Consider the following 1,027,128-nt stretch of genomic DNA (forward strand, 5'->3'; position numbering starts at 1 on the left):
GGCACACAGATGCCAGTGACTCCAGTGGCAGAGAAAGGAGCTGGTGTCAAGCACCCAGTAGCACTGTGAATCCACTGAGCCATGGCACACAGATGCCAGTGACTCCAGTGGCACAGAAAGGATGTGGTGTAAATAAGCACCCAGTAGCACTGTGAAGCCAGTGAGCCACAGTGCACTAATGCCTGTGACTCCAGTAGCACAGAAAGGAGCTGTTGTGAAGCACTCAGTAGCATTGTGAAGCCAGTGAGTATTGGTACACAGATGCAAGTGACTCCAGTGGCGCAGAAAGGATCTGGTGTCAATAAGCACCCAGTAGCACCATAAAGCCATTGAGCCACGGCACACAGATGCCAGTGACTCAAGTGTCGCAGAAAGGAGCTGGTGTTAAGCACCCAGTAGCACCGTGAAGCCAGTGGGTCTTGGTACACAGATGCCAGTGACTCCAGTAGCGCAGAAAGGAGCTGGTGTCAATAAGCACCCAGTAGCACCGTGAAGCCAGTGAGCCATGGCACACAGATGCCATTGACTGTAGTGGCGCAGAAAGGATCTGGTGTCAAAAAGCACCCAGTAGCACCGTGAAGCCAGTGAGCCACGGTGCACTAATGCCAGTAACTCCAGTGGCGCAGAAAGGAGCAGGTGTCAAGCACCCAGTAGCAGCGTGAAGCCAGTGAGCCATAGCACACAGATGCCAGTGACTCCAGTGGCGCAGAAAGGATCTGGTGTCAAAAAGCACTCAGTAGCACCGTGAAGCCAGTGAGCCACGGTGCACTGATGCCAGTGACTCCAGTGGCGCAAAAAGGAGCTGGTGTCAAGCACCCCGTAGCACCGTGAAGCCAGTAAGTCTTGGCACACAGATGCCAGTGACTCCAGTAGCGCAGAAAGGAGCTGGTGTCAATATGCACCCAGTAGCACCGTGAAGCCAGTGAGCCACGGCACACAGATGCCAGTGACTCAAGTGGCGCAGAAAGGAGTTGGTGTTAAGCACCCTGTAGCACCGTGAGGCCAGTGAGCCATGGTGCACTAATGCCAGTGACTCCAGTGGCACAGAAAAGAGCAGGTGTCAAGCACCCAGTAGCACTGTGAAGCCAGTAAGTCTTGGCACACAGATGCCAGTGACTCCAGTAGCGCAGAAAGGAGCTGGTGTCAATCAGCACCCATTAGCACCGTGAAGCCGGTGAGCCATGGCACACATGCCAGTGGCTCCAGTGGCGCAAAAAGGAGCTGGTGTCAATAAGAACCCATTAGCACCATGAAGCCAGAGAGCCATGGCACACAGATGCCAGTGACTCCAGTGGCGCAGAAAGGAGCTGGTGTCAATAAGCACCCAGCAGCACTGTGAAGCCAGTGAGCCACGGCAGACAGATGTCAGTGATTCCATTGGCACAGAAAGGAGCTGGTGTCAAAAAGCACCCAGTAGCAACGTGAGGCCAGTGAGCCATGGCACACAGATGGCAGTAACTCCGGTGGGTCAGATTGGAGCTGGTCTCAATAAGCACTCAATATCACCGTGAAGGCAGTGAGCCACGACACACATATGCCAGTGACTCCAGTGGCGCAGAAGGGAGCTGATGTCAATAAGCAACCAGCAGCACTGTGAAGCCAGTGAGCCATGGCACACAGATGCCAGTGACTCCAGTGGCGCAGAAAGGAGCTGGTGTCAATAAGCAACCAGTAGCACGGTGAAGCCAGTGACCAACATCACACGGATGCCAGTGACTCCAGTGACGCAGAAAGAGGCTGGTGTCAATAAGCACCCAGCAGCACCGTGGAGCCAGTGAGCCACGGCACACATATACCAGTGACTCCAGTGGCGCAGAAAGGAGCTGGTCTCAAGCAACCAGTAGCACTGTGAAGCCAGAGAGCCACGGCACACAGATGCCAGTGACTCCAGTTACACAGAAAGGAGCTGGTGTCAATAAGCACCAGTAGCACTGTGAATCCAGTAAGCCACAGCACACAGATGCCAGTAGCTCCAGTGGAGTTGGTGTCAATAAGCACCCCGCAGCACTCTGAAGCCAGTGAGCCACGGCACATAGATGGCAGTAACTCCGGTGGGGCAGAAAGGAGCTGGTCTCAATAAGCACTCAGTAGCACCGTGAAGGCAGTGAGCAACGACACACAGATGCCAGTGACTCCAGTGGCGCAGAAGGGAGCTGATGTCAATAAGCACCCAGCAGCACTGTGAAGCCAGTGAGCCACGGCACACATATACCAGTGACTCCAGTGGCGCAGAAAGGAGCTGGTCTCAAGCAACCAGTAGCACCGTGAAGCCAGTGAGCCACGGCACACATATGTGTGTATCTCTGGTGGGGCAGAAAGGAGCTGGTGTCAATAAGCACCCAGCAGCACCGTGAAACCAATGAGCCACGGCACACATATACCAGTGACGCCAGTGGCGCAGAAAGGAGCTGGTGTCAAGTAACCAGTAGCACCATGAAGCCAGAGAGCCACGGCACACAGATGCCAGTGACTCCAGTGGCGCAGAAAGAAGGTGGTGTCAATAAGCACCAGTAGCACTGTGAAGCCTGTGAACCATGGCACACAGATGCCAGTACCGCAGAAAGTATCTTGCGTCAATAAGAAGTCAGTAGCACCGTGAAGCCAGTGAGCCACAGCACACAGATGCCAGTTACTCCGGTGGCGCAGAAAAGAGCTGGTGTCAATAAGCACCCAGTAGCACCGTGAAGCCAGTGAGCCACGGCACACAGATGCCAGTGACTCCAGTAGCGCAGAAAGGATCTTGGGTAAATAAGCACCCAGTAGCACTGTGAATCCAGTGACCCCCGGTGCACAGATGCCAGTGACTCCAGTAGCGCAGAAAGGAGCTGGTGTCAATAAGCACCCAGTAGCACCGTGAAGCCGGTGAGCCATGGCACACAGATGCCAGTGACTCCAGTAGCGCAGAAAGGATCTTGGGTAAATAAGCACCCAGTAGCACTGTGAATCCAGTGACCCCCGGTGCACAGATGCCAGTGACTCCAGTTACACAGAAAGGAGCTAGTGTCAATAAGCACCAGTAGCACCGTGAAGCCTGTGAACCATGGCACACAGATGCCAGTACCGCAGAAAGTATCTTGTGTCAATAAGCAGCCAGTAGCACCGTGAAGCCAGTGAGCCACAGCACACAGATGCCAGTGACTCCGGTGGCGTAGAAAAGAGCTGGTGTCAATAAGCACCCAGTAGCACCGTGAAGCCAGTGAGCCATGGCACACAGATGCATGTGACTGCAGTGGCGCAGAAAGGAGCTGGTGTCAATAAGCACCCAGTAGCACCGTGAAGCCAGTGAGCCACGGCACAAAGATGCCAGTGACTCCAGTAGCGCAGAAAGGATCTTGGGTAAAAAAGCACCCAGTAGCACTGCGAATCCAGTGACCCCCGGTGCACAGATGCCAGTGACTCCAGTAGCGCAGAAAGGAGCTGGTGTCAATAAGCACCCAGTAGCACCGTGAAGCCAGTGAGCCATGACACACAGATACATGTGACTCCAGTGACGCAAAAAGGAGCTGGTGTCAATAAGCACCCAGTAGCACTGTGAAGCCAGTGAGCCACGGCACACAGATGCCAGTGACTCCAGTGGCAGAGAAAGGAGCTGGTGTCAAGCACCCAGTAGCACTGTGAATCCACTGAGCCATGGCACACAGATGCCAGTGACTCCAGTGGCACAGAAAGGATGTGGTGTAAATAAGCACCCAGTAGCACTGTGAAGCCAGTGAGCCACAGTGCACTAATGCCTGTGACTCCAGTAGCACAGAAAGGAGCTGTTGTGAAGCACTCAGTAGCATTGTGAAGCCAGTGAGTATTGGTACACAGATGCAAGTGACTCCAGTGGCGCAGAAAGGATCTGGTGTCAATAAGCACCCAGTAGCACCATAAAGCCATTGAGCCACGGCACACAGATGCCAGTGACTCAAGTGGCGCAGAAAGGAGCTGGTGTTAAGCACCCAGTAGCACCGTGAAGCCAGTGGGTCTTGGTACACAGATGCCAGTGACTCCAGTAGCGCAGAAAGGAGCTGGTGTCAATAAGCACCCAGTAGCACCGTGAAGCCAGTGAGCCATGGCACACAGATGCCATTGACTGTAGTGGCGCAGAAAGGATCTGGTGTCAAAAAGCACCCAGTAGCACCGTGAATCCAGTGAGCCACGGTGCACTAATGCCAGTAACTCCAGTGGCGCAGAAAGGAGCAGGTGTCAAGCACCCAGTAGCAGCGTGAAGCCAGTGAGCCATAGCACACAGATGCCAGTGACTCCAGTGGCGCAGAAAGGATCTGGTGTCAAAAAGCACTCAGTAGCACCGTGAAGCCAGTGAGCCACGGTGCACTGATGCCAGTGACTCCAGTGGCGCAAAAAGGAGCTGGTGTCAAGCACCCCGTAGCACCGTGAAGCCAGTAAGTCTTGGCACACAGATGCCAGTGACTCCAGTAGCGCAGAAAGGAGCTGGTGTCAATATGCACCCAGTAGCACCGTGAAGCCAGTGAGCCACGGCACACAGATGCCAGTGACTCAAGTGGCGCAGAAAGGAGTTGGTGTTAAGCACCCTGTAGCACCGTGAGGCCAGTGAGCCATGGTGCACTAATGCCAGTGACTCCAGTGGCACAGAAAAGAGCAGGTGTCAAGCACCCAGTAGCACTGTGAAGCCAGTAAGTCTTGGCACACAGATGCCAGTGACTCCAGTAGCGCAGAAAGGAGCTGGTGTCAATCAGCACCCATTAGCACCGTGAAGCCGGTGAGCCATGGCACACATGCCAGTGGCTCCAGTGGCGCAAAAAGGAGCTGGTGTCAATAAGAACCCATTAGCACCATGAAGCCAGAGAGCCATGGCACACAGATGCCAGTGACTTCAGTGGCGCAGAAAGGAGCTAGTGTCAATAAGCACCCAGCAGCACTGTGAAGCCAGTGAGCCACAGCACACAGATGTCAGTGATTCCATTGGCACAGAAAGGAGCTGGTGTCAAAAAGCACCCAGTAGCAACGTGAGGCCAGTGAGCCATGGCACACAGATGGCAGTAACTCCGGTGGGTCAGATTGGAGCTGGTCTCAATAAGCACTCAATATCACCGTGAAGGCAGTGAGCCACGACACACATATGCCAGTGACTCCAGTGGCGCAGAAGGGAGCTGATGTCAATAAGCAACCAGCAGCACTGTGAAGCCAGTGAGCCATGGCACACAGATGCCAGTGACTCCAGTGGCGCAGAAAGGAGCTGGTGTCAATAAGCAACCAGTAGCACGGTGAAGCCAGTGACCAACATCACACGGATGCCAGTGACTCCAGTGACGCAGAAAGAGGCTGGTGTCAATAAGCACCCAGCATCACCGTGGAGCCAGTGAGCCACGGCACACATATACCAGTGACTCCAGTGGCGCAGAAAGGAGCTGGTCTCAAGCAACCAGTAGCACTGTGAAGCCAGAGAGCCACGGCACACAGATGCCAGTGACTCCAGTTACACAGAAAGGAGCTGGTGTCAATAAGCACCAGTAGCACTGTGAATCCAGTAAGCCACAGCACACAGATGCCAGTAGCTCCAGTGGAGTTGGTGTCAATAAGCACCCCGGAGCACTCTGAAGCCAGTGAGCCACGGCACATAGATGGCAGTAACTCCGGTGGGGCAGAAAGGAGCTGGTCTCAATAAGCACTCAGTAGCACCGTGAAGGCAGTGAGCCACGACACACAGATGCCAGTGACTCCAGTGGCGCAGAAGGGAGCTGATGTCAATAAGCACCCAGCAGCACTGTGAAGCCAGTGAGCCACGGCACACATATACCAGTGACTCCAGTGGCGCAGAAAGGAGCTGGTCTCAAGCAACCAGTAGCACCGTGAAGCCAGTGAGCCACGGCACACATATGTGTGTATCTCTGGTGGGGCAGAAAGGAGCTGGTCTCAATAAGCACTCAGTAGCACCGTGAAGGCAGTGAGCCACGACACACAGATGCCAGTGACTCCAGTGGCGCAGAAGGGAGCTGATGTCAATAAGCACCCAGCAGCACTGTGAAGCCAGTGAGCCACGGCACACATATACCAGTGACTCCAGTGGCGCAGAAAGGAGCTGGTCTCAAGCACCCAGCAGCACCGTGAAACCAATGAGCCACGGCACACATATACCAGTGACGCCAGTGGCGCAGAAAGGAGCTGGTGTCAAGTAACCAGTAGCACCATGAAGCCAGAGAGCCACGGCACACAGATGCCAGTGACTCCAGTGGTGCAGAAAGAAGGTGGTGTCCATAAGCACCAGTTGCACCGTGAAGCCTGTGAACCATGGCACACAGATGCCAGTGACTCCAGTTACACAGAAAGGAGCTGGTGTCAATAAGCACCAATAGCACTGTGAATCCAGTAAGCCAAAGCACCCAGATGCCAGTAACTCCAGTGGAGCTGGTGTCAATAAGCACCCAGCAGCACTCTGAAGCCAGTGAGCCACGGCACATAGATGGCAGTAACTCTGGTGGGGCAGAAAGGAGCTGGTCTCAATAAGCACTCAGTAGCACCGTGAAGGCAGTGAGCCACGACACACAGATGCCAGTGACTCCAGTGGCTCAGAAAGGAGCTGGTGTCAAGCACCCAGTAGCACTGTGAAGCCAGTAAGTCTTGGCACACAGATGCCAGTGACTCCAGTAGCGCAGAAAGGAGCTGGTGTCAATCAGAACCCATTAGCACCGTGAAGGAGCTGGTGTCAATAAGCACCCATTAGCACCATGAAGCCAGAGAGCCACTGCACACAGATGCCAGTGACTCCAGTGGCGCAGAAAGGAGCTGGTGTCAATAAGCACCCAGCAGCACTGTGAAGCCAGTGAGCCACGGCACACAGATGTCAGTGATTCCATTGGCACAGAAAGGAGCTGGTGTCAATAAGCACCCAGTAGCAATGTGAAGCCAGTGAGCCATGGCACACAGATGCCAGTTACTCCGGTGGTGCAGAATGGAGCTGGTGTCAATCATCACCCAGCAGCACCGTGAAGTCAGTGAGCCACGGCACACAGATGACAGTGACTCCATTGGCACAGAAAGAAGCTGGTGTCAATAAGCACCCAGTAGCACGGTGTAGCCAGTGAGCCAAGAGCACAGAAAGAAGCTGGTGTCAATAAGCATCCAGCGGCACTGTGAAGCCAGTGAGCCACTGCACACAGATGCCAGTGACTCCAGTGGCGCAGAAAGGAGCTGGTGTCAATCATCACCCAGCAGCACCGTGAAGCCAGTGAGCCGCGGCACACAGATGCCAGTGACTCCAGTGGCACAGAAAGGATCTGGTGTAAATTTATTTTTATTTATTTATTTAATATTTGTAGTGCGCCGGTAGCTCGCGAGCCTCGGGGCGCAGAGACAGGAACACGATAGACAGACAGACGGTAAAACGGACATCAGAGACGGGAGGAAACATACAGAAATTACTCCAGCTGATGATTTGGAGATGTGGAATTTATTTGAAGATGTGGGTTTTTAGAGATTTGCGGAAACGGATGTAGTTAGGCTCTATTCTTAGGTGGTCCGGGAGATTGTTCCAGAGATTGGCTGCGAGGGTCGGAAAGGCTCTGCCAAGGCCGCTTTTAAGTTTATGTGGGGCTATAGCAATTTTACCGAGTTGGGATGATCTCAGTGTTCTATTTGGGACGTATGGACTGATCCTCGTTTTTAGATATGATGGTGCTTTTCCGTGGATGCATTTATGAACAATAGTTAGGGTCTTAAAGTGCACCCTATCTTCAATTTTTAGCCAGTGTAGCTCCCTTCTGGAGTTGCTTATATGCTCTGTTCTGGATTTAAGCTTGACAGTAAATAAGCACCCAGTAGCACTGTGAAGCCAGTGAGCCACAGTGCACTAATGCCTGTGACTCCAGTAGCACAGAAAGGAGCTGTTGTGAAGCACTCAGTAGCATTGTGAAGCCAGTGAGTCTTGGTACACAGATGCAAGTGACTCCAGTCGCGCAGAAAGGATCTGGTGTCAATAAGCAGCCAGTAGCACCATGAAGCCAGAGAGCCACTGCACACAGATGCCAGTGACTCAAGTGGCGCAGAAAGGAGCTGGTGTTAAGCACCCAGTAGCACCGTGAAGACAGTGGGTCTTGGTACACAGATGCCAGTGACTCCAGTAGCGCAGAAAGGAGCTGGTGTCAATAAGCACCCAGTAGCACCGTGAAGCCAGTGAGCCATGGCACACAGATGCCATTGACTGTAGTGGCGCAGAAAGGATCTGGTGTCAAAAAGCACCCAGTAGCACCGTGAAGCCAGTGAGCCATGGTGCACTAATGCCAGTGACTCCAGTGGCGCAGATAGGAGCAGGTGTCAAGCACCCAGTAGCAGCGTGAAGCCAGTGAGCCATAGCACACAGATGCCAGTGACTCCAGTGGCGCAGAAAGGATCTGGTGTCAAAAAGCACTCAGTAGCACCGTGAAGCCAGTGAGCCACGGTGCACTGATGCCAGTGACCCCAGTGGCGCAGAAAGGAGCTGGTGTCAATAAGCACCCAACAGCACTGTGAAGCCAGTGAGCCACGGCACACAGATGTCAGTGACTCCATTGGCACAGAAAGGAGCTGGTGTCAATAAGCACCAAGTAGCAATGTGAAGCCAGTGATCCATGGCACACAGATGCCAGGGACTCCGGTGGTGCAGAATGGAGCTGGTGTCAATCATCACCCAGCAGCACCGTGAAGCCAGTGAGCCGCGGCACACAGATGCCAGTGACCCCGGTGCTGCAGAACGGAGCTGGTGTCAATAAGCACCCAGTTACACCATGAAGCCAGAGAGCCACGGCACACAGATGCCAGTGACTCCAGTGGTGCAGAAAGGAGCTGTTGTCAATAAGCACCCAATAGCACAGTGAAGCCAGTGAGCCACGGCACACAGATGCCAGTGACTCCAGTGGCGCAGAAAGAAGGTGGTGTCCATAAGCACCAGTAGCACCGTGAAGCCTGTGAACCATGGCACACAGATGCCAGTGACTCCAGTTACACAGAAAGGAGCTGGTGTCAATAAGCACCAGTAGCACTGTGAAGCCAGTAAGCCACAGCACACAGATGCCAGTAACTCCAGTGGAGCTGGTGTCAATAAGCACCCAGCAGCACTCTGAAGCCAGTGAGCCACGGCACATAGATGGCAGTAACTCCGGTGGGGCAGAAAGGAGCTGGTCTCAATAAGCACTCAGTAGCACCATGAAGGCAGTGAGCCACGACACACAGATGCCAGTGACTCCAGTGGCGCAGAAGGGAGCTGATGTCAATAGGCACCCAGCAGCACTGTGAAGCCAGTGAGCCATGGCACACAGATGCCAGTGACTCCAGTGGCGCAGAAAGGAGCTGGTGTCAATAAGCACCCAGTAGCACGGTGAAGCCAGTGACCAACATCACACAGATGCCAGTGACTCCAGTGGCGCAGAAAGGAGCTGGTGTCAATTAGCACCCAGCAGCACTGTGAAGCCAGTGAGCCACGGCACACAGATGTCAGTGACTCCATTGGCACAGAAAGGAGCTGGTGTCAATAAGCACCCAGTAGCAACGGGAAGCCAGTGAGCCATGGCACACAGATGCCAGTGACTCCGGTGGTGCAGAATGGAGCTGGTGTCAATCATCACCCAGCAGCACCGTGAAGCCAGTGAGCCACGGCACACAGATGCCAGTGACTCCATTGGCACAGAAAGGAGCTGGTGTCAATAAGCACCCAGTAGCACGGTGTAGCCAGTGAGCCAAGAGCACAGAAAGAAGCTGGTGTCAATAAGCATCCAGCAGCACTGTGAAGCCAGTGAGCCACTGCACACAGATGCCAGTGACTCCAGTGGCGCAGAAAGGAGCTGGTGTCAATCAGCACCCATTAGCACCGTGATGCCAGTGAGCCACGGCACACATGCCAGTTGCTCCAGTGGCGCAAAAAGGAGCTGGTGTCAATAAGCACCCATTAGCACCATGAAGCCAGAGAGCCACGGCACACAGATGCCAGTGACTCCAGTGGAGCAGAAAGGAGCTAGTGTCCATAAGAACCCAGTAGCAATGTGAAGCCAGTGAGCCATGGCACACAGATGCCAGTGACTCCGGTGGTGCAGAATGGAGCTGGTGTCAATCATCACCCAGCAGCACCGTGAAGCCAGTGAGCCACGGCACACAGATGCCAGTGACCCCGGTGCTGCAGAATGGAGCTGGTGTCAATAAGCACCCAGTTACACCATGAAGCCAGTGAGCCATGGCACACAGATGCATGTGACTCCAGTGGCGCAGAAAGGAGCTGTGGTCAAGAAGCACCCAGTAGCACCATGAAGTCAGTGAGCCATGGCACACAGATGCCAGTGACTCCAGTGGCGCAGAAGGGAGCTGGTCTCAAGCAACCAGTAGCACCGTGACGCCAGAGAGCCACGGCACACAGATGCCAGTGACTCCAGTGGCGCAGAAAGAAGGTGGTGTCAATAAGCACCAGTAGCACCGTGTAGCTTGTGAACCATGGCACACAGATGCCAGTGACTCCAGTTACACAAAAGGAGCTGGTGTCAATAAGCACCAGTAGCACTGTGAAGCCTGTGAGCCATGGCACACAGATGCCAGTACCGCAGAAAGGATCTTGTGTCAATAAGCAGCCAGTAGCACCGTGAAGCCAGTGAGCCGCAGCACACAGATGCCAGTGACTCCGGTGGCACAGAAAAGAGCTGGTGTCAATAAGCACCCAGTAGCACCGTGAAGCCAGTGAGCCACGGCACACAGATGCATTTGACTGCAGTGGCGCAGAAAGGAGCTGGTGTCAATAAGCACCCAGTAGCACCATGAATCCAGAGAGCCACGGCACACAGATGCCAGTGACTCCAGTGGCGCAGAAAGAAGGTGGTGTCAATAAGCACCAGTAGCACTGTGAAGCCTGTGAACCATGGCACACAGATGCCAGTGACTCCAGTTACACAGAAATGAGCTGGTGTCAATAAGCACCAGTAGCACCGTGAAGCCTGTGAACCATGGCACACAGCTGCCAGTACCGCAGAAAGTATATTGTGTCAATAAGCAGCCATTAGCACCGTGAAGCCAGTGAGCCACAGCACACAGATGCTAGTGACTCCGGTGGCGCAGAAAAGAGCTGGTGTCAATAAGCACCCAGTAGCACCGTGAAGCCAGTGAGCCATGGCACACAGATGCATGTGACTGCAGTGGCGCAGAAAGGAGCTGGTGTCAATAAGCACCCAGTAGCACCGTGAAGCCAGTGAGCCACGGCACACAGATGCCAGTGACTCCAGTAGCGCAGAAAGGATCTTGGGTAAATAAGCACCCAGTAGCACTGTGAATCCAGTGACCCCCGGTGCACAGATGCCAGTGACTCCAGTAGCGCAGAAAGAGCTGGTGTCAATAAGCACCCAGTAGCACTGTGAAGCCAGTGAGCCATGGCACAAAGATACATGTGACTCCAGTGGGGCAAAAAGGAGCTGGTGTCAATAAGCACCCAGTAGCACCGTGAAGCCAGTGAGCCATGACACACAGATACATGTGACTCCAGTGACGCAAAAAGGAGCTGGTGTCAATAAGCACCCAGTAGCACTGTGAAGCCAGTGAGCCATGGCACACAGATGCCAGTGACTCCAGTGGCAGAGAAAGGAGCTGGTGTCAAGCACCCATTAGCACTGTGAATCCACTGAGCCATGGCACACAGATGCCAGTGACTCCAGTGGCACAGAAAGGATCTGGTGTAAATAAGCACCCAGTAGCACTGTGAAGCCAGTGAGCCACAGTGCACTAATGCCTGTGACTCCAGTAGCACAGAAAGGAGCTGTTGTCAAGCACTCAGTAGCATTGTGAAGCCAGTGAGTCTTGGTACACAGATGCAAGTGACTCCAGTCGCGCAGAAAGGATCTGGTGTCAATAAGCACCCAGTAGCACCATAAAGCCATTGAGCCACGGCACACAGATGCCAGTGACTCAAGTGGCGCAGAAAGGAGCTGGTGTTAAGAACCCAGTAGCACCGTGAAGCCAGTGGGTCTTGGTACACAGATGCCAGTGACTCCAGTAGCGCAGAAAGGAGCTGGTGTCAATAAGCACCCAGTAGCACCGTGAAGCCAGTGAGCCATGGCACACAGATGCCATTGACTGTAGTGGAGCAGAAAGGATCTGGTGTCAAAAAGCACCCAGTAGCACCGTGAAGCCAGTGAGCCATGGTGCACTAATGCCAGTGACTCCAGTGGCGCAGAAAGGAGCAGGTGTCAAGCACCCAGTAGCAGCGTGAAGCCAGTGAGCCATAGCACACAGATGCTAGTGACTCCAGTGGCGCAGAAAGGATCTGGTGTCAAAAAGCACTCAGTAGCACCGTGAAGCCAGTGAGCCACGGTGCACTGATGCCAGTGACTCCAGTGGCGCAGAAAGGAGCTGGTGTCAATAAGCACCCAGCAGCACTGTGAAGCCAGTGAGCCACGGCACACAGATGTCAGTGACTCCATTGGCACAGAAAGGAGCTGGTGTCAATAAGCACCAAGTAGCAATGTGAAGCCAGTGATCCATGGCACACAGATGCCAGTGACTCCGGTGGTGCAGAATGGAGCTGGTGTCAATCATCACCCAGCAGCACCGTGAAGCCAGTGAGCCGCGGCACACAGATGCCAGTGACCCCGGTGCTGCAGAATGGAGCTGGTGTCAATAAGCACCCAGTTACACCATGAAGCCAGAGAGCCACGGCACACAGATGCCAGTGACTCCAGTGGTGCAGAAAGGAGCTGTTGTCAATAAGCACCCAATAGCACAGTGAAGCCAGTGAGCCACGGCACACAGATGCCAGTGACTCCAGTGGCGCAGAAAGAAGGTGGTGTCCATAAGCACCAGTAGCACCGTGAAGCCTGTGAACCATGGCACACAGATGCCAGTGACTCCAGTTACACAGAAAGGAGCTGGTGTCAATAAGCACCAGTAGCACTGTGAAGCCAGTAAGCCACAGCACACAGATGCCAGTAACTCCAGTGGAGCTGGTGTCAATAAGCACCCAGCAGCACTCTGAAGCCAGTGAGCCACGGCACATAGATGGCAGTAACTCCGGTGGGGCAGAAAGGAGCTGGTCTCAATAAGCGCTCAGTAGCACCGTGAAGGCAGTGAGCCACGACACACAGATGCCAGTGACTCCAGTGGCGCAGAAGGGAGCTGATGTCAATAGGCACCCAGCAGCACTGTGAAGCCAGTGAGCCATGGCACACAGATGCCAGTGACTCCAGTGGCGCAGAAAGGAGCTGGTGTCAATAAGCACCCAGTAGCACGGTGAAGCCAGTGACCAACATCACACAGATGCCAGTGACTCCAGTGGCGCAGAAAGGAGCTGGTGTCAATTAGCACCCAGCAGCACTGTGAAGCCAGTGAGCCACGGCACACAGATGTCAGTGACTCCATTGGCACAGAAAGGAGCTGGTGTCAATAAGCACCCAGTAGCAACGGGAAGCCAGTGAGCCATGGCACACAGATGCCAGTGACTCCGGTGGTGCAGAATGGAGCTGGTGTCAATCATCACCCAGCAGCACCGTGAAGCCAGTGAGCCACGGCACACAGATGCCAGTGACTCCATTGGCACAGAAAGGAGCTGGTGTCAATAAGCACCCAGTAGCACGGTGTAGCCAGTGAGCCAAGAGCACAGAAAGAAGCTGGTGTCAATAAGCATCCAGCAGCACTGTGAAGCCAGTGAGCCACTGCACACAGATGCCAGTGACTCCAGTGGCGCAGAAAGGAGCTGGTGTCAATCAGCACCCATTAGCACAGTGATGCCAGTGAGCCACGGCACACATGCCAGTTGCTCCAGTGGCGCAAAAAGGAGCTGGTGTCAATAAGCACCCATTAGCACCATGAAGCCAGAGAGCCACGGCACACAGATGCCAGTGACTCCAGTGGAGCAGAAAGGAGCTGGTGTCAATAAGCACCCAGCAGCACTGTGAAGCCAGTGAGCCACGGCACACAGATGTCAGTGACTCCATTGGCACAGAAAGGAGCTAGTGTCAATAAGAACCCAGTAGCAATGTGAAGCCAGTGAGCCATGGCACACAGATGCCAGTGACTCCGGTGGTGCAGAATGGAGCTGGTGTCAATCATCACCCAGCAGCACTGTGAAGCCAGTGAGCCACGGCACACAGATGCCAGTGACCCCGGTGCTGCAGAATGGAGCTGGTGTCAATAAGCACCCAGTTACACCATGAAGCCAGTGAGCCATGGCACACAGATGCATGTGACTCCAGTGGCGCAGAAAGGAGCTGTGGTCAAGAAGCACCCAGTAGCACCATGAAGTCAGTGAGCCATGGCACACAGATGCCAGTGACTCCTGTGGCGCAGAAGGGAGCTGGTCTCAAGCAACCAGTAGCACCGTGACGCCAGAGAGCAACGGCACACAGATGCCAGTGACTCCAGTGGCGCAGAAAGAAGGTGGTGTCAATAAGCACCAGTAGCATCGTGTAGCTTGTGAACCATGGCACACAGATGCCAGTGACTCCAGTTACACAGAAAGGAGCTGGTGTCAATAAGCACCAGTAGCACTGTGAAGCCTGTGAGCCATGGCACACAGATGCCAGTACCGCAGAAAGGATCTTGTGTCAATAAGCAGCCAGTAGCACCGTGAAGCCAGTGAGCCGCAGCACACAGATGCCAGTGACTCCGGTGGCACAGAAAAGAGCTGGTGTCAATAAGCACCCAGTAGCACCGTGAAGCCAGTGAGCCACGGCACACAAATGCATTTGACTGCAGTGGCGCAGAAAGGAGCTGGTGTCAATAAGCACCCAGTAGCACCATGAATCCAGAGAGCCACGGCACACAGATGCCAGTGACTCCAGTGGCGCAGAAAGAAGGTGGTGTCAATAAGCACCAGTAGCACTGTGAAGCCTGTGAACCATGGCACACAGATGCCAGTGACTCCAGTTACACAGAAATGAGCTGGTGTCAATAAGCACCAGTAGCACCGTGAAGCCTGTGAACCATGGCACACAGCTGCCAGTACCGCAGAAAGTATCTTGTGTCAATAAGCAGCCATTAGCACAGTGAAGCCAGTGAGCCACAGCACACAGATGCCAGTGACTCCGGTGGCGCAGAAAAGAGCTGGTGTCAATAAGCACCCAGTAGCACCGTGAAGCCAGTGAGCCATGGCACACAGATGCATGTGACTGCAGTGGCGCAGAAAGGAGCTGGTTTCAATAAGCACCCAGTAGCACCGTGAAGCCAGTGAGCCACGGCACACAGATGCCAGTGACTCCAGTAGCGCAGAAAGGATCTTGGGTAAATAAGCACCCAGTAGCACTGTGAATCCAGTGACCCCCGGTGCACAGATGCCAGTGACTCCAGTAGCGCAGAAAGAGCTGGTGTCAATAAGCACCCAGTAGCACTGTGAAGCCAGTGAGCCATGGCACACAGATACATGTCACTCCAGTGGGGCAAAAAGGAGCTGGTGTCAATAAGCACCCAGTAGCACCGTGAAGCCAGTGAGCCACGGCACACAGATGCCAGTGACTCCAGTGGCACGGAAAGGAGCTGGTGTCAAGCACCCAGTAGCACTGTGAATCCAATGAGCCATGGCACACAGATGCCAGTGACTCCAGTGGCACAGAAAGGATGTGGTGTAAATAAGCACCCAGTAGCACTGTGAAGCCAGTGAGCCACAGTGCACTAATGCCTGTGACTCCAGTAGCGCAGAAAGGAGCTGTTGTCAAGCACTCAGTAGCATTGTGAAGCCAGTGAGTCTTGGCACACAGATGCAAGTGACTCCAGTGGCGCAGAAAGGATCTGGTGTCAATAAGCACCCAGTAGCACCATAAAGCCAGTGAGCCACGGCACACAGATGCCAGTGACTCAAGTGGCACAGAAAAGAGCTGGTGTTAAGCACCCAGTAGCACCGTAAAGCCAGTGAGCCATGGCACACAGATGCCATTGACTGCAGTGGCGCAGAAAGGATCTGGTATCAAAAAGCACCCAGTAGCACCGTGAAGCCCGTGAGCCACGGTGCACTAATGCCAGTGACTCCAGTGGCGCAGAAAGGAGCTGGTGTCAAGCACCCAGTAGCACTGTGAAGCCAGTAAGTCTTGGCACACAGATGCCAGTGACTCCAGTAGCGCAGAAAGGAGCTGGTGTCAATCAGCACCCATTAGCACGGTGTAGCCAGTGAGCCACGGCACACATGCCTGTGGCTCCAGTGGCGCAAAAAGGAGCTGGTGTCAATAAGCACCCATTAGCACCATGAAGCCAGAGAGCCACTGCACACAGATGCCAGTGACTCCAGTGGCGCAGAAAGGAGCTGGTGTCAATCAGCACCCATTAGCACCGTGAAGCCAGTGAGCCACGGCACACGCCAGTGGCTCCAGTGGCGCAAAAAGGAGCTGGTGTCAATAAGCACCCATTAGCACCATGAAGCCAGAGAGCCACTGCACACAGATGCCAGTGACTCCAGTGGCGCAGAAAGGAGCTGGTGTCAATAAGCACCCAGCAGCAACGTGAAGCCAGTGAGCCATGGCACACAGATGCCAGTTACTCCGGTGGTGCAGAATGGAGCTGGTGTCAATCATCACCCAGCAGCACCGTGAAGCCAGTGAGCCACGGCACACAGATGCCAGTGACTCCATTGGCACAGAAAGGAGCTGGTGTCAATAAGCACCCAGTAGCACGGTGTAGCTAGTGAGCCAAGAGCACAGAAAGAAGCTGGTGTCAATAAGCACCCAGCAGCAACGTGAAGCCAGTGAGCCATGGCACACAGATGCCAGTTACTCCGGTGGTGCAGAATGGAGCTGGTGTCAATCATCACCCAGCAGCACCGTGAAGCCAGTGAGCCACTGCACACAGATGCCAGTGACTCCAGTGGCACAGAAAGGAGCTGGTGTCAAGCACCCAGTAGCACTGTGAATCCAATGAGCCATGGCACACAGATGCCAGTGACTCCAGTGGCACAAAAAGGATGTGGTGTAAATAAGCACCCAGTAGCACTGTGAAGCCAGTGAGCCACAGTGCACTAATGCTTGTGACTCTAGTAGCGCAGAAAGGAGCTGTTGTCAAGCACTCAGTAGCATTGTGAAGCCAGTGAGTCTTGGCACACAGATGCAAGTGACTCCAGTGGCGCAGAAAGGATCTGGTGTCAATAAGCACCCAGTAGCACCATAAAGCCAGTGAGCCACGGCACACAGATGCCAGTGACTCAAGTGGCGCAGAAAGGAGCTGGTGTTAAGCACCCAGTAGCACCGTGAAGCCAGTGAGCCATGGCACACAGATGCCATTGACTGCAGTGGCGCAGAAAGGATCTGGTGTCAAAAAGCACTCAGTAGCACCGTGAAGCCAGTGAGCCACGGTGCTCTAATGCCAGTGACTCCAGTGGCGCAGAAAGGAGAAGGTGTCAAAAAGCACTCAGTAGCACCGTGAAGCCAGTGAGCCACGGTGCACTAATGCCAGTGACTGCAGTGGCACAGAAAGGAGCAGGTGTCAAGCACCCAGTAGCAGTGTGAAGCCAGTGAGCCACAGCACACAGATGCCAGTGACTCCAGTGGCGCAGAAAGGATCTGGTGTCAAAAAGCACTCAGTAGCACCGTGAAGCCAGTGAGCCACGGTGCACTGATGCCAGTGACTCCAGTGGCGCAGAAAGGAGCTGGTGTCAAGCACCCAGTAGCACTGTGGAGCCAGTGAGCCACGGCACACAGATGCCAGTGACTCCATTGGCACAGAAAGGAGCTGGTGTCAATAAGCACCCAGTAGAACGGTGTAGCCAGTGAGCCAAGAGCACAGAAAGAAGCTGGTGTCAATAAGCATCCAGCAGCACTGTGAAGCCAGTGAGACACTGCACACAGATGCCAGTGACTCCAGTAGTGCAGAAAGGAGCTGGTGTCAATAAGCACCCATTAGCACCATGAAGCCAGAGAGCCACTGCACACAGATGCCAGTGACTCCAGTGGCGCAGAAAGTAGCTGGTGTCAATAAGCACCCAGCAGCACTGTGAAGCCAGTGAGCCACGGCACACAGATGAGAGTGACTCCATTGGCACAGAAAGGAGCTGGTGTCAATAAGCACTCAGTAGCACCGTGAAGGCAGTGAGCCACGACACACAGATGCCAGTTACTCCAGTGGCGCAGAAGGGAGCTGATGTCAATAAGCACCCAGCAGCACTGTGAAGCCAGTGAGCCATGGCACACAGATGCCAGTGACTCCAGTTTCGCAGAAAGGAGCTGGTGTCAATAAGCACCCAGTAGCACGGTGAAGCCAGTGACCAACATCACACAGATGCCAGTGGCTCCAGTGGCGCAGAAAGGAGCTGGTGTCAATAAGCACCCAGCAGCATTGTGAAGCCAGTGAGCCACGGCACACAGATGTCAGTGACTCCATTGGCACAAAAAGGAGCTGGTGTCAATAAGCACCCAGTAGCACCGTGAAGCCAGTGAGCCTTGGCAAACAGATGCCAGTGACTCCGGTGGTGCAGAATGGAGCTGGTGTCAATCATCACCCAGCAGCACCGTGAAGCCAGTGAGCCACGGCACACAGATGCCAGTGACTCCATTGGCACAGAAAGGAGCTGGTGTCAATAAGCACCCAGTAGCACGGTGTAGCCAGTGAGCCAAGAGCACAGAAAGAAGCTGGTGTCAATAAGCATCCAGCAGCACTGTGAAGCCAGTGAGCCACTGCACACAGATGCCAGTGACTCCAGTGGCACAGACAGGAGCTGGTGTCAATCAGCACCCATTAGCACCGTGGAGCCAGTGAGCCACGTCACACATGCCAGTTGCTCCAGTGGAGCAAAAAGGAGCTGGTGTCAATAAGCACCCATTAGCACCATGAAGCCAGAGAGCCACGGCACACAGATGCCAGTGACTCCAGTGGTGCAGAAAGGAGCTGGTGTCAATAAGCACCCAGTAGCAATGTGAAGCCAGTGAGCCATGGCACACAGATGCGAGTGACTCCGGTGGTGCAGAATGGAGCTGGTGTCAATCATCACCCAGCAGACCCGTGAAGCCAGTGAGCCACGGCACACAGATGCCAGTGACCCCGGTGCTGCAGAATGGAGCTGGTATCAATAAGCACCCAGCAGCACCGTGAAGCAAATGAGCCATGGCACACATATACCAGTGACTCCAGTGGCGCAGAAAGGAGCTGGTGTCAAGTAACCAGTAGCACCATGAAGCCAGAGAGCCACGGCACACAGATGCCAGTGACTCCAGTGGTGCAGAAAGGAGCTGTTGTCAATAAGCACCCAATAGCACAGTGAAGCCAGTGAGCCACGGCACACAGATGCCAGTGACTCCAGTGGCACAGAAAGAAGGTGGTGTCCATAAGCACCAGTACCACCGTGAAGCCTGTGAACCATGGCACACATATGCCAGTGTCTCCAGTTACACAGAAAGGAGCTGGTGTCAATAAGCACCAGTAGCACTGTGAAGCCAGTAAGCCACAGCACACAGATGCCAGTAACTCCAGTGGAGCTGGTGTCAATAAGCACCCAGCAGCACACTGAAGCCAGTGAGCCACGGCACATAGATGGCAGTAACTCCAGTGGGGCAGAAAGGAGCTGGTCTCAATAAGCACTCAGTAGCACCGTGAAGGCAGTGAGCCACGACACACAGATGCCAGTGACTCCAGTGGCGCAGAAGGGAGCTGATGTCAATAAGCACCCAGCAGCACTGTGAAGCCAGTGAGCCATGGCACACAGATGCCAGTGACTCCAGTGGCGCAGAAAGGAGCTGGTGTCAATAAGCACCCAGTAGCACAGTGAAACCAGTGACCAACATCACACAGACGCCAGTGGCTCCAGTGGCGCAGAAAGGAGCTGGTGTCAATAAGCACCCAGCAGCACTGTGAAGCCAGTGAGCCACGGAACACAGATGTCAGTGACTCCATTGGCACAGAAAGAAGCTGGTGTCACTAAGCACCCAGTAGCAACGTGAAGCCAGTGAGCCATGGCACACAGATGCCAGTGACTTCGGTGGTGCAGAATGGAGCTGGTGTCAATCATCACCCAGCAGCACCGTGAAGCCAGTGAGCCACGGCACACAGATGCCAGTATCTCCATTGGCACAGAAAGGAGCTGGTGTCAATAAGCACCCAGTAGCACGGTGTAGCCATTGAGCCAAGAGCACAGAAAGAAGCTGGTGTCAATAAGCATCCAGCAGCACTGTGAAGCCAGTGAGCCACTGCACACAGATGCCAGTGACTCCAGTGGCACAGAAAGGAGCTGGTGTCAATCAGCACCCATTAGCACCGTGAAGCCAGTGAGCCACGGCACACATTCCAGTTGCTCCAGTGGCGCAAAAAGGAGCTGGTGTCAATAAGCACCCATTAGCACCATGAAGCCAGAGAGCCACGGCACACAGATGCCAGTGACTCCAGTGGCGCAGAAAGGAGCTGGTATCAATAAGCACCCAGTAGCAATGTGAAGCCATTGAACCATGGCACACAGATGCCAGTACCGCAGAAAGGAGCTGGTGTCAATAAGCACCCAGTAACACCGTGGAGCCAGTGAGCCATGGCGCACAGATGCATTTGACTGCAGTGGCGCAGAAAGGAGCTGGTGTCAATAAGCACCCAGTTTCACCATGAAGCCAGAGAGCCACGGTACACAGATGCCAGTGACTCCAGTGGCGCAGAAAGAAGGTGGTGTCAATAAGCACCAGTAGCACCGTGAAGCCTGTGAACCATGGCACACAGATGCCAGTGACTCCAGTTACACAGAAAGGAGCTGGTGTCAATAAGCACCAGTAGCACTGTGAAGCCTGTGAACCATGGCACACAGATGCCAGTACCGCAGAAAGTATCTTGTGTCAATAAGCAGCCAGTAGCACCGTGAAGCCAGTGAGCCACAGCACACAGATGCCAGTGACTCCGGTGGCGCAGAAAAGAGCTGGTGTCAATAAGCACCCAGTAGCACCGTGAAGCCAGTGAGCCACTGCAAACAGATGCCAGTGGCACCAGTTACACAGAAAGGAGCTGGTGTCAATAAGCACCAGTAGCACTGTGAAGCCTGTGAACCATGGCACACAGATGCCAGTACCGCAGAAAGTATCTTGTGTCAATAAGCAGCCAGTAGCACCGTGAAGCCAGTGAGCCACAGCACACAGATGCCAGTGACTCCGGTGGCGCAGAAAAGAGCTGGTGTCAATAAGCACCCAGTAGCACCGTGAAGCCAGTGAGCCACTGCAAACAGATGCCAGTGGCACCAGTAGCGCAGAAAGGAGCTGTTGTCAAGCACTCAGTAGCATTGTGAAGCCAGTGAGTCTTGGCACACAGATGCAAGTGACTCCAGTGGCGCAGAAAGGATCTGGTGTCAATAAGCACCCAGTAGCACCATAAAGCCAGTGAGCCATGGCACACAGTTGCCAGTGACTCACGTGGCGCAGAAAGGAGCTGGTGTTAAGCACCCAGTAGCACCGTGAAGCCAGTGGGTCTTGGCACACAGATGCCCGTGACTCCAGTAGCGCAGAAAGGAGCTGGTGTCAATAAGCACCCAGTAGCACCGTGAAGCCAGTGAGCCATGGCACACAGATGCCATTGACTGCAGTGGCGCAGAAAGGATCTGGTATCAAAAAGCACCCACTAGCACCGTGAAGCCAGTGAGCCACGGTGCACTAATGCCAGTGACTCCAGTGGCGCAGAAAGGAGCAGGTGTCAAGCACCCAGTAGCAGCGTGAAGCCAGTGAGCCACAGCACACAGATGCAAGTGACTCCAGTGGCGCAGAAAGGATCTGGTGTCAAAAAGCACTCAGTAGCACCGTGAAGCCAGTGAGCCATGGCACACAGATGCAAGTGACTCCAGTGGCGCAGAAAGGATCTGGTGTCAAAAAGCACTCAGTAGCACCGTGAAGCCAGTGAGCCATGGTGCACTGATGCCAGTGACTCCAGTGGCGCAGAAAGGAGCTGGTGTCAATAAGCACCCAGCAACACTGTGAAGCCAGTGAGCCACGGCACACAGATGTCAGTGACTCCATTGGCACAGAAAGGAGCTGGTGTCAATAAGCACCCAGTAGCAACGTGAAGCCAGTGAGCCATGGCACACAGATGCCAGTTACTCCAGTGGTGCAGAATGGAGCTGGTGTCAATCATCACAAAGCAGCACCGTGAAGCCAGTGAGCCACGGCACACAGATGCCAGTGACTCCATTGGCTCAGAAAGAAGCTGGTGTCAATAAGCACCCAGTAGCACGGTGCAGCCAGTGAGCCAAGAGCACAGAAAGAAGCTGGTGTCAATAAGCATCCAGCAGCACTGTGAAGCCAGTGAGCCACTGCACACAGATGCCAGTGACTCCAGTGGTGCAGAAAGGAGCTGGTGTCAATCAGCACCCATTAGCACCACGAAGCCAGTGAGCCACGGCACACAGATGCCACTGACTCCAGTGGCGCAGAAAGGAGCTAGTGTCAATAAGCACCCAGCAGCACTGTGAAGCCAGTAAACCACGGCACACAGATGTCAGTGACTCCATTGGCGCAGAAAGGAGCTAGTGTCAATAAGCACCCAGTAGCAACGTGGAGCCAGTGAGCCATGGCACACAGATGCCAGTGACTCCGGTGGTGCAGAATGGAGCTGGTGTCAATCATCACCCAGCAGCACCGTGAAGATAGTGAGCCACGGCACACAAATGCCAGTGACCCCGGTGCTGCAGAATGGAGCTGGTGTCAATAAGCACCCAGTTACACCATGAAGCGAGTGAGCCAAGGCACACAGATGCCAGTGACTCCAGTGGTGCAGAAAGGAGCTGGTGTCAATAAGCACCCAGTACCACCGTGAAGCCAGTGAGCCATGGCACACAGATGCATGTGACTCCAGTGGCGCAGAAAGGAGCTGGTGTCAAGAAGCACCCAGTAGCACCATGAAGTCAGTGAGCCATGGCACACAGATGCCAGTGACTCCAGTGGCGCAGAAGGGAGCTGGTGTCAATAAGCACCCAGTACCACCGTGAAGCCAGTGAGCCATGGCACACAGATGCATGTGACTCCAGTGGCGCAGAAAGGAGCTGGTGTCAAGAAGCACCCAGTAGCACCATGAAGTCAGTGAGCCTTGGCACACAGATGCCAGTCACTCCAGTGGTGCAGAAGGGAGCTGATGTCAATAAGCACCCAGCAGCACTGTGAAGCCAGAAAGGAGCTGGTGTCAATAAGCACCCAGTAGCACGTGAAGCCAGTGAGCCACGTCACCGGATGCCAGTCACTCCAGTGGTGCAGAAAGGAGCTGGTGTCAATATGCACCCAGTAGCACCGTGAAGCCAGTAAGCCACGGCACACAGATGCCAGTAACTCCAGTGGAGCTGGTGTCAATAAGCACCCAGCAGCACTCTGAAGCCAGTGAGCCACGGCACACATATGTGTGTATCTCTGGTGGGGCAGAAAGGAGCTGGTGTCAATAAGCACCCAGCAGCACCGTGAAGACAATGAGCCACGGCACACATATACCAGTGACGCCTGTGGCGCAGAAAGGAGCTGGTGTCAAGTAACCAGTAGCACCATGAAGCCAGAGAGCCACGGCACACAGATGCCAGTGACTCCAGTGGTGCAGAAAGGTGCTGTTGTCAATAAGCACCCAGTAGCACCGTGAAGCCAGTGAGCAGCGGCACACAGATGCCAGTGACTCCATTGGCACAGAAAGAAGCTGGTGTCAATAAGCACCCAGTAGCATGGTGTAGCCAGTGAGCCAAGAGCACAGAAAGAAGCTGGTGTCAATAAGCATCCAGCAGCACTGTGAAGCCAGTGAGCCACTGCACACAGATGCCAGTGACTCCAGTGGCGCAGAAAGGAGCTGGTGTCAATCAGCACCCATTAGCACCACGAAGCCAGTGAGCCACGGCACACATGCCAGTTTCTCCAGTGGCGCAAAAAGGAGCTGGTGTCAATAAGCACCCATTAGCACCATGAAGCCAGAGAGCCACGGCACACAGATGCCACTGACTCCAGTGGCGCAGAAAGGAGCTAGTGTCAATAAGCACCCAGCAGCACTGTGAAGCCAGTGAGCCACGGCACACAGATGTCAGTGACTCCATTGGCGCAGAAAGGAGCTAGTGTCAATAAGCACCCAGTAGCAACGTGGAGCCAGTGAGCCATGGCACACAGATGCCAGTGACTCCGGTGGTGCAGAATGGAGCTGGTGTCAATCATCACCCAGCAGCACCGTGAAGATAGTGAGCCACGGCACACAAATGCCAGTGACCCCGGTGCTGCAGAATGGAGCTGGTGTCAATAAGCACCCAGTTACACCATGAAGCGAGTGAGCCAAGGCACACAGATGCCAGTGACTCCAGTGGTGCAGAAAGGAGCTGGTGTCAATAAGCACCCAGTACCACCGTGAAGCCAGTGAGCCATGGCACACAGATGCAAGTGACTCCAGTGGCGCAGAAAGGAGCTGGTGTCAAGAAGCACCCAGTAGCACCATGAAGTCAGTGAGCCATGGCACACAGATGCCAGTGACTCCAGTGGCGCAGAAGGGAGCTGATGTCAATAAGCACCCAGCAGCACTGTGAAGCCAGAAAGGAGCTGGTGTCAATAAGCACCCAGTAGCACGTGAAGCCAGTGAGCCACGTCACCGGATGCCAGTCACTCCAGTGGTGCAGAAAGGAGCTGGTGTCAATATGCACCCAGTAGCACCGTGAAGCCAGTAAGCCACGGCACACAGATGCCAGTAACTCCAGTGGAACTGGTGTCAATAAGCACCCAGCAGCACTCTGAAGCCAGTGAGCCACGGCACACATATGTGTGTATCTCTGGTGGGGCAGAAAGGAGCTGGTGTCAATAAGCACCCAGCAGCACCGTGAAGACAATGAGCCACGGCACACATATACCAGTGACGCCAGTGGCGCAGAAAGGAGCTGGTGTCAAGTAACCAGTAGCACCATGAAGCCAGAGAGCCACAGCACACAGATGCCAGTGACTCCAGTGGTGCAGAAAGGAGCTGTTGTCAATAAGCACCCAATAGCACGGTGAAGCCAGAGAGCCATGGCACACAGATGACAGGGACTCCAGTGGCGCAGAAAGGAGCTGGTGTCAATAAGCACCCAATAGCACAGTGAAGCCAGAGAGCCATGGCACACAGATGACAGTGACTCCAGTGGCGCAGAAAGGAGCTGGTGTCAATAAGCACCCAGCAGCACTGTGAATCCAGAAAGGAGCTGGTGTCAATAAGCACCCAGTAGCACCGTGAAGCCAGTGAGCCACTGCACACAGATGCAAGTGACTCCAGTGGCGCAGAAAGAAGGTGGTGTCCATAAGCACCAGTAGCACCGTGAAGCCTGTGAAGCATGGCACACAGATGCCAGTGACTCCAGTTACACAGAAAGGAGCTGGTGTCAATAAGCACCAGTAGCACTGTGAATCCAGTAAGCCACAGCACACAGATGCCAGTAACTCCAGTGGAGCTGGTGTCAATAAGCACCCAGCAGCACTCTGAAGCCAGTGAGCCACGGCACATAGATGGCAGTAACTCCGGTGGGGCAGAAAGGAGCTGGTCTCAGTAAGCACTCAGTAGCACCGTGAAGCCAGTGACCAACATCACACGGATGCCAGTGACTCCAGTGACGCAGAAAGAGGCTTGTGTCAATAAGCCCCCAATAGCACAGTGAAGCCAGTGAGCCACTGCACACAGATGCAAGTGACTCCAGTGGCGCAGAAAGAAGGTGGTGTCCATAAGCACCAGTAGCACCGTGAAGCCTGTGAAGCATGGCACACAGATGCCAGTGACTCCAGTTACACAGAAAGGAGCTGGTGTCAATAAGCACCAGTAGCACTGTGAATCCAGTAAGCCACAGCACACAGATGCCAGTAACTCCAGTGGAGCTGGTGTCAATAAGCACCCAGCAGCACTCTGAAGCCAGTGAGCCACGGCACATAGATGGCAGTAACTCCGGTGGGGCAGAAAGGAGCTGGTCTCAATAAGCACTCAGTAGCACCGTGAAGCCAGTGACCAACATCACACGGATGCCAGTCACTCCAGTGGTGCAGAAAGGAGCTGTTGTCAATAAGCCCCCAATAGCACAGTGAAGCCAGTGAGCCACTGCACACAGATGCAAGTGACTCCAGTGGCGCAGAAAGAAGGTGGTGTCCATAAGCACCAGTAGCACCGTGAAGCCTGTGAAGCATGGCACACAGATGCCAGTGACTCCAGTTACACAGAAAGGAGCTGGTGTCAATAAGCACCAGTAGCACTGTGAATCCAGTAAGCCACAGCACACAGATGCCAGTAACTCCAGTGGAGCTGGTGTCAATAAGCACCCAGCAGCACTCTAAAGCCAGTGAGCCACGGCACATAGATGGCAGTAACTCCGGTGGGGCAGAAAGGAGCTGGTCTCAATAAGCACTCAGTAGCACCGTGAAGCCAGTGACCAACATCACACGGATGCCAGTGACTCCAGTGACGCAGAAAGAGGCTGGTGTCAATAAGCACCCAGCAGCACCATGGAGCCAGTGAGCCACGGCACACATATACCAGTGACTCCAGTGGCGCAGAAAGGAGCTGGTCTCAAGCAACCAGTAGCACCGTGAAGCCAGTGAGCCACGGCACACATATGTGTGTATCTCTAGTGGGGCAGAAAGGAGCTGGTGTCAATAAGCACCCAGCAGCATCGTGAAGCCAATGAGCCACGGCACACATTTACCAGTGACGCCAGTGGCGCAGAAAGGAGCTGGTGTCAAGTAACCAGTAGCACCATGAAGCCAGAGAGCCACGGCACACAGATGCCAGTGACTCCAGTGGTGCAGAAAGGAGCTGTTGTCAATAAGCACCCATTAGCACAATGAAGCCAGTGAGCCACGGCACACAGATGCCAGTGGCGCAGAAAGAAGGTGGTGTCCATAAGCACCAGTAGCACCGTGAAGCCTGTGAACCATGGCACACAGATGCCAGTGACTCCAGTTACACAGAAAGGAGCTGTTGTCAATAAGCACCAGTAGCACTGTGAATCCAGTAAGCCACAGCACACAGATGCCAGTAACTCCAGTGGAGCTGGTGTCAATAAGCACCCAGCAGCACTCTGAAGCCAGTGAGCCACGGCACATAGATGGCAGTAACTCTGGTGGGGCAGAAAGGAGCTGGTCTCAATAAGCACTCAGTAGCACCGTGAAGGCAGTGAGCCACGACACACAGATGCCAGTGACTCCAGTGGCGCAGAAAGGAGCTGGTGTCAAGCACCCAGTAGCACTGTGAAGCCAGTAAGTCTTGGCACACAGATGCCAGTGACTCCAGTAGCGCAGAAAGGAGCTGGTGTCAATCAGCACCCATTAGCACCGTGAAGGAGCTGGTGTCAATAAGCACTCATTATCACCATGAAGCCAGAGAGCCACTGCACACAGATGCCAGTGACTCCAGTGGCGCAGAAAGGAGCTGGTGTCAATAAGCACCCAGCAGCACTGTGAAGCCAGTGAGCCACGGCACACAGATGTCAGTGATTCCATTGGCACAGAAAGGAGCTGGTGTCAATAAGCACCCAGTAGCAATGTGAAGCCAGTGGGCCATGGCACACAGATGCCAGTTACTCCGGTAGTGCAGAATGGAGCTGGTGTCAATCATCACCCAGCAGCACCGTGAAGCCAGTGAGCCATGGCACACAGATGCCAGTGACTCCATTGGCACAGAAAGAAGCTGGTGTCAATAAGCACCCAGCAGCACTGCGAAGCCAGTGAGCCACGGCACACAGATGTCAGAGACTCCATTGGCACAGAAAGGAGCTAGTGTCAATAAGCACCCAGTAGCAACGTGAAGCCAGTGAGCCACGGCACACAGATGCCAGTGACCCCGGTGCTGCAAAATGGAGCTGGTGTCAATAAGCACCCAGTTACACCATGAAGCGAGTGAGCCAAGGCACACAGATGCCAGTGACTCCAGTGGTGCAGAAAGGAGCTGGTGTCAATAAGCACCCAGTACCACCGTGAAGCCAGTGAGCCATGGCACACAGATGCATGTGACTCCAGTGGCGCAGAAAGGAGCTGGTGTCAAGAAGCACCCAGTAGCACCATGAAGTCAGTGAGCCATGGCACACAGATGCCAGTGACTCCAGTGGCGCAGAAGGGAGCTGATGTCAATAAGCACCCAGCAGCACTGTGAAGCCAGAAAGGAGCTGGTGTCAATAAGCACCCAGTAGCACCGTGAAGCCAGTAAGCCACGGCACACAGATGTCAGTAACTCCAGTGGAGCTGGTGTCAATAAGCACCCAGCAGCACTCTGAAGCCAGTGAGCCATGGCACACATATGTGTGTATCTCTGGTAGGGCAGAAAGGAGCTGGTGTCAATAAGCACCCAGCAGCACCGTGAAGACAATGAGCCACGGCACACATATACCAGTGACGCCAGTGGCGCAGAAAGGAGCTGTTGTCAATAAGCACCCAATAGCACAGTGAAGCCAGTGAGCCACGGCACACAGATGCCAGTGACTCCAGTGGCGCAGAAAGAAGGTGGGGTCCATAAGCACCAGTAGCACCGTGAAGCCTGTGAAGCATGGCACACAGATGCCAGTGACTCCAGTTACACAGAAAGGAGCTGGTGTCAATAAGCACCAGTAGCACTGTGAATCCAGAGAGCCACGGCACACATATGTGTGTATCTCTGGTGGGGCAGAAAGGAGCTGGTGTCAATAAGCACCCAGCAGCACCGTGAAGACAGACAGCCACGGCACACAGATGCCAGTGACTCCAGTGGCGCAGAAAGAAGGTGGTGTCCATAAGCACCAGTAGCACCGTGAAGCCTGTGAAGCATGGCACACAGATGCCAGTGACTCCAGTTACACAGAAAGGAGCTGGTGTCAATAAGCACCAGTAGCACTGTGAATACAGAGAGCCACGGCACACATATGTGTGTATCTCTGGTGGGGCAGAAAGGAGCTGGTGTCAATAAGCACCCAATAGCACAGTGAAGCCAGTGAGCCACGGCACACAGATGCCAGTGACTCCAGTGGCGCAGAAAGAAGGTGGTGCCCATAAGCACCAGTAGCACCGTGAAGCCTGTGAAGCATGGCACACAGATGCCAGTGACTCCAGTTACACAGAAAGGAGCTGGTGTCAATAAGCACCAGTAGCACTGTGAATCCAGTAAGCCACAGCACACAGATGCCAGTAACTCCAGTGGAGCTGGTGTCAATAAGCACCCAGCAGCACTCTGAAGCCAGTGAGCCACGGCACATAGATGGCAGTAACTCAGGTGGGGCAGAAAGGAGCTGGTCTCAATAAGCACTCAGTAGCACTGTGAAGGCAGTGAGCCACGACACACAGATGCCAGTGACTCCAGTGGTGCAGAAGGGAGCTGATGACAATAAGCACCCAGCAGCACTGTGAAGCCAGTGAGCCATGGCACACAGATGCCAGTGACTCCAGTGGCGCAGAAAGTAGCTGGTGTCAATAAGCACCCAGTAGCACGGTGAAGCCAGTGACCAACATCACACGGATGCCAGTGACTCCAGTGACGCAGAAAGAGGCTGGTGTCAATAAGCACCCAGCAGCACCGTGGAGCCAGTGAGCCACGGCACACATATACCAGTGACTCCAGTGGCGCAGAAAGGAGCTGGTCTCAAGCAACCAGTAGCACCGTGAAGCCACAGAGCCACGGCACACAGATGCCAGTGACTGCAGTTAAACAGAAAGGAGCTGGTGTCAATAAGCACCAGTAGCACTGTGAATCCAGTAAGCCACAGCACACAGATGCCAGTAGCTCCAGTGGAGCTGGTGTCAATAGGCACCCAGCAGCACTCTGAAGCCAGTGAGCCACGGCACATAGATGGCAGTAACTCCGGTGTGGCAGAAAGGAGCTGGTCTCAATAAGCACTCAGTAGCACTGTGAAGGCAGTGAACCACGACACACAGATGCCAGTGACTCCAGTGGCGCAGAAGGGAGCTGATGTCAATAAGCACCCAGCAGCACTGTGAAGCCAGTGAGCCACGGCACACATATACCAGTGACTCCAGTGGCGCAGAAAGGAGCTGGTCTCAAGCAACCAGTAGCACCGTGAAGCCAGTGAGCCACGGCACACATATGTGTGTATCTCTGGTGGGGCAGAAAGGAGCTGGTGTCAATAAGCACCCAGCAGCACCGTGAAGCCAATGAGCCACGGCACACATATACCAGTGACGCCAGTGGCGCAGAAAGGAGCTGGTGTCAAGTAACCAGTAGCACCATTGAGCCAGAGAGCCACGGCACACAGATGCCAGTGACTCCAGTGGTGCAGAAAGAAGGTGGTGTCCATAAGCACCAGTAGCACCGTGAAGCTTGTGAACCATGGCACACAGATGCCAGTGACTCCAGTTACACAGAAAGGAGCTGGTGTCAATAAGCACCAGTAGCACTGTGAATCCAGTAAGCCACAGCACACAGATGCAAGTAACTCCAGTGGAGCTGGTGTCAATAAGCACCCAGCAGCACTCTGAAGCCAGTGAGCCACGGCACATAGATGGCAGTAACTCTGGTGGGGCAGAAAGGAGCTGGTCTCAATAAGCACTCAGTAGCACCGTGAAGGCAGTGAGCCACGACACACAGATGCCAGTGACTCCAGTGGCGCAGAAAGGAGCTGGTGTCAAGCACCCAGTAGCACTGTGAAGCCAGTAAGTCTTGGCACACAGATGCCAGTGACTCCAGTAGCGCAGAAAGGAGCTGGTGTCAATCAGCACCCATTAGCACCGTGAAGGAGCTGGTGTCAATAAGCACCCAGTAGCAACGTGAAGCCAGTGAGCCACGGCACACAGATGCCAGTGACCCCGGTGCTGCAAAATGGAGCTGGTGTCAATAAGCACCCAGTTACACCATGAAGCGAGTGAGCCAAGGCACACAGATGCCAGTGACTCCAGTGGTGCAGAAAGGAGCTGGTGTCAATAAGCACCCAGTACCACCGTGAAGCCAGTGAGCCATGGCACACAGATGCATGTGACTCCAGTGGCGCAGAAAGGAGCTGGTGTCAAGAAGCACCCAGTAGCACCATGAAGTCAGTGAGCCATGGCACACAGATGCCAGTGACTCCAGTGGCGCAGAAGGGAGCTGATGTCAATAAGCACCCAGCAGCACTGTGAAGCCAGAAAGGAGCTGGTGTCAATAAGCACCCAGTAGCACCGTGAAGCCAGTAAGCCACGGCACACAGATGTCAGTAACTCCAGTGGAGCTGGTGTCAATAAGCACCCAGCAGCACTCTGAAGCCAGTGAGCCATGGCACACATATGTGTGTATCTCTGGTAGGGCAGAAAGGAGCTGGTGTCAATAAGCACCCAGCAGCACCGTGAAGACAATGAGCCACGGCACACATATACCAGTGACGCCAGTGGCGCAGAAAGGAGCTGTTGTCAATAAGCACCCAATAGCACAGTGAAGCCAGTGAGCCACGGCACACAGATGCCAGTGACTCCAGTGGCGCAGAAAGAAGGTGGTGTCCATAAGCACCAGTAGCACCGTGAAGCCTGTGAAGCATGGCACACAGATGCCAGTGACTCCAGTTACACAGAAAGGAGCTGGTGTCAATAAGCACCAGTAGCACTGTGAATCCAGAGAGCCACGGCACACATATGTGTGTATCTCTGGTGGGGCAGAAAGGAGCTGGTGTCAATAAGCACCCAGCAGCACCGTGAAGACAGACAGCCACGGCACACAGATGCCAGTGACTCCAGTGGCGCAGAAAGAAGGTGGTGTCCATAAGCACCAGTAGCACCGTGAAGCCTGTGAAGCATGGCACACAGATGCCAGTGACTCCAGTTACACAGAAAGGAGCTGGTGTCAATAAGCACCAGTAGCACTGTGAATACAGAGAGCCACGGCACACATATGTGTGTATCTCTGGTGGGGCAGAAAGGAGCTGGTGTCAATAAGCACCCAATAGCACAGTGAAGCCAGTGAGCCACGGCACACAGATGCCAGTGACTCCAGTGGCGCAGAAAGAAGGTGGTGCCCATAAGCACCAGTAGCACCGTGAAGCCTGTGAAGCATGGCACACAGATGCCAGTGACTCCAGTTACACAGAAAGGAGCTGGTGTCAATAAGCACCAGTAGCACTGTGAATCCAGTAAGCCACAGCACACAGATGCCAGTAACTCCAGTGGAGCTGGTGTCAATAAGCACCCAGCAGCACTCTGAAGCCAGTGAGCCACGGCACATAGATGGCAGTAACTCCGGTGGGGCAGAAAGGAGCTGGTCTCAATAAGCACTCAGTAGCACCGTGAAGGCAGTGAGCCACGACACACAGATGCCAGTGACTCCAGTGGTGCAGAAGGGAGCTGATGACAATAAGCACCCAGCAGCACTGTGAAGCCAGTGAGCCATGGCACACAGATGCCAGTGACTCCAGTGGCGCAGAAAGTAGCTGGTGTCAATAAGCACCCAGTAGCACGGTGAAGCCAGTGACCAACATCACACGGATGCCAGTGACTCCAGTGACGCAGAAAGAGGCTGGTGTCAATAAGCACCCAGCAGCACCGTGGAGCCAGTGAGCCACGGCACACATATACCAGTGACTCCAGTGGCGCAGAAAGGAGCTGGTCTCAAGCAACCAGTAGCACCGTGAAGCCACAGAGCCACGGCACACAGATGCCAGTGACTGCAGTTAAACAGAAAGGAGCTGGTGTCAATAAGCACCAGTAGCACTGTGAATCCAGTAAGCCACAGCACACAGATGCCAGTAGCTCCAGTGGAGCTGGTGTCAATAGGCACCCAGCAGCACTCTGAAGCCAGTGAGCCACGGCACATAGATGGCAGTAACTCCGGTGTGGCAGAAAGGAGCTGGTCTCAATAAGCACTCAGTAGCACTGTGAAGGCAGTGAACCACGACACACAGATGCCAGTGACTCCAGTGGCGCAGAAGGGAGCTGATGTCAATAAGCACCCAGCAGCACTGTGAAGCCAGTGAGCCACGGCACACATATACCAGTGACTCCAGTGGCGCAGAAAGGAGCTGGTCTCAAGCAACCAGTAGCACCGTGAAGCCAGTGAGCCACGGCACACATATGTGTGTATCTCTGGTGGGGCAGAAAGGAGCTGGTGTCAATAAGCACCCAGCAGCACCGTGAAGCCAATGAGCCACGGCACACATATACCAGTGACGCCAGTGGCGCAGAAAGGAGCTGGTGTCAAGTAACCAGTAGCACCATTGAGCCAGAGAGCCACGGCACACAGATGCCAGTGACTCCAGTGGTGCAGAAAGAAGGTGGTGTCCATAAGCACCAGTAGCACCGTGAAGCTTGTGAACCATGGCACACAGATGCCAGTGACTCCAGTTACACAGAAAGGAGCTGGTGTCAATAAGCACCAGTAGCACTGTGAATCCAGTAAGCCACAGCACACAGATGCAAGTAACTCCAGTGGAGCTGGTGTCAATAAGCACCCAGCAGCACTCTGAAGCCAGTGAGCCACGGCACATAGATGGCAGTAACTCTGGTGGGGCAGAAAGGAGCTGGTCTCAATAAGCACTCAGTAGCACCGTGAAGGCAGTGAGCCACGACACACAGATGCCAGTGACTCCAGTGGCGCAGAAAGGAGCTGGTGTCAAGCACCCAGTAGCACTGTGAAGCCAGTAAGTCTTGGCACACAGATGCCAGTGACTCCAGTAGCGCAGAAAGGAGCTGGTGTCAATCAGCACCCATTAGCACCGTGAAGGAGCTGGTGTCAATAAGCACCCATTAGCACCATGAAGCCAGAGAGCCACTGCACACAGATGCCAGTGACTCCAGTGGCGCAGAAAGGAGCTGGTGTCAATAAGCACCCAGCAGCACTGTGAAGCCAGTGAGCCACGGCACACAGATGTCAGTGATTCCATTGGCACAGAAAGGAGCTGGTGTCAATAAGCACCCAGTAGCAATGTGAAGCCAGTGAGCCATGGCACACAGATGCCAGTTACTCCGGTGGTGCAGAATGGAGCTGGTGTCAATCATCACCCAGCAGCACCGTGAAGCCAGTGAGCCACGGCACACAGATGCCAGTGACTCCATTGGCACAGAAAGAAGCTGGTGTCAATAAGCACCCAGTAGCACGGTGTAGCCAGTGAGCCAAGAGCACAGAAAGAAGCTGGTGTCAATAAGCATCCAGCAGCACTGTGAAGCCAGTGAGCCACTGCACACAGATTCCAGTGACTCCAGTGGCCAGAAAGGAGCTGGTGTCAATCAGCACCCATTAGCACCATGAAGCCAGTGAGCCACGGCACACATGCCAGTTGCTCCAGTGGCGCAAAAAGGAGCTGGTGTCAATAAGCACCCATTAGCACCATGAAGCCAGAGAGCCACGGCACACAGATGCCACTGACTCCAGTGGCGCAGAAAGGAGCTGGTGTCAATAAGCACCCAGCAGCACTGTGAAGCCAGTGAGCCACGGCACACAGATGTCAGTGACTCCATTGGCACAGAAAGGAGCTGGTGTCAATAAGCACCCAGTAGCAACGTGAAGCCAGTGAGCCATGGCACACAGATGCATGTGACTCCAGTGGCACAGAAAGGAGCTGGTGTCAAGAAGCACCCAGTAGCACCATGAAGTCAGTGAGCCATGGCACACAGATGCATGTGACTCCAGTGGCGCAGAAGGGAGCTGATGTCAATAAGCACCCAGCAGCACTGTGAAGCCAGAAAGGAGCTGATGTCAATAAGCACCCAGTAGCACCGTGAAGCCAGTGAGCCACGTCACCGGATGCCAGTCACTCCAGTGGTGCAGAAAGGAGCTGGTGTCAATATGCACCCAGTAGCACCGTGAAGCCAGTCAGCCACGGCACACAGATGCCAGTAACTCCAGTGGAGCTGGTGTCAATAAGCACACAGCAGCACTCTGAAGCCAGTGAGCCACGGCACACATATGTGTGTATCTCTGGTGGGGCAGAAAGGAGCTGGTGTCAATAAGCACCCAGCAGCACCGTGAAGCCAATGAGCCACGGCACACATATACCAGTGACGCCAGTGGCGCAGAAAGAATCTGGTGTCAAGTAACCAGTAGCACCATGAAGCCAGAGAGCCACGGCACACAGATGCCAGTGACTCCAGTGGTGCAGAAAGGAGCTGTTGTCAATAAGCACCCAATAGCACAGTGAAGCCAGTGAGCCACGGCACACAGATGCCAGTGACTCCAGTGACGCAGAAAGAAGGTGGTGTCCATAAGAACCAGTAGCACCGTGAAGCCTGTGAACCATGGCACACAGATGCCAGTGACTCCAGTTACACAGAAAGGAGCTGGTGTCAATAAGCACCAGTAGCACTGTGAATCCAGTAAGCCACAGCACACAGATGCCAGTAACTCCAGTGGAGCTGGTGTCAATAAGCACCCAGCAGCACTCTGAAGCCAGTGAGCCACGGCACATAGATGGCAGTAACTCCGGTGGGGCAGAAAGGAGCTGGTCTCAATAAGCACTCAATATCACCGTGAAGGCAGTGAGCCACGACACACAGATGCCAGTGACTCCAGTGGCGCAGAAGGGAGCTGATGTCAATAAGCACCCAGCAGCACTGTGAAGCCAGTGAGCCATGGCACACAGATGCCAGTGACTCCAGTGGCGCAGAAAGGAGCTGGTGTCAATAAGCACCCTGTAGCACGGTGAAGCCAGTGACCAACATCACACGGATGCCAGTGACTCCAGTGATGCAGAAAGAGGCTGGTGTCAATAAGCACGCAGCAGCACCGTGGAGCCAGTGAGCCACGGCACACATACCAGTGACTCCAGTGGCGCAGAAAGGAGCTGGTCTCAAGCAACCAGTAGCACCGTGAAGCCAGAGAGCCACGGCACACAGATGCCAGTGACTCCAGTTACACAGAAAGGAGCTGGTGTCAATAAGCACCAGTAGCACTGTGAATCCAGTAAGCCACAGCACACAGATGCCAGTAGCTCCAGTGGAGCTGGTGTCAATAAGCACCCCGCAGCACTCTGAAGCCAGTGAGCCACGGCACATAGATGGCAGTAACTCTGGTGGGGCAGAAAGGAGCTGGTCTCAATAAGCACTCAGTAGCACCGTGAAGGCAGTGAGCCACGACACACAGATGCCAGTGACTCCAGTGGCGCAGAAGGGAGCTGATGTCAATAAGCACCCAGCAGCACTGTGAAGCCAGTGAGCCACGGCACACATATACCATTGACTCCAGTGGCGCAGAAAGGAGCTGGTCTCAAGCAACCAGTAGCACCGTGAAGCCAGTGAGCCACGGCACACATATGTGTGTATCTCTGGTGGGGCAGAAAGGAGCTGGTGTCAATAAGCACCCAGCAGCACCGTGAAACCAATGAGCCACGGCACACATATACCAGTGACGCCAGTGGCGCAGAAAGGAGCTGGTGTCAAGTAACCAGTAGCACCATGAAGCCAGAGAGCCACGGCACACAGATGCCAGTGACTCCAGTGGTGCAGAAAGAAGGTGGTGTCCATAAGCACCAGTAGCACCCTGAAGCCTGTGAACCATGGCACACAGATGCCAGTGACTCCAGTTACACAGAAAGGAGCTGGTGTCAATAAGCACCAGTAGCACTGTGAATCCAGTAAGCCAAAGCACCCAGATGCCAGTAACTCCAGTGGAGCTGGTGTCAATAAGCACCCAGCAGCACTCTGAAGCCAGTGAGCCATGGCACATAGATGGCAGTAACTCTGGTGGGGCAGAAAGGAGCTGGTCTCAATAAGCACTCAGTAGCACCGTGAAGGCAGTGAGCCACGACACACAGATGCCAGTGACTCCAGTGGCGCAGAAAGGAGCTGGTGTCAAGCACCCAGTAGCACTGTGAAGCCAGTAAGTCTTGGCACACAGATGCCAGTGACTCCAGTAGCGCAGAAAGGAGCTGGTGTCAATCAGCACCCATTAGCACTGTGAAGGAGCTGGTGTCAATAAGCATCCATTAGCACCATGAAGCCAGAGAGCCACTGCACACAGATGCCAGTGACTCCAGTGGCGCAGAAAGGAGCTGGTGTCAATAAGCACCCAGCAGCACTGTGAAGCCAGTGAGCCACGGCACACAGATGTCAGTGATTCCATTGGCACAGAAAGGAGCTGGTGTCAATAAGCACCCAGTAGCAATGTGAAGCCAGTGAGCCATGGCACACAGATGCCAGTTACTCCGGTGGTGCAGAATGGAGCTGGTGTCAATCATCACCCAGCAGCACCGTGAAGCCAGTGAGCCACGGCACACAGATGCCAGTGACTCCATTGGCACAGAAAGAAGCTGGTGTCAATAAGCACCCAGTAGCACGGTGTAGCCAGTGAGCCAAGAGCACAGAAAGAAGCTGGTGTCAATAAGCATCCAGCAGCACTGTGAAGCCAGTGAGCCACTGCACACAGATGCCAGTGACTCCAGTGGCGCAGAAAGGAGCTGGTGTCAATCAGCACCCATTAGCACCATGAAGCCAGTGAGCCACCGCACACATGCCAGTTGCTCCAGTGGCGCAAAAAGGAGCTGGTGTCAATAAGCACCCATTAGCACCATGAAGCCAGTGAGCCATGGCACACAGATGCCAGTGACTCCGGTGGTGCAGAATGGAGCTGGTGTCAATAAGCACCCAGTTACACCATGAAGCGAGTGAGCCAAGGCACACAGATGCCAGTGACTCCAGTGGTGCAGAAAGGAGCTGGTGTCAATAAGCACCCAGTACCACCGTGAAGCCAGTGAGCCATGGCACACAGATGCATGTGACTCCAGTGGCGAAGAAAGGAGCTGGTGTCAAGAAGCACCCAGTAGCACCATGAAGTCAGTGAGCCATGGCACACAGATACCAGTGACTCCAGTGGCACAGAAGGGAGCTGATGTCAATAAGCACCCAGCAGCACTGTGAAGCCAGAAAGGAGCTGATGTCAATAAGCACCCAGTAGCACCGTTAAGCCAGTGAGCCACGTCACCGGATGCCAGTCACTCCAGTGGTGCAGAAAGGAGCTGGTGTCAATATGCACCCAGTAGCACTCTGAAGCCAGTGAGCCACGGCACACATATGTGTGTATCTCTGGTGGGGCAGAAAGGAGCTGGTGTCAATAGCACCCAGCATCACCGTGAAGCCAATGAGCCACGGCACACATATACCAGTGACGCCAGTGGCGCAGAAAGGAGCTGGTGTCAAGTAACCAGTAGCACCATGAAGCCAGAGAGCCACGGCACACAGATGCCAGTGACTCCAGTGGCGCAGAAAGAAGGTGGTGTCCATAAGCACCAGTAGCACCGTGAAGCCTGTGAACCATGGCACACAGATGCCAGTGACTCCAGTTACATAGAAAGGAGCTGGTGTCAATAAGCACCAGTAGCACTGTGAATCCAGCAAGCCACAGCACACAGATGCAGGTAACTCCAGTGGAGCTGGTGTCAATAAGCACCCAGCAGCACTCTGAAGCCAGTGAGCCACGGCACATAGATGGCAGTAACTCAGGTGGGGCAGAAAGGAGCTGGTCTCAATAAGCACTCAGTAGCACTGTGAAAGCAGTGAGCCACGACACACAGATGCCAGTGACTCCAGTGGCGCAGAAAGGAGCTGGTGTCAATAAGCACCCAGTAGCACGGTGAAGCCAGTGACCAACATCACACGGATGCCAGTGACTCCAGTGACGCAGAAAGAGGCTGGTGTCAATAAGCACCCAGCAGCACCGTGGAGCCAGTGAGCCACGGAACACATATACCAGTGACTCCAGTGGCGCAGAAAGGAGCTGGTCTCAAGCAACCAGTAGCACCGTGAAGCCAGAGAGCCACGGCACACAGATGCCAGTGACTCCAGTGGCGCAGAAAGAAGGTGGTGTCAATAAGCACCAGTAGCACCGTGAAGCCTGTGAACCATGGCACACAGATGCCAGTGACTCCAGTTACACAGAAAGGAGCTGGTGTCAATAAGCACCAGTAGCACTGTGAAGCCTATGAACCATGGCACACAGATGCCAGTACCACAGAAAGGATCTTGTGTCAATAAGCAGCCAGTAGCACCCTGAAGCCAGTGAGCCGCAGCACACAGATGCCAGTGACTCCGGTGGAACAGAAAAGAGCTGGTGTCAATAAGCACCCAGTAGCACTGTGAATCCAGTGACCCCCGGTGCACAGATGCCAGTGACTCCAGTAGCGCAGAAAGGAGCTGGTGTCAATAAGCACCCAGTAGCACAGTGAAGCCAGTGAGCCATGGCACACAGATGCCAGTGAATCCAGTAGCGCAGAAAGGATCTTGGGTAAATAAGCACCCAGTAGCACTGTGAATCCAGTGACCCCCGGTGCACAGATGCCAGTGACTCCAGTTACACAGAAAGGAGCTAGTGTCAATAAGTACCAGTAGCACCGTGAAGCCTGTGAACCATGGCACACAGATGCTAGTACCGCAGAAAGTATCTTGTGTCAATAAGCAGCCAGTAGCACCGTGAAGCCAGTGAGCCACAGCACACAGATTCCAGTGACTCCGGTGGCGTAGAAAAGAGCTGGTGTCAATAAGCACCCAGTAGCACCGTGAAGCCAGTGAGCCATGGCACACAGATGCATGTGACTGCAGTGGCGCAGAAAGGAGCTGGTGTCAATAAGCACCCAGTAGCACCGTGAAGCCAGTGAGCCACGGCACAAAGATGCCAGTGACTCCAGTAGCGCAGAAAGGATCTTGGGTAAAAAAGCACCCAGTAGCACTGCGAATCCAGTGACCCCCGGTGCACAGATGCCAGTGACTCCAGTAGCTCAGAAAGGAGCTGGTGTCAATAAGCACCCAGTAGCACCGTGAAGCCAGTGAGCCATGACACACAGATACATGTGACTCCAGTGACGCAAAAAGGAGCTGGTGTCAAGCACCCAGTAGCACTGTGAATCCACTGAGCCATGGCACACAGATGCCAGTGACTCCAGTGGCACAGAAAGCATCTGGTGTAAGTAAGCACCCAGTAGCACCGTGAAGCCAGTGGGTCTTGGTACACAGATGCCAGTGACTCCAGTAGCGCAGAAAGGAGCTGGTGTCAATAAGCACCCAGTAGCACCGTGAAGCCAGTGAGCCATGGCACACAGATGCCATTGACTGTAGTGGCGCAGAAAGGATCTGGTGTCAAAAAGCACCCAGTAGCACCGTGAAGCCAGTGAGCCACGGTGCACTAATGCCAGTGACTCCAGTGGCGCAGAAAGGAGCAGGTGTCAAGCACCCAGTAGCAGCGTGAAGCCAGTGAGCCATAGCACACAGATGCCAGCGACTCCAGTGGCGCAGAAAGGATCTGGTGTCAAAAAGCACTCAGTAGCACCGTGAAGCCAGTGAGCCACGGTGCACTGATGCCAGTGACTCCAGTGGCGCAAAAAGGAGCTGGTGTCAATCAGCACCCATTAGCACTGTGAAGCCAGTGAGCCATGGCACACATGCCAGTGGCTCCAGTGGCGCAAAAAGGAGCTGGTGTCAATACGCACCCATTAGCACCATGAAGCCAGAGAGCCACGGCACACAGATGCCAGTGACTCCAGTGGCGCAGAAAGGAGCTGGTGTCAATAAGCACCCAGCAGCACTGTGAAGCCAGTGAGCCACGGCACACAGATGTCAGTGACTCCGGTGCTGCAGAATGGAGCTGGTGTCAATAAGCACCCAGTTACACCAAGAAGCGAGTGAGCCAAGGCACACAGATGCCAGTGACTCCAGTGGTGCAGAAAGGAGCTGGTGTCAATAAGCACCCAGTACTACCGTGAAGCCAGTCAGCCATGGCACACAGATGCATGTGACTCCAGTGGAGCAGAAAGGAGCTGGTGTCAAGAAGCACCCAGTAGCACCATGAAGTCAGTGAGCCATGGCACACAGATGCCAGTGACTCCAGTGGCGCAGAACGGAGCTGATGTCAATAAGCACCCAGCAGCACTGTGAAGCCAGTGAGCCACGTCACACGGATGCCAGTCACTCCAGTAGTGCAGAAAGGAGCTGGTGTCAATATGCACCCAGTAGCACCGTGAAGCCAGTGAGCCACGGCACACAGATGCCAGTGACTCAAGTGGCGCAGAAAGGAGCTGGTGTTAAGCACCCAGTAGCACCGTGAGGCCAGTGAGCCATGGTGCACTAATGCCAGTGACTCCAGTGGCACAGAAAAGAGCAGGTGTCAAGCACCCAGTAGCAGCGTGAAGCCAGTGAGCCATAGCACACAGATGCCAGTGACTCCAGTGGCGCAGAAAGGATCTGGTGTCAAAAAGCACTCAGTAGCACCGTGAAGCCAGTGAGCCACGGTGCACTGATGCCAGTGACTCCAGTGGCGCAGAAAGGAGCTGGTGTCAAGCACCCAGTAGCACTGTGAAGCCAGTAAGTCTTGGCACACAGATGCCAGTGACTCCAGTAGCGCAGAAAGGAGCTGGTGTCAATCAGCACCCATTGGCACCATGAAGCCAGTGAGCCATGGCACACATGCCAGTGGCTCCAGTGGCGCAAAAAGGAGCTGGTGTCAATAAGAACCCATTAGCACCATGAAGCCAGAGAGCCATGGCACACAGATGCCAGTGACTCCAGTGGCGCAGAAAGGAGCTGGTGTCAATAAGCACCCAGCAGCACTGTGAAGCCAGTGAGCCATGGCACACAGATGTCAGTGATTCCATTGGCACAGAAAGGAGCTGGTGTCAAAAAGCACCCAGTAGCAACGTGAAGCCAGTGAGCCATGGCACACAGATGCCAGTGACTCCGGTGGTGCAGAATGGAGCTGGTGTCAATCATCACCCAGCAGCACCGTGAAGCCAGTGAGCCACGGCACACAGATGCCAGTGACTCCGGTGCTGCAGAATGGAGCTGGTGTCAATAAGCACCCAGTTACACCATGAAGCGAGTGAGCCAAGGCACACAGATGCCAGTGACTCCAGTGGTGCAGAATGGAGCTTGTGTCAATAAGCACCCGGTACCACCGTGAAGCCAGTGAGCCATGGCACACAGATGCATGTGACTCCAGTGGCGCAGAAAGGAGCTGGTGTCAAGAAGCACCCAGTAGCACCATGAAGTCAGTGAGCCATTGCACACATATGCCAGTGACTCCAGTGGCGCACAACGGAGCTGATGTCAATAAGCACCCAGCAGCACTGTGAAGCCAGAAAGGAGCTGGTGTCAATAAGCACCCAGTAGCACCGTGAAGCCAGTGAGCCACGTCACACGGATGCCAGTCACTCCAGTGGTGTAGAAAGGAGCTGGTGTCAATAAGCACCCAGTAGCACCGTGAAGCCAGTGAGCCATGGCACACAGATGCATGTGACTGTAGTGGCACAGAAAGGAGCTGGTGTTAATAAGCACCCAGTGGCACCGTGAAGCCAGTGAGCCACGGCACACAGATGCCAGTGACTCCAGTAGCGCAGAAAGGATCTTGGGTAAATAAGCACCCAGTAGCACTGTGAATCCAGTGGCCCCCGGTGCACAGATGCCAGTGACTCCAGTAGCGCAGAAAGGAGCTGGTGTCAATAAGCACCCAGTAGCACCGTGAAGCCAGTGAGCCATGGCACAAAGATACATGTCACTCCAGTGGCGCAAAAAGGAGCTGGTGTCAATAAGCACCCAGTAGCACCGTGAAGCCAGTGAGATACGGCACACAGATGCCAGTGACTCCAGTGGCACAGAAAGGATCTGGTGTAAATAAGCACCCAGTAGCACTGTGAAGCCAGTGAACCACGGCACACAGATGCCAGTGACTCCAGTAGCGCAGAAAGGATCTTGGGTAAATAAGCACCCAGTAGCACTGTGAAGCCAGTGAGCCACAGTGCACTAATGCCTGTGACTCCAGTAGCGCAGAAAGGTGCTTTTGTCAAGCACTCAGTAGCATTGTGAAGCCAGTGAGTCTTGGTACACAGATGCAAGTGACTCCAGTAGCGCAGAAAGGAGCTGGTGTCAATAAGCACCCAGTAGCACCGTGAAGCCAGTGAGCCATGGCACACAGATGCCAGTGACTCCGGTGGTGCAGAATGGAGCTGGTGTCAATCATCACCCAGCAGCACCGTGAAGCCAGAGAGCCACGGCACACAGATGCCAGTGACTCCGGTGCTGCAGAATGGAGCTGGTGTCAATAAGCACCCAGTTACACCATGAAGCGAGTGAGCCAAGGCACACAGATGCCAGTGACTCCAGTGGTGCAGAATGGAGCTTGTGTCAATAAGCACCCAGTACCACCGTGAAGCCAGTGAGCCATGGCACACAGATGCATGTGACTCCAGTGGCGCAGAAAGGAGCTGGTGTCAAGAAGCACCCAGTAGCACCATGAAGTCAGTAAGCCATGGCACACAGATGCCAGTGACTCCAGTGGCGCACAACGGAGCTGATGTCAATAAGCACCCAGCAGCACTGTGAAGCCAGAAAGGAGCTGGTGTCAATAAGCACCCAGTAGCACCGTGAAGCCAGTGAGCCACGTCACACGGATGCCAGTCACTCCAGTGGTGTAGAAAGGAGCTGGTGTCAATATGCACCCAGTAGCACCGTGAAGCCAGTAAGCCACGGCACACAGATGCCAGTAACTCCAGTGGAGCTGGTGTCAATAAGCACCCAGTAACACTGTGAAGCCAGTGAGCCATGGCACACAGATGCATGTGACTGCAGTGGAGCAGAAAGGAGCTGGTGTCAATAAGCACCCAGTAGCACCGTGAAGCCAGCGAGCCACGGCACACAGATGCCAGTGACTCCAGTAGCGCAGAAAGGATCTTGGGTAAAGAAGCACCCAGTAGCACTGTGAATCCAGTGGCCCACGGTGCACAGATGCCAGTGACTCCAGTAGCGCAGAAAGGAGCTGGTGTCAATAAGCACCGAGTAGCACCGTGAAGCCAGTGAGCCATGGCACAAAGATACATGTCACTCTAGTGGCGCAAAAAGGATCTGGTGTCAATAAGCACCCAGTAGCACCGTGAAGCCAGTGAGATATGGCACACAGATGCCAGTGACTCCAGTGGCACAGAAAGGATCTGGTGTAAATAAGCACCCAGTAGCACTGTGAAGCCAGTGAGCCACAGTGCACTAATGCCTGTGACTCCAGTAGCGCAGAAAGGTACTTTTGTCAGGCACTCAGTAGCATTGTGAAGCCAGTGAGTCTTGGTACACAGATGCAAGTGACTCCAGTAGTGCAGAAAGGAGCTGGTGTCAATAAGCACCCATTATCACCGTGAAGCCAGTGAGCCATGGCACACAGATGCCATTGACTGTAGTGGCGCAGAAAGGATCTGGTGTCAAAAAGCACCCAGTTGCACCGTGAAGCCAGTGAGCCACGGTGCACTAATGCCAGTGACTCCAGTGGCGCAGAAAGGATCTGGTGTCAAAAAGCACTCAGTAGCACCATGAAGCCAGTGAGTCACGGCACACAGATGCCAGTGACTCCAGTAGCGCAGAAAGGATCTTGGGTAAATAAGCACCCAGTAGCAATGTGAATCCAGTGGCCCCCCGTGCACAGATGCAGGTGACTACAGTAGCCCAGAAAGGAGCTGGTGTCAATAAGCACCCAGTAGCACCGTGAAGCCAGTGAGCCATGGCACACAGATACATGTGACTCCAGTGGCGCAAAATGGAGCTGGTGTCAATAAACACCCAGTAGCACTGTGAAGCCAGTGATCCATGGCACACAGATTCCAGTGACTCCAGTGGCACAGAAAGGAGCTGGTGTCAAGCACCCAGTAGCACTGTGAAGCCAGTGAGCCACAGTGCACTAATGCCTGTGACTCCAGTAGCGCAGAAAGGAGCTGTTGTCAATAAGCACCCAGTAGCACCATAAAGTCAGTGAGCCACGGCACACAGATGCCAGTGACTGAAGTGGCGCAGAAAGGACTGGTGTTAAGCACCCAGTAGCACCATGAAGCCTGTGGGTCTTGGCACACAGATGCCAGTGACTCCAGTAGCGCAAAAAGGAGCTGGTGTCAATAAGCACCCAGTAGCACCGTGAAGCCAGTGAGCCACGGTGCACTATCTCCAGTGACTCCAGTGGCGCAGAAAGAAGCAGGTGTCAAGCACCCAGTAGCAGCGGGAAGCCAGTGAGCCATAGCACACAGATGACAGTGACTCCAGTGGCGCAGAAAGGATCTGGTGTCAAAAAGCACTCAGTAGCACCGTGAAGCCAGTAAGTCTTGGCACACAGATGCTAGTGACTCCAGTAGCGCAGAAAGGAGCTGGTGTCAATCAGCACCCATTAGCACCGTGAAGCCAGTGAGCCACGGCACACATGCCAGTGGCTCCAGTGGCGCAAAAAGGAGCTGGTGTCAATAAGCACACATTAGCACCATGAAGCCAGAGAGCCACTGCACACAGATGCCAGTGACTCCAGTGGCGCAGAAAGGAGCTGGTGTCAATAAGCACCCAGCAGCACTGTGAAGCCAGTGAGCCAAAGCACACAGATGTCAGTGACTCCATTGGCACAGAAAGGAGCTGGTGTCAATAAGCACCCAGTAGCACAGTGTAGCCAGTGAGCGAAGAGCACAGAAAGAAGCTGGTGTCAATAAGCATCCAGCAGCACTGTGAAGCCAGTGAGCCACTGCACACAGATGCCAGTAACTCCATTGGCGCAGAAAGGAGCTGGTGTCAATCAGCACCCATTAGCACCGTGAAGCCAATGAGCCACAGCACACATGCCAGTGGCTCCAGTGGCGCAAAAAGGAGCTGGTGTCAATAAGCACCCAGTAGCACCATGAAGCCAGTGAGCCACGGCACACAAATGTCAGTGACTCCATTGGCACAGAAAGGAGCTGGTGTCAATAAGCATCCAGTAGCAACGTGAAACCAGTGAGCCATGGCATACAGATGCCAGTGACTCCGGTTGTGCAGAATCGAGCTGGTGTCAATCATCACCCAGCAGCACCGTGAAGCCAGTGAGCCACGGCACACAGATGCCAGTGACTCCGGTGCTGCAGAATGGAGCTGGTGTTAATAAGCACCCAGTTACACCATGAAGCGAGTGAGCCAAGGCACACAGATGCCAGTGACTCCAGTGGTGCAGAAAGGAGCTGGTGTCAATAAACACCCAGTAGCACCATGAAGTCAGTGAGCCATGGCACACAGATTCCAATGACTCCAGTGGCGCAGAAGGGAGCTGATGTCAATAAGCACCCTGCAGCACTGTGAAGCCAGAAAGGAGCTGGTGTCAATAAGCACCCAGTAGCACCGTGAAGCCAGTGAGCCACGTCACCGGATGCCAGTCACTCCAGTGGTGCAGAAAGGAGCTGGTGTCAATATGCACCCAGTAGCACCGTGAAGCCAGTAAGCCACGGCACACAGATGCCAGTAACTCCAGTGGAGCTGGTGTCAATAAGCACCCAGCAGCACTCTGAAGCCAGTGAGTCACGGCACACATATGTGTGTATCTCTGGTGGGGCAGAAAGGAGCTGGTGTCAATAAGCACCCAGAAGCACAGTGAAGCCAGTGAGCCACGGCACACATATACCAGTTACTCCAGTGTGCAGAAAGGAGCTGTTGTCAATAAGCACCCAATAGCACAGTGAAGCCAGTGAGCCACGGCACACATATGCCAGTGACTCCAGTGGCGCAGAAAGTAGGTGGTGTCCATAAGCACCAGCAGCACCGTGAAGCCTGTGAACCATGGCACAATGATGCCAGTGACTACAGTTACACCGAAAGGAGCTGGTGTCAATAAGCACCAGTAGCACTGTGAAGCCAGTAAGCCACAACACACAGATGCCAGTAACTCCAGTGGAGCTGGTGTCAATAAGCACCCAGCAGCACTCTGAAGCCAGTGAGCCACGGCACATAGATGGCAGTAACTCCGGTGGGGCAGAAAGGAGCTGGTCTCAATAAGCACCCAGTAGCACTGTGAAGCCAGTGAACCATGGCACACAGATGCCAGTGACTCCAATGGCGCAGAAAGAGGCTGGTGTCACTAAGCACCCAGCAGCACCGTGGAGCCAGTGAGCCACGGCACACATATACCAGTGACTCCAGTGGCGCAGAAAGGAGCTGGTCTCAAGCAACCAGTAGCACCGTGAAGCCAGAGAGCCACGGCACACAGATGCCAGTGACTCCAGTGGCGCAGAAAGAAGGTGGTGTCAATAAGCACCAGTAGCACCATGAAGCCTGTGAACCATGGCACACAGATGTCAGTGACTCCAGTTACACAGAAAGGAGCTGGTGTCAATAAGCACCAGTAGCACTGTGAAGCCTGTGAACCATGGCACACAGATGCCAGTACCGCAGAAAGGATATTGTGTCAATAAGCAGCCAGTAGCACCGTGAAGCCAGTGAGCCGCAGCACACAGATGCCAGTGACTCTGGTGGCACAGAAAAGAGCTGGTGTCATTAAGCACCCAGTAGCACCGTGAAGCCAGTGAGCCATGGCACACAGATGCATTTGACTGCAGTGGCGCAGAAAGGAGCTGGTGTCAATAAGCACCCAGTAGCACCATGAATCCAGAGAGCCACGGCACACAGATGCCAGTGACTCCAGTGGTGCAGAAAGAAGGTGGTGTCAATAAGCACCAGTAGCACTGTGAAGCCTGTGAACCATGGCACACAGATGCCAGTGACTCCAGTTACACAGAAAGCAGCTGGTGTCAATAAGCACCAGTAGCACCGTGAAGCCTGTCAACCATGGCACACAGATACCAGTATCGCAGAAAGTATCTTGTGTCAATAAGCAGCCAGTAGCACCGTGAAGCCAGTGAGCCACAGCACACAGATGCCAGTGACTCCGGTGGCACAGAAAAGAGCTGGTGTCAATAAGCACCCAGTAGCACCGTGAAGCCCGTGAGCCATGACACACAGATGCATGTGACTGCAGTGGCGCAGAAAGGAGCTGGTGTCAATAAGCACCCAGTAGCACCGTGAAGCCAGTGAGCCATGGCACACAGATGCCAGTTACTCCAGTAGCGCAGACAGGATCTTGGGTAAATAAGCACCCAGTAGCACTGTGAATCCAGTGACCCCCGGTGCACAGATGCCAGTGACTCCAGTAGCGCAGAAAGGAGCTGGTGTCAATAAGCACCCAGTAGCACCGTGAAGCCAGTGAGCCATGGCACACAGATACATGTGACTCCAGTGGCGCAAAATGGAGCTGGTGTCAATAAGCACCCAGTAGCACCGTGAAGCCAGTGAGCCACGACACACAGATGCCAGTGACTCCAGTGGCACAGAAAGGAGCTGGTGTCAAGCACCCAGTAGCACTGTGAATCCACTGAGCCACGGCACACAGATGCAAGTGACTCCAGTGGCGCAGAAAGGATCTGGTGTCAATAAGCACCCAGTAGCACCATAAAGCCATTGAGCCACGGCACACAGATGCCAGTGACTCAAGTGGCGCAGAAAGGAGCTGGTGTTAAGCACCCAGTAGCACCTTGAAGCCAGTGGGTCTTGGCACACAGATGCCAGTGCCTCCAGTAGTGCAGAAAGGAGCTGGTGTCAGTAAGCACCCAGTAGCACCGTGAAGCCAGTGAGCCATGGCACACAGATGCCATTGACTGCAGTGGCGCAGAAAGGATCTGGTGTCAAAAATCACCCAGTAGCACCGTGAAGCCAGTGAGCCACGGTGCACTAACTCCAGTGACTCCAGTGGCGCAGAAAGGAGCAGGTGTCAAGCACCCAGTAGCAGCGTGAAGCCAGTGAGCGATAGCACACAGATGCCAGTGACTCCAGTGGCGCAAAAAGGATCTGGTGTCAAAAAGCACCCAGTAGCACTGTGAAGCCAGTAAGTCTTGGCACACAGATGCCAGTGACTCCAGTAGTGCAGAAAGGAGCTGGTGTCAATCAACACCAATTAGCACCGTGAAGCCAGTGAGCCATGGCACACATGCTAGTGGCTCCAGTGGCGCAGAAAGGAGCTGGTGTCAATAAGCACCCAGCAGCACTGTGAAGCCAGTGAGCCATGGCACACAGATGTCAGTGATTCCATTGGCACAGAAAGGAGCTGGTGTCAATAAGCACCCAGTAGCAACGTGAAGCCAGTGAGCCATGGCACACAGATGCCAGTGACTCTGGTGGTGCAGAATGGAGCTGGTGTCAATCATCACCCAGCAGCACCGTGAAGCCAGTGAGCCAAGGCACACAGATGCCAGTGACTCCAGTGGCGCAGAAGGGAGCTGATGTCAATAAGCACCCAGCAGCACTGTGAAGCCAGAAAGGAGCTGGTGTCAATAAGCACCCAGTAGCACCGTGAAGCCAGTGAGCCACGTCACACGGATGAAGGTAACTCCAGTGGAGCTGGTGTCAATAAGCACCCAGCAGCACTCTGAAGCCAGTGAGCCACGGCACACATATGTGTGTATCTCCGGTGGGGCAGAAAGGAGCTGGTGTCAATAAGCACCCAGCAGCACCGTGAAGCCAATGAGCCACGGCACACATATACCAGTGACTCCAGTGGCGCAGAAAGGAGCTGGTGTCAAGTAACCAGTAGCACCATGAAGCCATAGAGCCACAGCACACAGATGCCAGTGACTCCAGTGGCGCAGAAAGAAGGTGGTGTCAATAAGCACCAGTAGCACCGTGAAGCCTGTGAACCATGGCACACAGATGTCAGTGACTCCAGTTACACAGAAAGGAGCTGGTGTCAATAAGCACCAGTAGCACTGTGAAGCCTGTGAACCATGGCACACAGATGCCAGTACCGCGGAAAGGATCTTGTGTCAATAAGCAGCCAGTAGCACCGTGAAGCCAGTGAGCCACGTCACACGGATGCCAGTCACTCCAGTGGTGCAGAAAGGAGCTGGTGTCAATATGCACCCAGTAGCACCGTGAAGCCAGTAAGCCACAGCACACAGATGCCAGTAACTCCAGTGGAGCTGCTGTCTATAAGCACCTAGCAGCACTCTGAAGCCAGTGAGCCACGGCACACATATGTGTGTATCTCTGGTGGGGCAGAAAGGAGCTGGTGTCAATAAGAACCCAGCAGCACCGTGAAGCCAATGAGCCACGGCACACATATACCAGTGACTCCAGTGGCGCAGAAAGGAGCTGATCTCAAGCAACCAGTAGCACCGTGAAGCCAGAGAGCCACAGCACACAGATGCCAGTGACTCCAGTGGCGCAGAAAGAAGGTGGTGTCAATAAGCACCAGTAGCACCGTGAAGCCTGTGAACCATGGCACACAGATGTCAGTGACTCCAGTTACACAGAAAGGAGCTGGTGTCAATAAGCACCAGTAGCACTGTGAAGCCTGTGAACCATGGCACACAGATGCCAGTACCGCGGAAAGGATCTTGTGTCAATAAGCAGCCAGTAGCACCGTGAAGCCAGTGAGCCGCAGCACACAGATGCCAGGGACTCTGGTGGCACAGAAAAGAGCTGGTGTCATTAAGCACCCAGTAGCACCGTGAAGCCAGTGAGCCATGGCACACAGATGCATTTGACTGCAGTGGTGCAGAAAGGAGCTTGTGTCAATAAGCACCCAGTAGCACCATGAATCCAGAGAGCCACGGCACACAGATGCCAGTGACTCCAGTGGTGCAGAAAGAAGGTGGTGTCAATAAGCACCAGTAGCACTGTGAAGCCTGTGAACCATGGCACACAGATGCCAGTGACTCCAGTTACAGAGAAAGCAGCTGGTGTCAATAAGCACCAGTAGCAGCGTGAAGCCTGTGAACCATGGCACACAGATGCCAATACCGCAGAAAGTATCTTGTGTCAATAAGCAGCCAGTAGCACCGTGAAGCCAGTGAGCCACAGCACACAGATGCCAGTGACTCCGGTGGCGCAGAAAAGAGCTGGTGTCAATAAGCACCCAGTAGCACCGTGAAGCCAGTGAGCCATGACACACAGATGCATGTGACTGCAGTGGCGCAGAAAGGAGCTGGTGTCAATAAGCACCCAGTAGCACCGTGAAGCCAGTGAGCCACGGCACACAGATGCCAGTGACTCCAGTAGCGCAGACAGGATCTTGGGTAAATAAGCACCCAGTAGCACTGTGAATCCAGTGACCCCCGGTGCATAGATGCCAGTGACTCCAGTAGCGCAGAAAGGAGCTGGTGTCAATAAGCACCCAGTAGCACCGTGAAGCCAGTGAGCCACGACACACAGATGCCAGTGACTCCAGTGGCACAGAAAGGAGTTGGTGTCAAGCACCCAGTAGCACTGTGAATCCACTGAGCCACGGCACACAGATGCCAGTGACTCCAGTGGCACAGAAAGGATCTGGTGTAAATAAGTACCCAATAGCACAGTGAAGCCAGTGAATCACGGCACACAGATGCCAGTGACTCCAGTAGTCACTGTTGTCAAGCACTCAGTAGCATTGTGAAGCCAGTGAGTCTTGGTACACAGATGCAAGTGACACCAGTGGCGCAGAAAGGATCTGGTGTCAATAAGAACCCAGTAGCACCATAAAGCCATTGAGCCACGGCACACAGATGCCAGTGACTCAAGTGGTGCAGAAAGGAGCTGGTGTTAAGCACCCAGTAGCACCGTGAAGCCAGTGGGTCTTGGCACACAGATGCCAGTTCCTCCAGTAGCGCAGAAAGGAGCTGGTGTCAATCAGCACCCATTAGCACTGTGAAGGAGCTGGTGTCAATAAGCATCCATTAGCACCATGAAGCCAGAGAGCCACTGCACACAGATGCCAGTGACTCCAGTGGCGCAGAAAGGAGCTGGTGTCAATAAGCACCCAGCAGCACTGTGAAGCCAGTGAGCCACGGCACACAGATGTCAGTGATTCCATTGGCACAGAAAGGAGCTGGTGTCAATAAGCACCCAGTAGCAATGTGAAGCCAGTGAGCCATGGCAGACAGATGCCATTGACTGCAGTGGCGCAGAAAGGATCTGGTGTCAAAAATCACCCAGTAGCACCGTGAAGCCAGTGAGCCACGGTGCACTAACTCCATTGACTCCAGTGACGCAGAAAGGAGCAGGTGTCAAGCACACAGTAGCAGCGTGAAGCCAGTGAGCGATAGCACACAGATGCCAGTGACTCCAGTGGCGCAAAAAGGATCTGGTGTCAAAAAGCACCCAGTAGCACCGTGAAGCCAGTAAGTCTTGGCACACAGATGCCAGTGACTCCGGTGGTGCAGAATGGAGCTGGTGTCAATCATCACCCAGCAGCACCGTGAAGCCAGTGAGCCAAGGCACACAGATGCCAGTGGCTCCAGTGGCGTAAAAAGGAGCTGGTGTCAATAAGCACCCATTATCACCATGAAGCCAGAGAGCCACGGCACACAGATGCCAGTAACTCCAGTGGAGCTGGTGTCACTAAGCACCCTGCAGCACTCTGAAGCCAGTGAGCCATGGCACACATATGTGTGTATCTCTGGTGGGGCAGAAAGGAGCTGGTGTCAATAAGCACCCAGCAGCATTGTGAAGCCAATGAGCCATGGCACACATATACCAGTGACTCCATTGGCACAGAAAGGAGCTGGTGTCAATAAGCACCCAGTAGCACGGTGTAGCTAGTGAGCCAAGAGCACAGAAAGAAGCTGGTGTCAATAAGCATCCAGCAGCACTGTGAAGCCAGTGAGCCACTGCACACAGATGCCAGTGACTCCATTGGCGCAGAAAGGAGCTGGTGTCAATCAGCACCCATTAGCACCGTGAAGCCAGTGAGCCACGGCACACATGCCAGTGGCTCCAGTGGCGCAAAAAGGAGCTGGTGTCAATAAGCACCCATTAGCACCATGAAGCCAGAGAGCCACGGCACACAGATGCCAGTGACGCCAGTGGCGCAGAAAGGAGCTGGTGTTAATAAGCACCCAGCAGCACTGTGAAGCCAGTGAGCCATGGCACACAGATGTCAGTGACTCCATTGGCACAGAAAGGAGCTGGTGTCAATAAGCACCCAGTAGCAACGTGAAGCCAGTGAGCCATGGCATACAGATGCCAGTGACTCCGGTTGTGCAGAATCGAACTGGTGTCAATCATCACCCAGCAGCACCGTGAAGCCAGTGAGCCATGGCACACAGATGCCAGTGACTCCGGTGCTGCAGAATGGAGCTGGTGTCAATAAGCACCCAGTTACACCATGAAGCGAGTGAGCCAAGGCACACAGATGCCAGTGACTCCAGTGGTGCAGAAAGGAGCTGGTGTCAATAAGCACCCAGTACCACCGTGAAGCCAGTGAGCCATGGCACACACATGCATGTGACTCCAGTGGCGCAGAAAGGAGCTGGTTTCAAGAAGCACCCAGTAGCACCATGAAGACAGTGAACCATGGCACAATGATGCCAGTGACTACAGTTACCCCGAAAGGAGCTGGTGTCAATAAGCACCAGTAGGACCGTGAAGCCAGTAAGCCACAACACACAGATGCCAGTAACTCCAGTGGAGCTGGTCTCAATAAGCACCCAGTAGCACTGTGAAGCCACAGATGCCAGTGACTCCAATGGCGCAGAAAGAGGCTGGTGTCAATAAGCACCCAGCAGCACCGTGGAGCCAGTGAGCCACGGCACACATATACCAGTGACTCCAGTGGCGCAGAAAGGAGCTGATCTCAAGCAACCAGTAGCACCGTGAAGCCAGAGAGCCACAGCACACAGATGCCAGTGACTCCAGTGGCGCAGAAAGAAGGTGGTGTCAATAAGCACCAGTAGCACCGTGAAGCCTGTGAACCATGGCACACAGATGTCAGTGACTCCAGTTACACAGAAAGGAGCTGGTGTCAATAAGCACCAGTAGCACTGTGAAGCCTGTGAACCATGGCACACAGATGCCAGTACCGCGGAAAGGATCTTGTGTCAATAAGCAGCCAGTAGCACCGTGAAGCCAGTGAGCCACGTCACACGGATGCCAGTCACTCCAGTGGTGCAGAAAGGAGCTGGTGTCAATATGCACCCAGTAGCACCGTGAAGCCAGTAAGCCACAGCACACAGATGCCAGTAACTCCAGTGGAGCTGCTGTCTATAAGCACCTAGCAGCACTCTGAAGCCAGTGAGCCACGGCACACATATGTGTGTATCTCTGGTGGGGCAGAAAGGAGCTGGTGTCAATAAGAACCCAGCAGCACCGTGAAGCCAATGAGCCACGGCACACATATACCAGTGACTCCAGTGGCGCAGAAAGGAGCTGATCTCAAGCAACCAGTAGCACCGTGAAGCCAGAGAGCCACAGCACACAGATGCCAGTGACTCCAGTGGCGCAGAAAGAAGGTGGTGTCAATAAGCACCAGTAGCACCGTGAAGCCTGTGAACCATGGCACACAGATGTCAGTGACTCCAGTTACACAGAAAGGAGCTGGTGTCAATAAGCACCAGTAGCACTGTGAAGCCTGTGAACCATGGCACACAGATGCCAGTACCGCGGAAAGGATCTTGTGTCAATAAGCAGCCAGTAGCACCGTGAAGCCAGTGAGCCGCAGCACACAGATGCCAGGGACTCTGGTGGCACAGAAAAGAGCTGGTGTCATTAAGCACCCAGTAGCACCGTGAAGCCAGTGAGCCATGGCACACAGATGCATTTGACTGCAGTGGCGCAGAAAGGAGCTTGTGTCAATAAGCACCCAGTAGCACCATGAATCCAGAGAGCCACGGCACACAGATGCCAGTGACTCCAGTGGTGCAGAAAGAAGGTGGTGTCAATAAGCACCAGTAGCACTGTGAAGCCTGTGAACCATGGCACACAGATGCCAGTGACTCCAGTTACAGAGAAAGCAGCTGGTGTCAATAAGCACCAGTAGCAGCGTGAAGCCTGTGAACCATGGCACACAGATGCCAATACCGCAGAAAGTATCTTGTGTCAATAAGCAGCCAGTAGCACCGTGAAGCCAGTGAGCCACAGCACACAGATGCCAGTGACTCCGGTGGCGCAGAAAAGAGCTGGTGTCAATAAGCACCCAGTAGCACCGTGAAGCCAGTGAGCCATGACACACAGATGCATGTGACTGCAGTGGCGCAGAAAGGAGCTGGTTTCAATAAGCACCCAGTAGCACCGTGAAGCCAGTGAGCCACGGCACACAGATGCCAGTGACTCCAGTAGCGCAGACAGGATCTTGGGTAAATAAGCACCCAGTAGCACTGTGAATCCAGTGACCCCCGGTGCATAGATGCCAGTGACTCCAGTAGCGCAGAAAGGAGCTGGTGTCAATAAGCACCCAGTAGCACCGTGAAGCCAGTGAGCCACGACACACAGATGCCAGTGACTCCAGTGGCACAGAAAGGAGTTGGTGTCAAGCACCCAGTAGCACTGTGAATCCACTGAGCCACGGCACACAGATGCCAGTGACTCCAGTGGCACAGAAAGGATCTGGTGTAAATAAGTACCCAATAGCACAGTGAAGCCAGTGAATCACGGCACACAGATGCCAGTGACTCCAGTAGTCACTGTTGTCAAGCACTCAGTAGCATTGTGAAGCCAGTGAGTCTTGGTACACAGATGCAAGTGACACCAGTGGCGCAGAAAGGATCTGGTGTCAATAAGAACCCAGTAGCACCATAAAGCCATTGAGCCACGGCACACAGATGCCAGTGACTCAAGTGGTGCAGAAAGGAGCTGGTGTTAAGCACCCAGTAGCACCGTGAAGCCAGTGGGTCTTGGCACACAGATGCCAGTTCCTCCAGTAGCGCAGAAAGGAGCTGGTGTCAATAAGCACCCAGTAGCACCGTGAAGCCAGTGAGCCATGGCAGACAGATGCCATTGACTGCAGTGGCGCAGAAAGGATCTGGTGTCAAAAATCACCCAGTAGCACCGTGAAGCCAGTGAGCCACGGTGCACTAACTCCATTGACTCCAGTGACGCAGAAAGGAGCAGGTGTCAAGCACACAGTAGCAGCGTGAAGCCAGTGAGCGATAGCACACAGATGCCAGTGACTCCAGTGGCGCAAAAAGGATCTGGTGTCAAAAAGCACCCAGTAGCACCGTGAAGCCAGTAAGTCTTGGCACACAGATGCCAGTGACTCCGGTGGTGCAGAATGGAGCTGGTGTCAATCATCACCCAGCAGCACCGTGAAGCCAGTGAGCCAAGGCACACAGATGCCAGTGACTCCAGTGGCGCAGAATGGAGCTGATGTCAATAAGCACCCTGCAGCACTGTGAAGCCAGAAAGGAGCTGGTGTCAATAAGCACCCAGTAGCACCGTGAAGCCAGTGAGCCACGTCACACGGATGCAGGTAACTCCAGTGGAGCTGGTGTCAATAAGCACCCAGCAGCACTCTGAAGCCAGTGAGCCACGGCACACATATGTGTGTATCTCTGGTGGGGCAAAAAGGAGCTGGTGTCAATAAGCACCCAGCAGCACCGTGAAGCCTATGAGCCACGGCACACATATACCAGTGACTCTAGTGGCACATAAAGGAGCTGGTGTCAAGTAACCAGTAGCACCATGATGCCAGAGAGCCACGGCACACAGATGCCAGTGACTCCAGTGGTTCAGAAAGGAGCTGTTGTCAATAAGCACCCAATAGCACAGTGAAGCCAGTGAGCCATGGCACACATGTCAGTGGCTCCAGTGGCGCAAAAAGGAGCTGGAGTCAATAAGCACCCATTAGCACCATGAAGCCAGAGAGCCATGGCACACAGATGCCAGTGACTCCGGTGGTGCAGAACGGAGCTAGTGTCAATAAGCACCCAGCAGCACTGTGAAGCCAGTGAGCACGGCACACAGATGTCAGTGACTCCATTGACACAGAAAGGAGCTGGTGTCAATAAGTACCCAGTAGCAACGTGAAGCCAGTGAGCCATGGCACACAGATGCCAGTGACTCCGATGGTGCAGAATGGAGCTGGTGTCAATCATCACCCAGCAGCACCGTGAAGCCAGTAAGCCAAGGCACACAGATGCCAGTGACTCCAGTGGCGCAGAAAGGAGCTGGTGTCAAGCACCCAGTAGCACCGTGAAGCCAGTAAGTCTTGGCACACAGATGCCAGTGACTCCAGTAGTGCAGAAAGGAGCTGGTGTCAATCAGCACCCATTAGCACTGTGAAGCCAGTGAGCCATGGCACACATGCCAGTGGCTCCAGTGGCGTAAAAAGGAGCTGGTGTCAATAAGCACCCATTAGCACCATGAAGCCAGAGAGCCATGGCACACAGATGCCAGTGACTCCAGTGGCGCAGAAAGGAGCTGGTGTCAATAAGCACCCAGCAGCACTGTGAAGCCAGTGAGCCACGGCACACAGATGTCAGTGACTCCATTGGCACAGAAAGAAGCTGGTGTCAATAAGCACCCAGTACCACCGTGAAGTCAGTGAGCCATGGCACACAGATGCCAGTGATTCCAGTGGTGCAGAAGGGAGCTGATGTCAATAAGCACCTAGCAGCACTGTGAAGCCAGAAAGGAGCTGGTGTCAATAAGCACCCAGTAGCACCGTGAAGCCAGTGAGCCACGTCACACGGATGCCAGTCACTCCAGTGGTGCAGAAAGGAGCTGGTGTCAATATGCACCCAGTAGCACCGTGAAGCCAGTAAGCCACAGCACACAGATGCCAGTAACTCCAGTGGAGCTGCTGTCTATAAGCACCTAGCAGCACTCTGAAGCCAGTGAGCCACGGCACACATATGTGTGTATCTCTGGTGGGGCAGAAAGGAGCTGGTGTCAATAAGAACCCAGCAGCACCGTGAAGCCAATGAGCCACGGCACACATATACCAGTGACTCCAGTGGTGCAGAAAGGAGCTGGTGTCAATAAGAACCCAGCAGCACAGTGAAGCCAGTGAACCACGGCACACAGATGCCAGTGACTCCAGTGGCGCAGAAAGGAGCTGGTGTCAAGCACCCACTAGCACCGTGAAGCCAGTAAGTCTTGGCACACAGATGCTAGTGACTCCAGTAGTGCAGAAAGGAGCTGGTGTCAATCAGCACCCATTAGCACCGTGAAGCCAGTGAGCCATGGCACACATGCCAGTGTCATGATCTCTGCTTCCAAAAGGTCAGGGTTTTCCCAACTCCCTTGGAAGCAGATCCATAACCCAGGTTCCGAGTGCCATCCAGTCCCAATTGGGACCTTTTGGACCCAGTCCTGGCGCCAGTGGCACCAGGCTCATAAATATGCCCAGTCCCAGCGCTGGAAGCGCCGGGCTCATAATGCTTGGGTGGACTTACCTGCAGCAGACCATGCTGCTTACTTGCCTGCCAGTTGAGCCTCTGATCCCCTTCTGTTTGGAACTACTTTTCCTGTTGGGTGGGGCTGGAGCCACTCCCTAGATTCAGAACACTGGAACTCTTCTGGAAAGCAGGAACTCTTTTCTTACCTAGGCGTGGCTGTGGAAGGAGACACCTAAGCACTACAGGAGGCTATTTAAACCACACCCGGTGGATGAATCTTGCTTTGCGTTATTCTGCACCCTCTGCAGCAGAACGCTCATCGTGTCTTCTGCATCCGGTCCTGGGCCTAAGGAAAAAGGCTTACCATCCTGAATCCAGTCTTCAGCAACACCTATAAAGACAAGAAAGAACAGGTTAGCATTCCGGCATCTGAAAGGCAAAGGCTTACCTACTCTTCGTGCGCTCCGGAGGTCTTCACACTGCATTCCGGCATCTGAAAGACAAAAGCCTACCAACTCTTCGCACGCTCCGGAGGCCTTCGGCGCTGCATCCCGCATCTGAAAGACAAAACAAGGTGCGTTTAAAGACATTGGGGAACTTTAATACTCACGTGCCATTACTCCTTTCCACATCTAACCCAGTGGGTATTCCGGCACCCTGCAGCCGCTCCGAACTCGTACCTGCAAAATAAAAAGACAGTTAGAGCGCATCGTGAAGCAGGCAACAAGCGCTTACTTACGTGCTTCCAGGCGCTTCTATTCATCACACGGGCTCCATCTTCAACTCACTTCAGCCCGTCATCCGCCATCGCCGGAACCCTGCAAAACAAGAAACATCATTACTAAAGACTTTAAAGACATTTGAATGACTCGAAACTTACCGTTCGTGCAGTAAACGACGGACAGCAGTCCTCTGAAGTCAAGAGGCCTGCGCTACCTATCCAGTGAAGAAACTGGTTACCGCACCCTGCCCCGAGGCAGATGGAGAGCTCGGCATTCACTTACCTAAGGTGAGAGCGTTAACCTTTGGGGGTCTACAGAAGAGGAAAGAGATAGGGACACCCCAATAACCCCAGTTCTTTAACCCCATATTTTCTATCTGCAGACATCTTACTCTACACGTCAGGCATACAGTGCACAGAGGTCCAGCCCAAAGAGCCAACCGGGTGCTACACTTCACCTTTGAAGATACGGTAGTCGCCCAGTCAAGACCGGCGCCTCTGCGAGAATCAGGTGAGCGTTACAGAACGCAAAGCCTACCGCAAAACTCTCGCCCAGGCGCTATGGAAACCTCGGATACTGACCCCCTAGCCCGGTTACTTGGGGAACTAAGGGCAGAAGTGCATGCAGCTCGTCAGGAAACGAATGCTCTAAGAAGGGAACTAATTATTTCCAAGGAGAGAACAGACAATCTTGCTAGACAATTGCTACAGTCACAAGCCGGACAGACCCCGTTACCCGCATCAGGGGCAAATCTTCCTTCAACATCCTCTATGAATCCAGTGCAGATCAACTTACCTGGGAATGTACCTCTGGCTCCGCCCGAACGATTTTCTGGTGACCCAAAGAGGTTTGCAGTATTTATCAACCAGTGCCGGTTGCACTTCTTATGCCGGCCAGCAGCCTTTCCAACTGATCAAGCTAAAGTAGCTTTTGTACTTTCGTACCTTAGTGGCAATGCGGCAGACTGGTCGATCCCTCTAGTTAATCAAGATGATCCGGTTCTCCATGATTTTCAAGCCTTTCAGCTTAGTATGGAAAAACTGTTCGCAAGACATTCACAGGGGCAGGCCTTGGACAATGAGCTTCTTTCGTTGCGACAGGGTAATCAAGACCTTTTGGCTTATATTGCATATTTCAATAGACTAATAGTGGAAACTCAATGGCCTGAGGACAAAAGGATTACGCTGTTTTATAGAGGTCTACGTGGAGAGCTCAAAGACGTTTTAGCCCAAGTAGTGAATCCCCCACAAGACTGTTCGGATTATATAGACTTGGTCGTTCAAATAGATCACAGGCTGCAGAACAGGAAGGCCGATCGTTCCAAGTTTGATGCTCGAGTATTTTCCAAACCGCCAACTCCTTCCAAAGGAGTAGACTCCGGGGAACCCATGCAAATAGGGGGTCTGAAAGGTCCTCTAACACAAAGGGAGCGGGAAAGGAGAAAACAGTTGCAATTATGCCTATATTGCGGAAACTCAGGGCACTTTCTTCGAGACTGTCCGGTGAAACCTGCCAAGAAGGCAGTAGGAGCTGCAGTTACCAAAGTTACAAACTCCGAGCAGGGAAACGACCTCGCCCGACAAGAATAGAGGTCCTCTTGCCGAGCGTGAAAACCAGTTCCGTGACCTCGCATTTCGTGATACCTATGGTCCTCATTAGCCCTGATAATCCGGATCGATTACATGCAATTGAAGCTTACGTCGACAGCGGTGCCATCGGCAATTATGTGGATCATGAAATGGTTTTGAGGATGAATCTAACTCTTTGTCCCAAGGCTGTAAAGGACGTCATTACTACGGTGGATGGTACGGAGATAGCCTCCGGGCCAGTAACGCATACCACTCAAGAGGTGACGCTAATAAGTCAAGATGGACACCATGAGAAGATCGTGTTCGATGTGATCAAGGCCCCTCAGTTTCAGATTATTCTAGGAATACCTTGGTTAGAGAAACACAATCCTCTGATCGATTGGCGAGCAAGAACGGTCCAGTTTACAGAATGTGTCTCTACTTGTCACCCTCCACCTGGTGTTGCACTGGCCGCAATTTCTTCAGAGACTCCCCAGTTACCTCCCGAATACCTAGAATACCAAGATGTTTTCCGGAAGGATCAGGCTAACTCTCTACCTCCTCATAGGTCCTATGACTGCCAGATAGACCTGATACCTGGATCTACTCCTCCTTGTAGTAGAATTTATGCCCTCACCGAGCCTGAGAACCTTCACGTTCGACAATACCTGGATCAATACCTGGCAAATGGGTTTATTCGTCCTTCCAAGTCCCCTGCTTCTTCAGCTTTGTTCTTCATTCCAAAAAAGGAAGGAGACCTTAGAACTTGAATCGATTATCGCTCCCTGAACCAGATCACCGTTAAGAATAGATATCCGTTACCTTTGATCCCTGAACTCCTGGACCAAGTCAGAAAAGCATGCATATATACAAAGCTGGATCTTAGAGGAGCCTACCACTTGGTACGAGTAAAGGAGGGCGATGAATGGAAGACGGCCTTCCGCACCAAGTATGGGCTATTTGAATATCAGGTCATGCCCTTCGGACTTTGCAATGCCCCGGCCGCCTTTCAATATTTTATGAACGATGTCCTCAGAGAGCTCATAGATGTATGTGTTGTTGTTTACATTGACGACATCCTCGTTTATTCTTCATCGGAATCTGAACATCGGAAACACGTGAAAATGGTCCTCGAAAGATTGCGTCAACACAAACTTTTCGCTAAGTTGGAAAAATGTGTTTTCAACGTGACTGAAGTTGAATTCTTGGGATTCATGTTATCACCTGGCGGAGTGCGTATGGATTCAAAGAAGGTCGATGCAGTTCTCAAATGGCCATCACCATCCTCCGTAAAAGGTGTGCAAAGCATGTTAGGCTTCGCTAACTTTTACCGCAGGTTTATCCCCGAATTCTCTCGAATAGTCCAGACCATCACTGACTTGTTAAAGAAAAACAAACGTTTTGAATGGTCTACCGAGGCGGGACAAGCTTTCCAGGATTTGAAGACTAAATTTATCTCTGCACCAATCTTAAAACACCCTCGCCCCGAACTCCCCTACATCGTGGAAACTGATGCTTCAAGCCTTGCCATGGGGGCAGTTCTATCACAAAAGGACCCGGTAACCAATCAGTTGCATCCCGTGGCATTTTGGTCCCGCAAATTCTCGCCTCCTGAAATCAATTACACGATTACTGACAAGGAACTTCTGGCTATCAAGTCTGCCTTTAAGGCTTGGCGGCATTATCTGCTGGGGGCCCGACACACCGTTACTGTGATTACGGATCACCGAAACCTGCAATATTTGAAAACCGCAAAAGCCCAATCCTCTAGACAACTCCGTTGGGCATTATTCTTTGCCGAGTTTGACTTCATAATTACCTATCGACCTGGTACAAAGAACGGTAAAGCTGATGCCCTTTCTCGGATGGGAGTGGAAGAACACTTGATCAACCCTAAACCTGTACCAATCATTCCCGAACAAAGAATTCTGGGTGTAATCGCCACCGAATCCATAGAGGAAGTTAAGGATAAAGCCAGGCAACTTGTAACTCCAGCAGACATACAAAATTGGCATCTGCAGGGAAAGGACTTTGCAGTAAAGGACAACTTATTGTATTTCCAAGAATGATTATACCTACCCAGCACAGATTTACAGAAAAAAGTAATCTCTTGTTATCACGACTCTTTAATGGAAGGTCATCCCGGTATGGCCAAGACCTCAGAAAAGATCAAGCGCTACTTCTGGTGGCCGTCTTGGAAGAAAGATATCAGAGACTTTATAATGTCCTGTGGAGTATGCGCCCAAAACAAGAGTCAAAAGGAAAGACCAGCAGGCCTCTTACGCCCTATTGACATCCCACCTCGCCCTTGGCATACGCTTTCTATGGACTTCATCACCGATCTACCACCATGCTCCGGATACAATACGATTCTAGTAATCGTGGACTTATTCTCCAAGATGGCGCATTTCATTCCGCTCAAAGGCTTGCCAACAGCAGCAACTCTGGCCCGAGAATTTCTCGAAAACATTGTCCGACTGCACGGTTTTCCTTCGGTTCTTATTTCGGATCGAGGTAGTCAATTTATTTCTCATTTTTGGCGAAGTTGCTGTCGGTCGGCTCAAATTGATGTGAGACTATCGACCAGTCACCACCCTCAGACCGACGGACAAACCGAGAGGACCAATCAAACTCTGGAACAGTATTTACGCTGCATGCTGCAAGAAACTGAAAAAACTTGGAAAGACATCCTTTGGATAGCCGAATATGCCTACAATAACTCTGTCCATTCGGGAACTGGGAAAACCCCGTTTTTTCTTTTGTACGGCAGTCACCCTCGAACCTCGGAGTTGGATCCCCTCCAAGATCTTGAAACACCAGCAGTAGACTACCTGCATTCTACAATTACCCAAGCCTTTAAGGAAGCTGTTTCTCACCTTCAAAGGGCTAAAGAACAATACAAGAAAGGAGCAGATCAACATCGGAAGGAAGCCCCTCAATATCAAGTAGGGAATCAAGTCTGGTTATCCACCAAATATCTACCTCTAAAAGGGCCACGCACATTCAACCCAAGATACCTTGGTCCCTATTCCATCACTACCATAGTAAACCCAGTAGCGGTCAAGTTGGACTTGCCCCCGCACATGAAGATACATCCGGTCTTCCACGTCTCTCTATTAAAACCCGTGCAACCTCAAACCCGACTAACCAAATCTCCAAAACCTATCCTAGTTGATGGAGAACTCGAGTTTGAAGTCAAAAGCATTCTGGACTCCAAGATCTCCAAACCTAAACTATTCTACCTAATTGACTGGAAAGGCTACGGCCCCCAAGAGAGGTCCTGGGAACCTGCTGAATATGTCCACGCTCCTCGCCTAATCAAAAGATTTCACCGAACATTTCCTGACAAGTCAAAACCCCCGGAGAAGCCCGGTTTGGGAGGGGCCTTGAGGGGGAGTACTGTCATGATCTCTGCTTCCAAAAGGTCAGGGTTTTCCCAACTCCCTTGGAAGCAGATCCATAACCCAGGTTCCGAGTGCCATCCAGTCCCAATTGGGACCTTTTGGACCCAGTCCTGGTGCCAGTGGCACCAGGCTCATAAATATGCCCAGTCCCAGCGCTGGAAGCGCCGAGCTCATAATGCTTGGGTGGACTTACCTGCAGCAGACCATGCTGCTTACTTGCCTGCCAGTTGAGCCTCTGATCCCCTTCTGTTTGGAACTACTTTTCCTGTTGGGTGGGGCTGGAGCCACTTCCTAGATTCAGAACACTGGAACTCTTCTGGAAAGCAGGAACTCTTTTCTTACCTAGGCGTGGCTGTGGAAGGAGACACCTAAGCACTACAGGAGGCTATTTAAACCACACCCGGTGGATGAATCTTGCTTTGCGTTATTCTGCACCCTCTGCAGCAGAACGCTCATCGTGTCTTCTGCATCCGGTCCTGGGCCTAAGGAAAAAGGCTTACCATCCTGAATCCAGTCTTCAGCAACACCTATAAAGACAAGAAAGAACAGGTTAGCATTCCGGCATCTGAAAGGCAAAAGCTTACCAACTCTTCGCACGCTCCGGAGGCCTTCGGCGCTGCATCCCGCATCTGAAAGACAAAACAAGGTGCGTTTAAAGACATTGGGGAACTTTAATACTCACGTGCCATTACTCCTTTCCACATCTAACCCAGTGGGTATTCCGGCACCCTGCAGCCGCTCCGAACTCGTACCTGCAAAATAAAAAGACAGTTAGAGCGCATCGTGAAGCAGGCAACAAGCGCTTACTTACGTGCTTCCAGGCGCTTCTATTCATCACACGGGCTCCATCTTCAACTCACTTCAGCCCGTCATCCGCCATCGCCGGAACCCTGCAAAACAAGAAACATCATTACTAAAGACTTTAAAGACATTTGAATGACTCGAAACTTACCGTTCGTGCAGTAAACGACAGACAGCAGTCCTCTGAAGTCAAGAGGCCTGCGCTACCTATCCAGTGAAGAAACTGGTTACCGCACCCTGCCCCGAGGCAGATGGAGAGCTCGGCATTCACTTACCTAAGGTGAGAGTGTTAACCTTTGGGGGTTTACAGAAGAGGAAAGAGATAGGGACACCCCAATAACCCCAGTTCATTAACCCCATATTTTCTATCTGCAGACATCTTACTCTACACGTCAGGCATACAGTGCACAGAGGTCCAGCCCAAAGAGCCAACCGGGTGCTACACTTCACCTTTGAAGATACGGTAGTCGCCCAGTCAAGACCGGCGCCTCTGCGAGAATCAGGTGAGCGTTACAGCCAGTCGTTCCAGTGGCGCAAAAAGGTGCTTGTGTCAATAAGCACCCATTAGCACCATGAAGCCAGAGAGCCATGGCACACAGATGCCAGTGACTCCAGTGGTGCAGAAAGGAGCTGGTGTCAAGTAACCAGTAGCACCATGAAGCCAGAGAGCCACGGCACACAGATGCCAGTGACTCCAGTGGTGCAGAAAAGAGCTGTTGTCAATAAGCACCCAATGGCACAGTGAAGCCAGTGAACCACGGCACACAGATGCCAGTGACTCCAGTGGCGCAGAAAGGAGCTGGTGTCAAGCATCCATTAGCACCATGAAGCCAGAGAGCCATGGCACACAGATGCCAGTGACTCCAGTGGCGCAGAAAGGAGCTGGTGTCAATAAGCACCAAGCAGCACTGTGAAGCCAGTGAGCCATGGCACACAGATGTCAGTGACTCCATTGGCACAGAAAGAAGCTGGTGTCAATAAGCACCCAGTACCACCGTGAAGTCAGTGAGCCATGGCACACAGATTCCAGTCACTCCAGTGGTGCAGAAGGGAGCTGATGTCAATAAGCACCCAGCAGCACTGTGAAGCCAGAAAGGAGCTGGTGTCAATAAGCACCCAGTAGCACCGTGAAGCCAGTGAGCCACGTCACACGGATGCCAGTCACTCCAGTGGTGCAGAAAGGAGCTGGTGTCAATATGCACCCAGTAGCACCGTGAAGCCAGTAAGCCACAGCACACAGATGCCAGTAACTCCAGTGGAGCTGGTGTCAATAAGCACCTAGCAGCACTCTGAAGCCAGTGAGCCACGGCACACATATGTGTTTATCTCTGGTGGGGCAGAAAGGAGCTGGTGTCAATAAGAACCCAGCAGCACCGTGAAGCCAATGAGCCACGGCACACATATACCAGTGACTCCAGTGGCACAGAAAGGAGCTGGTGTCAAGTAACCAGTAGCACCATGAAGCCAGAGAGCCACGGCACACAGATGCCAGTGACTCCAGTGGTGCAGAAAGGAGCTGTTGTCAATAAGCACCCAATAGCACAGTGAAGCCAGTGAACCACGGCACACAGATGCCAGTGACTCCAGTGGCGCAGAAAGGAGCTGGTGTCAAGCACCCAGTAGCACCGTGAAGCCAGTAAGTCTTGGCACACAGATGCCAGTGACTCCAGTAGTGCAGAAAGGAGCTGGTGTCAATCAGCACCCATTAGCACCGTGAAGCCAGTGAGCCATGGCACACATGCCAGTCGCTCCAGTGGCGCAAAAAGGTGCTCGTGTCAATAAGCACCCATTAGCACCATGAAGCCAGAGAGCCATGGCACACAGATGCCAGTGACTCCAGTGGCGCAGAAAGGAGCTGATGTCAATAAGCACCCAGCAGCACTGTGAAGCCAGAAAGGAGCTGGTGTCAATAAGCACCCAGTAGCACCGTGAAGCCAGTGAGCCACCTCACACGGATGCCAGTCACTCCAGTGGTGCAGAAAGGAGCTGGTGTCAATATGCACCCAGTAGGACCGTGAAGCCAGTAAGCCACAGCACACAGATGCCAGTAACTCCAGTGGAGCTGGTGTCACTAAGCACCCAGCAGCACTCTGAAGCCAGTGAGCCACGGCACACATATGTGTGTATCTCTGGTGGGGCAGAAAGGAGCTGGTGTCAATAAGCACCCAGCAGCATCGTGAAGCCAATGAGCCATGGCACACATATACCAGTGACTCCAGTGGCGCAGAAAGGAGCTGGTGTCAAGTAACCAGTAGCACCATGAAGCCAGAGAGCCACGGCACACAGATGCCAGTGACTCCAGTGGTGCAGAAAGGTTCCGGTGTAAATAAGCACCCAGTAGCACTGTGAAGCCAGTGAGCCACAGCTCACTAATGCCTGTGACTCCAATAGCGCAGAAAGGAGCTGTTGTCAAGCACTCAGTAGCATTGTGAAGCCAGTGAGTCCTGGCACACAGATGCAAGTGACTCCAGTGGCGCAGAAAGGATCTGGTGTCAATAAGCACCCAGTAGCACCGTGAAGCCAGTGGGTCTTGGCACACAGATGCCAGTGACTCCAGTAGCGCAAAAAGGAGCTGGTGTCAATAAGCACCCAGTAGCACCGTGAAGCCAGTGAGCCACGGTGCACTAACTCCTGTGACTCCAGTGGCGCAGAAAGGAGCAGGTGTCAAGCACCCAGTAGCAGCGGGAAGCCAGTGAGCCATAGCACACAGATGCCAGTGACTCCAGTGGCGCAGAAAGGATCTGGTGTCAAAAAGCACTCAGTAGCACCGTGAAGCCAGTGAGCCACGGTGCACTGATGCCAGTGACTCCAGTGGCGCAGACAGGAGCTGGTGTCAAGCACCCAGTAGCACCATGAAGCCATTAAGTCTTGGCACACAGATGCTAGTGACTCCAGTAGCGCAGAAAGGAGCTGGTGTCAATCAGCACCCATTAGCACCGTGAAGCCAGTGAGCCACGGCACAAATGCCAGTGGCTCCAGTGGCGCAAAAAGGAGCTGGTGTCAATAAGCACCCATTAGCACCATGAAGCCAGAGAGCCACTGCACACAGATGCCAGTGACTCCAGTGGCGCAGAAAGGAGCTGGTGTCAATAAGCACCCAGCAGCACTGTGAAGCCAGTGAGCCAAAGCACACAGATGTCAGTGACTCCATTGGCACAGAAAGGAGCTGGTGTCAATAAGCACCCAGTAGCACGGTGTAGCTAGTGAGCCAAGAGCACAGAAAGAAGCTGGTGTCAATAAGCATCCAGCAGCACTGTGAAGCCAGTGAGCCACTGCACACAGATGCCAGTGACTCCATTGGCGCAGAAAGGTGCTGGTGTCAATCAGCACCCATTAGCACCGTGAAGCCAGTGAGCCACGGCACACATGCCAGTGGCTCCAGTGGCGCAAAAAGGAGCTGGTGTCAATAAGCACCCATTAGCACCATGAAGCCAGAGAGCCACGGCACACAGATGCCAGTGACGCCAGTGGCGCAGAAAGGAGCTGGTGTCAATAAGCACCCAGCAGCACTGTGAAGCCAGTGAGCCATGGCACACAGATGTCAGTGACTCCATTGGCACAGAAAGGAGCTGGTGTCAATAAGTACCCAGTAGCAACATGAAGCCAGTGAGCCATGGCATACAGATGCCAGTGACTCCGGTTGTGCAGAATCGAACTGGTGTCAATCATCACCCAGCAGCACCGTGAAGCCAGTGAGCCACGGCACACAGATGCCAGTGACTCCGGTGCAGCAGAATGGAGCTGGTGTCAATAAGCACCCAGTTACACCATGAAGCGAGTGAGCCAAGGCACACAGATGCCAGTGACTCCAGTGGTGCAGAAAGGAGCTGGTGTCAATAAGCACCCAGTACCATCGTGAAGCCAGTGAGCCATGGCACACACATGCATGTGACTCCAGTGGCGCAGAAAGGAGCTGGTTTCAAGAAGCACCCAGTAGCACCATGAAGTCAGTGAGCCATGGCACACAGATTCCAATGACTCCAGTGGCGCAGAAGGGAGCTGATGTCAATAAGCACCCTGCAGCACTGTGAAGCCAGAAAGGAGCTTGTGTCAATAAGCACCCAGTAGCACCGTGAAGCCAGTGAGCCACGTCACCGGATGCCAGTCACTCCAGTGGTGCAGAAAGGAGCTGGTGTCAATAAGCACCCAGCAGCACTCTGAAGCCAGTGAGTCACGGCACACATATGTGTGTATCTCTGGTGGGGCAGAAAGGAGCTGGTGTCAATAAGCACCCAGCAGCACTGTGAAGCCAATGAGCCACGTCACACATATACCAGTGACTCCAGTGGTGCAGAAAGGAGCTGTTGTCAATAAGCACCCAATAGCACAGTGAAGCCAGTGAGCCACGGCACACATATGCCAGTGACTCCAGTGGCACAGAAAGTAGGTGGTGTCCAAAAGCACCAGTAGCACCGTGAAGCCTGTGAACCATGGCACAATGATGCCAGTGACTACAGTTACCCCGAAAGGAGCTGGTGTCAATAAGCACCAGTAGCACTGTGAAGCCAGTAAGCCACAACACACAGATGCCAGTAACTCCAGTGGAGCTGGTGTCAATAAGCACCCAGCAGCACTCTGAAGCCAGTGAGCCACGGCACATAGATGGCAATAACTCCGGTGGGGCAGAAAGGAGCTGGTCTCAATAAGCACCCAGTAGCACTGTGAAGCCAGTGAACCATGGCACACAGATTCCAGTGACTCCAATGGCGCAGAAAGAGGCTGGTGTCAATAAGCACCCAGCAGCACCGTGGAGCCATTGAGCCACGGCACACATATACCAGTGACTCCAGTGGCGCAGAAAGGAGCTGGTCTCAAGCAACCAGTAGCACCGTGAAGCCAGAGAGCCACAGCACACAGATGCCAGTGACTCCAGTGGCGCAGAAAGAAGGTGATGTCAATAAGCACCAGTAGCACCGTGAAGCCTGTGAACCATGGCACACAGATGTCAGTGACTCCAGTTACACAGAAAGGAGCTGGTGTCAATAAGCACCAGTAGCACTGTGAAGCCTGTGAACCATGGCACACAGATGCCAGTACCGCAGAAAGGATCTTGTGTCAATAAGCAGCCAGTAGCACCGTGAAGCCAGTGAGCCGCAGCACACAGATGCCAGTGACTCTGGTGGCACAGAAAAGAGCTGGTGTCATTAAGCACCCCGTAGCACCATGAATCCAGAGAGCCATGGCACACAGATGCCAGTGACTCCAGTGGTGCAGAAAGAAGGTGGTGTCAATAAGCACCCAATAGCACCGTGAAGCCAGTGAGCCACGGCACACAGATGCCAGTAACTCCAGTAGCGCAGACAGGATCTTGGGTAAATAAGCACCCAGTAGCACTGTGAATCCAGTGACCCCCGGTGCACAGATGCCAGTGACTCCAGTAGCGCAGAAAGGAGCTGGTGTCAATAAGCACCCAGTAGCACCGTGAAGCCAGTGAGCCATGGCACACAGATGCCAGTGACTCCAGTGGCGCAAAATGGAGCGGGTGTCAATAAGCACCCAGTAGCACCGTGAAGGCAGTGAGCCATGGCACACAGATACATGTGACTCCAGTGGCGCAAAATGGAGCTGGTGTCAATAAGCACCCAGTAGCACCGTGAAGCCAGTGAGCCACGACACACAGATGCCAGTGACTCCAGTGGCACAGAAAGGAGTTGGTGTCAAGCACCCAGTAGCACTGTGAATCCACTGAGCCACGGCACACAGATGCCAGTGACTCCAGTGGCACAGAAAGGATCTGGTGTAAATAAGCACCCAGTAGCACTGTGAAGCCAGTGAAGCACAGCACACAGATGCCAGTGACTCCAGTGGTGCAGAAAGAAGGTGGTGTCAATAAGCACCCAATAGCACCGTGAAGCCAGTGAGCCACGGCACACAGATGCCAGTAACTCCAGTAGCGCAGACAGGATCTTGGGTAAATAAGCACCCAGTAGCACTGTGAATCCAGTGACCCCCGGTGCACAGATGCCAGTGACTCCAGTAGCGCAGAAAGGAGCTGGTGTCAATAAGCACCCAGTAGCACCGTGAAGCCAGTGAGCCATGGCACACAGATGCCAGTGACTCCAGTGGCGCAAAATGGAGCTGGTGTCAATAAGCACCCAGTAGCACCGTGAAGCCAGTGAGCCATGGCACACAGATACATGTGACTCCAGTGGCGCAAAATGGAGCTGGTGTCAATAAGCACCCAGTAGCACCGTGAAGCCAGTGAGCCATGACACACAGATGCCAGTGACTCCAGTGGCACAGAAAGGAGTTGGTGTAAAGCACCCAGTAGCACTGTGAATCCACTGAGCCACGGCACACAGATGCCAGTGACTCCAGTGGCACAGAAAGGATCTGGTGTAAATAAGCACTCAGTAGCATTGTGAAGCCAGTGAGTCTTGGTACACAGATGCAAGTGACTCCAGTGGCGCAGAAAGGATCTGGTGTCAATAAGAACCCAGTAGCACCATAAAGCCATTGAGCCACGGCACACAGATGCCAGTGACTCAAGTGGTGCAGAAAGGAGCTGGTGTTAAGCACCCAGTAGCACCGTGAAGCCAGTGGGTCTTGGCACACAGATGCCAGTTCCTCCAGTAGCGCAGAAAGGAGCTGGTGTCAATAAGCACCCAGTAGCACCGTGAAGCCAGTGAGCCATGGCACACAGATGCCATTGACTGCAGTGGCGCAGAAAGGATCTGGTGTCAAAAATCACCCAGTAGCACCGTGAAGCCAGTGAGCCACGGTGCACTAACCCCAGTGACTCCAGTGACGCAGAAAGGAGCAGGTGTCAAGCACACAGTAGCAGCGTGAAGCCAGTGAGCGATAGCACACAGATGCCAGTGACTCCAGTGGCGCAAAAAGGATCTGGTGTCAAAAAGCACCCAGTAGCACCGTGAAGCCAGTAAGTCTTGGCACACAGATGCCAGTGACTCCAGTAGTGCAGAAAGGAGCTGGTGTCAATCAACACCCATTAGCACTGTGAAGCCAGTGAGCCACGGCACACAGATGTCAGTGATTCCATTGGCACAGAAAGGAGCTGGTGTCAATAAGCACCCAGTAGCAACGTGAAGCCAGTGAGCCATGGCACACAGATGCCAGTGACTCCGGTGGTGCAGAATGGAGCTGGTGTCAATCATCACCCAGCAGCACCGTGAAGCCAGTGAGCCAAGGCACACAGATGCCAGTGACTCCAGTGGCGCAGAATGGAGCTGATGTCAATAAGCACCCAGCAGCACTGTGAAGCCAGAAAGGAGCTGGTGTCAATAAGCACCCAGTAGCACCGTGAAGCCAGTGAGCCACGTCACACGGATGCAGGTAACTCCAGTGGAGCTGGTGTCAATAAGCACCCAGCAGCACCGTGAAGCCTATGAGCCACGGCACACATATACCAGTGACTCCAGTGGCACAGAAAGGAGCTGGTGTCAAGTAACCAGTAGCACCATGAAGCCAGAGAGCCACGGCACACAGATGCCAGTGACTCCAGTGGTGCAGAAAGGAGCTGTTGTCAATAAGCACCCAATAGCACAGTGAAGCCAGTGAGCCATGGCACACATGTCAGTGGCTCCAGTGGCGCAAGAAGGAGCTGGTGTCAATAAGCACCCATTAGCACCATGAAGCCAGAGAGCCATGGCACACAGATGCCAGTGACTCCGGTGGTGCAGAACGGAGCTAGTGTCAATAAGCACCCAGCAGCACTGTGAAGCCAGTGAGCCACGGCACACAGATGTCAGTGACTCCATTGGCACAGAAAGGAGCTGGTGTCAATAAGTACCCAGTAGCAACGTGAAGCCAGTGAGCCATGGCACACAGATGCCAGTGACTCCGATGGTGCAGAATGGAGCTGGTGTCAATCATCACCCAGCAGCACCGTGAAGCCAGTAAGCCAAGGCACACAGATGCCAGTGACTCCAGTGGTGCAGAAAGGAGCTGGTGTCAAGCACCCAGTAGCACCGTGAAGCCAGTAAGTCTTGGCACACAGATGCCAGTGACTCCAGTAGTGCAGAAAGGAGCTGGTGTCAATCAGCACCCATTAGCATTGTGAAGCAAGTGAGCCATGGCAAACATGCCAGTGGCTCCAGTGGCGTAAAAAGGAGCTGGTGTCAATAAGCACCCATTAGCACCATGAAGCCAGAGAGCCATGGCACACAGATGCCAGTGACTCCAGTGGCGCAGAAAGGAGCTGGTGTCAATAAGCACCCAGCAGCACTGTGAAGCCAGTGAGCCACGGCACACAGATGTCAGTGACTCCATTGGCACAGAAAGAAGCTGGTGTCAATAAGCACCCAGTACCACCGTGAAGTCAGTGAGCCATGGCACACAGATGCCAGTGACTCCAGTGGTGCAGAAGGGAGCTGATGTCAATAAGCACCTAGCAGCACTGTGAAGCCAGAAAGGAGCTGGTGTCAATAAGCACCCAGTAGGACCGTGAAGCCAGTGAGCCACGTCACATGGATGCCAGTCACTCCAGTGGTGCAGAAAGGAGCTGGTGTCAATATGCACCCAGTAGCACCGTGAAGCCAGTAAGCCACAGCACACAGATGCCAGTAACTCCAGTGGAGCTGCTGTCTATAAGCACCTAGCAGCACTCTGAAGCCAGTGAGCCACGGCACACATATGTGTGTATCTCTGGTGGGGCAGAAAGGAGCCAGTGTCAATAAGAACCCAGCAGCACCGTGAAGCCAATGAGCCACGGCACACATATACCAGTGACTCCACTGGCGCAGAAAGGAGCTGGTGTCAAGCACCCACTAGCACCGTGAAGCCAGTAAGTCTTGGCACACAGATGCTAGTGACTCCAGTAGTGCAGAAAGGAGCTGGTGTCAATCAGCACCCATTAGCATCGTGAAGCCAGTGAGCCATGGCACACATGCCAGTCGCTCCAGTGGCGCAAAAAGGTGCTTGTGTCAATAAGCACCCATTAGCACCATGAAGCCAGAGAGCCATGGCACACAGATGCCAGTGACTCCAGTGGTGCAGAAAGGAGCTGGTGTCAATAAGCACCCAGCAGTACTGTGAAGCCAGAAAGGAGCTGGTGTCAATAAGCACCCAGTAGCGCCCTGAAGCCAGTGAGCCACCTCACACGGATGCCAGTCACTCCAGTGGTGCAGAAAGGAGCTGGTGTCAATATGCACCCAGTAGGACCGTGAAGCCAGTAAGCCACGGCACACAGATGCCAGTAACTCCAGTGGAGCTGGTGTCACTAAGCACCCAGCAGCACTCTGAAGCCAGTGAGCCACGGCACACATATGTGTGTATCTCTGGTGGGGCAGAAAGGAGCTGGTGTCAATAAGCACCCAGCAGCACCGTGAAGCCAATGAGCCACGGCACACATATACCAGTGACACCAGTGGCGCAGAAAGGAGCTGGTGTCAAGTAACCAGTAGCACCATGAAGCCAGAGAGCCACGGCACACATGCCAGTGGCTCCAGTGGCGCAAAAAGGAGCTGGTGTCAATAAGCACCCATTAGCACCATGAAGCCAGAGAGCCATGGCACACAGATGCCAGTGACTCCGGTGGTGCAGAAAGGAGCTGGTGTCAATAAGCACCCAGTAGCAACGTGAAGCCAGTGAGCCATGGCACACAGATGCCAATGACTCCGGTGGTGCAGAAAGGAGCTGGTGTCAATAAGCACCCAGTAGCATTATGAAGCCAGTGAGCCACGGCACACAGATGTCAGTGACTCCATTGGCACAGAAAGGAGCTGGTGTCAATAAGTACCCAGTAGCAACTTGAAGCCAGTGAGCCATGGCACACAGATGCCAGTGACTCCGGTGGTGCAGAATGGAGCTGGTGTCAATCATCACCCAGCAGCACCGTGAAGCCAGTAAGCCAAGGCACACAGATGCCAGTGACTCCAGTGGCGCAGAAAGGAGCTGGTGTCAAGCACCCAGTAGCACCGTGAAGCCAGTAAGTCTTGGCACACAGATGCCAGTGACTCCAGTAGTGCAGAAAGGAGCTGGTGTCAATCAGCACCCATTAGCACTGTGAAGCCAGTGAGTCACGGCACACATATGTGTGTATCTCTGGTGGGGCAGAAAGGAGCTGGTGTCAATAAACACCCAATGGCACAGTGAAGCCAGTGAACCACGGCACACAGATGCCAGTGACTCCAGTGGCGCAGAAAGGAGCTGGTGTCAAGCACCCAGTAGCACCGTGAAGCCAGTAAGTCTTGGCACACAGATGCCAGTGACTCCAGTAGTGGAGAAAGGAGCTGGTGTCAATCAGCACCCATTAGCATTGTGAAGCAAGTGAGCCATGGCAAACATGCCAGTGGCTCCAGTGGCGTAAAAAGGAGCTGGTGTCAATAAGCACCCATTAGCACCATGAAGCCAGAGAGCCATGGCACACAGATGCCAGTGACTCCAGTGGCGCAGAAAGGAGCTGGTGTCAATAAGCACCCAGCAGCACTGTGAAGCCAGTGAGCCACGGCACACAGATGTCAGTGACTCCATTGGCACAGAAAGAAGCTGGTGTCAATAAGCACCCAGTACCACCGTGAAGTCAGTGAGCCATGGCACACAGATGCCAGTGACTCCAGTGGTGCAGAAGGGAGCTGATGTCAATAAGCACCTAGCAGCACTGTGAAGCCAGAAAGGAGCTGGTGTCAATAAGCACCCAGTAGGACCGTGAAGCCAGTGAGCAACGTCACATGGATGCCAGTCACTCCAGTGGTGCAGAAAGGAGCTGGTGTCAATATGCACCCAGTAGCACCGTGAAGCCAGTAAGCCACAGCACACAGATGCCAGTAACTCCAGTGGAGCTGCTGTCTATAAGCACCTAGCAGCACTCTGAAGCCAGTGAGCCACGGCACACATATGTGTGTATCTCTGGTGGGGCAGAAAGGAGCCAGTGTCAATAAGAACCCAGCAGCACCGTGAAGCCAATGAGCCACGGCACACATATACCAGTGACTCCAGTGGCGCAGAAAGGAGCTGGTGTCAAGCACCCACTAGCACCGTGAAGCCAGTAAGTCTTGGCACACAGATGCTAGTGACTCCAGTAGTGCAGAAAGGAGCTGGTGTCAATCAGCACCCATTAGCATCGTGAAGCCAGTGAGCCATGGCACACATGCCAGTCGCTCCAGTGGCACAAAAAGGTGCTTGTGTCAATAAGCACCCATTAGCACCATGAAGCCAGAGAGCCATGGCACACAGATGCCAGTGACTCCAGTGGTGCAGAAAGGAGCTGGTGTCAATAAGCACCCAGCAGTACTGTGAAGCCAGAAAGGAGCTGGTGTCAATAAGCACCCAGTAGCGCCCTGAAGCCAGTGAGCCACCTCACACGGATGCCAGTCACTCCAGTGGTGCAGAAAGGAGCTGGTGTCAATATGCACCCAGTAGGACCGTGAAGCCAGTAAGCCACGGCACACAGATGCCAGTAACTCCAGTGGAGCTGGTGTCACTAAGCACCCAGCAGCACTCTGAAGCCAGTGAGCCACGGCACACATATGTGTGTATCTCTGGTGGGGCAGAAAGGAGCTGGTGTCAATAAGCACCCAGCAGCACCGTGAAGCCAATGAGCCACGGCACACATATACCAGTGACACCAGTGGCGCAGAAAGGAGCTGGTGTCAAGTAACCAGTAGCACCATGAAGCCAGAGAGCCACGGCACACATGCCAGTGGCTCCAGTGGCGCAAAAAGGAGCTGGTGTCAATAAGCACCCATTAGCACCATGAAGCCAGAGAGCCATGGCACACAGATGCCAGTGACTCCGGTGGTGCAGAAAGGAGCTGGTGTCAATAAGCACCCAGTAGCATTATGAAGCCAGTGAGCCACGGCACACAGATGTCAGTGACTCCATTGGCACAGAAAGGAGCTGGTGTCAATAAGTACCCAGTAGCAACGTGAAGCCAGTGAGCCATGGCACACAGATGCCAGTGACTCCGGTGGTGCAGAATGGAGCTGGTGTCAATCATCACCCAGCAGCACCGTGAAGCCAGTAAGCCAAGGCACACAGATGCCAGTGACTCCAGTGGCGCAGAAAGGAGCTGGTGTCAAGCACCCAGTAGCACCGTGAAGCCAGTAAGTCTTGGCACACAGATGCCAGTGACTCCAGTAGTGCAGAAAGGAGCTGGTGTCAATCAGCACCCATTAGCACTGTGAAGCCAGTGAGTCACGGCACACATATGTGTGTATCTCTGGTGGGGCAGAAAGGAGCTGGTGTCAATAAGCACCCAATGGCACAGTGAAGCCAGTGAACCACGGCACACAGATGCCAGTGACTCCAGTGGCGCAGAAAGGAGCTGGTGTCAAGCACCCAGTAGCACCGTGAAGCCAGTAAGTCTTGGCACACAGATGCCAGTGACTCCAGTAGTGGAGAAAGGAGCTGGTGTCAATCAGCACCCATTAGCACCATGAAGCCAGTGAGCCATGGCACACATGCCAGTGGCTCCAGTGGCGCAAAAAGGAGCTGGTGTCAATAAGCACCCATTAGCACCATGAAGCCAGAGAGCCATGGCACACAGATGCCAATGACTCCGGTGGTGCAGAAAGGAGCTGGTGTCAATAAGCACCCAGCAGCAATGTGAAGCCAGTGAGCCATGGCACACAGATGCCAGTGACTCCAGTGGCGCAGAAAGGAGCTGGTGTCAATAAGCACCAGTAGCACTGTGAAGCCAGTGAGCCATGGCACACAGATGTCAGAGACTCCATTGGCACAGAAAGGAGCTGGTGTCAATAAGTACCCAGTAGCAACGTGAAGCCAGTGAGCCATGGCACACAGATGCCAGTGACTCCGGTGGTGCAGAATGGAGCTGGTGTCAATCATCACCCAGCAGCACCGTGAAGCCAGTAAGCCAAGGCACACAGATGCCAGTGACTCCAGTGGTGCAGAAAGGAGCTGGTGTCAAGCACCCAGTAGCACCGTGAAGCCAGTAAGTCTTGGCACACAGATGCCAGTGACTCCAGTAGTGCAGAAAGGAGCTGGTGTCAATCAGCACCCATTAGCACTCTGAAGCCAGTGAGTCACGGCACACAGATGCCAGTGACTCCAGTGGTGCAGAAAGGAGCTGGTGTCAATAAGCACCCAGCAGTACTGTGAAGCCAGAAAGGAGCTGGTGTCAAGCACCCAGTAGCACCGTGAAGCCAGTAAGTCTTGGCACACAGATGCCAGTGACTCCAGTAGTGCAGAAAGGAGCTGGTGTCAATCAGCACCCATTAGCACTCTGAAGCCAGGCACACATATACCAGTGACACCAGTGGCGCAGAAAGGAGCTGGTGTCAAGTAACCAGTAGCACCATGAAGCCAGAGAGCCACGGCACACAGATGCCAGTGACTCCAGTGGTGCAGAAAAGAGCTGTTGTCAATAAGCACCCAATGGCACAGTGAAGCCAGTGAGCCACGGCACACAGATGCCAGTACCGCAGAAAGGATCTTGTGTCAATAAGCAGCCAGTAGCACCGTGAAGCCAGTGAGCCGCAGCACACAGATGCCAGTGACTCTGGTGGCACAGAAAAGAGCTGGTGTCATTAAGCACCCAGTAGCACCATGAATCCAGAGAGCCACGGCACACAGATGCCAGTGACTCCAGTAGCGCAGACAGGATCTTGGGTAAATAAGCACCCAGTAGCACTGTGAATCCAGTGACCCCCGGTGCACAGATGCCAGTGACTCCAGTAGCGCAGAAAGGAGCTGGTGTCAATAAGCAACCAGTAGCACCGTGAAGCCAGTGAGCCATGGCACACAGATGCCAGTGACTCCAGTGGCGCAAAATGGAGCTGGTGTCAATAAGCACCCAGTAGCACCGTGAAGCCAGTGAGCCATGGCACACAGATACATGTGACTCCAGTGGCGCAAAATGGAGCTGGTGTCAATAAGCACCCAGTAGCACCGTGAAGCCAGTGAGCCACGACACACAGATGCCAGTGACTCCAGTGGCACAGAAAGGAGTTGGTGTCAAGCACCCAGTAGCACTGTGAATCCACTGAGCCACGGCACACAGATGCCAGTGACTCCAGTGGCACAGAAAGGATCTGGTGTAAATAAGCACCCAGTAGCACTGTGAAGCCAGTGAACCACAGCACACAGATGCCAGTGACTCCAGTAGTCACTGTTGTCAAGCACTCAGTAGCATTGTGAAGCCAGTGAGTCTTGGTACACAGATGCAAGTGACTCCAGTGGCGCAGAAAGGATCTGGTGTCAATAAGAACCCAGTAGCACCATGAAGCCATTGAGCCACGGCACACAGATGCCAGTGACTCAAGTGGTGCAGAAAGGAGCTGGTGTTAAGCACCCAGTAGCACCGTGAAGCCAGTGGGTCTTGGCACACAAATGCCAGTTCCTCCAGTAGCGCAGAAAGGAGCTGGTGTCAATAAGCACCCAGTAGCACCGTGAAGCCAGTGAGCCATGGCACACAGATGCCATTGACTGCAGTGGCGCAGAAAGGATCTGGTGTCAAAAATCACCCAGTAGCACCGTGAAGCCAGTGAGCCACGGTGCACTAACCCCAGTGACTCCAGTGACGCAGAAAGGAGCAGGTGTCAAGCACACAGTAGCAGCGTGAAGCCAGTGAGCGATAGCACACAGATGCCAGTGACTCCAGTGGCGCAAAAAGGATCTGGTGTCAAAAAGCACCCAGTAGCACCGTGAAGCCAGTAAGTCTTGGCACACAGATGACAGTGACTCCAGTAGTGCAGAAAGGAGCTGGTGTCAATCAACACCCATTAGGACTGTGAAGCCAGTGAGCCACGGCACACAGGTGTCAGTGATTCCATTGGCACAGAAAGGAGCTGGTGTCAATAAGCACCCAGTAGCAACGTGAAGCCAGTGAGCCATGGCACACAGATGCCAGTGACTCCGGTGGTGCAGAATGGAGCTGGTGTCAATCATCACCCAGCAGCACCGTGAAGCCAGTGAGCCAAGGCACACAGATGCCAGTGACTCCAGTGGCGCAGAATGGAGCTGATGTCAATAAGCACCCAGCAGCACTGTGAAGCCAGAAAGGAGCTGGTGTCAATAAGCACCCAGTAGCACCGTGAAGCCAGTGAGCCACGTCACACGGATGCAGGTAACTCCAGTGGAGCTGGTGTCAATAAGCACCCAGCAGCACCGTGAAGCCTATGAGCCACGGAACACATATACCAGTGACTCCAGTGGCACAGAAAGGAGCTGGTGTCAAGTAACCAGTAGCACCATGAAGCCAGAGAGCCACGGCACACAGATGCCAGTGACTCCAGTGGTGCAGAAAGGAGCTGTTGTCAATAAGCACCCAATAGGACAGTGAAGCCAGTGAGCCATGGCACACATGTCAGTGGCTCCAGTGGCGCAAGAAGGAGCTGGTGTCAATAAGCACCCATTAGCACCATGAAGCCAGAGAGCCATGGCACACAGATGCCAGTGACTCCGGTGGTGCAGAACGGAGCTAGTGTCAATAAGCACCCAGCAGCACTGTGAAGCCAGTGAGCCACGGCACACAGATGTCAGTGACTCCATTGGCACAGAAAGGAGCTGGTGTCAATAAGTACCCAGTAGCAACGTGAAGCCAGTGAGCCATGGCACACAGATGCCAGTGACTCCGATGGTGCAGAATGGAGCTGGTGTCAATCATCACCCAGCAGCACCGTGAAGCCAGTAAGCCAAGGCACACAGATGCCAGTGACTCCAGTGGCGCAGAAAGGAGCTGGTGTCAAGCACCCAGTAGCACCGTGAAGCCAGTAAGTCTTGGCACACAGATGCCAGTGACTCCAGTAGTGCAGAAAGGAGCTGGTGTCAATCAGCACCCATTAGCATTGTGAAGCCAGTGAGCCATGGCAAACATGCCAGTGGCTCCAGTGGCGTAAAAAGGAGCTGGTGTCAATAAGCACCCATTAGCACCATGAAGCCAGAGAGCCATGGCACACAGATGCCAGTGACTCCAGTGGCGCAGAAAGGAGCTGGTGTCAATAAGCACCCAGCAGCACTGTGAAGCCAGTGAGCCATGGCACACAGATGTCAGTGACTCCATTGGCACAGAAAGAAGCTGGTGTCAATAAGCACCCAGTACCACCGTGAAGTCAGTGAGCCATGGCACACAGATGCCAGTGACTCCAGTGGTGCAGAAGGGAGCTGATGTCAATAAGCACCTAGCAGCACTGTGAAGCCAGAAAGGAGCTGGTGTCAATAAGCACCCAGTAGCACCGTGAAGTCAGTGAGCCACGTCACACTGATGCCAGTCACTCCAGTGGTGCAGAAAGGAGCTGGTGTCAATATGCACCCAGTAGCACCGTGAAGCCAGTAAGCCACAGCACACAGATGCCAGTAACTCCAGTGGAGCTGCTGTCTATAAGCACCTAGCAGCACTCTGAAGCCAGTGAGCCACGGCACACATATGTGTGTATCTCTGGTGGGGCAGAAAGGAGCTGGTGTCAATAAGAACCCAGCAGCACCGTGAAGCCAATGAGCCACGGCACACATATACCAGTGACTCCAGTGGCACAGAAAGGAGCTGGTGTCAAGTAACCAGTAGCACCATGAAGCCAGAGAGCCACGGCACACAGATGCCAGTGACTCCAGTGGTGCAGAAAGGAGCTGTTGTCAATAAGCACCCAATAGAACAGTGAAGCCAGTGAACCACGGCACACAGATGCCAGTGACTCCAGTGGCGCAGAAAGGAGCTGGTGTCAAGCACCCACTAGCACCGTGAAGCCAGTAAGTCTTGGCACACAGATGCTAGTGACTCCAGTAGTGCAGAAAGGAGCTGGTGTCAATCAGCACCCATTAGCATCGTGAAGCCAGTGAGCCATGGCACACATGCCAGTCACGTGGCGCAAAAAGGTGCTTGTGTCAATAAGCACCCATTAGCACCATGAAGCCAGAGAGCCATGGCACACAGATGCCAGTGACTCCAGTGGTGCAGAAAGGAGCTGGTGTCAATAAGCACCCAGCAGTACTGTGAAGCCAGAAAGGAGCTGGTGTCAATAAGCACCCAGTAGCGCCCTGAAGCCAGTGAGCCACCTCACACGGATGCCAGTCACTCCAGTGGTGCAGAAAGGAGCTGGTGTCAATATGCACCCAGTAGGACCGTGAAGCCAGTAAGCCACGGCACACAGATGCCAGTAACTCCAGTGGAGCTGGTGTCACTAAGCACCCAGCAGCACTCTGAAGCCAGTGAGCCACGGCACACATATGTGTGTATCTCTGGTGGTGCAGAAAGGAGCTGGTGTCAATAAGCACCCAGCAGCACCGTGAAGCCAATGAGCCACGGCACACAGATGCCAGTGACTCCAGTGGCGCAGAAAGGAGCTGGTGTCAAGTAACCAGTAGCACCATGAAGCCAGAGAGCCACGGCACACAGATGCCAGTGGCTCCAGTGGCGCAAAAAGGAGCTGGTGTCAATAAGCACCCATTAGCACCATGAAGCCAGAGAGCCATGGCACACAGATGCCAATGACTCCGGTGGTGCAGAAAGGAGCTGGTGTCAATAAGCACCCAGCAGCACTGTGAAGCCAGTGACCAACATCACACAGATGCCAGTGACTCCAGTGGCGCAGAAAGGAGCTGGTGTCAATAAGTACCCAGTAGCAACGTGAAGCCAGTGAGCCATGGCACACAGATGCCAGTGACTCCGGTGGTGCAGAATGGAGCTGGTGTCAATCATCACCCAGCAGCACCGTGAAGCCAGTAAGCCAAGGCACACAGATGCCAGTGACTCCAGTGGCGCAGAAAGGAGCTGGTGTCAAGCACCCAGTAGCACCGTGAAGCCAGTAAGTCTTGGCACACAGATGCCAGTGACTCCAGTAGTGCAGAAAGGAGCTGGTGTCAATCAGCACCCATTAGCACTGTGAAGCCAGTGAGTCACGGCACACATATGTGTGTATCTCTGGTGGGGCAGAAAGGAGCTGGTGTCAATAAGCACCCAATGGCACAGTGAAGCCAGTGAACCACGGCACACAGATGCCAGTGACTCCAGTGGCGCAGAAAGGAGCTGGTGTCAAGCACCCAGTAGCACCGTGAAGCCAGTAAGTCTTGGCACACAGATGCCAGTGACTCCAGTAGTGGAGAAAGGAGCTGGTGTCAATCAGCACCCATTAGCACCATGAAGCCAGTGAGCCACGGCACACAGATGCCAGTGACTCCGGTGGTGCAGAACGGAGCTAGTGTCAATAAGCACCCAGTAGCACTGTGAAGCCAGTAAGCCAAGGCACACAGATGCCAGTGACTCCAGTGGCGCAGAAAGGAGCTGGTGTCAAGCACCCAGTAGCACCGTGAAGCCAGTAAGTCTTGGCACACAGATGCCAGTGACTCCAGTAGTGCAGAAATGAGCTGGTGTCAATCAGCACCCATTAGCACTGTGAAGCCAGTGAGCCATGGCACACATGCCAGTGGCTCCAGTGGCGTAAAAAGGAGCTGGTGTCAATAAACACCCATTAGCACCATGAAGCCAGAGAGCCATGGCACACAGATGCCAGTGACTCTAGTGGCGCAGAAAGGAGCTGGTGTCAATAAGCACCCAGCAGCACTGTGAAGCCAGTGAGCCACGGCACACAGATGTCAGTGACTCCATTGGCACAGAAAGGAGCTGGTGTCAATCATCACCCAGTACCACCGTGAAGTCAGTGAGCCATGGCACACAGATGCCAGTGACTCCAGTGGTGCAGAAGGGAGCTGATGTCAATAAGCACCTAGCAGCACTGTGAAGCCAGAAAGGAGCTGGTGTCAATAAGCACCCAGTAGCACCGTGAAGCCAGTGAGCCACGTCACATGGATGCCAGTCACTCCAGTGGTGCAGAAAGGAGCTGGTGTCAATATGCACCCAGTAGCACCGTGAAGCCAGTAAGCCACAGCACACAGATGCCAGTAACTCCAGTGGAGCTGCTGTCTATAAGCACCTAGCAGCACTCTGAAGCCAGTGAGCCACGGCACACAGATGCCAGTGACTCCAGTGGCGCAGAAAGGAGCTGGTGTCAAGCACCCACTAGCACCGTGAAGCCAGTAAGTCTTGGCACACAGATGCTAGTGACTCCAGTAGTGCAGAAAGGAGCTGGTGTCAATCAGCACCCATTAGCACCGTGAAGCCAGTGAGCCATGGCACACATGCCAGTCGCTCCAGTGGCGCAAAAAGGTGCTTGTGTCAATAAGCACCCATTAGCACCATGAAGCCAGAGAGCCATGGCACACAGATGCCAGTGACTCCAGTGGTGCAGAAAGGAGCTGGTGTCAATAAGCACCCAGCAGCACTGTGAAGCCAGAAAGGAGCTGGTGTCAATAAGCACCCAGTAGCACCGTGAAGCCAGTGAACCACCTCACACGGATGCCAGTCACTCCAGTGGTGCATAAAGGAGCTGGTGTCAATATGCACCCAGTAGGACCGTGAAGCCAGTAAGCCACGGCACACAGATGCCAGTAACTCCAGTGGAGCTGGTGTCACTAAGCACCCAGCAGCACTCTGAAGCCAGTGAGCCACGGCACACATATGTGTGTATCTCTGGTGGGGCAGAAAGGAGCTGGTGTCAATAAGCACCCAGCAGCACCGTGAAGCCAATGAGCCACGGCACACATATACCAGTGACACCAGTGGCGCAGAAAGGAGCTGGTGTCAAGTAACCAGTAGCACCATGAAGCCAGAGAGCCACGGCACACAGATGCCAGTGACTCCAGTGGTGCAGAAAAGAGCTGTTGTCAATAAGCACCCAATAGCACAGTGAAGCCAGTGAACCACGGCACACAGATGCCAGTGACTCCAGTGGCGCAGAAAGGAGCTGGTGTCAAGCACCCAGTAGCACCGTGAAGCTAGTAAGTCTTGGCACACAGATGCCAGTGACTCCAGTAGTGGAGAAAGGAGCTGGTGTCAATCAGCACCCATTAGCACCATGAAGCCAGTGAGCCATGGCACACATGCCAGTGGCTCCAGTGGCGCAAAAAGGAGCTGGTGTCAATAAGCACCCATTAGCACCATGAAGCCAGAGAGCCATGGCACACAGATGCCAGTGACTCCGGTGGTGCAGAAAGGAGCTGGTGTCAATAAGCACCCAGCAGCACTGTGAAGCCAGTGAGCCACGGCACACAGATGCATGTGACTCCAGTGGCACAGAAAAGAGCTGGTGTCAATAAGTACCCAGTAGCAACGTGAAGCCAGTGAGCCACGGTGCACTGATGCCAGTGACTCCAGTGGCAACAGAAAGGAGCTGGTGTCAAGCACCCAGTAGCACCGTGAAGCCAGTAAGTCTTGGCACACAGATGCCAGTGACTCCAGTAGCGCAGAAAGGAGCTGGTGTCAATAAGCACCAGTAGCACTGTGGAGCCATGGCACACAGATGCCAGGGATTCCAGTGGCGCAGAAAGAAGCTGGTGTCAATAAGCACCCAGTAGCACCGTGAAGCAGGTGAGCCACTGCACACAGATGCCATTGACTCCAGTGGCACAGAAAGGAGCTGGTGTCAAGCACCCAGTAGCACTGTGAATCCACTGAGCCATGGCACACAGATGCCAGTGACTCCAGTGGCGCATAAGCACCCAGTAGCACTGTGAAGCCAGTGAGCCACGCCACACAGATGCCAGTGACTCCAGTGGCGCAGAAAGGAGCTTGTGTCAATAAACACCCAGTAGCACTGTTAAGCTTGTGAGCCTTGGCACACAGATGCCACTGACTCCAGTGGCGAAGAAAGGAGCTTGTGTTAATAAACACCCAGTAGCACCATGAAGCCAGTGAGCCACGGCACACAGATGCAAGTGACTCCAGTAGCTCAGAAAGCAGCTGGTGTCAATAAGCACCCAGTAGCACTGTGAAGCCAGTGAGCCATGGCACACAGATGCCAGTGACTCCAGTGGCGCAGAAAGGATCTGGTGTCAAAAAGCACCCAGTAGCACCGTGAAGCCATTGAGCCACAGTGCACTGATGCCAGTGACTCCTATGGCGCAGAAAGGAGCTGGTCTCAAGCACCCAGTAGCACCGTGGCGTCAGTGAGTCTTGGCACACAGATGCAAGTGACTCCAGTGGTGCAGAAAGGAGCTGGTGTCAATAAGCACCCAGTAGCACTGTGAAGCCAGTGAGCCACGGCACACAGATGCCAGTGACTCCAGTGGCGCAGAAAGGATCTGGTGTCAATAAGCACCCATAGCACTGTGAAGCCAGTGAGCCACGGCACACAGATGCCAGTGACTCTAGTGGCGCAGAAAGGAGCTTGTTTCAAGCACCCAGTAGCACTGTGACTCCAGTGAGCCACGGTGCACAGATGCCAGTGACACCAGTACTGCAGAAAGGATCTGGTGTCAATAAGCCCACAGCAGCACCGTGAAGCCAGTGAATCCACATTAAAAGAAAAGTGACCGTGCATTCTTGAGGACTCTGAGGTGTCTGTGAGTGTAGTGCTGCAAGGACCATAATAGGTGCTGCTATGTAGGATTAAAGCCCCATCACAGGAATTGATTTAGCTTATGTTATGGGGTGGTTTAGTGCTTCCCGGTGCACTTCGCAGCCTTGGAAAATATGTGATGCGTCACATTCTTTTTATTGGCCTGAACGAATTGCAATGAGAGCTGACCCTACAGTGCCCCATAGTGAAAAGTATGGCGTATTTCATATTATATCGTGCCTCCTATGCATGCCTAGTACACCAGCACCAGCTGGGGGTGCACAACCAAACACCGTCAGGGCTCAGAATCATGAGCAGCGCGTTATACAAGTGGCAAGGAGGCATGAGCAGCAAGCGGAACCCCGTTATGAGAATTCGGAACGGGGTAAAACCCGGAATAGGCCGGAACGGTACCCTAATATATAAAATGGCAGCAAAACTCACCTGAAAATGATGCAAACACACATGAAGAACATTTTGAAATGAGTAAGCTCCACCAATATGCTGTCATTAACCCATTACTGCCCAAAAACTACATTTTCAGATGAAAAAGTACCCGGAACGGGCCGGAACGCTACCCTAATATATAAAAACGGCAGCAAAACTCACCTGAAAATGATGCAAACACACATGAAGAACATTTTGAAATGAGAAAGGTGCACCAATATGTTGTCATTAACCCATTACTGCCCAAAATCTACATTTTCAACACGAAAAAGTACCCGGAACGGGTCGGAACGGTACCCTAATATATAAAACGGCAGCAAAACTCACCTGAAAATGATGCAAACACACATGAAGAACATTTTGAAATGAGAAAGGTGCACCAATATGCTGTCATTAACCCATTACTGCCCAAAATCTACATTTTATCACGGAAAAGTACCCGGAACGGGCCGGAACGCTACCCTAATATATAAAACGGCAGCGAAATTCGCCTGAAAATGATGCAAACACACATGAAGAACATGTTGAAATGAGAAAGCTCAACCAATATGCTGTCATTAACCCATTACTGCCCAAAATCTACATTTTCACACGAAAAAGTACCCGGAATCGTCCGGAACGGTACCCTAACATATAAAATGGCAGCGAAAATCACCTGAAAATGATGCAAACACACATGAAGAACAATTCGAAATGAGAAAGCTCCACCAATATGCTGTCATTAACCCATTACTGCCCAAAATCTACATTTTCACATGGAAAAGTAACCGGAACGGGCCAGAACGGTACCCTAAGATATAAAATGGCAGCAAAACTCACCTGAAAATGATGCAAACACACATGAAGAACATTTTGAAATGAGAAAGGTGCACCAATATGTTGTCATTAACCCATTAATGGCCAAAATCTACATTTTCACACGAAAAAGTACCCGGAACGGGTCGGAACGGTACGGTACCCTAATATATAAAATGGCAGCAAAACTCACCTGAAAATGATGCAAACACACATGAAGAACATTTTGAAATGAGAAAGGTGCACCAATATGCTGTCATTAATCAATTACTGCCCAAAATCTACATTTTAACACGAAAAAGTACCCGGAACGGGCCGGAACGCTACCCTAATATATAAAACGGCAGCGAAACTCACCTGAAAATGATGCAAACACACATGTAGAACATGTTGAAATGAGAAAGCTCCACCAATATGCTGTCATTAACCCATTACTGCCCAAAATCTACATTTTCACACGAAAAAGTACCCGGAACGGGCCGGAACGCTACCCTAATATATAAAACAGCAGCAAAACTCACCTGAAAATGATGCAAACACACATGAAGAACATGTTGAAATGAGAAAGCTCCACCAATATGCTGTCATTAACCCATTACTGCCCAAAATCTACATTTTCACACGAAAAAGTACCCGGAACGGGTCGGAACGGTACCCTAACTTATAAAATGGCAGCAAAACTCAGCTGAAAATGATGCAAACACACATGACGAACATTTTGAAATGAGACAGCTCCGCCAATATGCTGTCATTAACCCATTACTGCCCAAAACCTACATTTTATCACGAAAAAGTACTCGGAACGGGCCGGAACGCTACCCTAATATATAAAACAGCAGCGAAACTCGCCTGAAAATCATGCAAACACACATGAAGAATATTTTGAAATGAGAAAGGTGCACCAATGTGCTGTCATTAACCCATTACTGGCCAAAATCTACTTTTTCACAAGTAAAAGTTCCCGGAATGGGCCGGAAAGCTACCCTAATATATAAAACGGCAGCGAAACTCATCTGAAAATGATGCAAACACACATGAAGAACATTTTGAAATGAGAAATGTGCACCAATATGCTGTCATTAACCCATTACTGGCCAAAATCTACATTTTCACACGAAAAAGTACCCGTAACGGGCCGGAGCGGTACCCTAACATATAAAATGGCAGCGAAAATCACCTGAAAATGATGCAAACACACATGAAGAACAATTTGAAATAAGAAAGGTGCACCAATATGCTGTCATTAACCCATTACTGCCCAAAATCTAAATTTTCACACGAAAAAGTACCCGGAACGGGCCGGAACGGTACCCTAAGATATAAAATGGCAGCGAAACTCACCTGAAAATGATGCAAACACACATGAAGAACATGTTGAAATGAGAAAGCTCCACCAATATGCTGTCATTAACCCATTACTGCCCAAAATCTACATTTTAACACGAAAAAGTACCCGGAATGGGCCGGAACGCTACCCTAATATATAAAACGGCAGCAAAACGCACCTGAAAATGATGCAAACACACATGAAGAACATTTTGAAATGAGAAAGGTGCACCAATATGTTGTCATTAACCCATTACTGCCCAAAATCTACATTTTCACGCAAAAAAGTACCCGGAACGGTACTTAAGATATAAAATGGCAGCAAAAAACACCGGAAAATGCTGCAAACACACATGAAGAACATTTTGAAATGAGAAAGGTGCACCAATATGCTGTCATTAACCCATTACTGCCCAAAATCTACATTTTCGACACGAAAAAGTACCCGGAACGGGTCGGAACGGTACAGTACCCTAATATATAAAACGGCAGCAAAACTCACCTGAAAATGATGCAAACACACATGAAGAAAATTTTGAAATGAGAAGGGTGCACCAATATGCTGTCATTAACCCATTACTGGCCAAAATCTACATTTTTACACGAAAAAGTACCCGGAACGGGCCGGAACGGTACCCTAACATATAAAATGGCAGCAAAACTCAGCAGAAAATGATGCAAACACACATGAAGAACATTTTGAAATGAGAAAGGTGCACCAATGTGCTGTCATTAACCCATTACTGGCCAAAATCTACTTTTTCACACGTAAAAGTTCCCAGAATGGGCCGGAAAGCTACCATAATATATAAAACGGCAGCGAAACTCGCCTGAAAATAATGCAAACACACATGAAGAACATTTTGAAATGAGAAGGGTGCACCAATATGCTGTCATTAACCCATTACTGCCCAAAATCTACATTTTAACACGAAAAAGCACCCGGAACGGGCCGGAACACTACCCTCATATATAAAAATGCAGCAAAACTCACCTGGAAATGATGCAAACACACATGAAGAACATTTTGAAATGAGAAAGGTGCACCAATATGTTGTTATTAACCCATTACTGCCCAAAATCTACATTTTCACACGAAAAAGTACCCGGAACGGGTCGGAACGGTACCCTAACATATAAAATGGCAGCAAAACTCAGCTGAAAATGATGCAAACACACATGAAGAACATTTTGAAATGAGAAAGCTCCACCAATATGCTGTCATTAACCCATCACTGCCCTAAATCTACATTTTATCACGTAAAACTACTCGGAATGGGCCGGAACGCTACCCTAATATATAAAACAGCAGCGAAACTCGCCTGAAAATGATGCAAACACACATGAAGAACATTTTGAAATTAGAAAGGTGCACCAATATGCTGTCATTAACCCATTACTGCCCAAAATCTACATTTTAACACGAAAACGTACCTGGACCGGGCCGGAACGCTACCCTAATATATAAAACGGCAGCAAAACGCACCTGAAAATGATGCAAACACACATGAAGAACATTTTGAAATGAGAAAGGTGCACCAATATGTTGTCATTAACCCATTACTGCCCAAAATCTACATTTTCACGCAAAAAAGTACCCGGAACGGTACTCTAAGATATAAAATGGCAGCAAAAATCACCGGAAAATGATGCAAACACACATGAAGAACATGTTGAAATGAGAAAGCTCCACCAATATGCTGTCATTAACCCATTACTGCCCAAAATCTACATTTTCACACGAAAAAGTACCCGGAACGGGCCGGAACGCTACCCTAATATATAAAACGGCATCAAAACTCACCTGAAAATGATGCAAACACACATGAAGAACATTTTGAAATGAGAAAGGTTCACCAATATGTTGTCATTAACCCATTACTGCCCAAAATCTACATTTTCGACACGAAAAAGTACCCGGAACGGGTCGAAACGGTACGTTACCCTAATACATAAAACGGCAGCAAAACTCACCTGAAAATGATGCAAACACACATGAAGAACATTTTGAGATGAGAAAGGTGCACCAATATACTGTCATTAACCCATTACTGCCCAAAATCTAAATTTTCACACGAAAAAGTACCCGGAACGGGCCGGAACGGTACCCTAAGATATAAAATGGCAGCGAAACTCACCTGAAAATGATGCAAACACACATGAAGAACATGTTGAAATGAGAAAGCTCCACCAATATGCTGTCATTAACCCATTACTGCCCAAAATCTACATTTTAACACGAAAAAGTACCCGGAATGGGCCGGAACGCTACCCTAATATATAAAACGGCAGCAAAACGCACCTGAAAATGATGCAAACACACATGAAGAACATTTTGAAATGAGAAAGGTGCACCAATATGTTGTCATTAACCCATTACTGCCCAAAATCTACATTTTCACGCAAAAAAGTACCCGGAACGGTACTTAAGATATAAAATGGCAGCAAAAAACACCGGAAAATGCTGCAAACACACATGAAGAACATTTTGAAATGAGAAAGGTGCACCAATATGCTGTCATTAACCCATTACTGCCCAAAATCTACATTTTCGACACGAAAAAGTACCCGGAACGGGTCGGAACGGTACAGTACCCTAATATATAAAACGGCAGCAAAACTCACCTGAAAATGATGCAAACACACATGAAGAAAATTTTGAAATGAGAAGGGTGCACCAATATGCTGTCATTAACCCATTACTGGCCAAAATCTACATTTTTACACGAAAAAGTACCCGGAACGGGCCGGAACGGTACCCTAACATATAAAATGGCAGCAAAACTCAGCAGAAAATGATGCAAACACACATGAAGAACATTTTGAAATGAGAAAGGTGCACCAATGTGCTGTCATTAACCCATTACTGGCCAAAATCTACTTTTTCACACGTAAAAGTTCCCAGAATGGGCCGGAAAGCTACCATAATATATAAAACGGCAGCGAAACTCGCCTGAAAATAATGCAAACACACATGAAGAACATTTTGAAATGAGAAGGGTGCACCAATATGCTGTCATTAACCCATTACTGCCCAAAATCTACATTTTAACACGAAAAAGCACCCGGAACGGGCCGGAACACTACCCTCATATATAAAAATGCAGCAAAACTCACCTGGAAATGATGCAAACACACATGAAGAACATTTTGAAATGAGAAAGGTGCACCAATATGTTGTTATTAACCCATTACTGCCCAAAATCTACATTTTCACACGAAAAAGTACCCGGAACGGGTCGGAACGGTACCCTAACATATAAAATGGCAGCAAAACTCAGCTGAAAATGATGCAAACACACATGAAGAACATTTTGAAATGAGAAAGCTCCACCAATATGCTGTCATTAACCCATCACTGCCCTAAATCTACATTTTATCACGTAAAACTACTCGGAACGGGCCGGAACGCTACCCTAATATATAAAACAGCAGCGAAACTCGCCTGAAAATGATGCAAACACACATGAAGAACATTTTGAAATTAGAAAGGTGCACCAATATGCTGTCATTAACCCATTACTGCCCAAAATCTACATTTTAACACGAAAACGTACCTGGACCGGGCCGGAACGCTACCCTAATATATAAAACGGCAGCAAAACGCACCTGAAAATGATGCAAACACACATGAAGAACATTTTGAAATGAGAAAGGTGCACCAATATGTTGTCATTAACCCATTACTGCCCAAAATCTACATTTTCACGCAAAAAAGTACCCGGAACGGTACTCTAAGATATAAAATGGCAGCAAAAATCACCGGAAAATGATGCAAACACACATGAAGAACATGTTGAAATGAGAAAGCTCCACCAATATGCTGTCATTAACCCATTACTGCCCAAAATCTACATTTTCACACGAAAAAGTACCCGGAACGGGCCGGAACGCTACCCTAATATATAAAACGGCATCAAAACTCACCTGAAAATGATGAAAACACACATGAAGAACATTTTGAAATGAGAAAGGTTCACCAATATGTTGTCATTAACCCATTACTGCCCAAAATCTACATTTTCGACACGAAAAAGTACCCGGAACGGGTCGAAACGGTACGTTACCCTAATAAATAAAACGGCAGCAAAACTCACCTGAAAATGATGCAAACACACATGAAGAACATTTTGAGATGAGAAAGGTGCACCAATATACTGTCATTAACCCATTACTGGCCAAAATCTACATTTTCACACGTGAAAGTACACGGAACGGGCCGGAACGCTACCCTAATATATAAAAACGCAGCAAAACTCACCTGGAAATGATGCAAACGCACATGAAGAACATTTTGAAATGAGAAAGGTGCACCAATATGTTGTTATTAACCCATTACTGCCCAAAATCTACATTTTCACACGAAAAAGTACCCGGAACGGGTCGGAACGGTACCCTAACATATAAAATGGCAGCAAAACTCAGCTGAAAATGATGCAAACACACATGAAGAACATTTTGAAATGAGAAAGCTCCACCAATATGCTGTCATTAACTCATCACTGCCCAAAATCTACATTTTATCACGTAAAACTACTCGGAACGGGCCGGAACGCTACCCTAATATATAAAACAGCAGCGAAACTCACCTGAAAATGATGCAAACACACATGAAGAACATTTTGAAATGAGAAAGGTGCACCAATATGCTGTCATTAATCCATTACTGCCCAAAATCTACATTTTAACACGAAAAAGTACCCGGAACGGTACCCTAAGATATAAAATGGCACCGAAACTCACCTGAAAATGATGCAAACACACATGAAGAACATGTTGAAATGAGAAAGGTGCACCAATATGCTGTCATTAACCCATTACTGCCCAAAATCTACATTTTAAAACGAAAAAGTACCCGGAACTGGCCGGAACGCTACCCTAATATATAAAAACGCAGCAAAACTCACCTGGAAATGATGCAAACACACATGAAGGTCATTTTGAAATGAGAAAGGTGCACCAATATGTTGTTATTAACCCATTACTGCCCAAAATCTAAATTTTCACACGAAAAAGTACCCGGAACGGGCCGGAACGGTACCCTAAGATATAAAATGGCAGCGAAACTCACCTGAAAATGATGCAAACACACATGAAGAACATGTTGAAATGAGAAAGCTCCACCAATATGCTGTCATTAACCCATTACTGCCCAAAATCTACATTTTAACACGAAAAAGTACCCGGAATGGGCCGGAACGCTACCCTAATATATAAAACGGCAGCAAAACGCACCTGAAAATGATGCAAACACACATGAAGAACATTTTGAAATGAGAAAGGTGCACCAATATGTTGTCATTAACCCATTACTGCCCAAAATCTACATTTTCACGCAAAAAAGTACCCGGAACAGTACTTAAGATATAAAATGGCAGCAAAAAACACCGGAAAATGCTGCAAACACACATGAAGAACATTTTGAAATGAGAAAGGTGCACCAATATGCTGTCATTAACCCATTACTGCCCAAAATCTACATTTTCGACACGAAAAAGTACCCGGAACGGGTCGGAACGGTACAGTACCCTAATATATAAAACGGCAGCAAAACTCACCTGAAAATGATGCAAACACACATGAAGAAAATTTTGAAATGAGAAGGGTGCACCAATATGCTGTCATTAACCCATTACTGGCCAAAATCTACATTTTTACACGAAAAAGTACCCGGAACGGGCCGGAACGGTACCCTAACATATAAAATGGCAGCAAAACTCAGCAGAAAATGATGCAAACACACATGAAGAACATTTTGAAATGAGAAAGGTGCACCAATGTGCTGTCATTAACCCATTACTGGCCAAAATCTACTTTTTCACACGTAAAAGTTCCCAGAATGGGCCGGAAAGCTACCCTAATATATAAAACGGCAGCGAAACTCGCCTGAAAATAATGCAAACACACATGAAGAACATTTTGAAATGAGAAGGGTGCACCAATATGCTGTCATTAACCCATTACTGCCCAAAATCTACATTTTAACACGAAAAAGCACCCGGAACGGGCCGGAACACTACCCTCATATATAAAAATGCAGCAAAACTCACCTGGAAATGATGCAAACACACATGAAGAACATTTTGAAATGAGAAAGGTGCACCAATATGTTGTTATTAACCCATTACTGCCCAAAATCTACATTTTCACACGAAAAAGTACCCGGAACGGGTCGGAACGGTACCCTAACATATAAAATGGCAGCAAAACTCAGCTGAAAATGATGCAAACACACATGAAGAACATTTTGAAATGAGAAAGCTCCACCAATATGCTGTCATTAACCCATCACTGCCCTAAATCTACATTTTATCACGTAAAACTACGCGGAACGGGCCGGAACGCTACCCTAATATATAAAACAGCAGCGAAACTCGCCTGAAAATGATGCAAACACACATGAAGAACATTTTGAAATTAGAAAGGTGCACCAATATGCTGTCATTAACCCATTACTGCCCAAAATCTACATTTTAACACGAAAACGTACCTGGACCGGGCCGGAACGCTACCCTAATATATAAAACAGCAGCAAAACGCACCTGAAAATGATGCAAACACACATGAAGAACATTTTGAAATGAGAAAGGTGCACCAATATGTTGTCATTAACCCATTACTGCCCAAAATCTACATTTTCACGCAAAAAAGTACCCGGAACGGTACTCTAAGATATAAAATGGCAGCAAAAATCACCGGAAAATGATGCAAACACTCATGAAGAACATGTTGAAATGAGAAAGCTCCACCAATATGCTGTCATTAACCCATTACTGCCCAAAATCTACATTTTCACACGAAAAAGTACCCGGAACGGGCCGGAACGCTACCCTAATATATAAAACGGCATCAAAACTCACCTGAAAATGATGCAAACACACATGAAGAACATTTTGAAATGAGAAAGGTTCACCAATATGTTGTCATTAACCCATTACTGCCCAAAATCTACATTTTCGACACGAAAAAGTACCCGGAACGGGTCGAAACGGTACGTTACCCTAATAAATAAAACGGCAGCAAAACTCACCTGAAAATGATGCAAACACACATGAAGAACATTTTGAGATGAGAAAGGTGCACCAATATACTGTCATTAACCCATTACTGGCCAAAATCTACATTTTCACACGTGAAAGTACACGGAACGGGCCGGAACGCTACCCTAATATATAAAAACGCAGCAAAACTCACCTGGAAATGATGCAAACGCACATGAAGAACATTTTGAAATGAGAAAGGTGCACCAATATGTTGTTATTAACCCATTACTGCCCAAAATCTACATTTTCACACGAAAAAGTACCCGGAACGGGTCGGAACGGTACCCTAACATATAAAATGGCAGCAAAACTCAGCTGAAAATGATGCAAACACACATGAAGAACATTTTGAAATGAGAAAGCTCCACCAATATGCTGTCATTAACTCATCACTGCCCAAAATCTACATTTTATCACGTAAAACTACTCGGAACGGGCCGGAACGCTACCCTAATATATAAAACAGCAGCGAAACTCACCTGAAAATGATGCAAACACACATGAAGAACATTTTGAAATGAGAAAGGTGCACCAATATGCTGTCATTAATCCATTACTGCCCAAAATCTACATTTTAACACGAAAAAGTACCCGGAACGGTACCCTAAGATATAAAATGGCACCGAAACTCACCTGAAAATGATGCAAACACACATGAAGAACATGTTGAAATGAGAAAGGTGCACCAATATGCTGTCATTAACCCATTACTGCCCAAAATCTACATTTTAAAACGAAAAAGTACCCGGAACTGGCCGGAACGCTACCCTAATATATAAAAACGCAGCAAAACTCACCTGGAAATGATGCAAACACACAAAAAGGTCATTTTGAAATGAGAAAGGTGCACCAATATGTTGTTATTAACCCATTACTGCCCAAAATCTACATTTTCACACGAAAAAGTACCCGGAACGGGTCGGAACGATACCCTAACATATAAAATGGCAGCAAAACTCAGCTGAAAATGATGCAAACACACATGAAGAACATTTTGAAATGAGAAAGCTCCACCAATATGTTGTCATTAACCCATCACTGCCCAAAATCTACATTTTATCACGTAAAACTATTCGGAACGGGCCGGAACGCTACCCTAATATATAAAACAGCAGCGAAACTCGCCTGAAAATGATGCAAACACACATGAAGAACATTTTGAAATTAGAAAGGTGCACCAATATGCTGTCATTAATCCATTACTGCCCAAAATCTACATTTTAACACGAAAAAGTACCCGGAACGGGCCGGAACGGTACCCTAACATATAAAAAGTCAGCAAAACTCACCTGAAAATGATGCAAACACACATGTAGAACATGTTGAAATGAGAAAGCTCCACCAATATGCTGTCATTAACCCATTACTGCCCAAAATCTACATTTTCACACGAAAAAGTACCCGGAACGGGCCGGAACGCTACCCTAATATATAAAACGGCAGCAAAACTCACCTGAAAATGATGCAAACACACATGAAGAACATGTTGAAATGAGAAAGCTCCACCAATATGCTGTCATTAACCCATTACTGCCCAAAATCTACATTTTCACACAAAAAAGTACCCGGAACGGGCCGGAACGCTACCCTAATATATAAAACGGCAGCAAAACTCACCTGAAAATGATGCAAACACACATGAAGAACATTTTGAAATGAGAAAGGTGCACCAATATGCTGTCATTAACCCATTACTGCCCAAAATCTACATTTTATCACAGAAAAGTACCCGGAACGGGCCGGAACGCTACCCCAATATATAAAACGGCAGCGAAATTCGCCTGAAAATGATGCAAACACACATGAAGAACATGTTGAAATGAGAAAGCTCAACCAATATGCTGTCATTAACCCATTACTGCCCAAAATCTACATTTTCACATGAAAAAGTACCCGGAATCGTCCGGAACGGTACCCTAACATATAAAATGGCAGCGAAAATCACCTGAAAATGATGCAAACACACATGAAGAACAATTTGAAATGAGAAAGCTCCACCAATATGCTGTCATTAACCCATTACTGCCCAAAATCTACATTTTCACATGAAAAAGTAACCGGAACGGGTCGGAACGGTACGGTACCCTAATATATAAAACGGCAGCAAAACTCACCTGAAAATGATGCAAACACACATGAAGAACATTTTGAAATGAGAAAGGTGCACCAATATGTTGTCATTAACCCATTACTGCTCAAAATCTACATTTTAACACGAAAAAGTACCCGGAACGGGCAGGAACGCTACCCTAATATATAAAACGGCAGCGAAACTCACCTGAAAATGATGCAAACACACATGTAGAACATGTTGAAATGAGAAAGCTCCACCAATATGCTGTCATTAACCCATTACTGCCCAAAATCTACATTTTCACACGAAAAAGTACCCGGAACGGGCCGGAACGCTACCCTAATATATAAAACGGCAGCAAAACTCACCTGAAAATGATGCAAACACACATGAAGAACATGTTGAAATGAGAAAGCTCCGCCAATATGCTGTCATTAACCCATTACTGCCCAAAATCTACATTTTCACACGAAAAAGTACCCGGAACGGGTCGGAACGGTACCCTAACATATAAAATGGCAGCAAAACTCAGCTGAAAATGATGCAAACACACATGACGAACATTTTGAAATGAGAAAGCTCCGCCAATATGCTGTCATTAACCCATTACTGCCCAAAACCTACATTTTATCACGAAAAAGTACTCGGAACGGGCCGGAACGCTACCCTAATATATAAAACAGCAGCGAAACTCGCCTGAAAATGATGCAAACACACATGAAGAACATTTTGAAATTAGAAAGGTGCACCAATATGCTGTCATTAATCCATTACTGCCCAAAATCTACATTTTAACACGAAAAAGTACCCGGAACGGGCCGGAACGGTACCCTAACATATAAAAAGTCAGCAAAACTCACCTGAAAATGATGCAAACACACATGTAGAACATGTTGAAATGAGAAAGCTCCACCAATATGCTGTCATTAACCCATTACTGCCCAAAATCTACATTTTCACACGAAAAAGTACCCGGAACGGGCCGGAACGCTACCCTAATATATAAAACGGCAGCAAAACTCACCTGAAAATGATGCAAACACACATGAAGAACATGTTGAAATGAGAAAGCTCCACCAATATGCTGTCATTAACCCATTACTGCCCAAAATCTACATTTTCACACAAAAAAGTACCCGGAACGGGCCGGAACGCTACCCTAATATATAAAACGGCAGCAAAACTCACCTGAAAATGATGCAAACACACATGAAGAACATTTTGAAATGAGAAAGGTGCACCGATATGCTGTCATTAACCCATTACTGCCCAAAATCTACATTTTATCACAGAAAAGTACCCGGAACGGGCCGGAACGCTACCCCAATATATAAAACGGCAGCGAAATTCGCCTGAAAATGATGCAAACACACATGAAGAACATGTTGAAATGAGAAAGCTCAACCAATATGCTGTCATTAACCCATTACTGCCCAAAATCTACATTTTCACATGAAAAAGTACCCGGAATCGTCCGGAACGGTACCCTAACATATAAAATGGCAGCGAAAATCACCTGAAAATGATGCAAACACACATGAAGAACAATTTGAAATGAGAAAGCTCCACCAATATGCTGTCATTAACCCATTACTGCCCAAAATCTACATTTTCACATGAAAAAGTAACCGGAACGGGCCAGAACGGTACCCTAAGATATAAAATGGCAGCAAAACTCACCTGAAAATGATGCAAACACACATGAAGAATATTTTGAAATGAGAAAGGTGCACCAATATGTTGTCATTAACCCATTAATGGCCAAAATCTACATTTTCACACGAAAAAGTACCCGGAACGGGTCGGAACGGTACGGTACCCTAATATATAAAACGGCAGCAAAACTCACCTGAAAATGATGCAAACACACATGAAGAACATTTTGAAATGAGAAAGGTGCACCAATATGTTGTCATTAACCCATTACTGCTCAAAATCTACATTTTAACACGAAAAAGTACCCGGAACGGGCAGGAACGCTACCCTAATATATAAAACGGCAGCGAAACTCACCTGAAAATGATGCAAACACACATGTAGAACATGTTGAAATGAGAAAGCTCCACCAATATGCTGTCATTAACCCATTACTGCCCAAAATCTACATTTTCACACGAAAAAGTACCCGGAACGGGCCGGAACGCTACCCTAATATATAAAACGGCAGCAAAACTCACCTGAAAATGATGCAAACACACATGAAGAACATGTTGAAATGAGAAAGCTCCACCAATATGCTGTCATTAACCCATTACTGCCCAAAATCTACATTTTCACACGAAAAAGTACCCGGAACGGGTCGGAACGGTACCCTAACATATAAAATGGCAGCAAAACTCAGCTGAAAATGATGCAAACACACATGACGAACATTTTGAAATGAGAAAGCTCCGCCAATATGCTGTCATTAACCCATTACTGCCCAAAACCTACATTTTATCACGAAAAAGTACTCGGAACGGGCCGGAACGCTACCCTAATATATAAAACAGCAGCGAAACTCGCCTGAAAATCATGCAAACACACATGAAGAATATTTTGAAATGAGAAAGGTGCACCAATGTGCTGTCATTAACCCATTACTGGCCAAAATCTACTTTTTCACACGTAAAAGTTCCCGGAATGGGCCGGAAAGCTACCCTAATATATAAAACGGCAGCGAAACTCATCTGAAAATGATGCAAACACACATGAAGAACATTTTGAAATGAGAAATGTGCACCAATATGCTGTCATTAAGCCATTACTGGCCAAAATCTACATTTTCACACGAAAAAGTACCCGGAACGGGCCGGAACGGTACCCTAACATATAAAATGGCAGCGAAAATCACCTGAAAATGATGCAAACACACATGAAGAACAATTTGAAATAAGAAAGGTGCACCAATATGCTGTCATTAATCCATTACTGCCCAAAATCTACATTTTAACACGAAAAAGTACCCGGAACGGGCCGGAACGGTACCCTAACATATAAAAAGTCAGCAAAACTCACCTGAAAATGATGCAAACACACATGTAGAACATGTTGAAATGAGAAAGCTCCACCAATATGCTGTCATTAACCCATTACTGCCCAAAATCTACATTTTCACACGAAAAAGTACCCGGAACGGGCCGGAACGCTACCCTAATATATAAAACGGCAGCAAAACTCACCTGAAAATGATGCAAACACACATGAAGAACATGTTGAAATGAGAAAGCTCCACCAATATGCTGTCATTAACCCATTACTGCCCAAAATCTACATTTTCACACAAAAAAGTACCCGGAACGGGCCGGAACGCTACCCTAATATATAAAACGGCAGCAAAACTCACCTGAAAATGATGCAAACACACATGACGAACATTTTGAAATGAGAAAGGTGCACCAATATGCTGTCATTAACCCATTACTGCCCAAAATCTACATTTTATCACAGAAAAGTACCCGGAACGGGCCGGAACGCTACCCTAATATATAAAACGGCAGCGAAATTCGCCTGAAAATGATGCAAACACACATGAAGAACATGTTGAAATGAGAAAGCTCAACCAATATGCTGTCATTAACCCATTACTGCCCAAAATCTACATTTTCACATGAAAAAGTACCCGGAATCGTCCGGAACGGTACCCTAACATATAAAATGGCAGCGAAAATCACCTGAAAATGATGCAAACACACATGAAGAACAATTCGAAATGAGAAAGCTCCACCAATATGCTGTCATTAACCCATTAATGGCCAAAATCTACATTTTCACACGAAAAAGTACCCGGAACGGGTCGGAACGGTACGGTACCCTAATATATAAAACGGCAGCAAAACTCACCTGAAAATGATGCAAACACACATGAAGAACATTTTGAAATGAGAAAGGTGCACCAATATGTTGTCATTAACCCATTACTGCTCAAAATCTACATTTTAACACGAAAAAGTACCCGGAACGGGCAGGAACGCTACCCTAATATATAAAACGGCAGCGAAACTCACCTGAAAATGATGCAAACACACATGTAGAACATGTTGAAATGAGAAAGCTCCACCAATATGCTGTCATTAACCCATTACTGCCCAAAATCTACATTTTCACACGAAAAAGTACCCGGAACGGGCCGGAACGCTACCCTAATATATAAAACGGCAGCAAAACTCACCTGAAAATGATGCAAACACACATGAAGAACATGTTGAAATGAGAAAGCTCCACCAATATGCTGTCATTAACCCATTACTGCCCAAAATCTACATTTTCACACGAAAAAGTACCCGGAACGGGTCGGAACGGTACCCTAACATATAAAATGGCAGCAAAACTCAGCTGAAAATGATGCAAACACACATGACGAACATTTTGAAATGAGAAAGCTCCGCCAATATGCTGTCATTAACCCATTACTGCCCAAAACCTACATTTTATCACGAAAAAGTACTCGGAACGGGCCGGAACGCTACCCTAATATATAAAACAGCAGCGAAACTCGCCTGAAAATCATGCAAACACACATGAAGAATATTTTGAAATGAGAAAGGTGCACCAATGTGCTGTCATTAACACATTACTGGCCAAAATCTACTTTTTCACACGTAAAAGTTCCCGGAACGGGCCGGAACGCTACCCTAATATATAAAACGGCATCAAAACTCACCTGAAAATGATGCAAACACACATGAAGAACATTTTGAAATGAGAAAGGTTCACCAATATGTTGTCATTAACCCATTACTGCCCAAAATCTACATTTTCGACACGAAAAAGTACCCGGAACGGGTCGAAACGGTACGTTACCCTAATACATAAAACGGCAGCAAAACTCACCTGAAAATGATGCAAACACACATGAAGAACATTTTGAGATGAGAAAGGTGCACCAATATACTGTCATTAACCCATTACTGCCCAAAATCTAAATTTTCACACGAAAAAGTACCCGGAACGGGCCGGAACGGTACCCTAAGATATAAAATGGCAGCGAAACTCACCTGAAAATGATGCAAACACACATGAAGAACATGTTGAAATGAGAAAGCTCCACCAATATGCTGTCATTAACCCATTACTGCCCAAAATCTACATTTTAACACGAAAAAGTACCCGGAATGGGCCGGAACGCTACCCTAATATATAAAACGGCAGCAAAACGCACCTGAAAATGATGCAAACACACATGAAGAACATTTTGAAATGAGAAAGGTGCACCAATATGTTGTCATTAACCCATTACTGCCCAAAATCTACATTTTCACGCAAAAAAGTACCCGGAACGGTACTTAAGATATAAAATGGCAGCAAAAAACACCGGAAAATGCTGCAAACACACATGAAGAACATTTTGAAATGAGAAAGGTGCACCAATATGCTGTCATTAACCCATTACTGCCCAAAATCTACATTTTCGACACGAAAAAGTACCCGGAACGGGTCGGAACGGTACAGTACCCTAATATATAAAACGGCAGCAAAACTCACCTGAAAATGATGCAAACACACATGAAGAAAATTTTGAAATGAGAAGGGTGCACCAATATGCTGTCATTAACCCATTACTGGCCAAAATCTACATTTTTACACGAAAAAGTACCCGGAACGGGCCGGAACGGTACCCTAACATATAAAATGGCAGCAAAACTCAGCAGAAAATGATGCAAACACACATGAAGAACATTTTGAAATGAGAAAGGTGCACCAATGTGCTGTCATTAACCCATTACTGGCCAAAATCTACTTTTTCACACGTAAAAGTTCCCAGAATGGGCCGGAAAGCTACCATAATATATAAAACGGCAGCGAAACTCGCCTGAAAATAATGCAAACACACATGAAGAACATTTTGAAATGAGAAGGGTGCACCAATATGCTGTCATTAACCCATTACTGCCCAAAATCTACATTTTAACACGAAAAAGCACCCGGAACGGGCCGGAACACTACCCTCATATATAAAAATGCAGCAAAACTCACCTGGAAATGATGCAAACACACATGAAGAACATTTTGAAATGAGAAAGGTGCACCAATATGTTGTTATTAACCCATTACTGCCCAAAATCTACATTTTCACACGAAAAAGTACCCGGAACGGGTCGGAACGGTACCCTAACATATAAAATGGCAGCAAAACTCAGCTGAAAATGATGCAAACACACATGAAGAACATTTTGAAATGAGAAAGCTCCACCAATATGCTGTCATTAACCCATCACTGCCCTAAATCTACATTTTATCATGTAAAACTACTCGGAACGGGCCGGAACGCTACCCTAATATATAAAACAGCAGCGAAACTCGCCTGAAAATGATGCAAACACACATGACGAACATTTTGAAATTAGAAAGGTGCACCAATATGCTGTCATTAACCCATTACTGCCCAAAATCTACATTTTAACACGAAAACGTACCTGGACCGGGCCGGAACGCTACCCTAATATATAAAACGGCAGCAAAACGCACCTGAAAATGATGCAAACACACATGAAGAACATTTTGAAATGAGAAAGGTGCACCAATATGTTGTCATTAACCCATTACTGCCCAAAATCTACATTTTCACGCAAAAAAGTACCCGGAACGGTACTCTAAGATATAAAATGGCAGCAAAAATCACCGGAAAATGATGCAAACACACATGAAGAACATGTTGAAATGAGAAAGCTCCACCAATATGCTGTCATTAACCCATTACTGCCCAAAATCTACATTTTCACACGAAAAAGTACCCGGAACGGGCCGGAACGCTACCCTAATATATAAAACGGCATCAAAACTCACCTGAAAATGATGAAAACACACATGAAGAACATTTTGAAATGAGAAAGGTTCACCAATATGTTGTCATTAACCCATTACTGCCCAAAATCTACATTTTCGACACGAAAAAGTACCCGGAACGGGTCGAAACGGTACGTTACCCTAATAAATAAAACGGCAGCAAAACTCACCTGAAAATGATGCAAACACACATGAAGAACATTTTGAGATGAGAAAGGTGCACCAATATACTGTCATTAACCCATTACTGGCCAAAATCTACATTTTCACACGTGAAAGTACACGGAACGGGCCGGAACGCTACCCTAATATATAAAAACGCAGCAAAACTCACCTGGAAATGATGCAAACGCACATGAAGAACATTTTGAAATGAGAAAGGTGCACCAATATGTTGTTATTAACCCATTACTGCCCAAAATCTACATTTTCACACGAAAAAGTACCCGGAACGGGTCGGAACGGTACCCTAACATATAAAATGGCAGCAAAACTCAGCTGAAAATGATGCAAACACACATGAAGAACATTTTGAAATGAGAAAGCTCCACCAATATGCTGTCATTAACTCATCACTGCCCAAAATCTACATTTTATCACGTAAAACTACTCGGAACGGGCCGGAACGCTACCCTAAAATATAAAACAGCAGCGAAACTCACCTGAAAATGATGCAAACACACATGAAGAACATTTTGAAATGAGAAAGGTGCACCAATATGCTGTCATTAATCCATTACTGCCCAAAATCTACATTTTAACACGAAAAAGTACCCGGAACGGTACCCTAAGATATAAAATGGCACCGAAACTCACCTGAAAATGATGCAAACACACATGAAGAACATGTTGAAATGAGAAAGGTGCACCAATATGCTGTCATTAACCCATTACTGCCCAAAATCTACATTTTAAAACGAAAAAGTACCCGGAACTGGCCGGAACGCTACCCTAATATATAAAAACGCAGCAAAACTCACCTGGAAATGATGCAAACACACATGAAGGTCATTTTGAAATGAGAAAGGTGCACCAATATGTTGTTATTAACCCATTACTGCCCAAAATCTAAATTTTCACACGAAAAAGTACCCGGAACGGGCCGGAACGGTACCCTAAGATATAAAATGGCAGCGAAACTCACCTGAAAATGATGCAAACACACATGAAGAACATGTTGAAATGAGAAAGCTCCACCAATATGCTGTCATTAACCCATTACTGCCCAAAATCTACATTTTAACACGAAAAAGTACCCGGAATGGGCCGGAACGCTACCCTAATATATAAAACGGCAGCAAAACGCACCTGAAAATGATGCAAACACACATGAAGAACATTTTGAAATGAGAAAGGTGCACCAATATGTTGTCATTAACCCATTACTGCCCAAAATCTACATTTTCACGCAAAAAAGTACCCGGAACAGTACTTAAGATATAAAATGGCAGCAAAAAACACCGGAAAATGCTGCAAACACACATGAAGAACATTTTGAAATGAGAAAGGTGCACCAATATGCTGTCATTAACCCATTACTGCCCAAAATCTACATTTTCGACACGAAAAAGTACCCGGAACGGGTCGGAACGGTACAGTACCCTAATATATAAAACGGCAGCAAAACTCACCTGAAAATGATGCAAACACACATGAAGAAAATTTTGAAATGAGAAGGGTGCACCAATATGCTGTCATTAACCCATTACTGGCCAAAATCTACATTTTTACACGAAAAAGTACCCGGAACGGGCCGGAACGGTACCCTAACATATAAAATGGCAGCAAAACTCAGCAGAAAATGATGCAAACACACATGAAGAACATTTTGAAATGAGAAAGGTGCACCAATGTGCTGTCATTAACCCATTACTGGCCAAAATCTACTTTTTCACACGTAAAAGTTCCCAGAATGGGCCGGAAAGCTACCCTAATATATAAAACGGCAGCGAAACTCGCCTGAAAATAATGCAAACACACATGAAGAACATTTTGAAATGAGAAGGGTGCACCAATATGCTGTCATTAACCCATTACTGCCCAAAATCTACATTTTAACACGAAAAAGCACCCGGAACGGGCCGGAACACTACCCTCATATATAAAAATGCAGCAAAACTCACCTGGAAATGATGCAAACACACATGAAGAACATTTTGAAATGAGAAAGGTGCACCAATATGTTGTTATTAACCCATTACTGCCCAAAATCTACATTTTCACACGAAAAAGTACCCGGAACGGGTCGGAACGGTACCCTAACATATAAAATGGCAGCAAAACTCAGCTGAAAATGATGCAAACACACATGAAGAACATTTTGAAATGAGAAAGCTCCACCAATATGCTGTCATTAACCCATCACTGCCCTAAATCTACATTTTATCACGTAAAACTACTCGGAACGGGCCGGAACGCTACCCTAATATATAAAACAGCAGCGAAACTCGCCTGAAAATGATGCAAACACACATGAAGAACATTTTGAAATTAGAAAGGTGCACCAATATGCTGTCATTAACCCATTACTGCCCAAAATCTACATTTTAACACGAAAACGTACCTGGACCGGGCCGGAACGCTACCCTAATATATAAAACAGCAGCAAAACGCACCTGAAAATGATGCAAACACACATGAAGAACATTTTGAAATGAGAAAGGTGCACCAATATGTTGTCATTAACCCATTACTGCCCAAAATCTACATTTTCACGCAAAAAAGTACCCGGAACGGTACTCTAAGATATAAAATGGCAGCAAAAATCACCGGAAAATGATGCAAACACTCATGAAGAACATGTTGAAATGAGAAAGCTCCACCAATATGCTGTCATTAACCCATTACTGCCCAAAATCTACATTTTCACACGAAAAAGTACCCGGAACGGGCCGGAACGCTACCCTAATATATAAAACGGCATCAAAACTCACCTGAAAATGATGCAAACACACATGAAGAACATTTTGAAATGAGAAAGGTTCACCAATATGTTGTCATTAACCCATTACTGCCCAAAATCTACATTTTCGACACGAAAAAGTACCCGGAACGGGTCGAAACGGTACGTTACCCTAATAAATAAAACGGCAGCAAAACTCACCTGAAAATGATGCAAACACACATGAAGAACATTTTGAGATGAGAAAGGTGCACCAATATACTGTCATTAACCCATTACTGGCCAAAATCTACATTTTCACACGTGAAAGTACACGGAACGGGCCGGAACGCTACCCTAATATATAAAAACGCAGCAAAACTCACCTGGAAATGATGCAAACGCACATGAAGAACATTTTGAAATGAGAAAGGTGCACCAATATGTTGTTATTAACCCATTACTGCCCAAAATCTACATTTTCACACGAAAAAGTACCCGGAACGGGTCGGAACGGTACCCTAACATATAAAATGGCAGCAAAACTCAGCTGAAAATGATGCAAACACACATGAAGAACATTTTGAAATGAGAAAGCTCCACCAATATGCTGTCATTAACTCATCACTGCCCAAAATCTACATTTTATCACGTAAAACTACTCGGAACGGGCCGGAACGCTACCCTAATATATAAAACAGCAGCGAAACTCACCTGAAAATGATGCAAACACACATGAAGAACATTTTGAAATGAGAAAGGTGCACCAATATGCTGTCATTAATCCATTACTGCCCAAAATCTACATTTTAACACGAAAAAGTACCCGGAACGGTACCCTAAGATATAAAATGGCACCGAAACTCACCTGAAAATGATGCAAACACACATGAAGAACATGTTGAAATGAGAAAGGTGCACCAATATGCTGTCATTAACCCATTACTGCCCAAAATCTACATTTTAAAACGAAAAAGTACCCGGAACTGGCCGGAACGCTACCCTAATATATAAAAACGCAGCAAAACTCACCTGGAAATGATGCAAACACACAAAAAGGTCATTTTGAAATGAGAAAGGTGCACCAATATGTTGTTATTAACCCATTACTGCCCAAAATCTACATTTTCACACGAAAAAGTACCCGGAACGGGTCGGAACGATACCCTAACATATAAAATGGCAGCAAAACTCAGCTGAAAATGATGCAAACACACATGAAGAACATTTTGAAATGAGAAAGCTCCACCAATATGTTGTCATTAACCCATCACTGCCCAAAATCTACATTTTATCACGTAAAACTATTCGGAACGGGCCGGAACGCTACCCTAATATATAAAACAGCAGCGAAACTCGCCTGAAAATGATGCAAACACACATGAAGAACATTTTGAAATTAGAAAGGTGCACCAATATGCTGTCATTAATCCATTACTGCCCAAAATCTACATTTTAACACGAAAAAGTACCCGGAACGGGCCGGAACGGTACCCTAACATATAAAAAGTCAGCAAAACTCACCTGAAAATGATGCAAACACACATGTAGAACATGTTGAAATGAGAAAGCTCCACCAATATGCTGTCATTAACCCATTACTGCCCAAAATCTACATTTTCACACGAAAAAGTACCCGGAACGGGCCGGAACGCTACCCTAATATATAAAACGGCAGCAAAACTCACCTGAAAATGATGCAAACACACATGAAGAACATGTTGAAATGAGAAAGCTCCACCAATATGCTGTCATTAACCCATTACTGCCCAAAATCTACATTTTCACACAAAAAAGTACCCGGAACGGGCCGGAACGCTACCCTAATATATAAAACGGCAGCAAAACTCACCTGAAAATGATGCAAACACACATGAAGAACATTTTGAAATGAGAAAGGTGCACCAATATGCTGTCATTAACCCATTACTGCCCAAAATCTACATTTTATCACAGAAAAGTACCCGGAACGGGCCGGAACGCTACCCCAATATATAAAACGGCAGCGAAATTCGCCTGAAAATGATGCAAACACACATGAAGAACATGTTGAAATGAGAAAGCTCAACCAATATGCTGTCATTAACCCATTACTGCCCAAAATCTACATTTTCACATGAAAAAGTACCCGGAATCGTCCGGAACGGTACCCTAACATATAAAATGGCAGCGAAAATCACCTGAAAATGATGCAAACACACATGAAGAACAATTTGAAATGAGAAAGCTCCACCAATATGCTGTCATTAACCCATTACTGCCCAAAATCTACATTTTCACATGAAAAAGTAACCGGAACGGGTCGGAACGGTACGGTACCCTAATATATAAAACGGCAGCAAAACTCACCTGAAAATGATGCAAACACACATGAAGAACATTTTGAAATGAGAAAGCTCCACCAATATGTTGTCATTAACCCATCACTGCCCAAAATCTACATTTTATCACGTAAAACTATTCGGAACGGGCCGGAACGCTACCCTAATATATAAAACAGCAGCGAAACTCGCCTGAAAATGATGCAAACACACATGAAGAACATTTTGAAATTAGAAAGGTGCACCAATATGCTGTCATTAATCCATTACTGCCCAAAATCTACATTTTAACACGAAAAAGTACCCGGAACGGGCCGGAACGGTACCCTAACATATAAAAAGTCAGCAAAACTCACCTGAAAATGATGCAAACACACATGTAGAACATGTTGAAATGAGAAAGCTCCACCAATATGCTGTCATTAACCCATTACTGCCCAAAATCTACATTTTCACACGAAAAAGTACCCGGAACGGGCCGGAACGCTACCCTAATATATAAAACGGCAGCAAAACTCACCTGAAAATGATGCAAACACACATGAAGAACATGTTGAAATGAGAAAGCTCCACCAATATGCTGTCATTAACCCATTACTGCCCAAAATCTACATTTTCACACAAAAAAGTACCCGGAACGGGCCGGAACGCTACCCTAATATATAAAACGGCAGCAAAACTCACCTGAAAATGATGCAAACACACATGAAGAACATTTTGAAATGAGAAAGGTGCACCAATATGCTGTCATTAACCCATTACTGCCCAAAATCTACATTTTATCACAGAAAAGTACCCGGAACGGGCCGGAACGCTACCCCAATATATAAAACGGCAGCGAAATTCGCCTGAAAATGATGCAAACACACATGAAGAACATGTTGAAATGAGAAAGCTCAACCAATATGCTGTCATTAACCCATTACTGCCCAAAATCTACATTTTCACATGAAAAAGTACCCGGAATCGTCCGGAACGGTACCCTAACATATAAAATGGCAGCGAAAATCACCTGAAAATGATGCAAACACACATGAAGAACAATTTGAAATGAGAAAGCTCCACCAATATGCTGTCATTAACCCATTACTGCCCAAAATCTACATTTTAACACGAAAAAGTACCCGGAATGGGCCGGAACGCTACCCTAATATATAAAACGGCAGCAAAACGCACCTGAAAATGATGCAAACACACATGAAGAACATTTTGAAATGAGAAAGGTGCACCAATATGTTGTCATTAACCCATTACTGCCCAAAATCTACATTTTCACGCAAAAAAGTACCCGGAACGGTACTTAAGATATAAAATGGCAGCAAAAAACACCGGAAAATGCTGCAAACACACATGAAGAACATTTTGAAATGAGAAAGGTGCACCAATATGCTGTCATTAACCCATTACTGCCCAAAATCTACATTTTCGACACGAAAAAGTACCCGGAACGGGTCGGAACGGTACAGTACCCTAATATATAAAACGGCAGCAAAACTCACCTGAAAATGATGCAAACACACATGAAGAAAATTTTGAAATGAGAAGGGTGCACCAATATGCTGTCATTAACCCATTACTGGCCAAAATCTACATTTTTACACGAAAAAGTACCCGGAACGGGCCGGAACGGTACCCTAACATATAAAATGGCAGCAAAACTCAGCAGAAAATGATGCAAACACACATGAAGAACATTTTGAAATGAGAAAGGTGCACCAATGTGCTGTCATTAACCCATTACTGGCCAAAATCTACTTTTTCACACGTAAAAGTTCCCAGAATGGGCCGGAAAGCTACCATAATATATAAAACGGCAGCGAAACTCGCCTGAAAATAATGCAAACACACATGAAGAACATTTTGAAATGAGAAGGGTGCACCAATATGCTGTCATTAACCCATTACTGCCCAAAATCTACATTTTAACACGAAAAAGCACCCGGAACGGGCCGGAACACTACCCTCATATATAAAAATGCAGCAAAACTCACCTGGAAATGATGCAAACACACATGAAGAACATTTTGAAATGAGAAAGGTGCACCAATATGTTGTTATTAACCCATTACTGCCCAAAATCTACATTTTCACACGAAAAAGTACCCGGAACGGGTCGGAACGGTACCCTAACATATAAAATGGCAGCAAAACTCAGCTGAAAATGATGCAAACACACATGAAGAACATTTTGAAATGAGAAAGCTCCACCAATATGCTGTCATTAACCCATCACTGCCCTAAATCTACATTTTATCACGTAAAACTACTCGGAACGGGCCGGAACGCTACCCTAATATATAAAACAGCAGCGAAACTCGCCTGAAAATGATGCAAACACACATGAAGAACATTTTGAAATTAGAAAGGTGCACCAATATGCTGTCATTAACCCATTACTGCCCAAAATCTACATTTTAACACGAAAACGTACCTGGACCGGGCCGGAACGCTACCCTAATATATAAAACGGCAGCAAAACGCACCTGAAAATGATGCAAACACACATGAAGAACATTTTGAAATGAGAAAGGTGCACCAATATGTTGTCATTAACCCATTACTGCCCAAAATCTACATTTTCACGCAAAAAAGTACCCGGAACGGTACTCTAAGATATAAAATGGCAGCAAAAATCACCGGAAAATGATGCAAACACACATGAAGAACATGTTGAAATGAGAAAGCTCCACCAATATGCTGTCATTAACCCATTACTGCCCAAAATCTACATTTTCACACGAAAAAGTACCCGGAACGGGCCGGAACGCTACCCTAATATATAAAACGGCATCAAAACTCACCTGAAAATGATGAAAACACACATGAAGAACATTTTGAAATGAGAAAGGTTCACCAATATGTTGTCATTAACCCATTACTGCCCAAAATCTACATTTTCGACACGAAAAAGTACCCGGAACGGGTCGAAACGGTACGTTACCCTAATAAATAAAACGGCAGCAAAACTCACCTGAAAATGATGCAAACACACATGAAGAACATTTTGAGATGAGAAAGGTGCACCAATATACTGTCATTAACCCATTACTGGCCAAAATCTACATTTTCACACGTGAAAGTACACGGAACGGGCCGGAACGCTACCCTAATATATAAAAACGCAGCAAAACTCACCTGGAAATGATGCAAACGCACATGAAGAACATTTTGAAATGAGAAAGGTGCACCAATATGTTGTTATTAACCCATTACTGCCCAAAATCTACATTTTCACACGAAAAAGTACCCGGAACGGGTCGGAACGGTACCCTAACATATAAAATGGCAGCAAAACTCAGCTGAAAATGATGCAAACACACATGAAGAACATTTTGAAATGAGAAAGCTCCACCAATATGCTGTCATTAACTCATCACTGCCCAAAATCTACATTTTATCACGTAAAACTACTCGGAACGGGCCGGAACGCTACCCTAATATATAAAACAGCAGCGAAACTCACCTGAAAATGATGCAAACACACATGAAGAACATTTTGAAATGAGAAAGGTGCACCAATATGCTGTCATTAATCCATTACTGCCCAAAATCTACATTTTAACACGAAAAAGTACCCGGAACGGTACCCTAAGATATAAAATGGCACCGAAACTCACCTGAAAATGATGCAAACACACATGAAGAACATGTTGAAATGAGAAAGGTGCACCAATATGCTGTCATTAACCCATTACTGCCCAAAATCTACATTTTAAAACGAAAAAGTACCCGGAACTGGCCGGAACGCTACCCTAATATATAAAAACGCAGCAAAACTCACCTGGAAATGATGCAAACACACATGAAGGTCATTTTGAAATGAGAAAGGTGCACCAATATGTTGTTATTAACCCATTACTGCCCAAAATCTAAATTTTCACACGAAAAAGTACCCGGAACGGGCCGGAACGGTACCCTAAGATATAAAATGGCAGCGAAACTCACCTGAAAATGATGCAAACACACATGAAGAACATGTTGAAATGAGAAAGCTCCACCAATATGCTGTCATTAACCCATTACTGCCCAAAATCTACATTTTAACACGAAAAAGTACCCGGAATGGGCCGGAACGCTACCCTAATATATAAAACGGCAGCAAAACGCACCTGAAAATGATGCAAACACACATGAAGAACATTTTGAAATGAGAAAGGTGCACCAATATGTTGTCATTAACCCATTACTGCCCAAAATCTACATTTTCACGCAAAAAAGTACCCGGAACAGTACTTAAGATATAAAATGGCAGCAAAAAACACCGGAAAATGCTGCAAACACACATGAAGAACATTTTGAAATGAGAAAGGTGCACCAATATGCTGTCATTAACCCATTACTGCCCAAAATCTACATTTTCGACACGAAAAAGTACCCGGAACGGGTCGGAACGGTACAGTACCCTAATATATAAAACGGCAGCAAAACTCACCTGAAAATGATGCAAACACACATGAAGAAAATTTTGAAATGAGAAGGGTGCACCAATATGCTGTCATTAACCCATTACTGGCCAAAATCTACATTTTTACACGAAAAAGTACCCGGAACGGGCCGGAACGGTACCCTAACATATAAAATGGCAGCAAAACTCAGCAGAAAATGATGCAAACACACATGAAGAACATTTTGAAATGAGAAAGGTGCACCAATGTGCTGTCATTAACCCATTACTGGCCAAAATCTACTTTTTCACACGTAAAAGTTCCCAGAATGGGCCGGAAAGCTACCCTAATATATAAAACGGCAGCGAAACTCGCCTGAAAATAATGCAAACACACATGAAGAACATTTTGAAATGAGAAGGGTGCACCAATATGCTGTCATTAACCCATTACTGCCCAAAATCTACATTTTAACACGAAAAAGCACCCGGAACGGGCCGGAACACTACCCTCATATATAAAAATGCAGCAAAACTCACCTGGAAATGATGCAAACACACATGAAGAACATTTTGAAATGAGAAAGGTGCACCAATATGTTGTTATTAACCCATTACTGCCCAAAATCTACATTTTCACACGAAAAAGTACCCGGAACGGGTCGGAACGGTACCCTAACATATAAAATGGCAGCAAAACTCAGCTGAAAATGATGCAAACACACATGAAGAACATTTTGAAATGAGAAAGCTCCACCAATATGCTGTCATTAACCCATCACTGCCCTAAATCTACATTTTATCACGTAAAACTACGCGGAACGGGCCGGAACGCTACCCTAATATATAAAACAGCAGCGAAACTCGCCTGAAAATGATGCAAACACACATGAAGAACATTTTGAAATTAGAAAGGTGCACCAATATGCTGTCATTAACCCATTACTGCCCAAAATCTACATTTTAACACGAAAACGTACCTGGACCGGGCCGGAACGCTACCCTAATATATAAAACAGCAGCAAAACGCACCTGAAAATGATGCAAACACACATGAAGAACATTTTGAAATGAGAAAGGTGCACCAATATGTTGTCATTAACCCATTACTGCCCAAAATCTACATTTTCACGCAAAAAAGTACCCGGAACGGTACTCTAAGATATAAAATGGCAGCAAAAATCACCGGAAAATGATGCAAACACTCATGAAGAACATGTTGAAATGAGAAAGCTCCACCAATATGCTGTCATTAACCCATTACTGCCCAAAATCTACATTTTCACACGAAAAAGTACCCGGAACGGGCCGGAACGCTACCCTAATATATAAAACGGCATCAAAACTCACCTGAAAATGATGCAAACACACATGAAGAACATTTTGAAATGAGAAAGGTTCACCAATATGTTGTCATTAACCCATTACTGCCCAAAATCTACATTTTCGACACGAAAAAGTACCCGGAACGGGTCGAAACGGTACGTTACCCTAATAAATAAAACGGCAGCAAAACTCACCTGAAAATGATGCAAACACACATGAAGAACATTTTGAGATGAGAAAGGTGCACCAATATACTGTCATTAACCCATTACTGGCCAAAATCTACATTTTCACACGTGAAAGTACACGGAACGGGCCGGAACGCTACCCTAATATATAAAAACGCAGCAAAACTCACCTGGAAATGATGCAAACGCACATGAAGAACATTTTGAAATGAGAAAGGTGCACCAATATGTTGTTATTAACCCATTACTGCCCAAAATCTACATTTTCACACGAAAAAGTACCCGGAACGGGTCGGAACGGTACCCTAACATATAAAATGGCAGCAAAACTCAGCTGAAAATGATGCAAACACACATGAAGAACATTTTGAAATGAGAAAGCTCCACCAATATGCTGTCATTAACTCATCACTGCCCAAAATCTACATTTTATCACGTAAAACTACTCGGAACGGGCCGGAACGCTACCCTAATATATAAAACAGCAGCGAAACTCACCTGAAAATGATGCAAACACACATGAAGAACATTTTGAAATGAGAAAGGTGCACCAATATGCTGTCATTAATCCATTACTGCCCAAAATCTACATTTTAACACGAAAAAGTACCCGGAACGGTACCCTAAGATATAAAATGGCACCGAAACTCACCTGAAAATGATGCAAACACACATGAAGAACATGTTGAAATGAGAAAGGTGCACCAATATGCTGTCATTAACCCATTACTGCCCAAAATCTACATTTTAAAACGAAAAAGTACCCGGAACTGGCCGGAACGCTACCCTAATATATAAAAACGCAGCAAAACTCACCTGGAAATGATGCAAACACACAAAAAGGTCATTTTGAAATGAGAAAGGTGCACCAATATGTTGTTATTAACCCATTACTGCCCAAAATCTACATTTTCACACGAAAAAGTACCCGGAACGGGTCGGAACGATACCCTAACATATAAAATGGCAGCAAAACTCAGCTGAAAATGATGCAAACACACATGAAGAACATTTTGAAATGAGAAAGCTCCACCAATATGTTGTCATTAACCCATCACTGCCCAAAATCTACATTTTATCACGTAAAACTATTCGGAACGGGCCGGAACGCTACCCTAATATATAAAACAGCAGCGAAACTCGCCTGAAAATGATGCAAACACACATGAAGAACATTTTGAAATTAGAAAGGTGCACCAATATGCTGTCATTAATCCATTACTGCCCAAAATCTACATTTTAACACGAAAAAGTACCCGGAACGGGCCGGAACGGTACCCTAACATATAAAAAGTCAGCAAAACTCACCTGAAAATGATGCAAACACACATGTAGAACATGTTGAAATGAGAAAGCTCCACCAATATGCTGTCATTAACCCATTACTGCCCAAAATCTACATTTTCACACGAAAAAGTACCCGGAACGGGCCGGAACGCTACCCTAATATATAAAACGGCAGCAAAACTCACCTGAAAATGATGCAAACACACATGAAGAACATGTTGAAATGAGAAAGCTCCACCAATATGCTGTCATTAACCCATTACTGCCCAAAATCTACATTTTCACACAAAAAAGTACCCGGAACGGGCCGGAACGCTACCCTAATATATAAAACGGCAGCAAAACTCACCTGAAAATGATGCAAACACACATGAAGAACATTTTGAAATGAGAAAGGTGCACCAATATGCTGTCATTAACCCATTACTGCCCAAAATCTACATTTTATCACAGAAAAGTACCCGGAACGGGCCGGAACGCTACCCCAATATATAAAACGGCAGCGAAATTCGCCTGAAAATGATGCAAACACACATGAAGAACATGTTGAAATGAGAAAGCTCAACCAATATGCTGTCATTAACCCATTACTGCCCAAAATCTACATTTTCACATGAAAAAGTACCCGGAATCGTCCGGAACGGTACCCTAACATATAAAATGGCAGCGAAAATCACCTGAAAATGATGCAAACACACATGAAGAACAATTTGAAATGAGAAAGCTCCACCAATATGCTGTCATTAACCCATTACTGCCCAAAATCTACATTTTCACATGAAAAAGTAACCGGAACGGGTCGGAACGGTACGGTACCCTAATATATAAAACGGCAGCAAAACTCACCTGAAAATGATGCAAACACACATGAAGAACATTTTGAAATGAGAAAGGTGCACCAATATGTTGTCATTAACCCATTACTGCTCAAAATCTACATTTTAACACGAAAAAGTACCCGGAACGGGCAGGAACGCTACCCTAATATATAAAACGGCAGCGAAACTCACCTGAAAATGATGCAAACACACATGTAGAACATGTTGAAATGAGAAAGCTCCACCAATATGCTGTCATTAACCCATTACTGCCCAAAATCTACATTTTCACACGAAAAAGTACCCGGAACGGGCCGGAACGCTACCCTAATATATAAAACGGCAGCAAAACTCACCTGAAAATGATGCAAACACACATGAAGAACATGTTGAAATGAGAAAGCTCCGCCAATATGCTGTCATTAACCCATTACTGCCCAAAATCTACATTTTCACACGAAAAAGTACCCGGAACGGGTCGGAACGGTACCCTAACATATAAAATGGCAGCAAAACTCAGCTGAAAATGATGCAAACACACATGACGAACATTTTGAAATGAGAAAGCTCCGCCAATATGCTGTCATTAACCCATTACTGCCCAAAACCTACATTTTATCACGAAAAAGTACTCGGAACGGGCCGGAACGCTACCCTAATATATAAAACAGCAGCGAAACTCGCCTGAAAATGATGCAAACACACATGAAGAACATTTTGAAATTAGAAAGGTGCACCAATATGCTGTCATTAATCCATTACTGCCCAAAATCTACATTTTAACACGAAAAAGTACCCGGAACGGGCCGGAACGGTACCCTAACATATAAAAAGTCAGCAAAACTCACCTGAAAATGATGCAAACACACATGTAGAACATGTTGAAATGAGAAAGCTCCACCAATATGCTGTCATTAACCCATTACTGCCCAAAATCTACATTTTCACACGAAAAAGTACCCGGAACGGGCCGGAACGCTACCCTAATATATAAAACGGCAGCAAAACTCACCTGAAAATGATGCAAACACACATGAAGAACATGTTGAAATGAGAAAGCTCCACCAATATGCTGTCATTAACCCATTACTGCCCAAAATCTACATTTTCACACAAAAAAGTACCCGGAACGGGCCGGAACGCTACCCTAATATATAAAACGGCAGCAAAACTCACCTGAAAATGATGCAAACACACATGAAGAACATTTTGAAATGAGAAAGGTGCACCGATATGCTGTCATTAACCCATTACTGCCCAAAATCTACATTTTATCACAGAAAAGTACCCGGAACGGGCCGGAACGCTACCCCAATATATAAAACGGCAGCGAAATTCGCCTGAAAATGATGCAAACACACATGAAGAACATGTTGAAATGAGAAAGCTCAACCAATATGCTGTCATTAACCCATTACTGCCCAAAATCTACATTTTCACATGAAAAAGTACCCGGAATCGTCCGGAACGGTACCCTAACATATAAAATGGCAGCGAAAATCACCTGAAAATGATGCAAACACACATGAAGAACAATTTGAAATGAGAAAGCTCCACCAATATGCTGTCATTAACCCATTACTGCCCAAAATCTACATTTTCACATGAAAAAGTAACCGGAACGGGCCAGAACGGTACCCTAAGATATAAAATGGCAGCAAAACTCACCTGAAAATGATGCAAACACACATGAAGAATATTTTGAAATGAGAAAGGTGCACCAATATGTTGTCATTAACCCATTAATGGCCAAAATCTACATTTTCACACGAAAAAGTACCCGGAACGGGTCGGAACGGTACGGTACCCTAATATATAAAACGGCAGCAAAACTCACCTGAAAATGATGCAAACACACATGAAGAACATTTTGAAATGAGAAAGGTGCACCAATATGTTGTCATTAACCCATTACTGCTCAAAATCTACATTTTAACACGAAAAAGTACCCGGAACGGGCAGGAACGCTACCCTAATATATAAAACGGCAGCAAAACTCACCTGAAAATGATGCAAACACACATGAAGAAAATTTTGAAATGAGAAGGGTGCACCAATATGCTGTCATTAACCCATTACTGGCCAAAATCTACATTTTTACACGAAAAAGTACCCGGAACGGGCCGGAACGGTACCCTAAGATATAAAATGGCAGCGAAACTCACCTGAAAATGATGCAAACACACATGAAGAACATGTTGAAATGAGAAAGCTCCACCAATATGCTGTCATTAACCCATTACTGCCCAAAATCTACATTTTAACACGAAAAAGTACCCGGAATGGGCCGGAACGCTACCCTAATATATAAAACGGCAGCAAAACGCACCTGAAAATGATGCAAACACACATGAAGAACATTTTGAAATGAGAAAGGTGCACCAATATGTTGTCATTAACCCATTACTGCCCAAAATCTACATTTTCACGCAAAAAAGTACCCGGAACGGTACTTAAGATATAAAATGGCAGCAAAAAACACCGGAAAATGCTGCAAACACACATGAAGAACATTTTGAAATGAGAAAGGTGCACCAATATGCTGTCATTAACCCATTACTGCCCAAAATCTACATTTTCGACACGAAAAAGTACCCGGAACGGGTCGGAACGGTACAGTACCCTAATATATAAAACGGCAGCAAAACTCACCTGAAAATGATGCAAACACACATGAAGAAAATTTTGAAATGAGAAGGGTGCACCAATATGCTGTCATTAACCCATTACTGGCCAAAATCTACATTTTTACACGAAAAAGTACCCGGAACGGGCCGGAACGGTACCCTAACATATAAAATGGCAGCAAAACTCAGCAGAAAATGATGCAAACACACATGAAGAACATTTTGAAATGAGAAAGGTGCACCAATGTGCTGTCATTAACCCATTACTGGCCAAAATCTACTTTTTCACACGTAAAAGTTCCCAGAATGGGCCGGAAAGCTACCATAATATATAAAACGGCAGCGAAACTCGCCTGAAAATAATGCAAACACACATGAAGAACATTTTGAAATGAGAAGGGTGCACCAATATGCTGTCATTAACCCATTACTGCCCAAAATCTACATTTTAACACGAAAAAGCACCCGGAACGGGCCGGAACACTACCCTCATATATAAAAATGCAGCAAAACTCACCTGGAAATGATGCAAACACACATGAAGAACATTTTGAAATGAGAAAGGTGCACCAATATGTTGTTATTAACCCATTACTGCCCAAAATCTACATTTTCACACGAAAAAGTACCCGGAACGGGTCGGAACGGTACCCTAACATATAAAATGGCAGCAAAACTCAGCTGAAAATGATGCAAACACACATGAAGAACATTTTGAAATGAGAAAGCTCCACCAATATGCTGTCATTAACCCATCACTGCCCTAAATCTACATTTTATCACGTAAAACTACTCGGAACGGGCCGGAACGCTACCCTAATATATAAAACAGCAGCGAAACTCGCCTGAAAATGATGCAAACACACATGAAGAACATTTTGAAATTAGAAAGGTGCACCAATATGCTGTCATTAACCCATTACTGCCCAAAATCTACATTTTAACACGAAAACGTACCTGGACCGGGCCGGAACGCTACCCTAATATATAAAACGGCAGCAAAACGCACCTGAAAATGATGCAAACACACATGAAGAACATTTTGAAATGAGAAAGGTGCACCAATATGTTGTCATTAACCCATTACTGCCCAAAATCTACATTTTCACGCAAAAAAGTACCCGGAACGGTACTCTAAGATATAAAATGGCAGCAAAAATCACCGGAAAATGATGCAAACACACATGAAGAACATGTTGAAATGAGAAAGCTCCACCAATATGCTGTCATTAACCCATTACTGCCCAAAATCTACATTTTCACACGAAAAAGTACCCGGAACGGGCCGGAACGCTACCCTAATATATAAAACGGCATCAAAACTCACCTGAAAATGATGAAAACACACATGAAGAACATTTTGAAATGAGAAAGGTTCACCAATATGTTGTCATTAACCCATTACTGCCCAAAATCTACATTTTCGACACGAAAAAGTACCCGGAACGGGTCGAAACGGTACGTTACCCTAATAAATAAAACGGCAGCAAAACTCACCTGAAAATGATGCAAACACACATGAAGAACATTTTGAGATGAGAAAGGTGCACCAATATACTGTCATTAACCCATTACTGGCCAAAATCTACATTTTCACACGTGAAAGTACACGGAACGGGCCGGAACGCTACCCTAATATATAAAAACGCAGCAAAACTCACCTGGAAATGATGCAAACGCACATGAAGAACATTTTGAAATGAGAAAGGTGCACCAATATGTTGTTATTAACCCATTACTGCCCAAAATCTACATTTTCACACGAAAAAGTACCCGGAACGGGTCGGAACGGTACCCTAACATATAAAATGGCAGCAAAACTCAGCTGAAAATGATGCAAACACACATGAAGAACATTTTGAAATGAGAAAGCTCCACCAATATGCTGTCATTAACTCATCACTGCCCAAAATCTACATTTTATCACGTAAAACTACTCGGAACGGGCCGGAACGCTACCCTAATATATAAAACAGCAGCGAAACTCACCTGAAAATGATGCAAACACACATGAAGAACATTTTGAAATGAGAAAGGTGCACCAATATGCTGTCATTAATCCATTACTGCCCAAAATCTACATTTTAACACGAAAAAGTACCCGGAACGGTACCCTAAGATATAAAATGGCACCGAAACTCACCTGAAAATGATGCAAACACACATGAAGAACATGTTGAAATGAGAAAGGTGCACCAATATGCTGTCATTAACCCATTACTGCCCAAAATCTACATTTTAAAACGAAAAAGTACCCGGAACTGGCCGGAACGCTACCCTAATATATAAAAACGCAGCAAAACTCACCTGGAAATGATGCAAACACACATGAAGGTCATTTTGAAATGAGAAAGGTGCACCAATATGTTGTTATTAACCCATTACTGCCCAAAATCTAAATTTTCACACGAAAAAGTACCCGGAACGGGCCGGAACGGTACCCTAAGATATAAAATGGCAGCGAAACTCACCTGAAAATGATGCAAACACACATGAAGAACATGTTGAAATGAGAAAGCTCCACCAATATGCTGTCATTAACCCATTACTGCCCAAAATCTACATTTTAACACGAAAAAGTACCCGGAATGGGCCGGAACGCTACCCTAATATATAAAACGGCAGCAAAACGCACCTGAAAATGATGCAAACACACATGAAGAACATTTTGAAATGAGAAAGGTGCACCAATATGTTGTCATTAACCCATTACTGCCCAAAATCTACATTTTCACGCAAAAAAGTACCCGGAACAGTACTTAAGATATAAAATGGCAGCAAAAAACACCGGAAAATGCTGCAAACACACATGAAGAACATTTTGAAATGAGAAAGGTGCACCAATATGCTGTCATTAACCCATTACTGCCCAAAATCTACATTTTCGACACGAAAAAGTACCCGGAACGGGTCGGAACGGTACAGTACCCTAATATATAAAACGGCAGCAAAACTCACCTGAAAATGATGCAAACACACATGAAGAAAATTTTGAAATGAGAAGGGTGCACCAATATGCTGTCATTAACCCATTACTGGCCAAAATCTACATTTTTAAACGAAAAAGTACCCGGAACGGGCCGGAACGGTACCCTAACATATAAAATGGCAGCAAAACTCAGCAGAAAATGATGCAAACACACATGAAGAACATTTTGAAATGAGAAAGGTGCACCAATGTGCTGTCATTAACCCATTACTGGCCAAAATCTACTTTTTCACACGTAAAAGTTCCCAGAATGGGCCGGAAAGCTACCCTAATATATAAAACGGCAGCGAAACTCGCCTGAAAATAATGCAAACACACATGAAGAACATTTTGAAATGAGAAGGGTGCACCAATATGCTGTCATTAACCCATTACTGCCCAAAATCTACATTTTAACACGAAAAAGCACCCGGAACGGGCCGGAACACTACCCTCATATATAAAAATGCAGCAAAACTCACCTGGAAATGATGCAAACACACATGAAGAACATTTTGAAATGAGAAAGGTGCACCAATATGTTGTTATTAACCCATTACTGCCCAAAATCTACATTTTCACACGAAAAAGTACCCGGAACGGGTCGGAACGGTACCCTAACATATAAAATGGCAGCAAAACTCAGCTGAAAATGATGCAAACACACATGAAGAACATTTTGAAATGAGAAAGCTCCACCAATATGCTGTCATTAACCCATCACTGCCCTAAATCTACATTTTATCACGTAAAACTACGCGGAACGGGCCGGAACGCTACCCTAATATATAAAACAGCAGCGAAACTCGCCTGAAAATGATGCAAACACACATGAAGAACATTTTGAAATTAGAAAGGTGCACCAATATGCTGTCATTAACCCATTACTGCCCAAAATCTACATTTTCACGCAAAAAAGTACCCGGAACGGTACTCTAAGATATAAAATGGCAGCAAAAATCACCGGAAAATGATGCAAACACTCATGAAGAACATGTTGAAATGAGAAAGCTCCACCAATATGCTGTCATTAACCCATTACTGCCCAAAATCTACATTTTCACACGAAAAAGTACCCGGAACGGGCCGGAACGCTACCCTAATATATAAAACGGCATCAAAACTCACCTGAAAATGATGCAAACACACATGAAGAACATTTTGAAATGAGAAAGGTTCACCAATATGTTGTCATTAACCCATTACTGCCCAAAATCTACATTTTCGACACGAAAAAGTACCCGGAACGGGTCGAAACGGTACGTTACCCTAATAAATAAAACGGCAGCAAAACTCACCTGAAAATGATGCAAACACACATGAAGAACATTTTGAGATGAGAAAGGTGCACCAATATACTGTCATTAACCCATTACTGGCCAAAATCTACATTTTCACACGTGAAAGTACACGGAACGGGCCGGAACGCTACCCTAATATATAAAAACGCAGCAAAACTCACCTGGAAATGATGCAAACGCACATGAAGAACATTTTGAAATGAGAAAGGTGCACCAATATGTTGTTATTAACCCATTACTGCCCAAAATCTACATTTTCACACGAAAAAGTACCCGGAACGGGTCGGAACGGTACCCTAACATATAAAATGGCAGCAAAACTCAGCTGAAAATGATGCAAACACACATGAAGAACATTTTGAAATGAGAAAGCTCCACCAATATGCTGTCATTAACTCATCACTGCCCAAAATCTACATTTTATCACGTAAAACTACTCGGAACGGGCCGGAACGCTACCCTAATATATAAAACAGCAGCGAAACTCACCTGAAAATGATGCAAACACACATGAAGAACATTTTGAAATGAGAAAGGTGCACCAATATGCTGTCATTAATCCATTACTGCCCAAAATCTACATTTTAACACGAAAAAGTACCCGGAACGGTACCCTAAGATATAAAATGGCACCGAAACTCACCTGAAAATGATGCAAACACACATGAAGAACATGTTGAAATGAGAAAGGTGCACCAATATGCTGTCATTAACCCATTACTGCCCAAAATCTACATTTTAAAACGAAAAAGTACCCGGAACTGGCCGGAACGCTACCCTAATATATAAAAACGCAGCAAAACTCACCTGGAAATGATGCAAACACACAAAAAGGTCATTTTGAAATGAGAAAGGTGCACCAATATGTTGTTATTAACCCATTACTGCCCAAAATCTACATTTTCACACGAAAAAGTACCCGGAACGGGTCGGAACGATACCCTAACATATAAAATGGCAGCAAAACTCAGCTGAAAATGATGCAAACACACATGAAGAACATTTTGAAATGAGAAAGCTCCACCAATATGTTGTCATTAACCCATCACTGCCCAAAATCTACATTTTATCACGTAAAACTATTCGGAACGGGCCGGAACGCTACCCTAATATATAAAACAGCAGCGAAACTCGCCTGAAAATGATGCAAACACACATGAAGAACATTTTGAAATTAGAAAGGTGCACCAATATGCTGTCATTAATCCATTACTGCCCAAAATCTACATTTTAACACGAAAAAGTACCCGGAACGGGCCGGAACGGTACCCTAACATATAAAAAGTCAGCAAAACTCACCTGAAAATGATGCAAACACACATGTAGAACATGTTGAAATGAGAAAGCTCCACCAATATGCTGTCATTAACCCATTACTGCCCAAAATCTACATTTTCACACGAAAAAGTACCCGGAACGGGCCGGAACGCTACCCTAATATATAAAACGGCAGCAAAACTCACCTGAAAATGATGCAAACACACATGAAGAACATGTTGAAATGAGAAAGCTCCACCAATATGCTGTCATTAACCCATTACTGCCCAAAATCTACATTTTCACACAAAAAAGTACCCGGAACGGGCCGGAACGCTACCCTAATATATAAAACGGCAGCAAAACTCACCTGAAAATGATGCAAACACACATGAAGAACATTTTGAAATGAGAAAGGTGCACCAATATGCTGTCATTAACCCATTACTGCCCAAAATCTACATTTTATCACAGAAAAGTACCCGGAACGGGCCGGAACGCTACCCCAATATATAAAACGGCAGCGAAATTCGCCTGAAAATGATGCAAACACACATGAAGAACATGTTGAAATGAGAAAGCTCAACCAATATGCTGTCATTAACCCATTACTGCCCAAAATCTACATTTTCACATGAAAAAGTACCCGGAATCGTCCGGAACGGTACCCTAACATATAAAATGGCAGCGAAAATCACCTGAAAATGATGCAAACACACATGAAGAACAATTTGAAATGAGAAAGCTCCACCAATATGCTGTCATTAACCCATTACTGCCCAAAATCTACATTTTCACATGAAAAAGTAACCGGAACGGGTCGGAACGGTACGGTACCCTAATATATAAAACGGCAGCAAAACTCACCTGAAAATGATGCAAACACACATGAAGAACATTTTGAAATGAGAAAGGTGCACCAATATGTTGTCATTAACCCATTACTGCTCAAAATCTACATTTTAACACGAAAAAGTACCCGGAACGGGCAGGAACGCTACCCTAATATATAAAACGGCAGCGAAACTCACCTGAAAATGATGCAAACACACATGTAGAACATGTTGAAATGAGAAAGCTCCACCAATATGCTGTCATTAACCCATTACTGCCCAAAATCTACATTTTCACACGAAAAAGTACCCGGAACGGGCCGGAACGCTACCCTAATATATAAAACGGCAGCAAAACTCACCTGAAAATGATGCAAACACACATGAAGAACATGTTGAAATGAGAAAGCTCCGCCAATATGCTGTCATTAACCCATTACTGCCCAAAATCTACATTTTCACACGAAAAAGTACCCGGAACGGGTCGGAACGGTACCCTAACATATAAAATGGCAGCAAAACTCAGCTGAAAATGATGCAAACACACATGACGAACATTTTGAAATGAGAAAGCTCCGCCAATATGCTGTCATTAACCCATTACTGCCCAAAACCTACATTTTATCACGAAAAAGTACTCGGAACGGGCCGGAACGCTACCCTAATATATAAAACAGCAGCGAAACTCGCCTGAAAATGATGCAAACACACATGAAGAACATTTTGAAATTAGAAAGGTGCACCAATATGCTGTCATTAATCCATTACTGCCCAAAATCTACATTTTAACACGAAAAAGTACCCGGAACGGGCCGGAACGGTACCCTAACATATAAAAAGTCAGCAAAACTCACCTGAAAATGATGCAAACACACATGTAGAACATGTTGAAATGAGAAAGCTCCACCAATATGCTGTCATTAACCCATTACTGCCCAAAATCTACATTTTCACACGAAAAAGTACCCGGAACGGGCCGGAACGCTACCCTAATATATAAAACGGCAGCAAAACTCACCTGAAAATGATGCAAACACACATGAAGAACATGTTGAAATGAGAAAGCTCCACCAATATGCTGTCATTAACCCATTACTGCCCAAAATCTACATTTTCACACAAAAAAGTACCCGGAACGGGCCGGAACGCTACCCTAATATATAAAACGGCAGCAAAACTCACCTGAAAATGATGCAAACACACATGAAGAACATTTTGAAATGAGAAAGGTGCACCGATATGCTGTCATTAACCCATTACTGCCCAAAATCTACATTTTATCACAGAAAAGTACCCGGAACGGGCCGGAACGCTACCCCAATATATAAAACGGCAGCGAAATTCGCCTGAAAATGATGCAAACACACATGAAGAACATGTTGAAATGAGAAAGCTCAACCAATATGCTGTCATTAACCCATTACTGCCCAAAATCTACATTTTCACATGAAAAAGTACCCGGAATCGTCCGGAACGGTACCCTAACATATAAAATGGCAGCGAAAATCACCTGAAAATGATGCAAACACACATGAAGAACAATTTGAAATGAGAAAGCTCCACCAATATGCTGTCATTAACCCATTACTGCCCAAAATCTACATTTTCACATGAAAAAGTAACCGGAACGGGCCAGAACGGTACCCTAAGATATAAAATGGCAGCAAAACTCACCTGAAAATGATGCAAACACACATGAAGAATATTTTGAAATGAGAAAGGTGCACCAATATGTTGTCATTAACCCATTAATGGCCAAAATCTACATTTTCACACGAAAAAGTACCCGGAACGGGTCGGAACGGTACGGTACCCTAATATATAAAACGGCAGCAAAACTCACCTGAAAATGATGCAAACACACATGAAGAACATTTTGAAATGAGAAAGGTGCACCAATATGTTGTCATTAACCCATTACTGCTCAAAATCTACATTTTAACACGAAAAAGTACCCGGAACGGGCAGGAACGCTACCCTAATATATAAAACGGCAGCGAAACTCACCTGAAAATGATGCAAACACACATGTAGAACATGTTGAAATGAGAAAGCTCCACCAATATGCTGTCATTAACCCATTACTGCCCAAAATCTACATTTTCACACGAAAAAGTACCCGGAACGGGCCGGAACGCTACCCTAATATATAAAACGGCAGCAAAACTCACCTGAAAATGATGCAAACACACATGAAGAACATGTTGAAATGAGAAAGCTCCACCAATATGCTGTCATTAACCCATTACTGCCCAAAATCTACATTTTCACACGAAAAAGTACCCGGAACGGGTCGGAACGGTACCCTAACATATAAAATGGCAGCAAAACTCAGCTGAAAATGATGCAAACACACATGACGAACATTTTGAAATGAGAAAGCTCCGCCAATATGCTGTCATTAACCCATTACTGCCCAAAACCTACATTTTATCACGAAAAAGTACTCGGAACGGGCCGGAACGCTACCCTAATATATAAAACAGCAGCGAAACTCGCCTGAAAATCATGCAAACACACATGAAGAATATTTTGAAATGAGAAAGGTGCACCAATGTGCTGTCATTAACCCATTACTGGCCAAAATCTACTTTTTCACACGTAAAAGTTCCCGGAATGGGCCGGAAAGCTACCCTAATATATAAAACGGCAGCGAAACTCATCTGAAAATGATGCAAACACACATGAAGAACATTTTGAAATGAGAAATGTGCACCAATATGCTGTCATTAAGCCATTACTGGCCAAAATCTACATTTTCACACGAAAAAGTACCCGGAACGGGCCGGAACGGTACCCTAACATATAAAATGGCAGCGAAAATCACCTGAAAATGATGCAAACACACATGAAGAACAATTTGAAATAAGAAAGGTGCACCAATATGCTGTCATTAATCCATTACTGCCCAAAATCTACATTTTAACACGAAAAAGTACCCGGAACGGGCCGGAACGGTACCCTAACATATAAAAAGTCAGCAAAACTCACCTGAAAATGATGCAAACACACATGTAGAACATGTTGAAATGAGAAAGCTCCACCAATATGCTGTCATTAACCCATTACTGCCCAAAATCTACATTTTCACACGAAAAAGTACCCGGAACGGGCCGGAACGCTACCCTAATATATAAAACGGCAGCAAAACTCACCTGAAAATGATGCAAACACACATGAAGAACATGTTGAAATGAGAAAGCTCCACCAATATGCTGTCATTAACCCATTACTGCCCAAAATCTACATTTTCACACAAAAAAGTACCCGGAACGGGCCGGAACGCTACCCTAATATATAAAACGGCAGCAAAACTCACCTGAAAATGATGCAAACACACATGACGAACATTTTGAAATGAGAAAGGTGCACCAATATGCTGTCATTAACCCATTACTGCCCAAAATCTACATTTTATCACAGAAAAGTACCCGGAACGGGCCGGAACGCTACCCTAATATATAAAACGGCAGCGAAATTCGCCTGAAAATGATGCAAACACACATGAAGAACATGTTGAAATGAGAAAGCTCAACCAATATGCTGTCATTAACCCATTACTGCCCAAAATCTACATTTTCACATGAAAAAGTACCCGGAATCGTCCGGAACGGTACCCTAACATATAAAATGGCAGCGAAAATCACCTGAAAATGATGCAAACACACATGAAGAACAATTCGAAATGAGAAAGCTCCACCAATATGCTGTCATTAACCCATTAATGGCCAAAATCTACATTTTCACACGAAAAAGTACCCGGAACGGGTCGGAACGGTACGGTACCCTAATATATAAAACGGCAGCAAAACTCACCTGAAAATGATGCAAACACACATGAAGAACATTTTGAAATGAGAAAGGTGCACCAATATGTTGTCATTAACCCATTACTGCTCAAAATCTACATTTTAACACGAAAAAGTACCCGGAACGGGCAGGAACGCTACCCTAATATATAAAACGGCAGCGAAACTCACCTGAAAATGATGCAAACACACATGTAGAACATGTTGAAATGAGAAAGCTCCACCAATATGCTGTCATTAACCCATTACTGCCCAAAATCTACATTTTCACACGAAAAAGTACCCGGAACGGGCCGGAACGCTACCCTAATATATAAAACGGCAGCAAAACTCACCTGAAAATGATGCAAACACACATGAAGAACATGTTGAAATGAGAAAGCTCCACCAATATGCTGTCATTAACCCATTACTGCCCAAAATCTACATTTTCACACGAAAAAGTACCCGGAACGGGTCGGAACGGTACCCTAACATATAAAATGGCAGCAAAACTCAGCTGAAAATGATGCAAACACACATGACGAACATTTTGAAATGAGAAAGCTCCGCCAATATGCTGTCATTAACCCATTACTGCCCAAAACCTACATTTTATCACGAAAAAGTACTCGGAACGGGCCGGAACGCTACCCTAATATATAAAACAGCAGCGAAACTCGCCTGAAAATCATGCAAACACACATGAAGAATATTTTGAAATGAGAAAGGTGCACCAATGTGCTGTCATTAACACATTACTGGCCAAAATCTACTTTTTCACACGTAAAAGTTCCCGGAACGGGCCGGAACGCTACCCTAATATATAAAACGGCATCAAAACTCACCTGAAAATGATGCAAACACACATGAAGAACATTTTGAAATGAGAAAGGTTCACCAATATGTTGTCATTAACCCATTACTGCCCAAAATCTACATTTTCGACACGAAAAAGTACCCGGAACGGGTCGAAACGGTACGTTACCCTAATACATAAAACGGCAGCAAAACTCACCTGAAAATGATGCAAACACACATGAAGAACATTTTGAGATGAGAAAGGTGCACCAATATACTGTCATTAACCCATTACTGCCCAAAATCTAAATTTTCACACGAAAAAGTACCCGGAACGGGCCGGAACGGTACCCTAAGATATAAAATGGCAGCGAAACTCACCTGAAAATGATGCAAACACACATGAAGAACATGTTGAAATGAGAAAGCTCCACCAATATGCTGTCATTAACCCATTACTGCCCAAAATCTACATTTTAACACGAAAAAGTACCCGGAATGGGCCGGAACGCTACCCTAATATATAAAACGGCAGCAAAACGCACCTGAAAATGATGCAAACACACATGAAGAACATTTTGAAATGAGAAAGGTGCACCAATATGTTGTCATTAACCCATTACTGCCCAAAATCTACATTTTCACGCAAAAAAGTACCCGGAACGGTACTTAAGATATAAAATGGCAGCAAAAAACACCGGAAAATGCTGCAAACACACATGAAGAACATTTTGAAATGAGAAAGGTGCACCAATATGCTGTCATTAACCCATTACTGCCCAAAATCTACATTTTCGACACGAAAAAGTACCCGGAACGGGTCGGAACGGTACAGTACCCTAATATATAAAACGGCAGCAAAACTCACCTGAAAATGATGCAAACACACATGAAGAAAATTTTGAAATGAGAAGGGTGCACCAATATGCTGTCATTAACCCATTACTGGCCAAAATCTACATTTTTACACGAAAAAGTACCCGGAACGGGCCGGAACGGTACCCTAACATATAAAATGGCAGCAAAACTCAGCAGAAAATGATGCAAACACACATGAAGAACATTTTGAAATGAGAAAGGTGCACCAATGTGCTGTCATTAACCCATTACTGGCCAAAATCTACTTTTTCACACGTAAAAGTTCCCAGAATGGGCCGGAAAGCTACCATAATATATAAAACGGCAGCGAAACTCGCCTGAAAATAATGCAAACACACATGAAGAACATTTTGAAATGAGAAGGGTGCACCAATATGCTGTCATTAACCCATTACTGCCCAAAATCTACATTTTAACACGAAAAAGCACCCGGAACGGGCCGGAACACTACCCTCATATATAAAAATGCAGCAAAACTCACCTGGAAATGATGCAAACACACATGAAGAACATTTTGAAATGAGAAAGGTGCACCAATATGTTGTTATTAACCCATTACTGCCCAAAATCTACATTTTCACACGAAAAAGTACCCGGAACGGGTCGGAACGGTACCCTAACATATAAAATGGCAGCAAAACTCAGCTGAAAATGATGCAAACACACATGAAGAACATTTTGAAATGAGAAAGCTCCACCAATATGCTGTCATTAACCCATCACTGCCCTAAATCTACATTTTATCACGTAAAACTACTCGGAACGGGCCGGAACGCTACCCTAATATATAAAACAGCAGCGAAACTCGCCTGAAAATGATGCAAACACACATGACGAACATTTTGAAATTAGAAAGGTGCACCAATATGCTGTCATTAACCCATTACTGCCCAAAATCTACATTTTAACACGAAAACGTACCTGGACCGGGCCGGAACGCTACCCTAATATATAAAACGGCAGCAAAACGCACCTGAAAATGATGCAAACACACATGAAGAACATTTTGAAATGAGAAAGGTGCACCAATATGTTGTCATTAACCCATTACTGCCCAAAATCTACATTTTCACGCAAAAAAGTACCCGGAACGGTACTCTAAGATATAAAATGGCAGCAAAAATCACCGGAAAATGATGCAAACACACATGAAGAACATGTTGAAATGAGAAAGCTCCACCAATATGCTGTCATTAACCCATTACTGCCCAAAATCTACATTTTCACACGAAAAAGTACCCGGAACGGGCCGGAACGCTACCCTAATATATAAAACGGCATCAAAACTCACCTGAAAATGATGAAAACACACATGAAGAACATTTTGAAATGAGAAAGGTTCACCAATATGTTGTCATTAACCCATTACTGCCCAAAATCTACATTTTCGACACGAAAAAGTACCCGGAACGGGTCGAAACGGTACGTTACCCTAATAAATAAAACGGCAGCAAAACTCACCTGAAAATGATGCAAACACACATGAAGAACATTTTGAGATGAGAAAGGTGCACCAATATACTGTCATTAACCCATTACTGGCCAAAATCTACATTTTCACACGTGAAAGTACACGGAACGGGCCGGAACGCTACCCTAATATATAAAAACGCAGCAAAACTCACCTGGAAATGATGCAAACGCACATGAAGAACATTTTGAAATGAGAAAGGTGCACCAATATGTTGTTATTAACCCATTACTGCCCAAAATCTACATTTTCACACGAAAAAGTACCCGGAACGGGTCGGAACGGTACCCTAACATATAAAATGGCAGCAAAACTCAGCTGAAAATGATGCAAACACACATGAAGAACATTTTGAAATGAGAAAGCTCCACCAATATGCTGTCATTAACTCATCACTGCCCAAAATCTACATTTTATCACGTAAAACTACTCGGAACGGGCCGGAACGCTACCCTAAAATATAAAACAGCAGCGAAACTCACCTGAAAATGATGCAAACACACATGAAGAACATTTTGAAATGAGAAAGGTGCACCAATATGCTGTCATTAATCCATTACTGCCCAAAATCTACATTTTAACACGAAAAAGTACCCGGAACGGTACCCTAAGATATAAAATGGCACCGAAACTCACCTGAAAATGATGCAAACACACATGAAGAACATGTTGAAATGAGAAAGGTGCACCAATATGCTGTCATTAACCCATTACTGCCCAAAATCTACATTTTAAAACGAAAAAGTACCCGGAACTGGCCGGAACGCTACCCTAATATATAAAAACGCAGCAAAACTCACCTGGAAATGATGCAAACACACATGAAGGTCATTTTGAAATGAGAAAGGTGCACCAATATGTTGTTATTAACCCATTACTGCCCAAAATCTAAATTTTCACACGAAAAAGTACCCGGAACGGGCCGGAACGGTACCCTAAGATATAAAATGGCAGCGAAACTCACCTGAAAATGATGCAAACACACATGAAGAACATGTTGAAATGAGAAAGCTCCACCAATATGCTGTCATTAACCCATTACTGCCCAAAATCTACATTTTAACACGAAAAAGTACCCGGAATGGGCCGGAACGCTACCCTAATATATAAAACGGCAGCAAAACGCACCTGAAAATGATGCAAACACACATGAAGAACATTTTGAAATGAGAAAGGTGCACCAATATGTTGTCATTAACCCATTACTGCCCAAAATCTACATTTTCACGCAAAAAAGTACCCGGAACAGTACTTAAGATATAAAATGGCAGCAAAAAACACCGGAAAATGCTGCAAACACACATGAAGAACATTTTGAAATGAGAAAGGTGCACCAATATGCTGTCATTAACCCATTACTGCCCAAAATCTACATTTTCGACACGAAAAAGTACCCGGAACGGGTCGGAACGGTACAGTACCCTAATATATAAAACGGCAGCAAAACTCACCTGAAAATGATGCAAACACACATGAAGAAAATTTTGAAATGAGAAGGGTGCACCAATATGCTGTCATTAACCCATTACTGGCCAAAATCTACATTTTTACACGAAAAAGTACCCGGAACGGGCCGGAACGGTACCCTAACATATAAAATGGCAGCAAAACTCAGCAGAAAATGATGCAAACACACATGAAGAACATTTTGAAATGAGAAAGGTGCACCAATGTGCTGTCATTAACCCATTACTGGCCAAAATCTACTTTTTCACACGTAAAAGTTCCCAGAATGGGCCGGAAAGCTACCCTAATATATAAAACGGCAGCGAAACTCGCCTGAAAATAATGCAAACACACATGAAGAACATTTTGAAATGAGAAGGGTGCACCAATATGCTGTCATTAACCCATTACTGCCCAAAATCTACATTTTAACACGAAAAAGCACCCGGAACGGGCCGGAACACTACCCTCATATATAAAAATGCAGCAAAACTCACCTGGAAATGATGCAAACACACATGAAGAACATTTTGAAATGAGAAAGGTGCACCAATATGTTGTTATTAACCCATTACTGCCCAAAATCTACATTTTCACACGAAAAAGTACCCGGAACGGGTCGGAACGGTACCCTAACATATAAAATGGCAGCAAAACTCAGCTGAAAATGATGCAAACACACATGAAGAACATTTTGAAATGAGAAAGCTCCACCAATATGCTGTCATTAACCCATCACTGCCCTAAATCTACATTTTATCACGTAAAACTACTCGGAACGGGCCGGAACGCTACCCTAATATATAAAACAGCAGCGAAACTCGCCTGAAAATGATGCAAACACACATGAAGAACATTTTGAAATTAGAAAGGTGCACCAATATGCTGTCATTAACCCATTACTGCCCAAAATCTACATTTTAACACGAAAACGTACCTGGACCGGGCCGGAACGCTACCCTAATATATAAAACAGCAGCAAAACGCACCTGAAAATGATGCAAACACACATGAAGAACATTTTGAAATGAGAAAGGTGCACCAATATGTTGTCATTAACCCATTACTGCCCAAAATCTACATTTTCACGCAAAAAAGTACCCGGAACGGTACTCTAAGATATAAAATGGCAGCAAAAATCACCGGAAAATGATGCAAACACTCATGAAGAACATGTTGAAATGAGAAAGCTCCACCAATATGCTGTCATTAACCCATTACTGCCCAAAATCTACATTTTCACACGAAAAAGTACCCGGAACGGGCCGGAACGCTACCCTAATATATAAAACGGCATCAAAACTCACCTGAAAATGATGCAAACACACATGAAGAACATTTTGAAATGAGAAAGGTTCACCAATATGTTGTCATTAACCCATTACTGCCCAAAATCTACATTTTCGACACGAAAAAGTACCCGGAACGGGTCGAAACGGTACGTTACCCTAATAAATAAAACGGCAGCAAAACTCACCTGAAAATGATGCAAACACACATGAAGAACATTTTGAGATGAGAAAGGTGCACCAATATACTGTCATTAACCCATTACTGGCCAAAATCTACATTTTCACACGTGAAAGTACACGGAACGGGCCGGAACGCTACCCTAATATATAAAAACGCAGCAAAACTCACCTGGAAATGATGCAAACGCACATGAAGAACATTTTGAAATGAGAAAGGTGCACCAATATGTTGTTATTAACCCATTACTGCCCAAAATCTACATTTTCACACGAAAAAGTACCCGGAACGGGTCGGAACGGTACCCTAACATATAAAATGGCAGCAAAACTCAGCTGAAAATGATGCAAACACACATGAAGAACATTTTGAAATGAGAAAGCTCCACCAATATGCTGTCATTAACTCATCACTGCCCAAAATCTACATTTTATCACGTAAAACTACTCGGAACGGGCCGGAACGCTACCCTAATATATAAAACAGCAGCGAAACTCACCTGAAAATGATGCAAACACACATGAAGAACATTTTGAAATGAGAAAGGTGCACCAATATGCTGTCATTAATCCATTACTGCCCAAAATCTACATTTTAACACGAAAAAGTACCCGGAACGGTACCCTAAGATATAAAATGGCACCGAAACTCACCTGAAAATGATGCAAACACACATGAAGAACATGTTGAAATGAGAAAGGTGCACCAATATGCTGTCATTAACCCATTACTGCCCAAAATCTACATTTTAAAACGAAAAAGTACCCGGAACTGGCCGGAACGCTACCCTAATATATAAAAACGCAGCAAAACTCACCTGGAAATGATGCAAACACACAAAAAGGTCATTTTGAAATGAGAAAGGTGCACCAATATGTTGTTATTAACCCATTACTGCCCAAAATCTACATTTTCACACGAAAAAGTACCCGGAACGGGTCGGAACGATACCCTAACATATAAAATGGCAGCAAAACTCAGCTGAAAATGATGCAAACACACATGAAGAACATTTTGAAATGAGAAAGCTCCACCAATATGTTGTCATTAACCCATCACTGCCCAAAATCTACATTTTATCACGTAAAACTATTCGGAACGGGCCGGAACGCTACCCTAATATATAAAACAGCAGCGAAACTCGCCTGAAAATGATGCAAACACACATGAAGAACATTTTGAAATTAGAAAGGTGCACCAATATGCTGTCATTAATCCATTACTGCCCAAAATCTACATTTTAACACGAAAAAGTACCCGGAACGGGCCGGAACGGTACCCTAACATATAAAAAGTCAGCAAAACTCACCTGAAAATGATGCAAACACACATGTAGAACATGTTGAAATGAGAAAGCTCCACCAATATGCTGTCATTAACACATTACTGCCCAAAATCTACATTTTCACACGAAAAAGTACCCGGAACGGGCCGGAACGCTACCCTAATATATAAAACGGCAGCAAAACTCACCTGAAAATGATGCAAACACACATGAAGAACATGTTGAAATGAGAAAGCTCCACCAATATGCTGTCATTAACCCATTACTGCCCAAAATCTACATTTTCACACAAAAAAGTACCCGGAACGGGCCGGAACGCTACCCTAATATATAAAACGGCAGCAAAACTCACCTGAAAATGATGCAAACACACATGAAGAACATTTTGAAATGAGAAAGGTGCACCAATATGCTGTCATTAACCCATTACTGCCCAAAATCTACATTTTATCACAGAAAAGTACCCGGAACGGGCCGGAACGCTACCCCAATATATAAAACGGCAGCAAAATTCGCCTGAAAATGATGCAAACACACATGAAGAACATGTTGAAATGAGAAAGCTCAACCAATATGCTGTCATTAACCCATTACTGCCCAAAATCTACATTTTCACATGAAAAAGTACCCGGAATCGTCCGGAACGGTACCCTAACATATAAAATGGCAGCGAAAATCACCTGAAAATGATGCAAACACACATGAAGAACAATTTGAAATGAGAAAGCTCCACCAATATGCTGTCATTAACCCATTACTGCCCAAAATCTACATTTTCACATGAAAAAGTAACCGGAACGGGTCGGAACGGTACGGTACCCTAATATATAAAACGGCAGCAAAACTCACCTGAAAATGATGCAAACACACATGAAGAACATTTTGAAATGAGAAAGCTCCACCAATATGTTGTCATTAACCCATCACTGCCCAAAATCTACATTTTATCACGTAAAACTATTCGGAACGGGCCGGAACGCTACCCTAATATATAAAACAGCAGCGAAACTCGCCTGAAAATGATGCAAACACACATGAAGAACATTTTGAAATTAGAAAGGTGCACCAATATGCTGTCATTAATCCATTACTGCCCAAAATCTACATTTTAACACGAAAAAGTACCCGGAACGGGCCGGAACGGTACCCTAACATATAAAAAGTCAGCAAAACTCACCTGAAAATGATGCAAACACACATGTAGAACATGTTGAAATGAGAAAGCTCCACCAATATGCTGTCATTAACCCATTACTGCCCAAAATCTACATTTTCACACGAAAAAGTACCCGGAACGGGCCGGAACGCTACCCTAATATATAAAACGGCAGCAAAACTCACCTGAAAATGATGCAAACACACATGAAGAACATGTTGAAATGAGAAAGCTCCACCAATATGCTGTCATTAACCCATTACTGCCCAAAATCTACATTTTCACACAAAAAAGTACCCGGAACGGGCCGGAACGCTACCCTAATATATAAAACGGCAGCAAAACTCACCTGAAAATGATGCAAACACACATGAAGAACATTTTGAAATGAGAAAGGTGCACCAATATGCTGTCATTAACCCATTACTGCCCAAAATCTACATTTTATCACAGAAAAGTACCCGGAACGGGCCGGAACGCTACCCCAATATATAAAACGGCAGCGAAATTCGCCTGAAAATGATGCAAACACACATGAAGAACATGTTGAAATGAGAAAGCTCAACCAATATGCTGTCATTAACCCATTACTGCCCAAAATCTACATTTTCACATGAAAAAGTACCCGGAATCGTCCGGAACGGTACCCTAACATATAAAATGGCAGCGAAAATCACCTGAAAATGATGCAAACACACATGAAGAACAATTTGAAATGAGAAAGCTCCACCAATATGCTGTCATTAACCCATTACTGCCCAAAATCTACATTTTAACACGAAAAAGTACCCGGAATGGGCCGGAACGCTACCCTAATATATAAAACGGCAGCAAAACGCACCTGAAAATGATGCAAACACACATGAAGAACATTTTGAAATGAGAAAGGTGCACCAATATGTTGTCATTAACCCATTACTGCCCAAAATCTACATTTTCACGCAAAAAAGTACCCGGAACGGTACTTAAGATATAAAATGGCAGCAAAAAACACCGGAAAATGCTGCAAACACACATGAAGAACATTTTGAAATGAGAAAGGTGCACCAATATGCTGTCATTAACCCATTACTGCCCAAAATCTACATTTTCGACACGAAAAAGTACCCGGAACGGGTCGGAACGGTACAGTACCCTAATATATAAAACGGCAGCAAAACTCACCTGAAAATGATGCAAACACACATGAAGAAAATTTTGAAATGAGAAGGGTGCACCAATATGCTGTCATTAACCCATTACTGGCCAAAATCTACATTTTTACACGAAAAAGTACCCGGAACGGGCCGGAACGGTACCCTAACATATAAAATGGCAGCAAAACTCAGCAGAAAATGATGCAAACACACATGAAGAACATTTTGAAATGAGAAAGGTGCACCAATGTGCTGTCATTAACCCATTACTGGCCAAAATCTACTTTTTCACACGTAAAAGTTCCCAGAATGGGCCGGAAAGCTACCATAATATATAAAACGGCAGCGAAACTCGCCTGAAAATAATGCAAACACACATGAAGAACATTTTGAAATGAGAAGGGTGCACCAATATGCTGTCATTAACCCATTACTGCCCAAAATCTACATTTTAACACGAAAAAGCACCCGGAACGGGCCGGAACACTACCCTCATATATAAAAATGCAGCAAAACTCACCTGGAAATGATGCAAACACACATGAAGAACATTTTGAAATGAGAAAGGTGCACCAATATGTTGTTATTAACCCATTACTGCCCAAAATCTACATTTTCACACGAAAAAGTACCCGGAACGGGTCGGAACGGTACCCTAACATATAAAATGGCAGCAAAACTCAGCTGAAAATGATGCAAACACACATGAAGAACATTTTGAAATGAGAAAGCTCCACCAATATGCTGTCATTAACCCATCACTGCCCTAAATCTACATTTTATCACGTAAAACTACTCGGAACGGGCCGGAACGCTACCCTAATATATAAAACAGCAGCGAAACTCGCCTGAAAATGATGCAAACACACATGAAGAACATTTTGAAATTAGAAAGGTGCACCAATATGCTGTCATTAACCCATTACTGCCCAAAATCTACATTTTAACACGAAAACGTACCTGGACCGGGCCGGAACGCTACCCTAATATATAAAACGGCAGCAAAACGCACCTGAAAATGATGCAAACACACATGAAGAACATTTTGAAATGAGAAAGGTGCACCAATATGTTGTCATTAACCCATTACTGCCCAAAATCTACATTTTCACGCAAAAAAGTACCCGGAACGGTACTCTAAGATATAAAATGGCAGCAAAAATCACCGGAAAATGATGCAAACACACATGAAGAACATGTTGAAATGAGAAAGCTCCACCAATATGCTGTCATTAACCCATTACTGCCCAAAATCTACATTTTCACACGAAAAAGTACCCGGAACGGGCCGGAACGCTACCCTAATATATAAAACGGCATCAAAACTCACCTGAAAATGATGAAAACACACATGAAGAACATTTTGAAATGAGAAAGGTTCACCAATATGTTGTCATTAACCCATTACTGCCCAAAATCTACATTTTCGACACGAAAAAGTACCCGGAACGGGTCGAAACGGTACGTTACCCTAATAAATAAAACGGCAGCAAAACTCACCTGAAAATGATGCAAACACACATGAAGAACATTTTGAGATGAGAAAGGTGCACCAATATACTGTCATTAACCCATTACTGGCCAAAATCTACATTTTCACACGTGAAAGTACACGGAACGGGCCGGAACGCTACCCTAATATATAAAAACGCAGCAAAACTCACCTGGAAATGATGCAAACGCACATGAAGAACATTTTGAAATGAGAAAGGTGCACCAATATGTTGTTATTAACCCATTACTGCCCAAAATCTACATTTTCACACGAAAAAGTACCCGGAACGGGTCGGAACGGTACCCTAACATATAAAATGGCAGCAAAACTCAGCTGAAAATGATGCAAACACACATGAAGAACATTTTGAAATGAGAAAGCTCCACCAATATGCTGTCATTAACTCATCACTGCCCAAAATCTACATTTTATCACGTAAAACTACTCGGAACGGGCCGGAACGCTACCCTAATATATAAAACAGCAGCGAAACTCACCTGAAAATGATGCAAACACACATGAAGAACATTTTGAAATGAGAAAGGTGCACCAATATGCTGTCATTAATCCATTACTGCCCAAAATCTACATTTTAACACGAAAAAGTACCCGGAACGGTACCCTAAGATATAAAATGGCACCGAAACTCACCTGAAAATGATGCAAACACACATGAAGAACATGTTGAAATGAGAAAGGTGCACCAATATGCTGTCATTAACCCATTACTGCCCAAAATCTACATTTTAAAACGAAAAAGTACCCGGAACTGGCCGGAACGCTACCCTAATATATAAAAACGCAGCAAAACTCACCTGGAAATGATGCAAACACACATGAAGGTCATTTTGAAATGAGAAAGGTGCACCAATATGTTGTTATTAACCCATTACTGCCCAAAATCTAAATTTTCACACGAAAAAGTACCCGGAACGGGCCGGAACGGTACCCTAAGATATAAAATGGCAGCGAAACTCACCTGAAAATGATGCAAACACACATGAAGAACATGTTGAAATGAGAAAGCTCCACCAATATGCTGTCATTAACCCATTACTGCCCAAAATCTACATTTTAACACGAAAAAGTACCCGGAATGGGCCGGAACGCTACCCTAATATATAAAACGGCAGCAAAACGCACCTGAAAATGATGCAAACACACATGAAGAACATTTTGAAATGAGAAAGGTGCACCAATATGTTGTCATTAACCCATTACTGCCCAAAATCTACATTTTCACGCAAAAAAGTACCCGGAACAGTACTTAAGATATAAAATGGCAGCAAAAAACACCGGAAAATGCTGCAAACACACATGAAGAACATTTTGAAATGAGAAAGGTGCACCAATATGCTGTCATTAACCCATTACTGCCCAAAATCTACATTTTCGACACGAAAAAGTACCCGGAACGGGTCGGAACGGTACAGTACCCTAATATATAAAACGGCAGCAAAACTCACCTGAAAATGATGCAAACACACATGAAGAAAATTTTGAAATGAGAAGGGTGCACCAATATGCTGTCATTAACCCATTACTGGCCAAAATCTACATTTTTACACGAAAAAGTACCCGGAACGGGCCGGAACGGTACCCTAACATATAAAATGGCAGCAAAACTCAGCAGAAAATGATGCAAACACACATGAAGAACATTTTGAAATGAGAAAGGTGCACCAATGTGCTGTCATTAACCCATTACTGGCCAAAATCTACTTTTTCACACGTAAAAGTTCCCAGAATGGGCCGGAAAGCTACCCTAATATATAAAACGGCAGCGAAACTCGCCTGAAAATAATGCAAACACACATGAAGAACATTTTGAAATGAGAAGGGTGCACCAATATGCTGTCATTAACCCATTACTGCCCAAAATCTACATTTTAACACGAAAAAGCACCCGGAACGGGCCGGAACACTACCCTCATATATAAAAATGCAGCAAAACTCACCTGGAAATGATGCAAACACACATGAAGAACATTTTGAAATGAGAAAGGTGCACCAATATGTTGTTATTAACCCATTACTGCCCAAAATCTACATTTTCACACGAAAAAGTACCCGGAACGGGTCGGAACGGTACCCTAACATATAAAATGGCAGCAAAACTCAGCTGAAAATGATGCAAACACACATGAAGAACATTTTGAAATGAGAAAGCTCCACCAATATGCTGTCATTAACCCATCACTGCCCTAAATCTACATTTTATCACGTAAAACTACGCGGAACGGGCCGGAACGCTACCCTAATATATAAAACAGCAGCGAAACTCGCCTGAAAATGATGCAAACACACATGAAGAACATTTTGAAATTAGAAAGGTGCACCAATATGCTGTCATTAACCCATTACTGCCCAAAATCTACATTTTAACACGAAAACGTACCTGGACCGGGCCGGAACGCTACCCTAATATATAAAACAGCAGCAAAACGCACCTGAAAATGATGCAAACACACATGAAGAACATTTTGAAATGAGAAAGGTGCACCAATATGTTGTCATTAACCCATTACTGCCCAAAATCTACATTTTCACGCAAAAAAGTACCCGGAACGGTACTCTAAGATATAAAATGGCAGCAAAAATCACCGGAAAATGATGCAAACACTCATGAAGAACATGTTGAAATGAGAAAGCTCCACCAATATGCTGTCATTAACCCATTACTGCCCAAAATCTACATTTTCACACGAAAAAGTACCCGGAACGGGCCGGAACGCTACCCTAATATATAAAACGGCATCAAAACTCACCTGAAAATGATGCAAACACACATGAAGAACATTTTGAAATGAGAAAGGTTCACCAATATGTTGTCATTAACCCATTACTGCCCAAAATCTACATTTTCGACACGAAAAAGTACCCGGAACGGGTCGAAACGGTACGTTACCCTAATAAATAAAACGGCAGCAAAACTCACCTGAAAATGATGCAAACACACATGAAGAACATTTTGAGATGAGAAAGGTGCACCAATATACTGTCATTAACCCATTACTGGCCAAAATCTACATTTTCACACGTGAAAGTACACGGAACGGGCCGGAACGCTACCCTAATATATAAAAACGCAGCAAAACTCACCTGGAAATGATGCAAACGCACATGAAGAACATTTTGAAATGAGAAAGGTGCACCAATATGTTGTTATTAACCCATTACTGCCCAAAATCTACATTTTCACACGAAAAAGTACCCGGAACGGGTCGGAACGGTACCCTAACATATAAAATGGCAGCAAAACTCAGCTGAAAATGATGCAAACACACATGAAGAACATTTTGAAATGAGAAAGCTCCACCAATATGCTGTCATTAACTCATCACTGCCCAAAATCTACATTTTATCACGTAAAACTACTCGGAACGGGCCGGAACGCTACCCTAATATATAAAACAGCAGCGAAACTCACCTGAAAATGATGCAAACACACATGAAGAACATTTTGAAATGAGAAAGGTGCACCAATATGCTGTCATTAATCCATTACTGCCCAAAATCTACATTTTAACACGAAAAAGTACCCGGAACGGTACCCTAAGATATAAAATGGCACCGAAACTCACCTGAAAATGATGCAAACACACATGAAGAACATGTTGAAATGAGAAAGGTGCACCAATATGCTGTCATTAACCCATTACTGCCCAAAATCTACATTTTAAAACGAAAAAGTACCCGGAACTGGCCGGAACGCTACCCTAATATATAAAAACGCAGCAAAACTCACCTGGAAATGATGCAAACACACAAAAAGGTCATTTTGAAATGAGAAAGGTGCACCAATATGTTGTTATTAACCCATTACTGCCCAAAATCTACATTTTCACACGAAAAAGTACCCGGAACGGGTCGGAACGATACCCTAACATATAAAATGGCAGCAAAACTCAGCTGAAAATGATGCAAACACACATGAAGAACATTTTGAAATGAGAAAGCTCCACCAATATGTTGTCATTAACCCATCACTGCCCAAAATCTACATTTTATCACGTAAAACTATTCGGAACGGGCCGGAACGCTACCCTAATATATAAAACAGCAGCGAAACTCGCCTGAAAATGATGCAAACACACATGAAGAACATTTTGAAATTAGAAAGGTGCACCAATATGCTGTCATTAATCCATTACTGCCCAAAATCTACATTTTAACACGAAAAAGTACCCGGAACGGGCCGGAACGGTACCCTAACATATAAAAAGTCAGCAAAACTCACCTGAAAATGATGCAAACACACATGTAGAACATGTTGAAATGAGAAAGCTCCACCAATATGCTGTCATTAACCCATTACTGCCCAAAATCTACATTTTCACACGAAAAAGTACCCGGAACGGGCCGGAACGCTACCCTAATATATAAAACGGCAGCAAAACTCACCTGAAAATGATGCAAACACACATGAAGAACATGTTGAAATGAGAAAGCTCCACCAATATGCTGTCATTAACCCATTACTGCCCAAAATCTACATTTTCACACAAAAAAGTACCCGGAACGGGCCGGAACGCTACCCTAATATATAAAACGGCAGCAAAACTCACCTGAAAATGATGCAAACACACATGAAGAACATTTTGAAATGAGAAAGGTGCACCAATATGCTGTCATTAACCCATTACTGCCCAAAATCTACATTTTATCACAGAAAAGTACCCGGAACGGGCCGGAACGCTACCCCAATATATAAAACGGCAGCGAAATTCGCCTGAAAATGATGCAAACACACATGAAGAACATGTTGAAATGAGAAAGCTCAACCAATATGCTGTCATTAACCCATTACTGCCCAAAATCTACATTTTCACATGAAAAAGTACCCGGAATCGTCCGGAACGGTACCCTAACATATAAAATGGCAGCGAAAATCACCTGAAAATGATGCAAACACACATGAAGAACAATTTGAAATGAGAAAGCTCCACCAATATGCTGTCATTAACCCATTACTGCCCAAAATCTACATTTTCACATGAAAAAGTAACCGGAACGGGTCGGAACGGTACGGTACCCTAATATATAAAACGGCAGCAAAACTCACCTGAAAATGATGCAAACACACATGAAGAACATTTTGAAATGAGAAAGGTGCACCAATATGTTGTCATTAACCCATTACTGCTCAAAATCTACATTTTAACACGAAAAAGTACCCGGAACGGGCAGGAACGCTACCCTAATATATAAAACGGCAGCGAAACTCACCTGAAAATGATGCAAACACACATGTAGAACATGTTGAAATGAGAAAGCTCCACCAATATGCTGTCATTAACCCATTACTGCCCAAAATCTACATTTTCACACGAAAAAGTACCCGGAACGGGCCGGAACGCTACCCTAATATATAAAACGGCAGCAAAACTCACCTGAAAATGATGCAAACACACATGAAGAACATGTTGAAATGAGAAAGCTCCGCCAATATGCTGTCATTAACCCATTACTGCCCAAAATCTACATTTTCACACGAAAAAGTACCCGGAACGGGTCGGAACGGTACCCTAACATATAAAATGGCAGCAAAACTCAGCTGAAAATGATGCAAACACACATGACGAACATTTTGAAATGAGAAAGCTCCGCCAATATGCTGTCATTAACCCATTACTGCCCAAAACCTACATTTTATCACGAAAAAGTACTCGGAACGGGCCGGAACGCTACCCTAATATATAAAACAGCAGCGAAACTCGCCTGAAAATGATGCAAACACACATGAAGAACATTTTGAAATTAGAAAGGTGCACCAATATGCTGTCATTAATCCATTACTGCCCAAAATCTACATTTTAACACGAAAAAGTACCCGGAACGGGCCGGAACGGTACCCTAACATATAAAAAGTCAGCAAAACTCACCTGAAAATGATGCAAACACACATGTAGAACATGTTGAAATGAGAAAGCTCCACCAATATGCTGTCATTAACCCATTACTGCCCAAAATCTACATTTTCACACGAAAAAGTACCCGGAACGGGCCGGAACGCTACCCTAATATATAAAACGGCAGCAAAACTCACCTGAAAATGATGCAAACACACATGAAGAACATGTTGAAATGAGAAAGCTCCACCAATATGCTGTCATTAACCCATTACTGCCCAAAATCTACATTTTCACACAAAAAAGTACCCGGAACGGGCCGGAACGCTACCCTAATATATAAAACGGCAGCAAAACTCACCTGAAAATGATGCAAACACACATGAAGAACATTTTGAAATGAGAAAGGTGCACCGATATGCTGTCATTAACCCATTACTGCCCAAAATCTACATTTTATCACAGAAAAGTACCCGGAACGGGCCGGAACGCTACCCCAATATATAAAACGGCAGCGAAATTCGCCTGAAAATGATGCAAACACACATGAAGAACATGTTGAAATGAGAAAGCTCAACCAATATGCTGTCATTAACCCATTACTGCCCAAAATCTACATTTTCACATGAAAAAGTACCCGGAATCGTCCGGAACGGTACCCTAACATATAAAATGGCAGCGAAAATCACCTGAAAATGATGCAAACACACATGAAGAACAATTTGAAATGAGAAAGCTCCACCAATATGCTGTCATTAACCCATTACTGCCCAAAATCTACATTTTCACATGAAAAAGTAACCGGAACGGGCCAGAACGGTACCCTAAGATATAAAATGGCAGCAAAACTCACCTGAAAATGATGCAAACACACATGAAGAATATTTTGAAATGAGAAAGGTGCACCAATATGTTGTCATTAACCCATTAATGGCCAAAATCTACATTTTCACACGAAAAAGTACCCGGAACGGGTCGGAACGGTACGGTACCCTAATATATAAAACGGCAGCAAAACTCACCTGAAAATGATGCAAACACACATGAAGAACATTTTGAAATGAGAAAGGTGCACCAATATGTTGTCATTAACCCATTACTGCTCAAAATCTACATTTTAACACGAAAAAGTACCCGGAACGGGCAGGAACGCTACCCTAATATATAAAACGGCAGCGAAACTCACCTGAAAATGATGCAAACACACATGTAGAACATGTTGAAATGAGAAAGCTCCACCAATATGCTGTCATTAACCCATTACTGCCCAAAATCTACATTTTCACACGAAAAAGTACCCGGAACGGGCCGGAACGCTACCCTAATATATAAAACGGCAGCAAAACTCACCTGAAAATGATGCAAACACACATGAAGAACATGTTGAAATGAGAAAGCTCCACCAATATGCTGTCATTAACCCATTACTGCCCAAAATCTACATTTTCACACGAAAAAGTACCCGGAACGGGTCGGAACGGTACCCTAACATATAAAATGGCAGCAAAACTCAGCTGAAAATGATGCAAACACACATGACGAACATTTTGAAATGAGAAAGCTCCGCCAATATGCTGTCATTAACCCATTACTGCCCAAAACCTACATTTTATCACGAAAAAGTACTCGGAACGGGCCGGAACGCTACCCTAATATATAAAACAGCAGCGAAACTCGCCTGAAAATCATGCAAACACACATGAAGAATATTTTGAAATGAGAAAGGTGCACCAATGTGCTGTCATTAACCCATTACTGGCCAAAATCTACTTTTTCACACGTAAAAGTTCCCGGAATGGGCCGGAAAGCTACCCTAATATATAAAACGGCAGCGAAACTCATCTGAAAATGATGCAAACACACATGAAGAACATTTTGAAATGAGAAATGTGCACCAATATGCTGTCATTAAGCCATTACTGGCCAAAATCTACATTTTCACACGAAAAAGTACCCGGAACGGGCCGGAACGGTACCCTAACATATAAAATGGCAGCGAAAATCACCTGAAAATGATGCAAACACACATGAAGAACAATTTGAAATAAGAAAGGTGCACCAATATGCTGTCATTAATCCATTACTGCCCAAAATCTACATTTTAACACGAAAAAGTACCCGGAACGGGCCGGAACGGTACCCTAACATATAAAAAGTCAGCAAAACTCACCTGAAAATGATGCAAACACACATGTAGAACATGTTGAAATGAGAAAGCTCCACCAATATGCTGTCATTAACCCATTACTGCCCAAAATCTACATTTTCACACGAAAAAGTACCCGGAACGGGCCGGAACGCTACCCTAATATATAAAACGGCAGCAAAACTCACCTGAAAATGATGCAAACACACATGAAGAACATGTTGAAATGAGAAAGCTCCACCAATATGCTGTCATTAACCCATTACTGCCCAAAATCTACATTTTCACACAAAAAAGTACCCGGAACGGGCCGGAACGCTACCCTAATATATAAAACGGCAGCAAAACTCACCTGAAAATGATGCAAACACACATGACGAACATTTTGAAATGAGAAAGGTGCACCAATATGCTGTCATTAACCCATTACTGCCCAAAATCTACATTTTATCACAGAAAAGTACCCGGAACGGGCCGGAACGCTACCCTAATATATAAAACGGCAGCGAAATTCGCCTGAAAATGATGCAAACACACATGAAGAACATGTTGAAATGAGAAAGCTCAACCAATATGCTGTCATTAACCCATTACTGCCCAAAATCTACATTTTCACATGAAAAAGTACCCGGAATCGTCCGGAACGGTACCCTAACATATAAAATGGCAGCGAAAATCACCTGAAAATGATGCAAACACACATGAAGAACAATTCGAAATGAGAAAGCTCCACCAATATGCTGTCATTAACCCATTAATGGCCAAAATCTACATTTTCACACGAAAAAGTACCCGGAACGGGTCGGAACGGTACGGTACCCTAATATATAAAACGGCAGCAAAACTCACCTGAAAATGATGCAAACACACATGAAGAACATTTTGAAATGAGAAAGGTGCACCAATATGTTGTCATTAACCCATTACTGCTCAAAATCTACATTTTAACACGAAAAAGTACCCGGAACGGGCAGGAACGCTACCCTAATATATAAAACGGCAGCGAAACTCACCTGAAAATGATGCAAACACACATGTAGAACATGTTGAAATGAGAAAGCTCCACCAATATGCTGTCATTAACCCATTACTGCCCAAAATCTACATTTTCACACGAAAAAGTACCCGGAACGGGCCGGAACGCTACCCTAATATATAAAACGGCAGCAAAACTCACCTGAAAATGATGCAAACACACATGAAGAACATGTTGAAATGAGAAAGCTCCACCAATATGCTGTCATTAACCCATTACTGCCCAAAATCTACATTTTCACACGAAAAAGTACCCGGAACGGGTCGGAACGGTACCCTAACATATAAAATGGCAGCAAAACTCAGCTGAAAATGATGCAAACACACATGACGAACATTTTGAAATGAGAAAGCTCCGCCAATATGCTGTCATTAACCCATTACTGCCCAAAACCTACATTTTATCACGAAAAAGTACTCGGAACGGGCCGGAACGCTACCCTAATATATAAAACAGCAGCGAAACTCGCCTGAAAATCATGCAAACACACATGAAGAATATTTTGAAATGAGAAAGGTGCACCAATGTGCTGTCATTAACACATTACTGGCCAAAATCTACTTTTTCACACGTAAAAGTTCCCGGAACGGGCCGGAACGCTACCCTAATATATAAAACGGCATCAAAACTCACCTGAAAATGATGCAAACACACATGAAGAACATTTTGAAATGAGAAAGGTTCACCAATATGTTGTCATTAACCCATTACTGCCCAAAATCTACATTTTCGACACGAAAAAGTACCCGGAACGGGTCGAAACGGTACGTTACCCTAATACATAAAACGGCAGCAAAACTCACCTGAAAATGATGCAAACACACATGAAGAACATTTTGAGATGAGAAAGGTGCACCAATATACTGTCATTAACCCATTACTGCCCAAAATCTAAATTTTCACACGAAAAAGTACCCGGAACGGGCCGGAACGGTACCCTAAGATATAAAATGGCAGCGAAACTCACCTGAAAATGATGCAAACACACATGAAGAACATGTTGAAATGAGAAAGCTCCACCAATATGCTGTCATTAACCCATTACTGCCCAAAATCTACATTTTAACACGAAAAAGTACCCGGAATGGGCCGGAACGCTACCCTAATATATAAAACGGCAGCAAAACGCACCTGAAAATGATGCAAACACACATGAAGAACATTTTGAAATGAGAAAGGTGCACCAATATGTTGTCATTAACCCATTACTGCCCAAAATCTACATTTTCACGCAAAAAAGTACCCGGAACGGTACTTAAGATATAAAATGGCAGCAAAAAACACCGGAAAATGCTGCAAACACACATGAAGAACATTTTGAAATGAGAAAGGTGCACCAATATGCTGTCATTAACCCATTACTGCCCAAAATCTACATTTTCGACACGAAAAAGTACCCGGAACGGGTCGGAACGGTACAGTACCCTAATATATAAAACGGCAGCAAAACTCACCTGAAAATGATGCAAACACACATGAAGAAAATTTTGAAATGAGAAGGGTGCACCAATATGCTGTCATTAACCCATTACTGGCCAAAATCTACATTTTTACACGAAAAAGTACCCGGAACGGGCCGGAACGGTACCCTAACATATAAAATGGCAGCAAAACTCAGCAGAAAATGATGCAAACACACATGAAGAACATTTTGAAATGAGAAAGGTGCACCAATGTGCTGTCATTAACCCATTACTGGCCAAAATCTACTTTTTCACACGTAAAAGTTCCCAGAATGGGCCGGAAAGCTACCATAATATATAAAACGGCAGCGAAACTCGCCTGAAAATAATGCAAACACACATGAAGAACATTTTGAAATGAGAAGGGTGCACCAATATGCTGTCATTAACCCATTACTGCCCAAAATCTACATTTTAACACGAAAAAGCACCCGGAACGGGCCGGAACACTACCCTCATATATAAAAATGCAGCAAAACTCACCTGGAAATGATGCAAACACACATGAAGAACATTTTGAAATGAGAAAGGTGCACCAATATGTTGTTATTAACCCATTACTGCCCAAAATCTACATTTTCACACGAAAAAGTACCCGGAACGGGTCGGAACGGTACCCTAACATATAAAATGGCAGCAAAACTCAGCTGAAAATGATGCAAACACACATGAAGAACATTTTGAAATGAGAAAGCTCCACCAATATGCTGTCATTAACCCATCACTGCCCTAAATCTACATTTTATCACGTAAAACTACTCGGAACGGGCCGGAACGCTACCCTAATATATAAAACAGCAGCGAAACTCGCCTGAAAATGATGCAAACACACATGACGAACATTTTGAAATTAGAAAGGTGCACCAATATGCTGTCATTAACCCATTACTGCCCAAAATCTACATTTTAACACGAAAACGTACCTGGACCGGGCCGGAACGCTACCCTAATATATAAAACGGCAGCAAAACGCACCTGAAAATGATGCAAACACACATGAAGAACATTTTGAAATGAGAAAGGTGCACCAATATGTTGTCATTAACCCATTACTGCCCAAAATCTACATTTTCACGCAAAAAAGTACCCGGAACGGTACTCTAAGATATAAAATGGCAGCAAAAATCACCGGAAAATGATGCAAACACACATGAAGAACATGTTGAAATGAGAAAGCTCCACCAATATGCTGTCATTAACCCATTACTGCCCAAAATCTACATTTTCACACGAAAAAGTACCCGGAACGGGCCGGAACGCTACCCTAATATATAAAACGGCATCAAAACTCACCTGAAAATGATGAAAACACACATGAAGAACATTTTGAAATGAGAAAGGTTCACCAATATGTTGTCATTAACCCATTACTGCCCAAAATCTACATTTTCGACACGAAAAAGTACCCGGAACGGGTCGAAACGGTACGTTACCCTAATAAATAAAACGGCAGCAAAACTCACCTGAAAATGATGCAAACACACATGAAGAACATTTTGAGATGAGAAAGGTGCACCAATATACTGTCATTAACCCATTACTGGCCAAAATCTACATTTTCACACGTGAAAGTACACGGAACGGGCCGGAACGCTACCCTAATATATAAAAACGCAGCAAAACTCACCTGGAAATGATGCAAACGCACATGAAGAACATTTTGAAATGAGAAAGGTGCACCAATATGTTGTTATTAACCCATTACTGCCCAAAATCTACATTTTCACACGAAAAAGTACCCGGAACGGGTCGGAACGGTACCCTAACATATAAAATGGCAGCAAAACTCAGCTGAAAATGATGCAAACACACATGAAGAACATTTTGAAATGAGAAAGCTCCACCAATATGCTGTCATTAACTCATCACTGCCCAAAATCTACATTTTATCACGTAAAACTACTCGGAACGGGCCGGAACGCTACCCTAAAATATAAAACAGCAGCGAAACTCACCTGAAAATGATGCAAACACACATGAAGAACATTTTGAAATGAGAAAGGTGCACCAATATGCTGTCATTAATCCATTACTGCCCAAAATCTACATTTTAACACGAAAAAGTACCCGGAACGGTACCCTAAGATATAAAATGGCACCGAAACTCACCTGAAAATGATGCAAACACACATGAAGAACATGTTGAAATGAGAAAGGTGCACCAATATGCTGTCATTAACCCATTACTGCCCAAAATCTACATTTTAAAACGAAAAAGTACCCGGAACTGGCCGGAACGCTACCCTAATATATAAAAACGCAGCAAAACTCACCTGGAAATGATGCAAACACACATGAAGGTCATTTTGAAATGAGAAAGGTGCACCAATATGTTGTTATTAACCCATTACTGCCCAAAATCTAAATTTTCACACGAAAAAGTACCCGGAACGGGCCGGAACGGTACCCTAAGATATAAAATGGCAGCGAAACTCACCTGAAAATGATGCAAACACACATGAAGAACATGTTGAAATGAGAAAGCTCCACCAATATGCTGTCATTAACCCATTACTGCCCAAAATCTACATTTTAACACGAAAAAGTACCCGGAATGGGCCGGAACGCTACCCTAATATATAAAACGGCAGCAAAACGCACCTGAAAATGATGCAAACACACATGAAGAACATTTTGAAATGAGAAAGGTGCACCAATATGTTGTCATTAACCCATTACTGCCCAAAATCTACATTTTCACGCAAAAAAGTACCCGGAACAGTACTTAAGATATAAAATGGCAGCAAAAAACACCGGAAAATGCTGCAAACACACATGAAGAACATTTTGAAATGAGAAAGGTGCACCAATATGCTGTCATTAACCCATTACTGCCCAAAATCTACATTTTCGACACGAAAAAGTACCCGGAACGGGTCGGAACGGTACAGTACCCTAATATATAAAACGGCAGCAAAACTCACCTGAAAATGATGCAAACACACATGAAGAAAATTTTGAAATGAGAAGGGTGCACCAATATGCTGTCATTAACCCATTACTGGCCAAAATCTACATTTTTACACGAAAAAGTACCCGGAACGGGCCGGAACGGTACCCTAACATATAAAATGGCAGCAAAACTCAGCAGAAAATGATGCAAACACACATGAAGAACATTTTGAAATGAGAAAGGTGCACCAATGTGCTGTCATTAACCCATTACTGGCCAAAATCTACTTTTTCACACGTAAAAGTTCCCAGAATGGGCCGGAAAGCTACCCTAATATATAAAACGGCAGCGAAACTCGCCTGAAAATAATGCAAACACACATGAAGAACATTTTGAAATGAGAAGGGTGCACCAATATGCTGTCATTAACCCATTACTGCCCAAAATCTACATTTTAACACGAAAAAGCACCCGGAACGGGCCGGAACACTACCCTCATATATAAAAATGCAGCAAAACTCACCTGGAAATGATGCAAACACACATGAAGAACATTTTGAAATGAGAAAGGTGCACCAATATGTTGTTATTAACCCATTACTGCCCAAAATCTACATTTTCACACGAAAAAGTACCCGGAACGGGTCGGAACGGTACCCTAACATATAAAATGGCAGCAAAACTCAGCTGAAAATGATGCAAACACACATGAAGAACATTTTGAAATGAGAAAGCTCCACCAATATGCTGTCATTAACCCATCACTGCCCTAAATCTACATTTTATCACGTAAAACTACTCGGAACGGGCCGGAACGCTACCCTAATATATAAAACAGCAGCGAAACTCGCCTGAAAATGATGCAAACACACATGAAGAACATTTTGAAATTAGAAAGGTGCACCAATATGCTGTCATTAACCCATTACTGCCCAAAATCTACATTTTAACACGAAAACGTACCTGGACCGGGCCGGAACGCTACCCTAATATATAAAACAGCAGCAAAACGCACCTGAAAATGATGCAAACACACATGAAGAACATTTTGAAATGAGAAAGGTGCACCAATATGTTGTCATTAACCCATTACTGCCCAAAATCTACATTTTCACGCAAAAAAGTACCCGGAACGGTACTCTAAGATATAAAATGGCAGCAAAAATCACCGGAAAATGATGCAAACACTCATGAAGAACATGTTGAAATGAGAAAGCTCCACCAATATGCTGTCATTAACCCATTACTGCCCAAAATCTACATTTTCACACGAAAAAGTACCCGGAACGGGCCGGAACGCTACCCTAATATATAAAACGGCATCAAAACTCACCTGAAAATGATGCAAACACACATGAAGAACATTTTGAAATGAGAAAGGTTCACCAATATGTTGTCATTAACCCATTACTGCCCAAAATCTACATTTTCGACACGAAAAAGTACCCGGAACGGGTCGAAACGGTACGTTACCCTAATAAATAAAACGGCAGCAAAACTCACCTGAAAATGATGCAAACACACATGAAGAACATTTTGAGATGAGAAAGGTGCACCAATATACTGTCATTAACCCATTACTGGCCAAAATCTACATTTTCACACGTGAAAGTACACGGAACGGGCCGGAACGCTACCCTAATATATAAAAACGCAGCAAAACTCACCTGGAAATGATGCAAACGCACATGAAGAACATTTTGAAATGAGAAAGGTGCACCAATATGTTGTTATTAACCCATTACTGCCCAAAATCTACATTTTCACACGAAAAAGTACCCGGAACGGGTCGGAACGGTACCCTAACATATAAAATGGCAGCAAAACTCAGCTGAAAATGATGCAAACACACATGAAGAACATTTTGAAATGAGAAAGCTCCACCAATATGCTGTCATTAACTCATCACTGCCCAAAATCTACATTTTATCACGTAAAACTACTCGGAACGGGCCGGAACGCTACCCTAATATATAAAACAGCAGCGAAACTCACCTGAAAATGATGCAAACACACATGAAGAACATTTTGAAATGAGAAAGGTGCACCAGTATGCTGTCATTAATCCATTACTGCCCAAAATCTACATTTTAACACGAAAAAGTACCCGGAACGGTACCCTAAGATATAAAATGGCACCGAAACTCACCTGAAAATGATGCAAACACACATGAAGAACATGTTGAAATGAGAAAGGTGCACCAATATGCTGTCATTAACCCATTACTGCCCAAAATCTACATTTTAAAACGAAAAAGTACCCGGAACTGGCCGGAACGCTACCCTAATATATAAAAACGCAGCAAAACTCACCTGGAAATGATGCAAACACACAAAAAGGTCATTTTGAAATGAGAAAGGTGCACCAATATGTTGTTATTAACCCATTACTGCCCAAAATCTACATTTTCACACGAAAAAGTACCCGGAACGGGTCGGAACGATACCCTAACATATAAAATGGCAGCAAAACTCAGCTGAAAATGATGCAAACACACATGAAGAACATTTTGAAATGAGAAAGCTCCACCAATATGTTGTCATTAACCCATCACTGCCCAAAATCTACATTTTATCACGTAAAACTATTCGGAACGGGCCGGAACGCTACCCTAATATATAAAACAGCAGCGAAACTCGCCTGAAAATGATGCAAACACACATGAAGAACATTTTGAAATTAGAAAGGTGCACCAATATGCTGTCATTAATCCATTACTGCCCAAAATCTACATTTTAACACGAAAAAGTACCCGGAACGGGCCGGAACGGTACCCTAACATATAAAAAGTCAGCAAAACTCACCTGAAAATGATGCAAACACACATGTAGAACATGTTGAAATGAGAAAGCTCCACCAATATGCTGTCATTAACCCATTACTGCCCAAAATCTACATTTTCACACGAAAAAGTACCCGGAACGGGCCGGAACGCTACCCTAATATATAAAACGGCAGCAAAACTCACCTGAAAATGATGCAAACACACATGAAGAACATGTTGAAATGAGAAAGCTCCACCAATATGCTGTCATTAACCCATTACTGCCCAAAATCTACATTTTCACACAAAAAAGTACCCGGAACGGGCCGGAACGCTACCCTAATATATAAAACGGCAGCAAAACTCACCTGAAAATGATGCAAACACACATGAAGAACATTTTGAAATGAGAAAGGTGCACCAATATGCTGTCATTAACCCATTACTGCCCAAAATCTACATTTTATCACAGAAAAGTACCCGGAACGGGCCGGAACGCTACCCCAATATATAAAACGGCAGCGAAATTCGCCTGAAAATGATGCAAACACACATGAAGAACATGTTGAAATGAGAAAGCTCAACCAATATGCTGTCATTAACCCATTACTGCCCAAAATCTACATTTTCACATGAAAAAGTACCCGGAATCGTCCGGAACGGTACCCTAACATATAAAATGGCAGCGAAAATCACCTGAAAATGATGCAAACACACATGAAGAACAATTTGAAATGAGAAAGCTCCACCAATATGCTGTCATTAACCCATTACTGCCCAAAATCTACATTTTCACATGAAAAAGTAACCGGAACGGGTCGGAACGGTACGGTACCCTAATATATAAAACGGCAGCAAAACTCACCTGAAAATGATGCAAACACACATGAAGAACATTTTGAAATGAGAAAGGTGCACCAATATGTTGTCATTAACCCATTACTGCTCAAAATCTACATTTTAACACGAAAAAGTACCCGGAACGGGCAGGAACGCTACCCTAATATATAAAACGGCAGCGAAACTCACCTGAAAATGATGCAAACACACATGTAGAACATGTTGAAATGAGAAAGCTCCACCAATATGCTGTCATTAACCCATTACTGCCCAAAATCTACATTTTCACACGAAAAAGTACCCGGAACGGGCCGGAACGCTACCCTAATATATAAAACGGCAGCAAAACTCACCTGAAAATGATGCAAACACACATGAAGAACATGTTGAAATGAGAAAGCTCCGCCAATATGCTGTCATTAACCCATTACTGCCCAAAATCTACATTTTCACACGAAAAAGTACCCGGAACGGGTCGGAACGGTACCCTAACATATAAAATGGCAGCAAAACTCAGCTGAAAATGATGCAAACACACATGACGAACATTTTGAAATGAGAAAGCTCCGCCAATATGCTGTCATTAACCCATTACTGCCCAAAACCTACATTTTATCACGAAAAAGTACTCGGAACGGGCCGGAACGCTACCCTAATATATAAAACAGCAGCGAAACTCGCCTGAAAATGATGCAAACACACATGAAGAACATTTTGAAATTAGAAAGGTGCACCAATATGCTGTCATTAATCCATTACTGCCCAAAATCTACATTTTAACACGAAAAAGTACCCGGAACGGGCCGGAACGGTACCCTAACATATAAAAAGTCAGCAAAACTCACCTGAAAATGATGCAAACACACATGTAGAACATGTTGAAATGAGAAAGCTCCACCAATATGCTGTCATTAACCCATTACTGCCCAAAATCTACATTTTCACACGAAAAAGTACCCGGAACGGGCCGGAACGCTACCCTAATATATAAAACGGCAGCAAAACTCACCTGAAAATGATGCAAACACACATGAAGAACATGTTGAAATGAGAAAGCTCCACCAATATGCTGTCATTAACCCATTACTGCCCAAAATCTACATTTTCACACAAAAAAGTACCCGGAACGGGCCGGAACGCTACCCTAATATATAAAACGGCAGCAAAACTCACCTGAAAATGATGCAAACACACATGAAGAACATTTTGAAATGAGAAAGGTGCACCGATATGCTGTCATTAACCCATTACTGCCCAAAATCTACATTTTATCACAGAAAAGTACCCGGAACGGGCCGGAACGCTACCCCAATATATAAAACGGCAGCGAAATTCGCCTGAAAATGATGCAAACACACATGAAGAACATGTTGAAATGAGAAAGCTCAACCAATATGCTGTCATTAACCCATTACTGCCCAAAATCTACATTTTCACATGAAAAAGTACCCGGAATCGTCCGGAACGGTACCCTAACATATAAAATGGCAGCGAAAATCACCTGAAAATGATGCAAACACACATGAAGAACAATTTGAAATGAGAAAGCTCCACCAATATGCTGTCATTAACCCATTACTGCCCAAAATCTACATTTTCACATGAAAAAGTAACCGGAACGGGCCAGAACGGTACCCTAAGATATAAAATGGCAGCAAAACTCACCTGAAAATGATGCAAACACACATGAAGAATATTTTGAAATGAGAAAGGTGCACCAATATGTTGTCATTAACCCATTAATGGCCAAAATCTACATTTTCACACGAAAAAGTACCCGGAACGGGTCGGAACGGTACGGTACCCTAATATATAAAACGGCAGCAAAACTCACCTGAAAATGATGCAAACACACATGAAGAACATTTTGAAATGAGAAAGGTGCACCAATATGTTGTCATTAACCCATTACTGCTCAAAATCTACATTTTAACACGAAAAAGTACCCGGAACGGGCAGGAACGCTACCCTAATATATAAAACGGCAGCGAAACTCACCTGAAAATGATGCAAACACACATGTAGAACATGTTGAAATGAGAAAGCTCCACCAATATGCTGTCATTAACCCATTACTGCCCAAAATCTACATTTTCACACGAAAAAGTACCCGGAACGGGCCGGAACGCTACCCTAATATATAAAACGGCAGCAAAACTCACCTGAAAATGATGCAAACACACATGAAGAACATGTTGAAATGAGAAAGCTCCACCAATATGCTGTCATTAACCCATTACTGCCCAAAATCTACATTTTCACACGAAAAAGTACACGGAACGGGTCGGAACGGTACCCTAACATATAAAATGGCAGCAAAACTCAGCTGAAAATGATGCAAACACACATGACGAACATTTTGAAATGAGAAAGCTCCGCCAATATGCTGTCATTAACCCATTACTGCCCAAAACCTACATTTTATCACGAAAAAGTACTCGGAACGGGCCGGAACGCTACCCTAATATATAAAACAGCAGCGAAACTCGCCTGAAAATCATGCAAACACACATGAAGAATATTTTGAAATGAGAAAGGTGCACCAATGTGCTGTCATTAACCCATTACTGGCCAAAATCTACTTTTTCACACGTAAAAGTTCCCGGAATGGGCCGGAAAGCTACCCTAATATATAAAACGGCAGCGAAACTCATCTGAAAATGATGCAAACACACATGAAGAACATTTTGAAATGAGAAATGTGCACCAATATGCTGTCATTAAGCCATTACTGGCCAAAATCTACATTTTCACACGAAAAAGTACCCGGAACGGGCCGGAACGGTACCCTAACATATAAAATGGCAGCGAAAATCACCTGAAAATGATGCAAACACACATGAAGAACAATTTGAAATAAGAAAGGTGCACCAATATGCTGTCATTAATCCATTACTGCCCAAAATCTACATTTTAACACGAAAAAGTACCCGGAACGGGCCGGAACGGTACCCTAACATATAAAAAGTCAGCAAAACTCACCTGAAAATGATGCAAACACACATGTAGAACATGTTGAAATGAGAAAGCTCCACCAATATGCTGTCATTAACCCATTACTGCCCAAAATCTACATTTTCACACGAAAAAGTACCCGGAACGGGCCGGAACGCTACCCTAATATATAAAACGGCAGCAAAACTCACCTGAAAATGATGCAAACACACATGAAGAACATGTTGAAATGAGAAAGCTCCACCAATATGCTGTCATTAACCCATTACTGCCCAAAATCTACATTTTCACACAAAAAAGTACCCGGAACGGGCCGGAACGCTACCCTAATATATAAAACGGCAGCAAAACTCACCTGAAAATGATGCAAACACACATGAAGAACATTTTGAAATGAGAAAGGTGCACCAATATGCTGTCATTAACCCATTACTGCCCAAAATCTACATTTTATCACAGAAAAGTACCCGGAACGGGCCGGAACGCTACCCTAATATATAAAACGGCAGCGAAATTCGCCTGAAAATGATGCAAACACACATGAAGAACATGTTGAAATGAGAAAGCTCAACCAATATGCTGTCATTAACCCATTACTGCCCAAAATCTACATTTTCACATGAAAAAGTACCCGGAATCGTCCGGAACGGTACCCTAACATATAAAATGGCAGCGAAAATCACCTGAAAATGATGCAAACACACATGAAGAACAATTCGAAATGAGAAAGCTCCACCAATATGCTGTCATTAACCCATTAATGGCCAAAATCTACATTTTCACACGAAAAAGTACCCGGAACGGGTCGGAACGGTACGGTACCCTAATATATAAAACGGCAGCAAAACTCACCTGAAAATGATGCAAACACACATGAAGAACATTTTGAAATGAGAAAGGTGCACCAATATGTTGTCATTAACCCATTACTGCTCAAAATCTACATTTTAACACGAAAAAGTACCCGGAACGGGCAGGAACGCTACCCTAATATATAAAACGGCAGCGAAACTCACCTGAAAATGATGCAAACACACATGTAGAACATGTTGAAATGAGAAAGCTCCACCAATATGCTGTCATTAACCCATTACTGCCCAAAATCTACATTTTCACACGAAAAAGTACCCGGAACGGGCCGGAACGCTACCCTAATATATAAAACGGCAGCAAAACTCACCTGAAAATGATGCAAACACACATGAAGAACATGTTGAAATGAGAAAGCTCCACCAATATGCTGTCATTAACCCATTACTGCCCAAAATCTACATTTTCACACGAAAAAGTACCCGGAACGGGTCGGAACGGTACCCTAACATATAAAATGGCAGCAAAACTCAGCTGAAAATGATGCAAACACACATGACGAACATTTTGAAATGAGAAAGCTCCGCCAATATGCTGTCATTAACCCATTACTGCCCAAAACCTACATTTTATCACGAAAAAGTACTCGGAACGGGCCGGAACGCTACCCTAATATATAAAACAGCAGCGAAACTCGCCTGAAAATCATGCAAACACACATGAAGAATATTTTGAAATGAGAAAGGTGCACCAATGTGCTGTCATTAACACATTACTGGCCAAAATCTACTTTTTCACACGTAAAAGTTCCCGGAATGGGCCGGAAAGCTACCCTAATATATAAAACGGCAGCGAAACTCATCTGAAAATGATGCAAACACACATGAAGAACATTTTGAAATGAGAAATGTGCACCAATATGCTGTCATTAACCCATTACTGGCCAAAATCTACATTTTCACACGAAAAAGTACCCGGAACGGGCCGGAACGGTACCCTACCATATAAAATGGCAGCGAAAATCACCTGAAAATGATGCAAACACAAATGAAGAACAATTTGAAATAAGAAAGGTGCACCAATATGCTGTCATTAACCCATTACTGCCCAAAATCTAAATTTTCACACGAAAAAGTACCCGGAACGGGCCGGAACGGTACCCTAAGATATAAAATGGCAGCGAAACTCACCTGAAAATGATGCAAACACACATGAAGAACATGTTGAAATGAGAAAGCTCCACCAATATGCTGTCATTAACCCATTACTGCCCAAAATCTACATTTTAACACGAAAAAGTACCCGGAATGGGCCGGAACGCTACCCTAATATATAAAACGGCAGCAAAACGCACCTGAAAATGATGCAAACACACATGAAGAACATTTTGAAATGAGAAAGGTGCACCAATATGTTGTCATTAACCCATTACTGCCCAAAATCTACATTTTCACGCAAAAAAGTACCCGGAACGGTACTTAAGATATAAAATGGCAGCAAAAAACACCGGAAAATGATGCAAACACACATGAAGAACATTTTGAAATGAGAAAGGTGCACCAATATGCTGTCATTAACCCATTACTGCCCAAAATCTACATTTTCGACACGAAAAAGTACCCGGAACGGGTCGGAACGGTACAGTACTCTAATATATAAAACGGCAGCAAAACTCACCTGAAAATGATGCAAACACACATGAAGAAAATTTTGAAATGAGAAGGGTGCACCAATATGCTGTCATTAACCCATTACTGGCCAAAATCTACATTTTTACACGAAAAAGTACCCGGAACGGGCCGGAACGGTACCCTAACATATAAAATGGCAGCAAAACTCAGCAGAAAATGATGCAAACACACATGAAGAACATTTTGAAATGAGAAAGGTGCACCAATGTGCTGTCATTAACCCATTACTGGCCAAAATCTACTTTTTCACACGTAAAAGTTCCCAGAATGGGCCGGAAAGCTACCCTAATATATAAAACGGCAGCGAAACTCGCCTGAAAATAATGCAAACACACATGAAGAACATTTTGAAATGAGAAGGGTGCACCAATATGCTGTCATTAACCCATTACTGCCCAAAATCTACATTTTAACACGAAAAAGCACCCGGAACGGGCCGGAACACTACCCTCATATATAAAAATGCAGCAAAACTCACCTGGAAATGATGCAAACACACATGAAGAACATTTTGAAATGAGAAAGGTGCACCAATATGTTGTTATTAACCCATTACTGCCCAAAATCTACATTTTCACACGAAAAAGTACCCGGAACGGGTCGGAACGGTACCCTAACATATAAAATGGCAGCAAAACTCAGCTGAAAATGATGCAAACACACATGAAGAACATTTTGAAATGAGAAAGCTCCACCAATATGCTGTCATTAACCCATCACTGCCCTAAATCTACATTTTATCACGTAAAACTACTCGGAACGGGCCGGAACGCTACCCTAATATATAAAACAGCAGCGAAACTCGCCTGAAAATGATGCAAACACACATGAAGAACATTTTGAAATTAGAAAGGTGCACCAATATGCTGTCATTAACCCATTACTGCCCAAAATCTACATTTTAACACGAAAACGTACCTGGGCCGGGCCGGAACGCTACCCTAATATATAAAACGGCAGCAAAACGCACCTGAAAATGATGCAAACACACATGAAGAACATTTTGAAATGAGAAAGGTGCACCAATATGTTGTCATTAACCCATTACTGCCCAAAATCTACATTTTCACGCAAAAAAGTACCCGGAACGGTACTCTAAGATATAAAATGGCAGCAAAAATCACCGGAAAATGATGCAAACACACATGAAGAACATGTTGAAATGAGAAAGCTCCACCAATATGCTGTCATTAACCCATTACTGCCCAAAATCTACATTTTCACACGAAAAAGTACCCGGAACGGGCCGGAACGCTACCCTAATATATAAAACGGCATCAAAACTCACCTGAAAATGATGCAAACACACATGAAGAACATTTTGAAATGAGAAAGGTTCACCAATATGTTGTCATTAACCCATTACTGCCCAAAATCTACATTTTCGACACGAAAAAGTACCCGGAACGGGTCGAAACGGTACGTTACCCTAATGAATAAAACGGCAGCAAAACTCACCTGAAAATTATGCAAACACACATGAAGAACATTTTGAGATGAGAAAGGTGCACCAATATACTGTCATTAACCCATTACTGGCCAAAATCTACATTTTCACACGTGAAAGTACACGGAACGGGCCGGAACGCTACCCTAATATATAAAAACGCAGCAAAACTCACCTGGAAATGATGCAAACGCACATGAAGAACATTTTGAAATGAGAAAGGTGCACCAATATGTTGTTATTAACCCATTACTGCCCAAAATCTACATTTTCACACGAAAAAGTACCCGGAACGGGTCGGAACGGTACCCTAACATATAAAATGGCAGCAAAACTCAGTTGAAAATGATGCAAACACACATGAAGAACATTTTGAAATGAAGAAGCTCCACCAATATGCTGTCATTAACTCATCACTGCCCAAAATCTACATTTTATCACGTAAAACTACTCGGAACGGGCCGGAACGCTACCCTAATATATAAAACAGCAGCGAAACTCACCTGAAAATGATGCAAACACACATGAAGAACATTTTGAAATGAGAAAGGTGCACCAATATGCTGTCATTAATCCATTACTGCCCAAAATCTACATTTTAACACGAAAAAGTACCCGGAACGGTACCCTAAGATATAAAATGGCACCGAAACTCACCTGAAAATGATGCAAACACACATGAAGAACATGTTGAAATGAGAAAGGTGCACCAATATGCTGTCATTAACCCATTACTGCCCAAAATCTACATTTTAACACGAAAAAGTACCCGGAACTGGCCGGAACGCTACCCTAATATATAAAAACGCAGCAAAACTCACCTGGAAATGATGCAAACACACATGAAGGTCATTTTGAAATGAGAAAGGTGCACCAATATGTTGTTATTAACCCATTACTGCCCAAAATCTACATTTTCACACGAAAAAGTACACGGAACGGGTCGGAACGATACCCTAACATATAAAATGGCAGCAAAACTCAGTTGAAAATGATGCAAACACACATGAAGAACATTTTGAAATGAGAAAGCTCCACCAATATGTTGTCATTAACCCATCACTGCCCAAAATCTACATTTTATCACGTAAAACTACTCGGAACGGGCCGGAACGCTACCCTAATATATAAAACAGCAGCGAAACTCGCCTGAAAATGATGCAAACACACAAGAAGAACATTTTGAAATTAGAAAGGTGCACCAATATGCTGTCATTAATCCATTACTGCCCAAAATCTACATTTTAACACGAAAAAGTACCCGGAACGGGCCGGAACGGTACCCTAACATATAAAAAGTCAGCAAAACTCACCTGAAAATGATGCAAACACACATGTAGAACATGTTGAAATGAGAAAGCTCCACCAATATGCTGTCATTAACCCATTACTGCCCAAAATCTACATTTTCACACGAAAAAGTACCCGGAACGGGCCGGAACGCTACCCTAATATATAAAACGGCAGCAAAACTCACCTGAAAATGATGCAAACACACATGAAGAACATGTTGAAATGAGAAAGCTCCACCAATATGCTGTCATTAACCCATTACTGCCCAAAATCTACATTTTGACACAAAAAAGTACCCAGAACGGGCCGGAACGCTACCCTAATATATAAAACGGCAGCAAAATTCACCTGAAAATGATGCAAACACACATGAAGAACATTTTGAAATGAGAAAGGTGCACCAATATGCTGTCATTAACCCATTACTGCCCAAAATCTACATTTTATCACGGAAAAGTACCCGGAACGGGCCGGAACGGTACCCTAACATATAAAATGGCAGCGAAATTCGCCTGAAAATGATGCAAACACACATGAAGAACAATTTGAAATAAGAAAGGTGCACCAATATGCTGTCATTAACCCATTACTGCCCAAAATCTACATTTTCACATGAAAAAGTAACCGGAACGGGCCAGAACGGTACCCTAAGATATAAAATGGCAGCAAAACTCACCTGAAATGATGCAAACACACATGAAGAACATTTTGAAATGAGAAAGGTGCACCAATATGCAGTCATTAATCAATCACTGCCCAAAATCTACATTTTAACACGAAAAAGTACCCGGAACGGGCCGGATTGCTACCCTAATATATAAAACGGCAGCAAAACTCACCTGAAAATGATGCAAACACACATGTAGAACATGTTGAAATGAGAAAGCTCCACCAATATGCTGTCATTAACCCATTACTGCCCAAAATCTACATTTTCACACGAAAAAGTACCCGGAACGGGCCGGAACGCTACCCTAATATATAAAACGGCAGCAAAACTCACCTGAAAATGATGCAAACACACATGAAGAACATGTTGAAATGAGAAAGCTCCACCAATATGCTGTCATTAACCCATTACTGCCCAAAATCTACATTTTCACACGAAAAAGTACCCGGAACGGGTCGGAACGGTATATGCTGTCATTAACCCATTACTGCCCAAAACCTACATTTTATCACGAAAAAGTACTCGGAACGGGCCGGAACGCTACCCTAATATATAAAACAGCAGCGAAACTCGCCTGAAAATCATGCAAATACACATGAAGAATATTTTGAAATGAGAAAGGTGCACCAATGTGCTGTCATTAACCCATTACTGCCCAAAATCTACATTTTAACACAAAAAAGTACCCGGAACGGGCCGGAACGCTACCCTAATATATGAAACGGCAGCAAAACTCACCTGAAAATGATGCAAACACACATGAAGAACATGTTGAAATGAGAAAGCTCCACCAATATGCTGTCATTAACCCATTACTGCCCAAAATCTACATTTTCACACGAAAAAGTACCCGGAACGGGTCGGAACGGTACCCTAACATATAAAATGGCAGCAAAACTCAGCTGAAAATGATGCAAACACACATGACGAACATTTTGAAATGAGAAAGCTCCGCCAATATGCTGTCATTAACCCATTACTGCCCAAAACCTACATTTTATCACGAAAAAGTACTCGGAACGGGCCGGAACGCTACCCTAATATATAAAACAGCAGCGAAACTCGCCTGAAAATCATGCAAACACACATGAAGAATATTTTGAAATGAGAAATGTGCACCAATATGCTGTCCTTAACCCATTACTGGCCAAAATCTACATTTTCACACAAAAAAGTACCCGGAACGGGCCGGAACGGTACCCTAACATATAAAATGGCAGCGAAAATCACCTGAAAATGATGCAAACACACATGAAGAACAATTTGAAATAAGAAAGGTGCACCAATATGCTGTCATTAACCCATTACTGCCCAAAATCTAAATTTTCACACGAAAAAGTACCCGGAATGGGCCGGAACGCTACCCTAATATATAAAACGGCAGCAAAACGCACCTGAAAATGATGCAAACACACATGAAGAACATTTTGAAATGAGAAAGGTGCACCAATATGTTGTCATTAACCCATTACTGCCCAAAATCTACATTTTCACGCAAAAAAGTACCCGGAACGGTACTTAAGATATAAAATGGCAGCAAAAAACACCGGAAAATGATGCAAACACACATGAAGAACATTTTGAAATGAGAAAGGTGCACCAATATGCTGTCATTAACCCATTACTGCCCAAAATCTACATTTTAACACGAAAAAGTACCCAGAACGGGCCGGAACGGTACCCTAACATATAAAAAGTCAGCAAAACTCACCTGAAAATGATGCAAACACACATGAAGAACATGTTGAAATGAGAAAGCTCCACCAATATGCTGTCATTAACCCATTACTGCCCAAAATCTACATTTTAACACGAAAAAGTACCTGGAACGGGCCGGAACGCTACCCTAATATATAAAACGGCAGCAAAACGCACCTGAAAATGATGCAAACACACATGAAGAACATTTTGAAATGAGAAAGGTGCACCAATATGTTGTCATTAACCCATTACTGCCCAAAATCTACATTTTCACGCAAAAAAGTACCCGGAACGGTACTCTAAGATATAAAATGGCAGCAAAAATCACCGGAAAATGATGCAAACACACATGAAGAACATGTTGAAATGAGAAAGCTCCACCAATATGCTGTCATTAACCCATTACTGCCCAAAATCTACATTTTCACACGAAAAAGTACCCGGAACGGGCCGGAACGCTACCCTAATATATAAAACGGCATCAAAACTCACCTGAAAATGATGCAAACACACATGAAGAACATTTTGAAATGAGAAAGGTTCACCAATATGTTGTCATTAACCCATTACTGCCCAAAATCTACATTTTTGACACGAAAAAGTACCCGGAACGGGTCGGAACGGTACGTTACCCTAATAAATAAAACGGCAGCAAAACTCACCTGAAAATGATGCAAACACACATGAAGAACATTTTGAGATGAGAAAGGTGCACCAATATGCTGTCATTAACCCATTACTGGCCAAAATCTACATTTTCACACGTGAAAGTACACGGAACGGGCCGGAACGCTACCCTAATATATAAAAACGCAGCAAAACTCACCTGGAAATGATGCAAACGCACATGAAGAACATTTTGAAATGAGAAAGGTGCACCAATATGTTGTTATTAACCCATTACTGCCCAAAATCTACATTTTCACACGAAAAAGTACCCGGAACGGGTCGGAACGGTACCCTAACATATAAAATGGCAGCAAAACTCAGCTGAAAATGATGCAAACACACATGAAGAACATTTTGAAATGAGAAAGCTCCACCAATATGCTGTCATTAACTCATCACTGCCCAAAATCTACATTTTATCACGTAAAACTACTCGGAACGGGCCGGAACGCTACCCTAATATATAAAACAGCAGCGAAACTCACCTGAAAATGATGCAAACACACATGAAGAACATTTTGAAATGAGAAAGGTGCACCAATATGCTGTCATTAATCCATTACTGCCCAAAATCTACATTTTAACACGAAAAAGTACCCGGAACGGGACGGAACGGTACCCTAAGATATAAAATGGCAGCGAAACTCACCTGAAAATGATGCAAACACACATGAAGAACATGTTGAAATGAGAAAGGTGCACCAATATGCTGTCATTAACCCATTACTGCCCAAAATCTACATTTTAACACGAAAAAGTACCCGGAACTGGCCGGAACGCTACCCTAATATATAAAAACGCAGCAAACCTCACCTGGAAATGATGCAAACACACATGAAGGTCATTTTGAAATGAGAAAGGTGCACCAATATGTTGTTATTAACCCATTACTGCCCAAAATCTACATTTTCACACGAAAAAGTACCCGGAACGGGTCGGAACGATACCCTAACATATAAAATGGCAGCAAAACTCAGCTGAAAATGATGCAAACACACATGAAGAACATTTTGAAATGAGAAAGCTCCACCAATATGTTGTCATTAACCCATCACTGCCCAAAATTTACATTTTATCACGTAAAACTACTCGGAACGGGCCGGAACGCTACCCTAATATATAAAACAGCAGCGAAACTCGCCTGAAAATGATGCAAACACACATGAAGAACATTTTGAAATTAGAAAGGTGCACCAATATGCTGTCATTAATCCATTACTGCCCAAAATCTACATTTTAACACGAAAAAGTACCCGGAACGGTACCCTAACATATAAAAAGTCAGCAAAACTCACCTGAAAATGATGCAAACACACATGAAGAACATTTTGAAATGAGAAAGGTGCACAAATATGCTGTCATTAACCCATTACTGGCCAAAATCTACATTTTATCATGAAAAAGTACCCGGAACGCCCCGGCACACTTCCCTAATTGTTGAAACGGCAGCAAAACTCACCTGAAAATGATGCAACCACACATGAAGAATATTTTGGAAATGGGGAAGGTTGAACAATGTGCTGCGATTAACCCATTACTGCCCAAAATCTTAATTTTAATGTGAAAAAGTAGGACTACCCTGCCTTTTCACTACTTAGTTGGAAAGAGGTCTTCAAGTGGACAGAGCCCAGCCTCGTATGTGTAACAGCAAGGATCATAAAATGTCTTCAAGGTGGCTCAGTAGCTTATAAACACATTTCATGCAAACAAGGAAGCATGAATGCCTAAGAAGGGGCCCTTAAAAATCAGACAGATCATCTCTTATTTGGAGAAACCTAGATGTGCACCATGAAGAAAGCTGTTTCATTGTTTTCTTTGTGTAATGTGTTATTTCTTGCTTTCTCCTCTGTTCCTGTGTTGTGAGCCTGGGTGCTGTGGAATGCTTGTAGAATGCCTGCCTCTGGAATGTTGAGAGAGTGTTTGAGAGCTCCTTGCAGCTTGGAGGCCGGGGCTCGAATGATGGCATTGAGGCTTCATCGGCCAATCAGAGAGGCTGTTGTGACGTTGCTAATGGCTGAGGATGTCGAATGATGTGCCATTGAGGGTCATGGACAGCATCACGCACTATACAACGGTTTGCCGGTGCACGCCTCTAAGAGTTTGAAGTGAGTCTCAGAGGAGGAGGTGTGTCCTGATAGTAATGCTGCAGAAAAGAAAAAGCGGCAGGTAACATCTAGTGGGGGTACCCAGCATGGAATGCTATCCGAGCCGGAGCTGGGAGCTGTTTCAGGAGAGCGTGTGTGTGTTGTCAGCATAGTGAACAGCTGGGTGCTGTGTTTGGAGAGCTATGTGGGCACAGTCAGCTCAGTGAACAACTGGTACCTGAAGCAGTCAAGTTGGCAGTGATGGAGGCTCGTCCCAGCATGTGTTGAGGTCAGGGTCACAGGTACCAGCATGACAGCTGCTCCGGGTATGGTGTGGATTGCACTATGCTGTATCCGGACTACATCTCTGGGAAGAGCGCTGTGGATTTTGCCGTGGTTGTGGGGCTGACCTGGGTGATCCAAGAAGTGAACAACTGCCAACATCCTGTCTGACCCAAAGAACCAACGCGCCTACTCATAAGAAAGGGAGAATATTAGATTGGATGGCCGAATATAACTGCTACACTAATAGCTCCTCCATCTCCCCTCAAGTCTGGACAGACCACTCCCAAGTAAGCCCAAAACCCATCTGAACAAGTGGTTCACACCACATCTAAAAAACGTATGGCAAAAAAAAGAAACTCTGAGGCTTCCTGGAGACTACTCCACTCTGAAGCAAACAGAACCAAACTCATCAAGATCTCATCCCTTTACAAAAAAGAAATCTGCCTGGCCAAACGTGAATCCTACAACAACCGTATTTCTCAAGCCAATTCTAATATGAAGGAATTATTTATGATCCTCAAAGAACTAGAGACCACTACCCCTGTGCCAGACACCTGCACTAAAGACTTAATTTGGTGCTTTGACATTCAACATGCGCTCTCTAACAAAGTAACTACCCTCCTAAATAAAATATCAATAAAAAAAGCATCTCTAAATAACAAGACCCTTCCGACATCCCTCCCAACCCGCTTCAACTTTTCTAAAACCTCTATTCTTGAGGTAAAAAAAGTCATACTTTCTCTTAAACCTTCCAACTGCCAGTGCAACCTTTGTCCAGCCCAGCTTATCAAGGATGCAGCTAGGGATCTAGCTCCCTTCATATCTAAGTTCATTAATGCTTCATTCGCGACTGGCACCATCCCCACCAACCTCAAAGAATCGTGGGTGCTCCCATTGTTAAAAAAACAAACCATAGACCCTCTGATACCAACTAATTGCCGGCCAATCACGACAGTACCTTTTCTCTTAAAAATATTAGACAAAGTTGCATACATACAAATTCAGAAATACTTGGAACTAGACCACCTTTTAGGAGCACATCAATCAGGTTTCCGTCCCCAACATTGAACAAAAACCGCCCTCATTGACTTGAAGGCCCAAGTCGATGAGCTAAGGGACAAGGGGAAATCAGCCCTCCTTCTCCTCCTCGACTCCTCAGCTGCATTTGACCTTGTGGATCACAAGGTATTATGCAGCCACCTAGACTCAGCCACACACTTCTCCAAAGAGGCCATAGCCTGGATTGAGTCATTTTTAAGTGATAGGACCATGAGGGTCTTCTCTCCTTCAGCAGCTGCAGACCATATTCCCATTACCTGCAGGGTGCCCCAGGGATCCTGCGTCTCTCCTACTCTGTACAACATATTCACTAAGCCCCTTTTCGATGATCTGGACCATCTTGGTATCACCTACACCAACTATGTAGATGATACTCAGATTCTCCTCCCACTTTCAGGGGATTACGTTAAGGATTTGGCCTTGGTGAATAGAGTTTACCCATCATCCAGGCATGGAGGGCAACGCGCGGTCTATGCCTACATGATGACAAAACAGAGCTCATCATCCTGGGTACCCCCTCTAACATCAAAAAATTAGGCCATGAATATTCATCCTTCATAATTGAGGGCAACCTCATCAAAGTGACCAATGAGGTAAAAACTCTAGGCTTTTACCTCAACTCCACTCTATCCTTTACTAAACAAGTAAATGCTCTGGCCTCCGCTGACGCTTACACTTGTAAACCTATCAGAACCGGCAAACCCTTTCTTTCAAACAACAGTTGCATCATCCTGGCCAGAGCCCTCATTCTGTCCAGGTTGGATTATTGCAACGCTCTTTATATAGGTTCTAATAAATCTATCATCAAGAGAATCCAAACCCTCCAAAATAATGCCCTTAGAGTGGCCCTCAGAGTAGCTAGAAGAGCTCCTATATCTGAGATTAGGCAACAAAACAACTGGCTTTCTACCAACGATAAAATCCAGCTAAAAACTGCATTGCTTATTCACAAATCTTGGAATAATGCCGTTCCCAGCTATCTCTCTGAGAGATTCCACAGACAGACATCCACCAGACCCTCTAGACTAGTCATCACTAATTGTCTTTCCACTCCCAGATTTAAATTATCTAAGGTTAGAGGCAGCAGCTTTCCCATCAAAGCGGCCCAGCTATGGAACTCCATGCCTTCCTCACTCCGAGAAGATCAATCATACCAGAGCTTTAGATCTAACTTTGTTAACTGGCTCAAGTCAACAGATCAGTAAGGCCTGGCAGCCCTCACCACTTTGTCCATAGCCCTTATGTTGCTGCCACTATGTTTTTAACATAGTTCTCCTTACTCGTGCGCCTCTTTTGTAAAGAATCGTAATTATCTTCTGTGCCTTTCTATGTCCATATTTGTTTGCCATATGTAATGTATCTCTGTATCCTAAGCCGTGTACCTTCTTGTAACCTCTGCACCCTGATACCCTAGGATCTGGTGCGCAATACAAATAATAAACAATTTTCCACAAGCTACATCAGGGCTTTATGTCATTTTTCAGGGAGCTGTCCATGCTGAACCGTGAATATTGATCAACAGTGTTATGTGAAGTGAAGCCTGTTTGGATGTAAGTTGTCCATTGGTACGTTGTGGATTGTGGTGGATCTGGGACGTGTCTGGTATATTTTGGTAAAGACGTTGCCTCTGTTAGTTAAAGGAAGTTGAAATTTGGTTTGTTCTCGCATTTTGATTTAACTTTTGCCTCCATGGGTCTGTCGGAATATGGATGTGAGAATAGGGCATGGATTTACGGGGGGTTACTTGTGTATGTGGTGTGTGTTGTACTCACTGGGTGGCCTAGCAAACCACCTTGTGGGGTTAGAAAGTTTTGTTTGTGTTTTGTGTGGCAGGGCAGTGCCAGCCACCTGGGCTGCTAGCTGCCAGCACATGGCACACCCAGCACTTTGGGGCGGTATTATGTGCCCGTGCCATTTGTGTTCAGGGTTGTGGTTTGAGAAAGGTTGTCGAGCGTAGTTTACCTCATTAGTTTGTTTCTGTGGAGGTTGACCCTGCATTCACATGTTTTTTTTGCCATTTGGTCAAGTGTGCTTTGCCATTGTGCGTTGGGAGGACCCCAGTACCCTTTGTGGGGGTGTCGCTCCCACACTTTGGACGTGGTGGTCTCAACCTATGTGTTGTTCTTGTGGTTGGGGTGCTCCTTGTTGGGGCACTGGTGGTGAATTTTTGTGTGCCATCTATTTGTGGTGGTTTAGTGTTGCTTGTTTGTCGAGCAGCCTGAGTGCTGGTTTGGTTAGTTGATAAAGTGGTTTTGTTTGGTTGAGGTGGGTAGTCGGCAGTTGTTCTGAGGGGTGTGGGGCCAGTGCCCTGTGTAAGTTCCTACTGTTTGGTGAACAGTGTGGATGGTGACGTGTTTTGGGTTGTGATGTTTTTCTAGCATTTCATTGGTAGGACGGTTGAGGGGATTTTATTTATTTTAATTGTGTTTACTTATTTAAATATGGTGCTGAAGGCCCGCAGGCATTGATTGGGGCTCCAGGTAACATCAACACCAAAAGACATACAGAAACACGGGACAGAAGTCAGGAAAGTTGGGTCATTTCAAAGGGAGCATTACTTAAAAAGAAAGGTTTGTAGTTGTTGTCGGAATCTTGTATTGTTTTGTTCTTGTCTCAAGGTCAGGGGGAGAGAATTACAAAGTTTGGCTGAGAGGACTGGGAAGGATTTTCCCAGTGTGTTAGCCTGCTTGACGCTTGAGATGGTTTGAGTGGCAGGTTTCTGTGTTCTGAGCAAGTTTTATAGTGACTGAATATTGGACCTGTCATGGGTCACTTTGAGATGGTTGGTTTTTTGGGATTGTTCTTTTGTCTCTCTGTTCCATTCCCTTACCCTTGTTGGTTTTACGGCAGGTGATGTGTTATGTCTGCCTTCCTCCCCTGTTCCTGTGCTGTGACCCTTGGTGCTGTGGAATGCTTGTAGAAAGCTTGCCTGTGGAATGTTGAGAGAGTGTTTGTGTGTGTGTGTTCTTTGGGGGTCAGTTGGAAGTGGGCTGCTGGATTCAGTGGGTGCTGGTGAATGTCTCCTATGTCTTTATGTACTTGAAGAATCGTGCTACCTAATATCCTGGAAACTTGTATGTAAGTAAAGAAGATACCTACCCCTGCCTGGCCTCCCTGTGTCATCACTGAAGTACCCAATTAACACAATGCAAAAGAAGTGAAACTTTTCACCTCTTATATCAAATACTACTGTAACAGTGCAGAGGTAGTCTGCATATTGTGCCAAATCCCAAGCTATTTCCCATGAGGCCAGGGAGGTGAGGCCGCTACCTGATTGTCCCCCTGGTGGTGGTACTCAGTGGATGGATTGCATGGGGAGGGAAACCCCTCATGGGGCCAGTGACGATCCACTTGGGAAAATGCAGTGTTCCCCTCCTTCACTTCTGTCCTCTACTTCCCTTCACCCAACTCAGTCCCCACTTTCCTTATCTTCTATTCAGACCATTCTGGTCCCCCATACTTTTGTATGTTACAGTGGAGTGGAATGTATAATTCACACGAATGGGATGAGGAAGAGAGAGACTCACCGTAGCTTAATGCAAAGGATTACTGAGATGAAGGAGGCAAAATCCCACTGCGAAACCAACACACACGGTACAGTTGTCAAGAAGCAATCCCAATCATAAAAAGGGAAGAAGGACTAAATGGTCTGTGGAATCTGCCCTGGAGGAGCAAGAACAAGATGCTTGTTCTATGCCAGAGAATACAAAGGCTAAGAGCTGAGACGCAGAGGCGTGTAGCAAGGATAGAGGCCCAAGCAAGTCAGACCTGGCCAGAGGCAGGGAGAAAGGAAGCCAAACCACCAAAAGCAGACCGAGAAGGAAGGCACAGGCAGCCAGAGACACAAGTAAGAATCCGGAGCTGTGGAACCGCGGGAAAGAGAATGCCAAACGCAGCTGCAGCAGACAAACTCCGCTCCACCACTGATGAGACCGGAGACAACCCAGACGCTTCCCAAAGGTATGGAAAGTGTTGGGCTGGTGGCAAGGGCATTAAGAGAGCTAGAGCAGCTGAAACCCCATGCAGGTATATCCCAAAGAGCACACAGGGATGCGAGTGGTACTATATTTGATACAAACTTTGTAAATCATGCAAAGATATTCTGAAGAGCACAAGGGGATACCAGTGGCATTATACGTGATACAGATTTGATAAATCACGCAAATACATCCTGGAGTGTACAACGGGGTGAAAGAACAATGAGAATGTAGTAAAGCAGGGAAGTCATCCTAAAGATTTCAAAGGGATAAAAGAGAGGATACTCAGAAAAATGCCTACCTCAAGAAAATGCCTATTTGTGATAGTACCTGGCAGGAGAGTATACAGGTCTGTCTGAGTAGTTGGTATGGTTTTTGGGTTTTTGGGCTCAGCTATATGGGTATTTGGGAGGGGTATGACAGTGGCCATCTAATGAAAGGAACAGGATAATAAAGGGGATAGGGAGGTGCAGTTTAGCGAAGTCAGTCCTTTAACAGTCCGGGGTACGAAGGGGTCTGTGGGAGCACAGGAAGGGTTGGCAGAGCTGGGGATGGGAAGTGTGGAAAAAATCTGAACTAAGGGGGATGAGAATATGGGATAGTGGAGAGAACGTACTGAGGGGTGGTAGGGAAAGGAGGCTAGTGAGATCAGGGATTCTTAAGCCTGTTGCAGTGAGAGACGAAAGAATAAAGAGTGGTTGGGGGGAGAGGGGTAAAAACTGACGGTCCTGGATAGTTTGTGACAGTAAAAATTGAGAGAAGAGATGAGGTTGGTGTAGCAGTGTGATGTGGCAGAGTGCAGGATGAAACAGAGTATGGGGAGTGATTCCTTGTAGGAGACATGAAGAACCTGGGAAAGGATTTTACAGCAGAGATGGATGTGCATATATTATGATGAATAAGTAGTGATTCCCCCAGAATCTTGACCCGGGACCCTTCTCATGTGGTCAGGGGAACGCAGCCACTTCCTGATCCCAACCTTGAGGGTGGTGTTCTGCGGGAGGATGACATGGGGTGGGAACAGGCCAAGAGGAAAGAGAAACTCCCTTGCCAATTTCCCCCGAAACCCCAATCTTGGAATGGCTTATTGTAAGGTAGAAGACATTATGAAAACTAACTTGGTTCACAGGGACTTCAAGTACCATAATTCCTTCAGTACTGGGACAAGGAAGAGTGATGCCGAGGAATACTGCTGTGGGAGTAGTTACCTAATTAGTGTAAACAATCTACACCTGAGGGACACTGAGAGGCTTAAAAAGCCCCCTCAGGTGCAGGAAGAGGGAGAGCATGAGCAGCAGGAGAAGAGAATGCAGTGTGGGCCTCAGAGGAAAGCGAAGCTGGTGTGAGAGAAGACGCTGGGACCATTGTGCAGCCAAGAGCAGTGTCAAGTCCGGAGAGTGTCTTTGCCTCGAACTATTACTGTTGCAGAGGTTGCACAGCGGGGAGCGTAAGAACGGGACGCTTGCCCATTGAAGGCTCGTTGTGCAGAGGTTGCGCAGCAGGAAGCGGAATTAGTGAGGGAAGTGTACCCTCGTTCAAGGGTTTAGGTGGCTGGGTTCCACCTGAGCCTCTAACGATCAGAGGAAGCTCCAAATTCGAGTGGCATGAGCAGAGGTGGACCAGGCAAGTCTGTTTGCCTGACTGTGAGGAGCCACAATGTCAGAAGACCTGCGAACACCAAACGGAGCTAGATCGAGTGACTTAAATGGTAAATTCACAGCTTGCAAGTGACTCCGGAGCGGTCTGACGCTATTCACAGCAGGCAGATTCACTCGCGTGTGAGTGAGAGAAGCAGTGATTACAATTCTGAATACCGAACTGTACGAAACCAACAAATGTTTTACTTATTAAACCAAAGTGACTGTGCAAGGAAGCATGTGAGTTGGTGGAAGGCCCAAAAACCCTATGGGGAAGCTTTAGTCCAAACAAAAGCATACAAACAATACCAAGCCAAGAGTATTAAAAAACCCAGCAATACCAATACAACAAACATTGCTCAAGGTCTCGGGATGATTGCTCGGGGGCAATGTGCTCGCCTTGCAAGCAAGACGACACAGAGCACCACAGGTTCGATCCCCGGGTCCGCGCTTAGAAACCTCTGGGTATTAAGCATGTTATAAATAACCTATCATATCAAATAACCTATCAAGGCAAGAGGGGAATATTGGTAACCCCAAGAGTTGTAAGACTTTCTGTGTATGTGTTGTGTTATGAAATACAGATCACTAGATGATAGAAACACACATTGCCAAAGCCAAGACGGTCACTATATGGTTGTTTGGCGTAGAGGGGAAAGAAAGGTGGCAACCAGGTTGCCCTTCTGAAGAAGATTATCCAGAGGAAGAGAAGCATAGTTACAGAGGAATCTTAAAGAGCACTAATGTGATTCCTTGTTTCACCAAAAATGATTTAAAGTTTGATGCTAAATAAACCTTGTGAAGTTGTTGTTCTTAGTTGGAAGTTACCACTGAAGCACACTTTCTTCTCTTGTGAAGTATTGGACGGGCAGGTGAGTAAACCCGTGTGGAAAGTTGCTGAAGTAGAAGGCCTGGCATGAGTGAAAACCAGGTAGTAGTTGATGAGAGTGCTAAACTGTGGCTCTAACATAGAACTCTTTAAATCCGTTCTTACTCCGGGAGGAGTTGGAACACACTATTTCTTTTAAAATCAAAGGTATGGAATGGAATGGAATGGAATAGATGGAATGGAATGGATTTTGTAAAGCGCAACATTTGCCTAAGGGCATCTTGGTGCTCCCTACAGAGAAGTGAAAGAGATAGCCTAGAAAAGAAACCTTTTCAGAGCTTTGCGAAAAGCCAGAGGAATCGGAGTAGCTCTGAGAGAAAGAGGTAGAGAATTCCAGAGAACAGCCATAGCCACTAAGAAAGCGCGGACACCCCACACAGCTATACTTGACCGATGGAACAGTCAGCAAGCAAGCGATAGCTGACAGCAGAGCTTGGCTCGTGATGTAGGGCATGAAGTTCGCCATGAGGTATTCCACCCCCTGGCCATAGAAAGCTTGGTGGACCAGTCAAAGGGCCTTGAATTGAATATGTTTGGCCACCAGCAGCCAATGGAGTTTGCGGAGAACAGGGGAGATGTGACAGCCACGAGGAGTAGAAGTCACCAATCGCGCAGCAGCATTCTGGAGGACTTGCAGGCGATGAAGTATATAAGCAGGTTGGCCAAAGTACAGAGAGTTGCAATAGTCCAGTGAGGATGTAACCAGAGCAGAAATGACAAAGACACAGAGATGCTCTTGGATATAAGGGATGACCCAACACAAGAGCCTCAGCTGAAAATGCCCAGCTGGCACACAGAGCTGACTTGTGACTCCATGGACAAGGATGCAATGAGTTTAACCCCAAGGTCCTTGACCGTTGAGACTGGCTGAGGGAAGGGGCCCGGGGAGGCTGGCCAGAACGTGTCAGGAATGGCACTCTGTAAGAGTGGCACAGGGTTCCCAGGTAGATTTTGGGGGGCTGTGCCGAAGTAAGGTAGCAGATAAGCACACACAGCAGGGAGTTAAACAAGAAAGAAGAGTAGTAAACTGTAGCTGTGAGCCAAAAGGGGCAAAAGATACAAAGGTACAAACAAACTGGATTCCCTCTTGGGGTGTATGCTGAAATGGGAAAGAGTGTTCCACGAACCTTAGGAAACTCCAGCCTTCTGCACAGATTGCTATAACAGAGGCCCACGCTGTATGCTCATGGCTGGGAACAACAGCAGTGGGTGTCTGTAACACTGAAAACGCAACAAGGGAAGGGGCAGAGGTTACCTGCCGGAAACCAACAGGCAAGCTCTGTACAAAGGGATTACATAAGACACATGAGAAGACAAGAACAGATATATCCAGCGAAAAGGAAGTCAATGAGCAATCTAGCATAAGGAAATGAAGGAAAGGCAGTTAGACTGAAGTAGATAACCAAAGGTGGAGTACAGAGGACTCAAGGAAGAGAACAAGGGAGCAGCAGTCAGGAAAACAGAAGGGCTGCAAAGTAGGAAGCAGGTATGCAGTCAAGAGTGGGACTAGGTGCAGGCAAACTGTACTGGACTGCGGAGGACTGTAGTAGGCTGCAAGGCAGGGAGTCCAGAAGAAACAGGACAGAGAGAGATTAGTAGGAGGCGACAGACAGGGAGCCCAAAAGAATAGGGCCGCGAGGTAGGGAGCCCAGAGGAGCAGGGCTGTAGGCAGCTAAGAGTAAACAGGCTGTACTGCAGAGGAGTGTAGCAAGCCGCAAGGCAGGGAGTCCAGAGGGCACGGGCTGTAGTGTAACGCTTACCTGATTCTCGCAGAGGCGCCAGTCTTGACTGGGCGACTACCGTATCTTCAAAGGTGATGTGTAGCACCCGGTTGGCTCTTTGGGCTGGACCTCTGTGCACTGTATGCCTGACGTGTAGAGTAAGATGTCTTAGGTAAGTGAATGCCGAGCTCTCCATCTGCCTCGGGGCAGGGTGCTGTAACCAGTTTCTTCACTGGATAGGTAGCGCAGGCCTCTTGACTTCAGAGGACTGCTGTCCGTCGTTTACTGCACGAACGGTAAGTTTCGAGTCATTCAAATGTCTTTAAAGTCTTTAGTAATGATGTCTCTTGTTTTGCAGGGTTCCGGCGATGGCGGATGACGGGCTGAAGTGAGTTGAAGATGGAGCCCGTGTGATGAATAGAAGCGCCTGGAAGCACGTAAGTAAGCGCTTGTTGCCTGCTTCACGATGCGCTCTAACTGTCTTTTTATTTTGCAGGTACGAGTTCGGAGCGGCTGCAGGGTGCCGGAATACCCACTGGGTTAGATGTGGAAAGGAGTAATGGCACGTGAGTATTAAAGTTCCCCAATGTCTTTAAACGCACCTTGTTTTGTCTTTCAGATGCGGGATGCAGCGCCGAAGGCCTCCGGAGCGTGCGAAGAGTTGGTAAGCTTTTGTCTTTCAGATGCCGGAATGCTGTGTGAAGACCTCCGGAGCGCACGAAGAGTAGGTAAGCCTTTGCCTTTCAGATACCAGAATGCTAACCTGTTCTTTCTTGTCTTTATAGGTGTTGCTGAAGACTGGATTCAGGATGGTAAGCCTTTTTCCTTAGGCCCAGGACCGGATGCAGAAGACACGATGAGCGTTCTGCTGCAGAGGGTGCAGAATAACGCAAAGCAAGATTCATCCACCGGGTGTGGTTTAAATAGCCTCCTGTAGTGCTTAGGTGTCTCCTTCCACAGCCACGCCTAGGTAAGAAAAGAGTTCCTGGTAAGAAAAGAGTTCCTGCTTTCCAGAAGAGTTCCAGTGTTCTGAATCTAGGGAGTGGCTCCAGCCCCACCCAACAGGAAAAGTAGTTCCAAACAGAAGAGGATCAGAGGCTCAACTGGCAGGCAAGTAAGCAGCATGGTCTGCTGCAGGTAAGTCCACCCAAGCATTATGAGCCCGGCGCTTCCAGCGCTGGGACGGGGCATATTTATGAGCCTGGTGTCACTGGCGCCAGGACTGGGTCCAAAAGGTCCCAATTGGGACTGGTTGGCACTCGGAACCTGGGTTATGGATCTGCTTCCAAGGGAGTTGGGAAAACCCTGACCTCTTGGAAGCAGAGATCATGACAGTACCCCCCCTCAAGGCCCCTCCCAAACCGGGCTTCTCCGGGGGTTTTGGCTTGTCAGGAAATGTTCGGTGAAATCTTTTGATTAGGCGAGGAGCGTGGACATATTCAGCAGGTTCCCAGGATCTCTCTTGGGGGCCGTAGCCTTTCCAGTCAATTAGGTAGAATAGTTTAGATTTGGCGATCTTGGAGTCCAGAATGCTTTTGACTTCAAACTCGAGTTCTCCATCAACTAGGATAGGTTTTGGAGATTTAGTTAGTCGGGTTTGAGGTTGCACGGGTTTTAATAGAGAGACGTGGAAGACCGGATGTATCTTCATGTGCGGGGGCAAGTCCAACTTGACCGCTACTGGGTTTACTATGGTAGTGATGGAATAGGGACCAAGGTATCTTGGGTTGAAGGTGCGTGGCCCTTTTAGAGGTAGATATTTGGTGGATAACCAGACTTGATCCCCTACTTGATATTGAGGGGCTTCCTTCCGATGTTGATCTGCTCCTTTCTTGTATTGTTCTTTAGCCCTTTGAAGGTGAGAAACAGCTTCCTTAAAGGCTTGGGTAATTGTAGAATGCAGGTAGTCTACTGCTGGTGTTTCAAGATCTTGGAGGGGATCCAACTCCGAGGTTCGAGGGTGACTGCCGTACAAAAGAAAAAACAGGGTTTTCCCAGTTCCCGAATGGACAGAGTTATTGTAGGCATATTCGGCTATCCAAAGGATGTCTTTCCAAGTTTTTTCAGTTTGTTGCAGCATGCAGCGTAAATACTGTTCCAGAGTTTGATTGGTCCTCTCGGTTTGTCTGTCGGTCTGAGGGTGGTGACTGGTCGATAGTCTCACATCAATTTGAGTCGACCGACAGCAACTTCGCCAAAAATGAGAAATAAATTGACTACCTCGATCCGAAATTAGAACCGAAGGAAAACCGTGCAGTCGGACGATGTTTTCGAGAAATTCTCGGGCCAGAGTTGCTGCTGTTGGCAAGCCTTTGAGCGGAATGAAATGCGCCATCTTGGAGAATAAGTCCACGATTACTAGAATCGTATTGTATCCGGAGCATGGAGGTAGATCGGTGATGAAGTCCATAGAAAGCGTATGCCAAGGGCGAGGTGGGATGTCAATAGGGCGTAAGAGGCCTGCTGGTCTTTCCTTTTGACTCTTGTTTTGGGCGCATACTCCACAGGACATTATAAAGTCTCTGATATCTTTTTTCCAAGACGGCCACCAGAAGTAGCGCTTGATCTTTTCTGAGGTCTTGGCCATACCGGGATGACCTTCCATTAAAGAGTCGTGATAACAAGAGATTACTTTTTTCTGTAAATCTGTGCTGGGTAGGTATAATCGTTCTTGGAAATACAATAAGTTGTCCTTTACTGCAAAGTCCTTTCCCTGCAGATGCCAATTCTGTATGTCTGCTGGAGTTACAAGTTGCCTGGCTTTATCCTTAACTTCCTCTATGGATTCTGTGGCGATTACACCCAGAATTCTTTGTTCAGGAATGATTGGTACAGGTTTAGGGTTGATCAAGTGTTCTTCCACTCCCATCCGAGAAAGGGCATCAGCTTTACCGTTCTTTGTACCAGGTCGATAGGTAATTATGAAGTCAAACTCGGCAAAGAATAGTGCCCAACGGAGTTGTCTAGAGGATTGGGCTTTTGCGGTTTTCAAATATTGCAGGTTTCGGTGATCCGTAATCACAGTAACGGTGTGTCGGGCCCCCAGCAGATAATGCCGCCAAGCCTTAAAGGCAGACTTGATAGCCAGAAGTTCCTTGTCAGTAATCGTGTAATTGATTTCAGGAGGCGAGAATTTGCGGGACCAAAATGCCACGGGATGCAACTGATTGGTTACCGGGTCCTTTTGTGATAGAACTGCCCCCATGGCAAGGCTTGAAGCATCAGTTTCCACGATGTAGGGTAGTTCGGGGCGAGGGTGTTTTAAGATTGGTGCAGAGATAAATTTAGTCTTCAAATCCTGGAAAGCTTGTTCCGCCTCGGTAGACCATTCAAAACGTTTGTTTTTCTTTAACAAGGCAGTGATGGGCTGGACTATTCGAGAGAATTCGGGGATAAACCTGCGGTAAAAGTTAGCGAAGCCTAACATGCTTTGCACACCTTTTACGGAGGATGGTGATGGCCATTTGAGAACTGCATCGACCTTCTTTGAATCCATACGCACTCCGCCAGGTGATAATATGAATCCCAAGAATTCAACTTCAGTCACGTTGAAAACACATTTTTCCAACTTAGCGAAAAGTTTGTGTTGACGCAATCTTTCGAGGACCATTTTCACGTGTTTCCGATGTTCAGATTCCGATGAAGAATAAACGAGGATGTCGTCAATGTAAACAACAACACACACATCTATGAGCTCTCTGAGGACATCGTTCATAAAATATTGAAAGGCGGCCGGGGCATTGCAAAGTCCGAAGGGCATGACCTGATATTCAAATAGCCCATACTTGGTGCGGAAGGCCGTCTTCCATTCATCGCCCTCTTTTACTCGTACCAAGTGGTAAGCTCCTCTAAGATCCAGCTTTGTATATATGCATGCTTTTCTGACTTGGTCCAGGAGTTCAGGGATCAAAGGTAACGGATATCTATTCTTAACGGTGATCTGGTTCAGGGAGCGATAATCGATACAAGTTCTAAGGTCTCCTTCCTTTTTTGGAACGAAGAACAAAGCTGAAGAAGCAGGGGACTTGGAAGGACGAATAAACCCATTTGCCAGGTATTGATCCAGGTATTGTCGAAGGTGAAGGTTCTCAGGCTCGGTGAGGGCATACATTCTACTACAAGGAGGAGTAGATCCAGGTATCAGGTCTATCTGGCAGTCATAAGACCTATGAGGAGGTAGAGAGTTAGCCTGATCCTTCCGGAAAACATCTTGGTATTCTAGGTATTCGGGAGGTAACTGGGGGGTCTCTGAAGAAATTGCGGCCAGTGCAACACCAGGTGGAGGGTGACAAGTAGAGACACATTCTGGAAACTGGACCGTTCTTGCTCGCCAATCGATCAGAGGATTGTGTTTCTTTAACCAAGGTATTCCTAGAATAATCTGAAACTGAGGGGCCTTGATCACATCGAACACGATCTTCTCATGGTGTCCCTCTTGACTTACTAGCGTCACCTCTTGAGTGGTATGCGTTACTGGCCCGGAGGCTATCTCCGTACCATCCACCGTAGTAATGACGTCCTTTACAGCCTTGGGACAAAGAGTTAGATTCATCCTCAAAACCATTTCATGATCCACATAATTGCCGATGGCACCGCTGTCGACGTAAGCTTCAATTGCATGTAATCGATCCGGATTATCAGGGCTAATGAGGACCATAGGTATCACGAAATGCGAGGTCACGGAACTGGTTTTCACGCTCGGAAAGAGGACCTCTATTCTTGTCGGGCGAGGTCGTTTCCCTGCTCAGAGTTTGTAACTTTGGTAACTGCAGCTCCTACTGCCTTCTTGGCAGGTTTCACCGGACAGTCTCGAAGAAAGTGCCCTGAGTTTCTGCAATATAGGCATAATTGCAACTGTTTTCTCCTTTCCCGCTCCCTTTGTGTTAGAGGACCTTTCAGACCCCCTATTTGCATGGGTTCCCCGGAGTCTACTCCTTTGGAAGGAGTTGGCGGTTTGGAAAATACTCGAGCATCAAACTTGGAACGATCGGCCTTCCTGTTCTGCAGTCTGTGATCTATTTGAACGACCAAGTCTATATAATACGAACAGTCTTGTGGGGGATTCACTACTTGGACTAAAACGTCTTTGAGCTCTCCACGTAGACCTCTATAAAACAGCGTAATCCTTTTGTCCTCAGGCCATTGAGTTTCCACTACTAGTCTATTGAAAGATGCAATATAAGCCAAAAGGTCTTGATTACCCTGTCGCAACGAAAGAAGCTCATTGTCCAAGGCCTGCCCCTGTGAATGTCTTGCGAACAGTTTTTCCATACTAAGCTGAAAGGCTTGAAAATCATGGAGAACCGGATCATCTTGATTAACTAGAGGGATCGACCAGTCTGCCGCATTGCCACTAAGGTACTGTAAGAGGATTCAATTCAACACTACAGCTAAGTCAACGCCTAGTCTATAATACTGAATGAAAACCCTTATTGATATATCTTTATGTCCAGTTCATGTGTTCTGGATGACTACCCCTATATAACACCCCTCTCTTGGAATCCTCCTGACCCCACGGAGCCAAGAAGTAGTTAAGTTTTGCAAGTTTAAAAGGTTTATTTGATAATTTAAACAATATATATATATATATCACGCTTTATAATAAATTAATAATTGAATATCACACTTAATCTTATATGATAAAGATTAACAACGGAGAATCTGGCACTAGCACACTTCTTTATAATCAATGATGAGTGGTTAGAGGATGGATAAGATAGCAACAATACTTTTATAGTTTCAAATGGATGCAATGTGGAATGAAATGCAGTACAGAAAATAACTTGATAGGATTTCAGCAAAACAATGTAGTCACTTTCTTGTACAATTCACCCCCCCCCTTTTATGCAATGCAAGGAAATGGAAGGAAGCACACAGTTCTCAGAAATGCAATTAAATGTGATTCAGTTCACCCCAGCAACTTAGACTACAGAAGTTGAAAACACAGGCCCAAATGCTTTGATATGTGCTGGAAATGAAGTGAAAATTATGCTAAAATGCTTTTAATTCTCTCTAGAGGTTCAGGGTGAGTGAAATCAAGTTAATATTAGTCCAGGCTCACTTTAGCAAGGATCTAGGGTGATTAGCAGGTTAAACGAATTTCTGCAACGGAAAGCAAGCAGCAGCAGATGTTTACACGTGAAGAAATTTGCAAATCGCGGCAAAATTCGCGCGTGCGTTTTACACGATTGCGGCAAAACTATAGGGGGTAGGAATGCGGTTCTAGGTTCGTAGGAAAGCCACGATTCTAAGCTTTCTGAGGAAAGTTACTGCAAGTCTCTAGCACAAACGGTCACGGAGATATGAGCGATTAAATAAAGGTCGTTTTTCAGATTTGAAATTTTAATGTTCAAAAAGACAAGTGCAGCTTGCAACTAGAAAATGACAAGTGACAGCTTTACAAATGACAGGTGACAGTTAGGAGACAGTTCTACTTAGATTAAAATAGGATTGAATTATATTATTTTAACTAAGAGATTGGTTCTGCACAGTTTTGCTAGGTACTCACACTTTATTCTTGAATTAGAATGGGCCTCGCCACGGATCTGGTCAGGTTTTAGACTGGACTCTGGTCTCTGCACTTCACAGTGATCTGGGTCAGCTCTCTCTGCCTCTGGTTCTGGATATTGATAGATTTGAAGTCTGGATTTTTCTGCACAGCTTTCTCTAGAGATTGATGGAGGTAAAGTATGGATTTTCCAGCAGAGCGTCCCGCAGCAAATGGATTTGAAGGTCCCTATCTGTCCTGTCTGTCTGCTTTTATGTGTTTTGAAAATGGGTGTGTGTGCAGCATCACTAGACCCTACCCCTCTCCACTCGTCATTGGTCAAGCTTTCATTTCTCCCCTGATTGGGGGAGCTAAGTTGTGTCAGAGTGATGTCATTTTACAGCCTGCAGAAAGTCCACTCCTCCTGTCAACTTGCACACAAATCTAGATTTGAACCAAATACCTATTTGCAGAGGTACATATTGTTTAAAATTACATGCACCCCTCACATATCACAGGAGGTATCCCCTGTTCAAACTCTGCTCTTCCTGGGAGCTTGCATTCAGAAATGGCAATATTTTGCACTTTTTAACTGGTTTGCAATACCGGACATTACCCCAAATTTACACACATGTGCGCAAGGGGTATGGACATTAGTTGATGAAGTGTCAGATTTTTCACATGCATACATTTTGAGTAATATCCTCTTTTCCGCTAAAACCCCCCTGAACATACCACGGGTCCTAACACGTCTTAAAATGTGGGCAGCAAAATCACAAGAATTATGGTATCATTTATAAAATTTTCACAAGTCCGTACTATGAGTTATTCATCTTTTTAGAGTTATGTTCTGGCCCCAAAGGGGTGTGGTTTTCCCTCAGCACAAGGTTGAATTTCTGGTTTTTCCAGTTCTGCCAAGGCAGCTTGCTCTCACAGGCAGTGCTCCTCCCCTTTGCTTCAGGAGGAAGCTACTTTTACAGCCCCCGTAATAAAACCTTTGCCTGAGTCAGGACAGGGCTTTGTTCAGAGCTCCTGTATTCTGTGGGGGCTCCCCTTAATTCAATTATCAGAGAGATGGCATATCCTTAGTGTGGCCAGCAAAAGGCAGATAGGCCTGGGAACACAGCTGTGACTCAAGTTTCACTCCTGATGGGGGTGGCTGGTGGGCAGAATTCAGTTCCTTAAGCCAGGTTTCAGATAAAATGTCACTTTTTGTTCCCCAGTTTAAGTCAAGACAATTTTTTTACATATGCAGCTAGAATGCTGATTCTAAGTTCAAAACTATGACATTTAAACAATTGCAACCTATGTGACACTCAGAAATAGGTCACTCATTTCTTTTAAACATTTCGATTTTTAGTGTCTTTCAGTCCAAATTTACTTAAACTGCTGAAATCCACAGCTCAGCCAGTCTTGTTATAAACCTTCAAGTCACTTCAGAATATAACTTTACATTGGATCCACCTCTCAGTAAGTCTTTCTTTGGCCTGCTTTGGGTTCATTTATTCAGTTTTACAAAAAGTAAAATCTGGTGTTGTTTTAAAATGCCGGCTTTTGGATAGTGGTGAGTACTGGTAATGCACCCATTTTTGGGATTTAAGAAATGAATTCCCCACAGTTATGGGTTTGCTTTTGGCAATCAGCATTTCCATTCCCAATGGTTTCAGGCTACTGTGTGGGTAGTCCAATGGGGTTTTTAGGCAGTGTCCTTCTGTGCCCATAACATCGGCAAAAATGGGTGGCAGCCTATTCTTCATGCACTTCCCTGGGCATTTTCTGGGAAGCTCTGGCCTTCATGATGTTTTCCATGTCAGTACTGCACAGTTTTGAGGTAGGGCTCGGATGCATGGGTAAATACATCCCACAAGCCCCCCTCTTGCGATGGCCATTCTGTTTCACTGATGGGACTCGCAAGACCTGGGATGTTTCCTCATCTTCTTCCAATAGATGGCACAGTTCAGCATCTTTTTCTCCATCCGGTCGGATCGATCGGTTCTCCTCGCCGGTCCTGATGGGAATATTGGGCGATACACTGGGCCCCCTTGCGTCATCCTCCCAGTCTCCCGATCGTCCTCCTTGTCCCGTCTCCAGGTTTTCTTTCTCCTAGGACGACAAAGGAAGAGCGGCAATACCTATTCATAGACATTTTTCCACCACTGTTGAGATAGTGGGGCAGCATATGCATTTCATCATAACAAAACATTACATTCTTATTTTGAAAAAAAAAAAAAAACAGTATAACTAAGAGACAGTTTCATGCAAATCACAATATTTTAGAGACTAGATGTGGTATGTTTTATGGTTGGAACTGAATTAGTCTGAGAAAGTACCCGCTAGGATTCCAGAGGATTCCTCCAGTTGTTGCAGAGTGTGCCTGGGATGGCAACATTTCAACTGGTTTATGTGGACCCACTTGTCTTCCCCCGCTGCCAAAGGACCTTTGGGGATGTGGATTTTGTAGGCCACAGGGGAGATCTTGTCGATGATCTCAAAGGGTCCCTTCCATGTAGGCAAAAATTTCTGCTGCTTGGCCTGGTTCCTTTGGAAGTTGTATAGGTAGACCCGGTCTCCCACCTGATATTCCTTCCTGGAAGTTTTCAGGTCATAATGGGTCTTCATGCTATCAGCCGATCTTTCTAGATTCCGCTGAGCATAAGCAAAAGCATGTTGAAGGTGTTTCCTTATATTCTCCACATACTCATGAGTTGTGGAGGCATTTATCAGTGTCTGCTCTTGGGTCCTGTAGAGCAAATGCTGAGGAAGCACCATCTTGCGCCCAGTCATCAACTCAAATGGTGACATTTTGGTTGCAGATGAAGGGGTAGATCTGATGGCCATTAGGACCAGAGGTAATCGGATATCCCAACTTGGCCCAGAATCTGCCACAAACTTTTTTAAGATGCTCACAATTGTTCGGTTATATCTCTACTGCCCCAGAAGAAGCTGGTCTATAAGCAATATGCAACTTCCTTTTGACCCCCAGTATCTCCCACATCTTTGTCATTACTTCACTGGTGAAGTGGCTACCCCTGTCTGACTCAATCCTTTGAGGTAGACCAAAACGGGAAAAGATGTGGTTAATCATCAGGGCAGCTGCAGTTTCCGCCTTGCAATTTGGGGCTGGGAGATATTCCACCCACTTGGTAAACAAGCATGTCACAGTCAACATGTACTTATTCCCCCTAGCAGAGCGAATCACGGGGCCTACAAAGTCGATTTGTAAATCTGACCATGGCAGTGTCATCCCCCTCTTTTGGAGAGGCTCACGGTGCGTGAGGGATGATGGCTGAAATTGTGCACACACAAGACACCCCTTCAAGTATTGGTCGAGGTCCTGCCCCATGTGTGGCCAGTATGCAACCTCTCTTAAGATTTCCAATGTTGTGTGAAACCCCCTATGACCGGCGGTGGCCGCATCATGGGCGTGACTTAACATCAGGCTTCGGAATGAGGTAGGAACCACCCACTGATCGTGGCCAGCTTTTGATTTCCTTACCAGCAAACCATCTTGGATCCGGAACATTTTTGGACATTTCATCAACACTCTTAGGTCCTCTTTCCCAATGTAATCGGTATCCGTCAGGGGAAAGTTCTCAGGGTCCTCAAGGTGTTGGTAAAACTTACCAATAATGGGATCCCCCTTCTGAGCTGTGATCAAATCAGCATCAGGGGTCTCCTTACTCCATTGTGCAATTGAAAGGTCGTTGTGAGCATTTGTCTGGGACCTAGTGATAGCAGTGACCTGGATTTACCCCAACAGGGACTCAATCTCAATTAGATCCCCTTGGATGGCCCCGGTTTTGGCCAGCTGATCAGCTAAGTCATTTCCAGTTTTGTCTGGTCCCTCTACTTTGGAATGACCCTTGATCTTTTTCCAATAGATGGTCATCTCATTCGAGGTGACCAGATCATCAATGTTTTGGATCAACTTCCCATGTTTCAAGGGTTTGTTATTAGCACATAACATGCCTCTGGTTTTCCAATTAACCAGGTGCTCCACGAACCCGTTCCGTACATAATCCGAATCTGTGATTATGACCAGTTCGTGGAGTTGATGCTGGACAGCAGTGAGGATGGCCTGATGCACAGCCATCAATTCTGCCACCTGACTACTTCGGGGACCAATTTTGTATCCAGCGGAGGGTTCTGGGAACTCCTTCACCCATGCATTCCCTACGCCGGCCACCAGTTCTTTCTCCCCGTTGTTGTCAACATGGTAAGAGCATCCATCCACATATACAGTGGGCGATCCCTCACACTTGTCTTCTTCAAAGACTTTGTGGGGGGAATTAAGGTATGCCTCCATGTTGTCCTTGATTTTTAGACTTTCGTCCTCGAGACAGTTTTCTCTGGCACAATCATGCAAGTCAGCCAGACCTTGCGCGAGGGGACTCTTCTTGTTTTGGCCATATCTGACCTCCACAGGAAAGCCTTGCATTGACAGAATCCAGGAAGTAATTCGGGAATTACTCACATTTCCGGCCCGGATTCTATCACTTTGGAGATATTGCAGAGGCTGGTGTGGAGTCTCCACTATGATGTGTTCTCCCTGGATAAACGGGCGGTAATTCTTCAATGCCCACACCGTTGCCAGGAGTGCCTTCTCACAATCGTTGAATTTTTCCTCCACAGAGGACAAAGTTTTGCTCGCATAGGAGATTACTTTATTGACCTTGTCATGCTTTTGGTATAATACTGCCGTCAAGCACGTATTAGAGAACCCCGTCTCCAGGAAGAACTCCTTGTTTCTGACAGGGTAAGCGAGGCAAGGCGCTTGTGAGAGACTTCTTTTGAGTTGTTTTACCGCCTCGGCTTGTTCTGGACCCCATTCCCACTTGACCCCACCCTTCAGGAGATGAATCAGGGGTCTGGTGATCTCTGCGTAGCCCTCAATGAACTTTCTGCTGTAATTAGTCAGTCCAAGGAGGCTCCTTAGTTCCCGCAGAGTTGTGGGGTCTTTTAGTTTCTGAAGTGCTTCCACTTTCTTTTCCTGGGGACAGAGACCCTGAGGAGTAATCTCATGCCCCAAGAAATTAACACGGGTTCTACACCACTGTGCTTTCTGAAAGGAAAGTTTTGCTCCGGCGGCCCTCAACTGCGTCAGAACATAACGGATCTCCGCTATGTGTTCCTCAACAGTTGAGCTTTTGATGAGGACATCATCTACATAAGCCAGGTTACCCCTTGCCTCCAAGTCGGGCATGGCCTTGTGTAGAAAAATGTTGAATTCATTGCCGGAGTTGAGGTATCCGAAGGGAGTCCGGGTCCAGGTGTACTGCTGGCCCCCAAAGGTAAAAGCCAGTTTGTATTGGTCCTCCCTGCTGACAGGCACGGTCCAGTATCCATTGGTCAGGTCTATTGCAGTGAATACCTGTGACTCCTGGATCTGGGCCAGCCCTTGGTCAATGTAGGGCAGAGGCCATCGGGAAGTATGGACCCGTTTGTTGAGCTCCCTGAGGTCAGCACAGAGTCTCCACTCGCCGTTTGGCTTTAATATTCCCAGCACCGGATTATTGAAGGTGCTGTGGATGGGACGGATTATTCCCCTGCGAGAGGCAAGCGATATTGCTTCACAAACACAGGAGTCATGCCAGGGTCCGTGGGGATTGTTGTTGTGTGGATGTCAGTGCGACCACAGTCATATGAGTCTACCGCAAAGAGATCTTGGAAATCCAAGAAAACTTGTTTCAACTTTTGCTTTTGTTCCAGAGTCACACAGGCATCAGCTAGGTTGACTCTCTCTTCCACCATCTGCCTGAAGCCTGGAAAGACTTCTGGTTTGGCTATCTCAGCGGCCTCCTCCAGCTGTGTGGAGAAGTCCCTGGTCTGAGTGCTGATTTGGACTGGAGGCTTCAGGTGGGACAGGCAGCCCTCATGGACCTGGAAAATCACCTCATCCCTCCTGAAGTCACAAGTCACATCTTCCTTACCATAAGGGCAGGAAGTGTACACCAGGAAGTTCCCCCCATGCCGGGTAAAAATCCTGTCTGGTGTTGCGTTGGCATCACTGTCACTGTCAAAACAGTCCTTGGGGATTGGTCCTAACAGTTCATTTCCAAGGTCAATGGAGAAATGTCGGTCATCAACCGCCATTCCAATAATGGTGCCTGCGGCTAGAGTAATACTCTAAGTCGCTGTTATCCACCTCTATTAGAATGGTGTCATGTTCTATGTTGACTAATGGTGTTGGGTTTACCCCTAACCCTTGCTGTTGGAGAGAAGCATTTAGATGTATGTAAGCATCAGGGTTTTGCAAATATTGTCCTCTTTTAACTTTCACTTCCAGGGAGAATTGTCGGGTCCTTTCTGGGATGGTGACTTCCTCTTTGATCTGAATTTCAACTGCATAAGGTAGCAATTGAGCTGACCTAAATGCTTTTTCTGGATCATCAAAGCCCATGGGATTATCCGCTAATCGGGACCAAGCTTTGAAGTTTATTAGGTCCAAACTAATGGCAAAGCGATTGAGAATGTCACTGCCTAAGTAAAAGGCGGCAGTGACGTCTCGCACGACCCAACAATTATGGACTATGCTCTTGTTGCCAATGGAGATTTTGAGCATACACCTGCTTGGCAGGAGCTGTTTGGAATTAGGTGCTTCCAGGTCCATTTCCCATTTGTCTATCAGTTTGAATGTGGGAATGGCTGGATCTTTTGGGAGTTGGCGGAACATGGCTTCGCTGATGAAGCTCTTACCGTTGTTCACACACACTCGAGCGAGAACAGAGTCCTTCCCATCATTTTACTGAACAGGGATGAACAACTGCTCTCCAATTTGCTGAATCTCAGCCAGGCTCTGAGCTGATTTCACATCTTTCTGGACTATAGGAGTGGGAGTGTCTGATTGTGGATTAGTATAGAATCTCAGGGTGTTTCCTTCCAGTGTGGAATACCACCTTAAACTGGAAGGAAGGTTGATTTTCAGAAATAGAGAGGACCCCCCATCACCAGTCTGTTGTCCTACTGCTATTACTGTCACGTCTGGAATTTGGCTATTCTGGAAGTGAAATTCTACTTGGTCAGATTTTTGTTCAACCATGTGGCAGGTGCCGTTTAAACTAACATGGTTGACACTCTGTTTTAATTTTATTGGTCGGCTAGTCTGGGTCCAGAGGACCTTGTTTACGCAATCTATTAGGGGTGACAACCTTCTCAGGAGGTCATTCCCTAGTAAACAAGGGGTGCCCTCTGGGGTCACAACTATGACCGGGTGTTTCAACTTGTGTCGCCCAATTTTAATGTCCAAGTCTGCAGTCCCCTCAACGGGAATTTCCTTCCCGTCAAAGTTCTGCAGTTGTCCAGGAAGAGAGGTGAGAGGAATTTGGTAATTCTCTCCCCTTCCTGCATTCAGTTCGTCAAAGGCCCTTCTGGACAGAAGGGTAGCTTGAGATCCAGTGTCCACCAGTGCCAAAATTGTACCTTGCCCCTGTACTTGTACCGGGGCATAGTATCTTCCCTCCTTCTCCTCAAGGGGGCACAGATAATGCACATTTTTGGACAACTGGTGGGCTAACTTTCTGGTTTTGGACATCGCTAGCGAAGAGATTTGGGCAGAATTCTGTGGAGAGCCTTGGGAATCTGAAAGAAAAAGTTGGCAACTGGAGATCAGAGCCATTGTAGGTTCCCCTGGCTCCGGTTCTGGGCTGCCCCCCCCTTTTTGGAGGCAGTCACCAGGATGGGTTTGAACCAGGGGATTTTCTTGCTGTTGGTTCTGGGATGAGATGGTGGGCGGCGGTAGCTCAGTCTCCACATCTCCCCAGTCTGGATTTGCATCCCTAGGGACCCATTTTTCTTTGGGAGGAGTTCCCCCCTCTCTGAAGGAGAAGATCCTTTTCCCAGGATCCTCTGAGGATCCCTCTCCCTCAAATTGGAAGATCTGTACCTCCTCCTCAAACTGAGTCTGTTTGGGTCTTTTGTTTCTCCTACCCCCCCTCTGCTCCTTAGGAGGCAGACTTTCAGGGGCAGGAGATTTTGTTTCCGTTCCTGGGTTTCCAGGGGCTGTTTACAAGTGAGGAAGGAAGCTTCCTCCAAGGCTTTACACCCCCCTTCCCTTTGTGCCTCCTCCCTGGGAACCGGTGAGTTATCGGGGTGCTGCCCCCGTCATTGTTCTGGAGCACCAGGTCCAGAGTTGGGTGCGTTCTGCGCCGGCATGCCGATCTGAGGGTTCTGCTGAGCCCTCAGTATGTGACCCAGATCCCGCGCCATGTTTTGAACCTGGCGCTCTAACTGGGAAACCCGCTCAGGCTGATACGGGGCCCTGTTTTCTCCCCTGGGCTGATCCCGGGAAGGGTAGCTATCCCTTCTTTGGTAGTACCCCTGGTTGGGAAGATTTGGGTACCCCTCCACCCTTGGCCTCCCCTCTCCCGGATTAGGTTGTCTGGGCTCAGGGAATTGGGGAAAGAAGGATGGATGATTTTGGGGTTGGAAGTTGGGTGGATACCTGGGGAAAAAGTTCTGCCCAGGATTTGGAGAATTTCTGCCCTCCGGTGGGAAGTTAGGAGGGAAGTTCCCTGGGTTAGGTGCTTGGCTGGATCCCCCCCCTTGGGCTGGAGGAGTCCACACATAACCCAGGATGGGTCGATTTCCCTTGTAACGGGGACTTACATAATCAGGAGAGCGAGGGACCCCATTTGTGGGGCTGCCTCCCTGGCTCCCTGTCTGCGACTGGCCCGAGGACCTTCTGGGCCTAGCATTATTAGGTGCAGGTAGGTTTTTAGGCCCCCCCATCTCCAAATCCAAAACGGGGGTGACCTTTACCTCTGCCACCTTGGCAGCAGCAGGGGTGCTGTTGGCTTTGGGGTTTTTCTGGGCATTACTTTTGCTATCTACCGGTTTCTGCACCTCATAGATCCGGGTAGCCTGTTCAATGACCCAGTCTAAAGATCTTTTCTCGTGAAAATCCCTCACGAGCTGGGTCATTATGTATTTGGGCAAGGCATGAAAAAATGTATTAATGAATTCTCTACTGTCTGTGCGCACCCTTCTGGTGGTCTGCGCAAAAGCACGTTTCAGTTCTTGCACAAATTCTTGTGGGGCCTGATCCTCCCCGCATTGCAAATTGTAGGCTGCCTTGCGAGCCTCTTGAGGATTTCTGTGAACAGAAAAATGTTTCAAGATGGCCGCCTTATAGGTGGACCATCTTAAATGCTTTTGGTCCTCCAGCCCCGCAAAGAAACTAGAGTATTCCGGGGAGAAGGTCCACTTTACATATTGAATACAGCTTTGGCTGTCCTTCAAATGGAAAGTCTCCATCATTTGCTCAAACAACTCTAAGTGCTCCCAAACAGAATACTTAGCGTTCTTATGGTAAGGCGTGATGACGCTCCTGATCGCCTTAATCTGCTTTAAGGGGTCCTTAAGCAAGGCCCTTTTTGTCTTATTGGCCTTTTTGGTTCGGGTAACCCTTGTCCATTCGTCCTCTGACTCAGAGGTACTGCTCCCAGAGGTTCCTGTCTGATCTTCCAGGTTTTCCCGGATTCTGCGAGCCTGGGAATGGCTGGCAGAATGTGGGGACCTGGTCTCCTGTGTCCTGTACCGCTCAGAGGAGTCTTCAGATCCCTCCTTGCTGCCAGGATTTGATGGGTACCCCTCCCACTGACCTAACTGGGCAGAGGTTTTCAGGATGCCCTTAATGGGCCTACTCACCTGGGGTTCCCCATCAAATTGCACCGTGCTTGGGTGCCCATACCCGGATGCCCGCCCCTCCATACCTGGGTGGTACTGGCCTATGAGCCCTTACTTTTGTCTGGATAATAGTCTGCCATCCCTGTGGCCCGGTGCTCATGTGCGCCAGAAAACATGGGGGTGGCAGAGTCCAGGGACTGAGAGGTATGAGGGCCTCTGGTACTAGGGCTCCTGAGGTTATGCTCCGGAGCTTCCCTTTCCCAGCGAACCTCATCTCTATCCGCCCCTGCTCCCTGTTGCAATGCAAGAGCCTGCATTTGTGCCTTCAGTTCCTCAGTTAAGGCCTTACTAGACTCTATCAGTCTCTCCTGCATCGCTACCTGTTGCTGGAGCCTATCATTGTGCTGGCAGAGAGCCTCATTCTCTCTCTGCGTTTCCTGATTGGTCCTGGAGCACTGGGCCAGTCTTTGCTGCAGGAGGGTTACCTCCTGAGTCCCATCCCTACTGGCCTGCTCCTGTCTTGCCAGAGCCTCCTCCACCCTCCTGGTGTGCTCTAACAAGTTCTGGTGTTCTTTTTGGAGGTCACCCAGTCCCTGGAGGGCCAGGTGATTTTCTTCAGTTTTTCTCCTTAAGTGGCAGACTTCCTGGCCTAAGGTGTCCCTTTCCTGACCAAGAGCTTGAATTTGTGACGCCAGGTCGTCCCTTTGCCTTTGGATGGCACCAGCTTTCTGGCGCTCCTGGTCAAATTCTGCCTGGGTATCCAGGTCTTTCAAAATCAGTTTATTGCTCTCTGCCTTCTCCCTATCTAGGTGGCTTTGCAGGGTGACTACCTGCTCAGCACATGCCCTATTGAAGTCTAACTGTTGCTCCAGCTTTTTCTGGCTCTGCAGTAGGGAGTCCAAACCTTCTTGGTACTCCTTCTGCAAGGCCAGAAATCTGGTATCCTGGTCAGCCTTTTCCTGTTGCAGGATGTCCATATCCCTCTTTATTTTAATGATGTGCTGTCTACTCTCATTTTCTGACTCCTGGCTCCCCTGCAGCCTCTGCTCAGAAGAGACCAGGTCAGATTGGACCTTCTCTAACGCCATCTGTCGCTTATTCGCCAGATCCTGGCTTTCAGTACATTTATCCTGCATGTCTCCCATATATAGGTACAGGTATGCCGCTATCCTAACCATCTTGTCTTGTTCATCCTTAGCTTTAGGAGCCATGTATAGTTCACTCAGGGCCACATGTAGGGGACCCTGATCTCCCCATATATCGGACCCTGTTTCAGTGACCTGTTGCGTGATGGCCTACAACCAGACCATGCGGTCCTGGTGAGTCCACTCACCTCTCACAAATAACTTATGTAAGAAGTGCTCTCTGGCTATTTTCATGTCTACTAAGGTCGTCATTCTAGAGATTGGTCTCTGTCCTGATTTACAGAAATTAGTATTTTATTTTTGCAAAACAGACCTTTTTCTAAGAGCGTTCCTTTGAGGAGTGCTTTACAGCGTAACACAGCGTGGTGATCCGACCGGATATGTGTATCTGGTCAGCTGGCACGCTGTATTACTCTGCACAAATGGTAGATCTAACCCAAACGTCCGGCACGAGCCCCCAATTTGTAAGAGGATTCAATTCAACACTACAGCTAAGTCAACGCCTAGTCTATAATACTGAATGAAAACCCTTATTGATATATCTTTATGTCCAGTTCATGCGTTCTGGATGACTACCCCTATATAACACCCCTCTCTTGGAATCCTCCTGACCCCACGGAGCCAAGAAGTAGTTCTGTTTTGCAAGTTTAAAAGGTTTATTTGATAATTTAAACAATATATATATATATCACGCTTTATAATAAATTAATAATTGAATATCACACTTAATCTTATATGATAAAGATTAACAACGGAGAATCTGGCACTAGCACACTTCTTTATAATCAATGATGAGTGGTTAGAGGATGGATAAGATAGCAACAATACTTTTATAGTTTCAAATGGATGCAATGTGGAATGAAATGCAGTACAGAAAATAACTTGATAGGATTTCAGCAAAACAATGTAGTCACTTTCTTGTACAATTCACCCCCCCCCTTTTATGCAATGCAAGGAAATGGAAGGAAGCACACAGTTCTCAGAAATGCAATTAAATGTGATTCAGTTCACCCCAGCAACTTAGACTACAGAAGTTGAAAACACAGGCCCAAATGCTTTGATATGTGCTGGAAATGAAGTGAAAATTATGCTAAAATGCTTTTAATTCCCTCTAGAGGTTCAGGGTGAGTGAAATCAAGTTAATATTAGTCCAGGCTCACTTTAGCAAGGATCTAGGGTGATTAGCAGGTTAAACGAATTTCTGCAACGGAAAGCAAGCAGCAGCAGATTTTTACACGTGAAGAAATTTGCAAATCGCGGCAAAATTCGCGCGTGCGTTTTACACGATTGCGGCAAAACTATAGGGGGTCTCTAGCACAAACGGTCACGGAGATATGAGCGATTAAATAAAGGTCGTTTTTCAGATTTGAAATTTTAAAGTTCAAAAAGACAAGTGCAGCTTGCAACTAGAAAATGACAAGTGACAGCTTTACAAATGACAGGTTACAGTTAGGAGACAGTTCTACTTAGATTAAAATAGGATTGAATTATATTATTTTAACTAAGAGATTGGTTCTGCACAGTTTTGCTAGGTACTCACACTTTATTCTTGAATTAGAATGGGCCTCGCCACGGATCTGGTCAGGTTTTAGACTGGACTCTGGTCTCTGCACTTCACAGTGATCTGGGTCAGCTCTCTCTGCCTCTGGTTCTGGATATTGATAGATTTGAAGTCTGGATCTTTCTGCACAGCTTTCTCTAGAGATTGATGGAGGTAAAGTATGGATTTTCTAGCAGAGCGTCCCGCAGCAAATGGATTTGAAGGTCCCTATCTGTCCTGTCTGTCTGCTTTTATGTGTTTTGAAAATGGGTGTGTGTGCAGCATCACTAGACCCTACCCCTCTCCACTCGTCATTGGTCAAGCTTTCATTTCTCCCCTGATTGGGGGAGCTAAGTTGTGTCAGAGTGATGTCATTTTACAGCCTGCAGAAAGTCCACTCCTCCTGTCAACTTGCACACAAATCTAGATTTGAACCAAATACCTATTTGCAGAGGTACATATTGTTTAAAATTACATGCACCCCTCACATATCACAGGAGGTATCCCCTGTTCAAACTCTGCTCTTCCTGGGAGCTTGCATTCAGAAATGGCAATATTTTGCACTTTTTAACTGGTTTGCAATACCGGACATTACCCCAAATTTACACACATGTGCGCAAGGGGTATGGACATTAGTTGATGAAGTGTCAGATTTTTCACATGCATACATTTTGAGTAATATCCTCTTTTCCGCTAAAACCCCCCTGAACATACCACCGGGTCCTAACACGTCTTAAAATGTGGGCAGAAAAATCACAAGAATTATGGTATCATTTATAAAATTTTCACAAGTCCGTACTATGAGTTATTCATCTTTTTAGAGTTATGTTCTGGCCCCAAAGGGGTGTGGTTTTCCCTCAGCACAAGGTTGAATTTCTGGTTTTTCCAGTTCTGCCAAGGCAGCTTGCTCTCACAGGCAGTGCTCCTCCCCTTTGCTTCAGGAGGAAGCTACTTTTACAGCCCCCGTAATAAAACCTTTGCCTGAGTCAGGACAGGGCTTTGTTCAGAGCTCCTGTATTCTGTGGGGGCTCCCCTTAATTCAATTATCAGAGAGATGGCATATCCTTAGTGTGGCCAGCAAAAGGCAAATAGGCCTGGGAACACAGCTGTGACTCAAGTTTCACTCCTGATGGGGGTGGCTGGTGGGCAGAATTCAGTTCCTTAAGCCAGGTTTCAGATAAAATGTCACTTTTTGTTCCCCAGTTTAAGTCAAGACAATTTTTTTACATATGCAGCTAGAATGCTGATTCTAAGTTCAAAACTATGACATTTAAACAATTGCAACCTATGTGACACTCAGAAATAGGTCACTCATTTCTTTTAAACATTTAGATTTTTAGTGTCTTTCAGTCCAAATTTACTTAAACTGCTGAAATCCACAGCTCAGCCAGTCTTGTTATAAACCTTCAAGTCACTTCAGAATATAACTTTACATTGGATCCACCTCTCAGTAAGTCTTTCTTTGGCCTGCTTTGGGTTCATTTATTCAGTTTTACAAAAAGTAAAATCTGGTGTTGTTTTAAAATGCTGGCTTTTGGATAGTGGTGAGTACTGGTAATGCACCCATTTTTGGGATTTAAGAAATGAATTCCCCACAGTTATGGGTTTGCTTTTGGCAATCAGCATTTCCATTCCCAATGGTTTCAGGCTACTGTGTGGGTAGTCCAATGGGGTTTTTAGGCAGTGTCCTTCTGTGCCCATAACATCGGCAAAAATGGGTGGCAGCCTATTCTTCATGCACTTCCCTGGGCATTTTCTGGGAAGCTCTGGCCTTCATGATGTTTTCCATGTCAGTACTGCACAGTTTTGAGGTAGGGCTCGGATGCATGGGTAAATACATCCCACAGTACGAAAGTACAAAAGCTACTTTAGCTTGATCAGTTGGAAAGGCTGCTGGCCGGCATAAGAAGTGCAACCGGCACTGATTGATAAATACTGCAAACCTCTTTGGGTCACCAGAAAATCGTTCGGGCGGAGCCAGAGGTACATTCCCAGGTAGGTTGATCTGCACTGGATTCATAGAGGATGTTGAAGGAAGATTTGCCCCTGATGCGGGTAACGGGGTCTGTCCGGCTTGTGACTGTAGCAATTGTCTAGCAAGATCATCTGTTCTCTCCTTGGAAATAATTAGTTCCCTTCTTAGAGCATTCGTTTCCTGACGAGCTGCATGCACTTCTGCCCTTAGTTCCCCAAGTAACCGGGCTAGGTGGTCAGTATCCGAGGTTTCCATAGCGCCTGGGCGAGAGTTTTGCGGTAGGCTTTGCGTTCTGTAACGCTCACCTGATTCTCGCAGAGGCGCCGGTCTTGACTGGGCGACTACCGTATCTTCAAAGGTGATGTGTAGCACCCGGTTGGCTCTTTGGGCTGGACCTCTGTGCACTGTATGCCTGACGTGTAGAGTAAGATGTCTTAGGTAAGTGAATGCCGAGCTCTCCATCTGCCTCGGGGCAGGGTGCTGTAACCAGTTTCTTCACTGGATAGGTAGCGCAGGCCTCTTGACTTCAGAGGACTGCTGTCCGTCGTTTACTGCACGAACGGTAAGTTTCGAGTCATTCAAATGTCTTTAAAGTCTTTAGTAATGATGTCTCTTGTTTTGCAGGGTTCCGGCGATGGCGGATGACGGGCAGAAGTGAGTTGAAGATGGAGCCCGTGTGATGAATAGAAGCGCCTGGAAGCACGTAAGTAAGCGCTTGTTGCCTGCTTCACGATGCGCTCTAACTGTCTTTTTATTTTGCAGGTACGAGTTCGGAGCGGCTGCAGGGTGCCGGAATACCCACTGGGTTAGATGTGGAAAGGAGTAATGGCACGTGAGTATTAAAGTTCCCCAATGTCTTTAAACGCACCTTGTTTTGTCTTTCAGATGCGGGATGCAGCGCCGAAGGCCTCCGGAGCGTGCGAAGAGTTGGTAAGCTTTTGTCTTTCAGATGCCGGAATGCTGTGTGAAGCCCTCCGGAGCGCACGAAGAGTAGGTAAGCCTTTGCCTTTCAGATACCGGAATGCTAACCTGTTCTTTCTTGTCTTTATAGGTGTTGCTGAAGACTGGATTCAGGATGGTAAGCCTTTTTCCTTAGGCCCAGGACCGGATGCAGAAGACACGATGAGCGTTCTGCTGCAGAGGGTGCAGAATAACGCAAAGCAAGATTCATCCACCGGGTGTGGTTTAAATAGCCTCCTGTAGTGCTTAGGTGTCTCCTTCCACAGCCATGCCTAGGTAAGAAAAGAGTTCCTGGTAAGAAAAGAGTTCCTGCTTTCCAGAAGAGTTCCAGTGTTCTGAATCTAGGGAGTGGCTCCAGCCCCACCCAACAGGAAAAGTAGTTCCAAACAGAAGAGGATCAGAGGCTCAACTGGCAGGCAAGTAAGCAGCATGGTCTGCTGCAGGTAAATCCACCCAAGCATTATGAGCCCGGCGCTTCCAGCGCTGGGACTGGGCATATTTATGAGCCTGGTGCCACTGGCGCCAGGACTGGGTCCAAAAGGTCCCAATTGGGACTGGTTGGCACTCGGAACCTGGGTTATGGATCTGCTTCCAAGGGAGTTGGGAAAACCCTGACCTCTTGGAAGCAGAGATCATGACATGTAGGCAGCGGAGGGAGCAGGCTGCAAGGAAGGAGCCTAGAGGACAAGGGCTGTAGGCAGCGAAGAGGTGCAGGCTGCAAGGTAGGGAGCCCAGAGGACAAGGGCTGTAGGCATCGAAGAGGTGCAGGCTGCAAGGTAGGGAGCCCAGAGGACAAGGGCTTGGAGACAGCAGAGGGTTGCAGGCTGTAGGGCAGGGAGCCCAGAGGACAAGGACTGTAGGCAGCCGGAGTGAGGAAGGCTGCAGGGCAGGAAGCCCAGAGGACAAGGACTGTAGGCAGCCGGAGTGAGGCAGGCTGCAAGGCAGGGAGCCCAGAGGACAAGGACTGTAGGCAGCCGGAGTGAGGCAGGCTGCAAGGTGGGCTGCAGAGGACTGTAGTAGGCTGCAAGGCAGGAAGCCCAGAGTACAAGGGCTGAAGGTAGAAGGCAGCGGGGCGTGATCGGCTGCAAGGCCGGGAGCCTGGAAAGGGCACTGGGACAAAACAGGATAATGCAGCAACAGGAACAGCATACAAAGTAGAGGGTCAAGGCAAACAGGAGCAGGGAGATCTCAAGATGCAAGACACTGTGCTTCTGCAGGCATCTGCTTATATACAGCCCTGCCCTGTTCTGAGGCAGGCTAATTGACAGCACCTGGGGCAGCACACCTGATGACAATCTGCCTCCTCCCTCTCTGGTCCTGAGCAGGTGGAAGCAGCACTGGCCGCTAGGGCTTGTGGGGATTGTGGTCCCAATAACGATGAATGAGAATAGCCAGGAATTGAGGACTCTAGCCAGGTGCATTATGGTAAATGTAGTTAATTGAATAAAATAAGAAAGAACCAAAGTTGAGCAAATGGAAATAAAAGACCAAGGCGTGAAAAGGAGTTGTTCAAGGAGTATTAGGAGGATAAATGAGTACCAAGTAGTCCATGATGGTTGCACATGCTTGCGCCAGCGGTGCGGGCATGACAGTATGCCCCTCTCCATGCCCCTCTCCAGGCCCCCTGAAGACTGACCAACAGGAAGAGCATGTCCAAGGCCTGTCACACCGCGAGAGAGTCTTATACCAAAAAGGCACATCATGAAGCACCAAAAACTGTTTAATGCTGCAAGGTGAGAGTCTTGAAGGAAGGAGACATTACCAATGTTTCGAACCTTTGAGGTTGAATTCAGAAAAGACAACTTCTTAGGGACTAAAATCCCAACAGTGCGTTCATGAACTGAGGAACTGTGGAGATGTGCTGCAGGCTCCATGGCATATATTGCTTTGAAAGAAGTGTTCTTCTTTAGGACTGGCAACGATACAGTGCTGAAAAGTGGAACCAGAGATTCAGCTGAATTGGTTGCTCTAGGACGGTCGTCCAAATAGTCAGAAGCAGCAATGGCAACATGAATATTTGCGACAGAGACTTCAGGAGTAACAAATTTTGCAGGAACTCCATGAGTTGCAGGGAGATCAGGAATGGCAGTAGGAAGTTCAGATGCTATAACAGCTGGAAGTATAGGTGTCACAGGAGCACCAGCCGACAGGGAGGCAACTGAGACTGATGGCGTCGTGACTGGTAGTTTAGGTGCTGCAGAGGCACCAACAGGATATACCTGAGCTGTAGCCTTAATGGGAGAACTTTTAACTGGCTTTGCAACAGGTACTGTCCTTGCATGCAGAGAGGAAGGGGGTGCTTCAACTGCAGTAGGAGTGATTTGAGATGAGGCATCAGTAGCAGATTCAGGAGTACTAGCAGGGGGAGCAGCAGAGATTGGGCTTGCAGATCTTGTAACAAGTAGCATGGTGGATGTAGGACCAGGAAAGGGTAAGCCTTCCGAAGGCTGGCCTGCAAAGTCTTGTGTGCCCAAGTTTATACATGGATCTGGGGTATTGACAGTAGGCAAAGTTGGATTCCAGACAGGTACTGGGTATGTTTCAGGATCTGACTCATGGTCAGGAGTGCCAATGTTCATAGAAGCAGAGTACATCTCAGATCTGGTCACTTCAGTAGAGGCTGTAAGTGGGAGTAAAGGACTGACATCAAGGGCAAGAATGGAACAATCCTTTGACTCAGCGGAATGTCCAGTCAGATGATTAGACTTGATCTTTGGTGTAATGGCCGTGTGAGCGATCTGGCCCACTGGAGGAGTCCATTCTTCACTATCTGAACGACAGCCTGTGTTACTCTGGCTGGTAAGTGAATGAGCGGTGTCAAGCTTTAACTGGTATGTATATGCCAAGTTCAGGTCTTCCAACTGCTCCGTATAAGTCTGTATCCTCTTCTGTGTTACCAGTACAGGCCTTAATCTGTTAAACTCTAAAGACAGAATGTCGGGTGTTGGACATAGTGTCAGATGGTCTGGTAAATTGTGTCCCTTTGCTAGATTCTTATAATGCAGATAGACAAATTCATCATAGAGGTCTTGGGTTTGACTTTTAAGGCGCAAGAGCTGTTCTTGAAACTGGTATGTTCCATTAGCCAGTTCTACAACTTCGGAATCTGGTGTAGCAGAAAAGCCAGGTGTTACAATCTGAAGACTGACCTTAGAGTTATTGTGGTTAGTAGTTACAGGGGAAGTATTAAGACAACCGATGGTCAGTATTGGTCCTTTGTACCCAGGACCAGCTGCTCTAACTTCAGGATACTGAATGTCTTGTCCTGTTAAATGAGTGGTATCGGTAGTCTGGGGAGGTTGTGTAGCTTGCCCAGCTGATCTTGAGGATGTCACTTTGGCAATAACGTACTCTGGTTGAGAGTTTGCCACAATGCGTCCAACATCTTTGGTTGAAGCAGTGTCAAAAGTAATGCCAGAAAGCGCATGAGTGTTTTCCACCAGTTGGGCTAATAAAATCTGCAAGAATTCATTATCTTGCTGTAGTTCTTCTACAGATAGAAACTGTGGATCATAGTTGCAAATGTCATAGTAGTTATACATAGAAGGGTCAACTTTGTTTACTAGGGCGAGTCTGTCTTTTAAAGTAGGGTTTTTGTTTGCTGTCCTTAGGAAAACTTTACATTTTTGTAGAGGTTTCTTGAACCAAAAAGAAAGCATCTTTGGTCTGTGTGTGCCCTTCCTGCCTATGGAACAAGAATCTTTTTGGTCTTGCATTCTGTCAGGAATGGCACTCTGTCAAGAGTGGCACAGGGTACCCAGGTAGGGTTTGGGTGGCTGTGCTGAAGTAAGGTAGCAGATAAGCACACACAGCAGGAAGTTCAACAAGAAAGAAGAGTAGGAAACTGTAGCTGTGAGCCAAAAGGGGCAAAAGATACAAAGGTACAAACAAACTGGATTCCCTCTTGGGGTGTATGCTGAAATGGGAAAGAGTGTTCCACGAACCTTAGGAAACTCCAGCCTTCTGCACAGATTGCTATAACAGAGGCCCACGCTGTATGCTCATGGCTGGGAACAACAGCAGTGGGTGTCTGTAACACTGAAAACGCGACAAGGGAAGGGGCAGAGGTTGCCTGCCGGAAACCAACAGGCAAGCTCTGTACAAAGGGATTACATAAGACACATGAGAAGACAAGAACAGAAATATCCAGCGAAAAGGAAGTCAATGAGCAATCTAGCAGAAGGAAATGAAGGAAAGGCAGTTAGACTGAAATAGATAACCTAAGGTGGAGTACACAGGACTCAAGGAAGAGAACAAGGGAGCAGCAGTCAGGAAAACAGAAGGGCTGCAAAGTAGGAAGCAGGTCTGCAGTCAAGAGTGGCACTAGGTGCAGGCAAACTGTAGTGGACTGCGGAGGACTGTAGTAGGCTGCAAGGCAGGGAGTCCAGAAGAACAGGACAGAGAGAGATTAGTAGTAGGCGACAGACAGAGAGCCCAAAAGAATAGGGCCGCGAGGTAGGGAGCCCAGAGGAGCAGGGCTGTAGGCAGCTAAGTGTAAAACAGGCTGTAAGGCAGAGGAGTGTAGCAAGCCACAAGGCAGAGAGCCCAGAGTACAAGGGTTGTAGGCAGCGGAGGGAGACAGGCTGCAAGGAAGGAGCCCAGAGGACACGGGCTGAAGGCAGCGGAGGGAGCAGGCTGCAAGGAAGGAGCCCAGAGGACAAGGGCTGTAGGCAGCGAAGAGGTGCAGACTGCAAGGTAGGGAGCCCAGGGAACAAGGGCTTGGAGACAGCAGAGGGTTGCAAGCTGCAAGGTAGGGAGCCCAGAGGACAAGGGCTGTAGGCAGCCGGAGTGAGGCAGGCTGCAGGGCAGGGAGCCCAGAGGACAAGGGCTGTAGGCAGCCAGAGTGAGGCAGGCTGCAGGGCAGGGAGCCCAGAGGACAAGGACTGTAGGCAGCCGGAGCGAGGCAGGCTGCAGGGCAGGGAGCCCAGAAGACAAGGACCGTAGGCAGCCGGAGTGAGGCAGGCTGCAGGGCAGGGAGCCCAGAGGACAAGGACTGTAGGCAGCCGGAGTGAGGCAGGCTGCAAGGCGGGCTGTAGAGGACTGTAGTAGGCTGCAAGGCAGGAAGCCCAGAGTACAAGGGCTGTTGGTAGAAGGCAGCGGAGCATGATCGGCTGCAAGGCAGGGAGCCCGGAAAGGGCACTGGGACAAAACAGGATAATGCAGCAACAGGGACAGCACACAAAGTAGAGGGTCAAGGCAAACAGGAGCGGGGAGATCTCAAGATGCAAGACACTGTGCTCCTGCAGGCAGCTGCTTATATACGGCCCTGCCCTGTTCTGAGGCAGGCTAATTGACAGCACCTGGAGCAGCACACCTGAAGACAATCTGCCTCCTCCCTCTCTGGTCCTGAGCAGACAGAAGCAGCACTGGCCGCTAGGGCTTCTGGGGATTGTGCTCCCAATAACGATGAATGAGAATAGCCAGGAATTGAGGACTGTAGCCAGGTGCATTATGGTAAATGTAGTTAATTGAATAAAATAAGAAAGAACCAAAGTTGAGCAAATGGAAATAAAAGACCAAGGCATGAAAAGGAGTTGTTCAAGGAGTATTAGGAGGATAAATGAGTACCAAGTAGTCCATGATGGTTGCCAATGCGTGCGCCAGTGGCGCGGGCATGACAGTAGATCCCTTTCCTCTGCTGGGGCATCCATCTGGAACAGCCTCCCTGCCTCTCTGAAACTTGAGGAGAACCATCTTCGGTTCCAGAAGCACCTCAAGACCTTCTTCTTTGCTTCTGCCTTCGCTCTTCCTCTCCCCTGCTAAACTGTCTGCTCTGGCACTGGAAACCTGGTTACCCTCTGATATCGGCCCCAGACCCCTGCATTCCATGCCACACACCCGCACTGCCTCCTGGAAACCCTTGCACTTGGGTCTGTATCTGCTACCCTACCGTACGCTTCCAGCACTTATCATTCACCGTTGTCTACACCTTATTTTTGCACTTACTACCTGCTGGCCGCACTACCTGTGGTTGTTCAATCACGTATTCAGCACTATCCACTCCTCCCCTGCCCCTCGCATTTGCCACTTGCCTCTCCCCTGCACTCGCACGTTCTTAATGTCACTGGGCCTAGTAAGATCGCTGTTCTGTCCTACCTTGTTTCCCCTCCCTTGCCTCGTTGCGCTCTGAAACACTTGTGTATTGGCACAATACAAATAAAATATCATATCTTATAAATATCAGTCTCAGAAGGAAGGTGAGTAACAGCAATATTCGATTGAATAGAAATAATTTCATCCATAAAACATGTGGATAAGGAATCACAAAGGGCCTGAGAAGAGGAACCGGTAAGCTAGTAGAGAGATTACGAACCACTTTGAAAAACTCCCTGGGGTGATTCACAGAAGTTTCAATAATAGATGCAACATAGACACGTTTGGCACATGAAATGTCAAGGTGATACTGGGAGGTGACCAGAGACAAGGCAAGCTTGTCCCTGGGTGTATAAGAGCGCCTCCACTTTCGCTCCGTCTGTCTGCGTTGTAGGCGAAGGGCACGCAGCTCGTCCATGAACCACTGCTGAGAGGGGCGTGAAGATAGCCTAGATGTCTTGAGCAGAGCAAGGCTGTCTGCAACTGCGGTCAGAGTACTAGTTAAAGAATTCATGCCACAGGGGACAGCCCTGAAAGTCGGGAAAGTATAAAAGAGGTCATATCAGTTTTAAATACTGAGCGCCATCCACGCAGCTGGACCAATTTGGCTGGTGGAGCAAAAGGCGGGCCCTTAATGCCCCAGGTGAAGGAGACAAAGAAATGATAAGACCACGGGATTTGAAAGGCCGCAAAAAGAGTGATCTCAGAATCTGCTGAGAAAATCAGGTCCAAGATGTTACCTAAGGAATGGGTCAGTTCATGAACCTGCTGGGGGAGGGAGAGTTCTTTCATAGAGGACAGAAAGCTTTGAATCTTAAAGTTCTCCACCTCATTGACCTTAAGATTAAAGTCACCACAATTGTAATTGGTTATTTATAACATGCTTAATACCCAGAGGTTTTTAAGCGCAGACCCTTGTATCGATCCTGTGTTGCTCCGCGTCGTCTTGCTACCAAGGCGAGCACTTTGCCCCAGAGCTATCCTCCCAACACAATGGCATATCATCCTGACAAAGACAGTTTTTGGTTACTTGAAGGAGACGAATGTAAAACCTGTTCTTACTCCAGGAGTAGTTGGAAAATATCACTTCTTTTGGTATATTGTTGATACAACTGAACTTTTTATTATCAAGTTTTGAATCCGCAAGAACTGTGATGGAACTTTGAGGCAAAACTGAATTTCCTGATTTCTGAGTTATTTAGTCCAGTGAGTTTCAGAAAAATTGGGTCGACTGATTGTGGGAGGGGGACCAGAAAATTGTCAGAGTGTGAGGAGTCAAGGTGAAGACAGTAGCCGTAGTCATGTTCGGCAGGTTGAATTGCCAGGAGTTCAGTGGCATAGATTTGATTAAGAGGTCCAAGTCATTGGAAAAGAGAGATTGAAGACTCAAGGAGGCCAATAGATGAGAATTATGCAAGACAAGGTGGAGCAAGGAGCTGAATACAAATGTACTCAAAAGAAAATGAGATTAAGTCATTGGGGAGAGAGGGGGATGGCGTGAGCTCCAGGGCAGCCTTGCCTGAATAGCCATCGGCTAAGGACGAGAGGCAAAGGGAAGCGCCCTCCAGAGCAGCTCCACTCCCTGTTTGCCCCTGTTAGCCCATGGACGCCAGACATAGACAACCTACAGTGACTGACAAGGTAAGAGTGGTGTGGGCGGGGAGTACAGCCATTGCTGTACTCCAGTAAAACACCACCACTTTTTTTACCTAAAATCATATATTTACCTGCATTCCATGTTTTGCATTTAGCCTAAATGTGTAAGTTAGCCATGTGTTTCTTCTAACTAACGGTACTAAAAACAATCAAATTCTACATACTAAACTGCAAACTCTGAACTGGACACAACCATACCTCTACCGCACTGCAACCCAGATGCACTTCACAACACCCAACCCAGCATAAAATCAAACCATGCACAATCATACCTCAACACCACATGCCGGCTACCAACTGAAAATGCACCAATGCCCAGTGACCGGTTTCTCCGAAGTGAAGCTGTCAACAGCACCTCAAAGCACTCTTGCTCTTTTCTCTCTCAATCCCACTAACAACCCCCGCCCCAACACTCCTTACATTGCAGATGTGCCAGTGTGCCAAGAGACCACACCAGTGGCAACAGTGTGCGGTACAAGATCTCATAACATTAACATCATTTGCCAGTGTTGGCATCAAATGCCCAGCTTCTTCCACCATATGCGCAGGCACTTCTGTGATAAGACTGTGCTCTTCTACCATACAGCATACCCTCATACCTTTAACTGACAAGTCCTACTCCATATATTCAGGTACTGGCAGAGACATCACTATAGATGATGTTCGTGAGTAATGACGTGAGTTAATGACAGGCATTGTTTAGCCTTTCTCATTTCAACATGTTCTTCTTGTGTGTTTGTATCATTTTCAGGTTAGTTTCGCTGCCGTTTTATATATTAGGGTAGCGTTCCGGCCCGTTCCGGGTACTTTTTTGTGGAAAAATGTAGATTTTGGGCAGTAATGGGTTAATGACAGCATATTGGTGGAGCTTTCTCATTTCAACATGTTCTTCATGTGTGTTTGCATCCTTTTCAGGCGAGTTTTGCTGCCATTTTATATGTTAGGGTACCGTTCCGGCCCGTTCCGGGTACTTTTTCGTGTGAAAATGTAGATTTTGGGCAGTAATGGGTTAATAACAGCATATTGGTGCACCTTTCTCATTTCAAAATGTTCTTCATGTGTGTTTGCATCATTTCCAGGTGAGTTTCGCTGTCGTTTTATATATTAGGGTAGCGTTCCGGGCCGTTCCGGGTACTTTTTTTCGTAATAAAATGTAGATTTTGGGCATTAATGGTTTAATGACAGCATATTGGTGGAGCGTTCTCATTTCAACATATTCTTCATGTGTGTTTGCACACGGCGGCAAAACTCACCTGAAAATGACGCAAACACACATGAAGAACATTTTGAAATGAGAAAGGTGCACCAATGTGCTGTCATTAACCCATTACTGCCCAAAATCTACATTTTCACACGAAAAAGTACCCGGAACGGGCCGGAACGGTACCCTAACGTATAAAATGGTAGCAAAACTCAGCGGAAAATGATACAAAAACACATGAAGAACATTTTGAAATGAGAAAGCTCCACCAATATGCTGTCATTAACTCATTACTGCCCAAAATCTACATTTTATCACAAAAAAGTACCCAGAACGGGCCGGAACGCTACCCTAGTATATAAAACAGCAACGAAACCTGCCTGAAAATCATGCAAACACACATGAAGAACATTTTGAAATGAGAAAGGTGCACCAATATGCTGTCATTAACCCATTACTGCCCAAAATCTACATTTTATCACGAAAAAGTACACGGAAGGGGACGGAATGCTACTCTAATATATAAAACGACAGCAAAACTCACCTGAATATGATGCAAACACACATGAAGAACATGTTGAAATGAGAAAGCTCCACTAATATGCTGTCATTAACCCATTATTGACCAAAATCTACATTTTATCACGAAAAAGTTCCCGGAACGGGCCGGAACGGTACCCTAACATATAAAAGGGCAACAAAAATTACCTGAAAATGATGCAAACACACATGAAGAACATGTTGAAATGAGAAAGGTGCACCAATATGCTGTCATTAACCCATTATTGCCCAAAATCTACATTTTATCACAAAAAAGTACCCAGAACGGGCCGGAACGGTAACCTAACATATAAAATGGCAGCAAAAATCACCTGAACATGATGCAAACACACATGAAGAACATTTTGAAATGAGAAAGGTGCACCAATATGCTGTCATTAACCCATTACTGCCCAAAATCTACATTTTCACACGAAAATGTACCCGGAACGGGCCGGAACGGTACCCTAACATATATAAAGGCATCAAAACTCACCTGAAAAGGATGCAAACACACATGAAGAACATTTTGAAATGAGAAAGGTGCACAAATATGCTGTCATTAACCCATTACTGCCCAAAATCTACATTTTATCACGAAAAAGTACCCGGAACGGGCCGGAACGGTACCCTAACATATGAAATGGCAGCAAAATCACCTGAAAATGATGCAAACACACATGAAGAACATTTTGAAATGAGAAAGGTGCACCAATATGCTGTCATTAACCCATTACTGCCCAAAATCTACATTTTATCACAAAAAAGTACCCTGAACGGGCCAGAACGGTACCCTAACTTATAAAATGGCAGCAGAAATAACCTGAACATGATGCAAACACACATGAAGAACATTTTGAAATGAGAAAGGTGCTGTCATTAACCCATTACTGCCCAAAATCTACTTTTTCACACGAAAAAGTACCCGGAACGGGCCGGAACGGTACCCTAAAATATAAAATGGCAGCAAAACTAACCTGAAAAGGATGCAAACCCACATGAAGAACATTTTGAAATGAAAAAGGTGCACCAATATTCTGTCATTAACACATTACTGCCCAAAATCTACATTTTATCACGAAAAAGTACACGGAACGGGCCAGAACACTACCCTAATATATAAAACGGCAGCGAAACTCACCTGAAACTGATGCAAACACAAATGAAGAACATTTTGAAATGAGAAAGGTGCACAAATATGCTGTCATTAACCCATTATTGCACAAAATCTACATTTTATCACGAAAAAGTACCCGGAACGGGCCGGAACGCCACCCTAATATATAAAACAGCAATGAAACACGCCTGAAAATCATGCAAACACACATGAAGAACATTTTGAAATGAAAAAGGTGCACCAATATGCTGTCATTAACCCATTACTGCCCAAAATCTACTTTTTCACACAAAAAAGTACACGGAACGGGCCGGAACGGTACCCTAAAATATAAAATGGCAGCAAAACTCACCTGAAAATAATACAAACACACATGAAGAACATTCTGAAATGAGAAAGGTGCACCAATATGCTGTCATTAACACATTACTGCCCAAAATCTACATTTTCTCACGAAAAAGTACACGAAACGGGCCGGAACGGTACCCTAACGTATAAAATGGCAGCAAAACTCAGCGGAAAATGATACAAAAACACATGAAGAACATTTTGAAATGAGAAAGCTCCACCAATATGCTGTCATTAACTCATTACTGCCCAAAATCTACATTTTATCACGAAAAAGTACCCGGAACGGGCCGGAATGCTACCCTAATATATAAAACAGCAGCAAAACTCGCCTGAAAATCATGCAAACACACATGAAGAACATTTTGAAATGAGAAAGCTCCACTAATATGCTGTCATTAACCCATCACTGACCAAAATCTACATTTTATCACGAAAAAGTACACGGAAGGGGACGGAATGCTACTCTAATATATAAAACGACAGCGAAACTCACCTAAAAATGATGCAAACTCACATGAAGAACATGTTGAAATGAGAAAGCTCCACTAATATGCTGTCATTAACCCATTACTGACCAAAATCTACATTTTATCACGAAAAAGTTCCCGGAACGGGCCGGAATGGTACCCTAACATATAAAATGGCAACAAAAATCACCTGAAAATGATGCAAACACAAATGAAGAACATTTTGAAATGAGAAAGGTGCACAAATATGCTGTCATTAACCCATTACTGCCCAAAATCTACATTTTATCATGAAAAAGTACCCAGAACGGGCCGGAACGGTACCCTAACATATAAAATGCCAGCAAAAATCACCTGAACATGATGCAAACACACATGAAGAACATTATGAAATGAGAAAGGTGCACCAATATGCTGTCATTAACCCATTACTGCCGAAAATCAACTTTTTCACACGAAAAAGTACACGGAACGGACCGGAACGGTACCCTAAAATATAAAATGGCAGCAAAACTAACCTGAAAATGATGCAAACCCACATGAAGAACATTTTGAAATGATAAAGGTGCACCAATATTCTGTCATTAACCCATTACTGCCCAAAATCTACATTTTATCACGAAAAAGTACCCGGAACGGGCTGGAACGGTACCCTAACATATGAAATGGCAGCAAAAATCACCTGAAAATGATGCAAACACATATGAAGAACATTTTGAAATGAGAAAGGTGCACCAATGTTCTGTCATTAACCCATTACTGCCCAAAATCTACATTTTATCACGAAAAAGTACCCGGAACGGGCCGGAACGGTACCCTAACATATGAAATGGCAGCAAAAATCACCTGAAAATGATGCAAACACATATGAAGAACATTTTGAAATGAGAAAGGTGCACCAATATGCTGTCATTAACCCATTACTGCCCAAAATCTACTTTTTCACACGAAAAAGTACCCGGAACGGGCCCGTACGGTACCCTAAAATATAAAATGGCAGCAAAACTCACCTGAAAATGATGCAAACACGCTTGAAGAACATTTTGAAATGAGAAAGCTCCACCAATATGCTAAAACGTCAGCGAAACTCACCTGAAAATGATGCAAACACACATGAAGAATATTTTGAAATGAGAAAGGTGCACCAATATGCTAATGACAGCATATTGGTGCACCTTTCTCATTTCAAAATGTTCTTCATGTGTGTTTGCATGATTTTCAGGCGAGTTTCATTGCCGTTTTTAATATTAGGGTAGCGTTCCGGCCCATTCCGGGTACTTTTTCGTGATAAAATGTACATTTTGGGCAGTAATGGGTTAATGACAGCATATTTGTGCACCTTTCTCATTTCAAAATGTTCTTCATTTGTGTTTGCATCATTTTCAGGTGATTTTTACTGCCATTTCATATGTTAGGGTACCGTTCCGGCCCGTTCCGGGTACTTTTTCATGATAAAATGTAGATTTTGGTCAGTAATGGGTTAATGACAGCATATTGGTGGAGCGTTCTCATTTCAAAATGTTCTTCATGGTTGTTTGCATCATGTTCAGGTGATTTTTGCTGCCATTTTATATGTTAGGGTACCGTTCCGGCCCGTTCTGGGTACTTTTTTGTGATAAAATGTAGATTTTGGGCAGTTATGGGTTAATGACAGCATATTGGTGCACCTTTCTCATTTCACAATGTTCTTCATGTGTGTTTGCATGATTTTCAGGTGAGTTTCATTGCCGTTTTATATATTAGGGTAGCGTTCCGGCCCGTTCCGGGTACTTTTTCATGATAAAATGTAGATTTTGGGCAGTAATGGGTTAATGACAGCATATTTGTGCACCTTTCTCATTTCAAAATGTTCTTCATGTGGGTTTGCATCATTTTCAGGTGAGTTTTGCTGCCATTTTATATTTTAGGGTAGCGTTCCGGCCCGTTCCGGGTACTTTTTTGTGATAAAATGTAGATTTTGGGCAGTAATGGGTTAATGACAGAATATTGGTGCACCTTTCTCATTTCAAAATGTTCTTCATGTGGGTTTGCATCATTTTCAGGTGAGTTTTGCTGCCATTTTATATTTTAGGGTACCGTTCCGGCCCGTTCCGGGTACTTTTTCGTGTGAAAAAGTAGATTTTCGGCAGTAATGGGTTAATGACAGCATATTGGTGCACCTTTCTCATTTCAAAATGTTTTTCATGTGTGTTTGCATGATTTTCAGGTGAGTTTCATTGCCGTTTTATATATTAGGGTAGCATTCCGGCCCGTTCCGGGTACTTTTTCATGATAAAATGTAGATTTTGGGCAGTAATAGGTTAATAACAGCATATTTGTGCACCTTTCTCATTTCAAAATGTTCTTCATTTGTGTTTGCATCATTTCCAGGTGATTTTTGCTCCCATTTTATATGTTAGGGTACTGTTCCGGCCCGTTCCGGGTACTTTTTCATGATAAAATGTAGATTTTGGTCAGTAATGGGTTAATGACAGCATATTGGTGGAGCGTTCTCATTTCAAAATGTTCTTCATGGTTGTTTGCATCATGTTCAGGTGATTTTTGCTGCCATTTTATATGTTAGGGTACCGTTCCGGCCCATTCCGGGTACTTTTTCGTGATAAAATGTACATTTTGGGCAGTAATGGGTTAATGACAGCATATTTGTGCACCTTTCTCATTTCAAAATGTTCTTCATTTGTGTTTGCATCATTTTCAGGTGATTTTTACTGCCATTTCATATGTTAGGGTACCGTTCCGGCCCGTTCCGGGTACTTTTTCATGATAAAATGTAGATTTTGGTCAGTAATGGGTTAATGACAGCATATTGGTGGAGCGTTCTCATTTCAAAATGTTCTTCATGGTTGTTTGCATCATGTTCAGGTGATTTTTGCTGCCATTTTATATGTTAGGGTACCGTTCCGGCCCGTTCTGGGTACTTTTTTGTGATAAAATGTAGATTTTGGGCAGTAATGGGTTAATGACAGCATATTGGTGCACCTTTCTCATTTCAAAATGTTCTTCATGTGTGTTTGCATGATTTTCAGGTGAGTTTCATTGCCGTTTTATATATTAGGGTAGCATTCCGGCCCGTTCCGGGTACTTTTTCATGATAAAATGTAGATTTTGGGCAGTAATGGGTTAATGACAGCATATTTGTGCACCTTTCTCATTTCAAAATGTTCTTCATGTGGGTTTGCATCATTTTCAGGTGAGTTTTGCTGCCATTTTATATTTTAGGGTAGCGTTCCGGCCCGTTCCGGGTACTTTTTTGTGATAAAATGTAGATTTTGGGCAGTAATGGGTTAATGACAGAATATTGGTGCACCTTTCTCATTTCAAAATGTTCTTCATGTGGGTTTGCATCATTTTCAGGTGAGTTTTGCTGCCATTTTATATTTTAGGGTACCGTTCCGGCCCGTTCCGGGTACTTTTTCGTGTGAAAAAGTAGATTTTCGGCAGTAATGGGTTAATGACAGCATATTGGTGCACCTTTCTCATTTCAAAATGTTTTTCATGTGTGTTTGCATGATTTTCAGGCGAGTTTCATTGCCGTTTTATATATTAGGGTAGCATTCCGGCCCGTTCCGGGTACTTTTTCATGATAAAATGTAGATTTTGGGCAGTAATAGGTTAATGACAGCATATTTGTGCACCTTTCTCATTTCAAAATGTTCTTCATTTGTGTTTGCATCATTTCCAGGTGATTTTTGCTCCCATTTTATATGTTAGGGTACTGTTCCGGCCCGTTCCGGGTACTTTTTCATGATAAAATGTAGATTTTGGTCAGTAATGGGTTAATGACAGCATATTGGTGGAGCGTTCTCATTTCAAAATGTTCTTCATGGTTGTTTGCATCATGTTCAGGTGATTTTTGCTGCCATTTTATATGTTAGGGTACCGTTCCGGCCCGTTCTGGGTACTTTTTTGTGATAAAATGTAGATTTTGGGCAGTAATGGGTTAATGACAGCATATTGGTGCACCTTTCTCATTTCAAAATGTTCTTCATGTGTGTTTGCATGATTTTCAGGTGAGTTTCATTGCCGTTTTATATATTAGGGTAGCGTTCCGGCCCGTTCCGGGTACTTTTTCATGATAAAATGTAGATTTTGGGCAGTAATGGGTTAATGACAGCATATTTGTGCACCTTTCTCATTTCAAAATGTTCTTCATTTGTGTTTGCATCATTTCCAGGTGATTTTTGCTGCCATTTTATATGTTAGGGTACTGTTCCGGCCCGTTCCGGGTACTTTTTCATGATAAAATGTAGATTTTGGTCAGCAATGGGTTAATGACAGCATATTGGTGGAGCTTTCTCATTTCAACATGTTCTTCATTTGTGTTTGCATCATTTTCAGGTGATTTTTACTGCCATTTTATATGTTAGGGTACCGTTCCGGCCCGTTCCGTGTACTTTTTCGTGATAAAATGTAGATTTTGGTCAGTAATGGGTTAATGACAGCATATTGGTGGAGCGTTCTCATTTCAACAAGTTCTTCATGTGTGTTTGCATCATTTTCAGGCGAGTTTCGCTGCCGTTTTATATATTAGGGTAGCGTTCCGGCCCGTTCCGGGTACTTTTTCGTGATAAAATGTAGATTTTGGGCAGTAATGGGTTAATGACAGCATATTGGTGCACCTTTCTCATTTCAAAATGTTCTTCATGTGTGTTTGCATCATTTTCAGGTGAGTTTCGCTGCCGTTTTATATATTAGGGTAGCATTCCGGCCCGTTCCGTGTACTTTTTCGTGATAAAATGTAGATTTTGGGCAGTAATGGGTTAATGACAGCATATTTGTGCACCTTTCTCATTTCAAAATGTTCTTCATGTGTGTTTGCATCATTTTCAGGTGATTTTTGCTGCCATTTCATATGTTAGGGTACTGTTCCGGTCGTTCCGGGTACTTTTTCGTGATAAAATGTAGATTTTGGGCAGTAATGGGTTAATGACAGCATATTGGTGGAGCTTTCTCATTTCAAAATGTTCTTCATGTGTGTTTGTATCATTTTTAGCTGAGTTTTGCTGCCATTTCATACGTTAGGGTACCGTTCCGGCCCGTTCGGGGTACTTTTTCGTGTGAAAATGTAGATTTTGGGCATTAATGGGTTAATGACAGCACATTGGTGCACCTTTCTCATTTCAAAATGTTCTTCATGTGTGTTTGCATCATTTTCAGGTGAGTTTCGCTGCCATTTTATATGTTAGGGTACCGTTCCGGCCCTTTCCGGCGCATTCCGCGTTTTACACACACCCTGAGAATTCGAGTGCCTGCAGAAAGTTCGGCCTGTCACGGACTTACCCATTTTGTTTGGGGCTGCCTACTACTGATCTGCGCCGCCCGGTCAGTCCTGGCCTCTGCCTCCCCACTGGCCACCACTGGATGTGTGGTGCTGCTCTGCCGCTGGCTTGGACTGCTGCTTCAGACCGTCGTGCTTGGCCTGTTCTTGCACATGCGCTCTCGGTCTTGCAGGGATTGTGACAGCAGTGGCTGCAGCTGAGCAGATCCTCAGCCATATACAACACAACCTGACTGGCCGCCCCACCCCCTCCTCCAGCAGGCCAGGGCCTGCTTCCAAGACACAAACAGTAAATGTTTGTCTCCAGTCCCAGAACTTGATTAATTGCTGGGGACAGGGAGCAGTGCCAATATCACCTTTTTTGTAATAATGTGTACCGGCTTCGACTGCATGCGTCTGCCCAAGGTACTCCAAAAAATCTCTTTTTATATGTGCAAATTTTAAAAAAAGGATTTTTTATTTTTGAATACGCAATGTTTTTGTCCGTCTTAGCCTTAGTCTTGTTTCCCCCTCCAAGCTCAGAGCTGGGGGGAAATCCGCAGCAAAACTGATGATTTCTGGCGCAATTACCGCCGGCGGGACATCTGCACAATAAAAGATCTTTGGTAATCAGGGGCCCTGAGTACAGGGGCCTGGCACAAGGAGTCTTTTAAGCCATTGAAGGCCTTCTCAAACTCTTCAGTCCAAGTTACCTTCTTGGGTTTCTTCGGAGTGGTGAGAGCAGTCAGAGGGGCAGCTATGGTGCCATAGTCTGCCATGCAATTTCTGTAATACCCCGTGAGTCCTAAGAAGGCTTTCACTTGGGTCTGTGTAGTGGGGGTAGGCTAGTCTTGTACTGCTTGTACTTTACTGGGTAGAGGCTGTATCCTCCCTACACCTACGTCATGTCCAAGGTAAACCACTGAGCTTTGTCCAATCTGGCATTTACTGGCGTGTATGGTCAAGTGAGCTTTCTGAAGAGCCTGTAACACAATCCCAAGGTGTTTCACATGGTCTTCCCAGGTGGCACTGAAAACTGCTATATCATCCAGATATGCAAGACAGAATTCATCCAACCCATTCAACACATGATTCACAAGCCTCTGGAAAGTGGCAGGTGCATTCTTCAACCCGAAAGGCATTACACTGAACTGGTAAAGACCTTCTGGAGTTGAGTACGCTGTCTTCTCCTTGGCATGTTCTGCGAGGGCTATTTGCCAATAGCCTCCATTGAGGTCAAACGTGCTGAGGTACTGTCATGATGCCTACCCCCAGGCATCCGGACCAAGCCCATCAGCCCCGGGAGCAGGCATCTAGACATTTAGTAAAACCTCAGCAGCCCCGGCTAGGGGCTATCTGGGTTCAGTCCTGGCACCTTAGGCGCCAGGCTCATAGTAGGAATCAGTCCTGGCGCCTAAGGCGCCAGGCTCATAGTCATTACTTACCTCAAGCAGACCATGCTGCAAATGACTCCAATCCAACATGAAGCCTGAAAGGGACTATTTTTCTACAGGGACTATTTTTTACTCGGGTGTGGTTCTAGGGACTTCTTACCTGGGACTACTTTTGAGGCTATTTAAACCACGCCCGACCAGCAACACACGCTTCGCGTTATTCTGCATCCAGCAGCATAACACTCACCGTGCCTGCAGCCTGCATCCAGTCTTCTGCCACGCCCGCCTCGAATCCGGAGCTCCTAAAACAAAGAGGAAAGAAAGGGACAAGGTTAGAAAACAAACTTATTTCTATTCCACACCTGATTCTGGATCCATCTTGTCTCCGGACCTGTAAAGAACATCAGTTCTGCACGCGCCGCACCTCCAGCTGCAGCGCCGCGCTATACTCACCAGTCTTCACAGCATCCTTTGGGTCGGCGCTGCCTCCATCATTTCTTCGCCGAACTTCGGCACCTAGGAGACAAAAGAAAACCACAAGGTGAGCCGAGGGAACCAACAAATATAATGCTTACCACCATAGACTTACCTGATTTACCACCGGAGGCATCCTTTGGTGACTCTCCAGATTTTCACGTGCCGCATCTGTAAAGAGAGACAAAACATCACGTTTTCCTCGTGCAACATTTACTGGACAGCGCCGGGTAATACAGACTCTTACCTGAGTGCCACCAGCTGCCATAAGAGCATCTTTTCACGAGCCAGCTGCAAGACAAGAAAGGAAGGGGGGAACAAGAGTGAACATCGGACATATTGAACTCTATGAGCTTAATACTTACTGGTCCTCACCAGGAACCTCATAGTCAATACTCTCCGGAACTCTCCCGAGCCTTCAAACCAGTGAAGTAACTGGAATCGACGCGCCCCTGCAAATCCACGCAGGATGGAGAGCTCATCTTTCAAGAATATAAGATGAGATTGCTGTGAGGGCATTTCGGAGGTGATTAGTTGGGGAGGACTGTGGGGGTGCCATCACTTGAATCCACAAGTGGCTAAATCCATCTCTCCACTTGCAGGAGAATATTTCCACGGGTTAAGCAGACAAGATTAGGAGGGCAGATCTAGTCAGTCATCGCTGCACTACGCATCACGTGGGTGGAGACCGCAGCTTTCTGGGTCCGACAGACTCCCCTGTGGGAGCCAGGTGAGCATAACAGGTACTTGGAGGCACCCAAGGTTTCCACCAGCTCATCTGTTCGAGGCAAGGGGTGTGCATCTGTCTTGGTGACAGCATTCAGAGCCCTGTAATCCACACAGAACCTCAATTCAGAAGTACCTGCTTTTGGAACCAAAATCACAGGGCTGGACCAAGGACTACTGGAGGGTTCAATCACCCTAAGATCTAACATTTTGTTGACCTCTGTCTTAATGGAAGACCATACTTTGTCTGACATCCTGTATCCCCTACTTTTGGTAGGTACACTGTCTGCTGTGTCTATGTTATGTTTGCACCAAGGTGTCAAACCAGGGGACTGTGAAAACAGGCGGGAAAATTGCCTAAGCAAACTCTTCACCTCAGCCTGCTGATCAGAAGTCAGGTGAGGGGCCACTCGGACACCCTCAAAGGACCTGAAGGACTGCTTTGAAACAGGTCAGGGAGAGGTTCAGACTCCTCTTCCTCAACATCAGAAGCCAATAGCAGTGCTGCGATTTCAACTCTTGGGATGAAAGTCTTCAGCCTATTTACGTGGAACGCTTTTGGAGCCTGTCCAGGCCTTCCAAAGTCCAATAAATAGTTGACCTCACCCAGGGGCTCCACCACTGTGTAAGGGCCTGACCACTTATCCTGTAAAGCTATAGGCCTTATGGGATTCATGATCAGGACTTGCTGACCAGGTGTGAAGTTGATGAGGGAAGCTTTCTGGTCATACCAATGTTTCACCAGGGCTTGTCCTGCCTTCAACTTGTCACTAGCCAGACCCATCAGGAGTGCCATCCTTTTTCTGAGCCCTAACACATAGTCTACTACGTTGGTAGTGATAGGGGGAGTGGGCATCTCGCATCCCTCCTTGACTATGGCTAAGGGTCCCCGGACAGGGTGACCAAACAGAAGTTCGAAGGGGCTGAAGCCAACACCCTCCTGTGGTACCTCTCTGTAGGCAAACAGTAAGCATGGTAAAAGAAGATCCTATTTTCTTCTCTGAGGTTCTTCCAAAGCCCCAATCATACTTTTTAAGGTCCTGTTAAACCGTTCCACCACACCATTGGTCTGGGGGTGGTATGCGGAAGAAAACTTGTAGGTGACCCCACATTCTTTCCACATAGCCTGCATATACTTCGACATAAAGTTGCTGCCTCTGTCAGACACAACTTCTTTAGGGAAGCCAGCCCTAGTAAGGATGCCGAGTAAAGCTTTTGCGACTGACTTGGCAGTCACAGTCTTCAATGGGATGGCCTCAGGATATCTGGTGGCATGGTCGACCAATACCAAGATAAACATATTGCCTGAGGATGTTTGGGGGTCAAGGGGACCAACTATGTCGATCCCTACCCTCTCGAATGGTACTCCCACAACTGGGAGTGGTACCAATGGAGTTTGGATTGTTGAACCACTCTTACCAGATGACTGGCAGGAGGCACAACTCCTGCAGTGCCTTTCTACCTGCACCCCCATCTTGGGCCAATAGAAGGGCATGGATAACCTTTGCTTGGTCCTCTTAATAGCAAGGTGACCAGCAAGGGGAACTTCATGCACCAGCTGCAGGAGGAAGGGTCTTACAGCAAGGGGAACCACCAACCTCCTATGGTCTCCTTCTGTAGACTCTGTGGGCTCACTATACAGGAGTCCACCTTCCCAATAAATCCGATGCTTCCCAGGAGTTTCATCCTCAAGCTGGAAGCAGGCCTGTCTCCTTAGGCCTTCCAGAGATGGGCACTCACGTTGGCCTTTACTGAATTCTTCCCTGTCAGGACCACTTTCTACTAACAAATCGTTTAGTTCCGGATGGTCATTGGGGTCAGATACTTAAGGCATCACCACCTCCTCGTCAGGTTCGGGGGATTGACCAACTATCTCCACCGCAGTGGTAGGCGAGTTAGGGGGAATATTTTCTTTCCCTTTTTTTGGTTTTCTGACTCCTTTAGCCTTGGGTTTCCCCTTTGGCTGGGGCAGGGCATTGGTCTTGGCCAATGCTGCCCTCGTTTGAGACCTTGTGCAGGGTCTGTCAGCAGTATCTCCTACAAGCCCTAAAGCTCTGTGATCATTGCCCAACAAGACCTTTCCTGGGACACTCCTCTGAATGCTCAATGGAATCCTGACTGCTGTACCATTGATAGTAAGATTTACAGGTATTACTGGGAACATGAGAGTTGGGCCGTCAGCCAACTTAGTGGGCATCAGAGTAGCTCTGGCAACTTCCTCTGGGTCTACCAAGGTAGAATCCACTACAGTTCGACTGCACCCACTATCCCTAAGAGCTGCAGTATCTACTCCATTGATCAGCACACTGTCTTTAAAGTAGTGCTTGTTGTTATCTGGAATCCTAGCATACGCCTCTGCGACTTTAGGCTCCCAGGAACCCAGGGAAACTAAAACTACCTCAGCTTCTATCCCACTGGGGAAGGAGTCTGAGGAGAAGGATGCTCCAGTAATCTCTTCTTCCTCGTAGGAGGAGAAGGCCAAATTAGCAGAGTGGACACCCAGGTTTTGACCTTACATCTGGGATCCCCCTTCATGTGGTCAGTTGCTCCACAAGCAAAACAAGATGCATTGGGTCTGTTTATATAGGGAGGCTTATTATAACCAGAGTTCTATTTTGGAGGCTGACCTCAGCTACCCTGTGAGTTCTCTTATGTCTTACCCGTATTTTTCTTTTTGTGGCCCTTTTGAGAAGAAGATTTATCAGTTTCCCCACCCTCCTTATCTTTGGATTTTTTCCCTTCCTCCTGCTTACCAGGATGAGTCTTGTCCTTATGGGATACTCGATGTGACACCCATAAATCTGCTGCAATTGCAGGTTTCTTAGGATCTATCTCCTTTGAATCTGCCAAATGCTGCTTAAGCTCAGGGGAAGAAGATGCAAAAATATGTTCCAGCGTGACAAGACTTATCATACCTTCAAAGGTAGAAACCTTATAACCTTCGACCCAACCAGTCAAGTTTTTTAAGGATTCAGTTACATAAAATACCCAAGTACCACCTTCTTTTTTCTTATACTCTCTGAATCTTTTTTAGTATTGGGCAGGAGTCTTTCCAAACTTTAAAATGAGAGTCTGCTTCAGCATTGAAAAAACTGCTCTCTCAGCTTTCGACATTTCCATAATGGCACTGCAGCAAGAATGGGGCAGTCTGCTAAGTAACCAGGCAATTTTATCAGCATTGTCAACTTGTTGAACTTCACATGCATACTCAAATGTATTCAGCCAGTCCATAATGTCTTTCTTTTCCTCATACACACTGAGCAGATCTTTTGGAAACCTTGGATGAGAGGAGGCCCCAGACCCATGTCCAGGACCCTTGGATCCATTGGCAACTTGAAGCTTGGCCAGTTCCAACTGGTGATCCCTGTCTTTCTGTTTTTCTGCCTGTTCGATTTTTAGTTTGGCCATTATGAAATCAAGCTCCTTCTGCCTAAACAGCAACTCTTGCTTCTTGAATTCAAGTATGGCTTCCCCATCAGCACTGGCAGAGGAAACATTGGACATTTCATCCTCCCTGTCCTCATGGTCGGTGTGGACCAGTGCAGCACCAGAACTGTCCGTTCTACCAGTGAGAGCAGCCCCACCTCCTTCTGCACTGTCCTCTGAAGCTATAGCGCTAAACTGAGCTTCTTGCCACGCCATGACTCTTTGGATCATTTCCATTTGGTGCCTTGAGAGAAGACACCTCTCTCAGCACACATCCTTTTCAATGTTTCGGATTTAGAAGCATTTAAAGTTAACAAGGTACTTGTTTCTATACTGTTAGATAGGACTATGGCCTTTAAAAAGTTATACTACGATAATTCACTATGTGTCCTGGTAGGAATAACTTGAAATGCCTTCGCTCGTGCGCAACACTGGATACCTTCAGTCCTATCCCACCGCTGTACACCAATTTGTTAAGATGGATTTCTGAACTCAGACCTGGAGGGGCCGAGGTTCAGAAGGCCAGCCTAGTTTCTTGGAACAGGGTAACCTCTGGACAAGCCAGACCAATCAGGGTAGCGATGGCGGCGGTCAAGACTAAGTCTGAAGAGGGGTGAGGGTGACTGAAAGACGCAATGAGCACACAAAGCAAGGACACTTACAAATTACTCCAGACAGGTGTTATATTAAAAATATAGACACATTTATTACAAGGCCTTTGTAACATCGACCATAGCAAAGAATCACAATAATACGAGAGTAAACCAACACATCACAATCAATACAATATATATACAAGACCGAGGGGTCTAAGGCGTTAGGAGCACGTAATATGTAGACCACCTAGATGGGGAGGAAAACAGGCAGTGCAAGTAATCATTAGACCCAGTTCGACATCTGAAATACACCTAACTAGGAGGAAGTCCGAGCCCTACGAAGAGAGGAGCCTTATGCTAAAAAATACCTGCACGGATATCAGGCAGTTCAGGCAGGTGAATGAAGCGATGCAGAACAAGTCCCCACTACTCAAGCAAGGCCTCCACTTGTGGGCAGAGGCAGGGTGAGAGTGCGGGATAGAGTCGCTATTTCGCAACAGCAGTAGAAAAGAAACGGGCTCCTGAACGAGGGGCCACCGGTTGGGGTATGGACTACTCACCGGTCCCCGACGCAGGCAGACCCAGACTTCTCCAGTTCAGTTCACGTTGCTGGCAGGTTCAGCAGGACCAGGACGTCTCGACACCATGTGGATTCTGCGTAGCAGGATGCAGGGTCGAGGGTGTCCCAAATGCAGCAGACGTGCACGGGTTGTTACCACAGCAGGGCAACACGCTAACTGCGTTTACTCTGGTCCAGGCTCACTCGTCTCACTTCAGACCTGTACGAAATTCGGTGTGAGGGTGCCGTGGACGCAGAGCAAGCAGTAGACCAAGTTTCGAGGGCTTCCCCGAAACGGCGGCAGTGACAGAGCAAAGCGTCCTGTGTAAGCTGGTCAGCCCACTGGTTGGCCCAGGGACACTTCCGAAGAGGCTTACTTGCATTGTTTGATGAAGGTGCCGGGAATAGTTGATCCAACTATTCCAATGGGTCGAAGCGCCTTTGCAGACCTTCTAGGACCTTCTAGGACGATCAGATGCAGAGGGGTCTCGTAGGACAACCACAGTTCAGGGTGCCAAACCTTCAGCGGGTCACCAGCGGTTCCTCGTTCGGTGTGAACTCAGGAGATCGACTTGGTGGTGGTGTTTTCAGCCTCCTCTTATCCAAAGTTCCCTTTGCGCCAAAACGGAGAGGAGCCAATGGGAGATCTGCTCACAAACACTCACACCATACGTGGACCTATCACAGACCACGGTGGTCCCAGGCATTCAGGACACTCCAGACTCTCTGGCGCCCAGGATGTGTATTGAGACCAGACATCCCAGCCCACATCCTGGAGGCACACACAAGGCATGCAGAATCCCGCGAAAGCGTTGTGTTTCACGCGAATATGCATGACCAAATAAGGACGGCCCCGGGTCAGCGCGACCTGGGGGAAGGTGAAGGGGCAAGACGGTCAGCGGACAGGACAAAGAACCTCGTGGCATGGCCATTTTGGAGCCAGGCCACTTACTCGTGCCAAACGCGGTAAGCGCGAATAACATGGCAAAAAAGGGTTTAAAACACAAAAGAAACGATAGCTGCCACCAGTCCTGTCCGGGACACACTTGCACAGTTCATAATAAGTCCAGCAAGAGTTTTCTAGGGCCTTCGGAATGACTAGAGACCCAAAAGTGCGGTAACTTAGGTTACAGTGCCCTCTTGTGTTATGTTGCACAAAAGCTGCAACATGAGAAAAGGACTAAGGGAAAACGAAGTCTCCCCGTACTGATTGTCTTAAGGGCATGTCAGTTTCCCCATAAGAATTGAGCGAAAGCGCAGAGGAGTGCGGTGGAAGGCTGCGCTTCTCTGGCAAAGTCTAGATCAGGGTCTAGAGCAGCAGCAAAAAGTTTGGGGGTTGCCACATGGAGGGATAATTACATACAATTATGAAATCTTTCCGAACAATGCACTATCCGAGATGGTGAGGAGTGTGTGCTGGTTCCCTGATGTATGGGTGCCAGAGTGGGGAATGCAGCCATGTGCATTGCCGCAGAGGCCGGCTGTGGAGTTGCTGTGGCACCTTCGGTGGCAGCTGTGGCACCTGCATGGCAGGTGGAGGGGCCTCTGGGCACAGATTGGGGGATGGTGCTTTCCTCCGTCCCTGGCAGAGGTTCCACAGAGCTGATGTCTTGTGACCTTGCTGCCTGGCTCCTCCTCTTATTTGCGCTGCCTATGAGTCCGGCCTGTGCAGGAGTGGAGGTGGAGAGAGTGGTAGCAGTTGATGGTTCGCCCTCTTCACTGTCCGCGGATCTGTGTACCTGTTGAGAGTATAAAGACATGCTGTCAGTCATCTTGACGACATGTCAGCAGGCTTACAAGACACTCTTGCGACATGTTGTTTGTTCTACATACACATATTTTGTAAGATCGGCATGGGTGGTATTAGGCCAACGAGTGCAGCTAACGCTAGGTGGAGGTAGTGCCTTTGGAGGGTGTCCATGGTGCATACGTTGACTGTTGGCCTGCCACATTTGCTTTTTGTTGTGCGTTTGCTGGGGTTCAGTGATGTCTTTATGGGTGGGGAAAGGAGCCCCGAGCCCCCATCCTCCTTATCTGAGGGGTGCCCCCACCTCCTGCCCAACTTGAGGAGGGGGGACTGGAGCTTGAAGGGGGGGGACTGGTACCCAGCCTGGAGGGGGAAACAAGCTGGCTAAGAGTGACAAAAAACATTGCATATTTAAAAAGTAAAGCATTTTTTGTAATTTGCAAATGTCACCTTTGCACATATAAAAACTCTATTTTTTTTAACTATTTTTCTGGAGTACCTTGGGCAGATGCAGGCAGCCGAAGCAGTTACACATTATTTTAAAAAAAGTCATATTGGCACTGCTCCCTGTCCCTAGCGAATAATCAAGTTCTGGGACTGGAGGTACACACTGGAGGTACACACTGGAGGTACACACTTACTGTGTGTGTCTTGGAAGCAGGCCCGGGCCTGCTGGAGGAGGGGGTGGGGCGGCCAGTCAGCTTGTGTTCTATACGGCTGGGGATCTGCTCAGCCCCTGCTGTCACAATCCCTGCAAGAGCGAGATCACATGTGCAAGAAGCAGCCAAGCACGACGGTCTGAAGCAGCAGTCCAGGCCAGTGGCAGAGCAGCACCACACATCCAGTGGTGGCCAGTGGAGAGACAGAGGCACGAACTGACCGGACGGCAGAGATCAGCAGTAGAGAGCACCAAATAAAACGGGTAAGTCAGTGACAGAACACAACTGTGTGTGATTTCTCTGCAGCACTGAAGAGCTTCCACAGACAGCAAATGGCTTATGGAGAACAATGTTAAGGAGAAAGACAGAAGGATAGATTGATTTTCTTGCTACACTTGCCTAGTCCCGCTGTAATCCTAGGAAGCACTGATGGGCCGCTTATCTAATACGGAGAGGAAAAGAGGGTAAATATTTACAGTCTTGGTGATTGTTTCAACCCTGTCTGTCCATAGCCACTCGCATCCATGTGTGGTGTAGATACATGGAACAAATGCTAAAAAAGGAACACCTATGGCATTGCCTCAGCAGTCTACTCTGGGTACATGGCAATTTAATATCCCATAGACTGACTGAGTTCACCTAGGGTTACTTAGGTTAAGACAACACAACCCAAACAGGAAACATCTGCCAAAGAGAATGGCGCTGCCTGTTGGGAATAGCTAAAAAACGAAGACAAAGACACAACTCCACACTTTCTGTCCTTGGGTACTTGATATGAGACAGAGCGTGGGGAGAGTAAAAAGGTTGCCCGAAGTGTAGGCAGTTTCAGCTTGGCCTTCACTATGTAGCAACCACTATGTTTTAAGACCAACAATTCACAATGAAATATACTAAAGAAAAAAATTCCAAACATGAGACGTGCGCTCACCTTTATGTGTTCTTAAGGGTGAGCATCTGCGTTGGAAACATGACACTCTGGTGTCAAATCCTACTAGCTACTAGCTGAACACTTCAGCAAGCAAACTTTTTTTAATGCTGTCCTCAAAAACACAGAACCTGGCTTGCGTCCACCCGTTGAAAAACGTGGGCGGACGCTGTCACCCACATGTATCGACTTGTGCCCTGAAAATCAATATAGGGCCAGGCGCAGAAAAAATATCCCCTCAAGTCTCGAGGATGTCAACCTCTCTTGGCACATCCTTGGTAAATATTCATGGCTCACATGGTTCAAGTATAATGTGAGGAAAATGTTACATTCTACTTAAATGCTTTTTGGCTTGGTAATTATAAACATGTGGTAATAAGGCAAATACCTAAAACGGTTTTGTGCAATATGTTTAATTGTGCTGGAGGAAGGCACAGATTGCAGACAGCTAACTGCTGCTTTGCATGTGCTTTCAAAATCTAAATGTCTCTCTGCAGTTCTTAGCACAACAATGGTCTCTTAAATAGGCCATCAATAGTAAATTGCACCCACTTTAAATCCTCTGCTTTAAGAAGGAACGTGATCACCAGTGCTTATGAGGCCACTAGCGCCTATTGGGCTGCTGGGGGGGGGAGGCGTTTGTTGCTCCAAAGTCCCTGCAGGAGGTTGACAGGTGACAAGTTACCTCATCAGAATAAACAAAAGGGAGCCAAACCTTGAGGGACAGCCGCTTTTGGAAAAGATGTGTCGGCACGCTTCCCGTCATCATGCATGCTGCAGCGTGTGCCGCCCTTGCGCTCCGAGTGGACTGCAGCAAAGCTTCCAGACTTTGAGAACACGGCCCACGGTGCAGCCTGCAAGAGGGAGTCCACGGCTCCCTTGGCATGGGGCCCTAGCAGCCGCGGGGCCAAGTGCAGCTGCACATGCTGCACATGCCTAGCGCTGGCCCTGGCTCTGACGGTGTTTGCTGGTGCACAAAGCAGGGGTGTTGCTAGGTTTGGAAAAGACCCAGGGCTACGCTGATGTTGGAACTGTTGGGACTGGGGGCTAGCTAGCCTTTTTGGTTGTAGATCCTGAGATTCTATCTAGGGCTACAACGAAAAGACCAGGGGCTATAGTCCCCTCTGCCCCCCCTAGCAACGCCTCTAAGCATGCATAGGAGGCACGGTATAATATGAAATATGCCATACTTTTCACTATGGGGCACTGTAGGGTCAGCTCTTGTTGCAATCCGTGCAGGCCAATAAAAAGAATGAGACGCATCACATATTTTCCAAGGCTGCGAAGTGCACTGGGAAGCACTAAACTGCCCCATAACATAAGCTAAATGAATTCCTGTGATATGGCTTTAACCCTACATAGCACCATCTAGCATGGTCCTTGCAGCACTGCACTCACAGACACCTCAGAGTCCTCAAGAATGCATGCAGTCACTTTCTTTTAATTTGGATTTTTGTTATGTAACACCATGGCATCTCCTCTCTGCACAGCTGGGAAGAGAAATTCAGGTTTTTCTGCATATCTGTGCTCACCGGCAACATGGCTCACTGGCTTCACGGTGCTACTGGGTGCTTGACACCAGCTCCTTTCTGCGCTACTGGAGTCACTGGCATCTGTGTGCCGTGGCTCACTGGCTTCACGGTGCTGCTGGGTGCTTATTGACACCAGATCCTTTCTGCGCCACTGGAGTCACTGGCATCTGTGTGCCGTGGCTCACTGGCTTCACGGTGCTACGTGGTGCTTATTGACACCAGCTTCTTTCTGTGCTACTGGAGTCACTGGCATCTGTGTGCCATGGATCACTGGTTTCACAGTGCTACTGGGTGCTTGACACCCGCTCTTTTCTGCGCCTCTGGAGGGACTGGTATCTGTGTGCCGTGGCTCACTGGTTTCATGATGCTATGCTGTGCTTTTTGACACCAGCTCCATTCTGCACCACTGGAGGCACTGGCATCTGTGTGCCATGGCTCACTGGCTTCACGGTGCTACTGGGTTCTTATTGACACCGGATCCTTTCTGCGCCACTGGAGTCACTGGCATCTGTGTGCCGTGGCTCTCTGGCTTCACGGTGCTACTGGTTGCTTGACACCAGCTCCTTTCTTCACCACTGGAGTCACTGCCATCTGTGTGCCGTGGCTCACTGGCTTCACGGTGCTGCTGGGTGCTTATTGACACCAGATCCTTTCTGCGCCACTGGAGTCACTGGCATCTGTGTGCCGTGGCTCACTGGCTTCACGGTGCTCCGTGGTGCTTATTGACACCAGCTTCTTTCTGTGCTACTGGAGTCACTGGCATCTGTGTGCCATGGCTCACTGGCTTCACGGTGCTGCTGGATACTGATTGACACCAGCTCCATTCTGCGCCACTGAAGTCACTGGCATGTGTGTGCCATAGCTCACAGGCTTCATGGAGCTACTGTGTGCATATTGACACTAGATCTTTACTGCGCCACTGGAGGCACTGGCATCTGTGTGCCGTGGCTCACTGGCTTCACGGTGCTACTGGGTGCTTATTGACACCAGCTCCTTTCTGCGCCACTGGAGTCACTGGCATCTGTGTGCCGTGGCTCACTGGCTTCACAGTGCTACTGGGTGCTTATTGACACCAGGTCCTTTCTGCGCCACTGGAGTCACTAGCATCTGTGTGCCGTGGCTCACTGGCTCCAAGCTTCTTTTACATCACGTTTGGAATATGGCTATTTTAGTCCTCCCTAAAAAATCAAATACTTGATGGAGTTTCAAAAAGACACAGATGGCTGGCGCGTGGTGCCAGCTGCATGGCTCGCGTTACAAAAACGTTAACGCATAATTGCTGTCATGTTCTTCCCGCCAAGGCAATACGACATAAAGTGTGACTGACCCCATAACAAGCAAGTGTTAATTCTCCAAACTATGTGAACAATTTCACTTTTCTAAACATAGTTTTAAGTATCAGATCTCTTAGGGGTTCGCTCTTAGGCTTCCAGGTCAGGATACATGCCCTAGGGGGGGAACTTCTGCCATGTGATCACTAGGAGAGCATGGTCTGATAGCACACGTGCTTTATATTCGGCCGTTTTGAATTCGCCTAGGGTCTCGTTTCCTGTACGATTATAGTCCAGTCTAGTATACAGATCATTGGGGGCTGTGTAATGGGAATATCCTCGGGATTGTGGATGTAAGGCCCTCCATATGTCAGACAGATTAAATGCCTGCAGAAATGTACTCAAGGCTTTAGCTGAAGAACCAGAGTGAACTGGGTGGGAGTGGTCATAGGTATAAGCATGGCCAAGGGCAGTCAATGGGAGGTAAAATAACCAAACAACACCTACAAGCCATGGGTCCGGCCTCATAAGCTATTTCTTCCTATCTGTACTCTAATGCAATAGTTGCGCTTATAGGTGGCGCAAGCGCGACAACCTAATAGACCAAACTAAAAATGTGAATGTAAGGGGTTTTAGATGAGAACAGTAGGCACATGACCAGGGTGATTGGGCGTTCCTCTTCATCAGTCTTTTTAATGCTCATTACTGTGCATCAGAAGAGATATCTAATGGCGATGAAGGGAATGTATTAACTGGCGTCTTGGACTCTACCAGTCCTAGGCCCAGGCTGGCATTGCCTATTACTGTGGCTTCACATAATCTGGCCTTGCTTGCTGTAGATTTGCACATTCCATATTATTCATCCCTGTATCTATTTGTTATGGACTTGTCTGCCATTGTTACTTCCCCGTATCCTCGGCGAGGAGACCTTGATAAGTGATAAGGTAAGACCACACGTTGGTACACAGCCGTAGCACGGCTTTGGTACGTCGGCAGTGAGAGGATCCTGGGTACTGAAACACATGGGGAATCCTATCACATCTCTGCTAATTGTTGCATAATGTAGCGCAGTGGTGCCATTGGGCAACATCTTGTGACTGGTTCCCTTTGGGCACGGAGGCACCTGTGAGGATATGTCTTGAGGCATCCTGGAGTATCTCCAGCAGCGCCCAGCGAGTGGTCCTGAATGAGAGTGAGGGAACACGTGGAGGCGTGTAAGGCACAGGGAGCAAGAAGCAGTGGGTGCCCGGTAGAGAGTGGGTTGCTCTGCTGCTCAATGGGTGTTTCTAGTTCAAATAAAGTGAAAAGGTTTTTAATAGAGCATCCTCTTGAGGTCACAGAGATGTGCAATATTCATATTTTATTAACAACTAGATAATACATTTATAGCCTAGACGAGTTTCTCTGGAATTTGACTCAAGGTATGTAATCCCTTCATTGTGCAGATAGGGAGGGGGCATGAGTTCGGGGAGGGCATGGGTTTTGAAGGGGTGACAGGAGGGGACATGGGTTTCAGAGTGGGCAGGGGGATCTGTGCCGGGTCCAAAAAACTGTTAAGATGGCGCTGCTGAGAGCACACTTGCCAGCATGGCTTGCAATGGCCTACATGGGTGCCTCTCAAATTCCAGGGCTCATGAAGGCCAAATTAGTGTTTTGGCCACAGAGAGCCGCTGTGATTACACAGTGTAAGTGGCTCCCCAGCGGAACATTCTGTCTTTTGCACTGCATGTACACTTCAAAGTGCAAAGTGTGTACACGTTGACTGGCATGCTTACATGTCAAGCAGCGTTTACTTTTGTTTGTTAGCGCTGTGTGACAAGGTCAGCGTTGTGGCACTGTCAAGGGGTGCGTGGGAGGAGGGAGCCCACCCTAAACCAATAGGGGTGTGTAAGTGCAGGCATGTTGCATGTGAACCCCTCCTGGGAGCATGGTAGCTCCCAGGATGTTGTAATGGGTCACGTGGCAGTAGCCACGCGACCAACACAATAAAAGAGGCGAGCCGCTTCCGGCTCGCCAGTCACTCCCAGTCTGGCTCCAGCGTCGTTCCTGTTCTGCACCAGGCTGGTGCTGCGCTGTTGGTGCTGGGCCCACGGACGGGGCCCAGCTTAAGGACGGTGCCCCTGCCGGGCAACGCCGTCCGGACGGTGCCCCTGCCGGGCAACGCCGTCCCTGTGGGTCCCCCAGCCATGTGAGGCGGGTTGGGGATGCGACCCCGGCCTGGGTGCCCCCAGAGCCGGGGCCGCGGTGGCCAGGTGGACCTGGCCACGTGTGTGGAGCTCCGGTGTCCCGGAGCGGGTGGGATGAGCCCCCACCCCTGAGTACGCGGCATTGGGCGCCGCCGAAGAGTGTGTGTCGTCGGGTGCCACCCGACCCGAGCATGGGGCTGCCCGGTGATCCGGAGCAGCCCCCAACAATGGCGACGAGGAAGTCGTCCCCGTGTGCCTGGAAGACGCATGCGGTGGCGGGCCCGTATACGACTGGGCCCGCAATGGAGGGTTGGCAGGCTGCCCGCCCATCCCCCCGACGGAGACGGAACGGGTCGGCGGCTGTGCCGCGTGGAGGGAGGCGGGCCCATCTCCAACGGGGCCCGCCAAGAGAAGTTTCTGCGGCGTCGGCCGCGAGAGGGGGGAGAAGTGTGCGGCCCGCGCCGCAGTGAAGAACGCGGGGGCTGCCTCTTTCCCCGTCGGGAGGGAGGGTGCCCCGGCGTCGGCCGCAGCGAGGAGCGGCTGACATCGCCGCAGGAGGGGGATGCCGGTTCCCCTCCCCAAAGAGCGCTGGTGCGGCTGATATCGCCGCGGGGAAAGAGAAGGAGGCGGGCCCAACACCAGCTGGGCCCGCAAGGAAAACATGGTGGGCGAGCGGCCCGCCCGTCCCCCGAGGGACCAGGAAGATGTTCGCGGCATAGGCCGCGTGGGTGGCTGCACCCCTCCCCCACCACCAACAGGAAGGGAGCGGGCGCCCGCGGGCGGTGCAGTGGAGGACCAGCACACGCGGTGTCGCCGGATGGAGAGGTGAGCGGCCCCTCCCCCAGCATGCCAGCTGGCCGCCCACCACAGCGCGGCTGCCCCCATCGGCCCGCAGAAGAGGGACACATGAGGCGGGCCCAAAACCAGTTGGGCCCGCGCGCGCGCGCGGAAAAAAAAAAAAAAAAAAAAAGGATGAGATGTCGCAGGCCCGATTCCAACGGGGCCTGCAAATGAGTAGAACAAAGGGAGGCGGCCTGTGTGCGAGCCCCGCACGTTACCCATCCGGGGGTGGGAGCTGCATTTCCCCCCACTGTCAGGAGCCGCACGCGATGGTCTCTGCCCTGCCACAATGAAGAGCGGCGCACATCGCCGCATGGAAAACGGGTGCGGGCCCGACTCCAACTGGGCCCGCGAACGAAATAAGACCGGTGCCGCCCCCTGCCCCGCTGTGAGGAGGAAGGTGCGGCTCTGCCGCAACAAAGAAGTGAAGCCGTCGGCCCCTCCACCACCCCGGGCAGAGAGCAGCGAGGTGGCTGCTGTGATACTGGCCAAACACAACGCCAGCAACCCCCATGTGAAAGGGGAGGTGCGAAAGGGCGGGTTTGCCCCCTGACTCTGGACTTGGCCGATGTGGCCCCTGGGTTTTCCCAGGTGCGGCTTTGCCGGCCCTAAGTTGTGAACTGAACTGTCCTGAAGAGCTGCCCATGGATGATGCCGGACTGGTCTCCTGCAGACCCGCAGTTGCTTAATGTGGACTCAGTAGCCACCCCCATGAAGACTGGGATCCTGCAGACCCTGGACGTGCTTAAAACGGCCCATTCAAGTGGCGGTGGGAAGCTGTGATCCTGCATATTGTGGCCATGCCTTAAATGGTGCCAGGGGGGATCAACAAGGGTGGCGTTCAGCAATAGTGAAACCACTCACCCAGGTTAATAAAGGGTGTATTAGGAGAGGGGTTGTAGGAGTAGTAGTGGATCAACAAGGGTGGCGTTCAGCAATAGTGAAACCACTCACCCAGGTTAATAAAGGGTGTATTAGTAGAGTGGTTGTAGGGGTAGTAGTGGGTAATTAGCGGGATGTGTTTTGTTTTGGTGTTTATTAAAAAATGGAGTGGTGTTGCATGTGAACCCCTCCTGGGAGCATGGTAGCTCCCAGGATGTTGTAATGGGTCACGTGGCAGTAGCCACGCGACCAACACAATAAAAGAGGCGAGCCGCTTCCGGCTCGCCAGTCACTCCCAGTCTGGCTTCAGCGTCGTTCCTGTTCTGCACCAGGCTGGTGCTGCGCTGTTGGTGCTGGGCCCACGGACGGGGCCCAGCTTAAGGACGGTGCCCCTGCCGGGCAACGCCGTCCAGACGGTGCCCCTGCCGGGCAACGCCGTCCCTGTGGGTCCCCCAGCCATGTGAGGCGGGTTGGGGATGCGACCCCGGCCTGGGTGCCCCCAGAGCCGGGGCCGCGGTGGCCAGGTGGACCTGGCCACGTGTGTGGAGCTCCGGTGTCCCGGAGCGGGTGGGATGAGCCCCCACCCCTGAGTACGCGGCATTGGGCGCCGCCGAAGAGTGTGTGTCGTCGGGTGCCACCCGACCCGAGCATGGGGCTGCCCGGTGATCCGGAGCAGCCCCCAACAAGGCAGGTCTCCTCCCGACCCTTCCTTACCTGCATTGATGGCGGCTTTCAGGCGGCAGCAGTGCAGCAGCCGCAGGAGACGTGCTCTCTGATGTCGGAGCAGCAGTATGTAGAAAACAAAGGGGTGATGCGTGGCACAACACAGGCCACGTAACGCAGGAGGGCGTGGATTGCAGAAAAGGCAAGAGGTGCAGGAGCTCCCACAACACCAGGCATCAAAGAAATCCGGCTCCAGGCACCGGGACAAGCCTGCACTAAATCACAAGGGAAATATACTTTAAAATAAAGGCCTCTACAAAGGCCTTCTCACTATACCATCTGGGATGTAATTATTATTTTAAAAGAACCCTTCAGGCTTCGAGCAGTGCAACGACCGTGGACCCTAGCTGAGTCCATTTTTAAAGGGGCGGGGCTTACCAGCCCTTTTAAGGTGTGTGTGTGCGCGTGCGCGCGCGCAGCCCTTTGCAAGTGTGGATTAGTTGGGTGAGGACAGGAGGTGGTGGAGGAGGTCCGAGAGACCAGAGGAGCCGAAAGCAATTTGAGAGGGAAGGCTATTGTCATGGAGGGGGTCTGGGGAGTGCTTGTGTGTGAGAGGGTAGAGTGTGTATTAGAGGTGGAGAGGTAGTATTGGCGGTGGTAGAAGTTGGAAATAAAGATAGTAGACAGTGGGAGTAGTGAGTGAAGGAAATAGGTAGTAGAGTGGTAGTCAGTAGTATAAGGATAAGCAGGGCATCATATCCCTGAGTGTCCCTGAGGGTCTGAATATACTAGCAAAGGGGTCAGCAGGCCACCATACCACTAAGTGCCCCTGAGGGTCTGAATAGGGAATAGCAAAGGGGTGAGCAGGGCATCATATTCCTGAGTGTCCCTGAGGGTCTGAATAGAGACTAGCAAAGGGGTGAGCAGGGCATCATATCCCTGAGTGTCCCTGAGGGTCTGAATATACTAGCAAAGGGGTCAGCAGGCCACCATACCACTAAGTGCCCCTGAGGGTCTGAATAGGGAATAGCAAAGGGGTGAGCAGGGCATCATATCCCTGAGTGTCCCTGAAGGTCTGAATAGAGACTAGCAAAGGGGTGAGCAGGGCATCATATCCCTGAGTGTCCCTGAGGGTCTGAATAGAGACTAGCAAAGGGGTGAGCAGGGCACCATATCCTTGAGTGTCCCTGAGGGTCTGAATAGGGACTAGCAAAGGGGTGAGCAGGGCATCATATCCCTGAGTGCGCCTGAGGGTCTGAATAGAGACTAGCAAAGGGGTGAGCAGGGCATCATATCCCTGAGTGTCCCTGAGGGTCTGAATAGAGACTAGCAAAGGGGTGAGCAGGGCACCATATCCTTGAGTGTCCCTGAGGGTCTGAATAAGGACTAGCAAAGGGGTGAGCAGGGCACCATATCCCTGAGTGCGCCTGAGGGTCTGAATAGAGACTAGCAAAGGGGTGAGCAGAGCACCATATCCCTGAGTGTCCTGAGGGTCTGAATAGGGAATAGCAAAGGGGTGAGCAGGGCATCATATCCCTGAGTGTCCCTGAGGGTCTGAATAGAGACTAGCAAAGGGGTGAGCAGAGCACCATATTCCTGAGTGTCATGAGGGTCTGAATAGGGAATAGCAAAGGGGTGAGCAGGGCACCATATCCCTGGGTGTCCCTGAGAGTCTGAATATACTAGCAAAGGGGTGAGCAGGGCACCATATCCCTGGGTGTCCCTGAGGGTCTGAATAGGGTTCTAGCAAAGGGGTGAGCAGGGCACCATATCCCTGAGTGTCCCTGAGGGTCTGAATAGGGACTAGCAAAGGGACGAGCAAGGCACCATATCCCTGAGTGTCCCTGAGTATCGGAATAGGGACTAGCAAAGGGGTGAGCAGGGCACCATATCCCTGAATGTCTTGGAGAAGTAGAGTTATTAAACTGATAGGTGGCAGTAGCGAAATAGAAACAGTAGTAGAGAGAGTGGTGAGGGTGACAATGAGTGGGAGAAAAGGAGTAACTATTGGTATAGCGTGAAATAGACATTATAACTAGAGGGGTATTACGACATGGGGGAGTATAGTGAGAAGAAGGAGGGAAAAGAATAAGAGAGGCAGCCGGAGAGTTGGAGGTACAAGCAGTAGTAAAAATAGGAGTAGGAAAAGTAGTAAGATTGAAGTACTGGTACCAGTGATTCTGGCAATTGTTTGATGGTAGGGGTCTGAACTCCTGGCAAGTCAGGCCTGTCGGTATTTCACTGCCCCACCGGCAAACCTGTGCTTACCAGCATTTCTTCCACACCAGGGAACTCATAATTAGCGCCAAGGCCTGTTTTCCGATGCATCAGTGCACCTGCACATCCCCGGGAGGCGTTGAAACTCCGTGACAGGTCTGCCTAGTCCCGCCCAGGTCATGCACACTATATCCACTGGTGAACTGGGCCCCAGCAGCTCCTAGAGGCCCCGGCTCTCATTCCATGGCTCAAAGGTTCATGGTAATGGAAGAGGAGGCCCTCTTTAGTTTAGGGGTAGAGGTTAACGGGGTGCGATGCATATGACATGGATTTCTGGGTTCCATGACTATGCAAAGGTAAAATAGAACACAGTAGGACTAGCCGACTTACTTGAGATTATGAGTGAAAGAAATCCCCAGGTTCTCTTTCAAGCCCCTTCTACCCCTCCCCCATCACCATATGACATCACTTTATCATGGGAACGGACTGGCTGCAGAAATAGGTGACCATTTCCTTTGTGTATTCTGCAGAGCTCCTTTGAGTATTACCTTTCAATAATACAAGTATTTCGCTAATTTCTGGTATATAATGTTTCGTCATTGAAACTTAACACCGATTGAACGCTGCCTACATAAGAGGTATTTAAGTAGAACCTGTAAGTACGCTTTTAAAGCTCTAGCAAACATGCATGTTTAAACAAAAAGAAAGTATTTACATGAACCATTGATACGTCACATTAAGTATGCCAATAGTCACCTTCCACTAGAAAGTAGGTGGGAAACCAAATTCATACTAGACGCCTCTTTAAACTTTATTTCAAATGTTGCTTTTATTTAACAAGATGGAAGGGAGAGTGGCGAGGTCGAATTGATAACATACAAGTACAGGGCCAAACTGTTCACATCATCTCCTTAATTAGATATTTACCAACACTGTGCTTCCCCCTGGGCCCGGCTCAGAGAGAATCCAAGAGAAACGCCTCAAGGCCCGGTTTGTGCGTCCAGGACCATGGGGCACTGGTTCTCAGAACCATGGACCTCTGCTTCGCAGACACGTCCAGGGCCCATGCACTGGTCTTCAGAACCATGGGCCTCTTCTTCGCAGACACGTCCAGGGCCCAGACACTGGTCCTCAGAACCACCATGGGCCTCTGCTTCGCAGACACGTCCAGGGCGCAGGCACTGGTCCTCAGAACCATGGACCTCTGCTTTGCAGACACGTCCAGTGCCCAGGCACTGGTTCTCAGAACTATGGACATCTGCTTCGCAGACACGTCCAGGGCCCAGGCACTGGTCCTCAGAACCATGGGCCTCTGCTTCGCAGACACGTCCAGGGCCCAGGCACTGGTCCTCAGAACCACCATGGGCCTATGCTTCGCAGACACGTCCAGGGGGCCCAGGCACTGGTCCTCAGAACCATGGACCTCTGCTTTGCAGACACAACCAGTGCCCAGGCACTGGTCCTCAGAACCATGGACCTCTGCTTTGCAGACACGTCCAGTGCCCAGGCACTGGTTCTCAGAACCATGGGCCTCTGCTTCGCAGACACGTCCAGAGCCCAGGCACTGGTCCTCAGAACCATGTGCCTCTGCTTCGCAGACACGTCCAGGGCCCAGGCACTGGTCCTCAGAACCACCATGGGCCTCTACTTCGCAGACACGTCCAGGGCCCAGGCACTGCTCCTCAGAACCATGGGCCTCTGCTTCGCAGACACGTCCAGTGCCCAGGCATTGGTTCTCAGAACCATGGGCCTCTGCTTCGCAGACACGTCCAGGGCCCAGGCACTGGTCCTCAGAACCACCATGGGCCTCTGCTTCGCAGACACGTCCAGGGCCCAGGCACTGGTCCTCAGAACCATGGACCTCTGCTTTGCAGACACGTCCAGTGCCCAGGCACTGGTCCTCAGAACCATGGACCTCTGCTTCGCAGACACATGTAGTGCCCAGGCACTAGTTCTCAGAACCATGGGCCTCTGCTTCGCAGACACGTCCAGGGCCCAGGCACTGGTCCTCAGAACCATGTGCCTCTGCTTTGCAGACACGTCCAGTGCCCAGGCACTGGTTCTCAGAACCATGGGCCTCTGCTTCGCAGACACGTCCAGAGCCCAGGCACTGGTCCTCAGAACCATGTGCCTCTGCTTCGCAGACACGTCCAGGGCCCAGGCACTGGTCCTCAGAACCACCATGGGCCTCTACTTCGCAGACACGTCCAGGGCCCAGGCACTGCTCCTCAGAACCATGGGCCTCTGCTTCGCAGACACGTCCAGTGCCCAGGCATTGGTTCTCAGAACCATAGGCCTCTGCTTCGCAGACAAGCCCAGGGCCCAGGCACTGGTCCTCAGAACCACCATGGGCCTCTGCTTCGCAGACACGTCCAGGGCCCAGGCACTGGTCCTCAGAACCATGGACCTCTGCTTTGCAGACACGTCCAGTGCCCAGGCACTGGTCCTCAGAACCATGGACCTCTGCTTCGCAGACACATGTAGTGCCCAGGCACTGGTTCTCAGAACCATGGGCCTCTGCTTCGCAGACACGTCCAGGGCCCAGGCACTGGTCCTCAGAACCATGTGCCTCTGCTTTGCAGACACGTCCAGGGCCCAGGCACTGGTCCTCAGAACCATGGACCTCTGCTTCGCAGACACGTCTAGTGCCCAGGCACTGGTCCTCAGAACCACCATGGGCCTCTGCTTCGCAGACACGTCCAGGGTCCAGGCACTGGTCCTCAGAGCCATGGACCTCTGCTTCGCAGACACATGTAGTGCCCAGGCACTGGTTCTCAGAACCATGGGCCTCTGCTTTGCAGACACGTCCAGGGCCCAGGCACTGGTCCTCAGAACCATGTGCCTCTGCTTTGCAGACACGTCCAGGGCCCAGGCACTGGTCCTCAGAACCATGGACCTCTGCTTCGCAGACACGTCCAGGGCCCAGGCACTGGTCCTCAGAGCCATGGACCTCTGCTTCGCAGACACATGTAGTGCCCAGGCACTGGTTCTCAGAACCATGGGCCTCTGCTTTGCAGACACGTCCAGGGCCCAGGCACTGGTCCTCAGAACCATGTGCCTCTGCTTTGCAGACACGTCCAGGGCCCAGGCACTGGTCCTCAGAACCATGGACCTCTGCTTCGCAGACACGTCTAGTGCCCAGGCACTGGTCCTCAGAACCACCATGGGCCTCTGCTTCGCAGACACGTCCAGGGCCCAGGCACTGGTCCTCAGAACCATGGGCCTCTGCTTCGCAGACACGTCCAGTGCCCAGGCACTGGTCCTCAGAACCACCATGGGCCTCTGCTTTGCAGACACGTCCAGGGACCAGGCACTGGTCCTCAGAACCATGAACCTCTGCTTTGCAGACACGTCCAGTGCCCAGGCACTGATCCTCAGAACCATGGACCTCTGATTTGCAGACACGTCCAGTGCCCAGGCACTGGTCCTCAGTACCATGGACCTCTGCTTTGCAGACACGTCCAGTGCCCGGGCACTGGTCCTCAGAACCACCATGGGCCTCTGATTTGCAGACACATCCAGAGCCCAGGCACTGGTCCTCAGAACCATGGACCTCTTCTTTGCAGACACGTCCAGTGCCCAGACACTGGTCCTCAGAACCATGGACCTCTGCTTTGCAGACATGTCCAGTGCCTAGGCACTGGTCCTCAGAACCATGGACCTCTGCTTTGCAGACACGTCCAGTGCCCAGGCACTGGTCCTCAGAACCATGGACCTCTGCTTCGCAGACACGTCCAGTGCCCAGGCACTGGTCCTCAGAACCACCATGGGCCTCTGCTTTGCAGACACGTCCAGGGACCAGGCACTGGTCCTCAGAACCATGAACCTCTGCTTTGCAGACACGTCCAGTGCCCAGGCACTGATCCTCAGAACCATGGACCTCTGATTTGCAGACACGTCCAGTGCCCAGGCACTGGTCCTCAGTACCATGGACCTCTGCTTTGCAGACACGTCCAGTGCCCGGGCACTGGTCCTCAGAACCACCATGGGCCTCTGATTTGCAGACACGTCCAGAGCCCAGGCACTGGTCCTCAGAACCATGGACCTCTTCTTTGCAGACACGACCAGTGCCCAGGCACTGGTCCTCAGAACCATGGACCTCTGCTTTGCAGACATGTCCAGTGCCTAGGCACTGGTCCTCAGAACCATGGACCTCTGCTTTGCAGACAAGTCCAGTGCCCAGGCACTGGTCCTCAGAACCATGGACCTCTTCTTTGCAGACACGTCCAGTGCCCAGGCACTGGTCCTCAGAACCATGGACCTCTGCTTTGCAGACACGTCCAGTGCCTAGGCACTGGTCCTCAGTACCATGGACCTCTGCTTTGCAGACACGTCCAGTGCCCGGGCACTGGTCCTCAGAACCACCATGGGCCTCTGATTTGCAGACACGTCCAGTGCCCAGGCACTGGTCCTCAGAACCATGGACCTCTTCTTTGCAGACACGTCCAGTGCCCAGGCACTGGTCCTCAGAACCATGGACCTCTGCTTTGCAGGCACGTCCAGTGCCCAGGCACTGGTCTTCAATACCGCCATGGGCCTCTGCTTCGCAGACACGTCCAGTGGCCAGGCACTGGTCCTCAGAAGCATGGACCTCTGCTTTACAGACACGTCCAGTGCCCAGGCACTGGTTCTCAGAACCATGGACCTCTGCTTCGCAGACACGTCCAGGGCCCAGGCACTGGTTTTCAGAACCACGGGCCTCTGCTTCGCAGACACGCCCAAGGGCCCAGGCACTGGTCCTCAGAACCATGGACCTCTGCTTTGCAAACACGTCCGTGGCCCAGGCACTGGTTCTCAGAACCACGGGCCTCTGCTTCGCAGACACGTCCATAGCCCAGGTACTGGTTCTCAGAACCATGGACCTCTGCTTTGCAGACTCGTCCAGTGCCCAGGCACTGGTTCTCAGAACCATGGACATCTGCTTCGCAGACACGTCCAGGGCCCAGGCACTCGTCCTCAGAACCATGGGCCTCTGCTTCGCAGACACGTCCAGGGCCCAGGCACTGGTCCTCAGAACCACCATGGGCCTATGCTTCGCAGACACGTCCAGGGGGCCCAGGCACTGGTCCTCAGAACCATGGACCTCTGCTTTGCAGACACGTCCAGTGCCCAGGCACTGGTTCTCAGAACCATGGGCCTCTGCTTCGCAGACACGTCCAGAGCCCAGGCACTGGTCCTCAGAACCATGTGCCTCTGCTTCGCAGACACGTCCAGGGCCCAGGCACTGGTCCTCAGAACCACCATGGGCCTCTGCTTCGCAGACACGTCCAGGGCCCAGGCACTGCTCCTCAGAACCATGGGCCTCTGCTTCGCAGACACGTCCAGTGCCCAGGCATTGGTTCTCAGAATCATGGGCCTCTGCTTCGCAGACACGTCCAGGGCCCAGGCACTGGTCCTCAGAACCACCATGGGCCTCTGCTTCGCAGACACGTCCAGGGCCCAGGCACTGGTCCTCAGAACCATGGACCTCTGCATTGCAGACACGTCCAGTGCCCAGGCACTGGTCCTCAGAACCATGGACCTCTGCTTCGCAGACACATGTAGTGCCCAGGCACTGGTTCTCAGAACCATGGGCCTCTGCTTCACAGACACGTCCAGGGCCCAGGCACTGGTCCTCAGAACCATGTGCCTCTGCTTTGCAGACACGTCCAGGGCCCAGGCACTGGTCCTCAGAACCATGGACCTCTGCTTCGCAGACACGTCTAGTGCCCAGGCACTGGTCCTCAGAACCACCATGGGCCTCTGCTTCGCAGACACGTCCAGGGCCCAGGCACTGGTCCTCAGAACCATGGACCTCTGCTTCGCAGACACATGTAGTGCCCAGGCACTGGTTCTCAGAACCATGGGCCTCTGCTTCGCAGACACGTCCAGGGCCCAGGCACTGGTCCTCAGAACCATGTGCCTCTGCTTTGCAGACACGTCCAGGGCCCAGGCACTGGTCCTCAGAACCATGGACCTCTGCTTCGCAGACACGTCTAGTGCCCAGGCACTGGTCCTCAGAACCACCATGGGCCTCTGCTTCGCAGACACGTCCAGGGCCCAGGCACTGGTCCTCAGAACCATGTGCCTCTGCTTTGCAGACACGTCCAGGGCCCAGGCACTGGTCCTCAGAACCATGGACCTCTGCTTCGCAGACACGTCTAGTGCCCAGGCACTGGTCCTCAGAACCACCATGGGCCTCTGCTTCGCAGACACGTCCAGGGCCCAGGCACTGGTCCTCAGAACCATGGGCCTCTGCTTCACAGACATGTCCAGGGCCCAGGCACTGGTCCTCAGAACCATGGACCTCTGCTTCGCAGACACGTCCAGTGCCCAGGCACTGGTCCTCAGAACCACCATGGGCCTCTGCTTTGCAGACACATCCAGGGACCAGGCACTGGTCCTCAGAACCATGGACCTCTGCTTTGCAGACACATCCAGTGCCCAGGCACTGATCCTCAGAACCATGGACCTCTGATTTGCAGACACGTCCAGTGCCCAGGCACTGGTCCTCAGTACCATGGACCTCTTCTTTGCAGACACGTCCAGTGCCCGGGCACTGGTCCTCAGAACCACCATGGGCCTCTGATTTGCAGACACGTCCAGAGCCCAGGCACTGGTCCTCAGAACCATGGACCTCTTCTTTGCAGACTCGTCCAGTGCCCAGGCACTGGTCCTCAGAACCATGGTCCTCTGCTTTGCAGACATGTCCAGTGCCTAGGCACTGGTCCTCAGAAGCATGGACCTCTGCTTTACAGACACGTCCAGTGCCCAGGCACTGGTTCTCAGAACCATGGACCTCTGCTTCGCAGACACGTCCAGGGCCCAGGCACTGGTTTTCAGAACCACGGGCCTCTGCTTCGCAGACACGCCCAAGGGCCCAGGCACTGGTCCTCAGAACCATGGACCTCTGCTTTGCAAACACGTCCGTGGCCCAGGCACTGGTTCTCAGAACCACGGGCCTCTGCTTCGCAGACACGTCCATAGCCCAGGTACTGGTTCTCAGAACCATGGGCCTCTGCTTCGCAGACACGTCCAGTGCCCAGACACTGGTTCTCAGAACCACGGGCCTCTTGTTCGCAGACATGCCCAGGTCCCAGGCACTGGTCCTCAGAACCACAGGCCTCTGCTTCGCAGACACGTCCAGTGCCCAGGCACTGGTTCTCACAACCATTGGCCTCTTGTTCGCAGACACGTCCAGGGCCCAGGTACTGGTCCTCAGAACCACGGGCCTCTTGTTCGCAGACACGCCCAGGGCCCAGGCACTGGTCCTCAGAACCACGGGCCTCTGCTTCGCAGACATGTCCAGGGCCCAGGCACTGGTTCTAAGAACCATGGGCCTCTGCTTTGCAAACACGTCCATGACCCAGGCACTGGTTCTCAGAACCATGGGCCTCTGCTTCGCAGACATGTCCATGACCCAGGCACTGGTTCTCAGAACCACGGGCCTCTGCTTCGCAGACACGTCCATGGCCCAGGCACTGGTTCTCAGGACCACGGCCCTCTGCTTCGCAGACAAGTCCAGTGCCCAGGCACTGGTTCTCAGGACCACGGGCCTCTGCTTCGCAGACACGCCCAGGGCCCAGGCACTGGTCCTCAGAACCACAGGCCTCTGCTTCGCAGACACGTCCAGGGCCCACCTCTGCTCAGAACCATGGACCTCTGCTTCACAGACACGTCCAGGGCCCAGGCACTGGTTCTAAGAACCATGGACCTCTGCTTCGCAGACACGTCCAGTGCCCAGGCACTGGTCCTCAGAACCACGGGCCTCTGCTTCGCAGACACGTCCAGGGCCCACCTCTGCTCAGAACCATGGACCTCTGCTTCACAGACACGTCCATGACCCAGGCACTGGTTCTCAGAACCACGGGCCTCTGCTTCGCAGACACGTCCATGGCCCAGGCACTGGTTCTCAGGACCACGGCCCTCTGCTTCGCAGACAAGTCCAGTGCCCAGGCACTGGTCCTCCGAACCACGAGCCTCTGCTTCGCAGACACGTCCAGGGCCCACCTCTGCTCAGAACCATGGACCTCTGCTTCACAGACACGTCCATGACCCAGGCACTGGTTCTCAGAACCACGGGCCTCTGCTTCGCAGACACGTCCATGGCCCAGGCACTGGTTCTCAGGACCACTGCCCTCTGCTTCGCAGACAAGTCCAGTGCCCAGGCACTGGTCCTCCGAACCACGAGCCTCTGCTTCGCAGAAACGTCCAGGGCCCACCTCTGCTCAGAACCATGGACCTCTGCTTCACAGGCACGTCTAGGTCCCAGGCACTGGATCTCAGAACCATGGATCTCTGCTTCGCAGATACGTCCAGGGCCCAAGCACTGGTTCTTGAGACTTGGCCGTCACTCATCTTTCCCGGCATGGCTTTTTGGCGTCCATTTCAGCAGCTTCTGAAAGAAGGTCAGCTTTTGACGCATGTCCATGCGTAAAGCTCGCACAGCATCTCACCCTGGCTTTTTGCGAGGTAGATACACCCTCAGCTTATGGGTTTATTACGCCTACACTTATGCACAAGTTGTCCTGTCTTCTAGAGCCTTTCAATACGTCTGCATTCATGTCTATATAGATGTCAGCAGCACATCTAGCGGCTAATCTCTTTAGCTTGGCCACAGAAACGTCATTGCATACATTTACTCTGAAAGCAGGCGCAACGTGTACAGCTAAGCATCAGTATATATAGTGTAACTTTTTTGGCTGGAAACATGAAACTGTCCACGTGACATGTGCGATAACCTTTGACTCATGCCCTTTTTCACAAGTTATGTTGGCAGATCAGAAACACAAAATCTATGTTTAGTCTTGACATGAGAATTTGTGGCGTCTTGGCAAATGTGCTTTGTGTGACCCATTTGCCAGGAAGATACTTTTTGGAAAAAGCTGGTTGTTGTTAAGACTGGAGGAGGGAATCTGTACTTTTGCCCTCTATTTGGTAGGGTAAAGGCACAGAACACCCCAGCCAGGGCTCTCAATTTGGTAGCAATGGACAAGCAGCCAGGCTTAAGTTCTCAGGAGGTGATGCACACTGGTTCTTAAGTACAGTGATTCAGCCAGGCCCCCACAAAGAAATGTCCACACACTATGGGCCTCATTCCAAGTCGGGCGGTCCGTTAAAAAAGTGCCAGTATTCGCGGATAACAGCATTTTACCAGGCCGCCCGACTACGGGCTTTCCAGTGGGGCACCTTGGATTACCTCCAGTTTAAAAGTGGAGGTAATCCAAGGTGCCCCACCGGCTAACAAAGCTCTCATTACCAGCACTGGCACTGGCATTGCCAGTGCCGGTAATCATGGCAAATCCTCCCATGGAGTCCTATGGGACTCCAGGAATGGGGATTTACTCCGTCCCTGTGAAACTCGTAATCCGGCGACAATGCCGCTGGACTGAGTGCCGGAAACTGCAACAGCCTTTGCCGGTATCCTGGGGGGTTTAGCGCCAGGATCCCGGCAAGGTTGAAATGAAGCCCTATATTAGGTGATAACACAGTTCTTTGCTACATCATGATTTACATGAATAAGGTTCAGTAATATATATATACTAACACAAAACGTTAAAGGGACATTATGGTTAAGTTGCACTAGCAAAAACCTGTGAAATTCAATGGAAAAAAGTTTTGAGAAGAACGTTATGGTTACAGGTAAAACCGGAAAAACCCCAAAATTCACCAATTATGGTAAACTACGCAACCATAACTCGCGCCACCAGTGTGCACTGCACGGACTAACACCCATGACTCCGAAAAGGCTTGGCAGGTGAAGATAAGACCCTTGGGGACCTTGGATGATGTTTGCCGGCGACGGGTGCAGTGCCTGAAGTTGGTGTCGGTTTCAGAATTATGCAGTTCACCGTCTTTTGGAGCTTCGGTGCTGCAGCCGCAGCACGGTCCTCCGGATGTCTCCTAGGGATCTGGGCTTGACCCCTGCACTGGACTTTAGAGCCTCACCAAGTCTGGACCCTCGGGATGTCTTCATTGGTTCTGGTGGTGGAAAACCCACCAGTGGACCTACCTCTATACACAGCGACACTGGACCTTCTCCGGCGTGGACAAGTGGTCAGATATGATGGCAGGTATGTGCCTTGTAGTATTCTTCAGCAACCTGGAGGTTTCGCAGCTATGGGTGTCAATCAGCACTATGCCAGGGTACCCCCTCTTCTGGGAGATACAAAGCAAACTGGCTTCCAGCGGTCAAAAACAGTCCTCCGGACCAGGGGTGGCACCACAAGACTTCTTTGTCAGAAGATGTCCAGGCACTCCTCTTCAGGACACACAAAGACCCCTTCTCTGGACGTCAGGCACACAGGACTGTTTTACAGGATACTTCTGTTGAAGAGCAGCAGTATGCACAGTGATCCCTCATAGTTAGGGAAGAGGTCTCCTATCCAGGCCCTTTCTTGATTCCGTCCTTGGATCAGCTCAGCAGTGCTCCGATTCCTTTAAGAAATACAGCTGCGGACTCCTTCGGGTTTCAGCTTCTGCTTCAGAATAAACGGGTGAGTGAGAGGTCCCCAGTTATACGCATCGGTACCCCATTCACTCAGGCTGAGCCAGGCTCAAGCAGCCAATCATTCACAAGTGCATTCACGCAGGCAAGCAGCCAATCAGGCTCACAGTTCATTAATGCAGCCAGGCAGCTAACCAGACTCACAGGCATTCAGGCCATTCATTCCACCCAGACACCCATAACACAGAATGTGGCTCGGAGTAATGATGATAATGATAATGATGTGTTATTTATATAGCACCTCAATCCAAAGCATAAGCACCCAGCCTTTAAGAACACTACACTGCATTTAATCCAGTTTCATTCAGGGCTGTCACAGGTATTGTGTCATTCAACCAAAACCAGGCACCCACAACACAGAATGTGAGTTGTCTTCATTCATACAAATCTCACCCCAATGTTGTGCCGACAACATACAGCCTCTGGGAAGGCTCCCGTCAGTCTGACAGGAGGCAACCACAGAGCCACATATGGTTCTTGAACCCAACCGCCAGTTAGGGGGAAGGGACAGAGTTAGGACTTCCCAGGACTTTAGGAAAGAAGGTGGAAAGGCCATAGAAATCAAGGGGGCACATGGACCATCTTGCCTTCCTGCAATAATCCAGACATGAAAAACTATTTTCAGCCACCAGCATGGCAGAGAAACAACAACCTGCTTTTAAAATCATACTGGAAAAGGAAGGGGGAGGTGCTTAGACATGTTTTTAAAACCTACTAACTGTGCAGCCCTCCCCCTGGGGAAAAGGCAGGCACTGATTGATGCAGGAAATCAGCTTGCACTGCAACCAATGTGGACGGCGGTGTGAGACAGTCCCTGCATACAGAGTGCTGCACTGTAAAAGCAGGTAGCACCAGAGGCAGAGTGCGGGTTGCATGGGTAAGGGTGCAGGTGGAGCTGGAGAAAGACTAAGAGACTAGGTTGAGGAAGGATGGCACGATTCTGAGCTGATGAGGTATTTGAGAAAGAGTGGTATCAGTGGTGTGTAGTGTTTTCCAGTGCAGCAAGTGGGGAGGGGGAGTTTAGGAGTTGGGAGTGAAAGAGAAAGACTGAACATAGTGTGGGTGATAGTAGTTAGTGAGGGAGATTGAATGTTATTAGAGAGTGAGGCTAGTAGGGAGGGTGTAGAAATGGGGTGCAAGGAGTGTGATGTATTAGGGAAGTGGGGAGGGGCTGAGAGTAGTGAGAGTGGGAATTGTGAAGGGGTGAGCAGGGCACCATATCCCTGATTTGCTTGAATAGCGGAGTGGTGAGCAGGGCACCATATACCTGGGCTGCTTGTATAGTGAAAGGGGTGAACAGGGTACAATATCCTTGGGTTGTTTGACTAGCAAAAAGGGGCAAGCATGGCACCATATCCTTGAGTTGCTTGACTAGCAAAAAGGATGAGCAGGGCACCATATGCCTTGGTTGCTTAAATATGGGAAGGGTGAGTAGGGCCACATATCTCTGGATTACTTAAATAGTGGAAGGGTGAGCAGGGCACCATGTCCCTGGGATACTTGAATAGTGGAAGGGTGAGCAGGGCCTCATATCCCCGGGATACTTGAATAGTGGAAGAGTGAGCAGGGCACCATATCCCTGGATTACTTGAATAGTGGAAGGGTGAGCAGGGCACCATATCCCTGGGTTACTTGAATAGTGGAAGGGTGAGCAGGGAACCATATCCCTGGATACGTTGAATAGTGGAAGGGTGAGCAGGGCACCATATCCGTGGGTTACTTGAATAGTGGAGGGGTGAGCAGGGCACCATATCCCTGGATAACTTGAATAGTGGAAGGGTGAGCAGGGGTCCATATCCCTGGGTTACTTGAATAGTGGAAGGGTGAGCAGGGAACCATATCCCTGGATTACTTGAATAGTTGAAGGGTGAGCAGGACACCATATCCCTGGATAACTTGAATAGTGGAAGGGTGAGCAGGGCACCATATCCCTGGGTTACTTGAATAGTGGAAGGGTGAGCAGGGCACCATATCCCTGGATAACTTGAATAGTGGAAGGGAGGGTAAGCATATCCCTAAGTGTCGTGAATTGTTGTAATAGGAGTAGAGATGAAAGACTTGCAGTAGTCTGGATATGGCAAAGGAGTTGTGGTTAAGGGAAGGTAGGTGGAGTTGGTAGGATGAAGGAGAGTACGGGGGAGGAGCAGAGTAGTAAAGAGAAGGGGGCACACGTACCCCACCCTCTAGAACTAACATCTGTGATAGTGCAGAAATAGGTAGTAAGTCCGCGAGGGAGACAGCCAACGTCTCAGGGACACCCTCTTAGACAGTACGGGTTACTAATCTGTAGAAACTACCTGGGGCTACGGACACTGTGGCTATGGTGTGAATCCCAGGGGAGTTAAGAGAAAGGAACAGCCCTAGTGCCACCGCCCCAAAGCCCTTTTCCTGCTGGATCGCCTTGTTATAATCAATGCCTGTCTGTTCTGTAATTCTAATGAAGCTTTAAAGAACCACAACATAGCTCTACTGTGTAAGAAAATAATCAAAAATCTTGAAATAGACACAAGACTTTGGGCCTCATTACGAGGTAGGCGGTAGCCATGGCTACCCCCTTACCGCATTCCGACCTTGGAGGACCCGGTAAGTCCCCATTCTGGGAACCATTCCCCATTCCCATTTGAGCCCCCATAGGGCTCAATGGAAATGGGGATGGAACTAATAACAGGCCCGCTGTTAGCTCTGAAGTCCCTCAACGGGTCCCTTCCATAACACCTGATAAAACCAGGCGTTAAGGGACCCGCTAAGGGACCTCGTAGTAGGGCGGTAAGGGATTACTGGCACTGGTGCCCTTACCGGTGCCAGTAATCCCTTACCACCTACCGTGTAATGAGGCCCTTTGTGTTTCATTCAGGCCATCTGTCATATATTACATTATGGTTCCCTCCTTTATATATATACAGAGATCAGACTAAATATTTGAACAAAATCACGTATTATGTTAAAAATAAAATGATTCTAATGAAGCGATCTAGAAACCTAGCTGACCTGGAGAATACAGCTAGAACCAGGTGAACCCACAGAAAAAGGCACTGTAAGGAAGTAACAAATGCGTGCAGACTACAACAGTAATTGTGAGGTGTAAAACCTGCCCAAATCGCACCTCAAGTTCAAAGTAGGAATTCGAAACCACCCTCATTCAGAGAACTAAGGAGAGAATTGTGCTCCTCTCAGAAAGACCCAAGAAAGACTTCAATTATTGTTATAAGAAGTGCATTTCATAAGGTGTCACGAAATCTAAAGCATATCTCTAGATTTACCACTGGGAAGTTGTGGAATCCCAATCTTTCTCTGAATATGTGGTTTCCTAATTTCTCTGGGAATTTTTACTTTAGGTCCCAGGGATCACAGCTCGCAACCATTCTCTTCTGGGTCCGTTCCTCAAAGCTCACTGGGAGCCACAAATCCTATCAATCTCGATTTTCTCTGTAAAATGTGGTTCTGAATGCCTGTGTGGATGTTAGCCTTAAAGTCCCAGCATGAAAACATAAGGCCCTGTGATGTCATAGCACCATAACGAGAGCTGGAGGAGGCCCTGCAGACCAGAACATCTGGCCTCCCTGGGACGTTGGGCCAGTGCCATGAATTACCTGGAGGTGGTCAAACGTGGGGCCTGAAGACTCCTCTACAAATGGACACCATACCCTCCACTATGATAGGATATGATGTGGCATTTATAACGCGCCTGTACACAAGTGTTTCTACGTGCGACAAGACAAGGATGAGGAAACAAGGGAGGACAAAATAACGATCTTACTAAGCCTTGTGACATTCAGATCGCGCAAGTGCGGTGAAGAGGAAAGGGGGAATAACCAGGGGGGGAGTGGAAGGGGGAAGTGCAGTTAAATATGGAATACAAATCAGGAAACTATGGTTCAGGGTCTAAACCCTGCATACAAAAAATCGACTTTGCGAAGGCAGCCGTGAAGGCCACTCTCTACAAGGTCGATCTTTTTGCCTCTCTCTATTTCCCACTGTTCATTTTGGGGAGTCACAAAATTCACTCCTCACCCCTCCTGCACTCTGGCACACTCTTCTGGCTTTTCTGCAGGCCGTGCCCCATAAACACCTACATACAGGAGGCTGCCTTCTGTACGCTGTGTTCCATACTTAGGTATTTAGGGGGTGCGGCCTGGAGACTGCAATTGGATTATACTGGCAGCCATAGTAACCGTTCTCAGGACCTCTCCCCAAGCCACGTTAACCAATTATACAGTAGCTAAGCCCCATAATCGTAGATGGGGAAAATCAGGCTCCAAGCCCTAAAATAAAATACAGAATTAGAGACCATGCAGGACACCACCACCATGAAACCCATACTCACTCTAAGTGCCCCAAGGCTCAGCGGACCTTCAATGCAGAAAACAAGGCTTGGCTGCTTGACCCAACGTACTTGTTTGTACTCTCATGGAGAAACTTCACACTGGTGAGACAGAGAGAGTCAGCAGCTCTAAAGCTGCCAGCAGGGGTGGACTGGCCTATAGGGAACTCTAGAGATTTCCCGGTGGGCCTCTGCACCCTGGGCCTCATTTCTGTGGTATTTTCAAATTTTCTCATAGTAAAAGCATTGGGCTTGCTGAAAATGTGTCATATGGGGCTACTTTTAACTTTATTTCCAGGGCCTCTTTTGGTCCCCAGTAATTATTTCCAGGGCCTTTTTTAGTTTCCAGTCCAGCCCTGGCCGCCAGAGCTACCGGGGGACCTCAAGTAGTGGACTGAAAGCCCTGAGGTGGAGGCTGGCCACCTGGGGACTTGAATCCTCGCGATGACCGGCAGAGCTGGCAGATGATTCCAATTCTGTACTGTGGCATTTGAAGCAACCAAAGAGGTCAAGAGAAGGAGCAACAGAGTTCCACCGATATCAAGCCGTGTTGCATGTATCCAAACCAGGGGAGGCATATAACAAATCCTTAACAATGCCGTGAGGGAGCAGCAACCTCCTGGAGCAGGACTAGAGCTGACTTGTGCCTACTGGCCTACCTGCAAGAGTTTATAGTCCTAAGACAGCTGAGCGTCCTGAGACAGCACCAAGGCCCGTGAGAGCACTATGTGGATGTGAGCAGAGTTCTATATCCCTGGATGCAAGCTGAGCACTCTCGCCCTTGCTGTGAGCCGGGCGCTCTATCCCTATGGACTGGCAATAAGCGTGCTGGGTGCCATACCCCTGAGAGTTTGTTCTGTACATTGCCAAGAAGCATTCTGGGGATTAAATCCCTGAGACATCGAGGTCAGCGGTAAGGGGTTAACAGCAACGGTAAGGGTGCCGTTGCCGTTAACCCCTTACCGCCGCATTACGAGGTTACTTAGCGGGAGCCGCTATGGGACCAGGGAGCTAATATTACCAGGGAGGCCCACTATTAGCTCCTTCCCCATTCCCATTGAGCCCTATGGGGGCTCGAATGGGAATCGGGATTGGTTCTCAGAATGGGGACTTACCGGGTCCTCCAAGATTGGAATGACCCGGTTAAGTCCCTTTTCCGAGAACCCGGACCTGGAATACGGTAAGGGGGTAGCCATGGTTCTAGTAGCACCATGGCTACCTCCTACCTCGTAATGAGGCCCATTGTTTGCTGGATTGCCTGAAAGGTGCCGGGACCTATATCCTGAGACTTTAGTAATTGGTAACTCTATTGTAAGTAATTCCGCCAATTTTGTAGATTTGTGGTGGTAAGGTGGAGGATTTACCTCTTACCACCAAATTTGAAGTACAGTAGTGCTGTATTGCAGTGGTAATATGACGGTAATGGAATTACCTCTGTATTAACGCTGTTTCTACCCACACCACCATACTCGTAATGAGGCCCTACGCTCATCAGACTTTGTTTTGTGGATTGCGAAGAAGCATGTTGGGCTCTTTATTCCTTCGGCTTTGTTTTGTGGATTGCCCAGAAGGTTCCGTTATGTTATGTCTGCTGCCACTTCCAGATGTAGCAGCACAGAACAGTGCTCCGCTTCACAGCTACACCACCAAGCGACTTCAGATCCCCCATAGCCATGGAGGTCGAGCTGCTCTGGTTCGTGGGCCTGCAGTTGCCACCTTACCTACACCGGCGTATTCAGATCCTTCAAGATGGTGGGCCCCACATCGAAAATAATTGTGAATCTATGCTCTCTTCAGCCCATGTCCCGCCTTCACTGCCTCAGATTGGCTGATGCCTGTGTAAAAAAATCTATTGACAGGGAGCCGGCAGGCGAAGCCAGCCCCTGTGTAAAGGACCCCAGGAGACGGACATCTTCCCTGTTTGGGCCTGCCCGGGCATGGAAGGGCCCTGTCCTGCAACCAGTCTCCGCCAACACCAGGAGTTACCTGCTTCGAATTTTACCCTGCCAAAGTCGTCGCACCTCTTGGCAGGTAAGTCTCACTGCTGCCTTCCTTCTATCTTACCATTCCTGCATTCTTTACTTCCTGGCCCTTTGTCCCCCCACCTGTCTCCTTCCCTATTTTCCCTCTTTTTGGATGCTAATTGCCATGAGTAGCTCGCTGCATCTGCCTCTGATATGTGTCCATCTCTGTCGCCCTCACTCTGCCCGAAGCGACTGCCACTGCCCACTGCCTCGCAGAATGAGGCTCTGTCTGCAGATGCCTTCCGGTCCCCTGCTCCCGGCTGCAGCTGGTTCACTTGCCTGCCCTGCCTGGTGGTTCCTGCCTTGCCCATGCGTCAGACACTCTCGCATTTGCTGAAGGTTGCCTAGTTTTTCTCCTACCTGTTTACCTAACAAATAAATAAAATTAAATAAATATGTTAATTTATACCGTGCACCGCTACCACCCAAGGGCAGTCTCCAGGCGCTCACCTGGCTCTGCAAGAGAAGGAGGGCTGGGTGTGTTAGTGAGGATAGGATGGTAGGATAGGTTCAGAACCAGGAGGAACTGGCGTCTGTGAGTTTTGTCTTGCACATGGGAGTTGGTTGGTAAGGCCCTGCGAGTTGTAACCGTATGGGTAGGACTCAGTGGCTTGGATGTGTGGTAGTGTTTGTGTTGGGGGTTTTGTGTCATGCAATGTCAGGGTGGGGTTTGCGGTCATGCGCACTGGTTAGTTGCATCCATAAGGGGTCCAGATTCACGGATGACGGTTAGGTGTTTGAATGTCTAGTGTTAGTGTGCATTTGTGTAGTGTTGATGCATTCATGTACTATGTGCACGGCTGTTCCCTCTAATCTGGTTTCCATATTCTCAGAGAGTTGGTTGGGTGCAAGCATTCAATTAGTTCTCAAGTTGTCTATGTGTAGTGTGGCTAACCCCTAGTTGTGTATAGTGGTGTTGGTTATGTTGTAGGTGCAGGAAATGGGGGGTAGTAAATCGGAGTGCTTGACGACGCCTATGGCGTGAGTCTTCGGTTGCCGCTCGATGGTATCTTCCAACGTTCTTGGTTGTGGTCCGTTGGCCAATCTCGCCTCTTCTACAAGCCTGGAGGCTGACCTCCTCTATGGGTTTGAGGGCAGAGAGTTTGTTATACCTAGTGTGTTCCTGGTTCCTTGGCCGGGTTTAGTTGTAAAAGGTGGGTTTGTTCCTGTTTTGCGGTCAGCTGGTGAGTGGGCGCACAGTTGGTGTTATAATAAATTGAGGAGGTGATGCTCGACTGGGCGACCCTAGTTGTGTGGGTGGGCAGGTTAGGTTAATGCTTAAGTTTGAATGCTTTACCTGTCTAAGTTTTCCTTGGGTATGTAAAGGGAGCCTGGCGGAGTCCTGATATGCCCAGAAGGGTATCTGTACGTAGATTGCTAGAAATCAGGGTGAGAGATCCAAAGGCTATTTTATTTTGCCTCCACAACGATGTTGCACAGATGAGTATATTTAAACATTTACAAAACTTTCGTTAAGCACGAAAGGTTGGTGGACAGATATTTCTTTTTTGCGGAATACAGGTTAGTATCGTCCTTTTTTCTTGCCGAGGAGCAGTTTCCACAGTGATGCATGAATATACAGTACAGGTAAGTGATAACAAAGGGTTTTAACAAGGTGCGATCCAGGACTATGATAAGTCCGGGTGGACTATGACAACAAAGGTGTACACAACACTATCTATAAACACATATACACAGGGGTTGTGCCACAGAATATCGACACAAGGGTGTTTCGGCCAAACTTGGTTTTCACTCCTTTTGCAAAAAGTTTGGAAAACACCATCTGTCTGACACTACGGAACTGGCAACTTGCAGCATCCCGCCTTGATCCAGCACAAGTATACCTTTAGCAGTCTCTAGTCATGAGCACCACACTGCTACGTTACAATGTCTGGGACTTCACAAATATCAGGTGCTTTTTCTCATGCATGCTTAGTCCGTTGCCCGTGAGAATTCCTAGGTTATTTACCACATTGGAAGTCCCTAGTTGTGTTGTCATGCCAGCCGGCCAGCCCGGCTGTAGGTTGCTTGTGTTGATTTCTGTTTGTGAGAACATTATTTCTGTTTTTTGGCGGGTTCAGCTTGAGATGCTTCGTTGTCATCCAGTTGTAGATGTCTGTGAGAAAGTTGTTGAGGCACCTGTTTGGTTCCTGGGTCGTGGTCCACTTCACAATCAGTTGTGTTATGTGCATAGTTTTAGGCAGTTAGTCCGGGAGTTCGAACGATTTTCATCAGGGGGCACATATAGATGTTGAAGAGCAGGAGAGAGAGGCTGGATCCCTGTGGAATACTGCAGGACATGTTTTTGGTGTTTGAGATCAACGGTGATAGGTAGGTTCTTTCGGTTAGATTTGTAAGGAATGAGGTCATCCACTATGTATTCCTGTATGCCACATTCCATCAGTCTTTTTATTAGTGTTGTATGTCTAATTGTGTTGAAAGCCACAGATATGTCAAAGTATGAGGGCATATTGGGCGCGCCTGTCTGCTTTATTTTCAGGTCGTCTCATATGAATAGGAGCACTGCTTCTGTTCCTCTCATTGGTCGGAAGCTGACTTGTGACTGGTCGAGCATTATGTTTGTTTTTAATTAGGATCTTATATGCATGGTTCTTCAGTATCTTCACTGGGTAGGGCAAGTTGGATATCGGTCTGTAGTTGCTTGGGTATTCTGCACTTTCTGATTCCTTTTTTACCAGTGGTTTTAAGTGTATGTTGATTTGAAGGCGGTTGGTACGATTCCTGTTTTGAGTGAAAGGTTACTTAGGTTCCAGAAGTGTCACTGGGTTTCTTTGGTTGAGGATTTCTTTGAAGATGTCTGGGGGCAAGGGTCCGTTGGAGATCCTGCAAGGTTGGTGTCCTTGATCAGTGTGGAGAAGATGTCTTCAGTGATTGGTTCGAGGCAGGTTAGTCTGGCTGTAGTCAGTGTTTCACCTATTGTCTATAGCTGAGCGGTTGTGGTTGTATTAGTGTTGGGTTGTGTTGATGGTCTGTTGGATTGTTTCAATTTTGGTCTTAGCTGGTTGGTGTTGCTTTCACATAGTGCTTGTGCCGGGAGACTGACGTTTTTTGCAGGATAAGTTTATTTTATCTCTTTGATGATTCTGGAGAGCTCTTTCTGTGGATTGTTTGCTGATTCAATTCTTGTGGTTTAGTTTTTTGTTGTTACTTTTAGTACAATGATTTGTATAGCCTGAGCTGTCTTCAGTATTGTATTTAGTCCTGTCGGTTGTACTGTTCGCTCCACATTTTTTCCATTTTGCAGTTGTTTTTTTGAGTTCTTTCAGCTCTTCTGTGAACCATTTTGCAGCAAGATTTTTTAGTGTGGCTTTGAAAGGTTTTGCTCATGCCAGGTGGTCTAGGGCCTTGGTAATACAAGTGTTGTGTGTTTTCTGCTATGTCTGAGGTTGTTTCGTTTGGATCTCTGGCGCTAGGCAGGGTCGAGTCTAGTAAGTTTAAGCACTCCAGGTCTAGGTTCCCCCAGTTTCTTTCCTTGGTAGCGTGGAGTATTTCCATTCGCGCCAGTAGGCGGCTTTGGAGTTTGATGAAGAATACTATCAGGCAATGGTCGCTCCACACCTTTGGTGTAGGTGGCGAGTACATGCATAGTCCTTCTCTGCAGAAGATTTCATCCATGGTGTGCCCGGTGTTGTGGGTCGATCCATTTACTATTTGCTTGAAGTGCAGTGTTTCCAGGAGTGCACAGAGCGAGTTTGCTGAGATTTCATTTTCTTCTTTTGAACCAAATGTTAAAGTCCCCCAGTATGACTAGGTTGTTGTGGTAGACTGATAAAATGGCAAAGAGGTCTGCTAGCTTCATCACAAAGTTTGGGTTGTAGGGTGGTGGTCTGTATATCGGGAAGAACACTAAGTTGACTTTGTCATTGAGTTTGATCTTGACAATAGCAGCATATACATAAAACAACCTACAAGCAGCAATTGATGCAATTGTTAGGAAACATGTTCATAAAAACAGGAGAAATTAAACTAGACGCAAGCTTCTTTCAGAACTTTCCGTTGCTTATTTCATGCCCTGATAAGGAATCCTGAAACAGCTGACACCCAAGGTCATTCTTTCAAGGGCCTCAGTCAAAGTAGGTATATTGTGGTATTTTAAGAGTGTAACCAGCCCAAAAGGTCTACGGCCACTAAGGATATGATACAAAAATTAAAATGACATTCATCCTTATTGTGATAAAAACACATAGGATAAAAGTTAGTATTCAGGGAAACTGTAAAAGTCATGACAAGCAAAATGCCTAGATGTAGTGTTAAAGAAAGGTCCCTCTTATCAGTGGGAACTTACCAATTAAGGCAAGGCTTGTATGCCAGATGTAAAGAAACTTAGGGCTTACTAAATTATTCTTCACATACGTGAACCATGGACAAGGTTTCACCCTAATCCAGTTTAAAACGTCCTGCCTTGACCCTCTATAGTCCGCCAGACCCAGACTAGACCACCATTTAATTCATGGTGTTATCTGCTCTATTTGGGTAGCATATTCTATCCCCTTTTGAACTACCTCCAACTTCACTGAAATAGTCAAAGCTCCTTGGGGTATCGACAACAAATTGTCTTAACATTTCTCCAGCATTGGATCTTTCATGGATTCACATGCCTTGAATATTTCCAGCAACAGGCTGGGAATCCTCGGTAACCTTAATACATATCTTATGATAAAGCTTTTAGGCTCACTTGAGTACTGCATAGACAATGTATACCACCGTCCTCAAGCACCAGTCAGTAGTAGCGTGAATGACAATGACCCAGGTATTAGGGGACCTGGTGAAGCCGTGCGTGATGCAAAGGGAAGTCCAAAAGCAATCCAAATAACAGAATTCGAGATCAGAAGAGTCCGGTATCACGTGAGAGGAGCGTCGTAGCAAAACGGTCTCTTAAGAACAGTCCGTGAAAGCTTTGCCAAGGTCAGTTGCAGTTCATAAAATTCCAACTAGAAGGTAAGCGTCTTAGCATAGCGGCGTTCCAAGAGCAATTTGTGAAGCCTTGCTGTGGTCGAAATGCAAGAAAAACAAGAGTCTGTGAAACTAGAGGTAACACTAGAAGCTGGGAAAAGAACACAGCTGAGAAGTGCTGAGTAGCGCGTCCGGTGTTCTTTTAAACTGTTGCTGTGGTTACCTGATCATATGACAACATCCGTGCCACATGATCGGATGACTACGCTGTTCATGCGTCTCCCAGTTTCCATGGCAACTGCCATCTGAATCGTGGACGGAGCCGCCAACGACATAACTTCTGTGAGGAGTTGGTTTTCTTCTTTGTTGACTTCTGAAGCGGCTTGCAAAATGACAGCCATGCATCTTTGTTGACATCTGAAGCGGCTTGCAAAACAACCGCCATGCTGCTGTCTGGCAGAGTGCACATCATGCTGAGGAGTCCCCTGAGCCTTTTCTCCTGAGAGAACATTCACTTCCTGGAAAATATTTCAAGAAACCTGTTTTCTTCTAAAAATCATCTTCATCTTTCATCAGATAAGTGACATTTGTAAAGGGAGATGGAGGAACAGCAGAAAAGCCCTTTTTAAGATATGCCAAACATCTGGCATTAAAAATGTTAATGGGGGTTTAGACGTGCTGAATGCATATACTGTCTCTATGGTTAAATGAGGGAAAATAACCCCCTTCATAGTCTGAAACCTCTAGAACTGTGGTGGGCTACAGGTCTGACAGACCTCCCCCCACTGAGAAGGGAAGGTCAGAAGAAAGAATACCATTCCGTTCTAAAAAGAAAAAGGTAGTAAAATTGATAAAATTGTGCCGTCAGTCAACGTCGTCACCGTCGGCTGCACCAAAGTGGACAAAACCTCCATCAACGACAGAAGAGGCAAGTGCTAAAGGGTCTGAGACTTTGTCGACAATAAAAACGAAATCCTTGATGACGGTTATAACCACTTCACCGACCAGTAGTAAGAAACCCTTGTCGACAGCATTGTCGTCGACGATAACTACTGCCCCGTCGATGGTCAAACCCACCACGCCCAAGTCCTCAATGATGACAGAATTGGCGACAAAACCCTCATCGACGAGGACCCTGTTGTCAACTAACCAGTCCACGAAGACAACGGGAACACTGACAACGACAACATCAGCGTTGATGGTGCATGGGATATTTCCAATGCCAATACAATCCCCAATGGGAATTCCATCGTCCACGACCACTACTAGTGTACAAAAGGTTCTGACAATGTCCTCGTCATCAGACACTACTCAGAAACCTGTAAAAGACAGTAAAAGGATGCTGGAGACATCATATTGACTAAATCATCCTCATACCACCAGAAAATACATAAACCCATTAAGAAACAGCCACTGAAGCCATTTCCAAGTACACAAGAGGTTACAGAACAAGATAAGACCAAAAGCCCGGGAGAAGCCACTGTCTCTAGAGAGGAAACCCCAAAAGAAAGGCTTTTAGTTATAAAAATATAGCTAAAAAAGTAGCAACCCTCCAAGAAAGTTGATTGTCAACCTGTCATAATTACAAGCAGGGAACTACACTTGTCATCAGTTTCGTCAATATTGCCTGAGCAAATATTAGAACACCATATAGACTCGGAGTTCAAACAAGGGTATTCACCTCTGTTCTCAGACGAGGATCCATATTCAAACCCACAATCTCCAAGAGAGGTACCATTAAGAACACCAGAATTAAGGCGCTCACCTGCAGATCCATGCCTCCTGGCTGGACCAATGCTGTCCCTGCCTACTGAGCAGATAATAAACCCACAATCTTTATTGTCTCTGTGAATATTATCCACACTGCAGTTGCTAGCCCAACACTAGCTAGAAGGCTGCCATCAGTGCAGGACCAACAAGATGTGTGTAGCGAGATACCGGGTCCTTCTATGACTCCTTTTAATCCCACAATGGACAACATGCAGAGAGGAGTGGGAAGTAGTCACGTCAACGATACTCCATCCAGACTTGGTAATCGCCCAGAGGGCTTCACCTATCAGGCCAATGGTGCCTCAGTAGAGAGGTAGGTCAAGAAGTCTAATAAGAGCATGTCTACAAAATGGCCCCAAGGAGATGTGAAGCAGCAACTACCTCAATAGGTACACAACATAAACAAAGGGGGCAAGTGCTGTAGCGCAGTCTTTGATTAGGTTGGCTGGGCAGATGTCTCCTTTACATAATGAAGGCTTAGTGTGTTTCATGATATGTAGGACTTCGGGGATAGTTACTTCCCTAAAGCTAAAGGGTTTGGTGGGTTTTTTCTGTGGGACGTATTTCCCTCTGGTGTGTTGGTGGAGGGGTTGGGTGGCGGTGAGCTGGATTTGGGCAGATTCTCGAGTTGGGTTTTGATTTTGTTTTTGAGTGTTTTGATTTTATCTAGCATGGCATGTTAAATGTTGTTACACCAGATAGCATTTTTCTCGGTAGGTTGTGCCGATGTGGGGGGGATAGTAAGCTCATTGTATATGGCGAAGAGCTCTTTGGATTGCGAGTTAGCTTTCTCTATTCTAGTGTTGTATGTGGCTGCTTTAGCTGTGGCGATGGCTTTTTTATATTGTTTGGCCATGGTGAGGTATGTCTCTCTAGTGAGAGAAGAGGACTTGGATTGCCAGGCTGTTAATGCTGTTCTTTTGGCGGTCCGTGCTTCCTTAAGTTCTTCAGCGAACCAGGAGTTAGCATGGAGTATTTTCTTGGCTTTCTTCCTTTCCAGTGGGGCTATGCCCTCCACTATCTCTTTAAGCGTGGTGTTGTAAATCTCAGCTAATGTTGTTGGGTTCTTAGAGGTGGGGTGGGCGAATGCTGAGGTTTCCAGGAGTGGGAGTAGCCTGTCTACGGTGAGCAGTTTTTTAGATCTGGCCAAGGTGGCTGGTGCAGGTGGGTACGGGTTACCTCCTGTTTTTATTGGGATGAAAAAATGCAATAAATGGTGGTCGGTCCAGGGGCGGTGGGTGTTAGAGCTGATGTCGGCTGTGCAGTTGTGGTCGGCGATCCAGTCTAGGATACGACCTTTGGTGTGGGTTGGATCGTTCACTCGTTGGGTGAAGCCTAAGTCTAGGAGGGCTTTGGTGAGAGCTTTACTTTTTTTGTCCTTAGGGTCTTTGAACCAGGTATTGGCCAAGATAGGCCTTTAGGTGCTGGTTTTCTGGTTCTGTGAGTGCGTAAATTCACCCACAAGGGATTTGTGCGCCGGGTATCATGTCGATTTGGCAATCGTATGGTCTATGCGGTGGCAGGGTATTAGCCTGTTCTTTCTGAAAGACATCTTGAAAGTCCTGGTATTCACTTGGCAGGGTGCCGATTGCCACAGTCTCAAGCGTGGAGCTTCTGGTGTCTATTGGTTGTTTCACTTGTCGATAACATGTGTGGGCGCAAGTCTCGGGAAAGGCCAATTCTTTTGCTCACCAATCGATTCGAGGATTGTGAGCTACCAATCATGGCATTCCCAAAATCAGCTGGAACTGTGGTGCCTTAATGAGGTCGAAAACGATAGATTCTTGGTGTCCATCCTGGCACAGAAGGGTGTAACGCTCACCTGATTCTCGCAGAGGCGCCGGTCTTGACTGGGCGACTACCGTATCTTCAAAGGTGATGTGTAGCACCCGGTTGGCTCTTTGGGCTGGACCTCTGTGCACTGTATGCCTGACGTGTAGAGTAAGATGTCTGCAGATAGAAAATATGGGGTTAATGAACTGGGGTTATTGGGGTGTCCCTATCTCTTTCCTCTTCTCCTCTCCTGTAGACCCCCAAAGGTTAACGCTCTCACCTTAGGTAAGTGAATGCCGAGCTCTCCATCTGCCTCGGGGCAGGGTGCTGTAGCCAGTTCCTTGACTGGATAGGTAGCGCAGGCCTCTTGACTTCAGAGGACTGCTGTCCGTCGTTTACTGCACGAACGGTAACTTTCGAGTCATTCAAATGTCTTTTTAAAGTCTTTAGTAATGATGTCACTTGTTTTGCAGGGTTCCGGCGATGGAGTTGAAGATGGAGCCCGTGTGATGAATAGAAGCGCCTGGAAGCACGTGAGTAAGCGCTTGTTGCCTGCTTCACGATGCGCTCTAACTGTCTTTTTATTTTGCAGGTACGAGTTCGGAGCGGCTGCAGGGTGCCGGAATACCCACTGGATTAGATGCGGAAAGGAGTAATGGCACGTGAGTATTAAAGTTCCCCAATGTCTTTAAACGCACCTTGTTTTGTCTTTCAGATGCGGATGCAGCGCCGAAGGCCTCCGGAGCGTGCGAAGAGTTGGTAAGTTTTTGTCTTTCAGATGCCGGAATGCAGTATGAAGACCTCCGGAGCGCACGAAGAGTAGGTAAGCCTTTGCCTTTCAGATGCCGGAATGCAGTGTGAAGACCTCCGGAGCGCACGAAGAGTAGGTAAGCCTTTGCCTTTCAGATGCCGGAATGCTAACCTGTTCTTTCTTGTCTTTATAGGTGTTGCTGAAGACTGGATTCAGGATGGTAAGCCTTTTTCCTTAGGCCCAGGACTGGATGCAGAAGACACGATGAGCGTCCTGCTGCAGAGGGTGCAGAATAACGCAAAGCAAGATTCATCCACCGGGTGTGGTTTAAATAGCCTCCTGTAGTGCTTAGGTGTCTCCTTCCACAGCCACGCCTAAGTAAGAAAAGAGTTCCTGGTAAGAAAAGAGTTCCTGCCTTCCAGAAGAGTTCCAGTGTTCTAAATCTAGGGAGTGGCTCCAGCCCCACCCAACAGGAAAAGTAGTTCCAAACAGAAGAGGAACAGAGGCTCAACTGGCAGGCAAGTAAGCAGCATGGTCTGCTGCAGGTAAGTCCACCCAAGCATTATGAGCCCGGCGCTTCCAGCGCTGGGACTGGGCATATTTATGAGCCTGGTGCCACTGGCGCCAGGACTGGGTCCAAAAGGTCCCAATTGGGACTGGTTGGCACTCGGAACCTGGGTTATGGATCTGCTTCCAAGGGAGTTGGGAAAACCCTGACCTTTTGGAAGCAGAGATCATGACAGTACCCCCCCTCAAGGCCCCTCCCAAACCGGGCTTCTCCGGGGGTTTTGGGTTGTCAGGAAATGTTCGGTGAAATCTTTTGATTAGGCGAGGAGCGTGGACATATTCAGCAGGTTCCCAGGATCTCTCTTGGGGGCCGTAGCCTTTCCAGTCAATTAGGTAGAATAGTTTAGATTTGGAGATCTTGGAGTCCAGAATGCTTTTGACTTCAAACTCGAGTTCTCCATCCACTAGGATAGGTTTTGGAGATTTGGTTAGTCGGGTTTGAGGTTGCACAGGTTTTAATAGAGAGACGTGGAAGACCGGATGTATCTTCATGTGCGGGGGCAAGTCCAACTTGACCGCTACTGGGTTTACTATGGTAGTGATGGAATAGGGACCAAGGTATCTTGGGTTGAATGTGCGTGGCCCTTTTAAAGATAGGTATTTGGTGGATAACCAGACTTGATCCCCTACTTGATAGAGAGGGGCTTCCTTCCGATGTTGATCTGCTCCTTTCTTGTATTGTTCTTTAGCCCTTTGAAGGTGAGAAACAGCTTCCTTAAAGGCTTGGGTGATTGTAGAATGCAGGTAGTCTACTGCTGGTGTTTCAAGATCTTGGAGGGGATCCAACTCCGAGGTTCGAGGGTGACTGCCGTACAAAAGAAAAAACGGGGTTTTCCCAGTTCCCGAATGGACAGAGTTATTGTAGGCATACTCGGCTATCCAAAGGATATCTTTCCAAGTTTTTTCAGTTTGTTGCAGCATGCAGCGTAAATACTGTTCCAGAGTTTGATTGGTCCTCTCGGTTTGTCCGTCGGTCTGAGGGTGGTGACTGGTCGATAGTCTCACATCAATTTGAGCTGACCGACAGCAACTTCGCCAAAAATGAGAAATAAATTGACTACCTCGATCCGAAATTTGAACCGAAGGAAAACCGTGCAGTCGGACGATGTTTTCGAGAAATTCTCGGGCCAGAGTTGCTGCTGTTGGCAAGCCTTTGAGCGGAATGAAATGCGCCATCTTGGAGAATAAGTCCACGATTACTAGAATCGTATTGTATCCGGAGCATGGAGGTAGATCGGTGATGAAGTCCATAGAAAGCGTATGCCAAGGGCGAGGTGGGATGTCAATAGGGCGTAAGAGGCCTGCTGGTCTTTCCTTTTGACTCTTGTTTTGGGCGCATACTCCACAGGACATTATAAAGTCTCTGATATCTTTTTTCCAAGACGGCCACCAGAAGTAGCGCTTGATCTTTTCTGAGGTCTTGGCTATACCGGGATGACCTTCCATTAAAGAGTCGTGATAACAAGAGATTACTTTTTTCTGTAAATCTGTGCTGGGTAGGTATAATCGTTCTTGGAAATACAATAAGTTGTCCTTTACTGCAAAGTCCTTTCCCTGCAGATGCCAATTCTGTATATCTGCTGGAGTTACAAGTTGCCTGGCTTTATCCTTAACTTCCTCTATGGATTCTGTGGCGATTACACCCAGAATTCTTTGTTCGGGAATGATTGGTACCGGTTTAGGGTTGATCAAGTGTTCTTCCACTCCCATCCGAGAAAGGGCATCGGCTTTACCGTTCTTTGTACCAGGTCGATAGGTAATTATGAAATCAAACTCGGCAAAGAATAATGCCCAACGGAGTTGTCTAGAGGATTGGGCTTTTGCGGTTTTCAAATATTGCAGGTTTCGGTGATCCGTAATCACAGTAACGGTGTGTCGGGCCCCCAGCAGATAATGCCGCCAAGCCTTAAAGGCAGACTTGATAGCCAGAAGTTCCTTGTCAGTAATCGTGTAATTGACTTCAGGAGGCGAGAATTTGCGGGACCAAAATGCCACGGGATGCAACTGATTGGTTACCGGGTCCTTTTGTGATAGAACTGCCCCCATGGCAAGGCTTGAAGCATCAGTTTCCACGATGTAGGGGAGTTCGGGGCGAGGGTGTTTTAAGATTGGTGCAGAGATAAATTTAGTCTTCAAATCCTGGAAAGCTTGTTCCGCCTCGGTTGACCATTCAAAACGTTTGTTTTTCTTTAACAAGGCAGTGATGGGCTGGACTATTCGCGAGAACTCAGGGATAAACCTGCGGTAAAAGTTAGCGAAGCCTAACATGCTTTGCACACCTTTTACGGAGGATGGTGATGGCCATTTGAGAACTGCATCGACCTTCTTTGAATCCATACGCACTCCGCCAGGTGATAATATGAATCCCAAGAATTCAACTTCAGTCACGTTGAAAACACATTTTTCCAACTTAGCAAAAAGTTTGTGTTGACGCAATCTTTCGAGGACCATTTTCACATGTTTCCGATGTTCAGATTCCAATGAAGAATAAACGAGGATGTCGTCAATGTAAACAACAACACATACATCTATGAGCTCTCTGAGGACATCGTTCATAAAATATTGAAAGGCGGCCGGGGCATTGCAAAGTCCGAAGGGCATGACCTGATATTCAAATAGCCCATACTTGGTGCGGAAGGCCGTCTTCCATTCATCGCCCTCTTTTACTCGTACCAAGTGGTAAGCTCCTCTAAGATCCAGCTTTGTATATATGCATGCTTTTCTGACTTGGTCCAGGAGTTCAGGGATCAAAGGTAACGGATATCTATTCTTAACGGTGATCTGGTTCAGGGAGCGATAATCGATACAAGTTCTAAGGTCTCCTTCCTTTTTTGGAACGAAGAACAAAGCTGAAGAAGCAGGGGACTTGGAAGGACGAATAAACCCATTTGCCAGGTATTGATCCAGGTATTGTCGAAGGTGAAGGTTCTCAGGCTCGGTGAGGGCATAAATTCTACTACAAGGAGGAGTAGATCCAGGTATCAGGTCTATCTGGCAGTCATAAGACCTATGAGGAGGTAGAGAGTTAGCCTGATCCTTCCGGAAAACATCTTGGTATTCTAGGTATTCGGGAGGTAACTGGGGAGTCTCTGAAGAAATTGCGGCCAGTGCAACACCAGGTGGAGGGTGACAAGTAGAGACACATTCTGGAAACTGGACCGTTCTTGCTCGCCAATCGATCAGAGGATTGTGTTTCTCTAACCAAGGTATTCCTAGAATAATCTGAAACTGAGGGGCCTTGATCACATTGAACACGATCTTCTCATGGTGTCCATCTTGACTTACTAGCGTCACTTCTTGAGTGGTATGCGTTACTGGCCCGGAGGCTATCTCCGTACCATCCACCGTAGTAATGACGTCCTTTACAGCCTTGGGACAAAGAGTTAGATTCATCCTCAAAACCATTTCATGATCCACATAATTGCCGATGGCACCGCTGTCGACGTAAGCTTCAATTGCATGTAATCGATCCGGATTATCAGGGCTAATGAGGACCATAGGTATCACGAAATGCGAGGTCACGGAACTGGTTTTTACGCTCGGCAAGAGGACCTCTATTCTTGTCGGGCGAGGTCGTTTCCCTGCTCAGAGTTTGTAACTTTGGTAACTGCAGCTCCTACTGCCTTCTTGGCAGGTTTCACCGGACAGTCTCGAAGAAAGTGCCCTGAGTTTCCGCAATATAGGCATAATTGCAACTGTTTCCTCCTTTCCCGCTCCCGTTGTGTTAGAGGACCTTTCAGACCCCCTATTTGCAGGGGTTCCCCGGAGTCTACTCCTTTGGAAGGAGTTGGCGGTTTGGAAAAAACTCGAGCATCAAACTTGGAACGATCGGCCTTCCTGTTCTGCAGCCTGTGATCTATTTGAACGACCAAGTCTATGTAATCCGAACAGTCTTGTGGGGGATTCACTACTTGGGCTAAAACGTCTTTGAGCTCTCCACGTAGACCTCTATAAAACAGCGTAATCCTTTTGTCCTCAGGCCATTGAGTTTCCACAATTAGTCTATTGAAAGATGCAATATAAGCCAAAAGGTCTTGATTACCCTGTCGCAACGAAAGAAGCTCATTGTCCAAGGCCTGCCCCTGTGAATGTCTTGCGAACAGTTTTTCCATACTAAGCTGAAAGGCTTGAAAATCATGGAGAACCGGATCATCTTGATGAACTAGAGGGATCGACCAGTCTGCCGCATTGCCACTAAGGTACGAAAGTACAAAAGCTACTTTAGCTTGATCAGTTGGAAAGGCTGCTGGCCGGCATAAGAAGTGCAACCGGCACTGATTGATAAATACTGCAAACCTCTTTGGGTCACCAGAAAATCGCTCGGGCGGAGCCAGAGGTACATTCCCAGGTAGGTTAATCTGCACTGGATTCATAGAGGATGTTGAAGGAAGGTTTGCCCCTGATGCGGGTAACGGGGTCTGTCCGGCTTGTGATTGTAGCACTTGTCTAGCAAGATTGTCTGTTGTCTCCTTGGAAATAATTAGTTCCCTTCTTAGAGCATTCGTTTCCTGACGAGTTGCATGCACTTCTGCCCTTAGTTCCCCAAGTAACCGGGCTAGGGGGTCAGTATCCGAGGTTTCCATAGCGCCTGGGCGAGAGTTTTGCGGTAGGCTTTGCGTTCTGTAACGCTCACCTGATTCTCGCAGAGGCGCCGGTCTTGACTGGGCGACTACCGTATCTTCAAAGGTGATGTGTAGCACCCGGTTGGCTCTTTGGGCTGGACCTCTGTGCACTGTATGCCTGACGTGTAGAGTAAGATGTCTGCAGATAGAAAATATGGGGTTAATGAACTGGGGTTATTGGGGTGTCCCTATCTCTTTCCTCTTCTCCTCTCCTGTAGACCCCCAAAGGTTAACGCTCTCACCTTAGGTAAGTGAATGCCGAGCTCTCCATCTGCCTCGGGGCAGGGTGCTGTAGCCAGTTCCTTCACTGGATAGGTAGCGCAGGCCTCTTGACTTCAGAGGACTGCTGTCCGTCGTTTACTGCACGAACGGTAAGTTTCGAGTCATTCAAATGTCTTTTTAAAGTCTTTAGTAATGATGTCACTTGTTTTGCAGGGTTCCGGCGATGGAGTTGAAGATGGAGCCCGTGTGATGAATAGAAGCGCCTGGAAGCACGTGAGTAAGCGCTTGTTGCCTGCTTCACGATGCGCTCTAACTGTCTTTTTATTTTGCAGGTACGAGTTCGGAGCGGCTGCAGGGTGCCGGAATACCCACTGGATTAGATGCGGAAAGGAGTAATGGCACGTGAGTATTAAAGTTCCCCAATGTCTTTAAACGCACCTTGTTTTGTCTTTCAGATGCGGATGCAGCGCCGAAGGCCTCCGGAGCGTGCGAAGAGTTGGTAAGTTTTTGTCTTTCAGATGCCGGAATGCAGTATGAAGACCTCCGGAGCGCACGAAGAGTAGGTAAGCCTTTGCCTTTCAGATGCCGGAATGCAGTGTGAAGACCTCCGGAGCGCACGAAGAGTAGGTAAGCCTTTGCCTTTCAGATGCCGGAATGCTAACCTGTTCTTTCTTGTCTTTATAGGTGTTGCTGAAGACTGGATTCAGGATGGTAAGCCTTTTTCCTTAGGCCCAGGACTGGATGCAGAAGACACGATGAGCGTCCTGCTGCAGAGGGTGCAGAATAACGCAAAGCAAGATTCATCCACCGGGTGTGGTTTAAATAGCCTCCTGTAGTGCTTAGGTGTCTCCTTCCACAGCCACGCCTAAGTAAGAAAAGAGTTCCTGGTAAGAAAAGAGTTCCTGCCTTCCAGAAGAGTTCCAGTGTTCTAAATCTAGGGAGTGGCTCCAGCCCCACCCAACAGGAAAAGTAGTTCCAAACAGAAGAGGATCAGAGGCTCAACTGGCAGGCAAGTAAGCAGCATGGTCTGCTGCAGGTAAGTCCACCCAAGCATTATGAGCCCGGCGCTTCCAGCGCTGGGACTGGGCATATTTATGAGCCTGGTGCCACTGGCGCCAGGACTGGGTCCAAAAGGTCCCAATTGGGACTGGTTGGCACTCGGAACCTGGGTTATGGATCTGCTTCCAAGGGAGTTGGGAAAACCCTGACCTTTTGGAAGCAGAGATCATGACAAAGGGTTAAAGCTGCAGTGCATTGGGATACTGGACCAGAAGCTATTTCCGTGCCGTTGACAGTGGTAACAGTGTCGGTGGTTGATTTAGGGCGTAACGGAAGCCCCATCTTTGCCGCAAGATCCTGGTCGATTTAATTCCCAATGGCTCCACTGTCAATGTACGCTCTTACTGCGTACATCCGAGATGGTTGTTGGTGATTGATCAAGACCACAGATAGTGCAAAATGGGAGGTCTGTAGTTCACTTTCTTCGCTCGACAAGTGGACCCCTACACTTGCCGGGCTGGGGAGTTTTCTGATTCCTTGATGGTATCTTCCTTGTCTGTGGGCCCCTACCGTCCCCCTCGGTGCGTTCACAGGGCACTCTTTAAGGAAATGACCTGACCTGCCACAGTACAGACATAACTGCTGCTGTCTCCTTTTATCCCTTTCCGATTTAGTCAAGGGGGATCTGAGCCCCCCGATTTGCATTGGTTCTCCTGAACCTTCCGTTGTGCGGGCAATATTGTCCTTTGAACGCACATACATAGGGCGAGGGTCCGGTCTGGTTCGATCTGATCTTCGGTCCTGCAACCTATGATCCAGTTGAACAACAAGGTCAATGAATTCTGAGCAGTCTTTCGGGGGGTTCACTACTTGTGCGAGAACATCCTTGAGCTCCCCCCGCAAACCCTGATGAAATAACATGGTTCTCTTCTCCACTGGCCATTCTGCTTCAACTACGAGTCTATTGAACGTGGCTATGTATGTTAATAGGTCTTGATTCCCTTGGCGTAGGGACAGAAGTTCGTTGTCTAATGCCTGCCCATGAGTACGACGGGCGAACAGCTTTTCCATCTCCTGCTGAAAGCCCCTGAAGTCATGCAGCAAAGGATCGTCTTGGGCCACAAAGGGTACAGACCAGTCCGCGGCACTACCTCTCAGGTAGGATAGCACAAAAGCGACCCGTAATTGGTCATTCGGAAAGGCCCCTGGTATACAAAGGAAGTGCAGGCGGCAGTGGTTCATGAACGTTGCAAACCTCTTGGGATCCACCGTAAATCGTTCGGGCGGAGCCAAGGGAACTGCCCCAGGAAGGATTATCTTAACGGGATTGGCTGATGGTGCTGGCATCGAGGGCACGCTTCCCGGCAATGGTGCATTCCCTGCTTGTGACTGGAGAAGTTGCCGGCTTAAATCATCAGTGCGTTCTTTGGCTACTATCAGCTCTCTCCTGCCTGGCTGCATGTACTTCAGAACGTAGGTGCTCCCAACATGTGGGCTAACTGGTCGGTTTCTGACGTTTCCATGATGCCCAGGTGGATTTTGATGTGAGGCTTTGTGTTCCGTAACGCTCACCTGGTATCCATGGGGAATCGCTCAGCCTGTTCTGACCTCTTCAACCTCGAACCCTTCCCTGGAGTCTACTCGACTGGAGACTGGGCCTTGTTTACTTGGAAAGTGTGCTCTCCGTCCTGCTTTCAGCGCAGGGGCGCGTTGATTGATGCGGGCTCGTTGCTGCCTAGTTACTTCACTGGCAAGAGTCTGACAGGTAAGTATAATGAGTCTTTTGAACAGTTCTCTAACTTCGTTCCTTTCCTTCCTTAGATGATGGCCGGCGTCCGGGGATGGCGACGTGCTTCTGAGATGAGTAGTGCTGAAAGTCAGTGAGAGCACGATGCGCAATGCGACCCTTTGGTATCTGTATTGAACTGAGTTCTTTTTCTGTGTCTTTTAGGTGCCGCAACGTTTTCAGCGTGGATGCCAGTTATGAAGAAGAACTGCAGTGAGTAAGCGCGGTATGCGGCGCCTCTAGATGTTTCCACGCTAACCTGGAGTGTCTTTTCCCTCTTGCAGATGGATGAGACGTTCCAGAGACAGAGTTCCACCAGAGGGCTGGGTTTCAGGTAAGCGTTTGAAGCTCGTACAGTCTTTAAAAATAAGCGAAGATTTGCTGAATCCATACTAATGCCTTTTTTTCTTTTCTTTTCCCTTTTCCTTAGGAAGCGGCGTGCCGGGATGGGAATGACACCGCCGAAGATGCCCGCAGAACAGAAGGAGCGATGAATGATGGGCAGAAGCGCTGCAAGGTAAGGCTGTTCCTAACAGTGTTCTTGTTCTTGCAGGAGCTGAGCGCAGAAGAAAGATGCAGGCCTACTGGAGACCGATCCGAACACGGTGAGTGTCACGCTGCAGGTGCAGAAAACACAAAGCATGTTTCTCAGCCTGGGCGTGGCTTAGATAGTCTCTGGGTATCCCAGGTGTCTCTGGCCTGAACCACACCCAAAAGACTAGATTGCACATGAAGTTCTGGGAAACAAAATATGTGGGGGCATCCATCTTGTCCCCATCAATGCACTACAAGTCCAATCCCCAATGTTATCCTACGGGAGTGAATGAGTCTGGTGCCACAAGCGCCAAGTCTGACTCCAGGTGGGTCCTTGGAGGGATGGAGATGCCCTTGAGGGCCATGTAGGTGATCGTGGCCTGGCTCCAGACTGACATGTTGGAGGGCTGGGGACATGAGGAGCAGGAATCATGACAGTAAAGGATGGCGACCTGGGTAATAAACATAGATGAGAAGATGAAAGCCTAATCAAGTTTATTTTCTAGAACAGAGAAAGGGTATAGGAAGGAGACCTGGGTAATACACATAGTGGAGAAGCTGAAAGTCTAGTCAAGTTCATTTTCAAGAACAGAGCAAGGGTATACAAAGGAGAGCTGGGTAACACACACAGATGAGAAGCTGAAAGTCTAATAACGTTCATTTTCTAGAACAGAGCAAGGGTATAGGAAGGAGACCTGGGTAACACACACAGATGAGAAGCTGAAAGTCTAATGAAGTTCATTTTCTAGAACAGAGAAAGGGTATAGGAAAGAGACCTGGGTAACACACACAGATGAGAAGCTGAAAGTCTAATCAAGTTCATTTTCTAGAACAGAGAAAGGGTATAGGAAGGAGACCTGGGTAACACACACAGACGAGAAGCTGAAAGTCTAATAAAGTTAATTTTCTAGAATAGGAAAAGCAGAAATGAAAGTCTTCACCAAAGCCACCCTTGCAGCGGGTCTATGATTGCACAAATGAATTGGTGAGGGGAATGGGTGGACAAGCAGACAACAAACTCATACACAGTCTTTTTTCGGCACCTGTACAACATTCTCCATCACCAGCCCTGGCGTGATACCTGTGTGCGGTTATAGCGTGCATTGAGATGGGCGAGAGGCTGCATTGAGACCGGCGTGAGGTGCACTGGTTACTTGAATTGGGCACAGATCTTCTTATATTTTCCCATTCATGTAGCAGCACTATCTTTCTAAATGCTGCTTTGCCCCCTATACATGCTGTCCTGGATGCAACAAGCTTAAACCAACGATTACACTTTAACTTCCTAATCCATTTTAGTGTATGGGCACAACAAGGAATGAAGTGAGGAGGTTGTTCTGGGTTCCCTCTTACCTTCATAGTATCTCCACATACAAGCACTCAACTACAAATTCCTGCAAACACTTCCTATCCTACACATGTCATCAGTGCAGCGGTGAGCGTTATCATTTAATTTACAGCCTTTGTCAGGACTCTGCTTGAAGTGGAGATGGCCTATGCTAGACTATACTTTAGGCAGCATGAGTAAAGGTGACATAAACACATCTTCATGCGTGGGGTAATGAGCGTATGAAGATATTCTAAATTATGCATGCCAGAGAGGAAGTCCATCTTGCAAGCAAGCACATATTTTCAAAATGGATTCCTCTAACTAAACCAGGCCTGTCTAGGATTATGTGGCCCAGTCTAGGAGTAGAATAGCAATGTTACCATTTTATATTGTTCTTTTGTTTACAAAATATTGCATGCTAACATATTTCAACTTCCATTTTTCCACGACAGTCGCGGTGACAGAGTAACAAGCCGAAGACCTAATCAGAGAGTGAACTAGATGGATATGGGGAAGCAGAGTAAGAAGCCGAAGACCTAATCAGAGCATGAACTAGATGGATATGTGGAAGCAGAGTAAGAAGCCGAAGACATAATCAGAGAGTGAGCTAGATGGATATGGGAAAGCAGAGTAAGAAGCTGAAGACCTAATCAGAGTGTGAATTAGAGGGATAGGGGGAAGCAGAGTAAGAAGCTGAAGGCCTAATCAGAGAGTGAACTAGATGGATATGGGGAAGCAGGGTAAGAAGCTTAAGACCTAATCAGAGCATGAACTAGAGGGATATGGGGAAGCAGAGTAAGAAGCTGAAGACCTAATCAGAGCGTGAACTAGATGGATATGGGGAAGCAGAGTAAGAAGCCGAAGACCTAATCAGAGAGTGAGCTAGATGGATATGGGAAAGCAGAGTAAGAAGCTGAAGACCTAATCAGAGTGTGAACTAGAGGGATATGGGTTAGCAGAGTAAGACGCCGAAGACCTAATCAGAGCGTGAACTAGATGGATATGGGGAAGCAGGGTAAGAAGCTGAAGACCTAACCAGAGTGTGAACTAAAGGGATATGGGGAAGCAGAGTAAGAAGCTGAAGGCCTAATCAGAGAGTGAACTGGATGGATATGGGGAAGCAGAGTAAGAAGCTGAAGGCCTAATCAGAGAGTGAACTAGATGGATATGGGGAAGCAGAGTAAGAAGCTGAAGACCTAATCAGAGCATGAACTAGAGGGATAAGGGGAAGCAGAGTAAGAAGCTGAAGACCTAATCAGAGCGTGAACTAGATGGATATGGGGCAGGCAGCCCTTGCTTGTGGGCCTGTTTGCATTCCTAGTCTTCATCACGTGCTCATCAATCAAAGAAGCTGCGGGTCCTTCTACTCCCCAATCCTCCCAATCGTACTGTGTGCTTCTAGCCAATAGAGGGATATTTGTAATTAACACTTAACAGTAAAAAGAATCCCAAAACAGAACTATAAATTGATGCTAATGAGAAAAATGACATCCGAAGAGAAAAAGCTAAGAAATTGTTTAAGAAACCAGAGACGAAAGAAGGTAGAGTTTAAGATTTGGTTGGAAAATGCAAAAAGATGAGGATGAGCGGAGTGAGAGGGGAAGAGCGTTCCAGTGTTTAAGAGTCAAAAGAGAAAAAGAGTGGCAACAAGACGAAGAACAGGGAGGTTTAGGAACAGTTAAAAGAAAAATATTCTGAGATCGTAGGGGGTATGAAGGGACATAAAACGACAGTAGGGAGGAGTGGTAGGGCCGGGCCCTAAGTGCATTTGAAGAGAAAGTGATACAGAAGACAGGATTCAAAATGAAGTAGTGAAATTGAGAGCACAAAGGGTGTAATAGAGGATTAAGGAGATAAAGAAAAAAGGAGACCGACAGAGGAATTATAGATAGAAATAAGAGGGAAAGGGTGGCAGGCAAGGAGACCAAGTAAACGAGATGAACAGTAATCAATACGGGAAAAGACAAGGGAAGGGGACGTTTAGTAGCATGACAGGAAGGATAAGAGTGAGCACGACGAATTTTAAAAAGCGCATAGCGACAGGAGCGGCAATGGAGGAGATATGAAGGGGGAGGATCAAAGAGAACTCTCAGGTTGGGTGCTGAAAGTGAAAAGGAAACAGACGATGGGGAAGGAAAGAAGGGGGAAGAGAAGTACAAGGGGGAAAGGACAGATCCTCCGTTTTTAAGGGAATGAGATGTAGAAAATTGGAAAACATTCAGTTCTGAACCTAAAAGGTTGTTTAAGACAGTAGATTGCAGAGCAGAATAAAAGGCAGAGTCAGAGAAAGATCTGCGTGTCAACGGCATAAAGGTGAAAGGAGGAGATGAGGGCGGAGAGAGGAGAGTGTAGAGAGAGAAAAGAAGAGGAGTGAGTACCGAGCCTTGGGGGACCCCATAGAGAAGAGGTAGTGAGGAAGAAGGGTGTCCCACCCAAGTGACGGAATAAGTTTGTTGCGAAAGATACAAGCGAAATCATTTGAGAACAGGCCCAGAGACACCCAAAGAGGAAAGAGAAGAGATAAGAAGGGACTGGTCCACGAATAAGAATAGAAGAAAGCTTGAAGTGACAGGCTGTGAGAAGAGAGGTAGAGTTACGGCAAGACTGCTCCTAGTTCAGGCAGCCAACTTGAGGGCAGCCCACAGTGTAAAGGGCACGGCAGAAGCACAGCTGGTCCTTCAAAGCACCGGTATACAGCTAGCCATAGGCTTGCCGATGGCGTTCATATTCAGTGTCATCCCGTGCATAGTAGTGGTGGCTTTTTTTAAGGGACTGTAATTTGTGGGTCCACAGCATCATCCAATTTTCAGTGTCTTTCAATTACTACCATATTCTCAGAGCAGTTTTTTTCATCATTGCTTGTAAAGGTAGCACAGAAAAAGAAGTGGGCTATTTATCATGTAGACATTCTATTTGATAGGGCAACTTGTCATTGTAAACTTACCACAATATTAAAGACCATGTTTGAATCTATCAATGTATGTCTGAGATAAAGTCAATTTGTTTTTGCAGAAGTTTATAAATTGCTTTAATAAATATCTTTCTTCTTGAGAGCAAACACTGAAACAACTGAAACACAGGGTCAGAACTTCAGATGCTGCCATACCTAGCCTTTTTGTAAGTTTAGCACAATTCTATGCTGCTAACACAGCTCAGTGTGTTGAGTGCTCTCTGCTAAGATTTGTGCGATCAGCCGGTTGCAGTTCAAATGATGTCAAGGCAAAGTCAGCCTTTCATACTGGAGGTGATGGAACGAGTACCATCTCTTGTTGGTGTTATTAATAATTGCGTATGAAAAGTGTTTTCTATACATCGCTTTGTCAAACCCCTGATAGACTGAACTAATAAGAGCAATGTTTATCTATTTGTTCATGCTAATGAAAATATGCCCTATTTTGAAAGTGTGGGTAAAAGGCCATTGTCGGCACCCTTTTGCCACACAGTTTAAGGCCGGAGGACCATGCTCCTGCTATGCCCCCAATGTCTTTGTATAATTGTCTGCTTCCCCACTCATGCTTGCCTCCAGAGAATCCAATTCCAGAGGGAAGCAGAAGTGCTATTGGAGTCATTTTATTGACCTCCTTTAAGTAGATACAAGAAGGAGCGGGACAAGGACACAACCCTGCCTCACACCCTTCTCTACATTTACGTTTACATCCTCAAATCCCCCAATGCAGACCCGCATTGTTGTCTTCATATGGGTTCCTGATGATTCCCAGTAAATGGCCAACGATTCTTCTCCTCATGAGGACTTGCCGCAACCTTTCCCTTGAGACGCAATCGAATGTAGTTTTTATATCGCGTAGATCTTACTCTTCCCAAGGGTCAGGTCATTGGACCGGATTAGATATAAATGAAAGCCCTGGTCGACTGTACTTCTCCCTGACTAGCAGCCAGCCTGTAGATGATTAAGAACCTCATCCGCGTCCAGTGTTTTAATATTGTCTTAGCAAAAATCTTGCTTTATGCGTCCAGAAGTTAAATTGGATGATAGTTCTTGGGATGCACCCTGCCGCACTTTTTATGAATATGAACTTTTCCGGCCCCATGCCAGGATTCTGGTACTACCCCCTAATTAATTACTGCATTGTATAAGCGACAAAGCAGTGGAGTCCAATATTCTTATATGTAATTGATAACAGCAGAGATGACAATATGTTGTTTGGTGTCCCCTGCAGGCCAGTGCTCTAGGCAGCAGCCTAGGTTGCCTAGAATTTGGACAGACCCTTGCCAGCTGCCTGGCTGTGCATGGAAGCATTCCAGTAGCTGTTACAATGACAATTCTTGGGTTATGAGACAGACCTTCCCTACGCCTCAAACAGATCATCACAGAACATCACCATCTAAGATAGTGATAAATCTGGGAGTCCTGATGGGCAACACCCTAACCTTAGAACCACAAATAAATTCAATCATCAAGAAATGCTTATTCCTCCTTCACACGCAAGAATAATCCTACCTTTCCTTTCCTTCATGCACAAAACACTCAAAATCATCGCCCTCATCATGTCAAGAATCGACTATGCAAACAGCCTCTACCTCGGAATACCAGTATGCATCCTGAAGAAACTACAACGGATCCAAAATACAGCAGCCAGACTGCTCCTCAAACTATCCAGAAGAGACCACAACTTTCCTGCCCTAAAACATTACACTGGCTCCCAGTAAAACATTGCATCACCTTCAAAACAATGTGCATAACACACATGGCAATCAGCGGACAAGGAGCAGAATTCCTATAAAAAAAAAACAATCTACAAGCCAACGAGACTCCTCAGGTCAAGCAACTAAATCCACCTGGAACAAAAACCATACCTTAAGAAAAACCTTGGAGACTCCTCCTTCTCTCATCTAGCCACAAAAACCTGAAACAACATCCCGAAGGAAATAAGAAACATCAAAGACCACCTACAATTCAGAAAATTACTAAAAACCTGGCTCTTCAATACCACAGATTCAAACTGAAAACCGAACCAGAAAGGAAAAAGGATGACTAAACTTAAGAGGACACGGACAACACCCAGAACCGACCAGAGAAACTCCGACCACAACCAGATAGGTAACGCCAAGTCAAATAGAACACAAGCAACATGCACAAGGGCAGAATCAGCATCCCCAGCCAATCCCAGCCAACATCCTCACTCACCCCATAATTGCTACCAGATACCACACTGTATAGAGTTGTCTGAATGTTAAGAATCAGAACACTAGAACTAAGTTGTGGACATTAGCATGTACACTGGCCGTGTGAGTGGCGAAGGAAGGCAGGTGAGGTTATCAAGGATGTTGATGGAAGTGTAGGCCAGGTGTGAAAGGGTCTGTGAGTACCTGACAAGCCCAGATCAGGACAGAGGCACAGAAATGCTCCCACACCCCATCTAGGGAGACTACGCAAACCCAGCGCCTCACTTCGAGACAGAAATGCCAACTAACCAATCCACTAACAATTTCCCCCTCGGCATACACCTCTCAAATGCTAAACCAAACACAACCACAAACCTGCAGCACAACAAACCGCACAAACTTCACTACACTGCAAGAACAAAACAAAACACACATAGACTCACACAACAGTACACGACGACTACCGGCCCCAAATACCCCAGGCCCAGCCAGCTGACCCACCGGGCTGAGGCTGCCAACAGCACATCACTGCTCTCTTGCACTTTTCCAGCTCCCTCCCACTAACTTACCCTCCCATCTTCCCCTTTTTCAGAGCCACCAGAGCGCCATGGGACCACTCCGTGGTTATAGTGGGCGGTACAAATATCCTTTAACATTAACATTAACATCATCAGAGGGCCTCCCTTTATGGGCTTCAGACAACTTCGGAAAGGGAAGCCTTTTACCGTTACTGCCCTAAGAACTGAAGGGGTAGGTAGCTGACTGTGAAGAGGTTATGGTGAAAGTCCTCAAAGAACATGAAGTGCACTTACTCTTCTGCCTGAAATTATAGGTAAAAGAAAACAGTAATCCAGCAAAGTAAGATAGAGATTTACAGTAGACCTGAGGAGCTAGTAGCCCCACTTTACTAGAAGACAAGGGATCTTTTCACGGATGCTTAGATCTGTCAAGATAATGATGTCGGCGCCTGCCGACATCACCTTTATAACATTCGTAAAATCCGATCCTCCCTCACCTACCACGCTTCTAAACTCTTAATCTCCTCTCTCATCTTCTCCCGTCTCTTCTATTGCTTTTCTCTCCTCTTTGGTCTCCCCGTCTCTCATCTGACCTCCCTCAAATCCATCTACCACTCCTCTATCCATACTCTCTGTCTCCTAGGTCCTCGCGACTCTATTTCCTCCTCGCTCTCCCTCCTTGGCTGGCTTCCCTTCCTCTCCCAACTTAAGTTTCAATTCCTCTGTCTGGCTTTCAAATCTCTCCATGACCTTGCCCCCCCTACCTCTCCTCTCTCCTTTCATTCTACACTCCTTCCCACTCTCTCCCCTCCGCTGATCTTTTCCTACTCGCAGTTCCCCCTTCACCATGTGCCTCTTCTCGCTTCAGTTCCTTTCAGCTCTTGGCCCCCCTACAATGGAACTCCTTAACTCTCTCCATATGCTCCATCCCCACCTACTCCTCCTTTCGCTCTGCCTAGAAAGCCCTCCTTCTCCACTCCCCCCCTTGACTTCCTTCCTTCTCTCTCCTCCCTTCTCCCCAGTTCCCCTATCCCCTTCATACCTCTCACCCCCCCCCCTTTTTTCTCACACCGTGAAACTTAAATCAGACAACTGAATTTGATCCCCCTCCCTGACTACCCCCACTCCCTTCCCCCTCACCCTTCCCTCGCCTCCTCCATCTAAGGAAACTCTTCTACGCACTGTTACACTGGTTTGTATCATGATTGTTTATATGCTTCTCCCTCCATTGTACCTGTTGTTTTATTGTAAAGCGCTTTGCGTTAAAGCGCTATATAAATTTAATAAACATAAACCTAATCTGTGGTTAATGCCCCTATCCACTCTCCTTCATGGGGCTCTGTTCCGGGGCCTTTGGCCACAGTGGTAATGGGCACCCCTTTTATGGACTCAGCAGCTCACAGTCTAGTTCTTTCACTGAGAAGCTTTGAGGGGGTGGAATTCCCTCCACACCGTACCACTACCACTGAAATGCAGGGTAGTTTGTTTGGCATTGTGATCTTTATTACCATCAATCAAATGTCTAGGTGCCGACAGGCAACATTTCCACTGCGCGCTACATCAACAAAAGGGCCGGTGTGGAGTATCTCACATTCTGCAGGAAGGCCACGCACCTCTGGGTTACTGATAATGATGCATCTGGGACCTCTGTTCATGGGGTGGGGTGGGTGGGCGGTCAGAACACTCATCTGAATGTTCTGCCTAAATTCTCAGGGATGCCACATGAGTAGAAGTTAGAAGGGGAGATCGCGGGTGAGGCCATCTCGAGGTGGTGGACTACCAGGATCGGCTGGCTCGCTTCCAGCGGGAGGAAGAAGTGTGAGATCTTCCGCTTTATGGACTTCCTTTCGAGGGGTGCTCTGGGGGATGCACTATGGGAACCCCTATGAGTTTGGCCTTAGGAGAACCTTTCCTCTTTTCTTGACGATACCTGTGGTGGTGTTGAGGAAATTGGAGCAGATCAGGGCAAACATGATCTTAATTGCTCCGGATTGTGCCTGAAAAACTTGCTACCTGGTCCTGTGGGACAGGCAGGTGTCACCCTGGGCAGATCCGTTGGGCGATCCTCTGTTGCCGGGTCCCCCCAAGACGCTTCACCCGACTGCAGCCCTGTCCTGCACCTTCATGTCTGGCTATTGAGAGGTTAACGCATTGGGTTATCATCCCACTGCAGCCCTGTCCTGCACCTTCATGTCTGGCTATTGAGAGGTTAACGCATTAGGTTTTCATCCTACTGCAGCCCTGTCCTGCACCTTCATGGCTGGCTATTGAGAGGTTAACGCATTGGGTTATCATCCCACTGCAGCCCTGTCCTGCACCTTCATGTCTGGCTATTGAGAGGTTAACGCATTAGGTTTTCATCCTACTGCAGCCCTGTCCTGCACCTTCATGGCTGGCTATTGAGAGGTTAACGCATTGGGTTATCATCCCACTGCAGCCCTGTCCTGCACCTTCATGTCTGGCTATTGAGAGGTTAACGCATTAGGTTTTCATCCTACTGCAGCCCTGTCCTGCACCTTCATGGCTGGCTATTGAGAGGTTAACGCATTGGGTTATCATCCCACTGCAGCCCTGTCCTGCACCTTCATGTCTGGCTATTGAGAGGTTAACGAATTGGGTTATCATCCCACTGCAGCCCTGTCCTGCCCCTTCATGTCTGGCTATTGAGAGGTTAACATATTGGGACAGTGAAGCACTCTTTGAGTGGCCCTGCCCATTTGTATTTTGTATAGACACTGGAGTCAAGTGCCTCTTTTCTGTTTCCATGTCATTACAGTTCATGAAGGACCTTGCAAACTCTTTCCTGGGGTAGCATGGAATTAAGTTCCCGCATGGCAGCTCTTCGCACTCTTGCCCGGTATGGTTGCTGTCCTTAATTCTGTAACTGAACTCCTTTTGCAGAGAGGGAGTTTCAGGCCTTATCTGTAACCCCATTGTTTGTGTTGTTCTCCAAAGAGAAAGGAACTCTCAGAACCAACCCCTTGTTTCTTCCCACCTGTTCTTTCCACCTTCAGGCGCATCCAAGGCCAGGGTGCATCAAACAATTAAATATCCCTTGAATAATCCATTTTTGGTGGGTTGTGCTCTGCAGAAAGGCAAAACCATTTTGAAACTGATGATTATCTAGTGATGGCCAAGAAAGGGCCAGCGTGGAAACTGATCTCCATTTAGAGGTGCTGATGTTTGCACAAATCAATAACCATATGATTACTGGTCGCCCCCTTTTGTTCCACATGTACAAATGGGAAAGAGGAAGACAAAATGAATGTGTAATAAATGGGCCCCCCCCCAATGACATGCTATGCTTATCTGCGTCCCCGTGCTCCATTTCTATTCATATGACCGCCCCGTCCTCATTGCCTGCTCCTATATTTGACACTGCTGCATAAGACAAAGGCCACGTTTCGTGCAACAGGCCAGTTAAACCCATTGGTGTGGGGATGCAAGGTTTTGCTGGCACTATAGGCCCACTTTTGGGGCGTAAAACCGGTCCGCACGCAGCTCATTTGGAGTCCTGACAAATGCCACCTTCCACTTAATGCACCTTTCTGTTTTTGCTATAACAGGCACCTCTTGTAACATCTGTTCTAAAAACAACCACGCATCTTTTATGCATAAAACACGAGTTCAACACGGAGGGGCCAACAATGCCAAGAAAGCTAACGTCTAAGCAAGTTTGCTCACTAAATTCTAGTTCCTATAATTGCAAACCGACACCCAATATCCTTGCCCCTGGGATGGGTTTCCAAACCATCCCATGAAAGAATACAAATTGGCTTATCTCTGAGCAGGGCAGGGAATGCGTGCACAAGGCACCCTGGGGCCTGAATTTACGCAGTGTGGCTGCACGCAGCATTGGCCAAGATTCGGCCATGTGGACGGAGGTCTGAGGGGGATATAGCTCCGGGTCTTTTGGATGAAGCCATGGATAAAGGTTCAGGGGCTACAACCAAAATGCTAGCTAGCCCCGAGTCCCGACAGTCCCGACATTAGGCTAGCCCCATATCTTTTCCAGACCTAGCAACACCCCTAGCTGCAAGGCTTCCAGGTATGGACACCTGTGTGAGGGCTTCACTTCCCACATGCGCTCTTCAGCCACTTTCTGGCAAGCTCGTTCATCGTGCTCACAAGTTCAGTTTTCGGTGATGTCAAGACAAGTCCCACCCATAGGTGTCGGGAAAGGGATCCGAAACTTCCAAACCTTTGCGGATATTTTCTAAAGTGGTCCAAGCCCAGGAGCTTGTCTACACAACTATCCACCTGTTAGGGAGAATTCTCATTTCTATGGCTAATTTCCCTCACCTAGTGAATCCCCCAGCAGCTTTGCTGGATTTCTGGAGTTTCACTTGGTAAGAGTGTGAGTTTTTCCCCCACTCTTACCCATGTTTTGCCATGTGTATTTCATCTGCTTTTGTGATGGTGGACTCTGGAGTACACCACTTCAGTAGCCCCCCTTCTTTTGTGTGTTACACAGCACCTTCAGTGCAGTGACACAGGGTTGTCTTTTAGACTTCCCACTGACTCCATTTCTGAGGCTGACTACAGTCCCACAGAAAAGGGTAAAGTTGCCATTAACTTTACTTAGTCATTTAACCACAGATGCAGTACACCCCATCTTACATGGAGTACTGGAAAGGGTTAATCCTTAGCCCTTTTTATCTGTACCTCCTAGAGCATTGTTTCGCTCTTTTAACATTTAGACTTGGCTGGTGGCAGTAGTATCTACCCTAACTTTTCTACCGCCATTATACTATTAAACGTGGTATTGTTTTAGGCTATTACATTAGCCTCGAACATAAACCCGCTTGACCAAATACTCTTTCTTTTGGCTCCGGTCGGGTTTAGCCACCATTTCCTTTAGTTAAAGTCCTTCTTGTGTTTTACTTTGCATGGCAAACCAGGTTTGCCTTCTGTGTTCACTGTCTTTTGGCGGGCTTCTGCCGAGAAGCCCTCCTCCAGGTGCCTGGGTGTCTAGGTGGGCTGAATGTGAGGGAGGGGTGTAGTCACCCCCTGCACAGGGTATCCTAGGAAACCCAAGTCGCACTTTGCCATGATTGGCTGAGGTGGTTGTCCGGGCTCGACAACCCCCCTGCTGCATGATTGACAGCCAGGCTGTGTGAATGTGGGATTTTCGCATTAAAAGGCAGGTCTCTTGGGCTAGAAGTCAGAGTCGCCTCTGAAACTACAAGGAACCGAAGAGAGGCGGAAAAGAAATCGGCTGCTGCAACTACACCATCCCGGTGAAGCCCTGCTGCAGTCCTGAGCTATCTACCCGTCGACAACCAGAGAAGATCCAGTCCGGAGTCTTCTTCCCTTGAGCCTAGTGGGGATAACCAGATCATCTTCCACAGCCAGAGGATCCCCTTCTTGGTCGAAATCGCTGCACACTGCTGTAGTGGTCCGGATAGCCACCTGAAGAGCCTCTCCTGTTTTTAAGGAGCGCACCTTTTATTCACCGTCGCTGCTGCCGGCTTCATCCCTGTGTGGTGCAGACCCCTCCAGACGCCCTCCTTAGTACCGAAGCCCCAGGAACTGTGGGTCTGCAGGAAACTACCAGAAACAACTGCCATGGCACCAGCTTCTTCATTGAATAAGATACTGTGTTCTGCTTGAGGAATTAGGGTGAATCCCTTTTCTTCGTCTCCAAGGCTTGCCCTTGTCTTCCCTCCTTCTTATAACTTTTGCTTCCTCTGTTGACAATATCTAAGTACTCCTGGCAATGTTGAATCTTGAACTGTCCGACTGTGTGATCCTCGACAACAGGAACCCGGTTCCACTTGACACTGGCTCCGGCCTAATGACTCTTGAATTTCCATCTATGAGTGTTCTCTGATTCTGTCTGCCTTGACAAAAGTATTGCCTATGATTTCTGCCCCCAACTCTCTCTGGTTAACTCAGGTGCTAAGTGTGTTTTTGCCCCGGTAACATTTCTTGTCGCGGATACGCGTATCTTTAGTAAGACCGAACTGTCATTACTGTAAAAAAGTGATCGCATATGTATTCCTGGCAACATCTTTTGTTTCGCAACACCGGTCCGTTAAAAACATAGGGTACTTAACTTGAGTTAGAGTGTACCACAGTAAATTGGTTGGTTGTAGTGTATTTTACGTGTGATTTTGAATTAATAGAAGTGTTGTGTTTATAAAAAATGGTTTAAAAATAAATGTACTTATATTTTTTAACCTGAAACCTTGAGTCAGTTTTTGCTTGAATCACAGTAATTGTGGTCCCTTTGTGTAATCTCTGCTACTGCTCATATACTCTTGAGATAAGCCTGGTTGCTCCGCTACTGCTACCACTTTAACATAGTAGTACAGGCTTGTACAAGCTTGTACCAAAGGTAAACTTGTATTACCACTTGTGGTCTTAATTGTGTGTAGTGGTCCCTAAGGGCACTGCACAGGATTCTGCCTAACACCACCGCAGGAAAACTAGTTGAGCAAAAGTTTAAGCAAAAGGTATACTTATCCTTAAAACGAAATTCCCAACTGACATCTTTCACAAGCCTTGCCTTTAAAACAGAAAAGTCCTGCCCGCAAAACAACATTTGTAATTGTCACCATTCCCAAACTTTGCCTTTAAAACAAAAAGGTGTAACCCTGATCTAATACCTAACAACTGACATACATTTTGGAAAATTCTGTGGTCGAGGGGGTGCTGGCTATGGGTTAGCCCCTCCCCTCTAAATATTTGCTCGTACTGCAGTGGATCTTTTGTTGAAAATGGTTGATCTTGATGGATCAAACGAATATGTATTGAAATTAATGGCATTTTCCCCAAACCTTTGTTGAGGAGGGAGTGAGGGGGCAGGCTCCCTCCGTTGCCGCCAAATATTGCAGCACCTGTGTGTGATCTAACAAAAAGAATGCCTGATCATATCAGATCTAACATATCTAACCAATGACATCGATTTTTGTATAATTTTCGGTTGGGGGGTCTAACTAGTTCACTATCGGATAGCCCCCCATAAATAATTGCTTATAACTCCTGTTCTGTAGTGGATCGCATGTTGAAAATGGTTGATCCTACCGGATCTAACGAATATGCCAAGAAATGAATGACTTTTTAAAAAAAAAGGTTGCAGGGGGGCAGCCCCCACCTACTTTGCAACCAATAATGTAAGCACTTGTGTGTGATCTAACAAAGACAGGGCCTGCTCATATTGGATCTAACACATTTCTAACCAATGACATCGATTTTTGGAAATTGTTTGGGTTTGGTTGGGAGGGGTGCTAAGAAGATCGCTATGGGTTAGCCCCCCTCTAAATAATTGCTTATAACTCCTGTAGCGGATCTGAAGTTGAAAATGCTTGATCATAACAGACCTAACGATTATCTAACAAATTACATACATTTTGGTACATTTTTTGATTAAGGGGGGCTTGCTACAGGTTAGCCCCCACCCCAACTAAAGAATAGCTTATAACTCCGGTTCTGTAGAAGATCTGACAGCAAAAATGGTTGATCTTACCGGATCGAACAGAGATCTGACGAAACCGATATTTTTTTGTAAAAGATCATGAAAAGAGGGGGCTAACCTGGGTGAGGTGCACCACCTACATATGGGTTACATCGCGTAACTTCAGCCTTGCAAATCACACAGCGTGAGTAGCTTGTGATTCCTACGTGTCATTTGTTTTGGCATGAAACTTGGCAGCGTGAGCTCTCAGTAACTTTTAGATCAGTTCTTGAATTTATCACGTAGTGTGAGATTTTTTGGAAAGCTGCTTTTGTTTTACTTGGTTGGATGCGCCGTGCTAGCCATAGTTGAACTGTGCTGATTTGTTTTCACTGCCCGGGAGCTCAGTAAACAGCCCGGGGGTGACACTCTCTCAGTCTAAAGTTATACCCATGCTCATCTCCAATTATTTTGAAACGCCCCCTTTCCTTGTTTTCAACTTTCAGTTTAAACACCCCTTTTATTCCCGAAATCAAGGAAGGCGTAAAACAATTACAACACCCTTATGCTGACATTTACCTGCCGATGATAACAAGAGATCTCTGTGTATTGTCCTACTTGTCTTCAATCACAGAACTGTTTCACACAAGCATCTTCTGAATAAAATGTGCAAGCATGAACTCATTATTACCACATTGTTTTCATGTCAACTTGGACACATGGCAGACTAGCCCGAAAACATCAGGCTGATGTGGTGCAGGCATTTACTGTGGAGTCTCCAGAGAATGAGGGGCTTTGGAATGCTAATGATCCCTTCCCAGGGAAAGGGGCCACCAGCACTCTCCATTTCACAGTTGTGTCTGCCCCAGCCCAGTGATAAAAGATAAGACTGAAAAGAAATAAGCAAAAAAACAGCCCTTTAGCAGGATTTCACAGAGGCAAATGTCGGTGTTTTACACTTCAAAAAGCAGCCTTTTCCTCGTTTTCAGGAACGAGGATGAATACCACACAAGTTTAAGTGCCACCACCGGGGTAAACAGTTTTGGAAGCAGTTCTGCAGTTCTGTGGTCCTGCCAATCACGGGTGACCGTAACAGAACCTCTAAAAACAACAAATAACGTCGCTGGCGGAGATCAATGTGATCTTAACTCTTTACTATCTTTGCGAAATTTGACAGCTTAGTGAAGAATTAGACGGACCAAACCCCTACTTTTTAATGAAAATTTTTATTTTCAGTAATTCATTCTGTAAACGCAGTGTAAATACAGCAATAATGACAAGTAAATCAACATACGTCAAACCTCATCAATTGCACCTGACCCGGCGAGGGGAGACCGGGCAACAATAGGCATTGACCCAATCACAGCTATCTTTGAGGAAGAGGTGGCGGTGGTACCCGCATCCTTGGAGGTTATTTATTTATTTTATTTTTTATAACCCGCCACATGCCCGTGGGCCTCAAAGCACACATAGAGGACGAACAATGGTCAGGCAGGGGGAGAGATCAGGCGAAGTGAGAGGATACTAGGTTTAGCCTGGTCTGACGATGAACAGGTATGTTTTTATTTTCTCCTTGAATAGTGCCAAGTTGTCAGCCAGGAGTAAATGCCCAGGGAGTGAGCTGAATTGTAGTGGAGCCTGGACATCAAAGTAAGTCCCTCCCAAATGTGCCAGCTTATGTCTGGGCTGAACAAATGTGGCTTAGGTGGAGAAGCAGAGCTGTCTCTCTCTCCTACATGGAATTTCACTTGGTCGGTTAGATGTATTGGGCAGGCATTGGTATGGCATTTAAATGACAGCGTCAAAATCTTGTGAGTGATACTGTGCTGGATTGGCAGCCAATGCAATGTTCTCCTGGCATCGGAAACATGCACACATTCGGGCATACCATGGATAGCCGGGACTGCATTGTTCTGTGCGACCTGCTAAGGTTGTATGTTTGAGTGTGTTGTACCTGCCAGGAGGCTATTGCAGTAGTCGAGTCTGGAATTTACTAATGCAGAAGCAAGCAGCGCTCAATTCTTAGCAGTGAGAAATGGGCTGATGTAGTTTAATCGCTTAGTAATAAGACCACAAGAGGATCAAATGTAGGAGACATGCGGTCTCATGGATAGTTTGTAATGCAGAACAACCCCCACTGTCTTCCCTTTTTTGGACACCAGTATGGTATTATCTGCAATGCAGAAGTTGGCATAAACTGGGCCAGTTTGCCCAGACGGGCTCTGGATGCCACGACCAGAAGCTCAGTTTATTACACTTCAAGGCAAGGGAGTTGCTTGCCATCTATGCATGGATGGTGTTGTAGATTTTATTTATGGCAGATAAATTCTGTTCATAATTCCCACTCAGCTCAAGGACGATCTGAGTGTCATCAGCATAGTTCGTATACAGGACACCCAGGGCATCCAAAAGGTCCAGCAGGGTCCTGATGTATATGTTGAACATGGTGGGCGACAAGCAAGAGCCTTGAGGGAGGATGGGGCGGGAGTTTTCTTCACCAACAGAGACCAGGGCGGTCCGAGGAATGAGGATATACACTGGGATGCTTGAACGCAACAATGTGCAATCAGCCCTAGCCTTGTCACCAGTGATCCACCAGATTGAAGGCCACAAAAAGATCCAGGAGCATCAGCAGGGCGGGATGACCTCTATCCGCTATGCCAGCCGAGGTGGATTTGAGGTCCAGCATTGCGGTTTCTGTACCATGCTGAGCTCTGAAGCCCGATTGGCGAGAGCCAAGAATCTGGTGGCCTTCGATATGTTTCTGTAATTGTAAATATGCCAATTTGTCCATGAGCTTTAGGACAAATGGCCCATATGTAATAGGTTGATAGTCGCTGGTAATGCAAGGGTCTAGATTGGCCTTTTTTTTAGCAACAGTGTAATCCAGGCCTCTTAAAGAGAGGATGGGACCACACCCTCTTCGAAAGTGAAATTAATGAGTTTGGTCATCCAAGGGGCCAATCATTCGAGTGAGTCCTTGAAGACATCTGCCGGACGGCAATCCTCAAGGCATGAGGTAGGTTTGAGATCTCGAATGACCTTGGAGACTTGTTCCTCTGAGTAGTGAGAGAAATTAAAGAAGGGAGTTGGCATGCCATGTAATCAGGGGGGAGAACTTGCCAAAATAGTGTGGTGCGCGCAGGAGGAAATGATTAACATCATACGGGACGGATTGGGTGGCTACTTGCTCAATTGTGAGCATATAACAAAAATGATTGAGAGACATAAACATCTAATACAGCCATCTATGGCTCCGATTGCTGGCTAAAGAATCACTGATTTCTACCGCAAATCAGGCACACATACTGAAGTCAGGAACACACCTCATATTTTAGCAGCCACCATAGAGGAAGGCCTGAATGAAGGGGTGTTGCTCGTCCTCAGAGAAATATATTTTTCGTATTTCGTTCATGATACAGACTGGATTTCCACGCAGGAGTTTTGGCATAGGATCTCATCTGGCAAGGAGATTCCTTTGTCTATTGCCCTGCTTACATTTTTGAACTTCATAAACATTTCTCTGTAATTTGCATACACTGTATGGATTCAACTATAGCAATAATTTTCCAGATGCATTTCAGTGTTCCCCTTTTTAAATAGTCATTTTTATTAGATATGTTCTATTTTAATGTTTTATAGTCAAACTTTGATTGGAAAAGTGCTATTATGAAATGTTGTTGTATTGTTGTCTTTTCCTGTTTAGATTATGCGTATTCTTGCTGTTTTTGTATATACACATGTCTTTTTTATTTTTCTTCTCTATTTTCCACTTCAATTTTTGATGAAGAATGTGTAAAAAATCCTTTTATGTGACTCTGTGCACAATATAAAAAAGGAAGCATTGAATACTATTTTAAACTTTCTAACTAATAAGATGTTTTTGCTTTAGTTAAGATTTTATGAAATTTGTAATGTTAGTGGATTGTGATTTGTGTGGAACTATATATGTATTTGGTATAAGGTTTGAAATAAACCAATACAAAAACAAAATTATGCACAAGAACTGATTTTAGGTAATTCTGGGTACAGGACCCTATCTGAGCTATTTGTGGAGCTGGATTTGATGTGCAGAGTTTCTGTTTTAAATGATGGACTGATGGGAAAAGTGCCTATGAATTGATGGAGAGTAATGTTTTGCAGTAGTTAGTGGCAGGCACTCTGTGGCACACTAACAGTGCCAGCTCATGTATTCTCATACGTGTTTGCACAATAGAGTTTCGCACATAAGATTGGAAGCAATTGAAGAACAGATCTGCTCTCTGGGTATACATGCAGTATCTGTTGTCCCATTCAGGAGAAGATTACGATGAATTTAATTTCTTTGGCAATGGAGTACCGATGGGCAAAGGCCCTGTCATGTGGATGCTGATTTGTATAATCACTTCTGCAGAGCGTTATTTTTCGAGATCAACAATTTTCCCTGTAACATAAAAAAAATTAGACCGTGCGTCAGAGGGCTTATGTGTACTTCTAGAGAGGAATAGCCTCAAGGAACTCTGTCTGTACTGAGCTTTAGCTCAGCTGCATTAAAGTGAGGCGAGATGCTTTCGAGGCACTGTGTTGGCCCGGAGGGAGGGGGGGCAGGAAAGGGATGCCTTCCCGTTTAACAGGACTCCATTTTCATATAATCAAATAAAGTCTAACTACATGGTGTGGTCCAAGGCGCGAGCAGCATCGCTATTTTGCGTAGATATTAGTAATCATAGGTAGAAGGGAAGGCCAGTGCAGTAAATGCGGCATTGCATGCACTAGGCCCAAATTCACGAGACCACAGAAATCCCCGGCCATGCCCGAGTTCCCATAAGGACAGCTCACACCCTCAATCGCCACAACGTCTATTCTTTGTTCCAAGAGTGTTGCAAAGATGTGTTTTTCACCCAAGAGGAATGTGCCCTAAAAGGCTGCGATCAGAGACCGGCGTCCGGTGTGCATGTTATCTCACACTGACCAAAGCATGACCCAGCTCACTCCCGGATGACCACGAATTATAAAGCCCATCTAACTGACTAAACCCTAGGACCGCTGAATTCCATGGCACCAGGTGCCCTTTGACCACCAACCACAAAGTAACACGTCCTGAAATGTTCAAAGAGGACGGACTGGGCATATTGGCAAAGTGACAATCGTGTAATTTGTATTGCGAGGTGCTGGGAGGGATAAATTATAGTTCAAAACGAGGGTGGCAACCTTGGAGCTGGATGGCGATGGAGGGGATATGATATGGCGTTTAGTGAGTGAAATGTGTGTGTCAAGGTTAGAGTGCCCCGAACCTCCTGTGTCTCAAGGCCTGCCAAGTTCACAGTGTGAGTGATAAAACAAGCTGTATAGTAGGAGTATAATGAATTTGTTTTCTGAGCTTCGACGTGAGACGAAGATGGGCCCCGCAGCACCCACAAGACGGACAGACTGGGCTGCGACCAATAAACTGCCAACCCTTATGGATAAAGGAGGCACATGTATAGTGTCCATTCAATCAGCCGCGAAGGCTTATACTGTATGTTGTTGCGTCATTATGACATACCTTTAAAAGTTTCTGCTTGTTCCTCTTTTTGGCAGAACGTTCTTGGCAGCAGAGTTCTTTGCTGTTGCTCTCTTCTGTGTGTGAGATTCAAACTTGTTATTCTCACAAGGTCAACTTGGGCCTTGCTTCCCTAGCGGGTTTTATTCTCTCTGGTGTGTGCGTTTAGCGGCTTGCCCTCATTGGCAACAGTACCACATTTCAATTGTATCATTTCATGCACCAAAATATTTAAAGAAATGGTTTCAAGTGCACAATTTGGACACAAATGTGTAGCTGCTCCCTTCCCCATTATGCTCTCCTTGCATAGTGGCTTTTCAGGAGTATCCATGCAAGCATTCAATGGCTGCACATTAAAACAATAATTGGAGGGAATATGTTCAAATGCACCAATGTTTTTAGTTTTGGCTGATCAGTGGCGCTAGCCACCTAGAAGTCTAAACTATTGGCATAGGAATAGAGAAAAGTGAAAATGGCATGTCAGTAGGGACATATGGCCTGCAGGTGTCCTTTGGTTATCCACCAACCCATTCAAAGCCCATTACCATTAAAAAACCTCTGTGAAGTCACTCCCAATCCCACCTATCGCTGACCAAAACACATCCCCCAAAGACCTCTGCGCATTCCCTTTTTATATAAACTTCTTACCAAGCACTGGCTGTTCATCTAGCAGTGGATTCTGGGACTTGTAGTTTAGTTTTTCTGAAATGTTTGTGCCACAAATGAAATGCAAATTGGCATTGGCTTAAATGCAAACCATTTGTCAGCGTCTTTCCCATCACTGCCTCCTTTCTCTGTATGGTGGTTTGTGAGGCAGAGATAAGTATATTAATCAACAGTGCTTGCTTTCTGCATGATTAACAGGCGTCCAGCATATTGTCTTGCATATCTGTACATGAAATGTGTAGTTCTGAAGGAAAAACACGCTATTTTGCTTTCAAACAAGCAGGCAGCTTCTTTAAATATAAAGTGGACTTGTTCTGTCACAAATGAACCAAATAGCTTGGGAGACCGGTTGTCTGGGCTTGACTTTAAAATGCACACGGGCCATCAGAAATAACAGCCCCTACTTTGCTGCTTTGCAAATGGAAGGGTCACTGAAGGTGACCTTGCCCTATGACCCATTGTACATTAATTGATGACTACTGGCTGGGCCTTATCTGACCACTGTGCTGTAAGTCACAGCTGGAAAAAAAACCCTGCAGGAGGCCCCTTGAGCTCTTGCTGTTTGCACTGGCTTCTCTGTCTTCAAATTCTGAATGCCATCCCAGGACACATATATGCCACCCCGCGACACAGATCATGCCACCCCGGGAAACAGATCATGCCACCCCAGGACAAAGATAATGCCACCCTGGGACACAGATAAAGCCACCCGGGACACAGATAATTCCACCCCGGGACAGATAATGCCACCCGAGGACACAGATAATGCCACACCAGGAAACACATAATGCCACCCGAGGACACAGATAATGCCACCCGAGGACGCAGATATTGCTACTCCAGGGCACAGATAATGCCACCCGAGGACACAAGTAATGCCAACCGAGGACACAGATCATGCCACCCCAGGACACAGATCATGTCATCCCAGGACACAGATCATGCCACCCCGGGACACAGATAATGCCACCCTGGGACACAGATAATGCCACCCGAGGACACAGATAATGCCACCCTGGGACACAGATAATGCCACCCAGTGACACAGATAATGCCACCCTGGGACACAGATAATGCTACCGTGGGACACAGATAATGCCACCCAAGGACGCAGATAATGCCACCCCGGGACACAGATACTGCCAGCCCTGGACACAGATAATGCCACCCAAAGACACAGATAATACCACCCGAGAACAAAGATAATGCCACCCCGGGACACAGATAATGCCACCCCGTGACACAGATAATGCCACCCGAGGACACAGATCATGCCACCCCGGGAAACAGATCATGCCACCCCGGGACACAGATCATGCCAGCCCAGGACACAGATCATGCCAGCCTGGGACACAGATAATGCCAGCCCTGGGACACAGATAATGCCACCCGAAGACACAGATAATGCCACCCTGGGACACAGATAATGCCACCCCGGGACACAGATAATGCCACCCAAGGACACAGATAATGCCACACAGGTACACAGATAATGCCACCCCAGGACACAAATAATGCCACCCCTGGACACAGATAATGCCACCCTGGGACACAGATAATGCCAACCGGGGACACAGATAATGCCACTCCAGGACACAGATAATGCCACCCCGGGACAGATAATGCCACCCGAGGACACAGATAATGCCACACGGGACACACATAATGCCACCCGGGACACACAAAATGCCACCCGATGACACAGATAATGCCACCCGAGGACACAGATATTGCTACTCCGGGGCACAGATAATGCCACCCGAGGACACAAGTAATGCCACTCTAGGACACAGATCATGCCACCCTAGGACACAGATCATGCCACCCTGGGACACAGATAATGCCACCCAAGGACACAGATAATGCCACCCCGGGACACAGATCATGCCACCCCAGGGCACAGATGAATGCTACCCTGGGACACAGATGAATGCTACCCTGGGACACAGATAATGCCACCCCAGGACACAGATCATCCCACCCCAGGACACAGATCATTCCACCCCAGGACACAGATCATTCCACACCAGGACACAGATAATGCTACCCCGTGATGCAGATAATGCCCCCCCCCCGAGGACACAGATAATGCCAGCCCTGTATACAGATAATGCGACCCGAAGACACAGAAAATGCGACCCGAAGACACAGATTATGCCACCCGAGGACACAGGTCATGCCAGCCTGGGATACAGATCATGCCACCCCGGGACACAGATCATGCCAGCCTGGAACACAGATAATGCCAGACCTGGAAACAGATAATGCCACCCGAAGACACAGATAATGCCACCCTAAGACACAGATAATGCAACCCCCAGACACAGATAATGCCACCCGGGGACACAGAAAATGCCACTCAAGGACACAGATAATGCCACCCCGGGACACAGATACTGCCAGCCCTGGACACAGATAATGCCACCCAAAGACACAGATAATACCACCCGAGAACAAAGATAATGCCAGCCCGGGACACAGATAATGCCACCCCGTGACACAGATAATGCCACCCGAGGACACAGATCATGCCACCCCGGGATACAGATCATGCCACCCCGGGACACAGATCATGCCAGCCCAGGACACAGATCATGCCAGCCTGTGACACAGATAATGCCAGCCCTGGGACACAGATAATGCCACCCGAAGACACAGATAATGCCACCCTGGGACACAGATAATGCCACCCCGGGACACAGATAATGCCACCCAAGGACACAGATAATGCCACACAGGTACACAGATAATGCCACCCCAGGACACAAATAATGCCACCCCTGGACACAGATAATGCCACCCTGGGACACAGATAATGCCAACCGGGGACACAGATAATGCCACTCCAGGACACAGATAATGCCACCTGAGGACACAGATAATGCCACCCCGGGACAGATAATGCCACCCGAGGACACAGATAATGCCACACGGGACACACATAATGCCACCCGGGACACACAAAATGCCACCCGATGACACAGATAATGCCACCCGAGGACACAAGTAATGCCACTCTAGGACACAGATCATGCCACCCTAGGACACAGATCATGCCACCCTGGGACACAGATAATGCCACCCAAGGACACAGATAATGCCACCCCGGGACACAGATCATGCCACCCCGGGGCACAGATGAATGCTACCCTGGGACACAGATGAATGCTACCCTGGGACACAGATAATGCCACCCCAGGACACAGATCATTCCACCCCAGGACACAGATCATTCCACACCAGGACACAGATAATGCCACCCCGGGACACAGATAATGCTACCCCGTGATGCAGATAATGCCCCCCCGAGGACACAGATAATGCCAGCCCTGTATACAGATAATGCGACCCGAAGACACAGAAAATGCGACCCGAAGACACAGATTATGCCACCCGAGGACACAGGTCATGCCAGCCTGGGATACAGATCATGCCACCCCGGGACACAGATCATGCCAGCCTGGGACACAGATAATGCCAGACCTGGAAACAGATAATGCCACCCGAAGACACAGATAATGCCACCCTAAGACACAGATAATGCAACCCCCAGACACAGATAATGCCACCCGGGGACACAGAAAATGCCACTCAAGGACACAGATAATGCCACACTGGGACACAGATAATGCCACCCGAGGACACAGATAATGCCACCCCAGGACACATATCATGCCACCCCGAGAAACAGATCATGCCACCCCAGGACAAAGATAATGCCACCCTGGGACACAGATAAAGCCACACCGGGAAACACATAATGCCACCCGAGGACACAGATAATGCCACCCGAGGACGCAGATATTGCTACTCCAGGGCACAGATAATGCCACCCGAGGACACAAGTAATGCCAACCGAGGACACAGATCATGCCACCCCAGGACACAGATCATGTCATCCCAGGACACAGATCATGCCACCCCGGGACACAGATAATGCCACCCTGGGACACAGATCATTCCACCCCAGGACACAGATCATTCCACACCAGGACACAGATAATGCCACCCCGGGACACAGATAATGCTACCCCGTGATGCAGATAATGCCCCCCCCCCCCGAGGACACAGATAATGCCAGCCCTGTATACAGATAATGCGAACCGAAGACACAGAAAATGCGACCCGAAGACACAGATTATGCCACCCGAGGACACAGGTCATGCCAGCCTGGGATACAGATCATGCCACCCCGGGACACAGATCATGCCAGCCTGGGACACAGATAATGCCAGACCTGGAAACAGATAATGCCACCCTAAGACACAGATAATGCAACCCCCAGACACAGATAATGCCACCCGGGGACACAGATAATGCCACCCCAGGACACATATCATGCCAGCCCGGGACACAGATAATGCCAGCCCAGGACACAGATAATGCCACACGAAGACACAGATATTGCCACCCGAGAACACAGATAATGCCACCCGAGGACACAGATTATGCCACCCCGGGACACAGATTATGCCACCCGATGACAAAGATCATGCCACCTCGGGACACAGATGATGCCACCCCGGGACGCAGATAATGCCACCCCGGGACGCAGATAATGCCAGCCCTGGACACAGATAATGCCACTCCGGGACACAGATAATGCCACCCAGGGACACAGATCATGCCACCCCGGGACACAGAGTATGCCATCCCGGGAAACAGCTCATGCAAGCCAGGGACACAGATAATGCCACCCGAGGACACGCGCCCCTGCTCCTGCTGCCTGAAGTAGACTCAGAGCCAGGCATGGCCCTCACCAATCATTTACAGGGTTCAGATGGTATCACTGCCCGCCAGACCTTCACGCTCTGATTGGATGCCCTCCACTTGGGACCGGTCTGCCAGTCTGCTCTGTGCCCTGCCCTTTCCCCGGGACTGCCCTTTGCTTACGTGGGGTGACAGCCGCCTTTTCATGTTTCTTAGAGCTTCAAAGCAGGCCTCGTGGTCGGGACGAGGTGAAGACTTTTTCTGTCCCCCCTTATTCCCCCAAAGCAATCCCCGTGGGCTGGGCAACGCTGGAGAGAGGCTCTGGGACAGCCAGTGCGCGTGCTGGCGTCAGCTCTGAAGAGGCAGCACTCCTTTCATCCTGAACCTGCACTGAAGAGGCAGCACTCCTTTCATCCTGAGCCTGCCGTGCTGCCAATTAAAGCTGGCAATCTGTGGGAGCGGAGCACAGCCCCTTTCAAGCCCAGGTATCAGGCGTGCTGCTGTCCTCGGTACTCGGTACCTAGTCTCCAGATCCCTGTGGGTGGGAGTAGGGGGAGCCCAGAGCCGTTAGTATAACATGAGACCCCCCTGTGGCTGGGAGTAGCTCCAGGTCCCTTAGCATACGAGACCCCCTCTCTCCCCCTGTGGCTGGGAGTAGCTTTAAGGTCCCTTAGTATAAGATGAGACCCCCCCCCCTGAGCCTGGGAGTAGCTCCAGGTCCCTTAGTATAAGATGGAACCCCCCCTGAGCCTAGGAGTAGCTCCTGGTCGTTTAGTATAAGATGGGACCCCCCCCTGAGCCTGGGAGTATTTCCAGGTCCCTTAGTATAAGATGAGACCCCCCCTGAGCCTGGGAGTAGCTTTAAGGTCCCTTAGTATAAGATGGGACCCCCCCGAGCCTGGGAGTAGCTGTAAGGTCCCTTAGTATAAGATGAGACCCCCCCCCCTGAGCCTGGGAGTAGCTCTAAGGTCCCTTAGTATAAGATGTGACCCCCCCCCCCACCCACCCCGAGCCTGGAAGTAGCTCCAGGTCCCTTAGTATAAGATGAGACCCCCCCCGAGCCTGGGCGTAGCTCCAGGTCCCTTAGTATAAGATAAGACCCAACCCCCTCTGAGCCTGGGAGTAGCTCCAGGTCCCTTAGTATAAGATGAGACTCCCCTCCCCCCGTGGCTGGGAGTAGCTCCAGGTCCCCTAGTATAAGACGAGACCCCCCCCACCCCGAGGCTGGGAGGGAGTAGCTCCGGGTCCCTTAGTATAAGATGAGACCCCCCCCTGAGCCTGGGAGTAGCTCCAGATCCCTTAGTATAAGATGGGACCCCCCCTCCTGAGCCTGGGAGTAGCTCCTGGTCGTTTAGTATAAGATGGGACCCCCCCCTGAGCCTGGGAGTATTTCCAGGTCCCTTAGTATAAGATGGGACCCCACCTGAGCCTGGGAGTAGCTCCAGGTTCCTTATTATAAGATGAGACCCCCCCTGAGCCTGGGATTAGCTGTAAGGTCCCTTAGTATAAGATGAGACCCCCCCCTGAGCCTGGGAGTAGCTCTAAGGTCCCTTAGTATAAGATGAGACCCCCCCTCCTGCCCCCCCCGAGCCTGGGAGTAGCTCCAGGTCCCTTAGTATAAGGTGAGACCCCCCCCCGCCCCCTGAGCCTGGGAGTAGCTCCATGTCTCTTAGTATAAGATGAGACCCCCCTGCCCCCCGAGCCTGGGAGTAGCTCCAGGTCCCTTAGTATAAGACGAGACCCCCCCCCCCCGCCCCCTGAGCCTGGGAGTAGCTCCAGGTCCCTTAGTATAAAATGAGGCCCCCAAGAGCCTGCGAGTAGCTCCAGGTCCCTTAGTATAAAATGAGACCCCCCCCCCTGAGCCTGCGAGTAGCTACAGGTCCCTTAGTATAAGATGAGACCCCCCCCCCCCCGAGCCTGCGAGTAGCTCCAGGTACCTTAGTATAAGATGAGACCCCCCCACCCCCCCAGGCTGGGAATATCTCCAGGGCTGGGAGTAGCTCCAGGTCCCTTAGTACAACATGACACCTGCCCCCTCCCCCCCACCCCCAGGCTGGGAGTAGGCTCCCCCCCCCCCCCGGGGTGCATTCATTGCATATTCATTTGGGAGCATGTGCATTTTTCAGGGAGTGCAAATTCAGAATCTCATTGACCAATGCAATGCTATTCTAAATGCACATTGCATGATGTGGGGCTGTGCTCATTGCACGTATGTCTCATGCAAAACAGAATGGGAGCCTTCATTCCAGAAACACTGCACTGTTTCACAAGGATCAGTGAGAATGCACCTGAGCCCCCTGCAAGGGGAGGGGGGAAGGGGGGAGGTCTTAGACCGACAGCGGCGATATGCCCGCCAGGTGTGCCATAATGACCCCAGAACATTGCACATGTCGGCACCTCAGCATCAGCACCCCCAGCCCCCAGACTGCAGGAATTATTATAACACAGCTCCTCTGCTGATGGCCAACGCAGAAGTGTGGCGAGACATCTTGTGTGCATGTAGGTGCATAGCCTGGGGTCCTCCTAGTAGGGGCACTGCCAGCATGCCCTGTCTACGCACAGCCATCAGCTCGGCGGCCTGCGTGCTTTGTTGGCGTGAAGGTGTGCAGTAATGTGTACTTAAACAAAGTGTGCAGGTCATCAGCACAGAGCGTTCTGAAGGATGCCAATCCCTCATTGAGGCGACCCATATTACACAGCCTCAACCAAAGGTTATGAAATCAAGCATATGGCATCAAATTCAATTTTAATATGATCTCAGAAATCAGCCATTCACTCCACGTCCATGCACAGAGGAAAGGCTCACCCTGCCTCGGTAGTATCTGTGAACAGGCGCGTGAGCCCAGAGCTCTACAGCACGTTTTTACCACACTTTCGGATCAGTACATTTGGCGAAGAAAAGTGAACGCACTGTGCACGTTGCATGGCAGGATACCAGGCTCGGAGCCCCACTGCTCATTAGCAAATATCACGACCTGGTGTTTGAAGTGTTATAATCGTGCACCGATCTCTATGCATCAGACAGCTGACACACTTACCAAGACATGATCAAATGCTAAGGTTATTTAATACACAGAGGTGTTTAAGCGGTGGACACGGGGATCGAACCTGTGGTGCTCCGTCTCGTCGTCCTGCTTCCATTGCGAGCACGTTGCTCCTCAGCCATCCTCCCAAGACATCTCCGGCTTAACAGTGTGCTGGATGTGGGGCAGCTGACTCCAGAGTGGCGTCATTTCTCTCATCCCGCATTTAAATGGAATCAGATAGTAGGGTGCAAAGGGACTATGTTGGGGGCACTGAACGCTTCCCGGGGGAGGAACTCGGTCCTAAAAGTCAGACGGCGGCTCATCTAACTCAATTCAATTTATTTATATCGCGCAGCCTTGGACCCTGAGGCGTGAGGGCGCAGACCAGGACAAAACCAAAGTAAGTACAACATCAGCAACATAGAACATGGAATTATACAAATTAGAGAGAGTAAGAATACCAATGGTTACGCAAAGTCCAAGCGGCCAAAGATAGCCCTTGTGAGGATAGCCCTGATCCGGGCAGGGTGCTAGCAAGAGAGTCAATAAAGGAGCCCCATGGAAGACACCTTACACTATCATGATTCAAAAGACTCAGATGAAAGACTGCGCCAAATCCAGTTGTGCAAATAGACAATTTTAATTGGTCTGATTGCCCTTCTGTGACGACACGTGTTTCGGCTATATCTACTAGTCTTTAATTAATAATTACTATTACCATTATGTTGTCACGAATAACATATATGTACATGTGTGATTTCTTGTGTCAAATAATGTCCTAATTAATCGCACTTGTCCCTCCTCCCATTTTCCTACCGCCTCCCTGTCTATTGGTTACTGTATTTGCCATTGTAATACTAAAGCCCCTGACTTGAAAAAGGCTAGTAGATATAGCCGAAACACGTGTCGTCACAGAAGGGCAATCAGACCAATTATAATTGTCTATTTGCACAACTGGATTTGGCGCAGTCTTTTATCTGAGTCTTTTGAATCATATTACCCATCCCAGTGGTTTAATTGGCTTTTTTAACCACAACTCAGACTAGACGCGACTTGGAATCTAATCTTCTATCTTTGAACAATTGTACCCGTAACTTACATCTGTCGCCTTGACAGACTGTGCCTACAAAGCCATAATTTGAATATAACCTTACAGTATTAGACTACAGTACGAGGCTCCTTCATGGATATATTTACAGCATCTTAGATAAGCCGTCAGAGAGCTACCCCCGCAGCCGACTATGACACAGTCAGAGTTAGATTGACTACACGAGTCACTTAGTGCAGATCTGCCTAGAATCATCAGATCAACCATTCTGACAACCCCCGGACTGGTGCTCTGTCATAGCCAAGCAAGGACTTTAAGACGTAGGGTTTGTTTGGATTCAATTCCTTCCTGTCTCGGGATGTTGGTTATAACTATGTTCCTTTCATCCATGATGAAATCAAAAGTACACGGATCAATTATTTTAGGCATCTGTGATTTTTTTTTTTTTTTAGAAAACGCTGTTGGGATGGCTTCTTGGATCCAACGGTACCCACTGAGCGCTGGTAACTGGATGTTGGCTAGGGGTAGGGGTCAATGGTGATAATTCCTGTAATGGTTTTATAAGGTCAGCCTTGGGGCAATTGACTCTTACTGCGGTGACTAATGTTGAGCCATTGGCTCCTAGGGACTACTCGATGGGAGGACCAGTTTGCATATCCTGATCTATTGTTGCCCTATGCAGATTGACTTGGCACGCATTGTCTGCTTTAAAAGATAGCGAAAGCGCAGCCAGACTGGTGGGCACAGCCGTCTGGGGGATCAAGGATGCATTATATTTCCGTAGATCAAGTACCCAGTCCTTCAGTACGTCCCCCAGAGTACCCAGGTGGAACGGGCTGGTGCAAAGGAGGAGTGCCTTGGCGATACTGGCCATGAGAAGGGACCATTGTTCCAGTTGGGTAGGTACATCAGGGGTAGAGGCTAATTCCTCAGGATCCACTTTCTCGGTACACCCCCATGCACTCTTGCAGGCACATGTCCCCCATGTACCCATGCAGTGGGTCCGATGCCCCATTCCCTCCACACTTTTCGCTTGAGGCCATGACAGCCAACAGAGAGTCGTGTGAGGGCACTTGGAATGGGCACAATACCCTAAACACGAGTTAGGAGTGATCAAGTCACAGAGTAATGGGTTGTGTTGTCTCCACCAGGCGAGAGGTTATCCTGGGGACTTACTGCGGGCCGACACAGGTTTGAGCATGTAGAACTTACCGGACTAAGTTCCGTCCGTCCGTAACCTGGTTCCCAAGGCTTCTAGACACAATGCCTCTGCTTGCCTTTGTGTTACATGAGGGCGCCACCCAAGGGCTGTGGGGCAGTTGGAGACCCCCAGTGAGCAGACAGGAGCAACGTGGGGTGCCGTAGAAAGCCGCGGAAAGCCGCGTCAGGCCCCAATGTAACTTTGGACCGGGCTGGGGTGGGGGCAGCCACATTGGGAAGGAAACAGAGGGATTTCGAAGAGCCCAACTGGTGCAACCAGCATCAATGTGATCACTTGTGCACACCCTGATAAGTGGAAGCACCCACCCTTCGCCGCTTTTGCTTGGGGTCCCCCGCTGTACTCTTTCTTTCCCTGGCAATTATGCATGGACACACTGTAGCCCATCCAGTCACCAACCGCCACTCAGAGGAGCTCTCTCCACTCCTTAATGAGTGCATCTACTCTTTCTCACATCTGCATATCTCACAGTGCCTGTTATGTGCCCTCCTGTGTGCTTTGGTGCTTCTTACATCCCATATCCTGGAAAATAGAATCACACAGAATTTAAACTCGGCACTTCCCTTTCTCACTTTCCCCCAGAAGATCACTCTCGCTGAAACACTTGTGTATGAGCGTGATATAAATAAAATATAATTTCATTTCAGAGGTCTGATTCTCTCTATGCTGGACTACTGCAACAGCCTCTTTCTCATCCTGCCTGCCTCTACTCTCCGCCCTCTGCAACTCATCCAGAACAGGACTGCAAAACGTATCCTTGGCCTCAAGCCCAGGGACCGTATCTCTCCAGCCCTGAAATCTCTCCACTGGCTCCCAGTGGTTGCAAGGATCAAGTTCAAGACCCTTTATATTGTCCAAGGCTTTCTGGGGCCGGGGACCGCACTACATCCAACACTCTCTTTCAAAATACCTTCCTCTCTAAGGGTTAGACGCTTCTACAAGCAGAGATTGGGGAGCACATCTCTCTCCTCTGCAGGTGCCTTCCTCTGGAATGTCCTTCCTGCCCTTCTCAAACCTAAGCCGGACCATCTGAAGTTCTCTCTCCCTCCTCTGCTGACCTACCTGACCTACCTGTCTGCTGTACTGACTCGTTGCTTGGCTACCCTCAGAGTCTCACTGGGTACCAGGCTCTTTCTTGATCAGTCACCCTTGCACTGCTTCCGGGTTTACCACGCACTTAGGGGCTGTAACTGTAACCCTACAGTCCCTTGTTCTCCTTGCACTACCCAGAGTTGGGCTGTCCTGGCTGCACTTACACAGAGCATTGCTGTCCTGTTTTCCCCTCCCCACTCCCTTGCCCCCTCCCTTTGCCCTTGCACTTCTCATTCTTGCACTTGCACGATCTGACTGACACAAGGCCTAGTAAGATCGTTTGTCTTGTCCTCCCTCTATCTTCCCTCCCTTGTCCTGTTGCGCCTAGAAACACTTATGTACAGGCGCGTTATAAATGCCTTATCATATCACTTCCTTCAGCATTAGTTGTCGCCTTTTAGTTTTGAGTCTCAGTAGAGAGGGCAAGCATTGAATAGCCCTGACGAAAACACTAACTATTAATCATCTTGATGTTAAGTCTATAGCGCAAGATTAGCACTTGTGTTTTGTGTAATGAGTCAGGGCACAGGTGTAGCACTTGTGTTTTGTTTTATGTGTCCAGAGTGCAGGTTTAGCACTGTTGTTGCGCAGGTTTAGCACTTTTGTTTTGTCTAATGTGTCAGAGCGCAAGTTTAGCACTTGCGCTCAGACACATTACACAAAACACAAGTGCCAAACTTGCACTCTGACACATTACACAAAATGCAAGTTTAGCACTTGTGTTTTGTGAAATGTATCAAAGCGCAAGTTTAGCACTTGCCCTCGCTACATTACACAAACCACAAGTGCTAAACTTGCACTCTGACACATTAAACAAAGCGCAAGTTTGGCACTTGTGTTTTGTGAAATGTATCAGAGCACAAGTTTAGCGCTTTTTGTGTAATCTGCTGAATCCCGTGAGTCATCACTGAACCCAAGCCTCGGATCCCCTCCCATGTGGCCCCGGCGAAGGCAGCCGCTACCTGATCCTGACCCTGGTGGTGGTATCAGGAGGGAGGATCACAGTGGAGGAGATGGCTGTAAGGTGGGTGTGGTGACTCCTCTGGGAGAGACCAGTATTCATCCTTTACTGAGGATGGGAATCTTATGACTCCCAGATACCTGATGGCATGTTGTCATTGTTCAATTCCCTCTCATGTAATTACCCAGAGAAGATATTGTGACAAGTCATAATGTATACTTTGGTGGTAGTCCAGGACTTAAATAGAACACCCTCTCATTTTTATGAAACTATCTCAGTTAGAGGTCCTATTCCCAAGGATAGAACACAAACCTTTTGCCCCATTTCATAAATCGAACAACTCTTCAGTTTTTAAAACATTCTGAATGGAATAAATACAAAAGGGTCAATACTACTTGAAACTACAAGGGCCAGAATGCCTGTAGTACTAAGACGAGGATGAGGCACTCGGAGCTAGTAAAGATCCAAAAAGCAACTTATTTGAATGAGCGCTCTAGTTGCTGCAGGGGAAAGCATCTGAATGGGCATTTAAATAGAGAAATGAAGTGCAGCAGAGAGAAGGTGGAAACGGCATAGCTGATGCTGCCCGGAGGGCTGAGGTCACTGTGTGTAGGAGCAAGCTCAGCTGATGCTGATGAGAACCGAGCAGCCGGAGGACCGCGCAGAGTGTTTGCAGCGGGAAGCGGCACAAGAAGAGTAAAGCAGGCTTCAGGGGAGATCTACTCCCACTCAGGCGGGCACTGTTGTGGAGCGTGAGGTGAAACTGCCCAGTGCCGGGGCTATCGGAGCCTCAGAAGCAGAAGGAGCAGTCCACTGAAGTTAAGGAGACACTGTCTGGAATGGGGGAAGACCACAGGAGGTCTGCCGCCTCCAGTAATCAAGAAGTGAAAATGCCAAGGTAATCCGGTGAGTTTGCCTAAACACAGAGGAGACCCTGGGGCACTCCAAAACGACTGTTTAATGGTAAAAGACAATTTTGAATACTGAACCAAGAAAGTAGCTCTACGGCAAGCCGGGCATAATTCCTCTTGTATAGGATATCAACTAGATGAAACCTATAACCCACATTGCCAACAGCCAAAAGGCTGCAAAGAGTCATTAGAGAAGAACCCACATTACCCACAGCCAAGAGGCTATACAGAAGCAGCATTTAAAGAACAAGGGCATAATTCATCTTTTGTGGGACAACAATTAGGAGAAACCTACAACCTGCATTACCCACAGCCAAGAGGCTATACAGAAACCACAACGAAGCAACAAGTGCTCAATTCCTCTTTGGTGGGATGCCAATAGGGGAACGTTTGTAACCTGAATTGCCAACAGTCAAGAGACTATAAAAAGGGCAACCATTGTTCAGCTCTCCTCATATAGGATGCTGGTGTGGAGAGTCTTGGGAAAAAATATTGGCACTGTGAACAATTGTAGATGTAGCAATTTCATCATGGCAGGCGAGTAAACCAGGAACATGACACATAGTAGTCAGTCCTGGCAGGCGAGTGGATCAGGAAGGAGGATGAGTTGAAATACTATATTGGTGGTTGAAAGGTGTGGCTGGAAGAAAGCATTTCTTCAATAATCATTTCTTAATAAACTGTTGCTTTGCAAGAAGAAGTTGTTTGCAATCCTTTACAAACTGTTATTTACCAAGAAGAGGTTATCTTGCTGTGAGAAATTTGACCATCCGGACAGGGAGGGTGCGCTCACCTGTTTTTTTTGTTGCAGTTTTGTAATTAAAATGAATGATGGGAGATCAACCTCAGAAAATGTGTGTGGCTAATCCACACATAATTTCCTCTGCTCACTGCACAACATACTCATAATCATGTGTACGTAGGGGGCACACAGCCTACAGCCGCAGTACTCCCTGTCACATTTATCTGGAATGTGACAGCCACGGGTACATCAAAGCATCTCTGAAGGGGGAAGGCAACACCTTCCTCTGGCTATGGCCAGCCTACTTAAAATATCAAAGGCTCCATGGACCCGCCCTGCTCTATTGCTAAAGTTCTGTGTGGTGGCAGCAAATACTGATGAGAGTTCATTAAGGCAGGCCTCCGAAGAGGCCTGGTCACAAAACTAAAAAAAGGGACAGGAAACACCAGCACCTCTTTGATATGCAATGTGTCAGCTTGATGCTAGCTCCCACCCCTCCGTATGAAGGGCAGTGAATGTCATGTCTGGGACAACTGTTTACAGTAGGCAACCCCTGCAGGGAACCCCCTTTCAGAGGGAAGAAGTATGTGTATCCCGCAGGTACCCCATACCCACCCTCTCTGACCTGCCTACTCTCCTCTGCGCTGTCATTGCACCTGCCGGGAGAACAGCGAGACCAGTGCGGGAGTGACAGCGAGGAGTGGGAGTGTGGAGGTGGGATCAGCTGGGGTTAGTATCTCTGACATCCCTGATTACTGCTCCCCTAGGGTTCTGGAAAACAGACAGTAGGGGTGCGTGGGGAATTGGAGGGGTACAGGGCAGTAGGCACGTGAACTGTACTGACCGTCGGCACACCCGGCATTGGTCCTGGACGTGACCGCTTTGGGGTGGTGCACCGAGTAGTACCGTTATCATTGAAGTAGGACTCTGACAAAGAAATTTCCTACGGATTGTGTTGTCACGTTGTGGACATGCAGCGGGGGAAAAGAGTTCCCCAGTTGAATTATAACTTGCGGAAAGGCAAGACACCACCATTGAAAGAAGGCAAGGAGAACAATAAGAAAGGCAAAAAATGCAAGAAGAACTCAATAAATCCTATGCCTGTGGCACAAGGAGCTATTACAGATTTTTTTGGTGTGAATCCACCACTGGAAATAAATTCAACAATCAATGAGGAAACAGCTGTACCAGGCATTAATGGCAGCATCTCACTAAATTCCACGAATTTTGAGGACATTGATAACAACTCATTACTTGACCTTTGTCTGAGTATTCAGAGAGGTATGGCATCGCAGAATCCACAGAGGGCAGCTAACAATTTACCTCATCAAAAAGAAAGCATCAGTACAACATTGGAGGTATTTAATTCTGAGGCCAGTTGTGGTCGCCTATCTGCTTCTCCAAATCTAGCGATGGCCTCCATGGAGGACGGCCCTGAAAACGAGGATGAACAGGATAACAGCCCGCACGCCAATATTACGGCAATATCCGAGCTCCAATCGTCAGTAGCCTCTCTACAATTTGCACTTAAAATACTCTTGCAAATGTCAGGGCGTATATTGACTAATACTAACATCATTACGAGGGCATTGGAGCTTAAGGACTTCCCTCGAGATGAGGTGGAAGCTAACCTTTCGGATGCAGTCCATATTGTGGAAGAGATGGAAGAGCCGGAAATGATTATTGAGGAAGCTGCCGAGCATCCTGTCCCTAAGGACAATGCCCTAGCTGAGGAACTTCCAGTAGCAAATGTAGAAGATCAAGAGATTGCACAAAGTCCTGGGTCCTTTCCCACACGGAAACAACGAAGAGTAGTGAAAAGGGCACTCAAAAACAAGAAAGTATTAACGAACGCCCCACTCCCTATCGTGAGACCTCAATCAGCCCCGGAACCTCGCTCTAAAAAAGCCAGAAAAAGAATGGCAAAAGCGGCAGCTCGATCTATAAAAGCAAAGGGGCCTTTGACAGACTGGCTAGTACCGGGAGAGAAGTCTAGTGTGGTGGATCTAGATGAAGTCTCACGGGTGGACTCTGAACAAGACCTAGACTACAGTGCTACATTATATCCCGAAGATCCCATAGGGTCAGGCGGAACAGGAGAAACACCTGAGCCTACTCTGCCCGCACAAAGAAGCTCAGATGAGGAATGTAATCTGAGTCGCATCTGTTACATCAAGAACCTCTATCCTAGTGGAAAAAATCCCTTGTTGTCGCGATCAGAATTCTTAACTAGACTCCACTATATTCCTCAACTTCGAGTTATGACATCCGATGACTTCATGTTTATTGAACCCCTACAGGTCCCCAACTCCCATGTCTCTGCCATACATTGTACTTTCTTGGCTTCTGCGCAAATGATTAGAAAATTTAAAGAAGAACTGATAGCGGTAGATATTGCCATTGATGTTGATCCAAAGGAGAGAGACTCAAGTGAGGAAACTGAGACCACTGATATACAAGCCCCCTCGGCCAAAGGATCTAATCTGGTGGCACTGGAAAATTCGGCGATGACTGAAATACAGCAGGCTCTTAAAAAATTGTTGGAAGCTCTCCCGCGAATCACACAGAACCATTGAAGCTTTTCTCTTATATCGTGGAATTGTCGAGGCTTTGTCCATCTCCTGAGGCCAGAGGGATCAGTGGACTTGCTGGCTAAGCATAGTTGCATATGTCTCCAGGAAACATGGACACTGAATCCACTACTGCTTGATGGTTTTGTAGTATATCAGTCACTTGCCAAAAGAGGGGACAAGGGTCGCCCATATGGGGGTTTACTCACGGGGGTGGTAAACACGGTCAACTCTCGGAAGATTCAGTCCAAAGCCGCTGATTACCTCCTGGCGGTTGAGGTGGACTATCCAAATGAAAATGGGCAAAGTAGATTCCTATTAATTAACCTTTATAATCCCCCTGGAGCGTTCTCAAGAGAACCACTACAAGAGGCTATTCATGAGTTACTGTCATCTTGGACACAAAGGTCGGGTAACTTAGCGGTAGTGGTTATGGGGGATTTTAATTGCCATATGAGGGGTGATCATTTGGTTTCTCCTAACCCTGTCTTGAGTGAAACATGTTTGATGTCTTATGGGAAAAGGGAGAGCGAAGGGTTAGGGTGGTTACAACTGTTTGAGACATGGGAATTAACCATGATTAATGGTCGAACATTAGGTGACCGGCCTGGGAAACACACATGGTCCAATGGCACATCATTCAGCACTTTGGACTACATATTCATGTGCCCCGAAATGCAGTCCATAGTTACTGACATGAGGGTTATACCCAATAACTGGAGCGACCATGCGTTACTTCTTTGCTCACTCCGCCTCCCTCTCCCCTCCGCCACTCAGTTGAACATTGGCAATATTCAAACTAATTGTGCAGGAACCAGAACAGTGTGGTCGGAGAGAAACATTAGAGTGGCTACTGAAGCACTTTCATCTCCCGCCCAGGGGTCTCTCCCTCATTTCGAACAGATGACCGCAAATGAAATAGAAAAATGGATCCTGGGATTCTCGGGTCTCCATGCCACTATAAAAAAAAAGATACATGATAAAATTGGGAGGTTCTACTCCCCCTTATAATAAGTGTATACGTGACGCCAAGAGAGGGTTAAGAGCAGAGTTGCGGGGTCTTAGGCACTTGCACATAGCGGGAGCCACCTATTATGACAAAGTCAGAAAAGCCAAAAATAAATACAGAGCTAGTATTAGGAACATCAGAACAATCGAGAGGAATATCAGAAACCACAAGCTTGTTAAAACCATCTGCTCTGGAAACTCCCGTAATATATGGCTACTATTAAATGAGAATAGAAAGAAGGTCAAGGGCCACTTAGATAACCCCATTGGAGAGGAAACATGGGTTAAATTTTTATTAGACCGTAATTCTGGAGAGGCGGATGATCCAATTACATCAGTAGCGAAGGTTCCCTTTCCTCCACCCCTTGATGTCTCGGAAGAGGCCATATTTAATAAAATAGCCACCTTGAAAGCTTCCAGAGCTCCTGGCCCTAATGGGTTGGCCAATGCAGTTATTAAGAGCCATCCTGCTTTTTGGGCACACCTCCTCTCTGTACTTTTCAAAAAGGTCTTAGCCCAGGGGACAACTCCTTGCTCATGGCAAACGGCTATATTGGTGCCGGTGTTCAAAAAGGGTAGCCGCATGGATCCAAATAACTATAGGCTCCTCTCCATTCTTGATACCAAGGGAAAACTTTTTGCAGCACTTTTGCTTATGGAGCTGCAGAATTGGGTAGAACACACCAACATTCTTAGCAAATTCCAATGTGGTTTTCGCCGTGGCTTCTCTACCACGCACAACCTGTGGGTGATGGATACGCTCCGAACGCGGGCGCTTAGCAAGGGACAGCCCCCGCTCTATGCACTATACATTGACTTCAAGGCTGCCTTTGACTCCATTCCATGAGTGAGGCTGTGGACTAAGCTAGAAGCCATGGGTTGTCCGCCAGGTCTCCTTCACTATCTAAGACAGTTACATTATAATACCACGGTGTGCCTCAGATTAAATCAAGAAGGCACTATGACTAGACAGGTGAGACAGAACAGGGGGATAAAACAGGGATGCGTAACAGCACCCCTGGTGTATAATCTATACGTTTATGATATCCCATTAGCACTGGCCGAGGCGAATAACTGCCCACCCAAAATGGGGGAAGAACCGTGCACAGTCTTAGCACATGCAGACGACCTGGTTATCTTTGATAACACTATAGCTGGTATTAGGCGCTCTGCGGCGACTCTATGGGAATATGCTAAGATTAATGGTTTGTCGATCAACCTAGACAAGACAAGGTGATCAGATTTACGAAGAAAAGAGTATCCCGAGTCGAGCTCTGGGTGCATAATAACAATATTCTATATTCCCCTTCCTATCGGTATCTAGGTGTTGAAATTGAACCGCTGGGCGATTATTCCCTGTGTAGACAAGTAACAGCTTTAATTGCGTCATTCACCTGCAAGCAGGCCGGTTTTACCCTATGGGGGACGAGACACTTATACATCCAAGTGTTTGCACCCATGATTACGTATGGGCTGGAAGCCCTTGCTTCATTTAACCTGGCCTGGTTGCAATTGATGGAGGGAAAATTTTGGCAACGTATACTGTGATTACCTCCGAGTGTCCCTGTGGCCCTGATTAGGCTTGAGCTGGGTCTTCCTTCACTTAAAGCACTGGTACTTAAAAAGAGGGCGGGCTTCTATCTCAAGATGAAGAGCAGTTCTCCTAACCCGTTATTGGCTATCCTACATCAAGAAGTGAGTAAAAAGGATACCACGTCTCCCCTCCAGAAAGATATGATCAAATTCTCAGAGGTATAGGTTGGACACATAGAGGGGCAACTGTTTCCCAGGACGTTTTAACAGCGCTTGGTAAAAGGTAGACCTCTGGGACTGGCTGGAGAACTTCTCACACTTGAGTAGTTTAAAGTCATGTGCTTTTGTTAAATATAGACTCTACAATTTTATGAAACCTCAAGCCTATCTGTACCTCTGCCCCTCCACCAGGCTCAGACGGTTTATTACTCTATTCCGCCTGGAGCAATTACCGACTTTGTATAATTTAGGATCCAGGAAAAAGATCTCTACTGCTGAGCGAGTATGTCGTCTATGTAACCTCCCCGAATGCTTGGAGACCGCCAAGCATGTACTAACCGAGTGCTCTGCCCTGGGGTCCTCAATCACTAAATATCTTGGGGAATTTGTGCATGACCCGCAAACTATATGTGAAAGACAATTTTGGCTCTATTACACTAATACTTCTAACGTGCATCTCTACATTGCGTTGTATAATGTATGGCTACAGATCGAAAAAGTTATGGGCGCCTTGATTTAAAATGTCCTAATGGGAAGGTACTACAAATAATCGAGTGTCTCTGATTGAGAAGAGGTAATTCTTCTCCTACACAGCTAATGGGTATAGAGGCACGATGTCTCTGGTAGGGGTGTATAACTCCTGCATAACCATCACAACGTGTGTGCTAACAGGTAGACAAGGATAACTGGCTACATAGCATTTTGTATTTTAATTTACTTTCTTTTTGAAGTAATTTTGATGTTTGTAAAGGAACAAATTGATGTATATATTTATGTTCATATATTTTTAAAGAGCTTATTTTTCTATGTAATTTGTAATATGTGTAAAGTTTGAATTACTTTCAATTTGTATCACATTAAAGTATTATTAGTATGTGATTTGTTGGGGAAAAAAAGTCTGTTCTTGCAACAAACTTCAAGGGAGACATGCGCTTTGATCAGGAGTCACCGATGGCTCAATTAACCAGAGAGACACTTTGATCCACAACAGAAAGGAAGATGGGTGGGACTTAGTAGTAAATGTTGTCACTCCTTACCTTTCCTGTTGCAAAGCACTCTGGTTATGACCTCATGCATAACAGAAGATTATTGTCGGGGACGCAGGATTGGTTCATTAAGGTAGGGTCAGCCTGCACCAATCACTGGGGCCCATTTGGCTTTAAAGGACTGGTCAGCCACTCTTTTGGAAGATCGTCTGAAGGCTTCACCAGAAGCAGGAAAGAAGAACTCAGCATTGGACCCGGGCGGAAGTTACAGTCTGCCTTACAGCTTCCGCCAGTGAAGGAAGTTCAGGATTCCCAGGAGGGAAGCAAGATCCCTTCCCTAAACATCTACCAGGGAACAGAGGGAGATACTGGACTCAGAGGACCTGTCCAGCAGCTCCAGAACCTGTACCCAGCCAGAACACAGCATGCCCTGCTAGGTTCTGCCAGCAAGCTTCCTAGGTGGGAAGTGCCAGAGAGTCTCTGAACAAAGGACATGGCCGTTGCCTGCAAACATCCTACTCAGGTTTGGACCATCCTCCTTAAAGGATGACACAAGCCCTGTGAAGAAGCTAGGAGGAGTGTCATAACAAGCATCAACCAGCGTCCATCTTTTAAGGACATTTTCGAAGTAGTGAACTGTGACCACTGACTGTTGTCCCGCTGCAGTCACTAAAGCCATCCGAGATGCCTCGACCAGCATTCCAGATCCCCCAACCAGCACAGAGACAATGATTCTTGACCCTGAGCCACAGTGTAGGCCAGCCTGTAGCCGTCCATCCAGCCTCGCTTGGCGAACTGCCTGCCGCCTGATACCCACAGCTGCCTCCCATCTTCAACTCTGTCACAGGAGCTGCAAGGCGTCCTAGAACCGACTCGATGCTGTTGAGCATAAAGAGCGTCTCAAGCACCAGGTGCATTGCAGTTCTGCCCCCTTTCCTTCCACGAAGACCCCTATTGACATTTACAACCCCTTTCTCCTTTGGTGCTGAAACCAATAACCTTGAACAGTTAAGACTGATTGCTTCACCGACTACTCTCCCTTCAGTATCCAGGGTGCATCCCTTTCCTTCTTAAAACTGTCTGTCCTCTATGTTCCTTAACAGGGTGGGCTGTATTTTGTACTGTGGTAGAATTGTCTGTTGTAATAATAATAAAGTAAATATTTGCATACAACCTTGACTGGACAGTCCCTTTTATCATTGGGTAATAATTGTATTTTCGCCGTGCTCCAACTAACCAATGATCCACGACCTTGCAGAGATAAGCCTGCCGTTCCGTCCACGTTACCTAAATTGGACAAGGAGGTTTATAGTTGGCTTGTGTTTCCAAACTGTTCGGATCCATTCTGGTGTACTAGAGGTGTGGGGCTGATGATGGTTTAGCCACCCATATTTATCCCTGGACCACTAGTGCCCTGGAAGTTGATTCGGCACAACCCACATCCTGACAAAAGTATTCAGTTGGTAGAAGAAGTGTGGTATGTTAATAATTGCTGTATATCTTGAAGAGAACACATTCCTTAAATCATAAACTTCTACTGGTTGAGAAAGTCATTCAGTTTAATGAAAAAAAATATATTGTGGAAAATATCCATTGCTTTAAAGTGGAAGAAGAATGTCAAGGGGAAGACATTTGCCTTATCAAGAAGGTTATTGTGAAGAATAACAGGTGTTTTGTTTTTGGAAACACGTTTATGAAGAGCCATTTACTTTACCCAAGGCAAGGTCGTATTGGGAGACAAAGGAACCTTTGTGTTGGACTAAAAGGAACTTTGTTGAATCAGAACTGTTCTCTTAGCATTCCTGCTTTGAGCAACACAACCTTGGTCAAAAGCAGTGCTCTTTGAAACCTATATATTTGGACCTGTGCACTGGGGTGTTGAACTAAAGATTGCCAAATATTCAGTGTATTATTTTGTTGTTGTATTAGTGTGAGGGTCAAAGACATTTGGACACTAGGTACTCCTTCTTTGGTTTAGTTTGCTAGGTGGGGCCATTCTCGTTAGGATAGAGAAAGATAGGAGTTTATCTCACCCTTTATTTAAAAAAATTGGCAAATTCTGAGAAAACTGTACTTGTGTGTATCTGCCTCACATTTCTGGCCCGTCACAGTAATGTGTCACAGTACAATTCTAGCACTTGTGTTTTGTATAATGTGTATGTAGTGCAAGTTTAGCACTTGTGTTTTGCGTAATGTGTATGTAGTGCAAGTTTAGCACTTGTGTTTTGTATAATGTGTCAGATTTCATGTTTAGCACTTGTGTTTTGCGTGATGTGTACGTAGCGGAATTTTAGCACTTGTGTTTTGTGTACTGTGTTCATAGCGCAGGTTTAGGACTTGTGTTTTGTGTAATGGGGCAGAGAGCACGTTTAGGACTTGTGTTTTGTATAATGTGGCAGAGCGCAAGTTTAGGACTTGTGTTTTGTGTAATGTGGCAGAGCGCAAAGTTAGGACTTGTGTTTTATGTGATGTGTCAGAGTGGAAGTTTAGGTCATGTGTTTTGTGGAATGTGTCTGAGCGCAAGTTTAGCAGTTGTGTTTTGTGTAATGAGGCAGAGCGCAAGTTTAGGACTTGTGTTGTGTGTTCTGTGTCAGAGTGCAAGTTGAGGACTTGTATTTTGTGTAATGTGTCAGAGCACAAGTTTAGGACTTGTGTTTTGTGTATTGTGGCAGAGCGCACGTTTACGACTTGTGTTTTGTGTAATGTGGCAGAGTGCAAGTTTAGTACTTGTGTCTGTGTAATGTGGAAGAGCGCAAGTTTAGGACTTGTGTTTTCTGTACTGTGTCTGAGAGCAAGTTTAGCGGTTGTGTTTTGTGTAATGTGGCAGAGAGCAATTTTAGGTCTTGTGTTTTGTGTACTGTGTCAGAGCGCAAGTTTAGGACTTGTGTTTTGTGTAATGTGGCAGAGAGCAAGTTTAGGTCTTGTGTTTTGTGTACTGTGGCAGAGCGCAAGTTTAGGACTGTGTTTTGTGTATTGTGGCAGAGCGCAAGTTTAGGTCTTGTGTTTTGTGTAATGTGGCAGAGCGCAAGTTTAGGACTTGTGTTTTGTATAATGGGTCAGAGCGCACGTTTAGCACTTGTGTTTTGTGTAATGTGTCGGAGCGCATGTTTAGCACTTGTGTTTTGCCTAATGTGTACATAGCGCAAGTTTAGCACTTGTGTGTTTGTATAATGTCTCAGAGGGCATTTTTAGCACTTGTGTTTTGCGTAATGTGTCCATAATGCATGTTTAGCAGTTGTGTTTTGTGTAATGTGGCAGAGAGCAAGTTTAGGTCTTGTGTTTTGTGTACTGTGTCAGAGCGCAAGTTTAGGACTTGTGTTTTGTGTAATGGGGCAGAGAGCAAGTTTAGGTCTTGTGTTTTGTGCAATGTGGCAGAGCGCAAGTTTAGGACTTGTGTTTTGTATAATGGGTCAGAGCGCACCTTTAGCACTTGTGTTTTGTGTAATGTGTCAGAGCGCATGTTTAGCACTTGTGGTTTGCGTAATGTGTACATAGCGCAAGTTTAGCACTTGTGTTTTGTATAATGTGTCAGAGCGCATGTTTAGCACTTGTGTTTTGTGTAATGTGTAAGAGCGCAAGTTATGACTAGTGTTTTGTGTAATGTGTCAGAGCACAGGTTTAGGACTTGTGTTTTGTCTAATGGAGCAGAGCGCAAGTTTAGCACTTGTGTTTTGTGTAATGTGTCAGAGCGCAAGTTTAGGACTTGTGTTATGTGTAATGTGTCAGAGCGCAAGTTTAGGACTTGTGTTTTGTGTATTGTGGCAGAGCGCAAGTTTAGGACCTGTGTTTTGTGTAATGTGGCAGAGTGCAAGTTTAGGACTTGAGTTTTGTGTAATGTGGCAGAGTGCAAAGTTAGGTCTTGTGTTTTGTGGAATGTGTCAGAGCGCAAGTTTAGGACTTGTGTTGTGTGTTCTGTGTCAGAGTGCAAGCTGAGGACTTGTGTTTTGTGTAATGTGTCAGAGGGCAAGTTTAGGACTTGTGATTTGTGTAATGTTGCAGAGCACATGTTTAGGACTTGTGTTTTGTGTGCTGTGTCAGAGTGCAAGTTGAGGACTTGTATTTTTTGTAATGTGTCAAAGCACAAGTTTAGGACTTGTGTTTTGTGTAATGTGGCAGAGCGCAAGTTTAGTACTTGTGTTCTGTGTAATGTGGCAGAGCACAAGTTTAGTACTTGTGTTTTGTGTAATGTGTCAGAGCGAAGGTTTAGTACTTGTGTTTTGTGTAATGTGGCAGAGCGCAAGTTTAGGACTTGTGTTTTGTGTACTGTGTCAGAGCACAAGTTTAGCAGTTGTGTTTTGTGTAATGTATCAGAGCGAAGGTTTAGGACTTGTGTTTTGTGTAACGTTACAGAGTGCAGGTTTAGCACTTGTGTTTTGTGTAACGTGGCAGAGCGCAGGTTTAGCACTTGTGTTTTGTGTAATATGTCCAGCGCACAGATTTAGCACTTGTTTTTGTGTACTGTGTCAGAGCGCAAGTTATGACTAGTGTTTTGTGTAATGTGGCAGAACTCAAATTTAGCACTTGTGTTTTGAGTGCTGTGTCCGAGCGCAAGTTTAGCACTTGTGTTTTGTGTAATGTGGCAGAGCGCAGGTTTAGGACTTGAGTTTTGTGTAATGTGGCAGAGTGCAAAGATAGGTCTTGTGTTTTGTGGAATGTGTCAGAGCGCAAGTTTAGCAGTTGTGTTTTGTGTATTGTGGCAGAGCGCAAGTTTAGGACTTGTGTAGTGTGTGCTGTGTCAGAGTGCAAGTTGAGGACTTGTATTTTTTGTAATGTGTCAAAGCACAAGTTTAGGACTTGTGTTCTGTTTAATGTGGCAGAACGCAAGTTTAGGACTTGTGCTTTGTGTACTGTGTCAGAGCGCAAGTTTACCAGTTGTGTTTTGTGTACTGTCGCAGAGTGCAAGTTTAGGACTGTGTTTTGTCTATTGTGGCAGAGCGCAAGTTTAGGACTTGTGTTTTGTGTAAAGTGGTAGAGAGCAAAGTTAGGACTTGTGTTTTGTGTAATGTGTCAGAGTGGAAGTTTAGGTCTTGTGTTTTGTGGAATGTGTCAGAGCGAAGGTTTAGGACTTGTGTTTTGTGTAATGTGGCAGAGCGCAAAGTTAGGACTTGTGTTTTGTGTAATGTGTCAGAGTGGAAGTTTAGGTCTTGTGTTTTGTGGAATGTGTCAGAGCGCAAGTTTAGCAGTTGTGTTTTGTGTAATGTGTCAAAGCGCAAGTTTAGGACTTGTGTTGTGTGTTCTGTGTCAGATCGCAAGCTGAGGACTTGTGTTTTGTGTTATGTGTCAGAGCGCAAGTTTTGGACTTGTGTTTTGTGTAATGTGGCAGAGCGCAAGTTTAGGACTTGTGTTTTGTGTGCTGTGTCAGAGTGCAAGTTGAGGACTTGTATTTTGTGTATTGTGGCAGAGCGCAAGTTTAGGACTTGTGTTTTGTGTAATGTGGCAGAGCGCAAGTTTAGGACTTGAGTTTTGTGTAATGTGGCAGAGTGCAAACTTAGGTCTTCTGTTTTGTGGAATGTGTCAGAGCTCAAGTTTAGGACTTGTGTTTTGTGTGCTGTGTCAGAGTGCAAGTTGAGGACTTGTATTTTGTGTAATGTGTCAGAGCACAAGTTTAGGACTTGTGTTTTGTGTGCTGTGTCAGAGTGCAAGTTGAGGACTTGTATTTTGTGTAATGTGTCAGAGCACAAGTTTAGGACTTGTGTTTTGTGTATTGTGGCAGAGCGCAAGTTTAGGACTTGTGTTTTGTGTAATGTGGAAGAGCGCAAGTTTAGGACTTGAGTTTTGTGTAATGTGGCAGAGTGCAAAGTTAGTTCTTGTGTTTTGTGGAATGTGTCAGAGCGCAAGTTCAGCAGTTGTGTTTTGTGTATTGTAACAAAGCACAAGTTTAGGACTTGTGTTTTGTGTGCTGTGTCAGAGTGCAAGTTGAGGACTTGTATTTTGTGTAATGTGTCAGAGCACAAGTTTAGGACTTGTGTTTTGTGTAATATGGCAGAACGCAAGTTTAGTACTTGTGTTCTGTGTAACGTGGCAGAGCGCAAGTTTAGGACTTGTGTTTTGTGTACTGTGTCAGAGCACAAGTTTAGCTGTTGTGTTTTGTGTAATGTATCAGAGCGCAGGTTTAGGACTTGTGTTTTGTGTAACGTGGCAAAGTGCAGGTTTAGCACTTGTGTATTGTGTAACGTGGCAGAGCGCAGGTTTAGCACTTGTGTTTTGTGTAATATGTCCAGCGCACAGGTTTAGCACTTGTTTTTTGTGTACTGTGTCAGAGCGCAAGTTATGACTAGTGTTTTGTGTAATGTGGCAGAACGCAAATTTAGCACTTGTGTTTTGTGTGCTGTGTCCGAGCGCAAGTTTAGCAGTTGTGTTTTGTGTAATGTGGCAGAGCGCAAGTTTAGGACTTGAGTTTTGTGTAATGTGGGAGAGTGCAAAGATAGGTCTTGTGTTTTGTGGAATGTGTCAGAGCGCAAGTTTAGCAGTTGTGTTTTGTGTATTGTGGCAGAGCGCAAGTTTAGGACTTGTGTTGTGTGTGCTGTGTCAGAGTGCAAGTTGAGGACTTGTATTTTTTGTAATGTGTCAAAGCACAAGTTTAGGACTTGTGTTTTGTGTAATGTGGCAGAGCGCAAGTTTAGTACTTGTGTTCTGTGTAATGTGGCAGAGCGCAAGTTTAGGTCTTGTGTTTTGTGTACTGTGTCAGAGCGCAAGTTTACCAGTTGTGTTTTGTGTACTGTCGCAGAGTGCAAGTTTAGGACTGTGTTTTGTCTATTGTGGCAGAGCGCAAGTTTAGGACTTGAGTTTTGTGTAAAGTGGTAGAGAGCAAAGTTAGGACTTGTGTTTTGTGTAATGTGTCAGAGTGGAAGTTTAGGTCTTGTGTTTTGTGGAATGTGTCAGAGCACAAGTTTAGCAGTTGTGTTTTGTGTAATGTGGCAGAGCGCAAGTTTAGTACTTGTGTTCTGTGTAATGTGGGAGAGAGCAAGTTTAGTACTTGTGTTCTGTGTAATGTGGGAGAGAGCAAGTTTAGGTCTTGTGTTTTGTGTAATGTGGGAGAGAGCAAGTTTAGGTCTTGTGTTTTGTGTACTGTCGCAGAGTGCAAGTTTAGGACTGTGTTTTGTCTATTGTGGCAGAGCACAAGTTTAGGTCTTGTGTTTTGTGTAATGTGGCAGAGCGCAAAGTTAGGACTTGTGTTTTGTGTAATGTGTCAGAGTGGAAGTGTAGGTCTTGTGTTTTGTGGAATGTGTCAGAGCGCAAGTTTAGCAGTTGTGTTGTGTGTTCTGTGTCAGAGCGCAAGCTGAGGACTTGTGTTTTGTGTAATGTGTCAGAGCGCAAGTTTAGGACTTGAGTTTTGTGTAATGTGGCAGAGCGCAAGTTTAGGACTTGTGTTTTGTGTGCTGTGTCAGAGTGCAAGTTGAGGACTTGTATTTTGTGTAATGTGTCAGAGCCCAAGTTTAGGACTTGTGTTTTGTGTAATATAGCAGAGCGCAAGTTTAGCACTTGTGTTTTGTGTAATGTGGCAGAGCGCAAAGTTAGGACTTGTGTTTTGTGTAATGTGTCAGAGTGGAGGTTTAGGTCTTGTGTTTTGTGGAATGTGTCAGAGCGCAAGTTTAGCAGTTGTGTTTTGTGTAATGTGTCAGAGCGCAAGTTTAGGACTTGTGTTGTGTGTTCTGTGTCAGAGCGCAAGCTGAGGACTTGTGTTTTGTGTAATGTGTCAGAGCGCAAGTTTTGGACTTGTGTTTTGTGTGCTGTGTCAGAGTGCAAGTTCAGGCCTTGTATTTTGTGTAATGTGTCAGAGCACAAGTTTAGGACTTGTGTTTTGTGTATTGTGGCAGAGCGCAAGTTTAGGACTTGTGTTTTGTGTAATGTGGCAGAGCGCAAGTTTAGGACTTGAGTTTTGTGTAATGTGGCAGAGTGCAAAGTTAGGTCTTGTGTTTTGCGGAATGTGTCAGAGCGCAAGTTTTGGACTTGTGTTTTGTGTAATGTGGCAGAGCGCAAGTTTACGACTTGTGTTTTGTGTGCTGTGTCAGAGTGCAAGTTGAGGACTTGTATTTTGTGTAATGTGTCAGAGTACAAGTTTAGGACTTGTGTTTTGTGTATTGCGGCAGAGTGCAAGTTTAGGACTTGTGTTTTGTGTAATGTGGCAGAGCGTAAATTTAGCAGTTGTGTTTTGTGTATTGTAGCAGAGCGCAAGTTTAGGACTTGTGTTGTGTGTGCTGTGTCAGAGTGCAAGTTGAGGACTTGTATTTTGTGTAATGTGTCAAAGCACAAGTTTAGGACTTGTGTTTTGTGTAATGTGGCAGAGCGCAAGTTTAGTACTTGTGTTCTGTGTAATGTGGCAGAGCGCAAGTTTAGGACTTGTGTTTTGTGTACTGTGTCAGAGCGCAAGTTTACCAGTTGTGTTTTGTGTAATGTGGTAGAGGACAAGTTTAGGTCTTGTGTTTTGTGTACTGTGCCAGAGCGCAAGTTTAGGACTGTGTTTTGTCTATTGTGGCAGAGCGCAAGTTTAGGTCTTGTGTTTTGTGTAATGTGGCAGAACGCAAAGTTAGGACTTGTGTTTTGTGTAATGTGTCAGAGTGGAAATTTAGGACATGTGTTTTGTGTAATGTGGCAGAGCGCAAGTTTAGGTCTTGTGTTTTGTGGAATGTGTCAGAGCACAAGTTTAGCAGTTGTGTTTTGTGTGTTGTGGCAGAGCACAAGTTTAGGACTTGTGTTGTGTGTTCTGTGTCAGAGTGCAAGCTGAGGACTTGTGTTTTGTGTAATGTGTCAGAGCGCAAGTTTAGGACTTGTGTTTTGTGTAATGTTGCAGAGCACAAGTTTAGGACTTGTGTTTTGTGTGCTGTGTCAGAGTGCAAGTTGAGGACTTGTGTTCTGTGTAATGTGGCAGAGCGCAAGTTTAGGACTTGTGTTTTGTGTACTGTGTCAGAGCGCAAGTCAAGGTAAGGGAAGGAACAATTGTAAATACGATGACATTCGTACAATCCATGAACAGTAAGGATGTGAAATTAACTATCGTACACGGCCTGACAACATTTCAGACAGTGCAAGAGCTAAGACATGGATAAGGAAGGGAGGGGAAGAGTGGGAAGGAAATGGAGACAGACAGGCGACTACAGTACTAGGCCGATGACATTTCTGGTAGATCCGGTGAAAAACAAAAGGTGAGGGAGAGGGGTGCAGAAAGGGAGGGGAGGAACAAAACAAGTGACTATCGTACTAGGCCTGACGACATTTCAGATAGTGCTTGGGGAGGGGCTATTATGGGGAGGAGGGAGGAGACAGACAAGGTTGCTATCATGCTATGCCAAGGGACAATTCTGATAGAATAAGTGCATAGAACAAAGTAAGGGGAGGAGATAGGAAAAGGGAGAAAGGTATAGGTGGAGAGAACAGAGAGTAAGCAGTCAAAAAGTGTGGAGAAGCAAGAGGGGAGAGTGAATACAATTGCAGAAGTCAGTAGTGACACATAATGTTGCAAGTCACGATACAAGATGAAGATAGGAACAGCATGATTCAGGGCCACCATAAGTACAAAATGCAAAGCAATTCCAGCATGAGAGTTAAGAAAGGGTATCACTGAGCAATGAAGTCCATATAAGTCAAATCCAGCATTGGCCACAAGACGGTGATGGCGAAACCACAATGTATTAGGATAGACTCCAGGATGTGCAAAAATAAAAACAGCAGAATTGTATTTCTGAAAATGTATAATATGCGTGTTAGGGTCATTTATTATGTGAATTGTTTAATTTTCAAGTCAGACACCATGAGGCCCTGAACATCACATAACTGGAATTTACTCCGGGATCCAATGCCATTTGTTTGTCTTCTTGACAGTGACCTCTGAAAAGGTTGGGGGATGCACAGGTAGGAAAAATGCAAGACTTATTTGCGGTGATGCATGCCGTTTGGATGTACCAGATACTTGATGGTTTGCGTTGAGGGCACTTGAGGCATCTGTGTCCAGAGGGGAGCTTCGGTTGCCTCTATTGTGAGGACGCAACTCTGATATACATACATACATATATATATATATATATACATTACATGGACGCGGTAGCGTCCATGTAGTTATGGTTAAGTTGGTGTTTCCATAGGAAGAGCATTTTTTGGGTGACTTCACTCCCTCTGGACGAATCCTCACCAAACCTTGCAAGAAAAGTATATGGCCCACTCTGAATTGTTTTGCAAAGTTTGGTGAGGATTCGTCCAGGGGGGGAAAAGTTATAGGGGGGGGTCCCAAAACTTGTGTTTTTTCCTATAGACATAATGGGAAAAAACTTTGCGCACGGCCACAGGCCAAACCGCTGGACGGATTTACACCAAATTTGCGGTAGGAGCGGGGGCTTGGTCCCGAAAGCATGCTTTTGGTGTAAATCCGTCCAGTAGTTTTTTATAAAATGACCAAAACGTAAGGCAAAAAAATTAGTGATATCTGTGTTCGCTTCGCGGACGGACTTCCCTGTTCGCTCCGGACAGCACTCGGATTGGCCCATGGCCTTGCGTCATGTCTGCGGACATGCGACGTGTTCGCTGATTGGACGGCGAGGGGCGTGGAGCGCGTCAGATTTTCTGTGGTGCCCACTATCTTGTATTCGCCGTCGACCGCGTACAGCGCGGTGAAACGTGGATAAAAAATTGTATTTAGTGCCATGTGTTGGTGTGTAAGAGTGTTTGGGGAGGGTGGGGGAGTATGAGATAGGTTCAATGTTTTGTTTTTTTATGTGCTAGACGTTTTTGTTGCGTTCGATTTGTCCGCGCAGAACACGGCTGTTCTGACATTTTGTAAATAAACTAAATGGTGGGGTGTTTAGAGGACGGAGTATGTGTCATTTTTGTTCGCAAGGAAGGTAAAAATGAGCTATGAACACTCGCGGTGTACTTAATTGTTTGTAAATACACTCACTGGTGGTGTCCTCAGGACGCTGTCCGTATTGTAATCTGTCTAGTTGAATGTGTTCTAAGAACACTCGCGGTGTCCCGAAATGGTTGCAATTACACAAAATGGGGGTGTTTTGAGACGTTGTTTGTATTGTTCATTGTCAGGGTGAAAGTGTTTTAAGACCACTCCTTTTGTCCGCTAATAGTACAATTTCCTATGGGCGTCAACCGACTTTTTGTCCACTAAAGAAACGATAAATCCGGCTGGTGTGCGCCGACATTATGTGATAATCCTATGACTGGCGCTATTGACCTGGCTGACTTGCTTTTGCGACACTAAATCATATCTCCCTCCCCTAACCCTGATATTATCAAAGCATTCATATTCCCCGCCTCTCTCCGTGACGTTACAGGGTGCGTCATCAAACGCACCCAGTCCTCTGCAGTCCAAAGTGACTTTACACAGAACCCGGAAGACAACAGATATTATGTCACAACACAGCGCACCATAATTCGGAATATGAAACAGTGATTGAAAAGCAAACAGCAAGATTGTAAATTTTGTAAAGTACATTTATTTGACATCAAATGTTTAGAGAATATTCAGCAATTTGCATTTGTCTTTGTTGTCGATCCACAAAAGTTCATGTTGAGGCACGCGATGTTCCTTTGCGGTACAGAGGGTGTTAGATCAGCTTACAACTCAGTGCGCCACAATTCGGAATATGAAACTGTGGTTTAAAAGTAAACAGCAGGATTGTACATTTGGTAAAGTACATTTATTTCACATGAAATGTTTAGTGAATATTCAGCGATTTGCTATTGTCTCTGCTGTCGATCAGCAAAAGTTTATTTGGAGCCACGCGTTGTTCCTTTGCGGTAGATAGGCTGTTGGTTTATGATAAAAGCAGTAAATGGTTGCTCTGATAATCGGAAGGTTGCTCCAACAACGAGCCATTAGACCACCCTATTGGTTGGTATGGTGTTTGTAGCCGCTAGTACTGCGTAAGGGCATATTGGTCCTTGGCGATTGTCCCATAAAATGGTGAGAGGTCATGAAGTTGCATATTTGGTCCTGCACCTGGCAGTTGAAGACCCCATCCGCTGGAGTCTGTAAATCGTGACTTAGGCAAAATGGGGCAACATACCTGTTTTAAAAAACATAAATTAGTCTCACCAGCCGATCTTCATTAAAAATCATCATTTTATTTATTAGGGTGTGAAACTATTTGCTATCAAAGATAGTGCAATGGAGTATGTTAATGATGTTTTCCCATTCATATAGCGCTAAGAACCGTGAGGTATCTAAGCGGTGCTTATTATTAACCACGGTGTGTGGTGCTCATTTATTGACCACGGAAGGATGAAAGGCTGAGTTTGGCCTTGCCGGGATTCGAACTTGCGTTAGCAAGCTGTGCACGGATGTCAAAGCGAGCGTTGTATTCGCTGTGCCACTTGACAGGCTACAGTGAAGTGGCATAGCGAGTAGAGCGCTTGAACGCCTATAGACCGGTTAAATTATTTCTATTAAACCACCCTGTGTCGTCTGCCTTTTTCAGAGCCCTCTAAACGACAGGGGATCAATTCGGCAGTGATAGTGCGTGGTAGAAAACATTATGCCACTTTCAACGAACAAGTTCAACTTGAGCGGTCTTTAATGCTATGCTATTGTAATTATATTTGGTATAAAATGATCTAAAGGGTTACTTACAGTACAATTGCAATTTCCATTGTCTACGAGTAGTGCAGTCCCAAAATACGACTCTGCGTGTGCGAACGATCTTTCGCATAGTGATATAATATATAAAAGTGGTTTCATTTCAGAAATTTCATCCTCATCTTCTCTTACGTTTTAGCAACACTCCTTCAAGAGAAGTCTTTCATCACAATCTCTGTCTGTCAAGGTCAAAACACAATACAATCTTATAGTCCGCTTCGTGAGCCTCTCCGGGGCCCGAGAATAAAAATGGAAGCAGCTGACCTTCACTGTGAACGAGCATAAATTCTTACTTTGCAACATTCTATGTAAAGCCATCCGTGTGAAGTTGGTTTTTGCACGCCATGTTTGTATATTGTTTGCGTGATATTAAAAAAAGTTTGTTTAAGGGGCTTTATGGTTCTAAGTACAGCCGAAAGACCCCTGAAAATCGCAAGTTATGGTAAGCTATGAAAAATTCTCGCGCCACCACCGTGCACTGCTAAGACTAGCACCCAGGACATCAAAGATGACATCGCAAATGTCATTGATGAAATCACTGATGACATCACATGTGTATGTACTTTTCATGGAATTTGTGTACTAGGGATTTTTATTATAATGTTGCGAAAAAAGTGTCAAGGATATTGCAATAAATATCATACCGTTATTAGTGCTTTAAACGATGCATTGATATAAATAGCATTGTATTATGGGATTCTATCTAGTATACTGAGCTACTAATGGAGAAACATAGCATTGTGTGCAGAGTACAAGATGAAAGTATAATATTTGTAATGTTAATATGTTGAATAATGAAATGATAATTGTCCTGAAATGTTCGAAAATTCACAAAATGGGGGTGTTCTGAGGACATTATTCGTATTGTGTGATTGCTTAGCTGTATGCAATGAGGGAATGGCACAGAGAGTAAAGTGGACGCCGTCCGCGGACACCGCGGCTGTTCGTGGACAGGGCGTGCTACATCCGGGTTTTTCCAGGAAATCCAACATGGAAAGAAGACTGTACGGATTAGCCAATCAGATGTTCTGGATTTGTGTTGAAAGAGACTGTGTGTGGTGAAGATGGCAGAAGTAGAGAACGTCAGGGTGTTGGTGCTTGGCGATATGTTTGTGTATGGTTTACAACAGTACGCTCAATGCAGGCATGTTGCAAAGAACTTTGATGTGAAAGGAGTGGAGGTGGTGTGGAGCACTGTGCCTGATTGCAATGTACAGGGAATTGTACAAGTTTGTGAGGATATGGCCACGATGAACAGTCCACATGTGGTAGTTTTGCACTATGGTGCTTTCCATTTGGGCAACGTCAGTGCCCCTACTTTGTTGGCTGATTTGGAACGCTTGGTTCAAGTCGTAATGAAGATCCTTCCAAATGCGAAAGTAATTTTTTCTGGATTACTACCTAGGGCAATATGGGACCATAGTTCAGTTTTTTGTCCTCAGCAAAACATTGCTAGGTGTGTCATCAACCGAGGCATGTGTGCCTTCATGCTTAGAGCTGGTATGTTCTTCTGTAATAATGAGAATATTGATGCCAGTAATGCTGTTAATTTTAAAGAAGATGGCATTTCTTTATCTTTTACGGGAAATGCCTTTCTATTTTGGAATGTAAGGGTTGCTTTGGAGAAGGTTATGTGAAGATTTTAGGAGTAAAGTAAGAAAAAAAAAAACAAGAAAAAAAATACAAAATAACAGGTGTCTGTCAAGCATCTGTAAAAAAAAAACGTCTCTTTTCAGAGCCAACTTCAAAGGGGAAATGGGGCACACTATTTAAATTTACATTCACCACGCTCAGATTTTCGATATGTCCGTGGACATGGCGGTAGTCCGCGGAATGAAAATCACTACGAGGGGGTTACTATGTTCTATGTTACATGTACATGAAGTCAGGGATATTATGGTTAAGTTGTGCTACTAAAAACCTATTGAATTCAGTGCAAAAAACTTTGTTAAAGGGACGTTATGGTTAAGTTGCGCTACTAAAAACCTATGAAATTCAGTTCAGTAAAAGAACTTTGTTAAAGGGACGTTATGGTTAAGTTGCGCTACTAAAAACCTATGAAATTCAGTGAAAAAACTTTGTTAAAGGGACGTTATGGTTCAAAGTAAAACCGAAAAACCCCTGAAATTCGGCAGTTATGGTAACATAAGCAACCGTAACTCGCGCCACTGTGCACTGCTAACACTAACACCCAGGACATCAAAGATGACATCACATCACCATCACCCATACGAGTGTCTAACCCTGCTGTTGTGTCGAAAAACAGAGACTTCCTTTGTGCAGGACTTTAGGTTTTGCAGGGAACAAGAGCATGTAACAGATCTTTGTATGACGTAAAAAATATATGACCTCTTCAAAGGCTCTGAAATGAGACTTAACCGGTCTCATGTAGACTGGGAAGACCGCCAAAGCGCTATTACCCCATAAATCTTGCCATCTCCTGATGTATGTCGAAGTATCAATTCCTTGTCCTTGAAGTTCAAGATATTTGCGATAACGGCTCCGAGCGGGAACAGTAGGGAGTCTTCTGATTAAGGCACGGTGGGCTTGCTCTTCCACGAAGCCTTGAGACAATTTACCAGAACCCACCGATTGTAACAGGAGGTTCTCCATGTAATCTGTAACGTCCTCATGTGCCACTCCTTCCGGAAGGCCGACAATACAGATATTATTCTGCCTTGCCCTGCCCTCCGCATCCTCAACTCATTCCAAATATCTGGTGTGGTAGTGGAACGCCTTCACCTGTCTCCACAGTGAAACCATCATGCCCAACACTTCCACAATGATCCTGACACAATGATCCTGACTTTGTAAATCGCCTTGTCCGAGAGGTTATGCAGGTTCTGCACAAGAGGGACACATCAGTCCGTACACCTCCCCTCTTGGTTTCCATGGATGTTCTCAAAGCTGCAATCGCTTCCAACCCTGCCGAGTCATGTCTACTGGTATAACACCACTGATTATGAGGCATTCAATTGGCACGAGGTACAATATTACAGGTTTATGATCACAACTTTCTCTACAAGAGATACTGGAGTTATTATTTGCCTATACACTGCCAAACAAAGCGATGCCAAAAAAGTTGCCAAAATGAATGCCATTTACTATATTTTTGTGGCCCTTGAAGAAGCAGGCGATGTGGAAGAACAATATTAGCTGGCGTGAGAAGCACTTGTTGGCCATTGAATTTTTTTACTCCAAATTACATCCACAAAGGAATAGTACATCTTGGACTTTATACTAAAAACTCTGAATGAATTCAATTGGATAAATGCTTAACAATTGAATCAAATATGCATTCACCATTATATGGCCAAATTTCTTAGTATCAATTTGTTGTTGGTGTTTTTTGACAATTATAACCTTTTTGTCAACAGAAACCTGTATCATTTTGGGTCTTTCTTCAATCTATGGTCCACTCAAGCTATGCATACTGAGCGCATTGACTTGCAGATTTATTCACTGTAGTTACTCAGCATTAGTTATACATGCAATGCGTTTTGCATCCCAGTAGCCGTTAAGCATATAGACATTTATCCGAGACTAGCGCAGGAATATCCTATCAGCCCTATCCTCGTTTCTTGATTTGTCTCCCCATTTGACCTTTATTTCTCGGTTTCCTGAAATATTTGGGGGGTGTTAGGCAGAATCCTGTACAGTTCCCTTTGGGAGCACTACAAACTATTAAGACTACAGGTATGAGCAATAAATCCCCTTTGGTATCAGTCTGTACCACAAAGATTTAGTTGGTAGCTGTGGCTAAGCAGTCAGACTTATCTCAAGAGGGAGATGAGCAGTATTCAGGGTTTACACCATAGGACTACAATAGAATGGTACAAGGAAACACTGACCAAAGCTTTGTATTAAAGAGAATATATATATTTATTTTACACACTTCTAGTTCAACACATTAATCACATTTATTAAAGCAAGTTAAAATCAGTCAAGAACAGTATACACCACTCCCTAGTTAAATTGTAGACAAGTTTGAGCAAGAGTGAAAACTGAGCAAAACGGCACAGTGAAAACCAAACACAAATGGCACTCTAGCAATTTCTCACAAGGGAGGGAAAGAACAAGTTACACAGGAATATACTCTTAGTCACCCTAGCAACACTTCCCAATAAGATTGTGAACAAGTTTAGGCAAGGCAGTACTTTAGCATGTATAATACTTAGGTGAAAACCGAGCAAAATGGCACTTCACAAGTTTTAAAAGTGGGAAGGAAAAGGTGGTTATAAGAGTTAGGTGCACGGGGTGTAGCTTGGAGCGCCATCGATGTGGCTACTCCCTTGAGGCCCGTCGTGTGAAGCCCACTGCAACTTGGTTATTAATGCGGTCCCACGCACCTGTGCCGGAGCCCAACTGATCCCTAGGGCGTAGGAAACACCTGGGGCACCTATGGGCCGAAGTGGGGAGCGTAACGCTCTCCAGAAGCGAAGTTACCCGCCTCTGTCCTCCGGGCCGACTCCAGCGCCGGATCATCCAAAATGGCGGTCGCGCCTTTCCCCCAGCTCCGGAGGTGTGGGTGACGGCGCCTGAAACTGCCCCTGCGGGACGCTCTGCAAGGTCTCTCGCCTCTCGCGCTGCCCGCCTGGGCTGAGCCGCGGCCCCACGGGACGCAGCGCCTCACTTCCAGCGCCGGAGCGGACAACGGCACGCCTGCAAGGTAGGGGCTGCTGGGGGATGAGGCTCGGAGCCAGCAACCATCTCTTAATGGAGGGGCTGCCCCCTCCCTCCGTCACCCCCCAGAATACGCTCCAGTCTCCGCTCCTCGCTCTGTGATCCACACCGGAGGGTGTCTTTCAACTGTCCCGGACCCCCTACGCTACACTCCTGGGGCGCCCCAGCCCATGCTATCCCCAGACGCCTCCTCCCTGGCCTGGGACCTGGAGGTCCCTTCCCACCACCTTCTCCAGCTGTGGACTTGAGGCTGGGCTCCCTTACGCAGGGCGGTCCCTGCCTGGCCGTCGTGGAGCCTATTCATCCCGCTGTCTTGGGACTTCAGCCTCTCATGCTGCTTCCGGGGGGTAGCTGGACCTACTAAGCAACAACACCGCCCTCCTGGGGCCCCAGCCCGAGGCTCCCGCTCACGGCCCCGGGCACAGCTGAGCTCACGGCCCTGGGCACAGCTGAGCTGACCCCCCATACTGGGGCACCCTCTCTTGGCCAGCCCAGTCTCCGGATAGGGAATTTCCCCTAGCTTCAGGACATCTCCAGAGGCGACTGCTCACTTCCTGGGGCGCCCCGGCCCACTGCTTTGTTCACGCACCTTCTTCAGGCTAGATCCAAGTGGGTGTTGGGCAATCTGTTCACCTCCCGAGACCTGCGTACCTTACCTCCGCCCTCCACCGGACGGAGGGGAATTGTCCTCCGCACAAAGCTCCACACTAAGCTGTCGTGCTTTGGTGTTTGAACGCATGATAGACTTTTCAACTCCTTCTCCACCCCACGGTCCGCCACCATGTCCAAGCAGACGAAAACAACCAAAAACGCGGACATTGCCACCATGCTCACCGCTCCAGGCAGGGGAAAGAAACCTGAACTTGTTAAGCCTACCCTACCGACCTCCCATGAGGGGGGAGACACCCCAGCCACCAGGGGCGACCTATTGGCTTTTATGGCAGACATTAAGGCCGAGTTCCGGTCCTGTATGTCAGAGCTCACCACCAAACTGGAGCAAACTGACCACAGGGTGGCCGAGGTGGAGCAGAGGCTGGGTGAGTTGGAGGACCGCTCCCAAGACCAGGCGACCACATTGGGAGATATCCAGCAAGCAGTAAGAGCTCTCCAAGACAAATGTGAAATCCTCAAATTCAAACAAGAGGACTTGGAAAACAGAGCCCGTTGTAACAATCTCCGGATCCGGGGAGTTCCATCCTCAGTTCTTGACAAAAATCTGCCAGATTAAATAGGAGACTTCTTCCAGGCCCTCCTTCCACAACTAGACAAATCCCAGCTCTTGCTGGATCGGACCCACAGACTGCGCCCGCGCCGAGGAGTGGACTCGGACCTACCTCCGGATGTCATCACAAGAGTCCACTACTTCTCCACGAAAGAAGCCATCTCCGCCATCAGCCGCGATGAGCTCTCCTTCCAAGGCCTCCCTATTCAGATTTACCAGGATCTCTCCCTTCTGACTCTACAAAGAAGAAGGGCTCTCTTCTTCAGGAGCGACAAATCAAGTACAGATGGCTCTTCCCCACGGCACTGCAATTCTCCTTCAATGGCTCTCTCCGGAAAATTTCCCACTTGGAAGATGCCGCTAAGATCATGCACCAGGCCTCCCCTGAGGGAGCGACCTTGCCGAGCCCGGAAGCATCGGAGAGCTCTAAGTCAGCCCCTCCTCCCCCTCATCCCAGGCAGTCTTTGTGGACCAGGGCCTCCTGAAACAACAGGATGAGGTAATTAGAGCCTGACCTACCTCAAATATCCACCGCCGCTTCATCTGCCCAGGTGCCCATCGCCCTCATGGCCAACCTAAAAGCACCGGCTTCGGCCCTGCACAGATCTACAATCCTCCAGTGCGGCGGGCTTCATCCACGGTTTATGCCCGTTCCAAGGTCCTTTCCATCTTAAAGTCCTTGGATACACGTTATTCCTTCAGTCTCAATTGGCCATGTTGGCCAGGGGTGGGGATACACCCACAATGTTACCCACCCCGCCAGTTAAAAAGTTGGCCTCCCGTTGGGGGCCTTTGTTAAAACTGCAAGTGCAGCACAGGTCGGTTTCAACTCACCCCTATGATGGCAACTAATGGACAGCCTGGTATCTCCACCCCCCGAGCAGGGAGTACCTGGATCCCCGACCCTGGAGCGTCAGACACTGAGATGCCTCTCATGGAACGTTAATGGGCTTAACTCCCCCCCTAAGCGTAAATCAATCCTTCAGAAACTACAAGATGAGGAGGCCGGGGTGGCGCTTCTCCAGGAAACTCATCTCCTCATCGCTGTCTTTGGTCGTCTTCGATCCAGAAACTATCCACGCCAGTTTTTGGCCTCGGGAGACACCATGAAGGGAGGCACGGCGATCCTGTTCCGGAAGGACCTATATCCCCAGATTTTGGACTCCATGAAGTACCCAGAGGGCCGCTTCGTAGCCGTCAAATGCCTCCTGCTAGGGGACCTCTACACCTTTACACCTTTGTATCTGTATATGCACCCAACTCGGGGCAGGCAACCTTTTATTACTCATTGGGCTCCTCCGTCTCTGGCTTTGTAGAAGGCCAAACAATATTAAGAGGGGACTTCAATGGGGTACCAGACCCCACCAGAGACAAATATTCACCCCCCCACGCCAGGTGATTTCGCACAGGCTCTCAGCGTCCTGCGCCTCTTCAGAACCCTGGAGGTGGTGGATACGTGGCGGATGCTTCACCCCACCGAGAAAGACTACTCCTTCTTCTCCTTCGTTCATCGGACACTCTCCAGAATTGACCTCCTCCTGTCCTCCCCCCAAACTCTCGCTTTCACCAATGAGGTGTCCATAGGCCCACGGATTTTATCAGACCATGCTCCGATAGTACTGGAACTTCGCATCCAGAGCCCCAACGCTAACGCCCCACGCAGATGGGCACTGTACGACCCGATCCTTAACGACATGTCAATCAGGGACAAAATTTCTACCATCATCAGGAACTTCTTCGAGGAGAATCCAGTCTCAGATACCTCCCCTGCTAACAACTGGAATGCGATGAAAGCTGTGGTTCGGGGAGCTCTGATATCCCAAGGGGTCGCATTCCAGCGAGACCAGAGACACATCCGGCAAGCCCTGGAGGAAGACCTGCGGTCAGCTGAGGAAGCCCAAGGGGTCACATTCCACCGAGACCGGAGACACATCCGGCAAGCCGTGGAGGAAGACCTGCGGTCAGCTGAGGAAACCCAAAAGAAAAGCGGCTGGTCCCCCAGATCTCAATGAGCTCTCCGATCAGCCCGAAAGAAATTGGAGGCCTACTACGCTGAGCATACTGTGCAGCTATTGGCTAAGACCAGACAATTCTATTACGCCAAAAACAACAAGGTTAACAAGCTTCTGGTGGCCAAGCTGGCCAAAACGAGATGCACCAACACCATTGCAGGGCTCCGAGACCCACAGGGGGTGACTCACTACTCGGAGCTGATGAAACTACAATTAGCTACAGACCACCTAACCCAGGTCATGACGGCACCTCCACGTGATCGATCCAAACAAAAAGCATACCTGCGAAAGGCCGCCCTGCCACACCCCCCCGAATCCACGCGAGAGCAGTTGGAGGCTCCAATAATCGACGACAAGGTCAACAAGGCTATCAAGGCTCTCAAATCGTGGGCCCCGGGCCCAGATGGGTTCTCTCCTAGGTTTTATAAAATATTCAAACCCCAACTCATCCCCCACATGGTAGCTATTTTCAATTTATTCAAGGGGTCGGGTTCTGTGACCCTCTCAATGCAAGAGTCTATGACGGTCCTCCTTCCTAAGCCAGGGAAGGACCCGAGAGATGCAGCCTCGTACAGACCCATCGCCCTACTGAATATTGACGCCAACCTGTACTCTAAGATCCTGGCTAATTGGCTATCACTCATACTCCCGGACATTATCCACCCCGACCAAATGGGCTTCATCCTCCACCGATCTGCGGGGAACAATATCCGGCGGACCCTGAACCTGATAGACATTTCCCACCGAAACTCCCAGGGTCTCGCCCTAATGGCCCTGGATGCAACCAAAGCCTTCGACAGAGTTGACTGGTCATTCATGGAATGCACCCTAGAAGCTTTTGGTTTCGGCCCGACATTCCGGTCCATGGTCCTAGCCAACTATAAAGCCCCCAAAACCCTCCTGAGGATCGCCCTCTCAGCCCCGATCCCCATGTCCTGCGGGACAAGACAAGGCTGTCCGCTATCTCCCCTTCTCTTCGTCCTCGCAATGGAGCCCTTCGCCCAGAGGATCAGGCAGAATGAACTTATAAAGGGCCCGCAGGTGGACCCATCTCAACATAAAATTGCCCTATACGCGGACGATGTTCTGTTAATGCTCTCAGAAGCTAGCACCTCAGCGAAGCATGCCCTAGCCGAAATAAAGAACTTTGGGGAGGTCACCGGCTTCACTGTCAACTTTGCCAAATCAGTGGCCCTGGGAGTCGGCCTCCGATCAGAGGAGAAGGAGGCGCTGACTAGACTGTGCCCAATTAAGTGGCGGGATCAGTCCATCCCTTATCTGGGAGTTCACATTCCAGCGAACCGGAAGGACACCTACCAGGCGAACTTCCCCAGATTATTTCGTGAACTAGAGGGAGACCTGAAGCGCTGGACCATGCAAGAAATCTCATTAATGGGCCAGATCACAGCTACCAAAATTAACTTGCTTCCGAGATTCCTCTACGCCTGCTCCTCCCTCTCTCCGTTCCCATTCCGACTCTGGCCCTTCAAGACCTACAGAAGAAAATGTCAAAGTTTATATGGAGGGGCAAGAAGGCCAGGATCTCCCATAGATTTACGTACTGCCAGCTCCGCCACTGGTGCTCCCATCCTCAAACCCTCTAGGCGGCCACCCGCCCCCCGACGTCCCTTGAGCTATCCCTCAGGGACTTACCAGCCAGAGGCAGGACCTCGACCATATACAGACGCTTCATGGGGGACTTTCTGGTGACAAAGACTCGATAAATGGCCCAGTGGGAGGCGGACCTAGGTCATCCGATTGACGACCAAACGAGGGTAGATATATGGACCTGCACCCACTCTACTTCCTCCTACGTCACCAATAAGGAATGTGCCTACAAACTCACCCTGCGATGGTACTACCCCCCACTCAGACTTCACCACATGAATCCACAAGTGGATCCCTCCTGCTGGAGGGGCTGCGCTCAGCCGGGCTCTTTTTTTCACATGTGGTGGGCCTGCCCCAAGATCCAGCAATTTTGGACCAGGTGTCTCTCGACCATCGAACAGATTACCGGGACCGCCCTCCCACTGGACCCTGAAACTGTCCTGCTAGGGGTCCCAGTCCCCGGGATCTACTCCCGCTCTGGAAACAGGGCAAAGCTTCTAATGCAATGCCTCCTAACGGGCAAGACGGTGCTGGCACGATTCTGGAAGTCCCCGGACGGTCCCTGCATGGCCCACTGGTGGGGGAAACTCTGGGACATCTTGATCGCCGAGAAGGTCACCGCGGCGAGTGCGGGGCCCTGCACCACTTCCAGAACATTTGGGCCCTAGTACTGAACTATGATCAACGATTCCCAGCACTGCCCTTCAAACCGATCAACACCCAATGGGCTCTGAGTGATCGAGGGGACACACACCAGGCTGGGGCGGTGGGCTGAGGCCATGGCCTGGGGAAGCTGAAATAAAGGGCGGGGGGGGAGATACAGATTTGTAGACCTACTATTGATATGCAATGTTGCCATGCAATGTTTCCTGTAACCTGTCCTGCCTTGCTATAAATAAATATGTTTTAAAAAAAAGAGTTAGGTGCACCAACACATTTCTAGATGAGAAGCAGCAATCTATAGAAGGCAGTTATAACAGATTTAGCCAGAGTCAATAGGCCTGTGCCAGAGTCAGTGGTACAGAGCAAAGGGCCCAGGAGTAAAATGTTCTTGTAGCTGCAGTCAAGTCTTTGTTAAACAATTCGAAAAGGTGGTTGCAGTAGGTGAAAGACAATGTTAGATAATAGGGGCGGCCAACCCAACAGGTAGGTAAAAGATTAAAACACCTTTAGCACTACGAAACGAAAAGGGAGGCCTTGCGGAACAAAGTACCTTAAAATGTAGAAGAGGCTCCTGCGGTGGCGGTTGTTCCTGGCAGTTCCTGCATTTCAGGAGATCCAGCAGAGGAAGATAGACTCTCGTCGTGGAGGAAGGTTCGAGTTACTGCACTGCCCAGGGATGAAACCAGCCGCGGTGCTGCCAAACGAAATTAAATCCTTTAAATCATTTAAATCACGGTCTGGGTGGACGGGTGCCTGGCTATCCGATCTCGGAGTGCAGGGCACTGGCGATTCGACCAAGGCAGGTCCGGGAAGGCGATTGACAAACTGGTTGGCCCCACCAGCTCAAGGGAAAGAGGCTCTTGCAGATGAAGATCTTCTCTCGTCGTGTGGAGAAAAGTGGTGATTCGCTGCAGCAGGGCTTCACCGGTGGTTCAGTTGGTGCAGATGTCTTTGGCTTCTCTCCTCTTTGGCTTCTTAGTTCCAGTGGCAATGTCTTCCTCTTACAGTCCTCAGGACCCTGCTTATATGCAAAAAGATACCCATTCATACAGCCTAGCTGTCACTCACACAGTGGAGTGGTCATCCTGGCGGGAGACCCTCAAGCCTAACAGGGCAGAGTGCGACATGGATTGCTGAGGCAACCCTGTCCAGGGGTCCTACTCCCTCCCCCACACAATGGGTCCACCCCAGACTCAGTGGCGCCGAAAGGAGGGCTTCTTGGCAGAAGCCCGCCAAAAGGACGAACAAAGGATCCCCGACCTGGGTTAGGATCACATAGAAAGACACGAGAAAGAATTTATATAAAAATTCTGGCAAATAAAACCTACTGGAGTAAAGTTAATATAAGAATAAACCGGCGGCATGTTAGAGGCTGTCAGTAAATGTGGTAGCCTCGAACAATGGGAAAATCCCATAGGGAAAATCCCACAGGGAAATATTTGCGGTCGAATATTTTTGGTAGAAACCACTGCCACCAGCCAGAAACTTTTGAGAGAGGGACTGTACGGTATCCTCTCGAAAATTAACATAAGGCAAAAACTATTAACCCTTACCAGTACCTCCATAGTAAGATGGGTTGTACTGGTTTTGTTCATAAAGATTGACTATTAAAGTCAATGGGGACTTTACATGCCCTGAGAGACAGTAGTCAGTCCCAGGGTATGGAGTCTATGTTTGGGGGTCGCTATGACACCCCTGTGTTACTGAACGGAGGGTGCTGTGTAAAACATGTGGATAAAGATGGATCCTATGGGGGTGAGATAAACCCTATAGACATTAAACACAAAAAAATAGCCTAAAACACACATAACAAATATGCCTGTGGGAAAAAGAGGCTCACTCTTAGCAAGAGAAAAAAACAAACCCTTCAAATCCAGCAAAGCTGCTGGGGGATTCTATAGGTAAGGGAAATTAGCCATAGAATGAGAATTCTCCCTAACACTCACGCCCCTCCTCCCCCCAGGCTAAGGGACAGGAGGATCTAATCCACTCCTGGATGAGTCTCTTACCTCTAGTCGGTTATAAACATCCTAGAGAGACCATCAGCATTTTGGTGGTGACATCCTGACCTGCGCTCAATGGTAAAATCAAAGGTTTTACTTTGTAAGCTATATGACCTACAAACCCTTTGAGAAACATCTTTCTTTTTAAAGTTATAGGGGATCTGGTTGGCCAGTCCCTCAGAAGTTGGTACAACTCCTGAACCTGTGTTAGGCTTTTTCAAGGGGTCCTTATAAAGGATTCCCTTAGATCTAGAGGGGCCTCCAAGGTTCCTCACCACCTCTCTTGTGGGAGCAGGTTGGGTCTTAGGCATCTTGGTTGCAGGGGTTGGGGTTAGACAATGTACCTGCTTCCCCTTCCTCTTAGATCTAACCTTACCTACTTTAGGAGTTTCCCCCTTAAATCTAGAAATTGGGTTGGAGTCTTCTGTAAAAGGTCCAACAGTCTGAAGGCTTTTGGCCTTAGACTTTTCTTTTCTGGTTTTCCAGCAGCACTGAGAATTACCAGTTCTCTTAGGCTTAGAGAGGGGCCCAGTTGGTCTATCCACCTCTTCCTCAGAAGCAGGGGGAGTCAGAGACTTCAAAACTGGGGAACAATGATGGAGCTTGGTTGGGGCTCCCATTTCCCTAACATACTAGCCTGAATTTGCCTGGGTTAGAGGTCAACTTACTAACACCAGGACTTGCAGGGGGGTTCTCTGTAGAGGATTCCACAGGCTCAGAGTAGTCTCATAAGGTGGCCTCTCTAGCCAATTTGGTTTGGTTCTGCTTTTCCATACTGAGAGGCCTGGGGGTACTGGATACTACTCCTAGAGTTTTTAGATCATTCCCCAACAGGATTCTCCCAGTCACCTCAGTCTGAACACTGACAGGAATCCTCACTGTCATGTTATTACACTGAATGAGGGCTGGTAGAATAGGAACCAACTGGACAGGACCTCCAGAAAATGTAGTGGGACCTTTGGGTGCCTTAGCAACATCCTCAGGCTTGAATAAACTTTCATCCACTACTGTTCTGCTGGCCCCAGTGTCTCTCCTGGCAGGAGTATCCTGGCCATTGACAAGAACACTGTCCAAGTAATATACTTTAGAGTTTTTTGGAAGGGAGTCATACACACCCCTATTCTGTTTGCTAACCAGACCCATGGACTCTAAGGATACAGTTGCTTGAAGACTCAAGGGTTCTTCAGCAAAAAATGCAAAGTGAGCACTAGCCATTTGTATCTCTTCCTCTGGGGAGATGGCTAAGGAGGCAGTGCTGGACCCTGCAGGTTTAGCCTTGCACCTGGGATCTCCTTTGATATGGTCAGTTGACCCACAGACATAGCATTTTTCAAATGCTCTCTGGAATGGGGGTTTCTGCTGACCCGCCTCTGGTTGAGCACCAGAGGACTCACTAGCCCTATTTGGTTTCCCTTGTGGCTTACCCTGCTTATTTTGTTGTTTTTGGCCCTCTTTGGGATGGGAGGTATTAGAGGTCTCTTGGTTCTTTTTTGGCGGCTGTTTCCCCTCATCCTTTTTCTGAGTGACCCCAGAGTGCTTGTGAGTAGTCCTGTTGGCAACCCACAAGTCAGCAGCCTTGCCTAATTTTCTAGGATCCATTTCCTTAGAATCAGCCAAGTGCTGTCTGAGCTCAGTAGAGCAGGCATCATAAATAGACTTCAACATAACACGATTTCTCATTCCCTCATAAGTGTTAACTCTGTAACCCTTAATCCATCTCTCTAAGTTCTTCAAACACTCATTCACCCAGGTAGCCCAAGGGGTACTATCATGCTTTTTGAGGGTCCTAAACCTCTTAAGGTACTGGGAAGGAGTCTTCCCAAATCTAGCTATTAAAACTAGCTTCACACATTCATAATCCATCCTATCCACCTCCCCCAACTCCATTACCACATCGGATGCAACAGGGGGGAGCCTAGAGAATAACCAGGGGATCAACTGATTCCCTGCGATATCCTGGAGCTCATGATTGTATTCAAACATAGCTAACCAAACTAATACATCCAACTTAGGTTCATACATACCCACAATCTCTTTAGGCATCCGGGGTCTTTTTGGACTGGATGATCTAGAGGATTCTAGGAGAGAAGCATTTTCCAAAGACAATTTCTTCATCTATAGCTCATGATTGAGCTCCAATTCTTTGAGCCTTAGTTCTTGGTGTCTCTGTTCAGTTTGGGCACTCATTCTTTTGAATTCTAGCTCAAGTCTAATTTTTTCTAGGGTGATAAATTAAGGACTTAATGTGGGACCTGACAATGGTCCAGTAGCCACAGGTTGAGGCCTTTGAGCAGGCAGAGGGCCAGAGGGGGTGACATTGATGTCCTCCTCTTCCTCATCTGCTTCAACAATAACATAATCAACATTATCATCCTCAATGTTTGCTACATTTGCTGGACTAGTGGGAACTACAGCATCACTATCCAGACTTTGTTTTTCTGGTACAACATTGTTTTATCGCCTGCTGTTTCATCACCAGGCTTTTAAACATGCACATTACATCATATGTGCTCATTAAATTTTTTAGGGGGGATGGGAAAGGGCAAATAAGGGTTTGGGCGGGGGGATCCCCCCAACAAAACAAAAAAAAAACATGAGCACATTCTATGGAATGTGCACGTTTAAAAGCCTGGCGATGAAACAGCAGGCGATGAAATCACATGCAACCGGTTTTCTAACAGTCTATCAATCATTTCTGATTTCTTGCCGTTGACAGAAAGACCTTTCTGTCTACACAGATCCCTTAGATAATCACCAGTTTTAGTAAGGAGGGTCTCCTGACTGTAACTTTCCGTACTTTTGCCCTCATTACAAGTCAGGCGGTGGACCATGGTGCTAATAGCCATGGCCATGGTGGATGGCGGAATTACCGCCCCATTCCAAGGTGAGTGGGGCGGTAATTCCCCATTCACCATTTGCCCTTCCCCATTCCCATTTTTGCCCCATAGGGCATAATGGGGATGGGGAAGGTGCTAATTACGGCACTGTAAATTACGGTGCCGTAATTAGCACCAAGGTCACTTAGCGCCTTGGACTTTAACGCCTGCAAAAAGCAGGCGTTAAAGTGTGAATCAGGCGTTAAGGGTTAACGGCGCCGACTGCGCCGTTAAACCCTTAACGCCTGACTTGTAATGAGGGCCTTTGACTTTGTTTAAAATAAACTTTTTGTGATTGTTAGCCTTGTGGTTAATTGAACTAAGGTACTAGCAGCACTCTAAAATGTAAATCCAATACTTTTATCCTCACCGCTGTACACCAGTGTTAGGCAGAATCCTGTGCAGTTACCTTAGGGAGCACTACAGAAGATTAGGACTACAGGTATGAGCAATAAATCCCCTTTGGTATCAGTCTGTACCACAAAGATTTAGTTGGTAGCTGTGGCTAAGCAGTCAGACTTACCTCAAGAGGGAGATGAGCAGTATTCAGGGTTTACACAATAGGACTACAATACAATGGTACAAGGAAACACTGACCAAAGCTTTGTATTAAAGAGAATATATATATTTATTTTACACACTTCTAGTTCAATACATTAATCACAGTTATTAAAGCAAGTTAAAATCAGTCAAGAAAAGTATACACAACTCCCTATTTAAATTGTAGACAAGTTTGAGCAAGAGTGAAAACTGAGCAAAAGGGCACAGTGAAAACCAAACACAAATGGCGCTCTAGCAATTTCTCACAAGGGAGGGAAAGAACAAGTTATACAGGAATATACTCTTAGTCACCCTAGCAATACTTCCCAATGAGATTGTGAACAAGTTTAGGCAAGGCAGTACTTTAGCATGTATAATACTTAGGTGAAAACCGAGCAAAATGGCACTTCACAAGTTTTAAAAGTGGGAAGGAAAAGGTGATTATAAGAGTTAGGTGCACCAACACATTTCTAGATGAGAAGCGATCTAGAGAAGGCAGTTATAACAGATTTAGCCAGAGTCAATAGACCTGCGCCAGAGTCAGTGGTACAGGGCAAAGGGCCCAGGAGTAAAATGTTCTTGTAGCTGCAGTCAAGTCTTTGTTAAACAATTCGAAAAGGTGGTTGCAGAAGGTGAAGGACAATGTTAGATGATAGGGGCAGCCAACCCAACAGGTAGGTAAAAGATTAAAACACCTTTAGCACTACCAAACGAAAAGGGAGGCCTGGCGGAACAAAGTGCCTTAAAATGTAGAAGAGGCTTCTGTGGTGGCGGTTGTTCCTGGCAGTTCCTGCAGTTCGGGAGATCCAGCAGAGGAAGAGAGACTTTCGTCGTGGAGGAAGGTTCGAGTTACTGCACTGCCAAGGGATGAAACCAGCCGCGGTGCTGCCAAACAAAATAAAAGGTACGCTCCTTTAAATCGCGGTCCAGGTGGACGGGTGCCTGGCCATCCAGTCTCCGAGTACAGGGCACTGGCGATTCGACCAAGGTAGGTCCGGGAAGGCGGTTGGCAAACTGGTTGGCCCCACCAGCTCAAGGGAAGAAGGTTCTTGCAGATGAAGATCTTCTCTCGTCGTGTGGAGAAAAGTGGTGAGACACTGTAGCAGGGCTTCACTGGTGGTTCAGTTGGTGCAGATGTCTTTGGCTTCTCTACTCTTTGGCTTCTTAGTTCCAGTGGCAATGTATTCCTCTTCCAGTCCTCAGGACCCTGCTTTTATGCAAAAAGATCCCCATTCATACAGCCTAGCTGTCACTCACACAGTGAAGTGGTCATCCTGGCGGAAGACCCTCCAGCCTATCAGGGCAGAGTGTGACATGGGTTGCTGAGGCAACTCTGTCCAGGGGCCCTATTCCGCCTCCCACACAATGGGTCCACCCCAGACTCAGTGGCGCCGAAAGGAGGGCTACTTGGCATCCCCGACCTGGGTTAGGATCACAGAGAAAGACACGCGAAAGAATTTATATAAATGTTCTGGCAAATAAAACCTACCGGAGTAAAGTTAATATAAAAATAAACTGGCGGTATGTTAGAGGCTGTCAGTAAATGTGGTAGCCTCGAACAATAGGAAAATCCCACAGGGAAATATTTGTGGTCGAATATTTTTGGTAGTAACCACTGCCACCAGCTAGAAACTTTTGAGAGCAGGACTGTATGGGTTGTACTGGTTTTGTTCAGAAAGATTGACTAGTAAATTCAATGGGGACTTTACATGCCCTGGGAGACAGTAGTCAGTCCCAGGGTATGGAGTCTATATTTGGGGGTCGCTACGACACCCCTGTGTTACTGCACGGAGGGTGCTGTGTAACACATGTGTATAAAGATGGTTCCTATGGAGGTGAGATAAACCCCATAGACATTAAACACAAACAATAGCCTAGAAAACACATAGCAAATATGCCTAAGAGTGGGAAAAAGAGTCACACTCTTAGCAGGAGAAAAAAAAAACCTTCAAATCCAGAAAAGCTGCTGGGGGACTCTAAGGGAAATTAGCCCTAGAAGGAGAATGCTCCCTAACAGGGAGACAAGTATACATTCTTGTTTCGCATCCCTTGCGACCTCAAATTCAATTGATTAACTTCCCATAGTCCCTGGTCTGAATTTAAATAATGGCACAAAGATTGAAAACATGGCGTACATCCTACACATCTAACCAGGTTGTGAATGCTCCCCAATGTTTCTGCATTTGATTCTCTTTTTGTTCCTCTAGTCCCTGTCTAAAGATCTCCAAATTATCCAGATTAAAAGTCTCCTCAATTGGGAATTGTGTGTACTTATTGAGGCGCAACAGAAAATGACAGGAGTATACACAAGTAGCGCTGTTAAACTGCATGAGCATGCAATGGACGGGCAACCACTTTGTGGGTTCCTCTGTCTGCTTTGACTGTTCCTTGACCATTGCTGACCCTACATTTAACAGCCGCTCAAGTGCTCATGTGCCCCTTTGCCCAGACGCCCCAGTTCCAGTCACACTTTTACTCCACTCCGTTGTGGTCCTGAGAAGGAATGGGTACTCAAATAACCAGATACGCTGTGAAGAGGTCCTAACAATGATAGGGGCTCTCAACCTGCAGCGGTTCATCTTTCCCTATTTATTTGGGCATTGATTTCCCGCTACCCTTTTATTACACACTTCCCTATTCTAAACAACGAGACAACAGTAAAGCCGAAGGTTCCCCAAAAGACCCTTCTGCCTAATGACATGGATGCATCCAGTCCACCAAAAAGGGAACCAACCTGCCGAACAACTCAATACAGATTTACCTTGGGGTGAAAATAAGAAACAATCACCAGTACCACTGCTATAAAACCAGCACATCCCAAGAGCAATATAGCATATCTCTCCCAATCCACCAAAATGTCCATGCCATATTAGCATGCCCCGGAGCAGATCCTCGGTTTTCTTGTCCATACCATGGTCCCTTAAATGACTCTCGGTCATCTGTGCAGCCCTGCATGCACGCTCACCAGCCCCGGAGTCCTCCTATCGATACACCCACTGGACCTTTTAACAAGGCCTCGTATTTCTAGTGTAGCATACTCGGCGGGTCTTCAGGAGGAGACAAGCCAGGGTCAAGCATTGTTCAAAGTCGCACAACAGATCGGAGTCTCGAGCACCAGCTGTCAACGGGCAGAGAAATCCTCAGACAATTAGTCTTTAGTGGAATGAACAAACAAAACCTCATTCCAAGGCTTGCAAGATTCATATATTGTAACATCACACCTGCTACCCAGACAAACCCAACCCCACCCGTGGAGCTCACCCTTTAAATCCCACAAAGTCTTCACCTCTCGCTACTTGGGTCAACATCCTCGCTTCCCCCAGAACAATCAATTCTTTTGCATTCAAGTGTTGTCCTTTCTCAGGTACTAGCATGTGTCCACTTATTTCTGGTTCAATCCATCACAAATGACAACAATTAGTGGTCCCATCCTTCTCAGTGAGGGGTGTTGACTCACCACCCTCTTGCACATTTCAGTGGTGGTAAAAGTTTCCATAGTTGGGTCTGGTTCAAACCTGTGCAATCCAAACATGGCGGCAGGCTGGCCTTAACGCGTACCATAAATGCTCCAAAAGTGCTGATGTTTGCATTTGGTCCCACGCTTACTGCACATGTCCCTAAACCAGCATTGACACTAGCAAATATGTTTTCAAGGAATGTCCTGATATTAAAGGTGTGCTGCAATTTCGAAAAGTGAGAATAATGTAACTGGAACTCAGCCAACAGATATCCCCATGTTAATCAGGAGTAGTCAGACATCTGGCATCTGGGTGACTAGTTACTGATTCTTTCAGGATGAACCTGGACATATCTCTATAGAGTTTCTAGATATCTGGCATCTGGTTGACTAGCCACTGATTATTTCAGGATGAACCTGGACATGGCTTTATTGAGTATTCATATATCTGGCATCTGGGTGACTAGCGACTGATTCCTTCAGGATGAACCTGGACATACCTATTGAGTTTTTAGATATCTGGCATCTGGGTGACTAGAGACTGATTATTTCAGGGCAAACCTGGACATAGCTCTATTGAATAATCAGATATCTGGCATCTGGGTGACTAGTGACTGATTATTTCAGCATATACCTAGACATAGCTCTATTGAGTTTTCAGATATCAGGTATCTGGATGACTAGCAACTGATTCTTTCAGGATGAACCTGAACATAGCTCTATTGAATAATCAGACATCAGGCATCTAGATGACTAGCGACTGATTCTTTCAGGATGAACCTGAACATAGCTCTATTGAATAATCAGATATCTGGTATCTGGGTGACTAGAGACTGATTCTTTCAGGGTGAACCTGAACATAGGTCTATTAAATAATCAGATATCTGGCATCCTGATGACTAGAGACTGATTCTTTCAGGATGAACCTGGACATAGCTCTGCTGAGACTCAGACCTCATGTTAGGTATCAACTTCAATGGCGGGTAAAGTGTCCACCTTTGAAATATCACGCTATATCTGTTTCCATTACAGACCACAAGCTGTGATTCACTTCACCCCAGTGACTATTCCAGAAAGGGGACTTCTTTTTGCTGGCGCTGCTAAGGACCATGAGGGCGGCCAGGATTGCGCTGAACCTGTTATGCAGACCTGCAGATGTGAGAGGCCTCTGCCTTCGAAGCATAAGTAAGTATTACTGGGCAACCAGTTGGTGATCAATAATAAATGGCCAGGGTTGAGCACTGGGGGTTGGGACCTGATGCAGTAGCTCTATGCCCAAGCCCTGAGCTCAACTGTAATATGGCATTTGTATATCCTATTTCCATGGCATAGGCTCAAAGGGTAGCCAATACGAAGGTAGGTAGGGATGGCCAAGTCCCTGCTAGTGACCCATGTTTAGCTGGCTTGTGGATGGATGCTGAGAGGATTGTCGAGAGAGTATGCAAGTCCAGGAGACTGATTATGTGTCCAGCTAGGCCGACATTTTGTCGTGGGACATAGTTGCATTCTAATGACAGAGGTGTTGTGTGATGTGTCTTTAAGTGGCGTATGATTGCAGATGAGTGCACGTGGGTGGCTCTGCCTACGGCTATCTTCCATAAGCATGGAGATCTGTCTGCAGCATTTGGAAAACACACACACACACACACACACATTCACAGGAATAGTGTACTCAATGTTTGCCATTTTATGAAATAAAAAGGGGTGAGCTAAATGCCTATCTTTCCCTATCCTAACCAGGATGTCCATGCCTAGCAAACTAAAACTATAGAAAAATGCCCTAGTGTCCAAACAGTCTCTGATCCTCACACTAATATGCACAAAAAAATTAGACAAGGAATGTTTGGCTGTCTTCAGTTCAACAAAACAATATACCAATTACTCCTTGTGGCCAGGCTTGGGCTCCCTTCTCCTGGATCAATTCAGGAATACCTTGAGCAAAGTTCTGAGTCAATGAAGTTCTGTTCAGTGTAACACAAAAAGTATTTGCCATTCACTGCTTCCTTCCACTTAGTAAAGTAACGGTCCCTTTCACAGATGCTTGGTCACAAAATCAAACCAACTGTTGTTCTCCACAATATCCTTCTTAGTAAAGCAAGTGTCTTTCTCTCAAAAAATAAGTTCATAAACCAAGGCAATTGTTCTCTTCAGAATGCTAAGCAGTTATCAGCATATCACACTTATTCTTCAAATTAAACACTTTTGTCAGGATAGCACAGCAACTACGTTTGGTGATGCAACAGTTTATAAAAAAAGGTGATAAAGTTAACAAGTTCTTTCCACCACACCTCTTTACCACAAACACACTTCTTCAAATCCTCTTCTTCTTTCCTGATATACTCGCCTGCCAGGACTAACTACTATTGTTCCCCTACCTGGTTCACTTGTCGGCCAGGATGAAAACTCCTACAACTACAATTGTGCTTAGTGACAATATTTGCTCCAAGATTCTCCACACCAGTATCCTATGTGAGGGGTTTTGAACAATGGCTGCTTCTTTTTATAGTCTCTTGACAATGTGGGTTACAGATTCCCTCAAGTTGGTAACCCATAAAAGGGGAATTGTGCCCTTGTTGCCTCCGTATTACTCCTCTGTAGCCTTTTGGCTGTTGGCAATGCCGGTTACAGGTTTCACCCAGTTGGTGTCCCATAGAAGGAGAGTTACACCCCTGCTGCCTTTGTATTACTCCTCTGTGGCCTCTTGGCTGTTGGCAATGCAAATTACAGATTTCTCTCAATGTGTGCCCCATATAAGGAGAGTTGCGCCTTTGCTGCCTTTGTATTACTCCTCTGCGACCTTTTGGCTGCTGGCAATGCGGCTTACAGGTCTCCCCCAACTGGTGTCCCATGTACAGAGAGTTGCACCCCTGCTGCCTTTGTATTACTCCTCTGAGGCCTCTTGTCTGCTGGCAATGCTGGTTACAGGTCTCCGCCAACTGGTGTCCCATATAAGGAGAGTTGCGCCTCTGCTGCCTTTGTATTACTTCTCTGCGGCCTCTTGGTTGCTGGCAATATGGGTTACAGGTTTCACCAATTGGTACCCCATTTAAGAGGAATTGCGCGCTTGCTTCCTTTGTCTGACTTTATTTGTGCGCTATTCAAAAATATTAGTTTCTGTCTTGTCTTATTTGCAGTGCCCCGGTGTCACCTGAAGTATCAGGCCAGCGCACTGGTCTTCTCTGATGTCTCCTTTTCACTTGGTGGCACTGCAGCAGATCTTCTATGGACTGTCTGCTGTGCTGTGTCGCGATTAATCAGGCAGTCACTCTCAACTCAGGGAGCTCCTTTCACCCACACTGAAGGTGGCGCGCACCCAAAGCGCTTATACAGGTTGAACTTTAGTGTGGCCTCTAACCTGTCTTGCACCACCCCAACAAATACCCTCTATGCCCCCAAAGAGCTAGGAGCCAATCCGGTGTATAGTAAGAATATATATATTTATTTATGGTTTGACAAAATGGATAAGCAACCAAAGGATCAACCAGCAATGCTGTGGCACTAGAAAAGATCACAAATTCAAAGTTCACCAATAGACTTATATTTCTAATGAACTTAAGAAATACTACAACACACAAGCAGAATTTTGAAATATGCAGTCACAACTTACATCAGAAATAATTGCAAATTAACCAATAGAAAACATTCACAATACAAAGGAAAAACGTTTTGGCTTTAATTTGAGAAAGGCAAAATTTGAGAAAGAAACTCAATGGGAAAAACGTTTTGGCTTTATTTTTTGAAAAGCAAGGTTGGGAAAAGGAACTCAAGTGGGGAAATCGTTTTTCAACACACCTTCAAAGAACATGCAGTGCTTTGGGTTTCTGGTTTGGGATGCACAGGAATAAATGGGACATTCTGTTTTACCTCATCCACATTCACTTGAAAGTTTGCGTTTGAGGATTACTTCTTTTGGGGATTCAGGACCCCCACCCCTTCTTGAGAAGAGTCGGGGGTTTCAGTAGGACAGTCACTCAAGTCTTTATTGTCTATACCGGCTCTAACACACTGGGCATGAACTTTGTTAGTTTCAAACTCTAACAACACTCATCCTGTGTTTTTCAATATGGGAATTAATTGATTTAGCATCAATTCAATGAGCTAAGGATCTACACAGCTTCCTCCCTCCCCACAATTTAATGGAAAGGATTAAGGCAGACTGTTCCCAACACAATTCAATTTAAATGGATAGGGTGATTTTCTATAGTGGAATTAATTTGAGTTGTATTTTATTAAAATATGCGAAGGGTCTTCTCAGTACCACCCCCTTACTGTCATGATCTCTGCTTCCAAAAGATCAGGACTTGCCCGACTCCCTTGGAAGCAGACCCATAACCCCGGTTCCGAGTGCCAGCCAGTCCCAATTGGGACCTTTTGGACCCTGTCCTGGCGCCAGTGGCACCAGGGTCATAAATATGCCCAGTCCCAGCGCTGGAAGCGCCGGGCTCATAATGCTTGGGTGGACTTACCTGCAGCACACCATGCTGCTTACTTACCTGCCAGTTGAACCCCTGATCCTCTTCTGTTTGGGACTACTTTTCCTGTTGGGTGGGGCAGGAGCCACTCCCTAGGTTCAGAACACTGGAACTCTTCTGGAAAGCAGGAACTCTTTTCTTACCTAGGCTTGGCTGTGGAAGGAGACACCTAAGCACTACAGGAGGCTATTTAAACCACACCCGATGGATGAATCTTGCTTTGTGTTATTCTGCATTCTCTGCAGCAGAACGCTCATCGTGTCTTCTGCTTCTGATCCTGGGCCTAAGGGAACAAAGGCTTACCATCCTGGAATCCAGTCTTCAGCAGAACCTGTAAAGACAAAGAAAGAACAGGTTAGCCCTTCGGTCTTCAGTGGCAGCGCATCTCTTACCTGGTCCATCGGCTTTCACCAACGCCTCGCGCTGCATTCCGGCATCTGAAAGACAAAGGCTTACCTACTCTTCGCATGCTCCGGAGGTCTTCGCACTGCATTCCAGCATCTGAAAGACAATAGCTTACCAGCTCTTCGCACGCTCCGGAGGCCTTCGGCGCTGCATCCCGCATCTGAAAGACAAAAGAAGGTGCGTTTAAAGACATTGGGCAACTTTATTACTCACGTGCCATTACTCCTTCCCACGCCGAATCCAGTGGGTATTCCAGCACCCTTCAGCTTCTCTAAAGCTCCGAACTTGTACCTGCAAGATAAAAGGGACAGTTAGTGCGCATCGTGAAGCAGGCTACAAGCGCTTACTTACGTGCTTCCAGGCGCTTCTATTCCTCACGCGGGTTCGATCCTCAACTCTCATCAGCCCGCCATCCGCCATCGCCGGAACCCTGCAAAACAAGAGATATCATTACAAAAGACTTTTAAGACATTTGAAGTGCCCAGAACTTACCGTTCGTGCAGTTAACGACGGACAGCAGTCCTCTGAGGTCAAGAGGCCTGCACCCTTATCCAGTGAAGAAACTGGTTACGGCACCCTGCCCCGAGGCAGATGGAGAGCTCGGCGTTCACTTACCTAGGGTGAGGGCGTTAACCTTTGGGGTTCTACAGGAGAAGAGAAAGGGAAGAGGAGAGAGGCACCCAATAACCCCAGTTCATTAATCCCATATTTTCTATCTGCAGACATCTTACTCTTCGAGTCAGACATACAGTGCACAGAGGTCCAGCCGAAAGAGCCAACCGTGTGTTACACATCACCTTTGAAGATACAGCATTCACCCAGTCAAGACCGGCGCCTCTGCGGGAATCAGGTGAGCGTTACAGAACACAAAGCCTACCGCAAAACTCCCACCCAGGCGCTATGGAAACCTCGGATACCGACCAGCTAGCCCAGTTACTTGGGGAACTAAGAGCAGAAGTGCATGCAGCCCGTCAGGAAACGAATGCTCTAAGAAGGGAACTGATTATTTCCAAGGAGCGAACAGACGATCTCGCTAGACAATTGCTACAGTCACAAGCCGGACAAACTCCGTTACCCGCATCAGGGGCAAATCTTCCTTCAACATCCTCTACGAACCCAGTGCAGATCAACCTACCTGGGAATGTACCTCTGGCTCCGCCCGAACGATTTTCTGGTGACCCAAAGAGGTTTGCAGTATTTATTAATCAGTGCCGGTTGCACTTCTTATGCCGGCCAGCAGCCTTTCCAACTGATCAAGCTAAGGTAGCTTTCGTGCTTTCGTACCTTGGTGGCAATGCGGCAGACTGGTCGATCCCTCTAGTTAATCAAGATGATCCGGTTCTCCATGATTTTCAAGCTTTTCAGCTCAGTATGGAAAAACTGTTTGCAAGACATTCACAGGGGCAGGCCTTGGACAATGAGCTCCTTTCATTGCGACAGGGTAATCAAGACCTTTTGGCTTATATTGCGTCTTTCAACAGACTGATAGTGGAAACTCGATGGCCTGAGGACAAAAGGATTATGCTGTTTTATAGAGGTCTACGTGGAGAGCTCAAAGATGTGTTAGCCCAAGTAGTGAATCCCCCGCAAGACTGTTCGGACTATATTGACTTAGTCGTTCAAATTGACAACAGACTGCAGAACAGGAAGGCCGATCGTTCCAAGTTTGATGCTCGAGTATTTTCCAAACCACCAACTCCTACCAAAGGAGTAGACTCCGGGGAACCCATGCAAATAGGGGGCCTGAAAGGACCACTAACACAAAAGGAGCGGGAAAGGAGAAACCAGCTGCAATCATGCCTCTATTGCGGAAACTCGGGGCACTTTCTTCGAGACTGTCCGGTGAAACCAGCCAAGAAGGCAGTAGGAGCTGCAGTTACCAGGGTCACAAACTCTGAGCAGGGAAACGACCTCGCCCGACAAGAATAGAGGTCCTCTTGCCGAGCGTTAAAACCAGTTCAGTGACCTCGCATTTCATGATACCTATGGTCCTCATTAGCCCTGAACATCCGGATCGATTACATGCGATTGAAGCTTACGTCGACAGCGGTGCCATCGGCAATTATGTGGATCATGAAATGGTTTTGAGGATGAATCTGACTCTTTGTCCAAAGGCTGTAAAGGACGTCATTACTACGGTGGATGGTACGGAGATAGCCTCTGGACCAGTAACGCATACCACCCAAGAAGTGACGCTAGTAAGTCAAGATGGACACCATGAGAAGATCGTGTTCGATGTGATCAAGGCCCCTCAGTTCCAGATTATTCTAGGAATTCCTTGGTTTGAGAAGCACAATCCTCAGATCGATTGGCGAGCAAGAACGGTTCAGTTTCCAGAATGTGTCTCTACTTGTCACCGTCGACCTGGTGTTGCACTGGCAGCAATTTCCTCGGAGGCTCCCCAGTTACCTCCTGAATACCTAGAATTCCAAGATGTTTTCCGGAAGGATCAGGCTAACTCTCTACCTCCTCATAGGTCTTATGACTGCCAGATAGACCTGATACCTGGATCTACTCCTCCTTGTAGTAGAATTTATGCCCTCACCGAGCCTGAGAATCTTCACCTCTGACAATACCTGGATCAATACCTAGCGAATGGGTTTATTCGTCCTTCCAAGTCCCCTGCTTCCTCAGCTTTGTTCTTCGTTCCAAAAAAAGAAGGGGACCTTAGAACTTGTATAGATTATCGCGCCCTGAACCAGATCACCGTTAAGAATAGATATCCGTTACCTTTGATCCCTGAACTCCTGCACCAAGTCAGAAAAGCATGCATATATACAAAGCTGGATCTTAGAGGAGCCTACCACTTGGTACGAGTAAAAGAGGGCGATGAATGGAAGACGGCCTTCCGCACCAAGTATGGGCTATTTGAATATCAGGTCATGCCCTTCAGACTTTGCAATGCCCCGGCCGCCTTTCAATATTTTATGAACGATGTCCTCAGAGAGGTCATAGATGTGTGTGTTGTTGTTTACATTGACGACATCCTCGTTTATTCTTCATCGGAAACTGAACATCGGAAACACGTGAAAATGGTCCTCGAGAGATTGCGTCAACACAAACTTTTCGCTAAGTTGGAAAAATGTGTTTTCAACGTGACTGAAGTTGAATTCTTGGGATTCATATTATCACCTAGCGGAGTGCGTATGGATTCAAAGAAGGTCGATGCAATTCTCAAATGGCCATCGCCATCCTCCGTAAAAGGTGTTCAAAGCATGTTAGGCTTCGCTAACTTTTACCGCAGGTTTATCCCCGAATTCTCTCGAATAGTCCAGCCCATCAACGCCTTGTTAAAGAAAAACAAACGTTTTGAATGGTCTACCGAGGCGGAACAAGCTTTCCAGAATTTGAAGACTAGATTTATCTCTGCACCGATCTTAAAACATCCTCGCCCAGAACTCCCCTACATCGTTGAAACTGATGCTTCGAGCCTTGCCATGGGGGCAGTTCTATCACAAAAGGACCCAGTAAACAATCAGTTGCATCCCGTGGCATTTTGGTCCCGCAAATTCTCGCCTCCTGAAATCAATTACACTATTACTGATAAGGAACTTCTAGCTATCATGTCCGCCTTTAAGGCTTGGCGGCATTATCTTCTGGGGGCCCGACACACTGTTACTGTGATTACAGATCACCGAAACCTGCAATATTTGAAAACCGCAAAAGCTCAATCCTCTAGGCAACTCCGTTGGGCACTATTCTTTGCCGAGTTTGACTTCATAATTACCTATCGACCTGGTACAAAAAACGGTAAAGCTGATGCCCTTTCTCGGATGGGAGTGGAAGAACATTTGATCAATCCTAAACCTGTACCTATCATTCCCGAACAAAGAATTCTAGGTGTAATCGCCACACAATCCATAGAGGAAGTTAAGGATAAAGCCAGGCTACTGGTAACTCCAGCAGACATACAGAATTGGCATCTGCAGGGAAAGGACTTTACGGTGAAGGACAACCCATTATATTTCCAAGAACGGTTATACCTGCCCAGCACAGATTTACAGAAAAAGGTAATCTCTCGTTATCACAATTCTTTAATGGAAGGACATCCCGGTATGACCAAGACCTCGGAAAAGATCAAGCACTACTTCTGGTGGCCGTCTTGGAAAAAAGATATCAGAGACTTTATAATGTCCTGTGGAGTATGCGCCCAAAACAAGAGTCAAAAGGAAAAACCAGCCGGCCTCTTACGCCCTATTGACATCCCGGCTCGCCCTTGGCATACGCTTTCTATCGACTTCATCACCGATCTATCTCCATGCTCCGGATACAATACGATCCTAGTAATCGTGGACCTATTCTCCAAGATGGCGCATTTCATTCCACTCAAAGGCTTACCAACAGCAGCAACTCTGGCCCGAGAATTTCTCGAAAACATCGTCCGACTGCACGGTTTTCTTTCAGTTCTAATTTCGGATCGAGGTAGTCAATTTATTTCTCATTTTTGGCGAAGTTGCTGTCGGTCGCTCAAATTGATGTGAGACTTTCGACCAGCCACCACCTTCAAACCGACGGACAAACCGAGAGGACCAATCAAACTCTGGAACAGTATTTGCGCTGCATGCTACAACAAACTGAAAAAACTTGGAAAGATATCCTTTGGATAGCCGAATATGCCTACAATAACTCTGTCCACTCGGGAACTGGGAAGACCCCGTTTTTTCTTTTATACGGTAGTCACCCTCGAACCTCGGAGTTGGATCCACTCCAAGATCTTGGAACACCAGCAGTAGACCACCTGCATTCTACAATCACCCAAGCCTTTAAGGAAGCCGTTTCTCACCTTCAAAGGGCTAAAAAACAATACAAGAAAGGAGCAGACCAACATCGGAAGGTAGCCCCCCAATATCAAGTAGGAGATCAAGTCTGGTTATCCACCAAATATCTACCTCTAAAAGGACCACACACATTCAACCCAAGATACCTTGGTCCCTATTCCATCACTACCATAGTAAATCCAGTAGCGGTCAAGTTGGACTTGCCCCCTCACATGAAGATACATCCGGTCTTCCACGTCTCTCTATTAAAACCCGTGCAACCTCAAACCCGACTAACTACATCTCCAAAACCTATTCTAGTTGATGGAGAACTTGAGTTTGAAGTCAAAAGCATCCTGGATTCCAAGATCTCCAAATCTAAACTATTTTACCTGATTGACTAGAAAGGCTACGGTCCCCAAGAAAGATCCTGGGAACCTGCAGAATATGTCCACGCGCCTCGTCTAATCAAAAGATTTCATCGAACATTTCCTAACAAGCCCAAACCCCCGGAGAAGCCCGGTTTGGGAGGGGCCTTGAGGGGGGGTGCTGTCATGATCTCTGCTTCCAAAAGATCAGGACTTGCCCGACTCCCTTGGAAGCAGACCCATAACCCCGGTTCCGAGTGCCAGCTAGTCCCAATTGGGACCTTTTGGACCCTGTCCTGGCGCCAGTGGCACCAGGCTCATAAAGATGCCTAGTCCCAGCGCTGGAAGCGCCGGGCTCATAATGCTTGGGTGGACTTACCTGCAGTAGACCATGCTGCTTACTTACCTGCCAGTTGAACCCCTGATCCTCTTCTGTTTGGGACTACTTTTCCTGTTGGGTGGGGCAGGAGCCACTCCCTAGGTTCAGAACACTGGAACTCTGCTGGAAAGCAGGAACTCTTTTCTTACCTAGGCGTGGCTGTGGAAGGAGACACCTAAGCACTACAGGAGGCTATTTAAACCACACCCGATGGATGAATCTTGCTTTGTGTTATTCTGCATTCTCTGCAGCAGAACGCTCATCGTGTCTTCTGCTTCTGATCCTGGGCCTAAGGGAACAAAGGCTTACCATCCTGGAATCCAGTCTTCAGCAGCACCTGTAAAGACAAAGGGCCTCATTACGACCCTGGCGGAAAGTGACTGACCGGACCGCAACAGCGTAAATAGCGTTTCCGCCATTGCACGAAGGAGCAAAGTGCGGCCAATCACGACCCATCGGGCACGAGCATTACGCCATGGCGGAATCCGAAAGGCTGCGATGGCGGAAATGACCCCAAAACGGCCCTTACCGCCGCCGTACGCTGCACCAGGTGCAATACCGCCACCCATCTTAGCGGTCACCGTAATGAGCGGTCACCGTAACGAGCGTGCACCGCAAATTACGGCCACCGTAAATATACGGAAACGGAAGTAAAAGCATGTGGCCGGAACGGGAAACAGCACGCCGCACAACTATAAAATCCGAATCCCAACACAACCATAAAAAATCCGACCCTGACACACATCCCAACCCGTTAGCAACCCCAGTTAAAAAAATAAATATGGGAAAGGTAGCCAAGAAAGCGTGTGACCGCAAGCGGCAGGTACACTTCTCCCGAGAGGAACTGACCGTGCTCACCGAGACCCTCCAGGAAAATTCCGCCGTCGTCTTCTCCAGTCAAATGACCAGGACGGCCCTTGCCAACAAGAAGGCCATATGGGCCCTGGTGGCACAGCGCGTAAGTGCGGTGGGGACAACACCCCGCACGCCACAGCAATGTCGCAAGCGGTGGGACGACCTGCGGATCCGCGTACGCAGCATACTTTCTGCGAACAGGAACATCGCCACAGCTACCGGGGGGGGTTCAGAGTCGCCCATCAAGTTGACCCCCTGGGAGGAAATCTGCGCCTCCACCATAGGAATGGAGAGCATAGAGGGAGTCGGAGGGATGGAGAAAGGAGTGCCGACATCCGGAGAATCAGGTAGGTTGGCCAAGAGAAACAATGCGAAATCCACAAACCACGAACATGTGCAGTACCATGTGACCCCATAGTGCAATACATACTTTGCCCTGACAGCGCCCTCTAAAAGTCAGAATGAACAAACAAATCAATCAAGAAGCCATAAACAACCCCTACATGTGCAGCATGCACCCCCTAACTGCATGCAGCCAAATGAATGCATCCTCAATCCACACGAAAATGAGACCACCTCCAAGGCCCAGTCCCAAATCAGCCTCATGTACCACCCCAATGCATTTGATACGTTGCCATTCCAAATCCGACAGACCCATAACTAACGCTCGCCCCTCTTTACTCCACCACAGGGTCCGATACCAACGACGAGCTGCAGGACACCCCTACCAGCACGCCTGCAAAGAGGGCCAGGACCAACGTCCCAAGAGCCTCCACCTCAGGTGCAAGGATCAAGACACGGCAGCAGCAGGAATCAAGTGGCAGCACACTGGAGGGGACTGCAACAGGCACCCCAGCAGCCAGCAAGTCCACAACCCCAGCACCACAGGTCCCCCCAAAGAACGTATCTGATGGCACTGCCTCTGGTGGTAGCAGCACCATAGGTGACACAGCTGTCATGCCAGCATGCTCCGACACGGAAAACAGTGCTGGCGACGTAGGTACCATCCATGACCTTTCCCAATCCCCCTGCATGTTCCATCCCCTACACCATGACGAAACCACGCAGGGGCACCCTGAAGACGACGACTGGCCAACCCCCACAAGTCCTGTGCCAAGGCAACATGTGTTGAGCAGCCCCCCTGTCACACCACCGCAAATGTCCATGGCCCAGCAGAGGCAACAGTCCCTCGACCTGCTGATCGAGCAACAGCAGGAAGCGTCCACGCTACTCAAGGACCATGCAAATGAATGCGGGGGTTCCAGGGCAGCCATGGAAACATCCACCGAGACACTCAGGGCACAAATAGAGAAAAGTAGTGAGAGCCTCAGGGGAGAAATGGAGAGAAGCACCGAGAGCCTGAGAGCACAAATGGAGAAAAGCACCGAGAGCCTGAGGGGGGAACTGCATGCGACGTCCAAAGACGTTTGTGCTGAACTTGCTGCTGTGCGCCGTGTGCTCTCGGAGCTCTCACAAACCCTCAGAGACATGCATGGACGCGAGCAGGCAGAGACATCATCCGTGGCAAGTTCCGTCCAGGGCAGCCCCCAACGCAGATCTGGCAGGAACCTGCGCTCCACGGGCAGGGGTGCCCCTGATACCCGTAGAGGGGGCTTGCAATAGCGTCTACCCACGGACAGCATGCATATTTGGACACTGGTGTTGGGGGGGGAGGTAGTAGGGTGGAGGGGGTGTGTTGGGCTTCACTGGGTGGCGGGTCCATAGGGTGTATAAATCAAATCACATTAACAATACAGCACCTCATTATCATCCAATGACATGTGTGGACATTGATATTTGCGTACGAGGCCTTCATAGGCGTACAGTCCACAATGTGCCTGTACTACACACACACAGTGCCACAGGTCCCCTTTCCGTGTAATAGGCACCATGCGTGGTTGCTAGAAGCATGCATCTATGATGCTCTGTCGGATTGCACGTACATCCTGTGCCTCATGGACTCCTTGAGGTGCCTCCACATCCCCACCCTCATCATCATCATCATCTTCAGGTGCATGCAGTACAGCGTCAGGGGGCATGGGCACATTCCTACGTATGCACATGTTGTGCAGCATGACACATGCCATGACCATCTTAGAAACCTTCTCATGGCTGTACATGAGTGCCCCGCCAGACCTGCTGAGGCTGCGGAAACGAGCCTTCAGTAGGCCGAATGCCTGTTCAATGACCACACGGGTACGTGAGTGGGCATGGTCGTAGTCCTCCTCATGCTCGTTCTGTGGGTTCCGGATTGGTGTAAGGAGCCATCTCTTCAGTGGATACCCGGCATCACCTGTATGAGACGAATAAAGGGTGTCAGTGGAATGATAGTGCTAAGTAGCCCCCCCCCCCCTGCAAGGTCATTGACGCATCAAATGGGCCACGATGTCATGCATGGAATGAGACTCACCGAGTAGCCAGGATCTGTGCCCTGCGTGTCGCTCCATGTAGCGTGGTATTCTTGTGTTCCTCAGGACCATAGAATCATGGGTAGATCCTGGAAATCTGGCACAACAATGCGTAAATATCTTGTTGGAGTCACACACCATTTGCACATTGATTGAATGAAATTGTTTCCGGTTGCGGTACTGGACCTCCATGGCATGTGGGACAACCAATTCAACATGGGTGCAGTCGATGGCACCAATGCAACCCGGGATGCCGCCAAGTGCATGGAATCCCACTTTAGCGTTGGTAATCTCCTGGTACGTGCGTGGTAGTGTGATGTGGTCGTCGGCGTGCTTCAGGAGGGCATCGTGCACTTGGAAGAGTGTCCGTGAGAACAGTGGCTGTGAAATGCCATGCAACTGTCCCACTGTGTGCTGGTAGGTGCCTGTGGCCAGGAAGTGGAGTGCAGACACCACCTTCAGTAGGGGTGGGATGGCGGTTGGGCTATCTATCATGCTCACGAGGTCAGCATGTGTCATGTCCACAATGGCGATTATGGTGTCCCGGTCCAAACGGTAGAGGGTGTGGATCTGCTCAGCAGTGAGGTTGAACGGATCGGCTCGGAGGCGTGGGATTGCGGGCCGCCTGCGTGGTGGTAGTGGCAGTGCTTGTGGGCCTTGCTGACCCTGCCTTGCCCTCCTCCTCCTCCTTCTCCTCCGTCTCCCCTGTGCGCCCGGTTGTTGTACCTGTTGTTGTTCGTCGTCTTCTTGTAGTTGTAGCACTTGCAGTGCTATCTGGTACCCCAGGCCCAACATCGCAAGTCCTGCCGGTAGCATTTTGGAGTGGGAGTGGTTGTGGGAGGGGTTTGGGTCTGCAATATATGTGCTGTCGGCCTGTATGGCCTCCACCTGTGCTGATTGAATGAATCTGTGGCAGATGCAATCCCTTCTGGCCGAGCACGTCCCGCACGTAAGGCTGCATTTGGCCGCATGGCACCTTGGGATTTGAATCATGTATCAAATCCCGATGGCAGTGTGATGTACTTTGACTGATTTTCATGCTATGCTCCCATTGTTACACATGCTATGATTGCAGCCGCTTACATACCTGTGAAGAGTCAGTGGTATGTAGGGCTCGATCGATGGCCGACCCTCATGCAGCACAGTAACGTACTTCACCGACGGGCGTGGCGTGCCATTTGTGATTGCAGCCAGTTAGCATCATGACACACAGCCGCACTACATTGATGTAATTGTGAATGCAAGCGTTCACAGAAGCCTTTTCGACGTAATGTTGCAAGTGAGGAATTCGAAGGCCAGCATTTTGGGTTTTGAAGTAGCGGCGAGGATACGCCCACAGGTCTGGCTGGAAATGTAACGTTCTATTGTAGAATGTCCTTGGGACATGGCCCATAACGAGCAGGCAATGAATGATATGAATTGAATGGGATGCGCAACAGCGTAGTGGACGATAAGGCAGGACGTTCCCAAATCCATCTTGCTTCACAACACTACAGATCCGGCCAGGGGCACAGTGGTTTTTGCGGACTGCATTACGCACAGACGCGATGGAAGTTTCACATATTATGTGAGTGAATATTCATGCGTTTTCATTGCGGGATGAGGGAATGATGTGTGGATGCATGGACTGATGATTCCGTTTAGGGTCTGCCATGTACATGGGTTTTTTGATTCACTCCCCTTCCCCTGCGTTATGTGATGCAAGGCTGCCATAGTGGGACATACGTCTATCTGCCCTTGTCGGATCCTCCCTGTCTCGACGCGCCTTCATACACTTGTGTCTAGGCACGTTACTAATCCCATGTCATGGGTTCTATCTTGACGGACGCATGCACAGTAACCGACGTTGACAATGGTGTATTTAGCTCGATTGGTTTCGTTATGATTCGATACTGATTTAGGGGTGTGTATATTCCTTTGGAGTGGGCTAGCATGCATATGGGTGTGGATTTGGTGTGTTGAATGAAGATTGTAATGCATCATGAGTCCCGTAATGCAATCGGTTAATTTGTGTTTCTTTTGGGTGACAGGTATCTCCTGCCCTATTGCAGATGCCATCTCTACGCCACTCCTCCAGATGGTTTTTACTCTCGACTCCTGCAGCTTCGGGTGAATCAGTGGAGCACCATTTCGATCTTATGGGACGATCGCCAATGGGCCACATGCCCTTACGCTGTACTGGTGGCTAGGTGCAACATTTCGGCCTTTCAGCTCGACTAGTGCCTGCCTCATGGGACGGACCTGCGGTTCTTGCCGCTTCCATGTTGCCTTTTGGAACGTTGATGTAGGCCCTGTGTGCCATGATGGTACAGGGCGTCACACAAGTGGAAGCCGGTCAATTATTGCAGATGCAGCCCTCGGTGATGATGGTTGTTTTGGTGGTATTTTGCAAATTGCTGTGGGGCCTTTGTCATTTGGATGTGCATTTAAATTGTATTCCGATATTTGTCGTGTTGCGTTGTTCTTTGCAGGTGATGTGGCGATTTTCGCTTTGTGGCGGTATGTATTGCGTGATGATCTGCATTGTGTTCCGCCTTCTGAGTTGAGTTGTGTGGTACAGTACTGGCCGCGTTTGCCTACGTAGCACAGTATGGTCACGGATAGGGGCTGCCATTGTGACTGTTTACATGATGTGCTGTTCAGGGGCGGGGGATTGGCTTTTGGCCGACTGGTGCCTGTCAGCCAGGTCGATTGGTGGAATGATGGGTTGTTCAGAATGTGGCTGGTCACAGGTGACTGTGTTTGCGTGCGTTTGTTGGAGGGGGACTGGGGTCATGTCCATTGGAATAGCTTCTGTATTGATGCCATCTGTGCCCTGCAGCTCCCATCGGCCCCTCTTGGGATGAGCCTGGCTGCTCAGTCACTCTGCCGACTTGTGTGGTACATGCTTCTGCTGATGGTTGGTTTGTTTACTGGCATGAGTACAGGGCTGGTGCAATCCCCCTCAGGATGCTGTTTTGGATGTTGCCTTGCGCTGGTGGCAAGCGATGGGGGACTACTGTTGTTTTGTGTCATGTGTTCTTGATTTTCATTTTGATGTATTGTACCTTCACATGCCTGTGCTGCGTCAGTACGGCTATGGTGTCATGCCGTACATGGATGCCCACTCACGGGGCGCTTTGAGCCCCTGCATGCTTTTCTACGTTGGCATGCATGGGTGAATTGTGGATTTCACTGGTTGCATAGTGTGAGTACATTGCGCCTGCCAGGAGTTGTGCAATGAGGCCAGGGAGTGGAGTACAGGCACTCAGTGGGCCATTTACGGTTGGTTCGCGTTGCCGTATTTCTCGCCATGGCGGAATGGTACTTTACGACGTGCTTGATGGCGTTCAGTACATGTCCGCTAGGGTCAGAATTCGCGTACCGTTGCGCCATGGCGGTGATTCCGGTTTTGCAAGGCGCGCGTGCGCGTACTTGGTGCAGTTAGCGTTGCCGTTCACTGCGGTGTCGCTAATGGCATCGTACTTTACGGTGACGGGTCATGATCGCAACGAGCGGTGTTCGATGGCGGTATTGCATTTCCGCCATCATTTTTCCATTTCCGCAAGGGTCGTAATGAGGCCCAAAGAAAGAACAGGTTAGCACTACGGTCTTCAGTGGCAGCGCATCTCTTACCTGGTCCATCGGCTGTCACCAACGCCTCGCGCTGCATTCCGGCATCTGAAAGACAAAGGCTTACCTACTCTTCGCATGCTCCGGAGGTCTTCGCACTGCATTCCGGCATCTGAAAGACAAAAGCTTACCAGCTCTTCGCACGCTCCGGAGGCCTTCGGCGCTGCATCCCGCATCTGAAAGACAAAAGAAGGTGCGTTTAAAGACATTGGGCAACTTTATTACTCACGTGCCATTACTCCTTCCCACGCCGAATCCAGTGGGTATTCCAGCACCCTTCAGCTTCTCTAAAGCTCCGAACTTGTACCTGCAAGATAAAAGGGACAGTTAGTGCGCATCGTGAAGCAGGCTACAAGCGCTTACTTACGTTCTTCCAGGCGCTTCTATTCCTCACGCGGGTTCGATCCTCAACTCTCATCAGCCCGCCATCCGCCATCGCCGGAACCCTGCAAAACAAGAGATATCATTACAAAAGACTTTTAAGACATTTGAAGTGCCCAGAACTTACCGTTCGTGCAGTTAACGACGGACAGCAGTCCTCTGAGATCAAGAGGCCTGCACCCTTATCCAGTGAAGAAACTGGTTACGGCACCCTGCCCCGAGTCAGATGGAGAGCTCGGTGTTCACTTACCTAAGGTGAGGGCGTTAACCTTTGGGGTTCTACAGGAGAAGAGAAAGGGAAGAGGAGAGAGGCACCCAATAACCCCAGTTCATTAATCCCATATTTTCTATCTGCAGACATCTTACTCTTCGAGTCAGACATACAGTGCACAGAGGTCCAGCCCAAAGAGCCAACCGTGTGTTACACATCACCTTTGAAGATACGGCATTCACCCAGTCAAGACCGGCGCCTCTGCGGGAATCAGGTGAGCGTTACACTTACCCACTATAAAACATGGAGATTAAGGCTGGCAGTTTCCCCCGCAAATCTTTGATAGTTTTGGGATATATCTACTTACATGGGAGATCTGGATTATGGGGCATCTGTGGAAACAGTAGCAGGGCTCCTCTGAGGACAGCATAGATCTAGTCAGGGGCTTCAGTCAAGTATTTTCTCCTGCACCCAGACTTCCTCTGGCTCCTTTGATGGGGTTCCCAGCTAGCTTCTAGATTTCCCTGCCACTGTCTCCAATGCAAGGATTAAGGTCTCTCTGTTGTTCCTCGCAAGAGTCCGGCAGTAGACTACCTCCAGAAACAAAGTGAAAAATCCCTGTTCTGATGTAAAATTGACCTCTTATAGGGCTATTACACTCTACACTACTACATTATCGTACTTCCCATGGTAAGGATTGGCTAGCACTCCCCCTTCACATCCCACCAAGACGTCCAAAATGACAAGTGGGTTTTACCTTGTTGGGGTCTAAAAATCAAAAAACATGGCGGCTATGTAAATCTTTCAGATAACTACATGAATCTATCTATTTTCTAGTTCTACACTTTATGGCGAGTTGAACAATACTCATTTTATTTCAGCACGCCTTTCCTGAGCGGTGCCACCATTTTCTGCACTTTGTGGCTGTGCCGTAATAGTTACAACTGAAACTCTACATACTTACAACCTTAATTTCGCCATCTACCACTTCACCAATTTTGCAGTTCGTCAGAGTTTTGAAAATGCCAGAATCATTATTTTGATCATACCTTAAGTTATGTACATCACCCAAATTTTGTTTTTACATGGTCCCAACTGACTTTCTATCCCCTTGTGTATGAGTCCGGGGTGAGCTCAGGGAAACACACAATGCTCTTTTCATTTAGGAAAATGAGTTCAATGTTAAACATATAGCAATGCATTATATGAGAGGTAGTTTCATTTCTGTCCCACACCTTTTCCCCTCTTTGTTTCAATTTTTCCTTAAACATGTGACCAAGCCATCTGCTCGGGCCAATGTTATTGTACCCTCTTCTCCTAAGCTTCAGAGGGTCTTTGCTCAGAGCTAATACACCTTTTATGGGGGACCTGACCTTAAAGGTAATTTCTGTTGGTCATGTTATCTGTAAATCCCTGCATTCCCGATCTCTCTTGCACCATATCTTATATTTTAACTGAAGCTCAAAGCCTGTTTCCTTGATAAACCCAGCCCCAAAGGTCTTGGGGTCAAAGTTTCAGCTCAGAGAGAAAAACAAGTTGCTGTTCGCAATGCTGAAAGGCTAACATATTACATTTACCCACTGTGTACATGTAACTTTCAATACTGCGCCAGGGCCTGTTGTTCACAATATAATCTTTCTTTATATGCTGTATAAACAGAAATAAGTTCACTCTTGGTATTCTTTACACAAATATACCATAGTTATATAAGAAACCAGTGTTCACTGCTACAAAAACGGAAGAGGCCTTTCTCTTTACAGGCTGTCATTTTATATGATGAAAATTAAATCTCTTAATTCCTGATAAACGCAATCTGTCACTTGCTTTTATTTCCTAAATGCCAGGCACCATTCTTTCTTTTTATCTTCCAAATGCACAGTATTTCAAATGTATTTATTTCCTTCCATGTGCACTTCTGCAGCCTTAAATCTGTCACATGTGCCTTTATACAAAGTCAGCATCTGCAATGCCACCTGTTTTTTTGTAATACATTGGACAATTTTAGTCATTATACAATTCTGAGTCACACTCTTCTTCAGTTGAGTGCCTGTAGATTCTAACAAAATGGAGGGCGACCCATTCTCGCTCATTCACTAGGCCTTATGTTGCAATCACTCATTTGTATTGGCTTTTATATTTCAATGGAACTCCACACGTGTCCAGCTTCACTCTTATAATGTGGCCTAGCATGGTCTCTCCATCTCTGTCACTCTGTGGCTGCTGTTTTACCCAACAGCTGCTAGGCCCTGCATGACTGACGCCATGAGCACATTTCTTCAGTGAAGCTGACAGCTCTGTGGGTGCTCTGCTTCCACTTCTTCACCAGAGCAGTTCACGGTGTGTTGGGAGCTCGTCTCCCATACAGCTGGTTTCCCTTCCCGTAGCCGTCACAATGCTGCTTCCTGCTTTGCTCTCTTTGCACTGCCACACACCATCTACCATGTAGGCTTCAGCTCGCACAACTTCTGCTTTCACGGCTAGCCCCATTTCCGACCTGCTGCTGCCTCTACTACTCCTTAAATCCTTCAGTGTTCCTTCTCTCAGCAGCAACTCATTCCTGAGTTTAAATGCCCTGCTCAAGTGTCTCACACTACAACAACTATACCGCTCATTATGTTTAATGGTACCACTTCCTCGTCCCAGTAACACAGGCATTATGGATCCTGAAGTCCATAGTGGCGTTGGTCTTTTTATATTTAGTTAGTTTTAAGTGCTTTGTGAACTAGAAGTTGTCAAAGTTAGGGGAGGTTGTAAAAAGGGTTTGTGATTTACTTGGGGTTAGGACCTCTATTTAAGACAGAATTATAACAATTAGAGGTTGTCATATTTACTTCCTGGACTCCGGAGGTACCAACTTTATTCTGTTTAGCAGACCTTTCATGGCATGTGCTTTGGGTAGTTATATGGGAGGGACTTGTACACTGACAGCATGCCATTAGGTATTTGGGAATTATGGGAATCTCACCCTCAGAAGAAGATGAATACCGCATTGCTCCACTTCCCGCTGACAGCCGTCTCCTCCCATGTGATCCTCCCTGATGTTACCACTCTCAGGTTTAGGATCAAGTATTGACTGCCTTCCCCTGGCCACATGGCAGGAGATCTTAGGCTTTGGTTGCGATGAGCACAAGATGCCTTGCACGCTTGAGGCGAATTGATCCCTCTATTTGGGCCAAAAAACCTTGTCTTCGATTAACAAAAGACATCAGAATCTACGCCTCAGAGATGTTCACTTTCAGGGCCCTTTCCCCTGCGTGCAGAAATCACACACATTCTCCTGTGGCTGCAACAAGAAATGCATTGCTGATCCTGTCATGCATTTATTTTTAAAGTGGAACAGCAGCGTTATGAACTACAGCTATCAAATGGAATTTATATTTTTTATTTCCATTGAATTAAACATTTCATCAAGCAAACAAATCACAAGATAGGTAGCTAACATCTACTAGTATACCCCTCCCATGACCCCCACCCTTCCTTCCCCTCTACCTAAGGCATCTGCCAATCAAATTCTCAGTACAGTGTTAAGAACCTCTCCCATATGTTTTTAAACAGTTTTGACTTCTTCCTAGACCTATACATTACCCTCCATCAAAGACAACTTGAGCATCTCCTGTATCCATGTTTCTAGCAATGGACGGCAGGTAGATTTCTAACCCCTGAGAATCAACTTCTTGGCAACTTGGGCTGCTTGGAATAACCACCTTGTTTGTGACCTGTAAATATCCCCTAACAGAGAATGTACCCCCAAGATCAAGTTCTCAAAATCAAACTCAAAGACATCCTCAAAACTCGGTTACAAATCATGAATAAATCACTCAAAAAGAACAACAATCTAGTGCAACCCTGTAACATGTGTTCCAAAGTTCCTGTCAAATGTGTGCAATCCCATCAGGAGTCAGAATCCATGAGCCCACGCTTATACAGTCTTTCCGACATCAGTACACCGAATGCAGGATTTTTGTCTGCCTAGCTCTCATCTAAGTTCAACGAAGAGATGGTAACCCTTCCCACAAATCCTCAACTACCGCTCCTCAGTCATCTCCTCACGCAGCCTCTTACAACAGCTCTCCAAAACATTTGTTTTCCCTTCTTGGATCCCCATAACAAGTTTGTGTATTTAAGAAGCCAAATTAAATTCAATTGGAAATTCTATTCCTCAAATAGGCCTATCACTGGGAAAGGCACCTCAAGCACCCACCTGGGAGCCCATAATACATATGAATGCAGGTCACATTCGAGATTAAGGTGGTCTGCTCATTTTTAAAAATGGTGCATCTAAAAATAGAAGTTATGTAGAAGACATAGAAGTTATGAACACATACAGGAGAATTGGAGAGAATTGGCGTGGGATATATAAGACACGAAGTGACATGTCTCAAGGTTTCTTTACTAACACTGATAATCTGATTTGGAGAAAGAAAGCTGATAGTAGTGGGGGGCAGCGAGGGAAGAAGTGAGCATGCTCACATTAACTAGAATGTATATGGTCACCTGTAGGCCCCCAGAAGTATGATGTGATTTGGGGAGACTACTCAGATTGATGTCCAAGTACTGGAGTTCAAGATGTTATTTCGCTGTACTTTCCTCTCACCTGCTTATGCCTCCGACAGAGCGCAAGTTCTTCACTGTCCTTGAGGTGAAGAAAGGCCCGAGGGACCAGACTCTAGCTCCAGCCGACAATCTCTGGACCACAGCAAGAGACGGAGCAGTGCGGCTGCGCATGGAAGAGAGGGGACCTGCCTCAGAGCCTCCAGTGACCACTCTCCAGATGTTCCAAGACACAGTCCAGCGTTTCGGGAACCTTCCTGCCTTGGCGGTGAAAAGGGATGGTCAGTGGCAGACTACCACATATCTCCAGTATCATCAGCAGTGCCGGGCAGCAGCCAAGAGCTTCCTGAAGGTAGGTCCAACCTTCCATGGAAATCCATTGTTCATTATTAAAGCCCTGAAGGCACTGAGTGTGTTGGAGGAAGTGAAGCTCTGTTTAAAATTACAGAGAAAGTATGAAGTAGTAACTCAACTGTGGGGCATCAGAACTGGTTGTTGAAGTTACCGTTGGAGCACGAAACTGTGGTAGAGCAAAGCGTCTCCCGTATTCTAGCAAGGAAAAGGGACACCCATGGGAGTATCGCACACCACGGCTGCAACACAACAGCGCCAAGCATCATGCATAGAGTTAATAGAACGAGGCCCATATCTCCAAGTATGAAGACTCCTACATAGGGATCGTATTTACCTGCTTTCCAGTCAACAGTCAACCCTATCCAGCACATCTTCCTCAAAATCCTAGATCCAGGTCACGTAGGTTGCTACTCACCCCCTTTGAACCCAAATACTTATCAGTGTCTGAGATGACCAAAAAGCACATATTTTTAGGGGATCGGGTATAATCGGTAAACAATGTTTTGTTGTCTGAGCCTTGGATTTAGGGATTCCTTGCTAAGGTGAATACGTCCCCCCGCTTGTTACTATGGTTGTATGGATGGATAGATGGGGTTATTTAGGAAGCTAGACCAAAGCTCCCCCTCCCATCTCCTGCATTACTAATGGGATGTACGCTGGTTTGTATGCTTTGCTGCTCGTCGGTAGCCTGCATCACATACCTCGCTCTTATGCATGCATGTTTAGACATAGTGCATTCCAGCTTTCCCACGGTTCTGTGTGTGTACACCAGTGCTTAAACAGCTCACTGTGCCCTTGCATGCGTATTCCAGTACTCCCGCTACCCCTATTTGCTAAGGAGCCTTGTGAAACCTCTCATCTGTACATTGTACAGAATACAAAGAAGCCACCTTTCAAGCCAAGAGAAACACATACAATACAAGCATTAGAATACCAACGCTGGCACTAAAGAGCTCTTCTCTGTCCTTCGGGAATTAGAATCACCATCACAAACCCCAGACCACTGCATCAAGGACCAAGCCTGGTACAAAAGCATTCAAAAGGCACTCATGGACAAAATGTCATCCCTCCAACATAAGATTGACCTAAAAACACGGAAGCTTGCTTCATCTGATCAACCCATCACGATGGAACACAATTCACCTAAATCACACCCTAGGTTCTAGTTCACACCTATCACCATAGATGAGACCATCAAAACCATAAAGGGCTTAAAACCCTCGAGATGCCAAGGGGACATCTGTCCAGCAACACTGATCAAAGAATGCGCAGACAATCTGGCCCCCTTTATCACAACACTAATTAACAACTCATTTGCCTCTAATAAAGTACCAGAATACCTGAAGAAAGCATGGGTACACCCCTTGATTATAAAACCTACATTATACCCCAGCATGCCGATTAATGACCGGCTGATCACAACAGTTCCCTTCCTACTAAAAATATTAGACAGAGTATCCTATGTATAAATCCAGAAATACCTTGAAACGCATAATCTTCTCGGCCTCGGACAATCAGGCTTTCGACCCAGGCCATGGCACAGAAACAGCCCTATTGGACCTTAAAATCCAAATGGATCAAAATCAGAGACAGAGGTGACCTCGCTGTCCTTCTCCTACTGGATTATCTCAGCAGCATTTGATTTAGTGAATCACAACATCTTATGCCGGCACCTAGCTAACGAAGCCCACTTCTCCGACAATGCCATAAACTGAATTGAATCATTCCTTTGCAGTCATTCTATGAGAGTCTTCTTCCCTACTGCTGCAGCACGCCCCACTCCAGCCACCTGCAGAGTCCCACAAGATCCTGTGTCTCTCCAACCTTGTACAATGCATTTACAAAATCTCTCTTTGACTGATTAGACAAACTGGGCGTCACATACACAAATTATGCGGACGATACTCAAATACTTTTGTCAATCACTCTCTCAACTCCACCTTCCTCGCCATTCAATACCAGATGGCTCAACATGAACTCTGTCTTAATGACGATAAAACAGAGATTCTGATCGTAGGCAGTCCCTCTAGGCTCAAGAACCTTCCACCATCCTACAAATCCTTTGACATCTGATGGCAACAGTATCAATGTAGCCAAACTCTGGGAGTATACCCAGAATCATCACTCACCCTTACTCGCCAAGTTAATGCCATCACATCGGCCTAAGCATATACTGTCAAACTTATCACTGCATGCAGACCCTACCTAACTGTGGAGAACAGCGTCACCTTGGCTAGAGCTTTGATCCTTTCTAGAATTGACTATTGTTGTGCCATCTTCGCAGGCTCTTCGGCAAAAAACAACAAGATTGTCGAAATAATGCAATCGGAGCAGCACTCAGTATCCCATAATCAGACCATATAACCACAACTAGAAGAAACATTGGCTACCAGTAAGAGACCGTATTAAGTTCATTATACTATCACTTACACAGAAATGTCTGTCTAACAACGCCCCACGCTACCTCTCAAACCAAATCTCCAAAGTACAGTCAACTAGACAAACCCTGTCGGCCTACTTCAGGCAATTGACCACGCAAAGATACAAAAGACAAAAAGCAGGAGGATCTAGCTTCCCTGTCATAGCAGCCAACTACTGGAATGCTATGCCTTCGGAACGAAGGACAGACCCTTCACCATGGTCCTTCCTTAACAAAAATCAAAACCTGGCTCTTTAACCAAGATATTAGGAATCAACTAAACTCTACCAACAAGCTCTAGATACCCTCCTCTGTCTTTTCTCCGCGGACAAGGTTTGCAAAATGGAACCAGAGAAATGACTATTGTCCGCAAAGTTGCATAGTGGAACTAGAAAGTGTACTCTGTAAATGCAAGAATGTAATGATATGGCTAAATTCTGAAATGTAACTGTAATCAATATAATCAATGATGGCAATGTAACGGAACAAGTATTTATTAATACCTTATCTGTAACTAGCACTGTAACTGTACTATCAGGTCTTGGCAATGTAACCGTATTCTTAAGCACAACCGCCCAGATGCCTCAGGGTTAGGTGCGCTATATAAATGTAATAAATAAATAAATAAATAAATCCTTTGTTGGTGCTGCTCATCTGCCACGTGACATATACACATAATAGTGTATTCATTCTCTCCATACTGGTTTCCGAGCATCTTCAGTCAGACACCCCCTCCCTGGCTTTACAGTGACGGTTAACCCATGGGACAGTCCCCCGTCGGTTTTAGCTACGCTGAACTAAGCATATCCTCCGGCAGCCCTTCCTTAACTATTTTGCAACTTCCTGGCCCATCCTGGCTCCCCTCATGCTCCTACCACCCACAAACCCCCTGCTTTCTTACAGGGCATCATGAAGGTCCCTTGCTATTATCATGTCCCACTATTCTGAACCCGGGTACCTACATTATAATCACCTTTAAAAACCTTGAAAAAAAGACTTCATATTAACCCAGACACCACTTTGGCTGCTTGGTGCTGTGGAAACAGAAGTGGAAAATAGTGGATGTGATGCTGGCAATACATCGGAGGGACAGGGCCTCCGTACCCTTGTCCTTTACTGCTTTTTATCGTGTGTTCTGTCGTGTTTTCCGCACAGGAGTTCATGTGGGACTCCTGGCAGTGCAGCTCTCTCTTTTGGTTTGGTGTACAGACCCATGGAATGCCCTTATGGCACCCATGGGTGGGAGTACAGCACTCTGCCCCTAGTGTATGTTTTTGGGCACCTGTGTGTGACCCACAGAGCAGGGTACAGGCTGGTGGCAGCTCAGTGATGAATTGACTGGTGCCCTGCGTGTCCTCTATTTTTGGATGCCCAGGCCCTGTCATTGGAATCGGTAGATTCCTGATGGAGACAAGATGGCCCCCGTGGCCTCTTGCCTTTAATTGCCTGTTACCTTGATCTTCCCGAAGTCCTGGGAAGCCCTGACTGTGTCCCTTCCCCCTGACTGGCTGTTGGGTGGAAGGTCCATATATGGTAGTGTGGGGAAGTGCTGACCAGACTGACTGGAGCCTTCCCAACGACCGTATGTTGTGGGTACACCTGGGGGTGGGACCTGGGTGAATGGAGTGTGTGACGACTCTACACTTCTTGTTGTGGATGTCTGGTATCTGGTGTTTGACACAATGCCTGAGACAGCCCTGCCCGGAACTGGTATGAATGCAGTGTGTAGAGTTGAATGGCATGGTATTTGTCCGAATCCACATTCTGTGTTGTGAGTGTCTGGTTGGAGAAGAATGGCCTGAATGCACTGTGTGCCTGATTGGCTGACTGCTGAATGCCCTTCGCAGTGATTGGATGCCTGAGTGTCACCCAGCAGAATGAATGGGAGATCAACAGTATATCTGGGGACCTCTCACTGCTAGGTATCGTGTTCAGAAGCTGAAGTCCAAACTACAAAGAGTAACTGGAGTGAAACTGAAGCTTGACCTTGAAGCCCTGCTGGAAGAGAAGATTCACTGTTGCTCTCCTTCATCAATCTGAAAGTTGCTGATTCTCCAAGGATTGACCCAGAGAGGAACTGGTAAAGCGCCCTCTTCCCGAGCTACAAGGGGCCATCGTGCACCAGCTGATCTTTGCCAAAGCTCCCTGGTAGACAGACCTACGACAGGCTGCCGACCGGAGACGGGGACTGTCGCAGAATCCCAAAGAGAAGCACCCGGACTGTTGTCCATCACCGTCGACGACCGCCAACGCCGACCGGAGCCGTCGTGCTCCCGTTGCCTAAGAACTTTCGATTCACGGATGCGCTCGTCAGCACCGCCACCCGCCTTATCCCGTCGGAGAAGGCCAGACAGCCGACGTGCTGAGGAGCATCCGCCGGTGGGTTTCCCACCACCAAAAGACCACAGAGACGACGACTCGACGCCCTTGTTGGGCCACAGTTCTTCAAACTCTTTGCAGTCCAGAACTATAGACATTGAGGTGCCCCGCAAGCCTCTTCCTTGCAGGACGTTTACGCTTCCCCATCAACGAGCACCGCTAGGAAAGAAACTGCCACTTCACTGCCGTAGTTCACCCTGTCCTTCGCCGGACGTTCGACGACCCGTGACTCCTGCCTTAAAGGGAGGGCACTCAAGAAGGGCCGTCGATTCCCCGACGAGGAACGCTGCAAAGCCAGGTACTTTGGGGTTGCTGAACCATTGGAAAGACTCTTGTGAACAATGTATGGACTGGGCATGTGATATATCTTTATTCTATAGGTTGCCCAGGTGGGGGGATCTCCACACAGAACTGTGTCTAGGTAACGTGGCCAGTATTTTGCAAATTGTTCTAACCAACTGCTTTTCTCTTATCTCTATTGTTGGTTTCCTTTACGAACTGATTTGTGTGACATGTAACCGTACAGTTGATGCACTTTAAAGAGATCAAATAGTAATTGTGGTAGAACTGTATAGATTTGCCATTATCGATAACCAAGTATAAAGTTAGTTATCGTGATATTGTACATAACCTTGAATATTAATTATATAAAGACTGTGTTTTAGCTAATACAGTGTGCAGACATTCCTTTGTGGGTGCTTGGGGACTGCACTGTACTTAGGAATCTGCCTGCATCACCTCCTGAGAAGCTCAGCCTTGATTGCTCGACCAGCGCTACCCTACAGAGAATCTTGGTTGGGGTCCTCTGTGCCTCTCCTCTGCCATATAGAGAGCAGGAGTACAGACACCCCCCTACAGTCTTTACAGTGGACTGACAGCCATATGTACTCTAATAATGACCTTTCTGTGAACGTGATTCGGGCGGGCTTCTATTGCGAGGTCAAAAAACGGTACCAACAAAGAAAAAACTCTGCCCTAAACCTCTTTGTTAATGAGGCACTAATTTTCCGGGCCCCAACAGGTAGCGTGAGGCAGATGAATATACTTCATACCTGCATGCGCCTTTTCAGGAGCAATAGCATGTGAATAGCAATACAGCTAACCATAACCTACCCTGGTAAAGGTAACCAGACAACTAGTATCATCTCAAATCCCATCACAGTCCCAGGGAACATTCCAGGTAATCATGACATCAGCCGTGTATCCACGATAGAGTTTGTCCAATCAAGTGAAACCTAGAAAATGAAGCCCCGCCTTCAATGTAGTCCCTACCAACACTACTAGAAAAAAACTATCAGCCTACTAGAGAACAGAAATTCACCCACATTGAAAATAGCTACAGTCCATATCAGATCTGCCATCCAGAGCTCCATTAACATTTGACGGTGTATAGAAGAATTTAGCATTGACATCATTATAATCATTGACATGTGGTTTACGGATAGCTATACCACTTCCATTGACTCCATTGTGGGTAAAGAATACAAATTACTCACCATAAACACTATTAATACATTAACGCGATCTGAAACACTTGTGCTCGTGCTCTGAAACACTTGTGTATGAGCACGATATAAATAAAATATCATATATTATGTAATAACTCAAGCACAGTTAATAAAAGAAGGGCAGAGTCTCTCTCACCAATTCAGAGAGATTTCAAGTCAATTTAGTCAATAACCCCCATTTCGAGAAATGCCTTTGTAAATGCTAAACCTGTGCCATGCTAACTGTTGCAGTTGTGTACCAGTCACCAGTGCCCAGCAGCTTGTTTAACCAGGAATGTCCTGAGTGTCTTACCACTACAAAGGCCAGAACCAATCAAATCCTGATCCTTAATGGTGACACCAAACTAGAGCTTGATCACAACGCCAACCACGCCTCTAGTTTATTCATAGAAACTATGGACAATCTGGGATTCACACCCTGAGCAAATGAAAAATTGCATAGAAATGGGCCTGCCTTATACATCATCTAATCTTTTGATGTCATTATAAATATACTGTCCATATGGAACTCATGTGGTCGGGCCAACAATTCCTCCTCAATGATTGGGAACGACCAACATCCAGACTTAATGAACAAATCATGCCTCATTTCAAAACCAGCACAACCTGCTAAAACAGTTAAACAAAATAAACGGGTTGGGTCTTTTTGACCTAAAACATTTGACCTAATCACATTTGATCGAATTTATGTGACCTTTTTTTTGGTGTAAAATACCAGGGGAGAACCCTGCAACCCTCCCACTTCCCCTCAACCTGATCTATACCCTGACCCACCCCCATACATCTTTAACTAAATTTAACGGAAATAAAGGAAAAGAAACTTCAATCACATGTTTTAGGTCAAATGTTTTTAGGTCAATTATGCTAATACCACATAAACAAACAGAACCTTTAGAACGTCAAATTACTTACGAAAGACCCCATCTTACATACAGATCCAATTGCCTTTAAAGACAGTCTTAGCAAAGAAATAAGAAAGCCAGTGACATTATCATTTGAACAAACCCAACAGTATCAAACTGTTACTCCAAAAATAAAAAAGATTGTTTGATGACATCTAGCCATATTAAAAAGATCTGGCCGTAAGCAGGAGCACAAATCGAGGAATTTCAAATCACCCAGCAAAAAACTAAGCTGCAAAATAATAGGCTACTACAGGACAATTGTATCCAACAAAAATGAATCTACCAACACCAACCACGGTGCTACAACCCACTGCCAAAAATACATTGAACTGCCAGACCCCCATCAAACTAGAACTGTCCCAAACCATCAGCGGACTTGCTAATAAACAAGCATTGCCCTTTAAGGACATGTCTCTAAAATCCACAAGATTAAACTCCGGAAAAGATCAAACAACCACCAAAGTGAGAGGATAGCCAAACCTACCTGTTCTAATAGAATTTAATACATTCCAGCAGAAATATCCAAAATACTGCAGAGAAACCTACCAAAATAACCACAAAACTAAAGGCATCTGCACAACAATGCCACCCTTGTCCAGCAACGCAGATCAAGGAGCACATAGGACCCTCTGCAATCCACTGAGTGAAAGTAGACCAGTGTTATTCCGCTCATTCTTAAAACAGCCACCATAACTCCACTTCTGAAGAGAACAATGCAGATCCTCCTCACCCTGCCCAAATTCAATGAGATGGGCGGATTGCTAAGGGGCACGCGTTGGCCTTGGAAGCAAGACAACACAAAGCACCTCAGTTTTGAATCCCGGTCCCACGATTAGAGACGGATCTGCAGTATGAAGCGCATTAGGAAAGATGAATGGATCCGTCTCACCTAAACCTTTCAATATAAAATTGTGAGAAGGACAATCACCAGCTAAAGGATGATCCTCAGCAAAGACGACAACCTCCACAATGAAAATCAACCAGGTTCCCAACCCAACGGGAGCATAAGAAGCCCGCTCGCCCTGACAAATGAAATACTTGGTACTGTCACCAGCTATAGGATGATCCTCAGCAAAGACAACAACCTCCACAATGAAAATCAACCAGGTTCCCAACCCAACGGGAGCATAAGAAGCCCGCTCGCCCTGACAAATGAAATACTTGGTACTGTCACCAGCTAAAGGATGATCCTTAGCAAAGACGACAACCTCCACAATGAAAATCAACCAGGTTCCCAACCCAACGGGAGCATAAGAAGCCCGCTCGCCCTGACAAATGAAATACTTGGTACTGTCACCAGCTATAGGATGATCCTCAGCAAAGACAACAACCTCCACAATGAAAATCAACCAGGTTCCCAACCCAACGGGAGCATAAGAAGCCCGCTCGCCCTGACAAATGAAATACCTGGTACTGTCACCAGCTAAAGGATGATCCTTAGCAAAGACGACAACCTCCACAATGAAAATCAACCAGGTTCCCAACCCAACAGGAGCATAAGAAGCCCGCTCGCCCTGAAAAATGAAATACTTGGTACTGTCACCAGCTAAAGGATGATCCTTAGCAAAGACGACAACCTCCACAATGAAAATCAACCAGGTTCCCAACCCAACGGGAGCATAAGAAGCCCGCTCGCCCTGACAAATGAAATACTTGGTACTGTCACCAGCTAAAGGATGATCCTCAGCAAAGACGACAACCTCCACAATGAAAATCAACCAGGTTCCCAACCCAACGGGAGCATAAGAAGCCCGCTCGCCCTGACAAATGAAATACTTGGTACTGTCACCAGCTAAAGGATGATCCTCAGCAAAGACGACAACCTCCACAATGAAAATCAACCAGGTTCCCAACCCAACGGGAGCATAAGAAGCCCGCTCGCCCTGACAAATGAAATACTTGGCACTGTCAACAGCTAAAGGATGATCCTTAGCAAAGACGACAACCGCCACAATGAAAATCAACCAGGTTCCCAACCCAACGGGAGCATAAGAAGCCCGCTCGCCCTGACAAATGAAATACTTGGCACTGTCACCAGCTAAAGGATGATCCTTAGCAAAGACGACAACCTCCACAATGAAAATCAACCAGGTTCCCAACCCAACGGGAGCATAAGAAGCCCGCTCGCCCTGACAAATGAAATACTTGGTACTGTCACCAGCTAAAGGATGATCCTTAGCAAAGACGACAACCTCCACAATGAAAATCAACCAGGTTCCCAACCCAACGGGAGCATAAGAAGCCCGCTCGCCCTGACAAATGAAATACTTGGTACTGTCACCAGCTAAAGGATGATCCTCAGCAAAGACGACAACCTCCACAATGAAAATCAACCAGGTTCCCAACCCAACGGGAGCATAAGAAGCCCGCTCGCCCTGACAAATGAAATACTTGGTACTGTCACCAGCTAAAGGATGATCCTCAGCAAAGACAACAACCTCCACAATGAAAATCACCCAGGTTCCCAACCCAACGGGAGCATAAGAAGCCCGCTCGCCCTGACAAATGAAATACTTGGTACTGTCACCAGCTAAAGGATGATCCTCAGCAAAGACAACAACCTCCACAATGAAAATCAACCAGGTTCCCAACCCAACGGGAGCATAAGAAGCCCGCTCGCCCTGACAAATGAAATACTTGGTACTGTCACCAGCTAAAGGATGATCCTCAGCAAAGACAACAACCTCCACAATGAAAAGCAACCAGGTTCCCAACCCAACGGGAGCATAAGAAGCCCGCTCGCCCTGAAAAATGAAATACTTGGTACTGTCACCAGCTAAAGGATGATCCTTAGCAAAGACGACAACCTCCACAATGAAAAGCAACCAGGTTCCCAACCCAACGGGAGCATAAGAAGCCTGCTCGCCCTGACAAATGAAATACTTGGTACTGTCACCAGCTAAAGGATGATCCTTAGCAAAGACGACAACCTCCACAATGAAAATCAACCAGGTTCCCAACCCAACGGGAGCATAAGAAGCCCGCTCGCCCTGACAAATGAAATACTTGGTACTGTCACCAGCTAAAGGATGATCCTTAGCAAAGACGACAACCTCCACAATGAAAAGCAACCAGGTTCCCAACCCAACGGGAGCATAAGAAGCCTGCTCGCCCTGACAAATGAAATACTTGGTACTGTCACCAGCTAAAGGATGATCCTTAGCAAAGACGACAACCTCCACAATGAAAATCAACCAGGTTCCCAACCCAACGGGAGCATAAGAAGCCCGCTCGCCCTGACAAATGAAATACTTGGTACTGTCACCAGCTAAAGGATGATCCTTAGCAAAGACGACAACCTCCACAATGAAAATCAACCAGGTTCCCAACCCAACGGGAGCATAAGAAGCCCGCTCGCCCTGACAAATGAAATACTTGGTACTGTCACCAGCTAAAGGATGATCCTCAGCAAAGACAACAACCTCCACAATGAAAAGCAACCAGGTTCCCAACCCAACGGGAGCATAAGAAGCCTGCTCGCCCTGACAAATGAAATACTTGGTACTGTCACCAGCTAAAGGATGATCCTTAGCAAAGACGACAACCTCCACAATGAAAAGCAACCAGGTTCCCAACCCAACGGGAGCATAAGAAGCCTGCTCGCCCTGACAAATGAAATACTTGGTACTGTCACCAGCTAAAGGATGATCCTTAGCAAAGACGACAACCTCCACAATGAAAATCAACCAGGTTCCCAACCCAACGGGAGCATAAGAAGCCTGCTCGCCCTGACAAATGAAATACTTGGTACTGTCACCAGCTAAAGGATGATCCTTAGCAAAGACGACAACCTCCACAATGAAAATCAACCAGGTTCCCAACCCAACGGGAGCATAAGAAGCCTGCTCGCCCTGACAAATGAAATACTTGGTACTGTCACCAGCTAAAGGATGATCCTTAGCAAAGACGACAACCTCCACAATGAAAATCAACCAGGTTCCCAACCCAACGGGAGCATAAGAAGCCCGCTCACCCTGAAAAATGAAATACTTGGTACTGTCTGAATACTTTAGACAGTAACAACCACACTGCCCTCCTACTCTGTGGCACACATATGCTGCCAAGTTTCGGAGGAGTGAGGAGTACTTCTGCTGCCTTCTTCCCCAAGACATTTTACCAACTTGTGTAAAAGCTATATATGTAAGAGTACAATTCAGTCAACAACCCAAGTGATTCAGCCCTTCTCCTCCTTTCGTCTCTAATGTAGTGTATAAATCTGTTAATGTGTGTGGCAGAACTTTCCCTGGCTCCAGGAGACCCCCTGTGGGCCCAGCCCACACCTTGTGCTTATGCTAATGCCAGAGCGCCACCAGACCTTGGAAGGGCAGCCCTTAGAATCTGGATGAAAAAAGCCTGCCTGTCTTTGCCCTGCTCCCATCATTTTAGCTGTGGAACAAGTAAGGATAACCCCCATTAATTAGAAAGGGGCCAGAGGGACTGCTGACCAGAGACTGTATCCTCCAGCCCCATAACCCCTGTCTTTCACTGGCAACACACCGCTCTTCACAATGCTGTGGCCATTGCCCCTCCCAGTCCACTTTTTTACACTAGGGTGCAGCGCATTTGAAGAATCCACACCGCAACCTCCATCTTTTCTGCTCCCTGTTTCATCATAAATCCCCTGCGGGTAATTATTCCTCATCTGTGAGACCGCCGTAACATTTTTGTGGACTTGATGATTATTCTTTCCATGTCGCTGGGTGAGTGGGAATCTTTTTCTCCACTCACTCTGTATTTTACTCTTTTTATGGGTGACCTTTTTAAGTCTCTTCATAGTTTATTTTTTTAATTTTAGTTCCCTATAACTTGTTGGGCTCATGCATTTTCCTATGGCAGCACACAGCACTTTCTGTGCAGTGTTGCTGGGATGTCCCTTGAGCTCCCTGTCAAGACCGGTAGGGGGTGTCTGTACTTCTGCTCTCTATATGGTAGAGGAGAGGCACAGAAGACCCCAGCCAAGATTCTCTATTATGGTAGCAATGGACGAGCAATCAAGGCCTAGCTTCTCAGGAGGTGATGCAGGCTGGTTCTTAAGTACAGTGTATTCCCCAAGCCCCCACAAAGGAATGTCCACACACTGTATTACTGAAAACACAGTCTTTATATAATTAATATTCAAAGGTTATGTACACTTATCACAATAACGCACCTTGTGCTCAGAAAAATCAATAATGGTAAATATCTACAATTCTAAAGTGGTACCACTAATATTAGACCTCATTAAAGTGCATCCACAAAAATGTCACACAGATCAATAAGTGAAACCAGCAATAGAGAGAAGAGAGAAAATGAGGTGGTTGAACAATAGGCAAAATACTGGCCCCTAACACTAGACACAGCTCTGTGTGGAGATCCCCCCACCTGGGCAACCTGTAAAAGAAAGAGATCTAACACAAGCCCAGTCCATATGTTGTTCAATAGTCTTATTCTCTCCTACAATGTTTTTACCCCCCCAATGTACCTGGTGGAGTCGAGTCCTTCGAAGAGGCGTCGACGGATCCTTCTTGAGCGACCCCCTTTCAAGCGGGAGTCACGGATCGTCGAGAGGCGTCGAGAAACGTCGAAGAACTCGGGGTTCGGTGACGGGGAATCGACGGCCCTTCTTGAATGCCTTCCCTTTCAAGCGGGAGGCACGGGGCGTCGAACGTCCGTCGACAAACGAGGTAGAACGATGTCGAAGAGGCGGCAGCTTCGTCCGAGCGGTGCTCGTCGGCGTCGGGGCGTCAGCGTCCTGCAAGGCGGAGGTGTGCGGGGCACCTCGACGACAATAGTTCTGGACCGCAAAGATTGTAGAGACGGAAGCCCAGCAAGGGCGTCGGGTCGTCCGAGTCTTTGAGGTCGTTGGGTGGCGGGAAACCCACCGGCGGGTTTCTCCTCGGCGCGTTGGTCGTCCTCGACTTTCTCCGGCAGGATAAGCGGTCGACGATGCGGTCGAGAGAGTCCTTCGATTGAATGTTCTTAGGCAAAGGAGCGGACGGCTCCGGTCGTCGGCGGCACGGCGTCAAGTGGTTCCCACGGCTGGGCAACACAACTTCGACGGGCCTCCAGCGGTTACACAAACCTGCGAACCCTGGTCGACGGCAATGGACTTCGACGGCGTCGATGTCCGGGTGCTTCACTTCGATCTCCTCGGCGGTCCCGTCTCGGGTCGACAGCCTTTCGAGGGTCTGTCTTCCAGGGCGCTTCGGCGAAGATGGAGCGGTGCTCGATGGTCCCTCGGAGCACGGGAAGAGGGCGCCTTACCAGGTCCTCTCTCGGGTCAGTCTTCGACGATTTCGACAGCCTTCGGATCGGTCGAAGCAAATGCCACAGCAAGTCTTCTTCTTCCAGCTGGACGTCGAGGATCAGCAGTTCCAGTTACTCTTAGAGTGGAGACTCAGCTCCAGGATGCTTCTGAACGTTCCTGAACGTTCCTGAACCTCCTGAACAGTGGTGAGAGGTCCCCAGATATACTATTCTGTCTCTCATCCACACTGCTGGCCTACACTCAGCAGCCAATCATACAGAGGGGCATTCATGCAGTCAGTCAGCCAATCAGGCACACAGTGCATTCAGGCCACACTCCTCCCTTTCAGACACTCACAACAAGGAATGTGGATTGGGACAAGTACCCAGCCATTCAACACTACACACTGCATTCAGGCCAGTTTCGGGCAGGACTGTCTCAGTCTTTGTCTCTCATGCCAGAAACCAGACAACCACAACAAGGAGTGTATATTGGTCACACACTCCATTCACCCAGGTCCCACCCACAGGAGGTACCCACAACATACAGTCACTGGGAAGGCTCCAGCCAGTCTAGCTGGGCCTTCACAACAACACCATATATGGAACTTCCACCCAACAGCCAGTCAGGGGGAAGGGACAGAGTCAGGGCTTCCAGGACTTTGGGAAAACAAGATAACAGGCAATAGAAAGCAAGAGGCCACAGGGGCCATCTTGTTTCCTATCAGGAATCAACTGATTCCAATGGCAGGGCTTGGGTATCCCAAAATGGAGGACACCCAGAGCACCTGTCAAATTCAGCATGGAGCTGCCACCAGCCCATACCCTGCTCTGTGGGCCACCCACAGGTGCCCAAAAACATTCACTAGGGGCACAGGGTTGTACCCCTACCCAGGGGTGCCATAAGGGTATCCCATGGGTCTGTTCACCAAACGAAAAGAGAGAGCTGCACTGCCAGGAGTCCCACATGGACTCCTGGGCAGAAAACATGACAGAACACACGATAAAAAGCAATAAGGGACAAGGATTCAGAGGCTCTGTCCCTCTGATGCATTTCCAGCATCACAGTCGCCCCCCCCAGACTGAGGTGGAGGGTGTCTAATCTCCCACGGGATAGACACCCTCATCCAGACGGTCAACATACCTTCTGGAAAGGCCATCTGCATTATCGTGACTCTTCCCTGGTCTGTGCTCTATGGTGAAGTCTAGCCCCTGCAGGCTAATGGACCACCTGAGCAATTTGGGATTCTCACCCTTCATCTGCATAAGCCACTTCAGGGGCTTATGATCTGTTTGGACCTTGAAGGTAGACCCCGTAAGGTAGGGCCTAAAACGCCTAAGGCTCCAAACTATGCTAAAACACTCCTTTTCAACAGTAGCCCACCTAAGTTCTCTACCCTTGAGTTGTCTACTGATGAATATGATAGGATGTTCTCTCCCTTTGTCATCTAACTGGGACAAGACAGCTCCAATTCCGGTGTCGCAGGCATCCGTCTGGACGATAAAGGGTCGGCTGTAGTCAGGCGCACACAACACAGGTGCCCTACACAGACTTTCTTTCAAGCCATCAAAGGCCCTCTGACAGTCTTCGGTCCAATTAACCTTCCTAGGCTGTTTGGGTGAAGTTAGAGCTGTCAGGGGTGCAGCTATGGTTCCATAGTCTGCCATGAAATTGCGATAGTACCCAGTGAGGCCCAAAAAGGCTCTCACCTGGGTTTGAGTAGTGGGAGTCTCCCAGTTCTGTACATCCTGTACTTTACTGGAGAGAGGTTGGATTTGACCCCCTCCTACCTCATGACCAAGATAGGTAACTTTCCCCTGAGCTATCTGGCACTTGGTGGCCTTGATAGTGAGGTTAGCCCTTTTCAAGGCCTGCAACACCTTATCCAGATGTGTCAAATGCTCTTCCCAGGTGGAACTGTAGACGGCAATGTCGTCTAAGTAAGCCACACAAAAGGCTTCCAGCCCACTGAGCGCATGGTTGACCAATCTCTGGAAGGTGGCAGGGGCATTCTTCAACCCAAAAGGCATGACCCTAAACTGGTAGAGTCCCTCAGGTGTTGAGAAGGCCGTCTTTTCCTTGGCATGGTCCGTCAGAGCTATTTGCCAATAGCCTGAGGTAAGGTCAAAGGTGCTCACAAATTTGGCAGCACCTATGGTGTCCACGAGCTCATCAGCCCTGGGCAATGGGTGCGCGTAAGTTTTGGTGACGGCATTGACTCCTCGGTAGTCCACACAGAACCTCCAATCCTTGGTACCCGCCTGGGAACTTGCCTTGGGGACAAAGACCACTGGACTGGACCAGGGACTGGTTGAGGGTTCAATAACACCCAGATCCAACATCTTGGCGACCTCAGCCTGGATGTGGTTCTTGACGGTATCTGACATACGATAGCACCTGCTTTTGACAGGCACACTGTCACCAGTGTCAATTTCGTGCTTACACCACGGTGTAAGGCCCGGTGTCAGTGAAAACAGAGAGGCATACTGCTGGAGCAAAGCCCTGCAGGCCCTCTGCTGCTCTGTTGTCAAATCTGGAGAGAGATGTACTCCCTCCACTGAGCCATCCTGAGGGTTGCTATGTAGCAAATCAGGAAGGGGCTCACTCTCATCCTCTTCTTGCCCTGAAGCTAGCAAGAGACATGAGACCTCTGCTCGCCTGTGGAAAGGCTTGAGCCTGTTGACATGGAATACCTGGGGGGCTACCCCAGAGGCTCCCATGTCAACCAGATAATTGACTTCGCCCATCTTGGAGATGATCCTGAAGGGTCCAGTCCACTTGTCTGCCAAAGCTCTAGGCTTGGTAGGCTCCATCACAAGGATTTCCTGTCCCGGAGTCCAATCCACTTGCGAAGCTTTAAGGTCATGCCAGTACTTATTCAATTCCTGGCTGGCCTTGAGATTTGCTGTTGCCTGACCCATCATTTGTGTCATCCTCCGCCTGAGGCCTAACACATAGTCCCCCACTTGCTTGGCGGGACCGGGAGGGGTGGCTTCCAAGCCTTCTCGGATCAAGGCGAGGGGCCCCCTCACGGGATGTCCAAAGAGTAACTCAAAGGGGCTGAAACCAACACCCTCTTGAGGTACCTCTCTGTAAGCAAACAGCAGGCATGGCAGGAGGAGATCCCATTTCCTCCTTAGGGGCTCTTCCAAAGCACCTAGCATGCCCTTGAGAGTTTTGTTAAATCTCTCAACCAGACCATTGGTCTGGGGGTGGTAAGAGGTGGAGAACTTGTAGGTTACCCCGCACTCTTTCCACATGGTTTTCAAGTAACTAGACATGAAGTTGGATCCTCTGTCAGAGACAACCTCCTTGGGGAATCCAACACGGGTAAAAATGCCCAGGAGAGCCCTGGCAACCACCTTGGCAGTAACAGTCCGAAGGGGTATTGCCTCAGGGTACCTGGTGGCATGATCTACCAAGACCAGGATGAACCGATGTCCACCTGAAGTGGGAGGGTCAAGGGGACCGAGGATGTCGATGCCCACCCTCTCAAATGGTGTGCCAACCACTGGTAACGGCTGCAGTGGGGCAATGACCCTGCCTCCAGTCTTGCCAGACAACTGACAAGTGGGCAGGTCCTGCAGTGGGACTCCACCTCTACTCCCATCCGTGGCCAGTAGAAATGGGCAGAGAGCCTCTGCTTAGTCTTCTTGGTCCCAAGATGACCAGCCAAGGGCACCTCATGCGCCAACTGCAGAAGGAAGGGCCTGTAAACCTGGGGTACGACCAACCTCTTGCGGGCACCAGGTTCAGGCTTAGTGGGCTCACTAACAAGGAGCTCACCCTCCCAATAAATCTTGAATGTCCTAGGCACTTCACCTTGTGCCTGGGACAGGGCCTGTTTCCTCAGACCCTCGAGAGAGTGGCACTCTCTCTGTCCTTTACAAAAGTCTGCCCGGGAGGGTCCCCCTTCAGCTAACAAGCATTGAAGGTCGGGATGATCCTCCGGGTTGAGAACCTCTCCCACAGGAGAGTCTTCTGCCTCTTCTCCCAAAGGAGTTGAGTTTGGGTTTTCCACTGGACCCAGCCCGTCCGGAGCATGGATCCCAATGGGTGCTGTCGGAGCAGCAGGAAGAGAAGGTGTTCCCCCCACAGAGGTGGCCTTCTTGGTCTTCCTTCTTCTTGCCTTAGGCCTCGCCTTTGGCTCGGGTACCTGACTCACAGCCAGACCCGGTGTCACCTGTGACCTAGTGACCGCAGCAGCAGTCAGGGGAAGACCATCCGAGATCAACCCCAACTCTACTAGATCATTACCTAACAGAATGTTAGCAGGGACATTGTCCTGAACCAGGACAGGAAGCTTTGCTGTCTTGTCTCCAATCATGAGTGTGACTAAGGCTACAGGTGATAATTTGGGAGGCCCACCAGCTAACCTGGTGGTTTGCAGAGGAGCACCTTCATAGTCCTCTGGCCTGAGCAGGGTCCTGTCCACCACTGTCATGCTTGCCCCAGTGTCTCTCAAACCAGTCGAAGGCTGGCCATTCAAGAGGACACTTCTCAAAAACCTACGGGTGTTCTGTGGGATAGTCGCCAGTACTTCCGCGTACTGGTCCCAGGCCCCAAGGGACACTAAGGAAATCTCCACCGGAGCACCAAATGTGATCCCGGCAGAGGAGGGGAGGACAGTGGCCTCCACCTCAGACACGGGGTAAGGGTAGGTCAGGCTGACAGCCTGTACTCCAAGTGCCTTACCTTTACACTTGGAGTCACCCCTTTTGTGATCCAGAGCCCCACAGTCCCAACAAGCGCCAGGAGTGCGGGGTACGGTACTGGAACCACTGGGAGCCTGCTTTGCAACAGGTGGACCACTACTCTTATTCCCACCCACAGATGACTTATCCCCACTAGATTTTTGGGTCTTAGGAGAGGAAGGTTTTGGTTTACCCGACTGTGATTGCTTGGGGGACTCCTCAGCTTTCTGAGAGGCCCCCTTCTCTTTGTCCTTGTCCTTCCCACTGGAGTCCTTAGGGGACACCCGGTGAGAGACCCACTTGTCAGCCAACCTAGCCAGCTTAAAGGGGTCCAAAATGTTCTGGTCAGCGACATACTGACGCAGCTCTGGTGAACAGGCTTCAGAAAAATGCTCAAAAAACAAGAGGTGGGACAATTCAACAAAAGTCTTAACCTTGTACCCATCGATCCACCCCATCATGTTCATGTGCGGAGCACTCACCCAGTCAACCCAAGACACATTCTCTCTTTTCTTAAAATCCCTGAACCTTCTAAGGTATTGGGTAGGTGTCTTTCCAAACTTGGCAATCAAAGCAGACTTCATACACTCATACTGACCCCTGTCTTCCACACTCAGTTTCCGAATACAGTCATACCCAGTCTGAGGCACTCTGCTTAACAAACACTTAGCCCAATCTCTTTTATCAACCTCATGAATTGCACAAGCCATTTCAAATGCTTCAATCCATTGGAGGATATCTGAGCCCTCCACAAATACACCAACCAAATCTTTCATAAACTTGGTGGCTGGGGACCTGACACTCTCACTGGTTTTAGCTGAAGTCTCCACTCTAGCTTTCTCTAGCTGGATTCTCTGACATTCAGTGTCCTTGTCTTTGAGCGCAAGATCCCTATTCTTGAGTTCCACTTGCTGTGCCAGCTCCTCTTTCTTAAGCTCAGCTTCTATTTGCAACTTGCGATATTCAAAGGCCAATTTCATCCTTAATAACTCAAGTTCCATGGAATTGCTGGGGTTTGGAACAGAGGCAGCAGGAAGGGTGGCATTCCCAGAAACAGATTCAGCGACAACCCCAGGGGCAGAGTCCTCATTGGTTGCATCCCCCCCTTCATCAAGAGTTTCACCATCAGTCTGGTAGTCCACCAGGGCAGCTATCAGCTCAGCCCTAGACTTATCCACAAAGTCTAGCTCCCTGGCTTCACAAGCGCTCTGGAGAGCCTCTAAGCTCATCCGAGTCAATTTACCATTTGCAATGGGCTCCATTGCTTGTAATGCAGTTATTTGGTACACACCCAAACCTTAATCTAATAAAGTGCGGATATTTTGTAAGTGGCACGGTTATACACTGAGTCTTAAAACCATAAGCGTCCCACCGCTGCCACCAGCTTGTCAAGACCGGTGGGGGGGTCTGTACTTCCGCTCTCTATATGGTGGAGGAGAGGCACAGAAGACCCCAGCCAAGATTCTCTATTATGGTAGCAATGGACGAGCAATCAAGGCCTAGCTTCTCAGGAGGTGATGCAGGCTGGTTCTTAAGTACAGTGTAGTCCCCGAACCCCCACAAAGGAATGTCCACACACTGTATTACTGAAAACACAGTCTTTATATAATTAATATTCAAAGGTTATGTACACTTATCACAATAACGCACCTTGTGCTCAGGAAAATCAATAATGGTAAATATCTACAATTCTAAAGTGGTACCACTAATATTAGACCTCATTAAAGTGCATCCACAAAAATGTCACACAGATCAATAAGTGAAACCAGCAATAGAGAGAAGAGAGAAAATGAGGTGGTTGAACAATAGGCAAAATACTGGCCCCTAACACTAGACACAGCTCTGTGTGGAGATCCCCCCACCTGGGCAACCTGTAAAAGAAAGAGATCTAACACAAGCCCAGTCCATATGTTGTTCAATAGTCTTATTCTCTCCTACAATGTTTTTACCCCCCCAATGTACCTGGTGGAGTCGAGTCCTTCGAAGAGGCGTCGACGGATCCTTCTTGAGCGACCCCCTTTCAAGCGGGAGTCACGGATCGTCGAGAGGCGTCGAGAAACGTCGAAGAACTCGGGGTTCGGCGACGGGGAATCGACGGCCCTTCTTGAATGCCTTCCCTTTCAAGCGGGAGGCACGGGGCGTCGAACGTCCGTCGACAAACGAGGTAGAACGATGTCGAAGAGGCGGCAGCTTCGTCCGAGCGGTGCTCGTCGGCGTCGGGGCGTCGGCGTCCTGCAAGGCGGAGGTGTGCGGGGCACCTCGACGACAATAGTTCTGGACCGCAAAGATTGTAGAGACGGAAGCCCAGCAAGGGCGTCGGGTCGTCCGAGTCTTTGAGGTCGTTGGGTGGCGGGAAACCCACCGGCAGGTTTCTCCTCGGCGCGTTGGTCGTCCTCGACTTTCTCCGGCAGGATAAGCGGTCGACGATTCGGTCGAGAGAGTCCTTCGATTGAATGTTCTTAGGCAAAGGAGCGGACGGCTCCGGTCGTCGGCGGCACGGCGTCAAGTGGTTCCCACGGCTGGGCAACACAACTTCGACGGGCCTCCAGCGGTTACACAAACCTGCGAACCCTGGACGACGGCAATGGACTTCGACGGCGTCGATGTCTGGGTGCTTCACTTCGATCTCCTCGGCGGTCCCGTCTCGGGTCGACAGCCTTTCGAGGGTCTGTCTTCCAGGGCGCTTCGGCGAAGATGGAGCGGTGCTCGATGGTCCCTCGGAGCACGGGAAGAGGGCGCCTTACCAGGTCCTCTCTCGGGTCAGTCTTCGACGATTTCGACAGCCTTCGGATCGGTCGAAGCAAATGCCACAGCAAGTCTTCTTCTTCCAGCTGGACGTCGAGGATCAGCAGTTCCAGTTACTCTTAGAGTGGAGACTCAGCTCCAGGATGCTTCTGAACGTTCCTGAACGTTCCTGAACCTCCTGAACAGTGGTGAGAGGTCCCCAGATATACTATTCTGTCTCTCATCCACACTGCTGGCCTACACTCAGCAGACAATCATACAGAGGGGCATTCATGCAGTCAGTCAGCCAATCAGGCACACAGTGCATTCAGGCCACACTCCTACCTTTCAGACACTCACAACAAGGAATGTGGATTGGGACAAGTACCCAGCCATTCAACACTACACACTGCATTCAGGCCAGTTTCGGGCAGGGCTGTCTCAGTCTTTGTCTCTCATGCCAGAAACCAGACAACCACAACAAGGAGTGTATATTGATCATACACTCCATTCACCCAGGTCCCACCCACAGGAGGTACCCACAACATACAGTCACTGGGAAGGCTCCAGCCAGTCTAGCTGGGCCTTCACAACAACACCATATATGGAACTTCCACCCAACAGCCAGTCAGGGGGAAGGGACAGAGTCAGGGCTTCCCAGGACTTTGGGAAAACAAGATAACAGGCAATAGAAAGCAAGAGGCCACAGGGGCCATCTTGTTTCCTATCAGGAATCAACTGATTCCAATGGCAGGGCCTGGGTATCCCAAAATGGAGGACACCCAGAGCACCTGTCAAATTCAGCATGGAGCTGCCACCAGCCCATACCCTGCTCTGTGGGCCACCCACAGGTGCCCAAAAACATTCACTAGGGGCACAGGGTTGTACCCCTACCCAGGGGTGCCATAAGGGTATCCCATGGGTCTGTTCACCAAACCAAAAGAGAGAGCTGCACTGCCAGGAGTCCCACATGGACTCCTGGGCAGAAAACATGACAGAACACACGATAAAAAGCAATAAGGGACAAGGATTCAGAGGCTCTGTCCCTCTGATGCATTTCCAGCATCACACTCCCCTTTTATTTTCTCTTGGGTTCCTTGTGTGAACTACTGTTCCCAAGGGTAGAAGAATGTGTATTCTTTCTACAATGCCCCCTGTGAGATCAGCACCCCTCCCCCCCCTTATGTGGAGTGCTGAAGGGATACATGGTATCCCCTTTCTCACTGCTCCAGTAACATTTATGTCACTGTGACAAGCTTACTATTATGGATGCTGGCAGTGGACATACTTTAATTACTTTTATGTTAATATTACACGCAGGCAGTCAAACCACCCACAGCAGTGCACAAATGGGTCACCATTCTGCTAGCATGGTGGCTTATTTCTTATTTCACCAGTTTTAGTGTGCGTGTCCTTTTTTGGTTCTTCTTCTGCCATCCCAGGTGGGGGAGGTCCCGGTTGAAGATTTGTCTTCGGCAGGAACCCTTTGTGTAGCCCGCCGAGGCTAAAGACGGTCTGTGAAGGCAGGAAGTGAGGGGATTGTCTGAAACTCTGCAACCCTTTGTCTTTTAGTGTGCCTGAGTGAAACCAGTTCCCACTGCGGGTCTGGCTGTCCTAACTGGACAGCCACCCACCCCTTTCTGTAAACTGCAGGGGATGTTGGCAGACGTTGTGTGTGGGTTCATGTATAACTGTCCGATTCTGGAAGCTGAAGACAAGCCAATCACTGGAGCTGAATCCAAAGAGGGACATGAAGAGAAATACGGTAGCTGATTCCAGTGACTCCAGAGATGTCTGGTGTGTTACCGCAGCCTGTGCTGACACTTTCTTCCATGTGACCTGGGAGTTCTGAAGACGACGACTCTGACTCTTGGACTGGTGGGACCCACCAGTCTTGAGAAGACCTGCATTTTGAGCCATTCCACGATGAGCTGTGTCCTTCCTGTGCTGTAAACCACTAATCCAGAAGCAAGATTCCACTCCTTGAATCCCCCTCACCAGAGTGCTGCACCAAGATAGCGAGGTGAATCTCATCAGCGACGAACACTTTTCATCTGGTACCTTGAAAAGGGTGCCAAATCCACAGAGCCGCGAGAAGCACTAAGAATCCTTTGTCAACTGCGGCTGCAAGTTCCCATTCAGTGTATGTTCTTTCGTCACCACGACCAAGAATCCAGGTACCGAGTCACTGCTACATCGTTATGGCATCTGTATGCAAGCTCTTCTTCACTGCTGAGGTACTGTGTGGCTCAGGGTAGTACTTACCCAAAGTCTTGTGTCACTCCAGTATAGCTGAGTGGCTGATTCATGTGTTTGCGAGTTCGCCCATACCGTTCACCCAGGCCTAATGCTGGAACGCATCTAGGTAGCCTTCAACGAAGTTCATGAACACTTTCTACTAACTCTGAAGTCTGTACTTACTTTTTGAATGACAACTCCTCTGGAACTCTGGCTCACCTGCCTCTGAGCCCTATCCTGACCTGCCTACGGTTGGACACTAGACCTTTTGCCTCTGAGATCACTCATGCCTTAGAATACGTAAGGACTTTACAAGATACGGCCGCTGACATGAAAATAGAAGAAGGTTTAAAAAGTACTTACTTGCTAAAGGTGTTAGTGTTCTAATTGTATCTCTGAAATAGAATACGTTACAGAGTGTTACTAAGTTCTTACTTATCTTTGAATTGCGTTTCATTGCTCTAAAAAGTAACTGAGTTGGTATTGCTTTATTATTCCCGAAACTGAATAAGTGTAAATGTTTACCAATAGGTTTTACTCCCCTTGAATAGCTGCTGCCATTCTAAATGTGTAACATTAGGTTTTGCTACCCTTGAGCTGCTGAATGCTTTTCTGAAAAAGTCTATTAAAGTTCTTGCTTAACTTAGAATTGTGTTCCACTCTTCTGAAAAGTAACATTGGTTTAACAACATATTCCTGTAATAGAAACAGTGTAAGAGTTTAGTTCTTTGTTTTTGTTTAATAGAATAATGACAACAAGACATTAGTAATGTAAAGCAGAAATCTGATCTGACATATCAGATATAGGCCTGAATTAGGCTAAATTACATCAGATCATAATAATGACGCACAAATAAAATAAAAAGAGAGCAAAATAACGCGGACAAATACGTTAATGACGTCCGCCATGGAAGAACCAAATAATGTACAAAAATGTAAAAGGGGAAGATAGAGTGGGGAAACAAACATGAGATCAGAGGGTGAGTGGGGAAGGGGGGAGTTTACACATATTCATATAATGTTTTAAAACATAAGAGCTATAATTTGTCAATGTGGCAGATATGTGGAATGTACAAAAATGGGTTTATGAACCATGTGAAGAGGCATTAAGACAGTCCAGGTAGCGAATAAAAAATGACCATTTTGCATTATATTTGGGAATAGAGTCTTGTGAATTAGCCATACACAGTTCCAAACCAATAAAGTTGCACTCCCCTTGAATAGCATACTGCCATTCTAAACATGTAATTCAGAGGTTCTTACTTACCTTTGAAGGTGGACGGGTCCCCCACTGCTGTTGTGGTGTCCTTGGTTTTGAAGTGGGGGCTTCCTCAATTCCATTCTTCACTGGAATGAAAGCCCCTCTCACTGATCAGTCCACACAGTGGGTTCGCCTTTCCTGAAGGGTTTCCTGCCGACATGTGACCCAGTGCTCGCCCACTTCTCTACAGGCCTTCCCTTGAGTTTGCATATCTTCTTCTGGTGCTTTGTTAATGCCTCGAACTAGACTTTCTTTTGCCTCGGTCCCTTTGGTCGAGGCTGTGCTTCCCAGGAAATGAAGCTTGACCTGGTGGCAAGAGCTGGACGTTAGCCCCTGGCAATGATAGCATGATTTCTCTAGAGCCCAGGACCTCTCCAGTGAACCTCTGCATGTCTCCAGCCCTCCTTTACTCTTGCTAGTACCCCTGGATTTGGACCCTCTGCAGCTTCCAAGTTCCTTTTTTGGGAAGGGTTGCATGCGCTTCATGAATTCTTCACGAGGCGCGACAGTTGCTATTGGACCTCTTTCTCGCTACTCTTGACCCTCTGCGCGCGCCCTTCCGATGCACCCCTCGACCCTGTTCTTCAATTTCTCCAGAGTAGCTTCCCACATCTCTCGCCAGGGCCATTATTTCCCATTAGGCCTCATGCTAGATTCTAATTGGTTGGCTCTACACCTTTGGTCGAGACTGTGGATCTCAAGAAATCTAACTTGTCCTGTTGAAATGCACGTTTCTCTTATTTGGGGGTGCATCTCTTGTACTTGTCCTTCACATCTGTTTGACCCCTCTCTCGCTGCTCTTGTGCATGCGCCCTCCCAATGCACCTCTAGACGGCACGACTCTATTGTGTTCCTCCATCTCTCATCATGGCCATTCTAGCTTCTGGATGCTCACATGGCATTCTGCAGTCGCCTCTACTTGTCACATGCACTTTCCCTCTGATGTGTCTGTGCTGCATTTTTATTTGACCATTCAGTCGTACGTTGCTGCCTTCATAGCCTGTGGTGCATTTTCGGCAGTTCTCCTTTTTTTGTCTTTCCTATGGAGGTGTAATGCTGCTAGGTGCTAGGTGCGGAATTAGTGTGGTGGAGTTCTGCTCCGAATGCAGAAATGGCGGTGTGTATTGTACTTTCTTTACTTGTTCAAAAAGCAACAACAGAACCTTACTTAGAAACTACATGTCCCAGGATCCGTGGGCTGCACTGTAGTTCAGCAAATGTCGCGAGGTCTTGTCCCCTGGTGTCCTACAACAGCATAACCAATTAGCTCAGTCAATCAACTGCAAACCTCATAAAAACTGAAAACAGATGCAAACAAATCATGTCCAAGTACAAAAAAGACCCCTTCAGAGTTCATTCACAAAATAAAATCCATGAAAACTCAAATAAGGAATAAAAATGACTCCACACATGTAATGTGTATGAATCACTTGCACAGATCAACAATTATCTTAATAAGTCATTTTTTTTCGCTAATACAAAAAAAGCACTTTCTTAAAACCTAGGCTCGCCTAAAATCAAATACAATGAAGTCTTCCATGGTCTGAGATGCAGCTCTAGGAGAACACTAAAGTCTAAATGCCACTAAACACAACAGGCACACTATGTTTTCAAACAAGCACAAACTATTTTAAATACGGGGTCCCTTCTTTTAAAGTGGGGTGCTATTGATTCTACAGAGCTCAGAATGTCCAAAGCGAAGGGACTAACTTCACAATTCTCCGTCTGATCTTTCGATCATATTCGTGCTACACGATTTCTTCTTCCAGACACGGATGAACTTCTTATCGGTGGGTTGCTACAAAAGCAAAGAATTGAGGGGTCAATCTTGGCCAGCTCGTTGGCTCCTGCCATCACACCTGGTGCTCTCTGTCTGCTCTTTCACCGGAACTAAGACGGCCTATGTTTTCTTTAGTAGCACAGCCTGCATGGTATCACAGACATATAAGCACAGAAGACTGGAGCAGCCCATGCAGAGTTTTCCAGAAGGAGCGGCCACCAGGGGTGTTGCTAGGTCTGGAAAAGATCAGGGGCTGAGCTAATGTCGGGACTGGCGGGACTGGGGGCTAGCTAGCATTTTGGTTGTAGCACCTGAGCTTCTATCCAGGTCTACAACCAAAAGACCCAAGCTATAGCCCCCTTAGCCCCCGCTAGCAACGCCTCTGGCGGCCACAGCTCTCCCTTTGACTGCTCGGTCAGCAGCGGATTGCGGAAGGCCGAGCAGTCTTTCTAGGCGCTGTAGCTTTCTATTGCAATTAAAACCACAACCTCCCGCTCCATATAAGGCGTAGCTTTTCCCTTTAGCTCTAGTGTCTCTTGAAGTAAATTTCATACGCTGCGCTTCATAACGATCAGCAACAATCCCACCAGTTGCACCTACCATTTTGAGTGCTTGTATATTTGGATCAAGAATCGATCCCTAGTCTAGTGCTCACATATTCATAATTAAATACCTTCAGGAGCGATTCCTTTCCACTTAAAACAACCTTTGATGAGTTCTTCTGCCCAGAGATTTCACCAAACCAACGTCAGTCCTAAAGTCTGTATATGCATTAATTAATCTCTGCACTGATTTAGGTGTTCCAGCAAAAAGGACTCAATCGACCGAATATGCCAAGACTGGTCAAACAAAAACTTCCACAGCGGTAACTTTCTCATACAAATGTATTAATACAGAAGACAAGGCATTCATATACAAATTAAAGAGCAAGGAGGCAATAACAACTCCCCCCCCCTCCGACCATCCTGAGTTATGCTGGTTGGTGTGGGGATAGAACCTTGTTCGTCAGTTTGTCCCACATCACTCTTTTGATCATGTAACTGTCAGTATAAGCCATAGATTTCAATGAACCCCAATATTATTTAAAGGAGCTCATAAATGATGTCCATTAATTTAGCAGTAATACCCGATCTGGCGGGCCACATCATGTGGTAACGGCCCGGGGCCCAAGGTACCGGCCCGAGTGCAGCGATCGCCTTACGGGCCAGATCTGTTATGATTGCTATTAGCAACCCAGGTTTGCAATCCGGAAACGCGGGGTGCTAAGAGAAAAGTATTTTGTTCCAATGAATGGGACAAAGATGGCCACCATGGATCAGGAAGGCAGGGCTCCAGGCGAATCCCCTCTTCCATTTCCATGGCAGCCAGCATGAACATGCAGCAGCAGCAGCGAGCGCCACCACCGCTGAAGTAATCATCTCAGTGGTGCTGTGGGTGGGTGGGACAGGTAATGGGTCAAGCAGGCATCAGGTTGCTTGGAACGCGAGCTTGCAATGGTAGATTCAGCCCGCGATCCAAGCAACCTGATTGGTTGCATCCCCCTCCCCGGGTGCAAATGGACTAAAAAAGCAGTTTTTAGATCCGTATAGGCGAGATAAAAAGGCTCCCCTCTAACAATGATTGATTTTACAATTATTAAACATATATTTGGAGACTGAAGTTCGATGAATTGCGCTATTCTCAACCCACTTCATAAGGCTTGCTCAATTCAATTGACCAAATATTTTAAAAGAATAATCGAGCAATGATATGGGTACATAATATGAGGCGGCATCTGTCACCCACCTGGGTTAGCAACAGCCTCCTTCCAAGAAGAGGGGTCAAGACCAGGAAGTATTACAGTGTTGAATAAGTTCCATAGTAAAGGTTCTAAAAAATCAGGGATCAGCTTAAATAACACAGCCTGTATGAAATCAGGGTCTGGATCTTTATTGCATTTGTATTCGAATTTACTTTCGCTACCTGTGATGAATCTTTGGATCTCGTGGCTTCCTTCCGAGGAGGAGCCCCTTCCCATGAGGCCAGGGAGGCAAGGCCGCTACCTGATCGTCCACTTGGAGTTGGTACTCAGAGGGAGGATCTCATACTCAGCGGGAGGATCTCATGGGGAGGGACCCCTCCTGTGGGAGCAGGGACGACTCTCTAAGGAGAACACAGTATTTTCCACTCCAATCCCCCTCACCTACCCCGCACTTGCTTTGTAACCCCATGTACATGTGTCATGTAGCCAAAACCATAAGTGGTGGGACGAGGAAGAGTCTAGTCAACCCAAGGGAGAAATATAGTATAAATACTGGGACTAGGAAGAGTCTAGTCTACCCAACGGAGGACGATAGGACAGGTAGTGAGGTGAGGAGGCAATGCAGAAGCATGAAGAGCTCTCCCGGAATCACTAGTGAGCATTCTAGTGGTTCCCAAATTCCTATTGGTCAAGTCACATTCATAAAAGAGGGGGGAAAACAGAAACAGGAATGAGGAGCCACAAGCAAGTCAGCGGTGCAGCCGGAGGGAAGCACGGCGTAGTGGGACGCAAGGCGAGAAGGCGAAGCGTCTCTCGAGGGACAGATGCAGGAAGAGCCTTCTCCCTGCTGGAAAGCAGCTGACTTACCTGATTGAGGAAGGGGGACTACTTGGTCCGCTTTGGTAAAGCAGCCCAGTGGGAACCTGCAACTGCAGAGCCACTGTCGCTGGAACGAAGTCAGCAGCAGGCACGCCTGGACCAAAGGAGAGTCTGGGGCCAACAGGAAGCCCAAAGCAACTCTACCTGAAGGTAGGGGATGACTCAGACTCGCCGGTGGAGACAGAAGAGAGGATAATGGTCCAGATGAGAAGGGTGGAGATAACCTGGGAAGAAGGGCTAAGAAAATAGCCCGGGAGAAAGATTCTGGGAATGTAATGTGTGAAGCAGAACAGGTCTAGACCCGCATCCACATACTTACTACCTGGCAGGTTAGTGAACCAGGTCTGCCACTCTACAGGAAGAGAGTACAACGACTCTAGGACCTGCACCTACAAGACTGGAAGCCAAGTCTATGTTGGGGAAAAGTGTACAAATCACAGAATGAGGTCGGTGCAAGGGAGCCATTCCCCCTGGTATTGTGATGTTTGCAGAACTGTAAAGCAGTCAGGGGAAGAGAGACATTCCCCCTGGTATTGTGATGTTTGCCAGAACTTTAAAGCAGTCAGGAGAAGAGAGCCATTCCCCCTGGTATTGTGATGTTTGCAGAACTGTAAAGCAGTCAGGGGAAGGTTTGCCAGAACTGTAAAGCAGTCAGGGGAAGAGAGACTTTTCCCCTGGTATTGTGATGTTTGCAGAACTGTAAAGCAGTCAGGGGAAGAGAGACATTTCCCCTGGTATTATGAGGTTTGCAGAACTGTAAAGCAGTCAGGGGAAGAGAGACATTCCCCCTGGTATTGTGATGTTTGCAGAACTGTAAAGCAGTCAGGGGAAGAGAGACATTCCCCCTGGTATTGTGATGTTTGCAGAACTGTAAAGCCGTCAGGGGAAGAGAGACATTCCCCCTGGTATTGTGATGTTTGCCAGAACTGTAAAGCAGTCAGGGGAAGAGAGACATTCCCCCTGGTATTGTGATGTTTGCCAGAACTGTAAAGCAGTCAGGGGAAGAGAGACATTCCCCCTGGTATTGTGATGTTTGCCAGAACTGTAAAGCAGTCAGGGGAAGGGAGCCATTCCCCCTGGTATTGTGATGTTTGCAGAACTGTAAAGCAGTCAGGGGAAGAGAGCCATTCCCCCTGGTATTGTAATGTTTGCCAGAACTGTAAAGCAGTCAGGGGAAGGGAGCCATTGCCCCTGGTATTGTGATGTTTGCAGAACTGTAAAGCAGTCAGGGGAAGAGAGCCGTTCCCCCTGGTATTGTGATGTTTGCAGAACTGTAAAGCAGTCAGGGGAAGAGAGCCGTTCCCCCTGGTATTGTGATGTTTGCCAGAACTGTAAAGCAGTCAGGGGAAGAGAGCCGTTCCCCCTGGTATTGTGATGTTTGCAGAACTGTAAAGCAGTCAGGGGAAGAGAGCCGTTCCCCCTGGTATTGTGATGTTTGCAGAACTGTAAAGCAGTCATGGGAAGAGAGACGTTCCCCCTGGTATTGTGATGTTTGCCAGATCTGTAAAGCAGTCAGGGGAAGAGAGCCGTTCCCCCTGGTATTGTGATGTTTGCCAGAACTGTAAAGCAGTCAGGGGAAGAGAGACGTTCCCCCTGGTATTGTGATGTTTGCCAGAACTGTAAAGCAGTCAGGCGAAGAGAGCCGTTCCCCCTGGTATTGTGATGTTTTGTAAGCTTGTAAACAGGCCAGGAAAGGAAGACATCCCCCTGGTGTTGTGAACTGCAAAGTAAGCTTTGGAAAAGGCCAGGGGAATGGAGACATTGCCCCTGGTGCTGTGAACTGCAGAGTAAGCTTGAGAAAGGGCCAGGTGAAGGGAGTAATTCCCCTGGCTGTGTGAAAACACTGAGACCAAGATACCTGGAGAAGGGGGGCATTCTCCAGGAACCCAATAGTAAACAACAACTATGGGCAACAAGGAATGCTGATGTTTCAACTGGGACTTTACCTTTTGAATCTGAACTGAGAACGGTATTGCTTTTTAGAATTTAAATCTGGAACTTTGTTTTGTGCCTTGGAAAAGAGTTGAGACCTGGGGAAGGGGGTCATTCCCTCAGGTAAAGAACCCACCTAACAATTGGAACTGTGATCCATTGTCCAAAAGAAGGGAGACTTGGTCTCTCCCTTGGTGCCTACATTTCTTGAATCTTACTCTTACTTTGATTCTTTTCAATCGGGTTTTCAGCCATATAGGGGTACTGAATCTGTCCTTAATTCAGTACTGGACGACCTGGCTCGCCTGGTGGATCAGGGGGGTGTTGGCGCAGTTTTTCTATTAGATCTGTCAGCCGTGTTCGACACAGTTGACCATCCCACCCTTATCTCCAGGCCGTCTGGTAAAGTTTGTGACTGGTTCGTATCCTTCCTTGCCATCCGTTCTCAATCGGTTTCCCTCCCCCCTTTTCGCTCTAGTCCGGTTCCACCCTCCTGTGGTGTGCCACAAGGATCTGCTCTCTCCCCTATTTTGTTTAATCTCCACATTAGGCTCCTTTTGTCCCTCATTCTGCGCCAAGGCTTCCGCTATTATTCTTACACTGACGACACACAAATCTTGGTTCGTCTTGACTTAAATCAAGCTGAGATAGCCACTCAGTTTATATGTTGTCTTCAGGAGGTTGGGGAATGGATGACATCCAACTAGTTGAAACTTAATGGCAGTAAGACTCAGGTGTTGGTGGTAGGCACCACTTCACCCCTTCTTTACTGGACTAATGATTGCTGGCCCACCGCACTTGGCCCCCTTCCGGTACCTGTGCTATCTGTGAAGAATTTGGGGTGACTGTCTCTTCCTCTCTTACCATGGATGGTCAGGTCGCAGCAGTATGCAAGAGCGGCCATTTTAAACTTTGCAGACTCAGGAAAGTCCTTCCTTTTGTGCCTAAAAAATGCCAGGCTCCGGTGGTAGCTGTGCTTGTCATTAGTGGTTTAGAATACTGCAACTCGTCGTACTTAGCTCAGCTACGCTATTTGGTTAACCGCCTTCAGCTGCTGCAGAACACTGCTGCTGTTAGAGCTGTCCTACAGCCCCCTTTTGGCTCTTTTGGCACCAATTTCACCCCTTTACTGAGGCAGCTGCATTGGCTTTCGGTAGAAAAGCGGATCTTGGTTAAGTCTTTGTGTATGGTGCACCATGCTTTTAACGGCGTGGGACCTGAATACATTCAGGACAAATTCCTGCACTACATTCGGTGTCTCCGCTCATAATCCGCATTTCTCGTTGTGGTAACCCGCTTCAGATTGGTGTGCACTGGCGGTCGTGTCTTCTCAGTTGCCGCCGCCAAGGCTTGGAATGCTCTCCCCTTGCTGCAGCGCAATACCATTGATCACCTAGTTTTTTGTCATCTACTAAAGACATCTGTGTTTTAAGTCCTCGCTGTTTTAGGTTTTCTTTTCACATTCTAAGCGCCATGGTGCCTTCGGGCATTTGTGTGCTCTACAAATTTACATAACCTAACAAGAGAGCCATTCTTCTGAACCAAAAAGATCCACTACCTCTTTAGTTTAGTTACAAGTGTAAGGGACAAAAGTATGTTATTGACAAAGGATGGTGGGCTCTTAATTTACATGGACATCCTGACCAAATCCTTAGTATTTTAGTTAAGGTAGACAAACCCCTCAGAGCAGGGAGAGGTAGGTGTTATATTGTTGTATGCATTTTACATACTTTGTACTGAATATATTTTGCCTTGTTGTTGTGCCTTGAAACTGACTATCCTTTAAATGTGTTTATTTACTTTACGGCTGCGGCTCCTACTCACCGAGGTACATTGTGATGTAATAGAATGCTCACCCTGTATATAGAAATGCTCCCCAGTGAAGCTCAGGCAGTTCCAGTCTGGCAGTGGAGGGTGGGTTGTTGCCTGGTGGTCAGTTGGGCTACATGTGTGGTGTGAGTCCTTGCTGTCCGGGTGAACTTTTTGGGCTGCGGCCACTCCCGTGGCATAGTTTCGAGGGTCAGGGAGAATAAACTAAGGGAAGACATATTGACTAAGGGTGAGCTTTCATTCAAAGAAGTTCTTGACATTGCCAAAAGGATGGAAAACACAATGGCTTGTGTGAAAGAACTAGAATTGAAAATTGCTTAGACTACGATCCCCAGCACAATTAATAATGCAAGTACTGGTCCTTCTGCCACCAATCTGAAGAAAACGCAACTGTTTGGTGCCAGGAAAAAGAGCTACAAGAATGTGGAACATGCAAAAGCACCAGAGGGGGTGACTATGCCATCCAAATCTAGGAAATGCTTTAGATGTGGCAGCTTCTCTCACTATGCTAATTCTGTTGATTATCCAGCTCTAGCTGTAGAATGCTTAACGTTGCAACAAGAAAGATCATTTTGCACAATACTGTAAGAATTGTGCAAAGGGGATGGTCAAAGAAATATGAACGGGTCAGGTTGGTGAAAGTGGGGATGATATTGATGAAGATGATGAGGGTGTTGCCTGGTTCATGAGTGTAGTGGGGGTCAAGTCAATGAAAGGGAAAAAACATCATGTTGATAGTTGCCTTAATGGCAAAACAGCGACTATGCTTATAGACCCTGTCTCTGATTATACTATTATAGATTACAACGTGTGGGAAAGGAATTTCAAGGGAGTAGCACTTTGCAACCCAAGAGTCAAAACAAATGTTTATGGTGGGGAAAGATTAATGCTTCTTGGTTACTTAAGTGCAAAATTTGAGTGTCTCAGTGGGAGTACTGAAGCAAATATTTATGTGTCCAAATGGTGTGGAAGTCTTCTGGGGTGGTTAGAAAAATCAGCCCTGGGAATTATTATCAATCCTAAAGTTTCTGTTCACATTGCTGCTGTCGCTCAAGGTTCTTCCAAACCGGAGGATGATTTTGATTGTGTGTTTGGAGCTGGGATTGGCTGTCTAAAGGGGTTTTCCCACAAGATTACTTTGAAGCAGTGTGCTGTCCCTGTGGCTTCAAAGGCTTGTTGTGTTCTCATAGCTTTAAGAGAGGAGGTATCCAAAGAGATTGGTTGTCTCCTAGCTTAAGACTTGGAAGTGGAGGTTTCTGAGTGAGTTTCCCCAGTAGTCATAGTATGCAAGGGGAATGGCAACGTTAGACTATGTGTTGACTTGAGAGTGTTGAATAAATGTGTCGTAGTACAAACATTTCCTTTACCAAAAATTGGAGAGATGGTGGGTATGATGGCTGGGGCAAAATGTTTTAGTACCCTAGATCGTGCCTCGGCTTACCACCACATTTACTTAAACCCCTCATCCATATACCACGTTCATTACACATGAGCGAACGTTCAGGTACAAGCGGATGCCCTTTGGTTTAGTATTAGCTTTGGAGTTCTTTCAACGTATGATGCACAAACTACTGGTCCTTATTAATGGAGTGTGGTTTTTCCAAGATGATATTTTGGTCACAGGCAGATCAGAGAAAGAGCATCATGATAGGTAAACAAATGTTTTGACAAAAATTAGATGAGGTTGGCTTAACATTGCAAAAGAACAAGTGCAAGCTTAGGGCATCTGCAATCTAGTATCTAGGACACAGACTAAATGCACAGGGTGTGGCATTGAAGGACGGTCTGGTCGATGCAATTGTTGGAATTCATACACCTAAAGACAAACAGGTTGTATTATCCTTCCTAGGACTAGTGGAGTAATATGGTAAATTTGAAGCACGTTAGAAGACTTTGTAAAAAAGATGTTCTGTTTGTTTGGTCAGTGAAGTGTCAAGAGGAGTTTGCACATATCAAGGAGTATATTGTGAATGCTCCTATGTTAAACAATTTTGACACAGCCTTTGAGACTTTTGTGAGGGCAGATGCCAGCAATACTGGTCTTGGAGCTGTGCTCCTCTAAAAACAAAAAGGGACTGAGATGCTGCTAGATGTCTGAAGGGTGCAGAGGAGAAATATTCAGTTATAGAGAAAGAAGCTTTGTGTGTACTTTGGTCCATAAACTAATCCAAGGCGTTTCTTTGGGGTAGGAACTTCACAATTATTACAGATCACAAACCTCTGTTGAGTATTTCTAACTCTAAATGCTTGATGGAGTATCGCGAAGGATCCTGAGGCGGGTCAGCGCTCTTCAGGGACATCTGTAAGTTGTGGAATATATAAGTGACAAGGAGAATGTAATTGCAGATTATTTTTCCAGAAATAAAATCTGGTGTGTAGAGGGCGAAACTGATGCTGAAGGAGAGTTGGACAGAGAAATGTAATGGACTTGTGGGTCTTCCATTTCTAAGAATGATTGGAAGGTAGCTGAATCGAGAGATTATCAATTGGGCAAGGTGAATAATTTTGTACTCAATGATTAGTCCAGTTGGAAGAGTAAGAACGATCATGGTGCTTTTCATAGAGTTAAGGATTAGCTAAGTGTAGAGGGAGGTAATCCTCTATGGTCCGGTCGCATTGTTCCACCACAGGATATCAAAGATACGCTTATTGAGATTGGACATGAAAGTCATCTGGGAATGTCAAACACAAAAGGGCACCTTAGAGACGACTATTGGTGGCCTAGTTCGGACAGTCAGGTGGAGAAGGTAGTGAAGGACTCTTCCTTGTGCGGTGACTCTGACAAAGCATTTAGGTGTAGTGTGCAGCCATTGAGGGACTTGGAATTTCCCGAGATGCCCGGAGAATATGTGGCCATGGAGATATTGGGGTCGGTGGTAGGATATCAAGGAGTTAGAAAATATATCATTGTCCTAGTGGGCATGCACTCTAAATGGGTTGAGATTAATGTGGTTCAGGAAGCCGACTCTTGGACAGTTATTTCGTTTCTGGATCAGGTTTTCCAGGAGGGAGGGTTTTCCCAGAAAAATTCTTATGGATAATGGACTACAATTTACCTCCCCGATAATGAAACAGTTTTTGGCAGGGATAGGCGTCAATCATCACAGGTCGTCTCTCTTCCATCCTGAGACCAATGGTATGATCATGCAAGGTATACGCATGGCAGTTAGGGAAGGTGCATATTGTCTCCACAGGACTAGTACCGCTTGAGGTCCTCAGGAGGAGGACAAGGCCTAATGCTGTGTTCCCGGTTTGCTTGGGGAGGTCAGAATTTGATGTCCAGAAGAAGGCTAGGCTTACTCAGGCGTCTGAAGGGGGATAGAGTGTGGATTTGCAAGCCTTGTTTAGTACCAAAAAGGGACAGTAGATTTGAATGTCCTGCGATTGTGAAAAAAGAGCTCTGTAATGCGTTTGTGTTGGAGGATGGAAGAAGGTTTAACAAAGGCAGGGTTGCAAGTTAGAAATTAGTATTGCTCTGCCAGGCCTCGGTGTGAGTTAGTCAAGGAAAAATGGGTTTAAGAAAAAAGGGGAGGTGTGTTGTATTGTTGTATGTGTTTTAAATACTTTATACTTTTGTGATGTAATAGAATGTTCAGTCTGTATATAGGAGGGCTCCCCTGTGACGCTCAGGCAGTACCAGCCTGGCATTGGAGGGGCGCATTTGTAAGAATTCACTTAATAAACATTCACTGGAAGAAGCAGCTGTACCTTCTTCAATACTTCACAGTGGATGTTCTCAGCATTTCTGGTATGATAAGTTTATGTCAACAAGCATGGCACCTGTATGTCAGTCTCCTCTTCCTGCACCCGGGCACACCTCAGATATCTAGAAGGGAATACTTGGAGCATTAAGGTCAGTAAGCAATGTCTGCTGAATATTTACTTTGCGGACCCCAGTGGCCTGATAGAGATTTGCAAAATGTTCAGTCTAGACTTCTGGACAAACATTAGTCTTAATGCCAGCTTTTGGCATAACATTTTGGACCATTGGCTGCAAGTTTTATCAGCAGTAGCACCAAGCAATTCCTCCCAGGCCATTTCTGTCTGTGATTCAAAACATAGTTACTCCTCCGTCTAGCAAATTTCTGGCGAGCCCATCCATCTGATTATATTTCATATGATAGACAGTGCTTCGCAAATTTACAACAGCCATCCAGCCAGGAAGACCTGTGGACAGTACAGAAATCAGCAATTTTTTTAGATACATTTTCCCTAATTCTGCTAGTGCAGTCACAAGTTCTGATTCAATCTCTTCTGGAGAGGATGTGATGGACAGCCAACTCAAATAATTCTACTGTTGTCGCTCAAAAGGGTTGGAATTCAATCAATTTCCATAATCCTGTCCCGATGTATTTGACGACGATTGGCTGAGAGATGACCCTCTTGTATTTTGGTAGGTGGATTGGTAGAGGATTCACTTTAAGCCTTATTGATAGTGCCACGTGGTGACTATCCTCTCTAGTTATCATTCCAAAGTCACCCATAACCTTCCTGTGTTTTGCTGCAACAAAAATATAGTCAATCATAGAGCAGCCATTGTGTCCTATACACATAGCTTTTGCTGAAATATCATTACGGAAATGTCAATTTGTGCATCGTAGCCCCCATTCAGGATAGATTATGGAAAATGCAGCCAGGTGCATCAATCACTCACAATACATGTTGGTATTCCCAAAGCAGCATCCTCAATAACATCATCCAAGCCACCGGGAGCGATCTATGTTTAAAGGCCAGGAACAAAAGACCAACCTTGCAGATTTCAATAACATCATCCAAGCCACCGGGAGCGATCTATGTTTAAAGGCCAGGAACAAAAGACCAACCTTGCAGATATCAATAACATCATCCTGTCACGAGTGCGACGCGGAATTGGTCTGTGTGGCGCCGTTGGCGGTATGTACAAGGGGTGCGAAGTTATCCTTCCAAAATGGCGCCCAGTCCTTTGTGCGCTGGTCCAGTCTTTCGATCAGATCAGGAGGGTGTGACTCCTCCCCGTCAGCACGGAAGAGTATTTCCCACATCAACACCGATGGACCAGCGCGTTGCTACGACTATCGTGAGCCACGCTCCGTGAGTAATTTAGGATTCATTTGGATATCCCCGACCGCTCTACGTAACCTCTTCTTTTCCTACTTTGCTTGCTTAATCCCTTTTTTCTTGTTCCGCTAGTTGCCTCCTCGCGGACCAATTCACAGGCCAGCCATTCCCGACACCCAACTCTTACTTAGTCATTTCGGCACTTGCCTCCCAGTAAGTAAGCTCATCGATTCTCACAACTCTCCCCTTCTCAGTTGAACCCGCAGTTAACCTTTTTTCTCTCCCACTCGGTATTAGCAAAGGCAGACCCATTCCACCTCTTGAACTACAGTACCCAGACTCCTCCTCTTCCATGGAAGTCACGACTTCTCACAGAAGGAATTATATGCTAGGGTAGGTACGCTCCTTATCTCCCGCTCTCTTAGATCAGTCAAATAGTACTCGTTACTTATCTTTACCTTGTATATCTTCAGAACGAATTCCAGTAATCCCTTCTCAGACTGCCGAACGCCAGCCACCTTGTTACCAACATCTGAAACCTTTTAGAATTCCTCCCAAGGTACGAGATTCCTTTCCTCCCTGCTTTTTGAGTATCTTTTACCATAAAAGACAGAACACTTACCTTTCTGGTTTGTATCAACAGTCAGAGGCAAAAAACACGGACACCGATATCCTCGACTCCTTCGTACCTCCGGGGATTGTCTCCCGACGCTCACGAGCCGCGGCAGTCCTCGTCGGGAACTCTCAACGATCCCCAGCAACAAGGGTTTTTTCCCGACCAAGGGTTTCCCTGACGCCTCCACTCCACGCCTGTTTCCTTAGGCTGGGAGAGGGGGACTCAGGTATTTCCCTAATATCCACTTTGAGTTTGAAGACAAGGTAAGAGAGTTTGCTGTTATTCTGATTGTCTACCTTTACCGAGATTACCTTTGCCTTAAAGTTAGAAAACCATCTTCTTTGATCGTTTGTTTGGAGCTAGAAAGATAACACATCCAAGCCACCGGGAGCGATCTATGTTTAAAGGCCAGGAACAAAAGACCAACCTTGCAGATTTCAATAACATCATCCAAGCCACCGGGAGTGATCTATGTTTAAAGGCCAGGAACAAAATACCAACCTTGCAGATTTCAATAACATCATCCAAGCCACCGGGAGCGATCTATGTTTAAAGGCCAGGAACAAAAGACCAACCTTGCAGATTTCAATAACATCATCCAAGCCACCGGGAGCGATCTATGTTTAAAGGCCAGGAACAAAAGACCAACCTTGCAGATTTCAATAACATCACCCAAGCCACCGGGAGCGATCTATGTTTAAAGGCCAGGAACAAAAGACCAACCTTGCAGATTTCAATAACATCACCCAAGCCACCGGGAGCGATCTATGTTTAAAGGCCAGGAACAAAAGACCAACCTTGCAGATTTCAATAACATCATCCAAGCCACCGGGAGCGATCTATGTTTAAAGGCCAGGAACAAAAGACCAACCTTGCAGATTTCAATAACATCATCCAAGCCACCGGGAGCGATCTATGTTTAAAGGCCGGGAACAAAAGACCAACCTTGCAGATTTCAATAACATCATCCAAGCCACCGGGAGCGATCTATGTTTAAAGGCCGGGAACAAAAGACCAACCTTGCAGATTTCAATAACATCATCCAAGCCACCGGGAGCGATCTATGTTTAAAGGCCGGGAACAAAAGACCAACCTTGCAGATTTCAATAACATCATCCAAGCCACCGGGAGCGATCTATGTTTAAAGGCCAGGAACAAAAGACCAACCTTGCAGATTTCAATAACATCATCCAAGCCACCGGGAGCGATCTATGTTTAAAGGCCAGGAACAAAAGACCAACCTTGCAGATTTCAATAACATCATCCAAGTCACCGGGAGCGATCTATGTTTAAAGGCCAGGAACAAAAGACCAACCTTGCAGATTTCAATAACATCATCCAAGCCACCGGGAGCGATCTATGTTTAAAGGCCAGGAACAAAAGACCAACCTTGCAGATTTCAATAACATCATCCCAGCCACCTGGAGCGATCTATGTTTAAAGGCCAGGAACAAAAGACCAACCTTGCAGATTTCAATAACATCATCCAAGCCACCGGGAGCGATCTATGTTTAAAGGCCGGGAACAAAAGACCAACCTTGCAGATTTCAATAACATCATCCAAGCCACCGGGAGCGATCTATGTTTAAAGGCCAGGAACAAAAGACCAACCTTGCAGATTTCAATAACATCATCCAAGCCACCGGGAGCGATCTATGTTTAAAGGCCAGGAACAAAAGACCAACCTTGCAGATTTCAATAACATCATCCAAGTCACCGGGAGCGATCTATGTTTAAAGGCCAGGAACAAAAGACCAACCTTGCAGATTTCAATAACATCATCCAAGCCACCGGGAGCGATCTATGTTTAAAGGCCAGGAACAAAAGACCAACCTTGCAGATTTCAATAACATCATCCCAGCCACCTGGAGCGATCTATGTTTAAAGGCCAGGAACAAAAGACCAACCTTGCAGATTTCAATAACATCATCCAAGCCCCGGGAGCGATCTATGTTTAAAGGCCAGGAACAAAAGACCAACCTTACAGATTTCAATAGCATCATCCAAGCCACTGGGAGCGATCTATGTTTAAAGGCCAGGAACAAAAGACCAACCTTGCAGATTTCAATAACATCATCCAAGCCGCCACCGGGAGCGATCTATGTTTAAAGGCCAGGAACAAAAGACCAACCTTGCAGATTTCAATAACATCATCCAAGCCGCCACCGGGAGCGATCTATGTTTAAAGGCCAGGAACAAAAGACCAACCTTGCAGATTTCAATAACATCATCCAAGCCACCGGGAGCGATCTATGTTTAAAGGCCAGGAACAAAAGACCAACCTTGCAGATTTCAATAACATCATCCAAGCCACCGGGAGCGATCTATGTTTAAAGGCCAGGAACAAAAGACCAACCTTGCAGATTTCAATAACATCATCCAAGCCACCGGGAGCGATCTATGTTTAAAGGCCAGGAACAAAAGACCAACCTTGCAGATTTCAATAACATCATCCAAGCCACCGGGAGCGATCTATGTTTAAAGGCCAGGAACAAAAGACCAACCTTGCAGATTTCAATAACATCATCCAAGCCACCGGGAGCGATCTATGTTTAAAGGCCAGGAACAAAAGACCAACCTTGCAGATTTCAATAACATCATCCAAGCCACCGGGAGCGATCTATGTTTAAAGGCCAGGAACAAAAGACCAACCTTGCAGATTTCAATAACATCATCCAAGCCGCCACCGGGAGCGATCTATGTTTAAAGGCCAGGAACAAAAGACCAACCTTGCAGATTTCAATAACATCATCCAAGCCACCGGGAGCGATCTATGTTTAAAGGCCAGGAACAAAAGACCAACCTTGCAGATTTCAATAACATCATCCAAGCCACCGGGAGCGATCTATGTTTAAAGGCCAGGAACAAAAGACCAACCTTGCAGATTTCAATAACATCATCCAAGCCAGCGGGAGCGATCTATGTTTAAAGGCCAGGAACAAAAGACCAAGCTTGCAGATTTCAATAACATCATCCAAGCCACCGGGAGCGATCTATGTTTAAAGGCCAGGAACAAAAGACCAACCTTGCAGATTTCAATAACATCATCCAAGCCACCGGGAGCGATCTATGTTTAAAGGCCAGGAACAAAAGACCAACCTTGCAGATTTCAATAACATCATCCAAGCCGCCACCGGGAGCGATCTATGTTTAAAGGCCAGGAACAAAAGACCAACCTTGCAGATTTCAATAACATCATCCAAGCCACCGGGAGCGATCTATGTTTAAAGGCCAGGAACAAAAGACCAACCTTGCAGATTTCAATAACATAATCCAAGCCGCCACCGGGAGCGATCTATGTTTAAAGGCCAGAAACAAAAGACCAACCTTGCAGATTTCAATAACATCATCTAAGCCACCGGGAGCGATCTATGTTTAAAGGCCAGGAACAAAAGACCAACCTTGCAGATTTCAATAACATCATTCAAGCCACCGGGAGCGATCTATGTTTAAAGGCCAGGAACAAAAAACCAACCTTGCAGATTTCAATAACATCATCCAAGCCACCGGGAGCGATCTATGTTTAAAGGCCAGGAACAAAAGACCAACCTTGCAGATTTCAATAACATCATCCAAGCCGCCACCGGGAGCGATCTATGTTTAAAGGCCAGGAACAAAAGACCAACCTTGCAGATTTCAATAACATCATCCAAGCCACCGGGAGCGATCTATGTTTAAAGGCCAGGAACAAAAGACCAACCTTGCAGATTTCAATAACATCATCCAAGCCACCGGGAGCGATCTATGTTTAAAGGCCAGGAACAAAAGACCAACCTTGCAGATTTCAATAACATCATCCAAGCCACCGGGAGCGATCTATGTTTAAAGGCCAGGAACAAAAGACCAACCTTGCAGATTTCAATAACATCATCCAAGCCACCGGGAGCGATTTCAGGATGGGAATGCTGCACCAACAAAATGGGTCTTTAATTCTCAGCCCCTCTCTTTAAGTCGCCACATATATCCTCTTTCGCTGCGAACCCCCCTACTCTCCATCACCTTCCCCTGGATCCCCCACTTACCTTCTCCTGGGTCTGGCCGCCTTCCTCTTCTATCTTCATGACCCTTTGTGGGTTGGGTTTGTGACACTGCAGCCTTCAGACCTCTAATGCTCGGGAGACAAATCCTTAATTTGGAATTGAAGTGCCTTCCAATTTCAAGCTCCGGCACAGGTGACCGTACCTCTAGGAGAAGTTCGCCCAACAGAGATGATAGCATCTGCATGAAGTTGGTTCTCTCTGTCTTTAGATGAGAATTATAACAGTTGACCAAAAGAACAGATTTCCCCTCGGTGGTCAGACAATTTACTACTAGAAATCATGACTGTTGGGGTTTCTTTTACTAAAGTAACTGACCGAGACAGGACTCAGGAAAGCCCGCCAGGGGTGTACAAGGGTACACCTCTAAGGATCACCCTGAACCACCCAAGGTTATGGTACAGTGGTGAGCAGCCATGCTTTGTCTAAGGAGGGAAGGGGGCTGTAGTTATGTACAAAGAGCTCAGAGCATGTTTTGGTTCAAGAAAAAAAAGTACACACTGATAAGTTAGATACAAATAGACATTTATTATATGCTCAAAGGCACACTGTTGTAATTCTAAGTTCAGGTAAGTACTATAAACCTAACATATATACAGTAAAGGATCACTTCCACTACTCTTAAAATGGGTAAACCTTAGATGTTCATAGGTAAGCATGTTAGAGTAGCTTTTAGGATAGCAAATCACATAGTACACCAAACGGAAACATATATACAAACTCTGAATAACTTTTTCAAACTTTAACCTACACTGCCTTAATAGTCCAACTCTATCTTGTGAGAGTCACTGGGCAACCAGTGGGTGGGGGATGGCCAGATAAATGTCGGGAAGAGACAGGCTACAGTGTTTAGAGTACTAGGGTCCAGGAGGGAGCCCCTAGAGTTTCAGGTAAGTAGATCCGTGGTTACAATCAAGCTCAGGGAGGTTAGCATGACCCTCTGAATGGATGCACCAAGGACCAGTGTCTGCGGCCAGGTGGTTTTACTGCTATGAGCACAAACAGTTGTACCCCCAATGGCACTCTATGGTGACATGGGGGGTAGCGAGATAAGAGCTATCTGCAGCCCCCAGAGTCACAGAATGACACAAACATACCAGAGGTAGGTTATTTGGTGGGGTGGACAGTACCTTCAGATGAAATAACTTGTTACTGTAGGACGGTGCCAACAGGGAAGTGACAGCAGACCTGGTCACCTATTCTTCTGTCCAGGTCATGGGGAGAAAGGGGCATTGGTGGATCCTGCAAAACAAGTCACACAGGGAGATGCCCAGCAACAGGTCATCAAGATGGTGACTGGTTGGTGCCTTTTGCAGGCTCGGTGGACAGCGGTTGTTTCGGTTGTCAACTCTACTCCATTTCTTGGTCCTCGTCACCAGTTCGGTTAGGAGACTCTCTGGAGCCAATTCGAGCTGTTTCGGGTGTGGAAAGATGCCCCAGAGTTGCAGGCAAAACTGCGGTTCCGCATATGTTGTGCGGACATGCAGCACAGGACCCCAGGTATTGGAATTTTACAGGCTCTGGAAGTTGCAGCTCTTCTGGGGATGGCACAAATTGTAGGTTGTCTCAAGACTGATTGGGCCCACTAGTCCACAGGAGGCAGTAGTCTTCTTCAGATCTTTCCTGTTGATTATCGATTGAAGTGAATAGATTTGGACAACAGCTGTGACTCATCAGGTTCTGGCGGTCGTTGGAATTGCTGGCGACGTCCTTCTTTGTCCTCCTCTTCGGAATCTTGCTGTGTCAGTGGCCGACTCTGGGTTTCTGCTCCAGGACCTCGGGATTTATCCAGGTGAGAGCAGGGACACTGACTGAGTTCATCAATCATGTCCCATGTACCATTCAGGCTTGGGGGTGGCTGTCCAATGAGGACAGCCAGCCTCCCAGTTTGAACTGGTTTCAGTCAGGCTTCCGCAGAGCAAGAGGCCGTGGAATCCCGGTTGACCACCCCTGCTTCCTGTCCTGCCAGGCACTCTGAGAATTTTTGTGGGATTTCCATGAGGATCCTGCCAAGGACAAAAGGACAAAGGGACCTTGCAACACTCTGAATGGTATAAGTAGAGTCCAGAAAGCACACGCCATCTTTTTCAGGGCATAAAAAAGTAAAACCACCATTTTTACATGTGTTCCTTAACGGAGCTATGAGTGCAGCCTGCAATAAAAAGTACAAAAAAAGTTGTGTAACAGGTACACTACCACCAGCCTGAATAGAAGGGGTTGTCACAGTAACACATTGTTACTGGAGGGGCAAGAAAGGGGATACACTGCAACCCCTCAGCAGTCCACTTAGGGTGGTGAGTGCTGATCCTGCAAGAGAAAACACAGATAGGAAAAAAAGTATCCCCCCACCCTGCTAACTGCGAGAGTTAGTCAGGGAAAGAAAAGAAATAATGAAAGAGAAGCTCGAGGAGCTTCTGATAACACTGCACAGAGGGTGCTGTGTCTTGCTTCACCAACATGTAGATGCCTAGAAATCAGAAGAAAGCATAACTCCGAAAGGGAATCCTAAAAAGGAGCCAATAAGATTCCCAACACCAGAGTAAAAGGAGGTGGGAGTGGGGAAAAAGGTCGCCACTCACCCAACAGAATTAGACCAGAAAACCAGGTGTTCAGGAAAAAGTGCTGGGGGACTCACAGGGAGTGGAGATTTCATACAAAAAATCTACCCTAGCAATGGCAGATTATAAATACATTACTATTTAAAAGAGCAGCTTTCCTTAAAAGAGAAAGTAAGCTCCCCTTATGCCTTTCCCTCTGTAAACAAAATCGAGGCTTTGTAGTATGACAAACCGATCCTATTGTGGTGAAACAATAGACCAAGTTACTTGTAGCAATATGATGTCATAGCTATCCAAAAGATCCTGTGTGGCTGTTGGTCGGCATTGTGCTGACAGTGAAAGAATCAGGCCTGTCACACCAGGTTCAGGCTCCATGTTGAAGAGGGGGTTCATGGAATGGCCCTTATGGCCCCTATACGAATGTCAGCCCGAAGGATGAGAAACAAACGATGCAACTCACTGTTCGGTTAAACACCAGGCGCGCCAGTGTATCCCACATATGCAAAGAGATATTCGCTCAGACGACCCTTTAGGCTTATACAGTTGACGGTTTCGAAGAGACAGGTGCCTCTTCGATGGATCAGGTTGACTGATGACAAGATCCAGCCGTGATGACGTCATTAGTGACAACATATCAGCGTTAGTCACAAAGAAAACTTTCCTGCTCAAAGATACGCAGACACACACACATACACAAAGAACATGCTCACACCTTCTATAGGTAGAGGACAGATACATGTTCATACTGTCAAGAGTTTTTCCTTTTCATTAGCTAAATGCAAAAACAGAAGAAAGCCAAGCATACAAGGATCGAGCTTGCAACCGCTTTACCACAACTAATCATAAGGAGCTACGGAACGTATAAGTGTAATAACCTTCTAAAAATAAAGTACTAGAAAGCAGATTATCTTTTGGCAATTGTGAATGACACCTACCTTCTCTTCAGTCAGCCCTCTCGGGATAGAAGCTAGAGGGAATTACCTAGAAACCCCCCCTAAACCCAGCCAAAAGGCGAGGCTGCAGTGGAATCTCCAGGGGAAACCCCGAAGGGAAAAAACCCTGTGATGTGCTGCTGGAGAGCGTGGATTCCTGCAACGACTGCTGAAGGATCACCCCTTTTGGAATGTAGTCTGTAGTCTTATCAGGTAGGATTCTGGGTGAGAAGAGTAGAGGTAAAGGTAAGTCTGGGTCCAGATTTCTAATCCAGAAGAAGGGAAGTTAAAGAGAAGGAAGCTGACCCTGACAGACCTATTCCTTTTTAGGCTTCTGTGTTTCTTAACTGATGGGGAATGCAGACCTGTAGCCTATTGCCAAATATAACAGATTAGGGGACGTTTTAAGAAACAGTTCAGAAAACGTGGGAATTGGAATGAATCTTACCCAAAGGAAATAGCCCCAGGGAGATATGGGTAAGCACAGAATGAGAGGCTAACACAAGTAGAAACCGATGGCAGAATGTTGCGTCCTAATGGGTGTTAACACAAAAACAAGATTAGAAGAAAGAGAGACCTCCACGAGAAAGCCGGACTTAATGCTAGAAGGTGAGGAATCACTACCGGTAAACGTAGCTGTGAAAACAGGAGGGTATCGTCTACTCGATCCGGATGGCAAGGATTGTAATGGAGATTTCTACAAGTTCAGAACAAAGGAAAAAGTACGTGAAAGTGAGAGTTGGAATCAGTAGTCAATGATAGTTGAATTGAGATAAGTAGTAAAGAGCGAACTCACGATGCGCAGCGCGACTCTAAGGAGAGAAGCAACGCGTAGGACTGAAGCTCCAGCTGCCGGATATTCCTTCCCGGACGTCGGGGCGGGGCTACCCGCGCAGTCCTGTGAACATGAACAACTGGTGTGCTGCTCGCAGTCCCGGGTGCCTCCATGTTGGAAGTCCCGATTCCGAGTCGAACAGCGGGAAGTGAAACCAGGCGACGAGAAGCAGCGGGATCCAAGTGGACAGCTCTAACAATAAGGGACCTATAGGGCTCTGTCACAACTAACTTCTAAGAAGATATTAGGACATGTAGGGAAACCATAGAATGACTTTCAACAGTACAGAGGATTTTATAAGCCCCCTGTAGGACCACTTTGACCTCTCTTTGCGTCTTCCCAAGGCCTTCTGTTTACGGTAGTCCCTACCATCGGGTCCTCGGCCAGAGTTTCCTGCGTGAGCACCCACGTGGTGCTTGACGCCTCTGTTGTTGTGATTTTCCCCCTCTTTTGTCAATAATTTCTTTACACCTTTCAAAGCTCAAATTAGCCATTTGCTAATTTTCGCTCAACACAGTTCGGCTTCTTATCGGCTCTTTCCTAAACTCACCGGCTGTGATGAACCGCTTGGCTTTCTTCCTCTCCATAGTCAAGGTTGGTACCATGGAGACCAGCGTCTCTCCCTGGTTTGGTTATCAGCAGAGGAGGGTCACACGCAGGCTATTGTTTGCAGTCTTACCATTCCTTCTGTGGAGGTTTCACAGGCCTTGATTGGAAAGGGCAAGGTCTCTTCTTTCGTTGTCACCCTCTCGGTGTGCCGTCTTTCGCCTCCTCTTGAACTGCTGTGCTGAGTTAGCTCTCACGTCGTGCGGTCTGGTCTGCCTTGCTTGTCCTGTGCTCTCATGCTCCACCTTGTATCCCTGTGGGTAAGGGAAAGGGCCGTCAGGTGTGTTTGATTTTAGCCAATTGCCTGACTTTGCCTGACCCTTGTATTGGGACATGTCAGGCAAACGGCACGGGTGTTAGTCCATTGTCTTTTGTATTGTGTGAAAGTGTTCATGTCGAAAAAGGGGGGGCAGTGGTTTGGAATATCCTACATGGGAGGATGGGGTAAAGGTGTTGAAAGAAGGAGGATACCACATCACACCCGCTGGTCTCCCACTCCCCAAGGACCCCCAATCCAGGTGCTCCTCACTGACTGGTCCACCTCCCGGAACTGGATCCAATAGAAGTGTCCGGCCGTCTTGTGCTAAAATGTTCCTGATGGCCACCCAATCAAGGACGTGATTTCTATCTGTGGTGGGAGCATTGTTAATGACCTGGAATTCTAAGTTGCTCATAGATCTCTCAAGCTCAATAGCCTCTTTGTCCACAACATCCCCTTTCCAGCGATTCCGATCGCCCAAAGAGATGGTAGCCCGATTAGGACCTTATTGGGAGCGCAGGATTTGTATTGGTTCCTAGTTAAACTCGGGCATTAATGAGGGGGCCTCTAGATCAGGGCAATGTTCAAACAGCAATTGGGAGAGGGAGTCATCTTGGCTAATAATATCTCACAGGCCGGACAGGTGGCTGGGGCAGTGAATAATCCTAGATGGGTTTTAGCAACAATAGCTTCCCCACCCTGTCTATTGGAGAATAAAGACAGTGTATTTGCCCCATGGCTGAGTTCTCCGTTATTGCCGGGGGAAGGTTCGGGATAGGCCCCAGATACTCTGCTAACTTGAGGTATTGTTGATGCGAAGGCCCCCATCCCCTGTTATACTATTACAATCTTTTCCTTAGGTTGTGCCGAAAAGTGAGGTTGGGCCTGCAGCAGTAATGATGGGCCTTTGTGGTGACAGTATCTATGTGTTCTGTGTGGCAGCTGGTACAAGTCAGTGAAGTTTTGGCCTTTATCTCTTTCTTATTGTGACCTCTACAGCTCGGGCTGGAGCGTTTCCACAGCGTTGGGATCCTCGGCTTCAACTCCCCAGAGTGGTTCATTGCAGAGATAGGCGCCATCATGGCAGGGTGAGTACACAGTCTCTCTCTTGCTACATGTGCCTCTCCCTGACAGCGTCCAGCTCACACCAATTAAGGAGAGTCACTTTGCATCTGTAGTTCCTCTTTTCTGTTCACTGCAGTCTGATCAATTCTTGAAAATATGAATTACCTTTACCCCCCAAAAAAGCTTCCCACATATTCTACTGTAGAGGCCCACTCCCAGTAACTGTCTCTCAATGACTTGTGATTCATGCACACTCCCTCTTGATAATTGGCAATGGGCAACTCAAGGTACCTCTATCATGAAACCATTAAACAGAGCTGCTTCTTAGTCATTAGCAAATAGGGCTTGTCTAGTAGACCAATCAAATGCTGTCAATGCATTATTTTACATTTAGATACATTATGTGAAAATATGTTGCTATTCCGAAAACATCTTGAGAGGTATCTGTTCATTGGTCGGATAGCAACCGCCTTATAAATGAATTGCCCATGAGAGCTGCCTCTCATTGATTTGTCATTGTCTAGGACTTATTTGAAAGCCACTCATGAGAGGTGAGCCTTTTAGGGGCACACTCTCTCCCCCACCGAGTGCAAAGGGGCCATGGCAGTATCTGGGTGGTCCAGGACGCAGGCGGACATGGCAACCAATGGTTCTTGAGCTGAAATTGGCTGTGGTTCAGCTGCTGTAGACCTATATCAGTGAGGTATCTAATGCAGGTTCTCCTCATTTGATTGCAGTGGTTTTCCTTTTGGAATTTACACAACAAGTTCATCGGAAGCCTGCGCGTACGTGGCCAAGAATGCTGGCACAAACATACTTGTGGTGGAAGATCACCAGCAACTGGAGAAAATTCTGCAGGTGAGCCGAGTGCCTCGTTCCATCGCTCGTTCTGTCGAGTATCGGAAAGCAAGTGTCTAGTGTCACTTGCCACACAATGATTTTCTCTTGTCTGTACCCAGTGTGCCTACTCAAATAGGATCTTTTATATTAAGCAAGCGTGGCTGTCCAGATGCTCAAGATGCCACATCAGGGATCAACCCCCCTACAGAATTTATTACAGGCAGCTTCCCGCAGGTCATTCCTGTGCTTGTTAATATACTAAAAAAACATCATTTTGGGTGCCTGGGGAAGGCAGCATGTAATGAATAAATATTGAATGCCGAAACTATTGTCCCCCGCTGTTTTATTTCAATGTATTGTATTGTTTTATGATTTTAAGGTTTTAACAGATGAGAGTTACCCGGACATTTAAAGGGAGAGAAGTGAGAACAAATTGTAGTGTAATATCTGTTCTTCTTTTTTAAAGGCATTTTTGCCAATAAAAATAAAATTAAAAAAATAAATAAAAATTATTTTTTTTGTAAACAGACGCTTGAGGGAAACTGATCTTATACACAAATTCCCCACGACAAAAAAACAGACACTAGTCCTGGTGATGAAATCTAGGTCCCCTGGACAATGGAACTATCACAGGACAAGCTCAGCGCATGTGGGGTACATCGACATTCTGAAGTGTTATGGAGGTTGGTCTCTAGCGTGGGGGCCAAAGAAAAGATTTGCTTGCAGGGAAACATCACCCCAGATCAATGGTGCACCCATTATTTGGACCTCTAATGTGGGGGAATGGACAGTGGTGGCCTCTTACACTCTGGGTTAGAGGAGGTCGTTCTTGCAATTAAATTGCAAGAACGATAAAAATCCCCGGCCCTGATAGAGTGCTGGCTGATCTATTTAAAGATGAACCTGTTATTTGGGCTCCCACCCTTTGGATAATCTTTATGGCATGCATTAACTTTAATCCAGTTCCCGCCTCGTGGGGGAATGCTGAACCCATACCCATATATAACAAGCATTGGCAATGCTAACTGTTTGGGCTTTTGTGTAGGCATGGGAAAGGGTACTTGCCAGGCACAGCTGCAGTGGTATTTACTGGCCATTGATGGTAACAGGTGCAAAATGGTTCAGGTACCTGTGCATCTAATAGCACTGCTGGCAAATGCCTAATACTGACACACAAGCCAAAACTGTTTGCTTTGCCAATGCTTGTTTTTATCAGGACTTCAGTGAAGGACACGCAGAGTATTCATGAATAGTGGCTGGTAAGACATTTTTATTACACCAGTAGTGGGTTTACAACTCCAATTAAGTTAGTAACTCTCAGAAGACTGCTTTGAAAAAACACGGGTAGGCACTACCAGTGCAAACTTTGAGCGTAAGGCTTGAATAAAGCGAGATTAAAGAGGTCCAACAAGGAGGTTTTTGGACAGAGAGGGGCAGGAACTGGATGGGAATGGCCATAGGGATTAGTATGGCCATGGCCAGTCAATGGGTGGGCAAACAACCAAACACCACCTGCAGGCTGGTGGAAAGCTTGTGCTCGCGCACATGCAGCAGTGTGGAAAGCTTGCAGTACTCTGGAGGACTCCAATCCTTCATTCCATGCATCTGAGACGCATCTCCTACCAGCACCAAATCCACAAAGGAAATCCCCAGAAGCGCAAGACGCTTTGTGCACAGCGCTAGAAAAGTTGCACACAAACAATCGCGAACAAACGGGAGCTTGCCATGCATTCTCTGTTTGTGTACTTGCTTCACTTTGAAAACTCACAGGGGTCCCTTTTAGACATAAACGGGTTCACCAGACCTCAGCAATGATAACAATGCCACAGCTATAATTAAATGGCAGTACACTTACTGTATCATCAGTGGCGCACCTGGATCCGTGTTTTGCAAAGACGCCTCTGTAGGTGTGCTCGGCTCTGCAGGGTTCCATGTGGTAATATCCCCGCAATAATATTGCCATACAAAAATATGCCATATTTGTCGCCGATATTAAGGCATGGAACCTGCGGGAGACACCCCTGAAACCCCCCTATTATTTTAAAAAGAGCCAGGGACACCCCTGTAAACCCCGTTCCCAAAATAACCTAATTTTATCCCCACTAAAAATATCGCCTATGAGTGTTCCCGACGACCATATATACAGTGATATTTTTGGTGGGGGTAATATTACCGATACCCTCTGCAGCGATTCCATTGCAGCAGCAGCACATGCAAGGTTCTGATAAGTTCAATACACACACTTCAGATTGCTTTCCTTCCTAGAAGAGATGCAAGGTACAAGATCCTAATATATAAATGCATCGCTCACAGAGACTCCTGGCCACCCACCCCTTCGTGTTTATTGCAATAGCGAGAGAGGCAGCATGCAGCAAAGCGACTGTGTACATCTAGACCCTGTGGTGTTCAGTTTCTGTTTTAGATATAAGGAAGAGAGAACGCTTACTACGTGGTCAAAATAAGAAGTATTTTGGCATGACTGGGTACTTCCTCTGCCATTCTTTTCAATTCCACTTAAATCGATTTAAAGTCCTGGATATACTTTTTTCGAAACTACAAACAGGAAAGACGACATAAAATGTTGATGCTTCAGTTTTCTCAGATTTCTATTGCATCTAGGACATTCTTACCCTTTGGCACAGCTCTACAAATGTGGGAGAGGTGTTCAGCCTTCAGTTTAAGTCTACTAAGTGGCTCAAGTGCTATGAAAACGAGGAGGCTGGCCAAAATAAAACAGTTTAACTGTAGAACATTATCATTGGAAAATGGCTTCAAGAGCCAAGGTCAACAGGGACCACTAGTTGCAGCCTTTGGTCCTGCACCCTTGTTAATTAGGTGATCTTTGTTTCAAAGTGACCTCTAGTTACAGCCTCCGAAATGAAGTCGAGGATCTCTGTACAGCCTGTGGAGTTGAAACATTTTACATCAGATGAACCTAGATTCACAGGGACCTCTAGTGGTGGTCTGCACTACTGTATCCTTAGAAATAAGATAATAGTTCCATTTGGCACCAAACTCTTGAGCCTAGTTCCACGAGGACTTCTAGTTGCAGCTGTGGTACTGCCTCTGTAAATCAGATAAGCTCTCTAGTTATAGCCTAGTACTGCAATATTGAAAATCAGTGGACCATAGTTCTACTGAGACCAGCGGAGCCTGTACTACTGCACCCTGATAAATCAGATCAGCCAAGTTCGATAAGGACCACTAGTTGCAGCGTATGGTACTGCACCCTTGTAAATCAAATGAGCTTTCTTTGCGGCTCTACATAAACACAGTCCTTGCATTATCATTGGAAGATGGGTTCAAAAGCACTATACTCATACTAATAGTGAATTTAAAATGATTTCACAATAAACTAGCCCTCCTTTCATTGCAAATAAAAAAAAAATCAAAACACGCTCCCAAAATGCAAATTACTTTAGCTATTTTAAACAATGTATCAATTTATTTGGAAGATGCACCATATCTTTCCCATTCAAAGATGGCAGCTAGTTTTGGCTTGTTTCAAGAAGGCTTCCTTAGAAACAGTCATCCAAAACAGCTGCCTCTATTGAAGAGCTCAAATAGTTCAGAGTTGGCAGGCATGGGTGGGATTAGCCATCGGGTTTAGCATGGTTACGACCAGTGAATGGGAGGGATTCAGTAACCTAACAACGGTATATCCTCCTTCTATATCATCGCCATTGGAAAAGCATTACAGACCCTCATTCAAAGCCCACATTTGAAGCTCTTATGTTAAAGCTCTTATTTTAATGACAATAGTTTTGGCTTAAAACTTGAATCCCAAGGTTTTGAGGGCGTTCGCTAGTGAGGTGGCTTGAAGTTCGAGGGGATCATTGAGGCCTAAGTTTAGGTCGCCTAATACAATGATTTTGTTAGAGGTCTTAATATTGTCCCCAATGATATGGAGGAGGATTTGTTAAAAGTTTGCGGTGGGGTCCGGTGAGCAGTATATGGTGGGCATACTAATTGTGCATGTAGGTGAGGTGGAATACTTAAGAGAGAATATGTCTCCCTGGCTCTCTAGGTTGGTTAAACCTAAATTAGGTATTCTCGCTATTTTTTGGTTACGGGGGATCATTTCTCAAACAGGATATTTCAGAAGACAACGCACAAAGAACAAAGAATTGATTACCCCTCTCTATGCTTACAGAGTTTTGGATTGGTGAGGTTTTTACAATATTTATATTTGCATACAATCTGATCAATTTAAAGATCACAGGAACTCTTGCACACACGATCATGGAACCGCATTGTTATCATACAAAAATATTTTTTTTTTATTGATTGCTTACACAACACTAAAAACTGAACACTGTCAATTTATCTTTATCACAAATTAACATTTACTAAAAGTAAAATTCAAAAGAATCCTACAAATGACACAAAGTGTGTCGGGGTAGAAAAGCATATCCATATATAAACATTCATGCATTGAAAAACAGACTCTTCTTATTCACAGTCTTGTTCAGATCGTCGACATGTTTCGGCCATAGATTACATTATACACTATCGCTGGTGTATTTTCCATATAGCTATACAGGCAGTCTTCTGGACAGAACATTTCTTCAATATAGTGGTTTACACTTGTATACCCCCTTGATTGCTGATCAAAAAACAGTGTTTCTATAAAAACAACATAAAAAGAAGAATTACATAAACTAGTGGTCCAACAATGTTCCAAACATCCCTATCTGATTTCTTGTGGTAATCCTACACACAAAAGGTACTATACATCAATTCATTAGATATAAACAGCACAAATCTCTTACTTGCATCTACTGTCAGCATGCGGGCATCTGCTCCCGGCCTTACTTGACAACAGCATTTATTTCTTGTAATGGGATGCCTTTTTAAATTTGCAAAGGGATATTTGATTCCCATAAAACGTGGTGGGAGATTCTCCTTCTTTCGCCTACAAAAATAATAAGTGATCATAATTACTTATCACTTATCTATTCCTATTCCTTCTAATATTACTTATACAAATTCTTTATCTTGGGAGCAATCAGGTTTACTCCTATTTGCATTTTCCTCACGCAGGTGATACAGATCGCTATTTGCTATTAGTAATTTCGAAACATGCCTCTACTGCTGTTTTTATTCAAACTATCGCTTTTAGCCACACAGAGGATTTTTCCTTTTTCTTTGGAGACCTCCAGCAATTTTGTAACTTTCCGATGGAGAAAACGCATTCAAAACTTTTTGCATTTATTCTGTCATCGTTATAATTATCATATAAGATTTACCTCTGAATTTTACCAACGGAATGGTACTAACGCCCTTCTCAAAATGTGATTCTTCTTTTGTTTGAAGTCCCTCTATTCAGCAGGCTAAAGCATTCTAAGTGACTTGCGCTTAATTCCCCCAAGATATAATGTTCATAGGAGAAAACTGCAGTGTACATGAAAAACAGATGTCACATAATTTAGTTTTTTGTCTTTTTCTTATTTTAATTCACAACCTAAAAGATGTTTTCTATATTTATAAAGTCGACTAGGTATTAGTATTTTACACTGTGCTTACATTCAGACTTGATTCATCAGAGCCTAACTGCATCGATTTGTTTGTGTCACGGCAAACGGATGTTAAAGGTTTGCCTCTGTGTTGTATCAAAATACACAAGGCTGGTGTCACATCTAGGTTGGTGTCAAGTTGTCTAAAAGTGAGTGACTCTTTGGCGAGGAGGGCAACACCGCCTCTTCTAAGGTTTGGTCAATCTTTACAGTAGTTTACGTATCCCGGTGCGATAGCTAGTGATAGTGTTGACCTGATGCCTCATGTAGCCACATTTCGGAGATTGCTGGTGGTTTGTTGTCCCAAGATGAAGTTGATGGGTCAGCTGGGAACTCTCTGGGAAGGGACCGGTTCAGCTTTGAACAACCGGAATCTACACAGGAAGTATCAGAGGGGACAATGGTAAGCATTGGGACCTGTGTTTTCCCCTACAGCATGTTAACTCCATGTACAGACTAGTACCTACTGTGGGTGGTCAATCCACTTGATAAGAGACCTTCCAAAAATCGTTGCTTTACAATCCTGGAATCTAGTATTTTTAAATGCCAGCAAATAGTTACATGTGGGACAAGCGTAATAAGAAACCAAAATCTGGTCCGGGATGCTGTAAACTTGGCGGTCTTCCCTTTAATCAAGGTGAGCCTCCACATGCAGATGCTGCAGGGAAGGGAATCATAAGTGTTCCATGTGCCGGTTGTTAGGGGAAGAAAATGTGAAGGGGACAGGTTTCTTCACAAATGAAAACAATTACTGCAGGAATTGCAGTAGCGGCTTAGAATACTTAGAACTCCACTGACGCCGCTTCTTGCGACGTGATTAACAAAACAAGTTCTGGTAGCGTTGCACTCGCAACGATCAATATAATTCAGTGTACCTGGCTAATTAACTATGGCCATGCGCAGGGTCTGCATCCTTTGTGGATTCCTGGGCATGAGTCATGATTCGAGGAATTCTGGATTGTAAAACGCATGGCTTTTGCCACCGCGTGTTTCAGTAAGATCCTCAGGAAAACAAGTGTTCCATTGCACTCTAGGTATGAGAAGGTCAACAGTCTGACATGGCGGCCATATGTCTGCAGCCCAGGATATTCTACAAATGCTGCCATCTTGGAAGGGATAACTCTGTATGCATGTATATGTATTGGACCTATCGTGGTCCATACCCGAGGCCCATCTAGGCTGCCACACACGTCCTGGCAATAGTCTGCTATAAGAAGCAGCTGGTTTTGCCTGATGGCAAAGGCCAGTGTCATGGACAAGATTCCTGACAGGTAGGCATTGTTCGCAATTCGGCTTTGGTCATGTATGTTCACGTTAGGAGCTGGAGGGTGACCAGTTGTCTCATTCTTGATAAGGCTAAGAGTGATGGTAATGGCAGTAACATATGCGCGACCGGCTGTGACAGTATGGCTGGGGGTTGGGGGGGTGGGGTTTACCTACATTGTTGGTAGCAAAGGTATTTGGCTTCAGGTGAGATGTATGGCAGTTTGCATCAAGATGGCAACTGTTGAACCATGGTTTGCTTGTTCATGCCTGGCTACCGGCCGACCGGCCATGGTCGGAGGTTTGGGGGGGTTATAGTCACCGATTGGGTTGTGAGCATACAAGAAATTCACAGGGCAGCAATCTAGTATCAGCATCAGCATTAGGGCTAAAGGCTGTATCTTCATTTGGGCTACACGCCCTGGCGGTGTGGCTAGATGCAAGATGGGGAACAGAGTTTATGACATTTACGTGAGTAATATTTAATACATGTCTACTAGCATTCATAGTTGGCTTATTGGCAGTGGCAATGTGACTAGAGGCGTGGGCAAGATTATGGTCAGGCATCGGGTTGCAAACATGCAGAGTATTCACAGGGCAACACACTTTAGTATCAGCATCAGCATTCGGGCTAAAGGCCGTATTGCAAACCTCTTCATTTGGGCTACACGCCCTGCTGGTGTGGCTAGATGCAAGATGGGGATAAACACTTATAGCCTTTGTGCTCACAGTCACATTTGAGTTGGGGGCTTACTTATAGACATCTGCAAATCTGCAAATCGGCAGCCACCTTGCAGATTGGTAGTCAAATCTGTGCTTGTGACATTCATGATGTTATTTATACAATGTTTGGGTGTTGGTTGGTGGCGGCCTGTTTGTGGTAGATCGAGGTGTTGTGGCCAGGATGGTTGTGCACATTGGCAGGATGAGGACAGATTGTAGGCATACAGTTGGCTGCATTAAGTTCTATGATGGGTACAGTGACTTTGGAGAAACAGGGGACGGCACTGGCATTGGGACGGCTGTGTACAGGTCATCTCCTTCTCGTTGGGGCATGCTCACGGGCAGTTTTTTAATGAAAAGGGTAGGCTGGCACATTCGTGCCGACACTGGCTGCCTGAGAGGGTTTGCCTACAATGGTACCGAATTCAGCTCTGGTTCAGTGCACTGTACGCACTCTGAGATAGTGGTTCCTTGAGAAAGTTGGATGGGGATACACAGGTCCGGATAGCTGGTATGTTAGGAGTCTCAGGATGGTGTTTCTGGATTTAAGGCTTTGCGGGGCGGAGGGTAGGCGGCAGACATTTCTATGGTGTTGTCTTTTAAAGTACGGCCAGTGGTGGATTGGACCTTTTTTTATGAGGGTTGGAGCGTTGCGGGCAGGTAGTTTTGGGTCGGGTGGACTCGTGCATGATTGTAAAGCTAATGGTAGGGTGCACTGGACATCTTGGAGGAGCATGTACACCCGTGGTGGCAGCTCATGCATTATTAGAGCTTCTGAGGCAGCTGAGGAGGAAGGCTGCAGCGTGTTCATCTTTGCAGGATTTTTTGTGGGTGATGCGTCTGAAATGGGGTGGGCGAGCCTGTGCTTAAAGGGTGCGGCTGGAGTGAGGAATAGGCTCAGGGCGTAACAGTGTTATTTGTTTCCCATGTAAGCCTGAGCGGGCGGGTAGATTTGTTGGCTTCATGTTCGGATGGCTGGCTTTTGGGCTAACCTATTGTGGTGGCCACATGACTGGTCTCTGGGCCACAAGGTCTTAAGCAGCCTCTGGACAGCCGGGCCGGCTGAGTACAGGAGGTTGGACGTTTCGCCCTATCCTTGATTTCCACTGCCTCAAAATACAGTTCCAGGTTTTCTACCCAAGCTGTCCACTTGGGTCCTAAACTGGCAGTTGCACCTATCATGTTGAAGGGATACAGGCAGGGTTGGATTGGCCCTATCGGTCATTTGGCCACTGGCCGAATGACCTTAAGGACCCGGGGCCGGTTTCCTGGGCTGGGCTGTTTTTAAATTGTTTTTTTAATTGTTTTTTATTATTAAATTGTTTTCATTATTAGTCACACAAGACAACTGTCTGCCACCGCCCTGGCCCACCTGCAGACCACAGTGCACAGTGAGACAGTGTGACTGTCAGTGTGTGCCTGCGGCGGGGGCGGAAAGGACGTGCGCAGCATTAGATTATTGATTCCACATTCCCTTGCCGTTGCCTTACCCACGCACGCCTGCAACCAGGGCGGCACCATCGGCGGATCTACTGCTGCACTCTCTTGCAGGGGGAGGGGGTGGTTGGGCTAGGGCCGGGCAGCATATAATCATCAAAGCAAGGTAACAACGTTACCTTGCTTTGATGGTTGATTTCATTTGCATGCATGATGTGATGCGTGCATCATAAATTACGATGCATGCATCAGGCAGCCTTGCTTGCAAAGTGCGCCGATGGTGCCGCCACTCCAGGGGGCTGGGGGCTGCGGCTGCTGTGCGGTGCTGCTCGAGCCCAGCTGAGACAGTGCGAAGTGAAGTGAACTTCTAACACCAAGGCTGGTGCAGCAGGCTTGGAGCCTGGAGGCTGCCTGCAGGGCTGGGCTCGGCGGGGCCTAGCCATTAAGTTGCTTTCAACTTTGAGGAGGCAACACATTTGTTGCACTTCAAAGTTGAAAGCAACTTGTTGTGCCTGCCCGGGGGGCCGCCGGAGGAACAGGCGGGCCATTGTTGGGAAGGCCAATGAAAATGCGAATGCAGCAGCCGCCGAGACTCCGTGCTGCCAGCCTCAGTCACAGGTCGTGTGTCGGTGACTGGCTATATTTTGTTTGGGCCTTGGGTCTCTGACACTGTCAGACAGGAAGTCAGAGTTGTTGGACTGGACTGGAGCTGCCTGTAAAGAGCGCTGCACTGCCCGCGCACACAGTGACAGCAGGAGGACCAGCGCTGCACCTGCACTGTCCACACAGGAGTCAGGACCACAGCAGCAGCCACTCCAGCAGTAGGCTGAGGTCAGGGGCCAGCCCCAGGGCACACACGCAGCCTGCCAGCCACTCCAGTCCGGCCCCACAGGCCACAGCCAGCCACCCAACCACAGCCACAGGCGCGCGCCACAGCCTGGCAGCAGAGATGGAGAGACGGCCCTGACTGAGCTAAGGTAAGAGTAAGACCCAGTATTTTTGAGTGTCGACCAAAATATAATTTAAAAAAAAAAAAAAAGTTACAATTTTTTTTTATTTGACTTGACAAAGCACCAGAAAGCAATAGGAGCCACATGGCACCATCAACAAGAGAAAAACAAGCAATATATATATTAAGCAGTACATCTTGATTCAACTGAGATACATACCGGGGCTAGGAAGCGAGTAGCGTAATAACAACAGTTTCCCAGGGGTGAACATCTAAGGGGAACCAACGGGGGAGGAGGATGCCGAATTTGACGGCGTGTCCATGGCAGAAATATCATCTCGGAATTTCCGCCAAATATCTCTCGGCCTTGAATGTGGGTGTTGTAACGCGCTCCAGGCCTCCTCAGTATCGTGTGCCCAGGTAATTGACCTAAGCCACTGTGCGTAGGTAGGAGCCCTAGGGCGGAGCCAGCATAACAATATGCAGCGAACTGCCAACAGCATGCAGAGACCTGCCAGTTTCTTAGAGTCGCGGGGCAGCCAAGGGAGGTCATGGAAGAGGCAATGTAGCGGGGTGGGGGCAATAGTGTGTTCTAAGATGTCTGAGAGTGTGGAGCAGATATCCAACCAGAATTTGGTCAGGCGGGGACAGTGCCATAGCATGTGGATGTAAGAGGCTTGATCAGAGCCACACCTGGGGCAGCTGGGAGGAACGCTGCAGAACATGTGATGAAGTCTTATTGGGGTATGATGGTACCAGTGTAGCACTTTGAATTGGATTAATTTAAATTTAGTATTGTAGGATACATCATGAGTGCGGCTACACATTCGGGCCTATCTCTCATCAGTAATCTCGACCCTGAGGTCCTCCTCCGACCTATGTCTCAGCTTACCGAAGGCGGGAGCTGCTCTGGTCTGCAAAAGGGAGTATAGCCTGGACACCTTACCCCTGAAGGAGAGAAAGGAGCAGAGCTCTGCCACCATCGCTTCATCGGGAGGCAAGGAGGGGAAGTCTGGGTATCTGGATTTAAGATTCTGACAGAGTGAGGAGTATTGTAACCGCACTGAGGGCCGGCGCCTGAGAGAGACAGGGAGATCAGGCCACTCAATGGAGTTCCCCTGTTCGTAGGCATCACGGAGTGTCAAGAAGCCGGCATCCGCCCAGTGAAAAACCACTGATTGAGGAATATGTGGGACCTCAGGGAAGAAATTCCATAATGGCAGGTCCCCGTGGAATGGGTAACTTACGTCGACCATTGCCCAGAGTTTGGACAATGCTAATGATGTGCTAGCTATGGGGTTAGTGGACTCTGAATCAGGGGGGGGTTGGCTTGAGGATTAGGGAGCCGATCACTCGGTCACAGACTGACAGCTTCTCCAGGCGAACATGCAGGGGAGGATCAACAGTGTTGAACCAGTGAGCGGCGAACTGGGATTGGGCTACCACCCAGAATCTGAGGAAGTCTGGGGCACCAAACCCACCCAGCTCCCTGGGAACAGTCAGTGTTGACAGTTTGAGGCGGATTGCCCCTGAGTGGCAGAGAAAGGAGTTGTTTATACAGCGTAGTGTTTGAAAAAACGCGTCCCCAGGACACACCGGCAGATTAGTAAATCGGTAGAGTAATTGGGGTAATACCACCATTTTGAGTATTCCAATTCTACCTGCTAGTGAAATGGGGAGCCTGGCCCAGCTGGAGGTTTTCGTAGCCAAGTTAGTTAGGTAATTCTGGTAGTTGTCTTCGCGAAGCTGCGCCGTGTGGCGGGAGACCACCACCCCCAGGTAAGTGATGCTAGATGGGGACCAGTTAAACCCACACAAATCCGCGGGGGGTTGCGTGGAGTCAGTAAGCGGGAATAAGGCAGACTTGGAGCAGTTCACCTTCAAACCAGATATATCTCTGAAACGGGCAACGTCTGCTAGTATAGGGGCGAGGTTGGTTTCGGGGGAACGGATGTATAACAAGGCATTGTCGGCGTAGAGGGAGACTATATATGACTTGCCGGCTGTGCACAATCCCCTGTGCGAGTGTGACTGTCGAACCATGTCAGCGAAGGGTTCCATGGCTATGGCGAAAATGAGAGGGGAGAAGGGGCATCCTTGACGTGTGCCTCTAAATACCTGAAAGGGAGCGGAGCACCTGTCCTCCGTGCGGACCCTGGCCGACTGATCGGTGTAGAGCAGCTTAATCCAGGTGCAGAAGTTAGGGCCGAATTTGCACTTCACAAGGACTCTCCATAGGTATTTCCACGATACCGAGTCAAATGCCTTCTGCATGTCCAGAGTAGCTGCAACCGCCTGTGTGGCCGGGCTTATCCTGCTAATCACATTGAAGAGTCTTCTTAAATTCAAGGACGTGGATCTACCCGGGACGAATCCCGCCTGGTCAGGATGAATGATGTGAGACATGTATGGGGCTAAGCGGTTGGCTAGGACCTTAGCGTATATTTTAACATCGCTGTTGATCAAGGATAGTGGTCGGTATGAGCCACACTGAGTGGGGGGGCTTACCAGGTTTGAGGAGTACCGTAATCAGTGCCTCACGGAGAGATGGGGGGAGTATTCCTCTTTTGCACGATTCTTCCCAAAGGATCAGCAGGTGTGGGTCCAGGTGGGTCTTGTATTGTTTATAAAAATCGTGGGGAGCCCGTCCGGGCCAGGGGCCTTCCCCGACGCCAGCGATTCAATGGCCTCGACAAGTTCCTCCATGGTGAGAGGTCTCTCAAGGGAGAAGCTGGCGTCGGCCGACAGGACTGACAGGGGGAGATTCTCTAAATAACAGTCAATTTCTGAGATCTGGGGGCCGTCGGCCTCTGCATACAGGGTGGTGTACAATGAGAGGAACTCAGAGTTGATATCTTGAGGGGATGTGGCGAGTGAGCCGTCGGGCCTCACTATCACCGGGATGTTGGGGGCTCCAAGATCGCGACGCAACAGCCTAGACAGCATCCGGCCGGGGCGTTCGCCCTCACCGTATCTCCTCGCCGATTGTGGGGAGTCCAGAAATTTAACCTCACGCTCGGCAAGGCCTCAGAACCTATCCAGCTCCGCTCCCAGTGCCGCTAGAGTGGTTGGAGAGTGATCATGTGCGTATTGGGACTCGAGGGCAGGCAGGGCCGATTCGCTAGCGACAATGTCTGCACGGATTTCCTTCAGGATGCCACATCCTTTGGAAATGGCGATTCCTCTTGTGTGTGCTTTAAAGGATTCCCAGAGTACCGTTTGTGTTGATACTGAGTTTGTGTTGATCTCAAAGAATTCCTCAATGGAGGATTCGAGCTCGGTTGTGAAGACTGGATCAAGAAGCGAATGAGGGCTCATCCTCCATTGTCTAGTCCTGTTAACGTCTGGTCCCCAGTTTAAGGAGATGAGTACCGGTGAATGGTCTGATAGTGTCCTGGGAAGGATGGCCAGGTGAGACAGGCACCTGACCAGCATGTACATTATAAGCCATATGTCTATTCTGGAGTGCGAATCATGTACTGAGGAGTAAAATGAGTATGTGAGGGCATCTGGGTTCATTAGGCACCAAGCGTTTACTAGTGCCAGGCGGGGAAGTGTTGTAAGGATCGCATATGCTGCTTTGGATAGCTGACGAGGCCTAGAGCCTGATCTATCTAGGGTGACATCCAGTATTGTGTTAAAGTCACCGCCCCACAAAATGGGGATCAAGGGGTAGCCTTCAAGGAGAGACGCCAGGTGTAGATAGAAATCAGGGTCATCAATATTGGGGCCGTATATATTTAGGATGGCTACCTCCTGGTGTTGCAGGGTGCCAATGATCAGTACATATCTACCAAGAGTAGAGTGTCTATGTGAGAGGGGTGGCATGTGAACTTTAGGCTCTTGTGTATCAAGGTAAGAGTACCCCGGCTTTGAATGGAATAGTTGGTATAGTACCTTTGGGGTCCCCATCGTTTAGCAAATAGTTCACACTGCTCCGAGCGGGCATGGGTTTCCTGTAAACATAGGATTTTAGCCCTGTGACGTTCTGCATGCAGCTGAATCTGGCGCATTTTTTTGTAATTACCTAACCCCCGTACATTCCAGCTCATAAAGGTCAGGTCGGTGCTAGCCATAACCCCGGGGGTGTTGGTGGTACTTCTGCAAGGGGATTATCCGCAAAAGGAAGTTGAAAACACAGGATATAAGTGGACCCCTATCCAAATATACAAGACGTACTGCTGTGTGCAGGGTGTGCTTCCGGCGACTGTCAAGACTTTTTTAACCATAACATCACAACCCCCATCCCCACCCACATCCCTCCCCCAATCAGAGGGGTGAAACCCAAACCAAATCAGAGCAAACATGGACTTTTAGGCATCTACGCCTGGGGGTCTGTTGGCAGCCGGGCGACGGCGCACCGGACAGGGGAGAGTGGACGGAGATTCTGCAATGCAGTAGGATTAACCAGGGTGTTCGGGGTAGGTGCGAGGTATGGAGAGACCATGGTGGTGAGGGAAAGGATGAGTGGAACCATAGTAGTGTACCCATGGACACTAATACACCATCATAAATGCATATTGTAGACCCGGAGTGGTCGGGTCAGGATCTCGGGGTATACTCGTCGGGGTCGCAGCGGCAACAGTGGGACAGTTACCAGGCTAGGAATCCATCAAGAGGACAAATGTCTCCGAACAGTAATAACCATACGGCTTGTACGGCCACTTTAGCAAAGGATAAATGGAGCAACATTAACAAAAACAACAACCAATAAACTCCATTTGGTGAGTGGCATTATGGGGGGGACCAGCCGAAGGCGATCCCATATGCAGCTCAGGCACAACAATAACCATAATAGAGATAAATCTAGTATTGACGGTGAGCAGGTCAACCCGGAATATGCTGGTCTATAAACTTCGAGGCCTCCTCTGGAATAGTGAAGAAGAATGTTTGGTTAGAATGTTCGACCCTTAGTTTCGCGGGAAAAAAAATGGAGTATTTAACTCTCAAGTCTCGAAGTCTTTTTTTGACTGCAAGAAAGGTCTTGCGCTCTTGTTGCACCGCAACAGAGAAATCTGGGTACAGGTGTATCCTCGCCGCTCCAAGACACAGCTCCCCTTGGCTCTGGTCGCTCGCAGAAGGGCGTCCCGATCGCAGAAATTTAGGATTCTGGCTATGATGGGACGGGGCGATGCCCCTGGTCTGGGCTTCGCGGTCAGGGAGCGGTGAGCCCTTTCCACTGCAAATTGTGACAAGAGCTTAGGATTGTCAAGGGGTGTTAGAAGGAGATGTTCCACGTAGTCCTCCATGGGCTCCTTAATATAGTCCTCCGGCACGCCGACAATGCGGAGGTTGTTCCGGCTAAAGCGGGATTCGAGGTCATCATTTTTCCTCTCAACAGCCGAGATCCGGCTGGTAAGAGTAGACACAGCGGCAGGAAGAGAACCCAGATCATCCTCTGCGGCGCCGACCCTTGTCTCGACCTCAGCGACCCTGCTGTCTGTTTTTTCGATATGGGCCTTTATAGAGGAGATGGTACCATTCATATCGTCTAATTTAGTATGTAGCGTGGTGAAGCCTTCTCGCATGTACTCAAGCATTTTCAGGGAATCGTCTGGGGCAGCCGAAGTCGAAACAGTTGGTGATTCCTCTGGGGGCTCAGTCGGCAGCTTGGAGGGCGTTTTAACAAACATGTTTAAAGAGCTTTGCTTCTTACCAGCCCCAGCACCCTTGGTCATGGTGATAAGACGTGTATGGCACCCGGGACCCAAGGATAAACTTCCAATCAAAGATATCAGATACTCCGTCACTGGAGGCCCTGTGATGGGTTAGCACGAGGATGCTGATGAGGTTCGTTGGTTGCAGCGTTGAAGTGATCACTCAAGGCTCCGCCGGATCAAGGCGCGACAGACGCAGCCGCCAGGGAGCTGCGGTGTGATGGTACCAATGGGCTGCTGGTTCACTGAGGTAGTGCAGAAAGAGATGGCTTGGGTCAGCGGCCGTGGGGCTTCATGAGAGACGGCCCAGTGAAATGCTAGGTATGGGTAGGGTGAGGCGGTTACCCAGGGAAGGTTCAGTCACCGGACAGGGGGGTGTGGAGTAGCCACGCCGCGCAGCGCCAGGGCACAGTGAAGCAGCAAGGAACTACAGGATCCACTTCGATAGTTTAGAATGATAGGTTCAGGAAGCAATGAAATGTTGCAAATTGGCTCAGCTGTTGTGCTGCATGGCTCTAGGAGCGTCAAAGTTCCTGGCACTGCGGTGGGCGCACGCAGTGGGGTATTTGCAGGCGGCCTCACAGTGCAGATATGCTAAGCACAGGACGTGTATCTGGGCCTCCCCAACAAGAGTATAGGGGGGAGGGGGATGTCAGCAGGAGATAGAACAACGGCGCGGTGCGGCGGGGCCCAGGCGCGACCCGGGCAGGTGTCTCTGATGGCCGCAGAGAGGGGGAACCCCGCCGCGGCTCCCAGTGTCGGGGGTCCAGCGCCAGCCGCCTCCGTCCAGAGCAGGTAGGGGCTCTTTGATCAAGCGGGGGTGGAGGGAGTGAAGGGAGGCGGGCAGCGAGGCACCAAGGGATCACTCCAGCAGAGATAGGGATCCTCGGCGTTAGTCTCACCTGCCCCCCCGGCCTCCTACCTTGAAGTTGTCCAGAAGCAGTGATCCAGAGGGGGGGCGGGCGGCAGAGGAGGAAGACGAAGTGCAGGCCAAAGGAACAGCCGCGGCGAGTAAGTAGGCAGCGCCGAAGCTGAAAGACCTCCGGATCGCTTCGGTGTCTTGAGAAGGGTGGTGGCCTCACACGGAGGGGCCAGGGTCAAGGGAGGGAGCCCCGCCGGCCACCGCAGCACAGCACGCCTCAGGGGGTACGGCGCCCCTCCCCCACTGCGGCCCGCAGCACCGCGCTCTCAAGTGGCGGAGAGAGCCGCGGACCTCGGAGCCGCGGGGCAGGGGGAGCAGGGAGCACAGCCCAGGAAGGATCAGTAGATGTAGCTGCGTGCCCAGGGCGCGTTAAACCTCGGAATTTCGCTGGGGTGCATCAGAGCGGCTCAAGAAGAGGCACCAGCGTTTTCCAGTCGAATGTGCAGAGTTAACGGTGTGGAAGCGAGGTTTATTCGCTCTCCCCGTCCGGAGCTCTCAACCTAAGTGGCCATCTTGTTTCGGCGCAACAGCGCCCCCCCGACCAAAATATAATTAAAGCGAGCCATGCCCGTGTGACGCAGGTGGTTATAAATAATGCACTTTTCCACTATTGATTTCCACCCCTCCCATTTTAGTGTTGCAATTCAGAGCGTCATTGGTGTGCCCAGACATACGGGTCCCAAGCTGGCCGTACCCATGGTGCCGGGCTACATTTCGCCAATGGTGGCCTGGGAACGGCTATAACCTTGTGCAGAGCAGATGCGACCAAGTGGATTTAAGTTGACCAACCCTGTTAGGGTAGCAGTGGTTCTTGTGGGCACATGTGTTTTGCTTTTCTCCAACTGCACAGATTATGGAGTGGAAGGCAGCCTAGAGCAATTTCTGGCGGATGTGTTTAATTTGGCTAACCTTTTTCCAAATGTTCCATGTCGAAAAAACAAGCGCCGTTTTTATTAAGCAGCCGTGTAGTAAGAAAAAAGATTCTCACATAATGTCTGCTGCTGTTTACATTGTCAATTTAGTCGAAAATAATGTTGCCACGTTTTTAAAGGCAACGGATGACATTTGATGTGTAGGGTTACAAAGATAAGAAGCTCACGACAAGGACGCCCCCTTGGAAACGTTATTTTTCAAGACGTAGGCACTGATTGGTGGGACAGGTGACGTTTTTAAAGGTGACCCGGCCCCAGCACGCCATGAGGCTGCTGGCACCCATGTCTTGATGTAGCTGGAGGCTTTCGCTAGCCAGTCATAGGACGCTTGGCAGGCCTGCTTTCATCCCTCACAGTTGCCAGCCACTATATGTTTCTAATGACACCTGACTCCTCCTTAGGAAGTATTATTCAGACTCCTTTTCTGCATAACTTTGGAGGTCCTACAGGGCACCCTTCCCCTCGATTGGTAGACTCTGTCTCTATATACTCTCAAAGGGCATTGGTATTGCCCATGCCAATGGGAACCAAGTTGGCTGCACTGAACCCAAGCCTAGCAGAAAGATGCCTCCCAGAGATATATGAGGACACACGGCATGATACGCAATGTGCAAGGAGGGTGATTTAACAACAAAGCGCAGCATCAGAAAATGCCTTCCAGTATGCCCATGTCCGTGCCTAATGTGCGCCCACATGTCCTTGAGCTATACCGATTTCTGGTTGCAAACAGACATGGGTCCAAATGAATGCAAGGCCGAATATTCTTCCTAAGGGGATTCATTGACTACCTCTAAATTGGGACATTAATTAATAATACATATTATTAGATTGATGCAATTGGAATGGATTAGAAGAGGATGCAACTTAATACCGTCCTCCTACAAGGGAAGCACTGGTTCCTTTTTTTTTTATTGGTCTTGTAATACCTGAGTTTGGTTTCTAAGCGCGGGTCAGAGAGTCAAACCTTTTTTTATTTTCTGCATAATCGTGCTTCCAAGACCAGCACGTTGCCCCTGTGCTGTCCTCCTTTCAGTCAGTATGCACATTTGATATGTATGCATGTGCTGCACAACTATTTTCCCCCAACAACTGTATACATGTTCACAATGCCTACTAATGTATATTTCACCTAAGGTTGAACTAATATGGCACAAAGATGGCCCCTGGGCACGGAGGTCCCAAACCCCACCGTCACCCTAACCCTCCTTCCCTGCTGGGGTTGTGGAGCCCCGTATAAGCATCGACTTGCAGGTCCCATATCTGCAGTGGGGGTGGTTGGTTCATGCCACTCCTGCGCCTCGGAGCTGTGGACCCTGTCACAGAACTGTATGCAAAGTTATGTTATTTTATGAGTTGTGTTGTCATGTAATATTTGAGCATAAATAGAACTGGCAAGGTACTTTCCGGTGGCACCATTTGGCTGTACTGCTTATTAATGTAACTCTATTTTCATTACTGGTGGCAACGAGTAGACATGCCTTGAGTCTGGTTCTGCAAAATAAGTAGCTGTGTGATAAAGAACAAAAGGAATGTTTCCCTTTCTCAAGCGTTTACACAAAACATAACATGCAATAGACACATGAACCGTCCATTTCTGTAGCATTTTCTGTAAAGTCGAGAACTGATGATGGTTTGAGGGCCACTTTTTCTTAGGCGAGGGGTGGGCCACTTTTATTTGGGTGTCCGGCCTTTTTCTTGTCCCAGTCCGACCCTGGATACAGGGGTGCCAGCTGACCACCTTGTCGACATACCACTTCATTCTCCTCATCCCCCATGATGATTACTGGGCGTGCCACAGATTGTGCTCACTATTGATGGGCCCCTGGCTCGACAAGCCAATCTGGAAGTCCCTGAGGGTGCACAAGCACTCCTTATGGAGCCGCTACCCTCTTGGGGCTCTTGATGGTAGTGGAGATGTGGCAAGGGTTTGATTACTTTGCCAGGCCAGGTCACGGAGGGTGCACAAGCACTCCTTGAGGAGCCACCACCCTTCAGGGAGTTACAAGAGTTCAGGCCCCTGGATAGCCTCCCATCTGTTTTCCCCTCCTTCTGGGGATAACCGGGCACCCCAGCACCAGCCCCTGTCCCTCTGATCATACCACGCTGGTGCCTGGGCACTTGAGCACCTTCCGAGATGCCTTTGTTTTCACTCACTGCGGGCCCATGTTGTGGTAGGCCACGCCCCCTTTTGTCAGGGCTGCCACGGGCCTCAAGTCCCACATTGTCACTCAGAAAGGCCCGGAGTTTGTGGACCACTCCCAGCTTCCTTTGTTGCGGCTTGATGTTCTTACTTTATTCACCGCCATGGCCGGAGTTCGTGGGCAACGCCCACCTTCATTTGTTGCGGCTTGATGTTCTTACTTTATTCACCGCCCGGAGTTCGTGGGCCACACCCACCTTCATTTGTTGCGGCTTGATGTTCTTTCTTTATTCACCGCCATGGCCGGAGTTCGTGGGGCACGCCCACCTTCATTTGTTGCGGCTTGATGTTCTTACTTTATTCACTGCCGCGGCCCGGAGGTCGTAGGCCATTCCCACCTTCCTTTGTTGCGGCTTGATGTTCTTACTTTATTCACTGCCGCTGCCCGGAGGTCGTAGGCCATTCCCACCTTCCTTTGTTGCGGCGTGATGTTACTCGTTTATTCACCACCTCTGCCCTGTGGCGGCAGGGTTCTCCAGCTGGCCTCAGCACCTCCGCTCCCTCCTTGCTGAGCGGGCGCACGAGGAGCCGTTACTCCATACCTTCACCGCTGGGGCCTGCCCACTAACAGGCTCCGCCCTCTTACTTTGTGCAGCGGATGCCGCTCCGCATGCACGCGGCCTCCGCTGCTTACAATTTGGGGGTCACCTCAGCTGATCTTCGTTTGTTCAGCCGCCTCGATCTCCTCCGCAGGCACCAGGCCGCCTGTGCCAGCACACAGCACGGCGCCCTAGGCCACACACAGTGGCCGACGCCGCCACCCCACATGCGGCCGACGTGCTTTCCAGACAGAGCAAACGGGCTCCTAGCAGCCGGCACACCCTTGCATGCGGGTCCAGACGGCCCTCATCACCAATGTGGAGGCCTGCCTCCGGTCACCGAGGCGGGCCACCCCACATGTCGGAATCACCCGACTCGGGAACTAATGCTGTGTGCACACAGCGCACCGGCTGCAGGGATCACCCTGCAGAAACCAGATCACCGGATGGCTCTCACAGGCTGGGGACACGCAGCACATGGCAGCCGCGGCTCTGCGAGCAACCAGGCCAGGCTGCTGGAGCAGGCCGTGGTCACAGGGCAAAACTGCACACAATAAGGACACAGACACGAGTTGCTGTTTCCTGGGGCTCTGCTGCATTGCCGTCTCGTGCCAGCAGAGCCCCTTTTATTTACGAGTATCATGACAAAGTCATGACACTCATTCTTAAAAGGGCAACAGGCCCACTCAGAGGCCCACACTTAAAAGGGCCACACGCAACACCTATTGTATAGCACTGTATCCTGTCGTTGAGCAGGGAGCAGGCAGTAGCAGAGGGTTTAGGCTCCACATCTTTACTTCGTTGGCTGAGACTGGCAGAGACACTATGAGATGGCCTTAGCAAAAGGCTTTTGCAAGTGGCCGGCAGCACCTCCTAGCTTGATAAGGGCAGGGGCATCCAATCAGGGCACACAGTGTTGAGGGAAGGCTGGGTGCTTGCTAGTCCTTGTGTATCAGCGGCGGCCATCTTAATAGGATCCAAATGCAATAGAGGCAGATTGTGTATGCGGCCAAGATCGCATTGTGCATGCCCATGCGTACCAGTCCCTAGATGGTAGATGGTACCGGAAGAGACATCCGGAGATGGCCTTAGGAAAAGGCCATTGCAAGTGGCACAGCCACTGCTACGGCTCTTATTGAACCGTAGGATTCCCTGTGCGGCAATGTGGACATATTATAATTTGGCTTGTGTGAACACTACTATCTTATTAAATAGGTGTAAGGACTTTTGCAAATCATTTCTACTGTAAAATCAATCACTGGTACTAAATTGGAAACCTACAATATGTTTCTCTTTGATGAGAGTGCATAGGAAACTGAACTGAATGACTGTATTTGGGGTTTTTACAGACTGTTTCAATTACACTTGGTATATGGATAGTTATTACTCTTTGTTTTACCTATATTTGGTACTTTTATAAGCAGATATGCTGTAAGAAATATTTATATTATGTAAATTCAATGTACATATTAGGTTTTGAGTAGTTTGTTGTAGGGAGACACATGGTTTCATTGGGTTAGGTGGGGTGCCCCAAGGCAGGTTTGTATTGGGTCACTTTGTATGTACATCAAGCAAAGATTCAACCCTATAGGTTTTGGTTAGTCTCTGAGTATGAAACAGTTCCTGGAGAAGGATCGGGACCTATAACAGAGTACTTTCCTAGAGAGGAACAAAATGATACCTGCGGGAGGTGCAGGCCACTGTAGGCACTGGGTAGGGAGTACCGCCATGAACACTGGGACAATGAAGGGCTCCACTGGCATGTCTACAACACAGACCTTTGACAGTGTTTAGGACTACAGATACAGGACCAGGGGCTACTAGAGGTGCGGGGTGATGGGGTTTAGGTGGTGTCCTACTGATCCTTGGTACCTCTCTGGCTTCTGGTGGTGACTGCATAAGGTATGTGTGTTTGGGTCGGGGGCGTAAGAGTGAGCGCCCCATTTGTAAAATGTTCCATTTATTCCAAAGGTGCCTCTTTGCATGTGAGAGTTATGTTTGAGATGAAAATCATATCAACTTCCTGTTTTGTAGTTGCAGATCTGAAAGGTGCAAGATGTTTTTGTTGCTTACCTGTAACTGAATTTCTCCAGCATTGGTTTCTTTCATAGAGTCACATGTTTGAATGATTCCCTGTCGTCAAACCGTGAGTCCCTGGTCAAAGAAATATCACCTACAAAGCAATGGACATTGCTAATAACGGCTTCAGGGCTTCTTCCTTTTAGCCCATCCACCTCATTTTGGTTCTTTTTGCCTATATACAATGAGGTGGCAGGGCTTTAGAACCACCCCAGGCAGCCATCTTCTGATTTGAGCCTTCAGTCAAGTGACTGATGAACTGATAAGTGACAAAAGCTGCTGGTGCAGCATCACAGTGGAGGTTGGGGATGGGAGTGTGCATGTGAATCTATAGAAGATGCAAATGCTGGAGAAATACAATCACAGGTTGCAGCATTGGATATTTGATAGATTCACATGCTAGAATAGAAAACCAAGCAGTGCTACATGCAGGAAGATGTTTCTACCCTCTATAATCTCCCCTCTACAATCTCCCCTCCTGCATGCTTACAAATTTAAGGGAAGGAGGGCAAAGCTACTTCTACCTTATGTGAATAGATGATGTCCCACCGCCTGGCCAACAGCAGATTCCCATCTGGCGTCCTCTTCCAGGAAGTAATGCTGGGAGAACATGAGGAGTGTGCTCCATGTGCCCACCCTGCAGATGTGCTTAATGGATACCCCGGCATGGAATGCATCAGTGGCTGCTTTTCCTCTAGTAAAGTGGCCGGTTACTGGGCATGGAAGGCAATCTCCCCTATTTTCTTGGCAGTGAGTGATGCAGCCAGACACCCAATGATGCAGCACGACACCTTGACTGGAAATGGCCTGGCCCTTGTCTCGTCCTGCAAATGCCAAGAATATTCTTGGAGACGCACAAAAGACACTTGTGCGTTTTACGTAAAAGTTCAGGATGCCTTAAATGTCTAGGGAGTGCAAGCTTTACTTCGCTGATGTGGTGTGGTTTCCAAAGAAAGTTGGGAGAACTATCTGCAAGGATTCACAGGTTTTGACCTGAAGCAGTCTCACAGATGACTAAGAGAACAAACAAAAGGTAAACACTGGTCTACACACAATGTTTACAACTCGCTAATGGCTGAGGTTTTGGTGACCAGGAATGCCACCTTCCATGAAATGAACTTGATGTTGCACTTGTGAATGGACTCGTAGGGGGCCATCACTAATGGCGCTAGAACTGTGTTGAATCGCCAACTTGGCAGCAGTCGTGGCTCCGGTGGAAAAGATTCCAAAGCAGGGCTTTAAGAAAGGTTTTGACTGCTTGTCAGAGAGAAACGGCAGTGATAGAGGCCTTCTTGCATAGGCCGTGATAGCCAAAAGATGAACAGATGGTCCACCGTGACTTTCAATGGGTCTAGGTCATGTGCACCACACTACACTGATAAACAGCCTGACGTTTTGACATAGGTTCTGCGTGTGGTGGGTGCTCTTGCTGCATAAATGATATCTCAGCATTCCTCGGGTATAGTTAGATTAGAGTGTCTTCGCAGTTCAGAAACCGAATCGGAGAGAGAGAGCAAGAGGGTTGTGATGGAGTACTTGGCTGTTATATTGCGTGATCAGTGCATGATGCATCCTGAGGCATATGGGCATCCTGCATGTCATCCTCCAGAGGGTCCGGTACCATATCTGTTGTACCCAGGCTGGGGACACGAGAATCATCCTACACGGTTGCTCCTGCACCCGCCTTATCACTCTGGATATCAAGGGGATTGGTGGGAATGCATACAAGCAGGTGTTGATCCATGGTAGGGAGAATGCATCCTGCACAGATCCTGGCTCTGGGTATCTTCTCAAAAGAGAGGACATCTGGCATTGACGCTGGTGGTGAAGAAGTCGATCGGTGGAGACCCCCATCTCCTGAGAACTCGTTGGAGTTCCCATCTGTCCAGCTCCTATTCGTGAGACTCGGAGTACTGTCTGCTGAGCTGATCCACTAAGATGTTATCTTTCACAGGGAGGTGCTTTATCTTGATCTGGATCGCTTTCTTGAGGGCCCTCTACCATAGTTCTGAGCCTCCGTTGACAACTGAGTCTATCTTGTACCCCCCTGCATGTTGGTATAGTGCATGGACATTGTGTTGTCTGTGCACCATTACCTCTTGGCCCTTCAGGACTGGCTGAAACGATCTCAACACCCACCTGATTGCTCGTAGTTCAAAAGATTGATGTGTACAGGTGTCGCTGCATTTGTTCATGTATCTTTCGCTTGTAGGTTGCCTAGATGTGCTCCCCAACCTGTGAGGAAGGCGTCCAGCCTAAGATAGGGGTTAATGTTGGGGACTGAAAAGGCATGCCTTGTAAGAGGTTGTCCTTGTCGCGTCACCAGTAGAGCAGCTGGTGAAAGCTCTGTGTCAGGTGAATTATGTCTTCCCAAGAGCCTGCGGTCTGCGTCCAATGTAGGTCTAATGTGCCTCCTGAATATGTTGCATCCTAAGTCTGCAGTTTGGGACTAACAATAAACATGATGACATCATGCCTAGAAAAAACCTGTATTGGCACATAGTGGTGGTCTTCGCTGCCATAAACAATTCCACGAGTAGTAACAGTGGCGTAATTCGTTCAGTGGATGGGCTTATGCAAGATATGGATATTTCCAGGTCCGCTACCAGGAATCTGGTTGTCTGCAACAGAGTTACAACTTATTTCTTGCAGTGTTCTTAGAGAATCCGTATGTGTTGATGGCATGCATTGCCTGCTTGACACTTTGGATTGCCTGGTCATCTGAGACTGCCTTTCTGAGCCAGTTGTCTAGGTATGGAAACACCTCCACACCGGACAAGCCACTGAAGCTAGCCACTTTGTAGACACCATGGACGCTGATCTCAGGCCGAGCAACCATAAATGGTAGTGATGGTCCCACCAAATCTTAGATAGTGTCTGTGTGCAGGATGAATTGGTATATGGCAGTAGGTGTCTTCCAAATTTATAGTTACCAGATAATCGCCTTCCCGAATCCAAGGTATGACATGTTACAGTGTGGTCATTTTGAACTTGATGCGCTTCACATGCCTGTTTAGGTGGTGTAAATTGAGGATAGGGCACCATTACCCATTCTTTTTCTTTATGAGGAAAACACTGGAATACAGCCCTTTCCCCTTTTGCTGGTGTGGAACCCTTTCTATGGCTGCTTTCTCCAACAGCTTGCCTGCTTCTAACTTGAGCTGACATGAGGCAGTCTTTTCCTTTTCACAGTGACCTTAGGGGTGATGTTAAGACTTCTAGCATGTGGCCCCCGGCCACCATCTGCAGCCCCATTTGTCTGATGTAATTCTTTGCCAGTAATGTACGTGGCGGCTCACCCTCCCTCTACCCCCAGGTGTGCAGGGCTGGAAAGGATCCAATGGAAAGTCAGGAATGCTTAGTCATCTGGGGTCTGTGATTGACCTGAGCACTGTTTGCCCCTTTGAGCACTGTATTTTGTGGAGGAATGTTGGTACCTCAATGCCGTCTCATCAGTAGTAGTTGATCTATGAGAGGTATAGCCTCTGCTCCACCTCGAAATGTCTTCTCTTGCCGGGTTGTCGTCACCTATGTGGATAAATGATAATTAAGTGTCATCAGTTTCCCATATGGTATCCAGTATCTCTATGGCTGTTGTGGTTCTTCCCCGTTTGTCCCTGTGCTCATAAAGCACTGAATTCTGCTCCTCTTTCGACACTTGGAGATAAAATATCTGCACAGCCTTGCTAATTTTTGCTTGAAAAATTAGCAAGTCTACATCATCCGGTGCAGACATTCTACCTGGGAGTCCCGCTTCTTTTGTTTGGCGATGACATAATCATCCCTTTCCACAAGACTCTTCATGTGGTGAGTCTTGTGGAATATCTCCCTCTTCTGGTTAATCTACGGGAGCATCCTTATCTGAGAACCAACGGTATAGGACCCACTGGGTTCTCCCATGAATAAGGGTCTTCCGTAGAGACTGTCAATCTTGCCCTAGTTGATGCAGGAGGTGAGACGCTTGTTCACTGTGGCACTGTTGCAGGGTCTGATGCGCTGGAGCGTGGTCTAGATAAGATTGAGGGAGATGGGCTTCTCTGTCTAGGAACTGGCGGCGGAATGGACTGCAAATTTGTGGCCGCATCCATTAAGTGAACTCTTTTCCTTCTCTGAAACTCTGACAGGATATTTTGCAGAGACTGCATAAGGGCGGGTTGAAATGGGTCATCTGTATCCTCCGGTGGTTGCATATGTGTCTGCCAAAAGAGACAATCCTTGGGTACAGTCCTCCTGGAGAATGATGTCTAGTAGTTCTGTCATTTCCTTGGAGAGATTGACTACGTTATGGTTGGGTTTTGAAGTTGTTGGGGGTTGTTGTTCTTTCGCAGTGGACAAGCAATGGTCCATCGACAAGCTGTGCTGCACCGTTGACAAGTCTGACGTAGACAAGTGTTTGCTCATGGACGAGGTGTGATCCATGCGTGGTGCTATACCTGTCAACGAGTGAGACAGTGGCAAGTGCTTACTCGTTGACGATGCTGCACCACCTGTAGATAGCTATTTTTTCATCAAACGTTTACTGATCTTCTTCGACATTCTGTCACCACACATCAACGATGGGATAGCCATCAAAGAGCCTGTTGATGATGGTTGTGCCGCTGGTTTGGTAGCCATAGGCAGTGCTGAAGATCTTCCCGTGGACGAGCAATGAGTTGCAGAAGTAGCTGTCATGGACAAGCTTGTGTACAATGTCTTAGATGTGGATTGGCTTGACTGTTGACTAGTTTTTGTCAACAAGGAGTGGCTACCCTAGTCTTTGAGTGCTTCTTGACACTAGATGAGTCCCCTTGTTCAGTTTCACCTCTGAACGTGATCTTAGGGGGAGGGGCAATGCCCCTTTCCACTGAGGAAGCTCTCCTTTTCACTGGAGCATGCTTTTTAGAAGTCCTGTCCAGAGAGGCTGGGGCTGTCCTGATGGATTCCTCATCTCAGAAGTGCCACCTTTTTTCTTCTGTGCCCGTCCTGGTGAGTTTTTTGGGTGACGATCTGACATATGTCACAGGCCTCGGTGTCATGTGATGAGATGCATTGTTGGTGAGGGTCCCTCAGAAAAATGTTTTATTTGCACATCTTGTGCAATCCTTGGAAAGGGATTTAATCCTTCAAGAATCTTCCCTTCCGGTCACTGCCCAGTGATCTTGGCTCCTGCTCTCACTGGCCATATCAGATGAAGCATCGTTATCAATCACCGGAAAAAACAGAACTCGATGGACGATGGGCAAGAAGGTAAATGGTTCAATGAATTAACTTTGCACCCATCGCAATACGACTACTTTTTGTATTGCGCCAGTGTCCGTTCTGGTGGCCCCTAACCTAATTTCCATTGCTAGGATTTCCATCTTCTCTGCAGAGGCTTCCCATAGAGTTCATGTAATTCCCATAACACTGTTTGTGATTCCCTGATTTTAACCTATCATCTTCACTTGCAGTTGAAGGCCTTTTCACTGTATTTACTTACTGTTTGTATGTTGGACTTCTGTAATTTATCTTGTTTCTTCGTGAATGGAAGGTACTCTTTCCTTACAGGTCATACCTGGCAATATTTTATCATGTTGTGCTTTACTCCACTTTGGTATGTGATTATTTCATGCTCTTTGCATGTCTCTTTTAGATACAAAGCCAGCTGCCCCATCTGAAGGCCATTGTGCAGTACGGCCCGGAGCTAAGGGAGAAGAGACCCAACCTGTACACGGTAAGACAGTGTTACCATTCTCATTGCCCTAACCTCCCCCGTCTACTAAAGCTACTAGAGACGGGTCTGTCCAGTAGGAGAGTGTCTCTCAACAGGTTTCTTCTAATCATATACCTTAGGATAACTATCGCCCAGCTGTGGAAGCTCTGAAATGCTTGTGCTCTTCTGACACCCAGTCCCACCATCCATTATTACCACTGTGAGAGCATTTGAATCTCTGCATCACTGAGAGGACTGATCAGAAATCAGCAGACACCCCTTTCCAATGGTATGAGCAGGGCCATCCATTCTCCAGCGTGCCAGGGGTAGTGAAAGTGACATGAAGTGCAAGTGACATCACAGGAAGTCATTTAACATGATCTTTGGCCCAGATGACATCACAGAAAGTAAGACATCATTGTAGTAAGAGTTATTTAAGACTTTGGAGTGTTAACCTTAAATAACCAAAACGTAATTCCCTAGTTCAATGTTCACGCACAGTCATTAGGACCTTTCGGCCACACGTTCCATGAGCCTGCAGCACCCGACAACTATAGTGTAGCCAGCTAAATCATCTGTGCCTTGCTTTAAACAGTATGTGAAATACGCCAATGTCAAAAGTCTTACCTGGGCATTGAATGAGCAACTGTATTTCTTGATGTAATTTCTGACCTTTATCATGTTTTGAACTGGTCCACCCAAAATCTCACTCACTCCAGTACTGGTGAAACTGTCCCCTCTTGCACACCTCTCCAAATGGGGGTGAGTGGAATGTTTTTGGTTGGAAAATCTATACAGCCAATGGAGAGAAATCGTTTTTGGAGAGTGAGTCTAGTAAAGTCTACTGCAGGCTTTGGCTTGTTAGAACACAACCAGAGATATCGGACATTGTGCCATTGGTTGAGTATTGTGTGAGTGTGAGTGGTCGTTTGGGCCCCCCTCGCACATTCTGCATGAAACGAAGCCACTTGCTCACGCACTAGCGATGGACGCCTCCATTGCCCTTATGCTAACATCAGAATAGGTGGGGCTATTGCAAGATACACTTGGCTTCCATTTTGTATGCCATCGACTCCATCTTTGGACTAGGCCTCACTCTGATACTACGAAAAGGCCTCTCTCCCCACTGCAGCGCTGCACACAACGCGCTCATGGCCCCCACCTTTTCTTCCACTGTCTGAAAACTTCACAAATCCCTTTCTCACAGATGTGCAGGAATAATTGAAACAAATAGTAAACTGTATCGTATCATTCTTCCTCTATGATCAATGTCCCGTGTGTGAACCGGCTCGGACCATGCCCTGTGGCTCATCCATCTCCACAAACCTGCTCGTACCCTCTTGACCCGCTGTTGGAAAATTACTGCCAATGTAACCCTGTGCCCTCCTAAGGTATTCTCTTGATGTACCAGAAGTGTGACCCTGCTGTGCAGCCCACCCCAGAGTGCCCCAACTAAATGCAGACCTCTGTTGTAGTATATTGTGTCCTAAAACTAACATATGCCACTATACTCCCCCCTTGCCTTGAAGTGTAAAGAACCACCCGTCACCCAGGTTATCACAGGGGACAAGAACCCTAAACCTTGTACTGCATAAAAGTCCCAATGAAAGACGATGTAATCAGGTGAATGCAATTCATAGGTTTGCAAAGATTTACATTAATGATTGTTGTTTATTATATGCCCAGTGGTAGTTTCTCAGGCCAGCTTAGTTAGTGTCGACGCCATCTCGCCGTGACCTAACCCTCACCCCTCCCGGAAACAGTCAGCTGGACCTCGTGACACTCACCCTCCCACCAAATGGGCAGCCTATCCGGAAGAAGCAGCGCCTACACTACTATATGTAACATTGTTCCCCAACCAATTCTCTACTAATGTAATACCCTATGTTAATGATGTCATCAATTATGCTGTTGCACTTTATAATCCCATGTATTTGTATTGTTTGCAGAGCGCTCTCGAGGCAGCAGAGTTCTCTGGATGCCAACTTTATATAAAGTCTTTTTAAATCTTTCATTATGAGGTTGTATTGGTAAGTCAGGGAGAAAGCCTTCACAGTATTTCCATTCATACAGAAAGATAATGGCCCTCATTACGAGTTAGGAGGTAAGGTACGGCCTTTACCGGCATGGAGCAAATACTGTGTCCGTGTTGCCACAAGGCCGCTATTAGAGGGAGATTACGAGTATGCGGGCACCAGCTTTGCGCCATGTCGGTAATTACCTTTCTGCCCTGCCGCAAAAGGGCGAAGAATCACCCTTACCGGCATTGCGTGAAGCGCAGATAGCTCCACCGCCATCCAGGCCATAGGCATTAGCGGTGACCGCTATTAGTGGAACCGGAAGTAGCGTCATCGCACATGAACGGGAAAGAGCACGGCGGCCATCTTTAAAAACACAATCCATTGCCATCCTCTGTAACCAGGAGCCATCTCAACACCACACCCCTACCACACCTCTACCACTACCTGCAGCATATCACAAACCCCAAGGCACTCAAAAAATGTGCAGAGCGCTTGCGCAAGGAGCGCTTCTCACCAGAGGAGTTGAACATGCTGGCCAAGATGCTGCAAGAACATGCGGATGTCGTCTTCTCCACCAACATGTCTCGATCTGCAGCGCAGCGGAAGAAGGAGATATGGGCGGAGGTGTTGCAGAAAGTGAGTGCTGTTGGCACCACCCCCCGCACTCCTAAAGATGTCCGGAAGCGCTGGGACGACCTGCGCTTACGCATGCGGAACATCCTCTTGGCCAACCGCAAGCAGGCGATGGCAACAGGTGGAGGTGCGGACTCCCCCATAAAGATGCAACCCTGGGAGGAGATCTGTGCAAGCACCATTGGGATGGAGGCTATTGAGGGAGTGGGGGACATGGAGCGAGGAGCCCCGAAATCGGCTGATGCAGGTAGGTGTCCCAAATGTAACACTGCAAAGACCAACACGATGATGTCCCCCTGAACTGACAGTGCAATGATGGAAAGCAGGGTCCACCAACCATATTTTTGCAAGACTGCCTACAGGCAGTGCACAGAACCATCTTGTCCACATGTATGATGCACCCCATATATGTCTCATCCCAGACGCATCCCTGCATCACCCACCCAAAAGCCAAGCAACCCGTATGTCACTATCCCAATGCCAATCAACTGCCATTACATATCAATGCAGCTACCCCAATGCATGCCTGATGCAGGTAGACCCATCACTAATCCTCTCCCTCTCTTGGTCCCCCACAGGCACGCCATCAGACAGCGATGACCAGGACCCCAGGGAGGATGCTGCAACACCACACAAGAAGGCCAGGGGCATGGAGGGAGAAAACCACCCCTCTACATCAAGGGGAAGAGGGCAACCTGCAATACCGTGGAAGGGCAAGACAACCCGAGAACCCACAGCACCAATGTGCACTACGGCCCCCACCACAGCACCCACACCAGTCACCAACACACAGGAGCTGAAGGCACTGTATCGGCTGCCAGCAGTACTGTGGGGGAGACAGCTGCCACAGCAGCCGTGTCCAATGACGAGGCAGATGTTCTACCACATGGCACAACCACCGCTAGAGGCCCCCCGCATTCACCACACCTCTCCCCATCCAGCATACACAACAGCAACAGCCATGAGCTGTCTCCTGGGGAGTCATGGCCCGGTAGTTTTAGCCCCACGCCAACCGTGCATGAGGAACCAACCATGTCGGTAGCACCTCATACATCCACCAGTGTCCTGAACAGCCAAGAGGGGATCAGGGCAATCCAGAAGCGGCAGGAGGAGCTGACAGGGCTGTTGACACAGCACATCATGGAATGTGGCCGGGCAAGGGATGAGATAAGGGAATGTGCTTCATCCCTCAAATCTGCAATTGAGACCACCTCAAAAGACATATGCAGTAAATTGGCAGCAGTGAGGCAGGTTCTCACCCAAATGGTGACAGCAATGGAGGCCATGCATCTGGCACAGGTGGCAGAACAACCTGGGACATCCTCCAATGCCAGCTCCACTAAGTCCAGCCCCCTGCGTAGGTCTGGCCGGAACCTGCGCAGGTCGGACAGGGGTCTACCTGCTGCCGGAAGAGGAGAAGGGTTGTAGGTTCAGCCTGTCATTCTGGTTTCATGTAGACTTATGGTGCATGCCAGTGCACACCATGTGTGGGGAAGTTGTGGGGGTAGCGGGAGGGGGAGAGGGTGTGTGGGGGAGTTGAGGGGGGAGGCGGAGGGGGGAGTGTGTGTGTGGGGTGGAGGCCTTGTGCACTTGATATGTTACATATTCTGAATAGACCTGTTGTGAAATCTGAATTCACATATGCAGACATTGCTTATTGTGTACGTGTGCTTTAATGGTGAACAGTCTACAGTGTCCTTGTCCCTGACACACCCAGTGCCCTGAGTTCCACCTCCATGTCACACTCCCCATCCATGTGTGCTAGAAACATTGGTCAATCAGAGTCTGACGCATGCCACGTCCCTCCTGTGCTTTGCTGCCACCCTGAAGTGCAGCCCCATCTCCACCCTCCTCATCCTCATCGTCAGGTGGTTGCAGTTCAGCGTCAGGGGGCAGAGGCACATTCCGTCTGATGCATATATTGTGTAGCATGACACATGCCATGACGATCTTGCCCACCTTCTCATGGCCGTACAGGAGTGCCCCACCAGACCTGCTGAGGCAGCGAAACCGTGCCTTCCAGAGGCCAAATGTCTGCTCAATCACCACACGGGTACGTGTATGCGCACGATTGTAGTCCTACTCGTGCCTGTTCTGCGGGTTCCGGACTGGGGTAAGGAGCCACCTCTTCAAGGGATAGCCTGCATCACCTGCATGTGGGCAACAATGATTATGTGCAAGTGCACACATAATCAATGACACCATAGCATGCATTTATATCCTGTTTGCACCCACAGATCCATGCATGAATAGAGACACATGATGTGACTGCTATGTGTGTATTCCTCTATAGACAGGTGTGCGTGCCATCGTCTAGTGGGCGCAGGGGGGGGGCAATTCCTTGTGAGTGCTCATGCACTGTGGTAGTCCACGCTGGTTGTGCCCATGATCTGGGTGATGTGCAGTGATTTGTATGCTTTCATCCGGTCAACGTTGATGGCAGCCTCATGATGATCTCACTATGCACGACAAATGGTGACATGCTGTTTTGGTAGACCTCTGTGTTGGTGTAGGGGTGCGTTCATGTATTTTGCCCTTATGTGGCTCCTTTGTATGCAGTAATGGAATTGGTGCTGTGCAATGGCCATCCTAATTGCTTGTCGCTGCATTGTGTTGTGGGGGCTACGGTCTGATTATGTGCAGTGTACATGTTGATGGCTATGGAATGGTTGTTGCACTGCATCATTTTCGTGGTAGGGCAGCTTACGTCTTGTATTTTGTGGTCAGGTGTCGGGTCAAGTCTGGCCTGCTTTAGGGTATGAGCATGGTCCATCCTCTCAGGTACTTTCAGCCAGGTGAAGGATGCATCTCTCCCCCCTCCCCCGCATCTCAGCCAGGTAAAGTATGCATCTCCCCCCCTCCATCTCAGCCAGGTGAAGGATGCATCTCACCCCCCAATCACCTACCCACATCGCATTGCCATGAGCCTGACATGCAACTCACCGAGTAGCCAGGATCTGTGCCCTGCGTGTCGCTCCATGTAGCCTGGTATCGTGGAGTTCCGCATGACCATTGAATCATGGGTTGATCCTGGAAATCGTGCACAACAATATGTGATGATCTTGTTTGGGTCACATACCATTTGCACGTTGATGGATTGGTATAACTTACGGTTGCGGTACACTGCCTCCATGGCATGTGGGACCACCAATTCGACATGGGTGCTGTCGATGGCGCCAATGCAACCAGGGATACCGGCCAGTGAATGGAAACCAACTTTGGTGTTGGAGATCTCCTGGGCTGTCACTTGGTTCAGCGTACGTGAGAATAATGGTTGTGATATGCCCCACTGTGTGCTGGTAGGTGCCTGTGGCCAGGAAGTGGAGCAAAGACACTACATTCAGTATAGGTGGGATGGCGGTGCGTATTTCAATCAGGCTGACGATGTCGTCATGTATCATGTCCACGATGGTGGTGATGGTGTCCCGGTCAAGACGGTACAGGGTGTGGATCTGCTCAGGGGTTAGGTTGAATGGACTGGCTCGGATGCGAGGGATTGGGGCTGTCTGCGTGGTAACACTGGCTGCACTGGTGGTGCATGCTGGGTCTTCCTCACCCTCCTTCTCCTCCTGCGTCTCCTCTGTGCTACCTGTTGTTGTTGTTGTTGCAGCAGTTCCACTGCAATCATGTCCTCCAGCCCCAGCATTGCTAGTAGTATTGGAATCATTTTGGTGTGTGACTGGGTGTGGGAAGGGGTGGGGTGTGCTCCTTTTGTGCTGGCCCAGTCTATATTGCCTCCACCTGTGCTGATTGTGTGCACCTGTAGCAGTTGGGAACATGCACATGGCCGTTTCCGGGTGGTCCGCGATGCCGGTATTTACTCCATGCCGGTAAGGTACCTTTCGGGCTTCAGTAGGCCGTTATTTGCCGTTATTTGCATGTCCGCCTGACTTGTGATGTCCTCCTGTTTACGCCATGCCGGTATTGCCAGCATGAAGGGTCGCATGCCCGCGCCCATGCCGCTATTAGAGGCACCGTTAATTACGGTGCCGCTAATAGCGGTTTGGTGGGTTGTAATGGCCCGAAGCAGTAAACTATGCCGGTAATACTTTACCGGCATCGTTTATCCCTTACCTCCAACCTCGTAATGACCCCCAATAACCCTTAAACAAATAATTCAAAGATGAATATAGAGAGGATATGCATGATGGGAAAACTGGTGAGCAGATTTATGGCATTGGATTCTTTGGATGGCAGGTTACTATGACGACGGGGTCATGAAAAGATTTCTTAATAGGGCTATTAACTCCATTCCTCTCGCATCTTTCTATTGCATCCAAGACAATGGAATCTCTTTCTAGTGAACTGTTTCTGTTGCTGATTTATCAATAAAGTTAAAAAAAATATAGTCACCAACTTGTGACTTTTTTGCTAATCATCTAACGGTTATTTCTTTATTGAAACACACTTTTGTTGATTTCATATGGTACACGATGTGATTTCCTATTTTAGAAGTGAGATGCAGACCCATTCAGGTCGCGGGTAAAAGGGCTCACTAGAAGAAGGATCTCTGCGAGCAAGGGATGTTGGTCATTTAAATCGCAGGTCAAATATTCACAGCTATTGTACTCATGGATCACGACTTTAAGTCAAGTTCTTTTTAAGTGTTAAAATATTAATAAAAACATATGAAATGACAATGCGGATGAAAACAAGTGACAATACACACAAAGAACAACATTTCTACTGTACATTTATATCACACCCTTACGGCGAATTACTAAATATAAATATAGGTTGTCAAGGACTAACTTAGTAGTGTCAGTAGTGTGTTGCCATTCACACTTCTTCCTTTCAGAAGTATGAAGTTTCTTAGGGAAAAATAAAGTGGCTGCTTGAGCTGTGTTTGGCAATTCACTGAGCCAGCCTTGAGGGCAAGCGCCTCCCTGATTTAAGAGGAAGATCAGATTAAACTTCTAGCATCATTGTCTGACCAATGCAGTGTAAGACTCAAAAAGCACAGGTGATTTTACACATTATAGTTGCCACGTTCACCGGTCATCAGATATTAAGCCTACTTTATAAAGAAATACACTTCATCAAGTTTGCACCCATCAATTATCCGCCCTAGCTTTTTACCTTTCGAATATTAATAATTTTTCTTTTTTTACTATATTTGTAAGCAGATCATTTGCACAAAAGAACATGTCACTTACCCCTGGTAACGTTCTTTCGATTGGATGTTCCTCCCACGTATTCCACATCTTTTGGTATAGCCATATTCAGCTTTAGGTGCCTCAGAAAAAATGTTCAGCAGTGGGTGCTGCCTGTTGATGCTGGTCGACTAGATGTCCCTGAGAATGAGATTTCTCCAATGGGCTCTCAGGACTCAGTGGTCTCAATTCTCAGGCAAGATGTCAGACCTTCTTCAGGTTTCGAGCAGAGTTGTGCAGGATCTCTTGTGGTAGGCCTGCGAGGACAGAATTCTGAAGAGAGAACCCTTTTGGCAAGCAGGGCTGGAGATAACAGTAGTAACGGATGCCTCACTCGCGGGGTGGGGAGCCCATGCCAACGATATGACAATCAGCGGTCATTGGTCTCAATCAGAGTCCAAACTACAAATCAACCTTTCAGAGCTGAGGGCAATCAGACTAGCGCTGAAGGCCTTTCTGCCCTCTGTACAGGGAAATAATGTCCTGATAATGATGCACAATACAGTGGCCTTGTACTACCTCAACAAGAGAGGAGGCATAGGGTCACTACCACTATGCAGAGAGGCAATGCAGCTCTGGTTCTGGGCAATTCAAGAAGGAATCTTCCTATCGGCGGTTCAGCTAACCGGAAAGGTGAACACAGCGACAGACGCTCTGAGCAGGCAGAGCACAGTCTCTCACGAGGGGGAGCTAGCTCAGGAAGTCCTTCAAGAGATCTTCACCCTTTGACGGACCCCTCAAGTAAATCTGTTCACGACCAGTGTTAACTGGAAAAATGAGCGGTACTGCTCCAGGGAATTTCCCCAAAGAGGAGCTCTAGGGGACGTGTTTGGAGTGCACTGGGTGTTTCCACTCCTGTACGCGTGTTCCCCCAGTACCCATCATTCCTTATGTCATCAGGAGGTTGAGAAAGTTTGGGAAATCCATGATCCTAATTGCACCGGATTGGGCCAGGAGGACGTGGTATCCGGACCTTCTGGAATTCTGCCCTCCAATACCTCTTCTGCAAAGAGAGGATCTTCAAACACGGGACAAAAGTCGGATTCTCCATCCAGAGGTCAAGACACTCAACCTTCACGCATGGTTTCTGAGAGGTTAAGATATAAGTATTGGGACCTCCCAGATGATGTTATGTAAATGTTTGTTTCTGCCTGAAGGCCAGCAACAAACGTTGTAGCACTGCTGTTGGAACAAGTTCAGCAGCTGGTGCAGGGATAAGAATGTGGACCTTTTTCTGTGCAGTACACCTATGGTGTTATCGTTTGTGTGAGATCTGGCTAATCTGGGGCTCCAGGTTGGCACAATTAAATATTTGGCTGCGCTGTCAATTTTTAAGCATTCATCTGAAGAGGTATCTTTCTTCAAAATGCCACTAGTGATACCATTTCTGAAGGGACTGACACATTTGTTCGCTCTTGTTAGGCAGAAACCTGTGCAGTTCCCTTAGGGACCACTGCAAAAGGCTTAGGACTACAGGTGTTGGCAGTAAACCCAATTTGTAGCAGTCTGTACCACCAAGATTTACCTGGTAGCTGTGGCTGAGCAGTCAGACCTCTCTCAAGAAGAGTTAGGCAGTATATAGAGTATACACATTAGGTACAAAAATACAGTAGCACAAGCAAACACTGATCAGAGCTTTGGTATAAAAGTATATAATTATTTATTTAAAAACACACTTGTAAAAATAAACTAACACTAATATGGCAAGCAAGTTCAAACACAGTCACTATCAATATATATACATCCCTGATTACTTATTGATATAAACACCACTTATTTGCAGACAGAGGTGAGCGCTTAACCTAAGATGGCACTCCAATAAATTAGTTAAAAAGGGAGGGAAAAGGCAGAATTAGAAAAGCACACAATACCAACACTTTTAAAAGAACCACAGCAAGTCAGGAAAGGCAGAGTCTACTGTAGAGCAAGAAAGTTCATAGGCCAGGCCTACTCTTAGAGAGAGCAAGGCGGAATGTGTCCAAGATCACACAGTTGAATTATACTTTAAAAGTCTTTGCAGATAGTTCAAAAAGAGTTGGATCAGTTCCAAAAAAGTTAGTTAACAGGTCCCAGGTCACCCCAGGATAGAGAGTCAAGGATGTACGGGACACCTTGAACAGTCTGTTGCAAGGGAGACCAGGCGGGACACAGTACCTGAAATGGTGAGAAAACTCCAGCCGGGGCAGTTGTCCCTGGCAGCGGGTGCAAGTCAGTGCTTCTTCCAGGGGAAAGGAAGATCTCGACGTGGAGGAAAGATGGAGGTCGTTGCACTGCCAGGGAAGAAACCAGCCGCAGAGTTTCCCGGTTAAAAGGTACTACCCTTTTATTCGCGGTAGTGGTGAAGCGTGGCTATCCGGCCCCGGGGTGCTTGGCACGGGCAATTCGACCACGAGATAATCCAGGAAGGCAAAAAGAGGGCAAACTGGTTAACCCCACCAGTTCAAAGGAAGAAGACTCTCCAGGATGAAGATCTTCTCTGTCGTCAGGAAGTGGTGAGGCGGTTCAGCAGGGCTCCACCGGTGGTGTCGTCATTGCAGGTCGGCTCAGCTTCTCCCTCTTCTGCTCCTTTATGTCCTGTGGCAACTTCTGAAGTTCCAGTCCCCAAAGCCCTGCTTTTATGCAGAAAACCCCCATTCATCAGTCCTAGCTGTCACTCAAACATGCTAAGTGGTGAGCCGGCGGCTCACCACTGGGCCAATCACACAAGAGTGCGACTTGAGTTGCAGAGGCAACTCAGTCCAGGGTGCCTAAACCCCCCTCCCACACATCCTGTAGACCCAGACAGAGTGGCACCACTTCCGCCAAAAATTGGAACAAAGGGCTCGACTTGGGTTAGAGTTACAAAAGCGAACACAGGTGCCATTTTGGCATCGAGTTCTGGCAAAAAATCCCAACCGGTGAATTAATATTAATTTATTAAACCGGCGGTATGTTTGAGGCTATGCTAAAAAGTGGTAGCCTCGAACAATGGGAAAATCCCATAGGAATATATTCGCGGTCGAATATAAAAAGTAGTATCCACTGCCACCAGCCAAAACTTGATCAGGGGGGACTGGACAGTGCCCCCTCGAACAACAGACCCAGGGGCAATCGAATTGCCCCTACCAGTACGTCCACAATATGATGGTTTGTACTGGTTCTGTTCACAATTTAGGACCAGTAAAGCCAATGGTGACTTTACATGCCCTGGGAGACAGTAGTCAGTCCCAGGGTACGGAGTCTATGTTTGGGGGTCACTATGACACCCCTGTGTTACTGCACGGAGGGTGCTGTGTAACACACATACCAAAAACACATGAAGCCCTATGGAGTAAAAGACCCCATAGCCCATAAAACAAATTCAAAGTCAAAGGAACACCTCAAATCATGTCTAACAGTGGGAGTAAAAGAGTCTCACTCTTAGCAGGAGAAAAAAATAAACCCCAAAAATCCAGCAAAGCTGCTGGGGGACTGACTAGTTTTGGGAAATTAGCCTTAACAGAGAATTCTCCCTAACAGCTCTGATCCCTTTTTAGGTTCCAGTTTGGGACCTTAATCTGGTTCTAAAATGTTGCATGTGTACTCCTTTCAAACCAGTTCATTCTTGTCCTTTACGGTTGCTATCCTTCAAAACAATTATTTTAGTTGCTCTTACATCAGGCCGTAGGGTGAGTAAACTTCAAGGCTTGTCTTGCAAGCCTCCTTATACAATTTTCTTTAAGGACAGTGGTCCTTAAAGTTAAAGCCACATTTTTGGCCAAAATTGTATCTAATTTCCTTTAACAGAAAAATTTTCTTTTTATCCACCTCCTCCTCCTGTAAAGGAGGAGGAGAGATTGCGCAGGCTTGACCCTAGGCGAGCACTTAGTTTTTATATTTCTGGAATATCTAAATTGCAACCGGATGATCAACTGTTCGTTAGTTATGTAGGCCATAAAATGGGGATGGCAGTCACAAAATAAACCTTGTCTAGGTGGATTATCTTATGCATTTCTGAGTGTTATAGACTAGCTAGCTTCATTCATTTTCTAAAGGAGTGCTGTGTCTTCTAATCACTTTCACCCTGCGCACCCCGTTGGCAGCACTGCGAGCGTTGCTCTTGCTGCAGTAACCGCTTCCTGGAGGGGGCGGAGCTGAACTCCGACACGTGTTTGGTCACGTGACTTCATCCAGCAGTGAAATCGCCGGCACAACCGCCCGTGAGGCGGCTTCATTCATTTTCTAAAGGAGTGCTGTGTCTTCTAATCACTTTCACCCTGCGCACCCCGTTGGCAGCACTGCGAGCGTTGCTCTTGCTGCAGTAACCGCTTCCTGGAGGGGGCGGAGCTGAACTCCGACACGTGTTTGGTCACGTGACTTCATCCAGCAGTGAAATCGCCGGCACAACCACCCTTGCGGCGTTCAGCCCTGGAGGCAGTAAGGGCTGGAGCCGCTGTTGTGCTGTTTGGCTGTGACCTGTGAGTAATTTGAGCCTGGATATTGATGCATAGCACATTTCAAGCACTCTATTAGCTCTAAGGGTCTGGGGTGGAGAGTCGGACTCTGGCAGCTCCACAAGCTGTCGGGCGTTCCCTACCCTGAGACTGAGTGCTCCTCTTGGTTCCTTTGACAATTGTGGCTATTTCTAAAATTAATATTTTCTTATTACGTATGGACTAAGATCATTTTATCTTTAGTTCACAATACATTTGTTTTTTCTATTTTGTTTTGGGGTGGGGGTGCTGCATAGATCCATTTCTTTCTGTATTTTTATTCTAAGAGTGTTTTTGGGACAATTGTTATTATCTTTGGGCTGAGGTTTCCTTGGTTCTTCAGTGCAATATTTACTAGATCGCTGTGTTCATATTTTTATCGACTGTGGTGTATAAAAATTGTATTATTGCAATTCCGGTTTACTTTTAGCTTAACCCTCCACTGCTTTATTTTTAGTCCCCTGTTTTTCCCTATTGGGTCCTGGTTCTCTCTGAATGACACGCAAGGGACTGCGAAGTCAGACAGTTATGGAGGCCTCACTGGCCTCAACTCCGTCTGCTACTGGTAATTTACCCTCTGTTTCATCAGTCACTACTCTGTTAGATGTTCCCTCCCCGGCTATACTGGGGAATTTACAGCATGCTCCAGCAGATTCCCCTTATAACCCTCTACTCCTTAAAACCCTAGCCCAGGCTCAAATTCATGTCAGCGATAGGTCTGTGGTACTCAATGCTATGGGTATTCCACCCCGCAATGCAGTCTACAATAGCTGCATTTTTAATGGAACTCATGATATCTCGATAGACACACAGGAAGAACGCCTAGCAGCTACCTTATCCTCCAATCTTGCGAAAGGTGTTACCCTTCAAAAGGATAAGGGCCTTGTGGATTACTCCAACAACAATATGGTTAATTCTGTTCTCTCAACATCTGTTAACTCTCACCCTAGGATGCCTATCTTATCTGTTAGGGCGGCTGACTCTGTAGCTACTGCCTCTGCATTACCAATGATAATGGTCAATGGCAACACTGCTTTTCCTTCCACTGAAACACCGCCCGAGGTTAACTCTGCAATTAGGGCTATTAATCACACTTCGACTATCCATGTTAATCTGTCTACTAATATGGCTGGAACTCCACACACGCCTATAGGGAAATCTATACCTACCTTGTTCAAAACTCCATTTAATAAATCCCATAATCCCACCCTCAAAACAAAATCCAATCTGGGTACCCAAGGGAAACCAATTCAAGGGAAAAACATTTCACACTTCTTTGGAAAGAGGTCCACATCTAGTACCCTTGCTAAATCTCTACACTCAGTTCCAACAGTGTCTTCATTAGATCATACTAACCTAGTGGATGTAGTTAAGAAATTGGAGATCGAAGATCCTTTAGCTCAGGATATTGACGACATCAGCATTATAGAATGTGCAGACAAGGCAATTGCTGATAGTCACCTGGGCCCCAATTGCAATAATACTAATAATGTCACCCAGCAAATCTGTGATGATTCCTTTGCAGGCTCTCCTTCTGATCTCATCAACTTTATTGATGAGTACACAGAGAAACAAAATTGGTTGAAAGAAAGGGGTTTACTCCCAGACTCAAAAAAGGATCAGGGTAGCGAATCTAGTTTACATCACACTCTTAAGGAGGCAGATGAAAGAATTAAACTTTCCCAACCCACTATTTCGGCTCTGAATATGGTTCTGAGTTCCTTTGTGAATCTGTATGACAATATATGGTCTGAGGTCAGATCTCACTCTCTCCTCTTATCTGAAATTTATTCTAGGTTAGAGGGCCTTGACAGATTTGAAGAGTTAGTTAAAATTATAAAGGAAGAACATCCACTCTTGTCTACACACGGTTCTGACCCTATTCCTTTTAATCAATTACCCTCTGAAGCCCATACCGTACATAAAGGACTTACCGTGATCGCGCCAAGTATGAAAGAGGTAGTTTTAGTTAAGGACCAGGGTCCTATGGTCCCTCAAGGCCCAGTTTTGAATTCTTGTAGCCAACCCGCTGGTCCGCTTCCTAATCCTATTGTTCAAAGTCTTCCCCTTGTGGGAAGGTCTTTAGAACTGGCAGATCTCTCCAAGGGTCCCCCTATCGCCTCTTCTCTGGAGTTCATATCTATTTCAACTTCAGAGAATCCATCTATTCCCATTGAACCCATCAAAGAAATCCTACATCAAAAAGCTGTGCCCTGTATAGGAAGGAAAAGGATAATTACTCAGCAAATGAAGAAAACTAAAAATCAGAAGAATGTGAAAAATTTAAATTCTTATACGAACCAATTTTTTAAAAATCTCTTTTTGGCGAATACTGTGGCTTCCTCATCTATTACTCCCGTTCCGAAGGGGACGGGGAATCATGCTGAATCAGTGGTTTCTCGGACCCCTATTCCTATTACGGTGGCTACTGTAGCCACAGCTGACCTACATCCCACTACAGTAGTTCTATCTCTTTTACCGGATGGTGTGGTTGATGGTCCCTCGACTAACAACATTCCTTCCCTAGTAGTGGGACCTAATATCGAGGGGGTTGTGGACTCTGTGGCCTCTGGTACCCTGACAACAACTCCAACCTTACTAAAGCCGACCTCTGTTAATGCCTCGACTGTGCTAACTACCTCTGGTACCCTGACAACAACTCCAACCTTACTAAAGCCGACCTCCGTTAATGCCTCGACTGTGCTAACTACTAATGCTATTGTTAAAGCAAAGGATTCCTCCTCTGATGCAGTATCCCCAACTATCTCATCTAACTGTATATCAGGGACAGTTCAGAGTCACTCTGAGATTACTCGGCCAATGATCACAGCAAACTTGGTTAACATTGATATGGTCAAACACCTTTTCCGGGAGATATTGGCTCCTAAAATTGTATGTGGGGCAGTGTCTAAGTCTAATCTAGGACTGTCCCTAGATGGGGCTTCTTCTACTCCGCCCCTACCTCTGGAGCCAACGCTCACTGCTGTCACTGAGGGTCTCCCTGTGAGTATTGAGCTTATAACGAGGGACGGTGATATGGGAGCTCTACTAGAGAGGGGTTTGTCTGCCCCTCCCCCCTATAACCCAGCTTTTTCAAGTCTGCCTACTGCCGGCCAGACTATGGGCAGTGAAGGTGCCCCCTCTGGGCCCGATTCTGTTCACTACAATACCTCTTTCAATTTATGTGAAAGATTTCCTGTGGGTCCAAATGTTATTCAAAATAGGACTATATTAAGAGGTGCTAGGGGTCCCGACTCGGCGGTTGATTTTTTAACCCAGTTTACTAAAAAGATCTCTGACTCCTTACCTAATATGTCAGAATCAAAAGTTCCTCGGGATATTATACAATTTACCAGCCTTTGGGGCCAAGATACGCCAATCTGCTTAAATCGTGGTAATATTTTAAAGATCTTTCATCAACTTCCCTCGCTCTTGCTCATTTCTAGCTATGACATGGATAGCATTATCTTCCCCATCCATGATCGGGTAGATGTAAGTAATATCATTCTTAAATCAAGAGTGGTTTTGGATTTGATCATGGGACATAAGGAAGGGTTAAAGCAACTTGGCTTTGAAGCAAATTTACTGAAATCTACTCAGTTCTCCAGTAACAATGGAGGGGATGCAAAATATAGGGATAATCTCACTATGGTATATCATCCGGAAAGAACCCCACAGCCCCAAGGGAGGCAATTTATGCCCAAATCAAATGGAAACTTTCGTAATTGGGCACAGGTCACCGCAGGTCTGTGGAAATAAGTACCTCTTGACTAATCCAGAACTATCCCCAGATGCTCTTCCCGTGAATAGCTTTGGGTTTCTCTCCTGGAACTCTAGAGGTAACTCTCACCTCTTTACGAACTTAGACACTGTTACTTTGATTAGGGCTTCGCATTGTTTCTTTCTCCAAGAAACCTGGATGCTCTCAACTCCCGTCTTCGATGGGTTTGATATCTTTTCTCAAAATGCTAAACCCAGCCTGGGAGGGAGGCCATCGGGTGGTCTTCTCATGGGATTAAGAACTTCTTTAGGTTATAGGACTAAGGTGCTTTTGGATACGCCTTTTGGTATCCTGGCCCTGGAGGTGTTCTCTCTTGATCTAACGGTTATTCTACTTCTGGTTAATGTATACTGGCACAAGGGAATTTCTCCTCTTGAACCGTTTTTGCAAAAGTTAACGGAAATGCTTCTTTCTTGGAGATCTGTGCATCCCAGGGGTAAACTGATCCTGGCAGGCGATCTTAATTCGGATTGTTCTATTTCTTCTGAATCCAAATATGATGACTTGGGACTGGCGATGGAGGATGACTCCCGCCTAGGCATGAAATTCGCACGTGGTCGTCGTTGGAATTTCGCAATGGATTCAGTGGGTCTTACTTGTCTCAATGGTTATTACGACGATACCAATTTATCTCGCCCCACATGGCGTAGATCTTCATTAATATCTACCTTAGACTACGTGTTTGTAGATCACTCTCTCACTCCTTTCTCGTCTAATGTCGAGGTTTCTTTCAATTCATGGAGTGACCATGGTATCCTCCGGGTCTCATTTCTCTGTCTCCTTCCGACTAAGTCTTTGCCCGCGGGGGGTCCTACCCATCTCCAAACTGTGGGACAAGGGACAGGGGTACGTTGGACTCCTCTTAATATTAGCCTACTGAATCGTAAACTGATTTCTTCTTTTAACCATACCTCCTTTTCTTGGAAATTGGCAGTTTTCAATACAGTTCACTTCGATAGCTTTCTCACTGCTCTACAGCGTAGTATTCATGGCCAGCTTAGGAAAGGTGTTTCTAAAATATCTCACCTTCATATATTTGACCAAGAATTGGCTAATGTAAAGGGTCTCACTAAGAAACTCATTAGAGATGTACAAGCCCTAGATATGGAATGGGCCGATAAAAATATAAAAATTAAAACTATCCGCCAAAAATACAAAAACTATTGTAAGTCTAGAAAAGCTTCTATGCTACAAAATGATGCAGACCATATGCTTGCAGTGCTTATAAAACGAGATCTGAGGGCATTTTGGGTTACAGTATCTAGCTTAGACATTGCGGCAGTCGCCGATCAGCTAAATGCCATCCCTGAGGCTCAATGGGTTGAGCACTACACTAAACTCTTTGACATTGGGGGTGAGAGAGTAGTTTCCTGTCTTCTGGAGAATAACCCCTCTAAGGACTCTTGGAAGCCTCCGACCGACGCCGAGACAGTACTAGGACTCATCTCCAAAGCCAAGAAATCCAGGGCTCCTGGGCCTAACGGCCTCACTAACAACACATTTAAAGCTGAGCCAGATCTCTGGGCTAATCTCCTCTCTTTGCTTTTTGAAGATGTCGTTAACTCCAGGAAGGTACCCATTAGTTGGCATACTGCTCATATTGTTCCAATTTTCAAAAGAGGCCTGCGTAATGAGGTCAAAAATTATAGACCTATCTCGCTTATTGATGCGGATTGTAAGCTTTTTGCCTCTCTGTTGCTCTCGCACCTTAATGTTTGGATCAGGGAAAATCATATTCTCCCCAAACAACAAACAGGCTTTAGGGCAGGCCACTCAACTAATCTCAATGGTTTTATTCTCAGCGCCCTACAGACTTCTTCCTGGGGCAAATATGATGGTTCTCTCTATGTTGCATCTATCGACCTATCAAATGCATTTGACCTGGTTATCAGGTCAAGACTATGGGAAAAACTAACCAAATGGGGCATTCCGGCAGCGCTTTTAACCCTTATCATGGCTATGTATGAAAATTCAGGGGTCAATATCAGGCTTGACTTGGCAGGAACCCTTTCCAGAAGGATAAGGACACGTATTGGGGTGAGACAAGGTTGCTCGCTAGCTCCCTGTCTCTTTATCCTTTATATGGCTGATGTTGATGACTTCCTGAGGAATGCAGGCATGGTGAGTGCTAAACTAGGGGATCTGAGGCTCTCATGGTTGGCTTATGCCGACGACTTTCTTCTTTTTGATAAAACTAAAGTGGGCCTGCAGAGGCTCATATGCAAATTTGAAGAATACGGTATTCTTAATGGGCTTAAAATTAACCCGAGCAAAACCCGTACTATGGTCTTCTCAAAGGGGAGAATGGGGAATAACAAAGTATGGAAAATAGGTGGCGAAAATATAATTAGAGCAAATAAAATCGTCTATCTTGGTTATTTGATTTTGGCTAGACCCTCGGCGATCGAACTCAGACGATTTCTCAGACACAAACTGCTCCCTCTCATCTCCCAATCCCTCAGACTAGACAATAAATATGGTATGTTCTCCCTTAAGCCTGTAGTAGATTTTTTCAAGGGTAAGGTTACTACAAAGCTTTTGTATGGAATGGAACTCCACTACTCGGCACTTTTGATTTTCTGGGACTCTCTTGAGGGTATCTATTGGAGGAAAATTCTAAAACTGCCAAATTCCATTCCAATAGTGGCTATTAGGTATGAATTAGGGTTAGTCTCATTCTGAGCCAGGATTCTCTGGAGGGTTCTCTCACTCTTTTCAGCTTTGCTTTCTCCTAAGCCTGACACTCTTTATGCTGATGTGGGCCACATGATTTCTTCTCAGGGACCTTTAGTCCAGAATCTATATCTCAACGCTTTTAGTGATCTCTGTGACAAGACCCTGTTGGATATTTCCTCCGAAAGGGACACCCTACTAACGAATCCGAATAAGGTCAAGGAGTGTCTCTTCAGTCACGACTGGAGTAACACTATTGAAAAATTACACACGTACCCCTCTCTGAGAGACTTACAATCTGATCATAAGAAAAGAGGCCTGTTGTCTTTTATTTTGAACCAATTTCCCAATAGATATTATCGCTCCCTTCTCATTAAACTCAGATGGAATCTCCTCCCCACTCGGGAAGTTTTACATAAAAGGAAGGAGTTCTCTGATTTAGATCTTAGTTGTCGTTTCTGTAAAATCCCGGGGGTGATTGAAACCGCTCGGCATCTCTTTTTAGACTGCACTGCTTTGACAGCTTTAAGGGACAAATATCTAGGTCGTTTTAATGTAATGGGGCAAATGGGGGAGGCCCATTTGATCTGGTCTCAGTGTCTCAATATTTCAAACATTAAGGATGGACTTGCTGTGGCTGGATTTATCAAAGCTTTAGATTTATACGCCCCGCTGTTATGATTATGCTTGTTATGACTATGCTTGTCTTTATGAAAATTCTTTTTATTCTTTGTAGGTTTATTCCCTATTTTTAGAATTCTGTAAATTTTTAATTTTATTGTTGGTATATTCTTTATGCTGCACTGTACTCTGCACCGAGCTTTTTAAATCTAAATTTAAATTTGTCCCTTATTCTCTGGAAATTTTAATTGGAAATTGGATCTGTTTTAATGCTTGTTTGTATAATTGAAATTTAAATGTAATGAATGTTTTTTTTCTACCTTTTTTAAAGTCATTTTTTTGTAAAGGTTTCTTGTAAACCATATACAATAAAAAAAAAAAAAAAGACTAGCTGGAAAAGATTCTACTGAGGGTCAGAGGGCTCATCCGATCATGGCCATGGCTACATCCTCTGCTTTACAGAGAGGAGTCCCAATTCAAGATATTTGTGCAGCAGCCATATGGTCCTCCGTTCATACTTTTAGAAAGCCGTATTGTTTGGACTTCTCCTCTGCCCCGGAAGGAAGATTTGGGAAGGCGGTGTTACATGTTGTTCATACAAACCCATAAGGAACTCCTAAATTCTTACTCCCTCCTGCAAAATAAATACTGCTAAAGATGAGGAATACGTGGGAGGACACAATCCATTTGTGTGGGAGGACACAAACCATTCGAAGAACAAGTTAATTACCCCTGTTAAGGTTCTTTCAATAGGATGTTCCTCCCACGTATTCCTCATTGCCCTCCCACACTACCATGCAGTAGAATTTCCGTGTTTTTGCACTATATGGTCTTTTGGGTCAGAATACTGCCTTACACAAGGTAACACCATAAAGTATTGAGGGAACGCATACAAACGGAACTGAAGCTAACAGTCGCTGCATGCGCTATATGTACCAGTGGTGACAGCGACATCGGGACGGAGGCCCTCGAGGGACAGCGAGTCAACGGGCATCGATGCACAGCGCCACCTATTGACATTTTTTTCTGAGGCAGCTAAAGCTGAATATGGATATATCAAAAGATGAGGAGTGGGAGGGCGCAATCCATTCAAATGTTTTTTTATTTATCATTTGTTATTTATATCACGCTTAATACCCAGAGGTTTCTAAGCGCGGACCCGGCAATCGAACCTGTGTTGCTCCACTTCATCTTGCTTCCAAGGCGAGTGTGTTGCCCCTGAGCTATCCTCCTGAGACAGTGTAGCTCCAAACCCCTACTGGGGAATACAAGCTATGGAGTTAAGAATTAATTCACTGTCCTCAATGAAAAATAGAAAATGGACACCAGCATTCTTGCCTCCTCAATGATGCCTGACTAGCAGCTGCCATCTTCGTTAATGAGGCCTGCAACTAACAAGCAACACTGGCATTGTCGACATTTCAATAGGTTTACATTTGAAACACATGTTTCTCTTGCAAGTTTCACACCAATTTTAAATTGTAAAGTTATTTGATGGCAGACTGGCTAAACATTTCACAAAAGAATAGTAATTTCTGTGTGAAGTAGTTCCAAAATGCACTTTTTTTCCATCCCGTTGTCTTTAAGTAAACAATGTGGCTATCAAAGAGAGGGGATATTTACCTTACAGTGCAAATAGATTTTTTTGCAGCCAAAACTAGTGGGATGTTTTTCCATGTCTGTTTGTAAGAGGCAAATGTATTTAATGCGAAACAGCATTACATTTTTAAATAGAGCCCTGAACGTAGGGAGGAGTGGAGGTACGTAAATCGAGAAAGAGCACAGACACATGAGTGGTTGGACAGGAGGGAGCGCTCAGAGAGAAAGGGAACACTGGGTGGGTGCACTTACAGTCCCTCAACAGGCCCTGCATCGGTCAGGAATAAGAGAACCTAGGAGGACTGGGAGGAGGAGCTTGAAGAAATGGGCCAATCAAAAGCCCATGGCGTTTTCAAATTGTCTCTTTGTTCAACTTAGCCTGGGAAGAGGTTCGAAGAGTGCCTGAGATGCAACATTAGAACAGTAACTTGCTTGTGGTTCAAGGCTCTGGCAGTGCCATTATCGAATGCATTCCCATGAGAAGTGGATAAAGATGACCGGCAGCAGAAGAATACATTTCTGCTGGTCATCTCAAATCTTTCAATGAATTGGCATTATGATGTGGGAATTGTGGGTTGGACTGTGACATCACAAGGGTGGACAAGGCTGATGTGGTAAGGTTTGCAGGACCCAATCATTTTAAGATAATGTATGTGCCTCTATTGGGGAATAACATTGATGACACAATCCCGCCAATCAGCCTCCCACAGAGGAATGTCCTAATGTTGCAATGTGTTTTGATGCTAATTAGTTTATGAGATTATAAAAGCTTTTGTTTTTGTGGCATACCTTTAACAGCGCTTTTCATGCAGTTTTGTTCCGCATTCTGTTTGAATTTTGCTTTCCCAGCTGTGCCTGGGCTCAGAATAAATTGTGTTACTTCTTGCCTGGTGTACACTACTTTTTTAGACTACTTTTGTAATTTTTACTGGTGAGTTTGGAGGCGACTCGCAGAACATTTTGGTGGCCCATACGGGGAATTGGCTTTCTCGACCAGAAGTGGTGATTCCAGACGTACTCCAGTAGGAGGGCGGAACAGCATTTGCAGACCAGTCCTAAGAGCTCTACACTGAGGAGGCTGTGCAGACGCCGTGTTCACAAAGGTCTGCCTGGTTGGAATGCGCCCTGCGCTCAGAAGGGGTACTGGCCTTTAAAGGAAGACTCTGTGGTCGAAATGATGTGAGACTCTCCGAAGAAGGATGTGTGAGTATACCAATGCATGAACTCACAGGGAGGAGGAGAGATTATTTTTATGTGTACTGTATGCACTCTCGAGAGGTGGAGGGTGATTGGCCATAGTAGTTATAGATTTTGGGTCCATTTACAAAATAGTGAGTGGGTGGGCGGTGGCACATCTGCATTAGAGCAGTGAGTTGCGTAGTAAGGGGTGGTCCTTGTTAGAGGAGAGTTGCGGGTAGTACAGACAATTGGTACAGTTACGTAATTTTTCCTTTTATTGTGTAAAGAAGTATTGAAGTTGTGAAGAGAAGGAGAAGATGCATATGCATCAGTGTTTTGTTGAAATAGTAGTAGTTTGTTGTGATAAAGTAAAGTTAATGTGTTCTATGTTCACTGTGGCTGTGGAAATCGCGGAAAGACCAGAGCCAAACCAATATGTAAATATTGGAAGAGCCGTGTAGCACGTGCAGGGGGAGCGGTTCAACAGAGGGATGAGCATGCAAACACTAGGGACATTAAAATAGAGTATAATTGTTTCGGTGGCAGGCCTGCGGAGAGGGCCATTTGCATCTTAACTGAAATTAACAAGACAGGCCTTTTTTAGACGGCCATTGTGTGTAAGTGGTGTGAAAGTGTGGGGCCTCAGGAGAAGGCCACTGTGAACGAAATAGAATGAACACGTAAGTGGTAAGTATAAGAAGTGAGTGAGTGTGAGTGAGGAAGGGTAAGAGAATTTTGAGATATAAGTGAGAAGGGTTAAGATTAAAAGGGGAAAGGGAGAGTACTTGGGGTAAAAGGGTGCAATAATGTCATTCTATTATATGGATGCCGCCCTCAATCATATGTGTGAAAGGGTACCCCAATATCACAATCAATTAAAAATATCACTTTCAGTAGGTGAATGACACAGTGGGGAAGTGTTATCAGCAATGGCCCGGAGAAGGAACTTCTCAAAAGGATATAATTGACGGTATGCACTCATATCTGTCAGCTACTTATAAAGGTGGAAACTTTATGTAGAAATTAAAGCAGAGAAAAAGAAGGGAGAAGAAGAAGGGGAGAAGACTAGTGTTCCACCCCCTGCAATAAGCATTGTATCCATTAAAGCCTGCTGCAGGATACACACATCCTAGGTGGGCATCTCCAGACAAGGACAAGACCATAAGAAAGAATGCTGAGTCAGACACCCCATGCAGAGGATAAGAAAGAGAAAGGGAATACAAAACATTTAGCAGACATTAAGAGAAGCACACAACAGCAACTGGACTCAAGGTTTAAAGCAGCGGAACAGGTAACGGTGCAGGAGATAGAGAAAAAAGAGAAGGAACATGAAAAGGGTGAGGACCAGCAGGGATGGACAGCAGGATGTATACAATTCTAAATAGATAAATTGGGACGGGACACAGAAGAGGAAGAGCCAGACACGACAGACTGTGATAATATTGCATCAGACTGGGGGAACAGTAGCGACAATGACAGTCGGGATGACAAATGAATTCCTGGAGAACTAACAAGTGAAGATAGAGGAAGGAGGCGAAAAGAAGGGGAAGAAGAGGGACTAACAGGGGACTGGGAAAATAATCTTTGAAGCAGGAAAGCAAGGATGGCAGTGGCAAAAATACCACAATGAGGGGTTTAGCCCAAAGCACAAACTCAGTTGGCCCATCTACAGAAGGCAAAATGGGAAGTACATTATGTACCCTGGAAGACAATGGACAGGGATAATTTGGTCTAAAGTTTACCATCATTAATGGCAAGGGCCAGCAAATGGATATATGTTTTTGAGAAGGAGACAGCAGGGATACCACTGGACATAGGGGATATAAAGAGCTTATTGGCAGTTCCAGTAGGGAAATGAAGTGACAAAATTTGGCAGCAAGCAGGGTATGCAGGGGTACAGTTAAGCACGAACATACATGACAGAGCACCCTTTAACAATTACCGAGCACACGTGTGGAAAGCTCAGAGAGAGCTGCATCCAGATACGTCAGATATGGGGTCAATACTAGCACATAAAATGAAGCCATTTGAGGACCCCACACAATATATAGGATAAATACAAGAAATGTGGACACAAGAGAATAAGTAATGGGACAATAAGATACCTTTATTCTATCACATTCTAGTTATGGGGCCCCCTCGGATGTGCAGTTTTTCCTAGAACAAATAGGAGGAATAGAAGCTAGGGATGGCATGAGATACAGGCAGCGATTGGCAGCATTACTGTGACAAAGACCTGGACGATCTTCTCGCTGCTACAGAATTGCAAGCACGATATAGCCCAGAACAACAGCAGAAGAGGCCCTCACGTGTGCCTCTTAGTATCAAACTCACATTAAGCATGCTGAGTGTGAAGACACGGTTAGCAACGCCTCCACTATAGATTTAAAGAGGAAACAATGCAGACAAAAGAAGCGCCAAAAAAGCCAGCTCCATCTAAGCCATCAGGTACAAGAAAACACTGATCATTCAGCAGCGTGAAATTGTGCCAATTATAGATAATCGCCAAAAGAAGAAGAATAATAATAAGAAAAATAAAAAGGAAAAGAAGATTGCAAGATCTAAAGGCACATTAACTAGCTGGCTGCTTAACGACAGAAGTCACATTGAACCTGCTGTTCATTCCCCAACTGTTGGAACCTCTCAATCTGCCTTTGCTTCTAGGGCGGGTTCAGCACCGGCAATTGTGTTGAAGCCTATTCCGTCAGCTCAAACAAGGGAGCCTCTGTAAGCCCAAACCTTGGTTACGGCTAGAAAAGATAAGGATGACATCATTGAAGTGGTGGCAGATGATATAGACCCGGTGTTCAGGATAAACGGATTTCGCAGGGCATAGCGGAACTTAAACCCCACATTAATAGATCTGACTTCTTAACCCTGACTCGTAAGATCGTGCCTTTGAGAATAATAGATACAAGGGATCTTGAGTTATTCGAACCGATTAAACATTCTAAACATCAGTCTAGTAGGATACACTGTTATTCCCCAGAAACTGCAAATATGGTACGATCCTATAAGGATAGATATCTTGAATTAGGATACACGCTAGATCGTGCTACCTATCAAAGCTTTGGATTCCGAAACACAATAATAGCACAGAAAATGCCCATACTGCCGGCGCATTCACCTCCAGCTCAGGCCTGTAGGTGAATGCGTCCAGGTAGGGCGCTACTCAGGATTGGGTGGCCCGGCAATTGCGGTGGAAATAGCATTACTGCTGCATTTCTTTTAACGCTCCACCCAACTCCTGATGAGGCCCATTATACCCAAAAAGGAGACATTACTTTCATAATCCATCCAAGACGCTAAAAGGTGAACTGGGCAACTTAAGAAATCTGCTGTTTATCCCCAAGAGGCGCTGTATGCGTCACGCCTAGTAAAAAATAGGTACAGGAGATGGATGGAGGGATGGTTATCCTCTCGCAGAAATACTCAATGGCAGCACTTAATTGCAGTGGCTAAAACCAAACATATGCAAAAGCTGTCGAAGTTACTAGGAGCATTTAATTCTCCTACTGCCAAACAAGTGGTCTGCCGCGTTGGGGAACATGCCTGGATACGCTATATCAGTGATACATTTAAGGTTCCAAATACTCTTGTTGCTGATATAGCTTACCCTACCGAAAGATGTAACATAATCTTTGACCAGAAGGATATCAAAATAAAAATCTGTAGGCTTAAAGACTCTAGAGCACCAGGGCCTAATGGCCATCTAATACGGTTTTAAAGAGATCTCCCGAATTTTGGGACAAACTGTTATTCATACATTTCTTGAAAGTCTGCGATGAGGGGTGCATACCCTCCTTCTGTCGAAGATCTATCCTGGTTCTCATATACAAGAAGGGGATTTAGGATGGGCACCGGCACTGCTCATTGCCAGCGGCTTCTAGATACTTTCATTCGGGCAGCAAAAACTAAGGGACATCCTAACCTACATATAGCTATGATAGACCTCCGGGCTGCGTTTGACACCATTGACAGAATTATACTGTGGAACAAGATGGAAGCTTTTGGATATCCGAAAGAGCTTCTGCCAGCTGTCCGTGGCTTATATGAGAACACCTCTTTACAGGTTAGGATGGACAGCAGGGGTGCTGCTACACCTCCTGTTGAAACCCAGCGAGGTGTGAAGCAGGGGTGTGTGCTGGCTCCCCTCCTTTTTAACATATAAATTGCTGATTTGCTCAATTATCTGAGACGTGCTAATATCTGTCCCCGACTATAGCTGGTGAGAAGATGTTGTGCCTATCGTATGCTGATGATCTTGTTCTGTGTGATCATACCATTTCCATCCTCAAAAGATCTTTGCTTGAATTACACAGCTGGAGTAAGTTGCTTAACTCCTGTTCTCCTGCATTGGGATCTTTCATTGATACCGTTCTTGTGGTCGACGAGTGCGCAGTCGATGACGAGGAAGGCCATCTGCCTATTGCACCTGTTGACGGGTCGACGATGCCCTGTGCCATCAACACTCTTACTTCAACAACACCTGATTTTGATGGTTCCTCACTGTGGCAATGTTTGTGATGGGGTCTTTCCTCGGATCTAGCCCTCTCCTGGAAAGGGCCCTTTTCCCCCTGGGTAAGGCCATGCTTTTTGTGGACTCAGACTACAACAGTGGATAATGCCCCTCCTGGAGCCAACACACCAGTCGCTGATGTCTGTCCTTCAGGCTTTTGGATCCAAGACCTTGACAGATCTCACAATATTCGGCCGAATGACTGGGATAAAGACAGGAGATACACTTACTGTTTCTGTCGCATTCAAAGACGTTTTTAAGGCCACAGGAGTTGCAGGCCTTAAACAGCTTCTTCTTTTATCTTTTTCCATTTTCTTCATGGTCCTGTTTTGAAGAAAGTAGAAACTTTGGGAAAAAGTGGCTTCCCTTGCTGTTTTTTACTGAAAAACCTTCTTTCTCCTGAACAGAATGAATTTGAGGACTCCATCCAGTTTGATACATGGTTAGAATTTGTGGAAGGCTTGGGAGGAGGAGCCTTATACTCAATGTCCCATTGGATGGAGCCAATACACCCATACTGAAGTGGATAGCATACAAAAAGCACTAACGTTTTAGTCAAGGGTATATCTATAAGGTCACCGAGGATTCCCAGCTTGACACCAGGGAATATTCACAGCATGTCAATCAATGAAAGATCCAATGCTGGAGAAAAGCGGATATCCACAGCTTAAAAATGAATTATGAGAAGACACAGCTTATGTATTTTGCCTATAAGCAGGTTCCCATCCCTACAATGACTGTCTTCAGAAATCTCATTGAGCAAGTAGATTGTTTGAAATACCTTGGATTGGAACTGACAAAAAAAGATAATTATGTGGCAATAATTGTAGGGAAGAGGCGTAAAGCTATAGCTATGACGAATATGATCTCTAAATGTATTAGAACAGTATCTGGCTATAGGCTACTTGGGATCTTGACATTGTATAAACAGAGTTTTTGTGCATCTGTGCGCTATGGGTTGCAGGCGCTATCCATGGTTGACCTTTCCTGGCTGAAGACTATTGAGGGTACATTTTGGCAAGGAATGTTAGATCTGTGTCCTAGTGTCCCTATTGAAATAATCAGGCTGGAATTGGGCCTTACGTCATTAGTTGCCATGGCCTTAGAAAGGCGGTGTGTACTGTTCCTAAAGTCAAGGAAAACGTTCACTGTGCCCTCTTCTACAGCTTTAAGGAATGCAAATTAGCACCAAACGCTAACAGCAAATTTTCCTCCCTGCTAAATAAGACCTTTGAAGCAATTGTTTGGCAACCAAACTGGGATGATGACTATTTTTATTTGATTTAGCACATGGTTTAAAAGTCAAACCTTTCTACCATCAAAATTATTAACGTATTGAGCAAAGTAGAAGAGGGAAGAATTAATTAAGAAATGCAAAAAATACACAAAATGCAATTCATTGAAACAACTGCCCAAGACAGGGGTACTGCAAGTGAATTAAATCTTAGTCAACACTCAAGATCGCTCCCCAAAAGACAGCTATCTCTGGTCTACTGTGCAGTACAATGTGGGTGACCCTTCTTTCACAAGTTTACTATGAATTACCGAGACTTAATCTTTGCGTTCCTCAAAAGCCTCTAATACTTCTATTAAGAAAGCAGGGGATTCGGGAATCAAAGGTGGCGTTCCTCTCTTCGGGGCTTGGATTGACCTCTCCCAAGCCCTGGACACTGTTAATAGGGGTCTCCTGTGGAAATAATTGTATGCATGGGGGGTCACCCCAATCTACTCTCTATCTTTATTGAATTACATCAAAATACCAAGATGAGAGTCAGACTTTCCAGAGCGGGCCAATTATCGGAACCCATACGGGTGAAAAGAGGGGTTCGCCAGGGCTGCCTGATAGCGCCGCTTCTGTTTATCCTTTTTATGGCTGACCTCAGCCAAAATTTAAGGGAGAGTGGTCTTGTATCACCACGCATCGTCTCAACAAAAATCAGCTGATGATGACGTGGTGGGACTGAATCACTCTCAGGTGGGACTCCAGAGGTTGCTGTCGGTCTTGGAAATCTATGCCCGAAGCAATTATCTTAGAATTAATCCAGGTAAATCCAGGGTTCTGATTTTTAAGCATACGAGCAAAAGAACCAAGAATTATTCATGCAAACTGGATCACCGACCGATTTGATCAATAATTAAGTCAAACCCAACCAAAATCCATCTATTGGAAACTATTAATTTAAAAACCATTATGTTGGGGGCTTAGATGAAAAGGATAAGAACTAAGTTTTGTAAATTCTCAATACTACCTTTGGTGAAATTCTATCTAGGTAAGGTGGTCCCTGTCATTCTGTTCGGTATGGACACTAATTTTCTCTCGTTGGATGTGAATTGGGATACTATAGAGTCAAAGCTTTGGAAAACAACACTATCACTTCCAAATTGTGTTCCTTTTGTGTCCCTTAGGTATGAATTGGGCCTCTCCTCTCTAAGATTGTGGTTGGAGTGGAAAGGGATCTCCTTATATAGGTCGCTATTGGATCCTCCAAAGGGATCACTATATGAAGACTTGTCACTCCTACTGCAGTGCAATACTAACCGGTTCCTTGAAACATTAAAGCTCAGATGTCTAGAGCTTCTGAATAATGCAGATTGTACACCAGATCTCCTGATACAAAATTCAACAAAAGCAAAAGAGCGGATGAAAAATTGGGATTGGTTAGAAACAGAAGAAAAAATGAGGGGGGCCAAGTTGTCGCAATCATTCTCCATTATGGGTAAAAAAAGGGAGATTTTGCCCCCTTACTTGACCAAATATCCGGATCCGAGATCAAGGGATCTTTTTTGGAGATTCAGACTCAACATACTCCCCACTTTGAAATTTCAATCAGTCAGAGACTCGGCCTTATCTGATAATTGGTGTGATAAATGTGGTGATATTGAACATCAAACGATAAAACATCTTTTATCTAGGTGTTTGGGTACAAGGGATGTGAGAGTTGTTAGACTGAAAAGATTTGTTCATGATGTTAGATGGTTGGACATGGAGGAATGTTGGCTTAGACTATCATCTGGTAATGAAATATTTCTGACCTCAGAAGTGGTCAGAGTTTAAGAGATCTAAATTTGGACGGTTATTAAGAATTGAAATTTGATGATAGCTGCAAATGTTTGATTGATCTTTTCTTTTTTCTTTTACCGTTGCTTAATTTATATTGGGTAAATTGTTTTAAATTATTTGTATTTGTCTCAAAATGTGTAAAAAGTCAAAAAATATTGGCCAAAGCACGATAAATTTAAAAAAAAGAAAGCTAGTTACGCTAATGCTAGGAAGACCTTAGTCCCCTGGATCAACAAGCACCACCAGGCGTCAGCATACAAAGTTCTGGTCTCGCTAAAGAACTTTCCCAGTAGCTGAGATCTAATGTCCCTTAATGCTGGGCATAATAAGATTAGATGGTAAAGTGTTTCCTTATTGTGCTCACACACTCTGCAGGTAGTGGCGCGCATTGCTGGTGGCTTCCTCGTGTCCGTAACTTCTTTTGTTGGATAAAGGTTAAATCGGAAGCGCATAAACTGGCTGCGCAAATAACTACTGGGGAATTTGGTGACATAGGCCGGAACAGAGCTCCGGGCCCTGATTTCTGGGATCGGCTTGACGTGTATTTTACAGTTAGCCTTAGCTTCCAATGTAGCAATCCAGTCATTCTACAGCAGTTTGCGATTTACCAGTGTCAGGTTTTTACCTGAGTTTACACTAGTCAAAAGTGAGTTACAGGCTGCACTCCATTCCACCAGGGAATACTCAGATTTCTCTGCTAGTGCTTTTTTCAGAACGGTGAATCCCCCAGCCTCATTCAAACTGAGGCACTTGCTGTAAAAGGTGAGTGACTTCCAAGCCACTACCACGTACAAGGAGTTGATGCCCAGCTCTGTTCTTATGGCCTGAACCGGCATGCAGTTTGGCAGGGATAGGACTCGCCTCCAAAATATTCCTTCTAGTTTCGGCCAGACGTTGAAGGACAGAGATAGTGAAGCTTCCGCGCCATATGTTAGTATTGGCGTGACCTTCCTATGATAGAAGTCAATCACTAGAAGCAGAGAAAACGTGCAATGCGTTCTCATGATCATTCTTGCCTGGGCAGCCAGGTTCTGTGCGTTGCTGCGCAAGATGCTTTCCTGGTAAGCGTCAGTCGCACTGTCACTAAGGCACATTCCAAGGTAGGTCAGAGAGACAACCACCATGATTTTCTCTCTTTTTAAGAAGCAGGCGTTGCCCTTAGGTATTCTACCAGCCGAGCAGCCCAGAGTCCATATTCAAGACTTTTTCACGTTGATCTATAAGCCATTAGTTTAGATGAAAAGTTCCAGCGCATTCAGCTGTTCCTGCAAACCTACCTTGTTCTGGTCTATCAACACCAGGTCATCAGCGTACACCAGTCTGCTTAAAGGATCACCTGCCAATCTTGGTGGAAAGCATCTGGTGCTTGTAAAAGCTGTGTCAATATCCGAAATAAACAGGTTAAATACGGCCGGAGCTAGGACGCAGCCTTGCTTAAGCCTGTTCTATGTTACAATTGGCTTGGATACATTTCCCAATGGATCCAATCTGACCGATAATGACATTCCAGTGTGTAGTGCTTTTATCAGTTCGGAAATGTCTTTTGGGCAATCCAAGAGCTCTAACTTTGTCCACAAGATGCTTCTGTCAACAGAATCAAATGCGTGGGCAAGGTCGATGGAAGCCGGGTATATCTCAGCAGACTTTTCAGCCCTCACCCTTGTCTTTAGTAAGCTAATAAGAAAAAGGTTTAGAGCCATACCGATTCCTTTTACGAAACCAGCTTGCCAGCTGTCACGGTGGTTTGTTTGCATACTCCATTTCATTAGGCCTTTAAGGATTACTGCTGCAGACAATTTTCCGATCACGTCAACTAGGGCGATTGGCCTGTAATTGTCTGAGTCTAACCTGTCACCCTTTTTGAATACCAGCACTATGATTGAGTGTGTCCATGACTGTGGGATTTTCTTGGTCTTTTTGATTTGATCAAATAACTCCACTATAAATGTGGCCCATTCCTCCGGATAGCTCTTTAACATTCGATTAGAGATGCCGTCCGGCCCAGCAGCTCTGGATTTACTTGCAGAACTAATCAAGGACAAGACTTCATCTTTATCTGCCGTGAAAATCCAGGGTGGCAGAATGGCTGTCTCTTCTCAGTTCCAGATCGCACAAATAAGTGCTTGAAATGGGCACCCCGAACTTCCGCTGGCGCCGGGTTGGACAGAAGGGAGTGCTGACGATTGTTCATATTGTTAACGACCTTCCATATTTCGGCTGTGTTTTTTGGGGCAATAATTTCTAGCATCTTTTCCACGTCTCTTTGGAGCATGAGATACTTGGGATTTGCAGACCAGTTTTTATACTGCTGTTTGATCTTCTTCATGCTTTTATCTTTCTCTTGAGCTGCCTCACTTGTTTGTTAAGTGCAGATTTCCTGGAAGCTACATCCGTGTCAAAACAGTGGAGGTTTGTAAATGACGGCTTCAGGCCCCTCTATCTTTTCTCGGCGTAAGCCATTAGAACGGCTGTGTAGTCGTTAGGCTGTTAGGACCTATAAGATGATTCACTCTATTATCAGAGAACCCCTTTAAGGCTTTGTCATATCGTTTATGTTCTCTGGATGTATTTTAAGCCTGGAATGCCCTGCATTTGTGCCAATGCTCTGGTACATTCGCTCAAGCTCGACCTTATTCCATTTGTTAGAGGTAGTCCTTAAGATGTTATGATCACTGTGCTTGGTAGGTACTACCTCCATGTGCTGTAGTTTTATATGTATAAAGTCAGAGGCAAAGAAGTAGTCCAGAATCTGTATCTCTTTCCACCTCTTCCATGTTGGTCTGGGGGAAATGTTCCCTCGAAGGTGACCATTGGCCATTCTTATATTTCGCACAGCTAGCTCTTCTCTCCACCTTAAGCCTCTCGCGACAGCCGATGTAGTGAATGGCGTGAGATCATTGATTAAGTCTCCCGTGTCATTAAAACATTGTAAGTTCAAATCACTGCACACAATTAAGTCAGGGTTAGGCCATCTGCCCAAGGCTTCATCGATCAGCCTGTTAGGCAAGATTTGGAGCAGTACCCTTTGGGTACACTACAACAACCTTGTCCTCCTGGCAATAGGAACCCAACCTTTGGTATAAGTCTGTACTACACAGGTTGGTAGTGTGGCTGAGCAGCCAGGCTTATCTCAAGAGGGGTCAATGTGAGCAGTAGGGTGGTTACACAGAGATTCACAGTGACAAGTATCCAAATAAACTTTTACTCAAGGTTTCTTGATTAAACAATTATGAATGTATTTAACAGTCAGTTTGAATAAGCCTTCTACAGAAGGGGCAATATAACAGTAGCATATAAATACACTCCAAATACACATACTTAGTTTCTGTAAATCAGCTAACACCCACTTCCTACACCCGCAGGTGACTTAAATAGCTAGGACACTGTGGACATTAATATATCACTGTTGCATATAGAGCAATACTTAGAAGCATGTCAAAGAAAAGGGTAATAGAGTAAAACAAGAGATCACACAATTCTTCTGAAGCAGGTTAGTACTTTTGAACCCCCAATGCAAAGTAAGTTAACCCCTTCCTGGAAGGAAAGGTAAAACACAATGGGCCTCATTAGAAGGTTGGAGGTAACCATGCCGCTTTTAGCGGCATGGTTGCCTCCATACCGCAATCGGGGCCCGGGTTCCTCGAATGAGGATTTACCGGGCCATCGCAACCTTGGCGGACCCAGTAATTCCCCGTCCGAGGAACCCGGACCCGGTCCATCCCTATTCCCATTCGAGCCCCCATAGGGCTCAATGGGAATGGGGATGGAGATAACAACGGGCCCATTAATGACGGGCCCGTTGTTAGCTCCCTGGTCCCCTCGCGGGACCCGGTAAGGATGCCAATGTCAGAGGAAAGAAGATTTAATCAGGGAGCCAGGCCAGCCAATGTCAATTGGGCAAAAGTCTAGGTGAGCTGAAGCACTTCTTGTAGGTAGGTAAAAGTACTGCACAATGTTTTAGACGTCTTGGTAGAAAAAGAAGAATCAATGTAGGGCCACAAGCTGGGAGGCTTGTGGTAAGTAGAAGATGCAAGAAACTCTACAGAAGCAACCGATACAAGTCTCAACTGAGATGAAGTAAGGCTACAACAACAAGAGGTAAGTTCTCTTAGACTGTACAGTACCTTTGATTAGAAGAAATGGTTCCAGCTGGCTTCTGTTCCTGTGTGGCTCTGCAGATCCTTTTGTTCCTGTGCCTCAGTCCTGGGTACTAGAGGGAGGACTTCTGGGGACTCCTGCAACACAACGGGATTGTCAGTGACAGCAAAGGGCAAACTTCAATTCAGTGGCACTTCAGCGTTTCAGCTCCTCACATCTGACAGCAAATAGCAACACTGCGGTTCTTGGATACCACTTCAGACTTTCCTCGCATCTGGGGTCCAGCACTCTGTTGAGGTGGCTCAGGCTTTGTCCGTCCTGCTTACCGGGAGCCCGGAGGACCTTCCACAAGCTCGAGTCTGACTTAAAAGTGAGGCACTTCGTTTGGTGTTCCTCTTCCTGACACTTCGGTTCCAGCAGCAGCAGCAGTGGAAGTACAGCCAGCTCCGAGAGGATATCCAAACGAGTTCACTTTGGAGTTGATTTGGATTTGATTGGTCCCGCCAGCTCAAGGGGAGAAGTCATCCTTGCAAGGCTTCTCTAGTCGAGGCGAATTTGGAGCTTTAGCACAGCAGCAGTGCTTTACCGGGCAAACCAACGGTCCAGGAGTTGCAGCAGGAGTCTCTTCCAAGTTCTTCTTCAGATTCCTTCGTCCAGTGGTCGACTGCCTTCCAAGCCAAAAAGCCTCATCTTTTATGCAGGTTTCTCCCATTCATTCCAGCCTAGCTGGCTATCACACAGCAAGGTGGCTGTCCTTGTCGGAGAGTCAGCTGGCCAATCACATTTGGGTGCATTCCTGTATCCAAGGGGATTAAGCACAGGGAGTTGCGGGCACCTCCCTCACTTCCTGCCCCTGACAGACATACTGGAGCCAGAGGCGGGCTTCACTCTTGAATACCACCAAAGACAAAACTAACAAAGGGACCAAACATGGTTTGGCGCACAGAGTAAATCTCAAGAAGGACCTTTCCAGCAAGAAATGGTGATAAAATGGGCACCCATGGGTGCTTTACCAAGGCTGCAATTGCAGCCTGCAGTAAAAACACACATTGGTAGTAAAAGGTAAACCACTGCCACCAGCCATTACATGAGAAACTAGACAAAGGGCATACTAAGTAACCCCTCCATCACCCTATGGTAAGATAGTATGTGCTGGATCTAGAAAAGTTACAAATGTAAGTAAAGTCAATTTCACTTCACTGCTCTTGGAAACAGTAGTTTATCCAAGAGAAGGTATTTAAACCTTTGGGACATCTGGAAGACTTCCCTGTGTCACAATGCAAAGATGATGACTATGGAGTTTGTCAGACTCCATAACCACAAAGAAACACAGAGTTCACATCACTTAAAAATACATGAGAGAGTGGGAAAAAGGACTCACTCTCTCCATGTAAGAAATCGCTGGGGGTATATAGCACATTTCTGAGAATTCTCCCTAACTCAGCCCCAGAACTGATTTCTCAAATGATATTGCTAGAGGGGATCCGAAGTTCCAATAGAGGTTCACTGACATTATAATTCTTGGTGATTGAGCGTTTGACTGGTCCAGCTTTAGGGTCAAGGCCTGTATTAATGGCAACGGATAGCTGATCTCAATACCTTTTAGTCCACCCATGTGTTTAAATGCATTAAGAAGCCCAGCAGTAAACCGCCCCATTGGGCCTTTGATTGCATGGGTTTCGGTAGACTGCAAAGCCCTCCACTACAGGAGGTACAAGCAGCCATGTCTCCTGCAGAAACACCAGATACTATTGAGCAAAGTACAAGTTGCCAGTTCTGAATTAGTGCAGGAATCCTCTGGTGTTCCAACATCCGAATACCATAGGTGGTATTCCGGATGCAACGGCCTTCTTTAGACATTATGACCTGAGGCTTTTATTTGCAAAAGCACCTGCAAGCCAGCTCCAGTCTTCCCCATCTAGGACCTGAGCTCTTGGCTCCCTAACACCCCGGAGAACCCCAGCTGGTTAACATCGGTCCACCTTAATACTCAGACTAAGGTTTCTCCTGGCAGTCAGGGGAAGGGTTTTAGCAGTGTGCACTTCAACAGTTCTACCGTCTCCCTTTCTGAAAGACTGAAATTCAATCGGGGCGGCCTCTGACTTAGTGCTTGGTCTGTATCTTTTCGTAGGGGGTGCAAGGTCCAAAGATTTTTCTTTCGAATCATATAGTGTGAGGGCAGTGCCCATTGGGAGCAGTCTCTCTGCTTCCTTCATTAAGAGATGTTTTGTTTTATTGGATGATAGGTAAATGACAACCTTGTCCAGACGCTCTTCCTCCGGGAATTCGATCAAATACGGGTCACCGGTTTGAACGCTCCTAAGCGAAGGGATACAATGAAGCAGTCTTAGCACATTTGTCCTATTAAGAATGAGTTCATCGTTTATACACAACACTCACTCCAAAAGAAACCTGTGCATCTCCCCGGTCTTCTCTTCACCGGTGGCTTGGTCCTTGTCACCATGTTTCCTTTGCTTGACGTCCATTTTGTTAGTATGTTCTCCATTGTCGCCCTTTTGGAGTCGCTTTCTTTCCTCTAGTGTTCTAAAATGTGCAGGCGAGCTGACAGATTCTCTAGATTGTGTGTTTTGTTTCTTAACCAGGTAAAAGGTACCAAAGTTCTCTAGTTCAGGGGTCACCCTCCTCCTTCCGTGGTCGGCACTTCGAATGTCAAGCGGTGATGACACTTGAGTGGTCGTTAAGCGAGGCAGTACACTAACTGCTTCTGGGTGGTCTTCAACCTCTTTGTCACTAACCGTGTGCTCTCCACCTGACAAATACTCATCTAATGTCAATAGGGACTGGGCCTTCAATGGAGGCGAGTCCCTCTCAGTTCTCTGCACCATTTCAGTGTCCTCCTCCTCCGTGTAGGAATATGTTGAGAGATTGGTTCGATCCACACTCTCCCACTCCTCCAGGGGTACCTCAGTCAGGACTCTTTCCATAGCTAATCCTTGAAGTGGCCGAACCGTTGAGGAGACTCTGAGGCAATCTTTTTGAGAATTATCCACCTCTAAGATTTCAACACTACGTTTCGGGAGGATTCAATTCTGAAGTAGAGGTTTTTTCCCTAGGTGGAGGTTTGATCTGTCATCCTCTTCCCTACTTATATTTCTTGTTTCTTACAGTCACTTGAGTTTTAATGCCTTTCTTTGAGTTTGTGGGGATAAGCCTAAGGCTATATGGCCCGACTTCCAGTCTGTTAACTTGGAGAAGATTTGAAACTTCTTCTGGTCTTTGTCCTGGATCTTTGCAGTAGGCGCCATTGGAGAGCTAAGACTATGGTCCGACCTAGTTCCATTTGTTTGGTTAATTTGAGTCTCCCTAATTGGAAGTTCCCGGGCATCACTTCTTACTTCACAAGAGGGCTCTATGACCATTGGGCCAAGGCGGTCTATCGGAACACCTCTATTCGCACAGCTCTCCCCACCTCTGCTAGGTTTCAGTGGCAGGAGGTCTAGGACAACTGTTTCTGTGATCTTGTCCTTCCCCACCCCGGTGTGACCTCTAGTGCATGCTTCCTCTTCAAGTATGGTCACCTCAGGCAAAGCGTTTGTTCGATCCAACCTCCTTTTCATTTTATCGTTAGTTATGGGATTTATGATGGAATGTGAGATGTCAGTGATCTGCGCTGTGCTTTTGTCTAAGTTGTTCTGCAGTGCCGATATGAATACTTCCACAAATATCACCTTAGAGTGCAACATTGCCAAAACTGTAGTTTGGTCTTTCAAGTTGTCATTCAGGGTTTCATATGATTTCATGAAAGGAACCATTGTGATTGAGAGGGCGGCAACAGTGTTTGCATCGATTCCATGCTTGGTGGCCAACTGGTTTTCAACCTGAGCAGCCACCATGTCCATCAACAAGTCCTCGTCAGACAGTGCGTTATCGAGGAGAGGCCGAGGCTCATCCAGCACCCTCGGCCCTCTGCTGTCCGGTACCATAGGGTTGATCTGCGATGGTCCATTCAGAGTTTTATTTAACCCAATTTTGTGACCTCTTGCCTCTCAAGATTTCCAATTCAGTAATTTCATGCTGGGCCGAGCGATCTCTCTTTCAAGAGAGTTCTATGTCCATAGCCCACTCCTTTAGAGCCAGCAAGTTCAGATTCACTCTCACAAGGAGTGCCCTCTGACACTTCCTTTCTTCCTTTCAGATGGTCATTCAAGTTGACGGCCCTAGTTGAATCACTCAGGCCAGGGCAGAGTATGAGTTGTTCCGTGCCTGCCGTGGCAGAAGTCAGATTGAGGCCACGTACGGGCTCTGGCTCCTCTACCTCCACCAAAGAGGTACCAACCAGCGTCTTCAGCCCACTCAGGTAGGCAGGAGTGACAGCCAAAGCAGTTAAGTCAACTGAGGCCGCTAGTTTGTTCACCTTCGCTGCAAATCCAGCTGAGGGCGTCTCCTGTTTCCTATAGAAGAACCTTTGTTTTGACAAGGGGCCCGATGTTGAGAGACCCCTGGGCTGCCCCACTGTTTTAAGCGAAAACCGGCATAGTTTTTTAGACGTGTTCTTAGGGTTTTTAGATCCACCAAAAGTGAACACTGACGGGGGCGTAACCCGCCCCCCTTCTGTCTCTGGCTCAGAGTCTATGTTCTCCTTGTTAGCCTAGACTTCTGTAGATGGAGGTAAGGTCACAATGCACAAGGATGACGAGGGCCCACGCGTTGAATCGGTGAGTCTGCACCTCTCTGCCGAGTGAGCACCCCCCTGAACCAGGTGCCTGTTCTCCGCAAGACCAGTTGGGGTTGTTTTCCTAGCCAACGTATTTAAAGAAGACCTGTGTGGCAAGTAGTTAGAGGGCCTAGGAGCCCTGAAGAGGGCGGGTCCTGCTCAGCACCCTCCATTCCAGTTAATACCAGGGGCTTTATCCTTCATGCAGGGTAAAACCTCCAGGGACTGGACTGGACTGTTACCCGTGATGGGGATGAGTATCTGGTTGTCATCCGCATAGTTGGTATAGGTGACACCCAGATAGTCGACAATATCAAAAAGGGGCTTCATGAATACATTGTAGAGTGTTGGAGAGACACACGTACCTTGTGGGACTCCACATAAGATTGGTGATGGTTCAGCAGAAGCGGTTGGTGAGAAGACACGCATAGTTCTGTTTGCTAAGAGTGAACTGATCCAGGAGGTGGCTTTGTCTGAGAAGTGGGCAGCAGTTTTGAGATGTTGGCTCAAAATTTGGTGATCAACCAAATCAAAAGCTGCTGATAGGTCAAGCAATAGAAGTAGGGCCAGTTTGCCTTTATCGTTTAAATCCTCAATTTGTGTTTTTAAATCAATTAGGGCAGTTTATGCTCTGTGTCTAGGACGGAAGCCTGATTGCAGGAGGCCAAGAAGTCTGTTAGATTCAAAGTAAGCCTCAATTTGTAAATAGGCTGCCCTGTCCAGAATTTCTATGAGGAAGAGTACCGTGGTAATAGGTCTATAATTGGCTGGGTTACTGGAATCGAGGGTGGGTTTTTTGATTATGGGGATAACCCATGCATCCTTGAGGTTGTCTGGTACAATCCCAGATTTAAAGGAGGCGTTTATGAGAGTAGTGATAAAGGGGGCAAGCTCATGGGCCGTATCTTTAATGATAGGTGCTAGGCAGGAGTCACCTTGACAATTGGAGGGTTTGAGCTTTTTAATGATATTCTCTACTTCCCATGTGGAGAGTGGTGGGAAGCTGAATGGTTTGGCAGGATGAGTTGAGGTTGTGGCATTACATGCTAAGTTAAGTGCAGGAACTGGGGTGATACTGCATTTTTTTTAATTGATTTTTGTTTGTAGAGATGCGACTTTATTAAGGAAAGCTTTCTGGATGCTAGTGCACCAGGGGTAATCTGTGTTGCGCTGGTCTAATGGGGCTATGGGTGACTCGAGCTCTTTAAGAATCTTAAAGAGCTCTTTGGTATTGGATTCGGCCAACAAGATACGATTGTTGTAAGCATATTTTTTGGCGCAGAATATAGCTTCTTTGTATGATGATGAAGCAGTGATCAGGGAGTTTTTATTGGCGTCAGATGGAATACTTTTCCAATGTGTCTCTGCATTTCTTTTTCCTTTGCGGAGGTCTCTGAGCTGAGGTGTAAACCACGAGTTCAGATGGGGATGTGGTTTTGGTTTCCGCAATTTTTGTGGAGCGATGGTGTTTAAGGCCTTTAAGATAGTACGGTTTTAAATGTCGACAAGGACTGTAGGGTCAGAGTTGGATAGCGACATCTTGTTGAGAAGGGGGGTGACTAATGGGAGCAATTTCTCCTTGCTTATGTCCTTCTTGTTGCGAATGGGGATGGTGGGTGCTATGTTTGTTTTGGTGATGGACGGGGACCCTTTAATGGTGAAGATTATTTTGTGGTGATCCGACCATAAACATGGTGTTATGGACGATAGGTTAATTGTACAGTTTAAGGGCCTCATTATGAGTTTGGAGGCAGCCATGCCCTTAATAAGGGCATGGCTGCCTCCAAACTCGGTTCCGGGTTCCTTGAATGAGGAATTACCGGGCCATTCCAACCTTGGAGGACCTGGTAATTCCTCATTCAAAATACCCATCCCCATTCGAGCCCCCATAGGGCTCACTGGGAATGGGGAGGGAGCTAACAACGGCCCGTTAATAACGGGCCCGTTGTTAGCTCCCTGGTCCCCTCGCGGGACACACAAAATACGTCTGGTCTGACCAGACGTCCAGAGCGGGTCCCGCAAGGAAACCTCATAATAGGGCGGAATGGGTTTAACGGCAACGGCACCATTACCGGCTCCGTTAAACCCATTCCGCCAGGGTCGTAATGAGGCCCTAAGTCTGTTAACCAGTCTAGGGTTCTACCCTTGATATGAGTGGGTTCCTGGATGTGGTGGGTGAAGCCTAGGTCAGTTAGTGAGTTAGCTATGTCGGGGGCAGAGGTTTCATTTGGGTCTTGGAGGCCAAGGTTGAAGTCACCAAGTAATATCATTTGTGAGTTTGGCTTTGTGTTGGTAGCAAGGATCGTAGATATGTCTTCGGGGAAGGAAGAGATAGGTCCTGGTGGCCTATAAATGAGGTGCATAGTAGCCGTTTGGTTGGGTGAGATAGCTAGTTTGACTGATAGCAGTTCGGTAGAGGGGATTTGTGAGTAGGAGATGGGTCTAAATCCAAGGGATTTTTTGAAAATTATGGCAATGCCTCCACCCTTTGGATTGGTGGGTGTTCCTATCGCATCTGATAATGGCATAGTTGTCTAGTATGGCCAAAGATGCAGGCCGGGATGCGGCATGGAGCCAAGTTTCCGTGATAACAAGGAAGTCCAAGTCTTCTGTTGTGATGAAGTTGGCAATGTCAAGACCATGGGCTGGGAGTGTACTGGCATTGATTAGGGCACCTTTGATTGGTATGGTTTTGGAGCTGGTAAAGCTATTGTCAAGACTGATTGGGAGAATGTTCTGGGCAGGGGTTGTGGTGTTGGTAACGACAGTCCCATTGGTAGGAGTTTTCTGGTCAGATATTAGTATGCTATTAGTGTATTTGGGTTTTGTGACAAAGTGTAATGCTCACCTGACTCCCACGGAGGCGCTGGCCTGGTTCGCGCTGCTGTGACCTCTTCTAAGGTGATGCACAGGGTTCGGAAGACGGACTGGACCGGGCCCCCAAATCTGGCTTGTCTGGCTCGCAGAAGTATCCTTCTGTAGGCGAAAATAGGGGATTAACTGTCTGCGGGGTAATGCAATAAGCCTCCCACTTTCCCCTCTCACCCTCCTCGAAACCCTTCTGTGATTCCTCGCAGCGTCTCACCTTAGGGTCTGGAAGGACGAGCTCTCCATCCTGCTTCTGATGCAGGGGCGCGTTGGTATCCAGTTACTTCACTGGATTTTCGGATTGGTGAGAATCAAACTTGCTTGGCTTCCAGGTAAGTTTTTTGATAAGAGGTTTCCCTTGTGTCCATGCATTAATGTACTAATGCTAGTGTCTTTTTCCCCATAGGGGCCGGGGTACGGAATGCCGGGGAAAAGGCACCGACCCGAGATGAGAGGTGAAATCCTTGTAGAAATCAGGTAAGTCTTTAATGAGCGTTTTTTGGTAATGTCTTTTCATTCGCTCTTTAACGCTGATGTCTTTTTTTACCCTTAGGGGCCGGGGTCCGGAAATGCCAGGATGCGGCGCAGACCCGAAATGAAGAGGGAAGGAATCAACAGGTAAGTCTTAACATGGAGATTTAGCTTTCCTTATTCCCTTCTCTCTCTCACCTTTTGTTCTGGTCTTTTTCTTTTCTCCCTAGGCGCTGGGGCGTGACTGCAAATCCGGATGATCGCTGCTGAACATGGAGGCGCCCAGTAAAGGTGAGTGGAATGCGGCGCTGCAGCGATCGACGCAATGAGCTTTTAAATAAAAGTCTTCCTTTTCAGGATTGTCGGCGAGATGTCTCCGGGATGCGGATTTAGCAGGTAAGGACTTTTCCTTCTTCTGTTCTCTTCTTCTCTTCCTTTGCAGGTGATCCAGGATGCTGGCAGGTGTGGCAGAAGTCAGGATGCAGGAGCAGACACGGTGAGCGTCCAGCTGCTAGATGCAGAACAACGCGAAGCACGTGTGGCTGTTTGGGTGGGGTTTAAATAGCCTTGGAAGAAGTTCCAGGTATGTATCCTTCCCCGACCACGCCCGGATGGTAAATTAGTCCCACAGGTAAAGTAGTTCCTTTCAGGCCTCAAGGAGGCTGGGATCCTGCAGCATGGTCTGCATCAGGTAAGTGCAACCAAGCACTTCCATAATGAGCCTGGCGCCTATGGCGCCAGGACTGATGTCTTTTATGAGCCTGGCACCATAGGCGCCAGGACACTGTCCAAAGGGCCCCTATATGGGGTTGCTGGGTCCTTCCTTGGGGACTGGATGTCCGCTTTCGGGGACGCAGGGCTTGAACCGGCTCCCCGGGAGCGGGCATCATGACACAAAGCCTGGAGCCTAGTCTCTGATTTCGAATGGGTGTGGCACAGGGTTGGTTAGGCGTTGGTTTGGAAGCAAAATGTTGTAACCAGAGGGCTGGTGAGTTCAGGTAGGGATTGACATCAGGCATGGTCATTGTGGTAGTGAGCAGTGGGTTGTGTGGATACAGCCTGGGTGTGGATGAGGATAGTGGAGGTTGGTGGCAGGGGGATGTGTGGTTGCTGGATAGGCCCGAGCTATGAAGGTTCTGTTGTGTGGGTTGAAGCTGAGCAGTGTAGCTTGTAGACAGGCTGTCCCAGGTGGTCTTGGGAGTGAGTCAGGTGGTGAGTGGCATGTACAATAGAGGGATAAGCGTAAGGTAGGACCAGGTAGATTTGCTCATTGTAATGTGTAGTATGGTTGTGTAGGTGCTCTGAGGAAAGGCGAGCAAAGAGGTAGGGCAATAGGATAGGTTGATGACCCACAGGGTAGTCAGGTATGTTAGAGTAGTCTAGTTCAGGGGCTGGGGAAGTCAACTGGGCCCTAAGACCTGTGGCCTATATGAGGCTGATGTGCTGGGTGGCTAGACTGTTTGCTTACTGGTACAAGCTATATGCAGAGTGTTAGCCAAGGTACATAGTGTGATACGTAGTCCATTTAGAGCAAAGTGCGAGGAGAATTGTGTTAAACAGTGGCAATCATAACATAAGCATGTAAATGGGTACGAGCATGGCAGAGGTGGCGATTATTAAGTCAATCTGCAGGTGGCATTAATGAGTAGGTTGTAGTAGCAGAAATACGTAACGGGTCAGCAAGACATACTTGCTATAACTTGTGTAATACCTACACCGCTTGCTTGTGAGGTGTGTAATAAACTACTAAGTGTAAATCAAGGTCTTAATCAGATAAGATGGACTGATGAAAATGTAGAGAAATGTATAGAAAATATGATTATGCCTATTCCAGTAGACTATGTAAATGCACTATGTGTGCTAAAAACGTCTCTGGTGAAAGAAAACACAAAGTCGAACAAAAAAGTAAACCATATGTACAATTATTAAAAAGAAAAAAGCAGAGAAGAGACGGGCAATTCACAAGTAGTTGGGAAAGACAGCCAAGACTAGCGTAAAGAATGCATCAAGATTATCACGAGACACAAACATTTTCTAAGACAAAATTGAATACAAAAGACGCAATAAAGTGGAAAAGTAATGCTGAGAACACTAGCCAATAAGTTAGGTGCACAGATTCGGTCCCTCCTGAAAGATAGTGCTGGATTTGATAGTTCCTCCCACCTAGTGAAAGCCATTGGTGAGGAGTATTGGGTAATGCATTTTACATCGATATGTTATAACAAAACGTTGAAACAAGAAATCCTGACAGAATATCATTCATGTGGACATTCTTTAACGATAGACCTTGATGCCATTGAACCTGTCATCAAGGGATTAAGTATGTCAAGGGCTCCTGGCCCTGATGGCATTTCTAACGCCACCCTGAAACAAAACCCAGTGAAGTGGGCCAGGATACTACAAAAAATGTATCGGAACATTGCTGTGACAGGTTACATTCCAGCGTCATGGAAGAATTCCATCATTTTTCCCGTCTTTAAGAAGGGTGATAGACTAAAACCCTCGAATTATAGACCTTTGGCGTTAATGGATTCTATTGGAAAGATTTTTGCAAAAATCTTACTGAGAGATTTAAATCAATGGTTACGAAAATGTAATCTTCTTGACCCTAAACAATCTGGTTTCATTGCCGGGGGAGGAACAGCGCCCTATCTATTGATTCTACACGTTCCTAAAATGCCAGCTATTAAGGAAAAACAGCCAAAATACATCGCATTGATAGATTATAGACAAGCATTGATACTGTTTCTCGCCCATTGCTCTGGTCTAAACTTAAAGATGGTGCTTGTCCACCACTACTGCTAAATCTGATCCAGCCGTATTATTCAAATACGACAATGAAAGTAAAGCTCAACTGAGTGGGTCCATTGACGAGAAAAATATTTACCAACATTGGCTGTGTGTTCGCGTCTACCCTCTTTCATTTCTATATCCACGACATAAGTCAATACTTTAATCAAGTTCGTTCATTTCCTCCAAAACTGAGTGTCGGTTACCTTTTGTATGCAGATGATCTGTTAATAATCGATCAAACTCTGATTGGCTTACGTAGGTCCCTAAGTGCCTTGGAAAAGAAAAGCCTGCTAGACAAAACTACATGAAGATACACACTACCAAAACCAATACAATAAGCAACAGCTGCCCAAAAAAGTGACACATCTGTGCAACATTGATCATTATTCAATACAAGTTGTTAAAACCTATAAATATCCGGGGACTAATATAAAAACAAGTAAGGTGGACATGCCATACCAAGAAGAGCTAAAACACAAGATGAGAATGTTATGCTCTCAAGCCAATCTCATCCAAAATAAATATGACACATTTTCATGCTTGCCAATTGACATGTATTATAGGCAAAGGGTCATACCTACAATCATCTATGGAGCGGTAAATACATTTGCAGTAGATCATCCAATTTGGACTTATTTGGAAGGTCTTTTTTGGAAAAACATATTAATACTACCAAAGAGCTTCCCAATCCCTATCATACATTATGAGCTTGGATTCATTGGGCCTCATTACGACCCTGGCGCTAAGTGGTTAACGGCGCCGTAAAAGGCTGCGGCGCCGTTAAACACGTACCGCCTTACTACGAGGTCCCTTTGCGGGACCCGACCTTAACGGCTGGTCTACACCAGCCGTTAAAGTAGGGTCCCGCAAAGGGACCTTAGTGCTAAGTATGGTACTGCAATTTGCGGTACCGTACTTAGCGCCTTCCCCATTCCCATAGAGCCCTAAGGGGCGAAAATGGAAATGGGGAAGGGCCATGGTTCAATGGGGAATTACCGCCCGCCAACCTTGGAATGGGGTGGTAATTCCCCATTGAACCATGGTGGACCCGTTACAACACCGGCACCAACCATGGTGCTAATGGCGCCATGGTTTAGCGCCGGTGTTGTAATGAGGCCATTAAGTACAGTTGTAAACTGGAGTGCATTGTCCTTATATCTGAAATGTCAGAATAAATGTAAACACCAAGCTACATTTATTGATATCCTTGCTCAGGCTTGTGAAAGAGATGAAACAGGGGTCTCTGATATCCTGGAAAGAGGACTGCATGAGAAGAAAGGTAGAGGCTAATATTGATGATGTGTAATCCAAATCATGCTAAAATGAAATACTGGCAGTCAGATTGGATACAAACTATTTCTGAATGTATAACAGATCAAATATTCAAGTCAGTCACTATTCAGCTAAAGAAAATTTACGAAATTCCACACTATCTTGTGAGTCATCCCAATATTAACTATCGATCAACAATCATGCATTTTCGACTTGTGGCCCAATAGGTCAAGACGAGCAGTCTGGAGGAAGGAGAAAGACGCTATTGTAACATGCAGGTATTGCAAAAATGACACGATGGGGGTCATTACGAGTTTGGAGATAGGCATGGTGCTATTAGCGCCATGGCTGCCTCCAAACTCATGTCCGGGTTCCTTGAATGGGGACTTACCGGGTCATTCCAACCTTGGAGGACCCGGTAAGTCTCCATTCCCATTTGAGCCCCCATAGGGCTCAATGGGAACGGGGTGGGAGCTAATCACGGGCCCAATAATAACGTGCCTGTTATTAGCTCCCTGGTCCCTTAACGGCTCCCGCTAAGGAACCTGGAAATGCGGTGGTAAGGGGTTGACGGTACCGGCATCCTTACCAGCGCCGTTAACCCCTTACCGCCGCACTCGTAATGAGGCACGATATCTGAGACACTATGGGCCTCATTACGAGGTGGGCGGTAAGGGGTTAACGGCGCCGGTAAGGATGCCGGTGCCAGTAAACCCATTCCCCCCTATTACAAGGTTCCCTTGCGGGACCCGCTCAGAACGTCTGGTCAGACCAGACGTCCTTTGTGGGTCCCGCAAGGGGACCAGGGAGATAAAAACGGGTCCGTTATTAGCTCCCTCCCCATTCCCATTGAGCCCTATGGGGGCTCAAATGGGGATGGGTGTTTTTGAATGAGGAATTACCAGGTCCTCCAAGGTTGGAATGGCCCGGTAATTCCTCATTCAAGGAACCCTGACCCGAGTTTGGAGGCAGCCATGCCCTTAAGGGCATGACTGCCTCCAAACTCGTAATGCGGCCAAAAATTCCATCATGTGCGAATGTGAAGCACTTCATATGTTAAGAAGAGGGACATTTTCGAAGTTTTTTATTGATTTTAGAATGCTGAGCATGACTACTGTACGGTCCATGATGTGTAGTGCTCAGAGAACTCTTTGGACGTTGCCATTATTAACTACCTTTGTATATTTTAGAGAGGTGACAGTGCAATTTATACATTGGAGTAATAAGGTGCCAATCTTGGCCAGAAACCGAATTCATTTAGAGGCTGTTTCTGTTCTACTTTAGAGCTATGTCTGGATTGACTAGAATTGATAAATAGGGCATGTTGAAAGTGGCAGGTTCATTGTCATTGATATTCATGAAACTATCACTAGGTCGGGCACGAGACGGCAAGGTTAAAACCCTCGGATTCTATCTAGATTCCACCCTTACCTTCAACAAACAAGTGAACGCATTGGCCTCCTCCACTTCTTACACTTGCAAACTTATCAGGGCAGCCAAACCCTTTCTCTCCCCCACCAACTGCACCACCTTGGCCAGGGCACTGATCCTGTCCAAGTTGGACTATTGCAACGCCTTATATGTAGGCTGCAATAAATACATCTCCAACAAAATCCAAATTCTCCAGAACAATGCCCTATGAGCGGCCCTTAGCATCCCGAAGAAAGCCCACATCTCAGATTCCAGAAGAACCGCTAATTGGCTATCCACTATGGACAAGATATTCCTTAAATCAGTGTCTTTGATTCACAAAAGCCTCCACCAAGCAGCCCCCCAATACCTCATCACTAGATTTACTAGACCCACCCTCTCCCGCCCCATGAGAACGGCAAATTCCAACCTTCTACTGGTGCCCAGATTTAAACGTATCACATCTGGGGGTAACAGCTTTCCAGTAAAAGCAGCACAATACTGGAACTCCCTCCCTCCGTCGTGCAGGGAGGACCTACCTTACCACCAGTTTAGAGCTAGGACCATCAACTGGCTCAAATCCCTCGACTCACAATGACTCCTAGAGACCCAGATGTGCCTCTACTATGTGGCGCATCACTGAATGTAAATTTGTTTATAGTACTGCCCTAATGCACATGTTATGTTCGTCACCTACGCATTAATTGTAAATATGTTTATAGTACTGCCTTTATTGTACATGCTCTACCCTCTGACTTGGCGTGACATTTCCGGCAATGTAACCCTAGCTGGACCTCGCCACGCCTATGTAACGAAGCTTTGCAACCCTCTTAATGCCTCTGCGCCTGGCTACCTTCGGGTTAGGTGCGCATTACAAATAAATAAATACAAATACAAAATACAAGTCTTGTTTCTTGTATTGTATTAATATTCTTGGTAAGCGCCATTGCTTCGGAAGATTTTTAACGGTATTGACTTGAATATGTATGAAAAGTAAATTGAATCTAATTTTTTCAAATTACTTTTCTTTTAATATTTGTAAAGTTACATTGCAACTATATCAAATAAATAATAAATACAAAAGATGGGACAGTTGTGGCGACCCCAACTGCCTGTGTACCTGCAACAAACATGGTAAGTGTGTGCATTGCCAGCTGTGCTCGTGAACACTCGTAATGTACATAGCTTCTGTTTAGTCCGGTGTGCAGTTATAATGTCGACTACAAAAGGTCGAAAACAAAAATGTAGAAAAAAAAAAGTGGAAAAAAAAAATCGAATGTGTTTTTTTTATTTGTATTTTTTGGGGGTTTAGCTATACACAATAAACGGGGGGTTAGAGGGAAACCACCCCATTAAAAAAAAAAAATTAAAAAACATTCGACATTTTTTTTTTCAACATTCTTTTTTTCGACATTTTTGTTTTCGACATTTTCACTATAAACCCCTATAAAGCATCTCCACTAAAGTGAGGTTACGCATTTTCCTCTCACTTCTGTGGAATACTGGCTTGAATGAATAATGTAAGCCTGGCCTCCAGTCTGGTCTCTGTGTTTATATATGCATGTTGCCCATGTGTGCTGACGTTAATGAGTTTCTTCTGTGACGTGTGCTCTGCTGTTTTTTTTATTTTTTATAGTGGAGCCATCTCCCATCTGCACAGTATGTTTGTATCATACAAGTGTCATGAAAAGGTTAACATGCTACCTCATCTTAGCTCGTATTTGCTTCAAGTATAAACCCTATTATAAGTGCAAGCTTTTTTCACCTCATGCTTTTAACTCCTAATATATAATTCAGAATGCCATGTTATTGTTCCAAATCCAAATGAAAGCAGCAGACTAGGGTTATCTGACTCCCACTGAGCTGGGCGACCAAGTGCCTAATCTCTATGGCTAGGAACAGCTTGGAAGGATGTATGGTCACAGAGGTGCCAAGGTGACACAGAACTGCATCTAGATTTGCATGCTCCAGAACAGCAAGTAGACATGCCAAAGACTGTGCCACCACATTCACCATGAAGAGGAGGGCATGGAAGCCCCATGGGATGAGTTTCAAGGTACAAGGAGCATTGAGGCTGAACATGTAAGAGGCAGAGGGGTGCTGACTGGGGAGACCCAGAAAGCCCCGAGCAGACCCCTAGTCTCAGATGTAGCTATCCCCTCCGTGAGTGACAGAAAGTTCCCATCCAGGTGGGAGACTAGGCAGTGCATAGGTAAAGTGGTTATTCCTTAATGGTGACGCTGTGATGCATGACTCTCCATGTGGGACGTCATACATCCGCCAAAGGAGACGCAGCGTGCACAGATCAAGTCATCGTCCTTCCGAGTCGAAGAGCATTGCTGCACCCAAGCTCCGCCTGGGCGCACTCATTTATTACAGTGATCTCCCCGCATCGGGATACCACCACGCGACATTCACCATTTTGGTGTGGACTGAGAATTGGACAAATCAAATGCCCTTTGCTTCACTGCCTGATTCCCCGATTGGTTTCCTCTCGTGTTAGGGTACGCTCTCACCAACTCTCACTAGCCACTCTTCTTGTGGTCAGATTGTTCTTGTTTCTGGGTTCCAGAAGTTCTCCTTGACTTCCTCAGTGGTTTGAGCCACAGTCATCTCTTGTTTTCTGGTTCCTGTCTCTTTCCTTAGGATCCTCACTTCAATCCTCTTGTATTCCCCATGTAATGAGTTGGCTCTGGTCACTGGCCTCATGTACTGTTTGCTGGTCTCTCCAAGTGTCCTCCTGCCCTCTGCTCGCAGGGGGGAGAATGAGGAATGCCTTTACTGCACTAGTGCCAGAATAGTGACTGCTTGGACAGAGTTGTCTATGGACCTTCACCCTTGTTTTTCTGTCTACAGTGGAAGGAGTTCATGCAGATTGGCTCAGACATACCCGATTCTAAACTAGATGACATCATCGCTTCCCAGAAAGCCAACCAGTGCTGCCTGATAGTCTACACCTCAGGGACCACCGGGCCACCAAAGGGCGTGATGTTGAGTCACGACAATGTGAGTATCTGCACAGTATGGATCTGATGGCTGTAATCCAGAATCCCTCAGCATGATGTACATGCATGTAGTACTATATATGTGTAAAGCATTTACTATCAAGGTCGCCAATAAGTCACTTGATTAATCAAATATGTTTTTATTTTTATTACAAAAGTTGCCATACAAAAATAGGCAGGGCTCAAGTCAGGGGTACACGCGGGGGGACGGAGTCCACCCATTTTATTCAGAGGGTGGACGCAGTCCCCCCCCCCAGCTGAAATGAGAAACATTGAGTGTCCTCTTTGAATTTATGAAGGAAAGCCGACATCAGGGATGAAACCGCACTCGTCAGGTTTGTGGACCAGACACTTCCCCACTGCACTAAATGTGAAATGTCCCATTTCGGTACTTCAAGTCCCAGGGAAAACACTTGTATTGGTTTTTGGAGTTTAAAACATGCACACCTTTTAAAGTTTTGAAAAACACTGTTAGAAGAAAATATCCTCTCTTGGTGTTGTGTGTGTGTCGATTTTCTGAAAGGCAAATGCCATTCGTCCTATTTCAATTTGTGTGGTTATCCAAAGCCAATTTAATGAAATGTGCATGTTTCACCTTGATATGTTCATTTCCGGTGACGTCACATCCCACTCTGTCTTTTGAGGAGTGCCCGCACTTTAATTGTTAGGATTTGACCCCTGAACATAGGCAATTGGGGCTTTAATTCTCAGAGCCTTCCCTCAATAGTGAGGGGAGGGGGGGGGTCCCACCTCCCTTGCCCAATCTTCTTTGACACAGTACAGATTCACTAGAACCAGTGAACCCCCTAATGTCTTATCTGTCTGAGTCCCTTAGGGACTTCCTAAGGGGCCTAAGCAGGGTAGTATGATCACCCTGACGTGCCTTTCATTCGGGTGAGAGTCGTTTACTCTTTAACCTCACTCAGCTCCAGCTGTGCTTGTAGTCATCCAGACGCAAATCGTAGGATGAGCATGAGTTGTTTATTAAGTCACAATGTAAGATCAAGTCATATAAGACCCCAGGTGCATGGCAGGGACGCCAGGATGACAGTTGCCAGCGTCAGAGGTGGTTGGTGACCTCTGGAGCTAGTGACGTCACGGCATCGGGTACGCGAGGCGGACGCAATCTCCCTCACGCACCCGAGACATATAACGGATACAGCAGTGCTCTTATTAACCCTCCTTGCAGACCCTCGCTTCCTCCTCTCTACACTCCCTCCTGATCTTCACTGCTTTCCTTTAGCTCTGTCGCCACACACTACCCCTGCCTCCACTCGCTCGCTCAGGTTGTCTACTCTAGGCTCCCCACCTAGTCTGCCTCTTCACCCCTCCTATCTCTACTCACTCGTAACTAACCTGATCTTATCTCTCTTTCCCTTTGTCTCTTTCTCAGTCACTCATTTACTCTTTCTCACTCGTTCACATGCAAACAACTGAATTGGTACTGCTCTCTCAGTCCCAAAACCTCACCATCACTCCCTCCACACACTACTAAAGTCTCCTCCAAACCCTCCTCCTCCTGCTATGCCCTCCCCTCTGGTCTCCTCTAACTTAACCCACCAACCCTCATTGCCAAAAGACTCTGATGGATGTTTATAGACCACACTTTCCCTCCTGGAAGCTTTGCTCGACTGCCATTGAATACTTGAGTTAGCAGCTTCCCTGGGCCAATAACTTCCCAATATATTCCCCGCTGCTCCCATCTCATCCCCTTTTGGGCTATGGCCATCCGTGGAAGTCTTCATTAGGGCTTTTTGCCCTATCCCATTTTCATCCCCCTTCTGTGTCCAACTAACTGTGCAGTCCCCTGCAGCGTTTGCCCTCTATGTCTCTCCTCTAGCTGGTAAGTTAGGTTTTAAAGCTCCTGCCACACTGCCCGTTCCTGTTCTCCTGTGGACAGGCCACGGTTTGTGGAGAACGTGCTGGATATCCCATTTGGCTCCTGAATAGGGGAAGGGTAGTCAATTTGCATTAGGGTAAATAGACCTTTCCTCTTGTTTTGGGACGGGCCTTGTCTGTTGGACTCAGGTCCATTCTGGGACTTGTAGTTTTTGAGGTTTTCTTCTGGACTGTGTTTCTTGCTGTGATTCATGGCCCATGCCATTGGTCTGAGGAGTTGAGTGCATGCTGGTAGCGGTAGTCCTCGAATTGAGATGTCAAGTTGTTCTGGTAGGCAAGTCTCTGAATGATCCATCTGATAGATTAAACAGAGAGATCTAGCAAGAGAAAGAGGCACCAATGTGAATACACATCTCCAGGCATGCCGGGGACTGGGATCCCTCTCAACTACCCCACACCACCTTTGGGGTAGGTCTGGAACTGGCTCTAACCTGGTTGACAGCCTACCATAGGTTGAAAGGGATCTTTATCCCCATCCCAAACTCGGTTATTTAGACTAACTATTTACTAAAGGCTACCTTCAAATAAATGAATGAAAGCACCACATGGTACTACATAATCGTAAAGGTGCTTTTCATGTTATAAGACAAACCGACAGGAGCCAGCGGCTTTCACAGACCAAAGAGTGTTCTTGGGAGAGGCGAAACTGGAAGGGAACGTTTTGAAAAAGGGAAAGCGGTCAGTAGAGTAACAACAAAATGCGCGATGAAGAGAACAAGACAGCATATACAGTTAAACATGTATTTATTTATTTATTTATAACGCACAGCCATAAACTCGTAGGTGTGAGGGCGCAGACAGAACATACTGGACATGGAACATTCGCAGACCGATAGCAGGCGGCATGCCAAGGTCAACGACCCAACCCGGCCGGGCCCAATAAATCTTTTTAAACATGCTCAAGGAGAGGGAGCTTCTCAATGCTATAGGCAAGATATTCCATAATGACATCCAATACAAAAGAAAGCCCCAACCAGAACTTTCTTAGTTTTACATCTGGGTAACCAAAGGAGATTTTGGTTGCTAGATCTTAATTTTCTGTAGCTGGGTTTTTCCACTATGTATTTTTCTAAGTATGCCGGCATGGTCCCCATTCGGCACTTAAAGATGATCTCGAGCAACCTGAAGGTAACGCGTGCCTCAACTGGAAGCCAGTGTAGGGCCCGAGGGGATTCTGTTACATGAGAGCATGACGAGAGTCCTGTTACCACTCTCACTGCACCATTTTGAGTCACTCCAGTTATATGGTCGAAAACAAAAGGATCGAATGCCTTTTGATCGACAGTAAAATAATTGAAAAAAGGGTCGATTTTTTTTTTTATGTGGGGGGGGTTCCCCCAACCCCCTGTTTTCTTTATTAAAAACATTTTTTTACCAACCCAAACTAAAAAATATATATAAATGAAAAAGAAAATTCGACCTTTTTTTCCGATCATTTGACTGTCGATCAAATGGTCATTCGATCCTTTGTTTTCGACCATTTGACTGGACACCACTTGGAGTCTGTTAATAGTTGCTTCACAGGCCCCCGGTAGGAGGCTACAATAATAGTCTATTATTGCACGTGCAATTGTCTCCGCATTCTCTTGCGCTATAAATGGTCTCAGAAGGGCCAATTGCTTGATATAATATGTAGCCGAGGCGACAGTGCAACCTACATAGGCTTTCATATTAAGAGACTGGTCCAGCACAGCCTCTAGTATTTTCATTTTGGGGAGTTTGGAAATGTCCACATCCCCCAACTGAAAGTGTTTATATGCTGGTTCTAGTTTCGCAAGAATGCCTACTGATCTGACCACCATCAGCTCTGTTTTGCCACGATTGAGAGCCAGGTTGTTCTGCATCATCCAACATTTGATTATGGCAAATAATCTATTCAATTCCATCTCATCCTGTTCATGATGCCCTGAGAGCAGGATGACGCGTTGCGTATCATCTGCATAGTTCGAGAAAAGAACCCCCTCCTGTTCAAGGTGTGCAAATACATGGTGAATAGCAAGCCCCCTGTGGGACCCCAAAGAGCACAGGAATAGGAGGTGCCATCGCATTGTCTGCACAGATCCTACTGAATAGCTGCCGGTGAAAAATTGGCCACCGTCTTCAACCTCTCAGCCAAAATAGTATGATCAACGAGGTCGAAGGCCGCAGACTGATCCAGTGAGATCAGAAGTGAGGCCAACTGATTATCCATTCTCTTCAAGAGTTTCGACTTAAGATCCAGTAGCAAGGTTTCCGTCCCAAAACCCTGTCTAAAACCTGATTGTAGCGGATGTAAAATAGGATAAAGATTCAGGTGTTGGGCCATCTGGGAGTAGGCCACTCGGTCCAGTATTTTAAGAAGAAACAGAGTATTTGATATTGGCCTATAGTTGGTAGGAATGCTCTGATCCAGGCCTGTTTTTTTTTAGCAATGGTGTGACCCATGCTTGTTTCAACTCATCTGGAACCACACCAGTAGTAAAGAATGAATTAACACATTTACAAATGGAGTGAACTAAAGTGGGTGGACAGGTCTTGATTACGATAGAATTGTGTGGCCTTAAGTTTGACAGGAATTAAGGCTAAGGCCTCATCTTTGATTGGTTCAAAATTAAATATTGGGCTCTGCTTATCTCTGGTAAATGTTTTACCATCAAAGAGGACCCCCTTAATACCTATTAAGGCTTTTTTAATAGCAATGCCTTCTCAGATCTCCTCTAACTTCAGCGCCATGGCATTCCGGATATCCAGACACCATTTATCATCTTTGATAATTATCGCGGCCTCGGGTTGGGGAGTTGACTCCTGCTTTTTAAGGATCTTAAATAGTTCACTTGAGTCCGAGGAGGCTTGAGAGATTCTCAAATTATGATGGGACTTTTTTGCCGCTACTCGGCTGCTTTATAATTTTTAAATGCGTTTTTAAAATGTTAAAGTGCTGAAGGAGTTTGATTAGCCTTCCAGATATAGAATAATTTAAGTGAGGAAGCTTTCATCTTCTGTAGCTCAACTGTAAACCACGAGTTGTTTTTTTTGGACTCCACGGGTTTCCTATTTTGTTTGGGTGGTGCTAATGTATTAGCAACCAAGTCCGAGGTGGTCTTGAGTTTCAGGGCCATAGAATCTGTTGCTTCCATACTTCTAGAGGAGAAGGGTACCGTAACAGAGAAATGCACAAATGCATTATCTGACCAGGGACAGGGGGATACCCACACATCGTGGCAGGAAGTACTAACAACCGACACCCATTCCAGGGTATGACTAAAGTATGCGTCGGGACTCGGATAAGTTGACTAAAACCTGGATCTGTAAAGGACTGTGAGAGCTCTAAGGTAATTGGTTCATCCACATGACCTAGCCAATAATTGAAATCCCGGAGCACTATAAAACGTGCATTGGGCTTCAAGAGTGGGAGTAAATAGCTGCATAATGCTAAAGTAGAATTATCTGGGAACGACGGGGGACGATATATCAGTATTATATTGAGGGTCGCTTTTGCGATTTTTACATGGATAAATTCAATTCCATCCATAAGATGGCCTTTTACTTCCCATGCTGATAAGGATGTTTTAAAAGTAAGAGCCACTCCTCCTCACCTCCTTGCAACTCTATCCTGTCTAAGCATGTTGTATCCTGCAGGAATAGATAGGTGCAATGAGGGGCCCGCAGCACTAGAGCCCCAGGTTTCTGTGAGAGCGCAGATATCTAATTTATGGAGTTCTATGTAATCAGCCACCCCAAAGAAATCTTTAAGGAATTATACAATCCTATTAAACCCTAGATGCACTGCAAAGCCACGGGGAAACAAAAGGTAGCTCGAGTGTACCTGGTTCTGAACGATGACTCCTCACTGCATCCAGCATCACTGGGGTCTTGTTTTTCCACAGGTACGGGCAGTACCCCTTTACCCGCAAAGATCAAATGAAGGCAATCTTTCATGGCTGTGTGTTTTAGATAAAGCTATAATGCATAGTAATGTTTTTCTAATTAAATAATGGAGACTCTCAATAACTTCCCTAGAGGTGAATGGGGGTCTACTTCTAGAGAGGGTATTAGAGCTAGTGGTTTATGTCAAGGCCTGGCCTCTTGGGTGAATGCAGTCAGTGATAGACCGGTCTGTGTCTGTGCAGAGTCAGAGTGGGGATCCTTGCAGGCGGTTTGCAGTCTGAGTGGGTGGTTAGTTCCAGACAACCTCCAAAAGCTCCACAGGCAGGTTCCGTTGGCCATGTCTTGTTTCCAGGTAGGGATTTGTGTTGAATTCTAAGAATGCTTAAAGTGCATCTCCTCTTTTCCTCCTGCGGTGCAGGTCACATGGTTTGTGAAAAGATATGCCGAAGCCGCTGGAGTGCAAGACCATGAGATCGGCGTCAGCTACATGCCACTGAACCACATTGCTGCACAAGTCTGGGACATCTGGGTGCCCATATGCTTTGGAGGGACCACGTACTTTGCCAATCCAGATGCTTTAAGGGTAAAGTGTGTGTGAGAGTTATTAAGTAATGTGCACAGTGATTGGACTACCTCTGCTCCAGACTGGGGAAATGTGTGCCCGAGCCAGAATTGTCCATTTTACAGAAATACAGGGATCTGGTATTGAGGTTTAGGTTTCAGGCTCCCATTGGAGACAAAAGCCCACCTAAAAATGTTTTTAAAAAACTTGGCGGAATTGATAGCGCAGATGAAATCTCACAGCACACAGAAGCTTCTGCTTTATCTTTCCCTCTCTGGCCCGCATATTTGATTTAATTCCTTTTTATATAGTGCATGCGTCCTCCTGGGAGGGATATTTGGCACTCTGGACTGCCTCATGGGCACAGGCCAATCATATGCTGAATCAATATAAACTGAGAGAAAGGAGGTTATTCAAAGAGAGAGTTGTTTGCGTTTGCCGGAAAGGTGGTCGTGAATCAATTGTTCTAAAATGGATTGGTGGTGAGTTCCAGGAGTGGAGCCCCCAAAACCCAGACCCGCCTGCCACTTCTGTAGACATGGCAGGATACAGGAACCGCTAGCAGGAGTCAATTCCCTGAGCGACCATGAGCAAAGAGATTGAGTCGGATCTATCTATCTAGATTTGTGTATAGCAGCACTAACCCAAAGGCCTCAGGGCGCTCACAGGAGATTCACATAGAAGACAATTGAAAGATAGGCCAAAGAGTGAAACCCTAACAGCAAACCAGGGTTGGACTGGGACAAGAAATAGGCTCGGACACCCAAAAAAAAAGTGGCCCTTCTCGCCTCAAAAAAGTGGGCCACCCCTCGCCTCAAAAAATGGCCCACCCTGCGTCTCAAAAAAAGTGGCCCTCAAACCATCAATCGTGAAACACGTCAATTCCAACTTTACACAAAATGCTACTTATGGAGGGTGCATGTGTCTGTTACATTACAACACAACTCATAAAATAACATAACTTTGCATACAGTTCTGTGACAGGGTCCACAGCTCCGAGGGGCAGGAGTGGCATGAACAAAACCTTTCACCCCTTGACAAAACATGAAGTGGCGTCAAATAGAATTGTTCCTAGGTACACTACGAAAATATGGTTATGATTTCACTAAGCTGATATACATTTTATACAAGAATGGATCACCATATGTATCATTAATATCTGTGTGTATAGATCCATATTGTCAAATTACTGTGAATCCAAGCAGACGCCCAAGGCCAAACGATAAGATGTTATTGTATAGCACTTACGCTTAAGCTCTTTTTTATAGAACAAATATGCATACAATATCACCCAACCTGTGTTGGTACTCATTTATCGACCTCAGAAGGATGAAAAGCTGATAAGGTTGGAACCTGCAACCTGCAGATCACAAACTCATCGCAGCAGCGAGCGCTCAACCCACTGAGCTATAATGTTGGCAATAGTAAAATGAGCCATTATTCTGTAGTGTGGATACCATTACACTGGTAACTGAGATTTAACAGCAGATCAGTTAAGTTCATCTGCACGTCTGGTGCACATTATGCCCCATGTCAAGCCTGTGTGCATCTAATTTTCAGGCTTCAAAGGCTGTCAAACTAGGGAAAGTCACAGGACATCGAATACTCTGAGCACTCGTTACCTCATACATTCAAACAAACATTCTGAACGGCCTTCCAGTGAGATGGGAAAGATAGACACATTACAACAAAGCATTATTTGTGGCACAATGAAATCAAGGGCCACTTGCTGTGCTATGGTCAAATATTTCTACACTGTACACAAGCTTTTAGGCACACGGATGTTGTCAAGTGACGAAGGACACTGAGTCTACTCCTTTATTTTTAAAAAACATCATACATGGGGGCGTGGCTCAGTGCGCCATCGATGTGGCTGCTCCCTTGAGGCCACCCGTGAGAGGCCCACCGTGTTTGCATAAATATGCAGCTTCTCGATCTTCGAGCGGGGCCATGGTGACACCCTGGGCGAACGTATCATCTGGGGCACCCACAGCTCAACTTTGAGAGCTTAACGCTCCCACTGGACCCAGCAATCCACTTTGTTGCAGTGAGACACAGGCCAGCTCTGACATTCAAGATGGCGGACACATCTTCGGCGGGGGTGCGGAATCCCCAGAGGGGGCTCGGAGGATCCTTTTAACCCCCTGTGGGCCCCGTGGGGTCTGCTGTGCGTGCCGCCCACTCTGGCCGGTTGGGGCCGGGGGCTACCTCACGACGAGCAACCAGGCGAGGGCCCCGAGCTGAGGGGGTGGAGCCCCAACACCATCCCCGCATAGGACGGCCTCCTGGAGGGGGCCGTCTTGTCATCTCGCGGCAGAGCCCCTCAGGGCTGGAGGAAACCCATGTGCTGCTCTGACTGCCTCGGCTCAAGCCCAACACGGAACCAGGATCCCACTCACTGGGAGAGGCAACAGCAGCTGCAGCGGGGACGTGGCGGGCCCCGCGCACACAGGTGAGGCCGGCTGGGTGGGCTCATAGGGGGGGCTGGGACACTCCTGGCCCATTGTGACTGCGGCGCACAATTCGGCCGCCCTGCTCCCTGTCCCCCCCGGGCGTCCCTCCGGTCTTCCCCGGTCCTCCCCTCGGATCCAGAACAAAGAGCGCCCGAGGTCCCCACGGCCTGCCCCCCCACCTCTTAGGGTGCCCAGGCCCTCTACACCCTCCGGCCGGCTCTGCACTTCCAGCCAGCACCTCGCCTCCAGGTCAATATAGCGGGGGTCCTGCCTCTCTCCAACTTCAGTTGAAAAGCGGGGGCCTTGCCCAGGCTTCCACCGGCAATGTAGCGGGCCCTTGTCACCACCCAGCACTACCTGCACTCCGGGCCACTGGATACCAATGGATCCAGACCAGAGAGCGCTGGCGGACCACATGGCCTGCCCCCCCACCTCTTGGGGCGCCCAGGCCCTCAACACCATCCGCCCAGCCTAGCACTGCCAGCCAGTACCGCGCTTCCTAGACGACAGAGCGAAGGTCATGCCTCTCCCTTGCCTCAGTTGAAAAGCGGGGGCCCTACCCCGATCTCCACCAGCAACGCAGTGGGCCCTCGTCACCACCTCGCACTACCTGCACTCCGGGCCACCGGATACCCGCGTAGACCTGTGGACCGGCGGAGGAGCCCACGTCCCACGCTCAAGCCCACCCCCACTTTAAAGATAACGCTTTCCCCCAACTCCCTATCTCTTGGGGCGCCCCGGCCCACCTCCTCACCTAAGGCTTGCCTTCCTCTCCTGTGAGTACCACGCCAGCAGCCACCGGAACCAACGCGCCCGAGCTCCAAGCAGCACTCTTGTGGAGGCTCACATAGCGGCCTCCCTGACTCATCTGCAGCCTCAGGACCAGCCACCATGTCCAAGAAAACAAAAGTCAGCAAACACAGGGACATAGCCACCATGCTTACTGCCGCAGACAAAGGGAAGAAATCTGACCTTCCCGTCCCCTCAGCACAGGACCACCATGAGGAGGGAGATCCCCCGGCCACCAGAAAGGATCTGCTAGCATTCATGGCGGACATCAAAGCTGAATTTAGATCCTGCATGACAGAACTCTCCTCCAAACTAGATCAAACTGACCACAGAGTCACGGAGGTGGAGTAGAGACTGGGGGAGGTCGAGGACCGCTCCCAAGATCAGGCATCCACGCTGGACGAGATCCAGCAAGCAGTGAGGGCCCTGCAAGACAAGTGCGAAATCTTGGAGTTTAAACAAGAAGATTGGGAAAATAGGGCCCGCTGCAACAACCTTCGAATCCGGGGGATCCCATCCTCAGTCCCGGACAAAAAGCTAGCGGAATATGTGGGGGCCTTCTTCTAAGCCCTTCTCCCAGACCGGGACAAATCCCTATTACTTCTTGACCGCACCCACAGGCTGCACCAGCGTCGAGGGCTTGCCTCGGACCTCCCTCCAGATGTTATCACCAGGGTCCACTTCTTCTCCACGAAAGAGGCCATCTCAGTCATCAGTCGCTCCCAAGACGAGATCTCTTTTCAGGGCGAGCCTCTCCAGATCTACCAAGACCTCTCGCTGCTAACCCTCCAGAGGAGAAAAGCACTCCGACCCCTGGCCATCTTCCTCCAAGAGCGACAGGTTGGATATAGGTGGCTCTTCCCAACAGCCCTGCAATTTTCATACAATGGCACCCTGCGAAGGATTAGCCACCTGGAAGATGCCAGCAAGATCATGCATCCAACCGGCCCTGAGGAGGCTGCCCCAGCGAGCTCAGACGCGACCGGGATCCAAGAGGCTGCCTCAGCCCCGCGGCCTAGCCGATCCTCATGGTGGAGAGCCCCACGAAACAACAAGAGGCGATAAACACCCTCGGGGCTTATCCAAGGGATCCAGGGGCGCATCCACGGACTAAGCGCCCATCTCCCCGATGCACCAACCTATCATGCCCGATTTAGCCGCCATCCTTGCTTCCTTAACACGGCGAGCCTCACCCACGGCCCATGCCCATTGCAAGGTTCTCTAAGTCCTTGGAAACCCAAGTTACCCAATTGACTCAACTGGCCCCGTTGGCCAGGGGTCTGGCCGCATATACAATGCTGCCTACCCCGCCAGTTAAAAAGTTAGCCTTCACCTATGGTGGCGAATGACAGCCTAGCCCCCGGCCCTCTCCCACCAGCACAACCCACAGAGGGGTCGCAGGCTCTCGAGCATCAGACATTACAATGCCTTTCCCTAAATGTTAACGGGCTGAATTCCCCCTCTAAACGCAAATCAATCCTACAAAAGTTGCAAGACGATGGGGCTGGAGTGGCAATACTCCAGGAAACCCACCTCCTCCCAGCAGACTTTGGGCACCTTCGCTCACGCCTATTTCCTCACCAATTCTTTGCCTCAGGAGGATCCAAGAGGGGGGTACAGTGATTCTTCTCAGGAAAGACTTAAACCCCCAGATCCTAGATTCTATCTCATGCCCTGAAGGCCGCTTCATGGTGGTTAAATGCCTCTTAATGGGGGATTAATTGGGGTGTCTCAGTTTACGCCCCCAACTCAGGCCAAGCAGACTTCTACGACTCTCTGGGCGCCTCCCTCACGGGTTTCACAGAGGGCCAAACAGTGATGGGGGGGGACTTCAACGGGGTGCCAGATCCCACCAAAGACAAATCCCACCCCCCCACCACGGGAGACTTCACACAAGCCCTCAGCCTCCTACGACTGTTCAGAACCCTGGATGTGGTGGACGCGTGGCGGGTGCTCCATCCTACCGAAAGGGATTTTTCCTTTTTCTCCCATGTCCACCGAACTTTTTCGAGGAACAACCTCCTCTTAACCTCGCCCACCACCCTCTCATATGCCAACAAGGTCTCCATCGGCCTAAGAATCTTATCAGACCATGCACCAATAATCATGGAACTCCGAACCCAAAACCCCAGAGCCAACCCCGAACGCAGATGGTCACTCTACGACCTGATCCTTAATGACAGAATCGCAACCACTATCAAAAACTTCCTCGGGGAAAACCCGGTCACAGATACTACCCCCGCAAACAATTGAGATGCCATGAAAGCTGTGGTCAGGGGAGCCCTGATAGCACAAGGGGCGGCTTTCCACCGGAATCGCCGACAAACCCGGCTAGCCCTTGAGGAGGAACTGCAAGTAGCAGAGGAGGCGCAGAAGTCACAACGTGCCATCCGCACAGCCAGTAAGAAACTTGAAGCCCACTACGCGGAAAATAATGCACAACTAATGGCCAACACCCGACAATTCTATTACGCCAAGAACAATAAAGCTGACAAATTCCTCGTAGCCAAATTGGCCAAAGCAAGGCGTTCCAAAACGATCGCGGGGCTACGCGACCCACAGGGGAGGATGCACTGTTCTGAGCAGGAGAAACAGCTGGCTATAGACCACATCACCCAAGTAATGACTGCACCCCAACGGGACCGGGCCACACAGAGGGAATACCTGCGGGGAGCGGCCCTGACTCAGCTGCCCCCTGCAACGAGAGAGAGCCTTGAGGCCCCAATAACTGCTGAGGAAGTCGACAAAGCCATTAAGTCTCTTAAATCTCAGGCCCCGGGCCCGGACGGCTTCTCCCCAAGATTCTACAAGATCTTCAAACCCCAATTAATCCCCACTATGGTGACGCTCTTCAACTCATTTAAAGAGAAAGGCGCGGTGACCCCCTCAATGCAGGAATCCACGACAATCCTCCTCCCCAACCCAGGGAAAGACCCGAGAGACCCAGCTTCATACAGCCCAATTGCTCTGATGAATATAGACGCTAACCTCTACTCTAAGGTCCTGGCCAATCGCCTATCACACATTCTCCCGACCATAATTCACCCTGACCAAATGGGCTTCATCCTGAACAGAGTGGCCGAGGACAACATCAGGCGAACCCTGAACCTGGTTGAAATAGCCCACCGGCGCTCCCAGCGCCTTGCGCTGATGGCCCTAGATGCTACCAAAGCATTCGACAGAGTAGACTGGTCATTCATGGAGCTTACCTTAGAAGCCTTCGGCTTCGGCCCAACTATCCGAGCTATGATAATGGCCAACTATAAATCCCCCAAAACCCTCCTGAGGATCAATGGTGCCTTATCAACCCCAATTCCTATGACCTGTGGGACGAGGCAGGGCTGCCCACTGTTACCCCTTCTCTTTGCGCAGACAATGGAACACTTTGCCCAAAGAGTCAGACAGAATAAGCTCATTAGAGGCCCCCAAGTAGGGCCATCCCAACACAAAATTGCGTTATATGCCGATGACGTCCTACTGTCGCTCTCAGAACCCATCGTCTCGGCGGAGCACGCCCTGGGCGAATTATCGAACTTTGGGAAGGTCACCGGCTTTGTGGATAACTTCGCTAAACTGGTGGCACTAGGCATCGGCCTCCAGCAGGAAGAACAAGAGGCCCTGTCCAATCTGTGCCCAATCGCTTGGAAGAAACGATCCATTCCCTACCTGGGAGTCAACATCATGGCGGTTCCTCGAGACACATACCAGGGCAACTTCCCGAGATTGTTCCGGGAACTGGAGGAGGACATAAAATGCTTGGCCACTCAGGGGACGGATTACGGCTGCCAAAATTAACCTACTCCCAAGATTCCTCTACACGTGTTCCTCCCTCGTAGTGGCGATCCCGAACTCAGCACTCCAGGATCTGCAGAGGAAAATGCTGAAGTTTATATGGAAAGGCAAAAAGGCCAGAATCCCCCACAAAACGCTTACTGGCAGCTCCAGACTAGGGGGATGGGGAACCGCGACCTACGGGCTTACAGGGCTGCAGCACAGCTGGCACACGTCCGGGCCTGGCAGATAATCTCAGACCACCCTAGATGGGTAGAACTAGAGCAAGCGCAACTTCTGCTCCCCCTCCGATTTCTCCCACACGTTCAGCCCACCCGGAGAGAGCACTGGGACAACCTCCTACTAACCACTAAGCACACCCTAAACTCCTGGGACTGGGCTCTGAAACAAAAGGGAATCCCGAGAGGCCAAAGACCCCTCTCCCCAATTTTTCTCAATCTAAACTTCGCGCCGGGGATGTATCCACCTAATTTCCAGAACTGGATAGACGGCAGCCTCGAGACCCTGGAGCAACTGTACATGGGAAACACTCCCTGTACCTTTGAACAATGCAAGGCCGAGTTCTGACTCCAGGAAAAGGACAGGTTCACCTACTGCCAGCACCGTCACTGGTGCTCGCATCCCCAGACCCGCCAGGCTGCCACGTGTCCGCTTACCGCCCTGGAACTGACGCTTAAGGACCTTCCAGCCCAGGGAAGGATCTCTTCCCTATATAGACGCTTCCTGGGGGACTTCCTAATCTCTAGAACGTGATGCATGGCCCAATGGGAGGCTGACCTGGGCCACCCGATTGACGACCAGACCTGGGTGGACATCTGGACACGTACCCACTCCTCATCGACCTGCATCACCAACAAAGAATGCGCATACAAGCTCATGTTACGCTGGTACTTCGCCACCCTCAGATTACACCACATGAACCCACGAGTGAACGCCGCCTGCTGGAGGGGATGCTCTCAGCTTGGTTCCTTCTTTCACATGTGGTGGTTGTGTCCAAATATCCGGCAATTCTGGGAATGTTGCTTGGCGATGATTGAGCAAATTACCGGGCGGACACTCCCCCTGGAACCTGAAATGGTTCTCTTGGGGGTCCCAACCCCCGGGACCTACCCCCGCTCAGGGAACAGAGCGAAACTAATAACGCAATGCTTGTTGGCAGGTAAAACTGTTCTAGCCCGCTTCTGGAAGTCCCCGAACGGCCCTTGTATAGCCCACTGGTGGGGCAAGCTATGGGACATCCTGATCGCGGAAAAAGTGAGCGCGGCAAGGGCGGGGGTGCTGCACCGCTTCCAGAATGTCTGGGCCCCGGTGTTGGACTATGACTAGCGCTTCCCCGCTCTGACATTCAAACCGCTTAACGCGCAATGGGCCCTGAAGGATGGGGAACCTACCTGAGTTGCATGGGCCTCGGTTGTGCCCATGGAACGTGGGAACTGGGGGGGAGTGCTGGAGGTTGAGGGGGGGAGCTTGGGGGGTAGGGGGCGCTGTGGGATATGATCTAAATGTGAACTGTCATAAGTGTGTCCTTTACGCAATGCCATTGATAATTTTGTTCTGCCTTGGTTTAAAATAAACATATTAAAAAAAAAAACATCATACATGATTGTTAGGAAAGATTTCATAATTGTATGTAATTTTCCCTCCATGTGGCAACCCCCAAACTTTTTGCTGTTGTTTTACACCCTGATCTAGACTTTGGCAGAGAAGGGCAGCCATCCACCGCACTCCTCTGGGCTTTCGCTCAATTCTTATGGGGAAACTGACATGCCCTTAAGACAGTCAGTACTGGGAGACAGAGGAAGTTGCCAGAGCTACTCTGATGCCCACTAAGTTGGCTGACGGCCCACCTCTCATGTTCCCAGTAATACCTGTAAATCTTACTATCAATGGTACAGCAGTCAGGATTCCAGTGAGCATTCAGAGGAGTGTCCCAGGAAAGGTCTTGTTGGGCAATGATCTCAGAGCTTTAGGGTTTGTGGGAGATACTGCTGACAGACCCTGCATAAGGTCTCAAACGAGGGCAGCACTGGCCAAGACCAATGCTCTGCCCCAGCCAACGGGGAAACCCAAGGCTAAAGGAGTCAAGAAACCAAAAAGAGGGAAAGAAAATATTCCCCATATCTCGCCTACCACTGCGGTGGAGGTAGTTGGTCAATCACCCAGACCTGACGAGGAGGTGGTGATGCCTGAAGTATTTGACCCCAATGACCATCCAGAACTAAACGATTTGTTAGTAGAAGGTGGTCCTGACAGGGAAGAATTCAGTAAACGCCAATGTGAGTGCCCATCTCTGGAAGGCCTAAGGAGACAGGCCTGCTCCCAGCTTGAGGGTGAACCTCCTGGGAAGCATCGGATTTATTGGGAAGGTGGACTCCTGTATAGTGAGCCCACAGAGTCTACAGAAGGAGACCATAGGAGGTTGGTGGTTCCCCTTGCTGTAAGACCCTTCCTCCTGCAGCTGGCGCATGAAGTGCCCCTTGCTGGTCACCTTGGTATTAAGAGGACCAAGCAAAGGTTATCCATGCACTTCTACTTGGCCAAGATGTGGGTGCAAGTAGAAAGTCACTGCAGGAGTTGTGCCTCCTGCCAGTTATCTGGTAAGAGTGGTTCAACAATCCAAGCTCCATTGGTACCACTCCCAGTTGTGGGCGTACCATTTGAGAGGGTAGGGATCGACATCGTTGGTCCCCTTGGCCCCCAAACATCCTCAGGCAATAGGTTTATCCTGGTATTGGTCGACCATGCCACCAGATAACCTGAGGCCATCCCATTGAAGACTGTGACTGCCAAGTCAGTTGCAAAAGCTTTACTTGGCATCTTTACTAGGGTTGGCTTCCCTAAAGAAGTTGTGTCTGACAGAGGCAGAAACTTTATGTCGAAGTATATGCAGGCTATGTGGAAAGAATGTGGGGTCACCTACAAGTTCTCTTCTGCATACCAGCCCCAGACCAATGGTCTGGTGGAACGGTTTAACAGAACATTTAAAAGTATTATTGGGGCTCTGGAAGAACCTCAGAGAAGAAAATGGGATCTTCTTTTACCATGCTTACTGTTTGCCTACCGAGAGGTACCACAGGAGGGTGTTGGCTTCAGCCCCTTCGAACTTCTGTTTGGTCACCCCGTGCGGGGACCCTTAGCCATAGTCAAGGAGGGATGGGAGATGCCCACTCCCCCTATAACTACCAATGTAGTGGACTATGTGTTAGGGCACAGAAAAAGTATGGTACTCCTGATGTGTCTGGCTAGTGACAAGTTGAAGGCAGGACAAGCCCTGGTGAAACATTGGTATGACCAGAAAGCTTCCCTCATCAACTTCACACCTGTTCAGCAACTTCTGATCATGAATCACAGAAGGCCTAGAGCTTTACAGTATAAATGGTCAGGCCATTACACAGTGGTGGAGCCCCTGGGTGAGGTCGACTATTTAGTGGACCTTGGAAGGCCTGGACATGCTCCAAAAGTGTTCCATGTAAATAGACTGAAGGCTTTCATTCCAAGAGTTGAAATCGCAGCACTGCTATTGGCTTCAGATGTTGAGGAAGAGGGGTCTGAACCTCTCCCTGACCTGTTTCAAAGCAGTCCTTCAGATAGCTCCTTTGAGGGTGTCCGAGTGGCCACTCACCTGACTTCTGATCAGCAGGCTGAGGTAAAAAGTTTGTTTTCACAGTCCCCTGGTTTGACACCTTGGTGCAACCATAATATTGACACAGGAGACAGTGTACCTACCAAAAGTAGGGGATACAGGATGTCAGACAAAGTATGGTCTTACATTAAGACAGGGGTCAACAAAATGTTAGATCTTGGGGTGATTGAACCCTCTAGTAGTCCTATGTCCAGCACTGTGGTTTTGGTTCCAAAAGCAGGTACTTCTGAATTGAGGTTCTGCGTGGATTACATGGCTCTGAATGCTGTCACCAAGACAGATGCACACCCCTTGCCTTGAACAGATGAGCTGGTGGATACCTTGGGTGCCTCCAAGTACCTCAGCACGTTTGGCCTCACTGCAGGCTATTGGCAAATAGCCCTCGCAGAACATGCCAAGGAGAAGACAGCATTCTCAAACCCGGAAGGTCTTTACCAGTTCAGGGTAATGCCTTTTGGGTTGAAGAATGCACCTGCCACTTTCCAGAAGCTTGTGAATCATGTGTTGAATGGGTTGGATGAATTCTGTCTCGCATATCTGGATGATATAGCAGTTTTCAGTGCCACCTGGGAAGACCATGTGAAACACCTTGGGATTCTGTTACAGGCTCTTCAGAAAGCCCACTTGACCATAAAGGCCAGTAAATGCCAGATTGGACAAGGCTCAGTGGTTTACCTTGGACATGACGTAGGTGGAGGGAGGATACAGCCTCTACCCAGTAAAGTACAAGCAGTACAAGACTGGCCTACCCCCACTACACAGACCCAAGTGAGAGCCTTCTTAGGACTCACAGGGTATTACAGAAATTCCATGGCAGACTATGGCACCATAGCTGCCCCTCTGACTGCTCTCACCACTCCGAAGAAACCCAAGAAGGTAACTTGGACTGAAGAGTGTGAGAAGGCCTTCAATGGCTTAAAAGACTCCTTGTGCCAGGCCCCTGTCCTCAGGGCCCTTGATTACCAAAGACCTTTTTATTGTGCAGACAGATGCCTCTGACACTGGGATAGGAGCTGTACTATCACAAGTAGATGAGAAGGGTAAGGAACACCCTATTGGTTTCATTAGTCGGCAGCTTAAGGACAGAGAGCTCAGATGGTCCACAGTAGATAAAGAATGTTTCTCTGTTGTGTGGGCCCTACGGAAGATGAGGCCCTACCTCTATGGGACCCACTTCACTGTGCAAACTGACCATAAGCCCTTAATGTGGCTGATCAACATGAAGGGAGAGAATCCAAAGTTGCTTATCTCGTCCATAAGTCTACAAGGCTTCAACTTCACTATTGAGCACTATTAATCCAGGGATGGATTAGTTCCCCCTGTCCTTAGTCTGGGAGGGGCGAGTGTTAGGAAAGATTTCATAATTGTATGTAATTTTCCCTCCATGTGGCAACCCCCAAACCTTTTGCTGTTGTTTTACACCCTGATCTAGACTTTGCCAAAGAAGCGCAGCCTTCTGCCGCACTCCTCTGGGCTTTCGCTCAATTCTTATGGGGAAACTCACATGCCCTTAAGACAGTCAGTACTGGGAGACTTTGTTTCCCTTAGTCCTTTCCTCATGTTGCAGGTTTTGTGCAACATGAAACAAGAGTGCACCGTAACTTACATTACCGCACTCTTGGGTATCTAGTCATTCCAAAGGCCCTAGAAACTCTTGCTGGACTTATTATGAACTGTGCAAATGTGTCACGGACGGGACTGGTGGCAGCTATCCTTTCTCTTGTGTTTTGAACCCTTTTTCGCCATGTTATCCGCGCTTACCGCGTTTAGCACAAATGAGTGGCCTGGCTCCAAAATGGCCATGCCACGAGGTTCCTTGTCCTGTCCACTGACCGTCTTGCCATGTCACCTTCCCCCAGGTCAAGCCGACCCGGGAAGTCCTTATTTGGTCATGCACTTTCCCGCAAACCACAACGCTTTCGCAGGCTTCTGCATGCCTTGTGTGTGCATCCAGGATGTGGGCTGGGATGTCTGTTCCCAATACACATCCTGGGTGCCAGAGAGTCTAGAGTGTCCTGAATGCCTGGGACCACCGTGGTTTGTGAGCAGATCTCCCATTGGGTCCTCTCGGTTTTGGCGCGAAGGGAACTTTGGATAAGAGGAGGCTGGAAACACCACTACCATGTCGATCTCCTGAGTTCACACCGAACAAGGGATAAGGGGCCATGTATCCTGCAACAAGAAGCTGAGTCGAGGAACCTGGTGACCTGCTGAAGATTTGGCATCCTGAGCCGCTGTCGTCCTGCAAGGCCCCTCTGCATCTGATCGTCCTAGAAGGTCTGCGAAGGTGCTTCGACCCATTGGAATAGTAGGATCAACTATTCCCGGCACCTTCATCAAACCCTGCAAGTAAGCCTCTTCGGAAGTGTCCCTGGGCCAACCAGTGGGCTGACCAGCTTACGCAGGATGCTTTGCTCTGTCACCGCCACCGTTTCAGGGAAGCCCTCGAAACTGGGTCTACTGCTTGCTCTGCAACCACGGCACCCTCACACCGAATTCGTAGACTTGGCATTCCCAGGTCTGAAGTGAGACGAGTGCGCCCGTACCAGAATAAACGCGGTTGCCATGTTGCCCTGCTGTGGTAACCACCTGTGCACGTCCGCTGCATTTGAGACACCCTCGACCCTGCCTTCTGCTATGCAGAATCGTCACGGTGTCAAGACGTCCTTATCATTGCAGCTGAACCTGCCAGCAACGTGAACTGAACTGGAGAAGTCTGGGTCTGCCTACGTCGGGGACCGATGAGTAGTCCATACCCCAACCAGTGGCCCCTCGCGCAGGAGCCCGTTTCTTTTCTACCGCTGTTGCGAAATAGCGACTCTATCCCGCACTCTCACCCTGCCTCTGCCCACAAGTGGAGGCCTTGCTTGAGTAGTGGGGACTTGTTCTGCATCGCTTCATTCACCTTCCTGAACTGCTTGATATCCTCGAAGAGGCCCTCTTTTGTCCATTGGTACCAGCGCGTGCAGGTACTTTTGAGCATAAGGCTCCTCTCTTCATAGGGCTCGGACTTCCTCCTAGTTAGGTGTATTTCAGATGTCGAACTGGGTCTAATGATTACTTGCACTGCCTGTTTTCCTCCTCATCTAGGTGGTCTACATATTACATGCTCCTAACTCCTTAGAGCCCTCGATCTTGTATAAATATTGTATTGATTGTGACGTGTTGGTTTACTTTAGTATTATTGTGATTCTTTGCTATGGTCGATGTTACAAAGGCCTTGTAATAAATGTGTCTATATTTTTAAGATAACATCTGTCTGGAGTAATTTGTAAGTGTCCTTGCTTTGTGTGCTCATTGAGGTCTTTCCGTCACCCTCAGCCCTCTTGAGACTTAGTCTTGACCGCCGCCATCGCTACCCTGATTGGTCTGGCTTGTCCAGAGGTTACCCTGTACCAAGAAACTCGTCTGGCCTTCTGAACCTCTGCCCCTCCAGGTCAGAGTTCAGAAATCCATCTTAACAATGATCATGGGTGTAATTCCCATCAACCATTTCATGTATCTGACCTGAAGGAAAGCTCAGCAATTGTTGTCAAATATTGGGTTTGGCCACACATATTGGTAATAGTAGAACTTTCTGTGAATCAAGCTAGCAGTGACTGCTTCAGGGAGGCTGCTGCACAAGATAAAGGACTATTGCGCCCTTCTTGGAAAGGTGGCACTGCCTTAGGGAATGATTAGTCCAGAGGGGCACATCTTCTGCACATGGATGTCATGTTGCAGCTTTCAGATATAGAACATGTGCTCGGGTTCAAGTGGAGTTGCAAGATGAATAGGTGTTCAATGAACGGAACAGAAAACGTTTGGGAAACTGCCATGTCATAAATCCACGTTTCACCTTGTTACAATAGCAACCCCAAAAGAAAAGGTAGGTTCTCTTGTTAGCATGCTTTAACGTGGACTCCAGTCATTGTGGAGGTATAACAAAAAAGCGAAATGGATACACTAATACGATTTTGTGGCAAACACGTGATGGGGTCTAGAGGAAGAGTCCAGGAAAGAAGCAGGCCGAGGAACAGCAGCTGAGGTCCCTAGCCTAGCCCAGCCCAGACAGACATCAGCTGAAGGCTGACTCTCTACCACAGTGCTGCTCCAAGTTGGTTTGGCAAAAGTATGCAAAGAAGCTGCCTGTAAATTCAGCTCCAGCCACACTAGCACTCACCCATGCGTCAGCACCTCTAAAAACGAATAAATCAACACACACACAATGTTCCTTCTCCGGCCTCCTCGACTCTTTGGAAGGCGGAGGACAATGTTAATTGAGGGCCTTATCTTCTACTGGTAGCCTACACGTCCAGGAAAGAAGCAGGCCCAGGAACAGCAGCTGAGGCCTCCAGCCCAACCCAGCCCAGGCAGGCAGACAAGCATCAGCTGAAGGCTGACTCTCTGAACATGGGAAGGACCGATGCCAGACCCTGGTCTCCTGGGTCCCTAAGCTGAAGGCTCAGCACGAACACCGCTCGATCAGGCGAGATACATAGGTAGCACAGGGCCCAGCTGGGAAGCCATGGATCCTGGCCCACGCAGCTCGCTGCTGCAACTTATGGCGGCACTGGCGGCAGAGAGCAGCAGAGTCTGTAATACAAAACACTGGCCCTGCCCAGCCCTGCCGCCTCCTCCCAGTGTTTTGTAACACTGACTGCTGCTGGTGCCATGGTGTCACGGGCCGTGGCAGTTGGCCGCCGGCACGCCTCATTTATCAAAGAAAGGTAACATTTCGGTGTGACCTTTCTCTGCATCCGCGGTGGGCCGGCAGGGCTGCAATTGCAAAGGATCTGTAAGTTACTTACAGGTCCTTTGCAACTTGCTTCCGGCGAGGCCCTGGCGGCCGGTTCCTGAAGTGAAGCCCAGGCGTGATTTCAGGAACCGGCCCTCAGGGCCTCGTCATAATTTCAGTCCAACCCTGCTTCAAGGGGTGCTCTGGGGGATGCACAGGGATACCCTATGAGTATGGTCTTTGGAGCAAGTTTCCTCTTTTCCTGCCAATGCTTGTGGTACTGTTGAGGAAATTGTAGCAGATCAGCGCAAACATGATCTTAATTGCTCTGGATTGTGCCTGGAAAACCTACTACCTGGTCCTGTGGGACTGGCAGGAGTCACTCTGGGCAGATCCGTTGGGTGATCCTCTGTTGCAGGTTCCCCCAAGACACTTCACCCCACTGCAGCTCTGTCCTGCGCCTTCATGTCTGGCTGAGAGGTTAACACATTGGGTTATCATCCCACTGCAGCCCTGTCCTGCGCCTTCATGTCTGGCTGAGAGGTTAACGCATTGGGTTATCATCCCACTGCAGCCCTGTCCTGCACCTTCATGACTGGCTGAGAGTTTAACGCATTGGGTTATCATCCCACTGCAGCCCTGTCCTGCGCCTTCATGTCTGGCTGAGAGGTTAACGCATTGGGTTATCATCCCTCTGCAGCCCTGTTCTGCGCCTTCATGACTGGCTGAGAGTTTAACACATTGGGTTATCATCCCACTGCAGCCCTGTCCATTTGCCCCAAGATGCATCACCCGAATGAAGCCCTGTCCTGCGCCTTCCTGTCTGGCTGAGAGGTTAACGCACTGGGTTATCATCCTAGTGCAGCCCTGTCCTGCGCCTTCATGTCTGGCTGAGAGGTTAACACATTGTGTTATCATCCCACTGCAGCCCTGCCCATTTGCCCCCAAGACGCTTCACCCCACTGCAGCCCTGTCCTGCGCATTCATATCCGGCTATTGAGAGGTTAACGCATTGGGTTATCATCCCACTGCAGCCCTGTCCTGTGCCTTCATATCCGGCTATTGAGAGGTTAACGCATTGGGACAGTGAAGGACTATTTGAGTGGCCCTGCCCATTTGCCCCAAATACGCTTCACCCCACTGCAGCCCTGTCCTGCGCCTTCATGTCCGGCTATTGAGAGGTTAATGCATTGGGTTATCATCGCACTGCAGCCCAGTCCTTCGCCTTCATATCCGGCTATTGAGAGGTTAACGCTTTGGGACAGTGAAGGACTATTTGAGTGGCCCTGCCCATTTGACCCCAAGGCGCTTCACCCCATTGCAGCCCTGTCCTGCGCCTTCATGTCCGGCTATTGAGAGGTTAACGCATCGGGACAGTGAAGGACGATTTGAGTGGCCCTGCCTATTTGTATTTTGATTAGGCACTGGAGTTAAGTGCCTCTTTTTCTGTTTCCATGTCATTACACTTCATGAAGGACCTTGCAAATTTTTCCTGGGGTAGCATGGAATTAAGCTCCCGCATGGCAGCTCTTCGCACTCTTGCCCGGTATGGTTGCTGTCCTTCAATGTTGCTTTCCTAATTCTGTAACTGAACTCCTTTTGCTGAGAGGGAGTTTCAGGCCTTATCTGTAACCCCATTGTTTGTGTTGTTCTCCAAAGAGAAAGGAACTCTCAGAACCAAGCCCTTGCTTCTTCCCACCTGTTCTTTCCACCTTCAAGCGCATCCAAGGCCAGGGTGTAGCGAACAATTAAATTTCCCTTGAATAATCCATTTTTGGTGGGTTGTGCTCTGCAGAAAGCCAAAATAATTTTGAAACTGATGATTATCTAGTGATGGCCAAGAAAGGGCCAGCGTGGAAACTGATCTGCATTTAGAAGGGCTGGTGTTTGCACAAATCAATAACCATATGATTACAGGTCACCGCCTTTTGTTCTAAACCAGTATAACCCATCTTACTATGGAAGTACTGGGAAGGGTTAATAGTTTTTCCCTTATGTTCATCTTCTAGAGGGTACCGTACCGTCCCTCTCTCCAAAGTTTCTGGCTGGTGGCAGTGGTTACTACCGAAAATATTAAACCACAAATATTTTCCTATGGGATTTTTCCATTGTTCGAGGCTACCACATTTTCTGACAGCCTCTAACATACCACTGGTGTATTTTAATATCAACTTTACTCCGGTAGGTTTATTTGCCAGAACTTTAATATAACTTCTTTCTTGGGTCTTTCTCTAAACTCCTAACCCAGGTCGGAGATCCTTTGTTTGTCTGTTTGGCGGGCTTCTGCCGAGAAGCACTCCTTTCAGCAACACTGAGTCTGGGGTGGGTCCATTGTGTGGGAGGGGGAGTAGGACCCCTGGATAGGGTTGCCTCAGCAACCCATGTCGCACTCTATCTTGATAGGCTGGAGGGTCTCCCGCCAAGATGACCACTCCACTTTGTGAGTGACAGCTAGGCTGTATGAATGGGGATCTTTTTACATAAAAGCAGGGTCCTGAGGACTGGAAGAGTAAGACGTTGCCACTGGAGCTAAGAAGCCGAAGAGGAGAGAAGCCAAAGACATCTGCAATGACTGAACCACCGGTGAAGCCCTGCTGCAGCGTCTCACCACTTTTATCCACACGACAAGAGAAGATCTTCATCTGCAAAAGCCTTCTTCCCTTAAGCTGGTGGGGACAACCAGTTTGCCAATCGCCTTCCCGGATCTGCCTTGGTCGAATCACCAGTACCCTATACTTGGAGACTGGATAGTCAGGCATCTGTCCACCCAGACCGTGATTTAAAGGAGCGTACCTTTATTCGTCGGGCAGCACCGCGGCTGGTTTCATCCCTGGGTAGTGCAGTAACTCGAACCCTCCTCTACGACGAGAGCCTCTCTTCCTCTGCTGGATCCCCCAAACTGCAGGAACTACCAGGAACAACCGCCACCGCAGGAGCCACTTCTTCATTTTAAAGGTACATTGTTCCGCCAGGCCGCCCTGTCTATGTGGTAGTGCTAAAGCTGTTTTAAATCCTCTACCTACCTGTTGGGTTGGCCGCCCCTCTCTCTTAACATTGTCTTGCAACTTCTGCATCCACCTTTTCAAATCGTTAACCAAAGACTTGACTGCAGCTACACGAACATTTTTGCTCCTGGGCCCTTGTCCTGTACCACTGACTCTGGCACAGGCCTACTGACTCTGACTAAATTTGTTAGAACTGCCTCCTCTAGATTGCTTCTCAACTAGAAACGTGTTGGTGCACCTACGTCTTATAACCACCCTTTCCTTCCCACTTTTAAAACTGGTGAAATGCCATTTTGCTCAGCTTTCATTTAAGTATGTTCTATACTTATGCTCTGCCTTGCTTAATCTGGTTCAAGAACTTATGGAAAGTGTTGCTTGGGTGTGTAAGACGATATTTCTGTATAACTTGTGCTTTCCCTCCCTTGTGAGAAATTGCTAGAGTGCCATTTGTGTTTGGTTTACACTGTGCTGTTTTGCTGAGTTTTCACTCTTGCTCAAACTTTGCTACAATGTAACTAGGGAGTTGTGTATACTTTCTTTGACTGAATTTAACTTGCTTTAAGAACTGTGATAGATGTGTTTAACTAGAAGTGTATAAAATAAATATATATCTACTTTTTAATACTAAGCTTTGGGCAGTGTTTCCTTGTGCCATAGTACTGTAGGCCTATTGTGTAAACCCTGAATACTGCTCATCTCCCTCTTGAGATACGTCGACTGCTCAGCCACAGCTACCAACTAAATCTTTGTGGTACAGACTGATACCAAAGGGGATTTATTGCTCTCACCTGTAGTCTTAATCTTCTGTAGTGCTCTCTAAGGGAACTGCACAGGATTCTGCCTAACACCTAGCAACAGTTGCAATGCTTCCAGGTATGGAAACCTGTGTGAGGGCTTCACTTCCACATGCGCTCTTCAGCCACTTTCTGGCAAGCTCGTTCATTGTTCTCACAAGTTCGGTTTCCGTTGACTTCAAGACAAGTCCCAACCATAGGTATCGGGAAAGGATCCAAAACTTTCAAACTTTTGCGGATATCTTCTAAAGTGGTCCAAGCCCAGGAGCTTGTCTACACAACTATCCACCTCAGGAAAACTGGTTGAGCAAAGATTTAAGCTGAAGGTATGCTTATCCTAAAACGAAATTCCCAACTGACATCCTTCACAAACCTTGCCTTTAAAACAGAAAAGTCCTGACCGCAAAAAAAAGTGTAATTATCACCATTACGAAACCTTGCCTTCAAAACAAAAAGGTGTAACCCCGATCTAAAGAATACCTAGCAATTGACATACATTTTGGTAAATTCTTTGATCAAGGGGGTGCTGGCTATGGGCTAGCCCCCCCCTAAATAATTGCTCATAGCTCCTGTACTGTAGTGGATCTTTTGTTAAAAATGGTTGATCTCAATGGATCAAACGAATATGTATTGAAATTAATGGCATTTTCCCCAAACCTTTGTTGATGAGGGGGTGGGGGGGCAGGCTCCCTCCTTTGCAGCCAAATATTGCAGCACCTGTGTGTGATCTAACAAAAAGAATGCCTGATCATATCAGATCTAGCATATCTAACCAATGACATCGATTTTTTTATATTTTTTGGTTTTGGGGGTCTAACTAGTAACTAGTTCACTATGTGTTAGCCCCCCATAAATAATTGCTTTTAACTCCTGTTCTGTATCAGATATAATGTTGAAAATGGTTGATCCTACCGGATCTAACGAATATGTAAAGAAATGAATGACTTTTTTTTCAAAAATGTTGCAGGGGGGCAGTCCCCACCACCTTTGCAGCCAACAATTTAAGCACCTGTGTGATCTAACAAAGACAGTGCCTGCTCATACTGGATCTAATGAATTTCTAACCAATGACATCGATTTCTGTAAATTGTTTGGGTTTGGTTGGGAGGGGGGCTGTAAAGACCGGTAGGGGGTGTCTGTACTTCCGCTCTCTATATGGTAGAGGAGAGGCACTGTGATGTTTATTTCCTTCAGGAGACTCATTTATTGTTAAATGAAGTTAACATGTTGCGCAAGCGGTGGATTGGGGAGTTTTCTGTCTCGTGTTTTTCTTCTAGGAGCAGAGGGGTGGCTGTCTTGGTATGGAAAAATGCCCCGATTAAAGTCTTACGTTCACGCTCAGATGATGAGGGTAGAGTCATTGCACTTTTGGTGGATGTTCAGGGGGTCCAGACTGTTCTTTGTAATGTTTATGCTCCCTCAGTGGACGACGGCTCCTTTTTTGGAACAGTTGCTCAGATGCTGCAGGATTTTGGTTCACAGAATGTAATTCTGGGGGGGATTTTAATTTGGTAATGGATGATGCCAAAGATCGTAGTGGTCCCTGTGCTAATCGGAGGAGGGACCCAACATATTGTTCTTTCCACTCACTTGTGTCTGAATTTGCCTTGGAAGATTGTTGGAGATTGCATAACTCTGATTTGAGGGAATATATCTATTATTCTGGCTCACATGGGTCACACTCTCGTATTGATAAGTTTCTCATGGCTGGCTCTGCAACCACGAATTTGGCAAGGTGTGAGATTGGTTGTATTGCTGTTACTGATCATGCACCAGTGTTTCTGAATGTGGGTCTGAAGTTTGATACATGCAAGTCATTTTGTTGGAGAATGAATACCTCTATTCTTCAGGATGAGAAGATTGTGGGAAAAATCAAATCCGAGGCTGAACATTTTGTGGTGGAAAACAGGACGGATGGGCTTAGTGTTGGGACAATTTGGGAGGCTTTTAAATGTACAATGCAGGGTCTGATCTTGGGTTTGTCCAGTAGCAGGAGAAAAAATTTGGAGAAGAAAACTTTAGATTTGGAACAACGTATTAAACAATTCTCAAATGCTTTGATTAATGATCCTGCAAACATGGAAAAAAAAGAGGACACTAAGGAACATGCAGAGAGAGTTGAATGAGATTTTGAGAATACCATCTGAAAAGGATCTGTTCAGGCTAAAATGTTCCTATTTTGAATATGGTGAGAAATGCGACTGCTGGCTTGCGTATAGATTAAGGCAACGGCAGTCGGAAGGTACAATCAGCTCCATTGTAAAAGAGGATGGTATGGTGACTTCTGATCCAAAACAGATTAATGAGACATTTAAGGAATATTACACGAAATTGTATCAGAATGAATTGGGAGTCAGTGGTGTGGATGAGTCCTTTTTGGATGGTTTGGATATACCTAGAGTGAATGATTTGGAGAAAGACATGTTGGGTGAGAGAGTGTGACTGTGGATGAAATGAAGTCGGCTATTGGAAAACTGAACACAGGCAAGTCTCCTGGTCCTGACGGTCTGCCTGCTGAATTTTATGAAATCTTGCCAGATTCGGCGGTGGAACTTTTACGGGATGTGTATATGGAGTCTAGGGTGGGAGGTCTGCTTCCTGCTTCTACCAACCATGCCACTATTTCGGTTTTTCTTAAGAAGGATAAAGATGGCAGTTTGCCTTCAAACTATCGTCCGATCAGTTTAATTAATACGGACAACAAGATATTGGCGAAATTGTTGGCTGTGCGTTTGCAGACTTTGCTTGTGAAACTGGTGCACACTGATCAATCAGGTTTCGTTCTCGGTCGAAGAACATCTAGTAATATTAGAAATGTGTTGCTGCTGATGATGCATACACAGGATTCGGAGGATGATGTGGCCATTTTTTCTTTAGACGCGGAGAAGGCGTTTGATCGTGTTGATTGGAAGTATCTTTTTTCAGTGTTGCGTGCTATGAATCTGGGGGAGGAATTTATTTTGTGGGTTGCCCTGCTTTATGCTTGTCCGACGGCCACTGTCAGAACTAATGGACAATCACGAGATTCATTTGTGCTGCAGAGGGGTACGAGACAGGGATGTCCTTTGTCCCCTCTGATATTTGTTTTGGCAATGGAACCAATGGTGATAACCTTGAGGTGCGATGTGTGAATACAGGGACTGAACTTTCATGGTGCCGATCAAAAATTGTGGTTTTATGCAGATGATCTGCTACTATTATTGCGCAATATGACAGTGTCCCTCCCGGCCTTATTGGATGTTTTAGGTAGATTTTATGCGGTGGCCGGATTTAAGGTCAATTGGTCTAAATCCGAGGTGTTGCCGATTCGGGATTCTGTGATAAGAACTTGATTACTGGACTTGGGTTTCAGTGGTGTGAGAGGAAACTAAAATATCTGGTTATATGGCTGACCCCGCTGGTGGATGAGATGGTTGTGGTGAACATGAGTGAAGTGTGTTGTGATCTGAAAATGAACCTTTTGAGATGGTCTTTGCTTCATTTGTCTCTTTGGGGCAAGGTGAACGCTCTTAAGATGAATGCGGCTCTGAAAATTAATTACATTCTGGGTATGCTTCCGGTGAAAATTGGTCAACACTATTGGAAGAAAATTGATGGTTTGCTGCAGTCCTTTTTATGGGATAACAAGACGCCACAGCCAAAATTATGGAAACTTCAGTTACCTGTAGAAAAGGGGGGACTAGGAGTACCGAACTTTAAAGCATATCATTTAGCTTTTTCCAGTCAGTTCATTGTACCCTTTTTTGATAGATCCACCTGATAAATGGGTAATTGCTGAGGCGGGTTTGTTGGGGCCGCTTCCTCCTAGGGCGATTCTCACAGCTACAAACAAATTGTGTAGGAAATCGCCTTTGACAGTTTTTTGAGAGAAACGTGGAGACATATACATGAATTGCTAGGGTCGGATGCTTTGAAAACCACTCATGCATCCATTTGGTTGAATCCGTTGATTTCTGTTGGTGGTAAGTCTTTATTCTGGCCAGACTGGTTTCTGGGTGGAGTATTCTGGATTGATGATGTCTTTGTGGATGGTGAATGGATTGGAGAGCGAGAGTTGCGAGCAAAATTTACAATTGACTATTTCCGAACTGATGATTTCAGAAAATTGAAAAGATGCATAGGTGATGTAGTGGAGCAAGGGAGTCTATTGGTGAATCTCCTTCTTAAGGATAGGGAGCTAGGTGGTTTTTCGATTGCTAGCAGGATATATCATTGCATTGTGTCTGCTTATAAGTAGAATTCTGACTTGAGAAATGAATGGGGAAGGAGATTGGGGTGTGAGATTTTGCCCGAGATGTGGTTGGAAATGTGTGCAAATGTTAAACTCTGTGCTATTAATTTAGAGGAACGGTCGAGACAAATTAAGATTCTCAATAGGGTGTTTTGGAGTCCGGAACAAATGTTCAAAAGGGGGATGGTGGATTTGGATGAGTTCTGGTGTTGTGGAAATGGATCGGAACATCTGCTTTGGGAATGTGTGCGGGGATTTTGGCATGATATTTGTTGTGTCTGTTTGCGTGTTTTGAATCTGGATGTTGAGTTGGATTTCATGACCATGATTTTGGGAGGTGGTGAGTTACTAGAGGATCTCTCCCTTTCGCAGAAAAAGTTTCTGCTCCGTGGTGCTAGTTTGGGCAAGAAGCTGGTGTTGAGGGGCTGGAAGACACGGATTGCACCTACAGTTGAGGATTGGATTGAGGGGATGTCTGGTCTTGCAACTATGGAGAGGGTGATTTATAAGAGACAAGGGAAGTTAAGATTACATGAAAAGATTTGGGATGACTTTCTGAGTTTATACTAGTTCTTTGATGGTTATTTGTGTATTGTATTCTGCATGTAATTAACTGTTTTGTTTGATTGTATTAACTGACTTGTTTGTTTATCTTTGTGTAAATCTTACAAATAAATACATTTAAAAAAAAAAGAAATGTTCAAAGAGGACGGACTGGGCATATTGACAATGACAATCATGTAATTTGTATTGCGAGGTGCTGGGAGGGATAAATTATAGTTCAAAACGAGGGTGGAGACCTTGGAGCTGGATGGCGCTGGAGGGGATATGATATGGCATTTAGTGAGTGAAATGTGTGTGTCAAGGTTAGAGTGCCCCAGAACCTCCTGTGTCTCAAGGCCTGCCAAGTGCACAGTATGAGTGATAAAACAAGCTGTATAGTAGGAGTATAATTTATTTGTTTTCCGAGTTTCGACGTGAGACGAAGATGGGCCCCGCAGCACCCACGTGACGGAAGACGGACAGACTGGGCTGCGACCAATAAACTGCCAACCCTTATGGATAAAGGAGGCACATGTATAGTGTCCATTCAATCAGCCGCGCAGGCTTTTACTGTATGTTGTTGCGTCATTATGACATACCTTTAAAAGTTTCTGCTTGTTCCTCTTTTTGGCAGAACATTCTTGGCAGCAGAGTTCTTTGATGTTGCTCTCATCTGTGTGTGAGATTCAAACTTGTTATTCTCACAAGGTCGACTTGGGCCTTGCTTCCCTAGCGGGTTTTATTCTCTCTGGTGTGTGCGTTTAGCGGCTTGCCCTCATTGGCTACAGTACCACTATTGAATTGTATCATTTCATGAACCAAAATATTTAAAGAAATGGTTTCAAGTGCACAATATGGACACAAATGTGTAGCTGCTCCCTTCCCCATTATGCTCTCCTTGCATAGTGGCTTTTCAGGAGTATCCATGCAAGCATTCAATGGCTGCACATTAAAACAATAATTGGAGGGAATATGTTCAAATGCACCAATGTTTTTAGTTTTGGCTGATCAGTAGCGCTAGCCACCTAGAAGTCTAAACTATTGGCATAGGAATAGAGAAAATTGAAAATGGTATGTGAGTAGGGACATATGGCCTGCAGGTGTCCTTTGGTTATCCACCAACCCATTCAACGCCCATTACCATTAAATAACCTCTCTGAAGTTCCTCCCAATCCCACTTATCGCTGACCAAAACACATCCCCCAAAGACCTCTGCGCATTCCCTTTTTATATAAACTTCTTACCAAGCACTGGCTGTTCATCTAGCAGTGGATTCTTGGACTTGTAGTTTAGTTTTTCTGAAATGTTTGTGCCACAAATGAAATGCAAATTGGCATCATTTGTCAGCTTCTTTCCCATCACTGCCTCCTTTCTCTGTATGGTGGTTTGTGAGGCAGAGATAAGTATTTTAATCAGCAGTGCTTGCTTTCTGCATGATTAACAACAGACGTCCAGCATATTGTCTTGCATATCTGTAAATGAAATGTGTAGTTCTGAAGGAAAAACACGCTATTTTGCTTTCAAACAAGCAGGCAGTTTCTTTAAATATAAAGTGGACTTGTTCTGTCACAAATGAACCAAATAGCTTGGGAGACCGGTTGTCTGGGCTTGGCTTTAAAATGCACACGGGCCATCAGAAATAACAGCCCCTACTTTGCTGCTTTGCAAATGGAAGGGTCACTGAAGGTGACCTTGCCCTATGACCCATTGTACATTAATTGATGCCTACTGGCTGGGCCTTATCTGACCACTGTGCTGTAAGTCACAGCTGGAAGGAACCCTGCAGGAGGCCCCTTGAGCTCCGGCTGTTTGCACTGGCTTCTCTGTCTTCAAATTCTTAATGCCATCCCGGGACACAGATATGCCACCCGGAGCAAAACAAATAGTAGAGAGAATAAAAAGAAAATTTGAAGAAGGTTTATTAGGGAGTAAATGAATGAGATCAAATCAATCAGTTGCATCCATCATCAAACAAAAACGTTTTGAGGTGCTTCTTGAAAAGGACTGTTAAATCACACTCAGCTAGGCATTGAGGGAGGGCATTCCATAAGGAGGGTGCCCAGGATTTTCTTGAGAATGGAGCGTGGTTGTATCCGATGAGTGGTGTCATTAGATAGGTTTCTTCGTAATCCTGGTAATCAAGTAGGAGGGGGCTTCTTCGAGAAGACACTTGAATACTAAGCCCTTGTGCTGGAGTATGTGTTGAATAGGCAGCCAGTGTAAGCTCCTTCTGGCTTCCATAATGTGTGCTTTGCGTTTAAGACCGCACCGCCCCATTCTGGATTTATGTTTGTCTGAGAAGTACCTATTAAAAGGCTATTGCAGTAATCTAGTTTGCAATTTATGATAGCAGCTGCTATCATAGCAAGATTTGCATTGGACAAGAAAGGTCGGATGTGCCAAGGTAGCTGCGTATAATACCAGCAGGATGATTTAAGATAACCTGACCTGACGATTGAATGATAGGCTTGTATCTCCTCCACCAGATATGCACGTCTAATCACTGATACATATAAATACCAGACAGAGGACAGAGGACCTTAAACAGGATTCCCTGCTTTACTATTAACCAGTGGAGAGAGCAACGGAACTGTGAGATTGATGAAGATGTTGAAGCATAACAGCCACATTTTCTGCGACGTGTCAACTGTTTTTCAAGGAAAACCAGCTCCTATGGCATTTCCATAATCCAATTTGGAACTGATCAAGGTGCCAACCACAACTGGTGGGTCAGCTACAGGTATGAAGGGAAGAACTGGGCGGAGAAGCAGAAGCCGGAAAGAAATAGACGTATCTATTGCCCCGTCCTGGCATACACACTGCAGGTTGGTTTATCAGATCTCGCCACGTCTCTCGCAATTCACTGTTTGCAAAAATGAGAGCGAAATATTTGCTCTGAGAGCTGCATTTTGCCGCACATGTTCTCCCCTAGTTTTACATAAAGGGCACTGTGGAATCATAACACAATGTATTGTACACATTCTTGGCTTTTTGCAACATGTCCACATCAAAAGTTATACTAAACACATTATTATTACTATTATTTCTTTATTGTAATTAGTCAAATGACTTTTTACAGTTCACTATTATTACATACACATATACAAACGTATTCTTAGAATAATAATAATCCACTAAAAATGAAGCTCATTTACATAGAGATAATTAAAAATCATTAAGATAAACCTGGACACCAATATATACTCTAAGATCCTGGACAACCGCCTTGCACCCATCCTTCCTAGCATTATAAACCCGAACCAGACTGGATTCATAACCCACAGGTCTACGAGAGACAATATCGGCAGAGCCCTAAACCTGATAGAGGTCAGGAAGCACAGCAACTTGGCCTGCTGGCCTTGGATGCAACCAAAGCCTTTGAAAAGGTGGATTGGACTTTCCTACGCCTCACCCTCGAAGCCTTCAACTTTGTTCCTGACATTTCAGAAAATTATCCTAGTTAATTCTCAATCTCCCAATACCCGGCTGAGATTCAATGGCTTCCTGTCAGAACCGATCCCTCTTACATGTGGAACGAGACAAGGATGCCCTCTGTCCCCCCTACTCTTCGCCCTGGCCATGGAACCCCTGGCCCAACACAACCGCCGAAACCTGCAGACCAAAGTACCTCAGCCCGCAGACCAAAGTACCTCAGGTAGGCCCGGCCAAACATAAGATTGCTATCTATGCCAATGATGTGTTGTGGACTATCATTGATATTGAGGTTTCATGAAGGTGGCCTTGGCCGAAATCCGAAGATTCGGGAGAGCAGCAGGCTTCACCATATATTTCGGGAAATCGGTGGCCCTGGGTGTGGGACTGAACCCAGGCGAAAGGGAAGGCCTAGAGAAACAAAGCCCATTCCAGTGGAGTGTCAAATCTATCCCGTACCTGGGGGTCCATATCCCGGCCCATCCAGCAAAATTGTATCAGATAAACTTTCCCCCTCTCTTTGAGGAGTTGGAAAAGGACCTCAACCGCTGGCTATTGCAAGAGATATCCCTTTTGGGTCGCATTACGGCCTGCAAAATGAACCTCCTCCCACGGTTCCTTTACGCCTGCTCCTCCTTACCCACTTCAATTCCGCTCCCCCCCTACAATGCCTGCAAAGGAAAATTAATGATTTTATTTGGAGGGGCAAGAAGACGCGCATCCTCCGGAGGACCATGATGGGCAGCGCGAATCTGGGAGGACTTGGGGTTCCAGACGTCCGTAAATATCAAATAGCAGCACAATTGGCCCACATCCAGGCATGGGGAATCGCCTCAGGGGCGCCCGAGATGGGTGGAGATCGCACAGTCCCGTCTTTCTCTCCCCCTCCGCTTTCTCCCGTTCATCCCCACCGCACTGCACCAAACTTGGCCAAACATGTTGGCCTCCACTAAACACTCAGTGCGAGCCTGGGACTGGGTCCGCAGACACAAAGGTATCCCGGGAAACTTGAGCACTTTCTCCCCAATCTTTCTTAACTCAGCCATCTCCCCCGGCCTTTGACCAGCTAACTTTAGGAACTGGGTGATGGGAGGTCTCGAATCGGTGGGGCAGCTCTCTGAGGGGGGCGCCCCTCGCACCTTTGAACAATGCAAGATAACTTTCCAGCTGGAGGAAACAGACAGGTTCACCAATGCCCAACTGCAGCACTAGTGTTCCCACCACCAGACGCGAACTGCAGCGACACAAGCCCCCGCCCCACTAGAGCTCACCGTAAAAAACCTGCCATCCCGAGGGAAGTTCTCGGCCTTCTATAAACTACTGCAGGAGGACCCTTTCCTCACCAAGTCCTTCTATATGTCTCAATGGGAGGCAGACCTGGGTCACGCTATAGAGGACCATATCTGGATGGACATCTGGTCGAGAACACACACGGTCTCCCCTTGCATCACCAATCGGGAATGCACCCACAAACTGCTTCTACGCTGTTACTTCCCCCCGCTCCGCCTTGACCACTTCCAGCAGGCACTGGACCTGTAATACTGGCGCCTTTGCGGCCTCCCAGGATCCTATCTCCACATGTGGTGGACGTGTCCTAAGGTAAGAGAATTCTGGTCCCAATGCCTTGCCACAATAAAAGATATCACTCAAGTGACAATTCCACTGACCCCCGAAAATGTCCTCTTGGGGATCCCAATCCCAGGTTCCTACCCAAGAAGAGGAAGGAAGGCAGCTCTGATAACCCAACTCCTGCTGGCGGCCAAAATTACAGGGGCACGCACCTGGAAATCCACTGAAGGCCCCCTGATGACCCTCTGGTGGGTAAAACTTTGGGACATACTGATAGCCGAAAAGGTCACGGCAGCCAAAGCGGGCTTTCTCCATCGCTTTATGAACATTTGGGCGCTGCTGATAGACTATGACCAGAACTATCCGCCCTAACTTATAAGTCACACCTAATCGCAAGTGCCTTGCACTCAACTAGCAAACACCTATCACCTGGCCCGGCCCAATGAGACTCGGAGACAAGGCTCATCTTGGGATGATGGGGGAGGGATAAAGGAAATTTCAATGTATATGCATCACGAGGGGCAGCAAGTAAATGTTAATGGTTATGTTCTCCTGTGTGCTGGCTTATAAATAAACAAATAAATAAAAATCATCAAGGGCCCTGACGGCAAAGTCCAAATCTTTCTTCATGGCCAATTGTATTATAATCTCTTGACATTTATCAAGTGAAAAAGGAAAAGGAAGGATGTGCATCACTAAGAAGAACAATTGTAACAGTTCATAATGAACATCAATATTCTGGTGTTTTGTGCAAATAAACAATGAGCAAATAGGAAATGTACAAACAGAAATATAGGTTGATGTTCTGGTTTTATGACATAGACATGTGCAAAGGAGCAGTGTGCAATTAGTGTACACAGATTGAAGAAAGCTTGAGGCGTGGTGGTCGGGGGCACATGTGTTAATGCAGACCTCCCTACTCTCCACGTAGCCGTGCACTAGGACCATACGCCCTTCGTCATCAGTCATGACTTCTCTCAGTCTGAAAGGTACTGGGGGCACAACCCATATTAACACTGAACTTGGCATATGTAGAGTATGTGGCTCCATAACCCACCTCACCCCATCTTCCCAATATATTGGACTGCTTTTCCACAGGACGGTGTGTTTCTTAAGCAGGGCTATTCCCACTCCCCTCCTACGCAAGTATGTGATCACCCTGTTATCCTGTTACGTTCAATATAGTTCTTTAACCTCTGTACATTCCAGAAGACCACTCTTAACATTTCAGCCCTTTAATCTAAATTATCCCCGTCTGCAGAATGCCCTGGTGTCGCACTCGCCTTACCACTCTAGAAGTTCGCCTCTAGAGATCATTGTCGACCGCCCATCTATGCACCTTCCTCGCTCTTCCGAATGCTCTCCTTTGATCTTATTCTCCTTGGTGTATTCCCACTGAAATGGCATTCGTAATCAACCTTCCCCAACCCCCAAAAAGCTGCTCAATAACATAAGCTTCAAAACTGGAACCTCCACTGCTTCGCCTAAAAGTGCCATGCTATTCAAGCCTACCCGTCATTCATACCACCCCAACTTAGGTGGTACTTGACAGTCAGATACCTAAACACGGTATCCAAATGCAAACATGGCAGAGGGGTGCCCACCAGGCCAGCCCAAGTCTAAGCAGAAATCTTGTAACTTCAATAAGTTTGTACCCTCCAGCCAAGCCCCGATCTGCTTCACTCATCATGTCCCATGTAAGACAGTCGGTACCCACTCTTAAACTCTGAAGCATTCGATGCTAGTATACTATCAGTGATGAATGTCTCTCCTTTCTCCCATAGGTACCATTTTATAAGTGTCCATCCATTGATTCACCTCCTCTGGGTTGTCAAGTGGGTCTTTCCACTGTATAGTATCTTTAGCTTGGCTGGGTATAGCAGCATATATTTCAGGACTTGTTGTAGCCTTTCATTCGTTGGACCAAAGACGGTCCTCCGCTTCTGCACCTGTACGGTGCAGTCAGGATAAATTGCCAGCGCTGCCGACCTAATCACTCCCCCTTCTCTGAAGAAGGCCAAGATCTGCTCACTGTCTTTAAAGGTTAGGATTTCTGCTATTGTCAACCTTAGTGGTGCCCCTGGAGGCGGTCTTTTAGACAAGGATCTATGCGCCCTCTTCACAGTAAATTTCTTTGAGCAGCGTATTCTCCACATAGGTGGTGGGGTCTCTCCCTTTCTCTCCCACTGGTAATCCTAGTATTCTGATATTGCTTCTTCTTGTCCTCCCATCTGCATTTTCCGCTCTGTCTTCTGGCGTTTGCATTTTTGTCGTGGACCCTTGATCTCAGTTCCCTTGGGGCTGTCCACACTTCTTCCAACGTAATTTCCGCTGCCCTGACCCTTGCAGTTAGAGAGCGCAAATCTTTCCTCAGCAGAACCACATCCATTTTCACTTTGTCATTCCCCATCTCCATGGAGGCTCTCAGAGCGGCTATCGCCTCGAGGATCTGGTTGTCTACCTCTGTCTGTGTCAGTTTAACCGCCTCCTTGGGCTCAGCTCCAGCTATAGGGGAGTCAGCCCCTGTCCATCCTTTTTATGTGCAACGGCCTCCATCTTTATCTGCTTGTACTTTGTAGATGATCTCTTATCGAGCATGTAGCCTCTTCGGCTACAGATGACCCCTCTGTCCCCACTGTAAATGTTCCCACCACGCTGCCACTCTCAGTGCTATGACCTCATACAGCCCCAGAGCCAGAGGCACTTCCGCCATTGTATTACCTGAGCCCAGCAGCCCCTTCTACCAATATCCTAAATCCTGGACGGTATTTATTACAAGTTGATTAATCTCCTTCATATCACTTGGATCTCAAAGAAGTGACACTTGAGACATACCCCCACTGGCGGTATTTTGTCATGCACCAATATCTCCCCCTCCCCCTAGTGCAGTAGGTCCCACTTGGGTTAGCCCTCCATTGATGGTATAATGCCCTGTCCCTTATCACCTCTTGAGGGTACAAAACTTTGCACCTTTATCTCCTAACCCTCCAAGGCAATGCAGCCCTGTTATATTTTTAACACGCCAAAGCCTGTGGGCATCCAGGCGCCGAGAGACAGAAAAGTAGAAACTCAAGAATGCTGAAAAATGCACTCATACTGGTTAAAAAGCACTGTTTTCAGCTGCTTTCTAAATTCAAGATGATTTTTCGTTTTTCGTAGGAGTACTGGTAGGGCGTTCCAGGCCCTCGCTCCCTGGAAATGGAAGGCCCGACCAAGACCACGAGCACGTTTGACCTGGCATTGTTCCAAGAAGAATCCCTCAGCTGATCTCAAGTTTTTTTAGGCTGATAGATGTTTACTCGGTCCATTATGTAAGCTGGAGCATTCCCATATATGCACTTGTGACATATGGACATCAGCTTAAATTGGATACGGGCTGCCACTGTTAACCAGTGTGGTCTTTTCCTTGCTGCAGTGGTTGGTTCGGATCGTTTCATCTGAAAGATGATATGTGTGGCTGTGTTCTGAATTTTTTTGTAATTTTGTAATTCTTGAACATCGGACTTATTTGCACCTCCTAATAAGGCTTTGCAATAGTCCACACATGGGAGGACCACTGCCCTCACAAGTTTAGTTCGATTTTCAATCAAAACTAGGGGCGCTACTTGCCGGAGCACCTTGAGATGGTAGTTTGTATTTTCTGTGATGGCGGTTACGTGGGCATTACAATCTAGGCTTTCTTCCATATAAGTGCCGAGGGACTTGACTTTAGGCACAACCTTTATTTGGCTGCCGTCAATAGTAAAGTTGTTCTACTTCTGGCTTAGACTAGTTCTTACAAGTCTAGGACTGAACAGCATAATCTCTGTTTTAGCCACATTCAGACACAGCCAATGAATTGACATCCATCTTTTGACGGTCAAATAAATTGCATCCAGCAACTGCTGGTCCTTCTCATAATCCCCGGTAACTTCTAGAACCAGTTGAAAATCATCCGCATAGTTGCAGAAAAAGATGTCTAGTAGTTCCAGTTCATAACACAGTGGCAGGATATAAATATTAAACAGCAGGGGGGAGAGGCAGGCCCCCTATGGTACTCCACAGGTGATGGTTTCTACCTCTGATGCACTATCGCCCCAGTAGACTCTCGAGAGACGACCTTCCAGAAAGGATCTAAGCCAGGTAATTGTCTCCGTAGAGAGTCCCCCGACCGTGGCCATGCGTTCGAGCAGGATTTTATGGTCTATGATATGATATGATATGATATGATATGGTATTTGTAACGCGCCTATACACAGGTGTTTCAAGGCGCGACGAGGCAGGGAGGGGGGACAAGGGGAGACAGACAACGATCTTACTAGGCCAGGTGTCATTCAGATCGCGCAAGTGCAGGGGTGGGGGAGGGGGAAAAGTGCAAGGGGAAGGGGAGGGGGGGGAAGTGCAGTACAAGGTAAGTGGCGTAACGTAATAAATAAATAAATAGGGCCAGCTGGTGGCAAGTGTGAGGTAAGTGCAGAACAAGTGCTGGGGGGGGGGGGCTGTAGGGATACAGAGACAGTCCCGCAGTGCAAAGGGGTTCCAGGGCATCAGTGCAAGTGGAGAGTGGCAGGGCCCAGGACTGAGGCCGGTGAGAGTGGCCCAGTTGCAGATTCAGTGCAGTTTCAGTGAAGAATTTAGCAGGGGAGAGAGAGAGAGAAAGCAGAAGCAAAGAGGAAGGTTTTGAGGTGCTTCCGGAACCAGAGATGGTTCTCCTCAAGTTTCAGGGAGGCAGGAAGGCTGTTCCAGAGGGAGTCCCTGCCACGGAGAGAGATCTACCCCCCAGCTCGTTGCTTCGAGAAGCGGCTGACCCTGAGGGAATTGGAGGCGGATGAGCGAAGGGCTCGGGAAGGAAGATATTTGGGAAGAGAGAGTTGAAGGTATTTAGGACCCAGGCCCCAGAAGGCCTTGTGGACAATGCAGAGGGTTTTGAAGTCAAAAGTAAGCTGACCTGCTATGTTCCAGCTTCGAAAGCATATACTTCTGAAGGTCAATAAGGGTGCTCTCTGTGCCATGGTAGCTCCTAAAGCCCTACTGTTTCTCGTGCAGAATGCCTACAGTGTAAACATAGGAGTGGAGCTGTACCGTGGCCACTTTGTCAATAAGCATGAGAAAGAATAGAGTGTTAGTAATGGGCCTAAGATTAGCGGCATCTGAAGGCTCCAGTCCTGCTGTTTTCAGTAGCGGTGTAACTGCTTGATAGATTGGGGAATAATACCTGTCCAAAAAGAGGAGTTTACATACCTACACAAAAATGGAGAAAATAGCTCCTTGTGTTCCAGTATAATTTTAGAAGGGAGCAATTCACAAGGACAGTTTGTGGGTTGCATGGTTTTAAGTATATCATGCATCTCTGCTGTATTTCATTCTTTGAAACTGAAACCAGTGGCCAGTTCTTGCTGGCTTGCTGGGTTAGGGTTTCAGATCTCAGATCAGGAAATTCAGGGCGGGGTGATCTGACTATGAATGGGTATAATATCTGAGGGAAGAGATGGAAGTTCCATTATTTCATGTTGCGCTTTCCACAATTTATCAGAAAAAAGCCTTCTGTACTCTGTTAGAGTCATTACTCGTAGGTTTAATAGTTGGAATGGAGACAGTAGGTTTTTCCCATGTTCTAAAGAGGTGGAAAAAATGTTTAATCTGGTCCCCAGCCTGGTTGATTTGGTCGTTAGAGAAGGTCTTTTTTGCTTCGACAATCTTATTTTTATAGATCCTCTCTATGGATTTCCACGCCAACACATTTTTAGCAGAATTATCCTTTTGCCACACATGTTCCGCCTGCCTTTTTTTAGTTTTAAGTTCTAACAAGGCTGCGGAAAACCATTTGTGGCGGTTGGGAAGATCTCTAACCGATTTAACTGTCAACGGGGCATGTTGATCTAACATATTTGTAATCTCCTTATTATAACTGTCAATAAGGGTCCCTGGACCATCAGTATCGTTAGTTGTCGTCATCAGACTCTGCATGCAGGTGGCCAAAAAGGGGACAGTAATGCCCTTATAATTCCAGATTTTAGCCAAGTGTGCAGGTTCATGTATCCTACACATTTTGCCCGGAAGTTTCAACGTGCATGTAACAAAGTAGTGGTCTGACCAGATACATGGGATAGTGGTGATTTTCTCACTTTGAATATTCCCACTCCCAATCCAATCAAGGATATGACCTTTTTTATGTGTGGGTTCGGTGTTATGAATCATAATATGATGGGTTTTCAGGTTTTTTTTTTTTGTTGTCATAACACATCTGTGTCCTCCTAGGGCAGTCCTCTATATTGTTGGCCTTCCCACCAGCAAAAATATTAAAGCTCCTCACCGGGCTCTGCTGCTGCCTTTGCCGACATTGCACAACTGCCTCGGTGTGCCGCAGCGGTGGTTTGCCTCTGTCTACAGTCGCACAGCTCCTCAGCCTTCCCAGGTGCAATGTACCCACCACAAAGTGGTGCTGTTGCCATTTGCTACCGTCCGGGCTCAAACATTGATGCAGCCCGCCGCCATCTGGTCAGGCTGCCGGGCAGCGTATACCGCGATTCATTAGCGAATAAGACTCCAGGTGTATCTTCAGCTCCAAACTATCCAGCCTGTTCCGGTCGTAATTTTGTTCCTTGCAATCTCTGACTGCAGAGCCTTTTCCAAGCCGCTCCACCGCATGTACACTATTCATCACCGCCCCAAGCCCTTCCAGAAAGGGTATGAAGGGTCCGCTGTTTGTCGGATCCTCTGCTGGATATTTATAATCACAGGAAGATAATCAGATCATCGGGAGCTCTATAGAGGCATGTCCTCTGTACATGCCAGCTGGCCATGCCCCCTTCGAATTAGTGTTTGTCATACACCACGATAGTCATGGCTGCCTGTAACATTGAGAGTGGTGCTTTGTGCTGCATTCGCAGAGGTGGGTGTCGTTGCTGATGCTCTAGTCCAGTGGATGTAGTGGTCCCGAAGCACAGCATAAGGTTATGTGTTGAGAGTTAGAATCTTCAGTGGTAGCCGGAATTTAAGTTAAAAGTTAGTTTGGTTACCAATTCACGATCTTTTCCATATTTTACAGCGTAGACCTTCTTATAGGTTGATGGTTATGAGTTTCTGAAACCATCACTATGAAGATACCCTTTCTTAATGTCAGGTGACTGTGTAGGATGTTTGAAGCCACTGGCGGGGAGGAAGATGCATCACAACTCCTGTGGTGGCGCTTACCCAGTCTTCACTGTAGTCCTGTCAAACATACGTGCAGTCTTTGCATTCCTGTTAAATGGAAGCCTTTTTGCTAGAGGCTTCCCTGCATGAACCCTTGTGCACCCATATGAAGTATTGTATGATAACACCCCCCACAATCCCCTATCAAGAAATGTAGACCTATAGATATCTCCTAAAAAGTACCCCATATTCCCTTGGAGCCCCTACGAAGAAACATATGAATCTCTGTGAACATCTTTAAATAGAATTACAAAGAAACATACAAACTATGTGCTACCTAGCCTATGTCATAGGTTTATTTGACCCCTTGGGGGATACTACAAATAAACCTATGACCCACTGGAATCCCCTACAGAGAAACCTGTGTCCCTCTGGGAACCCTTACAGAGAAACCGTGACTACCTGGGATAAAGACACCTGTGCCCCCCTTCCCCTCCGAGGAATCCTTACAGTGAAACCACTGATCCCCTGGAAACCCCTACAAAAGAATGTCTCACCCCCTGGGAACACCTACAAAGAACCTATGAGCAACCGAGAGGCCCTTAAACAAAATATATGTCTTCCTGGAAGCCCTTATGAAGATTCAATGGGCCTCATTACATGGTAGGAGGTAACCATGCCGCTATTAGCGGCATGGCTACTCCCTTACCGCATACCGGTCCGGGTAGGCGCTATGGGGATTTACCAGGTCATTCCGACCCTCAAGGACCCAGTAAGTCCCCATTCCAAATACCATTCCCCATTCCCATTGAGCCCCTATAGGGCTCAATGAGAATGGGGCAGGAGCTAATAACGGTACCGCAATTTGCGGTACCGTTATTAGCTCGGAAGTCCCTCAGCGGGTCCCGTCCTTAATGCCTGGTCAGGCCAGGCATTAAGGATGGGACCCGCTGAGGGACCTCGTAGTAGGGCGCTAAGGGATTACCGGCACCAGTGACCTTACCGGTGCCGGTAATCCCTTAGCGCCTACCGTGTAATGTGGCCCAATGACCTTCTGGAAACACCTTGAAGAAATCCATTCCCCCTGGGAGCCTCTATGAAACAGACCTATGACCCCTCTGAAATTAAACCTCTCTCACCTGGGAACACTGACCTTAAAATATATGACCCCCGACCCCCCTACAATACCATGGCATCATTATATGACACCCAACTCTACTTGCAACTTAATCATGTAATGTCTTTTAAATTCTCAAATTCTCAAATCCTTTAATGATTTATTGATCAGTCTGATTTCAGAGACAGACCTAAGCAAATTATTTTGTACATACATTTAAGTTAAAAAATGATTTTGCCAAGTCTACAGTTCAGAGCCTAATCACTAAGGAATGTATGCAAATTAGCTCAAAGGAAATCAGTTTGCTCGAGAAAATTGCTTTTGTCTTGCGGGGCAGTGCTACTTTATACAAAGCTTAATCGTACCAAGACAGACATTTCTCAAGAATGCAGATAACCACATACCAAGGCTCTGATTCATGGAATTAGTTGCGTGCATAACTGCTGGACCCATATGCACGCAACTTACCTTAGTGCTTTTTGTAATGGTGGTTGTGGGCTACCGGAACCCTTTCCCTTTCCAGAAAAAGGTTAGACAACACGTTTGTCAAGTGTTGGCAATAAATGTCCGTAGGATTTTATTGTTACAGATATGGTTATGGAAACAATAACAATAACAGCATATCCTAATAATATCATACTTTTGGGCACCGGGTCCTGAGGTTACCCCCTCTGGCCTGTGCCGCCTTCTTGACCCACGACTTGTTGTGGTCACCGTCCATTGTCCTGTATTTCTCTTCCTTGTTCTTCTCCCTTCTTTTCTAGGGGGGGGGGAGGTTTGTGGAAAAGAAGAAAGAATGGAAGACGCTGAGTGAACAGGGAACCTCCTGACTGTTTGGGTCCAGGGTCCACAAACAGTTTTTATTTTTCTGAGAGCTGTGCAGCACTAATATAAGACCCAGGGATGGCCCTGGGTCTTTGATGTGTAGCTGTGGGGGCTGGCCCAGCCCCCAGGCCGGCTGTAGCCGACTGTCTGGCCCCCAAGGGGGGGTAAGGAGAGGTCTTCGTACTCCTTCCTGCCTGCTGCTGGTTTCCTCCGGGTGCTTAGCACCTTGTTGCTTTGTGGAAGGGTGAGGTGTTGTTCACACCTCACCCTTCCTGCGCTTTGTATTAGGAGAGACTGCGTGTCTCTGTGTTGTGGGGGAGAGGGGAGCAGGCTTGGGGGAAAGGCAGCTGACCCTCTCCCATGCTTGCCGGATGGTACCAGCTGTTACCCTGCCTCGCTTTGGGCGGCCGTGCAGCATTGCCCATAACTGCTGGACCCATATGCACGCAACTTACCTTAGTGCTTTTCGTAACAGTGGTTGTGGGCTGCCGGGACACTTTCCCTCCCCAGAAAAAGGTTAGACCACACGTTTGTCAAATGCTGGCAATAAAAGGCCGTAGGATTTTATTGTTACAGATATGGTTATGGAAACAATAACAATAATCGCATATCCTAATAATATCATAATTTTGGGCACCGGGTCCAGAGGTTAACCGCTCTGGCCCGTGCCACCACAACCTGGATGGGTTACCGGCTGTCCAGGTTTCCCCCAAAATTTGTTGCATGCTTTGTCCTAGCTGCCTTGTCTGTTCCCCTTGGTTTGGCGATTCCTTTGATCGTGCCTGGTGCTGTGCTTAATATGGGCCAATTTGGAGGAGCCTTATGGCCCATGCGCTGTCTCTGTTTTATACTTCTTTTCCCACCTTATGCTAGTGTTTGCGTATATACCCGGGGAGACCCGCTTGGCTCCCCTGCTTTCCAGTGTTTTCTCAAAAACCAAACAGTTTACATTAATCTGTAGTTTAGCTGCCTCTGGCCCCAGCCTTAGTGCCGTTGGCCTGTTTATCTATTTTTTTTAAAACGTTATGGTTTGAGGCTTTTAGAAGCGTGGGCGGCCCTTTGTGGCGTTGGCCTGATTATTTATCTTAGAAACATTATTGAGGTGGATTTGTGAACCGTAGGTGGAGCCCAGGGAGTATTTGTTCATATTGGACCCTGGAACATGTTTCCAATGACCAAGGTAACTGTATCTTAACTTGGTGGGGTAGCTCCCCCCTTTGCCCCAAGGTCCGGTAACCATTGTGGAATTTCACGGGTTTTCTAAGGGACAGTCCACCCCTGTTTTACTCATGTTTGTTAACAAGAGGTAGTTTTGTACCTGCCTTTTGGTTCCGAGCTACGTTGTAGCTCCATGGCCCTGGCCCTCAGGCGTTTGTTGGCCCGTTGTATTGTGCAGTGTGGTGCTTTTCCCCCTCTGCTTACTAATTTTGTTGAACCTGTTTTCAGATTCGGTGTTATTTGTGGCACCCTGACCTTCTGTCGTTGGCCTGTTGTGCTATGTGGTGTTTGTTCCCCACTGCATCCTAATTTTGTTGCACCTGTTTTCAGGATCTGTGCTACTTGCAGAACTCTGGCCTCGGCCTTCAGGTGTCGACCTGTTGTGTTGTGTGGTGTTTATTCCTCACTGCTTATTATTTTTGTAGAACCCGTTTTTGGGTTCAGTGCTACTTGTAGTTTTCAGGCCTCAGCCCTTGGTTGTTTCGATTTTTGCTTTCTTCTGCTTCTTGCTTGTAATCTCCTCCACGTGTTTTTTCTGCCTGGTAGGCCGTGGTACCTCATTCTCTGGCATCTTGGTGTACTGTCAGCCTGGCTTGTGATGCTACCCTTGTGTTAATGATTTTTCCTTTACAAAATACACCTTTTTTCTCTTGTCAGTTCCGCTACCTCCTTTGTTTCCCTTCTCTATTCTGTTCTTGACACACATGCATCGCCTGTTTTGTTTATGTTACTTGTATGGCGTTACGGACCCTCAGGCATCTGAGCACTGCTGATTTCCCACGGTGTGTGGTGTTCATTTTATCGACCTTGGAGCTAATGAAAGTTTGGCCCTGCCGGGGTTTGACCCTGCATCAGCAGGCTCTGCCCTGATGTCAAGGTGCACGCTCTACTTGCTGTGCTATCTGACTCGCTGTACCGTTTTGGTGGGTGTGACTGTTTTTTTAGACATATATCCTCTATCTGTTGCCTTGTCTGGCCTTAGCGGCAAGTCTGGGTTTTTATTCTAGCCCCTGGTTTGTGCTTGTTCGTCCTGTTACCTGTGTTGATGTTGTTCTGTTCCAATCTCGGCCACCTCAAGCCGCTGGGGAAAACTGGTCATCCGCTTGAGTACTTCCTGCATTTTGCAGAGGATCCTGGTGGTCTGGAACACTTCTCGCTTGTTGGTGCCTTAGTTTCTGGGTTTTGTTGTAATTGTTCGGCTCTCACTTTGGTTCTGCGTATTTATTATTGCCCCTGAGGTGGAGCTGTGTTTGGTATGGGCTGGGCTCTGGAACCACCCTCTGGTGCGAGTTGAGGCTGCAAGACACTCTGTTTGCTATGTTATCTGACTGTTATGTTGTCTGTCCTGTCCTAGCTGTTTGTATCAGCTTTTTGAACTGTTTATGGGGCTGGCTCGCTGTTCGTCTGCCTGCATGTGTGTGTCTTTGGGGACCCTGGCTGATTGTGACCATTGGTGGGTGTGTGGAATCTGTGTCTTCTGGTGCCCAGTGTGGGTGCTATCTTACTTACCCTGCCGTGGTGGCTTTGGTGTCATTGGCCCTTCCTCACTTGGCACCTTGCCTCTGGCCCCCGATGTCTTGGATGCTTCTGTGCTCTTTTGTCGTATTGTTGTTGTCCCCTTCTGTGCCTGTGGTCTGGATCTGTTGCACTACTTCAGTAGTGCTGTTGCAACTAGGTCCCCTGAGTACAGGTTTTCCTTAGTTGTGGGTTGTTTTGGACCCCGTTTCAGGGTTCTGTGTTTATTCTGCGTATACACAAATATTTGACCAGCTCCGTTTTGGATAGCTGTAAATAGTTGGAGATCCCTTTCAACAGGTTCTCTTTTTTTGTGGTCTTTGTTTCAGGCTGGTGCTGATATGCATTGGCTTGTGTGTCGTCTCTGCCAGGCTTCAAAACTACGCCAGTGTGCTCTGGCTTGGTGTGCAACATTTTTTAGTGCTTATGCTGGCTTATGTACGAAAGATTTCACCATCCGTTCCTGAGGTCCAAGATATCGTCTTGTCCCTTGCTCCACCCTCAAACTTCCTATGTTATGCGGGAGTCTTGTGTCTTGGCGCTGCCTGTGCTGCAACACTTGGTCAATTCGAGAAACTGCCTTGTTTGTTGGTAATTAACTTGTTGCGTGCTGTCCATGGCCTACCCCTGTTGTTGGGTGGCATGTGCCACGCCTTGCTTTGCCCCGTATCAGGGTACTGTGTTGTAGGTATAAACTTGTCTCATGGCTGGTTACACTGATTTGTAGTGCTTGTGCAAGTTTTTGTGGCATTTTGGCTTGTTGAGTGCTGTCCCGGGTCCACCCTCTTTGTAGGGTGGCCTGTTCTATGTCTTGCTGTGACCTTTATCAGGGTACTGGTATGTAGATAACAAACCCTTGTCTCATGGAAACCAATTGTTTAATTTTGTTTGTTTTGGCATCTACGTGGCGCTAAGCGCCCTCGGGCCTCTGTGCGCTGTTTATGCCCACAGGTGTGTGATGTTTATTTATCGACCTCGGAAGGATGAAAGGCTGAGTTTGGCCCTAATGCAAGGCTGAGCTTGGTCCTTGTGAAAGGCTGAGTTTGGCACCTGGCGGGATTCGAGGCTTCGTTGGCAGGCTCTGTGCGGATGCCACAGCCGAGCGTTCTAAACGCTGTGCTCTCTGATCAGCAGTTTGAAAAACTGTCTTTTTCGACAGTGTCAGGCTAAATGTGTGCCGTGCCCCATATCAGGGTACTGGTGGATGCTGCAGTGATTTTGTAAAATAGCACATGCTCAACTATTGAGAGATTGCATCGTGTTTTGGTGTTTACTTGCCCGTGATTCCACAGAAGGTTCTGGCTTTGGCCGGCTGTCAGCGGGATGTTTGTATTAGAGTTCACGTCAAAGAGAAAACTTTTGCTTGCCTCACAAGACCTGGCGCAGGGGCTCACCTTATGAATGTGTAATTGACCCGCCGCCTGCCCGGGGACCCCTTGTTTGTTTTTCTCCGCTCGATTGGGCCGACCTGGCGTCTTGTTGCTGGTATGCCGTGCGTCTCTCGAGCCTCCTTAGCCTTCAATTTCACTGCTCGCTTGCAGCAAAAGCTTTGTTAGAACAGTGCAATGTTCTGGGGAAAAAGACGCTGCGGATGCAGTGAACTTTGAATTTATAGAAAGATAAAGATGCCGAGCAAACAGCACTTTAAAGAAGAAAGAGAGTGGAGGACGAATGCCTGTTTTACACGCAAATCATTCCATGAATCGGGGCCCTAGTGTCACCCTTATTAGGACCCATTAGTGTAGTAAACTCTGACAGTCTTCTTCTGTTAGAGCATGTTTTACAAACACCAGCTAAATTATGGTGGGTTTAAAAAGGCTATTTTCTGGGGTAAACACCTTGCTTTTGAACTAATTGCATACATATCCACAATCCCTTGCTTATGTGGTTCTGAACTGGAGGTGTACTTCCAGTGATGGTTACTAGGTGGCGTTGTGGAATGTGTGACTTGGCTCAAATGGATTGCTACACTTTCACTTATCAGGTGGAAAGGCTTTTTCAATCCTTTTTAAACCCACCATAATTTAGCTGATGTTTATAGAATATATATGTATATGCAGGATCTGCTTTATTCTTTCTCTTAAAAGAAACAATAATGCAGGCCCTCTGCAAATGTGGTTCTACCCTTCCACACATACCCTTTATGTAAAACATTCAACCAAAAATGAATTAATTCAACCAGCTATGCACCCCACATCCTCCAAGTCCAGATTTGGCTGACTGTCTTAATGTTTGACAGATTCACACCTCATGTCTCACCCAGTGCGAAATCTCTAGATGTTCCAATTGTGCTCTCTCATTTAAAGTAAACAAGGAGATCCAATCTGCAAGTCACAAGATTGTACTTCGCTGAGAATTCAAGCCTTAATCAAGCCTGGAGTTTCAGAACAGCTGTTCAAACTCTCATCTATGCAAGCCCTGCTCGCTGGAGTGCCAGATGCCACCTTGGTCCCTCTGAAAGCCATCCAGCATGCTGCAGAATGCCTTCTCACAGACTAAGAAAATTAGACCACATCACCCATATCTTCGAAGAGCTGCACTGGTTAACCCTACACATAATACTTAAGACCGCCAGCATCTAAAATAAAGCAGGCACAACCAAAACACCACTCTACCTGGCCAAGGGAAAAAAAACATCTCCAAAGAACACTACACTACCAGATGCCACAGCATTGCTGAGTTGCACACAAAGAACCGCAAGAGGGAAAATAGGAAGCAGGACTTTTCCTGCTATGCACCCTGTCTCTGAGACAAGTTACCAACACAGAAAAGACTAGTTCCTTCCACCCTACCCTTCAGGAAGGACATACTCTTTAAAAAAACATCTTAATCGCTACCCCCCATTCAACCCTAATTCTGCCCCCCTCTGCTCCTCAACCTTTTCTGCTCCCCTATACATCCCACTTCCTCTGGTACCACAATGCCTTTAATTGTAGTCCCCTGGTTGGGGTGAGTGTTAGTAATTGTTTGTTTTTTTTGTTCCTGATTTCCTCCCATAGACTTCTTTTGATACCCTTCGTTTTTGCATTTTTTTGGACTTCTGACCAGAAGTTTGGAGATAGGTAAAGATCTCTGCTTTACTTCCCTTGTTTTTTTGCTTATTCTTTTGGGGAAACTGATCAGTCCATAAGACTTTCAATACTTAGAGACTATGGGCCTCATTCCAAGTGCGGCGGTCTGGAAACAAGGGTGCTGGTAAGCTTACCGGCACCCTTGTTTCCAGACCGCCGCACTACGAGTCTGCCGGCAGAGGGGCCGTTGCGCCTGGCAGGGTCTGATTTGCAGGACGCAATGGCACCTGCGGGCAGACTTTTCACAGTGCGTTCGTCTCCCCACTCCCATGAAGTCCTATGGGACGCCATACGAATGGGGAGATACCGAATCTGGCGGCTGACTTCCTGCGCAGCCGGGACTTGTAATGTCCCGTGGCACAGGGGTGTCAGGCCGCGGATTCTGTGTGTCTGGGTCGGCGGTAACGTGCCGGTGGAACGTACCAGAATGAGGCCCTATGTCTCTCTTAGTGAATTTCTTGTATTGTTACAATTGCACACATCACCCTAAAGTGTAGCGTGGTTAGAACACTTTGTATTCTTATAACTTTTTCTGTAATGGCTTTTTGGTTACGTCAACAATTTGCCTAGGGTGAGCTGGCAGCATCAGAGATTTTTCTACTGTGTTTTAGATGTTTTACTTGTGCATTTATTCCTTTACCGCTATGGGCTACTAATGGTTGCTAGCAGCCTGAGATTTCCGTGCCAGAAGGTATTCGCTTGTTTTTTGGCCCTGCTGTGCTTTGGCCTTCTTCCTGTCTTCTCAGGTCAGGAAATGTTGTATATGCAAAGCCCGTTCCCAGGGAAAACGTTTGCTTTCGTGGTCTAAGAGACGGTTTGTGTGTGTGCCCAGATGTGGGGGCTGGGACTGCCTGGTCCCAGTACACATCTAGGGGCCTGAATGTCTGTTGCAGGAGTGCTGTTGTGGCTAGTGGATATCCATGATTGGAAAGTCACTGCCAGTTTGAATGGTGAATATCCTTACCATTGGTGGGCCTGGGCGAGCTTCCAGTCCAGATGTTGGATAATAGGACTCCTGTAGCCATTCTTCGGATCATTAGAGACAAGTCCTCTGTGAAGAAGAGCAAATAAAAGCACCTATTGATGACCTGAGGCCGACCCCTGCAGCTGACCAGCACCAACTTCAGGCCAGTCCTGATGAAGCCCTGCTCCAGTGACCGATGTCAAGAAGACCCGCATAAGTACTTAGATGCCTAGACCAGTGGGAGCAACCATTCTCAACCTCTGCTCGAGGTCCTGATGACCCAGCGTCGGACTTGGGCATAAAATTGTCTCGGGCACCAACAAAAAAGTGGCCCACAGTTGCAAAGATTTTAAAGAATATTTATTCAGCAACAGTGGTCAAAACTATTAGCCGCATAGTGAAGTAACTCATCAAACTGGCCTACATTGCCCAAAAAGGTGCCCCACTTTGACCCAGAAAAATGGCCCACACGAGCATTTTGCATTTTTGGTTCGGCCGTGGGCCTTTTGCCCTATTAGCCAGTCTGAGCCTGCTCGAGGATCAGTGCCTTGTGAGCCTTCGGAAGTGTTACATGGGCGTAAAGTCCTGTCCTTAAACTTCTCTTTCCTGACTTTAGTCAGTGTAGGCCTGGTCAAGGATTCCTTCCTAGGCCTATCCAAGTGACTGGCATTGAGTTACCTGAACTTTACTTACTTTTTTGACATTTTGATCATAATCACTGCCATCGTCCAAATCTCTTAATGAACCAACCTGTGAAGTATAACTTTAGAACTGGTGACTATAGGGCACAAGGGGCCAAAGCCATCTCAGAGTTGGACTCATTGTTACGGGAGCTGTTATTTAGTTATTTCGAGAGTCTTTATTTCATGGATATAAGTACTTATTTGAAGTATATATCTGTTTTATGGTAAGTGTGTGACAATATTTGACTAGATGTTTTACTTGCTTAGTGTGTAATCCAAAGGCCTAATAAATCATTGTATGTTTGTTTACTTACCTGTCTAACGTGCATTATTGTTGGTGTTCTGAGAGTACTCATTGTAGCCCTAGACCACTCCTACAGCCCTCATGAAACTATGCCTTGCTGCTCTGCTACCTTACCTTGAATTGGTATAGCTGGTCCCCAATGTCTCAGGATTGATTTTGGAAATCCATCTAAAGAAATTGGTGCTGAACATTGGGATAATGTCTGGCATTCAGTGTAGATTCACTGGAGTGATCTCATAGTTCTTGTACACAGAACCCTAAGTTTTAGAGGTTTTAGGCATACAAAGGTTGCATAGCCTACATTACAGAGTGTACACATAAACTAGTGCTACTCTTACTATGCACAAAGTGAAATATCTGAAAACATTGTGTGCAGAGAAGGGGTTGCCTCCCTCTGGTAGCAAACCCGATCCAGCGCAGAAACTGATAGATTCGCAGGCCACTAGGATACATTCTTTACCTTTTGCTAGCGGTGTAGATGATGAAGGGCCAGGGCGAGCAGTAGAAGTGGTCCTGCTATTCTTGAAACTACAGAAGGCACTGGGGCTTCTGAACTGCCCCTATTATGACATCTCAAGCTGAATGTATTTTTCATTGAGAAAAGAGGAGCTGAGGCTCAATGAAATGGAGATCAAATACAGAATAGCAAAGATGGAGTCAGATAAGATTGAGAAAGAGAAGGACGTCATTTCAGCTGGAGTTGGCTGGGCTAAATGGGCTGTCGGACTCTTCCAGAGTGGGCAATGGTTCTTGGTCCTTCTCTCACCCAAGATTTCCCAAGGATCTTTTGAATGTTTATTATGAGAAACATGAGATTATTATGGTTTAACTGCATTTAAGTATGCTTGTGAGGTACAATAGGTGAATGAGTCTGACCAGGTTGCTTGGCTTCCCAGCAGACTTCCACAGAATAGCTTCAGTCCTATTATGGAGTTGGTAAAGCCTGAGAGAAATATTTTGGAATAATTAAAGCAGGCACTGCTGTTAAAATTTGCGAAGACTCCTGACGAATACTTAAAGAGGTTTAGAGACGGCACAAAAAATAGAATACAACTCTGGTAGCTTATGTGAATAATTCTTTGAAGAACTTGAGCCGCTGGGTAGAAAGTGAAGGCTACCATCCTCATAACACGTTCTATTCCACAGACCAAATAATGGACACAACGCGCTAGGGAATGAGACCAGGAGATGGAGTGCAAGTAAAACACATTTTATGTAAGTAAGTTGTGCATGAAGAGAACTCTGCTGCCCTGAGAGTGCTCTGCCAAACAATACATGGGAAGCACATTATAAACCGAAAACTCATCATTCTTGACGATAGAATATAGGTACACATTTCTGCAATACAATTGGAGAAGTGAACTGATACAGTATAGAACTATACTGGGTGATGATGTTTGATTGGCTGCTGCTCGGGTGTCTGTTCGGTAGCACGTGGGTCAGCTGGGCTCATCTCCGTGGTGAAGGTCAGGTCGCCTGAGCATTGCGTCCCTGACTATCTAAACTAACACAAACAAAAACCTGATGGCTGGAAGGTTTAGAATGAATCTTAACCTCTGGCATTGCTCTGGGCAACCCTCCAGATCATCATTCTTCGCCTGCCAAGCCATTACAGAAGGGGAAAGACCATATGCAAATCTGCCGTTCCCACCCCAAAAGGGACAGTTCAGCCCGAACTGCAAGGTCACATCCATTCTGCACGAGACCACAAGCATCCCAAGACATGTTTCAGCCTTGTTGGGCATCATCAGTGAGGAGTAGCTTGGGTCTCTAGGCCCAGCAGGCACGGGACCCACATCTGGGCATACCCGTCCCACTCGGGGTGACAAAGCAAAAACAAAGAGGTGATGGCTGGACGGTTTAAAATGAATCTTAACCTCTGGCATTGTTCTGGGCAACCCTCCATACCATCCTTCTTCGCCTGCCAAGACATTACAGAAGGGGAAAGACCATATGCAAATCAGGCTTGGTCCCACCCCATAAGGGGCAGTACAGCCCGAACTGCTAGGCCACATCCCCTCTGCACGAGACCACAAGCATCCCCAAACATGTTTCAGACTTGTTGGGCCTCATCAGTGAGAAGTAGCTTGGGTCTCTAGGTGCAGCAGGCACAGGACCCACGTCTGGGCATACCCGTCCCACTCGAATATATATATATATTCACTAAAAAAAACTTTGTTAAGGGGACGTTTTGGTTAAGTTGCCCTACTAAAAACCTGTGCAATTCATTAAAAAAACTTTACAAACGTGACATTATGGTTCAAAGTAAAACCGAAAACCCCCTGAAATTCCCCAGTTACGGTAAGCTAAGCAACCATACCTGCCCGCCCCACTGTGCACTGCTAACACTAACACCCAGGACATCACTCATGACATCACATGTGTGGCCCTTTCGTTTTTGATTACTGCCACATCTAGGCCAGGCGGTTTTATTTACTGACAGTCGGAAACGTAACTCTCAAATACATATTGCTATCCTCACATTTATTGACAATATGTACCGTACATTTTAATCGCATCGTATGAAGTACATATATAGGGTAAGAAGCAGGCCTGAAACAAACCTATAATTTTTGTACGTGCATACAATCACCTAGATTATACACAGTTGCTAATGATACTTCCTCTTGTTTCCTTACTGTACTCTCTATTTATTAGCCCCATATTTGTATGCATTGTAGTCGATTTATGTTTTGTGTGTATTACCACAAATATGTAGTAAGTGATGCATTTTTAGCAACTTAGTACATGTTTCACAGACCAGAAAAGTCTGACACAGAAGCATTCATGGTTTTACTATACAAATTTGCAAAGTGCAAATTTAGCACCTATATGGGGTATGCTGCAACCGATACCTACATTTCTGTATGCGTAGGTTCCTGTACTAGAAAGAACACGGCAATGGAATTTTCTTTACAACAATTAATTGCGTGATGATGTGGTTTATTACATATGTCCTCATAACCCCTGATATTTTTTTGCCAAAATTATATTCACAACCTCTTGTCTGTAAAGTGATTACACATGTGATGTCATCAGTGATGTCATAAATGACATTTGTGATGTCATCTTTGATGTCCTGGGTGTTAGTGTTAGCAGCGCACAGCGATGCGGCCAGTTATGGTTGCTTAGCCTACCATAACTGGCGAATTTCAGAGGTTTTTCGGTTTTACTTTGAACCATAATGGCACGTTTGAAAGGTTTTGTTAGTAAAGTGCACAGGTTTTTGGTAGGGCAACTTAACCATAACGTTCCCTTACCAAAGTTTTTTCGAGTTAATTTTATGGGTTTTTAGTACATCATTTTATGTCTAGCGACTTGTGAATAAAAAAATGTTGTACTGAATGTAACTGCTGTAATGAAGAAGCACAAGAAACAGTGCAGCTGCCTTGCAAGTAAGAAATGCACATAATGTGTCGCCGAACATCTACTGACCCATATTACCTTGGTTGGCTCTTTGTTCATTGCCGTTCGCAAATTGCCTTCTTATCTGGCGTTTTAAAAAGCAAAGCCACCTGTACACAAAGTAAACATTGCGTTAATAGAGCCCTTTCACAGTGCAAATAAATGTATTAAAAAAAAAAATTACATACACTCCAAGTACTGCATATTTGTCAATAAAATACATAGATGCAATAATCTTTGCCATTAATAGTGTAAATTTGCAACGCAGTAACGAGTGCTACTAAAAAGGAGGATTACTTGATAGAATCCGGGGGCGCTTTGTGGGGTCGGATTACAAAACAAAATCCTTTTTCAAGATGGCCACCATAGAAATAGAAGGCGGTTATTTCATACATAGTCCCTCTTCCCTTTCCAAGGTAGTCGGCAAAAAACTCAAATATGTGACGCAAAATCTGTAAATAAACATACAGCAATGTACAACCTAATATCTTACATTTGCAAATAATAGAGTGGATTGTTAAAGAAAACGTAAACATTTTAGAGTTTGCAAAGTAGGTTTATTTAACAACAAACTGTCAGAGATGTTCGGAGTAATCCCATTGTGAATGCAATGATAACAATGGTTGAAAGAGGGGCCTTGCAAAAGGTAAAGATGAAGAACATGTTGTTGTTTTTTTGCATACAAAGATGAGTTCTTTGATAAAGCAGGCGCTTTGTTTCGACAGTGATTTTCAAGAAGGCGTCGTAACCTTGAGCCTACAGCACCATAAATGATGTTATGTTGCTCCGAGTAGCGAGTTCAGCTTACGGACAAAGCGGGCTTAGGGTATCGTCCCACATAATTGTTATGGAAACCGCTCACAAGCAGTTGTATTTGGCGGCCGAAAAAGCCATCACTCGGCATCTGAAAGCCATGGCACGGACAATACGGCAATATATACATGGGGGGCAAACGCTACAAAAATTACGTGTCAGTAACCAACCTGTAGCAAAAATATTTTACAAGAAGACACGAAAAAGTGACAAAGTAATACAGAAATGTAAGCGTTCAAACACGACATTTAAGTGAAATGTTTAGTGTTGAAACGGCGAGAATCTGCATGCGCCGTAAGAGAAAAAAAATAGCAACTACACAGAAAGAAGATAGTGTGGTTAGGAAAGCAAAATTAATGGACAGTGTAAGGAAAAGTATGGCTTGTGATTTCAAAGAAGACCACAAGAACGTGCAAACTTATACACAAACCTATGAGCACAAACATAACTTTGCAACTAATAAATAGCAATGCTAAAGAAGGTGCAGTGGTGGGAAACCTGTGCACTTGGCAATATTGGAGGAGAAATGTAACAGTGTAGAAACATAAAATGTCACTTATATTGGCACAATTATAGTTTCAGCAATGTAAAAATAAAGGGCGGTCCGCTGGAGAGTGGGCAAAAGTAAACTTACATAATATGTACTGCCTCCATTCTGTATGTGCAAGTCAGACACCAATGTATTCGCATCAGAGAATCCTCGTGGACTGATATTGCATGTCCCTAACAAACTTTTTAAAACATAACCTTAACAAGTGCTATTTTATTGGACCCTTTCATTCCTTGATTTTCTAGTGACGTTTCGGTTTCGTTCAAGGTCAAAAAACAAAAGCCCCTTATACAATCACTCAGATGCGCGGGTGTATTGAGCGTCCAACCAAAAAAACTACTTATGTGACCTTCATGCAGAAGGCACAAAAATTCCTAGTTTGCAACAACATATTGCAATTCAGTTATGACAACCGCTACTCGCATACACCTCCAGAGTCGCTGTTTCCAGCAAACAGTGCAGATGGTGGCCTTAGTTTTCAAAACTTAGAACGGCAGTCTGACGGCAATATTGTTCCAAAAACATTTCAACCCATGCGCACTAATTGGTAGTGGTACAGTGAACAAAAAGTTGCAATTAAACGTATGAGTTTGGAGACAAGAAAACGTCACTTTTTCATTTTGTGCTCCCACATCCCATTCCAACCCCCTCAATGGTGACCTTCTGAAGTATTATTACATAAGTGTGATCAGTGCAATGCTGTCTAGTTTTGTGTGTGGGTCTGGCGATGTCCACATACACCAAAACATTATTTAAAGATTGCAGGGGAACCGGACAAAGTTGACGTACTTGACGCTGTTGCACAACCAATCATAGTAAGTGGCACATATTGGTGGGCACACATTTTTTCCCCCATTCAGTGTAAGGGGAAAAGAGACGTTTTGAGAAACTCCCTGCCCTTATAATTTCCCCTCCCCCTTAAACTAAACATCACTAAACATTCCAAAGAAATGTAAAGGGTCTGACATTTTTTGTATAGAAAATTTGGTGAGGAATCGTCCAAGGGGAGCGCCGTTGTAAAGCACCCAAGAAGGGCTCCTCCTATGGAAACAGCAACTTCACCATAACAACACAGCCACTAATGTGCCTGTGCGATATGCTGCAGTGGTTGTGGGCAGGACCTACAGATTTCTATATTTCTCCATACATATTTCACCGTAAGGGTGTACATTGGCTTATAACAGCACTTCTTATAAGGCCGTTTCTGGGTGCATGGCCTTCGGCATGCACCCAAGACTGTACACCCTCCCCAAAACCATCAGAATACTAAACTATAGTATGGGTGAATGCATTCCTGTAATGTGATGTGCTGAATCTGGGCAGGGCCTAGAGTTTTATGAGTAAGGCGTATGGGCTACGGCCTGCAGCCATGCATACAAAAGTCTGCATCCTGCCCACAACCACCTGAGTGATGTGTGTAAGTACGGGTGTATCCATAGGTGCGGTGTGCCTCACTTGTTCTGGCCAGAGGCTAGACTCCTAGCTGTATGTTCATAGATATTATAGTATATGGTTGTGCAGTGGCTGATACCTCCAGTGCTTATAACTTAGTGCTTGGGTGCATGGCCTTCGTCCATGCACTCAAGACTGTACACACTCCGCACAATCATCTAATCGACAATCAATGGAACAGGTGTATGCGTGGGTGTGACATGCTGCGGTGGTTGTGGCATGGGCCTACAGTCTTGGAAGTATGGCCTTCAGCCTATGGCCTACAGCTACGCATCCAAGACTTTAGGCCCGGGCCACAACCTCCTCAGCATGTCACACCCATGGCGGCGTCCTATTCAGTGGCACACCCATAGACAAAAATAATATAATAACAACATTTGCTCAACTGCAATGGTCGCTAACACCACGCATGTCCTTACAACAATATCAAGGTGCCTGTATACACCACAGACAGAAATACTACCCTTATGAGTCCACTCATTTTCTACATGTACAAACATCACGAACAAGGCGGGCATAGACAATACATCATTGACACCTGCCGCCCAAACAAGTACATTTTTGCAGACATCTCATACTCGCTGAACCTTCCCAAGCACTGTAAGACATCAAAGTAGTTTCCGAACCACCATTTCAGATGGTGAATACATCATTAACAACTGCCACCCAAACAAGAACACTATTTAACCCATCTCTTACTCTGTGAACCTCCCCAAGCACTGTAGGAGAGCAAAACAATGTCCGAAACAGCATTTCGCCTCTGGTGGCGACTACGCTGTCTTTGGATCCAAGATGTCGGGCGCAGCCACACATTCTGATGCAAATCACAGCTCTCTGCAGCCAACCGTCGAAGACGTTGCGTGTCCGCGGTCACGTCGACACCCTCCTGCCCAATCGGTATGTTGTCCGAAGAGCGAACAGGGAAGTGTGACCGCAGAGCGGACATAGATATCACAATTTTTTTTAGACATATTCTTTAGTCATTTTAAAGGAAACCAGTGGACGGATTGGCACCAAATTTACAGAAGCACGCTTTCAGGACCAAGCCCCTGCACCTGCTGCAAATTTGGTCAAAATCCGTCCAACGGTTTGACCTGTAGGCGTGCGCAAAGTTTTTCTCCCATTCAGTTTATGGGAAAAAAATACATTTTGGGACCTCCCCTATAACTTTTCTCCCCCTGCACCAAACCTTGCAAAAATATTCAGAGTGATCCATATACTTTTTTTAGCAAAATTTGGTGAGGATTCATCAAGGGAGAGCCGAGTTATAAGCTGCTCAAAAAGTGCTCTCCCTATGGAAACAGCAACTTAACCATAACTACACGGCCTCTACCATATATATATATGCGGTCAATTGTGCAAAGGTCAATTCGGACCCTTGACTTTCGGTCAATTAGGTAATTCGAACAATTGTGTTTGAACAATTTGGGTAATACCCATAGAATTAGGGCTTCTGGTGGGTGTTCCATCTGGTCACTACAAAGGGTCCGATGTATATCTGTTTGACCAAGTGAAGGGGCATTGGCTCAGTGGACTGTGGCCTGATGGGGTGGGTGTCGAGGGAGCAGAGGCAGGTTAGTGGAGATGGATGGGCACATAAGCTGGGGCCTGCTCCGGTCACACACAGTGCAGTGAGCTCACCTGCCATGAAAGGATACTGAGCATTTGCAACAATTCATGGCTGGACTTCCATGAGAACATGGTTTGTGAGGAGCTGGCAGGGAGGTGGAGGGGGGCCAGGGACGTCTGTGCGGGGCACTGGGCATGGGAGAGGCAGCATTTAGAAATCATTCTGGGGCCTAACAAAATATGGCATCCAGTGTCACACAAAACGCAGTCTCCATACTGCATCAAAGGCCTGGTTATTTGTCTGTCTGTTTGCCAGTATTTAGCATGGAGCACACAAAGAAACTGTGGGGACATATCCCTCCTTTGGTACACACGGGATCCATTTTGTGCGGAAATGACGATGGGGCGGGATAGACCACCTCTCCCCAACATTCCCCCCTTTCATTAATCCTAAAATAACAAATACCCTTTCTCAGTATTCCCCCGTCCCTGAGCCCTCCTTTCTGATTCGTCCGAGGCGGGAGTTCCCTTTATGGGCATCCAAGATCTACACCCATATCTTAAACTCTCCCCACACTGGGCATACTCCTCCGGAGTACATGTCATATAGATGCATCCCCCATCCCCGCCCAGGTACACCCATACCTACCTGTAATTCTCTTTGTAATGCTCAGGAACACGATGACTGGAATCAGAATCTTCATTGCCGTTGCAAGCCATGATGGTACCCAGTTGAATGCCATGGTGAACCAGTCTGTGTTCTGAACACTGCCCTCCTTCTTCATCTGCACTCAAAGTTCATGTACTGCTGCAATCACGGGTGAAAGTGTCCCGTTATCAGCATCTGAAGAAGGTATAAAAGTGCAACATGCACTCTCGATTTTTCAGCAAACCCCGCCCTCCATTGCTGTGAGGAGGTCGAGGACGTAACGGTTCTGCATCATCATCAGCCGCAGTACCCTTAGTTCTACCTTGCTGACATTGAACCCTTCTTCAGTGTCGTTTGCCAGTTGGATCAGCTCCCACTTGACAATCTGGAGCCATTTGGCATTTTTTCTTGTCGGGATGCTGGGCACAAGTGATGCAAAAAATGTCTCTGCACAGTTTGTATTCATCAGGTATCTGTGCAAGGAGGTCAGAGGATTCCTGCAAGATATAGTTAGAGCGCCTCCTCCGGAACAGATGGTCATGTCGCTCTGGCTCAGGCAAAAGACGGGGGGGCCCTCAGTAGGGGTTGCAGATTGCTTTGCTGTCTGCACTCGTTGCATATCAAATTGTTCATCAGGCAGTAGGGACCCCCCTCTTAAGAGCTCTTCAGGTATTACCAGCAGTGCGTAATGCAGGATCACAAGTGCACAGTAACCCCTCCAAGATGGCGGGAGGTGTACGTACGCCTGTTTACCGCACACCGAATAATAGTCCATGAGTGCTGCTGTTCCTTTTCGGAGATCTGGAAGGAGGATTGTCCTGTTGCAGCATGTGTTTGACCCTATTGCTGTGCGCCCTTCAGTGTAGCAAAAAAGTCCAAATGTTTCTTCCTGTATCTTGATCGGTTTTTCAAGAGCAGAAATCCATGTCCGCTTGGTGAGAAGCTCACTGCATGTTTGTGCACATTGTTTTTCGGCAAAGTGTCGTTTTTCATCCGACAGGCCCCGCAGCCTTGCACATGAGTCTTGCCACTTTCCGTCTGCGAAGCCAGTGCCATTGATCGCCAAAAAAGGTTCTTTGAAGCACCTTGAGCCTGTAGTTCCTTTTTTGCAGAGTTTTTCATCAGGCGGCAAAAATGTCAGTTTTACTGTGTGTGCCTGGAAGGTGCTCTTTATTCTACATAGCGCAAGATGGATGAGACACTGTGTTTCTACCAGCAGGACCTCTTGGGGTACCAATACCTTGGGTGTCCCTGATGCATGGGGGATTAATTAACAGACATAACAACTTCCATTGGTGGCTTGCCTTCCCGTGGCACTTATGTCAGAATACCAGCTATTGGACTGTCCTGGATGGTTGATACCTTCCATTTTATCAGTTCCCAAACCGTGATAATCATCATGCCTGTGCGGCCTGTGTGAGCGTACGTCCTTTTCCCCTCTTTTGCTACGTTGGAGGGGTGGGTTTATTTCTGACATAATTTTACACAAATTTTCCCTGTCACACAACATTGTATAGACGTTATCTGATAGTAAATAAAGAAACCGGCTTTTGCAAATACTTGAGTTAGTGGTGTTATATAAAACATGAATGTAATTTACCCTTTAATACTGCACGCCATACTCGGGGGCGTGGTTGGTGGAGTAAGCAATCCTGTTGAGGTGTGGCAGTAGAGGTCAATAAGGTGTTTATTATTGCAATACCCTGATCAGCTTTTGAGGTAAGTGGTTTAGTAAACATTACACGTTGTTGTGACGTAAGGTTGTACAGTTAATCGGTCATTTGAACTCAGGCTGGGGGGAGATGGTGATGGTACATGAGCTAATAGTATTGCATTGAGTACACCTGAGACATTTTCAGTCTCTTCATTTAACATAAGCCCGTTTTCTGACACTTTCAGTGCAAGTATAGGTGTTTGTCTGGTTAGATTTTTGTGTAGGATTGTTAAATTACAAGATGCATTATTTTTCTTTGTCCATCTAACCCTCCCCCCTCTTTTATATGGGTACGCCAGATAAAACCTGCCCCCCCAATATATTCCCAGTATTAGCATGACAAAGGTAAAAACAATAGCTACAGAATTTAGGCCACAGTCATAGCTATATGATCTTGTGCCACTTATTCCAGTCCTTCTGCTATCTATCTGATTTGTAACAATAGCAAGTGGCGTTTTCTCCATCATCATGGCACCTACAGAGGGGGATATAATGGGGTTATAAAAAGTGCAAGCTTGAATAAGAAGCAAGATGAGTTGAAGAACAGAATAAAGCGTGGAAACCGAGTATACAGAAAAAAAAAGAACTTTTTCACATCACTATGTATATATATAGTATATGTGCATTCTTTCATTTTATATACATGATATTTTAATTGCATCTACACCCTTTACACCTCTCTCGCTCTCTTTCGTTTTTCATTGACTCTTAAGGCACTGTGACTTCTCGTTCATTTTCCTGTACATTTTCTGGGGTTACACTATCTTGGGCTTTTCTGACATCTGACAAATGAACCCAATATTTGAACCCCTTTACTTTTACTGCTTGTGGGGTGCAATACGCTACCTCGTATGGACCATGGAATCGTGGTGAGTTGCACCTTCTTAAAAAGTTGCAAACGTATGCTAGTTCTCCTGGCATCAGGGGTTTCTCTGGGCTGTCTACTACAGCCGTTGTGATATCGGTTTTGCTTTCTCTTGTAAATGGTGGGGCAACCTGTTTTGCAATACTTCTTACTGCTTATGTGAGTTGTGTTACGTATTCTTTGAAGTCCTCTCCCAACACTGTTGCAGTTCTGTGTGCATATGACATTCTTCTCACCAGTGATAAGGGCATTTGCATGTGTCTGCCCGTCACTATTTCATGAGGGGACAAATGGTGGTCCTTACAGGCTGTGTGCGCAACTGAAACAAGGCAAGGGGTAAACAATAAACCCAGTTCTTTTTGAGTGTATGGCATAATTTGGACAATCTACTTTTAAGGAGGCTGTTGATTTTCTCAACCATTCCGTTTGCTTGCTGGTGGTAAATTGAGCACATTTTGTGTTTTATTCCTAGCAACAGTGTTACCTCTTTCTAAAGATCATTGACGAAGTGTATGCCATTATCGGACTTTATGACAACACAAATTCCCCACCGCGGGAGCACTTCTCTTACCAAAAATGTTGCTGCACACTTCGCTTCTGGGTGGGCGCAGGGCCCTGCTTCCAGCGTGAAATGGGACAGACCAGTATTATTAAGTGTCTTTCTCCATTGCACCTTTCTCCCATGTCTGCATAATCAATGTGCAGTTCACAGAAAGGTCCAATGGGGCAGGGTAATGTTCCTCGCAGGGTCCTTAGGATCATTCCTGAGTTAAATGTTTGACATGCGACACATTCTATGATCATTTTGGTGAGCTACTCCTGGAGGTTTGGAATTAACCAATCCTCTTGGATGTCTGCGGTGATGTGTTGTTTTGAAGTGTGCTGGAAAGTGCAATATTCTACAGGCATCACTACCTTCCCTGTTATATCTTGTCTCCATAGGAGATCAGTAGGGGATTGGGTGCATCCTCACTTTGTCCATAGTTTTTGCTCTGTAAGTGGTGAATTCTTTTGGAGTTCTATTATTTGTGCTATTGGCAGTGCATTATACCCGTTCTCCTTGGGCTCCTCTGGTTTGCCTTTTAACACGCATTCTATGTACAGTGTTTTTGGAAATATGTGGCTTCTTTTGCAGCGCCATCTGCTGCTGCATTTCCCAATGATGTTTCGTCATTGTTGTTTGTGTGGGCTTGGCATTTTACCAGGGCTACAACTGATGGCTCAGTGAGGGCTTTTATTAGTTCATTCAGTAACTCTGCATGTTGTACCAGTGACCCATCCACCCTCCTGAACCCCCTCCTTCTCCAGCGGGACAGCCCAGCATGTACTGTAGTAGTGACATATGCTGAGTCGGAATATATGGTTACCGCACACCCCTTTGCTGCATGCAACACTTCAACGAGCTCTACTAATTCTGCTGCTTGTGCTGAATAGTGCATGGGTATGCGTTTTTGCTCCAGGACCTCATACTCTACCTTCTCCAATCTTACTACAGCTGCACAAACATGTGTTTCACTAGTTGCTGGACAGATAGATGCCGACCCATCTACAAAGTACACTTCCCCATCCTATAAGGCATTTTCACTGGCTTTAGGAATGTTATCTCCTTCGCCTTCATAGGTGGCACAATCATGGTTTCGCAGTCCTCTAGCGTGCATGGCTCTGTTAGGAACATGGCTGGATTTACTGTTTTGCAGCATACCACATGCACTTTTGGGCTTGAGATGATTATTTCATAGGCTGATGCTCTTTGTGTGGTGAGTGTTGATTTTGATAGTTCAAGTATGGCAAACAGGGAGTGCCCAACGAACGAGGTGACGGCGTATCCCATCACGAATGTTGCACTTTTTTCCAGCGCAAAGGTCGCTGCTGCGAGCGACTGTTCACAGGCAAAGTGTCCCTGCATTACTGCGTCGAGAGTGCCACTGTAGTAGGCTAGGGTCTTGTGGCCCAATGCTGTTTTTTGTGTTACCACTGCGGTCATCAGTGTCCCATTTGAATGGGACAACAGGAAATATTCCTGTTCATAATATGGCGTGGCTAGGACTGGGACTGTACATATTAGTTCTTTTAGGGTCATGAAGGCAGTGTGCATTTCTGGGGTCCAAGTGATTGGTGCTTTGTCTTTTTGGGCTTCTTTAAAACCTTGCAGCAGGGGCCACGTGTAGGCATCATAGTACAATATCCATGCTCTACAGTTATTACAATTGCCAAGGAACTTCTGCATGTCCTTTACAGTATGGGGTCTGGCTGAGGCACATACTGTTGCTGCCCTATTGGGTATTATTTTTTTTACCATCATTTGAAATCAGTTGGCCGAAGTACAGGACCACAGTCAGACAATACTGTAACTTGGTTTTGTCTACTTTGTACCCCTTCTGGGCTAGCAAATTTAATAGGACAACAGAGTCTCTCCGCCATGCCTCCTCCTTCTCCCATACAAAAGGTGGTCATCAATATATTGTATTAATGTGCTCTAAACTTTAATATTGCCAAGGTCTTCGTGCAATATGCTGTTAAAAATACTGGGGCTTTCACAGTATCCCTGGGGCAACCTATGGTGTTCATACCTATTCCCCCAGGAGTAAACGCTGTGAGGTATTGGGAATCGGGATCCAGTGGTACTGTGAAAAAGGCACTCTTCAGGTCCACTCCAGTGAAGTGCGTGACTTGCTTTGGGATGCTGCACAAAATGGATGCTGGATTTGGCACGAGAGGGAACTCTTTTCGGACAATATTGTTAAGTGGGCGGAGGTCTTGGATCATACGCCACGCCCCCTTTTGCTTTTTGATGGGGTACACTGCCGTGTTACCTGGGGGAGTTAGATGGGACAATGATGCCCTGTTGCAGTAATGCACGTAGTGTGTCTTTTATTCCTTCCTCCCCCTCACTTGACAAAGGGTACTGTCTTACCCTGGCCAGCACTGCTCCTGGTTTGAGTTTTATTTTTATTGGTGTCACTACTTTTAATAAACCTACATCATGGGCGTTTGCGGTCGACAAATATGGCAGTATTTGCTGTAAATCCGCGTCACAGAAAGATGGCGGTGTACAGAGAGCGGCCATGAGGGGGTTGATCACACTCCTGTTTTGTATCATAATATCGCAGGGCATGCATATTTCCATTATGATCTCCCCATCAATGTTGCTGTAGCGAACAGCTCCTCGTCAGTCAATTCACAAAGTGGTCAGTTTGGGTCAATACACAATATTCTTCAAACCCATGCGTGTCTAGGCCAATTGCTACAATACGCTTTGCTGATACCTGTAACCCTTGCAGATCAAGAGAGAGAGAACAGTGCCTGGCACTGTCTCTGGGGTGGCCACTGGGCAGAAGACAAAATCGGAGGGTACTCTCCAATCATTTTGCGTGATTTCTGGAACTACTCTAGCTAACACTTGTATGCCATAAATGAACATGTCCCCATTGGTGGGTTTTCCTCGCACTGCTATTTCGTTAGCTATGGTGTGTATCAGTAGCCTTGCCCAGAGTGGGCACATTCCCGGCATTGAACATACAAACCCCCTGTCTGTGAATGCTATGGTCATATTCAATTTACTGAGTAAGTCTCGTCCTAGCAAATTTACAGGTGAATTTTCATGATACAGCAGGGGTGCTCACACTGTTTTCCCCATTATTTTACATCCAAATCCTCTGTGTAAGGAACCGTGACCACAGCCCCAGAGAATCCCTGGGTCTCAAGATTTTTGCCAGATAGCAGGAAATCACCTTCACATAGACATGGTTTCTCTGTCCCAGAGTCCACCATAAAGATGAACTGCTTGTTTCCTATCTCTGCCCCCACCAATGGTTCCTCGTCTGGGCGTAAGGTATTAGATAGGACTGGACACGCAAGGGCTCCCTGTGGGCTCTCCTAATCTGGGTGGGTGTTGTTAGGCAGAATCATATGCAGTACCCTTTGGGAACACCACACACAATTGAGACTACAAGTGACAGTATAAATTCACCTTTGGTACAAACCTGTGCTACACAGTAAAGTGGTAGCGATGGCAGAGCAGCCAGACTTGTCTCAAGAGCAAGTGAGCAGTATCAACAGTTACACAAAGGACAACAATTACTATGATTCAAACAAACACGGACTCAAAGTTTCTGAGTAAAAGAATATACATTTATTTACACATCAGTTGTAAAACGTTTCACTAAAGTAAAGCAGTTGAAAAATCACACTCTTAATACACCACACCACTCCCAATAGATTTTGGACAGGTTAAGCTCAAAATGAAGTAAGAGCAAAATGGCACTCCAATAATTTAAAAAGGGAGGGAAAGACAAAGTTAGATAAAAATTGAGCAGCACCAAAAGGTAAGTAAGCAGGGCAATTTAGAAAAAGGAACTACAGTGAGGGAATCAAATCAAAAGAGTTTAGGGCCAAAGTCAATAGGACAAAAGTCTTTTGCTCAAGATCACACAGTTCAGGGTGGTTCGCGGTTAAGTCTTTGCCAAGAGTTCAGAACGAAATTGGTCAGCGGAAAAGTTAGTTTAAAGAGAAGCGAAGGACAAGCCCTCAGATTGGCGAAAGGTTTCACACACCTTCACCACAGCTGAACGAAATGAACAACCGGATTTGTACAGTACCTTAAAATGGAGAAGCAGTTGTAGCAGAGGCGGACGTTCCTGGCAGGTCCTGCAGGCTCACGGTCCCTGAAGCGACTGTCGGACTGACACGAAGTAAGAAGACTGGAGGATCCTGCACTGCCCAGGGAAGAAACCAGCAGCAGAGCAAAGCAACTAATAAATGGTGTGCTCCATTAAAACTAATGGCTTATTGTCGGAATCTTTTGATTTACATAGGGGCACTAGGCAAGGTTGTCCATTGTCCCCATTGTTGTTTGTCCTAGCCATTGAACCGCTGGCTATTGCATCGAGATGTGATTTGAATTTGCAAGGTGTTTCCTTTCACGGTGTTGAACAGAAGATTTGGTTCTACGCAGATGATCTTTTATTAGTTTTGAGGAACTTGGATTTGTCTTTGCATTCGTTGATGAACACACTAAGAGGCCGATTCATGGAATAATTAGCGCGGCGCAAGTGGGCAAAAACGTGCGATTCGCAGTGGAATAGCGAAAATCGCAGTGCAATTGCGAAAATCGCACGAAAAGCAGCGCACATCGATTCATGGAAGGCCGTGCGCGAGAAAACCAGCGGATGTGCGATAAAAAAGTGCGCGGCGCACGTTGGCGCACAGGCCATCTAACAGCGTGCGCCAGGTCACAGCGAAAATCGCACAGGCCACAGCGAAATTCGCACATAGCGCGGCGCACGCAACAAAAGTAGGCGGAACACGGGCGTAACACTCGGAATGGGGAACAACTTGCCAAAACGTGGGCGTCACGGGGGAAGTACAGGGCACAAGTGCGCGGAACGCCCACACGCTCGCCTACAACACGTATTCATGGAATCGAATAGGGGAAAAAAGCGCACGCTCAAACCAGCGCACAGGCACAAACACGACCGCCACAAGAAAGCAGGCGGTAGCGTCTCTGCGGCTGTAAGAAATGTGCGCCAAAAGGTGCGCCAACAAATCGCACCTATATACTGCCATGATGAATGTCCCATACTGTGGCCCTCCAGGAAAAATGACGTGCAAAGGGGTACCCACAAACACGGACACCCGCTGACAAAAAATACGTGTGCGTGTATACCGGGGTGCGCGGGAAGTCTAACACGCGATTTCAGCAGGGTACGTGCATCACAGGGGTTCGCGTGAAGTTTCACACGCGATCGGGCCTGGGGGAGCGGGCTACGTGTATATCAGGGGTTCGCGTGAAGTTCCTCACGCGATCGGGCCTGGGGGAGCGGGCTACGTGTATTACAGGGGTTCGCGTGATGGGGGAGCGGGCTACGTGTATTACAGGGGTTCGCGTGAAGTTCCACACGCGAATAGCCTGGGCGCGTGTATTTCAGGGGTGCGCGGGAAGTTCCACACGCGAATAGCCTGGGCGCGTGTATTTCAGGGGTGCGCGGGAAGTTCCACACGCGAATAGCCTGGGCGCGTGTATTCCAGGGGTGCGCGGGAAGTTCCACACGCGAATAGCCTGGGCGCGTGTATATCAGGGGTGCGCGGGAAGTTCCACATGTGATTTGACAGTGTGGGTCCTCCCAGGTGTACCCTGTACACCCTCCACGGCCCCTGCAGGCAGCCCACACCACAGGGGACTACCCTGCATCCCTGGTCATGTCCCGCAGGCAGCCCACCCACCATGGGCATGCCCCCCAGCAAAGGCACATGTCTCCTTGAACTAATGAACACCAACTCATGTCCCCTTGCACCCCCACCCCCCAGCACTGTGGGGCACCTGCCAGCAGGCCCCCACCCATGTCCAACTCATGTCCCCCCCCACCCCCACCCCCCAGCACTGTGGGGCACCTGCCAGCAGGCCCCCACCCATGTCCAACTCATGTCTCCCACCACCCCCACCCCCCAGCCACCAGGGTCAGCCTCCACCAGGCCCCCACTCATGTCTCCCACCACCCCCACCCCCCAGCCACCAGGGGCACCCTCCACCAGGCCCCCACTCATGTCTACCCCCACCCCCAAACCCCAGCCACCAGGGGCACCCTCCACCAGGCCCCCACTCATGTCACCCACCACCCCCACACCCCAGCAGTGCAGGGTCACCCTCCACCAGGCCCCCACTCATGTCACCCACCACCCCCACACCCCAGCAGTGCAGGGTCACCCTCCACCAGGCCCCCACTCATGTCTACCACAACCCCCACCCCCCAGCCACCAGGGGCACACTCCACCAGGCCCCCACTCATGTCACCCACCACCCCCACACCCCAGCAGTGCAGGGTCACCCTCCACCAGGCCCCCACTCATGTCTACCACCACCCCCAAACCCCAGCCACCAGGGGCACCCTCCACCAGGCCCCCACTCATGTCACCCACCACCCCCACACCCCAGCAGTGCAGGGTCACCCTCCACCAGGCCCCCACTCATGTCTACCACCACCCCCACCCCCCAGCCACCAGGGTCAGCCTCCACCAGGCCCCCACTCATGTCTCCCACCACCCCCACCCCCCAGCCACCAGGGGCACCCTCCACCAGGCCCCCACTCATGTCTACCACCACCCCCACCCCCCAGCCACCAGGGTCAGCCTCCACCAGGCCCCCACTCATGTCTCCCACCACCCCCACACCCCAGCAGTGCAGGGTCACCCTCCACCAGGCCCCCACTCATGTCACCCACCACCCCCACACCCCAGCAGTGCAGGGTCACCCTCCACCATGCCCCCACTCATGTCACCCACCACCCCCACACCCCAGCAGTGCAGGGTCACCCTCCACCAGGCCCCCACTCATGTCTACCACCACCCCCACCCCCCAGCCACCAGGGGCACCCTCCACCAGGCCCCCACTCATGTCACCCACCACCCCCACACCCCAGCAGTGCAGGGTCACCCTCCACCAGGCCCCCACTCATGTCTACCACCACCCCCAAACCCCAGCCACCAGGGGCACCCTCCACCAGGCCCCCACTCATGTCACCCACCACCCCCACACCCCAGCAGTGCAGGGTCACCCTCCACCAGGCCCCCACTCATGTCACCCACCACCCCCACACCCCAGCAGTGCAGGGTCACCCTCCACCAGGCCCCCACTCATGTCACCCACCACCCCCACACCCCAGCAGTGCAGGGTCACCCTCCACCAGGCCCCCACTCATGTCACCCACCACCCCCACACCCCAGCAGTGCAGGGTCACCCTCCACCAGGCCCCCACTCATGTCACCCACCACCCCCACACCCCAGCAGTGCAGGGTCACCCTCCACCAGGCCCCCACTCATGTCTACCACCACCCCCACCCCCCAGCCACCAGGGGCACCCTCCACCAGGCCCCCACTCATGTCACCCACCACCCCCACACCCCAGCAGTGCAGGGTCACCCTCCACCAGGCCCCCACTCATGTCACCCACCACCCCCACACCCCAGCAGTGCAGGGTCACCCTCCACCAGGCCCCCACTCATGTCTACCACCACCCCCACCCCCCAGCCACCAGGGTCAGCCTCCACCAGGCCCCCACTCATGTCACCCACCACCCCCACACCCCAGCAGTGCAGGGTCATCCTCCACCAGGCCCCCACTCATGTCTACCACCACCCCCACCCCCCCAGCACTGTGGGGCACCTGCCAGCAGGCCCCCACCCATGTCCAATCCATGCCCCCCTGCACCTGGGTCCCAACATTCCCCAATCATGTCCGTAATGCCCATCCTCCCCTGCCAAAAGGCCCAACCAACTATCACACCCACCCACATATCAAAGGCAATTACATGTTACACCCCCAATTTAAATAATGCAATTTAACACATGTCTGTCACACACAATGGCTGCAAGTGAATGACAAAACACCCAACATGACATGCCTGAAAGCAATGAGATGATACGACACATTGAAGATTAAAAAAATAATATGTATTTAACAGCAAGTAGAATGGAAATGAAATAAGAAAAAACACAAAGCAAATCAAACAAAACAAGATGAATGTCCAAGAAAATAATCTGAAAAATTAAAATAAGCCAATGAAGAAGATCATCCTGGGTCCATGAGCCCTACCAAATTAAACCTAACTGACTACTAACTAAAAAGTGAACTATATACAAAAAAGTGGTGCATTGTCCAATCGCAACCAAAAAAAAATCAAAAAAACAAAGGAAACCTAACCCTAACTATACAACTATATACAAAGGCAGCGGGCTATTCGGACGGCTCACTGGTTGTTGTCATGGGCCAGGGCATCATCGAACTCCTGGTCAATGGCTTGGAGGCGGGCATGTTCCCTGGCCCCGAGGTCCCGCAGGGATAACGCAGTGTCAAGCTCAAACTCCCTGCGAAGACCCTCGAGGCACTCAGCCCGCCTCAGCGCCCTCCGCATGGAGTCCTCCGCCCTGACCATCGTGAGCCGTTCCTCCTCTGCCCGCTGCCGCTCCGCACCTATCCGCTGGCACAACCTCTCCCACACGGAAGCCACTCCCATTCCAGGGTTCTCCTGCCCTCCGGCCGATGCCTGCACCCCTGATGTTGATGGCCCCGAGCCATGATGCCTCCCACGTTGAGCCTGCTGCTGCCTCCGACGCAACTGCCTGTGCCAGCACGACGGCATCCAGGCTGATGGAAACCACCGACGCCGTCGTGCACGTGCCCTGCCCGATGATGCCGTCACATCCTCCATCTGCTGGGGTCCAGTTGCTCTGGTGTCCACCCCTGCTGGATCTCTGACTCCCGACTGTGGCAGGGATGGGATCCCCACCGAGCTGGCTGCATTGGTCGGGGCAGGTCCACAGGGGGCCCTGGTGGCATCTGGGCTGGAAGACGGCAAGGAGAACGACTGGTGGATAGCCTGCACAGAGGAGGAGAGGGCCGCCACATTGGCCAACACATGCAGGAAACCCCCGAACATGGCCGATCCCAATTGGGCCACGTCGGCACGGTGCACTTCGTGATGACGTGCGTGCTCCTCCCGGGAAGCACGCACGGCATCACGAATCACAGCCGTGCGCATCGCGACCCCAATCAGGACCTTCTCCGCACGGCCAGGGGTTCCCACGTCCGCAGGTGGAGGGGAGTCAGGTGACATGGACATCCCCTCTACCTGCGGACAGGCCTGGGACGGGGCATCCCTGCTGGTGCATGGTGGTGCACTCACAGGGTCAGGGACAGCGACATGCACAGGCCCCTCCACGGTGACCTGTGCTGCCTCCTGCCCCTGGCCCTGGACTGCACCACTTGCACCAGCAGGGATGCCCCCACCAGGCCCCATGTGTGCCCCAGTGGCGGCCTCCTCCTCCTCTGTGCAAACCACCAACCTGGATGGCTCCTCACCGTCTCCCACCGTAGCAGGCCCCTGTGGGGGCTCACCCACCCCTTCCGCTGCAGCCGTGGGGGCATCCCCGCCGCCTTGCTCCACAGCGCCGTCTCCGCCCTCTTCTTCACTAGCCGCTGCGTAGAGGGAGACAAAGAACACAAGCATCAGGGCACTGTACAATGGTCCCCTAGACAGGAAGCAATAGCAGATGAGCACCACTGTCAAAGTACACTTCCATCATGTCCCTCCACAACACATGGGTCAGTCCAGGCAAAACACACACAGTAACAGGCATGGTGCATGCCATGGACATTTCCATGCATGTCCAATGGACTCTTGAAACATATGTAACTCACATGCATCATGGCTCATGCCCATCACATGCACACACTTCACCTCAGTCACATCCATCTGGCCCCAAACACACCAAACACAGCGGATACAAGTGTAATTTGGCTGCTTTACTGAATCTCTGCATTGTCACACACATGTGTCATGCATCCATGGCATGCACAAGTCACAGACACGCAGGTCAGGCACACAGACATGGCTACCATATATGTACCTGGCATCAGCACCCATCCCTCACCAGGTACAGAGACTGGCATGCTCTCATGTTCAAAATCTGAATAGGGCTCCCCATGCGGCATTTCAACACATGCAACAACCATGTGCATCACACATCACTGGTCGCACATGCATTACCATGATGTCCCTGCACACATACATGCATACATGGCCTATGGCACACATACAGGCAAGTATCATAGAACCAGCACACCGCAACATGCCCTGTCTCACACAGTAATGCATGGACACTTACCGCTCAACTCCAGACGGGCCTCCCTCTCAAGGATCTGGGCGTGGAGCGCTGGGCGTACGCGTTCCAGGACCCTCATCTGGATGGAACTCATGCGGCCCCGGCCCCCCTCCATGAGGCGCCGGGCCTTCACAAGGGTCCTGGACCTCAAGTCCTCCCAGCGCTTCTTGATCTTCAGGACGTCGCGGGTTGCCACCCCCTCCGCGTTGATGGCAACCACACAGTCGGCCCAGATCCTCTGCCGTCCTTCCTTGCTGGCGCGGGACGATCCAAAGAGGGCATCATACTGCCCCAGGACATGCTCCACCAGGACACCAACTTCGGTGACAGTGAAGCTGGTGCCCCTCTGCCCCTCTGGCCTGGGGTTGCCACTGGTGCCAGATGTGGAAGTGCCCGACATGGCAACCCCAGAGGCAGGTGTGGGTGGGCAACTGGGTCCTGGGGCTGGGCTGTGGAGCGATGTAATCCCAGTCGGGAGTCTTCAGTTCCAGCAGGGGTGGACACAGCAACTGGACCCCTGCAGATGGCTGATGTGCAGGCACCAAATGGCAGGGCACGGTGGCAGCAGGCAGGCAGGCAGGCAGGCAGCAGCAGATGGCACGTGGGAGGCTGCTCGGGGCACTGGGGGGCAGTAACTCGGCCTTCTGGGCAGGAGCGTGGGCTTCCGTGTGTTTTCGCGTGGCCAGCTTGATACGGAGTGATTTGGCACGTGAAAATCCTGCACGTCAGCGTGAAATCCGAGGAAAGGCCCTTAGCGCGTAAGCGCGTCAGCACGCATACGCGATTCTATTGGACCAGAGTCCCTCAGCGCGTAAGCGCGTCTGTGACGTGACCCGCACGGGTGTTCCCCACTCAGCACGTGATGACGGGGCACACGTGGAGATACTGCACGTCAGAGTGTCATCGCGTGTAATTGGACAAAAGTGCGCGTACACGCGATTGGCCTATGTACGTGTATTTAATGGGTGCGCGGCCACTTACACACGCAAGTACGTCAGCGAACCTGTATCCCGTGGTGCGTGTGAATTTCCACACGCTATTGGACTGGGAACTGGATTCCAGGGGTGCGCGGGTCACACGCTGTATCCCGTGGTGCGTGTGAATTACCACACGCTATTGGACTGGGAACTGGATTCCAGGGGTGCGCGGGTCACACGCTGTATCCCGTGGTGCGTGTGAATTACCACACGCTATTGGACTGGGAACTGGATTCCAGGGGTGCGCGGGTCACACGCTGTATCCCGTGGTGCGTGTGAATTTCCACACGCTATTGGACTGGGAACTGGATTCCAGGGGTGCGCGGGTCACACGCTGTATCCCGTGGTGCGTGTGAATTTCCACACGCTATTGGACTGGGAACTGGATTCCAGGGGTGCGCGGGTCACACGCTCGCCTAGAACACGCGCAAAGCATAAAATTGCGGACTTTAACAATAACAAGCTCAGACGCCAGGATGAACATACCGTTCCTAGCAGCAGTGGCAGTGGGCTACCAAAGGAGGAGGAGGAGGATAGTCAGGGCCAGAATATTCACACCCAGAACCAGCCTTTTCGGGATGCCTGATGACCAGGTGTATGGGAGGTACAGGTTTCCACCACACATCATACTGGACCTGGTGACTGAGTGGGAGGATGACCTCACATCACCCACCCTGTGCTCCCAAGCACTCAGCCCCCTGGAGAAGGTCCTCAATGTACTGCACTTCTTAGCCACTGGATCATTTCAGCGGACAAGTGCCATAGTGGGTGGGGTGTCACAGGCCACCCAGTCACGCTGCCTACACCAGGTCTTGAACATCATGACTGCACGCCCATCAGTCCGCAGGCACATATACCTGCCCAGAACACCTGCAGAAAGGCATGCTGCCGCCCTGGATTTTTACGCAGTGGCACGATTCCCCAAAGTGCTAGGTGCCATCGACTGCACCCATGTGGCTCTACGTCCCCCCAGGGCATCTGAGCACATCTATAGGAACCGCAAGCACTGGCATTCCATCAACGTGCAGGTAGCATGTAATGCCAAGGGAATCATCACCTCAGTATATGCCAACTATCCCGGCTCCACCCACGACAGCTTCATTTACCGAATGTCCACCCTAAGCCGGGACCTAGAAGCTGGGCGGCATGGCGATACATGGCTGCTTGGTGAGTATGTATGCCACTGCACATGCATGCATGTTGGATACTGAGCAAGGTCACAACCTCACCAATGATACCAATCCCCACCTCCACAGGGGACAGTGCCTACCCTCTCAGCCCCCACATGATGACGCCAATTCGGAACCCCACCACGCCACCCCAGGTAAGATATAACACAGCCCACATTACAACCAGGGTCATAGTGGAGCGCACATTCGGAGTGCTAAAGTCACGCTTTTGCTCCCTTGACCGTTCTGGCGGTCAGCTGTTATACGCTCCCCCAGTAGTGTGCAGGATCATAGTGGCAGCATGTGTCCTGCACAACGTTGCAACACGCCGGGGCCTGGCCGTGGACATGGTGGTGGCCCCACATCCCCAACCACATGCACAGCCGCTGCGCATGGGAGGGGAAAGGGCACGGGGGGAGGCAGCCCGTACACAGCTAGTGGCTAATTACTTCACATAGAAATCACACCCCTGTGGAGTGCACACTGCCCTGGCACATTCCATCTGACAATCAATGATGACTCAACCTGACACTGATCCTGAATGTCTGGAGAATGAACCGGGAATACCATGTCAGCCTGAGATTGTTCACCTGGAAGTGTCACAATGTGTGCATCCCTACCCACACAGACACCACCAATGCAGTTTTGTGAAGTTACACATTGAAGCAGCTAAAATGAATACCCACTTGCAAAATGCAACAAGAGGACAGTGCCATGTCAGCCAACCCAACCCCAGCACTGCCACACGACACACCGTGCCATGTCATGCTAATTGCAGGTAAACAAAGTAATCCCCACAACATGACATCACTCTCACTATGTACAGTGGCACTATTAGAAACCTGCAACACCTGAAATGCTCACAGCAATGCCGGACCAACCACATACTTGAGCACGTAGTACCATTAACATGACATCACAAATGTTACATATTAGTAGTCTCACCACCTGGAAATGCCTGCACTCCCACCACTACCAACTGTGCAGTGTTGGCGCCATGTAGAGTTGTAGGTGCACTGCTGCCAACATGGTCCCCATCTCCAGACTAGAGGTCCTTGTGTGGACTTGAGGAAGGGACCTGCAAATTGGGAGGTAGACACAGAAGAAGAGTTACACATCAATGCAACATGCAGTGTACAACACAACAGCAATATGCACTATGAATGTATACACAGTATTGACTACAGACTGACCACACAGCTCATGGGAGTCCAACGTCACTGTGTAATTCACTGTCACTTGGGCACACCCTTTGCAAGCCCATGGAAACGGGAAGCAGGAGGGGTGTGTGACTCAAACCCAAGCATCTGAACCAAATACATTACAAGCCTGCATGTGCCCAGCCACAATGCAGCGTATGCCCACAGGAACCACGGAAGCCAACAGATCGAAGCCAACAGATCGAAGCCAACAGATCGAAGCCAACAGATCGTCCCAAAAAAATTGGGAATAAAAGAAATCAAAATAAAAATAAAAATAAGAAACAATCAAAAATGGCCATTGATGGGCCCGGGGGGGTTGGGGAGGCCACCCAGGAGGTCCGAGGACAGGATGCACACCAGAACCCACCTGTGTGGATCCTGGGAAGATAAAACACCTCCATGGGCTCATGGCCCACACGGCTACCCTATTGTGGGAGTATCACTGCTGTCGCTATTATCACCCTGTGCAGCTGCATCCGGAGGTGGTTGCACTATGGGAGGCAGCCCACGCAAGGCCCTAGTCTGCTCCTCCATGGCTGCAAGCATGCGGGTGTGGTAGGTCTGGTTCTGGAGGATGAGTGTGCGGAGGTCCCCATGCAACAACTCACGGGATGCCCGGACCTCCGCCCTTGTTGCCTGCATCTCAGCTGAGAGCGTACGGGTGAGACGCTCCAGCTGCTGTTCTGTCCTTTGGTGTGTTGAAGCCTCAAGCTCAACAAGAGTCGTCTTGAGGTGTAGGAGCTCCTGCCTCAGGGCTTCCCTGTGGCCCTGGGACTCAATGGGAATGGCCTCCTGCAGAGTCGCCAGTGCCGCCCGCCTGTCCCTGTTGGACCCCAACATGTCCTCCCTGTGTGACTGGCAGATGGAGTCGGTTGCCTGCTCTAGTCGCTCCATCAGCCTTTCTGGGGGGACAATGGAAGTGGCCACCCTATCCATGGCCTGAGCCATCATCTCGGATGATGCAGCCTGTTGGGTAGCCATACCGTAAATGGATTGCTCCCATGCGGTATTGCCGGGTGGCGTACGGCCACCACGTCGGCGGGCACCACACCTGTCTGGGGCAAGGCGAACTGCGCCTTGCTGTGCCGGCACTGCCTGAGGCTGCAGGACTGCATTCCCCCTCTGATCTGCTGGCCCAGGAACAGGATCAGATGTCGCGGAGTGTGACCCTGCATCCGTAACCACCGAAGGCGTAGCTGCCAACACTGACATCCCCATGGAGGGTACTGACCCTGGTGCAGGTGGGTGAGACAGAACAGAATCCCTCCCTGGAACACTCACCTGCGACGGCACGTAGGTCTCATCCGAATCAACACCTGAGTACAGCTCGGGGGAGGTGCAGCCAGAGACACCCCTTGAGAGCACGACCTGCAGCACTTGTGGGTTCTCCCCCACCACCACACCACGTCCCTCACTGGTGGTTGGTCGGCCCTGGGACACCTCCTGGGTCTGCGCCATCTCCACAACCCCAGCAGTATCAGGTGCGTCTTCCCCTGCAAAGACATGTAAACAAAGAAATGGAAACAGGCATTAGCACCATGGAACACATTGAGGGCTGAGAAGCAAGAGAACCAGTACTTGATTGACACATGTCCCACATGACTAAAACCCTCCCATGCATGCACCCTCACTGCGTATGAAGTGCAGGCAAATGGCACACACTGATGACACCAAGATGGAAGATGAACACATTTTCTGCATGCTGCCTGGCAGTGGCATCACACATTGGCCTGTGATTGGCAGGTGAAACACACATGCCATCACACAGATGGCATGTACCATTGCTATTGAGTGAAGATGGAGAGGAGGGCAGCACCTATTCATTCAGTCCAGTTCCCGCATGTAATAGCTTTTCTAATTCTAACAGGTCAGATTTTTCACCTGGAGCTGCCAGTCTGAAATGGTCAAATTGCACAGGGACATGTGTGTACAAATGATATCCAGGTAACAAAGTCACTCCACTTTACCATACCCATGTCAGACATGTGACTAGTGGACAGCGACATGCCTAGTGAAAGTGGTGGAATGCAAACAAACTGACTGAATGAACAGTGAAAAAGAAGCAAATATGTTGTGTCAAGGTGACACTTCAAGGGCAACTGGCGTGCAGTTGTGCTAGATGTCTACTGTTGGCAGAAGGGATACTGCTATGGCCAAATGCAGCTGCGCAGGAAGGATTGCATGAAGCACATGGCTGACCCATACGACTCAGGCGCACACACTCTCACCTGGCACCCGAACAGAAGCCCTCACACACACACCATGCACATGGATGACACACACATGCATGTGCACTCACCGGACAATGCCTCGTAATCAGCCAGATCTCCCACGCCTTGGATCTGTTCCTCTGTGACGTGGGTCCCAGCGACTGACTCATGTGGAGTGAGTTCCATGTCTACTACTGGAGACCCACCTCCAGTCACTAGAGTTGCGGCATGACTTGAGGCCAGCTTACTCTTTGCCCTGCGCTTTAGGTCATTCCAGCGCTTATAGCAATCATTGGCTGTGCGCCTCACGATTCCAAGGGCACTTACGATGTCCGCAACGGTCTGCCAGTGTGCCTGGCGTTGTGCAGGTGTGGTCTTGGATCCTGCAACAATGACCATCTCGTTGTCATGTCCGGACACATACTCGACAAGTGCATTCAGTTCGTCATCCGTGAAGCTGGGCTTCCTGGACGGGCCGGACTGTGTAGCCGTGTCTGGGGCATCAGCCTGTGCCGGACGAGCACTCTTCCTCTTCCGCTTGGAAGGTGGTGGTGATCCTGAGTGTCCTGCGCCGCTCTGGACACTAGGGGCAGGAGCCCTGGTGGACTCTGTATCAGGAGTGTGGGATTGCACACTCAGCATGGGAGTTGGTGCAGGCATTGGCTCTAGTGTGATGGTGTCAGGGGGAATGTCAGCAGCATGGACTAGGACCGACACTGTCCTGGCTGGGTGTGTGAGGGCTGGGGTGGATGGAGCCGCAGCTGCCCCTGCAGCCTCTCCGCCCTGCCTCCTTGGTGCAGCAGATGACCTTGCTGCCCCAGATCCACGTGGCATGATGGCATCAACGTGCACCAGCGCACGTGTCGTAGCCCTGCTGACCTGGAAGTCAGCCATGGAGTCAGCCAGGTCTGGTGCCACAATGGGCTGGTCCAACAAGGGCTGAGCATGGATGGTGTCAGCCACTTCAGCCTCAACGGGAGGGGGGGAGGGGGGGAGGGGGGGGATGATGGGTGCCCTTGACTGGTCCTCCACACATGGGGGGACAGGCTCACCCTGCAAGTTACGACCACGTCCCCTACCGGATCCACCACGGCCACCACTTGTGGCTCTTCCACCTTTGCCACCCTTACGGAATCCTCGCCTCCCAGCCATGGCACTGATATTAATGTGCGTATGGGAGTGGCTGTAGACAATTGTCCTGGGCAATTGGGGGTCAAAGGGGTTGGGTACCAGATGGTAATTGTACCCTAGTGCTCTAGCACGGCTGATTGTAACCCCTGGGGAAAGATGATGGGTCACGCAACGCACAGGAGGCCCAAAAAAGGGAGATGACGTGCACGCAACCCCTCCTAGACCACGTGTGCAGAAAGAGAAACCTGCACTACGCTGTGGCACCCAGTAACACAAGAATGAACGTATGCGTGTCACACGCAGCCTAGAATGACCTCTGAAGGGGTAGGCTACACACGGGGCAAGCACAGAAGTTGGATACGTGCGTGACTCACCGTCTGCCAGGTAAAAGAGCGTGAAAAATGAGCGCGTTTGGCTGGCTAAACCCCCGCCAAAAGAAGATGTGTACGCTGTCTGAGAAGACAGGACAACAGTAGAAGGGGACACTGTTTGAGGGAACAGGCCCAGGTAAACCAGTAAAAGAGAAAAAAGAGAAAAAGCTGTCAGAGGTAACAGGGAATACGAACTGGAAACGCCGTGAAGTAAATCGCGTGTGAAACGACAAGAAGTACAGAATTCACCCACTCGCTCTCCACGAAAAGCACGTACAAGGAAATGGTGTTCTACATGTACCTTATATACTGGCCCACACGTACAGCGTCACTTACGCGGCGTGTACGTTCACCAATCACACGCTTTGTCACTCCTGCGTGTAGATCCATTTTCACCAATCACATGCTTTGTCACTTCTGCGTGTAGATCCATTTTCACCAATCACACGCTTTGTCACTTCTGCGTGTAGATCCATTTTCACCAATCACACGCTTTGTCACTTCTGCGTGTAGATCCATTTTCACCAATCACACGCTTTGACACTGGGACGTGTCACGCAACAATTTCCTGCACGTGCAGGTGACTATAGGCGCGCATATGCTGTTGACGGGTTTACGCACTAAGGGCCTTTGCTGACGTGTGGGATTTCACTCCCTATCAGGCTGTCCACGCGTTCACACACGAGAGACCACGCTCCTGGCCAGGAGGCCAAATTACTGCCCCCAGAGCCCTGAGCACGCTCCCACCTGCTGCTGCCTGACTGCCTGCTGGCCACGTGCCCCACAGTGCTGGTGGGTGGGGGTGTTGGGAGACATGGGTGGGGGCCTGGTGGAGGGTGCCCCTGCACTGGTGGGGGTGGTGGGAGACATGGGTGGGGGCCTGGTGGAGGCTGCCCCTGGTGGCGGGGGGGGTGGGGGTGGTGGGAGACATGGGTGGGGGCCTGGTGGAGGGTGCCCCTGGTGGCGGGGGGGTGGGGGTGGTGGGAGACATGGGTGGGGGCCTGGTGGAGGCTGCCCCTGCACTGCTGGGGGTTGGGGGTGGTGGGAGGCATGGGTGGGGGCCTGGTGGAGGCTGCCCCTGGTGGCAGGGGGGGTGGGGGTGGTGGGAGACATGGGTGGGGGCCTGGTGGAGGCTGCCCCTGGTGGCGGGAGGGTGGGGGTGGTGGGAGACATGGGTGGGGGCCTGGTGGAGGCTGCCCCTGCACTGCTGGGGGGTGGGGGTGGTGGGAGGCATGGGTGGGGGCCTGGTGGAGGCTGCCCCTGCATTGCTGGGGGTTGGGGGTGGTGGGAGGCATGGGTGGGGGCCTGGTGGAGGCTGCCCCTGGTGGCGCGGGGGGTGGGGGTGGTGGGAGACATGGGTGGGGGCCTGGTGGAGGCTGCCCCTGGTGGCGGGAGGGTGGGGGTGGTGGGAGACATGGGTGGGGGCCTGGTGGAGGCTGCCCCTGCACTGCTGGGGGGTGGGGGTGGTGGGAGGCATGGGTGGGTGCCTGGTGGAGGCTGCCCCTGCACTGCTGGGGGTTGGGGGTGGTGTGAGGCATGGGTGGGGGCCTGGTGGAGGCTGCCCCTGCACTGCTGGGGGTTGGGGGTGGTGGGAGGCATGGGTGGGGGCCTGGTGGAGGCTGCCCCTGGTGGCGGGAGGGTGGGGTGGTGGGAGACATGGGTGGGGGCCTGGTGGAGGCTGCCCCTGCACTGCTGGGGGTTGGGGGTGGTGGGAGGCATGGGTGGGGGCCTGGTGGAGGCTGCCCCTGGTGGTGGGGGGGTTGGGGGTGGTGGGAGACATGGGTGGGGGCCTGGTGGAGGCTGCCCCTGGTGGCGGGAGGGTGGGGGTGGTGGGAGACATGGGTGGGGGCCTGGTGGAGGCTGCCCCTGCACTGCTGGGGGGTGGGGGTGGTGGGAGGCATGGGTGGGGGCCTGGTGGAGGCTGCCCCTGCACTGCTGGGGGTTGGGGGTGGTGGGAGGCATGGGTGGGGGCCTGGTGGAGGCTGCCCCTGATGGCGGGGGGGTGGGGGTGGTGGGAGACATGGGTGGGGGCCTGGTGGAGGCTGCCCCTGGTGGCGGGAGGGTGGGGGTGGTGGGAGACATGGGTGGGGGCCTGGTGGAGGCTGCCCCTGCACTGCTGGGGGGTGGGGGTGGTGGGAGGCATGGGTGGGGGCCTGGTGGAGGCTGCCCCTGCACTGCTGGGGGTTGGGGGTGGTGGGAGGCATGGGTGGGGGCCTGGTGGAGGCTGCCCTTGGTGGCGGGGGGGTGGGGGTGGTGGGAGACATGGGTGGGGGCCTGGTGGAGGCTGCCCCTGGTGGCGGGAGGGTGGGGGTGGTGGGAGACATGAGTGGGGGCCTGGTGGAGGCTGCCCCTGGTGGCGGGGGGGTGGGGGTGGTGGGAGGCATGGGTGGGGGCCTGGTGGAGGGTGCCCCTGGTGGCGGGGGGGTGGGGGTGGTGGGAGACATGGGTGGGGGCCTGGTGGAGGCTGCCCCTGCACTGCTGGGGGTTGGGGGTGGTGGGAGGCATGGGTGGGGGCCTGGTGGAGGCTGCCCCTGCACTGCTGGGGGGTGGGGGTGCAGGGGGACATGAGCAGGTGTGCAGGGTAGTCCCCTGTTTTGTAGGCTGCCTGCAGGGGCCGTGGAGGGTGTACAGGGAACACCTGTGAGGACCCACCCAGCCTAATCGCGTGTGACTTCCCACGCACCCCTGTAATACACGTACCCAGCCAAATCGCGTGTGATGATTCCCACGCACCCCTGTAATACACGTACCCAGCCAAATCGCGTGTTATAATTCCTGCGCACCCCTGTAATACACGTACCTGGCCAAATCGCATCCCTGTAATACACGTACCCAGCCGAATCGCGTGTAAAACTTCCCGTGTACCCCTGTAATACACGTACACAGCCAAATCGCATGTGATCATTCCCGCGTACCCCTGTGATACACGTGCCCTGGCTAATCGCGTGTGAAACTTCCCGCCTACCCCTGTAATACACGTACCCTGGGCAATCTCGTGTTCAACTTCCCGCGTACCCCTGTAATACACGTACCCTGGCTAATCGCATGTAAAACTTCCCGCATACCCCTGTAATACACGTACCCTGGCCAATCGCGTGTTAAACTTCCCGCGTACCCCTGTAATACACGTACCCTGGCTAATCGCGTGTTAAACTTCCCGCGTACCCCTGTAATACACGTACCCTGGCTAATCGCATGTTAAACTTCCCGCATACCCCTGTAATACACGTACCCTGGCCAATCGCGTGTTAAACTTCCCGCGTACCCCTGTAATACACGTACCCTGGCTAATCGCGTGTTAAACTTCCCGCGTACCCCTGTAATACACGTACCCTGGCTAATCGCATGTTAAACTTCCCGCATACCCCTGTAATACACGTACCCTGGCCAATCGCGTGTTAAACTTCCCGCGTACCCCTGTAATACACGTACCCTGGCTAATCGCGTGTATAACTTCACGCGTACCCCTGATATGCACGTTACCCGCTTTGCGTTCCTTGTTTGGCAGCCCTGTAAACTGGTCCAGGGTTAGCGCAGCCCTTTGCGATGATTTAGCGATTTTGATGGCTTTTCCTTGCGCGAGGGCGTTCTTGGGGGCGTTACTGGCGCTGCTGCAGGGTCGCTGCGATACTCTGCGCCACGGCTGGTTTGGGAGCCTAAAATCCATGAATACGCTGTGCGCGGAAATCGGTTTTAGCGCACGTGCCTGGCGCAGTCAATCGCACGCGGACACTCTGCGCCAGCCGCTTGCGACACTTTTCTGCGAAATTCTATGAATTACCCTGTTAATTGGTTTCATGAAGTGGCTGGATATAAGATTAACTGGTCTAAATCGGAGGTAATGCCGGTGACTGCACATTGTGATAAGTCTTTGGTGGTGGGGTTTGGATTTCAATGGTGCGAGAAAAAACTGAAGTACTTGGCGGTTTGGTTGACTCCGGATGTCAGTGATATGGTTGAAGAGAACATGGGTATGGTTTGTAAGGAACTGAAATTGAACGTCCAAAGTTGGTCGGTATTGCATCTATCTCTGTGGGGTAAGGTAAATGCACTAAAGATGAATTCTGCACCAAAAATTAATTATATTCTGAGTATGCTTCCCCTGAAAATTGGTCAATCTTTTTGGAAGTTGATTGATACCACTCTCCAGTCCTTTCTTTGGGATGAGAAACCGCCAAGACTGAAGCTTTGGAAACTGCAGCTTCCGGTTGAGAAGGGGGGACTAGGTGTCCCAAATTTTAAGGCATATGTGAGTGTGATGGGCCCACCCGCCCCAAGAGCGATATTCACGACTGTTAGCAAACATGGTAGTAGGTGCCCCTTGACAGAGTTTCTAAGAGACGTTTGGAAGAATATCTATGATATGTGTGGATCGGTTGCTCTGAAATCGCCTGATGCATCTCTGTGGTTGAATAAAGCTATAACGGACAATGGCAAGTTGTTGTTTTGGCCGGAGTGTTTTCTTGGCGGAATTCAATGGATTAGTGATGTTTTTAAAGATGGAAAATGGATTGACTTTGCTGAGTTAAGTGCTACTTTTACTGTTGAAAATTTTTCTATCTCGGACTTCAGGAAATTGAAGAGATGTATTGGTGAAGTGCATTGTGACGGGGATGCGAATGTTGAACTTTTCACTACTGGCGTTCAGTCACTTGCGAGTAGGGTTTATCATCGAATTGTATCGAATTATAAGGAGAATACTGAATTACTTAATGAATGGAGCAGAAGAGTAGGTTGTGAAATCACTTCTGACCTGTGGCTTGTGATGTGTGCGAATGTGAAGCTTTGTTCGATAAGTTTGACTGAACGTTCGAGACAAATTAAAATACTCAATAGAGGTTTTTGGAGCCCGGAAAGGCTTAAAAATAGAGGTTTGTCTGATTCTGATGTTTGTTGGTGTTGCTGGAGTGAGAAAGGCAGTATTGAACATTTGCTGTGGGACTGTGTGAGGGTTCGTGGTTTTTGGCATGAGGTTTGTATTATTTGTCTCGGGGTTCTGAACCAAAATGTTGACTTGGATTTTAAGACTATGGTGCTAGGCTGCGATGATTTACTTGACGACCTTTCACTATCGGAAAAGAAATTTTTGTTCAGAGGTGCTTCTATTTGGAAAAAAATGATTTTGAGGAGCTGGAAATCGTGTGTCTCACCAATATTGGAGGATTGGATTACAGAAATGAACTGCTTAGCGAATATTGAGAAATTTATATACAGAAAAATGGGGAAATCGAGTTTACATACGAAGGTCTGGGGAGCTTTTTTGAGTAGGTACTAGTTCATCGTTAAAGTCTTTCTTTTTCTATTCCTACATGTTTATATTCTTTATGCTGTGTTATGATACTTTGTGATTTATTGTTCAGTCCTGTTCTAAGTACTAAAATTAAAATAAAGAATAAAAAAAAAAAAAAATGGTGCGCTCCTTAAAACCCAAGCAGGGTCCGACCTTCCTGGATATCCGGTTCACTGTAGCTCTGTACAGCAAATTTTCTTTTCGGACAATATTGTTAAGTGGGCGGAGGTCTTGGATCATACGCCATGCCCCCTTTTGCTTTTTGATGGGGTACACTGCCGTGTTACCTGGGGGAGTTAGATGGGACAATGATGCCCTGTTGCAGTAATGCACGTAGTGTGTCTTTTATTCCTTCCTCCCCCTCACTTGACAAAGGGTACTGTCTTACCCTGGCCAGCACTGCTCCTGGTTTGAGTTTTATTTTTATTGGTGTCACTACTTTTAATAAACCTACATCATGGGCGTTTGCGGTCGACAAATATGGCAGTATTTGCTGTAAGTCCGCGTCACAGAAAGATGGCGGTGTACAGAGAGCGGCCATGAGGGGGTTGATCACACTCCTGTTTTGTATCATAATATCGCAAGGCATGCATATTTCCATTATGATCTCCCCATCAATGTTGCTGTAGCGAACAGCTCCTCGTCAGTCAATTCACAAAGTGGTCAGTTTGGGTCAATACACAATATTCTTCAAACCCATGCGTGTCTAGGCCAATTGCTACAATACGCTTTGCTGATACCTGTAACCCTTGCAGATCAAGAGAGAGAGAACAGTGCCTGGCACTGTCTCTGGGGTGGCCACTGGGCAGAAGACAAAATCGGAGGGTACTCTCCAATCATTTTGCGTGATTTCTGGAACTACTCTAGCTAACACTTGTATGCCATAAATGAACATGTCCCCATTGGTGGGTTTTCCTCGCACTGCTATTTCGTTAGCTATGGTGTGTATCAGTAGCCTTGCCCAGAGTGGGCACATTCCCGGCATTGAACATACAAACCCCCTGTCTGTGAATGCTATGGTCATATTCAATTTACTGAGTAAGTCTCGTCCTAGCAAATTTACAGGTGAATTTTCATGATACAGCAGGGGTGCTCACACTGTTTTCCCCATTATTTAACATCCAAATCCTCTGTGTAAGGAACCGTGACCACAGCCCCAGAGAATCCCTGGGTCTCAAGATTTTTGCCAGATAGCAGGAAATCACCTTCACATAGACATGGTTTCTCTGTCCCAGAGTCCACCATAAAGATGAACTGCTTGTTTCCTATCTCTGCCCCCACCAATGGTTCCTCGTCTGGGCGTAAGGTATTAGATAGGACTGGACACGCAAGGGCTCCCTGTGGGCTCTCCTAATCTGGGTGGGTGTTGTTAGGCAGAATCATATGCAGTACCCTTTGGGAACACCACACACAATTGAGACTACAAGTGACAGTATAAATTCACCTTTGGTACAAACCTGTGCTACACAGTAAAGTGGTAGCGATGGCAGAGCAGCCAGACTTTTCTCAAGAGCAAGTGAGCAGTATCAACAGTTACACAAAGGACAACAATTACTATGATTCAAACAAACACGGACTCAAAGTTTCTGAGTAAAAGAATATACATTTATTTACACATCAGTTGTAAAACGTTTCACTAAAGTAAAGCAGTTGAAAAATCACACTCTTAATACACCACACCACTCCCAATAGATTTTGGACAGGTTAAGCTCAAAATGAAGTAAGAGCAAAATGGCACTCCAATAATTTAAAAAGGGAGGGAAAGACAAAGTTAGATAAAAATTGAGCAGCACCAAAAGGTAAGTAAGCAGGGCAATTTAGAAAAAGGAACTACAGTGAGGGAATCAAATCAAAAGAGTTTAGGGCCAAAGTCAATAGGACAAAAGTCTTTTGCTCAAGATCACACAGTTCAGGGTGGTTCGCGGTTAAGTCTTTGCCAAGAGTTCAGAACGAAATTGGTCAGCGGAAAAGTTAGTTTAAAGAGAAGCGAAGGACAAGCCCTCAGATTGGCGAAAGGTTTCACACACCTTCACCACAGCTGAACGAAATGAACAACCGGATTTGTACAGTACCTTAAAATGGAGAAGCAGTTGTAGCAGAGGCGGACGTTCCTGGCAGGTCCTGCAGGCTCACGGTCCCTGAAGCGACTGTCGGACTGACACGAAGTAAGAAGACTGGAGGATCCTGCACTGCCCAGGGAAGAAACCAGCAGCAGAGCAAAGCAACTAATAAATGGTGCGCTCCATTAAAACTAATGGCTTATTGTCGGAATCTTTTGATTTACATAGGGGCACTAGGCAAGGTTGTCCATTGTCCCCATTGTTGTTTGTCCTAGCCATTGAACCGCTGGCTATTGCATCGAGATGTGATTTGAATTTGCAAGGTGTTTCCTTTCACGGTGTTGAACAGAAGATTTGGTTCTACGCAGATGATTTTTTATTAGTTTTGAGGAACTTGGATTTGTCTTTGCATTCGTTGATGAACACACTTAATTGGTTTCATGAAGTGGCTGGATATAAGATTAACTGGTCTAAATCGGAGGTAATGCCGGTGACTGCACATTGTGATAAGTCTTTGGTGGTGGGGTTTGGATTTCAATGGTGTGAGAAAAAACTGAAGTACTTGGCGGTTTGGTTGACTCCGGATGTCAGTGATATGGTTGAAGAGAACATGGGTATGGTTTGTAAGGAACTGAAATTGAACGTCCAAAGGTGGTCGGTATTGCATCTATCTCTGTGGGGTAAGGTAAATGCACTAAAGATGAATTCTGCACCAAAAATTAATTATATTCTGAGTATGCTTCCCCTGAAAATTGGTCAATCTTTTTGGAAGTTGATTGATACCACTCTCCAGTCCTTTCTTTGGGATGAGAAACCGCCAAGACTGAAGCTTTGGAAACTGCAGCTTCCGGTTGAGAAGGGGGGACTAGGTGTCCCAAATTTTAAGGCATATGTGAGTGTGATGGGCCCACCCGCCCCAAGAGCGATATTCACGACTGTTAGCAAACATGGTAGTAGGTGCCCCTTGACAGAGTTTCTAAGAGACGTTTGGAAGAATATCTATGATATGTGTGGATCGGTTGCTCTGAAATCGCCTGATGCATCTCTGTGGTTGAATAAAGCTATAACGGACAATGGCAAGTTGTTGTTTTGGCCGGAGTGTTTTCTTGGCGGAATTCAATGGATTAGTGATGTTTTTAAAGATGGAAAATGGATTGACTTTGCTGAGTTAAGTGCTACTTTTACTGTTGAAAATTTTTCTATCTCGGACTTCAGGAAATTGAAGAGATGTATTGGTGAAGTGCATTGTGACGGGGATGCGAATGTTGAACTTTTCACTACTGGCGTTCAGTCACTTGCGAGTAGGGTTTATCATCGAATTGTATCGAATTATAAGGAGAATACTGAATTACTTAATGAATGGAGCAGAAGAGTAGGTTGTGAAATCACTTCTGACCTGTGGCTTGTGATGTGTGCGAATGTGAAGCTTTGTTCGATAAGTTTGACTGAACGTTCGAGACAAATTAAAATACTCAATAGAGGTTTTTGGAGCCCGGAAAGGCTTAAAAATAGAGGTTTGTCTGATTCTGATGTTTGTTGGTGTTGCTGGAGTGAGAAAGGCAGTATTGAACATTTGCTGTGGGACTGTGTGAGGGTTCGTGGTTTTTGGCATGAGGTTTGTATTATTTGTCTCGGGGTTCTGAACCAAAATGTTGACTTGGATTTTAAGACTATGGTGCTAGGCTGCGATGATTTACTTGACGACCTTTCACTATCGGAAAAGAAATTTTTGTTCAGAGGTGCTTCTATTTGGAAAAAAATGATTTTGAGGAGCTGGAAATCGTGTGCCTCACCAATATTGGAGGATTGGATTACAGAAATGAACTGCTTAGCGAATATTGAGAAATTTATATACAGAAAAATGGGGAAATCGAGTTTACATACGAAGGTCTGGGGAGCTTTTTTGAGTAGGTACTAGTTCATCGTTAAAGTCTTTCTTTTTCTATTCCTACATGTTTATATTCTTTATGCTGTGTTATGATACTTTGTGATTTATTGTTCAGTCCTGTTCTAAGTACTAAAATTAAAATAAAGAATAAAAAAAAAAAAAAATGGTGCGCTCCTTAAAACCCAAGCAGGGTCCGACCTTCCTGGATATCCGGTTCACTGTAGCTCTGTACAGCAAATTCGACCAGAGGAGTGAGTCCTGGCTTGCAGTTTGGGCAAACTGGTTGGTCCCACCAGCTCAAGGGAAGAAGACTCTTGGAAGATCCGCTCTCTCGTTGGAGTCTGAAGATTCGGACCTGCAGCAGGGCTTCACCTGGCGGTTCAGGCATTGTAGTGGTCCTCGTCTGTCATCTCCTCTTTGGTTCTTTCGTTCCAGTGGCGACTCTGCCTTTCCAGTCCCAGAGACCTGCTTTTTATGCAGTTTTCCCCCATTCACCCAGCCTGGCTGTCAATCACACCGCAGGATGGCTGTCCTGGCAGAACAGTAACCTAGCCAATCAAACAGGAGTGCGACTTGGGTTACCAAGGGAACCCCTGGCAGGGGTCCCAAAACCCCTCCCTCACATCCTGTCTACCAAGACTTTCAGGCGCCTAAGAGCCCTCGAAAAACAGCAAACAAAGGAACCAAACCTGGATTGGTGCGCAGAGAAAAACACGAGAAAGACTTTTACAAAAATAAATGGTGAATAAACCCAGCTGGAACCAAATTAAAACAAATATGGTCTAGCGGGTTTAAGTTCGAGGCTACCAAGATAGCCTAAACCAATACCAAGGTTATTTAAGATAACCGCAGTAGGAAAAATAGGGTAGTTACCACTGCCACCAAACAAGTCTTCATGAAAAGGGAGCGAAACAATGCTCCAAGAGAAACAGACAAAAAGGGATAAGTATTAACCCTTTCCAGTACTCTATTTAAGATAGTTTGTACTGGATCTGTGGATTTAAAGAGACTAATAAAGTCAATGGCAACTTTACATATTCTGGGAGACAGTAGTCAGTCCCAGAAAATGGCGACTGAGTTGGGAAGTCTAAAAGACAACCCTGTGTCACTGCACTAAAGGTGCTGTGTAGCACACAGTGAAAAGATGATGCCTGTGGAGTAGGTGAGGCTCCACAGTCTCTGAACACAGGAAAATGTTAAACACACACAGTAAAACACATGTAAGAGTGGACAAAAGGCTCACACTCTTACCAGGTGAAAAAAATAAATCCTAGAAATCCAGCAAAGCTGCTGAGGGACTCAGTAGGTAAGGGAACATATGTTCCCTTACCTACTGAGCAATTATGGAGAATTCTCCCTAACAGGTGTTTGTTCCGGGGCAAGAGAAAACACTTTCACTCAATACACATGTTCCCTGATAAGGCGCAGGTGCTCCTCTTCCTTCTTCCTCCTCTGTCACATGTGGGGTAGCCCACTGAACTGGCACCATCCCTCCTACCGCCCCTTCGTCTGATTCATCAAGGTCACTCCAACATTCCTCCTCGTGATCTGAGGCTACTGTATCATATCCTACACTGTCTTTCTCCCCCTCAGGTTCTACCCAGACCGTTTTTATGGATGCACTATCTATCCTAAAGAGGAAGTTTCCTGATTTCCATTCCTCCTCTGGTAACAAGGAAGAGCTTTTTTGTGGCGATGGTACCAGTGGTTGCCGTCCCCCGGGTAATGGCAATGTGGTCTCGCACAGGGATCATAGTCGGGCCAATTCTACTTGGGTGGATGTTAGTACTCTTTCTAAATCTTGGGTTTTCGGACCTGTGGGGCAGGAGTGGTAGTGATTTGAATATAGGGAGGGGGTGGTGCAGTGACAGGGGTGGTTGGAGCTCTTGCACCTGGTACGTATACTGGGTCAGCGTATCCTTCTGCGGGTCTTGTGAGTAAGGGGTAACGCTTTTTGGACTCCTCAGCTTCTTTCTCCTTTTCTCCCTCCCCCTGTTGTGATATTACCGGGGACCTTCCCTCTTTCACCTCGGTATTTATAGCAGGCGTTTCTTCGAACATCCTCCACCAATCTAACACTTCACGTCTATTTTGGAGCTGCTTTCCTTTGTACTTTGCCATCAAACATGTTGTAAGGTGTTCTTACTTCTCTTTATGAACCAACCACTCTTCTGGCCATGCATGAGGGTATCCTTCTTCCTTTGTTTCAGTTACCCACTGCCCATGGTACTTTTTAATCTGGTCAGTGTACAGAGGGAGGTGCTTACAGATAGGTGACAGTGGGGTATCCATCCCCTATTTTTCGTAGGGCTCATTTTCTGCCCTTCTCCCTTTAGTGGCTCTCACATTTTTGTTCTCTGACTTATTTAGCAACCTCTTCTCCCACCTTTAGAACGTTATTGACACATTTTTTTAAACCAATACGTAAAACAGGACATAACCAGTTGAAGAGTTTACAAAACGAACCAATGAGAAGACCAACAAAATGAAACAAAAAACATGAACCTTAATATATATATATCCCTTTATTTCCCACTGCCCTTTATTCTGGAGCACAACCCTGTCTTCACACACTCAACTTTCTCATCACCGCTGCCCCCACTGGGCCTACCTCCACAGATTTAGAAGATTACACTAGTAAGTCAATAATAACCACTACTTGTTCCAAGCTCACATCTAATATGAGGCTCCTACTATTTCCTTGTCCTCACTTATTTCCTGCACTGGTCGGGATAGTGCTCTGCGGCGCCGCCTTCTAACCCCTTGCGAAGCTAGGTTCCTGTATCTCCTCTGTCTTGTCACTTTTATTCCTTTTAATATAAGAAACCTAATGGCCATGAAAAAGCAAAAAGCGCTTTGTGTTCCAACAACCACTCTATTCATTCATACCCACCCCTCGCTTGTTCCCTTCAATCAATCTGCTCCAACCTTCCCACTTCCTCTTTTTTGTTTGTCCCCTTGCAATCAATACTCATGTGTCTGTGCTCTTCCAGGAGCCTCCATTCGTGGTCTATCCACAAGGCCGGGGCCCCACCCGGCTCCAGCGAGAAGTTGGGTATTAGCAAAGCCGGGACCCACACAACCTTCTCGTCTGAGTACGCGTTTTGTTTGGAGACTGCTCAGCCGTAGGTGAGGTTGGCCTCTTTGGGGAAGCCCTGTATCTCGCCGCAATTACGGGGGTATCTCGAGGAATATCATGCAAGAGGGGTCACCAAATGAAGGCTACCATCCTCATAACAAGTTCTATTCCACAGACCAAATAATGGACACACCGCGCTAGGGAATGAGACCCGGAGATGGATGGCAAGTAAAAGAAATTTTATGTAAGTAAATTGTGCATGCACAGAACTCTGCTGCCCTGACAGCGCTCTGCCAAACAATACATGGGCAGCACATTATAAACCGAAAACTCGTCATTCGTGACAACAGAATATGGGTATACATTTCTGCAATAAAATTGGAGAAGTGAACTGATACAGTATAGAGCTATACTGGGTGATGGTGTTGGATTGGCTGTTGCGTGGGTGTCTGTTCGGTGGCACATGGGTCAGCTGAACTCATCTCCGCAGTGAAGTTCAGGTCGCTGTAGCATTGTGTCCCTGACTGTCTAGACTAACACAACATGAACTAATGACATGAGATAATTGGTAAACATAAAACTTTGGCCTTAATGGGGGTAGTTTCAAAGCACCCCAGTGAATGTAATGGCATTCTCCCCCTTGTACACTAAATTCTATAAACACAGTGCCCACCGAACCAGGTGCCTGCCCTGTAGGTTTTTGATCTTCCTGATGCCTCATGATACTGGCGGACATGTGTTTACACTTGAAGAGAATATATTGGCACATAGAATTAGAGCTTCTGGTGGGTGTTCCATCTGGTCACTACAAAGGGTCAAATGTATATCTGTTTCACCAAGTCAAGGGGCATGGGCTCAGTGAACTGTGGCCTGTTGGGGTGGGGGGCGAGGAAGCAGAGGCAGGTTAGTGGAGATGGATGGTCACATAAGCTGGGGCCTGCTCCAGTCAAACACAGTGCAGTGAGCTCATCTGGCATGAAAGGATACTGGGCATTTGCAACAATTCATGGCTGGACTTCCATGAGTACAGGGATTATGCAGAGATGGCAGGGAGGTGGAGGGGGCCAAGGCCGTCTGTGCGGGGTGCGGAGCATGGGAGAGGTAGCATTTAGAAATCATTCTTGGGCCTAGCAAAAGATGGCGTCCTGTGTCACACAAAATGGAGTCTCAATACTGCATCAAAGGCCTGGTTATTTGTCTGCTTGTTTGCCAGTATTTAGCATGGAGCACACAAAGAAACAGTGGGGACGTCTCCCCCCTTTGGTACACATGGGATCCATTTTGTGCGGGAATGACGAGAGGGGCGGGATAGACCACCTCTCCCCCAACAAACATCATAAAGTAACCACTTTTGAAGGGATGTTAAATCCTGCTATGCTTGCACCTATTTGTGCTTCCTGTACCCGTTGAGCTGAAATAGCATTTTGGGGATTCCAATGAGGTAGATCCAAAGAAAATGTGCATTGCTGCTGATCTATGGCTGTCCCGTAGAGTGTTCCTTATGGATAAGGGTGCTTCTATTAAGCAGGAGGAGGGGGAAAAGCAGAAAGAGAAAGAGGTTGGGTCTACAAAAACCTGCATCCTATAAGGCCCACAAATTATTTTTTCATAAGGGGAATAAGTCACGTGGAGAGAATGTAAAGGGCAGTGGGACTTATCATCCCAAGCAAGACTCTGGCCACAGTACGCCTCCCTACATATACAGGTCTTCAGGATCTGGTGTAGCGTGTGGAACAAGTGATCATGTGAAGGGGGAAGACATATGTAAGAGTAAGATCCTGAGGGTTCATTCTGTTAATCCAGCATTGCCTTATGAAGAGGGAGGAACATCCTTCTCTTCTCATCTAATCCTTGCCCAGTGGCATTGGATCATAAGTAGTTCAAGTGCCCCTGGGACCCTGGGACCCTAAAGCGGCTGAAGATTATGTTTCCATCCCTGGCAATACCAAGTCTTATTTTAAGGATAGTGTACTGGGAGATGGTGTAGACACTTCGGCTAACACTGCTATCAGGGTCACAGGGGCCAGCATGACTGTGGTGGATTCCAGAGTGGTACACTCAGAAGGTTTATCCAGAGCCTCTGTAAGGCCCAACAAGCCGGATGACGGCCCAACACAAAGCTTCCCAGTAAGGCCTGTCACTCTAGCAATACATACATGAGTGGGTAAGATTTCTATAAGTGTACACAGGCATGTCATGGGTAGAGTTCTGCTGGGAAGGATCTCAAGGTCTTGGAAGCTACAGCTAATATAGCAGAAAGACCATGTACAAGGTCTCAAACAGAGAAGGCCAGGCCTATAGGTAAGCAGAAGCCCAAGGGTAAACCCAAGACATAAGGAGTAAAAGGATCATAAAAAGGGGGAATAAGTGTTTCTCCCTTACCTTACCAACAACTGAGGTTGAGGTATCTGACCAAATCCTTGAACCTGGCTAGGAAAAAGGGTTGTCTGACGTATTCAAATCTCGAAGCCTGAGAGTCTGTTTTTGAACAGATCCGTTTGTTAGACCTCTGGAAACAGATCCCGTCCTCTCGGCCATCTCCAGTGCAGATTTTCTACGAGTTGAACTCCCGAACTGGTTTAGTGTTTCAAACTGGGCACTGATTGAATGTGTCTCTTCTATGGTACTGTTCTTAAAAAAGGGATCTATTGTTTACTTGGGGTTTCGGATTGACGGTCTGTGTTTAGCAGTCATCAGGGGCCCACGACTTAGGTTACCCTGGTGACCGTCTCCCTATCCCAGCTTATAATAATGCCGCTGGCAATGCACCCACCAGGGGAAATTTGCTGCATGGGGGCGCCAGCGCTTTTCCTGGTGCTACTAGGCCTTATGGTCGCCCAGTAGGGGTGGGAGTGCACCCCAGAGATATGGAAATTAACAGTTTGCAAAGACAACTTGTGCTTCTCCTCCCACTGGGGCGAAAAATTGCCAGAATTTTGTTCAATTACCCCCAATCCCTTTGGTGGATCTGCTGGAGCTTAAACGTGTGTTGTCCTGGAACATCACTGACATCAAGAAACATATGGTTGATTCAGAATGATAAGATCTGATGTACTCTCACAATTTGATATCCATGCAGGAGACGTGGTCACTAGTGGCACACGATCTCCAGGGGTATCTTTCCATATCCCTGCGGTAAGGGGGAAGACAGGCCGTCCGAGTGGCGGACTTATTTGCTGAGTAATGGCGGGCCGATTCCAGTAAATCGGAATGTGTCCCATTGTCTCTAATGATTTAATGGAACTCCAAATGTGTTGTCCTGATGGATCATGGCTCCTGTGTATCAATGTTTGCAACCGCCAAAGTATCCCTGTAAATAACTCCCTATTGCAGTAACTAGAGGACAGAAATCGTCGAGTGGAGGCAAAGCCACCCTGGTACATCACAAATTATCGTCTGTGGGAATTCTAACCTTCAGTTTGAACCACTGGTCTTTATGGCAGGCCTCCAGGAAGACATGGACCTGAGATGGCGTGTGGGAGACTTGGTGACGGACTACCCTAGGAGGTTGCACATATTTGCAAAAGACGCAGCAAATCTGTTAATGATGCTGGGAGCAAGGGCATGCAACAGACGTTTCCAAAGTGATCAGCCAGCAAGCAAGACCTATAATATGTATGCTAACTCCAGTTTGACTATATGCTGGTAAACGTGGATGCCTGGGTTAATTTGTGTGATCTTATAGTGCTGAAGAGGCCAGAGAGAGACCACAATCCGATCGTAGTCCTGGCCAAAGGGTCATTCTTTGGTGTAAAAGGGGAGGCCACAGGTCTGAGTCAACACCAGCGGAGACAGGAGGTGAAGTAAGGTGTACCATAAAGCGGCCACATTGAAACTTGAGCTGAAAATCCCAGGCTTGTATGCATCGATCCTGCCTCTTCTGGAGTCCTTTTGCCTTATTGAGGTATCCAATGTCGACTGTGTCTTGCCAGCATATGCATGTATTCTGACTAAACAAAGCTAGGACTACCACAAGTAGCAGGGCAAAGATGAGCACACCCTGGTATGATGGGTTTGCAGAGCCACCAAAAGGGTCCTAATTGAGTGCACTTGGTGCCCTTGGGCCCTTGTGGCTGCAAGAGCACAGTACTGCAAATTACTTAGGAGCAAAAAGGAGGAATACTTTGTGCAACTTTGGGACAACTTTCTCCGGACAGGAAAATCCAGAGATGCCAAAGGATTCTGGCCTCATGTAAACACAGGAAATAGTAGGGTGGTCTTCCCAGCACGGGACACCATCTCTGAGGTGGCTTGTTTCTCGCACTTTGGATCCCTGTATAGCAAAGGATTCAGCCAGGAGCCCGCCACCCCTGTACATCAGATGAGCAGGCCGCTGCTCCATTGCTGCTATTCATTACAGTACATTGAGAGTGCGTTAATGTCCCAGAAGCCGTGGAAAGCTCCTGGTCCTATTTAGTTCCTATTGATTGGTTTAGACAGGAGCCAACCATTTGGCTTCCCTATCTGCTTACGTTTTTTAATGCTTTGCTGGTCGCTAACAGGTTTTCCCATTCTTGGACCCAGGCAATCCTTGTCCCTCTATTTTAAAAGGGTGTCAGGGGTTGCCTGGCTAATTATCGTCCAGTTTCTCTCCTTGATGCAGAGGTGGGAAGTTGTTTACAAAGGCTGTGTTGGGCCATTTGGAAGTGGGGGCCGTTCATCTTCTCAGGGCTGGCTTCCAATGTGGTGCCAGCGCGATTGATCAGTTTGTGCGGCATTCGTTGATACTTCAGAAGTACCAAGTATTCAAATCTATGAAAATCTATGCAGTCTTCATAGATCTGAAGACTGCTTTTTACAGTACACCGATGGTGCGCCTGTTGGCCACCCTGTCCAATTTAGGTCTGCCATTGGGTGTATTGAAATGCAATACAGTCACTGTACTGCATCAACGGAGCAGTTATTAGGTACTCAGAGGTAGCAATGGTATCCTCTAGAATAGATGTTGAGGCCGGAGTGCGACAGGGCTTTGTACTTGTGCCGATTTTGTTCTGTCTCTTTATCAACTGAGTGATTGAATTGCTACTGGCCGAACAGACTGATACCCCATCTTTGGCGCTGGAGAAAATCCCCATTTTACTATCTGATGATGATGCAGTATTGCTTTCCCTGACACCCATGGGGCAAGGGAAACAATTAGCTATTTTTATAACTTATTTTATTGATTTTCACATTACACATTACAGCACATGACTTTAGACTCTTAGAGAGTCAGCCAACAACTAACAACCATATTTTGGTTCCAATTAAATTTTTTGCCACAATCACAATATATTCTTAGCATCAATAGCACATCATTCATATGGAGTGCACATCAGTCATTTTGTATCAGATTATTGAGCATCTTCCCATTTTAGCCAAATCTTTTTTGCTTTCTCCAGGTTTCCTCTGGCCGTGTATACCCTCTGTTCCATTGCTATGAATATATCTACGTCAGTGACCCATTGTAAATATTGCGGGGCTGTTTCAGAGCCCCACAGTTGTGCTATATTCCTTTTGATCAATGCAGTAGTGGTTGAGAAAAACAATTTATCATAACACGTCATAGTTCCTTCAACCTCCATTTCCAGTAACAGTAGTTTAGGGTCCCTGGGAACCACATGTCCCAAGACTATCGAAAGCGTATTGCAACATTGCTGCCAATATTGTTGAATTAGGGAGCAATCCCACAGTATATGAAAGAATGTGCCTTCCTCACGTTTACAACGCAGGCAGTTTGGGTCTGTAGTTTTGCCCCAGCAATAGAGTGCTACTCTTGGGTAGTATAGTCTATGAATACCTTTAGCTGTATAAGCCGGAGTCTAAATGATATGGCCGTTTCACAGGAGTACATCAGGATCGGGATCCAGTCTTCTGGCAGGATCTCACCCACATCCCTTTACCATTTAGATTTTAAGCTTGCTAATTCGGGAGTAGCAAAGGAGGTTATAGCACTATACATTACAGATATGATTTTATTGTCGATATGGTCTAGGACGATGTTTCTCTCCATAGGAGTACAATCCGGCATGCTGGACAGGGCCGGGAGATGGCTTTTTAGTGCATGCTGTAGTTGTGTGTGATGGTACCGTTCAGTATCGGGGAGATTGAACCGAGTAGCTAAATTTTCAAAGGACATAAATTTACCATCAGTAATTACATCGCCAACTTTTGTTATCCCCAACGATACCCAGCTTGTCCATCTAGGGAGTTTGTCTACCTCAGGGAGATTCCCATTTTCCTACAAGGGTTGTACGGGGGTGATTTTTCTGTCCCAACCAATATATTGTGGGTCTCTGCCCATATTAGTGTCATATGAGTTGACATTGTCCAGGGGGATGTGACGCTTACTATCTGGTAGAGGCTTTCCAATGGGGTTAGTTTTGGTCTTGCAGTAGTCTCGGCTCTAATGTGTGGTAGCGTTGTATCGCTATGTAGCATATAATTCACTACTGCCCAGTAGTATGTCTGCAGGTGAGGTAGCCCAACACCCCCCTCCCAGATGGACCATTGAAGTGTACAAAGCGCTATCCGTGGTCGTCCCCCTCCCCAGAGGAGCTTTCTGAGTATGCTATCAATTTTATGGAACTCACACGTTGGAATGTGAAGGGGGGCATTCTATAGGATGTATAAAAAGCGAGGCAGTGCCATCATTTTGAACAGCGCTGCTCTTCCTAGAAGGGTTAGTGGCAAAGATACCCAGTGGCGTACATCCTCTGTAATCGTTCCACAATTGGATAAAGGTTTCTAACCACATATTCATTCAAGTTTTTAGTCATCTGTACTCCTAGATATCAAAAGTGGCTCATTTTCACGTGGTAAGGATAATCATTCGGGATGATATCTCCTATGCCTTTAATCGGGAATAATAAAGACTTGGACCAATTTACCCTCAGCCTGCTGAAAGATCCATATCTTTCTAAAAGATGTGTTACTATAGGACAAGAGTTGGCTGGGCCTTTTAGGAATATTAGCAGGTCATCTGCATATAGGGAGATCTTGTCTTCCCAATCATCTGTCCACAGGAAGCCGCATTATGTCTGTGTATCTCTCAGTAGTCCGGCTAGGGGCTCTAGTGCCATTGCAAACAGCCTTGCAGACAGGGGACAACCCGTCTTGTTCCCTTCCCTATTTTGAAAGGTCTCGATGGTCATCCATTCACCCTAGTCTCTGCCTCGGGGGAGTTATAAAAGAGTTGTACCCAGCCCATATATTGTTCACCAAAGCCCATTCGGTGCATTATTTTCCACAATGCCACCCAGTACACTGAATCGAATGGTTTTTCGAAGTCTGTTGCCATCAGTGCGAGTGGGCCTTGGAGAGCGGGTGCTCTTTCGAGTGCTAAGTGCAGTCTGTGTATGTTAATGCGTGTGGACCTTCGTGGCATTAAGCCACACTGGTCCGGGTGTATCAGCGACATTAGCCAGTATTTTCGCCAAGAGTTTGGTTTCACTGTTTATGAAGGATATTGGCCTGTATGAACTACATCTGTGTGGTGGTTTATCTGCCTTGGGTAATATGATTATGGGGGCTTTCCGTAGGTCAGCAGGTAGTTGGCCCTGTTCTTTCGAGTGTATGTACATGGGTAGCAAGTGTGGAGCTACCTTGTTCTCACCTATCTTCCACATCTCAATCGGGAAGCCATTCGGTCCCAGGGTTTTCCCTGATTGGAGTTGCGACATGACTAGTATCAATTCCTCTTCCGGGATGTCTTTTTCCAGAAGGGTTTTTTGGTCGAGACTGAGGGAGGGAAAGTTAATATCGTCTAGCACAGAGATGTCAATGGGAGTATCAGGAGTCTTATACAGCTCAGCGTAGTAATCTGCAACGCCCTCTGTTATTTCTCTATCAGTGAGCAGTGGATCTGCGTTGATCTGTTTCATCATTCTGACCTGACTATGTCCCTCATCTCTACGTTCTAGCCACGCCAGCAATTTGCCTGCTTTGTCGCCTGTTTCGTATATTCTGGCCCGCATCGTTCTGTGTGCCTGTTTGGCACAGTCTAGGGCTATGTTCTGCAAGCGTTTTTGAGCTAATATTAGTGCTCGATTTGTGTCGGGTAGGTCAAGTGCAAGATGGGCCTCTTCCGCCCACCCTACCCTTGCTTCAGCCTCTTTCAATTTTTCCTGATGTGCTTTCCTGTGCATAGTGGTCCTGGAGAGGATTTCTCCTCGTAGTGCCGGTTTGTATGACTCCCATAGCACCCCAGGATTATCTACTGACCCAGTATTCAGTCCAAAATATGTTTTCATAGCTGTTAAGGCGCCATGATGGGGAGGGAAGTGGTATCGCCGTCGTCAGTTCCATCAGTAGGAGGGGGGAGTGGTCTGAAATGCCTCGTGGGAGCAGCGTCGCTGTAGTTTCTTTGTGTATGTCTGTCGCTGGGAGAAAGAATTATGGTGTACTGCTTATGGTTAGCAGAGCTGCTTCCTCGTTAAGCACGGTAGGGGTCCAACGTGTACATGTTCACTCAGGCCGCGGCATCCCAGTTTTTCTATCTCAGTCGCAGACTGCGTTGATCTCTGCACTGTCTCAGTGATCTAGTGGCGTTGTCCTGGGGAAGTAAGTCTGACGTTAGTAACTTTTCAATGTGTTCCTATGGTCATGAAGGAGCCGTGCCCACCTTTTTTCACTCCCACTCAGCAGGCGCCAGAGTGCACTGAGTTCGCCCATTAGATCGTTGATAGGGCATAGTGGCCAGAGTTAACCCATTGGGGACTTTAAAGATATAACCGGCTGGGGTGTTTGTTTACTATTGGCTCCCGCGTTATGCATGCTTCCTCTGCTTAAGGGCAAGCAAGTTGTGTCTAGTGGCGCTCCTGTTCAGTGGCAGATGTCAGGCGTGCTATTAGGTGTCGCTGTTCTCATCCTAGTGGGGGCCCTTCTCCAATGGCCATTATGCGATCCGTGCTGTTATCCCCCCAGGGTGGCTGTGGGTTAGGGCAGATGTTGGCTTATAATATCCAAGAAAAGACGTTAAGCGGTGTCGCTGAGCTCACCTGGGGTCTGTGTACGTCTAAAGGAGGTAGTGGTTCCTCACACAGGACTCCGTCGCACGGGCTCTATGTTCCAGCAATGTCCTCCCATAGCAAGGTTAGTTCAGCGTGAAGATGTGTAGCTCCCCACCAGCCACAATCCCAATCCTGGCTGAATGCAATGGGGATCCGTCTCGCACCACCAGGGGCCTATGTGGGTCAGGTGTTGTGTTTTCACTCGCACTGCGCCTCTTCACAGTTCGCCTCTTTAGGTTCTAATGCTTGTGAGGCATGTTGTTGCGTATTGCACAGTGGCCTTACAATGCGGAGAAGCAGGCTGGGGCGTTCCGGTTCATGAGTGCCCTTGCCCAGGTTCCAAAATTGCAGGAAATCATTCACAGAAGCTTTTACCCTGTGCCGTGCTTCCACCGGCTTGTGTCAGGCAGGGATCCCACTGCCCAGCGAAGAGGGTCCAGTATTAAAACAACAAATGGCCCTGTATGTTACAGAGGGGACGTGTCTATTACACTGGTTTCAGCACAGCTGCTGGTGCCTCAGAGATGAAACTGTAACCAGGCATGCCAGCGTTAAGAGTTTTGCGCCATCTAGTCCCTAGCTGTGGGATAGTACTCCACCATTGCGTGTTCATTTAGTAATTGGTGCCTTAATTGCTTAGTTCTCAACTGGTCAGTGTATGTCAGCGGCGCGTGATCACGTTTTATGGTTATGCTTGTCTGACCGCACCACTGTAGGTGGGCACAGTGACTGACTCACCGGTACCGTTATCTGGAGTCCGCACTTCTCCAAGGTCGCTCAGACGTTATTGCCCTCCTTCTTCTGCCAGGCTAGATCCTCACCCTCGCTGCCTCCTTTCCAGCCCTGATGCCGTCTCGGATCTCACAAGTCGGGGGAGGGTGTTTCTGGGCTCGTGCTGCTTTGTGCGTCGCAGGATATGCGAGAGCGGGTCTGGCGGTCCCGAGCACTCAGTCCATGATCCGGCATCGTCCTACACCAGCAGCCCTACCGCAGCAGCCGCAGCTGCGACTGCAGCACTTATGAGCCGCGATCCTTTAGCAGACCAATGCCTCTTCTTCCAGCCAGATTGCAAACGGTATGTGTCGCTCATGCACAGCACACCGAGTGCATGTCCGGGGGCCTGGGTACCGTGGTTGCAGACTCAGCCGACAGTCTGTTACTGGCCGTACATGCGCCACCAATACCTTCCTTGGTCGTATTCAGTGGACGGCCACCACTTTGGCGGGTCTGTTTCACACCAGCGAGGCTCAGCGTTCTGATCCCGATATCTCCTCCGGGGGCCAGACTCCCCGGGTTGCTTTCAGCCCAGTCACTCCACTTATTTTCGCCTCTACGTAGGTGTGTTTCTGCTGTATTCTGCCACGGGAACAGGGTGTATTTCAAGGATATTGCTGGCGGTCGCGGGAGCGTACAAAGACTCACGTCTTCATCGCTTCTCTGCTGGTCACGCCCTCAATTAGCCATTTTCGAGGCATTCTGTGTGGACAATGGACTTGCAGAAAACTCAGTCCATGGTGTTTTGCAAACCTTGTGCCAAGAAGCATCCCTGCCTGAAAGCGGTTTTGAGGGGAGGTTTAATTGAACAGGTTGCGAGTTTCGATTACTTAGGGGTTTGTCTAATGGCCAGCTGTGCCTGGGCGGAACAGGTTAAGCGGGCAGGTTTAAAGCTGGCCAGGAACAGAGCAGCCATATCCAGATCTATCCAGGTGCACAGGACGGGCCTTGTTAGTGTAACCCCACGAATCTATAAGACCCAGGCTAGGCAGGCAGCCCTTTATGGGGCTGAGCTGTGGGGCTTTCGCAATTTAGCAGACCTCCAGGCCGCGTAACATAAATTCCTAAAATCAGCTCTAGGGCTCGCTGTGAACATGCCAAACACACCAGTATTGTGGGAACTGGGCTTGCAGAGCATTGGGTTCATATCTCATCGGCAGCCAGTGTTTTTTTGGGCTAGACTGTGGTTCTAGCTGTAAACTGTCCCAATACAGGAGAGTGGTTACAGATGTCCTGGTGTGCCCGGATGACCCAAGCCTACCTTTATACCTGGCGATTCGTGGGGAGTTGTCCGCAGTGGGAATGGAGGGCTACTGGTTGTAACCTGATTCGATCCCTAGGAAATTTAAAGAACTATTCAAGAGGGCCTTCAGGATCAGATGGTAGAAAGATACAAGATCGATCCTTGCAAACTCAGCCAGTCTAGCTCCCTATTCAGCCAGGAAATAAATCCCAGGATTTGAATGTTACCTGGATTTTATGCCACCTAAACTACTGAGGGCCCTATACATGAAGCTGAGCATCAGCATCCTGCCACTGGCATCTCTCAAGCATTCTTGGAATGCGTCTTATTTGGCCATTTGTCCATTTTGCCTCAGTGTGGTCGAATGCATTGAGCATTTTGTTTTTTTCTGTCGAGCACATAAGTATGGGAGGAAAAAATATCTGTTACCCCTGGGTTTGCTCTCAAACTCTAATAGGGCACCTCTGGCACTCGCTACTGTCTGGCTGGTGATCCATTCGTATTTTCTGGCATGGGGTATTTTCTGTTGCTGGCATGGGGGAAGTAACTTAAGCATATGGCTGCTGGCAGACACGTTTTATGAGCTGTATTTAAATGCATAATTGTATCGGATCTTTTAACATGACTGTCTTATTCCTTGTATTCATTCACATGGTCTTATTGTATTTATGCATTTTATAGTTTTTTGTGTATTTATTACTTTTATGACCTATTACTGGTCGAAATAAAGTATTGATTGGTATTCGTATCCCAAGATCACCCAGAAATGGAAAGTTAACTTACAGAAAGGGCACCCTCACCCTCTAGGGAAGATTTCAGTCAGGATCAAAGAGATTGTCCATCTATGGAAGACCTTTAGAGAAAGGCCTGTTCCCTGTTGGAGGGTGAATCCCCTGTGAAACATAAGATATATTGGGAAGGTGGGTTAGTGTATAATGAACCCATAGAGTCCACAGCAGGCGACCATAGGAGTTGGTGGTTCTTCAGTATGTGAGACCCTTCCTCCTGAAGGTGTGGCACATTAGGTCCCCTTTGCAGATCATCCTGGCATCAAAAGGACTAAGGAGAGGTTATCCATGCAATTCTACTGGCCTAAAATGCATGTCCAGATTGAAGGTCATTGCAAGAGGTGTGCTAATATCAGTTCTCTGGCAAGAGTAGAACACAATTCCAGGCTCTACTGGTACCACTCCTGTAGTGGTGTACCATTTCAGAGGATACAGATCGACATTGGTAGTCTCCTTGATCCTCCTACATTCTCTGGCAGCAGGTTTATCCTGGTAGTTTTAGATCATGCCACTAGATATCTTGAAGCCATCCCGCTTAAAACAGTGGCTGCCAAGTCAGTTGCTACAACATTGCTACGTATCTTTACTAAAGTTGGCTTCCCTAAATAAGTTGTCTGACAGAGGCACCAACTTTATGTACACTATATGTAGGCCATTTGGTAGGAGTGTTGGGTGGTATGTAAATGTTCATCTGCTTACCACCCACAAACCAATGGTCTAGTAGAGATATTGAAGAGAACTCTGAAAAGCATGATGAGAGCTCTTGAAGAGCAACAAAGAAGGAAGTGGGACCTTCTGCTCCTCTGGTTACATTTTGTCTAGAGAGAGGTGCCTCAAGAAAGGGTTGGCTTTAGCCCCTTTGAGCTTCCTTATTGGTCACCCTGTCAGGGGACCCTTAGCCATAGTGAAGGGACTGTGGCAAGTACACATTTCTCCTGTAACCATGAATGTGGTGGATTATTTGCTAAGACTAAAGAAGGGGATGGCCCTTCTGGTGGTTCAGACCAATGACAAGTTGAAAGCTGGTCAAGCACTGGTTAAACACTGATATGACTGAAAGTTTCTCTTGTGCATTTTACCCAAGGTTTAGAGATTTTCAGGACAAATACACAGGTGCTTACAGATACTTGAAAGACTAGATGAGTTGAACCCTTTACTCGAACTTGGAAGACCTCACTGGTCTCCAAAAGTGTTCCATGTAAATAGATTGAAGGGTCTTGCCCCAAGAGTTAAAATGAGAGTCCTGCTCTGGCTTCAGACAGAAAAGAAGAGTAATCTCAGGGCAGCCCTTCAAATGGCTCCACTGAGGATCTCAAGGTATCCCCTCAACTGACTCTACAATAAAAAGGTGAGGTGCAAACTTTGCTTAGGCTATTTTCCCCGTTATATTCATGAACTCACCTTGATGTCAGCATGACAGACACTGGAGAAAGTGTGCCTACCAGAAATATGAGTTACAGGATGTCAGGCAAGGTGACATCATGCATTAAGTTTGTTGTCACTAAGATGTTGGATCTAGGAGCCCTCTAACAGACAATGGACTAATCCAGTGATTCTGATATCAAAGGCAGACACCACAGGCTTCAGGCTCTGCATGGACTATGGAGCTCCTAATGTGTCACCAAGGCAGATGCTCATCCCCTTCCACAAACATCTGAGTTAATGGGCAATCAAAGTGCTGCAAAGTATCTCAGTACTTTGACCTCACTGCAGGGTATTGGCAAATATCCCTGACAGAGAATTCCAAATAGAAAACCACATTCTAAACACCAGAGGGACTTTATCAGTTCCTAGGAATGCCCCTTGGCTGATTAAAGAATGAACCTGCCACTTTCCAAAGATTGGTTAACCATTTCCTAAACAGCATATCTGGGTGATTTTGCAGCCTTCAGCCCTACTTGTGAAGAACATGTCATACACCAAAGGATTGAGTTGGAGGCTCTTCATCAGGCCCACTTGACCATAAAAGTGTTTTGGCAGATTGGCCAAGGTTTAGTGGCCTACCTTGGGCATAGAGGTGGCGGGGGCACTATTCAGACTCTACCCAGTAACGTAGCCCAGGCAACATCCATGACCCAAACCCAGGTGAGAGCTTTACTAGGCCTCACTGGGTAATACAGGAATTTAATCGCAGACTATGGCACCAAATCTCTTCCTTTGCCTTGCACTCACCACTCCAAGGAAACCCAAAAATGTTATTTTTTTCAGTGGAGTGCGTGAAAGCCTTTCAAGACTTAAAGTATTCCCTTTCCAGGTCTGTGTTCTGAGGGCAACTGACTACAAGAGACCATTTATTGTACATATTGATACCTTTGTCAATGTAATAAGAGCAGTACCCCCTCAGTTACATGACAAAGGCAGAAAGCCACCTATATCGTGTATCAGCCATCGCCATCAGGCTTTAGGTCAAGACATGGCACGGAAACAGCCCTCCTGGACCTTAAAATCCAAATGTATGAGGCTAAGGACAATGGTAAGCTTGCCATGCTCCTGCTATTAGACTTATCGGCAGCATTCGATCTTGTCGATCATCAGATCCTCACTGACCACTTGTCCACAGCAGCTGCCTTCTCTAGCAATGCCTCTACCTGGGTACAATCATTCCTGTCCAATCGCACTACTAGGTTCTTCGCACCATCTGCTTCAGTGGACACAATTCCCATCCACTGTGGCGTACTGCAAGGCTCATACGTCTCGCCAACGCTCCACAACATCTTTACCAAGCTCCTCTTTGACCGTCTTGATAACCTGGGTGTCGCACACACAAATTTTGCCAATGACACCCAGGTTCTCATCACGCTCTCAGGGTGCTATGAAGATGATTCTAAATGGATTAACGAGTATACTTGGAAATCCAGGCGTGGATGGAAGGCCACAGCCTGTGTCTCAATGATGAAAAAATGGAGCTCTTAATCATCGGCACCCAAACACGCCTTAACATACTAGATACCCGCTATGCATCCATCAACATCGATGGAAACCCGATCAAAGTGGCTAAAGAAATCAAAACATTTGGGGGTATACTTAGACTCTACCCTCTCTCTCAAGGAGCAAGTAAATGCCACTGCCTCCTCCACGGCCTAAACTAACAAGAAAATTAACGCCTGCAAGTCATACTTCTCGCCGAGTAGTTGCATTACCTTAGCCAGGGCACTATTGTTATCCAAGATTGACTATTGTAACACCCTTTACCTAGGCACCTCAGAAAGGAACCTCAACAAACTCCAGATCCTCCAAAATAATGCCTTAAGATCTGCATTAAACATACCGAGATCTAGGCACATCACTAGCTTTAGACAGGACGCCCACTGGCATCCAGTGCAGGATAGAATTGCCCTCTGCACGCTCGTTATCACCCATAAGTGCCTCTCAAATTCCACCCCCAAATACCTGGCAAACAAAGTCAACAAACGCCAACCAACTAGACCAACTAGAGCTGTGTACTCACATTGCCTTGCCGTTCCTAGATTCCTCCTAAAAAGAGCGAGGGGAGCGAGCTTCCCTGTGTTAGCCGCCAAACAGTGGAATGCCTTACCCCTCAGCCTGAGAATGGAACCCCCATTTTGGACCTTTAGAGCCAAAGTAAAGGGCTAGCTCTTCGGTAGGAAACAGGAATGATCAGCTTTCTCACCTTGCACTTACCCTGCATCCACCTTGCCTGCTTATTCTCTTTATGTCTTCTTCTACACGAGCAGCCTGGTTTTGTAACTGACTTCTCCATGTCTCGACCACCATATAACCATGGTCGACCGGCACTTATTTCTGCTACTGTTATTATTCTTTTTGTTGTTGTCTAAACTGTCTGTAATTCTTGCATAAGCTTTGGGCGCCCAGTTACCTGAGGGTTCGGTGCGCGGTACAAATGAAGAAACTAAACTTAACTAAACTAAACCTTAAGGAAAGGGAGTTAAGGTGGGCAACAGTGGAAAAATAGTGTTTTTCCAATTTGTGGGCTTTAAGGAAGCAGAGAACCTATCTCTTTGGGGCTCACGTCACTATAAAATCTGACCAAAAGCCCTAAAAATGGGCGATTACCATGAAGGGGGAAATTCCAAAATTGTTCAGGAGTTCCATTAGCTGTTAAGGCCAGTTCCTCAACATTGAAATGTGGATGGGCTGCCAAGAATGTATAACCGACTGGAAAAGGAATCACGCACAGGGGTGGATTAGATGCCCCTGTCTGTAGTCTGGGTGGATCGAGTGTTAGGAATGATTTGCTTTTTGCCAGTTTCCACCCATAAACGTCTATGGGACTCACTTTATTTTTGCTTGGTTCTGAATCTTGTCCTGATGTGTTGGGGGTAAGTACATCCTTCTGCTTTACTTCGCTTTCCCTTTTGCTCATTCTTATTGGGAAGCTGATTAGTCCATAAGACTACCAGTACTGAGAGGGTATGTGTCTCTTAGTGAATCTCTTGTATTGTTACAATTGCACACATCACCCTGAAGTGGAGTATGGTTAGGATATTTTGTACCCTTTTGTAAAGGAACTGACCAGGAGGGGTCATAATGGTTAATAAAGACATTTATTGAATTCAAAAACCTAGCTATCCCTAACTCTAAGTGTGGTTTCCCTGCCTCAAACTAAAGACTAAAGTATCTGGCAAAATGTCTGTAAAGTGGAAATCCATTGTCCTCAGTCAGAATCCAACTTCTGTCCCTTACACTATAATTAAAGAGTCATAACCAAAAGGAAAGTTCTCTCGCCAGGAGAATGACTCCCTTCTCCTGGTGTCTTAAAGGAAATTATCTTTGGCTCTCAAATCGATATCCGGCAGATTGTCCCCCTTCCCCTGGTCTAGGTTTACACATAGTTGGAGATATCCAATCGATACCAGGGGGAATTACCCACTTCCCCTGGTTTTGGTTTACACACAGTTCCAGACATGGCCAGGAGGAATGTCTCCCTTCCCCTGGCATCTCTGGTATTGTCCAAACACAGTTCAGGGGGAATGACTTCTTTCCCTTGGATGATGGTTTCATCAAAATTCCAAATTATGTCCAGGGGGAATGATTCCCTTCTTGTGGATGCAACTACCAACAAAGTTCCAAACGTGCCCTGGGGAATGACACCCTTCACCTGGTTATTATTTTCAACAAAGTTCCATTTGAGGTCAGGGGGAATGACTCCCTTCCCCTGTTTTCTTAGGTATCTTTCACAAAAGTCCCAGGCTCTCTTCAACCAGTCAGTGGTCTTTCCTTTGTTATCAGGTAATAATATCCCTATATATATGGTCGCCATATATAATGTTGCCGGGAAAAGGTTGTGGCGACATTATATAGGTGACCATAAATATAGGGACAGGGTCAGGCGAAGGTTGCTGGTGTGTCCCCTGTTCCTATTAAAAATATAAAAGGGTTTGGGGCTGCGGGGGTGTCCCCCGCATGTTCCATGTAATAATGTCCCCACAAAAAACAGCCATTTTTCCACGATTTTTTTGCATGGCGATATTTCTGAGGGGACATTATTACATGGAACCTTTTCTTTACCACCGTTTGGAGGGTTCTTCCCTCTGATATTCATTGTATACTTATTTGGGTCCCAGACCCAGTTCGCTTCCCCTTTCTTGTCAGGCACACCTGGTTCACTCTCCTATGAAGTACTGCCAGGAGGATGATGACTTGTATGATGATATACATGACTTTGGTTTGGATTCCAGACCCTGGTTTCTATTCTTCTTTTATTGTGCCCACTTGATTCACTCCCCTGCCAAGCACTGCCATGAGTAAGATTGTTCTTATCGTTATTACCATGCAGTTTATCTCTATCCCACACCACCAAGTGCCTGCCGGTGCCCGTGACGTGCCTGTGATGTGCCCGTTACCTTCTTTGGCTCCAGGACCCTTAGCCGGTTCTTCCTGGGTGCTTGCATCTTCTCGCCGGGCTGCACAGGCTTCTCTGGCCTCTGCTGCCCTCGCTCCACGTACCTTCTTCCTAGTCTCTTCAACGATGGTCTAGGCACCATTACAGGGCCGCTTGGTCCACCTCCCCAAGGTCGCGCCACTGTCTTCCAGGCTTCAGTCACGTCCTTGTGAGTATTGTGAGCGGGCACCACAATTAACAACAAATAATGTTAGCATATTTTATCAATCCTGGATGGTATTTGGGGTCAACCACTATCTGGAATGCGTTGTTCTAGTGAAGTAACTGTCCAAGCAGTCTGGTGAATCCAATTCATCAGATTTTGTGACTCCCTTTGTAGCAATCGCTACTGCATTTTTGATTCAATTAAAATGTGTGCTTATTAATGCAATATATCTCCTTGCATACATAAGAAATATTGTAAAATATAATTACTTGTTAATAGTCTTTTATTGGCATTCCATTTGGCTTCTTTAAAGAATTCACAGGGGTACAACCCAAAAGCCGATGCATTTCGGACTAGAACAATCCATCCTCAAGGCTATGTCTAAAATGCTAAATGACACACACTGTTACTAACGTCAAATATATAGATATGGGGCAAGATCATTAAACATCATCTGCCTCTTTCACACTGATCACAAGATGTTAGCATACCTGCCAATGAATATGCTTTACATCACCACAAACTGTAGGAACAAAGTAAAGAAAACTCCTGTTAGTCGTATTTAAATTGATTGCAAAAGGTAAAAAATATATTTAAGGGAACTAATTCACAAAATGCAAGAAAGCTAAATCCTGTGTCCAAAGGGGATCTCTGCACTTCCTCGACCGGACAAAGCATAGGAGACTTCATCCCCAATGGATTCTGGAACCTCATCAGTGGTCCTTGGAGAAATCACAGTCAGGGGGTAAGTTAGCATACCTGTTCCTTCCGTCCCCTGTTCTCCAAAGGGTTACACAGCCATAAAGTCTTGTCGCTGAACTACTTACACTTTCCTGGCCTTGGTCGGTGGAGGCCTGGTCAAGGAACCCTTCCTAGGTCTATCCTAGTGAGTGGGATTGAGGTAGTTCACTCACCTGAACTTTACTTAACTTTTTGACTTTTTGATCATAGCCACTGGCTTCATCAAAATCTCTTAATAAACCTTCTTGTGAAGTATAAACTTGGAACTGGTGACTTTGGGGCTCAAGCCATATTAGGGCTGGACGTGTTCAGTTTAAGGGGAACTATTCTGTGGTTATTCTAAGTGTCTTTACTTCATGTCATGCATATAGGTACGTATCTTTGTTTAACTAGTTATTGAATTATATATGCTTTCTTTCTTCTCCTAAGAGTGAATACACCCCCTGTGTCCTCATCTTACTTGATCCCTCTTCTGCGTTTGACACGGTCAACGATACCACCCTGCGCAACCGTCTGCGTGATAACCTGGGTATCACTGGTCAGGCTCTGGCGTGGCTGACTTCTTTCCTCTCTGATCGATCCTCCCAGGTCCAACTTGGCTCCTTCCTCTCCTCTATCTCTATCTCTAACTGTGGTGTACCCCAGGGGTCTAACCTCTCTCCCTGGCTGTTCAACCAATATATGGCACTTCTTGCCCACTGTATTGCCGCTCTCTGCCCCAACTTTCAGTGATATATAGCTCATTTTCAGGCTACCCTTAGCCAATTCTTCTCCTTCTCTCATCTCTGATTGTCTGTCAGCTACCCAGGAGTGGTGTGCCGCCAATGACCTCTACCTTAATGCCAGTAAGACTGAGGTTCTCCTCATCGGTACACCTGCTCCCTCCTTTCCTGTCTCTCTCTGGCCGGCCTCTCTTGGCCCTCTTCCTGCAATGCTTAAAACCTTGAGGTTATCTTCGACTCCACACTCTCCTTCTCTCCTCACATCTCTGACGTCTCTAAGAAGTCACACTACCAGCTGCACCTCCTGCGAGGTATTCTTCCTTTCCTCTCCTTCCCCCAGAAGCTCACTGTCTCCAGAGCTCTGGTTCTCTCTAGGTTGGACTATTGCAACAGCCTCATTCTAAATGTACCTGCTTCTACTCTCGTCCCTCTGCAAATCATCCAGAACAGGACTGGCAGACTTATCCTTGGCCTCAAGCCCAGGGATCATATCTCTCCAGGCTTGAAATCCCTGCACTGGCTCCCAGTGGCTGCAACGATTAAGTTCAAAACTCTCTGCATTGTCCACAAGGCCTTCTGTGGCCTGGGGCCTCAATACCTTCAACTCTCTATTCCTAAATAGCTTCTTTGTCGAGCTCTTCTGGCTGAAACTGAAACTGCACTGTACTGGTTACCTGGCCACCCTCTGATCTCAGGACCAGGTCCCCTCCCCCACCAGTTGCATACCTGCACTGGCTCCCTGGCAACCCCTGCACTTGGGGAATGTTTTCTGTATCCCTACAAGCTATCAGGATAAGGATAGGATGACTTAGAGAGGGGAACTAAGGACAACGAAAGGCAAGGTATACTATAGTTTTCTATGGTTCCTATTGATACTCACAGTCCACTTTTTAGTTTTGGATTTTGGACAGTCAGCGGTTCTGGTCACCACACGGATCTGTTCTAACAAAGGACAGCTGGACAAAATCAGCGGGACAGGATCAGCTGGGCATGGACTGGTTACCGGGTAGCACTTCTGGACTGGCAATCCTGGTCACTGGATAAAATAGGTCATCAGGGAAGCAAGATGGCAGCAGCATGCAGTGAGTGGTGGCAAACCAAGCTAGATCAGGATGCCAAAGGTACCACAGTTTTCCCCTTGATAATGGGAAATAGTATGGTTTTCAGAATTTGAGGCTTTGCTGGAGCAGGATCAGCAATGCTTGGGTTTTGCAGTGGACCCTGGAGTAGGATCAGCAATGCTTGGCCTTGTAGTTAGGATCTGGAGTCTGGATAGATGGAACAGGAACGCAGCGCAGGAAATCAGCAAGAGTGTGTGTAGAGTCTAGTCAGGGACCCTTATGTATAGTGCAAAATGACATTGTCAAAGTATAGGCTGGCCATGGTTAACTACACACGCCCCTAAACTACTTGGATTGGGCAGGGGTGCTAGTCTCTGCCTTGCTATCAACTTGTTGGATTTCCAAGGGAATGATGTCAGGTTTATCAGGTGAGTTTAACAATGTCCAAAATCTCCCACATTTACTTTACTTAAAATCCGATTTTGCCTAAAACATACATTTACACCATTGCAATCTCTTGGCAAATTATACACAGGTTACATATTATGTGCAGCACATATCAGTCCAATCCTCCAGTCTGTGCAACCTTGGTTGCATTTCTGATACATTTTGACATGAAAGATTTGGCCTAAAATTCCATAACTTTGTACACAGATGCAAATTATCCCCAGGGTTGCATGTACACAATTTTATGTTTCCAACATTAATACTTTCCTTGTAATCTGTCATGTTTTGTGACTTCTGTTCCCCGTGTGCCAATGAGTTCTACAGGTTTTAAAAGAAAGCCCACAAAATTATATTTGAAACTGCAAACTTTTTACATTTTTACTAATTCTTGCTGCAGAGATAAAAAGTCTTTAAGGTTTCTTTATAAAATAGTCTTAATGAACAAATGGCAGTTCCTTTGTTGGGTCATTTATTTTTCTTTAACTTCAGCTGCTGCCAACTGTCAGTCCTTCAAGGCGAGGTAGGGGTTTCTCATCTTAATTGAAGGTTTTATTGCCCCCTACACTTGACAGGTTAGTGTCCCAGGACTTCTATTGTCCCAGCCTGGAGCACAGACAAATGCCTGACGAGCGTGTGAACTTTCTTTGTCCTGGCCCATTCAAAGTTTTTCAAGCTGGCAATTATCACTTACGTGTCCTGGATGTATGATGTATCTCCAGTGGTCGAAGTGGGCGGGAGCGGTCGGGAGCGGTGCTCCTCTACTTCTTTTAATTACGTTTTAGTGTTCCTATACTTTTATTTTAAAAAGAAACCGTTCCGGAATGGTTTCATTTTAAAATAAAAAGTGTAGGTGTTAGGCAGAAACCTGTGCAGTTCCCTCTGGGACCACTGCAAAAGATTTAGGACTACAGGTGTTTGGCAGTAAACCCACTTGGTAGCAGTCTGCACTACACAGATTCACTTGGTAGCTGTGGCTGAGCAGTCAGACTTCCCTCAAGAAGAGTTAGGCCGTATTTGGAGTATACAAGATAGGGCAATTTACACAGTAGAACAAGCAGACACGGAACAGAGCTTGGGTGAAAAGATATATAATTATTTATTTAAAAACACATCTATGGAAAACACACTGGCACTAATATGGCAAACAACTTCAATCACAGTTACTATAAGTATATATCAATCCCATAACAATATTTCGACAAGTCTAGGTTCAACGGCACAACTTATTTGCAGACAGAGGTGAATGCTTTAACCTAGATGGCACTCTAGTATTCGTTAGAAAGGGAGAGAAAAAGGCAGGGTATGAAACCAACTCAGTACCAACACTTTTACACTTTTACGAAACAAATGCAAGGCGAGCAAGGCAGGGTCTACTGTAAATAACAAAGTTCAGAGGCCAGGACCACTCGGAGAGAGGCAAGGCTGTATGTCCCAAACGTATCACAGTGGAAATGCACTTCAAGTCTTTGTAGCAAAATTTCACAGAAAGGTTGGGCCAGTTTAGAACAAAAGTTTAAGAAGGTCTGGAGGCGACCCAATGGAAAGGTAAGGATTGAAGACACCTCACGCTAACCGAAGCCAGGCGGACACAGTACCTTGGGAGTGAAGAGACAGCTCCGGCGGGGGCAGTTGTTCCTGGTGGTGGATGCAATTCGGGGCTTTGCCAGAAGATGAGATGATCTCGTCGTCGAGGAAAGTTGAAGATCGTTGCACCACCAGGGAAGAGACCAGCCGTGGATTGCTCAATCACAAGGCACCCCCTTTTAGTCGCGGTACAGTGGTTAGTGGCTATCCGGTTGCCGGGGTGCTCAGCACGGGCAATTCGACCACTAGACATCCTGGAAGCGAAGAAAAAGCAAGGGACTCGTTGTTCCCACCAGTCAGGGGAAAAAGACTCTCCAGCAGGGAGATCTCCTCTGTCGTTGGGAAGTGGTGAGTCGGTTCAGCAGGGCTCCACCGGAGGTGTCGTCGTTGCAGGTTGGCTCAGCTTTACCCTCGTCGGATTCTTAGGTCCTGTGGCGACTTCTGAAGTTCCAGTCCCAAAAGCCCTGCTTTTATGCAGAAAACCCCCATTCATTCAGCATAGCTGTCGATCAAACATGCTAAGTGGTGAGCGGGGCGGTTTACCACTCGGGCCAATCACACAAGAGTGAGACTTGAGTTGGCAAGGCAACTCAGTCCAGGGTGCCTAAACCCCCTCCCACACCCCCTGTGGTACCCAGACAGAATGGCACCACTCTGGAGGGCTTCTGTGCAGAAGCCCGCCAAAAGTGGAACAAAGGGCTCAACCTTTGGTTTCAGAGTTACAGAGGCGAACACATATGCCATTTTAAAAACCGAGTTCTGGCAGAAAATACCAACCGGTGGATTTATTTAAGATAAATAAACCGGCGGTATGTTAGAGACTAATGTGAAAAAGTATTAGCCTCCAACAATGGGAAGAATCCCATAGGAATATATTTGCGGTCGAATATAAAAAGTAGTATCCACTGCCACCAGCCAAAACTCGACGAGGGGGACGGGACAGTGCCCCCTCGAACAACAGACCAAGGGGTAATCGAATTACCCCTACCAGTACGTCTACAATAGGATGGTTTGTACTAGTTCTGTTAGTAAATTTAGGTCTAGTAAAGCCAATGGTGACTTTACATGCCCTGGGAGACAGTAGTCAGTCCCAGGGTATGGAGTCCATGGTGGGGATCCTCTAGGACACCCCAGTGTTACGGCACGGAGGGTGCGGTGTAACACACATAGCAAAACACATGGGGCCCTATGGAGTAAAAGACCCCATAGCCCATAGAACACAATGACATTCAAAGAAATCAACCACATTCATGTCCAAGAGTGGGAGAAAAAGAGTCTCACTCTTGGCAGGATGAAAAAAACAAACTCCAGAAATCCAGCAAAGCTGCTGGGGGACTCACTAGGTTAGGAAATTCAGCCTAAACAGAGAATTCTCCCTAACAGTAGGAAGAAGTTGAGACTTGCACTTTCAGTGCACTGCCCTGGAAGTTCCCTTAAACAGCAGGCACATGTCTTTTGGGGTCTGTATTGTACATTGGAGGGGACTGTCACGACCCTCGCCCAAAACCCCCCCCCCGGCAATCCCATTGGACAGGTGGAGTCAGGACTCAGGCCTCTAGAGCCTGGCATCCTCTTCAAAAGCGCCAGGCTCATACACCATGAAAAACAATGTGCTTGGTAACTACTTTATTGTATTGTCAGCCAATAAGGAGGCATCCACATAGTTTGGTTCCTAAGAACCAAGCTATGCGGTCTAGTGTTTCGGGTGTGGCAGCCTAGGGACTACTTTACCTGGACTATCTTGTTGGGGCTATTTAAACCACACCCGAGCAAGACAACACGCTTCGCGTTACTTTGCAGCTTGCAACGTGACGCTCACGCTGTCCAACTATTCCCTCGAACCTCAGAGAAGCAGAACCTGCAAAGAGACAAAAGGAACATCATTAGCAGCCGCATCTTACCTGCAGTCTTCATCTTTAAACACTCGCAGCTACTGAGAACAGCTTCCTCGAATCTGCACGCCTCCCGGACAGAGCGACCTGAAAGAGGAAGATAGAGGCAACATTAAAGAAAGCAGTAAAGACATTTACAAATTACAAACTGCTCAAAAGGCTTACCTGGCTGGTCGCCTCTCGGCTGGCACCACTCCTGACATTCCACTCGCGCTGAAGAACACTGCGACTTACAAGGAAGGAAAACACAGGTTGGCAAAGGCAAGACTTTGCAGCGCTTACTTACCGCATCATAGCGCTCTTAATGCGCCATCATTTACCAGCGGGGCTCAACCATAGCCAGTTTGCCGCGCTGAAGCTCTGCATACTTAAGGGAGAAAAAATAGACATTTTAAACAAAGAAAGGCATGCAGGATAGCAACGAAACTAAAGAACAGCAATAAGACCTACCTTAACAATATCAAACGGGCCGGCGTCAGTGAAGTAACTGGACCGCACTCACCCATGCAAGACAACGCGCCCCTGCAAAGAAGGCAGGACGGAGAGCACGCCTAATTCTACCACAAGGCAGAACCTTCCCCGCAGACCACATCAGGGCAAATCTGAGAAGCATAACAGTGAGTAACCCGGCTGGGTGGCGTCCCTGTGGATACCAGGTGAGCATAACAGAATGCGAAGACTACCATAGCAAATCCACCTGGGCGCCATGGAGACATCAGAAATGGACCAACTGGCCCAATTACCAGGAGAGCTTCGTGCTGAGGTCTGCCCGACAAGAGACTAATGCTCTCGGGAGAGACCTAATAGTGACCAAAGAACGCACTGAAGAGATTAGCAGGCAATACTTGCAATCACAGGCAGGACAGACGCCTCTACCTGGAAGCAATCCAATGATGCAAAACCCCGCCATACCACTCACTCCGGTACAGATCACGCTACCTGAACAGTTCCCCTGGCACCACCAGAAAGGTTCTCAGGCGACCCACAGAAGTATGCAGCATTCATCTATCAGTGCCGCCTTCATTTTCTTTGTAGGCCTGGAGCATTTCCAAATGGCCAAGCTCGGGTAGCTTTTGTCTTATCATACCTGAGTGGTAGTGCAGCAGATTGGTCGGTGCTGTTGGTAACCCATGACGATCTCTATTACATGACTTTGGGGGGTTCCAGAGGGAAATGGAAAAACGTTTTGCTCGCCATACCCAGGAACAAGCAGTAGACAATTAACTCTTGTCCCTCCGACAGGGGAATCAGGACTTGTTAACGTACATTGCTACCTTCAACAGACTGGTTGCCGAAGCTAGGTGGCCAGAAAACAAAAGAACCACGTTATTCCATCGAGGCTTAGGATGCAAGTTAAAGGACATCTTAGCACAGGTGGTTGATCCACCCAGCGAATGTGCAGAATTAATAAATCTGGTCGTGCAGCTAGACCACCGGTTGCAGGACCGAAAGGCAGACCGGTCTAAGACGGACCCTCGGACCGTATATGTTCGACCAAGGGAAAACATACCCCATGTACCTGAAAATGCTGTAGAACCCATGCAGATTGGAGGAATCGGCCTCCATTAACAAAACAAGAGCGGGACAAAAGAAGACAACAACAGCTGTGTTTGTATTGTGGGAAACCAGGACATTTCCTGAAGGACTGTCCAGTAAAACCCCCAAGAAGAACAGTCGGGGCCACAGAGAAGGATGAAGCTAAGGAATCGGAAAACTACCAAGCTCAACAAACGTAGAGGTGAGTTTGTCGAGTGAGAAGAAAGAGTTGCTGACCTCCCATTTTGCAATACCAGTGATCTTAATTAACCACCAACAGTCGTCAAGAATGCATGCCGTTGAAGCATACTTTGATAGCGGAGCAGTTGGAAATTATATTGATCAGGAACTGGCAGCAGAGATGGGGCTTCCTTTGTGTTCTAAGCAAACTATGGACAAGGTAACCACTGTGGATGGGACAGAAATCGCTTCCGGACCAGTAACCCAGTGCACAGCCAAGGTAACCTTGCTGTGCCAGGACAGACATCGGGAGTCTATTATATTCGATCTCATCAAGGCCCCTCAGTTCAGGCTAATACTAGGGATGCCATGGTTGGTTGCTCACAACCCTTTGATAGACTGGCGGGCATGAAAATGAACCATCCCCGGTGACTGCACCCCTGCCTGCTATTACCAAGAGGAGAAACCCAATTTCTGTATCCCCATGACTCCCGGAGCGACAGTATCAACCGTGGGAGCAACTAATACCTTGCCAGGTGAATACCATGATTTCCAGGATGTTTTCCGAAAGGACCAAGCCAATACATTGCCGCCGCACAGGCCCTATGACTGTCATATTGACCTTGTTCCTGGTGCACAAATCCCTTGCGGCAGGATCTATGCTCTCACAGAACCAGAAAACCTTCATTTGAAATCCTATTTAGACCAGTACCTTGCAAACGGATTTATCCGTCCTTTCGAAGTCCCCCGCAACCAGTCCTTTGTTCTTCGTACCGAAAAAGGAAGGAGACTTGGAAACCTGTATTGACTACTGTGCATTGAACCAGAACACCGTGAAGAACCGCTACCCCTTGCCACTTATCCCTGAGATGCTAGACCAAGTTAAAGAGGCCCAGATTTATACCAAATTGGACCTTCGAGGAGCGTATCACCTGGTCCGAGTCAGAAAAGGAGATGAATGGAAAAACGCCTTCCGTACTGAGTACGGCTTGTTTGAATATCAAGTCATGCCCTTCGGGTTATGCAACGCTCCTGCGGCATTCCAGTATTTCATGAATGACGTCTTAAGGGAGTTAATTGATGGGTGCGCCTTAGTGTGCATAGACGACATCTTAGTATACTCAGCCTCGGAACAAGAGCATGTCAGGCACGTTCGTTCAGTCCTCACCAAGCTCCGTCATCATCGCTTGTTTGCAAAGCTTGAAAAATGCTTTTTTCACATCACCGAAATAGAATTTCTTGATTTTATCCTTACTCCAGGAGGCATCAGAATGGACGTGCACAAGGTAGATGCCATTCTGAAATGGCCTTCACCGACGTCTCTGAAAGGGGTACAAAGCATGCTGGGCTTTGCGAACTTCTACCGCCGGTTCATCCCAGACTTCTCTCAGGTTGTGCACCCAATCACAGTACTATTAGGAAAAAACAATAAAAAGTTTGCTTGGACCGAAGAAGCAGAAGAAGCCTTTCAGGCAGTTAAACAAAGGTTTACCTCCGCTCCAATCCTGCGACATCCTCGTCCAGACCTCCCTTATGTCGTTGAAACTTATACGTCCAGTTTCGCAATGTGGGCTGTCCTTTCACAGAGACCCGGAAACCGGCCAGCTACATCCTGTGGCCTTCTGGTCAAAAAAGTTCTCACCTCCAGAGATTAATTATGCCATCATGGACAAGGAATTCCTGGCTATCAAATCCGCCTTTGAAGCCTGGAGGCACTACCTTCTGGGGGCCAGACACACCATTACAGTCATCACAGACCACCGAAACCAGCAATATCTCAAAACAGCCAAGGCCCAGTCCTCGCGCAAATTACGGTGGGCCCTTTTCTTCGCCGAATATGATTATGTAATCACATTTCAACCAGGAGTCAGAAACGGAAAGGCGAATGCCTTATCTCGCATGGGTATAGATGAAATAGTATATACAACTCCAGACCCAGTGCCTATTATACCTGAAGAAAAACTCTTGGGTATCACGACAGCCTTAACACAAGCAGAACTACGAAAAGATATCCAACGGACAATGAATCCTGTGCCTACCTCGCATGGCAAACTCAAGGAGAACAATATACCATCAAGGACCATCTACCCTTTTTTAGGGATCGCCTATATGTACCCAAGAAAGAATTACAACAGCACATTATTTCAAACTATCACGATTCACTGATCGAAGGGCATCCTGGAATTGCCAAAACCCTAGCTAAGGTGAAAGAGAACTTTTGGTGCCCTACCTGGCGTAAGGACATCATTCAGTATATTCAGTCCTGCCGTGTCTGCGAACAAAATAAATCACAGAAACAAAAACCATCTGGTCTCCTACAACCATTGGACATTCCTCCAGTTCCATGGCACACTCTTTCCCTTGACTTCATCACTGATCTACCTCCAAGCCAAGAGTTCAACACCATCCTTGTAGTGGTGGACTTATTCTCGAAGATGGCCCATTTTATTCCTCTCAAAGGCCTCCCAGACACTGCCACTTTAGCAAAAGTGTTCCTGGAGGGCGTGGTTAAGCTACATGGCTTCCGTTCGGTTCTGGTCTCTGATTGAGGCAGACAGTTTGTTTCAAACTTCTGGAAAAAATGTTGTGCCAATCCGAGAGAACCAATCAGACACTTGAGCAATATTTATGGTGCATGCTGCACCACGAACAAAGGAATTGGAAAGACCTACTATGGATAGCCGAATATGCATATAACAATTCTTTGCATTCAAGCACAGGACAAACGCCCATCTATACCCTTTATGGCAGACATCCACGTACCTCTGAACTAGACCTTCCAGCCAGCTTGGAAATGCCAGCGGTAAAGACTCTACACACAACCATTACTCAGGGTTTCAAAAGGGCAAAGGAACACCTTATTCATGCCAAAGAAAAACAAAAGAGATTTGCCGACCAACACCGGAAAAATGCCCCTGATTATCAAGTAGGAGACAAAGTTTGGTTAGCCGCTAAATTCGTACCCATCAAGGGAACCCAGACCTTTCATCCCAGATTCTTACGACCTTATACCATTAAGCAATTATCAACCCAGCAGCCGTGAAACTGGATTTACCACCTAATCTACACATCCACCCGGTATTCCATGTGTTCCTCCTGAAACCAATGCAACCCGGCACACGGATTGGGACACCACCTAAGCCCATACTTTTTGACGGAGAACCAGAATTCGAAGTCAAAGACATCTTGGAGTCTATTAATATTCTAGGACCAAGCTATATCATCTCGTCGATTGGAAAGGATTTGGACCACAAGATAGATCCTGGGAGCCCAGTGAGAATATCCACGCCATACAGAAGGAACACCATGGGAGGGGCCTTAGGGGGGAATGCTGTCACGACCCTCAGCCAAACCCCTCCCCTGGCAAACCCATTGGCCAGGTGGAGTCAGGACTTGGGCCTCTAGAGCCTGGCATCCTCTTCAAAAGCCCTCATGGGGCCAGTCCTGGCACCTATGGCGCCAGGCTCATACACCATGAAAAACAATGTGCTTGGGAACTACTTTATTGTATTGTCAGCCAACATGGAGGCATCCACATAGCTTGGTTCCTAAGAACCAAGCTATGTGGTCTAGTGTTTTTGGTGTGGCAGCCTAGGGACTACTTTACCTGGACTATTTTGTTGGGGCTATTTAAACCACACCCGAGCAAGACAACACGCTTTGCGTTACTTTGCAGCTTGCAACGTGACGCTCACCGTGTCCAACTATTCCCTCGAACCTCAGAGAAGCAGAACCTGCAAGGAGACAAAAGGAGAATCATTAGCAGCAGCATCTTACCTGCAGTCTTCATCTTTAAACACTCGCAGCTACTGAGAACAGCTTCCTCGAATCCGGACAGAACGACTTGAAAGAGGAAGATAGAGGCAACATTAAAGAAAGCAGTAGAGACATTTACAAATTACAAGCTGCTCAAAAGGCTTTCCTGGCTGGTCGCCTTTCGGATGGCACCACTCCGGACATTCCACTCGCGCTGAAGAACACCGCGACCTACAAGGAAGGAAAACACAGGTTAGCAAAGGCAAGACTTTGCAGCGCTGCGCATAGCGCTTACTTACCGCATCATAGCACTCTTAATGCGCCATCATTTACCAGCGGGGCTCAACCAAGGCAGTTCGCCGCGCTGAAGCTCTGCATACCTAAGGGAGAAAAAATAGACATTTTAAACAAAGAAAGGCATGCAGGATAGCAACGAAACTAAAGAACAGCAAAAAGACCTACCTTAACAATATCAAACGGGCCGGCGTCAGTGAAGTAACTGGACTGCACTCGCCCATGTAAGACAACGCGCCCCTGCAAAGAAGGCAGGACGCAGATCACGCCTAATTCTACTACAAGGCAGAACCTTCCCCACAGACCACATCAGGGCAAAGCTGAGAAGCATACCAGCAAGTAACCCGGCTGGGTGGCGTCCCTGTGGATACCAGGTGAGCATAACAGGGACGTGGCGATGGGGTTTGTGGGGAGCAGTGCAGGCCAGTATGCAACATAGTTCCGCTACTTCTTTTCATACACTTCGACCACTGTGTATCTCCCTTCCTTGGGGAAGTTTCATGGCTGGCAACTGGAATGACTGGCTTTTCTGAGAGCTTGCAAATCCAGCCCATATGTTTTAAACTCTTTAATTTCTTATTTTTGGTCCTGAATTAAAACTAACCTGTGAAAGAAGATACCCTATGTGTGTATTATCACCACTTACATAATGTCACAGGTTTCCCCCCTTCTCACCTGTCTGTGTTGTTTACTGGAGTTCTTTGATGGAGTCTTCTTGCGCACAGTTCGGGTCTTGTATATCCCTGTGCACACGTCCTCGGGTTCCAGCGTGCGTTCGGCAATCCGACTCCTGGAACGTTCAGAATGTCCGGGAAGTCCTGGAAAACGATGAAGCGTGTACTCGGAGACAGGTACACGGAGATCCGGAATGCAAGAGGTAACAAAGAGGAAGGGAATGAATGAGGAGGAAAATTAGGTGCCAGGAACCAGGAATCAAAGAAGTTGGCGAGAGCGAACTACGATAGCGCACGTCTAGCCAATGCAAGCGGTAGCATTGAGATGCGTGGAGCCGTGGGGGCGTGGCTTCTTTATCGAACGTGCTGCATCCGACGCAGAAGCTGGTAAACAGCGTTTCGTGTTTGACGGCCATGTTGGGAGAACTGCTAAGTGCAAGCCTCTACGTGTCAGGGACCAGGAAGTCCAAAAGGGACGCGTCCAATGGTTCATGAGACCTAATCCCTTTACATTGCTAAGTAAGCAGGCTTTCATTCACAATTTATTTTTAAACAGGCCAATTTTTTCTTCAGTCAGCAAAGCCCATTTTTCCACATGTGTTAATACTGCTAGCATTTCTTTCTTTAAATTCAGTTTGGCTCCCTCAGATGCCCACATTGTCTTTGCAGCTGTAGGCATTTCCTTAAAGGCAGGAGTTTTATCTTAAGCATAGATACTTGACACTGACCTGGCTCAGAGAGTTAAAGTCTCTTTGAACTGCTCAGCCTGGATTATTTTGGGCAAGAAATAAACACGTGTTCCTGTGTGAGTGAAAGTGAAGTTGCTTATTCATTTCTCTCACGGTTGGTTTGACTGGGCCTGTCACTTAGGAATTATGCCTTATTTTGGTGAAGCACAATGAATTATCCTGGGCATGACAGGGCCTTTTGAATCACAGTATTTTCAGAATGAATAGATGGAATTAGCGTCAAAGCAGCATGTTTTAAGGGTAAAAATGTTTCATTTTGAAGGGGATTTTTGTTTTTTTCCGCCAAACAATGCTGCCTGTTCACCCGATTCCATATATGTTTCAGAACACACAGACATATTTCTTTCAGTGTTTCCCCTTGTTCCATCTTGCCTGAAGAGTGCTAGGCAGGATGTTGCAGCCATTTTTTTTGTTGCTGCCAAAACAAAGTTTTTGAGGTTCTGGTGTGCACAGGAGCCAGCACAGCCAGGTTGCTGTTTCTTGCACAAATGCAGCTTAGGTCTGTGGGGTAATGCCGTTGAGTGGGTCAATAACACTGTCACCCATGATGCTGGGCTTAACAAGGTTTTTAGTGATGTGGATGTCATACTAAGCAACAATGAATTTCGCAAAGGCTCGCCTTGGCAGGTAGGGAACCAATTTGCTTTATTCTGTACCTGCTCATTGAGTCTTCATCCGTGCTCACTCCATGCTTCATGTTTTCTCTGAACGCAGGTCTCCCCGGTTGATATACTAAAGGAAGTGCGGCCAACCCGGTTCATTGCGGTGCCCCGTATATGGGAAAAGATCCAAGGAGCCTTGGAGGCCACAGAATCAGCATCATCTTTTATTCAGAAAGCCATCAGCACCTGGGCTAAGAGTATTGGTCTGGCGGCATCCCACAACCTAATAAATGGGTACGTCATCTGATGCATCTGAACACGTCATTTCCTCTTTTCTGTTGGGTACTATACGTGATAGAACATGAAAAGATGGCCACCTAGGCTAGGTCATGGAGGAGCTTGGCCGTCGTATTAGTAACTTGATTAATACGTATTCTCATTGACAGGGGATTTAGAGAACTTCAATGTAAAATTCCAGAAAAATATTCTGGAAAATGTCAAGAGGCTGAATGAAGAAATTAAGACAACCCAGTATTGCTCATTTGTTTAGTTTTGTCTAAAAGTTGTCAAATTCATCTTGATAATCAAAACAAAATTGTAGCGGGATGTTTCTGTATTGGCTAGGTTTGCTACTAACTGTATGTACTTTATCCTATCAGTATTAGTTGTTACTTCGTAACTATATGTACATGATCCTATCAGTATAAGTTGCTATTTCCTCACTTTATGTACTTCATCCTATTAGTATTAGTTGGTACTTCCTATCATTATTAGCTACTTCTTCTTCATAGTATGTACTTCCTCCTAGCAGTATTAGTTGCTGCTTCCAATAAGTATTGATTGCTAATTCCTCACTGTATGTACTTCATCCTATCAGTATTAGTTGCTACTTACTATCAGTATTAGTTGCTACTTCCTCACTGTATGTACTATATTATATCAGTATTAGTTGCTACTTCCTCACTACATATACTATATCCTATCATTATTAGATGCTATAGATTTGGGACGGTCCATTCACACTGTATCTTTCCCCTTTAGCAGGATTCACCCTTTCATTTCTAATATGTATTGTTGCTGCAATGTCCGTATGTGCTCTGAACTTCAGCGCTAAGGTGTGTTAGTTTGGTAGCATGATTCCCTAACATGTTAATTATCTCTTATGGAACCTGCCTTCTTCCGTGAGAGATATTGCAATACCAACTTAATGAATCATGCCTCCGCGCCTACATGCCTTCGGATGATGCAAAGATTGCATTTAGACATTTTCAGAAGTCACTTTTTCAAGAGGTAATTAGTGCTTTTCTGCTCATGCAGTCTCCATCTTCCTTGAACACCAAATATACTGCTTCCACGATCCAGCAAAGTATTGTCACACTGAAAGGAACACTACAAGTTATTCTGTGGGCATGTAATGTGATGTAAAGTGGCCTCTGCCATTTTGACATCTCTGTGGTGACAGCCACCAGGCCTTCTCTTATCTCCCTGTTCCCCAGTGCCTCACCACAGGGGCATAAGCACACTGTCCTTTCCCTCTGATGCCTGTTACCCACAATCACCAAGACCGCATAGAGGCTCATCTACATCCTGGTATATAATTTACTCACTTGAGGTGGTGGAATATCCTGGGAACTTTGGGCTGTGTTTTCCTCCAGCCGCTTCATAGTTCTCATAATACACTGTTGTCAAGGGCTGGACGTTCTTTGAAATACCCTTGTCAGTTACCTAAAATCGCAGCAGACCCCAGGTGAAAAATCTGGATTCAATTTTGGGGCGGGAGAATAGCTCAGGGGCAACAACGTGTTTTTTCGTGGAAGTAAAACAACGCAGAGCAGCACAGGTTTGAATCAAGATCCCGCGCTTACAGACTGGTCTCCAGTATGAAGCGTGTTAAAAAAAAGATTAATTAATTAATGAATTAATTAAATGAAAACAAGCCAAGGAACCCTCTTTTCAGGCCCTGGTATGGTGTCCTCCGTCACTGCCCCCATGTATAATTTAGCTTATGGGTAGAACAATCATTTTCCCCAAAAGAGGATAGGTTTTATTCTAACCAGTCTGGTTCTTGCAGGTTCCAGTGACATCCTTTAGTGCAATTACTGAGACTCTTGTGGAATTCCTGTTAGCCTCCAGAGAAATGTATTCTATGCTTCACAAGCCTGTCTCTCCAATCCTCATCCCCCAGAGTGCCGCTCCATGAACAGCAGTCGCTACCGCCTGACTCTGGGATAACGGCACGCCCACCATAACTGAATCCCCACCCAATCCAGTCCCACCAAAACCCCCTGGAGTCCGCTCAAAAATACTGCTACTTTTATGTAGGGAACATAAATTAAAGGCCAAAAAATCTTTGCTCCAAATAATCATGCAAGGAAAGCTTCTCTGGCTGGTGGCCTTGCTGAGGCAGGAACAAGTGTGTACTTTGTTTTGCTGACCTATGACAGGACATGTAGACCCAAACTATCCCTGATTGAACAAAATAAGACTATATATGGGTTATAATATAGGACTACATATGGGTTATAATATAAAACCATATATAGCTTATAATATAATATAACCTAATAACGCAGGACTATAGGTAGATTGTAGTATAGGACTCAATAGGTTATTTCTGATTCCTCTATCACTCTTTGTTGATTGTGTTTCTATTTTGTTGGTAAGAATATACATGTTTAATTAATTCTTGGACCATGTTTATTGCCAAGGTTTGTATTTTTGTCAACGTATTCTGAGGTTAGGTGCCTTCACCTTTTTGCTTAGATCACTTAGGTATATCACACCTGTCAATATGAGTCGTCTGATGCTCTCAGGTGGTTGACATTGATCGACAAAGAGATCAGACCAGGGAAAAGGTTTTATTTCTAAACATGTACAGGTTGGCCCAAAATCTCAAGACTGGTTGGGTCGAAATTAAACTAAATGTTTTCATAGTGAGTACTCTCCATAGTGTGGTAGTGCTCTGGACCATCATAAGAGATGAAAGTGTCTGTCTGAGAATAGACATGGTGGAATAAAAATGTGTCCAGATTTTAGAAAGACCAGGTCAGGTTCTCTCCTGACAAATCAACCAGCTTCTCAGTGAGGTTGCTGTCTTGGGCTTGCGGTGGAGTCAGGAGGAAGAGCCATTGGGAGTGGGATCCCACCTTCTTCATGCCCCTAAGCCCTTTCTTCACCCCTTTGAGTACACGTGGTGATCAGGGGTCTCTAGTTCTTTACTACAATTCACCTCTTCTAAGTCTTCATTTCTGCATCCCTTTGGGTCTTTCTTCTTTTTTAATACCCCTCCTTCTAGTTCCGTCTATCCTTCCCTGCATTATCTTGTTTCCTCCTTACCCCAAACTCCAATCTACTATCCTCAACTTCTGCTCCAGTTACTTCTCCAGCTCCTTTAGGTACCAATGGCTCCTGACTCCACCATGCACTGACTGGGCCCTTGGGTTTTTATGGGGATTGGGCACCTCCTTCCATGATCTTTTGGTGTGATGGATGTCAGGTGTGGTAGATAGATTGGAATTGGCAGTCTGGCTCCACCGCTGATGATAGATTACAACCCTGGTGTGGGAGTTGGGGTTGACTTGACCCTCTCCTTTGGCGGTCCATCTTCCTGCCAATCACCTGCACCTGCCTTCCAACCTATCTCTGGGTAAATGTAACTCAGGTGTGCATGTTTGGTATAGTGAACCTTGTAGTCACAGTGTGTGGGCCTGGCAAGGTCCTTAATGTCTGCTGAACTACAGCCTTCAAGTACCGTGTTCCCCCATCTTGGAGTTTCAAACTCCCTCTTCCTCTTTAGGTTGCTTGTTTAGGGATTGGTTGATGGGTCACACATCTGAGGATGGCTTCAGGTTCTAAGGTGGGATTTGGGGTTGTCTTGTCCCTCCTTTTGAGTAGTGTTAGGTAGGAGTTTCAAAATGCAAATAATCTTCCTGACCTCTGTCAGCTCCAGAACATTTTGCTTGGACTTGGTAATTGTTTGACGTTGTCCCTTGGTGAGTGGGAATCTTTTGCCCCTCTCACCTAGTCTTTTACTCTTTTTATGGGTGACCTTTTTATGTCTCTCCATAGTATGTAATTGGAGTTATAGTTTCCTATAATTTAAGTACTATGGTAACACAAAGCATTTTAAATGCAGTGGCTTAATTTCTAATTTTCTTATTTCTTGGCTAAACTACTGTTCATAAGGAGTAAAGTGTGATTCCCATCCCCTTTACATTTATTTTAGTGAGCCAGCACACCCCACCTTATACCTTATGTGGAGTGCTAGGGGGATACAATGTCTCCCCTTTCTTACTTAACTGGGAACTTTATTGTTATGATTGCAAGTTTACTTGAATGGCTGGTGGCTGTGTAACTACTTTTATGAATTTAAGTCATTATTAATTGCAGACTGTCAGATCAGCCTTAGAAATGCACAGGAGGGTCACTATTCTGCTAGAATGGTGGTATCCTCTTTTTTTTCTCGCCATTTATTCTGTGCTTGTTGTTTCCCAGGTCTTCTTCTGCCATTCTAGGTGGGAAAGACCTTGGTTGACATTTTGTCTTCAGTGTGAATCCTTTGTATTCTCCGCAAAGATTCCAGAGTCTCTGAGAAGGCAGGAAGCGAGGGAGTAGTCCAACACTCCACAGCCCTCTGTCTTTCATCTTGCCTGAAAGGAACCAGTTCCCAATGAGGGCTGGCTGTCCTCAATGGACAGCCAGAGCACCCCTACCTATTAACTGCAGGCAGAGCTTGCAGAAGTTGTAGTTCCTGATAAATGCTGCGACTCTGCAAGCTGATGACAGTCGACCAATGGAGCTGAATCCAAAGAGGAAGATGAAGAAAAGACGTCTGTAGCAATTTCCAGCAACCAGAGAGCCTGCAGTGTAACCAGAGCCTGATGCAACCCTTCCTTCCAATCGATCTGGGGGGGCAAGAAGCTGGTGAGATCCACTAATCTCCAGACGACCTGCAAAACGAGTGATCCCTCGACATGCTGTGCAAAGGCGTAGACGGAGTATGGCTTGGGTGGGCAAGGCCCACCCAAAATCTGTAAATGTCCACTCAGCAGCACTGTGTAGTCATTTACAGGTGTTAATGTCACTGCGGTGGGCCCAACTACATTAGCTTCAGGCCCCACTTGTTAGTCAATCCTGGCTACGCCTCTGATGCTGTGACCTTCCTGGGCGGCAAACCGCCATACCAGGGGACCTCAGCCTGAGTGCAGTGCATGGTCTTCCGAGGTCCCAATCCATCTGAAACTTTGGTGGATTTCTGCTGGACCACCAAGTCCACAATTCGAATCCCTGAAGTCCCCTCACCAGAGTGCCGGACCGAGAGAGTGAAGAGAATCCGACCAACAATATTCGTCCTTCTTCTGGCTCCTGCCTCCTCTGGTGACTGCTGCTGTAAGTTCCCATCCAGTGTCCGTTCTTTTGTCTCCAGACCAGGAATCCAGTGACCGGGTCCTGTGTTGCTGCATCCTGAAGGCATCAATCTAGAAGCTCTTCTTTTCTCCTAAGGTACTGTGTTGACTTGGTTAATAATTACCTTAAGCCTTGTGTGAATCCTCTGAGGCTGAGTGGTTGATTCGTGTGGTTGGGAGCTTGCCCATACCTTTGGCCCAGGCCTAATACTGGAACGCATATAGGGAGCCTTCTGTGAAGTCCCTGAACACTTCTAACTAACTCTTGTCAAAGAGATACCATCTGGAACTCTGACTTTCCTGCACCTGAACCCTATCCTGGCCTGCCTACAGCTGGCTTCTAGACCACCAGGGTCCCTCTTTCGCCTCTGAGATCACTCATGCTTAGAATAGGGAAGGACTAGGAGTCGGGTGCAGAGCCTCACCTTGTGTATTGAGCTGCTTGCTAGCTGTTGGAGACAGTTGGACGCAAGTCCCCTTTCTGTCTCTGCTACCTGCTTCCCTTCAAAACACTGATTCCCGTCATGGAGGGGCCGCGGAGTCGAGTGCAGAGTCTTTGGGTCTTCGGGTCTGCAGGAGGGCAGGACTGCAGGACCACAGCAACTTATTAAAATCCCTCATTGTTGGGGTTTGTCAAGATCGCACGAGAAAGAAAAGCTGCGGTAAGATTGAAGGGGGGGTCCTACAAGTGTGTGAATATGTTATTGTGAGTGTCATCGCAGTGAAAAGGAAGTGTACCTATTTAGCTACAGTCACCTTTGCGGAGGTATTGTTGAATGGGAAGCTTTCAGTTCTACTTTCAACCTCCATTTGAACATTTGAGCCATTTATACAATAACGCCCATAAACGCACTCGTCTGCCTAGTCTGCACTTCCTTTGCAAAGACACTATCAGCACGCAAGTTTCGAGTTCGATATTAATCCCTGTTTGAATTTCTAAATAATTGTCATAATCGGCATTGAAAACGCCCTGAGGAGAAACCTTGCACCAGCAGCACTTTTTGCGGGCACTACAACCCTGAGGGGAGACAGCTGAAAACAAACCAAGCCATCCTCCTTGGAAGTGCAATTATGCCGATTTCGATGTGCTAAACTTCAGAATGTGTTCCCATGAATTGTGGGCACTACAAGATCTTTGATCCTACGGATTGAACTTTCTTTAAATTGTCGTTTCCTCAATTGTTCGTGACCAACAGCACTCGGGGCGGGGCAGAGGACAATATATAATGAAGTACAACCGGCGCAGTGGTATTCTTGTAGATGATACCAGAACCCCAGTGTGGGACGGGTCATTCATGGAAGCCCTAGTTGCCCTTGGAGGCCACGCTCTACCAATTACCACAGAACATTCACCAATTGATTTGGCCCTAAGGGTTCAGGCACAAGTACATGCGCACCATTCTTACCTTTCTCCCCAAGCAGGGGAAACCAATAAAGAAAATCAGTCAGACATCGCTACCCAGTGGAAACAAGGGCTAGAATATACTGTAAGCACTACAAAAATGTAAAAGAAAATCAAGGATCACTTTGGGAAAAAAAGACAAAGAAGTTGGAATGACCTAGAAGGGGGGGTCAGGTCTGGCTCTCTTCCCGCCTATTGATTGCACTCAAGGGGACCCAGAACAAGTTTCTTTGGCGGGCGGTGCAGATTGCAGTGCTAATATAATGGAAAGCATCCCCTTCAAGAACTGGCCACACGAAAGATAGCATACAATAATCAACAGGATTATACTTTAGAGAAAGAGAGTGGAAAAGAAAATTGAACTAAGAAATTGGCACTATCATACAAAACTGGGAACACAGAAAACCCACAAACGAACGAAGCAACATTATCAGCCCTGAACTTTGTGTTGAACTCATTGGACACAGTGTTTGATCTCCTAAAAATTGAGATGCAATCCCAAGCAGGGATACTGTTAGAACTTACCAAAGAAACGGCTAACTGTGAATCATCTATGGTTGTGATCACTAATGCTATCAACTCGATAATAATCCCGACCATAAAAGACTCAAGGCTTGAAGTTGTTAAACAGGGTCTAGATATTTCAGCAATCCAAGATTCCCTCTGGTCAAAGAAGAAAGAGGAGGATGAAACTGGCCGTCTACTACAGGAGCTTTTACATCATCTGAAGTCTCCAAGGAGCCCAGTTGAAAGAGTTGGAATTGAGGGAAGAGAGGACAACTCAAATAATTTATTTGACAACACCCCTCTCTCTGAATTAACGCTGGAAGAAATCAGAAGACTAGCTAATGTAGTAGAGGGGGTTGCTAAGGAGATGGCAGACCCCCAGCAAACCCCATCAGAGAAAAACCAATTGATTACAGAGGAAGGAGGCTTAAATTGGACAGAGGCCAGACAAAAGAACCATCATAAAGAAGGAAATTAAAAAGAAGAGAAGCTAGAAGAAAGAGACAAAAAAAGTCCTCGCCAATCAATAAGAAAGAAATTTAAAAAACAAGAATCAAAAGAAAGAAAAAATTAAGAATTCAGGGACAAATTCCTTCCTAAATACCATCTCGCTACCAGCAAGAGAGGAAGCTTTACCTGGAAAACAGGAATTGATGCAGTGTGGATCTGCAACCAAGGACACACGAGAGGTAATCTCCACGGAATGCAGGGTGAAAGATGGCGAAGTAACCCAGAAAAATGCAAAAAGAGATTCCAAAGGAGCCTCAAGTCAAGTGATTAATCTTGTAAATGTAAGTGTGAGGCAACAAACAGATCGTCCGGAGCAACAATCAATATGGCCGGTCAGCCTGCAAAGTAAATGTAATCAGAAAGAGACCAAATCAATAGGCCAGGATCTGCAGAATAGGATTACGGACTCACGCCAACCTGCACCGCGGGCAATAACCCAGCTGCGGGCACCAATTCTTCTAAAGAAAAATAGCTCCACACTTAACAAGAACAAGTTGTGTGACCTAGCAAATCTAAAACCTCAAGGAAAGAACGTGAAATTAGCTCCAATCTTTCTAAAACAAGTTAAAAAAGCAAACTCAGCAATTAAGGAGATGCATATATCCCTGAGTGCCCATGAAATACAGCTAGCGCAAAGGAAAACAGACTGTTATTCCAGGAAAAAGTAATGGGGTTGGAAAGTCGACAGAGATTTTGATGCTAAACGATAAGGACAGCATTGATCAACGGGATGTTGAGCGAGAGCCTCTTCCACTGATGTTTAATGAAGAAGAAACATCTGCCTTTGCTGTCCCGAGAGTCTGGGTCAAAATAACAGCAAAGAACTCAAAATATAAGTCTCTCAGTAGAAGTGTGATTTTATCACAGTTCAAAAAAGTATCAAACTTATTTTCGACAAAGGAAATTGAATGTGGGAGCTTCCCTACTGATCAAAATGCCCATTTCGCTGGATATGGCCTTGGATATGGCCTTACATCTAAAAAAAAGCGCTAAAGGCCATCCTGGGTGCAACAAAAGATCTGGATAAACGAGGATTGAAAGTCTTCCATTCACTGCCGGAAGAGGCCAAAAATGGAAGGTGTATAGAAATGGGCCATATTAAGCCAGAGCTTTCACGAACAGTGTAAAATCAAACGGACACTGGGTCAAATAGAGAGAAAGAAGACAAACGAGGAGTTCAGCAAGAAAATACTTTAACCCTTCTCCCAGAAATCCTGAGTCAAGTTCTTCAGAACTTAGGAATGGGAACACAGTCTCTTTAGGCAAAGGGAATATCGGCTGATAAGTTGGAACACGCAGGGCTCCAACACTTTTAAATCTAGACAGATGAGAGAACAAGTTTTTGGAAACATTGACATTATAATCTTACAGGAAACCTGGCTTGTTAACCCATTGGAAATTGAGGGCTTTACACTGCATTCCCTGCCTGAGTTACAAAAGGCCAAAGGCAGGCAGCCAGGAGGTATACTGATGGCATTTAGGAATTCTATAGGCAAGAAAATAGACCTTATCTTTAATAGTAAAATGGGTATTGAGGCCTGCAAAGTCCATCTAAGATCACATAAACCAGACTTCCAATTTATAGTCATCAATATAATGGAACCCTGCCTGGATTGCACTCCATGCCTTTCTGCTGATTCTGTCCTCATTATTGGAAAAGATAAAGCTAGACTCTCGGGATGTGGGTATAGTACTAGTAGGGGACTTGAAACCCCAGTGCATACAGTTAACAAAGGAGAAAGAGGCAATGAGACCCCAGAAAACTTCAAGCAAGGGAACAAGATGGATTAAATTCCTAAATGCTTGGGATCTGAAATGATAAATGGTGCCGTAGTGGTGGATATTCCTGCAGGTCCAATTTAGCAGCGTGGAAAGTCATTTTCCATAATAGACTACATCTTCCTGTCGTCAACCCTACTCCGCAGCTGCTCATCGTTGAATATTAAACCAGGCGGTGGAAGTGACTATGCACCCCTAGAGTTGGTACTCTCGGACATATCGATTACAAGGGTGGATAGACAAACACGAGAGATAACACTAAAGAAGGAGACAGTAAGGCTGTGTAAGTATAAGTCAGAAGGCCAAGTTTTAAACAACAACATATCAAGAATTCCAGAAAATATTCAAATGGAAAGTTGTCATCCAGAAAGCTTTGTAAAATTCATCTGCACTATTACATCGCCAAATCAGACAACAGCAAAGAAATTACAGTCACACTGCCATTCCTTTGATAAGGACACTTGGGTGGAAAAAAGAAGCTAAGACAAAACCTACAAAAATTGAAGAAGCTTCAACTTAGACCTAAGTCTTACAAGAACGAGGCTAAGAAATTAACCCGTGAATATAAATACTAGTCACTGGGTCGCAAAATGCTGCACCTCCAACAAAATGCTGCACCTCCAACAAAATGCTGCACCTCCAACAAAATGCTACACCTCCAACAAGACGGAGAGATGATGCTGAGCATAGTGAATAAAAACAAATCCAGAATCTTTTGGTCAGTTATCAACCAGCCAGAATCGCAAACTAACAGTCCCTTATGTAATCTGGTGTCAGAAACCAAATGGATTGACTATTTTACACAGCATTTGGAAAATCCCTGTAGTAATCACCAAAGAGTTTGTCCAGATGGTCCATGGCAGCTGCACTTTGATGAGCAGGATATTGCACACGCAATAATTAAATCCTCAGCAAGTCCGAAAGAACAACATAGCCCTATGGTCAAGACTGGCTTTTTAAAGAGGTCCTCAAAAGACAAACATTCCCTCCATTGTGGAAAACTGCAATAGTCATCCCATTCTTCAAGGGAGGCGACCGACTAAAGCCGGCGAACCATCGCATGATGGCCCTCCTCAACATTGAGAGCAAATTGTTTATAAAACTATTGCTAAAAAAGCTGGAAAGTTGGGTGGAGAAGGTGCACATCCTGTCTAAATTTCAGACAGGCTTCAGAAGAGGACTATCAACAGCTTTGAATGGATTAACCCTGAATATTATCAGTGAGAAAGCCAGGGGAAAAGGAGATTTTTTTTATTTTTATTATTTATTCTATTAATTAGAACCTTTACAATTCTTAATCAAACAGCACAATTAATCATTCATAGAAATGGAGAAAATGAACCGAAATACAAAAAAAAGTTAATAGCCTTTTACACATAATAGGTTCAGTAAAATGAATCAATTCTCCCCACTTCTCAAAATCACATTGGAGCAATTACTCCCAGTTCATATGTCCAAGAGTGATGGTTCGACCATACAGCCCCCCCTCTTGCCATGCTAATAAACGCTTCCCTTCAGATCTAGTTTAGCAAGTTCCGTTTTTCCAATATTTCTACCACCGTTAGTTAGCTGTACTCTGCAATCATTCTTTCCCAAAGATGTTCTGAAACAAGACCCTCCTCCCTAAGGGTGAATCTTCTTAGCTTGGCTGCCCTCAGGGCCCAGGTCCCTTTGCACTCCATTAGAATGTGTCGGAGAGACTGAGATCTTGGGTCACTGTAAATTTTGCATAGTTTGATTGCGCAATCCTCCTGTTTTCTTGTAGCCAAAACTTCACCAGTGGGAAGAAGGTTCAGTCTTACCCACAAAAAGTTAGATCTTATTCTGGGGTCCTGGTACTTTACTAAATAGCGGGGAATATACCCTATGTTTTTTTCTGCCATGATAAACGCGTTGTATGGCTTGGAGCTTCTCACCATAGATATGGTTTTGATCCAGTCCAGACGCTCTAAATCACGTTTTACCTTGAGGGGGTTGGTGATCAGGGTCTCGAGATCAACAGCTGTTCTATCCATAATGTTTTTTACCCTTAACACCAGCCCGCTCAAGATACTTGACTTTGAGCTTTTAAGGTGGACCCTAATGTCTCCATATAGCGATCCGAACTTGGGAATTGTTATCTCTCTATAGAGTGAGACTAATTTCCACTCCGCTCGACACTTCAGTGAGATAAGGCCCAATTCGAACCGCAGGTTCCAGCCTGGTGTACTCATGGGAAGATTGAGGGAAACCTTCCAGATTCTGCCCTCTACTTTGGCCCAATTTAGGTTCCAGAGTGAGGGTTTGGCTTTAAGGCCGTACAGAATAACTGGTATTATTTTGGCCACATAATATTTGATCATTGGCAGAATGGTGAATTTACAATACTTGGCTTTGATCTTTTTCATGTGAGGGATCAGATCATATGCCTTGGCAAGAATGTCATGCATAGATCTTGTAGCCGAGATATATTAGCTCATCCACTCGTGGTATTATCTGCCCATTCAGGGAGCAGTTTTGAAAGCTAATTTTCTTTCTCGTTTGTTTAAACACGAGTATTTTTGATTTTGACGGTTTATTACTAACCCATTTTTCTTTGCGTAATCGCCCAGCTTCGACAGCAGTCTTTGGAGGTCTATAGCAGTTCTGTCCAATAGAACAATGTCGTCCGCATAGGCCAGCCAAAAGATCTTACTTCCATTAAGGATTGGGCTGGCCAATGTGGACGGTTCTAGTTCTTGCCCCATAGCTGACAGGAATAGGTTAAAGAATAAGGGCGCTCACAGACACCCCTGCCCTACTCCTCTTTCTACTTTCACTGTGTTTGACAGATGTACCTTGCCATCCACATAGCTCCCAACTCACACGCTTTTGGCGGGTGTCACCCGCCTTGTAAACAGCGGACTCACCCGCCAAACCTCATGCACGCCCATTCATTTCAATGGGCCTCTCACCCGCCAAAAGTAAAATCGGGTGTTTTCACCCGCTTTTGCGCCATAAATGGTTGAGAGCTATGCATCCAATCTTACCCTCACTGTTGTATCCCTATGCTGCTCTATTAGCATGGCCAACAGAGTTTCTAGGACTCCCTTCAGTCTGAGTTTCGCCCACAGCTAGCCTCTACTGATCTGATCGAAGGCCTTCGAAAGGTCTATCCAGGCCCCGTACAACGGTAGTTCCCCCTTCCCAGCAGAAGGCTCACTCACCAGGCTCAAGATTAACCCGTTTAATGCCGTAGAGAGCCCCCTTCTAAATCCTCTTTGAAAACAGGGGAGGGCCCCCACGTTATCCACCCATTGTGTGAGCTCCTTAACTACCAGTCTCATAAAAATCTTGCTTTCGATATCTAATAGGGCAATTGCGGGGTCAGTCCTATCCCCCCTCCTTGAAGAGTGGTATAATAAGTGCTGTTTTCCAGGACGGAGGGAAGTGTTTTGTGGACAGAATCTCCCCAAATAGGTTCTTCAGAAACCCAGCCAAGAACTCTGAGTCATTTTTAAGAACTTGATACGTCAGCCCACTAGGGCCGGCAGCCTTGGACAATGAGGAGCTACTAATTATCTCCCCAATTTCCTCCTCCTCCAGGACCAGAGACCATTCGGTATCCAACTGCTCAATCTCCCCATCCTTACTGGGTTTCTTGAACATTTTTGAAAGATGTTCAACCCATTTATTTTCTGTAACCAGATTACACAGTGAGCTGTTTGATTGGTGATCTAGTTGACCCATTACTGACCAAAACCCTCTAGTGTTAGTCTCAGCCAAGAGCTGCAACATCTGTTCCCCATCATTTTGTAATCTTTCCATTCTGTGATTTTTTGACCATTGTCTATATTTACTTCTAATGCCGTTTGCTTCCTTTTTGTACCTATCAGGAGCCATATTCTGTCTTTTAAGGCCTCGTAGTTCAATTCTCATTTCTCTTTTTTTAGACTTTGATTCCTAATCAAACTCATGCAGATGATGTTGCTTGGCTCCAATGGATGGCATTTTTGGGGGCACAGTTGACCAGATAAAACTAATGTATTTATCTGGATGGCAGTGGTCTATCAGGGAGGAGTTTGGAATCCTCTTTAGTTCTTTATTTAATTTCCCCCCCTCGCCCATATTTGGCTAGCCGAACTGTGCCCTTCGTTCCTTCCAGTTTTTATTTATGTAACCACTGCTGATGACCTTGGATATCTGGGAAGAACAGCTCCAGCCTAGCATGGTCGCTGCCCTCCTCCTGGTTTACTTCCAGTGTGGATCTGCTGGGAAAAAGACTCGGGCTGACAAAGATATAATCTAATGTGGAAGAAGAGTCTCCATGCCTCCATGTTGTGGTTACTCCTTTTCCCCCTTCCAAGCTCCTATTTAACATTTCAAGGTCCCATGAGCTCATGAATAATAACCATTTCTGCCCTCTTTTTGAGACTTGTTTTCCCCTTGTGTCCTCCTTCCCATTCGAACACTCTACACATTATAGAGTTAAAGTCCCCTGCTACTATGATGTTAGCCTTACCCCTGTCTGACTTCACTGTTAGCAATACGCCCCCTAGGATGTCCAAAAATGTTTCAAGTGTGGAAGAGGCTGGGTTCCAGTACACATCTATCACCACTCCCCACGGGTTCTGGATATCAAATTTAAGCTGGATTAAGCTAACCAAGATTCCAATTTCATTCTTAAAGATTACCTTGGCATTTTTCACTGAACTATTTTTAGGTGCTATCAAGAGCCCGCCGGCTGGCCTGCCCAGTGGCTTTTGATTTGCCGGAAGACAGTGGATGGTAAAGCCCTCTATCTCTATCGCATTCACCATCCAGGTTTCTTGAAAGATCAAGATATCCATCTTACCCCAGAGGTAGACTTTAACTTCTTTTGCTCTAAAAGTGCTGGAACCCCGAGTATTCCAACTCACCACATGGAGGGCAGTCTGACTAAAGCTTTTTTGAGCCCAGACCTATGCTCGTCAAATCTTGGGCAAAAATTTCCGGGAGGGCTGCCAACACATTTTCTTCCTTAGAGGATTCTACCATGACTGTGTGGCCCTCCTTTCTCTGTCCCCTTGGACTTCTTTCTTGATTCTGGGATCTCATCTTTACAGATCCTAGCTGCAGATTTGCCTCCTTTGGGTTAAATTCAGACCCATCTATAACCACTTTTATGCCTTTTTCTTCTAAAGCCCCAGCAGCTTTTATGATTGCTTCACGTGCCTTAGTCAAGCACAGCCCTAGTTCAACCTTAAGGCCATTTTTACAATCAGGAGCTTTGACATATTCTATGTCCCCAGAAGCGAATAAGTATAATCTCTTAATTATCTTGAACTCCGCTAGAATGGTATTCCTGCTAAGGGATTTATAGTGATAGTTCTTTTGTGTTGATCGCAACCACAATCTTGGCACTTCAAAGCCAGTTCTGTCTTCCACTCATTGCTCCCTTAGTTTGATTTTGCTGTCCCATTGGCAGGTGGCCCCACTTTCCTTTTGCATAATCTCTTTCGATTTTCCTGAACCATTCCATATCCCCTGAATTGTCTGAAACTTCCCTTCTCCCTTTTCAATTGCCACCCCATTCGAGGTGCTTGACTCACTGGTAGTAGCTAGGTTCGCTGCTTTCTTGGGGGCTGCAGAAAAATAGGCGCTATTTTCAATTTCGCTCCTCTTGCATCCGTGTCTGCGCTCTTGGCTACGGATGTTCGCCTTACTTTGCATAAATCTTCACTTTTGAGACTTTAATGTCTCCCTCATTTTGCCTAAGTGAGTTGTGATGTGAATGTGGATGTTGATCTGTCTGCATCCCTATACTCACACGCAGTATCTCAGGAGTGCTTTCCGCCGTTCTCTGTTGTTGTAACTTCGCAAATGATTGAGCTTGGCTTGATGACGGTGAATTTTTTGCCTGTGACCCAAATTCACTTACTGGCTCAGCATATCCTTTGTTGTGCAAGTCCCCTTTTACTGTGTCATGATCTCCTTCAATAATCGGTGTGCTGATGTTATTCACAAAATTAAGTATCTCTGCATTTTTAACTTTTTGAGTTTTTGATTTTGGGATTTTTTTTCCTTGCTTTTTTGGGGGGTTTTCTGGGTGCTCTTTGCCCATTTTTCACACCTCCCTTTCTTTTCACTCTTCTCCGCCTCTTGAAGTTTTGATGACTCACAGCTGTCCATTCCGAGTCACCAACTACCTCGGTTTCCCCAGAGTCATCCTGGCCATCCCTACTTACATTCCTTTGTTCCCCAGACTCCTCCACTTGATACTCCGCTGCTTGCGCCAATCTCATGAATTCCTCCAGAGTGGATTCCGACAACGTGGTATCATCACATTTTTTGAACTTTCTATTGGTTCCACCGGCTCTGACTCTTGTTGTCCAGGCTGGGGGGGTATAGTTTGTAATAAATCTCTGATTTGGGATCGTGACGTGGCATCTTCCTTTCTGTTTGCAAGAGAAAGTCTCTGGATAGAAGAAATGTCGAGGCCCTGCTTGGCTACTTCAATTCGTATATCATTTATCGTGGGGGTAATGTAGGAGATGATTATGTTCTTTAGCCCCACCAATGAGGAGTTGCATCTGGCCACTTCATCCGTTAATTCGAGGAGAATTCCAGCTTGGCGTTGTACCTCCCCTTTCAATAGTTCGAACACTGACACCAGTGAGTTTAGCACAAAACTTAGAGCCTTTAATGTTGAATAATCCGCCGTGATGGACTTTCTGGTTCTCCTTCTCTCTTCCAAATGCTAGATACCCCGACTCCATTTCCCCATTTTCCCCCAAGAGTTCGCATTGGGCCTCTGGGTCTTCTTCCTCCATGTCTGGGCCCCTCCGTTCTCCCTGCTTCTTGGCTGCAACATGACTTGAGCTGGTCGTCCCCGGTTTTCTTCCTCTGCTCTTAGTATTGGAGAACCCCAGCTCCTCTCTCTTAGTTCTGCCACATCATCCGAGCTCTTACGTCTCTTTTTGCCGAAGTGTTCTTTGATCTTCCTTTGGATATTTTTTGTTGTAACCGTATATTCCAACCCTCACCTCCACTGATTTACAATATCCACTTGGCCGATTTGAATTTCCTTAACTTTGGTCTCTTGAGCTGGTGTTCCATGCACCAGTGCTACTGTTACCACTGACATGTGTGTTTTGCGTGGTTCTTTGATCTCCCATGCCTGAGATCTCCAGTGCCTTTGAGCACACCATAGGAGCTACATAGGAACCATTCCAGTCTGTTCCATTTGTTGGTTCAAGGTCCGCTGTGCTTCTCAGCTTCATTTTATGGAGTGGAGAGGTTATATTAAGGAGGCTGGTATGTGGTTTGCCTGGGCCCTGCAGGTAGAGCTGCTGATTTTAACCCTGCCCCTTTGGCAGCTATATTGAATCCTTGTGCGATAAGCAGCCTGTAGAACCCACAAAAAGTGTTCTCTTCAGGCAGAAGTTACACCTTGTTCTTAGTGAGGGCAACTAACACCTCCACCTCCACCCTTGCCTCCTTGTAGGACCCACAGTCTGCCCCCATGTTTTTGCCACCCTCAAATCTCCAATTTCCAATCTCCAATCTCAAGGGCCAGATTAATATGGCCTTCCACCCACTGTTCTTGCACCAGCGAGCAGGATCAAAGGGTTACCCCCACAGTCTCCCGCTCGCAAGCTGTGCGCTTCCCCTTAAGTAGTTGTCCCCGGGGTCTTACTTGTATGGTTTTGTTTGGCCTTTCTCCTGTTTGCCTCTGCGCCTCTGCGCCAAACTCGACTCCAAGCTCGGCTCCAAGCTCCAACGAGTTTCCTTCATGTCCTTCGGGTCCATGTCCCTGTTACATGTCACCTCCTCAGATCTCAGCCCTCAGACTGCACCGTGATGTATCCAATAAAATATCCAATGTCCGATACTTGAGGCAGGCGTCTGGGTGGACTGGGTGGTCTGGGGCATGCTAGACCGGGTCCGTGCTCGTTGCTGTAAAAAGGAGATCTTCCGCTGTATGGAGCCTGGGTGGATCTCTCAAAAGCATTTGACCAGGTAAACCGGGATCGTCTCTGGCTTAAATTACAAAGCTGGGGAATTCCTGAGTACATCTTGCCAATTTTAGTGGTTCTACATAGAAACACCACACTAAGAGTGAGACTCGATGAACAGGGGCACTTGTCAGACCCAATTGGGGTGGAGAGAGGAGTAAGACAAGGCTGTTTGGGGGCTCCTCTTTTTTTCAATCTGTATTTGGTGGACATGGGCAACTCCTTAGAATCAAAAGCACTGGCCAGTCCAGAAATAAATTGGAGAGAAATTTGCTGGCTGGCCTATGCTGACGATATCGTTCTGCTGGACAAAACAGCAGTAGGGCTATAGTGTGTTCTGACCAAGTTAGGAGAATACGCCAGAGAGAACGGCCTTTCTATCAATCCAGAAAAATCTAAAATAGTAGTTTTCAGACAGGCAAGAAAGATGGTCCATTATGCCCTATGGACTTTGGAAGGCCAGACTATTCCAAGGGTAGAATAAGTAGTATACCTAGGCTACATGATCTATGCGTCACCATCAATAAGCAGGGTGGAGCTGGATATAAATGGAAATAATCATGCAGTTAATACCACAAATGAAAAAAGTATTTTTCAAATACTGCACATTTTCAATCCTCCCTTTGACTAAATACTATGTGGCCAGGGTAGTCCGAGTAATTTTATATGGCTTAGAGGCCAAACCTCTACTCTGGAAAACAAACTGGCAAAAACTAGAAGGACTAGTCTGGAAAAGAGTCCTGGGCCTCCCATTGAGCCTCCCAATCTGCGGTCTGAGGATCGAGCTGGGGCTGAAGTCACTGTGTTCTTTGGCAGACTGGAGATGAGTTTCTCTCTTTCGACTGATCATGACTGCACAATCGCACACACTGTATGCTGTCATTAAGGCCCACCTTGAACACTCCAAATCACAGTTATTATCCAATTACGAGTCAAAGGTTAGGGAGATACTGATGAAAGCAGATACAGACTTCGAGACACTAATTAGTAATCCTGCAAAAACAAAAAGGCAATAGAACAAATGGACTGGATCACAACAATTGAAGATATGCAGAGCCTGGCCCTCTCAAACACATTCTTGGTCGTAGATAAGAAACTGGGGACCCTCCCGAGATATCTGGTGGAATTTCCAGATTGGAAGGTCAGGAAAATTTTCTTCAGAATTAGATTGAAACTGGAACACAGCAAAGAGTTTCTAACCAGATGGGGGCAAGGAGAGGCCGCTTGAAAATTGTGTGAAATCTGCAGGAATCCAATAAAACAAAATGTAAGACATCTTCTGATGGACTTGAGGGGCCCTGGCATATAAGCGCAGCCTTGTTTGACAGATTTGTGGATAGCCCGGAGAGAATACTATCAGAAATGTTTTGGAACAGGGTATGAGACTGGGCTGACAATAAGTGTGGTTCAGGTCTTAGTAAGAAGTGATATTACAAGCTGAATATGGCTCTGCTTTAAATTTGGCTTCTATTCGTAGACCTTCCATCTCCCTTTCTATCCGCTACCCTGTTTTGGCTTCTTTGCTATTGTTTTTTTGTTTTTCTGCTAATTTTTATGTATGAATGTGAATGACAATATTTTAAGCCCCTTTTCTCTTTCAATGTGTTTATAGCTATTTAAAAAGGAATTGGTGAATTAGTATGATTTTATGAAAACTGTTTACTACCTCTTTCTATTTTATTTTGTAAAGGTTTTTGTAACCATATACAAATAAAAAAAAAGAAATATAGGGAAGTACTACCACAGATAGGGCTGCTGTCTTGAAAGCTACAACAAGTGTAAAAGTACTTTCTTGTAAATGAGTTAGTGTTGTAACTGTATCTCTGAAAAAGAATAGGTTACAAAGTGTCTGGCAAGCGCTTCGTCAGCATTGAAGTGCTATGGGCATAAATGGAAACGTCGTGAATAGCATAACCCACAAACTCTAGGTCTGCAGGAGCCATGCTCTCAGGTTCAGGGACTCTGGGTCGTGGTGCAGAATCGCCCCCTCATCTCTGGCGAGAAGGTCCGAGGACAGTGGTAGCCTGATGGAAGGGGCCACTGACAGACGCTGCAGGTCCAGATACCAGATTGGTAACGGCCACACTGGAGCGACTAGTATCATCGTGCATTGGCACTGTGTTGATCACATGTAGCAGAAGAGGAAACGTGTACAAGAACCGTCCTCTCGAGGGAATGAGAACGCATCCCTTGTGCTCAAAGAGTTGTGGGAACCTGCTGGCGAACCTCTGTAACTTGGCATTTGCCACTGTTGCAAAGAGATCTATCTGGGGTTGTCCCCATTTGGTGAACAGCCGATCCACCGGGTCCTGGCAAAGTTCCCACTCATGGCATGAATGCAGTTCTCTGCTGGGCGAGCCCGCAATGGTGTTTGTGACTACCACCAGGTCAAACGGAACAAGGAACATCCCTTGATGAATGGCCCATTGCCACAAGTCCTGGGCCTCTTTGGAGAGTGCCGGCAACCGGGTTCTCCCTTGTTTCCAGATGTAGAACATAGTTGTGGTGTTGTCTTTGAAGATCTTCGCTACCTTATCCTTCAGCGAACGCAGAAAAGACTTGAGGGCCTAAAGTTCCAGGACGTTCATCTGCAGGTCCTTCTCCTCCAGTTGCAAGAAGCCTCTGGCGTGCAACTGTCCGGTGTAGGCTCCCCATCCCTCTAGAGAGGTGTACGTGGTGACCGTCTCCTGGTAAGGAGAAGCCGGAAATGGAGCTCCCTGGACGAGGTGCTGCTGAACACCACACCACCGTATCGCTCGTCCGTAAACCATATCTTGTCCGTAAACTCCCCCAATACTTGCATCCACCTCGCATCCAGGAACTCCTGGAGAGGTTTCATACATAGTCTGCAGAGGTGAACGAGGTTGGTGCGGGAGGACAACATGCCCAGAAGTGACTTGATGGACTGCAACATTGCTGCCTGGGCTGACGACAAGCCCTGCACCTTGCCTTGAATGGTTTTCACCCTCTCCTCCTAGGGGGTCACCAAGCTCGTCACTGTGTTGAGTCATGCACCCATGAATAAAGCATCGTGAGATGGCATCAAACAATACTTCGGACAGTTTATGGAGAACCCCAGCTCCGTCTTCAGACTTACAGTACTCTCTGTGTGCTTGCTTGCCAGTGACTGTGAGCAGGCCTGCGCCAGCCAGTCAGCCAGGTAGGGGTATACGTGGATGCCTTGCAGACGAAGATGTGCCGCCACCTGGGCCAGCACTTGGTAAACACCCTCAGGCCGACTACAACCAAAAGGCAGAGCCTTGATCTGGTAGTGCAGAGGCTTGAACTGGTAGTGCTCGCCCTGAAATACAAATCCCAGGAACTTGCAGTGCTTTCTGTGAATGGGGATGTGGTAGGTGTCTTCCAGATCCAACAGCGCCAACAAATCTCCCTGCTCCAACGGGCCGAGCACATGATGCAACATCACCATCCGGAATTTTTGGGACTTTAAGTTGACTTGTTGAGACTTAAATCCAGAATCGGCCTCCAGCCCGCTGTCTTTTTTTTAACTAGAAAGTATCTTGAATATACTCCGGAGCCCCAGAGTCACTGGGGGATAGACTCTATTGCCCCTTTCAGTAACATGGACCGCATCTCCTGCAGAAGCTGCTGCCCATGTAGTTCTTGCTGTTGAATTGGGGGGGATCCGAGGACACTTGCAATGGAACTCCAAAGTGTGCCCCTGTCTGCAAGCGTCCAGCACCCATCTGTCCGTGGTGATCTTTTCCCACGTGCTAACGACCCTCGTCAGCCGGCCTCCCACTGGGGTGCGTAGGTGAGGCGCTGAGCCACGGCCGGTTCAGGCCTGCTTTGGGGAGTTGTTCTGCCTTGCGGATGGTGCCTCTGCTGACCTCCGCTGACATCCGCTGCCTTGGACACCCCCCCCCACGTACGCCTCGACGGAAAAGCGTGAGGTCTGCCTTTAAGGGGAACAATAGCCCTTAGAATACCCTCCTGGCTTTCTTCTGGAGGAGCGAAAGGAGGACTGTCACTATTGCAACTTTCCAAGGGAACGTGCCGTCTCTGTGTCGGTCTTTATGGGAGGCCAAGCCTTTCCGAAGAGGTTTTCCCCATCGAACGGCATATCCAACACCTTCGTCTGAACCTGCTGGCGGAGATTCGTGGCCTTCAACCAGCCGTGACAGTGCAGAGACACCCCGTTCTCCATCTGACAAAAGAAGTGTCCGCTGTGTCTACCCCCACTGTGATGGCGTGATCCGAGGCCACTTCCTGAAAGAGTTCCAGTTCCTCAGCCTTCTTGTCTTTCGGCAGGAAGTCCAGAATAGGGCCCAGCTTGTACCAGAGTTCTGGGACAAAATGGTCAGGGCATTCGCTGCTGTGATGGTAGAGGCTGCTGTGTAAATTATCTTCTTGCCGATCGCATCCAGCTTCTTCCCCTCCTGATGTAGAGGTACCATGGCTGCAGATAACGGGTTCGCTGAGCGTTTACTAGCTGCGGCCGAGACCATCGAATCCGGCAAGGGTTGAGACCTTAGGCACCTGGGAGCCGAATCTGGCACACCGTACTTCTTTTCCAACCTATCCCACTTTGTCAGGGCTGTACTTGGGTTTTTCATTAGGGTTAGGTCCTCCTCCGAGATGTCGTCCAAGAAGGGAATGGACATGATAGTTTTATCCTCAACTTGCATCGTTGGTTCTCCTCGGGAACCAGCTGAAACAGTTCAGAGGTCCTTGATATGACCGAATGATAGGATCCAGCCTCATCCGGAGGGGGGCGGCATATGGGGCTTCTTCGCATACAGAGTCTCACTGTCCACCACAATGAAATCACTGTCCTCGTCTGTACCAGTAGCCGTAGTAGCTATGTTCATGCTCATTTCCGTGTGTGGATCCGGGGCTGCGGTGGGAGTCTTCTCCTGATGAGGTAGCGGTGGTGGAGGAGTTGGATGATACCGAGGGCCAGCAGCCCCATTTGACTTCCTCTTCCTTGGGGGTTCTGGCACCTTTCGTGAAGGTGCAGGCCCCACTGGAGTCATCCTTTGCTGGATTTCAGTGACCAGTGTGTGTAGGGTTGATAGAATGTCCAGAGACACGTCCCTAGGTCTAGTGGTAAATGGAGCCAACAGAGTGGGACCCGGGCTGATGCATCTCCTCTTCCACACAGGGGACTGAGGTCCTCCCTGAGAACCTCCCCTTTGTGGTCTGAGCAGCACCCATCATGCAGACCATTGTCCTTGTCGGTACTTGAGTCGATCTGTTCAGGTCTATCCTCAGTAGCCTGCCAGTCCACATACCCGGGAGGCTCCACAGGTGGGACCATTTCCCTTTCCCTCTCAGGAGGTTGCTGAGTCGGGGCGACTGCCTGGCCTTTCACTGGCCCTGGCTCTTTCGCCACTGCTTCACCGGTGTATCTCACCTTGGTGGCAAGGACACCCATGGAGAGGCCGCCACTTGCTTCCTGGATCTGCTCTCCTTCATAGCCCCGGTGGACGTTGTTGACTTAGACAACACATCACTTGAGGATGCCTTTGTGGCCTGGTGCAAAGCCCGAGCTGGCCTTGACGAGTCCTCCCCCTCGTAGAAGTATCCGCAGACTTCCTTCTTCTACTCAATCATGCTGAAAGTTGCCAAGTAGGCCCCAGCTCGGGCCTTCCAAAACGTCGACGATTCGACGGTGGATAAAGATCTTTCGCCGGTAGCGCAGCCCCACCACCGGGCTTTATCCTTTGTAGAAGATGTTGAAGCAAATATTGCTTAAATTCTAACTGTTTTGCAAAAAAATCACAAAAAACATGAAAATAGTTTGGAGAGCAACTTGAGGACTCCCAACACTGAAGCGTGATGTAAGAATCTGAAGATGGCCACCAGGGGTGGAGTTTAGGGAGAAGACTGTCATAGGATGGGGGCAGTATGACTCAGAGCACCGTGATTGGTTCAGGGGAGAAATACAGTTTTGAAGTGAAAGTGAAAATGTGTTCTTTTAGAGTCCCAGCCTGACGACAGGGAATATTCATGAGCATGTGAATCCATGCAAATGGCACTTGCCCTTCATAAAATCTACTGGACAATACAAGTGGGTGAGTGAACTTTACGAGCTCTGGCTGAGTGTCTGTAAAATGTAAAAGGTTAGCTGCATGAATGGACACAAATAGATATGATATGAAAGGACTCTGACAACAGTTTGGCAAGCTCTCTCCCGCAGGTGCCAATATATAATTCAATCATAACCATGGAGCAAAGTGAGCTCTAGAGGCTAACCACAGTGTGTGATATTGCAGTAGATTTGTCGATGTACAGTCTGGATAGAACTATTGATCATTTCTTTGCGTAAACATCTAGTTAGCCTTGTGTATTCATTATGTAAGATGAAAGAAAGTAAGAGACAAAGCAGAGTAGATGGCGTAGCAAGCAGAGAACTGGTCAAACTAGATGGAATATTGTAGTTTGCTGCCATCTCACTTTCAGGGCAATTGTGATGCACCCCCCCAATATCTAGTTGACACTATGGGCCTCATTACGACCCAGGCGGTAAGGGATTTACGGCAGCGTTAACAGCGCCGACCCTTACCGCCTGAGTACGAGGTCCCTTAGCGCCATGGCGCTTTTAACACCTGCTTTTAGCAGGTGTTAAAATCCATGGCGCTAAGGGACCATGGAGTTAATTACGCCACCGTAATTTACGGTGGCGTAATTAACGCCTTCCCCACTCCCATTATGCCCTATGGGGCAAAAATGGGAATGGGGAAGAGTAAATGGGGATTGGGGACTTACCGCCCCTCCAAGGTCGGAATGGGGCGGTAAGTCCACCAACCACCATGGCGTAAACGTAGTTTACGCCATGGTGGTAAAGTCACGGCCCAGGCGGTAACTTACCGCCTGGGTCGTAATGAGGCCCTATGAGACTTAGATATACTAACCTAAACTTTACTGTAAACCATGGAGACAATGCAGTGTTTTACAGAAGCAATATTGTAGTTCTGCATTATGCAACAACTTACATTGTGAGGAATGGAATTGCATGACTGTTTTTACTAAAGTTACTCATACTGGTATTTGCCAAAGAGAAGAAAAAGTTACTTACCAACTGTAATGTTCTTTCAATTGGATGTTCCTTCCACATCTTCCTCATCTATGATAATTCTTATCTCCAGCTTCACTGCTTCGGAATTTTTTTTTGGTGCTGTGCACGAGGTCGAGACGTTGATGTCCCTCGGAGGTCGTAGTAGTCTGTAGACGTCACTCTCAGCATAAATAGCTTGTGCCGCGCCCGTTGGCTTCAGTTCTGTTTTTTCATTTGTTACATAGAGGAGCCAGATAGGCGTGCTCCAGGCGGAAAGCTCTTTGCAGAAACGCAAGTGTAAACACATAAAAAGTATTGCGGGGTGGAATAGGTGGGGCGATGAGGAATACGTATTTGTATTTGTATTTATTAGGTTTATATAGCGCTTTAATCCAAAGCGCTTTACAATATAACAACAGGATACAAGAAAAAGAAGCATATTTACAATCATGAAACAAACCAATGAAACAATATGTAGAACAATTTACCTAGGTGGAAGCATGTGAGGGGAGGGGTGAGGAGAAGGGAGAAGAGGAGGTAGTCAAGGGGGAAGATGAAATTTCGAATTACAAGGGGGATAGGAGGAGGGAAGGGAATTGAGAGGGTAGGAAGCTGGCTAGGAGGGATAATAGGGAAGTAGGAGAGGAGTGAAGGTAGTGAAAGAGGTCAAGGGGGAGTGGAGAAAAAGAGATTTCATGGAGGTGCGAAAGGAGGAGTAGGTCGGGATGGAGCGGATAGAGAGAGGTAAAGAGTTCCAATGTAGGGGGGCCAAGAGCTGAAAGGAACGGAAGCGTGAATAGGCTCATGGGGACGGGAGGACAGTGAGTAAGAAGAGATCAGCAGAGCAGAGAGAATGGGAGGGAGTGTAGAATGAGAGGAGTGAAGAAAGATGGGGGCGAGGTCGTGGAGAGATTTGAAAACAAGACAGGAGAATTGGAATTTAAGTTGGGAGTGAAAAGGAAGCCAGCCAAGGTAAGAGAGCGAGGAGGAAATGGAGTCACAAGGAGCAAGCAGACAAAGGGTACTGATAGAGGAGTGCTGGAGGGATTTGAGGGGGGCTAGATGAGAGACAGGGAGTCCAAAAAGAAGTCGGCCACCGGGACTCCCCTCCTTAGACATGCCTCTTGTGGAATGAGCATGAAGCCCTTCCAGCTGAGCTTTCCCCGCCAATCTATAACATTCCATGATGGCTAAAGTAATGCAACAGGATTTAGTTTGTTTTTTAACTGCTAACCCCAATTTGGGACCTGTATAACCAACAAAAAGCTAGTCATCTTGACGCAATTTTAACACAAGCATGATATAGAAACTCAGAGCCCTTTTCGGATTGAGTCAGTGTAAACTCTCCTCTTCTTTACCCAAATGAGGAGGAGGATAGAAAGTTGGAAGTATAATTTTCTGCGACAGGTGAATGTCAGAAACTACTTTCGGCAAGAAAGATGGTTTAACCTTAAGTATGACTTTGTCTTTATGAAAAGTAGTATGGGGCGGTTTACATGAAAGAGCCTGCAACTCGCTTACCCTGCGGGCTGATGTTAATGCCACAAGAAGGGCAGTTTTAATGTTAAGAGCCTAAAAGGGCAGGAATGTAAAGGCTCAAACGGTATGCCTGCCAGACTTCTTAAAACGGGGTTTAAATCCCAAGCCGGGACATGAAATGGTGTTGGAGGGTACACATTAGCCCCCTGAGAAACTGGAAGACCAATGGCATTTTGAAAAATGACACCTCCTCAGAGGTGCTCTTAAAAATTGAAAGTGCGGCTGGATACCCTTTTATTGTACCAACCTGGAGTCCCAGATTGGCCAGATGTAAAAGGAAAGAGAGCACCACAGGAGTGCCACATTAAAAAAGGGTCCACATCCTTATCTTTGCACCAGTTACTGAACTTGTTCCAACGACACCGGTACAAAGATTTGGTTGCTGGCCTTCTGGCCGAAAGCAAAATCTCCATTACGTCATCCGGAAGGTCCCAATCCTTATATCTCAGCCTCTCAGAAACCATGCGTGAAGATTTAGTGTTTTGACCTCTGGATGGAGAACGTGCCCTTCCTCTTGCGAGAGAAGATCCTCTCTTTGTGGAAGACGTATTGGAGGACAGATGGACAATCTGCTCCAATCCGGAGCAATTAGGATTACGGTCTTCCCAAACTTCCTCAACCTCCTGATTACATGAGGAATCACGGGGACTGGAGGAAACGTGTACAGGAGTGGAAATTCCCAGTCCACTACGAACACATCCCCTAGAGATCCTCTCGGGGGAAATTCCCTTGAGCAATACTGATCGCACCTCCGGTTGAAACTGGTGGCAAAGAAATCCACCTGAGGAGTTCCCCAAAGGGTGAAGATCTCTTGAAGGACTTCCTGAGCTAGTTCCCACTTGTGGGAGACTGTGCTCTGCCTGCTCAGAGCGTCCGCCGCTGTGTTCTGCTCTTGTATTGAGATTCCTTCTTGTATTGGCCAGAACCAGAGCTGCATTGCCTCTCTGCACAGTGGTAGTGACCCTACACCTCCTCTCTTGTTGGGGTAGTGCATGGCCACTGTATTGTTCGTCATTATCAAGACATTCTTTTCCCGTACAAAGCGCAGGAAGGCCTTCAGCGCTAGTCTGATTGCCCTCAGCTCCAAAAGGTTGATGTGTAGTTTGTACTCCGATGGAGACCAACGACCGCTGATTCTATGGCAAGACGGAGGCAAGCATTATGCTTCAACTTTCCTTATTGCTACCAATGCAGCTTTTCAAAACTTTAAACAGTTAAACTCACAAATATTTCTTTTTGAGATAACAAGAACCATTTTCTTCCAGTTTAAATGGTTTTAACTTCCATCCTAAAGGCTCTCCCCTGCCAAAACTACAAATCCCATGAGCCTCCTCTATCTAGGTAGTCCTGGGGCAGTACCCTCTCCACCAATCCGGCACCTGCCTCTCCTATAAGAGACCACCACTCAAGGTTCCTTCCTCTTTCTTTTTGCTGCCAGTCATTTAAGTGATTATATGGTCTTTCTTAAATTTTGTGTAGATTGTCAATTTATGTCAGTGCGCGCTCTAAACAATATAAACAGTCATTTTATACCATGTGCATACATTAATATTGATACATAGGTATTACTTCATAGATATTAAGACTTCACGTGTTCGGATTACCGTCGCTTTGGTTTCGTTGTACCTCAGAGAGCGGAGCGACGAACGCCGCTTCATTGAACACAGGATTACGTGTGCCCGCGACTCTGTCGCGGCCCCAAACGGGTGACTACCCCGTATTCAAGCGTGGAGGCGGGGCCGGAGTTGCAAGCATATCAGCTGGCATTAGGCACCCGGGCCGCTCCACAACGTGTAGACTCGCTCAGCAGGCTTGCACTAGTACCCGGGGGAGCGGAGGCTTCAGATCCTTCTCGTCATTCCCCGGGCCTCTCTTTCATTGCACACCGTGTTCGCCGAAGGAGAAATACATAGAAACTCTGCAGAGGGCCAAACAACCAAAAAATAAAAAATAAAAAACTGAATATATTTATTTGCAAAACGAAGACACGGCAGAAGCACACGGACCCCCCCGAGCAAGGAAAGGAAGGTGAACCCTGACCCACAAAAAGCAGATGACCCTGTCACGAGGCTTAAAAAAGCCTTCCTGGCGAAATCAGCGGATCGCCAGCCCAGACCCCCTGCCTCAGGGATGAATAATTCAGGGGACGTGGATAATGGCTATTTGCCTGACGACGAAGGAGGGGAGGAGGAAGACCTCCCGAAGCACCCTGCAGTAGACACTCCTGCCCTCGGGGAAGAGGAGGACATAAATGACATGTTTGACCCAGAAGCCATCCGGCACCCCAAATCGGAAGAGTCGGTGCCCTCACCCAGAGTGGCGCTCTACATGGCACAACACATACAGAGATGTCCGGAAGGGCGTAAACAGGGCATGGAGGGGATGCCAGGACAAAGTGCTCGACCTGGCCGGTCCTTTGGCAAAGATCATCGACCTTCCCAAGAAAGCCAAAGATACCGGGACACCGGTAGATACCTTTGCCCTAGCCAATTCGGCCCAGCGCGCGGTCTGTTTGTTGGGAAATGCCAACTGCACCCTCTCCTCTGAGAGAAGAAGAGGGCTACTCCTAAAAATGGACTCTAGGTTGAGTGACCTCTCGTCCTACGAAGCAGGGCAAGGAGCCAAGGGACTTCTTTTCGGAGAAGCGTTTGTCAAGGAAATGGCCCAGTTAGTAGGGACCTACTCGGCCCTCAAGAAAGCCCAAAGTTCCATACTCAGGATCTTTCCAGGGTGGGTTTTTGCATGGACCGGACGCCAGCGGGGTTGGGGCGTTCAGTCGTTCAGCCTTCCACCGCAGACCTCAAGGTCATCGATCGCAGTACTGGGAAGGGAGGCAGCAAGATGCCTTCTTCCCTTCCAGAGCGAGATTCCCAAGAGCAGAGAGGAGCCTACAGGCAGCTCGGAGCCTCTGGCGGTGAGTACTCCCAGCATACAGGTGGGGGGCAGGACCCTTCAGTTTTTGAGCGTATGGTATACCTTATCCAACGATGCATGGGTGCGGCACGCAGTAGAAGGGATGCATATAGACTTCCTAGGCGACCCCATTCAAGAGCTAGAACCACATCTGATTTGGATGTCAGCACTAGAAGCTGCCCTTCTCCAAAGCGAATTAACAAAATTGCAACAGAAGAATGCAATAGAACGCGAGACCCAGGTAGAATCAGGTTTTATCAGCAATATGTTTCTTGTGCACAGAAAAGAAAAGGTCTGCCCCGTTATCAATCTGAAAAGCCTGAACGAATGGTTGAGGTACAACCATTTCAAGATGGAATGGATTCACCTTCTCAGAGACCTATTGCGCTCGGGGGACTGGCTAGCACGCCTGGACCTCAAAGATGCATACCTGACGATTCCAATAGCGGAAGTTCATCGCAAATTTCTGCGTTTTCGTGGGAACGAGGTAATTTGGCGGTTTAAGTGTCTACCTTTTGGCCTCGCCTCAGCGCCTTGGGTCTTCACCAAGCTGATGCGCCCAGTGGCTGATGCCATAAGGGAGAGAGGGATCCGGATCATAATATATCTGAACAATATCCTGGTGCTAGGGACAGACAAGCCATCCCTAGTCATCGACGTGTGTTGGATTTTCTCCCTCCTGTCCTCACTGGGATTTCGGGTAAACCTAGACAAATCACAGCTGCAGCCGGTCCAGAGGATCGAGTTCCTAGGGTTTACTATATACGCCGTAAGTACGACGCTGGAGTTGCCGAATCACAAAGTGAAAGCGATCAAAAAGTTGCGCAGAGCGGTGTTAGTGAAGGTCATTTCTCTACGGAATATAGCCAGGATAGTGGGGCTGCTCGCAGCTTCCACCCAAGCTATCTTCCCAGGGCCGCTCCACTACAGAGCGCTGCAGCGACTGAAGATTAGAGACCTGCAGGGCGGACTCACTTATCATCAACAAGTAGAGCTAGACGATGAAGCCACGACAGAACTTCACTGGTGGCTACAGAACATGGAGGTCTGGAACAGTCGAGCATATTTGGCTACGTCCCAGATTTAGTTAGAGTCTGAAGCGAGCAGAGCAGGCTGGGGAGCCCAATGCAAACAATTACAGACAGGAGGGAAATGGTCCGAGGAAAAACTACGACTTCACATAAACTGTCTCGAGCTGCTTGCAGGCTCCTTTGCGGTGCGAGCATTCACCAAAGGCAGAGTCAAATGCTGCGTTTTGTTGAAGATGTACAACATCTCAGCAGTTCGCTATATCAACAAGCTCGGAGGTACCAGATCAAAGATGCTGGCAGAACTAGCAAAGGACTTCTGGCATTATTGCCTCCAGAATCAGATAGCAGTTGCAGCGGAATATCTTCCAGGAGGTCTGAACGACGTAGCAGACAGGACCTTGCGCTATCTAGCAGATGCCAGCAATTGGAAACTTCTTCCCCGAGGATTCCACAGCTTGCAAGAGATGTGGGGTCCCCTAGATACAGATCTATTCGCATCCATACTGAACGCGCAGATGCGCAGATATTTCAGCTGGAGGATGGACCCGGGTGCATCAGACACGGATGCTTTCCTCCAGCCCTGGCCCGGAGCGATTAATTACACATTCCCACCGTTCATCATGATCACAAGAGTTCTAACGAAAGTCCGCAGGGAACAGGCAGAGCTAGTATTAGTGGCCCCCTTCTGGAAGTCTCAGTCGTGGTTTCCAGTAGCGATGGAACTTTCCATGGATTTTCCGAGGATAGTCCAGTATCACCCAGATCTCCTGCTCAGCCCGATGGGACAGAGGCACCCACTAGTGGAAGCAGGCTCCCTGCAACTGATAGCTTGCAGAGTTTCAGGATCAGATGGGAGCTGCCAGGCATTTTGCAGCTTGCTGCAGACTGTTTCAGAGACTCCTGGGCGCCTTCCACCATTAGCAGCTATAGTTCAGCATGGGATTCATGGGCGCGATGGTGCTTACGTCAGCAGTTGAATGCTGTTTCAGCACCTATAGTGCACGTCCTTAATTTCCTATGTTCTGGGTTCCAGGAAGGTAACGCCTATAGGACTCTAGTAGTGTTTCGATCTGCCTTATCCACGGGACATGACAAGGTGGACGGTAGCCCAGTGGGCGAGCATCCAGCAGTCCATAGGTTGTTGAAAGGGATCTAATTGAGGAGGCCTCCAGAACCTAAATATATAAATTTATGGGACATACGAGATGTCTTGCAGTTATTTATGAGATGGCCAGAGAACGAGTGCCTGTCTCGTTCGCAACTATCGTGCAAATTAGCAATGTTGCTTTGTTTGACGGCGTGTCGAAGGGTTTCAGATATGAAAGCCCTGGAGATAGATAGGAAGATATTCTACCTGGAAGGGGTGTCCTTCACCATAACACAGAGGACTAAAACTGACACTAAGTTATTTCATATCCATATTTTCCTGAGAATAGGATATTGTATGTGGCGCAGTGTATTAAGGATTATGAAGCACAAACCACGATTATTACGCCGTCAGGCGTCACTCAGCTGCTGATTGCGCGTAGGAAGCCTCACCATGCGATAGCTACGGCAACTATAGCCAGGTGGGTGAGAGAGGTGATGGAATGGGCAGGCATAGATCTGACTTTATTTGGCGCACATTCTGTTAGGGGCGCAATGGCCTTGAGGGAATTCTCAACAGTTATGTCTTTGCAGGACATAATTAGAGCGGCTGATTGGTCCTCAGAATCAACGTTTAAATTTTCTATTTTAAACCATTGTCCGATTCTTGCCTCTGTCTTGCCATAGAATGAAGATTGCCCATGCTAGCTGCACCGGTCAGTCTTGATTCTATTAAAGACTGGGAGGCGAGCATTATTTCCCACCCAGCAGAATGCGAACAGGATGCTAGAGTATTGCTGTTATCTGATGCCTTTTGATTTGTGACTAGTCTCTGCATCCCCACCCTCATGATATTTATTGACCTTTTCTTATAGGGGATGAGCAGAAGCCTGCATGAGAATAGGGTAGCGGATGGTCGTGATGGATCTGGTTGTCCCGTTGGACCTTAGGAACCGCATATCAAGAGATCAGAGTGACCTCGCTGTGGAGTTAAGAGACAGTTTCATTTCAAGTTGACACTGGATTGTGTTCAGCCAAAGAAAGAGCAAGGAACCTTGTGTGGGGGTCTCTTATAGGAGAGGCAAGTGCCGGATTGGTGGAGAGGGTACTGCTTCAGGACTACCTAGATAGAGGAGGCTCATGGGACTTGCAGTTTTGGCAGCCTTTGCGATGGAAGTTAAACCATTTAAACTGGAAGAAAAATGTTCTTGTTATCTCAAAAAGAAATTTTTGTGAGTTTAAATGTTTAAAGCTTTTGAATAGCTGCATTGGTAGCAATAAAGAAAGTTGAAGCATAATGCTTGCCTCCCTGTCTTTAATAGAATCAATACTGAGTGAGGCGTCCATCACTACTGATACCTCCGGCCATGGTTGCCAAAAATATTCTCCTTTGAGGATATTGTAATTGCAATCCCACCATAGAAGGTCATGAGCAACTATGCTTGGAACTTGCAGAAGATCGACATATTCCCCAAGAATTGCAGCCACTGAGTCCTGAGGGCCCATTGAACGGATCTCATTCTCAATAGGGCCTCTGGCAAAAGAAAATTGCAGGATGCCATGAGACGAGCAACCTCAGAAAATCGAAGGCCGGTAGATGCTGGGCCTTCTGGAATTTTGTCACCATCTGCAGAATGTGAAGAGCTCACACACCGGGAGGCGAGGCTTTTCCCCAGGTAAGTATCCAGGACTGCTCCGATAAACTGGAATCTTTGGGATGGTATCATATGGGACTTCTTGAAATTGAGGGAGAAGCCCAGTCTGTGTATGAAGTGGCAGGTGATTGTGAGATGTTCCTGTGCTTGCTCGGGGGAACAAGCCCTGATCAACCAATTGTCCAGGTAGGGGTAGACGTGAATCCCCCCTCTCCTGAGACTCGCTGCCACCACCTCCATCAACTTGGTGAAAACCCTTGGGTCAGAGGTTAGCCCGAATGGCAGAACTCAAAACTGATAGAGAGAACCGCCAACCGCGAACCTCAGGTACTTTCTGTGATTGAGATGGATTGGCACATGAAAGTAAGCATCCTGAAGCTCCACTGATACCAACCAGTCTTGCAGTTGGAGAGCCTGAAGGATCTGAGAAAGGGTAACCATCTTGAACTTGTTCTTCCTGGGGAACTTGTTCAAGTTTCTTAAGTCCAAGATGGGTCTCAATTCTCCGTCTTTTTTTGGTATGAGAAAATAAGGGGAGTACCAGCCCCTGTTCCTCTCCGCTACAGATGAACAAGTTACTTCTTACCTGGTAACATTCTTTCAATGGGATGTTCCTCTAACGTATTCCTTATCTTTGATAGATCAATTCCAGCTTGCTGGCCTCGGAAATATTATTCAGTAGAGGGCTCTGCACGTCGACATCCCTCGAGTCGGTGTCCTTCGACAGCCTCCGTATCGGCGCCGACATCATCATGCGTATAGACTCGCGCAGCGTCCGTTGCTCAGTTCCGTTTTGTAGCTTGGAATTATCTGTTCATGAATTGGTTATTGACCTTGAAGGAGCGTAAGCTGCAACCACAAGGGAAGTTTTACTGAGGGGATGGATGGGAGGGGTGATAAGGAATACGTCAGAGGAACATCCCATCAAAAGAATGTTACCAGGTAAGAAGTAACTTGTTCTTCGAAGGGATTGTGTCTTCCGACGTATTCCTTATCTTTGATAGACTCCCATAGCAGTGGTGTGTAAACGGAGGTGGGAGTAAAATTGTCATATTCCCTTTTAAGAGTGAACAGAGTGTAACACAGCTTTGCCAAATCTAGTCTCTTGACTAGAGGAGGAATCCAGATTGTAGAATTTAGTAAAGGTATGTGCAGACGACCATGTGGCTGCCGCACATATGTCTCGAATCAGTACCCCTCTCTGGAGGGCCGAAGAGGCTGCGATACCCCTGGTTGAATGAGCCCTAAGATTTTGAGGAGGCTCTTTCCCAGCCAATTTGTAACATTCTATAATGGCTAAGATAATCCATCTGGAGATGGTCTGTAATTAGCAATCCTAGTTTGTGCCCTGTGTAACTTATGAATAGTTGGTCTGATTGTCTGATCCTAGACAGTCTGCTGATATAAAAACTCAAAGCTCGCCTTGGATCCAGCCTATGTAGCCTCTCTTCCTCTCTCCCCTGATGGGGAGGAGGATGGAATGAGGGTAAGGTTATTTTCTGAGTGATGTGCAATTCAGAAACCACCTTTGGGAGGAAATTAGGCTTCACTTGTAGGACAACTTTGTCCTTGTGAAAAATTGTATGAGGAGGTTTACAAGATAGGGCTTGTAATTCGCTCACCCTCCTGGCCGATGTCAAAGCCACTAATAAGACAGTTTTAAGGGTGAGAAATCTTAACGAACAAGAGTGGAGTGGTTCGAAAGGAGTACCCATCAGGAAATTCAAAACTAAATTTAAGTCCCATAAGGGAACTTGGAACGGTCTCGGGGGATAGACATTAGTTAGCCCCTTCAGAAATTGAATTACTAATGGTACCTTGAAATATGATGGCTCCTGTGCAGTGCGCTTGAAGATCGACAGCGCTGCAAGGTAGCTCTTGATTGTAGCAACTTGAAGACCTGAATTCGCCAAATAGAGTAGAAAGGATAGCACCGTTGGTGTACCACATGAAAAGGGGTCAATATTCTTTTCTCTACACCAACTGCAGAATTTGTTCCAACGGCAGCAGTATAAAGTTTTTGTTGCTGGCCTTCTGGCTGAAAGCAACACCTCCATGACGTCATCTGGGAGGTCCCAATCCTTGTATCTCAACCTTTCAGAAACCAAGCGTGAAGGTTGAGGGTTCTGATGTCTGGATGGAGAACCTGACCTCCCTTCTGTGAGAGAAGATCCTCCCTGTGTGGAAGACGAATTGGAGGGCAGATGGTCATGCCTGAAGGTCCGGGTACCACGTTCTCCTGGCCCAGTCTGGGGCAATTAGGATCATAGTCTTCCGGAATCTTCTCAAACTCCTGATCATCTGAGGAATGACAGGGATTGGAGGAAACGCGTACAGAAGTGGAAACTCCCAGTCCACTTCGAACGCGTCCCCTAGAGCTCCTCTAGGAGAAAAACCCTTGAACAAAACTGATCGCAATTCCTGTTGATACTGGTGGCGAACAGATCCACTTGAGGGGTTCCCCAAAGGGCGAAGATCTCTTGAAGGACTTCCTGAGCTATCTCCCACTCGTGAGAGACAGTGTTCTGCCTGCTCAGCGCATCCGCTGTCAGGTTCTTCTCTCCGGCTAACTGAACTGCTGATAGAGAGATTCTTTCTTGGATTGCCCAAAACCAGAGCTGCATCGCTGCTCTGCACAGAGGCAGAGATCCTACACCTCCTCTTTTGTTGAGGTAGTGCATGGTCACTGTGTTGTCCGTCATTATCAGGACATTTTTCCCTTGTACAGATGGCAGAAAAGCCTTCAGCGCTAGTCTGATTGCTCTCTGCTCTAACAGGTTGATATGTAGTCTGGACTCCGATGGAGACCAACGACCGCTGATGGTCAAGTCGTTGGCATGGGCTCCCCATCCCATGAGTGAGGCGTCCGTGACTGCTCTTATCTCCGGCCATTGTTGCCAGAACAGTTCTCCTTTCAAAATGTTCTCCTGACAGGCCCACCACTGAAGGTCTCGAGCAACCTTGTCCGGAACCTGAAGGAGATCTGTCATTCTCCCTGAGAATTGCGACCACTGAGTTCTTAGTGCCCACTGGAGAGATCTCATTCTCAGACGAGCCTCTGGCACAAGGAAAATGCAGGATGCCATGAGGCCTAACAACCTCAAAAGTCGAAGGCTGGAAGACGTTGGGCATTTTGAAACTTGGTGACCATCTGCAGAATATCTTGAGCCCTCACCTCTGGTGGCGAGGCTTTCCTCAGGGAAGTGTCCAGAACCGCTCCAATGAACTGGAGTCTCTGTGATGGTATCATCTGTGACTTCTTTAAATTGAGGGAGAAGCCCAGTTTGTGAAGGAAGTGGCAGACATAATCTAGTTGGATCTGAGCTTGTTCCGAAGATACTGCTCTGATCAACCAATCGTCTAGGTAGGGGTAGACGTGGATCCCTTCCCTCCTTAGACTTGCAGCCACTACCGACATTAGCTTGGTGAAGACCCTCGGGGCGGAGGTCAGCCCAAATGACAGTACTCAAAATTGATAGTGAGAGTTGCCAATTGCGAACCTCCGGTATTTCCTGTGTTTGAGATGGATTGGCACATGGAAATAAGCATCCGGAAGGTCCACAGATACCAGCCAGTCCTGAAGCTGGAGGGCCTGAAGGATCTGAGAGAGAGTTACCATCTTGAACTTGTCCTTCCTGAGGAATTTGTTCACTTCTCTTAAGTCTCAGTCCTCCGTCCTTCTTCGCTATCAAGAAGTAGGGGGAATACCAACCCTTGTTCCTCTCCGCTACAGGTTCCGGTTCTATGGCACCTTTCTCTAGCAGGTCTAGAATCTCCTGCAAAAGGAGCGGATCTGGAAACTTCAAAGAGTTGTTCCCTGGTGGATGACTCTGAGGGGTGCGTAGGAAAGGCAGGCAGTAACCTTGGGCAACTGTCTCCAATGCCCAAGCATCTGACGTAATAGCCTGCCATTCTGTCAGATGTTGAGTCAACCTGCCCCCTACTGGTGTTTTGTGAGGAGAGTTCTCAGAGCGGTTTAGAAGCGGCTGATGTAGATGCCGAGGGTAAAGAGGCACCTGCTGCTGTTTCGGCTTTTGTACTTTTAACCCGTCCACCTCGGGTGAATTTCTTTTGGCCTCTTTGAGCCGGCTGTCCCCTTCCTCTTCCGAATGCGGAATAGCACACTCAGCCCAAATGACAGTACTCAAAATTGATAGTGAGAGTTGCCAATTGCGAACCTCTGGTATTTCCTGTGTTTGAGATGGATTGGCACATGGAAATAAGCATCCGGAAGGTCCAGAGTTACCAGCCAGTCCTGGAGCTGGAGGGCCTGAAGGATCTGAGAGAGAGTTACCATCTTGAACTTGTCCTTCCTGAGGAATTTGTTCACTTCTCTTGGGACTTAGTCCTCTGTCCTTCTTCGGTATCAAGAAGTAGGGGGAATACCAACCATTGTTCCTCTCCGCTACAGGTTCCGGTTCTATGGCACCTTTCTCTAGCAGGTCTAGAATCTCCTGCAAAAGGAGCAGATCTGGAAACTTCAAAGAGTTGTTCCCTGGTGGATGACTCTGAGGGGTGCGAAGGAAAGGCAGGCAGTAACCTTGGGCAACTGTCTCCAATGCCCAAGCATCTGACGTAATAGCCTGCCATTCCGTCAAATGTTGAGTTAACCTGCCCCCTACTGGTGTTTTGTGAGGAGAGTTCTCAGAGCGGTTTAGAAGCGGCTGATGTAGATGCCGAGGGTAAAGAGGCACCTGCTGCTGCTGCGGCTTTTGTACTTTTAACCCGTCCACCTCGGGTGAATTTCTTTTGGCCTCTTTGAGCCGGCTGTCCCCTTCCTCTTCCGAATGCGGAATAGCAACGAAAGGACCTACCTCTCCAAGAGGTTCCTGAGGGGCGATAGGCAGTTTGACATATTGCAGCTCCAAGGGATTTTGCTGCTGCCTTAGAAGTTTGTAACTTCTCTAGACTGTCATCAGCCTTTTTACCAAATAAAGAAGAGCCGTCAAAGGGCATATTCAAAAGTCTGGCCTGAACATCTGGAGCAAAACCAGACTTTACTAACCATGCAAACCTGCAAATTGTAGTACTTGCCGCCACGGCCCTGCTGATACTGTCAGCAGAATCAATGCCAGTTTGAAGGGATTCGCACATTGTGTCTTTACCATCTTTAATGATGTTCAGGAAAGCTTCCCTTTCTTCTCCTTCCGGGAGGCAGTCAGCCGCTTATGAAGCACACTCCCAAAGTGCATGGCTGAATCTTGCGAGCGTACAAGTAGCATTAATGGATTTAAGTGCCATGCTACATGCAGAAAAGACCTTTTTTGATATAGCATTAAATCTCTTGTCATCCCTGTCTTGTGGAACAGTAGGGTATGCTGATCTACTGTTCGATGAAGTTGCTGCTTGAACAACCAGACTCTCTGGAGTTGGATGTTTTGACAAATATTCAGGGTCAGAAGCAGATACCCTATATTTGGCAGATAGTTTCTTGTTAACTGCCGGGATAACCTCAGGAGTTTCCCAGTTGGACGATATTTTCCTCTGCAATGCAGTATTGAATGGAACCACAGGATCTTCCTGCGGGCCTTTAATCAAGAGGTCTGTCAGGTCATCTTGTTGAAAAGTAGGTAAAGGTTTAGACCAACTCATGAATTCTATTATTCTGGCCAGTAAAGTTCTATAAGGGGTCTCAGCATGTTCCCCTGGGTCTGGTTTGGCAAATTCTGCTTCTGGGGAAGTATCCAACCCACTTGCATCATGCAAGGAATCTTGCAAGTCCTTCAACCTATTTTCTTCAGAGATAAATTCCTCTGGTACCGGTGTTGCAGTTCTCTGCAACCCAAAAGGTCTTTCCTGATCAGAATCCTCACCTTATTCATAAATGGAGGATAAGACATTTAAATAATCTGACCTTGGAAAAGGCTTAAAACCCATTCCTAAAGCAGAAGGGGCTAAGCTTGTGGTAACTGGCTTCGAAGAAACCGAAAAGGGTGTCTAAAAGGTATGAAGCGACCTCGAAGAACTCGAGAGGATCGGAATCCTACTCGGAGTCGTCAAGGTTATCTACGACATTCTCAAGGTCATGATGGGAGCCCTCGGTATGACTATTGACTGTGAGGTAGTTCCAGTCGTAGATTTCTCCTTTATCAGCATCGACATCGGCGTCAAGGACAGCGTCGATTCGACCGATCTATGTGTCGACGGGCCCTTTGATAACGGCATCGATGATGCAGATTTACGAGTCGAAGGGACCTTCGACGAAGGCGTCGATGACGCAGTCTCACGCTTTTTCTCGAGGGTTCGGAACGCTTCGAGCAGTTTCTTTCGCCGGGTGCAACGACTCGCGGCGTTTCGACTTTTTGGGTCTTTCACCCAGGGTATCACCTTTAGCCGTCTCCGAGGGGGTCGAGGCCGCTTTCTCGAAGACGCTAAGCATCCTTTTTCAGAATTCCTCCCACTTGGCTGGAGAGCTATGTTTTGTGGGGCAGGTGACCCTTTCAGGGGAAACAGAAGAAGACGAAGAAGAGGGAGATCTTCGATGCCTCTTTTTCGAATGTCTGTATCTCGAAGAGTGATGGGAACTACTTCGAGACCTTGAACGAGAATGTTTACCGTGACGGCGAGGAGACGAATGTCTCGACTCTGCCGAGGAAACTTTCGAAGTAGTTTTAGAAGTTTTAAGAGTCTTACCTCTTTTGAGCTTTCCCTTACGCTCCTTCAAGGCTTTCGCCGTCATGGACATGCAGTCCTCGCATTCTGAACACTGGTGCTCCGATCCCAGGCACCACAAACAGATCCTGTGAGGATCCGTCAACAACATTTTCTTTCCACAATCTCGACACTTTTTGAAGCCGGACCGTGGTGTCGACGGTTCAGATGAGGAAGCCATTGAAGCGAGTAAGAAATACTCGAGGTATAAGTATAATATACTTTGAGTAACAAACTGAGCAACACGATTCCGAGGCCCACGAAGCGCGGAAAAACAGAACTGAGCAACGGACGCTGCAGGAATCTATTTATATGCATGATGACGTTGGCGCCGATACGGAGGCTGTCGAAGGACACCGACTCGAGGGACGTTGGTGCACAGCCCCCTTTACTGAACATTTTTTCCGAGGCCAGCAAGGTGGAAGTGATCTATCAAAGATAAGGAATACGTCGGAGGACACAATCCCTTCGAAACATGTTCTATTGCACCTTTCTCTAGCAGGGTTAAAATCTCCTGCACAAGGAGCGGTTCCGTAATTTTGGCATAGCTGGCACCCGGTGGATGATCCGGAGGCCTTTTCAGAAAAGGAAGGCAGTAACCTGGGTCGACTGTTTCCAGCACCCAAGCATCTGAGGTAATGCCCCACCATTCCTTCAGATGCTGTGAGATTCTGCGTCCCACCGGGGTTTTGTGGGTTAAGGCCTCAGAACGGTCTAGGGGCGGCTGTAGCAGAGGCCACTGCTGAGGCTGATTTTGCACCTTTTCCTCATCCACCCTGAGGAATATTTCTTTGTCCTTTCTGCACGGCCTGTCCTCTTCCTATAACAGATGAGGGGTAGTATTGAAAAGAACAACCTCTCCAGGAAGATGACCCTAAGTAGAAATACTGAGGTTGCCGAATGGAGGCACTAAGAGACTTAGCTGCCGCCCCGGAGGTCTGCAGCTTCTCCAAGCTTTCGTCCGCCTTGCTGCCGAACGACCTCAAGCCGTCGAAAGGCATGTTAAGAAGTTTGGCCTGCACGTCTGGTGCAAAACCCGACTTTCTTAGCCACGCATATCTGCATAGAACCGTGCACACAACCATGGATCTGATGACACTGTCAGCTGTATCCAACCCTGAACGGGGGCACTCTCCCACCAACTCCTTGCCGCCCTTCACAATATTCAGAAAGCCATCCCTTTTCTCGCCTTCTGGAATATGTTCAGCCACCCCTTTAATACAGTCCCACAGGGTATGCGTAAACCTGGCCAGGGTACAAGTGACGTTTGTGGACTTTAATGCCATACTACCCGAGGTAAACACCTACCGGGCCCAAGCGTCCACTTTCTTATCCTCCCTATCAGGGGTGATAGATGGATACGCCGACTGCCTAGATGCAGTGGCAGCTTGAATGACCAAACTTTCAGGTGTGGGGTGTTTCCTGAGGTAAGCAGAATCTGAAGACGATGGTTTGTACTTTCTGGTGAGGTTTCTATCTATGGCTGAACCAGATTCAGGGGTTTCCCAGTTTTCCTCTACCTTTCTATGCAGAGCCCTGTGGGAAGGGAGAACTGGATCTTTATGCTGTCTCTGGTCAAATATATCAGTCATATCATCTTGTTCAAATGTAGGTGATGATCTACTCCACCCCTTAAAACTTGTCACTCTATTCATAAGGTTCCTGTATCCATAATCAGCATGATCCGTAGGGTCAGGTTTAGAAAATTCCACCTCTGGAGATGTGTCAATACCACTGGCTGAGTGGAGGGAATCGCAAAGATCTTTCAATTGTGATTGAGGATCAACTAGTTCCTCAGGCACATCCATAGAGCCATACCTCACTCCTAAAGGGGAAATATATTCTTCTCCTGAAGCACTCTCCTCTTCAAAAATGTAGGATAATGATTTAAAAATGTCAGATCTCGGGACATGCTTGTAAACCTTTTCTTTTTCTACAAAAGACGTTGAGGACTCGACAGAATTGTCGAGTATGTCGACGGTTTACCTGATGACGCAGTAGTCACCGGGGCCTTCGGCGTCGAAGTGATCACGCCGATAGCGTCAATGGAACCTTCAAAGTCTTCGGCCTTGAAGTAATCGACGAGGATGGCGACGACAAAATCGTCGAGGCCTTCGATGTTTTCGATTTGTTCGATGGGATCGGAGATGTACTCGATTCCTGGGTCGAATTTTTCGACGCCTTTGAGTCGGTTCGATGATGTCAAGACTCTGACGTACTGCTTGCCAAAGTAGTTTTCGACCTGCCTGCGTCGTCCATTGGAGCGAAAGGGTCTTACTCTTGCGAGGCTCTTTTGAGGGGGTTGAAGCCGCGTTCTCAAAGATTTACATCATCAATGAACGAAATTCATCCCATTTTCTGGGAGAATCCGATTTGGTCGGACAACGAACCAGCTCCGTGGAGGAGTCTGAAGAGGAAGAGGGAGGCCTATGTCGTCTCTTTTTTGACCTTTTGGAGGAAGTCGAAGAATGTTCTGTCGACTCTTCAATCTGGATCTTTTACTATGTTTTTGTCGAGCAGAATCCTTAGATTCCTCCGATCTTTTTACCTTCTTCGAGAGCCCTTCGAAGCATCCTGACCCACCGCAAGCTTACCCTTATATTTGCGAAGAGCTTTTTCCGTAGACTAGCAGGAGCCGCTGTCACCGGTCCGGTGGTCGGGACCCAGGCACCAAAGACAAACTCGGTGGGGATCTGTGATGAACATTTTTGCCCCACAGGCCTTAAACTTCTTAAACACCAATTTAGAGGTCGAATTGGTAGATGAAGATGACATTTTCTTCTGAAGAAAAGACGAAGCGTGCCGTGTTCTCGAAGCAAAGCTCGGAAAAACAGAACTGAAGCCAACGGGCGCAGCACAAGCTATTTAGGCTGAGAGTGACGTTGACAGCCTACGGCGACCTCCGAGGGACATCAACGCCTCAACCTCATGCACAGCGCCCTCTGCCAAAATTGTTTTACCGAAGCAGCGAAGCTGGAGATACGAATTATCATAAATGAGGAATACGTCGGAGGACACAATACATTTGAATATATCTTTGCCAAAGAGGATATAGTTAGCTTAATAAAAATATCATCCAGATTACATCTGGATTACTATTGCACTCTCTCTCCATTAACCCCTTTGAACTTGCAGAGAACAGAGATGAGGGTGGTGTGAGCCTTGAGAGCCCGAAAGGAATTCAGGGTGAGCAGTGCATTCTTTGAACATCTAACTTTGCTACACAAGTGTGAATATAATTGGCAAACCTACAGAATTGCATAGCAAATTGCTATGCAGCATTGCTTATTTTATGCCTTGAGCTGTATTCTTTATGTAGCCGTATGAAAGACTGGTACAATTTCATCTGTTAGTCAAGCTTATTAATCGGCCTAAACAGTTTGGCTCCAAATCAGGACCCAAGTCAGAGCTTCTATTTTAAACAAGTCAATAGGTAGGGTAACTGGCCCAGGGGCCCTCACAGAGTGTTGATGTTTAAATGCCAACTCTAGCCAAGGTTGAAAAAAGGAGATTCTCCTTTTTAACCTGAACTCCATCATGAGTGGTAACCAAGAGTTCACTAGTAAGGGCTGTGTTATATGATGCTTTAAAATGCTCGTACCCTACGTGCTCAGGGATAAGCATAAGTGGGGTGAACGGTATGCTTAATCCACCATGGGCAGCAATGTTCCAGAAAGCAAACTGGCTCTTTTCACCAATTGAAGCTGATCCCATCTCTGCATTGTAGCCTATTTCTTTATTTGTTGAATCATGGTATTGTAGTTTGTTTTAAGGTGTATCCTCCCTATTTGACTTTAAAGTCTTAAGTCAGTCTTATTTGGTCCTTCTGCAGTCCTTGCCATACCAAGAGCAGGCAGCTGACGAATAGGTGTTCACGGTAGGACAGGGACGAGTAATAATAGGTCTAATACATTTCACCGAAGAACAGGCAGCTGGCGAAGAGGTGTTCACTGTAGGACAGGGACGAGTAACAACAGGTCTAATACATTCCATCCAAGAGCAAGCAGCTGGCAAAGAGGTGATCACGGTAGGACAGGGACGAGTAATAAAAAGGTCGAATACATTCCACCCAAGAGCAGGTAGGCAGATAGCTGGCGTAGAGGTGTACATGGTGGGACAGGGACGAGTAATAATCGGTCTAATACATTCCACCCAAGAAAAGGCAGCAGGCATATAGGTGTTCATGGTGAGACAGGGACGAGTAACAACAGCTCTAATAAATTCAACCCAAAAGCAGGCAGCTGGCATAGAGATGTTCATGGTGGAACAGGGACAAGTAACAACAGGTCTAATACATTCCCCCCAAGAGCAGGCAGCTGGCGACGAGGTGTTCACATTGGGACAAGGACGAGCAACAACAGGTCTAAGACATTCCACCCAACAGCAGGCAGCTGACGAAGAGGTGTTCACGGTGGGACAGGGACGAGTAAGAACAGGTCTAATACATACCACCCAAGAGCAGGCAGCTGGCGTAGAGGTGTTCATGGTGGGACAGGGACGAGTAACAACAGCTCTTATACATTCCACCCAAGAGCAGGCAGCTGGCGTAGAGGTGTTCATGGTGGAACAGGGACGAGTAACAACAGGTCTAATACACTCCACCCAAGAGCAGGCAGCTGGCGTAGAGGTGTTCACGGTGCAACAGGGATGAGTAACAACAGCACTTATACATTCCACCCAAGAGCAGGCAGCTGGCGTAGAGGTGTTTAATGGTAGAACAGGGATGAGTAACAACAGGTCTAATACATTCCACCCAAGAGCAGGCAGCTGGCGTAGAGGTGTTCACGGTGGAACAGGGACGAGTAACAACAGCTCTTATACATTCCACCCAAGAGCAGGCAGCTGGAGAAGAGGTGTTCACGGTGGGACAGGGACGAGTAACAACAGCTCTAATACATTCCACCCAAGAGCAGGCAGCTGGTAAAGAGGTGTTCACAGTAGGACAGGGACGAGTAACAACAGGTCTAATACATTCCACCTAATTTTCATATAGAAAAATCCATCCATCCTACTTGATGCCTCTTGAGATAAATATTCATTTACCAATGGATACATTTAATTATGAATGACAGGTGTTTATGATGCAAAATGCTTCCTCGTTCATTTAAGAATTCAACATTTAACCCTGGTATGCATATCAAAGTTAAGAGTCTGATCTGTAAATCAGCTGTAAGACCAAGGGGTCATGATCACTTTCTGGACGGTGGAGGCAAGTCATTCTCTCACTGAGCCCCCAAATGTGATAAACCTATTAAAATATAATCAATGTGGCCGGATGCCTTACCTGTCCTAAAGGCTGGATTGACAGGTATGTCCCCTTGACTCGACAATTACAATCTCCAACGCCTTTTTGGTGTGCAAATTATGACACTAGCTGTAATCTATTTCTATGATAATAGAGGTGTGTACCAGGTTTAATCGTCATCATCAATTATACCTTTGAAGGAACTGATTGCCTTGAATTGAGCATTAAAGGCGACTAGTAGAAGTTTAATACTCCTTTGGCCCTGGTTAAGGTAGTCTTTCAAGATATCCATTCATTTCTCTAAGCACTGTATCGGGCACTGGGAAGGGCGACTGTAAATGTTGAAAGTATTATTTTTTAGTAGGCTGCCACCGGAGCATCCTCTACCCCTTTTAGTAGCAGGAGTTAAAAGGTTAGCTTAACCCGGCTTGGCTAGAGGGGCTGTGGCCCAAGTCTCCGGTAATGCAATTTTATGATTTGTATGAAGAAAATGGCAATCCATATCATTAAGCTTTGAATGTACTCCTACCACATTCCAGGATTAGACATTCAAATCCAAACAATGTTCTTGTATGACCCGACATGCGTCTTGTTTAGAAAATGGAGTAGAGGAGGTAAATAGATGTTATTTCGTGTTCGGTATGTCCACAGGTGTTGCTAGGTCTGGAAAAGATTCGGGGCTACGCTAATGTCGAGACTGGCAGGATTCGGGGCTAGCTATAGCCTTTTAGTTGTAGTCCCTGGGCTGCTATCCGGGGCTACAACCAAAAGACCCGGGGCTATATCCCCCTCAGCCCTTCCTAGCAATGCCTCTGGGTATGTCAGCTGACAGCTCAATATTTGCATCTGTGTGTCTTTTTTTAAACACTAGACTACCTAAACTAGCCAAGGGCAAGGTGGAGTTTGTCTTGAAATACAAAGTTAAATTCTCGAGCCACGTGGTAATTTAGTTCTAAAGTCTAATGATGAAAGGTCCTCAGGAATGGAAAGTAGATCACAATCAATGCCTAATCAGGTCAAAGTCCATATCATTCTGGATTGTGATTCTATAACAGGCGTTTGCAACCTGGGGCGCACCAGATGTTTTGAACTACAACTCTCATGATCCCTCACCATTGATAATATGGTCTCGGGCTGATGGGATTTGTAGTCCAACATTGCTGAAGAGCCAAAGGCTGCAGGCCTCTGTTCTAATAATAGTCTGGGCAATAGCACTGTGAAAACAGTATCAGGTAATAATGTCCCCATACATAATGTCCCCATACATAATGTCCCCATAGATAATGTCCTCATACATAATGTCGCACGAAAAGCAATTGGCAACATTATATATGGTGTCATTATGTAAGGGGCGGGTTGCAGGGATGTCCCCTGCTCGCCTTTTAAAAAAGTTTTTTTTTTAAATGCAGAGGTTGCAGGGGTGTCCCCTGCATGTTCAATGTAATAATGTCTCTGCACAAAACTGCGACATTTTTGTCAAGAGACATTTTTGCTGGGACATTATTATATGGAAGCATGAAAACCTGATAAACAATCTCTCACGCATCTGATCCAGTGAGTGGATACATTTGTTTGCAAGTAAATCACTATTTTTAAAAGCGCTCTTTGGTAATTTGGGGACCATGGTTCACACCTTTAGCCCCTCTATTAGCAGTGTGTTGTCACTGCTATACAAGCACTTAAAAGACTTTAGACATACTTTGCAAGTTATCAACATCTTTACCCAATATTGTTACTTGCTCATATAGTGAGCGAATCACAGTTTTCATAAAACTGAGTACTTTGCTTTAGGAAGAGTTTTCATTCTTATTAATTCGAGGGCTTTCTTGACGGGACTGGTTGTCCTTTAATTAATAATGATCAGTGAATTCAATTTTATTGTGTCACACACATTTTTTTTAAAGAATAATACAAAATACATAATATAATTTTCACAAAAAAAATTTAAAATGTTTTACTAAAGTATTTTCAAAAACACCAAAGCTCACATTTCAAAATACACTACCACTCATTCACTCTCATTCTCCATTACATTCATACTTTCTATCTTCTCTCTCTATCCTTCTCTGGTTAGATACGACAGTTTTGCTATTATGATTTCTCCTTGGGTTCAGATCTGTTGCTCAATCAACCCGTTTGTGTAGATGTTAATCTCACAGATTCAGAATGTCTACACGTGTTTCAGCTGTTCCTTGACCCCTATAGGGGTCTTCTTCGTGCAGCAACCTTCTTCAGGACGAACAAACAGCAACCCTTTTAAGCGCTGTCTTTTACGGTAGAGTGAGCCATGGTCCCTACAAAGCAATTAAAAACACTCTCAGTTCTGTATCACCCCTCTCATTATTTCACAATATAATTAATATACATACACTTGCCCTAATTCCGAGTTAGGCGCAAAGGGATTACTGGCACTGGTAAGGACACCAGTGCTGGTAAACCCTTTGCGCCCTACTACGAGTTCCCTTAGCGGGTCCCTTCCTTAATGCCTGGTCTGACCAGGCGTTATGGACGGGACCCGTTAAGGGAAATCACAGCCAATAACAGTACCGCAATTTGCGGTACCGTTATTAGCTACTTCCCAATTCCCATTGAGCCCTATTGGTGCTCAAATGGGAATGGGGAATGGTTTGGTGAATGGGGACTTACCGGTCCCGCCAAGGTCGGACCGGATCTGTAAGTCCCCCTTTCACCATACACATGGTACCGGAATGGGAGGCAGTCATGGCGCAAATAGTGCCATGACTACCTCCATACTCGGAATGAGGGCAACTGACTCATGAATGGTCATGATTTGGCTCACCTGCACTTATCAATTGGCGCAGATGGTTCAGATGTGGGTATTAGTCCATATTTCTATGTGGGTCCTTATTTCCCCAAAATGGCACAACCTAAAAAAAGGTTACAATAATTTTTGTAAACCTACGGTAAATATTCGTGCTCTGTGTGCAGCCACTATAATGTGGGCAATCCTCTTCTCCAGAGTTTCTAATCTTCCCTGGTTTGTTGCTTCTGCCACTCTCGACTGGGTCTCATCCGGGGCCCTGCGGGGAGATGCAGTAAGCTCAATTCAGTGCCTGATATTTTATTCCGTTACCCCACTCAGACTCTCTAGACCAAGAGTCAAAGTCATATGTAGCATGCTCCTGTATACATGTTGGCTGCTATCAATTCATTTTACAGACAGGCACATTTCTCAGGGTACACTATCCACCACTGTGTCACTAGATTTGAATTCAAATATTTGTTGCATTTCTTTTACAGGCTCGTGTCCTGGAAGCTACATGTACTCTAGCGGTTCCTAGCGGTGACAGTAGGTCACATGGGCACTTTATTATGTAGGCCACATTTTTCGATCTACAGTTAGTGTGTGCCCATAATTTCCAACAGATTTTTCCATAGTTGAATTTGGTTCTCTTCTCAGTGAGCGGACATGCCACGCATCCCCTGCATTTGTGATGACCCACAATTGGCGGCAGACCCCATTGATTTTGAATGGTCTATTTTCTATTAATCTCCTCATAGGTATGTACCAATTTTTGTCGTAGGTTCTGTTTTTTTTTAATGCAAAGTGTGTTTTTTTTGCTAAACTTCCCAGTTGTTTAATCAAATTCCAGTTCCGATTAATGATTCTCTTTATATCATTACTAATTGGATTATATGTTATTACACACACTATTCTTTCTTTTTTCTGCTTGTCCTGCCTTGATTTCAGGCACTCCTCTCGCAGTGTATTGGCCACCCTCTTCAAATTATTATTTACCAATCTGCCGGGATATCCTCTTTCGATCAACCTTGTTTTCAGTTGTCCTGCATGTTCCACAAAGTTATCTTTCTTGGTACAGTTCCTGTAGATCCGCAGGAACTGTCCGTAAGGCAAGTTTTTTTTTCGTTTTTTTTTATTACTTGTTTTAATTGAAAATCAATTTTTACAAGAGTCAACAATTTCTCCTTTTCTATGATCTGGTAAAACTCTAAAAGAAATTCAATATCCTCCAAAGGGGGTGGGCAGTATAAGCATACGATGTAACACATGGCTGGTTGGTAGGCTCAGCAGCTCTAAGTCCCATGTAGTTCTCTCTTTTTTTTTCCAAGTAAGAATACTACTAATCAATTTGAAACTTCTCCCACCCCTGATCCTTTGTGCAGTCTTTCGTCTTAACTTTCAGTCTGAGCCCTACATGGTGGAAACTGGTAAAATGCAACAGGGTGTTCTTATCTGTTGATTTCCTGAAGAGGCTGGTGGTTAGCTTGTTTCCAGATACCTTAATCTTTAAGTCCAAAAAACTCACCTCTTTCATATTGGATTCTGACGTGAACCTGATATGTGGGTCACAGTTATTAACCCAGTCCATGAAAGTGTTTAAGGAAATAGAGTCACCTCTCCATATTAAGAAGATATTATCTATATATCTATACCAGGTGACTAAACACCGGGATAGATCTGGTAGTTGTTTCAAAGTATTGTGGGGACCCAAGATATATTTATTCCCAAAATCTGCCATAAATAAATTTGCCACGTCTGGAGCGAAAGTGGCCCCCATACTCACTCCGTGTTTCTGTTTATAGAGTTGAGTTTTGAACAAAAAGAAATTTTCCGTCATAGACAGATGTCCACATTCCTGAATTAATCCTGTCGGTGGACAGTGCGGGACTGCTCTTGTGTCGAGAAAATTTCCAAGCATTTCTAAACAGGGCATCTGTGGTATTGAAGTATATAACGATTCGACATCCATTGTTACAAGGATGTCTCCTGTCTTACTTCTAGCCTTTCTGTGATTTTTATCATTTCCGTAGAATCTTTTACATAAGTAGGCATCTTCTCTACAAAAGGTTTCAGGAATACTCCACGTAAATGGACAAGGGTTCCAACAAAGAATCGATTGCTGACACGATGGGTCTTCCAGGGGGCTTAGTTATATGTTTATTCATCTTAGGTAAGATGTAAAAAGCTGCACGTTTTGGATATGCTTTATTCAGGAAACGCCGTTCATCTTCACAGATCCAATTTTCTTTTTCTGCATGGATGTTGAGAATTTTCACCTCTTCTTGCAGTCTCACAGTGGGATCTTGACCCAGTTTGATATATGACTCAGTGTCATTCAATAAATGTAAACATTCCGTTTCATAGTCACTAGTTTGCAAGATAACGATACTGCCCCCCTTATCGGCAGGTTTTATGGTTACCCCTGGCGTGTCACATAGTCCTTCAAGCTTAACCTCTCTTGTCAGGTCAGGTTGTCATGTGCATAGTTATTCTTATTAATCCTCTCCATGACTTCCCTGGTCACACTATCATGGACTGGGTTAATAACTGTGACCCACATATCAGGTTCACGTCAGAATCCAATATGAAAGAGGTGAGTTTTTTAGACTTAAAGATTAAGGTATCTGGAAACAAGCTAACCACCAGCCTCTTCAGGAAATAAACATATAAGAACACACTGTTGCATTTTACCAGTTTTCACCATGTAGGGCTCAGAGAAAACTTGCCTTACGGACAGTTCCTGCAGATCCGCAGGAACTGCACTAAGAAAGAAGACTTTATGGAACATGCAGGACAACTGAAAACAAGATTAACTGAGAGAGGATATCCCTGCAGATTGGTAAATAATAATTTGAAGAGGGAGGCCAATACACCGTGAGAGGAGTGCCTGAAATCAAAGCAGGACAAGAAGAAAGAAGAAAGAAGAAAGAATAGTGTATGTAATAACATATAATCCAATTAGTAATGATATAAAGAGAATCATTAAACAGAACTGGGATTTGATTAAACAACTGGGAAGTTTAGCAAAAAAGCCACTCTTTGCATTAAAAAAAAAACAGAACCTACGACAAAAATTGGTACATACCTATGAGGAGATTAATAGAGTACAGACCATTCAAAATCAATGGGGTCTGCTGCCAATTTTGGGTCATCATAAAAGCAGGGGATGCGTGGCATGTCCGCTCACTGAGAAGAGAACCAAATTCAACTATGGAAAAATCAGTTGGAAATTATGGGCACACACTAACTGTAGATCGAAAAATGTGGTCTACCTAATAAAGTGTCCATATGACCTACTGTATGTAGGGAAGACCACCAGTGAAGTGCAACAACAGATAGGAGAGCACAGGTCTTGTGTGAGAAACAAAGTCCAGGACAAACCCCTAGTTGATCATTTTACTAAGGTGGGACATAGAGACACAGATCTTAGGTGGTTTGTCTTGCAGCAAGTTAAAGCTCCAACTCGGGGGGAGACATGGCCTCCATTCTCCACAAAATCGAACAAAAATGGATTTATACTCTTAATATGGTAAAACAAGGACTCAATGTGGCCGTAGAATGGAATAATTTAATTACTCAGAAATGAATGGCAGTGACCTTGACGAGTAAGGAGGAATGTGGCCTTTCCCCAGACGATTAGGTGTAGATGATTTCCGATATTTTGCCATGGGCTTTCCATCAGAAGTCTGCTGACTTCGAACAAAGCGTTGTGTCATGATGCCTGCCCCCGGGAAGCCAGACCAGGCCCAGCAACCCTGGAAGCAGGCATCATGCCATTTGAAGCATGCCCAAAAACCCCAGTTAGAGGCTGTTTGGGTGCAGGCCTGGCGCCTATGGCGCCAGGCTCATAAGGATAAAGTCAGTCTTGGCTCATTACAGAAAACTTACCTAATGCAGACCATGCTGCATACTCACCTGGTGCAGACCATGCTGCACGAAGCCACAAGCCAAATGGGGCTTAGGAGGGACTATTTTACCTAAGGGACTACTTTTTTCTCGGGTGGGGGCTGTGGAAGAATACTTACCTGGGACTTCTTCCTAGGCTATTTAAACCACGCTCGGACAGCCACACGTGCTTCGCGTTATTCTGCATTCAGCAGCGTAACGCTCACCGTGCCTCCAGCATCTTCCAGTCTTCAGCCACGCCCGCCTCAGTCCTGGACCACCTGGAAACGAAAAGAAAGAAGGAGAAGAGGTTCAAACTTGAAACCTTACCTGAATTCTTGATCCATCGCGCCGTCAATCTTGAAGAAGGAGTCATCGCACGCGCATCGTCACGCACCTCGCAGCGCCGCACTGTACACACCATTCAGTGCAGCTTTTCCTCACTCCATCGCAGACTCTGCATTTCCAAACCGCTCTCCGATATCTAAGGGGACAAGAAAAGCCAGGTGAGCACGGGAATGCAAAAGGGCAATACAAGCTACCCCCAAAGACTTACCGGATTACCACGGGGGGTACTCACCTCATCTCGGGTCGGCGCAGTTAACTCTGCATCACCGCCGCACCCCGGCCCCTAAGGGGAAACCACTGGACATTACAAGCTACCCCCCAAAGACTTACCTGATTTACCGCAGGGGGTACTCATCTCATATCGGGTCGGCGCAGTGAACTCTGCATCATCGCCGTACCCCGGCCCCTAAAGGGAAAATCACTATAGACTTACCTGACTCTCACCAACTGCCCTTTGGACTCTTCGTGGTGGTTAAGTCGGCAACCTACAAGGAATCGGAAAGAGTGAAGATCAGACATTGGAACTTTTGTAAACTATTGGATCCTAGAGTCAATACTGGAACTCACCAATTCCTCCACCCAGTGAAGTAACTGGTCGTCTACGCGCCCCTGCGCTCGATGCAGGATGGAGAGCCCGCCTTTCTAAACCATCAGGTGAGAACAAGAGGGAACATCAAGAGTGGTCAGTGGGCAGACAACGGGAGTGGAAGGTGGGTTAACGCTCGAATTACAGGAGGTTAATTCCCTTTCTCCTTTGCAGAAAGATATTCATACGAGCCGCCAAACGAAGTAAGTGGGGGTGTCCAGTCAGTCATCTCGGCTCTACGTGGCACCAGGCCGGTCCAGATCGACGTCCCCGTGGGAACCAGGTGAGCGTAACAGAACGCGAAGCCTACCCACAAATACCCACCTGGGCGTCATGGAGACCTCGGAAACGGATCAGTTGGCCCAATTATTAGGGGAATTAAGGGCCGAAGCGCATTCCGCCCATCAAGAAACTAATGCCCTCAGGAGAGAACTGATAGAATCAAAAGAACGAACCGATTATTTGGCCAGACAACTATTGCAAAGCCAGGCTGGACAAACACCTCTACCAGGACTTGGGGCAAGTCCAGCTCCTGTACCACTGAGTAACCCGGTGCAGATAAATCTACCTGGAGCCGTTCCCTTGGCTCCGCCTGAATGCTTTGCCGGAGACCCAAAAAGGTTTGCTATATTCATGAATGAATGCCGCTTGCATTTTTTATGTAGACCTGGAGCCTTCCAGAACAATCGGGCCAAGGTGGCCTTTGTGCTGTCATGTCTCAGCAGCAGTGCGGCGGATTGGTCCATTCCACTAGTCAATCAGGATGACCTGATTCTTCGAGATTTCCAGGGTTTTTGAACAAGCATGGAAAGACTATTCGCCTGACACTCCCAAGGACAGGCTTTGGATAACAAACTTTTATCCTTACGGCAAGGTAATCAGGATCTTTTATCTTACATTGTAACCTTTAACAGATAAATAGTGGAAACCGAATGGCCTGAAGCCAAGCGAATCTCATTATTCCATCGAGGGCTTCGAGGAGAACTCAAAGATGTTTTAGCCCACATAGTGAGCCCGCCTCAGGACTGTGCTGTATATATAGATTTAGTGGTCCAGTTGGATCACAGACTTCAAACCAGAAAGGCTGACCGAACCAAGTTTGAGAATAGGGTGTTGATTAAAACCCACGTAAGCTCCAAGGGAGTAGATGCCCCAGAACCTATGCAACTTGGGGGGGTTAGAGGACGCCTAACGAAGAAGGAAAGAGAAAGAAGACGACAACTGCAATTATGTCTCTATTGCGGAGCTACCGGTCATTTCCTTCGGAACTGCCCAGTAAAACCACCCAAGAAAACTATAGGAGCAGCAGACGAAAGCCATTTAGAACCTGACTCGGGAAACGATCAAGCCCGGCAAGTGTAGAGGTCCGCTTGCCGAGCCTAAAGAAGGACACTCTGACCTCGCATTTCACCATTCCCATGGTCCTTGTACATCCAGAGCAACCATCACGCATGCACGCGGTAAAGGCGTACCTTGATAGTGGAGCCATAGGAAACTATTTGGACTGTGAATTGGCTTCCAGGATGAATCTATCTCTCATCTGAAAGACGAGACCATTTCATCTGAAATGTCGTCACTAAAGTGGATGGAACGGAAATTGTCTCTGGGCCCGTAACTCATTCCACTGCAGAAATGACATTGCTGGGTCAAGATGGGCACCGAGAGGTTATTGTGTTTGATTTCATCAAGGCCCCACAGTTCCAACTAATACTGGGAATACCTTGGTTAGAAAAACATAATCCCTGCATTGATTGGCGACAGAAGAGACTAACCTTCCCAGAATGTGCTCACACCTGCTACCCTAAGAAAACTCAAAACTCAGTCCTGGCCCCAATAATCCCAGCTGCCACGCAATTACCTGCTGATAATGATAACAATATTTTTTCCTTAGTGATATTGGCTACAGTAGTATCTTGATAGTGGCGATGGATGTCATGATGCCTACCTCCAAGGAGCCAGGTCCGACCCAGCGACCCCAGAGGCAGGCATCATTTCCCCCAGGGGAGTGCCAGCGGGCCCAAGCTGGGGCCCTTTGGACAACGTCCCGGCGCCTTAGGCGCCAGGCTCATAAAGCTAGACATGTGTTCAAGTGTTTTAATGTGCACTTACCTGATGCAGACCATGCTGCCACATCCAGGCCCTCTTGAGGCCTGAATGGACCTACTTTACCTGTGGGACTACTTTCCACCTGGGTGTGGTCGGGGAAGGATACATACCTGATCGGAGGAAGGATACACACTTGGGACTTCTTCCAAAGCTATTTAAACCACACCCGATCAGCAAATCACGCTTCGCGTTGTTCTGCTCCTCGCAGCTGGACGCTCACCGTGTCAGCTCCTGCATCTGGACTTCAGCCACGCCTGTCAGCATCCTGGGTCACCTGCAAAGGGAGACAAGAGACCTTACCAGCTAAATCTGCACCACGGAGAAATCACCGACGATCCTGAAAGGGAAGACATTATTTTTAAAAGCATTTCGTTACGATCGCTGCAGCGCTGCATTTCACTCACCTTTCCTGGGTTCCTCCATCTTCAGCAGCGATCATCCGGATACACAGCCACTTCCCAGAGCCTAGAGAAAAAGACAAGAATAAGAGGTGAGAGAAGGAAGGGAATAAGACTTACCTGTTGGGTCTTTCTCATTTCATTTCGGGTCTTGCCGCTTCCAGGCATTTTCCGGACCCCGGCCCCTATGGGGAAAAAAGACAAAGACATTGAATGAGCGTATGCAAAGTCAGTTCCCGGGCGCTCATCCAGAACTAACCTGCCATTTACTGGAACTGGAACTGCACGTTTCACTTCGGGTCGGTGCCATATCTCTGGCATTCCGAACCCCGGCCCCTAAGGGGAAAAAAGACATAAGCATTAGCGCTTGCTGCAAAAAGACAATGAACATTATTATTAATCTTGGACTTTTGAACTTGCAACAGAACTTTTACAGAGCCTTACCTGAATAGTCAAGCTTACCTGAACTCCCATCAATCCTCAATCCAGTGAAGTAACTGGGTTTCAACGCGCCCCTGCATCAGAAGCAGGATGGAGAGCTCATCCTTCCTGACCCTAAGGTGAGACTTCACGGGGAATCGTGGAAGGGTATCGTGGAGGGTTGGAAGAGAGTGGGAGGCTTGAGCATAACTCAGTCAGTAGGTAATACTCCCTTTTCACGCACAGGGGAATATTCCTGCGAGCCGGAGAAGCCAGAGTAGAGGGCCCTTCCTGTCCATCTTCAGAGTCCTGCGCTTCACCATTGAAGAAGCATCAGCACTCAAAGCCAGACCTGCGCCTCTGTGGGAATCAGGTGAGCGTTACAGAACGCAAAACCTACCCACAATTTCCCACCCGGGCGCTATGGAGACTTCCGAGACTGACCAGCTGGCCCAGCTTTTGGGGGAATTACGGGCAGAGGTGCACTCAGCCCGCCAGGAGACTAACGCTCTCAAAAGAGAACTGATCTTATCCAAGGAAAGAACAGATGACCTAGCCAAAAGGTTATTACAGGCCCAGGCAGAGCACACTCCTTTACCTAATTCCGGAGACATTTCCACATCAATGGGTTTGAGTAACCCGGTACAAATGTATCTACCTGGACACATGCCTTTGGCACCGCCTGAACGTTTTGCGGGGGATTCCAAGAAATATGCCGTCTTTATGAACCAATGTCGTTTACACTTTCTATGCAGACCCGGAGCCTTCCCTAACGACCAGACCAAGGTAGCCTTTATACTATCTTACCTCAGTGGCAGTGCTGCCGATTGGTCTATTCCATTGGTAAATCAGGATGATCCCATTCTCCAGAATTTTCAGGGCTTCCAGGCCAGCATGGAAAGAGTGTTCGCTCGACACTCTCAAGGACAGGCCCTTGATAACGAACTGCTATCCTTACGACAAGGTAATCAGGGTCTTCTGTCCTACATAGCCACCTTTAACAGACTGGTTGTGGAAACTGGATGGCCAGAAAGCAAAAGGATCACATTGTTTCATCGTGGCCTGGGTGGAGAGCTTAAGGATGTTCTAGCTCAGATAGTAAACCCACCCCAGGTCTCCGCAGACTACATTGACTTGGTGGTTCAACTTGATCACAGACTTCAAAATAGAAAAGCAGATCGGTTCAAGTATGAAAACCGAGCACCGATCAAAACCCACGCTAACTCCAAGAGTACCGACGTATCTGAACCTATGCAAATCGGTGGTGTTAAAGGACCATTAACGCAGAAAGAACGAGAGAAGGCGGCAAATGCAACTTTGTCTGTATTGCGGGACTTCCGGTCACTTTCTTCGAAATTGTCCAGTTAAACCACTTAAGAAGGTGGTTGGAGCTACTGATAACGAATTAGTGACACCTGATTCGGGAAACGACCTAGCCCGGCAAGCGTAGGGGTCCGCTTGCCGAGCTTGAAAACTAACTCTTTGACCTCGCATTTTGTCATGCCAATGGTGCTCGTGGACCCAAAACAGCCTCAGCAGTTGCATGCTATAAAAGCATACATCGACAGTGGAGCTATTGGAAATTACATAGACCGTGAATTGGCTTCCAGGATTAAGCTTCCTCTCCGCCCGAAAGTAACCCAAGATGTCATTACTACAGTAGATGGAACCGAAATTGCCTCAGGGCCTGTAACGCATTCCACTGTTGAAGTGACACTGGTGGGTCAGGATGGACATCGAGAAGCAATCGTGTTTGATGTGATCAAGGCCCCACAATTTCAAGTAATTCTTGGAATTCCTTGGTTAGAAACACATAATCCCAGAATTGACTGGGGAGCAAAGAAGATAAGTTTTCCTGATTGTGAACCAACCTGTCATTCAAGAAATCCAGCTATGGGTCTAGCCTCAGCAACTTCCACCCCTGTACAGCTACCGTCAGAATACCAAGAATTCCAAGACGTTTTTCAGAAAGAACAGGCTAACACGTTACCTCCCCATCGGTCTTATGATTGCCAAATCGATCTGGTACCCAATGCTCAACTGCCTTGTAGTAGGATTTATGCTCTTACGGAACCTGAGAACCTGCATTTGCGTCAGTATTTAGATCAGTACCTAGCCAATGGTTTTATTCGCCCGTCCAAGTCTCCTGTCTCTTCAGCTCTGTTCTTCGTGCCGAAAAAAGAAGGCGACCTTAGAACGTGTATAGACTATCGCTCCCTAAATCAAATAGCGATTAAGAATCGTTATCCTCTGCCCTTGATCCCTGAGCTTATCGACCAGGTGAAAGACGCTTGTGTGTACACCAAGTTAGATCTCCTAGGAGCTTATCACCTGGTGCGCATAAAAGAAGGCGACGAATGGAAGACTGCATTCCGCACCAAGTTTGGGCTCTTCGAATATCAGGTGATGCCCTTCGGTTTGTGCAATGCACCTGCCGCCTTTCAGTACTTTATGAATGATGTTCTTCGGGAACTTATCGATGTCTGTGTCATTGTTTACATTGACAACATCCTGGTGTACTCTTCTTCAGAATCTGATCACAGAAAACATGTTAGGGCAGTTCTTGAGAAACTGCGCCAGCACAGATTATTTGCAAAACTCGAAAAATGTGTTTTTCATACCACAGAAGTTGAGTTTCTCGGATTCATCCTGACACCTCAAGGAGTCCGAATGGACTCGCGAAAGGTGGACGCCATCCTCAAATGGCCATCTCCAAGCTCGGTGAAGGGAGTTCAGAGCATGCTCGGCTTTGCCAATTTCTATCGAAGATTCATCCCGGAATTTTCCCGAACAGTCCAACCCATCACCGCTCTCCTAAAGAAAAACAAACACTTCGAATGGACTCTTGAGGCCGAACAAGCTTTCCAGGACCTGAAAACCAAATTCACCTCTGCACCTGTATTGAAGCACCCGCACCCAGATCTCCCGTACATAGTGGAAACCGATGCATCCAGTTCGGCCATGGGAGCTGTCCTGTCGCAAAGAGACCCAAAAACTAACCAACTACACCCAGTGGCCTTTTGGTCCAGAAAATGTTCTCCTCCTGAAATCAACTACGCAATTACCGATAAAGAGTTACTGGCCATCAAATCTGCTTTCAAGGCTTGGCGTCACTACCTTCTCGGGGCAAAACACACCATCACCGTAATTACGGACCACAGAAACTTACAGTATTTAAAAACAGCCAAAGCTCAATCTTCACGACAACTCCGATGGGCTCTATTCTTTGCGGAATTTGATTTTGTAATTACCTATCGCCCTGGCTGCAAGAATGGAAAAGCGGATGCCTTATCCCGGATTGGCATGGAAGAACCTAATTCGAGCTTAGAACCTGTACCCATCATACCTGAGCAAAGAATCTTAGGCTTAACTTCATTGCAAACTATTGAGGATATCCAAACGCAAGTAAAACAACTTCTAGACTCTTCAACCTTACTGGAATGGAGTCAAAAGGGTCCTCATTACACCGTTAAGGATGACTTACCCTACTTCCAGGAGCGGTTGTTTCTGCCAAGTAAAGAATTGCAAGAACTTGTTAAAGCCCATCATCATGAATCTTTAATGGAAGGACACCCTGGTATCGTTAAAACGGAGGAAAAAATCAAACGCCACTTCTGGTGGCCTTCTTGGAGAAAAGACATAAAGTCTTTTGTACTGTCTTGTGGAATTTGCGCCCAAAACAAGGCTCAAAAGAAAAGGCCAGCCGGCCTACTTCAACCCTTGGATATTCCACCGGCGCCATGGCACACCCTGTCAATGGAATTTATAACAGATCTGCCTCCTTGTGCTGGTTACAACACAATCCTTGTAATTGTGGACCTATTCTCCAAAATGGCCCACTTTATCCCTTTAAAGGGTTTGCCTTCAGCTTCCACCTTGGCCAAGGAATTCCTGGAGAATATAGTTCGCATACATGGTTTCCCTTCCATATTAGTCTCGGATCGTGGAAGTCAATTTATCTCACATTTTTGGAAGAAGTGTTGCCAACTAGCACAAATAGATGTGCGGTTATCCACCAGCCACCACCCTCAGACCGACGGACAAACCGAGAGAACCAATCAGACTCTCGAGCAATATCTTCGGTGCATGTTACACCAATCCGAGTTAAAATGGAAAGACATCCTTTGGATCGCAGAATATGCATACAACAATTCAGTGAATTCTGCAACTGGACAAACCCCCTTTTATACTTTGTATGGTCACCATCCTCGGACCTCTGACCTAGATCCACCCCTGACCCTGGAAATGCCTGCAGTAAATCATCTGCATTCCACAATAACCCGAGCCTTCAAAGAAGCTGCAACTCATTTACAGCAAGCCAAGAAAAAGTATAAAGAAAACGCTGATTTGCACCGAAGTAAAACTCCTCCTTACCAAGTAGGAGACCAGGTATGGCTAGCAACTAAACATTTACCCCTCAAGGGCCCGTGAACCTTCAATCCCAGATTCATAGGACCTTATCCCATCAAAGCTATAATCAACCCAGTGGCCTTTAAACTGTATCTACCGTCCAACATGCGTATTCATCCAGTTTTTCATGCATCACTTTTGAAGCCAGTACAACCAGGAACCCGATTGTCCAAGCCTACAGATCCAGTTCAAATTGAAGGGGAATTAGAATTCGAAGTTAAAGACATTTTAGACTCCAAGGTGGTAAAGTCGAGACTCTTCTATCTTGTTGACTGGAAGGGATATGGACCTCAAGAGAGATCGTGGGAGCCTAGTAACCATGTCCACGCACCTCGATTAGTACAAAGGTTTCACCGGAGGTTTCCGAACAAGCCCAAACCCCCGGAGGGAAGAACCTTGGGAGGGGCCTTGAGGGGGGGTACTGTCATGATGCCTACCTCCAAGGAGCCAGGTCCGACCCAGCGACCCCAGAGGCAGGCATCATTTCCCCCAGGGGAGTGCCAGCGGGCCCAAGCTGGGGCCCTTTGGACAACGTCCCGGCGCCTTAGGCGCCAGGCACATGTTGGACCTCTGTCCTGGCGCCTTAGGCGCCAGGCTCATAAAGCTAGACATGTGTTCAAGTGTTTTAATGTGCACTTACCTGATGCAGACCATGCTGCCACATCCAGGCCCTCTTGAGGCCTGAATGGAACTACTTTACCTGTGGGACTACTTTCCACCCGGGTGTGGTCGGGGAAGGATACATACCTGATCGGAGGAAGGATACACACTTGGGACTTCTTCCAAAGCTATTTAAACCACTCCCGATCAGCAACTCACGCTTCGCGTTGTTCTGCTCCTCGCAGCTGGACGCTCACCGTGTCAGCTCCTGCATCTGGACTTCAGCCACGCCTGTCAGCATCCTGGGTCACCTGCAAAGGGAGACAAGAGACCTTACCAGCTAAATCTGCACCACGGAGACATCACCGACGATCCTGAAAGGGAAGACATTATTTTTAAAAGCATTTCGTTACGATCGCTGCAGCGCTGCATTTCACTCACCTTTCCTGGGTTCCTCCATCTTCAGCAGCGATCATCCGGATACACAGCCACTTCCCAGAGCCTAGAGAAAAAGACAAGAATAAGAGGTGAGAGAAGGAAGGGAATAAGACTTACCTGTTGGGTCTTTCTCATTTCATTTCGGGTCTTGCCGCTTCCAGGCATTTTCCGGACCCCGGCCCCTATGGGGAAAAAAGACAAAGACATTGAATGAGCGTATGCAAAGTCAGTTCCCGGGCGCTCATCCAGAACTAACCTGCCATTTACTGGAACTGGAACTGCACGTTTCACTTAGGGTCGGTGCCATATCTCTGGCATTCCGAACCCCGGCCCCTAAGGGTAAAAAAGACATAAGCATTAGCGCTTGCTGCAAAAAGACAATGAACATTATTATTAATCTTGGACTTTTGAACTTGCAACAGAACTTTTACAGAGCCTTACCTGAATAGTCAAGCTTACCTGAACTCCCATCAATCCTCAATCCAGTGAAGTAACTGGGTTTCAACGCGCCCCTGCATCAGAAGCAGGATGGAGAGCTCATCCTTCCTGACCCTAAGGTGAGACTTCACGGGGAATCGTGGAAGGGTATCGTGGAGGGTTGGAAGAGAGTGGGAGGCTTGAGCATAACTCAGTAGGTAATACTCCCTTTTCACGCACAGGGGAATATTCCTGCGAGCCGGAGAAGCCAGAGTAGAGGGGCCCTTCCTGTCCATCTTCAGAGTCCTGCGCTTCACCATTGAAGAAGCATCAGCACTCGAAGCCAGACCTGCGCCTCCGTGGGAATCAGGTGAGCGTTACAATGGATTCTTTCTTGAATATTGTAAGAAGGCTCTAAAGTACAATTGTAGATGCTGGTGAAACATATAATACATTGTCCTTAGTAATTATGGCTACAGTAATATGCCGAGAGTAATTGATACTGGGTGTGGATAGTTATTTGAATATGGTAAGGCGGCTGGAATCTGTGGTTGTCTCTCTGTGAAGAAAAAAAGTATAATTTGTTAACCAACATTTTTTAAAACATTTCATTACATATAGTTGTACATAGATTTACTTTTTGACCCTCATAAATAGTACATTGTTTGTACTATGTTTGGTACAACATTTGTGCGAGGTACACTATTGTTCTATTAACATGAAGTAGTCATTGGGGGGAAGAAATCCATGGTGGATTCAAAAAATCCTACTGTAGTTAGATACAGCTTGTGGCATTTACATGGTTTGTAAGTGTATACTTGTTACAGAATACGTGTGAAACTATGGATATATTATGTAAGTATAGTGTGATAGCATGTTTGAAGTTTCATGTAATGAAAGGTATGTTTAAAGTAGTTAGATACCTGTTGGTGTATTCCAGCTGTGTATTGTAGTATACTTTAGTGAGTAAATGTGGGCTGCAAGAATATTAGGTAGGCATTTGTTACATTTGCTGGTAGCCTATGTTTTGGAGTGATGGAAGTGTTGTTACAATCAAACAAACCACATTCTGAAGTGGTTGTGGCACTAGTGTGGTAGATTATGCCTACTGTTATGAACTTTTTCTTGCCAAGAGATACTTGGCCATCTGTAAAGCTTTCAGCTTACAGTTATTTTTGGTACCATCTGCATTGTACCTTAGAAGCATTAGTGTGATATGTTGGCAACAGTGATGTCATTTGAGGTACGCCAGGGGTCGCACCTGCGACCGCTGTGGTCTACCCTTGCTACCCCTAAAAAAAGAAAGATTTTCCTTTTTTTTTTTACAAATGGAAACTCATTGGCTGTGGCCAGCGCCATGTGGCTCTTTGTTCCTGGAGTGGCTGGCTTTCTTGTTCAGGCCTCTTAAAAAAAACAGGGGGTTCCACAAGTGTAACACTTCGAGCAGTGACCCTAAATCAGAAAGAATAGGAATAACAAATAATTTGTATTTCTGGAATTCCATACAATAATTACTAGATTCATTTAAGGTTTATTTCAGGCACATTTCAGGGGGTGACTCATTGCTTTAGTCTGTTCTTAAACACCTCAAATTCACAATGCAGACAAAAACTTCCAAAAAGCATTTAGAGTAGAATAAGCATCCATTTCGGACTATGTATTTTGCTTTTCGTAAGTTGCAACTACTGCCTGTTTTCTGCTGTTGTCTGTATTATGATCATAACAAGACATTCCATCTCGGTCACTTGACAACATTCTTTTTTTTTTCATTTATTTATAGCGCACATAACCTATAGGTATCTAGGCGCTAGTTTAATTGCAGGTTAGTTATAACACGCTTGTTTTTTTCCAACCGTGGGTCCGCGATTCGAACCTGCGTTTGCTCAGCATGGTCTTGCTTCCAAAACCTGCGCGTTGCCACAGAACTATCCTCCCGTCCTATCCTGTGCCTAAAAGCTTGTGTACAGTGTAGAAATGTTTGCCCATAGTACATAAAGTGGCCCTTGTTTTCATTGTGCCACAATTAATGCTTTGTAGTAATGTGTCTATCTTTCCTATCTCCCTGGATACTGTTCAAGATGTTTGTTTGCATATATCAGGTAAAGAGCGCCCAGAGGTCTCGGTAGGATAGCACAGGGGCAACATGTCCGCCTTTGAAGCAAGACGGCACGGAGCAACACAGGTTCAATCCCCGGGTCCGCGCTTAGAAACCTCTGGGTATTAAGCGCGTTATGAATAACCTATCATATCATATCAGAGTACGGGATTCTGTGTGAGTGTGATGTTTCACTGTGCTAATCTAAATTCATTAATACAGTGTTATGAACCCTCCCAATGGTATGTATTTTGCCAACCTGTGAAGCCAGAAAAGTAGATCCATGCAGTCATGCCATGTGGCCAGCTTTGCACCAGACCTGCAGATGAATTGGCCTCCTGTTAAATCTCAGTTACCAGTTTCATGGTATCCACTACAGAGTGTAATTTACTTTCTGACTTTGAGAACATTGAGACATGTAATTGCTCATTTTACTATAGTTGATTAGAGAGCTATAGCCGGTAAGATAGCTCAGCAGGATGAGCGCTCACTGCTGCAATGTGTGTGTGATTGGCAGGTTGCAGGTTTGAATCCCGTTAAAGGTAACTCAGCCTTTGATCCTTCTAATGGTATATAAGAGTACCAACACAGGTTGGGTGATATTGTATGTATATTTGTTGGATATAAAGTGATTAAGCTTAAGTGCGATATAATACATCATTATCATTTGTCCTTGGGCGCCTGCTTGCATTCACAGTAATGTGGTAACATGGGCCTATATACCCTGATATTAACAATAAGTATGGTGATCCCTTCTTGTATGAAATGTATATCACATTATAGTGATATCATAACCATATTTTTCATAGTGTCCTTAGGGACAATGCTATGTGATGTCACTTCCTGTTTTGTCAAGGGATGATGGGTCGTGTTCCATCGCTTCCCTTATGGCACTTCGGGGTGGGTTCAAATGACATCACTTCATGTGATGTCATCAAAGGTCAAGGGTCATGTGATGTTACTTCCGCTACCCCAGGCATTTTGGTGAAATGATGTCACTGATTGGCCGTTTCAGTTTATTTGTATGCTGGTGCCATTGCCTAAATTTCAAAAAGAGCATAATATGCTATGATTTGCATTCTGCAGAAGCTGGTGAAATGGAATGCATTCAGAATTTGGTATGGATTACATACACCAATCGTTCATTAGGGATGTGCTCTTGTGAAACATGGTTGCAGAGAGTGCATGTATGTTTCCACGTGTATAAAATCTGGAAGATTTCATTTTTAGGGATGTTGTTGGTTTCTAGTACTTGTAGTAAGTACATTAGGAATTCTTGTGGATCTTCTTGTGTGTTTATGGTGAATCTTACCATTCCTGCGCAGTTGTCCAATTATTGCCTTAACCCAGAGACACTATAGGTGCTGTCAGGATTATTTGTGCATTTGTATGAAAGATGAGCATTTGCAAACACAACTGATCTGAGTCGTTTAAGTAAATGTGAACAATTGATGGCAATTTGGAAGAGAAGATTGATTGCTACGTTTGCATAGCAATTTACTCCAGTTGTGTTGCTGAATTTAAATGGACCAGTGAGTTGTGCCTCTGTATCCTTTGCTGGGCCTGCAGTTCTTTTTTGACAAGTGTGTCTCTTTTTTCTTTTGATGGAGGTGCAGTTGTTTTTGGACAAGAGAATGTTGTGCTTGTATTTTTTGATGGAGCAGCAGTTCTTTGTTTTTTCTAGTGGTATTGCAGGGAGATCTGGTATATCTTCTGTTTTTATTAGTTTTCTTTTTAAGGGTTTTGTTTTTTGAGGTATAGAGTACATATCTAGATGGGGTTGTACAATGCACATAGCCTTTTGCATTCTAGGATGCAATGAATGTCAGCATCGACTTTGTTTGCATTGAAGTTAAATAGGAATAGACCATTGAGTGTACAGAGACGTGAAAGTGGTACGTAACTCATGCCTACTTTGAAGAATGTGCTGCCAATTTCGAACAGTGCGTGGTCTAGAGTTAGACTTTGTGACTTGAGAATAGTGACAGCATATGCAGGAGATAGACAATTGTTCTCTGCATACATATGTCTTTGAAAAGAAGGAAAAGTGCTACCGTGCAGTTTTTCTTTTAACTTATGCAAGTTTTTCAGAGTGGATGTTGACAAACTGAATGTTGTCATGTGGATATGTTTGGATGCCGACAACTGTACTCATTTCTCCATTAACTAAACCTTGTTCTATGTCAAGGTTACATTTTTGAATTACTGTGCAGTTTAGACACAGAGTTAATAGTTTTTCTAATACATATGTGTTGGAGATACATTTTTCTAAGCTATTTAGTTATGCTGTTGCTTGTTGAAACATATGGAGTGCCTTGTCATGCACTTCTAGTTTGTCTGTGAAATTGATATGCACTATGGATTGCATTTATTCTTTTCAACATTTTATCATTGAATTTGCTAGAGCTTGCAAGCGTTGGCATTAAACACTTGCTTTTTACATTTTGTTGAGTTAATTGTTTCATGACATCAGGAGCTGATGTCTTTTCTCCATACAATTCATGGATTACTCTTGTTTTTAAGATGAATTTGCATCTTTATTAAGCAGACAGTTCTTAAAATGTTGACATAGGTTATATCTTTAGACTGATGCATGTTTTGAGTTAGGTCTCTACAGCGAAAATGTGGCCAGAGATTTACTTTCCCAATGCTGGCGAGTGTATAACAGCATTGGTTGTGTCCTAATGTTTTGAAAATGGGTTGACCTTTTACTGGTTTTAACTGTAGGAGATCTCCGAAAAGAATAATGTGTTTTCTTCCAAACAGTTCTTCGTACTCTGTTTTTGGGACTTTTTGCATTACGAGATGAATTAAAGCCAGCATGAGGTTGGAAAACATGCTTACTTCATCAACCAGGAGGACTTTAATTTGTTGCAGAATTCTGCGTACTTCAGTAGCAGATTCTGCAAATAATTTGTAGTATTCTAATTTGTTTTGGTGTTCTATGGGTTGAGAAATAGTCGGTGTAAAGCTACATCTCCTGCTGTCATGGCCACTTGCCCAGGATCACAGGAGTGGCACCATCAAGTGGAGGGAGCAGGGAGCATCATGGGTCATGCACGTCCCTTTGGGACGTTTATACATGGGGGCCTGGCTGGACACGGTCCTGACACCTTTTGCGCTAAACTCATGGAAGAACTTAAACAATACACTTTCATTATGGGCAGAAGTACTTTGAATGGAACATTAACTGTTATATTATAGGCAAGAATACTCTCATTTGAGTGTAACTAGTCTGGGTGTGGTCGACATCTGCATCTTCACGTGCAACCTCTAGGAGTGGCAGGGTGTGGCATGCAGGACTGTGCTAGGGGGCGTGGCTTTAAAAGCTCCGCTATAAAAGCCAGACCAACCCCAAGGCACACGCATTGCGTTATTCTGTACCTCCGTGCAGCGTAACACTCAGCCTCGTCTGGGATTCTACTTACCTGAAGAGATCATGCCATCTACATTCATTCTAACAATCCGCAGGATCCTGCTCTCACCTGAACGCTTCTTTCTGGCACTGCGCCTCACCTGCAAACATCTCAAAGTGCAGTCATCTTCTTCCTGGCACCGTGGCTCACCTGCAACCATCTCAGAGCGCAGTCATCTTCTTCCTGGCACTGCGGCTCACCTGCTAACATCTCGGAGCGCAGTCATCTTCTTCCTGGCACCGCGGCTCACCTGTAAACATTTCGGAATGCAGACAGGGCATCCTGGCACCGCGGCATGAAATGCTTCATCTGAACTCGCAGCACCTGTAAAAGACAACGTTAGACACATAACTGACATTCGTTAAAGGGGCGCTGCCATTTAACCTCACACCTGCCTAAAGCCATCACTCACCTACTGCCGGACATTGCGGTCGCCTCCATCTTCTGCTCAGCCGTGTTCAGTGCCTCTACCACCATGGTTAGGCCACATTTCCATCTATTGGGATAAAACAGAGAGTAACGTTATTCGGTGGAAAACAACACCGTTGAGAGCAAAAATATCAAGACATCAAGAGAAAGCAGATAGAAGGGAAAAGACAAGAGACATTGAGAGAAAGCAGACAAAGGGGAAAAGACAAGCGACATTGAGAGAAAGCAGAAATAGGAGCTTAGTCGCAGCTGGACTGGACTAATACTTTGGAATCACTGAAGGAACTCGATTCCATTAACAAGCGCCCCTGCCAGAAGTAGCAGAACGGAGAGCTCATCATTCACACTTACCAGGTGAGCCATATGGGCCGGTACGTGCCCACTGAAATCGCACCTTGGGTTGAAGGGTTAGGGAGATACCACAGTCACCTATTAGCTCACTCACGTTTCCCCACATCCACACAGGAGCAGTGCCATCGATTGTCACTGCCCACAGCTGATCCGCAGGGGAGAAAACTATAAGAGGGTGATCTAATTCCTGAGAGGGCTGCAACCGTGCCCCAACGCCTCCACAGAGACCAGGTGAACGCAACACCTACGTTGTAGGCAGCTAGACCTGTGGGGCTGTTACAACATCTGGAAGGTTGTTGCTTGTTAAGTCTTGTAGAAATTTCCTGATTATTTTAATTAAGAACGTTTTGCCAGAACTAGCTTCCCAACTTCATACAAGAGCAGAGGTTTATAATTGTTACAGCTACAATTTCTTCAGAGACTTCTAGGTATATAGTGAGTTGTTCATCATTTAGCTGTGATTTGAGCACTGACAAATCTTCAGATTGTTTAGATTGATACATGGTGTTACTACATCAGTCATGGCTATTTCGGCTTCATTTAGAATTAGTGGTTCTCCAAGTACTTCTTGGCCTCCTCTAAGAGAAGGCTGACTGCCTTCAGGAGTGTCTTTATCTAGTAGAGTTTCAATTTGCTTCCTCTTGTTGGCGCTCATTGTCCAACATTTATTTATATTATTTAAAATTGACATTTGTTATATTGCTTTCATTTGCCTTGAATGCAACTTCAAATGTGTCATGGTCACCCAATAATTCTTCGATTCACTAAGGTTTGAAAAGTTGCATTAGAGCCAAGTAATAAAGTGCTCTATGTTGTGGAGATTTAAACGATAACTGTATATGATCAATTAGGCTCGACTTGGTAAGTTTTACTAGGGTTCCTTCACAAGTTGAGACTAAATATTTGTAGGAGTAGTTTTGGGCTATGTCATACAGGCACATGGTTTCCAAAGCAGCACTTCTGTTTAGACAGTATGTGTCAATGAAATTGTTTTTGAAAATGTCCTGGCGGTTGGGATCATTTGTGATTATTGTTTCTATCTCTTGGTAGGATTTTAGCACCCTTTTTCGTGATGAAGCTGGACCAAGATTTTGCCAGACAATGTCTTCAGATTTCCTATATAAGGGTATGCCTGTTAAACGGTCTGCAGCTTCGTAGCGCTCACATTCTCTATTGACAGCATTTTTATTACAAAGCTGTAAAGTTTTTGTGATAGGGTTTTGTTAGATATGTCATCCCAAAGTTTTTTATTTATGTATTCAATATTTATAATGCAACAATACAACAAATGGTGTTTCAAGGCACCACAAGACAAACAATGGGGTCGGCGGGGGGAACAGCGATGAAAAATAACAATAACGGTTGTACTAGGCCTTGTGTCATTCGGATCGTCCACGTACAGTCACAAGAAGTGCATGGGATAGGGGAGTGAGGAAGGGGGGTGCCGGTTGGAATGAAATGGGAAAAACTAGGGTGGGATGGGAAATGCTGGGCAGAGTAGAGAGCGCAAGTGCTGATGGGAGGATTGAGGGAAGAAGAGGGCCCCTAGGGCTAGACGAGTGCTAAGGGGAGGCTAAATGGGCAAATGCTGGGGAATGCAAGGACTGAGGGTCCACCTCTTAAGTGTGAGGACAGGGATGAACCGGGCTCAGTAGGGATGCAGACCCAGCCAGGCTAGTGGGGGTCAAGTGGGCCCAGAAGGACAAGTGCAGGCCAATGATCACATTGTAATCATTGATGTACTTGGATGTTTTGTTTGTTTTAATGTTGGATGTGTTCTTAGGGGATATCCTTTTTACACTGTAACAGAAGGCATCAAGCTATTTACGTGTCCTGTGGTGGAAACTGGTCTAGGGAAGCCAAAGCGACATTTGGTATAGTATGTACCTTTTTGTCTTCATATCAACATCAGTCATATTTGCCACACTTATGTTTATGGAAGCATAAGATTCATGTATGTAGGTCACTATGTGTGGTTTGTGACGGGATATCACAAGTAATGTATTTTTGAATACATTGTAAAACAGTGGCATCACAGACATGGCCAAATTTGGGAGTATCTTTTATCCATAAAGGCATGTGGATGTGTGGTGCTCCTCTGCATTGATATTCTTTTCTCCAGAATAAGTGTTCTACTTCTCTGAGTGGATGGGGTCGTTATATTGCTGATGCAGTGCAGCATGGCAATGAAGCGATGGTGAAAGTATCTTGAAACATTGATAGGATCAAGAGAACAGAGTTCTCCTGGTGTTTTTATGTCTATTCCCGCTTTAATTTTTGCTTTGCAGTGCGTAAGAAGTCATGCAAGGCATCCCATGCATATTCTGCACAACTTAAAGTAACAAACCATGTGGGTGGGCATAGGTTCCTTAGCATAAAACGTACATCAGCATGACCTAGGAACCAGTATTTCTTTGTGTCATGCATGTTTGCCAAGAGATTTGTGATAATTGACTGCAAAACTTAATCTTTGTATTTTATCTTTTGAAGCAGTTGGGTAACTGACATGTTTAGGAAATGGGAGCCCATTTTTAATGTGTGTTCAACTTCATAATGTAGAGTTGCTAGTATGTTTTCAAACATGAGGTGGAGAATGTATTCTACATTCTGGGCCTCATCGCAAGTCTGGCGGTAACTGTGCCGGTAAAACCGACAGGTTGCCGCCAGACTTGCAAATTTTACCGGAGCTTAGCTTACTGGAAACACTGGGGCATTACAGCCCCGGTAGTCTGGGAAGTCAGGCGCCAGTAAATGATAAATCCCCATTCCCATTTGAGTCCCATGGGAATGGGGACCACTGAAGCATCAGCACCGTTAATAACGGTCATATTGCTTCCGTGAAAGTCTGCCTACCATGGCCACTGTGCCCCGCAGGGACAGCAACTCCGCCAGGCAGACTTGGAGTGTGCCGGTCCGGTAACAACGGTGCCCGTAGGCTTACCAGCACCATTGTTACTAGACCATCACACTTGTAATGAGGCCCTTTGTCTGAATCTTGGGTCTTCAGAATACATTTGTAAAGAGTATTATTCAGCACTAATTTGTGTGGATCTTGCATCATATCTTCCTTTTTTTACTGTAGGAAAGAGTAGAGGAAAAGAACATGCTTCTATACTTTTTTCCCATATACTCATTGGAGATCCTTCGGCTTGATGCATTTGATATGTTTCTAATGCATCTTCTATCGTATCTTTGGAATATAGTGGGCGAATCGGATGTATACTTACTGACCTTTTTCACAATTGATTGCGGGAGAATTGACCTTCTGCACGATTGATTGTGAAATGAAGGTCAATTAGGACCTATATGCCAAATCCATTATACCATTACCTAGTAAAATCAAAGATTTTTCTATGGTATCTTTGACCACTTCATAGCCTCGCCCATTGTTGTCTATGGCAATTGGGTTTATTTGTTCTTGTTTATAAGTCTCTTCATTGAAATATAGTTCTGTGCTGCTTGTGTGAAAGCATTCACCTTCACAGAAGTTTGAAAGATATCTATATTTACAGTGTGCATTTTTAGAAGTACCTGTAATTTATTGATTAATTTAGTTAGTGGTTTTGTTCTGTTTAAAATCAATATAAATATATATTTTTCCCTACTATGTGCTGTCAATCAGAGCTTCGAGGATTCATTTTGTACAGTCGTTTTTAAGTGTAGAACTTGACTGTTTAGATTTTTTTTAGCAGATTGTAAAATTGACTTCTGGAATGTTTTACTGTGGCTAAGTTAACATTGGTACATATAGTGTTAGGTTCATTTTTAGGTCTAGTTTCATTTCTACATCTTTTTAAAATGTTTGAAAACAGGGCTTACATTTTTTAGTGCTGACTGGTTTTGTTTCGTTGAGTGAGGTTACTTGCTGTTCTGTTTGAATGTTTTCTATACATTGTTTTAGTGGTGGATGACTTTATGGCTTGTTCTTATTTGTATCTGCTCTATATGTTCTCTGTTTTCTACAGAGTTGGTTTTTAGTAGGCATTCTGTAGTGGCTTTTGGGGAAAAAGAAAGGCCCTCATTCCGAGGTTGGTGCTAGTCATGGCGCTATTTTATTTATTAAGTGCGCAAACAACCCAGGAGCATCGAGGCGCTGGTTACAGGGACTAGTTTGTTACAGACAACATTGTATGATATGTCTAGGTAAAGCAGGTACAGGTTCTGAGACTGCAAAGGCAGAGAGAAAACACAGCAGAATATTCAAACAGCTGGGTCTTTAGAGCTCTGCGGAAAACCCTGTATGATTGTTCTGCTCTGAGTGAAGGAGGGAGGGAATTCCAGTGTTTGACTGCAATGTAAGGGGAAGCTTCAGCCTGTGGCTTTTGTTCATCTGACTTTAGATAAGAGTAGGCAGTGAACATATGGTGTCCTGGAGGGTCGGGTGGATTGGGCTCTGGTGATTGTACGTGTAAGGTAAGGGGGGGGCAGTGTTGGAAAGGCACTTATGGGTGATCAACAGTTCTGAACATGATGCGTTGCCAGATTGCCAGCTGATGAGCGGCTTTTCTGGTGGCTGCGATTTGTTTCTTTTTTAGGAATATTAAGTGCTGCTCGTAGGGCACTGTTTTGTATCACTTCTAGTTTCTGGAGCAGGTGCCTGCAAAGAGGGTGTTACAGTAGTCAACCCTCGCGCCTATGATTGCTCGGGCAATCATTAGGCCGCTGTCTTTGGAGAGGAAAGGTCTTGAAGCATGTAGCACTTTGGTGGTGTAGGCTGCTGAGGATGCAATAGCATTCGCCTGGCGGAACATCGAGAGCATGGCATCGAGGTAGACACCTAGTGTCTTTACTGATGAGGGTACCTGGATCAGACTGATGTCAACATGGAAGGCTCTGTATTGCGAACTTCGTTTTTTTAGAACTGTAGGGAGTCTGACTTGAAAGATTTCGGTTTTGTACCCATTCAGGCAAAGATGCTTTACTGCCATCCAAACCTGGATCGTGGAATAGGTGTCATTAAGGGTGTCAGAGTCAACCTTGTAGTTACCCATAAGAGGGAGTAGAATATGGGTGTCACCGGCATAGTTGGTGTAGCTGTGAGGGTCCAGGATGTCGATAAAGGGCCTAGTAGATCGTAGGGGAAATGCATGAGGCTTGTGATACTCTGCATGGAACTTGGGATGGGGACGCACTGGCGCTTTCTGTGAAAACTCTCATGGCTCTTCCTTCCAGAAAAGAGGAGATCCAGGTGGCAGCAACTGGGAGAAGCTGGCTGGGGTAGTTAGGTGGTGACATAAGATTTTGTGATTGACTAGGTCGAATGCAGCAGACAGATCCAGGATTAGGAGGAATGCAGGCTTTCCCTTATCCCTAATCTCATCCATCTGTTTTTTTAGGTCCAGCAGGGCTGATTCTGTGCCATGGCCCCGACGGAACTCGGATTGCCTCATAACAAGGATGTGTTTTGTTTCTAGGAAGTATTGCATTTGCAGATAAGCTGCCCGAAGGCAAGAAGGGGACAGTTGTGATGGGCCTGTAGTTGGTGGGAATAGTAGGGTCTACGGATTTTTCGTGTAGAAGGTGAGAACTCAGGCTTCCTTAATGCTGGCAGTCACTGTACTGGTTGCGAAGTAGGCGTCTATGAACGTGGTGATGAGCAGGGCTAGAGACTCTATACAGTCTTTGATAATTGAGGCAGGACATACATCTCCTTTACCTCTGGAGGGACTTAGGCCTTTGATTATGGCTAGGACTTCTTGTACCGAGGTCCCTTTAAAGTGAAACTGGTGAATTGGTTGGTTAGGGAGGTCAGAGGAGGTAGTGGTGCTGGGGTGGGTGGTTGTGTGTGGCGGTTAGCTAGATTATGCAGGATTGTAGTGTTCAACATATTGATTTTGTTGAGCATTGTTGAGTGGATGCTTTTGCACTGCGTTTCATCGTTGGTGAAGCTGGGGGGGGCGAGTGGGTAGGGGTCTCCAGTTCCTTGAAGATGGTGAAGATATCCCTGGTGTCTGAGGCATCATTGGAGATTCTGGTGTTGTATGACATGGATTTGGCTGATACAATTGCTAACTTGTAGATCTTGGCAATTTTGGTCAAATCATCTTTCAAAGTTGTTGAAGGTTTTATTTGCAACAATAGTTCAGCCTGTCATTTCCTGTTGCTATGCTCCAGTGGATCTGGGGTATACCAGGAATTACAGTGTCTCACTGGGTTGGCTCTGCAAGGGACTAATGGGGCAATTTTAATTTTGTTGACTGCCATAGATAAAGTAGAGGTATATATGTTTGCTATAGTGTTAGGGTCATTTGGGAATGGAGATTTATGGCTAGGTGTATCCAGCCATGGCAGGATTTAGTATTTAGTATTTATTTTATTTATATAGCGCCCCAGGCCCAAGGGCATCCGGGCGCATCACTTAGTTTCAGGCATGGTACAGGCATTTGAATTGAATATGCAGAAATATACAAGTTATATAAGAAATATACAAATGTACAATAGCAGGTTATAACAATAGGCCGTTAATGCTTTTTTTGTAAATGCTTTCTTTTGTAAACTTCCACAAGCTGCATGTGAGAGTTGGTGGTAGGGCTATGGCAGTGAGCCTAGGTTTCTTGGGGTGAGGGATGGAGAATTCAATAATGTCATGGTCAGACTATGGGCAGGCAGTGTTGGCATTGATAACAAAGTTGAAATTAAGGTCCGCGATCCAGTCTAGGGTGCAGTCTTTAGTATGGGTGGGGTTAGTGATGCAATGTTTGAAGCCTAGGGTGTCGACAGCCTTAGCCAGTGAGGATGCGTGTGTGTCTTCTGGGTAGAGGAGGTCCAGGTTAAGGTCTCCCAAGAGGATGATTTTAGGGGAAGCTTTGATGTTGTCCTCCAAAATGTGGTGAAGGTTCAATTTTGAAGTTAAGTATAGGGCCCGTATAAGAAGGTAGGTAGTCATGGTGCAGGTAGGTGTAGGGGATAGCTTGATGGAAAGAATGTCAGTATTCCCATCAATGGTGGTGTTGATCTGTCTGAGAGGAAGGGAGCCTAGAGGGAGGCCGGTCAGTGCAGTAGATTGAGAATTAGCCGGTGGAAATGGCCAAGGCGAGGGCTGCACCTGATGCATCATGGAGCCACGTTTATGAGATGGCCAAGGCGTCCAGGTTATGGGACGTAATAAGTTAATTAATTTCTGGAGCGTGGGCAGATAAGGGGTGGGCATTGAGGAAGGCGCTAGTCAGATAAGGTTATTTGACTAGGGGGTGAGGTCCTGGCTCTTTGTGGCTGGTTGATGGGGGTGTGGTATGGGATATCCTAGAAGTAGGGTGAGGGTCAGAAGTAGGGGCAGCTGTGTTAAGGGTGTGCGTAGACATGTAGCGACTGTCCCTGGCAGGTGTCATGCGGGGGATGACTGCTTTCCTAGGGAGAGTGCTATTGGGTGCAGTAGAGCTGGGTCTATTGAGGTTTGACAAGCTGTTAGTGTGTGTAGGTGTGTAGAAATCTAAGTCTAGGTGGTCAGAGTATATGTTAGGGCAAGTGGCTTCCAGTGAGGAGCAGACTGCCTGCTCATTAGTGCTATCCAATTTGTGTCTGGGGGCTCCCCTCCTGGTTACTGTGTGGGGTACTGTAGCTGAGAGGCAGTGTACCTTTGCTGTTGTATTGGTAATGGCAGATGGGTCAAGGTGCATGCTGCTGTGGAGTGGCTATAGGCAGTGGAATGTTTAGCAGGGGCAGGCATGGTTAACAGTAGGAGTGTATGTACTGGATGCTGTTGTGCTAGAGTTATGGTTTGCAGAGGAGAGTGTGGTGGTGTAAGTAGCAGCATGTACATTTGAGAACTTCTCTAAACAATAGCTTGAGCTGGCAGTAATAACATTGCTTAGGCAGGCTGTCAACAGAGTTGTAGGCATACGAGTAACAACATGCATGGAATTGGCAGGGGTGGTACATGAAACTATACTTAGGTGCCTAACATTAGCAGAGACATTGTAGTTTGATCCAGTAATCTGCGACACAGATAGTACAGGTAAATTCACCATGCACGTACATTTTGGCATTATTTGTATTGATGACGTTTGGAGGAAGAGCATTATAAGATGCTGCGAAAATGTCAGAAGCGGCCAGTTGAGCGCAGCAGCCACTTTCCGTAGTATTCGAGTCGATTTGTGGGCGGCGTTGAAGTTCTTGCCTGTATGGAGGCAGGTATTAAATGCGTGCAGAGGAGTGAGTTGTATAGGTGAATAATGCAGATTACCCCTGCTAATAGCGCAGGAAGTCTTGATTCTATAAGAGACAAGGTGGCAAACATTATGCTTCATCTTCACATATATTCCTCTCTCCAGCAGTTTAAAAAAAAACAAACGTGTGGAAAACACAATTTTTGTTCTTTTCTTTTTCAGCATAAAACTACATTTCCCTTAGTTTCAGTTCATCTGTAGTCCAATGTGCTCTGATCACGTGACCATAGTCCTTCCTGTCATCTCTCTCTTCTTTAATGCTCTTAACTGTACTCCAACGTGTAACCAAAAATTGAACTAGTCCAAACACTCTCGACTGCACTGTTTTGCTTGGTTTTCATATATGCCAGTCAGGCCTTGCTGCTCAAACATCTTGTGCATCTTGCTGGCCTGCCTTAGTTGTTCTTCTGGTCATCTCCTACCGAAAAACATAAAGAGCATGTTAGGGAGGTGGATACACACCACTATTCTGAGAGAAATCCATCATAAACACAGTCATAAATATTGTTATCAAACACTCCCGTGTATCTAGGGTGGGAAAGTAATGCTGGCCTCCTTGTCTTTAATAGAATCAAGACTCCCTGAGCTATTAGTAGTGGTAATCTTCCTTCTATGTCAAGAACAGAGGCAAGCATTATGCTTGTTCAAAGCTTGTCATTACTGCCGCTGCTACTGACTGCACAGGCTTGAAATAGAATGTTCTAAACGTAGTATCGCTGGCCCAGTCGGCCGCTTGCAGGATATCTTGCAATTTCGCACCTTGCACTAGCGCCTTTGAAGCCATTGTGCCCCTAACAGAATGCACCCCAAACCTAGCCATGTCTACTCATGCCAACTGCATCACCTCTCGCACCCATCTTTCTATGGTAGCTGTTGCATTCTGTTTGGATGCAAATAGGTCTGTGTGCACTGGTCACCATAGTTCCTCTATCCGACGGAAGATACTCTTATCCAGCATCCAGTCGCTGGAGTCTGATAAGTGTGTGGAATTCCAGTCAGCTACTATATTGAGCGACCCGGGAGATATTCCGCTACCACTGAGGTCCCTGATTCGGGGCAGAAGTGGCAAAATTCCTTGGCTAACTCTGCCAGAAACCTGGATTTCGTCCCTCCTAAGTGATTGATGTATCTGACTGCCAATATGTTTCCCATCTTCAGCAGGATACACAAGTTCACTTTGCCTTTCGTGAAGGCTTTGATTGCGAATGACCCGGCTAGCAGTTCCAGGCAGTTGATGTGCAACTTGAGCTCTTCTGAGCTCCATCTTCCCCCTGTTTCTAACTCCCCGCAGCGAGCTGCCCAGCCTGCTCTGCTGGCATCCGACTATCACTAGTTTGGGCCGGTCCCCAAATATGGCCTTCCCGTTCCAGGCGTTCATATTCTGTAGCCACTATTCTAGTTCTGTCTTGGATTCTACATCGAGGGGTACAGGTTGGTGGTACTTTAACTTTATTTTCAGCTGTTGCAAGGCTCGATAGTGTAGTGGCCCTGGGAATATCGCCTGAATCGATGCTGCTAATAGACCCACTACTCTCGCTATCGTCCTTAGTGATACTATGCTTTTGTCTAGTGAGCTCCTTATCTCTCTTTTTATATCTTCCTGGCTGGTAGCTCTAGGTTTGCTGTCCTGGTGTCTATGACGAACCCCAGGAAGTATATCCTCCTTGCTGGTATCACGTCTGACTTCTCTCTGTTCACTAGGAAACCTAGTGACGCCAGGAGCCCTCTCACCCAGTCTGTCTAGTATTGGAACATCTCTCTGCTGCTCGCATTCAGCAGGATATCATCCAGATATACAATTATCCTGATTCCCTTCTCTCTGATTACTGCTGCTATCGGCTTCATGAGCATCGTAAAGGCACATGGTGCTAAGGCTAGCCCAAATGGCATTGTCATAAATTGCCAAAATTGTCTGTCTCAGTCGAACGCTAGGGAGGGTCAGTATCTCTCTTGGACTGGTATCTGTTACATATCGGTGAACAAAGGCTACATTTCCCTGTCCCACGGCTTCCCTGCGAAGAAGACATCACTCGCAGGCTCCCTTGTGGAGCAGATATAGATTGTCATGGCGCCTGTACACGCTCAGAGGAACCTATGTCAGCTGACATGTTTTGTGCGTAGGAGACATGTAGTAAAGCCACGCCCCCCTGCGGTTTAAAATTGCCGTTTTCCTGGCGGCTTGTCGCTGCTAATTGTGGTGTTACTTTCTTGCTACGGTTACGTTCCATACTCTTCGTGTACTCCTGTTGTGAACTCCTGTTGATTTCCTGGCTCCCGACCTACGCATGTCTTCCTGGACTGTTTTCGTCTGTTCCCTCGGTTCTGGTCTAAGTCTGTTACGTTGCTGACCCGGACTGTCCCCGGACTGCCTGTACTATGCGTTGTTGTCTTCCTGCCCCCTTGGTCTTGACACAGAACGCTACTGGATTGCCTCTGCCCGCGCCCACTGCCTCCTTGCAGTTTCTTCATCTTAATCCTTCTGGACGCCTCAGCTGCTCTACATCCTGCCCGAGACTACCTGCTTTTTGCATTTCAAGGTAAACAAAGCATTGCATATCTATTTGGGGATTCCCGTCAGCGCTACCTTCGCTGGACTGCTTCAGTCATACCTTACATTTTCTTTCTGTCTGATTCTACTGGTACATTTCCTGGACTGCATTATTCTTCGGAAAACCGCTTTCCAAGTGCATTATTGTGACATTTTCCTGTGTATGCACCAACCCGTCACTAGTGCGACCCTCGTGCCGCCCGGGTATACCTTCCCGTACTAACCTGCCCATTGTGTTATTTTTACCCTGCCGTTGTTGCCCTCCTAAACTGGACATCATTAACTCTTGTGAACTCCTTTCAGGTCTGTTTTTTGGTTTGTTTATCCATAGGGAGAGCCTATTAGGTTACACTTATGTTTATGGTAATGGGTTTATTTATCTTGTAGGTTCATCCCCATAGCGTACTCCACTCCAATCCTTGCCTAGGTAATTCCGTCAGTTGTTGTTGTCTCATTGTCTTTCTTCCTCATCTTGGCACTCTGCATACAGAGCCGTGAGTAACAGTATCGTAAGGTAAGCTTCTTTTAAGTCGATCCTCATGAACCAGTCGTCCTGCCTGAGGATATCCCTGAGCTGGTGGATCCCTTCCATCCTGAAATGGTGGTATGTCACCCAGCTGTTCAACTCTTTCAATTTTATTAATCTGATATTATATGGCATTTATAACGGGAGGGGAAACAAAGGGACGACAGACAACGATCTTACTAGGCCAGGTGACATTGAGATCCCACGAGTGCAGGGGTGGGGAGGGGGAGTGCAGTACATGGGATCACACGGTAGAACAATTAAATAATTAAATAAATACAAATAATAAAAAGGAGGCCAGCTGGTAGCAAGAGCAAGGGTAAGTGCAGACATCAAGTGTCAAGTGCTGGTAGGGGATTGTAAGGAACAGACACAGACCCCAAGTGCAAGGGTTGCCATGGGGGCAACTAGTGCAGGAGTGCAACTGTGAAGGAGGGGTCCTGGGCCTGAGATCAGAGGGTACCCATGTGACCAGGCCGTTTCAATTACAACCAGGAGTTCAGCAGGGGAGAGGGCGAGAGAAAGCAGAAGCAAAGAGGAAGGTCTTGAGGTGCTTCCAGAACTGGAGATGGTTCTCCTCAAGTTTCAGAGAGGTAGGGAGACCCCAGCCAAGGAAAGAGATCTATCACCAACTCGTTGCTTGGGGAAGCGACTGACCCTGAGGACCGAAGGGCTCGAGAAGGAAGATATTTCCGAAGAGAGAGTTGAAGGTTTTGAGTCCCCAGCCTCCAGAAGGCCTTGTGGACAATGCAGAGGGTTTTGAACTTAATCCTCGCAGCCACTGGGAGCCAGTGAAGAGATTTCAGTCCTGTAGAGATCCATCCCTGGGCTTGAGGCCAAGGACACATCTCGCAGTCCTGTTTTGGATGAGTTGCAGAGGGCGGAGAATAGAAGCAGGCAGTTTAAGAAAGAGGCTGTTGCAGTAGTCCAGCCTAGAGAGAACCAGAGCTCTGGAGACAGTGTGCTTCTGGGGAAGGAGAAGAAAGGGAGAATACCTCTGAGGAGATGAGGTTGGTAGTGTGACTTCTTAGAGACTCAGAGGAGAGAAGGAGTGTGTGGAGTCGAAGAGGACCCCAAGGTATTTAACCTCACAGGTGCAATTAGGAAGAGGGCCAAGAGAGGCTGACGAGAGGGTGACAGGAAAGGAGGGAGCAGGTGTGCTGATGAGGAGAATCTCAGTCTTACTGGCTTTAAGGCAGAGATCATTGGCAGCACACCACTCCTGGATGGCAGATAGACAGTCAGAAATGAGAGATGGAGAGGGGGAGGCAGAAGGGAGCCTGAAAATGAGCTGTGTGTCATCCGCATAGCACTGAAAGTTGGGGCAGAGGGCAGCAATGCAGTGGGCAAGAAGTGCCAGGTATTGTTTGAACAGCCAGGGAGAGAGGTTAGACCCCTGGGGAACACCACAGGGAGAGAGAATGAGAGAGATAGAGGAGAGAAAGGACCCAAGTTGGATCTAGGAGGGTCGGTCAGAGAGGATAGAGGTCAGCCCAGCCAGGGCCTGATCGGTGAAACCCAGGTTATCACAGAGACGCCTGAGCAGGATGGCAATGTGACCGTGCCAAAGGCAGAAGACAGATCAAGGAAGATGAGGACACAGGGGGTACAAAAAATCGAGGTTGGAGAGCAGGTCTTCACAGATGTTCAGAAGAGCAGTTTCTGTGCTCCTGAAGCCAGACTGATGGTCATGGGGACAACCAACAGATTCAGTGTGAAGGTTAAGCTGGGAGATGGCCAGCTTTTCCAAGAGTTTGCCCAGAAAAGGAGTGATGGAGATTGGGCGATAGTTAGCCGGGCAAGTGGGGTTGGTTGAGGGTTTCTTAAGAAGAGGGTGCACAAGGGAGTGCTTCAAAGGTGAAGGGAAGACACCGCTAGCGAAGGAGTGGTTACAGAAGTCAGCCAGAGGAGGAGCCAGGGTGTCAATGTGGTCCTTGATGGTTTTGGAGGAACAGGGGAGAACTTGTTGTGAAGAGACTTTCATAGATCGGACTTATTACAGGTCTTACTTTGTCTTTCCTGTGCACCGGGAACATGTTGCTTATAAATCTTGGAGGTGTGCTGCAGGGCTCTATTGCTCTCTTCTGCTCTAGGTTTCGCAGTTCCGTATGTAAAGTCTCTGCCTCTACCTGCGCTGTGTGCATTGGTCGGGGGGTTCGCTCTGAATGGGTACCTATATGAATTCTAGTTGCAGCTCTTTGACTGTCTGCAAAACCTAGGCGTCGATGGAAAGCCTATGCCAGTTCGACCAGAAACGTAGTGTTCTACCCCCCACTGGCAGATAAGAGGTATGTCTCACCTGTGGGGAAGCTCTGTCCTCTTCCTCACCTTCCTCTCGGGAAACGCCCTCTCGTGGGGAAGAAAGCATCTTGCTGCATATTCTCCCAGTAATGGGCCCTGTTGTTTTCAGGCTTTCTTGCAGCTTGGTAACGACCGGTCGCTCGGCCTCGATATCGACCAGTCCCAGCGAAATCTCTGCCTGAGAATATCTTTCTTATGATGCCTGAGCCTTCTCTAGGGAAGTGCCCACGAACCACCCCATTTCCTCCCCAAACGTCTCCCCGAACAGGTTACCTTGTGCCCCTTCGCCCGCCTCATAAGAGGCTAAGTGTACTAACTTGGGGTCGATCTTGAGGAGGAGGCCTCTTCTGCGCTCTGATGATATGTTGCAGTTTGCATTGCCTAGGAGGCCTACTACCCTTTGTGCCCAGTTTGTGAGGATGTCTGAGTTCACCTCTTCCCCGGTGTCCCGGGCTCAGTCTGCCAGGTCCATAATCTTAGCCAGGGGTCCTGCAATGTCCAGGACCTTCTCCTGGCAACTCTTCCAGGATCTATCTATCACCTTCCTGGAGTCTCTGGAGGTTTTAGACACGAATGCCAGCATCTTTGGATCGAGTTCTGTCGCCTCGGCTACCTTTCCTGGCAGTTCTGGTTTTGGGCATTCTGCTCGGATCCTCTGCCTTGCCTCTCTTTTGAGGGCTTTATGGAGTCTGTGAGCCATGTATTTTGTTACTCTAGGTGACGGGAGCCAGTCTAAGGACTTAAGGTTCTGGATATTTTCTGGTTTCGAACATATCCGCGATCTCGTTGTCGTCCTCTGTGTTGTTAAGCTTCCTTAGCCTTTTCTTAGGTGGAGGTTGTGCTTCGTCCTCATCACATCTATTGTCCTCTTCTTGTGAGGATCGCGCAGTCCCTTTGGGCTCTTCGTCCGAGTCCTGCCCCTCATTTCCCATATTCTTGTCCCCTGGGTAGGGGGTTGTGAGGCTCGCCACTCCCAACATGAGCATAAAAGCATCTCGTAGCTTCATGAATGCGTCGGCAGCCTCTGGGGCCTCATCTGGTTGACCCGGGAGGGGGGGGGGGTTGGAAGAGATTACTTTTCTCTTCCCGGTCTCGTTAAACCTCTGAGGGCCCTCTAGCATGGACTCTGTGGACGTGCTTTCTTTGTAGGTCCTCTTAGTCTCCTGGCTCAAGTATGATTCAATGGTTGCCAGTCTATCCTGCAGGGGCTTTACCCCTTCTGACACAGCTTGAGTTTCCCAGCACTTCTCTAAAGCTATAGGCTAGGTCTTCAGCCTGCTCCTCCTCACTCCATTCCAAGTCTGCCATTATTTTTGCTGTCTTGTCAGAGAAAAGCTGCTCCCACATAAAGGTGGGGGCTTCCTCTCCTCGGCTCGCGTTGTGCTGCAAGCGCGCGGATTGGGGGGGATGCGGCCCTGCCTCCCCAAGTGTGGGGGCTGCTCCTTCTCGCTTCTCCCCCCCACATCCCCCACCCCCGATGGAGGAGTCTGGCTCTTATTGTTATTTCGCAGAGTTCGACTGAGCCCCTAACATGCCGAGAGTGTGGCACGGGTCCGCCGACTACGCGCTATTAGTACCTGACACTAAAGCCTACTATATGATCCCATAAATCATGTAAATACCGTAATGCGTGCGCTCTTATCCTTATGATCGCTGCACGCGCCTGTTAAACATGAAATGAATTTCTCTACGCAGCTAGTAAAAACGTGACTTATCTGCTTGGAGAGCAGGAAAGAAGAGAGAGATGACAGGAAGGCCTATGGTCACATGCTCAGGGCACATAGGAATACAGATGAACTGAAACTAAGGGAAATGTAGTTTTTTGCTGAAAAAGAAAAAAGAGAATGGCCCTCATTACGACCCTTGCGGAATACGAAAAACGATGGCGGAAATGTAATACCGCCATCGAATACCGCCCGTTGCGATTATGACCCGTCACCGTAAAGTACGATGCGATTAGCGACACCGTAATGAACGCCAACGCTAACTGCACCAAGTACGCGCACGCGCGCCGTGCAAAACCGCAATATCCGCCATGGCGCAACGGTACGCGAATGCTGACCCCAGCGGACATTCACCTAACGCCATCAAGCATGGCGGAAAGTACCATTCCGCCATGGCGAGAACTACGGCATCGCGAACCAACCGTAATGGCCCTACTGAGTGCCTGTACTCCACTCCCTGGCCACAATGCACAACTTCTCGTAGGCGCAATGCAGTCACACCATGCAACCAGTGAAATGTACAAGTCACCCATGCATGCCAACGAACAAATGCATGCAGGGGCCCCAAGTGCCCTGTGAGTGGCCATCCCCAATTGGCAACACACCATTGCCGTACTGATGCAGCACAGGCATCTGAAGGTGCAAGTACATCAAAATGAACTGAAAATTCCATGACACAAAACAACAACAGTCCCCCATCGCTTGCCACCAGTGTAAACCAACAGTCAAAGCAGTAACCTGAGGGAGACTGCACCAGCCCTGTACACATGGCAGTAGTCAAACCAACCATCAGCACAAGCACGTACCACACAACTGTACCCAGAAGCCGGAACCCAATGCAGAACACCTCACAATACATCGCGCCACAAATCGGAATATGCCACATTACTAGCAAAGAATAACGCTACACGGTTAATATCTGAATATAAATTTAATGCGCATCAAAATCACCAAGCCCATACAGCCATTTGAGCATAAACTCACAAATGATCAGCATTACTGTGGGCTGCATCCGCAATAAATGACCAGCTACCCCATGTGTGACGCCCTGTACCTCCATGGCACACAGGGGCTACATCCACGTCCAAAAAGGCAACATGGAAGCGCCTAGGACCGCAGGCCCGTCCCATGAAGTAGGCACTAGTCCAGCTGGAAGCTAGGTATGCTGCACCTAGCCACTAGTACTGCGTAAGGGCATGTGGGCCATTGGCGATCGTCCCATAAGATCGTAATGGTGCTCCACTGATTAACTCGAAGCTGCAGGTGTCGACTGTAGAAGCCATCTGCAGGAGTGGCGTACAGATGGCAGCGGCAGAAGGGGAGGAGATACCTGTCACCCAAATGAAAAAAATGATAGTATGGGCATCCGAACTTCATATGTATTACTCACTACATTCAATACACCAAACCTACAACCATATGCATGCTAGCCCACTCATAAGGATCAATTGCACCCAAAAATCACTTGCGAATCATGACGACACAAATCGAGGTGAATACATTATTTCAAACGAGTGTCTGTGTGCATGCGCCTGTCAGAACAGGATCCATCAGATGGGATCATCAACGTGCATAGACACAAGTGATTGAAGGCGCGTCGAGACAGGGAGGGTTCAACAAGGGCAGACAGACGATGGTCCCACTATGGCAGCCTTGCATCACATAGCGCAGGGGAATGGGATACATTCCAAATAGCCATGTACATGGCCGACTCCCAATTAAATCATCTTCCCATGCATCCATTCATCATTCCCTCATCCCGTTATGAAAACGCCTGAATATTCACTCACATAACATTCAAAATGTCCATTGAGTCTGTGCGTAATGCAGCCTTCAAAATCCACTGTGCTCCTGCCCGGATTCCTTGTGTAGTGAAGTCACATGTATTTGGGAACGTCCTGCCTAATCGTCCACTACGCTATAGCGCATCCCATTCAAATCATATCAATCATTGCATTCCCGTCATGGGCCCTGTCCCAAGGACATTCAACAATAGAACGTTACATTTCCAGTCAGACCTGTGGGCGTCTCCACGCCGCTAGTCGAAAACCGAAAGCGCTGTCCTTCGAATTCCTAATTTGCAACATCACGTTGAAAAGGCATCTGTGAACGCTTGTATTCACAAATACATCTATGCAGTGCGGCTGTGTGTGAAAATGGTAACTGCCCTCAATCACTGATGGGACTCCCCGCCGTCGGTGAACCTCGGTACAGTGCTGCATGAGGGTCCACCGTTGATCGAGCACTACATTCCACTGACCCTTCACAAGTCTGCTCGCGAATGCAAATATCGTATGTGCAACAATGGGACCATAGCAGAATTAACATATAAACCAATATTCCACAGCCTACGGGATTAAGAACATGAATGCAAATGCAAGATGCCATGCGTCGAATTGCAGCGTCGTGTGCGGAACGTGCTCGCACGAAAGGCATTGCAGCTGACACAGGTGGAATGAATCACCACAGGTGAAGGCTATACAGCCTGAAAACACATAAATTGCATACCCAAACCCCTCCCACAACCACACCCACTCCAGAATGCTACCGGCAGGACTAGCGATGTTGGGCCTGGGGGACCTGATTGCACTGCAAGTACTCCAACTTCAAGAAGAAGACGAACGCCAACGACTGCAACAACCGGCCGCACAGAGGAGACGCAGGAGGAGGAGGAGGAGGGCAAGGCATGGCCAGCAAGCCCCACCAGCACAGCCACTACCACCACGCAGGCAGCCCGCAATCCCACGCCTCCGAGCTAATCCGTTCAACCTCACAGCTGAGCAGATTCACACCCTCTACCGTTTGGACCGGGACACCATAACCGCCATTGTCGACATGACACACGCTGACCTTGTCAGCATGATAGATAGCCCAACCGCCATCCCACCCCTACTGAAGGTGGTGTCTGTACTCCACTTCCTGGCCACAGGCACCTACCAGCACACAGTCGGACAGTTGCATGGCATTTCACAGCCACTATTCTCACGGACACTATTCCAAGTGCTTGATGCCCTCCTGAAGCACTCAGACGACTACATCTCTTTACCACGCTCAGAGCAGGAGCTTACAAACACAAAAGTGGGATTCCATGCACTTGGCGGCATACCGGGCTGCATTGGTGCCATCGACTGCACCCATGTGGAATTGGTTGTCCCACATGCCATGGAGGCCCAGTACCGCAACCGGAAACAATATCATTCTATCAATGTACAAATGGTGTGTGACTCCAACAGGATCTTTACACATTGTTCTGCCCGATTTCCAGGATCAACACATGATTCTATGATCTTGCGGAACTCTAGAATACCACGCTACATGGAGCGACACGCAGGGCGCCGATCCTGGCTACTCGGTGAGTCTCATTTAATGCATGAGTATGTGGGGTAGGTGATGCGTGAATGACCTGGCAGGAAGGGGGGGGGTGCGTACGTAGCAATGACATTCCACAAACATCCTTTCTTGTCCACATACAGGTGATTGCGGGTATCCACTGAAGAGATGGCTCCTCACACCAATCCGGAACCCACAGGACCAGCATGAGGAGGACTACAACCATGCCCACTCACGTACCCGTGTGGTCATAGAACAGGCATTCGGCCTACTGAAGGCTTGTTTCCGCTGCCTCAGCAGGTCTGGCGGGGCACTCCTGTACCGCCATGAGAAGGTGGCAAAGATGGTCATGGCATCTGTCATGCTACACAACATGTGCGTACGTAGGAATGTGGCCATGCCCCCCGACACAGAACTGCTAGCACCTGATGAGGGTGGGGATGTGGCAGCACCTCAAGGGGTCCGCGAGGCACAGAAGGCCCGTGAATTACGTCAGAATCTCATAAATGCATGCTTCTAGCACTCACGCCTGGTGGCTGTTACATGGACACGGGACTTGTGGCACTGTGTGTGTCGGGAACATGCACAATGTGGCCTGTACACCAGGATAGGCCTCGTACACAGAGATCAATGTCCACACATCTCATTGGATGAATATGAAGAATTGTATTGCAGATGTGAAATGACATTACACACCCAATCGACCCGCCACCCAAAGTAGCACAACACACCCCCTCCACCCTCCTACCCCCCCCACGAACACCAGTGTCCAGTGATGCTCATTGTCATTGGTCAGACGCTATTGCAAGCCCCCTCTCCGGGTATCAGGGGCACCCCTGCCTGTGGAGCGCAGGTTCCTCCCAGATCTGCGTTGGGGGCTGCCCTGGACGGAACTTGCAACGGATGATGTCTCTGCCTGCTCACGTCCATGCATGTCCCTAAGGGTTTGTGAGAGCTCAGTGAGCACACGGCGCACAGCGGCAAGTTCACCACATACGTCTTTGGACGTCGCATGCAGTTCCCCCCTCAGGCTCTCGGTGCTTCTCTCCATTTGTCCCCTCAGGCTCTCGGTACTTCTCTCCATTTGTGCCCTTAGTGTCTCTCTACTACGCTCCATTTCTGCCCTAAGTGTCTCAGTAGATGTTTCAATGGCTGCCTTAGAACCCCCACATTCATCAGCATGCTCCTTGAGGAGCGTGGCCATTTGCTGCTGTTGCACTATCATCTGCTCGAGGGACTGTTGCCTCTGCTGGGCCATGCCCATTTGCGGTGGTGTCACAGAGGGGCTGGACGCCTCATGTTGCCTTGCAACAGGCCTTGTTGGGGTTGGCCAGTCGTCGTCTTGTGGGTGCCCCTGCGTGGTGTCCTCATGGTGTACGGGATGAAACATACAGGGGGATTGGGACAGGTCATGGATGGATCCTACATCTACAGCACCGTTTTCTGTGTCGGAGCATGCTGGCATGAAAGCAGTTTCACCTATGGTGCTGCTGCCACCAGAAGCAGTGCCTTCTGTGGCATCCATTGGGGGGACCTGTGGTGCTGCTGTTGTGGACATTCTGGCTGCTGGGGTGCCTGTTGATGTCCCCTCCAGTGTGCTGCCACTCGATTCGTGCTGCTGACGTGTCTTGATCCGTGCAGCTGAGGTGGAGGGTCTTTGGCCGTTGGTCTTGGCCCTCTTTGCAGGTGTGCTGGTAGGGGTGTCCTGAAGCTCGTCGTTGGAATCTGACCCTGTGGTGGAGTAAAGGAGGGCGAGCGTTATTCATGGGTCTGTGGTAATTGTAATGGCAATTGTATCACATGCATTGGGGTGGTACCTGGGGGTGAATTGGGTCAGGGCCTTGGAGGTGGTCTCATTTTTTTGTGCATTGGGGATGCAGTTATTTGGCAGTCTGCAGTTAGGGTGTGCATGCTGCACATGTAGAGTGTGTTTTTTGGATTTGTAAATATTTATTTATTTAATCTGACTTTTAAGGGGCGCTGTCATGGCAATGTATGTGGACGTTCTCCTGGACATGTGTTTCTAGTGCACTATGGGGACACATGGTACTGCACATGGTTGGTAATTGTGGATTTGGCATAGTTTCATTTGGGCCACCTACCTGATTCTTCTGATGTCTGCACTCCATCCCTCCGACTCCCTCTATGCTCTTCATTCCAATGGTGGAGGCACAGATTTCTTCCCAGGGGGTCAACTTGATGGGTGATTCCGATCCTCCCCCGGTAGCTGTGGCAATGTTCCGGTTGGCAGAGAGTATGCTCCGGACGCGTATCCGTAGGTCGTCCCATCGCTTTCTGCATTGCTGTGGGTTGCGGGGTGCGGTCCCCACCGCACTTACCCGCTGTGCCACCAGCGCCCATATGGCCTTCTTGTTCGCAAGTGCCGTCCTGGTCATTTGCGTCGAGAAGACGACGGCAGCGTTCTCCTGGAGGCTCTCTGTGAGCACGGTGAGTTCCTCGTGGGAGAAGTGGACCTGCCGCTTGCGGTTGCACGCTTTTTTAGCAACTTTTCCCATATTTAATTTTTTAACTGGGGTGGATAACGGGTTGGGATGTGTCTCAGGGTCGGATTTTTAATGGTTGTGTTGGGATTCTGCTTTTATAGGTGTACGGCGTGCTGTTTCCCGTTCCGGCCCCATGTTTTTACTTCCGTTTCCGTATATTTACGGTCACCGTATTTTGCGCTGACCGCTCGTTACGGTGACCGCTAATATGGGTGGCGGAATTGCACCTAGGGCGACGTACGACGGCGGTAAGGGGCGTTTTGGGGTCATTTCCGCCATCGCGGACTTTGCACTTCCGCCATGGCGTAATGCTCGTGCCCGATGGGTCAGAATTAGCCGCACTTTCCTCCATCGTGCAGTGGCGGAAACGCTATTTACGCTATGGCGGTCATGTCAGTTGATTTCCGCAAGGGTCGTAATGAGGGCCAATGTGTTTTCCCATGTGGGAAGTTATAAAGTTTGTTTTTGTTGAAACTGCTGGAGACAGGGATAAACGTGAAGAGGAAGCATAATGCTCGCCTCTGGTCTTGACATAGAATTGCTTTTCCTGCAGGGGCAGCCGCAGGTGTCCAAGCTTTAACAGTCTTCAGAACATCTTTCCTCACCGGTAATGGGGACGGCATATCAGAAAAAGCGCCGCAAAAGGAGAACAAGGCGCCGGCGGGCAAGACTGCTAGAATCCTTCAACTAGTGGTAGTGGCTGCTGCAAAGTGTGCTCAGATTGGGAGCTTAGTGGATGGGTGCATGCGCGCTCGCAAGAGCAAGAGCATGCTGAATGTTTTACGCAGGCAAGTGGGAGCTGGCGCAGACCTTGTTTGTGACCTCAGTTTCGAATTGCGGGAAACCAGGGGTAGCGGTGTGAGAACGGGGTGAGTGGACCACTTGGTCACGGAGGATGGAGGGCGGCGGTTCATGTGTGTGGCTCGCCAGATTTGAGGTGTGTAAGTGCATTGATACAATGCTGATAAAACTAGCGAGTGCCGCTGTCGAAGCCTGACCCTTACTGCTCTGATGCAGTGGTCGCCCACAATGAGCTTGCGCACTCGCAATCCGCATTAGTGGACAGGCAGAGGGAAAATCTGGAAGACAGGACAATGCAGCAAAGCCTGTCACACTATGAATATTGCGTATGTGTGCAATTAGAGCAGCCGGCAGGAAACGTGAAGGACTAGACAAGGTGATGAATTGTGCACAAGCCAAATGTATTTCCTCTTCAGCAAGGCTAGAGGCATCTGAGAGGGGCGTTTTTCACGCAATTTGCAGTGCCTACCTTTAGGTGCCAATGATCTCCAGGACCTGAAAGCCAGTGTTCGACTGGGAATGTCACAGCGTCGCTAACAGACCGGCTTCACCACCTGGCTTGTAGGGGAGGGGGATGATCACCAGTTTGGAAGTTACAGCTCCAGGGCAGCCTGGGGCAGGCTGGGAGCACAGTGGTTGTCGCATCTAGGTGGGATTTCGATCCCTGTTGCAAAGTGTTTAAATAAGAAACTTGCAATAAGACTTGAACCCCACAGTGCTCACGTCGCACTGAAATCCTCTCCGACGTGAGCACTGTCCTCTGTGTGTTTGCAGGATTTTGCTTGAATTCAGGATTTCTAGCTCCGCACTGCCAGCATGCCCTGCATTGCCGACAGCGAGGAGCTAGAAATCCGAAGGGCAAGCAAAATCCTGAAAACACACAAATGACAGTGCTCATGGATTTTGAGCACTGTCCTCTGTATGTTTGCGGGATTTTGTACACAAATCACATTGTAAATTGAAATGCCAAATATATAAATACTTACGTGAACCAAAGAGAGTATGACAGTAACTTTGTTAACCCTATTTGGAACAGAAGAATACAAGTATATGAAAGTCATAAAAACACACAAAAACAAAACTTTTTATCAGTGTTATCTGTTAGTAAACATGATGGGCCTGCTTTGAAAATGTTTTTCAATTGGACAATCAATGTCAATGCTTCCAGAACAAATTAACTGCTTGAAGAACTGCCTTCTTGGAAACTGTCATTTAATCATTCCTCCTGCTAGAGAAATGGTAAGCAAGCATTTCTATTGGTTTTGGGCAATGTTGATCTTGCTGGGTGACTCCCCTTTTCTTAGCAAGCAAGTCTGTCGGCTACGGTGGCTTTTCACCTGTTCTGCAGCGCAAAGCCCACATAACAGATATGCAAGGTGTGGCTTGTGAGTATTGCAGGTAGTGCAAGGCAGCCCCCGGGACAACTTTGGAAGTTACACTTCATTTTGTGTATCATTCATTAGCCATCTACTTGATTGAAACAAGAGCTTAAATATTCGTCTTCCTCTCGCCAAGCAGTGAGCAAGGTGTGTCCTCCCCGCCCCCGCCAGGTGACTCTGAGAACCCGACGAAGACACGAGGTTGAACTCATGTTGTGTCTTCACCTGAAGACACAGAAGACTTGAACTCACCTACAATACCCTCCACGGGACAGTAGAACAGAATGCCAGTACATGTGCAGGCTACGCTCCCAGAAAGTATTTCCGGGTCAACCAAAGGTGGTTACATTCTGTGATGAAGCTAGGCTTTATGCCAGTCACCTGCACTAACAAACTGCTGTGAGACGTGCGCGTCTCCCAATGCCCACCAGCCCCCAATCTCATTGGCTTACTTGTGCAGCAGTGGTCTCTGCTGTAGCGCTTTCCTGGAAGGGACACTCTTAAAGCAGGTGATACATGCATCTTGTTTTCTCCTTGGCAGGAGAACACTCAGGATCTCAGGGTTGCTTTTGTTCCAGTCAGCAGGCATCGCTGGCCAATCTGGAGGCTTGCCAGCATTTTAGGCTCATGTCCAACCCTAAAACAGGACAGGAATGCCCCACACTATCTCTGCACCTTCATTGCCGCTCCCAGGCTGCACCCCAATAAGTGGACATACATAGATTAAGGGCAACCAACATTGGACATTTTGTAAGTGCAGGTAGGCAGTACGGTCAGCTGCGCTTAGGATGTGACCATGATGGGTGAAGTGCTAGAGTGGAGGCAGAGGAAGTGAGGGACAGAGGAAGATTAGAGGTGAAGGAAACATTTTATCTTTGCTAGCTAGAATAGATGGCTGGGTTGAGCGAATGCTGCTGACTGAGCACAGGATGCAATCTATAGGTCCAATGTGTGAATCTCATTGAGGTGGAATCAAGATTTCATCCATCTGTGATTGACCAGAATTAGGACAATCACGTTTAGGGATATTTTTTTTCTTTTTAGAAGCGCAGAGCTGAAATATATGTTTTTCTTGCAAGCGCAGCAGCAAATGCTCTTTTGGTTGCTAGCTTATCTTGCAGCCAAGCAGTTGAAGTTGCGGGTGCTTCCGTATTGGTTCATTTTGATACATCTCTTCGGATTGTGTGAGTACCGTATGTTGAAGTTGACACATAGCTTGTAGGTGTTTGGTTATTTGCCCACCCACTGATTGACCAGGTGTATAAAGTATTAAGCATTTCGGAGGCACTGCTATTAGATGCCCACACAAGCCTGTTGGCATTGCCAATGCTTGTTTTAAGAGGCCTGAACAAGAAAGCCAGTCACCCCAGAAAAAAAAGATCCACATGGTGCTGGCCACAGCCCAAGAGCTTCCATTAAAAGATCCACATGGTGCTGGCCACAGCCCAGGAGCTTCCATTAAAAAAAATATATATACATATTTTTTTAATTTATATTTTAGGGGTAGCAAGGGAGACTACAGCGGTATTGCAGCTGCGACTCCTGGTGACCCCCAAATGACGTCCCTGAATGAAATGTATATTTAATGATGTTTTATGATGTATTTCTTCAACGATTTAGTATTTTTATCATTTTAGTTTTATTGTATTAAATGATATAACTTTTGGATTTAATTTGGGCAATGGTATGTTTACCAGCAAACCTAATTAAAAAAAAAAAGTTATTCATTTTTGTTATCTTTTCACTTTTGTGTTTGCGTTGTATAGACATTTACTGTGCCACCTTGTTGTTTCAGCATACGTTCTTGGTTATAGAGAAAACCATGTTATGACTAATTGCAAAAAGATGCTTTTGAATATAAATGTTTTAATAGTGTTTATATATTACTGACTAATGCAATTATTTGTAAGCTCCGAACATGAACGCAAAATGATTGCCATAATATGTATGTTGAATGTGATATACTATTGAAACGCCTTTTGCAATTATTATGTCAATACATTGGACATGCCCTGTTTAGGGAGGGTTCCACAAGTTTGTGGACAACTGTTGGTCTTACATTTGTTAACACAACCCAGTGACAAGGTTGTTTTTCTCCCCGACACCCCACTAATCAACTTTAACTTATCCACAATGAGTTACCTAATGGTGTGCACTTGGCCTACAGGAGTATAGAGCATGCCCGTTTAGTTGAAATCTTTATCAATCTCTCTGTGTGCTAATGCTAGCTGGAAGGCAATTCCAGAACTGGGCTTCCTGCACTGCTACGGACCTTCCACTTCTGTCTCTCTTACCCTAGGGTAGGAAGAACACTTGTGATATAAGGTAGATATCTCTGGAATTGAGCAATGACTTCATTAGACTTTGGTGGGGTTGGGGGCTGGAGACGCATGTCTTGGTGGGTGACTGGGGGGACAAAGCAGAAACGCAGCAACTGGAAATATTATAAATGGATTGACGGCAAGGAGAGGACTGCATAGTTTGTATGGCAGCCATTTATTTATTCCCGTTAAGCCATTTATTTATTCCCGTTGAAGATTGTATGAAATAACATTCCACCTTCTTCAATTTTTCAGTATCGACTCGAGGCCCTGGGGCTACTCGCTGGCTGATTTTCTGGTGCTCAAGAAATTAAAAGCTAGCGTGGGCCTTGATCGATGCCCCTGGTGTCACACAGGAGCTGCTCCCATCACGGAGGACACTCTGGAGTACTTCATGCCACTGAATATTCCTATTTTGCAGCTCTACGGCATGAGTGAGTGCTCCGGGCCCATTACAGTGTGCACTCTGAGTGAGTTCCGCTTGTCAAGGTCAGTACCAGCCATGTTCTTATTGGGGACCCTATGAACCGACTCTACCTTTGCAATGTAATAGAAAGTGAGCCTTATATAGTGCAGGTGGCTCTATAAGAAAAGGGGAGGGCTGTTAGTGGGAGAGACAGATGGCAAACCTATAGTTTTGATGGGTGCAGGTCGGAATCCCAATTCCTGGGTGACATTTTTGTATGGATTTGGTGGTGACTAGGCCTGGAGAACCTTTTGAAAAAGGAGGCATGGTCGCGGACACATCCTTTAGAGGAGATGCTGCTTATCGATTCCCATTTCGCTTGCGGTGGGCTTCTAGGTCTCTAGGACTTCCAGGTCTCATGCAATGGTTCATTGTTCAATTCCTGAATGCTGGATCTCGTGACAAGCATTGGGCGATCTTGTTGCCAATGAAGGCCCCCTACAGTGATATGTCAACTTCGAGTTTGTTCAGCCAATCAGAGGCCAGCAATTTCCCCACTATGTAAGGCTCTGCTCACCTCCTGCCTATCACAAGAACTTCAAAGAAGGTGTGTAACTCTTTCACTGTTCCTGTTCCTGTGGGATGCAGCCTACTTGCCCTTTCTGCAGCTGTGGTTTTAGTATAATAGATATACTGCAGGGTATCTAGTTTCAGCACAAAGCAGTGTTGGCCGGAAACAATTTGTACAATTACAATGGTCATGGTTTAAAAACATTTCATAGTTTAAAAGTGAAGTCTAGTATCTAATCAGGCCAGTGCAGCGTTCTATTGGTCTAGCCTAACTGGTGATGAACTAGAAGATTGAATCTAAAACGCTGAACGCACGTTTAGTGTGCATTCGTCACAGTAGATTAGATCTTTTCCCTGGAATAACGAGCAGGGGTTGCGGGTGAGTCTCCCGCTCCCCCAGTTCGGCATTATGGGCTGCGGGGTTGCAGGGGTGTGCCCCGCATACATTAAAGGCAGTGCGGGGGGAAAACGGGCAAGTGGGCTCCGTGATTTTGTAATTCGATCTTTTGGGATACGGTTTTACGTACATCCAGCCTAACTACTCCAGCAGCTTTCATAATGGACACCTTCTTAAAGCGGGGCTACATTTCATAACGTCATATCAAAACGGGTCCTCTCATAACACACCTTTCCCTTCTTTTTCAGCACATTTGTGTACTCTTTTGTTGTATAGTGTGTGTTTGTAGCATTTTCCTATTCCTTGTCTAAGTGCTTGTTCCGTGGGTGTTCGTATCTTGGGTTAGATTCCCTTTATTGTACCTTTGCCCTTTTGTGTCCTTCTATAATACTTAAAAAAGGCTGCATCTGGACAGATTTGTGAGTGTTGTGGAGCCTACTGTGGAGCCTGGACCTTTCTCCCACTGTTCAGGACTCTCATATCTGGGGAGAGCCTCTGTCTTTGCCTGCTGTTTGGTGAGACGTAGTTTATTGCGAAGCCCTGACCCCTTCACGGCTTTCCGGGTCACTCGACTCTAGGTGTGCCATAGACATCTGCCCATTGTATGCTGAAACAGAGGGTACTGTGGGACCAGGGCCTCTCCCCACCACGCAGGATTCCCGAAATCTATGCATCTTTAGCCATACTCTGAAGGTTAGCTGCAAAACATTTAACCCACTAACCGAAAAGCTCAAACTTTCCTCACTCAAAAAACTGACACAACCACCTTTCACACCACAAGCCGTATGCACTTCACCACACTGCAACAACACATAAGCCGCACCAACGAGGATTGACACCGATCCAATACTCGCACCAAAGCTCAGTGCATGGTGTAAGCGCATGGTGTATACCGAGCTGAAGCTGCCACCAGAACACCACTCCTCTCACTATCCTACTCCCTCTTCACCTTACTAACCCATCCCGCCTTTTCCTCTGCAGATCCGCCAGACGGCCTGGGGACCAACTCCGTTGGTGACAGTGCGCGGTACAAATACCTTTAACATTTACCATAAAAGGTTCACACTCCTGTTTGTGCCCCGAAAACGCTCAAAAATGCAATTTCCCCTCTGCGTGGTTGTAGTGTACTGTTTTATTGTCGTGCATAGTATTGTGGCAACTCCCGATTGTAGATTATAGATTGTAGTTGCAGAATGTAGTTGTAGAACTGGCACACCGGCTTCCGTGCTGGGGTGCGAAAGGGAAGAAAGCTGGGGAGCAGGAGCTGTTTTTCTCCTCACAGGAGGGAAGGGATTCCGTATGAGTGATAAGGAGGGAAGAGAACCACTTTGTGGGTGCCGGTGTGCGGGCCCAATATATACAGCACTGCCAAGTTGGTGGAGGAGACGGTAACATTCGGAGAGGCATCAGGAGTAGGAGAGTCAGCGGGTCCATCACAGAAGCACCAGCAGAGGTAAGCCAGGGGTAAAGGACTGGAAGAAATGTGGACACCTCAACCAAGGCAACAGAGGAGCGGGCAGCCGTGTCTGTCAAGTGGGGGGAGGAGCAGGCCTCAGTAAGCAGCCTGGAAGAGCGGGCAGCCATGTCTGTCAAGTGGGGGAGGAGGGAGAAGGCCTCAGTAAGCATCCTGGAAGAGCGGGCAGCCATGTCTGTCAAGTGGGGGGAGGAGGGGAAGGCCTCAGTAAGCAGCCTGGAAGAGCGGGCAGCCATGTCTGTCAAGTGGGGGAGGAGGGAGAAGGCCTCAGTAAGCATCCTGGAAGAGCGGGCAGCCATGTCTGTCAAGTGGGGGGAGGAGGGGAAGGCCTCAGTAAGCAGCCTGGAAGAGCGGGCAGCCATGTCTGTCAAGTGGGGGGAGTAGAAGGCCTCAGTAAGCAGCCTGGAAGAGCGGGCAGCCATGTCTGTCAAGTGAGGGGAGAAGGGGAAGGCCTCAGTAAGCAGCCTGGAAGAGCGGGCAGCCATGTCTGTCAAGTGGGGGGAGGAGGGGAAGGCCTCAGTAAGCAGCCTGGAAGAGCGGGCAGCCATGTCTGTCAAGTGGGGGGAGGAGCAGGCCTCAGTAAGCAGCCTGGAAGAGCGGGCAGCCATGTCTGTCAAGTGGGGGGAGGAGGGGAAGGCCTCAGTAAGCAGCCTGGAAGAGATGTTTGGTTTGGGTCCTGACTGGCTGGGGCTGGTCATAGAGAAGGAAGTTGCCTCCACCAAGCAGGACAAGGTTGTGGATGCGGACGAGGGACAGGAGTGTCAGGACTGGGATCAGGGGGAAGGACCAGACTGTGGCGGTGCAGCAGCAGGATGTGAGCTCAACTGAGAGCTAAGGAGGAGGAGGCATAGGTACAGCAATATGTGACGATAGAAGAGCCTCTTCCTGCCATGGTGGAGGGGGAAAGCAAAGAGACTCCTCAGAGAGTGATGACCTCAAATCTCCGCACAAATCCCACAGGGTCCTGCCTGGAGGACTATTTTGGCTTGACAACACTGAAGACTGTAGAGGACAGGAGCATGAGAGCCTCTACATGGCAGAGGGATGTGAGAAGACAAAAGGGATGGGGCAATAGAGGTGATGCAGAACCATGTCCACCAGTGGCACATGAGGGCGTACCAGGCACACGCATGCTCAGAGGCTAGCGACCATGCAGCCATCAGCACCTCCTCCTGTGGTGGTGAGGAAGAGGGTGCAAGCCTTTTCCAGGGCAGGCTGCAGCACAGATGTGACAGTGGACATTGCGTGGCCCACCCACACCATTCACCCATCCAGCCTCTGAATTGCCGCAAGTGGCACTGGGAACTGTGGCCAGCAGAAGCAGGCCCCTTTTACCAGTGCCACCTGTACAAGTGGCTGGTGGTGGTGCGCCACTGCAGACAGCATGCATCTTTCGAAAGGACCACTGCATGGCTCATGCAGCATGGAGGACCCCACTGCCTTTATAGCGGCTGTTGCTTAGCGCTTGGAACCTGAACCTTGCAGTGGGGCAGGCTGCAAGATTAGACAGATGTAAAATAGCCTTTCATTAACCCACATCCAGCTGACTATTTGGAGTATTGGGTACCCAAGGCTTGCGAAACAACCATCTGTGTAAAAAATGTTAAACATCCATAATTGAATGTTTCATAGTGCATTCAGTTGTCATTGTCCATTTCAAGTCACACAGTTTTGTTTCTCAAATCTGCCTTGTGGTAATTTACACCTGTGGCAGTTTGCTTTGCAGCCTACTGCATCCAGTGCATGTTCAAAGATTTTTCATTGGCAACAGTGGAACATGTGGCAACTTCCACCTGCACTAAAGGTGTCATGTATGTGCATCACACCACTCCAACAACAAACAAACAACACATGAACCGCACCAACAGCACTTGAGCTCTTGCATCGGTCCGACACTCACGCCAAAGCTCAGCGCACAGTGGAAAAAGAACTGAAGCCGCCAACAGCACAGCGCTTTTCTCACTTTCCTACTCCCTCCTCACCGGACTAACCGAACGCCCCCCCTCCCCCCGCCCTTGTTTTACTGATCCGCCTGAGCGCCTGGGGACCAATTCCATTGCAGACGGTGCACGATATAAATACCTTTAACATGTAACATCATTCTATTGGTTTCTAACAGCGTCAATATGTTCTTTCCTGTTGCAAATCTTTGCTTAAGAACCAAATAGAGGCATGGCCAGTACACGCCGGGCTTCCTAGTTTGCATCTGTATATGGGAATGCATTTTGTCCTGGTAGCAATATTCCTCCAAGCCTTCTTCCATGACTGTCCTGCAATGAGCCTTTTTTTGCGTTCTCAAAGTATCCACATGATGCAGAGAGCATGTGTTCACATTTTCCGTCCATAGGTTGGAAGTGTGGCTGTGAGGTTTACCTAGAGTTGTAAAATGTGGAATGTGGATCCTTCCATAGGTAACACTTCTGTGTGTGAACTCTGTATGCTTGCACATGTTTCAAGAAATTTAGTACAGACCTGTTCCTTCATCTATGATCATGAAGCTGAGAAAGATCGCCGCACAATGTTCACTATGTATATAAATGGGTACCATTTGGATGTCAATATGTAAGATTAGATGTACCTCTTCCAAGTGATATCTGAAATTCCCATGAGTTGTCAACATATTGCCAACAGTTTGGGTAGGTCACTTTGTACCCCGCTTGAGCATGCTCCTGGTGAGATGAAGACAGTAACGGGGATCAAACCTTCACCATCGAGGAGAAAGTATCCAAGCCTTGTGGACCCCTTGTCAGTGACGGGCCCAGCATCCCCGGATCCCACCGGAACTGAGCTTTCTATTGAGCTGTTTACAGGTCGATTATGGCCACCCATATCACTAACATGGAAGGCCTGGGCTCAGAAACAGAAGTGGTATTTGGAGCCGGGACAACATCAGAGAAACTCCTTCAGGGGTCGGGACTCGGATGGGAAACCTTCATCATCACGGCACTGGGCACGACATCCCCATTTTACTATATGCAGACTAGTGTCAGATGCAAACTACATTTAATAATATTCAAGAATTTGCTAGTTTATGTGACACTTCACCCCCAAACAAACTTCTGCTGGGAGCTTGCACAGAAACCTATTCACGTAAAAAGCTTAGGTAAATTCCCTCGACCATCATCCCACTTCTATGATGAATACTAATACCATTCCGTGATCATGGAAGGTCAAGCATTACAGTTCTCCATTCCTTAAAAGGCTGACAGTACTCTCCCAAATTCATACCATCCCATATCCCTACTCGATAGCTATGTTTAAAATGTTTGCATGTACTCCTGCAAAGCTGAGGCGTTTCTCCCAGGCTGTTTCCAGGGATCCCCGACTCAGGTGCCCAGGGAAGGGCCCTCACTCTCGGATCCCAACCCTAGGGGTGGACAAGCGAGGGGGAATCACCTGGGAAGGGGACCATTGTAGATTATGGGAGGAACGCCCCTGGGCAAGATGCGGTATTCCTCCTTTCTGACACTCCCCTACCAAACACCCCCTCATCCCTTATGGGGTACTGTCAATCAAATCCCATTAAACCCCAGTATATTTCTATAACAACAAGAAAGAAACACAAAAGGAAAATAAAACCACCTTACTATATTCACCCCCTTCACTCTGATAAGAACCCCCATGATTTTGATACATTCCTTCCCAACAACTTCAACTCCCATAATTCCTACCCACTACTGTTTCTCAAAACCACTGGGACGAGGAAGGGGCAGACAAGAGTGATGGAGATTTCCCATAGGGACCAATACACCATGAGTTCCTATGGGCAGTCTCCATCTTGTCCCCTTAACAAGGTCAGGCAGAGTCAGGAAGGGCTGGACAACTGCTCACACCTGACTCTTATTACTCCTCCCCACCAGTATAAAAGGTGGAGCGTGTGCGCGCACACACACACACACACACACACACACACACGCACACGCACGCACGCACGCATGCACGCACACACACACACACGCACACCAACACACGCACACACACACACACCCCACTCCCCCATACACACCCACCCCCCAGAATATGGGAGCCCAGGAAGGTGGTAAGACCCTGATCCCAGATAAAAATCCCCTTGTGCTCCGGCTGCTCCTAAACCGAGGGGAGTGAGCGAAGTAGGAGCAAAATAAGACACAGATGCATTCTGGGATTGGAATTCTAAAGCTTTATCTTTTGGGAAACTGTGAGCTAAAAGCCCAAACCCGGCAGAGGGAGACCTAAACAGGTCAGAGCCCAGCTGAGGGAGATCTGTGAACTTTTGAGAAGGAAGGCCCAAGCCCAGCTGAGGGAGGCCTAAACAGGTCTGAGCCCAGCTGAGGGAGGCCTACTGTGAATACTGAACTAAAGTGGAAGACAGGTCTGAGACCCGGGTCTCAGATCTGAGGGAGACCTGTGGAAGTGTGAACTGTACATGTTGAGTGGGGAAATAGGCATAAAGGAACTGCTCGTCCAGAGAGGTGGCTGACCAGATGAATGAGAGCAAGTGAAAGCCCCTTATTTGCCAGAATGTGAGAATTCCAAGAGGCCAAGAAGGTTATGAGAGCCAGGCCAGTTGGAAAGAGACTATTGTATCCCATGCCACAAGGGGGACAGCTGCCCTCCCGGGTGAATGGAGGCGTTGGGGAGGTACCAGCAGATTGAGAGCGCCACGGCCTTGACTCACTTGAAAAGCCGTGAAAGTAGCAAGCCTCCCTTCGCAACCAGTGAGTCAAGTGGAAGGATGAAAGACCGGTTTGTGTTGGGGAGTGCTTGCAACAATTGTGTTAAGCACTCAATTGCAACACCTGGACTGGTCAAAACAACCTGTCCTGACCACTCAAGGATATGTGCCATCTGAGCCTTCAGACAGGCCATGGGGATAGGTCAGCTCTCGCCTGGGCAGCCTTGATACACCGGTCACCATTCTGAGTCAAGTTTAAGAATGCCTGCAGATGTTCAAATGGTGAGACAAGAAGTCTTCCCCTGCAGTTGCTGCCTTCTTGACCAAAGTGGAGCCGTGCAGGGCATGTTCCTTTTTTCTCATTGCGAGGATCACCTGTCACCACCTGATCATGGTAACCATCTATGCAACTCATTATGGAGGTACCCTGAGGTCACCTGCTCAGTGGAGGTCTTTATCCTGGTGTGCCAGGGTGTCCAGCTGTCCAGTATTCAGTACCATCTTGCTATAGCCCAGAAATATGAGAGCAACCTCTGCATCCAAAGCCACTGTACCTCCCTCGAACAGTAAATTCAGGAACCCGTCAAGTGGTTGGTGAATAAATTGGAGTAGGAAGTGTGAATCTGCATACCTATTCTTGCCTCCACCCACACCATAGGGTTTACTTGCGTAAAGTCCTAACCCATCTTCTCCCTTGCCTGGCCTTGTTCGGTGGTGGTCTCATCAAGTATCTCCTGACTTCCCCTAGAGTGGGAACTTGACATACTTCTGGAATATTTATCTCCAATAGTTTACTTTGCCAATTCTTGTTCACAAATCCCATAGTAAACCCTCCTGACTCTCTACAAAGGGATTTGTATGGAAAAGAAGACGCCTGGGGCACTAAACCCCAACTCCTAGCAGGGCAGGACTGAGCAAGGGACCTAAAACTGGGTTCTATTGTGGGGGTTCTAACTGTTTTCTAACAATTTAATTACCTGTCTCAAACCGATTTAAAATTGCTATCGATTCTCTTCTTCACTTGACGTACCCTATACAGTTGCTTAAAGTATTGCTATTATTAACACTCACAAGTGTCTAACTTGTTCAAAGCTAAAGTGCTGGCTTCTGCTCTGAGAATACTCAAAGTGAATGTATATATGTGTTTAAGTATAGCTGAGTGACAATTCTTTTGGGGTTTCATTACTTAGGGTATTCAAAGCCCTAATGATTGTATTTTTTGTACATCTTCTGTCCAATTTGATTTATTGGAGTGCTCATTGTAGCACTAGAGCACTCTCATACCCTCAAGAGACTGAGCCTTATTGCTCTGCTAATCTACCTTGTCAGGCGTTTGGCTAGACACCAGTATATTCCCTGTTCACCATCATAGGTTGTCCTCTCAGAATCCACCTCCAGGGTGGATTCTGAAAATTCATTTTAACTGAGACACTTGCTGTTATCTTGGTTACTTGTGTAGCACCAGAAAGGCTATTAGTCTCAAAGCACTGAATGTATAGGTCAGTGTAAATAAGGGACCGGAAAATAACACATCCCAAGAGTGTTCTGTACATTATGTTATGTTCAGAGTTTTTGTAAGCTAAACCAGTCATCACTGTAGTGGTCAAAAAGTGCCAAGCCTTGTCCAGAGAGTGGTGTATTCTTCCCCTGCCATGGGTATCCAGAACCGGTCTGCAAGAGCACATAGAAATGCAGTATGGTGGATTTTCTTCCTAGGTATACGTTGCAAAAAGTTCTCTAGGGCCATGGTGGTAAAGGAGGATCTGGGGAATGCAGTGAGTTTGGAGAAGTGTGGAACAAAGAAAGTGTGGCGAAGATGCCAAGACGGCAAGTGTAGCAGGAGTTTCTGTTTTATCGATTTAAACTCGTTCTCACAACGTTAATCCCAAAGAAATCTCACATTCATTTTTGTCAGTGATCTCATACACTCTGACTTGTCAGCCAGGTTCTTAATGAATTTCCCGTAATATTCCTCCATCCCTTAGAAGGATAACATTTCGCCCTTATTTGTGGAAGCTTCAATTTTTTCCACTGCCTCCACCGCATCCACCCTTCGTCATATAACTCCAACCCCAAATAGTGCACCTTACGCTTTCAAAACGTACACTTCTCAATCTATTTATTTTTTATTGTGTCACGGTTTACATAAAACATTACGCAAATCAAATAAAATCAAATAGAACCAGTAGCAAAAAAGAAGAACATAGACACAATATCACCTTCAAATTCACAATAAAGCATAGAATAGACATACAGATGAAACATAAGTCAACCAATTATTATTATAAAGTTCTAAAGCAATTATTAAAGACACATCTTCACACCACATTAATCTAGACCAAAGGAACAACCTTGAGAGTTCAGAGTTGAAGCAATCCATTTCTTTATAAAATGCAGATGTTCTAATATCAGATAATGCCAGGCACTCTAACACCCAATGTTGTAAGGTTTCTGTTACGTCCCCTAGTTGACAAAAGCGACATAAAGGATAAGTCTTGTTAGGGTAATCTGTAGCCCAGTTCATGGTTCTTTCTCTCGTATAAAATTGATTGAGCCTGAGACGTAAATATAATAAACATAGTTAATTACACAGAAATCGTTTCAAATAAAGAGAGAGGTGGTCTTTGCATATTCAGAGAAGTAGTGTGAGGAAATATTTTCCAAAGTAAGTCTCCAATCCTCCCTGAATAATTTAGCTTTCACAACAGCTGGTCATTTTAATAGCTCCTCATCACATGAGTCGATACATTGTAGGAGATTCTCCATCCGCTTTTTAAAGTTATATATAGAGCTCACTGGGGAAACTTCCATTAAGATATGTAGACCTGTGTATAGAGAGTTATCCGGCGGGTAGAGGAATTTAGCATAGTTTGACCGTTGTCTCCACTAATAACGAGACTGGAGAGAGGTTAGATCCAATTCATACTGGGTTAGAGAGTTGCGTTGGGTAGAGATTGAGCAAGGCCCAATACCTTTTTCCAAATATGGCTCTGTAAAGAATCAAGCTACCTTCCAAGGTCTATGAGAGAAATATCTAGACCATAAAGTAGAATTTTAGAAAGATTATATTTTTAAATCGGTAGAATGGAAAATTGACATAATTTCCCATACAAACGGTTCATATGAGATATGAAAGTAGAGAGACGTGCTTTAAGAATCATCTTCCGCTCATCGATAGAATCAGTATTAGAGAGAATATATCCCAAATATCTCATAGTAACAGCCAATTCTATCCTATCCCACCCCCCAGGGACCACCACGTAGTTTTAAGCTTCCTAGTGTTGGAATAAATTACAACTCTGGATTTAGCTCCATTGTCTGCAAATTGTTCTTTAAGGCTTAGGAAAAAAACATATCCAGCTTGTGTTGCAAGCCCTGCAGAGTCCTATCAAACAATATAAGATCATCTGCAAAAGCAAGACAAAAGTCGCTAAGGGTAGATATCATTGGCCTGCCACAAAGCCTCAATGTCACTGAGATAGGCATTAAAGAGAGTTGGGGCCAAGACACATCCCTGTCTTACGCCAAGATTAACAGGAATGCCTCTCGATACTGCCCCATTCTGGTTAAAGCGAATCCGCATAGTCGAATTATGATGTAAAAGAGTGATTAGATGTACATGTTTGTGCGAGACAATAAAGTTTATTGATTTGTTCCACAGCTTGTCACGTACAACACAGTCAAAGGCTGATGACATGTCACGTGGGGACACAGACTGACGTGTGGTTGCCACGACTATGTTCTAAGTTAGTTAATAAAGATGGGCGCGGGACAGTTGACACCAGTCTGCGGGCCCGCGCCCCGTCGGCTTTACATTTCTGAATAAGTAGCTAAATGAATGGTGGGGTATCCCAGATGCACCGTCACCATATCCGGATGTCAGTGTGTTATGAATGCAAGAGTTACTTGCAAAGCTTGAAGATACGATGAGAGTGGGAACTTTTACATGCACCCTCGCTGTAAAGATACACTTTTCTGCAAAAACATTTGATTTATTTAAAACACTAGTGGAACGAGACAGTACTAGACTGACAGGAGACTCCTGCATTTTGTTTCCCTATATTAATTTGAGCTTTTCTGCTCGAAATCTAGGAAGAAAGGGGGGTACTGTTGAGCAGCCATGAAGATGGCTGCCTGACGCGAGATCTCTGCTGATCAGCCAGTTGCAATCACCTACGGTGGCGAACATAGAGGCCGGACAGAGAGAAAATCAGAGAAATGTTCCCGAATCAGATAAGGGGACCGACTGGTGGAATCCAAAACTGATCCGTGGAGCAGGATGCTCGAAACAGAGACAGAGGCCCGAGAGGGAGGGCACTGTGCACCGCTGGGGGCCGTCAGCGTGCCCGCCGGTCTCCGTTGGTGCCGACCCAGACCTGGGGAGCCTGTGGCCATGCAGGATTGCCTGTCCCATACCGCCACCTCCAGAGCAGTTTTGCGGCCACCCGAAGCAGAAGGACACTCCACCCGAGAGGAGGAGGGCGGACCGTGGAGGAGGAAGAGCGGCGGGGCGACCAGCGCCTCGCCATGGAGTGTAGAGGGAAGAGGTGCGCGTAGAGATAAGAGAGCACAACATCAAGCGGGCACCGCCACAGCGCCCCAACTGTGGAGCACAGCCTCCGTGACCTGAGTCGCTGCTGAGACCGGGCTCTGCAGTAGACTGGCCTTCCAGAGTCAACGTCAGGTGAGGAGAGGGAGCCCTCTGGGTGCGGCCCTCTCTGCCCCTCCATTGCCCTTTTGGCCAGAACCAGACTCCCCTGACATCCTGATGGGGGCCAGCTGGCTCGACTCAAATAATCTATCATAACGTGACACAGGACCTACAATCTGAGGGCCTGCAATTGCCATAGCGAGACAAAAAATGGTGCAGAGGGGGGCCGAGCATATATCTGGGCCCCCAAGGGTCCTCCAGGCAAGACACATATCTAGAGTTTACTGACAAACTGGGCCTCTGGGACTCCCTCTGAAGATCCACCTCTGGGCCGATGAGACCACGAGTGGAAGCTGTGGCAAGAATGTGACCTCACCCGGATACAGTGCTTGGGGTTTGTCCCCCCTCCTAGGCCTTCAAGGGGCTGCCTGTGCATGTTTGCCGGATATAATTGGCACTGCTCCTCCATTACACCTACTCAAGTGCTGCATGCCCTCCTGGTTGAGGCTTGGTCCCCCCGCGCTCCCGGAAGTTGCTGTGGCCCGCCTCATCTACTGGACAGCCAAATAAACAACGCTGTGAATCCCTGGAGAGTCATAGGGGTACCCGCACCAGAACTGGATGACCAATCATAGGCAGACAAGGCATGCATTGCAACGTGGCAAGCAAACTGAGCCTCAGAAGCCATCCCCGGTCTCCTCAGACATGTCCTCAGGGACATTAGGAGAGCGCTGTGGCCAGATGACCGTGCCCATAAATATAAACCCTTTGGTTCCCAGAGGGACTGCGGATGGGGCACCCATCCACACACTGAGACCATCATTCCCACCGGGACTGACGGTAAAGATGAACTACATACCCGCCGTTGTGGGGTGCCTGTCAATACTAGGGGCACAGGAGGCAAAAAGTCCAGTGCAATTTATATATTCACCAAACCAACTTCTAGGGGGGAATCAGGCCCACTGACGTCCTCCCAATCCGATCCAACCCAGCCGAGTGGCAACGGCCCTTATGGACCTTACACATATGATGGAAGCCATGACCAAAAGCTTTGCCGCGGTGCATTAAGAGCTGGATGACATCACAGTAAATGTGGCCTTGAAGCATTCACAATTGGCGAAAGAGGGGGCCCGTATAACGGAGGCAGAAACAAGAACAAGTACAACGGAAGATACAGTGCAAGACCTTCAAAGCACGGTGGCCACCCTGGTAAAGGACATGAAAATGGTGAATAACAAGTGTGAGGACCTTGAGTCGAGAGCGCAGAGGAACAACATCTACATAGTCGGGGTACAAGAGGACGAACTCTCTGGTGGCAAGGAGCAAGCGGTGGAGGCGCTCCACAAGGACCTACTTGGAGACCCTGCACTTTCTCCCTTCTATGCTGTAGAACGGGCCCACCGAGCCCTCGCACCGAGACAAAACCAGGGGACTTCCCGAGGCCCATCATTGCCAAAATCCCCAGCTACCGGGACAGAGACCATATCCTCTGCTTGGCCAGGGACAGGAAGGAGCTGCAGATGGGCTCGCAAATTTTCTGCATATTTCCAGATTTCTCGCTACCAGTGCAGCAAGAACGACGCCAGTTCCTGGGAGTTAAGATGCTATGAGACCACTCCATCCAATATGCAATGCTACTGCCGGCCCGCCTGAAATTCCAATTCCGTGGAACTTTATTTTTTCACTGTACCGGCCAACGCAGTAAAATTCATTGAGACACAGATTCCAATCCCGACCCAGGAAGAGAATAATGCTAATGAACAACATCCAAATTGGAAACTTGATCTTGATCGATTGCCAGTGGTATCCTGCAGATAAATTAGTCCATGGCACCTGTAACCAGTCATATCTGTATGACAGTTTACCACCAACATTCATTTGAGTTAAAAGTATGTTCAAATGTCTTGGTGCGACGGGCAGAGGCGGCAGCAGTTTGACCCTTAGCAGCTGCTTGTTAAGTTAAGTTTAGCTACCTACTCCACATCCAGGTGTTTACATGGGTAAGGGGGTGGCAATGGGAAGATCGGAGAAGGGGAGGGGAGATTTACACTGCAGGTTGGGGTGGACAGTGAGGGAGGGGTAGGGAAAAGTGAGAGCTGCCACCTTGGCAGCTCCCACAAGGGTGTTCAGCGCCTGTTGCGCTGGTTGTATCTGCAAAATAAGTTGGAGACAGGTGGAATGGTTTCATTATCCATCCTTGTACGCGATTATTCGAGGTGACTCCGGAGCATCCTTCAGTCAGGATTACTCTAGCCAATGGGGATAACGATATCAGCTGGAATGTCAGGGGGCTAGGGAACTACACCAAATCCTGCAAGGTGATGGCCTACGCTAACAGACACAAAGCAAAAGTCCTCCTATTACAGGAGACCCATGCAGGGGAAGGGACATGTTGAGATATAGCCCCTACCTAGGGTGGAAACAGATAGTGCACCTGCTACTCTACTCAATCCAGAGGGATTCTAACACTAATACACAAATAAGTCCAAGTCACATTAAAAAATAAATACATAGACCCTGTGGGGTCATTATGTTATTCTCCACTGTCTCATTGAGGGGATGGAAATACTCCTGGTTAACACCTATGGCCCAAATATTGACTCTCTGGAATTCTACAATGCAGTGGCGGTTTTCCTTACTGGGTATGAGAGGTTTCCAATTCTATGGGGGGGATATGAAAATGATCCTTGGTCAAGCAATGGACAGAACGATTGTAACCCCTAGGCCCCTGTCAAGGACAGCACACCCGCGCCTATTCCACATAGAATATTTAGAACTAGTAGATGCATGGCGATCTTCATATGCCTGGCGCGCAAGTATACGTATTATTCAACGGTACATGACATGTCATCCCATATTGATCTGTATCTATTATCCCGGTCCTTACTGGGTAGGTTGGTTGAAGTCATGATCCTCCACCGCACTCTTTCCAATCACTCTCCGGTAGTACTGGACCTAAACACTGGCAAACCACTGATGACTAAAAGTGCCTGGCGGTGTAAATCTGAAGCGCTAAAAGACATTATTTTTAAAGCCGAAATTAAAGCAGATATAGAAACCTTCTTTGTCTGCAACCTAGGAAATGAGACCACAGCCAGCGTGAGGTGGGAAGCCTTCAAAGCCTATATCTAGGGGATGGCGATCTACAGAGAAGAAGGGATCCTGAAAACCACCACAGGGGAACTCCAAAGGAGCGAAAACAAACTTAAAACTCTAGAGGATGAGAACTCCCATGATCCTGACCATAATTTTCTGGCCCGAATACGTGCTGAATTAGACCAATTTGAGGCTCACGTTCTGAGGGAGATTCGCTACTACTCGCACCCTCAGGGGGCTAGGAAGTACAGAGAGGGGGAGAGACCGGGGAGAACCCTGGCCCTGGTGGCCAGAACAGAGCGCTATCCTACCTGAGTAGGCTGCATCATGGTTACAAAAGGGGACCAGGAGATATTGGGCGTATTCCAGGACTTTTATAAAGGGCTTTGTGCTGCAGCTCACGACCGCGTCACACATGCCATACGCTCACTACTCTAGTGGATTCCACTGTCGCACCTAAACAAATAGACCTGGGAGAGCCTTGAAGTCCCAGTCTATATATGAGATAATTGTGATGATCACTGGCCTGCCTTGGTGCAAGGCCCCAGGATCTGATTGACTCACATCCGAGTTCTTCCAGGAGTATACGCACTGCTGGCTCCCCACCACTTAGAGGTATGGGAAGATGCATTCATCGAATCCAGGCTACCATGCTTGATGTGCAAGGCTATTATCACCATTCTACTCAAACTGGGCAAACCTAGTGACGAGTGTGGTTCATATACACCCCTCTCACTGATAAATGTGGATTCAAAATTATACGCCAAACCCCTCACAAATAGACTGCTTCCGCTGATGTCCCACATGGTCCATGCGGACCAAGCGTGCTTCATTCCTAGTAGGCCCACATCAATTGACATCAGGCACCTGTTTCATGTGATAGCTAGAATAGACACCCATTCAGAGGCGGTGGCTGTTACAATAGATGCCCAAAAGGCATTTGACATGGTTTCCTGGGAATTCCTATGGGTAATACTTGAAACAACGGGGATTGGCCCCGAGATGCTACGCTCCATCAAACTGCTATATTCAGCCCCACAAGCCAGGGTCTTGATTACTCGCAGACCTCCGAACCCTTCCCCCTGGGTAGAGGAACTAGGCAGGGTTGCCCACTCTCCTCAATCCTATTTGCACTAGCGATCGAACCGATGGCGGAGATGATCCGCATCCGTCACAGACACCGGGGGGTTTGCCTAGGTGGTTCTCCCGAACTAATCTCACTTTACCAGGACGACGTGCTGTTATATGTGAGAGATCTGCAGACAAACCTCGACCTGGTTCTTCGGGACCTAATCCAGCTGGGTGATTTCTCAGGCTTCACAATAAATTATACCAAATCCGAAATATTCCCCCTGACAACTAATATTAAACAACCGCATTGCACATACCCTCTACGATGGTCACCTGATGGGATTAAGTACCTTGGGGTGGCGGTCTCTAGGACGAAGGCCACCCTGCTGAATGACAACTACCAAGCGACTAAAAGGTACATTACAGACAGGCTAGCTAGATGGGCTACGCTCATGCTCTCTTTGGCGGGCAGGCTGTCCCCGATAAAGATGGTGCTGGTACCAAACCTCTTGTATATATTTGCTAACGTACCAATCTGGCCAGGTAAAGACTTCTTCTCAGGGCTGCACGTGCAGTGTGCGCCATTACTATGGCACTCTGGGGCGGTCCAGAAAAATAGATCGACATGTCACATTCATATGAGAGGGGAGGGTTCAAGGCTCCACATCTCGACTGTACTGGGTGGCAGCACAGGCGCAGTTTGCCACCCATTGGTATGACAACACTGCACTCTCCCCATATCAAACTGGAATGCCTAGCCATTGGTAAATAAGATCGCAGGAAACTAATTATGGACGATGGATATGAGGACGGCTGCTCTTGCGACCCAGTGTCCTCCACACTGCTTGCCTTGTGCTCCATCCTAAACACACAGGGACAGCCGTACCCATATTATAAATGCCTCCCACTGTGGAGATTCCCCAGGGTGGGACCCACATGGGACGCCATGTTGAAAGCAAGATAGAAAAGCTTGGACGATGTCAGACCTGTTCCCAGACAGAACATTCATCACCCCACTGACTTGATGTCAGGGACATACCAACAAGGGGATTGAACTAATGCAGTATTACAGGCTGCGAGCAGCGATCTCAGTGTGATGGCCGAGCTCCTCTCAGAACCTCCTTAAATGGAGGAATTGGCTTATATTGCAAACTCCAGTGGACGAAGTAGAATACTTTCGACACTTTACGAAAGGCTACTTGCTAAGCGTGCATCCCAATCCCCCAAGGTAAGATCAAACTGGTCCGAACACGTTGGAGTTGAACTGTCACATGATCAATGAAAGGGCATGTTCGCACACACCGAGAACGTATCCCTCAAATTTTAGATTTAGATGTATGCAATTTAAACTTCTGAATGAACTGTACTATATCGACGAGCGCTGACGTCTGTATACACATGTACACATGTACTTATACTGAAATTTTCTTTACAAGCCCAACTTTGGGTGTTCTGTTTAAAACAGGAAAAATCATGTGATCATTAATCGATCGTTATTAAAATAACTAAAGAATGTATTATTGATTGAGTGAAGGATTTTTTCTGTTGAGTGTGTGGGGGTTTGCGTTGGGTTCCACGGGATTTCCTCCTATTCTCTTGACATGTCCAAAGAAGCCATGTAGACAGTGCCCAGCTTCCCTGTATTTAGTATTGTGTAACAAAAGTGGCAAAATGGTAGCATTCAGAGGGGTGCCCATATTTTTCCTGAAACTCACTTGAATGCGCGACATAGAGGCATATTTATTCAAGTCTCTTTTGAGGTCCCTTAAGAGAAGTAAGGCAAATACCTTGCTAAAAGAATCAATCAGGGCAATCGGCCTATAATTGAAAGGATCAGATGGATCTCCCTTTTTAACAATCAGTATGGTTGTAGCCTGAGTCTAAGAGATCGGGACAACATGGGTTTTATAAATCTCCTCAAAATATGGCATTAACATTCGACCACACAACAGGGTCCTTTTCCAATATTAAAGGGGGAAGGCCGTCGGGACCCGGGTCCCTAGAAGGCTTCAGTTTTGTAATGGCCCATATAACATTTTCGATCTGTAGCCCTTGACAACATCTATGCTGCCATCCAGACATGGATGCCGGCGAACAGGCTATGCTTCAACGGGGATAAAACAGTGATCCTCATTGTAGGCACTAAAAGAAATGCTTAACAAACTTGACCCGCAATACCAGACCTTCATAATTGACAACACACCTATTAAGGTATCCCCAGCAGTCAAAACACTTGGGGTTTTCATATGCTTAACCCTATCCATGACACACCATGTTTGTGCCATTGCCTCCTCCTCAGCGTTCTCCACTAAAATTATTAATGCTGTGAAACCCTACGTATCGAAGACCAACTAATTAGCAATAGCCAGAGCCACAGTTGGTGCAAAACTGGATTACTGTAATGCCCTACTGCTTGGTACCTCCAACAGAAACATCCACAGATTACAAGTTACCCAAAATAATGCTCTCAGGGCTGCTCTTAGCATTCCTAAAAGGGAAGCTCTCACGCAAGCTAGGAGGGAAGCACATTGGCTTCGCGTCAAGGATCGTATTCTGTTCAAAACTATGGGCATTACACAAATGCATTTCACACACTGCACCGCCCTACCTAACAGCAAAAATCACTCCCGTCTCCTCCTCTAGACCCATCCGCTCACACCATGCAAACGTGATGTTTGTCCCCTCATTCAAAAGAGCCAAAACTGGTGGGGCCAGTTTCCAACATCTAACGCCCAAACACTGGAACGCCTTACCCAGAGAGCCAAACCAAATTGTTTAATTAACATGCACCGCTCTGTTCCATTGTAACCAAGGAACAGACCGTAATCATGTTATCCAAATGTAAAACATAACTAACTTTGTTCTGTACCCTATTCAAATGTTTGAATATAATGTCACTTCCCTGTAACTAAGCAAGTTCTCTGCAACAGCGCCATGATGCCCAGGGGCCGATTGTGCGCTTTACAAATGGAAATCAATAAAAGAATAACAAATAAAGATGGTCCAGGGGCATCATCACCTGGGATAATGGGGGCTCTCGAATGATCACAAAGATCCATAAAAGCTGAGGGTAACTTACATTTTTTGGTAAAGAAATTGACCCATGTGGATTCTGATTATCGCGTCCCCACTAATATTTGCCAAAGAACCTGCAATGTTGTTGTCTGTCCCGAATTGTCTATAGTCTGAGTTTATAAGAAGTTTCAGCATTGTTTGATTGTCCATTGTAAACATATCGTATTTTGTAGATTTCACAATATTTTTGTGATGTTGACCGATACATTTTTTTTGCAATTTGATACTCAACAGACTGGAGACCGCTTTCCCTTAAATTCCTAATTTTTTTACGTTTATCTCACTTTAAATGGGCCTCTCTATTATCATAATAACATCGGAATCTCTTGTTAGGAAGCGTGGCCTGTCTGGTACTCAAGCCCCTAATACTTTTGATTGTCATATCAAGTTGGATCGAGTCTCCCTCATTGATTGCCTGACTCTTATATCTCACCAGTGTTGTAAAGGTCACGACAGGAACCCACCCTATGCAACAAAGTATTCCAAAACATTTTATACATGGAGCTATCCCATCTGCAAGTTAGTCCGTTTCTCGCCGAAACTACCGGAAACAAAACCGGACTCACAAATTGAGGAGAGATTAATTTGGAGATTAAAATAAATCAAGTGGTCCCCCAATCCTCGATTATAGACACACATGTTCCCACTCACAGATTTCAGAGGGGATGAGACAAAAATGTAATCAATCCAAGAGGATGACACAACCCTCTGCAATATATACGGTTGAAGTGAATTACAGGGAAATGGGCCAAGTTGGAGCAGATCCCAGTTGGTCATAAATGGATCGCAAATGAGACCCCTCCTAACACTAGATTGAATAGAATGAGATATGTTATGTTAAGTGCATTTATGTAAGTGCACGTACACCCGAGGGCATCTTAGCACTGAGGAGGTAAGGCAGGATACTGTAGCACAGCTAAAAGAGCAAAGTTTCACGCTCTTCCAGCGGCAACAGAGAAGGCACAACCACCCTTGCGGGCTAGCCTAAACCGAGGCACAACCATGGTAAGAGAACAAAGAGCACGGGTGGGTTGGTAGGGAGTGAATTTATTTTGCAGATATTCTTCTCCCATTCCATAGAAGGCCCAGTGGACCATACACATAGATTTGAACAGGATCCGCTGGGCAACAGGAAGCCAATGGAGATGTCTCATTATGGGGTCATGTGGGCTCCAAAAGGCGGGTGGATGATAGATATGCATACATCATTATTGTGCTTAAGACCATCAGCGCACTTGGCATTAAAATCTCCTCCCATGATTATTGCATGCTCATGGCCCTCCAATACCCAGGACTCAAATAGATTCTTTAATGCAAGATGATATGAGGTAATAGATTGCTTTGCCGGATTCCAATACATATTCACAAGTAGGAATACTTGTTTCATTCCCGGAGAGCACATCCTTACCGCCAAAAGCCCTTCTTCATCCAACCAGAGCTCAGAGAGTATAATAAAGGAAATATCAATGGCTATAATGAGTGCCAATTTCAGTTGGGCGATATTGTATGTAAATATGTGCTCTGTAAAGCGCTTTGAATTAAGGCGTTATATATGATACGATATGGCATTTATAACGTGCCTATAAACACATCATTATTACATCATTATAACCATACCTCTGCTCGGGCAACCCACGTCTGCCCGAGTGGCCGGTGAGTTATAAGTTAAATAGCCCATTAGGTCAATACTCTGTTAATATAGTTTCCTGAAAGAAAAGTATGTTAAACGTCTTCAAATACACAGAAGTCTCCCACATTCTCTCCAAGTTAGTAAACCCACAGACATGCACTAGGGCTAGGCTTGGATCATGCCCTGTCTCAAAGCTGTAAAAGACTTAATGGCAGACTCTAGACCAATCTTGCCCTTCATTATGTGGAGACCTGGATTGCACATTGGGCACCAATGACGTCAAAGATGCCAAATCATTGGAATCGGTCAAATGTGTAAGCTTTTTTTGTGGAGGCTTGCAGCTAAACAGGTTTTTGCTGCCACGGCTGATTTTGCTTCAAAGAGATCATACTCCAGACAATGCAGATTGGCCCTCTGAGCCCATACCATATTTGTGACAGTTTCCGAATGAAAAAGGGACACCATCCGATTATTGTTCTGTAGAGGTAATGAGATCAAATCTATATCCTCCGAATGTAAGAGTCTCAATGGCAGAATCTGTTTAAATATCTCCAAAACCTTTCATCTATTCAGTCTTATTACGCCGTGTGTGTGTGTTCGTTTCCCAGCCTATGAGCTTTGACAGACAAGATTCCACTTGCTCCAATGACTGGTCAACTAGACAGTCAGCTAGACTGGAACAATGAGGGAGACTGTTCCAAAGTTATTTGAAGGGGGGGGGGCAATATTAAAATTTCATCTGAATTAACCGTCCCCAATGATTGGCCCATTCAAGTCGCCATCTGTTGAGTGTGCATGTCAGAGGTACGTGGAAGTAAGAAGTTCTTTTTCATTGCTGAGCCCTTACCAGGGTTGAAATCGGTCTGAAAGAGGAAGGATCTGCATGTAAAGGAAGGTGTTCATTGACAGAAGAGGCCAGCTGGTCCTTCTTTGCGTTGACAATCATGTGAGGATCAGTGCCAACGTCAGTAGTCGTAGGCCTAGTACTAGTAGTAGTAGTCAGATCATCAGCGATTCCAGAAATTAGTTCTGAGAAGGTCGCTATGCTTCCAGTTCCTCCCCTTCTCCTTTTCGATTTCTCTATCGCCCCCTCCCTTGATACCTGCTGCTGTGTGTTTCAATCAATAATCGTAACTGCCTTAAATATTTTAAGGAAGAATTCCGAGAGTTAGGCTTCGGGGCGCATTGATTCTTTAACTTCTTCCTCTTAATATTACCCCTCATAATTTTTTTTGTGTTTTTATTTTTTGAGGGAGAGTCTTTAGACAAGAAGAGACTCTTCCCCAATCTCAGACACATCTTCGATTCTTATAGGATCATTAGGTGAATCAAATAGAGCTGGCGAAAGACGTGTAATACAGTCAACGAGAGGTGTAGGTGAATTGGGAATCCAACTCACTCCATGTTGGTAAAGTTCCTGTGACTCCTTCTGTGCTGTCTCCATTATCATCGTGTTGTTGTTGCCATTCGGCCTTTACTCCAACTCTACAAGCCCAAATACAGGTGGAGGAAAGAACACTGCCTTCGGGGCAGGCAGAAGGGACTGGACGTTTTTATCTAGTATTGAAAGCTTGTCCGCATTAACGTTAACAATGTCCTTAATATTGTCATAAAGTCTTAGAAACGACTCTAAGACCAAATCTAAAGTTGAGGAGGAGACCGGGGCACATCCGCCTTAGATGTTGTATCCGTTTGTTTACTCAAATAGATCCTCCTCCAAATTGTGAATGCACCTTGCTGAAGAAATGGGTAAAGGGGTAGGTAGGTCCCTCACCGTTTGGGAGCTCTCCATATCCCTGCAAAGGTTTAGAAATGATGTTTCCAAAATAACCGAATCATCAAATCAAGGGGTAAATCGTGCTTGAATATATGTACTGACACTGCTATTTTTCAATTCCGGATTAGCCCCCCCTTAAACTTCCAGGCGATTATGTAAGTCTATGCAAAAAGGACGAGCATACTCGTCCTTGTCACTCAAGGGGTTAAGACATGTTGTCGTGGAAAACTCTTTCCATATAACATTTTCAGGGCACAGAACCTGTACATATGTCTTTGCTGATGGATCTAGTGAAGTTGCCAACAGTGACTTTAGGCTTTCCATTGGTGTTAAAATAGAGTTTTGTGTCGAGGGAGATGTCACAGTATGTCCCAGTTCTGGCTGTGATGTTGAAGTTGTGCTAAAGGAATCTGCTGTTGACTGTATCTAACAGTGACGGTTTAAGCGGAAGAAGTGAAGTGTCCGCTTTCCCCACAATTGTCCGATCTGTCACCCGAGACTTGCTTGGCAGAGCCGCAGGCATTATTTCGCACGTAATAAAATGGGGTCAGAACAGACTAACCCAACAGGTCTTTCTAAACAGTAGCAAGGCATGGGATTATAGACACATAATAAATCACTGCGCAGTACTTGCAGATTGTGCAGACTCACTGTATCCATTGCTGCCCGACCGCCGATACAATTTCCAAATACTTGCCTCGTGTCCACAGACAAAGGCAGGAAGTTCACAGTGCGTTTAGCGGAAATGAATAACAATAAGGTGACGGGGGACGTGGGAGGAATTATAACATAGGGCACAGTCGGCCCTCAGTAACAAACTGGCCTGGCCACTCGAACCTTACCCTCCTCACCCCAAACACCTAAAACACGCTCCACTCTTAAAAAAGTATGTGTAGTAGAGCAAAGCGGGTTCCTCTAATCCAGCATCAGTGAAGGTAGAAGAAACACTTCACCACTCCAAACGTAGGCAGCTAGTCTTCCAACACCTACAACACACTCCCCACACTCTGCTCTTACTGAAGTATGTGTAGGAGAGCAGAGCGGGTTCCTCCAATCCAGCATCAGTGAAGGTAGAAGAAACACTGCACCACTCCAAACGTAGGCAGCTAGTCTTCCAACACCTAAAACACACTCCCCACACTCTGCTCTTACTGAAGTATGTGTAGGAGAGCAGAGCGGGTTCCTCCAATCCAGCATCAGTGAAGGTAGAAGAAACACTGCACCACTCCAAACGTAGGCAGCTAGTCTTCCAACACCTAAAACACACTCCCCACACTCTGCTCTTACTGAAGTATGTGTAGGAGAGCAGAGCTGGTTCCTCCAATCCAGCATCAGTGAAGGTAGAAGAAACACTTCACCACTCCAAACGTAGGCAGCTAGTCTTCCAACACCTAAAACACACTCCCCACACTCTGCTCTTACTGAAGTATGTGTAGGAGAGCAGAGCTGGTTCCTCCAATCCAGCATCAGTGAAGGTAGAAGAAACACTTCACCACTCCAAACGTAGGCAGCTAGTCTTCCAACACCTACAACACACTCCCCACACTCTGCTCTTACTGAAGTATGTGTAGGAGAGCAGAGCGGGTTCCTCCAATCCAGCATCAGTGAAGGTAGAAGAAACACTGCACCACTCCAAACGTAGGCAGCTAGTCTTCCAACACCTAAAACACACTCCCCACACTCTGCTCACGTCGCTGTTACTGAAGTATGTGTAGGAGAGCAGAGCGGGTTCCTCCAATCCAGCATCAGTGAAGGTAGAAGAAACACTGCACCACTCCAAACGTAGGCAGCTAGTCTTCCAACACCTACAACACACTCCCCACACTCTGCTCACGTCGCTGTTACTGAAGTATGTGTAGGAGAGCAGAGCGGGTTCCTCCAATCCAGCATCAGTGAAGGTAGAAGAAACACTGCACCACTCCAAACGTAGGCAGCTAGTCTTCCAACACCTAAAACATACTCCCCACACTCTGCTCACGTCGCTGTTACTGAAGTATGTGTAGGAGAGCAGAGCGGGTTCCTCCAATCCAGCATCAGTGAAGGTAGAAGAAACACTGCACCACTCCAAACGTAGGCAGCTAGTCTTCCAACACCTAAAACACACTCCCCACACTCTGCTCACGTCACTGTTACTGAAGTATGTGTAGGAGAGCAGAGCGGGTTCCTCCAATCCAGCATCAGTGAAGGTAGAAGAAACACTTCACCACTCCAAACGTAGGCAGCTAGTCTTCCAACACCTACAACACACTCCCCACACTCTGCTCTTACTGAAGTATGTGTAGGAGAGCAGAGCGGGTTCCTCCAATCCAGCATCAGTGAAGGTAGAAGAAACACTGCACCACTCCAAACGTAGGCAGCTAGTCTTCCAACACCTAAAACACACTCCCCACACTCTGCTCTTACTGAAGTATGTGTAGGAGAGCAGAGCTGGTTCCTCCAATCCAGCATCAGTGAAGGTAGAAAAAACACTTCACCACTCCAAACGTAGGCAGCTATTCTTCCAACACCTAAAACACACTCCCCACACTCTGCTCTTACTGAAGTATGTGTAGGAGAGCAGAGCTGGTTCCTCCAATCCAGCATCAGTGAAGGTAGAAGAAACACTTCACCACTCCAAACGTAGGCAGCTAGTCTTCCAACACCTAAAACACACTCCCCACACTCTGCTCTTACTGAAGTATGTGTAGGAGAGCAGAGCTGGTTCCTCCAATCCAGCATCAGTGAAGGTAGAAGAAACACTTCACCACTCCAAACGTAGGCAGCTAGTCTTCCAACACCTACAACACACTCCCTACACTCTGCTCTTACTGAAGTATGTGTAGGAGAGCAGAGCGGGTTCCTCCAATCCAGCATCAGTGAAGGTAGAAGAAACACTGCACCACTCCAAACGTAGGCAGCTAGTCTTCCAACACCTAAAACACACTCCCCACACTCTGCTCACGTCGCTGTTACTGAAGTATGTGTAGGAGAGCAGAGCGGGTTCCTCCAATCCAGCTTCAGTGAAGGTAGAAGAAACACTGCACCACTCCAAACGTAGGCAGCTAGTCTTCCAACACCTAAAACACACTCCCCACACTCTGCTCTTACTGAAGTATGTGTAGGAGAGCAGAGCGGGTTCCTCCAATCCAGCATCAGTGAAGGTAGAAGAAACACTGCACCACTCCAAACGTAGACAGCTAGTCTTCCAACACCTAAAACACACTCCCCACACTCTGCTCACGTCGCTGTTACTGAAGTATGTGTAGGAGAGCAGAGCGGGTTCCTCCAATCCAGCATCAGTGAAGGTAGAAGAAACACTTCACCACTCCAAACGTAGGCAGCTAGTCTTCCAACACCTAAAACACACTCCCCACACTCTGCTCACGTCGCTGTTACTGAAGTATGTGTAGGAGAGCAGAGCAGGTTCCTCCAATCCAGCATCAGTGAAGGTAGAAGAAACACTGCACCACTCCAAACGTAGGCAGCTAGTCTTCCAACACCTAAAACACACTCCCCACACTCTGCTCTTACTGAAGTATGTGTAGGAGAGCAGAGCGGGTTCCTCCAATCCAGCATCAGTGAAGGTAGAAGAAACACTGCACCACTCCAAACGTAGGCAGCAAGTGTTCAACACCCAAAACACACTCCGAGCACACTGCTCTTACTAGCACAGTGTTGCTCCTCAGTCTAATCCTATGCACAGATCCCTAAAGACAACCTGTGCCTACTTTGAATACATTCATACATATGTCCTGTGATGTCTCTTCGCACATAGGTACAAACTCAATGGCAGAGTAAGCCTGTACATCCCATGACAGTAGATTCCCTCATCTTCTTGTGCCCTGAACACATCCTCTCACCTTCCTGTTTTTAAATGCCAACTTTGCCTGGAACCCCCCAAAATCTCTACAGGAGCTTCCCCATATTCATGCGCAGGAACATTGCTCTCTTGCAAAATCACAACAATTTAGATTCTCTTTCCAAGTGTCCACGCTCATGAGTGTATAATCGGCCTCCCTGTCAATTAACATTTTAATTGCAACACCAGTCACGTTGATGACTGCATGTGGCTTGATGCGTCTTGGACGTGCATCAATCCCATTGACCACGTTTACCTCCTTGTCTTCGCCCAGATGTATGATACTGGCCCGCCCAACGAAGACATCATCTCATGGACTGAGCCCACTTGACCAGTGCTGGCAACACTTAGTTCCTTATATAATTTGACCCTCCTGGCCAACTTTAGTTGCGCCCTTGTTCCTCTGGGTAGATCTTTGTGAACCCTTGTTACTATTTCTTTCAACGTTGTCATGTCCAGCTCACGCGTGCGTCCATTCTGATCATCCAGCAATCTCTCTCGTCACTCCTCGTTTCAAACATGCCAGAACAAGAGACGTCAGCTTCTATATCACAGCCCCCATCCTCTGGAACTCGCTACCTCCTAATTTCAGAAACGCGCCTACCCGACCTTCAAGAGACTTGTGAAAACATGACTTTTTGACAAATATGACTAACTTTACCCTGTAATTTGATGCTGTTATTTAATGCTTTCTCTCTCACCTGTACAAACGCTGGGGTGTCTCCAGGCGCGCGCGTTGCTCAAATGCTATGAATAAATAAGGGTGCTTGAATGTGGTTGGACAGCCCCTAGGTTTAAGCCATCTAACTCCCACACTATGGCTTTTGTTTTATTGGAATCGCTAACAGTGGTAAACGTGTTTATGTTGGAATAATGTCTTGAATCTTATTCTCTGCTTTCTTCCCGAACAGTGTGGAAGTGAGGTCTGTGGTTTCAGCCCCACCTTGTCTCTGACCAGTTCACTGACCTGTCAGGGTGGGTGGGAGCAGGGGGGAGGTGGGAAGGGCATCCTCACAACCAGATCCGATCTTTATAGTTGATTTATTTAGCTGGTAGCGGATTGGGTATGTTCGGGGTTGTCTTATGTTGACTTGTTATGTACATGAATTATATATCTTTCAATTACGGCAGTCACAGTGTATTGTGAGTTTACACTCAACAAATCAAAATGCAATGAAAACAATCGACTGTGACCCAAGAAAATGGCTTCTGTGTTCTGTCCTCACAGTTGTGGAAAGCCAATTCCCGGCTGCAGGACTAAGATCCATATGCCAGATAAGGATGGCAATGGGGAGGTCTGCCTCTGGGGAAGAAGCGTCTTCATGGGCTACCTGAACATGGCGGAGATGACCACGGAGGCCTTGGATGAGGAGGGATGGCTACACTCTGGGGACATTGGCAAGCTTGACCAGGACGGCTTCCTCACCATCACCGGGAGAATCAAAGGTAAGAATTACATGTTTGCATAAAAGGTTTGCACTACCAAGGCAATACACCTATAAGAGGTGCTAAATAGTCTCTGTATGTCTGTCCAGCACTTATAAATGAATTCATAATTCTGGAAGCCACTGTTGCTTTCTAAAGAGTTGTCAACTTGTTTGTTTCAGCTGAATAGAATAGAACCCCAAATGTTCCCCGGTAGGCAACATCCTGCACCTCCCAAATGAAAGCCAAGAGTCATTTGCCTCTGGGTAGAATCGATCAGCAATATCGAAGGTGACATGTAGCATGCCTCAAACACTCACATAAATATATACTACACATACGTATCACTCAGTTCAGAAAATGGGCCACAATGCCCAATGTAGACCTGAAAAATTGGAACTGGTAAGCAGACGCTATAGCCCTTTTGAACCTTGGAAACTTGGAATCGTCTGCTGCCCTCTAGTAACAGGATGAGGTAACTGCAGCCCATAATGAGAAGGGTAGAAAAGACTGGATTGTGCAGATTAACTCCCACAGTTTAAGAGGAATACAATGGCCCATCACCATTGCTATCCACTTACAGATCCGAGCAGACCTCGGCATCAATAGCCACCCTCATTTAAGGGTAGGCCCTCTCAGCTTTACCTGTCCATAGTGCAGGCCTATTCTTGGCTAACTGGGTAAGCAGAAGAGGGTGTGCTCTCTTGTTCCCTTGGAGATCGCTTGAACACAGCTCAATTAAACAATGCATCTATTATTATACAATTTCGACATGTTTGGATAACATAATCCTTCTATATAAAGTGCATTTTTCTCATGAAAAGATGTTTAAAAAACATCCAGGATATTAATACCCTACATAAGAAAATAATTGGTTCCTTGCTAAATGAAATAATACACCACCTAATGTGGGCTACCACTTTATTTTCTCTGTCATCTACTAAAAATTAGACCAATCCAAAATCCTTTCTAGAACCCGCAATTCCGGGATCAGTTTAGGCAGCTACAACAAGGTTGATCTATTTAGCAGTAAGTGATCCCTGAAGATCTGTTCGAAGCCAATTTTTAATATCATCAGGTCAACAATGCTATTTCTTTGTGTTAGCACCTGTAGTTTGTGAATGTGGATGTCTATCTTCTGTGGTTCTTGATGTCCTTCAAGAGATTTTAGATTCTTATTTTTGGCTGAATCGCTCCTGCTTGGTAAGGATAGGTATATGCAACGGTTCTCTTTAGCTTCATTGCCCCCTCAGTCCTTAGTACTGGTGGAGGTGTTTCATTATTTGTATCCGACTTGGGCGACTGGACCTCATTACAAGTTTGCCAGTTTCCTGGTTGTAAATCCACCAGGATACTGGCAAACTGGATTTCCGTTACCGGCATTCGGTCCGGTGGAATGTCTACTGGATTCCGAGTGCTGGCAAAACTGTGTAACTCCCCCTTCCAAGGAGTCCCATTAAACTCCATAGGGTAGTGTGTCGGCTAATTTTGCCGATACGGTGGCGGAATGGCCTCTAGCTTTTAGCTGGAGGTCATTCCGGCCTCATCACCAGCAGACTCGTAGTTGCCCAGTGCAGTAACGTGCCGGTAAACGTTAATACTCGCAAGTTAATGCTGCACCAGCCAACTGGTAATGAGGCCCAACTTTCCCCCTCTTAGATGTGATCTTTTTAGTTTTTTGTTTTTTTCCCCAGATGAGTCTTTGCCTCAGTGCTACTGTATTTAGACCCCTTAGGGACTTCCTCAATCCCTTAGCGGACCCTTTCTTATGATTAGTGGAGTTCTACTTTGTGCCTTTGTTGTGGTATTTCTTAATTTACACATTATCCTCTTCATCGAAAGTTACGTCGCTTATGGCGATATTTAGTCAAATATGTCTGATAGATTACCTTCCTGTAGCGATTGATCACCATCATACGTATTAAGTCATACATCAGCACCTTCCCTATTATTTTGTGTACATGTGTGTATGGGCTCTGCTGTCCCCACTAAGTTAATCTTGTTGGGAGGGGTCAAAGTGGAGCTCTGCGCATTAGAGTCTGTATCCGAATGACCTGAGTGAGGCATTGTCCCAATATTACTGCTCTGAGGATTCTCATATTGGTTTATAGATGACATTGCACAATCTCTGATTTCATATAGCAGAGCAGTATGCTGTTTGGACTCTGCGCGTAGTATATCATATAACCTTACCAGCGATTGAAGTATGAAATGAAACCCTGCCAGAGAGTTGACGCCAAGGACATATATCCATTCCCGTGTATGGTGAATAAGGACGCTTTTAAATTAGCACTGTTGCAAAGCGATTTCTCTCTCGATTGTTTGTCGCTCTGTTAAGTAGGAGGGGCCAAAGGAGTCTTAGTAAGTAAGGATGGCATATTAGATAATGAACTTATCCTTACTTCTTTCGAGTCAGTTTCCATATTATTTCAGAGTTGAATGAAGAGGTCTCTGATCTCCTTCGAATGCCCTCTAGGTGAATTTTAAAGTACCTTGCTCCTCGGAAAACCGAGTCTCCACCAGGTCTGGTGGTTGAGCAAAAGCAGTGCTTAAGAATGTACAACAGTTTTGACTGGAAAATATTTTGTAATTGTTTTTAGGATTTCTAGATCAATCCTCTTTCTGGGGAGTGCTTAAAGTCCACAGGCTTTCCGTCTTTCCCAATATATTAATTGGGTACATTCAGTTCCCCTCAAATTCATTGAGATGCATTTATTGAGCTTCATTGCACTTCAATTCTGCTGCGGGCTGCAGTGATCTCCACCACCTACTGCGGGGAGCCCCCGCCGCTGCAAAGTGTGGACTTCCGTGGCCTGATTCTTTTGTGACCTTCACAACTCTAACGGGCTGCAGCTCCTGACGGCCAGCTCCACCTACTACGGGCCACGGCGCCTCTGCCTCTGCACCCGCAGCTCCAGCCGCTTCCTGGCCTGCTCAATCTGCTGCGGACTGCAGTGATCTCCACCACCTATTGCAGGCTGCTGTGCCCCCTGCTGCTGAAGTGTGGACTTCCGCGGTCTGCTTCTCCTGTGCCCTTCTCATATCTAACGGGCAGCAGCTCCCGGCTGCCAACTACACCATCACGAGCCGTGGTGCCTACGCCTCTCCACCCGCGGCTCCAACCGATCTTTGGCCTACTTCATCTGCTGCGGGCTACAGTGCTCTCCTTCTTCCGATTTGGCCAGCTTCACCTATTAAGGACTGCAGCGCCTCTGCCTCTGCACCCGCGGCTCCAGCTGCTCTCTGGCCTACTTCAACTGCTGCGTGCTGCAGCGATCACCACCATCCTCATAATCTCTGGGCTGCTTTGCCCCCCGGTGCTGCCAAGTGTGGACCCTACTGCTTGTATGCCCGCTCCTCCTCTCTGACTACTACACCCACAGGACTGCAGCAGCTCCTCCAGCCATCTACTCCTGGGCCCACTTCTCCCCCTGACTGCTGCACTCCCGCCACTGGCTGCTGCGGACCACAACAGATCCTCTGGACATTGCTCCATCCGCTGCGAGCTACAGTGACCGCCACTACCGCCATCAACTGCGGCCACCATCAACCCCCTCCTTTGGCTGCCGCTGACCTCAGCTGCTCCTCTGCCCTCTTCTTCTGTAGCTGCCTCCTGCACCCTCTGCCACTTCTCCCACCGTCCCTGCGGCTCTGTCGACCTACTGGCCCGCCCCATCTGATACGGGCTGCAGCAAATTCCACCACTACCATCAACTGCGGGCTACTTTGCCCCCCTCCGCTGCCATCTCCTTCGGACCACCTCTAATGCAGCTCCTGTGTCTCACTCCACCTCACTGATCTGACTCACCAACTGCCTCTGATGACTGCCATTTGCTACAGTGCGTGCCCTTCTAGTTACCATCTGTGATCCCTCCTGCCACTGGCTAAGCCCTCCCTCCATTGGACCACATCAGCTCTACTGCAGCTCTTGTGTCTTACTCCACCTCACTGATCTGACTCACAAGCTGCCTCTGATGACTGCCATTTGCTACGATTCGGGCCCTTCTAGTTACCATCTGTGATCCCTTCTGCTGCTGGCTAAGCTCCCCCTCCATCGGACCACATCAGAGTGTCACCACCACCAGCCCGTAGTACTACTGCTTGCAGTGCTTGTCCACTACATACCCCTCCTCCCTGCGCCCCATCTCCTCTCCCACCCACCTCGCTCCTTCTCAAGCATACTCCCTTTAGCTGCTTCTTGACCCATTGCCCAACTCTTATCATTCTCCCTGTTATGCTTCCTTCCCTCTCTCAATACCACCCCACTCCCTTACCCTCACCCCTCTCCACTACCTTTTTCCTATTCAAAATACTCTGCATTCTCCTAATGGCCATCTCCTCTCTCAATCTTCCCCCCTCTTCCCACACCCACTCAATCCCTCTCCCCAACGCCTCACCCCAACGTCGCAACCTCGCAACCTTATCTATCCGCATCTCACTTACACCTCCAATGCCATTGATGTAGCCCTCTGGATACCAGGTCGATCTGTAATAAAACCACTTCTGTCCTTGACCTTTTCCTATGGCTTAACCTCCAATTTCTATGCATCACTGAAACCTGGATCCCTCCTCACAACACCTCGGTACCTGCCTCCCTCACCTCCTCCTCTTCCTCCTTTGAACATGTCCCCCGTTTTTCTGGCCGCGGAGGTGGTCTTGGCCTTCCCTTGCGGCCACACTTCACATCCTCTCCATCCCCTACTTCTCTACCTACTTTCCCTTCCTTTGAATTCATGTTTAAAATCTTTAATTCTCCTCATGCAATCTCATTCCTAATCATCTACCACCCCCCTGGCCCACTCTGCTAATTTTATGAGGACATTGACCATCTCCTCAGCCTCATTTCCCCCAGCCCCACTCCTCTCCTTGTACTTGGTGACTTTAATCTCTACCTCTCTTCTAACCCTCCCTCCTCTACTCTCTTCTCCATCCTTGACTCCTACCTCCCCTCTTCCCTCCCCTCCTACTCACCAATCTGGCTCTACTATTGGGCTCATCTTTCCTTCCTCCCTCATTTCCTCCCCCGTATCCTCCCTTCCCACCTACCTGTCTCATCACTCTCTACTTTCTTTTTCCCCTCTCCTCTCCCTCCCCTTCTCCTCCTCCCCCTCCATCCTCCACCTCTTTCTTTCCGGCGTGACCTACGCGGCTTTAACCCTTCTCTATTTCTTACATTCCTCTCCTCTTCCCTCCCCCTTCTCCCACTTCTCCTCCCTCTCTGCCTCTGATGCCTCCTCCATCTTAACTTCCTCTCTCTCTTCTAGTCTCGATCTTCTCTACCCCCTCTCCTCATTTTGCCCCTCTCACCGACCTGCTCAACCTTGGCTTTCTTCTCATCTCTCCTCCATGTGCCGCCTCCTCAGGCGCCTTGAACGTCAATGGCTCAAACACCCAACCCCCTCTAACCAATCTGCATACTTCTCCTATCATACCCTCTACGACTCGTGCCTCAACTCCGCTAAACGCACCTACTTCTCTGACCTTCTCCAGTCTCAATCCTCCCACCCTCCCTGCATTTTTCAAACTTTAGCCCGACTCTCTCCATCTACACCTGATCCCTTCATCGCATCTTCTCTCTCTGCTACTGATCTTGCCTCCTCCTTTTCTAACAAAGTCCTCCATCCTACTCTCCTCCTCCCCCTACCTCTTCTATGACCTCTTTCTCTCCCGTCACTCATTCTGTTACCCTCCTCCTAACCAACACTGATCCTACTGCTTCTCCCGCTGACCCCATTCCTACCCCCCTCATCCCGAAAATCCTCCATTCTTACTCTCCTTGACCTTTCCGTCGCTTTTGATACTGTTGACCATCCTCTTCTCCTCAATTCCCTCTCCTCATTTGGCTTCAAGGACACTGTTCTTAACTGGCTCTCCTCTTATCTCTCTAACCGCTCCTTTTCTGTCTCCCAGGGTGGCACCTCCTCCCCCACATATCCTCTTAACCACGGAGTTCCCCAAGGTTCTGTCCTTGGCTCCTTTGTTTTCTCTCTACACTTCCTTCTTAGCTCCTATCATCTCCTCCTTTGGCATCTTGCACCATTTCTATGCGCATGACACCCAGCTTTTCCTCTACTTCTCCTCCTTCTCTCCTGACATTCATAATAAACTCTCTTCTTGCCTTTCTGCTATTAAATCCTGGATGTCCTCTCACTTCCTTACTCTTAATGCTGAAAAAGCTGATCTCCTTTTCTTCCCTGCCAACACTCTTCCTCCTCCCTCCCCTCCCCCTTACATTCTCTTTCCCCCCTCCCAGCTCTCCTTCTCTCCCCATGCCCGTAACCTTGGTCTTCATATTGACCCTCACCTCTCTCTATCTCACCAAATTTCTCTTACTGCCAAGTCTTGTCACTTTCACCTCTACAACATACGTAAAATTCAACCCCTCCTTACCGTTCACACCACTGAACTTTTAATTACCTCCCTCATCTTCTCCAGACTCTTCTACTGTTCTTCCCTTCTCTTTGGACTCCCCTCCTCTCATCTCTCTCCACTCAAATCTGTCTACCACTCTGCCAGCCACTCCCTCTGCCTTCTCTCACCTCTTGATTCCATCTCCTCTTCTCTCACCTCTCTAGTTTGGCTCTCTTTTCACTCCCAGCTCAAGTTTCTCTGTCTTGTTTTCAAATACCTCTATGGTCTTGGCCCCCCTACCTCTCCTCCCTTCTTACTTTCTATACCCCTTCTTGTTCTCTCCGCTCTGCTAATCTTTTCCTACCGTCTCCTCCTCCACCTCCCTGCGCCCCCTCCTGCTTCCGCTCTTTCCAACTCCTTGCTCCCTTCCACTGGAACCACCTCCCCCTTCACATCCGATCTTCTCCCTCCTACCCTTCCTTTCGCTCTTCTCTAAAATCTTATCTTTTTCACTCACCTCCTTAGCACCCTTATTTTCCTCTGATTCTTCTCCCTCCCCCTCATGCCTCACCTCCTACTCCTGTTCTTCCTTACCCTCTCCATCCTCTCAACCTCTTTCCTCCCCACCCCCTGCTCTCATCTAGTCTTACTCTTTCCTCTATTCTTCCTCACACATTCTTAAATTCCCTCTTACTCCCGCTCTTACCTCCGCTAACACCTACCACACCTCTGCCCCCCCACTTTCAATTCACCTCTGCAATATTATAAATTGTTCTTTGTACCGTTTTTGAGTTGTGATTCATTTGCCATCTCATGCTTGTTGTATTTTGCTTGTTCTCATGTAAAGCACTTTGGATTAAAGGGCTATATAGATTCAATAAAATACAAATACAAATTCACCCTTCGCGGGCTGCTGGACAGTCTACAGAAGACCTGTTAATAGAGGTATTGCTGTGCTGCACAATGTTGTTAAGAGTAATCTAGTAGGTTTGACACACTGGCGCTCAGTGTTAACTGCAAGTGCAAACTTGAAATCCACAGCTGCCAAAAGGAAAGGACCAAAAACAACCCTTCTTTCTCTGCCTACGCCCCAAGACTATGGAACCTCCTCCCCGTCAGCATCAGACTCGCCCCCACACTACTAAAATTCAGAAAATCACTCAAGACCCACCTCTTCACGGAGTCTCTCCTCCTCAACACCTAGGCCATCACATTGCCCCTCGAAACACCTGACTCACTGGCGCCGTCAGCCCCCCTCCTCCATGCCACCCGGGACAGCTGTACCCCTCCTCTGTGCCCCTCTGTATCCTACCCCCCGCTCTATATCTGTTCTGTTGTGACCTCTGAAAAGAGCTCCATTGTGTATCTGTATTGTTGTATACCTCTGTAAAGGGCTCTGTTACTTCTCGAAGCTAGGTACTTAGGTCAATAAATACAATAATAATAATAATAATAAAAAGTAACTGCACTTCAATGCACATGCTACCGTGCTTCGTATGTAGCTATGACAGGAAGCCGTGCTCCTCCAAAATCGATCCAGACAGCAATGAAGGTCACACTGTAGGTAACTGCACTTCAATACACTAAGCACAAAAAAGAATAATGACATAAAATGATTGGAGACAACTCTTTACGGAACGCTAGATGGGAGTTTTTTTAGAGTAGTGTCACAAATTCGCAGGGCTGGGTCTGTGACATGGCAATTCTACCCAGCTACCTAGGGTGCCAATCACAGCAGAGTTTAGATGAGACTGGATTATCCTACAAACATCAGATTGGTACTCTTTGCTAGACGTAAGTGGCACCAAAAGGTAGGTGACAGAAATCTTTGCACTTACCGGGATATTTCCTTCACAATCACCAACAAGGCCAATACACCAGATCCACATCAAGGCTAATACACCAGATCCACATCAAGGCTAATACATCAGATCCACATCAAGGCTAATACACGAGATCCACATCAAGGCTAATACATCAGATCCACATCAAGGCTAATACACCAGATCCACATCAAGGCTAATACATCAGATCCACATCAAGGCTAATACACCAGATCCACATCAAGGCTAATACACGAGATCCACATCAAGGCTAATACACCAGATCCCCATCAAGGCTAATACACCAGATCCACATGAAGGCTAATACACCAGATCCCCATCAAGGCTAATACACCAGATCCCCATGAAGGCTAATACACCAGATCCACATGAAGGCTAATACACCAGATCCACATGAAGGCCAATACACCAGATCCACATCAAGGCTAATACACCAGATCCCCATCAAGGCCAATACACCAGATCCACATCAAGGCTAATACACCAGATCCCCATCAAGGCTAATACACCAGATCCCCATCAAGGCTAATACACCAGATCCCCATCAAGGCCAATACACCAGATCCACATCAAGGCTAATACACCAGATCCCCATCAAGGCTAATACACCAGATCCCCATCAAGGCTAATACACCAGATCCACATGAAGGCTAATACACCAGATCCCCATCAAGGCTAATACACCAGATCCCCATCAAGGCTAATACACCAGATCCACATGAAGGCTAATACACCAGATCCACATGAAGGCTAATACACCAGATCCCCATCAAGGCTAATACACCAGATCCCCATCAAGGCTAATACACCAGATCCCCATCAAGGCTAATACACCAGATCCACATGAAAGCTAATACACCAGATCCCCATCAAGGCTAATACACCAGATCCCCATCAAGGCTAATACACCAGATCCACATGAAGGCTAATACACCAGATCCACATGAAGGCTAATACACCAGATCCCCATCAAGGCTAATACACCAGATCCCCATCAAGGCTAATACACCAGATCCCCATCAAGGCTAATACACCAGATCCACATCAAGGCTAATACACCAGATCCACATGAAGGCTAATACATCAGATCCACATCAAGGCTAATACACGAGATCCACATCAAGGCTAATACATCAGATCCACATCAAGGCTAATACACCAGATCCACATCAAGGCTAATACATCAGATCCACATCAAGGCTAATACACCAGATCCACATCAAGGCTAATACACGAGATCCACATCAAGGCTAATACACCAGATCCCCATCAAGGCTAATACACCAGATCCACATGAAGGCTAATACACCAGATCCCCATCAAGGCTAATACACCAGATCCCCATGAAGGCTAATACACCAGATCCACATGAAGGCTAATACACCAGATCCACATGAAGGCCAATACACCAGATCCACATCAAGGCTAATACACCAGATCCCCATCAAGGCCAATACACCAGATCCACATCAAGGCTAATACACCAGATCCCCATCAAGGCTAATACACCAGATCCCCATCAAGGCTAATACACCAGATCCCCATCAAGGCCAATACACCAGATCCACATCAAGGCTAATACACCAGATCCCCATCAAGGCTAATACACCAGATCCTCATCAAGGCTAATACACCAGATCCACATGAAGGCTAATACACCAGATCCCCATCAAGGCTAATACACCAGATCCCCATCAAGGCTAATACACCAGATCCACATGAAGGCTAATACACCAGATCCACATGAAGGCTAATACACCAGATCCCCATCAAGGCTAATACACCAGATCCCCATCAAGGCTAATACACCAGATCCCCATCAAGGCTAATACACCAGATCCACATGAAAGCTAATACACCAGATCCCCATCAAGGCTAATACACCAGATCCCCATCAAGGCTAATACACCAGATCCACATGAAGGCTAATACACCAGATCCACATGAAGGCTAATACACCAGATCCCCATCAAGGCTAATACACCAGATCCCCATCAAGGCTAATACACCAGATCCCCATCAAGGCTAATACACCAGATCCACATCAAGGCTAATACACCAGATCCACATGAAGGCTAATACACCAGATCCCCATCAAGGCTAATACACCAGATCCCCATCAAGGCTAATACACCAGATCCCCATCAAGGCTAATACACCAGATCCACATGAAAGCTAATACACCAGATCCCCATCAAGGCTAATACACCAGATCCCCATCAAGGCTAATACACCAGATCCACATGAAGGCTAATACACCAGATCCCCATCAAGGCTAATACACCAGATCCCCATCAAGGCTAATACACCAGATCCACATGAAGGCTAATACACCAGATCCACATGAAGGCTAATACACCAGATCCCCATCAAGGCTAATACACCAGATCCCCATCAAGGCTAATACACCAGATCCACATCAAGGCTAATACACCAGATCCCCATCAAGGCTAATACACCAGATCCCCATCAAGGCTAATACACCAGATCCACATGAAGGCTAATACACCAGATCCACATGAAGGCTAATACACCAGATCCCCATCAAGGCTAATACACCAGATCCACATGAAGGCTAATACACCAGATCCACATGAAGGCTAATACACCAGATCCCCATCAAGGCTAATACACCAGATCCCCATCAAGGCTAATACACCAGATCCACATGAAGGCTAATACACCAGATCCACATGAAGGCTAATACACCAGATCCCCATCAAGGCTAATACACCAGATCCCCATCAAGGCTAATACACCAGAGTTATAACGGTCTGGACTGCTGGTGTGCCGCAATCACACTGGGTGGATATTCCAATTCAGTTCAGAATGTTGCACATATCTCCTAACCCAGGAACTCGCCCTCTCATCCTTCAAAGGGCACAAAAGGTGTATCATTGAGTGTTCAAGACTGCCTGCATCACCTACAAAGCTGTCAACACGGAAACGCAACTCTACCTGGCTGAGAAACTCACTATCTTTGGATGCCAGCTCACCACCTGAAGCCACAACTTCACCAGGCTGGAAACAGAGAACTGCAAGAGTTAAAAAAAGGAGACAGGAAATATCCTGCTACACACCCTTTCTCTGGAAAAGTTACCAACGCGGGCAAGTCTGCCCCCCTCCATCCTACACTTCAGAGAGGACCTAATAACCCTATTCTTCAAAGAACATCTCATCAATCGCTGATCAATCCACTCAACCCAAATTCTCCCTTCTGAACATCTTCCCTGTTGCTTCCACAATCCACTCCACTTCCTCTTCCACCCCTGCACCCTTACTTGCAATCCAAGGGTGCATCCCCTATGTACAGCACTCTGTTCCTTCCCATTAGAGATATCACATATATATAAGCCGGTTAGATGGCTTAGCGGGCTAAACGCTTGTTGCTGTGATATGTGGTTGATCTGCAGGTCACGGGTTCAAATCCCAGCAAGGCCAACCCGGCCTTTCATCCTTCCGAGGTTGGTAAATGAGTACCAATTTCAATTGGGTAATAATAGCAATGTATGTAAATATGTCACATGTAAAGCACTTTAGATTAAAGGGCTATATGCAAGGAAGTCATGGTATCAACAGTAAAACAGACAAAAGTGACCACAATTCAAGGGTGGTTATTGAACTTCAAAAGGGGTTTGAAAAACATATATCTAATCTTAAATCTACAGATGGGAGCAAGCTACGACCATTAAATAATAATAATGCAGTCCTAATGATGTCTTTTCAAAATAAAAGGGCCTATACTAATAAACCTATTGCCGATCCTTACCTCTAATACAAACAGTGTGGGAAACAATGTTACAAAAAAGAAAGAAGTGTTCACAAAATGATATGTCAGGATATTAAGGGCGTTGGCCTCCCTTCCCCACGATTTCAGCACTGGACAAAGCAGTACACTCTGGCTTAGCACAGTCTCTGGTGTCTCTGGCACAAGGATACAGTTCAATCATTAGCATCAGGGCCTTCCGTGCCCAAGTCTCTTTGCCTTTTAAAGTCTCTTCCTTTTAAGGGCCTGATGCGACAAACAACAAGTTATTTTCCTCTTAAGATTTCACAAGAAATTTGCTATTCACCTCGGATCCCCCTCAGCCGGGCTCAGATCCTCTTAACACAATGCATGTAGGAAATTCATTCAGCCAATTTCTCAGGCAATTCACGGTTCACCCAGGGTCTCCCTCGGCCGGGCTCAGATCCTCTTTAACACACTGTTCAATTAGTCTCCCTCCGCCGGGCTCGGACCAATTTCAATATATCTTTCTAACACAAACTTGCTTTAACCAAAAGATCTCAGCTGATCTCCCTCTGTCGAACTTGGACCAACTTCATCTATTTTGTCATCAATTTTCTTTACGCTATTAACATCGAAGATTTTTCTTGACCCATTGCAGGACCACTTTGACTCACAATTCTTTGTCACTCTTTTGCCACCTTTCAGTTGGATACTTCACAGAGACTTTCGAATGAGCATGAACTTGGTGCCAGACCACTCTGTCTAAGGTATCATATCTTGACTTCAAAGTTCAATCACTCGTCTGTTGTTCAATTTTACTCGCTTTGATTATCACATACACCTCATGCAATGTTCGCCTCAGTGTTCACTATACAATGTTGCAAGCTTATCTTCAACACTAACCGGTCTGGTATCAGTCTCCCCAATTCACCGGCTGTGCTGACTTCACTAGCGCTGCTTTGTTGTAGGAGCAAAGCGATTCTCCCCGCCTTGGCTATTGATGTAGGAGAGCCACGAGTACCTCTGACACACAATGCAGGATTCTTCAGCCTTGTTTCCTGGTCTTACGTTCTCTATTCGCAAAGGTTCATGAAAGTAACGGTTCCTTGTCGGAAAGGTCAAGGGCACTTTCAGTTTTACCGTTTTTGCCTTGTAATAAAATGCCATCTTGGAACTGCTGCTTCCTCATGTGCTTTGCATTGCTCAGAAAGTGTCCTTGTGCTCTGCTTTTTATCCGTGTGGGGAAGTGTAATGAAAGTCAGGTTTGTGTAAGGTTATAGGTGAAAGGATCAAAAACAAAGGATCGAAATGCAATAGTTTCGAGTCAAAAGGACGGAAAAAAAGAAAAGGTCGAATTTTTTCTTGTGGGGGGGGGACGGGACCCACCCCGAAACCCCTGTTGTTGGTGGAAAAACACTTTTTTTTCCTATATGGAAACCAAAAAAATATATACATTTTAAAAAAGGCTTTCCACCTTTTTTTTGGTCCTTTTGACTGACCCTATTGTATTCGATCCTTTTGTTTTAGGTCCTTTGACTGGACACTGTGTGTGATGGTCAGTAATGACTGACCCTGCCTGACCATTGTATTGGGACATGTCAGGTAAACAGCTCGGGTGTTAATCCGTTTTCTCTCATAGCAAGCTATCCGTGAGAAAGTGTTTGTGTTGTGAAAGGGTGGGTTCAGTTCCCAAGTATCCTACCTGGTAGGATGGGGTAAAGATGTTACAGGGATGGGGATACTGCGTTTCGCCATCCAGTGTCCCACTCCCACTTCCCGAACACCGCTCACCCAGATGATCCTCCTGCACTGGTCCACCCCCAGAAACTGGATCCAAAAGCGATGGCCGTGTCCTGGCCACCTGATGACTGATCCACGGGGACTAGCGGTTGAGACTCCTTCAGATGTCTCACATATATATAAAAACTAATTATTATTATATACATTGAGTGAGGTATTGCATTCGCATGTTTATTTTATTTATTTATTTATTGCTTGTTAGGCACTTATGCAATAAGAATACACTGTTTCAAAGCGCCCACAGAGCACAGAGGGAGGGAGAGTAGGAAGTATATTACAACACAATATTTAAGAGCAGAGGGGGAAAAGGGAAGGGGACGAACCTACTATGCCTTGTGAGTATTCAGAACGTGCAAGTGCAGAAAGGAAGAGGGGGTAAGTGCTAAGGAGTCTGAGCCTGTGGAAGAGCCATGGACGAAGTACTAGAATGTTGAGTGCTACACAGTCTGGGCCACAAGAGGTGTAAGTGCGAGTCTCTAGAGGGGAGGGTATGTAGATGTAACGTGCTGTGGAAAGAATGGAGCTGGGAAGAATTGGTGTGAGAGATCAAAGCCCCGATGATGCATGAGGGCCAAGGACACCGATTCAGCAACTGTGAGATTTAGCAGAGGAGAGAAGGAGGGAAGGAGGAGGAAAAGAGGAAAGGCTTAAGGCGCTGCTGGAATTTGATAAGATCCTGCTCAAGACGGAGGGGGAGAGGGAGGCTATTCCAAAGGAGGGAAAATGCAGAGGAAAGTGAGCGACCACCTGCCCTCTGCCTAGCAAAACGCTTTACAAAAAAGGAGTTGGTGCCAGAGGAGCGAAGTGGTCTACTGGGAGAGTATTTAGAGAGATAAAGTTGAAGATAGTGTGTTCCCCGGGCCCAGACAGCCTTGTGGATGCTGCAGAAGGATTTGAATTGAATCCATGCTGCAACCAGCACCCAGTGAAGACTGTTTAGTGCATGAGAGATGCAGTCCCTGGGCGTAAGGCCAAGGATAAGTCTTGCTGCCCTATTCTGGATATGCTGGAGGTGTTGCACAGTGGAAGAAGGAAGGTTCAGGAGGCTGTTACAGTAGTCAAGTCTAGAGAGAACTAGGGCTTGAGTCACATTCAGCCTCTGAGGGAAAGTGACAAAGGGTAGAATTCCTTTGAGACGGAAGAGCTGATAGTTGGACTTCTTGGCAATGTCCTGAGTGTGAGGGAGGAAGGAAGGAGAGGAGTCAAAGATGACTCCAAGGTTTCTGGCTTCAGTTGTAGACGCACAGGGAGAGCCCAAGGAGGAAGGCCAGAGTGAAGGGAAGAAGGAGGGAGCAGGGGTCCCGATGGGAAGGATCTCAGTTTTACAGGTGTTGAGGCAGAGATCATTGGAGGCGCACCAGGACTGGATGACTCATAGGCAGTCTGGGATGATGGAAGGTGCAAGAGGGTCAACAGGGAGCCTGAAGAAGAGCTGTGTGTCATCTGCGTAACACAGGAAGTTGGAGGAGAAAGAGGAGATGAGGCATGCAAGGAGAGCAAGGTAGATGTTAAAGAGCCAGGGGAGAGTATAGAGCCCTGAGGGACACCACGGTTGGAGATGGAAGGAGAGGAGAAGGGGCCCAGGATGACTTGGACTTGGGAAGAGTAGTTAGTGGGAAAGAGGACAGCCAATCCAGTTCCTGTTCCGAGATACCAAGTGTATCGTGGAGCCTTTGTAGGAGGATGGAATGGTTAACTGTGTCAAATGCACCAACTATGATCAATGCTGTCTGCAGCTCATTCGACATAAGAGGACTGATGATTATTAACATCCTCAAAGTTATGGGGATGTAACCCGTCCGATACGCCTATCTGTTACACTCACCTGGTCTCTGTGGAGGCGTTGGGGCACGGTTACCGCCCTCCCTGAATTTGAATCATCCCCTTCAGGCCTCTCCCTCTGTAGAAAAGCTGTGAGTGGTGGTACATAGTGATACTGCTCCTGCATGGAGATAAGAGTATGTGAGTGCGCCAATCTGTGATTGTTGTACCTCTCAAACCCTTCACCCCAAAGTATGGTTTCTGTGAGTATACGCCGGCCCATAAAGCTCACCTGTGAATTATGGAAGATAAGCTCTCCGTCCTGCTACTTCTGGCAGGGGTGCATCGAATGGGATCTAGTTCCTTCACTGATCCCTGATAAGGATTAGTCCAGTCCAGCTGTGACTATGTTTCTCCTTTTGATTGGTAAGTCTTTCTTGAGCTCTTGCGATGCTGGTCGTTCTGTTTAATGTCTTTATATTTTGTTCCTATTTATGCCCGCAATAATGTCTCTCTTCTGTTTTCTTCCCTTAGATGAAAATGCGACCTCAATGCGGTTGTGAGACGCGAGACGCGGCCGGATGGAAGATGGATGCTACCGCAATGTTCGACAGTAGGTAAGTGATGGTTTAAGGAAAAGCACGAAGTATGGCGACCTTAAACGGACTGTTTTTTCGATGTCTAACCTTGTCTTCTGTTTTTCCTTGCAGGCGCTGCTGTTGACGATGGAGCGTGCTGTGCTGCGGTGCCAAGATGAAGATTTCGGCGTTCTGGAAAGTATAAAGATGAATACTTGGTTCGCCGAAGAGATGTACAAGTAAGAACAGCTTCCCCAAGTTGGTAAGTATGCTGGCAGGAAGCAGGATGTCCAGGAAGCAGGATCTTCAATGGTAAGACTGACCTCAGGCCACAGTAACCGTTACGCTGCTTGCAGGTGCAGAATAACGCGAAGCGTCTGTCTTGTGGATTGGGGCAGCTTATATAGCTGAGATCGTGGTCACGCCCATTATGGCTGGTTTATCAGCCACACCCTGCCACTCCTAGAGAGTGAGCACTTGCAGAGGCAATCCATTAACAGCCACACCCAAGAATACACTTGGGGCTGTTTAATGGATGGAATGTTCAAGGTTAATGCATCTGAAGTGCTATGCCCATAATAAAAGCTTTCTGGTGTCAAATGGATGTTCTTGTTTACTTGTGTTCAACAGCCTGGCGCCAAACGCGCCAGGACAGTGTCCACCAAGGTCTCCTGTGCATGCGACCCCTGCATGCCTGTGCCCCTGACTTCATGACCATGACAGTATTGTGTTCCATCAATCTGCACTCTAAATGTTGGGCTTTGCACTTGACTTATTAAACAGGATTACAACTCCTTCTGTGCTAAGTCATTTCACATTTTCCTCTCCTGAATAAGGTTTCCAGGTGTCTCTGGGTCGTATTCCAGTCATGGTCTGTACTTGGAATTTAGTTTTACTTAGGGTACTTTTAGTCCATTGAAGTGTCCTAAGACTACACGTCCAAGAATGCAATTGATGAAGGAATGAAAGTCCATGACTTGGACATTGTTTTCAGATGTTATCGTCACCCAGTAACCTTACTCATGTGCCTTTTGCGAACCACTTCTGAAAAGATTACAGAACCCAGGAATAATCTTGGGAGTCTGATTCCCTGTATTGCTGGGTCCGAATATATGTTCACTAGAGCTGTGAAATCCCAGTGGGGCTCGGGCGACCGGAGCCTCACCTAGAGCTCTGGGCTGGCCCTTCTCTCGGATCTGTGCCTTCCCAAAGCAGGGGCCAGCCACGAGCCCCGCTTGATGCCCTGGCACTCTTCTATTAAAAAAATAAAATAAATAAAGATGTACTATTTGTGTCCTGACAGCACTTACAGGAGCACATCTGCCTGACTTCCGGTCCCTCCCCAGCCACTCATTGATTGGCTGGGCTGGACAAGAAGTCAGGCGGCTGGGACCGTAATTCAGACAGACCCGCTTTTGTAAGTGCAGCCAGCACACCAGAAGGTTGTCTTGTTTTTTTGGCTGTACTGCTGAGCCAATTGGGCAGGACCGGAACACTTCCTGGTGGTGCTGTGAAGCAGCAGCAAAGTAAACAAAAGGTAAGTGAACCATACTATCTTATTTTCTTGCGCCCCTACTACCTTTTAGCCCCCATCCCATTTTGCCCCTTTTTTGACCCCAATGTCCCGTTTTATCTTTTTTACCCCAATCCCATTTAGCCCCTTTTGTTGCCCTACCCCCATTTTGCTCCGATTTGAACACCCAGTCCTGTTTTGCCCTTTTTTTAACCCCAGACCCATTTAAACGCTTTAGCTGCCCCCAGTCCTGACTGCCGCTTTTTTGTCCCCGGTTCCATTTTGCCCCTTTTCTTCCCCCTCGGCACATTTAGCTGCCGCAGTCCTGTTTGGCCCCTTTTTTACCCCTCTGCCCCATTTTCCTGCCTCCTTTAGCCCCCTTTCTCATTGCAGTCCCTTTTCTTGCCCCTTTATCCTTTTTTGTTGCTCCCAACCCCATTATCTCTTTTTATTGCCCCAGCCCCTTTTGATGCCCCCAGTCTTGTTTTGCCCCTTTTGTGACCCCACCTTTCACACCTTTTGTTTCCCCAGTCCTGTTTAACCCCTGCTCTTGCCCCCTTTGGCTCTTTTTCTCACTATAGTTCATTTTACCTTGCTCCTTTTGAGGCCAGAGGCTTGTTTAGCCACGTTTGTTGCCCTCTAGCCCTTTTGTTGCCTCCCAACCCATTTAGCCCCTTTCTTTTTTGCCCCTTTAGCCCTTTTTGCCCCCCCAACACCCTTTGCCCCCTTTCCTGTCACCAATCCCTGACACAGGCCCCTGTACAGTGTTGCTGCCACTTTGGCCGTAAGAGCCAGGCCAACCCTCCAGGCGCATCCCTGCCATGGCCCTTCACATGGATTCCCTGGCTCACCCAGGTCTATTTACTAGATACTTATGATCTGTCCATAACATGAATCGTCTGCCCCATAAATATTTCTTAAAGTGCTATGCCGCCCAGCTGCACGCCAGCATTTCCTTTTCTATGCACATTCTTTGTTTGTCCGACCTATTCCTCTATTTTATCCCTATCGGGCTTGGCCATTGTGGTGCCTCAACTGTTTCTATCATGTTTTGTTCTAAAAGCTTCTCCAGCAGCACCTGTTGCTCTTGTCTTGCTTGACTGGTACTGGTCTCACTTGTTGTTCAACTGGCGCAGCGCCTTCTGTAGTTTGGGACTGTGCAGGCCACATCGGCAGCATTCCTTCTGCTATCTTAACTCTTCTGGTTTGTGGTACTCTTTTCTTTCAGTGTTTTGTACTCTTTTAGTTCTGTTTGTATTCTTCTTCACTTCATTCACTTGCATGACTTCATCTGCTTTTGTTTCTTCTGCTTGTGAAGCTTGCTTTTGTCTATACTGTGTGCTATGTTCAATAGTTCTTCTAATGTGGCTGTTTTGCATTGCAGCATTTGAAACTAAGATGGCCACGCAAACGCCAAGCTCTGCCCTACTGTAAAATCCGTATGATTAGATCCTGCGACTTGAGGACCCATAATCAATAAATGCGAGCAGTGCTTGACGTTGGAAAATCGTCCGGAGAGATGTAAAGACTGCGGTGTGGTGGGCCAGCTAGTCTCCTACGAAGCAACTGCATGTCACGCTGTGATCTTGCCAGCTTCATCTGAGCCCGGCCGGCAGCGAAGATGTGAGCCACGCTACGAGCCTAGTGCTGGGGGACGGCGCCGTAATCCTCCCTAGAGAAGCGTGACTCTCCGGGACTCTCCATGGGTCCTTGGAATGCTCCCAGGTGAGATCTCCTGACCCTGCCCTCAACCTCCACTGACAGGCAATTGGAGGCGCACAACAACATCCCTTACTGTGTGCAGGCACACATGAAGGTACGGGCGCCCCTTCCTCCCAACAACAACTAAACTGAAGCCTGATGGCCTGCTCCTTCCAGCTGGAGGCCGTAGTGGGGGCCATCCAGAACACTGAGGGTTCGATGGTGTGACGTGTGGCTCGGCTCCCTGTGCGCCGGCAGTCTAACACGCCATACACGTGCGGACAACACCCGAATAGGGGCGGCACTGGTGTGCGGTGCCGACCCACGGCCATATATTTGAGGAAAAATAATGACTCCATATTGGAAGCATCAATCCTTGGGCAATACTGTGACCGGCGAAGAACCCAGGCGAGAGGCAGCTTGATCCTCCCCCTCACCCTGCTTACATCCACATCTGACATAGCGGGGAGATCCCCATTGGACACCCCCACCTCCTTTGGCCAGAGTAATAGACATAAGAATAAATAACACAGACAACTTTGTAAGGTTCTTTTTTTGGAAAATACAAGGTCACAGTTTATTAGGAGCAAGACGATAACTTGGGACGGTCTCAGACACATAAACATTACAGTCAGGTTACGGGTGAACCATTTCATCCTATTTCCCACTGGCAAAACTGACGAGCTTCTGGTTACTACCAGCTAACACTGGTTACTACCAGCAGGACATTCAGGGGCACTTACCAGGAGGTTGTTGGCCTAGAGCCCTAAGGAAGGGAAGTCAGTTCCCGTCGAGGGATCGGCTTGAACACGACCAATCCCGAGCCACTGCTGCCGAAGCTGCAGCGTGAAGTCCCTCATTGGCTAGGACCGCCCCGATACTCCGCCACGCTTTGGTGGTGGCTTACACTGCCATCAATGCCCCCAAACCTTAGGACCGTACTCATTATAACAAACATAACTTTTAAGACCATACTCGCCCATAGATTATCTGCAACCGGCCCTTCTTAGTGCCCCTAGTATAGCAGTCAAGAAAACGTCATTGCCTCTGTCGGACAGGTGAACCCCGTCTGCATGAAAATGGGAAGGCAAGGAGCTCAGGCAGCAATGCCCTATGTACCCCAGGCCCTCCCCCTTGGTGAATCTCTCTATACTTCTGTTGAGGCGCTTCCTGGATTTCTCCATGCCCACCACAGAAATGGCGTCCCTCCAAACCTGTCTTTGTACCATATCAGACCAGAACATTTTGGTGCCTGGTAGCTCGTGTACTATTATGCATAATGCCACTTGTATCTGGGGCCAGCAAGCGTCCCCGACCCAACTTGGCCAAATCGTTGCCCCCCAAATGGATCAACATCATCCTTGGTGCTCGCCTCCACTGGAGTCGCCAGTGGATGGCGGGCAGCAAAGAATGCCACCTCATTCCAGGTGTGCCCAACCATACACAATCGGGGCCGATTGTCCATTGCCTAGCTCTTTTTGCCGCCCGCGTCACGAATGAGTGGCCGATCAGCCACACTGCATCATCTGTGGGCAAAAATTGCATATTATAAGCTGGCCACAATCGAAAAAAACCCAGATCCCCTTGCCCAGCCCCCTTGCACCAGGATCTGTGAGAGATGGTCCTCTAATATTCTTCCGGGATTGCCCCGGGCTGTGGGCGTGCATAGAGCCGATAACGGCCCGACTCCCACTTAACCAACTTCATGATAGCCCGGGGAGACATGCCTTGCTGGAAGGCTGTGGTAGCCGCACCAATTCTAAAGCTGTGAGTGGACCAGCCCTCCCCTTGGATCCCCAAGGCCCCCAAGGACATAGCCAGCACCTTGCAGAATTGAAAAACAGAAAGAGGAGATGCATCGGCGTGGGTTAGCAGAGGGCCAGCATCTGATGCTCTGAACTGTAGGAAGAGCTTGAGAAGGTGAACCGGGCAACACTCCTTGAGGGGGGTCCCATGCAATACAATGCTAAAACCTTTTCCCTGCTGGTCTGTTTTACTTCTTCTCAACTGGATTCTGACCCCCTCTCCTGTGTCTCCGCAGAACAGAGAGACATCTCCCACAGCAATTGAAGGGGCCCCTGAGGGACCCTCGAATGTGGAAACAAGGCACAATCACCACACACGGACTGATATGCCAGACACAAGATTGTAGTCCCAAAATCTAGGGTTTATTGCAAAGCAAATAGTCTCAGTTGGCCAAATGGTCCCACGCCCCGTGACGTGTGTCTAACAAACCTCGGGGGACGCAAGAGAGCGAGAGTCATACATGAGCTACATATATACAAAATGCGCGTCTTACAATCAGCAATGACACATTCAATGCCGACCCTAATTCATTCTCTTTGAATTAGAGACGATGACTGACCATAGTGACAAATTTGACATCTCAGGCCGCTACATTTAGCGACAGTTTGCAATCTCGGACTTACAGACACCCTTCTTTATTTAATAGAACACAGCGCTTCTGTTTTCATGGACAAGCTGCGCTTAGGGGAATGGCACATTCCAGGTTTTGCTATCTCCTGGTTTCTATTCACGCTCTGGAGGTCAACTTGCTCTCCGGGCCTCACAGTGCCCAAGAAGGGGGGCCGTAAAGAACATAATTCAACCTTTTAATAATAGTTTCGTACATTGCTATTCTTTGAGGGAGACTCGCTGGCATCCACGTACTGATTAGAATGCCTTGCTCCCTGCTTCCAAGGATATGTGAAGGAGGGGACCGGGCATTTTTGTCTGGCTTTCCGCGCAATGTTTCAACACATCTTTAATAACCTTGGACCATTGAAGCGGAATAATATCTACAGCAAAGTGGCAGCATTAGAGAGAACAGAGAGGAAACAAAATGGCGATTCTGGTCATTTTAAAATGGCTGCACTCTAGTTGAGCTAATAACTATGTAATGACTAATAGCTATATATTTCTAAAACTGAGAATGAGGTGGTTGGTCTTCGGCCAATCAATTGTCCTACACTGCCGTCCGTTCGAGGGGTGTCTGATTTTTCTAGACTGACAAACCCTCCTCTTGGCCGTATGCCAAACACCTCATCCATACATTGCATCCTCCTCTGACCAAGTGTTTTGATCAGATTCGGAATCTGATTCGAACTCTGACTCGCGTACACTCGTTGCCTCCTCCTCGTTATCAGCAACATCAATTGCCATAAATTCTTTAATCGTTTTCGATTCATCGTTGTTGTTAGTATTTGATCTAGTAGTGTTCTTTCGTCCCATCATCTGTACACATCCTTCCCTAATCTCAGTGCATATTATAGGGAGACAATGTATGCAACAACAACATGTCACAAATATATTCCTAGAATTGCTACTAAGATTGCAAATAGCTTCCATCCCCAGGACTGCAACATTTCCCAGAACCAGGAGCTTATGTTCAATTCCCATCCTCCCTCAGGAGAGTGAAGATCCGAACTCAAAACATGTAACTTTCTTATTGCCTTGAAAATCATGGGGGAGGAGTCGCTTACAAATACGCAACACGCTGAACCCATGATTTTGCAAACACCGTCGCGATCAACTAAGATTATATCAAGAGCCATTCTATTTTGTAGTGACATTAATCTGATTCCATTTTCTTCAAGAGTCATATTATATAATATGTCGGTTGTTCCATTTATTGTCTCTTCTAATATTCTGAATAGTCGTTTTATGTTATAAGAGTTTATTGCTTGGCCCCAGAATGGTATGAATGATTTTGCTATGTCTTCTGCATTCAACCCGCCTTCAACATTTCGGCGAGGTTGTGACCTGGTTAATTTGGCTATATCTGCTGTTTTTGAAAGAAATACACCAGGAAACAGAAAGCCTAAATAACAAGTACCTCCCCAGTTTCTGTGTAACCAAGGATAGGCTTTTTTCCTGCATATGAAGTACACAGGATCTCCCATATATATTGGTTCCACTTCTTTATCAAGGAATGCTATGTTTTTGCATCTAGTAAATGTCCCCACCTGGAAAGACCCCTTTTTCTTTAAGCAAAAAGGAACAGAATGTGGATTATAATTCACTCATATGGAACGTGATTACAGATGATTTATAAGGCACAGACAGTCTATCCTGTGGCATTATTGCTGGTGTAATCAATCGTGCTTTGTGGAATATGAAACAACCCACGGGTTTCATAATCACCTCCTCAAACTCATTCATGTTTGTCTTGTCTAATTGACCAGTTTCACTTTCGTTCCATTTCCCATAATATAAAGCACTCAGAGAGGCATAGCATGCGGAGGTCAGTGGCAGGGGCTGTACATACCATCCGATTCCCTTACCACCATGCTGTGACAAGGGGACACAAACCCAACAATTGTTTTTTTCTTAATATTGAGTGTGTCATGTTCATTATTAATAGTAATGTGTTGTTCCCATACCCTTCCCTATGTCTCTCTTCCATCGGGGACAAGGTATAGGAAATCACATGAACTGGGCTTTCCGTCGTAGAAATGTTCATAATAGGCAGAAACACTTCCAGCGGGTGCATTTCCTCCAAGTACCATAATACTGAAGTACCATAATACTGATACAGTAATCATTGGGGCTAGTATACTCATTATACACATTATTATTGTTAGACCCAGCATGCAGTTCTTCCGACCATTCCCCTTTTTCGCCTTTGTATGCATTGCGTTTAACTCGTTATCAGCATTGGTGCAGGAGGAGACGTTAGCTGCTTCCGGCATCTTCCCTCATCGTTCTTCTTCTTCCGCCGTGCTCGTCGTGACTATCTCCTGTCGATGTGCTTGTTGGAATGTCAGAGAGGTCGATAAATGTCTACAGTCCTTCCATGCCAGTTCTCATTCAGCTTGGACTGCTTATTCGTTTGGCAAGATTTCTGTGCATTTGCACATTGCTCCAGGGTTCCAGAGCGGCTGCCTTTGTACCATGGGTGCCCCGCTTGTCCGCTCGGGTTCCGGACACATGGATTTAGCACCGAGAAGCCGCGTTTGTTGGGTTTGTCTGATTTGATTTGTGCAACCCTCACGCCACTCTCCTCTAGGCCTCCGGTTCCTACTTCATCCGAGAATAGGAAACAGAGGCAACAAAATCATAAAATGATGATGTGATCACTCCTTCTTTCTGCTCCATAGATTATACCGATTTGCTCCTGGTATCGAGTGGTCGACAAACAGTACGGATGCACTTCCGGGCTCAAGCTAGGAGTCAGCCTGGGGCGCAATAGCAGATGATGATGGGCGCCCAGGCGATGATGCAGGCTGTGGCACAACAGAAAATGGTGGGCGCCACAGAGGTATACGCTTAGTGTCGGCCAGCAGTGATGCAGAATCTGCTGGACAACGTTGGGGCACTCTTTGCCCTTCCTCTTTTACGGCAACCTCGTCAGGCTATATTTCAGGATCAGACAGTTTCTGTGGCAAAGAACTGGCAATTGTTTCTTTCGTAACTGGAACCGCTGTCTCTTTCTGGTCGTTGTCCCGATCGGTCAAAGTGTCAGGCGGCGGGATTTTCTTGGCATGCGTGGCATGGATCCACGCCTTCCTTGCATCCACCCGTATCGCCGTCTGCGTAGTCAGAAAGATCTGGTATGGCCCACGCCACCTGGGTGCTAATGATGTTTTTCGCTCATAGTTTTGAATTAGCACCCAGTTTCCTGGCTCCAATGCGTGTCCTGGGCCGGTGTACCTTACAGGCAATGCCTCCTGCACCTGCTGATGAATGAAACGCAACTTTTGCATTAAAAGGTTACAATAAATGCTGAGTACAGGATGTTCCACTTCCCTCAGTCATTTCGGCTGTGGTGCACACCAAACATTTGCCGCCTCCCCATGATAATTTCGTCTGGGGAGAGCCCAGTTCTCGCTTGCACAGATGTTCGCATACATAATAGTTCTATTGGCAATGCATCCACCCAACTTAGCTTGCTGCCTGCACAATTCTTGCTGATCTTGGACTTGAGTATGCCATTGTGACGTTCAATAAGTCCGGCACTCATGGGATGCCTGGAGCAATGGAATCGCTTATCAATTTGGAGACCTGCGCAAATCTGTAAGATTACTGCACCTACAAAATGCGGACCATTGTCGGACCATATGACACGGGGCAGACCAACGCGGGAGAAGTACTCCTTCAACATTACTTTCGCTGTGCTCATTGCTGCCTGCACAATTCTTGCTGATCTGGGACTTGAGTATGCCATTGTGACGTTCAATAAGTCCGGCACTCATGGGATGCCTGGAGCAATGGAATCGCTTATCAATTTGGAGACCTGCGCAAATCTGTAAGATTACTGCACCTACAAAATGCGGACCATTGTCGGACCATATGACACGGGGCAGACCAACGCGGGAGAAGTACTCCTTCAACATTACTTTCGCTGTGCTCATTGCAGTACAATCTTTTAATGGATACACTTCCACCCATTTGCTAAACGCACATATGACCACCAGAACATACTTCAAGTTTTGGCATCTCTCCATTTCTATGAAATCAAAATGGATCACCTCAAATGGCATAGAGGGAGGGCCAAAACTGCCTGTTGGAGTCACCGTTCCCTTCCCCACATTGTGTTGTAGGCACATGATACAATTCTGTACCAGCCTCTCAGCATTCTTTTTTATGAGTGGATTTTCCCAGACTGTGGCTAAATGTTGGATTATTTTCTTTGCACAGATATGAGTGGGGCTGTGAGCCATTAAGACCATTACATTTACATAGGCATTTGGTAGCATCCAATTCCCGCTCTTCTTGTCCACCCAACAACCCTCCAGGTCTAATTCTGCAGAGCCCTCAGCCCACCCTTGTATTTCGTCGGCGGTGGCTTCCGCCTGCATCTCTTTGACAGTGACAATTCCATTCTCTATCATACAGGGCACTTCCTCCGACTGTACTGTTAACATTTTTGTATTTAAATCAGTGGCAGTTTGTTTCGCAAGTCCGTCTGCAAATGTGTTTCCCTCTCCTATCTTGCATGTCACCTTTTTATGTGCTTCACATTTCATTATCGCCAAGTGCTTTGGGCACGTATACAAGTGCAGACAGCAATCGTCCAATCAAAGGGCCATGTTGGATTCTAGCCCCATGTGATATTAGAAACCCTCCCTCGGCCCATAATCGGCCAAAGCTATGAACCACGCCAAAGGGGTATTAGCTGTCAGTATAGATATTTACACTCAAGTTCCCCGAAATCTCACAGGCTCTTGTTAAAGCAATTATCTCTGCTGCTTGGGCAGAGTTGTAAGGAATTCTTTTACTCTCTACAATGCTTTTTAACGTAGTGATGGCATATGCAGCAGTTGATGTGCCATCAGGTAATTTAAAGCAGGAACCGTCACAAAAGAGTTCTCCATCTGGTTCCTTTAGTGGAGTATCACCTAAATCAATTCTCCCTTTTGTTTCTTCCTCAGTAACCATTAAGCAATCATGGGGATGTGATTCATTCTCATCAATGTTTATCCCGGGCATTGGCATTAATTCTGCTGGATTCAAAGCGCTACACCTCATAATTTGGATGTGAGGTGCGAACAATATAATTTCATATCTAGTCAGTCTAGCAGAGGTGAGGTGTTGCGTCTGCGTTCTATTGAGTAGAACATCTATGACATGTGGCACCATCAAGATTAAAGTGTGCCCCAATACCATTCCTTCTGTTTGTTTCACTGACGCAGCAGCCGCTGCAACAGCTCGCAAACATCGTGATAGTACGCGCGCTACAGGGTCCAGCGCGGATGAAAAATAACCACACAGGCTATTTCTTCCACCTTGTTCCTGTGTTAAAACAGATAAAGCACAGCCTTCATTCTCATGCACAAACAGCCTAAAGACTTTTTCATAATTTGGCATGCACAGAACTGGAGCAGAACACAGTACAGTTTTGAGCAAATCAAATGCTTTCTGACATTCTTCATTCCACTGCAAAGGCATCACAACATCCTTCTTTGTCAATTCCACCATTGTTTTCACAATTCAGGCGAAGTTCACAATCCCTGATGGCAATATGAAGCCATGCCGATTATGGCTCTGACTTCCTTCTGTGTCTTTGGACTAGGCATAGCAGAAATGCTCTCTATTCTCTTTGGCGTTAGTCTTCTCCCTTCCTTTGAGAGTAGGTAACCCAAATAAGCTACTTCCTTCTGACAGTAAGGGAATTTCTTTAAGCTCGCTTTATGGCCATGCGCAGCTAGATGAGTCAATAACAAGACAGTACTTTTTTTACAAATCCCTTCCGTGTCAGCAGCAATTAACAAGTCGTCAATGTACTGGAGCAAAACACAGCCTGCCGGTAGTTCTAGCATGTGTAGCTGTTCTTTCACCGCTCTACTATATATGCTCGGCCTTTCTGTATAGCCCTGTCGAATGCGTGTGAATGTGAATGATTGTCCTCCTAAAGTGAAAGCGAACAAATATCTGCTTTCTTTGTGTACCGGAATGCTGAAAAAAACATTCTTCAGATCGATAACACTGAAGTATTCTGCCGTGGCAGGGATCATTGTCAAAATGGTAGTGACATCTGGCACTAACGGGAATTGGGGATCTACTACTTTGTTCAGTGTACGGAGATCAATTATGAAACGGTACGGTACCTCATTACCCCCTTTCTTATACACTGCAAGAATGGGGCTGTTACATGTACTGCCTGTAATCTCTTCAATCACTCCCACTTTCACCAAATCAGAAACAATACTTTTTAACCTTTCTCCCCTTCTGTTGAAATTTTATACTGTGGAATATGCGGCAGCGTTACTCCTTCTTTTAAAACAATTTTCACTGGCTCTATTTTCAAGCATCCCACATCATTGTCATTCACAGCCCAAATGCAAGTTGGCACCTCACTCAATTCCCCTGTTAAAGGTTTAGTCGCAAAGTCAGATGTCGGCACACTCTGAGGGGAAATAGTCAAGAATACCCAATCTGGTGTGCAGTGGATAACTGCGCTTAGCTTTTTCAATAGATTCAATCCTACGAGATTTTCCCCACAATTCTCTGTTAAAAGGAATGGATAATGTTCAGTAAAAGGCCCTATTGTCACTGCTTCGGATTTGGACTATTACTGGGGTACCTGCGAACCCTACTGAGATATTTTGTCACCCTGACAGAGGTATATCTGGAACCAGGTAATGGTCTATCGAGCACTTCTGTGCCCCCGTATCTACGAGGAATCTATGCTCTTCGTTCCCGACTTTCATTTCTACGTAGGGTCCTTTCTGATTCACGGGAATAGATACTGTTTCCGAGCCCTGTCCTGGGCTGTCCTATTAGAGGCTGAGCAACGGGAGGGGGTTGAGTGACAGCTACTGACGTAGTCTTTTTAGGCTCACTCCTCGAGCCTTGTTTTGTTTCAGTTAATATTTTGTTTATCAATTCGTCTGATGAATGTAGCTGGATATATTTTTTCAATATTCAACTGGTTGCGTCTATTTGCCTTCCTCAAACTATTGCTCCACTCCTCCTCCTCCTTCTCCTCCGTTTTCTCCGCTTTTGACTTATGCCTGCGCACATGTTTGTCTCTACTTCTAAATCGGAGCATAGCTTCCCTCCTCCAGTCCCTAAGGATATCAAGTGCCGCAGGGTGTGCCTTCCTATTTATCAGAACCTTTTCCAAGTTATCTATCCGGTCCATCTCAAAACTCCCATTTCTCGGCCACTGAAGATCCTCCTGCTTTGCTTATGGCAAATTTCACAAAACATTATCGCTCCCACACCATACTTCACATACATATCATAAGCCGGCGTTCCCCCGGAGGCGCGACCTAGCCAGTTTCCAAAGATTGTTTGCCGCAGCGGAAAAAACCCGCTAAGGTGGACAATACCCCAGGCATGTTTTAACCTTACCTTTGGCTAATCAAACTTACTCTGGGCGTTTGATTTTGCAAAATCAACTCTCAACCAATATCAGGATTACTTACGAATCACCTGATTAGTCAATTTGTCTTTTCAAGACACAATTCGTCCGTATACTGACGCAACCAATGACGTTGTGTCTGCGTATCTCGGCTCTGCCTCGTTTCGGGACCCTCGCCTCCTTGTTCGTTGGCCGGGCACGTCGTTCAGGGATCAGCTGTGTGCAGATCTGCAAAGGAGTCTCATCGCTCTCGCAGGGGGCGCCCGAACACTTCTTGATCCCGGTTCGATCGTCCCCGTCCTCACCGTTCTTACCGCCTTCCTTAATTTGCAAAGTACACAATGGAACAAATGGGGGAGGGTCCCTATTTGTGCGCCATCTTGAAGGAGCCCCTGAGGGACCGTCGAATGTGGAAACAAGGCACAATGACCACACACAAACTGATACGCCAGACACGAGGTTGTATTCCCAAAAACTAGGGTTTATTGCAAAGCAAATAGTCTCAGTTGGCCAAATGGTCCCATGCCCCGTGACGTGTGTCTAACAGACCTCGGGGGACGCAAGAGAGCGAGAGTTGTACATCAGTTACATATATACAAAATGTGCATCTTACAATCAGCAATGACACATTTAATGCCGCCCCTAATTCATTCTCTTTGAATTAGAGACGATGACTGACCATAGTGACGAATTTGACATCTCAGGCCGCTACATTTAGCAACAGTTTGCAATCTCGGACTTACAGACACCATTCTTTATTTAATAGAACACAGTGCTTCTGTTTTCATGGACAAGCTGCACGTAGGGGAATGGCACATTCCAGGTTTTGCTATCTCCAGGTTTCTATTCACACTCCGGAGGTCAACTTGCTCTCCGGGCCTCACAGTGCCCAAGAAGGGGGGCCGTAAAGAAGAACATAATTCAAACCTTTTAATAATCGTTTCGTACATTGCTATTCTTTGAGAGAGACTCGCTGGCATCCACGTACTGATTGGAATGCCTTGCTCCCTGCTTCCAAGGATATGTGAAGGAGGGGACCGGGCATTTTTGTCTGGCTTTCCGCGCAATGTTTCAACATGTCTTTAATAACCTTGGACCATTGAAGCGGAATAATTCCTACAACAGAGCAGTTTTACATGAGGCAAAGTGACAGTGTTAGAGAGAACAGAGAGGAAACAAAATGGCGATTCTGGTCATTTTAAAATGGCTGCACTCTAGTTGAGCTAATAACTACGTAATGACTAATAGCTATATACTTCTAACACTGAGAATGAGGCGGTTGGTCTTCGGCCAATAAATTGTCCTACACTGCCGTCCGTTCGAGGGGTGTCTGATTTTTCTAGACTGACACAATGGCCCTCCCCGATATGTCATTCTTGGATACAGAAACAAGTTCACTAATCCTAAACGCCCCATAAAAAAGCCCATGCAAATGCTACCCTGAATAGTGATATTTCATACTCATCGAAGCACACGCTTGATAGTGTAGCTAACAACTTTACTAGTAGCCCGAAGTCAATGGGCTTGCGCACATCCTTAGTTATGAGCTCCGAACGGGCCCAACCTTTCAGAGCCGTGCGCACCAAAAACCCTTTTGTGGGATCACTTTTTCCCTCCAATTTAAAGTGGAAGGCTACAGCTGCTAGATGTGATGCAGCCCAGCTTTTAGACTTGCCTTCTTTGTGTGCCCAAACCACAAACGCGCGTACCTGTTCCTCAGCAGTCTGTTTGACACCATGCAGACAAGCGATTACGCTCTTGAACTTACCATAACTCGACACCATGCTGATATCTAAACCGGACTCTGGGCATAAGCGAACGCTTACTTAACTCACAGAGCACCCTTCCCACGCCACCAGCTGCCACCACTCCTTCCTGAACTGTGTTCCCTCCAGCCTGGCCACCGGGTGAGCCTTCCGAAACGTGGACCACTGAAAGCGAGAAAGAGCATCAGCAGCAATATTTGCAGTGCCCGGCACATATCAAGCTCTAAATTCAATATTGTTATACCGACATATTTCCACCAATTTTCAGAGCAAGCTCAACATAGCTGGGCAAGATGCTGACTGTAGGTTAATGGCATGGACCACAGCCTTTTTATCTGACCAGAAGCGCACCCTCTTGTTGGCCAGCATTCTTGGCCACAACAATAATGCGACCACGATGGGAAACATCTCTAAGACCATTATGTTCCTAGTCCTGCCTTTCTTGTGCCTCTGCTGTGGCCATCTCTGGGCACACCACTCTGGGCCTAAAATCACTCCGAAACCTTCGCTCCCTGCAGCATCTGAAAACACCTGTAGCTCGACGCTGGTCTCCCAAGGGGTTCGCCAAATCTGAACCCCATTGAAGCTGTCTAGGAATTTGTACCACATCCTCAAGTCTGCCTTCAAGGCAGAGCTTAATCTAATGTGGTGTTGTTTTTGAAGTACAGCCAGCCTGTGCGCAAAGACCCTGTCTGCTGGGATAACTTTGGCAGCGAAATTGAGCTTCCCCAGGAGTTGCTGCATTTTTTTCAGGGTGGTCCTGTCTTTTACCAGATTATTCACAATCTCTGCCTTCAATCCTTTTACTTTCTCATCAAGTAACCTACACGTCCCCTCAACAGTATCTATTTCAATGCCAAGGAAAGTTAGAACCCTACACGGTCCCTCTGTCTTCCCTGGAGCTAGAGGAACCCCCATCTCGTACATTAACTGCTGGAAAGCAGACATTGCAAGTGCACAGTCACCGGACCCGTCCCTGCCTGAGAATAAAAAGTCATCCAAATAAAGCACCATTGCCCCTCGTTGCTCCAATCTGCACGCAGCCGATTCCAGAAACATGCTGCATGTTTCAAAACAGTAAGACCCCGAGCAACCCATGGGCATACATTTATCAACATAAAAGCCACCTTTCCACTGAAAACCCAGCAAGTGAAAGCTGGCCGGATTCACCGGTAGTAAGCGGAATGCAGATTCTATGTCAACTTTGGCCAGCAAAGCCCCCTTTCCCATGTTAGCTACCATTACCATAGCCTGATCAAAGGATGCATAATGCACTGAGCATAGTTCCGGGCTCAACCAGTCATTCACCGACTCCCCTTTTGGGTAGGAAAAGTGGTGAATGAACCTGAACTTACCTGGTTCTTTTTTGGGAACTATGGAACTATGCCTAGGGGGGACAGAATGAAGTTAGGGGGGGGGGGCTCAAAAGGTCCCACAATTCTAGTTCCTTGCTAATCTTCTTTTCTACCTCCCTTGGCAGATCCATTGCCGAAGGTAAGTTCTTTGCTAAGCGGCAGGTCAGGGGTCCCTCGTAAGGAATAACAAATCCTTCCGTGAAACCTTGAAATAGCAACTCCCTCTCCCGCCTTCTGGGGTAATGATTCAGGTGTTCCACTAAATTGAGCAAATTGACTGGGGAGGGACCTTTCTCTTTTAAATCCATGTTCTGTTTTGTAACCAAGGTTACTGGGGGGCAAGATGGTACCAGGGCACTTACTGACCTTTGCGCTCTCTTCTGCCCCCAGAGGCCCCTTCCCGCTTGATGCACTTGACCAGTGGATGGCTCCCCCCACACTTTTCACACTCGTGGTTGTACCTACATTCGAGTATCCAGGTGCATTTACCTTTGTTGAAAAACTGGCATGCGCTGTCACCTGTCTTTCTGTCTTCTTGTGTTCCTTTTGCATTCAAGCTTGCTGCTCCTGAATCATGGTCACCCGTCCCTGAGGGGCGTTGTGAAAGGGGCGACCCCTTGCCCCTTGATTCTTCTTACCGTACCAGTTCTTCTTACCACCCTTGTACAGATCCGCCCAGACGATACTGGTCCTTTGCTTACCTCCCATGTAAGTGACCCAACCGTCCATCTCTTGATGGTCCCATGTCATAGTGGGGGTATTTTCCATCATATGCCTAAACTTCCTGTCATAATAGATCCACCCTGTAGAGCCATACTGCTTTGCCTCCCCCACGATTGTTTCCCTGTATTTTATCAAACCCGGGCCATGCTCCAGATTTTTTTCCATCACTATTACTGACATTATAGCGAACGCTTTTTCCCAGTTAGCGATGTTTTCCACAGGATGATACTTCCGGTGCCTCTTATTGTTTTCCTCAGCACTTAAAGTTAAGTTGGGGGCCAGCATCTTCTACCGCTACCCAACATCACTCGCCTGTCCAGTTACCCAAAATGGGAGCCTGGCTCTTTCAGGTGCAGATCCCAACTGCCAATGCTTAAAGGTACTAAAAGAGGGATCACAGCACGATCTTCCCTATAAAGCCCACATCCCACAATTGACTTAATACATTACTACCTAATTGTACCTCTGTGTCTGCATACTTTGTTTAAACTCGGGTGCTTGTCTGCAGAGCAACTTGAGAGGTTCCCTGTGGGATCGAATTTACGGCCTAGCATATTCCACGTGGTGCGGCGGCCATCCCATTTGAGGGAAGCCTGATGTATCTAAACGAATCCACTAAACATGGTGCAGTGGCCATCAATAATTTATAAAAAATATGCTGCATTTAATTAACTTCAACCGCATGTTGCGCAGCAGCCATCGACACCCGCTGTGTGTAGTATGCCCCAGTTGGCGCGACCCCTGCACCCAAATGGGCACCCCTGCCGCCATTTTTGGAGCAAATGGTCACTCATATGTGAAAAATCAGCTGCTCCTAAAAAACCCACGCGCGGCTGCCGCACGTTGTGAAAAAACATGCTATTCGCTCTGAAACAGTGACAATTTGGAAAGGAGAAATTCATCCACATAAACCTAACGTTGCCCGGCGGGATCAATTTTTAGAAAAACATGCCGCACAACCATCATTTAACGAAACAGAACGTGGCGCGGCGAACATCACATTTGTAAATTCAAGATGCACAATTTAACTTGAACCGTAACATCGCTAGTCGGCCCCAAATTGTGAAAACATGTTGAAATTCATCCCTATGAACCTAACGCTGCGCAGCGGGTCCTAATTTGAGAAAAACATGCCGCGCATTCATCAATTAATGAAACATGGCAATCAATTGAACGTGGTGCGGCGGCCATAACATTTGTAAAATCCAAGATGCATAAACTAACATGAACCGAACGTCGCTAGTCGGTCATCAAATTTGAAAAAACAACGTGCCAATTGATCGAAATCAACGGAGCGTGGCGCGGCTGCCCTCCCCTTTGCCGGAAGCATGCTGCATCAAATCCAGACAACCCAAACGTTGCGCGGCGACCACCACTATTTTTAGATAAACATGCTGTAATTAACAAATTCAACCGCAAGTTGCGCGGCTGGCATCGGGGAGACAACCCGTAGAATTGTCGCAATTACGCGGTACAGTATATACATTTGAAACAAACTACAAGCACCGTGGCGCGCAACAAACCCTCGAACGGGTTTCCGTACCGAGAGACGCGGTTTCTTATCCACATTATCCACATCAAGTAGTAAAATAAAAGAAACATCCTAGTAAATGACATAAAAATTGCTTGTAACTTGCCTGGAAAAACATCAACTGGGTGCGCTCGAGCTGAGACGCGGCCAGCGAGCAGACCCCCCGGGATACTTACCAACTCCTTATGCTATGATGCTCATGACACACGACAGAACCAGGATCAACTGACACAGCGGGAGCTGCCGGGCAAATAGACTGATTGCCTGCCGCTCCCTGCCTTATAAGCGTCCCCCCGGGCACCTGACCGGAAGCCAGGTCCAGGGGGACGCCTCTTCTGCCTAACAGCGGAGGAAGAGTAGAGGCTAGACCAACCCCCGGAAGGGGGTGGCCAGAGGGGACAGCCCGCTATGTAGGCTGTCCCTCTAGCACTCCCTGCGGGGGTCGGTCAGCCTCTGACTAGTGGAGACACGCAGGAGCACCCATAGGCATATCGGACTGGGCAACAACAGAGAGGTGCGTGCACTTCCCCCTCTGAAACATTGATAGTGTGAGTACCTAGAGACATTTACTGGGAGGAGTTCACCACAGACCATAGACTGAGCCCCAATAAGATACACAGCAGCAGGGGTCGCTGTCCAAACCAAAGAAGAAAAGAACAAAGAACAGACCCCTACAATCCAGCACTTGCCACTGCAATAGGACCCGAGGGGGCTCCAAAGGTGGAATTCACGTTCTACTCCTCTGTCCATGACTATGGGTCACGCATAAGCTACTATGCCCCAAACTATGTCCCATTTAACACAGCCTGCTTCATTCTCCCTCGTACCATCTCAGACCATTCCCCAGTGCTGCTGGAGATCCAGCGGGCTCGCCAAGTGCCCGGCCCCAGATTTTGGAGGGTGCCCCCGCCCTACTACATGAAACCATGGTAATTGGCCCATTGAGAACAGAGATACTAGAATCCTTCGACCATAACGAGGGCTCAGTGGCCGCTCAATCAGTGGTGTGGGAAACCTTTAAGGTCTGGCTGAGAAGCCATATAGTGTCCATGACACATGGGTCCCTACGCCTTATATGACAGGAACTAGACCAGACTGAGCGACAGCTATGTTAATTTGAAAACACATATGCTCTTACACCTGGGGAGGAGACACTTAACCGAGTTGTTGAACATCTGGATGATTACCATAGATTAGCGGACCTAGAGGTCCTCTACATCACTGCTCCTGCCAGAGCGAGAAGATACAGAGAGAGGGGTAAGGCTAGTAGGTCCCTAGCCAGGCTGCTTAAAGCTGAGAACAATGTGCAGCCTATCACAAGTGTCTGTGGGTGGGATGGGAAGGCATGCATGGGGTAAAAGGCGATTAACAAGGTGTTCACAGAATTATATCCATCTCTGTACGCTAACACTGATTCAGTATCGGAAAGCGACCGTACCAGGTATATAAACTCAATCCCAGTTTCCAAAGTTTCTACGGGGTCCTGTGCAGCACCATAGAGGAGATAGGACAAGCAATTAAAGACCGTGCAGTTGTGAAAGCTCCAGGCCCGGATGGCCTTCCTATAGACCTCTATAAAAAGAACTTGGCCCTAAACTCCTGACATTATGGGCTGAGGCCGTCACTGCAGGAACCCTCCCCCTGTCATTGAGCGAGACGGTTATATCAGTCATACTTAAACCTAATAAGACCCCACAGGAACTCTCATCCTACTGCCCCCTATCCTTAATCAGAGTGCTTTAAGTGGGGTAAGAAACTGAAGGGGGGGCCCTCATTTTGGGGCGTGGCCTATGACATGATGGGCATGGCCTAATTGGTGGGCGGGGCCTAAATGTGACATGGTAAAACTGGTCGCGCCTACATTACTAAGTATATATTGTGTAGCAGACTGCTTGCTGCATTGCTTAAAGTATAACAAATCAAAGCTCAAGGTGATTATTTATTGGACCCTTAACTGGGCCATTGACAAAAGGATAGGAGCTGAGGTACATTAACAGGTACATTCAAATGTGCAAACAATTAATTGACAATTTCCCAACTGGTCGGGCCTCCATTACTAAGTACATATTGTGTAGCAGACTGCTTGCTACGTGGCTTAAAGTATAACAAATCAAAGCTCAAGGTGATTATTTATTGGACCCTTAACTGGGCCGTTGACAAAAGGATAGGTGTTGAGGTACATTAACAGGTGCATTCAAATATGTAAACAATAAATTGACAATTTCCCGGAACCCCACATAATAATCTTCAAGGGAGTCCTTCTTTGCATGAGCTTGCTGGCAGTGCGTTTCCTCAGCTGTTCGTCTCCCTTTTGCCAGCCAGCTTTTCACAAAGGAATGGCTTAAATGCTTTTACTGGAGGGCCATTAAGTTTCAGCCATAAACATGAGGAAATAGTGGCCACATGGAGTGATGCTTGGCTGAAGCCCCTTTCGCAAATCTGCATTACTTGCGGGCAACGTTTCCACGCAAGCAACCAAAGCCCTAAATGCTTCAGGGCACCTTTTGCCACCAAAGTCCTTATACTCCCTGTAGGCATGGATGGTGTCTCTGATTGGGAGTTGAAATTTCGTACACAGTCTCTGAATCTCATTTTCACCATAAAGTACAATGTCTCAATCATTCAGTAAATTCTTTGCATCCAAGACACTGAAACTGGCTACAAGTTCTTTATCCAAGTATGGAGCACACCTTTTGGCAAAGTTAACTGAAAGGCTTTGATAAAATTGCCTTTCATTCAGAGACACAGAGTTTGCCCTTCCCTAGGAAATATGAATGCCCTTGAAGTGTCCACAATCAACTGCAATCTGAGCGGTGGAAGAAAACTCCCCCAGAGATTCTTTCATCGCAAAGAATCTCTGGACTTGCCCTAAAAAGAGTCTGTGTGCATCCAAAATTGTGATATCCCAGCTCTGAAGAGCCAGAGACAAGTCTTTCAGTTCTTGAAGGGCATCGCACATAAGCCCTAAATCTTTCACAAAAGAGCAGGAGGTGAGCTTCTTAAGCAGACCCTCGTATTTGCTTTGGTCCCTTATGGGTCTTGAGAGATCCTTAGCAGCTTCTCCGAAATGCTGACACAAAGCAGGGAAGCAGTTCCAAACAGCTTGAACCATCCTATAACTCGATGCAACCCATCGTGTGTCCAGCATCTTCCCTATCTTCTGCAGCTGCAAACCCAGATCACTGGCAGCCATTTGTAACTGTCTTGTGTTTTTTGGTGACATGATGTATGTGGCATATAAAGAGTCCGGGCCCCATCAACCTCATCAATAGTGTCTCCAACGGCCAATTCAAGGCGGTGAGCTAGACAATGCCACAATAACACAACATTTGGGAATTCCGCTCGCAATAATGTTATCACCCCCCCTTTGCTACCAAACATTACAGCTGCAACATCTGAACAAAATAGCAATCCAGATCTCCTGCAACAGGGTCTTTGTGATGCCAACATTCTCAAAATACCACAGCAGAGCTTCCTTTATGGCCAAGGCATCTGTCTCTTGGAGCTCTACTAGACCAAAGAAAATGGTGACTGGTTTACTATGAGCCCCAAAAAGACCCCGCAGATAAATAATCAAAGTTGATTTGTTGCTGACAGTGGTGCTCTCGTCCACAAACACAGAAATCTTTGGCTTGTGTTCTCTGATATAACACACTAACTTCTTTTGCATTTCTGATGCAATATGTCTAACTATCTCTGTTGCAGTAACAGTACTGCGCAACACAACCCATTTCAACACCATTCACCCCCTGGGGGTCCACCAAATCAGGGTGATCTGTGAATGGCCAAATCTTTTTGGTCGGGTAGAAAAGAGTGTGAAACACTCTGCATGTGCTTTCCAAATGTTTGCCACTGCTTTCCTGCATGGCTTCTGTTAAGTGGTTCTTTTTTCGCACTGTTAGAATGTCTTGTGATGCCTTATCAGCACCACTTGACTTGTGTTCCATAATCTTCTTTCGGAGCTGCTTCTGCCTAGCATGTTTGCCAGAACCTGAAGGACCCACCTTTCCATCGGCCCATTCCATGCTTATGCGCAAATCTTGCCCACAGGAGTGCACGGATAAGCCACCTGTTGCTTTCACGTCCCTACACACAGAGCATCCAATGTGACCTGAAGTCAGAAAATTCATATTCCCCCCCTTAAAATAGCACCATTGCTGCTCGCTCCAGCAATCGGAGGTTAGAAGAGGCTCTTCTGGCACAGGCTGCAGTGTAGCGGGAGATGCACTGGAGCTACTGGCCTCCTTGGAATAATTCTGCTGCCTCACTTCTCAAATTGACTGGGCTAGCTTCCTCATCCCCACTCAGAATGGTGGCAGCCTCCTCCACCTTACATCTTTTCAATGATGGCAAGTAGTCAAACAGCAAAGTCTGCACGGACTTGCACTTGGGAAGTACTGCAGACATTGTTAATGGCCGCAGAAAATCTTGAGTGTATCACTAGCGGATCTGTTTCTAACCTGTGCATGGCCGAAACTCTCGGCTTCCTATCTGTAAAAAAAGAAAATGTGGTTTACTGCACTGAACCTAGCTTATATATAAATTACTATATCTTATTGCAGTGACAAAGGCGTATTCTAATTTGGGTGATAAATAAACCTAACAACCACTAATACATGGATTCAAAGCCTTCCTGTAGCATAAGATGTGATATCCGACACCTTGCCATTCCCAACCTGAGATCCATCCTGTACCATGAGATGTGATATCTCAATGCTTCTAATACCAAACCTGAGACCCTTGTTATAACATGAGATGTGATGTCCAACTTTTTCCCATTCCAATCCTGAGACCCTTCCCATAGAATGCAATGTGATATCCTCCTCCAAACTTTCTGCTGTTTGTTCCCTCGCAATGCAAGGGAACAAACAGCAGAACGGTTGGAACTGGAAATAATACATGAAAGAAAATGCATGTGAAGGAACAGGGTGTTCCCTCGCATGCATTTTCTTTATTTTCTTTTTCGTTTTCCCCATTCCAAATGTTTCTTGTTTCTTTTACCCATCCAAACTTTCTGCTGTTCGGGTTACCAGAGGAAGTCACACCACTGAGGCTTGCGAGGAGTTAAAGTGCGCGTGCCATAGATGTGTTTGGGACGGACGGTTTCCTTACCTGCTTTGTTCCGAACAGCAGAAAGTTTGGATGGGGAAAAGAAACAAGAAACATTTGGAATGAGGAAAACGGAAAAGAAACTAAAGAAAATGCATGGGAGGGAACAGAGAGCAAAAGTAAAGGGGAACACAAGAAAGGAAAAATAACGTAAAATAAAAGCAACAGAATTGTCTGTTGCAGTTTCAGCTTTCCAAGGCAAACACATACACATTGAAGAGCGAAGTTCGCCTTGACCAGCTGAAACTGCAACAAGGAACATCAAAGGCAGTGGCAGACTTTCACTTACCTCGTGATTTTGTAGCTTCTCCTTTTCTCATCAGATGGGGGTCGTCGCTGGTCGTCGCAGGATTCAGTGCCAAAGCAGGTAAGGAAACCGTCGGTCCCAAACACATCTATGGCGCACGCACTTTAACTCCTCGCGAGCCTCGGTGACGTGACTTCCTCTGGTAACCCCTTGCAACGCGAGGGGTTGCCAGGGGAAGTCACGTCACCATTTCCAACGACGTGATGCCCATCCGGCAGCAGGCAGCTGTGACTGACAGAAGTGTCAGCCAGTCACAGCGTCGCTCAAGCTGTGACTGGCTGGCAAGTCTGTCAGTCACAGCTTTGCCTGTTGTGTTGCCTGACTCTGCTGTGCGGTGCCTGACCTCTTGATGGGCGACCGCGACCGGCGGGCTCATCTCCCGTCGCGTCTGTGGCGGGAGATGCACCCGCCTTGGCTGGTGGCATCAGGGGGACCCGGCAGAACCCTGTCTCAGTCTCACTTTTTGGAGACTGCCGGGGCCTGGCCCCGGCAGGCCCTGGCACACTTAAAGCCCTGCTTAATCAACTCTGACACACACATGTACGCTAAGGCCATAGCAAACCATTTAATGCCTCATATGAATTATCTGATACACCCTGACCAATCAGGCTTTGTCCCCTCTAGATCCACTTCATTTAACCTATGCAGATTATTTGCCATTATTTCCCAACTAGACCCTAAAGCCAAAGTAATAGCTGCCTAGATGCTTAGAAAGATTTTGTTTCAGTATCCTGAAAATATATGTTTGTGGTCCTTGGGCAATATGGAACCGGATCCCAATTCATTAGCTACATTTGGTAATTATATACCACCATAACGAATCATACCCTTTTGCCCAGGTTTGCAGGGGGACATGCCAGGGAGGTCCTCTCTCCCCCCTTATATTCACCATCACTATTGAATTAATGGCGACACTGATCCGACAAAAGCACTCTGAACGGGGTATACGAATAAAAGGATCTCCCAACTCACATCACTATACGCAGATGATGCCCTATTATATGTTAGAGACTCAGAGGTCAATCTCGCCCCAGTTATGAACGAGATGAATGAGGTCTGCAAGTACTCAGGTTACAAGATGAATGCATCCAAGTCAGAAATTATTCCACTCTCCCATGGAGCTGCACAGACGGGGCAATACTGGGCTTCCACTGGTCCCCCACCTCGGCTCCATATCTTGGGATAGTAATAAAGACAGACAGACAAACCCGATATTCAACCAACTATGAAGCGTTCATACTGCAGCTGAAAACCAAGCTCAGGCTCTGGAAAACCTTCCTATATCGATTTATGGACGCACAGTGTTGCTAAAAATGATTGTACTGCCGAAAGTACTACACTTATTCAGTAACATCCCGATATGGCCAGGCAGAACTTTTTTCACCAGACTGAGATCAATGATGATGACATTTGTCTGGACGAAAATTATGACACGGGTAGCGGCACCAGATTTCGAACTCTATGACAATGCTGCTCAAGCCCACTTCGCACAATACTAGTTCGCCGACACCAAGATCCACCTGCATCTCCTTATTGAAAAATATGCATCCTCGCCTACTGATCTCAGATCAATATTATTTGCACACTCCTACACTGACCCCACAGCCATAGACCCGGCGGGAAGCCCAGTAAAAGTCTAGTCTAGAATTTTCCAAAGGATAGACATCACCACCCCATATTGTAATAAGTCCCGCTTATGGTACTATCGAGATATCTCCCCGATGTATGACCCAGCCTTACAGAGAATGTGGGTAACACTAGGAGATATGTTCCCGTATAGAACATTTGTGTTGATTGCTGACTTTGAGAGATGGCCCTCCTTCCCAAAGGAACCGCCAGTTCACCCATTTATATAATCCATAACAACACCAAATGGGGTTGGCTGCAGTGTGGCCACACTATACAGAACGACAGACACATACCACCATGTGCAATAAAATGAAGAGTCTATAGGAGAGAGACCTGTGCACAGCGTTGGATGATACTCAATGGTCCCGATATTGTTAGCTCCCCAAAACAGTCTCCCTTAATGCAAACCTTAGGCTAATACAATTACAAATGCTAAATCACCTACACTTTACCCCCCAGAAAATGGCAATGTTCTCCCCTTGACAGTCCTCTAGATGCCCCAGGTGCCATATGAGCGAGGCTGATTCATTCCACATGTACTGGTCATGCCCTTTTATTCTCGAATTCTGGGAAGGGATTGCAAGCACCATAACAGACATACTAGACACCCCTTCCAGCTCGCCCCACTAAAGTACTTACTTGGCGATATAGGAAAAGTACCCCCTAGGATACGACGACTATTCAATCTGGCCTGCGCTGGGGCGAAAAGAAGCATCCGCAAATGCTGGAAGTCCAGGATAGCCCCCACCATGCAATCATGGCTCATTTACTCGTTGATTCCATAGTAACGCAACCTGTACCTCAGTTTGTTTCCTCTATTTTGAAATCTTTTCTTCAATCGTTTCATTTAAGTGCTTCCTCATATGAGCTCCCTCATCTGGGCTCTAGGTCAGACCCATCATTTTTCTACTGGAATCGTTTGAAATATGCGCTGACCTTCTATTCCTAGCGCATTTGACCTGAAGCTTCCATATACTCATTCACTTTTTGCAGCCATTGAGGACATGGTATTTTTGGCCTACCTGGATTTTGGAGAAGTCTGGCAGAGTTGTCACTTGCTGTGCCATATTCTGTAGGTGCTTTCTTTATTTTATGTTCTTTTCACCTGAATGTTGTTGCTTGTGTCTCCTTGTTTCACTGGCTTGCTTATTTCCTTTCTTATCTCTTGCTCCTGTGTTTTTCCCCACATCCCATCTTTGTCGCCATTGCGCAGTTTTCCCTTTTACATAAGGCTTGTGGTACAGATCAGTAGACATATTCATTTTATAATAAATACATTATTTTCATAAGTGCACAGCCATGTGCTTTTTTTCTGGAAATTTCGGTAGGAGCTTCCGTCGACCAGCTGAGCATGCTCCCTTCTGCCGCGCCGTCCTCACGCCCATGATTACGTCAGCACGCCATGACGTGCCACACTCTTACGTTGCCACATTATCTCTCTTTACAAAACACAGAAGCGCGTTGCTGCGCTCTTAGATCGCTACACCTCCTCATTCCCGATGGCGTGATGATGTTCCAGTTCCACCCGCAGGCCCCACATGTGCTTCCGCCAGGGGCGTTGCTAGGGGGGGGCTAAGGGGGCTGTAGCCCCTGATCTTTTGGTTGTAGCCCCGGATAGAATCTCAGGAGCTATAGCCAAAAGACTAGCTAGCCCCCAGTCCCAACAGTTCCGACATCAGCTTAGCCCCGGGTCCTTTCCAGACCTAGCAACTCCCCTGGCCTTCGCTATAGGACCCCCGAATGGTCACTGTGGCAATACAATACAATGAAAGCAGGATTGTAGAGAACTCGAGAGACGTCTTTGCCCACAGTCCCTCGAAGTGGCAAACCTGCCTTACAAGGTGCCAGTGACATGGAACAGACATGCTCCTGGCACTCCTCTGATTTGAGCAACCGAAGACTGCCACAAGGCCTCCTTACCACCACTAGCCCATGACATTTATTGGACCCTTTTCCATATGTTTGCTTATCACTGCATGAGTGTGAAGTACATAAAGCCTGTTCCTATGAGCTGCTTGTCACCTGATTATTATACTACAAGGATGCTGTCCAGTAGCCGCGCAGTCGACCTTAGGTCTGTGCACACTGTTGAGAGCACATGCTTCATGGTAACTGAAGAGGACAAAGGCGAATGGGGGAATGGAAATAAAAGATTAAATTAGGGAAGAGTAGGATCATGTTTATGTAATTTCAAGTGGTCATACTGCATTTTGAAAAGATGTGGAAATGTCATAGGCCGTCTGAGTAAAAATATGGCTGCAGACTATAAATCCAAGGTTGGTATTTTCCCAGAAAACATTTGTCTGGTAAAAAGAGTTTTGGGTGGACCTAGTGTTAAATCATCGTTCAAAGCCCACCTTTGAGAGAGGAGTATGCATGAGGGCTAGGATGTGGGAAGAATGAAGGAAAACATGCTACCCTGCACTGCTTGTTCCTCGAGGTAGACTGTCGGAAGTGCTGTTCCCTGTCAAACTGGATGACCGACCAGGAGGATGGTAGCCCCAGGAAGCCATGAGCTAACCCAACAGCAGGGTGGACGGGTGTTAGGGAGAATTCTCATTGATGGCTAATTTCCCTCACCTAGTGAGTCCCCCAGCAGCTTTGCTGGACTTCTGGAGTTTATTTTTTCTACGTGGTAAGAGTGTGAGCTTTTCCCCCACTCTTACCTGTGTTTTGCCATGTGTAGTTCTCTGTTTTCGTGATTGTGGACTCTGGAGTACACCACTTCAGTAGCCCGCTTCTTTTGGGTGCCACACAGCACCTTCAGTGCAGTGGCACAGGGTTGTCTGTGAGACTTCCCACCGACTCCATTTCTGAGGCTGACTACAGTCCCCCAGAAAAGGGTAAAGTTGCCATTAACTTTACTCAGTCAATTTACCACAGAGCCAGTACACCCCACCTTCCATGGAGTACTGGAAAGGGTTCCTTAGTATCCCTTTGTACCTGTACTTCGAAGAGCATTGTTTCGCTCTTTTAACATTTAGACTTGGCTGGTGGCAGTGGTATCTACCCTACCTTTTCTACCGCGATTATATTAGATAAACGTGGTATTGTTTTAGGCTATTATATTAGCCTCAAACATAAACCTGCTTGACCAAATTGTCTTTCTTTTGGCTCTGGTTGGGTTTATTCGCCATTTCTTTTTGTTAAAGTCCTTCTTGTGTTTTACTTTGCGTGGCAAACTAGCGTTGTCTTTTTTGTTCACCGTCTTTTGGCGGGCTTCTGCTCAGAAGCCCTCCACGAGGTGCCTGGGTGTCTAGGTGGCTGAATGTGAGGGAGGGGTGTAGTCACCCCCCTGCACAGGGTATCCTAGGAAACCCAAGTCACACTTTGCCATGATTGGCTGAGGTTGTTGTCCAGGCTGGACAACCCCCCTGCTGGGGGATTGACAGCCAGGGTGTGTAAATGGGGGTTTTGTGCATAAAAGGCAGGTCTCTTGGGCTAGAAGTCAGAGTCGCCACTGGAACTACAAGGAAACGAAGAGAAGCAGAGAGAACAACGACTGCTGCAACTACCCCGTCCCGGTGAAGCCCTGCTGCAGTCCTGAGCTATCTACCCTTCGATGACTAGAGAAGATCCAGTCCAGAGTCTTCTTCCCTTGAGCCTGGTGGAGATAACCAGCTCATCTTCCACAGCCAGAGGATCCTCTTCCTTGGTCGAAATCGCTGCACACTGTTGTAGTGGTCCGGATAGCCATCTGAAGAGCCTCTCCTGTTTTTAAGGAGCATACCTTTTATTCACGTCGCTGCTGCCAGCTTCATCCCTGTGTGGTGCAGACCCCCTTCAGACGTCCTCCTTCACCTCGAAGCTCCAGGAACCGTGGGTCTGGGAGAAATCAACAGGAAAAACTGCCAGGGCACCTGCTGCACCATTGGAATAAGGTACTGTGTTCTGCTTGAGGAAACAGGGAGAACCTCTTTTTCTTCATCTTCAAGGCTTGCCCTTGTCTTCCCTCCTTCTTATAACTTTTTCTTCCGAACATTGACAATATCGAAGTGTTCTTGGCTACGTTGAATCGTGAACTATCTGACTGTGTGATCTTCGACTTGACCCTGGCTCCGGCCCTTTGACTCTTGAACTCCTGTCTCTGAGTGTTTCTCGATTCTATCTGCCTAACCAAAATATTGCCTGTGATTTTTGCCTCCAAATCCCTCTGGGTATCGCAGGTGCTAAGTGTGTTTTTGCCACGGTAGCATTTTCATGTCACGGATACGCGTTTCTGTAGTAGACCGAACTGTCAAAAAGTGATCGCAATCGTATTCACGGTAACCTGTTTTGTTCGTTCGTAACACCCGCCCATTCAAACACAGGCTACTTACCTTGAGACATACTGTACAAAGTGAATTGGTTAGTTGTAGTATATTTTACGTGTGGTTTTCTGAATTTAATAGAAGTGTTGTGTTTATAACAAATGGTTTAAAAATAAATGTACTTATATTTTTCTACCTGAAACCTTGAGTCAGTGTTTGCTTGAGTCACAGTAATTGTGGTCCCTTTGTGTAATCTCTGCTTCTGCTCATATACTCTTGAGACTGGCTGCTCCGCCACTGCTACCACTCTGTCATAGTAGTACAGGCTTGTAACAAAGGTAAAACTTGTATTGCCACCTGTAGTCTTAATTGTGTGTAGCGGTCGTGATCTGGAAACACAATCTACAGGCCCCCACCCAGCGGTACAAATAACAATGCGGTCCCCCAATGTGTGAGGGGCCACCCTGAGCCAGACTCATCCCTAGCAACCCCTAGCAACTCCAGACTCCCTCCCCCCGGACATAGGGGCAAGGGGACACCAAGTACACCAAGGATCAGAAATCAGAGGGGACAACAGTCAGCGTGATACTCAAAGATTCGGCTTCCCCCCCTTGAGGCCTCGGTCCTTGTCTCCCTGGGGGCCCACAACCTTGCTGGGGGGCAATGTCAAAATCTATGGGGAAAGACCCCTCGCCCCCTACACAGCAAAAGGCAGTAAGAAGATCCAGAGAGCGGGATTCAAAAAATGTGGGCCTGTGGATCGGCCTCCCCACCTTTCTCGGGGCCCTCGCAAGAAAGGTCAGACAGCGAAGACCCCCCGCAACTCGAAGCGCTAAAACACGCAGTCATGCACACGGTTCTCAAGCAGTTCTTCACAGAATTTGGGGACAAGATCGCCAGCACCATCCAAACTCAGATGGAAAAAATGAGAGAGGGCCTGGCCGCAGCACTACAGGAAATAAAAACAGACGCAATCAAAATTGAGGGTGGACATTAATGAAAGAGCATTCCAGGAACTAGCAGACGACGCCAGGAAATCAGATACACTGCGGGAACAACTGGCGGCCGCAACACACAACCTTGAATTACAGACAGAGGACCTCGAAAATAGGTCCAAAAGATCTAACATCCGTATAAAATCCTGATCGGAAGACATCCTGAATAAGGACCTGAAGGGGGTGATCCGCAACATCTTTACGGACCTATTGGAAGAAGGTGCAGCGACAGGACTGGACAGGGTACACAGAGTGGGCCCTAGGAAAACAGACACGAGTACCCGCCCAAGAGACATCTGGCAGCTCTGCACGATTATACTACAAAGGAGAGTATTATGGCCATTGCGAAGAATGCAAACCAAATCTCCTATAACGGGACGGATAGCTCTCTCTTTCAGGATCTATCCCTGACAAAGATGGCAAAGAGGAAACAAATGGCCCCCATAACTAGAGCCCTCCGGGACAAAGACATCCGCTACAGATGGACCTTGCCATTTGGGATGGTGTTTGAATGGCAAGGTAAGCAGCGACGGATCAGCTCACTGGAAGAAGGGACAAAACTGCTGTGCTTAGTAGAAGAACAGCAGGCTGCAAGTACATCTATTACGGGCAGCCTAAACAAGGCCAGAGGTCCACGATACGCACAAAGAGAAGCAGGAAGGGTGTTATTAACCCCTTCTCAAAGATCCGGGGCTGGGGCGGTCTGGAGGGAGTACACCTCCCTCCCCGGTTGGAATCCCATGGGACAAAGGGCCCTAGAAAGGATCTGGGACTGGTCTCCATATATAACACCTGGAGAGAGCGAGCAAAGGAGGTAGCATCACAGGTCTCAGGGTGGTGGCAATATGTTGGATCCAAATGAGGGTTTTAGGAAAGCACGCACATGGTCCTGGTAACGTTAGTAGGTCACCCACGCATTGGGAATCTGCAGTTGGAGTAAGACCAGGGGCCTACACCAGGGATGGAAAGGATACGGGAGGTGGGTTGGGAGGAGTGACAGGGAAGGGGGAGGGGTGGGGAAGGAGGGATAGGCAGGGGGGAGGAAGGAGTGCACACTCTGACACCCAAAGACACCATACAGCCCCGTACCAGAGCGGGCACATGGCCACAAATACACCCAACGCCAGAAAGCTTCTCCGTTGCCTGACTCTTAACATCTGGGGGCTAAACACCCCTGTCAAAAGGCAGAAACTAGAGAGTCTCCTATCTAAACTCCAACCTGACTTAGTAGCTCTCCAGGAGACCCACATCAAAAGACAAGACTGACATAAGCTGAAGCTGAACCAATACCCTAAGATACTGCAGGCGAATGTGGAGGGTAAGCGGGTGTGGGTACTTATAGCATTTAAACAAACCATGCAAGTGTCGTTCATGAAAACCCACATAGACCCTCTGGGCAGATACCTGTTCCTCCTCTTACAACTCGGCCCTGTCACCCTCACAGTGGCCTCGATTTACACCCCGAACATTGGTCAAGAGGGGTTCCTGAAAAAGGTCATATCCAAACTGGAACACTTTATTGCGACGGCATCATTTTCCTGGGAGACCTGAACATAGCTTGGGACCCAGCAAGGGAAAGGTGCAAGATTACAAAATACGTCCAGCCCCCAGATTTGCAGACCCTCAATTTGCGGTTTCACAGACTGGATGTCTGGGTGTCCCTTAGGGGGGAAGAGGTTGCATACATTCACTAGTCGCACATGCACAATTCGTTCTCCAGAATCGACTATGTGTGGGCTTCGGCCACGCTCATTGGGAGATTCGAAACAATAGAAACTCAAACCATAACCATCTGAGATAATTCTCTGATTACCCTTGCCCTCTACATATCTTCACAGCAATCTAAACTTTGGAGATGGTCTTTCCCTTTAGCCTTATTAACTGATCAGCCCACCTGCGACTGCTTGGAAGCAAAAATGGCAGAATTCTTCGACTTTAACTCAGGGACAGACACTCCTTCGGGGGTAGTATGGGACGCATTGAAAGTTACTATGAGGGAGGGACCTTATTCCGGCAGAGGCACATAGAACTCGACTCAAGAGGAAACTGGAGTCGGATCTTGAGGCAGAGCTGAAACGGATCATGCACAGAATGGAGACTGACTCCTTCCAGCCTACATAGGCAATACAAATGCGCTAGGGGGAAGCTGGATCTTCTCCATACTAAATAAGCCAAAGGAAGTTTGCTACACTTCAAGCAAACATATTACATTATAGCTAATAAGGCAGACAAGCTCCTGGCCAGACAGTTAAGGCAAAAAAGGCAGCCCAAATGATCCAGGCAATCAAAGTTACACCCGGCAATAAGGTAACGTCTACAGAACAAATAATCGCAAAGTTCCATACTTATTACTTGGCCCTCTACACTTCCGATCACTCCGACCAGAAATGTCAGCAGGAATGTGTCGAACCCACTCCCTTGCAGACTCTAACCCCCTCAGACAAAGATCCCTAGAGAAGGAAATCACAAAAGAGGAAGTACTCCTCGCAATAGCGAACCTACCTCTGAACAAAGCACAGGGACTAACTGGTTCCCGGTCTTGTTCTACAAGCGGTTCAGGGGAATCCTGGCTCCCCAGCTGGTAGCCATTTTTATATCCTTTGTAGACTAAGGAAGGATCACATACACTATAGCAGAGGCCAAGATTATTCTCTTCCCCAAAGCAGGGAAGGACCCCACAAGTTGCAGAGTCTACCACCCAATTGTGCTCATCAACACGGACACGAAAATCTACACCAAGATTCTCGCCAATAGGATGGCGCAACTGATGCAGACTCTGATCCACCCGGATCAGGTCGGGTTCATTAAGGGTCGCCAAACACACGATAACCTTAGGAGGATCTGCCATCTGTTAGAAAGAGTAGTGAAGAAAGGTGTCCTGGCAGTGTTAGTGACTCTGGACCCGGGTTGAATGGTCCTTTCTTTTTAACACTGCACAGCATGGGTGTAGCCCTAAATGTGTAAGGTGGATCAAGGCAAACTACGGTAACCCTACGGCTCGGCTTTTGGTGAACGGGCAGCTCTCACCCCTGGTTCATCTTAGCAGAGGAACTAGACAGTGCTGCCTCCTGTCCCCCCTGCTCTACATGCTCCATCTGGACCCGCTACTGGCGACTCTCTGCGGTTCAGAGGTAATCAAGGGCATAACCTTTGGCAGAGAGGTCCACAAGCTAATGGCGTATGCAGGTGACATGCTGCTTACCCCCACAGTGCTGGTCACTACTCTCCCCGTGGCACTGCAGGAGCTAGAGAGGTTCGCAGGGTCTCAGGCTTAAAAATAATCATCGCTAAATCAGAGATCTTGAACTTGCCAGTCAACCAGGAGGAGGAGGCAGTGTCAAAAGATGCAACGCAATTCAAACGGGTCTCCGATAATATTTGAGTCCTGGCAGTAACCATTAAAGACAAGCTAAGGGGGCTCTATGAGGCTAACTTCCGTCATTTGCTTGCCCAGACACAGGGGCAGCTAGAGATGTGGTACCTGCTATCAGTGTCTTGGCTGGGAAGAGTCAACGCTATTAAGATGGTCGTACTTCCAAGAATCCTATGCCTATTTCAGGCTCTTCCAGTTCCCATCCCGACCATCTACCTTGTTTCAGACCTTAAACAAGCTGATCTCAAAATACATATGGGTGAACAAAACTCCTCGAATTGCAGTGAACACCCTAATGCTCCCCCCTAATAGAGGACTAGGCATCCTGAACCTCTGGGAATACTACTGGGTGGTGCAGCTCAGAGCTATATAGGAATGGTTCAGGCAGAACAAGGACAAGAGGTGGATGCAGATGGATAGGGTGGCAACATGACCCCACATGGGAGAAAAACGATGGCTCCCGAGAGCAGATAGACCCCGCAATATACACCATTGTGACATAACGAAAGTGGTGGAGGGCACCTGGGACCAAGCAGTAGGCCTTCAACACATCACAACCTTCCCCTCCCCCTTCACCCTACTTTTTAATAACCCACAGTTCTCACCAGGCCTGGAGCCACGTGCATTCCCCCAGTGGAGGGCGGATGGCTGTACAAAACTCAGGGATATGTTCCTGGGGGAGGAGGATAAATCATTTGCCACCTGTAAAGGGTAACTGGGGCTACAAGAATTGCAATGCTTCCGATAATTTCAGGTTCGCCACTGGATCATGGCACTCTCTAACCGAGTGACGGCAGTCCGACCACTTACATCCTTTGAAAGGTTTCTAAAATCGAACACAGGGGACAAGCATCTCATATCGAAAATATACAGGTTCCTAGTGGACGCTCCCCTAACTAAGCAGCTGTCGTTCCAAAGCAGGTGGAAGTACACTCTGGGGGGCATTATCTCAGAAGAGAGTTGGAAGTTGATCTGATCAGATATTCCACGCCTGGCAACATCGATTCAGATTAGGGAATTCTGGCTGAAATGTATGTACCAGTGGCACTACAACCCAAAGAGGCTCCACAGGCTGGAACCAGAAATCCCAGACAGATGCTGGAGGGCGTACGGAAATAAAGGGGACTGGCTCCACATCTGGCGTACCTGCCTGGCACTACAAACCTTCTGGGAAGCAACCAGTAAGATTATCAGGGACATATATGGTGGGAAGGAGACAGAGTCAATGTCGCTGTGGGTGCTTTTGGTCCCCACCAATAGGACGTCAAGTTTATAGCTCCTTTACAGAGCGGGAATGCAGGGCTCACAGTGGTATCACATGAGGCGGCTTCTGTTAAGGAAATGATATTGCTTAAGTATTCATGCATATCACCATGTACAGTACATACAGTAGCAGAACACACTGCATGAACTTACAGAAGGTACGAAGACAGAGTGGGGGTAGGCAAAGTGGCAATGAGAGACAGACATTGGCAGCAACTTGCATTGTCAGTGGTGTCTGGTATGTCCTGTACATTAACATATGGTTATATGACATACAGCAATGCATTCCGGTTGTACGCAGGAAAACATTGCCTTACTGTGCATGATGGAAGGAGGGAAAGTGAGAGACACTGTAGAGAAAGAGAGACAGAGATAGCCAGTCTAATCCCCAGTAACATACTGTACAGTAACAGAGCATACTGAAGGCAAGGAGTACCATATGTATTGCCTGCAAGTGGGATGGGGGTGCTGTTTCTGCAGGTAGGCGATCAGACTCGTTGGCTGACTCTGTTACGGAATACAATCACCTTACAGTATTTATGCACGTCACCACATTCATGCTGTAACAAAAGACATTCTCGTAAATTTCAGAAGAAAGAGACCGAGGGAGGGGTAGAGAGCGAAAGAGAGGTAGAGAAGTGATGATCGACGGATATAGAAAGTAATTGGCAGTGGTGTGCCGTACACACTGTACAATAACCTACCATACTGTACTGAACAGTGCACAAAAGTGGAGAGGAAGACAGTTTACCAAGACAGCAGTTACTCGACGGAGTAGGGAAGGACTTGCTCGTCTGACGACTACCGGCCGCAAACACCCCAGGCCCAGCCAACGGACCCACCGGGCTGAGGCCACCAACAGCACATCACTGCTCTCTTGCACTTTTCCAGCTTCCTCCCACTAACCCCCCTTCCCTTCCTCTTTCGGAACCGCCAGAGCGCCAGGGGACCACTCCGGTGGTGATAGTGCCTGGTACAAATGTCCTTTAACATTCCGTGCCACATTAGCAGTTTCAGCAGGCAGCTTTTCGGCATGCTTGGACATCAGGGCCCGTATGTACTTTGGTGGTGGGAGTAATGTTCTGAGCTCTGTCTGATCACATGGAGTATGCGTGACAAAGCCAAACCTTGTAAATGATTTTTGTTTTCAAGGCCGGAGAATAGTCCAATGTTGGGAAGAACAGCTATATTGTACATTGAAATATTGCCTCCGTTTTTTTTTCTTCAAACATATTTTTATTAGTTTTAGATAGAAAGGTATAACGACAACCCCAAACCCCCCTCCTCTCCTTCCGCCCCCTTCCCGCTCCCCGAGCACACACCATGTGCCATTAGGTTCACCGATAAGAGACAGTCGGATTACGAGATGTCCAGAATGGGCAACTTGTGCAGGCAGAATTGTTCCATAAATTCTCCCTGCAGAGTATCTAGAATCGGGGCCCATTCTCGTGAGAACTTAGCTGTACCGAGTGAATGACCCATTCCAATGCCACAAAGTTACCAAGTTTATACAACCAGCCCGCTAGCACAAGTGGGTCCGGTGCTTCTGTTTACCAGCGATGACCAGAAGAGCTTCCAACTGGAAGATGTAAAAGGCTTTCTTCTGTATTTTGGCCATTTCCTGTTGACCGGGCCCACCGGCCGCAGAAGAGTTTCCCCCGTGGCTCTGTCAAGGTGGCAACATTTTTTCATAGGAAAAATACTAAATCAAAGTAGCCAGGGATTCCCAGTCTGATGACAGGGAATATTCACAGCAAATGAATCCATGAAAGATGCAATGATGGAGAACAATGAGATATAGGCACGCTGGTGGGGTTGGGTGGTGACGACTGTCTTGTTTTGGTAGGCCATCCGTCCTTTTATTTCTTGCTCGCCTTCTGACTTTGCAATGTCAGAATGCCTCAGGAGCCTTTCCTCTATGCACATCTAAGAGTTGATGATTGCCCTGCAGAAACAGAACCTTGGCTCCACTGGCTTGCCCGGAGGCACTGCAAATTACACAGTTCATTATGCTTTCATTATGTTCTATTACTGTAGAGTTTGCTTCTGCAGTTAATACACACATGTCTCTCTCTCTCTCTCTCTCTCTCTCTCTCTCTCTCTCTCATGCTTAAACTGGGCTGCTGTTATGGAGAGACCACGTTTGGTGGTTCAGAGTGGTGGCTCTGTCCGCCTAGAAGATGTTTACATTTCAAAAGAGACCTGCAGCACTTGGATCACATCCATCCATGTACCTCTTTAGGTCCATTCATCTGACCCCCTGCGCAGAGGTGTTGCTAGGTCTGGAAAAGAACAGGGGCTGAGCTAATGTTGGGACTGGCGGAACTCGGGGCTAGGTATCATTTTGGTTGTAGCACCTGAGCTTATATCCGGGGCTACAACCATAAGACCTGGGGCTATAGTCCCCTCAGCCCCCCCTAGCAACGCCTCTGCACTCCTCAATGATACGCAGAGGGTCAGAGTGAGACATTCTGAGCCCTTGTGAGCTTTTATGTGTTTTTTTCAGTGAACTTGTTTCCAGTGTTTTCTACCTGTCCTCTGCTTTCCTGTGGATCCCCCCTCTCCATACTGCGTGCCACTCTGCAACAGTTCTGCCACAGCAGCAAATTCATTCTGAGGTCAGTGGAGGAGCTGCACTGGCGAATCCTGTCATTCCCGGACCTGTTTGTATCACATCAGTGCTTCCCGTTCTACAACCCAAAGATGCACTGCACTTTCAGATTCTTGCCACTATACCACTGGGACCCTGGAATCGGTACTCGGTGCCTGGAACTCTTGACCATTGGGACTTTCCCATTTGGGAGTGTGGCCTTCCCTTGTGTGGACATTGTACCTCCCTCCTGGAGCTCTCGTAGACTGTTGGAGTACCCTGTTGCATTTTTGTGCCGCTGGGTTGTGTGGAAACCATGATTGCTTCTGCTACGCTCTCAAAACCTCAACTCTTCCAGCTGTCCTCAGGGTTCTGTGCATTGGGATACGAAAGTGAAAGGTCTTCAGGAGGGTCAGTTCTAACAATAATCTGAGTCTCCTTTCGTTTACAGCCTCGGGATTGGAACTGGTGGTCAAGAGGAAGAGCGTATTATTGGGGACTGACACCCAGCATGCAGGACCTGCCGGACATTAATTAAATCATTCATATTGTCTCTCTCTCTAGGTGGACGAGAGTTCATCCATTCTGATCACTCTGAAGGTAGGAGGGAGAGGGCTCATCCATTCTGATCACTCTGAAGGCATGTCGTAGCGAGTCCATCTATGCTGATCACTCTGAAGGTAGGAGGGAGAGGGCTCATCCATTCTGATCACTCTGAAGGCATGTCGTAGCGAGTCCATCTATGCTGATCACTCTGAAGGTAGGAGGGAGAGGGCTCATCCATTCTGATCACTCTGAAGGTAGGAGGGAGAGGGCTCATCCATTCTGATCACTCTGAAGGCATGTCGTAGCGAGTCCATCTATGCTGATCACTCTGAAGGTAGGAGGGAGAGGGCTCATCCATTCTGATCACTCTGAAGGCATGTCGTAGCGGGTCCATCTATGCTGATCACTCTGAAGGTAGGAGGGAGAGGGCTCATCTATGCTGATCACTCTGAAGGTAGGAGGGAGAGGGCTCATCCATTCTGATCACTCTGAAGGCATGTCGTAGCGAGTCCATCTATGCTGATCACTCTGAAGGTAGGAGGGAGAGGGCTCATCCATTCTGATCACTCTGAAGGCATGTCGTAGCGAGTCCATCTATGCTGATCACTCTGAAGGTAGGAGGGAGAGGGCTCATCTATGCTGATCACTCTGAAGGTAGGAGGGAGAGGGCTCATCCATTCTGATCACTCTGAAGGCATGTCGTAGCGAGTCCATCTATGCTGATCACTCTGAAGGTAGGAGGGAGAGGGCTCATCCATTCTGATCACTCTGAAGGCATGTCGTAGCGAGTCCATCTATGCTGATCACTCTGAAGGTAGGAGGGAGAGGGCTCATCCATTCTGATCACTCTGAAGGTAGGTGGGATAGGAATTATCCATGCTGATTATTCTGAAGGTAGCTCCTAGCGGGTCTATCCATGCTGATCACTCTGCAGGTTCTCAAATACCTCACCTTCTCCTCTCCTAGAGCCACCCTTGCAGTCCCTGCACTCTCCTATCCCAGACCTATCCTTGCAGTTCCTGCCTTCTCCTCTCCCAGACCTACCCTCCCAGGCCCCAACTTCTCCTTCACACCAACCCTTACAGTCCCTGCCTTCTCCACCCCCACACCCACCCTTACAGTCCTTACCTTCTACTCCCCAGACCCACCCTTGCACTCCCTGACTTCTCCTCCCCCAAACCCACCATTGCAGACCCTGCCTTCTCATTTCACCCTGTGGCTCACCCTGTGGCTCAGTGGAAGAAGAGTATGGTCTCATCTGCCTAATTATCCACTGAAAACCATGTCAGCAGAGGAATAGATGAGCAGGCTCAGGAGAAAAACCGACTGTGTTTTCTGCCGTTAGAAACCTTTCTGATCGTGTCAGTGTACTGCAGTGTACTGTACCTTAAGGAAAAGTATAACTTGCTGGGGGAGGCGTGGAGCGCCGGCGCAGAGTCCAATCACTCGCCAGACATAGGGCAAGGGCACTATAGAGTCTGGCCTACAGGGCAAACTTAGTAAACCGACTAGGCATGATATTGGAAGCTTGAATGAGAGCTTGATAAGAACACAAAGCCTCTGGAGTGCCCACGTCCAGCAGATGACCCACCTACAGTCTGAGGAGGTAGGCGCCGAGTTTGACCAAGAGGAGGCGACCACTCAACCTGGCCAAACTGAGAACTCAGCCCAGAAGGTTGGCTTGCGGGTGGCCCCCCCGTATATATGTTCCCCCGACAGAAAATACCTACCTGGATGACGCACCCCAGTTGGAGTTAAGGCCAGAGTCTCCTATTGTGCCGTCTTGCACAGCCTCACTCTTGACCATGGGAAGACCTCTGCTGGGCCCCTCTTTGGTCCCTTCTCTGGCCTGGGTGGAGGGTGACCTGAGTGGGGTGGGTCTTCCCAGTGGACACCAGCAGAACTTAACTGCTTCCACTTTAACTTCCTCCGCCTTCATTTCTTTGCCTGCAAACCCGATGATGCTGTCAAATCAAGTTTCCACTTCTGACATACCTGCAAACTACTGGCTACCCTGGTTTCCCCGGGTCTCTTTTCCATACGTCGCTGGTGGAAGAGCAAAGCCCTCCCTGTTTGGAGGAACGGATGGGGGTGTCGGCCCAAATTCAACAGATTGGAGAGCCGAATAGCAAGAGGGGGAACTCTAATTATTCACAGCAGACTGACTACCTGCCATCTCAAGATGTCTTTGATGCAGGCGCAACTCTGGGGGTCTTACCTACACTACATAAAAGACCAGACCTGCAGGAGACTAGAGAAATCTCAGCTGCATCTCTGAAACCATGCTGTCCTTTGGCGATGGGCACCTTCGCCTCCTGCCCAGAAGCGACGACCCGATGCTTATACCAGTTGGGAAATAAACTGTGCAACGGGCCGCCAGCAATCTGAGCAGATAGCCCCACACTAAATGGAGATGGAAAGGATGCCATCTGCTGGGGCAGACTGGGTTACCTCGAAAATAAACCTGCCGCTGCTGGTGGAATCGCCTCCCTCCTCGAGGACAACAGATTTGATCGGAGGTGGTCACAGGGAGCTCACAGACTGTGAGCTCTTGGAGGGTGTAGTGGTATTTGAGGCACGGGCCTCGCCTCAGAAGGCTAGCATCCCAGCAGACCCTTTATTGGGGGCCAAAGCCCTTGCCCGAAAGAGACCTCCTACAGAGTCAATCCATCAGATTCAGGGAGGGCCTACACCGAAGGAGATGATGAATTCTCCTAATCTTGATGAGCCAAGTGTTGGTAGAGGCCCAGCAGAGACCTTCTACCTGCTTTAGGAGCAAACTACTCCAATTAGGAGTAGTAACTTTTTCCAGGATATTGACTATTTGACTAAAAAGATTCATGCTCTTACAGCGGCCTCCAGGCTGACTAAACATGCTAAACCTAGTAGGAGGTCTTCAAGCCCAAGGGTGCCTCTAGAGCCCGAAACATCAAACCCAGAAAATTCCCCATTAGAAACCTCCTCAGAAAAAAGACTTCAACAACCTCCAACCCATGGAGTAGATCATCAAAAAACACTCTACAAATTTGGACTTGTCACTTGGTGCTCAAGAGGATGGCCAAGGGCAAACCTGTACACTGACAGTCAGGGAAGGGTGTGTTTAGCTAGATGTCGGTGGTACCAATAGCAATGGCGCCCTTTATGAATCTTTATGAGGCCCTTAACAATAACTTAAAAGACCTTACTACCGATGCCTCGTATCAAAATAATCTATCTAGAGGGTTTTGTTGTGGCTTCTAGTCGAACAAGAGAGAAGGGATTACTGTAATTTGTGAGTTCTCCCCCGGTTGAAAGGAACGAAAGTGGGGTGGAAAGCTCACATGCTAGTGCACCTCCACTGCTGACAGAAGACGATCCACCGGAACAGCTGCCTGAGTGTGTCAACTCAGACCTGGGCCCCAGCTTACAACCTCGGCTCTTGATACAAGTTTAAAGCCTCTTAACAGGTGAAGAGGCACAGGCAGAGGGATTGGCGCATATTTTGCATCCAGGTCTGCCGCAGGACCAAATGGCAGATCCAAAGGTGGCGGAGAAAAGAAAGACCACTTCCAAACGCTTCTGTGTTTGGAAAATATAAGTCTGTATCATCAACATCGACGCGGACATCTAACCAACTAAAATTGCCTGTGATGCTGCATGCAAAGGATTCCACAAGCTGTTTGAGAAAAGTTACCTTTCCTGCTGCTGAACTTTCAACATCCACTAATCATCAGGATGGCCCGGGAAACTTCCGTCCAGATACAACCTTGGAGAGTGATCAGGATAAGAGACTTAATGAGGAAGGCATGGAAAATCTATTAGACCTCACTACTCACTCTGTAGATCCAGATGGCGATACCATCAACCAACTAGAGGTACCTGATCAGGGCCCACCTACCCCGTCGGTCTCGGAAGAAGCTTGCAAAACCAGTCCGGTGACCAAACAAAAATTCTTGACATTAGCTGAGAAGAGAGAGGGGGCAACCAAGAAACATGACAGGAACAACGCTAAAGGTCTTTCAGATGAAGCCCAGAGGGGAGGTGTGAGTAGGTTAACTAAAACTTCCAGCCCCGCACAGCCTCTACAGTGGAAGGCTGATGGGGCTCCTTATATTGCACTATTAAGATTGGCCAGTTTTTTCAAACAAAAATGCCAAAAAGCACAGCCGGGCCGGACCGTTATGAACCCAGAAATGTGTCTACAACTCACTCAATGACTGGAGGATCCTCTCAGCTTATGGTGCACCGTCAAGACCCTGAACCAGTCAGAGGAGAACTGTGCTGTCTCAGACTGGAGAGGGTGGTAGATCAAGGAGATGAGTGTATACTAAACAGGTATAATGTGTTAAAACTCTATCACAGTATCCCACCCAAATTATATCAGACAATCTTGTAATAGTGGAATTTATGCAGGAAGAAAGGATGGATCTGGTGTCTCTTCACTTGCGCTCAAGGTTGGTTAAAAGCCTGCTAATGGCCTCTGCAGTTTCTTTGCTATCACTAGGTTTCGACCTTACAGAAGTCTGCTGCACCATTCTAAAATGAACCAGGTGTCCGGGGAAACCTTTTTCACCTCTATACTCGATGTCCCGGTTTAACCATACTGAGGTCACTACACTTTGCAAAAATGTTGGAATCTGCTCCGTCCCTCTCGGCTGAAGATTGGTGGGTAATACTCCTGAGAGGGGATACAGATTACTTGACGATTGCTATGGTTACATTTTTGGAGAATTGCCTTGGTCCAAAGGCAGAAAAAAGGCCGTAATGATTTAGGCCATGGTTAAAACATTTTGATTTCTAATGAGATGGGCAGCTACGGGAAGGGCTTTGCTGTGATTTTCTAAAAGATTTTGTATCAAACTATTTGAAGCAATTTAAAAAAAAAACGAAAAAAAGGATGAGCATGTGATTACTAATGCCGGTAGTTACTACCTGTGCAATGTGCAATATGGTATTCACACTGATCTTTGATGCATCAAACAGCAAGGTGGGCCTTCCTGTTCTTAAGAGGACCACCTCCCTTGCCTTTGTGCACACAAGGTTTGAGAGGGACCACCCCAAGCTTTGTAAGAATAACATTGATGAATTCAGATGCAAAGGGAGAATCCATAGTCTCTCTGTCTTACTTCTCCTGAACAGCCAGTCACCCTTACCGCCCCATCCCCTGTTACCTAACTCACTGCTCCTACCCTTGAACCCTGACACTAGTGGCAGCACAACCCCCCCATCCTCCCCGCTGACTCAGATTGTTCTTTAAACATCCACTCCTTCAGTTTCACAGAGTAGACAATGGCAATACGTTACTGGAAAACTTAACCATGATGTATGAAACCTGTGATCTTGCTTGTGTGAAAAACCCATGGTGTTGTCAATGCCCCCATAGGGGGAGCCTCTTCCCATGATGCCAAGGAGGTGAGGCTGCTGCCCAATAGTCCCCCTGGTGGTGGTACTCAACGGGTGGATCTGATGGGGAAGGAAGCCCTTTATGGGACCAGTAACGACTATCTTGGGAGAACACGGTATGCACCCCCTCCATTTCTGTCCTCTCTTTCCTCTTACTCCACTCAGTCCTCTGTAGTCCCCCACATATCTATATATTTATGTAGGGTAGAAGACCCCATCCACACAGTCCATAGTGCGAAGAGGAAGAGTGAGGGATGCCCAGATGGAGTTCATACAACCACTGACACGAATAAGAACAGATAAGGGTGCAAAACCCTACCGCAGAGCCAACATACGCGGTACAGTCATCTAGTGCCAGAGCCAAAGATAAAAAGGGAAGACGGACTGTGTACTATGTCAGATCCTCCCTGGAGGAACCAAAATCCGGCTGGAGGGTCCCCGCAGAGAATAGGAAAGGCTGACAAAGCCTCGCCGAACACACGCAGTGTTCCCCGTTTTCCGGGCTGGAGAATCGGAGGCCCAGGAGAAACACTACAGTCAACAGTCAAATCTGGCAGGTTAGTGAACCAGACTTGATGTGACATTTGTGAACGGGAGAAAGATCAGGGAAAACGGATCCCACCATCCAGCCCCCATGATACTTGGGAACTTTGCTTTAGTGAAATAAAACAGACTGTGAAACAAAAGAGGAGGGAAGACAATCCCTCATAATATCCTGTTGTTTGTGTACACGTTTGGAGGAGTATCCAACTACAATGACTTTTAAGTTAAATCTGAGAACAACTCATTCTGTTTCCTCATCAAGAATTGAACGTTGAATTGGCATTCAGAATGAGAGAAGTCTCCTTCTGGATCAAGGAGACACCCAATTTTCCTTAGTTAGAGTGTAAGCCACGGAAATAGGTTTGGACACAGGACGGTGGACATTTTACTTTACTGGACATCCTGACCGATTCTTTTGTCTTTTTGTTGAGGTAGGGCAACCCCTCTTAGAAATAGGGCAAGATAGGTGTTCTTTTTCTTTAATTTTATCTGTAAATAAAAGTATTTGCCAACAAGCATGCCACCACTGTGTCAGACTTGTACTGCACCCTTACACTTGCAATAAAGGTTTTAACAGCTGTAGCACAGTATGTACAACTTAATTCTATTATATTTACAGGGTCACTCGCACAGTTTAAGGGTTGAGTAGCTTAGTGACATAAGATAATGGTTCGAGCAATCCGAGGGAGGAATATTATATTGCATTTACATATTGGTCACTGACCTGTTGTGCTCGATGGCCATGTGGATGAACCGCTTAATGTGCTTTATCATTCTCCTACATGTATCAGGGTGAGGACTAGCGGTGGATAACATTACAGCCGGCGAAATTAAATTGTCAAAATTCACAACCAATTCTATTTAGCTGGCAGGTCGGTTTATTCCCTGTTCTGTCACCTTTTTGGGTGGATTTCATTTTGCTCGGAAATTTCATTTCAAATCAAAAATATGAAATGTTGTGGGAAAACGACATGTCAGAGGGGAAACATCTGATATTTCAGAAGAATGAAATCTGAAGGCAAAATTGGCAGATCAGTCGAATTTTACCCAGAATTCGCCAATTTTTCCAACGGAACGAAATTCACCTATTCCGTCAGCCCTTAGTGAGAACCTACCACCAATGGTCCAATATTCAAGTGTGTTTGAGCCCAGGTGAGCCACGCTGTTGCCACAAAGGCAGCCGCAGGGGAGTGCTTGGGGTCATTGTCCTGCACAATGCATGAATTCGGGGTGTCCTCCATGTCTTCCCCCTCGCATATGGCAAATTCTCCTTCATAATTATGATCTCTTTAAAGAAGGTTGCGTCCAATATGCCCTCAAAACAAATCAAAGCTCTGATGGGTTCATCCCCAGCAAAGCAAGAGGAGATACCAAGACGCTACTCCGATAAATTGAGCCAACTTTGGGCAGCATTTCCCCAGGTCAGTCCACAAAGACAGCTGGCTTTCAGTTTTTAGTTGGTTACATTTGGAGCTCGAGGCACTCCATCAATTACAGCATTAACTAATATCGTAGGAGAAACGATAGCATGAAAGTGCACCATTACAGAGGCTTTCTAGTGTTTATTGTGGGCAAGGCCACCACGAATGTGTTTTACAGTAACAATGCTGGCATATATTGTGGGCATAGCCATCATGTAAATTTGCTTTACAGTGGCAGAGCTGACAAATTGTCAGCATAGCTATCATTAAATGTGGTGAAATGCTGGCATAAATTGTGGGCATAGTCATCATGAAATGTCTTTTAAGGGAAATTGTTGGCACCTATTGTAAGCATCAAGATAGTGTGTTTTACAGTGCCAATGCAGATGTATATTTTGGGTACAGGCATCCTTAAAGTGTGTTGCAAAATGCTCCTACATGCTGTTGGTGATCTAACATCTATTGGAGTTGCATGTGTTAACCCTACAGAACCAATTGTACATGATCTGATTTTATACTGCAATTATGTAAAAAAGATTCTTCTGTAAAATTCACTTTTTCAACTCATTGTTTGTAAACTTATCACAGAGGAGAATCTACCCAAACTCCTAATGATGGCTTTTAGGCTCCATTGCTACGCTCGGTCGCTCACACCAATTTGGGGGTAACACTTACACCCCACCACTCAAAGAAATTCAACAGCCGCCACTGCTCAAATATAAATGATGAACAGCATTGAGAGCTATCTGCTTTCCAATGCCGCTAGCATTGGTTTATGACAATATTTTGAGCTTTTGTACAGACTTTTTTTAAAGCTAATAAATTGTTGTATTCTGGGATAATCACCAAATATATTTTTGAATCTTAATTTGAGAGTAAAAAGCATCAAGAATGGCAAATCTGTGCAGGCTGGGTTGCTGATGGCGATGATGGATGTATCTTTCTGAATGTCTATGCAGTGTATTTATGTTGCCAGTGGTTGAAGTGTATGAAAAGAAGTGGTGGGACTATGTTCCCTGCTGGTCTGCCCGCTCCCCACATACCCCATCACCGCACACCCTCCCACACACAATACAAACCCCCAAACACATGGACCTGCTGTTTAAGGAAGTGTTCTGTGCAGTGCACTGAAGTACAGGTTTCAACTGCTTCCTACATTGTTATTTTAAAACGAAAATTATTCCTGAACGGTTTCTTTTTAAAATAAAAGTATAGGACCCGTACAACTTAATTAAAAAAAGTAGAGGCGCACCGCTCTCGCCCACTTCGACCATTGTATGCAGCATTTTGTCAAGGCTTTTTAAATGGAATATTAGTCTATAATATGATTATTGCCCAATTAAAATCAGCACTCATGCTATAAGCCTCAAGTAGATGAAAGGCTGAGGCGTCCTGGCCTGGATTCCTACCTGCGGCTTGTCTTTCCCCTATGTATCTTAGTGCCACGATGCAACAGATAGAGGACAGATGCTACGATGGCTCGGTTCATTATAAAGTGGCTTGGCAGCTGCAGGGCCTGCTCTCTTCCTGTGACCTGCTCTAACATGATTGGTGTCTTCTATTAATTGCAGAACTGGTCATCACAGCAGGAGGTGAAAATATTCCCCCGGTCCCTATTGAGGAGGCCCTGAAGAAGGAGGTGCCCATCATCAGTAACACAATGGTGGTTGGTGACAAGCGGAAATTCTTATCCATGCTGATCACTCTGAAGGTAAGTGCGAGAAGACTCATCCATGGCAACCACTCTGAATGTAGGTGGGAGAAGACTCATCCATTCTGATCACTCTGAATGTAGGTGGGAGAGGGCTCATCCATTCTGATCCCTCTGAAGGTAGGTGGGAGAGGGCTCATCCATTCTGATCCCTCTGAAGGTAGGTGGTAGAGGGCTCATCCATTCTCATCCCTTTAAAGGTAGGTTGGTGAGGTCTCATCAATACTGATCACTCTGTAGGTAGATGGGAGAGGACTCAGCCATGTGATCACTCTGTCATGTGCTGCCACTCATAGATGCATGTATCCAACTTTACTTGAGGTGTCATTCTAGGTTAATGGACATGCCATTTGACAGCATGAGTCTTTACAACAGTAGGACGGATGGTATGTCAGATACATTAAAGCCACCATGACCACTGCTACATTAGTTGGGTTGTCCGCACACTCCACCTTGTCTTTCATCCTATACCTCTGGCACAGGAACTATCATACCACGGCCGCAAGGGTCGTAATGAGGCCCATTGACTTTCATATCCCAACCCCCAAAGACATTGGATGCTCTTTCTTTTTTAATTTTTTTTATAGAATTAGCTGAATTAAATCAACTTGTCAATATCAATTTACAATATTAAACTTACATCACATAATTACAAAAGTATATATATCTTAAAATAAACAACAGGAGAGAAAATAAACATAACATTTCAACATTTCCAATGCTCCGTTACAGATCTAGGTTTAACACCTTTAAAAAATTCACAGTAGCAATTTGTATTGGCACATATGAAGTGGATAATATATATGGCCACCGCTCGTATTCATCCAAAGAGCTCATATACACACAATGCTTTGAAAAATTAGTCATTCTTGTTTCAACCAAAGTGGGGCAAAATATAATTAGATGCTCAAGTGTTTCTTTCAACGCATGGTTTTAACAAAATAGGCAAAAGTTCTGGTCATTAGAGATCAACTTGCGAGAGGACTGTAGATCTCTTGTAGGCCATAAATTGAAAGCATACACAGAGTATAGCCGATCGATATTCTGGTGAAGGAGACTTCAGAAGATATTGTTCCATCGTACGTAGTCGTTTATCCTGAAATCTATGAGTGGAGGAGAATTTGTATTGAAGACACAATTTTCTTGTTTCAATCTAGTCATTGCAATAAATGTTTCTCTTGGCTTTATCAGGACTGGAAATCAACATTTCAATTGTAACATCCGTTTTCACAAAACTATAATATGTGTCCGTAATCCACATACGAGCAAAAGCTTGTTGAGTTGAAAACAGGTACGAAGATAGTACTTTTAGTATAACATTTAGATTCGTGGAGATTAAGCATTTACGAAACAGAGCACAAATTCGCCAGTGATAGAGAGCGTTGAGCGAAATTAAACCCAATTCATATCGTAGCCATACTGTGTAAAGTGTAAAACATTTCTCCAAAATTTCGCTTTGATTTTTATCTAATATTAAGTTTGGCGAAAGAAGTTGTGTTTCCAATTCATATAATAAACATGGCGTTGCCTTTAGATTCCAGTAGGTTAAAGCAGGCTTTAATGAAAATTTGCCATAACAATGCATTAAGATTTTAGTTTGAGAGATGGCTGTGTCCAATTTGCGCTCAACGCTTTCCATCTGGCGCTTCGCATAAATAGGAACAAAGTCTAATTAGATTTTGTTAATCGACCAAACATATTTATCTCTGCCTGACTTACTAGAAGCATATTTTAATATTTGTGTTTTATCTGTATTAATTTTTAGTTCTGTCAACTGTAAGACTGATAACTGGTTACTACTTAACACTCACGTAATTATACAGTTAGAAGCAAGTACGTTCTCACCTTGGCAGACAGCAGAATATCAGATGAAAGAGCCAATGCCGTAAGTGAAAGCTCCCCCAACTGACCTGTCCCTCCCTACCGGAAGGTAAACACTCGGGTGGAAAGAACACGACCATCAGGGAAACCCTCTGGGGAAGAAAACCCTGGCTGGATCTGAGTGTTGATGGAGAAGTTGCCGTGCCAATGATTCTCACCAAAGACTGGAGTGGTCCTGGACTCGTGAAGGCTTCCTCTAATAATGGAGAAATGAAAACGATGAATAGGGATTTCTTAATAGAGAAGGGAAAAATGGAGCGATAGGAAAAGGATTCCCTCACCTTAGGATGCGGCTCTAAGTACGAATCAAGGAGAGATACCAGTGTGTCGGGACTGAAGTAGGTAGGAACCAGGATCCCTAAGATGAACAATGAGGTAAGTTAGAATGTCTATTTGGAACAAGTGGCTCTCAACGATCGAAGGAAGGAACTCGCTCTTGTCGGATATAAGAAGAGACGCAAAGTCTGTACAAATGAAGTTGAACTGGCGGAAACGCGGTCCTCTGAGATTAGAGATCGAGGATATCGGGTGAAGGGGATTCTGCAAGGATGACCTAAATGGAACAGAAGTACAGGGTTAGAGATAACAGATAAGAGGATAGGTCAAAGAAGAATGTAAACGCTAGGAGCACCTAGAAGCAAACTCACTGAGCGCCAGCATAAACAGTAGCGACGCGAAGGAAACGCAATCTCTGTTCTGTATATGAAATCAGGTGAGCGTTCCCCAGCGTCTCTGGTGGACGTGCAGAGACTGCACTGCTGCTCTCCGGCCAGGCGGTACAGCGGTCCTCCATCTTGGATGTACATACTCTGCTCAATCCACATAAGCGACTACGGTTCCAAAGGGACCAACGGCCGATATGTGTAACAGTATGCCCCCTTCTTCTGGGGGGTGACCCCGGCTTCCCTGGATGCAGTCAGAAAAAACATTGTACTAACCGGAGTGTATGAACCCCAGAGGCAGGTTCCCAAGTCCTTTCAGCAGGAGAATACCCTTTCCAATCTATGAGGAATTGCAAGCGACCTCTGCGATAACGTGAATCACATATGCTGGCCACCTCAAATTCAGAACCCGTGTCAGTCGAGACAGGAGGTGGTGGAACCTTATATAACCGATGAAAACGGTCTTGTACAGCCAATTTCACCTGTGATATATGGAACACAGGGTGATTACGAGACCATGAAGGGGGTAGTGCGAGTTTAACGGCGGCAGAGCCCACCAGGGATGTCACGCTAAAAGGTCCGAAGAATCTAGGAGAAAGTTTAGATGGAGCCAAATTATGTGGTAGGAATCAAGATGCCAACCAAACAGAATCTCCTATAGTGAGGGCCGGAGCTTCCTGGCGATGACGATCTGCATATCTATTTGCCCGGTCTTGAGCTGTTTGCAGTGACAATCTAATGAGTCTATGACCTTCTCGAATGTCTGAGATAAGGGAATCCACCCCCGTACAATTGGAAGGAGAAGTAGTAAATGAGTGAACAAATGAAGGGTGAAATCCATAAGAACAATGGAAGGGACTGGTTGGCAAGGCTGAGTGCTTACCGTTATTATAGGCGAACTACGCAAATGGCAGTAATTCCACCCAATTGTCTTGAGCTGCTGACACAAAGCATTGTAAATAGCCCTCCAGGGTTTGATTTAGGCATTCAGTTTGCCCATTAGTCTGGGGATGATATCCCGAGCTGAGGGCTCGCTTAATCCCTAAAGTATGACAGACTTTTTGCCAGAAGAGCGAAGTGTTTTGGGGTGCCCTGTCCGATACAATAGTATCCGGGAGGCCGTGTTGAGTGAAAACCTCAGAGAGAAAGATCTTGGCCATTTGTGCAGCTCCAAGCAGTTTGATTAAAGGAGTAAAATGAGCCAGGTTAGTGAAATAGTCAATAGTGACCATAATGGCGGTTTTGTTACCTAAAGGGGGAAGGTCGACTATGAAATCTGTTGAGATAATTTGCCAAGGTCTTTCAGGAATAGGCATTCGTGTCAATAACCCCAAGGGTGGTACTTGTGGAATCTTGGATTGAGAACACACGGGACATGCTGATACATAGTCTTGACCGTCAGATCTGATATTTGGCCTCCAGAAATGGCTTTGAATAAGCTCCAAAGTGGATTGAAACCCACAATGACCTGCCGCTAGGGAGTCATGGCACATATGTAACACCTCTTGCTGTAACAAAGGTGTTGGGACAAGGTCTTGGGTTCTGGGAAAATAATAGTTGTTTTCCTGGGTAAGATGATGGGTAGAAGCTATTTCTTTGCATAGTAGTTTGTTCAAGGTGGTAGCGGATTTTAGTACTTGCAGAAAGTCGGTAATGACGGCGATAAAACTTGCATTGGGAAACCATTTTTCTGGGCAGAATCGAGTAGTAGGTGAGTCTTTCCGGGATAGGGCATCTGCCCTTAGGTTGTTTTTTCTAGGAAGGAAAGTGAAGGTTATCCGGAATGAGAGGAATAAATATGCCCAGCGGGCTTGTCGACTGTTGTTAGTATGCGCATGTTGCAGTACTCTAAGATTTTGATGGTCCTTGCGGACCTCCACTGGAAATGGTGATCCCAACAACAAATGCCTCCACTATTTGAAAGCTCTTTTTCTAGCTAGTAGCTCTTTCTTTAGAACGGAGTAATTCTGTTCTGATGTATTGAAGGTCTTTGAAAGATATGCCACCGGTCTTTCATCTCCCTGGTCCGAGCGTTGTAGCAGCACTGCGCCTAACGCGTGTTGAGACGCGTTTCTCTCCACAATAAATTGCCTGGACTTATTGGGAGTAGTCAAGATGGATGCAGAGGTTAACATAGTCTTCAAGGTCTGAAATGCCTTTTGTGCCGGTTCATCCCAAGAGTAAGGAACCCCTTTCTTCAGGAGTCGGGTAATAGGTAGAATGATCTCCGAAAAGCAGGGAATGAATTTCCTATAGAAATTTGCAAATCCCAAAAATCGTTGGATGTCTTTTACACTGGAAGGAGTGGGCCATTCTAGTACGGCTGATACTTTTTTGGGATCCATGGAAATGCCTTGGGCTAACAAGACAAATCCTAAATAAGTGACTTGATCTTGGTGAAATTCACATTTAGTTGCCTTACAGTATAAATGCTTAGACTGGAGACGTTCAAGAACAATATTCACATGTCTAATGTGGACTTCTCTGTTAGCAGAATAGACTAGAATATCGTCAAGGTATATGATGACAAAATGGAACAGGGTGTCTGCAAACAGATGGTCCATAAACCGTTGGAATACCGCTGGCGCGTTCACCAATCCAAATGGCATAATGTGGTATTCATAATGTCCAAAGGGCGTCCAAAAGGCTGTTTTCCATTCATCCCCCGGGGCGATACGAATGAGATGATATGCTCCTCGGAGAACCAGTTTAGTATAGAAAGCGGCCCCCCGTACTGCTTCGAGGATGTCCGGTATTAATGGCATAGGATATTTGTCTGCTATGCTAATCTTGTTAAGGCCCCGGTAATCAATGCATGGTCTGAGCTCCTCAGAGTCTTTCTTGGGTATAAAAAAAAGAGAAGCACCCGCTGGGGAAACTGATTCAGTAATGAGTCCATTACAAAGATTGGATTGAAGGTAATCCTTTAAAGCAGCCTTTTCTCGCTGAGAAAGAACATACATCCGCCCGAAAGGAATCGGTTGGTCTGGAAGTAGATCAATATGACAGTCGTCTCTTCTGTGTGGGGGTAAAGTAGGAAATTCAGGTGTTGCGAATACAGATTGAAATTCCCTATGGCACTCAGGAATGATTTCTAGCTGATTAATAGTGGATACTGCGGTGGAATTGAAAATTTCAGTTGGAATATGGATGCCCACCGATTCCTGTGATAGACAATGGTGTACACAATATTCGGATCCTAGAAAGAGAGTCCCGGCTGTCCAGTTTATAAAGGGGTTATGAACCCTTAACCAAGGAAGACCCAGAATTACTGGAAAGTGGACGGCTCTTATAAGGTCAAAAACTAAGATTTCCTTGTGTGTAGCAATCATGCAAGTGACCTGCTCTGTCTGTTCTCGTATGGGGCCGGAACTCAAAGGACTTCCGACTACTCCCTGAATAGGAGTCACAATTGTCTTAGGTATACGGCTATCCCATGTTCCGTGGCCCATTTATCATGGCTACGATCATCATGGTCTGCGTGGTGGAAGAGGCCTCTAGGGTCAAGCTCATTCTACATGGGGAACCTGAGTGACAAACCCCTAACGCCGTTCCCCCTACGGTAGGGTTTTGGAGTTTCCCGAACCAGACACTTGAGTACAACGTGGGGGAACAATAGGGCAATCCCGCAATATGTGGGATGATGATCCACAATACATACACAGGCCCAGTGATTTTCGTCTCTCTCTCTCTCATTAGTGGACAGAGGTCCTCTTACTGACCCTATCTGCATAGGTTCTTCGGCTAAGGTCTGTTTATTAGGTATTGGAGGATGTTCAATATGCGGTCGGATACCCTTATTTTTCCTTCTTTCATGCGATCGTAGTAGATATTCTATTTGCATGGTAAGAGTAATCATGTCTGCTAGATTTGCAGGCCGAGGGACTTTAGCGACTTCATCTTTGAGCTCGTCTGACAGTCCTTGTCTAAACAAAGTAAGAAGTCCATCTTCTGGCCAACCCATCTCAGCAGACAACTGTTTGAATTGAGTAATGTATGTCAGAAGATCCTTACTCCCTTATTTAAGATCAAGAAGTCTCTCTTGTGTAGCTACAGAAATTTCTTGTCTATTAAACATTGACTTTAGACTATTTGTAAAGGCTGGGTAGGAATCTAAAATGGCATTGCTGGATGTCACTAGCGGGGTAGACCAGGCTAAAGCGGGTCCAGAAAGATGGGATATCAAGAATCATGCTTTATCCTTATCAGTCGGAAAAAAGCAGGATTTAAATGTAAATTGGACGGTACAACTGTCTAAAAACTCCTTAAGTTTATGCAGATCACCGTCGAATTTGCCCATATGTAAGGCAGATGGAGGTGATTCTGAAAATGCCCGGGCAACTTGTTGTCGTAATTGGGCATTATCTTGCTTGAGGGACTGCATTTCTAATGACATCGATTGCATAGCAGCCATGAGCTGCTGCATTTGCTGTTCCATCAGATCACTGTTTGCCAACTCAAAAAATAGCGTCGCTAACTGTCAACTGTAAGATTGATAACTGGTTACTACTTAACACTCTCGTAATTATACAGTTAGAAGCAAGTACGTTCTCACCTTGGCAGACAGCAGAATATCAGATGAAAGAGCCAATGCCGTAAGTGAAAGCTCCCCCAACAACCTTTCCCTCCCTACCCAAAGGTAAACACTCGGGTGGGAAGGACACGACCGTCAGGGAAACCCTCTAGGGAAGAAAACCCTGGCTGGATCTAGTGTTGATGGAGAAGTTGCCGTGCCGATGATTCTCACCAAAGACTGGAGTGGTCCTGGACTCAGGAAGGCTTCCTCTAATAATGTAGAAATGAAAGGGGTGAATAGGGATTTCTTAATAGAGAAAGGAAAAGTGGAGCGATAGGAAAAGGATTCCCTCACCTTAGGATGCGGCTCTAAGTACGAATCAAGGAGAGATACCAGTGTGTCAGGACTGAAGTATGTAGGAACCAGGATCCCTAAAATGAACAATGAGATAAGTTAGAATGTCTATTTGGAACAAGTGGCTCTCAACGATCGAAGGAGGGAACTCACTCTTGTCGGATATAAGAAGAGACGTGAAGTCTGTACAAATTAAGTTGAACTGGCGGAAACGCGGTCCTGTGATATTAGAAATCGAGGATATCGAGTGAAGGGGGGAGCCTGCATGGATGACCTTAATGGAACAGAAGTACAGGGTTAGAGATAACAGGTAAGAGGATAGGTCAAAGAAGAATGTAAACGCTAGGAGTACCTAGACGCAAACTCACGGAGCGCCAGCGTAAACAGTAGCGACGCAAAGTAAACTCGATCTCTGTTCTGTATATGGAATCACGTGAGCGACCCCCAGCGTCTCTGGCGGACGTGCAGAAACTGCAATGCTGCTCTCCGCCCAGGCGGTACACCGGTCCTCCATCTTGGATGTACATACTCTGGTCAATCCACATAAGCGACTACGGTTCAAAACGGACCAACGGCCGATATGTGTATCAAGTTCATTTTGTTCGATGTAGGAATTGAAAGCCACAAGTCGTTTTTGAAGACCAACTGGGGTTTTGGAGATGAGTACTAAATTGTCAGCGTACATTAACGCCTTGATGGGATACTCATTAAGCTTTGGAGAATCTGAGTAATCTAAAGCAAATGTCTGTCTTACATTGTGTAGAAAATAATTAAATATCGCTGATGCAAGCAAACACCCTTGCTTAAATCCCCGATATGTTTGAATCGCAGTTGTCAGTAATCCAACTAACGTCAAGCGAATACGAATTGACGTATCAGAATACAAGCCATGTATAATGTCACTAAATGTAGACGGGCAGTTATTCCTAGCTAATTTTGCCATGAGTATTACATGAGATATAGAATCAAATGAGGTATATAAATCTACAAATGTGAAAAAGACAGATTATTTCATTGTCTGGCATTGTGATATGATTCCATTTAGACAGCAGATTTATATTAGTGCCCATTCCTGCGACAAAACCCATTTGCTGGGGATCCCATAGTTGGTTAGAAAGTGTCCATGCATTGAAATCTCGAAAGATTAATTTTGCAAATATTTTGCCCGGCGCATCTAGTAATGCGATCGGGCGATAGGTTTGAGGCAACATGCGATCCCCTTTCTTAAACACAGGAACAATTAGCGAGGTCTTCCATGATGATGGTATCACACGTGCAGTAAAAACTTGTTGGAAGATTTTATTCAATATGGACGACCAAAGATGAGGATTAGATTTTAACATTACATTATTCAACCCATTAGGGCCGGCCGCCCGCCCGCGAGGAGCTGGCTCTTTGAATCAGACCCTCAATAGTGGGGACCGTACATTCAACTATTCAACAATTATTGCAAAAAATAGCCTCGAACTTTTTAAAGTGAAACTTGGATTTAGTGGATGTGAAGCTTTGCACCTGAAATTGGTGTTTTCACCCAATAACTGCCTCAATCTAATAGCTATATACAGACCACCGGCACTGGTCTCAGACTTCTCTCTGGAACTCTGTTCATACCTAAACACGCTAAGATCTGTCAATGTATCGACGGTCATCATGGGAGACCTGAATCTATGGCGAGGTAATGAGAAGGACAAAGGAGCCATTGCTCTGGAAAAAGCACTGAATAACCTAGATTTTAATGTACTTAACAAGGATCCCACCACCCCTCAGGGTAACCAGTTAGATTGGTTGTGTGGATATAACGTATCCTTGCAAGACTGCAGAACCACACCATGTATCTGGAGTGATCATTTCCTGATATCGGCTCACTTAAAATTGCCTTCATACGCACATAAGCATAACCCGCATACTAAAATAGCTACTAGAAACTTTAAAAAGCTAAATAAGCCACAATTAAAGACATGCATTGATAAAATTCTGAATTCCTTTCAGGATCACGACACATGTGACATTCTCTTAGACAAATATAATAAGCATCTCCTCAAGCTGGTGGAGTCTGAAGCACCCCTCACAACAAGATTTGTTAGGAAAAACAACAACAGCCAAATTTGGTTTACTTCAGAGCTCCACTCTCTGAAGAAGGAAAAGCGGTCCTTGGAAAGAAAATGGTCCATAGATAAATCTGAGGTTAGCAAAAATAAATGGAAAAGCAAAGATAAGGAATATAGGGACAAAATCAAAACAGCTAAAGCTGAATTCTTCAACTCTGAAATAGAGCATGCAGACAACAAGACCAGCAAACTCTTCAATATTCTGAAGAGTATTGAAAAACCTGCATCCATTACTCCTCCTTTTATGCCCACAGAGGCCGATTGCAATACGGTCCTAAATGCATTTCAAGCCAAAACGGATAAAGCCAGACAAAATATTATTAAAGCTAGATCCACCGCTAAACAGGATTTGCCACCCACACAAATGAGGGCAACTGTCAGAAAACAGTTTTTCAAATTTGACCCCATTTCGGAGGCAGATATGCTTGAGTTGCTGAATAATATGAACCCTACTACTTGTGCAGAAAACATCCTACCTCCTAGCATCATTCTCCAACATAATGACATTTTTGCTCCGGTCTTTCGGAGAATAGTGAATGCTTCTTTCCAAGAGGGCACAGTTCCCAGAGACCTCAAGAAAGTCACTATTACACCACTCATAAAGAAGGTTGGCTTGGATCCCAAGGATCCAGCTAACCTTCGTCCGATAACCAACTCGAACTTTATTCTCAAACTCCTAGACAAGGTTGCAACACAGCAACTCCAACATTTTGTAGAGAACCAGGGAGTTCTGCACCAGCAACAGTCAGGCTTCAGGGCGTCTCATAGCACAGAGACAGCCATGCTGGACTTGCAGAATCGGATGCTGAGTTTGCTCGATAAGAACAAGTTAGGGTTATTAATGCTCCTTGACCTAAGTGCCGCTTTCGATCTAGTGGACCATCATCTACTCATCAAGGCACTTAGAGAAAATGTGGGTTGCTCTGAAAGAGCCCTGGACTGGCTTCTGTCATTTCTATCTAATCGCCAAGCTAGAGTCCACTGGGGCAACAGTTTTTCTGATCCCTGTGATATCCTTTTTGGAGTTCCTCAAGGTGCTAGTTTATCTCCTATGCTATTTAATATATATATGCTTACTCTGTGTAGCTTACTGGTGGAAGCAGGTGTGTCGTTCACGAATTATGCGGACGACACCCAACTCATACTGGAACTGGGGGGCAGACACCACGCTAAGGACAGTGAACTGATCGCCAGGATTTATATGACAATAGACGATTGGATGCAGGCAAACTGGATGTGCCTGAATGATTCAAAAACGGAATTGATGCTGTTCGGCTCCAGCCGCCAGCTGGCAAATTTGGGACCTCAGTACAATTCTTTTCTAATCAAAAATGCCACCATTCAGGTGGCTTCTACAGTGAAAACACTGGGTATGATGGTCAATTCTGCGGTCGACTCCCATGCCCAGACCAGCTACCTGCATAAGAACACAGCGTATTACCTGAGATTGATGAAAGCTATCAAGCCGTTCCTTAATGAAGGTAATATGGCCACGATAGCTAGAGCCATTATTCTATCACGGCTGGATTATGGTAACGCTTTGCTGTTGGGGGCCTCTTCCAAGGACTTAGCTAGCTGCCAAGTGATTCAGAATAATGCGGTCAGGCTTGTCAAGAACTTAAAGAAGAAAGATCACACCACAGCAGATAGAATATCACTGCACTGGCTCAGGGTAGAAGAACGTATCAAGTTCAAGGCCCTCTGCTTGGTGCACAAGTGCTTCTATGGCTCTGCGCCGGTCTATTTGAAAAAGAGCCTAGTGCCCTATATACCGAGGAGAAGTCTACGCTCGGAGGGAAAATGTCTGCTGTCAGTCCCCAATTTCAAGCTGAAATCTGGTTTGGGCAGATCATTCTTGGTGATGGCCCCCAAATTATGGAACAGTTTGCCCGAAGGGTTGAGGTTAGAGATAAACCACCTTACCTTCAGGAAGCATCTGAAGACATATCTCTTCAGATGAAGAGCCTGGGGAAAGTATTAATTCGGGGTCTCGGACAGGCCCAGTGTCTGTTACTTTATGTCTGTCTGGTGTTGTTGGTGTATTGTAAGTGCAAGCGCCCTGATGCCTACGGGCTACCGGCGCTATACAAACTAAAATACATACATACATACATACATACAACTGTCCACCTAGCTGTTGAGACTTGAATGAATATCATTTTTTTAAATTGGTAATTAGAATAAAGTTCTGTGTAATGCGAAATCCAATGATTTTCTTGGACCCCATTAGATTGCGCTGCTGCTTGAGAATGATATGCGCGATTATTGAACAATGCCCACATGTCGGCAGAGTTTTTATTGGCCGTAGCTCTGAGCATCGCCTCACTATCATTCTGAAAAAGAAGCGCTTTGCGCACTCATAACCAATTTTGATACCTACATTTTGCGGTCCTAAGGGCACTCGATTGAACCGGCCTTGGACGAGAGAGAATACATTTTCTTTCTCGTCGATAATCAGCTTGCTTAGCTCTAATGTCTGGGTCAAAAGCATTTATATACTTGAATGCTCTCGGGCCGATGGCCATAGGGGTACTTTTGAATGGACTTAAGATATTGGAGTATTGTTCAGGCGAGTGTTGATTTAAGTTGGCATCAATTGCCTGACTAAAGGCAGTTAATTTGAGTTCCGACCAACAAAATAATGTCTTGGCGTTGTTAATTACTAGTTGTTGTCGAGACCACTGTCTGTGACTGTTAACTGTATCAAGTGACCACATTGCTTTGAGAGATAATAATTTCGAATGACTGTAGATTTGTAAAAAATACAGTCATCGTAGATATAATCAATGAGACTAGAAGAGTTCTCTCTGTGCCATGTATTTTGAGCAGGAATGTCACCTAAAACAGATCTATTGACCATATAGAAGTTTCTTTCTGTCATGAATAATGTCCATTGCTGGATGTCTTTAGATTTGTGGTTTTTACTTTTGTTCAGGCAATCCAGATTTAAATCACCTGCTAGAATGGTGAGTGTGATATCTGCGCTCATCCGTATCAAATCCTAGTTAGGCCTAGATAAAATGCCTCATGAACTAGACCAGCTGGATTACGGTACACATTCACAAAAGCAATGGTATGATTTGAGCATGTTATTTTTACTAATTGGATATAGGAACTAGTGTGACGGAATATCCTTCACTGATTTTCACTGCCAGTAGCAGGCCAGAAGGTCTCCTTTTCTCAGTGGGAATCGCTGGTAAAAGTGATACTTCATAATTATCCCAAATTGGTTTATGAGTGAGCCATGTCTCTTGAATATGTCATATGTGTTAGGAAGGTTACATATGGAGGTTTGAAGATGTGAATGACCTCGCGTATTCCAGCTGGCTAAGGAGAGCGCACACGAAGGAACCTGTATTGGTGGTTAGGTCATTACAGACTGTAGGGTACTATGTTGAATGAAGTCTCCTTTTGATTTTCAAGCATTGTTATTCAATTTAGAGCTCACATATTCCTCTCTAACTATAGCACAATCTGGATCTTGCACAATCAGGAAACCCATGTCAAATAACACCATTTTTGCTTTCCAAATTGCATTTAACACCACCCCAGATGGAATCCATGACCTCACTATCGAGGAGACAGAGTCCGAAATAAATTCAATTTGGTCGATGTCACCCGATGTAATATCTTCCAACTGCACCACGTCGCCAAAGATGTTAAGCGCGCTTCGTCTATTAAGATCATATGACTTGAATTGTCCCTCTCGACACTTCATAATTAGCGAGTGGCAAACCGATGGATGGCGCTGTGTTTGTCGAGAAGTTCTATGATCGACTACAATTTATTTGGTACTCGGCACTTGATGAATTAATAAAGGAGCGGTTTGCACCCATATAGAGCTTGATGATTCATGTGTTGAGGAATCGTATGTGCAGTCACAGACCTAAGGTCCATCTTTGGCAAATTTGACTGCGCAGAGGTCCCATCTAGGGACAGAGGAATGACTGACTGGGGAACTGTTTTGACTGAAAATGAATATCTGGAGACGCTTTTCTAAATAACCATCAACTGCTCTTTTAATGTTCTCCATTGAAATAGTCATTGCTGGATCATTCAAATCAGCCGGCTTTGGTATCTTTGTTTTAGCACCACACTCCAACTCGACTGGTTGACTCCCAGCTACTGCCTGAGTTTTACGATCTCCTTGTTTGATTACTTGAATCAGATCATTTAAGGGTCAATATGATAAAGGGGGTTTTTGTGTAATGGGATTATTGCTTGCCTCCTGAGGAGGAGTGATCACAGGACATATAGGGTTAGGAATGACCACTGTATTTTTGGTATTGATTACATCTCAAAGATTTGTCACCATGGCTGGGACAGATCAATTTTTGGAAACACTAGCAACCTTTTGAGGAGCCGTAATGTTTGTTTTTGTTTTCTTTTTAAAGTTAGGGTCAGGCACTAACAAGGTATTTCTGGCAAGATGTTTAGTTGGCACAGTACTCTTCAGCGGGCTCACGTCTACACACTCCACACTAGCCCAGGACAAATCAGATGGGCCTCATTACGACCCCGGCGCTAAACCATGGTGCTATTAGCACCATGGTCCATGCCGGGGTCCGCCATGGTGAATGGTGGAATTACCGCCCCATTCCAAGGTTGGCGGGGTGGTAATTCCCCATTCACCATGGGCCCTTCCCCATTCCCATGTTTTGCCCCATAGGGCTCAATTGGAATGGGGAAGGCGCTAAGTACGGTGCCGCAAATTGCAGTACTGTACTTAGCACCAAGGTCCCTTTGCGGCACCCTACTTTAACGCCTGCTAAAAGGAGGTGTTAAGGTCGGGTCCCGCAAAGGGAACTTGTAATGAGGTGTTAAGGGTTTAACGGCGCCGACACCTTTTACGGCGGCGCCGTTAAACCCTTAACGCCAGAGTCGTAATGAGGCCATGGTCAGTCAGACATATTACATTGTACACAACAGGATGAATACCTTGTGTAAATGTGGGCAATAGAGCGGACGGTGCTGCCTCGATGGACAGACCTACAACTGGGCCCGAGATAACTGAGGCAGGCGAAATTGTCAACATGGGCGTGATAGAGTCCAACACTGGCACGTCTTTAACATTCGATGCGAGCCATTGAGCGAGCCTATGTATCTGGGCGAATTGTCTCACCACTTTGGCATCTAGTGTCTCAAATAACTTAAAGGACTCAACATCGTAGTGTTAATGGCGGCAACTGTTAGTTCAATAATGGTGGGACTGGTACCTGATGCTTTTTTTGCCTGCGTGGCCTTGGCTGTAAGATAATGAGGCTGAATGAATGGGCGAATCGTACGTTGGCTATAAATAGAAATCGGCGATTCACATTATTGACTTGCGAATATTGAGATGTCTGATCCATCTCTACTCATAGAAGAATTATGTAGCTAACGCTCTGGCTTCTGCAGAGTGGAGTATCCTGAAAGTGAATGTGGCTCTAGTGGTACGACCATCGTTTCGAGACAGCCTTCATGGAAGCTTTTATGGGCCAAAAGGGAGGCGGATACAAAGGATCTTTCAGGTTTCTCAGGGGTTTGTAACATAATGGCGGCAGACAACGTACAGCCACTCCGCGCTGCTTTCTGGAAACTCACCGGAGTCCAAGGGATAGATTTATACGACTGCCGTGTGGCACTGGGGCCTCCACTTAATGCCATTTCAGATACTTTAGACAAATGATCAGGCATTCTCGATCTTAAAGAGTAAAAGGAATGAATCATGCACCTACTTGAGGGAAGCAATCGCCGAAGCAATCGCCCATTAAATCAAAAGGTAAAAGGGAGCCCGTTAGGCCGCAGCTAAGCGGTACTTCTCTCACGAGTGCGCATGCGCGTGCGTTCCCGTTATGTGGGGAGTTCACAGTAGTTAGGGGCGTATCAACTGCAAACACGTCTATCTACAACAAAGTAAACATGAATGACTGACCTTATTACACAACCACTAGCGTTATGTGCGTTTCATGACATGCAGTCACCTTTAAAAAGACAGTCCAACAAAAGAGAACAGAGTCCAATGTCCTTGGGGCAGCGTTTCCAAGCGGCCCAGCGGTACTTGCACACGGTACTTGCTCGCGAGTGTGCGCCACTTCTCACAGTCCCCTTCATGTTTTGATGGGGAGCATGCATTACTAGTTGGTGGTGAAAGCCTGCAGCCCCTCCTGTTTTTACAATGGTAACCGTGGTGGTGGTGGCAGTCCATCTTTGCAGGATGCGATGCATGTCTCTCCGTACATTGATGATTCATTCTTGAGTGGAAATGTGCATGACAAGCTAGTGTAGCACTTCCGGGTTATGTGCTTTCTTAATTTCTTGGGATTCTTCCTCAATCAGAAAAAGTTCTTCCTAGTCCCCCCTAACACCCGTAATTCATAGGGGCAGTTCTGGATACAGACTAGGGTGCAGTGTTCCTCCTTAGAAAGAATGGCACGCATACATTCGACTGCAATACAGTTTCAACAAAGCTCGAACACCCTGGTTGGGGTCTCTCAGAATGTTAGGCATCATGGTTGGGGTCTCTCAGAATGTTAGGCATCATGGTTGGGGTCTCTCAGAATGTTAGGCATCATGGGTTTCCTGCAGCTAGACTGCAGGTGTGTTTCTTGCAGCATTCCCTGAGGAGCCAGTGGCCTCCACTCATGGGGGACATTGGGAATCTCATCTCATTGCCCTGCAGAACTTCCAGGGCCTGCAATGGTGGATGCGCCCAACAACCCTTCTTTGTGGAGCACCTTTCCATCACCCATGCCCCTGTTGGGCACTCCTTAATGGATTGGGAACTTGCCTCAGAGAACTTCAGTGAGCGTTCTGTGGGAAAGCCAGGAGAGGTCTCCCCATATCAACTTGCTGGGACCCAGGGGATTTTTGTTCGGTGCTGAAAAAATATTTACCATCAATCAAAGGATTGACTGTGCAGGTGATAACAAACTATACCCCTGCTATTCACTACACTAACAGGTAGGGTGACATGGGAATACACAAGCCACACAGTGAGGCCATTAGCCTTGTGTTTTGGTAATCAGCAATGAAGTGTCTGTTACATTGGATAGTCCGAACACTTAAGCAGATGCCATCAACAGCTCAGAGCTGTTGGGCAGGAGGGAGTTGAACAGGGAGACCCATAGAGATCTTTCCCTGTTTGCTTCCAGAGAGAACAGGAAGTGCAACATTTACTGCTGATGGATTTCCATTCAAAGGGTATTCTGGGGATTCATAAATTGAAATTGATGTGTGCTTCCCTCCATTCACACTGTTTCCTCTGGTTTTGAGAAAGTTCAAGTGGAGCAGAGCAGCAGTGATCTTGATTTGTCAGGATAGGGGTCACAATATCTACTATCCAGTTATTCTGGACATGCTGCTGTGTACCTCTTGGAAGATCCAATGGATGTAGAATCTTTATTTCCAGGTGTGTGACAGGATATTTCTTTCCAATATGAAGTACCAAGTGTGTTCTTTCTGAACCTTCCTCGCAGTCTTTTGAACGGTTGGAGTACCAAAACTGATACCTCCTTGAGGAAGCTCTTGAAGTGATGTTATCTGCACTGCACCTGTATATCTGCTCCATCTCGGCTTATCTCTGGTCATGTTTCACGTTGATTCTGGAAAGAAATACAGCCCCGTTTTTATGGCCAACCAGCATAGTCTAGAGTTTTTGCTATTATCGTTGGTCAAGACATTGCCCAAGTGTGAGGAACTAGAGAATTCCTCTTTTCTCCCCAAGAGGGAGGCACCCCCTTTGGTACTAGGGAGGTGAGCCTGCTACTCAATACCCTTTCTAGGGGTCAGGGCAAGCGGAATCCCACTGGCGTTGACCACCCTCTGGGGACAAGGAATACACAAGTCAGGGTCCATCCCACGTCCCCCTGTACCAAGACCCCAATGTTTGTTGGTTATATGGAAATGAATGGGTAAATAATATTCAGGGCCTCTTTAAAGTAAATGGCTGGGTTAATGACCTGTACTCGATTCCACCTTCTGACCAATGACATTCTCCCCACTTCCCCAGGGAAGAATTTAAGACCAGCAGGAAACTAGCCAGAAGTGAGTGTCCAGTCCAGCAGAAAAAACAGAACACTGCCACAAGATTTGGAGGAGGGAGGTAGTCCTTTAGACAAAGGAAGAAGAGCCATGCAGAGGATGTGGAGGTTGCAGAGCAAACACGATGTGCCACTTCGCTGAAGGCAGATACTCCAAACCGGAAGGGGCAGCTGAGGCAGTAAGCGCACCACCAAGCATGCAGAAGAACCAATGTCCCATTGCCCTGATGTCAAAGTCCTGAATGGGAAGGGGAAGCGCATTAGAACCGTCCGTGAAGACTGAAGGGGACTCCAAGGCACAGAAATGCAAGAGCCTGAGAAACCGACACCAATGCTGAGCCCCAAAATGTGAGGCTAGGTACATGGTTACCAAGGCGGACTGGTTAGAAAGCGATGAGGCTGATGTCAAACCGGGCTGAGCGAACGCATAGCCCACCAGAGGCTGATGCTGAGAAATTAAAGACCCTGAAAGGGGGTGAGAGAACTGTAATATTCCAGACTGTGCGAGCCCATAGCCCACCAGAGGCTGATGCTGAGAAATTAAAGAGCCTGAAAGGGGGTGAGAGAACTGTAATATTCCAGACTGTGCGAGCCCATAGACCACCGGGGGTTGAAAAAATGAAGATCCTGCAAGAGGGTGAAATAAATGTAATAATCAGTGCTGAGTGAGCCCATAACCCACCTAGGGTGGAAAAGGAGTATGTTTCTTACCTGTAACTCCTGTTCTCCAGCATTGGTATCTTTCATGGATTCATATGCTTTGAATATTCCTTGCAGACAGCTTGGCAATCATTGGTAACATTTTATTATAGCTTATAATAGAGCTTTGAAGCTCACTTTAGTAGCCCATTCATGTCTTCTTGGGTATATTCTGCCTCAGCCCAAGGTACGTCGAGTGACAAGCCCCACCCAGGAGACCATCTTCACATTCTAACCCCTGAGAGATGGGAGTTGGTGAAATGTAGCCTTGCACCCTTGGGGTGGTAGGTGGGCGCATGTTATTCCATAAAAGTTTTTTCATGGATTCACATGCTTTGTATAGATTGCCACAGCTGTTAACATATTGTAATACGAGGCGTAACGGGAGAGGGCTTACCTTATTGAAACAAGCATTTTAGAATGGCCCGTCCGACTCTTGCTTAAGCTTCTTCTTGTTCATCCATGCAGTAATGCTTGCCAAAGGGTGTGGGGGACTGCCCAGGTTGCTGTGTAGCATATGTCTGACAGGGGAAGCCCTGCCCATAGTGCTGCCGAAGACCCCACCGCTCTAGTGGAATGAGCTTGACGTGTCCTTGTATTGGTCGATTGGCTTGAGTGTGTGCTGCTGAAATTGCGGTGGAAACCCATCTGGCAATACCTTGCTTCAAAAAAACTGTCAGAAAACTGCAAATAGTTGCAACGTTCATCGAACATTTGTGGTTCTGTAGAACTTCAGGACTCTGCAAAGGTCTAGTGAGTGCAGAGATTCGTCAGCCAGTGTGGACGGATATGCGAAGAAAACCGGTAGGGTTACTTTGGTTTGCAGGTGGAAGTTGGACAACACTTTGGAAACGAAACGTAGGATTCATTTTTAAGACAACTTTGTTCTTTTGAATCTGTAGATATGGAGGTCTAACAGAAAGTGCATTTATTTTCAATACCCATCTGAAAGACGTGATTGCCACTCGAAAAGCAGTCTTCCAGGATACAAACTTTATATGTGTAGTCGCCATAGGTTTGAACAGAGATTTATTAGGGCTGAACGCAAAGCGTTTAGTCTGCACTGAGGTGGCACTTTCTTTTGAAGGTGGTAGGTGCGGAATAGACCTCTCATGACGTGTTTTACAATGTGGGCCCTGAATATGGTAGCTACCTTGCTTCCTGGTGTATCTAGAAATTGAAGCTAGATGGATTTTTTTGGATAAGTGTGACAAAACATGTTTTGCTAATTTTAATAGGAGTGGTAGGATCTGCTGAGGTTCTATACTTAATGGATCTAATCATTGTTGAGAAAACCAAGTGTAAAAACGACTCCACTTGTATTATTATGATCTGTTTGTGGATTCCGCCCAGGCAGCCTTAAGGATGTTTCTGCATTCCTGCTTGAGTAGGTCTTGTCCAAACTCGTTGAAGTCAGGAGGCAGGCTTTTAATTTGAGGACCCCTAGGTTGTGATGTAGCACCTGCTGTCTGCACATGGAGAGCAGGTCAGGGTCCTGAATCCAAGGGATTGGACTGTCCTGGGATAGGTGAACAAGGTCTGAGAACCACTGTTGTCTCGCCCATGTTGGCGATATGAGAATTTCTGTGCATCTGCATGTCGCAATCATTTGTAGGACCTTGCGTATCACCGGTGTTGGGTGGAACGCATAGAAAAATATTCCTTCCCATGACATTGCAAACACATCACCTAGAGATCGACGATGAGGTTATCTGTTTGCGAACAGAGGGCATTTCTTGTTCTCCCATGTGGCAAATAGATCGAAGGTCGGTGTTCCCCACTTGTTGAAGATGTGTAGGAGTTCCTGTCCACCAGTTGCCATTCATGTGACTGGATGTTGGCTCTCCTCAGTTGGTTTGCCGTTTCGCGTACTTTTCCAGGGAGGTGAAGTGCTTGTAGTTGCATGCTGTTTTTGATGGCCCAATGCCACAACTGTTGGGATTCTCTCGAGAGCACCCTTGACCTTGTGCCCCCGTTTTTGCAAATAATACATTGTGATCACGTTGTCTGTGAAAACTCTTACCACTTAGTTCTTGAGCACTGGTTGGAACGAGTGAAGCGCCTTCAGTTCTAAGATGTTGCTGTGATGTTACGTCTCAGCCGGGGCCACCGGCCCTTTACTGATAGCTGGTTTGCGTGCATGCCCCATCCTGTCAGTGAGGCATCTGTGATCAGGGTATCTTGAAACCGTGGATCCCTGAATGGGATGCCCTTTGTGATGCAAGACGGCGTGAGCCACCACTGCAAGCTGTCTGTGAGTGAGTTTGTTACCATCAACTAGTCGGTCCATGATCCTTTTAGCTGGGACCACCGATCTGCAATGAATTCTTGTAGCAGTGTAATTTGTAACCTGCAATGTTGTATTAGGGGAATGCCGGATGTCATGGTGCCCAGTAGTTGCATGAATGTTCTGACTGCGATTCTGGTGCCCGGGTAGAATTTCATGATTAGATGGAGTATTGACGCTGCTTTCTCTACCGACGGACGTATCCGGCCCTCAGTGGTGTTGAACTTTGCTACATTTGCTTGAATTTATTGCAAGGCCGAGGTGTGAAAGAGTGTTGGACACCTGCTGGATCGTCATTTCTGCCACCCGCTGCGAGGGTGCTCGTACTAACCAATCGTCGAGATATGGATACACATGGTATCTTTTTTTCTGAGCCAGGTATTTTGTGAATGTTCTTGCATAGTCCAAACGGAGGACTTTGAATTCATAGTGATTTGTTCCCACAATAAATCTTAGAAACGTTCTTTGGCTTTTCCAAATGGGAATGTGAAAATATGCATCTTTGAGATCCAGTGACACTAGGAAGTCGTTGTCCGTTACTGGCTTTGTGACATCTGCCAAGGTGACCATTTTTTACTTTTGTTTCTTGACATCTTTGTTTAGATTTCCTAAGTCCAGAATTGGTCACCATGATTTGTCCGGTTTTCTGACCACAAAGAATCTTGAGTAGCTGCCCTTGCCTCTCTGATTTTTGGGATTTTTTCGATTGTGTTTTTTATGAGCAGTTTCTCCACTTCACTTGTTAAGATGTTAAAGTGCGTTTGGTGTTGAAATACTGGGGGCGCCAGAGGGGGGTTTCCCTGGAATTCTATGATGTGTCCTTTTTGTATGATGGTCTAACACTCATTTGTCTGTCGATAACTGTTGCCACTACTGTAGATGGTACTGCAAGTTGCCCCCCACTTGCTCAGCCCACCCGTGTGTGCCCGCGGTCGATGGAAGTCAGGCTTGTTTTTGCTGTCTTCCCCTAGAGGCGGATGTTGACTGTCGCCTTCTTGGAGCTTGCTTATAGTCTTTTTGTTTGTATGGGTATGCCTGGCGATACCCCTGGTAGTATGTCTGTGAATAGGAGGCTCCCCTCTGGTAAACTCTTCTGCCTGTATTAGTCACCGCAGAGCGACCCGAGACTCCTCAGAAGGAGCAAAAAGTGCATCTCACGTCAGGATGGGAAGCATCCTCGTTGTATCTGTGTCTGTTTTTATCACTTTAAGGGCGTCGTCAATTTTGGGACCAAAAAGTTGGTCTCCCTCGAAAGGTATGTCTAGTACCTTTGATTGAACATCTGCTCTGAAATCTGTGCATTTTAACCATTTTAACTGTAGTTCCAATGCTGTTGCTGATTTGTTTAAAACCTGTTTGCGCTATGTCGACTGTGATGTTGATCGCATTACTGGAGGCGCCTTCCCCTTCTCTTAAGATGTCCAGGATCTGTTTTCTTTTATCTTCTGGCAAGTACTCTAATAGCAGTGCCATCTGGTTCCACATCTCGCGGTCGTATCTTGAGATTATTGCCAGTGAAATTTCAGCTTTTATGTTGTGGTTCCTGTGGCCAGAATGTTCTTGCCAAATGAGTCTTGTTTCCTGCTGTCGTTGTCAGGTGGTACTGCGCATTTCTGACCTTGAACATTTGACTTTCTGCATGCTGTTGCGGACACTACTGATTCGGGGGTTGTATGCGATGTAAGACATTTCGGGAATATCTCCGGCTCCTTACATTTCTTCTACAAGTGGCCTTTTAATGCTTGCTCTGAGAAAGGTTTTCACATGAGCAACAGTAGTTCTTCCAAAACATGGGCTTCATTACACAGTAGGTGGTAAGGGTTTACCGGTACCAATAAGGGCACCGGTACCGGTAAACCCTTACCGCCTTACTACGAGTTCCCTTTGCAGGACCCAACCTTAACGGCTGGTTTTACCAGCCGTTAAAGTAGGGTGCCGCAAAGGGACCTTGGTGCTAATTACGGTACCGCAATTTGCGGTACCGTAATTAGCGCCTTCCGCCATTCCCATTATGCCCTATGGGGGCAAAAATGGGGAAGGGCCTTGATGAATGGGGAATTACCGCCCCCGCTCACCTTGGAGTAGGGCGGTAATTCTGCCATCCACCAAGTCAGACACTTTAAAATACCGGCGGCAACCATGGCGCTAATAGCGCCATGGTTACCGCCTACCGTGTAATGAGGCCCATGGACTAGAATGGTAGTTGACATTACCACCTTTCTGAGCTTGTGCCTTGAATCAAAAAGGAAACAATCCTTTTTCTGCTCAGAGGGTACTAGGCCGAATTCCTCACAAGCCTTTTGGACCATATTGTGAAATGATGTTATGTCGTTGGGTGGTGACTGACACAATGGTTCACCAATGTCCGTATCCTCCCAGTTTTCTGGCTCCAGTGATTTTGAGGTAAAGGTATCAGTGTCTCTATTACCTCACTCATCGTCTGTGGTAGAGGATTAGAGTTCTCCCTCTTCCTGACTGTATGGGGAATGTTGCAGCCTTGGGGAAGCCCCTCGTGGTCTGGTGCAGCTGCCTCCTAGGTTTGATCAGCGGTTCTCTTTGCAGCAAGGTTGTACGCCTGGTGGATATATTGCCTTTCAGTTCATCCAGATGCTCCCACAGAGTTGTTCTTCCAGGGCTACGGGGTTCCCCTGAGGGGCATGGCGCCTCATCGGGTGCCTGTGGGTGCAGCTGGCTCACTGGTAGCCTAGTATCCAGTTGTTGAAGTCGAGATTGGAGAGTAGATAAGAACTGTAATGATAACAGGGACTCTGGGTTGAGTAAAGGTTCTGTTGGCTGGTGTGGTGCTACAGGTGCCTGCAACTTAGGGTCCGGTAACTCTTGTAACCTCGGCCACACGGGTGCTTCCCGAGCCAAATATTGGTCTTCCTTAGAGGGCTGGGGTGAGTATCCCTGTTCAAATTCCAAATCAATAGGGTGCTCCAGTATCTGGTCTGGTAGAATTGATTAGACCGAGAAAGGGCCAGACCTTTGGACGTTATAGGCTGATCAGAGTCTCCCTTGGGAGAATGAGGTGGTGATGGTTTCCCACTTCCTGATATTATAAACTGGTCTTCCATGATGTTGGGCGAGTGCAGGGGCCTGAGAGCTAGCTTAATAACTATTGGGCCTTGTTGTACTGGTGTAGAGCCCTCTATTGATCCTTTCTATCTGGCAACCCTTTGTTTCCAGATTTATGTTTGTGCTTTAATTTTTCCAGTTTTGCTTCAGTTTTCCTGATTTTTTAGATTTTCTGCATGCCCGTGGATGAGGATGCTCTAACCTCCTTTTTCGGGCCAGCCCACCCTGTTGACGGTATGGATAGCAATGATGTTGGCGACTTCCTGTGTACCGTCAACGTTGCTGTTGCCGTCGACCTTATCCGGCTTGCGTCCGTGGATGGTACCATTGTCGTTGAAGGGGTAGCAGTCAACACTGTAGACAAGGCCTTCGAGGGCATGGTTCTCTTTGTTGACAAAGATTTAATTGCACGTTTTTTTCCCTTCGACGACGATGGTTTGATGGCCGTTGCCGATGATTGTGTCGTGGATGACCATGGCACCGTCAACAGTGATTTTCGGGCGATGGCCGTTTCTCGTGAACGGAGCGCATAAACGGGCTTCGACATGGTTTTTGTCCTCAACGGGGCACTCGTCAGCCCGGTCATCGACGAACGGATGGTTCTTTCTGTTTTTCCTTCCTTTTTCCTCTTGAAGGCAGAAGAAGAAGAAGACATCCTCTCCTTTGTTCTTGCCCTCTTATGAGATTTTGTGGCCTGCCTGTTCTGTCCTTCACCACATTTCTAGAGGATTCGGCCTCTGAAGGAGGGTATCTGCGCCCATTAAGCCAAAGGGCTGGTCTCATTTTTCTATCCTTCAGGGTTTATGTGCTAAAAGTGGCACACATTTCACAATCCTCCTAAATGTGATTTGGATAGAGACAGTGGGCCTCATTACAAATTTGCCAGACCGGTAAAAACGGTACTGGTAAGCTTGCTGGTACCGTTGTTACCAGACCAGAATACTACAAGTACTGCTCGTGGGTGCCTACCCGCCCGCCAGGTCTGACCTGGCGGGCGCACTGGCATCCACGAGCATACAATGCTAGTAGCACCGGCACCATTCTGAATGGTGCCGGTGCTACCGGCCTCTCCATTCCTATGGGGCTATGGGGCTCAAATGGGAATGGGGATTAAAAGTTTCCAGCCCCTGGCAATGGAGAAATACAGGGTCCGCCATGGTTGGAATGGCCCTGTATTTCCCCATTGTCAGGGGCCAGAGAAATTTGCAAGTTTGGCGGCAGCCTGGCGGTTTCACTGGCAAAGCTACCGCCAAACTTGTAATGAGGTCCAGTATATACAATGCTTGTCTCCCTCATACACATTCATTATTCCACATGACTGTCATGCTTTGAAAAGAGCTTTTCGTTTATCTTCCATATTTTGAAAGTAAAACGCACTTATCTGTATAGATGTTGGTTTTATAAAGTTCTGAAGAAATATTTCAAAGTTTTGAAGGAACATCCTGGTCTTTGGCTTTTTTTCTCCAGGTGAGAAAGCCTCGAGGAATCCTCAGCAGAGCCGCATTGAATAGGACTACCATGCCTCTAGCTCAACGAGGACTGAGAAAGTGAAGTCCCTGCAAGGGGTATGAGAGAACTGTAATATTTAGACGGACAGAGCCCATAGCCCACCTGGGGCAGAGAAAGTGAATACTCACATTGACTATGGCTAACCAGGCCTAAAGCACACTAGGGACAGAGGGGTGAAGAAACCATATCACATAGGAATGCGCCAAACCATGGCCCACCCAGTGCTGATAAAATAGATATCTCTAAAGGAGAGTGACAGAAGGAAAGGATACCGCAGTCTTTGAGCAGGTCCAGAGCCTACCTGAGGCTACAAGTTGGACCAATCTCAGAGTCACAGAGAGTGAACTTTGTTGGTTCCCTTGTGAATATTGACCTACCAACGTTACAAGAATATATCCCTGCAGAAGGGATACATTCGAAAATGTTTGGACTACTTGGTGAGGACATTGAGGAATTCGAAACTAAGAGATCTTTCTTTTGATTCCTGGATTTTTTTAATGGCAAATCTACGAAGCCTGGAGCTCAAAGATACTGTGGGTGGAGGTTAAATAATCAGCCACCCCTATTATTCCAAAAGGAGGTATAACCCGTATTCTGAGTTAGAACATAGCGTTCTTTCTGGAGGTAGCACACCCGAGCTGAAGAGCTTTGCCTCCCCGGCCTTGCCAGCAGGCCCTTGCTGGATCGCCAAACACTGCTCACCGCCAGTGGCATCGTCAGCCATTCTCCAGTGATTTGACACTCTGAGCATCGGCCTGCATCGTGAATTCCAGCTGCAGGCGCCATCTGTGACTGCGAGTCCTGAAGCAGAGCCTGGAACCACCACTAACCCAACACAATCCCAACCCTGAAACTCACCTCAGCACCTGAGCCCCATGGGCCCATTTGCACTGCCACCATCGGCAGGAGTAGTCTTTCCCAAGTCTTCTGAATTATTGGCGTTGCATACCGTTTTCACTCCCTATGCCCCTTGAGGACCATGTAAATCACCATAGAGAGTGAAGTCCCTACCCACAGCCATCCCTGGCCTTGTCTTTGGTGGTGAAATCTGGATGTAAAATATGTGTGTGGTTGCTATTTACCTTTTCTTGTGGATATCTGTAAGTACCTACCTAGCTACTGCGCACTACAATAACTGCACTTATCTATTTACTTTGTCCTTTGTTAGCATATGAGAACATTTTTCATTTATCTATTTACTTTGCCCTTTGTTAGCATATGAGAGAATTTTTCATTTTGATGAAAATCTGGCCTAATTAAGTGAAACAGTTCACTAGCCTGTGACTCTTGTTGCACCATTTCTCAAAGGGTAGGTTTGGACCATTGAGTATGTGTTGGTGGGCCTTAAAATATATTTAATTTAAGGTGTTTAGATAGCACGAACAAGGCATGAATTCATCTGGGGTTGCACCAAGGTTTAGCATATATGATTGGCAAACACAATGAAATACAAACAATATAACTCATGAACATCAGAATCACAGTACATTTGAAAGGCTGTTGACCATAAAAAAATAGAATTATGCTAACGACTTCCATATCCATGTTTGCAGTACTTGGCCTACCTCAGATATTCGGGGATCTTACATAAATTAGGTGGCAATGAGTTCAAGTATGACATGTTGGCACCTGAGAAGGATCTTCTTGCAAAGGTTACAGAAGGTTCCAATGGCAACCAGTGAAGAGGCCAAAAGATGGGGTAAAACAATCAACCCTCCAAAAAGCAGGCGGGCATCTGCATGAAAAATAGCCTTCAATCGGGCCATGGATTTTGGCAGCATATCAACTAAAATCGAGTTACCAAAATATATCCATGATAAAACCAAAGATCACACAAAAAGATCAACGTAGTCAGGGGAAACAGATGTTCACAGATCTTGCAGCAAGCAAGTGGAAATTAGCAGATTTGTTGAAAGTAAAACCTAATGAGTTTGCATTAACAGCAAACTCTATAAATCAAACCCCAGCTACACAATGCAGCTTAGTTAGAGGAATTAGAAAATAAAACCCAGGTATACAATGCAGCTTGGTTAGAAGAATTGGAAAATAAAAATCACTAGACAATGTAGCTTGGTTAGAGGAATTAGAAAATAAAGACCAGCTAGACAATGTAGCTTGGAGAGAGGACTTAGAAAATAAAGACGAGCTAGAAAATGCAGCTTGGTTAGAGGAAATACAATATAAAGGCCAGCTAGACAATGCTGCTTGGTTAGAGGATTTAGAAAATAAAGGCCAGCTAGACAATGCTACTGGGTTAGAGGAATTGGAAAATAAAGGCCACATAGACAAAGTAAAACGTAATGATTTTGCATTAAGAGCAAACTCTATAAACCAAATCCCAGCTACACAATGCAGTTTAGTTACAGGAATTAGAAAATAAAACCCAGTTATACAATGCAGCTTGGTTTGAAGAATTGGTAAATAAAAATCACTAGACAATGTTGCTTGGTTAGAGGAATTAGAAAATAAAGACCAGCTCGACAATGCAGCTTGGAGAGGGGACATAGAAAATAAAGACGAGCTAGACAGCTTGGTTAGAAGAATTAGAAAATAAAGGCCAGCTAGGCAATGCTGCTTGATTAGAGGATTTAGAAAATAAAGGCTAACTAGACAATGTTGCTTGGCTAGAGGAATTGGAAAATAAAGGCCACCTAGACAATGCTGCTTGGTTAGAGGAATTAGAAAATAAAGACCATCTAAACAATGCAGCTTGATTAGAGAAATTAGAAAATAAAGGCCAGCTAAACAATGCTGCTTGGTTAGAGGAATTAGAAAATAGAGGTCAGATTACAATGCAGCTTGGTGAGAGGACTTAGAAAATAAAACCCAGCTAGGCATTGCAACTTGGTTAGAGGAATTGGAAAATAAAAATCACTAGACAATGCAGCTAGGTTAGAGGAATTAGAAAATAAAGACTAGCTAGACAATGCTGCTTGGTTAGAGGAATTAGAAAATAAAGACCAGCTCGACAATGCAGATTGGAGAGAGGATTTAGAAAATAAAGACGAGCTAGACAGCTTGGTTAGAGGAATTAGAAAATAAAGGCCATAAAGGCCAGCTAGACAATGCTGCTTGATTAGAGGATTTAGAAAATAAAGGCCAACTAGACAATGTTGCTTGGCTAGAGGAATTGGAAAATAAAGGCCACCTAGACAATGCAGCTTGATTAGAGGAATTAGAAAATAAAGGCCAGCTGAACAATGCTGCTTGGTTAGAGGAATTAGAAATAGAGGTCAGCTGACAATGCAGCTTGGTGAGAGGACTTAGGAAATAAAACTCAGCTAGGCATTGCAGCTTGGTTAGAGGAATTGGAAAATAAAAATCACTAGACAATGCAGCTAGGTTAGAGGAATTAGAAAATAAAGACTAGCTAGACAATGCTGCTTGGTTAGAGGAATTAGAAAATAAAGACCAACTAGACAATGCAGCTTGGGGAGAGGACTTAGAAAATAAAATTCAGCTAGACAATGCAACTTGTTCCGAAAAATTTGAAAATAAAGACCAGCTAGACAATGCAGCTTGGTAAGAGAAATTAGAAAATAAAAACCACTTGATAATGCAGCATGGTTAGAGGAATTAGAAAATAAATACCAGTTAGCCAACACAGCATGGTTAGAGGAATTAGAAAATAAAGACCAGCTAGACAATGCAGCTTGTTTCGAGGAATTAGAAAATACAAATCAGCTAGACAATGCAGCTTTGTTAGGGGAATTGGAAAATAAAAACCATGTAGACAATGCAGATTGGTTAGAGTAATTTGAAAATAAAATCCAGCTAGACAATGCAGATTAGTTCGAGGAATTGTGAAATTAAAGCCAGCTAGGCAATGCAACTTGGTTTAGAGGAATTAGAAAATATAATCCAGCTACACAATGCAGCTTAGTTAGAGGAATTAGAAAATAAAACCCAGTTATACAATGCAGCTTGGTTAGAAGAATTGGAAAATAAAAATCACTAGACAATGTTGCTTGGTTAGAGGAATTAGAAAATAAAGACTAGCTCGACAATGCAACTTGGAGAGCAGACTTAGAAAATAAAGACGAGCTAGACAGTTTGGTTAGAGGAATTAGAAAATAAAAACCACTAGACAATGCAGCTAGGTTAGAGGAATTAGAAAATAAAGACTAGCTAGACAATGCTGCTTGGTTAGAGGAATCAGAAAATAAAATTCAGCTAGACAGTGCAACTTGTTCAGAAAAATTCAAAAAAATAAAGACCAGTTGGACAATGCAGCTGGGTTAGAGGAATTAGAAAATAAAGACCAGCTAGACAATGCTGCTTGGCTAGAGGAATTAGAAAAATAAATACCAGCTAGCCAACACAGCGTGGTTAGAGGAATTAGAAAATAAAGACCAGCTAGACAATGCAGCTTGTTTCGAGGAATTAGAAAATACAAATCAGCTAGACAATGCAGCGTGGTAAGAGGAATTAGAAAATAAAAACCATCTAGACAATGCAGCTTTGTTAGGGGAATTGGAAAATAAAAACCATGTAGACAATGCAGATTGGTTAGAGTAATTTGAAAATAATATCCAGCTAGACAATGCAGATTGGTTCAAGGAATTCGGAAATTAAAGCCAGCTAGACAATGCAACTTGGTTTAGAGGAATTAGAAAATATAATCCAGCTACACAGTGCAGCTTGGTTAGAGGAATTGGAAAATAAGAAACATCTAGTCAGTGCAGCTTGGTTAGAGGAATTATGATATGATTTGATAAGTCATTTATAACGCACCTGTACACAAGTGTTTCTAGGTGCAACAAGACAAAGGAGGGAAGACAGAGGGAGGACAAAACAAACAATCTTACTAGGCCTTGTGTCATTCAGATCATGCAAGTGCGATAATGCAAAGTGCAGGGAAGGGAGGGAAAGAGGAAAGTGCTAGGGGCAGGGAAGGGGAAGTGCAATCAGGGCAGCATTTCGCCGAGTAAATGCAGCCAGGGCAGCGTGGCTCTGGATAAGTGCAAGGAGGGAGGGGACTGTAGGTTTTCAGTTACAGCCCCTAAGTGTGTGGTAGGCACTGAGGGAGTACAGGGGCTACTGGTCATGGAGGCGCCTGGTACCCAGTGAGACTCTGAGGGTAGCCAGGCATCCAGTCAGCGCAGCTGATAGGAGGGTAAGCAGGAGAGAGAGATAGAGAAAGCAGATGGGAAAAGGAAAGTCTTGAGCTGCTTCCAGAACTTCAGGTGGCCCGGCCCAGGTTTGAGAGGGGCAGGGAGGTCGATCCAGAGGGAGGCACCTGCAGAGGAGAGAGATCTAACCTCTACTCTCTGCCTGAAGAAGCACCTGACCCTCAGAGAGTTGGAGGTGGCTGAGCGAAGGGCTCAAAAAGGAAGGTGTTTAGGAAGAGGGAGTTGGATGTAATGCGTGCCTGGCCCCAGAAAGCCTTGTTGACAATGCAAAGGGTCTTGAACTTGATACTTGCCGCCACTGGGAGCCATTGGAGAGATTTCAGGGCTGAAGAGAAACGATCCCTGAACTTGAGGCCAAGGAAAAGTCTCACAGTACTGTTTTGGATTAGTTGCAGAGGGTGGAGAGTAGAGGAAGGGAGATTGAGAAAAAGGTGTTGCAGTAGTCCAGCCTAGAGAGAAACAGGGCTCTGGAGACAGTGATCTTCTGGAGGTAAGTGAGAAAAGGAAGAATACCTCTGAGGGGGTGCAGCTGGTAATGGGCCTTCTTGGCAAGGTCAATGATATGAGGAGGGAAGGAGACAGTGGAGCCGAAGATGACACCAAGGTTTTTTACCTCACAGGAAGGTGAAGGGAGAGGGCCCATGAGGGTGGACAGAGTGAGAGAGGGAAACCGGGAGCAGGGGTCACAGTGAAAAAGATCTCAGTCTTATTGGCATTGAGGCAGAGATTGTTCGAGTTGCACCACTCCTGAATTCTCGATAGACAGTCAGGAATGAGCGAGAGAGAGGAGGAGGCTGTGGGGAGCCTGAAAGAGAGCTGAGTGTCATCCGCATAATACTGAACATTAACAAATTAAAAACAGCTAGCATAATGTATCTAGCCTGCAACACATTCTAACCATTGTTTACCATCCAACTTTCTATTTGACAGTGTAATGTTTTGTGATACAATTGTGCACCCGTTTCCTATTTTAAATGTGGGTGGTGTCTACATTTGACACCTTACTGTTTTTATTTATACATTTATTTAGCTTAATGCGTAGGATCCTTGTTAAATAGGTAGTCATATATTTTCTAGTATATTCTCTATGAACATTCTTTTCCTTGGTCTCCCTTGTGAGTGATCCTTACTCTATACCAGTGCCTACACACCCACAGATCAAAGCTGAAACTGCCCTGTCGCAGTACCACTGAGAGGTGGTCTAACCTTGGGTGAAACCCTGCATACACCAGTGTCTACACACCCACAGATCAAAGCTGAAACTGCCCTGTCGCAGTACCACTGAGAGGTGGTCTAACCTTGGGTGAAACCCTGCATACACCAGTGTCTACACACCCACAGATCCAAGCTGAAACTGCCCTGTCGCAATACCACTGAGTTGGTCTCACCTTGTGTGAAACCCTGCATACACCAGTGTTTACACAGCCAGAGGTTGAAGCTAAACTGCTCAGTCTCAATACCACTGAGAGTTGGTCTCACCTTGGGTGAAACCATGCATACACCAGTGTCCACACCCCCAAAGATTGAAGACTGCCTGTCCAGTCTCAATACCACTGAGAGGTGGTCTAACCTTGGCTGAAACTCTGCATACACTAGTGTCCACACCCCCAAAGATTGAAGCCTGCCTGTCCAGCCTCAATACCACTGAGAGTTGGTCTAACCTTGGCTGAAACTCTGCATACACCAGTGTCTACACACCCAAAGATTGAAGCCTGCCTGTCCAGCCTCAATACCACTGAGAGTTGATCTAATCTTGGCTGAAACCATGCATACACCAGTGTCTACTCCCCAAAGATTGAGGCCGAATTGCCCAGTTTCAATACCACTGAGAGTTGGCCTAACCTTGGGTGAAACCCTCTATACACCAGTGTCCACACCCCCAAAGATTGAAGCCTGCCTGTCCAGTCTCAATACCACTGAGAGGTTGTCTAACCTTGGCTGAAAACCTCCATACCTCAATGTCCAGAGTCATGCATGTTTTATACTGACCCATCAACCTTTCCGTCAGTCAATTTATGATTATTTTGAATTGAAAATTCATAAAACAACCCACAGAAATGATTAAATGAAAATAATACAATGCAGATTTATGCAACTTTATATCAATGAAAAATCTAATGCATTTGTATGATGGGATAGTTTAAATAGAAAGTGCAAAGCCTACGGCAGGGAACAATTACACAATACCAATAACACGTTTTCTACAAAGGAACATGCTATCCCAACTAGGAGGCTAAACCTAAATACAAAAATAAAATATTTATGGCCTCCCAGCCCATTTACTAACTAAGCATGAACAGAAGAAGCGACTGTTAAATCTGCATTCGAAAGCAAGTAAAGGGAGGCTAGGCTGCACTGGGTAAAATGTCTTGCTTAAACCAATGGAATAATGAATTTCCTCTGGGATTATGACATGATTGTAATTGAGGGAATGCATTGGTTTCTCAGTTGACCACAAGAATGAATGCCACATTGAGCTCTACCCGATGTTCCGTATTACCCATCCACCACCAGAGTCATTGTACTATGGTTGGCCCAAAAGTGACTGTGGAAGTAGAACCAAGGCACCAATCCGATATCTGTACCTTTTACTCTTCTGACATTTATTTATTTATTTATTTATATTTATATAGCGCGCAAGCAGCCCAGGGGCATTGAAGTTGTTACTTGCAATAACTTAGTTACATGGTACAGGCATGATAGCGATTGTTGACACATTATGAATAGTACAAGAAATCATACTGTTGTTACAAATATTGCATTTGGTCGTATATTACAACATATATGATAAGTATTCGTGCTGATGTGTCGGGCCTTATGTGAAGAGGGTAGTTTTCAGTGTTTTGCGGAAGGTGGTGAGGGAGTCCTCACCACGGATAGTGGGAGGTAGGGCATTCCAGTGAGTGGGCGCGAGATAGGGGAAGCTGGATCCACCCACTTTTACTCTTTTTACTAGTGGCACAGAGAGCATGTTGGTGTACTGGGATCTGGTTGGTCTGGTAGTGGAGACGGGGTGGCTCCTTTGAGAAAGGTATGCTGGAGCAGTGAAGTGAATGCACTTGTGGGTCAGTGTTAGGGCTTTGAATACGATGTGATGGGCTTTGACATGTGCCGCGGACCCTTCTATCGTTAAGGGATTCTTGCCCTGTGCCCTTCATAGGAGCTCTACCCCTTGCTGTCTGTGAATGTCTTGCTTGTGGTGGTCTCTCTGGGACAACATTAATGGAGGCAAATTAAACAAAAATGGGAGATCAATGGGGACCTCACTTTCTTGGTCCTTTGTTCCTCTGCTCAGTGTATTATAGATCCGGTGACCCTTGAACCCAAGGATGATTTGACCCCAGATGTAATCCAGTTCTGCCAGCAGCTGGGCAGCCATGCTACATGCGTGTCGGAGGTAGTGCGCTCAAAGGACCCTGTGATCTACAAGGCCATCCAGGAGGGTTTGGACCGGGTGAACCAGAGGGCAGTTTCCAGGGCGCAAAAGGTGCAGAAATGGACCATCCTGGAAAAGGACTTCTCCCTAGATGGTGGAGAGCTTGGTGAGTACTAATGATACCCATGGAAATGTTGGATATCAGTGTTTAATTTATTAATGTGTTATTTGTAACACACTTAATACCCAGAGGTTTCTAAGCGCAGAGCTGGGGATTGAACCTGTGTTGCACTGCGTCGTCTTTCTTCCAAAAAGAGCGCGTTGCGTCCTCCCAATTGTACCTGTGAATGAAACAATGCAGCTTAAACCTTATTGAAAACCTATCAAGGACTGTCCATCTTTGCATGAATTAAGGAAATGTTAAATATATATTCATATTCAGTTAAAAAAACATGGTTAAGTGAGAGTTAAGGTGATTAGATTTAATGCAACAAAACCCTGGAAATCAGCACTTGCATTTCAGGCAAGTACCCCTTAACTTTGCGCCAACTACTGCACAACGTATGACCACAATGATGACATCAGATAGACACCACAGATTACATCACGGTTGAGAACGCTAATTACATCATTCAATGCATCACTGATGACATCACTGATGGTGTCACTTGTAACATCACTATTTACATCATATTCAATATCACTGATGACATCACAGATGGTGTCACTAATGACATCATACACGCCATAGATGATCAATAATTACATCATATATGGTATTACTGATTATATAATTTAGAATATTTTTGCTGCCCACTTTTGGAACCTATTTTAATATTTGTATTCATCACAATTAACAATAATAACATGACATAGACAATACAGTTATACACAAATATATTACATGTGAAGCATTCATTTGTACTACTTATCAACTTATACAATTTAAAATGCAGTACTTCATTGCAGGGAAAGTAACTGATCCAGCTAACTGATCCAGCTAAATATATTTCAGGTGTCTCAAAGATGACATAATAAGTAGATGTAGTAGTACAAAATAAATAAGGAGAATAGTTCAAGGCTGCAGTGGTGGCATCTGTGTTGGCAAATACTTTTATTTATATAACGATAAAAGGAAAGGAAAACCCTATCTTGCCCTATTTCTTTGAAGGGTTGGCCTACCATTTTCCTCCGTCCAAACCTATTTCAGTCCTTTGCTCTCTAGACTAACTAAGGAAAAACTGGGTGTCTTCTTGATTCAGAAGAGGCCTCTCTCGTTCTGAATACGGCACTAGTTGATGAGGAAACACAATACAAGGTTATTTAGCTTATAAGTTCTAGATCTTAAATGTTCTTCCAGGCATATACAAAACACAATTCCCAAGTATCCATCGGTAGTCTTTTCCCCTATTTTCCAGGTCACAAATGTGGTACCAAGTCTGGTTCACTCGCCTGCCAGACTTGACTGTAGACCTTCTTATCATAAAGCACAGTTCCCAAGCATCAGGTCTGGTTCTCTATTGTTGGCTTAGGTATTCCTGAGGGGCTGGGGGTCACACTAGGAGCTCACCGTTCCAGCTCCCAGGTCGCAAGAACCCCTCCACCACCACCAGTGCTCAGAGGACTCAGCCAAGGGTAAGTTAAAACTGTTGTTTATTATACAAACAGACAGGGATCATACAGGGCATTGAAAATCTCCCTGACACGCAGCTCCCAAGGCTGTGTTAGGCCATTTTGTTTTAGTTCTATGTCACAACATGGGGCTCTTCCACAAAAAACCTACGAGAAGGCAGGATTGGGTAATTGGGGTGGTAGTGCCTATGCAAGGCACCAATAGATGTTACTCTATTGGTCCTCACATGTCAGGCAGCTTGTCTGCCCCTTCCCCAAAATCTATCTATTACACTGTTGCAGGGTAGCAGGATTACCATTGGCCTTTGCCCTCTGCCATCCACCCCTGGATTTCTGTTCCCTGATTGGCTAGAGCCGATCGACCCAGGCCTGGGGCCCAGCTCTGTTCCAGCGCTCAGTGCACCTTTGCAAGGTGATGAGAGAGGCTATGTGTTCCCAATCTAATCGTCAGTGCTACCACTCATACCTATGAGAGTGCCCTCAGTGTTGCAGTGTTATTAAAGAATCCTTGTTTCATTTTGTGTCTGTGTTGCTGAGAACTGTTCATCTTCCCAACGCGGGTGAATCTGTTTGCATACGTGGATGTCACTGGCCCTTCTCAGGGCTGTCCATACAGAGAGTTGCTTTGTGCGTTTTTGACTCTTCGGGCTGTCATGTTCATGGGGTGAGCAAGAGCATTCCAGGAACCCTCTCTTCAGTCCCCCCTCTAGTCTCCTTATCTTCAACCATTTTGCATTTGTGTATGTTTGCACAGCTGGAACCACTGACGCGAAAAACATTTCTGTACCACTGAACAGCCAGTGTTCAGGTGGCAAATCGTCCAGTGATGCTTCTGATGCTGATGAGAAATAGTTATCTCTTTTCACTCTCCTCACCTCCACTGACCTTTTCTTTCTTTTCGTAGTGTCCATTTTGGGGACATCATCCATCTTGATGTTTTTGTCACGATGCCCGCTCCCGGGAAGCCGGCTCAGGCCCTGCGTCCCCGAAAGCGGACATCAAGTCCCCGGGGAAGGTCCCAGCAACCCCTTATAGGGGCCCTTTGGACAGCGTCCTGGCGCCTATGGCGCCAGGCTCATAGAAAATGTCAGTCCTGGCGCCATAGGCGCCAGGCTCATTATGAAAGTGTTTGGGTGCACTTACCTGATGCAGACCATGCTGCAGAACCCCGGCCTCCTTGAGGCCTGAAAGGAACTACTTTACCTGTGGGACTCATTTACCACCCGGGCGTGGTCGGGGAAGGATACATAACTGATTGGAGGAAGGACACATTCTAGGAACTTCTTCCAAGGCTATTTAAACCACACCCGATCAGCCACACGTGCTTCGCGTTGTTCTGCATCTAGCAGCTGGACGCTCACCGTGTCTGCTCCTGCATCTTGACTTCTGCCACACATGCCAGCATCCTGAATCACCTGCAAAGGAAGGGAACAAGAAAACAGAAGAAGGAAAAGGCCTCACCTGCTAAATCTGCATCCCAGAGACATTTCGCCGACAATCGTGAAAAGGAAGACATTTATTTTTAAAAGCACATCGCATCGATCGCTGCAGCGCCGCATTCTACTCACCTTTACAGGGCGCCTTCATGTTCAGCAGCGACCATCCGGATTCGCAGTCGCGCCCCCGCGCCTTTCGGGTCCGCGCCGCATCCAGGCATTTTCGGACCCCGGCCCCTAAGGGGAAAAAGACATCAGCGTTAATGAGTGAATGAAAAGACATTACCAAAACACTCATTAAAGACTTACCTGATTTCCACAAGGATTTCACCGCTCACCTCGGGTCGGTGCCTGTTCCCCGGCATTCCGTACCCCGGCCCCTATGGGGAAAAAGACACTAGCATTAGAACATTAATGCATGGACACAAGGGGAACCACTTATAGAAAAAACTTACCTGGAAGCCAAGCAAGTTTGGTTCTCACCCATCCGAAAATTCAGTGACGTAACTGGATACCTACGCGCCCCTGCATCTGAAGCAGGATGGAGAGCTCGTCCTTCCAGACCCTAAGGTGAGACGCTACGGGGAAGCACAGAAGGGTTTTGAGGAGGGTGAGAGGGGTAAGTGGGAGGCCGATTGCATTACCCTGCAGACAGTTAACCCCCTATTCTCACCTACAGAAGGATACTTCTGCGAGTCAGACAAGCCAGATCTGGGGCCCGGTCCAGTCCATCTTCCGAACCCTGCGCATCACCTTAGACGAGGTCACAGCAGCGTGAACCAGGCCAGCGCCCCCGTGGGAGTCAGGTGAGCGTTACAGTTTTTCTGTGGTACTACTAGTGCTGGCAAATTGAGGTGTACCAAGGAACAAACTCCTCTCCAGTTAGGTGGCAGCTATGCCTTAGATCCGCACACCCAATAATGATCCATTAGTACTGCCATCCCAGTCTTCATTGCTGGATGTTTTTCTGTGTACCTGCACTCCTGGTTTTCTCCAACCTTTTCTGCTCCATGGTTCTGGAAACACAATGCTGGTTTCTTCAGTGGTATTATGGTAATTAGTCCAGCTTCATTGTCCACCCAGGTCAGTAACGTGGTGCTCGCATCACATTCCTTCAGGCACATGTCATTTCCTCCTTGTACTGTGTTTACCGGTGCGTGTACTAGGGGGTTCACCTTGCTACCTACTACTCCCTCCTTCCATCAATCAACTGTGTATACTTGGCCATACACAAGCATTTGTGGTTTTTCCCAACATCCCGGTACTACTCCTATTTCCTTGGGACCTCTCTTAGGTCATGGTAATTCTTTCAGTGTTATTGTTTTTGTCTCTCCTTTCTGTGGGCCGTCAGTTATGTGCGTAATTGTTCATCATGTCAAGTGACTTTATATAACTGTCTTCATAGCGAAATTTTGCAATTTTGCACTGGACATGTTTTCTCTTGGAATCTTCCTCAGGTTGTAACCATGGATAGGTACATACGGCATTGTGCTCTTGCTGCTTGTATTGCAGTTGCTATGAATGTTCTGGAGGCACTCATGCCATAGGGGATTAGTGAGAAGATATAGCAGCTCTGCCCAGTGGTTCCTTTACCTATTTTGGTCATGTGCTTGTACCACATGTTGTTAGATACTCAAGCAGTATCAGTAAGATAGAGTTCCACCCCCCATGTCTGCATCTACCTCTCCTTAGTGTACTCACAGTGCTTAGTGGTTCACCTGACGTGGTCATTCCACCTGCTAGAGTTGGGGTTGTGTTAGTTGAGGATACAGCGGCATTTCTAGCAACAAAAGATACTCGCCAAAAGATGAGGGTGAAAATACCACATGACAATAAGACACAATACAAAAGAATCATTCTTTTAATAATGTTACCCATCACTTACAACCTTTTTGGATCATTGTGTAATTGAAGATATCAGTTGCTGGCCTGGAATGCGCGAAACAAGCATTATTGGGTTAGCATTGTATTAATTCAAGGCCCACAAACAAAATCATCTGCCATAGCAAGAAGGAATAGCTGTTCCCATACAGCTTGTATACCGGGGTAATGTAATACTGAGAGTACAGATGGATTTCCCCTTTCCAGGTGTGGATATACCTGGGACAAATAGGCTATGAAGACGCAGAAGTACATGTTAGGGTGGCGTCTTCTGGTACTGTTGGACCGCCTAACAAATTGGACAAATTGGCCTTGGAGAGTTTCAGGATGGCGACCACAAGGAATCATGGAACAAATGCAATAAAAACAGCACTTTCACGATGAATGTGTGCAGAAATAAAAATAACAAACAGACAGTGTGCCCTCACTCTGGATGTGTAGGATGTCCTTGTCCTATCTCTCCTGCACGTGAGCGGGTATCCATTGGATGCCCTCTGCTGGGCTGTGCTGATTCCAAGTTATTGCTTTGCCCTTCTGTTTTTGTATCATTGACCCTGTCGATATTGGTGCTAGGAGAGGACACCGCTTTGTAGGGTTTGATGTCCCTGAAGTGGTTCCAAGTGTTTTTCCCAACAAGTTTGACTGCTCGCTCAGTTATTTGTTCAACAACATGCGGTCCTGTGAAACGTGGTGCATCCCTCGTTCTAGAAAAATTGCTTAAGAGGACTTGGCACCCCGGATACAACGATGGCTGCTTAAGTAAGTCCTTGTTGACTTGGGTGCTGTCACTCTTTTCTCCTCTGCCATTGTCTCTCCAGTTGACGAGAAACAACATTTCCAGACCAAATACATCAGATGCATTCTCAGCGTCTTTGATTCCCCTAGTGGGAGGCGCCGAAGCAAGTTGCATGCACGGTCCTGTTATGGCCTCATATGGAGTTAAATGGTGGTCGGACCCGGGCTTATTGGCAATGTGAACAAGACTAAGAGACGGCAATGGAGCCAATTTTTGTTCCGAGTCTTTTTAGTTTTGGCTATATTTTCCTTGAGTAAGCCGTTGAGGTGCTCACACCTCCCATATGTTTGCAAATGATAGGCATGAGAGAATTTGTGGTGGATTCTTAACAAGGTTGTGATGTGTTAGAACATCTCATTGGCGAAGTGAGGGCCATTGTCAGACCGCAGATCCTCACACATGCCCCATCATGGGAATATCTCCCAGACCAGGAATTTTGCCCCTCTAAGGGCATTAGGATAGGAACATGGACCGACCTCGATCCAACGGGAAAATGGACACGCAACCACTATCCTGTATCGGTAACCTTGCCAAACTTGGAGCATGTCAACATAGTCGACCTGCAGGTGTTGGAATGGACCCACTGGGCGAGGTATGTTTCTTCTCACTACCCTCAATGTATGACCTGCAATAAATTGTTTACACACTAGACAATTAGCCATGAATTCAGCCATGTGTTCTGCCAAGTTAGGACAGAACCATGTTTCTCCAATATGAGCAGCAAGCACCTCCTGCCTTATATTGGTCAGATAGTGTAAATGTGTCAGTGCAGTGTGCAAACACAAAGGAGTTGAAGGAGGGCACTATGTGTCGTTTCTGTGCGTTGATTATACAATTGTATTGCACTTGTTGAAGTTTTAGCCTGGGGCTACTAGTCTATATGGGTACTATGGCATAAGGACCCAAAAATATGACCAAAGAAAAATAGAGTGAATTGACTCTATTAAGACTGGTGCTCTCAGTTTGCCCTAAAAATAGGGAATGTCCACTTTTGCAATGTATGTTCGTATTTTCGTGAAGATTCAAATTAGAAACTGTGCATCATTTTCTTAAAAAATATATATTTTTATTTCACATCTAGTTGCTGTGACGTCTTTCTTGAATATTCTACTCCATATTCAATGAGGCCTGGCATAAAGATATTGGCTCGAATTCTATGTACGTTTGCCAATGCATTTCGGTTATGAAAACCTTCGTCAGGGCCGTACAATTATTTTGTTATGCCTAATCGTTCTCTATTTCAAAACAATGAATCAACATAATCATAAAATAATCATTTGACAGTAATTCCAAAAACAAATGCATGCAGTCACACATACCCGTTCCAAGATGTGTTTTTAAATGTTCCAACAGTGAGGTGGTGAATAGGAAAAACAGAAAAGAGAAATCTTTATTAGAGATCGGTAATGTTACTCGCCTTGCGATATTCACTTAAACCGTGTGGCAATTGGGTAATTGGATAAAAGTACCTTATGGTTTAAAGGGCTCTGGGTCCCGTCGAAGATGTGTCCAATCTGAGCATACCTGTTAATGTTATGTGAAAAGTTATCAGACTGAGGTATATCACTCAGCACATTCTAATCTGGAGCGCGAGACACACTCTTACCGTTACTCAGCAAAATCGCTCCGTGCTGGTCAAACGCGTCTGCAGGGGCGCAAGCGTGAATGCCGGGAGCAGAATTTATGCGTTGCCATGGGGATCCAAAGGCGTCACGTGGGAACACGTACGCCTTAGGTCCCACCCCTGTGCAAGCACAGTAGGCGGGACTGTCGCCATGACCACGCTGTGCTAATTAGAGTAGAACTGGATGTGGTGACAGGAGCAGAATTCATGCATTGCCATGGGGATCCAAAGGCGTCGCCTGGCAACACGTACGCCTTGGATCCCACCTCTGTGCATGCACAGAAGGCGGGACTGTTGCCATGACCACGCTGTCCTTATTGAAGTAGTACTGGATGTTGTTAATCGGTGGTCTAACACCTGTGTGTGTTGAAAAATCTTGTTGTGCATTGCATGAATGCAGTGAAAACCAGTACTGGATAGTTAAAGAGGTACACATCTTGATAGCGCAATACGAGAATGCAGTGAAAACAGGTCCTTAGTAGTTAAAGTGATACACATCTTAAAAGCGGGGTGTCTACTACACCCAGTTATCAAAAAATGGTCCTAAAGGCGGACCCAATGTTAAGACAAGCTGTCAAAGGTATTAATGCGGGCAGAGGTCAAACCAAATAGGGGGCCAGTTCAATGTCTAGGGGGGTGGGAGGGAGTCAATACTCTACAAACAAAATAAATGGGAAAATTATGGCATGAATACCTTGCCTGGAAGGGTGGGAGGGAGTCAATGATCAGTAATCAAGAAAGGAAAATTGCAAAATTGCAAAGGCACATGTAAGGGTCAACTCAAAAAAGGGGGGCTGTAGATACAGTTAGGCCAAAGTCAAATTATGACGGGATAGTGATACTGGATTAGAAGAAGACAACTATGCTAATCCACGAAGTGGATATTCATAGGTAGCACATATAGTTTATTTCTTAATTTAGTCCCTTGGGTGTCAGAGAGCTCAGTCGATCAATCCAGAATGTTTCTCGTTGGTCGAGTCTTTTTTGAAGATTCTCATATTTGTTGTATTTGCGGACCACTTCTAAGATTACAAATCTGATCTGTGCCAGATTATGGTGTTTTTCTTGCCAATGCCTGGCCACCGCCGAAGTTACTGTGTGATTCCTTATGCATGAACGATGTTCATTCCATCGAATTGTAGCAGTCCGTTGTATCTGGCCAACGTAAAATAGCCCACAGGGGCATTTGATTCCATACACAATATTCTGTGTGTCACACGTGGCATAATCTTTCAACTTGATCTTAGTTCCAGAGTGTGGGTGTTTAATGCTCGATCCTTTGATGATGTAATTGCACTTACTGCAGTTAAGGCCCGGAAATGTGCCTATCCGCTCTGTTGCCCTTTTCTTGCGCATTGGTTTCGTGTAAACCAACTTATCTTTCAGGTTCTGGCTCCGTTGATACGCGAAAGTACGGAGTTCTTTGAAGAGATATTCTATTCTCTGATCACAGGTTATGGTATTCCAATTTTTCTTGATTATGGATTTTATCTGACTGCTTTGCCTTGAATATTTTGATACAAAGACCAGTGGGGGCAATTGTTCTGTTTTTGTTCTGGGTTTCAAAAGTTCTTCCCTATTTTGTGTGGCTGTGCGAGCAGTAGCTATGTCTATTTCTTCTTGAGAATACCCTCTTTCCAAAAATGTGTTCCCCATCTCCTTCAATGCTTCTTGGCAGTCCATAGGGTCACTGACTATTCGTTTTACCCTTAGCATTTGGCTATAAGGGAGATTCTTAATCAGGCTCGGCTGGTGAAAAATGAATCTTTGTAAGAGATTATTGCTACTGTATTCTTGCGCTAGATCGTGGTGCGGTATTCGCAGTTAGTAATTTTTATCTCCACATCCAAAAAATGTATGATTTTATTTGAGTGCTCATGTGTAAACTGGATGCGGGGGTCTATGTTATTCAGATAGTCAAAAAAAGTTAGAAGTTCAGATTCTGTGTTTGTCCAAATACCAAAAATATTGTCTATGTATCTGATCCATATCGACAGATTATTTTGCCATTGAGGATTTGTGAGTACATGTTCCAGTTCACATTTGTGCATAAATGCGTTGGCATAAGAAGGTGCCATGGTGGCCCCCATCGATGTGCCTGCCACTTGTACATAATATGAGTTTTTATATTGGAAGTAGGAGTTATTGCTGATAAATTCTAAGAGTGCCATTATGAATTCTTCCCTGTTGAGTGTGGCAACTAGTTGGGTTTCTATCTCCTCGATTTCCTTACTCAGATCCTGAAGGTTATTTGCCAGGTCTTGTATTGTTAGTAAAATAAGGTCTAAAGAGCCCTATTTTTAGGGAAAACTGAGAGCACTAGTCCTAATAGAGTCAATTCACTCTATTTTTCTTTGGTCAGTGCAATGTGAAATCATATAAATGGCATTACCACTTTTGCTGTGTTGTTTTGTTGCCCTAAGGCATCTGTCGGAGACCCTGTACATCCCCTCTTTAACCATAACTCTTTTCCCTGGGTGAAGCTACCTGCAGCTCCATAATCTGTGTCACTGGTAATGTGTTGTACCCTTCCTTTAGTATTATTGTTCCAGCATAATCGTGCATTCGGGATGATGCCTCCATTTCTAAAATGTCCCCAAAGTAGGGGCACGTTTTGCTTCTGAGTCTGCTGCTTCGTTGCCCCTGGAGATGAGATCCTCCCCCCTTGTGTGTGCTTGGTACTTTGCTACTGCTATTTGCTCTGGAAGAGCTATTGCCTCTATCAATCTGCCCAGTAGGAGTGCTTGCTGCCCCAGTGACCCATCAGCATAGCTGAAGCCCCTCCTCAGCTGATGTGACAGCCCAGAATGCCCTGTGGATGCCACATAGGCTGAATCCAAATACACTGTCACTTCGTTCTCCCTGCTGTGTTCTAGTGCCAATATTGAGGCAACTAATTCGGCTGCTTGTGCTGAATAGTGTGACAGCAGACATGTGCTAATCACCACCTCTCTTGTCCCGTCCTCTCTCAATCTCACAACTGCTGTCCCAGTATGTCTTTTCCCAGTTGTTTGGTCAATCGTTGACGACCCGTCAATGAAAAGCACATCTGCCCCTCAAGTGCATTCTCCTGTACCCCGCGAGTGTCACTGAATTCTTCTATGTTTGCTGTCTATGGTCACCTTCCTATAAAATGTTGGTGATAAAAATTCACTATCTTAAGAGCTGCTTTGGGCTGTCAATGTACTTTTTGGGCTTTCCAGTGTTGCAAAGAGAGCATGCTCCACATAAAAAGTGGTGCTGCATCCCATGGAAATACTTGTTGATTTGTCTACTGTGAATGTGGCTGCAGCCAATGCCTGTTCACATGCATAGTGTCCTCTTATTACTGGGTCTAATTTTCCACTGTAGTATGCTGGAGGCTTGTGTCCAAGGCTAGTCATTTGTGTCAGTACTGCAGTCATAACCATTCCATTGGAGTGTGAGAATAGGAAACATTTTTTTTGATAATCTGGGATCCCTAACACTGGTGCTGTACATATCGCTTCCTTTGGCTCGTCGAATGCCTCAGTCATTGCTGTTGTCCACTGCAATATCTTCTCCCTTCTTTGTGCTTCCTTCAGTGTGCTCAATAAGGGCCTAGTGTAAGTGCTGTAGTTGAATACCCATGCCATGCCATAGTTTAACATAGTCTTAGGAATTGCTGCATTTGTCTCACTGTTGTGGGTTTTGCTGTCCTGCGTATTGCTTCTGCCCTTTCTGGAGCTACTCTTCTGCCATTTTGGGATATCATTTGTCCAATGTACAACACTTCTGTCTGTCAGTATTGCAACTTGTCTACAGTGTACCGCTTTTCTGCTAGTACTGTCAACATGTGTATTGAATCATTTCTGCACTGTCTCTCTATCGTTCTGCTAATCAATATGTCATCTACATACTGTATAAACATGGTCTCCATGTGTACGTTGTCTAAATCCATTTGAAGTACCCTGTTGAATTTGGAAGGTGATTCATAGTACCCTTGAGGAAGTATTGTATGTTTCCACTTCTTATTTCTATATAGAAGTCCTGTGAGTCTGGGTGTAATAGAGAAGAATGCCTTCTTCAAATCCATGACAGTGAAGTAGGCAGCTTTGGTGGGGATGCTACACAAAATTGTCACCGGATTCAGAAACTAAAGGAAATTCTGCTTCTACAATGTGGTTAAGAGGGTGCAAGTCCTTTATAAAATGCATGACCCCCTGTCACCTTTTTGACAGGGTACACAGCCATGTTGCATGGTGATTTGGATGGCACTAGGATGCCCTGCTTCACTAGTGCTGCAATGGTGTCCTTCGTCTGCCTCTCTCGATAGTGAGTACTGCCTAACCCGTGATAAAATGGCTCCTGGCTCCAGCTTTATTTTCACTGCTTCTATCCCTTTCAAAAGCCCCGCATCATAGGGAGTTGTGGTCCATAAGATGCTGGGGACCTTTGCCAAATCTTCCTCGAGAAAGGTCAGCAGTGCTTACAGTGCCATAGCTAACCTTTGTGGTACCTCTCTGTAATGTGTTCTCATCCAATATGGGATGCTCATTTCGAGCACCATCTTGTGGTCTGATCTGTTGTCTTTGAATAGTTCTTTGTCTATAACTGGAGTCAATCTGTATCCTGCTGCCACAGCGATCACTACTCTGCATGATCACCCTGTGTCGTATGTCCCGTGCACTGCTATCCAGTCGTCCCCCATTATTACTGCCTCTGATTCTAGTGGCCCTTCCTTCACATCAAACCAAAAAGAGGGGGGGGTTTGCCAACAAACTACCTTATCATATCCTCACCAGAGTTCACACATCTGGATCTCACACCAAAACCATGAATTCACAACCCATCAATCCTTTAACTAATATAAAGAGATGGTAGGCTCAGTTTTAACAAAAATACTTCATCAATTTATTAAATGCTTTAGTAAAACAGACCATTTGGTCACATTTGCAAAACTCATTGTACATAAAAAACACAAAGTAAAAGAGACAAATAATCTATAGTTTGAATCTTGTGCAATATTCACAAATTGCTTATTTTTCAACAATAGTGATGTTAGTAACACAATGGGTGACATACATTTAGCAAGATCTTCTATTGCTAAGCTGTCCCCATTCTTTTTGTGTCGACGTGTATAAGTACGTTTCCAGCCTTTGGTATTATTGTCACACACCGACTTTTCTTATTTTTTGATTGATTAGTCGTGTCTTCCCTCACATCTAATGGTATTTCTGTCCTGAATAAGTACTCATTTGGAAGGTGCATCATTTTCCCCTGAATCCCTGGGAGCCATGCTATTATTATTTCAGTCCCATACTCAAACGGTTCCTCGTCTACTGGCATCCCACACTCTGTACCTTCTGCCCACAATAGGCTTCAAAAATCTCCCTCACATGTAGAAGGTGTATCCCTGGTGTGGAACACACTATCCCCTTCTCATTGAATGAAATGGTAATGTTAAGTTTGCTCATGATATTTCTCCCCAGTATTTTTACAGGTGTCTGTCGAGAACAGAGTAGGGGCAAAGCTAGGTCATGTTGCCTATGGAAAGTGCAATATCTTCTGTGAAAGGAACCAATTCCGTTGCCCCAGATAACCCTTGAGCATTCATGGCATCACCTGACATACTACTTTTCCCCTCCTGGATGCAGGATCTAGTCGCCCCATATCTGCAAGAAAGGAAAGGTTTTTTGACCTATCATCACCCCTACACATGGTTCCTCCGCCGGGTTGGGTGCAAGCGATAGGATGGAACACATCAAGTCCGTCTGTGGGTTGTCCTATTGAGGGTATAACGACATTCCGTTTCCCCACTAAGTTACTTACAGTAGTCATTGTCATGGAGTCTGTGCATGCCAAGGTCCTGTCGTTTGGTTGTGTGCTGTTCTGCATCTGCAGTATTTGCTGTGCTATGTATAATTGCTGTGTCTTACTCTGCATCTGCAGTATCTGTAGTGCCTGTGAATACTAGCGGGCTGTGTCATGGGCTGGTGTTTCTGCGGATATGTGTCTGGTGCTTTTCCTTGTTGTTGCGTCTGGTCCTGGGAATATAACTAATTCTCTTCCCCTGGATAGGCTGGGTGGTATTGCATTACCCCATTCTGTCCCTCCTCTGCTTCTACCTACTCTTGAGATATGTCCTATCTGTCCACACACCCAGCACTGGGGCAGTTCTCTCACTTGCCTCTGATACCCTCCAGCGAAGCCTTCTGGACCCTGCTGCATTTGGTGTCCATATCCTCGATACCCTACCGGAAATCCCCCTTGGCTCTGTTGCATCTGTTGCCCATACCCGCGTACCCTTGGTTGCACCCCTCTTCCTCAAAACCCATGCTGTGCCTCCCCCGCCCCATGATCCCCGCCTCCCGCAGGTGCATACTGTGTCTGTAGTGTCCCTTGTCCGCCCATGCATGTTAATACTGTTCCTTCCATGGCGTATTAAGATAGCTTTTTCTGTAGTAGCTTTGCCTCCTCCTGCTTTCTTTCCTTGTGCTTTTTCCTCGCATTCTCTTGCATTAACCTTCAGTAATAACCTATTGTAAGGTGTATTTCTGACCATGATTTTGCTTCCATTCCCACCAGTTTCTTCAGTTGCCTTTGCACCTGTTCTGGCAACCCTTGGCATAGTATATGATAGAATAATGCCACTGTTCTATCCCACAGTTCTCGCATTTCAAGGCGCCAGAACTCTTGAATAGCCTAAATATATTGAAGCAGGTCTTCATCTTCCCCCATTCTGCGTGCCATAATCGCACTAATGTCTGACGTGTCTGGTATTGCATCCACAGAGCTTGCCATACAGTTGCTAGGCAGTTAGCAAACAGCGAACCATTGTGCACCGTCTTCTAGGTTGTTACTCCTGGGTACCCTGCCCTTCACCATATGTCATCAGCTGCCTCTCCTAGGGTCACCAATAGTAGACCTTTTACTTCCCCTACTGCTAATTTCTGTCCTGCTGTCATCCTTTCCGTCTCATATATCCATTTCCCCGCACCAGCGGTCAACGAGGGTAGCCTATACCTCAAGTTTTCCTTGTCTATATGTTTCCATGGTATGTACGCCCCCCTCCCTTTTCCAGAATGGGCATCTGTGTGAACCCAATCTCCCCATCCGGTCCTCTTGTCAACTTGATTTACCCCTATGGTCTCCCAGTTTCTTTGGTGGCAGTGAACACCCTTACCATTTTCCCCCTCCTTCATGCTGGGGGTCCCTGAGCCTCTGTGCATATGGGGTTACACCTTCCAGTGTGCACAATGCATCCCTAGACCGTCATGGTCTCTTGTCTTTGTCATCCTGCAATTTACCTTCATCTCTGTCTGCTCCCCATGTCGAGCTTCGATCGGTCTTATTCCCTGTTGACCAATGAGCAGGTTGTCCCATCCCCTCGTCCTCACTCTCTACCAAATCGTCTTCTCACTCTGTGTCTCCCAGGTCACTGTCAAAATCGTCATGGAAGCTCATTCTCTGCAGTACCTTGCCTCCCTGTGGTTCCCCTCATAAGTCCAAAAGGTTCCTACTGTCCCCCCTAATGGAGAACCCTTAGTTGGTTCTGCTGGAAGCGCGGCTGCCTTTTCATATGTCTTTCTGCTATCCTACTCCGCTTGCCTATCTCTTTCCTCATTACCATCAGATGCGGCCAATCCCCATTTCAGTCTTATGTCTCTCACTGCGCGCTCCTCCTCCTCCTTGCGTTTGCGCTCTCTTGCGAATCACTCTAGTTCCCACTTTCTCCTTTCCCTTATTACCAAAACTTGCTTGTCCTTCTCGTCTTCCTCTCTTTGTCTCTCTATCTCCTAGAGCTCCCTCTTTCTACTCATCTCTCGCTGCTCCCACTCTTTCTGTTCTACCCTTCGATTTTCTCTCCACACCCTCTCGCATTCCTCCTTCTCTTTTCTTTCTACGTCTTCCATTATCTCTGCTCACTCTCGTGCTTCACTGCTTCCCTTACACCCAGCTACTTCCTTACTTGCCCCTCCTTTTTCTCCCTCTGTCTTCCCATCTAATTTCAATAATATGTGTCTTCCTACTGTAAGAAAGACATGGTACCAAATTAAGACAGCCACAAGTGATCACAGTTCAAGGGTGTTTTTTAAACTGTAAAAATTGTGAGAGATAAACACCTAATCTAAACCTAAACCTAAAATGGGAGCAACATACGACCATCAAACAATAATAATACAGTCCTAGTGGAGTCTATACAAATAAAAAAGGCCTATACTAAAAAACCTATTGCCAATCCTTACCACTATGCTACAAAATAGGGTGGGATAATGTTCACAAGAAAAGAAAGAGTGTTCACAAAATGATAAGTCAGGATGCTAAGGCCCGGGTCTACCTTCCCCATGTTTTTAGCATGGGAAAATGCAGGACTCCCGAGCACAGCACACTCCTGGGCTTCTCCAGCACGAGCTTACAGTTCCTTTTCTTCGATATCAGGGCCTTCTGTGCCCAAGTCTCTTTCATGCAAAGTCTCTTGCCTCAGAGAGCTTGATATATCAAACACAACAAAACAAAAGTTCCTTCTGGTACTCTTCACGTCAGGTGACTACTCTTCACCTTTGGATCCCCCTCATCCAGGCTCCCTCTCTCGTTATCCTCCTGTAGTCGGGCTCAGACCATCAACTCACTGTGGGCATCCCTCAGTCGGGTTCATGCTTGTCATCACAATGTTCACGGGTATCTCACCATTTACCCCAATTCATAGGCATCCCGCAGTCAGGTTCACGTTTGCCAATTATCAGAGTTCACTTAGTTTTCACAACGTGTTAAAGACTTTCGACTGTACAAGGGATTTGGCTTGACCCTCGTATGACCACATTGACACTTCACTCCGGCCTTCCCGTAAGGCCTCCTGGTCCTTGTAGTTTCTGTAATCTTAGTTTCTCTTTCTTTCAGGAGAGGGGTACCAGCTAGAGTCCTTCAAATGAGCACCCACGTGGCGCCAGGTACCACCTCTACTCACAAAAGATCTCTGTCTATTATCTTCTTTCTTCATGTACAATGTTGCCACGGCAACCTTGAGCCTAACACAGTCCGGTCTACTATCAGTTTCTTCCGACTCACCGGCTGTGCTGAACTCGTTGGCGTTTCATTTGCAGCTGGAGTTAAGAATGGTACCACAATGGCAACCGCTTCTCCCCGCACTGGCTATCAGTGCAGAAGGGTTCCATGTCTTCCTGAAATCTGTCACACAACTTGCAAGCCGGGTCTGGGTAGAAAAGGGGAGGGCAATTCCCTCCTGGTCGTCCTTTCAGATCTCCCCTCCTTTCTCCTCTGTTTGAGCTGCCGCCCGGGAATGGCTGCATCCTTGTGCATTTGGCCTTGCTCAAAGTCTGCTCTCATGCTCCGCCTTTCAGCCCTGTGTGGAAGGGCAGTCAGGTGTGTGCAGCTGTTGGCAATTGCCTGACTCTGCCTGACCCTTGTGTTGGGACATGTCAGATAAAGGGCTCTGGTGTTATTCTGTTGTCTTTCACGGTATGAGAAAGTGTTTGAGTTGGAAAAAGGGGGCTCCTATGGGATAGGACGGGGAAAAGGTGACATAAGGAAGGTGATACCGTGTACCACTTCCACTCCCCGAAGACCTCCCATCCAGATGACCCTTCCTCACTGGCCCACCCCCAGGAACTGGATCCATTAGCGATGCCTGTGTCCTGGCCAACTGGATGACAGGTCCTCTGGGACTAGCAGGTGAGACACCTTCAGGTGTCTCACATACCCTTCCTCCATGCGATGTAGCGCATCTGTTTCACAGGGGAACCAGGAAAGGAAATCTACATTCCCATGGTCTTTAGTTTTTCGGTGTTCCACTGTGAAATAGTAGGGTTCCAGGTTGTAGAAACCATTTCATGACATGAAGGTTGGAGTCTTTCCATTGGATAATCCAAACTAGGGGAGAATGGTCTGTGACAAGTGTGAACTTCCTAGGAGGTAGTATCTAAGGTGGATAATGGACCACTTGAAGGCCAGGGCCTCTAATTCCAACACAGAGTAACGGTTTTCACGTGGGAAGAGGTTGCGACTGGTAAACAAGATGGGATGTTCTAATCCGTTGCAAATTTGAGATAAGACTGCTCCTAACCCTGTAGGGGAGGCGTCCATTTGCAATATGAAATCTTTACAGAAATCTATTACCTTTAGGGTCAGGTTCTGGCACAGGGTTTGCTTTAAGGTCTTATAACATATATAAACTCCTTCAGTCAAATTAAGTTTCTGGGGTTCAGCGTTCTTGAGTTTATCTATCAGCCTAGCTCTTTTGTCTGGAAAATTTTGGATAAACCAATGGTAATATCCTATTAACCCTAGAAAGGCCCTAAGATCCCTTTTAATTTTGGGGGTAGGTGTGTCTAGGATGGCTTTCACTTTCTCATGTTGAGGTTGTACGTTCCCATTTCCTACAAAGATCCTGAGGTTTTTTCACTGCTGATTGGGCCAGTCTGCATTTAGATGGGGTAGCAGTTAGCACAGCCTTTCATAATAGTATAAGGTTGGAAAAGGTGGTCCAACCTGGTTAAACTACATAATTGATTACCGTATGTTACATTTAAAAGCTCAATGGCACACTACAATGTACTTTATAAGTATGAAACCATATATGGTATTAACAAAGCAGAGTTGTCATATTTCAAAATGTAATGATCAAACGAGTGATATCAAAGATGTCATACTACATGCAAAAAAGCTGTTCCCATACTTTTATATGGATCTTAGTGTAAGTTAGATACTCAGAATCAATGGGAAAAAATTGAAAGCCAGTACTGGAAATCTGTTCTTAATATACCTAAATCAGTTCCGATGGCTCAACTGCTTCATGAATTGGGTCTACCCTCGTTGCATGGAATGCACAAATGGAGGATTTGCTCGATGCACAGGAGGTTTTTAGAACAAGAAAAGGACGAATCTGTGTTAACGATACTTGCTGAGTATCTGAAAAAGGCAGTACAAAAATGTGCACGGATATAAGGATCACAAAAAAATCGATTTTTGAGAGGGCTGAGATCAGTGATGTAATGATTCTATTAAACCCTGCTCGCGCTAAGAAAACGGTCTTCTGGCATGACTGGATTGAAACTATTGATCAAGCAAAATTGACATATTACCATTTTTTGTGACAAGTTATTTTACGACTTTGTTTGAATGTCCGATGTTGAGAGATAAAAGGACCTTATACTTTAAACATTTGTTTATGAATCGTGTTATATTGATATCAGAGGACTTATGGAATTTGATTCTAAAAACAAGAGATAAGAGGATCTTGAGAGCTACTGTAAATTTTGTATGATATCTTAATTTGATGTAAATTAATCATAAGTTAGGAAATTAATATTTCAATGTAAATTTGATCTAATTGTGTAAAGGTTTATATTAAACCATAAACAAATATATAAAAAATAAAATAAAATAAAAAGTAATTTGTTTTGTCACCAGTGATGTCATCATTGTGGTTCATACACTGCACAACAGACGGTGCAAATTTAAGGTGGACTTGCTTGAAATGCTAATTCTTTCTTAACCAAAGGTTTATCACTGAATTCCCAGATTTTGCTTCTATGTTTTTTCATGTTAAATCTGAACATCTTAACTAAAGGCGTTTCACAGAATTGCAAGGGTTTTGTTATACTATAGTTTCTTTGGGGCCCACTAGCATGGCCTTTGGTCACGGGCACTATACATGTTGCACAAATAGGTTCCTTTTGGCCCACTAGGAATTTCGGCCATGGCCAATGGCCACGGCCTTTGGCCATGCACACTGTACATGTTACACCAATAGGTTTCTTTGGGGCCCACCAGCCATGGCTTTCAGACATGGCCACTGTAGAATTTACACAAACTTCTTTGGGGCCCGCCAGCCCAGACCTTTGGCCATGAGCACTGTACATGTTGCACCAATATGTTTCTTTGGGTCCCACTAGCCATGGACTTCAGCCGTGGCTACTGTACAATTTACACAAATAGGCTTCTTTGGGGCCTGCTAACCCAGGTCTTCGGCCTTGGACACTGTACATGTTGCTGTTAGGAAAGATTTCGTAATTGTAGGTAATTTTCCTTCCATGTGGCAACCCCTAAACTTTTTGCTGTTGTTTTTCACCTTGTTCTTGACTTTGCCAGAGAAGTGCAGCCTTCTGCCGCACTCCTCTGGGCTTTCGCTCCTTTTCTTACGGGGAAACTGACATGCCCTTAAGACAGTCAGTACCGGGGAACGCTGTTTCCCGTAGTTTCTTTTATCATGTTGCGGCTTTAGTGCAACATGACACAAGAGGGCACTGTAAGCTAAGTTACAGCTCTCTTGGGTCTCTAGCCTTCTACAGGCCCTAGATACTCTTTTAGGATGGTATTTGGATCGGTGCAAGTCATTCAGGGACAGGAATGGTGGCAGCGATCGTTTTGTTTATTTTGAGCTCCTTTTGGCGTTCTGAGCACGTTTTTCGCACTGAACCCAAAATGGTGGCCTGGCTCCCAAAATGGCCAGACCACGAGGCTCCTTTGTCCTGTCCACTGACCGTCTTGCTCCCTTCACCTTCCCCAGGTCGGGCGACCCGGGGCCTTCCTTATTTGGGCATGTACTTTCCCGCGAAACGTGGTTGCTTTCGCGGGCTTCTACATGTCGTTTGTGTGCCTCCAGGGTGTGGGCTGGGATGTCTGGTCCCAATACACATCCTGGGTGCCAGAGAGTCTGGGGTGGTGTGAATGCCTGGGACCACCGTGGTCCGTGATTGGTCCACGTATGGTATGTGTGTTGATGAGCGGATCTCCCATTGGCTCCCCTCCGTTTTGGCGCGAAGGGAACCGTGGATAAGAGGGGGCTGGAAACACCACTACCATGTCGATCTCCTGAGTTCTCACGAACGAAGGAATACAGGAGCCAAGTATCCTGCAACCAAGAGGCTGGACCGAGGAATCGCTGGTGACCCGCTGAAGGAATCCTCCTTTGCACTGCTGTCGTCCTGTGAAACCCTTTCCTCCTTGGATCGAACCAGAAGGCCTGTACTGGTGCTTCGACCTTTGGAATAGCAGGAACAGCTATTCCCGGCGACTTCATCCTCTCCTGCCAAGTAAGCCTTCGGAAGTGTCTCTGGGCCATCCAGTTGACTGACCAGCTTACAAGGGAGTCCTGCTCTGTAACTGCCGCCAGGTTGTGTTGTATTTTGAGTCCTTGTCACTCTCCCACGCTTTGTACACTTGGCGTTCCCAAGTCTGAAGGGAGGAGTGTACATTTGGCTCAGATACACACGGCCGCTCCGTTGTCCTGCTGCGGCAACAAACTGTGCAGGTTTTGCCGATTGGGACGTCTTTTTGCTCTACACGACGACGAGGCATTTCCCGACTCTTCTGAACCTGCCAGCTGCTGAAACGAACGTGGAGAAGCCTGGGTCTGCTTGCTTCGGGGACCGGTGAGTAGTATATCTAGGATCTGGTCGCCCTCCTGCAGTATCCCATTGCTTTTCCCTGCTGTGTAAAAACAGCACCCTTTTTGCCGTACTCGCGCTCTGCTTCTGCCCGCTGTGGAGGCTGCGCTTGAGTTGCGGAACCTGTTCTCCTTCTGTGTGCACTATACTGAACTCCCTGACTTCCTCCGAAGAGCTTCCCCTTTTGCCCGTTGGCACCGGCGTGGCAGGTACTTTGAGCACAAGGCTCCACTCTTCGCAGGGCTCGGACTTCCATCTAGTTAGGTGCCTCTGAAGGCGAACTGAGTCTAAAGCGTTATCGCACTGCCTGTTTTCCTTCCCTGGCAGGTGGACTACACATTTTGTGCTTCTAATGCTTAAGACTGTCGTATTTGTATATATATTGTGTTGATATGGTATGTGTTGGTTTAATATTGTGATATTGTGATTTTCTCGCTACGGTCATTATTTTAAAGGCCTTAAAATAAATGTGTATCTATTTTTGATATAACAACTGTTTGGAGTAGTTTGTAAGCGCTCTTGCTTTGTGTGCTCATTGCGGGCTTTCAGTCACCCTCACCCCTCTTGAGACCTAGTCTTGACCGCCGCGATCGCTACCTTGATTGGTCTGGCTTGTCCAGAGGTTACCCTGTCCCAAGTAATTAGGTTGGCCTTCTGAACTTCTGCGCCACCAGGACAGAGTTCAGAAATCCGTCTTAACAGTTGCACCAATATGTTTCTTTGGGGCCCAATAGCCATGGCCTTTGGCACAAAGACCCATTACTCCCCTGCCTAGTAGATGTGATCAAAGTAAGCGTAAAATTTCCTTTTAATTTTCCCTCTCTTCCGATACCCACGGCATTCAGCCCAATATTCCCCTGATAACGGTAATGAACTACACACATAACGGCAACAAACCACCCATGCCTGCTGGATTCCCTGGTTGTTACCCAGATAAAGCTTGAAATCAGAAATTCCTCCAGTCCTCACAGGCACTCACCAGGTGCCTCCCTCCTCTTTCCATGGAACCCACACAGCCTCTAGCCTCTAGCTGCTTTTCCCCTTCCCTGGCTCTATCCCATAACCCCCTTCACTCTTTGGTCCGTGCGACAGATTTGTTTTTTTCCAAGCAGGTCTTGCGTTCTTGTTGCGGGAATCTCGTAAGATTCTCCCGGTATTCCCCTGACAATCCGAAAACATTTGACCTGTAACTGGCTTCCCAGACCAACCCCACATTTCCATGGTATCCTTATTCCTCCTCCCTGCCTCTAGCCTAACGCAACTGCAACTTTTTTCCTCCTCTAAATAGATGGATTTACATTTATTAACGGCCTCTCTGCTGCAAAGCACCATGGAAGATATAGCTATTTTTTTGGGAGCAGAGGGCACTCCCTTCCCAGTCAGATATTTTAGAAACTACTGGAAGGATGTATCCCAAACCTAGCAGAAATTAAATCATTGCTTCGTGCCCAAGCTGTTTCTTATTTGGTCCAAATCCACCAAGCAGTTTTTGCACTTCTGCTTTCACTAAATGCGACTTTATCTCTATGGGAAAATGATAGGGAGTAGGCCGAAAACAGTGTTTTTTTGCATTATTAATAACGTTTTCATTTTGTAATAAATCTTTCCCAAAATGTCCATTCTGGTTGAGGTGTGGGGGCGCAGCCATGACAAACTTTCTGTTTGGAAAATATCAGCCAAATTAGTACTGCAAGTCAAAGGTTATTAGCAATAGGATTTTTGGATTTCTTATGACTGATATAGGGCGACAACTGCACCAAATTGGGCACAGAGATATTCCTTTTTTTGGTTAAATGTTACTTACCACTGTTAACGTTCTTTCGAGTGGATGTTCCTCCCACATATTCCTCATCTTTGCCACATGTCCAGCTTTAGCTGCTTCGGAAAACAAATTCTCAGCAGAGGTCTGCTGCGCGTCGATGGTATCGACTCATTGTCCCTCGAAAGTCTCCGTCGAGGAGGATGTCATCAAAGCCATATATATCATGCGCAGCACCCATTGGCTTCAGTTCTGTTTTTCCCCTCAACAGCAGAAATACCCACAAAACACGAGAATGACCGTACTCAGCCTTGATGGAATGGAAGCTGTAATAGCACAGGACATTCTACTGAGGGGTAGGTTGGGAGGGTGATGAGGAATACGTGGGAGGAACATCCAGTCGAAAGAACATTACCAGAGATAAGTAACTTGTTACTCCCAAAGCAGTAATTGATTTGGAGGAGGGAGTAGAATTTGATTTGACATGTTTTTGTGAATAGAGTGCAGGACTGCTTTACCAAAGGTAGCATCTTGACCGAGGGAAGATTCCAGGCAATAATGCTTTGTGAATGTGTCGAAAGTAGTCCACGTTGCTGCTTCACAAATGCTTTTAATTGGTACAACCCTTTTCAGGGCAGTAGAAGTAGCCATGCCCCTGGTGGAATGGGCCCTTAGGCCTTCCGGAGGCTCCTTTCCTGCCAGCCTATAACATTATGAAATGGCCAGAATTATCCATCTAGATAAGGTCTGCTTAGAGACAGCTTGACCCAGTTTATGACCCGTATATCCAATGAAAAGTTGGTCATCAATGCACAGTTTTGACATTCTAGATATATAAAAGCTTAAAGCTCTATGAGGGTCCAACCTATGTAGTCATTCTTCCTCCCTGCCAGGATGAGGTGGGGGATAGAAAGAAGGTAGAAAATGTTCTGTACTATATGTATTTCAGAAATGATTTTGGGCAAAAATGAAGGTTTGACCCTTAGGACAACACAATCCTTGTAGAAGATAGTAAAGGGTGGCTTGGAGGAAAGTGTCTGCAACTTGCTCACTTTACGAGCTGATGTTAGAGCTACCAATACAATGGTTTTAAAGGTTAACAACCTTAAAGGGCATGAATGCAAAGGTTCAAAAGGTGCACACATAAGAAATGTTAGAACCAGATTAAGATCCCAAATTGGAACCTGGAAAGGAGATGGTGGAAAATGGTGTCACCAGTGGGATTCTGAAGTAGGAACATTCTTTTGACGAGCGCTTAAAGATGGACAGCACCGCCAAGTAGCCTTTAATAGTACCAATCTGGAGCCCCAGATTGGCTAAAGATAGCAGAAAGAATAAAACATCAGGTGTTTTACATAGAAAAGGATTTCTTTCTCTGCACCAGTTATAGAATTTATTCCAGGTGCAACAGTACAAAGACTTTGATGCTGGTCCCAGTCCTTGTATCTCAGCCTTTCAGAACCAAGCGTGAAGGTTGAGTGTTTTGACCTCTGGATGAAGAACCCGACCCTCTTCTCGCGAGAGAAGGTCCTCTCTTTGTGGAAGACATATAGGAGGACAGATGGGCATGTCCAGAAGGTCCGGGTACCAGGTCCTCCTGGCTCAATCCAGGTAATTAGGATCAGGTGTTTCCCAAACTTTTTCGACCTCCTTATCACATGAGGAATGACGGGGACTGGAGGAAATGGGTACAGGAGGGGAAATTGCCAGTCCACTACAAACACGTCTCCTAGAGCTCCTCTTGGAAGAAATTCCCTGAAGCAATACAGTTCACACTTCCGGTTGACCCTGGTCGCGAACAGATCCACTTGAGGGGGTTCCCAAAGGGTGAAGATCTCTTGAAGGACTTCCTGTGATAGTTTCCACTCATGGGAGACTGTGCTCTGCCTGCTCAGAGCGTCCGCCTGCCGTGTTCTCTTCCCGGCCAGGGATATTCCTTCTCGAATTGCCCAGAACCAGAGCTGCATTGCCTTTTTGCACAGTGGTAGTGACCCTACACCTCCTCTCTTGTTGAGGTAGTACAAGGCCACTGTGTTGTCCGTCATTATCAGGACATTCCTTTCCCCATTGCAGAAAATAGTTATGTATATGCTTTGGCTGACCTAAAGGACCTCTCCTGAAAGGTGCCCCCCCCCAACCCACCTGACCTGGCCAATTAAAAGCACCCACCCCCTTCCAGTCATCCACTCCATGCGGCAAAATATATGTGATGACCGTTTCTGTCTGTGCTATCAAGCTGTCTTTTTTATATACCCTCTTGTCGCCCTTTCTTGCCACACCCTTAATGCCAGCTACCTGGATAGTAGTGTCCCCTTCACTTTAAAAGTGCACCCCGTGATCATGGTGCCAGGGCATTGCTACCTTTTCGGATCCTCCCAAGTGGGACAGAGGACACCCCCACCCTTACAAACGGCAACCTTAATAACAGCGCCCCTTTCTATCTACAAGTGCTCACCTTGGACTTTGGGCCCACCTGCTCGTTGCATGGTTGATTCTCGTGGCAGGGGTGGCTCAGATCCTCCTCCGACTGCAATGCTGTACCACACATGCTGAAATATTGTCCCGTTATTGCAGTGTTTAGTACCACACATGCTGAGGTAATGACCCATGTTATTGGAGTATTTAGTACCACACATGCTGAAGTAATGATCCATGCTATTGCAGTGTTTAGCACCACATATGCTGAAGTAAATACCCCAGTTATTTGAGTGTTTAGTACCACATAGGCTGAAGTAATGACCCCTGTTATTGCAGTGTTTAGTACCACACATGCTGAAGTAATGACCCCTGTTATTGCAGTGTTTAGAACCACATATGCTGAGGTAATGACCCCTGTTATTGGAGGGTTTAGTACCACATATGCTGAAGTAATGACCCCTGTTATTTCAGTGTTTAGCATCACATATGCTGAAGAAATGACCCCTGTTATTTCAGTGTTTAGCATCACATATGCTGAAGTAATGACCCCTGTTATTGCAGTGTTTAGTACCACATATGCTGAGGTAATGACCCCTGTTATTGGAGGGTTTAGTACCACATATGCTGAAGTAATGACCCCTGTTATTGCAGTGTTTAGTATCACATATGGTGAGGTAATGACCCCTGTTATTTCAGTGTTTAGCATCACATATGCTGAAGTAATGACCCTTGTTATTTCAGTGTTTAGCATCACATATGCTGAAGTAATGACCCCTGTTATTGCAGTGTTTAGTATCACATATGGTGAGGTAATGACCCCTGTTATTGGAGGGTTTAGTACCACATATGCTGAAGTAATGACCCCTGTTATTGGAGGGTTTAGTACCACATATGCTGAAGTAATGACCCCTTTTATTTCAGTGTTTGGCATCACATATGCTGAAGTAATGACCCCTGTTATTGGAGGGTTTAGTACCACACATGATGATGTAATGACCCCTGTTATTTCAGTGTTTGGCATCACATATGCTGAAGTAATGACCCCTGTTATTGGAGGGTTTAGTACCACATATGCTGAAGTAATGACCCCTGTTATTGCAGTGTTTAGTACCACATATGGTGTGGTAATGCCCCCTGTTGTTGGAGGGTTTAGTACCACATATGCTGAAGTAATGACCCCTGTTATTGGAGGGTTTAGTACCGCATATGCTGAAGTAATGACACCTGTTATTTCAGTGTTTGGCATCACATATGCTGAAGTAATGACCCCTGTTATTGGAGGGTTTAGTACCACATATGCTGAAGTAATGACCCCTGTTATTCTAGTGTTTGGCATCACATATGCTGAAGGAATGACCCTTGTTATTGGAGGGTTTAGTACAACATATGCTGAAGTAATAACCTCTGTTATTGCAGTGTTTAGTACCACATATGGTGAGGTAATGACCCCTGTTGTTGGAGGGTTTAGTACCACATATGCTGAAGTAATGACCCCTGTTATTTCAGTGTTTGGCATCACATATGCTGAAGTAATGACCCCTGTTATTTCAGTGTTTAGCATCACATATGCTGAAGTAATGACCCCTGTTATTGGAGGGTTTAGTACCACATATGCTGAAGTAATGACCCCCGTTATTTCAGTGTTTGGCATCACATATGCTGAAATAATGACCCCTGTTATTGGAGGGTTTAGTACCACATATGCTGAAGTAATGACCCCTGTTATTTCAGTGTTTGGCATCACATATGCTGAAGTAATGACCCCTGTTATTGCAGTGTTTAGCATTGCATATGCCGAAGTAATGACCCCTGTTATTGCAGTGTTTAGTACCACATATGCTGAGGTAATGACCCCTGTTATTGGAGGGTTTAGTACCACATATGCTGAAGTAATGACCCCTGTTATTTGAGTGTTTGGCATCACATATGCTGAAGTAATGACCCCTGCTATTTCAGTGTTTAGCATCACATATGCTGAAGTAATGACCCCTATTATTGGAGGGTTTAGTACCACATATGCTGAAGTAATGACCCCTGTTATTGGAGGGTTTAGTACCACATATGCTGAGGTAATGACCCCCTGTTATTGGAGTGTTTAGTACCACATATGCTGAAGTAATGACCCATATCATTGCAGTTTTTAGCAGCACATACGCTGAAGTAATTACCCCTGTTATTTCAGTGTTTAGCATCACATATGCTGAAGTAATGATCCCTGTTATTGCAGTGTCATTACCTCAGCATACCACATATGCTGAGGTAATGACCCCTGTTATTGGAGGGTTTAGTACCACATATGCTAAAGTAATGACCCCTGTTATTTTGGTGTTTAGCATCACATATGCTGAAGTAATGACCCCTGTTATTTCAGTGTTTAGCATCACATATGCTGAAGTAATGACCCCTGTTATTTCAGTGTTTGGCATCACATATGCTGAAGTAATGACCCCTGTTATTTCAGTGTTTGGCATCACATATGCTGAAGTCATGACCCCTGTTATTTCAGTGTTTAGCATCACATATGCTGAAGTAATGACCCCTGTTATTTCAGTGTTTAGCATCACATATGCTGAAGTAATGATCCCTGTTATTGCAGTGTTTAGTACCACATATGCTCAGGTAATGACCCCTGTTATCGGAGGGTTTAGTACCACATATGCTGAAGTAATGACCCCTGTTATTTCAGTGTTTAGCATTGCATATGCCGAAGTAATGACCCCTGTTATTGCAGTGTTTAGTACCACATATGCTGAGGTAATGACCCCCTGTTATTGGAGTGTTTAGTACCACATATGCTGAAGTAATGACCCATATCATTGCAGTTTTTAGCAGCACATACGCTGAAGTAATTACCCCTGTTATTTCAGTGTTTAGCATCACATATGCTGAAGTAATGATCCCTGTTATTGCAGTGTCATTACCTCAGCATACCACATATGCTGAGGTAATGACCCTTGTTATTGGAGGGTTTAGTACCACATATGCTAAAGTAATGACCCCTGTTATTTTGGTGTTTAGCATCACATATGCTGAAGTAATGACCCCTGTTATTTCAGTGTTTAGCATCACATATGCTGAAGTAATGACCCCTGTTATTTCAGTGTTTGGCATCACATATGCTGAAGTAATGACCCCTGTTATTTCAGTGTTTGGCATCACATATGCTGAAGACATGACCCCTGTTATTTCAGTGTTTAGCATCACATATGCTGAAGTAATGACCCCTGTTATTTCAGTGTTTAGCATCACATATGCTGAAGTAATGATCCCTGTTATTGCAGTGTTTAGTACCACATATGCTCAGGTAATGACCCCTGTTATCGGAGGGTTTACTACCACATATGCTGAAGTAATGACCCCTGTTATTTCAGTGTTTAGCATTGCATATGCCGAAGTAATGACCCCTGTTATTGCAGTGTTTAGTACCACATATGCTGAGGTAATGTCCCCTGTTATTGGAGGGTTTAGTACCACATATGCTGAAGTAATGACCTCTGTTATTTCAGTGTTTAGCATCACATATGCTGAGGTAATGACCCCTGTTATTTCAGTGTTTGGCATCACATATGCTGAAGTAATGACCCCTGTTATTTCAGTGTTTAGCATCACATATGCTGAAGTAATGACCCCTGTTATTTCAGTGTTTAGCATCACATATGCTGAAGTAATGATCCCTGTTATTGCAGTGTTTAGTACCACATATGCTGAGGTAATGACCCCTGTTATTGGAGGGTTTAGTACCACATATGCTGAAGTAATGACCCCTGTTATTTCAGTGTTTAGCATCACATATGCTGAAGAAATGACCCCTGTTATTTCAGTGTTTAGCATCACATATGCTGAAGTAATGACCCCTGTTATTGCAGTGTTTAGTACCACATATGCTGAGGTAATGACCCCTGTTATTGGAGGGTTTAGTACCACATATGATGAAGTAATGACCCCTGTTATTTCAGTGTTTAGCATCACATATGCTGAAGTAATGACCCCTGTTATTTCAGTGTTTAGCATCACATATGCTGAAGTAATGACCCCTGTTATTGCAGTGTTTAGTACCACATATGGTGAGGTAATGACCCCTGTTGTTGGAGGGTTTAGTAACACATATGCTGATGTAATGACCCCTGTTATTTCAGTGTTTGGCATCACTTATGCTGAAGTAATGACCCCTGTTATTGGAGGGTTTAGTACCACATATGCTGGAGTAATAACCCCTATTATTGCAGTGTTTAGTACCACATATGGTGAGGTAATGACCCCTGTTGTTGGAGGGTTTAGTACCACATATGCTGAAGTAATGACCCCTGTTATTTCAGTGTTTGGCATCACATATGCTGAAGTAATGACCCCTGTTATTTCAGTGTTTAGCATCACATATGCTGAAGTAATGACCCCTGTTATTGGAGGGTTTAGTACCACATATGCTGAAGTAATGACCCCTGTTATTTCAGTGTTTGGCATCACATATGCTGAAGTAATGACCCCTGTTATTTCAGTGTTTAGCATCACATATTCTGAAGTAATGACCCCTGTTATTGGAGGATTTAGTACCACATATGCTGAAGTAATTACCCCTGTTATTTCAGTGTTTGACATCACATGCTGAAGTAATGACCCCTGTTATTTCAGTGTTTGGCATCACATATGCTGAAGTAATGACCCCTGTTATTTCAGTGTTTAGCACCACATATGGTGAGGTAATGACCCCTGTTGTTGGAGGGTTTAGTACCACATATGCTGAAGTAATTACCCCTGTTATTTCAGTGTTTGACATCACATATGCTGAAGTAATGACCCCTGTTATTTCAGTGTTTAGCATCACATATGCTGAAGTAATGACCCCTGTTATTGGAGGGTTTAGTACCACATATGCTGAAGTAATGACCCCTGTTATTTCAGTGTTTGGCATCACATATGCTGAAGTAATGACCCCTGCTATTTCAGTGTTTAGCATCACATATGCTGAAGTAATGACCCCTGTTATTGGAGGGTTTAGTACCACATATGCTGAAGTAATGACCCCCTTTATTTCAGTGTTTGGCATCACATATGCTGAAGTAATGACCCCTGTTATTGGAGGGTTTAGTACCACATATGCTGAAGTAATGACCCCCGTTATTTCAGTGTTTGGCATCACATATGCTGAAGTAATGACCCCTGTTATTTCAGTGTTTAGCATTACAAATGCTGAAGTAATGACCCCTGTTATTGGAGGGTTTAGTACCACATATGCTGAAGTAATGACCCCTGTTATTGGAGGGTTTAGTACCACATATGCTGAGGTAATGACCCCTGTTATTGGAGTGTTTAGTACCACATATGCTGAAGTAATGACCCATATCATTGCAGTTTTTAGCAGCACATATGCTGAAGTAATTACCCCTGTTATTTCAGTGTTTAGCATCACATATGCTGAGGTAATGACCCCTGTTATTGGAGGGTTTAGTACCACATATGCTGAAGTAATGACCCCTGTTATTTCGGTGTTTAGCATCACATATGCTGAAGTAATGACCCCTGTTATTGGAGGGTTTAGTACCACATATGCTGAAGTAATGACCCCTGTTATTTCAGTGTTTAGCATCACATATGCTGAAGTAATGACCCCTGTTATTTCAGTGTTTGGCATCACATATGCTGAAGTCATGACCCCTGTTATTTCAGTGTTTAGCATCACATATGCTGAAGTCATGATCACTGTTATTGCAGTGTTTAGTACCACATATGCTGAGGTAATGACCCCTGTTATTGGAGGGTTTAGTACCAAATATGCTGAAGTAATAACCCCTATTATTGCAGTGTTTAGTACCACATATGGTGAGGCAATGACCCCTGTTGGAGGGTTTAGTACCACATATGCTGAAGTAATGACCCCTGTTATTTCAGTGTTTGGCATCACATATGCTGAAGTAATGACCCCTGTTATTTCAGTGTTTAGCATCACATATGCTGAAGTAATGACCCCTGTAATTGGAGGGTTTAGTACACATATGCTGAAGTAATGACCCCTGTTATTTCAGTGTTTGGCATCACATATGCTGAAGTAATGACCCCTGTTATTTCAGTGTTTAGCATCACATATTCTGAAGTAATGACCCCTGTTATTGGAGGATTTAGTACCACATATGCTGAAGTAATGACCCCCGTTATTTCAGTGTTTGGCATCACATATGCTGAAGTAATGACCCCTGTTATTGGAGGGTTTAGTACCACATATGCTGAAGTAATGACCCCCGTTATTTCAGTGTTTGGCATCACATATGCTGAAGTAATGACCCCTGTTATTTCAGTGTTTAGCATCACATATGCTGAAGTAATGACCCCTGTTATTGGAGGCTTTAGTACCACATATGCTGAAGTAATGACCCCTGTTATTGGAGGGTTTAGTACCACATATACTGAGGTAATGACCCCTGTTATTGGAGTGTTTAGTACCACATATGCTGAAGTAATGACCCATATCATTGCAGTTTTTAGCAGCACATACACTGAAGTAATTACCCCTGTTATTTCAGTGTTTAGCATCACATATGCTGAAGTAATGACCCCTGTTATTTCAGTGTTTGGCATCACATATGCTGAAGTCATGACCCCTGTTATTTCAGTGTTTAGCATTGCATATGCCGAAGTAATGACCCCTGTTATTGCAGTATTTAGTACCACATATGCTGAGGTAATGACCCCTGTTATTTCAGTGTTTGGCATCACATATGCTGAAGTAATGACCCCTGTTATTTCAGTGTTTGGCATCACATATGCTGAAGTAATGACCCCTGTTATTTCAGTGTTTAGCACCACATATGGTGAGTTAATGACCCCTGTTGTTGGAGGGGTTAGTACCACATATGCTGAAGTATTGACCCCTGTTATTTCAGTGTTTGGCATCACATATGTTGAAGTAATGACCCCTGTTATTTCAGTGTTTAGCATCACATATGCTGAAGTAATGACCCCTGTTATTGGAGGGTTTAGTACCACACATGCTGAAGTAATGACCCCTGTTATTTCAGTGTTTGGCATCACATATGCTGAAGTAATGACCCCTGTTATTTCTGTGTTTAGCATCACATATGCTGAAGTAATGACCCCTGTTATTGGAGGGTTTAGTACCACATATGCTGAAGTAATGACCCCCTTTATTTCAGTGTTTGGCATCACATATCCTGAAGTAATGACCCCTGTTATTGGAGGGTTTAGTACCACATATGCTGAAGTAATGACCCCTGTTATTGGAGGGTTTAGTACCACATATGCTGAGGTAATGACCCCTGTTATTGGAGTGTTTAGTACCACACATGCTGAAGTAATGACCCCTGTTATTTCAGTGTTTGGCATCACATATGCTGAAGTCATGACCCCTGTTATTTCAGTGTTTAGCATCACATATGCTGAAGTAATGATCACTGTTATTGCAGTGTTTAGTACCACATATGCTGAGGTAATGACCCCTGTTATTGGAGGGTTTAGTACCACATATGCTGAAGTAATAACCCCTATTATTGCAGTGTTTAGTACCACATATGGTGAGGTAATGACCCCTTTTGTTGGAGGGTTTAGTACCACATAGGCTGAAGTAATGACCCCTGTTATTTCAGTGTTTGGCATCACATATGCTGAAGTAATGACCCCTGTTATTTCAGTGTTTAGCATCACATATGCTGAAGTAATGACCCCTGTAATTGGAGGGTTTAGTACCACATATGCTGAAGTAATGACCCCTGTTATTTCAGTGTTTGGCATCACATATGCTGAAGTAATGACCCCTGTTATTTCAGTGTTTAGCATCACATATTCTGAAGTAATGACCCCTGTTATTGGAGGATTTAGTACCACATATGCTGAAGTAATGACCCCCGTTATTTCAGTGTTTGGCATCACATATGCTGAAGTAATGACCCCTGTTATTGGAGGGTTTAGTACCACATATGCTGAAGTAATGACCCCCTTTATTTCAGTGTTTGGCATCACATATGCTGAAGTAATGACCCCTGTTATTTCAGTGTTTAGCATCACATATGCTGAAGTAATGACCCCTGTTATTGGAGGGTTTAGTACCACATATGCTGAGGTAATGACCCCTGTTATTGGAGTGTTTAATACCACATATGCTGAAGTAATGACCCATATCATTGCAGTTATTAGCAGCACATACGCTGAAGTAATTACCCCTGTTATTTCAGTGTTTAGCGTCACATATGCTGAAGTAATGATCCCTGTTATTGCAGTGTCATTACCTCAGCATACCACATATGCTGAGGTAATGACCCCTGTTATTGGAGGGTTTAGTACCACATATGCTGAAGTAATGACCCCTGTTATTTCGGTGTTTAGCATCACATATGCTGAAGTAATGACCCCTGTTATTTCAGTGTTTAGCATCACACATGCTGAAGAAATGATCCCTGTTATTTCAGTGTTTAGCATCACATATGCTGAAGTAATGACCCCTGTTATTTCAGTGTTTAGCATCACATATGCTGAAGTCATGACCCCTGTTATTTCAGTGTTTAGCATCACATATGCTGAAGTAAAGACCCCTGTTATTTCAGTGTTTAGCTTCACATATGCTGAAGTAATGATCCCTGTTATTGCAGTGTTTAGTACCACATATACTGAGGTAATGACCCCTGTTATTGGAGGGTTTAGTACCACATATGCTGAAGTAATGACCCCTGTTATTTCAGTGTTTAGCATTGCATATGCCGAAGTAATGACCCCTGTTATTGCAGTGTTTAGTACCACATATGCTGAGGTAATGACCCCTGTTATTGGAGGGTTTAGTACCACATATGCTGAAGTAATGACCCCTATTATTTCAGTGTTTAGCATTACATATGCTGAAGTAATGACCCCTGTTATTTCGGTGTTTAGCATCACATATGCTGAAGTAATGACCCCTGTTATTTCAGTGTTTAGCATCACATATGCTGAAGTAATGCCCCCTGTTATTTCGGTGTTTAGCATCACATATGCTGAAGTAATGACCCCTGTTATTTCAGTGTTTAGCATCACATATGCTGAAGTAATGACCCCTGTTATTTCAGTGTTTAGCATCACATATGCTGAAGTAATGACCCCTGTTATTTCAGTGTTTGGCATCACATATGCTGAAGTCATGACCCCTGTTATTTCAGTGTTTAGCATTGCATATGCCGAAGTAATGACCCCTGTTATTGCAGTGTTTAGTACCACATATGCTGAGGTAATGACCCCTGTTATTTCAGTGTTTAGCATCACATATTCTGAAGTAATGACCCCTGTTATTGGAGGATTTAGTACCACATATGCTGAAGTAATGACCCCTGTTATTTCAGTGTTTGGCATCACATATGCTGAAGTAATGACCCCTGTTATTTCAGTGTTTGGCATCACATATGCTGAAGTAATGACCCCTGTTATTTCAGTGTTTAGCACCACATATGGTGAGGTAATGACCCCTGTTGTTGGAGGGGTTAGTACCACATATGCTGAAGTAATAACCCCTGTTATTTCAGTGTTTGGCATCACATATGTTGAAGTAATGACCCCTGTTATTTCAGTGTTTAGCATCACATATGCTGAAGTAATGACCCCTGTTATTGGAGGGTTTAGTACCACACATGCTGAAGTAATGACCCCTGTTATTTCAGTGTTTGGCATCACATATGCTGAAGTAATGACCCCTGTTATTTCAGTGTTTAGCATCACATATGCTGAAGTAATGACCCCTGTTATTGGAGGGTTTAGTACCACATATGCTGAAGTAATGACCCCCTTTATTTCAGTGTTCGGCATCACATATCCTGAAGTAATGACCCCTGTTATTGGAGGGTTTAGTACCACATATGCTGAAGTAATGACCCCTGTTATTGGAGGGTTTAGTACCACATATGCTGAGGTAATGACCCCTGTTATTGGAGTGTTTAGTACCACACATGCTGAAGTAATGACCCCTGTTATTTCAGTGTTTGTCCTCACATATGCTGAAGTCATGACCCCTGTTATTTCAGTGTTTAGCATCACATATGCTGAAGTAATGATCACTGTTATTGCAGTGTTTAGTACCACATATGCTGAGGTAATGACCCCTGTTATTGGAGGGTTTAGTACCACATATGCTGAAGTAATGACCCCTGTTATTTCGGTGTTTAGCATCACATATGCTGAAGTAATGACCCCTGTTATTTCAGTGTTTAGCATCACATATGCTGAAGTAATGATCCCTGTTATTTCAGTGTTTAGCATCACATATGCTGAAGTAATGACCCCTGTTATTTCAGTGTTTAGCATCACATATGCTGAAGTCATGACCCCTGTTATTTCAGTGTTTAGCATCACATATGCTGAAGTAAAGACCCCTGTTATTTCAGTGTTTAGCTTCACATATGCTGAAGTAATGATCCCTGTTATTGCAGTGTTTAGTACCACATATACTGAGGTAATGACCCCTGTTATTGGAGGGTTTAGTACCACATATGCTGAAGTAATGACCCCTGTTATTTCAGTGTTTAGCATTGCATATGCCGAAGTAATGACCCCTGTTATTGCAGTGTTTAGTACCACATATGCTGAGGTAATGACCCCTGTTATTGGAGGGTTTAGTACCACATATGCTGAAGTAATGACCCCTATTATTTCAGTGTTTAGCATTACATATGCTGAAGTAATGACCCCTGTTATTTCAGTGTTTAGCATCACATATGCTGAAGTAATGACCCCTGTTATTTCAGTGTTTAGCATCACATATGCTGAATTAATGACTCCTGTTATTTCAGTGTTTAGCATCACATATGCTGAAGTAATGACCCCTGTTATTTCAGTGTTTGGCATCACATATGCTGAAGTCATGACCCCTGTTATTTCAGTGTTTAGCATTGCATATGCCGAAGTAATGACCCCTGTTATTGCAGTGTTTAGTACCACATATGCTGAAGTAATGACCCCCTTTATTTCAGTGTTTGGCATCACATATCCTGAAGTAATGACCCCTGTTATTGGAGGGTTTAGTACCACATATGCTGAAGTAATGACCCCTGTTATTGGAGGGTTTAGTACCACATATGCTGAGGTAATGACCCCTGTTATTGGAGTGTTTAGTACCACACATGCTGAAGTAATGACCCCTGTTATTTCAGTGTTTGGCATCACATATGCTGAAGTCATGACCCCTGTTATTTCAGTGTTTAGCATCACATATGCTGAAGTAATGATCACTGTTATTGCAGTGTTTAGTACCACATATGCTGAGGTAATGACCCCTGTTATTGGAGGGTTTAGTACCACATATGCTGAAGTAATAACCCCTATTATTGCAGTGTTTAGTACCACATATGGTGAGGTAATGACCCCTGTTGTTGGAGGGTTTAGTACCACATAGGCTGAAGTAATGACCCCTGTTATTTCAGTGTTTGGCATCACATATGCTGAAGTAATGACCCCTGTTATTTCAGTGTTTAGCATCACATATGCTGAAGTAATGACCCCTGTAATTGGAGGGTTTAGTACCACATATGCTGAAGTAATGACCCCTGTTATTTCAGTGTTTGGCATCACATATGCTGAAGTAATGACCCCTGTTATTTCAGTGTTTAGCATCACATATTCTGAAGTAATGACCCCTGTTATTGGAGGATTTAGTACCACATATGCTGAAGTAATGACCCCCGTTATTTCAGTGTTTGGCATCACATATGCTGAAGTAATGACCCCTGTTATTGGAGGGTTTAGTACCACATATGCTGAAGTAATGACCCCCTTTATTTCAGTGTTTGGCATCACATATGCTGAAGTAATGACCCCTGTTATTTCAGTGTTTAGCATCACATATGCTGAAGTAATGACCCCTGTTATTGGAGGGTTTAGTACCACATATGCTGAGGTAATGACCCCTGTTATTGGAGTGTTTAATACCACATATGCTGAAGTAATGACCCATATCATTGCAGTTATTAGCAGCACATACGCTGAAGTAATTACCCCTGTTATTTCAGTGTTTAGCGTCACATATGCTGAAGTAATGATCCCTGTTATTGCAGTGTCATTACCTCAGCATACCACATATGCTGAGGTAATGACCCCTGTTATTGGAGGGTTTAGTACCACATATGCTGAAGTAATGACCCCTGTTATTTCGGTGTTTAGCATCACATATGCTGAAGTAATGACCCCTGTTATTTCAGTGTTTAGCATCACACATGCTGAAGAAATGATCCCTGTTATTTCAGTGTTTAGCATCACATATGCTGAAGTAATGACCCCTGTTATTTCAGTGTTTAGCATCACATATGCTGAAGTCATGACCCCTGTTATTTCAGTGTTTAGCATCACATATGCTGAAGTAAAGACCCCTGTTATTTCAGTGTTTAGCTTCACATATGCTGAAGTAATGATCCCTGTTATTGCAGTGTTTAGTACCACATATACTGAGGTAATGACCCCTGTTATTGGAGGGTTTAGTACCACATATGCTGAAGTAATGACCCCTGTTATTTCAGTGTTTAGCATTGCATATGCCGAAGTAATGACCCCTGTTATTGCAGTGTTTAGTACCACATATGCTGAGGTAATGACCCCTGTTATTGGAGGGTTTAGTACCACATATGCTGAAGTAATGACCCCTATTATTTCAGTGTTTAGCATTACATATGCTGAAGTAATGACCCCTGTTATTTCGGTGTTTAGCATCACATATGCTGAAGTAATGACCCCTGTTATTTCAGTGTTTAGCATCACATATGCTGAAGTAATGCCCCCTGTTATTTCGGTGTTTAGCATCACATATGCTGAAGTAATGACCCCTGTTATTTCAGTGTTTAGCATCACATATGCTGAAGTAATGACCCCTGTTATTTCAGTGTTTAGCATCACATATGCTGAAGTAATGACCCCTGTTATTTCAGTGTTTGGCATCACATATGCTGAAGTCATGACCCCTGTTATTTCAGTGTTTAGCATTGCATATGCCGAAGTAATGACCCCTGTTATTGCAGTGTTTAGTACCACATATGCTGAGGTAATGACCCCTGTTATTTCAGTGTTTAGCATCACATATTCTGAAGTAATGACCCCTGTTATTGGAGGATTTAGTACCACATATGCTGAAGTAATGACCCCTGTTATTTCAGTGTTTGGCATCACATATGCTGAAGTAATGACCCCTGTTATTTCAGTGTTTGGCATCACATATGCTGAAGTAATGACCCCTGTTATTTCAGTGTTTAGCACCACATATGGTGAGGTAATGACCCCTGTTGTTGGAGGGGTTAGTACCACATATGCTGAAGTAATAACCCCTGTTATTTCAGTGTTTGGCATCACATATGTTGAAGTAATGACCCCTGTTATTTCAGTGTTTAGCATCACATATGCTGAAGTAATGACCCCTGTTATTGGAGGGTTTAGTACCACACATGCTGAAGTAATGACCCCTGTTATTTCAGTGTTTGGCATCACATATGCTGAAGTAATGACCCCTGTTATTTCAGTGTTTAGCATCACATATGCTGAAGTAATGACCCCTGTTATTGGAGGGTTTAGTACCACATATGCTGAAGTAATGACCCCCTTTATTTCAGTGTTCGGCATCACATATCCTGAAGTAATGACCCCTGTTATTGGAGGGTTTAGTACCACATATGCTGAAGTAATGACCCCTGTTATTGGAGGGTTTAGTACCACATATGCTGAGGTAATGACCCCTGTTATTGGAGTGTTTAGTACCACACATGCTGAAGTAATGACCCCTGTTATTTCAGTGTTTGTCCTCACATATGCTGAAGTCATGACCCCTGTTATTTCAGTGTTTAGCATCACATATGCTGAAGTAATGATCACTGTTATTGCAGTGTTTAGTACCACATATGCTGAGGTAATGACCCCTGTTATTGGAGGGTTTAGTACCACATATGCTGAAGTAATGACCCCTGTTATTTCGGTGTTTAGCATCACATATGCTGAAGTAATGACCCCTGTTATTTCAGTGTTTAGCATCACATATGCTGAAGTAATGATCCCTGTTATTTCAGTGTTTAGCATCACATATGCTGAAGTAATGACCCCTGTTATTTCAGTGTTTAGCATCACATATGCTGAAGTCATGACCCCTGTTATTTCAGTGTTTAGCATCACATATGCTGAAGTAAAGACCCCTGTTATTTCAGTGTTTAGCTTCACATATGCTGAAGTAATGATCCCTGTTATTGCAGTGTTTAGTACCACATATACTGAGGTAATGACCCCTGTTATTGGAGGGTTTAGTACCACATATGCTGAAGTAATGACCCCTGTTATTTCAGTGTTTAGCATTGCATATGCCGAAGTAATGACCCCTGTTATTGCAGTGTTTAGTACCACATATGCTGAGGTAATGACCCCTGTTATTGGAGGGTTTAGTACCACATATGCTGAAGTAATGACCCCTATTATTTCAGTGTTTAGCATTACATATGCTGAAGTAATGACCCCTGTTATTTCAGTGTTTAGCATCACATATGCTGAAGTAATGACCCCTGTTATTTCAGTGTTTAGCATCACATATGCTGAATTAATGACTCCTGTTATTTCAGTGTTTAGCATCACATATGCTGAAGTAATGACCCCTGTTATTTCAGTGTTTGGCATCACATATGCTGAAGTCATGACCCCTGTTATTTCAGTGTTTAGCATTGCATATGCCGAAGTAATGACCCCTGTTATTGCAGTGTTTAGTACCACATATGCTGAGATAATGACCCCTGTTATTTCAGTGTTTAGCATCACATATTCTGAAGTAATGACCCCTGTTATTGGAGGATTTAGTACCACATATGCTGAAGTAATGACCCCTGTTATTTCAGTGTTTGGCATCACATATGCTGAAGTAATGACCCCTGTTATTTCAGTGTTTGGCATCACATATGCTGAAGTAATGACCCCTGTTATTTCAGTGTTTAGCACCACATATGGTGAGGTAATGACCCCTGTTGTTGGAGGGGTTAGTACCACATATGCTGAAGTAATAACCCCTGTTATTTCAGTGTTTGGCATCACATATGTTGAAGTAATGACCCCTGTTATTTCAGTGTTTAGCATCACATATGCTGAAGTAATGACCCCTGTTATTGGAGGGTTTAGTACCACACATGCTGAAGTAATGACCCCTGTTATTTCAGTGTTTGGCATCACATATGCTGAAGTAATGACCCCTGTTATTTCAGTGTTTAGCATCACATATGCTGAAGTAATGACCCCTGTTATTGGAGGGTTTAGTACCACATATGCTGAAGTAATGACCCCCTTTATTTCAGTGTTTGGCATCACATATCCTGAAGTAATGACCCCTGTTATTGGAGGGTTTAGTACCACATATGCTGAAGTAATGACCCCTGTTATTGGAGGGTTTAGTACCACATATGCTGAGGTAATGACCCCTGTTATTGGAGTGTTTAGTACCACACATGCTGAAGTAATGACCCCTGTTATTTCAGTGTTTGTCATCACATATGCTGAAGTCATGACCCCTGTTATTTCAGTGTTTAGCATCACATATGCTGAAGTAATGATCACTGTTATTGCAGTGTTTAGTACCACATATGCTGAGGTAATGACCCCTGTTATTGGAGGGTTTAGTACCACATATGCTGAAGTAATAACCCCTATTATTGCAGTGATTAGTACCACATATGGTGAGGTAATGACCCCTGTTGTTGGAGGGTTTAGTACCACATACGCTGAAGTAATGACCCCTGTTATTTCAGTGTTTGGCATCACATATGCTGAAGTAATGACCCCTGTTATTTCAGTGTTTAGCATCACATATGCTGAAGTAATGACCCCTGTAATTGGAGGGTTTAGTACCACATATGCTGAAGTAATGACCCCTGTTATTTCAGTGTTTTGCATCACATATGCTGAAGTAATGACCCCTGTTATTTCAGTGTTTAGCATCACATATTCTGAAGTAATGACCCCTGTTATTGGAGGATTTAGTACCACATATGCTGAAGTAATGACCCCCGTTATTTCAGTGTTTGGCATCACATATGCTGAAGTAATGACCCCTGTTATTGGAGGGTTTAGTACCACATATGCTGAAGTAATGACCCCCGTTATTTCAGTGTTTGGCATCACATATGCTGAAGTAATGACCCCTGTTATTTCAGTGTTTAGCATCACATATGCTGAAGTAATGACCCCTGTTATTGGAGGGTTTAGTACCACATATGCTGAAGTAATGACCCCTGTTATTGGAGGGTTTAGTACCACATATGCTGAGGTAATGACCCCTGTTAGTGGAGTGTTTAATACCACATATGCTGAAGTAATGACCCATATCATTGCAGTTTTTAGCAGCACATACGCTGAAGTAATTACCCCTGTTATTTCAGTGTTTAGCATCACACATGCTGAAGTAATGATCCCTGTTATTGCAGTGTCATTACCTCAGCATACCACATATGCTGAGGTAATGACCCCTGTTATTGGAGGGTTTAGTACCACATATGCTGAAGTAATGACCCCTGTTATTTCGGTGTTTAGCATCACATATGCTGAAGTAATGACCCCTGTTATTTCAGTGTTTAGCATCACATATGCTGAAGTAATGATCCCTGTTATTTCAGTGTTTAGCATCACATATGCTGAAGTAATGACCCCTGTTATTTCAGTGTTTAGCATCACATATGCTGAAGTCATGACCCCTGTTATTTCAGTGTTTAGCATCACATATGCTGAAGTAAAGACCCCTGTTATTTCAGTGTTTAGCTTCACATATGCTGAAGTAATGATCCCTGTTATTGCAGTGTTTAGTACCACATATACTGAGGTAATGACCCCTGTTATTGGAGAGTTTAGTACCACATATGCTGAAGTAATGACCCCTGTTATTTCAGTGTTTAGCATTGCATATGCCGAAGTAATGACCCCTGTTATTGCAGTGTTTAGTACCACATATGCTGAGGTAATGACCCCTGTTATTGGAGGGTTTAGCACCACATATGCTGAAGTAATGACCCCTATTATTTCAGTGTTTAGCATTACATATGCTGAAGTAATGACCCCTGTTATTTCAGTGTTTAGCATCACATATGCTGAAGTAATGACCCCTGTTATTTCAGTGTTTAGCATCACATATGCTGAAGTAATGATCCCTGTTATTGCAGTGTTTAGTACCACATATGCTGAGGTAATGACCCCTGTTATTGGAGGGTTTAGTACCACATATGCTGAAGTAATGACCCCTGTTATTTCAGTGTTTAGCATCACATATGCTGAAGTAATGATCCCTGTTATTGGAGGGTTTAGTACCACATATGCTGAAGTAATGACCCCTGTTATTGGAGTGTTTAGTACCACATGTGCTGAAGTAATTACCCCTGTTATTGCAGTTTTCAGTACCACACATGCTGAAGTAATGACCCCTGTTATTGTAGGGTTTAGTACCACATATGCTGAAGTAATGACCCCTGTTATTGGAGTGTTTAGTACCACATATGCTGAAGTAATTACCCCTGTTATTGCAGTTTTTAGTACCACACATGCTGAAGTAATGACCCCTGTTATTGGAGTGTTTAGCAGCACATATGCTGAGGTAATGACCCCTGTTATTGGAGTATTTAGTACCACACATGCTGAAGTAATGATCCATGGTATTGCAGAGTTTAGCATCACATATGCTGAAGTAAAGACCCCTGTTATTTCAGTGTTTAGCTTCACATATGCTGAAGTAATGATCCCTGTTATTGCAGTGTTTAGTACCACATATACTGAGGTAATGACCCCTGTTATTGGAGAGTTTAGTACCACATATGCTGAAGTAATGACCCCTGTTATTTCAGTGTTTAGCATTGCATATGCCGAAGTAATGACCCCTGTTATTGCAGTGTTTAGTACCACATATGCTGAGGTAATGACCCCTGTTATTGGAGGGTTTAGTACCACATATGCTGAAGTAATGACCCCTATTATTTCAGTGTTTAGCATTACATATGCTGAAGTAATGACCCCTGTTATTTCAGTGTTTAGCATCACATAGCATCACATATGCTGAAGTAATGATCCCTGTTATTTCAGTGTTTAGCATCACATATGCTGAAGTAATGACCCCTGTTATTTCAGTGTTTAGCATCACATATGCTGAAGTTATGACCCCTGTTATTTCAGTGTTTAGCATCACATATGCTGAAGTAAAGACCCCTGTTATTTCAGTGTTTAGCTTCACATATGCTGAAGTAATGATCCCTGTTATTGCAGTGTTTAGTACCACATATACTGAGGTAATGACCCCTGTTATTGGAGAGTTTAGTACCACATATGCTGAAGTAATGACTCCTGTTATTTCAGTGTTTAGCATTGCATATGCCGAAGTAATGACCCCTGTTATTGCAGTGTTTAGTACCACATATGCTGAGGTAATGACCCCTGTTATTGGAGGGTTTAGTACCACATATGCTGAAGTAATGACCCCTATCATTTCAGTGTTTAGCATTACATATGCTGAAGTAATGACCCCTGTTATTTCAGTGTTTAGCATCACATATTCTGAAGTAATGACCCCTGTTATTTCAGTGTTTAGCATCACATATGCTGAAGTAATGATCCCTGTTATTGCAGTGTTTAGTACCACATATGCTGAGGTAATGACCCCTGTTATTGGAGGGTTTAGTACCACATATGCTGAAGTAATGACCCCTGTTATTTCAGTGTTTAGCATCACATATGCTGAAGTAATGATCCCTGTTATTGGAGGGTTTAGTACCACATATGCTGAAGTAATGACCCCTGTTATTGGAGTGTTTAGTACCACATGTGCTGAAGTAATTACCCCTGTTATTGCAGTTTTCAGTACCACACATGCTGAAGTAATGACCCCTGTTATTGTAGGGTTTAGTACCACATATGCTGAAGTAATGACCCCTGTTATTGGAGTGTTTAGTACCACATATGCTGAAGTAATTACCCCTGTTATTGCAGTTTTTAGTACCACACATGCTGAAGTAATGACCCCTGTTATTGGAGTGTTTAGCAGCACATATGCTGAGGTAATGACCCCTGTTATTGGAGTATTTAGTACCACACATGCTGAAGTAATGATCCATGGTATTGCAGAGTTTAGTACCACTCATGCCAAAATAATGACCCCTGTTATTTTTTTGTTTTGTTTTTTATTGTAACATTAGTTTAATACAAAAAGAAGAAAAAACTTTAAGTTACAGTTCATCACGACCAAAAGGTTGCAAGGGGAGAGAAAGAAAGAAAGAAGAGAAGTAATAGTGAAAACTGAATTCGTCATCACCTCACTTCATCGCTCCCTATGATTTCATCATTTTGTACTTCAATTAATGTTCATCATTATCTAACATCAAAGCGTCCATGAAATTTATTATGGCGCAGGTTAACTTTGTATTAAATCCTGCAATCAAATAGCTCCACCAAGCATCCATGTTTCCTGATAATGGTGCAAAGTCAGCCAAGTGCAGAGAATGCTGTGCTGTAGTTGCCTCACAATCAGTAATTAAGTGCCTCACAGATTCTGTAGCTTCTTTACAAAATGGACACTGTGAGTCTTGGACTAAGGGGTCTCGCCTCATCACTTGAATCTCCTTTGTTTTGTAGAGATTAAGACGCAATTGTAGAAACTTATCCCGATGGTAACGTGATGGAAATTTTGCCAGATATTTCGGGATCACATCAAGTTTATTCAAAACATTTCTAAAGTCAAGCGCTGTTGCAAGATTCTTTCGTTTTTCTTCATTTGTTATACAATTTCTGTAACACAATTTCTTTTTTGCTTCTTGGGGGCGTAGCAAGGTGTCTAGGGAAACGTCAGCATGGTCTAAAACACACATGAGTTTTTTCGCCCACTCATTCAGAAGAGAGGACGATGGATGGTTTGAAAGTCCATGTAGTATTTCAGATGGTTTAGCAACCGGCGTTAAGCGCATTTTCCTGAAAATCGAAATTGCTTTCCATAGTACTAAACCTTATAGAGAGTCTATGCATAACTCATGTCTTATTGCGATGATTGAAGAATTCTTTGGTAATCTTAACACCTTCCGCCAGAATTTCTCCTCAAGCTTATCCCACAGCTCATAGGGAATGTCCCAGCTGGTTTCACCTTTTGGAGATAGAATGATAGTATTGGCTTCAAGATAAATTTTCCGTAAGCTGTGTGTAGTTTCGCACCCTGTAAGGCAAACATTTGCATTCGGCTCACCAGATCTTAAGTCCATTCCCACTCACGTATTGAGGTGTTAAATAGTACGCCTAAATACTGTATGCTGTTTGATACTTCAAGGCGTTCGTCTTTTATCTTCCATGCAAAGTTGTTGGATCTCATTGAACGACTTTGACCAATAACAATGATTTTAGACTTTTTTGTGTTGATTTTTAAATCATTTTGGACGCATTAGCCATGTAATGCATTAGCAGTCGCTGCAGAACAATTGGCGTGGTGTCCATAAGCACGATGCTGTCTGCATAAGTGGCCCAGCTTATGTTTTGCCCATTTACTATAGGTGGAAAAATCCTTAGGTCAGTGAAGGACAGAGACAGATCTGAAATGAATAACTTGAAAAGTTGTGCTGCCAGAGGACAGCCCTGTTTTACTCCTCTTTTTGTTATAATTTCATCAGACAGCTCGCCTTCCCCATTCAGCCGTACTCGAATGGAGGTATTTGTATGCAATGCAATCAGCGGTGACAGCAAATCACTAGGACACTTCCAAGCGTTTAGTGTTTTCCATAATAGATTTCGATTGATGCTGTCGAACGCTAGGCTCAAGTCAATAAAGGCAATGAACAGCTTTCTTTTCCGCTTCATTGTGTCCAATTTCAAACTGTTCAAAAGGACCAAATTCAGCTCTACTCCTACTCCTTTCGTGAATCCTGTTTGACGTGGATCAACGACTGCATTCTCAGCTGCCCATCGTGCAAGTCGTTTTTGCAAGAAGGAAGCAAAGACCTTTCCGATATTGTCCAAGAGGGCAATCGGGCGATAGTTGTTGGGATCGTCCCGATTGCCCTTCTTAAACACAGGCACAACTACCGCTTTTAACCAGGACTCAGGCAGCACTTTTCCTGACGCAATTCTTCCAAAAAGAATGGTCATCAAATTTGCCCAAAGACCACAATGAGTTTTTAACATTACATTTGAGATGCCGTCAGGGCCGGCCGCCCTAAAGGAATTAAGCTTCTGAATCGCCCACTTTATGTCATCTTCGGAGTCAGCCACATTCCACCTTTCCGCAATTGTCAATACACCTGGGACATCAGTACAGTCAAGATCATCAAATACCTTTGAAAAGTGTCCAACCCAACATGCTCCATTTACGCCGTTTGACATTGCGACTGTCATTCTTTAGGATCAATTTTAACATTTGTTCGGCTTGATCTTGATCCCGAATCAGGTTGAACGATTTGATCCAATTTCGATATTGCTGGCGCCGAGTTTTTATTTGGCCGAGATTCCTGCTTGGAAAATTCTTTTTTATCAGTCTTACATCATCCCTTAATTTTTTCTTTTCTCTGTTTATTGTTAAATTAAAAGGATGTTTCAATTAAATTTCTTTTTCTTTGCAGATATTTTTCTGCGTTTTAAAATTGTGTAACAACATCGCGTAGTTTATCCTCGCCGTGGTTGAATTATCATTTAGAAAATTCTTTGTCATCAAGGCCAGCTGAGGAGCATTCAAGCGTAATCTATTTGCACCATTATTTACTGTGATGTTGCCTCTAAATTTGTCATTTACTGTCTTTGGTGCCATCTTCCAAGACAGCAACAGAGCATCATGGCCACTCTTTTCTGTCTTTATGACTTCAAGGTATGAAACTTTGTCTAGGAAATTCCTGGACGTCCAGATGTAGTCAAGTGTCTTCTTGCAGTCTCCTCGCTTCCAAGTGAAACTTGGGGGAATATCTGTGTGTGTGCTCCCATTCAGCATGACACAATCTCTCTGAGCAATCTCCAGTGCCCATCGATCACCGCGATCAAGGTGTAAAATATCGCTGTTTTTCCCAGCTATTTTGTGCTTTGTTACTGGGCAGTTTAGCCATGCATAGTTAAAATCTCCACATATCAAGATTGTCGGGTCCTTAAATGCTAGTAATCAATCATCTACTGCGGACATTACAGCTGCAATAAAGGCAATTTGTGATATCATTGCTGAGTTCCAATATGGGTTTATTAGCAGGATCACCTGCTCGTATGGATTTGTAAAACAACTGTTTCGAATTGTGGTGACTTGTACAAACATGTTGAGATTTTTCGAAGATAGAATCTTCCAGTCATTGGAGTTTTTTACCAATGTGACTAATCCAGAGAATGGGTGGCCAAATAAATTATTTTTTGCTGGATTCAGGAGAACGGTGTAACCGTCACACAATGGACAGTCGCGCAACCATGTTTCTTGCATGCATATTATAAAATTTTGTTCTGGAATTTGCCATTTTTCTTGAAAAAGTTGTACAAAGCCTTGAGTGGTCCATGATATAAGTTGGTAGTCAGTGGAGTCCGCGCTAAGCTATTGGCTATTTGACTTTACTGCCTTGTTTGATGGTCGCTTTATGGTCCTCCCCGCAGTAGACTTCGAAGCCAAAGAACAATAAGTCTTCCGCTGCTTCCTTTATCGCCATCCTTAAAGAATTAGAGTAGAGATGTAACCTGACCCAGTCAAGATGGTCCTCTGACATGTATTCTACCACCGCTATGTCAACTGAATTTATTGCTCGAAGCGTTGGTATACACTGTAGGAGTTTTAGTATATTCCATCGGTTCAAATTTACTTTATTTTGTTCAGTCAGAATGTTTTTAATTTGAACCTTCCAACTTCCATGGTCAATACATGGAATTTGTTTTTGAATTCTCTCGTTTGGCTTTGTCTCAAGTTTTTCTGCTTGGGCTCTTGTTAGTTTCGGATTCAACTTTTAACACAGAACAATTGATTGGTCGTTGTACATCCACCATTTTTGCTCAAAGCTTTTTTGTTAGTCTTTATTAGCGGGTTAGACATCATCGCCATTTTTTGTTTTTTGGCCGGGCTGCCGACTTTGGAAGGAAACACAGTTGATACACCCGGCTGCGGCGTGTTTGTCTTTTCTGTTCCAGAAACAGTGGAAGGACGATCCATCATAAGGGAAGCAGAGTCATCTTCGTCATAGTCAATCGAATACGTTGTAAATTCACATAATTCAATCGATGTTTCTAAAATTGCGCCATTTCCATGTTCGGAATCTTCTCTTGTTCTTTTTTTTTTTTTTTTTTTAAATGTATTTTATTTTTAAATGAAAACAGTACAAAACAAACTTGAGGTATTATGTACAATAGGATAATTGACAATTAAGAAAACACAACACTGCACTCCCCCCCTCCCCCTCATGAGCTTATCAACAGGGTAGTTCTGTATCGACCTGGAGCGGTCGGGTGTCTTCCTCCTCCGAGGCAGTAGGTTCCCCCTGCACCCCAAACAGACCAGTAACTAACAGCCTCCAGGCTACTAGGTTGCCCACATCCTCCTCCCCTCATTTACTACATGCTTCTTGCCAGACCATGGTTTCAGCTTCCGCCCATTTTTGCAGATCCCTCCACCACATCTCTATCTTGGGTTTGTAACATTGCTTCCAGTTCATGGCTATCCTCCTCTTAGCGAGTATATACGCTAGGTCTCTCAGCTTCCCCAGATGTCTGGTGTTCTTCGGTCTGGGGAACCCCCCTAGGAGGCAAGCCCAGGCCGTATCAATGCTTAACAGGACCCCTTTGTCAGCTAACTTCTGTGACACTTCTCCACAGAAGACTTTGATTACTGGGCAGGACCAGAACATATGCGTCATGTCCGCGTCCTCCACGTTACATTTCGGACATGCTTGTCTGCCTGCGTTCGCAAACTTAGCTATCCTTTTGGGGGTCATGTACGCTCTGTGCGTGATATATAGTTGGATTTGCTGTAATCTAGCATTTCTGGACACTTTTTTATGATATCCCATAGCTCGTTCCCACATCCCATCAGTCATCTGTGTCCCCACCTCCGTTTCCCATTCTAGTCTCAAATCCAATAGGTCCTTTCCCACCCGGGACATCACCACCTCATACAATCTGGAAATCTCGTGTCCGACTCAGATATATCATATATCGTGTCGATCAGGGCGTCTGGATCCTCCGCTAACACCGTCTCAGGCCAAGATTTTCGGATAATCCGTACCAATCTGAGGTATGTAACGTATTGGCCCCCATGTAACCCAGTCTCTTCTTTTAGGTCTGCAAAATCCTTGATGGCCCCATCTTGCCACATATCTCCTAACGTGGCCAAACCAACCGATTCCCAGTATATTCTGATCATTTTCCTAAGTTGGCTATCCCTCGCCGTCAAGGCGACCAGTGGCACCTGCGGCGAACACGGGTCCGGGCTTTCCAGCAGCCGACATGCTCTACGCCAGATTCTCCACCCAAGTAATAGCATGCCAGGGCGAACATTTAAGTCCTGTCTAGGGACCCAGATGATCTCTAGGTTGGTCCCAACCAACCTAGACTCGGGAGATTCCTCATCAGAGAGCCACTGTGTAACATATTGCAATTGGCTCGCTACATAATAGGCCTCAAAATGGGGTAATTTGATCCCTCCTTTATCATGAAATTTTTGCAGCTTCCACAGTGCCACTCGGTTGCGAGTGCCGTGCCATAGGAAGTCCCTGCACATACTGTCGAGTTTGGTGAAGAACCTCCTAGGTATTAAGTATGGTATGTTGTTGAAGAAATGCAACAGTCTAGGCAGGACAACCATTTTGAGCAACGCCCCCCGCCCCATCATCGCCAGCGGCAGCTTCTCCCAAAATCGCATGGATGCACGGATGTTATCCACAGCAACTGCAGTATTGTGCAGATGTTCGTTTACCACAGTATGATATATATCTATTCCGAGGTATCGGAAGGACTCGGTCGCCCAGGGCACGGGTAATACCGGTAAACGTTCCGTGGGGACCCTCGCATAACACCCTAGGGGGAACATGCTCGACTTGCCGGGATTAACCGCTATGCCGGACAATTCGGCATACTTCTGCATGACCTCCAAAACATACTGGAGGTTCTCCTCCGGGTATTTTAGGTACAGCAGCAAGTCATCGGCATATAGGGATATCAAGTGGCTCTCTCCTCCCACCTCGATGCCCACCAGGTCATATTGCTGTCTAAGATATACCGCTAAGGGTTCCAGGGCCAATATGTATAACATCGGGGACCAAGGACATCCCTGCCTAGTACCCCTACCAAGGCGTCACTTATCGGATATCACCGATCCCGTGCGCACCCTAGCCGTTGGCTGGCTATACAGCAGCCTCGCCCATCTGATATAGCCTGGCCCGAACCCGTATTCCCCCAGGACTGCGAACAGCCACGGCCACCTCACCGAGTCAAATGCCTTGACTGCGTCTAAGGAAATCACTGCCATTTCCTCATCCCTTCTGTTCCCTTCTTCGATCACCCTGTGGAGCCGCCTATGATTATGGGTTATATTCCTGCCAGGAACATAACCTGTCTGGTCCGAGTGTATTAGTCTGCCGATGACCTTGCGTAGCCTGTCCGCCAGGACCGCTGTCAGGATCTTACTGTCTTGGTTCAACATCGACAGCGGTCTATACGACCCACAGTGTTGTCTCGGCTTGTTAGGCTTGGGAAGCGGCACTATCAGCGCCTCTCTGAGCGTGTCCGGCAATCGGCCTCCCTCAAATGATTCATTATACATCTCCAGCATAGGGGGGAGTATCTCTGCGCTATATGTTTTGTAAAACTCACTGGGGAGTCCATCAGTGCCCGGGGTCTTGCAAGTAGGCAGCCGTTTCACCACCTCTTCCAGTTCATCTAGCGTAATGGGACCATCTAACTCCTCCCTTTCCTCTGCACTAATTCTAGGCAATTCCATATCTTCCAGTGTGTCCCTGATCTTATCCAGATTGTCTTCCCCTTTTTCCTCATACAGCGCTTTATAATAATCTAAGAAAGCAGCATTAACCTCTTCCTGAGTGTGAGCCTCCTCCCCATTTTCCCTTTCTATCATCATGATCGGGGCCCTAGGGGTTTCCCTCTTATAAAGCCATGCCAGTAGGCGACCAGTTTTGTCACCGCCTGCATGCTGCCTCTCCACGTATTTCCTGTAGTTGAGGTCACAAAGCCGCTCCCAAAGCTCCGAGCATCGTTGCTGTAATTCAAGTACTAAATCTGTGTCCCCCCCGCTCTGGTACATTCACGCGCCAATTCTTTCTCCACTTTCTCTAGCTCAGCTAGAACCCCCCTTGCAGGCCCTTTGATTTGGAAATAGCGTCGCCCCTCAATACCACCTTAAAGGCCTCCCAAAGTGTACTGGCCGAATCTACACTGCCCGTGTTCTCCTCAAAGTACCGTATAATCGCCTCTCTAATATCCTCTCTGAAGACCGGGTCTCTAAGCGCCTCCGCCCGAAGGCGCCATGTTGGTATCCGCCCTCTGGGGCGGCCATATTGCCAGGCCATCACCAAGGGCGAATGGTCCAACAGGACCTTCGCTCTGTATTCAATCTGAGTAGTTGCTATCGCCACTTCTGGCGTGGCAAAGAAACAGTCTAGTCTCGTATGCAACTGTTGGGGGGCCGAATAATGAGAGTACTGCAAGGCAGTGGGTTGTTTCAATCTCCAGACATCTTCTAGTCCAAAATCGTCTAATAGTGCCCGTAAAGCCCTAGCCGCCGGGGTGGGCTTGTCCACTTTACTGTCGGACCTATCTATGTTGGGGTCAAGAACACAGTTGAAGTCCCCCCCCCAGATAATCGGTTCCTCTGCGCACGGGCCCAGGCGTGTACATAAAGTCCTGAAGTATATAGCAGTATTCTGGTTGGGGGCATATGTATTAATAATACTCAATCCTCTGTTCTCAATCAGTGCCCTTAGTATTACCAGCCTACCCTCCGTGTCTACCTCCTCTCGTAGGATTCTAAGTGGAACATGTGGGGCCACCCAAATCAGCACACCCCTGGCATAGGCCGAGTACGGGGAGCCCACCACCGTGCCACCCCATTTTTTCTTTACAAGGTCTAGTTTATGTTGGGTCAGGTGCGTTTCTTGTATCAGGGCAATGTCGATCTTCTGTCGTTTAAGATACAACATGACTTTATTTCTTTTCAGGTAATTATTGAGTCCGCGGACATTCCAGGTGGCAATCTTAAGGTCTCCCATGGCAATTATGTGTCTTCCCCCCCCATTTGCATGAACCTCTAACAGTTCGCATGACACAGAAGGCGTCCCACTGCAGCCGCTCCGCAAATAAGCTCATTCCCCAACTAACTACACACACAACCAAGCCCCAACTCCCTGTCCCCTCCCTCACCCGCCCTCCCCCCAACATCACACACCCCAACTGTTGCCCAGCTTCAACAACAGAGCTCAGGCACCCCCACATCTAGTTCCGCAATCACCGATCGGTGCACGGAGCCCAGTAGGGTGAGGTCGCCCTAATGGCCACCTAACCTAAGCTATTGTGGGGAAAGAGTATCGCTCCATGGGGCTCCCGTTCAATAATAATCCCAGTGTTTGCGATAAACAGTACAACCAACTGACCTTCCATACCGAAGGTTCCGAACCGACTATAATCAAGTCTCATAGTCCATGAGTCGCGCCATCTTGCGACGCCATTTTACGCCTTCCACAGCTCCTCCGAGTCCTTCTTGAGCCGGTCCGCCGATTCCTGGGGGCACCCCTGTGTGTCGAGCCACTCCATGGCGTCCTCTGGGGTCTCGAAAAATAAAGTTTTATGCGCCTGTATAACCTTCAGTTTTGCAGGATAAAGCAACATATATTTATAGCCTGCCTCCCTCAGCCTCCGTTTCACAGTCCCAAAGTTCATGCGGCTCCGCTGCACCGCTAGAGTGTAATCCGGATACGCCATGATGTTTGCTGCTCCTCTCTTGATCGTGCCTCCTTTTCGAAAGTGTTCCAATATTCTTTCCCGATCGCAGTAGTTAAGAATTTTGGCAATGATGGGTCTAGGCGGGTTTCCGGGAGGCGGCCTCCTCGTTAAGGCTCTATGCGCTCGTTCCACTGCGAAGCCTTGGGATAAGGCCCCTCCGGGTATCTCCTGCAGTAACATGGCCTCAACAAAGTCAGTAGGGTCACGGCCCTCCGTCCCCTCCGGTAGGCCCACAATGTGGATATTGTTGCGACGGGCTCGTCCTTCCGCCTCCTCCGCTCTACTCTCCAAGTTGCCCACCCTTTGAATTAGGGCATGCAGTTTTGCCTTGTGGGTGGCGCAGTCCGCCGTATTCGGGCCAACTTCTTTTTCCAGGGACTCTGTGCGCTCTGCCAGAACCCTAACGTCCTGTCTCAGCAAATTGACGTCCTCCTGGACCTCCCCAACTTTGAGGTCCAATGCCGTTTTTAATTCGGAGACAGCCAGTTCTAATTTCGATTCCCAAGCTGCTCTCAGGTCCGCAATCGCAGCCAGGATTTCTTGATTAGAGCTCGAAGGCGTCGCGCCACCCACGGCCGATGCTTCCTTATTCTTGGCGGCGTCCGGGCCCGGGGACGTCCTGGTGAAATCATCCAGCGTGGGCTGTTTCGCTTTGGGTCGCGCTGCCCTACTTGACATGATTCCAGGGATGTGCAGGTCTTTCGAATGATGAGTGGGCGCACTGCTCGCTGGTCTCATTAGGTCTTCCCGCTACTCTTCTCTATTCCGTCTCCGGCCTATGTCGGCCATTTTGAGTCGCCCTTTGTCCTCAACGTCTCTCGGCTTTTCTTCTCCAATCTTCGCCGTCGTAGCTGCTCTGTCCTCCAAAAGTTCACAGTACATAGGTAGCACTTTCACACGCTGGCATACGTGTCGTCGATGTTCAATAAGCAGTCACACCGCACTAATTTGCCCGGATCTGTTCAGGATCTCGGGAGCTCCGTTGGAACGCGTCCTCCTACATGGCTCTCGTAGCCACGCCCCTCTTCTCTTGTTCTTTTGGAGCATTTTTGCTTTATAAAATCATGGCCAGGTTCATTTGTGGATTTCAGTTTTTGCTCCTTTGATTTCTCAATGTGAATGAATATTGATGTACGAGGCGGAGTAGAAAGGTTCCTTATACATTTTTTTGCATTTTGCGCCAGTAGTACGTGCACATTTTGCCACCGGCTTTTGAGTTGAACGTTTCTGCTGTTTTTTTACTTCTCCGCCTTTTTGAGTTTGGCGGTCATTCTCGGACTCAGGGATCACTGCTTTTTTGAAAATCCCAAAGGACAGTTTCTGGGTTAAATTTCCTAGTTCCAGACCAATGCACCCTTGCACCGGCTGCCTTGCGTCATTACTTTGCTCCAACTCCGATGTTGTAAGTAGAGTAACATCATTATTAGTTGGATCCTTTGCAGCTTGTTGTGAATTGGCCTTACTTTGTTCAAGGTGCATCTGACTTTTACTGGCATTACTGGTCACCAGATGTTTATTTTTGGAAACTTTGAGAGCTTTCCCCGATTCCATTATTTTACCTTCACTTTGCTCATGAACGGCTCTACTGTCGGATGTATCATCGACCCCTTGTTGATTTTTAGAGCCTTTTCGAGACACAACTGGATTTCCATCAGAGGCCTGAGTGTGGCTATGATAAGTATCAAATGGTGCGTTACCGAACTGCTGTTTTGTTGATAGGTTGTGACGCATCCACTTGGTGCAGTCGATTACAGCATTGGTTAAAAAAGCTTTGTCACCATTCACCTGTTGACCCAGGTCACATAATCGATTTTGCCATTTTAAGGATGTTTCTGCCTCGTTGTAGAGTCTTTGAGCAATGATTTGTGAAAAGGTTTCCAAGGATGAAATTTTACTATTTACCGCTGCTAACAGAGACGTTTGGTCGCGAACCGCCTCATGTAGCGATTCATAAAGTTTCATAAAAGGCAACAGAGCAATCGATGTTGCAGCAAGCACATTGTTGTGAATTTGTATGCCCGCCGCTGTGGATAATGTGCTTTTTAGAGATTGATTGCTTGCTGTTTCCTTCATTACTCCATGTTCCTAATTTACCGTGGAAAGTTTTTCATTTGACACTCCTGTCAAGTTTGAGTCACTCATCGCAGCTCTCTGTTCTACTTCCTTTGTTACTGGCGGCGCCAAACCACCAAAAGACACTGATGACGGTAAATATTTGGTCGCCAAGGAAATTGCTGCATCTGATGATTTCCGTGAAGTTTTCACTGCAGAGCTGTATTTTTCAAGTTCCATGCTTTTTTTTGGTGTGTGTTGATTTTGTTGGAAGCTGTCATTGAAACGATCATATGTAGCCAAGAAATCTGCTTTTAGTCTTGCTGTCAACCGTGCTTCACGAGCAGAGGTTTCGGTTATGGCAATTTTGGCATGCAGTTTTGTTTTTGGTGTTTCTCCACATTTTGCGGTGGTGTTAATATTAATGCAGGTCTGCTCGGTCTGGTCATTCGAATTTTGCACATTTGGTTTAGCCGAGACAGTTCTCGAGGTTTTCAGATGCACTTTTCTGTTACTGTCACATGTCGCATCTGCTCTTCCATGAACGCTCAGAGCAGGCACTTGCTTCTCTTTGGGTTTGCAGATGCACTTTTCTGTTACTGTCACATGTCGCATCTGCTCTTTCATGAACCCTCCGAGCAAGCATTTACTTCTCTTTGGGTTCTCAGATGCACTTTTCTGTTACTGTCACATGTTGCATCTGCTCTTTCAGGAACCTCGAGTGGGCATTTACGTTTCTTTGGGTTCCCAGATGCAATTTTCTGTTACTGTCCCATGCCGCATCTGCTTTTTCATGAACCCTCCGAGCAGGCATTTGTTTCTCTTTGGGTTCTCAGATGCACTTTTCTGTTACTGTCACATGCCGCATCTGCTCTTTCATGAACCGTCCGTGCGGGCATGAAATTCTCTTTGGGTTCTCAGATGTCGCATCTGCTCTTTCATGAACCGTCTGAACTGGCATTAACTTCTCTTTGGGTTCTCAGATGTTGCATCTGCTCTTTCATGAACCGTCCAAGCAGGAATTTACTTCTCAGATGCAATTTTCAGTTACTTTCACATGTCGCATCTGCTCTTTCATGAACCCTCCGAGCAGGCATTTGATCTCTTTGGATTCTCTGATGCACTTTTCTGTTAATTTCACATGTCGCATCTGCTCTTTCATGAACCCTCAGAGCGGGCATTTACTTCTCTTTCGGTTCATGGATGCATTTTTCTGTTACTGTCACATGCCACATCTGCTCTTTCATGAACCCTCCGAGCGGACATTAACTTCTCTTTCGGTTCCTGGATGCAATTTTATGTTACTGCCACATGCCGCATCTGCTCTTTCATGAACCCTCAGAGCGGGCATTTACTTCTCTTTGGGTTCTCAGATGCACTTTTCTGTTACTATCACATGTCGCATATGCTCTTTCATGAACCCTCCGAGCAGGCATTTGATCTCTTTGGATTCTCTGATGCACTTTTCTGTTAATTTCACATGTCGCATCTGCTCTTTCATGAACCCTCAGAGCGGGCATTTACTTCTCTTTCGGTTCATGGATGCATTTTTCTGTTACTGTCACATGCCACATCTGCTCTTTCATGAACCCTCCGAGCGGACATTAACTTCTCTTTCGGTTCCTGGATGCAATTTTATGTTACTGCCACATGCCGCATCTGCTCTTTCATGAACCCTCAGAGCGGGCATTTACTTCTCTTTGGGTTCTCAGATGCACTTTTCTGTTACTATCACATGTCGCATATGCTCTTTCATGAACCCTCCGAGCAGCCATTTACTTCTCTTTGGGTTCCCAGATGCACTTTTCTGTTACTGTCACATGTTGCATCTGCTCTTTCAGGAACCTCGAGTGGGCATTTACTTTTCTTTGGGTTCCCAGATGCAATTTTCTGTTACTTTTACATGCCGCATCTGCTCTTTCATGAACGCTCAGAGCAGGCACTTACTTCTCTTTGGGTTCTCAGATGCACTTTTCTGTTACTGTCACATGTCGCATCTGCTCTTTAATGAACCCTCTGAGCAAGCATTTACTTCTCTTTGGGTTCTCAGATGCGCTTTTCTGTTACTGTCACATGTTGCATCTGCTCTTTCAGGAACCTCAAGTGGGCATTTACTTTTCTTTGGGTTCCCAGATGCAATTTTCTGTTACTGTCACATGCCGCATCTGCTCTTTCATGAACCCGCTGAGCGGGCATTTACTTCTCTTTAGTTTCCCAGATGCAATTTTCTGTTACTTTCACATGTCGCATCTGCTTTTTCATGAACCATCCGAGCTGGCATTTACTTCACTTTGGGTTCTAGTTCTCTGATGCACTTTTCCGTTACTGTCACATGCTGCATCTGCTCTTTCATGAACCCTCCAATCGGGCATTTACTTCTCTTTGGGTTCTCAGATGCACTGTTCTGTTACTGTCACATGTCGCATCTGCCCTTTCATGAACCCGCAGAGAGGGCACTTACTTCTCTTTGAGTTCTTACATGCCACATTTGCTCTTTCATGAACCCTGGGAATGGGCATTGCCTTCTCTTTGGGTTCTCAGATGCACTTTTCTGTTACTGTCACATGTTGCATCTGCTCTTTCATGAACCGTCCGAGCGGGCATTAACTTCTCTTTGGGTTCTCAGATGCACTGTTCTTTTACTGCCACATGCCACATCTGATCTTGCTTGAACCGTTCGAGCGGGTGTTAACTTCTCTTTAGGTTCTCAGATGTCGCATCTACTCTTTCATGAACCGTCCGAGCGGGCATTAACTTATTTTTGGGTTCTGTGATGCACTTTTCTGTTACTTTCACATGTCACATCTGCTCTTTCATGGACCCTCCGAGCAGGCATTTGCTTTTCTTTGGGTTCTCTGATGCACTTTTCTGTTACTTTCACATGTTCCATCTGCTCTTTCATGAACCCTCTGAGTGGGCATTAACTTCTCTTTCGGTTCCTGGATGCAATTTTCTGTTACTGTCACATGCCACACCTGCTCTTTCATGAACCCTCGTACCGGGCATTTACTTCTCTTTAGGTTCTCAGATGCACTTTTCTTTTACTGTCACATGTCGCATCTGCTGTTTCATGAACCCTCCTAGCGGGCATTAACTTCTCTTTGGGTTCTCAGATGTTGCATCTGCTCTTTCATGAACCCTCCGAGCAGGCATTAACTTATCTTTGGGTTGTCAGATGTCATGAACCCTCCGACCAGGCATTTACTTCTCTTTGGGCTCTCAGATGTAATTTTTTGTTACTGTTTCATGTTGCATCTGCTCTTTCATGAACCCTCCGAGCTGGCATTTACTTCACTTTGGGTTCTCGTTCTCTGATGCACTTTTCCGTTACTGTTACATGCCGCATCTGCTCGTTCATGAACCGTCCGATCGGGCATATAATTCTCTTTAGGTTCTCAGATGCAATTTTCTGTTACTGTCACATGTCGCATCGGCTCTTTCATGAACGCTCCAAGTTGGCATTTACTTCTCTTTGGGTTCTCAGATGCACTTTTCCGTTACTGTCACATGCCGCATCTGCCCTTTCATAAACCCGCCGAGCCGGCATTTACTTCTCTTTGGGTTCTCAGATGCACTTTTCTGTTACTGTCACATGTCACATCTGCTCTTTCATGAACCCTCCAAGCGGGCATGAACTTCTCTTTGGGTTCTCAGATGTTGCATCTGCTCTTTCATGAACAGTCCGAGCGGGCATTCATTTCTCTTTGGGTTCTCAGATGCACTTTTCTGTTACTGTCACATGTTGCATCTGCTTCTTCATGAATCCTCCGATCGGGCATTTATTTCTCTTTTGGTTCTCAGATGCAAATTTCTGTTACTGTCACATGTCGCATCAGCTCTTTCATGAATGCTCCAAGAGGGCATTTACTTCTCTTTGGGTTCTCAGATGCACTGTTCTGTTACTGTCACATGCCGCATCTGCTCTTTCATGAACCCTCTGAGCGGGCATTTACTTCTCTTTTGGTTCTCAGATACACTATTCTGTTACTGGCACATGTCGCATCTGCTCTTTCATGAATCCTCCAATCGGGCATTTAATTCTCTTTTGGTTCTCAGATACACTATTCTGTTACTGTCACATGCTGCAACTGCTCTTTCATGAACCCTCCGAGCTGGCATTTGCTTCACTTTGGGTTCTCGTTCTCTGATGCACTTTTCCGTTACTGTCACATGCCGCATCTGCTCTTTCATGAATCCTCTGATTGGGCATTTAATTCTCTGTTGGTTCTCAGGTGGAAATTTCTGTTACTGTCACATGTCGCATCGGCTCTTTCATGAATGCTCCAAGAGGGCATTTACTTCTCTTTGGGATCTCAGATGCATTGTTCTGTTACTGTCACATGTCGCATCTGCTCTTTCATGAACCCTCAGAGCTGCCACTTACTTCTCTTTGGGTTCTTACAAGTCACATCTTCTTTTTCATTAACCCTCCGAGCGGGCATTGCTTCTTTTTGGGTTCTCAGATGCACTTTTTTGTTACTGTCACATGTTGCATCTGCTCTTTCATGAACCCTCTGAGAGGGCATTTACTTCTCTTTCGGTTCTCAGATACACTTTTCTGTTACTGTCACATGCCGCATCTGCTCTTTCATGAACGCTCCAAGAGGGCATATACTTCTCTTTGGGTTCTCAGATGCAAATTTCTGTTACTGTCACATGTCGCAACTGCTCTTTCATGAACCCTCAGAGCGGCCACTTATTTCTCCTTGGGTTCTTACATGTCACATCTTCTCTTTCATTAACCCTCCGAGTGGGCATTGCCTTTTCTTTGGGTTCCCAGATGCACTTTTCTGTTACTGTCACATGTTGCATCTGCTCTTTCATGAACCCTCAGAGCAGGCACTTTCTTCTCTTTCGGTTCTCAGATACACTTTTCTGTTACTGTCACATGATGCATGTGCTCTTTCATGAACCTCGAGTGGGAATTTACTTTTCTTTGGGTTCCCAGATGCACTTTTCTGTTACTGTCACATGCCTCATCTGCTCTTTCATGAACGCTCCAAGAGGGCATTTACTTGTCATTGGGTTCTAAGATACACTTTTCTGTTACTATCACATGTCGCATCTGACCTTTCATAAACCCGCCAAGCAGGCATTTGCTTCTCTTTGGTTTCTAGATGCACTTTTCTGTTACTGTCACGTGCCGCATCTCCTCTTACATGAACCGTCCGAGCGGGCATTAACTTCTCTCTGGGTTCTCAGATGTCGGATCTGCTCTTTCATGAACCGTCCGAGTGGGCATTAAATTCACTTTGGGTTCTCAGATTTCGGATCTGCTCTGTCATGAACCCTCTGAGCGGGCATTTACTTCTCTTTGGATTCTCAGATGCACTTTTCTGTTACTGTCACATGCTGCATATGCTCTTTCATGAACGTCGAGCGGGCATTTACTTTTCTTTAGGTTCCCAGATGCACTTTTCTGTTACTGTCACATGCCGCATCTGCTCTTTCATGAACCCTCCGAGCGGGCATATTTACCTCTCTTTAGGTTCCCAGATGCAATTTTCTGTTACTTTCACATGTCGCATCTGTTCTTTCATTCACCCTCCGAGCGGGCATTAACTTCTCTTTGGGTTCTCAGATGCATTGTTCTGTTACTGTCATATGCCGCATCTGCTCTTTCATGAACCCTCCGAGCGGGAATTTACTTCTCTTTGGATTCTCAGATGCACTTTTATGCTACTGTCACATGTTGCATCTGCTCTTTCATGAACCCTCTGAGCGGGCATTTACCTCTCTTTGGGTTCTCAGATGCAATTATTTGTTACTGTTACATGTCGCATCTGCTCTTTTATGAACCCTCCCATCGGGCATTTAATTCTCTTTTGGTTCTCAGATTCACTTTTCTGTTACTGGCACATGCCGCATCTGCTCTTTCATGAACCCTCAGAGCAGGCATTTACTTCTCTTTGGGTTCTCGGATGCACTTTTCTGTTACTGTCACATGTCGCATCTGCCCTTTCATGAACCCGCAGAGAGGGCACTTACTTCTCTTTGAGTTCTTACATGCCACATTTGCTCTTTCATGAACCCTGGGAATGGGCATTGCCTTCTCTTTGGGTTCTCAGATGCACTTTTCTGTTACTGTCACATGTTGCATCTGCTCTTTCATGAACCGTCCGAGCGGGCATTAACTTCTCTTTGGGTTCTCAGATGCACTGTTCTTTTACTGCCACATGCCACATCTGATCTTTCTTGAACCGTTCGAGCGGGTGTTAACTTCTCTTTAGGTTCTCAGATGTCGCATCTACTCTTTCATGAACCGTCCGAGCGGGCATTAACTTATTTTTGGGTTCTGTGATGCACTTTTCTGTTACTTTCACATGTCACATCTGCTCTTTCATGGACCCTCCGAGCAGGCATTTGCTTTTCTTTGGGTTCTCTGATGCACTTTTCTGTTACTTTCACATGTTCCATCTGCTCTTTCATGAACCCTCTGAGTGGGCATTAACTTCTCTTTCGGTTCCTGGATGCAATTTTCTGTTACTGTCACATGCCACACCTGCTCTTTCATGAACCCTCGTACCGGGCATTTACTTCTCTTTAGGTTCTCAGATGCACTTTTCTTTTACTGTCACATGTCGCATCTGCTGTTTCATGAACCCTCCTAGCGGGCATTAACTTCTCTTTGGGTTCTCAGATGTTGCATCTGCTCTTTCATGAACCCTCCGAGCAGGCATTAACTTATCTTTGGGTTGTCAGATGTCATGAACCCTCCGACCAGGCATTTACTTCTCTTTGGGCTCTCAGATGTAATTTTTTGTTACTGTTTCATGTTGCATCTGCTCTTTCAGGAACCCTCCGAGCTGGCATTTACTTCACTTTGGGTTCTCGTTCTCTGATGCACTTTTCCGTTACTGTTACATGCCGCATCTGCTCGTTCATGAACCGTCCGATCGGGCATATAATTCTCTTTAGGTTCTCAGATGCAATTTTCTGTTACTGTCACATGTCGCATCGGCTCTTTCATGAACGCTCCAAGTTGGCATTTACTTCTCTTTGGGTTCTCAGATGCACTTTTCCGTTACTGTCACATGACGCATCTGCCCTTTCATAAACCCGCCGAGCCGGCATTTACTTCTCTTTGGGTTCTCAGATGCACTTTTCTGTTACTGTCACATGTCACATCTGCTCTTTCATGAACCCTCCAAGCGGGCATGAACTTCTCTTTGGGTTCTCAGATGTTGCATCTGCTCTTTCATGAACAGTCCGAGCGGGCATTCATTTCTCTTTGGGTTCTCAGATGCACTTTTCTGTTACTGTCACATGTTGCATCTGCTTCTTCATGAATCCTCCGATCGGGCATTTATTTCTCTTTTGGTTCTCAGATGCAAATTTCTGTTACTGTCACATGTCGCATCGGCTCTTTCATGAATGCTCCAAGAGGGCATTTACTTCTCTTTGGGTTCTCAGATGCACTGTTCTGTTACTGTCACATGCCGCATCTGCTCTTTCATGAACCCTCTGAGCGGGCATTTACTTCTCTTTTGGTTCTCAGATACACTATTCTGTTACTGGCACATGTCGCATCTGCTCTTTCATGAATCCTCCAATCGGGCATTTAATTCTCTTTTGGTTCTCAGATACACTATTCTGTTACTGTCACATGCTGCAACTGCTCTTTCATGAACCCTCCGAGCTGGCATTTGCTTCACTTTGGGTTCTCGTTCTCTGATGCACTTTTCCGTTACTGTCACATGCCGCATCTGCTCTTTCATGAATCCTCTGATTGGGCATTTAATTCTCTGTTGGTTCTCAGGTGGAAATTTCTGTTACTGTCACATGTCGCATCGGCTCTTTCATGAATGCTCCAAGAGGGCATTTACTTCTCTTTGGGATCTCAGATGCATTGTTCTGTTACTGTCACATGTCGCATCTGCTCTTTCATGAACCCTCAGAGCTGCCACTTACTTCTCTTTGGGTTCTTACAAGTCACATCTTCTTTTTCATTAACCCTCCGAGCGGGCATTGCTTCTTTTTGGGTTCTCAGATGCACTTTTTTGTTACTGTCACATGTTGCATCTGCTCTTTCATGAACCCTCTGAGAGGGCATTTACTTCTCTTTCGGTTCTCAGATACACTTTTCTGTTACTGTCACATGCCGCATCTGCTCTTTCATGAACGCTCCAAGAGGGCATATACTTCTCTTTGGGTTCTCAGATGCAAATTTCTGTTACTGTCACATGTCGCAACTGCTCTTTCATGAACCCTCAGAGCGGCCACTTATTTCTCCTTGGGTTCTTACATGTCACATCTTCTCTTTCATTAACCCTCCGAGTGGGCATTGCCTTTTCTTTGGGTTCCCAGATGCACTTTTCTGTTACTGTCACATGTTGCATCTGCTCTTTCATGAACCCTCAGAGCAGGCACTTTCTTCTCTTTCGGTTCTCAGATACACTTTTCTGTTACTGTCACATGATGCATGTGCTCTTTCATGAACCTCGAGTGGGAATTTACTTTTCTTTGGGTTCCCAGATGCACTTTTCTGTTACTGTCACATGCCTCATCTGCTCTTTCATGAACGCTCCAAGAGGGCATTTACTTGTCATTGGGTTCTAAGATACACTTTTCTGTTACTATCACATGTCGCATCTGACCTTTCATAAACCCGCCAAGCAGGCATTTGCTTCTCTTTGGTTTCTAGATGCACTTTTCTGTTACTGTCACGTGCCGCATCTCCTCTTACATGAACCGTCCGAGCGGGCATTAACTTCTCTCTGGGTTCTCAGTTGTCGGATCTGCTCTTTCATGAACCGTCCGAGTGGGCATTAAATTCACTTTGGGTTCTCAGATTTCGGATCTGCTCTGTCATGAACCCTCTGAGCGGGCATTTACTTCTCTTTGGATTCTCAGATGCACTTTTCTGTTACTGTCACATGCTGCATATGCTCTTTCATGAACGTCGAGCGGGCATTTACTTTTCTTTAGGTTCCCAGATGCACTTTTCTGTTACTGTCACATGCCGCATCTGCTCTTTCATGAACCCTCCGAGCGGGCATATTTACCTCTCTTTAGGTTCCCAGATGCAATTTTCTGTTACTTTCACATGTCGCATCTGTTCTTTCATTCACCCTCCGAGCGGGCATTAACTTCTCTTTGGGTTCTCAGATGCATTGTTCTGTTACTGTCATATGCCGCATCTGCTCTTTCATGAACCCTCCGAGCGGGAATTTACTTCTCTTTGGATTCTCAGATGCACTTTTATGCTACTGTCACATGTTGCATCTGCTCTTTCATGAACCCTCTGAGCGGGCATTTACCTCTCTTTGGGTTCTCAGATGCAATTATTTGTTACTGTTACATGTCGCATCTGCTCTTTTATGAACCCTCCCATCGGGCATTTAATTCTCTTTTGGTTCTCAGATACACTTTTCTGTTACTGGCACATGCCGCATCTGCTCTTTCATGAACCCTCAGAGCGGGCATTTACTTCTCTTTGGGTTCTCGGATGCACTTTTCTGTTACTGTCACATGCCGCATCTGCTCTTTCATGAACCATCCGAGCTGGCATTTACTTCACTTTGGGTTCTCGTTCTCTGATGCACTTTTCCGTTACTGTCACATGCTGCATCTGCTCTTTCATGAACCCTCTAATCGGGTATTTAATTCTCTTTTGGTTCTCATATGCAATTTTCTGTTACTGTCTCATGTCGCATCAGCTCTTTCATGAACGTTCCAAGTGGGCATTTACTTCTCTTTGGGTTCTCAGATGCACTGTTCTGTTACTGTCACATGTCGCATCTGCCCTTTCATGAACCCTCAGAGAGGGCACTTACTTCTCTTTGGGTTCTCAGATGTCGAATTCGCTCTTTCATTAACTATCTGAGCGGGCATTGCCTTCTCTTTGGGTTCTCAGATGCACTGTTCTTTTACTGTCACATGCCACATCTGCTCTTTCTTGAACCGTCCGAGCGGGTGTTAACTTCTCTTTAGGTTCTCAGATATCGCATCTGCTCTTTCATGAACCTTCCAAGCGGGCATTAACTTCTCTTTGGGTTCTCAGATGTCGCATCTGCTCCTTCATGAAGCCTCCGAGCTGGCATTTGCTTCTCTTTGGGTTCTCTGATGCACTTTTCTGTTACTTTCACATGTCACATCTGCTCTTTCATGAACCGCACAAGCGGGCATTTACATCTCTTTGGGTTCTCAGATGTACTTTTATGTTAATTTCATATGTCGCATCTGCTCTTTCATGAACACTCCGAGCAGGCATTAACTTATCTTTGGGTTCTCAGATGTCACAAACCCTCCGACCAGGCATCTCTTTGACATCTCTTTGAGCTCTCAGATGCAATTTTTTGTTACTGTTACATGTTGCATCTGCTCTTTCATGAACCCTCCGAGCTGGCGTTTACTTCACTTTGGGTTCTTGTTCTCTGATGCACTTTTCCGTTACTGTCACATGCCGCATCTGCTTGTTCATGAACCGTCCAATCAGGCATTTAATTCTCTTTTGGTTCTCAGATGCAATTTTCTGTTACTGTCACATGTTGCATAGGCTCTTTCATGAACGCTCCAAGTGGGCACTTACTTCTCTTTGGGTTCTCAGATGCACTTTTCCGTTACTGTCACATGCCGCATCTGCCCTTTCACAAACCTGCCGAGCCGGCATTTACTTCTCTTTGGGTTCTCAGATTCACTTTTCTGTTACTGTCACATGCCGCATCTGCTCTTTCATGAACCCCCAGAGTGGGCACTTACTTCTCTTTGGGTTCTCAAATGCACTTTGCTGTTACTGTCACATGTCACATCGGCTCTTTCATGAATGCTCCAAGTGGGCATTAACTTCTCTTTGGGTTCTCAGATGCACTTTTCTGTTACTGTCCCATGTTGCATCTGCTCTTTCATGAACCTCGAACGGGCATTTAATTTTCTTTGGGTTCAAAGATGAACTTTTCTGTTACTTTCACATTCCGCATCTGCTCCTTCATGAACCCTCTGAGCGGGCATTTACTTCTCTTTAGGTTCCCAGATGCAATTTTCTGTTACTTTCACATGTCACATCCGCTCTTTCATGAACCCTCCGAGCGGGCATTAACTTCTCTTTGGGTTCTAAGATGTTGCATCTGCTCTTTCACGAACTGCCCGAATGGGCATTAACTTCTCTTTGGGTTCTCAGATGTCGCATCTGCTCTTTCATGACCCCCGAGCAGGCATTTGCTTCTCTTTGGGATCTCTGATGCACTTTTCTGTTACTTTCACATGTCGCATCTGCACTTTCATGAATCCTCCAAGCAGGCATTCATTTCTCTTACGGTTCCTGGATGCTATTTTCTGTTACTGTCACATGCCACATCTGCACTTTCATGAACCCTCCTAGCAGACATTTACTTCTCTTTCGGTTCTCAGATGCACTTTTCTGTTACTGTCACATGTCGCATCTGCTCTTTCATGAACCCTCCAAGCGGGCATTAACTTCTCTTTGGGTTCTCAGATGTTGCATCTGCTCTTTCATGAACCGTCCGAGCGGGCATTTACTTCTCTTTGGTTTCTCAGTTGCACTTTCCTGTTATTATCACATGTGGCATCTGCTCTTTCATTAACCCTCCTGAGAGTGGGCATTAACTTCTCTTTGGGTTCTCAGATTTCGCATCTGCTCCTTCATGAACCCTCCGAGCTGGCATTTGCTTCTCTTTGGGTTCTCTGATGCACTTTTCTGTTACTTTCACATGTCGCATCTGCTCTTTCATGAACCGCACAAGCGGGCATTTACATATCTTTGGGTTCTCAGGTGCACTTTTCTGTTAATTTCACATGTCGCATCTGCTCTTTCATGAACCCTCTGAGCAGGCATTAACTTATCTTTGGGTTCTCAGATGTCATGAACCCTACGACCAGGCATCTCTTTGACATCTCTTTGAGCTCTCAGATGCAATTTTTTGTTACTGTTACATATTGCATCTGCTCTTTCATGAACCCTCCGAGCCGGCATTTACTTCACTTTGGGTTCTCGTTCTCTGATGCACTTTTCCGTTACTGTTACATGCCGCATCTGCTCGTTCATGAACCGTCCGATCAGGCATTTAATTCTCTTTAGGTTCTCAGATGCAATTTTCTGTTACTGACACATGTCGCATCGGCTCTTTCATGAACGCTCCAAGTGGGCATTTACTTCTCTTTGGGTTCTCAGATGCACTTTTCCGTTACTGTCACATGCTGCATCTGCCCTTTCATAAACCCGCCGAGCCGGCATTTACTTCTCTTTGGGTTCTCAGATGCACTTTTCTGTTACTGTCCCATTTTGCATCTGCTCTTTCATGAACATCGAACGGGCATTTAATTGTCTTTGGGTTCAAAGATGCACTTTTCTGTTACTGTCACATGCCGCATCTGCTCTTTCATGAACCCTCTTAGCAGGCATTTACTTCTCTTTAGGTTCCCAGATGCAATTTTCTGTTACTTTCACATGTCACATCTGCTCTTTCATGAACCCTCCGAATGGGCATTAACTTCTCTTTGGGTTCTCAGATGTCGCATCTGCTCTTTCATGACCCCCGAGAAGGCATTTGCTTCTCTTTGGGTTCTCAGATGGCGCATCTCCTCTTTCATGAACCGTCCGAATGGGCATTAACTTCTCTTTGGGTTCTCAGATGTCGCATCTGCTCTTTCATGACCCCCGAGAAGACATTTGCTTCTCTTTGGGTTCTCTGCTGCACTTTTCTGTTACTTTCACATGTGGCATCTGCGCTTTCATTAACCCTCCGAGCAGGCATTCATTTCTCTTTTGGTTCTCAGATGCAAATTTCTGTTACTGTCACATGTCGCATCGGCTCTTTCATGAATGTTCCAAGAGGGCATTTACTTCTCTTTGGGTTCTCAGATGCATTGTTCTGTTACTGTCACATGCCGCATCTGCTCCTTCATAAACCCTCTGAGCGGGCATTTACTTCTCTTTTGGTTCTCAGATGCACTATTCTGTTACTGCCACATGCCGCATCTGCTCTTTCATGAACCCTCCAACCAGGCATTTACTTCTCTTAGGGTTCTCAGATGCACTGTTCTGTTACTGGCACATGCCGCATCTGCTCTTTCATGAACCCTCCGAGCTGGCATTTACTTCACTTTGGGTTCTCGTTCTCTGATGCACTTTTCCGGTACTGTCACATGCCGCATCTGCTCTATCATGAATCCTCCGATTGGGCATTTAATTCTCTTTTGGTTCTCAGATGCATTGTTCTGTTACTGTCACATGTCGCATCTGCCCTTTCATGAACCCTCAGAGCGGCCACTTACTTCTCTTTGGGTTCTTACAAGTCACATCTTCTCTTTCATTAACCCTCCGAGCAGGCATTGCTTCTCTTTGGGTTCTCAGATGTCATGAACCCTCCGACCAGGCATCTCTTTGACATCTCTTTGAGCTCTCAGATGCAATTTTTTGTTACTGTTACATGTTGCATCTGCTCTTTCATGAACCCTCCGAGCTGGCATTTACTTCACTTTGGGTTCTCAGATGCACTTTTCTGTTACTGTCACATGTTGCATCTGCTCTTTCATGAACTGTCTGAGCGGGCATTAACTTCTCTTTGGGTTCTCAGATGTCACATCTGCTCTTTCATTAACCGTCCGAGCGGGCATTGCCTTCTCTTTGGGTTCTCAGATGCACTGTTCTTTTACTGTCACATGCCACATCTGCTCTTTCTTGAACCGTCCGAGCGGGCATTAACTTCTCTTTGGGTTCTCAGATGTCGCATCTGCTCCTTCATGAACCCTCCAAGCAGGCATTTGCTTTTCTTTGGGTTCTCTGATGCACTTTTCTGTTTCTTTCACATGTTCCATCTGCTCTTTCATGAACGCTCAGAGCGGGCATTAACTTCTCTTTCGGTTCCTGGAAGCAATTTTCTGTTACTGTCAAATGCCACATCTGCTCTTTCATGAACCCTCGTACCGGGCATTTACTTCTCTTTAGGTTCTCAGATGCACTTTTCTTATACTGTCACATGTCGCATCTGCTCTTTCATGAACCCTCCGAGTGGGCATTAACTTCTATTTGGGTTCTCAGATGTTGCATCTGCTCTTTCATGAACCGCACGAGCGGGCATTTACATCTCTTTGGGTTCTCAGATGCACTTTTCTGTTACTTTCACATGTCGCATCTGCTCTTTCATGAACCGCACGAGCGGGCATTTACATCTCTTTGGGTTCTCAGATGCACTTTTCTGTTACTTTCACATGTCGCATCTGCTCTTTCATGAACCCCTAGAGCGGGCACTTACTTATCTTTGGGTTCTCAAATGCACTTTTCTGTTACTTTCACATGTCGCATCTGCTCTTTCATGAACCCCTAGAGTGGGCACTTACTTATCTTTGGGTTCTCAAATGCACTTTTCTGTTACTGTCACATGTCGCATCTGCTCTTTCATGAATCCTCCGATCGGGCATTTAATTCTCTTTTGGTTCTCAGATGCAAATTTCTGTTACTGTCACATGTCACATCGGCTCTTTCATGGACGCTCCAAGAGGGCATTTACTTCTCTTTGCGTTCTCATATGCATTGTTCTGTTACTGTCACATGTTGCACCTGCTCTTTCATGAACCCTCTGAGCGGGGATTTACTTCTCTTTGGGTTCAAAGATACACTTTTCTGTTACTGTCACATGTCACATCTGCCCTTTCATAAACCCGCCAAGCAGGCATGTACTTCTCTTTTGGTTCTCAGATACACTTTTCTGTTACTGTCACATGCCGCATCTGCTCTTCATGAACCGTCCAAGCGGGCATTAACTTCTCTTTGGGTTCTCAGATGTCGCATCTGCTCTTTCATGAACCCTCTGAGTGGGCATTGACTTTTCTTTGGATTCTCAGATGCACTTTTCTGTTACTGTCACATGCCGCATCTGCTCTTTCATGAACCCTCCGAGCGGGCAATAACTTCTCTTTGGGTTCTCAGATGCATTGTTCTGTTACTGTCACATGCCGCATCTGCTCTTTCATGAACCCTCCGAGCGGGTATTTACTTCTCTTTGGGTTCTCAGATGCACTTTTCTGTTACTGTCACATGTTGCATCTGCTTTTTCATGAACCCTCTGAGCGGGCATTTACTTCTCTTTGGGTTCTCAGATGCAATTATTTGTTACTGTTACATGTCGCATCTGCTCTTTCATGAACCCTCCAATCGGGCATTTCATTCTCTTTTGGTTCTCAGATGCACTGTTCTGTTACTGTCACATGTCGCATCTGCTCTTTCATGAACCCTCAGAGAGGGCACTTACTTCTCTTTGAGTTCTTACATGCCACATTTGCTCTTTCATGAACCCTGGGAATGGGCATTGCCTTCTCTTTGGGTTCTCAGATGCACTGTTCTTTTACTGTCACATGCCACATCTACTCTTTCTTGAACCGTCCGAGCGGGTGTTAACTTCTCTTTAGGTTCTCAGATGTCACATATGCTCTTTCATGAACCGTCCGAGCGGGCATTGCCTTCTCTTTGGGTTCTCAGATGCACTGTTCTTTTACTGTCACATGCCACATCTGCTCTTTCTTGAACCGTCCGAGCGGGCATTAACTTCTCTTTGGGTTCTCAGATGTCGCATCTGCTCCTTCATGAACCCTCCAAGCAGGCATTTGCTTTTCTTTGGGTTCTCTGATGCACTTTTCTGTTTCTTTCACATGTTCCATCTGCTCTTTCATGAACCCTCAGAGCGGGCATTAACTTCTCTTTCGGTTCCTGGAAGCAATTTTCTGTTACTGTCACATGCCACATCTGCTCTTTCATGAACCCTCGTACCGGGCATTTACTTCTCTTTAGGTTCTCAGATGCACTTTTCTTATACTGTCACATGTCGCATCTGCTCTTTCATGAACCCTCCGAGTGGGCATTAACTTCTATTTGGGTTCTCAGATGTTGCATCTGCTCTTTCATGAACCGCACGAGCGGGCATTTACATCTCTTTGGGTTCTCAGATGCACTTTTCTGTTACTTTCACATGTTGCATCTGCTCTTTCATGAACCCCTAGAGCGGGCACTTACTTATCTTTGGGTTCTCAAATGCACTTTTCTGTTACTTTCACATGTCGCATCTGCTCTTTCATGAACCCCTAGAGTGGGCACTTACTTATCTTTGGGTTCTCAAATGCACTTTTCTGTTACTGTCACATGTCGCATCTGCTCTTTCATGAATCCTCCGATCGGGCATTTAATTCTCTTTTGGTTCTCAGATGCAAATTTCTGTTACTGTCACATGTCACATCGGCTCTTTCATGGACGCTCCAAGAGGGCATTTACTTCTCTTTGCGTTCTCAGATGCATTGTTCTGTTACTGTCACATGTTGCATCTGCTCTTTCATGAACCCTCTGAGCGGGGATTTACTTCTTTTTGGGTTCAAAGATACACTTTTCTGTTACTGTCACATGTCACATCTGCCCTTTCATAAACCCGCCAAGCAGGCATGTAATTCTCTTTCGGTTCTCAGATACACTTTTCTGTTACTGTCACATGCCGCATCTGCTCTTCATGAACCGTCCAAGCGGGCATTAACTTCTCTTTGGGTTCTCAGATGTCGCATCTGCTCTTTCATGAACCCTCTGAGTGGGCATTGACTTTTCTTTGGATTCTCAGATGCACTTTTCTGTTACTGTCACATGCCGCATCTGCTCTTTCCTGAACCCTCCGAGCGGGCATTTATCTCTCTTTAGGTTCCCAGTTGCAATTTTCTGTTACTTTCACATATCGCATCTGCTCTTTCATCCACCCTCCGAGCGGGCATTAACTTCTCTTTGGGTTCTCAGATGCATTGTTCTGTTACTGTCACATGCCGCATCTGCTCTTTCATGAACCCTCCGAGCGGGTATTTACTTCTCTTTGGGTTCTCAGATGCACTTTTCTGTTACTGTCACATGTTGCATCTGCTTTTTCATGAACCCTCTGAGCGGGCATTTACTTCTCTTTGGGTTCTCAGATGCAATTATTTGTTACTGTTACATGTCGCATCTGCTCTTTCATGAACCCTCCAATCGGGCATTTCATTCTCTTTTGGTTATCAGATGCACTTTTCTGTTAATGGCACATGCCGCATCTGCTCTTTCATGAACCCTCAGAATGGGCATTTACTTCTCTTTGGGTTCTCAGATGCACATTTCTGTTACTGTCACATGCCGCATCTGCTCTTTCATGAACCATCCGAGCTGGCCTTTACTTCACTTTGGGTTCTCGTTCTCTGATGCACTTTTCCGTTACTGTCACATGCTGCATCTGCTCTTTCATGAACCCTCCAATCGGGCATTTCATTCTCTTTTGGTTCTCAGATGCAATTTTCTGTTACTGTCTCATGTCGCATCTGCTCTTTCATGAACGTTCCAAGTGGGCATTTACTTCTCTTTGGGTTCTCAGATGCACTGTGCTGTTACTGTCACATGTCTCATCTGCTCTTTCATGAACCCTCAGAGAGGGCACTTACTTCTCTTTGAGTTCTTACATGCCACATTTGCTCTTTCATGAACCCTGGGAATGGGCTTTGCCTTCTCTTTGGGTTCTCAGATGCACTGTTCTTTTACTGTCACATGCCACATCTACTCTTTCTTGAACCGTCCGAGCGGGTGTTAACTTCTCTTTAGGTTCTCAGATGTCACATATGCTCTTTCATGAACCGTCCGAGCGGGCATTGCCTTCTCTTTGGGTTCTCAGATGCACTGTTCTTTTACTGTCAGATGCCACATTTCCTCTTTCTTGAACCGTCCGAGCGGGTGTTCACTTCTCTTTAGTTTGTCAGATGTCACATCTGCTCAATCATGCACCGTCCGAGCGGGCATTAACTTCTCTTTGGGTTCTCAGAAGTCGCATCTGCTCCTTCATGAACCCTCCGAGCTGGCATTTGCTTCTCTTTGGGTTCTCTGATGCACTTTTCTGTTACTTTCACATGTCGCATCTTCTCTTTCATGAACCCTCCGAGCAGGCATTTGCTTTTCTTTGGGTTCTCTGATTCACTTTTCTGTTACTTTCACATGCTCCATCTGCTCTTTCATGAACCCTCCGAGCGGGCATTTACTTCTCTTTGGGCTCTAAATGCAATTTTTTGTTACTTTTTACATGTTGCATCTGCTCTTTCATGAACCCTCCGAGCTGGCATTTTCTTCACTTTGGGTACTCGTTCTCTGATGCACTTTTCCGTTACTGTCACATGCCGCATCTGCTCGTTCATGAACCGTCCGATCAGGCATTTAATTCTCTTTTGGTTTTCAGATGCAATTTTCTGTTACTATCGCATGTCGCTTCGGCTCTTTCATGAACGCTCCAAGTGGGCATTTACTTCTCTTTGGGTTCTCAGATGCACTTTTCCGTTACTGTCACATGCCGCATCTGCCCTTTCATAAACCCGCCGAGCCGGCATTTACTTCTCTTTTGGTTCTCAGATGCACTTTTCTGTTACTGTCAAATGCCGGATCTGCTCTTTCATGAACCCCCAGAGCAGGCACTTACTTCTCTTTGGGTTCTCAAATGCACTTTTCTGTAACTGTCACATGTCCCACCGGCTCTTTCATGAATGCTCCAAGTGGGCATTTACTTCTATTTGGGTTCTCAGATGTACTTTTCTGTTACTGTCCCATGTTGCATCTGCTCTTTCATGAACCTCGAACGGGCATTTCATTTTCTTTGGGTTCAAAGATGCACTTTTCTGTTACTGTCACATGCCGCATCTGCTCTTTCATGAACCCTCTGAGCAGGCATTTGCTTCTCTTTGGGTTCTCAGATGTCGCATCTGCTCTTTCATGAACCGCACGAGCGGACATTAACTTCTCTTGGGGTTCTAAGATTTTGCATCTGCTCTTTCATGAACCGCCCGAATGGGCATTAACTTCTCTTTGGGTTCTCAGATGTCGCATCTGCTCTTTCATGAACCCCGAGCAGGCATTTGCTTCTCTTTGGGTTCTCTGATGCACTTTTCTGTTACTTTCACATGTCGAATCTGCACATTCATGAATCCTCTGAGCGGGCATTAACTTCTCTTTCGGTTCCTGGATTCAATTTTCTGTTACTGTCACATGCCACATCTGCTCTTTCATGAACCCTCCGAGCAGACATTTACTTCGCTTTCGGTTCCTGGATGCAATTTTCTGTTATTGTCCCATGCCATGCCACATCTGCTCTTTCATGAACCCTCCGAGCGGCATTTACTTCTTTTTCGGTTCTCAGATGCACATTTCTATTACTGTCACATGTCGCATCTGCTCTTTCATGAACTGTACGAGCGGGCATTTACTTCTCTTTGGGTTCTCAGTTGCACTTTTCTGTTACTTTCACATGTGGCATCTGCTCTTTCACTAACCCTCCGAGCGGGCATTAACTTCTCTTTGGGTTCTCAGATGCACTTTTCTGTTACTGTCACATGTTGCATCTGCTCTTTCATGAACCCTCTGAGCGGGTATTTACTTCTCTTTGGGTTCTAAGATACACTTTTCTGTTACTGTCACATGCCGCATCTGTTCTTTCATGAACCCTCCGAGCAGCCATTTACTTCACTTTGGATTCTCAGATACACTTTTCTGTTACTGTCACATGTTGCATCTGCTCTTTCATGAACCTCAAGCGGGCATTTACATCTCTTTGGATTCTCAGATGCACTTTTCTGTTACTGTCACATGCTGCATCTGCTCTTTCATGAACCTCGAGCGGGCATTTACGTTTCTTTAGGTTCCCAGATGCACTTTTCTGTTACTGTCACATGCCGCATCTGCCCTTTCATGAACCGTCGGAGCAGGCATTAACTTCTCTTTGGGTTCTCAGATGTCGGATCTGCTCTTTCATGAACCGTCCGAGAGGGCATTAACTTCTCTTTGGATTCTCAGATGTCGGATCTGCTCTTTCATGAACCGTCCGAGCGGGCATTAACTTCTCTTTGGGTTCTCAGATGTCGCATCTGCTCTTTCATGAACCGTCCGAGTGGGCATGAACTTCTCTTTGGGTTCTCAGATGTAGGATCTGCTCTTTCATGAACCCTCTGAGCGGGCATTTACTTCTCTTTGGATTCTCAGATGCACTTTTCTGTTACTGTCACATGCTGCATCTGCTCTTTCATGAACCTCGAGCGGGCATTTACGTTTCTTTAGGTTCCCAGATGCACTTTTCTGTTACTGTCACATGCCGCATCTGCTCTTTCATGAACCCTCCGAGCGGGCATTTACCTCTCTTTTGGTTCCCAGAGGCAATTTTCTGTTACTTTCACATGTCGCATCTGCTCTTTCATTCACCCTCGGAGCGGGCATTAACTTCTCTTTGGGTTCTCAGATGCAGTTTTCTGTTACTGTCACATGTTGCATCTGCTCTTTCATGAACCCTCCGACCAGGCATTTACTTCTCTTTGGGTTCTCAGTTGCATTGTTCTGTTATTGTCACATGCACATCTGCTCTTCCATGAACCCTCCGAGCGGCATTTACTTCTTTTTCGGTTCTCAGATGCACATTTCTTTTACTGTCACATGTCGCATCTGCTCTTTCATGAACCCTCCAAGCGGGCATTAACTTCTCTTTGGGTTCTCAGATGTTGCATCTGCTCTTTCATGAACCGTCCGAGCGGGCATTTACTTCTCTTTGGGTTCTCAGTTGCACTTTTCTGTTACTTTCACATGTGGCATCTGCTCTTTCACTAACCCTCCGAGAGGGCATTAACTTCTCTTTGGGTTCTCAGATGAACTTTTCTGTTACTGTCACATGTTGCATCTGCTCTTTCATGAACCTCGAGCCGGCATTTACATCTCTTTGGTTGGATTCTCAGATGCACTTTTCTGTTACTGTCACATGCTGCATCTGCTCTTTCATGAACCTCGAGCGGGCATTTACGTTTCTTTAGGTTCCCAGAAGCACTTTTCTCTTACTGTCACATGCCGCATCTGCTCTTTCATGAACCGTCAGAGCAGGCATTAACTTCTCTTTGGGTTCTCAGATGTCGGATCTGCTCTTTCATGAACCGTCCGAGCAGACATTAACTTCTCTTTGGATTCTCAGATGTCGGATCTGCTCTTTCATGAACCGTCCGAGCGGGCATTAACTTCTCTTTGGGTTCTCAGATGTCGCATCTGCTCTTTCATGAACCGTCCGAGTGGGCATGAACTTCTCTTTGGGTTCTCAGATGTAGGATCTGCTCTTTCATGAACCCTCTGAGCGGGCATTTACTTCTCTTTGGATTCTCAGATGCACTTTTCTGTTACTGTCACATGCTGCATCTGCTCTTTCATGAACCTCGAGCGGGCATTTACGTTTCTTTAGGTTCCCAGATGCACTTTTCTGTCACTGTCACATGCCGCATCTGCTCTTTCATGAACCCTCCGAGCGGGCATTTACCTCTCTTTTGGTTCCCAGAGGCAATTTTCTGTTACTTTCACATGTCGCATCTGCTCTTTCATTCACCCTCGGAGCGGGCATTAACTTCTCTTTGGGTTCTCAGATGCACTTTTCTGTTACGGTCACATGTTGCATCTGCTCTTTCATGAACCCTCCGACCAGGCATTTACTTCTCTTTGGGTTCTCAGTTGCATTGTTCTGTTATTGTCACATGCAGCATCTGCTCTTTCATGAACCCTCCGAGCAGGCATTTGCTTCTCTTTGGGTTCTCGGATGCACTTTTCTGTTACTGTCACATGCCCCAGCTGCTCTTTCATGAACCTTCCGAGCGGGCATGAACTTCTCTTTGTGTTCTCAGATGTAGGATCTGCTATTTCATGAACCCTCTGAGCGGGCATTTACTTCTCTTTGGATTCTCAGATGCACTTTTCTGTTACTGTCACATGCTGCATCTGCTCTTTCATGAACCTCGAGCGGGCATTTACGTTTCTTTAGGTTCCCAGATGCACTTTTCTGTTACTGTCACATGCCGCATCTGCTCTTTCATGAACCCTCCGAGCGGGCATTTACCTCTCTTTAGGTTCCCAGATGCAATTTTCTGTTACTTTCACATGTCGCAATTGCTCTTTCATTCACCCTCGGAGCAGGCATTAACTTATCTTTGGGTTCTCAGATGCACTTTTCTGTTACGGTCACATGTTGCATCTGCTCTTTCATGAACCCTCCGACCAGGCATTTACTTCTCTTTGGGTTCTCAGTTGCATTGTTCTGTTACTGTCACATGCTGCATCTGCTCGTTCATGAACCCTCAGAGCGGCCACTTACTTCTTTTTGGGTTCTCAGATGCACTTTTCTGTTACTGTCACATGTGGCATCTGCTCTTTCATGAAGCCTCTGAGCGGGCATTTACTTCTCTTTGGGTTCTAAGATACACTTTTCTGTTACTGTCACATGCCGCATCTGCCCTTTCATAAACCCGCCGAGAAGGCATTTACTTCTCTTTGGGTTCTCAGATGCACTTTTCTGTTACTGTCACATGCCGCATCTGTTCTTTCATGAACCCTCCGAGCAGCCATCTACTTCTCTTTGGATTCTCAGATGCAAATTTCTGTTACTGTCACATGTCGCATCTGCTCTTTCATGAACCTCGAGCGGGCATTTACGTTTCTTTAGGTTCCCAGATGCAATTTTCTGTTACTTTCACACTGAAAAAGAGAACAAGAGTGAATAAGAATATATATACATCTTTTTAAAGTGAGCAATCTACAGGAGATAAGGAATAAAGTAGCCACTGAAAGTACAGCAGCAAAGGGCAGATTGCACAGATTACACCTATACAAGAACTTTTTACATTTATTTTAATTGCCTCTAGGCAAAAGGCAGAGGTAGTCAGGTAATCAGTGGGTTTTGGGGAACAACATATCTATTTTCAAGTGCAGGTGTAATTTGATAGAATGTTTAATCAGTAATATATTATTTGCAGGTTTTCCAGAGTTCAGAGAAATCCAGGAGTCGAAGGGAACCAGAGGAATCCTGACCATTTGTTATTTTATCCACTTCCCCCTTCCCCCGGTCTGGTCAACTCAGTAGTTGTTCAACTGACTGCTGGGTGAACCAGTTTGGGGGATCTGGTGGGCTTTTCATCTACTCCTACAGGATTTTGGAGCTGGGACCTAATAGTGCCCTTATCAATGCCCGCTCCCTCTACTTCCACATCACCCATATCCATTAACTTATAATGGATAACAATCTTGACCTGCGCTTTGTCATTGAAACATAGCTGCACGATGCAGCAGGACCAACGCTTTCATTAGCCATCCTACCTGGCTTCTCTATCCTAAGGTCAGGCAGACCCTCTAAAGCAGGTGGCAGAGTCACCCTCATTACTGAAGCCACTATTCCCATTAGCGCCTCTCCCTTACCCTTCCCCTACAAGGCTACCCATTCTTTCTTGCCAAACTGGAGCCTAGTCCCCAAACCACCATCAATATTCTTCTCCTCTCCTGTCACCCCAATCATCTCAACTCACTCGACACTGACATCCCACTTCTCCTGACTAAATTCATTTTTCTTGGAGATGTTAACCTAGGCTTTAACGACACCAAAGACCCTAAGTCCACTGCCCTCATCGCCTCCCTACATGACATGAACTTCACTCAATCCGTTACCACCCCCACCCACTCCAAAGGCCGGATCCTTGATTGGATTTTGAATCTTAACCCTCCCGTCTCTCTTACCACTGTGGAATCCTTTTGATAGCCAGACCACTCCCTGATCCTATTCAGCCTCCCTCAGGACTCCACAACTGTCTGCATAGTCGGTAAACAACTCCCCATAATCTCAAGGCACACCCACAAACTCACCAAAGACCAGTTCTTCATTTATCTCTTTTTTACTTGACTGCAATGACCTCGAAGTTATTATTACCTCCTGAAATGATACACTCCTACACACACTTGAACTAAATGTGCCATTAAAAACCACCCTTCAGAAAAAACCTCGAACAACAAATGGTAGACACAACACTCCCTCAAACACTTTGGAGAAAGAACCCCCCTGTAACTAACGAAGAAACCTTCCTCACCTCCGCTAGAAACTACAAAGATGCTGTAATCGCAACCAAACCCAGCATTTACAATACCAGAATCATGAAATCCAGCTCCAACACCAGGGAGCTGTTCAAAATTCTTAAAGAGCTTGAATCCCCAGTACCTCCCACCTCCAGCTTCCCTAAAGAGAAACACCGGTATACCGTTATCCAATCAGAATTTTCTGATAAAAACGGCAAGCTAAGAGATGCAACAATTCTTAACAAGTCCTTGCTAACCATTAAAGTTCCATCTCTTAAACAAACAGTATCCACCTCCTCCAAACCTGCACTAACTTTACTCCAGTCACCCCCTCCAACATCCAAACAATCACCCGGCATCTAAAACCCTTGAACTGCATGGTGACACTTGCCCTTCCCACATCATCAAAATGTGTGCAGCCCCACTCACAACTATAATCTCCAAATTCATTACCACCTCCTTTGCTTCCAGCTTTATCCCAACATCTATCAAAGAAGCCTGGGTCATTCCCCTACTTTAAAAAAATACATCCCTTTATCCCTCCGTCCCCACCAACTACCACCCTTTCACTACAGTTTCACTACAGTCATGTGACCACCAGCAAACTTAATCTGCCTACCGTAATTTGTGGTACTATGTGGCATGTTATTTACAATGTCCGTGCTCTAGGCCCTCCCTGCTAAAACTGAAATTGCCTCTTGCGACCTACTATGTATTTTAGGGCACTCGGCCTACGCTGCACACTGTATTTTTAGGCCATCTCTGCCAAAACCAAACCTGCCTATTGTGACATATAATGTATCGTCGGGTACTTGGCCTATGTTGCACACTGTATTATTAGGCCTTTTCTGCTAAAATTGAAACAGCCTATTGTGACACACCATACTCTACACACACTAGTTGCTAGAACACTTTAGGTTTAGCATGTCAGAACTATCGTTATCAACACTTAGCATGCCCTCTACAGTATGCCTATTTGCCTGCCTCAATATTGAGTGACCTTGCTTCTTGCATTGACCATTAGCCACCTGTTAGTATACTATAGACAGAGCACAAGTGTGCCTATGACCCCGTATTAGAAACTGTATCTGCATCTAGTATAGAACACCTCCTAAACATACCACTATTAGTCCTTTCTGCCTTATTCAAAGTGATAACTGTACCAGATGCCAGCATAGAATATAACTTAAACTAGAGTGTTTTTGTTTCATTGCACTGAAATCGAATCTAGCTGCTAGTACACTTTAGGTTTAGCATGTTACAATTACCAATGTATCCTATTGTATGAAACTGTACTCAAATACTAGTACTGAGAACATTTTAGCCATAGGCATTTTTTGACAAACTGCACCAATTTCGAATCTAATTGCTTGCATTTCCCAGACTTAGTACTTGAAAACGCTTGTTGCATCCCATACTATGACTGTAATTAGCTATCAGTACATAGCATCTAACCACAACTAGCATCTGCTAGGTATAGCACAGAAGTCCCGCCCCCTTCTTTTACACTGAATTAACAGTTAGATGTTAGTATGACCTCAGTATAGTTTGACAATGACCTCTGCCTGTTTGACGAAATTAGCCCAGATGGCACTACTTGCCTGTGCCATCATAACCATTATGGCCACTGCCATCAAAACAAACCCTCCTAAGGATAGAAACCTGAAACTTAGGTCTAGATTGTCTCCTATCTATGTACCTCATAGAAACCTCCCTAACAACGCTAATAATCGAACTACTACCTGGTCTAAGAACCCCTCTTCCACACTAACGCAGACTACCAATACCACTGACCAAACTCCCCCCAAAAATCACACTTCCCGAGATACCCTCTCTCACAAAACCTTGCTAACTGCCAACCCTGACAGTACCTTAATGCTAACAGGTTCCCTCATTAACTCTAGATCAGTGGTAGCTCACACTACTGAAATCACAGACATCTTAAACAATGACAATCTCAATCTACTGGCCATAACTGAGACTTGGCTACATAAGGCCGCAGGACCAACTCTCATGTTAGCAGTACCTGACAACTATCAAATCATTAGAGTGGACCAGCCTAATACCAGAGGCGGAGGCCTAGCCATCATCTTCAAAACAACCCACCCTATTAGACTTGCCACCTCAGCTCCCCTCACATCCTGTCAAGCACTCACCGCCAAATTGCCCCTTTCCAACAACCGCACTCTAACTATCCATTTGATATATAGACCCCCTGGGCCACTAGGCACCTTCGAAGACGACCTAACCAGTCTCCTAGCCGACAACACTAAAGACCACTCTCAAACACTACTGTTGGGAGATTTCAATCTAGGCTTTAATGATACTGACAACAAACATGCTGAATCTATTGCAGCCTTACTAAATGACCACAGTCTTATGCAAAAAGTCCTCTGCCCAACGCATATCAAAGGAAGGACCCTTCACTGGGTATCTGAACTAAACTGCAACATCAACATCAACATTACCGATATTGTCCCTCAATCCTGGACAGATCATCACTTAATACATTTCTTTGCCGCATTAGACTTTCTCAGCCCCAAGCCTAATAACATGGCACCGCCTCTCCCTACCAGAAGTAAGAAGGACATCACTGCTGAAAAACGTATCCCTCTTCTCCTCCCTGCCATCTCTGGAATGGAAAGTGACAACCCTGGCGCATTGGTAAATACCTTCAACAATGCTATGACTAAGGCACTGGACATGATTGCTCCTGTCAAACTGCGCAAAGCTAGGCAAGTAGCGCACCTAAATGCCTGGTTCTCCCCACAACTTAAATCCTTAAGATCACAAAAAAGGAAACTCCAGTCTATATGGCGTCACTTCCCCTCTGAAAATAACAAAAATAACCTAACAGAATTTGCAAAAATGTACAAAAAAGAAATAACCAAAGCCAAAAAGAACACCTTCAATGACAGGATTGAGAAAGCTAAATCCAACACTAAAGAATTATTCTCCATCCTCCGCAAACTAGAATCCCCAATCCAACCAGTAGACAACACCCCAAAGGATAAAGCGTGTACTAACATACAAAATTCTCTATCGAATAAAATCTTGTCCCTACAATGCAAAATTGCTAAAAATAAGGCCTCACTACCACTCATTGACCAACAAACTAGTCAACACTCGGTGACTAGGACACCCACACCCTTTAGATTCAAGACTATCTCCATAACTGAAACAGAAAAAATAATACTTTCCCTCAAACCCTCTAACTGTAAAGGTGACACGTGCCCAGCACAAATAATAAAGGATGCAGCTAGAGACCTTGCCCCTTTTATCTACAAGTTGGTAAACTCCTCATTTATAACTAATACAGTACCGGCCAATCTTAAAGAATCTTGGGTCCTCCCGTTACTTAAAAAACAAACTATGGATCCTACTATCCCCACCAATAACAGACCCATCACCATTGTGCCATTTCTACTTAAAATTTTAGATAGAACTGCTTACATACAAATCCAGGACTATCTGGAAGCCAACCACCTACTTGGCTCACTACAATCGGGCTTCCGCCATCTCCATGGCACTGAAACAGCACTGCTAGACCTCAAGACACAAATTGAAGAATTAAAGGACAATGGAAAAAATAGCTTTGCTACTCCTACTGGACTTGTCGGCAGCGTTCCACTTGGTGGACCATGCAGTGTTATGCAACCACCTGCAATCTGCCGCCAACTTCACCAAAGATACTATAGCTTGGGTTGACCTCAGACTAGAACAACCCTATCCTAAATTCAGACATAAAATACTCAATTGGCTACACACTAATGACACCTAACTGACGATTTACACTTCTACCTCCCCGGCCCCTACACGACCCTTGTTTCCACCAAACTACACTGTACTCTGGTTAACCATGCACGCATGGTCATCTGCTCTGTCATATTTGTATGCACCATGGATATACGATGACGTAGACATGTAAGGTGTATACACATATGTGTATATGTATGTGTGCATATACTGATACTCATGTTAATGCTTCCTTGACTTACTAAGACCATTGCTATGTATTTGATATATCTTGTATTTTGCTCCTATTGCAATCACTGCTCTATGTTTTGCAACCTTTGCACTGTAACTAAGCTTTAAGATTTCTTGTTTCTGTTGCGCCCGTCAACCCAAGGGCTTGGTGCGCATTACCAAACAAATAAACAAACAAACAAACATTCTTAAAATTCTTTACTGCATAGCCTATACCCAACTCCAAGCCCACCTGGAGCACCATTGCCTTCTCGGCTCCCGCCAATCAGGCTTCAGACCCAGAGACAGTACTGAAGTCGCCCTCCTTGACCTCAAGATCTAGCTTGATGGTATAGGTTATTCTGGGGATCTCGCCATCCTTCTCCTTCTTGACATCTCAACAGCTTTCGATCTGGTTCACCATGACATCCTCTGTCAGCATCTCACCTCCAAATTCAACCTTTCCAGTGAAGCCGCCAGCTGGGTCAAATCATTCCTCAGCGAGCACTGTTCCAGGTGCTTCATAGGCCCTGAGACAGTAGACCCCATCCTTGTGCCCTACAGTGTTCCCCAGTGGTCTTGCATCTCACCCACACATTACAACGTGTACACAAACCTCTATTTGAACACCTTGACAATCTTGACATTCCGTACACCAATTTTGCTGATGACACTCAAATCCTTTAAAAATCACTAGGATTCAGCCAATATCAATAGTGTCTGCTGCATCATTCAGACCTAGATGGCCGAACACCATCTCTGTCTCAATGATGACAAAACAGAGCTTCTCATTGCGGGATCTCCCATCGGCTTAAACTACTGGACCCTGTCTTTAAATCTCTCTCCATCAATGGTAACCCCACCCCTGCCTCCAGTCATGGGAAACCCTGGGCGTTTACCTAGATGTGGAACTATCTATGCACAAGCACGTCAATGCCCTTGCCTCATCTGCAGCATATTCCACCAAACTGATCAACCTCCGCAGAACATGTCTTACCTCTGGCAACTGCCTCACCTTAGCCAGGGCCATCATTAGTAATAAACTGGACTACTGCAAAGACCTCCTCTCTGGCACCTCCACCAGACCATCTCCAAACTACAACTGATTCAAAGCAATGCCCTCTGGGCTGCCTGGGGCATGAAACACACAGATAATCTTTCTCAAACGAAGCAGGGTGGCCACTGGCTACCCATCAAAGCCTGTATTGAGTTCAAGATCTTGATGATCACTCACTGCTGCATCCATAATGTTGCACCCTCCTTCCTTAGCCAGAGAATATCCAAAAAGCTAGACCTCGATGTCTTCGCTCCTCATTTTCCCAGGCCCTATTTACACCCAGATACAATAGAAATCAAGCAGGGACAGTGAGCTTCCCTGTCACTGCACCCACACTGTGGAGCGCCCGACCTCCATCCATCCAAGAAGAACCATCATATATTCTTCTCAGGAAATGTCTGAAAACCTGGCTATTTAACAAATACAATTAAGACTCCATTTATCTATGCCTGTATAAACTCTGCCTACCCATGCATATGATAAAAGTTGTCTTCAATTTTACCAATTATGTACTAGCCCTGCGATACCACAGGGTCTTGACGTTGCAAACAAATGTAATAAATAAATTATGCAATTTGACCGCCCATAACATTCGCGCAGGTGAATCATTGTAGGCAGTACCACTTTACCTTATATCAATGTCTAGGGAAGAGGAAATGGTGCGAGGAGCCAGAGAGGTGGGGGTGTAAAACTCCCTCCGTCAAAGCATGGCACGAAAAGGGGAGTGGGATGCAGCATGAACGAATCAGCTCCACATCTCAAATTACACTTTGCTCACACACCAATGGACACAGGACCGGAACACAGTCAAGCTGTGTTGCCGTCTGTCCCGATGAAAACAAAGTAAAACCAACTATAGTTAATTCCTTTTCCACCTGCAATTTCCCACACCATGAAGAACTAACATCACAAGCGCTATATAGCAGTGCCCACAGAAAAACTATCAAAATGCACAATATGCAAGTCAGGGTTACCATGAGAACGGAGAAGGATTGACACATCTTTCGATTTGAGCAGAAACCACGACCATGGTAACTACCAACTACATGTTACTACAAGATTCTTCTTCTTTAATCCCCAATCCGACCTACAAAATGGAGGCTCATAAATGAGGAATAGTCACACCCGAATGTAGGAGCATTAAGATACCCCGCTCCTAGGGCATAAGCTACCGGCCGTGGGATCAAGAAGGAAAGCAAGGGCTCATGGAAAGACAGAAATTGGGCTGGGCTACGGTGCCCTGTCCCTGCGGGAGGCAGGCAGCTCTTCATTCCCCCTTGCATTTGAGCCCGGCATGGTCCCCTGTGTCCTCTTTGGTGCTGCTGCAGCACCTCTCCTTCCTGCTCAGCACTTGGAGCTGGCAGCCACTGCTCTCTGGGCCTTTGCTGAGATGCTGAAGGCTATCGTGGCTGTGGCACTGCTACACTTCACCTATGAACGCTGCCCTGAGAGCGCAGGCAGTTGAGGGCTGAAATCAGGCTATCCAGACTAACGAGGAGTGAGCAGACAAAGGAAGGATCACTACACCAGTACGTGATGGAAGCATGCGCTTTCCAATCAACCTTTTGATTGGGAGAATCATTGTAAAACACCCACGCATTGGTTCAAATTGTCCAGGGACACCAAAAATAAAATGTTCTGATGCAGCGAATTCACTCTAGATTTTCCAGTTACCATGTCAACCAGATATCCTGCTAGTAAACACCCATGCTTCTTTCTTGGGTTGGCAGTGCTTTGCCATATAGGTGGCGCTAGCACCACCATATGCGCTAAAACCAAAAATGACATTTTGGGACAAGTACATTGCTAAGATTGTCGGTCATTTCCTACATCTGCCGAATTTCATGGGATTTTGTTGACGATGAATCGTCTGAACTCTGTCTCAACTAATGTTTTTTTTTAAAGATTTGTCTGTGAAAACAAAATCATATATTACACGGCCCGCAGTAGCAGACGTGTAGTTATGGTTAAGTTGCTAAACTCATAGGAAGAGCACTTTTTCGGCGGCTTATAACTTCGCTCTCCCTGGACATATCATCAAACTTTTCAAAAAAAGTATATGGCCGGCTCTGAATTTTTCCGCCAAGTTGGGTGAGGTTTTGTGTGGGTGGGGCAAAGTCACAAGGGTGTCTCACATTTTTTTTTCCATAGGCTGAATGGGAAAAAACTTTGCGCACGGCTACAGCGTGAACGTCTGGACGAATGTTCACCAAATTTGCGGCAGGGCTTGGGTCAGAAAGTGTGCTTTTGTGTATTTGGTGGAAATTGGACCAGTACTTTTGTTGCAGAGAACTGAAATTTACGTCCCAAAAAATTAGTGATATCTGGGACCGCACCGCTTACCTATTTCCCTGTTCGCTCCACGGACAGAAGCGTCATTGGCTGGCGGTACGGCGTGCTGTCGGAGAAGTTTGGATGCGGCCGGTGGTTGGCTGCAGGGAAGCGTGGTGTGCGTCAACATTTTTTGTGAAAGCCGCCATGTTGTATTGGAGTACAGTGCGGCGGCGGAAGGGTCTGGAAAATGTACGGTATGGAATGCGTTGGCGGCAATAAAGGAAGGAACAGGTGGGCTAGTGAGAAGTGGTTCATGTGACATAGGTAGGTAGGTGGAAGAAGACGGAGGAGTGCCTACAGTTTTCACGCATACTGCATCAAGTCGCGGTTAGCTAGAGAGGCGACTACTTTGTGTGGTAATAGGAGACAGGTGTCGTAACGGCCCGATAGCTTGTGCCACAACCTGTTTGCGCAGACCTCTTTACGTGGTGAGTGGTGGTATAGCAATTTTAGAAGGGGAATGAAGTGCACATGACATAGGTTGCAAACCGATTGTGGGTAGTTTGGCAGTGACACAATAGTTTGGGAATGGAAGTGGGGATGGCCCTGGTATGTGAAGGAAAGTGCAGAGGGGTGCAGGAGAGAGTGTTCTCTTTCTACATTATGGTAAGTGGTGTAATTTGTTGCTACATAAATACATGGCGGTGTGCAGGTTGGGTAGGAGGGCTGGTGGTAGTGCTGTGTTTGTGGATAGTCGAAGTTGGTGACATGGCCTAGACATGCACTCAAGAGGCTAGGAGTTTCCAATACACTCTGCAGTAATGCATTTTGGATTGTGAAGCAGTTAGCGGGTGGTGACCTGTAAATAGTGGGTGTAGAGAATACTTCAGACTCAATAGAGTAGGAGAAGTGAGCTGCCATGCGTAAATGTTTTGTTTTGCAGGTGAGCCCACAATTATAACATGGTAACGTTTTTCATGTGTACTTGGCGATGGTGCTGTGAAAAGTAATGCAGTGTGGGAACTGGGTGCGGTGTGTGCTGTAGCTGGGAAAGCGCGCGTGCCACATCATGGCCTTCTGCGCATGGAGCCTTCGCAAATGGAACTGTAGGGATTCTCCAAGGAGGATTCGAGGGTGTGGTTGACCGGAAGGGGCGGTGACATATTCACATAAAGTTTGATGCAGTGAAGTTGGCAGAAATGGACAGACGGCGAGTGCTTATAGTCGGTGATACCTTTGTGCACGATCTGCACAGGTATGCCGATGAAAGAGGCTTCGATACTGACTTTCAGTTGAAAGGAGTGCAGGCTTTTTGGGGCACAGTTTATAAGTAGGGTTTCGGGTGCCTGGATCTCCTTTGCAAATATGTGGCTTCTGTTGGTACTGTAGATGTGGTGATTGTGCATTTTGGAGGACGACATTTGGTGCACATGGGGTGCTCTCGTTTGGTAGCTTACTTAAAGAAGTTGATGACAGCTGTGATGTAGATGTTTCTTACTGCAAAGGTGATTTTCTCATCGATGACACCAAGAGGACAATGGGAGAATGCCGGTGTAAATTGTGCAGAGCAATAGGTCGGGAGATGTTGAATAACGAGAAGCATGTGGGCCTTTATGTGCAGTGCTGGGATGTTCTGCACAGACTATGAAAGCATTAGTAACCAGCCAGATTTCCAGTGGTTTCAAGGAAATTGAATTTCTTTTACCTCCATTGGCAATGCTGTTGTGTTTGCCAATCTGCATGAAGCGTTGCAGAGAATTCTGTAGAAATGTAAGATAAGCGTTCATGTTCAGGCGAGAAAAATGTGAGGAGCAGAAGCAAACAGACAGTGAGCAAGAGAGAAAAATAAGGGGAAAAAACAGTATGAATGCACATACATAACAAAAACTCAATAAAAAGAAGAAATGAAATATAAGTGTTTTTAGAGACAATCCTAAAGACACAATCCCGACCCCTGTTTCACATTCCTCCCCCCACCCAATACCACCCCCCCCAAAAAAACAACACCCCCTCAACCCCTTCCATCCAGTTTGTAGCACGGTAATGCAGTGGGATTCGTGGCACTTTGAGGATTAGATATGGCATTTCCGGCTCTTTTTAGGATGGCACCTATGGCATTGGCCATGTGGAGGCTAAGCCATTGGGCAATGTGGTGGGTGGTTGTGGTGTGTACATAAACACTGTGACAGAAGGTTTGTTGGTACCGATAAATGTAGGAGGCTATGGCTAAAGTGTGCAAGGTAAGGGGCATGCATCCTGTGTGTATGTATGCACTGAACGCACTTGCTTAACGTTGCTAATATACATTCCCTGCTGCTTTTGTGGGTTCACTTTTTCGACATTTTTAGTGCATGCATTGCAGTGGGAAGACCTTAGTCTGAAGTTTACAAGGTACATGGCAGGCATCATGTTGTTATGAGTGTAGTGGGTGTATTATATGATATGATGGGCTATGGTATTTTGTGCCATTTGTCTTGTGCCTCCATACAAGTGTGTGAAGGTGCGCCGAGGAAAGGGAAGCGGAACAGAGGCCAATCATAGACATTGATTCCTCTAGGACAGCTGACATTGAGAGTGTGCCAGTGAATGGGAAGAGGGAGGGCAAAGTGCAGTACATGGGAACAATAAAAAAATCTAAATACATGCAACTACAGCCGGTGCTGGCAAGTGCAAGGGTAAGTGTAGACATGAAGTGGTGGCTGAAATGTTAGGGTTATAGAAAACAGTCCCCAAGTGCGGCCGTTGGTAGAAAGCCAGTGGAGGGGTGGAACTGTAGGGAGGGAGGTGGCCTGGGGCACAAATTATATGGTGGGTAGGAAAGCAGTGCACAATACTTTTCAGCCAGGAAGTGAGTAGGGGAAAGGAGGGGAACAATAAGTAGCACATGGAAAGGTTTTAAGGTGCTTTCAGACCCTACGATGCTTCTCCTCAAGGTCCAGGGTGCGCCGAGGAAAGGGAAGCGGAACAGAGGCCAATCATAGACATTGATTCCTCTAGGACAGCTGACATTGAGAGTGTGCCAGTGAATGGGAAGGGGGAGGGCAAAGTGCAGTACATGGGAACAATAAAAAAATCTAAATACATGCAACTACAGCCGGTGCTGGCAAGTGCAAGGGTAAGTGTAGACATGAAGTGGTGGCTGAACTGTTAGGGTTATAGAAAACAGTCCCCAAGTATGGGCGTTGGTAGAAAGCCAGTGGAGGGGTGGAACTGTAGGGAGGGAGGTGGCCTGGGGCACAAATTATATGGTGGGTAGGAAAGCAGTGCACAATACTTTTCAGCCAGGAAGTGAGTAGGGGAAAGGAGGGGAACAATAAGTAGTACATGGAAAGGTTTTCAGGTGCTTTCAGACCCTACGATGCTTCTCCTCAAGGTCCAGGGTGCACCGAGGAAAGGGAAGCGGAACAGAGGCCAATCATAGACATTGATTCCTCTAGGACAGCTGACATTGAGAGTGTGCCAGTGAATGGGAAGGGGGAGGGCAAAGTGCCGTACATGGGAACAATAAAAACATCTAAATACATGCAACTACAGCCGGTGCTGGCAAGTGCAAGGGTAAGTGTAGACATGAAGTGGTGGCTGAACTGTTAGGGTTATAGAAAACAGTCCCCAAGTGTGGGCGTTGGTAGAAAGCCAGAGGAGGGGTGGAACTGTAGGGAGGGAGGTGGCCTGGGGCACAAATTATATGGTGGTTAGGAAAGCAGTGCACAATACTTTTCAGCCAGGAAGTGAGTAGGGGAAAGGAGGGGAACAATAAGTAGCACATGGAAAGGTTTTCAGGTGCTTTCAGACCCTACGATGCTTCTCCTCAAGGTCCAGGGAGACAGAGAGCGTGTTGCACAGGGAGGCCGCAGCAGAAAAAAACACATCTGCCAAAATATGGTTGCGTGTTGAAGCAACTGACCCTGAGGGAGTACGAGGCGCATGAGGGAAGAGCTGGAGCAAGCAGATATTTAGGAAGTCACAGTGCAAGGTATTGAGGTCCAGGGACCAGAAGGTATTCTGTATAATGCATAGGGCTTTTAGTTTATTGTTCGCAGCCACTGTGAGGTATTGAAGACATTTAAGTCTAGCAGAGATAGGATCCCTGGCGTTCAGGCCAAGGACAAGTTGTACACTCCTCTTATGGATGAGTTGCTGAGGGCACAGAGTGGAAGCTGGCAGAGTTCAAAAGGGCATGTGGCAACAGTGCAGTGTACACAGCACCACAGCCGTGCAGAGACTGACCTTTTGGAAAGTGACTGTAGGTTGCTAAGATACATTTAGTGGTGGCTTTACTGCCTTCTTTCTACAAGTTATGTAGTAGGTGGGTTAGTGGGGAACAATTTTTGTAGCATTGTCAGAAGGAAAGAACAGAGTTCCAGCTTCGCTATTATAGTGTATGTTATGGGTAAATGAAAATGTTGCATGCACAAACGAAGAAATTGCCAGTTTATGGAAGGAGATGGGAGACACATCAGTATGCTTTTTAAACACATAGTGGACGCTTAGAGGCAGATATCGTGCGCAGAGCCACTTATAACAGAGTTGTGCACATACTGCAAAACAATCTGTCCATACCTTTCTTTTGTGGTGATGGGTCCTTATGTGGATGAATGTGTATGTATAACTCATGCAATGATTCACTGATGTTTCCAATGGATATGCTTTCCAACAATGGCACACGTGAAGGCTGATTTTGTAACGGTGCATATGAAGTCTTGTGGAGAACCGACATTGTAAGCTGCTGAAGTCTTGGAGGACTTTGGTGGATGCGCGTGTCAGTACTTAGCAATACCTAAGAAGAGCCTGGTGGGAAGAGAATAGTGGAAAGGGAAGAATGGCTGGTCATGATTTACTGGGGCGCGGCCCTTACGATACTTTGCGTGTCGCACGTGTTACATTCTGCGCTTTTGAACGTGCTGGCCAATGGAAATGCGATTGTCCAATCAGGTGGTTAGAGTGTGCGTCACAGGAAACGGCGGCTATATTTTGTTGAATTACTTTGTGTACTGAGACAGGCAGAGATGGCCAGACATACAGTTTTTATAGAGGGTGATCGCTTTGTGCTAGATCTGCTCCAGTATGCCGTGGAAAGAGGCCTTAATGGCAATTTGAGTTTGGACGAAGTGGAGGCTTTGTGGTGCAGTGTCGCTGTCCGCACTTTTGACCATTTGCTTGCAGAGTGTCCACGAGTGGTGAGTTTCGGTACTGTACATGTTGTGGTAGTGCATTATGGAGCATTGCATTTGGATTCCATAGCTTGTGCAAGTGTGATGATGAAAGAAGTGCAGCCCATTTTTGCCACTGCAAAGGTGCTTTTCTCATGTATGCCACCAAGCATTGGCGTAACAGGGGCCCTCGCAGCCTCCGCGGTGCGTGGGGCCCCGCAACCACATGTCCTGGGAGGGGGACCCACTTGGAGTAAAAGTAATATTAAAAAAATTGTTTTTACAAAAATCTTTTTTTTTTAAATGTTTCTTTTTTAATTCACTCTGCATTTATAAAAAAATCATTTCTGTTACAGAAATCATTTCTTTATGAAGGCAGAGTGAATACAAAAAGAAACTTTCTTTTTGAAGTCCGGGGGCTACCCCACCCCATGACATGAAGACCCTAGACTGGAGGCCCATGACTTTATTTTTTAAGTCACTCTGTCTTCATAAAAAAATTATTTCCGTTATGGTTCAGTCCTTAACGGAAATTATTTCTTTATGAAGTCAGAGTGACTTCAAAAAGAAACAATTTATTTTTGAATTTTTATGGCTCCCTTCAACCCCATGACGTGTAGGGCTTATGGGTATGTGCGTGTACGGTGAAAGGGTGCACACTTAAATGTATGGGTAACTGTCTGTGTGAGTGTATGGTGAAAGGGTGCACACTTAAATGTATGGGTAACTGTCTGTGTGAGTGTATGGTGAAAGGGTGCACACTTAAATGTATGGGTAACTGTCTGTGTGAGTGTATGGTGAAAGGGTGCACACTTAAATGTATGGGTAACTGTCTGTGTGAGTGTATGGTGAAAGGGTGCACGCTTAAATGTATGGGTAACTGTCTGTGTGAGTGCATAGTGAAAGGGTGCACACTTAAATGTATGGATGGCTGGGTGTGCATGCGTATATATGGTGAATGGTATGTGTGCTTGTGATCAGGGGTGCAACAAAACCTACATTTGAGGGGGGGCTAACCCTTCAAATGTTGGGAGAGGTGCTAACTTCACGTGTGGTGGGGAGGAGCAAACTTATTTTTGTGGAGGCATCCAACTTCTTTACACATTTTAATTAGATTATTCTAGTACAGCTTCAATGTTACAAGCAGTTAACTCTCTTCTTTAAGTCTGAAAATCCACCTATGGACTGCTGTGAGAATGACTGGTCTCCTGTTCCCCATCTACCCTTCCAATGACTCCCCTGGCATGCGAGTGCTAAACCCACATCACGATTTAAATTGCCAAAAAAATGTGGCATTTGAATGCAGGTCCTAACAGTGAAATGCTGTACATTAGTAATTACTGGCCCACGTTAACAGCGAAACCAAGGTGCCGTTTAACATCTGTGTCCTTTTTTGTCCAGCAACTGCTCTCTAGGTCAGCCAGGTCAAGTCAACATAGCCCACAATTTCAGGGGGGGGGATGCTGAAGCCCGGTCAGCTCAATGGTGTTGCACCACTACTTTTGTTTAATGCCTTGATTAGTTATTGGTAATCTTCATTAGTCCTAGCCCTATTTTTCCTCATCCCAGTACTTGTGTATGAGGCAGTACTTGTGTATGGGGCACTATGCCTCATACACAAGTACTGGGATGAGGTAGAGGTACATGAAAGTAATGCCTGACTTGGCTACCTGCAATCTTCATTACTCCTGGTCCCACTCTTCCTCATCCCAGTACTTACCTATGAGGCAAGGAACCTTATACGTAAGCACTGGGACGTAGAGGTAATTCTGGGCCAATGAGCTGATTTTGGAGGTTGGGGTAGAGGATGGGAGGTAAAGGGAATGTGTGAGGGGGTGGGATTGTGCAAAAAATCATAATGGTCGTCCATGTCCATGCTAAGCGTGCATGATATGTGGTAATAGTGGCTAGAGAGGCATTTTGGTGCAGCCAGTCTGCTAATTCCCCAGTTTGGTATTACTTTTTTTAACTGGGCATTTTTGGTAAAGCAGTCCCGCTAAGTGTAACTACCTGGTTAGACTGACATTTGGGTTCTGCCAGTCTAGCCGTTTCTTACTGTGGCGCTGTATATTTTTCTATGCATCTGTGAAAAAATGATATTACATATGATAAGTCATATATAACGCGCCTGTACACAAGTGTTTTTAGGGAAGGAAAACAGAGGAAGGACAAGACAAGTTATCTTACTAAGCCTTGTGTCATTCAGATCGAGCAAGTGCGAGAACCAGAAATGCAAGGGGAAAGGGAGGGGAGAGGTGTAAGGGAGCAGGGAGGGGAAAACAGGGCAGTAATTCTCTGAGTAACTGCAGCTAGGGCAGCACGGCTCTGAGAAGTGCAAGGAGAACAAGGGACTGTAGGGTTACAGTTACAGCCCCTAACTGCGTTGTAGGCCCAGAGGCGGTGCAAGGGTGACTGATCAAGAAAGAGCCTGCACTCAACGAGACTGAGGGTAGCTAAGCAACCAGTTGGTACAGCAGACAAGTAGGTCAGGTAGGTCAGCAGGGGAGGTAGAGAGAGAAAGCAGAGGAGAAGAGGAACATTTTGATCTGCTTCCGGAACTTCAGGTGATCCGGCTCAAGTTTGGGAGGGGCGGGGAGGCCTTTCCAGAGGGACGGCCCTGCAGAGGAGAGAGACAAGTAGGTCAGGTAGGTCAGCAGGGGAGGTAGAGAGAGAAAGCAGAGGAGCAGAGGAACATTTTGATCTGCTTCCGGAACTTCAGGTGGTCCGGCTCAAGTTTGGGAGAGGCAGGGAGGCCATTCCAGAGGGACGACCGTGCAGAGGAGAGAGATCTACCCCCCACTCTCTGCCTGGAGAAGCATCTAACCCTTAGGGCTCAAGAGGAAGGTATTTTGGAAGAGAGCGTTGGATGTAGTGCGGATCCCAGCCCCAGAAAGCCTTGTGCACAGTGTCTTGAACTGGATCCTTGAAGCCAACTGGAGCCAGTGGAGAGATTTCATGGCTGGAGAGAAACGGTCCCTGGGCTTGAGGCCAAGGATAAGTCTTGCTGTCCTGATCTGGATTAGTTGCAGAGGGCGGAGAGTAGAGGAAAGCAGATTGAGAAAGTGGCTGTTGCTGTAGTCCAGCCTAGAGAGAACCAGGGCTCTGGTGACAGTGAGCTTCTGGGGGAAAGTGAGAATGGGAAGAGTCCCTTTGAGGATGTGCCGCTGGTAGTGGGACTTCTTGGTGATGTCCAAGATGTGAGGAGAGAAAGAGAGAGTGGAGTTGAGGATGACACCAGGAATGAGCGAGAGAGCAGAGTAGTCTGAGTGGAGCCCGAAGGAAAGCTGCGTGTCAGCCGCATAACACTGAAAGTTAGAGGAGAAGGTAGAGATCAGGTGGGCCAAAGGGGCCAATTAGAGGTTTAAAAACCAGGGTGAGAGGATAGAACCCTGTGGAACGCCACAGGTAGAGAGAGGTGGCGGAGTGAAAGGGACCAAGTTGGACCTGGGAGAGGTGGTCCAAGAGGAAGGAGGTCAGCCACTCCAGGGCCTGATCTATGATACCGAGGTTCTCACTGAGTCCATTGATCAGGATGGCATGGTTGACCGTGTTGAAATCAGAGGAAAGTTCAAGGAGGGTGAGGACAGAAGGAATGCTGGAATCAAGGTTAGAGATCAGATTTTCGCAGGTGTTCAGTGTGGAGAGTAAGCTGGGAGATGGCTAGCTTTTCCAAGAGTTTGGGAGCAGGGAAAGGGAGAGGAGATAGTGGACAGGATGTCCTGAGCTTTAGTGGAGAAGCGAGAGGCCAAAGCAGTACAGAGGGCCTGTTGAGGGAACAGGAGAGGTAGATACTACAAAAGGATTGGCCAGATCCTTGCAGATGTTAAAGAGTTTGACTCTTTTGTTAAAGGCCGCAGAGACACAGGCTTGAATGTGTGCTCGCTTCTTGTTGAGTCTTATTGCTTCGACTGGCATTTTGGTGCAACCAGTCTAGGTATGTCTAAATGTGGCCTGGCATGCTTTACTGTAATGTCAATACGTGTCTACACTGGTCTACATTGTGCAGCCAGTTGGACATGTTTTCATTGTGGCATGGCATTTTTAATAGCAAAGCATTCATGTGCACTGTTGGTGACTTGCATCTATTGGATTGGTGTTACCCTACAAAAAAATAGCAAATGTGGCTTTTTAGCCAATTTTACTCAGAAAATGTGCTGTATATTACATTAAAAAGCATATTTATAGCTTTGTCCAAGTGCAGTGTGCGGCATACCCCTTCAGCAGCACATTTGTGTATTGCACAAGCATGGTAATCTAGGCCGCCACAGTGTGTGGTGCAACCTGTAATTTGTGGCTGAGTTGAGGGGGGCCCCCTCAGCATGGCTTGCAGGGGGCCCCCCAGATCTTGTGTTACACCACTGCCACCAAGTCCAGTATATAACTATCCCAATGAATGTTGTCGGCAGCCAGAGGTGGGAAGGTGTCTTATCAACAGAAGCATGTGTAACTTTTTGCGTGCTGCTCGGATGTACTACTGTGACAATGACAACGTTGGTGATCGATATGTGCACCTTCTCAATGGAAATAGCATTCCATTGTCGCACAGTGGCAATGACATTTGGTTTTGCAATTTACAGGCTGCACAGAAGACAGTATTGTTAGAATGTGAGACAAAGTCCAACAAATAAAAACTATTATATAGTTATTAATGAAGAATTTGTTTGAAAACTTAAAAACAAAAGAGCTTTTTTCAGAGCCACCACTACAAAGGACATCCCCTACCCTGGTTGAGTTTTATTCCCCTACTCCTGCACGCACACACCTGGAAATGTCCGCTCAAATTGCGACAGTTGCAGGGCTGTACGTGTAATATACCCCCTTTTTGCACATGGCCACCTTACATTTGGTACTGTGGAGGACAAGAGATCGCGCAGTAAGCTTTCAAAGTGTGGAGTGCATACACAGACTGTGGTATATGGTATATTTGTTGACTTAAATCCAGAGGGTGAGCTTATGACTGTGTGTTGTACGAGCCACAGTGTATGCTTTGTGGGTCAATTGTACATACATTGCTTGACAGTGCATGGAATCCAGAGTCTGGTGGAAGTTATGTGTGGAGTGTATCATGAGGGTTTGTACGCGTATGGAGCAGGTACACTGAAGTGATTGCTTTTGGTTTGTCTGTGTGAGACATTGGTGACGCTCTATCACGATAATATTATTGTTGTTGACTGTGGAGGGACAAATGAACACCAGGTAACACGATTTTCAGTGTTGTTTGTGCTGAGGGAGGCAGTAGGCCAGGTAATACTTCTGATTCCAATCTCCTGTATGATTGTGTATCCCATTATGCAGACACCCATGTAGGTACGTTCTTTTTAATTTGGTCCGGAAATGGAGATATCGCGGTACATTGTGAAGAATTGAATTTAGGTCTTTTTACAACTTATAATAACAAAGTTAAGGGTACCTGTAAACCAAATGATCTCTCAGGTAAACAATATAATCATATTAAAAAAAATGGATCTTGGTATAGAAGCTGGATTAAAACACTACAACCCAAATGCTTACAAAAATATATATTTAATTTCACTATTTATATCATTATCAACATCAGAATCAGAAATTAAATGGACACTGTACAAAATCAACCTTATGTAAAACATCTACTATTTGCCACCATTCATACCCATTCATACCTACAGACATACAATCTTTCACCAAAGTATATGATGCACAAGAAAAACAACACAAAATAAAGTCTCTCTTGTCACCCTATATATAATGTAATGTTATTTGTTTTGCACGCTTATTCCTTTGTGGTATGCATTTAAGTCCAATGGTATTTTCTCATAGACTGTCTACATATGTTTCGGTCAATTCCAGGCCAACAATTAAGACCCACAATATTCTTGACCTTCTTCAGGACAAAAAACAACAAACAAGCAAGAGTGACCATCTCTTTACTCTCGTGATGAATATTGGTGGAAGATGTCTTCAACACATTCACAGTTCCATTTTACCTACAACAAACATATAAACACTATTTTTTTTAACCCAGACTCATTTCTTTTCCATGGCATATTCAACTTATCCAAAACAACCAAAAATGATTATGAAGAATCACACTCACCTACAAAGTGCAATTGATGGAGGTGACACAAGTACTGGGGTAAGTCCCAAGTGTTCGAAGGAACTAAATTTAGAAGCTCAGACGAGCCCACTCCTATTTCATGTAAGAAGCGGACAAATGAGGACCTAGGAAGCAATAGAACACAGAGTCAACCTATTAGTCCACAGCATGGACAATCTATCCATATAAACATCTATTTTTTTATGGACCGACTTACTTATTCCTGGTCTTGGTCTGTATTTTCACTTCTAGTGTGTGCCACAATGCCAGTTATTCACGCCTCACTCTGTGCACAACTGTCGATATAGCATCCACCTGCAAGGTAATATAATACCACTCAGTCTAGGCCCATGACACATCGTAATGCCTATAGAGGGGGATGACGAGAAAAATAAGCTAATACAAAAGAAAAAGAAATTGATTAGAACCCAATTGCATGGGAGCTTTATGCTCGAATATCTGAAGGGTGGCCTTCAGGTAAAGAGTATACCGAGACTGTTTATTGACAATGTAAAATTTCAGAACATTTTTAGTGGTACTGGGAACAAGTGTTCGAGGGATTGGATTATCCTCATCATTGAGACTGCAGAGGAGGAAGCAAAGGCTCAGAGTGAACAAATTAAAATATTGGAAAAAGAGTTTGCCGCAAGTACTACCATTAGTAAAGATGCAAAGGAACAACTTGAGAAACTAGAGATAGAACTCAACAAGTTTTGGGAACTTAACTTAATTCAAGTGTTTGAAAAAATAGTCATCAAACAGATGCATGAAGCCCTGAAAAGTAAGAACTTTCATGAGGATAATCTTAACAAAGCGGAGAGAGACAGCCTGAAATTGTTATGTGACAAAGTGGATATTACAATAAAGGCGGCCGATAAAGGCAGCGGTATTGTATTTATGGACACTGAAAAATATGAAGAGGAATGCATGCGATTGCTTGCTGAAAGTGAGGCCTACAAAAGATTGGAACATGATCCAACAGCGAGACTGCAGGAAGAGATCACAAACCTCTTCAAGCATGCAGTAGAAGAGAACTGGCTGAGCAAGGAGTAAAGTGTTTTTCTATCCAAAGGTTATCCGTTAATGGGGGCATTTTATATACTGCCCAAGTTGCATAAAAATCTTGAATCACCTCCTTGTCGGCCGATCGTATCGGCTATTGGTTCACTCCTTGAGCCATTGTCCATCTACAGTGAATATTTTCTGAAACCCTTTGTACAGGCAATGCCAACTTATGTCAAGGATAAAACTGGGATGATTAAGATACTAGAGTCTATTACCATCAATGGAGGGGATAGTCTAGTAACTATGGACGTAGAATCTCTGTACACGTCGATTCCACAACTTGAATGTCTGGCGGTCCTATGTATGTACCTCGATCAAAGACCTGAACCACGGATACCATCTACAGGTCTAGTGCTTGAATGTGCTCGCCTGGCAATGTGTGAGAACTTGTTTCTATTTAAAAAGCAGATCAGATTTATAAATGGTGGGGATCAAAAGTACACTCAAACAACAAGAGTTTGCTCATTGTCTGGTTACTTGGAAAAGGTATATCAATGACGTTTTTTGAGCTGGAGGGGAGACATTGGTTCTCTCACCTTGTTTGGGGAGTGGATAAACAAATGTGATCCGAACATTAGGTTCGCAATGGAGTCGAGTGAAGAAACAGTGAGATTCCTTGATCTATTGATTGTTAAAACAGGAGAATGACTGGAAACTACACTATTTGGGAAACCGACAGATAAGAATACGCTGTTACACTATCAAAGTTTCCAACCTGTGGGCCTGAAACAAAATCTGCCCTATGGTTAGACTTATTGACCGGGGTTATCCGAAAAAGATGGTGAAATTGAATATGAAGCGAGCTCTTAACACAGGAGTAAAATAGGAGTGGGCTCGTCTGAGCTTCTAAATTTAGTTCCTTTGAACACTTGGGACTTACGCCCAGTACTTGAGCCTGCCACCTCCATCAATTGCACTTTGGAGGTGAGTGCGAGTCTTCATAATAATTGTTGGTTGTTTTGGTTAAATTGAATATAGTGTGGAAAAGAAATGAGGCTGTGTTAAAAAAAAATTGTGTTTATATGTTTGTTGTAGGTAAAGTGGAACTGCGAATGTGTTGAAGACATCTTCCGCCAATATTCATCACGAGAGTAAAGAGATGGTCACTCTTGCTTGTTTGTTGTTTTTTTGTCCTGAAGAAGGTCAAGAATATTGTGGGTCTTATTTGATGGCCTAGAATTGACCGAAACAGATGTAGACAGAGTCTATGAGAAAATAGCATTGGACTTAAATGCATACCACGAAGGAATAAGGGTGCAAAAACAAAGAACATTACATTATATATAGGGTGACAAGAGAGACTTTATTTTGTGTTGTTTTTCTTGTGCATCATATACTTTGGTGAAAGATTGTATGTCTGTAGGTATGAATGGGTATGAATGGTGGCAAATAGTAGATGTTTTACATAAGGTTGATTTTGTACAGTGTCCATTTAATTTCAATGGAAAATCGTTGTTACAGGGACGTTCTGGGTACAGGTAAAACCGAAAAACCCCAGAAATTCACCAGTAATGGTAAGCTTAGCAACCATAACTCGCGCTACCACTGTGCACTGCAATGACTAACACTGATGACATTACATGTGCAGTTATTTTTCATGAAAATTCCCTACAAGGGGTTGTGAGGATCTTGTTGGCAAAAAAGTGTGAGGGGTGATTGCGAGACGTAGTATGAACTACGTACTTCACTAAAGAATGTACTCATATAAACAATTTTCCATTTCAGTGTTCTTTCTAGTACAGCAACCTACTCATACAGAAACATAGGCATTGCCTGCAGCATGCACCATAGAGGTACAATATTTATAATGTTGCCATGTTGTATAGTAAAATGGTGACTGCTTCCGTATCAGACTTTTGTATACTTTGCAAAATGTAATAACTAGCTAATAATGGATCACTTACTACACACTTGTACTGCTACAAACAAAACATAAAGAGATCATAATGCATACAAATGTGTGGCATACAGAGGGAATATAAAGTAACCTAAAGAGAAGCAGTATCATCAGAAACTGATCATAACCTACATGGTTATCTTGATATACAGAAATTATAGCTGTGTTTTAGGCCTGCTTCTTCCCCTGTTTATATGTATCACAAGATGCGACTGAACCCTAAAGAAAGTACTGTAAGAACATATGAGAAGGGAACGTGTGCAATTACAGTACCTTTTGAATTTTCTGTTTCTGACTGTCAGTGAAGAAAACCACCTGGCCTAGATATGTCAGTGAACAAAAATGAAGGAGCCAGGCATGTGATGTCATCAGTGATGTCATCAGTGATGTCATCAATGTGTCATCTTTGATATCATGGTTGTTAGTTCTTGCAGTGCACTGTGGTAGTGCGAGTTATGGTTGCTTAGCTTACCATCACTTGCAAATTTCTGGGGGTTTTCGGTTTTACCTGTAACAACATTTTTCCAGTGAATTTCATAGATTTTTGTAGTGCAACTTAACCATAACGTCCCTTTAACAACGTTATTTGTTAGTGATATATATATATCTTTATTACAGAATAAAAACTATTCATAAGTGCAATACAAAATCCAGTCATTAAAGACAATTCAATGAATTTGTTAAGTAACATTTAATTATTAGCCCTGGTGTGGGATAAAATACCACCTATCCTTAATGCATATCCTGGATAAGCAGCAGCATCCTCCTTTTCATGGCTTGTCTAACATAGAGGAGTAATGCCCAGCTTATTCCTAGGGTTTAGGTGTCTCAACAAATAAAATAAGGCTATCCGACAGTGAACAAAAGCTGCTTCCCGCAGGATCAGCTTAAATGTTCTAGCTGTAATGTCTTTAATAACTGGGCATGCAAACACAAAGTGCATTAAACCCTCCTCTTTGGCCTGGCCACCAAGACTATTAAGGATGCACTGTTCCGCCTATTAGACACACATACCTCACCCAGAAAACAATTGACCTAACCTGACTCCAAGGCTATATCCTAGACCTCCTCATCACTCCTCCTCATCACTGCCACAGGGGCCTTTATAACACATCCATACTCCTTGACTGGCCTGATTACTTTTCCATTCCCTTCACTAATCGACCATGTCACCCCAACCACGTTACTTTATTCAAAGGAAAGATAAACCTATCTGTCCTTAACTCTAATGGGATTTTCCTACCTAAACTAAAGAAACAATAAGCAATAATAACATTTTATCAAATTTAAGTTCTTGTTAGAAGTTCAATAAAGTCTCAAGCTTTTCATAGAATACAAACAGTTATACAAGCTCTTTGTGGAGCTAGGAGAATGCCTCCCTTCTCTTAACTGGTTCACCAATGTTCCATATCATTTTCAACAAAATGGGTAGTTCTTCAAGGAAGTCTCAACACATTTCACTTTCTTTGTACTCTATCTATACCACTTGGTTACTATGTACCTGTGTTACCCTGTTATTGCATGATGAAAATATGATTGTATGACCAAAGCATGACTATGAGAGATGTACCTGTAACAGCGCCTCAGTGCCTCTGGGTTGTATAAATATCCTGTCCCCACTAGTACGACGAAGATGCTCCCTGATTCCCTCTCGACTTTCCGGCACCACATTCTTGTGGAACTGCCCAGGGAATTGTGCTACAAAGTGATTCACTATTTCATCATCTACTTCATGATTTAAAGTCTTGAATCTTCCCAGACCCTCCCGGAGACCTCTGTGTAATTGTTTAATCATAGGCAGATGCATCAATGGCCAATGCACTTATGGGATGAACGAGGAATGGGACCTTAATTGCTTTTTGTGAATACTGGTTCTTTATGAACCAAGTAACCAATTCTCCTCAAAACCTTTAGTTTTGGGAGACCAGTTTTACTTACCTTGCGGAGGTAGAAGTAAAATGTAACTTCTTTCTGTAAATAATTGCTTTTGGTACTAAATGGAACCCAAACGTTTTTGATGCTATCATGATTTAAGTAACAAAGACCCAGAACAGACATTCATATCTTGCTGTATAGGGATAGCTACGACATGCTGTCCTAAGAAGGAACGTCCTTATAAGAGTTTACGATAATGAGTGGTGTCTACCTAAAGCAGCGACATTCACAAGTTCTGCATTTTCAGTCGGTACATTTTAACTATTACTCAGTATTAAGTATCTGTTTATCATTATCATGTTGTTTTCCCTAACCTCATATTGATTCAATACTAGATACTTAGATGGTTTCACCATTTGATCAAACTTTCATGTAGTGCCTTTAACTGGAATCACCTTTATTCCCTTAATAACCACTAGTAGTACTCAACAAAATTATATATGTCCATGCACGCAAGGTGTAGAATTACTATTCTGAACTTCGTTCAGGCTCTCTGTCATATGAGATACCTCTAGAATCGACTATTTATGTAATACGTGTAGTAAGTACTACTTCCAACTCTTATAATAGACATTCATAGAGAACTGGGGATGGAGTTCTGGGAGGATCTCTGGGCGTTGGCTCCAATCTTATTTTGGATTCGATTGTGGGCCAATGAATTTGCATCCCTGTGCCACTTTATAATTCGAACCATGGTGGGCAAAGTGGGCTGGCAAAAAATTCCTTTGCTTGCATATATATCCAATGCTCTCAGGGGGGGCCAACCTTAGTGATCTTTTTCCACCAGTCTCACTCATAATTAAGAGTGAGGCATCTAGTTATAAAACTTTGGTCCGAGAGGCCATAGTAAGGAAAAGAACACTTTGGGAACACGGTAACAAATGTGATGAATATCACACTATGATTAGTAGGCCCTCTGGGATCCAACCCTATTTAATATGGAGCCCTTATAAAAAGGATAGGTGGCTTATCAGAAGGGCACGTTTTGACTCCCCTCTCCTGCAAGCAACTTCAGCTAGGTGGAGGGGAACCAAAGACGGGGGCGGCTGTCTGGTTTGCGGAGATCAGCTGGAAGATCTGGCTCATTTTATGATCTTTTGCCCAGGGTACGCAGGCATCTGAAGGGCAACTTTGCTACCCGCCCTAAGGAAAACCAAGGTGCGCCATTATAAAGCTGCACTTATTTATTTACTTAGAGCTGACTGCGTTTTTACAGCATGGGCATTGCTTACATTCCTAAAAAGAGCATAGTACTTTAGGAAAAATGTGCTCAGGCTCCAGGAGGACGAATGCAAACTATGAACCATCTTTACAATGGATATACCTCGCATATTGACTTTTATTGTGCCCCTGTTCAAATTCGATCCCACGATGTAATGAATGTGAACTTGCTATTGTTCAATTTATCTGTATGTCTCATTTTAACCCCAAGCACTAGTTTCTAGGAATTGTGATTTTTTTATGGATTGTATGTACTTGTGTATTAATTGATCGTTTGATGAATTTTTTAAAAAATTTGAATAAACATGTCTTACTGACTGACTGAATAATAGACATTAAGCAGGTCAATCAGTAATATTTCATGTACTTGCACGCGAGGGGTAGCGATCACATCCTTTACCACAATCCCAATGAGACATTCAACATATAATCACAATATGTTGACCATACTCTGTGTTTACGAGAAACACTCACTCTAAGTGTATATCCATTAGAATAGTTTACTTTGACTACGAAGCAGCCATTCCAAGATGGCCACGCTCGTATCAGAAGTGCCTGACCATTACCTAGGGAACGATATGTTGATCTTTATCAACCCATTCACACACAAGTGCATGCCGCTAGGACGCGAACAGTAGCAGGGACACTGTTTACTATCACTACGGTAAGAAATAACATTCCTTCCAAAAGCATTTTTAGAGGCCACAATATTCAGCATAAGTCTGTTAGCAGAATGAACAATGATTGTTACCTTTACATTTAGAAACTTTTGCTTCTTATCAGTAGCGCGTGACTATTACCAAGGGAACGGTTAAGCAAACCCTTATCAGCTATCTTACACACACGCAGACGCTGCTAGGATGTAAAGAATAGTGAGGATACTAGCCACTACCACTACTGTAAGTGTGATCGTACTTCACAAGAATATTATTGAAGTCCATGAGACACAATATTATATAGGCTAGCGGTACAAACGTTTTAATTTTATTTTAATCTCTAAACCATTGCTTCCATGACATTAGAAGAAAGAGTACACCCGCAGGTTGGAGACATGATAATTATCAAGAAATATGATGTAGAACAGCAGTACATTAGTTTATATCTAGTGATTTCCTACTGTTTATTTTCACAATTCACTGTTTTAACCATCTGTTTTACTTGATCAGACAGCATACAATATCACCTTAATATTACTAATAATGGAAAGCACATAGACAATAATGGGAGAACGCGCAGACTACACAATAGACATTCTCTATAATGAGCAAAGTTTTTAAAATTTTTATTTTATTATTTTTTACCGTTTTTATTATTTTAGGTGACAGCTTATTCCATAAGGATGCAACCTTGTTGTTAAAAGCTTTGCCCAGACCGTTTGTTTTCCTAAACCTTGTTATTGCGAGTTGGCCCTGGGCTTCAGATCTGAGGGCACGGCCCGGCAAATAGGCAGTCAATTCCACCTTGAGGTATGCCCAGTCTTTCGCATGAACACACCTATGAGTTAAAGTCAGAGCCTTGAAATTAATTCTATCCTCAACGGTTAACCAGTGTAAGTTTTTCCTATCTTCACTAATGTGTTCCGTTTTCCTTTTTTCTTTGATAATTCTCACAGCCCTGTTTTGGATTTTCTGGCATTTTGCAATGTGCCCTTTGTTTGCTCCTTAAAGTAGTGCATTACCGTAGTCCAGCCTGGACAGTATGGTGGCTCTTGCGAATATAGCGCAATTCTCCTCACTTAAATAGGGACGTATTTTATGTAGAAGTCTTAATAGGAGCAGTTCTTGTTCAGTTGCATAACCTGAGCCTCTGTGCTCAGAGTTGCTTCCATATGCATCCCCAAAGTTTTGACTTTGTTTACGACCTTTATCTGGCATTCATTGATGTTGAAAACCTCATCTTGATGGTTCAACTTGGCCCTGGCACAGTTAGACCAAAAGATCATTAGTTCTGTCTTCTTGACATTTTGACATGGCCAGGTGTTGGTCATCCAAGTTTCAATTAATTTGTAGAGTTTTTCCACATTGGCACTGTCCAGGGGATAGTTACAACTTAGTTCGATGACCAGCTCGGTATCATTGGCGTAATTAGTAAAAAAAATACTCAGATTTTCTCATGGACCATACAGATGAACCTAATATAAAGATTGAAGAGAAGTGGCGATAAACTGGCTCCCTGCGGTACACCACAGCTGATATTCTCTTCAGTAGAGAAACTTTGCCCCCAGTGAACTTTTGATTTCCTGTCCGAGAGGGATGAAGAGAGCCAATCGATTGCCTCTTTGGAACAGTTTGCTCGCTTTTCTAGAGCTAGTCTGTGTTGGTTATGGTCCAGCAAGTCAAATGCTGCACTAAGATCTAGTAGAATCAGTAGCCCGGCTTTCCCGTTCTCCACTGTATTCAGCATAGTATAGAAACGCAACAGAATCTTGGCTTTCCTGTGTTAAACATACTCATTGTTCTCTGTTCTTTTTCTCTTCTCTTATGCTGTGGTAAATGATATCATGACTTTTGAATTAACTAACATGATAATATACTACCTGATGAAGGACTTGATGAGTCCGAAATGCATTGGCCATTGATGCATCGGCCTATGATTAAACAATTACACAGTAGACTAGTGTAGGCTAGACTACTTGAACCAGTGAACAAAACTGATTCATTTTCAACTACCTCGATTTGTACTATCAGTCCACATAATAATAACCAATGGAAACCACTAAGTGGAATGTAGGGTGTGAAGCCCACACCGAAGGCTGACCAACCTAGGTTTTCTTTTTTGTCCGGTGAGAGTAGGTGGATCGTCACTGAGCATTGGAGTCATCCAAAAACAAGACAAAATGTGTCATAGTAAGTTAAAACCCCAATTTAAAAAATGTCCAGACTATCAAGCTATCAATAAAAGAAAAGTTCTCTTCAAGGTAGTCAAACAGCACACCACCTGTCTCCCTGACCAGGCAGTCCCTCAGCCCACTGCACAAAATGACCACCTGGACTACCTTTAAAACACAATTCATGTGGGACCCTAAGGAACTCAAGGTAGCAACATTAAAGACAGACACAAGTGATCACAGTATAGTATAGTTGCAGTGGAAAAACGCCTAATCTAAACCCAAATCTAAGATGGGAGCAAGCTACGGCCATTAAATAACAATAAGGCAGTCCTAGTGGCATCTTGTCAAAATAAAAAGGGCCTATACTAAAATACCTATTGCCTATCCTTACCACTAAGTTACAAAAAGAGTGTGGGATAATGTTCACCAGAAAAGAAAAGAAAGATGTGTTCACAAAATGATAAGTCAGGATGGCATGGCTAGGTTTCCCTTCCCCACATTTTTAGCACAGGACAAAGCGGGACTTCTGAGCACAGCACACTAATGGGCCTCTCCAGCACAAGGTTCAAAATGCCAGTTCAACAATACCAGAACCTTCAGGGCCAAGTCTCTTTTCTACAAAGTCTCTTCCCTTAGAAAGCCTGATGGAACAAAATTACAAACAAACAAAGGTTCCTTCGGGAATCTTGTGCTTTGGGCAATTGCTCTTCGCCCCTCGGATCTTTCTCTTCCGGGCTCTGATCACTGCAGCCTTTCAGATGTAACTAGCAAGATTCAAAAGATTTAGTGTCTTTTTAAACAACTTCCTACTGCGGACAACCCTCACTCTTGTCGCACAATGTTCACAGGTGTATTACTCTTCACCTCAATTCGCAGGCATTCCTCTGTTGGGTTCACATCCGCCGCACTTACAGTTTTATTTAATTTATCACGAAACAAGATTTACTTGTCTTAGTTTCCCTTGACAATGGGTCAGAGACTTTCGAGTGTACAAGGGATGGACATGACCCTTTTAGGACCACTCCCGACACCTCACGCAGCCCTTTTCTAGTGCCTTCTGGTACTTGCTGTTTCAATTCACAAGGGCCAGCGAGAGTCCTTCGACTGAGCACTCCTCGGCGAACGATCACTCTACAGCTGGCCCCTATCTGGGCTTTCTCCAAAAGTTCATACCCACTAGTTCTTTGATCTCAAGTTCTTGCGTTCATCTAACGTTGCCATTTGCAACCTTGGGCTCAAACACAGTTCAGTTTCCTATTACTCACCGACTGTCTTGAGTCCGCTTGGCTAGGCTTGCTGCTGGAGTCAAGGACGGTACCACGGTAGCCAGCATGCCTCCCCGCCTGTATTATCAATGCAGGAGACCCCCGTGCACCGTTAACATCTGTTGCTCCACACATCAGCTATGTTTCCCGGTCTTGTATTCCCTTTTCGGAGGCTTTGCGGGTCTGAATTAGAAAGGGCAAGGAAATTGCACCTTCGTCGTCCCTCCTGGTCTTGACGCCTTTTTCCTCCCTTTGAACTGCCGGTCCAGTGTAACTGTTTCCTCGTGCATTCAGCCTTGCTCATAGTGTGCTCTCGTGCTCTGCCTTTTATCCCTGTGGGGACGGTAAAAGGCTGTCAGGTGTGTGTGGTTCTGGTCAATTGCCTAACTCGGGCTGACCCTTGTGTTGGGACATGTCAGGTAAACAGCTCTGGTGTTAGTCAGTTGTCTTTTTCTGTGTAAGAACATTTTTTTGTCAGAAAAGGGGGAGGGGTAGAGCTTCTAAGTATCCTACAGGGTAGGATGGGGAAAAGGTGTTAGAAGGAAGGGGGTACTGTGTCTCAACCTTCAGTGAACCACTTCCACTCCCTGACCCCTCCAGACCCCTCATCCAGGTGATCCTCCCCTACTGGTACACCCACAAGAACTGGATCCAATAGTGATGACTGTTTCCTGGCCACCTGGATGACAGATCTCCGGGGACCAGCAGGTGAGACACCTTCATCCACTTAAATCTACCACCTACTCTGATGGCATCCTGCCAGCCTCCCCATGACAATCCCCAAGGCACTGAATCCATTCGTGGCTATTGCCAATAACCCAATGCATCTCTCATCCAAGAAGCATTTCTCATTATCCTCAACACCCAACCAATAATCCCCCTCCTGAGAAGTCCAACACTGAACCCCGATTAACTTATTACAACACCCCCATCACACACCATAGTTTCTTTGGCAAGATCCTTGAAAGAGCTGTTACCACCCGTCTTCAAGCACCAATTGACATAAACATCCTCAGGCAGACCTACCAATCTGGCTTCAGACTCATATGCAGCATGGCAACTGCCACCATCAATGTGGCAGACAATTCTCTCTGCATCCTCAATGATGGTCACTCTGCTCTTGGTACCCCTCGATCTTACTGCAGCCTTCACAGTGAATCATCAAACCCTCATTGACATAGTACACAAGAAAATGAGAATGTCCTCCAGTGGTTTCCCTCAAACTTAAAAAATCCCCATCAGTTCGTCCAGACGGATGCCTCTAAATCACCTGCCCTACCTATCACCTGTAAGGTTATAGCACGATCCCACCTTGCCAGCCACACTATCTGCATCCCCCAATATATAGGTGATACTCAACTCTAACTAGAAATCTCATCCACCTCCTGCTGCCTGGAACTAATGAGAAGTGTCCTCCACACTGCCATCCACCTTATCAAAGGTCTTCACAAATGTGACCACATTACACAGACAGGCTCTTCGAAATTCACTGGTTTCCCTTAAAAGCATGCATCGTCTTCAGGAGCAGCTGATTTATTTACACAGCTCTCACTTTTCATGCTCCCTCCTAGCTAGCTGACAAGGTCACCACCTACGGCGGCCAGCTGTCCACAAGACGCCTTGTTTGAGCTGTAAAAATGCAAAAAAGGAAACCATCAGGAAACAGGAATTCTCGTTCTATGTCCACAGGCTGTGGAACCTCATACCCGTCAATATCAGAAACGCACCCACGCTTATGCAATTCAGAAAGGAGATCAAGACCCTCCTTTTTCAAGAAGCACATTATTCACGCACCGTAGACATCCCTGATCCCACCCGTCGCCGACCCCACATCAACCCAAATTACTGCTTCTCCTACTTAATTCGAATAAATGACTGCTCTGCTGTAACTTGTGCCTCTGACTGATAACCTATTGCTGCAAAGCGCTCTGCTGCTTCTTGAAGCTAGATCCATGCTAGTTCCATGCTCAATAATTCCCAAAATAAATCAAACTAAAATTATAAATTGTAGTGTGGCAGAAGTGACCCTGTAGTTCAGATTTCATGAAACTTTAGGAAAAAGAGAAAACAAATTCTCTAACCTTTGACCTTGTCCATGAACTTTGACAAAACACCTGTTTGGCCGCACCAAATATGCCAGATTTGGCAGACTTTCATTGACATCATGGTTCATTAGGTTCAAACTAATCAAAACGGGCGGCAACAGCTTCAAAGTGAAGGCAGCCCAACACTGGAACTCCCTACCAGTCGCCTTAAGGTCACCTCAATCCTACCCCCACTTTAGACGCAATTACATTCATTGGATAAAGAACAATGACAGATAATGTACCCTGCCTCTGAAGCTTGTAAATATGCATATCTGTAAATTTGTCCTCATCACATATATTGCATATACTGTAACTGATACCATTTATGTACTCACTGTAATTACTGTACAGCAATGTAACCAAGCTGAGAACAACCTTGATGCTCCTGCGCCCTTATGCCTTTTGGTCCGGCGCACAATATAAATGAATAAACTAAACTAAACTAAACTATCATGCAAAAAAAAAAGAAAAATATGCAACAAAAAAATAAATTGCATTGAGGTTTCCAGAGAACCAAAAAAAGTGCCTTCAGTTCTGCCCTTCTGAATCCAGGCACCTGTCACATGCGAAAAGGCGAAAACATTCCCAATCAAATCAAAACTATACTTTATTTCAGCACGTTGGCCATAAAAAGCAAACGTAATATTAGTACAACACATACATAATTAATATACATTGCATAGTTCAATATTGAGCATTTTAAAACACTAATTGCATTCCATAAATGCCTGGGATAAAAAAAGAAATTCCAGCCATCAGACTAGCAAGGACAGTTTGCCATTCCTCCTTCCCCAGGCCCTGGCTAAATAGTTTGACGTAGCAAATGGCACGTCGTAATGTAAGGTACTCTTGCACAATGCTACTGTGTCAGCCAACAGTCTTACTCCATGGTGCAATGTTTCAAATTGGGTTGGCGGATCTTATAGTAGCCCGGGCAAACAAACAGGAAATGCTGGAAGGATTTCTATGTGCCACCACAAAAAGGGCAACAATTGGTTCCGTTTTAAAACACAAATTTGTTTGAGGTGCCAGTGGGAGAATGTTCAGTCTCATTTTCATATATTGTGAACGTTCAAACGCGACGTAATGTTCAATAAATAATTCTCATATTCTTAGGAAGACTTTTCTTTCAAATTAATTCAAACCAAGCTCTAATCAAGTATTTGAATTTTGAGTGGGGACAGTGGGAGCGTGATGAGGTATGGCGTAGCAAATTGGAAGACCATTACAAGAAGCTTGTCTATTGGATATATCCACCCCTCCCCCACACAGTCCTTACCTTGTAACCAAAGACATCAAAGAGGCTGGAATTAACATCAGCCAAGAAGTCCCAATTGTAATGTTCAGTGAAGTTATGGAGAGAAGCCCAAGTTGCCGCCTGTGAAATGTGCAGAACAGAAACCCCTCTAAGCAAGGTGGACGTAGACAGCTGGCCTCTTGTGGATTGGATGCAAACCCTTACTGGGAAGTCCTTGTTGGTTAACAACAAGTTGCTTTGAGTGCCCTGGAGACTCGTAGCAGGTTTTGAGTGCTAGCTGTGTACAGATGTCTGTTTTGAGATAACTCTGCCCTTCATCAGATAACTATTCATCTAGCAGAAACATGTTTGTTCTCAAACAATGATATTTCAAAGCTCTTCTTCAATCTAGCCTACAGAATGTTTAATTGATTTTAGAGGAGGTGGTAAGAACTCTGCTAAGTAGATCTTCTGGTGAAGGTGAAACTCTGAAACTACGTTTGGAAGAAAGAAAGACATAATCCAAAGCGTAACCTTTTTGTGGGCAAACTAAAGAAAAGTAGATCAAGAGGAAAGAGTCTTGAATTTCAATATCTTTCATGCAGAAGTAAGGGCTAGCAAAAATAAACAGCCCAAACTGATAGACGCCTTACGGAACAGGCCTGCAAATGCTCAGAAAGAACTGCAATGAGGAAAGCCAAGATCTCAGTGGAGGACAATCAAAGGCCTAGGAGGACAGGCATTGGTAAGAGCTTGAGCCATTGGGCATTATTTTTTAAAATGGAACAAGCCACCAGAGATACCTTCTACAGTGGCAGATCTGGCCACTGACATTAAGAAATCGGAAATGGTGACAGTGGAGTACAACAAGATGCTGAGTTCACAGAAAGAACCTCCTCTGAGAGTGCACAATCCTTCTACTATAGCCTCTCAATAGCCAATGGCTCAGCTTCCTGAAATTTGACTGAAGCATCCTGCGGAAGCTTGGGAAGATATTCCGGCCAGGCGATTTTCCCAGAAAGGCACAGCAGCATGTCCTGCCTGACTGGGTAATCAAGATAATGGTTGCTCCACTTTGCTTCAACTCCCTCATCACCAGAGGAATCAACAGGAATGGCGGGAAAACATACACCAAGTCGAACATCCAGGGAATCATTGGTGCAGAAGATCCTGAACTTCCCATTTGAGCTGTTCATGATCAGTCTAGGGAACCCCGCATGTGGAAATCTTGCCACAATCGCCCCGTTCAGCTCCCACAGGTAAGAGACTGCCTTGACCTGTCGCAGCGCATCTGCCCGAGTGTTCATTCTGCTGGCGAGGTCTGATGCTGTCACTGTCACCTTATTTGTGATGGCCCAGAATCAAAGAATGTTGGCCTTCCTGCACAGTTTGAGTGACCCCACACCACCCATCGTGTAGTTTTAGTGCATGGCGTTAGCGCTGTCCAGAAGAATGCAGACAGTTGAACCTCTGACTGATGTTAAAAAAAAGGCAAGCAATGCCAGAAGAACTGCACTTAGTTCTAGTAAATTGATGGGAAGGGCTTCTCTGGGCCTTCTTGCAGACCTCGCTCAAAACTTTCTGACAAATGAGCTTCTCATGCCACTAGAAATGCAGCACTTGATGAGGGTTAATTGAATAATTGGGCTCATCTTGAAGAAGCATCCAGGAGAATCCTCTTTAAAAGAGAATTTACTGGAACGTTGTTGCAGTAAAGTCTGCCCAAAGTCCTTAACCATTGGAGTGAATATAATGATCCCCAAGGAGGTGCAGACCTTCCACCTCACTGCTTCATTTGGAATATCTGAATGGACCTGCTGCTTGGAAAGTCTACTTGCTGCTAGAGCACAGGTACCCGGAACCTACCTGCAGAGGTAGCAAACCTGCACGTATTGCGGCATCCTTATTTGATCGGCATGTCAGCACTTATCCGGTCTCCAGACACCATGGCCGTGGACTCAAACCACCCCACAATCAATGGAAGCTGATGCTGCCTCTCCATGTATCTTTGAAACTCTGCAAGCATGTTTGAGTGCCTCCGGGGCTCTTAGGGCCACGGCAATGACCCGGGGAAGCATCTTTTGACATATGTTTTTGAACCACTATGAGCTACACTCACTCAACATCAACTGCTTGTTTCACTGCTTTTCCGAACTTCGAGCCACTGCTGCTGCTGAACTGCAATGCGTCATTGGACTCAGATGAGCCAGTTTGCTGCTGAAGTTGAATACCTGCACTCAGGCATCTTGATCTGTCAAGCCTACAATCCACGTGGATCTGCACATCGCCGCTTGTCCCATGCTTCTTCAAGCCTCGATCCATTGCTGCTTGATACATTCCAATGCATTGTCTGAATCCTGCCAAACCAGTTTGAGCAACTTGACCCTGACTCAAAAAAGGCCCAGAATCCCAGCTTAACGCTGTCAGTTTCTTGAAAGAAGCCATTTAGATATCTACAGTGGTTCTGTTCCCCCTGGCTTTGTTCTACGGGCGCACATGACATTGAAGATGCCATTCTTTGACTTAAATGACATTCTTGAACTTTCTACAAAGACTGTTTGCTGCATACTCCTGCCCTTCATACTAGTGCCCTCTTTCTACAAATGCTTGCCTTACCTGTGTATTTCCTTGCAGGAGTGTGTTTCTTGGGAGTTTAGTAGTTTGTTTGTAATTTTAGTATAATTCAAGTCTTATTATTTTGTAGAACCTTGATGAAGCATTTATTTTATCCTTGATGAAGCATTTGTTTTATTTCAGTATCACAGCTCTATTGTTGTTTGGAAGCTTCCTTGCTGGCACACGACATTCTTCAAGTGTGGAGCCTGCCCTCAGCCCTTACTGCCTCAAGGTGTGAAGGAGGGGTACCATTTTGTGTCTATTTCACATTTATTATTGAGGTCACTGCTGGCTTTGTAGTAGCATGGAGCTGGGCAGGAGTTTAGAAACAACTGCTCATCCTTGTACGCCTGCAGAGCAGAAGTCCTTTCATCACAAGGTCAGAGACAGGATAGAGGGGGTGACTTAGTGGGAGGCTTAAACAGTATCCAAGTGTGTTGAGGACCACAGCAGAGATTAGGGTTTTGGCAGAGCAGTGGGATAAGTAAGGCAGATCATCATGATTTTTAGAATTTTCATTTATTTATGTATTTGAATTTATAAAGCACTTTCGCCAAAGTACTGTCCCATATTTACCTAAAAGTGGTAATGGAAGTATATACAAATTATCAATTGTGAATAACACATTTCACTCGTGTCACTCCTTTACCATTAATGCCTCCCTCTTGAGTGGTCACTGCATCTTGGAAGTCGCAATACGAATCACCTATGACAGCCCACCACATAGTCTACTGCCCCTTAATCGGGAGTTGAATTGTGCAAAAAATAGAATCACCTGGCATAACAGGAATGTAAATAAAATCGATATGGTTTTTGTTTCAGATTTCCATAGTAAACCACTTGATATAAGGTGTTCCATCGTTATGCACACCAATTCCCCCTTGTATGTTGACTTTTTTGATTGCCAAATCAATAAAAGTTAGGGGTAGACAATTATCGAGACCCATTTACCATCATGTGTATGATGATTTAGTTAAGGAGCCCAAAAAGACATGTAACAGGGAGGTAAGACGGCTTTTAATCAGCTGCCACCCCTGGGAATTAATGAGGGTAGGTATACGGAAACAAGCAAAAAAACTAAATAATTGGCTCAAGGGCTATAGGTTACTCATGTTTCAGGCGGATAATGAATCCATGTTGGAGGCACTGAAAGAAGGTTCGTCTTGCCAATTCTGGTGCCTGCTAAACGCCAAGGAGTCCTCCCAAGTCTCTGTCCAATCAAATAATATCTCAGAGGAAGCTTGGTCAGGAAATTTTGGTGGCTTATACGCAGCGAGTAACTCTTTGTCTAATATCTCAGATTCTATTAGGAACGTGCATTGGAACTGTAACTTTTCAGTTTCTGAGATAACACTACAGATTCAAAGGTCTAGTTTGTCAAGAGCCGCTGGTCCAAATCGCTTGGCGAATATTATATTGAAGGCTAATCCGGAAATATGGGCCAAAGCACTGGCGATGTTGTTTTCAGATATTGTGAAATCTAGACTCATCCCTTCCACGTGGCATCTATCATATATTGTGCCAGTATATAAAAAGGGGGATAGGAGCCTTCCACTAAACTATCAACCCATTGCCTTGCTCGATGCAGATTCAAAAATCTTTGCCTGGGCTTGTGCTGAAACAATTGGATGACTGGTCAGAACAAAACTCTATTCTGCCGAACAATAAGTTGAAGTTGTCTTTAGAAAGGGGGTGGGAACTGAGGTTGGTTACATTGCTGGTAATTGTTACATTGCTGCAAGAGATTGCCTGGAAAAAAGCTGTGACCCCAATATATTTAGCCGCTATGTACTTGTCATTAGCCTTTGACCTTGTGGATAGAAAGGTACTATGGTCCAAATTAACGTCCCCAGGGATTCCTGTCGGAATCTTTACTATTTTGATTCATCTACACGAAGGCTCTTTAGTACAGGTCCGCCTCAATAGTGACAGCCTTCTCTCATCTCCTTGAATGGCCTCCGACAGGGATGCATATTTGCTCGAGCACTTTTTAATCTTTATGTGTCTGACGCAGGAGCAAATTTAATTAATGCTTTCTTTATTTCACTGAAAATTGAGGGGGTCAAGATGTGCTAGTGTGCCTACGATGATGATTTTATGCTCATTGATTATAACCTGTAGGATTGCAGCATCTAATCAAGGCCTCTGCAAATATACTAGTTCTAATGGCCTCGCAAGTAACGCAAAAAAAAAAAAAACATGATCATGTGTTTAAGTAATCGGAAAAAGCTGTAAATTTATAGTTGGTTCCTGAACAAAGAAAAACTGGCAGTAAGGGCCTCTATGCGATATCTGGGATTTCCATTGTTTGATGAACCCAACAAAAGCCATTTGCAGAACTATTTACTGGAGAAGACCCGAGGTTTGATAGCCCAAATGAAGATAGTAGACTGGAAATATTTCACATTCTCTGTCACCTCTTATGTGCTTCTATAGTCTTAAAGTCATCCCGAAACTGTGTTTTGGTTTGGAGTTGCTCCCCCAGTCCGAAGATTGATTTTTCAAAAGTCAGAGTCCAGAATTTGGAGAGCCTTAATGTTTTGCCACTCGCAGCGTTGAGATATGAATTGAGCCTCCAATCTGTTGTTAGCCTAGTAGAATGGAGGCCCCTTTCCCTCTTCAGGAAACTTATCACAGAGACCGGTAATAGTCTACATTTGAATCTAGGTACAAAGTTAAGGCACTGGACACAGGACTCACAATTTATGTCCAAACTGTCTGCTGTATGTCAAATTGCATTAAAACAAGTTGGTATGACTACAGATACTTTATTAAATAACCCAATGCGTGTTAAAAGCTTTTTGAAATACGCACACGCTTTTTGATATAATGAAAATTGCGTCTAACTCCAAACTTTATCACCAATTGGTTTCACACCATAAATGTCTAGGCACTCCGGAGTCCTATTTGGCACGTTTTCCTAATAAATTGTGGAACAATGCCTGCATGCGATTTAGATTCAATGTTCTACTAACGGGAGAAATTGTAGAGATACAGGATGATTTGGCTCGTGGATCAGTACTTTGCAGATTATGCAAAAGCGCAAATGTTCCTGAAACTCTCAGACATCTCTTTTTAGAATTTTCTGCAATTAGTGCAATTCGTGTCTCTAGTTTTGGGAAATGTGTTGCCGATACAGAGAGAGTTAAGCTAGACTCTATATGGGGTGATATATTGTATGGAACTTCAGTCCCTCTATAGATTGCTACTGTCCAACTTTTGATAGATGTCTGTGGGCTAATTCAATTGAAATCTCTTTCTGCCATGTTGCAATTTTGCCCTTTCCTTTTCAGGGGCTTACAGTCTTATTTCTTTTTAATTCTCATATTATTTGTAGTTATTGGATTGATTTTGAAATGTTTTTCGGTTTTCTGTTATGTCTGAATTCAGGACTGTTGAGTGGAATGTTGTCTATGGAGCCTCATTTTTTTTCGTAAGAGCAGTGATTTTATATATTAGGAAATGTAAATGTTGTTCTCATTTTTTGTGTACCGGTAACTGAGTGATATGTTGGTTTTTAATTGCCTTTTGATAATTGAAATTTTGTAAAGTTTATTTGGAAGAAACCAAAAAGAAATAAAAAATAAAGAATAACACATTTCATTCAAATAAAACTTAGAATGTGAGTTTTCAAAGTAGAATGATAGCTAGTAGAGATCGTTCAGAAAGAGCTAAGGAACGAAAGCAAGATTGCAAACAAAGGGGGTGAGGAACAGTCAGAAGAAATGAAGAAGAGTGAAGTGGTAGAGAAGGAACATAGAAAGATACCAAAAAAGAAAGACAAGATAGAAAGGGAATCCAATAAATGAGGTCAAAGAAGAAGCCATACCACTGGGAGTTGGTACACAAATAGCAAAATTAAAGAAAGAGTCAAGAGGAGCAAGAGCACAGGCAGGCAACCCGACAAGAACAATGACCAAGAATCAAGATGAGAGAACACAGACGTCATAATACAAATCTTGATGGTGGAGAAAGTAAAAAATGGTTGCATTTTGCAGATCTATGAAGCTGATTTTGACTGGACTCGGTATGATTGGACATATGAATGATGACAAAAGGAAAGAGAAGTTTCAAAGATAACACCAAAATTATGAGCAGAAGAAGACTTAGGACGGGAATCAGGAAAGAAAGAAGTAAATAGCAGAGGAAGAACAATCATAAGGAGAAGGCACAGGAGAGAATGGAGTCCCGGTTTTAGAAGGGTTGATGTGACAATAGTGGGAGAGCATCCAGAGCAGACATATAGTCAGAGATAGATGAATATAGTGCGTCAGAAAAGGAGGACAACCAGAAAAAGATCTGCAAGAAAAAACGCATAGCTGGATAAGGGCAGAAAGACATATAGTGAACAAAGAAGAGGACCAAGGACTGAACCTTGGGGCACACCATAATGAAATGGTAGCTAAGAAGACAAATTCCCAGTCCATGATACAGCATATGAACAGAGAGATAAGAAGAGAACCAAGATAGAGCAGTGCCAGAGATGCCAAGAGAAGAGAGGGGGAGAAGGGTAGGGAGAATGAGAGAGTGAAAGTGAGCAAGAGAATAAGTAAGGTGCCAGTGGGGGTAGTGGCAAGGGCGTATAGAGGGGAGGGGTCTTGATATGTGAGAGGGGTGAGGAGAGAGGAGGACATCGGTGGGAAAGAACGGGAGAGAGAGAGAAGACGAAAACAAGAGGGTTTGAGAGACAGCGGAGAAGGGAGTGGGGCAAGCGATAGAATAGATTAAAGGGTGATCGGAAGGAGTAGTGAGATTAGGGAAAGTAGAGAGAGGGAGCGTATGTGTGTGACAGGATGGTCCAAGGTGTCCTTTACCGACACAAGAAAAGCATAATTTCACCTTGAAACCTGGATAATGCTAGGTGAAGGTATCTCTCAGAAAAACTCCAGAGGGAGCCTGAAAGAAACAGCTTTAGACCATCTCCTACAGCCAGATTTAGACACTGGGTGTTACTGATCACTAGCTAAAAGACCTGGGGGCTATGGACACCTGCATTAGGTTGGAGGGGACCCACTGCAGATGAGAGTGGGAAGCACATTAGAGTACCCTGCCTGCACCCTTACCAAAATAAAAAACAGTAATTCTGTCCTTTTTCAGAATAGAAACCCTTGAGCCATCTTTATGAATCGGAGGGTTATTGAAGCCATCTGTGACAGCTCACAACCACAGTAAGGAGCCCCTTGGACAGTGGATGTAAAAAACATTAGCCTGAAAATCGCACAAGCGGTAATCCTTATGGTAAACTGCTGAAGGTGTCTCCTAGGAGAAGAGGGGGAGTTGCAAGGTCTTACCCTGCTAGGAGTGTACTGGAGGGGAAAAGGGAGAGCACACAATGTCAGCAAAGAGAGCAAGCGAGATGAGGATGGCTAAGAGATGCAAGTGGTTAGCAGTTGTAATAAAGGTAGATACATAGGCAGTTCCAGGATTTTGTCTGCTGGGGATTCAAGATTGTAGGGGTCATGTGGAGTTTTTGCCTCAAGGTACATGACAATTGTAATTGTAACTGTTTATTTGTAAAGCGCTTATACACAGGTGAAGTGCTTCAAAGCGCTTCAAGGTGGGAAGGGAACAAGGGAATACAGTCGTCATTCTTAGGCCTTGAAGATTCTGAATGATATAACAACAATAACTAGTATACTATGCCTGTAGCATATCTGCTAGTGTTAGTGCGTGACAAAGAGGGTCATTACAAGGTTGGAGGTAGCCATGGCGCTAGTAGCGCCATGGCTACCCCCTTACCGCATACCGGGTCCGGGTTCCCTGAATGGGGAATTACTGGGCCATTCCAACCTTGGAGGACCCAGTATTTCCCCATTCAGTGAACCCATCCCCATCCCCATTCGAGCCCCCATAGGGCTCAATGGAAATGGGGACCATGCTAACAACGGGCCCGTTATCATGCTGGTCCTTTAGCGGCTCCCACTAAAGGCGCCTGGTAAAACCAGCCGCCCTTAGCGGGACCCGCTAAAGGACCTCGTAATGCGGCGTTAAGGGGTTAACAGCACCGGCACCTCTACCGGCACCGTTAACCCCTTACCGCCATCCTTGTAATGACCCCAAAAGAGTGGTGAGTGAAGGGGGGGCAGGGAGAAGGACATAAAGAACAATAAACTACCGTACTAGGCATGGCGACATTTCAGATTGATTGGTAGTTGGTCATCTAATGCATCAATGCATGAGTATGCAGGCACAACCAAGCTAGGGAGGGGAGACAGACGGAGGACAGAACAGACAAACTTGCTAGGACTAGTATAATTAAGGTTGTGCAAGTGCGCAGAACAGGAAGTGCGAAGGAGGGGGAGAGGGGCAAGTGCGCCCAGTCCAGCAGTGCACAGTGGGTGCCCGTCTCATGGAGCATATTCCAAGCGCAGTAGTGCCAAGCAGAGTGCAGAGGCCCATAGGCAAGTGCAGGACTGGAGGGGGAGCCTGGGAACTGTGAGGCTCTGGAGATGCACCAGGTGAACAGTCAGCAAACTGAGCAGGTTGGGGAGGAGAAGGAAGGAGGGAGGCAGGAGAGAAGAGAAAAGAGGTTAGCAGGGGAGAGAGAGAGAGAAAGAGGAAGATAAGAGGAAGGTCTTGAGGAGTTTCCAGAACATAAGGAGGTTCGGCTTAAGACGTAGAGGGGTGAGGAGGTTGTTCCAGAGGGGGACACCTGCAGAGGATAAGAATCTACCTCCAAATCTTTGTTTGGAAAAACGGCTCACCCACAGAGAGTTGGAGGAGGCTGAGCGGGGGGCTCTAGAAGGAGAGTATTTAGGAAGAGAGCATTGTATATAGTAAGATGTGGTTGAATACAACTCATTCAAAGGTTTTGGCGCTTTGAGGCAGAAGAGAGACGGGTCTATTGAAAGAGGGATTGCAAGGGTTAGCAGTGGGTGTGTTTAAGATGGGTATGTTTTGGCCACCTCCTAGCCACCTCCTAGCAGGCTCGCCAGGCATCAGTGGACAGGGAGAAATTAAAGAGGGAGGTCACAGACGCTAGTTAGTTGATCATTTTAGGTGCAACATGGTGAATAGTATCACAGAATTTCGACTGGATGTTCCTCCCACGTATTCCTCATCTTTGATCTTTGATATATTCAAGTCTGCTTGCAACTTTCTTCGGACATTTTTTTCATAGGGTCGAGCATCGTGCATCATCGAATCTTGGTCGTCGATAGCCTCCGTAGTGTCCCTCGTGATGTCGACGCTTGTATATAGAGCCCGCGCGCTGACCATTACCTCAGTTCTGAGTTTTTTCCTCCTTTAATTAGCATGCTGTGTCATAGGAAGAGACAGTCTTGACGTTGCGAGATAGAACGTTACTACGTATTCCTCATCTTTGATAGACTCCCAAAGCAGTTTGAGTTAGGCGGAGGATGCCGTGAATTTACTTATTTGTTAATATTATGGAGGACAGCTTTCACAAATTTGACATCCTCTCCTGAAAAAGAATCTACTAAATGCAAAAGTCCCTCACTGGTCCACCTCTTTCTAGAACCGAGGAAGCAGCCACCCCTCTAGTGGAATGTGCACTCAGACCTTCGGGCTTATCTTTGCCTGCCAACTAGTAACATTCAATTATACACATAACAATCCATCTAGAGATGGGTTTTTTTGTGACCGCCAAGCCTAATCTTTGACCAGCATAACCAATGAAAAGCTGATCATCTTGACAAGAACTTGCAGTTCTTGTAATATAGAAATGTAGTACTTTTTCGGGTCTAGGCAATGTAGTCTCTCTAGAGTCGGTCCTCTCTTTGGGTAAGACAAATTGGAGGGCAGATGGCCATCTCTAGAAGGTCTGGGTACCACGTTCTCCTAGCCCAATCCGGAGCAATCAGGATCATAGTTTTCCCGAACTTCTCCAACCTCTGTATTACGTGAGGAATAACGGGACTGGCAGAAACACATACAGAAGTAGAAATTCCAAGTTCACTACGAACGTGTCGCCTAGAGATCCTCTTTGGGGAAATTCCCTGGAGCAAAGCAGCTCACACTTCCGGTTGACACTGATCGTATACAGATCCACCTGAGGGGTACCCCAAAGCCTAAGATCTCTTGAAGGACTTCCGGAGCTAGTTACTACTCGTGGGAGATCGTGCTCTGCCTGCTCTGAGAGTCGCTTCTATGTTCTTTTCTCCAGCTAGATGAACTGCCAGAAGAGTTATTCCTTCTCTTAGTACCCAGAACCAGAGCTGCATTGCCTCTCTACACATGGGCAGGTGCCCTGGGCCCCCTCTCTTGTTTAGGTAATGCCTGACCAAGATGTTGTCCGTCATTATCGGGACACGTTTACCCCGCATTGAGGGCAGGAAGGCCATCAGCACTAGTCTGATTGCCCTCGGCTCCAAAAGGTTGATATGGATTCTGGACTCCGACTGAGACCAGTGTCTGCTTATTGAAAGATCTTTCACGTGTGCTCCCCATCCTGTGAGGGAGGCATCTGTCACAACTGTCTCTTCCAGCCATGGTTGCCAAACAGGTTCTCCTTTCATCACATTCTCTCGGCTAGCCCCCTACAGGAGATCCTGGGCGACCTTTGTCGGGACCTGGAGAAGCTCTGATCAACCAGTCGTCCAGGTAGGGGTAAATGTGAATCCCCTCCCTCCTTAAACTTGCTGCCACCATTGACATGATCTTGGTGAAAGCCCTCAGGGCTGAGGTGAGCCCGAATGGCAGAACTCAAATCTGATAATGAGAACTGCCACACACAAACCTTTCTGTGCTTCTGATGTATCGGCACATGAAAGTAAGCATCCTGAAAGTGCAATGACACTAACCAATCCTGGAGTCGAAGAGCCTTAAGGATCTACGAAAGAGTTACCATCTTGAACTTGTCCTTCTTTAGGAACTTGTTCAAGCACCCCAAGTCCAAGATGGGTCTCACTCCTCCGTCCTTCTTGGGTATTAGAAAGTATGGAGAGTACCAACCTTGGTTCCTCTCTGCTACAGGTACCAGTTCTATCGCACCTTTCTCCAACAGGGTGAGAATCCCTGTTGGAGTGGATCTGGAACCAAGGTTGATCTTGCTCTTGGGGGGCAATCGGGAGATCTTTTTAGGAATGGAAGACAATAACCGTATGCTACTGTTTGTAGCACCCATGCATCCGAAGTTATGCCTCGCCAACTTCGGACATGGTAAGACAGCCTGCCTCCTATCAAAGATTTGCAGGTGAAGGAATCATTTTGCTGTTCCACCTGCAGCTGAGGGGTACTCTGCGGGTGTTGAACGGGAATTCCTACCTCCTCTACCTCTTCCACAAAGGTGTTTTCTTTGACCTCTTTGTGAAAACTGACCTCTTCCTCGAGATACGGAGGAACAGAAACGAAAAGAATGACCTCTCCATCCTTGACCTATAGATTGAGATTGTCTTATTGCTGCCCCAAAAGATTTTGCTGCAGCTCTAGAAGCTTGCAGTTTTTCCAGACTGCTATCGGCCTTCTCATCAAACAGAGAAGTGCCATCAAATGTCATGTCTAGCAGACGTGTCTGGACATCCTCCGAAAATCCAGATTTTGTTAGCCAAGACATGCGTCTAAGTACTGTGCTGGCAGGCATGGCTCTACTGACCGAGTCCACTGTACCCAGACTAGATTGTAAGGATTGCCTCATGGCATCTTTGCCATCTTGTATCAGGCTTAAAAATCCTTCTCTCCCTTCTCCCTCCGCTGTGTGATCTGCTGCCAGAACAGCCTCACCCCAAAGGGTATGTGTGTATTTTGCTAATGCACTTAGTATTCGTAGATTTCAGTGCCATACTTCCTGCAAAAAATACTCTTTTACCCAAAGAGTCAATCCTCCTATCTTCTTTATCTGCCGAATTAGAAGGATAGGCTGCAGCTTTCGCAAAAGCTGTTGCTGCTTGAACCACTAAGCTTGGTGGTGCTGGATTAACAGATGGAACAGAATCTGGTTTTAAGCAGTTCTCCATTACTCTTCCTCTCAAGGCTGCATGAAATAGCAATACACCTTCTTTAACCGGCCCACTGGGCCTCATTATAAGTTTGCCGGTCCGGTAACAACAGTACCAGTAAGCTTGGCAGTACTGTTGTTACAGGACTGGCAAACTACGAGTTCTGTTCGCGGGTGCCTTCCTGCCCGCCAGGACTGACCTGGCGGGCATACCGGCACCCGCGAGCAGAGCATGTCGGATGCACCAGCACCATTCTGAATGGTGCCGGTGCATCTGACCTCCCCATTCCCATTGAGCCCTATTGGGCTCAATGGGAATGGGAGCATTTTTTTCCGGCGCCCGCGAATGGGCAATTACCAGTTCCAGCAAGGCCGTAATGACGTGGTAATAGCCCATTGGCAGGTGCTTGAAAAAATTGGCGGCAGCCTGCCGGTTTTACCGGCAAGGCTACCGCAAAACTTGTAATGAGGCCCACTGTCTAGTGGGTCATCAGTCTACATAGCAGCTGCAGGTCTGGACAATCCTAGATAGTCAGATACCTTACCAATTACTGGCCTGGAAGAAGGATCAGTATAACCAGATATTTCAGGATTACCAAATTCTGTCTCTGGTGATGTTTCCCAGCTACTTGTTTCTTTTAATGCCTCCACAAGATTCTGCATCTTGGATTCGTCTGAAATGAATTCCTCTGGAACATTTGGTGTTTCATATTCATGCCTAAAAGGGGGCTGATCTTCTGCCTCTTCTTCAATGATTGAACCCATTTTCCTAAACAAATCAGGTCTAGGAATGGGTTGGAAGAATTTAGGATCATCAGGTATAGACTTTACAGCCTTCAAGAGTACTGAATGCTCTGACAAAGCTGAAGGCGTCGATGGCTTCAACGACTTATTCGAAACTGTCAACTAATGCCTCGACAATTTATGCTTCGAAGGCTCTATATCGAAGGTTCTGGCAGATGAACATGAATGTTTCGATACCTTCGAAGAAGGCTTCGGTGCCATTAGTGAATGTTTCGAGGTAACAGATACACGCTTCTTCTTGTGCGTAGTGGAAGATTCCTTCGACTTATGTCGAGGAACCTCTCTTCCCGGGCTCTGAGGCGCGCAAGAAGGAGACACACGAGACTCCATACCGGTCTTCATAGACGCTGAGGGCTGGCCACTTTTCTCAGACTCCTACAGAGGAACACTTAGAGGAACATGCTTTTTAAAGATATCTAACATTATGAAACTGAAGTTTTTTAACTCGGCAGGAGTCGAGTTCTTTTTTGGACAAGAAACTCGAGTCAGAGGATGATTTCCTTTTCAAAGGGGTAAGGGCTGGGGATTTGAGGGAGGGCTTATCTGCATCAAGTTCCCCTTTCTTTCCCGCAAGGACTTAACAGTCATCGATTGACACGAGTCACAGACATCGACTTTGTAGCCCGATCCCACGCACCACCAATAGACGCGGTGAGGGTCTGCGATAGACATCTTGGCCTCACAATCCGAAAACCACTTGAAGCCCGTCTTTGGTGTGGAGGCCATATCGAAGTAAATGCAATTGAAATCGCGGAGGTGGGTAGCTCCGAAGCATGCAGCAATATGGAAAAAACAGAACTTAAGTAACGGTCATAACGGTCAACGCGTGTGCTGTATATACCAGCGTCAAAGTCATGAGAGACACTACAGAAACCGCTGAGGACCAAGATTCAACTCTGCACAACGCTCGAACCTATGAAAAATTTTCCGAAGCAAGTTGCAAGCAGACTTCAATATATCAAAGATGAGGAATATGTGAGAGGACACAATCCATTCCAATGGAGTAGCTGTGGGAGGATAGGTGAAAAGTGAGATAGGTAGGAGTGGCTGGGGATGGAGGGGGGTGTGGAGAAGGACACAATAGAGACAGAAGGGTAGATTTCAGTAATTTTAGAAAAGTAGGAGGCAAAGGCCATTTGTTTTAATTCTTCTAGAAGGCAAAGTTTTAAGCAGAGAGGGAGGAGGATATGGACCAGGATTTGTGCAGTTGAGTTTATGGGGATGGCAAAGGAAGATTTGCGAGGATACAAGGATATGGTCTCAAAGTAATAGGAAGACAAGTCAAAGCTGTGTTGAGGGTAAAATGGGAGTTCTTGTACAAAGTAAGTTGAGCAGGGGAGGGACAGTGTCAACAGCGGCAAAAGTGGTGAAAAAAAGGGGTTAGACAGTGCAGTGTTGAAGTAAATAAAGGCAAGGTCAATAGATCGGAGAGGGAACTTGGAAAGAGGCCCTGACTTGGTCAAGATAGGAAACCAAGGACTCAGGCTTCAAGTTTCTTTGAGTGGTAGAAGAGAGAAGGGGATGTGAGATAGGAGGCTGGATGCATGAGTGGTCAGAGATTGAAGCATCAATAGCGAGAACCAAGGAGCCAAGGAGGGTAGACAGGAAGATGAGGTCTGGCAAGTTGCTGTGATCATGGGTAGAAATGTTATGCAAGTTTACCCGAGAGAATGGAGTCCAGCTTTAATTGATGGGCCTTTATCATGTTGGTGAGCTTGCGTTCCCTCCATTAGGAAGTCAGGGAAATCAACCGGGAGAGTTCAAAGTAGAAGATAAAAATCAAATCTGGAGAAGAAGAGGTATGTACTATGGTACGAATGCGAAGGCGGTAGGTGGGGACAGAAGACAGGGGCCTACGCATATATATGACTATAGCAGGATAGACCAATGTTAAAGGGCATGGAGGACTCTGGCTGCCCTTTGAGGGGCTTCAAACATTATAGAGCAGAGTAGTGTTCTTAGAGAGAAGGCATTTTCTACCTCCTGATTGATGACTTTACTTCTCGAACCTGTCCTTTGCTGATTCTCACTTGTTCTTCCTTTAGGACCCACCTTGAAACTGAAGCGTCCCGTCATCTTAAGTCGGTATGAGAAGGTCATCGATGAATTCTACAAGCTCTGACACCTATTCCAGGGCAAGCAGGAAGAATGCATTTTAATAAATAAGGCCAAAACTATTTGCAGAGGTCCCCTCTATCACTGTGTAACGGTTGATTCATGTTTGTGTTTAGGCTTTCACTTTGTATGTTCATCTTGGAAACTCTACTATTTACCCACAGTCTCCTGAGTGTCCCCTCTACTGGTTTGAACCTTTTACTACTTGATCGCAGTGAATGCCTTCTTCATCGTGTGCTTTTTTAATTCTCTCAATAAAGTATCATGTTTGTTTTGAATTCAGTTTCATGTTTAACATGTTTAACACTTTCTCTTACAAACATCCTTTGATAAATCATTGTATGCATTAATAACCACCATTATTGCGCTTTTCAATCATTACAAACAAGTTGGTGCAGTCTTCCGGGTATGTCCGGTATATGACTATTTTCCCTGTAGTCATATAAGTCTTACTGTACAAAGTTATTGCTGATGACCTGATGACTCTTTGATAACTTTGCCAGAAGGCCTGTTATCAGACTAGAAACTATTGTCCCTAGGAGCCTCTCATGTGAGTCTCGATTTTAGGCCTGGGTCAAACCCATAATCTCAATCCAGGGCAGGGTACAGGCTACAGGTTCTGAAACTCATGATCTCATTCCAGGGCGGGGTACAGGCTAGTGTTTCACAAACCCATGATCTCAATCCAGGGCGGGATACAGGCTAGAAATTCCCTCTGACCTGGAAGTGGCATAGATTGACCTTCAGTGGCTCAATCGATAGCTATAGATGCTCTATAGAGCGGAGTTGGTGAGGCGAGTTGAGTCTGCAGGAGTTGCTGCATGCAGTCTCTCTCCCCTGTCTACTACTTCACACAGCGTGTGGGAGGGCTTAAAAACCCTTACCCAGAGCGGAGCGGTTGAGCGGAGTTGGTGAGGCGAGTTGATTCTGCAGGAGCCCGCGGGAGCAGAGGGAGCATGGACTCGACCCTGAACGCTGTGAACACCGCGAGACCGTCGATCCAACAAGAGCAAGAACGAGGAGCAAGAAGCGAAAAAGCGGAAGAAGCAGTTACAAGTGCAGCTGAGCCGGCAGACATAGACGCGGACACGGAGCAGAGCCGGCGCTGGCTAAGAAGTGTCAAAACTCCGGTGAAAAAGTTGAAACCAAAGACAACCGTCTGTGCAGAAGGAACGCAGGAAATGAATAAAGAATCACAAGCCCCAAAAGCACATCGGAAGACTTTGAACAAGGAGCACAAGGAGGAGACAGGAAAGCCGGCTCCCCCCTCAAGGCAAGTTAAAGCGGTAAACAACCAAGATACACCAGCTACACCAGACTCACACGACATACAAGTAAAACAGAGCATTGAAAACAGTGACCTACCCGGACTCAAATCTATCAGCACCTCGTGTACCGCCGGCATGGCGAGCGGGTTCCCGGCACTGGCGGTCGAAGGGCTGCCAGCGACGGACCCTCAATGGGTGCGCTGCGATGTGGAGGACCGGGAGAGGTCGAGCGCACTGGAGCCACTGGAGCACCACGGTGGAGAGCCGCAAGGCGTGCCCGATCCAGGGCGAGCTGGAAGGAGCCCAACACAGACGATGTGCAAGGAGGGGCGTGACCAGGAGAAACATCGAGGGCGGATCGACAATCCTGAGGAACGCGACGAAAGGAAACTGACACCAGAGCATGCAAACAGCCCGACATTGGAGCTGGAAACGGCGGCAAACGAATATCCACAATGGAACAACCCGGCAAAGTCGGCCCGAGCATTAGTACACAAAGACCCAACTCTAGCAGAAACTATCGAGGTGACAGGCATCAAGGAAAGTGCCACGATAGAAAGCACAGGTGCTAAAAGAAAAAATATAACCCAGCAAATAAGTAACATTGAGCAGACAAACAACAACACACCCAGACTTAACCCAAAAAGTGGCGCAGAGCAAAGCACGCAAGAAAGTGACATTGCAACATCAGACACAGACTCCGACTCGGAGCCAGAGAGAAAATCGTCTCCATTAAAACAGAAAAAAAGAAAAAATAATAATAAAATAACAATACAAAGAAAGAATCAAGAAAAGATCAACACAATGAAAACGACAAAGACTACTCACGAAAAACCAACTAAAGGGAAAATGACAGGAGAAAATAGAACCACGAAACTACAAAAAAGAAACGAAGAGCTGCAAAAAGGGCAGCCACCGCCATCGTTGTCGGGCACACTGAAAGCATTCTTTTTCAACCAACAGAAGCGCAAACTCGACTCAGAAAACGAGGTGTCGGACGCCGAAATCTTAGAGGTGGCTCAGGAGGCCACGACAGGAAACAGACAACAGTCAACAGGCCCAGAAGTGTTGCAAGCAGGCACACCTGAAACAGGCTTGTATCAGATCCTGATGGAAAAAAGAAACGCGGCCATAGCGATTCGGCGCCAAATAGAGGAAAGAGAAGAGAGTCAGAGACTAAGTACGCTGAAAGAACAACATGAGAAGAACACAGTAAGAGACGAGAGTGTATTAAAAAGCATTGACAACAACGTCAGTCGGGAGCACTTACAAGAAAGGACCCTGAGGAATCAGATGAAAGCGGCAACTAGTCTTCAACCGACAGCCGCAGACGAAGGAACAGAAATACAAAAACTAAGGCACCAAGGGAAAGATCACCGCCCAACCGGTCCCAACCGAGACTGGTCGAAAGCCCAACCAAACTCAACTCAGCAATTGCGTACCCCTGAGAAAGCAAGGGACGCAAACAAAACGAACCGACAAAAAGAAGGCCTAAAAGAATTACCCAAACGTGCGCTAACAGAGGGTGAACCATATAGAACCATGCTGAGTGACAGCTTGTTCATGGAAGCGATGATAACCCCTAGAAAAACAGCAAGCACACCGAAATCCCCTAAAAACAAACGGATAAGCAAAATAACCTCACTGATGCAAAAAGATACGCCAAGCAAAAAAATAGACCTATTGACCATCATGTCAGCTTTAACGATTGCCCTAGCTCCATACTGCAAGCTATATGAAGCAATAAAAGAGGGAATACAAGACAACACCTCAATTTTAGCTTCTGTGTCCACAAAAGTCACAAATATAGATAACTACATGACAGCACTAGAGGAAAAAAACAATGCTTACCATACAGACTGGGAAAAAGAGGTGGAGGAACTAAAAAAGCAAATCAAGCTTCTACAAAGGGAGAGGGGTCAGGAAGACCCGCATAACACAAGGTACCAGTCCGAAAGTCAGAAGGGCGAAACGGTAGACATCTGCGAGAATGAGCGAGAAGCAAGCGAAGCTAATGAACCATGCCCTGAACGCCAACAGCAATACCCAATCAAGTCGGGATTTGCATCCTCTTGCATCCTCAGAAAAAGGTCCCGGTGGTACTGAAACTAGCAAATAACGACAAACGGCAGAAATCGGGAGAGAAGGTGAAGCAACAAGACACACCGAAGGTTAAAGAAAACAAAGAAAAGAAAACCAAGGACATACAAGAAGACATACTGAGATCGACAAACAGAGAGAAAAAGAGGTGCTCCCCACGATCAGTAGAAGATTTTATGAGTGACACAAACCTGATGAATCTATCCCAACATTGGGAAAATGCCTCCAACAATTCAGTGATCGAGCTAACCCCGGACCAGCAGGAAACAGAACAGAAAAAAGCAGCAAAAGGAAACAAAAACCCAAAATCCTCAAAAGCTCAAACAAGCAAGGGAACCCGAAAAGCCTCCGAACGCCAAAGGAGGCCAGAACCAGAAGAACAAACAAGGAAGAAGGATGGCGTACAAAAGTCCCCAAGAGAGCAAAGAGAAAGATGTCAAAGCCAGACACATCGAAACAAAGCTTACAAAGGCTCTGACGATCACCAAAAAACAAGAACCCCAAAAACAGAGAAACAAAGACGAATATTTAAAGTTGATCAACTAGATCTGAAAAAAGGCTACATGATTTTAAACAGGAGAACGATTGTGAAACTAATGAGCACAATGAATTCACTGAAAAAAATAAAAACAGAAGACATCACTCTAGTGGAACCCTATCACAGAGGAAAGATCGCGAAGGCTTACATCCACGTGAAAGAAACATGCCTGCAAGACATGGACAAGAACGTAGCCAGAGAAATGGAGCAAAACGGGTTTGAGCTGACTGAAATAAAACCAGAAACGCAAAGTGAAAAGAATGACTTCCCCTACCAACACCAAGGGGAAAGAAAAAGTCGCTACATGTCACGCACAGAAGAGCGCTATCGAGGAAATAGAATAGGCAAAAACCTAGAAGAAAAGGTATACAGCAGAGAGAGAGCAGACATACGAAGCGAGAATCAAAATGACAACCAAAAATGGACCAATGAGGAGAAGAACAAAGACAACAGACAACGAAGGAACGAACACCAGGAAACAGACCTAGACAAATACAGGGCACGAACAAGAGGAAAAACCCGATACGCCATACGACAAGCAAGCCCGGCGCGCACCTCTTCCTTTAACCAAAACGAGAAACCAGTGAAGACAGCTCTGGCACAAACAAGGAGCAACCCATCGGGCACAGGGCCATTGGCCTGGATAAAAGCAGCACTGAATTTTAACACAGAGAACTAGCAATTAAAGGGATCAGCGCCACCTACAAGAAGTGAACGACTTAACGAGGACCTAGAGGACAGCAAGAAGTGCTTTACTTTGGGTTCCTGGAACACAAGGGGCCACATTCACTTAACTAGACCTGGTGACGTTGACCTAGGTTCACTGGACATTATATGTCTTCAAGAGACATGGCTGCAAGAGAAACCGTAGTGAACAGAGAGTGTGTCAGCGGAAACAAAATTCAAGTTAAAGTGGTGACCGGCAATGGGTTGGGGAGAGAGGGGGCCCCCGAAATTCGGAATCACAGATCAGGCCATATAAACCAAACAATAATTGAAAAACATGAATATTTTATTTAAATTCCATTTGTTTAAAACATACATATTAAATTTTAAATTTTGTTACGAGCTCATCTCTAAATAGCAGCATATTGTTGTAGAATAAAGTGCATAGTGAAACAAAGTGCCAATATAAAACCAGACTGAAAATTCAGTCAGTATTAACTTCATGTTGCCAAGCTGTCTGAACCTCAAGTCGGCTGAAGAGGGTCACCCGACTGGTGGTCAGAGGCTATGGCCGCATTTAACAATGTAGAGAAAACCCCAAAAATATATGGACAAGGCAATAGTAGTTCCTAATTAGAAAAAGGGGTGCCATACGTCGACTACTGTACTGTCATGACCTACTATATACACTAGGTCTGACATATACACAGGAAGTAGTTTCGATGGTGCGGAGCATCTAGGCTGTTTCACGGTTGATGCCCATCTTCTTCAGGACGGCGCACTCCCGTTGGAATATTTGCCACTTAAAGGTTTTAATGTAGCAATAAGGCAATAATACACACAGGAATACAGAATTATGCAAACTGAATCCATAATTTTACCTAAAAGAACCAAACAAAAAAGAGGGAAAAACAAATAAAAAACAGTAAATACATAAAAAAACAACCCCAAGGATACATTGTGTATCGACCTGCAAAACTAAATCAAATCAAGAAAACAGAGGGCATAATGATTAAAACATACTCATCTGTGATTGACGAACAGGATTACCCCCTCCCCGCCCCCATAGAGCACTGTCCGGAAAAACACCTCCTTACTAAATAATGGGAGAAAACATGGTTAAATAATTAAATTATCAAATTTACCAATATCTCAACTTTGAAACTGGCCACTTGTTCCCGAATGTACATCCTGGGAAATGTGTATGGACCTGTAGGGCAAGTTCTCAGTCAAGTAGAACTGCAGAAAAACAAAAAGGAGAGACAGGAACATATTATAATACAGGAGGGATCATCAGTAGCTGATATCCACTCCAAAAAACCAACAACCAAGGGTGCACGCCATACGGCAGTCCTTCCTAATGTGACAATAAAAAAAGGTAAACGCAAAGCCAAACATTAGAGCTCACCTAAACTGGGAACGGATCACAAGCATAGGAGTTCAATCGCACAATTGTGTCACGGTCGACCAGTCACAATAAGACATCTGAAAAGGTCTGTCCTACTGGAGTCTAGTGTTGTTCACCACGTTATGGTTCGTGCGCAGATAGCTGTGGTAACGTAAATAATTAGATAAATAAACAGGCTGTGTGAGCAGTCAATATAGAGGGTTACGAGACAAATAGTCCTCCAACATGGAATACATTGCTCGCCCCATGATGTTAAACAGATTGCTTCAATGCTAAGAAAACTAATAAAAGCAGTGCTAAAATTAATAATAAAGACAATGTAGCCGCTACAGTAGCAAATGCTAAAGAGTTGCGACCAATATAATGCATATTTGGCAGCTAGAGTGAACGTGCAGGAAATTAGCATCATTCTCAGCATATAGCCGAGATCGGTGTGTACCCTGCTGATTAATGGCAGACATAGCTGCCAGCAGAACGTCAGTGCTACTAGCTGCTGCAGCCGCACTGGAAGCCTAATATATTAATTGGGCGCCTAAATTAGCACTCCAAAAAGGCCCCCCAATTGTGTCCTGGTTCGCAACAAATGACTGCTCAAAGACGATTTCTAGATGTTCAAATAACTGGCCCAGCATCCCAACTCACCATCAGTCAGTGCGCGAACCATCCCGCCTTCGTTGAATCCTCAATAGCTCTCCCACAGAACATGGATGGAACGGCTTTAAATAGCCAAATGAGGGGAGGGGAGGGCGAGGAGGGGCCACAAGGCACACCAGTGCCAAGCTCAAACAGTTTCCAGCTTGCTTTAATGAGCAAGCCGTGTCTGGTGTTGCAGAGTCTTAAATCACAGCCCAAGTTGCAAAATAAACAAAATGGACCGAGGCAACTGCGCTGCTCGCTCGAAGCTCACAAACTAGGTTGCAAAAGTTAAATAAAACGAATGAATGCAATGGAATAAAGTGTTAACCCAATAGGCAATACGACAGTAATCTCAAATAATGAAAGCGCCAAATAATAAGAGAAGGCATTAGAATTCTAAAAATAAGAAGAAAAAACTGAAAAGCACCCACAGGCTGAAAGAGAAAGCTATGAAATGTGTACGAAAACGTAACACAATACATTTGTAATGCAAACAAAGTTAAAAGCTTAATGCTTTAGGCTGAAACGACAAATCTTCTAAATAAATAAACGCAGATAATCTGAACTACCAAAACAGTTCTTCTAGGTTTGTACAAATGTATGGGTGGTGGCAGTCCACTTTTCCTGTGAATTCAAGAAGGGACTATGAAATGTATATGAAAACATAGCACAGTAGGTTTATAATGCAACCAAAATTAGAAGCTCAGTGCTATAGGCAGGAACAGCAATTCTTCTGAACGAAAGTCAAATAATCTAGGCTGCCAAAGTGAGTCTTCTAAGTTTGTACAGATATGTGGGTGATGGCAGCCCACTCTTCCTGTGAATTCAGGCCCACTATATGACTTTGGGTGTTGTAAATCCACCAGTTTTCTTGAGTGGATAGTCTATTAGCAGAGGTATTAGAGTCAAAACCTCTTATTTGTTCTAGCGCCCACCAACGTAGATCATTGCAATCATGCTGGTGTTCTACGAAATGGAGTGCAAGGGGAGATGTGAGGTTGCCCGTACGAATCTTGGACTTGTGTTCAGAAATTCTGAGTTTCACAGGTCTCGATGTCTTGCCTATGTAGGTCTTGTCGCAGGGGCATGTAATCGCATATATGACGTTCTTCGAATTACATGTTGTATGGTCGCTGAGGTTCCATACCCTGTTGTTGATGTTCACAGTTGTAGTGGCTGTGGTTGACCCGCAATGGCAACAATAGCCACATGGAAAGTGGCCATGGACTTTGTTCATCCCCCACATCTCAGTAATAGTTTTAGGACCTGACAGAGGCAAGGACCTATCGGCCTTAGAAAGCCAACTCTTAAGGTTTTTACCTTTTCTGAACGCAAACATGGGAAGGGCCAGATCGGAATGGTTCAACTGTAAAAGAGTGCCTCGACGGTTTCGTAGTAGAACTATCGGCAGAAAGTAGAGGTGTTTTTGGACGCCCGTCATCAGGTTTGTTAACAGCTACAAAAATGGGAGTAGGTCTGGCAACACCCATAAAGCTCCATGAATCATACGAAACGCTAGTCACGCTGACCTCCTGGTATGACCAATCTGAAGGGCAGAAGAATAGGCGCAGCAACCAAATCATCATAATAAACACCTACTGGAACCCGCAAAAAATGACAACCAAAACGTACTGTACCAGGATGGAGGAATTACTAGACTCGCTCTGCACAGAATATGTGAACGCACACATCATAGTGTGCGGAGACCTAAACGCGGACTGTAGCGAGGGGAACAAAGAAACAAAAACAGGGAAACCCCACGAAGCAACCAGAGACAGAGGGATCGCATGGGGCTTAGTGACCAAACCTAGAAGCCTCCAGAACATCGCAGAACTTTTTCCGAAGCAAACGAACATCCCAACCTGGGAGAATCTGCATTGCAAAACAACCCTGGACTACATATACATATCCACCGAGCTGACAACAAGGATCCAAGAGTTCAAAGTTCAGAAAACCACGCACAGCGATCATAATCTTTTGACATGCAAATGGCTAGGAACACAAACACAGAACCCAGTATACAAGTACAACCTCGACATAAATAACCAACAATCAAGAACCTGTTTGTAGGAAGAAGACATAAAAAGGATAACAGAAAAATACGAACTGCCTGATCCAACAAGGCCTCAAGCTCCTGCGAACCATCCAAACTACTTACCGCCATTGATCCCGTACAGAAAACTAGTGGGAAGTCAGCTGAGAAGCAAACCAACCCACACTCATGTCTACGACAGACTGGTGGTGGAAAAAAGAAAAGTGGTCAGGAGACTAAGAAAAATCGCAAAAAAATGTGATCTCCAAGAAACCTGGGAAAAATGGAGTACAGAGTCTAAAAATTACAAACAGTGGCTAAACCAACATAGACTACAACTTTACCAGCAAGACGCGGAAAGCATGTTGAAATGTCTCAGCACAAAGAAATCAAGTGACTTCTGGTCAATAATTAAAGCATCAAACCCGGGTAAAACAACAGAATTAGTAAACGCGGTCGACGAAACAAGATGGGAGACTTACTTAACGACCCAATTTCAGCTTCCAGACTCACGAGAAATACCAGTGAAATGCGAATCAACAACCCCTTGGGTGAACGTAGCAAACAGCGTGGAAATAGAACGGACCATCAATAACTTGAAATCATCGAGGGCCCCAGGCCCAGACGGCTTGACTAATGTTGAACTGAAGCAGTCCCCGAAAGCCTGGGCAGCAATAATAAGTAAAATCTTCACCCACTGCTCACAATCAAAAAGGGTCCCAGAGACTTGGCTAAAGGCGATAATAGTACCTGTCTACAAAAAAGGTGGAAGAGAAGATCCGGAAAGTTACAGGCCCATAGCTCTGTTGGATATCGTGGGAAAAATATACGCAGCACAGCTATTGGTCCACTTCAGAACCTGGGCAAACCAGGCACCCTGTTTTGACATCTTCCAGACTGGGTTCCAGAAAAACGGAAGCACAACTATCAACATACTGATGCTACAAATCCTGAAAGCAAAAGCAAGAGAAGGGGCAGCTCGAGTCTATCTGGCCTTCGTAGACTTATCAAAAGCGTTCGATAAAATCGACAGAGAGAAACTATGGACCAAATTAAAGAATTGGAAATGCCCAACGTCAATTATAGAGCCAATAACAGCTTTACACGAAAACACGAAGATCAGAGTAAAACTGAGCAAACAAGGCGCCCTATCAGAAGAGATAACAGTCCAGCGAGGCGTCAAACAAGGCTGTCCACTTGCCCCAGACTTGTTTATAGCTTTCTTGGGGGACTATCAGCACGAGGAAGAAAAAATAAGAGCATTCCCGCCCAAAATTGGCAAATGCTCCATCTCACGTCTCCTCTATGCTGATGACGCCATCATCATCGACCAGACTCCAATTGGTTTGCAGCGAAAATTGACACATTTGGCAAACTACATGAGAAAAAACAACTTGGAAATAAACACAGTTAAAACCAAAGTGTTGATCATGGAAAAACGACAACGAAGAGGTCGAACCTGCGGACATGGCGACTGGAAGACGCAAAATTAGATGTAGTCGGTAAGTTTAAATACCTTGGGGTGACCATGGACGGATCATCAGCAGAAAAAGCGATGCAAGAACAACTGTGGGATAAAGTCTAAATACTCACTACCCAAACAAGATTGATCGACAAAAAATTTGGAAAATTCTACAAGGCCAAGGTGGTGCCATCTATCACATGTGGAATGGAAGCTTTTTTCAACGTCCCTAAAGCTACAGGGCAAAAACTTGAAGGACATGTGTGGAAATCAGTACTGGGCCTGCCCAAGTCGACCTCCATGGCAGCAATAAGAAGGGAACTAGGTCTGGTTTCACTCGCTGCCTCGGTGGAGCAAAGCAAGATGAGGCTTTACAGAAAAATCATAATGGCAGATTCATTACCCATATACAACGTGATTGCAGAAGAACTAAAAGAGGGCACCTCTTTTAGTTCCACGGGGACTGTGGGCGGCCACAATCCAAGAAATGTTGATTGAAATAGCCTGCTTAGAAGAAGAGCTGAAAACAAACCCTGAAGGAGTGAAAACCAAAATTGAACTTATGGACTGGATCCGGTCATCAGATACTGCAAGGGCCAACAAGTTACTCACCCATCTCCCTCCGATGTATAACAAGGTAAAAACGCCATTAAACTACTGTAGGCAATTCCCGGATAAAAAGATGCGAGAAACATTTTTGAAAGCCAGACTAAACCTCCTGATGACCCAGCAAATCCTAGCAATTCGCACTCCAAAGACAGACAACAGCTGCCGGCTCTGCAAAGTTAAAGAGGAAGTGGAAACGTTGAAACACCTTGTCCTAAAATGCCCAAAGACACGGCCAAACAGAGACACATTCCTTTTACCTTGTATACAAGGGGCGAGCACGCTAGATGAAGAGGCAGTATGGAACCGGTTAATATCGGGAGAGAGGGCGAGATGGACCATCGTAATGGTGAAACTGATAGAACTGGCCTTCGAAATGATTGCAAATAAAACCACAATCATACCTGGTTGAGATGGGGTCGCGACAACGCCATACACCATGCGATCATCGCAAAACATTTTTCCGCTACTCAAGTCACAGAAAAGAAGTGACACAACTTGGAGACATAAAGATAGGAGTCTCTTTTTAGCTGAGAAACCTTCTTTCTATGATCACAGCATGAACGCACTGAGGCGCATCTGTAGAAGGAGAAATAGCTCTTGTAAAAATCGTAAAAATCTTTTCGATTAAATCCAAGTAAAAAAAAAAAAATAATAGATGCTCTCATTCTCTTTAACCCCTAATCCTTACTCTTAATCTGCTGCTGGGGAGCCTCCAGCACATCAGGTTTTCAGCTCAACCACTCAGTATGTACATAACTACCATTGACATTCGTTCCATCTACATTATTTTTTATTTTTTTTATTTTTTTAAATTTGTTTTGGTTACATAGTAACCTTTACAAAAACAACATGAAACAAATAAGAACAGATCTTAAAAAAATGCATACATAAAATTTTGGTTACATGGATTCGATTACATTCCTTATAATACATCCTAATACAACCAAAAAGTATAAATGGATTATACATCTAAGTGAACCATACTAGAACAGAATGAAAAAAGACACGCATAAGCCTACAAAATGTTGTAGCTGAACTACCTCCCTATAGTTCGCATTTAGCTTTTAAAAAGCGCAGTATGGCCAATTGAAGTTTGAGCCTAGATCCATACATGTCTTTCCATAGGGCAACCAGATCCACATTCTCTGGGTTGGGCACATATTTAATAAAGTATTCAATGTGTGCCGATCTTAGACCCAAACATTGTGTCAACAGGTGTTGTAAAGTTACTGCTCCAATGTCTAAATCACAAAATAGACATTTAACCGTTTGCGGAGGCAAGGTTTGCCTTATAGTCATAATCTCACCTGTATTTAGGACATTAAAACGAAAGCGCATAAATTCCTGTCGAAGCCCTTTGTTTGGAAATGTTATGAGGTAAGGTTCTGTTGTTGCAATTTTTTTATGACTGCCTGCCAAATGCGCATATAATTTTTTGCTTGGTATTATATCAACAGTGTGATTCCAGTCTGCGTGCTGGAGAAGTATCTTCACCTTGGTAGGGTTGTTGATAAGCAGTTCTTTAGAGACCCCAACTAATGCCAGTACTTCATGTACCTCTTTTTCCAGATCACACACTACTGCAGAAGATTCCTTTCCCGCAACTAGACACCGTCCAAGGATTCCATATAGAGTGGATTCTTTATTTACAAGCAATTCCCTAAATAAAAGGGACTCTGCGCCAGAGAATTACGCTTGAGAGGGAGTATAGCCCAAGTTCAAAACGTATTGCTGCTAATGGAACACATTTCGGAAGATACCAAACCAGTTACCTTAGCATACGTGCTTCATATTTAACAAATTCGCTCTTAAACCATGACGGAACCAGTTGCATTCCGTAGCTAAACTGGGCAATCGTTTTACTACGGTACATTTTTATACATGGTAACATTGAAAATTTCCCATATTTGCAATCGATTTTGAGTGATTGAGAAATCAATGGTGTCACTTTTTTATACAAATAGTTACGTAAATTCACCCTGGTGACCGTCTCAAAAATGGGATAACCTAGGTACCTGAAGGCATGACATATGGTGAGTTTGACGTGATCCAAAAACCATGCAAATTTTGCTGTCCTTTTCCTATAACTGAGTTGCATGATAAAGGTTTTTGTCTGATTTATATCTAAAGCATTGTCCCCCGTGTACTTCTTAAATGCAGACAGAACTCGTTGCAGGCCCATGGGTGTTAAATCAAACAATAACACGTCATCTGCATATGCAGTCCACGCAATCCTAGTACCTTCAACTTTTGGTGCCGCAAACGATGACTCATCCATGTGCGGACCAACATCAGACAAGTACAGATTAAAAACAGTAGGGGCAAAAATACACCCTTGTCTGAGACCATTTCCTGTATTTATTTCCTCAGACAGGGATCCCTCAGTGTCCATCTACATTATAGGACTGGACATTCAGAGTGAACAACCAGGTCTGGCCATTGGATGCATGAGCCCTGGGAAGAGAACAAAGTGTGACGATTCATTGGGTCATGTGAACATTGTAAGTTGTAGAAAATAAAGGAACAGCTGGATATATACGCTAACAAAGCTACTGTACGAAAGTAGTGTGTTCATACACAATCCTTAGGGATCCCTGCATGCTGAACAGGATCCTTAGGGATCCCTGCATGTTGAACAGCATCCTTATGGATCCCTACATGCTGAACAGCCTCCTTGGGAATCCCTGCATGCTGAACAGCATCCTAAGGAATCCTTGCACACTGAACAGCCTCCTTAGGGACGCCTGCATGCTGAACAGCATCCTTAGGCATCCCTGCACGCTGATCAGCATCCTTATGGATCCCTGCACATTCCTTGGGGATCCCTGCATGCTGAACAGCCTCCTTAGGGATCCCTGCATGATGCACACTGAACAGCCTCCTTAGGGATCCCTGACCACTGAACTGCATCCTTTGTGATGCCTGCATGCTATACAGCATCCTTAGGGATCCCTGACCACTGAACAGCATCCTTGGGGATCCCTGCACGCTGAACAGCCTCCTTAGGGATACCTTCATGCTGAACAGCCTCCTTAGGGATCCCTGCATGATGCATGCTGAACAGCCTCCTTAGGGATCCCTGACCACTGAACTGCATCCTTGGGGATCCCTGACCGCTGAACAGCCTCCTTAGGGATCCCTGCATGATGCATGCTGAACAGCCTCCTTAGGGATCCCTAACCACTGAACTGCATCCTTTGTGATCCCTGCATGCTAAACAGAATCCTTAGGGATCCCTGACCACTGAACAGCATCCTTGGGGATCCCTGACCTCTGAACAGCCTCCTTAGGGATCCCTGCATGCTGAACAGCGAGACATTTGGAACCATTTCCAGGCATTGTAGGCACTGTTAAAGATTGTATTCAGATTGCTGATAGTTCCAGGGGAATGTGGAAAGTTATGTGTTATGAGTCTAATAACATTGACCCCCAGGTTGGCCAAAGAAATGAAAGGGGAAATCCCAAAGGGACCTTCACTTTACAACTCAAAAACTTGTTTCCAGGATCGGAATCCTGATGGTCGCAGGAACCACAGTAGCAGAGGCCTTCTGCCGTGCTATTGTAGAGGCGATCTCTGCCCCAAGCGAGCAGGGGTCCTATTCTAGATTGAAGCCTTTCAGGAGATTTAACTGCCCCTCATTTTTGTATTTATTTATTTGCATTTTTAAAGCGCACAGCTGCCCTAGGGCATTATGGCGCTGTTACAAGAGGGTTTGCTTGGCATGGTGAAAATCACGACAAAACAGAAATGGAGACAAGGTTACAGGCATGGCTACAGTTCCGAGGTTACATGAGAACAGTGAGCATGGTACAGTTGTAATATTCGGATATTGTTGCATGCAGTAGTATTATAGGAGAGATTCACTTGAATAAGGTGGTTTTCAGAGCTTTTCTGAAAGCTATGAGGGATGTTTCAGCTCTTAGTTCAGGCGGTAAGGAGTTCCAGGATTTTGGCGCTAGGACTTCAAAACTCGAGCCGCCAACTTTAACTCTAGTGAAGTTGGGGATTGCAAGTTGGTTGGCCTACAGGTCCCTTTTGGGCCTGCTTGTTTGGACTGGTTGTATCCGATCAGTAAGGTAGCTAGGGGCAGAATGGGATATGCATCTGTGGGTAATGGTGAGAGTCTTGAACTGGATGCGCTCTTTAATTGGGAGCCAGTGGGCGTTTTGTCTTGCTAGGGAGATGTGTTCCCTCTTGGGAATATTGAGGGCAGCTCTCAAGGCGTTGTTCTGTGTGATTTGGAGTATATTAATGTTTTTGGCCGAGGTGCCTAGTAGGAGGACGTTGCAGTAGTCCAGTTTAGCGCCTATGGTGGCCCTGGCAATGTTGAGGCGGTTTGTAGTGGACAAGTAGGGCTTTGCTGCGTTGATTATTTTGGTTGTTAGAGCTGCTGAGGAGGAGATGTAACTGACATGTCTGTCCATGGACAGGGTAGAATCTAGGTATACTCCCAGTAGTTTTACAGCAGGGGAGACAGAGATTACTGAGTTCTCAATTAGGAAGGTGCTGTATTTGCTGTCTAGTTTGTTGAGGGTTCCTTTAGGTCCCACCAGTAAGATCTCTGTCTTGCCTCTGTTGAGACATTGGCCACTGGCTGCCATCCATGCCTGGATGATGGCATAAGTGTTTTGAAGGGTTTTTAGGTCTTGCTTGTAGTCACCAGTTAGTGGTAGAAGGATTTGAGTATCGTCGGCATAATTGGTGAATGTTCTTCTAGGTCATTGAATAGCGGGAGTGTGAATAAGTTGTATAGTGTTGGGGAGGTGCAGGACCCTTGTGGAACTCCACAATTGATGGGGGAGGGAGTGGCTGACGCTTGGTCTGAGAAGACCCTCAATGCTCTGCCCTCCAGGAAGGATGAGATCCATGTTGTAGCTTCATCTGAGAAGTGAGCTGTATTGGTGAGGTGTGTCTTTAAGGTTTTATGGTCGACTAGGTCGAACGCAGCCGACAGGCCAAGGAGTAGGAGGATGGCACATTTGCCTTTGTCCATATTTTTTAGGAGTTGGTTCTTTAGGTCAAGTAGCGCTGACTCTGTGCCATGGCGTGGGCGAAAACCGGACTGTCTCTTCCCTAGGATGTTGTGAGATTCAAGGTAGGCTTGTATCTGTAGATAGGCAGCCTTATCCAGGATTTTCAGCAGGAATGGAACTGTTGTAATGGGTCTGTAGTCGTTGGGTGAGTCTGGGTCTAGAGTGGGCTTTTTTAGTAGTGGGCGAACCCAGGCTTCCTTGAGGGAGGAGGGTACTGAGCCAGTGGCGAATGAGGCATTAATAAAGGTGGCGATGAACTGGGCTAGGGGCTCAGCGCAGTCTTTGATTATGTTTGCTGGACAAATGTCCCCCTTGCAGAGAGAAGGTTTTATGTGTTCCATGATGCGTAGGACCTCAGGAGCGGTTACCTTTCTGAAGGTAAATGGCGGTAGAGGATTGTTGTTGTGTTGGGTAGGGTGTTTAGGGCTGGGGGCAATCCGCGTTTTGTGAGGAGACTTGGGTAGACTGTCAAGGTTGGCTTTGATTTTCTTTTGGAGTAGGTCTATTTTGTCAAGCATAGCCTTCTGGATGTCATTGCACCATTTCTCGTCTTCGACTGTTTGGTGTTTGGATGCGGGCGATATGACTAGTTCGTTGAAGATAGCAAATAGTTCTTTTGAATGTGATTGGGCGTTGTCGATTCTAGTGTTGAATGTGTCAGCTTTAGCTTTGGCTATGGCGTTTTTGTTTTGTTTAGCAATAGTTAGGTATGAGTCGCGTAGTGGGGCGGAGGGACAGGATTGCCATTTTTTGAGTGCTTGTCTTTTGAGTGTTTTTAGGTCACAGAGGTCTTGGTTGAACCATGACTTGGCGTGGAAGAGTTTTCTCGCTTTTTTTGTTTCTAGTGGGACAATTGTGTCGATGATCTTTTTAATGGTGGTGTCGTAAAGTTCGACTAGTTCTTCAGGTTATTGGAGGTGGGTGATGCTAGTGCTGAGACTTCTAGGAGTGGACACATTCTGTCTTTGGTGAGTAATTTTTTTGATCTGGCTAGGGCCGCTGGCATGGGAAGGTTTTGACTAGTAGGAGACTTTGTTGGGATGTACAAGTGGATGAGATGGTGGTCGGTCCAAGGTTGTGATGTGTTTGAGCTGATGTCTACCCTGCAGTTGTGGTCGACTATCCAGTCTAGTATGCGGCCTTTAGTGTGAGTGGCAGAGTCAACTCTCTGGATGAATTGTAGGTCTAGAAGGGCTTTAGCAAATGTTTTACTGTGTTTGTCTTTTGTGTCATTAAATCCGAGGTTCATGTCCCCTAGGAGTATGGCTTTAGTGTTGGGTTTGAGGTTGTTACCTAAGAGGTGTAAGATGTCAGCTTGGGAGTTCAGGAGTGGGGCGGGTGGCCGATACACAGGGTGCATTGTCATAGTGTCGTTGGGGGATAAGGAGATTTTTACTGATAGGGCATCGAAGTTCTCGGATGTGATGGGTTTAAATTGTCTGGCCTTCAGTGTTTCTTTGACTACTAGGGCCACACCTCCGCCTTTGTGTGTTGGTCTATCTTGACGGAGGATGATGTACCCAGGGAGGAGGGACTGGCATATGGCCGGTCCAGAAGCTTCATGCAGCCAAGTTTCTGTAATGGCAAGAGCGTCTAGCTCAAGGTCAGAGTTTAGGTCATGTATTTCTGTGGCGTGTGCTTGTAGGGATCTTGCGTTAATGAGAGCCAGTTGGATTTGGGAGGGTTCATGTGTGCTTGGTTTGGTGGAGTCGGTGTGTTGTTTGGTGGTGTTGGTATGGAGTTTAGTGGCGGGGTGTAGGGGTATAGGACTGGGAGTGGTAGTGGAGGGTGTGGGGAGTGACTGTGGTGTGAGTTTGTGAGTATAGGTGTGAGCTGTGGAGGTGCGGGCTCCTTGTCTGGCGTTTCTTATGTGTGCTGGTAGCGTGTGGGATGTGCTTCCGGCAGTGGATTAAGGGTTGGGGAATGTGTTAGTGGGTGGGGATTGGAAGTTGAGGCGCTCGTATGTGAGTAAGGCTGGTAGGAATGGAGTTGGGCGAATGGAGTCAGAACATGGAGGCCTGTTGGGGTGGACGGGGGCCATGTTAAGTATGGTGGGCGTTGCCTGGGATATGGGTGAGGGGCATGGGTGCAAACAAATAGGCAAATTCGATTTTAGGCTAGGTGCAAACAAATAGGCAAATTCGAGTTTAGGCTAGGTGAAAACAAATAGGCAGATTCGACTTTAGGCTAGGTGCAACAAAATAGGCAAATTCGACTTTAGGTTAGGTGCAAACAAGTAGGCAAGTTTGACTTTAGGCTAGGTGCAAACAAATAGGCAAATTCGACTTTAGGCTAGGTGCAACAAAATAGGCAGAATCGACTGTAGGCTAGGTGAAACAAATTAGTCAGATTCGACCTCAGGCTAGGTGCAACAAAATAGGCAGATTCGACTTTAGGCTAGGTGCAACAAAATAGGCAAATTCAACTTAGGCTAGGAGCAAAGGCTAGTATATGCACGACAGATAGCTGGTACTACAGCAAGTTTATGCATTGATGTCGGGTGGATTGCGTAGTCTCTAGGTGGTGACTGGCTTCGGGGTCTGCAATGAAATTGGAGTACTCTGTGGACCATAAGCCACTGGGCAGAACTTCCGTTAGGGATGCGCCAGTGATATTGAGCAGGGGAATGCCGTGGAAAGACACGTGTGGCCTTGCAGGTAATTCGTGATGCAGGTCGGTGGGGCTTGGCAGTGGCAGCGAGGTTGATTGTTGGCGATATTTATCTCACATCGTAGTGGGGAGCTGTTGGGCATGCCAATAGGATATATCGGAACTTAGCGTACACTTTGTTACAGTGTGTACATATGAGCGTGTGTAGGCTGCACAAGATCAATGTGGGCAAGTTGTAATGGATGGAGATACAGGCGTGCCGTGGGTATAAGGGTAGGAGTGATGTTAGTTTACCTTAGTGCTGGACAGGCGTAGGGTCAGGGGTTCTGGCAGGCGGGGCAGCGAGGCGGCAAGAACACCGGCTGTGCCTGCCGGCAGCCTATCCGGCTGAAGAGAGAGCAGGCAGCCAATAGGGAGGTGGGTGGGTGCTGAGGTGCGCCTGGCTAGGCTGGGGGGACCTCGCAAAACCCTCTGGTGGCCATCTTTGAATGGCTTGGTACCTCGTGTACCTTTATGTCGTGCATGGGCGAACCTGGGCCTCCAGGTAAACTGGAGAGGCAGCTGCAGGGGATATTCAACAATCTGCCTTAAGATGAAATATAGAGGCGTCTTGGGTCAGCGGATTCGGGTTCGGGAGCGGTAACAGCGCTTAACGCGTGTGCTCAAAAAGCGAGCCAGGATCTGCTGTGCGTCGGATCGTCCGCCAGCTGCTCCTGCAGTGGGGGATGAGGTCAAGGAGCTCCTGCTCCTGACCAGCTTGATGAAGTAGTGGTGTGGGGGAATGTGGGGTGGGAAGGAGGGGAGGGTGATGAGTGCCAGGTATGAGCTGCCCACGCCTTCCAAATGCTCAGAGAAAGGAAAGATGCTGATGACAAAAATTAAGCACATTCTTAGAGTATGGGGGGCAGGGCTGATTTCAAATCCTTGGGTTCCCGCATTTCACACAATCTATCCTCACTGTCAAAGACATCATGGGCATGTTAGAAGGCAGCACTGAGTCACGGGATGAGCTGTTAGTGACATGTCACCCTACCCACCAAGAACCAGGTGAAGAACTCAATGCATTTGCAAGCCTCAGTGATTTATCGCTGCAGTGGTGTCCACAGACAAACAGAGTACCCGCGGGTGATATGAATAGGTGCAGATGGCAACAGGTGGTGAGGTGTCAAATCAGCATAAATCGCATCTCAAGCACAAAAGGGCTACTGGGAGCCCCCCTTCATTCAAACACTAAAGAGAGAAATGTGACAGTGAGTGTGTAAAAGAGACTTCAATAACATTAATAAAAGTACATTTGGTCAGATGGTCCAGAGCTCTAAGTTTTACCTCTGGAGCGTTTCATGGCCATGCAATCTTCATGGTCAAATTCCCAAGCATAGTCCCTCTATGTTCGAGTCATCCCGCATTGGCTTCTAGGAACTTGGCTTTCTCAAGCTCCTGTTGCTCAGATTTATCTCTGAAGACATGGGGCCTCATTACGAGTTTGGCAATAATTTGGTGGTAAATTAGCTGTATTACCACCAACTGAATTACTGCTGCCTCCACTTGGTCCTGTGGAGTTACGTGGAGTTACCATGGGGTTACAAGCAGTGGTAATTCCCCATTTTCGGAAACCATAGGACTTCATGGAGGATTTTGGCAGATTACTGCCGGCAGAATTACTGAGCGGTAAATCCACTGATTGTTTGAGGTAAAGTGGAGTATTTCTCTCCAGCAACAAGCTGGAGTTGAATTTCTCTCCAGCAACAAGTTGGCGGAAAAGGTCACTTTTCCGCCAAATATCGGTGGAGCTAACCTGCAGTAATACCACCGGTGGACAATCCACACAAAAAATATAATTTGGTGGTGTAGGAATAGTGGTGGTAACAGAATTACTTCCACTTTTACCCCACACCGCCAGACTTGGAATGAGGTCTGTTTATCCGAGGGCAATGATTTTCTTCATTGTTAGTTCCTCAAATGTCCTTGGGGTTACCAAATCCTACTGTCCCGTGTTTCTACGTACAATTACTTTCTTAATGCCTCTAGGGACTTTGGACTCAGAATAAGGTCACTAGGTCCTGTGATGAGGATCTAGTCAAGATCCGGTCACAGGAGCTGGAGGACACTCTGCAGACCAGGACAGCCTACGAGGGCCCGTAGGCCAGTGCCAAGAATTAACTTGAGGGGATGACAGATGGGACCCGCATATTCCTACTAATTCATGCCCATCCCTCTGCCATGCAACATAGACCAGGAATATACTAGTGGCCATGCCAAGGATTCTCATCCACTCTCCCTAAGCCACGTTCCCCAATTATTGAAGGCCAGTAACAGAGGGCCGTAATCCTAGTTGGGAGAATCAAGCTCCAAGCCCACAAGCAAAATGCAGTGTCAGAGATCTTCCAGGACATCACCACCATGCAACCAAGTCTGCATAGAAGTGTGCTGAGGCTCAGGGAACCTTTAATGAAAGAACACAACACGTCGCTGATTGGACCCACTTACCAGCTTGAATCCTCATGGAGAACCATCACTTCGATAAGAGATAGAGAGCCAGAGAAAGGAGCTGTGAAACAGTCAGAGCTTCTGTGAGACCGCAAGTAGTGAACCCAAGCGGGAGGTAGGACTTCCACCTGATTCTAAGATGTCTCCCTGAGGATTTGAATCCTCGACAGGCCAGGCATAGCTGGCAGATGATTCTATTTACGTACTGGAACATGTGAACCAAGCAGAGAGGCCAAGAGAAGGAGCAAAAGAGCCTAGAGCAATAGAGACGAAATGGCCAAAGCACTAAGAATCCAAGTGCAATACATAAGTGGAGGATAATTCCAAACCACTGAGAACCCCACATGCATTTTTTAGACGGAGGAGAAGGGCAATGCACTGAGAACCCTATGTGTATTTAGAACACAGAGGAGAATGCCAAATCACTAAGATCCCCCCCCTGCACAGTGAGAAACCTGAGGACATTCTCCCAAGTAGACCTCGGGAGTCCCTTATTCAGGTGGCCAGGAACCGGCTGGCACTCTCAGATACCAACCCTGGAGTGGACGAGCGAGGAAGGATCACCTGGGTAGTGGAGCCTTGGGTTATACTTGGGGAAATATCCAAGGTGAGACACAGTATTTTGCTGAAGGAAGGGATGACGAGGGAGACTAGCTTCCACAAGCTATTATAGGTTGCACAAACTCAACCTCCCTTTCACCCTGAAAAGCTCCCTTATTCCAATCCCACAAACCCTCCGTATCTAATAGATACCTTAGGACCCCAAACCCTCTTGCACTTAAAACCCACAACTCTCTTCTGGTTATTCTTTTCCGAACACCCAGTCTACTAGGCAAAAGACTACCTTTCCCACAATCCCCCAGAATCCCCCTTGTTTATTTCATTATAGAAAACCCTGTCATTCCCGTCTGTCTTACAAATCCTATCAGTTTCACCCTTCTAAGTCTATCAAACCCTCTGGTACAAACATCATAAATTCCTATAACACCTCTTCTACTTTCTGTCACGCAGAATACTTGGAAACTCTACATCTCCCCTTTTCCAACACAAACACTTTTCCACACCGTAAAAAAGACAACAGACTAACCACCAAGCTGTGTACCTGACATGTCCCAATACAAGGGTCAGGCAAATTCAGGCTATTAACCAAAATCACATGCACCTGATGGCCCTTTCCTTTCCCACAGGGATAAAAGGTGGTGCAAGAAAGCACAAGACGAGCAAGGCAGACTGCATGACAAGACAGCTAGCCAGACCCGGTAGTTCAAGAGGAGGCAAAAGGCAGGGAATATCGAGAGGCTAACAAGGAGAGACACAACTTTGCCCTTTTCGACGCAGACCCTCAAAACCTCTGCAGAAGGAATCGTAAGGGTGAGGATAATAGCCTAAGTGTGTTGCAACAGATGCTGACGGTAAACGGAGCGTGCCTATGCTGATAAGCAAGAGCGAGGGAAACTCCTGCTACCATGGTACCGGCCTTGACTCTAGATACAAGGGAAAGCCAATAAGAACCGAACTGTGTTGAATGAAAGACGCAAGTGACCATTTGAAAAACGTTCACAGAACTGTAAATTGTAAAAGGGAAAGCCAGCTGCAGAGGGAACCGGCACCACGTGGGTGCTAACTCGAGAGACTCTGGTCAATCCCATGTTGAGTAAAACTACAGATACCAGAAGGCCGTAGGAGAGCTGCCAAGAAAGATCAAAGTGGTCATGCAGGAGGTCAAGCAAAATCCCTGTACAGCCTTTGACCTAAGAAACTGTAGTGAAAGCGAAGGGAAGTGAATCTTGCATGTTGAAAAATAGCACATGAAATGTATTTTGTGATGGAGATTCGCAAGAGAGAACCTGGCGAGGGATTCTAATGGAAAGGGGCAAAGTCTAAATGGTCCATAAGGAATTGTTGGTGAAAATTTATGAAAGCAAGAAGCATTGCATTTCGGGTCCGAGCCCGACCGAGGGAGATCCACGGATGGAAAGACACCACCGAAAGCTCATTGAGAAAGGAACCGTTTTGATATTCGAGAGGGGTCTGTGCACAGAAGAGCGGGACCCGCGGGTGGAACCATCACCTCAAGCGCAATCCGAGAGGAACTTTTGTTTGATGTTTTCTTTTTTAAACCTATCAGGCCCTCAGAACCAGGAAAAGCAACCACTTAAGGGCCTGATATCCAGAAACAATTGTTTTGGGATCCAAGCGCAGAAGAGGAAGATCCAGGGGGTGCAAACTATCACCCAACATCACAAGGAGAAAAGGATCAGCGCCCAGAAGAGGGGGACCCAGGGGTGAACCATAAACACCCTAATCAAGAGCCATAGTGAACCCAGTAGAGGGAGGCTGAGAATCGAGAAGGGTCAAAACCCGGAAGAGGGGGACCCAGGGGTGAACTACTATCCCAAAATATTGTATAAAAGGAACATTTTGGTTTGTTATTTTCTGACCCTCGAAGGCAAGAGACTTTTTTTTGGGCTTCAAGGCTCCTGATAAGATCAGAACGGAATTGTCATAAACGGAACTGTCATCTCGTGCTGGGAAAGCTCGAGAAGTGTGCTGTGCTCAGAGCTTCCACCTATCCCATGCTCAAAACGTAGGGAAGGTAAACCCTGACCACTGCATCCTGACATATTAGTTTGTGAACAGTTCTTTCTTTTCTTGAAAACTATCCCACACTCTTTTGTATTAGTTGTAAGGTTTGGCAATAGGTTTTTCTTAATATAGGCACTTTTATTTGACACAACGCCACGAGGACTGCCTATTTTCATTTGATGGTTGACACTTGCTCCCATCTTAGATTTAGGTTTAGATGAGGCATTTTTCCAACCTGCATACAGTGTAATAAACAACCTTGAACTGTGATCACTTGTGTCAGTCTTTACTGTTGCCACCACGAGTTTCTTACAGCACTCAGTACACAGTGGAGGAAGCAACAGTACTGAGATCACCACATGTATTTAGTAGTCAGAGGAGAAGGACAAAGCACTGAGAACCCCTTGTGCATTTAGTACACAGAGGAGAAGGCCAAGGCACTGAGCTCCCCTTGTCTATTTAGTAGGGGTGTGTCGAATAGTGAAATTACAATTTGGCAGAATACCGAATAGTTGGTCCAGTTATTCGGCTGAAGCCAAATAGTGAGCGGAATCGCTGTTTTTGTAACCAAACATGTTCTAGAAAATAATAAACAACATTTCATTGAATACAATCATGAGACATTCGATTGCATGAGTATTCATGTTTATTAATCGGACATATATCTCACTAAGCTTAATAAAAGATAAAATGATAAAAAAGAAATAAAGAGATTATCCCCCATGGGGTGGATGCAGCTAGGGGTGCCCCTAGGATACAATGTAAGGGGGCACTAACCCTTCAAAGTTTGGGAGAGGCGCTATCTTCAGAGACTGTGGAGGAGGGGCAAACTTACTTGCGTGGAGCATCTCCCTTCTTTCTGGTGACGCTTCGATGTTACAAGCAGTTAACTCTCTTCACAACTGAAACCACACACTTCTGTGAGAATGAGCTGTCTCCTGTCCTTCCTACCCTTCCAATCACCCTGGCATGGAAGTACTAACCCCACACCACAATTTCAATTGCCTAGAAATGTATGCCTATGAATCTGGAGCCACTCCTCGAATCGATGTAACACATTTGTCTTCCCTTAAAGCCTGGATGCGTCAGGGCTCAGTGACATGAAACACATCACATTTCCCTCAGTAGTATTAGCAAGAATGCATGGAAAGGGCAAACATGAGAGCTCTGACAATACAAGAGCTCTGACAATACAAATGTTGCACACATTTACAAAAACAGGTGGAGAATGTCGACTCACATAAACCAATCAGGCTGCCAGACGCCTTGTTCCAATATGGTTTCAGGCAAATCTACAAGTAGCATTTCACCCTTTTTACACTTTCTTTTTCTATCATGTCACACCTCCATAGCTGTCTTTCAAAGTCCTGTTTTTACTTTTTCGCCTTCCCATGTGCACGTTCCACTCCTCAAATTGCTCATATGGGGTTGGCTCCTTCATCCCCAGTTAAAATCTTTGTCAGCTGCATTTTGTGAAACGTACAATCTCTGCACTGTTCGTATGCAATTCTTTGTTAATTATCTTGTGCATTGCTGCTAACTTATGTGCATTCAAGTGCACAATACAGTAGCCCCAATTTGCACTCACTCGACAGAAAATGTGTGAATCGGGTGCTATTATGTGCGATAGCATAGAACGACGTGGTAATTCTAGAGGGTTCTGAATTTTGGGAAACATTTTCTTAATGGGACATGTCAAGAAATTGATGGAAAGCACTACAATCAAGTTTGAAATTTTAACAAGAAAAAGGAACCAAAGAAGCGTTTTCCTAGAAAGCAGAGCATTTCCCAATACAGTTGCATTGCTCCTCCGATCAATGTAAGACGTTTGGCTTGTCTTAACATGTGCCATGCCATCAAAAGTCTTGTGGGAATGTGCAACCCCTTTATTGGCTGGGCCTAGTCCTTGTCCCATTCTAGCTTTGGGCTGTTCTGGCCGTTTTCCCCACCAGAATGAGTCCATCTGCTGCTCTGACTTGCCCCTTGTAAAGTCACTGCCCTGTTTTTCCTGACAGGTTTAAGTCATTGGGCCTCATTACGACCCTGCCGGTCTGGAAAGAACGGTGGCAGGGTTTTTACCTGCCACCGTTCTTTCCGGACCGGCTGATTCAGAGTCCTGCAGGCGGCAGGTGTCACTCCCGCCAGGTCTGACCTGGTGGGAGTAACACCACCCGCCTGCAGGCGCAAATGGAAACACTGGCTCCGTCATAGACGAAACCAGTATTTCCATTGTCCCCATCCCCATGGAGTCCTATGGGATTCCATGGGAATGGGGACTTACAGAATTCCGCCTCTGGAATTCCTTGGTCACTGGGGTCGTAATGCCCCAGTGATTCCGGGAATCACGGATGCGGAATGGTAATACGGGTCCAGCGGTAGTCTGCCGGTTTTTCCGGCACAGTTACCGCCATACTCGTAATGAGGCCCATTGTCTTCCTTTGTGTGGCACAGGCTGCAGGGCTCCGTAACATTCAGTTGTAAGACGAGTGCCTCAAATTAGTTGATTTTTGTTCTCCGTACTATCATTTAACATGAATAGTGCTTAATGCAGGTGTAAAGGGCTATGCAGCCACCTAAAAGCAACCACCACTCCCTACGTTGATCGTTATCTTCAAAGCAATGAAAATTGTCTCCTGCCTGATGTGTCAGAGACCACTTAGCACGGATGTGGGCTGCCTTTGAAGCTTCTTAAAGCACATTGTGGCTATAACATGGGGTAAAAGTACTAGCTGCACAGTGCCGTGGCCCTAGCTTTGCACTCATGAGTGGGCTTTAAGATGCAGCATTACCCACTCATTGGGGGTCATTCCGAGTAGGGCGGTAAGGGTTAACGGTCACTGGTAAACTCTTACCGCCCTACTACGAGTTCCCTTTGCGGGTCCTACCTTAACGCCTGCTTTGAGCAGGCGTTATGGACGGAACCCGCAAAGGGACTACAGGGTCAATAATGGTACTGTAAATTATGGTACCGTTATTGCCGCCTTCCCCCTTCCCATTGAGCCCTATGGGAATGGGGAAGGGCCCTGATGAATGGGGAATTACCGGTCCCGCCGACCTCGGAATGGACCGGTAATTACTCCATTTACCAAGCGGATTTTCGACGAGTTCAGAGGCAACAATGCCGCAAATAGCGGCGTGGTTACCTCCAAACTCGGAATGAGGCCCATTGTCCATTATACACAGTACCCAGTATTTCTGAAACAGTCCATCATGAAGAGTTACAAATTTCAGTTTGTATATATGGGCCACTCAAAGATAAAGACAGTGACATGCCTGAATGATTCCAGGCATGAAGTCAAAGAGGAACTATTCAACTTCGAGTGATAATTAAATAAGTATTCGGCCGAATGCCCAATAGCTTATTTTCAGCTGAAATTTGGCCGAATACTTACTTGAAGGTAAATGTCGGTACACCCGTAGTATTTAGTACACAGTGGATAAGGCTAAAGCACCGAGAACCTCCCATGCATTTAGTAGGCAGAGGAGAAGGCCAAAACACTGAGAGCCCCCAAATGCAGTCAGTAGGCAGAGGAGAAAAACATAGCACTGAGAATCCCATGTGCATTTAGAACACATAGTGGAAGACCAAAGCACTGAGAACCGCATGTGAATTTAATAGCCGAGAATGCCAAAGCACTGAGAACCCCACATACATTTAGTAGGCAGAGGAGAAGGACAAAGCACTGACAACCGCAGGGGCATTTAGTATACAGAAGAGAGGACAAAGCAGTGAGAATCCTATGTGCAATTTGTACACAAAAAACAAGTCCAAAGCACTGAGAACCCCATGTACCTTTAGTAGGCAGAGTTAAAGGACAAAGTACTGACAACCCCAAGTGCATTTAGTACACAGAGGAGAAGGATAAAGCTCTGAGAATCCCATGTGTATTTAGTAGACAGAGGAGAAAGACAAAGCACGGAGAACCCCACCTGCATTCTGTAGGCAGGGGATAAAGCTAAATCACTGAAAACCCTGCAAGCATTTTGCAGGCCTATGGGATGCCAAAGCACTGAGAACAACTACTGCATTTAGTAGCCAGAGGAGAAAGCGTAAGCGCTCAGTTGCCTCCCAGCTTTATTGATCCTTGACACTTTCACAAAATTTTGGACTACATCTCCCATCAGCTCTAGCCAGCAAAGTCAATTGTGAGGCAACATGGGAATCAAAGTAAAAAACACCTGGAGGGACGTTGGTGACAGACCCTCTGTGTTAAGCGCACTTGCAGACATTCTGAAGGCCAGGGGCTTAGCCTGCAACATCCCCCCGTGTAACCATGCTATTGGAAATATGAGGATTTCTTACCAATAATGTGACTGGAAAATAATAGATACGCTTGCCCTTGTGTTCCGAAAAAGGCTTTGAAAAGCCACGTTGACTTGTACTTTGGATGAAGATCAAGGTAAAGAATGATTCCTAGGCAATCTAAAAACGTCCAACAATCCACATACTCTTGCACAATAAGGATGTGTTTTCTTATATAGTGCTTCATGCCGTAATCCTCTTGCCCCAGGGGAGGGAGAGAGGGAGGAAGAGAGAAAAATGAAAGAATGAATGGCTTAAGGGACAGAGAACCATGAAAGGAAATGCTTCCTGCACAGCAAGTTGAACGCATCATGCTATGTTGTTAGTTATTCGACATTTTGAATAACAACTACCTGTCATGGATATGGCCTCAAAGCGCTATGGGTTGTTCAGGAATTCTGTAGAACATAATCGGAACATTGGCCGATAGAATGTGCATTAGATTGCAGGAAACGAACACACTCTGTCAGTGATGACTTGTGGTTTACATTCTCTTTAACAGTTATATTTGTTGAGTAGGAAGTTCTGTTGTGTTTGCATATGTCAGTGAATTGGTGATTGTTGGCATGAGAACCGAATGTGTGTTTTGGTGGAACCAACAAAATCAGCTGAGACGCAGCGAGCTATCAGGAAGCTTGCGGCATAGAGCTCATCTCTCTTTGGTATGACTGCACATGTCAGGTTTCCTGTACAGGGCGCTGGGCATGTTACATGACTTTCACCACATTTCACAAGGCCACCAATAGTGTCAGATGGGCGCTATGCAATACCACTTGCCTTTTCTATAGGTACTGTGTAATGCAACACTATTGTCCTTGTTAACAGGACTTAAAATACCAGGAACAGGTGCTAGGGAAAACCTACGTGTTATTAGTGTTAGACCAGGAACTCGTTTATAAACACAGCGAAGACATTACATCTCATAAGACTTCTTAAAAATAACTCTGGCTGGCCCTATACATCACACACCGTGTTACTACGTGAATGCAGTGGCTAGATATCAAGGAATAGGCATTTCTCAGGCACTGCCCTAATGGACCTGGCTATAACATGGCAACAGGTGCATGACCTCGATCGTATAATGTCAGTGCCTCGCAAATGCCTGTATGTTAACTATACAGAAGCCGTGCACCGAAAAGGACACTGCGTGAGCCTGCGTGCAGTATTAAAAATGTGCGGCCTGTGTATTCATGGAATTCACTGCACAAAGTAACCGTATTTGCATGTCGCGCCTGAACGCACCCAACACGCACCCATGCAAAGCGTAAACATGCAGAACAGTTACCTTTGTGTGCTCCCCCTGGCGCAAATACATGCACCCTTCAAACAGTGCGTGGGGTCCCCTGCAAGCAGACCTGCATCTCGCGGACCCTGTGCAGGGTCTCCTGTAACGTTGCCGGCACCCTGACAACATGTGTATGAAAAATGCTAACTCAGTAAGAACTCAGAAAATATGCGTGCAAACTCCCGTGAACCATTCGCGCACACCGCTACACTGTGTACGCGCACCCCTAAGTTAGATCGGAACCCCGGTTGTGCACGATATGTAAACCCACCTCCACGCTGCGATTCCTACGCAACAGTGTACTAATGCCTGCCCTCGGGTGGCGTAGAGATCGAGGGATTTGCATGGCCATTACTATGCCAAGAGGCTGCACGGGTGGTTCTATGAATACGTGTTTGTCGCAATTGTGGGCGTGTGAAGGACTGCCTGCGGGCCGTCCCTCGGAACGCCCACTTTTTTGCATGTTCTTCCCCATTTTCAGTATTCTGCGTCGTTCCCACGCCTCTGAGCAAGCCACGCACACTCTCAGCATGGTGTATCGCGCAAGGAGCGCAGAGATTTGTCAAGCCTGCGCGAACTCCACGCAAGTCCAGGAAAAGTCATGCGCAGTCGATTCCATGCATCGACAAATGGGCATGACTGGGCAATTTCACCCACCATTCGTCGCAGTAAAACCACTTCTCAGCACTGATGGTGAGGAGCAGAGAGGGAGGCTTTGAAGCTGCAGCACAACAGTCTTAGCAACAGTGCACCAAGGGCTCTGCTTTGCCCTGCCAAGGGAGGCTTTGAGGCTGCAGCACAACAGGGTCAGCACAAAGAGCTCAGCCTGAACCGCCAGTTCTATAGTAGAAACACTGGATGGCACTCAGGTCATTGCCATGTAAGGGTGATCTGCAAGGGCGATGCACTGTGACAATTCCTCTCAAGCAGAAGAACTAGTTACTTACCCCTGGTAACGTTCTTTCGACTGGATGTTCCTCCCAAGTATCTTTGATATGCGATATCCAGCTTCAGAACTTTTTTTTCAGTAGAGGGCGCTGTCCTTCGCCGGCGTCGACACAATGTTCCTCGAGGGCCTTGTCTCGAGGATGATGTAATCGAAGGAATATATAGTATGCGCAGTACCCGTTGGCTTCAATTAATTTTTTCTTGTAGTAGAAATACCTGCATAACCACAGGAATTATCGTACTCAACAATGAAGGAGCGAAAGATATAATAGCATGGGAAATTCTAATGTGGGGTAGGTTGGGAGGGCGATGAGGAATACGTGGGAGGAACATCCAGTCAAAAGAACATTACCAGGGGTAAAACTAGTTCTTCTAATTGATTGTGTCCTCCCACATATTCCTCATCTTTGATAAACTCCCAAAGCAGTGTTTAAGTAAAGGTGTTCATGAACCGAATACAGGACTGTTTTTCCAAAGTTCCCATCCTGACTGAAGGAAGACTCCAGGCAGTAATGTTTTGTGAACGTGTGAATCGTAGACCACGTTGCTGCCTCACAAATACTTTTTATCGGTACACCCCTTTGCAGGGCTTTAGAGGTAGCCATGCCCCTGGTGGAATGGGCTCTTAACCCTTCAGGAGGACCCTTTCCTGCCAGTCTGTAACTTTCCGAAATTGCCAGAATGATCCACCTGGCTAAGGTCTGTTTCCAAACAGCCTGACCCAGTTTGTGGCCTGTTTAGCCAATCAAAAGCTGATCATCAATGCAAGGTTTTGAGAGCCTAGCTATATAAAAGCTCAGAGCTCTGCGAGGGTCCAACCTGTGCAATCTGTCCTCCTTCTTGCCAGGATGAGGTGGGGGATAAGAAGAAGGTAAAACAATGTTCTGCCCTATGCGAAAATCAGAAATAATTTTGGGTAGAAATGAGGGTTTCATTATGGAAGACAGCAAGGGGTGGCTTGAACAAAAGTGCCTGCAACTCACTCTACGGGTTGAATTTAGAGCTACCAAGACAATGGTTTTAAAGTTTAACAACTTTAAAGGACATCAGTGTAGAGGTTCAAAGGGTGCACACATAAGACATTTTACAACCAGATTAGGGTCCCAAGTTGGAACCTGGAAAGGAGATGGGGGGGGGGGACACATTGGTGAGCCCCTTTAGAAATTGTGTCACCAATGGAATTTTGAAATATGAACGTTCCTCTGACGAGCGCTTAAAGATGGACAGCGCCGCCAAATAGCCTTTAATAGTACCAACCTGGAGCTCCAGATTGGCTAAGGATAGTAGAAAGGATAAAACATCTGGTCAAAAAGGTCTACATTCTTGTCTTTGCACCAGGTGAACAATTTGTTCCAACGGCAATGGTAGTAAGACTTGGTTTAGAAAGCAAAATCTCCATTCCGTCGTCCGGGAGGTCCCAATCCTTGTATATCAGCCTCTCAGAAACCATGCGTGAAGGCTGAGTGTCATGACCTCTGGATGGAAAACAAGACACTCCTCTCACGAGAGAAGGTCCTCTCTTTGTGGAAGACGTATAGGAGGGCAGATGGACATTTCCAGAAGATCCGGGTACTACGTCTTCCCCAATCCAGAGCAATCAGGATCATGGATTTCCCGAACTTTCTCAACCTCCTGATCACATGAGGAATGATGGGGACTGGAGGAAACGGATTTAGAAATGGAAACTCCCAGTCCACTATGAAAGCGTCTCTTGAGTTTCTCTTGGGAGAAATTCCTTGGAGCATTGATATGTAGTTTGGACTCCGATGGAGACCAACAACCGCTGACTGCTAGATCGTTGATGTGGGCTCCCCACCCTGTGAGTGATGCGTCCGTCACTACTGTTATTTCCGGCCATGGTTGCCAAAAGGGTTCTCCCTTCAGAATGTTGTCCTCACAGGCCCAACACAGAAGATCCTGTGTGACCCTGCTTGCAACCTGAAGTAGGTCTGACATTTTTCCTGAGAACTGGGACCACTGAGTTCTGAGAGCTCATTGAAGGGATATTTTTCTCAGGTGCGCCTCTGTCGCCAGAAAGATGCAGGATGCCATGAGGCCGAGCAACCTCAAAGAATCGAAGCTGGGAGACGCTGTGCACTTTGAAATTTAGTGACCATGTGTAGAATGTCTTAGCCCTCACCTCGGGTGGCAAGCTCTTTCCCTATGATGTATCCAGAACAGCTCTGATGAACTGGAGTTTCTGAGAAGTTGTTGTATGGGACTTCTTGTAATTGAGGGAGAAGAACAAGTTACTTACCAACTGTAACGTTCTTTCGACTGGATGTTCCTCCCACGTATTCCTCATCTTAGATATCTTGTCTACCAGCTCTGCTGCTTTCCGAAAGAAATTTCAGCAGAAGGCGCTGTGCTCGAAGCAGTGGAGTTGGAAGTCCCTCGAGGGCCGCCGTCGAGCGTTGACGTCATCTGCAGTATAAAGGGCTCGAGCCACGCCCGTTACCTCAGTTCTGTTTTTACAGTGTTAATGGTCGCATCAGTTGATCAGGCTTTCATAGTCCCTTGGCTCTTAAGGAAGTTCAAGTGCAACTGGCGTAAACTGTATAGAGGGGTAGGTTGGGAGGGTGGATGAGGAATATGTGGGTGGAACCAGGGTAATCCAAAAAAAAGTGTCCCACCCCTCGCTTCAGAAAAGTGGCCCACCCCTCACCTCAAAAAGTGGCCCACTCCTCACCGCAAAAAGTGGCCCTCAAACCATCATCTGTGAATCGCGTCAAATCACGACTTTACAGAAAATGCTACTTATGGAGGGTTCATGTGTCTGTTGCATGTTGTTATGTTTTGTGTAAACTCTTGAGAAAGTGATAACATTCCTTTTGTTCTTTTTTTTAAAAAAAGATCATCACATAAAAAAATACTTATTTTGCAGAACCAGACTCAAAACATGTCTACTCGTTGCCACCAGTAATAAAAAAAGTTTAATTTAATAATCAGGACAGCCAAATGATGACACAATAACAACACAACTCATAAAATAACATAACTTTGCATACAGTTCTGTGACAGGGTCCACAGCTCCTGGAAATCCTGCTTCCAGCTTCATGAAAATCACTCAATCAAGAGTTCCTGCAACAATGCACTTTTATGTGCAGCCACGTCGATTATGTCCGAATTTTGCAATTGGACAAGCACATTACGCTCCACAGACATGAGCATAAAGGCTTGGAGATTGTCCTGGCAGAGGTAGTTTCTGAGGCAGGTTTTAATATTCTTCGATTTCGAAAAACTTCTTTCACATGCTACCTGTGTGCAAGATAAGGTCAAGATGGACTTGTGCGCCAAATACTATCGCCGGTAAGAACTACTAAAAAGTTCATACCTTTAGCATAGCAACATATTGCACAGTTACGGCATGTATTGCATTTCTCTACTAAAGGTAGCTCTCCAAAATCTTGCAGTGCTGGATCTTCACTATGTAGGGCTTCAAAGGCATACTCTTCTGGTAGTGTCCTCCTCAGTTTAGACAACTTGCATGCAAAATCTGAGAGTTCTTCCCTTAACCCCTGTAACGTTATGGAGTCATCCAGACTTTCAAGCAAGGAGCAAATATTTGTAAGAGCATTGTCGGGTAGACTTTCATTGAAATTTGTGGGCATGCTATATCTGCGGCAAGAGATGAGTGGGTTTTAAAACGACTAGTTAGGCTTTGAAGAATGTTGTCCATAATGGCATTATAAACCGGTCTTTAGCCAAGGTAATTGGCTCATCCCTTGCATTCATTCCAGGCATCCTCTTTTTGTGGGCCACTCTCCCCTCTGGAAGTACAGTTTCCACTCCTTTATCATAGCCTCTCTCTTTCAAGCCCACGTTGGCCCATTCTGCAAATTTTTCAGCTGCAGAATATACATAATCAAAATTTCTTGACTGTGCAGCAAGTGCTTTTGTAGTGTCTGAGACTTTTCTTTGTGCCTGGAGGATGTCCATTCCACTTGTCTGGAGGTATTAGATAAATGGGTTGTCGAATTAAATACTCTGAGATATAACTGGGCTGTGAGCACTGTTTGGAATTTGCACAGAGCCTCAGAAAAGTGTAAAGCTTGGTAACGGGCGTTTGCATTGAATTTATCTGTTTTTGAGCCAATATTATTGAGTGCAACAACCACATCAATGAACATTGCTTTGTTTGGGTTATTAAAGGAGCCAAAAACTTTCCATAGTGCTACATCCTTTGCCCACCACCTTGTTTCTCCTATTATTTGGAATGTGCGTCCTTCCACAGACAGCTCATGCCACACATCCATCCTTTTGTAGGACTCCCTGAAAAAAACGGCACAGGAGTATAACAGGCCAAACAAGGACGTGGATTCATTTGCTGCTTGTGTCCCTTCTACAAGTACAATATTTAATACATGTGCATAGCACCAGACATGTATTTGACCAGGGGATTCCTTACTGAGCCAGGATGTGAGACCATTGTACTGGCCCTGCATATTGGATGCACCATCGGTTGAATTTCCGATGCACTTGCGTAGGTCCAGACCATTATCTTTAATAACACTCTGCACCAACTCAAACAGCCCCTTTCCAGTAGACAAAGTGCAGTTGGTTACTGCTTGCAGGCGTTCATGTATAGTGTCAGTAACATATCTAATAATTATAGAGCACTGATCACTCACATCTTGGGTTGAGTCTATCTGAATGGAAAATATTCCTGCTTCCTTTATTTCTTGGCAGATTACCATTTTGATCAGTTTGGAAATGGCTTCAATCACATACCCAACTGTAGTCTTTGACATGAAGGTCACAGAAGCACCCCGTCCTTGCCCAGTGTTCTTTTTGGATGTGGTTTGAATGGCCTCAATATGTTCCTTTAGAGGGCTGTCATATTTACTTACGAGCAGAAGGTTTTCAAGGAAGTTACCATGATCCAGCTCTTCGTTATCCAGCTCGTTCATGGACTCTGATTTTCCACAAAAACTGAGCCCCCTTTTCCCAATGACTTTTACAATGTCAATAACGCGCTCCAATATGTCTCTACTTTTTCTGATTTGCTCACTTCGAGCTAATTTCTGTTGGTGAAAGAGTAAACCGCCTATGTCGACCCCTCAAAAGGTCAACATATATGAATCCGTGCACCTCCAATGACCTTGGCCTACCCCATGTATTGGAATGCGCTGGTAAAGACGCCTCCAGTTTTTCATCCCATTGATGAAAAGACCCCTCTCTCCACGTTTAGTAAATGCTAAACAAACTGTGCAAAAAAGGGCCTTTTGTATTTCAGAGTAACTTAACCAATACCCCATCTTTCCTCCAAAAGGCTAAGCTTGCTTTAATGTGTATATGTTTGGGAAGTTGAAGTAGATGGTGCTGAAAGAAATAGGAAAGTTGATCTGGTTTTGGACGTTGAAACTAATAGTCTGACACCTGTAGATCATCTTTCCGTGCTCTGTGTTTCACCCCCCATTCCCTGAGTCTTTAGTATATTGTAAAGCAGATAAAGATTCTTCCGAATGACTAGTACCTGCCACTTCCTCTGGGGGGATGATGTTGTTTCCAATTATTTCTGGCAGACTAGTTTCCGACACTTCCTCCTTGGGGGAATCTTCAATTGTTTGTAACAGACTGGTACCACCACCAGCTGCCACTTCCTCGAGACTGACACCCTCAATTATTTCTGGTAGACTTGTTCTGACATTTCTTCCTTGGGGGAATCTTCAATTGTTTGTGGCAGACTGGTACCACCACCGGCTGCCACTTCCTCGAGACGGACACCCTCAATTATTTCTGGCAGACTTGTTTCTGACACTTCTTCCTTGGGGGAATCTACAATTGTTTGTGATAGACTGGTACCTCCACCGGCTGCCACGTCCTCGAGATGGATACCCTCAATTATTTCAGGCACACTGGTTTCCGACACTTCCTCTTGGGGGGCACCTTCAATGATTACTGTCATTGTAGTTGCTGCTGCATCTGCCTCTGTTGAGATGTCCCCAATAACTGCAGAGACTCTGGCTTCTCTCACTTTCGCTCTTCTCACATCTTGAGCTCTTGTTGATGGCTCCAGTGAGACACCAGGTTTCACAATTGTACCTGAAGAAGATGCCTTGTCACCGTCCTCCACATTTTTCCCAGCAATGCCACGTGACATTTTGGTGGTCTGACCTGTAAATAGATCTTCAATTTTTTTGTTTTGCCGGATTTCCTCTTCAATCCGCTTTTTCTTCTTTTCTCGTAGTTTTTCTGCTCCTCAATTTCTTTTTTTTAATCCATTTCTCTCCTAAAAAATAAAATTACCTTAAATGGCCATCAGATTCCTGCCTTTTTCACAGTAGGTCTAAGTAACCTGACTGCCAACATCCAAACCAGCATTTCATTAAGAAGAAACAAGTGCTTTCCATTAGATCAATGTCGTCATTTCCAGATTTGACTGTTCCCCAGCCTCACCATAACCTCCCTCCCCAAAAAAGAGAACAATATCCAGCTGGGTCTATAAAATGCTGAATCCAGCCTCATGACATTGCATGTTAAATTAACTGGATGCATGCATGTTATTACTCCTGGCCAGTGGCCTGTCTGACGTCTCAGAAAAAGTAGTTGCCAGAAAGGAAAGCTGCCATAGCGTTTTCATTAACTTATGAAAAACACAAAGGGCTATGCAGCAATACATACATATATAGCAAGTGAATTCCTATTGCATGCACACAAATGTACACATTTCTGTAATAAATCTACCCTGCACCCTAGTGGATGCTCTGCAACAGGGCCTTTGAGAGAGGTGTGATCCTTGTTTTTCTTTTGCCCTGGCACACATTAAGCCGGGATGCAAATTCACAACAAAACTTGGCCAGATTGAAAGAGGAGAGAGACTGATTCTCTAACCCTAATTTGGGTGTGGAGGAATAGGATAGGAGTTCTGCCTGGTCACTGCAGCCTCCTGGGGGGAGACAGAAGGTGTGCATAATAAAGGCAGCCAAAGTGGTTTACGTGTGCTCTACAGGACCACCCTACATTACACTCACTGCATTGAAGATATAGAGTCACTAGTGGTTACTTACCCACAGGAATGGGCTTGCCTGGCTGGCTGTTGGTAGCTCTGCTAAAGCCGACTAGAGTGGATACTTGAACAGCGCCTGGCCTGCAAAAACAAACAAAGTAAAGGTGTTCAAATAGACAGCAAGGGGTTGTAAAAAAAGTGTGTGTGTGTGTGTGTGTGTGTGAGAGAGTGTGTGTGAGAGAGAGAGAAAGAGAGAGAGAGAGAGAGAAAGAGAGAGTGAGAGAGAGAGAGAGAGAGAGAGAGAGAGAGAGAGAGAGAAGCAATTGGGGCGCTTTGAAACAACGTACTTGATGTATAAGCGCCTTACAAATGCACAACAAATAAATAAAATACGGGGAATGAAAGCGCAAGAGAGAGTATTTGAAGATTCACATTTTCGTTAGAGGGAAGGTTGCACTACTTCTCCCGAGCAGACGGGGTGAGCTTGGGTGAAGGAGGGAAGCACCATGGTGGCACCATTGCAGCGGTTGAAACAAACGTGCATCTTTCATGGTGGACTTGTGGGAACTTCGTGGTGCAAATGAGCAAGTCCTAGTATGGTGCATATAAAACACACTGCCCAACATGCTAGAAATACAGTAAATGAATGCACAGCACAATAAAACAGATGGTGACATTTAAAGTTAGGGGGTATGTGCACATGTGTGCAAACTGAAAGCATGCCAACCCTTATGCTATGCTGCCTGCACACACAGCTCTCTAGTCCCCACTCCCCACGAGAATATGACATTGACAAGCCTACAAAGTAAAACGTGTTGACTTTTCTGCAGGGCATGCTGGCTGCCTGCTATCCTCTTTCAGCTCCGGGATGCCCATGGACATGGCGCTCAACCAGTGTAAATCTGCACCACCTCTACTATTCCAGTGCTGTGTGGCTGATGCTGTTATGGGCAGTTGAGTTTGCATAGATGCATCCTAATTGGGCGGTAGAGGGGCAGTAGAACCCCATGGAGACCCCTTCAAAATATATTTGGGTAAAAAAGGTAATTGGTAAGGTGGGTTTAAAAATTCATGGGTGGGACCTTATATCTGAAATGTGAATAGAATATGCAATTTCAAGTGAAAAAGCCACACGTGTGTGATTTGTTTTACAATCTAGGCTCATTACTGAAACCACCAGACCCACCACAAAGCACCGGCCAGTAATGTACGAACGGACAGAGCTCCAAAGACATGCCCACGCCACGCTTGAAGCCAAACACTAGCCCACAAGCCCATCGAAGCTTACATTCGCTCCCATTTTGCAACTCCATTCATTTCGACATCGCTACCTTGGCCCAAAGTTCATCAATTAACTTGAGAATGCACAATACTGAATATATGACTGGACTCAAGTCACCCACACTAATCCTCTGCCAAATACTTGCCCACAGACCACTTCACAAGACCATAGCACTCAAACTCATTATAAAGGACACTGACCAAATGCCCAAGTGCGTCCACCTAGTCTGAGTACAACCAGATCAAATTCTACATGACACAATCTGCTTACCTCGGGGGTCTGCTACCTGCAGCTCTCCTCGTGTTTTGGACTACACCTCCCATGATCCCTCACAATTGAATTTGCTGGCTAGTGCTGATGGTAGTCGTAGTCCAAAACATCCAGCGAGCCAAAGGTTGCAAGCTCCTGCTCGTAGACCTCAACACACAGCCCGTTTCCTTAAGATCTGAGCACATGAATACAATAGCAGAAGCTTAGCTCCCACTAACAAATCCAAACAATTCCCCTTCAGTTCCAAAGCACCAAGAAAACAGAAACATGACACCAGCTACGCCAGATAAAAGTCATGAAAACTCTGCAACCAATAGTTCTTTTATTTTTTCCAGCTCACATTAACTTAGTATGGATAAGCAAATTGCCTGCCTTCTAAAATAAAGACACTGCACACATTAACTTCCCCCTTTTCAAAGGCTTATATTCCGCTACTACTGATGGGCACTGGGATGCTCACCCAGAGATACTTCACACTTTAAAGATTGACGGTTTAAACAGTGTACATTAACTAACACTGCCCTGCATAACGTGCAACCACTTACACAAACGCATCTCTACGGCAACAACACACAAGTCCATGTGCACCGCTCCATGCACTCGCACAACCAACCTTCAGGGAGGGAGCATTTGAAATGAGAACAGACCGCAGGAGGGCCCTACCCGTGCAAAACCCCAACTCCTTTACAACAGGAGAGCGTACACTGCTCGTCCACTCACTGCACCCTACATTACAACACACGCCAAGTCTGAGGAATGACACATAACGGGGACTAAGGCAATGGTAGATCATGGGCGCAAATGCAAGAGGTTTTTTGATAATGCCCGAAAAAGAATGCACAACATATAAAACTTGCGATGTACAGGTCATTCAACCCTCCCATGACTGTGACTTATAAACAGTGAATTTAAAGATTGTTTGGGAAATGGCAATGGGATTTTGCAGTGTCACTGCCACCGGCCCAGCCCACCCCTTAAAAGTGAGGGTGTATAAGAGCCCTCAGGATGCACTGCTTTAAATTGCAGTTAAATCCAGTGACATTCATCACCTACATTTTATGTTTGTATCTAGTATAAGGTCAACCACAATCAGTAGACATCGGTCAAACTAATAAAACATTTATATTTTCATGTATACAGGCTTGCTTTAACCCAGTGATATTTCTGAAATAAAGCAAAACTCGCAATCAGGCAAACAAAGCACAATCAAGTTCCTGCTGACCCCTAAACTAAATTCATTTGGGAGTGGGGTTCAACATGCTGTTGAAGCAAAGACCGAACTGCTGTGTGTGCTACGCGGGGTGATGACTCTTTAAGGGAGCAGTCATTCGTCGTCGTTCGTTCAAGTGAAAGGGAGTTGGTGGAGAGAGAGAGAGAGAGAGAGAGAGAGAGAGAGAGAGAGAGAGAGAGAGAGAGAGAGAGAGAGAGAGAGAGAGAGAGAGAGAGAGAGAGAGAGAGAGAGAGAGAGAGAGAGAGAGAGAGAGAGAGAGAGAGAGAGAGAGAGAAAAATGAGGTTCTGAACCGCTGCCAGGACTATAGAGAGCAGAACTTGGGGGGCTCTCTGGCTCGTGTACACAAAGCGACTGAGGGTCTGTCTGCTTTGCCAGTGTAGGTGGGCGCTAGAGTTGCCATGCTTGAGGCGGCTGAGTGTCTGCTTTGCCAGTTTAGGTGGGCGCTAGAGTTGCCATGCTTGAGGCGGCTGAGTGTCTGCTTTGCCAGTGCAGGTGGGCGCTAGATTTGCCATGCTTGAGGCGGCTGAGTGTCTGCTTTGCCAGTGCAGGTGGGCGCTAGAGTTGCCATGCTTGAGGCGGCTGAGTGTCTGCTTTGCCAGTGCAGGTGGGCGCTAGAGTTGCCATGCTTGAGGCGGCTGAGTGTCTGCTTTGCCAATGCAGGTGGGCGCTAGAGTTGCCATGCTTGAGGCGGCTGAGTGTCTGCATTGCCAGTGCAGGTGGGCGCTAGAGTTGCCATGCTTGAGGCGGCTGAGTGTCTGCTTTGCCAGTGCAGGTGGGCGCTAGAGTTGCCATGCTTGAGGCGGCTGAGTGTCTGCTTTGCCAGTGCAGGTGGGCGCTAGAGTTGCCATGCTTGAGGCGGCTGAGTGTCTGCTTTGCCAGTGCAGGTGGGCGCTAGAGTTGCCATGCTTGAGGCGGCTGAGTGTCTGCTTTGCCAGTGCAGGTGGGCGCTAGAGTTGCCATGCTTGAGGCGGCTGAGTGTCTGCTTTGCCAGTGCAGGTGGGCGCTAGAGTTGCCATGCTTGAGGCGGCTGAGTGTCTGCTTTGCCAGTGCAGGTGGGCGCTAGAGTTGCCATGCTTGAGGCGGCTGAGTGTCTGCTTTGCCAGTGTAGGTGGGCGCTAGAGTTGCCATGCTTGAGGCGGCTGAGTGTCTGCTTTGCCAGTGTAGGTGGGCGCTAGAGTTGCCATGCTTGAGGCGGCTAGGTGTCTGCTTTGCCAGGGTAGGTGGGCGCTAGAGTTGCCATACTTGAGGCGGCTGAGTATCTGCTTTGCCAGGGTAGGTGGGCGCTAGAGTTGCCATGCTTGAGGCGGCTGAGTGTCTGCTTTGCCAGGGTAGGTGGGCGCTAGAGTTGCCATACTTGAGGCGGCTGAGTGTCTGCTTTGCCAGGGTAGGTGGGCCGTGGGGTAGAGTGAGGCCCAGTCAGTGCTTGCCTTTTTATAGTGTATGCGGCTGAAGATAAATATTTGCTAATTAGTTGGGTTCACCCCATGGGGCCCTGTACACGTGGATCTAGTGCTCCTGGGAGGTGTGTTTAGGCTGCACCCCATGGGGCCATGTGCACGTGGATCTAGTGCTCCTGGGAGGTGTGTTTAGGCTGCACCCCATGGGGCCATGTGCACGTGGATCTAGTGCTCCTGGGAGGTGTGTTTAGGCTGCACCCCATGGGGCCATGTGCACGTGGATCTAGTGCTCCTGGGAGGTGTGTTTAGGCTGCACCCCATGGGGCCATGTGCACGTGGATCTAGTGCTCCTGGGAGGTGTGTTTAGGCTGCACCCCATGGGGCCATGTGCACGTGGATCTAGTGCTCCTGGGAGGTGTGTTTAGGCTGCACCCCATGGGGCCATGTGCACGTGGATCTAGTGCTCCTGGGAGGTGTGTTTAGGCTGCACCCCATGGGGCCATGTGCACGTGGATCTAGTGCTCCTGGGAGGTGTGTTTAGGCTGCACCCCATGGGGCCATGTACACGTGGATCTAGTGCTCCTGGGAGGTGTGTTTAGGCTGCCGTGCATATCCTAATTCTGACAGGTCGTCGCTCTGATTCTTATGCAGTGGACAAAATGAGTACCACTCGGTCTGGCAATAGTGAGTTAGTAACTTCTATTCGCTAATCCATGGCTATGGACACTCACTGGAATGTGGAGTGAGGTGTACTCCTCCTGCCACTCAGGCAGCCTTTGGGAGGGCGGAGGGGAACATGGGGGCCCGTGATGGCTGGGGAGGTCTTATTCCCTTCTCTGACTGTTCATCATGGGGAGACGGTGGAAAACAGACATAATGCACAGACTGACACGCACACACCCCACGAGAGCCATCACTACCGCCCCGCCACCGCAGCCTGCCTATGCCACTGTCTAGAATGCACACACCGCTGTCGTCTAAAAGCCAGGACTGGAGCAAGCGGCTCCTGGTGCTATGGGGCCAATTGACAGCTCTGTGGTTAGAGAGGAGACCCCGCCTACGTGAGACATAGCAAAGCCCGCATTTTCAATGTTAAACATTTTGCAGATGGACATTGCACTCCTGAAAGTGGTGCACCTGTTTAGAGAAGGACTGGCCTAGAAGGAGGGTCAGTGCTCTGGGTGGGTTTGCACAGCTGGGGTTCAGTAACTCACCTCCTTGGCTCAGCCTGACCTAACACGTGACTGACTCTTCTCCAGTGTGTGTGTCTACACACTGACTTTTCCTGTCAGACAGCAAACCATCATCTGAAAGTGTGCATTAACGAGCTTCCGTGTGACAAGCATCTCGAGACTTATATATAGAGCTGGGGGGAGGAGAGAGAGCAGGGGGTTACGCTGGTAAGTCGAATTGCACAGTCTGCACAGCGGGGCTGGCAACTATCCTGGTAAGAACAGCAGGTATCATAGCCCCCCAGCCTCTAGACCACGTTCCCGCCCTTGTAGGCTACTACTGTCCGGGGAACGTGGCTTTCGGACGGAGTGCATTTATAGTGACCAAAACTCAGATGAAACACAGGGTCCGGTGGGTGCAGAGATCAGAAATCTGCCATGGGGACAGCAAGAGGTGAAGCAGAACAGAGACAGGCCCTAGTAGTGGCAGGTTCAGAGGGATAGAGGGTAAGGGGCGGGAACCAGATAGAGGGGTCACTGGAAGAGTGCACTGTGACAGCAGAAGGAAGGGGACCAGAGACTGGGCCGACTGGGAGAGAGTGCAGAGGGACTGCCTGGGACAGCAAACGGGTAAGGGCTGGAGGACCAGAGACGGCGAGGCCCACCACCGGGAGAGTGCAGACAGACAGCAAGCCAGTAAGGGGACCTGTGTGACAGGGCCTACTGAGAGAGTGCAGAGGACAGCTAGAGGGTAAGGGGACTGTGGTGTGCTGGCGGCTGGGCCTGCCTGCATTGCGCGCACGCAGCGCAATGCGGGCCTGCCTGCATTGCACGTGCGCGCAGCGCGGACAAAGACACAGACATTGGGTAGGTGGCAACTGGAGCGGGAACTCCCTTTTTGCGGGCTCCGTACTCTCTTTTATTTACTCGCCCACGTGACCGTAGTCACGTGGACATCACATCCCTCATCAACTTTTGGATAGGCATTCAAACATGAAAAAACATGGTCATTCAAACATTGAAGTCGTTGGTGGCTTTCCCCTTAGTCCACCACCCAAACATGTGGACCATTAGTAACTGTTCAAAACAAACTGCCGTTGATGCAGCACTTCAAGTCTCATGCCAAGGCTAGCTCTCTGTCTCTCGGCCTGCCCGAACGTAGATGCCATTGAGGACGTAGCCTTTCAACCTCGTCGATGGCACTGGTTGCTTTCGGAGTGCATACCGCTCGCTCCTCTCTCAGTGGGGAGTATGGGGTGTGTCCCTGCTTCTTTCATCTTCATGGCGGACACGAGGCTCCGGGGTTGCCTCCTCCACAAGACCTTCTCATGGGTTGTCTGCCTGTGTCAGCTGCTCTTCTCCAGGACTACTCTCTGCTTTGCTTTCCTCCCATAGAGTTGGTGGGACTTTCTGGAAGTGCAAGACGTTTCTCGACACCAATTTGTGCCCTCGGGTGGCTGACACAAGGCCATGCTCTCGACAGGATACCATCCACGGTTCTGATTCGTACGGGAGTGATATCTTTCCCTTCCGATTTCGGGTTCTTACCAGCACCGTGTCCCCAATCTGGAGGTCATTGGCTACAGCTCTTCTGGCCAAGTCCTCCTTGGCGTTGTGTAACTGCCTCCTTGTTTCTATGTTCTCTAAGTCGGCCGCGGCTGGTTTCCAGGAGTGGTGTAGGGGCAGGCCCCCTTTGATGGGGACACCGAACATCATGTCCGCTGGGCTGACATGAGTTGAGGAGTGTGGCGTCAGTCGGTACGTGCGTAGGAATCTATAGAGCTCGGGGAGCCACCTGCGGCCTTTGTTCTTTGCAATTCGCATGGTCTTGTTGATGGACGCCATAAACCTTTCAGCGTCCCCGTTGGCTTGTGGCCAGTATGGTGTTACGTGATGGTGGCGTAGCCCCAGATCGTCCATGAAGTGTTGGAACCCCTTGCTTGTGAACAGTGGGCCGTTGTCACTTGGGATCGCCGACGGAATGCCATGCGTTGCAAACATTTTCTCTAGTGCAGTGGTGACCGCTGCTGCTTCTGTGGTGTCCCATCCTCGTCGCCAGTGTGGTGTGCTGGGGGCTGGGCCTGCCCGCATGGTGCGCGTGCAGCACAGACAAAGACACAGACACTGGGTAGGTGGCAACTGGAGCGGGAACTCCCTTTTGGCGGGCTCCGCACTCTCTTTTATTTACTCGCCAGACATCACATCGACCAGAGACAGGGTTCATTGGGGACAGCAGGAGGAAAAGGGGACCAGAGACGCAAGATGGGAGCTGGGGGGGTGGACAAGAGACACTGGACCCACTGGAAGAGTGCAAAGAAGGGACAGCAAGAGGGTAATTAATAATGTGAAAAGACACAGGCCCACTGAGAGAGTGCAGAGAGGCCTGAGGGAAGGCAAGAGAAGACCAGAGAGACGCGGCCTAGTGGGGGAGTGCAGAGGTACTCAGGGACAGCAAGAGCCTCGCTAGGTAAGGTGAAAAGGGGCCCACTGAGAGAGAGGGATGATGGATCATGTAATTGCAATGCAATCAGACTAGTGCTCCGGCCGGTGGACTCGGACTGTACAGCGGCGCTGCTGCCTGCACAGTCTGACACTCGGACCAGTCACACCCCACACACCCACCGTGAGTGACATGACACATATTTGTTCGTTCTTACCTGTGTTGTCCAGGCTCAGCCTGCCTGAGAGTCTCTAGAACTTTGTCTTCTCTTGGTACGGCCGGACCGGACTTCGGGGCGCCCGCTGCACTGTCTGCGGTGCAGTGTGTGCGGTGGGGTCTGCTGCTGGCTGCTGCTGCTGTGCACTGTGGTGTAGTGCTGTGGTGTGTCCAAAAATCATTATGCCCAGGCCGGGTCAAAGGCCCAACTATATAGACTAGAGCAGTCACGTGGACCAATCCATGGCGGCACAGAGTCTGTGAGCGGCCCAGCCCCAGGAACAAGTTGCTTTCAACTTTGCAAAGTGCAACACATTTGTTGTTGTTACTTCCTGCAAAGTTGAAAGCAACTTGTGAGAGTGTGAACTGCCGGGGTTCCAGCCGCCCTCAGCCCTGCAGGAGGCAGCCCCAGGCCAGCCCAGCCTGCTGCAGGGGTTATATTATTTATAGCACACCACTTACCAAGCCGGGGCGGCCCGGTAGCGAGCACGGAGCACCAGGCACTGGGCAGTCATTAGTCAAAGTGTCTGTACTGCCACCGCCGCCACCGACCCTCCGAGCATGATGCATGCACATAATTAATTGATGCATGCATGCTGCATGGAAATGAAATTATCAAAGCAAGGTAACAACGTGTATGTGTTGTTACCTTGCTTTGATGAATAATTTATGAATAATTTATGCTGCACAGTAGCGCGGCCCGCAACGCCGGAGGCAGCGCCAGCTGCTCCTCAGCCTCGGCACTGTGGGCAGCAGGCAGCCTGAGACTCCCATATATTAGACGAACAAACAAGGTACATTAAAAAAAAATAATAAACCGGCCCAGTTTGGACAGGCCTGGGCCACGGCACTGACAGTTACATTAAAACAAAATAATGGCCCAGCTTGGGTGGGCCTGCCGCGGCACTGAAACTGTGACTCACTGGCTCTGTGGCTCAGCTGCCTGCAGCAGCGCTGCGCCACAGCGAGTGTGATTTCCGAAGCCCTCAAATGTCCTGTCGATTTTTAAGCTTTGCATCTTTGTATGTATCCGACAAGTACTTTCTATATTATCTTTATCTAACGTTTCCTCCCCGGGCCATTCTTTATAACACTTTCCCACTGTGTCATGTACCCACACAAAATGTTACTTTGATATTTTGCCAAGATATTGGGGCCATTTTTGGCACACGTCATGAAATGGGGCATCCATCCAATAGGACATCATTATCCCCGCCTTAATCCTTTTTTATTGAAATATTCTTCTCTCCCTTTTCCCTACTATTATTTTAAACCTTTAAACTCTTGCTTCTTTTTCAATCAGTCCCACTCACTCAATTTTATACTTATGACTTCACTCGATCACCCTATTTTCATTCGCTCTGGCTTTTTCCACAAGTCCACCCTTTCACACCTTGCACTCAATGCTTGCTCACACTGGCCTTCTCCACAGGCCCACTTTGTTATATCGTATTAGTAAAAAAATTGGCTTCTCCGCAGGCCCACCACCTTAACAACGGTGACCAATTTTAGTACGTTAGAAAAAGCAGTTACTCCTCGCTTCAATCCACTGCATCATTTTTTCGTGTCTTGCGCAGCTCTGCAACTATTTACAAATTATTTCAACACTGGCTGGCTCTTCTGTTTGCTCCACAGCCACATAAAAAGCCTCTAGTCACGAAACAAGTGCGTTCATTTCCCTCGTAAGAATTCTCCCCCCAAAAAAAGAAAATGACGCACCTTTACCAATTGCCTGCAACACGCGCATCTCTAACAAGGTCTGCCACTTACTACGCAACCCTCTGATCTAATCCACCCTCTTCCTGTTCCCTATCGGAATGGCAAACCTAACATCTCAGACTACTACAGTCAATCGCCCTCCACCTTTCTGAGGGTGCGTCAATATGCACCGAAAAATAGTCTCCCCCACCCCTTGCGCTTTTCATGCACAAGTACAATCACGTATCCTTTTAGGATATTCTTCACTTCTCTCGACCTCGGAGTCTCCCTTTAAAGGCCTGCACTTCAGTCGGAGTGAAGGCAGTGAAGACAGCACCAGACCAGGTGGACCTTCGGCAACTCAGTGTCCACTGACCTCCTTGTACTAGTCAATGGATGCTGTCCCGTACTCCGGGAGCACGGCTGGAATTCCCACACCTCAGTCGAAAGGCTGAGATATCTCAGTGTGGCCTCCGAAAATGTGTTGGGGGTCGCCTTGAAACTCACCAAAAAAATTGCAAAAGTAGTCAAAAAGGAGTGTACACCAGTGCAAGAAGTAATTCAGTTTTATTCAGGGCCCAGACGCATCTGGGACAGCTATATTGAAACAGAATCCGGAACAGAACTGCATGAAAAGGTGCTGTCAAAGAAACCCCCCTAAGTCTAGAACGTTTATACAATGCAAAGTAATTAGCATCTGTGATTGTGCGACATGAAAAAATGTCCGCAAACAAAGCTGATTGGTGTTCGCACTTTGAACCCTTATAGAAAAGAATACATTATGTCCAATAATTGGGTCCACAAACATTCTCACACTGCCCTCAATTACAGCATGTGAGGTCACAATCTACCCCCAATTCCCAAAGCACTAAGTTAGTTCATTGAAACATTTGAGACGACCAGCAGATCTTTAATCATCTGCCCTGGTCGCCTCATCTCCTGTCACATGTCACCGTCAGAGCCTTGAACCACGGACGCACTGCTACACAAATGTTGCATTTCGGGACACTCTAACCTTTTTCTATGGGGCAATTTGAAACCGCTGTAGTTCTTTTCAGCTCCATTAGAAAATCGTCTTTTATAAGTGATTTTTCAGTCAGACAAGTACTTTTCAATGCATTTTTCAAGTCAATCACTGTGAAATATTGTGCCTCTGCTGGTATTCTGCATAGTAGTGTCACTAGATTCGGAACTAAAGGAAACTCTGCCTCTACAATCTGGTTAATTGGCATTATGTCCTGGATAAATCTCCACATCCCCCCCTTAGATTTCTTCACAGGGTACACAACTGTATTACACAGTGACTCTGACATCACTATAATACCTTGCTCTATCAAGGCTGATATAGTCTTAAAAATAACCTTGTCTGCCTCTCGAGACATGGGGTACTGTCTTGCTCGGGGTAAAATTACTCCTGGTTTCAGCTTAATCTTGAAGAGGAAAGTAGGGGTGCACTGACTTGTCTAGTCTCAAAATAGAGCAACTTATATATTTCTGTAAATATTAAGAATGATAGCATTCAATTAAACTAAACATGTGTACGGTATACAGAATCCACTTCAGGTGCAGGTGGGCTATAGTCACGAGGCCCCTTGGGACAACGAATAAGACCTAAACAGAACTATGTATCACTACACGGCAGGCCCAAATGCACTCTTAGGGGGACAATAGTCCTAATATAGTTAGGTAGAGACGAGATGAGAATGAGATGAGAATAAAATACCTCACTGTAAGTGGGAAAAATGCTTAACTTTAGTAATAATGTAAATTCAATTTCAAACAAGGTTAAACTTCAATACACATTGATCTATAGCTATTCAATAACAAATCACTGTCAGCATTGCAGTGTTGACAACAGCATATATTGTTGATCACACAAGGTTTTGAATATCCATATCCCCAACTGATCCCTCCAATTGGAGTCAAGGACAATAAGGTAATCATACATAATCTGCCACGTACAATGTTATCACAAATTTTCTTGTTCATGTACAGTGTTATCACAAATTTGCTCTTTTGTGATACGGTATAATCTGGAACAACAATTGGGGTTTCGAGATGACTTCTTCTAGACCTGCCTTGAGGTAGGAAACTGGGCTCTACAGAACGCTCCTCGTTCAAACACTTCTTATTATACACTAAACAAAACCCCTGTTACTTGTCTACATTACCACAATCCCAACCCCTTTCTTTTGCCAATCCCCTCACTCTACTCACCATTCGTTTTGGCTCAAGATCCTCGGTATCGACCCCTCCTCCAATCGGCCACCGTCACCTTCTATGCGCTCAGCGCCTGTGGAAACCAGGAGGGATTTCGTGAAAGAGGGACCCATCCCACCTGTATCGTTTTTCTTGCAAGACAACTATATCGGCCGCTCTCCAAAGGAAACCTCGCGATCCTCGTGCTAGATGGCGGAGGGTGTCCGACTATCCGAAAACACCAAATACCAATTAAGCGATGGGCCTCAACCATCCTCTGCTACCAAGTGAACCCAAAGGTCCTTCAAGACGAGATAAAGCTATCTGAGATGGATGGGATGCAGATCTTACTCGTACATCATAATCAGACCGACTCAGGAAGTTGCCACAGGAAGTTGGAACCGATGCCACACAAGTATTCTCAACACATTTCATAAAAAACAGTTCTTTTATAACAAAAACTCGTCATGAGTGACGTCATGCTATGTGGCAAAATGAGAAAAAACCTATCGAGGGTTGGGATTGGCTTAAGGGAACATGTAAGTATACTTACTATGGGGTACTGGACAGGGATTGGGTCTCTAAGATCAGGTGGACAGCTACGCCCACCCCTAGTGCAAGTCCTCTCCCGTGTCATAAAAATACACAACGTTTTATTGGCTTTCAAACTATAGGGCTCCTCACTATGTAGCCCTCTATGATTGGTTGGCATGCTTGTACCCTTCCAGAATATTCCACTCGATTGCAGCACGCAAGCTGGTACCACAGGTGGTCGAGGGTTGGACTTGGTCATGCCTCCGCACCCAATTAGCCCAACATCCAGCATCACTCCTTCTTTCTGCCATTCAATTCATTTTTTTAACCCAGCCTTGCAAGTATCACTGTGCCTGAGAACAGAAGCGAGTGTGAGCATGGTCTTATTTTCTGGTCTCAGCGCAGCTCGCCCCCAAATCTATTCTCATCTTGATCATGTGACAGGAGACTATGTTTTGACCCTTACCATTGCAAGTGCACAGAGAAAGATATAGGGTGAGCTTCACTTAGGTAAGAAGCAGATCTTCTGGTACTCCGTGACTGCAGCCTCAAAAGCACCTCGAAAACTCTCCCCCCTGCAGAGTACTGTGTCACAATACATACACACTATTGTCACCTTTGAAAGGTAAGGGTCAACAGCATCGCAAATGGCTTGTGAGGTAGCAGGAGGGAGCCGCTCCCCCACAGGAGTGTCTTTTGTGATGGGAGCATCGGACACGAAGGATGCTGTGGAGGAACTCAATCGACTACGCTCTTCACATGGCACCACCTTGCGAATGTCCGTACTGTGGAACGAAGCGAGGTGTCGCTTCATGGTTCTCGTACCAAAGCTGTACGCACCAGGTCTGCCGCGACTCAACACCACCTGGCACTGGTTACAGCTCACCAGGTTTGCATGTGCTTTTGGTACGTTCCCATACACGGAAAACAATCGCCACACCCACGACTCCCGGCGAGTGCTTGGAGTGCGGAGTTCCTTCTCCTCATTCTCTTCCTCCTCTTCTTCCTCGATCTCTACATCCTCACACCCGTATATTTATTTAATTTGTACACCAAAGCAAACATTGATTTCTGAACCATTCTACCTACAAATACCCATTTATTAAACAGAGAATAACAGGCAGAATGGCTCTGTACTTTGTACTCTCATCTGAAGCGCATTGTAATGGTATACAAACAGTAAAATAGCCTTACCAAATCATTGTAAGAGTCCAATGCACAGTCACACACCATGACAAAGAGCTTCCCCATCAGACTCATGCACACATGCACACAGCACACATACATTGAACAACAGACAAAAGCATGCCTTCTTTTTTTCAACAGACACCAAAGAATGCCTACCAAAAGCAACTTCGTAGAAAGGAACGCAGAAGTAGAACAAATAAAAATAAAAGTGTTCAATCTAAGCATCCATCTGTAGTAGAGCTTGTAGAGAACGTTAGATGCGGTCGTTTAGCAAAACAAAGGAAGCTTCAACTACCGAAACTTTACCTCCTCCATCAAAATGTGTCACAAAACACAAAAAGCGTGGCAAAAAATCGGCTACCAGTACAGCTAACAATGCTCCTAATAATCCTGATATAGTAACAAGAACCCATAGTAAAAAATGTATTTTAGCAAAAATGTTTCGTCAGAGAGTGCTTCAGAATCTACTAAGAAGAGGACCGAAATCATCCTCACCCCTTAAATCCTACTGTAGAAAGTTAATCCTACAAGCTCTCGTGGACAGTGCAATCCTTCTCAAAAGGAAATTGTTTACATTAGTGTTAAGTAGGATGAAAGTACTAACAAAATTAAGTACCAAACTACAAAAGAAACTCAGCAATAAATGGAATGTGAACAAAAATAATTTCTTAAATGTGTGTGGAGGTGAATGGAGTCACACAACAACCACAGAACCATATTTTAATAAGGAAGCATGCAAACAAAATCAAGCAAACAATTGCCATCCATAGCACTGGACGAGGGTATGAAAAAATCAATAGTACCATCATGGAACAAGAAACACTGCTTACAAAAGTTTCCCCTGAAAACTCAGAAATACATCTCGATTCGACAGAACCACACTGTCACGTATACAAATGGCCGTGCACATCAATGTGTGCCATTCCAAACAAAGCTTTCAAATCTTTACGTCAGTTCCTCAATCTGTATGTAAAAGGGAAAGACAAAAGTAAAATGAAAGTGCTGCAAAATATGGATATTTGTCCATGTGCGCAAATACACAGGATTGCAAGGACATTCATTAGCCTGTATTTCTGGGCCTATTTGTAAAAGCACCTTCCATGATATCAAAAGGATATCAGTACATCATTCAAATGTAAGAACTCTAGTGTATAAAATATACTATGCTAAAAGTCCAGCTTCAGAATTAGGCAATTTGAATAACACTCTTCTGCATGGTAAACCCAAATACTTACAAGAAGAAATTGACCGTATTCAGAGAAAGTATTTTGGAAGTGAAAGCCCCTTACAAAATGCAATAGTTTTAGAGCATAGTAGCAACAAATCTGCACATAGCAACCTTCTATTACACACATACAGAAAAGAAATACTAAAATTTAAAAGGGCATCGGCTGAAGTACCAAACCGTGTGTGTTTGTTGCCGCAGAACGTTTTACAAAAGGAACACAAAAAATGTGGACATAGCATACACAATAGAAGACAATGAAGATTCCAAATGGTTTGAATTAGCTCTCTACCTTTTAGCAGAAAACAAATATGAAGTAACTGAATGCCTAATATGTTGCAGTTACTGTAATACAAAATTAGACAACAACCTCACTCCTTCACGTGCTATTACAAATAATATGCAATTGTTCCCACTACCAAAAATCCTGCAACAAATCAATTTGTATGAGAGCATCATAATTCAAACAGTTCACCCATTTCAAGCAATTATACGCCTTCATCCAAAAACAGCAAAATTACCTCCCTCTGAATTGGTGAAAGGCATTTGTGGCAAAGTAGTGTATTTGCCATTAGATCTAACCGAACATGTACACACTCTAGGAGTGCAATGTTCAATAGAGCATTCTTTAATAGTCTTGGTAAATGGTGTACCAACACAAGACAAAAAAATTTGGCAACAACTGATGGACTTACATAAAGTTAGGCAAGCATTGCAATATATAAAAGACAATAACGAGTACTACAAGGAAATAAATATCGAAGAAAGCTTAAGGGAAACAACTGAAATAATTCAAGAGCCATCATAAACTGGTCAATCGAACTTCTGGATCCTGCTACAGTATACACTCTTTTGGACCAGTACACAATTCATCCATTGCATTCCAATGAAAGCATAGATGATGCACTAGAAACTTACCAAATGCGACAAAACAAAGGTTCACCAATGAGTATATAGGAAAAAAGTATAGAAGCACGTGCTTTTCCACTGCTATTCCCTACTGGCAAAGGTGGAAAATACGATGATAGACCCACTCAGATTGGGGCATCAGAATACCGCTCATTACGAATGTATTCGCAAGATCCCAGATTTAGACAAAATGTGGAATACCTATTCCACCTACTCTATGAAAGTGAATTAGCAACGCTATGTTACAGAGTTGCACACATTTTGAAATCTGGAACCCACTTTCAAAATATGTCAGCTACGCAGTTAATACAAAAGGTACAGGAAATAGATGAGGTTTTACAATCAAGTATAACAAATTTGTTTGCAAACATGCGTGGTACAAAGGAATACTGGTTCCGATGGCACAGAGACGTGCGTTGTATGATCAGAAACCTTGGACCACCGACTCGGTTTGTTACACTAAGTTGTGCAGAATACGCATGGGAAGATTTACAGGAGTTCCTACACATAGCAAACAGCAACAACAACAACATAGATATATTAACACCTGGAGAACTTTGCTCTCTAGATCCAGTCAATGTGTCAAGATATTTCCATCATCGTTTCATTGCCATGCTACACCTTATTTGCAATAAAACTGTTCCTCCCCTTGGAGAAGTGCAACACTTCTTTTGGAGAAAAGAATATCAAGCGACAGGAGCACCACATATTCACATGCTGTTATGGATCAAAGTCGCACCTAAATTTGGTCGTGACAGTGATAGCACTGTTTTGCAGTTTATCCAATAATATGTCACTTGTGAAATCCCTTCACAACAGACACATAGTGAGCTGCATGGGCAGATTTCACAATTTCAAAGCCACAAATGTGGCAAACATTGTCGCTGCAAATACAAAAACAAAGGTAAATACTACACCAAATGCTGCTTTGGTTTCCCTAGACCAGTTACAGAAGTAAACAACTTCATGTCTTCAGTTCGACATAGTGTTAAAGGTAAATCACCTAAGAACACGTATTACATAAAAAGAACAGAAGAATCAAAATATATCAATGATTACAATGCAATCATTGGCCTCTTATGGAATGCAAACATAGATGTGCAGTACATTGCAGACAATTCTACTGCTGCTGCACAATATGTTACAGCTTACTTGACAAAAGCAGAAAAAACTGCGCTTCAAGACCTCTGGGATGACCTAGCACAGACAAAACACTATCACAGAAATTGTACAGCCTAGGCATAAAAATGCTCTCTCAGAGAATGTGGCGCCTATGAAGCAGCAGATCGTTTAACCGGTACTGCTTTGTATGGAAAATCAGACAACATAGTATGGCTAAGTCTTGGTCCTGCTAAATCTAGAAAAAGAGTTCTGAAATCATATGAGGACATAGAAACAATTGCCAGAAATGATCCCAACAGCCAAGACATTCTAAAAAACAATTTACTGGACACATACTATCCGAACAGGAGTAGCACTTTGGAAAGCATGTGTCTATACCACATAGCTCAAAACTTTGCATACAAAAATAATATAAAACCCGATGAAAGCAAAGGTAGATATAGAGTGACCGATTGTGAAGGGAGCTTAGTGAAACTTACCAAACAAAGATTAATTAATCATGTAAAATTATCATTAAAAACTCCTCAACAGAAAGAACTATATTACATGTCTCTGTTACAACTTTTTAAACCATGGAGAAAAGAGGAAGACATACTAGATAACTATGACTGCTATGAAGATGCATTTAAAGCAAATGAAAGCGCTATCACCGATGTGAACTTTACGCAGTACAAAACAATGTTACATAATGAGCAGCAACAGGAAGAGGAACTTCAGCCCCAACTAGATAAGGACTCTTCCGACAGTAGTCAACCTTCTGTAACAGGAAGTCAAGAACCACTAGGACAACCACTAATAGCAAATGGGGCAGAAGTAGCTATGGCAGAAGTAGAAAACACCATGTATCAGTATCAAGAAGATACAGAAGACTTAACTGTACAACAAGCAAAACTTAACAAAGATCAGCACACCATTTTTGAAGACGTAACAAAAGAAATTGTACATGCTGTACAACACGAAAAAAAAGAATGTACCTGCCAAAATTACAAACCTATACTGCTGTACGTGAGTGGTGAAACTGGATCAGGAAAAACATTCTTAAATAAAATCATCAGCAAGTTCCTTCAACAATTGACAAACAGCAAACTGTCAGCTGTTGTAACGGCCCCCACAGGTTTAGCTGCCTACAACATAGGCGGTGTCACTTTACACCGATTACTACTGCTTCCAGTAGAGCATCAAAATAAATTGGACTATTACAAACTTTCTGCAGAAGCTGCAATGGAAGTACGCAGAATATTAAAACAAATGAAAATGCTACTAATAGATGAAATGAGCATGGTCTCCAACATAAAGTTGGCTTTGATTCACCTCAGATTGCAAGAAGTACTTAAAAGTAACAACGAAGAACTCTTTGCAGGGAAACACATTATCGTTTTCGGAGATCTTCTGCAATTGACACCAGTGAAAGGTGAACCTATTTTTAAAACTGTAGGCCACAAACTCTGCCGTATAACTGTTGGCAGCATAGGAAATGTCAAACTTTGGCAATATTTCCAAAACAGAGAATTAACAGAGAACATGCGGCAATCTGCAGATCTCACTTATGCCAACATCTTATAAAGTATTAGAGTGTGTGTACTATCGCAAGAAGCACAAGCAGTATTGAAAAACCTGCACATTCATGCACTTTATGGCGATAATGCATGTGCAACTGATGTTATGGAACAAATTGTGCACAAAAATGTCAATTGTATGGACTTAATGCCAACTCTTGCAAGCTGTTCCAAATTCAATGAAACAATGTTAAATAAAGAAATGCAACCAATAATTGAAATTAGCACCACAGACAAACTAGACGTACATGGTATGGCAGTACCCATGTGTGAGCAAGCCACGACAAGACAGGGAGGCCGATTCATGGAATTAATGTGCGCCGAAAATTCCGGCGCAGAGGTACCAAAACGTGCGAATCGCAGTGCAAGTGCGAAAATCGCAGGGAAACCAGCGCACATCGATTCATGAAAATATTGGATGTGCGCGGAACAAGTGCGCGGCGCATGCAGGCACACAGGTCATCCAACGGCGTGCGCCACGGCCACAGCGAAATCGCACATAGCGCGGGGCACATAACAAAAGTAGGCGGAACAAGGGGCGTATCACTCGGAATGGGGAACAACGCGTGAAAATATGGGCGTCACGGGGGAAGACCAGGAGGCAAGTGCGCAGAATGCCCACACGCTCGCCTACAACTCGTATTCATGGAATCGAATAGGGCAAACCAGCGCACGGTCAAAGACGCGGACAGGGCTAAACAAGTCCGCCACAAGAAAGCAGGCGGTAGCGTCCCTGCACCTGAAATAAATGTGCGCCAAAATGTGCGCTTACAAAAAGCACCTATATACAGCTATGATGAATGATCCATACTGTGGCCCTCTAGGACAAATGATGTGCAAAGGGGTACCGACAAACACGGACACCCGCTGTGTGAAAATTAGCGTGTGCGTGTATTTCGGGGTGCGCAGGTAGTTCCAAACGCGATTGGCCTGGGTACGTGTATTTTGGGGTGCGCGGGAAGTTCCACACGCGATTGTCCGTGGTACGTGTATTTCGGGGTGCGCGTGAAGTTTCACAGGCGATTTCAGCAGGGTACGTGTATTCCAAGGTGCGCGGGAAGTTTCACACGTGAATTTGCAGGGTACGTGTATTTTGGTGTGCGCATGAAGTTCCACACGCGATTTCAGCAGGGTACGTGTACTTCGGGTGCGCGGGAAATTCCACACGCAAATCCAGCAGCCTACGTGTATTTCGGGGGTGCCGGGGAGTCCTACACGTGAATTGGCGGTGTGGGTCCTCCCAGCTGTTCCCTCTACACCCTCCATGGCCCCTGCAGGCGGCCCACACCACAGGGGACTACCCTGCACCCCTGCACTTGTCCCGCAGGCAGCCCATCCACAATGGCCATGCCCCCCAGCCAACCCACATGTCACCTTGCACTACTGCCCACCAACGCATGTCCCCCTGCACCCCCACCCCCCAGCATCCAGGGGCACCCTCCACCAGGCCCCCACTCATGTCTCCCACCCCCCCACCCCCCAGCAGTCAGGGGCACCCTCCACCAGGCCCCCACACATGTCACCCTGCACCACCCCCCCCAGCATCCAGGGGCACCCTCCACCAGGACCCCACTCATGTCTCCCAGCACCCCCACCCCCCAGCATCCAGGGGCACCCTCCACCAGGCCCCCACTCATGTCTCCCACCCCCCACCCCCCAGCAGTCAGGGGCACCCTCCACCAGGCCCCCACACATGTCCCCCTGCACCACCCCCCCAAGCATCCAGGGGCACCCTCCACCAGGCCCCCACTCATGTCTCCCACCCCCCCAGCCCCCAGCAGTCAGGGGCACCCTCCACCGGGCCCCCACTCATGTCTCACCCCACCCCCCACCCCCCAGCAGTCAGGGGCACCCTCCACCAGGCCCCCACTCATGTCTCCGATCCCCCCAACCCCCAGCAGTCAGGGGCACCCTCCACCAGGCCCCCACACATGTCCCCCTGCACCACCCCCCCCCAGCATCCAGGGGCACCCTCCACCAGGCCCCCACTCATGTCTCCCACCCCCCCACCCCCCAGCAGTCAGGGGCACCCTCCACCAGGCCCCCACTCATGTCTCCCCCCACCCCCCACCCCCCAGCAGTCAGGGGCACCCTCCACCAGGCCCCCACTCATATCCCCAGCACCCCCACACCCCAGCATCCAGGGGCACCCTCCACCAGGCCCCCACTCATGTATCCCACCCCCCCACCCCCCAGCATCCAGGGGCACCCTCCACCAGGCCCCGACTCATGTCTCCCAGCACCCCCACCCCCCAGCAGTCAGGGGCACCCTCCACCAGGACCCCACTCATGTCTCCTCCCCACCCCCCAGCAGTCAGGGGCACCCTCCACCAGGCCCCCACTCATGTCTCCCCCCACCCCCCAGCAGTCAGGGGCACCCTCCACCAGGCCCCCACTCATGTCTCCCCCCCCCCACCCCCCAGCAGTCAGGGGCACATTCCACCAGGCCCCCACTCATGTCTCCCAGCACCCCCACCCCCCAGCATCCAGGGGCACCCTCCACCAGGCCCCCACTCATGTGTCCCACCCCCACCCCCCAGCAGTCAGGGGCACCCTCCACCAGCCCCCCACTCATGTCTCCCCCCCACCCCCCAGCATCCAGGGCCACCCTCCACCAGGCCCCACTCATGTCCAACTCATGTCCCCCTGCACCCCCACCCCCCAGCATCCACGCACCCTCCACCAGGCCCCCACTCAAGTCCCCCTGCGCCCCCACCCCCCAGCATCCAGGGCCACCCTCCACCCGGCCCCACTCATGTCCAACTCATGTCCCCCTGCACCCCCACCCCCCAGCAGTCAGGGGCACCCTCCACCAGGCCCCCACTCATGTCCCCCTGCACCCCCACCCCCCAGCAGTCAGGGGCACCCTCCACCAGGCCCCCACTCATGTCTCCCACCCCCCCCACCCCCCAGCAGTCAGGGGCACCCTCCACCAGGCCCCACTCATGTCTCCCACCCCTCCCACCCCCCAGCAGTCAGGGGCACCCTCCACCAGGCCCCCACTTCATGTCCCCCTGCACCACCCCCCCAGCATCCAGGGGCACCCTCCACCAGGCCCCCACTCATGTCCCCCTGCACCCCCATCCCCCAGCATCCAGGGGCACCCACCACCAGGCCCCCACTCATGTCTCCCACCCCCCACCCCCCAGCAGTGCGATTTGCCTGGGTACGTGTATTTCAGGGGTGCGCGGGTAGTCTTACACGTGATTTCATCAGGGTACGTGTATTATGGCTCCGCGTGAACTTCCACACGCGATATCAGCAGGGTACGTGTATTGCGGGGTTCGGCTGAACTTCCACACGCGATATCAGCGAATCTTCACACCCAGAACCAGCCTTTTTGGTATGCCTGATGACCAGGTGTATGGGAGGTACAGGTTTCCACCTCACATGATACTCAACCTGGTCAGTGAGTGGGATGATGACCTCACATCACCAACCATGTGCTCCCAAGCACTGAGCCCCCTGGAGAAGGTCCTCAATGTACTGCACTTCTTGGCTACCGGATCATTGCAGCGGACAAGTGCCATAGTGGGGGGGGGGTGTCACAGGCCACGCAGTCACGGTACCTACACCAGGTGTTGGCCATCATCACTGCACGCCGATCAGTCCACAGGCACATATACCTGCCCAGAACACCTGCAGAAAGGCAGGCTGTCAGCCAGGATTTCTACAGGGTGGCACAATTCCCCAAAGTGCTAGGTGCCATTGATTGCACCCATGTGGCTCTACGTCCCCCCAGGGCATCTGAGCACATCTATAGAAACCGCAAGCACTGGCATTCCATCAACGTCCAGGTAGTATGTGATGCTAAGGGAATCATCACCTCAGTATGTGCCAACTATCCAGGGTCCACCCACGACAGCTTCATTTACAGGATGTCAACCCTAAACCGGGAAATGGAAGCTGGCCGGCATGGTGATGCTTGGTGAGTATAAATGCCACAGCACACACATGCATGACAGTTACAGAGTAATGTCACTACCCCACTAATGATCCCCATCACCACCTCCCCAGGGGACAGTGCCTACCCTCTGAGCACCCACATGATGACGCCAATTTGGAACCCCATCACGCCTCCCGAGGTAAGATACAACACAGCCCATATTGCAACCCGGGGCATAGTGGAGCGCACATTCGGAGTGCTCAAGTCATGTTTTCGCTCCCGTGACCGTTCTGGCGGGCAGCTGTTATACGCTCCCCCAGTAGTGTGCAGGATCATAGTGGCAGCATGTGTCCTGCACAATGTTGCAACACGCCGTGGCCTGGCTGTGGAAATGGTGGTATCCCCAACCACATGCACGCCCGCTGCGCATGGGAGGGGAAAGGGTACGGGGTGAGGCAGCCCGTACGCAGCTGGTGGCTAATTACTTCACATAGAAATCACACCCCTGTGGAGTGCACACAGCCCTGGCACATACCATCTGACAATCAATGATGACTCAATCTGACAATTCTGATGAATTAAGGGACAGTCAACTGTCAGAACCATAGCAGCCTGAGATTTTCCACCTGGAAGTGTCACAATGTGTGCATCCCTACCTACACAAACACCACCAATGCAGTGTCATCAAAAGACACACTTCTATGCAGCAACAATGAATACCCACTTGCCAAATACAACATGAGAACAGTGCCATGTCACCCAACCCCTCCCCAGCACCGCCACACAACACACCATGGCATGTCATGCTTTGTGAGAGCAAACAAATTAATCCCCACAACATAACACAAGTGTCACAAACTACAGTGTCCCTAATGGAAACTGGCCACACATGAAATGCTCACAGTAATGCAGGACCAACAACACACATTACCAAATAATTACCAATAATACTAATCACCTACACAACCTCCAACCTACCATAAACATGACAGTACGGATTCAAAAAATTGGTAGTCTCACTACCTGATAATGCCAGCACTTTGAACACTTCCAACTGTACAGTGTTAGCGCCACGCAAAAATGTAGGTGCACTGCTTACAACATGGACTCCATTTCCAAAGTAGACCGCCTTGTGAAGACATGAGAAATGGACCTGCAAATTAGGAGGATGAGATGGATGCAGAGGCACATATCAATACACCATGCAGTGTACAATACAACAACAATATGCACTAGGAATGTATACACAGTATTGACTACAGACTGCCCACACATCAAATGGGAGCCCAACGTCACTGTGTAAGTCAATGTCACTTGGGCACACCCTTTGCAAGCCCATGGAAACGGGAAGCAGGAGGGGTGTGTGTCACACAAAACCAAGCATCTAACCCAAATTCAGGACAAGCCTGCATGTGCCCAGCCACAATACAGCGTATGCCCACGGGAGCCACACAAGGCAACACACTGTCAAAAAAATCAAAAATCAAAAATAAAAAATGGCCATGAATGGGCCAGGGGTGGTGGGGGAGGCCACCCAGGAGGTCCAAGGACAGGGTGCACACCAAAACCCACCTGTGTGGATCTTGCGAAAAAAAAAACACCTCCATGGGCTCATGGCCTGCACGGCTACCCTATTGTGAGAGATTTGCTGTTTTCGCTCTCCTCACCCTCTGCAGCTGCATCAGGAGGTGGTGGCACTATGGGAGGCAGCCCACGCAAAGCCCTAGTCTGGTCCTCCATGGTAGCAAGCATGCGGGTGTGTAAGGTCTGGTTCTGGAGGATAATCGTGCGGAGGTCCC

At 46.7% G+C, this 1,027,128-nt stretch overlaps 1 protein-coding gene and 1 long non-coding RNA gene across 3 annotated transcripts; one reads left to right on the plus strand and one right to left on the minus strand.

The window, feature by feature from the left end:
• Positions 1 to 228,846: 228,846 nt before the first annotated feature.
• Positions 228,847 to 966,360, plus strand: LOC138511202 (long-chain-fatty-acid--CoA ligase ACSBG2-like). 2 transcript variants are annotated; one of them, XM_069626729.1, is made up of 14 exons: positions 228,851 to 228,992; positions 347,274 to 347,426; positions 368,703 to 368,992; positions 417,390 to 417,478; positions 418,193 to 418,313; positions 446,124 to 446,204; positions 496,318 to 496,467; positions 502,651 to 502,815; positions 621,797 to 621,978; positions 714,901 to 715,134; positions 742,513 to 742,730; positions 806,150 to 806,289; positions 839,832 to 840,078; positions 966,013 to 966,360. In XM_069626729.1, exons 2-14 carry the CDS (start codon positions 347,351 to 347,353, stop codon positions 966,087 to 966,089), a joined length of 2,070 nt encoding a protein of 689 aa, XP_069482830.1. In that variant the 5' UTR covers positions 228,851 to 228,992; positions 347,274 to 347,350; the 3' UTR covers positions 966,090 to 966,360. The 2 variants fall into 2 exon arrangements, with proteins under 2 accessions (XP_069482831.1, XP_069482830.1); XM_069626730.1 differs by lacking the exon at positions 839,832 to 840,078 and having other exon boundaries at positions 228,847 to 228,992.
• Positions 966,361 to 970,979: 4,619 nt separating this feature from the next.
• On the minus strand, positions 970,980 to 972,852 carry LOC138511204 (uncharacterized). The gene is made up of 2 exons (XR_011280586.1): positions 971,800 to 972,852; positions 970,980 to 971,535 (listed from the first exon to the last, which is right to left on the minus strand). It is a non-coding gene; the product is annotated as an uncharacterized lncRNA (long non-coding RNA).
• Between the last annotated feature and the right edge of the window lie 54,276 nt (positions 972,853 to 1,027,128).

The sequence above is a fragment of the Ambystoma mexicanum genome, chromosome 6p (assembly GCF_040938575.1).
Source record: "Ambystoma mexicanum isolate Mex_15411 chromosome 6p, UKY_AmexF1_1, whole genome shotgun sequence".
NCBI lineage: Eukaryota > Metazoa > Chordata > Amphibia > Caudata > Ambystomatidae > Ambystoma > Ambystoma mexicanum.

Excerpts from the sequence above, each read along its gene's own strand:
- LOC138511202 (XM_069626729.1), top strand. The coding sequence starts at position 347,351 with ATGAGGGCGGCCAGGATTGCGCTGAACCTGTTATGCAGACCTGCAGAT. Across the intron at positions 368,993-417,389 it reads CAGCCAAGAGCTTCCTGAAG|CTCGGGCTGGAGCGTTTCCA; the intron begins GTAGGTCCAACC and ends TGACCTCTACAG. Across the intron at positions 715,135-742,512 it reads AGTGAGTTCCGCTTGTCAAG|TTGTGGAAAGCCAATTCCCG; the intron begins GTCAGTACCAGC and ends CTGTCCTCACAG.